Raw genomic sequence first — 1,153,433 nt, forward strand, 5'->3', positions numbered from 1 at the left:
GGGAACAAAGAAAATGGCATGTATGTATTTATTCATACCTAATTAACTATCTAAACACCTGCATTCCTAGCTACCTACCTACCTGAACAGGATCTACCACATCTGGGAAATGACAGACCTCATGTTTCATCCTCTCATCTGGCTGACAGTGTACATGAACAGACATTTACAGATTTATCCTGCTTCACCTCCTTTTCTTTTTGGATATCGTTGAAGGAGGAATTATTTCAGTCAGCAATCTTTGTAGATTGAATTGTGATCATAGCCACTGTGACAAGTCACTACCATGACCAAACCATCTTCTTAGTTACTTATGAGGCCCAAGAAGGTGTGAATCACCTGGTACATGAGTCAGAGGGAGGTTATTTGCGTCTTGTCCAGGCAACCCTCTTTGATCCTGTCCAGCCATGAATGCAGTCATCTTCTTGCTCTGTATATTCTCTGACTAGTTATTATTCTGTGTTTTGTATAGATTTTTTTTTTGCTTACATAATTTCTCCTTAATTTCCAGAAGATAGTGAATATCATGAGGTTCTAATCATTTTTTATCCCTAAAACTTTTTAACATAGTGGGTGCTCAACATGGGGGCTAATCTCACCACACTCCATGGCTGCATTCAAGCAGCTAATGAAGCTGGAGAAAATCACGCAACCATAATGATTGGCTCTACTTTATGGCCTCAAACCACAGGGGGGCTTTTAGTGCTGCTCAAGAATCCTACTATAATCTTGCTTGTTATTTCCCTGAGGAAATAGAAGTCATAGAAGAGAACTTCCACATATGCCCTTTCACAATATGCCAAATTACCTGTATCCATTTACTATGCTTTCCCTTTTTTCACAATCAGTGGGCTATTTGAAGCTCCATACTGACTTGAACACTGGATCTCACTCTCTCCTGTTCAGGGTTTTGGTTTGAAAGTGATTTATTTCTCTATATCATCAGTATTCCCCTCTGCACTGAAACTTTATCATTAGCATACAAATATGTTTCATCTTCCATGAAGAAAAACCTTCCTTTTCTCCACATTCTTCTCAAGCCACTGCATCATTTTTCTGTTCCCATGATAGCAAAGCCCTTCCTCATAGAAAATATTGTGTCTTCTCACTGCCTCCATTTCATTTCTTTCACATTTAGATCAACTTTCTGTCAATACCACACCACTGAGAGAGCTCTTGTCAAGGTGACCCCTAACTGCTAAATAGAGTCCTCATCATGTGTAATCTACCAGTTACACTTTCCATAAATGATCATCCTTTTTTTCTTAAGGAACTCTTAGCACTAGTTTCTGGGTTTTTGCTCTTTCTCACTTTCTGTTTCCTTGAGTAGCTCTCTTATGGGTCTTTCTCTCCTCAGCCATAGTTAGAACACTTCAGGCTGTGTCATGTGTCCGCTTGTCTTTTCTGGCAACATTCACCCCCCAGAATGCCTTATTCAGGGTCATGGCTCCTGTCTGAGTCTGCTTGGGGTGCTATAACAAAATACCTAAGACTGAGTGGCTTAAACAATATACATTTATGTCTCACAGTTCTGGAGGCTGGGAAGTCCAAGATCAAGGTGCCAGCAGATTTGGTTTCTGGTGGGAGCCCTCTTCCTAGCTCTCACATGTATCAGTGGAGAAGGAAATGGCAACCCACTCCAGTATTCTTTCCTGAAAAGTTCCACAGACAGAGAAGGCTGGAGGGCTATAGTTCATGGGGTCACAAGAGTTGGACATGATTGAGTGACTAAACTACCACCACCACCATATGGATGAGAGGGAGGTCTGTCTTCCTTGTTTTGAAAAGACACTAATATTATCCTGGTGACTCCACCTTTATGACCTTATCTAAACTTAATTCCCTCCCAAGTCCTTGACTTCTAATATTTTCACACTGGGAGTTTGGGCTTTAATATGTGAATTTATATATATATATATATATATAAAATTAGTCCATAATCATATTCTTAACTGCCTATTTGACATCTCCAAGTATGTTCCTGGCCTCCTATTATGTATCCTTAAACTCCTATGTTCTCCACCCCGCCAAGCCACATCAGATCTCTTGTGACTCTTTGAGGAAGCCAAGCAGCCTCAGCAGTAGGGACTTTCTTTTCTTTGCCTAGAATCGGTCTTCTTCCACAAAAGCATGGCTTACTTTTTCCTTTACTTCAAATCTTTGTTCAGATATGTTATTATCAGAAAGCTCTTCCTGTCAGCTCTCTATAAAATCTGGTCCATTTACTTCCCATGCTTTATTTTTCTTCAAAGCACCTTTCCTCACCTGCATATATTATTTTTCTTTATTATCTCTCCTCCCCACTAGTTCTTGAAAGCAAGAACTTTGGCTGCTTTGTTCACTGCTTTGTTCTGTGTACTTTGGAAAGTGCCTAGTTCCCGGTAGATGCTCAATAAATATTTGTTTAAGGAGGTAATGAGTAAAGAAAGTGTTGAATGATTGTACAGTTGATGTGTCAAGGGACTGAACATTACTGAGAAGGCAGAGCATGGCATTGTAGAATAATTTTGCATTTGAAAGGGAATTGAATGATCCAATTGAATTTCCTTACATTGAATATTGAGAACTTAAAACTCAAGAAGTTGAGGAAACTGGTTCTACATTAAATAGCTAGAATCAGAAACAGTTCTATTAATTTGGTGGTACCTGAGACCCTCATTCTATTGTTCTTTTTGTTTATCATGCTGAGCTTTGGCTGCTGATAGTTTAATTTTATTGAGGTCTCTATACTTCAGTTCGGAGAAGGCAGTGGTACCCCACTCCAGTACTCTTGCCTGGAAAATCCCATGGACGGAGGAGCCTGGTAGGCTCCAGTCCATGGGGTCGCTAAGAGTCAGGCATGATTGAGCGACTTCACTTTCACTTTTCACATTCATGCATTGGAGAAGGAAATGGCAACCCACTCCAGCGTTCTTGCCTGGAGAATCCCACGGACAGAGGAGCCTAGTGGGCTGACGTCTATGGGGTTGCACAGAGTCGGACACGACGAAGTGACTTAGCATACTTCAGTTAAAATCTATACCTATAAATTTTTATTGAGCTGAGAATGAAATATACAGTAAATATATATATGATGTTTCAATTGTCTCAAATGTTGTCTTGCTGAAATACCCATCATTTTTCCTTCTTTTTTTTTTTGATTTACTATATCTTAATGTCCCTAGACCTTTCTTTTTCTCACTATATGTGCTAATATATAGTAATATATCTATTACCATAATTTATTCTACCATTTTTATTGTGCTGACTTCTGGATCTGTATCTTAAATCCACATTTTCCTTTTGAGCTCTAGACTTACCTTTTAGGAATTTATGCTCAGATGTCCAATACAAACTGAAGATGTTTCAAACTTAACCTTATCATCTCCTGCCTCTTTTACCAGGTTGTTTTACCAGGTTCTCAACCCCAACATCTCCCTCTAACAAGCCCATTCTTCTTCCTGTATCTTTTGGACTATGGCTGGCAGCATGATTAAGTCAGCAAAGCACTGATTAAATTGGTAAAGCAGCTTTGGAGGAATCACCCTTGAATCTTTTCTCTTGCTTTTCTCCCATTTTGAACCATTGTCAAATATGGATGTTTTTTGTTCATAAATCTCCCCTCAGTTTTTCTTTCTTTTTTCTTTCCTAAATGCCACATTCCCTGCATCAGCTTCTCATGTCTCTTTCTTTCATGACTGCATTAAGTCTCCATCTAGGATATGTTCTTCAAGTGTTCCACAGTGTTGCACATCTTTCTAAAAACCAAAACTTATTGTGTCTTGGTACTTCTTGGAATTCTTTAATAGCTCCCTATTGCTTCCTGAAATAAAATGTCAAGGTCTTAATACGACACAAAGTACCTTTTCTGATTTGGCTCTGGCTACTTTTCCCACCCTTTCTCCTTTCCAGCTGTGTTGAAACCTGCAGGTGTCTGCTTATGCCTTGAACTCTCACCCCTCCTTGGAATTTGCTTGACTGCTCTGTCTACTTCTCCTTCTTGTAAGCTAGGAGCTATCACTTTCAAGGAGCGTTTTTCCCTTAGACTGGGTTTGAGTCTGTTCTTTGGTCCTCTTGTTGCGCCTCTCCGGACACTCATAGTAGCATCACTGAATTTCATAGTAGGTATCAGATTACCTGTTGAACTCTTCCATTGGATTGTAAGATGCTTGTGGACTGGGCTATGTTCATATCCTTTGCTGATTTAGTATTTAGAAGGCTGTCTGGCACACGAATGGTGATTGCACAAAGAACTGAATGAGAGGTCTTCAGAATAGCGTCTTTTCCTATGTGCACTGTCATTCAACATATTTGATGATAATGAGTGTGAGAGAGCATCAGTTGACCTCTGACTTGCCTCACTTTGGCTTTGCCCCACTAGAGTGCTTCCCTGGTTTTGATCATAATTAATATGATTAAATCATAGTTGCTATTTTAATAGCACTTAAATTTTATGTAATATGTAGAGATACATTTTAAAATTCAACTTCTCTCAAATAAAGAAAATTAATGGGATTATTATGATTACATTTCTACAAATGAAAATACTGAGAAATAGAGAGGAAAACTGACTTGTCCAAGGTCACACAAGTGGAAGTCACAAATTGGGAATTTGAAACCAGTTCTTCTGGGTCTTTGTTAGAATCTAGCAAGCGTCTCTCTTTGGCTCTAAGCACTTTGTATTCAATGTTTGAAAAACATCATTTTGCTTCATATATTCCCAAGTTATCCAGAGAGAAAATTTCAGAGAAAAATATTCTATTGCCTTAGAGTTTAAGAGCAGAGAGAAACTGAGAATAGTTTTATAGTGATGTTTTCATTTGAAGGATGATGGGAGAAGAAAGAAGAGAAAACATGAGAGAAAAAAGGACCGCGTATAAAAGGGAAATTTTTTTTTCGATATTAAGGGATGCATGTGTTCGATTTGAATATCAGACACAAAATTGTCCTCAAAAACTTTTCAGAGCTCTGAAATTTCCTTACTATTGTTTCCCATTTGGTTTTCTCAAGCTTCTTACTGTTTTAGATAGAACAAATAACCTGTTACTTGAAGACAGGTTCTCTGGTGATATTTTAGAACAATAATAAATTGAGTACCAGAAATTACATAAGAAGTCCTATTTTTATGAGACTGTTTTTAGGATAGATTTTGCAGGCTGTAAAAATTATTCAAGCTTCACATCTAAACAAATATTCAAGCCTTTGATGTATTTTTAGTTGTTCAAAAGGTTAAGTCAACATTCTGTGTTATTTCTGCATATCTTTTTCTTTATAGTTAGTGTTGCCACCAAGGACCCAATTTCTAGCTACAAGGCAGGGCAGAAGGCTTGCAGCCAGTGCTACAATCAATGCTAATGTTGCTCTTTACCCAGCTAGAAATTGGACCTGGGTATTTCTCTGGAGTCTGAAATCCTCAGGTCATAACACTAACATCTCCCAGCACACAGCCCAATCTTATTTAACCTTGCTTCTGGGCATTGTACATTTTAAAACTATTTCACTTTCCTGAACAGGTCTCCAACTGACTTATGTTGTGAGTATGAAGTTCTTTTTTTTGTGTAAAAGAAAATATAGTACAAGAAATGAGCAATAAGTCAATAGGAATTAGGTGTGTGCACATACATTGAAATAAATGGTGTGGAGACCTTATCTTAATTTGTTAAAAATCATATGGCTGATTACAAATGGATGCTATGGATAATTGAATTTCAAATGTATTTAATAACTAAAGTGGAGGTGCAGTTTCATATTTTGAAGTTTTTTGCTTTTAATTACTGGCAAATCATCATCATTTTGGAGTAAAAATAGATTTATGGAAATCCTTATAAAATAGAAACAGCTTCGGTTGTTCTCTGTCACACAAAAAAGGTATGTTTGATTGTTTTTTTTTTTTCTTAATTTATTTATTTTAATTGGAGGCTAATTACTTTACAATATTGTATTGGTTTTGCCATACATCAACATGAATCTGCCCCGGGTGTACATATATTCCCAATCCTGAACCCCGCTCCCACCTCTCTCCCCATACCATCCCTCTGGGTCATCCCAGTGCACCAGCCCCAAGCATCCTGTCTACAGCTAACTGCAGGAACAGAGTAGGTATTTATGGATCAGCTGAAATAATGAATAGCTGATGAGTTTAACTCATGTTTTTGGTGAATCAATTCTTCTCATTGGCACCTCCCGGTGTTTCTTTGTTTTGCTTATCTAGCAGTTGTAGTTTTTATGAAAATTAAGATTGAAAGGAATTGGATCTTTTTTTTTTTTTTCCAAAGAAGAGTATATCAGTCTGAAAGATCATTTGGAGATATGTTTCCAGAGCACCTATCTGATCCTGGTGTCTATGGTGGCTAAGGTCAGAAATCTCCAAATGAGTCATATTTTGATGCAGTTCTTAGGTCAAATTGCCAACATCTGCTGGATCATGGAAAAAGGAAGAGAGTTCCAGAAAAACTACTATTTCTGCTTTATTGACTATGCCAAAGCCTTTGATTGTGTGAATCACAATAAACTGTGGAAAATTCTGAAATTTGGGAATTTTGGGAATACCAGACCACCTGACCTGCCTCTTGAGAAACCTATATACAGGTCAGGAAGCAACAGTTAGAACTGGACATGGAACAACAGACTGGTTCCAAATAGGAAAAGGAGTACGTCAAGTCTGTATATTGTCACCCTGCTTATTTAACTTCTATGCAGAGTACATCATGAGAAATGCTGGGCTGGAAGAAGCACAAGCTGGAATCAAGATTGCTGAGAGAAATATCAATAACCTCAGATAGCAGATGACACCACCCTTATGGCAGAAAGTGAAGAGGAACTAAAAAGCCTCTTGATGAGAGTGAAAGAGGAGAGTGAAAAAGTTGGCTTTAAGCTCAACATTCAGAAAATGAAGATCATGGCATCTGGTCCCATCACTTCATGGGAAATAGACGGGGAAACAGTGGAAACAGTGTCGGACTTTATTTCTTTGGGCTCCAAAATCACTGCAGATGGTGACTGCAGCCATGAAATTAAAAAATGCTTACTCCTTGGAAGGAAAGTTATGACCAACATAGACAGCATATTGAAAAGCAGAGACATTACTTTGCCAACAAAGGTCTGTCCAGTCAAGGCTATGATTTTTCCAGTAGTCATGTATGGATGTGAGAGTTGGACTGTGAAGAAAGCTGAGCGCTGAAGAATTGGTGCTTTTGCACTGTGGTGTTGGAGAAGACTCTTGAGAGTCCCTTGGACTGCATGGAGATCCAACCAGTCCATTCTGAAGGAGATCAGTCCTGGGTGTTCTTTTGAAGGACTGATGCTGAAGTTGAAATTCCAATACCTTGGCCACCTCATGTGAAGAGTTGACTTGTTAGAAAAGACTCTGATGCTGGGAGGGATTGGGGGCAGAAGGAGAAGGGGATAACAGAGGATGAAACGGCTGGATGGCATCACTGATTCGATGGATGTGAGTTTGAGTGAACTCCGGGAGCTGGTGATGGACAGGGAGGCCTGGCCTGCTGCAATTCATGGGGTCAGAAAGAGTCGGACACGACTGAGCAACTGAACTGAACTGAACTGATGCAGTTCTTATCTATTAAAGAGATCCTAACTGAAGTGTAGACCAGATGTTGAATCAGAGACAGTATTGTTCAGTGGTTGTAGGATGGAAGTGAAAATCAGCATTCCATTTACAGGATTTACTTATTTAATAAGGATCAATTAAATCATATGCAGTGACTCTCATGGGTTCATTTGTTAAGCAGTTGGTAAACTTTCAGTGAGTGACTCCCCTTCCTTGACCACAGCAGGAGAAGCCTGACTCAAATTGAAATAGTCAGAATCTCCTTCCTATAGGAACTGAGCTGGAGAAAGGCAAGGAAAGATAGAGATGGTGGAAACAAAATCACCTGATGGTAACATTTCCATGAATTCCTGCCACAGCAGCCTCTAATGTTGCATGACTTCCTTCCTTAAAGCAAGAGAAATAGTCTCTTTCCATTTTAGAATTTTCTGAGAATAATTGGAGTCTGTTTCTTTTGTCTGAACTGGTTCAACCTATTTTTTGCTTAAATAAGGTATGCTGCTGCTGCTGCTGCTGCTAAGTCGCTTCAGTCGTGTCCGACTCTGTGCGACCCCATGGACTGCAGCCTACCAGGCTTCTCTGTCCATGGGATTCTCCAGGCAAGAACACTGGAGTAGGTTGCCATTTCCTTCTCCAATGCATGAAAGTGCAAAGTGAAAGTGAAGTCGCTCAGTCATGTCTGACTCTTAGTGACCCCATGGGCTGCAGACTACCAGTCTCCTCCATCCATGGAATTTTCCAGACAAGAGTACTGGAGTGGGGTGCCATTGTCTTCTCCCAAATAAGGTATAGAATATGGCTGATTAAGAAACTTAATTTTCACATAACAGTAAAATATTTTAATTCACAAGAGATATTAACTCACTAAAAATTATTGCTGTGAGATACAATTACTCATAGAATTGGAGGTAAACAAATTGTGAAGAAGCTAAATTTATCCTGGAGTTTTATGTCACATTTTTCTGGACTCTTTATTACCATCCTTCTCCTACTCGTACTTCTCAAAAAATTTTCTTTAAAAAATTTTTACATTGTTTTTAATCTAATTTTTTTTTACACCAAAGACATTTTGTATTGGGGTATAGCCGGTTAACAATGTTATGATAGTTTCAGGTGGACAGTGAAAGGACTCAGACATACATGTACATGTATCCATTCTACCCCAAATGCCCCTCCCATCCAGGTTGGCACATAACATTGAGCAGAGTTCCATGTGCTCTACAATGGGTTATTGTTGGTTATCCATTTTAAATATAGCAGTGTGTACATGACCTTAGCCATTGGTATAAGTGACCCTATGCGGTTTGGGTTTATGTCTGTTGCGCTGGAGTAATTACTAATGACTCCTCCCTTTACTTTCAAAATCCCTCAGTTTATGGTCATCTTTCTTAAATGTTTTTAATAGCCTTGATAGAAACTTCTGCTATGAAGAAAAGTTGAGATGATCAAGTGATCATCTAATTATTGAATTTTTAAGCAATCTGGTTTTTAAAAGAAAATAGATATAAAGATGTCATACAACTCTCTACCAAAAACAACTACAACAAAAGAACAATATGATTTAAAAATGGGCAGAAGATTTGAATACACATTTTTCTAAAGTAGACATACAGACATCAACATAAAAATATACTCAATATCACTAATCACCAAGGAAATGCAAATCAAAGCCAAAATATGGTATCACCTTATACTTGTTCGAATAGCTATTATGAACAAGGCAAAAAAAAAGATATGAAAGGCTTGTAAGGGTGTGGAGAAAGGGACCCTTGTACACTGTTGGTAAATATGCAAATTGTGTGATTTGAAAAGCTATCCATTTATTGAAATAGCTAAAGTCATATTTTAATTAAGCAACTTTCTGATATCTGTGAAGAATTTCTTCATCCCATTGTGCTTATGTGCTAAGTTACTTCAGTCATGTCTGATCTTTGTGACCATAGCCATGGACTATAGCCCACCAGGCTCCTCTGTCCATGGGATTCTCTAGGCAAGAATACTGGAGTGGGGTGCCATGCTCTCCTCCTGGTCATCCCATTGTTCAGTTCAGTTCATTCGCTCAGTCATGTCCCACTCTTTTGTGACCCCATGAATCGCAGCACGCCAGGCCTCCCTGTCCATCACCAACTCCCGGAGTTTACTCAAACTCATGTCCTTCGAGTCGGTGATGCCATCCAACCATCTCATCCTCTGTCGTCCCCTTCTCCTCCTGCCCACAATCCCTCCCAGCATCAGGGTCTTTTCCAATGAGTCAACTCTTCACATGAGGTGGCCAAAGTATTGGAGTTTCAGCTTCAGCATCAGTCCTTCCAATGAACACCCAGGACTGATCTCCTTTAGGATGGACTGGTTGGATCTCCTTGCAGTCCAAGGGACTCTCAAGAATTGCCAGTCCAGGTTTGATGCAGGATACAGAATGCTTGGAGCTGGTGCACTGGGATGACCCAGAGGGATGGTACGGGGAGGGAGGTGGGAGGGGGGTTCAGGATAGGAAACACATGTACACCCATGGCAGATTCACGCTGATGTACGGCATAACCAACACAGTATTGTAAAGTAATTAGCCTCCAATTAAAATAAATAAGTTTATATTAAAAAAAAAAGAATCTTCTCCAACACCACAGTTCAAAAGCATCAATTCTGCGGTGCTCCGCTTTCTTCACAGTCCAACTCTCACATCCATATATGACCACTTGAAAAACCATAACCTTGACTAGACGGACTTTGTTGGCAAAGTAATGTCTCTGCTTTTGAATATGCTATCTAGGTTGGTCATAACTTTCCTTCCAAGGAGTAAGCATCTTTTAATTTCATGGCTGCAATCACCATCTGCAGTGATTTTGGAGCCCCCAAAAATAAAGTCTGACACTGTTTCCACTGTTTCCCCATCTATTTCCCATGAAGTGATGGGACCATTGTTGTAACTTGGACTTATTTCTTTTGTTTGAAACTTTTCTGCCTTAGCTTCAGTTTTAAACATGTCAGTATTTTTATAGGGTCCAATAATAGCTTATTCAGAAATAGGACTTCAATAACAACAGAAAAGAAGGTCTGGATATCCAATCATTGAATTTTGGGTATAAAATAAACTGAAAATTTTTCTTTAAAGACAGCATTTCCATAAAAATGGTAGAAACTATTGCCCTTCTTTGAAAACACATGTATTTGCTAATCTGCCAAGTAAATGTACTGTTTCCACTTGGCTTTTTAGAAGTTTTTCTGTATTAAATGTAGATAAATAGAGCACAACATCATCTCCAAAATACTGCTCCTTAATTCTCTGTGCAATTGTCTTTATTGCAGATGTCTTTCTTTAAACAGATCTGATAAGCTTTATGAGGTTTTGACTTCAAAAGGGGCTCTTGAATTTTTAATCACCTTACTCAGGAACAATGTTTTCTTGGTGTGCCTTCTATTTCTCTTTTATATGGGGAAATTACACACATTTTTACTAAGTCATCAATTCCTGCTTGAAATTCTGCCCTCAGTTTCATGCATGCATGGCTTTATAAAAGTGGGATAAGTTTTCTGTGCTTCAGGGACTGTGCAGTGAAAGCAGGATCCAGCAGAGATTTGGCCATATCCAACAAATGCCTGCTGTCAAATTTTCCCTTCTCCTCTGTTTGACATGATGGAATCCCTTATAAATATGTCGATTCAGACCAGCACGCTGCATACTAAATTATGATAGCAGTATTCACACGTTAGCATAAAAAAAAGTGGACTCATCATGTGGTATTGTTTTGAAGTGAAACCTTGATGATGAGACAAGAAAAGAAGACTATCCATCAATTATCTCAATATTTTGAAGGCTGTAGCATAGGGAGGATGTTTGACTCTTGCCGTGGGATGGCAGGTTTGCTGTGATTTGTGTGAACTTCACTGTATGGTTTTGGTTTTGATGACAGATGTTAGAGGAATAATATTCAACTTTTTGATGTGTTCTAATATCCTTGGGGTAAAATGAATCTACGTAGAATTGAAGAATATTGTAGTTGTATTTGTTAATTGAAGCTGCTGTGCTTTGTACTTTATTTCGGAGCATCATGCCTGAGCAGACACAGAAGAAAAGCAATTATTTTTAGCAAATGTGAGACTGGTTTGCAGCATGGCTGGCATGCAGCAAGCCTCTAGAACACACACAGGAAAGGGAAATGGGGGGGCGGTCACAGGCTAGTTTTCACTTGTAGAATACTCTTGTCATTTCTGGAAAGCAATATTGTTTTACATGTGTCTTGTTCCAACCATTTATGCATGATAAACCAGTTTTAAATATGATGAAGTTAAGTGGACATGTCTGTGACAATTGAATATTCTCCAAACATTCAATCATTTTTCAATGATTCAAAAACTTAGCTATTTTAAATACTTATCACAGTCGCATTGAAGAGTATACTTTCTTGTTCCACATTCAGGCTGGAAACCATTAGACTAGGAGAAATCCCTTAAATATATCCAGTGGAAGGGGTCTCAATACACGTAACAGGAGAGGGATAGTCTATGGGGAATGGACACTCAGGACCAAATGCTGAGACAACTGAAACAACCACACTGCTCTCTTTGTTAAAAAGGCAATGGGAAATGAATTTAACAAGACATTCTTTTGTTGAAACCATTCTGAATACCACTTCAGTATTAACTCTTAAATGTATTTTGTGTCACTATTTTGTAAAAACAGTTTAAATGACCCTCTATTTCCTAAAGGACAATGGCTGTGTGGCACATTGCTATGCAAGGTCTTTCTCAAACAGGCTGGCAAATCTAATCCCCTAGGTAGACTCTCCTGTTCTTACCTTTGGGTTTCTACTAAAAAACAATTGTGGTGTCTAGCCTAATGGAGAACTTCTTGCCCATCATTAATAGTAAGTGCTAACATTTTTAAGTGCCAATCAATCCACTGAATGTCACGGAATGCATCAGTTCCTTTATCTCTTTTAGCTCATTTAACTCATATCATGACAACACCGTGCAGCAGGTTTTATTTTCTTCATGATGGGAGTAAAATATCCAGAAGGATGGAACTTCCCTGAGGTTGCAAAGATCAAATGTAAGGCAGTCAGTCTGACTCTGGAATTTAGAGTAATCAAGCCACTAAACTGTACTGTTTCCATTCTGCTCCAGTTTTTCTCTGCCTTATCTCTGGATTCTGCCTTAGACCAACCTCTTGGGCTGGCTACCTTGGCTGATCTGTCTTTGTGACTTCCGTTTTGCACCTGAGCCCTGTCTCATGTCAAACTTAGCTTCACATTTCCTAATCCCTAAACTGCCCTACTTCCTCTAGATACAGTCTGACCTCTACTTCCTGCTGGGGACACCCTCTCTGCCAGCATTCTGAAGAATGATTATATTAAATTGCCTATGTGTGATCACATGCATATACTTCTTTTTCTGTCTTGAAAGCATCTCCATAACCATCAGTTAATGAGTTTCCTTACTGTGGCTTTCTGAAAACAGCATTAATCTGGTTCTTTCTCGTCCTCTCTATGTTTCCTCCTTCCTTTTTCCCCTAAACTTGGGCACTCTGAATGTTCTGAGTGTCTTTCATTGTATCTTTTCACTTATCTCTCCACATCGTATCTTTAGAAATCTCATCCACTTCCATAGCTTGTTAATTTTGTTAGGTGGATAATTCTTAAATCTGGACTTTCTCCCAGGACCTGTTATATACTGCCTTGCTTTTATTTGTCCTCTGACTAGTTTTTCCACCTCAACTCCGTATTTCTGTAACTAATCTTTCATCCCCACATGTACTTCTTTCCTATTTGCCCTAAACCTTCTCCTTCTCCTTTTGATTCACCCCCCCCCATATTTTAAATACTCTTACTTCATATATCTAGGATTCAATTTCAGTAGGATTTTATTTCTCCCTATCTTTCTTAAAATGAATGACATCAATAACAGTACTATTACTATGTACCAGATAGTGCTCTAAGTTTTGCATGAATTATCTCAATGTTCATCGCAGCACTGTTTATAATAGCCAGGACATGGAAGCAACCTAGATGTCCATCAGCAGATGAATGGATAAGAAAGCTGTGGTACATATACACAATGGAGTATTACTCAGCCATTAAAAAGAATACATTTGAATCAGTTCTAATGAGGTGGATGAAACTGGAGACTATTATACAGAGTGAAGTAAGCCAGAAGGAAAAATATAAATACAGTATACTAACGCATGTATATGGAATTTAGAAAGATGGTAACGATAACCCTGTGTACGAGACAGCAAAAGAGACACTGATGTATAGAACAGTCTTATGGACTCTGTGGGAGAGGGTGGGAAGATTTGGGAGAATGTCATTGAAACATGTGAAATGTCATGTATGAAACGAGATGCCAGTCCAGGTTCAGTGCACGATGCTGGATGCTTGGGGCTGGTGCGCTGGGAAGGCCCAGGGGGATGGTATGGGGAGGTTGGGAGGGAGGAGGGTTCAGGATGGGGAGCATGTGATTTTTTTTTTAAAAATAAAATTAAAAAAAAAAAAAAAAAGAAAAAAAAAAATAAATTTGAAGTAGCTACCCATTGTTATTCTTCACTTTATGGACAGAGACCCAGTCAATCATACTTTCCTGTTAATTTGGTCACAGCTTCTCCCTTATCTACCTTTCTGTCAGTGGTATTAGCAGCAATAGTTTATACTGGTATAGCTCCAGTTTTACACTGGTCTTTTATCCTCTTGACCTTCTCCTCAGCAGTGCCTTCATACTTGCCAAGGGTTATTATTCCTAAAATATTGTTTTGATAGTGCCACTCTCTGGCCCCAAGACCTTTCATGACTTCTTTTGTTTCACATGTTAGAGTCCAAATTTCCCCCCTTATATTCACCACCTGTATTTCCAAACTTATTTTCTACTGCCTTTTGCACAAAAACTGTCTTCAAACTAATTTCTTCCAACATCTTCTGAATTTTCAAAGTTATTTCTTTCCAACCTCCTGACTTTGGTTATTTGATTCTCTGAATGTGAGCGCCAGTCATCTCCCTCTTCCTCACTCCTGTCTCTGTCTATAGAAATCTTATCGAGTACAAGGGCTGGGCTTGAATGCCATTTTGCACACTAAGCACCCAAACAAAAGGGATGTCCCTTTTCTGAAATTTCATGGGACATTTGTGCCACTCGCATAAAACCTATTATTTGTTTCTGGTCATTTTTATGTGCTCCATTTTTTTCCTACGAGGCTGTAAACCTCTGGGGAAGTTGTAGCTGTCACATTCACCATGTATTCCCCTTAGTATAAAGGATATTTTTATGGAAGAAACTGTTAGAAAACATTTGACTGTAGGACTGAATGAAGAATCTCTTTTATAATGTGTCCATTTTCTTAGTTCTTAGTGTTTTGGGCATAGTGCCTTTTTAGAATCTGATAATACTGAGAATTTTTGCCAGAAAATAGAGAACTACACATAGGGGCAAGATTTTGTATGACTTCAGTGCATTCCTGGATCCCCTGAAGCCAATTCAGGTTAAGAAACTTTCAATTCCATTCATTCATGTGTTTTATGGTCTGCAGTTAGGCAGCAGCATAAGGATGGGGGTCACTCAAGCTGGGAAGGGTGCCTTCACATTTCTGTGGCAAGGTTTCCAAACTATAAAAAATGCTTCTGTGTCTGCCCCAGTGGAATGTTAGGTAATAGTAAATACATCTGGAAAGAATTTATTGGACTCAGGGTACGTGGCATGTAGGGTACTATATTAGGGATAGGGAAAATTATAAAGACTGCTCTCCCCAATCATTCTTACTTTCTGAAGCTATAATTTTTATATCCTGATGAGGTAGAGAATGAACGACCTCAGCCACGTATGTAGGGTACAGTTGCTTGCTGCTGCTGCTAAGTCGCTTCAGTTGTGTCCGACTCTGTGTGACCCCATAGACGGCAGCCCACTAGGCTCCTCTGTCCCTGGGATTCTCCAGGCAAGAATACTGGAGTGGGTTGCCATTTCCTTCTCCAATGCATGAAAGTGAAAAATGAAAGGGAAGTCGCTCAGTCGTGTCTGACTCCTAGCGACCCCATGGACTGCAGCCTACCAGGCTTCTCCATCCATGGGATTTTCCAGGCAAGAGTACTGGAGTGGGGTGCCATTGCCTTGCTTACTTTATTATAAATAAAACTCATATCCACTTCACAATTCTTTCTTCTAGGATGCTTAATGAAAAGAAGCAACAATATTGTCAGTGACTATATCAGAATTATGTGTGGATGTTCCTTCTCCCTTTACTAGCAGTCCTCATCTCTGAACTCTGGAGAAAACAGTAATGATTTTGAAGAATAGATGTAACCATCAGTTCCACTAGCCCATCAATGTAGAGGGATCAGAAGATCAACCAAAATTCAAGATAAGGAAAATAGAAGGCAGAAGAGTAGGGTGCCTGACCTTCTATAACTCTGTGGGTGTCATTAGTGGCTGGCTACTGAGCTTATATGGGAAGTGTGGCTTTTTTTGGAATCACACGCTAACTTCTTGGTTATAACTCCACAGTTACTGCCTTGATGGTGATCCAAAGACTTTCTCCTTCCGTTGCTTCTTTCAACTGCTCCTGACCTTGCAAGAGAGCCATATTTGAAGTTTATTTCTAATAGAAAGGATGATCCACAAAACTCAAGTGTCTATGTGAATTCATTTTAACTTCTCTTTGTAAAGGTTGAAGGTAGGTAGGTTTTAGGGGAGGCAACATTGTAAGAGGGACAGATGGAATAAATAGCTAATTAAATCAACAAGTATTAAGCACAAATGAAGGCCTGTACACTAGATGTTGGGAAGCTAGAAATGAATAAGACATAATTTGTGTTTTTAAAGTAGTTAGAATCCAGGAAGAAAGGCAGGCATCTCAACATATAAGACTTTTCTAAGAGGAGTGACTAATATATTCTCTAGCCATTGTGGGAGTACAGAGAAGGAGCATCTTAACCAAACTGAGTGGGTTAGGGAAGACTGTCTTAAAAGAGCCACCATTGCTATTAAAATTCATATTCTAAATTGCTAACATTTGTGATGTTTTGTTGATGTTTTATAGAGGCCTATGTAGAAAGGATCCTGGTCCTCTGAGACCACATAAAGTAACATAAACATACTGATTTAAATAGAATGTAAGACAACACAAGAGCAGACATGTTTACAGTAGTAAACACCACTCAGAGTGTGTCTACAGAAGGTAAATAGTTCAGTGTGTGTGTGTATCTATGTATGTGTGTTTATTCCTTAGGTCCACAGATCAGTCTAAAAATGAATGTTTTAACTAGTGTAAAATTTTATGATGTGATGGAAACCACTGAATGGGCTAAAGCCAATAATTCATTGCACAAAGGTCTCTGCAGCTAATTTCAGATAGGAATACCTTTTGCTCTCTGATGAACTGATATGTATGTGAGAGTTAATGTCACCTTCCAAGTCTCAGGAGCAATCTATCCCACTGTCACATCTTTCTTTTGAGCCATGACATTCTGAAAAAATTGTAATTCTTTCTTCTATTATTTCACAAAGGTTGTATTGTCAAGCACTCTCCAGGAGGCATATTTCTAAGATTTGGCTTCCTCTCTGGAATTGTGAACTCTTCAGATGCTATGATAATGGACTTGAAAGTCATCTATGAGCTGGTGATTCTATTAATTTGAATAACAGGTATTCTAATTTCTAGTTATAATGTTTTCAGTGATTGGAACTTTCCACATTTTTCTTCCTGGCAGATGAAACATTCTAGTTAGAAAATGGACCTCTGGCCCATTCCCCAAGGAAGTAACAAGTACTTTAGAAACTTTTAATTACAGACAGAAAATTTGGGATAACAGAGTGAGAATATATGTAATAAAATCACATAGTTTCAATTAGACTTGAGGAAAAGAACATAAGTCATTGATGACATTGCTTTTATTTTAGAAAAAGATGCTGTGTAAACATCTACAGTTTATGCATCTACATAAATATTTGACTTGCTGACCTGATCTACATTTCCCTATTTGTAATTAAGTTTCAGGCATTTTTGCCTTGAGAAACATAGTCTGTTTATCTATATCCATTGAAATATCATCTATCTAACTATGCATCTATCAATAGCTATATCAATTATCTATGTTCTATCTCATCTATCTGTCTAAGCTACATATTATAGATAATTTTGAATATACATAGGTACCATTTTCTAATGTTACAGTTACTATTGCACATGCTTAAAAAAACAATATTCATTGCATATTACTTTAGTTCAGTTCTGTCAGTCATGTGTGACTCTTTGTGACCCCAAGGGTGCAGTATGCCAGGCTTCCCTGTCCATCATGAACTCCTGGAGTTTACTCAAACTCAAGTCCATGGAGTTGGTGATGCCATCCAACCATCTCATCCTCTGTCATCCTCTTCTCCTCCAGCCTTCAATCTTTCCCAGCATCAAAGTCTTTTCAAATGAGTCAGTTCCTCGCATCCAGTGGACAAAGTATTGGAGTTACAGCTTCAACATCAGTCCATCCAATGAATATTCGGGATTGATTTCCTTTAGGATGAACTGGTTGGATCTCCTTGCAGTCCAAGGGACTCTCAAGAGTCTTCTCCAACACCACAGTTTAAAAACATCAATTCTTCAGGGCTCAGCTTTCTTTATAGTCCCACTCTCACATTACTACATGACTACTGGAAAAACCATAGCTTTGAATAGATGGACCTTTGTTAGCAAAGTAATGTCTTTGCCTTTTAATATGCTGTCTAGGTGGGTTATAGCTTTTTTTTCAAGGACCAAATGTCTTTTAATTTCATGGCTGCAGTCACCATCTGCAGTGATTTTGGAACCCCCAGAAATAAAGTTTGACACTGTTTCCATTGTTTCCCCATCTATTTGCCATGAAGTGATGGGACCAGAGGCCATGATCTTAGTTTTCTGAATGTTGAGTTATAAGCCAGCTTTTTCACTCTCCTCGTTCACTTTAATCAAGAGTCTCTTTAATTCTTATTCACTTTCTGCCATAAGGGTGGTGTCATCTGCATATCTGAGGTTATTGATATTTCTCCCTGCAATCTTGACTCCAGCCTGTGTTTCGTACAGACCAGCATTTCTCATGATGTACTCTGCATATATGTTAAATAAGCAAGGTGACAACATACAGCTGTGACGTATTCCTTTTGCGATTTGGAACCAGTCTGTTGTTCCATGTCCAGTTTTAACTGTTGCTTCCTGGACTGGGTACAGATTTCTCAGGAGGCAGGTCAGGTGGTGTGGTATTCCCATCTCTTTCAGAATTTTCCACAGTTTATTGTGATCCACACAGTCAAAGGCTTTGGTGTAGCCAATAAAGCAAAAGTAGATGTTTTTCTGGAACTCTCTTGCTTTTTTGATGATCCAACAGATGTTGGCAATTTGATCTCTGGTTTCTCTGCCTTTTATAAATCCAACTTGAACATCTGGAAGTTCATGGTTCACATACTGTTGCAGCCTGGTATGGAGAATTTTGAGCATTATTTCGTTAGTGTGTGAGATGAGTACAATTGTGTGGTAGTTTGGGCATTTTTTGGCATTGCCTTTCTTTGGGATTGTAATGGAAGCTGACCTTTTCCAGTCCTGTGGCCACTGCAGATTTTTCAAATTTGCTGACATAGTGACTTCAGCACTTTAACAGCATCATCTTTTAGGATTTGAAATAGCTCAACTGGAATTGCATCACCTCCACTAGCTTTGTTTGTAGTGATGCTTCCTAAGGCCCACTTGACTTCACACTCCAGGATGTCTGGTTCTAGGTGAGTGATCACATCATCGTGATTATCTGGGTCATGAAGACCTTTTTTGTATAGTTCTTCTGTGTATTGTTGCCACCTCTTCTTAATATCATCTGTTTCTGTTAGGTCCATATCATTTCTGTCCTTTATTGTGTCCTTCTTTGCTTGAAATGTTCCCTTGGTATCTCTAATTTTCTTGAAGAGATCCTAGTCTTTCCCATTCTATGTTTTCCTCTATTTCTTTGCATTGATCTTGGAGGAAGGCTTTCTTATCTCTCCTTGGTATTCTTTGGAACTCTGCATTCAATTGGGTATATCTTTCCTTCTCTCCTTTGCCTTTTCCATCTCTTCTTTTCATACTGTTCATGGGGTTCTCAAGGCAAGAATACTAAAGTGGTTTGCCATTCCCTTCTCCAGTGGAGCACATTCTGTCAGACCTCTCCACCATGACCCATCTGTCTTGGGTGGCCCCACACAGCATCGCTTAGTTTCATTGAGTTAGACAAGGCTGTGGTCCATGTGATCAGATTGGCTTATTGTCTGAGATTGTGGTTTCAGTCTGTCTGCCCACTGATGCCCTCTCTCAGTGCCTACTGTCTTACTTGGGTTTCCCTTACCTGAGACATGGGGTATCTCTTCATGGCTGCTCCAGCAAAGCGCAGCCACTGCTCCTTACCTTGGACATGGGGTAGCTCCTCTCAGCCGTGCTTGCACTGTCGCAGCCTCCATGCTAGGACACTGAAAGATGAACTCCCCAGATCGGTAGGTGCTCAATATGCTACTGGAAATCAGTGGAGAAATAACTCCAGAAAGAATGAAGGGATGGACCCAAAGCAAAAACAACACCCAGTTGTGGACAAGACTGGTGCTAGAAGGAAGATTCAATGCTGTAAAGAGCAATATTGCATAGGACGTGGAATGTTAGGTCCATGAATCAAGGCAAATTGGAAGTTGTCAAACAGGAGATGAAAAGAGTGAACATCGACATTTTAGGAATCAGCGAACTAAGATGGACTGGAATGGGTGAATTTAACTCAGATGACCATTATTTCTACTACTGTTGTCAGGAATCCCGTAGAAGAAATGGAGTAGCTATCGTAGTCAACAAAAGAGTCTGAAATGCAGTACTTGGATACAAGCTCAAAAACGACAGAGTGATCTCTGTTCATTTCCAAGGCAACAAACCATTCAATATCATGGTAATCCAAGTGTATGCCCTGACCAATAATGCTGAACAAGCTGAAGTTGAACAGTTCTATGAAGACCTACAAAACCTTCTAGAAATAACATCCGAAAAAGATGTCCTTTTCATTATAGGGGATTGGAATGCAAAGGTAGGAAGTCAAGAAACCCCTGGAGTAACAGGCAAATTTGGCCTTGGAATATGGAATGAAGCAGGGTAAAGGCTAATGGAGTTCTGCCAAGAGAATGCACTGGTCATAGCAAACACCCTCTTCCAACAACACAAGAGAAGACTCTACACATGGACATCACCAGATGGTCAACACTGAAATCAGACTGATTATATTCTTTGCAGCCAAAGATGGAGAAGCTCTATACAGTCAGCAAAAACAAGACTGGGAGCTGACTGTGGCTCAGATCATGAACTCCTTATTGCCAAATTCAGACTAAAATTGAAGAAAATGGGGAAAATCACTAACCCATTCAGGTATGACATAAATCAAATCCCTTATGACAATACAGTGGAAATGAGAAATAGGTTGAAGGGACTAGATCTGATAGATAGAGTGCCTGATGAACTATGGAATGAGGTTCGTGACATTGTACAGGAGACAGGGATCAAGACCATCCCCATGGAAAAGAAATGCAAAAAAGCAAAGTGGCTGTCTGAGGAGGCCTTACAAATAGCTGTGAAAAGAAGAGAAGTGAAAAGCAAAGGAGAAAAGGAAAGATATACCCATTTGAATTCAGAGTTCCAAAGAATAGCACGGAGAGATAAGAAAGCCCTCCTCCAAGATCAGTGCAAAGAAATAGAGGAAAACAATAGAATGGGAAAGACTAGAGATCTCTTCAAGAAAATTAGAGATACCAAGGGAATGTTTGACGCAAAGATGGGCTCAATAAAGGACAGAAATGTCATGGACCTAATAGAAACAGAAGATATTAAGAAGAGGTGGCAAGAATACACAGAAGAACTATACAGAAAAAAAATTTTTAGGACCCAGATAATCACAACGGTATCATCACTCACCTAGAGCTAGAGATCCTGGAATGTGAAGTCAAGTGGACCTTAGGAAGTATCACTATGAACAAAGCTAGTGGAGGTGATGGAATTCCAGTTGAGCTATTTCAAATCCTGAAAGATGATGCTGTGAAAGTGCTGCACTCAATATGCCAGCAAATTTGGAAAACTCAGCAGTGGCCACAGGACTGGAAAAGGTCAGTTTTCATTCCAAAACCAAAGAAATAAATGCCAAGAAATACTCAAACTACTACACAATTGCACTCATCTCACATGCTAGTAAAGTAATGCTCAGAATTCTCCAAGCCAGCCTTCAACAATACGTGACCCATGAACTTCCAGATGTTGAAGCTGGTATTAGAAAAGGCAGAGGAACCAGAGATCAAATTGCCAACAATTGATGGATCATCAAAAAAGCAAGGGAGTTCCAGAAAAACATCTATTTTTGCTTTATTGACTAGGCCAAACCCTTTGACTGTGTGGATCACAACAAACTGTGGAAAATTCTGAGAGAGATGGGAATACCATCTGATCTGCCTCTTGAGAAACCTGTATGCAGGTCAGGAAGCAACAGCTAGAACCGACATGGAACAACAGACTGGTTCCAAATAGGAAAAACAGTACATCAAGCCTGTATATTGTCACCCTGCTTATTTAACTTATATGCAGTGTACAGCATGCAAGACACTGGTATGTATGAAGCACAAGCTCGAGTCAAGATTGCTGGGAGAAATATCAATAACCTCAGATATGCAGATGACACCACCCTTATGGCAGAAAGTGAAGAAGAACTAAAGAGACTCCTGATTAAAGTGAAAGAGGAGAGTGAAGAAGTTGGCTTAAAACTCAACATTCAGAAAACTAAGATCGTGGCCTCCGGTCCCATCACTTCATGGAAAATAGATGGGGAAACAGTGGAAACAGTGGCTGACTTTATTTTTCTGGGCTCCAAAATCACTGCAGATGGTGATTTCAGCCATGAAATTAAAAGACATTTGGTCCTTGGAAGGAAAGTTATGACCAACATAGGCAGCATATTAAAAAAGCAGAGACATTACTTTGTCAACAAAGGTCCGTCTAGTCAAGGCTATAGTTTTTCCAGTAGTCATATAGGGATGTTAGAGTTGGACTATAAAGAAAGCTGAGCGCTGAAGAATTGATGCATTTGAACTGTGGTGTTGGAGAAGACTCTTGAGAGTCCCTTGGACTGCAAGGAGATCCAACCAGTCCATCCTAAAGAAGATCAGTCCTGGGTGTTCATTGGAAGGACTGATGTTGAAGCTGAAACTCCAATATTTTGGCCACCTGATGTAAAGAGCTGATTTATTTGAAAAGACCCTGATGCTGGGAAAGATCGAGGGCAGGAGGAGAAGGGGAAAACAGAGGATGAGATGATTGGGTGGCATCACCGACTTAATGGACATGGGTTTGGGTGGGCTCTGGGAGTTGGTGATGGACAGGGAGGCCTGGCGTGCTGCAATTCATGGTGTCACAAAGAGTTGGACACGACTGAGTGACTAAACTAAACAGAACTCTCTTCTTTTCACAGCTATTTCTAAGGCCTCCTCAGACCACTATTTTGCCTTTTTGTATTTCCTTTCTTAGGAATGGTCTTGATTCCTTCCTCCTGTACAATGTCACAAACTTCATCCATAGCTCTTCAGGCACTCTGTCTGTCAGATCTAATCCCTTGAATCTGTCACTTCCACTGTATAATCATAAGGGATTTGATTTAGGTCATATCTGAATGGTTTAGTGGTTTTCTCTACTTTCTTCAATTTAAGTCTGAATTTTGCAATAAGAAGTTCATGATCTGAGCCACAGTCAGCTCCTGGTCTTGTTTTTGCTGACTGTATAGAGCTTCTCCATCTTTGGCTGCAAAGAATATAATCAATCTGATTTTGGTATTGACCATCTGGTAATGTCCTTGTGTAGAGTCTTCTCTTGTGTTGTTGGAAGAGGGTGTTTGCTATGACCAGTGCATTCTCTTGGTAAAACTCTACTAGCCTTTGCCCTGAATTATTATAATTTCAACCATCTTATAAAAGGTTGCATATATTAGTTATTCCAGTTGTTCTTGCTGTTTTCTGCTAATTTGGGGATTTTAATTGTGTTAAAGCTGATTAAAAAATGAATGAATTTACACATTCATTTTCCCACACCAAGTATTAAGAATAAAAATATTTATTTCAAACAATATGTCCCTTGATATAAACATGTGCTAGGTCAGTTTCTTTGCTATTTTTTGAAATATATCTAATTCAAAATTTTTTAGAACGGAACATTGTACATTTGATAGGAATTATGACTGATTTTCATGATACACTGATGTAGCATGTCAAATCTTAGGCAGTTAGTTAAATTCTGGGACAGAAATTAAATTTTTCTATAGTTGCAATTTTTCCTCTAACAATGAAAGAAGGCTCTCCTTGTTCATTACTTTCTTTTAGCATCACTTGTGCTTCCTTGGTGGCTCAGGTCGTAAAGAATTCGCCTGCAACGTAGAAGACCTGGATTCGATCCCTGGGTTGGGAAGATCCCCTGGAGTAGCGAATGGCTATCCACTCCCATGTTCTGGCCTAGAGAATTCCATGGACTGTATAGTCCATGGGGTTGCAAAGAGCGAACACGACTGAGTTACTTTCACTCTCACTTTCAGGGGTACTCTAATTTTTCTGTCAAATTCTGACATCATTTTGTTGGTTTCTGTTTTCAATCCCAATTCTGTCCTTGAAATACTTGTGCAAATTCAATGTGGAATTAAGTGTAGGAAAGAAACTATTTCAATGTTCTGTCCTCTATTTTTTGAGAAAAAATTTTCTCCTTGCATTAGTATCTCCTGCCCAAAGCATGTTTTGTAGAGCAGTGAGTAGTAGTATGTTGATAATCTTCTCTCTTAAAAAGTAAACATTTTGATATTGTCCATCTATTTTAGTTATTAAGTAAATTACGAAAGGAAATATACAAAGTGTTTTGGTTTTATAAGGCTAGTTATAGAAAGTATATGTTTGAAATAAACCAAGACGTTTAGAAGACCATAGCATTAGTATTTAAACTATCTCCAGAAAAGAAATTTAGATTTCTTCATATTGGTCAATAAAATAAATTCCTAAGAAAAAATTCTCTTCTCCATGCCATCACCTTATTTTGTGCATGCTGGATAGGGCATAAAAGTAACACAGCCCAGACAGCCACAGCAGGGCAGGTAAAGTTGGTGCAATAGAGCTACATGACAGAACTCTATTACAGTAAGTCATGCAATTCCAGAAATAACCTATGTGGAACATATTGCTTCTGCTACACATGTCAGAAACTGAACTTTGATTGATGTCACAACACAAAAACATATACTAAAACTTGGTAATTATGATGACTGTGTAAAAATATGACTGTGTAAAAATAACAACCTTGCCAGTAGTATCAGTGGCTCTTAAAATTAACAAATGGGCAAAAGATATCAATTTTATATGCAGCTCAGGTCTTACAAATGTTTCTGGTTGTTGCCATCAGCATGCACATAAGTAGGAAGGCATGATGGTATGGCGATCATCACCTCTGAGATGGGGAGACATCCTCTGGGGATTGATTATTTACAGATAACCACACCACCTGGGGTGCCATATTGGTACTCTAAAAATTCTTTAATGTGTGAGAAAAATGTGTCTTTTGTCTTGGAAGAGGAAGTTAGCAATTTAGAATACTAAACAGTGATATCCTGGCTATGGTTTGCACCCACTAAATCCTAGAGAACACTCACCCCAAAATTGAAACGCTCTTTCACTTAAGCAAGTTCATAGCTTAAAAAAATAGCTCTAACAAATGTTCACAGCATTTCTGTAGAAGCATTTGCTCACAGGGAAAGTGGCAACTAGGTTTCAGATTGTCTAGAGAATTGGTTTACTTTGAAAAATGAGTGATTTGATTTAGAAAAAGTTGGCTAAAATTTCTGAATTTTTAAAAAGTAAATTTTCAAATTGAAGTTAAAACATGTGAGACATTTTTATTTGCTCACTTTTCTTTATTGCAAAGCTGCCTTATAAAGGAAATTAAAGAAAAGAAAAAAAAAACACATGGACTAAACCTATACACTAAACCTATACAATTTTTTCTACATTTCTTGCTGCCTTAGTTAGTCCATAGCAAGTTAAAAAGACAACTGAATACAATTTTGAAAAGAACAAATTATGATAGCAAATGTTTATAAGGAATTTATACACTTTTATAGTTTAAATAATTTCTATAACTAAATGTTATATTGTAATTAAATATTTTCCAGAATATATTTTGCCAATGAATATGCTGAAATAACTAATAATTTCAACATCTCATAGAAACAGTTTTAGTTAAAGTCATCTATATATTCCTCTAGCTTTGTTCGTAGTGATGCTTTCTAAGGCCCACTTGACTTCACATTCCAGGATGTCTGGCTCTAGGTCAGTGATCACACCATCGTGATTATATGGGTTGTGAAGATCTTTTTTGTACAGTTCTTCTGTGTATTCTTGCCATCTCTTCTTAATATCTTCTGCTTCTGTTAGATCCATACCATTTCTGTCCTTTATCGAGCTCATCTTTGCATGAAATGTTCCTTTGGTATCTCTGATTTTCTTGAAGAGATCTCTAGTCTTTCCCATCCTGTTGTTTTCCTCTATTTCTTTGCATTGATCGTTGAAGAACGCTTTCTTATCTCTTCTTGCTATTCTTTGGAACTCTGCATTCAGATGTTTATATCTTTCCTTTTCTCCTTTGCTTTTCACTTCTCTTCTTTTCACAGCTATTTGTAAGGCCTCCCCAGACAGCCATTTTGCTTTTTTGCATTTCTTTTCCATGGGGATGGTCTTGATCCCTGTCTCCGCTGGATCATGGAAAAAGCAAGAGAGTTCCAGAAAAACATCTATTTCTGCTTTATTGACTATGCCAAAGCCTTTGACTGTGTGGATCACAATAAACTGTGGAAAATTCTGAAAGAGGTGGGAATACCAGACCACCTGATCTGCCTCTTGAGAAATTTGTATGCAGGTCAGGAAGCAACAGTTAGAACTGGATATGGAACAACAGACTGTTTCCAAATAGGAAAAGGAGTACGTCAAGTCTGTATATTGTCACCCTGCTTATTTAATGTCTATGCAGAGTACATCATGAGAAACGCTGGACTGGAAGAAACACAAGCTGGAATCAAGATTGCCAGGAGAAATATCAATAACCTCAGGTATGCAGATGACACCACCCTTATGGCAGAAAATGAAGAGGAACTAAAAAGCCTCTTGATGAAAGTGAAAGTGGAGAGTGAAAAAGTTGGCTTAAAGCTCAACATTCAGAAAACAAAGATCATGGCATCCGGTCCCATCACTTCATGGGAAATAGATGGGGAAACAGTGGAAACAGTGTCAGACTTTATTTTTCTGGGCTCCAAAATCACTGCAGATATTGACTGCAGCCATGAAATTAAAAAAGATGCTTACTCCTTGGAAGGAAAGTTATGACCAACCTAGATAGCATATTCAAAAGCAGAGACATTACTTTGCCAACAAAGGTTCATCTAGTCAAGGCTATGGTTTTTCCTGTGGTCATGTATGGATGTGAGAGTTGGACTGTGAAGAAGGCTGAGTGCCGAAGAATTGATGCTTTTAAACTGTGGTGTTGGAGAAGACTCTTGAGAGTCCCTTGGACTGCAAGGAGATCCAACCAGTCCATTCTGAAGGAGATCAGCCCTGGGATTTCTTTGGAAGGAATGATGCTAAAGCTGAAACTCCAGTACTTTGGCCACCTCATGCGAAGAGTTGACTCATTGGAAAAGACTCTGATGCTGGGAGGGATTGGGGACAGGAGGAGAAGGGGACGACAGACGATGAGATGGCTGGATGGCATCACTGACTCGATGGATGTGAGTCTGAGTGAACTCCGGGAGTTGGTGATGGACAGGGAGGCCTGGCGTGCTGCGATTCATGGGGTCACAAAGAGTCAGACATGACTGAGCGACTGATCTGATCTGATCTGATATATTCCTCTGTAGGTGTCTGTCTGTGTGGGTAAAATTTTAAGTAGATATAATTGCAAGGATTTGTTTTAAACTTTTTTCTAAAGAGTCTGTAAAACTAGGAATATTTGTTTTTGCATTGGTTACAAGACTGATTTTTCCCACAGATGAAATTCAAAGGTTGTTAAAGGTTTGGATCTAAATTTTAGAAATTGGAAATTAACTAATTTTTCTTTTCTTTTAAAAACAAATTATAATCCACCTGCTCTATTTTTATTTCCTCTTAACTCATTTTAGTTTTTAAATATAAAATAAATAATACTACTACATTTGGTTTAACCTTTAATTTCCAAGGTAGAATAAGGAAAATAGGCAGAAGCATTTAAACTCTGTGAGGCATAAAGCTGTGCCTGTCTTGTTCCCTGCAGTGGTAAAGAGTTTGCCTGCCAATGCAGGGGACACAAGAGATGTGGGTTCATCCCTGGGTTGCAAAGATACCCTGGAGTAGGAAATGGCAACCCACTACAGTCTTCTTGCCTGGAAAATTCCATGGACAGAAGAGCCTGCTGGGCTACAGTGCATGGGTTGCAAGAGTCGGACATGACTAAGCAACTGAGCATGCATGCACGTCTTGTTCTCCATTAGTCTCTCATCATAATGGTGAACATTTGTTGAGAAATTGATTTGTGCCAGTTGTGGTTTAGAGCTCATTCATGTGATATCCTGTTTGGTCATCTTGACCATTGCTCCTTTCTCCCTCAACATAACTAGAGTAAATGTTTTAGAGACCCACAGCACTGAGAAAGATTACACTGTCTCATCTCCTACTTTTTGATATATGTAATTCTTATTTTTTAAAGAAAAGTAAACAAATTCAAAGGCAAAACATGTTCGTAAGTACTGAAATTAAGTCCCTTTTTAACTTAGATTGTTTTGATCAAATAATGGTAAATCGAATTAGTTAAAGTTCATTTTAACCTGCCCCCCCCCAACTGATGTAGTCAATATGTGCTTAATTTGTCTTCTGTGGAATTTATCTATGACTCTCAGTGCCTACTGCAGTCCTGGAGCCATACTTCAGTGCCAGCTGATATGGTGATAGAAACAGGTCTATGACATTACCACTGTCTTCAAATAACTGGAGAGACAGGACATGCACATTTTTAAAAACAGTTTATTTATTTATTTTAATTGGAGGCTAATTACTTTACAATATTATAGTGGTTTTGGCCATACATTGACATGAATCAGCCATGGGTGTATATGTGTCCCCCATCCTGAAACCCTATCCCTCAGGGTTGTCCCAGTGTACCGGCTTTGAGTGCCCTGTTTCAGGGCATGCACATTTTATGGAAAGCTTAAAAATAAAAGAACATTTTAAGGGAATGCCAATAAAAGCTTACTTGTAGAATAGCACCTGTTTCCATTTCACTTATTGGTTCATTATTATTATTATTTTTGGTTTCTGTATTGTTCTATGTAGGGAGTTTGGGGAAAAGACACATTGAGCCCATACAAGGAATGAAGTGTTGATGGCATGCAAATGATACAAAATAAATGAAAGAAAATACACACTCCAAGTCCTAATAAGATTTACATGTTTCAGCATCAGCAGAGTAGGGTCAAAAGTGCCCAAGAGCACTGGGTTCCAATTCTGCCATTGAGCTGCTTGAAACAAGCTACTTAATTTATCAGGTCTTCAGTTTATCTGTAAAATAAAGTTGGTGAGTAGCAGATTATGATGATTCTTGTGGATTCTTGCTCTAGTGTTCTCTTTAGACTGTTTCTCTCTTGATGTTGTTTTCCTTTTCCAGAGATATCTTTCAGAAGCATTGGGGTATCAACTCATGGAAAAGTGAAAGTTGACATTCAAAAAAAAAAAAAACAGATGAGAGTTATGGTTATTTTTCCAATAGTTTCATTCTGGCTACATGTACTGAGTCTGCACCTGTGGTGTGTAAAATATTGTGGTAATGCAAAGAGGTTGAAGGTAGAGTCTTTGTCCAAGACACAGTTCTAGAAAATGATCAAGGGGAGAAACATAGAATAGAATCTTTAAAGTGAGGAGAGTGGAATGTGGGAGGACTTCATGGCAAAGGTTACATCCGAACTTCATCTTTTAGTTGGTCAATTATCATTACATCTATTGAAAGGTGCCATGTTTTACCTGAAGCATATCGTGTGGTCATTGGTATAGGAAACATAAGCAAGATATAGACCCAAATTTGATTTGCACCAAGTGAAATTTCAAGAAAAGTAAAGTTTATTTTAAAAATATTGCCTCTGATTTTCTTAGCATTTGACATTTAGGTGAGACATGAATAACTTCACGGAGTTTTGAATAATTCATATTTTATTGGGAAAGAAAAAAAATTATTTCCATTGTCTTAGTCAAATAAGATTTATCTCACTTGAATTATTGTTAATTCAGTAAAATGGCCTATAATTTCATGTTGGTAGGAACATTACTGCATCCAATAGAATGTAGTTTACCATTCTCTGTCCTTTCCAAAATCATGCTCTGCTTGAAACTTTTGGTTTATGGGCTTTTCCCCTCATGAGAGTACTAACCTGAATGTGTCCTGTGAAATGTCACACTACACAAAATTGGCTGTTCCAGCTTTCATGAAGAAGATTATATAGCCCATGGGTTCTGCTTGGCAAGTTTTTCCTCACTCTACACCTCTGCTTGTGGTGATCCCCACAGACTGCCAGCAGCTCTGCCTTTAATGGGTGTTACTACATTTCCTCAGTGACTGATTTTTATTAGTTTCAAAAGATAACAGCATATGTACACACACACGCTGATGTTTCTGAAGGGCACTGTGGTGAAAGATTAGAGTGATTTTGCTTTCTTCCCGATCAAACAATGTGTCTTGGAGAGCACGGGTGAATTTAGTTTTGTGTCACCAGAAAGAATAAAACCTGTTGACATTGTTACTTATCAGCTTTTTTCAATCTTAATGCCAAGGTCTGACTGTTTGGTTAGTAAAGGTTGAGATTATGAGGTTAGATATTACATAAAATCCAGAATTTTCAGAATGTATGCTAATCCAGAAATTATTTCAAAGGGAAGAGGCAAGAAGCCCATGATTTAAGCACAGGTGTTTAATGGCCAACCATGGAGTTAGGTTCACCTCATAACAGTGAAAACCTCTACCTGGGGGACCGAAAATTGACACAGAGTGTAGGACTTCGTTAGAGTGAATATCAATGAGAGAAAAGCACAACTGTGAGTTGTGAGATTTGAACAAAATTAATTCAGCTACACCTGGCAAGCTGTATATTGTAAAAGACTTTAGCACACATACTGGCAGCAATATAAAAGAGCAAAAGGAAATCGCTAGGTCTGGCAAGATACATCACTGTTTTATCTTAGCCACTGAGATCCTTGGGGTATTTCAAATCCTCAGTTATAGCTTCTATAATGACTTATTTATGCAGTTATGTCAAACAACCTAAGTATAATGTATGAAATGGCATCAGTCACATCCACATGAAGCATAGGAAGTCTGTCTGCAAAAGTAGAGGACTTTTCTTTGCAGCCTAGAAATCTCATCTTAAACGGATAATGTGTGAAGCACATAAGGAACAACTTCTAATGTTATATTCACTCTACAAACATATATGGTGCTTCAATGATGTACTGGATACTGTAGTAACAGACTCAATAATAATGTGAATAAAATGCTTAAACGGTGGGCTCTTTCTTCAGACTGTTCAAGGGCTGATAACAGGGTAATCTTAAGCATCTTCCAACTAGATGGGACATGATCTGTACAAGGAAGGCAAATCATCCCCAAGCAGCACTTGCATAGATGGTTTAAGATAGTGTTCCAGTGGGTGGAAAGTCTAGAAATCACAACTGAATGGTCAGTGAAGAAGAGTTATTTAATGGTGATGGAAAATCTATGACAAAAATTTGTATAGCTTCTATTTCATAAGTTTTGTCTTCTGATACTTTCAACATCTTGGTAAGAAAAGGTCAGCATCTTTGGGTTGTATTAGAAACCTGAAACCCCAATATCCTTTGACTTAGAACAAACAAACAAAACAAGTTATCTCATATACTTGCAAAATCCAGGGGTAGGCCTGACTGCAGCACTGATCTCTTCACATTTTGGGTGTGCTTTACAGGGGATTGGGGTCATGCCAGACTCCACCTGGTAATAGCTCAATGAAAGAGAACATCTTTTCCCAGCAGCTCCCAGGTAAGATTTTGAGTTCCCTCTACTTAAATGTCCGGAGAAGGCAATAGTACCCCACTCCAGTACTCTTGCCTGGAAAATCCCATGGATGGAGGAGCCTGGTGGGCTGCAGTCCATGGGGTCGCTACGAGTCTGACACGACTGAGCGACTTCACTTTCACTTTTCACTTTCATGCATTGGAGAAGGAAATGACAACCCACTCCAGTGTTCTTGCCTGGAGAATCCCAGGGATGGCGGAGCCTGGTGGGCTGCCATCTATGGGGTCGCACAGAGTCGGACACGACTGAAGCGACTTAGCAGCAGCAACTTAAATGTCATGTGCACATCCTACTTCTCACTCTGCTCTCTTCTGCTCTCCTTCCCTCTCTTCTTACTCTATAGCTATCCCTGGTGATCTCATCTATGCCTAACTTCAGCCCCCACCAGCATGCTCATGACACCCAAGTCCACTTTTGGAGCTCCTGTAGTGTTCCTGAACTACAGACCTATGTCAAATTGCCTTCTAGAAATCTTTATGAAGTGTCTCGGAGCTTCCTAGGTGTTTAGAAGGCTTTGTTGTGTAGTCTGCTATCTGCTTTATTTCAAGAACAGGTATGAGACTGTGCAAAGTGGATGTTGAGGAGAGGGGTATGTATCTGTAAACTATTCAGTCTGAGAACTGAGATTATGTCTTGCTTCTATACTTGCTACACTAAACATCAGTTTCATCATTTGCAAATGAACACCATTTATATTGCAAGATTTTGTAAAGGTTAAGTATGCAAAAGTTTCATTTGAGTATCGGAAATTTAATAGACTAAGGCATGTTGACTCTGATTAATGGTGATTATTGGCATGCGCTGTTAGGAAGGTTTCTGATGAAATGTCCAAGCTCTTCTGGAAAGGGATTGGTAATTGGTCAATGATATCTAATCTGAGAATGAGATGGGGAAGAGTCAGTCCTCAGGCCTCATACTTGCTTCTCTAATAGGAACTGAAGGAATAGAAGTAACATTTTTATGTTCAGTTGTGGTTGTTAATATCCCCATCATTTTTATTAAAAACTTTTAGTATATAATTTTCAGGTGTGCAGCATTGTAGTTTAACGCCTGTGTACACTACAAATTTATCACCACCACCATCCCTCACCATACAGTTGATCTGACTGACCCATTTCACCTAATCCCCAACCCTTTTCCCCTCTGGTAACTACTGATTGGTTCCCTGTGTGTATGAGTTTGTTTTTGTTTTATTTTGTTCATTTGTTGGCTTTATTTTTTATTTATGTGTTTTTAATATAATTTAAAATTTATTTTTTAATCTTTGAAAATAAAAGTTTATATTTTCTTCAGATTATAGGGTTAATCACAATCATTTGTGCCTCCCTGTCTGTTCATTGTTCTTGCCTGGAGAATCAATCCCAGGGACGAGGGAGCCTAGTGGGCTGCTGTCTATGGGGTCGCACAGAGTCGGACACAACTGAAGCGACTTAGCAGCAGCAGCAGTCCCTTCATTTTTCCTAGAGAGAACAAATTTCAATTATTATAGTTATTTCTTTCAGTTTTTACTTCTCAGACTCTAAATAATATGATCATAATGCTACTTATTGATTTTTATTTTTTTGTCACTATCTGTAGTGATAAAGCCTAGCTTTCTTTTACAACCATTCCAACAAACACATATATAATTTCCATCATCCCAAACAAACAAACAAAAAAATTGGAGAAGGAAATGGCAACCCACTCCAGTACTCTTGCCTGGAAAATTCCACGGACTGAGGAGCCTGGTAGGCTACAGTCCATGGGGTCACAAAGAGTCAGACATAATTGAGTGACTTCACATAAATAAAAAATATTTCTAGATCAATGTTTGGTATTTGCATTATTATGGTTATCATTTATTATTCATTCTCTGATTACATTGTTATTCTTATACACCTTTTTGTTTTTCATATTCAGTTGGCTTCTTTATTTGCTTTTTCAATATATGTCCTTAATTCACCCCCAATTGTACCACATATACAACTGTCTCAGCTATTATGTTAGTATCATCTTTACTGTGATCCTGAGGATTCTTTTCACACCCCTCCTCCTTTGGATCTTCCATTTTCTGGATCCACTATCTTATTCCTTGTTCATCTTTTTGGTGGAACATATTTTCTAGAAGTAATTTTTCCCCAAAAAAGGATCCATTGGAGGTGAAGTTTTTGAATATGGTGTTTTTTGTTTTTTGTTTTTTTTGTTGTTGTTGTTATTGTTTTTGTTTAGTCACTCAGTCGTGTCCAACTCTTTGTGACTTCATGGACTATAGCCCACCAGGCTCCTCTGTCTGTGGGATTCTCCAGGCAAGAATACTAGAGAGTGGGTTGCCATTTCCTTCTCCAGGGGATCTTCCCAACACAGAGATCTATGTGATTGAAAATATTCTTTTTTCCTACCCTCACACATGATTCATGACTTGGCAGAAGATTCTCTTGAAAAAATGGCAGAGTTGCCACAAACCTTCTGTTTGTAAAATGTAGGATCTGTAAAGCACACTGTAATGTATCACAATAAAATGATGTATGTCTGTACAAATACTAACTTCAATGGGTGTGCACTTAAATGTAAAATCTCAAGATGTGAAACTTTATAGAGTAGAAAATCTTCAGAATTTAGGGAGAAGCAAAGTTTTCTTAGACTTGACACTGTAAGTATGGTTTATAAAAGGAAATACATGATAAACTGGACTTTATCACAATGAAAAATATTTTGTTCTGCAAAGTATTCTAGTAAGAGTATAAAAGACAAACTGCATACAAGGAGAAAGTGTTTGCAAATCACATATCTGACAAAGTGTCTAGAATATATCAAGAACTCTCAATAGTCAGCATAAAACACCAAACTGTCTAATTAGAAAATATGTGAAAGACATGATGAGACATTTGATGAAAGATGAATATAGATGACAAATAAGCACATGAAAAGATTTCAACATTAGCCATTAGAAAATTGCAAATGAAAACCATGACTATCACCATATACCTTTCAGAATTGGGCATATAAATTAGGATACAAATCAGTCCTGAATATTCATTGGAAGGACGGATGCTGAAGCTGAAACTCCAATACTATGGCCACCTGATGTGAATAACTGACACACTAGAAAAAACCTTGATGCTGGGAGGGATTGGGGGCAGGAGGAGAAGGGGACGACAGAGGATGACATGCTTGGATGGCATCACTGACTCGACATGAGTTTGAGTAAACTCTGGGAGTTGGTGATAGACAGGGAAGCCTGGCGAGCTGCAGTCCATAGGGTCACAAAGATTCAGACACAATTGAGCAACTGAACGGAAATGTAGACAAGTGGCATTATGTCACCTTCCCTTAAAGAGTACCCCCCCCCCCTTTTTTTCCCTGGCTTGGAGTGAAATCATTGTTGAATACCTTCTATACTGTGAGGGTTTAGTTTTTGTTAGAGTTGGCTATTTGGTTTTGTCCTCAATCCTACGGCATTTTCTTTTCTCTAAAATTGATTCTTATTACTAAGCAATCATCTTTCTGGGGTCTCAAGGAATTAGTGGTGTCTTAGTAAGATCCCTCTAATCTGGCTGGGTTAGACCTCCCATAACTACCAGAATTGTATAACCCTGGTATATCTACTAAGCTCTCAGCCCCACACAATCTCTAGACTTTTCAGAATCCCTCCCTGGGCCATGATCCAGCTTTAGTTAAGGATCTCTAAAGAACCTACACAGAATTCTGGAGAAATTCTAGCTTATCTTAGCTCCTATATTTCTGGCAATGTGCCTGCAAATTATAGCTTCTTCAGAATCCACACTCGCATCTCTGCTTCTTTATCTCAAATTGTCTGCCTTGGCCCCACCTCCATCATTTGCTCCCAGGCAGAAAGCTGAGGCCAATCTGAGGCTCAGACCATATGTTACCTTCATTCCAGAATCATAGGTTTGTATTTATTATGTCCAACGCCTAAAAACAGTTACCTCATATACTTTGCCAAGTTATAAGCTATTTATGGGAGGAAAGTGTGTCTGAGACTGATAATTCCAGCATAGCCAGGAGGAAGTTTGGTTAGAAAATATTACATTAATTTTCTTCTGGCCCTATTTTATATGTTTAAAATTTTAAGTCAAGTGCAATTTTTTTTTTTTTGTCACTGTTGTGAGGTAAAAATCTAAACGTTTCTTCCTTAATTTATGGAACAAAATCTGTCAATATACTTACTGACTTTTGTTGTTTAACTTGTGGTATATTTAACTTTTTATATATTATGTTCTGAAGATATATAATATGCCGTATTATCTTGGTTCCTTTTACTCTGATATCTAATGGTTTTATTTATTGTTGCTTTATAAGAGATCTAATGTCTGTTAATCTACTATTACTCAACATGTAAAATCTCAGTAATATTTTGTTGTTGTTCAGTCACTAATCATGTCTGACTTTTTGCAACACAATGGACTGCAGCATACCAGGCTCCTCTGTCCTCCACTATCTCCCAGGGTTTGCTCAAATTCACGTCCATTGAGTCATTGATGCTATCTAACGATCTCATCATCTGCCACCTCCTTCTCCTTTTGCCTTCCATTTTTCCCAGCATTAGGGTCTTTCCCAATGTTCGGCTATTTATGTCAGGTGGCCAAAGTATTGGAGCATCAGCTTAAGCATCAGTCCTTCCAATAAATATTCAGCATTGATTTCCTTTAGGATTGACTGATTTAATCTCTTTGCCTGCCAAGACAGTCTTCTTGCATCTTCTCATGCACCATAATTAAAAAGCATCAACTTTTTTAGGTGCTCAGCCTTCTTTATGGTCCAAGTCTCACATCTGTACATGACTACTGTAAAAACCGTAGTATTGACTATATGGACCTTGTTGGCAAAGTGATGTCTGCTTTTTAATATGCTGTCTAGATTTTTCATAGCTTTCCTTCCAAGGAGCAAGTGTCTTTTAATTTTATGACTGCAGTTACCACACACAGTGATTTTGGAGCCCAAGAAAATAAAATCTAGCACTGCTTCTGCTTTTTCCCCTTCTTGCCATGAAATGATGGTATTGGATGCCATGAACTTGGTTTTTCGAATGTTTAATGTTGAGTTTTGAGCCAGTTTTTTCACTTTTCCCTTTCACCCTTGTCAAGAGGCTCTTTAGTTTCTCTTTCTTTCTGCCATTCTCTTGGTTTAGAATTATTTTATAACATTAAAGAATTCAACCCAGACATTTAGATAATATTGTTTCATGCTTAAAATAACATGAGGAAACTGTTCTTATTATATCTTTTCATGGACAGAATTAATTTGAGGAAAAAGAAAATATTCGTGTCTTACTTCTAGAGTTTAGAGAGGGTAACTAAACTAGGGTCTTACTTCCTCTGGTTTAGAGAGGGTCTCTTTCACAAAGTTATTTCTATATATACTGTTAGAGATATGTTTACTCTTTTCTTTGATAGTACAGCAAGGACTGGGAAAGAGTAAATAAATGAAGGTGATTTAGCAGTCTATTTCAAAATATCTGCCCATGGTTGTATTAAGTTGTGTATCATGTTCTTTTTCACTTTATAGCGAAAGACTTTATCATTAGAATGAACCCATGTGATTAGAGTCTGGCACAATTTACCAGGCACTGGTGAGAGAATTCCTGAAATATATATTGTCACAGAGTTTTAGTTTATCAAATATGTTAATAGGTATATATTTAAAGCAAGTCTTTGAAGCAAACCTTCATAAAATATTCATAATGAAAAAAACTGTGATTGTTGCCATGGGAATGTGTTTACATGGTGATCAAGCTTTTCCTATTTACTTAAAATTTTTTTACTTTTAAATGAAGAAGTCAACTTGGATGATTGTCATCTCTATTTGAACATGTATTATTGAATACCAGCATGAGATTCTATAGTGTTGAAATCTTCATAAAACCTTCAGGTTAAATTCAAAACTTTTTCAGAGTCAGATTTAATAGGATATTTATTTCCCTATCTGTGTTTTGAAGATTTAGAGTACTTTCTACAGAACTGCTAAAAATACACATCTTTTAGTTCAATTCAATTCAGGGAGAACATGCTTCCTTCTCCATGTGTTTGTGTATGTTCCATAACTCATAATGACCATAACGAAACTCCATCATCCTTTTTACTTATCACTAGGAAATACAATGCTGGGCTGCCTTTAGCACTGGGTTAAAATTCATTTTAGGAAATGCTTAAAATGTCATTACCTCAGAGAAGTTATTCTGCTGAAATGAGAGAAAACAGCTTTCTGGTTACATTGCTTTTTTCCTACCTGAGGTTCACATGTATTTTTCTTTCTTTGTTCATTATTTTTTGGGCGTTGGTGACCATAATCTAGTAAAATGCGTCTGGTTGGTATGTGACCTGCACTGCTAAAGTTTCTAAAACTAATGTGTATATAATTATTACCTTTACGTTTTTGAAGCAAACTTTCTACATTTCTTTATTGGAAAAAAGGGCAATGCTGTACTATTGGATAAGGAAATGGCAACCCACTCCAGTATTTCTGCCCGGAGTATCCTGTGGACAGAGGAGCCTGGTGGGGTGCTGTCCATGAGGTTGCACAGAGTTGGACATGACTGACGTGACTTAGCAGCAGCAGCATACTTTATTAAAATTAGACAAATGGAGAGTAGCTTTAGGGGAAATAGATAAAGATAAAATTCCAGGAGTATAATAAAAAAACGCATGTGTCACTTGGAACTAGATTAAATTAAATACTGGTACACAGTAGACATTGTTGAGATTAGAGTGAGAAGAATGGGATGATTCATAATAAAAATAAAATAATAATGATCATTTATTGAGCACTAATATGTCAGATACTGTGCTAAACACTAAACATGTATTTTTTCCAAATATAATTCTCAGGTAAACCCTGTCATCCAGATACTATTATTATCATATCCTTTGAATCTCAAAAAGTGACTTGCTCAAAGATAAAGTAATTTTAATAATACAGATGTCTGTAGAATATTAGGAGAGGACTAGATCTGGAAGACCATTTAGTCAAATGATAAAAATAATAATGACAACAAGATCAGTCACTGTAATTGCTAATGTTTATTATGTGCTTACTATATGCCTTTCACTTACTGTACAGGTATTATCCTATTTATGGTCACAATTAGTCTATGAGATAGGTGCTATTGTTCTCATTTTACAGAAAATAAAATTAACACTCTGGAAAATTATAAAACTTTGTCTTTTAAAGTATCAGCACTTTCCCCCCAAATTCTGAACCTGTTGGAAAGGAATCCAAAATGTCAGATAGTGGAAAATCAAAATACCACATTTATGACTGATATTAGAACGTGGCTTATTTCTTTGGGCAACTGACTTGCTAAGAGCAAAGCTGAGGCAAAGCCCTGCTAACCTAGGCAGGCCTCTCAAAAATGGGGTGGTGGTCTGTAAGATGTGGGGCATTATGGAGCAGAGAAGCTGTGCTCTCCATTGGTGGGTCCATTCTGGAAAGAGAGAAAAAAAAAATGCAGGTATTTAGCCTTGAAGTCTCACTTCTACCAACTCACTTTTCCAAACAGGTAGCCATCCCTTCCCAGGTTAACTAAGGCAATGAGATCCAGAGGAAAAAGATGCCTCCAGGTGGAAGGAAAGAACAATAATGCAGAGCTAATGTCTTCTCCAACTGCTATGTGATGAAGCAGATCTACCCATTGGGATAAACCAGCATCCTTTCTAGTATGTCAGTAAGATAATTAATACAAAGCACTTAGTACAGTATCTGGTACTTGGAAGCACACAATAAAAGGTGGCTATTAATATTATTATCAATATAGAAGCTGATATTCAGTCTTGGAGTCAGGTTTCCCTGCCTCCTGAGCTCACACACTTAACCCTGTATTGCTTTCCAAGGCTTCCTCATGGGAGGGGAGTGTGTTTTCATTGTGATTAGCTGGTGATCATTCAATAGAGTAGCTTTGTCTTATACTCAATCTCATAACGCAGGACAGTGAGAGGCAGAGATGTACAACGTGCATCGACAGACTTCAGCAGCTGCACAGGGAGCCTTTGGCCCTCACTCAGTAGGAAGGAGTCTGTTTTGCAGTGGCCCAGCAGTGGTTTAGGAAACTCAGGCTTTGTTCTTTCCAAATCAGGCTTAAATAGGTCTCGAGTAAAACAAAAGTAATGGATTTTTAGCAAACTACTGCTTTGTCTATGAACACCTTGTCAACTTCAAAGACTTGCTTCTGTGGGAACTAAACAGCTTGAGCAGAATGCTGCCAATTTACAGGATGTTTGACTACTGTTGGAGGGTCTTTGATGGCAGCAACTACTTTTTCATTAATTTGAAAGGCTCTTTTATGAGTAGACCACAGCTTGAAGAAAAAATAAAATGAAGTGAAAAATACTTTGACAAAAGTTTGTTTTTTTGTGTGGATTTCTGGGTAGTAGAGTCAGATGTTAAAGATTTTTAGGTGTGTTTTTAGGTGTGTGTATGTGTTCCATTATATATATATATATATATATGTGGTGGTGGTTTACTTGCTAAGTCATGTCCGACTCTTGTGACCCCATGGACTGTAACCTCTTAGGCTTCTCTGTCTATGGGATTCTTCAGGCAAGAATACTTGAGTGGGTTGTCACTTCCTCTCTAGGTGATCTTCCTGAACCAGGAATCAAACCCGGGTCTCCTGCATTGCAGGCAGATACTTTAGCAACTGAGCCACTGAGCCACAAATTCATACATATATGAGATAAATAAATAAATAAATAAAAACTAAAAAAAACCCAAAATATATATCAGTTCAGTTGAGTCACTCAGTCATGTCCAAATCTTTGCCTGCATTGCGGGAGACCTGGATTCAATCCCTGGATTGGGAAGATACCCTGGAGAAGGGAATGGCAACCCAGTACAGTATTCTTCCCTGGAGAGTTCCATGGACAGAAGAGCCTGGAGAGCTACAGTCCATGGGGTTGCAAAGAGTTGGGCATGACTGAGTGACTAACACACACGCACACACACACACACACAAGAATCTACCTCAGTGCCAGTACTGTTCGCTTAACACATTGTCCCTGATCCTTAAAACATCCTGCAAGGTAGGAGTTATTATTTCAGTTTTACAGATGAGGAAAATTGGTCTCAGGAAGGAGACCTGACTTGGTCATGCCATGCAGTTAGTGAATGAGGTGTACAGAGAACTCAAAGCAGGGCTGACTTCAAAAGCTTTGCCTTCATCAGCTGTTGCTACTCTTCTTCATGATTTATGATAACATTATCAATGAATGTTTTATAATTGAATCTTCTTATTTCATTCATTTACCAGAAGCCCCTTGACTATTTATTAAAGTCCTACTCTTATTTACTGGAAATATGGTTACTAGCCCAGAGAATCAGCAAAAAATTAGATTACATCAAAAGTATCTAATCCTCAGTAAATTCAAAATAGCTAAAAGTAAAGAAATGAATATTTTTAAATGTAATGGCAAAAATAGAGCATATAATAAAACATGCATATTCTAAGCAAATAATAGATGAATTCTTTTGCATTCAGCTTATTTGACTCACATATTTTTAAATAATTTATCTCTAACTTCTATAAATAAAGCCTTTATTCTTCGATCTTAATCCTGTTTTTCATTCACAGGAAAGTGATATTTTTATGGGCCAGTGAAGCTTATATACCGTTGAGTGACATTTAGGAACTCTGGTTATTTCCATGTGAAGAGAATTAATCTCTTCAAGGAGAGGAGTCAGCCCTCTCCACTTCTGGTTCTGTCCAAATATCTCCAGTTATACTTACTGCCTGAAAGAGCACAGTCTTCAGTACTGTTTTAAATCTTAAATATAGAAAATTTTTCAGAAAGCTTCAATATAATAATGTATCTTTTGAGCTACCTTTGTTCCTGCTTTGTGACTGATAATTAACAAATGTATTTTTCTATGTTTTGATTGTCACTTATATTAGAAATTAATCTTACTTGCTTCCTAGGATTATGAAAGGCTTGAATGTGATAGTGAATGAGAAAGTGATTTAAAATTTTTACAGCTGTAAGCAAACAAAAAATATGTATATATATCAGAACATGTTCATGGAAATCGAATTGTAGATTTTATAGCGAATGAAGTGTTCTTAGAAGAATTAAGTATCTCAGGTTGATTCTTTTTAAATATTGATTTAATTTTTATGGTTTAATTTTATTTTCAATCTTGTCTCAGGGAATCTTTTCTGTTTTTTCTTTAATTTTTCTTTCTTTTTAATAAAGAGCTGTCTGACTTTCTTCAGGCAGTGCTCATGTGTTTGTTAAATGTGCAATTTTTCTTTCTTTATCTGCCATTCTCCCTTCTTTCCTCCTCCCTGTCTTGAAGCCTTATTCCTTGGTTCCTCTGTAACAACACAGAGTAACCCTCTTTTACTTATGGCTAACCTGAATATAAAGCCCACTGGGGATGTTTTCAGTTTTGTGTTTAGTCTTGTTTAGTCTGGCCTTTGGCAAAGGTCCATGACAGACAGCAAATTGCTCTATGGAAAAAAAAATGATAGTTTAGTGACTGATTGGTAATTGGGAGTGTATTTTACCCTATAGATTTGTTTCAAATTTCCATAGTGGGGCCACTGTTCCAATTGGAATTCAGTTGGCATTGAGCTTGGTTGTCTGCTGCCATTGGGACTTCCTGGGATTGCTTTGTCTGTCTATTTATATTTCTGTATCATTTTTGTAACTGAATCACTAAGCTGTGTTGGAAAATTGAATGTAACTCAGGTGGTGAGATTAAAAAAATGGGAGAAGAGAAGGAGAGAAAGGAGAAAGATTCATTTGTTTGTGGTAAAAATCCCCAAAGAAACTCAAATTCAGCGTGAACCACGTTTCCTCGTTAGTATTCAGCTTTTAGATAAACGACAGCAGTAGGATGTCTGAGGCAAGAGTGGAAGAAGGTGATGGAACTAGTCCTAATCATTAGAGTAAGAGACAAAAACTGTGGAATAGGCGAGTCCTCTGTGTCAGGAGCAGGCAAGTCTAATGTATCTGTTCCTGACTGTCAGATACATCAGGTTGCACAAATTATAGGCTTTTACTGAGAGGATTTGGGGCAAGATTAAGGTTTTAATATGAATTTCTTCTGGTGACAATTATCAGTTTGAAGAACCTATATTATACCTTGCAGAAAGAGGGCACCCATCTCAGGTCACTGAATGCTCAGTCTTCCAGTCCTGCTTGAACTATCCTCTGTAGCAAAATGCATGCCTGATTTAAGCAACTCAAACAGAGGCAGGTGTTTTTAGAGAAAGAATGTGGAGTTGTGCACAAGCCCTTCAGGCTTTAATCCTGCATCTCATGGGAAAAAATAGCTTCCCAGAAAAACAAACACCATTCTATTTACATCGAGCTCTTTAAAACATAATTACTTATCTTCAGTTATTCTTGAAGCAGGTGAATTTTCACATTGTTTGGTCCCCCCCTCCCAGAATAGATGTCAGCCCTTTTCCCTTAATTTTAGTGATTCAGTATGTGGAATTTTTGATGCTTAACATTTATTTTTTTGTTGTGATTATTTTATGGCTTGGAATGTTACTTTGAATTTTATATCTTATTCCCTAATAGATTAATAGGGTATCTGTACCTTACAAAGAGACTAATGAAATGTGTAATGTGAATGGGAAAAGGGGAAGGTAGAAATAGGAAAAAGCCATAGCTGGTTTTTTTCTTTTTTTTCTATCATTGGAGGTACAAAAAGCATGGTTTGAATGAAAAAGAAAAATAAGGAAGTCAATACCAGGCATGCTTAGAAAAAGTGTAGTCAAATGTATGTGTGTGTACATGTTTGCTTGTATGTGTGTGCATGTGTGTAAAAGAGAGAGAGAGAGAGATTATGAGATTGGTTTAAACACAATTGGTTTCAAGAGTTGCAGAATTCCATTCATCCTGTATTAAGACGTAGTTCTTCAGACTTCCTTTCTGTTTAGTTGTTTTTTTTTCTTTTTTCTTTTCAGTTCGTTTCTTATGAGCCCTTCTCTGTTAGTGTTTTTCTGCACCCTTATAATAATGAGGATAATTTTTTAAATTTTAAATGTGGAATTTAAGGTGGACCAGAGAGCATTTGCTTCAGGTCTTATGGATGAAACATAAGTTACATTCTCCATGGAGTTTCAACATGATGTTCTGGCACAGAAACCACTAGAAGTCAACTTCACTGGGGACAAAGGATCTTAATGGGAAAAACCCACTTCTCAGTGGAGAGTCAGTGCTTCAAAATTTGTTCTAATGTCAATGCTCAGGGCTCCGTGGTGAGGGGTAAAGAGATGTCAGTCTGCTACATTCCTTTCTTTACCACTTCTTGGCGAGTAGAATATTGGGAACACAGAACATCTCTGTTTTGGTATAGACATAATATAGTGCCACACAGGAGTCATGGGGACATCACCCCATCTGTGGGCAGAACCCAGCATGGTTCTGTGTGTTCAGGTGTTCTGGAGAACATAGCACAGCTATGGCACATTGATGGTCCAGACTCCCAGAAATGATTCAGTCCCCAAATTGACAAGACCAGTACCTGGGTCCAGTAGAACAAGCACTGGAGTTGCCACCATATGTGAGGAATATCTCTGGTACCTTTTGAAGCTGCAGAAAGCATCACCTTTGCACAGAAGTCAGGGCCCTCATCGACATTAGAGGTTTATGATGCAGCAGCAGTTGAGACAAGACTTGGGCCAAGAAAGACCCTGGAGATTCCATCTAACTGTTGGCTTAGTACCTTGTGGAGCTAGGATGCTGTGGAGTGCCTTCTGTGTCAGAAATGTCAGGCACTGGACTGGGCTAACATAGAACTTAAACATATTCTTAAGAGAATGAAAGCAGGGGAGGGGGAAAAACCAGATGCCCCTTGATAGTCTGGAGGGCTTGTTTCTAAACATATGGGATCTTTCCTTGGGTTTGCTGGGATAATTGGAAGTAGGAGTGAAGTGGGGTAGCAGTTAGGGTGATACGTGTCAGGCAATAATGGATAAGTCCTAGAGCCAAACAATATTGTATTTTTTGTAGTGTAACTTGACTTTATCCTGCCTGCCTCTTTGTTGCTCTTCTCACCTCTACCCTTCATCAGACTGGAGAGACCCAGTGAAACATGTCATATAAACATTTATCACCTGGCACTACTTATATTTTGAGTGGGAACATGTACAAAATCCCTAGCTACAGAATTCGAAAGACCCAGAAGTAAAACAACTGCTTTGAAATTTCAAATTTCTTACATAAAATTCATTTTCTGCCTTTGATAACTACACTCCAGACTAAATAACTATTTCCCCAAATAACCAGTTAGATATGTTTTTTGAAATATTTGAAAACACATTGCTCTGCTGTTTTAATCAAATGTAAGCATAACAGAACTGAATAAAATCTCATTCACTATTTTTTCATCTAGTTAATGTCCTAATACTCAATATTAAACTCCTTACAGACCTTCATCTCCAGGAAAAACTTGTTAATTTGATTCGGCTTCTTATCCTGTCCTTCAGAAGTTATAGTTTTGCTAAACCGAAACATAATATTGAAATATTCCCCTTTCATTTAAAGAAGTTCTATAAGATAACAAAATTGTTACTTCGAGAGGCAATTATAACTTTGCCATAAAGGCCGTGTAAGAATTAGCAATTATCCTCTGTGTTTTCTGGAAACAGTTTCTCATGGCAGGGGAAGAACAAATATTAGACAGGCAGTTGGACTGTTTGCTTTTTTGGCTCAAGAACAAGCGATGATATCTCACAGGAGCCTGAGCAGTGTTCACAAGCATTCCACAGTATGATTTATTTTTATGACTTACTGACATATGTTATGGGCAGTGGAATGGGATGTCTTCTTTTTTCCCTGTGGCTTGTTAAGTATTTAAATGAGCAGACAGAACCATGCATCTCCTTCCTTCAAGAGCCCCGTGGGTCATGCTTTTTCATCTTTCTCCTTATTGAAATAGACAAGGAAGGAAATGTTTGCAAATGGGGCTTTCTTCCTAATTTAGCCAGGTTCAAGAAAGTGCTAACTTCTTTCCAAGTATTATCTCCAAATGCTCTTTGAACAGATTCATTTTCTCTGTTCAGACTTTACAAGGCTGCAGGCCATGGAAGAAGTTTGAAGCCCTCCACTTCCTCTACTTACAATGGAATACTATTGTTCACCTCTCTAGTCTATCCAAGTTATAAGTTGCTGACTTCTCTGTTCTAGAATTTAAGAATTAGAAAGAAGAAAATAAAACCACTCAGAAAAAAAAAAAAAGTCCCCAAGTGAGTCAGTGTCAATTAAAGGGACTCCTTGATGCAAATACCACATCAGCATCAATTTTGTCACTTAAGAATTTTAAGATCAGAAGCAATTACATTCAATAGCACCTTGTTTTTATGTGTCTACCCTTCATAGCCTTGGCTAGTAAGTCAGCCTGCACCATAATTTACACTGACATCTAATTTCAGTGGATCTGCAAGCAATCTAACAGAAGATGGAGGCACTAAGAGGAGAGCAGTCCAACTTTATCACTGCAGACATAAAGATTCATTATTTTTGCCAATTTCAAAAGTGAACCTTATAAATATCTATGCTTCTCCCCTCTGTTTTGCATATCTCATGACTTGAATTAATTTATGTTTTAGGCAAATGATTTCTACTTAAAACTAGATGATTACATACTTTAGCTGGTTACAGAAAAGCACCTAAGTATGGTAACTACTTGAGTTATAGATTTTTTTCCACCTTAGATTATGTGCTAAAGAAAGAACAAACACTAAGACTTTTTTTAATGTATAGTTATTCTAAGAAAGTTCGATTTTGTGGTGCACACTATTGGAATGTCTACCCAGCTCATTGCCATTTTCCCACTCCGAGAATGGCATCCATACAAAGAAGGGGGCCTCCAGAGGCCATCCAGGCCCCTCCCTCCCTGAAACCTCTCCCTTCCTGGCTACAGTTGATTGGCAGCTGACTCAAATAAGTCTATTTAGAATCCATCCTTGAGAGCTATAAAAATTGAAACTAGGAAGAAATTTTTTCTTTGATGGTGAGACCACTAGACAAATGACTTGAAAAATTTTCTGTTACTGAATATATGGAAGGAGTAGGATGGAGTAGCTGAGGGTTTCTCAACTGTGGGAGCTGTTGATACTTGGAGCCAGAAAATATTTTTTGTGGGGACTATCCTGGGCATTGTAGGACATTTAACAGCTTCCTTGATATCTACCCATTAGATTCCTGTAGCATTCCACAGTTTTAACAACCAAAAATGTCTCCAGACATGCCTGATGTCCCAAGGGGAACAACATGACCCTATGCCTCCAAGGACAATCATTAGAGTAGAGGAAAACAAAGGCAACACATGGAGAGAAACAGAAACTGGGGGTGGCAGAGAGTTTCTTACAGACATTGTCTGGAGAACTTAGAATTATTTTTCTTATCTTTAAGCCTCAGATGTATTCCTGCCCTCCTGTATTTCATTATTACATTAAACAGTTGGCATAGGTTTTTTTCTTTTTCTTTTTTTCATTCTTACTTCCTAAAAATTTGAGTTGAGCATATAACGTTGGGAAACAAAAATAGTCCTGCTTGATATGGTAATAGATTGTGGTAGATTAAGCTTATTTTAAAAGACCATTTCAGAAGGAAAAGATCTACATCCTCGAAGTATCCACCAATCTTCTCTGAGTTTTAGAAACAGAAGTTTTTAATAAGTAAATTTAAGAAGATAGGTGTGGGTGGGTGGGGTGGAATGGGGAAAAATTGTTAAATGGGCACGGAGCTTTAGTTCTACAAGATGAAAATAATTCTGTGGCTGAGTGTCGGTGATGGTAATTCAACATAATGTACATATGTACATAATGCCACAGAACTGTACATTTAATGATGTTTATGATGGTAGATTTCTGTGTTATGTGTATTTTACCACAATTTTAAAAAACAGGTAGGTGTAGGTGAGAGAGAAGGAGAGACGATTGGGTTAGGCCAGGTTCAGGTAATGAGCTTGAAAGTGAGATGAAGTGGAAGTGTTAATCGCTCAGTCATGTCTGATTCTTTGTGACTGCATGGACTATAGCCTGTCAACCTCCTCTGTCCATAGAATTCTCCAGGCAAGAACGCTGGGGCTGGTAGCCATTCCCTTCTCCAGGGCATTTTCCTGACCCATGGATCAAACGTGGGTCTCCTGCATTACAGGTGGATGAGCCACCTGGGATGCCCGAGCAGGGGTGGGTGTGAGGGAGATGGATGGTGGTGGTGGTGGTGGAGGGGTGGCAAATTTATAAAATCATTCAAAGTCCCTTAACTCCTTAATCATTTAGTCAGATCACCAATTTTCTCAACAGAATCCATCTTTTGCCCTTAAATTTACAGATGGAGTTGTTGATCAGGCAGTAAGGCCATGATCAAATTTCTCCAAGAGTAAGTAAATAAAACCCCTAATTTTCATAAAAGTAGAAAATGAAGAAAAATGAGTAAAAAAGGAATACCACCAGATTTTCTAATGAAATTAATATTTCCTGATAAACAACTGTATTAGAAATATAGGAAAGGCTTTGAGACAACTGAAATATTTTCCAGGTATTCAGGTTTCAATTATAGTTACTAAATATTCTGCACTTTTATCAGGATTATTATATCCAAGGCATAAACACAGTTAAAATGATTGAAGTCTTCATAGTATAAATCTCTCTTAAACCAATAATTCTCTGGTGTAGTATTTCTCAGTAACATTAGGTGCACAGAGTGCTCTGATATCTCACTGAATGTTATGTCACTGAATGGATGGAACACAGGATCCCATCTAAGGCGGTGCAGCCAAATTCTTAGTGTCACTTATTTGTTTTCATACCCACTGCCTTTTCTCATATCTATAATCTGAGGCAGCATGGTGTTTTGGTGACATAGTCTTAATTGTAAAAGTCCTTGTTCACATGTGTTTTCAAAGGAGCAAATGTGTATTTTGTGAGAAAAAAATAAAAGATTTCTGTTTGTAAGTTACAGTACACTGCATAAAAGCTTGAAGAGATGTGGAGTTTGAACTTTGGTTGGACCATGAACACCTTTGAGAATCTAGGATAATCATATAATTTATCATATAAACTTGAACACTTTGAGAGAATAGTGAATAATTATTCTGAGCAAAGAGGCAGCATAAATGAGAATTATCCCAGCCACACTGGGAGGTATAGCCATTTTAAGAATTTGATAAAAAGTATGGGCCCACATTTCATGCAAACATGGGCTCGATAAAGGACAGAAATGGTATGGACCTAACAGAAGCAGAAGATATTAAGAAGAGGTGGCAAGAATACACAGAAGAACTGTACAAAAAAGATCTTCATGACTCAGATAATCACGATGGTGTGATCACTCACCTAGAGCCAGACATCCTGGAATGTGAAGTCAAGTGGGCCTTAGAAAGCATCACTACGAACAAAGCTAGTGGAGGTGATGGAATTCCAGTTGAGCTATTTCAAATCCTGAAAGATGATGCTGTGAAAGTGCTGCACTCAATATGCCAGCAAATTTGAAAAACTCAGCAATGGCCACAGTTTCACAACTGACCTGAAAAGGTCAGTTTTCATTCCAATCCCAAGAAAGGCAATGCCAAAGAATGCTCAAACTACCACACAATTGCACTCATCTCACATGCTAGGAAAGTAATGCTCAAAATTCTCCAAGCCAGGCTTCAGCAATACGTGAACTGTGAACTTCCTGATGTTCAAGCTGGTTTTAGAAAAGGCAGAGGAACCAGAGATCAAATTGCCAACATCCATTGGATCATGGAAAAAGCAAGAGAGTTCCAGAAAAACATCTATTTCTGCTTTATTGACTATGTCAAAGCCTTTGACTGTGTGGATCACAATAAACTGTGGAAAATTCTGAAAGAGATGGGAATACCAGACCACCTGACCTGCCTCTTGAGAAACCTATATGCAGGTCAGGAAGCAACAGTTAGAACTGGACATGGAACAATAGACTGGTTCCAAATAGGAAAAGGAGTACGTCAAGGCTATATATTGTCACCCTGCTTATTTAACTTCTATGCAGAGTACATCATGAGAAAAACTGGACTGGAAGAAACACAAGCTGCAATCAAGATTGCCAGGAGAAATATCAATAACCTCAGATATGCAGATGACACCACCCTTATGGCAGAAAATGAAGAGGAACTCAAAAGCCTCTTGATGAGAGTGAAAGAGGAGAGTGAAAAAGTTGGCTTAAAGCTCAACATTCAGAAAACGAAGATCATGGCATCCGGCCCCATCACGTCATGGGAAATAGATGGAGAAACAGTGGAAACAGTGTCAGACTTTATTTTTTGGGGCTCCAAAATCACTGCAGATGGTGACTGCAGCTATGAAATTAAAAGACGCTTACTCCTTGGAAGGAAAGTTATGACCAACCTAGATAACATATTGAAAAGCAGAGATATTACTTTGCCAACAAAGGTCCATCTAGTCAAGGCTATGGTTTTTCCTGTGGTCATGTATGGATGTGAGAGTTGAGTGCTGAAGAGTTGAAGGCTGAGTGCTGAAGAATTGATGCTTTTGAACTGTGGTGTTTGAGAAGACTCTTGAGAGTCCCTTGGACTGCAAGGAGATGCAACTAGTCCATTCTGAAGGAGATCAGCCCTGGGATTTCTTTGGAAGGAATGATGCTGAAGCTGAAACTCCAGTACTTTGGCCACCTCATGCGAAGAGTTGACTCATTGGAAAAGACTCTGATGCTGGGAGGGATTGGGGGCAGGAGGAGAAGGGGACGACAGAGGATAAGATGGCTGGATGGCATCACTGACTCGATGGACGTGAGTCTGAGTGAACTCCGGGAGTTGGTGATGGACAGGGAGGCCTGGCGTGCTGTGATTCATGGGGTTGCAGAAAGTCGGACATGACTGAGCGACTGAACTGACTGACTGATGGGCCCACTTGTCAGAAAAAAAAAAGTACATTGCATGTTTTACATAGATCACTTTGTAGAATTCATATTTTCATTTTAAGATCCCTGGGACCAGATACATTTGTCCAACATTTATTATTTTTTTTGTCAGTCTCTTTTGTCCCAGGCACTGTTTTTAAATGCTGGAGATACAGCACTGCACAAAACTCAAACATTCCTGCTCTCATATGATTTATATTACACAGAGGTAGTCTGAGTATGTGGTAGGAAGAATTTTAAAGATGGTTCCCCAAGATTCCCATCACCTAATGCAATCAAACTCTAATTTAGATACTGCTGTGGAGGGACTCTGCCATTGTAATTAACAGCTGTTGTTGTTGTTTTAATTGCTCAGTTGTATCTGACCTTTACACGACCCAGTGGATTGTAGCCCACCAGGCTCCTCTGTCCATGGGATTTCCCAGGTAAGAATACTGGAGTGGGTTGCCATTTCCTTCTCCAGGGGATCTTTCCAACCCAAGGATTGCACCCACTTCTCCTGCATTGGCAAATGGATTCTTTACCACTAATTAAGGGAAGGCCCTTAATTAAGGGTAAAGGCCTTAAAATAGGGAGAGTTTCCCGATTATTTTCCCAGATAACCCAGCTGGGCCCTATCTAATCACTCGAGCCTTGAGAATCAGAGAATTTCCTTCAGCTGGAGTGAAAAGAGACTTGGAAGAAGACCTAAGGAGGGATGAGGCCAAAGGGTAAAGAGATTCAAAGCAGGATAAGGACTAGATCTTCTGCCTGAGCCTTTCAGTGTGAGGAAGAGGACTAAGAATGCAGACAGCTTTTGGAAGCTGAGGCTGACAGTCAAAAAAAGAGATGGGGGCTTCAGTCTCACAACCACATTGAACTGAATTCTGCAAGTAACTTTAATGAATTTGGAAGCAAATTCTAGAGTCTCTTGCTAAGAGCCCAGTCAGCTAACACTTTGATTTCAGCCTCACAAGACCTGGAGCAAAGAGGCCCACTGGACTACAGAACTGTAAGATAAATTTCTGTTGTTTTTAAGTTATTAAGTTTGTGGTAATTTGCTTTGCTAACAATTCAAAACCAGCACAGACAATAAACAAGAAAAACAAGCAAAACATTTGCTAGTAAATTATGAAATGCTAAGGAGTAAAACAAAACAAGAAAGGAAGATATTAAATGGAAGGGAAGGCCTTCCTGAGAAGGTAACATTTTGAGAAAAGACTTGAAGGTCTTGAGGGAGTGAGCCATGTGGCTACTACTGGGGGCAAAGAGTATTTCCTGGAGTGGGAACAGTAAGAGGAAAAGCCCTGAGCTGGGAGTAGGTTTGAGAGTGTGAGGAGTAGCCGGGAGGCTGGTATATTTGGCCAGAGTGAATTCAGGAAAGAGTGGAGGGGATGAGGTAGATGGTGTGGCGGCTGCTTTCTGAGTGCCATGCTGGTCATAGCAAAGACTCCGGCATTTATTCTAAGTGGCAGGAGTCATGAGAGCATTGTGAGGAAGGGACGGGATGCTGTGATTTGCCCTGTGTGTGAGCAGAATCACTCTGGCTTCTGTGTTGAGTGCACACTGCAGGAAGGTAGGGGTAGAACCAGGGGTATCAGCTAGAAGGCTACTGTAACTGTCTGAGCAAGAGATGATGTTGGTTTGAACTTAGTTTTGGGTAGTAAGGACTGGTGAAAAATAGTCATATTTAATTTTAAAGTGTAGCTGATAGGTTTCTCTGGCTGACTGTGGAGGATGTATTAATCATACCATGATCTCCAACCTTTTTGGCAGCAGGGACCAGTTTTGTGGAAGACAATTTTTCCATGGACTGAGATAGGGGTGGTTTTGGGATGATTCAAGCTCATTTCATTTATTGTGCACTTTAATATAATGTCACTGCAGATCTGACAGGAGCTCCAGGTCTGAGGCCTGGAGATTGGGGACTGCTGATGTAATAAACTTTTTAATGTAATAAACTCTTTAACAACTCTGGTCATAAGACAAACTCAAGATTATACAATGTGTTGGACAAAGGTCTGTCTAGTCAAAGCTATGGTTTTTCCAGTAGTCATGTATGAATGTGAGAGTTGGACTATAAAGAAAGCTGAGTGCTGAAGAATTGATGCTTTGGAACTGCGGTGTTGGAGTAAACTCTTGGGAGTCCCTTGGACTGCAAGGAGATCCAACCAGTCCATCCTAAAGTAGATCAGTCCTGAATATTCATTGGAAGGACTGATGATGAAGCTGAAACTCCAATACTTTGGCCACCTGATGCGAAGAACCGATTCATTGGAAAAGACCCTGATGCTGCGAAAGATTGAAGGCAGTAGGAGAAGTGGACAACAGAGGATGAGATGGTTGGACGGCATCACCCACTCAATGGACATGAGTTTGAGTAAGCTCCAGGAGCGGGTGATGGACAGGGAAGCCTGGCGTGCTGCAGCCCATGGGGTCGCAAAGAGTCAGATACGACTGAACTGAACCAATCAGTTCAAGTGAAAGGGGAAATTATCAATTTTTGTCATGCACGTAGAGTGGAGTGATTTGGTCCATTTTGTGTGCTGTGTGCATGCACACACTTCTGAAGCATTGGCATAGTGACGTGGTTCCTCGTAGACGATCTGAGGTGCTGGAGTTTAATGGCTCTCCTGGGATTCTGAGTGTTCCTTCAGAAGTGATTACACCTGTAAACTCTGAGCCCCAGTCCTGCCCCCACTTTAAACTGCTTTAAAACATGCATGTAGAGTGAGTGAGGAAATACAGAAGTGACCCAAACCCACAACACATAGACCAAGTTTTCAGAAGTTTGAAAACCTAATAAGAGACGGAACATAGGAATTTGGTGGAAATGTCAACTAACGTGGAACTTTTTAACCTGGAAAAGTCAAGTCACAGGCATGATTTAATAACTTGACTAAGTATGTAAAACATTACAGCTCAATCAACGGCGGCAGCTCTCCAGTGCATCTACAGGAGATAACCCTGGGGATTTAGGTCAGCTAGGAGGCAGAGCTTATTTGCAGCAAAGATTATTAAATAATGGAAGAAGTGCCTGAGGAGTCTCTGGAGGCATTTTTATTAAAATACCTGAGGGACAGAAATCCTAACACAGTAGTAGTGCTGGAACTCTCCACGAGATGGCAATCATGGGTTGATGCCAATTTTTGTTTTCTCTTGAAAATATCTATAGGGTTTACACTTTGGCAGGAAAAAATAAAGAATCATGACTTATGTGTCACTGTCATATTTTGTACTTTATTATCTATGGATGAGTTCTATTTCTCCAAACTTCCATCTTCACTTAAAAAATATATTTATTTATTTTAAAATATTAGTATGTAAGGCTGATACTTTGGCTACCTGATGCAAACAACTAACTCATTGGAAAAGACCCTGATGCTTGGAAAGATTGAAGGCAGGAGGAGAAGGGGATGATAGAGGATGAGATGGTTGGATGGCATCACTGACTTGATGGACAAGAGTTTGAGTAAGCTGGGAGTTAGCGATGGACAGGGAAGCCTGGTGTGCTACAGTCCACAGAGTCGCAAAGAGGTGGACGCGACTGAGTGACTGAACTGAACTGAAGGCTGAGGGAGACATGTTGCAGTATTGGGGGGCATATTCCTTCCTGCTTTCACATGCCAACAGGAGAACGTTGATCTTCATGGGAAGCTTGACAAACAAGAAAGTTTTCATGTGATTTAGAGGTCTAAGCACTGAAATGAGGCACTGCTTAAAAATTGGTCTATAGGAGAAAGTTAGAAACCTGGCTATTTCCTCAGAGTGAAAAATTATGATTTAAGTGAAGGCATGTGGAAATAGTATGTTTTACAAAATTCTGAGTTATGGTTCCTTTAAGAATAAGCATTGTCATTCTTCACATTCAAGATGAAATGCTTCCAACTTAAAATTCAAAGGAGAAAATGTTCTTTCATTTTTTTTTTTAAAGGAAATTAACTGCTTTCCCCCTTGTGTACCTGTTACAAAATTTCATGTACTGAGGGGTACTTCTTGCAAATGTATTCATCTATCACAACTTTATTCTCTATTTTGCCTGATGGCCACAAAAATTAAAAAGTATGTTACTGGTATATTCTATCAGTTCAGAATTTTCTCTGTCCTCCTTCCTGAAATTAGCCTCCCTGATGCCACCTTTATATTACAAAACTATCTGGTCCCTGGATTTTGTGCATATTGTATCTCTAATGTGAACATTGATATATTTGGGCCTGGAGTATAGCCAGTTCTCCATAGCTGGCATCCACAGGGAAGTCAATGGATTCCCTCCCATTCCCTATTCACAGGGACCATTAGCTGCCTCTTCCTTGGCATCCCTTTGTGGCAACCACAAGATCCATCGGGTTTTCCAGCTTATTAGTAAGCCTCTTTCTCTTAGCTAACTTCCTTTCTTTCACTGGCAGAGGAAAGCCAGATTCTCTTCCAGGCTCCTCGGGTAACTCCTGCGGGGCACTGGCTGCCCTGTTTGACCACAGCTCCCTTAAGTGGCTCTTCTGCTACTTCCTGGCCAGCACAGGTGGGTTGCAGTGTGTTGCAGGTGACAGGTATATAACCTGCCTTTATAACCATCTCAAGACTGGAGTGTTCTTCCCTCTGCACGCCGCTGTGATGATTTCTCTGTTGCCTCCATTTCCTTATCCTTTGTTGCGTAGCATAGACATCCTGACATCCATTTCAGCTACTGTCTCATCAGTTAGAAAATCCAGAAGACAGTGTGTGTCAGGGGAGAGATTTAAATTAAGGTTTGCCTTTCTTAATGTATGTGAAAAATGATGAACCACTGCTAATTCAGGACACTTTGGGGAAAGAAAACATTATTGATTATAGCTAAGAGATACTTTGGGCTCAGGATCCTCCAGTTACTAGTTGCATGACCTTTGACAATTAAAAGATGTAGTTTAATAAAATTATCACTTTGTGAGGAGTATGCATGACCTTACAGACATTTTCCTGTTTAATTTAAAACAATGTATGTGGGTAAAATTTAAATGAAGACAAAACCATTTAAAGTCTGGGTTTCCACAGTTCATGAAGGCACTTTATACACAGAGAGACTCCACATTTTGAAAGAAATATGTGAAACTTGCTCAATTTTAATGTCCTGAACACAAAAATTGTATATATAAGTGAATTCAAGGCTCTCCCGTATTATTTTTCTTATAAAATTATTGTTATAAAAATTATGTTCAAAACAATATTGTTTTCAATACATCTGAGCATACAATTAAATACTACTTCAAGATTTAAATCAAAGAGTAAGGAAGAAGGAAATATGAATCTATTTAGGCAGAAGGAGGGAAAATGTTACTGGAAGCAACAAATTGTTACAGATGGTACTATAGATGGTGAGAGGGTTCTCAATATAAATATTTAAGTTTCCATGAATTTCATATAGTTAATAATTTACAATAATTAAATCGTATGTTGCCAATAACACTTGTGGGTAACGACCCAGGTTCATCACACCGTATTGACTTACTATACAATTCTTTCTTCAGGTTTAATGTGTCAACTTAGGTTTCATGCCAAAGGGAAATTTCACATGTGCTTTGCAGTATACTGGTTTCCAACGCGATTCCTTTCCCACTGTGCTTATGTGTCGCATGTGTACTTGCCTCTGTGTGAGTGAAATGGCTTGGCAGCAGGGAGGGGAGGGCCAGCCCCCCTCTAGCCTGCCGTGGGCGGCAACTCCATAGGTTTTCACTGGAACTCATGTAAAGTTTTAGATACTGGCCACTGCCAGCTCAGAAGATAATTATAATAAGTGAATTCTGTCTGGAAGCCAAGGAGAGAAAATCTATCTGGCACTGAGATAAAAGACGACGACTCTATTGTTTTACTGGCCTTGTACTGGAGTCTGTGGCAGCAGTAGGGGATGGAAATCGTGTTCTCCCTCCCGTGCCTTTCTGAACCCAGAACAAACCAATTACGTTTTTAGAAGGAACCACTTAGAGGACAACCAATTTCACTGCAAGCGTCCTGGAATCCAACAGCTTTGACATGGCTCTGGTTGGAATGACATCTCTAAAATTGTCTCTCTGCTGCTCACTGTGTGACTCTAGTGTTTACTATAATTCGGTAGCAGAAGCCATAAGACTTGGTGCCTACTGTGTGCAGTCCTCTGTGGCAGGCTGCCGCCATCATAGCTGTGTGGCTGCATGGTGTAGGAAGCTGGCCTTACGTGGGCTCCTTCAGGAGGTAGGTGGGGTGGGGGGAGCTGGGGAGCAGCAGAGAGCAAGCAGGGAAGAAATTTCTTCACAACAACTGGGTAGGCAAGTGGCCAAGCCCATTACTGGACTCTGATTTTCCAGTGTGTCTCTTTTGAAACAAAATTTCTCATTCTTTAAGCAAAAGAATCATTTTACTAGTAAATGGGATTTTTCTCTGCAAAGCTGGTCTCAAGAAATAGCATATAAGTAGCCCTGAAGTAGATTCTGATGGCTTAATTAAAGCTATTGCAGAATGCAATTCCAGTGCACTGCTGTCTCAGGAGAATTGTTGCTTTGTACTAACTGGTAGTGCAAATCACTTGTCAGGGGCAGGAATAAGGTGTAATATGAAAGAATTCATTCACAGTGACGTTTTATAGATTTGAATAAATATTGTTTGCTGTTTTGTTGGCAATGTATAAAATTCACATTTTAAGGATAATGGGAATCATTCAGGTATCGCTATACTAAGAACAGGCAGCTGGTATTCATGTGTTTGAAAAGTTGGTTATTGCTTCAGTTTATATAAATTAAATCCTTTCCATATTGATTTATGATATTGGGTTATTGCTTGGATACTCAGACTTAAAGTAATATTATTGGTTTTAGAATTTAATGAAATTATAATCAAACTTTACCTTCATTGTTGCCTACTACTTTTTGATGGTTCCTTGTCTGACAAAAAGGAAAAAATTCATAATGTCAGATCAATGAAAACTCTCTGGGTCACTAGTGATATATTGTTCTTGCCTTAGTGCCTAGCTTGGTTTGTACAAACTGCTTTTCTGCTTCTAATGTGAGATGCCCCTCACATGTTACACTGTACTCTGGAGGTGAGTGTGGGCAGGGTTGGTTCTCATATTTGTGAGCAGATAATGTTTTTGCACATTCACTAACTTCTTGCCTCATGGATGGATTTAGAAAGTATGCTCGAGAATAATTTCCATTGAATGCTTCAGAAAACTGTGGTAACGTGGTGAAAATGATATGACTTACTTTACAGAAATCTAGACATTTTATGTCTAGACATTTATGTGACATTTTATGTCACAATGTGGCACAATGGGAAGGGAAGTAAGAGAAATCCTAATAGGGTGCTTTCCTTGGTGGTAGGAAGGGCCTGGGGGTTAAACAGTACTCCTCCCTACTGCTCCTCTTATATGGGAGGGCATGTTTGATAAACACAATTGGAGAAAAAGCTCTAAACATTTTTTTAAAGGAAAGAAATAAACCATAACACTGAGTATACGTGTTTGCTCTGAGAACAGATTTTGATAAGCAGGACAGTCTAGGTAAAGAGGGGAGAAAAAGACCAGGAAAGAGAGAGAAAGAAATGGCCAGGTACAAAAAAAGATATTTATTAACTTTGGGGCTATGTTTAGTAAGGAATAGTCTTCAATTCCCAAACAAGCTGTGTACCAAAGCAGTAGGGCTTACCTGGTAGCTCAGCTGGTAAAGAACCCTCCTGCAATGTGGGAGACCTCGGTTTGATCCCTAGGTTGGGAAGATCCCATGGAGAAGGGAAAGGCTACCTACTCTAGTATTCTGGACTGGAAAATTCCATGGACTGTATAGTCCATGGGGTTGCAAAGAGTTGGATACAACTGAGTAACTTTCACTTTTCATTTTCACCAAAGCAGTGGAAGTGAGTTGTTTGGTGTGCTTCCAATGAAACAATATCTTATGCGATCAAGGATGACCTCTTTGAAGAATTGATGTTTCCATTTGGCCAAGAAGGAAGAAGTCCTTCAAAGAGCAGGAGGGAACGTATATCTTGGCACACCCACAGCCTGTGTAAAGGTTGCAAGTATTGGGCTGGCCAGAAAGTTGGTTTGGATTTTTCATAGGATGTTATGGAAAAACCTGAATGAACTTTTTCACCGACCCTTAATATGAAAAATCCTGATATGCCCAGAAAGCTGAAAAGAACTTGCTGTGGTTGGGGAATGCTGATATGGAGGAGCACAGGTGAACCCAAAAGAGAGGCAGGTGCTGGGTTGGACTGCAACCCACCAGGCTCCAATGCCCATGGGATTTTCCAGGCACGAGTACTGGAGTAGGGTGCCATTGCCTTCTCCAGTTTGAACTTTACCCTGTATTAAATGGGTGATTTTAAGCAGAGGAATGACTTGGTCTAAGTATGTTTTGATAGCTAACTCATAACCTGAGAAAAGTCAAGTATCTATTTTAGATACAAGTTTTGCCTTGCCTAGGCTATTGTATTTGAGATCTGAATATGGGAATCTGGGCATTGTCAATGTAAAAGTGGGATTTAATGCCATGTGAATGGATGGAGGCCATTTAGGATGAGGGGACAAGAAGACAAGATGCATGAAATCAGGAGAATGTGGTCACAGAAGCCCAGAGAGCAGAGAATTTCAAGAAAAAAAAAAAGATCTAACTGGATCCAGTTTTGAGAAGCTGAATGTCAGGGCCTTTCACTGACAACACCAAACCATAAGCAGCCTTGCACAGAGCAGTGCCAGTGATGCGCAGAGTTGGCAGCCAGGTGAGAGTGGGCTGAAAATACATTCAGAAGTGAAGGTGGTTCTTTCAAGAATTATACTCAGAGGAGGGAACAGAAGGCATGTTAGCTGGGATAGGCTTGAGATCAAGAGAAAGATTTCTTTTCCTTTATTGTTTTTGTAGAACAGAGACTGTTATAGCAAATTTGTATGCTTTTGAACCTAATTGAATGGGAAGGTAGTAGTTTATGAAGTGGGAAAGAGGGGGATACTAAGAAAAAGAAAGTTGAGAAGCTGAGTATACCATGAGGGAGCCTCTGCTTCAATAGAGCCCATTCCTGTTGGATCAGGCAGAGATGAAATTTCTTACTGGGCACTAAGTACCTCCCAGAATCCCCAGGAGAGATAGTCAGATTTGGAGACTGTCTCTCTAAGGAAAGATATTCCAGGCACACTGAGGAGTTCAGTAACGAAGTCCCATGCTTCCTGTCTTAGGGCCTGGGCACACACACTCAAGCTAGGTGTGAAAGGACTGAGTTAACTTTTTTTCTGATATCTTTTTGTCTTTTCATACTGTTCATGGGGTTTTCAAGGCAAGAATACTGAAGTGGTTTGCCATTCCCTTCTTCAGTGGGCCACATTTTGTCAGAACTCTCCACCATGACCCGTCTGTCTTGGGTGGCCCTACATTGCATGGCTCATAGTTTCCTTGAGTTAGACAAGGCTGTGACCCATGTGACCAGTTTGGTTAGTTTTCTGTGCCTGTGGTTTTCATTCTGTCTGCCCTCTGATGGATAAGGACAAGAGGCTTGTGGAAGATCCCTGATGGGAGGGACTGGCTGGGGGGAAACCTGGGTCTCATTATGATGGATGGGACCATGCTCAGTAAATCTTTAACCCAATTTTCTGCTGATGGTTCCCTTCCTGTTGTTTGGCCTGAGGCTAAACTACGGTAGGGGTAATAGCTGTGACGGTGACCTCCTTCAGAAGGACTTACACTAGCACTGTTGTGCTCAGTGCCCCTGACCCCGCGGCAGTCCACTGTCAACTCACGCCTCCACCAGAGACTCCTGGACACTCACAGGCAAGTCTGGTTCAGTCTGTTGTGGGGTCACTGCTCTTTTCTCCTGGATCCTGGTGTGCACAAGGTCCTGGTGTGCTCTCCAAGAGTCTGTTTCCCCAGTCCTGTGGAAGGTTTGTAATCAAATCCCACTGGCATCCAAAGTCAAATTCCCTGGGGGTTCTCAGTTCCTTTGCGGGATCCCCAGGTTGGGAAATCTGCTGTGGGCCCTAGAACTTTCATAACAATGCGAGAAATTCTTTGGTATAAATGTTTTCTGGTCTGTGAGTCATCTGCTTGCTGGCTGTATGGTAGGGCTAATGGTGATCTCCTCTAGGAGGATGTATGTCACAAGGCGAGCCTCCCAGGTCTGCTGCAGCCAGAGCCCCTGTCTCCGTGGCAGGCCACTGCTGACTCATGCCTCCACAGGAGACACTCAAATGCTCAAAGTCAGGTCTGGCTCAGTCTCTGTGGGGTCTCTGGGTCCTAGTGTGCACAAGGTTTTGTTTGAGCCATCTGAGCATCTCTGGTGGGTATGGGGTTTCGATTAGAAAGGAAATCAGTCCTGAATATTCATTAGAAGGACTGATGCTGAAGCTGAAGCTCTAATACTCTGGCCACCTGATGTGAAGAACTGACTCCTTAGTTAAGACCCTGATGCTGGGAAAGATTGAAGGCAGTCAGAAAAGGGGAAAACAGAGGATGAGATGGTTGGATGGCATCACCAATTCCATAGACATGAGTTTAAGCAAGCTCCAGGAGTTAGGGATGGACAGGGAAGCCTGGCATGCTGCAGTCCATGGTGTCGCAAAGAGTAGGACATGACTGCGCAACTGAACTGAACTTTCTCTGATGACCCTGACAGCCAGATGCTTCTGCCATCAACCTCAACAAAAATGAAACATTTAGGGGTCCTGCTTCCTGTCTGCCATCTCCCAGATTGAAATAAAACTGGTTAACTTGGAGGTGAAAAAGACCATGCCTAACAGAAGCCCGGGGGTAACACCACATGTGAGCGCCTCCTCTGCTCTAGTCACAACTGCACAGTCCTCTCCCAGTCATGTTGGCAGCATGATCCACACACAGGCCTTTGCCAGAGGAACAGACATTTCTTCCTCAAGACTAGTGTTTTGAGAGAAGACAGGACTCATAGCAAAAGTCACTTGTACGTTTCAGCAGCCAGTGCTTTAGCTGGATGACATGTGTTTTCTAGACTGTGTGAAGAAGACTTTTGGGGAGGTTTTTTTTTTTTTTTCCACAAAGACAGGTCACAAGGGAAAAGTGCTTAGTTGTTTAGATTGAAGGCAAAAGGAGAAGAGGGTAGCATAAGATGAGATGGTTAGATAGCATTAGCAACTCAATGGATGTGAATTTGAGCCAACTACAGGAGATTAGTGGAGATTGGCGTGCTGCTGTCCATGGGGTTGCAGAGTCAGACATGACTTAGCGACTGAACAACAAAGGTTGTTCATGCGTAGAGTGAATGAGGTGCAATTAAAGGGCCAAAAATGAATTCACTTTTAGAGGTGGATGTTCTTAATGGAATGTTCATTTAACACTGCTTGAACTATTTAACTCTTTCAATACATTTAATTTTTTCTTTTCTGTTTTTAGTGTTTGACTCTGATAACCTTTTTTAGTATTCAGTAGTGTGAGACAGTCCCTCACATAATATAAGGATTCAATTTCATTTATATATACTTTATTTTTTGAAAGTCATTTTTTGTATTATAAAAGTGAGTTAAATTAAACTTATGGCTTAAAAATGCCCCATTTTGTAAATGTTTGTAGACAATTTTGAACACAATGAAGATCTGTATTATAGAGTCACAAATTTTGCTATTAAATAAGTGTAAGTTCTATATAGGTTTGTTTATATCAAAATATTAAAAATAATTTTATATGGCATGCTTTCATAATCTATAAAAGATTTGGTGAAATTGTGTGGAATATTTAAGCTAGACTCCTGTCTTTGTTAGAGTATTTGGAGGGATGTTCTGTTATAAGGAAATGTCATAGCTCCAAGTTCTGCCATGTCAGGGGGTGGGCAGAAGAGGGTAATAGAGAAATTCTACATAATCCTCTTTTACCAAGAAGCTCAGAGAGAAAGTACCAGGCAGCAAATGGTGTCTTTAGCAGAAAGCACAAACTTGCACAATGAGAACTCTGAACAATGAGAGTGCAGTAGGATTTAGCCAGGGATATAAGCTGCTCATGGTCAGCCAGGAAAGCAGGCAGCCAGAATATTTCAAAGCATATTGATGTGTTCATAGAACTCAACTTATTTCTATCTTTAAGTGTAACCATCTGCACATACAAAAATTAATGACTTTGTACAAACAGCAATAAGGGCCCTGAATGGACAAAGCAATATTGTAGAAAAGAGCAGTGGGAAAGAACATGTAGGATGTTGAATCTTAGGTAAGAAATCGAGACTAGATAAGCAGGCAGTTGACAGATCAGAATGAATAGGTATTTTTGCAATTTCCAAAAAAGAAAGTTTATCCTAGAAGCCATACTACAGTATTCTGTAATGTACTTATTTAACAATAGTTATTGAGCACATCTTTGCAAGGTCAACAAAACAGACCATGCCCTTGTTCTTAGGGAGTTGACATTCTTGTAGAAGAAGACAAATATCAAATATATCACATGTGATAAGAATTTTGAGAAAGAAAGCTAGCTAGTATGTATAGAATGGATATGGACTAGAGACTATACTTGGGCACACAGGAATCTGGAAGAGAGAAGAAAAAGCCTCTATTACCCCATTGAACTAATTTTCCAGTGTTGTAAAAACTTTTTATACATCCTCCTACTCCTTTCCACACACACCTCAAGAAAGCTGTAGGAGGCACGTCTTGGAGAAGATTGTGTGATCTGGAATGTTTGTCAGGCGCTCTCTAGTCTTCTCCTTTTTGGCTTTTTAAAGGATGGCTGGTGAGCGCACTGCCCAGAGGAGAATAGGGACTAGTAGACAGTGGTTCTTTTCAGGGCTGACCTGTGTGCTAGAAGGCTATTCATAATCCTTCCAACAGAACCAATCATTTTTCCTTCTCACTCCGCACCCCCACTCCTACCTCAGTGCTGAAATATGAGAAGAAGCAGAAATGAGAGGAAAAGATAGCTTAAAAAAACAAAACAAAACAAACAAAAAAAGGACAGAGTGGAAGCAAAGTTTCAGATGGCTTGGTACTTTTGGGGAACTGTAAGAAGTCTAGTGTGACCAGAGATGAATTTGTTTTTTTCTTATCACCTTCTGTCCCTATTATAAAATATACTTTGAATTTTAGTTTGGATGTTGAGATTTTTTTCTGAATCTTTCATTTTTGAATGATATCACCTTGTTCATAATTTCTACTTTAAATATCCTTAGACATACTATGAGCAAACTTGTCGGATTTACTCACAGGAACTTTAACAAAAGGTACAGTGGTGTAGGGCTTCCCCGATGGCCCAGTGGATGAAGAATCCGTCTGCATTGCAGGAGACACAGGAGGCATGTGTTCAATCCATGGATTGGGAAGATCCCCTGGAGGAGGAAAATAGCAATCCATTCCAGTATTCTTGCCTGAAAAATTCCATGGACAGAGGAGCCTGGCAGGCTATAGTCTGAAGTGTTGCAAAGAGGCAGTCATGACTAAGCCCACACACACATACACACAGTAGTTTACCTCTTGAAGTTCACTTACCAAACATGCTAAATCCCAGGCACTGTGCTAGATACTGTGTTCAAAGGTAAGTTAGACAAAGATGAGTTTTTCCAGTTCTTTTGAGTTCACCAAGAAAGGGCTTCCCAGGTGGTACTAGAGGTAAAGAATCTGCCTACCAATGAAGGAGACACAAGAGGTGTGGGTTTGATCCCTAGGTTGGGAAGATCCCCTAGCATAGGAAATGGTGACACACTCCAGTATTCTTGCCTGGAAAATTCCATGAACACAGGAGACTGGCAGGGTACAGTCCATGGGGCCACAAAGAACTGGATGCAACCCAATGACTGAGCATATACACTCATTACCAAGGAAAGCAAGTCAAATAATTTGTGTAATGGGATAATGGGCTTCAACAGAATGTTATTTTAGAGGCATAGAATAGGGAATACTTAACTACTTAACAGATATTGACTCAGTAGGAGGACTCGGGCAGGCTGTGTTTCCTGGTCTCCTGGGTCTTCGGGTTTCTGGTTGACTTTGGGCAATGAGAGATACCAGGAGGAAATGGCAGGGGAAGGGGTGCAGGAGAATTCTGGGGTTATTTGTTTTCCCACACTGTGCCTTAGATGGTGTCTCTAGCAGCAGCTAGATCTCTTCTGTGGCTCCAGCTGCTACACGTCAGCCCCTTCTGTGGTCTTAGCTTCCACGTGAAATGCAGTATGGCTCCAGTCCTTGCCGGGTGGTTTTCTCTGGACATTCTGGTGATGCCACCTCCCCTCTTCTGTCTCCAGCTGGAGGGGATGATAGTCTTTTTGCTATTGCTGTTCTTTGGGTTGCCTCTCCATCCCGTTTTACTTCTTAACTCACTACTCGGTAAATGTCCTCTGTTGAAATGCCTAGAGTAGTATCTCATCTACTAGTAGTATCAAATGCTTTCCTAAAAGCACCTTGCCTTTCTGATGAGTATGGACAATATTCTAGGTCTGAAAGAATGAACTTTCTGAGGAGGTTTTACATTTGTCAGAGCGTTTTGAGAAATTTTATTTTCATACTTTTAAAATAATCTTCCTTATCTTTTTTATTGAATCTATCAACACTTGCTGCCCTCTCCTCGAAATGCACTTGGACTATGTTGCTTTTACTTACCTTTTATGAAATACTACTTCCTAATTGTGTGTTCCATTGCTACTGCCCCTATATTTATTCTAGCCACCTGGGACCTTGGTGATCTGACTCTGGCCTTTCTTTCTGGTCTCTAACTGTACTCTTCTTTCACCTTTAATATTCTCAGTGATGGTATTCATATTTGGCTGAAAGCTTTCCAGCTTATCTATGGATCATAAGTTTTGTACCACCAAAGTACCAGTTTGTGACCCTGTGAGTAACTCAGGGAAAACTTGCCTATTGGGAATCCTTAACATACAATCCATTTGGCAGTCATTCTAATGGCTGTCATAATGTCAGAACAGGGAGCATCTAGAGCAAGCCAGGGGAAGACTTGTGTTGGTTTTCTGGCTCTGATATACGGCTGGCTGAACTGATACATGACATACCCAGAAGGAAAGAAAGAAAACAATGAGAATACCTGCCCTCCCACCTCACTGAGTTGTTGAGAAGGTCAGACAATAGTTGAATAGTTTAATGTTAGTCACCTGCTTGATTTAAATATGCTATTAAAATTTTGAAATTGATTCTGTAAGTTAGTGGTAATTTCAGATGAGAGAACTCAGGCTAAGAAAGGCCACTTGACCTCCCCAAGGTCATATGTGGAATAATAGTGGGTATGGAACATCTAGACTTCCAACCTGCTGGCTTGCCTTCAATGCTCATGCTCCGTCCTTCTACTTGGATGCCTTTGGATGTGAAAAGATGATTCATCAATGTGTATTTGGGGAAAAAACAGTGTTATGTGCTGTACAAATTCTGGAGCAGAGTAGAAGTTGTTATCATCCTCCTCTGAATTAAGGCTGTCACATGCCAGAGAAAACCAACAGCTTAATTGTTCTCTCTAAACAGCTGACATAATCAACAACCTTCTGAGCTGTTTCCTTTGAGTGAAAGCATTTTATTTTTGAATACTCTGCGTTCATATCATTGTCATTCTATGCAGCCTTTCTTTTGGATCTTTAGCTATAGACCCTGGTGGGAGCAGGAGTCTGTTTGCTCTCGAGTCCGCACACAGATCCATAGCACTGTGAACAAAGAGTGAAGTATGCAATAAAAAGTGAGAGGTGACAGTTGTCTGCAAATCAACGTAATCTAGCTGTCGACTGTTTGCTTTAAGAGTTCAGTGAAATGCATTGGCTTAACTTTTGCTTTTGTTGTATCACAAAGAAAGACACTAAGAACTTTCAAAGGCATACTAAAATAGTCATTCAAATCTTTTCCATATTTTCACTGCATTCTGAGCATTCTGAAAATGTTGTGCCACATTTTTGCCACATTTTAGCTGTCATTCTGTTTGCTCCATGTTATGTGTATTGCTGTTCATTCAGTTTATAGTTTTAAACTGAAGTGTGCCACACTGATGGTGTGTAGACATTAAAAGAAATATTTTCCCCTCTAGCTGTCTGACATTGTTGAATTTTCATTGCATGTATCTTTCTTTTTTGATTGTGCAGAGAAATGAATAAAGGTGACCTTTTTAGCACAAAATTATGAAATAGATGAAGAGTTCATCAATGTGTGCTGTCAAAAAACCCTGCCTATTTTATAGCAGTAAAGAACAGCCTGCCTGTCAGCTTAGCCTTGATAAGCACACTCTGCTTGTTTCTTCATTCTGCTGGGAAGAAGAGCAGCTGTAGCTTCTAGGGCTCCATAATAAAATGTTGATTTCATCAAGATATTTATTAACTACCAATACTAATACTGCAAGTCATTTGACCACATTTCTGCTTTCTTTTTGCAATTAGATGAGAAATTTGGAAAGATTAATTATTATGATTTTCCAGTGCTATTCACCTCTAGGAATTTCATCAGAGACTTTATACCACTGTATGTTTTTATGCGGTAAGGTTCTTCTGGAGCAGTGTGAAGTGGGCAGTGGAAGAGAGCTGTGTGGAAATAGGGCAGAGACAATCTACTTTCTAATTCCTTCACATTGTCCTGCATGTGCCATTGTTCCACTTAGACAGACATATCTGTACATTTTGATTTATGTTCCCAGGTAACCAAAGTAATCATGGAAGACGTAGTATCCATTGGCCAATTCTGGCTGACACGATGGCAGGTCTTCTCTGGAACAGTCTATTTTCAGCTACTGCCCTAAAAATAGAGAAATGAAAAAAAGGCAGCAGCAACATAAAGGGGCAGGACAGAAGCAGAAGAAACGGAGGCATTTCTGGACTGATTGTTCAGAGGTTAACAAAGAAGGCACTGACCAGGAGCAGATAGTGATCTAGCACAGGGGTTAGCAGACTATTTCTGTAAAGGGCCAGATAGTAAAAATTTTAGGCTTTTTGGCCTTATAGCTCTGTTGTAACTATTCTGCTTTATCATTTTTGTGTGTGTGTGTGAAGACAATTGTAGACAATCATAAATAAAATGAGCCTATCTTTGTCAATTAGCTGACTTCAAGTTTAGGTTTTTGTTAAATAATTCCATAAACTTAGACTCCATCTGTAAGGAGATGGGAGTGGAGAGAGTGGTGCCTCATAAACATATTTTAGTTTCCATGAGTGTCTTGAGTGGAGCTTTAGCAGCATTGTGCCGTATCCTAAATCATGGGTGACCAGGGTCCTCAGAATGCTATGAAGGTTGTAGGTATTTATTTCTAGAGCATCCTATTTATATAACATTTATTGATATGTAAATACTTCCTAAATGATTTCTACAAACTTTTGTCCGTTTTCCTGATTTCTCAAATTTTCTCCAGTTTGAGAACTATCTGGTTTAATCTTTTTAATATCTCTTCATCAATTACAGGATAAAATATTTCTTTAGCCTGTCATCCAAGTCCACAACTTGAACCCAACGTGTCTTTCCAGTTTTATGTCTGGCTTCTCCCATGTCTTAAGTTCCTGCTGTAAAGTGATTTTTGCCACTCCTCTGAGCACAATCTGACCTCTCCATTTCTCAGCTATTATCACCTTATCTGTCTGTGCCTTCTGCTTTGTCTACTTCTGAAAATTTGACCTGTATCTTAGTCTCCAAATAATGTAATGATACTACAGTGCCATACATAAGTATGGCTAATTACTAAAAATACTAGGAAACTTATCTTTGCAAATATATAAAAATTTAGGCTTCTGTTTAATAATAAAACCAGAGAGCTCCAAATTATAGCAATTTAGAGTGTCAAATTTGGCCCAATGAGCTCAGAAGGTATAATAAAGATATCATACCAATTTCTGCAAATTGCACAGTTTTTATCTGTTAACACTTTCCCAGCGTGAAAACACCCCCTTGTGAGGACTATTAAGTTGCTTAAGTTGTTCAGACTGGAATGATTTAATATTACTGCTGTTTGCAGTTTAAATAATAGTAACAATAATAGCATGTAGATTTTGCTATATTGAAGATCAGTAACACAAAAAGCTAGGAACACAGAGGCCTGCAACCAAATAACACATTTTCTGCAAAATAAATGTGGGTTAATGATGAAACCTATTTTCTTTCCCCACCCTAAACTGCTTAAACATACAAAGTAATTCCAAATAGCAAAATGTTAGCATTGAATTGGAATGCCGTTTATAACACATCCCCTCTTACTTGGCTAACCTAACTTTAATTTTGTTTTCAATCCATGTATCACTCACTAGAGTTGCTACTGAAATCCTTATGCTAGAAATGTTTCTTTATGGGACATTTCTCTGCCCTGAAACACATAGTCCACAGCACAGCTAGTAGAAAACAATACCCATGTTATAGATGTTTCTGGGACGAATAATATCTAATTAACAGTCATTTTAAGTGAGTGAGAATTTATGTACAGGGTTTAGGATAATATATAAATACCATCTAGGATATATTCAGAGAAGGCAATGGCAACCCACTCCAGTACTCTTGCCTGGAAAATCCCATGGGCGGAGGAACCTGGTAGGCTGCCGTCCATGGGGTCGCGAAGAGTTGGATACGACTGAGAGACTTCACTTTCACTTTTCACTTTCATGCATTGGAGAAGGAAATGACAACCCACTCCAGTGTTCTTGGCTGGAGAATCCCAGGGACGGTGGAGCCTGGAGGGCTGCCGTCTATGGGGTCGCATAGAGTCGGACACGACTGAAGCGACTTAGCAGCAGCAGCAGGATATACTCAAGATAATATACCTAGAAATATTCCCACAGCATACAGTAGACATGGGCTTCCCAGGTTGTGCTAGTGGTAGAAAACCCTCCTGCAGGTGTGCTAAGACACAGACTTAGCACACACACACGCAGAGTTGCTATAATAAAACAAGAAAACAGTTCTATTTCTACATTCAGTTCAGTTCAGTCGCTCCGTCCTGTCCGACTCTTTGCAACCCCATGAATTGCAGCACACCAGGCCTCCCTGTCCATCATCAACTCCCGGAGTTCACTCAGACTCATGTCCATCGAGTCAGTGATGCCATCCAGCCATCTCATCCTCTGTCGTCCCCTTCTCCTCTTGCCCCCAATCCCTCCCAGCATCATAGTCTTTTCCAATGAGTCAACTCTTTGCATGAGGTGGCCAAAGTACTGGAGTTTCAGCTTTAGCATCATTCCTTCCAAAATTAGTTCCGATCAATTCACCTGCTGTCATAAAACTAAGTTTACTTAGTGTTTTAAGACCCAGGGCCTTTGTGCACCTTCATTCCTAGAAGACCCTGGTAGCTTTGCTCAAAGGAAGCACTTTACTTTGACTCTCAAGGTTTTGAAAATGTCTTTAATATCCGCTGCCATCCCTCTCCAGCTAATAAGTACACAGATAAGACCAGAGAAGCTGTGGTTCTATGAATCTTGTAGCTGAATGTCATGAGTCTGTATTGTTTTACTGGCTGGACTTTATTTAGAGGTGAGAAAAATCTATTTAAAATAACTTTCTGGTTGTTCAGACAAACCAAAGAAGGTATATTATATACTAATATTTCTGCCTATCAGGGAAAATCAAGGGAAAATTTGGAAGGAGTCAGGGAAATAAGAGATGATAAACTGTTGAGCATATTAAGTCAATAATCCTCTAGTTGCTGGCAAGAAGAATTAAAGGGAAGAAGGTAGGGCCAGGGAGCATTGAAAAAAAATGGCAGAACCATAAATGAGCAGGGACAGGTGGATGGTGGGATGCCTAGTGAAGCTTAAGTATATGTTTCTTCACCACAGACAGGTCTTTTCTGACTCTTTTTGTTCAGAATCAGGGAACATCTGTGTCCCAGCTGTTGTTCCCATGACACAATACAATTAGTCCAGCTTAGCTCTGTGTTACCTCTGGCCAGTCAGCTATGGCTAAGATACAGGTTAAAGTAAAATTAAAAAAAAAATGTCACTGACCCTCTGTGATTTGATGTGACTATATGCCTGGAGATATTTCTTCCCCAATTCTACACTTAGGATAGTGACTAGCACATAGAAACAATAAGCCTTTTCCTTCCAATAATTTCCTTTATCTTGGAAATGCATGTTACTTAAGAGACAAGAATGAAACTAAGAGTCATTATAACATTCTTCCTGTAGCTTTTAATTTAACCTATTAAGCACGTAGTATACTTATAATCTTCAAGGGTCTCTGGGTCTAAAAGATAGGAAGCTGTGAATGTTTCCTTCAAGGACTGGTTTGAAATAAGCTTCAGTTCAGTTCAGTTCAGTCACTCAGTCGTGTCCGACTCTTGCGACCCCATGAATCGCAGCACGCCAGGCCTCCTTGTCCATCACCAACTCCCGGAGTTCACCCAGACTCACGTCCATCGAGTCAGTGATGCCATCCAACCATCTCATCCTCTGTCGTCCCCTTCTCCTCCTGCCCCTAGTCCCTCCCAGCATCAGAGTCTTTTCCAATGAGTCAACTCTTCACATGAGGTGGCCAAAGTACTGGAGTTTCAGCTCTAGCATCATTCCTTCCAAAGAAATCCCAGGGCTGATCTCCTTTAGAATGGACTGGTTGGATCTCCTTGCAGTCCAAGGGACTCTCAAGAGTCTTCTCCAACACCACAGTTGGAGCATCAGTTCTTCGGTGCCGGGAGCCAGCATATTGCATATTGAGTGCATATTGCATATTGAGTGCAGCACTTTCCACAGCATCATCTTTCAGGATCTGGAATAGCTCAACTGGAATTCTTTCACTGCCCATAGCCAGTGTGAGGAACTCCGCCCATGACAAAGGTCATGAGGAAGGAGGCTTGGCATACGCAAAGGCGGGATCGAGCCTCAGGAGTCCTCCATCTACCCCCAAAACCAGAGTCTGCCTACTTTCTGCTTTGTGCATTCACCTATACCTCTGACTTTACGGGGGGCTGTCCCCCACTACCTCTCTGAAAAAACAGTTAGCTTACAGCTCCAGTTAATAATTCCTGGGTGTGACAGTGTTTAACCTACAAACTCCTTTGGAAATCCTCTAGCCTGCCTGAATAGGTTTTTCCGGCCACATATGATTGTTCAGAGCCTCCCAACTGTGAGAGGCAGGAGATGTTCTAAACTGTCTAAACACAGATTCTTTTGAGTAGTTAAAAGATTGATTAGAAATTGTATTGGTGAAGGGATTTTCACTTGTTGGGCCAATGTTTGCTGCTAAGTTTCCATATCCCTTACCTGCTGTGTCCCTGGCAGTGTATTGATTAATATAATTGGTGTAAGTAGTAGCTTTAATGTTTGTAACCTGGGACCCTTGAGTTAATTCTTTTTCTTGTTATAGCCCACCACACCTTTGCGCTGTAGGAATGCAACTTTATCTAATGCTTTTGGAGGGTGGCTCCTGACCAATCATGTTTAGAGAAAAGTAAGTTTTCTGAAGAAAAGGTCTTAAAATGTTAACAGGCCTCCGGGCAGAAGATGATGCAAATCACCTAAGCTTTTGCATATGATAAGTTTGCAGGAAGAAAGCCTGGCTTGCTGCCTGACTCTACCCCTTCCCCCATTATCCTCTATGCATAACTTAAGGTATAAAAACTACTTTGGAAAATAAAGTGCGGGCCTTGTTCACCGAAACTTGGTCTCACCATGTCGTTCTTTCTCTTACCTTCTGGCTGAATTATTCAGCCTCTTTTCTCCACTGAATTTCCTCATTGAGCTATCCTTATTTCAACCTCTTTTCTTCACTGAATCTTACTGAGCTATCCTCATTCTATTACTCTTTATATCCTTAATTAACATTTAATTAAGCAATTGTTTCCTGATCTTCGCCTACGCCGTCTCTCCTTCGAATACCCTGGATCAGCCGGGGCTGGTCCCCGGCACTTCGGCACTCAGCCTTCTTCACAGTCCAACTCTCACATCCATACATGACCACAGAAAAAACCATAGCCTTGACTAGACAAACCTTTGTTGGCAAAGTAATGTCTCTGCTTTTGAATATGCTATCTAGGTTGGTCATAACTTTCCTTCCAAGGAGTAAACGTCTTTTAATTTCATGGCTGCAGTCACCATCTGCAGTGATTTTGAAGCCCAAAAAAATAAAGTCGGACACTGTTTCCACTGTTTCCCCATCTATTTCCCATGAAGTGATGGGACCGGATGCCATGATCTTCGTTTTGTTTTTTCTTTTTATTTATTTGTTTTTGATCTTCGTTTTCTGAATGTTGAGCTTTAAGCCAACTTTTTCACTCTCCACTTTCACTTTCATCAAGAGGCCTTTTAGTTCCTCTTCACTTTCTGCCATAAGGGTGATGTCATCTGCATATCTGAGGTTATTGATATTTCTCCCGGCAATCTTGATTCCAGCTTGTGCTTCTTCCAGTTCAGCGTTTCTCATGATGTACTCTGCATAGAAATTAAATAAGCAGGGTGACAATATACAGCGTTGACATACTCCTTTTCCTATTTGGAACCACTCTGTTGTTCCATGTCCAGTTCTAACTGTTGCTTCCTGACCTGCATACAAATTTCTCAAGAGGCAGATCATAGATGCAATGGCCAAAGCTATAGGGAAAAATATGTTACTGTAGTTTAGTAGAGGAAAAAGAGTCATACCTATTTTATATCAATCAGAAGGCTTCATGGATGTCGTGTCATTTGAATGGAACCATTAAAGGTTTAGATGAAAATTAACAAAAAATAAAAGCAAGAATTGAAAGATAGTAAACATTCTAGATAGAAGGAACTGCATGAAAAAGTATGTGGAAAAGAAAAGCTGCTGAATATGGAAATTCAGTAAATGATACAGATTGACTAGATCACTGGACATGTAAGAAAATATTGGGAAAAGATATTAGCACAAAGTTTGTTATTCAACTTGTTTGAAACCTTGAATAGCAGGTTTTGAAATCCAAATACAATAACTTTTATTTGTGTCTGCTTGCCTTTATTTTGACCTGAAAATTGTGAAAAGATGACATCTCCTGGAGGGAGGAGTTGCAGGTATGTCAGAGAGAATATACTCTTGTTGGACTTTTTTTGTAGCCCAGCTGTCTGCTAATATAGTAAACAAGGATAGAAGACAATAAATGTCAGCTGTACTCGACAGACACAACACATATTGATCAACAGTAACCGTTGACACCAGATGGCAGGGTCCCTGTAAGATGTTATTGCCAGGAAACTTCAAATAGCTTATTTCTTCTTGGAAGGATATTCTTGTCACTTTCTGCTGGAATATCACTTTATATAAATTAAATGGAACATAGGAAAAAAGTTTTCTCAAAGTGCACTTTAAGAGAATACAGGGAAAAGGGAACAAGCATTTGGGTATCCAAGCAACAGCAAATGAATTCCTCCTTAGAAGGAGCTGAAGGCTGTTCCCAACCTCTTAGAGAACCTGCTAAAGTTGACATTTCAGAGAAATGAGAGTGTCTTTCAACTCAGGTGTAGGAAAACCCTGTTTGATGAAAAATTCTTTCCAGAAGTCACAGTAACACTTAGATTTTGCTTTGATTCAAAGAAAAGTTAACATCTCAAGTTTCTTGAGGATGAAGATGGTACAAAATAGAACACAAGAGGCCGTGAAAATAGTTAATGGAGCAAGATTAAACCGAGAGCCAATTGTGATACTGGTAGAGAAAGGCCCTTCAACGTTCCCAACAAAAGTAGGCAAAAAGGATATTTCTGATTTGAAATTGGGAATGTGAGGACAGTGTTTCTTTTCATTTTGGGAATCACCCAAAGGTATATAGGAAAACCAGAAATGATCATGTAATCTCTTTCTTCTAAGAACAAGAAATAGATGGGACTTAGACTCTAAACTCCAGAAGAAGAGTGGTTTAAAGTTGGGGTATAAATGAGGTGGAGGGAAGATCCAGAGAGAGGAGGCCTGCACTGCAGAGCTCAGAGCCCTAAGGGGTCTGCCTCAAGTACAAAACCATCATCTCTGTACAGCAAGAGTCTAGAGAGACCAGAAGCTCCTTCCTAAGTAAATAAACTTCCTGAAACAATGTAGTCCAGAAAAAGATTGCTTTAAAATATGAATAATACCCAAAAAGCAAGGAAAATTGATACTATGTTTAAATAATGATGCCATAAAGCAAAGGAGCAAAGTAATGGGAAAACACAAATAGCAAAGCATCATAATAATATTGTTGCCATAAACTAAATGACAAGCATCCCTGGTGGCTCAGATGGTAAAGAATCTGCCTGCAATGCAGGACACCCTGGTTTGATTCCTGGGTTGAGAAGATCCCCTAGAGAAGGGAATGGCTAGCCACTCCAGTATTCCTGCCTGGAGAATTCTATGGACAGAGGAGCCTGGAGGGCTACAGTCCATGGTCACAAACAGTTGGATATGACTGAGTGACTTATCTATTTATAAATAATGATTGTTGATAATTCTGAACAAACATATTGTGATGAATTGTAAGAAATAATTTTGAAACAGTTTTCAGTGTAAAATATGAAGAAGAAATAAGAGCTCAGGGAAGACATGGTGAACAATGGAAGATGGAATATGGAGCTTTTAGGAAACAAATGAAAGAAAAATAAATTACAGAAATTAAAATTATAACAATGAAGAAAAGTCACAGCTAAAAACATATTGGTTTTCGTGGAGGATACTATTATGAAGAGCAAGTGCTAGAGAGAATTTTGGATGTGGATTATAGGCCAAAGGAGTGATTATAACCCACAATGATGACTCTAACAAGAGAACTAAGATAATGGAACAAACTCCTCTTCAAACATAATTGTAGAACATCTTTAGGAGATTAAAATTAAACATGCAGAACTGGAGAGTTATTCTAAAGTTACAAATATAAATGAGAAATTTGTTTTTAAAAAGTGATACTAGTTGAATAAGGGAAAGATGCATATGAGCTAAACTATTAATATGCTAAGTCACTTCAGTCGTGTCCAACTCTGTGCGACCCCATAGATGGCAGCCCACCAGGGTACACCATCCCTGGGATTCTCCAGGCAAGAACACTGGAGTGGGTTGCCATTTCCTTCTCCAAAACTATTAATATAGCATAGCAATAAAAATCAACTGAAAGTGATAATGAAGAATAGTAGCTGATGATTATGTAGACCTGTACTGACCAATACAGTATCCATAGTCATATGTGGCCACAAGAGCAAGTTGCCTAATAAGAGAAATATAAAAGTCTGGCCTCAGACTTCCTGTTGAAAAATTGAACATTGAAGATAAATTGTCTGCAGAATGTTGGGGGAGAGGGAATGTGTGACCCAGGAATTTTAACAAGCCAAATGGTAATTTAAGTATAATCAGCAAGATTTTAAAATATAAAAAGTTGGAGAATATTACTCCTAGTTTTAAAATCTAGTTAAGTGCATATGAATGTGTTTTCTTTCAGCTGCTTCAGTCACCCTCAGTGGCTGGGGATCTATCTTTTTCTCTTATATGCCTATTCTGCTAGTTCCTCTATTAACTCTACATCCAGTCCCTGAATTGTTTTATTTTCAAATATTTTTTCCGTCCTGTTAAAAACCAATTTGCCAGCTTTCTGAGTTTGTGCATCTTACATTTTATTAATGACATGGGCTCCTCTGTAGGGCTCTACAATAATGATTGTTTCCATGACTCTTGACTCTTATTAACCCACATTTGGCTTTAATACCTAACTTTAGACTTTATCTATCATTTTCTAGAATAAGCCTCCTTTAGCCTTACTTCTGTCTTTCTCAACTTCACCTATTATTCCCTTGCTCCAAAAGATGATTATTTCCTAATATAGCCTGTTCCAGGTGTATTAGCAAGTCTAAAACTTGCTTCATCTGGTTTCCAACACAGTATCAGAGAGTAACATTGTAAATGTGTTTGAATGAAGATGATCATGATTACCATGAAGCTCTATCTCCATCTCCGTAAGAGACTTGTCTATAATTGTAATTGTTTACAAGGACAGCATTAACATTAGCATTATTATAGTCAGGTGAGTGTCTGAATAATTGAGACAGTTTCCCATAGATGTAACATTAAATCATTGCATACAGGTGTCAGGATCACCAAAAGATAATTTATGTGCATTTGTGAATATACGTTTTTTAATATTTGAAGTTATTTTTATGGGCACATTTCAAAGGTGATTGAACCCACCAATTTATCTGTCAGGAAAGGGGTCATAGCATTGATGCCATTGTTTTGACATATGATTAGAATGTGACTGAGAGTATGACATAGGATATTAAGTTGTGACTAAATGAACAAGGGTAGCAGGGCTATAATCTGAGCAATGAAACCAGATGTGGGTGAAGCAGTACTATTAAGTTTTTTTTAAGAATATAAATGAAAAATCAATGTATATGAAAAGGTGTTTAAAACCAGGTTTCATCATGGTATAATTAAAATTATAAAGCAGAAATAATATTTAGCATACTGATGTTCATATGAAGTTATGAAGGAAACTTAGGATATGCTAAAGAGAAAGTAGAACGTCAGAAGTGATGACTTTCCTTTTCAAATTATGGTTTTCTCAGGATATATGTTCAGGAGTGGGATTCCAACATCATATGGTAGATTGTTTTTGAATTTTTTATTTATTTTATTTTTTTTCAATTCAAAAATTTTTACTCTCCATAATATTCTCCATAGTTGTTGTACTAAGTTACATTCCCAACAACAGTGTAGGAAGGTTCCCTTTCCTCCACACCCTCTCCAGCATTTATTGCTTGTAGATTTTTTGATTTAGTAGACAGTTTTTCTCATTTAAAAAATTAGGCTAATACTGACTTTGATCAAGACATGGGAGAGTACATTGCTAAAACAATGGGTATAAATATTGTCATAAATATCTATAAAATAGATATTCTATTCTTAAAAATCTTTTGATAACATATAAAGATAAATCAGTTCTAGATAATGAGTGATTCACTAACCTACAAATGAGAGAAGGAGACATTTCTGAAACAATTCATAGAAAATGTTTAACCTCTTTAGAAATAGTGCAGGATTGTTATACTCTGGTTCATTTTCACTTCGAGGGCAGAATCTTCTAAGGAATGTCACAACAGTTTTGAAGTTGTGAAGTCAGCTCAGGTGCTGACTGGACCACATCAATTCTGTGCCCCCTTCCCAGTGATTTTGTGGCTGGGTTCAATCACATTTCAGGATTTGGAATGGATACTGTCATGGATGAGGCCTCAAATTGACACTACTCTAAACATGGTTCTTAAGTTGAGGTCTAATTCTTATAAAGTTTCCAGACTGCTCCCTTGTCCACATGTCTATCTAGTATCTGTTCTAACACTGGGTTCCCTTTGCTTAGATCTCTAAGTCAATCAGCCCTATCTTTTTTTTTTTCCTCTCTCCAGCAATTGAGCACTGTTTTTATTTTGCTCTCACAGTAGTTTATCAACCACTACCTAGGTTATGTAGCTAAATTTGAGATTCAGAAACCTAGAATCATGTGAAAGCATTAGAGCTGAGGAAGGATGGCAGACATACCATGCAAATCCAAAAGAATTTTCTGTGCTGGTCATTATCTGTCAGCATCATAAGTAGTAATGCAGGTATTGACAGAGAACTCTGGGCTTGTCTGATGTTCCCTGGGCACAGTTTCTTAGGCTTGGGTATCCCCAGCATTGTCTGATCAATTAGGCTTTCACAATACCAGAACCTGGCACTGGTCCACTCTATCTTGGTTTTGTTTTCTTTGAAATCAAAGCCTGAAACCAGGACTTGGTTACATAGACTTTTTTGGGGAGATAACAACAAGTAGCAAGGAGAGAGTGGGTAGAGCATGACAAGAAAAATTGGTGCATTGAAAGATTGAAGACAGAAGGAGAAGGGGATGACAGAGGATGAAATAGTTGGATGGCATCACTAACCCGATGGATATGAGTCTGAGCAAGCTCTGGGAATTGGTGATAGACAGGGAAGCCTGATGCGCTGCAGTCCATGGGGTTACAAAGAGTTGGACATGACTGAGCGACTGAACTGGAACTGGATATCTCTGTTTTAGGCAAGGTAGACTTTTATTTCACCAGAACCTTGGTGAAGCAGTGAACACTTGCAAAAGGTGTTTGTGTGAAAAAATGGGAGTCTGGGAATTTCCCTGCCACTGCCATGCAATTAGTTGAGATACTCTCACTCCCTACACAGTCTTCCTTGAATTTCCAGACTCTCCTTGATCACTTTGGAATGGTTGGTTTTCTGTCCATTACTTTGGCTGATGCATCCTCTCCAGCCTCACAATGAGTCACAAGGAAGTCCATGCAATTAGATAAATGGCCATATTGTAAGTGCCAAAAAGTCTGAAATCAGCTCCTAGTTTTTACATTCACTCTAATCTGTTTTGACTTTTCTGTGTCATTCATGTAAATAGAAGAAAGAGAGAATGGGTATTTTAAGTCTTTGCATTCCTATAGATCTCTTTCTTTAAGACTTCCAAGGAAACAAAAGCCAGTCTACTCTACAATCCTTAAGAGTATACAGTTGCCCCATACCATTCAGTTATAGCACTACTCTCCTACCACATGCTTCTTCCTCCACTGTGATCACAGTCTTAATTACTGAGATGCTACAGCCTACACCTGGTTATTACCACTAGCAGTAGATTTTCTTTCTTTTTTTAAATTTATTTAATTAGAGGCTAACTACTTTACAATATTGTATTGGTTTTGCCATACATCAACATGTTGTCTGGGGAATGGTTTAGATCTAGAATTCCATCCTGAGGGCCTGTTCTCCCAGGACATTCCAAGGACCAACTGCCTTAATTTGAGTTCTTTTGAAAGTAGAGGCTGAAATAAGGTCTTGTGCACAGGTAGCTACTTTGAGAGGAGTATCTCCAGGAAATAGGAGTGTAAGAAACAAGAGACAATTGAGAAAGAACAAAATCTCATTTAAAAAACTAGGTAAACTGGACTAAATCATTTCACTCAGCATCTTCTGGTAGTCAATAGAAAAAGAAAGTTAGGAATAGATGAAAGATAGCAATCAAAAAACAACACAAAGAAATGATAAAATGATTGTGAACTAGAATGAGAGAGTTAGAAAAATGTTAAACAATAGGGATGTGATGAAAAGGAACAATAGAACAAAACACACCACAAAGAAAAAATCTGCAAATGTCACTTCTCCTAAAAAGTTCTGTTCTGTAGGGTAGGGAATTAGTGATTCAGGAGGAGGGGCATGGATCTGAGTAAGTGATTATTCTTCTCCAGGAATGGACTTACAACCCTGCAAATTTAGTCTTTATGTGATTTGCTAAAGCTGTATTGGTTGACTTCCAACCTAGAAGGATATAGATCTGAGTTGAGATCAATATTCTTATTTGCCTCATCCACATGGATAACTTTTGCTATGACGGAATCTGAATTATCAAGCCATTTAATTTTTTTGGAAATTTTTCTTCACAGTAGTGAAAACCTGCATGCATCTATAGCAAGTGTGCATTGTTTGTATCTCTAAGTCTACTTATCCCTAGAATTTGAGTCACTGTGGTAATAGACCCATACAGGGATTGTCCTGTTGGAACACTAATAAAAATTCCTATCCCACCTACAGTAGCAATACTTTCACGTCTGACCAGTCATTCTTGTGTCAGCAAAGGCAGTGCACAAAATTACATGTTGCTTTTTGACAACATATAAACTAGTGGCAATTTTTGAGAGCAAATGATTCAGATCTTCTTTTTTTCCATGTGTGGTGTAGCAAATATGCAAGTGAGATATTAGACATGTCAAAGGAGTTTATAAACAACAACAGCAATGTCAATCAGTTTTCCCATTCTGAGAGGGGGAAAAAAGGTGCCTGAAAATATTGGGATCACTCATCCATTTACATTGCAATCCAGAGACTCTGAGAAGGTCAGATGTTTGGTGCATTCAAATAAAAACTTACTGTTAGAAGGGTAGTTAAAAAACATATTTTAGAAAAAGATATGTAAGTATTCTTAAAAAAAAAAAAAAAACTCGGAAATGAGGCAAGTTCAGAAAAGTTCATATACTTGCACTGAACAGTAGGCACAAAGTAGCCCACACATGAAGCAGTAGGCTTGACCCTCTTGTACTCCCCTGCCCTCAGCCAAGAGGTGGGAACATAACATATTGAAACCTAGAAATCAGTGCTGAAATGTGTCATATCTAGTTATATGTGAGAGAAGCTCAAAAGTGGTGCAGAACACACCACAAGCCCCAACCTGTAAAAAAAAGACTACACCAAAATATTGCCTCTGGATACAAAGTGGGTTTGTTTCTTTGACAATCCATGGCTTTGCTCGTGAAAAATTCAACTCACAAGGTTAAACTGTCCTTCAGACATCACACAGGAATTCTGTTCTAAGTTCTTCTGTGCATGTGATGGCCTTATATACATGGAGCTTAGGCTCACTGCTGTGTCTTTGCTGAAGACACAGTAAAACAATGACAGAGCTCAACTCCATCAGCTGCTCTGCTGTCTGAATAAGCCCACCCTCAAAGGGCATAGACTTGTAGCTGAGAATGAATGGCTGGCTCTGAAAGTAAACCTCATCATGAGGTTCGAAAAATTTATTGAGTAATTTAGGTATTATTAGAATAAGTTTGGAGAAGGCAATGGCACCCCACTCCAGTACTCTTGCCTGGAAAATCCCATGGATGGAGGAGCCTGGTAGTCTGCAGTCCATGGGGTCGCTAAGAGTCGGACACGACTGAGTGACTTCACTTTCACTTTTCATTTTCCTGCATTGGAGAAGGAAATGGCAACCCACTCCAGTGTTCTTGCCTGGAGAATCCCAGGGATGGGAGAGCCTGGTGGGCTGCCATCTATGGGGTCACACAGAGTCAGACATGACTGAAGGGACTTAGCAGCAGCAGCAGCAGAATAAGTTCATGTTCTTCCAGAGAGGCTATTTTGAAAGGGTCAATACACATTTAAGGGGATAGTGTCTGATGGATTTCCTGAAAGAAAACCCTCAGGTCTTACTCAAAGACCCTCATAAAAAAGAGTATACCAGGCTTAAATATGGTTTGAGTGAGGTGAATCTGCCTTTATCTAACTTCTGCATCTCTAACTTTTATCAAGGATCTCTCGTGTTGCCTGCCACATTTTCATCTGAATTCCCTGATCAGGCTCCAGACGTCATTTGAACTACAAATGTGGCAGTCATATAATGGCTTTTTGAAGACTGTTATTATGTTGTCTTTGAAATACAGCCACATATGTCTTTCCCATGATTATTTCTTTTTCTGTATAATTTGGGAATGCTTCAGATATGAGTTTCTCCCCCTAAGAATGTTTTCTCATCTCTCATTCTGTCTGAACTCTGTGCAATGTCAAGGGCTTACCTCAAATTCTTTATCACTCCTCATGTCAGCAAACTCTGCTGTGTCTACCTCTTAAACATCTCTCCCAGATTTGCTCTTCTCTGCCTCCATCTCCAACACTTTTGTGGAAACCAATGTCTTCTTTGAACTGGCCTTCATGCTTGTAATCACTTTCTTTTTGTTCTTCCTGCTTCCATCCTGCTACCTACAAACACTTCTCCACATAAGCACCCTGCTCTGTGACGCTTTTCACATTTAGGCTAGGTGTAAAATCCTCCAATTTCTTCTTATTGCACTTTGGAATTTCCAGCTCAGGACTTTGCTCTCTTCTGTTTTGTGTCATCTCAAGCTATTGTTTTTTTTTTTTTTAATTTGATTTTATTTTTAAACTTTACATAATTGTATTAGTTTTGCCAAATATCAAAATGAATCCACCACAGGTATACATGTGTTCCCCATCCTGAACCCTCCTCCCTCCTCCCTCCCTGTACCATCCCTCTGGGTCGTCCCAGTGCACCAGCCCCAAGCATCCAGTATCGTGCATCGAACCTGGACTGGCAACTTGTTTCTTACATGGTATTTTACATGTTTCAATGCCATTCTCCCAAATCTTCCCACCCTCTCCCTCTCCCACAGAGTCCATAAGACTGTTCTATACATCAGTGTCTCTTTTGCTGTCTCGTACACAGGGTTATTGTTACCATCTTTCTAAATTCCATATATATGCATTAGTATACTGTATTGGTGTTTTTCCTTCTGGCTTACTTCACTCTGTATAATAGGCTTCAGTTTCATCCACCTCATTAGAACTGATTCAAATGTATTCTTTTTAATGGCTGAGTAATACTCCATTGTGTATATGTACCACAGCTTTCTTATCCATTCATCTGCTGATGGACATCTAGGTTGTTTCCATGTCCTGGCTATTATAAACAGTGCTGCGATGAACATTGGGGTACACGTGTCTCTTTCCCTTCTGGTTTCCTCAGTGTGTATGCCCAGCAGTGGGATTGCTGGATCATAAGGCAGTTCTATTTCCAGTTTTTTAAGGAATCTCCACACTGTTCTCCATAGTGGCTGTACCAGTTTGCATTCCCACCAACAGTGTAAGAGGGTTCCCTTTTCTCCACACCCTCTCCAGCATTTATTATTTGTAGACTTTTGGATCGCAGCCACTCTGACTGGTGTGAGATGGTACCTCATAGTGGTTTTGATTTGCATTTCTCTGATAATGAGTGATGTTGAGCATCTTTTCATGTGTTTGTTAGCCATCTGTATGTCTTCTTTGGAGAAATGTCTATTTAGTTCTTTGGCCCATTTTTTGATTGGGTCATTTATTTTTCTGGAGTTGAGCTGTAGGAGTTGCTTGTATATTTTTGAGATGAATTCTTTGTCTGTTGCTTCATTTGCTATTATTTTCTCCCATTCTGAAGGCTGTCTTTTCACCTTGCTAATAGTTTCCTTTGATGTGCAGAAGCTTTTAAGGTTAATTAGGTCCCATTTGTTTATTTTTGCTTTTATTTCCAGTATTCTGGGAGGTGGGTCATAGAGGATCCTGCTGTGATGTATGTCGGAGAGTGTTTTGCCTATGTTCTCCTCTAGGAGTTTTATAGTTTCTGGTCTTACATTTAGATCTTTAATCCATTTTGAGTTTATTTTTGTGTATGGTGTTAGAATCCTAGTTTCATTCTTTTACAAGTGGTTGACCAGATTTCCCAGCACCACTTGTTAAAGAGATTGCTATTCTCTGTGGAGTTGATCATAATGACTGCAGCTGCAGTCTTCTCCTGGCTCTGGACTGACTGGTTGGCTCTGACTGGGATACATTTCCCACTGACCTTCTTGTAGCTAATACTTGTCCTTCAGATACCAGTTCAAATGTCATCAGTTTAGAGCACTCCCTCCAGGTTCTCATTAATCTGTATCTCCTGTTTAAGTTGGCTACTTAGTCACTCACTGTCATATCACCAGAGTTGAATTATCTAAATTACTAACTCAGATGTTTTTCTTTTGCATGTATACATTTTTTGTTTATTGCACATCCCATTAAAACATAAGCTGTATGGGAAGCAGAGATATGATCCTTACCTCTGACTCATTGACTGGAATGGTGCTGACATACGGTAAATATTGAATAAATATTTGTGGAATAAATGAACAGATATCAAACACAAGCCTGTCCTTGAAAACCTTGATATTTTCAGTATTTGATCTTTCTGAACTTTTACTTCAGTCTTATTACAGTTGTATTGGTGTCCTTTCTAAACTTCAATTTTGTTTGACCCCTATTATTATCTTTGCATGATGCATCATTTTGGGATGGTTATGAGCCTGGGGTGTTAATCATTGTATTTAAGATATGTCAGCTCCTCTGTGTGACCTTGGGAAAACAAGTTAAATTTCTTAGTTTTATTTTCCAATATATAGAACAGGCTACTAATAGTGCCTATTTCCAATGTTAAAAGAGATAATAATTGTACAATGTTTGAAATTGTGTCTGAAATGTAGTAAAAAGACAATACAGTTATACATGTAGCTCTCTCTATAGATATGTGTATGTGTTTATATATACACCCCCCCATATATATATATATATATATATATATATATATATGCAGTTACCTAGAGAGAGAATTTTAAACCAAGATTTTATTGTTTAGAGCAGTTTTAAATTCATAGAAAAATCAAGGGGAAAGATATAGAGATTTCCACATATTCCCTGACTCCACAAATCTATAGCTTTCTCCACTATCAATATCTTCCACCAGAGTGAAACATCTGTTACAACCGATGAATCTGTATTGAAACATCATAATCACTAAAATCCTTAGTTTATCTTATGGTTCACTCTTGGTTTTGCACATCCTGTGGATTTGGACAAATGTATAATGTCATATATCCATCATTAAAGAATCATACAGAGTAGTTACACTGTCCTGTAAGTCCTCTTTGCTCTGCCTGTCCATTTCTCCCTCATGTACTCCAACAACTCTGGCAACCACTGAATTTTTTTTTTTACTATTTCCATAGTTTTGCCTTTTTTAGGTAACATAGTTAGAATCATACAGTATCTGGCCTTATCAGATTGGTTTATTTCACTGAGTAATATGCATTTAAGTTTCCTTCATGTTTTTCATGGCTCAATAGCTCATTTTTTAATGCTAAATAGTATTTCATTGTCTAGATGTACCATAGTTTATTTCTTCATTCACCTACTGAAGGATATTTTGAGTTGCTTCCACATTTTGAAAGCTGTGAATAAAGTTGCCATTAACCTCTGTGTACAAATTTTTATGTGGACATGTTTTCATCTCTTTGGGTAAATGCCAAGAAGCATCCTATGATTATTCATTTTTTTCCTATGATAGTAATTATTTGTAATATTTTCCCTAATATATACTATAGATTTAAAAATATTTATTACTGAGAGCACCACTATCAGTTGGAAGTGTAGCAGATTTAGCAATCTGGAGACTTGGGTTAGCATTAATTAGCTGGGAAATCCTGGGACAATCACTTTATTTTTCTGGGATTATTTTATTCTCCTGTAATGTGAATAAAGTCAAATCATACTCATTATAAAATTATAACTATATTATACAATTTAAAAAAGCATTCATAAAACAAATTTATCAAAAACCCCATTTTTCAAACTTATTCAGAACTCTAATTTTAATGATAGGTTTAATATAGATTCTCTAGTTGAAAGAGTTCAGCCATGGGCCAGGGTCTGCCTGGTCTCTCCCCTCCCCTCCTTCCTTTTAGCATTATGGCAGGCCCCAAGCAAAACTCCAGAAGTTGTATGTTTCTCTTTGTGTACGTTTTCAATAGATATTGCTTTAGTTTTTTTATTTTTAATCATTAACTACAATTTAATTTTTAGTTTATTTCTATTTCTACCTCATCTTTGACTACAATTCATAGCTGTAGGCTTCACAGCTAGTACAAATTTCTATTTTGTAATATGTCAAGTTGATTTATACTCATGGCATCACTCAATTCTTTAGTTAACTTGACTCTGTTCCTATTAGTTGGAATATTGGATGATAATGGCTATTCCCAAGAGTGTAGTTTCCAGTAACTCTTCTTATGGTTGAGAAATGTTGTGCATATTTTAAGTGGTACATATTTATTAAAATCTTCTGAGTACACTCACTTCACCATGTGCTTGTGTGCTGCTCAGCTGTGTCTGACTCTTTGAGACCCTAGCTGGCCAGGCTCCTCTGTCCGTGGGACTCTCCAAGAGTACTGGAGTGGGTTGCCATTTCTTCCTCCAGGGAATCTTCCCAACTCAGGGGTTGACCCACTTCTCCTGCATCTTCTGAATTGACAGGTGGATTCTTTACCACTGTGCCACCTGGAATGCCCTCACCTTAGTCTGTGAATATTTACAATATCCACAACCTGCAAAATTGAGAAAATATATTTCTATGTATAATGTCCTTACATGAGACAAATGTGTGTGGATGGTTCTGGAACATGTTCCTGTTCAAATGCTTATGTTAAATGTCTCTTACTAAGAAGGATTCCATTTTTTAAAGAAAGGTTCTTGGCTTGGCAAGTTTTGATATATTTGGGATAGATACCCACTGAAAATTCTGTATTTAAAGCAATCATAAAGTAACTCTTCTAGAGCAATAAGTCCTTTTATTTTTGACATTAAAATCAATCTGTAAGTTATCTGTTGGATTGGGTTTTTATGTATCTGGTTTTCCTAAAGCAAGGTGTACATGAATATTAAATATCATTTCCTTCTTTTGCTTCTGACTTTAATTCTTCTCTTATAATCAGTAGAAACTGTGACAAATGTATCACTGTAACTGTATTATTATTTTCAATGTAGTTCTGAATTCCAATTATATTTTCCTTTGAAAAATTTTACCCTCCAGTTCTATTTAGTTTTTAGCTCTCTTTCATGTGGATGGGCAAAAAGTAGTGGGTAAACATTTCAGGAAGACTTAATTCTCTCAGCTTCCTTTCACTTTTCTTGCTTGCAAATATGTGCTCCATATAAGCACGTATTCCACTGCCCCCCCTTGTTATTAAAGATATAAACATCCTTGTGGAGTATTGTGTTCTCAGGGGAGGCCAACGGAAAGATAGATCCTGGGAGCTCTGGTTGGTCTGGCCACACCGCTAAGCTTGCAGTCCACCCATGGCATGCCTGATCTCACAACCACCCCTGCCTGCCCTCCACCACGAAGGTCATCTTCACCCTGCTTTTTCCCGTGTGTAAGGCAGTGCCCTACATGTCACATGGACTCTAGACTAGGCGTGGCTTCATCAGTTAGTCACATTCCTATCCACTGCTCTATCCCATCAGGCTTATTCTGTTTCTTTTCTGATATTTTTCATTGCACACACATACTCTGAGATAGTAAATATTTTACTTCTGTATCTCATTGTCTCCCTCCATTAGAAGGGAATCTCTGTGTAGATGAATATGTCATTACTTCATCTCTAGTTTCTAAAATAATAATACATAAGGAAACTTTGTGGTTTTTTTTGAAAAAAAATGAATACATAAATTCCCTGCTGTGTTTTGTTCCCCTTTGTAAATTGCCCTTTTCTCTTAGGTTCTTTAGTAAGAGATTATGAGAGAGATGATGTATTAAGATAATGCTAGCTGCTATATCAGGTAAACCTCTTAATCTCAGTAACTTGGGACAGTAATTTATTTCTATAAAACTTCCATAAGACATCTAAAATGAGGGTTCATGTCATCTGGAAGCTCTTCTCCAAGCAGTAATTTGGAAATTTAGGCTGTGTCTGTGTCATTTGGTTCTGCCCTCCTGACCAATGGTTTCCCTGGTGGCTCAGTCAATAAAGAGTCTGCCTGCAATGAGGAAGACCTGGGTTCAATCCCTGGGTTGAGAAGATCCTCTGGAGAAGGAAATGGTAACCCACTCCAGTATTCTTGCCTGGAGAATTCCATGGACAGAGGAGCCTGATGGGCTGTAGTCCATGGGATCACAAAGAGTCTGACAGAACTAAGTGATTTTCACTTTCACTCTTTACCACGGGCTTCTGAGTTGCCTACATACCTGCATCAAGACAGCAGAGGGGAAAGACCACGAATCATGGCATATGGGCTGCTTCATCATAGGCGATATGTTTTTGGCTGGGACCTGGTTTATCTTTCCCCAACAGGGAAGCTGAGAAGTGCAGACATTCTGTGGGTCCCAGAGGAAGAGGAAAAAGGTTTGGAAACAGCCAGTCTCTGTCATAAATGGGCACATCTCATTTATGGAACTTAATAGATTAATGCTTGCTTGTGTTGTCTAAGTGTTATTTCAATGCGATTCCATTCCAAAGAGATAATGGAAGTGATGCCAAACATGCCCTCACTGGGGAACTGCACAAATTCTTCATGAAAGTGTCTTCAGCAAAGCTTTAGTGTTCTTCTCCTCACCTCATGGACACATTTTAAAACAGTTTTTAATTTTAGGATGTCACAGTCTCAGAATCTAAATCACAACACTTTCTTGCCTTTCCCGTGTCCAATACCCCGAACCATTTTTGGTTTTTCTAATTTGACTTAATATGTGGCTAAGTAGTGCCAAGCACTTAATTATGAATTTTGGGAGGTGAGAGTTTCAAGGACTAAATTAAACTCTTGTGTTCCCAGAGAGTAAATTCTGCTCAGTAACCAGGTTTGGGAATAGAGTCTGAGGTTTTAAGTTGTCACCCAATATTATACCAAAATAGCCTAGATAATTACTACTTATTTCAGATGCTTAGTGGGTAGGCCAGATGTTTGTACACGAGAGGAAGTATTTTTAAATGACAGCTTTTTGATGACTATTAAACTGTGTAGAAATAAAATGTTAGAAGATTGTTTATTCAAACAAGTAGTTAAAAAATATTTAAGCACATTAACCATTGAAAAATAGAGAAAGACTTTAAACAATAAAAGTCATAAATCTAGTATTTGATATACATATTTAGTGACCTAAAAATTATGATTTCCTTTAATGGCACTGGGCAGTCACATTAAAGACCAGGCTTTTCTGGAGAAACAGATTTGGTAATTCACACAGATACCCCCTTGAGTTTTAATTCTATGTGAAAAAAATGTCCATTTATCCTTTTTATTAGGAATATATGGTGGTTCCAGATCAGAGATGCATGAGTGTAGGTGCGGGTAACCCATCTCTGTGCTTCTCCATGCTTCCCTGAGGGTTCAAACATAAACATACCTTACTGATTTAACAGCCTGGTGACTCCAGTGAAGCCCTTATCATAATTTGCCCCTCACATGTTTTAACAATATTTATAGACCTGGAGGATCCAGAGATGAATAAGAAGAGGTCTCTCTTGCAGAAGCATGTACCCTAGTGAGAGGCACACACATCACTGAGCAGCCATGATATAAACCAGAGGTTCAGATGAGCACCTGTTCCTCCTGATCCTGGGCTCCTGGAAGGCAGCACAGAGTCATTTTTATGTTTGTGTCCCTAGTGCCTTAGAGGGACATCAGGACAGAGAGGGGCTGCCTGCCCAGAGGGGCTGAAGAAATTATTTTCTTTCTTCTAATACTTTAAAATAAAGGGGGTGGCAATAATGAGAGGAGAAGCTGCCATTCCCAGGTTTTCTGGCATTGATTAGAATCTTCAGACTGAAACAGGATTTTTAAACCAGAGAAATGTTGATATTTGGCACTTGAGAATTTCTTTGCTGTGGGGCTGTCCTGTGCATTATAGGATGTTTAGCAGTATCCATGACTTCTACCTACTAGTTGCCAACAGTGGGTTGTGATAAAGAATATTTCCAGATGTTGCCAAATGTCTTTTGAGGGACAAAATTACTCCTGTTTGAGAACCACTCAACCAGAAGATGTAACTCCCCTCTAGGCTCTGCCTTTTACTTTCTGCATATTGATTCTATTTACTTGCTATAGGATACACTCAATTTACACCTTCACCTTAAATATTTAACAAATTTCTCATGTTAAATATCATCTGAGATAATATGGGTTATCAAGGCAAAAAGTGTGTCTGCTTTCTTTTTTTAAAAATGTATGCAGCTTTAACTACTGTCCTCACGGTGCCTCATATCTGCTATGAGGGTCACAATAAGAACTGGTAGTGAGTGAATGAAACAGGTAATTGCAAAAGTAGTTGCATGTTCTTTCCTTCCCTGTATCCACAGCCTTACAGTGAGACCGAGCATTCCTCCCATAAAAAGGTGGTCTATTTCCCCACCCTGTGAATTTGGCTTGGCCTCATGATTTGTTTTGACTAATAGGATGGTAGCAAATGGGATGCAGAAAGAGTCCGAGATGTTCCCTCACACTGGGACCTACTCTTTTGTTTCTTGGAACTCTTGAGGCCAGCCTGCTGGAGGATGGGAGACCATATGGAGAGACATCCCATCATTTTCAAATGTCCCAGCTAAAATCATTAGAGACCAGCCAGCCCCAGATGACCACCAACTGACCTTTGATGCATAAGTGGGTCCAGCTCAATTTGCCAATCTACAGAATCATGAGTGAAAGGAATGCGTGCTATTTTAAACTAACTTGGATGATTGCATCTTAAATATCCAAAGCTAATAAGTGAATATTTCTTCATGTCTTCCATTCATTGGAGCTTGAGACTTTTTTACGGAGTGGATAAGAAGTGGTGCATTAGTTTACCAAGGCTGCCATAATGAAGTAACATAAACTAGATGGCTTAAACCAAAGAAATCTATTGTTTCACAAGTCTTGAGGCTACATGTCCAAAATCAAGGTGTCATCAGGGTTGGTTCCTTCTGAGAACTGTGAGGAAGGAATCTGTTACAGGTGTCTCCTATGGCTTTTAGATAATTACCTTCATCTTCACATGGCATTCTCCCTGTATGCATCTTTGTGTCTATATTTCCCTTCTTTGTAAGAACACCAAGCACATTGGATTTGAGCCCACTCTAGTGACCTCATCTTAACTAGTTACAGGTGCAACAACCTTACTTCCAAATAAGGTCACATTCTGAGGTTAGGACTTCAGCATATGAATTAGGGAGGCAAAGTTCACTCCATAACAAGTGGGGATGAAGATGAGCCAAAAATGATGCCAAATTGATTCTTATTGTGACTTGCATGTCTTCCTAAGGAATTGAATTTTATTAATGCTTACACATAAGATAGAGGTCCTCCAGAAATCTTTACTGGAGGTGCTGCTATCCTATATCACAATTTTATTATGAAGGACACTGAAAAGCATGAGGATTATAGTGGTAGGTGTTTCAGTAAGGAGGCTGTTAAAATAATTTCAGTAAAGAACTTGGCTCACACTGGAGGGGGATAGATAAGAGACAAAGATATTTGTGGGGCTTCATTGCTATAAATATGCTGTGGCTGCCAGTGGATACCTGCAGTTTATTCAGTTCTGGGCGTCAGACTTTAACAGGGTGATAGGCAAAGAGGGGCACACACAGGTGAGCATGATCATAGGGGAAAGAGTCTTGATAACAAACCATATAGCTTAAGATAGAGAAAGAGGAAAAATGCACTGAGGCTCATCACTGCTTTCAGCTCTTTGAAGGGCTGTCATGTGGGAGAGGGATTAAATTTGGTCTTGTGTGGTCCAACAGAACGAGGACCAATGAGTGTAAACAGAGAACAGACAGCTTTCAGCTATAATTTATGAGCTGAAATTCTTCAGTCAGAGCACTCCTATGAGGTAATAGTTGGGAGATTTCTTTTGGTCCTGAGATTTTAAGTTCCATAGCCAGAGAGAAGAGGAACTACTTTCCCACAAGGACTTAACAAGATGTATGATATTATAATACATTTAGGTTGGTAAACAGCTTTCTGTTGCTTGCTCTGTGAATGGATTAGACCCAGACTTCAAACACCTTAAATGGTAAAGCATTATTCTAATTGTCAAGTAATCAAATGATATCAGACATTGTTTTGTGAGTTAACTGAGAGAAAAGGAAATTAACCTTCACTCAAATGCACAAGATATCTAAAAGCAGTTTTATGTTTAAAATGTTAACTTCTTTCCTGTTAACATTTCGCCCTTGTAGTTTGTCCAACATCATTAGCTCCTTATCATATGTTGCCTTATTTTCTAGTCATTTCAGTGTCAGAATGCATAAATTTAGTCTATTGTTACATAATTGCAACACATATAAAACTTTCCAATTGTTCTTTCTATTCTATCCCACTAGATTTTAAACTGCTTTTGAACAAGGACCAAAGACAATATGCTTTCTTTTAACATGGCTTAGAAAAGCGTTTTCTTTGGTCTAATAGACATAAGTAAGATACAGCTTGAATATGTTGTTGCTTCATCTCCCAAATTACTTCATAAATAGAGGAACACACCACAAGTCAGTACACTTATTAAGCTAACGAAGTAATAAATCCATCAATAATATTTATATAAGTTCCTCTCTCTGCCCAGAGGAGTGCTGGTACCATGGGGAATGGGGAATGTCCTAAGATTCACTTGCTGTTAAATATCTCAGAGTCCAGCTGGGCAGGGAGAACTCGGAGATAAGAAACATTAACTTCTCAACTGCATGGCTACATGAAGAGATCTTAATAGTAGTTGAGGATGCTTTTAAACCTAAATTAGCTATGAAGAATGGGTGGGAAGAACAGAAATACAAGGTGCAGATGAGAAGGAGAGAATTTTAAGAATGGGAATCTGAGAAAACACCTAGTGTTGAGTGTTGAATTGTGTCTTCGTATTTTGATATGTTTGAGTCCTAACCACTAATACCTGTGAATGTGAACTTATTTGGAAAAAGCATCTTTGCAAATATAATCAAGCTAAAATAAGGTTAATACTGGATTAGGGTAGGTCCTAATCCAATGACTAGTGTCCCTGTAAAAAGAAGGAAATTTAGACACAGAATATCCTGTTATGACTTGATATCCAGGGCAGAGATTGCAGTGCTGTACCAACAAGCCAAGGATTAAAAGAATTGTCAGAAGCTGGGAGAGAGGCATGGAGCAGATTCTCCCTCATGTCCTCAAAAGGGACTAACCCTGCTTATCCCTTCACTTCAGGCTTCTGGTCTCTAGAACTCTGAGCCAATAAACTTCTGTTCTGTTAAGCTACCCAAATTTGTGGCCCTTTATCATGGTAGGCCTCAGAGAACGCAATGGCACCCTACTCCAGTACTCTTGCCTGGAAAATCCCACGGATGGAGGAGCCTGGTGGGCTGCAGTCCATGGGGTCGCGAAGAGTCGGACATGACTGAGCAACTTTACTTTCACTTTTCACTTTCATGCATTGGAGAAGGAAATGGCAACCCACTCCAGTGTTCTTGCCTGGAGAATCCCAGGGACGGGGGAGCCTGGTGGGCTGCCGTCTATGGGGTTGCACAGAGTCAGACATGACTGAAGCGACTTAGCAGCAGCAGCAGCATCATGGTAGGCCTAGGAAACGAGTACACTTAAAGACAGAAGAGTAAAGTACATCTAGGGGCAGAGGGGAGACCTAGGTGAATGAAACAGAGTAGGTGAGGGGGAGGAAGGCGCAAGACATGAGTTGAATTATGGGAAAACTTTGCAGAAATTATAATCAGTCAATGTAGTGAATACTTTCCTATAGCAGTGACTGTAGGCCAGACATTATTACAAATGCTTTACGTAGGTTATTTCATTTAATTCTCACAACAACCCTTAAAGGCAAGAATTAATATTATTCTCATCTTACAGATGAGGAAACTGAGGAACGATGGTTAAATGATTTTCTCAAAGATACATAGCTAGTGAGTGATGGAGTCAGGATTAGGACCTAGAACACTCGATCTTTTGACCTTACTTGCATTGCAAGTGATCTAAGAGGCAGGAATTATGTCTTCCTTTGGGTATAGACACAATCTGTAAACCCTTATTGTCCCTTCCTCAGCATTCTTCTCTTATTAAAAATTATTTTTCTGATAAAATGTATAAAACCTTTTACATTGGTATAGTGATTTATTCTGTAACTGTCTATAAATCAGAGTTATTTCCTCTCAACTTATTACATTTTGTTTTCAGAACAATGACTAATAAGTAGTTCCTCTCTGTGTTAGGTCACCCAGTCCTCATAATTTTGCAGATTTCTTGACTCTTCTTGTCCAAAGAGTATGTTAATCGCTTCAGGAGTCATTCTTTCCCCAGCATGGTTATAATTAATTGAGAGGACAAGCCCTGGATAACGAAAGCAAAATCACTTCTTGTAGTCCATAGTAATTCCCCCCTAAGGATTTTCCCAGTGTTTCTAATTAGAGGAAAATGAGCCAGCACATTAGATACCCTGAAATATGACTGCAAAAAGTTTCTTTAAAGTGACTTAGTTTACTTCAAGTTTTAATAATATATATGTAGTTATATATAGCAATGGTTTTGTCTGCTGTCTTTTGAATTTAAAGAGAAAAATCGATATGAATGTCATGGTTAATTTAGATTAAACATTGGAAAAACTGATTTTCCATAATACTTAATGAAAATATAACACACACACAAAATTAATGCTTTAAGCTAGAGGGAAAAGCCACCAAACTTAAGGATAATAGAGACTAAAATATGCAATGGAAAGGGAGACAATTGTGTTTTTATCAAGGGGAAAAGTAAAGGATGTTATTTATTTAAAATAAGTAGTCCTTAATTTAAAAATTATATGTGGCTTCAGAGTTAATCAAAGCATAATACAAATATTAGACTCTCTGTTGTTTACCTTAAAGTTTAGTGTGGTGAAGAACAAGCATGTGTACATGGTCAGTTTCTTCAGTCATGTCCCACTCTTTGTGACCCTATGGACTGTGAGCCCGCCAGGCTCCTCTTCCTGTGGAATTCTCTAAGCAAGAGTACTGGAGTGGGTTGCCATGCCTTCCTCCAGGAGATCTTTCCAACCCAGGGATCAAACCTGTGTTCCTGCTCTCCTGCATTGCAGGTGGATTCTTTACCCACTGAGCTACCTGGGAAACCCCCACGGGGCGCATAACTGTGTGTGCTGCTAAGTCACTTCAGTTGTGTCCGACTCTGTGTGACCCCATAGACGGCAGCCCACCAGGCTTCCCCGTCCCTGGGATTCTCCAGGCAAGAACACTGGAGTGGGTTGCCATTTCCTTCTCCAATGCAGGAAAGTGAAAAGTGAAAGTGAAGTCGCTCAGTCGTGTCTGACCCTCAGTGACCCCATGGACTGCAGCCTTCCAGGCTCCTCCATCCATGGGATTTTCCAGGCAAGAGTACTGGAGTGGGGTACCATTGCCTTCTCCATACCTGTGTGTAGTTTCCAACAATTTAATTTTAATGGCTTATTAATTGCTAAGATTGTGATGATAATATCAATAAGTCATTGATAAAAAAAATTCCCTTGTTTCTTAGCCTACTTTCTTTTGCGATGAGAGGGAAACCCCAGAGGTATACCCAGAGGTAAATTTTCTATACTAACTGGCATAGAAGAGTTTTAGTTGTGAAACCAGTCGTGGGCCTGCCCCATCAGTTACCCAGATGCTGCTCCTCTGCTGGGCTATGTAAGGAGTGACTGCAGTTGCCTGCTGGTAGACTAAGTACACATCACGTAGGCCCAATTTTCTGCATCTATTGCAGAAAACGGTAAAGACAGTAACTTACTTTTTCTCAGAAGCTTCAAAGAATGGATTATTATCTATCATCTGGCAATTTTTGGATTTATAAGAGAAAATAATCTGTTGCTAATTAACTATTTTTAAGCAACACTAACATGCACTCATTACTCATGGTTTAGTATTGCCTGCCAGTTAGCTGTAATAACAGAAAGATGGTGCTTTAAACTTGGGGATACACATCTTAATTTTAAGAGGTGTTTAACACATACTCCTGAAATAGGGGGAAAATTATCCTTGCCTAAATTATAGTTTCAATTAATGGTATACCTTAGGATGGAATCATATTCATGGCACTTTGGATTGGGGGGAAAGGGCATAGGTGTGGTATGTGATAGAAAACATATTCAAAGGAGGAGATCTTGGTTGTATATTCTAACCATAACATGAACTAACCAAAATATAGGCAAATCTTTATTTATTTTGCAATGTGCTTGAATTTTTCAGTGCTTCAGTTTTTCTTTTTATGAATGTAGAGGAAAATAAAAGGATTAAACTTCATTATCTCTGAAGTTATTACTTCTGAAATCATTACCTCTTCCCTGGTGGCTCGGTCAATAAATAATCCACCTTCAATGCAGGAGACCCAGGTTTGATCCCTCGGTCAGGAAGATCCTCTGGAAAAGGAAATGGCAACCCACTCTAGTATCCTTGCCTGGGAAATCTCATGGACAGAGGAGCCTGGTAGGCTACAGTTCATGGGGTTGCAAGAGTTGGACATGATTTAGCAAGTAAACCACTACCACCACCTCTGAAGTAGTTTTCAGAAGTAAGAGTTCTTGATTCTATGAACATCTGCATCATACTTTGGCATATATTAATATGTTTTCTTCTTGTCTTCATATATTTTAATAGAATGTCACCTCTTTTATAAGACTGGGCCCAAAGAATTGCCTGCTGTGCCAGTCTCTTGAGCTGAAGGCTAGTCCCAGTGCTAAGACATAATTGGGCAGCCTTAGGGCTCAGTGGCTAAAGCCGTCACAGCTCAGGAAAGGGGACACTGGACTGGATGTAGTCAGAATTACTGTGAAAACTGTATTTTCCATTGTAACAAAATTGTCCATTTTATGCAGCAAACATTACGGTATTATTTGCTTGAGTAAAAGGCACAAGTGCCATCTGGCCTGAGTAAGCATCTTCTAGATCTCAATTTCTGTCTTTCATTCCTTCTCCATTTCTTAGACCCCTTCACCAGAGCAGTGAAGTGATGCCCTTTGGCTTTTCTGTTCCACTCTTAGGCATTTATTTATTGTTACAAAGTACAGTTTCTTATTCAAATCTTTTTGTCAATAAGAAAATAACTTCCCCTATGGAAAGTATAATTTTTCATCTTTTTCTGCATTATGTGACCTCATGATTAAGAACTCTCTGGATGTTCTAACTTAAACAGTTGCTAGTTCTACAAAGTTCTGAAGCACATTAATAATATCCTTGAGTTATTTTTAAGGAAAGCTCCTGATAGAGAACAACCTGATAAATGAAATTTTCTTCTTCTTACTCCCAGTCACCAGAGAAAAAGTGACTGTAACTACAAGATGCTTTCCAGACTCAGCCACGACTTCCTTAGCATCAGAACCCATTGAAAACTGCTCAGACTCTAGAATCAGCCAAGCAATGGGTGGTGATTAGTAATTTGGCATAATTTCAAATTGGAACTGACTCTCCTCCCTTCCCCACCCCAAAAGTTTGTTTCCCATCTTGCACCATTCACACTTGGAAAACATGTTTCTGTTTAAAATTTTTTCTTTATACATTAGAACTACATCCTTTTCACATATTGAAGTTCTCCATTTTTCCTCTTGAAAAAATGATGAGGTTATATAACTTGCTATATTTAACTTGTAGTGTTTAAAGAATCTTGACTCTCCAAGTTAAGAATAAAATATGTATAATGATAAGAAGGTACAATGAAATTTATTTTCCCAATGGCACTATTATCAGTGCTGTTTTATTGTTTTACTAAGTCATCAGACAGACAGTGGTGTTTAATTCTGTTCCGAGTTGTGTTTTCAATTGGCTTCTGCTTTTCCTGCCCCTCCTTGTTTAAACTCTTTGAATGGTGATCTTTCTTTAACCCTAAGGTGCTCTTATGTAGAAAGAAACATCCTGATATCATCACAAAAGATGATTCAACCTACCACTTGCCTGGGAAATGCTATTTTAGAAGCTTTTCATTTTTTCAGCCTACCCTCTTTGATTTAGCCTCCTTTTCACCTTCAAAGTTTGTGTCTTTCTCCTCATCTGCTTCTGTGTCAGCACAGAGCTGTCACCAGAATCTGTGTCATCATTCTTTTTCCCAGTCCATGTGTCTGGGTCTGACCTCTGCTTCCCTCATGTCTTGGTCTTTGTTAAGCATTTCACGATCAAATTAAATTTCGTGACAGCAGCCCTCTGGTATTTAAAGAAAAAAGTACCTGGTTAGGAGGTATATAGTTTTGAGCAACATTTCAACTTGACAGAAATCCATATATGATTTATGTAGCACATATTTCCCTGTGATGAAAATAAAATCTCTTTGTAATCATTAAATAATTTACCCCTACAAATGACCCTCAGAGATGGATAATGGAATCATTGTGTTAAGAGGGCTCATCAAAGGTTCACCTGCCTTCTGTCTTTTGGTGGGACTCCTGTCCTTGGAGAGAGTGTCCATTTTGAAACAATTCTAGGGGAGGACGTTTCCAGAATGCTTCTTGTCAACATGCTTCGGTGTGTTGTGTTAAGTTGGTCTTCAGCAAAGGAGGGCATGTTCCATGTGCCATTGTGTACTAGATGTAAGTTTAGGAAATGAGGAATAAAAAGGCACACGAGCGGGACAGTGTACCATGGAATTTGTTTTGTTTCTGTAGTAACTGTGACCATGAAACAGACCTTTCCCATAATTAACTTTCTTATTATCACACAGTTCCAAAGAAAGCAAATGGGTGAAGATTTGTGTGCAAGGCTGTTATCTTAGGTAAAATAAAAAGAAAATGAAAATACCTTGGTGGACTGACAGTGGTTCAATACCAGAAAAAGAACTGTCACTTTCCATTGTTATCACCATCATTATTTCTGTATATCTTTCTCTCTCCCTTCACCCCACACCAATGCTTCTCTGAAGTCATTATCTTTCACTGTGTCCCTTGTTATTTCTTCTAGCCAGGTTCCAATTTGATATTCTTGAAATTCACCAGGAATATTTTTTTAATGCTTGTTTCTGTCTGGAATGTTCTTCACTAACATCTGTAGTGGGCTTTTTCACCCCACCCAGGTTTTTTATTCAGTTGTCACTTTCTGAGTGAGGTCTTTCTTAAAAACCCCTAACCAAAATCACATTCATCCTTGCCACACATACGCATACCCTCATCCCACTCCTGGTTTAATTATTCTTTTGTAATACTTATCATAATCTAACATACCATGTAGTATACTCATTTATCGCATTAACTGTCTTTTTCTTCCCTTTAGAATGTAAACTCCACCACAATAGAGATTTCTGTCTGCTAGGCATCTCTCTCTTAATATTCATAATCCATTCCAGAAAAACATGTGAAAATGTTAACTGGAAGTCTATTTCCCATTACTTCAAGTGATCACTATATGTCAACACAAGACCCATAACCAATTTCCCGACGTGTTACCAGAACATTTATATAAAAGTAAAAAACAAAAACTTGACATATAAGAATGTAAAACACATGAAAAAAATCATTTTCTGTGCTCCAGTCAGATAATCTAAGTTTTAACAATCAGTTGCTTTATATGTGGGAACACCTCACTTTTTTGGACACACATGCCCTGGGTTGACATTGATTGTCAAAATGTCAACATGTGACTTGGATGTTTTGCAGTTGCTTTTGCAGATATGATATGAAAGTCCTCATGCACATTTTGTGAAAAACTTATATTTGAATTTTAGAAAAAAATTTTCCTACATATTTTATTACAAGATATCTTCCATGAAGTTTGTATGTAAAAAGTTCTACCTGGAAAATACAAACCAAGGAAACATATGAGAAGGAGGCCAAGATTTTGTTCATTGCTCACTCCATGGTTCTTAGAGCCATGCACAGTTATATGCACAATAAATATTTAATGAATGAAGCAAGAATATTTAGTTTACTTGGCTCTGATGTCTAAAACAAATGACCACAACGCAGATCTCAACTGTGGATCTGCACAAAGTCTATTTTGCAAATCTTTGGGAGACAGAATTGTGCCGGGAAGCAAGTGGACTCTGAAGGCCTAGGCTCTGCTAACCACAGCTTTGTTGATGATAACCCATGGTGCATGACAGCCTTCGGAAATCCAATTTCTCCCTTTATATAGAAGTATAGAGTAGGACTTCAACATACTTAAGGGCCATTGCAATTTAAGCATGTTACCATCTGTAAAATAGAAACCAAAATATTACTTCCTAGACAGGGTTTTGAGTGGACTAAATGAAGATTATCTTTAAATCCCATAGTGTAGTGCATGACATATGTTTAGTACCAACAAATGGTAGCTATTGTTATTCATTGTGTATAATCTGTGCATAATGTTCATTTAATTTCTAGTTTTGTTTTAGCTACTGTTGTGCTTGGAATGCAATCAAGTGATATCTTTACAGTGTTTTAGGGAAGATTTTTTTTTTGCCAACACTACAAATAGATTGAGTGTATAGGCATGTGTTTTGTTGTTATAAGATGGTTAAATTATTTTAAAGAAGATCAAAACTTCAGACTTTGAAAAAAACTCCTATTGGACCTTCAATAGAATAATAAATGGTTTTGGTTTATTCACTTTTGTATATCTCTTGTCCTTCATTAGTATAAAAAATTAAGCATGAACCATACAAAATTTTCAAACAAGAAAATTCTTTTATCTTGGGGCACTTCTTATTTCAAACCTACTTCCTTTTATATTACATATCTTTTGCAGACTTTTATTTTTTCTCCCACCCCTCACTTTCCAAATTTAGATTTTAATTCTCTTGGGTTGGAAAAAGTATATTTCTAGGTAGGGTTGATGAAATGAGTGCTCTAACCTTTTCATACTTTATTGCAGTGAGAGGTGTGACAGTAGCAAAGAATAACTACATGAAGCAGAATCCCAAATCTTTTTAAAGGCATTATTTTGGAAGAATCCAAAAGGATATGAGGATGGAGGGGAGAGGCTTGAAATTACTATACACACAAATAAGCAAGTGTTACTTTGATACTCAGGAAGCAAAGTTTTAAAAGGAAAAAAGGAAAAAAACACACCATGAAAAGAAAACTTACAATTTTTCATTTATAGAAAAACACAGGGACAATTTCAAAGTTTCAGTTGCTAAACTTTGTCCCCCCACCCCACCCCAATGGCTTGACCACTGGCTTTGACCAACTCATCATCTGATTTCAGACTAAGGTGGTTTTCTTCAAACACTGGACTTGTTTTATGAAAGGACCAACAAGTGAGCATGTTTAAAGGGAAAAGTATTCTTTATTTCCTGGAAAATATGACTGTGGTTGAGATAGTGTAGATTTATATTGTGCTATCAAAGATCATTCTAAGGGAGAAGAAGAAGAAGGGATAACTTAATAAATCATAAAAAACTTGAGAGTTTTGAAAGTACTGGTAACCTGGAATTGACTGTGTACCTATGTGTTTGCCAAATGTTGATACTGCCATTCTTGATACTGTATATCATTGTACAGCATTTTGAATGAAGGTTAAAGAACCATGCAAAAGTGGTGTGGACATTACTCATACTGTACCTCCCATTAATAATGAGAGATAAATATGTACATTTGGGAGCACTTTAGGTGTCAAGGGTGTGGTGATTCATTTAGCTGAGGAATTGTCACAGTTCCCTATTTTACAAATGATGGGAGAGCTAGAGAGTCCCTTTGCATAGGAAGCTATCAGACGTTCTGTCATCTGAGGCAGAGGTTGGTGACCTATGGGCTGCAGGCCAAATCTGAACTGTAACCTATTTTGACATGGCCTGTAAACTAGGATGGATTTTATCTTTTTAAGTGATTCAAGGGAAAAAAATAAACTCATAAAAGAATAATATTCCATGACCCATGAAAATTATATGAAATTCAAATTTCAACATCCAAAATAAATTTTTACTGAATCACAGTGATCGTCATTTCTTTATACATTATCTGTGGCTGATTTGTAGTACAGTGGCAGAGATGAGTAGTTGCGCCACAAGAAATGAATTGTATGGCCCTCAAACTCTAAAATGTTTACTATTTGATACTTCATGGACAAAGTTTGTTGATGCCTAGTTAAAGGAATACACAGTCTTTGAAGTAGTCTAGGAGGTTAGGGCTCTTGTTTGCTTTGATCTGCCTATTTAGAATTCCCCAGGTGCTGGAGATGGTGCTTGTCTTTGTCAGGAAGAATTTAAAGAGCTATAACTCAGCAAGAAATTAACCTTGCTGTTGATGTTATAAATCTTCTACCATGATTGTGGTAGAAGGGCTCCACCCTGCCTTGGTTTTTGTGACCAAGTCTCTATCTTTTGATTGCAGTTTGTGTACCTGAGATTCTGGTTTTACTACAGTGGACTGGAGACCTTATCAGGGGACCTGCTGTCATCCCTCTACCTGCCCCAACACCTGACCCTGCTGTTTTCTCCTTGCTCATATTAATCTTTCTTAAAACCTTAATATATCTCCTCTATTCATTCCGGTGATTGCTCCATGTCACCTGCTGTCAGACTGCCCTAAATCAGCCTGCTTTCCTTGAGTTTTAGCTGATTGGCCTGAGGTCAGTTTTCTTAGTCATTAACTTCCTGACTTTCTTCTATCCCCAGTAGAGGGACTTTCTCAGATGACAGTGCCTAGTTCTGTGACTATAGTTCTTTAACATAAATATCCAAGCCTTGTTGATGATGATTTTTGTCTATTAAAGCTGATAAATTGCTGTGAGTCTTTTGGGAAAGATGGCCCTTATTGACCTTATTGTCAAGGCTATGTGAGTTGTGAGTGAGTCTGACTCCCTTGGCCAGTCCTTAGGGCAGCAGATGCAGAGGGGAAGACTTGAAGTCTGTGTTCAGTGAAAGCGCTGAAATATTGAGACCTTTCCAGACTTGGCTGTGGGCCAAAATTTTTCTTGGATGAGAAGCTTGAGTGGTTTTGACCAGTCTCCCATTTGACAGGATCCATTCAAGCTGGTTTTAGAAAAGGCAGAGGAACCAGAGATCAAATTTCCAACATCTGCTGGATCATGGAAAAAGCAAGAGAGTTCCAGAAAAAAACATCAATTTTTGCTTTATTGAATATGCCAAAACCTTTGACTGTGTGGATCACAATAAACTGTGGAAAATTCTGAAAGAGGTGGGAATACCAGACCACCTGACCTGCCTCTTGAGAAACCTATATGCAGGTCAGGAAGCAACAATTAGAATTGGACATGGAACAACAGAGTGGTTCCAAATAGGAAAAGGAGTACGTCAAGGCTGTATATTGTCACCCTGCTTATTTAACTTATATGCAGAGTACATCATGAGAAATGCTGGGCTGGAAGAAGCACAAGCTGGGATCAAGATTGCCAGGAGAAATATCAATAACCTCAGATATGCAGATGACGCTACCTTTATGGCAGAAAGTGAAGAGGAACTAAAAAGCCTCTTGGTGAAACTGAAAGTGGAGAGTGAAAAAGTTGGCTTAAAGCTCAACATTCAGAAAACAAAGATCATGGCATCTGGTCCCATCACTTCAGGGGAAATAGATGGGGAAACAGTGTCAGGTTTTATTTTTTTGGGCTCCAAAATCCCTTCAGATGGTGATTGCAGACATGAAATTAAAAGATGCTTACTCCTTGGAAGGAAAGTTATGACCAACCTAGATAGCATGTTGAAAAGCAGAGACATTACTTTGCCAACAAAAGTCTGTCTAGTCAAGGCTATGGTTTTTCCAGTACTCATGTATGGATGTGAGAGTTGGACTGTGAAGAAGGCTGAGCGCCGAAGAATTGATGCTTTTGAACTGTGGTGTTGGAGAAGACTCTTGAGAGTCCCTTGGACTGCATGGAGATCCAACCAGTACATTCTAAAGGAGATCAGTCCTGGGTGTTCTTTGGAAGGAATGATGCCAAAGCTGAATCTCCAGTACTTTGGCCACCTCATGCGAAGAGTTGACTCATTAGAAAAGACTCTGACGCTGGGAGGGATTGGGGGCAGGAAGAGAAGGGGATGACAGAGGATGAGATGGCTCGATGGCATCGCTGACTCGATAGACATGAGTTTGAGTGAACTCCAGGAGTTGGTGATGGACAGGGAGGCCTGGTGTGCTGCGATTCATGGGGTTGCAAAGAGTCGGACATGACTGAGCAACTGAACTGATGGAGTAAGAATTACCCATCAAAAAAAACCAGCACAGGGGCTTCCCTGGGGGTACAGTGAATAAGAATCTGAGAATAAGAATCTGCCTGCCAATGCAGGGGTTCGATCCTGGTCCAGGAACATTCCATATGCCATGGAGTAACTAGGCCTGTGAGCCATAACTGCTGAGTCCACACACTAGAAACTGCCAGCTCCAACACTCAGCCTGCATGCCCAGAGTCCATGCTCTGGGAGAAGCCACAACACTGAGAAGCCCACACACCACAAGGAAGAGTAAGCCCCTACTCTCAGCAACTAGAGAAAGCCAGTGCAATACAACAGAGACTCAGTGCAGCCAAAAAAAATTTAACAACAGAATATCACAGATTATACTTTAAACTTCTTTCACTAAGCCAGTTTGTGGTTTTAATTTAGTAATTAAAGATAAGAAATATGTCTTTGTGTGTGCATGCTAAGTTGCTTCAGTCATGTTCAACTCTGTGTGACCCTATGGATTGTAGCCTGCCCAGGCTCCTTTGTCCCTGAGATTCTCCAGGAACAATTACTGGAGTGGGCTGCCATTTCCTCCTTCAGGTAATCTTTCCAACCCAGGGGCTGAACCCATGTCTCTTACGTCTCCTGCATTGGCAGGTGGGTTCTTTACCACTAGTGCCGCCTGGGAAGCCCCTCTGTGCTCTGTAAACCTAACTTTTGGGACATTTCTAGGATTTTACATATGTAACCTCACCCTATATTTGAAGGAAGAGTTACACATACTCAAGTTTGTGTTGGGGCTCTGCCATTGTGTGTTTGAGAAATTTCCTTCTCTAATTCAGTTTCATATCCGTAAAGTATAACTCACTTCACTGTGAATATTAGCAGAATATCACATATAAAATGAGTAACACATAATAGGCACTAAATAAATGTTAATTCTTCCTAGTAAAACTATAATTTCCTTCATGGAACCAAGAGAAAAAAGGATATTTCTCCTCCTTAGACCAATAAGCTTCCCTGGTGGCTCAGATGGTAAAGAGTCTGCCTGCAATGCGGGAGACATGGGTTTGATTCCTTGGTCAGGAAGATCCCCTGGAGAAGGAAATGGCAACCCGCTCCAGTATTCTTGCCTGGAAAATCCCATGGATGGAAGAGTCTGGCAGGCTACAGTCAATGGGATTGCAAAGAATCAGACGTGACTGAGCAACTTCACTTTCTTTTAGATTAATAAAGCAAGCAATCTTCCCTTACTGGCTTTGTATAGTTGAAGTAGTGAGAAATTTATGTCATAGCCCTGAGAAGAGCTGGGAAATTTGGGATGAATGGTGAGGGTAGAAAGAAGGGAATTAGGGGCTGCTGATTCAGCTCGAGTTTTAAGTACTTGAATTTATCTATGAACCTCTTACATAAGAATGCCTCAGTTATTTAAAATAAGATTAAAAATGAAAGGAGTGATATCTGGAGATATCTACAAGGAAAATGAATTCTGCCATTATAATGACCTTAAAGCTCTGGCTAATGATCAAATTCAGTTGGTTAACAGATGGGTTGAACACACTCAGGTTGTGAAGAAACCAAGGGGAGTAGGTCACAAAAATACAACTATCAAAATTAGGTAATAAGCCAGAAAAAGCTGCTATTCTTTAGAATTTAAATGGAATTAGAGGTTTTAAATGGCACTATCATCCCCATCTGAATGGCTTTGTCTTTGAGTTGCTGTTGAAGCAACTTGGCATACATGCACAAAGCACATATTTCTTATCTTTAATCACTTAATTAAAACCACAAACTGACTTGGTGAAAGCAGTTTAAGGTATAATCTGTGATTTTCTTTCTTTTTTTTTTTTTTTTAAATTTTTTGACTGCACTGAGTCTCTGTTGTAGTGCACTGGCTTTCTCTAGTTGCTGAGAGTAAGGGCTACTCTTCCTTGTGGTGTGCGGGCTTCTCAGTGTTGTGGCTTCTCCCTGAGCATGGACTCTAGGCGTGCAGGCTCAGTAGTTGGAGCTGGCAGTTTCTAGAATGTGGGCTCAGCAGTTATGGCTCACAGGCCTAGTTGCTCCATGGCATGTGGAATCTTCCTGGACCAGGATTGAACCCCTGCATTGGCAGGCAGATTCTTATTCTCAGAGACTCTGAAGGACTCATATGCTCATGTGACACTGAAGAAGATTTGCACTGCACACAGAGCTTCAAAGTACCTTCATGGTTATGAATCTCTGACCCGTAACACTGGATATTGTGGACAAATTTCTCATTCAGTATCCTTGAATGACTTTAACCTTGTTTCACCTGGAGTAAGTGTCTTTCCTTAGTAAGGGTCTTTCAAACCCAGAGTTTTTAGATAAAATTTTAAAAAGTAAATCAAGTCTCTGCTATTCCTACTTTTACACTAAATTTAGGAGTAAATTTCACTCTCATTGGAACAATTGAGGGGGTAAAACCTTAATTTTTCAATTTGAGATTTTCAATTGCTTTTAAACAACTGACGCTGATTTGGAAGTTTTAAGACACTGTGGCAGATTCATTTTGATATTTGGCAAAACTAATACAATTTTGTAAAGTTTAAAAATAAAATAAAATTTAAAAAAATAAAAAAAAATTAAAAAAAAAAGAACTCAACTCTGTATGTGTGTTATGTACAAAATATCTTTTGTGTTTAAATATTTAACAGAAAAAGTGAAAATGCATATTAACAAATGATGTTTAAATATTTAAGGACACATTTAAATAAACTAATGAACTAATTTTCAAAATGGAATTTAAACTGTTGATTCATCCTCTCAGCAAATTATTTAATGAATATGTACTATGAATCAAGTAATCTCTTTAAGATTTGGATATATGGAAGGGAACAGCAAACCATTTTTTAGAATAAGACACTAATATATTGATGAATATATAATAGATCTGCTACTGCTAAGTCACTTCAGTTGTGTCCGACTCTGTGTGACCCCATAGATGGCAGCCCACCAGGCTCCCTTGTCCCTGGGATTCTCCAAGCAAAAACACTGGAGTGGGTTGCCATTTCCTTCTCCAATGCATGAAAGTGAAAAGTGAAAGTGAAGTTGCTCAGTCGTGTCCGACTCTTAGCGACCCCATGGACTGCAGCCTACCAGGCTCCTCTGTCCATGGGGTTTTCCAGGCAAGAATACTGGAGTGGGGTGCCATTGCCTTCTCCAATATAGTAGGTCAGGCAGATCTAAATGCTTTGAAGACAGCAAAAGTACATGTAAAAATGGAGAGCAGAAGAGGTGTCTGGGGAAGGCTATGAGTTTTGTTATACAGGGTGGGGCAGGGAAGGCTTCATTGATAAAAGGATGTTTCATCAGACTTGTACTCTGCATTGAAGATACAGAGAAACTGAGGTGAAGTGGAAGTTGTGGGTGTTTAGGTGAAGTGAAACTAACGAGGGTCACCAATTGAGAATGCAGAGTAAAGACATTGCAATCTGTATTTCTCTTTCAGTAAAGTTATGTGTGTGAAAATCTCAAATATTCTATGTGTGAGCATATCTAGTGAAAGAATGAAATAAATATGCTTTCTTTCCAATAGAGGATAAACCCATTATCTGGATAAACCCGTGTCTGCAAAATAAAGCACACTGACAAAATTACCGTTGAAAACAGAAAATGAGGAATTTCCCTTTAGCAGCAGTACTACTACAAGTTATGAAAGTGCTTTTTTGACTCTTAGAGTAAAAAAAAATAAAGCTAACTTGGAATCAATCAACTTAATTTGAATTCAGTTTATAAATATATATAAGGTGTCTGGCCATCAACCTCTGTTAAAGGAGCTCGGATTTAAGGTTGTTTCGCATGCTGTGACGAACAATACCTCTGCTCAGTTATGCCGCATTTGTGCCTTTGCGATGCTAGAATTCGGCTGCTGCTGCTGCTGCTAAGTCGCTTCAGTTGTGTCCGACTCTGTGCGATCCCATAGACGGCAGCCCACCAGGCTCCTCCGTTCCTGGGATTCTCCAGGCAAGAACACTGGAGTGGGTTGCCATTTCCTTCTCCAATGCAGGAAAGTGAAAAGTCAAAGTGAATTCGCTCAGTCATGTCCGACTCCTAGCGACCCCATGGACTGCAGCCTACCAGGCTCCTCTGTCCATGGGATTTTCCAGGCAAGAGTACTGGAGTGGGGTGCCATCGCCTTCTCCGAGAATTCAGCAGTAAGGTATTATCTAATGTTGAAGAAAAGTGTTTTGACGCTGTAGCTTTAAAAGGACTATGTGTTAGGATATTATCCATGAAAAGAGTTTTCCCATAGGAGAACGAGCTCTGTAAAGCAAAGAATGACCACAGGGAATAAACAGAAATTCTATAGAGCATTTTTTTTTTTTTCTACAGAGCATTTGAAGAACTTTAACAAAATAACTTTTTATGTTGCACAATATACTTCCTTCCTAAAATGTTCCAGGAAAGTCATAACCATTTATTCCTCTAGGCATCAAGGTGAGAGAATATACTTGGCTAAGGAACCAGCTGTCCTTGGTGGCTGATTCTGTTCCCCACTGTGTTGCTGTTTGTTCTCCGCAGTAGGTGAGAGGTTCATGTAAAGCAGTCTTCTCGAGAAGGAAAACAGGGCCTTTAGTCTGCTTTCCTTTTCTCGTTCTCTGAATTTTGTTTTTAATAGATCATTTTATCTGATACTTAGATTGTTTGATAAACCTTTTACATTCTGGGTATATTTTTAGTTTCAGAAAATACATTTATTCAGTCATCTTCAAAAGGTGGCTGTACTGCGGTAAGCTCTCCAAGTTTCCTTTCAGCCCTAAGTAAATATGTTTGACTTGGGACAGCCACCAAACAAGTTTGCGTTTGTGTATCTACTTCCCAGATGGCACAAAGAGGGTAGAGTGGCAAGTAGAATTGTTCAAAGTACAGTCTACTGTTTGTTGTCATGCCTTGTAGATCAGTCATATTGGGGGAATTGACTAACACTGATTATAGTTGCTTGTTGAAGAGTTACTGGGAGAGATAGATGAGAAGAAAGCACTGATTAAGAGACTTTCCTGTTTATCTCATTGAGGTGACTGCCAAGAAAAGTTGGCTGTTTTTAATTACAGCTATCTCTCTATTCTAGAGCCACTGAACACTGCAGATAAGCTGTATACAATTCAACTAATCATTGAGAAGTTTGCAAATAATTGAATGTTTGCTATCCTGCAGGTAAAATGGTAATTAACATGCTTAGTCCCATCAACATACTTGACATTATGAACACATAATCATAATCCAGGGCCAGCTATCTTTGCAATGGCAAAAATGGGGCATTTTTAAGCCAACATTTATTACTTGCCTAAAAATTACTCACTTTGTGAATAAAGCTATGGTGTTTTATATTATCTTCAATTTTCCCTACTTTTGCTGAATATACATTCTTCAAACTGATGCTTACATAGTATGAATTTTATTATATATTTCACTCAAAGTTATAATTAAAGATCTATTATCTAAAAATTAAAGTAATAGCATTCATCCTGCAAATTAGTGTAATTGTACATGATTTAATATTTAGTTTCAAACCTTACAAAACTCAGGTTAATTCAACCACATTTAAAATATAATTTTTCTTACTATTTTATATGACTTATCTATGTATTATATCTATATTAAGTGTAAATTGATTATTCTTCTTCAAGTATTATAATCAGAGGAAAATACTTGTGATAATATATCTTCCAAAATGCATGCTTTTGCTATGAAAAACAGTTGATAAATATCTCAAATTATTTCAGAGAATATTTATATAAAATATGCACATACTATATTTCATTTCTACTGTGAAACACTGCTAAATTGTACTGTGGAGAGCTAATGCTCTAAAATATCTGAGTACAAACTGATATGTAATGTGGCATGCTATGAAACATTGCTTCAAAGAAAGCTAAAACTTCAGAGGCTTTTTCAAAATAAAAATCATAAAATCTTTATTTTAAAAGGTGCTCAGAATTTTCAGACTACAAAGGATACTCTTTGGGGGCATTAACTGTATTTTTGAAATCTGAGTTTTAAAAGCTGGCAGTATTTAGAAAGTATATTTATTCTTTATGGTACCTTTTGTAAAGAATAAAAAACTCTGCAATTTTTATTGAATGTCTTTCATAGTTTAAGTCCAGGTGTTGGCCAGAAAATAAATCATATTATTACTCTACTATTTCATAAGGACCTAATTAGAACTTTAATTCTAAATCATAGTTCATTTGTATATCCACTGAAAATTCTTTATTAAAAGCGAATTGTCCCTTTATGGGAATATTTGTGAAAAGACTTTTTTAGTTTCTAAGATAAAGGAGGTTACTATCACTATTTTCTTGAAAGAGAATACTGGTCATTTTTGGTACTTTTAAAATATACTTAAATAATACTTATTTTAATAAATCACTTACCAGGCTTGTTGCTATTCAATCACTCAGTCATGTCTGACTGTTTGGAATCCCATGGACTGCAGCATGCCAGGCCTCCCTGTCCCTCATCATCTCCTGAAGTTTGCCCAAGTTCATGTCCTTTGCGTTGGTGATGCCATCAGCCATCTCATCTTCTCATGGCCTGTTCTCCTTCTGCCCTCAATCTTTCCCAGCATCAGGACTCATTTCTTTGAAACCTATAAATCTTCTGTCAGGTGGAACATTCTCTGTGGAAAAAGGAATGTTAAGGGCCATTACTGGCCTTAACTTTGTTGAGGTGGTTCCCTGCGGACCTCTGGATACCATCTCTAGAGCATGAACACAGGAATAATTTAAGTATTTTATGATTTTTTTCTAAAGGTGTCGATTGGAATGATTTTTAAACTAAGATTATATCACTATTTGCTTATAGGATAAATATCTTTGAGATCATTAATGTTCTCTTGTTTTTGGTTTGACTTCTTTAAATTTCCTCCGCGAGTTCCATTTGGGTCACCTTACATAATTCATACATTTTCTGTGGTATTAGTGTTCTTTTAGCTTAGATCTTTGATCATCAAGTGTGTGTTGTGTATGTATCTCTTCACAGCAACTAGCATATACTAAGTTCTTTATAAATATTGTTGAATGAATGTATATTTATTATTCTCTCTCTCTATATATATGGCTCATGGTTTTTGTGAAGTATGTTCAGTGTCCATCAAATTATATTAAACAATCTTCAAGATTGATAGCATTTCTGGTTCTGATACTTTGATATCTGGAAAAGTAGTACTATACAGGTGACATAAGGCAAAGTGGATAATTCTTCAAGCATAGTCAATAGTACTCCAGTGAAATGAAATAGATCTATTAACCTGTTAATAAAATGAAATCCAATGGGATTTTTAAATGACTGAAAAGACAAGAGGGAAAGTTATAGTCTGATAGTGACAGCTGGCAAGCTTGCCTTAAATGCTTTTAGGGACAAAATTGATAACGTCCACAACTGGCTACAGTTCAGGGTACCCAATTCCAATGTGCTGTCAACCGTATATATTTACTATTGATTAACACTCTAGCTACATTCTTTTTGGACATTTTGATGTAGAGAAGTTATTTAATTTTAGGGGCAGCACCCATATAGCTTTTTTCCAGACATGAGATTAAAATATATGAAAACAGAATCAATTAATATGTTGCCATTTGTAAAGTTAATATTTTCATTAATCATAGCTTATAAATCTAAGGAAACTGCTTTGGAGTCAAAGAATATACCAATTTTATTAAAAAAGGAGGAAACCATTTGAAAATAATGTGTATGTTATTGGGCTAAATAGTGGATGAATATATACAAATAGTATGTTGCTTTCCAAGGAATATGCATACATGTGGATCACATGTACAGAATCAGGTGAATTCAGCATAAATGTTGATGTCCATTCCAGAGATCCACCTAATGCTATATATTAGAACTTTCTTTCAAGCCTTAATGACGCCTCAAATTTCACAATATACAAAAAAACCAAGCTTAAACAAGTAAGACTGTTCTTACTTGTGTACATAGAAATTTGCCTCATTTATTAAAGGGGTCACATGTTTTTTCACTTGAGAAATATTTGTTGGATGCCGCTGCTGCTGTTTACGGAGAAGGCAATGGCTCCCCACTCCAGTACTCGTGCCTGGAAAATCCCATGGACAGAGAGCCTGGTAGGCTGCAGTCCATGGGGTCGCTAGGAGTCGGACACGACTGAACGACTTCACTTTCACTTTTCACTTTCCTGCATTGGAGAAGGAAATGACAACCCACTCCAGTGTTCTTGCCTGGAGAATCCCAGGGACGGGGGAGCCTGGTGGGCTGCCGTCTCTGGGGTTGCACAGAGTTGGACACGACTGAAGCGACTTAGCAGCAGCTGCTGTTTCATTGCTAGGTTGTGTCTGATCCTTTGTAAACTCCTCGGCTGTAGCCTGCCAGGCTCCTCTGTCCATGGGATTTTCCAGGCAAGAATACTGGAGTGGTTGCCATTTCCTTCTCCAAGGAATCTTCCTGACCCAGGAATTGAATCTGGGTCTCTTGCATTGGAGGCAGATTCTTTACCACTGAACCACCTAGAAATTCCCCTATTTTAGTGGAATATAGAACTAAAACAATCCTATTTTTATGAGCTTACATTCTATAGAGGATTAAAAAGCAAATCGTAAATAGGAAAATATAGAGTCAAATGGTAACAGGTACTTTGGGGGAAAAAATAAAGCAGGAAAAGGGGAATAGGAGCAATAAGTAGTAGGGTGGGCAGAAAAAACCTCACTGGGAAGGTATCTGAGTAACAATCTAGTGAAAATGAGGTTGTAAGTCATGGGGGTCAAGGAGAGAGCATTTTAGAGGAGGAAATGATAGCCTTTTGAGAATTTGAGGGCCACAAAGGCCCCAGTGTGGAATGGCAAACTGAGCCAAGGGAATTTAGTAGGACATTGTGCCAGAGGAGTGATGGGGTTTAAGGGAAATTGTTAAGAGCACTGTGGGCTGCTGTCAAGATAGTTGGATTTTGCTGAGTGTGAGATTGGGAAACTGCTGGAAGGTTTTGAGCAGAGGAGTGATTTTCTATTTTGGAACTGAAAGAATCATTCTAGGCACTGTGCTCCTCAGGCTGTAGGAGCCAGAGATGGAAGCAGGGCTATAGTGAATTGGATAATGGATTAGTGTTCAAACTGGATATACAACCTCCAAGGCTGCCTGAAAATTTTATAGGGACATAGTCTTTAAAGGAGTGAATTTCCAGATCAGCTCACTGCCTGAAACTTAGCTCCCTGGTAATGAATCTGAGGTCAAGGCATTGTGCTTGCTCATCCTTCCCATCTCCCATCTGACATCTCCTTTCGCTTTCAAAAGAAAGGCTTCTTTTCTCATTCGTTCCAGATTGTACCATGGTGCATTTCCCCAGGGTGTAAAAATTTCTAGAGTGAAAAATGAAGGGACAGTCTCAAATACTTGGACTTGACATCTTCACCTCTTCCACACCCCTTCTATTGCCAGAAAAACCACCACTCCTGTGGAAGATCACTTTGAGAGCAAAAACAAAATGAGATTGAGAAAAATACCTGATTTTAGCTTGTCACAGATTTCTGTCTTCTGCTTTATCCATTTGTCTATTTATCTCTATATCATAGAAATTTAGATTATCATAGAAGCCCAAATTATGTGAATTTAGATTCAGAAGATTGTTTCCACATGGATCTTTATTAAAACAATTATTTAAATTGAAAAATCAAATCAGACTTTTCTGATAGAAAAAAAAATTAATTGTGGGAAAACTGGTTTGATAATGAGAATTGATTTCCTAACTCCATATTTTCCCTGAATTAACAAAGTCTGTAACTCTATGGCTTTGACAAAAATATATTTAAAGCCTGTGATATGAAATATTTTATCTAAAAATTAATTCTCCAAAATCATTAGGAATATAATTTTGATTTTGTCTTTACCCTTTTTAATTGTGTCTGGTAGAATAAAGAGCCTTTAACTGAAAGAGTAATAGATGTACAGAGTAGTTTTTTGGTAATTCTTTTTTTTGTTTTTTGCAGTATACTGTAAAATGATAATTCTTTTTTTTTGCAGTATACTCACCATAAATTAGAAACAAAATGACTCCAGTGATTAGACAAACAAACAAACAAACAAAAAACAGGTTGGATTTTGAGTTTCTTGTGTTCATCAAAATTAAATATTTAAATTATTAGTTGATTATTAAAACTTTATTGCTAGATGGATTTTTATAATGAAACTTGGATAAAGTTCAGATAGTTTAGTAACATTAAAAAAACCCCTAAATTTCTATCCCTACCCATTTGTATGATTAGAGTGTCTCAGTATGAAAATAAAAAATACCAAGTGAATTGCTGTTAAACCTTATTATACAATAAATTTTTATCTATGGATATACCAACTAATTTGGGGGGAAAAGCCCCATCTATTTCTTTAAGATGTACAATTCCAGTAAAATTTTACATTTACTTAATTATGAACTATTTTAAAGTTTATTGCCTCCATAAACGATATTCCACTGATAATTGGAAAGATAACATAATTAAAAATCTCTTTTAAAAGAATTGAGGATGTTTAAGGCCCAGGAAATGAAAAGAAATTCAAATTATATTTTTATTTCAGAAAATTGTTAGGTAATCAATAGAACATTCTAAACCAGCTCTACAAGCAAAAATGTAATTCTAACAGAATTACAAATGTGAACCATGTATTTTTAAATGTAACTTAAAATTTTAAAATAGGTGTGTTTATTTAAATTTCTTTTTTTTAGTCCAATATATCAAAACATTATTTTAACATTATGTAATCAATAGAAAAATTATTGAATTTATACTCAGTTTTCATATTGATTTTTTTGAAAATCAGTGGTGTGCATTTTACCTTATAGCACTTCTCACTCTAGACTAGCTATATCTCAAGTGCTCAGTAGCCATATATTGCTAGTGGCTAATGATTATTGGGTAACATGTTGTTATGTTGCTGTTTAGCTGCTCAGTCATGTCTGACTCTTTTGTGATCACAACATGCTGTACAGCACACCTCTAAGTTTTAAATTTCCTTGAAGCTTAGCAGCCAAAAACTTTTGCAGTCAAAGAAAATTGCCTACAATGCAGGAGACATGGGTTTGATTCCAGGGTCAGGAAGATCCCCTGGAGTAGGAAATGACAACCCACTCTAGTAATCTTGCCTGTGAAATTCCACAGATAGAAGAGCTTGGCAGGTCCAAGTCCATGGGGTCACAGAAGAGTTGGATACAACTTAGTGACTAAACAACAATATAAGGTAAGGTAAGATAAGTCACTTCAGTCGTGTCCGACTCTGTGTGACCCCATAGACGGCAGCCCACCAGGCTCCCCCGTCCCTGGGATTCTCCAGGCAAGAACACTGGAGTGGGTTGCCATTTCCTTCTCCAATGCATGAAAGTGAAAAGTGAAAGTGAAGTCGTTCAGTCATGCCTGATTCTTAGCGACCCCTTGGACTGCAGCCTACCAGGCTCCTCCGTCCATGGGATTTTCCAGGCAAGAGTACTGGAGTGGGGTGCCATTGCCTTCTCCAAAACAACAATATAAACCCATATAAAATATATGTATATAATATATGTAATATAGTAGTATATGTAATATAAACTTCTGGGTGGTTACAGAATGGAAACACAAGTTTAATTAGTAAAGAAAAGAGTTTACTATTTCTACCTGTTTAAAAAAGTGCTTATTCATATTTTTAATTGGCAGATGGGGTTAAATTGATATGACTTTATGATTCCATGTTCAGTTCAGTTCAATCACTCAGTCGTGTCTGACTCTTTGCAACCCCATGAATTGCAGCACTCCAGGCCTCCCTGTCCCTCACTAACTCCCAGAGTTCACTCAAACTCACATCCGTCGAGTTGCTGATGCCATCCAGCCATCTCATCCTCTGTCATCCCCTTCTTCTCCTGCCCCCAATCCCTCCCAGCATCAGAGTCTTTTCCAATGAGTCAACTCTTTGCGTGATGTGGCCAAAGTACTGGAGTTTCAGCTTTAGCATCATTCCTTCCAAAGAACACCCAGGGCTGTTATCCTTTAGAATGGACTGGTTGGATCTCCATGAGGTATATGTAAAATAAAAAAGTTCATCCTTTACAGCAATTTAAATGCATAATGAAATTTTCAGTTGTTGACTTAGAAATGTTTAGAGGAGTATGTAAGCAAATGTGTTTTGAAGACTACTTTATTGTTTTTGTTCAATGCCCAAATTGTGTCCAGCTATTTGCAACCTCAAAGACTGCAGCTCCCCAGGCTTCTCTGTCCTCCAATATCACTGGGAGTTTACTCAAGTTCATGTCCATTGAGTCAGTGATGCCATCCAACCATGTCATCCTCTGTTGTCCACTTCTTCTTTTGAAGACCACTAGGCTATTTCAATAATACTGCTAAGAGATGAAGGTAACTTGAGCCAGATTTTACAACACAGTAGAGTTCTCAGTTCAGTTCAGTTGCTGAGTCATGTTGGACTCTTTGAAACCCTGTGGATTGTAGCACGCGAGGCCTCCTGTCCATCACCAATACCTGGGAGTTTATTCAAACTCATGTCCATTGAGTCGGTGATGCCAACCAACCATCTCATCCTCTGTCATCCCCTTCTCCTCCTGCCTCCAATCTTTCCCAGCATCAGGGTCTTTTCAAATGAGTTAATCTTCGCATCAGGTGGCCAAAGTATTGGAGTTTCAACTTTAGCATCAGTCCTTCCAATGAATATTCAGGACCAATTTCCTTTAGGATTGACTGGTTTGAACTCCATGCTGTCCAAGGGACTCTAAAGAGTCTTCCCCAACAACACAGTTCAAAAGGATCAGTTCTTCGGCACTCAGCTTTTTTTAAGGTCCAACTCTCACATCCATACATGACTACTGGAAAAACTATAGCTTTGACTAGATGGACCTTTACTGGCAAAGTAATGTCTCTGCTTTTTAATATGGTGTCTAGGTTGGTCATAGGTTTCCTTCCAAGCAGCAAGGATCTTTTAATTTCATGGCTGCAGTCACCATCTGCATGATTTTGAAGCGCCCCCCGCCCACCCCCGCAAATAAAGTCTGGCATTGTTTCCACTGTTTCCCATCTATTTGCCATGAAGTGATGGGACCAGATGCCATGATCTTAGTTTTGTGAATGTTGAGTTTTAAGCCAACTTTTTCATTCTTCTCTTTCATTTTCATCAAGCGGCTCTTTAGTTTTCTTCTTTGCTTTCTGCCGTAAAGGTGGTGTCATCTGCATATCTGAGGTTATTGATATTTCTCCCAGCAATCTTGATTCCAGCTTGTGCTTCATCTAGTCTAGCATTCCTCATGATATATTCTTCATATAAGTTAAATAAGCAGGGTGACAATATACAGACTTGACATACTCCTTTCCTGATTTGGAACCAGTCTGTTGTTCCATGTCCAGTTCTAACTGTTGCTTCTTGACCTGCATCATATTTCTTAGGAGGCAGATAAGATGGTATTCTCATCTCTTGAAGAATTTTCCAGTTTGTTGTGATCCACACAGTCAAAGGCTTTGGCATAGTCAATAAAGCAGAAGTAGATGTTTTTCTGAAACTCTCTTGCTTTGTTGATGATCCAGCAGATGTTGGCAATTTGATCTCTCGTTACTCTGTGTTTTATAAATCCAGCTTGAACATCTGGAAGTTCATGGTTCACATACTGTTGAAGCCTGGCTTGGAGAATTCTGAGCATTACTTTACTAGCGTGTGAGATGAGTGCAATTGTGTGGTAGTTTGAGCATTCTTTCGCGTTGCATTTTTTAGGGATTGGAATGAAAACTGACCTTTTCCAGTCCTGTGGCCACCGCTGAGTTTTCCAAATTCACTCTCATACTGAGTGCAGCACTTTCACAGTATCATCTTTTAGGATTTGAAATAGCTCAACTAGAATTCCATCACCTCCACTAGCTTTGTTCGTAGTGATGCTTTCTAAGGCCCACCTGACTTCACATTCCAGGATGTCTGGCTCTAGGTGAGTTATCATACCATCATGATTATCTGGGTCAAACAGACCTTTTTTGTATAGTTCTTCTGTGTATTGTTGCCTCCTCTTTTTAATATCTTCTGTTTCTCTTAGGTCCATACCATTTCTGTCCTTTATTGTGTCCATCTTTGCATGAAATGTTCCCTTGGTATCTCTAATTTTCTTGAAGAGATCTCTAGTCTTTCCCATTCTGTTGCTTTCCTCTATTTCTTTGTATTGATCACTGAGGAAGGCTTTCTTATCTCTCCTTGCTATTCTTTGGAACTCTGCATTCAAATGGGTATATCTTTCCTTTTCTCTTTTGCCTTTCTCTTCTCTTCTTTTCACAGCTATTTGTAAGGCCTCCTCAGACAACCATTTTGTATTTCTTTTTCTTTGGGATGGTCTTGATCACTGTTTCCTATACAGTGTTACCAATCTTCATCCATAGTTCTTCAGGCAGTCTGTCTATCAGATCTAATCCCTTGACTCTATTTGCCACTTCCACTGTATAATCGTAAGGAATTTGATTTAGGTCATACTCTAATGGCCTCTTGGTTTTCCCTACTTTCTTCAACTTAAGTCTGAATTCTATGTATGTATAAAATATATTTTATTGAAGTATAATTATAGTATTTTGTTTCAGGTGTACAGCAAATTGATTTAGTTGTAGACATAATATATATTATATATATATAATATATATTTCAGATTATTTTCCACTATAAGTTATTACAGGGTATTGAATATGGTTTCCTGTCTATATATTACGTCCTTGTTGCTTATCTCTTTTTATGTACAGTGGTTTTTATCTGTTAATCCCATAGTCCTTCTTTGGGTCTCAAATTTTTTAAGAGAAAAAGATAAAAAATGTTTTTTCTTTAACCTTGAAAGTATTGCTAGTGAAGGGATTCCTTGGGTTCTCATTAGGAACATATCATGCCAGCAGCCCACAGTATATTATGACGATTACTTAAAAGGATAGAATCTCATGCTGTGCTTTTACCCTCAGTAGACCTCCCCAAAGTATTAATTTTTAATGCCGCTGAACATCTGATTATGTTGGAGGCAAGATAGCAAGTGTCTGCAATGGTTTGTCTGGACTTCAATCAACAATTGTGAGCATTTTCCCAATATCTTTAGGATTGTCTCCATTGTAATTGGAATTGTTTCTAGATTATAGTTTGGTGATGAGCCTGTGTGGTGTATATATTTTAAACACTCAGACCCTACCACAGTAAACTGGAGATGACATACACACAAGATAGTTCGCTATGCTTTTCACTTTTTGGCTTACTACAGATAGACGGCTGTTTAAATGATTTGAAGTCAGGTCTTCAACCAATTTTTTCAGGATGAGTGCTTTTAAGTCTGAGCTACTTCTCATGGAAGCCTCTGAGGAAAGAAAAGAGCAATTCCTTTCTCCTGATTTCTGTTGATCTTATACCTCCTTGTGGAATTTGCAGTCTTGAAAGAAAGATATCTCTAGAAGGTGAAAGTCTTACTTATCTTGGTGTAACTGATTTCTTAGATCTTTTCCACTGCCCTTATGTGGAATGCCCTTACCTTTTCCACTTTCTTTGAAGGAGCATCAAGTTTCAATGTGTCCATGAGTCTATTCTCTTGCTTCAGGATTGAAGAGTCTTGTACTATTTTAAAAGAAGTCTTTGGAGTTTGGAATCATGAATTATTACCATTGCTTAATTTCCTTTAATATTTATATTTATTATTTCTGCCAGGCCTTTTGCTTTGGGTGAACACAAACTCTTGGAGTAGATTTTCTTTTATTGCTGCTCTTAGAGCATTTAAAAAATAAATGATCAAATGGTATTCATATTTCTTGAATCATTATTTCTTGTAAAGTCTATTACACTACATATAAAATACATTGATTTTATGCTTTTGTTTGCTAGAAGTAGTCAGGGTGAAATGAATCAAATTTAATTTTTTTTCCTTTTGGATGAGACTTTTACTGACATTGGTTTTATATATATATATATATATATATATATATATATATATTTAAACTACTCATGTATGACACATTTTCTGATATGTGGAAATAAAGCTTAGGATGAGACATGGAGCTTTGACTAGAGATTTTTGGGCCCTAAGTTTTTGCATACTTAAAATTTTTTATAAGATCTATGATGCATTTTTTTCTCAATGTAGTAGAAGCAAAATCTACTGAGTTTTCTGGGTAATTCATTCTTAGGAATTTAAATTTCAATTTGTTTTGGGGACATTTTCTTTCCACTTATCTATATTTTCTTAACTGTCTTCACATAATGTGCTTGGTTATATCGTGTGTGTGTTAGTCACTCAGTTGTATCCAACTCTGCGTGACCATATGTACTGTAGGCACCAGGCTTCTCTGCCCAGGGGATTCTCCAGGCAAGAATATTGGAGTAGATTTCCATGACCTCCTCCAAGGCTCTTCTTGATCCAGGGATCGAAACTGTGTCTCCTGCATTGCAGGTAGATTCATCTGAGCCACAAGGAAAGCCTCGTTTATACCATACACACACATCTGCTCTAAGCATATGAATTATATACATATTATTCAAAACATATTTCTGTATATGAATGACATTTCCACTATAAACCTACAAAGTTATAGACAAATTTAAATTAATAGTTAATTTTTGAAAATTCATTAGCTGTAATCCTTGAAGATTCAAGTATACTCTGTGAAAAACATTGTCAAGAACCCAGAATGGGCTTGTGGGTGTTTGGTGGGAGTGAATGGTGAGAGTGAAGTGTATTTGTTCTCATAATTGTATAAAAATTGAGGACTCTAGCCAGAATATGAATTCTTAGTTTGATGTCATAGTTTATCTGTATGAGGAAGCTGATAAATATTTGAATGTGTTGTTCTAAAATTGTCATCTCTTTAAAAATATTTTGCTTGGATGATTTCTAGATAAGAAGTTCTTATTATTCATTGCCTCCTCGGGTGTTTTGGGGCTGATCTAGAATTTCTTTAAGTTAGACTAGTATAGAAGTATGGTTATATTCATGCATGATAGAGCTCACAGTATTATATGAATTCTGCCAAAGTACTCAATTACTCTCATTTACTTATTTATTCTATACTGAGTGCCAGTTCTGTGTAAGGAACTTTCCTAGGAACTGGAAATAAAAATTGAAGTCATAATGCCCACAATTAAAAAACTTGATCTAGAGAAATGTATCATCATATAAGTCATTTCCTACATTGCTATCACCATATTTACATAAAATAAGGTAGAGAAACCATGTTTGTGTGTGGGCTTAGTCGCTCAGTCATGTCTGACTCTTTGTGACCACATGAACTGTAGCCGTCCAGGCTCCTTTATTCATGGGATTCTAAAGGCAAGAATCTGGTGTGGGTAGCCATTCCCTTCTCCAGGGGATCTTCCCAACCTAGGGATCCAACCCAGGTCTTCTGCATTGCAGGTGAATTCTTCACCGTCTGAGCCACCAGGGAAGCCCAGATAAACTGTGTCTAGTTATGCATAAATAACTCATCCATTTTTTTTAGAACAAAATTATTAGTGAACTTTGTATCCTATGTTTATGCCAATGTTACTATATTTTTTGAAATTAAGAGTAGTTTTTGTAATTGGTTCATAAGCATTGTAAGAAAATCAGTATCTTTGTAATCATGCTTTTTTCCCCCATAGCCTGATGTTTAGAAAAACGGTCTCATGATTATTATGTAATTCATCAGATTTGTATCTGAATGACTCTTAGCTATTTAAAAATCAGATTTACCCAGAGAGGGAGAAATGATTTGCTTCATTTAAAGTGATTAAGAGGTAACTTAGAAAAGAATCTTCCAAAATATTTTAGGCAATGTGACATACCTCAATACTCTTTCTAAAAATGCAATCTAAGAGAAAAGTCTCCAATACCTATATGCACACATGCATACATCTTCTGAAATAGTAGTCTACCATAATTTGAAACTCAACAGAATGGCCAAATCTGAACATCCTAAAGCTAGAGGTACCTTCAAGGGTACTTTAAAAGGAATATCATTACAAAGGAAGTTTCAGTTTCAAATTATTTTATAAAGACCAAGGAGCATACTCTAGTCTCTACTTATTTGTCTACCTAAATATAATCTGTTATATAAAGCCCACATGTGACTCTTCTGGAGTATGTTTTAACTTGGGAGGATTTTGATACATTTTGTCAATTGATATAAAATTATTTTTGACCTCAGAAGAGATTGGGAGCTGAGAACTTTCTTAGCCTAGTGATCATAAGGTTCATTCATTCCACATTTAACGTATAAGGTTGGTGCAAATGTAATTGTGGTTTGGACCATGAATTTTAAATCATTATAAGTAGGCTCAAACACATCTTTGTTAATCAAAATAGGAACCATTACAATCAGCATATTTTTGCCAATGAGAAATAAGTTTGTTTATTCCTGTAGAGTAAAAATCCGTGCTTTGGGAGTCGACGAACCCTCGGAAAGCATTTTCTGCCTCCTGCTGGTTGTGGAAGCATTTTCCCTGTAAAAAGTTGTTGAGATGCTTGAAGAAGTGGTAGTCAATTGGCGAGAGGTCAGGTGAATATGGAGGATGAGGCAAAACTTCATAGCCCAATTCATTCAACTTTGAAAGAATTGATTGTGCAGCATGCAGTTAGGCACTGTCATGGAGAAGAATTGGGTCTTTTCTGCTGACCAGTGCCAGCTGCAGGCATTGCAGTTTTTGGTGCATTTCACTGATTTGCTGAGCCTACTTCACAGATGTAATGGTTTTGCCAGATTCAGAAAGCTATAGTAGATCAGACAGGCAGTGGACCACCAAACAATGACCATGACATTTTTAGGTGCAAATTTGTCTTCCCTTGTGGCTCAGCGGGTAAAGAATCTGCCTGGGATGCAGGAGACCTGGGTTTGATCCCTAGCTTGGGGAGATCCCCTGGAGAAGGGAAAGGCTACCCACTCCAATATTCTGGCCTTGAGAATTCCATGGACCACATAGTCCATGGCATCGCAAAGAGTCGGACACGACTGAGCGACTTTCACTTTCACTTGGCTTTGGGAAGTGCTTTGGCGCTTCTTCTCAGTCCAACTGAGTTGTTCGTCGATGGTTGTGGTATACAGTCCTCTGTGTCACACGTCCCACAGTCTGATTGAGAAATGATTCATCGTTGTGTAAAATAAGAGAAGACAATACTTCAAAGCAATGATTTTTTTTTTTTTTTGATTTGTGGTCAGCTCATGAGGCACCCATTTATCGAGCTTTTTCAACTTTGCTATTTGCTGCAAATGCCAGATGACCATAGAATGCTTCATGTTGAGTTCATCACCAGCTTCTCATGTAGTTGTAAGAGGATCAGCTTCGATGATTGCTCTCAATTGGTCATTGTCAACTTCTGATAGCTGGCCACTGTGCTCCTCATCTTCAAGGCTCTTGTTGCCTTTGCATAACTTCTTGAACCACTGCTGCAATGTACGTTCATTTGCAGTTCCTGGGTCAAATGTTTCATTGATGTTGCAAATTGTCTCCACTGATTTATAACCCAATTTGAACTTGAATAAGAAAATTGCTCAAATTTGCTTTTTGTCTAACATCATTTCGTTAGTGTAAAATAAATATAAAATAAACAGCAAGTAGTAAGTCATTAGCAAAAAATAATAAAGCGAGAAATGCACATTAGAATGCTGTACAACATAACCACATTTATTTAAGAATGTATTAGGTTGAAGGTAGGAGGAGAAAGGGATGACAGAGGATGAGATGGTTGGATGGCATCACTGACTCAATGGACAGGAGTTTGAGCAAGCTCCAGAAGCTCAATGGACAGGGAAGCCTGGTCTGCTGTGGTCCATGGGGTCACAAAGAGTCAGACACGACTGAGTGAACTGAACTGATCCAAATATCAAACAGCAAAACTCAGCAGTGTAAAACTGCAATTACTTTTGCATCAACCTAATAAAACCAGCTTTTAAAAGATTATACATAGTTTCTTTCAGTTTTTTTCCCCCTGAGTCATTACAAATTAATTACCTTTTGTTATAGAGTTGTCATTATCAAATGTTGGCTTTGCCGTAAAAATAGTTACATTTATGATATTTTATTTGTAAATAACAGCCAGTCGCTGTTAAATTCGTTGTTATAAATTTAAAAATCAGTCAGTACTTCAGAACTCACAAATCAAATAACTGTAAGCCACTGAAGGTGACATATTTTGCAAGGATGGCATTTATTTGGAGTTGTGTGTTTCAGTCTGTTTACAAAACGTTCTGCTCTAGGTGTTCCCAGTAGTAATTGATAGTAATATGTGTGGCTGCTTTTTAGCACCCTCAATAATGGGATGCTTTTAAAAACATGCCTTGAGGCAGTTGTAAGCCACATTTAAATAATTATGACATACAGAGGCTAATGGAATTTAATGACATACATACAGTGGTGAAGTCAAAGTCACAGACCATGTGTTTCTTTTCTGAATGCTTTCAAGAAGGTTCTATTATTATATTTGAGCAACTTCTGTTTTCTTCTGTGCACTAAAAACATCTCAGTGTAATTACTGTTTTGTATGCTGTCTCGGCTGGCTGTGTTTTGAGGGAGCAGAAGCTATGTCTTTTTCATTGTATTTCTAGCACTTAGCACCTATACACAATCTGGGGACTGTCCCAGAAGTGTTTGAATAAATGAATGAATGAATAGCTGACATGCATTTCAAGTCCTTTTACTTAACTATACCCTTTGCCACAATTAGAAAAATGCAAATTCAGAACAACAATTGAAAATACCTGGAATAGATCAAGAGCAGTTAGGGCTCTCTCCAACTGCTAGTCAGATTTGCAGATAGAATTTTTCTTCAATATAATGTCTGACTAAAATTACTGATACTGGTTTCCCTTTCTTGAGGATACAATTCAGTGATAAAAATAAAATTTCTAGAAGTGACAAGATTATTGTTGTTTAGTCACTCAGCTGTGTCTGACTCTTTGCAAACCCATGGACTGTAGCCCACTAAGATCCTTTGTCATGGGATTTCCCAGGCAAGAATACTACAGTGGTTTACCATTTCCTTCTTGAGGGGATCTCCCTGTCCCATAGATTGAACCCTCATCTCCTGCTAGGCAGCCAGATTTTTTTTTTTTTTTTTTCTTAGACCACTGAGCCATCTGGGAAGCCCCATTGGTGAAAAGAGTTGCTGGTATTTTGGGGCAGAAGAATATTCCAGTGTCCCCGTCTGTCTACTTCCTCATTCTTTGTATGGATATTGGATGTTTTCTCAACCTTATGGAAAATATACACTTGTAGAGAAACTCTTTAATCCCTCCTTCTATACAGACATGATTCTTTACCCCATACCTTGAAGAAAATTCTTTGTACCTCCCTAGGGTTTCTCTATTCCTTGTCTTCCTTGAAAAGATAGCTTGTGTGAGTTAATCACTGTGATGCATCATTGCCCTGAATTAAGAAAAAAATGGGGTTTCAAAATTTCTGAAATAGTGGTTCTCAAGTTTTATCATGCATCCAAATCACCTAGAGCTCTTGTTAAAATGCAGATTCTGATTCAGTAGGGCCGGAATGTGTCTGAGGTTGTGCTTCTAACAAGCTCCCAGGTGACCACATTTTGAGTGGTTGCTAAAAACCCAAGATATTTGTGGAGTAGCAGACATGTACAGAGTGATGCTAATGCATCTGGTTGCTGAGATCGCAAGATAATTCCCTGACAAGATGATTTGCTGTTTTGGTTCTGATGTCTTTCTATTGTCTCTTCATTTCCATTTGCTTATGGAATCATTTTTCATAGTAGAGGTCATACACTTTAATTCAATCTGCTCTATTGATTATAGAGAGGCAATAACCTTCATGATGTCAGGTTAGAACTTAAGACCTCTGGAATATTTAAAATCTAACAGCCAATTTATATCTATTATAAATAACTACAAATAAGCTTTTTTAAATTTTAAAGTATATGTTTTTATTTTTGACATGGGAATGGTTTACTTGTGTATTCAAGCTAACAGCCACAGGAAATTGTTGAAATTCATTTTTTTTTTTTTTTTGTAAATATGGGCTGAGCTGCCTATTTCCTGTTTTAAAAGTATACCTTTTAGTGGCTAACCTTAAATGTTATTATAGGGATTTTCTCTGAATTATGATCAAAGTCTTGTAGGGCTGGAAGTGTTCTCTCATTGAAAACAAGTTTGCATTCTAGAATTCAGCTCCAATAACAATAATACAAAAATGTTCTTTGGGCCAAAATTTTAAAGGTGTCACAGAGAGTGGTATAAGACCCTTTTTTTTTTTTAATTTAATTTTATTTATTTTAATTGGAGGCTAATTACTTTACAATGTTGGTTTTGCCATACATCAACATGAATCTGCCACAGGTGTACATGTGTTCCCCATCCTGAACCCCTCTCCCACCTCCCTCCCCATACCATCCCTCTGGGTCATCCTAGTACACCAGCCCCAAGCATCCTGTATCCTGCATCGAACCTGGACTGGTGGTTCATTTCTTATATTGCTATTATACATATTTCAATGCCATTCTCCCAAATCATCCCACCCTCTCCCTCTCCCACAGGGTCCAAAAGACTGTTCTATACATCTGTGTCTCTTTTGCTATCTCACATACAGTGTTATCGTTACCATCTTTCTAAATTCCATATATATGCATTAGTATACCGTATTGGTGTTTTTCTTTCTGGCTTACTTCACTCTGCATAATAGGCTCCAGTTTCATCCACCTCATTAGAACGGATTCAAATGAATTCTTTTTAATGGCTGAGTAATACTCCATTGTATATATGTACCACAGCTTTCTTATCCATTCATCTGCTGATGGACATCTAGGTTGCTTCCATGTCCTGGCTATTATAAACAGTGCTGCGATGAACATTGGGGTACACGTGTCTCTTTCCCTTCTGGTTTCCTCAGTGTGTATGCCCAGCAGTGGGATTGCTGGATCATAAGGCAGTTCTATTTCCAGTTTCTTAAGGAATCTCCACACTGTTCTCCATAGTGGCTGTACCAGTTTGCATTCCCACCAACAGTGTAAGAGAATTCCCTTTTCTCCACACCCTCTCCAGCATTTATTGCTTGTAGACTTTTGGATCACAGCCATTCTGACTGGTGTGAGATGGTACCTCATAGTGGTTTTGATTTGCATTTCTCTGATAATGAGTGATGTTGAGCATCTTTTCATGTGTGTGTTAGCCATCTGTATGTCTTCTTTGGAGAAATGTCTATTTAGTTCTTTGGCCCATTTTTTGACTGGGTCGTTTATTTTTCTGGAATTGAGCTGCAGGAGTTGCTTGTATATATTTGAGATTAGTTGTTTGTCAGTTGTTTCATTTGCTATTATTTTCTCCCATTCTGAAGGCTGTCTTTTCACCTTGCTTATAGTTTCCTTTGTTGTGCAGAAGCTTTTAATTTTAATTAGGTCCCATTTGTGTATTTTTGCTTTTATTTCCAATATTCTGAGAGGTGGGTCATAGAGGATGCTGCTGTAATTTATGTCGGAGAGTGTTTTGCCTATGTTCTCCTCTAGGAGTTTTATAGTTTCTGGTCTTACATTTAGATCATTAATCCACTTTGAGTTTATTTTTATGTATGGTGTTAGAAAGTGTTCTAGTTTCATTCTTTTACAAGTGGTTGACCAGTTTTCCCAGTACCACTTGGTAAAGAGATTGTCTTTTCTCCATTGTATATTCTTGCCTCTTTTGTCAAAGATAAGGTGTCCATAGGTGCGTGGATTTATCTCTGGGCTTTCTATTTTGTTCCATTGATCTATATTTCTGTCTTTGTGCCAGTACCATACTGTCATGATGACTGTGGCTTTGTAGTAGAGCCTGAAGTCAGGCAGGTTGATTCCTCCAGTTCCATTCTTCTTTCTCAAGATTGCTTTGGCCATTCGAGGTTTTTTTGTATTTCCATACAAATTGTGAAATTATTTGTTCTAGCTCTGTGAAAAATACCGTTGGTAGCTTGATAGGGATTGCATTGAATCTATAGATTGCTTTGGGTAGTATAATCATTTTCACTATATTGATTCTTCTGATCTGTGAACATGGGATATTTCTCCATCTATTAATGTCCTCTTTGATTTCTTTCACCGGTGTCTTATAGTTTTCTATATATAGGTCTTTAGTTTCTTTAGGTAGATATATTCTTAAGTATTTTATTCTTTTTGTTGCAATGGTGAATGGAATTGTTTCCTTAATTTGTCTATTTTCTCATTATTAGAGTACAGGAATGCAAGGGATTTCTGTGTGTTGATTTTATATCCTGCAACTTTACTATATTCATTGATTAGCTCTAGTAATTTTCTGGTGGGGTCTTTAGGGTTTTCTATGTAGAGGATCATGTCATCTGCAAACAGTGAGAGCTTTACTTCTTTTCCAATCTGGATTCCTTTTATTTCTTCTTCTGCTCTGATTGCTGTGGTCAAAACTTCCAAAACTATATTGAATAGTTGTGGTGAAAGTGGGCACCCTTGTCTTGTTCCTGACTTTAGGGGAAATGCTTTCAATTTTTCACCATTGAGGATAATGTTTGCTGTGGGTTTGTCATATATACCTTTTATTATGTTGAGGTATGTTCCTTCTATTCCTGCTTTCTGGAGAGTTTTTATCATAAATGTGTTGAATTTTGTCAAAAGCTGTCTCTGCATCTATTGAGATAATCATATGGCTTTTATTTTTTAATTTGTTAATGTGGTGAATTAAATTGATTGATTTGCGGATATTGAAGAATCCTTGCATCCCTGGGATAAAGCCCACTTGGTCATGTGTATGATCTTTTTAATGTATTGTTGGATTCTGATTGCTAGAATTTTGTTAAGGATTTTTGCATCTATGTTCATCAGTGATATTAGCCTGTAGTTTTCTTGTGGCATCTTTGTCAGGTTTTGGTATTAGCGTGATGGTGGCCTCATAGAATGAGTTTGGAAGTTTACCTTCCTCTGCAATTTTCTGGAAGAGTTTGAGTAGGATAGGTGTTAGCTCTTCTCTAAATTTTTGGTAGAATTCAGCTGTGAAGCTGTCTGGGCCTGGGCTTTTGTTTGCTGGAAGATTTCTGATTACAGTTTCAATTTCCGTGCTTGTGATGGGTCTGTTAAGATTTTCTATTTCTTCCTGGTCGAGTTTTGGAAAGTTGTACTTTTCTAAGAATTTGTCCATTTCTTCCACGTTGTGCATTTTATTGGCATATAATTGTTGATAGTAGTCTCTTATGATCCTTTGTATTTCTGTGTTGTCTGTTGTGATCTCTCCATTTTCATTTCTAATTTTATTGATTTGATTTTTCTCCCTTTGTTTCTTGATGAGTCTGGCTAATGGTTTGTCAATTTTATTTATCCTTTCAAAGAACCAGCTTTTGGTTTTGTTGATTTTTGCTATGGTTTCTTTTGTTTCTTTTGCATTTATTTCTGCCCTAATTTTAAATATTTCTTTCCTTCTACTAACCTTGAGGTTCTTCGGTTCTTCCTTTTCTAGTTGCTTTAGGTGTAGAGTTAGATTATTTATTTGACTTTTTTCTTGTTTCTTGAGGTATGCCTGTATTGCTATGAACTTTCCCCTTAGCACTGCTTTTACAGTGTCCCATAGGTTTTGGGTTATTGTGTTTTCATTTTCATTCATTTCTATGCAAATTTTTATTTCTTTTTTGATTTCTTCTGTGATTTGTTGGTTATTCAGCAGCGTGTTATTCAGCCTCCATATGTTGGAATTTTTAATAGTTTTTCTCTTGTAATTGAGATCTAATCTTACTGCATTGTGGTCAGAAAAGATGCTTGGAATGATTTCAATTTTTTTGAATTTACCAAGGCTATATTTATGGCCCAGGATGTGATCTATCCTGGAGAAGGTTCTGTGTGCACTTGAGAAAAAGGTGAAATTCATGGTTTTGGGGTGAAATGTCCTATAGATATCAATTAGGTCTAACTTGTCTATTGTATCATTTAAAGTTTGTGCTTCCTTGCTAATTTTCTGTTTAGTTGATCTATCCATAGGTGTGAGTGGGGTATTAAAGTTTCCCACTATTATTGTGTTATTGTCAATTTCCCCTTTCATACTTGTTAGCATTTGTCTTACATATTGTGGTGCTCCTATGTTGGGTGCATATATATTTATAATTGTTATATCTTCTTCTTGGATTGACCCTTTGATCAGTATGTAGTATCCTTCTTTGTCTCTTTTCAAAGCCTTTGTTTTAAAGTCTATTTTATCTGATATGAGTATTGCAACTCCTGCTTCCTTTTGGTCTCTATTTGCATGGAATATCTTTTTCCAGCCCTTCACTTTCAGTCTGTATGTGTCCCCTGTTTTGAGGTGGGTCTCTTGTAGACAACATATATAGGGGTCTTGTTTTTGTATCCATTCAGCCAGTCTTTGTCTTTTGGTTGGGGCATTCAACCCATTTACTTTTAAGGTAATTATTGATAAATACAATCCCTTTGCCATTTACTTTATTGTTTTGGGTTTGAGTTTATACACCCTTTTTGTGTTTCCTGTCTAGATAATATCCTTTAGCATTTGTTGGAGAGCTGGTTTGGTGGTGCTGAATTCTCTTAGCTTTTGCTTGTCTGTAAAGCTTTTGATTTTTCCTTCATATTTGAATGAGATCCTTGCTGGGTACAGTAATCTGGGCTGTAGGTTATTTTCTTTCATCACTTTAAGTATGTCTTGCCATTTGCTCCTGGCCTGAAGAGTTTCTATTGAAAGATCAGCTGTTATCCTTATGGGAATCCCCTTGCGTGTTATTTGTTGTTTTTCCCTTGCTGCTTTTAATATTTGTTCTTTGTGTTTGATCTTTGTTAATTTGATTAATATGTGTCTTGGGGTGTTTTGCCTTGGGTTTATCCTGTTTGGGACTCTCTGGGTTTCTTGGACTTGGGTGATTATTTCCTTCCCCATTTTAGGGAAGTTTTCAACTATTATCTCCTCAAGTATTTTCTCATGGTGTTTCTTTTTGTTTTCCTCTTCTGGGACTCTTATGATTCAAATGTTGGGGCATTTAATATTGTCCTGGAGGTCTCTGAGATTGTCCTCATTTCTTTTAATTCGTTTTTCTTTTTTCCTCTCTGATTCATTTATTTCTACCATTCTATCTTCTGCTTCACTAATCTTACCTTCTGCCTCCGTTATTCTACTACTTGTTGCCTCCAGAGTGTTTTTGATCTCATTTATTGCATTATTCTTTATATATTGACTCTTTTTTATTTCTTCTAGGTCCTTGTTAAGCCTTTCTTGCATCTTCTCAATCCTTGTCTCCAGGCTATTTATCTGTGATTCCATTTTGATTTCAAGGTTTTGGATCATTTTCACTATCATTATTTGGAATTCTTTATCAGGTAGATTCCCTATCTCTTCCTCTTTTGTTTGGTTTGGTGGGCATTTATCCTGTTTCTTTACCTGCTGGGTATTCCTCTGTCTCTTCATCTTGTTTATATTGCTGAGTTTGGGGTGGCCTTTCTGTATTCTAGCAGTTTGTGGAGTTCTCTTTATTGTGGAGTTTCCTCGCTGTGGGTGGGGTTGGACAGGTGTCTTGTCAAGGTTTCTTGGTTAGGGAAGCTTGTGTTGGTGTTCTGGTGGGTGGAGCTGGATTTCTTCTCTCTGGAGTCAAGGAAGTGTCCAGTAATGAATTATGAGATGTCAGTGGGTTTGGAATAACTTTGGGCAGCCTGTATATTGAAGCTCAGGGCTGTGTTCCTGTGTTGCTGGAGAATTTGCATGGTATGTCTTGCTCTGGAACTTGTTGGCCCTTGGGTGGTGCTTGGTTTCAGTGCAGGTATGGAGGTGTTTGATGAGCTCCTGTCGATTAATGTTCCCTGGATTCAGGAGTTCTCTGGTGTTCTCAGGATTTTGACTTAAGCCTCCTGCTTCTGGCTTTCAGTCTTATTTTTACAGTAGTCTCAAGACTTCTCCTTCTATACCGGTATGGTTGATAAAACATCTAGGTTAAAGATGAAAAGTTTCTCCACAGTGAGGGATACCCAGAGAGGTTCACAGAGTTACATGGAGACTAGAAGAGGGAGGAGGGAGTTAGAGGTGACCCGAATGAGATGAGGTGGAATCAAAAGAGGAGAGAGAAAGCTAGTCAGTAATCACTTCCTTATGTGCGGTCCACAGTCTGGACCGCTCAGAGATGTTCATGGAGTGATACAGAGAAGAGAAGAGGGAGGAAGGAGACAGAGGTGGCCAGGAGGATAAAAGGGGGGAATCAAAAGGAGAGAGACAGATCCAGCCAGTAATCAGTTCCCTAAGTGTTCTCCACCGTCTGGAACACACAGAGATTCAAAGAGTTGGGTAGAGAAGAGAAGGGGGAGGGAGGAGACAGAGGTGACCTGGTGGAGAAAAAGGAGACTCCAAAGGGGGAGAGAGCAGTCAAGCCAGTCATCTCGCTCCCAAGTAAAAATGGGTACTGAAGATTGGGTTCTTAGAGGTACAAAATTGATAACAAATACCAAAAAGCAAAGATTAAAAACCTAGAGTAGAGGTTGGCTTTTCAAAAATACAATATGAAAGAAAAGAAAAAAAAAAAAAAACGAAGTCACAAAAATTATAATAAAAAATATATATATATATGAAGTTTGCTTTAGAAAATAGTGTATTTTTTTTGCAAAGTAATTATAGGTTATAAAAATGAAAATTAAAGGAGTAATAGAGGACTTAAATGTAAAAAAAAGAATGATCATAAAAATAGTAAGAATATATCTAGGACTTTCTCTGGTGTTGTTGTGGGTATTGTGGGGCCAGTTCATTTTCGGCTAGTTCCTTGGTCTGGCTTATATTTCTCAAGATCTATAGGCCCCTTCCTACGTAGTTGGTACTAACTACAGGATTTTAATCTATTGCATCTGTCACTTCCAAGGTGGTTCCCTCTGTTTTAGCTTTTGTTTGCTGGTCTCTTCAGTGTCTGATTTCCGCCCTGACACAAGGGGGCGGTGGTGGACACTTTTTAGGCTCACTTGTTCAGTTGCGCTGTGGGGAGGGAGGGACGCTGCAAACAAATAACACTGGCATGTGCTCGCAGTGTTTCAGCCACACTGGGCCTGCCCCTGCTCATGGTGCATGTGCCCTCCCTGCCCACACTGCTCAGGCTCTAGGTTGCTCCCCCAGGAACCGTCCGAGCCTGGCCCTGGGCTGCATGCACCTCCCAGGTCTAAGCTGCTTAGGTTCAGGCACTCAGGTAGTCCTCAGAGGTGCAGGCTTGGTTGGGCCTGAGTTTTGTGCCCTTCCCAGGTCCGAGCAGCTCAGGTGATGAGGTGTTTGGCGAGCGCTGTTGCTGTGACTTATCCTTGCCGCTTGGTTTTCTGGGTGTACAACCAGCGCACCTTTGCAGGCGGATGTCCAGAACCCCAAGAAGTCTTAGTTAGCAAAGAAGCCTGCTTGCAGTTTTGTAGATAATGTCTCTCTGGGGCTGCGATTGCCCCCTTCCGGCTCTGGCTGCCTGTCACCTGAGGGGGATAGTCTGCAGGCTAGTTCTGTTCAGTCCTTTGTTCTGTGAGTGAGCCTGGAGGTGTCTTAGGTTAGGGCTTTGTGTTTGGTAGCTATCCTGCAGTCGGGTTTGCTAGCCCAAGTTATTTAACTCAGATTGCCTTTGGGGCATTCAGGCCCGGTCCTTACTCTAAGCAGTGCAGCCCGGGCCTCCCTGCCCAACCCCCTGCTTGCTAGTGGCGGGTGCAGGTGTCTGTGCTGCTTCTCTGCTGGGGGAGTTACCGTTGGGCACATAATCTGTGGGTTTTAGTTCTTTATTTATTTTTCCTCCCTGTTATATTGCCCTCTGTGGTTCCAAGGCTCGCCACAGACTCGGCAGTGAAAGTGTTTCCTGGTGTTTGGAAACTTCTCTCTTTTTAAGACTCCCTTCCTGGGATGCTCCATCCCTACCTCTTTTGTCTCTTTTTTTGGCTTTTATATTTTTTCCTACCTCCTTTCAAAGACAATGGGCTGCTTTTCTGGGTGCCTGGTGTCCTCTGCCGACATTCAGAAGTTGTTTTGTGGAATTTACTCAGTGTTTAAATGTTCTTTTGATGAATTTGTGGGGGAGAAAGTGGTCTCCCCGTCCTATTCCTCCGCCATCTTAGGACCGCCTTGGGATAAGACCCTTTTAACTCAATAGACCTAAATGTTATTTTCTCCTTTGCTTTCAGATGGTACCTTCTCTCTGAGTTAATTCAGGGTTAGAGTTATTTTGCTTACTATAAAGAGATGTGATTTGTGGAAACAATGTTTAACATGATCATGTAGAGGGTATTAGTTGTGCAGAATGACATGATTTACACGATTTGTGAAAAGATTAATAAAGACTGAGAAAAGTATTGTCCTCCCCATGAGAGCTTATATTATCAGAGCTACATTTATGCCCCAGCAGGCAAATGTACCAGCCTTGTGAATACATATGTTTTATCAGATACAACTCATTTCTGATATACACTGGCAGAGAATAAGAGATGTGGTCATAATTTTGAGTTCAAGACATTTTATGCATTTTGCATTTGGCCTTGAGTTCTGTTATTTTTCTGGTCAGGAAGGCTCAACTACCTCAGAAGTAATGAAAATAGGTAAAGTCTTTTCTGGAGCATCTTTCTGGAAGATACTACCTGATAAGTATTCATGAATCAAAAAGACAAGTGGATGAATGCTCTCTAATTCATGTTTATCAAGAACAGTAATTACTACATTTTACATATCCGTTTTGGGATAATTTATGCATGCATAAAAATAAACACAGTTCCAGATGAATAAATTCTCGTCAGAAGAATGATTTTAAGACTGTAAGCCAAGTGTTTTGCCTATTATTAACCAAACTACTTCATTAAGTAACAGGGAAGGAGGCACTGAAAGCACATTTTGTAAAGAGAAATGATTTCATTACAGTGAATAGTTTTTCACAGTTGTCCAACTAGATCAGGAAAATAACTTTGCATTATACCTGCAAGTTCATGGGGTTCTCAAGGCAAGAATACTGAAATGGTTTGCCATTCCCTTCTCCAGTGGACCACATTCTGTCAGACCTTTCTACCATGACCCGCCCATCTTGGGTGGCCCCACAGGGCATGGCTTAGTTTCATTGAGTTAGACAAGGCTGTGGTCTGTGTGATTAGATTGCCTAGTTTTCTGTGATTATGGTTTCAGTGTGTCTGCCCTCTGATGCCCTCTCGCAACACCTACCATCTTACTTAGGTTTCTCTTTGGCCACCTCATGTGAAGAGTTGACTCATTGGAAAAGACTCTGATGCTGGGAGGGATTGGGGGCAGGAGGAGAAGGGGACGACAGAGGATGAGATGGCTGGATGGCATCATCGACTTGATGGACGTGAGTTTGAGTGAACTCCGGGAGTTGGTGATGGACAGGGAGGCCTGGCGTGCTGCAATTCATGGGGTTGCAAAGAGTTGGACACAACTGAGTGACTGAACTGAACTGATCCCTGTAAGTATCTGTTTAGAAGAGTATAGAAAAAGCTTATTTTAGTAGAAATTTCTGTTAAGAACTGAAGTGATTGAAACTTGATTCTTTGTGTGGCTCTGTGAACATCATTTCATTCTTGGTAAAGTGGTAAACTGCAAGAATAAGCTTTTTATTTTCCTTATACAATCTTCAAACTGAAGTCACATCTCTAAATTGAACTTCACCTGTGGATCAAACTCTGTCTTTGAAGTAGTTATTGAGGCTTTTTACCCTATTCTTGGGAATGATTAATGCAGTTAGACTACTCCGCTACCGCAGATTTGTTAGTGACTTTTATACGATGGAATGGGAATTTTGAAATAAAAAGGAATAATAAGCTAGTCAACACTTTTCCTGATGATTTGTTAGTGAAAAATATTTTGTTTTGTCATACACATTGGAAAGAACATTCTAGTAAAGCAGTAAACCTTACTTCCCTTGACCTAAGAGGTATTGCTCTTTGTGGTGATATTATTGATCTAAACTTCCTCTTCCTATGTGCATGTTACGTTGCTGTTGCTTAGTCACTAAGTCTCATCTGACTCTTTTGTAAGCCCATGGACTGTTGCCCACCAGGCTCCTCTGTCCATGGGATTCCCCAGGCAAGAATACTGGAGTGGGTTGCCATTTCTTTCTCCAGGGGATCTTCCCAACCCAGGGATCAAACCCATAACTCCTATATTAGTAGGTGGATTCTTTACTGTTGAGCCACCAAGGAAGCTCACATATGTGCATACAGTTCCCCAAATAATACAGTATTTTTTTTTCAGAGTTATTTTGTTTGATGGTTCTTTTTATTTGTAAGCATTAGCAGTATGTCTAAGTGACCCTGAAGTGTTTTGCTCAGAAGTTTGAGGTTATAGGTCTATAGATAATTTACATGAGAACTCTCATTTATGCAATAGGACACTATTTACATGATCTAAGTGATATGCTCGGATATACTCATGAATAACAAGTTGGTGATTTGTCATTAGCTTCTCTCTTTTTATCTGCCTTTCTATATGGTCTGTTTCATTGGCAACTGACACATTTCCCACCCCTTTCTCCTGTGCTGCTTGCTCCAAACTTCTCACAGACATGGAAATATTTGTAGAAGGTGAAATATCAAATTGGGTAAGTTACCAGTACAGGTGTAAATGTAGATGACCAAAGTGAAGGAGGGCCAGAGATGGGTGAGGAACAATCAAACAGAACCACATTGATCATGAAATATGGTGAGGGGGTGGGGAGGCATGAATCTGAAATGCACAGACCAATTTAGTTGCCTTGGTGAGCCCTAAAAACCAGTTTGTCAGAAAAATGATGGCTAGTTCTGGCAGAACATAACACCTTCCAAGCACAAACTTTACTAAACTTTTCACTGGGCCTGGTAGAGTTCAATGAAAGGTAAAAGGAAGGGCAGTGCAGTGTTTTTTTTTTTTTTCTAAAAAGATAGACCATAAAGGCTGCTATGAAAAGCCCTTTGAAATAACTGCTGCTTATGGTGTAGCAGAAGCAGGAACAGGCGGGGAATTAGCAGTGGAAGTTGGGAATTTTTAAGTAGAAGGGGGATTGAGTGGGATGTGTGACATAAACTTACAGAAGGGTTTGAAACATGTGCAGCTGGGTAACATGCTGGGAGAAAAAGTGCTGGGTTGAGGGGTAAGCAGATTTGCACAGGAAAGAGGTCAGTGATGATAACTGGAATTAATGAAGTAAAAATTATATATCAGGTTTGGATGGGAGCATGGCAAACTCAAATTAGACTGGAATAGACATCCAAAGGTGTCTGTTATATCTGGGAGGAGGGGTGTTGGGTAAAGTAAGGGGTACATAAAGTAATAATGAAAGCATCAAGCCCATTGAGGCATCCTGGGGAAAATGAGGCAGAAAATGAAAAAAAATCTAGCCTCTGTATAGCAGGGTAGTGGGAATGAAGAGGGAAATAGGCCCTAATCAGTAGACTAGAATACAGGGCAAGTCGTCAGTAGCTTGAATACTCTCTTTGTGCTAAAAGACTGAGAGGCGAGCCATATAGTCTGATCTTTTCATGTGGGCGATGAGGGGCTCCACTATTTTTGTGTGTCTCTGAAGCACTTGGCAATGCATGTTTAATGTCTGGACCTGCCAAGCATCTTTCTGAGACATAGCCCAATATGGTACTCCCCATTAGTTCCAGGGTAGGCTGAAGAGCATGTACATGACTAGTGTTCCAGGCGAGTAACTTGGATGGGTGTGGCTTGGATTGAAAGACTATATGAGGGGTTGGTGTGGGGAGGAGGAGGGATGAGGGTTCAGGATGGAGAACACATGTATACCTGTGGCGGATTCATTTCGATATTTGGCAAAACCAATACAATATTGTAAAGTTTAAAAATAAAATAAAAAAAAAAGAAAGACTATATGCTACACAGGCAAAGTTATAATTTATGAATAGGTACAAATAGCCCAGTAACTATTCTAAAGTTGGAAAAATCTTTTAAAGCATTTGCTATTATTTACTACTTTGTTTTAAAATTGAAGCTTGGGGCTGGTGCACTGGGATGACCTAGAGGGATGGTATGGGGAGGGAGGTGGGAGGCAGGGTTCAGGATTGGGAACACGTGTACACCCACGGCGGATGCGTGTGGATGTATGGCAAAACCAATACAATACTGTAAAGTAAAAAAAAATAATAATAATTAAAAAAAAACCCTTAAAAAATAAAATTGAAGCATAGTTGATTTACAATGTCATGTTAGTGTCAGGTGTTGGAATTTTTAGAATGAACTCTGTTGGTCTCCTTCTATAACCCTACTTAGGTTCTAATATTAAGCTATAAAAGCAGGGAATTTAAGTAGATAATGAGAAGATCCAGTCCCATATGATCACTAGTCACTAAGCAGTGGACAGCTTGAGTTTCATCTTTGATTCGCCAGTGCTGTTTAAGTCCAGGTAAGTGTTGAGATCAGCAGCATCACAATTCTTATTCTTTCTGAGACCTATACAAAATCCTTCACCACTACTTTAGTCAAAAAATAGAAGTTATTTATAGCACAAAACGAATATCATATTTAAAATTTAATGGTGCTATATTTATGTTAGTAAAAATACAATATTAGTAAAATTTCATTATCATTAAGATAATCCAAATGAAAATTTGATAAATACTAATTTAAATTTAGGGCAGAGTTTTCACTGTTGTGAGGATGGTGAATATAAGAAATAGGTAAAGTTTGTTTTCAGTTGTTTTTCAAACTCCTCCCTGTGTCCCCATCACCTTCCCATGCTAAGTCGATTCAGTCATGTCCGACTCTGTGCGACCCCATAGACGGCAGCCCACCAGGCTCCCCCGTCCCTGGGCTCCTCCAGGCAAGAGTACTGGAGTGGGTTGCCATTTCCTTCTCCAATGCGTGAAAGTGAAAAGTGAAAGTGAAGGCACTCAGTCGTGTCCGACTCCTAGTGACCCCATGGACTGCGGCCCACCAGGATCCTCTGTCCATGGTATTTGCCAGGCAAGAGTACTGGAGTGGGTTGCCATTGCCTTCTCCACATCACCTTCCTAGGAGCGGCTAAAGATCAGAGAATGCCTTTAGGGCCTCTTTTGAAGAGAAAAGCAATCTGATCACACTATTTATATAAAGGTGTGCATGTGTGCAAAGTCACCTCAGTCGTGTCCAACTCTTTGTGACCCCATGGACTGTAGCCTGCTAGGCTTTTCTGTCCGTGGGATTCTCCAGGCATGAATACTGGAGTGGGTTGCCATGCCCTTCTCCAGGGGATCTTTCTGACCCAGGGATTGAACCCAGGTCTTCTGCACTGCAGACAGATTCTTTACTGCTGAACCACATGGGATGCCTCATATAATGGTGTGAGGCACTTAATTTGTTACCTTTCTGAGATATTTGTGTTTTAAAATAGGGACACAGAATGTGGGAAATGCACAGTAAAGCCATGATTTACCAACTTGTAGAATTTCTGGCAGAAACAGTGGGGGCAGTAAGTGATAGAAGATGTATCGCTGAACAGAATTTTTCCTGGTGCCTGTAGCTAGTTGTTATCTATTCCAATTTGCCGGGAGCCAGTGAGGCATTCCACTCGTGACAAAGGTCATGAGGAAGGAGGCTCGGCATATGCAAAGGCGGGATCAAACCTCAGGAGTCCCCCTGGATATTCTCGAGCATCTACCCCCCAAAAACCAGAGTCTGCCTACTTTATTGTTTTGTGCTCTCACCTCTGACTTTACTGGGGGCTGTCCCCCATCACCATCTCACTCTCTCTGTCAAAGAGTTAACTTACAGCTCCAATTAATAAAGTTCCTGGGCAATTAGGAGTGTTTAAATCCAAACCCCTCAGAGAGCTCTCTAACTCGCCTGACAAGTTTACCCAGACTCCTACAGCTATGCGTACGATTGTTTACAGTCTCCCAGCCTCGAGTGGCATGGGAAGCTTAAGATATTCGAATAGCTTAGAGCCTCTCAGAGGGTTAGAAACTGTCAGAATAAACTAGTAAAGGATTTCATTGATGAGCCAATGCTTGCTGCCAAATTTCCACGTCCCCTGTATTGTATCCTTGAATGTGTATTAATATAGTTGGTATGTAGAAAAAATAAGTAGTGGCTTTAGTGTTAGCAACTTTAGACCCTTAAAGTAATAAATTCTTTCCTTTGTTGTAAACCCATTATGCCTCTGCCCTATAGGAATGCAATTTTATCTAACACCTTCGGAAGATGGCGCCAAACCTTAGAATAATTACTGTTAGAGAAAATAAGTCTTATGGTTGATAAACCTTTGTCAAGAGTCATAAAATATTAATAGGCCTTCTGGCCAGAAGATGATGTAAATCACCTAAACCATTTGTATACGATAAATTTGCAGGAAAGGAACCCTGGTTTTTGATAAGGATCAAAGACTGCTGACTTTGCATCCCCTATTATCCTCTATGTGTAACTTACAGTATAAGAACCCCTGTTGAAAATAAAGCTACGGGCCTTGCTCACCAAAGCTTGGTCTCCCCATGTCATTTTTCTCCTTAACTTCCAGCTGAGTCTCCATCTGGAGCGCGGAGGTCCTCTGCGACCATTTATTTGCCTGGGCTTCTAAGACCCACTTGAGAAGGTGTCTAAGGTGGGGTACCTTCCGCTATTTGAGAGGGCGCCTGCGGCCTCCGTGGTCAGAGCTAACCTGGTGTCACGGGTTATATTGATTTTCCGCGTAAACCAAGCTACTCAGCCTCTTTTCTCCACTGAATTTTCCTACTGAGCTATCCTCATTCTATTACTGTTTATATCTTTGATGAATAAATAAATAAATAGGTCGCTGACGCCGTCTCCCCTTCAAATACCCTAGATCAGCTGGGGCTGGACCCCGGCACCAATTATTTCTGAGATGAATCATAGTGCCTTGAATATCCTGAATGAAAACTGTGTCCTCCTAAGCCCCAGTCAACTTGACCTAACCCAAATGCTTCATTCTTAGCAGCAAATTACTCATTTCCTATTGAAAAAAGATGCTGAATTATTTTTTCTCAAAGAATAATTATGATGCACCTGTGGTTTTTTATTTTCTAAAACTTTATCCTTAGCCCTATCAAGATTATTCAAAGTGTATATTTTTAAAGAAACTTAATTCAATGAAAGAAGAGACTTTTAAAATTATATTTTTATACTGCTATTTGTAATGAAACAAATGTCTCCTATTCTTAAATTAGAATATATATTAAGAAGAATATCTTGAATATATATATATATATACACACACACACACACACACACACACACACAGACATACACATAAGATAAATCATTTGAGCATTTTTAGTTTTCTCTAGAACTGAATAAATCAACTCTTAGAGATTTTAATCCTTGAGCAATACAATCTCACACATATCTGGGACATATTTAGTTAATTTTGTGAAAGACAAATGGTTTATTTTTAATAAGGAGAGATCTGTCATTGAGCTACAACCTTGAAAATAGGGAGACCAAAATAAGCTGCCCAGAATAGTTATCATCAACATTTGTATTTAGGATAATAACATGAACATTTTTACTTCTGAATATGTTACTTTTCTACCTCCTACTCAGATATTTCTGGGCAAGCAGATAAATGGTCCATTTAAAGTCACATCACATTCAATATGGATAAGATTGAATCATGCTTGGACCAGCAGTCCAGTTTAGAGAATTCAAACTTCCACTAGGAACCCACTGAAAAGACAATAAACATTTCTACAAAGGCATATTTCTCTTGGATTGATCTGGAGAGCAAATCAATAACTCAGAGAAAAGGCAAATAGTAAGACAAGAGGTCGAAGTGATTGTCTTAAATCTATTGTGTAAATGCCTGAGGACTTCAAACTGGCTGTGTTCATTTTCACAGTCCTGGTGAGACCAGATTTTGAGCCAAGTGGTCATTTTGGAACTGTTCATCCTGGGGATGAGGTGAGTTGGATTAATAACAGATCAGCTCTTCTGTGGAGGGTGTGGTCACTTTTATGTTTGTGTTTTGGACTTAAAAAAAAAGACATTACCATTTTGATATCTGTGAAAAATAAAGGTTTCCATTCTAGAGGATGAAATAATAAACACTTAGGCCCTGTTAATTTATTCAAATGACTCTAATGATATCCATCTTTGCTGTCATTTGCGGTTGTTCATGAACTTCTCTAATTCTGTTCCCTGAAAGCAAATTACCACCAAGCAAGAGCTAAGATTATTTTGTCTAATGATTCCAGATCTTTGTAGTACTGTTATATTGCAGTTTGATTTATATTTCTCCTTTTGTTTGAAGCTTAAGCTATAAATTAAATACATGTATTCATAATTCTTTTAATTTATTTATTTTTAATTGAAGGATAATTGCTTTATAGTATTTTGTTGATTTCTTCAAGTGGGTTGGACATGGATAGACCTATGGCTGATTCATGTTGATGTTTGGTAGAAACCAACGTAGATTTATAAATTCATATATGCCAGACAGGATTCTGAACTGGTAGACTATATAGGGTACGCTTTGGCCTTTTAAAAATATTTAGTTTGTTGCCATACTAAATTTTGGAAGCCTTCACTTAAAATATGATTTTCTGACTTGAATTCAAAATCATAGCAGTATCAGCCTTCAAATTCTGCATGGTTACAATCAGCCACCCCTGGACAGCTGCTGTCTTCTGTGGTCTGGACAGTGGTACCTCCACATTGTCTCAGATCCTTACAGACCCACTTCACTATGCATGGCATATTCCTGGTCTCTGAGGGCACTTGCTACAGATGAGCAGAAGCAGCTCAGATATTATCTGTTCGGCTTCATAAAAATCATTCCTTATTTTTTATTTTTAAAGGTATTGGGACTTGGACTTTCACACCGTGTATACATTCTTTATATCTGTAATAGACAGGTTCTGCCCTAGTTACTGTACCATCTTCTTAATGAGTAAGTCACAGTATCTGCATTCCTTTCCATTTGTTTTCTGAGCTACTATGTAAAGTGAGAAGATTATGTGATACATTTTCTACTATCTTATTTGTGTATGATGAGTGTGTTAAGGGTCTCCAAGAATCTCCTCACGTGTGGTGATATACTGGAAAGACGCAGAGGACTCAGCATATAGTCATGTACACGGCTTAGATTTATTACAAAAAAGGATAAGGGAAAAATTAACAAAGGGAAAATGAAATAGGACAAACCTGAGGAAACTAGGCACAAGTCTTGAAGACTCCACTCTCTGTTGTATCACACCAGACCTGCTTAATTCCTCCAGCACTGGACTGTGACAGCATATATAGAATGTTGAGTATAGGAAAGCTCATTAGAGACTTGGCACCCAGGATTTTGGGAGATTGTAGTACCCTCTGCTTAGCATGTACACACATTAAGGACTCCTAGGAGGAAAGCAAGCATTTAACAAAATCTACATTGTTTGCAGAATCTAGAAACATAAACCAATCAGCTAGAGAATCGTGGAAATACTCCTGAAATTCAAGTTCTCAGATGTCAGTCAAGGAACAACCTTGAAGGCAGGCCCTTCTAAAGATAGCCAACAAGACTTCTATGTCAATCCTTTTGTGCAATTAGACACTAGATTATTCTTTGCTTACAAGCATATACCAAACTGTTGGGCAAATTGTTCCTTATTAAATGGTAGAAATGATCCAGTTAGGAATTCCAGTATGTTTCCTTTAGTAGACAGTTAGCTGTGGACAATATTTAGAGGTAAACTCTATTGTTTGTCTCTGAGAGATCCACCAAGCACTAAACAGAGGAATACATCTCAGACTGAGCTATTTGATTAATGCATTCACTTCATTCATCCAACTTATATTAGGCACAATGTCCTTGGGATATAAGATCTCTGTTTTTGTAGAAATGGTACTTAAGCTCTAAAGTGAGTAGAGAGAAATTAAACAAAAGACTTAATAAGTTATATATATATATATATATTAGAAGATAAGGCCATAGAAATAGGACAGTGTTAAAAACATCAGGACAGTCAGTTTTTATGCTTGTGTTGAGGGTGGAAGTGGTAAGGTTAGGCCTTCTGGAGAGAATGAGATTTGAGCAAAGATTTGAAGGACTTCAGCAAGATAGGGGGATAGATACATAAGCAGAGAATTCCATGAAGACTGAAAAGATATAAATGAAGCTCTCAGGTGGGAGAGGAAATGACATGAAAGCAGCAAGAAGGCCAGCACAGCTGAAACAGAGTGAGCTAGGGAAATAGTAAGAAATGAGACCAGAAAGGTAATGAGAAGGAAGCCAGACTGCAAGATGGTGGATTAGGAAGACCCTGAGCTCACCTGCTCTCACCGGCCACACCAAATTACAACTGTTTACAGAGTCCTCATTAGAAAGACTGGCAGATATCAGAAATGACCTTTTACAAGAGTGACAGGTAGGAGGGGTGGAGTCAAGGTATAGTAAAGACCCATACTGTAGTGGTGCTGCTGCTAAGCTGCTTCAGTCGTGTCCGACTCTGCGCGACCCCAGACGACAGACCACCGTCCCTGGGATTCTCCAGGCAGTGACACTGGAGTGGGTTGCCATTTCCTTCTCCAATGCATGAAAGTGAAAAGTGAAAGTGAAGTCGCTCAGTCATGTCCGACTCTTCACGACTCCATGGACTGCAGCCTACCAGGTTCCTCCATCCATGGGATTTTCCAGGCAAGAGTACTGGAGTGGGTTGCCATTGCCTTCTCTGCTGTAGTGGTGAGTGTAAGAACATTTGCATTTGTAAAGTGGTGAGTGACCCACAAATAGGAGAATAATTACAAATGCAAATGTTCTTACCAAGGAATAAGGGCTCTAAGCCCCACATCAAGCTTCTTAGCCCAGGGATCTTGCACCAGGAAGATGAATCCCCACAGTATTTGGCTATGAAGACCAACAGGGCTTTCTTTGAGGAGGCCTAGATGGCTCTAGAAAAGTAGAGACTCCACTCTTACAGAGTGCACACAGAATTTCATGTGCTCTGGGATTCAGGGCAGAAGCAGTAATTTGAAAGTGTTAATCACTCAGTCGTGTCCTACTCTTTGTGACCCCCTAGACTGTAGCCTGCCAGGCTCTTCTGTCCATGGGATTCTCCAGGCAAGAATACTGGAGTAGGTCGCCATTCCCTTCTCCAAGGGATCTTCCCAACCCAGGGCTCGAACCCAGGTCTCCTTCATTGCAGGCAGGTTCTTTACTGACTGAGCTACAAGTTATTTGAAAGGAGAACAGTAATTTGCTGATCTCAGAGAGTCTCCTGGAGAGGCAAGGAGGAAGCTGGAACTCACCTTAGAGGATGTGGACACCAGCATAAGCAACTTTTGGGAACTCATTCTTTCTGATGAGCACTGGTGCTTTCAAGCACTATTTTAGAATCCTCTCTCTAGGCTGTGAGCCTTGGGACCCAGCCCCGCCCACCAGCCTGTTGGTACCAGTACTGGACTTCCTCAGGCAAAGCAAATAGTTGGGGTAGAGTGGGGAGACACAGTTTCACCTACCAGCAGTCAGGCCACCTAGAGAGGCCTTGGGCCCACAACTGCCCCTGGACACAGCCTTGCCAACTTGAGGGCTCAGGACCTGACCCCACATAACAAATGTTCTGGCACTAGACCCAGAGAAAATATTTTCAAATGATATAACTAAGAAATTAATGATTAATGTCCAAAATATATAAACAGCTCATACAACTCAACATCAAAAAAAAAAAAAAAAATTCAACCCTATGAAAATAATGGACAGAATATCTGAATAGACGTTTTTCCTAAGAAGACATATAGGCAAATAGGCAAATGAAAAGATGCTCAACATGCTAATCATCAAAGAAATGCAAATCAAAAACCATAATAAGATATCACTTCACTCCTGTCAGAATGGCTATCATCAAAAAGACCACAAAAACAGATGTTGGAGAATATGTTGAGGAAAGGGGACCCTTGTACATTGTAGGGTTGGAATATGAATTAGTACAGCCACAATATGGAGGAAAGTGGAAAGCAATATGGAGGCTCCTCACAAAACTAAAAACAGAGCTACCATATGATCCAACAATTCCACTCCTGGGTATACAGCTGAAGAAAATTAAAACACGAATTTGAAAAGACCAAATGTTCATATGCTGCCTCCATATTTTAAATATGACAAATAATGCTTCTGAGTGTCCATTAACAGATGAATGGATAAAGAGGATTAGTTATATTTATACAGTAAAATATTAGTCAACCATAAAAAAGGAAATTCTGTCATTTATAAAAATGTGGTACTATGCTCAGTGAAATAACTCAGAAAGACAAATACCATATGTTATCATGTATGTGGAACCTAAAAAATAAAATGAATGAATATTGCAAAATGGAAACAGACTCAAAAATATAGAGACCAAACTAGTGGTTACCAGTGGGGAGAGTAGGAGCAAAATGGGGAAGAGGATTAAGAGGTACAAACTACTATGTATAAAATAAATTGCAAAGATATATTGTATAACATAGGATTGCCAATATTTATAATAATTTTAAATGGAGGGTATTCTATAAAAATATTGTATCACTATACTGTATACTTGAAACTAATATAATATTGTAAATCAGTTATACCTCAATTAATTAAAAAAAAAGGTAATAGAGGGCCAGGGTATATAGAGCACTAATCCATTATAGGGCTTTAGGATTTTACTATTAAAATATGTGGAGCTATTGAGGAATTTTAAGCAAAGAAGTGGTAAGGTTTTTGATGTATAATAAGTACAGAAAATGCACAAATTGTAAGAGCACAAATTCCTGAATTTTCACAAAATAGGTTCACCAATTTAATCAACATTCAGATCAGGAAACATATTATTAATACCCATAACCCTTCCCATCTGCCATCTCCCAGTCACTGCTTCCTACCAAGGAAATCTCTGCCTTGACTTCTAAAACCAGATTAACTTTGTGGTTAAAAAAAAATCATAAGTTTTGTACTCTCTACCTGGTATACTTTGTTTAATATTACATTTATGAATTGTATTTGCAAGTTCCTACATTCTCATTACTGATTACTATTCTATGATGCTATAGTTTATTATCCATTCTCCACTTGATTAACATTCAATTTGTTCCCACTTCTGACTATTATGAATAATGCTTCTTATGAACATTTTTATACTTCTTCTGATGAGTGCATACAGGCATTTTTAAATTTCACACACACTTAGTACTGAAATCCCTGGGTCACAGAATGTGCTTTTGTTCAAATTTAGTGGATACTGCCAAGGAGTTTGCCAAAGTGATTATACCAATTTCCATGTCTATTAGTAAGAATTAAATTCTAATTGTTCCATATCCTCAACAACACTAGAACTGTATTTACTTCACATTATAGAGCATTCTGGAGCATGGGGAGAAGAATTCCATTGTGATTATCATTTCCTTGTTGGCTAGAAATTTGAAGATGTTTCATAAGCTAAATAGTCACTTAGATATCTTTTTTTGTAAAGTACCATTCAGATCTTTTTGTCCATTTTTTCCTACTGGCTTATCTTTCTCCATATTGATTTATGAAAGTTATTTTATATTGTATTTATATATGTGGTAGGAAGATTAATAGTCTTCAGGAGTGTCCACATTCAGATCCATGGTGCCTATGAATATGTTACCTCTCTTGGCAAGAGGGACCTTCAGATTTGGTTAATTAGTTTGAAATAGTGGAGCCTGGATGAGGGGACTTCCCTTGTGGCTCAGGTGGTAAAGAATCCTCCTGCAATGTGGGAGACCTGGGTTCGATCCCTGGGTTGGGAAATTCCCCAGGAGAAGGGAAAGGCTACTCACACCAGTACTCTGACCTGGAGAATTCTGAATACTAGATTCTGTTCTGAACAATAGAATGGGTAAGACTAGAGATCTCTTCAAGAAAATTAGAGATATCAGGAGAACATTTCATGCAAAGGTGGGCGCAAGAAAGAAAAGAAATGGTATGGACCTAACTGAAGCAGAAGATATTAAAAGAGGTAGCAAGAATTCACAAAAGAACTATACAAAATAAGATCTTCATGACCCAGATAACCACGATGGTATGATCACTCACCTAGAGCCAGATATTCTGGAATGTGAAGTCAAATGGGCCTTTGGAAGCATCACTATGAACAAAGCTAGTGGAGGTGATGGAATTCTAGTTGAGCTATTTCAAATCCTAAAAGATGATGCTGTGAGAGTGTTGCACTCAGTATGAGAGCAAATTTGGAAAACTCACCATTGGCCAGAAGACTGGAAAAGGTCAGTTTTCATTCCAATCCCAAAGAAAGGCAATGTGAAAGAATGTTCAAACTATGCACAATTATACTCAACTCACATGCTAGCAACGTAATGCTCAAAGTTCTCCAAGCGAGGCTTCAACAGTACGTGAACTGTGAACTTCCAGATATTCAAGGTGGATTTAGAAAATGCAGAGAAACCAGAGATCAAATTGCCAACATCTGTTGGATCATCAAAAAAGCAAGAGAGTTCCAGAAAAAAAACAAACATCTATTTCTGCTTTATTGACTATGCCAAAGCCTTTGACTGTGTGTATCACAACACACTGTGGAAAATTCTTCAAAAAGATGGGAATACCAGACCACCTGACCTGCTTCCTGAGAAATCTGTATGCAGGTCAAGAAATAACAGTTAGAACTGGACATGGAACAACAGACTGGTTCCAAATAGGGAAAGTAGTATGTCAAGGCTGTGTATTGTCACCCTGCTTATTTAACTTATATGCAGAGTACATCATGAAAAATGCCAGGCTGGATGAAACACAAGCTGGAATCAAGATTGCTGGGAGAAATATTAATAACCTCAGATATGCAGATTACACTGCCCTTATGGCATAAAGTGAAGAAGAGCTGAAGAGCCTCTTTATGAAAGGAAAGAGGAGAGTGAAAAAGCTGGCTTAAAACTCAACATTCAGAAAACTAAGATCATGACATCTGGTCCCATCACTTCACAGCAAATAGATGGGGAAATAGTGGAAACAGTGACAGACTTTATTATTTTGGGCTCCAAAATCACTGCAGATGGTGATTGCAGCCATGAAATTAAGATGCTTGCTCCTTGGAAGAAAAGCTATGACCAACCTAGACAGCATACTAAAAAGCTGAGACATTACTTTGCTGACAAAAGTCTATCTAGTCAGAGCTATGGATTTTCCAGTAGTAGTGTATGGGAGTGAGAGTTGGACTATAAAGAAAGCTGAGTGCTGAAGAATTGATGCTTTTGAACTGTGTTGTTGGAGAAGACTGTTGAGAGTCCCTTGGACTGCAAGGAGATACAACCAGTCAATCCTAAAGGAAATCAGTCCTGAGTATTCACTGGAAGGACTAATGCTGGAGCTGAAACTCCATTATTTGGCCACCTGATACCAAGAACTGACTCCTTGGAAAATACACTGAATTTGGGAAAGATTGAAGACAGGAGAAGTGGACAACAGAGATTGAGATGGTGGGATGGCATCACTGACTCAAATGACATGAGTTTGAGCAAGCTCCAGGAGTTGGTGATGGACAGGGAAGCCTGGCATACTGCAGTCCATGGGGGCACAAAAGGTCGGACATGTCTGAGTGACTGAACTGAACTGAACCTGGATGATCTGGGTTAGGCCAGTCTAATGATGGGTTGTTCAAAGTACAAGAGGAAAGCAGAAGAGAGGATCAGAGGGACCTGATCCCTCTGAGAAGATAGAAGGACCTGACCCACCAATGCTGTCATTGAAGTTGGAAGAAGGGGGCCTTGAGTCAAGGAATGTGTCAACTTTATGAAACTGGGCCTGGCTCTATATCTGACAGCCAGGCAAGGAAACAGGGATCTTAATCCTATAACCACTACTCCAATGAGCAAGAAAATAGATCCTCCCTTGGACTGTCCAGAAAGAAAAACAGCCAAGGTATCAAATCACTAATACCTTGATTTTAGCCCAGTGAAAGCCATGTCCTAATCCTGATTTGCAGAACTGTAAGATAGTAGTGGTGGTGTTTAAACTGTTAGCTTTTTGGTAAAGTACTATGGTAACAACAGAAAACTAATGCAGAGTCCACTGTGTATATTTATTGCAAACATCTCCTATTCTGTGGCTTGCCTTTACACTGTTTAAATGCTATAATTTTAAGGGAAGTTCTTTATATGTTTTATTATGTACTTCCTGAGTGTTAGAGTCTGTGCTAGTTTCTTTTCTCCCCACCAGCTTCAATGACATAAAATTGATGTATAACATGTGTAAGTTGGAGGTATTTAACAAGTTGGGTATCCATATATATTATAAAATGATTACCACAATAAGTTTAATTGACATGTCCGTCACTTCAGTAACCATATTTGTGTGTGTGTATGGTGAGAACTTTAAAGATCTGCGTTCTTAGCAACTTTCAAGCATATAATGCAGTATTGTTAACTATAGTCACCATGCTGTAATTAGATCTCTAGAAGTTATTCATCTTATAAGTAAAATGTATTCCCCTTGTTATCTACATCCATTCCCCTCCCTCCTGGCCCTAGTCTCTGCCTCTGGCAACCACTAATCCATTCTGTTTCAATGAGGTTTATCTCTTGGATTCCATATATAAGTGAAATTGTATGGTATTTATGTTTGTCTGACTTATTTCACTTAGCATAATGCCCTCCAGGCTTATCACGTTATCACAGATGGCAGAATTTCCTTCTTTTTATGCCTGAATAGTATTCCATTGTGTGTATATACTACATTTTCTTTATCCATTCATCTGTTGACAGATACTTAAATTGTTTCCATGTTTTGGACATTGTAAATGCTGTAATGGAGAAGTTCTTAGTTTTTAAGGTGTTTGATTATAGTTAGTGCCTTCTTATACTCTACTTAAGACATCTTTGCCTACTTCAAGATCCCAAAAATATTATACTATGTTGTCTTCTAATATGTGTGTTATTTTAACAGCCACATTTGCTTAATACTCTACTTGGAATTTATTTCTGCTTCTGGACTGAAGTAAAGATCAAGGTTATTTTTTAAAACTGATCTAACTGATACAATACCATTTGTTTGAGAATATTATTCTTTGACATCTTTGTCATGAATCAGATACTATATGTGAGTCTATTTCTTGGTTCTCTGTTCTGGTTTATTGGTCCATTTGTTTATATGAACACAAATACCTCACTGTCTTAAGTTTTAGGAGAAGGCAATGGCAACCCACTCCAGTACTCTTACCTGGAAAATCCCATGGACAGAGGAGCCTGATAGGCTGCAGTCCAGGGAGTTACTAAGAGTCGGACACAACAGAGCGACTTCTTTTTCACTTTTCAAAACTTTTATGAATTGGAGAAGGAAATGGCAACCCACTCCAGTGTTCTTGCCTGGAGAATCCCAGGGACAGGGGAGCCTGGTGGGCTGCCATCTATGGGGTCACACAGAGTCAGACATGACTGAAGAGACTTAGCACCAGCAGCTTAAGTTTTAACTTATAATTATACTTGATGTTTTTCTGGTATTTTGCCATTCAGCTTTTTTTTTCTCTTTTTCTCTTCTTGAAGATCTCCTGAACTTTGCCCTTTGCATTTCTCTATGTTTTATAATTAGCCTCTAAGTTTCCATAGGAAAATTGCTTGCATTTTTGGTAAATTGCATTGAACCTAAAAACTAATTTGAGGGGTATCTTTAGAGTATTGAGTTATTATGATTTGTGCCTATCTATTTAGGTCCTCTTTAATTTCTCTCAATTTTGTAATTTTTAATTTCAGATCTTGCACCTTTTCATTAAAATTTTCCCTAGATATCTGATTTTTTGAGACCTTTGTACACAGAATCTTTATAAAATGTGTTATTTTTATTGGTATGTAGAAACACTTTTTATATTGACATTTTAATCAAGTGTCTTTGTAAAATTATTTCTACTAGTTTGTTCATAGACATGATTGTATCTTCTGTGAGGAAAGGTATATTCCTCTCTTCCTTTCCAATCCTTATAGCTAGGTGTTTTTCTTGACTAATAGCAGTAGCTAGAACATCAATACAAAATCCAAATAAAGCAGTGATATCACTAGATTTAGTTTATAAAATTTTTTTGAAATAATTATGAGAGAGATTAGCTTACTTCCTTTTCTTGTGATATCTGTAAAGATTTGGGCTTCAAAATGCTAGCCTCGGAAAGAAAACAAAGAGTTGGTAGATATTATTTCTTTCCTTTTTATTGTAAGAATATGTGTAAAATAGATTTTCTAACAACTGTTTAGAAGCATTCACTGGTAAAGCCAACTGTGCTTTAATATTTCTTTGTGGAAAGGTTCTTGATAGGTTGTTTGTTTGCTTTTTTTTTTCTTTTTAGTTTTTTCTTGTAAGTTTTAGTAAGATGTGTTTTTCTAAATAATCTGTTCTTTTAAAAAATTTCTAATATTTTGGTATAGAATCATGCCTAATGTCTTTCTTATTTAAACATATATAGAATATATATCAGTCCATTTCTGATGTTGGTAATTTGGGTTTTCTCTCACTTTCTTTCTCTTTCTTTTTTTAACCAGTCTAAGAATTTACACCTTTATCATTTTAAAAAAATCAGTTTTAATCTTTATTTTTTCTTGCTATTACATACTTTCTTTCTGTGTCTTTTGAAAGAAGAATAACAACAAAAACAAAAATAGTTCCATGACAGATTGACTGTGGAGTGTAGGAGCCAATGATGACTCTAAAGTTTCTGGCCCTTGGAATTTGATGGTTGGCGTTGCAGTCAACTCAGGTAGGGAGGGCTGGAGGAGGCAGGTTTTAAGGACAAGCAAAAGTTTAGTTTTGAATAGATGAGGTTTGACATGTTAATTAGACTTTTAAAAAGATTCGTTGAGTAGAGAGTTGAATATGCAATTCTAGAATTAGGAGACATATCTGGACTATATATGTGAATTGAGTCATCCTTATAGAAATAGTATCTAAGACCAGGAGAATAAATGGCATAGCTAACAAATAGCATGCTGTTCCACTTATAGTGGTATAAGTGTGGATGATAATCTTAGTCCTGCAGCATTCCAAAACTAAGAGATTTGTGGTAAAAGTACAAGCAAAGAGACTGGCAAGGAACAATGAGGGAAATGTTTTTGAATCCAAGTTCAGAAAGTGTATATGGCGGGAAGGAGAGGTTAAATGTGGCAAATGCTGATGTTATGCAGAGTAGAATGAAGATTGAGATTGACCATAGGAATTTGCAATGTGGAAAGCATTGGACAACTTTACAAGTTATAGTTTTAGTGGAGAGGTAGAGGCCAAAAGCCAGACCAAATGAGGGAAGAATAAGACAAAAAATGGGAAACATTGAGTATAGGAAATTTTGATTCATTTTGCTTGAAGAGAGACTAAGAAATGGGAAAGTGGTGATGGGGAAAGTTGGATTAAAAATTTTTTAGATGGTAGAGTGACAGAATGCTTATATGTGCAAGGGAATGATTAAGTAGAAAGAAAATGATCATTGTAATGGGAGATGGGGGGGTGGAGTTTGCTGGAGTATGTTCTTGAATTGATAAGATGACAAAGTGAAGTGAAGTGAAAGTCTCAGTTGTGTCTGATCCTTTGTGAACCCATGGACTCTACAGTCCATGGAATTCTTCAGGCCTGAATACTGGAGCCGGTAGCCTTTCCCTTCTACAGGGGATCTTTTCACCCAGGGATTGAACCCAGGTCTCCTGCATTGCAGGTGGATACTTTACCAGCTGAGTCACCAGTGTGTTAGCCACTCAGTCCGGTCTGACTCTTTGTGACCCCATGGACTGTAGCCCACTAGGCTCCTCTGTCCATGGAATTGTCTAGGAAAGAATATTGGAATGGGTTGCCATTTCCTTCTCCAGTGGATCTTCTTGACTCAGGAATCAAACTTGGGTCTCCTGCTTTGCAGGCAGATTCTTCACCAGCTGAGCTACCAGGGAAGCTGCAAGATGACAAGGGATCTTGTAATTGTCTCCTTTCTCTTGTACATCCTTCATAGTATATGGTGGAATTCCTTATAATTGTGTCAATAATACAGCTTTGCTTTTAGAATACCATCATAAAAAGATTCATAATTTAAAACGTTGGGGAGACAATTTTTTCAGAGGAACTTCAAGAACACTTTAAAATCTCCTTTTGCCCAGTAATATCAAACCTTAAAATATAGAATAAAGCAAAAGATAAATGAAAATAATACCTGAGCAGCAAACAAATGTCAGAGAACCTTAGTGCAATAACCCAGATTATTTTACATAAACTTGAGAAGCAGATTTACCAGCAATAAATCACCAGGGAAAAGTGACAAAAATCAACAGAGGAACTAGACAAAACAAATGTTGGAAAATCAGATGAGTTCTTATAAATAAATGTAGCTTACATATGATTTAATTAATATATTTTATTATATTAATGTGGGGTCAGATATTAAAGAGACAAATAGCTCTGAAACCCCCCAAACTAAGTTTCCATACTTTACCACAGTGCAATAATTGTTCCTAATGTGATTAAGTTCTTTCATCAATGCATGGTAATATATATAGAAAAATTTCAGAAAATTTGTAACAAAACTGAAAAAACATATTTGTGCATAAAGGGATTAAAAGTACTGACCTGAAAATGTTGCTTTAATGATTTAGTTCACAAAGTTTATTTCCTGTCATTCCTGATAAATGAAACATTATGCCTGCACACAGATAAATATATCAAGATCATACCATCTCTAATATAAATAGACAAGCATATCCCAGGGTCTGTGTTTTAAAAACACTGAAAGACAAGCATATTGATCATAAAATGATAGAATGTTAGAAAGAACTTTAAAGTTTTTCTAATCCTTGTTGTATCTGCTCAAAAGGGCAAAGCTCACAATATATGATAAAGGACATATTTTTATACTTTAAATCTCCACCTGTATTTCTCATTCCTTATTTAGAAGAGCTTTCTTTTAATCTATGTGTTTATCATGCTAAGATATTTTCAGGCCCTCAGTTAGCTAACATTATATAAATTTGAATTCTGAAATAAATTATTTTCCTATAATTAAGATTATTTTATGATAATTAGAAAGGGAAACTCAAATAGCCTATGCAAAGTATGAAACATTATGCCTTAAAAATGAGGTCTTTGGAAATTAGCTCTATCCCAGCCACTTTGAATAAGAATTTTTATTTGGAATACATATGTCAGAAGACAAAAAAACTAAATATACTTTACTGACTGAAATCAAATTAAGCTGGATCCCCAGAGGAAAACAGCAGGTAAAAGGAAGTTATCCTTATGGGAGCTAAGTAATATAAACCATTTTAAGAGAAATTCTGGTAGACAGATTACTTTCATAAAAGGTAATGATTATACACAAATGCAAAGTTGTTGGTATAAGTATATGGTGCTATATCATTGTTTAGAAGGCAAAAAAATAAAGTAACCATAAAGAGGAAAAATTTAAATAGATTTCATTCAGCTATAAAATTGATTAATATAGAAATATACATAGATAGCATGGAAGTGATAAATGTAGGATTTGTGATATAATTTTATAAGAAATGACATGCAATATGTTTATAAAACCTTATATTTAGAAGTTTACATATAAGAATAGTTGGGTTTCCCAGGTGGCTCAATGGTAGAGAATCCACCTACCAATGCAGGAGATGCAGGTTCAACCTCTGAGTTGGAAATATCCCCTGCAGGAAGAAATAGCTCCCACTCAGTATCCTTGCCTGGAAAATCCTATGGACAGAGGAGCCTGGTGGGCTACAGTCCATGGGGTTGCAGAGTCTAACATGGTTTACTGACTGAGCAACCTAAGCATACTTATGGACAATGGGGTGGGAAGATATAGGAGGAGGGGGAATGTATGGAGAGAGTAGCATGAAAACTTACTTTACTTTATGTAAAATAGATTGCCAATGGGAATTTGCTGTATGACTCAGGAGACTCAAACCTGGGCTCTGTAATAACCTAGAAGAGTAGGATGGGGAGGGAGGTGGGAGGAAGGTTCAAGAGGGAGGGGGCATATGGATACCTATGGCTGATTCATGTTGATGTTGGACAGAGACCAACATAATTCTATAAAGCAATTATCCTTCAATTAAAAAATAAATTTTGGCAAAACTAATACAATTATGTAAAGTTTAAAAATAAAATAAAATTTAAAAAAATAAAAATAAAAAATGAAACCGAAAAAAAAATTTTTTAAATAGCAGTGATTCTTTAAGTGCTGGGAATGAGTTATTTTCATAACCTTTTATATTTCCTAAGTTTTTACCATGAGCATGTACTTTTGTTTTAAAATACTTAAAATTTTTTTTCAATTGAGTATAATAATACATTTTCCTAGTAAATTTTCTCTTCTATTCATGAGGTAAATCCTCTTAGCATTTGCAGTGGATCCTTCCTTTCCCTTGCCTTTATATTAACATGCACATTAAATATGTACATGGATGTATTCTTTAATCACAAATGGGTCATCTTACATATTATTCATTTGAGAATCTTACAGAATTTTTTCATATTAGTACATTTAGATCCAAGTTAATAATTTAAACAGATGCTCGCTATTTTATTACTATTAAAATTTTAAAAAGTTAGATTCTTTTTTATTTTAAACTTTGTGTACTCATGTAAGGAGTGCTACTTAGCCGTTAATGAGGAACTTCCAGAGGAGTTTAAAAGATCTTGAAGTTATAATGATACAGTATCAAACCTTGAAGCAGAGTAAAATAAAGCAACATCTCCACAATGCAAAACGAAAAAATGCAATAGAATAAGGGTAAAGAAACTACATTTAAATGTTAGTACTATGACCAAAGGTGACTATTTTCTGTGTCAAAATGTTAAGAGTGGTGGAATTGAAGAGAATTTTCTGTAACTTTTATAGTTTTTTGTTATCAAATTTTCTGTGATGATAAGGTTTTTCTTTGAAAATCCAGAAACATAAGGTAAAATAAATAATTTATTTGATAACAACTTACATTCAACCTGTTATACACATTTGATTTTAAACTCTTTCAGACTTTAATTTCTAAGGGGCAAGGATCTTTGATAAAAAGCAGGAAGTCAAATCTGGACTAATGGATCCATTGCTTTTTAAAAAAATTTTTTCTCATTAAGGGTTTAATGTAGTATAAATGAAAATTCTCACTTTAAAAATTAAAGTTTTCATTTATTTTTTTAGAATAAAGATTTAGCGCACAAATACAGCCAAAAGCCAACAGAAAAACAGCTTTTCCCTGTTATTTCCATACAAAAGCACTTGCAATTACTCAGAATAGGCCAAAAGGAAAAAAAAAAAAATACAATCCTCTGAGTTCTAGGCTTCACAAAAGGACCACATATTATACTATGTGCATCAATTTGATGTGCAAGTGTACAATAAATATATACATATAAATTCTTATCTGCATCATTCTAAAGTATTCATAGATCAAGCATTGCTGCTTTTAGGTTCTAAAAATATAAACTTTATCATTTTAAAACTGGTAAAATGAAGTAACAGCTGGTGGAGTATCTTGTTATTATCATAGGTATTTTTCTGACTAAGTTATTTCATGTTCACATGAATGATTTTCCTGTTGATATAATATTTAAAAAGCCTTCTTAAGTGAACAATGCAAAAAAAAAAAAAAATAGAGGAAAGCAATAGAATTGGAAAGACTAGAGATGTCTTCAAGATAACGAGAGATACCATGGGAACATTTCAAGCAAAGATGGGCACAATAAAGGACAGAAAAGCTATGGACCTAACAGAAGCAGAAGATATTAAAAAGACGTGGCAAAAATACATAGAAGAACTGTACAAAAAGGGTCTTAATAACCCAGATAGCCACAATGATGTAAATTAGAGCCAGACATCCTGGAGTGTGAAATCAAGTGGGACTTAGGAACCATTGCTACTAACAAAGCTAGTGGAGGTGATGGAATTTCAGCTGAACTATTTCAAATCCTGAAAGATGATGCTGTTAAAATGCTAAATTTGGAAAACTCAACAGTGGCCACAGGACTTGAAAAGATCAGTTTTCATTCCAATCCCAAAGAAGGGCAATGTCAAAGAATGTTCGAAATACCACACAATTGTGCTCATTTCATATGCTAGCAAGGAATGCTCAAAATCCTTCAAGCTGGGCATCACTTGTATGTGAATCAAGAACTTCCAGATGTACAATCTGGATTTAGAAAAGGCAAAAGAACCAGAGATCAAATTGCCAACATCTGCTGGATCATAGAAAAAGCAAGGGAATTCCAGAAAAAAGCATCTATTCCTGCTTCATTGGCTAAACTAAAGCGTTTGAATATGTGGATCACAACAGAGGGAAATTCTTAATGAGATGGGAATATCAGAACACCTTACCTGTCTCCTGAGAAACCTGTATGCAGGTCAAGAAGCAAGAGTTAGAACTGGACATGGAAAAATGGAATGATTCAAAATAGGGAAAGGAGTACATCAAGGCTAAAAATTGTCACCCTGCTTATTTAACTTATATGCAGAGTACATCATGTGAAATGATGGGCTGGATGAAGCACAAGCTGGAATCAAGATTGCTGGGAGAAATAGAATAACCTCAGATATGCAGATGACACCACCCTAATGGCAAAAAAGGGAAGAGGAACTAAAGAGCCTCTTGATGACATTCAAAATACTAAGATCACAACATCCAGTCCCATCACTTTATGGCCAATAGATGGTGAAACAATGGGTACAGTGACAGATTTTTATTTTCTCGGGCTCCAAAATCACTGTGGATGGTGACTTCAGCTATGAAATTAAAAGACACTAGCTCCTTGGAGAAAAGCTAAGACAAACCTAGACAGCATATTAAAAAGCAGAGACATCACTTTGTCAACAAAAGTCTATATAGTCAAAGCTATGGTTTTCCCAGTAGTCATGTATGCATGTGAGAGTTGAACCATATAAAATATTAAGCACTGAAGAATTGATGCCTTAAAACTGTTATGCTGGAGAAGACTCTTGTACGTCCCTTGAACAGCAGGGAGATCCAACCAGTCAATCCTAAAGCTAATCAACCCTGAATATTCATTGGAAGGATTGATGATGAAACTGAAGCTCCAGTTCTTCGACTACCTGATGCAAAGAACTGACTCTGGAAAAGACCCTGATGTTTGGAAAGACCGAAAAGGAGGAGAAGAGGGTAACAGAGAATAAGATTGTTAGATGGCATCATTGAGTCAATGGTCTTGAGTTTGAGCAAACTCTGGGCGATAGTGAAGGACAGGAAAGCCTGGTGTGGTGCAGTCCATGGGGTCACAAAGAGTCAGACACCACTGAGTGACTGAACAACAAATAATACTTAAAAAAAAAAAAAAAAAAAGAAAGAAAGAAAGCCCTCTGGAGTCATTCTTCCAGGAAAGAAGTGAACTGACAAACTTTGTTGCAAGTTCACGGACACTCTATTTAATCAAGTGTAATATGATTCACACTTACATGAAATAATAAAATGTTTTAATATGCATAAAATATTTAATATGTATAAAATCAAGGGTGGTTCTATGTTGGTAGAGAATGAGGTATCAGGAACCTGTCCTCTGCTAGATGACAGTGGCACTGCCAGAATCTGTCTTGTGTAACTACTGTGGGACACTAGGTTCTACTTAAGGTTTACAACTTTCAGGTGTAGTGTTGGACAGTAAATTGCTGTTAATTTTGATAAATCAGCTCTTCCTGCAGCCCATTTTCCCACCCTAGCCCCATGGTAGGCAGCTGTGCATGTGTGTCCCAGGAGTTTGAGGGAGTCAAGTTGGGGAAAAAATGGATGTTGTCCTTCAAATATCAGCAATCTGTTTGTGTCACCAGTTTGTGCTTTGACCACAGACATGCAGACAAAGAGGCAAGCAGCCATTGTTTTTGTAGCTCCTCACAATGTTGCAAGCCCCTCCCTATCTGGCTGAAGTGACTTCCAGGGGGATTTCTTTTCTCCACTTATTTCCCCCCTTTTCCCCATTGGGGAGGCAAACATTAAAAAATCAGACATTCAAAGGCAACCATACCAAAGCAACTATGAGTAAAATTAAGTGACAGGACATACCAAGGGAAAGTCACCAGCTCAAAAAAAGACCTAAGAAAACCTTAAATTTATACTTTAGCCTTATCTTTGACACAGAGACAATCTTCTATAACAATCAAAAAACCCCAAACAAAGAAACTATGACAAAAACAGCAAATCCTGGGGAATAGGGTGAATCTGGTCTTCACCATATTGTTAGGTTCAAATGTCTAGTTTTCAGTAAAAATATATATCAAAAGGCATTCACAGAAACAAGAAAGTCAAATCTATTCAAAGGAAACAAAATCAACAAAATATTGCTGAAAAGACCTAATGGCAGATCTATGAAGTTTTAAAAACAATTGTTTTAAAGATACTCAAATAACTAAAGGAAGATATGAAAAAAGTGAAGAGAACTATATGTGAATAAAATGGAAATATCAGTAGAGAGATAGAAAACCTAAAAAAGAAAAAGAATAAAATTCTGGAGCTGAAATTACAATAACTGAGATGAAGTAAAAAGATGACTAGAGAAATTCAAAATCAGATTTGATAAGACAGAAGGAAAAAAAATCTGCAAACTTGAAAATAGGACAATAAAAATGATTGAGTCTGAGGAGCAGAAAAAATAGCATTAAAGAAAGCCTAATGTATATAAGCTGGAATCAAGATTGCCAGGAGAAATATCAACAACCTCATATGCAGATGATACCACTCTAATGGTAGAAAGTGAAGAAGAACTAAAGAACCCCTTGATGATGGTGAAAGAGAAGAGTGAAAAGGCTGGCTTGAAACTCAAAATTCAAAAAGCTAAGATCATGGCATCTGGTCCCATCACTTTATGGCAAACAGACGAGGGAAAAGTTGAAGTAGTGACAGACTTTGTTTTATTGGACTCCAAAATCACTGTGGATGGTAACGTCAGCCATGAAATTAAAAGATTTTTGTTTCTTGGAAGGAAAGTTATGAGAAACACAGACAGCATATTAAAAAGCATAGATATCTTACTTTGCTGACAAAGGTCCATGTAGTCAAAGTTTTGGTTTTTCCAGTAGTCATGTACAGATGTGAGAGCTGGACCATAAAGAAGGCTGAGTGTTGAAGAATTCATGCTTTCAAATTGTGGTGCTGGAGAAGACTCTTGAGAGTCCCTTGGACAGCAAGGAGATCCAACCAGTCAATCCTAAAGAAAATCTACCCTAAATATTCACTGGAAGAACTGATACTGAAGCTGAAGCTCCAATACTTTGGCTACCTGATGGCAAAAGCTGACTCACTGGAAAATACCCTGATGCTGGGAAAGATTGAAGGCAGGAGGAGAAGAGGGTGACAGAAGATGAGATGATTAGTTTCACTGACTCAGTGGAACATGAAGTTGAGAAAACTCCTAGAGGTAGCAGAGGACAGAGGAGTCTGGTGTGCTACAGTCCATGGGGTTGCAAAGAGTCAAAAACGATTTAGCAACTGAGCAAGGGACCATTGGAACACCATCAAATGGAACAATAATACACATTGTGGGAGTCCTAGAAGAAGAAGGGACAGGGGGAGGGACAGAGGAAATATTGAAACAATAACTGAGGACTTCCCAAATTTGTTGAAAGATATGAATGTAAGCATCCTAGAAGGTCAGTGAACTCCAAGTAAGATGAACCCAGAGACTCATACAAGACACATTATAATCAGACTTTTGAAAGACAAAAGACAAAATAATGAGAGGATCTTTACAGTAGTAGGAGAGAAGTGACTTGTCACATACGAGGGATCCTCAGTAAAAATATGAACAAATTTCTCATCAGAGAAGGATTCTCTAGGCAAGAATACTGGAGTGGGTTGCCATTTCCTTCTCCATTAGACTCACAGAAGAGATAGTATATAAAGTCAACGTGCAAATCAGTTGCCCTTATATAGATCAACTGAACAATATGAAAACGGAAATTTAAAAATTTCTATTTATATATACTAGCATTAAATTTGGAGCAGGAAATGGCAACCCACTCCAGTACTCTTGCCTGGAGAATCCATGGATGGAGGAGCCTGGTAGGCTGCGGTCCATGGGGTCGCGAAGAGTTGGACATGACTGAAGCGACTTAGCAGTAGCAGCAGCATTAAAACAGGGTAAAATACTTTGGCATTAGGATTACCAATGAAGTGAAGTGAAAACTACCAAGCATTGCTGAAAGAAATTAAAGATGTAAATAAATGGGAGCACATCTCATGTTGATAAAATGAAAGAATATTTTTAAGCTATCAGTACAGCCTTCAGTAGTAGTGACTGAAGGCAGGTATACAAGCAGGTTTACAGTTTCAGTGCAATCGCTATCAAAATCCCAATGACATTTTTTGTTTTTGTACAGAAGTAGAAAAACCCATCATAAAATTCACATAGAAGCTCAAGAGACCTCAAATAGCCAAAATAATCTTGAAAATGAACAAAGCCAGAGGACTCACACTTTCTAATTTCAAAACTTACTACAAAACTGCAGTAACTGAAACAGTATGTACTGGCATAAAGATAGAAACAGAAAATTGAATAGCATAGCACTGCCAGAAATAAATCCTTACATATATGGTCAAATGATTTGTGACAGAGATATACAGGCCATTCAAGGGGGAGAGGACAGTATTTTCAACAAATGATGCTGGGGAAAGTGTGGTATATTTGTATAATGGAATATTACTCAGCCTTTAAAAGGAAGGGAATTCTGAGATATACTACTGTATGGATAAACTCTGGAGACATGATGCTAAGTGAAAAAAAATCTAGTCACAAAAACACAAAAACTGTATAATTTCACTTGTAAGAGTTGCTTCGATTAGTCAAATACATAGAAACTGAAATTAGAATTGTGGTTCTTAGGATTTGGGGAGAGAAGGGTATAGAGAGTTATTGTTTAATGGGTATAGAGTTTCAGTTTTGCAAGACAAAGAGTTCTAGAGATGGATATGCTGATAGTTTCACATCTCACTGTGGCTGTATTTAATATCACTGAACCATTGGTTATCATTTAATATAATTATTTAATTATTTAATATCATTGAACCAATGGTTAAGATGGTAAATATATTTTACCAAAATAAAAAAATTGGGGAAAGAGATTAATCAATAAGCACAGTAAGTGCACAAAACCTTTGTGAAACTATATATAACATACAGTTATTTGTTAAACTATATATAACTATATATATATATACATATATATAAAACACATTGTACTATATACAGTTCTCAACTTGTTAGTTTCCTTATCTACCTCTCTGAGAAAATAGGAAGTGAGAGCATCCTTTCACTAGAGTCAAAGGATTCAAAAAGTCTTTTTTCAGGACAACATGCTGGGTTACTGAAGGCCACCAGATAACTTTTTGAAAAATTATCTCCAGGGATGTCTCTTCTTATTTCTCTCTTTTCTCTTGCAAAATCTCCTGAGGTGAGCAGAAGCATTCAGCATCAAATTGCTGCAAATCCTACTTACAAAAAGAAAGCCTCACTTGAGCTGTGTCTCTGTGGCACCAGTGTCTTCCCTTTACACCCTGATGTGCATGGCAAACCTGCCTTTAAAATTCAGGAAACTAGTTTGCACTGTACTTTCTATGCCTTGATCCTTATCAGGCAGCTACTTCATGGTGTCAGACTCTCAAAGCTCTGGCTTGAACGATGGCCTCAAAAGCACATAATATTTAGTGTGATCCGATCCCAAATGCATGATTTTAGGTCTTTCAAACTTATCCACAAGTTGCCCTTTGCCTTAAAATCATAGTTAGCAGTTCTCAATTTAGCATGGCTTTTTTGTTGCTAGTCATTTTTGAGGATTGAATACAATATTTAACTATCCAACTGACTTTTAAGCAGTATATCAGCCCTTTTATGGCCTAGCAAGTATTAATAACTTTAATAGTCTCCTTTGGAAAAGATCTTTTATTTCTTTTCCAAAAGGGATGTCATTGCATAGCTTTGTTTAGAGCCAATTTTCTCACTACACAAGAGCTGTTTAATACTGTGTTGAAAGATTTCCTCCTTCTGCCATTAGCATCTTTCTTTTCCCTCTTTTCCTTAATTTCTCCCCTTCCTTCACTTAAGTTTATAATACACCTATGCATGTATCCATTCAGTGATTTATTTTAAAAATGCTATTGAGTGCCATTCTTGCTTTGAGGCAACAGAATGGAGTGATGTCAATGGTGACACCTAAGAAATTCCTAAAAATAGGATTAAGCAGCATTTGGAGGAGAAATTGAACAGTCAAATATGTACTGGAAACAAGAAGTAGCCTTTCTCAGGATATACTTAGGAATTGATTAATATCTCTGATATATGCAGCATTAAACTGCTTATAAAGTCTAAGTATTCAGGGTTTATTTGGAGAGGCAGTACAAATTAATATGAGTGAAATGTAGGACTCTGTTTAAATGTCCCAAATCATTCAACATAATTTTAGCATGGTGTCTAAGACCTTTTGGGCTTCCCCAGTGTCTCACTGGTAAAGAATCTGCCTGCCAATGCAGAAGATGTGAGATTGATCTCTAGATTGGGAAGATCCCCTAAAAAAGGAAATGGCAACCCACTCTAGTATTCTTGCTGGAGAAATCCCATGGACAGAGGAACCTGGCAGGCTACAGTCCATGGGGCTGCAAAAGAGCCAGACATGGCTTAGCGACTAAACAGCAACTACATAAGACCCTTCAGTCTGGCACCAATCTCCCTCTCAGTCACCATTAACCAGCCCCTGCCCATATTTGATGCTTTAATTCCTGTACGTCAGTTATTCTCAACGAGGGTTGGTTTCGCTTTCAATCTCAGGGAATATTTAGTGATGTTTGGAGGCGTTTTTATTTGTCATAACTTGGTTTGTGGGAGTTGCTACTGCTGTGTAGTGAGTAGAGGCCAGGTACACGCCAAAATGCATAGGGAAACCTTCCACAACAAAGAATTATCCAGCCCTAAGTGCCAGGAATGCTGAAGTTGAGAAGCCCTGCTGTGGCTCTTTACCCAGATTTTGTCTTGGGCACCTGCTGTGACATCCTTTCTTTTCAAAACCTCTAATCACCCATCGTAAAATTCCACTCAAAGGACAGTATATCTTTAAAATGTTATCCCAAATTGGTTCCTTTGTCCTATTAATATTCTCTAAGAGCATTTCGTCATTGCTTCAGCTTTTTCCCTCATACACATTAAGTCATAACTTAATTCTTACATTTCTGTCTCCTGTACTAGGCTCCAGGCTGCTCAAGGATCAGGAAAATGTGTCTTGTTAACCTTTACAAATCCAATGCTTGGTGCTTAACATGTTTAGAGATAGAATGGAGTAAAAATAGGTGATTGGTATTTTAAAGGCCAGCAGTGAGTTGCTGTCAAAGGTCAGTCATTACTTCAGTAAATGATAACTCTTGGTACCCCCCTGCTAGCAATCTGAAGTATCATCACTGAAGATTTCTGAAAAGAGAGGATTTAAGTGTAGTTGAAGGAAAAGTTGCTCAGTTGTGTTTGACTCTTTGCGACCCCATGGGCTGCAGCCTGCCAGGCTCCTCTGTCCAGGGAATTTTCCAGGCAAGAATACTGGAGTGGGTTGCCATTTCCTTCTCCAATAAGTGAATAAAACTGCTGTCTATTGGGGAAAAAGATCCACAACATTGTAAATCACTTATATGCCCCAATTGAAATGATACAATAGAAAAAAATGAAAAGGAAATGCTGACTCAAGTCCACTCAGACATGGTGACCTAGGCTGGTGTCACATCCCTGGAACCTGAGCAGACTTGGATCCCAGGGCTGGAGTGTCTTGGATCTGAGGGTGCTAGGAAGATATGCCTGGCAATGAGCCATCTACTGAAGGACCAGGAGAATCTCCAGCTCTGGGGGTGTGGGGAGGTCCTCCTGCAGCCAAGACAAGCCTACTGAACCCAAAGGATGCTGGAATATCTGGGATGGAAGAGCTTTGAAAAGTCCCCTGAGCTACAAGACTCCTGGTGGTTGGCATCCCAATTCCAGCCTCCTTCCTTGGAGTCATCCCACCTACAGATGACATCACTGTCCATAGAGTGGAGTTGCAGGAATTAGTATGTATCTGGGAAATAAAGGTTAAGGGGGAAGAAGTCAAGAGACACAGGTATAGTTGAAAGAGTGTTCAAAAGAACATGCTTATTTATTAGTTTAATTGTGAATACATCACTATTTTAGCATTTTTGGTGGGTTCTAACAGGTCAAACATATGTGGATATTGGCTAGAAAGCAAATGTTTTATCCAGTTGTGATAGGATGTTTCCTAGTTATGAGGCACTTGATCATGACATGCAAGAATGCCTAGATATGAGGCCATGACTGAATTAGAGATGCCGAAGGGCTGGGCCTCCAGCACTTTAACCTTGCCTGGGTTAAAGACAGAAAGAGCTCTTTTAAGAGCAGAGACACACAAGTTAACTGCAGTGCTTCTGATAAAGGCAGCACTTCTAGATAGATGACTTTCTAATCTGGCTATCCAGGCTATGCTGAAAACTTAGCTGAATGACTTGTGTTTCAATAGCAAGTTGATACGGGGTGGAGTAAAAGAGATTCTGAGTTTGTATAGAGTTAGTACTTCAGAGGAGGGTCACGTATATGCCTGTCTCCCTGTGGAGTGAAACACAGGCAGATTTTCTTTTCTTGACACATGAAAAGCTGCTTGAAACACAGCATTACTCTTCATTTTGTACCTTTTGGGTATATGTTTTGAAATTTCTAACCATTTGAGAATTTTTTAAAATGTTATCTTTACTTTTGGAAGGAAACTTGAAGACTTATGGGACCAAGAAGCAGTAATTACAACAGAGCATGAGTAAATAGAAAGGAGAGAAAGATTTCTAACTAGGACTGCCAAAACAGAAAAATAACTTGAAACTTGCTGAGCAAGCCCTGGGAAATTTTCTGCATTCTATAGTATCAAAAATCATTCAGTTTTGTCATTTAAAAATCTTAAAAAATTTTTTTTTCTATTAAAAACTTATTTTTTCTGAGATACAGACCTGAATATGAAAATAATTTTTTCTAAACTCAAGATTTTTTAAATTCCAGAATCAATTCATTAAGATAGAAGTGGTACATAAAATCACAAGGAAAACTATTTAAAATAAGTGAGGGATAACAGGCAAAAATAATGTTTCTTTTTTAAAAAAAAAAGATGAATCAAGATAGAGGGATAAAATATAAAAGACATCTAAAAATATACTTAGTACTTCTGAATATCCAGAAGCAAATGTGAAGAGAATATGTTTTGTTACACATACCCTGGGATCCATAAAACAAAAATATATTTGTCTCAATATGGAGGTCTGGAATGAGTTTCTAGTATATCTCCATGAAATAATAAATAAGATCCTAAACAACATCCTCAAAGTGAATGCCTTGAGGGTGTCTTTGTATAGACTCTTCTGATCCGCTAAAGGCCTCAACCAAGCCACCTCTCAGGGCAGTTACTGTTCATGTTATCAAGTATTAAACATTACATTTTAGAGTTTCTATAGAAATGGAATCCCTGAGTGTCTACTGTGGGCCCCAATGTGTTTCCTTCCCAGTTTCCACCCACCCACACCCTTTCTTTTCCCTGTAATTTACATAATAGTAAGTTAATAGCAGCAATAATGTGTTCTTTAAAGAGATTGTGCTTATAGCAGCAATGATGTGTGCTATAAATTCTTAAAGAGACGGGAATACCAAACAACCTGACCTGCCTCCTGAGAAATGCAGGTCAGGAAGCAACAGTTAGAACCAGACATGGAAAACAGACTGGTCTCAAATTGGGAAAGGAGTACGTCAAGGCTGTATATTGTCACCCTGCATATTTAACTTATATGCAGAGTACATCATACGAAATGCTGGGCTGGATGAAGCACAAGTTGGAATCAAGACTGCTGGAAGGAATATCATTAACCTCTGATAGGCAGATGATACCACTTTTATGGCAGAAAGTGAAGAAGAACTAAAGAGCCTCTTGGTGAAAGTGAAAGAAGAGAGTGAAAAAGTTGACTTAAAGCTCAACATTCAGAAAACTAAGATCATGGCATCCAGTCCCATCACTTCATGACAAATAGATGGGGAAACAATGGAAACAGTGAAAGACTTTATTATTTTGGGCTCCAAAATCACTGCAGATGGTGACTGCAGCCATGAAATTAAAAGATGCTTGCTCTTTGGAAGAAAAGCAATGACCAACCTAGATAGCATATTAAAAAGCAGAGACATTGCTTTCCCAACAAAGGTTTGTCTAGTCAAAGTTGTGGTTTTTCCAGTAGTCATGTATGGATGTGAGAGCTGGACTATAAAGAAAGCTGAGCACTGAAGAATTGATGCTTTTGAACTGTGGTGTTGGAGAAGATTCTTGAGAATCCCTTGGACTGCAAGGAGATCCAACCAGTCAATCTAAAGGAAATCAACCCTGAATATTCATTGGAAGGACTGATGCTGAAATTGAAACTACATTATCTGAGTTGGCCGCCTGATGTGAAGAACTGACTCATTTGAAAAGACCCTGATGCTGGGACAGATTGAAAGCGGGAGGAGAAGGGGACGACAGAGGATGAGATGGTTGGATGGTATCACTGACTCCATGGTCATTAGTTTGATTAAGCTCTGGGGATTGTTGATGGAGAGGGAAGCCTGGTGTGCTGCAGTCCATGGGGTCAAAAAGAGTTGGACATGACTGAGCAGCTGAACTGAACTGAGCAGCAATTTTATAAAGCATAGTTCTAACCTTTCAGCTGAATCAAGCATAGGAATCTGCTCCAAAATGGACCAAGCTTGTATTTACTGTAGACCTTATTCTCTGCCCATGATTTATTAGTTCAGCATAAGTCACTCTACTACTTGAGTAATCCTAGTTCTTTCCCTTGTTAATTGTAATTGGGATAGGGGGAGGGAGCACAGTGGAGGGAGAGGGAGGTGATAGTGATAGTTTCTTTTCTTGAGGCTGAAACTATAAACAAAACTCATGTACAGTCAAGATTTTCAGGAAGATCCCCTGGAGGAGGGCATGACAACCCACTCTAGTACTCTTGCATAGGAAATCCCAAGGACAAAGAAGCCTGGGTTCACAAAGAGTTGGACATGATTGAAGCGACTTTGACTATACCAAAGCCTTTGACTGTGTGGATCACAATAAACTGTGGAAAATTCTGAAAGAGATGGGAATACTAGACCACCTGACCTGCCTCTTGAGAAATTTGTACGCAGGTCAGGAAGCAATAGTTAGAATTGGACATGGAACAACAGACTGGTTCCAAATAGGAAAAGGGGTACGTCAAGGCTGTATATTATCACCCTGCTTATTTAACTTATATGCAGAGTACATTATGAGAAACGCTGGGCTGGAAGAAGCACAAGCTGGAATCAAGATTGCCAGGAGAAATATCAATAACCTCAGATATGCAGATGACACCACCATTATGGCAGAAAGTGAAGAGGAACTAAAAAGCCTCTTGATGAAGGTGAAAGAGGAGAGTGAAAAAGTTGGCTTAAAACTCAACATTCAGAAAACGAAGATCATGGCATCTGGTCCCATCACTTCATGGGAAATAGATGGGGAAACAGGGGAAGCAGTGTCAGACTTTATTTTTCTGGGCTCCAAAATCACTGCAGATGGTGACTGCAGCCATGAAATTAAAAGACGCTTACTCCTTGGAAGAAAGGTTATGACCATCCTAGATAGCATATTGAAGGGCAGAGACATTGCTTTGCCAACAAAGGTCCATCTAGTCAAGGCTATGGTTTTTCCAGTGGTCATATATGGATGTGAAATTTGGACTGTGAAGAAAGCTGAGTGCCGAAGAATTGATGCTTTTGAACTGTAGTGTTGCAGAAGACTCTTGAGAGTCCCTTGGACTACAAGGAGATCCAACCCAGTCCATTCTAAAGGAGATCAGCCCTGGGATTTCTTTGGAAGGAATGATGCTAAAGCTGAAACTCCAATACTTTGGCCACTTCATGCAAAGAGCTGACTCATTGGAAAATACTCTGATCGGGAGGGATTGGGGCCAGGAGGAGAAGGGGACGACAGAGGATGAGATGGCTGGATGGCATCACTGACTCAATGGATGTGAGTCTGTGTGAACTCTGGGAGTTGGTGATAGACAGGGAGGCCTGGAGTGCTGCAATTCATGGGGTCGCAGAGTGGGACACGACTGAGCGACCGAACTGAACTGAAGCAACTTAGCATGCAGACATCTTCAGCCAGACTTATGAACTCAAGTAGTAAAAGTTGGCCAGTAGATAGAGGGAGCCATAGATCAGATATTCAGAGGAAAACACATGTAAGATACAGATATGAATCCATCTGTGAGGCTTGATTTCATCCCTGATGTTGGCTTCTGTGAGATATCTCTGTTTCTTTTAAGAAATGAAAAGGAGGGTTCTGTAACTTAAATGAGTTAAAACTATTGCAAATTCTCCCAGAAATTTATTTTTATTTGTCTTGAACAAGTTTGGCTTACTTTTGCTGCAGTGGGCCAGGGTTATCCTCCATGACAAGTGCCTGGAAAGCAGCTGTTCAGTGTCAGTGAATCAGTGCCCAGAAGTGAGCTTGAAAAGTCAGTGAAGTAGGGGAGAACACTGACGGCTTTTATGAAGACTGAGCTCTCTAATAAGGACATATACTTGGGAAGTATACAGCCTCAGACTTGGTCAGGAAGCAACAGTTAGAATTAGACATGGAACAACAGACTGGTGCCAAATAGGACAAGGAATATGTCAAGGCTGTATATTGTCACCCTGCTTATTTAACTTATATGTAGAGTACATCATGTGAAATGCTGGGCTGGATGAAGCACAAGCTGGAATCAAGATTGCCAGGAGAAATATCAGTAACCTCAGATATGCAGCGGAGAATGCAATGGCACCCCACTCCAGTACTCTTGCCTGGAAAATCCCATGGATGGAGGAGCCTGGTGGGCTGCAGTCCATGGGGTCATGAAGAGTCGGACACAACTGAGCGACTTCACTTTCACTTTTCACTTTCATGCATTGGAGAAGGAAATGGCAACCCACTCCAGTGTTCTTGCCTGGAGAATCCCAGGGATGGTGGAGCCTGGTGGGCTGCCGTCTATGGGGTCGCACAGAGTTGGACATGACTGAAGCGACTTAGCAGCAGCAGTAGCAGTCAGATATGCAGATGACACCACGCTGATGGCAGAAAGTGAAGAGGAACTAAAAAGCCTCTTGCTGAAAGTGAAAGAGGAGAGTGAAAAAGCTGGCTTAAAGCTCAACATTCAGAAAACGAAGATCATGGCATCTGGTCCCATTACTTCATGGCAAATAGATGGGGAAACAATGGAAACAGTGTCAGACTTTATTTTTCTGGGCTCCGAAATCACTGCAGATGGTGATTGCAGCCATGAAATTAAAAGACGCTTACTCCTTGGAAGGAAAGTTATGACCAACCTAGATAGCATATTCAAAAGCAGAGACATTACTTTGTCAACAAAGGTCTGTCTAGTCAAGGCTATGGTTTTTCCAGTAGTCATATATGGATGTGAGAGTTGGACTGTGAAGAAAGCTGAGCACTGTGGAATTGATGCTTTTGAACTGTGGTGTTGGAGAAGACTCTTGAGAGTCCCTTGGACTGCAAGGAGATCCAACCAGTCCATTCTGAAGGAGATCAGCCCTGGGATTTCTTTGGAAGGAATTATGCTAAAGCTGAAACTCCAGTACTTTGGCCACCTCATGCGAAGAGTTAACTCATTGGAAAAGACTGATGCTGGGAGGGATTGGGGGCAGGAGGAGAAGGGGACGACAGAGGATGAGATGGCTGGATGGCATCAGTGACTCGATGGATGTGAGTCTGAGTGAACTCTGGGAGTTGGTGATGGACAGGGAGGCCTGGAGTGCTGCAGTTCATGGGGTCTCAAAGAGTCAGACATGACTGAGCGACTGAACTGAACTGAACATGTATATAAAACAAGTATAGGGTAACTTATTTGTAATATTGTTAAATTTTAATTTGAAATCATATTTTAATATTCCTGCTGGGAAGTTTCATAATCAGAAGATAAAAAGTCTTTTTTGGGCAAAGTTCAAATAGTCTATTGACTTTAGTGAAAAACTGGCTTAATATTCTCCTCTGTCCATTTCTCTATGGATATTTGTGATATTGTGTTTTAGGTTATGATCTTGAAAGCAAAACCATGTGTTATTTCTCTTTGTGTCTTTTAGAGGTGTTTGTAGAATGTCTATTACAAAAAAAGGATGCTCTGTAAGAATTCCTGTGTTTCTTTCTCAAGAATTTTCTAGAAAGTCTGGAGTTGACCATAGTTTCTCTGTGGGGAGAAACATAAATGTTTTGATCCTTCTTTTGTAAAATCATCAAGTATCTTCCATCCCTGAAATATCTCAGAGTTTTCCCATTCAGTCGCCTCAAGCCCCCTGTTACATGGCAGCACTAGGACCTCTTGTGTTGTTCTGCCAGGAGTTGAGTAGGGAAGACCATTGGCAGCACACAGGACGAGGGACATGATAATGTGTCTCTGTATCATATGACCAGGGATATGGTGTGTTTCTGTATCAGGTCAGGCAGCAAGCGGGAGCACATGGAGTTGGTCTACTTTCAGCAGAAAGTATCTATCCTTAGAGGAGCTTCCTTTACAGTGTGTAGGTTTGCTGTTCATCACCCTGAGAGTTCATATGTTAACTGGTGGTTAAGGGATTGTTGTTGTTCAGTTGCTCAGTTGTGTTTGATTCTTTACCGCACCATGGACTGCAGGAGTCAGGCTTCCCTGTCCCTCACCATCTCCCAGAGTTTGCTCAAACTCATGTCCATTGAGTTGGTGATACCATCCAACCATCTCACCCTCTGCCATTCCCTTCTCCTCCCACCTTCAATCTTTCCCAGCATCAGGGTCTTTTCCAATGAGTCGGCTCTTTACATCAGGTGGCCAAAGTATTGGAGCTTCATCTTCAGCCCTTCCAATGAGTATTCAGGGTTAATTTCCTTTAGGATTGACTGGTTGGATCTCCTTGCAGTCGAAGGGACTCTCGAGAGTCTTCTCCAGCACCACAGTTTAAAGTCATCAATTCTTCAATGCACAGATGTTTTTATTGTCCAGTTCTCACATCCATACATGACTACTGAAAAAGCCATAGCTTTGACTATACAGACCTTTGTTGGCAAAGTAACGTCTCTGCTTTTTAATATGCTGTCTGTGTTTGGTCAAGGGGTGACCTCTTTCTCTGTGAAGCTGTTTATCATGTATGCTTCAGACAGAATGAATACTTGCCCCTCTATAGGAACTTAGCTTGAGAAAGAGCTTATTTCTGTGAGTGTAAAATTGTATAAAACCAAGGTAGAGAATTGTCTGCTGAAATCTGTATTCTACACTTTTGTAGATTGAGAGTCTTCAGCCTTTGTTAGATGTTTCAAAATTAGCTTGAACTCTCCAGCTTCTGAGCTCCAGGCACATTGACTGGGCAGGCGAAAAATGGACAAACAGGCGAAAAATGGACAAAAGCAATGGAGCCTCTTGACCTACTCTCTACAACTCAAATTGAGTGAAGATTATTTAATAATGACAGTATTTTCCACAGCAAAGTGTACCCATAGAGTTTCCAATCTCCAGTGGCACTCTCATGTAAAATTGACTGTAACCTGAAATACCAGTGACATGTATTTAGACAAGTTTCCCCCACTATGAGGCAAAACTCATTATGATGCAATCACTTTAATTGCGAGTATATATGGGTTATTAAGTATCAAACTGTGTGTGTTTATTGCTCATTACTATATTTAGAAGTTTAAATAGCTTTACTGCTTTGAGAGGTGGTTAGAAGCTTTCAAATATTTAAAACCTAAATAACTAAACTGTTCGTTTATTCCAGGTTCATGATTTTGTTTAGACAGGAAGAAAATACTTTTCATATGCAAGTTTCCATCATTGAATGAATTTCAGGCATGGAGTACAGGAGGCATTGCCTAAATTAGAGTGTCAGTGGCTAGAGAGGCGATGTGGAGTTAAAATGTGGAAGCCTCAATCTGAACTATTCAGGCTAAAATAACTTTTGAGGGAAATAATGTGAGACTTTGCATTTTACCATGAAGGGACATCTCTGTGGCTGTGACTATGTAGTGCCAGAAACCTGGAATTATCAAAATTAAATACCTGAGGCTTCTTTCCTTTTCAAGTATCTGTATTCAAGGGGAAATATGTATTAATCACAATGGCTTAATTGCTCTAACTATTAATATTTTCTCAGATAACCTTTGTTAAAAGGGGATAAAATAATATAGATGTGATAGACTTGCAAAAATTGTTTTAATTGAACTAAATTAAAGCCTTTGGGAGCTAAACCAAAATATTATAAAAGTTCCTTATCAAGTCAAAACTACTGCTAAGAGCCATTCCCAGTTTTTTTTTTTTTTTTTAAAGATAATTAGGAGAAAGAATAATTAGAGAAAGTTTTCTTTTTTTTCCTATAACAAAACATAACAATTGCAAAGTAGACACTCATTTGAAGACATTTAAAGTTATAACTTTGAAGATTCTAAGACAAGCTTCCAGAATACATGGAAAAATTATTAATAATCTATACCTTTCTTTTTTGAGCTGACAGTTCTGGTCATAACTCTTTTGTAGATACTCTCATATTGTGGTCATGGAATGAAACTTAATCTTTCTGGGAAAATTAAAATTCTGATATGTAGTTCTGTAATTAATATGTAACCTTTGATTAAGTTTCTTCCAGTCCTTTTCTCAGAGATTTTTAAGATCTTAGGCATCCATAACAGTTCTGATCCATGCCCAAAGGAAAAAGTTTGGCCCAAGACCCCTCAGGGACTATTGAGTTGATGTAAGGGGCCAAGAACACACCCAAGAGAAAACTGCTGCCCTTTCAAACAACCTTTACAGTGTGGTAGCTTTGCAGTGAACAGTGTGCTGAAAAAGAATTCTGCTATAGCAGGTGGTTCTGAACATTAAATCTTACTCAAACAGTTCTTCGCTAAGAGTAGGTCACTCAAGAGAGAATTCTAAGAGACAGTAACTCACCTGCTTGAATAATCCACTTAACTATTGGTAAGAGTGAGATCATTTAGAAGTGTCATCAGTTACACGTTTTTCTTTTCTATTAATGTGAAATTTCACTGAAGTTTATTAGATCTTCTTTCTGTATAACACTACATTGAGAAGCTAAATACATAGAATGCATTTCTTGCTGCTGGGACTAACCACTCCCCCCCTCCAAATAAAAGTCTTGACTGTATAATGTTAAAAACTAAAATTCAGCTAAGTAAATTTTAAAGATCTCATTGGCTTTATTCAATGACTCATGAATCGGGCAGCATCACATCTAGCAGATAGAAGGGAGCTCTGAGGATCTGTACAAAATGAAAGACTTTTCTAGGCAGGACAGGGTAGGATGAGGAAGTGATGAGGAAAAAGTGAACTGGGGTAAAGTCACCTTCCTTTAGGGGATGTCAGGCATTTACTGGGAAGATTTCCCCACTAAGGTTGACCAGGTAATTCCAGATGGACTAGACTAAATCTTCACTCTTAGGAGAAGCTACAACTGTAATCAAGTCTTGGTTTCATGATGTGGCTTTAGCAAAGTGACTCCATTTTGAGCCTCTTAGCTATTGGAATAAAGCAATTCTGTGAGACAAGCTATGTTTAATTTCTACAGTCCAGAGACCCTGATGCCAAAATTATTTGATAATGATGATTGCTTAGTGACTGCCTGGTATGTATCTCCTTATTGCATATTTGGACTGTTGTTTAGAAACAGTAGTTCACCAGTTGTGACCTGGAGCCTAGAGGCAATGGTAACCCACTCCAGTACTCTTGCCTGGAAAATCCCATGGACGGAGGAGCCTGGTGGGCTGCAGTCCATGGGGTTGCTGAGGGTCGGACACGACTGAGCGACTTCACTTTCACTTTTCACTTTCATGCATTGGAGAAGGAAATGGCAACCCACTCCAGTGTTCTTGCCTGGAGAATCCCAGGGATGGTGGAGCCTGGTGGGCTGCCATCTGTGGGATCACACAGAGTAGGACACAACTGAAGTGACTTAGCAGCAGCAGCCTAGAGGCAAGTAACCTTGAATTAAAGTCTAATGCTTGTCACGGTCTTTGGAGACAGAGACCTGGGGACTGGAATTGACGAGAAGAAGGATGCAGGGGACCCAAGTCTTGAGTGAAACAAGGGTACTTTATTTGCAGAAATGCATGCTTATATATCTTCAATAAAATGATTACTCAGCCATGAAAAAGAATGAAATTCTACCAGTTGCAACAAAATGGATAGTCCTAAAAGGTCACTGAAGGGAATCCAAGCAGGTGCTCTTTCTCATGATCTCAGTCCTGAGAACTGTGTGAAGCTCTGCTCATTCCTGTTTTCCAGGAACCGATAAGGAACAGAGAGTCCTTGAGAAATGGCACACAAAGGAAGAAAACAACATATTGGATCCCTTAAAGTTGAATGTCCCCTGACAAATGCTGACATTATTTATTCAATCATTTAATAAATATTTGCTGAATTCTTCTGATGTATAATACATTATTTCAGAAACACTGAAAGGCACAAATTCTGTCCCCAATAGGTTGACTATATATTAGGGAAGACAAAAACTATACACAAATTACTATAATAAAAAGTAAAATAAAAATAGCCATTATTTCAAATTATAGGGAAAACATAGATTACTAAAAAATTGGTAGGGAGAGCATTGCTTATGACAGTGTAAATTAGTACCAACTTGGGAGCAATTTAGCAATGTCTGTCAAAATATCCAGAAATTCTTGATTCAGAAATCCAACTTTTAGGAATTTGTCTCGCAGATATATTTTTCCAATAAATATATGTAGTGGTATTCTTTATTTTAAATTAATTCATTTATTTTAATTGGAAGATAATTACTTTAAATATTGTGACGATTTTTGCTATACATCAGCATGAATTGGCCATCGGTATACACGTGACCCCCCACTTGAACCCAATATTCTTAGTATTTATAAAAAGAATAGACAATTGAAGGTACCTATCTATAGACTTGCAAATAATGTAATAATGGCAGTCTAGATGAGCCACCCCCTGGCATGATGTATAAAGTCAATTTAACCATAAAAATAAGATAATTATAATTCAAAGGAGATTGTGCAAAATACCTTTGTAGTACAACTCAGTCAGTGACAAGGGAAGATGGAGAAAATATTAAAGATTGCAGATATGAGGTTGTATGACAGATAAATGAGGTGTGAGACACTGGCCTGTTTCTGAAACAGGAAAAGAACATTACAAAAAAAATTCAAAATTCAAGTATATTCTATAGGTAACAGAATTGTGGCTCTAATAATTTCTTGGTTTCCATAATTGTACAATGTTTATGCAAACTGCTAACACTATGGGATGCTAGATGAAGGATATAGATAAATCTCTGTAATGTTTTGGGAACTCTTCTATATACATGAGAAAACATGTACGTATTTAAAGATTAGACCTTGCTCATCCTTGTCTCTTTCCCACTGTTCTCCCCCACTGTCTTGAGGCAAAGTAGGACTGATTCTCCTGTAATTTTAAACTACTTTTGAACTCAAAACTTTACTTAAAAATAAAAAAATCTAGACTAAATCTTTTTTTTTTTTTTACTGCTTTTTTCCATTCATATATTTTTCCCTTTAGATTTTTGATTATGTTTCAAGATCTCTGTGGGAATTGTAAGTCTTCATATAGGAAAATTTGCACTGAGATAGATAAAAGGCTTTTTAGTACATATTTCTTCTGTATTTGCAGTGACAAATCAATTCAGCAACTCGGCACATCTGCCATGTGCAATGTATTGTGTGAGGTATTAGTTAAAAACATGAAGCACTATAGAGCAAGTGGTTGTTCAGTCACTCGTTCATGTCTGACTCTTTGTGACCCCGTGGACCACAACATGCCAGTCTTCTCTGTCCTTCAGTATCTCCTGGAGCAAGTAGAAAAAAATAGAATTTACAATTTACTCAAAACTAAATTAACCATGACCAAAAATAAATTTTAAGTGGTTTTTCTAATTTTTAAAATAAATATTCATGTCTTGTTTTTAAAACTACTAAGTTTCCTCAACTTACTTTTTGCTTAATTTCACCATGTCAGAATTCATCCTTCCAGGCAATTATTAGACTTATTCTCTGTATATATCATTACCTCCTAAGCTACTTTTCCCTCATTCTCTTGCTGTCTGGACTGACATACATATTAGTAGGACAGAGTGACAGGGGAACAGAAGATGCCATTGTTCAGCATGTGGGAGTCACTCTGTGTATTTGGCTTGGATAGGGAAAGGAAGACTATCAGTTTGCACGTGTACAGCTCAGTGTGCAGGGGATTATTTGTTGTGCTTAGGTCGGTCGTGTCCGACTCTTTGCAACCCCATGGACCATAGCTCGCCAGGCTCCTCTGTCCATGGGATTATCCAGGCAAGAATACTGGAGTGGGTTGCCATTCCCTCCTGCAGCAGATCTTCCCAACCCGGGGATCGAACCCAGGTATCCCACTTTGCAGGTGGATTCTTTACCATCTAAGCCATCAGGGAAGCCCAAGAATACTGGAGTGGGTAACCTAGCCCTTCTCCAGAGGATTTTCCTGACCCAGGAATTGAGCTGGGGTCTCCTGCATTGCAGACAGATTTTTTAGCAACTGAGCTACCAAGGAAGCCCCAGGGGATTATGGGCATGGGTTTTTCCAGAGGGATCCTGTCCATGGTAGTGTTTCTTCAGGAAAACCTACCTTTGATCAGATGTGTCTTCAGAGTTGGGGTTTCCTCTTCAATTATTTCACTTAGATTAGCCTCACAATCTTACACAATCCCCCATTGAGTTAGGCAGTCTCTGGCCTAAAAATGTACTCTGTTTGGTTGCAGTAATGTTCAGCCTAGTTTTTCAGCAAAAATTGATTGTTGAAATTTAGAGAAATTTTAAAAGTATGACTTTCCAGCTTCTTTTGCATATCTGACAACACCAACCATATCATCCTCATAACAAAAATCTACCAGTGCAACTGCCCGCTCCAGCTGTCACACACCCAGTCATTCCCCAGTGTCTTTGTGACCCTGAGGCCCTTTACCACCTGTGATTTATCATCAGGCTTGAAGGAAAAAGAAATCTCTTGTACCATAGTAAATGAAAATTCCTGGTGCTGTAGATTATAAGTATGCATGAGCACCCATGGAAACCCATCTCCTACACCCACTGTAACTTTTACCATGTGGTACTGGACATGCCTGCCTTGTCCAGTGGAGGGAGAAAATGGTGATATCTTTCAAGGTGACTTCACCTCAGCATGTTCTTTTCTGCAGAGTATGCAAAAGGAAGAATCTTCCTGCACAAATCCCTCCTATTTTTTTGTTCATGATGCCATTTCATACAGTTCTATTCAGACAATAACCATCCATAATCATAGAGTGCACTCATATTATTTTGCATGAAACTGACAAAAAATTTAAGGGCTTTAGCAAAAATAAAACAATATATTTAAAGATAAGCATAGTTAATCTTTTCAGGGAAAATACGAATGTGAATCACTCTACCTGCCCTTCTACTCAGTAGTATTCACCCTGAAGGGAGAGATAAATCCACTATTCCTTCAGGCAGCTTCGGTTTCCTAATGTTTCTCATTGTGTTCTTATTGTGATCCTCTGAGAGGTATCCTTGTATTTTTGATCCTTCATGAAAATTCATGGAAGAAGCTTAAACACCATAATATCAAGTGAAAGAAGTCAAGCTGAAAAGTCTGCATAGACAATTCCAAATATATGGCATTCTGAAAAAGGCAGAACTATAGAGACAGTACAATGATCAGTTGTTCATGAGTTAGGGAGGGAGGAAAGTGGAGCACAGATTTACAGGGCAGTAAAACTACTCTGTATGGTATTATAATGGTGGATGCATGTCATTATACATTTGTCCACACCTACAGAGGGCACAAAAACAAGAGTAAACCTAATATAAACTATGACTTCTGGGTAATAATGATGTGTTAATGTTGGTCCATCAATTGAAGCTGTAAACAAAAAGGACAGAGTCTTGTGCATCATCCAGTTATACAAAGGATAAAGTAACAACCCATTGCAGTTGCCTACCAGCAGTGTGACCTGGGGGGAATTCAGGATAGTAAAAATTCTGTTTTTTGGGTATACAGCCCCTAGATAGTTAAGATGCGTATCTAAGAAAGAATTTCAATGACACCAGATTCTTGCAGCTTCCCATGCTTAGAAAAGCAATAAAATCATTAACTTGAGATATCTGTTTTTGTGATTAGCAGGAATGTTCTACCGAGGTGTATGCTAGACTTCATGTATTTCCTAGCATCAAAATTTATAGACCTACTGGCTCTTCCCGTACCTATTCAGAGCAGTCCCCACAGAGCTTGTGAGAAACTATTTCCCAGGCTATAGTCTTCAGTAGATTTCCTGAATAAAGCTAAACTCACTTTTCTTTCAGTCAACACAATTGTACTCTAGTGAGGGATGTTAATAATGAAGGAAGTTATGCATATATACATGTGAGCAGGGTATATGTGGAAAATCTTTGTACCTTCCTCTCAATTTTTCTATGAATCTAAAACTACTATAAAAAGTTCATTTTAAAAAATAACATGACAAATTGCAGACAAAAGACTTGCACCCACATAATGTAAGATTCCATTAAATGTTCCTTACAGTTTTGATATCACTGTAGTAATATGGACATTTTCTGGGTTATTCCCATTAACCATACTAATATCTTGCCTTTACCTTATAATAGCCCACTAAGAGCCTTCCTATAAAGAAAGTCAACTCCTCATTACCTTGAGTTTGCCTGGTTCCTTCTTGAAAAATTCATATACTAGCTGATATTTCTGTGAATTATGTTTTCCTGCCTCTCTTTTTCCCCCATCTGAATCATTGGTCTTAAAATACCATGGCTCTTTGTCATTCTCATGAGAGCTTTCCTAGCTAAATTTGTATCTCACTCTTTTACTTCTTTCCTAGATCTTTCCCTCATGCTGCCTTGTCCTGTAGAAGCTCCATTATTCATCAGCTTTCCTTCTTTTAAAATTGTCTTGAAAGTGCCTTGAAACAAAGAAGTCTCATGTTGAATTTTTCAATTTAAGAAATTAGAAATAGGAGTTTTAAGAACAAATGTTGAAATTTACAAGTCTGTGTTTTTGTTTTCATTCATTACACCTTAAAATCTTGTGAATGTGCAAATAAAAGATTTGCTTTAGATAGTGGTATTTAGAATCAAAGATTATAAATTACCTTCTGGTGATAAATATCAAATCCTTAACCAGTAATAAAGCTATATTCCTTAATTACTTTGCTTTTACCATCTGCCAAAGAATACATTAAAGACTATAGTAAACAAAAGAGTGAGCTGTAAACCCTGAAATTCCGTGAAACATCCATAGGAATTTTCCCTTGTGATAAATGACACATTACTTCAGCAGAAGATTTGAGGTAAGGGGAAGGAAAGGAAGCTGTCAAGGAAGATTGAAAGGCAGATGTGTGATGAATACAAGGCAAACTTCAACTCTTTTTACACTTTCTTAACTTTAACTCTTGACTGTACTATAGCATAGCACAAAACATTGATAGCTTACTTCTCTGTACCTACTTGTATACACGTAAAATGGGCATTTGCATTATAATTTGTAGCATTTTGATATGGAAGTGCCTTTACTCAGGTAGTAAAATGTAAAAAAAAAAAAAAAAAAAAAGGACAAAATTCTATGGCAGTAACTGTTGGACTTGCAATTTTTGAAATATGTATCTGAGCCTGAAAATTGTTTTCTATGCTTGGGCAGTACACTGCTTTTCCATCAATTTGAGGCACATAGAATGTTCAAGCTGGAAGGATTTTGGAAATCATTTGGTCTAAGATTCATTTTATAGATGAGTGAGTCAAAATAAAAATTATGAAAAGTGTAAAGATGAATCAAGGGTACTTGTTAGAAGATTCAGTTTGTTGTTTCACATTACTGTAGCTATTAGAGGATAAGACCAAGCTGAAAAGAAAATACTCATACAGTGATAGTACTTTGGATTAAAAGGGGAAAAATATAATGAAGGCTGCAGTCATTTAAAGAAAAATCATGTTATCCATGGTCGAGTTTATTGTAATGGCATAGACACGTGCCAAGTATTATGGAGGAGGTTGGAACAACTTCACAAACAAACAAAAAGATTTCCATTCAGGTTAAGTCACTAGTCATACTGATTTATAACAACTTAAGTTGCGGTCTGTGCTATGGTTATTAGCATTAAACATCTGAATCGTATTAACCAGGATCTATATGATGACCTTAAAGAAACTTGAAGATATGGATAATGAGTCTGTCTACCTGTATATTAAGGATTTTTAATTTTATGAACACCAAGATTCTAATCTTATGATCAATTTTAAAAGAATCATAACATTTTAAAATGAATGTATATTTGTTTTTCAAATTAACAGTATCACAATAAATATGATCACTAGAATTTCAATGATTATTTTATTTATATTCAAATTTTTGAATAGGAATAATTTCATATTCAAAATTTGCTTTAGTATGACATTTCAACATTGCTCATTGCTTATTGAACCTATTTGGATCAATTATAAAATGTGAAGTTGTTTAATAAAATAGGAAAACTGGAAATAAGTAAGACATTTCATTAATAAACCTCAGAGTGAAACTTAAGTGAGGGTACATACTGATATTTGATAAACAGAGTTAGGACATGGGAAGTCTAGTATGTGTATACATGTTTTCACAAATGTAAGGAGCTAAAAATTCCTCTAATAAATCTGAAATATGTAAGAAAACTCTGTATGAATTAGAAAGATGATCTTTAATAAATATATCAACTTTTAAAATCCTATACTATTTTCAAAGATAAGCAAGAAAAAGAAAAAAGAAAGAAAATGAAGTCACTCAGTTGTGTCTGACTCTTTGTGACCCCATAGTCTATAGCCTGCCAGGCTCCTCAATCCCTGGGATTTTCCAGGCACGAATACTGGAGTGGGTTGCCATTTCCTTCTCCAGGGGAAATCTTCCCAACCCAGGGATTGAACCCTGGTCTCCTGCATTGCAGGAAGACTCTTTATGGCCTGAGCCACCGTGAAATCCAAGCAAGAAAAAAAGAACAGTAAAAAGAAAGGATTTTTGAGTTTCTCAGAGTCTAAGAATCAATACAAATAAGTGACCAAAGGGCTTGTATCATTGTGGATTATACAAAAATTTCATTACTTGAAATTTCACAAAAGTATCTGGGTGGTGGAATAAAAAGAAAATAACTTGAAGCAATGTACATGTTCAGAACCTGGTTCAGCCACGTTTTAACTGTATAATAGTATTGATAGATACATTACTTAAAATGTCTAAGCTTCAATTTTAGGTCTTGATCATAAGGGAGGTTGTAGTGATATATATAAAATGTCTAACAGATAATCAGATCAGTTGGTAAAAAAAATTTGCCTGCAATGCAGAAGACCTGGATTTGGTTCCTGGGTCAGGAAGATCCCCTGGAGAAGGAGATGGCAACCCACTCCAGTATTCTTGCATGGGAAATCCCATAGTCAGAGGAGCCTGGTGGGCTACAGTCCATGGGGTTGCAAGAGTTGGACACATCTTAGCGATTAAACCAATATCAGATAATGGGTATCATTTTATGTTATCTCCTTTCTCTATAAGCTCTGAGTGTGAGAGTTACTAACTGGCACACTTTGTTCTAAGAAACTTGGGATTCACAATTTATAAGGTAAATAAAAATTCAATGAAGCATCACATTTTCACAAAAATATTATGCAAAATGATTGACATTAAGAGACTAATGGGAAAGAGGCAAGGACTGTTGTGGAAACCATTTAGTTATAGCCAGTGTTAGTTGCTCAGCCATGTTTGACACTTTGTGACCCCATGTACTATGGGCTCCTCTGGTCCATGGAATTCTCCAGGCAAGAATACTGGATTAGGTAGCTATTTCCTTCTCCAAGGGATCTTCCTGACCAGGGTTTGAACCCAGGTCTCCCGCATGCAAGCACATTCTTTACCACCTAAGCCACCAGGCTAAGAAATTGGTTAATTTATCAGGGTTAGAGACAAAAGAAAAAGCAATTTAGATTAATAAGTGTTGGAGGTTAGAAGAGATAGGATCAGGAAGGAGGGGTTTTTCCTAAGTGAAGAAGGGAACATAAGAGAAAGAATATTTTAATTTTATTTTTCTAATTGAAGTATTTGTTGTTGTTCAGTCACTCAGTGGTGCCTGACTCTTTGTAACCCCAGCACACAAGGGGTTCACTGTCCTTCACCGTCTCCGGGAGTTTGCTCAAATTCATGTTCCATTGAGTTAGTGATGCTATCTAACCATATCAGCCTCTGCTGCCCCCTTCTCCTCTTGCCCTCAATCTTTCCCAGCATCAGGGTCTTTTTCAATGAGTTGGCTCTTTGCATCAGGTGGCCAAAGTATTGGAACCTCAGCTTCAGCATCAGTTCTTCCAATGAGTATTCAGGGTTGATTTCCTTTGGGATTGACTGGTTGGATCTCCTTGCTGTCCAAGGGACTCTCAAGTGTCTTTCCAGTGCCACAATTTAAAAGAATCAATTCTTTGGTCTTCAGCCTTCTTTATGGTCCAGCTCTCACATCCATATATGACTACTGGAAAAATCATAGTTTCAATTATACTAACCTTTGTTGGCAAAGTGAAGTCCCTCCTTTTGAATACACTGTCTAGATTTGTCATAGCTTTTCTTCCAAGGAGCAAGTGTCTTTTAATTTTTTGGCTGCAGTCACCATCCACAGTGATTTTGGAACCCAAGGAAATAAATCTGTCACTGTTTCTACTTTTCCCCCATCTATTTGGCACAAAGTTATGGGACCAGATGCCATGATCTGTCTTTTGAATGTTGAGTTTTAAACCCAGCTTTTTCACTCTCCTCTTTGAACCTCATCAAGAGGCTCCTTAGTTCCTGTTCACTCTCTGCCATTAGGGTGGTTTCATCTGCATATGTGAGGCTATTGATATTTCTCCCAGCAATCTTAATTCCAGTTTGTGAATCATCCATCGTGTCATTTAACATGATGTTCTCTGCATATAAGTGAAATAAGCAAGGTGACAATATACAGCCTTGACATACTCCTTTCCCAATTTTGAACCAGTCTGTTGTTTCATGTCTGGTTCTAACTGTTGCTTCTTGCCCTGCCTACAGGTTTCGCAGGAGGCAGGTAAGGTGGTCTGGTATTTCCATCTCTGTAAGAATTTTCCTCATTTTGCTGTGATACATAAATCAAAGGCTTTAGTTTAGTCAATTGAAGTAGAGTTGATTTACAGTGTTGTGTTAATTTTAGGTGTATAGCAAAGTGATTTATATATATATATATATATATATATATATATACACACACACACACACACACACACAATTCTACGTGTTAGTCATTCAGTTGTGTCTAATTCTTTGCATATATATATATATATATAAAATTTCAGATTCTTTTCCCTTATCAGTTATTATGAAATATTGAGCCTAGTTCTCTGTGCTAAACTGTAAGTCCTTAAGAAAAATTTTAAACATAATGGAGTTGGTTTTATAAGCTCAAGTGTTCATGCCTGGAAATTGTTGCCAGTGATCCCAACTTTGAAAACCTCTAATGAGGATTTAATCCTAAGGCAGCCAGGACATTATATTATAATGGTGTGGGAGACAGCAAATTACTTGCCTGTGACCAAATTATTTCACTAACTTATGACTGTTGTGTGAGGAATGTAGTATAAGTTAAGGGCTCATTTCCCATGAGGAATTGTATTTTGGGGTGATGGTGATAATGTTCCCTTTTATGACTTTATAGGTTATTTTGTTTCTGCTCGTATATAGTAATGAAAGGGGCATTATATAAGCATGTGACCAAAACAAATAGAAAGGTGAAATACAGTCTAAATATTTATACTTATATATGCCAGGAAGCATAGGTTGAGGCTGGGCTGAAGTTAGAAACAGCTGAATTTCAGCCCCTAACCTTTTACTTTTGTGTTATTGGTCAAATTATTTCACAGTTTCAAGCTTCAATTTCCTCATCAATAACACACTTCACTTGGAATGTATGTAGCCACTTGGCATAGATCTCAACATAAACTCAGCATGTAGATTAGCTCTGATCATCATTAATTATAACTGATTAAATATAAGGAAGGAAAGAAAGGGTATAAGATGGATAGATAGAGAAATGGGTGGATATATGGGTAATAGAAGAAGGAAAGGAGGGGGAGATAAGGGGAGGAAAATATGGAAGGAAGAAAGGAAATAAATTAGGGAAGGACAGGAAATAATTTATTAGAGCAAAATTATTCTATTTTTGTTTGTCTTCTAATTTTGATATTCTGGAGATAAGTTATACATTGAATAAGTAGATGGTATATGAACTGAGTATTCTTTTTCTAAAATATAATTCTTGCAAGGCAATAGTCAAATAAATATTGAGAGATTTCAGATATGCATGTCTAAAATTTAGTGAATATAGAAGTTGGCCACTGTTGTATCCTGTCCATCAGCTTCTTTTAGAGGCTTTTAAATTAAATTCACTTGTAAAAGAATTCAAGTAATTTATATTAGCCAGTTGAAATGTCAGCTAGAAGCTGAAATGAAGATTTATTTATGCACTAGTGCCAAACCTGTTGAAACACAGTGTCCTTAGAAAGTGTCATTCGGGATGGTAATGTCATTAATGCTAGATCGGAAATGGGCGAAGCAGATGTAATGTGAACTTGCCAGTTCATCTTATTTGAAATAGAATTTGAAAAATTATAGTTTTCCTTTTTAAATATGCTTTTGTACATTTCATTTTTGCTTTTATATTTTATATTTCATTCAGAAAGTCTAGAATTGTTTTATATACATTGTTTAAGGACTATGGGTTTTAGGAAAACCCATTTGACACAAATCCAAGTCAAAAAATTTATATAACCACAAAATATTTCTCCACTGAAGTTTACCATAAACAAAGCAATAAGTAAACAGCAACTTGAGATGAAATATTTGAAGCTCACATCACAAAAGGATATTAATTTTCTCAATGTTTAAAGGACTGCAAATCAGAAAAATTCTTGGAATATAATAGATAAAAAGAACCAAGCATAAGCTAGTAAGCAAAAAATATATAAATGGTTTTTATTTATAAAATGTGTAGCCTCATTTATATGAGTAATATCAGCTGAAGCTGCAATATCATTTCCTACTTTTCAGATTAGCAAAGGATTAATCTTTATAATAAACTACAGTATTGGGAAATTCTAAGGAACCCATATATTGTCATACAATGTAAAATGCAAGCAAAATTGAGCTGGTTTATGAGAAATACAACTGTCAATAGCATTTAGAATAAAATCATATATATTACCTTTGACCTGGCAATGCTTCTCTTAGTTTTTTCTTTTTTCCCCCCAAAGAAATACATCTACTGACATAAAGAGCAAGTGATCCATTTACAACAATTCTCACTGCAGAGTTTTGGTAATAGAAAAGGACTGGACATTCAATATCATGGAAATCCAAGTCTATGACACGACCAGTAATGTTGAAGAAGCTGAAGTTGAAGAACTGCAAGACCTTTTAGAACTAACACCTAAAAAAGATGTCCTTTTCATTATAGGGGACTAGAATGCGAAAATAGGAAGTCAAGAAACACCTGGAGTAGCAGGTAAATTTGGCCTTGAAGTACAGAATAAAGCAGGACAAAGGCTAATAGAGTTTTGCCAAGAGAATGCACTAGTCATAGCAAACACCCTCTTCTAACAACACAAGAGAAGACTCTACACATGGACATCACCAGATGGTCAACACTGAAATCAGATAGATTATATTCTTTGCAGCCAAAGATGGAGAAGTTCTATACATTCAGCAAAAACAAGACTTGGAGCCGACTGTGGCTCAGATCATGAACTCCTTATTGCCAAATTCAGACTTAAATTGAAGAAAGTAGGGAAAAACCACAAGAGTATTCAGGTATGACCTAAATCAAATCCCTTATGATTATACAGTGGAAGTGAGAAATAGATTTAAGGGACTAGATCTGATAGGCAGAGTGACTGAAGAACTATTGATGGAGGTTCGTGACATTGTACAGGAGACAGGGATCAAAGCCATACCTAAGAAAAAGAAATGCAAAAAGGCAAAATGGCTGTCTGAGGAGGCCTTAGAAATAGCTGTGAAAAGAAGACAAGCCAAAAGCAAAGGAGAAAAGGAAAGATACACCTATTTGAATGCAGAGTTCCAAAGAATAGCAAGGAGAGATAATAAGAAAGCCTTCTTCAGTGATCGGTGCAAAGAAATAGAGGAAAAGAATAGAATGGAAAAGACTATAGATCTCTTCAAGAAAATCAGAGATACCAAGAGAACATTTCATGCAAAGATGGGCTCAATAAAGGGCAGAAATAGTATGAACCTAACAGAAGCATAAGACATTAAGAAGAGGTGGCAAGAATACACAGAACTATATGAAAAAGATCTTCACTACCCAGATAATCATGATGGTGTGATCACTCACCTAGAGCCAGACACCCTGGAATGTGAAGTCAAGTGGGCCTAAGGAAGCATCACTATGAACAAAGCTAGTAGAAGTGATGGAATTCCAGGTGCACTATTTCAAATCCTAATAGTAAACACTGTGAAAGTGCTGCACTCAATATGGCAGCAAATTTGGAAAACTCAGCAGTGGCCACAGGACTGGAAAAGGTCAGTTTTCATTCCAATCCCAAAGAAAGGCAATGCCAAAGAATGCTCAAACTACCACACAATTGCACTCATCTCACACTTTAGTAAAGTAATGCTCAAAATTCTCCAAGCCAGGCTTCAGCAGTACATGAACCAAGAACTTCCAGATATTCAAGCTGGTTTTAGAAAAGGCAGAGGAACCAGACATCTAATTGCTAACATCCACTGGATCATCAAAAAAATAGAGAGTTCCAGAAAAACATCTATTTCTGCTTTATTGACTATGCCAAAGCCTTTGACTGTGTGGATCATAATAAACTGCGGAAAATTCTCCAAAAGATGGGAATATCAGGCCACTGACCTGCCTCTTGAGAAATCTGTATGCAGGTCAGGAAGCAACATTTAGAACTGGACATGGAATAGCAGACTGGTTCCAAATAGGAAAAAGAGTACGTCAAGGCTGTATATTGTCACCCTGCTTATTTAATTTCTATGCAGAGTACATCATGAGAAACACTGGACTGGGAGAAGCACAAGCTGGAATCAAGACTGCTGGGAGAAATATCAATAATCTCAGATATGCAGATGACACCACCTTTATGGTAGAAAGTGAATAAGAACTAAAGCATCTCTCGATGAAAGTGAAAGAGGAGAGTGAAAAACTTGGCTTAAAGCTCAACATTCAGAAAACAAAGATCATGGTATCCGGTCCCATCACTTCATGGCAAATAGATGGGAAAATAATGGAAACAGTGGCAGACTTTATTTTCTTGGGCTCCAAAATCACTGCAGATGGTGACTACAGTCATGAAATTAAAAGATGCTTACTCCTTGGAAGAAAAGTTATGACCAACCTAGAGAGCATCTTAAAAAGCAGAGACATTACTTAGCCAACAAAGGTCCATCTAGTCAAGGCCATGATTTTTCCAGTAGTCATGTATGGATGTGAGAGTTGGGCTATAAAGAAAGCTGAGCACCAAAGAATTGATACTTTTGAACTATTGTGTTGGAGAAGACTCTTGAGAATCCCTTGGACTGCAAGGAGATCCAACCAATCCATCCTAAATGAGATCAGTCCTGAGTGTTCATTGGAAGGACTGTTATTGAGGCTGAAACTCCAGTAGTTTGGTCACCTGATGAAGGACTGACTCATTTGAAAAGACCCTGATACTCAGAAAGATTGAAGGTGGAAGGAGAAGGGGACAATGGAGGATGAGATGGTTGGATGGCATCACCGACTCAATGGACATGAGTTTGAGTAAACCCTGGGAGTTGGTGATGGACAGGGAAGCCTGGTGTGCTGTATTCCATGGGGTAGCAAAGAGTTGGACATGACTGAGTGATTGAACTGAACTGGACATAACCCAAATGTCCCTAATAAAGGACTGCTGAACTAAATTATGGTACATTCATGTATGTTAATACTATTAGCCATTAAGGAGTATCAGTTCAGTTCAGTTCAGTTGCTCAGTTGTTTCCGACTCTGCGACCCCATGAATCGCAGCACACAAGGCCTCCCTGTCCATCACCAACTCCTGGAGTTCACTGTATAAAATTGTCATATATGCTTGTGTATCAGGTGCGGGGCTATGCAAGGCCTTGCCAGGTTCACTGACTCATGAGGAAGCCTCATAGGGCTCAGGGTATAGTCATATTCATGGACATGATTTATTATAGCAAAAGATATAAAGCAAATTCAGCAAAGGGAAAAAGGCGCATGATGTAAAGTCTTGAGGAAAGTTAGTGCAAACTTTCAAGAGTCCTGTCACCAGGAAGTCACGGAGGAGACATTACTTTTTCCAGCTCCAAATTGTGGTAACAAGTGTGGAGTGTAATCTCCCAGGGAAGCTCAATAGAGATTCTGTGCCCAGGGTTTTTATTGGGAGCTGGTCATTCCCAAGCACCAGCCAATGGCCAGCCGTCTAAGGAGTGTCTCTTAGGAGAGCAGTCACAGGCCTGCTATGTTAACTATTTTCTGCACAGCTTCTATGCAGACTCTCTCTGAAATAATAAAACTTAGTCAGTGACTTTGGCTTCTTCAGGAAGAATAATTGACTGGTTAAAGGACAAGAGGATATTTGATTAAATTTGCTCCCTTCAACATTTATCCTTTTCTATTCTTTTTACTTTTATCACCAGGGAATGTGTTACATACTTGAAAAAAAAGGGAAGGTTAAAAAACTCACTGAGTTTGAGGTATATTTTGTTAGAATGACTTTTTTTTCTTTATTTTCTCTTAATATATTTGTTTTTTTCACTAACATTTTAACGTTTACTTCTCTCTCTCTCTTTCTCTCTCTCTCTCTCTATATATATATATACATATATATATATTTTTTTTTTTCCCCTGTCCATGGGGTCACAAAGAGTCCGATATGACTGGGTGACTAAACAACAGCAAATATAATTTTTAGGTTTAGTAGAATGAGAAATCCAAGGGCAGGCAGTCTGTACATGAATCAAAATGGTTGTAGGGTAGATCAGTGTTTCTAAAACTTTCTCATGTCCTGGCACACTTACAGAGTGACACTATCTCTACGAATACTGGGATATACACATATAAAGCAACCAGCCTGTGGGCCTAGCCATATCCCCCTAGCTTTGAATTCAACAGGCTGTATTCTTTAGAATAAAGAGGCTCTGCTTATCTTCACACATTAAATAATCTCTGCTTTTATTTTTGTTAAAGACATTTATTTATTTACGGCTGTGCTGGGTCTTTGCTGCTGCACGTGGGCTTTCCCTAGTTGTGGTGAGTGGAGACTACTCTGTGATGTGCAGGCTTCTCATTGCAATAGTTTCTCTTGTTGGGGAGCATGGGCTCTAGGTGTGTGGGTTTCAGTACCTGGAGTGCATGGCTCAGTAGTTATGGCTCATGGGCTCTAGAGCACTGGCTTAATAGTAGTGACATGTGAGCTTAGCTGTCCCACAGCAAGTGGGATCTTCCTAGGCCAGGGATTGAACCTGTGTCCCCTGCATTGTTAGGTGGAGTCTTTACCACTAAGAACGAGGGAAGCCCTCTGCTTTTATCTTAAATATTCTTCTCACTTTAAAGACTGCTTTCTGGTAGAGGGTTCCCTGGTGACTCAGATGGGAAAGAATCCGTCTGCAATGAAGGAGACCCGGGTTTGAGCCTTAGTTCAGGAAGATCTCTCCTGGAGAAGGGAATGGCTATCCACTCCAGTATTCTTGCCTGGAGAATTTCATGGACAGAGGAGTCTGGCAGGCTACAGTCCATGGGGTTGCAAAGGGTTGGACATGACTGAGTGACTTAACACTTTCACTTTATTTTTTCAGAAGTAAACACAGTACCCACTCAAGTTTGCGACTCCTAGATTTCTTGTGTTGTCATCTCACTCCGCATTCTCTTAGAGACAGGATTCCCTTGCCTTTTCTCCAACCTTGCCTCCACTTTCCTACCCACAATATTTTGCTTAGGCTCCTATTATTTCCAGAAATATCCTTCCCTATCAAAATCCTCTGATGAATGTACTTCTCTTTTTCAAGGTCTAAGCTAAATTATCTCTTCTCTAAAAATTCTTCTCTGAGTCACCTATTTACAATTAATTTCTTCCATCTCTAACTCCATTTGTTTCTACTTTTAATTATAGTACTTACCTTTTTGAGTCTTATCTAGTCACCTCCCCCCCAAGGTTTCAGTGATTCTTAACCCTTCCTGGGCATTACAGAAGCCAGTGTGCTTCTTCAAACCTGGTGCGAGATGCCAGGGCTCAGCCTCCCGATATTTTGGTTCAGGTGGTCATGTGAGGTAGGGCCCAGGTAATTTGAACCTGCATGTAAGATTGAGCATCCTGGTAGAGCCTCTGATTTTCAAGCCACTGCCTGTGTTATTTTAGCCATTTATTTGAGTATTTAATTTGTTTGTAGGAGATGATTTGCAACTGACCATGTAGGGAAGATTGGTCAAATTCACTGTTTTGGGCAAGTGGTATTAAGTCTGTCTTTCTAAAATGACAGATCCATATTCATTATTAGCAGTTTCTAGTTTATATCATCAGGGAGAAGGAAGGTTATTATTTAATTATTAATATTAGCTTTGACAGGTAGGTATAAATCTTTTCCAAGTAATTTTTGTGTCAGTATATTTATATCGAAGCTTTTATTTATGATAGGAAAGACACAATTGTAGCTTACAGTAATGAAGTTGGAATTTCATTTGTCAGAGGACTGTTTTTATCCTTTTATCCAGATTCAGTTCAGTTCAGTGTAGTCGCTCAGTCGTGTCCTAATCTTTGCGACCCCATGAACTGACAGCATGCCGATGCAAATTTTAAAAACCTAATTGTTGTATTTAGATTGTAAACATTAGTGTTTAAGGATTTCTTCTGCATGATAAAAGGATAATAAGATATTTATTTAAAATTTGATATTAAAATTTTTTGGGGGGGCATGATATGAAAATTTCTGTAAGTACAAAACATAAATGAAGTGTGATGTCTTTGTATTGTATTATCTTAATTTCCCATAATTCTCATCTCTATGGTTTCTGATAGTTGTTTAGTCACTAAGTCATGTCTGACTCTGTGTGACCCCATGGACTCTAGCCCACCAGGCTCTTTTGTCCTTTGGATTCTTCAGGCAAGAATACTGGACTGGGTTGCCATTTCCTTTTCCAGGAAAAAAAAAAAAAAAGACATTTTGTATGTGATTTTTGGAAAGCAGATATGAAGCACCAGCTTTAATTTTTATGTTCTGAACCTTATTCAGGGAGGCAGGCATGCTGCTGCTGATGGGGCTTGCACTGTGAGTGGGGCAGCATCTAGACCAGCCCCTTTCCCAGCTCCTACTGGAGCTCCTCCTTCAGCTTATCCGTCTCTGGGCAAATTCATATGCAGCTCTGTGGTTAAATACTGCAAGTTTGTGCTTTCCATGAGGTGGGAGATACTTCTAGGAAGATACGATTCTAGTTTATTCTCGTAGTTTACACATTCTCCAGGTTCTTGTCCACACCCAGCTTGCCTTCCAAACTGTCTGCCATGTAGTGACTTCAGGCTCAGCAATAGATGCTGAGTCAGTGTGCACAGAGAGACTCCCTTAGCTTCTGCACATGCACAGACCTCTTTCCCCTAAGAAACCAAATTTCTAATCAAGGATCACATAGGTGTTTGCTTATGCCTCCTTAGTCTCTTTTACTCTAGAACAGGCCTCTAAATTTTTCCTTCTCCAAAGACACTAGCTTTTTAAAGAAATAAGTTTAGCTGCATTTTGCCTCCTGAATTTGTCTGTTTTCCCCATGGGGTTCTTCTATTCACTGTATTTATTATATATTGAAAATCAAGTCTATGGCTTAATTCAATTCAGTTTAAATGTTTTATGTAGAAATGCTTCCAAGGCAGAGCATGTTTTTCTTCTGTATCACATCAGAAGAGACCTGATGTCATTTGCTCCCTGTTAGTGATGCTACATTTAACCACTGGAAGATAGTGACCACCAGGTCACTTCCCTCTCTAGGTAGGTTCTTCTCTTCATAATTAGCGAGTTACTGGTAACATGATACTTTTGCACCCTGTGAATATCCTGTACAGCTTTTATCTAATGCTTTTAGCATCCATTGATGACTCTTGCTTAGTTAGATTATTTCACTGGGTGTCACAAATAGTGATTTTCTAATTGTATCCTTTCTTCAGTATTTATTAGTTTTTATTCTGCTTTTTAAATAAAGTTCCCTTTTTGAGAGACTTATGATCACTATAAAAATTTCTTTTGTTAATGTTAGAAATTTGCGTAACAGCAAGGAACAGTGATCAATTGTTCAGTTGTGTCTTTAATCTGCTTACCTCTCATGTACAGTATTACATAGACTAGTTGTGAGATTTATGAGGGGAGCAAAAATACATTTCCAAAGTGATGCCTAGGTAGATGAGTGTTCACATGAAGACTAAGCTTTAGAGAAAGATTTATTGGACAGTTTTGAATGCTAAAATATTATTGAATAAAATTCCAATGAGAGTCTGAGCTATGGTTTTCTTTGAATATTTTAAAATCTATCTGTCATATCAGCCCTAGAGAGACATACTATAGGGATATTGTATTCTTTCTTGATTGATACCTAGATATCTAAAGACATTCTTAGAGATGGATAGAACTTAACATATGCAGAATAGTTGTAGAATATTTATATTGAGGGTTTGTTGAATTCTAGTGAAATATATCAAAAGAAATATATCAACATGACTGTCATTAAGTCTATCAGATCTATCTATTGGATGGAAACCAGTACAAGTCTAAGCTGTATCATTTGGGGAACACATTGAGCAATATGGCACAACTGAGAATGTCTTTTGAAATGTTAATATGATGGAATCCTATACAAGTTAATGAGTTTCTTTTTAATCCTTGAGTCACTGCCTTGAAAGATATTCTAGTAAAAGTTACTTTATGAACATAAATATATATAACTGAGTTATTTTTATGCCTCATTATAGAATATTCAAGAATAAATAATTGTCGTGAATCATGTAGAAAGGATTAAGACTATCTGGTGATTTTTCAAAATCAAATCTGAAGATGAATTTTTTAAAACAACAATGATGATAATTTAAGGAGAATTACAGTTAGAAATGCATCTCTAACCTTTAATTTAATACATAAAACAAACATTATGTGTGTACATTGATCCTAAACTTTTAAAACTATAATTCCAAGTATGTTTAAAATTGGGTAATTATACTGATGCAACTTATGATAGAAAACTAGAAGATAAAGAAAAAAGAGGTTACACAGGAGATAGAGTTAAGACTGATCTCTAAGAGCCAAAAAAGTATGGTTTTCTTAAGGTCAACACATCAGTGAAGGTTGTCTATCCTTAATACGGGTTGTAAGAGATTCAACTCTATTTCTCTAATCAGCATCATTTGTGGGTATGACCCTTAAGTTCTATAACTCTTAGGATGAAGATACTCAAAGACAGAAAAATAGAGTAAAAATGCAATTCCAAAAGACTCTAGTCAAAGTTACAAGGCAAATCACCCCTCAGTGAAGTCTAAACTACTTATATCATGAAGGACTATGCACATGCTTAGCACACAAAAGATATTTTGAAAATGAGATCAAAGACAAAAAATTACAAAGATCATAAAAGAAGTTTAATGTCATGAGAAAGAATTAGCAAAACAAACAAACAAAAAAGACAAGAAAATTATATCCTCAAGGGATTGGTCTTGGGACCCTCATGCACATCCAAATCAATGTGTGCTCAATGTACTTTGTATACAATGGTATATAAGAGTTGGCCCTCTGTATCTGTGTGTTCCACATCTTCCCATATGGAGGGTTTACTGATTGTACTAAAACTAAGATCATGGCATCTGGTCCCATCACTTCATGGCAAGTAGGTGGGGAAACAATGGAAACAGTCAGAGACTATTTTTTTGGGCTCCAAAATCACTGCACATGGTGACTGCAGCTGTGAAATTAAAAGGCACTCCTTGGAAGAAAAGCTGTGACCAACCTAAATAGCATATTAAAAAGCAGAGACATTGCTCTGCCAACTAAATCCATCTAGTCAAAGCTATGGTTTTTCCTATAGTCATGTATGGATGTGAGAGTTGGACTATAAAGAAAGCTGATGTTTTTGAACTGTGGAGGTCAAACCAGTCAATCCTAAAGGAAATCAGTCCTGAATATTCATTGGAAGGACTGGTGCTGAGGCGAAACTCCAATACTTTGGCCACCTGATGCAAAGAACTGACTCATTGGAAAAGACCCTGATGATGGGAAAGATTGAGGGCAGGAGGAGAAGGGTATGACAGAGGATGAGATGGTTGGATGGCATCACTGACTTGATGGATATGACTTTGAGCAGGTTCCAGGAGTTGGTGAAGGACAGGGAAGCCTGGCATGCTGCAGTCCATGGGGGTCACAAAGAGTAGGGCACTACTGAGCAACTGAAATGAACTGAACTGAACTGATTGTATACCCTAGAAACTGAAGAAAGCAGAAAAATCAAAATGAGTCTGTTTAGATTGTTAAGGAAGTAAAAGAAGTAGTAGAATACACACAACAATAATAGTGAAAAATAATCGCACAACAGTTTAAATACAAAGAGAAAAATAAGGAATTTGAAGGTATATTTGAGGAAATCACTCAGCCCAGAGAAATGTAGAGGTTAGGACTCAGTTAGGACTCAGTTCAGTCACTCAGTTGTGTCCGACTCTTTGCAACCCCATGAACTGCAGCATGCCAGGCCTCTGTGTTCATCACCAACTCCCAGAGTTTACCCAAACTCATGTCTATTGAGTTGGTGATGCCACCCAACCATCTCATCCTCTGTCGTCCCCTTCTCCTCCTGCCTTCAATTTTCCCAGCATCAGGGTCTTTTCCAATGAGTCAGCTCTTCGAATCAGGTGGCCAATGTATTGGAGTTTCAGCTTCAAATCAGTCCTTCCAATGAACACCCAGAACTGATCTCCTTTAGGATGGACTGGTTGGATCTCCTTGCAGTCCAAGGGACTCTCAAGAGTCTTCTCCAACACCATAGTTCAAAGCATCAATTCTTCAGTGCTCAGCTTTCTTTATAATCCAACTCTCTCATCCATACATGACTACTGGAAAAACCATAGCCTTGACTAGATGGACCTTTGTTGGCAAAGTAATGTCTTTGCTTTTTAATATGCTATCTAGGTTATTCTTAACTTTCCTTCCAAGGAGCAAGCATCTTTTAATTTCATGACTGAAGTCACCATCTACTGTGATTTTGGAGCCCAGAAAAATAAAGTCTGACACTGTTTCCCCATCTATTTGCCATGCAGTAATGAGACCAGATGCCATGATCTTAGATTTCTGAATGTTGAGCTTTAAGCCAACTTTTTCACTCTCCTCTTTCACTTTCATCAAGAGGCTCTTTAGTTCTTCACTTTCTGCCATAAGGGTGGTGTCATCTGCATATCTGAGGTTATTGGTATTTCTCCCAGCAATCTTGTTTCCAGCTTGTGCTTCTTCCAGCCCAGCGTTTCTCATGATGTACTCTGCATGTAAGTTAAGTAAGCAGGGTGACAATATACATCCTTGACATACTCCTTTTCCTATTTGGAACCAGTCTGTTTTTCCATGTCCAGTTCTAACTCTTGCTTTCTGACCTGCATACAGGTTTCTCAAGAGGCAGATCAGGTAGTTTGGTATTCCCACCTCTTTCAGAATGTTCCACAGTTTATTGTGATCCACACAGTCAAAGGCTTTGGCATAGTCAATAAAGCAGAAATAGATGTTTTTCTGGAACTCTTTTGCTTTTTCAATGATCTAGAAGATGTTGGCAGTTTGATCTCTTGTTCCTCTGACTTTTCTAAATCCAGCTTAAACGTCTGGAAGTTCATGGTTCACATATTGCTGAAGTCTGGCCTGGAGAACTTTGAGCATTACTTCACTAGTGTGTGAGATGAGTGCAATTGTGTGGTAATTTGAGCATTCTTTGGCATTGCCTTTCTTTGGGAATGTGGAGGTGAAAAATATAAAATAAAAATTAAGAGACACAAACTAAAACAATTTCTAAAATGTGTCTGGTAGGAATCCAGGAAGTAGACAATCGGTAGACCAAGGAAAATAAAATAATCAAAGTTATCAAGACTCATTATTTTCCAGAACTGCAGAAAGACATGAATATCATGATTCAATCTATATAATACCCACAATATCTGATCATTTCAGTTTTCTGCTTAATGCTATTCAATGCTGCATTGCTCATAAATAAGGTTAATCCTTAGCATGACATACGATTAGATCCCTACTCTGTCTCCTTTGACCTTCGCTTCTTATCATTCCCAGAAATCATCATATATTTAATCTATGACCAATTTCTTTCTCATTTCCTCCCGTTTATTCATGAATCTGCATTGAATAAAATTCCTTCTTCCTCACTTACTATCATCTCTCATCTCATTTGATCTCCTTCAACATCTGCCAGAGCAGACTTTATCTACTTTTTCTTTAAAGCTAATTTTAGATATCATGTCCTCTGATTACCTATCTCTATATCCCACCCAGAAAAGGAAGTGTTCTTGTCCCTTTTTATCTTAACCTTTGCCCATTTATGGTTGGAGAGGAAATATTTCAGTTTAAGATTTAACAGAAGAATGGTTTGGATAAGGAAAAATGCCCTTGGTTTGCAGGCTCTGGCAAGATGATTTAAATGAAGTATAAAACCTCATCAGAATTTAGGGGATCAAGGAACTGTTAAAGCACTGAAAAAATTATGCATGTATGTTATTACTAAAATTATGGTATGGGGAAGATGACTATGATTCAGTCTTCAAGTCCTTGGTGAAAGCAGGATAATAATCGGTCAAGTAAACAATGGTGATGAAGAGGAAAAAGTGGTATTTGTAGGTGAAAGCATCAAGAATAGTTTTTAATGGAAGTGGAAAAGCCTTGGTATGAAAGTGGTATACATGAGAAAGAGATAATTGTTCCTTCTCCTCAAAGCTGCATGTGGAATTGGTGTTGTAGCAAAATGGGCTGTCTTGTTCTGAAGTCATCTTTAAGTGAAATGGCATTGCACATAGGGGAAAGTCACATGAAGTCAAGGTAAGAAAATGTGAGCTATACCTGTAAAAAAGATGATGAAGCAAGTGCATTCATTTATAAATTAGGTGACATTAATCAAATTATAATCTATTCTCTTGAAAGACATAACATTATGGATGATGTAGTAAGCTCAGATATCTTCTGAATTATTGGGTGGACACAGGTTTGATGATGGCCAACAGATTCACTGGAACTGAAAAACTGCAAGTCTTGAAGGAAAAATGCTGGTAAATTTTACTTCAGGATTTAGCAAGTAGATTAGGGCTTCCCTGGTGGCTCAGATCGTAAAGAATCTGCCTGCAGTGTGGGCAACCAAGGATCGATCCCTGGGTTGGGAATGTCCCATGGAGAAGGGAATGACAAACCACTCCAGTATTCCTGTCTAGAGAATTCTATGGACAGAGGAGCCTGGCAGGCTATAGTCCAGGGGTCACAAAGAGTCAGACACTACTGAGCAGCTAACACTTTTCCTCATTTGGTGAACCCAGGGTCACTTTTTTGATTTTCCTGAAACTAACTCAGGCTAAACCACTGGGCCTTTGGCAGTCCTTCCTTTGAAATGTGCTTAAACAGATTTAGTTTTACCAAAGAGTAGTGTACACATTTTGACCATTTTTCTCTCTGTGTCTATCTGAGCAGAGAGATGGTGTGAGACAAACACTTATGTCAGGTAGCTTGGAAAGAAGACATTCACAATATTTGGGTAGAATCACTTCCAATGGTGGGTGTCAGTGAATCTGCCAGCCTGCTGAGTCTAAAGTGTTGAATAATTGTTGCTTGCCTAAGGCTTTTCTGGTTCTTTGGATGATAGATATTGACAGGTAAGAAGAACTTGTAAAGAATTTCCTTTTTGATTTGTAGAGATCCCACATGGTGCCTGTGTATTTCTGTGTGTTTCATGGGGGTGCTGTATTTCCCCTTAAGAGCCTGCTTACTGGTGTTGACTATTGAGTCACTCTCTGCAAAGATCAGTGGGTCATAGGCAATGAGAAAACTGAAACTTTACTCTGAGAAGGCTGCTCATGAATGATACCTCAGTCAAAGCAGAACACAAATGAATGCATCCAGGAGTGTGTGGATGAGCAATGTCTGTGGGGACACGGATCCTCAGAATCTACCCTAAGTCATGACAGGAAAGCTGAACTGGGGAATAACACAGAAAACTCTTTTCTGTGATAAAACATTTTTTTTCTTTAGTTACCAACACAATTTGAGCAAAGCACATATTCTACCTTTTTCTAAAGAGTCAGCAGAAAACCCCATTAGTTGTACATTTTAATACCTTAATGAAACCCTAATGATCTAAGTTTTAAAGATGATGTACTGATAGATGAGGGGAATAAGCTAAAATGGATATACTACTATATTTTTGCTCAGTCAAACCAGGATTTTAGAAATAAAAAGGTCAAATTTAAAAAGGTGGGAGAAAGAGAAATTCATAGTGCATCTAGGGTCTGTTTACTAGAATTAATAGGTTTAAAAAAGTCTCAACATTGGCTTCCCTGGTGGCTCTGACACTAAAGAATCTGCCTGCAAGGCAAGAGACCTGGGTTTGATCCTCGGGCCAGGCAGATCCCCTGGAGAAGGGAATGGCAACCCACCACAGTATCCCTGCCTGGAGAATTCCATGGACAGAAGAACCCAGCCAGCTACATTCCATGGGGTTGTAGAGTCGGACACAACTGAGCAACTGACACACTTTCGACATCGAATAGTAGCACGACCAAATAAAATAAGGTGATGTAAGTATTCCTTCTCTCAATACTTATTGAACTTTTTTTTTCATACTGGAAATACAAACAAAAAACGCAATCCAGAGCTATAAGGAATTCAGTCTACTTGGAGATATTTGAACATGTCTAAGTAGTATCATCTGCTTCACCATTTGAGGAAAGAAATATGATCACACACCAAATAATTTTTTTTTCCAACTGATTATGTAGTTCTCTACATGCCTTTATTCTTTCTGATTTTCAAGTATCCTGAAGTTCATGTTGGCTAAGGGGATATATCTGAACTCTGAAATGTCATTACCTTTCTTTGGTTGCTAAAGCACGGTCTCATTGCTAATCATTATTCCTTCAGAGTATGAGTAGTAGTTGTTCATGTTCCGGTGATGTCTCCTTGAGAGCGTCCTTGACCCAGGCTTCAGTGATGTGAACATCCTGGGGACTCAAAATGACAGCACTCTTGTTCTCAAGTTCAGCTTCTGTTTCTCAGCTGACTGGGTCATCTCTCAGTGTTCTTGACTTTGGCTTTTTGCCCTGAATTGCTTGTCTGTTGTATTGAGCCTTGGTCATTAGCCCAGACTCCTTCTTCCCTCATGGTTATTTCCCTGGAGATTTTCCTGGCAGTAGAAATAAGTCAGGACCACATTGTGCAACTACATTTTCTGAACTGTGATTCTCCTGAGAAAGTGAGTTCTCGGGCACTCCCCTCCCAATAGGCTTCTTTGTTTCTTCTATAGATTTTCTTACTAATTCCTTCATCAAGGATGATGATTGTGTATGTATACCAAAGTCATAGGGAAATACAGCTTTTAATAACTATATTATACTCTTTACCCATGGAATGAGCACTTCCCAATTGCCTTATATTTGCACTGAAGTAAAATGGTATGATAATAATAAAATTTATTATTATTAAGCAATATTTTTGTCTGTGCTCATGGATCTACAAGTAGCTGAATTTATTTTTCAATTCACTTTTATTTAGTGCTGGGTAGGAAGGATAATTTCTTGATATGTTAATTTTTACTTTGTTCATACTGCTTTTTATTGTTTCTCTCAAATTTCAAGACGGTATCCTGGATCTTTTGTGGTTTTTCTCTTTCTATTGGCTTTGATTTACCTAATTAATGAGAATATATTAGAATGTCCTAGAGAGAAGAAAGGATAGAGGAAAGTTGGATGAGACTTGAGTGAAAGTAGAATATCTGAAGAAACTTTGAGACTAAGAGAAGGGGTGGGAATGGCAGAAGTGATGGGTTCCTGGGGTTGGAGATCTATCCAGAGTAGATATCTAAGGCTACTTACATGCCAGATCTTAGAGGGGTGATTTCTATGCAAGTGGGGGACATCAAACACTAAGTGTACCAAAATTGCAATTCTGGGCCTGTGCTTGACTCGGAAACCCCAGGACTGCCCCTCTTCCAGAAAAAGTCCAGCTTAGACAGTGGGCATGTTGGCAGAGATAAGCATGGTCTGAAGACTATAGGACGTTTCCAAAAATTCCCTTTATTTATAAGATTCCAAGTCTTTCATTTGCAATCCTGAGAAGATTGTGCTAATGGTCAAGAATGAATGTGATACTAGCCTGGCCAAGGGTGAACTTGAAGCAAATTAAATATCACTCAAAAATAAAGATGATGGCAAGAATCACCATGAGTTCAGCAACACTAGGACATTTTACTACTTTTAAGAGCATCTACACAAATCTGAGAATTGTTAATATATATGTTTGCAAGACATTTTATTCTCAATAAAGTTTATCTTTGATAGACTCCTTAAAAAAATAAAGTAACAGTTTTTTTTTTTTTGGATCCAGTTATTAAAATCATATTTATCACTAACTGAAGATAAACTTTTTCTGGTGGGGCCTTCACAAAGGAGATAATACTTGAGGTGAATCTTAATGAATGAGTAGAATTTCATGACATGGAGAAGAGTATAGAAGTTTCTAGGAAGAGAATTTATTCTAAAGAAAGGTGTGAGAACAGAACATCTTGAAGTATCTTAGGTAATAGTAAGTGATCTAGTGTAGCTCTGTAGTAGAATGGTATGATAATAATAATAAAATGTATTATTATTAAGTGATATTTCTGTCTGTACTTGTGGATCTATAAGTAAGATCTACAAGTACAATCCACTTCTTTCTTGTAAGAAAGAAGGCTGTTTACAGACTTTACACAGTAGGTGAAGCCTCTTCATGAATACCTGGAATTTGTCTAAAGGACAATAGCATCATTTTTAAGTGGGTCATTTTTGTCATCATATATTTATTGTTTATTCATTCACTTTATTGTGTACCTTCTCTGTGGCATGCACCATCCTAGAGGCTTGAAATTACTAAATAGAAATACTGAATAGAAACAGAGTTCCTTCTAAGGTTCTAAATAGGAAGGAAGGCTGTAAAAACATCACCAGTTACATAATATAATGTTGGATGAGATAAATGCTAGATGGTAAAATAGTGTGGGGCAAGGGCATGGGGAATAATGAAGGATGTTTTATTAGCTGTGCAAACTAAGGGAAGCCTCTCTGGAGAGAAGTAAGAGAGAAAATCATAAGAATATCTGACCCCAAAACAGTGTTTTTGCATGAGGTTTATGCTTTTGAAGGATAAACCTGCCTATCTCAAGGAGAACTGACTGTAGATGGGTAATAAGGAGACCAATTAGGATGTTATTGTTGTCTTCCAGGCTGAAGAGGAGGTGGCAGTGCAGCAAGTGGGGTAGAGGAAGTGCCCAGAGGCAGGTTAGGGGCCAGAAGGTAAAGAGCCTTTTCAGCAATACTGCCAAATAGGGTTTATTCTCTGGTCTACTTCTGCAGGCATGCAGAGTCAACTGGCCCAAGAGAACAGAGTTAGGCCATTACTGGCTTTTTACTGCAGTGTTTCCACTGCACATTCATACCTGTAAGCTGAGGAATCCCACCTTGGAATATGGAATCTGTGACATTAAGTCCTGGTGGATTCATGCTTCCTGGACCAAAAGAATACTGATGCAACACTTTATTTGTCTAGACTGCTACACTGCTGAGAGTATGCTCAGCACCAGCTTCAGCAGAAGCAGAGTAAAGTCTTTTCTCCTGGTCTCTGTCCCACTGCATAACTGGTTTTAATGTGAGGACCCTCTCCAGTCTTTTCAGAAGTAAATGAATTAAAAACATAAAGAAGAAAGTATAATTATAATGGTAACTTTTTTTGATCTAGTAGGACACACAGTTGATGTGATTTAGGCTTCAAGGAAGAAATAAGAAAGCAATTTTTGTTTTATTTTTTTAATTTTAATTTATTTATTTTAATTGGAGGTTAATTACTTTACAATATTGTATTGGTTTTGCCATACATCAACATGAATCCACCACGGGTGTACATGTGTTCCCAATCCTGAACCCCCCTCCCACTTCCCTCCCCATACCATCCCTCTGGGTCATCCCAGTGCACCAGCCCCAAGCTTCCTGTATCCTGCATCAAACCTGGACTGACGATTCACTTCTTATATGATATTATACATGTTTCAATGCCATTCTCCCAAATCATCCCCCCCCCCCTCACAGAGTCCAAAAGACTTCTATACACCTGTGTCTCTTTTGCTGTCTCTCATACAGGGTTATCGTTACCATCTTTCTAAATTCCATATATATGCATTAGTATACTGTATTGGTGTTTTTCTTTCGGACTTACTTCACTCTGCATAATAGGCTCCAGTTTCATCCACCTCATTAGAACTGATTCAAATGTATTCTTTTTAATGGCTGAGTAATACTCCATTGTATGTATGTACCACAGCTTTCTTATCTATTCATCTGCTGATGGACATCTAGGTTGCTTCCATGTCCTGGTTATTATAAACAGCGCTGTGATGAACATTGGGGTACACGTGTCTCTTTCAATTCTGGTTTCCTTGGTGTGTATGCCCAGCAGTGGGATTGTTGGGTTGTATGGCAGTTCTATTTCCAGTTTTTTAAGGAATCTCCACACTGTTCTCCATAGTGGCTGTACTAGTTTGCATTCCCACCAACAGTGTAAGAGGGTTCCTTTTTCTCCACATCCTCTCCAGCATTTATTGCTTGTAGACTTCTGGATCGCAGCCATTCTGACTGGCATGAAATGGTACCTCATTGTGGTTTTGATTTGCATTTCTCTGATAATGAGTGATGTTGAGCATCTTTTCATGTGTTTGTTAGCCATCTGTATGTCTTCTTTGGAGAAATGTCTATTTAGTTCTTTGGCCCATTTTTTGATTGGGTCATCTATTTTTCTGGAATTAAGCTGCAGGAGTTGCTTGTATATTTTTGAGATGAATTCTTTGTCTGTTGCTTCATTTGCTATTATTTTCTCCCATTCTGAAGGCTGTCTTTTCACCTTGCTTATAGTTTCTTTTGTTGTGCAGAAGCTTTTAATTTTAATTAGATCCCATTTGTTTATTTTTGCTTTTATTTCCAATATTCTGGGAGGTGGGTCATAGAGGATGCTGCTGTGATTTATGTCGGAGAGTGTTTTGCCTATGTTCTCCTCTAAGAGTTTTATAGTTTCTGGTCTTATGTTTAGATCTTTAATCCATTTTGAGTTTATTTTTGTGTATGGTGTTATAAAGTGTTCTAGTTTCATTCTTTTACAAGTGGTTGACCAGTTTTCCCAGCACCACTTGGTAAAGAGATTGTCTTTTCTCCATTGTATATTCTTGCCTCCTTTGTCAAAGATAAGGTGTCCATAGGTGCGTGGGTTTATCTCTGGGCTTTCTATTTTGTTCCATTGATCTATATTTGTGTCTTTGTGCCAGTACCATACTGTCTTGATGACTTTGTAGTAGAGCCTGAAGTCAGGCAGGTTGATTCCTCCAGTTTCATTCTTCTTTCTCAAGATTGAAGAAAGTAATTTTTAAAAAGCCAAATATGCTGGTAAATATATTTACTAAAGCTGATTTTTTCCCCGAGCACCTATTCTATCCAATACAATTAACCTGAATGGATGAAATGATATAGTTCAAATCAAAATAATTTTTGAACAAAGTACCACACTTTTTATTAATTCCTAATAATACTGCACCCATTAAAGGTTTAGAAGAGAAAAGGACAGATGCTGCTGCTGCTGCTAAGTCGCTTCAGTTGTGTCTGACTCTGGGTGACCCCATAGATGGCAGCCCATCAGGCTTCCCCATCCATGGGATTCTCCAGGCAAGAACACTGGAGTGGGTTGCCATTTCCTTCTCTAATGCATGAAAGTGAAAAGTGAAAGTGAAGTTGCTCAGTCGTGTCCAACTCTTAGCGACCCCATGGACTGCCTACCAGGCTCCTCCATCCATGGGATTTTCCAGGCAAGAGTACTGGAGTGAGGTGCCATTGCCTTCTCTGTAGGACAGATAACAATTAGTGAAAAATATTCAGAAAAGTCTCAGGAAGCACAGGAAGACAATGGGAGGGAGAGGGGTAAAAGGCTTTTGGAGGCAGATTGCACTGGGCAATGAGTGGGAATGTACATTTTGAGGAGTATTCCAGACCTAGTGGGGGTAGTTAACAGCATAGTCTCTCAGATCAGCCAGTTCGGTTTAAATTCTGCCTTCAGGAGTTCCTAGCCATTGCATTTGACAAGTTACTTAAATTTGCTGTGCCTCAGTTTCCACATCAGAAAAAGGAAATAATAGCTCTTAACCTTATAGAAACATTGTCAGGATCAAGTGAGATTTTATCACACAGTTTTTAATATAGAGATGGACACATAAGCATATTTAATATATTTTACCTATTTTTATTAGACTGGTAGTATTTGGAGACTGGATGTGGAGTATAAAAATACAAAGGAATAAAAAAGAGCCTTGAGTTTCTTATTTGATCCTCTTGGTTGCTGTTTCATTACATCTTTATACCAGAAAAAATACTTAAATCAGACAAAAGAAAAAAATAAGTTAAAAGAAGTGGTCTTGGTTTTCAATGCATTTATCTTGGGATTCACCACTTGTTGGTGTATGTGTCTATAGTTCATTCATTTTTACTGTTGCAATTCCATTTTATGGATAAATCAGTATGTAGAGTGGATGGGCATTTGGGTACTTCCTCAGTGGCTCAGCAGGTAAAGAATTGGCCTGCAATGTGGCAGACACAGGAGACTCAGGTTTGATCCCTGGGTCAGGAAGATCCCCTGGAGAAGAATGGGCAACCCACTTGTTTTCTTTCCTGAAAAGCCCCATGGACAGGGGAGCCTGCAGGGCTACAGTTCATGCAGTAGCAAAGAGTTGGACATGCCTGTGCACCAGATACACATATACATTTCCATTTATATATGGACATATGGGTCATCTTTATTCTGATATTAGGTACAGTGCTGCTATAAACATTCATGTTTCCAGTGCACATATGCATGGAATCTGGTTGGGTGTATGCCTAGAAGTGTTTGTAAGAACTACCCAGGCAGGTCTTGTACATACCATCTCATCTCACTCTTCTGGTCCTCTGGCTTTGCTTTCTCATCCACATTTCAACTCTAATTCAAGTGCCTTTTATTCTCAAATGCTAAACTAGATGCATGGGAAAAGGAGATTCTAGAAAATGTAGTTGTTGGTCTCTCATTTGTGATGCAGAGAAATTAAATATGGGTAGGGATGATGCTTAATTGATAACAGACCATACAGTATGAGCATATTTTCATTTCTAGTGGTCATATGGATATTGTATTTTGTGTTGTGTTTGTTGAATTATCTTGCCAATTATTTGTCTGCTAATCTTTTTTATTTGTAGATAAAATGTTTTGATATTCGAGATACAAACCTTTCATGAATGATAGGTTTTACAAATAGCTTTTCCTATTCTGTTGTTTGCCTTTTCTCTCTTAATGGTGTCTTTTAATGAATAGAAGTTCTTAATTTTAATGTACTGCATTTTAGCAATTCTTTCCATTATTGCTAGTGTCCATTATGAGCCATTTAACAAATCTTTCTCTATCATTTGTCCAAACTTTTTAAAAATTGAAAATAAAAGATTCTATTTTTAGGTATGTGTCTTGTAAACAGTCTTTTGTTATTTTATTTCCCTCTCCTTCCCTGAGTAGCTTGGTATTTTTATGCTGCATTTTGACTCTTATTGTCATTGCCCTACTATACAATACCCCCTTGACTAGTCAAAGTCTAATATAAAGAGTGCTTTTACCTTAAAAGTGCAAAAGTTCTAAAATTCTTTAACATCATTTACTGCCTGTTCAACTCATGTGTTGCGTCAAGTGTTGTAATTATCTATACCTGGTAAAATACCACAACACATGATCATTATTGTTTCATTTCATAAATAACATTGAGATTTAACCACATATTCCTTTTGCCTTTTCCTTCATTCTTCATTCCATTTGCATAGCTGTATTTGCTGGGTTGGGAAAACCCTTCAGAGAAGGAAATGGCAATGTACTCCAGTATTTTGCCTGGGGAATCTCATGAACAGAGAAGCCTGAAGGGCTACAGTCCAGAGCTATCAGAGTTAGACACAACTTAGCAACTAAAAACAATTTCAATCAATACTATGTTTCTTTTTTTCTGAAGTATTATCTTTGGGGTAGACTACTGATTAAAAAAAATTATAGGAATTTCTTTGCTTGAAATATCTTTTTTTTTTCCTTTTCATTTTTGAAAGCCTTATTTTGGTATAAAATGAAAGTTGTATTTACTTCCTCGGGAGTTGGTGATGGACAGGGAGGCCTGGTGTGCTGCGATTCATGGGGTCGCAGAGAGTCGGACAGGACAGCGACTGAACTTAACTGAACTGAGTGCTTTGAAGTTACCATTTTTACATATTCATCATGCTCTCGCTTCTACTTTATCTGCTTGGAAGTCAGCTATAAGTCTGATTGACTGACTCTCCTTTGGAGTTAATGAGTCTTTCTTCTCTGGCTTTAAAGACATCTTTTGGTTTTTGCTTTTTGGTTATTTTGCCATGGTGTACCTAGGAATGAGTCATTTTATTTTTGTTTCTTGGTGTTCATGGTACATTTTGAAATCTGCAGCTTGAATTTCGACATTTTGTTTATCTAGCCCTCTGAGTCTGTGGAAATTTGCTCAGAGTCAGTCACAGGTTCCACTGAGCTTCTGAGCCTCTCACCTGCCTCTTCTGGATACCTGCTCAGGTGTTCTGATCAGGCCCCTTTAGGACATAAGCAGTGCCCACCTTTCCTTCACTGATCTGCCTTTTTCTTCTATATTTCTCCCTGTAGTTCTTCACTGCCTTGTTATCTCTCTGAAAGGAATAAGAAATATAATCAATATAGTTCATTAAAATGCAGTATGGTAATTTGAAATGAATTTTATTTGCTCTTCTAGAGAGGCGAGCATATAAATCATAAGCTATTTATTTTCCTTTACAATTTTCATAAATGCATGAATATATAAAACATAAATTCTGTGTTTCAAACTGTAGCTTTAAATGTGTAAATAGAATACGAATGAGAAAGATTATCCTTGAGCACTAATAATTTTCTTTTTCTGATTTTGTTGGTGCATTGTTTCTAAGTAACCTTAAATGTATTATAGAGTTTTTAGTGGGTTAGGGACAATCTTTCAGTATAAGTTAATGTTTTCCCTAAGTAGGTTAGAGAAATGACACCCACTCTAACTTTGGAATTTAACTCAGATCTTAATTTAAGTCACCTTAGCATGCTGAAGTAAGTAATGGAGAGAATTCTTGAGAAAGCATCTTTTGCTAAATTTATATTTTGGTGTATCTTCGGAGGCCTGCTCTTCACACATAGTTTACATTCAGTGGCCTTGAGTAATCTTGGTTTACATAACTTTTTTTGTAGCAAAATGAATAAAGTAGTAGTTCTAAATAAATCAGTAGAAGACTTTATAGTGATTATGCCTCAGTTGGGGTACAGAGATGTATCTGCCATGTATTACTTCTCTTGTTTGATATTCATGTTTGAGACTAATTTCAGTTCTATTGTTTTTTACCAACAAATTAGAATAAGGTCATTCATGCTAAAATATAATCTAACTAATAATAACAAACATCCCTGTATTCAAGTAGCCTAAAATACTGTATTTGACTGAGCTTGACATTGTGAGGAAAGATTCTATTTTTGACATTTATTCCTACTGGAGAGTCACTTCATATAAGTCCACAAAATATTAAGGGCTTAATATTTTCTAAACTTGTTTTTCTTTCAGAATAAGTAAAACATTTGGCAGGTTTATTGAACTGTTGATACAGCATGATGCCTCAGGGAAACGAAAAATCTTTGACTGCACTAAAGTACTTAAAAATAATGACAGTTCACATCCTTAGTCAGGGCTGGGAATGCATATCAGGTAAGAAACAACCTTAAGAATGGTGCAGGATGGATGACTGAGAACCAGAGGAGTAAAAACTAGTTGACCTCAGCAATAACATACTGATTTTTAACTCTTTACCTTCTGGAGAAAACCATTTCTCCCAATGTACTGTTTTAATATTTTGTAAACAAAAAGGTGAACAATTAAACTATTGCTTTTCATATTTATCCAGCAGTTCTCCAAGAAGGGTCATAAACAGACTTATGACATTTTTATTAATCTTCACTTAATGATTTGGGCATTCCTATAGCCTTCAAGTTAGGTTGCAAAAATAATGTTCATGTATGATATTGTGAGATATTTATAGGCAAAGTACCTATCTCATGAGTTACTGTGTTTCCAAATTCCTTGAAAATCAGCTATTTGAAGTTCAGGTCTGGTATTAGGTGGAACTAAGTTCCTCTATGTATTTTGCAGATATCTCTTTTATATTAGAATTCACTGTTTTTTTTTTTTTTTTTTAATATATATATATTTCAAGCATTGAAATATTCATGGCAGATACGTATTCTTTTCGGGGTGTAGGGCTTCTGAGGGTCCCAGTCCTCCCTCTGGGGTTCCTGCCTGGTGCCGGGGGCTCGCACTGAAAGCCCCTTTCAGGTTCTGACAGCTGGGCCTTCTTTCTCAGAAGCCCCCACTTCTGCTTGTATTTGCATCTCATTAGCACCTCCGCGGCTGCTGGCCGCTCCGCCGCCTGGAGCCCTGGAACGCAGGCTGCAGGCTCGCCCAGGCCCTGCTCCCTGCCCCCTCTCTGGGGGGAGATGGGTGCAGCGATGCGCTCCCCCGCTACCCGCTTCCACCCCTCCGCACCCTTCACCCCGGCCGCCGCTTGGCTCCCACTGCGCGTTCCCATGGCAACCGGGTGCCGGCACGGGTCGCGGAGCCCTGGGCCGCCCAGCTCCCCGCCCCGCCGCCCAAACTGGATCGGTGATAGGCAGGGCCTCAATCTCCCGAGATGATCGGCGATAATTGGTTTATGGAAATAGCGGAGGGGAAAAGGGAGCTCCCCGCCAAGCCTGCTCCCAGCCACCTGTCCTTCCTTTTTTTTTTTTTTTTCTTTTTTTTAATTTCAGATACACACATGCTCCCCATCCTGAACCCTCCTCCCTCCCCCCTCCCCATAGAAGGGTAGAAGTTTTGGCTACAGCAATCAGAGCAGAAAAAGAAATAAAAGGAATCCAAATTGGAAAAGAAGAAGTAAAACTCTCACTATTTGCAGATGACATGATCCTCTACATAGAAAACCCTAAAGACTCCACCAGAAAATTACTAGAACTAATCAATGATTATAGTAAAGTTGCAGGATATAAAATCAACACACAGAAATCCCTTGCATTCCTATACACTAATAATGAGAAAACAGAAAGAGAAATTAAGGAAACAATTCCATTCACCATTGCAACGAAAAGAATAAAATATTTAGGAATATATCTACCTAAAGAAACTAAAGACCTATATATAGAAAACTATAAAACACTGGTGAAAGAAATCAAAGAGGACACTAATAGATGGAGAAATATACCATGTTCATGGATTGGAAGAATCAATATAGTGAAAATGAGTATACTACCCAAAGCAATTTATAGATTCAACGCAATCCCTATCAAGCTACCAACAGTATTCTTCACAGAGCTAGAACAAATAATTTCACAATTTGTATGGAAATACAAAAAACCTCGAATAGCCAAAGCGATCTTGAGAAAGAAAAATGGAACTGGAGGAATCAACCTACCTGACTTCAGGCTCTACTACAAAGCCACAGTTATCAAGGCAGTATGGTACTGGCACAAAGACAGAAATATAGATCAATGGAACAAAATAGAAAGCCCAGAGATAAATCCACACACATATGGACACCTTATCTTTGACAAAGGAGGCAAGAATATACAGTGGATTAAAGACAATCTCTTTAACAAGTGGTGCTGGGAAATCTGGTCAACCACTTGTAAAAGAATGAAACTAGAACACTTTCTAACACCATATACAAAAATAAACTCAAAATGGATTAAAGATCTCAACATAAGACCAGAAACTATAAAACTCCTAGAGGAGAACATAGGCAAAACACTCTCTGACATACATCACAGCAGGATCCTCTATGACCCACCTCCCAGAATATTGGAAATAAAAGCAAAAATAAACAAATGGGACCTAATTAAACTTAAAAGCTTCTGCACATCAAAGGAAACTATTAGCAAGGTGAAAAGACAGCCTTCAGAATGGGAGAAAATAATAGCAAATGAAGCAACCGACAAACAACTAATCTCAAAAATATACAAGCAACTCCTACAGCTCAACTCCAGAAAAATAGATGACCCAATCAAAAAATGGGCCAAAGATCTAAATAGACATTTCTCCAAAGAAGACATACAGATGGCTAACAAACACTTGAAAAGATGCTCAACATCACTCTTTATCAGAGAAATGCAAATCAAAACCACTATGAGGTACCATTTCACACCAGTCAGAATGGCTGCGATCCAAAAGTCTACAAATAATAAATGCTGGAGAGGGTGTGGAGAAAAGGGAACCCTCTTACACTGTTGGTGGGAATGCAAACTAGTACAGCCACTATGGAGAACAGTGTGGAGATTCCTTAAAAAGCTGGAAATAGAACTGCCTTATGATCCAGCAATCCCACTGCTGGGCATACACACTGAGGAAACCAGAAGGGAAAGAGACACATGTACCCCAATGTTCATCGCAGCACTGTTTATAATAGCCAGGACATGGAAGCAACCTAGATGTCCATCAGCAGATGAATGGATAAGAAAGCTGTGGTACATATACACAATGGAGTATTACTCAGCCATTAAAAAGAATACATTTGAATCAGTTCTAATGAGGTGGATGAAATTGGAGCCTATTATACAGAGTGAAGTAAGCCAGAAGGAAAAACATAAATACAGTATACTAACGCATATATATGGAATTTAGAAAGATGGTAACGATAACCCTGTATACGAGACAGCAAAAGAGACACTGATGTATAGAACAGTCTTATGGACTCTGTGGGAGAGGGTGGGAAGATTTGGAAGAATGGCATTGAAACATATGAAATTTCACTGGTTTAAATATCAGACTTTCCTTGGAAAATGAGTCAGTGAAGGCCAGTAATCATGTCATTTTTTTCTTGGTGAGCACATTTTTTTTAATATAGGGAGGGATAGGGTATTGCTAACTCTGTTAGTGTGTCTAGGGTGGTAGGAGACAACCAGAGGGAATCTGACATCTTCTTAGCAAAAATATTCTTATTCATTCATTAAGGATGCTGTACACAGCATGTGCTTCACAGGTGACTCAGTGGTACAGAATCTGCCTGCCAAGCAGGAGACCATGGTTTTGATCCCTGGGTTGGGAAGATCCCATGGAGAAGGCAATGGCAACTTACTCCAGTATTCTTGCCTTGGAAATCCCAGAGACAGAAGAGCCTGATGGGCTACAGTCTATGGTGTTGCAAAGAGTAGGATGCAACTTAGAGACTAAACAACAACAACAATAACATAGCATTCAGTTGGTGTTTAATAATTGATAAATAAATCAACTAAAGTTATGTTTGTAGGTAGACCATAACAGTCTTGAAGAAGGCAATGGCACCCTACTCCTGTACTCTTGCCTGGAAAATCCCATGGATGGAGGGGCCTTGTAGGCTGCAGTCCATGGGGCCGCCAAGAGTCAGACACGACTGAGCGACTTCACTTTCACTTTTCACTTTTATGCATCGGAGAAGGAAATGGCAACCCACTCCGGTGTTCTTGCCTGGAGAATCCCAGGCACAGGGGAGCCTGGTGGGCTGCTGTCTATGGGGTCACACAGAGTCGGACACGACTGAAGTGACTTAGCAGCATAACAGTCTATGATAATGATCTAAATAGCATAGTACTAGCCTGATCTTTTCGGAGAAGGCAATGGCACCCCACTCCAGTACTCTTGCCTGGAAAATCCCATGGATGGAGGAGCCTGGTAGGCTGCAGTCCGTGAGATCGCTAAGAGTCGGAAACGACTGAGCGACTTCACTTTCACTTTTCACTTTCATGCATTGGAGAAGGAAATGGCAACCCACTCCAGTGTTCTTGCCTGGAGAATCCCAGCGACGGTGGTGCCTGGTGGGCTGCCGTCTATGGGGTCGCACAAAGTCGGACACGACTGAAGCGACTTAGCAGCAGCAGCAGCAGCCTGATCTTTTGGTCCACAAACTATAGAACTCTGCAAAGAGGAAAAAGAAGTAGAGGAATAAAGTAATATAAGGGAACTTCCTGATCTTTTCCTGGGGACAAAGCTGATATTATGTATTATTTTGAAGTATTTGGTGCCAGTCTATAAAATTAGACCTTTCTTTGTTCCTCCCCCAATATCTGAGAAACATACTAGTGTTTATAATTAAAAATTTGACATGGCATTTTGAAACCTCCAAGGTCTATCAAACTTAAGGTGAGATTGCAAAGCATCAAGAAGGCAAATTCTTCTAAACTTTTAAGTTATACAGTTTGAACATTTACAAGAGAGACTCAACTGATAATAAAAATTTATTGTCAGTTGTATTTTAAACAAATTAAAAAAATCTACAGATGCAAATATGAGTTGATGCCATACAAACACCTTGATATTACAAACATAGGCAATAAATTATAGAGTGAGATTTATTTCTTGAAAATGCAAAAGAATCCATCTGGAAACTATGATGAAAATCCTAGTAATTCAATGAGAGGACAAATTTTAGAAAGCAGTAATGATTAGAGCCTTCTAGATGAATAATGGTTGGTACTGGATAACAAATTAAAAATAAGCTTTCAGTCTTGGATAGTAGTAAGTGACATCCTTTGGGATGCTTATCCACAGACTGAATGTGATAAAGTTACAGACATGTCATTCTCAATATGACTGTGGGGGGTGGGCCTGAAGGTAGGTCACCCTGACTGAGAAAGTTTGGGTCATCTGAGGGGAATGTTTTGATCAACTGGAAGGAGATAACAGAAATAATTGTGTCTCTAAAGAACCAACTTCAGAGGAAATGTTCAAATAATAATATAGATTAAATTGCCAGGTCAAACCAATGAGAAATTATGGCTGTCTCTATTTCAAGATAGGCTGTAAACATAGCACCAAAATATTTACTTAGTTTTCTTTAAAATCATGAAATATAGAAGCAGTAATTGGCTAAGAAATACTATTTAATACCTTTTGCAGATGTAACTTACAGAAGTTACAGTTACTTACTTTTGCAGAAGTAATTTACTGGTAAGTTAGTATACTTCCTTGAGGGCGCTGTAGACTTTTGTCCACTAAAATATAAAAGCAAAATTTGGCTTAGAATGATAATGTGAATTCTTCTCCAAAAAATATGCCTTAAGATATTTGAAACTTTTTGCTTTACTTGCATTAAATTTTCATAATCATCAGCAATTTGTGTTGATAATCTGATCAATTTAATTTTCAATATTTCTTTTGGTATGTCTTTCTCTGTAATTGGCTAAACAAAATGTTAAAAAACTGACTGAAATTCACTCAATCATGTCTGACTCTTTACCCCAGGAACTATACAGTCCATTGAATTCTCCAGGCCAGAATACTGGAGTGGGTGGCCTTTCCCTTCTTGAGGGGGGATCTTTCCAACCCAGGGATGGAACACAGGTCTCCTGCATTACAGGCAGATTGTTTACCAGCTGAGATACCAGGGAAGCCCAAGAATATTGGAGTGGGTAGCCTATCCCTTCTCCAGTGGATCTTCCCAACCCAGGAATTGAACCAGAGTCTCCTGCATTGCAGGCAGATACTTTATCAACTGAGCTATCAGGGAAGTCCCAAAAAACTGACTGAGCTTTAGTAGAACTCTTTGTAGAAGCTTCCTATTTATATCATTAATCTCTCTCCAGAGCTTCTAATTATACTACTGTAAAAGTAGGTAGAAACTTCCATTAGAAACAAAAAATACCATTTAAATTGCAATCTTTCACTTTTTAAAGATCTAATAAAAGATCTATGTTACTATGCAACCTTCCGAGAAGACTACTTTAGAAAGCAGTTCAAGTTACTAAAACATTAACTGCATCAACCTTAATATTTATACATTTAATCCTCTAATATATGCTTTTCTACATGAATTATGTATATAGAATACATTTTTTGGTAACATGAGTTTTTTTCTCATTTTTATAGAATGAGATCAGATTGTAGGTAAAAAAGTTTATTGAAGCTCTTAGAAAATTTCAGCTAACTGGCTTCAAAAAGCTAAAATTTGATAATTCATTCTCCTCTGTCTCTTTGGGTTCTTATGTTTTCAAATTTCCATCCTCACTGCCCTCACCCTAGTTGAGTGATCAAAGGCATGGATGTTTTCTACCTCTCTGAGCCTGACAACTGGTACATAGTGTTTTGTCTTTCCCCACAAGTGATATGATTATTTTAAGACATTTCTAATTTAATGGAATTCTTTATTTCCTCAACAAGTTTATAGTGAAAAATATGTGTCAAGATTAATATGTGACTCTTTTTGCTTTCCTGTTTTCTCTCCTCTCATTCTGTGACACTAAATGACTATATTCAGTTTAATTATATATATATAATATAGTTTTGTAATTTCTTTGATTTTTATCATGCATATTGCACTCCAAAAAATTGTCAACCTTTCTTTGCTAGTCTATTAAACTTATTGTTTGAATAATAATGCTCCTCATATTAGCCATCTCAATTTTTAGAAAAGAAAGTAATTTCTTTATAAGAAGAGAACATCATGGATTGTCCTCCTTAATTATTTTGTGAAAAGTATCTAGTGTATTACCATTATCAGAAATTATCTATTCAGTGATGTTGAAAAGTGCTTATTTTCAAATAGTCAGTTTCATATTGTGAAATCAAAGAAGAAATACATTCATAAATGGAAACACTGGAAAGCCTTTAACTTTTAAAATGAGTTCATCTTCAATTTATAATTTAAGTCATAAAGAGGAAGATTCTAATAGAAAAGCAGTATTGCTAAGGTGTATTTAAGGAAGCTTACTTAATGATTTAGTTATGCATGTCTTAAGGGAATGATAATTAAAAATAACTTTTAATTTGTTACCTCACAAGATTTCAAGTCACTTAGCAAAGTCTGAAGCTCTGAGAAATGTCAAATTGAGACTAGTTAAAATAGCTGACTATCAGAAGTGTCAAATATTTTGAAGTACAAGTGTAGTGTTAGAGTCTTGTTCCGCAGGTATGTGAATGAATTTTAACATTATGGATTAAGACCTCACATTTTACACGTTTACTGTTGTTTTTATACCACTTATGGCATAAACACCCTGAGGGAAGTTGTCAGATTGTGGGATTTTTTTTCTTCATACACAGTTCACAGTTCTTTGTACAGTGTAGGGACATTTACACCACCAATGTTCTTAATAAAAACAGAATGAAGCAGCGCCTTATTCTCAAAGAAAATGCCAGTGACATGGTATTATTTTGAGAAAACAAAGTGAGGAAAAGAGGAAAACAGGAGGAAATGAGGGAAGATTTAATGAGGTATCTACTGTCAGGCCCTGGAAACACCATAACAAAGATCAAAAACCTGCCATAATCAAACTGTTTATCACTGACAGGAATGAAAATATGTCCATTACAATGATGGTTTTTCAAAGTCTTAGACTTTTTTGGAACTTAATTGGGTGTCTTTTTAATACTTGGAACTCAAGTTTGAAAAGATTCTGAAGGAGATTAAAAAATAGTCTAGCAACCCATCCGAATTTTCCCAGACTTGTTGAAAGATAAGAATTTTGAACTTGGATTCACATGCTGTGAATACTGGCATTCATTTGATATGACATTCTTGGTTATCTTTTTTAAAAACTGCATTTCTGGGGATTAGGCTTGGCTGTGTTTACAGAGACAGGATGGTATTACATAAAGAATTAAACATTGGATTATAAAATACATTTCTCCAGAGTTCATCTTCATGTTATGAATGTGATAAAATCATCTTTGCAGAACCCAGCCATGAGTATTTTTTCCCCCCCATAATGTAAGAGAGTCTAACCACGTATGACCCATTTCATTGCCTCCCAGTGTCAAAACAAGGCAGTGAGAAGTGGCAATTATCCAGACCGTTTACACCTGGGACTTTTCTGTCATTTTTATATCTCGCTTTCTGAGGTCAGTCTTTCTGAGGCTGAATATGCAGCTTTCCAAAGACAATACTCAGCTTATAAAGTAAAGTATTTTTTCCCTCTAAAATAGAGCTCTGTATTTTTACAGGAGACCCTCTTTACCCATTTACTCCTCATGGGGTTTCCATTATTGATCACTCTTTTTTTTTTTTTTTTTCTCTAATTTTATTTTATTTTTAAACTTTACATAATTGTATTAGTTTTGCCAAATATCAAAATGAATCCGCCACAGGTATACATGTGTTCCCCATCCCGAACCCTCCTCCCTCCTCCCTCCCCATACCATCCCTCTGGGCCGTCCCAGTGCACCAGCCCCAAGCATCCAGCATCATGCATCTAACCTGGACTGGCAACTCGTTTCCTACATGATATTTTACATGTTTCATTGCCATTCTCCCAAATCTTCCCACCCTCTCCCTCTCCCACAGAGTCCATAAGACTGTTCTATACATCAGTGTCTCTTTTGCTGTCTTGTACACCGGGTTATTGTTACCATCTTTCTAAATTCCATATATATGCGTTAGTATACTGTATTTATGTTTTTCCTTCTGGCTTACTTCACTCTGTATAATAGGCTCCAATTTCATCCACCTCATTAGAACTGATTCAAATGTATTCTTTTTAATGGCTGAGTAATACTCCATTGTGTATATGTACCACAGCTTTCTTATCCATTCATCTGCTGATGGACATCTAGGTTGCTTCCATGTCTTGGCTATTATAAACAGTGCTGCGATGAACATTGGGGTACACGTGTCTCTTTCCCTTCTGGTTTCCTCAGTGTGTATGCCCAGCAGTGGGGTTGCTGGATCATAAGGCAGTTCTATTTCCAGTTTTTTAAGGAATCTCCACACTGTTCTCCATAGTGGCTGTACTAGTTTGCATTCCCACCAACAGTGTAAAAGGGTTCCCTTTTCTCCACACCCTCTCCAGCATTTATTATTTGTAGACTTTTGGATCGCAGCCATTCTGACTGGTGTGAAATGGTACCTCATAGTGGTTTTGATTTGCATTTCTCTGATAATGAGTGATGTTGAGCATCTTTTCATGTGTTTGTTAGCCATCTGTATGTCTTTTTTGGAGAAATGTCTATTTAGTTCTTTGGCCCATTTTTTGATTGGGTCGTTTATTTTTCTGGAGTTGAGCTGTAGGAGTTGCTTGTATATTTTTGAGATTAGTTGTTTGTCGGTTGCTTCATTTGCTATTATTTTCTCCCATTCTGAAGGCTGTCTTTTCACCTTGCTAATAGTTTCCTTTGATGTGCAGAAGCTTTTAAGTTTAATTAGGTCCCATTTGTTTATTTTTGCTTTTATTTCCAATATTCTGGGAGGTGGGTCATAGAGGATCCTGCTGTGATGTATGTCAGAGAGTGTTTTGCCTATGTTCTCCTCTAGGAGTTTTATAGTTTCTGGTCTTACGTTTAGATCTTTAATCCATTTTGAGTTTATTTTTGTGTATGGTGTTAGAAAGTGGTCCAGTTTCATTCTTTTACAAGTGGTTGACCAGATTTCCCAGCACCACTTGTTAAAGAGATTGTCTTTAATCCATTGTATATTCTTGCCTCCTTTGTCAAAGATAAGGTGTCCATATGTGCGTGGATTTATCTCTGGGCTTTCTATTTTATTCCATTGATCAATATTTCTGTCTTTGTGCCAGTACCATACTGCCTTGATAACTGTGGCTTTGTAGTAGAGCCTGAAGTCAGGTAGGTTGATTCCTCCAGTTCCATTCTTCTTTCTCAAGATCTCTTTGGCTATTCGAGGTTTTTTGTATTTCCATACAAATTGTGAAATTATTTGTTCTAGCTCTGTGAAGAATACTGTTGGTAGCTTGATAGGGATTGCGTTGAATCTATAAATTGCTTTGGGTAGTATACTCATTTTCACTATATTGATTCTTCCAATCCATGAACATGGTATATTTCTCCATCTATTAGTGTCCTCTTTGATTTCTTTCACCAGTGTTTTATAGTTTTCTATATATAGGTCTTTAGTTTCTTTAGGTAGATATATTCCTAAGTATTTTATTCTTTCCGTTGCAATGGTGAATGGAATTGTTTCCTTAATTTCTCTGTTTTCTCATTATTAGTGTATAGGAATGCAAGGGATTTCTGTGTGTTGATTTTATATCCTGCAACTTTACTGTAGTCATTGATTATTTCTAGTAATTTTCTGGTGGATTCTTTAGGGTTTTCTATGTAGAGGATCATGTCATCTGCAAATAGTGAGAGCTTTACTTCTTCTTTTCCAATTTGGGTTCCTTTTATTTCTTTTTCTGCTCTGATTGCTGTGGCCAAAACTTCCAAAACTATGTTGAATAGTAATGGTGAAAGTGGGCACCCTTGTCTTGTTCCTGACTTTAGAGGAAATGCTTTCAATTTTTCACCATTGAGGATAATGTTTGCTGTGGGTTTGTCATATATAGCTTTTATTATGTTGAGGTATGTTCCTTCTATTCCTGCTTTCCGGAGAGTTTTTATCATAAATGGATGTTGAATTTTGTCAAAGGCTTTCTCTGCATCTATTGAGATAATCATATGGTTTTTATTTTTCAATTTGTTAATGTGGTGTATTACATTGATTGATTTGCGGATATTGAAGAATCCTTGCATCCCTGGGATAAAGCCCACTTGATCATGGTGTATGATCTTTTTAATGTGTTGTTGGATTCTGATTGCTAGAATTTTGTTAAGGATTTTTGCATCTATGTTCATCAGTGATATTGGCCTGTAGTTTTCTTTTTTTGTGGGATCTTTGTCAGGTTTTGGTATTAGGGTGATGGTGGCCTCATAGAATGAGTTTGGAAGTTTACCTTCCTCTGCAATTTTCTGGAAGAGTTTGAGCAGGATAGGTGTCAGCTCTTCTCTAAATTTTTGGTAGAATTCAGCTGTGAAGCCGTCTGGACCGGGGCTTTTGTTTGCTGGAAGATTTTTGATTACAGTTTCAATTTCCATGCTTGTGATGGGTCTGTTAAGATTTTCTATTTCTTCCTGGTCCAGTTTTGGAAAGTTGTACTTTTCTAAGAATTTGTCCATTTCTTCCACGTTGTCCATTTTATTGGCATATAATTGTTGATAGTAGTCTCTTATGATCCTTTGTATTTCTGTGTTGTCTGTTGTGATCTCTCCATTTTCGTTTCTAATTTTGTTGATTTGATTTTTCTCCCTTTGTTTCTTGATGAGTCTGGCTAATGGTTTGTCAATTTTATTTATCCTTTCAAAGAACCAGCTTTTGGTTTTGTTGATTTTTGCTATGGTCTCTTTTGTTTCTTTTGCATTTATTTCTGCTCTAATTTTTAAGATTTCTTTCCTTCTACTAACCCTGGGGTTCTTCATTTCTTCCTTTTCTAGTTGCTTTAGGTGTAGAGTTAGGTTATTTATTTGACTTTTTTCTTGTTTCTTGAGGTGTGCCTGTATTGCTATGTACTTTCCCCTTAGGACTGCTTTTACCATGTCCCACAGGTTTTGGGTTGTTGTGTTTTCATTTTCATTCGTTTCTATGCAAATTTTGATTTCTTTTTTGATTTCTTCTGTGATTTGTTGGTTATTCAGCAGCGTGTTGTTCAGCCTCCATATGTTGGAATTTTTAATAGTTTTTCTCCTGTAATTGAGATCTAATCTTACTGCATTGTGGTCAGAAAAAATGCTTGGAATGATTTCTATTTTTTTGAATTTACCAAGGCTAGCTTTATGGCCCAGCATGTGATCTATCCTGGAGAAGGTTCCATGTGCGCTTGAGAAAAAGGTGAAATTCATTGTTTTGGGATGAAATGACCTATAGATATCAATTAGGTCTAACTGGTCTATTGTATCGTTTAAAGTTTGTGTTTCCTTGTTAATTTTCTGTTTAGTTGATCTATCCATAGGTGTAAGTGGGGTATTAAAGTCTCCCACTATTATTGTGTTATTGTTAATTTCTCCTTTCATACTTGTTAGCATTTGTCTTACGTACTGTGGTGCTCCCGTGTTGGGTGCATATATATTTATAATTGTTATATCTTCTTCTTGGATTGATCCTTTGATCATTATGTAGTGACCTTCTTTGTCTCTTTTCACAGCCTTTGTTTTAAAGTCTATTTTATCTGATATGAGTATTGCTACTCCTGCTTTCTTTTGGTCCCTATTTGCATGGAAAATCTTTTTCCAGCCCTTCACTTTCAGTCTGTATGTGTCCCCTGTTTTGAGGTGGGTCTCTTGTAGACAACATATGTAGGGGTCTTGTTTTTGTATCCATTCAGCCAGTCTTTGTCTTTTGGTTGGGGCATTCAACCCATTTACATTTAAGGTAATTACTGATAAGTATGTTCCCGTTGCCATTTACTTTATTGTTTTGGGTTCGAGTTTATACACCGTTTTTGTGTTTCCTGTCTAGAGAATATCCTTTAGTATTTGTTGGAGAGCTGGTTTATTGATCACTCTTGACCTCTGCTTGCCCTGGTTCCCTTGCTGTGTGGGGAGAGGGAGATGGATGTGCATACATGGCTCACCTTATTTCTCCTATCCTTTGGTATCTGGCTGCTTGCAGGGAACATAGCTCTGACTTCTCTTGCCCATGTGACATATATGATATCCACATCCCTGACCTTTCAAGAGATTCCTGCTATTTCCAAGTTTGCTGTGAATGGTTTTGTAGATAAACCTAATTTCAGTAGTCTTCCTTATTAGGAAGACTATATTTTTCCTAAGCTAAGCTAAGCTAAGCCTTGTTCTACAAGTGACATGGCTGACATTTTTGATGAGCATCTTTGCCTGACTCCTTTGTCTCATTTGATTCACGTCTTGGGTGGAAAAAGCAGAAGTGTTATTCACTGGCTGGCTGAAAATCCTAACAAGTTAACCTTTACTGATATAGACTTAACTTTTAAGAAAACATAAACATCAGCCCATTAAAAAATATCAACATAGAATCTATGCATTTATCAATCTGGCCTTATGAAGTTTTAGCTCTTGCTAATCACTGTTCAGGTTATCAAGTGATCATAACTCTTAAATTTAATTCTTATTCAGCTGCATGCTTCTTTTGGACTTCAGTTTTGTTATTAAAAGCTCAATTTTATTCTAACCTATGATCCACTAGGATTCTAGGTATTTTGCTTCATGCTTATTTACTTGAAAAGAATCAACTGATCAGTGAAATCTGTATTTAACCCAGCCCTTTCCTAACAATAAAGCTAGATATGATATTTAAATATTCTGATAGCTTACCTTCATGCTTTGAGATTTCTCAGTATTGATGCTATTTTCCTTAAATGGTAGAATTTGACTTTCTTTGCCAGCTTAGACAATGCAAGATTTGACCTTTAATATTTCTTCCCCATTCCTCAGATGTTAGTTTCATCTTTTTCAAACTCTTCTAAGACCATAATTCCTTGACTTTGAAGCCTATAACTAGTACAAATGCTTTGGCTCATTGATTAACTTTTTAAGCTAGTTATTTATTTCATAGGAAGCAGAAGTTTCAGTAGTTGTCTTTTGCAAAAGACTTGAAAAAAAGGTCTTGTTCTACTTATTGAAAAATACATGCATTGTAAAAGAAAAAAAAATCAACACATAGAATTGCTGCTCATTAGAGTCAGACATGACTGAGCGACTTCACTTTCACTTTTCACTTTCATGCACTGGAGAAGGAAATGGCAACCCACTCCAGTGTTCTTGCCTGGAGAATCCCAGGGACGGGGGAGCCTTGTGGGCTGCCCTCTGTGGGGTCGAACAGAGTCGGGCACGACTGAAGTGACTTAGCAGCAGCAGCAGCAGCAGCAGCAGCTTTTGCTATTTTTGACTTTTCCTGTGTCTAGGGTATCAAAAATTAACTGGAGAAAATATGTAACCCCACAGATTTTGTCTAATACAATTATATTCTGAGCTTTGTCATTTGTTTGGGGACTATCATTTGGCTATTCTTTATTCCTTGTTAACTAGTCATCATGTTGCTTGCATCAGTTCAGATATCTATCCTACTATTCAAACAACTTGCATCAATCCTCCTATTCAGTGCTGCAGTCAACCATGGTGGACAGGTTTGGGAAGGGTAGGGGTTGTGCCGGCTCCTTTGTTGCTGTATCTCTAGACATTAACACAGAAGCTAGAGCCAATGAACACCCTCCTCTTCACAGCAAAATATTTCTTTATCTTTCTTTCTTTATAAATTGCAAGTGACCCTCAGAAAACGTGGATTTGAACTGCATGAGTCCATTTACATAAAGGTTTTTTCCTTTTTCCAATAAATATAGTACTTGTGGGCTTTCCTGGTGACTCAATGATAAAGAATCCACATGCAGTGCAGGAGATGCAGGTCTGATCCCTGGGTCAGGAAGATCCCCTGGAGAAGGAAATGGCAACCCACTCCAGTATCCTTGTCTGGGAAATTCCAAGGACAGAGGAAGGAGCCTGGCAGGCTACAGTCCATAGAGTCACAAAAGAATCGGGCATGACTTTAGCAACTAAACAGCACAGTACTTGTATTTTAATTTTACAGATTTTTGTTCTTTTTTTAAATTGAAGTATATTTGATTTTGGGCTTCCTAGGTGGCACAGTAATAAAGAATCCACCTGCCAGTGCAGGAGATGCAAGAGACTTGAGTTTGATCTCAGGGTCAAGCAAATTCCCTGAAATAGGAAATGGTAACCGGTTCCAATACTCTTGCTTGGAAAATTCCACGGGCAGAGGAGCCTGGCGGGCTATAGTCCATGGGGTCACAAAGAGTCAGACGTGACTGAGTACACATACACACACATAGGTGATTTACAATGTTGTGTTAGTTTCATGTGTACAGCACAGTGATTCATTACATATATTTTTTTCCAGATTCTTTTCCATTATTGGTTATTGCAAAATACTGAGTATAGTTCCCTGTGCTATACAGTAGTCCTTGTTGGTTATCTATTTTATATACAGCAGTGTGTATGTTAATATCAAACTTCTAATTTATCTTTCCCACCCCTCTCTTTACTTTTTGGTAGCCATAAGTTTGTTTTCTATGTTTCTAAATTGACTAAATGTGGGGAAAATTTGTGTTTGATTAGAGATCACAATATGTAGAATCAGAAGGATTAGAGGTTGAGTCCTGATTCTGTCTAAACTATTTCAGCTTCCTTCCCTTGGGTGATAAATTTATCAATTTCTTGTTTCTGAGGCAGAGATAGCAGTTTAGGGATTTTCAACTGTGTGTGGCACCAACATCCCTAACTCCTGTGTTGTTCAATAGTCAACTATACTTACTTTCTTTTCACTTTGACAGAGGATTCTAGAGCTATTCCTCCTGCATGTCAGTCTTGGCTTTGTAGCCTCACTGATTTTTTACATTTTTCCATCTCTTCTCCATTAAAACTTTGTTTTTGTTTTAAAACATACTTTGATTTTTCCCAATATTAAACATATCTTATTCTTTTTTTTTAACTGGCACCTGTTCAATCAGATACTAAAACTATAAAATTACATGCCAAATGCAGCAACTTTGCGTCATGTTTCCCCTATACATTAGACACTCCCAGACAGCACACCCCATAGTGCGAGTCCTGCCTTTTTGACCTTTGTGAACTTGCACAGCCCTGCTCCTCTTCCCAAGCCTATATTTCTCTTCCTAGTCCTTTCTTTACTTATCATATACATTCTCAAGCCCTTTCACTTTTTCTTTCTTTTTTAAAACAATTTTTAAATTTATTTTTGGTTGTTCTGGGTCCTTGTTGCTGAGCAGGCTTTCTCTAGTGGCAGTGGGTAGGGGCTGCTCTCTAGTTGTGGTATGCAGGCTTCTCATTGCTGTAGCTTCTCTTGTTGCAGAAAACAGGCTCTAGAGTGCATGGGCTTCAGTAGTTGCAGGATAGGGGCTCACCAGTTGTGGCTCCTGAGCTCTAGTGCACAGGCTCAATTGTTGTGGCACCCAGCCTTGGTTGCCCCAAAACGTGGGATCTTCCCAGGCCAGGGATTAAAACTCTGTCTTCTGCATTGACAGGCAGATTCTTTACCACTGAGCCACCAGGGAAGCCCCTGTATTTTCTTTTAAAACCCTGATTCTTCTTATGAATTTAATTTCTACCACTCTATAGATGACTTCGACTTCTGTTCAGTTCAGTTGCTCAGTCATGTCCGATTCTTTGTGACCGCATGGACTGCAGCATGCCTGGTTTCCCTGTCCATTACCAAACTCCCAGAGCTTGCTTAAACTCATGTCCATTGAGTCAGTGATGTCAGCCAACCATCTCATCCTCTGTCGTCCCCTTCTCCTCCCGTCTTCAATCTTTCCCAGCATTAGAGTCTTTTCCAACGAGTCAGTTCTTCGCATTAAGGGGCCAAAGTATTGGAGTTTCAGCATCAGTCCTTCCAATGAATATTCAGGACAGATTTCCTTTAGGATTGACTGGTTTGATCATTGTAGTCCAAGGGACTCACAAGAGGCTTCTCCAACACCACAGTTCAAAGCATCAATTCTTCAGCACGCAGGTTTCTTTATAGTCCACCTCTCATTTCCAAACATGACCACTGGAAAAAGCATAGCCTTGGCTAGACGGACCTTTGTTGGCAAAGTAATGTTTCTACTTTTTAATAAGCTGTCTAGGTTGGTCATAACTTTCCTTTCAAGGAGTAAATGTCTTTTAATTTCCTGGCTGCAATCACCATCTGCAGTGATTTTGGAGCCCAGAAAAATTAAGTCAGCCACTGTTTCCACTGTTTCCCCATCTATTTGCCATGAAGTGATGGGACTGGATGCCATGATCTTAGTTTTCTGAATGTTGAGCTTTAAGCCAACTTTTTCACTCTCCTCTTTCACTTTCATCAAGAGGCTCTTTAGTTTTTCTTCACTTTCTGCCATAAGGGTGGTGTCATCTGCATATCTGAGGTTATTGATATTTTTCCCGGCAATCTTGATTCCAGCTTGCGCTTCCTCCAGCCCAGCATTTCTCATGATGTACTCTGCATATAAGTTAAATAAGCAGGGTGACAATATACAGCCTTAACGTACTCCTTTTCCTATTTGGAACCAGTTGGTTGTTCCATTGGAGAAGACAATGGCAACCCACTCCAGTACTCTTGCCTGGAAAAGCCCATGGACCGAGGAACCTGGTAGCCTTCAGTCCGTGGGGTCGTGAAGAGTCAGACATGACTGAGTGACTTCCCTTTCACTTTTCACTTTCATGCATTGGAGAAGGAAATGGCAACCCACTCCAGTGTTCTTGCCTGGAGAATCCCAGGGATGGCAGAGCCTGGCAGGCTGCCATCTATGGGGTCTCACAGAGTCAGACACGACTGAAGTGACTTAGCAGTAGCAGGTTGTTCCATGTCCAGTTCTAACTGTTGCTTCCTGACCTGCATACAGATTTCTCAAGAGGCAGGTCAGGTGGTCTGGTATTCCCATCTCTTTCAGAATTTTCCACAGTTTATTGTGATCCACACAGTCAAAGGCTTTGGCATAGTCAATAAAGCAGAAATAGATGTGTTTTTTTTTTTAAACTCTCTTGCTTTTTTGATGATCCAGAGGATGTTGGCAATTTGATCTCTGGTTCCTCTGCCTTTCCTAAAACCAGCTTGAACATCTGGAAGTTCATGGTTCCTGTATTGCTGAAGCCTGCTTGGAGAATTTTGAGCATTACTTTACTAGCATGTGAGATGTGAGTGCAACTGTGTGGTAGTTTGAGCATTCTTTTGCATTGCCTTTCTTTGGGATTGGAATGAAAACTGACCTTTTCCAGTCCTGTGGCCACTGCTGAGTTTTCCAAATTTGCTGGCATATTGAGTGCAGCACTTTCACAGCATCATCTTTCAGGATTTGAAATAGCTCAACTGGAATTCCATCACCTCCACTAGCTTTGTTCATACTGATGCTTTCTAAGGCCCACTTGACTTCACATTCCAGGATGTCTGGCTCTAGGTGAGTGATCACACCATCATGATTATCTGGGTTGTGAAACTCTTTTTTTTACACTTCTGTGTATTCATGCCACCTCTTCTTAATATCTTCTGCTTCTGTTAGGTCCCTACCATTTCTGTCCTTTATTGAGGCAATGTTAGAGATACCCTTGGTATCTCTAATTTTCTTGAAGAGATCTCTAGTCTTTCCCATTCTATTGTCTTATACTATAGAACAAAGACAAAGTTTAGAGTTAGAAAAACCTGTGTGTTAATGATAGCTTGTCGATATGAATATATCGTGGTCCTCAGCCCTTCTGAGCCTTAGTTTTTAATTCTAACATGGGAATAAAAGTAATAACTTTGCAGGAGTGCTTAAGGATTAAACATAATGTACATAAGCCATATGGGATATTATTCAATGATTCAACAGACATTTATTGAGCACCTACTATGTGTCAGGCACAGTTTTAGGAACTGAAGGTAGAGCAGTCAAAAGTATACACAAAAATCCCCACCCACTTGAGTTAATGTTCTTGTTTTTAATACATGAATTGTAGCTATTTTTTACAGTCATAGTTATTATATTTTGCTTCCATGGCTCTTTGTCTTTTTCCTCATCGTCACCAAATCCATCTGTTCTGTTTCTTTACAATATTTTACAACTCTGTTCCTGCCTCTAACACCTTACAGTGTGCAAGGGTACATCATAGATACCACGTGTACCTTTATAAATACTCCAGTGGCTGATTTTAACCAGCTTTTAAGCCCCCTTAAGGCAAGTACTATGTCTTACATAAATCTCTTTCTATGCCAATGTTTTGTACTTAATATAACTTCAATAAGTCTTACTAAAGATAAATGAGGATTGTTCTATAGTAAAATGCTTTTCATGTAACTTAGTTATAGAAATTGACTGTATGCTATGATTTAATTGCCTCATAATAAATAAATTATTTTCAGTTAGGAATAAGAAACAACCCTTACTCTTAAAAGATGTTTCTTTTACACAATATGTAAACAACTGGTTGACAGTTTATTAAAATAAGTATAAATTCAATTTAAATTATTCTTGGTGGTAAAGTATCTGCTCTTTTCATTTTTTATATCTTATATTTGTAAAAACAAACCCCTCCCCGCAACAGTTGATTATTCACTTATTTTCTAACAGGCACAGCTTTTCTCTTCTTCCCCTTTCCCTTCTCTCAGCTTCCCCCCTTTGCCCTCTCTGCCTTCCCTTCCTCTCCCTCCTCTTCTGAGACATCCTGAGAAATTGAAACCTTCTTTTTTAAAATCTAAGAGATACTAATTTCCCTTGTGAATTTAACTAAAGAATCATGTGAGTAAACTTGTAAAAAAAACCAAAATGCCAATGAACTTCTACCTAGAGCATTTAGCCAGGAAGCTGGAGTTCTGAGTTCCCCTTCACCTCCCACCCCCATGACAAGGTCTCTCCTCTCCTTCCAGCTGTGGCCCTGCTGTTCTTAGATGACCTCTGACATATACTGATCTTGTTAGCTTTTAAATTTAATTCATCCAGCTATTGTCAGCATGAGCAGGTTTCCTACTCTTTTCTTATATTTTCTCTTCATCTACACTTCAGTTTGCTTATTTAAACAGTTTAACTTCCTGTAATGTTGTCACCATAGTCTGAATGGTTGTCAGTCATTTCCCATTCTAAAATACCATATAGACTCTAGTATAATAAGCTGGAAATAAAATTTTACAACCAGGACCATTAAAGATGTAGAGTGCCATTGAAACAAATAATAAATAGGTTCTTTTAAATTAACCAATACACGCTTTTTTTGTAGTAAATGCACCATATAATTACTATAGTTTTATATTCACAAAGCAGAAAATATGCTTTATATAACAGTTTTGCTTTAGTAAATATTGTATAGGATGATTAAAAGAATTAATTTACTTGCAGCCTGGGTAGATCCATGAAACTAAAAACATGATTGTAAAATATACTCTGAAGCAATGGGAACATGATCTTGATTAAGTTTTTCTCTTGTTACTTAAAACCTGTATCTGCTAAGTCACTTCAGTTGTGTCCTACTCTGTGTGACCCCATAGACAGCAGCCCACCAGGCTCCCCTGTCCCTGGGATTCTCCAGGCAAGAACACTGGAGTAGGTTGCCCTTTCCTTTTCCAATGCATGAAAGTGAAAAGTGAAAGTGAAGTCGCTCAGTTGTGTCCAACTCTTCACGACCCCATGGACTGCAGCCTACCAGGCTCCTCCACCCATGGGATTTTCCAGGCAAGAGTACTGGAGTGGGGTGCCATCGCTTTCTCCTAAAACCTCTATAGTTAGCAGCAAATTGTTAGAAAAGTAGATAACCTGAATTGTACTGTAGGGTCAAAACTAGTGCTAAAACAATCACTTCAAAGGAGGATAATAGCAAGATAGTTTTCCATAAATATTTTTGTTTTAAAATGGGAGTACATTTCATCATTGTGCTTAAATGATAAGAGTAGAATTTCCTTTTCCCACAGGTACTTGTTTTATGTGCTCTGGTATTATTTTAGATATAGAATAAAGTGAATTCTTTGGAAATATATGTGATTTTGAAAGTTCTCAGACAAGCATGAAACCACAGTGTGTGAAAGCAGGAAGCACAAAACTAATGGAGCAGAATTCATGGTCTGTTTTCTGTGCCTCTTGAATGATGTTTTTATGAGGCCATTTTCTTCAAAGAATGTATCATAACTATAGCCAAGAGCACATACACTTACCACACGGCTGTGTGGTATGATCTAAGAAATGCATTTGCATTGGAGACTGAAGTTTCTGAAAAGATCCCCTCCGGTATGCAACATTCTTTATGGCAACCACTTCCTAAAATTGTTGTTTGTGTGAGTAACATTTCAGTTTTATAATAAGACATATTTTTCAGGAGAAAAAAAAGAAAAAAATATTTCAGACCAATTTGACATTTATCTGTGCAATTCTAGAAACAAATGCATTTTCCTTGATTGGATGAAGGGATTCAGTGGTTCTTGGGTATTAAGGAAACACTGTTTTAGAGACAGGAGGATGCATCCTTACCCTAAATGAGCCCCCACTGGTCCATCAATATCTCCTTAAATTTAATTCATCAGTATAATATAAATAGAAAAACAAATGGCCCTTAAAATATCTGTCATGTTGCAGACTGCTAGCATCCGTAACTGGTGCCATGTGGCAGTTCAGTGATTAAAATGATTACAGAACAGGTGGCATTCAGCATTACCAGAGAGACCACACATCAGTCATTCAAGAACAGGAGTCAATTAAGCTTGTCTATTAAAATGCATCACTGTCTGCAGTCTTGAGCTACTTCTAAACTATAATTTAAAGACCACATATTCTCTGGAGGTTTTAGGAATAACAAAAATAATGCTAATGTTTGAAATGTCCCTTTTATTACCTGTACATCATTAGTGTAACAACTACCATCAGTTCAGTCTTCCAGATTTGTGAGTCATCATAAGACAGAGAAGCAAAGGACAGTGATCAGCCTAAACTAAATCAAAGTTTTTAGTTTAAAATCCATTTCCATAGTTTTTTGAACTGTGAATATATGTCATTTCGTTGAATTCTCTTATTCAGTGGGAATTCTGATTAATTTGCTGGCCTTTTAAAACAAATTGCATGTAAAAACTCCTAACACTTTTTATGGAGCACAGGGATATATTTGTTAGCTCTTTCTTAATAATGATAATGCATCTGGCTTTCTGGTACTGTCCTTTTTCCACGTATAAAGTTTAGGTTGCTACCTTGGAATTATATTCAGAAAGCGTCATACCTCAAAATCACTTGTTCACAATTCAATCCTATCCTCCCCTTTCACTCTTTATTATTTTCCCCTGGCATTCTTGGTGGCATACCTCATCTTTCAGGAACTGAGGCTTAAAACTTTGGAGTCAGACATAATTGACTGATTGTAACTTCTTTGGATAAAATTTCAAATTTTTAAAACATCTTCAAAGAGTACCACCTTTGTGCCAGTTGTCCAGATTCAGGTATTTTTCAAATTTTGCCTCATTTTTATTATTCTCTCTCTTTTTCTTTTTCTCTTGATAATACACCTAACTTGAAACATGTTAAACTAAGCTATGTCCCTTTGCTCCAAAACACTTCCAATCTACTGTCTAACAACAAGGATGATATTGTATATCACCAGAGTATAATTAGGTATAATATGAGTGTGACATAATTATTTGATAATATAATTGTCAAAGTGAAACAAAATTAATATTGATAGAGTACTTTTATCTGATGCATGTGTTTTTGATGGCCCAAAATAAAATCTGGAATCTTGTGTTGCATTTAATTTCCATCTCCTTTTATCTATTGTTATTGTTGCTGTTAGGAGGGCTATGGAAGAGATACTGATATTCCAGTATCAGTGCTCAGGAGAAGCAGTGTTCTCATGGGACAGTGAAACTTCAGTTAGACTAAGGACAGGGAGGCCTGGCGTGCTGCAGTCCACGGGGTCACAAAGAGTCGGACACGACTGAGCAACTGAACTGAAGGAGACAAAAGAAACATTAGAGGTGCTGTGACAGGAGGATTTAAGGGATTTGCTAACAATTAGCTCTGAATTTCAGAAGACCAGTGGAAGAATTCTGGGGAGTTGGGAAGTGGTGGAAGGTTGAGGAGGAGATATGCAGAACAATACGAGATAAGATGTGAAGAGGGCAACTTGAGCTTCTTGTGAAGAGGGACACAGACAGGGGGAAGGGGTATAATGAGATAAGTAAAATGAAGTCTTGGTGTCTTGCCAGGAGCACTCAGACTCTAGAACTTCCATGTGGCTCCAGCAGGGGAGGCTGGACTTGGGACAGACTGACTTCATGCTTATGAGCTCCTTCATGATTTCTCAAGATAGAGGCAGGAATGTTAAATGTATTTACTGTTTCTTCTAGCAATTCTGCTTAGGAATGGAGGATGGACTAATTTAAAAATAATGTACTTCTTTAATTTTTATTATGACTGCTTTCTCTTTTGACTACAAAGAATATTGCTGGATACTCAAAAGAAAGAAGTACTTAAGACACCAAATAGATAATTCCTAATAATAATGACTCAGAGGAGGCAATGGCACCCCACTCCAGTACTCTTGCCTGGAAAATCCCATGGACAGAGGAGCCTGGTGCGCTACAGTCCATGGGGTCGTGAAGAGTCGGACACAACTGAGCAGCTTCACTTTCACGTTTCACTTTCATGCATTGGAGAAGGAAATGGCAACCCACTCCAGTGTTCTTGCCTGGAGAATCCTAGGGACACTGGAGCCTGGTGGGCTGCCATCTATAGGTCGCACAGAGTTGGACACAACTGAAGTGACTTAGCAGCAGCAACAATAATAATGACTAATGAAGAATCCCTGTGACCTTACGAATTGAAACTAAAGCCTTTTCTTCAGTTCAGTTCAGTTCAGTCGCTCAGTTGTGTCCGACTCTTTGCGGCCCCATGAATCGCAGCACGCCAGGCCTCCCTGTCCATCACGAACTCCTGGAGTTCACTCAAACTCATGTCCATCGAGTCAGTGATGCCATCCAGCCGTCTCATCCTCTGTCGTCCCTTTCTCCTCCTGCCCCCAATCCCTCCCAGCATCTGAGTGTTTTCCAATGAGTCAACTCTTCGCATGAAGTGGCCAAAGTACTGGAGTTTTCTTACAACATATTAATTGATTAACTTTACTATTCTTTCTGTTTAAATAGAAAAGCCTTTCTTATCTAAGGACATAAAAGATTGCTCTAGTTAAATAAGAGAGATTAACATATATCAAAGGAAAGGCTGGTATTTGTTTCACAAGAAGCTTAATATAACTTATATTATAACAAGGTATGTATAATACATAGAAAAGTATATTTAGACTCCAGAATTTACATTTAATTACAAAATTGGTGAAGAAAAAAATCAGGAACTAAAAAAGAACACATGTTTAGATAAAAACTTCTAAATCTACATTTTAGGGAAATTAAAAGTTCTATCTACCTATTAATAACACTGAAGTTTACAAGATTATATCATGTATGTATTATTAGTAGGCAGTAGAATGAGGAGACAAGGATTACCTTAGGTTATATACATATTTTTCCTCTGTAAAATTTGTTTTACCGTGTTCATATATTACCTATTCAAATTCAATGAAAAATGAACTGCATTTGCTTAGCAGTGTACAAATCAGCTGTCCTGGTGTTTAAAATTCTCCAGTGCTGAGTATTCTATATGCCTTATTTTTGGTCATCCTCACAGTATCTCTTTAAAAATACATTGTTATTCCTATTGTTTTTACAGGAGAGAAGACTGAAGTTTATATAGATTGAGCAAATTGCTTAAGATCACACAGCTAGGAAGAAGAAACCCAGACTCTGAATTCAGGAGTCTTTATGTCGCTCTCAGAAGGGACTGTCAGGAGCTCAGCCAGTTGGAGGAGAGAGCTGAACTATTGAGGCTGTGTTGTTGTTGTTCAGTTGCAAAGTTGTGTTTAACTTTTTGTGACCCCATACATTGCAGCATGCCAGGCTTCCTCGTCCTTCACTATTTCCCCAAATTTGCTCAAACTGAGACCATAAATGATGCCATCCAACCATATCCTCTGCTGCCCTCTTCTCTTGTCCTCGGTCTTTCCCAGCATCAGGGTCTTTTCCAATGAGTCAGCTGTTTACATTAGGTGGCCAAAGTATTAGAGCTTCTGCTTCAGCATCAGCCCTTCCAATGAGTATTCAGGGTTGATTTCATTCGGGATTGCCTGATTTGATCTCCTTGTGTCCAAAGGACTCTCAAGAGTCTTCTCCACCACCACAATTCAAAAGCATCAATTCTTCGGTGCTCAGCCTTTTTTATGGTCCATCTCTCACATCTGTACATGATTACTGGGAAAACCATAGATTTGACTATATAGACCTTTGTTGGCAAAGTGATGTTTCTCCTTTTGAATATTCTGTCTAGGTTTGTCATGGCTTTTCTTCTAAGGAGGAAACATCTTTTAATTTTGTGGCTACAGTCATTGCAGTGATTTTGGAGCCCAAGAAAATAGAATCTCTTTCCGGTTTTTCCCAGTCTATTTGTCATGAAGTAATGGGAGCAGATACCATGATTTAGTTTTTTGAATGTTGAGTTTTAAGCCAGATTTTTCACTCTCCTCTTTCACCCTCATCAAGAGACTCTTTAGTTCCTCTTCGCTTTTTGCCATTAGAGTGGTATTATCTGCTTATATGTGGTTGTTGATATTTCTCCTGGAAATCTTAATTCTAGTTTGTGATGTATCCAGTCTGGCATTTCACAAGTTAAATAAATAGAGTGACACTACGTAGCTTTGATGTACTCCTTTCCCAATAATGAACCAATTCATTGTTCCTTCTCTGGTTCTAACTATTGCTTCTTGACCTGCATGCAGATTTCTCAGGACAGGTAAGGTGGTCTGGTATTCCCATCTCTTTAAGAATTTCCCACAGTTTGTTGTGATCCACAGAGTCAGAGGCTTTAGTGTAGTCAATGAAGCAGATGCAGATTATTATTATTATTATTTTTCTTTTGGAATTCCCTTGCTTTTTCAATGATCCCACAGATGTTGGTAATTTGCCTTCTGGTTTCTCTGCCTTTTCTAATTTCAGCCTGTACATTTGGAAGTTCTCAGTTCACATACTGGTGAAACCTAGCTTGAAATATTTTGAGCATTACCTTGCTAGCATGTGAAATGAGTGAAATTATACAGTAGTTTGAACATTCTTTGGCATTGCCTCTCTTTGAGGTTGGAATGAAAACTGACCTTTTCCAGTTCTGTGACCATAGCTGAGTTTTGAGGCTAAGAAGAGCCATTAAAGCAACAAACAAAAAGCTTAAGGAGTTGAGTGCTCTATCACTTACTGCTCTAGTCTAAGTAGGAGGCTGAAACTGGAGAAAATACCAATTGCCTCTGTTCCATTTCCCCACAGGGAACAGCACACAGCATCCATGGACTCATTCAGGGTCAATTGGATTGGCACAGTGTGAGGGGCATCTCGTTGTTGACAGAGCACAGAACAAAAGGCTCTGGAAGTTTTTTGTCTAGGGGAGCTTGAGGCGGGAGAGCTTGGAGGAGAAAAGTACTGGGTACTCAGAGTAGGACAAAGTATCTTCAAGACCTCTGCCCAAGGTCTCAAATAAAATAGACCTCGGAATGAAGGCACATGGACTAGCTAGGAAATAAAGAGATGAACCCTTGACTGGCCAGGGGTGCTTGAGTCCATGGCAGCAGCTCCCTTCAGAGACCACAGTGCATTTTGTATGCACCAAACTTGGTGTGGGTACGACAGCCTTCCTCTATAAGGAATGCCAAGTAAAATCTTTGTAATTTCCTGTGGTCAGATCTGAGAAATCATACAGACTATTCAGGGACCTCATATCCTGTACACAGAACACAGCCAGATATGAACACCTTCCTCTGTATATTTCTACATCTTGCCTGACTCTGCCACCTCTTTATCTAAGGCTGGTCCTTCTACCTGTTCTAAGGACTTAGGACCTATTAATTATAGCCTTTTCCTTATTTAACTTTTCTCTCAAAGGAATTTCAACCCTAAACATTTAAAGAGCATTAAGTATCTTCCATCTTAAAAAAGAACAGGCAAGCTGTCATCGGATGTGTTTTGCTGATGCAATTTACTGGCTGACTGTTTGTGGCATCAGTAACCTTAAATTATTTCCTGATCTTTCTGATATCTTCCAAGTACACAAGTTGACTGGCAATGAGACCATAAAAAATAGAACTGTGTGAAAATGAATAGAGTTTAAATTAAATTGAATGGCAATATTTAAGGTCTTTTATAAACTTTTGGTTACAAAAATGTGAACACAGTGAAAAATATGACTTATTTCCCTTTAGTAAATTTTCTGAAATTTCAGATCCAAGTTTACTGCCCTCCAAATGCACTGTTAAATAACATTTGTACTCAGACTGAAACCCCCTCATTAAAGCAATCTTTGGATTTTTACCATTTATATTTATAAATCTATGTGAAAATCTACTCTATTATTTATTTATATATACATATTTAATAAATATGTATGTATTATATATCTTACTCATATGATACTATTTACAATATTGTAAAGTAATTAGCCTCCAAGTAAAATATATAAATTTAAATTAAAAAATAAATAAATAAATGAAAATAAATAAATAAAATTATATTTAAAAAATATTTGAAACATGATGTTAGGATATTTCTGAATCTTCTCACTGAAGATTCCTAGTGCCCTCCATTGATGCCTTTTCCACTAGTCCACAAAACTTTCTTTTAGTTCATTTCTTCAGAGTATTATTCCATTTTAAATGATACTAAGTGGGAAAAGTTTTAATTGCTCTTGCTGTGTTATCTCACTAATGTGACACCTTCCAGTGACAGTTACCTGCATTATGGAAAACCTGATATTAGAAGGCTAGCGGGAGATATATCTGCTTGAGGCTACACCTCTAAGTAAACATTAAAGGTGGTGGATAGAGAAGCCTTCATTCTCAGGCATAGTGGTAACATTATGCAGAGACAGAGAGAGATGACAAGGATTTGGTTGGGGGAAATTGAGACAAAGTTGGACTGAAGGATTCAATTTGAACTGTGATGCATTTCAAAGGTGGCAATTTACCTCTGAGGGTAGAAACTGGAAGTGTGTTTTTGGTTAGAGCACTGACCCTTTGGTGGGGTTATTGATTTTGTGGGCCAGCATCTAGAATTAAAGAGTTCTCTCAGAGATCAATATGAACAGAGAGGAAGGGAGACCCTGACAATTTTCTGCTTTGAGACTGGATATTATCTAAGGGAGTCAAATAGTTAGGGTCTATATATTGATGGTAATCTAAGTTTTAGCATACAAGTAGTATTGTTTGTTTAAAAAATGATGTCCTTCTGTGGAAGCAAGTAAGTAGGAGGGAGAAACATCCTGTTGATTCTCACCTGGAATTCTCCTCAGTTGCTACCTTCATGCTTCACTGACTGTTGATGCTGAAAAATCCTTTCAGCTGGGAAAACTCCTTCACTTTCACAGTTTAGTACTATTACTGAAAACCATGGGGGTTTTCTTACTTCCATATTAAAATGTAAATATTTGATACCACTTCCTTTCTGGAAAGAGTCAGGACACTAGAATTTTGAAAAAGGAATAAGATAATTTATATGGACTGGGACAGGCACAGGGAAGGAAGCTGAGTAAACTAGAGATACTTAGCTACAACAAAGTTTAATCTAAATCAGCAGATGAACATGAGATTCTTTCATATGTGCACTCATAACATTCATTCAGCAATTATTTAATAATTCACCTACAACATGCCAGCCAGTGGATTTATAAGAGGTTTATGGAGGAATTGACTTCTGTCATGAAAGCTATACAGTGAACTAAGATTTACATTAACACTTAAATTTGTCCTAAATCTTAGAATGGAAAGTTCAATTCAGCTCAGTTCATATTCAATAGCTTTTTCTCCCAGGGCCCAACAATGTGACCCAGTTAGAATATGCCTAATTTCTAATTACTGTATTTTAGAAACAGTTTCATGATTTTGATTCTGATATTATAATGATGCCACAGTTCAGTTCTGCCCTTGATGATAAGCACTACATCTGATTGTATTGTATTATGCTTAGTTGCTCAGCCTTGTCTGACTCTTTGTGACCCCATGAAGGGGTCCACCAGGCTCCTCTGTCCATGGGGATTCTCCAGGCAAGAATACTGGAGAGGGTTGCCATGTCCTCCTCCAGGGGATCTTCCCAACCCAGGGATTGAACCCAGGTCTCCTGCATTGCAGGTGGATTCTGTACCATCTGAGGCCACCAGGGAAGCCCATGAATACTGGAATGGGTAGCCTATCCTTCTCCAGAGGATCTTCCTGACCCAGGAAGAGTGCCCCAAACTCAAACTTGTCTAGGGGCTCTTTATTGTTGTAAAGTTGACAGGCTGTGTGTTTAGAAACTATTAATTTTACCTATAGAGTCCTCAAATACACTCCTTGGCCTGATAATATATTTAGGGTCTAAATACATTAGGATGGGGAATCCCTGACAGTCCAGTGGTTAGGACTCCAGGCTTCCACTGCAGAAGGCCCAGGTTCAATCCCTGTTTGGGGAACTAAGATCCCATAAGCTGCATGGCACAGCCAAATACACACACATATGTATTAAACACACACACATATATACATATATAAACACATATAAAATATATATGAAAGAAAGTGAAAGTGATGGAGAAGTCGCTCAGTTGTGTTTGACTTTTTGCAACCCCATGGACTGTAGCCTACCAGGCTCCTTTGTCCATGGGATTTTCCAGTCAGGAGTACTGGAGTGGGTTGCTATTTCCTTCTACAGGGGATCTTGCTGACCCAGGGATCGAACCAGGTCTCCCGTTTTGCAGGCAGACACTTTACCCTCTAAGCCACCAGAGAAGCCCTAAATATATATATATTCAGTTCAGTTCAGTTCAGTTGCTCAGTTGTGTCCGACTCTTTGCGGCCCCATGAATTGCAGCACGCCAGGCTTCCCTGTCTATCACCAACTCTCGGAGTGCACCCAAACTCATGTGCATTGAGTCTGTGATGCCATCCAGCCATCTCATCTTCTGTCATCCCCTTCTCCTCCTGCCCCCAATCCCTCCCAGCATCAGGGTCTTTTCCAATGAGTCAACTCTTCGCATGAGGTGGCCAAAGTACTGGAGTTTCAGCCTCAGCATCAGTCCTTCCAATGAACACCCAGGACTTGTCTCCTTTAGGATGGATTGGTTGGATCTCCTTGCAGTCCAAGGGACTCTCAAGAGTCTTCTCCAACACCACAGTTCAAAAGCATCAATTCTTCAGTGCTCAGCTTTCTTCACAGCCCAACTCTCACATCCATACATGACCACTGGAAAAACCATAGCCTTGACTAGACGGATGTTTGTTGACAAAGTAATGTCTCTTCTTTTTAATACGCTATCCAGGTTGGTCATAACTTTCCTTCCAAGGAGTAAGCATCTTTTAATTTCATGGCTGCAGTCACCATCTGCAGTGATTTTGGAGCCCAAAAGAAAAAAGTCTGACACTGTTTCGTTTCCCCATCTGTTTCCCATGAAGTGATGGAACCAGATGCCATGATCTTTGTTTTCTGAATGTTGAGCTTTAAGCCAACTTTTTCACTCTCTTATTTCACTTTCATCAAGAGGCTTTTTAGTTCCTCTTCACTTTCTGCCATATTAAGATGAAATAATATATTAAGATGCTCAGTTCTGAGACCACCTGCCAATTCATAGCTCTGTTTGGGGGTGTGACCTCACAAGAAGTTGTTGAGATGATCCATTACTAGACTTCCATTTAAGTCAGGGACTGAGCCCAAACCAGAAGAATGGTTCCCTGTGTGTAATATGACCATGATTAATCAGGCCATATTATTTTTGCATGAACAGTTCTGTTACAGTAAAATGTTGCTATAATATGATAAAGTTATGGAAATAAATAGGTTTTTTGGAGCTAAACAGATCACTTAAACTCAAGGCCTTATTTTTTTCAACTTTCTTTATTCTTAAAAGTTGGTGTTAAATGTTCCTTCAGTCAATTATTCCCCTGCCACACTCCATTCAACCAGTTCATCCTCAGTTTACTTGCTATAATTTGCATGCTGAAGATGGAGCTTGCTATGATAACATTCTACCTGCTTTGTTCTTTACCCAAGGTGAACACTTGAACACCAGACTTTAATAATTGGTCCCTTGGGAATATAAATATTTAAAAAAGTGATAAGCTACAAAATACAATTGTATCCTTACATTTTCCCTAAAATATAAACTTTCCTGAACCACACTGAATATTCTTTCTTGTCTCCTGTGTCAAAATGACATCACAATTTTAAACAACGACACTGTTTTAGATGGATTCTACAGTGGTTTCCCCTGTGAGGTAGTTAGCTCATTTAAAATAAAGTGCCTCATCTCTAGCACGCCAAGAAACTGCATGACATGTTAAATATAACTCTGTTGAATGCCCATCATCAAGAGTAAGCATGTAAACAGTAAGTCACTCATTCCTGATTGCATTTTCTGTTGCTCAGCTGGCTGAACCTATTCATATTCTTGTTATTTTAACAGTTTATTTACAGCCTATATTTAAATAATTCCTTCTTCAAAACAAGTTTCTGAAGTGGATAAAAATTTGCATCTTCCTGATGTCACATTAGTTAAAGCACAGAGCAGATATATTCAGCATGTCAGAATATAGTTAATAAATGATCACTAGGTTTGTGTAAACTGTTGGGGCACTTTTATTTCTTATTATAGGTAGTTGTGCTTCATCCAGCCCAGCGTTTCTCATGATGTACTCTGCATATAAGTTAAATAAGCAAGATGACAATATACAGCCTTGATGTACTCCTTTCCCAATTTGGAACCAGTCTGTTGTTCCATGTCCAGTTGTAACTGTTTCTTCCTGACCTGCATACAGATTTCTCAGAAGGCAGGTCAAATGGTCTACTATTTCCATCTCTTTAAGAATTTTCCACAGTTTGTTATGATTGACATAATCAAAGGCTTTGGCATAGTCAATAAAGCAGAAGTAGATGTTTTTACTGGAACTCTCTTGCTTTTTTGATGATCCAGTGGATGTTGGCAATTTAATCTCTGGTTCCTCTGTGTTTTCTAATCCTGCTTGAACATCTGGAAGTTCATGGTTCACATATTGTTGAATCCTGGCTTGGAAAATTTTGAGTGTTACTTTACTAGCATGTGAGATAGCATGTGAGATGAGTGCATTTGTGCAGTAGTTTGAATATTCTTTGGCATTGCCTTTCTTTGGGATTGGAATGAAAACTGACCTTTTCCAGTCCTGTGGCACTGCCAAGTCTTCCAAATTTGCTGACATATTGAGTGTAGCACTTTCACAGCATCGTCTTTGAGGATTTGAAATAGCTCCACTGGAATTCCATCACCTCCACTAGCTTTATTCGTAGTGATAAGGCCCACTTGGCTTCACATTCTAGGATGTCTGGTTCTAGGTGAGTGATTACATGATTGTGGTTATCTGGGTTGTGAAATCTTTTTTGTATAGTTCTTCTGTGTATTGTTGCCACCTCTTAATATCTTCTGCTTCTATTAGGTCCATAACATTTTTGTCCTTTATTGAGCCCATCTTTGCATGAAATGTTCACTTGGTATCTCTAATTTTCTTGAAGAGATCTCTAGTCTTACCCATTCTATTTGGGTTTGAGTAGACTCTGGAAGTTGGTGATGGACAGGGAGGCTTTGTGTGCTGCAGTTCCTGGGGTCTCAGAGTTGGACACGACTGATTGACTGACATAAACTGATAGGTAGTTGACTAATTATTGGATATTTTTATTTAAAACTAAATAACCTCAGGTCTCAAGCTTCTCAGTTTTTTGTTGCTCTTTTTCATATTAAAAAATCAGTATTTTTCACTTTATAGTGAGAATATAATTTAACCTAGAAAGAATAATTGCTACTGAGCCTCTTTCAAGTATCTACAGAGGATTAATCTAGATCCACTGTGTCCGTTTTTATTTTTAACAGTATATTAAGTGAATACATATTATATAAAGGGTATAAAATAAGAGAAACACACAGAAACTAAAAGTTATATAATATCATATCTATTTCTTGTGTCTTGTCTTTTAGTATATTTAAAAAACAATGGATGAAGGTGTGTGTGGATCAAAGATAAGCTGCTGCTAGACATTGTCAGAATGCCTTTCCTGTTCCTGGAGATGTAATTTTAATTTCTTGAATATTGTCATTAGCAACCTGCCATTTTCCAAAACTGTTGCATTATCTATGAGTGGAAGCTCATGTTGGCTTAGGCCCTGCCTTTGCTCTGAAAGGAAACTTTTATGGGGAGCCTCTTAGTATCATTGTAGGCAGATTTTCCTTGGATGGGCCTCCATATTCCCAGAGGATGTCTTGAGCTACAAAATCCAAATGGGAGATTTGAGACTGTGCCATAAATTACATTGCTTCATCCTATTTTTTTTTCATGAATATTTTTAGGAGACTTTGCCTATAAATGTTTTTCTAAAAGTGGTTAATATTGGACTGTCTCTGAGAAATACTGTTTTTATGGGGGATGTGCCCATAAAGTATTATAAGCCTGATCTGTCCAGGAAGGCAGAGCAACCTTATATTTCTCTTACCTTGTCAGGATTAGAGACTACTCAGAAGGACTCAACCAGGTTGTATATAGTGACACCAACTAGATGAGCAGTGTCCCCTGAATGGGACATATAACCTAGTAAATAACCAAGAATGTGGAGGATTTACTGCTTATTGCTATTTTCTTTCACCCTAGTTATTTTTTAAATATTGACTTGAAACAGAATAGAAGGAAATAAGTCTTGAATTGAAAGAGAAGGGAGCTCCCTTCAGGAAGGCCAAGTAGCATGCCAAATCCTAGAAGAAGGAGGGCATGACTAGACTTTTTTTTCAGAGAAATGAGAGGGTTCTTTGGATATATTTACAGGCAAGTCTCAATAGCAAGATGACCCATGAGATGCCATGTTGGGGATGTCCTGAACAGGTGCCATGGCCAGTGACTTGTGGAGAGGGTATCTGACATCTAGTCTTGGGCTTTTGTTTTCTGTTCATTTTTTGGGGCTCCAAAATCACTGTAGATGGGTGATTGCCACCATGAAATTAAAAGATGTTTGCTCCTTGGAAGGAAAGCTATGACAAATTTAGATATCATATTAAAAAGAAAAGACATTATTTTCTAGCAAAAGTCTGTGTAGTCAGAGCTATGCGTTTTCCATTAGTCATGTGTGGATGTCAGAGTTGGACCATAAAGATGGCTGTTTGCGTGTTAGTCACTCAGGCATGTCTGACCCTTTGTGACCCCATGGACTGTAGCCTGCTAGACTCCTCTGTCCATGGGATTTTCCAGGCAATAATACTGGAGTGGGTTGCCATTTCCTTCTCCAGGGGATCTTCCCAACCCAGGGATCAAACCTGTGTATTCTGTGTCTCCTGCATTGCAGGCAGATTCTTTGCCTGCTAAGCCACTGGGGAAGCCTGAGAGCCAAAGAATTGATGCCTTTGAATTGTAGTGTTGAATAAGACTCTTGAGAGTCCCTTGGACTGTAAGAAGATCAAACCAGTCTTAAAGGAAATCAGTGCTGAATGTCCTTTGGAAGGACTGATCCTGAAGCTGAAGTTCCAATACTTTGGCCACCTGATTGATGCAGAGAGCCAACTCATTAGAAAAGGCCCTGATGCTAGGAAAGACTGAAGTCAGGAGGAGAAGAGGACAATAGAGGACAAGATGGTTGAACGGCATCACCGACAATGGACGGGAGTTGAGCAAGCTCCAGGAAATGGTGAAGGACAGGGAAGCCTGGTGTGCTGCAGTCCATGGGGTCGCAAAGAGTCAGACACAACCGAGCAACTGAACAACAGCAGCAGCATACTGATAACATCTAGCCTTTCACAAAATTTGCTTAAACTTTCTGGCCTGTGTTAAATGAACTTTGTGGGAACTCGAGGAAACTGTGTTCACATTTTTGGCTCATTAGATTTGAAGATGGCTTCAACAGTGCAAAGAATTGGTTACCAGGCACCAAGAAGCCAGGAGCACTGTTCTAGAACAAAAGCTGGAATGGGACAATGAGCCTAGATTTGTGGAATATGTAAGCCTTTCCTAGAGATTCTCAGAAATACTCAGTCATAAGAATACAGTGAAAGACTGCCTGCAGAAACAGAACAGGTGGTGTGTATAGTAGTTGATTATTGAATAGAAGATAGGAGGAGAACAGATTGCCTTTGGTATTATCTTTAGAAATACTAAAGGGGTTTGGTGTTTTTAGGGGTTCTTAATCTGGGATCTCCAGGGGCTCTATGGACAAGCTACATTATAATCAACATTTCGTGTATGCATATATTTTCTGTTTGGGAAAAACTTATATTTCTTATTTGATTCTAAAAACAAGAAGAAGTCAAAATAAGGCACTGGTGTATCTCTGGTTATAGCATATTAGTTTTATATGTTTTTGGAACTGTTTTTTCTTCCTTTCAGTTTAACATTATACTTTAAGTATTTTCTCCAGGTAATAATTATTATTTGAAGGCATCAATTTTGTTGGCTGCCTCATATTCTAAAATAGAGATAGATTATAATTTATTTAAGCATTATGTTATTACTAACCAACTCATTTTCTAATTATTTGCTATAAAAAAAATAATGTGACTGTAGCAAGCAGAATGCTAAAAGTGGCCCTCCAAGCCTCTCTGCCTCAATTTTTGGAACCTGTGAAGACAGGAGGTGTCATCCCCAGGACTTTGTTCTTTATATGGCAGTTGACCTTTAGATGGGAAGACAATCCTATTCTAATCACATGCCCCCATTTAAGAACAGAGTTTTCCTCGGCAGAGCAGGAAATCAAAGAGGCGGAAAGCACAAACAAGATTCTGTGCTCTCTTGCTAGCTTTGATGATGGATGGTGCCATTTGCTCAGGACTGAAGGTGGCCTCTAGACGCTGGTTGCAGGGTTTCTGTTCCTGTTCCCGACTTTAATGTGAATATTGTTTTACTGCTTAACATACTGTTTAAAAGTAGACAGTTTTAAATATGATGTTAGAGCTTCCTTAAGTGCTATGCAGTGTGATCAGGTACTATGACTTGGGATATCAGATTTATTCTAATAGCATCTTCTCTTTTCTCTTTTTTCATGTAACATATAATGAAAAAGAAAAACTTACGGACTTCACAAGCCAAGTTTGACTATTTATATTTTCTGAGAAAACCAAAAATTTCACAAAATTTCCCAAATATGTTTGTATAGTATTTTATTTTTTAAAATAATCTATGCTACATTGTTCGGAGAAGGCAATGGCACCCCACTCCAGTACTCTTGCCTGGAAAATCCTGTGGTTGGAGGAGCCTGGAAGGCTGCAGTCCACGGGGTTGCTGAGAATTCAGACATGACTGAGCGACTTCACTTTCACTTTTCACTTTCATGCATTGGAGGAAATGGTAACCCACTCCAGTGTTCTTGCCTGGACAATCCCAGGGACGGGGGAGCCTGGTGGGCTGCCGTCTATGGGGTTGCACATGACTGAAGTGACTTAGCAGTGGCAGCTACATTGTTACAATTAAATTTTATTTTTAAAAATAATTTTAAAGCATATTTTCTTTAAAACTATTATACCTTGCCATAATGTAACAGTTTAGTATTTTACAATTATCTTTTGCATTTATTTATCAATTCTATTTCTTATTTACTATTGAATAATTTCTACTTTTAAAATGATTTTGGATCTCAACACTGTTTTGGCTATTCAGTTATGTGACAGTTTTCATCATATTCTAAATATGTTATGCTTCGATTATACCTTTCACCCAGTAGTTAGGTAAATTAAAACACCTCAGTCTTCAGACATTTTGTTTAAACTTTATTAGTAATTTCAAATTAGAGAACATTTAGGAAAGGCACTAAATACCACAAATATTTGTAGCCTAATATTGCCAGGTTCCAGCCCCAGCAGGATCCAGGGGTAACCTCAGGATGATGGCATAGCCAATAAGGAAAGTAAAAGGGGAGAGAAAGAGGCTTGATCTTCCTTGGTTTACACAGAAAGCCAATAAAGCTCCTTCCTGTGTTCCAAAGAGTCATCCTGAAAGAAGAACAGAGAGAAAAAAGAGAAAAAAGGAAAAAAAAGAATGACACAGGGAGACCAAGCTTCAGTGAGCGAGGCACATAACTTTATTTTCAAAAGGAACTTTTATACCTTGACTTGTACACAGAGGGAAATGAAAGATGCAAAGTTATACAGAGTCAGCCCAAACATTACATCTGTTTTGTCTTTATCGAAACCAGGATTTTTTTTTCTGCATACCTTTCCCATAAACAATGTTGTGTACATTATCTTCTGGCCTTGAAGGCCTGTGGACATGTTATGACCCTTTTTTGATAAAGGGTGCTCAACCAGAAAACTTATTTTCCCTTGAAGTGTTTTTTCTTTATATTTCTAATGTATGTCAGCCTCATAAAGTGCTAAACAGAGTTACATTCTCAGGGAGCAAAGGTGCAGTGAGTTACAACAAAGAAAGAACCAATTAGCTCAAAGGTCTGATGTGGTTAATTCCAAGGCTACTACTTGTTTTTCTTACATTCCAACCATGTTAACCAATGCACTCCCAGGTGCACAATAGATAATATGGGAACTTGGCAGCAAGCATTGGCTCAACAATGAAATCCTACACCAGCACTACTCTAATAGTTTTTAACTCTTTGAAAGGCTCTATATTTTTAGAATGTTTTAGGCTTCCCGTGTCTCATGGTGGGGAGGCTGTGAACAATCACATGTGTATCTGCAAGAGTCTAGATAAACCTGTCAGGAAAGCTAGAAAGCCATCAGAGGGGTTTGAATTGAAACACTCCTATCATGCCCAGGAGACTTATCAACTACAGCCCTAAGTTGACTTTTTCCAGAGAAAGGTGGTTGGGGATAGCCCCCTGTTAATATCAGAAGAGTTGGTGAAAGGCATAATATAGTAAGACAGACAGATTCCGGTTTTGGGGTAGATGCTCGAGCAGATCCAGGGGGTCCCTCGAGCCATGATCTGCCTTGCTCGTCATGGCTCTTCCACATGACCTTGTCATGGGTGGGATCTCCCATGGTGGCTCCCAGCATAATATATGATTAATTTTATAAATGTTTTGTAAGTACTTAAATCTATACTCTCTTTGTATGTCATTTAATGATTCTGTCATAATAATAGGAATTCTGTGGCTTAATTTTATTTCCTTCATCATTTAACGACTGAAAAATATGTTAATGTCAACTACAATAACTTCAATTCCTTCCTGACATGCTTATTATATAACATATTCATATTTTACACTATGTTGCACATAAAATTTTGTGTTAAATTTTAAGTTTACAATACACTTCTTATGGGAATAAAGTGACCCTTACTTGCATTCATTGCTTTGAGTCTTGGATTCATATTGTCTGAAGTTAGCACTGTTATCCATACTTATTTAAAGTATTTTTAAAGCAATAGTAGTAATACAGTAGAATTTGGTGATTATAGAATATGGACAAGTGAAATGAATGGCAGCAGTGTCATAAGGAATGGGAAGGAAGAATTGGAAATCACAGTGGTATAGTATTATTTTAAAGTGGATATGTTAGCTAAAAACATATTATAAATGCTAGGGAAACCACTAAAATGACTTTTTAAAAAGCATAATATACACTAAGTTGGGATAAAAATGGTATGTAATCCTCAATGAAAATCAAAAGGCAGAAAGAAAAAGAAAAAGAAGAAATGCAATGAATAGGAAGCAACTTAAATATGGTAGATATTTAATTAAACTGTATCTACAATCATATAAAATACAAATGATCTAAATATGCCAATTAAAAGATGGAAATTGTCAGAATAGATAAAGTGCTTCAGATCAAACTATATATTATTTAAAAGAAATTTACTTTAAAGACCAGATAGATTAAAAGAGATGGCAAAGGGTATATCATGCTAACACTAATCCAAAGAAAGTTCAGTTCAGTTCAGTCGCTCAGTCATGTCCGACTCTTTGTGACCCCATGAATCTCAGCATGCCAGGCCTCCCTGTCCATCACCAACTCCTGGAGTTCACTCAAACTCACGTCCATCAAGTCAGTGATGCCATCCAGCCATCTCATCCTCTGTCATCCCCTTCTCCTCCTGCCCCCAATCCCTCCCAGCATCAGAGTCTTTTCCAATGAGTCCACTCTTTGCATGAGGTGGCCAAAGTACTGGAGTTTCACTTTAGCATCATTCCTTCCAAAGAACACCCAGGACTAATCTTCAAAATGGACTGGTTGGATCTCCTTGCAGTCCAAGGGACTCTCAAGAGTCTTCTCCAACATCACAGTTCAAAAGCATCAATTCTTCAGCACTCAGCTTTCTTCACAGTCCAACTCTCACACCCATACATGACTACTGGAAAAAACCATAGCCTTGACTAGATGGATCTTTGTGGCAAAGTAAATTCTCTGCTTTTGAATATGCTATCTAGGTTGGTCTTAACTTTTCTTCCAAGGAGTAAGCGTCTTTTAATTTCATGGCTGCAGTCACCATCTGCAGTGATTTTGGAGCCCAAAGAATAAAGTCTGACACTGTTTCCACTGTTTCCCCATCTATTTCCCATGAAGTGATGGGACCAGATGCCATGATAGAGTAGCTCTATTAATTTCAGATAAAGCAAACTCCAGAACAAGGCAGTGTTTTAGTCACCTTTTATTCACCCCATTGATGAGGAAGGCATTCTTACTCTGAAATTATAGAGATGGGTGAACACATAGCACCCTGCACTGAACAGATGAAGTCACAGTGGTTTATTATTATATTTTTCCTAAATTTATTTTATCTTGGAATATAATTGATTTATAATATTGAGGTTTTGATATACAGCAAAGTGATTCAGTTACATATGTACATATATCCATTCTTTTTCAGATTCTCTCCCATTTAGATAATTACGGACTATTGAGTCAAGTTCCCTGTGCTTACAGTAGGTCCTTGTTGATTATCTACTTTATATACAGTAGTGTGTATATGTTAATCCCAAACTCCTAGTTTATACCAAATACTCACAAACTTTGAAAACAAATTTATGGTCACAGTGGTTTATTAGTCACATATACCCACACCCCAGGGTGGGAGGACATGCACATCAGGCAGGACCACATGGGAACTGCATTTGAGAACAGAACGAAGGAACAGGGCCTGTGGGAGGCAGGCTTTGTGACATTAAGAGAAAAGGGTGTTTCCTGGTTCCCGTGGGAGGGTGTGTTTAGCTTCTTCGTATAATTCTGTCTACTAGCAGAGAACTGAAACCTAATATTCAGGGTAAACTGTGCCTGATCCCCAAGATCATGGTTGTTTGGTCAGGATAGTCTCATCTGAGGAAGCAGAATGGTGAGGGAAACGTGTTTAGGCCATTTGAGGCCCTCCCAATTATATTAGAAATCAATAGTATGTGTAATTTTGGATCTTAAATTTATGTCTTACATCCTAGAAATATTATTAGAGGTAAAGGGGGCATAACAGGTCGATTCCCTAAGAACCCATAACAATCCTAAATGTGTATGAACTTAACACCAGAGCAATGATACTTGAAGCAAAATCTGTTAACTGAAAAGAGAAATAGATAAATCCACAGTTAAAGTTCAAGATTTCAACACCCCTCTGTCAGGAATTGATAAATCAAGCAGACAGGAAATCAGTCCTGATTTTAGACCTGAACAGCAGTATCACTCAACTTGATCTAACTGACATTTATAGAATATTTCATCCTTTTTAGAAAGACAAAATGATAAAGGGGATAATAGATCAGTGATTGCTAGGGATTCAGTGATGGGAAAATAATACTTTAGAAGAGTGAAATTATTCTTTATGTTACTGTAATGGTGGATATGTGGCCCTCTGCAATTGTCTAAACTCCAGAATTTTATAAAACAACGAAGCTTAATGGGTGTGGGAAAGAAGCCACCTTGGATATTGTGGCACCCTGATTTGGGGAATGCAGAAGAATTCGCATTCGTTTGTGACAGAGTAATTTACACATCTTCCTTGATTTATGATGGGTTACATCCCAATAAACCCATCCAAAGTTTTATGTCTAACACTCATTTAGCAGACCTAACCTACAGAACATCATAGTTTAGACTGCTGCTGCTGCTAAGTAGCTTCAGCCCTGTCCAACTCTGTGTGACCCCATAGACGGCAGCCCACCAGGCTCCTCTGTCCCTGGAATTCTCCAGGCAAGAACACTGGAGTCGGTTGCCATTTCCTTCTGCAATGCATGAAAGTGAAAAGTGAAAGTGAAGTCACTCAATCGTGTCTGACTCTTTGCAACCCCATGGACTGCAGCCCACCAGGCTCCTCCGTCCATGGGATTTTCCAGGCAAGAGTACTGGAGTGGGTTGCCATTGCCTTTTCCTAGCTTAGACTAGTCTACCTAAAATGAGCTCAGAACACTTATATTAGCCTGTTCTTAGGAAAAATCATCAAACACAAAACCTATTTTATAATAAGTTTAATATCATGTAATTTATTGAATATTGTACTGAAAGTGAAAACCAGGATGGTTATTTGTGTACAGCATGGTTCTAAGTGTATTGGTTGTTTACCCTCATGATCATGTGACTGCCCAGGAGCTGTGGCTGCTATTGCTGCCCAGCCTCATGGGAAAGTCTTCTATCAAATATGGCTAGTCCTGAAAAAAAAATCAATATTCAAAATCTGAAGTACAGTTTTTATTGAGTGCATATCACTTTCCCACCATGGTAAAGTTGAAAAATTTAAGTCAAACCATCATTTAGCTTCACTGAAGAGGATGTAAGAAAAGTAAGAAATGAGTACAGTCTGTGTTTTATCAATAAGCACAAAACCCAGTGGATAAAATTGAGGGTCCAGTGGTCATGTATGGATGTGAGAGTTGGACTGTGAAGAAAGCTGAGCGCCAAAGAATTGATGCTTTTGAACTGTGGTGTTGGAGAAGACTCTTGAGAGTCCCTTGGACTGCAAGGAGATCCAACCAGTCCATTCTGAAGGAGATCAGCCCTGGGTGTTCTTTGGAAGGAATGATGCTAAAGCGAAACTCCAGTACTTTGGCCACCTCATGCAAAGAGTGGACTCATTGGAAAAGACTCTGATGCTGGGGGGGATTGGGGCCAGGAGGAGAAGGGGACGACAGAGGATGAGATGGCTAGATGGCATCACTGACTCGATGGATGTGAGTCTGAGTGAACTCTGGGAGTTGGTGATGGACAGAGAGGCCTGGCGTGCTGCGATTCATGGGGTCTCAAAGAGTCGGACATGACTGAGCAACTGAACTGAACTGATGAACAATTATGAAACTACTAGACAGATTTTCTGGAATTTAGCCACGGAGGGGTAGACAGCGGTTTTTCTCACTGTTAGAGTGGTGGAATGCAGATCAGCAGGCAGGCAGCCAGAATGATCCATAGAGTTATGAATTAGAGTTGCAGACATCAGTATGGCATAATGTTCATCTTTTCTAGACCCAGATCAATACAGTATAGAAACAGGTATGAAAGTAAAAGTGAAAACCATTCAGTGATGTCTTACTCTTTGTGAACCCATGGACTGTAGCTCGCCAGATTCCTCTCTTCATGGGATTCTCCAGATAAGAATACTGGAGTGGATATCCACTGCCTTCTCCAGGGGATCTTCCATAATCAGGGATTGAACCCAGGTCTCCCACAATGCAGGCAGGTTCTTTACCATATGAGCCACCAGGGAAGCCCAGGAACATGTATAGGTAAGTGTATATTTCAGGATAATGTATGAGACAACCTGGGTGGATCTTGAGGGCATTGTGCTCAGTAAATTAAGTCAGTAACAGACAAATAATAATTTTATTTCTATGTAGAGTCTAAAAAGCACAAACTCATAGAAACAGAGAAGACTGGTGGTTGCTGTGGTGTGGGGTAGAGTGGGATGGGGTAAATGGGCAAAGGTAGTAAATGAGTGTAAAATTTGAATTATAAGATGAAGTTCTGGGAGCATAATGTATAGCATGTTGACTATAGTCAACAAAGTTTTCATTACTTGAAATTTGCTAAGAGAGTAAATCATGAAACTTCTCACCACAGAAAGATGTAATTATGTGAGGGGATGAATATATGCTAACTTACTTTAATGTGATAACCATTTGCAATATATATATATATATATATATATATATATATATATATATATATGAAATCCTCTAATTGTATACCTTAAAGTTACACCATGTTATATGTCAATTTTAACTCAATAAATCTGGGGAAAATAAAAGAAAAAAAATAACAGAACAAAATAGGTGTAAGGTTAAAACAGAACTCTCTGTACTATCTAACTTTTCTGTAAAACAATTCTAAGAGATTTATTAAAGTATAAAATCATATTTAAAATTTATTTGATTTTCAAGGGTGCCTATTAAATAATTTCCTACCAGTGTTTTAAAAAGATATAAAACAATGGTATGACAAGTGAAGTTATTATTTTAATTTCTGCTACTGGCTATATCCTGGGATATAAATTAATGTGAGAGGAAGAATAAAGTGGACACCTAGGAATGGCAGACTTTCTCAACAAACTCTAGCTTATAGCTTGAAGCACTGCTGGTGAATTTGATGCTAATTGGATTTCCTTTGAGGGTAGGGAAAGCAATGACAGGGACTCTGGTCATTCTGAATGGACCCTTAGATTTTCCTGTTTCATAGAATGAAAGAATATTCTGCCTTGCAAGCTTATAAAATTAATTTATACAAGGCCATATTAAGCCATTCAATATATGGAGTCAAATATCTCCTCAGGCTAGAATAAGTTTTCTGTGTTATTTTAAAATAAGTACCTTCCTTCCATTTGTTCCTCTCTTTCTTCACTTTCTGCCATAAGTGTGGTGTCATCTGAATATCTGAGGTTATTGATATTCCTCCTGGCAATCTTAATTCTGGCTTGTGATTCATCCACCCTGGAATTTCTCATGATGTACTCTGCATATAAGTTAAATAAGCAGGATAACAATAGACAGTCTTGACATACTCCTTCTCCAATTTGGAACCAGTTTGTTGGTCCATGTCCAGTTCTAACTGTTGCTTCTTGACCTGCATACAGATTTTTCAGGAGGCAGGTAAGGTGGTCTGATATTCCCATCTTTTAGAATTTTCCAGTTTGTTGTGATCCACAGAGTCAAAGGCATTAGTCAATGAAGGATAAGTAAATGTTTTTCTGTTATTCTCTTGCTTTTTCTATGATCCAGTGGAGGTTGGCAATTTGATCCATGTTTCCTCTGCCTTTTCTAAATATGCCTTGAACATTTGGAAGTTCTTGGTTCACATACTGTTGAAGCCTAGCTTGGAGAATTTTGAGCATTACATTGCTAGCGTGTGAAATGAATGCATGATGATAATAACTCCACTAGAGACAGTCATAACTGAAGAAGACTTATAGACCTAAATGTAAATACTAATAATACAATTTCTAGGGAAAAAATGGTGACTATTTCTTCAGTCTTAATTTTAGAGAAAAATTCCTTATACGTAACATTAAAAAATCACCAACTGTTATAAAATAAATTGATGACTTGGATTTTATAAAAAAAAAATAAGAATTTTTGTTTATTCAAAATCATCTTTAAGGCATCTCAAATACACAGACCGGAAGAAAAATATTTGTAATGCACATATCAGATGAAGAAGTTGCATCCAGAATGTACAAAGAGTACTTACAAATAAAGAAAATAAATAAATTGCTTAATAGGCAAAATATTTTACAAGACCCTTCACAAATCTCTCTCCCTCTCTTTTTATCACCAGTTAGCACAAGATAATGTGCTAATAATTAGTCATAAAAAAATGAAAATAAACCACAAAGAAATGTGACTTTCCTTTCAAAAATTTGATTAAAATTAAAAAAAAAAACTGACATCAGTTGATGGAGAAGATTATAGCAACTGAGTCAACCGTATATTATTGACAGGAATATAAAATATTAAAGGCTTTTTGAAGAGTGTTTATGCAATTTTTTATAAAAACGTATAGTAAAAATTCTACTCCTGGGTTTTTACCCAAAAGAAATGAAAACGTGTGACCCAAAGAGAATGATAAAACTGTTTGTACATTAGCCAAAACCTAGATGCAGCCTAAATATCCATCAAAAAAATAGATTAAAACTTTGTATGTAGTCATACAAGGGATTACTACTCAGAAACATTTTTTTATATAAATGTAAAAATATATTTAAAAAAAAGTAACCAAACTGCTTAGTAACTATAAATATTGTTGGATGGAAAATTACCTAGTGCTAGATTGTTTATAATATGGTATTCCTCGTGGTTTAGTTATGATGACTGTTGCTGCTGCTGATGCTGCTAAGTCGCTTCAGTCATGTCCGACTCTGTGCAACCCCATAGACGGCAGCCCACTAGGCTCCTCTGTCCCTGGGATTCTCCAGGCAAGAATACTGGGGTAGGTTGCCATTTCCTTCTCCAATGCGTGAGAGTGAAAAGTGAAAGTGAAGTCATTCAGTCATGCCTGACTCTTAGCGACCCCATGGACCGCAGCCTACCAGGCTCCTCCATCCATGGGATCCTCCAGGCAAGGGTACTAGCAACAACAAAATAAAAGCAAATTAAATAAAATAGAGGGTTATTTTTTCTTTATAAAAATTTTAAATATAATAAATCCAGTCAGTCAGGAAGGGATATTGACTCCACCATGATCATGGAACTAGGTTCTTCCATCTTGTTCATGTTATTTTTCCACAGCATGGTCAAAGAGGGTTACTCAAGCTCCAGCTATTACTTCTACATTCCAGTCAGCAAAGAGGAAGATTTGAAGAAAGTAATACATTTTCTCATTAAGAATTCTTCCTGGAAACTTCATCTGCCATTTCTGCTTACATACCATTTTCACTGGACCCATTGGCCACAATTTAGTCACATTTAACTGTAAGGGACAGGAATATTTACTTTTCTATACTTGGCAACCATATGTTGAATTAAAAGTCAAGGGTTTTAGTTTTAAAGAAGGGAAAAAAAAGTAATTAGAAACAACTTTCAGTTTCTGCCACAAAGAAATATTTGAAATATGAGTTTACAGAAATTTAAATAGTGAAAGAATGGGGAAAAATATGACACACACACAAAAAAAGTTGATGTAACCATAGTGAGACCACACAAAGAAGTAAAAGGAAAAAACAAAAAAGAGGCTCTTCAGTTCCTCTTCACTTTCTGCCATAAGGGTGGTGTCAACTGCATATATGAGGTTATTGATATTTCTCCCTGCAAGCTTTATTCCAGCTTGAGCTTCATCCAGTCCAGCATTTCTCATGATGTACCCTGCATATAAGTTAAATAAGCAGGATAGTAATAGCCAGTCTTGACGTACTCCTTTTCCTATTTGGACCCAGTCTGTTGTTCTATGTCTAGTTCTAACTGTTGCTTCTTGACCTGCATACAGATTTCTCAGGAGGCAGGTCAGGTGGTCTAGTAGTCCCATCACTCTAAGAATTTTCCACAGTTTGTCATGATCCCCACAGTCAAAGGCTTTAGCATAGTCAATGAAGCAGATGTTTTTCTGGAATTCTCTTGCATTTTCTATGATCCAACAGATATTGGCAATTTGATCTCTGGTTACTCTGCCTTTTCTAAATCCAGTTTGAAAATCTGGAAGTTCGGTTCATGTACTGTGGAAGCCTAGCTTGGAGAATTTTGAACATCACTTGGTTAGTGTGGAGGTGAGTGCAGTTGTGCGGTAGTTCGAGCATTCTTTGGCATTGCCTTTCTTTGGGATTGGAATGAAAACTGACCTTTTCCAGTCCTGTGGCCACTGCTGAGTTTTCCAAATTTGCTGACATATTGAGTGCAGCACTTTCACAGCATCATTGTTTAGGATTTGAAATAGCTTAGCTGGCATTCCATCACATCCACTAGCTTTGTTCATAGTGATGCTTCCTAACGTCCACTTGACTTTGCATTCCAGGATGTCTGGCTCTAGGTTAGTGATCACACCATTGTAATTATCTGGGGTCATGAAGATCTTTTTTTGGAAAGTTCTTTTGTGTATTCTTGCCACCTCTTGTTACTATCTTCTGCCTCTGTTTCCCTGGTGGCTCAGAGGTTAAAGCGTCTGCCTGCAATGCAGGAGACCTGGGTTCGATCCCTGAGTCAGGAAGATCCCCTGGAGAAGGAAATGGCAACCCACTCCATTATTCTTGCCTGGAGAATCCCATGGACGGAGAAGCCTGGTGGGCTATATAGTCCATGGAGTCGCAAAGAGTCGGACAGGACTGAGCGACTTAACTTTCACTTTCTTTTCACTTTTGTGTATTCTTGTCACCTTTTGTTACTATCTTCTGCCTCTGTTAGGTCCATACCATTTCTGTCCTTTATTATGCCTATCTTTGCATGAAAGTGTTCCCTTGGTATCTCTAATTTACTTGAAGAGATCTCTAGTCTTTCCCATTCTGTTATTTTCCTGTATTTCTTTGCATTGATCACTGAGAAAGGCTTTCTTATCTCTCCTTGCTATTCTTTGGAACTCTGAATTCAGATGGATATATCTTTCCTTTTCTCCTTTGCCTTTTGCTTCTCTTCTTTTCTCAGCTATTTGTAAGGCCTCCTCAGACAACCATTTTGCCTTTTTGCATTTCTTCTTCTTGTGAATGGTTTTGGTCACCGCCTCCTGTACAATGTTGCAAATCTCTGTCCATATTTCTTCAGGTACTCTATCAGATCTAATCCCTTGAATCTATTTGTCACTTCCACTGTATAATCATAAGAGATTTGATTTAGGTCATACCTGAATGGTCTAGTGGTTTTCCCTACTTTTCAATTGGAGTCTGAATTTGGCAATAAGGAGTTCATGATCTGAAACATAGTCTGCTCCCAGTCTTGTTTTTGCTGACTGTACGGAGCTTCCTCCATCTTTGGCTGCAAAGAATATAATCAATCTGAAATTGGTATTGACCATTTGGCAAAGCTCATATGTAGAGTTATTTCTTGTGTTGTTGGAAGAGAGCGTTTGCTATGACCAGTGCATTCTCTTGGCAAAATTCTGTTAGCCTCTGCACTGCTTCATTTTGTACTCTAATGCCAGACTTGCTGGGAAAGAAGACAGTGCTGAAAAATTGTTACTCAAGATCCTTCATTGTGTCCTGGATAAAACAAAACAAAACAAAACAAAAAAACAAAACAAAACAAAAACAGAAGATCTCTAAAGAAAATAAAATTCCATAAAGATACTGTGGATATCTGAATGTAGACTCTATGTTAGAAAGCTTGTATCCATGTAAAATTTCCTGATGCAGTAATTGTGTTATGATTATATCGGTTAACCTTTTTTTTTTTGTTTGTTTTTTTAAATTTTATTTTATTTTTAAACTTTACATAATTGTATTAGTTTTGCCAAATATCAAAATGAATCCGCCACAGGTATACATGTGTTCCCCATCCTGAACCCTCCTCCCTCCTCCCTCCCCATACCATCCCTCTGGGTAGTCCCAGTGCACTAGCCCCAAGCATCCAGTATCGTGCATCGAACCTGGACTGGTATCTCGTTTCATACATGATATTTTACATGTTTCAATGCCATTCTCCCAAATCTTCCCACCCTCTCCCTCTTCCACAGAGTCCATAAGACTGTTCTATACATCAGTGTCTCTTTTGCTGTCTCGTACACAGGGTTATTGTTACCATCTTTCTAAATTCCATATATATGTGTTAGTATACTGTATTGGTGTTTTTCCCAACTGAAATATTTTTAGGGGTAAAGCCTCATGATATCTGCATATCTCTCTGTGTCTGCCTCTTCTCTCTCTTGAGCACTCTCACTCTCTTTTTCACCCCCCCACCCCCCACCACACACAGACTGTGATTTGTGGCATGTGTAAATTGGGTCCATACTAAGTAGAGCAGGGCATGTGGTCACTTCTCTGAGTAAATAATGTGCACAAATTAGCATGCTTTACATTTTTACCTCTTTTCCACCATCTGGTTGTGATTATGATGAGTGATATTTGTTGATACAATCAGCTACTCAGGTGTTTTGTTTTTGTCTTCATTGTTCTAGTGCTTTTTTGTTGAAAAAAGAAAGTCAGGTCTTCTGCCAAGGGAATCATTACAGTCTCCTGGCCTTTTTTTTTTTTTTTTTCCTTCTTCTCTGCCTTCTCTGTAACTTTAAGCTCCTACTTTGGTTCTTTTTTAAATCAAAAATTTCAGGACTTAATACTAATAATTTACTCAACCAGTATACAAACTTCTAGGCAAATATAGAGTTGAAATTCAGCCTCTCTAAACTTGGCAGCTATACTGATTATTGAAACGTTAAAATATTTTTGTAATGATTAGTAAAACATCTAACAACTCAAGCTCCTATAGTCTTAGTCCTCCACTCTGGTCCCCAGAGTTGCTTCTTGTGAGACCCTGGAGTGGCCCCAAGATCTATCAGCTAGAGAATTAGGGGCTGGCATAGCCCTACATCTGCATCCATGCTAATTGACTGGCACCTATGCAGATATCAGTCATTTGATACTACAAAGAGCAGCTCAGAAAACAACCTTATATGGGATGATATAGAGAGATCTCTTAATGGATTGGGAGGAGGGGAGACAAAGTATAAAGACTAGTGTTTTGTATGATTATGTTCACTGTACATACACCTGAACACATATATCTTCTATACATAGTATGTTTTATAAATCTTTTTTTAATTCAATTTTTATTTTATGTTTGGATATAGTTGATTTGCAATGTTGTGTTAATTTCAAGTGTACAGCAAAGTGATTCAATTACACATATACATTTATCCATTCTTCTCAGATATTTTTCCTATATAGGTTACTACAGAATAATGACTAGAGTTCCCTGTCACATACAGTAGGTCTTTGTTGCTTATTTATTTTATAAATAGTATCGTGCGTATGTTCAATAATGCCATTTGCAGCAACATGAATGAACCTAGAAATTATTAAAGTGAAATGTGTCAGAAAGAGAAAGACAAATAACGTATGATATCACTTATATGTGGAATCTAAAAATATGATACAAATGAACTTATTTACAAAATATAATCATACTCACAGACATAGAAAATGAATTTATGGTTACCAGAGAGGAAAGGTGGGTAGCGACGGATAAATTAAGAGTTTGGAATTGTTAGGGATTTCTGAATGAAATTACTAATCATGGATTATATACAATTTCTGTTGTTTTCCATTTTTATACTTTTATGTATTTAAAAAATTCAGCTCTGTATATTTCAATTCTTAGGTAGTTTCTGTTTTGTTTTTCTATAAGTAAGTAAAATCTCATTTTCTGTTCTGGCAAATACTTGTAAACTTTCTGTGTGTGTTTGTTTTTTTCCCTATGATAGAAGAATGTATCAACATAAAATTAGCTGTATTAAAATTCACTTAAATCATTGAATATTTAATTGATATGTTTTGAGAGCTGTCTTCCAAGTCTTGCACTAATAGAAATATATCTTGCACTGAGAAATATATATAAATGCATGAGTGTATATATGGTACTATGTATGTTGCTGCTGCTAAGTCACTTCAGTCATGTCTGGCTCTGTGTGACCCCATAGATGGCAGCCCACCAGGCTCCCCCGTCCCTGGAATTCTCAAGTCAAGAACACTGGAGTGGGTTGCCATTTCCTTCTCCAATGCGTGAAAGTGAAGTCGCTCAGTCGTGTCTAACTCTTAGCAACCCCATGGACTGCAGCTCCATGGAGTTTTCCAGGCAAGAGTACTGGAGTGGGGTGCCATTGCCTTCTCCATTATGTATGTTACATATAATTATATTTTATATATTGATATATAGTTGTAAGATGTATCAGTTCAGCTCAGTCGCTCAGTCGTGTCTGACTCTTTGTGACCCCATGAATCGCAGCACACCAGGTCTCCCTGTCCACCACCAACTCCCAGATGTCACTGAAACTCATGTGCATCGAGTTGGTGATGCCATCCAATAATCTCATCCTCTGTCATCCCCTTCTCCTCCTGCCCCCAATCCCTCCTAGCACCTGAGTCTTTTCCAATAAGTCAACTCTTCACATGAGCTGGCCAAAGTATTGGAGTTTCAGCCTTAGCATCATTCCTTCCAAAGAACACCCAGGACTGATTTCCTTTAGGTTGGACTGGTTGGACCTCCTTGCAGTCCAAGAGACTCTCAAGAGTCTTCTCCAACACCATAGTTCAAAAGCATCAATTCTTCTGTGCTCAGCTTTCTTCACGGCCCAACTCTCACATCCATACATGACCACTGGAAAAACCATAGCCTTGACTAGGCAGACCTTTGTTGGCAAAGTCTGCTTTTTAATATACTATCTAGGTTGGTCATAACTTTCCTTCCAAGGAGTAAGTGTCTTTTAATTTCATGGCTCCAATCACCATCTGCAGTGATTTTGGAGCACAAAAAAATAAAGTCTGACACTGTTTCCAATGTTTCCCCATCTATTTCCCAAGTAGTAATGGGACCAGATGCAATAATCTTTGTTTTCTCAATGTTGAGCTTTAAGTTAACTTTTTCACTTTCCTCTTTCACTTTCATCAAGAGGCTTTTTAGTTCCTCTTCACTTTCTGCCATAAGGGTGGTGTCATCTGCATATCTGAGGTTATTGATATTTCTCCTGGAAATCTTGATTCCAGCTTGTGTTTCTTCCAGTCCAGCGTTTCTTATGATGTACTCTGCATATAAGTTAAATAAGCAGGGTGACAATATACAGCCTTGACATACTCCTTTTCCTATTTGGAACCAGTCTGTTGTTCCATGTCCACTTCTAACTGTTGCTTCCTGACCTGCGTGTAGGTTTCTCAAGAGGTATTCCCATCTGGTATTCCCATCTCTTTCAGAATCTTCCAGTTTGTTATGCTCCACACAGTCAAAGGCTTTGACATAGTCAATAGATGTTTTTCTGGAACTCTCTTGCTTTTTCGATGATCCAGCAGATGTTGACAATTTGATCTCTGGTTCCTTTGCCTTTTCTAAAACCAGCTTGAACATCTGAAAGTTCACGGTTCACGTATTGCTGAAGCCTGCCTTGGAGAATTTTGAGCATTACTTTACTAGCATGTGAGATGAGTGCAATTGTGCAGTAGTTTGAGCATTCTTTGGCATTGCCTTTCTTTGGGATTGGCATGAAAACTGACCTTTTCCAGTCCTGTGGCCACTGCTGAGTTTTCCAAATTTGCTGGCATATTGAGTGCAGCACTTTCACAGCATCATCTTCCAGGATTTGAAATAGCTCAACTGGAATTCCATCACCTCCACTAGCTTTGTTCATAGTGATGATTTCTAAGACCCACTTGACTTCACATTCCAGGGTGTCTGGCTTTAGATAAGTGATCACATCATTGGGATTATCTGGGTCATGAAGCTCTTTTTTTGTACAGTTCTTCTGTGTATTCTTGCCATCTCTTCTTAATATCTTCTGCTTCTGTTAGGTCCATACCATTTCTGTCCATTATCGAGCCCGTCTTTGCATGAAATGTTCCCTTGGTATCTCTAATTTTCTTGAAGAGATCTCTAGTCTTTCCCATTCTGTTGTTTTCCTGTATTTCTTTGAATTGGTCGCTGAGGAAGGCTTTCTTTTCTCTTCTTGCTATTCTTTGAAACTCTGCATTCAGATGCTTATGTCTTTACTTTTCTCCTTTGCTTTTCACTTCTCTTTTTTCACAGCTATTTGTAAGGCCTCCCCAGACAGCCATTTTGCTTTTTTGCACTTCTTTTCCATGGGGATGGACTTGATCCCTGTCTCCTGTACAATGGCATGAACCTCCATCCATAGTTCATCAGGCACTCTATCTATCAGATCTAATCCCTTAAATCTTTTGCTCACTTCCACTGTATAATCATAAGGGATTTGATTTAGGTCATACCTGAATGGTCTAGTGGTTTTCCCTACTTTCTTCAATTTAAGTCTGAATTTGGCAATAAGGAGTTCCTGATCTGAGTCACAGTCAGCTTCTGGTCTTGTTTTTGTTGACTGTATAGAGCTTCTCCATCTTTGGCTGCAAAGAATATAATCAATCTGATTTTGTTGTTGACCATCTGGTGATGTGCATGTGTAGAGTCTTCTCTTGTGTTGTTGGAAGAGGGTGTTTGCTATGACCAGTGTGTTCTCTGGGCAAAAGTCTATTAGTCTTTGCCCTGCTTCATTCTGTACTCCAAGGCCAAATTTGCCTGTTACTCCAGGTGTTTCTTGACTTCCTGCTTCTGCATTCCAGTCCCCTATGATGAAAAGGACATCTTTTTTGGGTGTTAGTTCTAGAAGGTCTTGTTCAACTTCAGCTTCTTCAGCGTTACTGGTTGGGGCATAGACTTGGATTACCGTGATATTGAATGATTTGCCTTGGAAACAAACAGAGATCATTCTGTTGTTTTTGAGATTGCATCCAAGTACTGCATTTTGGACTCTTTTGTTGACCATGATGGCTACTCCATTTCATCTAAGGGATTCCTGCCCACAGTAGTAGATATAATGGTCATCTGAGTTAAATTCACCCATTCCAGTCCATTTTAGTTCGCTGATTCCTCAATGTTGACGTTCACTCTTGCCATCTCCTGTTTGACCACTTCCACTTTGCCTTGATTCATGGACCTGACAGTCCAGGTTCCTATGCAATATTGCTCTTTACAGCCTTGGACCTTGCTTCTATCACCAGTTACATCCACAACTGGATATTGTTTTTGCTTTGGCTCCATCACGTCATTCTTTCTGGAGTTATTTCTCCACTGATCTCCAGTAGCATATTGGGCACCTACTGACCTGGGGAGTTCCTCTTTCAGTATCCTATCATTTTTCCTTTCATATTGTTCATGGGGTTATCAAGGCAAAAATACTGAAATAGTTTGCCATTCCCTTCTCCAGTGGACCACATTCTGTCAGACCTCCCCACCAGGACCCATCTGTCTTGGGTGGCCCCACAGGGCATGGCTTAGGTTCATCGAGTTAGACAAGGCTGTGATCCATTTGATCATATTGACTAGTTTTCTGTGAGTATGGTTTCAGTGTGTCTGCCCTCTGATGCCCTTCACAACACCTACCGTCTTACTTGGGTTTCTCTTACCTTGGTCATGGGGTATCTCTTCACGGCTGCTCTAGCAAAGCGCAGCCTCTGCTCCTTACCTTGGATGAGGGGTATCTCCTCACTGCCACCCTTCCTGACCTTGAATGTGGAATACCTTCTCTTGGCCCTCCTGCGCCCACGCAGTTGCTGCTCCTTGGACCTGGGGTAGCTCCTCTGGGCCGCTGCCCCTGACCTTGGGCGAGGCGTAGCTCCTCTTGGCCACACTTCTGCGTGGTCTGTCGCATGTAAGATGTGTGTGTGTGTATATATATATATATATATATATACACACATATATATATATAATTCATAGTTAAAAGCTATATGTGAATATATGTATGGAAACATGCAAAACTTAAAAAAAAATAGTATGTTCTTTATGCTCATGCTCAAAAAACACTGTACATTTTTGCTTACATACTCTAACTTTGCATTTAAAATTTAAATGATTAAAAAATTTTAATTTGAGAACAACATTTCAGATTTCATCACAGGATAAAGTTATTTGTGACTCTAACCCTTGGAAGGATTCTTAGCATTTCATTGATGAAATTTAGGGCCTAAATATTAACAATTCCATCACAAAGAGAAAGGAATCAGTTTGATCTATGAGTATCTCTCTTGCTAGAAAAAAATACAAATACATTGTGTTGATAGCAGAAGAAGAGTGTTGTAGAAGATAAAATTCTTTCAGAAGAAAGAAATATGAAGATAATGTTGCCTTGGAGAGCTGAACTATGTGTGAGAGAGTTTGTGTAGCTTAGAAATGAAAAGGGTATGGTAGCCCAGCAAGTGTACAGAGAATAGGCAGGAGAGGAGAGTCCAGTCACACATCTGAAGGCTCTCAGAGAATGTAGAGCACAAGTTGGTAACTATTTTTTAAGATTGTTTTGAATTGTTTGCTTTTTCCATTGTATAAACAAAACATTATGTTCTAGTTTTTCAAGATGAAAGCAAGCAATGCCAAAACATGTTTTTCTACAATACTTTAATAATAAAATAATCATAGGGTAGCAACATAAACTTAAAATATTGGCAACTCTTTTCTTCAAGTAACTTATTATTTAAATAATTTGAATCAAAAGACTCTAATGATCCAAAAGATTATTGTTACCTAAGAACTAAGGCCTTACTTCACTTCCCCTCACCCTCTTGGTAGCATTCATATTCCTGATCTTTGCATCATTAACATGCTCTCCTTTATGCCTTCCACAATACTTTACTCTCCAGGTTTTCTTTCTACCTCTTTGATCATCCTTCTCCTCCCTCTAACTCAAGATCATTGATTTTTAAAAACTAATATTTAATTATCTATTCTAATAATTTCAATTGATATTTCTCAGTTGATTACTTCTAATTTTTAATTTGCATTCCTAATATTTCACTTCCGTTTGTCTTTTATTTCCAGCTGTCTTAGTTCAAAAGGAGTGTGTTTAAAACAATTCAAAGTCCACTCTTGTAAAATAACCCAAAGACATAATCCCCAACTTTTTCATTAACAAAATGGTATCTGAAGTCAAACAGAGCTGAGTTCAAACTCTGTTCTGTATCTTATGAGCTATAGGATTATATACAGGGACTATTTCTGTTTTCCATTTTTATATGTTTTGGAGAGAAAGGAGATTGGGTATGTGAAACTATATATCTGGCACATAGTAAGACCTCAATCATATTAAATGTATTCTCATTCATTTCTTGGTGTAGTAACCAGAATAATGGCCATCCAAAGATGCCTATATCCTAATTTTTGGTAACTGTTATTATGTTACCTTAAATGGCAAAAGCGATTTTTAAATAGTGATTAAGTTAAAGCTCTTGCTATAGAAACATTATCCTAGGTTATTTGAATGGGCCTAATATAATCATAAGAATGCTTACAAAAGGAAAAATAAATTTGTGTTTTAAAGCATAAAGTCTGTGATAATGATTACAGCAGAGGTAAGGAACTAATACACTTGGTAATGCCATTATTTAAGTTGACTGCAGCTTTCTATGTTAACTTCTTCATTCTCCCTTATGTACTAGGTTAAATGTGTAAAAATATTTATTATTTCTTCAATCTAATTTATTTGTTCTCCTTCAATGCTTCATGTTTCTAAGTATTTCAAAGATGGCATATCTGTTGTCCCTATTTCTCAGTCATCTGATGGTTGACCAATTCTGTACACTATTGATGCTGTTAAAGTGCTGCACTCAACATGCCAGCAAATTTGGCAAACTCAGCAGTGGCCACAGACTGGAAAAGGACTATTTTCATTTCCAATCCCAAAGAAAGGCAATGGCAAAGAATGCTCAAACTACCACACAATTACACTCATCTCACATGCTAACAATGTAATGCTCAAAATTCTCCAAGCCAGGCTTAAACAGTATGTGAACCGTGAACTTCCAGATGTTCAAGGTGGATTTAAAAAGGCAGAGGAACCAGAGATCAAATTGCCAACATCCACTGGATCATTGAAAAAGCAAGGGAGTTCCAGATCACAACGATGGGAAATTCTTAAAGTGATGGGAATAACAGACCACCTGACCTGCCTCCTGAGAAATCTGTATGCAGGTCAAGAAGCAATACTTAGAACTGGACATGGAACAACAGACTGGTTCCAAATAGGAAAAGGAGTACTTCAAGGCTGTATATTGTCACCCTGCTTATTTAACTTATATGTAGAGTACATCATGAGAAATGCTGGGCTGGATGAAGAAGAAGCTTGAATCAAGATTGCTGGGAGAAATATCAATAACCTCAGATATGCAGATGACACCACCCTTATGGCAGAAAGTGAAGAACTAAAGAGCCTCTTGATGAAAGTGAAAGATGAGAGTAAAAAGTTGGCTTAAAATTCAACAGTCACAAAACTAAGATCATGGCATCTGGTCCCATCACTTCATGGCAAATAGATGGAGAAACAATGGAAACAGTGACAGACTTTATTTTTATGGCTCCAAAATCACTGCAGATGGTGACTGCAGCCATGAAATTAAAGGACACTTTTTTCTTGGAAGAAAAGTATGACCAACCTAGGGAGCATATTAAAAAGCAGAGACATTATTGCCAACAAAGATCCATCCAGTCAAAGCTATGATTTTTCCAGTATTCATGTATGCAAGTGAGAGTTTGACTATAAAGAAAGCTGAGTGGTGAAGAATTGATGCTTTTGAAGTGTGGTGTTGGAGAAGACTCTTGAGCATCCCTTGGACTGCAAGGAGTTCTAACCTGTCTATCCCAAAGGAAATCAGTCCTGAATATTCATTGGAAGAACTGATGCTGAAGCCGAAACTCCGATAATTTGTCCACCTGATGTGAAGAACTGACTCCTTTGAAAAGACACTGATGCCGGGAAAGATTGAAGGTGGGAAGAGAAGGGGACAACAGAGGATAAGATGTTTGGATGAGTTACTCAAACATCAGTTTGAGTAAGCTCCAGGAGTTCGTGATGGACAGGGAGGCCTGGCTTGCTGCAGTCCATCACAAAGAGTCAGACACGACTGAGTGCTGAACTGAACTGAACTGATTGATATTTTAAAATTATTAAAATGACTTGACCTTTTCATATTTATGTTTCAAATCTGACAATGGCTGAGTTTCCTACCGTATGGAGTTCATCTCTGTCTTGCTTTCCCTAGTGTGAAATGATTGAGAATTTCTGGCTACCCTTCTCTTACATTAAAATTTAACTTAGGTCAAACTCATTTCTATCCTGGCATTGTGCCCACTCATTTCTGCCTTTCTGTCTCTGCTCATGCTTTCTTCATCTTCTGGAATCTCTCTCCCTTGCTTTCTGCTCTTTACAATTTCCCTTCTCTTAATAGCCAGGTAAGTCTCACTAGCCTTGGTACTCTTCATGACCTATTGCAGAAGTTAGAAATTTCCTCCTCAGAATGACCTATTATTTTCTTACAGTTCAGGTGTTGATGGCTGTCCACTTATTTCATATATTTTACTCTTTTCTCCACAATTTAAATATAAGGTATGATTTGGGGTGAGGATATTTTATATTTTTAACATAATCATGTATGCTATATACATGATGCGTGTGTGCTCGGTTGCTTCAGTCATGTCTGACTCTTTGTTATCCTATGGACTATAGCCTGGCAAGCTCTTCTGTCCTTGGGGTTCTCTAGGCAATAATACTGGAGTGGATCACCATGCCCTCCTCCAGGCAATCTTTGTGACTTGGGAACAAACCCGTGTCTCTTATGTCTCCTGCATACTCATATCATAAAGTGACATAGAATTCTATAAATCATCATGTATTTGAAATAATTTATGATGAAAATATTATTTTAAAGTATATGAATACTGGCATTTTATTTCCTCAGTGTAGAAAATTTTTTAAAAAGTAATCGTTTATTCATCTGCAAATTTGCAATTGATTTACTTTGAAGGAAAATTATAATCATACAATGATTTTTTAAAATTTAAATAATTGGTAATAGCAATTTTTAGGATCATAGGTTTATTACATTTTCCAGATAATCACCAATATCAGCAGTATATTGTATTCCTACTAAGTGCATATACCGATTTCTCGGTAAGCACATTTTGTGACCACGTGGTTCAGTTGTGTCCAACTCTGTGTGACCCCATGGACTGAAGCCTGTCAGTCTCTGCTGTCCACAGGATTTCCCAGGCAAGAATACTGAAGTAGGTTGTCATTTCCTTCTCCAGGGGATCTTCCCAACCCAGGGATCAAACCTGGGTCTCCAGCATTGCAGGTGAATTCTTTACCATCTGAGCCACCAGGGAGTCCGATATTAGGGTGCGAGCACCTGTGCTAATTTGCTTTGGTCACGTCTGACTCTGTGACCACATAGACTGTAGCCTTCTAGGCTCCCTGGTCCATGGGATTCTCCAGGCAAGAATACTAGAGTGGGTTGTCATTTCCTCCTCCAGGGGATCCTACTGACCTAGGGATTGAACCCTTGGCTCTTATGTCTCCTGCATTGGCAGGCAGGTTTTTTTTTACCATTAGTGCTATCTGGGTTCTGATCATAGTTTTCATATATGTGTTAAGCTTCTGTTTTAAATATACATAATTTTACTTTCATGATGGGTTCAGTTCACATTAAGCATCAAAGCCTAGAAAAGTTGAAATACTTGTCCTCTTTCAACATCAAATTGCTACTTGGCTTAAGCCAGTATTCTAGGCATTGTAACTTCCGCCAGTCAGATACTTTACACTATCACAAGCATAGAGGAAAGTATCTCTCTTGAAAAGGGGATCTTGTTTACCTGGAATTTGTAAAGAACATCACCTCACAATTGTTATCAAGGCTATCTTGTATCAAGTCACTCTGGAATTATACTAAACAGCAGAATCTCTGGAAAGCCCCAAGATATTCAGATTCAAAATACCTGGGTGGGTCTCCAAAAACTTTAGTAAGACCTCCTGATGATGTCAGCACAGGTAGTTTGTGGTCCAGATTTTAAGTAACATTGTCAAATAACAACTAATTTACTCAGGCTTGTGTTACTTATAAGATGTCAGGCTTGTGATGATTACAAACAGTTGTTGCAATAGGGAATGAGAAGCATTACTAAGTTGTGCTCTTCTTCCAAATAGAACATCAATTTCAGTTCAGAACCATCAAAAATTATCCTACAAAAAGAAACTGAAAATATCTTACTTTTTCTAGTTAAGAAGCAAGAAGAGTGGGCTAAATGTAGAGCTAAATAGACATCCAGCATTCTGTAAGTATATTGGGAAAACTGACCTCCTTCAGTTATCAGTCAGTTCAGTTGCTCAGTCATGTCCAATTCTTTGTGACCCCATGAATCGCAGCATGCCAGGCCTCCCTGTCCATCACCAACTCCTGGAGTTCACTTAAACTCACCTCCAACGAGTCAGTGATGCCATCCAGCCATCTCGTCCTCTGTTGACCCCTTCTCCTCCTGCCCCCAATCCTTCCCAGCATTAGAGTCTTTTCCAGTGAGTCAACTCTTCACATGAGGTAGTCAAAGTACTGGAGTTTCAGCTTTAGCATCATTCCTTCCAAAGAACACCTGAGTCTGATCTCCTTTAGGATGGACTGGCTGGATCTCCTTGCAGTCCAAGGGACTCTCAAGAGTCTTCTCCAACACCACAGTTCAAAGCATCAATTCTTCGGTGCTCAGCTTTCTCACAGCCCAACTCTCACATCCATACATGACCACTGGAAAAACCATAGCCTTGACTAGATGGACCTTTGTTGGCAAAGTAATGTCTCTGCTTTTTAAGATGCTATCTAGGTTGGTCATAACTTTCCTTCCAAGGAGTAAGCATCTTCTAATTTCATGGCTGCAGTCACCATCTGCAGTTATTTTGGAGCCCCCCAAAATAAAGTCTGCCACTGTTTCCCCATCTATTTCCCATGAAATCATGGGACCAGATGCCATGATCTTAGTTTTCTGAATGTTGAGCTTTAAGCCAATGTTTTCACTCCCCTGTTTCACTTTCATCAAGAGGCTTTTTAGTTCCTCTTCACTTTCTGCCATAAGGGTGGTGTTATCTGCATATCTGAGGTTATTGATATTTCTCCCGGCAATCTTGATTCCAGCTTGTGTTTCTTCCAGTCCAGCGTTTCTCATGATGTACTCTGCATATAAGTTAAATAAGCAGGGTGACAATAACTATATGTATTGGCTAAGTTCAGAAACAGAGAGTACCAAGAAAGAAACAGTTATTTTTTAATACTGTGTAGGGAAAAGAGCGTATGTATTAAGAAGATCAAAGCCCAGAACAGAAAGCAAAACAGTTTTATCTAGACCAAATATGAGAAGTTTTATCTGAATTATTGAGTTATTTCTTTATAAGGAAGACATGAGAACATATATAAATATGCCAAATATTATTTCTTGATTTATGTAAATATACATAGATTAGTTGTATTTTAAAAAAAGAACATGTTCTCTACACTGAGAGTTCAGTCATTGTCTGTTGATCCTCTTGTTATAAATACTTTGTCTCGTCTGGTGAATCTTATCATACTTGGAATATTTTATCTTGCCCTAAATAGGAAGTGTATTGAAATTCCCTTGTTGAAATCAAGGATTTTCTCAGTACCAGATATCCCTGGAATCAATATCATTTTCTGTAACCGTATGTATTCAACTCTTAAAATCTATTTGATCCTAGTTACTTAAAGAATGCTATCTCTGTGATCCTTAGGGTCAGCTTTCTGCCAGATTCTTTATTCCTTTGCTAACTCTAGGCTCGGTAATTATATCCTATAGATATTCTTCTAGCTTTGTATCTGTGCCTCCTAAAAGCCTCAGCTTTTCATTTTACTAGTGACCAACTGAAGTTTATATTCAAGTGCTAATACTGCATTCCTCTCAAACTGTTACCATGTTGATGGATATATGATTAGATGACGAACATCTCATAAGGACAATTTGATGCAGCCTCATTAGAACCTAGAAAACACTTGAAATGATGCTGATTAACCCAACTGTATTGTTTATTTTTCTATCCCCATTCAGGGCATGCAAATCATGTGCTAGACACTCCAAGTATCTTAGATGACTGTGTATATTTTGGTCAAGTTGAATAATCAGGAAGGTATCTCTTTTGGCCTAACTCACCTTTCCTTGGCTCTTCCTCATCACCCAGTATCTAAAATCTACCAAAAGAACCATTTGAAACCATAAAATAGTTTCTGCTTAATGATGTCACAACAAATTTGTAAAATTCAGGAAGATCTCTTTAATTGGAAAATCAGTTTTATAGAAAGGATTCTATATTTCAATGTGAAATATATCTCAAAATTATTTTAACTCTTGGAAAGTTAGCTACCATAAAGTAGCTACATCAATAAATAATTATTATTGTAATAATACAGGATATCTCATAGGAGTGTTCTGAAAATAATTCTCATCCCAATGTATGTGTGTACTTTTCTTTATTATACATAAGTGAATGCTTTTTTTTGTATATTTGTGAATTATATTTTGATGTCATTTAGAGGATCAAGTGCCACTTCACCAATAATGGAAACTGATATGTGTACTGCATTCACTCACATCACAGAGCTTGTGTTTGACATAGTAACTATACCCACATTCATAGAGCAAGTTGTATAGGTGGCTGCCAGTCGTACTTTGCAGAAAACCTTGACAGCTGTGGCTGAATATACTCACAGTTCTGACCTAGCAGTCGCTTTGTAGTCTTTATAGAATGTGAAGTATTTGTACACACAAGAGCAGCATATCTTGACAGAGTTCTGTTATAAAAGGAAGAGTGATCTTAACAAAATGCTGTTTCTACATCAATCTATTTCCAATTCTATTATTCTTTAGAAGGGATCCAGTTAAAACATTTAGAAATATTTATATAAAAGTATATATGAAGCAATCAATTCAGTTTTGAATATACTGTTGTTCAAAGCCAATGTGAAAACATGAGAATTTTGAAAAAAATTCCATTCTTATGATTTAATTATATTTGAGCTCATAATGGCTATGTTATATAGTGATAAAGTCTATTTTTTAATCATACTTCAGTTTCTCTATGTAGAAATCCAGTTTGGAGATTAAAATGTATGCATGCTCTGAGAGATCCTGCAGCATGTTGAGTTTGAAATAAGAACTCTGAATCCATTCAGTCTATGTAATAATAATTTCACAAATGTGTGAATATGCATATCAAATAACCATGTGGTATAAATCTCTATAAGGCATGGATTACCAGTAGAAACAGCTCAAAAATGAAAAATTGAATTAAAGTTTCCTTGCCATCATGAAACTGGAAAGATCACACTATGAGTCCTATCTGCCTCAAAAAAGGCAATTTTTAATAGAGAAAAGGGAGCCTATTTTTTTCCAGTAGTTATACTGGTTTGACTTTTTAAAAATGACTAGATTGACAGTTACTTTTGATATCAGTCAGAGACAGCTCTAGTCATAAATTAGTTAATAGATTTTGAACAGATATTCAATCAAATAGAAAATTGTGCTTTATTCCTGGGGAGCTGCCTTTTATTTGTTTAATTCACTTTGTTGAACATCACAATTTAAGTGTAATTTGCCTTTTCAGATTATAGCTGACAACAGATTTAAGAAAAATGAATGTTTCTAACAGTTACTTATCAATACAAATTTCTCAATCAGAAAATTCAGTCTTCTGGTAAATAAATTCATCTCACAAGTACTGGGGGAGAAGGCAATGGCACCCCACTCCAGTACTCTTGCCTGGAAAATCCCATGGACGGAGGAACCTAGTAGGCTGCAGTCCATGGGGTCGCTAAGAGTCGGACACGACTGAGCGACTTCACTTTCACTTTTCACTTTCATGCATTGGAGGAGGAAATGGCAACCCACTCCAGTGTTCTTGCCTGGAGAATCCCAGGGACGGTGGGGCCTGGTGGGCTGCCGTCTATGGGGTCGCACAGAGTCGGACACGACTGAAGCAACTTAGCAGCAGCAGCAGCAGCACAAATACTGGTGGTACTATGAATGGAAAATATTGGGGCTGGTGCGCTGGGACGGCCCAGGGGGATGGTATGGGGAGGGGGGAGGGAGGAGGGTTCAGGATGGGGAGCACGTGTATACCTGAAATTTTTTTAATTTAAAAAAAAAAAAAAAAACTGGAAAATAAACAATTTTAAAATAAAAAAAAAATAAATAAAAGTACAATCCAGTGTTCACTCCTTAGATGCTCAGAAATTCTACTGGGTTATCTTATACTCTTAGATTTAATATAATTAGTTTCAACATCCAATCTGAAGATTTGGGTGTAGAATATATGATTTTACTTTTTGATTCCTATAGAAGGAGTTGAGTTTAGTACTCTGACATATGTAGTTATTCAGAAATATAATCAGATATCATATTTGAATCTTTAACAGCCATAATTGAACCTCTCTGGTACCTATATCACTAGGATATATGCTTGAGTAGGGTGATCTGATAGAATGTGGGTCATTCAAAAAAAAAAAAAAAAATGAATGGAAAATATTATCATTTTTTCCCAGTGTAACCTTTGGGAAATAGTCTCAAAATGTAGAAGTGTGACATTTTCAAATTGAATACTGAAATGCTCATTTATTATACATAAATTCATTAATTACTTTAATCATCAACTGTCTTTTAAAGAGCTAAAAATGCAAAATGAGGTATAGTAACAGTAGCTACAAAGCACATTTACTAAACAAAGTCTTGTGGGTTCAAGCAAGGATTTTTTGTTCTTTGAGTTCTTCTCTCTAAAATTTGACATTGTTATTAGTATATACTTTGGGTTTTTCAAACTTGGTTTAAAAAATTTGCAAATATAGAGTAAGATATGCATCCCATAGGGCTTCCCAGGTGGCGCTAGTGGTAAAGAAACCACCTGGCAAGGCAGGAGACATGAGACAGTTTCCATCCCTAGGCTGGGAAGATCCCCTGGAGGACGGCACAGCATCCCACTCCAGTACTCTTGCCTGGAGAATCCAAAGACAGAGAAGCCTATGGGCTACAGTCCGTAGAGTCGCAAAGAGTCAGACATGACTGGGGTAAATGTGCACGCACACTTGCACATGTCCCGTCACTCCTAAAATAATCTTTAGTATGTTTTACATTAGGCATTTCATGATGATTTTCACAAAGCCAGAATTTGTCTTTAGAAATTACTGTAAGTCTCTTATAAGCAGGGCTAATTTCATATCGGATGCGATGATAGCAGTTGCAAATAAAAAAGAATGGAGCCCTGGGAGTGATTTGCTTGTTTGACATCAGTGTACATTTTGTTAGCTACCATATTGTGAATGTGATAATAACAGATAGAGTGGAGACCAGTGCTCCCATTCCCTTTAAATTGACTTTGGCAATTATTCCCCTGGAATATACTGTTTATCTCTTTTCTATCCAGTATAAAAATCACATCTGTCAGGAAACCAGGACTTTTTATGCAGTGATTTTTATTGATTCATGACTGTGAGGAAGCCATAGAAATAAAAAATAAGGGAATAAAACATGGTTACACAGTAAAATGTGAGCACCGTCTAGAGATAAAGAGAAAATTTATGTTAGCATTGACATGAACAGAAAATATTTTTGATGTGAATTTAGTATAAAATTATTAGCAATTTGACTGGGATTGAATATGACAACTCTTTAGCTTTTAAATATGTATTATGAACTTTTAAGTCTATATATAATATATACATCTATTTGAAAATACTGCCAAAATTAAACATTTTGGCTTTTTTAATACTTTAATAACCCTTGGATCCTTTTTCACCCACTTATCCAATTAAGTGATTTTTCCATATGTCACTGGAGGTAGTCTGGTTGCACTGTATGGGATGGGAATGAAGGGACTGTAAAGACTTTATTTTTGCGGATCTATTGCCAATTTTGGTCCTGGCACATGGTAAGACTTAGTAAACTTTTTTTTTTTTTTATTGAATGAGAAAAACCACTCAAATTTGAGAAAAAATGCTTAAAAAATCAATTATTATAAATAAGCTGAACATGCCTTTTGCAATTGCTACTTAGTAGATAAAGTAGGGTAAACTTCAGGCTATACATTCTAAGATCTTTTTGGCATTTTCACTGATTTCACTGCCCAATTTTGTGCTGTTATTATTGTTTTTAGTTTAATTTTATTCATTTATTTTTAAACTCTTAAAACATACCTTAAATATTCTGCCTTACTGTTAAGAGCACTTCAGACCCATCAAAAAGAAAGGGATGCCTTTTCCAAACAATTTTCAAATTCCAGCCTTCACCATTAACATTAACCAGTTTTCACCAAAATTCTATTTCGTGTCATTTGTTGCTGTTCAGTTGCTCAGTTATGTCCAACTCTTTGTGACCCATGGACTGCAGCACGCCAGGCTTCCCTGTCCATCACAAATTCCCAGAGCCTGCTTGAACTGATGTCCATTGAGTCTGTGATGCCATCCAACCATCTCATCCTCTGTAGTCCCTTCTCTCCTGCCTTCAGTCTTTCCCAGCATCAGGGTCTTTTCTATAGAGTTGGCTTTTTGCATCAGGTGGTCAAAGTATTGAAGCTTCAGCATCAGTCCTTCCAATGAATATTCAGAGTTAATTTCCTTTAGAATGGACTGGTTTGATCTCCTTGCAGCCAAGGGACTCTCAAGAGTCTTCTCCAACACCACAGGTCGAAAGCATCAGTTCTTCGGTGCTCAGCCTTCTTTATGGTCCAACTCTCACATCCATACATGACTACTGGAAAAACCATAGCTTTGACTATATGGACCTTTGTCAGCAAAGTGATGTCTCTGCTTTTTAATACACTGTCTAGGTTTGTCACAGCTTTTCTTCCAAAGAGCAAGTGTCTTTTAATTTCATGGCTGCAGTCACCATCACAGCAACTTTTTATCCAAGCCGTAATGTATGGCCATGTGTGACCTCTTACCCTGCTGCTCTTAGGTCCTTCTCAGTTTCAGAATTCAGAGTCCTGCAATTCCCCTATTCTCAGGCCGTACAAAAAAATTATAACCTCTCCACACTTGACAAAACATATCATTGTAAGTGAGATTAGTTTTGTAAACTCAAAAACATGTTAAAACTATTTGAATTTATGGAAACTATTATAGTAATCAAGTGCCCTGTCAACCTTAATTTCTGTGCTATGATCTGAACATGAGAGTGATATTATGATATGATTCCTTTTTTCCATGCCTCCTCTTTACTCCTCAACCCCGACCTACCTCTTATGGCCTGGTTACCACTACTCTCACATACAAATGATTCTGCTACATAAAGATTTTAGTTAAAACTCCAGGGACAATTAATTCCCATCATGCCCTTCATCCCAAATGTAAGCCTTTTGTCACCCAACCTCTCTCAGATTCTTGTTCATTGATTCTGTCCTCTCCCCAAGGCTCATTTTTATCTAGCCTTACTCCCTCAGTAACATTTTCATGGTGCCTCAGGTATTCTCTTTGCATACTCTCTGAAGGGAAGTGAAGCATTATACACACACACACACACATACACACACGCCCTTATTGAAGATACACACACACACCCCTTCACTGAAGGATTATACTTCTCAGATGTTCTCCTTACCCTGTAGATCACACAGGTAGAGGCTGATCAAAGGTCTGGACGATGACATTGGTGTTCTCCTGGATCTTCACAGCTACTTTAAAGTTACTGCTTTTATTCCCTTGTGCAAAGTCCCTTTTTTCTTAGAAGTTCAAGCTAAGTGATTGTATCGCTCTTCAAAAAAAAAAAAAAAAATTCTGTTGTGGTATAATTGACATGTTATTTTCATATGACCACATGATTGGATATTTGTATGTGTTCCAAAATGATTACATTTTGTTCAGTTAACATTCATCACCATACATACTTACATTTTCCTTGTAATTAGAAGTTTTAAGATTCACTTTCTTAGCAGTTTTCTAATATGCCATAGAGCAGTATTAACTGTAGTTACCATCTTGTGCATATATCCTCATGAGGTATTTACTATAGCTAGAAGTTTATTATTTTTGACCCCTTTCACCCATTCAGCTCACACTCTAACCTCTACCTTAGGCAACTAGCAATTTGTTCTATTTATAATAAGCTTAAGGGTTTTGTTTTTAAAATTCCTCAGAAAGTGAGATCATATGGTTTTCATCTTTGTTTGGCTTTTTTCACTTACCATATGCCTTTCATGTCTATCTGTGTTGTTGTAAATGGCAGGATTCCCTTCTTTTTATGGCCGAATAATACCTTATTGTATATATAAACCACATATTATTTATCCATTCATCTCTAAGGAATGCTTAAGTTGTTTGCATGTCTTGGGTATTGCAGTGAAATGCTGCAGTGAACATGGGAATGGCTATATCTTTGCAAATTTGTGTTTTCATTTTCTTCAGATGAATACCCAGAACTGGAATTTCTGGAGTATATAGTTGTTCTATTTTTAGTTTTTTTGTGAAACCTCCATACTATTTTCCATAGTGACTGCACTAATTTATTACTACCAATAGTGTGCAAGGGTTCCCTTTTCCCACAACCTCTCCAACACTTGTTGTTTGATATTTTTTTGATAATAGCCATTCTGACAGATGTGAATTGATATCTCATTGTGGTTTTGGTTTGCATTTCCCTGATTAATGATGTTGAGCACCTTTTCATGTGTCCATTAGCCATCTATATCTTTTCTTTGGAAAACATCTATTTAAATCTATTTTTAATTGTTTGTTTTTTGGTGTTGTATGAATTTTTAAATATATTTTGGATATTAACCTCTTATGAGGCCTATTACTAGCAAATATTTTCTCTAATTTTATGGATTGGTCTTTTCATTTTGTTGATAGTGTCCTTTGCTATGCAGAAGCTTTTTAGTTCATGTAGTCCCACTTGTTTATTTTTGCTTTTGTTGCCTTTGCTTTTGGAGTTAGATCCAAAAAACCATCCCTAAGACCAGTGTAAAAATGTTTACTGCCTTTATTTTCTGCTAGGCATTTTATGGTTTCAGGTCTTCAAGTATTCAATCTATTTTGCATTTATTTTTGTGTATATTACAAAATAGTGGTCTAGTTTCATTCTTATGTATATATCTGTCCAGTTTTTGCAACACCATGTGGGTTTATTTCTGGGCCTTTTCTGTTTTATTGATCTATGTGTCTTTTTATGCCAACACACTCCTTTGATTACTCTGGCTCTATAATATAGTTTAAAATCAAGGAGCATGAGGTCTCTGGCTTTCTTCTTTCTCAAAATTGCTTTGGTTAATCAGTCTTGTATGTGGTTCCCTACAAATTTTAGGATTATTCGTTCTATTTCTATTAAAAACACCATTGATATTTTGACAGGGATTGCATTGAATCTGTAGATTGCTGTGGGTAGTATGAACATTTTAACAATATTAATTCTTACAATCCATAGGTATAGAGTATCTTTCTATTTATTTTTGTCATATTTAATTTCTTTCATCAGGGTCTTGTGGTTTTCATCGTAGGACTTTCACTTCCTTGGTTAAATTTATTCTTTTTTATGTATTTGAAAATGGGTTGTTTCTTTAATTTTTCTTACAAATAGTTTGCTGTTAGTGTACATAAATGAAACTGAGTTTTGTACATTGATTTGGTATCCTGCAATTCATGTATTAGTGGACCGGACTGGACTGAATGAGCCAATTCCTGTAAATGCCTATCTGTGTGCTCAGTCGCTTAGTCATGTCCTACTCTTTGAGACCCCATGGACTGTAGCCCGTCAGGCTCCTCTGACTAGGTGATTTTCCCGGCAAGAATACTGAAGCAGGTTGCCATTTCCTACTCCAGGGGATCTTCCTGACCCAGGGGTTGAACCTGTATTTCTTGTGCCCCCTACCTTGGCAGGTGGATTCATTATCACTGTGCAACCTAGGAAGATAATAGTTCTTTTGGTGGAGTCTTTAGGGTTTTCTATATAAATATCCTGTCATCTGTAAATAGGGCTTTTCAGGTGGTACTGTGGTAAAGAATCCCCTTGCAAATACAGGAGACCCAGGATGCAAGAAGCATAGGAGACTTGCATTTGATCCTTGGGAGGAGGAGCCTGGCGGGCTACAGTCCACGGGTCACCAAGATTCAGACATGACTGAGCACACACACACACACACACACACCTGCAAATAGTGACAGTTTCACTTCTTCCTTTTTGTTTTGGATGCTTTTTTATTTCTTTTTGTTCCCTAATTGCTCTGGCTAGGACTTCCAATACTATGTTGAATGAAGGTGGTTAAGAGTAGACATTCCTGTTTTCTGGTCTTAGAGGAAATTCTTTCAGCTTTTCATCATTGAAAATGATATTAGCTGCAGGTTTGTCATATACAGTGTTTCTTATATTGACGTATGTTCCCTCTATACACACTTTTTTGATGAGTCTTTTATCATGAATGGAAAACAAATTTTTGTCAAATGCTTTCTCTGCATCTACTGATTTGATTATATAGTTTTCATTCATTTTTAAGGTGATATATAGTATTGATTTACAGATATTGAAATATCCTTTCATCTGTGGGATAAATTCTACTTGATTATATTGTATGATCCTTTTAAGGTATTGTTTATTTTGGTTTGTTAATATTTTGCTGAGGATTTTTGCATCTACATTCATGAAGGATATTGGTTTGTAGTTTTATTTTCTTGTGATGTTCTTACTTACCTGGCACTGGTCTCATAAAATGAATATGGAAACGTTCCCTCTTTTTCTGTTTCCAAAAGAGCTTGAGAGGAATTGGTATTATTCTTTGAATATTTGGTAGAATTCATTGGGGAAGCCAATTGGTCCTCAACTTTGCTTGGGGACCAACTTTTGTTTGATTACTGGTTTAATTTTGTTACTGGTAATCAATCAGTTCAGGTTTTTCTTTCTGATTTAGTCTTGGGAAATTTTATGTTTCTAGGAATTTGTCCATGTCTTTTAGGTTGTCCAATTTGTTGGTGTATAATTGTTTGTAACAGTCTCTTATTATCCTTTGTGTTTCTGTTGTAATGTCTCCTCTTTCATTTCTGATTTTATTTGAGTCCTCTCTCTTTTTTACTTTATGAGTCTAAAGGTTTGTCAATTTTGCTTATTCTTTTAGAAAACTTGCCTTAACTTCATTGATCTTTTTATTGTCTTTTTCATTTCTATGTCATTTATTTCCACTCTGATCTTTATTTCCTTCCATCTGCTAACTTTGGGCTTCATTTGTTCTAATTTTTCTAGCTCCATGAGTTATAAAGTTAGATTATTTGAGATTTGTCTTGTTTCTTCATGTAGGTATTTATCACTATGAAGTGATTTCACTGCATCCCATAAGTTTTGATGTATTGTACTTCTATTTTCATTTTTCTTTTTTTTTTATGCTTTTTATTTTTTTTTAAATTTTATTTTATTTTTAAACTTTACATAATTGTATTAGTTTTGCCAAATATCAAAATGAATCCGCCACAGGCATACATGTGTTCCCGCGATACGGGATGCTTGGGGCTGGTGCACTGGGACGACCCAGAGGGATGGTGTGGGGAGGGAGGAGGGAGGAGGGTTCAGGATGGGGAACACATGTATTTTCTCAGTGTATTTTTACTTTCTCTTTTGATTAGCTGTACCACTCTTTAGCTTGTTTTCCTTCTTTTCTAACCTATAGGTAATTTTTTTTTACTTCTTTTAAGACTATAAGAACTTATTCTAATCTTTACTTCTGACTCAAATCTTTCAAAATTTTTAAACCTTTAGTTTCTTGATTTTATTTTGATTTTTCTAAATTCAAGCTCAATTTACAATCTGTAATCATATATTTCCATTATTGTTTTGAACTTTTCGACCTCTGCTATTGAATATTTGTGTCCTTGAAAAATTTATATATTGAGTTCTAATCCACAATGATACAATATTTGGGGATGGGGACTTTGGAAGTTGATTAGTTCATGAGAGTGGTCCATCATAAATGAGGTTAGTTCCCTTACAAAAGTAACCCCAGAGAGTTCCTTTGCCCCTTTTGTCCTTGGAGGACACAGAAAGAAAACAAGTGGCTAAGAACCAGAAACAGGCTCTCATCAGACACCAAATCCAATCTGGTGATGCCTTGATCTTAGACTTCTGAGTCTTCAGAACTATGAGAAGCATATTTCTGTTGTTTATAAATTACCCAGTCTATGGTATTCTATTCAGCAATATAAACAGACTAGGACTACCCACTTCATTATTGCATTTCTGGTTTCAATGCTTTGATAGTCTTACTACTCTCTCATGCCTTTGTTCTTATGGTGATCCTTTAAAATTTCTCATAGAAATTTCTAATATGTTAAACTCGTCTCTTATTTCAGTCTATCAGTTATCTTCTACCAATTAAAGTATGCATTTGACTAATCACATCCTCTACTCTCTTGCCAGGGTAGTCATTAAAGTATCTTTTTTCTGTATTCTTGAATGAAAATCCTCATCATTAGATCAGTACAACAGAAGTTGGTTCCTCTGTGAAACCTGACGACATAGATAGACAGGTGCTCCTTGCTTCTTCTATGGCACTGTGTAATGTACTTTTTTTGTGTGTGTGTAATGTACTTTTATATTTCTGCAGCTTATTTATTCTTCCCTCACTTGGTGTATATTTTTACCCAATAAGGGGCAGTGCTCTATTAACTCTTTTTATCCCTTTTAAAGTTTTTTTACAATGAAGTTCAGGGATGAATACATCCCTGAAATATTCATCAAATGGATGTATAAATTCATCCTCATTATTTAAAAACATTCCTCATGGAAAAAAAAGCTTTGCAAAGGAACATTTTAATAAGAGAACATTCTATTTTGTCTTTTATGTTAAATGAAAGTGAACCTACTGTAAAAGATGCCATTGGAGCTCTGCCTGAATCCTCCAGATCACTTTACTTAGCACACCTGAGCCAGAACCTGTGAATCTTTGTCAGCAATCCGCCTCAGGCTGCCATGACTTTGTGTATGCACACAGGGAGCACAAATGCTTAAAATGTTATATTCCTTTGAAGCTAGCCTTTAGCCAAAGATTTTAGACCTGGGAGCTTAAATACTCCAAGTCTCTGGCTTTGATCTAGGCTACTCTGAGGGGTTCCCTACAGTATACCCAGAGCTAAGCACCATGGGATTTTGCTTGTGGGATCTTAGACTTATCTGGCTCCATTTCTTCCTGATTCCACTTACCCATTCTCTGACTGATTTTTCCTAATATACTATGTTTTCATAAATCTTCATCTCCTTTCTGGACAACCAAAGATATCTACCAATAGTTTTAGAAGTATTTATATTAAGTATAAAATTAATAACATTTAGTCATTAACCAATGACCATGGAAAATTGACATAGCCCCAAAAAGACTAGTTAAAACTGTTAATCTTGGCCAGGGACACCACTTAATCATACAACACTCATTTTTATTGATGTATAGTCCTTTTTTTGAGAAGTCAAATTTTCTCAAGAGCTATTTTCCCCCCCTTTAACTCCTCTTAACAATTCTTGAAACACTTTAAATGTATTTTTATATGTGTGAAAATATTTGGTGGAGAACAATATTTAGAGAAAGATCTTGTGCTTACATGTTTTGGTATCTCTGCAAAAGAAACTCTCCGTTATGACCATCATTACTTCTTATAATTTTTAGAGAAATGGACAGCTTTGGAATTCACTCAAAGGTAATGTGTTATATAACAACCATTATTTCACAATACTTCATACTCTAAGCTGTGGGAACACAAGAATTATTGCAAAAATGTCATAATTTCTAGTTTGAAATGGGCTTCACCTCAACTTCTGTGCTCCTGCTCCTTTATCTTGTTCAACTACTGTGGGGAAAAAGTGTGTCATTAATACTCAACTTGAGAAATTTTCACATATTGTACACCTCATTAAGCAGCATGTAGATCAAGAAACAGAACATTGCCTAACTCCCAAGGCTCCCCTCAGTCTCTTTGTACTCACTGCCTCTACCAAGAGAAACAACTAGCCAAACTTTAAACAATATATATATAGTCTTTGTGCATAATAGATATGGGATAATAAAGTCTGGACTCTTTTTCTTAAAGTTATATAGGTGGTATTCATTTATACTCTTATATGTCATTGAAATTTGTTTACTGTATTGCTGTATAATTTCTACTGTGTGAATGTATATATATATATATACATACATATATATACTGTTGGTGACCATTTGGGTTGTTTCAGTATTTTGACTACTATACTAATGCTGCTGTGGCCACAATCCAGTCATGTTTTTGGGGGGCCAAGGGACATCTATATTTATAACTTTAGTAGCTTCTGTGAAATGATTTTCCAGAGTAGTTAATGCTCTCATAAACAGTATGACAATGTTTATTCACATCCATCCCAAGTTTATTACCTATTTATCTTTTATTTTAATCTCTAGATACATTTCATTGTAAATTAACTTTTATTTCCAAGATGACTAATGAATGAGTATGTTTGGATTTTCATTGACTATTTATATTTTTAAATTTTATACACATGAAATACAAATGCAAATTATTTAATGCAAATATACCTAATACACAGAGCTGGGATTCCTACACTAAGTTAGATTATAACATTTCTCTGATTATCTTAATTTTTCTTTTAAATAAATTTTTTTTTAGAAGAGTAGTTTTAGGTTCAATGCTAAATTGAGCAGAACATAGTATTCCCATAAACCCACTGCTGCTATACATGTACAGCTTCCCCTACCATCAACATCATACACCAGGGTGGTAGCATTTATGATAATCAGCAAACCTACACTGACACATCATTATCACCTGAAGTCTACAGTGTGCATTAGGGTTCATTCTTGTTGTTGTACTATCACAGTATCATACAGAATAGTTTTACTGCCTTAAAAAGCCTTCTCTGCTTCACCTATTTATCCTCCTTCTTTCAGCCCCTGACAACCAATGATCTTTTTACTGTGTCCATAGTTTTGCCTTTTCCAGATTATAATCTTTGATTAGTTTATTTTAATATTACATTTGAATACAATTATTTCAAAGGTGGAAATGAAGCACTCACTTCTGAGAAATTTTAACTATTAAATCCATATAATTAACGTAACAATAAAAAATACATTGTTATTACGGTACTTAGAGCAAAATTGGTGAACATTGTAGTTGACCATGTACATCATGGGCTCCTGATGATCAGAAACTAGTTTTCCCATAGTCCTACTATTGCAGATTCATGTAGAATTATCTTGGCAAATCATACTAAAAATCATACTAACCACATTCACCATAAGACAATTTTAACTCTAAACAGGTTGCCCGTATTGTGAATGAGTAAGGAATCTGGGCTACCCTGTGAATCAAAACAAAAATCGGACATTTCCTGGAGGTTTCTATTGTGTTTTTAATAACATCTCCCAAATTAATAGTGATCCTTTTTTTTTTTTTATAAACTGTACAACCATAAACCATGGATATCACACTGGAAGATACTTTCATTGTTTTGTTCACTGCTGTTTTGTTCATTTATAATCATATTAGAAATTAATATGTAAAACTAGATGAAACTATATAGGTATCTCTTCCATGTGAGTTTAAATTTTTGCAGCTTTGTTTAGAGATGCAAAACTGAATTTATTATTAACCAGAACATGATCCATCTATTTCTTCTAATTCCCACATGCATTCTCTCTGATTATTACTCTTACTTTTAAATGAGGGGATTGTCACTAAGAGATTTTAAAAGCAAGCCAGCTTAAAACAACTAATAAGCTTGGGGCCAGGACTGGTATCTAGGCCTGCTGACTCATTTCCTTCATCCTTGCACTGCTTCTTGGACTAGAGAACTTGGGTCTTCCTCTGAAGGAAAGGAGAATGTGAATGCCTATTGGTTAAGTGATGAGCAGATACTTGCTTAGTTTTTTCAGTTAATATGGTTGACATAGGGCTTCCCTGGTGTTTCAGATGGTAAAAAATTCTGCTTGCAATGCAGGAGACCCAGGCTTGATCCCTGGGTCAGAAAAATCCCCTGGAGAAGGGAATGGCCACCCACTCCAGTATTCTTGTCTAGAGAGTTCCATGGACAAAGAAGCCTGGTGAGCTGCAGACCATGGGGTTGCAAAGAGTCAGACACCACTGAGCCACTACCCCTACTACTACTATCACAATTGACATAAAGTAGAAACTACATGGATATCAGAATTGTTACTGAAGTTATCAAAGGTTTCTTTGTAACTCAGACTAAGATCCATTTTCATTTCTTCACCACATGATGTTGCCCGTATGCTCACCAGTGGTGCCAGACATGCAAGTCAAAACTATCTGACTCCAAATCAGAGGTATAGAATAGTGTGTAAATTATTTAACTTCTCTGAATCTTAAGCACTGCATCTAAGAAAACGCACAGTTTAACAATAGTATTTCAAAGGATTGTCAAGAAGATTAAATAAGATAAATACGCAGCCTTTTTTATTTGTAGTCATTTATGTCTATTAGCAACTTCCCTTCTACCTCCCAGCAAATGTTTGGATCATTTTAGCCTGCTATTCCCTGCAAAAGTAGCATATGTTATATTTTAAATACTATATAGTGGAACAATTCTCTGATCATTTTAGATGGGTATTTATGACCATTGGTAGCTCAGTCAGAAAAGAATCTGCCTGCAGTGCAGAAGACCTGGGTTTGATTGCTGGGTTGGGACGATCCCCTGGAGAAGCAAATGGACACCCACTCCAGTATCCTTGCCTGGAGAAGCCCAGGGACAGAGGAGCCTGGTGGCTGCAGTCCCTGGGGGTCACAAAGAGTCAGGCACAACTGAGTGCCTTTCACTTTATGACCATTACAAAATAATGGTTGGAAAAGATTGGTTTGAAAAAACAGTATATTTGATAGATTCAGTTAAGGAAAGAAATTAGTATTTAATGTCAACTGGATCAATAAATTACATGGTTAAGAGTCTTCAATTTTCAACTAGTTTGATGTACTTAGAAATGTACTGGACTTCTTAGGTGGTTCTAGTGGTAAAGAACCCACTTGTCAGTGCAGGAGATATAAGAGACACAGGTTTGGTCCTTAGGTCAGGATGATCCCCTGGAGGAAAGAAGCACCCACTCCAGTATTCTTGCCTGGAGAATCTGATGAGAAGCCTGGTGCGAGTCCATAGCATTGCAAAGAGTCAGACACATCTGAAGTGACTTAGCACACATGCAGAAATGTATCATCAAGCAATTTTCAGAAAACCTGATTCTGTACATAGGCGCATACCTTGATATATACCTGAGATATTTCCCCAAAGTTAAATAATAAAGCATTTTGATACAGTTTGGAAATACTGTGAGTCAGTGTGCTACCCAAGTAATTATGTAATTTAAAATCTCATTGTGATACAGGCTTTAGACATCAGTCATCTTTGTTACTCATTTCACTTTTGTTAAGCAGTGCAGGTAATTCCTTTTCTTCACTGGAAACTTCTCGCCAATTATAATTTACATGTGTTGGTTGTAACAGAGATGTGAAGGACTTGGTAGATGTAATTAATTCAATACTAGACTGAGATCAGCCCTGGGATTTCTTTGGAGGGAATGATGCTGAAGCTGAAACTCCAGTACTTTGGCCACCTCATGCAAAGAGTTGACTCATTGGAAAAGACTCTGATGCTGGGAGGGATTGGGGGCAGGAGGAGAAGGTGACAACAGAGGATGAGATGGCTGGATGGCATCAGTGACTCGATGGACATGAGTCTTAGTGAACTCCAGGAGTTGGTGATGGACAGAGAGGCCTGGCGTGCTTCGATTCATGGGGTCGCAAAGAGTCAGACATGACTGAGCAACTGAACTGAACTGAACTGAGACTGAACTCACAAAGAATAAACAAAATAAAGTAACTAAATATTGAAGCTGGATTTGCTATTTAGATTTTCTAAGGACTATTTTTTAACATCTCCTTTACAGAGAGAGAACATGTTTTTACATTTTTGTAGGAAACACAACAGATTGTGCTGCTTTCTCTCGTTGATTTTTCCCTTTGGTACCTTGACTGTGTCCTTGGGAAGAGCTTGCTTTCTTTTCTCCTTGCCTGTTAGTAATAACAATCTTAAGTTCATAAAATATGGAAGGAACATATTGTTAGGAAACACAAGAAAGAAATAAAGAATAAAATGTATAGCAAAACTAAAACAAATGATGTTTAGATTAGTATCTGGTCATTGTGGCATCTATATTTCCTGAGATATCTCTGGTTATTTCTTTAAAATGAGTATCATCAAACAAAAACTTGAAATACTAATATTTAAAAAGTTCTCTTCTTTCAAGTTAAATCAGAAGTTAGAATCATCATTTATTCAGTTTCTTTTAATACCATTCTTTCCTAGGAATTTGAAGAATATACTTATAGCGTATATTTTATCCCAGTTCAATATTTTCTCAACATTGAGAGAAAATAGCTTTGTGTATGCTATTTTAAGAAATATTGTCATTTAATATTTGCAAATTTAAATGATTATCATATTTGCATGGGGAAAATTAGTTGACCATTCTGACCTTTATTAAGCCACCAAGACAACTTAAACCTTTAATTTTAGCTGACAATAAATCAAGATAGTGAAAAGAAAATTACATATATATTCATAGTAAAGGAATTGTGATAGTGATACTTTTTCTAAAACTTTGCATTGAATATTTTAAGGTAAAAGAAATGTGCAAATTTGGGTTTCAAATTATATGTCAAAGAGCCCTGGAACCCCATTTTATAATCTCCTCATAGCAGCTGCTTTGTCTTTTAACACATATACATCCTGATGAGTCTATTGTTCCAAAAAAAAAAAAAAAAAAAGACTCTTGTTCCATCAGGTAGATCACATGCTTCTTTCATTTCAAACATTTTTCATCTTGCAAATAAAATAAAGCTCAGAAATGCAGATAGCATGTCCAAGATGCCATCAGCTCATTGACATTCCCAATGGAAATTTACTGTTGAAATGATTTCTTAGCTAACTCTTGATATGTTCTGCAAACCATGAAATATCATAGAGAAGTGGTCTGTACACATCAGTGAAAGGGGAGAAATAGCCAGCTGGAATTACTGTAATGATAGGTGACTACAGGGGTTTGAAGCAGTGAAATTTTGACATGCATAAAAATAAAATCAAATCTGACATGCACATTATTATTCCCAAATACCACTTCTTTATGAAAAATGATATCAGATCCTATTTCTAGGAATGTATAAGTGAACAGAATAGTAATTCACAGCTACAGGGAATTCTTGCAACACTTATCAGGAAATGACTACTGTGGAGCTTTAAGCAATTAAGAGATTTATCTTCTAAGATGACTATTTCCTGTTCTAGTCAGACTAAACACTATAAAAATGAGGTTGGCAACATGTAGATTCATGTGTAATTGTTATGCATGGTCTCATAAAAATATACATTTGACAAAGACATTTCAACCTCAGTTCCTTGTAAGGACAGCAGGACTTAATGGGCCAGAAAGCAGGTATGCAATCCAGACAGAAATTGCTCTGTGCAGTGCAGTACAGTGGTTGGGCAGAATCATGCTTTTGTTTTTCTTTCCAGTGTCATTGTACAGCCTATTTAGATGCTTTCTATGAAACTATGTCTAATATCTCTGGTTTGGGTTGTATCAGAGTGTATTATTAGTAATATATCAAGTCACTGACAAAAGCAGTGAAATTATTTTGTAATTGGGCTCTCCTGGTGGTTCAGTTGGTTAAGTATCTGCATGAACGGAGACTGAACTCTCAGGTTCAGTCCTGGGGTGGTAAGATCCCCTGGAGAAGGAAAAGGCAAACCACTCCAGTATTCTTACCTGGAGAATTCCATGGACAGAGGAGCCTGGTGGGCTACAGTCCATGGGGTCACAAAGAGTCAGACACAACTGAGTGACTAACACTTTCACACTTTTCTTTTGTAATGATTAATGTAAGCAGGCAGACATAAGGTGTTTTACGAACTATGTTATATCAGGACCTATTCTATAGTTATATATATATGGTATTAATATGTTTTAATGTACATTTTACTATTTCTAGTACATACATTTATAGTTTTAGGTACAGTATGTCCTTTCAAAATAAATCTTCCATGCTTAGGAAAATTATATTTCCAGAAATATAAACTTTTTTGTATTTCTATGTACCATAAATATGTAATTTCAGTTAAATTTAAGCATCTTAAATTAAGATGCTTTTGAAAATATTATTTCATTATTATAGTTGCATAGCCAGAGTATGACCATAGATGCATTATGACTACGATGTGGTTTTAATAGCTATACAGGTGAAATGGTACGATATAATATTATGAGACACAGCATTAAGTAACAGGTTGAAATCAGTAGCATTGTTTATTATGCTTTTTAATTTTGCTGGCCAAATTCCAGAGAACTCTAATAATCAAAACAATACAGATTTAAACAATACAATATTCTTTTTACAAAATAAGGCATTTAAAATGATAACTTGTCATTAAATGTGTGCAGAAATGGGAAAAAGGCAATCCTAACCACAGCTGCTGGGAGACTTTATCAGTACAATTTCTTCTGGAAGGAGCTTGACAATTAAACAAAATTGCTGAAATATTTGTATCTTTTGATTAAACTAAACTTCTAAAATTATCCTGAGGAAAAAATCAAATATATATGAATATTTATTTTCCAAATGGTAATCATCATAGTATTTATACTACAAAACTGGAAATATCCTAAGTGCCCAATATTTGGGGAAAGGTAAAATAAATTACTATGTATCTATAGAATAGATATTTTATAATCATCATACTTGTATTTTAGAGAATATTAATTATATTGGAAAATATTATTTCATATATAATGTAAACAGGAAATTTAGATGACTACATCACCAAATTAATTTGTATTTGTATTAAATAACCAGAGGAATAAACATTTATATATAAGTTAATTGGGTGATATAATAGTACTTTTATATCATCAAATTGATTTGATGATACAGTGATAGTTACATTTAAGAAATAAAATTAATATTTTTAGTTATGTTTTTCAAAATTTTCTACAGTGAATATATATAGCTTTTACAATAAGAAAGATCTTTTTAAAATTTTAAAAGTAGAATTACTTGAAATCTATAAAATTCAATTACTTTATGTATTTAATGAAAATATTACTTTTATGGTTAATGTTTAAAAGCCATTTATATAGTGGTATAGAAGTGTACTGGACAGGAGAAATAGTTCATCATATTTAGGATCTGAGTTTTGGCATTATTTTATACCAGAGACAAAGGTAATATTGTTGGCTATAACTGGAACTATAGTCCCAGTTTGTTTTAGTTGTTTCTTATGTTCCAGAGGTTAGCTATAATATGGTGTAAGTGTGCTTCCTAGAATTAAACATTGTGTAAATAGTTTCTCCCGAAGAGTCTCTCTAGGTTTCTTTTTATGTCTAGGAGGGCAAAATTATACTCCCAAGCATAAATTTGGAAATAGTCTCATTTTCAACTCCCTACTAGGATCTCCCCTTTCAGTTCAGTTCAGTTCAGTCACTCAGTTGTGTCCAACTCTTTGTGACCCCATGAATCATAGCATGTCAGGCCTCCCTATCCATCACCAACTCCTGGAGTTCACTCAAACTCATGTCCATCGAGCCGGTGATGCCATCCAGCCATCTCATCCTCTGTTGTCACCTTCTCCTCCTGCCCCCAATCCCTCCCAGCATCAAGGTCTTTTCCAATGAGTCAACTCTTCGTATGAGGTGGCCAAAGTATTGGAGTTTCAGCTTCAGCATCAGTCCTTCCAATGAACAATGTCAACATTCTAGGAATCAGCTAACTAAAATGGACTGGAATGGGTGAATTTAACTCATATGACCATTATATCTACTACTGTGGGCAGGAATCCCTTAGAAGAAATGGAGTAGCCATCATGGTCAACAAAATAGTCCGAAATGCAGTACTTGGATGCAGTCTCAAAAATGACAGAATGATCTGTTTATTTCCAAGACAAACCATTCAATATCACGGTAATCCAAGCCTATGCCCCAACCAGTAATGCTGAAGAAGCTGAAGTTGAACGGTTCTATGAAGACCTACAAGACCTTTTAGAACTAACACCCAAAAAAGATGTCCTTTTCATCATAGGGGACTGGAATGCAAAAGTAGGAAGTCAAGAAACACCTGGAGTAACAGGCAATTTTGGCCTTGGAATACAGAATGAAGCAGGGCAAAGACTAATAGAGTTTTGCCAAGAGAATGCACTGGTCATAGCAAACACTGTCTTCCAACAACACAAGAGAAGACTCTACACATGGACATCACCAGATGGTCAACACTGAAATCAGATTGATTATATTCTTTGCAGCCAAAGATGGAGAAGCTCTATACAGTCAGCAAAAACAAGACCGGGAACTGACTGTGGCTCAGATCATGAACTCCTTATTGCCAAATTCAGACTGAAATTGAAGAAAGTAGGGAAAACCACTAGACCATTCAGGTATGACCTAAATCAAATCCCTTATGATTATACAGTGGAAGTGAGAAATAGATTTAAGGGACTAGATCTGATAGACAGAGTGCCTGATGAACTATGGATGGAGGTTCGTGACATTGTACAGGAGACAGGGATCAAGACCATCCCCATGGTAAAGAAATGCAAAAGAACAAAATGGCTGCCTGAGGAGGCCTTACAAATAGCTGTGAAAAGAAGAGAAGTGAAAAGCAAAGGAGAAAAGGAAAGGTATAAGCATCTGAATGCAGAGTTCCAAAGAATAGCAAGGAGAGATAAGAAAGCCTTCCTCAGTGATCAATGCAAAGAAATAGAGGAAAACAACAGAATGGGAAAGACTAGAGATCTCTTCAAGAAAATTAGAAATACCAAGGGAACATTTCATGCAAAGATGGGCTCGATAAAGGACAGAAATCGTATGGACCTAACAGAAGCAGAAGACATTAAGAAGAGGTGGCAAGAATACACAGAACTGTACAAAAAAAAAAAAAAAAAAGAATCTCCCCTTTAGCCCAGTTTAAATATATTGTCTGTTAAAACAAACTTCCTGTGGCCACAGCCTAAAATATTTACAGATGATGTAATTTGGTCCTCTAATAGTACTTTTTTAAAGGAAAATTTATCAGAAACTACCAAGGGAAATTTTTGCTTATTTTCTGTGGTCACTAGCTTCCTATTAACAACTTATTTCCTTCACACCAACAAAACAACTCTATCATTGCAGCATTCTTAGCCCAAGGGCCTTCAAGTTTCTTCATGTTGTGTGATCTGAAATATGTACCTGTTATGTGGCAAAATGCAGAGATATGTAAGTTATCAGTAAATAGTTGTTAATTCTTTCATTAACCGCTTTATACATTTCTTCCAGTTGGCCCATTATATAATCTATATGAAGATGTGATTAAAATAACTCTGAAACAAAGAGTGAGAACAAGACAGAGGTCATGGGGTGGACAGGGGGAACCCACCAACATGTATGTGAACCCAGAAATCAAGGTAAGTGGGATGTTACAGTAAATCTAGTAAATGAGTCAAGAAATTAACAAGAGTCAAAAGTTCTGTGATCCAGGAGAGATAGTGAATAAAGTGTATTCAGTTACCCAATGGGAGAAAAACATAGGGCACTGCCCTAGTGGCTCAGATGGTACAGAATATGCCTGAAATGCAGGAGACCAGGGTTCGATCTCTGAATTGGGAAGATCCCCTAGAGAAGGGAAAGGCTACCCACTCCAATATTCTTACCTGGAGAGGAGACTGGGAGGCTACAGTCCCTGGAGTTGCAAAGAGTCGGATACAACTGAGCGACTTTCACTTCACTTCAGAGAAACATAGGAGCCTTAAGTCTAAATAGATTAAGCCAGAAAACAAATAAGTAGACATCTATGACCAGAGTCTATGAACTATTTTGAGTGTTCAGAAAATTGTAAGATACCATGAACATAGGAAAATCTAAGAATAAAAATTCTACAAACTGTGGCTAAAAGAGCAGATAGTCCATAGGTCTTTAAAAAGCTATACTTTTTAAACAGTTAAGAGATAATGCAATTTGTCTAGAATATTGAATGTGGCCTAATTTTAAGCCACTGGACATTTGCTTAGGGAGCATTTTCCAGCCAAGTCTTCATTCTTCACGTGCTTGCTAAGCCTGGCAAGAGCTAGTAGAGAAGTGGCAGCCTGACCAAGTTTCAGTTCAGTTCAGTTCAGTCGTTCAGTCATGTCGGACTATTTGAGACCCCATGGACTGCATCACGCCAGGCCTTCCTGTCTATCACCAACTCCCAGAGTTTACTCAAACTCAGGTCCATTGAGTTAGTAATGCCATTGGACAATCTCATCCTCTGTTGTCCCCTTCTCTTCCTGCCTTCAATCTATCTCGGCATCAGGGTCTTTTCAAATGAGTCAGTTCGTTGCATCAGGGAGCCAAAGTATTGGAGTTTCAGCTTCAACATCAGTCCTTCCAATGAATATTCAGGACTGATTTCATTTAGGATGGACTGGTTGGATCTCCTTTCAGTCCAAGGGACGCTCAAGAGTCTTCTCCAACACCACAGTTCAAAAGCATCAATTCTTCAGCACTAAGCCTTCTTTATAGTCCAACTCTCACATCCATACCTGACTACTGGAAAAATCATAGCTTTGACTAGTTGGACCTTTGTTGGCAAAGTAATGTCTCTGCTTTTTAAAATGCTGTCTAGGTTGGTCATAACTTTTCTTCCAAGGAGTAAGTGTCCTTTAATTTCATGGCTGTAGTCACCATTTGAGTGATTTTGGAGCCCCTCAAAATAAAGTCTGTCACTGTTTCCATTGTTTCCCCATCTATTTGCCATGACGTGATGGGAATGGATGCCATGATCTTAGTTTTCTGAATGTTGAGCTTTAAGCCAACTTTTTCACTCTCCTCTTTCACTTTCATCAAGAAGCTTTTTAGTTCTTCACTTTCTGCCATAATGGTGGTGTCACCTGCATATCTGAGGTTATTGATCAATCTCCGGCAATCTTGATTCTAGCTTGTGCTTCATAGAGCCCAGCATTTCTCATGATGTACTCTGCTTATAAGTTAAATAAACAGGGTGACAATTACAGTCTTGACATGCTCCTTTCCCAATTTGGAATCAGTCTGTTATTCCATGTCCAGTTCTAACTGTTGCTTCCTGACCTGCATACAGATTTCTCAAGAGGCAGGTCAGGTGGTCTGGTATTCCCATCTCTTTAAGAACTTGCCACAGTTTGTTGTGATCCACACAGTCAAAGGCTTTGGCATAGTCAATAAAACAGAAGTAGATGTTTTTCTAGAACTGTCTTGCTTTTACAAAGATCCAACGGATGTTTTGGCAATTTGATCTCTGGTTCCTCTGCCTTTTCTAAATCTACCTTGGACACCTGGAAGTTCATTGTTCATGTACTGTTGAAGCCTGGTTTGGAGAATTTTGAGCATCACTTTGCTAGCATGTGAGATGAGTACAATTGTGTGGTAGTTTGAGCATTCTTTGGGATTGCCTTTCTTTGGGATTGGAATGAAAACTGACCTTTTCCAGTCTTGTGGCCACTGCTGAGTTTTCCAAATCTGCTGGCATATTGAGTGCAGCACTTTCACAGCATCATCTTTTAGGATTTGAAAGAACTCAACTGGAATTCCATCACCTCCACTAGCTTTTTCGTAGTGATGCTTCCTAAAGTCTACTTGACTTCACATTCATGTGAAGTCTGCTCACATGTCTGCTCTAGGTGAGTGATCACACCATAGTAATTATCTGGGTCATGAAAATCTTTTTTGTTTAGTTATTCTGTGTATTCTTGCCATCTCTTGTTTTTTTTTTTTTTAAATTTTATTTTATTTTTAATCTTTACATAATTGTATTAGTTTTGCCAAACATCAAAATGAATCCATCACAGGTATACATGTGCTCCCCCTCCCACCTCTTCTTAATGTCTTCTGCTTCTGTTAGGTGCATACCATTTCTGTCCTTTATTGAGAACATCTTTGCATGACATGTTCCCTTGGTATATCTAATTTTCTCGAAAAGATCTCTAGTCTTTCTCATTCTATTGTTTTCCTCTATTTCTTTGCACTGATCACTGAGGAAGGCTTTCTTATCTCTCCTTGCTATTCGTTGGAACTCTGCATTCAAATGGATATATCTTTCCTTTTCTCCTTTGCTTTTGGCTTCTATTCTTTCCATAGCTCTTTGCAAGCCCTCCTCAGACAGCCATTTTACTTTTTTACATTTGTTTTTCTTGGGGATGGTCTGGATCCCTGTCTCCTGTACAGTCATGAACCTCCATCCATAGTTCTTCAAGCACTCTATCAGATCTAATCCCTTGAATTTATTTCTCACTTTCATTGTGTAATCGTAAGGGAATTGATTTAGGCCATACCTGAATGCTCTGTGGTTTTCCCTACTTTCTTCAACTTAAGTCTGAATTTGACAATAAGGAGCTCGTGATCTGAGCCACAGTCAGCTCCCAGTCTTGTTTTTGCTGACTGTATAGAGCTTCTCCATCTTTGGCTGCAAAGAATATAATCAATCTGATTTCAGTGTTGACCATCTGGTAATGTCCATGTGTAGAGTCTTCTCTTGTGTTTTTGGAAGACAGTGTTTTTTATGAGCAGTGCATTGTCTTGGCAAAACTCTATTAGCTTTTGCCCTGCTTTGTTCTGTACTCCAAGGCCAAAATTGCCTGCTACTCCAGGGGTTTCTTCATTCCTACTTTTGCGTTCCAGTCCTCTATGATGAAAAGGACATCTTTTTTTTTTTTTGGGGGGGGTGAGTTCTAGAAGATCTTGTAGGTCGTCATAGAAGTGTTCAACTTCAGCTGTCTCACCATTATTGGTCAGGGCATAGAGTTGGATTACTGTTATGTTGAATGGTTTGCCTTGGAAACGAACAGGGATCATTCTGTCATTTTTTAGATTGCATCTTTGTACTGCATTTTGGATTCTCAGCCAAGTTTGCAAAAACATTTCTGTGCCAAGGACTAGACAGCAAAAGAGACACTGATGTATAGAACAGTCTTATGGACTCTGTGGGAGAGGGAGAGGGTGGGAAGATTTGGGAGAGTGACATTGAAACATGTAGAATATCATGTAAGAAACGAGTTGCCAGTCCAGGTTCAATGCGCGATACTGGACGCTTGGGGCTGGTGCACTGGGACGACCCAGAGGGATGGTGTGGGGAGGGAGGAGGGAGGAGGGTTCAGGATGGGGAACACATGTATGCCTGTGGCGGATTCATTATGATATTTGGCAAAACTAATTATGTAAAGTTTAAAAATAAAATAAAATTTAAAAAAAAAAAAGAAAATTTACTTAGATGAGAATAGAAACTCAGGATCATAATGCCGTATAGTTTTGAAAGATTCATTTCTGATTCATATGCTCTGCTTTTCCAACATTGTTAGGTAATGGAAAAAATGTGCAGTCTTTACCTAAAAGAATTTTCGCGTAGGTAGTTTTGGAAGACTCCTTTGAGAGGCTGCCCTTAGGGAATCTATTTCACAGTCATAGACTCAGCTCATTTAGGTCTTCTTTACATCTAATCAACTCTTTCTTCTGTTTAATTTAAACATAATGAAGACCTTTCAACAAATTTTTACTTTGTATCCTGTAACTTTTCAATCTCAGGATTTCAGGAATTAAAGAACTTTCTGGAAGTCTAGATATGTTGTACTTTTGCCTGGGACTCAAATATAAATGAAGAATGTGTCAAAATAATTACATTCTTTTTTTTTAACATCAGACAATTGACTAAACTTCAAAAAGTCAAAGATATGTGTTTTTTAAAATCATATTTTAATGAGACTATTATAAAAGATAAAGATATAAGCACTGATCAGTATTTAGAATTGGTTCATTCTTCCTTCTGTTTAGCACTGGGTCATCAGTTTTGGTTTCTTGTGCCATGTTATTGCTTCCAGATAGCTCCTACAGAAAAATATCTGGTTCAAACCACACGTAAATTAATTAGGGATTTCAGAAGATACTCTGGTCAGCTGCACACAAGATAAAGGTGAAGGCTGTAGGGAAATTACTCATATGAGAAAGAACTTGTAACAGAGAACATTGAATACCTATGTCACCTCTAGTCAATAGACACATCCTACCCCTTCACCTCCTCAACTGTTCTTGCACTTGTAAAACCTTAAGAATGGGCATTTCAGGACATATTTGATTGGTTCAGAGGCAGAAACCTGATCCATCTTAAGCCGAACAAATGTCTTTATAAGATTATATATATATATATATATATATATATATATATATACACACACACACATACATATACAGAATCTGATGAAGAGTATCAGTGTTTCCCTGGTGGCTGGAAAACAGGATGTGGGATGTTCATGTCATGTGAGAAAACCAGGCTGCAGAGAAACAAAACAGACAATAAAGAGATGGATATGGAAGAGATGGGGAGGTGAGCCCTTTGGTGAATATTAATTAGTGTGAAAGAGATTCCTTGCTTAACCAAACTTTCATCAGGCTCCCGAAACACCTCCTAGGCTCATTTGAGCACTTCCTTATAAATCTAGTTTTAGCAAGAACCCTGCAAAGTCAGTGTAATCTTACCCCAAACCTGGGTTTCCTTGGTGACTCAGCTGGTAAAGAATCCACCTGCAATGCGGGAGACCTGGGTTCGATCCCTGTGTTGGGAAGATACACTGGAGAAGGGAGCAGTTACCCACTCCAGTATTCTGGCCTAGAGAATTCTGTGGACTGTACAGTCCATGGGGTTGCAAAGAGTCAGACACTACTGAGCAGGTTTCACTTTCACCCCGCCCCCAGTCCACACCTTTGATATCAAATCTCCCTCAGAGTCTGATCAGGTTCCTCATCCTGCATGGTTCCTCATCCTGCACAGTTCCCCAGGTGATGTCTGATAACCCGAGTTTGCCTGTCAGAATTCTCATAGGTCTTGAGGACCTATAAGGTCTTGAAGACATTCCCACTTGCCTGTGCTATATTCAGACATGAGCTCAGTGTATCTCCTCCACTGATAAATACTGTTGCAATGGTCCCCATACCTATTGTGATGGTCCTAAATAAACTCTGCCTTACCATCTTTAATGTACATTTAGTTTAAGTGTCACATAAGACCTATCTGCATATTTCCCTTTTTTTGCATTTGGATGTTTAGTTCTTTCTTGGATTTTATGGGCCAATAAATTTCTGTTTCCTGTTAGGCTAGCTTAGTTGTTTTTTGGGGTCACCTACGTTTTAAAGACTTGATAAAAATCTTAATCTCAATACCTATTTTGTGCTTTCCTTTTTTTTTTTTTTTTTTACCTTACTGGAATATTACTGACATATAATGCTGTATAAATTTGAGATGTACCACAAAAATGATTTGATATATTTATATATTGAGAAATGATCACCACAATATTTTTAGTTAACATCCATCAGCTCACATAATTGCATTTTTTTCATGTGATGAGAATTTTTGAGATTTACTCTCTTAGAAACTTTCAAATATTAGTGTAGTATTGTTAATTATAGATACTATGCTGTATATTATTTCCCTTCCCTGGTAGCTCAGAGGTTAAAGCGTCTGCCTGCAATGCAGGAGACCAGGGTTCAATCCCTGGGTTGGGAAGATCCCCTGGAGAAGGAAATGGCAACCCACTCCAGTACTCTTGCCTGGAAAATTTCACGGACGGAGGAGCCTGGTAGACTACAGTCTATGGGGTCGCAAAGAGTCGGACACGACTGAGCGACTTCACTTTCACATGCTGTATAATAAATCCTCAGAACTTATAAATAAATGTTTGTGCTTTTTTGACTCCTTCACCAATTCCCCTATCACTTACCCTCTGCCTCTGGCAGCAACCAATCTGTTTCCTGTTTCTATGAGTTTTTTATTTCTATATGTAACATCATACGGTATTTGTCTTTCTCTGACAAATTTCACTTAATGCCTTCAAGTTCCATTCTTGTTGTTGCAAATAGCAAGATTTCCTTCTTTTTTGTAAGCTAAATGATATATCTATATCAACATTGATATAGATATATATTAAATCTTCTTCATTCATCTGCTGTTTTTTACTTCTGTTTTTGGCTATTGTGAATAATACTGCAATGAATAGAGGAGGTGCAGGTATCTCTTTAGGATACAGATTTCATTTCCTTTGGATATATATGCAGAATTGCTAGATAATGTGGTAGTTCTATTTTTAATTTTTTGAAGAAGTTTTTTGTAGTTTTGAACCAGTAGTGGCTGAGCCACGTTATAGTCCCACCAACAGTGTACAAGGGTTCCCCTTCCTCAACATGCTCACCAGCACTTGTTTTTTCTTGTCTTTTTGATGACAGCCTTTCTAAAAGGTCTAAGGTGATATCTCATTGTGCTTCCCATTTGCCTTTCCCTGATAATTACTGATGCAAGCACCTTTCTGTGTATCTGTTGGTCATTTGAGTATCTTCTTTGGGAAAATGTCTATTCACTTTGCCTATTTTGTAATTAGATTGCTTGGGTATTTTTGGCCACTGAGTTGTATAAATTCCTTATATATTTTGGAAATTAACCCCTTATCATATATGTGTGGTTTGCAAATATTCTCTCTTCCATAAATTGCCTTTTTATTTTGTTGACCATTTATTTACTTGTGCAGAAATTTTTAGTTTGATGTTGTCCCACTTGTTTATTTTTTATTTTGTTGTTTGTGCTTTAGGTGTTAGAGCAGTCTTATTATTTTTCCCTTCTGTTTTTTAAGTATGTTTCAGGTGAAATTAATTTGTAGTTATATTAATAATTTGATCAATAACCAAGATATTTTGGAAGAAAGAACACAAGAGACTATCAGTAACATATACAATAATGTATTGTACAATACAAAGTAAAAAAAAAAACAAAAAAAACCTAAAAGTGAATGTGGATAAATTCATAATATGAGATGCAGAAGACATAATCATTATTTTATTTAGATTCCCTAGAGGTAGAGCTTTAGACTGCTATTTGCATGTAATTTGTTACATTTCATGGTGCTACCATGAATGAATGAATGAATGAGGGAAGACAGAGGATGCGAGATAAGAAAAAATAAGAAACGTATTTTCAGCTGGAGTCCATCAACTCCAGCTGAATACAATGGGGACCTTTCTTTCATCTTGAAGCCGAGGGACCGCTTTTGTATTCCTCGCGGGGTCAGTCATTGGCTGTCCTACCTCCCCTACAGCAGAGAGCTGTGACCTCCCAGGGGAAGCAGTTCCCAATCAGTTGAGAGCAGTTCTCTTGGGAAGAAGCAGTTGTGAGCCATGAACCATTAAAGCTTACAGTAGCTGGAGGATGGAGGCAGCAGATAGATAAATAGGGTCTTGCCATCTAGGCAGATAACATTTACCTACTATAATAAAAAATAAAAGAAATTCTTAAGGGAGATAAGACATATTTGCTAAAGTTTAAAAAATAAACTTCTCCATGCCAAAATTACAACATCAAAAACTGTATACAAAATTAATAGGTAAGAAATCAACTGTGAAAAAAATTGGAAAAAATTGAAACAAAACTTGATGGTGTTATATTTAATAGGCTCTTATTACTAAAGGAGTGAAATCAGTCTAAAAACATAATCACTCACAAAATCAAAGAAACCAAAATAAAATTGACCTTTTACTATGCAATGTTTCAGTCATATTAATGGTTATAAATTTTAAAAATAATATAATAAGCATCAATGTATCTAGCACCTTGCAATCACAAGTGCTTTAAAAAAAATTCGGTTTCCAATAACATCCATTTTCACAATAAAAAATGAACATGGTGAACTAGGGGTTTATTTTTCAAATGAGTAGCTATTTTTTGCTAAATACTAAATGTAAAGCATTATCTTCCATATATTTAAACTTGACACTAAATATTTCATTCAGCAAGTTGCTTTACTTGCCCAGCATTATGTTTATCATGTTATAGAAGTTCTCTTATACTAACATTTCTCTTAATTAGTTCAAATAGATGCTGAATTTTAAAATATCTTTTCTGTATCCATTAATATTAGTCTTTCTTATTCATGAATGTTATGTATTGAATACATTTTGTTTTTTCAAGATTTATTTATTTTATTTTTTGTCTGTGATGGGTCTTTGTTGCTGTACACAGGCTTTTTCTAATAGTGATTGAAGGCTAATGTTTACAGTTCATAGGCTTACATTTTCTAAAATTAAACTAAACTTGCATTTTTAAGGAAAGCCTAGCTTGCTTATGAATATTTTATTTAGAATTTTAAAAACTATGATTCTATAATTTGAAATTCTTTTTACTCCTAGTGTTCTTTATTGGTTATACTAGGCTTATGGAATGATTCAGAATCTTATTCTCTTAATTGCATCTTTTTAAACAGTATATATGGAGCTTGCCTGATAGCTCAGAGGGTAAAGAATCCTCTTGCAATGCAGAAGACATAGGAGACTGGGTCTTGATTCCTGGGTTGGGAATATTCCCTGGAGGAGGAAATGGCAACTCACGCCAATGTTCTTGCCTGAAAAATCTCATGGACAGAAGAGCCTGGTGGGCTATAGTCCAAAGGGTCCCAAAGAATCAAACATGATGAAGCATGAGCACAACAACTTTAAAGAGTTTATATAAGAATGGAATTACTAGTTCTTAAATGTAAAACCTATAAGAATATCTAGATTTTTATGTACAGATGGAAGAGGGAATTACATTTTAACTATTTTTTTAAGTTTATGAGCCTATATCTAGTCAGATATTTCATTTCTTATTAAAATTTTATGGAGTATAGTTGCCTTACAGTGTCATGTTAGTTTCTGCTATGAGTGTGCATGCTAAAATGCTTGTTGTGTCCAACTCTGTGCGACCCTATGGACTGTAGCCCGCCAGACTCCTCTGTCCATGGGATTTTCCAGGTAAGGATACTAGAATGGGTGGCCATGCCCTCCTCTAGGGGATCTTCCCAACTCAGGGGTCAAACCCACGTCTCTTACATCTCCTGCATTGTCAGGCAGGTTCTTTACCACTCATGCCACTTTGGAAGCCCAGTTTCCGTATACAAAAAAGTAAATTAGTTGCATATACACATATATATCCCTTCCCTCTTGGATCTCGGTCCCACCCACCCTCATCCCATGTATGTAGATCACCAAAGAGCACTGAGTGGAGTTCCTTGTGCTATTAGCAGATTTCTACAAACTATCTATTTTATCCATGGTAGTCTATATATCTCAATGGCCCACTTCATCCCATATGCTCTCCCCCTTGTCCACATGTCTGTTCTCTATGTCTGCACCTCTATTCCTACACTGCAAATTGTTTCATCTGTACCATTTTTATAGATTCCACATATATCTGTTAATATATGGTGTTTGTATTTCTCTTTCTGACCTACTTCACTCTGTATGACAGACTTTAGGTTTATCCACATCTCTGCAAACAATCCAATTTTGTTTGTTTTTATGGCTGAGTAACATTCCATTGTATATATGTACCACATCTTTATCCATTCATCTGTTGATGTTAATTGAGTTTGTTTCCATGCTGTCAGTTTAGTTCAGTTTCTCAATCGTGTCTGACTGTTTGAAGCCCCATGGACTGCACCACATCAGGACTCCCTGTCCATCACCAACTCCTGGAGCTTGCAGAAGCTCATGTCCATCGAGTTGGTAATGCCATCCAACCATCTCATCCTCTGTTGTCCCCTTCTCCTTCTGCTTTCAATCTGTCCCAGCATCAGGGTCTTTTCAAATAAGTCAGTTCTTTGCATCAGGTGTCCAAAGTATTGGAGTTTCAGCTTCAGCATCAGTCCTTCCAATGAATATTCAGGACTGATTTCATTTAGAATTGACTGGTTTGGTCTCCTTGCAGTACAAGGGACTCTCAAGCATCTTCGCCAACACCACAGTTCAAAAGCATCAATCCGTGTCCTAGATATTGTAAATAATTCTGTAAGGAACATTGAGGTGCAAGCATCTTTTTGAATTATGGTTTTCTCAGGGCATGTGCCCAGTAGTGGGATTGCTGGGTGATATGGTAATTTTGTTTTTAGGTTTTCAAGGAACCTCCATACTGTTTTGGGCTCCCCTATTGGCTCAGATGGTAAAGAATTCACATGCAATGCAGGAGACCCAGATTCAAACCACAGGTTGGGAAGATCCCCTGGAGAAGGGAATGGCTATCTGCTCCAGTATTACTGCCTGGCAAATACAATGGACAGAGGAGCCTGGTGGGCTATAGTCACTGTTTTCCACCCTGGCTGTATCAGTTTATTGAATTTTGGTGTTTTGAAGTGTTCTTGAAATTTTTCCATTTGTCTAACATTTCAAATTTATTTTTAAACATACCCCAGGACTGTGCCTCCCCAGTAGCTGGGGGATTATATGTACAAAGGAATATATGTAGGTAAAATCACTGACTGAAGGCTATTCCTGAGAATATCAACTCTCCAGTATGTCCAGCCTATTCCATACATGCTCCAAGCAGCCCATAAAAGTCTTTGGCGAGTAAAGAGAGTGATAATTACATATAGTAAGAAACTCAGTATGCATAGGGATGATGAATACTAAGTAAACATATATATAGGGCACAGCTTGAATCTGACATGGGTGCCTAGATTATTAATTATTGTCTCCTTCCTTTTAAAACTAATTTATGGTCTAAATCATTCTATTTACTAACTCATTAAAATTGCATATAATGAAATTTGCATATGTCTTCCAAGGTGCAAAAAGTGGTAAAGAATCTGCCTCCAATGCAGGAGATATAAGAGAGGTGCGTTTGATTCCTGGGTTGGGAGGATCTCCTGGAGAAGGGCATGGCAACCCACTCCAGTATTCTTGCCTGGGGAATCCCTTAGACAGAGGAGCCTGGTGGGCTACAGTCCATAGGGTCACAAAAAGTCAGACAAGACTAAAAAGAATTAGCACTCACACAAAGTTGCATATAGTTGTATAGGTCATGTTTTCATTATCATTTAATTTAACTGTTTTCTAAGGACTGCTATTAGTTTTAACTTAGGTTATTAGAAGTATATTTTAAAAATTTCCTCATATATGTGATTTTAAAGTCTCATTGCCTTGAATATATGTGTGGATCTTTCACCTTAGTCTCTAGTGGGGGTTCTGGGAGACTGCTGAATTTGATGATGTCTTTAATGAATTCTAAAAAAAAAAAAAAATTCAGAATTATCCATGTATTCACTTCTTGGTTCAGTTCAGTTCAGTTGCTCAGTAGTGTCCGACTCTTTGTGACCCCATGAATCGCAGCACGCCAGGTCTCCCTGTCCATCACCAACTCCCAGAGTTCACTCAAACTCACATCCATCAAGTTGGTGATGCCATCCAGCCATCTCATCCTCTGTCGTCCCCTTCTCCTTCTGCCCCCAATCCCTCCCAGCATCAGAGTCTTTTCCAATGAGTCAACTCTTCACGTGAGGTGGCCAAAGTACTGGAGTTTCAGCTTTAGCATCATTCCTTCCAAAGAACACCCAGGGCTGACCTCCTTTAGAGTGGACTGGTTGGATCTCCTTTCAGTCCAAGGGACTCTCAGGAGTCTTCTCCAACACCAAAGTTCAAAAGCATCAATTCTTCGGCACTCAGCTTTCTTCACAGTCCAACTCTCACATCCATACATGACCACTGGAAAGACCATAGCCTTGACTAGACAGACTTTTGTTGGCAAAGTAATGTCTCTGCTTTTCAATATGATATCTAGGTTGGTCATAACTTTTCATCCAAGGAGTAAGCATCTTTTAATTTCATGGTAAATCTATTTAAATAGCTCAGATATTCTAATTCTATGTCCCATGTTTGTCAATTTTTTTTTCATTTTTTTAATCTCCTTGTGTTTTATGCTTAGAATTTTTAAATTTTAGATTTGCTTTTTACATATATCTGACAGTTAACTAGTCCTCTCCAGTTATATTCTTCTGATATTTAAGCCCACGCATTAAATTTTAAATTTCAGTGACTGGACCTGGGTTCTGACCATTGATGGAGGGCCATGATGAAGGGCCTAGTATCAAACTTGTTGCCGGCCATAAGGCAGATAAAAATGGATGAAAGTTTTCTAGGTATTGGATGACAGGCAATGTAGGACTGTGGTTCTTGAAAAAGAACAGAAGCACATAAGAAGAAACAATCATTTTCCACCTGAAGGAAGTTACTGATCATCACACATGGAGGTAGGGGCTTAGCAGAAGTCAATGCTCTTCATGGATTGAGAAAACAGAGATGAGATTTCAGGGTTTCTGAACCAGTTGGTATATTTGGAACAAGACTCTGCAGAAAAGGAGAATGCAGATAGAAAGTCCAAGACATATGTGAGGAATTTCTATAAGTCCCTGGCTAAAGTCTGGATTTAGAGTAAGATTCATTAGGCCTAAAAGAGAGTACCTGCTGTTAAATTGAGAGCTGAATACGGATAACACAAAGTCATTCAAAACTAGGAGATGCTGTAGGTCTAGCCAGTCAGGAAAGAAATACTTTGCAGAGTAATGCTATAAAGTAAGGCTGCACCCTTGGTCTAAGGGAAAAGCAAACATAAATTAGCACATACAGCTAAAAAGAAAGGAAGCCTGCAAGATCTAACAGCAATATAATTACCTGACAAAACAAAACACAATCCTGACAATGAACTGCATATCAATCATAATGTTTAACATATAGTCAATAATAATTAGATATACACAAAAGGAGAAAAAGTGGGATTAATGGTGAAAATGAAAAAAGTTAACATTAACAGATTCCAGGAGGACATACTTGCATGCTAAGTCACTTCAGTCATGTCTGACTCTACGACATTGTGGACTGTAGCCTGCCAGGTAAATATTGGAATTAAAATACAAGCACTTTAAAATGACTATTAAAAATGTGTTCAATGACTTAAGGAAGAATAGAAACATTAGGAATCAGATGATGGGCAATATCAGTAGAGAAATGCAAACTATAAAAAGGAATCAGATGAAAATTCTATAATAGAAAAGTACAATATCTGAGATAGTAAATTCTTTCAGTGGGTTTTTGCAGACTGGAGACTGCAGAAGAAACAGTAAGCTGGAAAACAACTCAATAGAAATTATCCAGTCTGAGAATCAGAGAGAAAAAAAAAAAAACCTGAAAATAAATGTACATAGGATCAGTAACTTGTGGAACAATATCAACCACCTAAATATTTGCAGTTGGGCTCTCAGACTTAGAGGAGTTTCAGAAGAATAGGAGGATGATGAAGGAAAGTTATGACCAACCTGGATAGCATACTGAAAAGCAGAGACATTACTTTGCCAACAAAGGTCCATCTGGTCAAGGCTATGGTTTTTCCTGTGGTCATGTACAGATGTGAGAGTTGGACTGTGAAGAAGGCTGAGCGCCAAAGAATTGATGCTTTTGAACTGTGGTGTTGGAGAAGACTCTTGAGAGTCCCTTGGACTGCAAGGAGATCCAACCAGTCCATTCTGAAGGAGTTCAGCCCTGGGATTTCTTTGGAAAGAATGATGCTAAAGCTGAAACTCCAGTACTTTGGCCACCTCATGCGAAGAGTTGACTCATTGGAAAAGACTCTGATGCTGGGAGGGATTGGGGGCAAGAGGAGAAGGGGACGACAGAGGATGAGATGGCTGGATGGCATCACTGACTCAATGGACGTAAGTCTGGGTGAACTCCGGGAGTTGGTGATAGAAAGGGAGGCCTGGCGTGCTGCGATTCATGGGGTTGCAAAGAGTCGGACACGACTGAGTGACTGAACTGAACTGAACTGAACTGAGTAGGTACAAAAAATTTGAAGACATAATTGCTAAAACATTTTCAAATTTGAAGTAAAAATTCAACGTACATTTTCTTTAAGTTCAGGTATCTCAAATAGGATAACTACAAAGAAAATCACACCTAAGCACATTATAATGAAAGGTAAAAAAACAAGAAAAGAGAAAAATGCTATGAGCACCTTGAATAAAAAGCATATTACACACAAGGCAAATACCACAAAAAGAACACTGAATCTATTATAAGAAACAACTGAATTCAGAGGACACTGAAAAATATCTTTAAATTGCTGAGGTAGTAAGTGGGTTAAAATGCAGAACTATATACCTATAAAGTATCCTTTAAAATGTGGGTAAAATAATGACAGGACAAGTAGAAAATAAACTTAAGAATTGTACAATTCAATCTAGCCACATGAATAATCAAATTAATTTAAAATCAAACAGTTAATAAATAAGGAACAAATCAAGATCCAACTATATTCAGATGGTGTACTTTAAATATAAAGATACAAGTTTGTAGAGAATAAAATGAAAAGATATATCAAACAAATTTTAAGATAAAGAATATTATCAAGGATCAAGAGGGATTTTATAATAATAAATATATCCATCAGCAAGATATATCAATCTCAAACATGTATGCTCCTATTAGTAAAGATTCAAAATGCATGATGCAAAATCTGAAATCATTAAAGAGAAAAATCATCAAATCCACATTGTGATTAGCAAATATAAAGATATAGTAAAAATAAAAACATCATTAGACGACTTAATTGACATTTTTAGGACATTATACACAATAACTGCAGAAAAGAACCTTAGCTAACTCATTTACTAATAGGATATTTTTAAACCTCTTACCCAACTGATAGCTGTCTTCCATTAACTGAAGAAAAATAATGTTGAAAAGAGACTAAATTTATTCTCTGTAGCTCCAAAGGACCCATAGGTGGAAGTTACATGAAGTTAGATTTCATCTCAATATGGGAAGAAATTTCAAACCATTGGGGTGCCTAAGAGGGAGTAGGTTATGTGGTGAGTGTTCTGTCCCTATCAGACTGGAGTTTTGTAGAAGGAACTCATGCTGGTACCTGTGGGTCAGGAAGATTTTCATCAGTACTTACTTTCCACATCTGTTTATAAAAACATTATGTATGTGAGAGCTTCCCAGGTGGTACTAGTGGTAGAGAACCCACCTGCCATGGAGGAGGTGTAAGAGACGTGAGTTCAATCCCTGAGTCTGGAAGATCCCCTGGAAGAGGGCATGGCAACCCACTCTGGTATCTTGCCTAGAGAATGCCACAGACAGAGGAGCCTGGTGGGCTACAGTCCATAGGGTCACAATGAGTCAGACATGACTGAAGCGGCTTAGCACACACATATGTATGTGAAATAATATATACATTTATATGTATTTCACTTACCAGATATAAAATTAAATAACAGAGCTTATACTTTTCTGACACACATCCCTTTATGTCCCTTCCGCCCCTACTGATGATGATTCCTAGGTCACTGGTTTTCACTGGAATTGCCCAGGAGCTTTAAAAATCCTGCTGCTCGGTCCCACTCTCAGAGGTGATTTGACTAGTGTGAGTGCAGCTTGGATGTGGGGAAATTTCAAAGGTCCTCAGGAATTCTGTGCAGCCAAGGTTGAGAGACCAGTTTCCCCTCAGATAGTCTCTTCCATCAGGAAGCTTCCATAAGCCTCTTATCCTTCTCCATCAGAGGGCAGACAGACTGAAAATCACAGTCACAGAAAAACTAACCAATCTAATCACATGGACCACAGCCTTGTCTAACTCAATGAAACTACGAGCCATGCCGTGTAGGGCCACCCAAGACAGACAGGTTATGGTGGAGAGTTCTGACAAAATGTGGTCCACTGGAGAAGGGAATGGCAAACCACTTCAGTATTCTTGCCTTGAAAACCTAAACAGTATGAAAAGGCAAAAGAAGGGACACTGAAAGATGAACTGCCTAGGTCGGTAGGTGCCCAATATGCTACTGGAGATCAGTGGAGAAATAACTCCAGAAAGAAAGAATAGATGGACACAAAGCAAAAACAACACCCAGACATGGCTGTGACTGGTGATGGAAGAAAGGTCCGATGCTATAAAGAGCAATATTGCTTAGGAACCTGGAATGTTGGGTCCATGAATCAAGGCAAATTGGAAGTGATCAAACAGGAGATGACAAGAGTGAACATCGATATTTTAGGAGTCAGTGAACTAAAATAGACTGGAATGGGTGAATTTAACTCAGATGATCATTATAACTGCTACTGTGGGTAAGAATTCATTAGAAGAAATGGAGTAGCTATCATAGTCAACAAAAAAGTCCAAATTGCAGTACATGTATGCAACATCAAAAATGACAGAATGATCTCTGTTCATTTCCAAGGCAAACCATTCAATATCAGAGTAATCCAGGTCTATGCCCTGACCAGTAATGCTGAAGAAGCTGAAGTTGAATAGTTCTATGAAGACCTACAAGACCTTCTAGAATTAACACCAAAAAAGATGTCCTTTTCATTATAGGGGATAGGAATGCAAAAGTAGGAAGTCAAGAAACACTTGGAGTAACAGGAAAATTTGGTCTTGGAGTACAGAATGAAGCAGGGCAAAAGCTAAGAGAGTTCTGCAAGAGAACTCACTGGTCATAGCAAACACCCTCTTCCAACAACACAAGAGAAGACTCTACACATGGACATCACCAGATGGCTAACATCGCTATCAGATTGATTATATTTTTTGCAGTCAAAGATGGAGAAGCTCTATATAGTCAGCAAAAACAAGACTGGGAGCTGACTGTGGCTCAGATCATTAACTCTTTATTGCCAGATTCAGACTTAAATTGAAGAAAGTAGGGAGCATTCAGGTATGACCCAAATTAAATCCTTTATGATTATACAGAGAAGGTGAGAAATAGATTCAAGGGACTAGATCTGATAGAGTGCCGGACAGACAGAGGTTCATGACATTGTACAGGAGAAAGGGATCAAGACCATTCCCAAGGGAAAAAAAAAAATGCAAAAAAGCACAATGGCTGTCTGAGGAGGCCTTACAAATAGCTGTGAAAAGAAGAGAAGTGAAAAGCAAAGGAGAAAAGGAAAGATATACCCATTTGAATGCAGAGTTCCAAAGAATAGCCAGGAGAGACAAGAAAGCCTTCCTCAGTGATCAGTGCAAATAAACAGAGGAAAATAATAGAATGGGGAAGACTAGGATCTCTTTAAGAAAATTAGAGATACCAAGGGGACATTTCATGCAAAGATGGGCTCAAAAAAGGACAGAAATGGTATGGACCTAACAGAAGCAGAAGATATTAAAAAGAGGTGGCAAGAATACACAGAACTATACAAAAAAGATCTTCATGACCCAGATAATCATGATGGTGTGATCACACTCACCTAGAGCCAGACATCCTGGAATGTGAAGTCAAGTGGGCCTTAGGAAGTGTCACTATGAACAAAGCTAGTGGAGGTGATGGAATTCCAGTTGAGCTATTCCAAATCCTAAAAGATGATGCTTTGACAGTGCTGCACGCACTATGCCAGCAAATTTGCAAAACTCAGCAGTGGCCACAGGACTGGAAATTTCATTTCCAGTGAATTGAATTTTGGAATTCAATTTGGAAATTGGAATTGAATTCCAGTGAATTGAAGTTTCCATGAAATGAAATTTCATTCCAATCCCAAAGAAAGGCAATGCCAAAGAATGCTCAAACTACCACACAATTGCACTCATTTCATAGGCTAGTAAAATAATGCTAAAAATTCTCCAAGCCAGGCTTCAACAATATGTGAACCGTGAGCTTCCAGATGTTCAAGCTGGTTTTAGAAAAGGCACGGGAACCAGAGATCAAATTGCCAACATCCACTGGACCATTGAAAAAACAAAAGTTCCAGAAAAACATATATTTATGCTTTATTAACTATTCCGGAGCCTTTGACTCTGTGGATCACAACAAACTGTGGAAAATTCTTCAAGAGATGGGAATACCAGACCATCTGACTTGCCTCTTGATAAATCTGTATGAAGACCAGGAAGCAGCAGTTAGAACTGGACATGGAACAACAGATTGGTTCCAAATAGGTAAAGGAGTACATAAAGGCTGTATATTGTTACCCTGCTTATTTAACTTATATGCAGAGTACATCATGAGAAACACTGGGCTGGATGATGCACAAGCTGGAATCAAGATTGCTGGGAGAAATATCAGTAACCTCAGATATGCAGGACACTACCCTTATGGCAGAAAGTGAAGAGAACTAAAGAGTCTCTTGATGAAAGTGAAAAAGTTGGCTTAAAACTCAAAATTCAGAAAACTAAGATCATGGCATCTGGTCCCATCACTTCATGGCAAATAGATTGGCAAACAGAGGAAACAGTGGCAGACTTTTTTGGGGGGGCTCCAAAATCACTGCAAATGGTGACTGCAGCCGTGAAATTAAAGTCGCTTACTCCTTGGAAGAAAAGTTATGACCAACCTAGATAGCATATTAAAAAGCAGAGGCATTAGTTTGCTAATAAATGAGCATCTATTAAAGCTATAGTTTTTCCAGTAGTCATGTATAGATGTCAGAGTTGGGCCATTAAAAAAGTTGAGCATCGAAGAATTGATGCTTTTGAACTGTGGTATTGGAGAATACTCTTGAGAGTCCCTTGGACTGCAAGGAGATCCAACCAGTCCATCCTAAAGGAGATCAGTCCTGAGTGTTCATTGGAAGGACTGATGTTGAAGCTGAAACTCCAATACTTTGGCCACCTGATGTGAAGAGGTGATTCATTTGAAAAGACCCCGATGCTGGGAAAGTGAAGGCAGACGGAGAAGGGGACTACAGAGGATGAGATAGTTGGATGGCATCACTGACTCAATTGACATGATTTTGGGTATACCCTGGGAGTTGGTGATGGACAGGGAGGTCTGACGTGCTCCAGTCCATGGGGTTGCAAAGAGTCAGACACGACTGAGGGAGTGAATTGAACTGAACTGGAGGTTGAGAGCCCCTGTTAGTAGATCCTTTCTACTTGCAGTGGGGCTTCTCTTGTGGCTCAGCTGGTAAAGAATCCGGCTGCAATGTGGGATACCTGGGTTTGTTCCATGGGTTGGGAAGATCCCCCGAAAAAGGGAAAGGCTACCTGCTCCAGTATTCTGGCTTGGAGAATTCCATGGACTGCCTAGTCCATGGGGTTGCAAAGATTGGACATGGCTTAGCAACTTTCACTCATACTTTGAAGACCACATGAGAGGTTACCAAGTCAGATTTTATACTAGACCATAAAATAAATCTCAACAATTAAATCAAATTTTGCAGAGCCTGTCCTTAGAGCAGAAAGGGGAAAAACATGTGTCTCCCTTATCATTTTTGTTCCTATTGCATCCCTGGAGAGGAAGAAATATTTTGTGTTAGCCTTGGGACATCCCCTTCTTGATCATTTCTGGTTCTAGGGTTGGAGACATGTAAGCTGGATAGAGGAACAAGAAAAATGTCCATTAGCTGGTTATGATCTGAATTCCTCCTAGTCAGTTATTGTTGCTTTACTAGTTAACGGTGGCTTGGGATGATCAGTAACAATTGTGATCACCTGCTGGCTTTCTTGAAGGACACACCTGTGGGTTTTGGGAGACATCCTGAGTCAACCACTTTCTCTTCAGTTTAGTTCAGTCTCTCATTTGTGTCTGACTCTTTGCAATCCCATGGACTGCAGCACTCCAGGCTTCCCAGTCCATCACCAACTCCTGGAACTTGCTCAACCTCATGTCCATCAAGTCAGTGATGCCATCCAACCATCTCATCCTCTGTTGTCCCCTTCACCTTCTGCCTTCAATGTTTCCCAACTCTCTCTTCACCTCCTCTTTTTCAGGACATCTGGCTTGGCCTCCTGTTCTACAACCTGCTCCCAGTTATATCTACATAGCTCCTTGTTACTGGTTTTCCCTTAGCCAAGGGGCAGTTGCCTCAGATGGCATTCTAGCAAGATTGCTCAACCCAGTAATCTTGCACAGTAGTCTTCCACAGCTTGCTCGGGAGAAGTTTATATATTCTTGTTAGACCAAATGGTGGGCATGCAAGCTACTTCATAGGCCTCTCAGCAAATTCTTTTTTATCTCTAAAAAAATGCCTATGGCAGAAGGACAAATGCTCAAACTGAACAGATGTCTAACTGGCTAGCTAAATTGTAATGCTCCCTCTTGTCCTCATCCCAGACAGCTTCCATTACAATGTCACATTCTTTCCCTTTCTCTTTCTGTCTTCTTATACAAGCTGCAGGAAGGATAGAGGTAGCTGGGATGATGGTATATATAAAATTTGCTTGTATAAGTATATATATGTAGATAAATTTATAAGTAATGTATTATATAGAAAATAGGAATATTACTCCTAAAATGTTAATATTATTTATCTCCAGGTTGAAATTTTGGTAGATGCTAATTATTGTCCTGCCTTTTATGATCTTTGCCAATTTTTATGTTGAACTTTGTTTTTTCTTTAGAGAAAATTAGAATAATTCTTTTTAAAAGCCTTATTTAAAAGTCAATTTAATATACAAATTTGTTCTATTCATTAAAAGCCATAACACTATACATTATAGTGTAGGCTATGAAACTGAAAAATAAAATATTTACAGGGTTGGAAAGTGACATCTTTGAGGGTGCAAACTCATATTTATCCCTTTGTTAGCAATAGCTCAGCATTTGAATGGATTATATATTTCACTGTATCGTTCTTTTGCTTTTACTAGAAACTTGGAGAAACTTCTGGACTTTGCTCCCTTTTCCTATACTTTGTAAGTTGGTCCTGTATATAATAAACCTGAGAATTCATTATGTGATCAGCATCTCAGATGTTTTACAAGGAGTAGAACTTGACCTGTCAAACTGTTAACATAATAGATAAGAGAATGTAGGAGTATTTCTTATCACTAATGACAACAGATGTCCACAGTCAGGAAGGTGAGGGAGATTATGCTTCTGTTAAAGATAAATGCAATTTTGGCTTATTTTGATTGACACTAAGATTATGTGGATACAAGCAAAGTGTAACCCAGAATACTAAGGTAATTTCTTCAAAATACTGTTTACATGAACTCCATTTTAAACATTCATATGGTATTTATATATATTATTTATACATATGTACATATACATTTATACAAATATACAATACATTTATACATATTATGCATATTTATACATTAAACATTTATAAGATCCTTCTCTAGCGGATCTTCCTGACCCAGGAATTGAACTGGGGTCTCCTGCATTGCAGGCGGATTCTTTACTAACTGAGCTAATGAGGGAAGCCCTGCTAACTGCTAAGTCACTTTAGTCGTGTCCAACTCTGTGCAACCCCATAGACGGCTGCCCATCAGGCTCCCCCATCCCTGGGATTCTCCAGGCAAGAACACTGGAGTGGGTTGTCATTTCCTTCTCCAATGCATGAAAGTGAAAAGCCAAAGTGAAGCCGCTCAGTCGTGTCCGACTCTTAGTGACCCCATGGACTGCAGCCTACCAGGCTCCTCTGCCCATGGGATTTTCCAGGCAAGAGTACTGGAGTGGGGTGCCATTGCCTTCTCTGAGGGAAGCCCTATATGGTATTAAATTCCCTTAATATTAAGTCAGTTTCTACATGGCCAGATATGGTACATTTTATTTTCTTTACACCTAGAGAGGGGTAAAATACCTTTTCTCACAGGATTTTTCTGAGATTTTAATGTGATATTGAATATATTTAAAAATACAGAGTACTAGAGAAGTTCAAGTGTATTTGTCATCTTAGGCTACCGTAACAAAATACCATAGGCAAGGCAGGTTGAACAATGTAAGTTTATTTTCTCACAGTTCTGGAAATGGGAAATTGGAGATCAAGATGTCACCATGGTCAGTTTCTGGTGAAAGCTCTCCCCTTGGGTTGCAAAAGGCCACCTTCTCACTGTGTGCTCATGTGATCTTTCTTTTGTGCAAGCATGAAGAAAGAGAGAGCGAGAAAGCGGAGGGTGAGCAAGGTCTCTGGTGTCTCTTCATAGAAGAGCATAATCTCTGCATGAGGGTCCTACCTCATGACTTCATCTAAAACCCTAATTACCTCCCAAGCTCCCACCTTCAAATACCATCACACTGAGGGTAGGGTTTTTCCATATAAATTTCTTCCTCTGATCTTGTCCCTCCAGCACAATCAACCACTTCCTCAATCCTGTGCAAAGAAAACTCAGAGAATTCTCCGTGGCTTATTTTTATAGGAGGGACAGAAAAAACAGATAAACATTAAGTCTGAAAGATTCAGTATAAATATTTATCCTCATAAATTACATTTTCTGTACTTTTTCTGACCTGTCTCATTTCATTATTTTTCTCTTTAATTTTAGTCACTTTCCTATAATTTCCTTTTTTCCTCTATCATTTTTCTTTCATATCTAATTCCCATACAGAAATTAAAGTTTTGGAGTAGGCAAAACCCTTTCAGAATAACAGAAGATCATCTAACTTGCTGAAAGTCAAACTCTGTTAGAAAGGGCAGAACTATATATAAAATAATTTTTCCTCCCTTCAAATCTAATCATTCTACCACTGAAACAGTCTGCTTTACAGAGTTGATATTTATTTAAAAATTATCACTGAGAGAAGAATATCTCAAAGTGCACATGCCCCTTAAAATAGACACACTAAAGAAAGCATATTATTATTATTGTCCCGGAATTTGAATTCTGTATTAAAAATAAAATATGTAAGATATTATAACTTAGAATTAACTATGAGGTGCTATGTATATCATTATATATGTAGTTCAGTTTGGTTCAGTTCAGTCGCTCAGTCGTATCCAACTCTTTGCAATCCCATGAATCGCAACATGCCAGGCCTCCCTGTCCCTCATTTCCCGGAGTTCACTCAAACTCACGTCCATCAAGTTGGTGATGCCATCCATCCAGCTCATCCTCTGTCGTCCCCTTTTCCTCCTGCCCCCAATCCCTCCCAGCATCAGAGTCCTTTCCAATGAGTCAGCTCTTCACATGAGGTGGCCAAAGTACTGGTGTTTCAGCTTTAGCACCATTCCTTCCAAAGAACACCCAGGGCTGGTCTCCTTTAGAAATGACTGGTTGGATCTCCTTGCAGTCCAAGGGACTCTCAAGAGTCTTCTCCAAAAGGTGAACATAATTCCTATAAAATTAACTTAATTTTACATTATTATATAGTGATATGCTCATTTTAATTTATAAATTAAAGATAGCTATATTTCTTACTAACCAGATAAACCACAGTATAAAAACCATTGAATATGGGAAAGCTATTTATATATTTACGCTGAGAAAGGGACGACGGAGGATGAGATGGCTGGATGGTATCACTGACTTGATGGACGCGAGTCTCAGTGAACTCCGGGAGTTGGTGATGGACAGGGAGGCCTGGCGTGCTGCGATTCATGGGGTCGCAAAGAGTCAGACATGATTGAGCGACTGATCTGATCTGATCTGACACCACAACATTTAATAGAATTTTCACTATAATTCTTAATTTTTCTGTGGTTAGGAAAAGGAGATATCAGTAAATGTATTTTCTATTAATTTAATATAATGTTAAATAGTTTTTACACTTCAGACTAAAAATGTGGTTGACAATCTTTAATTGGCACACTTTAAGAAAAAGATGATATATCATAATCCATTCAGAAGGAGAATAAGAAGGAGGTTTGTGAGATGTAATCCATTATACTAAGGAAATTGTAAGCAAATGTTAGCTGTGCTTCAAATCTATTTGCAGGTCTTCCTAGGTGGTACGAGTGGTAAAGAACCTGTCTGCCAATGCAGGAGACGGAAAAGATGCAGATTTGATCCCTGGGTGAGAAAGATGCCATGGAGTAGGAAATACTTCCCTACCCCCGAATCCAGCATTCTTGCCTGGAAAATTCCATAGACAGAGGAGCCTTATAGGCTACAGTCCATGGGGTCACAGAGAGTCGAACACGACTGAACACACACACACACAAATCTATTAGCAATTTTTACCTTGTTTTCTTCTGATTTCAAAAGAGAAGCAAGATGCGCTTTCTTTATTTACCTATACAGGTGTAATATCACTCTGGAAGTGTGTATGACAGAGTAAGAGTGATTCCCTATTCCAGGCCTTTGGCTGGAGGCAGAACTAGGCAGAAACTTAACTAGAATGGGAAGGAAGCTTGTCATGTATACCTTTTCATATTCTCTTATTTTGGAATCATGTGTCCAGAGGGTTGTAAAGAGTCAGACACGACTTAAGCGACTTAGCATGCATGTGTGCATGCATGCACAAAAACATATTTTTTCAAACAATTAAATTTGATATTAGTATAAAATCAAGAAAACAACCCTTTATATGTTATTACTCATCCAGGTGGATCTGCTGACACAGTGTGCTGAGCCCAGTGTTTGTAGTTTGCCAATGCCAGTTTCTTTCTTGGCATCCATTTACTTGTCTGGCTGCCACAGACCTTGGCGAAGTTGACCTAGCTTATCTTTTACTTCGATCTAATTAGGATATGATCTTACAGATACAAGATACACACATTTGATATAATAGCAGCACAAAAAGTCTCAGACGCTGCATTTAGTGGTGGCAGAACAAATTAATGTTAAGAAATATTGTTGCTATTAAATATTCATTCTGTGAAGGTCCTCAAAAGTGACATCCCAGCTACTTTAATTCCCTTATTTCTTCTCAGAGACAGCTCTAGACAAGAAGTAATCTCACTGAGACAGACAAATTTGTATGGCTCTAATTTTCATATGAATTGAAAGATTAAGGAGGAGGCTTTGTGCCTGGAGTCTGTGAGACTGATAAAATTGGGCATTGCGTATGTCAGAAGAAGGCACTTTATTGATGCCTAGGGTTTAGAGAGAACTGAGGCTGATGCAGAGTGTACATGTATTCTAGTTTTTATCCCTCCCCTAATGTGGAAAAGAAAGTTTTAAAAGTGCATGGTCTCCTTTATGGGTTGACTTCAGTAGTAAAGCAAATGCATCCTATTGCTCAATGCCAAAGAAAGAGAGGAGTTTTGAGTGTTCTGTTATGTCACAGTCCTGTGGTGAGCCCTGAAGCATAAATTGTAGACAAATCCCACAGCAGTAGTAAGGCAGACAAATTGCCTTTATGTGTTTTAAGGCATAAAAGTTAAGAGCAGATATAAGTAATAGCAAAAATTCATATGAGCTCAGGGGCAAGTTGTGGTTGGTATGGCAACTATCACTTTGAATCTTCTCACCTTTGTGTAAAATAAAATCCTCGCTATATTCTTTCCATTAATGGAACCACATAATAAGATGCTTGGTGGATATGAGACCTGTGTAGAGACCAGCATCTGAGTCCAACAAGACAGAATGCTAGTAATACAGGATGAAGCAGTTATATTTTTTTAATTAAAGATTGTGTCTCCAGGGAATAATAGGTATCAAATAGAAACTGAATAATCATACTCACTGGACTATGTTTTCTATTATATTATTCTTAGTTACAACCACATAGTCACTCAATTTTTATTCATTTAGCAAATATTTATTAAGCTACTATTGTAGAATTGATGCTTTTGAACTGTGGTGTTGGAGAAGACTCTTGAGAGTCCCTTGGATTGCAAGGAGATCCAACCAGTCCATTCTAATGGAGATCAGCCCTGGGTATCCTTTGGAAGGAATGATGCTAAAGCTGAAACTCCAGTACTTTGGCCACCTCATGTGAAGAGTTGACTCATTGGAAAGGACTCTGATGCTGGGAGGGATTGGGGCCAGGGGGGAAAGGGGACGGCAGAGGATAAGGTGGCTGGATGGCATCACTGACTCGATGGATGTGAGTTTGAGTGAACTCCGGGAGTTGGTGATGGACAGGGAGGCCTGGTGTGCTGTGATTCATGGGGTCACAAAGAGTCGGACACGACTGAGTGACTGAACTGAACTGAACTGAATTGTATACTTGTTGCCATTTTAAGAACTTTTTGAACAACAGTGAGCCAAAGACAGAAACACTTTTGTTCTCACAGAGCTTTCATTTTGTTGGAGTAGATTGGTTAAAAGTAAAACATAAACCATACTAAATCATTATAAATAGCATGCTATAAAGTATTTGGGGAGACTGATATTTTAAATAAGTGGCCAAGGAGGGCCTTACTGGGGAGCTGATTACTGAGTAGAGAACCAAAGGAAATGAGGGAATAGCCATGTACATATCTAGGGAAGTACAGCCCAGGAAATCCCTATGCCAATGGAGACTTTCTAGTGGCTGTGTTAGGAAAAGTCAGTAGTCGGGGCGGGAACTGATACTTGAAGACCAGACAGCTTTAAGGGAATGATCTCTGCAAGATACAGCCAAGATGATTGCAGTGGAGTGAGTGAGAAGGTGCAGCCATCAGATCCGGGTTTATATTTTGATAGTTGAGTGAAAAATGTTGATTGAATGATTAGATATGAGTTGTAAGAGAGAGAAAGAGGTCAAGATGAGGCCTGGGTTTTGTTGTTGCATTGTTGCTGCTGATGCTGCTTGTTCATTGCTTGAGGAACAAAAATAATGGAGTTTCCATTTACTTAGAGCCAAGAAATAAGTGCTTTAGGGGTGACAGTGGAATATCAGCATTTCAATTTTAGAAGTAGCAGGCATGATAGACAATTAGTAATATGATTTGAAAGGTCAAGTTGGAGATAAAATATGTAATTTTCACCATATACATTGCATTTAAAGCTGGAGGATTGGATAAGACTGCCTAAGAGATCAAGATCCATAAAGATCCATAAAGGTATCAAACCAATGTCCCACCTTCTAATTTCTGACACTGATACCATTAGTATCATCACATGATCACATCCAGATCAAGCCCATCTGGGGCTTGAACTCACAGACCATAGAATCTGCAGCTGAATTCTGACAAAATTGTTTGGCTCATTTCTGACCAACATTGTTAGCCAACTATCCCGAGGGGGAGAAAGCCTGGTTTGTATCAAGTTCTTGGCTCCATCACAGTCCAGCTTCCCCAAGGCATTGCTTGTTGCAATATCCATGGGCCACACACTTTGAAGGAGCCACTTCAGTGTCTCTCTATTTTATTATACTTTTTAAATTGAATTTATCATTTTTTTAAATTGCCTTTATCTATCTATCTACCAAAAGCATTGATAGAACATAAACTCTTTGATAGGGTAGACTACATTCTGTCCACTGGCTTCTGTATTTCTCTGCACAGCAAAATGCTTGGCGCGTAGGATCTGGTCAATACAGTACAGATCACGATGTGGTCTTGTTAGGGAAGTGTGTAATTTTCTTGGTTCTGTCTCATCACCACAAAAATTTGAAGCGACAGATGTTAAAGCCCTCGGACAGAACATGTTCCAGCTCTTGGACAGATGGACAGACCGTGTTATAGCTCTCAGATCAGTGTTACAGCTCGGTGTTACAGCTCAGTTTTATTTAGAAAATAAAAGGGAAATACATCCCCAAGGTGTGAGAGCATGCCGACCCACAGGACGCGGAGAGAAAGGAGAGAGTCCTAGCCCTTTGGTTCTTCTTTCAATGTGTTTTTTCCTCCCCTCTGGGCCTGCCCTATGTAAACTGGGCTAGCCAGGAGTGCTGTTTGTTCTACCTGAGGTCCTCACTCTGGTCCTCGGACCTTCCTTTATTCTATTTTTGCGGGCTTTTCCCTTCCTTGTCTTTTAGCCACTGCCATTCTGGACTCCTTTTTCCTATTCATTTAAAGTATATTCTTTGATTTTGCTCTTAGCAATAACTTTTTGAATCTATCTTCTCGTGCAAGAGAAAATAAAAAATAAACAAATGAAACTACATCAAACCAAAAAACTTCTACACGATAAAAGAAACCATTAACAAAAGAAAAAGGTTGCATGTTGAATGGGAAAAAAATATTTATAAACCATATATACAATATAGGGTTAATATCTGAATTATGTAAAGAACTCACACAACTCAGCCAGCTTCCCAGATGGCTCTAGTGATAAAGAACCCACCTATCAATGCAGGAGGCATAAGAGATGCAGGCTCAACTCCTGGGTCAGGAAGATTCCCTGGAGAAAGGCATAGCAATCCATTCCAGTATTCTGCCCTGGAGAATCCCATGGATAGAGGAGCCTGGTGGGCTACACTCCATAGCGTCACAAAGAATTGGACAGACTGAAGTGACTTAGCATACATACAACTCAACGGGAAAAAAAATCCAATTAAAAAGTGGACAGGACAGAATGGCTGCTATCAAAAAGTCTACAAACAATAAATGCTGGAGAGGGTGCAGAGAAAAAGGAACCCTCTTACACTGTTGTTGGGAATGCAAACTAGTACAGCCACCATGGAGAACAGTGTGGAGATTCCTTAAAACACTGGAAATAGAACTGCCATATGACCCAGCAATCCCACTGTGGGCATACACACCAAGGAAACCAGAATTGAAAGAGACGCGTGTACCCCAATGTTCATCGCAGCACTGTTTACAATAGCCAGGACATGGAAGCAACCTGGATGTCCATCGGCAGATGAATGGATAAGAAATCTGTGGTACATATACAATGGAATATTGCTCAGCTATTAAAAGGAATGCATTTGAATCAGTTCTAATGAGGGGGATGAAACGAGCCTATTATACAGAGTGAAGTCAGTCAGAAAGAAAAACACCAATACAGTATATTAATGCTGCTGCTGCTGCTGCTAAGTCACTTTAATCATGTCCTACTCTTTGTGATCCCCTAGACGGTAGCCCACAAGGCTCCCCTGTCCCTGGGATTCTCCAGGCAAGAACACTGGAGTGGGTTGCCATTGCTTTCTCCGGTATATTAACGCATATATATAGAATTTAGAAAGACGGTAATGATGACCCTATATGCGAGATAGCAAAAGAAACACAGATGTAAAGAACAGAGTTTTGGACTCTGTGGGAGACGGTGAGGGTGGGATGATTTGAGAGAATAACACTGAAACATGTATATTATCATATGTGAAACAGATTGCCAGCCCAGGTTGGATGCATGAGACAAGGTGCTCAGGGCTGTTGCACTGGGATGACCCTGAAGGATGGGATGGGGAGAGAAGTGGGAGGGAGGGTCAGGATGGGGAACACATGTACACCCATGGCTGATTCGAGTGAATTTATGGCAAAAGCCACCACAATATTGTAAAGTAATTGGCCTCCAATTAAAATAATTTTTTAAAAAAGTGGACAGGGGACTTGAATAGACTCTTTGCCAAAGAGGACAAACAAATGGGCAACAGGCACATGAAAAGATGTTCGACATCACTAGTCATCTTGGAAATGCAAATCAGAACCACAATGAGATATCACTTCACACCTGTCAGATGGTTATTATTAAAAAGACATAAATAATAACTGTTGGCAAGGATGTGGAGAAAAGGGAACCCTTAGGTACTTCTGGTAGAAACATAAACTGAGGCAGTCACTATGGAAAACATTATGGAATTTCCTCAAAAATTAAAAATAGAACTATCATATGATCCAGCAATTCACCTTTGGGTATTTTTACAAAGAAAACAGTAACACTAATTGGAAAAGATATTTGCACCCCCTATTACAGCAGTATTTACAAAAGCTAAGATGTGGAAGCAACCTTAGTGTCCATCAGTAGATGAATAGGTAAAGAAGATATGAGGTACACACATTTCTATACAAATACACTCACACCTACAACCCCCTCACACACAATGGAATATTACTCAATCATTAAAAGGAATTAAATGTTGCTGTTTGCTACAAGTGGATGGACCTAGAGGACATTATGCTAAGTAACAAAGAGTTAAGGGTAATTGTCATCTCCTTTTATTAGTTGATAAGAGTTTAATATTTGATAATCATTTTTACTTTCCCCAGTCTTTTTTCTTTTGACTATTGTTTGTGTGTGCTATAACGAAATGTTCATAAATTAGTATTTTATCTAAATCACCTTTCAGTAATTTTTTTTCACTAGTTGCAGCTTGATCTGGTGTCCTTTTACATCTCTGGCTTGATGGGTTTACCAACATGTTATTTTTTCCTGCCCACTCATGACTTCCTTTGTGGCTTAAAATCAGTCTGGTTCTCTTAAGTAATGGTAATCTTGATAGTGGAGAGGGTGAGCAGACTCCCATTCTGAGGGCTGACTATGTAGAAGCATCAAATAAGTTACTCTTCACCCTGGGCTTAGCTGCAATGATAGTCAGGCTCCAGCTTTAAGTGGAGAGAATGCTTAACCTACAGTCATAGGGCCAGCCACCACATACCACATGGCTCTCTGTGGGTCTCCAGAGATGTCTAAGTGTTCTCTGTTAGATCTGAAAAGCATGTTTGGTCCTTCCTCTTGAGCATCTCTAAGGAATGCTTTTCTGCTATATCTTCATCTTTAAAATTTTTACCCACGGACTCTTGGGTACTGTTTTCCAGATTCTCTTAAGACCAGAAAAGGAAAATCTTGAGCTTGATTTTACTCTCTACCCAGGTTCCAATAGACTCTGTGTCTTTGTTTCTTCATAGGGAGTCCCATTTTCTTGCCCCAGCAACTCCTCTGACAAAGAGCAATGGTTAATAATCACATTGCACTGGACCTGAGAGAAGAGAGCTTCGTGGAATCCAAGATTGCTGCTGTACCTTCAGATAGATTCCACGTATACTTGATGAGCACATGTGTTCCTTAGAAGTGACCCAAGTATTCTTGCTTTATTCCTTTATTTAAACATGGAATGCTTCACTCTCATCACTTTCCCAGTCAGTAAACATAGCTATTTCTTCTAAGTTCACCTTAAATAATATTTCTCTTTGAAGTGTTCCAAGTTTGCTTTTAGTTTTCTCCTGTGTATTATTTATTCTATAATAGTTTCATATGCAATATTCTTGCTATCCTTTAAAACATATTTAACACAGGTTGCCCCCAGTTTAAAAATTAGGTATAGGGCAAAGAGGGATACTAAATGTTCTGAAGTAATACCATATGCAACAAAAACTTCTTCACTTTAAGTACTAATAGGATTTAGACAAGTATCCTCAATGTATGTGCTGAGTGGCAGGAGCTGGGCTTGCATGCTGTGCAGAGCACATGCCCTGGCTCTGAGCATTCCCCAGCAGCAGCTGCTCTAGATTTCAAAGGCCAGTCTCTCCTAATCCTCCAAATTTTAAAGAGAATCTAGACATAGGAATTTTATATGAGAATTCACAATTTAAAAAAAAATACTGCAACGTATTTTTAGAATTTAAAGTGCCGTGCTAACCAAATAAGTGTACCGGTGAGTGACCAGTTAACAATTTTTGATAGAAAGCCAGCATAGACCGTAAATCTTTTCTCTTTGTGTTTCACCGCCATCCAGGCAGTAAAGCTTTTATTGATCTTACACTGTGTGTCATCACTGTATGTTTTTATACGTACTCAATTTTTCTGTCTTCTTTATTAAAAGTACATATTCCTTGATGGCAGAGATGTACTCATTCTATTAACCTTTGCATTGTCTAGTTAATGCATCCTTCACAGGATGAGCTCAATAAAATCATATTAACTCCTTTTCTCCCTCATTAAAGTTACCTTTCATACACATTCAGCTAAATGAAGAATCTATATGAATAAAGTCAGTCAAAATAACATGGGAAAAAATGATAAGCTTTACCCTCAGGAGTATTTGCTTATGAAAGACTGTTGCATTAACTTCAAGTCTGTCTAGGTGATGAATAATAGAGTAAACTCGATCTGTGTTATTTCTGTGTTTCCTGTGTTCATCTCCTATGTTCATTTCTGTGTACATGCAACTGTGTGAGCTCCTCACTCTAGATTTCAAATTTATATTAAAAAAAAAAAAAGGGTCGACTTGGTATTTTCTCTAGGAATTGAGAAGGAAACACAGGTAACAGACACACATTTGTTTTTGTTCTTTTTCATTCCTGTGCTGTGTTCTGCTTAGTCGCTCAGTCATGTCCAACCCTTTGCAACCTCATGGACTGCAGCCCATCAGGCTCCTCTGTCCATGGGCATTCTCCAGGGGATCTTCCCAACGCAGGGATTGAACCCAGGCCTCCCGCATTGCAGGGAGTTACTTTTTCAAATGAAGATTTTATCTGTTTAACATTTTTAGAGGAAATTGTGTTTTCAAATGTTTTTGGATTTGATAGTCATACTCTCTCTAACTACCTGGTTTTAAGTGCCTCCAGTACTTTTTTACGTGTAACTCAGCTTTTAAGAATACATAAAGTGATTATCACTGCTAGGGTAAAGTAAAAGTAAGGTCAAGTTTGGCATAAAGGAAAAAAGTCACCAATTTAAACAATGATAATAATATTTATAATGTAGTGAGTACTTACTATGTCCTAGGATCTAGCCAAATGATTATTAACTCATCTAATCTTTGTCAGCAGCCATTTGAAAAATTAATATATCTCAATTTTATGTATGAGAAAGTGAGGCATATAAGCTTTACTTGTCCAAAGATCAAGAGCGATAGCATGTGGAGGACACAAGATTCTAATCTAGTGCATCTCTCTCCAGAGGTCTCCATGAGATATACTTATTCACACATTACAGTGTCTGCCACTAAGAAGGATAAAGTGTTTTCAGTGTTAGAAGAAATGCACTGTACTAACCGACATAACATTGTTATTAAATCCATCAAGGAACGAGGCTGTTGGGTGAGTATTTGAGCGTAACTATTAATAAGTTCATATTGAGAATACATAGCTCATCCTCTGCAGGTGTAAAGGGGCTCCTCATCAAACAGTAGGATACAAGTCCCATAGCCTACAATGTGACTAAGACATACTACTCTAACTACCTATTTTATTCCAGGGAATGTAAAAAAAGAAAAAAAAAATCACATCTCTTTAGCAAATCCTTTGAGTTAGGTAAACTTTTATCTAACTAAGAATTATAAATCTCTGTGAGACCCAAGGGTCACACTACTAATCCAATTAAAACTGTTGCCCTCTGTCCACTGGAGAAATCAGCATTGTTCTTTATGACTGAATCCTGTTCTAACTTAACAAAGAGTTTTGGTGCTCTCATTTTGTTTAAATTGTTTCCTGGGGCCTTATTCCATAGTGGTATTAATAGAACTTAGAGATTCCAGTGTCTAAACATTACACTTTTCAGAAATGGAGGAAACGAAGCGGGTGGGGTGGGGGAGGTTGACAGGTGCAGATTAAGACAACAAACACGGGCAGCCTTAGAAAACAAGCTCCAGGATGTCGTTTTGAAATTTTCTCACCTTCTTTCTTTCCTTTTTTTAAACTAAAAGATTGAAATCTACAAATAAGACTATGAGAAATGTGAAACCCGAGTTTTACTCTTATTAAATTTTGGAGTCTAGATTTCTATAACTCATAAAGAGACTCTGAAGTGAGTGCAATAGAGATCAACAATGATAATTTTAAGTAACACCCATGAAGAAGTGCTCAGGGAGTGAGGAATTATTTAGTGTGAAACAGAGAAGATTGGGAAATAATTTAAACATTGTTCAAAGATATGAAGAAAAATTATTCATCTCCTTCCTATTGAGAGCTAACAGCAGGAAATGGGTTTTTGCTGCTGTCTGAGGAATTCATGATATTACAGAAAATAGTTTCCTCAGGCAAAAGTTTTTAGGTATTTTTTTCAGGACTGCCTGATTGAAAGAGGTTTGTGGATCTCTTTTTTTTGAAGATCTTTAAACACAAAATGTTTCTTAATCAGTTTGGTGTTTTTTAGACATAATTCTATAAAATATGTAGGGATGAAAATAATACAATTTCCTGAATCCTTAAATCTAAAATTGGAGTCAGGATCATTTTTCTCTTGTGAAATGGTTGTGGTAAATATAAAAATAAATATAACCAAATATATCATATTCTAATGCTTCATCTTTTGATGAAGAATATTTGCGTGCATCTATATACACAGAAATTTGTCTTAGAAATGCACATGTGAAAATTAAAATGATGAAATTGTATTAAACTGCTTGAGGGAAACCTCATGATGCATTATGTGATATAACTTGACCTTGCAAACCTAAGAAATACCCCCAAATATAATGAAGGCACTTCATTGTCAAAATAAAATGACTAAAATTTGATTTATGCAGCTCAAAAATGTTCCCTTCAGGGAGCCAGCCTGCCTGCTCCCTCCCTTTTCTCTGCACACATGCTCTGCCTGGGAATTGGCGTTCAGTGACATCCTCAACCAAAGGTTCATGGATGTTCTCTGAACTGGTCCAGCTGTGGACCATGACTAGAGCTCTATCTTGACTCAGGCCGCTGGATTCAGGGGATGATTCACAAGTTATATGTCTCAGGCAGCTTTTAAAAAGCTATTGTTGACCTGTGTTAAGGGCATTTTCTTTTTCTCTGTAGCTGTGGGATAATACTTTTTAAACAATACTTTTTAAATAGTGTGTTTAATTTTCAGCGTCATACACATGACCCAAGACTGAAGACTTTATTTTCCAGTATCAAAGGCATTGAAATCTCATTGGTTAAGACAGCTAACGTTTTAAATTTAAGGTTTATAATAATTTGGAAAAAGGGGCTGATTGAAAATTATTTTTACTTAGCAAATCTTTCCCTTAAATTGTTCTAAATTGCAGCTTGAGCTAAATTGCAGGAGGAGTGCTTAAAATACTTAAGTGAGTGTATGATTTTGAAACAGTTTCAGAAACACCCACATGCTTACAATTTACATACTAGCTGGAAAGCATTTCTATTTTTTTAGACCGAGTTCCTTAGCACCTCCATAGGATTTTGTTAGCCTAGTTTGAATATTTTACTTAAAACTAATACAACTACATTCATTTAACATCTTGCCACATCTTTTCCCATGTGACCTGAGTTGGTAAGTTTTCATCCTATTTTTATGTTGTCATACAATAAACATAGTTGATTGCTAAATTTGACCAGTCTTTTAAAGGTCCTAAAGACAACATGTTCATACACATTATTTCCTGAAATTCCCAATTGCACTGAAATTATACTCAAAAGCTTTTTGTATAGACTTTCTCTGATCACATTTATTAAGTACCTGCTGTATGTTAGACATTGTGCTTGATCATGTGGGCACTAAAGGTTTTAAGGTAGATATCATCTCTGATCCCATTAAGCTTAATGGGAGATACAGCTAATGGGAGTTAAGATAAAGGTGATCAGGGGTCTAATAGAGCATGAAAGGGGATCTTGTGGGAAAAGTTCTCAGTGGTAGAAGCCACAGAAGATTTCTAAAATGAGAGAGTATCTGCAGGGAAACAGTATGCTTTATGATTGACAGGTGAGGGTGGGAAAGGGTCTACTAACCAGAAGGGATTAAATGGTCTGTGTTAAAGTCCAGTGCCTTTAGAGGATTGAAGGAAGATGAATCTGAGCAGTTTGTTGCATGGGACAGGAAAGTGTAAATAAATGAAGTTTGAGAATTAATCAGGGGTCATTGCATAAAGGACCATGTTGGACCCTGTTCAACTCACACTTCACACTGTGAGTAATGAGGCATCCTTGAAATATTTAGAAAGGGTAAACACATAAATAGATTTATTTATTTTTAAAATTTTTCAAAAATATTACTATATCTAATAGTGGAAAATTGGAGGCAATAAAAATGGATCTAAAAAGACTGTTAAAGGAGACTGCTGTAATGTTCTAGGCGGCTTTGGTATATTTAAATAATAACCTAGAATAATATCTCGGAGAAGGCAATGGCACCCCACTCCAGTACTCTTGCCTGGAAAATCCCATGGATGGAGGAGCCTGGTGGGCTGCAGTCCACGGGGGTCGCTAAGAGTCGGACATGACTGAGCAACTTCACTTTCACTTTTCACTTTCATGCATTGGAGAAGGAAATGGCAACCCACTCCAGTGTTCTTGCCTGGAGAATTCCAGGGACAGGGGAGCCTGGTGGGCTGCTGTCTATGGGGTCGCGCAGAGTTGGACACGATTGAAGTGACTTAGCAGCAGTAGCAGCAGAATAATATCTACAAGTTAGAGAGAAATAGAAAGGGAGTGAATCTGATTTGTTGATTGATAGACTATAGGATAGTAAGGGAGAATGACAAGATGATTTTTAGGTTTTAATATATTCAGTTTTATGTAGGACTTCCCAGGTGGTGTCTGCCAATGCAGGAGACTCAATTAAATGGGAAATTGAATATATATAGATATATATAGATATAGATAGATAGATAAATAGAAAACAGTTTGCTCTTCAAATGTGTATATAAAGGTCAGGAGAAAAACATACTGATGGTCCAAATCTTGAAGTCATCAAACAGTGGTCACAACAGCCATTGAGTAGCCCACCCAGGGAGGAGAGCAATAGAGCAGACCTTAAGGGTAGGCTGTTTAAGCATCAGAAAGATGAGATGCCTATACTTTATGCTTTAACTAGTCACATATAATTCACTTTTCAGCCAATAGTTTCATATCTGTGGCTTGAGAAGTGAACAATTCATAAGAAAGTGGAAACTCAGAGTTGAACTTTTTAAAAAACGAATTTAATAAAGAGGGATTGAGTGAAAGTCACTCAGTTTTGTCTGCCTCTTTGCAACCCCATGGACTATACAGTCCATGGAATTCTCCAGGTCAGAATACTAGAGTGGGTAGCTGTTCACTTCTCCAGGGGATCTTCCTAATCCAGGGATCAAACCCAGGTTCAGTGTTCAAATTGAAGAGGTATTTTTAAATGGGAAAGACTTGAGTCATTTTTAATATCAATAGGAAAATAGAATTATCCTCTCTGTAGTAAGGAGAAAAGATGGCTTTCATCTCAGCAGGAGGAAGACAGGAAAGAATTGGAGCAGATGCTAGTGACTACTTCCTTATTTAAATCCCTTCTCCCATGGCATATCTAAAGTACAATTTTCTGAGGTGTTCTTTTTTATTAGTTTATTTCTTGTGTTAGTCTTGTCTATTATTGCTCCTAAGTATCTTGAAACTTGCCAATCACAGTTTAGAGCACCTCTGAGGCTAGGGGTGTTGTTCAGGATTATCCCCCAAATAAGTGCTGAGAATTTAGGACAAAATATTTTATTTCTTTTCTTTCTTATAGAAAAAGAGAATACTAACAAATCATGAAAATGCAGCACCAACCAGTTTCTCTGCCATCCTCAGGCCCCCTGGCTTTTTTGCTTAAATATAGGCTGCATGGCCACTCTGAGGGGAAATGAGATATGCCCTGTAATCTGTGATTAAAATAATTCAGTTTCTTTGCTTTCTATATATTTAGATATATAGATAAATATAAATAGATTAGTGAGAGATTGGTCTTTTTTTATCGTAAATAAAGGTAGAGAGGGTTTTGTTCTACTTCACCAACTGTATCATTTCTGACTAGCATGAGGAATAAAAACATCTCCCAGTCCTCCTTTCATTGGTGTTTTCTGGTCTAGCTCACAAATGCCCTGTTGGGGAGCTGTGGGTGATTTCTATGTTATTTACCCAGCATATGTGTAAGAAAGGCCAATTCTGAGGCGCAAGATGCTTCTTGCTAAGGGCCATTCTCCACTTGAAAGGGCGGGACCAAACAGGCTGGATACTACTGGGCCGTGCGCAGTGGCCAGGGACACCTATTCACTGGGAGTGTTATCTTGATGTTCCCCCTTCAATTACAAAAAAAGTGATAATCTAAGAATGGTTATGACCAAAGGCATCCTCAGGTTTGGCAGATACTGCTTTAGTGATAGTCAACATGATGATGAATTTATATCATTTGTGGATAAATTTCTAAGGTATTTTTTAGATCGGGTAAGACATGTTTCCTATCAACAGCTAATGTAGAATTAACTACGCTGTGTGTACTCTTAACTAAGTGTAAGAGTCACACCAGGTCCCACAGCTGAAATATGCCAAAGCTTTGTATTTGTTTTTTCTTTCAAAAATGTAATATAGTCAAATGATATATAATGACTAAATTCAAAATACCTTTGAAGAAAGTAATTTTTTTCTTCCTGCTGCCATTCTATGTCCGCATTGTGGATGACACTATTCTGTATTTTGTTTACATCTCTGTTTTGTGTTTCATGCATAATTTTCTAAAAGTTGTGTATTTAAATGTCCATGGAATGAATTTCACAGCCTTTATTTGTCATTGTCTTCCCTACTGAACCTGTGCGCCTTCCCTGTCCTCTGGCTACCCAAGGGACACATATAATTAGCATACATACTTCAGGTTTCCTTTTCCATCAATGGCTAATTGGTACTTGAGTTTACTTCATGACATTTAAGAGAGAGAAGAAAGACAAAGTAGCTTGAGAAAAGTTGTATTTTATTTATACCAGATGTTATTTTCCAAATCCTCCTTTTAAATTGAAGTCGGACTATTGGAAAACGGGGTGCTGTGCACATGGATCCATCTGCACATAGACACATGCTGCTCCATGAGTGGAATCTGGCTTAAAGGTGCTACATGACAGCTTGTATTTGCTTCCTAGTTATCCCACAGCAGGGAGATGTTTGGATCTGGAATAAGAGTTGTTAATAGACATTGTGAAAGTTGTCTATTGGCACCAAACATGTAAACATTTAGTATTGTGCAGAGTCTGGGTACATGAGACATTATTCAGAAAATTTTCCACAAGAGCATAACTATTTCTCTGTCTGCTTCTACGAAACAATTTTTCTTCATCCCATTTTCTCTCATGCCTCAATATAGTGAAACTCAGCATGAGTCAAAATCACACAAGTATTCAATAACTTCTTGTCTATTCATAAGACTGTATTTCACTCTTCTTATAGACTATGTTTTCCTTTTTCCTTAAATTCTTAAAAGAAATGGATCCCACCGTGATTTTTATTATTAATGTCTCTTTCTTATAACTAGGACTTGAGTTACCCACAGACATTGTACACTGGGATGTGTACAATGATTCATTTAACAGAGAATTCTGACCATATGTTTTTTTGTGTGTGTGCCTATTTATTTCCTTTTGTCTTACTCTTTGTGAAAATTGAACAATTGCTCGTGTCCAACCCCAAAATATTGTTTCACAGGCTAATATCAGTTTGGAGAACATTGAATAATGAAGTGTTGTGGATCACCCTTGGTGTTCAAAACTGCTCTCATACATCATGGTGGACTGTTCTTAAACTAGTCTTCCAGGATTCTATTAGAACATGCCACCTTACTAAAATCCTTTGTGATGAATTTGCTCTATATTACCTCCTCTCCTAGTGGTGGACATATAATTTCCTGGATGCTTTCATAAAAATCTCTCATACAAGTTATTTCCCAGAAAATCTCTCTCATCTGTCTATTATAGGTCTCAGCACATATGCGCTAAGAAGACTCAGATAATTACATTTTCTATTACCACCAAAATCATATTCTAAGAATATTTTGTGAGGATCCTTAAAATAATATATATTTATTATAAACCAATTTATATTTATTTCTTGTTGCTCCTTTTAGTACTATAATATTCAGTGGTTTTAAAAAATATTTAAGTGTTTTACCTATTTATTATCAATATCACTTTTCTTTTCCTCTGTCCAAATTGAGTTTAATTCCTGGGAGAATAAAAGTCATTTGGAGTTGTGCTCTTGTGCCTTGAAGAATACACAGCATTTTAATTTCAGATGACTTTTTTTTTTACATAGGCAAACAAACAATGCATAAACCTTGAAATTTCCCATAAATCTGTATTTTTTTTTTCAAGTCACTCAGTCAAGTCTGACTCTTTGCAACTCCATGGACTATAGAGTCCATGGAATTCTCCAGGCGAGAATACTGGAGTGGGTAGCCTTTCCCTTCTCCAGGGGACCTTCCCAACCCAGGGATTGAACCCAGGTCTCCCCATTGCAGGCAGATTCTTTACCAGCTGAGTCACAAGGGAAACCCAAGAATACTGGAGTGGGTAGCCTATTCTTTCTCCAGGGGGTCTTCCCAACCCAGGAATTGAACTGGGATCTCCTGCATTGCAGGCAGATTCTTTACCAATTGAGCTATCAGGGAAGCCCATAAATCTGAATAACACCAGGAAAAAATGGAAATGAGTGTTTTTTATTTCTAATTAAATTTGGTGTTCTAAGCTTCAAATTCATGCTTTCTTCTTATTTATTTTTTTATCTTACAGCCATAAGTTTCCAGGTAGGTGTCCAATTAAGTGGCAGGAGGTCCTTGGTATTGCTGTTCTGTCCAGGATCTGCTGTGTCCCACCTAGAATCATGAATTCCACTCACTCTAATTTGGCTCTGACCACTTGTCTTTCACTGAGATGGTTCATGTTCACTCTGTTCAGCTAAATACATTTATCAAATTTTGGATCTAATCTAACTTGATTCTTAGCAGTTGTCCCCAACACTTACTACTTTTTTGAAACACATGTCCCTTGGCTCTTCTCATCTCCCTCTCTCTGGCAACTTCTAAGTGTCCTTGGCAGCTTTCACTGAACTTTAAATCTTGGCTTTTTCAAGGTTCTGTCTTAAGCTTTTGTTCTTCCTTTCTCTACTCTTTCCCTTAGAGATCTCAGCTAGAACTAATGGCTTCATTTATCATTTATGGCTAATAATTCTCAAATTTAAAATCTCTATCCAAGAGCTTTTTAAAATGACCTGTTGTACATTTATCCAACTGGATGTATCATAGCTACCTAAGGTTTCACAGGTCTTAAATAGAATACAGATTCTCTCTCCATCTCCCTCCAAGAAGATTTTTCTCCATAGTCATGAGTGGGTCCAAATTCCACCAGAAACCTGAATCATCTTTGGCTCCTTCCTCTCCATCTCCTTCCTTAGCTAATCATCACCAGGTTATTTCAATTTTGTATCTAAAATATATCCAATCCAATCCACCTCTCTCCATTTCCAGAGTCACTTCTTTATCCTAAGCCACCACAGTGTCTCACCTGGAATAATGCCATACTCTTACAACTAATATTCTTGATCCTCTTTAACCGGTTCTTTGTACTGCAGTCAGTACAATTTGACTTGTAAAACCTTATCTCATCATGTCATCTCTATGCTTAAAATTTTGTTTAATGTCTAACCACTTACAAACTTGACCTATGCTGTGTTTAATCACTAAGTTATGTCCAACTCTTTGTGACCCCATGGACTGTAGTCCGCCAGGCTCCTCTGTCCATGAGGATTTTCCAGGAAAGAATACTGAAGTGGGTTGCCATGCCCTCCTCCAGGGGATCTTCCCAACCCAGGGATCAGACCCAGGTCTCCCATATTGCAGGTGATTCCTTGACCATCTGAACCACCAGGGAAGCCAAACTTGACCTACAGGCCATATAAGTTCTGGCCCATGCCTCTTTTCCAGCTTTGTCTCCTACCATGCCTCATCACACTCATCCGTACAACACTGTCTTTGTTTCAGTTTCCCCCGCATGACATGCTGCTTCCCACTCCAGGGCCTTTCTTACGTACTAATATCTTTGGCTATATGGTCTCTCCCCTCCTATTTTTTAATACATTAATTTTCAGAGCTTGTTACCTTTTTGTCACAACCCTTAATCATCTAGATTAAATCAGGTGTCTTGTTAAATGCTCTGATTAGATCTTGTTGTGGATTGAATGTTTACGTCTCCCCCAAATTCCTATGTTGAAGCCCTATACCACAGTATGGCTATACTTGGAAATGGGACCATAATTTAAGATTTACCAAGGTCATGAAAGTAGGACCCTGATCCCAAGGGATTAGTCCCTATAAGAAGAGACACCAAAGAGAGAGCTCTCCTGCCCTCTTTCTCTCCCTCCTCAACTACCCCTGTCTCTTTATTTGAGAATTTACTGGGAAAAGACCAGCTGAGGCCATGGTGAGAAGATGGCCATCTGAAAGCCAGAACGAGAGCTCTTACCAGAAACCACCTTGTTGAACCTTGATCTGGGGCTTCTAGTTTCCAGAAATGTAAGAAAAATTTTTCTCTGTTGTTTAAGGCACCTAGTCTATGGTGTTTTGTTATGACTACTTGAGTGCACTAATGCAAACTTGTCCTTTCTCTTTGAAACATTCATTATGACTCTAAATTATAAATTATTAAATTAGTCCCTTTATGACTTCCTCTCCTTAAGGAACAGTAGCCTACAGGAAGTTTAGGATTGGACTTGTGTTGTTTAGCACTTGCCTGTAGTGTCTGTCTGTGTCATGGATATCCAGTAAGAAACACAGATTGAGTGAATGTCCAGGAAGTGTACTGAAAGGGTTAACTCTTGGAAAATCAGTAGTTCAAAAAAGATCCCAGAAAGAACTTCCAATCACAGGTAAAATAACTGAGGGTAGGACAATAAAAAGTGTATTTTAGTAGAGCACCTTGGATATTTATCAATAGTTCTAGTCATTGCTAAAATAAGTATATAAAGTTCAAAATCCAGCATGGTTTCATCATCTGTCAGCAGTCTTTTATCCATTCCTTTATCCTCACAACTTTCCTACAAGGCCTGTTATTTTGAAATAAATATAGAGTTATCAGCAGTGTCCAAATACTGCAACTTGAAGCTATGGCGACTTGAAACTACTACTTATCTGCCTGAATAATATTCTCCCGCCCGCTTCTATCTGGTTGACAAACTCAGCTTTAAGTCACTGGTTCTCAACTTTGGGACTTTGGAATAAGCTTCAGGAAATGTGAGTGCCATCTAAAATTATATGCTCCTTTTGTATAAATGCACAGATAGGTATTTTTGTGAGTTAGAATGAGAGAAATCTTGAAAGATATATGAAATAATTTGGGAGTCTGAAAAATAAACTCTAGGAAGAGGTAATTTTACCCCTGGTAAATTACTAATGCAGCCATTAAGGGGAAAAATGAGGAAAGCTCTGTCTTCCCCTAACGCATTACTCAGAGAAAGAACACTGCCTAGAGTGTAACCAGGACTTGAGGTTGTCACTATCTGCCCTCAAGTCCCATTTCTACATTCTATTTATTGCCTCACTTCTTTTTTTCCTTTGTAATGCTAAATATTTTAAGGTATGAATTAGCCATTCACTGCCTTAAGCTCTTCAGAGTAGTAAAAGTTCAGTTTTAATCAAGTAAATAAATTTCTAACTCTGAAACCAGCAACTGAAAGACAGTTATACTGTTAACAAGAAATTTTTAGTCAGTGGTAAAATATTGAATGATTCAAGTAGAAAGATATATATCAAAACTATTATTGGAGCAATTAGATTTAAAATATAGTTATTTAATATCAAAGAGTATTCAAAGGCATGCATAACAGAAAAATTTACAATGATTTGATTTCTCTGGCTAAATCAGTTGTTCAAATCTCTAAGTTTTTTTTAACTTTCCCTCTTTGGCTGAATTAATACCTTTAGATTTTAAAGTTGAGCTAACACATATTATTATAAAATATAGTTAATACATATATGGATTTAAAATGAGTTAATGGAACTAAATATATCCTATTATTCATTTCAAATACATAATTATTTAAGGTAATGGATGCCTAGAAATAGAAATATATTAGGCATGGAGAAAAACCCAGCCACTCATATTATCCAAATAAAGAGTTTTATTTCCTGTAGCAGCAACTTTAAGCACCTATCAGGTACTCATTTCCCTTTTTCTTATTAAGGGAACAGTGGCTTTACTGGGCTTAGAAGGGCGGCTAGCTAAACATTATATTTTCTCATCTCTCCTACGGGTAGGGGTGAATAATGAGACATAAACAGGAGTAACTGGGAAGACTTGTGAGAGCACTCATTTGAAGGAAGCTGAGTCATCTAGGAGGATGCCCTCATTTTCCCTTTCTTTCTCCTCCTCCTTTGGAACACAAAAATGAGAGATGAGCCTTCAGCATCTTGCAACATTGGGGTAGCCTTTTGGCTTAGATGGTAAGGAATCTGCCTGCAATGCAGAAGACCTGGGTTCTATCCCTGGGTCAGGAAGATCCCCTGGAGAAGGGAATGACAACCCATTCCAGTATTCTTGCCCGGAGAATTCCTTGGAAAGAGGAGCTTGGTGGGCTGCAGTCCCTGGGGTCACAGAGAGTTGGACATGACTGAATGGCTAACACTTTCACACTTTCACTGAGTAAAGAAGCCATATGCTAATGATAGATACACAGAAAAAGTGAAGGATGCTGAGGAGGGCGGGAACTGACATTGTGCAATAGTCAGAGTTGACTGCTCGTCTTTAGATTTCTCTAAGGGTAAAAAACAAAGTCTTCTTAAAACTACTATTATTCTTAGTTTCTACAACCAAACATAACTCATAAGTGATGCATTTGCCAATTAAGAATATTGCTCAGTTGTAAAAAAATCAACACGGATAGTCAAGTCAAAAGTGAATAGTGGCTACCTAAATCTGAATCTTTCACTAATCTTCCTCTAAATCCTAGAAGTCAATAAGAAAAAATAAATTCTTACATTCCCATACCTCCATTGTGAGTAGAAGACAAAGAATATTATCCCTAATTACAAAAATAAATAATTTCTAGCCAAACCTTTCTTGAATTCATGGTGAAGCCTTAGAATAGGTAACACAAGAGAGAATTAAGTTAAAATTACCTCCTTCAAGGAGAAATCCACGAGTATGAAGGTGATAATAAAGAATTTGTAGATCAAAGTACTGACTATTAGAAAGGACATAAAATAGAGGACTTGGAGGAGCAGTGTAAGTAAAGCAACATTTTGTGGAGAGAAAATGGTAAAAAGGAAGACAAGTAGCATTTGGAGACTGAATGATAATGGGAAAAGGACATAAAAGAAAAAATTTAAGATCTTGCAAAAGAAAAGAAACCAAGCTATTTCCTAGTAACTCCCCAAAAGCTGTCTATAAAGAAACTGCATCTAATTGCATTCAAAGAAGGGGTCCCAAATTAGGATTCTTTGTTTCAGGTCCAAATTTTAATCCTATTTATGAAATGCATAGGCACAAGCAACATTTATTTATACTAAGCTTCTATCAAGCAAAAAACAGAAAATAAAAAATTTCATCTCCTATAAAATTAAATATGAAAAAAAGAAACCTCTAACAACCATTCCAAACTGATTCATATATCTTCAAACCAACAACTGAGAATAAGCAAAACAAACAAATGCATGGAAAAATACTTCATCAGAAATAAACATAAAAACAGAAGTGAACGGAAGAAAAAAATAAGAGTTGATTAAATTCAGAAATAAAAAAATAAAACCCTTTTCAGAAATAAAGACTCAATTACACAATGCTCAAAGGGGATATGGATTGAAATAACAATTTAGTAAGGAGCCTTGAAGTGAACTACAAAAATAACTGAGGAAATGGGAATGATTTAAAGAAAATAAGAGGGAAAAAATTGAAATGGAAGACAAGCCAAAACTATATAATAACCTGAGTCTCTGAAAAAGATAGAGTAATAGAATCCAATTAATATTTAATACTATAATCCAAAAAAAAGTTTCCAAAAAAAAAAAATAGAAGACCTATATCAACATATCAGAAAAATCCTATGCTGATCTGAGATAATTTTAACTTTGTTCCATCAATGTATCGATTCTTGTGTCAATAACACAAAACCATAACTACTATATTTTTATAATAAGTATTAATGTCTGATAATATGACTACATTGTGTGGTGCTTCATTGCTTTTGCTATTTTATGCCCTTGGCATTTCCATATAAATTTTTGAATTGGCCTTTCAGTTTTCACAGTAAAACTTATTGGAGTCTTATTGGGTCTCATTGAATCTATTCATCAACTTGGTGAGGATGGATATATTTATAATATAATATTGAGCCTTCCAAACCATGAATATGATATATCATTCTAATTTCTCTCAATGATGTTTTGTAGTTTTCAGAGAATGATATTTAATGTCTATACTTTAAAAATAAATATATAAAATATATTTTAAGTACTTTTCTCTTTAAAATACAAAAGATTGAGAGACTGAGTTTATTACAGACAGAGAGTATAATGGAAGTTAGTGATGATAAAATAAAGGCATTCATCATCCATTTCTTGCTTGAGTGTAAAATTGAAGGATTTTGAGCATTATCAAAAATGTAGTCTTTTGCAACCTAAATTTTAATATATATTTCATATATATTTTAATATCTAATACCAAGCATGGTAAAATATATAAAATATCCTATGTTCACATGTATCAGTGAATAATTTTTTGTTGTATAATTAAAATAATATTCCATTACATCACTGATGAAATACAATGCATTAAACTTTGTATTCTTATAAATGTTTTAGGAACTGTACAAGTTTCCTAGGGCTGCCTTAACAAAGTAACACAAGTTGGGCAGCATCACAGAAATGTATGTTCTCACAGTTCTGGAGGCTAGAAGTCTGAGATCAAGGTTTGCTCAGAGCTGCTTTCTTCTGAGGCCTGTAAATGAGAATCTGTTCTGTGCCTCTGTCCCAGCTTCCTATGGTATGCTGACAGTTTTGTTATTCCTTATTTTGTAGGTGCATCACCCTAACCTCTGCCTTCATATTTACAAGTCATGTTTCTTGTATGCTTGTGCATGTCCAAATTTTTATAAAAAATTTTTATAAAAAACAAAAACAAAAAAACAGTAAATATTTTGGGGCCCCACTCTATCTCATTGTGGCCTCATCTTAACTCAAAGACCCTATTTCTGAGGTACTAGAGGTTAGGACTTTAGAATATAAATTTGAGGGGCATGCCATTCAACCCCTAAAAATAATTTGTTCTGTATTGTAAACGTTTTTGGCATACAATTTTAAATATTTATTTAAAACCCCTTCTTTATCCTGCATGGACTTCCCTGGTGGCTCAGATGGTAAAGTGTCTGCCTACAATGCGGAAGATCCAGGTTCAATCCCTGGATCGGGAAGATCTCCTGGAGAAGGGAACAGCAACCCACTCCAGTATTCTTGCCTGGAAAATCCCATGGACAGAGGAGCCTGGTAGGCTACAGTCCATAGGGTCACAAAGAGTTGGACACGACTAAATGACTTCACTCACTCTCTATCCTGCATGAGTGTGTGCTAAGTCACTTCAGTCATGTCTGACTCTTTGTGACCCCATGGACTGTAGCCCACCAGCCTTCTCTGTCCATGGGATTCTCCAGGCAAGAATTCTAGAGTGAGTTCCCATGCCCTTCTCCAGGGGATCTTCCCCACCCAGGGATAAAACTTGCATCTCTTACCTCTCTTGCATTGGCAGGTGGATTCTTTACCACTAGCACCACCTGAGAAGCCCTAACATGGGAAAATATCAGGAAATTCGCACATCTGTCAAATGATGTTAGGAAATGCTGCTCTGTGTGACAGTGACTTGTCCTTTTTTCTCTTCCCTTAAAAGTTTACATTCCCTTATAGAATAGGAGGTTACTTACTTAATATCTTATTTTACTTTATAGTTAAGTTGAATATATTGCTTTTCCTTATTAGTCAAGAAATTTTGGAAGCTATGCACAATTTTACTTTTAATTTAATGCCAATGTGTTGCACATAGTGAGTGTTCAATAATTATCTCTTCAATAATTGAATAAATGACTAAAGGTGATGGTTTCAAAAAAGAACTAATGAAACTTCACATTGCTATCATTGACTCTTTTTTCTTTTTGATGTACCATTTATTTTATTCCCATAAACATCCTTTGTTTGAGTGGTATCTTTTATTTCAAACGATGGAACAAAGGTTGTTAAGTAGATATGTAGAAATCACTGCACCTTCCACTATATTATACTCCAGGGTGAAATGTAGCATCTGCTCTACAGTGAACAGCATGGCCCCAGAAAGATTCCATCACCCAGGAGGAACATCAAATCTGACTGGAAGCATAGTGGCTCAGATTTAGGATGGTCAAAATATAATTACCCAAAGATTAATTTGACCAGGAAAGGAGAATTAAGCTAGTTTGCCAAGAAATTCATTGACTCTTTTGGGACAACAGTAAACTATCCCTTTATCAGTTAGTAGAGTACAAAGTGATGTGCCACATAATAACAGGGGAAAGTATTTCTGGAGCTCTACATTTTATAAAAAATATTTGAGGTTGTAGATTTAGTTTTTAAAGATGGGATTTTCTCCCGTCATTCAGATTGCAAAGGGAGAGAAGTGGAAATAAATTTGTCATCCCATTTAGTTTCCAGGACGTTAAGACTGTCTTATGATCCTTTTGCAAACATTGTACTTAAGAAGTATGCAATATTTCACTTTTATATTTTTAGCAATATGCTATATCAAGCCATCACACTTATTCAAGGGAGAAGATGGACCTTTGTGAAACGGAACAGTCTCTGAGTGTGTCAGTAAAGAAAAATACTTTGGTGTAGTGGTTCTTAAAATTTTACAACTAAATATCCCCAAAGCAAAGGATAATACAAATCCCCAGGGTCAATTAAGAATCAGCCAAGCAACTTTAAGGTCATAGCTTTTATATTTTCCAGTTTATGAGAAGTTTGTGTCATATGCCAGAATAATTTTTTTAGTGTTAAAATATATCTTCCCAATTTTTATCAAAATGATAGTCTAGGAAGAGGCACTTATTTTGTGGATTTCAGGAAACTAGTGTGTCTTTCATATTTTAGTTTAAGATAGCAAAATTAGTAAAAGTCACCCCGTCTTTCCTTCAAATGTCCGAACAGATGTTTTCCAGGGCTCACAGGAATAAGCACTTTGCTCACTGAAGGAGATAACAAGTGGAGTCTCGCCCAGTAATTTAAATTGTTATTTTTCATTTAAAATTTTTTGGCAAGAACTTATGGTTTATCCTGAAAAGGGAAAATGTATTTCATTCACTTGTATTTTGTAAATATCTTCCCCTAGTCGTTTCCCTTTAGTTTTGTTTTTAAAGTATAGATATTTTAACTTACTCTATTGTTAAATCATTGATCTTTTTTTTCCTCAAAGGAAAGTTTTTCTCAAAAGTTATATATATATATATTTAAATATTTAAAAATATACATGTTTTATGTATACATATGTTTTAAATTACATATGTCTATGTTTTAAACTTTAAATATATATATATATATATACACACACACACATATGAGTTTTAAGTATTTAAGTATACCAACCTAGAATTCTTTTATTTCTAAAGATTGTTCCCTCATTTGCTAGTTTTTTTAAAGTGAGCTAGTATCACCAAGAAGCACAATGTCAATATGAGGATTAGGGGAATAATAATAGCCCCCTGGGCTGCATTTCCCTGGAAAGAGCAAATAAACAGATCTAAGTAATGAGCTTTGTCACTGATCATCCCAAAGTTTCAGTCAACGTGTTCTCTGAGATTCCAGAACAAGAGTTGAAGGGAATATATTTAGGAACATGTTGACTTCCTAGGAAAATTGAGAGCAAGTCTTAGTCACTGGTTCCCAATCAGTTAGTGCCACTGCAATAGAGCCATTTCCTTTCCTTCACCTAACAAGCCCTCCAAGCGCCAGTCTTAACATGTCTCCAAAGTCTTTCTGACTTTCTCAGAAACTTCTATTCAAAATAGATCATCCAGTGCTCTCCACACAAATGTCACATTTTCCCTTGTTCATCCCACAGGTCTTAAAGTTCTTTTGGCTGATGAAGTTCCTAACCAGCTTGGAATAGCTCCTTATCTAGGTCTTTCCAATTCCACCTATCAAAAATTCAATCTGTTGAAGGCAAAGTTCAGAATGTTATCTCTTTCATAAAACCTTTCTTAGTATCACCAGTAAGATGAGGTCTTTACCTCTCCTAAAGCTAAACACAAGTATTAATATCTGTACTACAAACTATTTTTTCACTATAATTATAATTACATTGTGACTTTTGCATTTGTCCCTTTTTAATTGCTTATGGTTATAGAAAAATGTTTTCTAAACTTTTCTACCTGGACACAGCAGCACATTTTACACAATATTTGGAATTCCAGATTAAAGTGCTTGAAGTAAATCCATTTATGTAAAATTCAAGAAAATGCAAAACATAGCCACAGAAAATAGCTATCTGGGGATAGAGGTTGGAGGAACTCAGGAGAGAATGGGTAGAGAGGGGTGTAGCAGAAGGGGTTACAAAGGGACATGACGATTTTAGAGACAACAGATATATTCGCTATCTTAGCTTTGCTGATACTTTATGGGTGTATATATAATATATATATATATATATCACAATTTATCATTTAAATACCTATCATTTATTGCCAATTTTACTTTAATAAAACTTTTATCAAACTGATATTTGTGCCACAAAGAAAAGCGTGCTCTGTGAGAGATCTTTAGGATAATAAGTGAAGGCTCTTTTGGGGATAGCTATGAAGTCTAATTCTGATGGATGAGAAACAACTGAATTCATGAAATTCTGGAGAAAAGATTTACCCAGATAGAAGAAACAGCTGCAAAATTGTAAAGAACTTGGAGTATTAATGAAAATAAATGGAACAGGAAAAATCAGGAGTGGGAGGGTGACAAGAAATGTGGTTGGGATGGTAAGAGTTCCTCCAGGTAGAGTTTGGATTTTATTTGAAATAAAAGGGGAATTACTAAAGGATTTTAAGCAAGAGGTTGTGAGACATAATCCTAGTTATATGTTAGAAAGATGTCTTTCTCTGAGATATGTGGACAATAAATGCATGTATCTCTGTGTCAAGTGGGGATAGGGGATTGAGAATGGTCAGTTTAGTTTATTTTGGTGGCTCAGTCATGTCCGACTCTCTGCAACCCCATGGACTGCAGCACTCCAGGCCTCCCTGTCCATCACCAACTCCTGGAGCTTACTCAAACTCATGTCCATCGAGTCAGTGATGCCATCCAACCATCTTATCCTCTGTCATCCCCTTCTTCTCCCACCTTCAATCTTTCCCAGCATCAGGGTCTTTTCTAGTGAGTCAGTTCTTCGCATCAGGTGGCCAAAGTACTGGAGTTTCAGCTTCAACATCAGTCCTTCTAATGAATATTCAGGACTGTATTTCCTTTAGGATTGACTGGTTGGATATCCTTGCAGTCCAAGGGACTCTCAAAAGTTTTCTCCAACACCACAGTTCAAAACCATTAATTCTTTGGGGCTCAGCTCTCTTTATAGACCAACTCTCACATCCATATATGACTACTGGAAAAACCATAGCTTTGACTAGACAGACCTTTGTTGGCAAAATAATGTCTCTGCTTTTTAATATGCTGTCTAGGTTGATCATAGCTTTTTTTCTAAGGAGCAAGTGTCTTTTAATTTCATGGCTGCAGTCACCATCTGCAGTGATTTTGGAGTCCCCCGAAATAGAGTCTGTCACCGCTTCCATTTCTTCCCCAACTATTTGCCATGAAATGATGGGACCAGATGCCATGATAGTAGTTTTCTGAATGTTGAGCTTTAAGCCAACTTTTTCACTCTCCTCTTTCACTTTCATCAAGAGGCTCTTTAGTTCTTCTTTGCTTTCTGTCATAAGGGTGAGAATGGTGGTAGCAATTAAAGTATTGATAGAAGCACAAAGAACAGGTGTCCTAGTGAAATGAGAAACTATGTGCCTGGGTTGGGGTAATAGTGTGGAGGGGGAACTGTGAATCAATTCCAGGTATATTTTAAAGATAGAAATCAAGGCACTTGTAAATGGTTTTAATAAGTGAGAAATCCAACAAAGAGAAGAATAAAGCATTGTGATTAAGTTCCTGGCTCTAAGCCACTAGATAAAAGTAGGTTGCACTTACTGAGATGGAGAAGGCTGCAGGAGAAGTTGGGTTCTAGTGGAAAAATCAGAGTTCTTATTTGGATGTGTTATAATTCAAATGGCTGTGAAATGTTCAGGCAGAGGTATACAAGGCTCTGGGAATTACAAGGAAGGTTTAGGCTGGAGATTAACACACACACACACAAAACCGCAGTTTAAATTGTTTGAAGAATGTCCCTCCTTCATCTCACTGGGAATATTCTCCAGGATGAGCGTGGGTTTGTAGATGTGATTCTGCTGATTTGAGAACAGTCTCAGTCCCTATGTACCTCTCTCAGTGCAGACATCTTGCCAGACTTTGATATCTTACTTGTGTAAAGATTCATGTTGTCTTCGTAATAACAGATCCTAAATACTATCCAAATATTTTATTTGGCTATCAAAGAACAGCAATCTCTGTCAGTTTTGGGAGAATAAAAGGTGATATGTTGTTCTCTAAGGAGGTGACTTCCCAAAGAATTCTCAAGGGTAATTTTGACTAGCAATGCTTTGATTCTGATTCTCTTTCAGAAAACAAAACCAGAAACTTAAAGGGATATAAATGGATCATCAGTACATTGATATTATTTAAGGCCAAAGAAATAAATGGAATTATCCAGGAGAGATAGAAAAGATGCCCTAAGTTTAGCCCTAGCAAATTCCATCATTTAGGAATCCCATTCAGGAAGAGGGACTAGCAACAATGACTGATCAAAAGTAGGCCAATGGGGTAGGAGGAAACAAGAGTGCATAGTGTCAAAAACACAAGACAATAAGGTTATGAGAAATGATCAACTGTGCCAAATGTGGCTGGAGGTGGAATAATATGTAAAACAGACTATGTTACATTCATTTTACACCCAGGACCCAGCACAGAACCTGGCACTCAATAAGTTTTTTTGCTTAAATGTTGTAACATCCAGTCATATACTCCATGAGCGAATATGATGAACCATGGTTTATTACTGTAGGAATTTTTATGCTACTTGCCCTGCTGAAAAATAAGCAAATTCATGTAGATATCTATACAGCACTATATCTCAAACTACTGTGACAAAGTATGTGGCTTTGGGGAATTTTATTGCAGCATGACTATCAGTCCAAAATAATCCAGTCACTATAATTAACTACTGCATTTTTATTAGATTGTGACTAGTCCCTTTGCTCTGAGTGTGAGAAAACTATTTGCCAATACACATTTAAAAAAAGAGAAGTGGGGGGGAATAGAGGCATAAAGTGCAAGCTGCTCAGTATTCCAATCAGTTGGATGAGTGGTGAGGACTGATCTATGTGTTATCTAATTTCAGAAGGCTGCAAGTACAAGGCAGTATTTAGATATGCTCTAGAAATACTATTTCAAAAGCTTTGAAATTCTTGTCACTGAGATCTATTTGTAGAAATATTACTCCATTTTGAATAGTCTGGTAGGATATTGGTATATTTCAGTAATGCTGGAAAAAGAAAAACAAGATAAATAAGGTTTCAGTTATTTAAAAATACACAGATACTAACAAAAAATAAAGCCCCAATTCCCCTTTCTTGGCCAGGATAATTGATCTTTCTATAAGGTAATTCCTAAAGGGCATCTTCCTTCAGTATTTCTCTTGATTTATAACATCTTTTCTATTAAATATTTTTCAAGCAGGGCCAATCTGACTGTTGAATGATTGACAGGGTTTAAACCTTTGCTAAGACATCAGGCTCAAAGTTCTAAGATTGTGATAGATCACAGAAAAAAGTTGTTATGAAGGAATTTAAAAATATAAACCAATAAGCTAGACCTAAGTAAGATGTAGGTCTGCCCAGTTATAATTTTCTTGGTTCAGAGTAATGTTCCATCATTCTAACTTTGGAAGCTTGGATTTTACTCTTCTTATAGGAAGTTTTATTCCTAATTTGTATTAAAATAGACATTGAATATCTAATGATATTTTTTTCATGGAGTCATGTAGATTTGTTTCATGGAGCAGTATAGATTTTAGTTTTATTATTTATTTTTCATTGAATAAATTTGAAGTGTAATACTGTATAAATTTAATGTATACCGAATGTTGCTTATATACATTTATATATTGTAATACAATGGCTGATAAAGCAACATTTATAAATTACAAATTATAGCACAATGTTGTCTATATTCATTTTACTGTGCATTAGGTCTCTAAGGCTTATTTTCTGCTCTTACAGATGTGTACTGTTAAACACCATCACTCTTAATTTCCCTGCCCTGTATCCTGGAGATGACCATTTTACTTCTGGGTTTTTCATGTTTAACTCCTAAAAATTCTGCATGTTAGTGATATTATACAGTACTTGTTTTTTTCTTTCTGGTTTATATTGCTTAGCATAATGCACTCAAGGTCAATCATTGCTGTTAAAAATGGGAGGATATCCTCTTTTCTCATAGTTGAACAATATTCCATTGTGTATATATACCACATCTTTTTTATCCATTCATCCATTGATGGGCATTTGTCTTTTTTTTTCCCCATAGCTTGGTTAGTGTGAATTATGTTCCAATGAACAAAGGAGTGCAAATATATCATCAAAATCTTTTTCTTTCATTTTTGAGTGGTATATACCTAGAAGTGGAAATGCTGGATCATATAATAGATCTATTTTTTAAATTTTGAGAAACTTCAAAATTTCTTTCGAGATGGTAGTACCAATTTACATTCCTACCAAGAACATATCAGGGTTCTCCTTTACCACAGCCTCAGCAGCCCTGTTGTCTCTTGTCTTCCTTGTGCTAGCTATTCTGACAGATTTGAGCTGATATCTCATCATGCTTTCCTCTGCTGATTAGTGATGTTGAGCATCTTTTCATGTGTCTGTTGGCCATTTTGAGTCATCTTTGGAGGAATGTCTGTTCAGTTCATCTGCCATTTTAAATATAATTGTTTGTTTCTTTTTGTTGTTGTTGAGTTGACTGAGTCCTTTGTATATTTTGGATATTAGCCCCTTATTCAATATATGGTTTGCAAAAATCCCCCCCACTTCACTTTTGGTTGTGCAGTGTGGCATGTAGGATCTTAGTCCATGACCATATATCGAACCCACATCCCCAGCCTTGCAAGCACAGAGTCTTAACCATTGGACCACCAGGAAAGTCCCCATTCTTTCATTCTGTAGATGGTCTTTTCATATTGTTATTTTATTATTATTTTTTTTTTTTGCAGTGCAGAAGCTTTTGAGTTTGATGGAGTTGGATTTGTTGACTTTTTTTTATTACTCACGCTTTTGGAATTATGCCTCCAAATTATTGCCAAGACTAATATTGTTGAGCTTCTTTCCTGTGTTTTTCTATGATTTTATGGAATCAGGTCTTATGTTTAACTCTTTGATCCAGTTCAAGTTAATTTTTGTGAATGGTGTGAAAAAGGGCCCAGTTATTTTTTACTCTGCATGTATCTATCTTGTCCTCTTAGCACAATTTGTTAAAATGTCTATCCTTTTGCCATTGGATATTCTTGGCTCCCTTGCTGAATACTAATTAACCATATGTGCTGTGGTTTAATTCTGGGCTCACTTGCTATTTTTATCGGGATAGTATTGAACCTGTAGATGGTTTTGGGTAGCACGGCCATTTCAACAATATTAAATTTTCTAATCCACAAATTTGGAACCTCTTGATGAAAGTGAAAGAAGAGAATGAAAGTTGGCTTAAAACTCAATTGAAAAAAAGAAGATCATGGCATCCAGTCCCGTCACTTCATGGCAAATATGGGGAAACAATGGAAACAGTGACAGACTTTATTTGGGGAGGGGCTCCAAAATCACTGCAGATGGTGACTCAGCCATGAAATTAAAAGATGCTTGCTCCTTGGGGAAAAAAGCTATGACCGAGACATCATATTAAAAAGCAGAGACATTACTTTGCCAACAAAGGTCTGTCTAGTCAAAGCTATGGTTTTTCCAGTAGTCATGTATGGATGTGAGAGTTGGACTATAAAGAGAGCTAAGCCCCAAAGAATTGATGCTTTTGAACTGTAGTGTTGGAGAAAACTCTTGAGAGTCCCTTGGGCAGCAAGGAGATCAAACCAGTCAATCATAAATGAAATCAGTCCTGAATATTCATTGGAAGGACTGATGCTGAAGCTGGAACTCCAGTACTTTGGCCACCTGATGCGAAGAACTGACTCATTTGAAAAGACCTTGATGTTGGGAAAGATTGAGGGCAGGAGGAAAAGGGGATGACAGAAGATGAGATGCTTGGATGGCATCACTGATTCGATGGACATGAGCTTGAGTAAGCTCCGGGAGTTGGTGATAGACAGGGAGGCCTGACGTGATGCAGTTTATGGGGTCGCAGAGAGTTGGACATGACTGAGTGACTGAACTGACTGACTAAATCCACAAACAGGGTTGTCTTTCCATTTGTCTGTGTCTTCTTTGATTTTTTTTAGCAAAATTTTGTTGTTTTCATTGTATGGAATTTCCACTTCCTTATTCTTAAGTATTTTGTTGTTTTTAATGCTACAATAAAACAGAATTGGGATGGCTTTATTTACTTCTTTTTCAGATGCTTCGTCTTTAGTGTAAAGGAATATAAGTGATTTTTTTTTTAATATTGATTTTGTACCTTGCCACATTACTGAAATTGTTGATTTACTCCAACAATTTTTTGATGGATTCTTTGGGATTTTCTGTATATAGGATCATATCATCAGCAAATAACAGTAATTTCATTTCTTCCTTTTTGATTTGTACACCATTTTTTTTTGTCTTGCCTAACTGTATTAGCTAAGACCTCAAGTACTATACTGAATGGAAGTGGTGAGTTTGAGCATCCTTGCCTTATTCCTGACCTTAAGAGAAAGACTTTCAATTTCTCTCCTTTGTGTATATTTTGGCTGTGGGTTTGTCTCATATAGCCTTTATTTTGTTGAGTTAAGTTCCCTCTTTGCTGAGTTTACTGAAAGGTTTCATCAAATATGGATGTTGAATTTTGTCAAAATCTTTTCCTGTATCTAATGTAATTATCATGGGGTTTTTATTCTTCAGTTTGTTAACATGGTATATTACATTGATTGATTTGCACATATTGAAAAATTCTTGCTTCCCTGGGACAAATCCTACTTGATTATGGTGTATGATCCTTTCAATGAATTGTTGGATTTGGGTCGGTACTATTTTATTGAAGATTTTTGATCTATGTTCATCAGTGATGTTGGCCTGTAATTTTCTTTTCTTGTGATATATTTGTCTGGTTTTGTTATCAGGGACCATAATACTTATGGGGGCCCATAATACTCAGGGACCATAATAATATGACCCTGGCCTCATAGAATGAGTTCAAAAGCATTCTTTCCTCTTCAATTTTTTGGAATATGAGAGTGGTAGATGTTAACTGTTCTCTAAATGTTCAGTGTTCTTCAAGTTCCTGGAGGCCCATGGGCCTCTTGCAACCTGAGGGAGAAAGCAAGAAATGTTTTCCTTATTTCCTCTTTGTCTGCTTTCTTCGTTTCCCCTTCTATCCCCCCAGTCACCATGATCTCTATTCAGAGAGGACAACTGGTCTCTCTGGCTGCTGTGTGAGTAACCAGGAACCCCCCACTCCCCAACTTTATGTTCCACCTCCTCTGCCAGAAAGATCATGCTGGGTTACTGTTGGACTAGCCACTGCCCTTTCTGCCATTACCATCTCTACTGCTGTCATTTCTCTTGCTCTATCACCTCATTTGTGGTCCAATCCATACACTTCTGGGTGCACAATCAGTGGATCTCCCAGGTGTATTGATGTATGCTGTGCAGAGGCACTTTTTGTTGTTTATGGGTGTCTGATTAGTTGTAAATGAATAGAGAGAAAAAGGAAATGAATTATGCTGCCATGATGCTGACATCACTCCCCAGATTTATATTTTTATACATATTTAAATATATTTTAACATTATGAAGATATTAGCTTATGAAGATATTCTTTATTTTGATTAAGAATTATCTACATTACATGTAGAGAAGATAGCTGGAATAAAACTGAGGAGATTAATTTTGAAAATAACAGAATTAGTGAGACAAAGATTTTGGTCATTAAATATACTATACTTCCAATGATTCTAACATGATAAACTATTAGTAAGTAAAATAAAAGAAAATATAAGGTGAATAAAATTAATAGTGAAAACTATATAATACATCCATTGTTAAAAATAAATGAATTGCTGTAACATGGAAAATTTGGTTTAAAAAAGTAACAGTTAATGCACAGATCATGAAATACTATGAAATAGGTATTGTATCACTTTAATGAAATATGTATTAATAATTGCTGAAATTCACTTTTCATTTTTCTTTAGAGGTATTGAATTACCTAGAAAATGTGAAAATTCAGAAATAGTTTTGTTTGCTTTTTCCTAAATATGTATTCTCTATAAGCACACACAAGCTGCATTATCTGGACCATATACATAACAGTCAAATTTAAATTGTAGGAATTTTAGCTAAAAGGAGGAATACCTAAAGTGAAGAAACTTATTTAGAACACTGAATGTATTTGAAATAGATCTTTTTCCCCTACTATTTTATCTATCTATGTCATAAAGACTAAGATTCGTACATGGAAAAATAGACTTTTCAATGTATAAGGCCAATATCTAAATAGTTCTAGAAGCCAGCAGGAATTCACTTAAACATAATAATTCACTTAAACATAACATTATATCAATGTTAGATATAAGTATCATGATTTACATAGATATAAGTGTAAAGCATCCTGGATCTTCACTAATGGATAATGGTAGTACTGGGTAGCTTAATTTGGACTTGTAAGTTTAGTTGTGGTCCCCAAGGATGGTGGCCAGAGAACCAAATCACAGTTCCATGGAGGCCCAGTGTACCTATGCTTATTTAGGACATTGGCTAAAGAACGATAGTGTTTTGTCAGAAGATTACTCTGAGGTATTGTTTTATTATTATACAGAGTTTGGTTTATTTAAGAATGACATAGACATCTGGGTTGAAGTGAAACCCTAAGCTGTGTTTAGAGATATATTTATAATATTTAACTCCTTTGGAGGTGAGGTTAGAAATGTTTGAGATGATTTTCACGGTCCCAACCTTATTAGGCTGTGGTAAGGGAAATGGGGAAGAGTGCAATTACACTAAATAAATACAAATAGAATAAGGGGAGTAGATAAGAGATACCATTCACTGGACAGGTATGTCCAAGACCTTATTAGATCCACTCAAGGCTGGGGGCAGATAAGGAATTCTAGATTCTGGCTCCTGCTAATTCTGAGCTTCACATGTGATAGACTGGATTAGTATGGCTCAAACCTTGAATATCTGTTTCAGCAACTGACTAGGGCAGAGAAATTTGAGGATCACTATTACTATTATAACATGTTTAAGGACATCATATGTCTGTATCTCAGAAAGACCTAAATACATAGGAAAGATGGCAAAGCTCCAGTTTCAAAGGACAGAGGGAAAGTAAAGACAAGGGATCCCTGCGTAGGCCTGTACATGTGAGACTTCAGGGAATGATGACTCACAAAATCTAAGTCTTCCTGAAGGAGTTAGTACAGTGTGTTCCAGTGTGGAATAGGCAGGGTTAAGGGAAGCTGTGACTGTCCCATTGCTCTGTGGATTGGTGGTAAATATAATACTACACAAAACTGAGAAACGGTTGTACAAAGGCTCACTATCATGTTCTCTGATTCACATTCAGAGTGCTCCCCATTGAGTTACTGCTTAGAACTTTTACTTTGCAAGTGAGGCGAGTAAGGCTTTTCTTCTCTGAATCATACAATAAATCAGAGGTTCCATAAAAGTTCTACTCCTGTCCAGGAGATGTCCCAGCTACATACTTTTTGTTCTAGAATTAAATTAGTTACTATAATAGTATTCTTGCTATGTCACAAAATCAAGATTATTACTATTTTGACTACTATTCTGACTGTGCCTCATTCTTTCATCTTTCAAAAGATTCCCTGTTTGAAACTTTTACTGTGTGTTGGACAGTTTATAGTATTTGATTAGGTAATGGAAATTTAGGGAAGAAAATAAATTGTGGACACTGAAGAATCCCTGTTAAAAAACTCTCCCTATACTGTGTGGTGTGTAATAGCATTTGAAATCACACCTTACTACCTACTTAAATTATTTCACCAAAGACTACTTCACAGCAGTTATATTAATGGCAAACTTGTTTTTAAAGCTAGTAATATTAAGGCATTGTAGGGAGTGATAATAATCCTTTTTATAGATGATTAAGTACTTTGAGAATATGCCCTCACTTTCACACACTTAAAACGTCCTAAGATAATTGGTCCTTGTATGAATATACTTTGCTTTTCTGAAACCAGAGAATCCTTTTCTTTTTTTAAAAGCTAAAAGGAATTATTTAAGGTATTTGGGAAGAAAAACTGCTTACATAAGAGTATAAATTACATCTAAATATTCTTTAAAATCTAAGCTTGGAATCTTTATGAAAATCTGTATTTCGATTTGGAGGAAATGAATGAGAATAAGACTTGAAGAAAAATTTAAGCTTAAATTTTAAAAAGCCTACATGGAAACCAAACCTCAGTAGCCACTATTAGAGATAGTCACCACAAAGTGACTTTCCCATCAAAATGCCTGGGACTTCCCAGGTGGCTCCATGGTAAAGAATCTGCCTGCCAGTGCTGGAGCCACAGGAGATGAGGGTTCAATCCCTGGGTCGGAAAAATCCCCTGGGGAAGGCAACAGTGACCCACTCCAATATTCTTGCCTGTAGAATTCCATAGACAGAGGACCCTGGTGGGCTACAGTCTGTGGGGTTACAAAATATCAGATTTGTCTGAGCAACTAAGCATGCAGTAGCACAACAGCTGCAGCACAGAAGCTGCTTTAAAAGACAGAGAGTAAAGAAACTATACTTATGTGAGCTTTTAGTCTTAAAACAAGCATTTTTAAATTTAAAAGAAAAACATGTACATGTAAGAACTTAAAACAATGGAGTAAGTTGGGACTATGATGCTATTTTTCTATCATAAAACTCTAAATTGTTTTCCAGAGGCAAATGTCTTTTAAGAATTCCTTATTTAACCTTCCAGAAATTATCACCACATAAGTGATTACATTTAAAAATTTCTATAAATATGACTAGAAAAGCAGAGTTCCTGTTTCTGTCCCAGGATCCCATCTAGAACACCATATTACATTTTGGTGTTGCTGTGGTCTGAATGTTTATGTGGCCCCCCAGAAGACTGATCTGTTGAAATCCTAATACCTAGCATGAAGGACATATAGCCTTTGTTCACTTAGTTCCTGAGAGCTGAGACCTCATAAAAGAGATCCCAGAGAGACCTCTACTTCCACCTGTGAATACAAGAAATCTGAGACCTAGAAGAGAGCCCTCACCCAGCCACACTGGCACACTGATCTCAGACTGCTAGCTTCCAGAATTATGAGAAATATATTTCTATTGCTCATAAGCTACCCAATCTGTGGTATTTTGTTATAGATGCCTGAACAGACCAAGTTGGTTGTAATGTCTCCTCAGGCTTTTCTTAGATGTAAGTTTTGCAGACTTTCCTTATTTTTGATGATATTGAAAGTTATTAAGATTGCTGGTGAGTTCTTTTATAGAATGTCCCTCAACTGGGATTTGTTTGATGTTTTTCTCATGATTAGTCTGGTGGTAGGGGTATTTGGGAGAAGACAAATAGTGGTAAAGTGCCATTTCTCACCACATCATCTCAAGGATACATGCTATCAATATGACTTATAACTGTTAGTCACCTGACTGAAATAGCATTTGCCAAGTTTCTCCACTGTAAAGTTATTCGTTTTTCTCTCATTTTTATACTCTACTCTTTGAAAGGATATCACAATGCACAGCCCATATTCAAAAAGAGTGTGGAATTATGCTGCTTCTCATTGAGGGAAAAGGATGTATGTAAATTATTTGGAATCCTTCTGCATGGAAGATTTGTCTATCTCATTTATTTATTCAATCATTTTTATATAATTATGAAATCCTATATATTTATATTACACTCTGGGTTCTTAAATCTAAAATAAGTCTATCTTGATTCAGGAAAAGAAACCACTGATAGACTGACAGTAGAGCAGAGAACAGACTCAAAAACCACCACAATATTGTAAAGTAATTAGCCTTCAATTAAAATAAATTAATTAATTAAAAAAAGAATGAGAGCCTGAATCATCACCTGGAAAAACAATTTTTTAGAAGCAGAACCAAAGCTGAAGTATTATTTGAAAAAAAGGTCATTAAGATAATTTTGAGATATTTTGATTTATTAAAAACTTGACTAGGATGATATGACCAAGACTTGATATTTTTCCCACCTTACGCTTAATACTTGCTGGGTAGAAGACAACTGGAATAAAGATTCTAATTCCCAGTTGACAATGTATTGATGTGCAACGATCTAACTAAACTGTGCCTACTGGGGTATAAAGAGAGTTGATGCTGATGACTCCTGGGTTGCTTCCTTGATGTTCAGGAATGAGGATGTGATATGCTTAGTCACTCAGTTGTGTTTGACTCTTTGCAACCCCATAAACTGTAACCTGCCAGGCTCCTCTGTCCATAAGAATTCTCCAGGCAAGAATACTGGAGTGTGTTGCCATGCCCTCCTCCATGGAATCTTCCCAACCCAGGGATCGAACCCAGGTTTCCCACAGTGCAGGAGGATTTTGTTACCATCTAAGCCACCAGGAAAGCCTGGGAATGAGGATATGGTGGAGCAATTTGGAGCCCGGTTGGGGGTCAGTGTGATAGGCAGCAGTCTGGGAAAGAGTCATAAACTAGGAGGAACCTGGGTGACTGCCGCTGTGAAGCCACCAAACCAAGCCTAGATAGCAGTACGTGGACTCAATATGTACCTGGTCAGGAAAAACAAACCTGCATCAGCTAAGTGTACAAATGCTGTATAGTTGAGTATAATTTACCAGTTTAAAAAAAAAAAACATTACTTTAAAATAAAGGAAGGGCAAGTAAATTGAACTGATTTACAGCTGCTTATTTAGAGTTAAAAAAGTGAACACAAAATTGTGCATTTCAGACTTTTCCTACTTAAACATGTGTGATCAGCATTTTTTTTTTTTTCTTTACCCTCAGAGATTTTGCCTGAAAAATGCTGGAAGCCCTTAAAAAATGTCATGGCTGAACAATCTTATTGAAAATCTTCTCAGGATAGTTTGTATTCCCTGATGATCCCTTTACAATTGATATTAAACCCAGAGGCTAAACCTTCACAATGACCCCTCCCAGTGCCTGGCAGGGGGATCAAGGCCCATGTACAACTACAAAAACCTTTATACTTTAATTTCAGCTATTTAGGAAGATCCCAAAGTATTGGTTCTAACTAAATGATATATTCTTTCTTTTTTATTTTCTACTCATTGCAAATATCCACATTATGTTTAAGTTACTCTGTAAAGCTACATTAGAAAAGATATAAATAATTTTTAAAAATGTCTAAGCAGTAATGAGGAGGTGAATTTATTCCAACTCTTAGAGGCTGGAGAAGGATTTTGAATTATATTAGATTATACAAATGATGTTTTAAGATGAGAAATTGCAGACCTAATTCATCTCAAAGTAAATGTCACTTTGAATGAATGTTTTTTTATCATAACAGTCTAAGTATTTTTCTGTGTGCATTATTTTTTGATAGTTTCTGAAAAATTAGCATTTCATAATATGTGAATATTTGCATTATTGCTGAGAAGAGCTTTTATGATTCAAGTGGATTTAACCTAAGTCTAAAATTTAATTACAAATAAGGTTGTTGTGTTGATTCATTCTTATGTGTTTCAATTAGATGGAAAACACACCAGCTGTGAGCTATCTATTTATAGATTAAGAAACATTAATTTGAAGATATTCCAGGGTACTTAAATAGGATCCAAATCATCACAGACTTTCAATATTTTTATTTTTTAGCCCTATTTGGCACAATACATATTTTTTCCATGTTGTCCAGTTGTCAGGATTTAACCATGAAAATAAAAGTATCATATTGTATTGGCTTGGAGTGTTTCCAAGAAAGTTGACATTAAGTGTTTCATTTCAAAAGCTTTGTAATTGAGAATATCTTGAATTTTACTAAATTAATTCATATAAAGATTTTTGTTCTCTTATCCTTCATGTGTTATCAATACAAAAAAAGGCTAATATAAAAGATCTTAGGTGATTATCATGATTCTTAGAACTTCCAAGTCATTATTCTTCTGCACCATTACAAAAAATAGACATTCTGTGTTAGACACAAATACAATTTCCAAAACTACATTTAATTGCATAACTTGTAACAGAAGCTGGGTATGGGCAATGCCTACAGAGTAAAAAGCAATCTAGAATAATATAACTTCATGACCACTGAATCTTTGTTAGTCTTTGGTTATTTATCCATTATGGAATGGCAAACCACTTCAGTATTCTTGCCTTGAGAAACCCATGAACAGTATTAAAAGGCAAAAAGATAGTACACTGAACATGAACTCCCCAAGTATAGCTGCCCAATATGCTACTGGAGATCAGTGGAGAAATAACTCCAGAGAGAATGAAGATATGGACACAAAGCAAAAACAACACCCAGTTGTGGATGTGACTGGTGATGGATGCAAGGTCCGATGCTGTAAAGAGCAATACTGCATAGGAACCTGGAATGTTAGGTCCATGAATCAAAGCAAATTGGAAGTGATCAAACAGGAGATGGCAACAGTGAATGTCAACATTTTAGGAATCAGCAAACTAAAATGGACTGGAATGGGTGAACTTAACTCAGATGACCATTATATCTACTACTGTGGGTAAGAATACCTTAGGAGAAATGGAGTAGCCATCAGAGTCAACAAGAGAGTCCAATGCAGTACTTGGATGAAATCTAAAAAACGACAGAATGATCTCTGTTCGTTTCCAAGGCAAACCATTCAATATCACAGTAATCCAAGACTATGCCCCAACCAGTAATGCTGAAGAAGCTGAAGTTGAATAGTTCTATGAAGACCTATAAAACCTTCTAGAATTAACACCAAAAAAAGATGTCCTTTTCATTATAGGGGACTGGAATGCAAAAGTAGCAAGTCAAGAAACACCTGGAGTAACAGGAAAATTTGGCCTTGGAGAACAGAATGAAGCAGGGCAAAGGCTAATAGAGTTATGCCAAGAGAACACACTAGTCATAGCAAATACCCTCTTCCAACAACACAGGAGAAGACTCTACACATGGACATCACCAGGTGGTCAACACCGAAATCAGATTGATTATATTCTTTGCAGCCAAAGATGGAGAAGCTCAATACAGTCAGCACTAACAAGACCAGGAGCTGACTGTGGCTCAGATCATGAACTCCTTATTGCCAAATTCAGCCTTAAATTGAAGAAAGTAGGGAAAACCACTAGACCATTCAGGTATGACCTAAATAAAATCCCTATGAATTATACAGTAGAAGTGAAAAATAGATTTAAGGGACTAGATCTGATAGACAGAGTGCCTGAAGAACTATGGATGGAGATTTGTGACATTGTACAGGAGACAGGGACTAATACAATTATGTAAAGTTTAAAAAAAAAAAAAAAGAAAAAAAAATTAAAATTAAAAAAAAAAGAAAAAAATGCAAAAAAGCAAAATGGTTTCCTGAGGAGGCTTTACAAAGAGCTGTGAAAAGAAGACAAGCCAAAAGCAAAGGAGAAAAGGAAAGATATACCCATTTGAATGCAGGGTTCCAAAGAATAGCAAGGAGAGATAAGAAAGCCTTCCTCAGTGATCAGTGCAAGGAAATACAGGAAAACAATAGAATGGGAAAGACTTGAGATCTCTTCAAGAAAATTAGAGATACCAAGGGAACATTTCATGCAAAGATGGGCTCAATAAAGGAAAGAAATGGTATGGACCAAACGGAAGCAGAAGATATTAAGAAGAGGTGGCAAGAATACACAGAAGAACTGTACAAAAAAGATCTTCATGACCTAGATAATCATGATGGTGTGATCACTCACCTAGAGCCAGACATCCTGGAATGCAAAGTCCAGTGGGAGTTAGGAAGCACCACCATGAACAAAGCTAGTGGAGGTGATGGAATTCCAGTTGAGCTATTTCAAATCCTAAAAGATGATGCTGTGAAAGTGCTGCACTCAATATGCCAGCAAATTTGGAAAACTCAGCAGTGGCCACAGGACTAGAAAAGGTCAGTTTTTATTCCAACCCCTAAGAAAGGCAATGCCAAAGAATGCTCAAACTACCGCACAATTGCAGTCATTTCACAGGCTAGCAAAGTAATGCTCAAAATTCTCCAAGTCAGGCTTCAACAATATGTGAACAGTGAAGTTCCAGATATTTAAGCTGGTTTTGGAAAAGGCAGAAGAACCAGAGGTCAAATTGCCAACATCTGCTGGATCATTGAAAAAGCAAGAGAGTTCCAGAAAAATATCTATTTCTGCTTTATTGAATATGGCAAAGACTGTGTGGATACAACAAGCTGGAAAATTCTTCAAGAGATGGGAATACCAGACCACCTGACCTGCCTCTTGAGAAATCTGTATGCAGGTCAAGAAGCAACTGTGAGAACTGGACATGGAACAACAGACTGGTTCTAAATAGGAAAAGGAATACATCAAGGCTGTATATTGTCACCCTGCTTATTTAAATTCTATGCAGAGTACATCATGAGAAACGCTGTGCTGGAGGAAGCACAAGCTGGAATCAAGATTTCTGGGAGAAATATCAATAACCTCAGATATGCAGATGACACCACCCATATGGCAGAAAGTGAAGAAGTGCTAAAGAGGCTCTTGATGAAAGTGAAAGAGGAGAGTGAATATATTGGCTTAAAGCTAAACATTCAGAAAATTAATATCATGGTATCTGGTCCCATCACTTCATGGCAAATAGATGGAGAAACAGTAGAAACAGTAACAGACTTTATTTTGAGGGGGCTGCAAAATCACTGCAGATGGTGACTGCAGCCATGAAATTAAAAGATGTTTACTCCTTGGAAGAAAAGTTATGACCAACCTAGACAGCATATTAAAAAGCAGAGACATTACTTTGACAACAAAGGTTCGTCTAGTCAAGGCTATGGTTTTTCATCATGTGTGGATGTGAGAGTTGGACTGATAAAAAAGCTGAGCACCGAAGAATTGATGCTTCTGAACTGTGGTGTTGGAGGACTCTTTAGAGTTCCTTGGACTTCAAGGAGTTCCAACCAGTCCATCCTAAAGGAAATAAATCCTGAATGTTCATTGGAAGGATTGATGCTGAAGCTGAAACTCCAATACTTTGGCCCCCTGAGGCGAAGAACTGACTCATTTGAAAAGACAGTGATGCTGGGAAGATTGAAGGTGAAAGGAGAAGGGGATGACAGAGGATGAGATGGTTGGATGGCATCACCGACTCAATGGACATGAGTTTGAGTGAACTCTAGGAGTTGGTGATGCACAGGGTTGCCTGGCGTGCTGCAATCTTGGGGTTGCAAAGAGTCGGGCACGACTGAGTGACTGAATTGAACTCTACTGAAGTTATCCATTAGCATGCAGAAAAAAAAAAGTCTTATACTCTTATCTTTCATTAATGTACTTTTTTAAAGTTACTCCAGAGAAATTTAGAGGAAACTAGGAAATAAATGTCTCTCTCTTATTTTTTTTTAATTTTAAAATCAAATCAGGCTCTATGTGTACCTTTTTGGACAATTTGACTCTATTGAATGGTCTCCATCTTTTTTCATATATTTATTTTGTCATATATAGAGGGTAGGCTAATCTTAGCATGTATTGAATATTATTTTATTAAAAAATTTTTCAGCTATATGTAGTTGCAGAAAAAGGGAAGGGGTCATACATTATTTTTTTCTCCATATTTTATACTATTTGGAGGTATTAGGACATCTTAGTTGTAACTCTTGCACTAATAGATGAGTCACATCCCTTTACCTCTTTAAGTCTCTCTTTTCTTATTTGTCATATAAAGGTGTTTGGCAAGAATTTTTTCTAAAGTCCCTTAGTATCTATAGAGCATTAGGAGAAATGAATAGATATAAAATCAGGGAGTTTTATCCAAAGCATTTCGAAGGTGTTCTCTAACTGTTGGGAATAACAACATACATCTTTCACATATATATTTGAATAGGAGATTTTTTTTTCACTGCTTTGGTATTCAAAGTCACTTCCCAGTTTTATCAGTTTTCTATTGATAGTATAACAAATAACCAAAAAAATTTTGTAGCTTAAAATAGCAAAAGCTAATCTTACAGTTCTGGATGTCAAAGGTCCAAAATGGGTCTTACAGACTGAAAATCTTGATGTCAGTGGGGACATTGATGCTCCAGCTCCTGTCACCATCCTCTATCTTCTAAAACCAAATCTCTCTGACATACCTGCCTCACTCATGAAGACTGTTGTGATTTTAGTGGACCCAGCAGGATAATTTTTTTTTTTTAATTTTAAGATATTTAATCACACATCTGCCATATGAGGTAATGCATGGCCTGGGGAGTAGAAGGTGGCATCTTTGGGAGGTCACTCTTCTTTCACCATGTGTGCCAGGGAAGCCCAGTGCCTTCCTTGCCTTCCTTTTAGGAAGCTACTCTTACCAACTCAGTATCTTGGCGAATGTGGCTCCCTTTAGAGTGGCTGCTTTGTTCATTTCTCAGTTTCTTTCTTAGGTGTTAGGTTGGTATTGAAATGGTACTTCTTAGAGGTGCTTCTAGAAGTACCTCTTAAAGCTTAGATTCTTGCTCAAGAGATATTTAGGAGAGAAGCACTTATATTTTCATTCTATCTGACGGCATCCTTACTCACATTTGGAAAGAGGGGGCAGGGGAGTGCTTGTGTAAAACAGCCCCTTAAATGAAGAACACTTTCTCATCTGGCACAAGAATCCCTCCTTTGTTTCCAGTGTCAGATATGAAAGTGATCTTCTTTCTTCTCAGAGCTGCCCTCATTCATTGGTGCTGGAACTAATCACTATAAGACTAGGTTACCCTTCAGTATAATTTTTCTTAGTTTCTTTTTTATTTCTATTTTACAAACTTTTAAATCTGTAAGTTGTATACAAATTCAGTGTCATTTTTTTAAAACTCAGACAACACCAATTATTTGATTATCCTTGAGTGCCATGTGCCTGCTGTGTTTGTCTGAGTTCTTTCTCAAACACGATGATCATTAGTTGGTGAATACCATCCAGATTATTTATTTGTATTTCTTTGTATATATGCATACACATGTAAACATGGACATGTACAAATGTATGCTTCTTTTTTCTGGGCTTTTTAAATTAGTGAAATCATATACCATCAATGTCATTCCCAAACTATTCTGCACTTAAGTATCTGGGAGATGTTTCAATGTCCTTATATAATGATTTGATGTATTATTTTTATTGATGTATAGAATTTCTTCATTTAGATATATTATTATTCATATAGTCATTTCTTTGTAAGATCAACATATGGTTTTCAATATTAATCTGTTATAATCATTAAGCAAATTAACATCATTTCTATATTTCTAGGGTGGAATTTCCCAATCAAAGTGCAATGTATGAAATTAAGATACACTACCGTATTGCACTTTAAAAGGTTGAATTCATTTCCAACTTTTCTCAGCAGTGAATAGAGTATGTGCTTTTTAAATTCCAACAATACTTACCTATCTCATGGATGAAAAATTTTAATACATTGTTCTAATATGCATAGTTCCATGGGATTTGTTTCATTCTCTATTGCCTTTGTTCTATATTTATATAAATCAGATCAGATCAGATCAGTCGCTCAGTCGTGTCCGACTCTTTGTGACCCCATGAATTGCAGCATGCCAGGCCTCCCTGTCCATTACCAAATCCCGGAGTTCACCCAGACTCACGTCCATCGAGTCAGTGATGCCATCCAGCCATCTCATCCTCTGTCGTCCCCTTCTCCTCCTGCCCCCAATCCCTCCCAGCATCAGAGTCTTTTCCAATGAGTCAACTCTTCGCATGAGGTGGCCAAACTACTGGAGTTTCAGCTTTAGCATCATTCCTTCCAAAGAAATCCCAGGGCTGATCTCCTTCAGAATGGACTGGTTGGATCTCCTTACAGTCCAAGGGACTCTCAAGAGTCTTCTCCAACACCACAGTTCAAAAGCATCAATTCTTCGGGGCTCAGCCGTCTTCACAGTCCAACTCTCACATCCATACATGACCACAGGCAAAATCAGAGCCTTGACTAGACAAACCTTTGTTGGCCAAGTAATGTCTCTGCTTTTGAATATGCTATCTAGGTTGGTCATAACTTTCCTTCCAAGGAGTAAGCGTCTTTTAATTTCATGGCTCTTTTAATTTCATGGCTGCAGTCACCATCTGCAGTGATTTTGGAGCCCAGAAAAATAAAGTCTGACACTGTTTCCACTGTTTCCCCATCTATTTCCCATGAAGTGATGGGACCGGATGCCATGATCTTCATTTTCTGAATGTTGAGCTTTAAGCCAACTTTTTCACTCTCCACTGTCACTTTCATCAAGAGGCTTTTGAGTTCCTCTTCACTTTCTGCCATAAGGGTGGTGTCATCTGCATATCTGAGGTTATTGGTATTTCTCCCGGCGATCTTGACTGCAGCTTGTGCTTCTTCCAATCCAGCGTTTCTCATGATGAACGACATTGTGGTCCAATTCATATCATATCTTTTTTATTATCTTCTCTTATCCTACTGATCATAGGAGCAACCTCTGCATATACATAAAGCAATACTGAAATATATACTCTCAAGATGAAAGAAGTTTTTCTTTGTTAAAAATAACATAAAAGGTGGGGGAGGAACCAAGATAGCGGAGGAATAGGACTGGGAGAACACTTTCTCCCCCACAAATTAATCAAAAGAGCATTTAAACGTCGAGTATATTCCACAAAACAACTACTGAATGCCGGCAGAGGACATCAGGCACCCAGAAAAGCAACCCAACTCTTTGAAAGGAGAGAGAAGAAATACAGCTCCACCCAGCAGAACACCAACTCAAGCTTCCCTAACCAGGAAACCTTGACAAGCCACCTGTACAAACCCACACACAGTGAGGAAAAGCCACAATAAAGAGAACTCCACACACTGCCAGAATACAGAAAGGACACCCCAAACTCAGCAATTTAAACAAGATGAAGAGACAGAGGAATACCCAGCAGATAAAGGAACAGGATATATGCCCACCAAACCAAACAAAAGAGGAAGAGATAGGGAATCTACCTGATAAAGAATTCTGAATAATGATAGTGAAATTGATCCAAAATCTTGAAATTAAAATGGAATCACAGATAAATAGCCTGGAGACAAGGATTGAGAAGATGCAAGAAAGGTTTAACAAGGACCTAGAAGAAATAAAAAAGAGTCAATATATAATGAATAATGCAATAAATGAAATTAAAAACACTCTGGAGGCAACAAATAGTAGAATAACAGAGGCAGAAGATAGGATTAGTGAATTAGAAGATAGAATGGTAGAAATAAATGAATCAGAGAGGATAAAAGAAAAACGAATTAAAAGAAATGAGGACAATCTCAGAGACCTCCAGGACAATATTAAACGCTACAACATTCGAATCATAGGAGTTCCAGAAGAAGAAGACAAAAAGAAAGACCATGAGAAAATACTTGAGGAGATAATAGTTGAAAACTTCCCTAAAATGGGGAAGGAAATAATCACCCAAGTTCAAGAAACCCAGAGAGTCCCAAACAGGATAAACCCAAGGTGAAACACCCCAAGACACATATTAATCAAATTAACAAAGATCAAACACAAAGAACAAATATTAAAAGCAGCAAGGGAAAAACAACAAATAACACACAAGGGAATTCCCATAAGGATAACAGCTGATCTTTCAATAGAAACTCTTCAAGCCAGGAGGGAATGGCAAGACATACTTAAAATGATGAAAGAAAATAACCTACAGCCCAGATTATTGTACCCAGCAAGGATCTCATTCAAGTATGAAGGAGAAATCAAAAGCTTTTCAGACAAGCAAAAGCTGAGAGAATTCTGCACCACCAAACCAGCTCTCCAACAAATACTAAAGGATATTCTCTAGACAGGAAACACAAAAACGGTGTATAAATTCGAACCCAAAACAATAAAGTAAATGGCAATGGGATCATACTTATCAGTAATTACCTTAAACGTAAATGGGTTGAATGCCCCAACAAAAAGACAAAGACTGGCTGAATGGATACAAAAACAAGACCCCTACATATGTTGTCTACAAGAGACCCACCTCAAAACAGGGGACACATACAGACTGAAAGTGAAGGGCTGGAAAAAGATTTTCCATGCAAATAGGGACCAAAAGAAAGCAGGAGTAGCAATACTCATATCAGATAAAATAGACTTTAAAACAAAGGCTGTGAAAAGAGACAAAGAAGGTCACTACATAATGATCAAAGGATCAATCCAAGAAGAAGATATAACAATTATAAATATATATGCACCCAACACGGGAGCACGGCTCTATGTAAGACAAATGCTAACAAGTATGAAAGGAGAAATTAACAATAACACAATAATAGTGGGAGACTTTAATACCCCACTCACACCTATGGATAGATCAACTAAACAGAAAATTAACAAGGAAACACAAACTTTAAATGATACAATAGACCAGTTAGACCTAATTGATATCTATAGGACATTTCATCCCAAAACAATGACTTTCACCTTTTTCTCAAGCGCACATGGAACCTTCTCCAGGATAGATCACATCCTGGGCCATAAAGCTAGCCTTGGTAAATTCAAAAAAATAGAAATCATTCCAAGCATCTTTTCTGACCACAATGCAATAAGATTAGATCTCAATTACAGGAGAAAAACTATTAAAAATTCCAACATATGGAGGCTGAACAACACGCTGCTGAATAACCAACAAATCACAGAAGAAATCAAAAAAGAAATCAAAATTTGCATAGAAACGAATGAAAATGAAAACACAACAACCCAAAACCTGTGGGACACGGTAAAAGCAGTCCTAAGGGGAAAGTTCATAGCAATACAGGCACACCTCAAGAAACAAGAAAAAAGTGAAATAAATAACCTAACTCTACACCTAAAGCAACTAGAAAAGGAAGAAATGAAGAACCCCAGGGTTAGTAGAAGGAAAGAAATCTTAAAAATTAGAGCAGAAATAAATGCAAAAGAAACAAAAGAGACCATAGCAATAATCAACAAAACCAAAAGCTGGTTCTTTGAAAGGATAAATAAAATTGACAAACCATTAGCCAGACTCATCAAGAAACAAAGGGAGAAAAATCAAATCAATAAAATTAGAAATGAAAATGGAGAGATCACAAAAGACAACACAGAAATCCAAAGGATCATAAGAGACTACTATCAACAATTATATGCCAATAAAATGGACAACGTGGAAGAAATGGACAGATTCTTAGAAAAGTACAACTTATCGAAACTCGACCAGGAAGAAATAGAAAATCTTAACAGACCCTTCACAAGCACGGAAATTGAAACTGTAATCAAAAATCTTCCAGCAAACAAAAGCCCAGGTCCAGACGGCTTCACAGCTGAATTCTACCAAAAATTTACAGAAGAGCTGACACCTATCCTGCTCAAACTCTTCCAGAAAATTACAGAGGAAGGTAAACTTCCAAACTCATTCTATGAGGCCACCATCACCCTAATACCAAAACCTGACAAAGATCCCACAAAAAAAGAGAACTACAGGCCAATATCACTGATGAACATAGATGTAAAAATCCTTAACAAAATTCTAGCAATCAGAATCCAACAACACATTAAAAAGATCATACACCATGACCAAGTGGGCTTTATCCCAGGGATGCAAGGATTCTTCAATATCCGCAAATCAATTAATGTAATACACCACATTAACAAATTGAAAAATAAAAACCATATGATTATCTCAATAGATGCAGAGAAAGCCTTTGACAAAATTCAACATCCATTTATGATAAAAACTCTCCAGAAAGCAGGAATAGAAGGAACATACCTCAACATAATAAAAGCTATATATGACAAACCCACAGCAAACATTATTCTCAATGGTGAAAAATTGAAAGCATTTCCTCTAAAGTCAGGAACAAGACAAGGGTGCCCACTTTCACCATTACTATTCAACATAGTTTTGGAAGTTTTGGCCACAGCAATCAGAGCAGAAGAAGAAATAAAAGGAATCCAAATTGGAAAAGAAGAAGTAAAACTCTCACTATTTGCAGATGACATGATCCTCTACATAGAAAATCCTAAAGACTCCACCAGAAAATTACTAGAACTAATCAATGACTATAGTAAAGTTGCAGGATATAAAATCAACACACAGAAATCCCTTGCATTCCTATACACTAATAATGAGAAAACAGAAAGAGAAATTAAGGAAACAATTCCATTCACCATTGCAACGGAAAGAATAAAATACTTAGGAATATATCTACCTAAAGAAACTAAAGACCTATATATAGAAAACTATAAAACACTGGTGAAAGAAATCAAAGAGGACACTAATAGATGGAGAAATATACCATGTTCATGGATTGGAAGAATCAATATAGTGAAAATGAGTATACTACCCAAAGCAATTTATAGATTCAATGCAATCCCTATCAAGCTACCACCAGTATTCTTCACAGAGCTAGAACAAATAATTTCACAATTTGTATGGAAATACAAAAAACCTCGAATAGCCAAAGCGATCTTGAGAAAGAAGAATGGAACTGGAGAAATCAACCTACCTGACTTCAGACTCTACTACAAAGCCACAGTTATCAAGACAGTATGGTACTGGCACAAAGACAGAAATATAGATCAATGGAACAAAATAGAAAGCCCAGAGATAAATCCATGCACATATGGACACCTTATCTTTGACAAAGGAGGCAAGAATATACAATGGATTAAAGACAATCTCTTTAACAAGTGGTGCTGGGAAATCTGGTCAACCACTTGTAAAAGAATGAAACTAGAACACTTTCTAACACCATACACAAAAATAAACTCAAAATGGATTAAAGATCTAAATGTAAGACCAGAAACTATAAAACTCCTAGAGGAGAATATAGGCAAAACACTCTCTGACATACATCACAGCAGGATCCTCTATGACCCACCTCCCAGAATATTGGAAATAAAAGCAAAAATAAACAAATGGGACCTAATTAACCTTAAAAGCTTCTGCACATCAAAGGAAACTATTAGCAAGGTGAAAAGACAGCCTTCAGAATGAGAGAAAATAATAGCAAATGAAGCAACTGACAAACAACTAATCTCAAAAATATACAAGCAACTCCTACAGCTCAACTCCAGAAAAATAAATGACCCAATCAAAAAATGGGCCAAAGAACTAAATAGACATTTCTCCAAAGAAGACATACAGATAGCTAACAAACACATGAAAAGATGCTCAACATCACTCATTATCAGAGAAATGCAAATCAAAACCACTATGAGGTACCATTTCACACCAGTCAGAATGGCTGCGATCCAAAAGTCTACAAGCAATAAATGCTGGAGAGGGTGTGGAGAAAAGGGAACCCTCTTACACTGTTGGTGGGAATGCAAACTAGTACAGCCACTATGGAGAACAGTGTGGAGATTCCTTAAAAAACTGGAAATAGAACTGCCTTATGATCCAGCAATCCCACTGCTGGGCATACACACTGAGGAAACCAGAAGGGAAAGAAACACGTGTACCCCAATGTTCATCGCAGCACTGTTTATAATAGCCAGGACATGGAAGCAACCTAGATGTCCATCAGCAGATGGATGGATAAGAAAGCTGTGGTACATATACACAATGGAGTATAACTCAGCCATTAAAAAGAATACATTTGAATCAGTTCTAATGAGGTGGATGAAACTGGAGCCTATTATACAGAGTGAAGTAAGCCAGAAGGAAAAACACCAATACAGTATACTAACGCATATATATGGAATTTAGAAAGATAGTAACAATAACCCTGTGTATGAGACAGCAAAAGAGACAGTGTTGTATAGAACAGTTTTATGGACTCTGTGGGAGAGGGAGAGGGTGGGAAGATTTGAGAGAATGGCACTGAAACATGTGAAATGTCATGTATGAAACAAGATGCCAGTCCAGGTTCGATGCACAATACTGGATGCTTGGGGCTAGTGCACTGGGACGACCCAGAGGGATGGTATGGGGAGGGAGGAGGGAGGAGGGTTCAGGATGGGGAACACATGTATACCTGTGGTGGATTCATTTTGATATTTGGCAAAACTAATACAATTATGTAAAGTTTAAAAATTAAATAAAATAAAAAAAAAATAACATAAAAGGTGTAAAAAAATTCTAGTGGGACAAAAGTAAAGGCATTGTAATGACATACCTCACCTCACACTTCTGAGTTAAACATATTGGTTGATTATAGTGAAATTTCCCATGTACATATACACCAATTTTATTTTAATGTGTTTTGTTTTCTTTGCACAAGTGAAGAACTGCAGCTTGTATATGTATTTATTTGTATTTTATGTTTTTCACTTGAAAATATGTCCTGAAGGTGTTTCCATGTCAGCATATACAAACAAAGCACATTTGTCATGTCCCTGAAAATTTTGATTTTCAATATACTTTTTGATAAAAAGCACATCTCACTGACTGTTTATGACTGCTTTTTAAAAAGAAACTTGCCTGTGACTATACATCAAATAAAATAATGGAAGTTAAAAACCACCATGAATGTGAAAGCTATTGGACAAGTAAAACATGCAAATACAACCATACCTTCATGTTGTTCATTTGCAGTAATTCAGTGTAATTTCATATACAGGTAAAATGGGACCTTAGTTTATTATAATGTCCTTCAAAAGCCACTTAATTATTTTATCTCCTATAATTACTTTTATAATATATTTATAAAGAATTATTTCACAGTTAAAAAAAGGAAATTAGTTATCAAAACCTCTTTTGTATTAGAATTTGTATTATTATTTTTAAAAAAGAATATATACACCAGAATTTAGTTTTCTTAGAAAACTATATATTAAAGAAATTATTAAGCAATGATTGTTTAAATAATTTTTTGTCTCTTATTGTCTATAAGAGGAAGTACTTTGGTTAAAACATTTTGCAGTCAATTTCACTAACAACTAGAAAAGAGCCTGATAACATTTATGGTTTTCCTGCTGCTTCAGTCCTCAATATATGTACATCACATAAAGTACCAGCAAGTTAATCAATAGATGCTCTTGTGAAAAAAAAGAACAGAGAAATATCTCAGTTCAGTTCAGTTGCTCAGTCAGGTCTGACTCTCTGTGACCCCATGGACTGCAGCACACTAGGTTTCCCTTTCCATCACCAACTCCTGGAGTTTGCTCAAAGTCATGTCTATCGAGTTGCTGATGCCATCCAACCATCTCATCCTCTGTCATCTCCTTCTCCTCCTGCCCTCAATCTTTCCCAGCATGAGGGTCTTTTCAAATGAGTCAGCTCTTGGCATCACATTGTCAAAGTATTGGAGCTTCAGCATCAGTCCTTCCAATGAATATTCAGGACTGATTTCCTTTAGGATGGACTGGTTGGACCTTGCAGTCCAAGAGTCTTCTCCAACATCACAGTTCAAAAGCATCAGTTCTTTGGAGCTCAGTTTTCTTCATAGTCCAACTCTCACATCCAAACCTGACTACTGGAAAAACCATAGCTTTGACTAGATGAACCTTTGTTGGCAAAGTAATGTCTCTGCTTTTTAATATGCTCTCTAGATTGGTCATAACTTTTCTTCCAAGGAGCAAGCATCTTTTCATTTCAGTCACCATCTGCAGTGATTTTGGAGCCCAAGAAAAGAAAGCCCAAGAAATACCTTCTGTTTTTCAATTTTTGTTAGAATAAAAGCAATTCTTTCTTTCTCTCCATGTGTGTATATTCATTCTATTTAGTACATATATGATATCATATAAATAATATTATGTATAAGTATATATAGTAAAAGACAATATAGTATATGTATATGTGGTATGTATTTACATGTATTTACAGTGGCATGCATATACTCCTTTTTGTATATACATGAATACATGATAACATGTACACGTGTGTATGTCTACACATACGTGTGGGTGTACATTTATAGTATTATGTATATACATGTATGTATAGTGGTGTGTGTACACACAAAGACTACGTATAGGGTGTTTACATGTATGTTAGATATATTGAAGTGGTCTTCTCATTGGTATGTTAAATTTACTTCTAATAAAGGAATTAATCAATATGCAGCTGCTAGCATATTTCAGTGAATGTATATCCATGAGATGATTGGTTTTGGTACATGTGTTTATGTTGTTCTATTAATATGTATATTATAAAACACACTGACCAATATACAATCAGGGTAAGTTTTGTTATTAGCTACAAAGATATATTTTATTTATGTATTTATATTTTTCATTCCGGTTTAGTGCTATATAATTGATATGTAGCATTGTATAAGTTTAGGGTGTACAGCCTGATCTGGCTTACCCACATCATGAAATGATTACCATAGTAAGTTTAGTGAACATTTATCATCTCGTATAGATATAAAGTAAAAGAAAAAATACTTCTCTTGTGATAAGAAGGCTTAGAATGTACTCTCAACAATTTTGATACATAATACACAGCAGCATTAATTATATTGATTATATATACATGATACCTCTAGTACTTACTTATCTCTTAACTGGAAGTTTACACCATTCAACAGTCTTCATCTCCACTTCTGGTGACAAGTCTGATTTCCTTTTCTATGAGTTTGTTTATTTTTTGAAGTATAATTGACATACCACTACCAGCTGCTGGTGCAGAACATAATGATTAGATATTTCTATACATTACAAAATGATCACCATGTTAAATCTAGTTACTGTCTGTCACCATACAAAGATATTACATTATTATTGACTGTATTCTCCATACTGTACGTTTCATTCCTGAGACTCATTTACTTTGTGACTGGAAGTTTGTACTTTTTAGTCTCTATTTTATTTATCTCCCATTTCCAGGCAGCCACCTGTTTGTTCTCTTTATCTATGAATCTGTTTCTCTTTTATTATGTTTGCTCATTTTTTTTTGTTTTTTAGATTCCACATATGAGTGAAATTAGATGATATTTGTCTTTCTCTGTTTGACTTATTTCACCTAGCGTAATACTCTCCAGGTTCATCCATGTTATCGCAAAAGGCAAGATTTCTTTTTATTTTTTATTTTTTGCCTTTTATAAAATTAATTTATTTTATTTTATTTTTTAACTTTACAATATTGTATTGGTTTTGCCATATATCAACATGAATCCCCCACAGGCAAGATCTCATTATTATTTATGACTGAATAATATTCTTGTGTGTGTGTGTTTGTGTGTATGTACCTCTTTATCTTTATCCATTCATCTATCAGTGGGCACTTAGGTTGCTTCCCTATCTTGGCTATTGTGAATAATGCTGCAATTAATTAAGTTTACATACATCTTTCCTAGTTAGTATTTTTGTTTTCTTTGGAAAAATACTCAGAAGTGAGTTTGCTAAACTAATGGTCAGTCAGTCAGTTCAGGCTCTCAGTCATGTCTAACTCTTTGCAACCCCATGAGTTGCAGCACGCCAGGTCACGAAGAGTTGGACACGACTGAGCGACTTCACTTTCACTTTTCATTTTCATGCATTGGAGAAGGAAATGGCAACCCACTCCAGTGTTCTTGCCTGGAGAATCCCAGGGATGGGGGAGACTGGTGGGCTGCCGTCAATGGGGTCGCACAGAGTCAGACACGACTGAAGTTACTTAGCAGCAGCAGCAGGCCTCCCTGTCCATCACCAACTCCCCGAGTTCACTCAAACTCATGTGCATCGAGTTGGTGATGCCATCCAGCCATCTCATCTTCTGTCATCCCCTTTTCCTCTGTCCCCAATCCCTCCCAGCATCAAAGGCTTTTCCAGTGAGTCAACTCTTCACATAAAGTGGCCAAAGTACTGGAGTTTCAGCTTTAGCATCATTCCTTCCAAAGAACACCCAAGGCTGATCTCCTTTAGAATGGACTGGTTGGATCTCCTTGCAGTCCAAGGGACTCTCAAGACCTTCTCCAACACGACAGTTCAAAAGCATCAATTCTTCGGCACTCAGCTTTCTTCACAGTCCAACTCTCACATCCATACATGACCACTGGAAAAACAATAGCCTTGACTAGATTGACCTTTGTTGGCAAAGTAATGTCTCTGCTTTTTAAGATGCTATCTAGGTTGGTCATAACTTTCCTTCCAAGGAGTAAGCGTCTTCTAATTTCATGGCTGTAGTCATCATCTGCAGTGATTTTGGAGCCCAGAAAAAATAAAGTCTGACACTGTTTCCACTGTTTCCCCATATATTTCTTATGAAGTGATGGGACCAGATGCCATGATCTTCATTTTCTGAATGTTGAGCTTTAAGCCAACTTTTTCACTCTCCACTTTTACTTTCATCAGGAGGCTTTTTAGTTCCTCTTCACTTTCTGCCATAAGGGTGGTGTCATCTGCATATCTGAGGTTGTTGATATTTCTCCCAGCAATCTTGATTCCAGCTTATGTTTCTTCCAGCCCAGCGTTTCTCATGATGTACTCTGCATATAAGTTAAATAAGCAGGGTGACAGTATACAGCCTTAACATACTCCTTTTCCTATTTGGAACCAGTCTGTTGTTCCATGTCCAGTTCTAACTGCTGCTTGCTGCTGCTGCTAAGTTGCTTCAGTCATGTTCGACTCTGTGCGACCCCAGAGATGACAGCCCACCAGGCTCCCCTGTCCCTGGGATTCTCCAGGCAAGAACACTGGAGTGGGTTTCCATTTCCTTCTCCAATACATGAAAGTGAAAAGTGAAAGTGAAGTTACTCAGTCGTCTGACTCTTAGTGACCCCATGGACTGCAGCCTACCAGGCTCCTCCGTCCATGGGATTTTCCAGGCAAGAGTACTGGAGTGGGGTGCCATTGCCTTCTCCAACTGCTGCTTCCTGACCTGCAAATAGGTTTCTCAAGAGGCAGGTCAGGTGGTCTGGTATTGCCATCTCTTTCAGAATTTTTCACATTTTATTGTGATCCACACAGTCAAAGGCTTTGGCATAATCAATAAAGCAGAAATAGATGTTTTTCTGGAACTCTCTTGCTTTTTTGATGATCCAGCGGATGTTGGCAATTTGGTTTCTGGTTCCTCTGCCTTTTCTAAAACATGCTTGAACACCTGGAAATTCACGGTTCACATATTGCTGAAGCCTGGCTTGGAGAATTTTGAGCATTACTTTACTAGTGTCTGAGATGAGTGCAATTGTGTGGTAGTTTGAGCACTAATGGTAGTTCTATTTTTAATATTTAAAGGAAGCAAAAATTGTATTTTCTGTGCTTGTATTTTACCAGTATAATTTTCTAATTGTATTTGCATTTTAAATATAATAAGACAGCTATTAAAAGATAATTTTCAAAATGATAAAATAATGGCTAGCATACAAATATATACACATGTCAAAGATATTTGCTCAGACGGTAAATCGTCTGCCTGCAATGCAGGAGACCTGGGTTCGATTCCTGGGTCTGGAAGATCCCCTGGAGAAGGAAATGGTAATCCACTCCAGCACTCTTGCCTGGAAAATCCCATGGGTGGAGGAGCCTGGGGGTCGCAAAGAGTTGAACACAACTGAGCGACTTCACTTTCACTTTCAAAGATATTTACTCACTAATTAATTATAGAAACAATAAGATTTCACATCTGGTTTGAAGGAGAAGCTAAGGGGTAAAATATATATGGGAGTCTCTGAAAGTAATTTGAAAAATAGGTTAATACAGGGCATTACATATAATATGTAGAATCTTCTTTTTTACAGGGAAGAAACTATTTTGTCTCTAGTGGTACAGAATTTATTTTCACTTTTCTGGACAACAGACACTTATTGATATATTATTAATCCTTTTCTACAATCTACATGGCTGTTATACAGCCTAATCAAAGCAATCAGAAGCACAGACCTCTTTATAATCAGATAACTCTGAGGGGTTTACTAGGGAAAAAAAACACTCCATTGAAAGGAGTAATCTCAGTAATCTTCTGCCCATTACAATTTCTTCTAAAGTTTTTCCTAACATAACATCTTTATTTGCTGTTAACTTCAAATTGCTTAAGTTCTAATATTAAAATTATATTAATTTAGAGTAGGGACTGATACATGAAAGCTTTATATGGTTTCATTTCATTTCATTGTTTTCTTCATTTGTTCATCCAATTATATTGAAGGACCATTTTATGCCAAGTGCTGAGGTAGATATAGTCAGTACACTGATGGGCAGTATTAAGATGGTCCCTGGTCTCAGGAAACTCTCAGTCTTATGGGGAGACAGTCTTTAATGAAGTTGTTCTAAGCACAAACAAAGCACAGCATTAGTAAAGTAAGTTTGATAGAGCATGGGATGTCAGAGCAAATTTCTGTAAGTTTGATACAAACTTCTCTCTGTATCAACGGAGAGCTGAGTCCTAAAAGATGACCAGAAACTGTTGAATATGTAAAGCAGGTAGTAAGTGAGGAAGAGGAGAGAGGGTAGTTCATGAAGAAGGGATATCTTATGTAAAGTCCCTGTGATGGAGGAAATAATGAAGAGATAGGCAGATGACTAGAGGTAAAATCAGATAAAAAGGCAGGTTATTCCTCAGAGCCTCAGAGCTTTGGTTATGGCCATAGAAAGGATTTAAGCTTGAGAATAACATGATTAGAGTTGCATTTTGGAAAGATCACTCTTGCTATCTTGTAGGTTAGCAAGGGGGCCAGAAGGGGACCAGAAATGATGCTGAGAGACTAGTTAAAGAGAACATTATAAAGTTGGTATGACGAAAACATCGGTGTGACTAAACAGTAGGGCTACATGTAAACAGAGCCATGAAGATATGACTCAAAGAAGAGAGTCCAGATGTTTTGACGATGTCTGTAAGAAGCAGTTTGCTTTGCTCCATTTTGTTTCATGTAAAGTGATATTTTATTTCCTGAGCAGTAATACTTCTGAAATTTTGCCAAAAGGGAACTTTAGAGAAAATGGTGCACTTCACTGAATAAACTGAATCCTTTGGGGTCTGGTTGAATTTACTATGCAGTAAATGCTGCTCAGATTATAATATGCTTTGTAATACTTTTTTTGAAATAGTTGTTTATTAAGAATAACATTATTTTTAAACAACATTATAATATGGATTGTTTTATATTGGTACTCTGGGGAAGCTATACATTTATTTTGGTAATGTGTATAATATTCTTGAATTTCAAATAACAGAGTTAGAGTTTCTTTTTCTATTTTTTTAAGATAAGTACGTATATTCTTGGAACAATTGGGTGGGTTTATTGTATAAAGTTGCAATTGTAACTAATTCCCAGTTTTGAACCAATACTGTATATAAGAATTAAAAACAATTTTTGGAAGTAATACCTTATATTTTTACCAAAATTGTTTACCACATCAAAAAGAACTCAAAGTTTCTACTGTTATTTTCATTAGATTATATGTTTTAATCATCACACAGGAGTCATAGTCATTAAGCAATTATTTATTTGTCTTAAACTGTAACTCCAAATATCATGTACTTTTGGGTTTATTTTGTATAGTGGTTGTATTTTGACAGTAAAAGATTTAGGCATAAACAAATCTTAAAACCAGCTATTATTCACCAACAAAAATGTAGTTACCAGAAAGGAATGCTAAGGGCCAAGACCCTCAGATCATTGTTATTAAGACAAGCAAGAGACATCAATATTGTGATAAGATTCCTGCTAGACTCTTGCCTTTGAGAGAAATCATGTGAAGAATGAGGAACTTTGCTAAGACTGATCATTTTTATATCTTAAATAATCACACACACCAAAAAAAAAAAAAAAAAACCCAAAGCCAAAATATCACAGATGACTAACAGCTATATTGGGTTCTGTCATGATGTAACCTATTTAATTTGCATCTAATTTTCATCTAATCAAATATAGAAATGTCTTTGTTTCTTTATACCTTTGATTTTATCTCCTTATTCTCAGTAGCTTCAGAGAGTGTGAGTCTATAGCTTCTTAACTTTCTTTACCATTTTCTACCCCTTTATTAATCCATTCTTATGCAAAATATATTTTCTCCTCTGATTGCCCTCATCATTAATTGCCCTGAATTATTGTTTGCCCTTCTGTTGACCAACCTCTCAATTATTCACACTCTATCATTAATAGAATTTGTTGTCCCTTCCAATTGTGTCAGCCTCCTCCTATAATCTTAAGAGATTGCAATCCATCAACAATTTAGTCTTCATATTCTCGGCTCTTTCATAAATTCAATGTTGTCTGTCTCTGCTATTTTCAGTGTCTCAGGGAGATTCTTAGTCCTCATCAGGAACCTCTCCAATGTTAACTCCCAGTCAGAGTTCCCTCTTCTGTAGCTACCTTTGCTTACAAATTTCTCAGGTTCTCATTCCACTCTACTGGAGAAGGCAATGGCACCCCACTCCAGTACTCTTGCCTGGTGGGCTGCAGTCCGTGGGGTCGCTAAGAGTCAGACACGACTGAGTGACTTCACTTTCACTTCTCACTTTCATGCATTGGAGAAGGAAATGGCAACCCACTCCAGTGTTCTTGCCTGGAGAATCCCAGGGATGGGGGAGCCTGGTGGGCTGCCGTCTATGGGGTTGCACAGAGTCGGGCATGACTGAAGCGACTTAGCAGCAGCAGCAGTATTCCACTCCACATGCTATTCAACATCAAAACTAACTTTATGTTAATTAATGTTGCTCTCCCTTAATGTATCACAGACAACTAGCAGCAGCCACCCTCCCCAATTCTTCCCTGTTAACCTCCTTTTCCTTCCTTTGATCATGAAGCTGCACCAGCCTCTATTCATAGATTCTTTTTTTGTACCTTCATTTGACCACAACAATCTAGTCACAAATACCAACTTTTAGATCAGATATCTGGGAAGCTGAAAAATTACCTATATTTGTGGTCACAATTTTACTGTCAGTTTCAGACTATTCTGTCAATTATTTTATTTGTCCTTTTTCTTATTTATCTCTTATGTTCCTTAAAAGTAATTCCAAAATTTCTCTACAACAGTTTGAAACTACCTTTTTCCCATACATGTTCATTCTTAGTCTATGATCTTGGTGCCTATTTTAAGATGAAAACTGAGGCCAACAGATGCTTTTTCTTAGCTTCCTTACTTATACTGTCTTCAAATATATCCAGTCTCTGAGTTATGGTGTTTTTGCCTGTCCAATAGTAACCCCATCAAAATAGATATTTCATTACTTTTATCATTTGCCTTTTTCCTGTCTTTTTCCCTTTATCATACCTCTGTCTCCCATATCCTAAATCCCATATCCTATATCCCATATCCCATGTCTCCCATATCCTAAAATAATCTCCTCTTCAACTATAAACATGCTATGTGTCTCACATCTAAGAAAGAAATACCCAAAAAAGTACAAATGAAGTGAAGATACTCATTTGTATCTGACAGCACCACCTGATTTTTTTTTAATCTTCTCATACGTTTTTCCCCCAAAGAAAAGCCCAAACTCACTATCTCTACTACTTTACTGCTCACACTATTTATGATGAACTACAATCAGGTTGCAGCTTCTGATCGTCAAATCCAATGGAGATATACTCGTTCTTATTTTCGCCTTTGCTTTGTCATGTCTGACTCTTTGCCACCCAATGGACTATAGCCCGCCAGGCTCCTCTGTCCATGGAAATCTCCAGGCCAGAATACTGGAGTTGGTTGCCATTTCCTTCTCCAGGGGACCTTCCCGACCAGGGATCAAACTCAGGTCTCCCCCATTGCAGGCAGATTCTTTACCATCTGAGCTACCAAGGACGCCCTCATTTCAGTTCACTTCAGTAACTCAGTCATGTCCAGCTCTTTGTGGCCCCATGGACAGTAGCATGTCAGGCTTCCCTGTATATCACCAATTCCTGGAGATTACTCAAACTCATGTCCATAGAGTCGGTGATGCCATCAAACCATCTCATCCTCTGTCATCCCCTTCTCATCCCATCTTCAATCTTTCCCAGTATCAGGGTCTTTTGGAATGAGTCAGTTCTTCGCATCAGGTGGCCAATGTATTGGAGTTTCAGTACCAATCCTTTCAATGAACAGTCAGTGTTTATTTCCTTTAGATTGACTGGTTTTACCTCCTTGTTGTCCAAGGGACCCTCAAAATTCTTCTCCAGCACCACAATTCAAAAACATCAATTTTTCAGTGCTCGGCCTTCTTTATGGTCCAACTCTCACATACATATATGACTACTGGAAAAACCATAGCTTTGACTAGATGGACCTTTGTTGTCAAAGTAATGTCTCTGCTTTTTAATATGCTGTCTAGGTTTGTCATAGTTTTTCTTCCAAGGAGCAAGTGTCTTGGTAATTTTGGAGCCCAAGAAAATAAAATCTGTCACTGTTTCCACTTTTTTCCACAATCTATTTGCCATGAAGTTATGGGACCAAATGTCATGATCTTAGTGTTTTTAATGTTGTTTTAAGCCAGCTTTTTCACTCTCCTCTTTCACCCTCGTAAGAGGTTATTTAGTTTGTCTTCACTTTCTGCCATTAGAACGGTATCATTTGCATAGGAACCCTCATCCCTATGACTGCAAGGAGGTAAAACCAGTCAGTCCTAAAGGAAATCAATCCTGAATATTCATTAGAAAGACTGATGCTAAAGCTGAAGCTCCAATACTTTGGCCACCTGATTCAAAGAGCTGACTCATTGGAAAAGATCCTGATGTTGGGAAAGATTGAAGGCAGTAGGAGAAAGGGATGACAGAGGAAGAGATGGTTGGATGGCATCACTGACTCAATGGACATGTGTTTGAGCAAGCTCTAGGAGATGGTGAAGGACAGAGAAGCCTGGTATGCTTCAGTCCATGGGGTCACAAAGAATTGGGCATGACTGAACAACTGAACAACAACATCTGAATATCTTAGGTTGTTGATAGCTGTGTATAATGCCTTCAATATACCATGACACTATAAAGACACCTTGAGATTTTTTTTTTATATATGCTCCCTGTTTTTAAAATTAGTCCTCCCCTGCCCCTCCTATTTCCCAGAGTCTCTAACTCTTTCATTTTTTAACTTTACAATATTGTATTGGTTTTGTCATATATCAAAATGAATCCACCACAGGTATACATGTGTTCCCCATCCTGAACCCTCCTCCCTCCTCCCTCCCCATACCATCCCTCTGGGTCTTTCCAGTACACCAGCCCCAAGCATCCAGTATTGTGCATCGAACCTGGACTGGCGACTCATTTCATGTATGATATTATACATGTTTCAATGCCCTTCTCCCAAATCATCCTACCCTCTCCCTCTCCCACAGAGTCCAAAAGACTGTTCTATACATCAGTGTCTCTTTTGCTGTCTCGTATACAGGGTTATTGTTACCTTCTTTCTAAATTCCATTTATATGCGTTAGTATACTGTATTGGTGTTTTTCCTTCTGGCTTACTTCACTCTGTATAATAGGCTCCAGTTTCATCCACCTCATTAGAACTGATTCAAATGTATTCTTTTTAATGGCTGAGTAATACTCCATTGTGTATATGTACCACAGCTTTCTTATCCATTCATCTGCTGATGGACATCTAGGTTGCTTCCATGTCCTGGCTATTATAAACAGTGCTGCGATGAACATTGGGGTACACGTGTCTCTTTCCCTTCTGGTTTCCTCAGTGTGTATGCCCAGCAGTGGGATTGCTGGATCATAAGGCAGTTCTATTTCCAGTTTTTTAAGGAATCTCCACACTGTTCTTCATAGTGGCTGTACTAGTTTGCATTCCCACCAAGAGTGTAAGAGAGTTCCCTTTTCTCCACACCTTCTCCAGCATTTATTGCTTGTAGACTTTTGGATCTCAGCCATTCTGATTGGCATGAAACAGTACCTCATAGTGGTTTTGATTTGCATTTCTCTGATAATGAGTGATGTTGAGCACCTTTTCATGTGTTTGTTAGCCTTCTGTATGTCTTCTTTGGACAAATGTCTGTTTAGTTCTTTGGCCCATTTTTTGATTGGGTTATTTATTTTTCTGGAATTGAGCTGTAGGAGTTGCTTGTATATTTTTGAGATTAGTTGCTTGTCAGTTGCTTCATTTGCTATTATTTTATCCCATTCTGAAGACTGTCTTTTCACCTTGCGTGTAATTTCCTTTGTTGTGCAGAAGCTTTTAAGTTTAATTAGGTCCCATTTGTTTATTTTTGCTTTTATTTCCAATATTCTGGGAGGTGGGTCATAGAGGATCCTGCTGTGATGTATGTCGGAGAGTGTTTTGCCTATATTCTCCTCTAGGAGTTTTATATTTTCTGGTCTTACATTTAGATCTTTAATCCATTTTGAGTTTATTTTTGTGTATGGTGTTAGAAAGTGTCCTAGTTTTCATTCTTTTACAAGTGGTTGATCCATTTTGAGTTTATTTTTGTGTATGGTGTTAGAAAGTGTTTTAGTTTCATTCTTTTACAAGTGGTTGACCAGTTTTCCCAGCACCACTTGTTAAACAGTTATTTTTATACTTGTTAAACTTTTTTTATACTTGTTAAACAGATCCATTTTGATCCATTTTGAGTTTATTTTTGTGTATGGTGTTAGAAAGTGTTCTAGTTTCATTCTTTTACAAGTGGTTGGTCCATTTTTAGTTTATTTTTGTGTATGGTGTTATAAAGTGTTCTAGCTTCATTCTTTTACAAGTGGTTGACCAGTTTTCCCAGCACCACTTGTTAAACAGATTGTCTTTTCTCCATTGTATATTCTTGCCTCCTTTGTCAGAGATAAGGTGTCCATATGTGCATGGATTTATCTCTGGGCTTTCTATTTTGTTCCATTGATCTATATTTCTGTCTTTGTGCCAGTACCATACTGTCTTGATGACTGTGGCTTTGTAGTAGAGCCTGAAGTCAGGCAGGTTGATTTCTCCAGTTCCATTCTTCTTTCTCAAGATTGCTTTGGCTATTGAAGGTTTTTTGTATTTCCATACAAATTGTGAAATTATTTGTTCTAGCTTTGTGAAGACTACCATTGGTAGCTTGATAGGGATTGCATTGAATCTATAAATTGCTTTGGGTAGTATACTCATTTTCACTATATTGATTCTTCCAATCCATGAACATGGTATATTTCTCCATCTATTAGTGTCCTCTTTGATTTCTTTCACCAGTGTTTTATAGTTTTCTATAAATAGGTCTTTGCTTTTCATTTCTCTTCTTTTCACAGCTATTTAGAAGAGATTAAAAAAGCCTTCTTCAGTGATCAATGCAAAGAAATAGAGGAAAACAACAGAATGAGAAAGACTAGAGATCTCTTCAAGAAAATCAGAGATACAAAAGGAACATTTCATGCAAAGATGGGCTCGATAAAGGACAGAAATGGTATGGACCTAACAGAAGCAGAAGATAGTAAGAAGAGATGGCAAGAATACACAGAAGAACTGTACAAAAAAGATCTTAATGACCCAGATAATCACGATGGTGTGATCACTGACCTAGAGCCAGATATCCTGGAATGTGAAGTCAAGTGGGCCTTGGAAAGCATCACTACGAACAAAGTTAGTGGACGTGATGGAATTACAGTTGAGCTATTCCAAATCCTGAAAGATGATGCTGTGAAAGTGCTGCACTCAATATGCCAGCAAATTTGGAAAACTCAGCAGTGGCCACAGGACTGGAAAAGGTCAGTTTTCATTCCAATCCCAAAGAAAGACAATGCAAAAGAATTCTCACACTACCGCACAATTGCAGTCATCTCACACGCTAGTAGAGTAATGCTCAAAATTCTCCAAGCCAGGCTTCAGCAATATGTGAACTGTGAACTTCGTGATGTTCAAGCTGGTTTTAGAAAAGGCAGAGGAACCAGAGATCAAATTGCCAACATCTGCTGGATCATGGAAAAAGCAAGAGAGTTCCAGAAAAACATCTATTTCTGCTTGATTGACTATGCCAAAGCCTTTGACTGTGTGGATCCCAATAAACTGTGGAAAATTCTGAAAGAGATGGGAATACCAGACCATCTGACCTGCCTCTTGAGAAACCTATATGCAGGTCAGGAAGCAACAGCTAGAACTGGACATGGAACAACAGACTGGTTCCAAACAGGAAAAGGAGTACATCAAGGCTGTATATTGTCACCCTGCTTATTTAACTTATATGCAGAGTACATCATGAGAATTACTGGACTGGAAGAAACACTAGCTGGAATCAAGATTGCTGGGAGAAATATCAATAACCTCAGATATGCAGATGACACCACCCTTATGGCAGAAAATGAAGAGGAACTAAAAGGCCTCTTGATGAAAGTGAAGGTGGAGAGTGAAAAGGTTGGCTTAAAGCTCAACATTCAGAAAATGAAGATCATGGCATCTGGTCCCATCACTTCATGGGAAATAGATGGGGAAACAGTGGAAACAGTGTCAGACTTTATTTTTCTGGGCTCCAAAATCACTGCAGATTGGATTGTGACTGCAGCCATGAAATTAGAAGACGCTTACTCCTTGGAAGGAAAGTTATGACCAACCTAGATAGCATATTCAAAAGCAGAGACATTACTTGGCCAACAAAGGTTTGTCTAGTCAAGTCTATGGTTTTTCCTGTGGTCATGTATGGATGTGAGAGTTGGACTGTGAAGAAAGCTGAGTGCCGAAGAACGGATGCTTTTGAACTGTAGTGTTGGAGAAGACTCTTGAGAGTCCCTTGGACTGCAAGGAGATCCAACCAGTCCATTCTGAAGGAGATCAGCCCTGGGATTTCTTTGGAAGGAATGATGCTAAAGCTGAAACTCCATTACTTTGGCCACCTCATGCAAAGAGTTGACTCATTGGAAAAGACTCTGATGCTGGGAGGGATTGGGGGCAAGAGGAGAAGGGGACGACAGAGGATGAGATGGCTGGATGGCATCACTGACTCGATGGACGTGAGTCTGAGTGGACTTCAGGAGTTGGTGATGGACAGGGAGGTTTGGCGTGCTGCGATTCATGGGGTCACAAAGAGTTGGACACGACTGAGCGACTGATCGGATCTGATCTGATATATAGGTCTTTAGTTTCTTTAGGTAGATATATTCCTTAGTATTTTATTCTTTTCGTTGCAATGGTGAATGGAATTGTTTCCTTAATTTCTCTTCCTATTTTCTCATTTTTAGTGTACAGGAATGCAAGGAATTTCTGTGTGTCGATTTTATATCCTGCAACTTTACTATATTCATTGATTAGTTCTAGTAATTTTCTGGTAGAGTCTTTACAGTTTTCTATGTAGAGGATCATGTCGTCTGCAAACAGTGAGAATTTTACTTCTTCTTTTCCAATTTGGATTCCTTTTATTTCTTTTTCTGCTCTTCTTGCTGTGGCCAAAACTTCCAAAACTATGTTGAATAGTAATGGTGAAAGTGGGCACCCTTGTCTTGTTCCTGACTTTAGAGGAAATGCTTTCAATTTTTCACCATTGAGGATAATGTTTGCTGTGCGTTTGTCATATATAGCTTTTATTATGTTGAAGTATGTTCCTTCTATTCCTGCTTTCTGGAGAGTTTTTATCATAAATGGATGTTGAATTTTGTCAAAGGCTTTCTCTGCATCATTTGAGATAATCATATGGTTTTTATTTTTCAATTTATTAATGTGGTGTATTACATTGATTGCTTTGTGGATACTGAAGAGTCCTTGCATCCCTGGGATAAAGCCCACTTGGTCATGGTGTATGATCTTTTTAATGTGTTGTTGGATTCTGATTGCTAGAGTTTTGTTAAGGATTTTTGCATCTATGTTCATCAGTGATATTGGACTATAGTTTTCTTTTTTTGTGGCATCTTTGTCAGGTTTTGGTATTAGGGTGATGGTGGCCTCATAGAATGAGTTTGGAAGGTTACCTTCCTCTGCAATTTTCTGGAAGAGTTTGAGTAGGATTCTAACTTTTCTTCTACAACTTATTCCCTCTTCGAGGAAATCTACTGAAATAAATTTCCCTCTATGTATCCCTCCATGATCATCAGTAAATAAGTATAACTTTCCCATCCTTACTGTCATTATTAACAAATTCAGAAACAGGGGATCTCCACAGTTGAATAGGAATATTGTTCTGTAGAGTATGTCTAGATGGTTAAGGGGCTGCTCCCCTATTTCTGTATGAATAGATAAGGCATAAAGGATTTTAAAAGCATATACTTCACCCATAGAAATACCCTGATATCAGTAATCAGTAATTCAGAGAAACCTAAATGTATATTAGATAATGAAATTTAAGATGATGTATACTGTAATCAGAATCACACAGAGTACATTTCAGGAAAGTAGATATGAACTGATAGGATTAAGTTATTTCTAATTTGTTTTTACAATATAATCACATAAACTCAAGGTTGCAAACAACTTTAAGCATTATCTAGAAATCTCATGTAAACTAGCTCATTGTGATTACCTGAGAACATCAATTATGACAGCAGTAGGTTAAGGAGAATATAAACGGAATGCAAATTGCATTACAATGCAAAGTATTCTCAATTTTTTTCTTTACCTGATTAACTTAGGAATTGCAGCATTTCTGGACAATTTCAAAATACACACAGCTTCTTAAGTAAGATCTTTCAGGAACCAGCAGTTATGCTAGAGTCCAACTTACAGATGAGTCACACTGTTGAGAAGGGCAGACAGCTCTCTACTCATTTCCTGCTGTCACTGTAACAAATTAGCCCACATGTGGCAATTTTAAAACCCAGGAATTTGCTGTCAGAAGTTTTAAATGGGTATAACTGAGCTCAGCAGGTATGAATTCTTCCTGGAGGCCCTAGCATGAATTCACGTCTTTGTTTTTTCCAGCTTTGACTGTATGGATCACAATAAACTGTGGAAAATTCTGAAAGAGATGGGAATACCAGACCACCTGACCTACCTCCTGAGAAATCTGTATGCAGGTCAGGAGGCAACAGTTAGAACTGGACATGGAACAACAGACTGGTTCCAAATAGGAAAAGGAGTACGTCAAGGCTGTATATTTTCACCCTGCTTATTTAACTTATATGCAGACTACATCATGAGAAACGCTGGACTGGAAGAAGCACAAGCTGGAATCAAGATTGCCAGGAGAAATATCAATAACCTCAGATATGCAGATGACACCACCCTTATGGCAGAAAGTGAAGAAGAACTAAAAAGCCCCTTGATGAAAGTGAAAGTGGAGAGTGAAAAAGTTGGCTTAAAGCTCAACATTCAGAAAATGAAGATCATGGCATCTGGTCCCATCACTTCATGGGAAATAGATGGGGAAACAGTGGAAACAGTGTCAGAATTTTTTTTTTTTTTTGTGCTCCAACATCACTGCAGATGGTGATCGCAGCCATGAAATTAGAAGACGCTTACTCCTTGGAAGGAAAGTTATGACCAACCTAGATAGCATATTGAAAAGCAGATACATTACTTTGCCAACAAAGGTTCATCTAGTCAGAGCTATGGTTTTTCCAGTAGTCAGGTTTGGATGTGAGAGTTGGACTATAAAGGAAACTGAGCTCCAAAGAACTGATGCTTTTGAACTGTGATGTTGGAGAAGACTCTTGGACTGCAAGATCCAACCAGTCCATCCTAAAGGAAATCAGTCCTGAATATTCATTGGAAGGACTGATGCTGAAGCTCCAATACTTTGACAATGTGATGCCAAGAGCTGACTCATTTGAAAAGACCCTCATGCTGGGAAAGATTGAGGGCAGGAGGAGAAGGAGATGACAGAAGATGAGATGGTTGGATGGCATCAGCAACTCGATAGACATGACTTTGAGCAAACTCCAGGAGTTGGTGATGGAAAGGGAAACCTAGTGTGCTGCAGTCCATGGGGTCACAGAGAGTCAGACCTGACTGAGCCACTGAACTGAACTGAGATATTTCTCTGTTCTTTTTTTTTTCACAAGAGCATGTATTGATTAACTTGCTGGTACTTTATGTGATGTACATATATTGAGGACTGAAGCAGCAGGAAAATCATAAATGTTATCAGGCTCTTTTCTAGTTGTTAGTGAAATTGACTGCAAAATGTTTTAACCAAAGTACTTCCTCTTATAGACAATAAGAGACAAAAAATTATTTAAACAATCATTGCTTAATAATTTCTTTAATATATAGTTTTCTAAGAAAACTAAATTCTGGTGTATATATTCTTTTTTAAAAATAATAATACAAATTCTAATACAAAAGAGGTTTTGATAACTAATTTCCTTTTTTTAACTGTGAAATAATTCTTTATAAATATATTATAAAAGTAATTATAGGAGATAAAATAATTAAGTGGCTTTTGAAGGACATTATAATAAACTAAGGTCCCATTTTACCTGTATATGAAATTACACTGAATTACTGCAAATGAACAACATGAAGGTATGGTTGTATTTGCATGTTTTACTTGTCCAATAGCTTTCACATTCATGGTGGTTTTTAACTTCCATTATTTTATTTGATGTATAGTCACAGGCAAGTTTCTTTTTAAAAAGCAGTCATAAACAGTCAGTGAGATGTGCTTTTTATCAAAAAGTATATTGAAAATCAAAATTTCCAGAGACATGACAAATGTGCTTTGTTTGTATATGCTGACATGGAAACACCTTCAGGACATATTTTCAAGTGAAAAACATAAAATACAAATAAATACATATACAAGCTGCAGTTCTTCACTTGTGCAAAGAAAACAAAACACATTAAAATAAAATTGGTGTATATGTACATGGGAAATTTCACTATAATCAACCAATATGTTTAACTCAGAAGTGTGAGATGAGGTATGTCATTGCAATGCCTTTACTTTTCCACTAGAATTTTTTTACTCCTTTTATGTTATGTTTAACAAAGAAAAACTTTTTTCATCTTGACAGTATATATTTCAGTATTGCTTTATGTATATCCAGAGGATATCATACATATCCTATGATCAGTAGGATACAAGAAGATAATAAAAAAGATATGATATGAACTGGACCACAATGTTGTTCATTGTGAAACAACACAATGTTGTTCATCATGAGAAACGCTGGACTGGAAGAAGCACAAGCTGGAATCAAGATTGCTGGGAGAAATATCAATAACCTTAGATATGCAGATGACACCACCCTTATGGTAGAAAGTGAAGAGGAACTAAAAAGCCTCTTGATGAAAGTGAAAGTGGAGAGTGAAAAAGTTGGCTTAAAGCTCAACATTCAGAAAACGAAGATCATGGCATCTGGTCCCATCACTTCATGGGAAATAGATGGGGAAACAGTGGAAACAGTGTCAGACTTTATTTTTGGGGACTCCAAAATCACTGCAGGTGGTGACTGCAGCCATGAAATTAAAAGATGCTTACTCCTTGGAAGGAAAGTTATGACCAACCTAGATAGCATATTCAAAAGCAGAGACATTACTTGGCCAACAAAGGTCCGCCTAGTCAAGGCTATGGTTTTTCCTGTAGTCATGTATGGATGTGAGAGTTGCACTGTGATGAAGGCTGAGCGCCGAAGAATTGATGCTTTTGAACTGTGGCATTGGAGAAGTCTCTTGAGAGTCCCTTGGACTGCAAGGAGATCCAACCAGTCCATTCTGAAGGAGTTCAGCCCTGGGATTTCTTTGGAAGGAATGATGCTAAAGCTGAAACTCCAGTACTTTGGCCACTTCATGCGAAGAGTTGACTCACTGGAAAAGACTCTGATGCCGGGAGGGATTGGGGGCAGGAGGAGAAGGGGATGACAGAGGATGAGATGGCTGGATGGCATCACTGACTCAATGGATGTGAGTCTGAGTGAACTCCGGGAGTTGGTGATGGACAGGGAGGCCTGGCGTGCTGCGATTCATGTAGTTGCAAAGAGTCGGACATGGTTGAGGGACTGAACTGAACTGAACTGAGAAGCTGCCCACATTTCTTGGCTTGTGACCCCTTGAACCAGTTTCAGAACCAGCTGTGTAGTGTCTTCAAACTTTTCTAATTTCTGCTTCTATAGTCACATCTCTCTTTCTGACTCTGACTCTCTTGATCCCTTGTATTCCTCAGAAGGACTCTTATGATTATGTTGAGTCACCTGCATAATCAGGATAATCTCCCAACCTCAAGATCATTAATTTAATCACATTGGGAAAATCCCTCTTGTCATGTAGAGTAACATAATTTGTCCACGCTAGGATGTGAATGTCTTTGGACCCATTATTCAGACTCTCCAATAAAACTGTGATACTGGCTATCTCTTTGCTCTAAAAATGTGGAGTGCTGAAGTTGTTGTGATTGTTTAGATTGCAAAACAAGGATAATCCGTATACTTTATAGCTAGAAATTCAAGAGGATAGTATGGAACTTAAAAAGATGAGAGAGGACTAGGGAAAGGGGAGATCAGAGACAACTGTGTAAGAAGAATCTGTGAGAGAGAATTAGCAAAACAAAAGCAGTGAAAGAAGGGATAGGAAAAGATAAATTGAGCAAACACCCAATTAACTGAAGAATTCCATTATTAAGATGAATGCATTTATAGGAGCCACAATTCAGCTGAGGTGTTACTTGTATTTAACAATTTCACAGAGGCTTTCCATGTAGAAGAATTATAGCAACAGAGAGTGTCAGAGCTGAAAAAGACCTTCAGTCTTTCTGGTATAACTTTACAAAGAATATATTGAGGTCTGCAGCTGCAAAACATTAAGAAAAGTTTCAGTTCCTTGGTACTAAATGGAGAATTTAAACCCAAATATCCTAATTTAAAGTTTGTGACTCTTGCCACATTCTCCTCTAAGAATTCTTTTCTCTCTCAGTAGGAAACAAAACTTTCCTTTCCTTAGGAAATTAAAAAAAAAATCTGTAATAAAAAAATTTTCTGGAACATTTCTTTCTGAGTTGTATAGAAAAATCATCTTTCTTCATTTACACAGAAGCTTGAGCTAGATTTGGCCATGATTTTCATATCGCATAATATCATCTTATACTTGTCTATCACTGTGGGTTTGAACATACTTTGACATTTCACATAATATTGCCCTTGTTTCTAAGAATGATACTGTGAGGCTTTTAGGTAGAGCAGGGACTTTTGTATGTACAAAGACAAGCTCATTAGAAGCAGAGTCAGGGCCAGACACCAGGTCTTCTGATTCTTTTTTGGGTTTTGTGATTTTAGTTGAATCTCTCAACCAGTTGGTATATTAGTGTTCTCATTTGTGGTACAATGGCAATGCATTTTGTCACCAAGTAGGGAAATTATAAGAATAAAATGTATCACATGGGAACACCCTTTAATAAAAAGGTTACATCCTTTGTAACAAATTCAATGTGCTGACAGTTCTAGTACTTCTAACATGAGGAAGACATAACACTGGTGGGTTATACTAGATGACTGAACAAAATTTACAACTGGGTTAAGTTGTAAATTTCTTGTGTGCATTTAGAGAAAAATGCAACAATTCTTAAAAAGTTCAAAGTAAGAAACTGCATCTAGTGTTTACTGAGTTCTTACTTTGTTCCAGGCCATGTGCTTACCAATATATGCTTGTTCTTGATCACTAAATACTAAATGATCAAATCTGATCTTTGACAAACCAGGTCTATGTGACACAAAACCAATGAGTTCCATTAATATTGTGCAAGGAAGAATGTGGCAGAGCAAGTGGTCTGGCACATGGTGAGCTTTCCCCACCCCGTTGGCCTGCAACCAGTTTTCTTTGCTTGTTCTCTGTGAAGCTGTTTCAATGATAAACCAGGAAGAGCAGTTAGCTGAAGACTGTTGGCTAGATAAATGTGATGCTGACTAAAGCATTAGCTTCCATTTCAATATTTGGGCTTATTTTCCCAGACTGAGCCCTAAAATACCTGACTGTATTAGAGTCTGAGGAGATGAAGGTCCATATGAACACGACTCTGTGTTAGGCTCTATGCTGAAGATTTCAAAATATTACTTTCTAATATCTTTACAGTTCTTCTCTGACATAGGTACTATTATTATCCTCATTTACCTGGTGTGGGTAATGAAGCTTGGTTGGATTTAGGGTCTTGCTGAGGGTCACTCAGCTGGTAGGCATAGAGCTCACATAGTCTGACTTCATAGCTGGACATGCTTAGTCATGGAATATCTCTACTGGTAACATGTGCCCTTAAGATGTATTAGGGGAACGGGTGCCAACTAAACCACAAAACAGTTATCTCATACATTACCATATGTGACATTTAAACTCCAGGACTTGTTCTTTCTTTAGATTTTATAAGTTATTTCTCTGAATCTTTTTTTTTTAATTTTATTATTATTATTTTACTTTACAATATTGTATTGGTTTTGCCATACATCAACATGCATCCGCCACGGGTGTACACGTGTTCTCCATCCTGAACCCCCCTCCCACATCCCTCCCCATACCATCCCTCTGGGTCATCCCTGTGCACCAGCCCCAAGCTTCCTGTATCCTGCATCCAACCCAGACTGGCTCAATGAGTTTCAAATTAAAATCCACAAGTGAGTTGTCACCATTGTTATTATTGCTACTATTTTTATAAGCATCATTAGAGGTTTTAAAAGAAAAAAAAAACAAATTTTATACTTGATTCATGAAGCAGCACAAAACTGCAATGTAGCCATATGGAAATAGAAAAAAATAATAGATACCGTTTTTCAAATAGTTTTAATCTCTGTCCAAGCTCTATTTTTCAACAATATTACCCATTACTGTCATCACTTTTAGAATTTGATTTTTAATTAGGATTTTAATATGACATAATATATTGATTATTCAGTTCCTTCTTTGACACTCAAAAATATAGCTTAGTTCTCCCAACATTTGAGTTGAAGCTTTCACAAAACCGATAGGTGCAGAAAATTTAGAAAAAAAAATTCTGTAAGATGCCAAAGGAACAGGTGATTTTCAAAATTATAGAGCTGTTAGGTAAAACTACTTTCAATATCAATACATGAAAGCTATTAGAAAGTATACCAAGTGTAATTTATCTTCTTTACACAGCTTGAAATTTGGGATCAGATGATTGAATATCTTTCTTTCATAGCAAAGTCATTTCTTACTATTTTGAGGTTGTGAAACTTTGATTTTTCAGGAATAACAACCAAGTGAGAAATGAAGATACAAAAAAAAGTAATAGTGATAATGATATAAACTTCAATCTATAAACATAACTTGAAAATGAGAAATTTTATCCTTGAAATAATAGATTTGAAAAATAAGATCTACTACTCAAATCTCAATTTGTTGTTAACAATGAAAAACTGGGATTGGTTCAAGGTTCAGGGATCACATCTCTGGAAAAGAAAACTTTAAATCCAGGCCTTAAATAATTCATTACAGTAAAGTTCTAAAGAATATAAATTCATTATCAAAGATCACTTGTTACATAAAGAGAAAGATGACAAGAGTAAGAGTCATTTAAATAATACCTGAGCAATATCTGCAGATCCTGAAATTTTAGTCAGTGAATATAGAATATAGAATCATGTTTAGTATATTTAAAGAAATGAAGGAATATATTAATAGCTAAAAACCAAGATGCTGTAAAAATTGAAAGAGTATATTTTTAAATGAACCAAGAGAATTTTGAGAATTTACAAGAGATGCAATATGCTAGATGTTGTTCAGTCGCTAAGTCATGTCCAATTCTTTGCAACTCCATGGACTGCAGCGTGCCAGGGGTCTCTGTCCCTCACTATCCCCTGGAGTTTGCCCAAGGTCATGTCCATTGAATTAGTGATGCTCTCCAACCATCTCATCCTCCTCTTCTGCTGTCTTCTGCTCCTTTTGCCTTCAGTCTTTCCCAGCATCAGGGTCTTTTCCAGTGAGTCAGTTCTTTGCATCAGATGGTCAAAGAATTGGGGCTTCAGCTTTAGCATCAGTCCTTCCCATGAGTAATCAGGATTGCTTTTCATTAGGACTGACTGGCTTTGTCTCCTTGCTGTCCAAGAGACTCTCAAAAGTCTTCTCCACCACCACAGTTCAAAAGCATCAATCCTTCAGCACTCAGTCTTTTTCCTGGTCCAACTCTCGCATCCATACATGACTACTTGAAAAACCATAGATAGTTTGACTATATGGACCTTTGTAGATAAAGTGATGTCTTTGTTTTTTAATACACTGTCTAGGTTTGTCATAGCTTTCCTTCCAAGAAGCAAGTGTCTTCTAATTTCATGGCTGCAGTCATGCTAGATGGCTGCAGTTTATGCCAGATAAACAGTAATTAAACACTGGAAGAAAGAGAATTAGTAAACTGGTAGACATAAACATAGAATTTAAATCACAGAGTAAATGAGAGGTGGAAATTATGAAAGACAATGAGATGGAAAGAGATTATTTAGTATACAACTATTTAGAGTTTTGGAAGGAGGAATATCATGTAAAAATACAGAATGTCTACCTGTAGTATCTGTATCTATCAACATACAAATTGGATTTATCACAAATCTGAAAAAGCATTTTATTATTAGAAAACCTTTGTTCTTCACTATAGCAATAGACTAAAATAGAAAAGAGAAAAAAACACGTGATTATCACAGAAGACACCAAGTATTCACTCTAATAACAATGACAGTATATTGTTTTAATAAACTTGTAACACTAAATGACATAATTGTGGCAGAAACAAACCAGGGTTACTGTAATCATATTAAAAACTCTAGAAGTTACAGTTGTTGGCTTTGGCTCAGTTGTCCAAAACTGTTGGGATTGGTGTCTTTGCAAGTCTCCTAGACTTTCCCTTATGTGTGAAAGGCAGTGTCTACAACTCCAGAGAGTTGAGAGAGGAGGAGTTAAAGGTTAAAAAGATGCCAGATCTTCCTTTTTGGCTAACTACAAGCTTCTTTCTTACACAGAGACAAGCTGAGAGGGAGGGGAAGCCAAAACTTTTCATTAAATTTTGACTTTGATAATAACACTTGACTAGACATTTTGCACAGAGAATTGAAACTGTGACTTACAGCCTTCTGAGTTTCCATTAAGTCACAGCATCTATCAGAATTTGTCATATTCTCTCTTAGAAAGTGAAGTCACTCAGTTGTGTCCGACTCTTTGTGACCCCGTGGACTGTAGCCCATGAGGCTCCTCTGTCCATGGGATTCTCCAGACAAGAATACTGGAGTGGGTTGCCATTTCCATTTCTTTCTCCAGGGGATCTTTCCAACCCAGGGATCAAACCCAGGTCTCCCGCATTGCAGGCAGATGCTTTAACCTCTGAGCCACCAGGGAAGCCCCATATTCTCTCTTGGGAAGTAGTAAAACCACACAGAAGATTTAAAGTGACATGGAAAGACAGAAATGAGGTGACTGTGTTTACTTCTACTGCTCATGCATGTTCAACATAATGATTACACCACAGAGCAGTGCAAATCAGTGAACCAAAATCACATGTGTCAACATAAATGAACTCGTGAACATGATAATGTCAGGTGAAAAAAAAAGAGGAAGAATGAAAAATAGGTACAATGCTAGAATTCCAGAAATAGCTACAATTAAACCTAGATCAAGAAAACAGTATTTAGTTGGAATATATTGTATGTGAAAGAACAGTTAACAAACTGGGAGTTTTCAAACCCAAAACTGTTGTGAAGCTCAGGCGTATGACATTACAGAATGGCTTCTAAAGTGAAAATGAGGAAGTTGTTTGAGCTTTACAATGATTAGTTAATTCAGTGGAGTTTCTGGATAACAGGGGTTTAGTTAAAAGTGATTATCTTATACTATCTTCAGAAGATGTCTTAAATTTATTTTATAATTATTGGAGGCATTTGCAAAAATTAACCTTTTTGTTTTCTTCATGAGATAAACTAGACTTGGTTCTGCTTACATGGGTTAAATAATTTTTTCTGCTCATGGAATTTTCAAGTTTTGTCTCTATTTTGTATTTTATTTTAACAAAAGTATGATAGATTTTAAAAAATATTTTATAGTATCAAGAACTATAATACATTTGCTTTGATATCTATATATACATGGAAAAAGTATAGAACTATGAATAAGAGTCATGAACATCAAATTTGGAACACAGATTACATGAGTCACTAGGGAGGTATCAGGAGAAAGTACACGAGGACTTTTATATTTTACATAAACTTCTCTTAAACTGAGCAGTGAGTACTTGAGTACTCATAGAATTATTCTTTGTGTTTGTTTATTTTTTGTTTCATAAATTGTCTACAAGAGCAGGAAATAAATTTCCAGCTTGAAAGAATTGAGAGATTACGTCTTTTAAAAATGAATTGAAGGAGAACAAGATGTCAGAGGAGTAGGTGGATATAGTACATCTCTCTCCATGGATACATCAGGGATACACCTTCAGACACAGAAGTGCATGCAGAATACCAGCTGAGAGTGGACAGGAGTACCTGACCAGTGGGAAAGAATATAGAACCATGCAAAACTCCATAGGATGAAGGAACTAGAGGGCAAAACAGGAGTGTCGTTAGGAGTGGACCTGCCCTCAGCAGGTGGGGGAACTGAAGCAGGGGTCCAATCCCCACATCAGGGCAATTACCTGAGTCAGAGCAGAAACATTTAAGGTTGAGAGTGAAAGAGCTGATCTGTAGCAGTCTAAATGGAATGAGAATCAGACAGTCCTTGCTGCAACCATACATACCGGGGGCAGGAACACTGGTCCACAGGAGCTGGGAGCTGGAGTTTGGGGATTGTGGAGCAGTCCCAGAGCAAGGGCTGCTGTTGACTGCCAAGAGACAGGTTGAGGGGATGGGAGGGAGGAGATCGTGGTGGGAAGTGCCTGTGGAGGAAAGCCAGGCAGCCATGGAAGCAAGGCAATACTGCTGAGTTGTGTGTAGTGGGTGGAATCATCACCATAGCCTCTCCCTCCCCACATGCCAGCATTGGCAGCTGAACAATGAAGAAGCTGGCCCATCAAGTGGCCGATGCACTGAACTACAGAATAGGACCCCAGCTAGGGGGGCCCCTCTATGTACCTGACATGCTGAACAATAGAGAAGGATCCCAGGCAAGGAAGCCCTCTAAGTGCCTGAACAGGCAAAGCTACAGAGAAAGACTGGCCAAAGAGGCCTACTGAGTGCCAGCTACAAGAGGCTTGAAAAAAGACTCTGATAGGGCCATAACAACTCCTTCAGCAAAGGCAGTCTGTGTCCCTATACACTTGGTGCCACCAGGGTCCCCACAAGCCAAGCAGCTGCTCCACCTTCATGCTTAACTCTCAGTGGGGCAGAGCTTCCACAGGCAAAAGAAATCTTATGTCTGTGCACTAGGGTTGCTTCAGTCATGTCCAACTCTCTGTGACCTTGTAGACTGTGGCCTCCCAGGCTTCTCTGCCAGGGAGGGGGGGTTCTCCAGGCAAGAATACTGGGGCATATTGGCCAATAATGGTTGCCATACCCTTCTCAGTTCAGTTCAGTTCAGTCGCTCAGTCGTGTCCAACTCTTTGCGACCCCATGAATTGCAACACACCAGGCCTCCCTGTCCATCATCAACTTCCGGAGTTCACTCAGACTCATGTCCATTGCGTCAGTGATGCCATCCAGCCATCTCATCCTCTGTCGTCCCCTTCTCCTCCTGCCCCCAATCCCTCCCAGCATCAGAGTCTTTTCCAATGAGTCAACACTTCAAATGAGGTGGCCAAAGTACTGGAGTTTCAGCTTCAGCATCATTCCTTCCAAAGAAATCCCAGGGCTGATCTCCTTCAGAATGGACTGGTTGGATCTCCTTGCAGTCCAAGGGACTCTCAAGAGTCTTCTCCAATACCACAGTTCAAAAGCATCAATTCTTCGGCACTCAGCTTTCTTCACAGTCCAACTCTCACATCCATACATGACCACAGGAAAAACCATAGCCTTGACTAGACGAACCTTTGTTGGCAAAGTAATGTCTCTGCTTTTGAATATGCTATCTAGGTTGGTCATAACTTTCCTTCCAAGGAGTAAGCGTCTTTTAATTTCATGGCTGCAATCACCATCTGCAGTGATTTTGGAGCCCAGAAAAATAAAGTCTGACACTGTTTCCACTGTTTCCCCATCTATTTCCCATGAAGTGATGGGACCAGATGCCATGATCTTTGTTTTCTGAATGTTGAGCTTTAAGCCAACTTTTTCACTCTCCAATTTCGCTTTCATCAAGAGGCTTTTGAGTTCCTCTTCACTTTCTGCCATAAGGGTGGTGTCATCTGCGTATCTGAGGTTATTGATATTTCTCCCGGCAATCTTGATTCCAGCTTGTGTTTCTTCCAGTCAAGTGTTTCTCATGATGTAGTCTGCATATAAGTTAAATAAGCAGGGTGACAATATACAGCCTTGATGTACTCCTTTTCCTATTTGGAACCAGTCTGTTGTTCCATGTCCAGTTCTAATTGTTGCTTCCTGAGCTGCATATAGGTTTCTCAAGAGGCAGGTCAGGTGGTCTGGTATTCCATTTCTTTCAGAATTTTCCACAGTTTATTGTGATCCACACAGTATGACCCAGTAATCCCACTTCTGGGCATATAACCTGAGGAAACCAAACTTCAAAGAGACACATGTACCCCATTGCTTATTGCAGCATTATTTACAATAGCTAGAACATGGAAGCAACCTAGATGTCCATCAACAGATGAATGGCTAAAGAAGTTGTCATAAATATACACAATGGGATATTATTCAGCCATAAAAAGGAATGCATTTGAATCAGTTCTAATGAGGTGGATGAACCTAAAACCAATTATACAGAGTGAAGTAAGTCAGAAAGAGAAAGATAAATATCATATTCTAAGGCATACATATGGAATTTAGAAAAATGGTACTGAAGAATTCATTTACAGGGTAACAATGGAGAAACAGACATAGAGAATAGACTTATAGACATGGGAAGAGGGGAGAAGAGGGTGAGATGTATGGAAAGAGTAACATGGAAATTATACTACCATATGTAAAAGAGATGGCCAACAGGAATTTGCTGTATGGCTCAGGAAACTCAATCAGGGGCTCTGGATCAACCTAGAGGGGTGGGATGGGGAGGGAGATGTGAGGGGGGTTCAAAAGGGAGGGGATATATGTATACCTATGGCTGATTCATGTTGAGGTTTGACAGAAAACAGCAAAATTCTATAAAGCAATTATCCTTCAATAAAAAAGTAAATGAATTTAAAAAATGAATTGAGAGAAAATTTGCATTTATGGAAGGAAATTAGTGATAGTTAGGTGAAAAAAAATCAGAAAATTGAGAAAGGGAAGCATTTTGAACTCCAGGGGAACAAAACAACATACAGGACAGGAAATATACTTCTAGAAAACTTCATGCCTCATCTGTGAGTAATGTTTAAATAGTAATCATAATGTAAATATTGAACACTGCTTTAACTAGAATAACAACATAATCTCATTTAAAGATGGATGGAGGAGAAGCGAGTGAGAGCAAAGGTTGGAAGAACTAGATTCTCATCTTCTATAATAGAAGATCAATAGGAAATATAGAAAATGGAAATTATAGTGTAACAATAAAAGCACATTACTTAAGAATTATAGGGGAAATCTCTGTCTAAATTAGCTAAGAGTAGAAAATGTTTATTGCATGTAGGGTGGGGAGAATAAAAGCACAGGACTTCTGGTTTTTAACCAAATCTTATAGGCTTATCTTACATTTTAAATTACGTACACACGTAACTAAAAAAACAAACAAACTTTAAAACATTCAACAGATTGAATCTTGCACATTTTGCTTGAACATAAAATATTATATTTTTCAGCTCTTCACCATTGTAGAAATAGCCTGCTCCTGCTGCTGCTGCTGCTAAGTCACTTCAGGCCTGTCCGACTCTGTGCGACCCCGTAGACGGCAGCCCACCAGGCTCCCCCGTCCCTGGGATTCTCCAGGCAAGAACACTGGAGTGGGTTGCCATTTCCTTCTCCAATGCATGAAAGTGAAAAGTGAAAGCGAATTTTCTCAGTCGTGTGCGACTCATAGCGACCCCATGGACTGCAGCCCACCAGGCTCCTCCGTCCATTTTCCAGGCAAAAGTACTGGAGTGGGCTGCCATTGCCTTCTCGGGTCCACTTAAATAATATCAGACATACTGTATACACCTTCTACCTATTGTAAACTGTTAATAATGCTGTTCTCTAGATCAAGACTTGGAGTAACTTTATGGAATAAACCTCAGGACCAGTGGAATATTTGATTCTATCATCAATGATTCTGCATTATATCATACTGCCTCAATTCAAGCAGGATAACTAAATTGCCACACAGTGGCAATTCCCAGGAAAATATAGAACATTTACTTTGAGCTTTGCCAAAGACTGATTAAAATGACTGTAGAGTCTGCCTGTTAGTGATGGCTTCTGATTGCAGGGACTTGCCACCAGCTGTCCCCAGTAGCATAAGACCCAGTGGCCAGCTCAGCAGGAGCACTGAGCCCGCTGATGAGCACTCTCCTAAACTCTGAGCACCTCCTTCCTTGTCCTCCCTCAGCATCTAAAAGTTGGTAGAATGTGGATGTGATATCCAACTGTTAATATACACTACAGTGAAGCATTTACTGAAATATTATTTGGTCTCCTAGAGCTCTACATTGCATTTGGGAGGAAAAAAGAAAAAACTTTTGTATTTTAACAGTTGCATTTCACATTTTAGAACTTTTTTTTTTTTTCAAGCACAGGAACACCAGATGTCAGAAAAATAGGAAGGAAATGTGGAAAGTGAAGCAAGGAGGTTCACAAATACTCATCTATAGGAATTGACCAGTTCTACAGAGAAAGGGATTAGAGTCCCAGTACTTATAGGCAGGCCACCATTCAGAGATTCTGAGGATAACACAGCACGAAATCTCTCAATCTTTCTCCCAAAATAGGAACAGGAAATGTAGGCCACTCACTGGCCATTTTGGGTGGTAAGGAGGTGAGGTGGAGAGAGAGAGATGCGCCAGAAAAGTCACTGCAAGAGGGAATCAGGCAATGGCTAATTTCAGAAAGCAAATGACCCTTTTTATTAAAGAAGTAATGAATCTCTGAATTGTTTACAACAGCATCATATCTTTGTACTCCATATTCATGGAGTGTAATGCAGTGAAGAAGTTTGTTAAAATACAAACTCAACCATACAAATAGGCAGCAGTCCACTTCCTTCCCACTTTTTAGGAAATCAAATTACTAAAGAAATTAATCCAATGAAATCTGGCACATCTCAGAATTATTTTAAATACACCAGAGGTCTAAACCTCATATTTCCTAGGGCAAATAGGTACTTGAATATTAAAATATTGAGAAGAGAAGCTGATAGTCAACTCTCTAAGAATGATTTCACCTCCACATTATTTTAAAAAGTTCACTATAATTTATATGTGCTTTTGATAAGCATTAAGTTAGAAGTATAATATCACTTCTTTGGTTAAGTATCTGTCATAATTTCCACTAAAATACATTTTTTTCTAGGCTAATATTTAACAAGAAATTTAAGAGTCCTTTTTAAGTTAACAACAGTGATACATAAATTTAAACACATTTTGCTTAACAATATATTTAAACACTGATAAAATGTAATTTCTAAATACTTGCTTCTTTTTGTGAAAATTAAGTTTGGTACATTGATAAACAAAACATGACATTATCCAAAGGAGAGAATTAACTACAGTAACAGAATAACTTATTTCAATTAATACCCAAGGATATTTTGTAGTTTGAATCTTGAGCATAGCAAATTGTGGTATAGTAATAAGTACTAGTTGTTGTTCAGTTGCTAAGTTGTGTCTAATTCTTTGGGACCCCATGGACTGCAGCATGCCAGGCCTGCCTATCCCTCATTATCTACCAATGTCTGCCCAAGTTCATGTCCAATGAGTGCCAGGAAGCTGCTCAAATCTCTATGCAGCTCTTTTAGTCTAAGACTGGAACATTTTTATACTAAAAAGTAACATTCAGGTTCATTTATTTTCATGTATTTGCCATTGTATTTATGATATGATTTAAGTCCTTAAGAATAACCCCATTGTTTAAATTCCAAGTAAGCAGAAATAATTACCATTTAAAGAAATATCATTTTATTTATATGGGGATTTTAATAGAGCAGGAGAACTTATGATGGCTTGTGCTTGTGAAATATTGCCTGAATATTTTAGGTGAATATAATTATCATGAATAGTTTAGGCCTAAGTTCTGTAAACACAATAAACTATATCCATGCTGTATACACATGCAGGCACACATATGGAAAACACCCTTTTACACAATTCAATTAAACATTTTGCAGTTCTCTGCAACACTATTATTCTGGAGAAGAAATTAAGGCATGTCTGCATTCATTATTCATAAACTATTTACTGGACAGTAATCAGTTACTATAGTAGGTGAGATACTATACAATGATTCTGCTTTAATGAAGTATGGTATCTAGCAAGAAGAGACATCTTAGTATGTTTAGTCTAACAGGGATCCCAAGATTCCTCTCAAGGATCTACTTTCTTTTCCTGCTGCTGCTGCTGCTGCTATGTTGCTTCAGGCGTGTCCGACTCTGTGCTACCCCATAGATGGCAGTCCACCAGGCTCTGCCATCCCTGGGATTCTCCAGGCAAGAACACTGGAGTGGGTTGCCATTTCCTTCTCCAATGCATTAAAGTGAAAAGTGAAAGTGAAGTCACTTCAGTTGTGTCCGACTCTGTGTGTCCCCATAGACGGCAGCCCATCAGGCTCCTCTGTCTAGGGGATTTTCCAGGCAAGAGTACTGCAGTGGGGTGCCATTGCCTTTTCCATTTCTTTTCCTCAGTTCAGTTCAGTTCAGTCGCTCAGTCGTGTCCAATTCTTTGTGACCCCATGAATCACAACACTCCAGGCCTCCCTATCCATCAACAACTCCCGGAGTTCACTCAAACTCACATCCATCGAGTCAGTGATGCCATGCAGCCATCTCATCCTCTGTCGTCCCCTTCTCCTCCTGCCCCCAATCACTCCCAGCATCAGAGTATTTTCCAATGAGTCAACTCTTCACATGAGGTGGCCAAAGTTTTGGGGTTTCAGCTTTAAATTGTTCCTTCCAAAGAACACTCAGGACTGATCTCCTTCAGAATGGACTGGTTGTATCTCCTTGCAGTCCAAGGGACTATCAAGAGTCTTCTCCAACACCACAGTTCAAATGCATCAATTCTTCAGCACTCAGCTTTCTTCACAGTCCAACTCTCACATCCATACATGACCACTGGAAAAACCATGGTCTTGAATAGATGGATCCTTGTTGGCAATGTCTCTGCTTTTGAATATGCTATCTAGGTTGGTCATAACTTTCCTTCCAAGGAGTAAGCATCTTTTAATTTTTAATTTCATGGCTGCAGTCACAATCTACAGTGATTTTGGAGCCCCCCCAAATTAAGTCTGACACTGTTTCCACTGTTTCCCCATGCATTTCCCATGAAGTGATGGGACCAGATGCCAAGATCTTAGTTTTCTGAATGTTGAGCTTTAAGCCAACTTTTTCACTCTCCTCTTTCACTTTTATTAAGAGGCCTTTTAGTTCCTCTTCACTTTCTGCCATAAGGGTTGTGCCATCTGCATATTGGAGGTTATTGATATTTCTCCTGGCAATCTTGATTCCAGCTTGTGCTTCTTCCAGCCCAGCGTTTCTCATGATACGGCACCCCACTCCAGTACTCTTGCCTGGAAAATCCCATGCACAGAGGAGCCTGGTAGGCTGCAGTCCATGAGGTCGCTAAGAGTCGGACACGACTGAGCGACTTCACTTTCACTTTTCACTTTCATGCATTGGAGAGGGAAATGGCAACCCACTCCAAAGTTCTTGCCTGGAGAATCCCAGGGACGGGGGAGCCTGGTGGACTGCCATCTATGGGGTCACACAGAGTCGGACATGACTGAAGCAACTTAGCAGCAGCAGCAGCAGCACTCTGTATATAAGTTAAACAAGCAGTGTTACAATATACAGCCTTGACATACTCCTTTTCCTATTTGGAACCAGTCTGTTGTTCCATGTCCAGTTCTAACTGTTGCTTCCTGACCTGCAAATAGGTTTCTCAAGAGGCAGGTCAGGTGGTCTGGTATTCCCATCTCTTTCAGAATTTTCCACAGTTTATTGGGATCCACACAGTCAAAGGCTTTGGCATAGTCAACAAAGCAGAAATAGATGTTTTTCTGGAACTCTCTTGCTCTTTCCATGATCCAGCGGATGTTGGCAATTTGATCTCTGGTTCCTCTGCCTTTTCTAAAACCAGCTTGAACATCACGAAGTTCACGGTTCATGTATTGCTGAAGCCTGGCTTGGAGAATTTTGAGCATTACTTTACTAGCGTGTGAGATGAGTGCAATTGTGCGGTAGTTTGAGCATTCTTTGGCATTGCCTTTCTTTAGGATTGGAATGAAAACTGACCTTTTTCCAGTCCTGTGGCCACTGCTGAGTTTTCCAAATTTGCTGGCATATTGAGTGCAGCACTTTCATAGCATCATCTTTCAGGATTTGAAATAGGTACCACCAAAAGAAAGTAAAAGAGAGAGAGAAGTCAGCATTCACAATTGATACACTATGTGTTTGTATGGCTTACAAAGTGTTTTGTCCTGAAGCGATTTTTAGTGGTGCCGTTAACCAAGATCCCTATTAGGGAAAAAGTCAGAAATTTTCTGCTACCCAGAAACCAATAAATTCAAACTCTATTGTAATGATATTAAACAACTTTATACTATTTAAAATTTACTAACATTTAGGCTTTTTGTAAATTTATGTTAACTTCATCTAGAGCATTTGAGGTCATAGCAGCCCTCCTATGTTTTTTCTTCTTTTTTTTTTTTCTATTTTTTCTTTCATCTCCTTTCTTTTCCGCTAAATGTTATACCTCTAGCATGCAGAAATAACGTTTTGCTCAGATGTACAGCTCAAGTATATTGCAGAGCTCTTAACACTTGCTCTGTGTTACTGTTTCTCTATTTGTTAGATTCTGATTGGTCACATTATCTTGACCCACACCTCGTATGACTTTATATCTGTAGGGTTGTTGGAAGCCTTGCTTCAGGTACACAACTCAGAATTTGATCCTGACAAGTAAGTTCCTCACTTGGCAGTGCCTCAAGCCCGGCACTGCCTGAATGATGTCTACATAGGTCATCAGCAAAGCTGTGTGATTAAAATGGATTCTGGAAGGAGGGTCAGATGTGGACACTGTGTAAGACATTTCTCCTCTTATCACAATGAAGATTTTGTTTAAAAGAGATTTAATTATCATTGAGCTGCAGAAAATGTTCAGTTATAGTTAATCAACTTTGGGGAATTGTGCTGAAATACAGACATGGACTATATATGATAAAAATTATTTGCAATAGGGAAATAACAGAAGATACTGAATGGTACTTTCTTGGGATCCAAAATCACTGCCAATGGTGACTGCAGCCATGAAATTAAAAGATGATTGCTTTTTGGAAGAAAAGCTATGACAAACCTAGAAAGCATATTAAAAAGAGAGACATTATTTTCCCAAGAAAGGTCCACATAGTCAAAGTTATGGTTTTTCTGGTAGTCATGTATGATTATGAGAGTTGGACCATAAAGAAGGCTGAGCATCAAAGAGTTGATGCTTTTGAACTGTGGTATTGGAGAAGACTCTTGAGAATCCCTTGGCCTGCAAAGTGATCCAACTAATCAATCCTAAGGAAATCACTGAATATTCACTGAAAGGACTAGTGAAAGTGAAAGTCATTCAGTCATGTCCAACTCTTTGTGACCCCATGGGCTAACAGTTCATGGAATTCTCTAGCCCAGGCCAGAATACTGGAGTAGGTAGGCGTTTCCTTCTCCAGGGGATCTTCCCAACCCAGGGATCAAACCTAGAACTCCTGCATTGCAGGAGGATTCTTTACCAGTTGAGCCACCAGGGAAGCCTGCTGATGCTGAAGCTGAAGCTCTAATACTTTGGCCACCTGATGCAAAGAGCTGACTCATTAGAAAAGACCCTGATGCTGGGAAAGATTGAAGGTGGGAGGAGAAGGGGATGACAAAGAATGAGATGGTTGGATGGCATCACTGACTCAATGGGCATGAGTTTGAGCGAGCTCCAGGAGATGGTGAAGGACGGGGAAACCTGACGTGCTGCAGTCCATGCAGTTGCAAATAGTCAGACATGACTGAGCAACTGAACAACAGTAAATGGTAATGAAAGTGTTAGGTAAATTAAGAGATGGCAAAACTATGCCATTTACATTTGATTATAAGCACAATAAAAAATTAAAAAAAGCATGAAATATGCTTGGGATAACACTAAATGACTAAGACACTCACACAGAGAGCCATTTAATAGAACCAGCCCTCCCAAGTTGGTGGTGCTTAACTTTTCCACACTTAGGAACTTGCTGATGATATAAACACTCTCTCCTAAACACAGTATTTGGCATTTTTTAGGGATCTGATGGCTTTTGGCTGGGGAGGAGTCTCCTGCTGGCCAGAAGTTATAAGTTCCAGTTTAAGAATATGGACGAGCTTAATTTTATCTATTTCTTAGGTTCATCTGTATTTTAGAAATGGATATCTAGACCATAATTACTGTAAATGGCTGCTTCATGAAAAGGCTACAGATTTCAGACTATATCTTATTCTCCTTCCAGACAATAAACATAGCAACAAATCCCAGAGAAACATGGAGGGATTTCATAGCTTGCCCAGAATATAGTAGAGCTTCTTCTACTTAAACCTGGGAGTTCTGATCACACCTGTCTCTGAAGGCTGAATTGAGCTCAGTTTTAGAGAAAAATTAATACTTTAAACATTTTACATAATATTTGTTTAACACATGGCAGCATCTCTCAGGAGAATCTCACTACATGTAGGTGATTAGTGAGCCTCGAGCCTAACAGGAATCACATGTGGGTAAGCTTTCACTCTGGCAACACTAATTAGTATCAAAACAATCTATCTCTCTTGCTATTTGATCTCTATTTCTTACCAACCCATCACATTTGATTTGCAATCTATAAATGCCAAAATGCAAATAAACAATCAGATTTTTCTCAAATATTAATATTAATAAATTTAATCTTGGAGATATAATGGTTTTTGCAAGTTGGGTGTAACTAAATGCAGTGTCCTAATATTCTACTGACAGATGCTGACTGCACTTAGAAGCGGGTGGGGGTGGGGGGGGGTGGTTCTAATGAGATCCCTGACTCCAGAAAGTTCATTTGCTACATTTCAGACAAAGAGTATTTGTCTTGTAAGGATTAACAGGTAGGAGATTCTGAACTATAACAATATTAATTCTTTGGAGAACTTCTAATCTTTTTTTTGTTGTTCCTCATTTTAAAGCAATTCATGATCTCATAAGTCATTTTTACTAACTAGTCTGCACGTTTTGTAGAGAAGCACGTTTTGTGGAGAAGGAAATGGCAACCCACTCCAGTGTTCTTGCCTGGAGAATCCCAGGGATGGGGGAGCCTCGTGGGCTGCCGTGTATGGGGTCGCACAGAGTCGGACACGACTGAAGCGACTTAGCAGCAGCAGCAGTAGCAGTACCTTGTAAATTATCATGTATAGTCACCTATTTAGAATGAAAGACCTCAAAATACAATTCAGTGGAGAAAGTGTAGTATTTTCAGTGTAAATGCTGGGACAATAAGAAATGCCCATGCAAAACAATGAATTTCAATCAATACCTTGTACCTTAGATGACAGACTTCTCAAAACAGATCATAGACCAAAATGAATCACCTAAAAGTACAAAATTTCTAAAGAAAACACAGGAGAAAATGTTTATGTCCTTCAATTAGGCAAGGCCTGTTTCTTAGAAACATGATACACAAGTGAAAACACATGATATATAAACAAAAATTTCTAAATTAGTTTTCAGCAAAATTTAGAACCTCTGCAGTTAGAATGCTGGGGGGTTCTGATGTCTTGAAAACATTGTTAAAGAGTGAAAAGCAGGCCACATTTATAAATCACATATTCGATAAAATCTTATAGGATATATAAAGAACAAAAAAGCCCAATTAAGGTAGGTAGGATAATAGATATTCCAAAAGAAGATATATAGATGGCAAATAAATAAATAATGGGCTTCCCTCATAGCTCAGTTGGTAAAGAATCTGCCTGCAATGCAGGAGACCTGGATTCAGTCCCTGTGTTGGGAAGATCCTCTGGAGAAGGAAATGGCAACCCACTCCAGTATTATCTGGAGAGCCCCATGGACAGAGGAGCCTGGCAGGCTAGTCCATGGGGTCACAAGAGTCGGACATGACTTAGTGTCTAGATCAGATCAGATCAGTTTCTCAGTCATGTCCAACTCTTTGCGACCCCATGAATCGCAGCACGCCAGGCCTCCTTGTCCATCACCAACTCCCAGAGTTCACTGAGACTCACATCCATTGAGTCAGTGATGCCATCCAGCGATCATATCCTCTGTCGTCCCCTTTTCCTCCTGCCCCCAATCTCTCCCAGCATCAGAGTCTTTTCCAATGAGTCAACTCTTCGCATAAGGTGGCCAAAGTACTGGAGTTTCAGCTTTAGCATCATTCCTTCCAAAGAAATTCCAGGGCTGATCTCCTTCAGAATGGACTAGTTGGATCTCTTTGCAGTCCAAGGGACTATCAAGAGTCTTCTCCAACACCACAGTTCAAAAGCATCAATTCTTCCGCGCTCGGCCTTCTTCACAGTCCAACTCTCACATCCATACATGACCACTGGAAAAACCATAGCCTTGACTAGATGGACCTTTGTTGGCAAAGTAATGTCTCTGCTTTTGAATATGCTATCTAGGTTGGTCATAACTTTCCTTCCAAGGAGTAAGCGTCTTTTAATTTCATGGCTACAGTCACCATCTGTAGTGATTTTGGAGCCCAGAAAAATAAAGTCTGACACTATTTCCACTGTTTCCCCATCTATTTCCCATGAAGTGATGGGACCGCATGCCATGATCTTCGTTTTCTGAATGTTGAGCTTTAAGCCAATATATTCACTCTCCACTTTCACTTTCATCAAGACACTTTTGAGTTCCTCTTCACTTTCTGCCATAAGGGTGGTGTCATCTGCGTATCTGAGGTTATTGATATTTCTCCCGGCAATCTTGATTCCAGCTTGTGTTTCTTCCAGTCAAGCGTTTCTCATGATGTAGTCTGCATATAAGTTAAATAAACAGGGTGACAATATACAGCCTTGATGTACTCCTTTTCCTGTTTGGAACCAGTCTGTTGTTCCATGTCCAGTTCTAACTGTTGCTTCCTGAGCTGCATATAGGTTTCTCAAGAGGCAGGTCAGGTGGTCTGGTATTCCCATCTCTTTCAGAATTTTCCACAGTTTATTGTGATCCACATAGTCAAAGGCTTTGGCATAGTCAATAAAGCAGAAATAGATGTTTTTCTGGAACTCTCTTGCTTTTTCCATGATCCAGTGGATGTTGGCAATTTGATCTCTGGTTCCTCTGCCTTTTCTAAAACCAGCTTGAACATCAGGAAGTTCACGGTTCACATATTGCTGAAGCCTGCCTTGGAGAATTTTGAGCATTACTTTACTAGCCTGTGAGATGAGTGCCATTGTGCAGTAGTTTGAGCATTCTTTGGCATTGCCTTTCTTTAGGATTGGAATGAAAACTGACCTTTTCCAGTCCTGTGGCCACTGCTGAGTTTTCCAAATTTGCTGGCATATTGAGTGCAGCACTTTCACAGCATCATCTTTCAGGATTTGAAATAGCTCAACTGGAATTCCATCACCTCCACTAGCTTTGTTTGTAGTGATGCTTTCTAAGGCCCACTTGACTTCACATTCCAGGATGTCTGGCTCTAGGTCAGTGATCACACCATCATGATTATCTGGGTCATGAAGATCTTTTTTGTACAGTTCTTCTGTGTATTCTTGCCATTTCTTCTTAATATCTTCTGCTTCTGTTAGGTCCATACCATTTCTGTCCTTTATCTAGCTCATCTTTGCATGAAATATTCCTTTGGTATCTCTGATTTTCTTGAAGAGATCCCTAGTCTTTCCCATTCTGTTGTTTTCCTCTATTTCTTTGCATTGATCGCTGAAGAAGGCTTTCTTGTCTCTTCCTGCTATTCTTCGGAACTCTGAATTCAGATGCTTATGTCTTTCCTTTTCTCCTTTGCTTCTCTTCTTTTCACAGCTATTTGTAAGGCCTCCCCAGACAGCCATTTTGCTTTTTTGCATTTCTTTTCTATGGGAATGGTCTTGATCCCTGTCTCCTGTACAATGTCACAAACCTCATTCCGTAGTTCATCAGGCACTCTATCTATCAGATCTAGGCCCTTAAATCTATTTCTCACTTCCACTGTATAATCATAAGGGATTTGATTTATGTCATACCTGAATGGTCTAGTGGTTTTCCCTACTTTCTTCAATTTCAGTCTGAATTTGGCAATAAGGAGTTCATGGTCTGAGCCACAGTCAGCTCCTGGTCTTGTTTTTGCTGACTGTACAGAGCTTTTCCATCTTTGGCTGCAAAGAATATACACACACAAATAGTCCTCATTGTATTTTGCCTCATTCTGTCTTCTTTTCTAACTTCAAAATGTAGATGCTTGGCTCATTAATTTTAAGTCTTTATTGTTTCCTTGTAAATATTTTTAATGCAATAAATTCTTCTCTAGTTACTAATTTAGATACCTCTAAAGTTTCATTATCTAATTCTTCATTGGTTACTCAGTCCCAGATATGTTCCCTTTCCCATTCTGATTTAGTTGATCATTAGGCTATTTAGAAGACATGTGTTTTAAGTTATCTTTTAAAATTGACCGATTCATTTCGATATTTGGCAAAACTAATACAATATTGTAAAGTTTAAAAATAAAATAAAATTTAAAAAATGAATAAATAAAATTGATCTTTAATTGTATGTGTCTCCTCACCGCCACCCTTCCTGACCTTCAATGTGGGATAGCTCCTCTAGGCCCTCCTGCACCCGTGCAGGACGTGAACGGTTCTGTGTGTGCATATATGTGTATAAATTATAAAGAAATTCATTAGAATGATATGTACCAAATTAATGGTTGTGATTACTTGTGCTCACAGAGAGATGAAACATGTTTTGGCAAGGTATTGACATACACAGTTTCACCTATACTGGATATATTTTTTTAATGGGTTGTGCATATGTGTACGCTTGTATTTGTCTACGCTTTTTATATATCTGAAATGTCTCATAACAACATTTTAAAAACTTTGCTAATATTCTCCCTGACTCACTCATTACTAATTTAATTTCAAAAAATATATATTTTTTTAATTTTAAAATGTCATTTATCCGAATTAGTATTCTGAGTATTTTCTTATTATTATCACTGACTTTCAACTTTGTTCTTTAGTACCAAATCTAGAAAATATATGAGAGGAAATGTTATAATTTTAGGAAATAAATATCCAGTTCAAGGTCTTAAAGTAACCTTTCTTATTCTTTTAATCTACTTGTTTTTTTATGTTTAACTGCTCTAGATCACTTCTTCTGTTCTTTATTTTTTAAAATGTAGTCTTTTTAAAGGGAATGCTTCTTAGCAACTGTAAGACACATAAAGCACAAGTAAGTGCATATAATTGACATTGAATGATTGCAATAAATGGCTGTATAAAATCCATTTTGCCATACATTTTGTATAATACGACATAAGCTATTCTTTTGTTTCTTTTCCTCCTTTTGGGGCTTTAATTTTCAGTTAGTCATTGGCTTACATCTTATCTCCCACCATAATGGTAGAAATTAATGGAATAAAAGGAGTCTCTTCAAAGACAAATTATCATTTGACTGATCTGCTTCAGTAAGTGCAAATTCCCTCTGCACCTATTAAAAGGTTTAGAAAGGTTAAAAAAAAAAAAAAAAGTGTTAACTAAAATTGTGTTTCCTTTCTTAGACCATAAAACTTTCGTTTATTTCATCTGTTAAACCCTTTTGTAAATACAGTAATTTTGAAGCCTTCCAATATTGTGTGATACATATTTTGGCATAGTAGCTATTCTGGATTTCTTCCATGGTACTTTAATTTTGTGGTTCAGTGAGCAAAACTAAGATTTCTCCAGGAGGATTTGTACTTAAAACAGTCAGGGGTGTACTGCCTGATGAGACATTCAATCTTTTCCCTTGATGAGAGTGTCTGGTCAGAAAAGCCCTTTTGTTTTTGAACTCAGAAAAGGTTTTAAAGAAAATTACCACCCAAATAGTAAAACGCAACCAAGGTTTTCTCAGTACTATGCACTACACAGCATCACAATCTAATACAAGTTTAGTAAAGGTTTTCAGAGGCTGTTATTTGTTATGATAAAATATACCTCTCTCTCTCTTTTCTTTATTTAACCTCTTAACCTCAGAGCAGTATTCAGAAATTCCATGTCAGAGAGTAAGTTAACAATGACATATTTTATATTATTAAATCCTCAAAACAATCAAATGAAGTAGGTCTTAGTAAATGTCATCTGCAGAGGAGAAAGGAGTGCTAGAAAAATTAGCTAATATCCCCACTGCCAAATAGATGGTGAATGATGCCTCTAGGAATCAGAGGCATGTCTTTTTGATACCCAAACCTCAAATAAGTCAAATATTCTAATAAAATAAGACAATTTAGAACTCAGTTAATCACAAATATTTATTGAGTGACCTGATGGCTCAGTGGTAAAGGATCTACCTCCAATGCAGGAGGCACAGGTTCAATCCCTGGGTCAGGAAGATACCCTGGAGAAGGAAATGACAACCCACTCCAGTATTCTAGCCTGGGAAATCCCATGGACAGAGGAGCTTGGTGGGCTACAGTCCATGGAGTCATAAAAGAACCAAACTTAGCAAGTAAACAATAACAACAATATTTAATATTGTTGTCTATTGCACAATTTCTGGTCAATGACTTTACTAAACCATACCTTCCCACCAGGTTCTCATAACATGGATATGTCTTATATTCTTGAGTATATAAAGCCAGGTTTCTGTGGGTCATAGAGCACCCCACCTCCTCTTGCAAGTTTTGATCCACTTCAGTTCTAACCCTCTCTCTCTTTTTATCCTTATCTGTTCTATTCAGTTAAGGAGCTTCTCAAATCATGTACCTCATCTTGAAAGACTCTTCTCTTCCTAAATGTCTGAGAAACTTGTATACTGAGGACTGCTGCTGGCTAGAAGACAGTTTCATGGACCAACCCTGGGTTTGACTTGTAATTCCCCACTTTTAGGAGGACCAACCCTGGGTTTGACTTGTAATTCTCCACTTTTAGGAGGAGGAAAGTTTCCTCTCCCCCTATCGGTTCTTCTGTCTGCTTGAAGAATTAAATTGACAAGAGACAGTTAAAGCATTACAGAAAAGTTTAATAACAGGTATACATGGGGAACCTGGAGAAGAAAATGGAAACACACTCAAGTATTCTTGCCTGGGAAATCCAGGAAATCTTGCCTGGAGGACTACAGCCCATAGGGCTGCAAACAGTCAAATCAGTGACTAAAAAGCAACAACAATACATGGGGAAACCCAGGAAAATTGAGTAACTCACCAAAATGGCTGAGTTCAGTTCAATTCAGTTCATTTGCTCAGTTGTGTCTGACTCTCTGCAACCCCATGGACTGCAGCATGCCAGGCCTCCCTGATCATCACCAACTCCTGGACCTTACTCAAACTCATGTCCACTGAGTCTGTGATGCCATCCAACAATCTCATCCTCTGTCGTCCCCTTCTCCTACTGCCTTCAATCTTTCCCAGCATCAGGGAAAGATTTTTTGGAAAGGTTTTTGTTGGAAAGACTTTTCCAACAAGTCAGTTCTTCCCATCAGGTGGCCAAAGTATTGCAGTTTCAGATTTAGCATCATTCCATCAGGTGAATATTCAGGACTGATTATTCACTGTATATAACCAGTAGGGTGGACTGATTGGATCTCCTTGCAGTCCAAGGGACTGTCAAGAGTCTTCTCCAATATCATAGTCTAAAAGCATCAATTCTTTGGTGCTCAGCTTTCTTTATATACAACTCTCACATCCATACATGACTACTGGAAAAACCATAGCTTTGACTAGACAGATCTTTCCTGGCGAAGTAATGTCTCTGCTTTTTAATATGATAGGTTGGTCATAACATTTCTTCCAAGGAGCAAGCGTCTTTTAATTTCATGGCTGCTGTTACAATCTGCAGTGATTTTGGAGCCCAAGAAAATAAAGTCGGCCACTGTTTTCATGGTTTCCCCATCTATTTGCCATGAAGTGATGGAACCAGATGCCATGATCTTATTTTTCTGAATATTGAGTTTAAGCCAAATTTTTCACTCTCCTCTTTCACTTTCATCAAGAGGCTCTTTAGTTCTTCTTCACTTTCTGCCATAAGGCGGGTGTCATCTGCATATCTGAGGTTAATGATATTTCTCCGAGCAATCTTGATTCCAGCTTATCCTTCACCTAGCCCAGCGCATCTCATAATACACTCTGCATATAAGTTAAATAAGCAGGGTGATGATATACAGCCTTGATGTACTTCTTTCCCTATTTGGAACCAGCCTGTTGTTCCATGTCCAGTTATAACTGTTGCTTCTTGACCTGCATACAGATTTCCCAAGAGGAAGGTCAGGTTGTCTGATATTCCCGTCTCTTGAAGAATTTTCCACAATTTGTTGTGATCCACACAATCAAAAGCTTTGGCATAGTCATTTAACAGAAGTAGATGTTTTTCTGGAACTCTCTTTCTTCTTTGATGATCCAGTGGATGTTGACATTTTGATGTCTGGTTCCTCTGCCTTTTCTAAATCCACTTTGAATGTCTGGAAGTTCACAGTGCACATACTATTGCAGCTTGTCTTGGAGAATTTTGAGCATTACTTTCCTAGTGTGTGAGATGAGTGCAATCCTGTGGTAGTTTGAGCATTCTTTGGCATTGCCTTTCTTTGGGATAGGAATGAAAACTGATCTGTTCCAATCCTGTGGCCACTGCTGAGTTTTCCAAATTTGCTGGCATATAGAGTGCAGCACTTTCACAGCATCATCTTTTAGGATTTGAAATAGCTCAACTGGAATTCCATCACCTCCTCTAGCTTTGTTTGTAGTGGGGCTTCCTAAGGTCCACTTGACTTTGCTTTCCAGGATGTCTGACTAGGTGAGTGATCACACCATCGTGATTATCTGGGTCATAAAGATCTTTTTTGAACAGTTCTTCTATTTTCTTGCCACCTCTTCTTAGCATATTCTGCTTCTGTTAGGTCCATAATATTTCTGTCTTTTATTGTGCCCATCTTTGCATGAAGTGTTCCCTTGGTATCTCTAATTTTCTTGAAGAGATCTCTAGTCTTTACATTCTATTATTTTTCTCTATTTCTTTGCATTTTCACTGAGGAAGGCTTTCTTATCTCTCCTTGCTATTCTTTGGAACTCTGCATTCAAATGTATATCTTTCCTTTTCTCCTTTGCCTTTCTTTTATCTTCTTTTCACAGCTATTTGTAAGGCCTCCTCATACAACCATTTTGCCTTTTTGCATTCATTTTTCTTGGGGATGGTCTTGATTCCTGCCTCCTGTGTCATGAACCTCCGTCCATAGTTCTTTAAGCACTCTGTATATCAGATCCAATCCCTTGAATCTGTTTGTCACTTTTACTGTATAAAGGATTTGATTTAGGTCATACTTGAATGGTCTAGGTTGGTCATAACTTTTCTTCCAAGGAGTAAGAGTCTTTTAATTTCATGGCTGAAGTCACCATCTGCAGTGATTTTGGAGCCAGAAAAATAAAGTCCTACACTGTTTCCACTGTTTCCCCATCTATTTCCCATGAAGTCATGGGACCAAACGCCATGAAATTCATTTTCTGAATGTTGAGCTTTAAGCCAACTTTTTCACTTTCCTCTTTCACTTTCATCAAGAGGCTTTTTAGTTCCTCTTCACTTTCTGCCATAAAAGTGGTGTCATCTGCATATGTGAGGTTATTGATATTTCTCCCAGCAGTCTCGTTTTCCAACTTGTGCTTCTTCCAGCCCAGCGTTTCTCATGATGTACTCTGCATTTAAGTTAAATGAGCAGGGTGACAATATACAGCCTTGATGTACTCCTTTTCCTGTTTGGAACCAGTCTGTTGTTCCATGTCCAGTTCTAACTGTTGCTTCCTGACCTGCATATAGGTTTCTCAAGAGGCAGGTCAGGTGGTTTGGTATTCCCATCTCTTTCAGAATTTTCGGCTATGGTTTTTCCAGTGGTCATGTATGGATGTGAGAGTTGGACTGTGAAGAAAGCTGAGTGCTGAAGAATTGAATCTTTTAAACTGTGGTGTTGGAGAAAACTCCTGAGAGTCCCTTGTGGACTGCAAGGACTTCCAACCAGTCCATTCTGAAGGAGATTAGCCCTGGGTGTTCTTTGGAGGGAATGATGCTAAAGCTGAAGCTCCAGTACTTTGGCCACCTCATGTGAAGATTTCACTCATTGGAAAAGACTCTGATGCTGGGAGGGATTGGGGGCAGGAGGGAAAGGGGACAACAGAGGATGAGATGGCTGGATGGCATCGCCAACTCGACGGACGTGAGTCTGGGTGAACTCCGGGAGTTGGTGATGGACAGGGAGACCTGGTGTGCTGCAATTCATGGGGTCACAAAGAGACACAACTGAGTGGCTGAACTGAACTGAACTGAACTGAATGGTCTAGTCGTTTTCCCTACTTTCTTCAATTTAAGTCTGAATTTGGCAATAAGGTGTTCACGATCTGAGCCACAGTCAGCTCTCAGTCTTGTTTTTGCTGACTGTATAGATCTTCTACATCTTTGGCTGCAAAGAATATAATCAGTCTGATTTTGGTATTGACCCTCTTTTGATGTCCATGTGTAGAGTCTTCTCTTGTGTTGTTATAAGAGGGTGTTTACTATGACCAGTGTGTTCTGTTAGCAATACTCTTAGCCTTTGCCCCATTTCATTGTGTTCTCCAAGGCCAAATTTGCCTGTTACTCCAGGTATTTCTTGACTTCCTACTTTTACATTCCAGTCTGTATAATGAAAAGGACATCTTTTTTGGGTATTAGTTCTAAAAGGTCTTGTAGGTCTTCATTGAACCATTTAACTTCAGCTTCTTCAGCATTACTGGTTGGGGCCTAGACTTGGATTACTGTGATGTTAAATGGTTTACCTTGGAAATGAACAGAGGTCATTCTGTCATTTTTGAGATTGCATCCAAGGACTGCATCTCAGACTCTTGTGTTGGCCATGATGGCTACTCCATTTCTTCTAAGGCATTCTTGCCCACAGTAGTAGATATAGTGATCCTCTAAGTTAAATTCACCCATTCCAGTCACTTTAGTTCACTGATTCCTAAAATCTTGACGTTCACTCTTGCCATGTCCTGTTTGACCACTACCTGTTTGACCAAAATGGCTGAAGCCCTCACCTTTATCATTTTCATCTGAGAACAGAAGAGGATGTTGGAGATGGTGGCTTTGGAACTTGAGTGGGGATGAAGGCAATTGACATGCAGATGGAAAAGCACATGTTTGATGAACATGTGTTTGCTGGCCCTGCAGAGACAATGGGGCACAGAGTGGATGCTGATCTTTAGGACCTGTATAGAACTTCTCCACCACACTGGCCCTTATTCTTTGCAGATATCTCTGGTGATATCTCTATTCTGAGAACAGGCTCTCTGTACAATTTTTTTAGGGCTATTAATGAGGAGGTCTAAGCATCTCCCTGAATCTTTTGGGCCTTAATTGCTTTCAGTTTGGAATAATATGCACAGCATAGAAATTTGGGGATGCCAATTTTGCCTCTCTGTATCACAAATGCTCAGCCCAGTTTCATATCCTTCTTTTCCCTTATATAAGACCAAGCCAATTATGGACATTTCTAGGGAATAACATGTTTATTGTCAGTTAAAAAGTGAATGTGTATATCAGGAATCATTTCAAGAAAAAAAAAAAGCTATAATACTTCTGAACTCACCAACTGTTGACTGAAGGACTTTATGATTTGTTCTATTTACTTAATTAACCCTGAAGTTTCCTGATTGGCTATGAGAAAAGCAGGAAGAAAATCAGTGGGGAAAGTGTTTGCTTACTAATAGCTAAAAATCAAGGAGGAAACAATTTTCTATTTATCTGCCAGACTAGAGAAAATCATTCTAATTTGGAGAATAAGCCCTTATTACCTAATTAACAGATCCTACTCTAAAAAGGTTTAGGCACAAAATAAATAGAAATGCTTAACTGAACAGAATATATAGAAGCAGACTCAGAAGTCTTTTAATACTTCTGAGCATCTGTTTCACCATCTAAAAAATTAATGGATTGGATAATGTCATTTCTAAAATATCTTTCTACTTAAATGATTTATAATCTACACTCTGACCAGTGAAATCTCTGACAACTGGGCTCTCAGGAGGATCATTGTAAAGACATATTTAAGAGATGTGTTTATGTAGATTAATATTCATTAACTGAAAAATTGTTGTCTATCTTTGTATCTATGTCTATATTGTCAACAGAAAGAAAAACACTCAGTATGAGAGCTGTGAGTTTCAGTTTTATTCGGGGACCATACTGAGGACTACAGCCCAGAAGGCAGCCTATCAGTAGCTTTCAGGATCTGTTCCAAACTGTCCTATATGTGTGTGTGTGTGTGTGTGTGTGTGTGTAGAGAGAGAGAATTTTGACCAAAAAATACACATGGTCAAGCATACATCTAGATAGAAGGTTATTGCTAATCATGAGAAACAGATATCTCAGTTAATGACTTTAGTGCTTTTCTATGTATGGGAATATGCAGACATCTGGGTTTATAATTTTTTTTCTTGAAATATAACTAAGAGTCTGTTTTCTCAAAGCTCAGAGTGTCATAACCTATTCTTCACCCTGAATTCCTTTTAGGGTATGCTGTATGTCAGTCACTGCAGTGGCTAAGGACTTGATCCTTATAGAACTGGTTGATGTGCAAGCATTCTTTGTTTTACAGTGTCTGTATGTATACACACACACACACACACACACACACACACACATACACACACATACTACCACTGATCTGATTTTGTGTTTATTCTCAACATTTATCCATGGGAAAATATTTACTGTCTACTTCAAAAGATACTAAATAAATGGAATTAGTGGAAGTGTTAGTCCCTAGCTGTATCCAAGTCTTTGTGACCTCAGCTCTTCTGTCTATGGAATTCTCCAGGCAAGATTATTGGAGTTATTAGCCATTCCTTTCTCTAGGGGATCTTCCTGACCCAGGGATCAAACCTGGGTCTCCTGCATTGTAGGCAGATTCTTTACTATCTGGGCCACCACGGAAGCCCCCTGTCTGATCTTTTTATGGGTATGTGTGTTGTGGGTGAAGGGGTGGAAATTTCATATTTAACCCATTAGTATTGTCTGAGAAGGTAGGCCACCAATGGGATAAAATGCAATATCAGTGTATTCAGAAAAGAAAAGTATTTTTTGTTTGTTTGTTTGTTTTCTGGCTACAAAGAAGAGGATGTTAAAATCAGCATATAGTTGTATTTCTGCAGTTGGATGAATAATGAAAAAGTCCAGAGGGAGATAAGGGTTGGAGCAAAGACCTGGTGGCTAACAGCAAGGGGTATATTCAAAGGTGGTAAAGAATCCTCATGCCAATGCAGGAGACATAGGAGACACAGGTTCAGTCCCTAGGGAGGGAGTGTCCCCTGAAGGAGGAAATGGCAACCCACTCCAGTATTCATGTCTGAAAAAAATCCTGTGGGCAGAGGAGCCTGGCAGACTATAGTCCATGGGGTTGCAAAGAGTCTGACACAACTGAGCAACTGAGCACACGCATATCCGAAAGAGGGTAAAGAGCTCAATTTGACTGGAGTAAAAAATTAAGGGCAGAATATGAGCCTGAATGTCAGATCATACTGAAGGAATGATCGATTTTAGTTTATTTTGGTTGTGACTGGGATGCAATTGAAAGATTTTAAGGATTTATGCAGTTAAAATATGAGTTAGAGATGAACTGGGAAAAGAGCTGACTAGAAGTGAAAAAAGACTTTTAGAAACTATTGTTATCATTGAATAAACTATTCAAATCATGTCTGAAAAGAGAAACGGAGGATCACTGAGACCTAGTGACTAATTGCATAACTGAGGGTAGGGAAAAGAAAACATGATTTTGAAATGGTATTAAGAAGAGTGGGCCTTTGAATGAAATAGGGGAGACAGGAAATTCTGCAGTTTGACAAGCAGATTGTTGCACTTGCAAGTCTAGATAAAGAGATTTTGCCTAGAAATATTTTAGATTCATTTGCAAAAGAAATATTGAATTAGGTGTTCCTTCTTTTTAGCTTGCAATATTATGTGAGATAAAAATAATTTCATTTTTAAATGAGGAAACTGAAACTCAGGTAGGTTACATGGCCTGTTCAAAGTCACACGCTGGGAATCCCCCAGGGGTCCAGTGGTTAGGACTCCACTTTCACTGCCAAGGGCCCTGGTTTGATCCCTGGTCAGGGAACTAAGATCCCACAAGCTGAAGCATGGCCAAAAAGAGTCATAATCATTCAACAATTGTGCTGAGATACATACTCTGTTTCAACTTTTTTTCTGAGAGTTTTGGTGAGAAAAATAGAGAAATTGAAAGAACAATACTTTAAAGATCTTGGTTTGTATGTTTGCCCTAATGTAGAAGTAGGAAAACACAGTGTTAAATGAAAATAAGTTTCATCTGCTGATGACTCCAGGTTTGGAAAGAGACTAATGAGAAATGGAACCAAAGTACAAGCTAGGGAGGAGCCAAGATGGCGGAGGAGTAGGACAGGGAGAACACTTTCTCCCCCACAAATTCATCAAAAGAGCATTTAAACGTCGAGTAAATTCCACAAAACAACTTCTGAATGCCGGCAGAGGACATCAGGCACCCAGAAAAGCAATCCAACTCTTCGAAAGGAGGTAGGAAAAAATATAAAAGACAAAAAAAGAGACAAAAGAGGGAGGGACGGAGCTCCGTTCCGGGAAAGGAGTCTTAAAAAGAGAGAAGTTTCCAAACACCAGGAAACCTTCTCACTGCCGAATCTGTGCCGAGCTTTGGAAGCACAGAGGGCAACATAACAGGAAGAAAAAATAAATAAACAATTAAAACTCGAAGATTGCAAGTCCTACGGTAACTCCCCCAGTGGAGAAGCAGCGCAGACGCCTGCAGGCGCCATTAACAAGCGGGGGCTGGGCAGGGAGGCGCAGCGCGGGCTGCATCGCTTAGAGTAAGAATCTGGCCTGAATACCCTGAGCACTATCTGAGCGAAATAATTTGGGCTAACAAACCAGACTGTGGGATATCTACTACGCAAAAAGCCAGCCCCAACCTAAGACCGCCAGGCCCGTGCACGGAACAAAGAATTGAACAGAGATAGCCGGCTGCAGACCTTCCCCCTCCGGTGATAGGCAGCCAGAGCCGGAAGGGGGCAATCGCAGCCCCAGAGAGACATTATCTATAAAACTGTAAGCAGGCTTCTTTGCTAACTAAAACTTCTTGGGGGTCTGGACGGTTAACATCTGCCTAAGAAGGTGCGCCGGTTTTGCGCCCAGATAACCGAGTGGCGGGGAGGCGATAAGTCGCAGCATTGGCGCTCGCCAAACACCTCATCACTTGAGCTGCTCGGACCTGGGAAGAGCACAATACTCAGGCCCAACTGAGTCTGTGCCTCTGAGGACTATCCGAGTGCCTGAGCCTGAGCGGCTTGGACCTGGGAGGTACATGCAACCCAGGGCCAGCCTTGGATTGTTCCCGGCGGAACAACCTAGAGCCCGAGCAGTGTGGGCAGGGAGGCTACACGCGCAGTGAGCGGGGGCAGACCCAGTGTGGCTGAGGCACTGCGAGCGCACGCTAGTGTTATTTGCTTGCAGCATCCCTCCCTCCCTCCCCACAGCGCGACTGAACAAAGAGAAGAAATACAGTTCCACCCATCAGAACACTGACACAAGCTTCCCTAACCAGGAAACCTTGACAAGCCACCTGTACAAACCCACACACAGTGAGGAATAGCCACAATAAAGAGAACTCCATAAACTGCCAGAATACAGAAAGGACACCCCATACTCAGCAATTTAAACAAGATGAAGAGACAGAGGAATAGCCAGCAGATAAAGGAACAGGATAAATGCCCACCAAACCAAACAAAAGAGGAAGAGATAGGGAATCTACCTGATAAAGAATTCCGAATAATGATAGTGAAATTGATCCAAAATCTAGAAATTAAAATGGAATCACAGATAAAGAGCTTGGAGACAAGGATTGAGAAGATGCAAGAAAGGTTTAACAAGGACCTAGAAGAAATAAAAAAGAGTCAATATACAATGAATAATGCAATAAATGAAATTAAAAACACTCTGGAGGCAACAAATAGTAGAATAACAGAGGCAGAAGATAGGATTAGTGAATTAGAAGATAGAATGGTAGAAATAAATGAATCAGAGAGAATAAAAGAAAAACGAATTAAAAGAAATGAGGACAATCTCAGAGACCTCCAGGACAATATTAAACACTACAACATTCGAATCATAGGGGTTCCAGAAGAAGAAGACAAAAAGAAAGACCATGAGAAAATACTTGAGGAGATAATAGTTGAAAACTTCCCTAAACTGGGGAAGGAAATAATCACCCAAGTCCAAGAAACCCAGAGAATCCCAAACAGGATAAACCCAAGGCGAAACACCCCAAGACACATATTACTCAAATTAACAAAGATCAAACACAAAGAACAAATATTAAAAGCAGCAAGGGAAAAACAACAAATAACACACAAGGGAATTCCCATAAGGATAACAGCTGATCTTTCAATAGAAACTCTTCAAGCCAGGAGGGAATGGCAAGACATACTTAAAATGATGAAAGAAAATAACCTACAGCCCAGATTATTGTACCCAGCAAGGATTTCATTCAAGTATGAAGGAGAAATCAAAAGCTTCTCAGATAAGCAAAAGCTGAGAGAATTCTGCACCACCAAACCAGCTCTACAACAAATACTAAAGGATATTCTCTAGACAGGAAACACAAAAACGGTGTATAAATTCGAACCCCAAACAATAAAGTAAATGGCAACGGGATCATATTTATCAGTAATTACCTTAAACGTAAATGGGTTGAATGCCCCAACAAAAAGACAAAGACTGGCTGAATGGATACAAAAACAAGACCCCTACATATGTTGTCTACAGGAGACCCACCTCAAAACAGGGGACACATACAGACTGAAAGTGAAGGGCTGGAAAAAGATTTTCCATGCAAATAGGGACCAAAAGAAAGCAGGAGTAGCAATACTCATATCAGATAAAATAGACTTTAAAACAAAGGCTGTGAAAAGAGACAAAGAAGGTCACTACATAATGATCAAAGGATCAATCCAAGAAGAAGATATAACAATTATAAATATATATGCACCCAACACGGGAGCACCGCAGTATGTAAGACAAATGCTAACAAGTATGAAAGGAGAAATTAACAATAACACAATAATAGTGGGAGACTTTAATACCCCACTCACACCTATGGATAGATCAACTAAACAGAAAATTAATAAGGAAACACAAACTTTAAACGATACAATAGACCAGTTAGACCTAATTGATATCTATAGGACATTTCATCCCAAAACAATGAATTTCACCTTTTTCTCAAGCGCACATGGAACCTTCTCCAGGATAGATCACATCCTGGGCCATAAAGCTAGCCTTGGTAAATTCAAAAAAATAGAAATCATTCCAAGCATCTTTTCTGACCACAATGCAGTAAGATTAGATCTCAATTACAGGAGAAAAACTATTAAAAATTCCAACATATGGAGGCTGAACAACACGCTGCTGAATAACCAACAAATCACAGAAGAAATCAAAAAAGAAATCAAAATTTGCATAGAAACGAATGAAAATGAAAACACAACAACCCAAAACCTGTGGGACACAGTAAAAGCAGTCCTAAGGGGAAAGTTCATAGCAATACAGGCACACCTCAAGAAACAAGAAAAAAGTCAAATAAATAACCTAACTCTACACCTCAAACAACTAGAAAAGGAAGAAATGAAGAACCCCAGGGTTAGTAGAAGGAAAGAAATCTTAAAAATTAGAGCAGAAATAAATGCAAAAGAAACAAAAGAGACCATAGCAAAAATCAACAAAGCCAAAAGCTGGTTCTTTGAAAGGATAAATAAAATTGACAAACCATTAGCCAGACTCATCAAGAAACAAAGGGAGAAAAATCAAATCAATAAAATTAGAAATGACAGTGGAGAGATCACAACAGACAACATAGAAATACAAAGGATCATAAGAGACTATTATCAACAATTATATGCCAATAAAATGGACAACGAGGAAGAAATGGACAAATTCTTAGAAAAGTACAACTTTCCAAAACTCGACCAGGAAGAAATAGAAAACCTTAACAGACCCATCACAAGCATGGAAATTGAAACTGTAATCAAAAATCTTCCAGCAAACAAAAGCCCAGGTCCAGACGGCTTCACAGCTGAATTCTACGAAAAATTTAGAGAAGAGCTAACACCTATCCTGCTCAAACTCTTCCAGAAAATTGCAGAGGAAGGTAAACTTCCAAACTCATTCTATGAGGCCACCATCACCCTAATACCAAAACCTGACAAAGATGCCACAAAAAAAGAAAACTATAGGCCAATATCACTGATGAACATAGATGCAAAAATCCTAAACAAAATTCTAGCAATCAGAATCCAACAACACATTAAAAAGATCATACACCATGACCAAGTGGGCTTTATCCCAGGGATGCAAGGATTCTTCAATATCCGCAAATCAATCAATGTAATACACCACATTAACAAATTGAAAAACAAAAACCATATGATTATCTCAATAGATGCAGAGAAAGCCTTTGACAAAATTCAACACCCATTTATGATAAAAACTCTCCAGAAAGCAGGAATAGAAGGAACATACCTCAACATAATAAAAGCTATATATGACAAACCCACAGCAAACATTATCCTCAATGGTGAAAAATTGAAAGCATTTCCTCTAAAGTCAGGAACAAAACAAGGGTGCCCACTTTCACCATTACTATTCAACATAGTTTTGGAAGTTTTGGCTACAGCAATCAGAGCAGAAAAAGAAATAAAAGGAATCCAAATTGGAAAAGAAGAAGTAAAACTCTCACTATTTGCAGATGACATGATCCTCTACATAGAAAACCCTAAAGACTCCACCAGAAAATTACTAGAACTAATCAATGATTATAGTAAAGTTGCAGGATATAAAATCAACACACAGAAATCCCTTGCATTCCTATACACTAATAATGAGAAAACAGAAAGAGAAATTAAGGAAACAATTCCATTCACCATTGCAACGAAGAGAATAAAATACTTAGGAATATATCTACCTAAAGAAACTAAAGACCTATATATAGAAAACTATAAAACACTGGTGAAAGAAATCAAAGAGGACACTAATAGATGGAGAAATATACCATGTTCATGGATTGGAAGAATCAATATAGTGAAAATGAGTATACTACCCAAAGCAATTTATAGATTCAATGCAATCCCTATCAAGCTACCAACAGTATTCTTCACAGAGCTAGAACAAATAATTTCACAATTTGTATGGAAATACAAAAAACCTTGAATAGCCAAAGCGATCTTGAGAAAGAAAAATGGAACTGGAGGAATCAACCTACCTGACTTCAGGCTCTACTACAAAGCCACAGTTATCAAGACAGTATGGTACTGGCACAAAGACAGAAATATAGATCAATGGAACAAAATAGAAAGCCCAGAGATAAATCCACGCACATATGGACACCTTATCTTTGACAAAGGAGGCAAGAATATACAGTGGATTAAAGACAATCTCTTTAACAAGTGGTGCTGGGAAATCTGGTCAACCACTTGTAAAAGAATGAAACTAGAACACTTTCTAACACCATATACAAAAATAAACTCAAAATGGATTAAAGATCTCAACATAAGACCAGAAACTATAAAACTCCTAGAGGAGAACATAGGCAAAACACTCTCTGACATACATCACAGCAGGATCCTCTATGACCCACCTCCCAGAATATTGGAAATAAAAGCAAAAATAAACAAATGGGACCTAATTAAACTTAAAAGCTTCTGCACATCAAAGGAAACTATTAGCAAGGTGAAAAGACAGCCTTCAGAATGGGAGAAAATAATAGCAAATGAAGCAACAAACAACTAATCTCAAAAATATACAAGCAACTCCTACAGCTCAACTCCAGAAAAATAAATGACCCAATCAAAAAATGGGCCAAAGATCTAAATAGACATTTCTCCAAAGAAGACATACAGATGGCTAACAAACACTTGAAAAGATGTTCAACATCACTCTTTATCAGAGAAATGCAAATCAAAACCACTATGAGGTACCATTTCACACCAGTCAGAATGGCTGCGATCCAAAAGTCTACAAATAATAAATGCTGGAGAGGGTGTGGAGAAAAGGGAACCCTCTTACACTGTTGGTGGGAATGCAAATTAGTACAGCCACTATGGAGAACAGTGTGGAGATTCCTTAAAAAACTGGAAATAGAACTGCCTTATGATCCAGCAATCCCACTGCTGGGCATACACACTGAGGAAACCAGAAGGGAAAGAGACACGTGTACCCCAATGTTCATCGCAGCACTGTTTATAATAGCCAGGACATGGAAGCAACCTAGATGTCCATCAGCAGATGAATGGATAAGAAAGCTGTGGTACATATACACAATGGAGTATTACTCAGCCATTAAAAAGAATACATTTGAATCAGTTCTAATGAGGTGGATGAAACTGGAGACTATTATACAGAGTGAAGTAAGCCAGAAGGAAAAACATAAATACAGTATACTAACGCATGTATATGGAATTTAGAAAGATGGTAACGATAACCCTGTGTACGAGACAGCAAAAGAGACACTGATGTATAGAACAGTCTTATGGACTCTGCGGGAGAGGGTGGGAAGATTTGGGAGAATGTCATTGAAACATGTGAAATGTCATGTATGAAACGAGATGCCAGTCCAGGTTCAGTGCACGATGCTGGATGCTTGGGGCTGGTGCGCTGGGAAGGCCCAGGGGGATGGTATGGGGAGGTTGGGAGGGAGGAGGGTTCAGGATGGAATAAGAAAATTAAAAATTAAGATTAAAAAAAAAAAACAAAAAAAAACAAAGTACAAGCTAACTTAGGGAAGGAGAGGGACTATTTTTCCTTTAAGACAGGAGTGAAGAAGAGAGAAATGGGATTGTGGAGGTGTGAATCAAGAAACTGGGGTGCTTTGGAGATGAATAGGAAATGTTTATGGAATAATAAGATGAAATAGATGAATTTCTGAGAAAAAAAAACAGATGAGAAATATAAAATGATTATATACTGATATCAACCATCAGTTTCCATGACTTTCTAAAACAATGAATAAGGACCAGGAGGCCCTGTTGACACAATGAATATCTCTTAAGTAAAGTTGTGTTATGTTACCTATAAATTAAAATCAATATACTCAGGTCAAACTTGATTTTATTTTGCAGAGTAACACATTGTTTCCAGAGAGCTAGTTAAAACTGTCATTTCTCTGCAGCGTCTTCCAGATTCTCATTGCTTACAGACTGCCAGCTCTGAAGCTTGCCAGGTGGCGATGTTTTCCAAAGTGAACTCTCTAAATGAGCCACACACATCTTTACTTCTCTTCATTAACTATATAACAATACAATAAATAGACGAATGACCAACTTACACACTTATAATGGATACTGGAGTGGGTTGCCATTTCCTTCTCCAGGGAATCTTCTGGACCCAAGGATCAAACCACGTCTCTTTCATTGGCAAGCAGTTTCTTTTACCAATGAGCCACAAGAGAAGCCCATGTTGAATTATGCTTTTCATAAAATGTGAGCTTTATTCATCACTAAATGGTGATTACATATACAGAAGAGCACAAGAACAAAGTATGAGAGGTAAGGCTTACTGAATTGTAAATTACAGAAAGGATAAGTCACATTAAGCTATGGTAGTCAGGGAAGATGACTTGGAGACATCTTGATGACTTGGAAGTCAAGGAGGATGTGAGATGAAATTGACCTTTGAATTATCTTTGAATTTAGAAATATGAAGCATATAGAATAAGGAATTATAAACAAAGTAGGAATGGAGAGTTATGTTTCTGGAACAAAGAATAAAATAATTTGACAATTTTATATGAGTTAAATGGATATTGCTGGGAAAATAGATTGGCATTAGATGGTAGAGGGTTATATTATTTATGAAATGAAGAAAATAAATTTTAAGCAATGTTTAAGGTATTCCAGGGAGGGAGTTGGAAGATTAGTTTGGAATGGGAAGAAAACAGAGGAAATGAAAATAGATGGAAAATGTGATGAGCTACCTATACATGAAGTTCATTGACCTGGCCAGGCCCATTTTAGAGGAATTTTTAAACAACAGCAAAAAATGTCATGTGGAAGAGATTTAAAAGAGAGAGAGATGTTCTGTTCATAAACAGATATAATACAGCATGGTATGGGAGAATTACAGTGATTGGTTTATTCAGACAAAGATTATGATATAAATAAAGTGTAAGAGAAATGAGTTGAAATAAAGTTGGAAAAGGTAATCAGAGCTAAGATGCGAAAGATCATTTTTTTTTTAAAGCAACTTGACATTTATCTTGCATAAAATGGGGACTCAGAAAAGTTATTTTGAACAAAAGAATAGACATAAGAATAAAGCAAAGTTTGGTTGCTTGTTGTAAGGGGGCAATAGGTCAAATTTGAGCTTATTTGGGCTTCTCTGGTGGCTCACCTGGTAAAGAATCCACCTGCAATTCAGGAGACCTGGGTTCAGTCCCTGGGTTGGGAAGGTCCCCTGGAGAAGGGAATGGCTACCCACTCCAGTATTCTGGCCTGGAAAATTCCATGGAGTGTATAGTCCATGGGGTCGCAAAGAGTCAGACACAACTGAGAAACTTTCACTTGTTTGGGTGAAGAAGCAGCAGCAGCAGTAGAGCAGAAAACTAAAAGTACAAAGCTCTATCAGTAGTTGGGAGAGCATTCTGAATGGTGAACTCAAGAAAACAGAGGGATGACAAGGTTGTCATATAAAAGAATGTGATTAGAGAGTTAAATATATATGTTAAATTATGTAAAGGCAGAAGCAAGATCCAGATTATGTCCATCTGAACCAGTATACAAATACATAGAATTGAAACCCTCTGGTGCAGAGTAAGTTCAGTGAAAGTTAAAGTTGCTCAGTCATGTCTGACTCTTTGAGACTCTGTGGACTATACAGTCCATGGAATTCTCTAGGCCAGAATACTGGAGCGGATAGGCCTTTTCCTTCTCTAGAGGATCTTCCCAACCCTGGAATCAAACCCAGGTCTCCTACATTTCAGGCAGATTCTTTACCAGCTGAGCCACAAGGGAAACCCTTGTTAAGAATAGGTTAAGAAATTATTAAATCCAGCTCAACATTTTATTTATTTTTGGTTACCTACTATTATAACATGGATGAATATATCTCTGCAGATTGTGAACAGAATGGTTGAAAAGTGTAGCATAGACAACTGGATTTCACAGACCAAAAGATAAATGATTAAAGGAAATGTGCAAAAGAACGGGCTGCAGTTGGCAACAGGGATCCAGGAGAATATTGGATTGTATACATAGAGGGTAGGAAAAGTAGGATCTTCTCTTGTAAAAGGCTTAGGAAAGTAATATCAGAAATATGCTAGGAAGTGGACAAAGAATTCTAGCAGATGACTAAACATGTAGAGAAATTTCTTGACAACACAAAATATGAAAATACTAAGTGTTATGAATCCTTTACCCATTAAAAAACACATTCAAAAACAATTTCAGGATGTTCGTGGATCCTCTGAACACCATCCATGGACTTTGGAAGGAAGCTCAGCAGGTGAAGGGCTGAGCTAATTCAGAACAGTAGTACAGGAAGAGTAAGGTGTCTAGAGGATATGAGGACAAATACAAATTCAAAAGAAGAGCCTTAATTCTCCATGTTGAAAATAAGGAAAGATTTCTCTCCCCTCTTTTTTCTGAAATTATTTCCTTTAGAAAGTTTGTACTTTCTCCTGTCTTCAAAATGTATATAAATCCTTTTGAAAAATTGCTAGGCCTTTTGTCGGAAAGTTTGGAATGTCTTTTCATTGGGAATGTCTCATTGGGAGGTAGGAACCACATTCTCAAAATTTTAACATTGGAGATAGCCCCCACATCTCCCACTTTCTATAGAAAAGGGGCACTTTGCTTATGTTGCAAAATTATCTCTTGTTATAAAGATGTAAGAAGTTAGTTTTCCCTCTGAAGAATGCTAGTCAACTAACACAGATGGTCACTCCAACTGCCAGGCAAAGTTAGAAAAAACTGTGCATGACAAATGGTATTGTGAAGTCCTCATACTTGAGGTTAGTTGTTGTCTCTCTTGAAAACTTGTGTGTCAAGAGTTTATGGGGGAGGGAAAATAAATCTTCCCCTACTCTTCTAGATTATTGCCTGACACCCCTCCTCTAATCAAAGACAGATTAACAGGGGAGAAAAAAACAGTTTATTAACATGTCTAGCTCCAGTATGTATGGGAGATACCCAGAAAGATTGAGACACTTCTCAAAATGGCCCAAGCCACCACCTTAAATACCATCTCTAGCTAAAGAGAAAAAATGATGTTGGGGGAAAGGAGAAGCTACTTCTGAAATGTTACTAGGGAGAATACAATAATCAAGGGTATGCTTTTTTTAAAATTTTATTGAAGAGTAGTTGATTAAGGGTACCGACTTAAAAAATGTACTACATGAGAGGTGTCAGTTAAGTTTTATTCAGGTCAATATGAAGACTGCAGCCCAGGAGAAATCACCTCAGATAGCTCTGAGAAACTATTCCATAGAGGTAGGAGGGAAGGACAGTATATATTTGATTTTGGTAAACAAGGAATACATGCAGTTAAGCACATTTATGTTTTTAGAAAGTTTCTGCTGGTATTGTGAAGCTTCTGTTAGTCACGAGAAACAGTTGTGACCATGAAGGATCTTAGTGCTTTTCTAGATATGAAGAGACACAAGAATTGGGCTCATAAAATCAGATCCTGAGAATATCTAACTGTCTGAAGACATGCTCTGTCCCAGAGCACAGCATGCCTCATTTCTACTCTCCACCCTGAGCTCCTGGAGAGGGTGTTGGAGGTCAGCAACTGCAGCAACAAAGGATTTAACCCTTGTAGAGGTAGATGGTGGAGAAGGCAATGGCACCCCACTCCAGTACTCTTGCCTGGAAAATCCCATGGACAGAAGAGCCTGGTAGGCTGTAGTCCATGGGGTCGCTAAGAGTCTGACACGACTGAGCGACTTCACTTTCACTTTTTACTTTCATGCATTGGAGAAGGAAATGGCAACCCACTCCAGTGTTCTTGCCTGGAAAATCCCAGCCACGGGGGAGCCTCGTGGGCTGCCATCTATGGGGTCGCACAGAGTCGGACACGACTGAAGTGACTTAGCAGTAGCACCAGCAGACTCAGAGGTAGACGGCAAGCACCCATGACAAGTGCCAATTTGTGGTTGACAAGTGTATGGTTTTAATGCAGGTTTAAGTCTATGCCTTCTCTATTGATAAGACTTTCTAGAGGTTTATACATCCTTTTCTTCCTGGTACAGAGGGAGGCACCCTTACAAATGAAGATCTCCCTTATAAATTTAAATGTCTATTATAAACTTCTTGGTTTTCAGAGCTCTTTCTTTGCTGTTTCTTAAAAATAATTAGCCTAAACTCTTTCTGCAAAAGAGATGTATTTTGGGGGTATATTCTACTCCCCTTCAAGCTATGTCTACATGGCTATTTCGAAGGTAGAGATTTCTTTCCATTTTTGCAATCTCTTAGCAAATCACTTGTGATGTGCATCATATTACAGTTTAATGCTTTTTCAATAATAAAAGTGTTTTCTCTCTCAACTACCTTTGTGGAGATGATTTCTGAGCTAGGGTTAGATTTTATTTTTAATTATATTTCCCTGTCAAGGGTTGGGTAGGGATTGCGTATCTGAGAGAGTTTAACAAAAGTCAACTTTCTAATTACAATTTGGGGCAAAACTATTACAGGAAGTCTATCACTCATAAGTGTCAGCAGTTGATTGTGACACCTGCAGTTTAAGCCTAGAGAGCTGAACAAGGTGACTCAGAATTTCCTTTTTAGCTCAGAGTCTATGATTTTCTCATCCTGATTTTCTTCATGGAGTAGGACAGCTTGACTCAATTAACTTCTCTCATTTTATTCATGAACACATTTTATGGTAGTGATTCATTTATTACTTTTGTGTCAATACATACTACCTTCATATAGTAACAATTTTAGTCCCTAATTTATATCCAGGATTATACAGGTGATGTTTCACTGTGTATGCGCCAGACATCAAATATAGAAGGGACAGTTTTGAAATTTGAAATCTGGTTACGATTAAACCCTCTCTCAAATATTCATCATTGCTTATGCTGATTTAAAGGAAAACACACAACATAAAAGTTGAGAGCTTAAATTTTAGTCAGGGGCCTTACTGAGGACTATAGTCCAAGAGACCACCTCTTAGAACCTCTGAGAGAACTGTTCTAAAGGGGTAGAGGAGAAGCCAGTATATATATATATAATTTTTGGCAAGAAAGTATGTGTAACCAAGTATACATCTTGGTAAACAATCAGTGCTAGTCACAAAGAACAGATATCTCATGTTAATGATTTTAGTGCTTTTCCATGTATGGGAAGTTGCAGGAATCTGGGTTCATAAAACCCTTCCTGATATATACATCTAACTAACTAAGGGGCTTGTTTTTCCAAAGCACAGAGTGCCTCATTGTGTATTTCATCCTCAGTCAGTATGTCAATGACTACAGGGGCTAATGACTTAATTCTTGCAAAACTGGTGGGTGAGCAACATTCTTTGTTTTAGAACTGTTTTATCTTTCCTTACAGTATTTCCTGTTTTCCTTCTCTTCTCCTGGAGTCTTTCCATCCTCTGCTAATTTGTTACCTGCCAGAAGATTTTTTGTATATTTCTTATATGCACAATTCTTTGGAAATTCACACTGGTGTCTTCATTTTCTCTTGATTAGGGTTTCAGTTTCTTTCTAACCACTATAGCCTCTGGCTTCATTCACTTTTTTTAGGAGTCCCACAGTATGTATGCTAAAATTATGGCAAATACATTTCTTCTCTTTTTGTCCAGAAGCATAGTTTCTGTTTATTAGGGCTTCCTGGGTGTGTCATCCTTTGCAGCAATATTTGATAAGCTGGCACTTTGGAAAGCCTGTGCCTTAACTTTAGATTTCCAGGTTTCACTAGCATCCTACCCAGATGAACCATCATTGAATCTTCATTTGTTCTTGGGCTGACAGTACTAAACAAAAAGCTCCTGCTTCATGAAGTAGCTTTAAAAAAAAACATCCTAATTGACTCCTTTTGATATTACACAGTGGTTACATCCTCCACACAAAGTACTGGAGATACGGTGATTACAATAAGAATGGAACAAGCAATATGAACCTATATGAATGAGGTATGGGAGGGACCCTGAAAGGCTTTTAGGTCAGCTCTTTTTTATCTTAAAAAGATTTCTTGTCCATTATCAACCTCTGCTTTAAGGAGGCAAAGAAACAATGGCCTCTTAACAGTGTTTGTGAGGTGACCTTTTCTGTCTTCTGTGTCTGAATAGAAAACTATAACTCCCTGGAGCTAGAATCAAAGAAACCTTGTGGAAAAAAAGCAGCAAAGCCCCCAGGCAGCTCAGGCCTTGGACCATTATTTCCAGAAAAAAAATATATATAAACAGAAGTTTCAGAAATAACATAAATTCAGACTTCACAAACTAGTCATCATATCTGATTTAATGGGATCATTATAACTAGCATTTCAGCATGTGATAATAGCATCTAACACATAGATTTTTTTTTTTTGACTGTTGAATGAATAATGATCCATGATTTGAGTTTTCCTAATGGCTCCTTAATATCAACTCTTTGGGCAAGAAAAACTAGTAGAATGTATGACATTAATTTTATATTAGCAGCAGGGAAAAATGTGCCTGTTTGTAATCAAGGTAGGTTTTTACATCGCAGCTCTAATGATTTCTCATGAAAAAGTGGGTGGTTACCAGGAATGTATCTCCAGTGTGAGTATCAAATGGCAGCATATTAGCTAGCAATGGAAGAAAAAGTACAGACACCAGGACACTATTGCTGATTTACAAAGCAAGCAAAATCTGGTGCTTTTCAGAGAATTCATCACTTAATGGAAGCTTTCTCAAGCTACAAATTGATGGGCTAGGATTTTCCTTCTCTGTGCTAGAAATTATTTAGAGCAGAGAGAAGACATTCTTTTTTCCCCCATCCTTACCCATGACTCTCCCTAAAACTACACTCTCTGTACTTTTTGGTGTGATGTAGGAAAAGGACATTATTTCTTTTGGCATCTAGCCTTAAGGACATTTTTAAGTGGGCAATAATGTTTTTGTGTCCCTTCCTGTAGAGTTTTTCTGATTCTCTTAATATTGGATCATATTAATTAGATGACTCTATTTGTTGCTGACATCAGAGGAAACCTCACCTGCAGGAGGGCTCAGAGTGTGACGACAAACTATCAACCTATTCCAAGACAAGGATTGGCACTTCTTAGGCACAGTGTATAGTGTTTAAATAGCTTGGGGTTAGTTGTCTTCCACTCGCCAGCTCAGATTATGAAATTGGGCTTCCCTGGTGGCTCAGAGGTTAAAGCGTCTGCCTGAAATGAGGGAGACCCGGGTTCGATCCCTGGGTCAGGAAGATCCCCTGGAGAAGGAAATGGCAGCCCACTCCAGTACTCTTCCTTGGAGAATCCCATGGAGGGAAGAGCCTGGTAGGCACAGTCCATGGGGTCGCAAAGAGTCGGACACGACTGAGCGACTTTCCTTCCTTCCTTTCCTTGTTTTTAACTGTTTCAGTTAAATGCTTTGAACTCCCATACTACCTCTGGTAAGAATATTTTTTTGTCATCATTTCTCTTACAATCTTAAGTTCACAACTGCATTTTGGATTTATTATGTAAATTCATATACTCTTGCTCCCTAATAGTTGTGATTCCATGTTTTATTGTCTTCTTTCAGAGAAAAAGAATACTATATTACCATTTCCCTATTGGAACGAACAAGGTTTTTTCCTCCTTGTCTCTTTCCTCTCAAAATCTTCTACATGTTTCCTGCTGTCTCCTTGTTTTCAGCTCTCATTTTCACTAGTAGTAGCCAGGAGACATATATGCTTTTTAAGTGAAATCTTCCCAGCCCCATAGTAAAGCTAATTCCATGATTACGAAGCCTTTCACATCCTGCCCACCTGCAATGACCATGCCAACACAGACATAAGGAGCTGGGCTTTTGTTCAGCATTGAAATTATGATCATTAACACTAATTTTAATCTCTCTTGATTTATTTCTCTTGCCTGTGAAAAAATTATTAATGATTCTTCTCAAGTGCACACAAGCAAATGGAGGGAAGAAATGTTGAAATTTACTTAATGGTGCTCAAAATGATGTGAGGGCTATAGTTACCTGCGGAGTTTTTTAGAAAGTACTGTGGGTCTGTTTTAATAGATGGAACTCAGGAATTTGTGCTTTTAACAAATGCATCAGGTTCTTCAAGTGCACTGGTTACCAAACTTACATTTGGGAACCTCTATCAAACAACAAAATTGGTTATAACCACAGAGACTATGTTATCCATATTATTTTTTAATTCACTTTAATGATTACTCTGTTGCAGTTCAAAATTAGCTTTGAATCAAGAACAACAGTTCTATTTTCAGAAGTGTTAAAATGAGAAGTTTTTCCTTAAGGCAATTTTTTTTCATCTAAAAAAATAAGTATAACAGCATCCTTGTAGTTATGGTGGTTTTAATTTTTTTGGAAGATTTGTTTCTCATGCCAGGTTTCTTTTCATATTTCACATTTTGATACCAGAAGCCAGGTGTCATATAATACACAGTTCTGTCCACGACTGAATTAAATTGCTCTTTAACTTCAGGGGAATCACTATTATTTCTGAGTGAAAGAAATAACAGCAATTTTTAAAATTAGTTTTTATTAGAATATAGTTGATTTGCAATGTTGTGCAAATTTATGCTGTATAGCACAGAGATATAAATTATGCCATATATATATATATATATATATATATATATAAAACCATTTTTTAGGTTCTATTGAGTAGAGTTCCCTTGGCTATGCAGTAAGTCCTTATTAGTTATCTGTTTCATATATAATAGTCTGTATATGTCAATCCCAATCTCCTCTTTTATCCCTCCCCTCTTCCCCCCTTGGTAACTATAAGCTTCTTATCTGCATCTGTGACTCTATTTCTGTTTTGTAAATAGCTCATTTGTACCATTTTTGGATTCCACGTGTAAGCAATATCATATATTTGCCTTTGTCTGACTTATGTCCACTCAATATGACAATCTCCAGGTCTATCCATGTCATGGCAAATGGCATCATTTTGCTCTTTTTATGGCTGAGTAATATGCCATTATAATATGTGTGTATGTGTGTGTGTGTATACGTGTGTGTGTGTGTGTGTGTGCGTGTATAAACTCCACATCTTTATCCATTCTTCCATCAGCAGACATTTAGGTTGCTTCCAGGTTCTGATGATTGAAAATAGTGCTACAATGAATATTGGGATACATGTGTTGTTTAAAATATGGTTTTCTTTAGATATATGTCCAGGAGTATGATTGTTGGATCATATGATAACTCAATTTTTAGAGTTCTAAGGAACCTCCATGCTGTTCTGCATAGTGGCTGTACCAATTTATGTTCCCACTAAGTGTAGGAGGGCTCCCTTTTTTCCACACCCTCTCCAGCATTTATTGTTTGTAGATTTTTTGAGGACAGTAATTCTGACCCATGTGGTATGAGGTGATGCTTCACTGTAGTTTTGATTTGCATTTCTCTAATAATTAGTGCTTTTATACAGTTCACAAGGTTCTCAGGGGATGTATACTGGGGTGGTGTGCCATTCCCTCCTCCAGTGGATCACATTTTGTTGGAACTCTCTGCTATGACCTGTCTGTATTGGGTGGCCCTACATGGCATGGCTCATAGATTCATTGGGTTATGCAAGCCCCTTTGCCATGACAAGGGGAACAAGGACATGAACTTGGGCAAACTTTGGGAAGTGGTGAGGAACAGGGAGGCCTGGTGTGCCGCAGTCCATGGGATTACAAAAAGTGAGACATGACTGGGCAACTGAACAACAACAACAAATAATTAGTGATGAGCATCTTTTCACGTGCCTCTTGGCCATCTGTATGTCTTCTTTGGAGAAATGTCTATTTTGAACTTCTGCCCATTTTCTGAGGGGATTGTTTTTATTTTTTATTTTTATTTTTTGATATTGTGCTTCAAAAGCTGTTTGTATAGTTTAGATATTAATCTCTTGTCATTTGCTTTGTTTGCAAATATTTTCTCCCATTCTGTGGGTTGTCTTTTCATTTTGTTTATGGTTTCCTTTGCTGTGCAAAAGCTTTTAAATTTAATTAGGTCTCATTTGTATATTTTTGTTTTTATTTTTATTACTGTAGGAAATGGATCAAAAAAGATCTTGCTGTAATTTATGTCAGAGAGTGTTCTGCCTATGATTTCCTCTAAGAGTTTTATAGTATCTGGACTTAAATTTGGGTCATTAATCCATTTTTGAGGATGTTTTTGTGTGTAGAGTAACACCAATTCTCATCTAAGTGGATATGAATGCTAATACTAGAGTGAGATGGGTTAATTATACTTTATACACTTTGATGAATATTTATTAATACTTAAAGAACAAATTTTAATCTGATTGAAAATAATATTTTCTCCTTAAGAAACTGTGTGTTAATAAGAACATTAATTCATTTGAGCAATCACATCACCCCACACACTTTTTTGAAGGGGAATTATACATATGTAGTTTATGAAGCAAATGCAGAAAGTTTTTTTTGCAATATATTATTTCTGAGAAAATGTCAATAATAAGCAAATTATCTGGAGGAGATTACTCAACTGTCTTCCTCTCTGTTTTCTTTGTTATCAAGTTGCTTCCCAAGGGGCAAGGCAAAAACCATCCCTGTTTCCTGAGAAGTTTTATTACCCGAATAAGCCATTAAGGGAAATTGGACAAGCTTTAAGAGAATTCTCTACAAAGTTGAATACAGTGTTCTAAAGAGGATAAATATACAACAATGTGGAGATCAGTATAAATAGATTTGAGCCAAAACTTAACATTTCAAAAATTTTTATAGAGCAACCATATAAGAGAGAATGCTGAATTATACACTCAGAGTAAATGTTAAGTTCAAACAGTTGCAACAATGGCATTTATTTTGCTGACATTATATTGGATTATATTATCTGATGGCAAATCAGGGAGTCTGTCTAATGCTATTAGTCAGTTCTTGCCAAGGTTTAAAAAAAAAATAGCCTAGTAGTAAGGCAGGAATAGTTCTGAGTGATTAGGGCTGACCTTGATGAATGCCTTAGCCAAAGAGCTAAGGTTACAGTGTAGATTTTGTGAAGTTGGGTTTTCGTCCTTCGTAAAAGCAAGGATACTTGCTCTAATATAAATTTCCTAATTAATTTATCATAAAAGTGAATTTGGTTAGGAGTCTGGACTATAGTCCAAGGTTGCCTATAATGTGTGCATTGTTATTAGGAAAGTGAGAGTCAATCAGGTGTGTGTGTGTGCATGCATGAGTGTACAAAACCTGTGTTTGTAAGGCACTTAATGAAAAGTTATAATTGCTAGGAATTAGTAAGAACAGCTGGAATTACTTCTTCTATCATTGCTACCCAAGAGAAAAATGACCATAACAATTTACAGAAGAGAAGGTGATAAAGAAGAGAAACACCATTTTAGGATAAAATAAGCATCTCCAAAAGCTACTAGTTACCCAGAAGGGGCTTCAGCATGGTGGACACTCTGTGGGTTTACCATATTTCAGAGTCTGTTTCCTGTCTTTACAAAATAAAAAGCTTGTTTATTTGCTGTTTAATTCACTGGCAGTTGATTAAGTTATGTTGAATTTGTTCAACCAAGCTGCAAACTCTTAATAGTCTACATAATACATGAATTACTGTGCTGATCTAATCATTTACAGCTAGAAAATGTAACTTAAGAGGAACAGCATGAAATCACAGCATGGCTATTCTGTGTACTCTTGACAGATAGTATCATTGAGCTCGGATAACCTATGCCATCCATCTCCATTTCAGAGATGGCTACCCTGGGACCCCTGATTGTTTATGTCATCCCCTCCCCTAAAAAAGGGATTATGACCATCTGAAAGTTTGACTCTTAGGCATCTCCTTTTCTAGTTTTCTTATATATCATCTGCTTTTCTTAAGAAGATCTTATAGTGTAATGCAATGTATTGTAACTGATGAGTCTGCCAATTAATGCAATATGTAATATAAGGCACCTGATGAAAGTGAAGTCACTCAGTCATATCCAACTCTTTGCAACCCCATGGACTGTAGCCTACCAGGCTCCTCCGTCCATGGGATTTTCCAGGCAAGAGTACTGGAGTGGGTTGCCATTTCCTTCTCCAGGAGACCTTCCTGACCCAGGGATTGAATCCGATTCTCCCGCATTGTAGGCAGACACTTTACCATCTGAGCCACCAGGGTGAGTGCCAATTAAAAATGTCAATATACTCATGTCCATCATAGGGATTTTATCATTTGTATATATGTGTCCAGTGTCATCCTACTAGAGAAGAGGAAATGTGTAATCTACTACTATATTAACTTAATACATATTAATCTTTAAAGTATTATATTTTTTAAAAAAGCAAATTTCCATTCACAGATTTTGGTATTTTTGATTAATTAGTTAACTGTGCAGATTAAAATCAGATTACTGGGATTTGAATCCAGTTGTTGTTCCACTTTGGGCAAATTACTTCACTTCCCCAAGCCTCATTTTTCTCATCTATTAATATAAAACAAGACTAATACTTATATCTACTTCACAGGATTGCTTATAAAAACTTAGCAAAATACCTGGCCCAGAAAAAGTGTTCAATACATCCTAGCTACTAATACCATTTAAGGTGAATTTCTTTAATAGATGATGCATCTCATCTGTTACATGTTCACTTGCGTTAACTTAATCAAATTTTCAATGGATAAACTTAACTTCAAATTTTCTGGATAACGTTCCCTCCTGCCCTACTCCTACTACTGCAAGGAACACCTCCAAGAAGCACATTGAAAACCAACTATCTTGTTTAGAAATATTGGTCAAAATAAATTGGTTGCAAACCTTCAACAAAAGCTATCTAAAATCAAGACAGGTTAGTATTAAATGGTAAAATGCTGAGATGTAGTTCTTTTTAACAAATACTTATTAAGAACTAACTGGATGCTGATTGGTGTGCTAGAAAAAAGAAGGAAATAATTACATTTATTGATTGCCTTCTTTAAGTCCCCTTGTGCTGGATATAGCATATATCATCCTATTTAAGTTCTCACAATTATGCTGTGGAGGAGGTATTCTTTTATAGGAAACAGTTCAGGTTAATCCATGCTTTTACCAAAGCTAAACCTCATTGTTAGGCACTGTGGAGAAAATTTAATGAAAGAAGGGAAGGCTTAAAAAAAAACTGTCTAATATGCAATAATGTAACACCAGGCAATCTGTTTCGAAACATTAAACTCTAGCAGAGAGACACTCTAGTGAAATAAAGTCCCATATATAAAAAGACACCGGGGAATGCTGCTTTGCTTGAAGTACGGTTAGTGGACTTCAAAACCACTTGATATGTACTTCTCCTTCTACTTCACCATGGGAAGCCCTTTATTCTCCTCTGCACAGACTCCTGGGGATTCAGGGACTAGTTTCAAAATGTTGTCTAGTCACTAAGTCATGTCCAACTCTTTGAGACCCCATGGACTGTAGATCACCAAGTTCCTCTGTTCATGGGATTTTTCAGGCAAGAATAAAGAAGTGGGTTGCCATTTCCTATTCCAAGGGATCGTTCTGACCCAGGGAACGAACCCACATCTCTTGTACCTTCTGCCTTGGCAGGTGGATTCTTTACTATTAATGTCTCTACAAGTAGAGAGTAAGCAACAACTTACTACTGAAGTAAGCAGCTGTTCTATCTCCTGATTATATTTTCTAGGTAAATGGATATTGTGGTCAAGGAATTTCAATTCCATTCTGGGTCTAAGGCATGTTTCATAGCAGAAAGTAATTATGTTGACCAGTTTCTCGGATGTGGCATGTATAACATTTATATACAGAGCACATTTTATTTGGATGAAATAATGTGCTTGAAATTTTTAATTCATGAAGTCTGTAAACTATTATATCACTTGGAATGGGGGCAGAGTTTACATGGCCTGCACAGTCTCATTGAGATGACTGGATCAGGCAGAGATTAGTAAGAAGGGACATGTCAGCACAAACAAATTTTACAGAAAGTTTGAGACAGACGTGTTGGCCAGCCTGGTAAAAGTATTAATTACATACAGACTTGCTGTTGTTGAGTCAACAAGTCATGTCTGACCCTTTGAAACCCCATGGACTGTAGTATGCCAGGCTCCCCTGTTGTTCACTAACTCCCATGGCTTGCTCAAATTCATGTCCATTGAGTTGGGGATGTTATTTAACCATCTTATCCTCTGCTGCCCCCTTCTTCTTTTCCTTCAATCTTTCCCAGCATCTGGGTTTTTTCCAATGAGTCGGCTCTATGCATCAGGTGGCCAAAGTACTGGAGTTTCTCTGTCAGTCCTTCCAATGAATATTCAGAGTTGATTTCCTTTAAGATTGACTGGTTTGATCTCCTTAGAGTCCAAGGGACTCTCAAGAGTCTTCTCCAACACCACAGTTCAAAAGCATCAATTCTTCAGTGCTCAGTCTTCTTTATGGTCCAACCCTCACATCCATACCTGTGCCATCCTTACCTATTCCTATACCTATCCATCCATCTCACATCCAAAGCTATGGAAAAACCATAGCTTTGACTATACGGACATTTGTTGGCAAAATGATGTCTCTACTTTTTAATATGCTATCTAGGTTTGTCATAGCTTTCCTTTCAAGGAGCAAGAGTCTTTTAATTTCTAGACTGCAGTCACCATCTGCAGTGATTTTGGAGTCTAAGAAAATAAAATCTGTCACTGCCTCCACTTTTTCCCCTTCTATCTGCCATGAAGTGATGGGACCAGATGCCATGATCTTAGTTGTTTTTAATGTCGAGTGCCCAGCCAGCTTTTTCACTCCCCTCTTTCACCCTTATCAAGAAACTCTTTAGTTCCTCTTCACTTTCTGCCATTAGAGGGATATCATCTGCATATTTGAGGCTGTTGATATTTCTCCTGACAATCTTGATTCCAGCTTGTGATTCATCCTGCCTGGCATTTCACATGATATACTCTGCATATAAGTTAAATAAGCAGGGTGACAATAGACACCCTTGTCATATTCCTTTTCCAATTTTGAACCAGTCAGTTGTTCCATGTCCGGTTCTGTTACTTCTTGACCTTCATACAGGTTTCTCAGGAGGCAGGTAATGTGGTCTGGCATTCCCATCTCTTTAAGAATTTTCCACCTATTATTGTATGATATAATCAAGAGAGATAAACAAACACTATACTATGTTTTTCATTGTGTAAAATAATCCAAAGAGAGATGCAGTAAATCAAATGTTTACCTATTGTGTTGTACACAATGACCTATGAATTTTTCTATTGTGTTCAGCAATATATCCCAGTTGAAATGAATACTTTTAAAATATAGCTCCAAAATCATACACTAAGGTTTCATTTATGTAATAGCAAAATCTGAGTAAATGGCAGATTTTCAGTTGCAGGTAAAAATGAAGTGAAAATGCAGTTAAATTTTAAATCTCTCTTTTTGAACATAAAAATTCACCTCATGGAATAGTGTGAAATTAATAAAGTCAATAAAAGGTATATTTTTCTTTCAATAGAAAAGAGACAAAGTATTGGTCAAACCTCAGCAAACATAATAAAGTATCTTGCCTATTTACTCTGAAGAGGACAGTAATGAAAACTACTTTGTTTTTGTGGTAGAGGTTCTGTAACAGCATAGATCTTAGGACTACTTACCATTATCTTTGTCTGGTTCAATAGACTAGAAATGAAGAAATAAAGTTATTCTTTTCTTGGAGTTCTATCTAAGCTTTCATTGCCATGGCCAATACAAAGCATGTTTGATGGGAACAGACTTTGGTTGGAATGTGATGCTTAGTCTGGTCATAGAAAGATGGATGACCTAAAGAATTCTAGACTAACAGAATACTGGTGTCTGGACACCAGTAGTTTCTAAGCCTGTTTGTCCTTTATTAAAACTTCAAAGAGATTCTCTTTTGTCAAAATATTCTACTTTCTGATGACAGATTTTAACAAAATCATAGTGTAGTAGGTATGCACCAGGATTTACACTTAGAGTCTCTGAACCTTATATAAACTTTCAATTTATGGAAAACAACAGTCAGTGCAGAATATCAGGATGATCTGACAATCATCGTAACACAAAAAGAGGAGATATTGGCTATTGACTAATCAAAGTTTAGCTGATTTTTTTTCTGGAATTTTGATAGACAACTCAAACTTTCAGTGGCAAAGTGAGAATACTTTCTCACTGTAAGTGTGTTTCACTATCCCATTTGTTACGGTTTTTCCATCTTTCAATCTACTTTCTCTCCTTACCTTTTTCTTTCCCAAACTGACACTGTGTAAAGCCATCAGTGTACTTCCATCTCTCATAAGAAAAAAGTGAAAGTGAAGTGAAAGTGTCAGTTGCTCAGTCATGCCTGACTCTTTGCGACCTCATGGACTGTAGCCCACCAGGCTCTTCTGTCCATGGGATTCTCCAGGCAAGTATACTGGACTGGCTTGTCATTCCCTTCTCCAGGGGATCTTTGCAACCCAGGGATCAAAGCTGGGTCTCCTGCAATGCAGGCAGATTCCTTAGCATTGAGTCACCAGGGAAACCCCATAAGGTAAAAGTCAAATGACTGTTCTTTCCATGCTATGGCCCTTGTGTCTCATGGTCTTTTATTATTTGGTTTCTCTCTCTTTTTAACCCTCACCTCCAATCATAGGTGATAAAGTCAAGCTATTGCAACCTGCTAGGAATTGCCAGAGCAGACCCTACTTTCTGACACTTCTGTTCCATTATACATGCTGATCTCTCTCCCTGGATTGTGTCTTTACCTTTATATTTTCAGGAAACTCCTATTTATACTTGAACACACAGTTCTGATGACATCCTCAATGCCATGCTGTCTCTTCTCTGTCTGGAACTGATTTCTTCATTTCAGTTCAGTTCAGTTGCTCAGTCTGACTCTTTGTGACTCCATGGACTGCAGCACACCAGGCTTCCCTGTCTATCACCATTGAATCGGTGATGCCATCCAGCTATTGGTCATGTCCATCGAGTCAGTGTCCAACCATCTCATCCTCTGTTGTCCCCTTCTCCTCCTGTCTTCAATCTTTCCCAATATCAGGGATTTAATTTAGGTCATACTTGAATGGTCGAGTGGTTTTCCCTACTTTCTTCAAGTCTGAATTTTGCAATAAGGAGTTCATGTTCTGAGCCACAGTCAACTCCCAGTCTTGTTTTCGCTGACTGTATAGATCTTCTCCATCACTGGCTGCAAAGAATATAATCAATCTGATTTTGGTATTGACCATCTGGTGATGTCCATGTGTAGAGTCTTCTCCTGTGTTGTTGGAAGAGGGTGTTTGCTATGACCAGTGCATTCTCTTGGCAAAACTCTGTTGGCCTTTGTCCTGCTTCAGGCTAAATTGGCCTGTTACTCCAGGTATTTCTTGACTTCCTACTTTTGCATTCCAGTCCCCTATAATGAAAAGGACATCTTTTTTGGGTATTAGTTCTAGAAGGACTTTTAGGTTTTCATAGAATGTTTAACTTCAGCTTCTTTGGCTTTAGTGGGTGGGGCATAGACTTGGATTACTCTGATATTGAATGGTTTGCCTTGGAAATGAACAGAGATCATTCCGTCATTTTTGAGTTTGCATTGAAGAACTGCCTTTCAGACTCTTTTGTTGACCATGATGCCTACTGTATTTCTTCTAAGGGATTCTTGCCCACAGTGGTAGATATCATGGCCATCTGAATTAAATTTTCCCATTCCAGTTCCTTTTAGTTCACTGATTCCTAAAATGTCGAAGTTCATTCTGGCCATCTCCTATTTGACCACTTCCAATTTACCTTGATTCTTGGACCTAACATTCCAGGTTTATACGCAATATTGTTCTTTACAGCATCGGACTTTACTTCCATCACCAGTCACATCCACAACTAGGTGTTGTTTTCACTTTGGCTCAGTCTCTTCATTCTTTCTGGGGCTATTTCTATTTACAATCTTTTTAATGCTCCATCATTTTCTTTCCTTTTCTCCTAAGTTGTAAAATTACATTAGTTGCAAAGCAGTGTCTCCCTAGTATAAATTCAGATATTTTAAAAGATGCCCTACTGAAATAAACCTGAACAACAGGAGATACTTTTAAAAGACCATCATTGACTACAAATGCCACCCAAAGTCCATTTGCAACCCTACTAAACACTGGTTGTGAAATAGTTAAGGAGTAAAATATCTGTGCTATTGTGAGCACTGTGTAATATATTAATAGTACCCATTTCTCTACCTAGTATTTATAGCATTAATGAAATTTCAAAGTATATTTTATGCTCTCTAAAAATGTAAAACATACTTCCACTGGTACAGTGTGATCAAAACACTGAGGCAACTGACCAGAGAAAATATAGGATACAGATTAGAAAGGAAAAAGAAAGCCATAGGCCAGCAAAATACAGAGGATCAATTTCCTGATACTAGATAACCAGTGGCTTCTAGCATATAGAGGATTATAAAGTTTCTTCTCTTGCATGCAATTGATTAACCAAATGTATTTAAAATATACTTCAAACTCATGAGCCAAGATTTGGTATTTTTTCAAATAGTAATAAGGACCCAGAGGTAAATAATCATTTTTCTAGCAAAGGAAAACATATCATGAAACACATAGGAAATGCTAATCAGGGCAAAATAAAAAGAATAGATCAGGGTCACAGACAGTATATTTGACTCAGGGCCTTCATCAATTTTAAATTGTGAATTGAAGATTTCTATCATAATTACCCTACATAGACTTCACAGCTTATGTATTTATTTTACTGATAGAAGAGTTCCTCAAGTCATTGTATTCTAACCAGTTTTGTACTTGGTTTACATGCTTATTATAGATGGTATAGAACAAGTCCTAAAGTGAAATGCAGAAAAAAAGCAGACCCTGAAATTAATTAAAAAACCAACAATAAACAAATGAAAACATGCAGTTTATAGACTTTGCATATAGAGGCAAGTATGTTGACAGACCTGGATGTGTTCTGAAGGCACCACTGCAAACAACATGGGTTTTTTAAGTGTTTTTAATTGAAGTACAGTTGATTTAAAATGTGTTAATTTCTTCTGTACAGCAAAGTAATTCAGTTATACTTATATGTACATACTTTTTCCCATTACGGTATATTACAAAATACTGAACATTGTTCCCTGTGCTATACAGTTGGACTTTGTTGTTTATCTATCCTATCTATATTGGTTTGCATCTGCTAATTACAAACTCCCAATCCATCCTTCTCCTACCTTCCCTCCACTTTGGCAACCACGAGTCTGTTCTGTCTGTGAGCCTGTTTTGTAAATAAGTTCATTTGTATCATATTTTATATTCCACTTAGAAGTGATATCATATCAATCAGTTCAGTCAGTCATGTTCAACTCTTTGCAACCCCATGGACTGCAGCATGCCAGGCTTCCCTGTCCATCCACAGCTCCCAGAGCTTGCTCAAACTCATGTCCACTGAGTCGATAATGCCATTTAACCATCTCATCCTCTGTCTTCCCCTTCTCCTACTGCCTTCAATCTTTCCCAGCATCAGGGTCTTTTCCAGTGAGTCAGTTCTTCACATCAAGTGGCCAAAGTATTGGAGTTTCAGCTTCAGCATCAGTCCTTCCAAAGAATATTCAGGACTGATTCCTTTTTGATTGACTCATTGGATCTGCTTGAAGTCTGAGTGACTCTCAAGAGTCTTCTCCAATACCACAGTTCAAAAGCATCCATTGTTCAGTTCTCAGCTTTCTTTATAGTTCAACTCTCGCATCCATACATGACTACTGGAAAAACCATTGCTTTGACTAGATGAACTTTTGTTGGCAAAGTAATGTCTCTGCTTTTTAATATGCTGTCTAGGTTGGTCATAGCTTTTCTTCCAAAGAGCAAGCGTCTTTTAATTTCATGGCTGCAATCACCATCTTCAGTTATTTTGGAGCCCCTCGCCCCCCAAATAAAAGTCTCTGTTTCCATTGTTTACCCATCTACTTGCCATGAAGTGATGGGACCAGATGCCAATGATATAATATGGCTTGTGTCTTTCTCTGTTTGACTTGCTTCACTTAGTACGACAGTCTCTAGATTCATCCATACAACATGGGGTTTTTATTCATGTGCCTCTCATTAAACCTGAGACACCAACAAAGGTTCAATGTAGTGCAGCAAAAATAGTAATTTAAAAACAGGAAGTATTGTAACGTTCATAAACAGAGGATAAAACAAATGACTATTTTGGTGCTTACATGAACAAGCCACAGTATCTTTCAATGTTTCTAAAAGTATTTTCTATAGAACATTAGCCCATTAGAATAGATGGTCTGTTAAAAAATCTAATGGCTAAATATTTGGGAAATGATGTTGAAATTGTTTGCAAATCTTTCTAGTTTTGCTTGTGGAATCTAAAAACCTAAACTTAATCCCTCATTCAAAAAGTCCTCCATGAAGAGAGTCTTTGGTTTCCTCTGTGTCATTTTATTTCTTATAAAAACTGTTTAACTTTGAGTTCTCTTGTGTGGTTTTAGAGCTTTCTGTTTTAATGAACCATCGGAAAACTTAAGCTAGTCATTTTTCCTCTGAAGTATGTTGATTATATACAGTGGCCTTAATTATCACTTTTGTGCAAATGGCTACAAAATAAAAAGTAAAAAAAGAATTTTCTAAAACTTTAATGATATCAATTTATTTCATAAATAACTGGAGCACCAGGCAAACTCTAATTTAATGCCTCTATCTATGCCCTAATTCACTTCTACTGTTTCCTTAACCCCTGATTTGCTTGTGTTGTTTTATAGTCTGAGCATAGAGATACACTTAGAGAAGCATTTGGATGAAACATGGTAAGAAATAAGTTGCCATGGTATTGACCAGCCCAATCCCAGGACACCATATGAAATGCTGGAATGTAACCTTTGGATAACCCTGATGACATTATGAACTGACCACAAACATAGTAATAAGAGGTTCTGTTGTATACTTCCAGAATCTGAAGGATAGAGAAGTCCTCTGTTGGGAAACAGTGGCCTTTGTTCATCAGTGTCTGTGTTGTGGCGGATTCGTGAGTTTGATGAGGTGAGACTCTTTAATTTAATTCTGAATACAGCACACTGGATCCTAATGAGCCAGGTTTTCCCAATTGCCTAATTCACTTTGTCTTTAGTTAGATGCTTAGGGAGGCTACTAAAAGTCCATTAGACTGGAATGCAAAAAAAATGGGCCCCATGTGACCTAAGAGAGATAATACACCTCACTTGTGAAGTCACAGTTAAGTTTCTGACTTACTGAAAGTTAAAATGATAAAGAAGCAATAAGTACTTATGTATTTAGCTTTTTTTTGAACTTAACTTTAGCTGTTTTTTAAAATTATGAACATGAATAAAATGATATTTCTGTCCATTTTTCTATCATTGAATCAAACAAATACATTCAAATGGATTTTCACCAAATTCTGAGGTTACTGTGAGAGTAGCTTAATTTTAAATATGTGCTGCACGGTGTACTCAATGCTTGCATAAAGATGGTAGAATAGCACATCTTTTGAAGGGCCCAGCATGTAGTAAGTGCCCAGTTTCTACTCAGTGTGTGCGTGTGCATGCTCAGTCTTGTTCAACTCTTTGCAACCCCATCTACTGTAGCCCTCCAGACTCTTCTGTCCATGGGATTTTCCAGCAAGCCCATGAGTGGGCTGCATTCTCCTCCTCCAGGGGATCTTCCCTTCTACTCAGTAAGTGACAGCTATTTCATAACTTCCTCCATTTTCATTTCCCACTTATTTACAGTTTGCAAAGTCAACCTAAATTCTTTTTTTTTTTTTTTTAAACTAAGCACTCATTGCCCCCCTTTCCTAATCTTTTTTTGAAGTTTTTCCAATTGAGGATATATGTGAGCAAAATCTTGCTTCACTTTTATGAAAAAGTTGTCTCCTTCATTTATATTTTCTGCATAAGGAAGGAGTCTCAGGGCAGGGTTACTGTGAAGGAAAGTGTAACAACCAGTTATCTTTTAAGTCTTACTGCCCGCAATGTTTGCATCCTCATTGCCCAGCTTGCATGCATTGTGAACCTGATTTGTCAGAAAGAAATTCTAATTTTGGCCTATTTCTTGTAATAAAACAGAAACCTCTTGACCAGATTTGTAGTACATTGCTTGTATAACTTTTACTTATATGTATTAACTTCTATCTCATAATGAACTCCTGGCACAGAGACAGGAGGCAACATGGCTGTGGCTGATTAAAAACTTCATAACCTTTATTAACATCTATTTATCCATAGAATGACAAGTTCCACCTCTGCCATCAGGCTTTTCAGGGACTTCTTGTTCAGTGCATGGCTTAGAACATTTACTAATCCTGTGTTAGAACATGTAAAGCTCTAGCAGTTTTCTCTAACACGGTTCTAGCCCCCTTTATGTTTCAGAAATGTTCACTATTGTTTTGGCTTCATCTTCCAACATAATTTTCCCAATAGTTATAATATTTGTAAAAACTCTGATTTTATAATTTTTGTAAAATGACAGACTGCTCTTTTTTATGGCCAGATTTCTTTCTGATGCATAAATAAATATGGTGAGCAGGAAGCCTTTCCATGTTCCTCTTGACTTTAGAATTATACCACATATACTTTACAATTTACCTGTATTTTTTTTGTTGTGGTAGTAATTTTTATAATTTAATATTATTCAAAATTTCAGTGATGTTCATCATACTAACAGTTCATCACCCAGAAGATCCAATGCTGCCAGTTCTAAAATTATCCTGAAAATATCATCACCACTCAGTCTCATAAAAGTGATTATAAGTTAATAAAGTCTATACAACATAAATAGGGAGCAATTGAGTAAAGGGAAACTGATGGAATGGAAATTACATGCCAAAAACAGTTCTAATTAAGAGCTACTTAAAAACAACCAATTAGGTAAGAGAGCTTCCCATCTGAGAATAGAAGCCAAAGCATTTATAAACTTTCCCATCAACTAAAAATGGAAAGGCCATTACAGCAATAAGGAAGAAACACATTTATGGAAGTGCTTGAGGATCAATATGTAGAAGAAATGGTTAAGGTTAATTGCATTGATAATCTCAAGCAGTAGACCCAAAGATTTTGTAACCCTGTAGTAAATGCTGTCTTTGAACTGCTTGTAGTTGGAATAACCCATAAATTAATTTAATTTTCTTTCTTTTTTTCTTTTTCTTTCATTATTTCTCTGTCTTTCTTTTCCTTCCTTCCTTCCTTTCCTTTTCAGTTTGACAATATAACAACCCTATGATATCTATTTACTATTTGAGCACTTGATATTTTATTTCTGCAGTTGCTTTTTAGATACAACTTTCAGGCATACCAGGAAGAAAACATACCACACTAAATTTGGCATTCAAGAGCTATTCTTATCCATCTGTTTGCTTTAAAGTTGTAGACTTTTAAGAAACTGCAACTAATTTTAACATTTTGAAAATGCAATCTTTTAATTATACTACTAGTTATATTAGTATACTGCATATGTTTGTAGGGTGTTTTAGCAAAGTTTTTAAATTCATTGCCTCACTTCATCTTCACAAGATCCCTCTGGGTAAGCAGAACAGGTGTTATCACAAAAGTAAGGTACCAAGAGGAAAATTGTCTTGCCTGAAAATTCATAAGAAATTATTTATTGGGAAGACTATATTTAGAATCTACATCTTCTTTTTTTTCCAGAATAGTTAACATTATTCTTTCATAATTTTTCATCCTTTATTACTCTCAACCATTTATTTTATTCAAAATAATTTGTAGAAAATTGAGCATGTGGACACATATTCCATCATCAAAGATTCACAGTGAACTTTTTTGCAAATCATTTTGTTACTGAAATTTATCTCCTTAAAATATACTAGAACTCAGTATGTGTATGGGGCATGGTGCTAAGTTAATTTTTGTCATGGTATTTTCTTAATGTGTGAACTTCACAAAAGGAAGAACTCTGATTTTTTATGTCCTCTTATAGTACCTTGTATTGATATTTGTGACTTCTAACCCATGGAACATTATTTCCTACTTTATAGTTTATTTTATATTTATTTTACTTGGAACTCATAAAACGCTTGAAGAACCCACCATAAAGGACACATCAAATAGCAGCAATAAAACTCAAGTCCAAAAAGGAAACATGAATTCTAGGAAAGAAAGAAATAATGTTGACAGCAACAGTCAGCATTTTCTGTTCTAAGTTGTTTACATAGGAGACTGCATAGTTGCCATGTTAATTAGAATTTACACAGGATTTTCATACAGCCAAATTAAAAAGGAAAAAGGACAAATGAAAGAAAAAAAAAAGGAAAGAAGGAAAGGGAGGGGTGAAAGAAGGAAGAGAGAGAGAAACAAAATGAGGCTATCATTTCTCACAGCCACGAGTGTACCATATACCAAGATTCATATGTAATAATGTATTGTCACAATAACCCTGCTGGGTGAGTTCTATTAATAACCTTATTTTAAATAGGAAACAGAATGGTGAAATAACTTGCTATAGGATACAAAGCTGTAAGTGTTGACACTGGGATTCTGACTCATGAAACTGGCTCCCAAAACTACAGGATTGACTATTTATTTGAACAAGTTGTCTCTGTATGAAAAACTCTCATTATCAAAAGGTAGAAAGCCAACTAATTCCTCAGAGGACAATTTTCCTGGTACAATAGAGTCATACATTCCTTAAGTGGGACCTTTGAACATATGGACAGAGTTCTCAATAATAGTTTATATTGTGTGCAGAAAGAATATTTTCTTTCTGTTTTTCAAAATCATTAAAAGCATTGAAAGTCAAAATTCAAATAGGTAAATTGTTTTAAAGATTCTTTAGGTTTAATCATAATAATAAAATAATAACTTGATAAATAAATAATAAAATAATAATTAAAAATAAAATAATAACTTGGCTTCTAGTGCCCTGCTTTGATCCAGTGAGTTAGAAAAACAAATGTGTATTGATGGTGGGTGTGACTAGAGCCATCATACAGTTTTGATTTGCTACCTCTGAACACTAAACAGTGTGAGCATCCATTATTGGCATTGTATATAGACTGAGGTTCAATTTGACCCCTGATATTTTTCTTGGCAAGTGTAGAGAATCCTTTAGAATGCATTAAGCTTCAGTGTACTGTGCCAGCATATGTCACCTCTAGGCTAGGTTGCCTGTCTTCCACCGGATAATTTCTCCACCTTGATGAATTGACATACTAAGCATTGACTGATTAATTGATTGATTGATTGTTGTTGCTGTTCACTCACTCAGTCATGACTGACTCTGTGACCCCCATGGATTGCAGCATGCCGGGCTTCCCTGTCCTTCACCATCTCCCAGAGCTTGCTCAAACTTACGTCCATTGAATTCGTTATGCCATCCAGCCATCTCATACTCTGTCATCCCCTTGTACTTTTGCCTTCTATCTTTCCCAGCATCAGAGTTTTTTCCAATGAGTCATCTCTTTGCATCAGGTCACCAAAGTACGGAGCTTCAGCTTTAGCATCAGTCCTTCCAATGAATGATTAGGGTTGATTTCCTTTAGGATACACTGGTTGGATCTCCTTGCAGTCCAAGGGACTCTCAAGGGTCTTCTCCAGCCCCATAGTTCAAAAGCATCAATTCTTTGGTGCTCAGCCTTTTTTATTGTCCCAACTCTCACATCCATATAGAACTATTGGAAAAACCATAGCTTTGACTATATGGACCTTTGTTGGCAAAGTAATGTCTCTATACTTTTTAATATGCTGTCTAGGTTTGTCATAGATTTTCTTCCAAGGAACAAGTGACTTTTAATTTCATAGCTACAGTCACTGTCTGCAGTGATTTTGGAGCCCAAGAAAATAAAGTCTTTCATTGTTTCAACTATTTCCCCATCTGTTTGCCATGTGAGACTGGAATCCATGATCTTAGTTTTCTGAATGTTGAATTTAAGCCAGATTGATGGTAGTTCACATAAAGTGGCTAACCAAGAACACCTGAACATTCTCCCAGCATGACTGATTTTAGACAGATTTCTTCCTTATGACAGACACTTGAAGGACTTCCCTAGTGACTCAGATGGTAGTAAAGAACCTGCCTTAATGCAGGAGACCCAGGTTCAATTCCTGGGTGGGGAGACTTGATTTAGAAATTTTATCACAATTTATAAATCTTTTCTCTGCTCCTTTGAGATGTCTATCTTCTAAACCAAGGAATGTTTTCCCAAGGCCCTGGAAGCTATCTCTCTGAACTGTAATCATCAATAAACATAGTGTGGCTGTCTCCCACTCTTTGTGGAAGCGAAAAGCAAAGGAGAAAAGGAAAGATATAAGCATCTGAATGCAGAGTTCCAAAGTATAGCAAGAAGAGATAAGAAAGCCTTCCTCAGTGATCAATGCAAAGAAATAGAGGAAAACAACAGAATGGGAAAGACTAGGGATCTCTTCAAGAAAATGAGAGATTCCAAGGGAACATTTCATGCAAAGATGGACTCAAAAAAGGACAGAAAGCAGAAGATATTAAGAAGAGGTGGCAAGAATGCACAGAAGAACTGTACAAAAAAGATCTTCATGACCAAGATAATCATGATGGTGTGATCACTCACCAAGAGCCAGACATCCTGGAATGTGAAGTCAAGCGGGCCTTAGAAAGCATCACTACAAACAAAGCTAGTGGAGGTGATGGAATTCCAGTTGAGCTATTTCAAATCCTGAAAGATGATGCTGTGAAACTGCTGTATTCAATTTGGCAGCAAATTTGGAAAACTCAGCAGTGGCCACAGGACTGGAAAAAGGTCAGTTTTCATTCCTATCCCAAAGAAAGACAATGCCAAAGAATGCTCAAACTACCGCACAATTGCACTCATCTCACACGCTAGTAGAGTAATGCTCAAAATTCTCCAAGGCAGGCTTCAGCAATACGCGAACCGTGAACTTCCAGATGTTCAAGCTGGTTTAAGAAAAGGCAGAAGAACTAGAGATCAAATTGCCAACATCTGCTGGATCATGGAATAAAGCAAGAGAGTTCCAGAAAAACATCTATTTCTGCTTGATTGACTATGCCAAGCCTTTGACTGTGTGGATCCCAATAAACTGTGGAAAATTCTGAAAGAGATGGGAATACCAGACCACCTGACCTGCCTCTTCAGAAACCTATATGCAGGTCAGGAAGCAACAGTTAGAACTGGACATGGAACAACAGACTGGTTCCAAATAGGAAAAGGAGTACGTCAAGGCTGTATATTGTCACCCTGCTTATTTAACTTATATGCAGAGTATATCATGAGAAATGCTGGACTGGAAGAAACACAAGCTGGAATCAAGATTGCCGGGAGAAATATCAATAACCTCAGATATGCAGATGATACCACCCTTATGGCAGAAAGTGAAGAGGAACTAAAAAGCCTCTTGCTGAAAGTGAAAGTGGAGAGTGAAAAAGTTGGCTTAAAGCTCAACATTCAGAAAACGAAGATCATGGCATCCGGTCCCATGACTTCATGGGAAATAGATGGGGAAACAGTGGAAACAGTGTCAGACTTTTTTGTTTTGCGGCGGGGCAGGAGCGGGGGCGGGGCTCCAAAATCACTGCAGATGGTGACTGCAGCCATGAAATTAAAAGACGCTTACTCCTTGGAAGGAAAGTTATGACCAACCTAGATAGCATATTCAAAAGCAGAGGCATTACTTTGCGAACAAAGGTCCATCTAGTCAAGGCTATGGTTTTTTCTGTGATCATGTATGGATGTGAGAGTTGGACTGTGAAGAAGGCTGAGTGCCAAAGAATTGATGCTTTTGAACTGTGGTGTTGGAGAAGACTCTTGAGAGTCCCTTGGACTGCAAGGAGATCCAACCAATCCATTCTAAAGGAAATCAGCCCTGGGATTTCTTTGGAAGGAATGATGCTGAAACTGAAACTCCAGTACTTTGGCCACCTCATGTGAAGAGTTAACTCACTGGAAAAGCCTCTGATGCTGGGAGGGGTTGGTGGCAGCAGGAAATTGGGACAACAGAGGACGAGATGGCTGGAAGGCATCACTGACTCAATGGACGTGAGTTTAAGTGAACTCCTGGAGATGGTGATAGACAGGGAGGCCTGACGTGCTGCGATTCATGGGGTTGCAAAGAGTCAGACACAACTGAGTGACTGAATTGAACTGAACTGAAGAGTCAAACTCCAACTACATCAACTAATAAACATGGGTAGCCCAATGTATTGTCCAACCTTGCCTCTAATGTCCTTCAGTACTTTTCCATTAGCTCACCCAGTGCTTAAAAACTATTCTGCTTGTTGTTTCAGGGAAATCTTTCTTCATTACAGCAATTGTCTTGAATAAACTCTTTCTTGCCTGTTAATTCCATCAGTAATTATCTGTTGACACAGCTCAATTTCTTTTGAAATCGTTGAGGCCCCTTTTTCTGTCTTCCAGGAGAAAAGACTCAGAGGAGCTGTAGCTCAGAAATAAAAAGGGCTAACTAAATCCATATGATGGGGACTGGGCCACCACTGAATGTTTCAACCAGTGCTTTGGAAAAATTCAAGACTTGGAGAAAACTGGCCTTTGTTTCCATCAAAAATGTTATAAATGAAGTTGGACTTTAAAAACACTTTATAAGAATTTTGAGAATTTTTTCACATTTGTGTCTTAAACAGTTATATATATATATATATATATATTTCCCCCCCTTAACTCTAGTTTTTCCCCCTTCTAACATTATATTGTACCCATACTATTCTGTGGCATGTATTTGATTTCAAGGCTATTCGATGACATTATCAGAAAGAATAAAATTATGGTTTTATATGAGTAAAATTTTATCATATCTTTTATTGTCATTCAGGCAAGGAACAATATTAAAGAATATTAGGATTTTTTTCAAGTTTCAAAAATTTTCTACCCTAAATGGAAAACCATAATAATTAACTGCCAAGACTATCACTATGTCAAATAACCTTCTCTCCTTAACTGATTATAAATTTTGTTTTATCACTATTTTTTATTACTACCACTATTACTATTATTATCCTTTACTACTGATCAATGTTTCCTATTTTTTAGAAATAGAAAGATGCAAATATTTAAAAATCCCTCAACTTGAAGGGCAAATAACATCTATAAAGTTACCAACACCTTTCTATGACCTAACATATAAGGCACAGAAAAAAAAATATTGAATAATGTGAAATATTTCTAGATAATATTCTAAAGTAAGATAATACAGTATAGCAAGCTATATTCACATGGTCAAGGAACATTCCAGTTCTGCTCATACAATCATACAAATGATTTCTGCTCTGGTACCAAGTTCTAAGGATTTATTTTCATTATTTATTACATCTGAAGCTTATCCTTTGGCTATGGAAGCCTTTTTCCTTTCTCAGATATACTTTTCCCCCATCCAGGATTATCAGTCAGCCATCATCAGGCACTGTCCCCACCATAGTCTCCCCTTCCCTCTTCAGCTCTTCAGTGATGAAGTTGCCCCACTGCATGGTCTGTGTGAACCAGATGGAGTTGTTGTTGTTGTTGTTCAGTCACCCAATCTAACTCTTTATGGAGTTGATGACCTTGCTATTACTAGCTTCCATTCTTTTCTCCCCTCTGGGCAAATACAAGCAACATGAAATAGCATCCCATAAGACAGAGCAAGATGGAGTTAGGGCAAGGATAATTAGAGGAGAGAATGTGGAGTTCAGGTTATTGAGGAATAGAAAAAAAAAAAAAATCTCCTAATGCCCTCCCAGTACTTCTTTGTGGTCATCAAATTTTCTTTCAGTGATTTTATGGGGTACATAGACTTCTACTATAAAGCTATTCCATCATTTATCTAGCCATTATATTATTGTTGGGCTTATCTTATTTTTAAACATGATGTGGATAGAGTCACTATTGATAAATATTAAGATTTTCCTTAAAATATATAAAACATATAGTAAATAGATGTGATCATTATGTTTGAAGCTTTTATTTTTATACACCCTTAGAGAAATTTTGACCAGCCTCCCATATGATTTTATTAGAATCAACCATATGAAACTCTTAATAGAAATACATTTGACCCTTAAAAAATCTACTGAATTCCATCTTTACTTTAAATAAAACCATTAACTACATTAGAGGTCTCTACCAAATACAGAGCTTTAAAGAATCTGGGAGAAGTGTGAGGTCTCTCAACTTCAAGTTTTTGCCTAAAGTAAGAGGCCCTATAGCTGAAAGAAGACACATAGGCTAGTTAATTCTCTGTCTGAGTTGATTAATTTCTACCCAGGAAGTACCCTTCCTGCCCCTAAGGAATCAGAAAAAGAAGGAAAAGCCAAAATAATACCACTAGCAGTAGCAAAAGACAACTGGAAACTTTTTCTTTCTGCTTCTGTCTTAGTGTTTCTCAGTCTCTTTCTGATTTACTTTCTTTTCATATATTCTGTCTTCTAACACAAAGATTAAACTGCCTTAGTTTCTTCTTAAAGCAGAAAACTGACAGAAGTATTTTTGGAAAAAGTTAAAATATTAAAAAAAATAGTTTATGAAAACTTTAGAGGTAGAATGAGGTTGTGTAATACTGGCTCAACTATGCCATGAGGTTTATATTTTACTGACATTTGAGGGAGAGAGTAAAAAGCATCACATGATATTCAGTCAGGCAAATAAATATTGATCCAGAATTTTTATCTTTTCAACCATGATGTTTGCTGAATTGGATGTATGCTCTTTTTTACAATTTGGAACAATGCAGTTCACCTAGCCAATCCACTGAAAATTCTTTAGTTATATATATGGTTTATGAGAACAGTAATTGTCTTTGTTGATGATATTTCAATGATGGGCTCTAACTTACATATCATTCAACTTCTCAAAAGTATTTAAATCAATTATGACAACGTCTTTAAGCACTTGACAGACTACTATTGGGAAGATCATTAAGCTAGGAACAGGCTCCATATTTGGTGGTACAGAAATTGGCCACACATAAAAAAGTAGTGTTTATCAAGAAAAGTGTTCAGTTTTCTATTTTAAAGGCTGCAATGCAGACACAGGAGGGTCACCGTAATTACAGCAGTACAAATGATCTTCTCATCTTACTGAACACACCCCAAAATACATCAGTTTGGGAAAAAAACAAGTACTAAAAAGGTGTGTCAGTAATATATAATGCGTCAGAGAGAAAGTAGAGACAAATGCTCTGCACCAGGAGTGGGTAAATCTTTTCTGTAAAGGGCTAAATAGTAAAAAGTTTGGGCTTTATAGGCCATGTGGTCTCTGTAGCAGCTATTCTCCTCTTATAATTTTAGTGTGAAGATATCTCCAGACAACACATGAACTGATGAGTGAATCTGTGTTCCCATCCAGCTTTCTTTATGGATACACAGATCTGAATTTCCTATGATTTTCACTTGTCACTTCCTTTAACTTTTTTCAATCCTTTTAAAATGTAAAAAACAGTCTTAGTTTGTGGAGCATACAAAAAATAAAGAAAAAAAAACAACAACTGAAGCCAGATTTGGCTGTGGGCAGTAGTTGCTGACCTATTCCACACAATGAAATCAAATGAGAGTTTGATGAAATAGAATTGAATTCCCCAAATTAGCACATTTGCAGCAGTTTCAGTCCTGTTAACTCTAGGGAACAATTTCAAGTATTTAAATTTAGAATTTTAAACATCAGGTATTTGAAATAAATGGAAATTGCATTGAAAAAAGCAAACTACGATGAAACACCCAATTGTATGAGTGATTATTTTTGTAATTAAGAAATGACAAGAACAATTATTTCCTCTCTCAAGCAACCCAGGAATCAATACACGTGTCCCTAAACCTAAAATTGTCTACCTATATAAAGTGGTTAAGCAAGTTAATTATTTGGTTTACTCATGTAAATCTCACCTTATGAGATTGATCTGGAAAATTTGAGCTGTGTAGTTTTTAACCATTACTCGCCCATTTCCTTTGTACATATTGAAAATTTGTTGCATTTGCCTCTATATCTGAAAAATGAAGTAATGTCAGAGCGATTAGCCTTTAAAAAAGAGGGAAAAAAGTTATAAAATATTGATTCAATATGCATTGTTTGTTTTGTGCTGTGTGCTGTTTTAAATAGTGGGACTAGAATGGTAAATAACACTGATGGCATAAATTTTTATTTGAACTGTGTCAAGACAGATATTAATGTAACTGACAATAACAACACTGTTTTGAACTTCAGAAAAGACTCACATTAATTAAAAGGGTCCACTTGGACATGATTGTGTTGTTAGGTTAGCTAATATGATGAACTTATGCAGATGCATAACATGAATTTCACAGTATTTATATGACATTGATAAAAAATTCTACATACTTGGAGTATGGGAACAATTTGCTTACCGAGTTGTAAATAGGAGGATGTTCTGCTAACATCCTTCTGGACAAATAAATGTTGTGTTGAAGGGGCTGAGACCGGTTCCATAAAAATGCATTAAAATTTTAGTGCCTGCTTGGGACATGTTTGAATCTGCCCTGCAGTATTTCAGGCGGTCATAAAAGGAAACTTTTGAAATACGATATAGAAGGTAACAAATGAAATCAAAAATAAGCTTAGAGCATCGGTCATCGAAATAAAATGAGCAAGGAAGAGGATCAAAATTGAAAATTATCTTTTGGCCTTCTCTAGGAGGAAATTCAGGCTTTCCCAGGTGGCACAGAAGTATATTATATTTATGTTTTAAATCCATATTTAATTTTAAGATGATTTTCCAGGGAGAGAGAAAAGTCCTAGCATTTTAATTTCTAGTAAATGCTCCAGGTAAAAATGATCATTAAATAACTTTAGCTTATTTTTGTCTGCTTGATCTTTTTAAGAAGATTTTTGTTGGGGGTTTCCCAGGTGGCATAGTGGTAAAGAATTTGTGCACCACAAGAGGAGACTCAGGAGAAGTGTGTTCCATTCTTGGGTCGGGAAGATCACTTGGAGAAGGAAATGGCAACCCACTCCAGTATTCTTGCCTGGGAAATCCCATGGACACAGGAGTCTGATGGGCTATAGCCCATAGGGTCACAGAGGGCTGGACACAGTTGTGCAACTGAACATGCACGCAAGCATGTATGGGGGCAAAAACAAGGCCAGGTAGAGTTTTTTTTTTTTTAATAGATATAAATATCGTCATATATCATGTATCTCTTATGTCCATGTAAAATGCTTTTAAGTGAAATTTATACATTTCCCCAAATTCACATCATTTTAAATTTACCCTAAGGGCTAAACTAGATAATAGCAAGAGAGATTAAATAAAAGCATGGAAAAAAATGTTTGGCTTTACATTTTACTTTAAAGTTTCTGTTTTGTTTTGTTTCCTGCAATTGCATATAACTTCACTTACTCAGGATATCTCAATGAGTCAAAAAGGGTATCTGGAAAAATAACTAATATAAGCCACATGGCGTGTGTGTGTGTGTGTGTGCGTGCATGCATGTGGCATGCATGCGCATGCTTAGTCGTGTCTAACTCTTTGCAACCCAAATTCTGCTCTTTTTGCCTTGTTTTATTAAATTTAAGAAGTGATACTCTTGTGAAATGATACCCTCTGAATTGTTTATATATGATACTTATTTCAAATTTGCAAGTAGTCTTGCTATCAAAATATCAGTAGTCATTGAAGAATCTCATGCTGTAAATAACTTCCAAGATAGTAGGGTATAATGAGTTTGAAAATATTTACCTAATTGAAAAATTCATCTAAAAAGACAAATTTGACAAATTCTATTGTAAAGCATTCTGAGAAATAGGTATTTCCTTCTGCTCTTTTTCACATCAGTTTTCCTCCTCTTCCTGCCTTTATTCACTGTGTAAGGGACATAAATAAATGTGTGTTTAAAAAACTAATTTTATTGAAATTTTTGGTTCAGGGCATCCCCCAAATAAATCTCTCTTAGTAGAGTTATATCTTTTTACATTAATTAAGAATTGGTTACACCCCAAACAATGAAAATTATGGCCTTTTCTTTTCAAAGATTAGCTGCAATATGTCTGTAACTTTCAGTTGATAAACCAACTGATTTAGATGATTTTAAAGATAAACTTTAAGTGCCCCCTCCTATATGCCATAGTGAACTATGCATAAAGAGAGATTTAATATACCAGAAAGTTAATTTTACATGTTTAGGAACGAATAGGTTATTGAAGATTATCTTTTCAGGGTCTTACAGATTTGGCTAATTATCAGAAACTGTTGTCGAGTTTTAAAATTATGTATTCTCCAAACCTAGTTTGGATCTACTGGATTAAAATATACTTTCATAAGAGTTAAATTTTGTATTTTACAACAAAATTCCCTGGCCATTATAAGGATAAACAGGGTTTGGAAATCACTGCTATGACAAAGCCATAAACAAAGTGCTCCTTACTGATCTGTATTGAACTGATTAGCTCAGACCTGGAGGGAAATGGTGAGGATGAGAGCAGTCCAAAAGAAAAGCTGTCCTTTGATGGGACTTGACTCATGGGTTGGATTTCAGTAGGTCACGGTGAGTGCTGTAACTATTGCTGGAATTGACTGAGCAACTGGAGTGTGCCAGGCATTGTGCAGAGGAGGTGTGAATTCTATTTTTGAGCCTTACCAAGAAATACTGGGTTTCCCTGGTGGCTCAGCAGTGAAGAATCTGCTTGCCAATGTAGGAGACGTGGGTTCAATTGCTGGGTCAGGAATATCCCCTGGAAAAGTAAATGGCAACCCACTCCAGTATTCTTGCCTGGAAAATCACATGGACAGAGGAGCCTGGCGGGCTACAGTCCAATGGAGTCTCTAAGAATCAGACAGAACTGAATGACTAAACAACCACCACAAAGAAATACTGAGATAAGTACTATTGTTATGCATATTATTCTGATGGAGAGGATCAAAAACTTCATCTAGATCAGCAGTCCCCAACCTCCAGTACCTAATGCCTAATGATGAAGTGGAGCTGATGTAATAATAACAGAAATAAAGTGCACAATAAGTGTAATGTGCTTGTATCCTCCCCAAACCATCCCCCTCAACCCTGGTCCATGGGAAAATTGTCTTCACAGACACTATCTCTGGTGGAAAAAAGGCTGTTGGCTGCTAATCTGGCTGACAGAGCTTGTTGCTGGTAGCAATACAACTCACTTTGGTCTAGCAGTATGCAATTTGCTGATGGCAAATTCCAGACTTTAAGACAACTTCATGTTTCTGTCACTTGTTCTGTCCCTCATCCTCCCAGGAGAAGGGGACAAGGGTAAGAAGCCCATCCCAGGAAATAAAGGTGGCAGGAGCAAATTGTGCTTAGTCTGAAGCCTTTCACATTTACATTTAAAGCTGAAAACAGAATGAAAGAATGATAAATTAATAGTGTTAGATAAATTGCAAATAAATATAAAAATAAAGCAAGTCATTTTAAGAGACAGAGGTCAGTCAAAATCAGTTATATTACTGAATTAGCAAGGAAAAGAGGTGCTTATAAAGATAATTTTTTTGCAACTGGTTTCCTAGAGTTAGATTTTCCTATTTGGAAAAGGTTTTCCCTTTCAATAATAAAGCTTGATTAGCGTGTTTTTGTGTGGGGAATGTTGAGAGGATTTTTTCTTGGGGAAAAAATTCTCATCTAATGTTGTTTTCTGCTCCCTTTGTTCATTTATTTTTGATGTTCAAAACTAATTTCTTCCTCAACAGGCAATCTTCAGCTGGAAATATCCCTGTTGACCTCTGTCTTCGGTTCTGTGTTAAAATGTTTGCGTGCCATTTTTTAAGTTCACAAGTCTAATTTTCTCCCCAGAGGGTGTTCACAGTTTCTTCAAAGACTTTAGTACTTATCTGTTGTTTGAGGTTTGCTTTAACAGGGCTCACACATTTTGCCTTTAAGGTCTCCCCTGGTCAGCTCAATGAGGAAAAGAAGACCCTGAATAGGGTTGCTCTGAACTGACTGCTATTAATTAGGAAGGTTGGGACACTGAGCATTTCACTCCACTGTTTTTGTTACCGATAGTTTACCCAAAATCTAAATTGGAAGCAGCAGGTACCTGATCTGAAAATAAATATTTTTCCTCTTTTTGATCTCAACCTTTTTAACAGAGAGATGATAGTATTAAAAAAGCAATTTATTTTTTCATGCAGTTTCTAGAATGTTATGGGCTGTGATAGGACTTTGCTGAATGAAATCACAGAAGCCTAGATCCTCACAAATAGGTTTAGTTTTCCAGGTTTTTAATCCTGAAACAATTTCAGCTAAATTCTGTATAGTACAGCCCCCAGTGATATTCTTTATAGAGTATGGATGATTAGAAAATCAATTTGAAAATAAAACAACAAAACAGGATTTCCAAAACACAGGTGAGACACTGACTTCCAATGCATGTATCCTTGTAACTCAGGCCTATTCTTGAAGCCAAATCCTGCCTCTGTACCCCAACACCAAATTAAATCTCAGAGACAAGAGTTTTGAGTGAAGTAGGAAAAAAAACCCCAAAAACAGCTGTAATGCTTTGCCAGGCAAAGGGGGATGCAGTGGGCTAACACCCTCAATACTGTGTGTCTTGCCCTGGAGGGTGCTGCAAGAAGTTTTATAGCAGTGGTTCAAAGAGGGTATAATCAACTCATGGACATTCTTCTGATTGCTTGGCGGTGAGGTAATTAGGAGTCAGCATCATCCATTTCAACCAATCTGACATCTAAGTGCTTGTGGGCAGAATACAGTTAACTTCTCCCACCTGGTTTGGGTTTCAGTATTCATGAAACAGCTCAAAGATGTTGTTATGAAGGTCCCTTGAAGGGGAACCAGGACCCTACCCCAAGGCTGCACTATTGTTTCCTGGCTGTTCTTCCCTTGTCTCCCATACCCTCTTCCATAATTATTAACTGTTTGAACCTGCCTGTTAGAATTCAGGGAGGCTGAATGAGGCCTATTTCCTGTAATCAAGAGATGAGGGACACAGAAAAGCATGTGTGCCCAGGAGCCCTACTCTCTGAGTCATGCTCCGTTTCACTCTCTGCCTTAGAATTTCCAGGACAAGTCTTACCGTGCCTATTATTCTTACCTGGGTTTTTCTTTAGTCACTAAATTGAGTCCTACTCTTTTGCAACCCCATGGACTGTAGCCCTCTGTCCTCTGTCCATAGGATTTTCCAGATAAGAATAATGGAGTGGGTGCCATTTCCTTCTCCAGGAGATATTCCCAACCCACATGTGGAATCTAATCTGTGTCTCCTGTGATGATAGATTCTTTACCACTGAGCCATCAGGGAAGCCCTCTTATATAGGCCACCATATTATCTCTTGTTCAACAGACTCTAATCCCTGCAGAGCTCTCTGTAATTTTTTGAAACACTCACTTTGCTTTGAAACACTCTAGCAAGTTATTCTCTATATCTCTCTCTTCTGTGAAATTCCCTTCACTTTTTTGCTACTCTCTCTTCAAACTTGGCTCTTTTCTGAAGACATTGCTTTCCTGTATCACTCTGGTGGGTGTTTTACTATGCCTCTCTTGTACCTCTTGGCTTAGAAGTGGGAAGGATTGCTCCCACTGTTCCTCCATAGTATCCAAGGATTCTCCCTCATTGCTCTCTAAAAGTCATTTGCATGAAGCTCTTGTTATCAAAGTTTTCTACTGTTTTGCCATGTTATACATCATCTATTTATCCTTACCCTTACTGTCTTGATACATATTTTTAGTTAATTTTTTCATTTCTTAAAGATGTCAGTTCGTGACTGAGTTAGATGCTTGCTAACGCTATCTAGGTCATCATTCTGGAAAATATCAAAATCAGTATAGATGGTTCTTCTAATGCCCTATCCACTTGTTTCTTGATCTTTTCTGCTGTGATGCTGCTATCCCCTGTTCTCAACAACTCACTTTCATGCCACATTCTAGATGTTTCCATTAATAGTAACTAAAACCTCTCTGAAATCTCATCATCAAGTGTGCCACTCAGGGACCAGCATGTTCTGTCTTTCCAGTTCATTGCCTCTAATAGCCCCAAAGTAGGTCCTCCTCTTTTTCTCATTTAGTCAGTATAAAAGTCATGACTTACAATGATTAAAATTTCATTCTTGCCAACAGCCTCAACAACCTTACTTCATGTTCTTCTTTTCACTAAACCACCAGCTTTAATCGATATAAAATCTTCTCATACCCTGTGCATGCACCCCTGCAACTGAAGATGGCTGCAAAAAAAAAAAAAAGCCACAAAACAAAAAACAAGGCTTATACACAGATACAAACTGATTGGTTTAATTTTAGCTTCACAGTTATGCTATTTACCTAGTACAATTAACCTTCCTTCTTTTGTGTAATTTCATTTATTTATTGTCTGTGCTGGGCCTTTTGTTGCTGTTTGGGCTTTTCTCTGGTTGCAGCAAGCAGGGGCTATTCTCCAGTTGTGGTGCATGGGCTTCTCACTGCAGTGGCCTCTTCTGTTGCTGAGCACAGGCTCTAGGGCACATAGGCTTCAGTAGTTGCCGTTCCAAGGCTCTAGAGCACAGGTTCAATAGTTGTGGTGCATGGGCTTAGTTGCTCCACGGCATGGGCAATCTTCCTGGACCAGAGATTGAACCCAAGTCTTCTACATTGGCAGGTGGATTCCTTACCACTGAGCCACCAGGGAAGCCCCTGTCCCACTCTTAAATATGGTGATTTCTAACTCCCTTCTCTTGCACAGACCTCTTAAACCATTCCATCACCCTCACTTTCAGCTGATGAATTTGATTTCTATGTTATGGAAAAACTAGACAGAAGATAACTTTCATCTACTCTAGCCACATTTATCCACTGTTTCTCACTGACTGTCCCTCCTCTCATCACTGTAGGTGAACTCTTTGTGGTCCTCCCTAAAGTCAGCTTCTCATTTGTGCATAACAATGCTCCAGCCTCTCCAGTGTACTCTAGGATATTGATCAAGCATTTTTTTTTTATTCTGCAACTTTCCCCCTCATATTGAATGTCTCCCATCACTCTGCAAGTGCTGTTAAGTTCTGCAGTATACAGCAACAACACCAGCAAAATAAAATACAATGCTCTTGTGTGGGTTCTTCTAATGCCCTATCCACTTGTTTCTTGATCTTTTCTGCTTCTGTGATGCTGCTATCCCTTGTGCTCAGCAACTCACTTTCATGCCATATTCTAGATGTTTCCATTAACAGTAACTAAAACCTCTCTGAAATCTCCTTGTCGGGTGTGCCACTTAGGGAACGGCATCTTCTTGAATATTCTTTCCCCCCATTTTTCTTTTTCCTTTAAGATACCAGTTCCTTTAAAGAGTCACCCAGAAGTCTTCTCTTATTCCTCATCTGTCATTGTTCTTTGAACCCCTGTAACTCAAATAATTTTATACATCTTTGCTGAAACTCTTCTTGGCCTCTGCCCCTGGCCTCGGGTGTGGGGTAGCTCCTCTCGGCTACTCCTGCGCCCTCACAGCCTGGCTCTCTCGGCCACCACCCCTGACCTCAGACGTGGGGAATAGAGGAAAACAACAGAATGGGAAAGACCAGAGATCTCTTCAAGAAAATTAGAGATACCAAGGGAACATTTTATGCAAAGATGGGCTCGATAAAGGACAGATTTGGTATGGACCTAACAGAAGTAGAAGATATTAAGAAGAAGTGGCAAGAACACACAGAAGAACTGTACAAAAAAGATCTTCAAGACCAAGATATTCACGATGGTGTGATCACTCACTGAGATCCAGACATCCTGGAATGTAAAGTCAAGTGGGCCTTAGAAAGCATCACTACGAACAAAGCTAGTGGAGGAGAAGGAATTCCAGTTGAGCTATTTCAAATCCTGAAAGATGATGCTGTGAAAGTGCTGCACTCAATACATCAGCAAATTTGGAAAACTCAGCAGTGGCCACAGGACTGGAAAAAGGTCAGTTTTCATTCCAACCCCAAAGAAAGGCAATGCCAAAGAATGCTCAAACTACTGCACAATCGCACTCATCTCACACGCTAGTAAAGTAATGCTCAAAATTCTCCAAGCCAGGCTTCAGCAATACATGAACCATGAACTTCCAGATGTTCAACTGGTTTTAGAAAAGGCAGAGGAACCAAAGATCAAATTGCCGACATCAGCTGGATCATCAAAAAAGCAAGAGAGTTCCAGAAAATCATCTATTTCTGCTTTACTGACTATGCCAAAGCCTTTGACTATGTGGATCACAATAAACTGTGGAAAATTCTGAAAGAGATGGAAACACCAGACCACCTGACCTGCCTCTTGAGAAACTTATGCAGGTCAGGAAGCAAGAGTTAGAACTGGACGTGGAACAACAGACTGGTTCCAAATAGGAAAAGAAGTACGTCAAGGCTGTATATTGTCACCCTCTTATTTAACTTCTATGCAGAGTACATCATGAGAAATGCTGGGCTGGAAGAAGCACAAGCTGGAATCAAGATTTCCGGGAGAAATATCAATAACCTCAGATATGCAGACGACGACACCCTTATGGCAGAAAGTGAAGAGGAACTCAAAAGTCTCTTGATGAAAGTGAAAGTGGAGAGTGAAAAAGTTGGCTTAAAGCTCAACATTCAGAAAATGAAGATCATGGCATGTGGTCCCATCACTTTATGGGAAATAGATGGTGAAACAGTGGAAACTGTGTCAGACTTTATTTTGGGGGGCTCCAAAATCACTGCAGATGGTGACTGCAGCCATGAAATTAAAAGATGCTTACTCCTTGGAAGGAAAGTTATGACCAACCTAGATAGCATATTCAAAAGCAGAGACATTACTTTGCCAACAAAGGTCCGTCTCATCAAGGCTATGGTTTTTTCAGTGGTTATGTATGGATGCGAAAGTTGGACTGTGAAGAAAGCTGAGTGCCAGAGAATTGATGCTTTTGAACTGTGGTGTTGGAGAAGACTCTTGAGAGTCCCTTGGACTGAAAGGAGTTCCAACCAGTCCATTCTGAAGAAGATCAGTCCTGGGTGTTCTTTGGAAGGATTGATGCTAAAGCTGAACTGCAGTACTTTGGCCACTTCATGCGAAGAGTTGACTCACTGGAAGAGACTCTGATGCTCGGAGAGATTGGGGGCAGGAGGAAAAGAGGACGACAGAGGATGAGATGGCTGGATGGCATCACTGACTTGATGGATGTGAGTTTGAGTGAACTCCGGGAGTTGGTGTTGGACAGGAAGGCCTAAGCGTGCTGCAATTCATGGGGTCGCAAAGAGTCGGACATGACTGAGCGACTGAACTAAACTGAACTTGCTGAAACTGTTCTAATCAAGTTCACCAAAATCCTGATATCTACTTATGAATTCTTAGATCTCATCTTATGTGAAACCTCTGCACTATTTGATATGGGTGATCATTCCATTCCACCTTGGGTTCTAGGACAGTTCACTATGTGCTTTTTCACATTCTTTTTGGGTAATTCTACTTCCTCTTCCTGACCTTTTAATATGCTCAAGGGCTCAGTCATTGGATCACTTCTCTTTTCTATTTTCATTTACTCCATTGATTATTTCAACTAGTGTCAATATTTTAAGTATCATGTGTACATGGATCACTGCTAAATTTATATCTCCAGTTCAAGCCAAACACAAAGTTAAGAATCATATATTTGATTACCTTCATGGCATCTCAATTTATATTCTCAACTCCCTTATTTATAATCCATATATCAAGTTTATATCCAAAGCTAAACTCGACATCATCCACTGTATCATTACTATCTACTTTAATGTTTTTATCACCTCCAAAATAAACTATATACTCTTTAGCAATCATTCCTCTCTTGCTCCTGGCAGCCACTGATCTACTTGTCTCCATGGATTCACCTGTTCTTCACATTTCACATAAATGTGATTACATAGTGTGTGGCCTTCTGTTTCTGACTTCTTTGACTTAGTAGAAAGTTTTCAAGGTTCATCCATGTTGCATCAGTCCTTTATTCTTTTTATGGCTGTATTGTATTCCATTGTATGACTTTGTACTCTGCTTCAAGTTAGCTAATGACAACTCAGTCTTTCTGGTTACTAATCCTATTGGCTCTATCTTGAAAATATAGCACAAATCTAAATAACTTTATCCACTTTTAGTGGTCAAGTTATTACATTTCTTTATTTTTGTAAATGGTCTTTTTACATCTGTCCTTGGACTCTTTTGTGTTCAGTTCAATTCAGTCACTCAGTCATGTTCGACTCTGCGACCCCATGAACCTCACTGTCCATCACCAACTCCAGGAGTCTACCCAAACCCATGTCCATCAAGTTGGTGATGCCATCCAACCATCTCATCCTCTGTCATCCTCCTTTCCTCCCGCCTTCAATTCAACATCAGGTTCTTTTCAAATGAGTTAACTCTTCGCAGGAGGTGGCCAAAGTATTGGAGTTTCAGCTTTAGCATCAGTCCTTCCAAAGAACACCCAGGGCTGATCTCATTTAGAATGGACTGGTTAGATCTCCGTGCAGTTCAAGGGACTCTCAAGAGTCTTCTCCAACACCACACTTCAAAAGCATCAATTCTTTGGTGCTCAGCTTTCTTTATAGTCCAACTCTCACATCCATACATGACTAAGGGAAAAACTATAGCTTTGACTAGACGGACCTTTGTTGACAAAGTAATTCTCTGCTTTTTAATATGCTGTCTAGGTTTGTAACTCCTTCTATGTCTCTTAATTGTCTACCCTTCCCCCATTATTAGTGTGTGTGTGTGTGTGTGTGTGTGTTTTGAACATTTCCTCATCTCCTTGTACTATATGATTCTCTGGGGTCATTTTGTATATTTCTTGCTAGGGAAAATATGATACACTCACTCCTGGCATCATCTATTTTTCAAGGAGCCCTGTTTCCTTATATTGAAGAAATATTAGAACTCAAGATCTGGATGCTAGGTATGCTCATTGTTACTGAGTTTTATTGATTCCAGGCCCTCTCAACAGACAGGAAAAATTGTATGTGTAAATATTAACCCATATTTGTACATATATCTATAAATATTTATATGTGTAACCATTCCTATAAACTAAACATGAGTTCATATTGATGTGTTCATCTCTATTGCAATATCAATGGAACATTCCAGCCTCCTGTCCTTGCTGATCTGTAAACTCCCATTTTAGATAAACCTAACTTCCACCATCCAACATTTACCTAAATCTTAAAATCCGATATATGTGTATAATGTTATCATAATTTTCCCTAATGAGAAGAAACTTCATCAACTAGAGTACAGTTTTATGTATGCTTTCTTTTGTCATTAGTTTTACAGACTCCTCTCGCTTCCATTTATGTAAATCAGTAGCTTCCCTGCACCACCCAAATTCTTTGAAGAGGTTCAGTGAAGTTCTGTCATATGTTTGTAATACAGTAAGATTGGTCATATTCTACATCCCATCTAACCTGTTGATTTTCTTTCTTTCTTCATTTGTAATGTACAATAAGATTTACTCTGTGCTATAAAGTCCAGAGGCTTTTGAAATTTTTAGTGTCATGTGTCCTTAATTATAGCATTATATCAAATAGTTCACCACTCTAAAAAAGTCATCTGTGATTCACATATTATAAACTTCCTCCACTTCTCTCTCCTAGCAACCACTGATCTTTTTTTACTATTCCAATACGTTTGCCTTTTCTATAATGTCATGTAATTGGAATGATACAATATATATCCTTTTCAGATCAGCTTCTTTCACTTAATGATATGCAATTAGGATTCATCCATGTATTTTTGCAACTTGATAGTTCACTTATTTTTGTCTTTTAAATTACTTTCATTAAAATGTGTAAAATTCACTGCTTAAACCATTTAAGCCTAAGGGTTTCTTTTTTTGAATGGTTATTAATTGTGGATTCAAATTCTTTAATAGATTTGGGGCTATTCAGGTTACCTATTTCTCCTTAATTGGATTTCAGTACTTTCTGTCTTTCAAGAAATCGGTCCATTTTATGAAATGATTAAATTTGTAGGAAAAGAATTGTTTATAGTAGTTTATTCTTGTCCATCTAATTCCATGGATCTCTCGCTCATTTCTGACACATTAAATGTGTATTTTCTCTTTTTTTTCTTTGTTAGCCTGACTAAAGATTTGTCAATTTTATTGATTTTTTAAGTTTTTGGTTTTGTTGATATTTTTCTAGTGTCTTCTTGTTTATAATTTCTTTGATTTCTGCCCTGATTTTTATTACAGCTTTTATTCTGTTTCCTTGGGCCTAAATTACTGTTCTTTTAGATCTTTCTTCTTTTCTTTTCTTTTTTTTTTATATGCTCAACTGTATTGCCTTTGCTCATTTGTTGAAGATTAATTGTCTATATTTCTGTGGGTCTATTTCTGAGTCTATTCTGTTCCTTTGATCTCTTTGTCTAGTCTTTCACCAGTCTTTCTAATATACGCATCTAATGAAATAAATTTATCTTAAAGCACTGCTTAAAAGAGAAACATTATGTTTTCATTTCTCTTTATTTCAAAATATATTTTAATTTCTTGAGTTTTTCTTTTGGCCAGTATGTTATTTTGAAGTGTAATGTTTTGTTTCTAATTTTTGAAACTATTGTTCCATTAGTTCCTCCTCTAGTTCAGTTGGTTTCTAGTTTAATTCCATATAGTCTCAGAACATACTTTGTTTGATTTATACTATTTTAAATTTGTTGAAGTATTATTTGTGGATCAGGATGTGAAGTATCATGGTGAAAGTTCAATAAAAGTTTGAGAGGAACGTGTACTCTGCTGCTTTTGGATGGACTAGTCTATAAATATCAGTTAAATCAAGTTGATTGGTACTCTTTTGATGAACTATATACTGTACTGATAGAGATGTTTTCAATCCTTCAATTATAATAGTATATATGTCTATTTCTCCTCTCTGTTGTATCAGTATTTGCCTCACATATTTTGACACTCTGGTTTTAAGTTCATACATGTTTAGGATTGTTATGGCTTCTTAGAGAATCGACCCAATCACCATTATGTAGTACCTGAATTTATTTCTGATAGTTTTCTTTGTTTTGAAGTCTTTTTGTCTCAAATTAATATGGGAACTCCATATTTATTTTGATTTGTGTTATATGGTATACCTTTCTTGACTCCTTTATTTTTAACATATCCTTTATTTTTAACATAAGCCTTTATGTTTAAAGTGAGTTTCCTTTAGCTAACATATAGTGAACTTTTTTCTTGTTTTATTCACTCTGACAGTCTCTGTCTTTTAATTTTATATTTAGACCATTCACATTTAAAGGGAGTTTTTTCTAAATACTTGGATTAACATATACCATGTTTGTAACTTCTTTCTGTTTGTTAACAGGACTTATTTTACTGTTTCCTTTATTTTTAGTTGAGTATTTTATGAAACTTCATCTTATCCCCTCACTTAGTATATAAATTATATTTCTTTAGATGATTGTTTTAGTTTTTTTCTTAAAATTTCCTCTTCTCTGCTGTCTTTTTCTTCTACTGATAGTCCACTTAACCATGTGCTACACCTTTGACATTTCTAATAGGTACTAGGTCTTTTTTCCATTGTTTTTCTTCGGCTTTCAGTTTGGCACGTTTCTATTCACTCCTTTTCAAGTTCACTGATCTTTTCTCAGCTGCGTTGTGTTTACTAATGAGACAATCAGAGATATTCTTTCCATTACAGTGTTTTTATTTGTAGCATTTCAATTCTTTCTTATCTCTCTGCTTAGGTAGCCACTTGTCTTTGCAGATTGTCAAAGTTTTTCATTAGATTCCTTAATATGTTAGTGATTTTAAATTCCATTTGTTAACTCTATCTAAATCAGGTTCTGATGATTACTTTGTCTCCCCAGATAATATTTCTTGCCTTTAACCTGTCCTATACATTTTGTTGAAATGTGAACAAGATAGGATACACTAGAGATAAACGGGAATCTTCTGTGAGAATTTTTTTTTTTTAATGTCATCAGGATAAAGAGTTTCTAAAAATTTTATTGGAATATAGTTGATTTTCAATGTTGTTAGTTTCAGTGTACAGTAAAGCGATTCAGTTATAAACATACATAATGTATTGTTTTTCAAATTGTTTCCCCATATAGGTTATCACAGAATACTGTGAAGGGTTCCCTGTGCTCTACAGTGAGTTCTTGTTTGTTATCTGACTCATATCTTAGTGTGTGTATGTTAATCCCAAATTCCTGATTTATTCCTCTCCCCCACATTTCCCTTTTGGTAACTGTACACTTGTTTTTGATATCTGTAAGTCTGTTTCTATTTTGTGTCATTAAAAAATATTAAAGTCCATATATGAGTGATATCATATGATATTTGTATTTCTTTGAGAATGTATATTAATCTAATGTTTTCTGTAGCTCTGGGTACCACAGGCTTCCTGTGCCTCTGATGTTCTTGTTGTTGTTTCCCATCCTAACTGGGGCTTTGTAAGTCTTCTTCCTCAGAGAGAGTTGTAGTTTGTACATGTTTTGACAGTGATCCACTATTATTCTTTTGGAGCCCTGTTGGTGTAGTGGTAAATTATGAAGAGGTGGGACAATTGATTATCTTCCTATTAAATCTCCTTCTCTAAATGGGCCTGTATCTGTGGACAGGGACATTGTGGGAGAAGTAATTCTTATTACTTTCCTCTCCTCCCATCCCTTTTTATGATATGATTCTAGTTATATATGATACCTCAAATCCTTTGTGGAATGAAATGTGGTGTAAATTCACATGTAAAATAAAGAGATACATACCTTTTTTGAAATATTCAAGTCATCAATGTTGTTTCTGTAATTTCCAAGGAATGTGAGTGTCATAAGGGAATTTTTCAGCCTTTCCCAGGTTTTAAGTTTCTCAGAAGTAAATATCTTTATACTAGGATGTTACAGTCAGATTGACATTTCTTTGTGCCACTTTATTTTGGAATCATAAAACATCTCTATAATAGAATTTGGATTGTTTTTATTCCTAAATCTGATGCTGGTCTGCTTTTGACAGGTTGCCAAATCCCTTTGTACCTGTGTTGCTCTGTGTCTGAAAGTAGAGTAATAAAATATGCTAACTACCTTCCTCTTAAGGAGGGTGACTTTATATATAAAAGATTTAAGAATATTGAAACAAAATCCTTTTTGTCTAAAAGAACAACATGGGCCATTAATCCCACTTCATATTGTTTGCCTCCTGCTTACTAACTTGAGTGTCCCTGGGGTGGCATTCTGAGAATGCACCAAGAAAAAGTTAAGATGTTCATAATTCAATCAATGGACATGTTGTGATCGTGACTGTCTATAACCATAGCCCTTTAAAGTTATGAGAGCATCTGTGTGAGAAACAACTCATGGGATCTGAGATTGGTTAGACCAGTCTATTAGAGCGTGGCGATTGTGCAGACTGCAGTCCCACTAGGTTTACTCTGCAAAGTGTTTTTATGTTGCTCTTGACCTTGGCCAGCTGCCTGTTGGATCCTTATTATTCGTGTTCCAGAGGAGCCCATTTTCAATACCTCCAGTGGCTTAAAAACTCCAAGAGCAGTCGACCGATAGTCCAAATTTATTGGTGAAAACATAGGGTGGAGAGGATCCTCAAAATAGATGGTTTAGAGCAGGAATGTAACCATGTGTGTGATGCATGTGTACAGATAGCTTATCTTTATGTTATTAAAGAAGTGGAAGAAAATTTAGAAATCACTAGAATTTATCTTTCTCTCATGAATGAGAAATCCAAGGCACAGGAATTTTTACTGAGTTCAAGAATTGGTGGAAAACTAAGGAATAGAACTCAAATTCCCAATACCCAAATAAGTGCTTTTTTATGTTTACAACATACTTGTTTCGCTTACAAAATTATTACCACATTCCAGGTTTTCATGGTTTGATCTTTCCATTCCAACATTCTTTTTGATTCTTAGGAGTCTTTGAAAATGCAGTTTCACCTAGTGATAATACCTTTGCTCATGGAATCTAATTAGAGAAGAAATGCTACTGATTTCTTAAGAAGAGAAAAAGGTTTTATTTTTAAATTTCTGTTGTATAGTTACTCTAACATATTCCTAATTCATATTTAAATCATCCCAATTCAGCTCTGTGAGAACATTTTGAAAAGCAATATGACTTGAACAATATAGAGCTTTGCATATCATAAAGTTAATAATGATGTTTTTGAGTGAGTGGACAGCTGAATGAAGAAAATAGGATTAAATTATAAATTAGATTATTAATTTTATTGGCAGTTTGTTATAATAGTTTATCTTGACAGTAAACTTAAGAATATTACAAGGGGTGATATTTGGAACAGTTAGTAGCTTTTGTGTTTCACAGTGGTTTTATATATTTTAGACAGTATTTACTTGCACAGACTGAAATTATTTCAGAATTATTCATTACTTCAGAGGACCACTTTTTAATGAAATTTGTTTGCTGCCAAACAGCATATTTGGATATGTTAGTCTTTTCTCCAGCTGTTTGTGTCTTGTGCTTTATAGATGTACCATTTTCCTGTATCTAATCATGACATTTTTTACAGTATTCAAATTTTGGTTTCGGACATAAAATTCTGAAAAGTGACATGTCCCCTAACTTAATTATGCATTCTGATGAACCAATATTTATTTCTGCTATGTAATTAGTTTCTGATCTTTCTCTCGTATTTAGAAACCAAACTTTTGCTATTAATTAGTCTGTATTTCAGAGAAGGCAATGGCAACCCACTCCAGTACTCTTGCCTGGAAAATCCCATGGATGAAGGAGCCTGGTAGGCTGCAGTCCATGGGGTCGCTAAGAGTCGAACACGACTGAGTGACTTCACTTTCACACATTGGAGAAGGAAATGGCAACCCACTCCAGTGTTCTTGCCTGGAGAAACCCAGGGATGGGGGAGTCTAGTGGGCTGCCGTCTATGGGGTCGCACAGAGTCAGACACGACTGAAGCAACTTAGCAGCAGCAGCAGCAGCAGTCTGTATTTATTTAAATTTGAAAAGATTTTCATACAACTAATAATACCTGCCTTTCTTTTGGTATTTTCTGATAAGCGAGAGGTAAAAGTAATCTTGTTAGCTTTTAGTTATATTAAAATTTATCTTAAATTTTAATATAAAATTATTTTAAATTATATTAAAAGTTTACTGTCAAGATAAACTATTATAACAAACTGCCAATAAAATTAGTAATCTAATTTTAATTTAATCCTATTTTCTTCATTCAGCTGTCCTCTTACTCAAAAACATCATTATTAACTTTATGATATGCAAAACTCTATATTGTTAGTTATATTCAGAAACCATAAACTAATTTAAATTTCATTCTAAACTTTTACTAGCTGGGTGCTTATGTTATAAAAATACATATGCTTCATTACTATAATAACACTACAAATAGCAGTGTCTTGAAAAAATATGTCTTTTTTTTTTTTTGATATGTTAGGTGATAGACTGAATATAATTAGTCCAAGGGCCCAGGTTTTTATAAATTGTTTGCTTTATGATCCTTAGTGTAATGCCTCCATTTAGCCAGTAAATAGGATGGGTAAAGAAAAGAGAACTCTCCCTCTTAAAAGCATGACCTGAAAATCACAGGTGCATTTTCTCAAATCCCACTGACTCTCTTTGGCTGCATGATACTGTTAGACTTAGCATAGGCTGATAATTCAGTTTCTACCAAGCATCCACAGTCTCATTATAATTTCCATGATCATTTCAGAAGAGAAAGGAAACTAGCAGTATCTGCCTGCGGTTTAGATCCTTTGATATAACCCTACAACCCCTGGGTACACACTTCTATTTTGTTTTTGTTTCCACTCATTATTTCCTCTATTTATTTCACTTTGGAAATTTTCTGTTGACCTGTTTTTAAATTCATCAATTTTGTCTTCTTGTGTGTCCTATGTACTGATAAAGAACTATTCATCTCGATTTTACCACCTTCTATAGTTTCAATCTTGCTGCTGAAATTCTGTGGTGACTATAGTTGCATGTTGTCCTTTGCACTACGTCCTTTAATATGTTAATGGAAATTAAATTTTGATAGTTCCAGTATCTAAGTCATCTCAGTGTCTGGTTCTGTTGTCTGCTTTATCACTTGACAAGTATTCATTTTATTCCTCTACTCTATTTTGTATATGTGTGTGTGATTTTTTTTTTTTTTTTACTGAATTCTGGAATTATGTGTAAAAGAACAGTAAAAGAACAAAAGACTGAGGCAAATAATATCTATGGCTAGAAAAGTGTATGCCTCTCTTTTGTTGGGTTACTATCATGGAGAGTTGAGTCGAACTAGAGAGTAATTGATCTGAGTTTGACTACTATGCCTTTAGTAGTGCTTCACAGGCTTCAAATTTCGCCATTTGGGTGGGATGCTGCTATATGTTGTTGAGTGTGGAGCCTAGGGTGTTGGGAAGACTTGTATACATTCTGATTCCATGCTAAGCTTTCAACAGACTGCACAACCGCATTATGGAAGGAATCTTTTCCATGCTGTTCCCCTTCTGCAATGGTATTGCTTGTTACTAGGCATGAGGCATGTTGTACAAACAAGGGTTATCTCTAAGATTTTTATGATTCAGCTGTAGTCTTAGATGAGCCTTTTCAACCTGAGTTATAATAATTAGTCTTTCTCAAAAGTTCCTGTTCTCTTCCATGTGAGTCACATTCTGTCTTCTATGTGTGAGATTCTCAATTTGGAGAGATTCTTTTACCTTTCCAGCAACAGAAGCAGACCTTTTAAACTGGGCAAACAAATGTGCTTCTTTATCTCCATGAGAAGAAGTGTGCCTTGACCTGGGACTAGTGGCAGAGGATTTTCTTGCTTTGTTCCAGTAGATTCTTGGAGCTTGTTCTTTGAGGTAAGGCTTAAGATACAAGGGAAGGTTTCCTAATCTTTTCCTAGGGTCAGAAAGTTTTTGCTTCTACCATTTGCTTTTGTTGGAAGAAGCCAGGTTTCCTGTCCTTTATCCATTGACTTACAGCTTTTGATTCACATAAGAAAAAGTTGAAGAAGTGAGTATGTATTCATGCCTGTGCACCATGAAGGGGAAATTCTTTGAGGTCTCCTGCTCTGCCCCCAAACTCGCATGAACACAAGATGGAGGCTCATTGTGAAGAAGAGGGTGATTACAGAGTCATTTTGTCCCAGGTAGTCTAAACTTTCACGCTGATCATCTCTTGATCTTTAAGAACACTTTATTGTCTCAGTTGTTTTCTTTTACTTTCTCCTACTTCATTTTTATACTGGTCACTTCTTACTCTTGCGCTCTGTAAAGTTAAAAAAGTTCATGTGTCCCTTCTGTCCTTAAAAGGCTTTTTTATCCTTTAGAATTTTCTTCACCCTTCACCTCAGTTCTCAGATGGGCTTAAAAGGTTATGATTTTGTAGTTTTAATTTTTTTTTTCACTTTTGTTGTTAGGGTAGAAGTGATGGTCTCTTGTGGATTTATACATCCTAAGTTGAATAAGAACCTGTCCTTGGGTTTAAATAGCATATGTTCAGTATTATCTTTTGCTAAAATGGTTTCTTGACATTCATAGCCTTAGGGTTTACAGTACCAACTGTATGCAGTTCATTGCAACACACATTCAGTAATTTTCAATTGGAACTTTAGTGTTAAAATTGTCTTACTTGTGTAGTAAACCTAGCCCACTTTTAGTGTATGAACCTAGATGAATCTCTCAATATATGCATCTCAACCAGTTCTCCACTGTTTGTCACATATGTAATTTACTGCACTTACAAGGGTGGGGTGGAGTTTTTTTGTAATCCTGGAAATTATATGCTCCAGTGATATGCATAAATTTAACTATTTGCAAAGCTCATGAGTATTAACAAATGTCAAGTATCTATTCTGTTTTATTTAGAATATACAGTAGACTCATGAGTTATGTCTGGATAGCTTTCAGATATTCTATCTGATTCCTAAATTCATGAAAGACATTTAATATAGGCAAATGGTTTCCTTTTAATCATATATGGGATGAGAGTCACATATTTCATATGTCAAACAAAAGTTAACCCCATGCCAATTTAAACTAAGAAAGTTCTTTTTATCACTACAGTAGAATTATTGTGGTGTACAGTGCTAGATACAAATGTATGGGGAATGAGTGCATGCCCTATTTAAGTGACTTCCTTAAACAGTCAGTTTTCTAACACACAGGATTCAGATTTACACTTGAAATAATACTAGATTAATCTGTGTAATGAATAATCACCACCAGTAGAATATCCTTAAAATAGTAAACGTTGAATTTGTAAAGAACAAAGACATACTATACCATAAGTGGTGGCAAAGCCTAATCATTATTGGGGTTTAGGCTAGAAGTGATGTTTAAATATGGACCCTAGTTTAAGATATTAACATCTTACAAGATAAATGTAAGCTCTTCTTTTTCCACTTTCCAAACTACTAAAATGCAGTTTACTTGAAGTTTAATAAATATATTTAGTTGTACTTAATAAATATCTTACAGAAGAGATAAAATCAAATTAATGATGTGTGTCCAGCAGAAATAGTCTTCTTATTAAACTGTTGGGGCCATCTCTTCTCTATAAGGAACCAATCTTTACAAGCTGTGAGAACCACCCATTTGACACATTCTATTACTTGTAATTAAAACATAAACATCTACTTGGCCATGCTGTCATTTAATAAATTATGATTGCTTTCATATTTATTTCCAGAGTGGTAGTTTGTGTATTATGATTAAGATTCAATTTGAGCCCCAATACTCTGTGTCATTACCTTGTGACAACACCAAGTGTGAGATCATTTGTATTGTTTTTCCTTATGCTAATTTAAAAAAAATCTGTCAATATAATGACATTCAAATACTGAGATGCATTTAAAAATTAGTTCTCATTTACTCTAGTCATTTCATATTCATTATCATAATGTTAATCTTGATGTTTTTGTGTTATTTAAATATAATTTTATTGTAAGATCCTATAAGATCTTCTATTTCTTGTTTGGATTTAGTCAAGTGTATCTTCCTTAGTGAGCTTCCCTGGTGGCACATGATAAAGAATCCGTCTGCAATGCAGGAGACCTGGGTTCGATCCCTGGGTTGGGAAGATCCCCTAGAGAAAGAATGGCAAGGATTTGACAGCATTCCAGTTCCTTTGATATTTTTGATGAAGGGATATTTGCAAAGTGAAACCAACTGTGCAGAGAAGAGCAAATCTACCCACTGGCAGTTTAATTTTGATGCCCTTGATCTGATTCCAGTTCAGGAGTTACATTTTGAGTATGGATTTTTCTCTTAATTCTTCAGCTTTCCTTCTCTTTAACTTGGATAAGGTCAATTAGATCCAGAGAAGAATTTCCACACCTAATATGAAAATGCAAATGATTGGCTTGCTGTTCTTGTGAAAAATACCAGAAACTGCATGTGTATTATCTTACCTTGTAGAAAAAAGCCAATTTGATAATTACAAGCTGCTTTCTGCAGCTGCGAATGCCCCCTTTGAACCAATAAAAAACATCAGGAGGCCCAATCATGAACATTCTCTGAAAATTCTATTTACAAAATGTATGCCTTAACAAACTACCTCACAGCTTCCTGGGAATTAAAGTCAGACCTGGTAAAGAAACAGTTTCCTAAATGGGCTTTGCTCACATAGGGTCTCCTGTACTCAATTCCCAACAGAGTAGAATTGGCAGGTTTTCTTGAAAGTTCTATAACAATTTTCTATTTTTACATATAAACAGTCTAGCCAGTGTAATCATCCAATACTAAAGTCTCAATGGGTTTTATAATAACTATTTAAATGATACTATACCTTAAGGTAATACCTACAGTTTGTTTGCAAAATTTTCACAGATGTAATTCCATCTCACTTGAAACTTATTTTTATCACTTCTGTTAGTTGTCTATTCTTAATTGTTTATTCCTCCCCAAATATTATAAGCTTTTTAAGAGCAGAATAAAGCCCCATTTCCCCCAAAAGTCTTAATACTTAGTTAACTCTTCATATATAATAATTGGTTGAATATTCAAATATACCAATATAAGAAAAAAAATTGAGCTAAAATTGCACAACTTAACATTTAAAATCAAGTCCTTATTTCTCCTTTTAACAGGAGTAAACTCCAGGAATCGGCAATGGACAGGGAGGCCTGGCCTACTGCAGTCCATGCGGTCGCAAAGAGTCTGATACAACTGAGTGACTGAACTGAAATGAACTGAACTGAACTGAAAGCAGAAGCTCTGATGAAGTGAGCTTTAACCCTACTACAAGTGAAAATTTCACTTATTTTTATATTTTTTATAGCCTGTGAGTGTGAAATCTTCCAATAAAATATACTATGCATTTACATTGTTATACAACATTTTTCTTAGTAAAATTAATAAAACACATAGATATATCAAATTCAGGTATAAAATTTAGCCAAATTGTATACTTTGAAAAAAAGCTTGTTTTTTCTGAAGTAAAGGTCAGCATTATGAGATGTGTAGAAAAGATGCCATGGATTCCAGAACATTGTAATGACTCCAGCAAAACTACAACTAAATAATCTGATAGTTTTTCTTGAGGACTCCTTGTGATGGAGGGTACATTTCTCTCTTTGCAGCTTAAGTTTAATGAGACTGAAATATATTTAAGAACACTGATGAATTTATTTTACCAGTTCAGCATGTATGAACCCTATTTCACAGTCTAAATCTTTCCAGGAATATCCAAAATTGCCCTATTCCTATAGATTCATCTCAGATCCTATGCAATATAGGAGGCTGAGAAAATTGTTAAGCAAAACAATAGCAGAAGAATATGCAATCATTAGGAAGTTGCAGGGTGAGTCTTCCTGTCAAAAAAAAAACAAAAAAACCAAGAAAAGACTGTGTATCTAACGCTGTGTATCATCTGTGTATCTAACGCTTGTGGTAGGGTTAAAGCTCACTTCATCAGAGCTTCTGCTTTCAGTTCAGTTCAGTTGCTCAGTTGTATCTGACTCTTTGCAACCCCATGGACTGCAGCAGGCCAGGCATCCCTGTCCATTGTCGATTACTGGAGTTTGCTCAAACTCATGTCCATTGAGTCGGTGATGCCATCCAACCATCTCATCCTCTGTTGTCCCCTTCTCCTCCTGCCTTCAATCTTTTCAGCATCAGAGTCTTTTCCAGGTGGCCAAAGTATTGGAGTTTCAACTTTGGCATCAGTCCTACCAATGTATATTCAGGACTGATTTCCTTTACAATGGACTGGTTGGATCTCCTTGCAGTCCAAGGGACACTCAAGAGTCTTCTCCAACACCACAGTTCAAAAGCATCAATTCTTTGGCGCTCAGCTTTCTTTATACTCCAAGTCTCACATCCATACATGACTACTGGAAAAACCATAGCTTTGACTAGACAGACCTTTGTTGGAAATGTCTCTGCTTTTTAATAGGCTGTCTAGGTTGGTCATAACTTTTCTTTCCAGGAGCAAGTGTCTTTTAATTTCATGGCTGCAGTCACCATCTGAAGTGGTTTTGGAGCCCCAAAAAATAAAGTCTGGCACTCTTTCCCCATCTATTTGCCATGAAGTGATGGGACCAGATGCCATGATCTTCATTTTCTGAATGTTGCACTTTAAGCCAACTTTTTCACTCTCCTCTTTCACTTTCATCAAGAGGCTTTTTAGTTCCTCTTCACTTTCTGCCATAAGGGTGGTGTCATCTGTGTCTCTGCCATTATTGATATTTCTCCTGGCAATCTTGATTTCAGCTTGTGCTTCATCCAGTCCAGCATTTCTCATGATGTACTCTGCATATAAGTTTAATAAGCAGGGTGACAATATACAGCCTTGATGTACTCCTTTTCCTATTTGGAACCAGTCTGTTCCATGTCCAGTTCTAACTGTTGCTTCCTGACCTGAATACAGATTTCTCAGGAGGCAGGTCAGGCATCTGGTATTCCCATCTCTTGAAGAATTTTCCAGAGTTTGTGATGATCCACACAGTCCAAGACTTGGGCATAGTCAATAAAGCAGAAGTAGATGTTTTTCTGGAACTCTCTTGATGTTTTGATGATCCAGCAGATGTTGGCAATTTGATCTCTGACTCCTCTGCCTTTTCTAAATCTACCTTGAACATCTGGAAGTTCACGGTTCACGTACTATTGAAGCCTGGCTTAGAGAATTTTTAGTGTTACTTTACTAGCGTGTGAGACAAGTGCAATTTTGCCATAGTTTGAGCATTCTTTGGCATTGCCTTTCTTTGGGATTGGAATGAAAACTGACCTTTTCCAGTCCTGTGGCCACTGCTGAGTTTTCCACATTTGCTGGCATATTGAATGCAGCACTTTCACAGCATCATTTTTGGATTTAACATAGCTCAATGGGAATTCCATCACCTCCACTAGCTTTGTTCATAGTGATGCTTCCTAAGGCCCTCTTGACTTCACATTCCAGAATGGTTGGCTCTAGGTCACACCATTGTGATTATCTAGACTTTTGCTTAGAAGGGCTCAAAGATACTCACTCCTGGTCTGCTCTACTCATTCTCAATTGTGGGCTCTATGTGATCATTACTTCATACTGATCTATCACAACTGTGGTCTCCTTCAGTGATAAGTTCTCTAGACAGTAATTGCCGAAACTGTTTAATGTTTGCAGCTAAAACTTTTCAAAGTTTAAATCCAGAATTGAGTATCTGACCTTTTCCCCACTTGGCTTTTCAAAAGAAATAACCTTTAGGTAAAATCATCTGTTTCTAATATTTACTGTATTTTCTTCTTTTGTGTTACATTACCCCCTCCTCCCCTTTTTTTGAGTCAAGGAAGAAAAATTAAAGGAAAAAAAAAAACCTCTTAAATGTAAGAGCATTTGATTGTATTGCATTATGTCATTTCCTGTGTACATTATCAAAGTCCCATGACTTTAGTAGCTCAGAGTCATGATTTATAAATTAAGCTTCATTCTTCATAAGATGTGGTTTATATTGGTGCATAATTATATGGGGTCCTCTTCTTTTTCTTTTCATGTATCATTCTTTATTTTTTCTATCCTGCCAACAGATTATAAATGGGTAGAAATTATTCATGTATTGTTTTTCTTTTATATATTCTGTAGCTGAGGACTTTGTAAGCTATCAAGGTGTACCTTATTGTTTAGCTGAAATAAGTATGGGTCTATCTGAAAAAGCTTCTATTTCATCCAAGGAAATTACTGATGGAAAAAACAAATGGTGGATGATGTGGAAAATGTCCTATCAACCTGCATAATCCATTTATATAATGATAGCAGATTTGTCTCTGGTGGTACCCTCTGCTTCTAGTGTTCTATAATTATGGATATTCAAATAGGAACAGTGCAATAATGATTGCTTTGAGCACGCTAAGATATTTATATCTTAAGACAAGGGCACCTACCTCTCTAACTGCATTTCATGCTAATCTTTCCCTAGATCAGTAATTAGCAAACTTTTCTGTAAATGGCCAAATAGCTAATAATTTTAAGTTTTGCAAGTCATACCGTATTTGTTGCAACTAGTCAAGTAGTGTTTTTTAGTGGTATCTGACATTTATTGAAAATAAGAAGTAAAATTTGTCCAGGTAGTGTTGAGGAGTTGGGTAGAGTACAGGAGTTCTTCTGTTGACCAACAGATGCAGGACTTAGAAAATACTCCAAATTCTGAAGAGATCTAGCATCTGGAAAAAGTGATGGTGAGACGAGTTGGCTGCAAGGCACCCCTGGGACCTGGCAGTCATCTAGAGGAGTAGAAAATGTCTCTGAGGGTGGGAAGGGGGAATGGGCTTCAGAGAAGGTGAAAGGCTGTCCCCCTGGCAATGATTCTGAGCTGTCTGAATCACTGTTTAGGGACTATGGCCTGCTAGGTACCTCCTAAGTGAGCTCAGATCACTAAGCTCAGGTCACTAAGCTCAGATCATTGTGGTTTCTTTGTGGGATGTAGTAGAGGATGATGGCAACAACATCCAACGTCTGCAGACAGATTCAGGTCTGCTAGTCTTTTCTACCAGCATTTCTCTGCTTCACAATGTCAAAGAACCATAGAAAGTAGTAAACAAACATGTGTGACTGCGTTCTAATAAAACCATCTTAAAAGCATAAATGAGAGTTAGCCTGAGGGTCATCATTTGCCAACTTTGCTCTAAGTCATTATGCACTGAACAGGGAAAGTTCCAGGCTTCCCTGGTGGCTCAGACAGTAAAGAATCTGCCTGCCAATGCAGGAGACCTGGATTCAATCCTTGGGTCAGGAAGATCCCCTGGAGAAGGAAATAGCAACCCACTCCAGTGTTCTTGACTGGGCAATTCCATTGCCAGTGGAGCCTGGCAAGCTACAGTCCTCAGGGCTGCAAAGAGGTGGACATGACTGAACAACTAACACAACACAGGAAAAACGGCCTCCCTACTTCTTGTGCTGCTCCACCACTTTGGATATTCTTGTCCCTGCTTTTCCACATTCTTGACTTCTTTTCTTCATTCTGATCTACACTTAAATGAAATGAGGCTCAAAGATAGGGAGACATTCTGATCTACCTACAAAAAAACCTGATTTATGTCTGTAGTCCTGGTATAATTACTGATGTGAAACCTGTCACTTTGAAATGTGATGTGATTGGAATGATAAATTATTGGTCAAAATTATGAGTCACCCTGTTCATAAAAGAATTCTCTGACGATTCTATGTAAACTAGGAAATTAGCCGATCATCCCTGGTGGCTCAGATGGTAAAGCGTCTGCCTACAATGCAGGAGACCTGGGTTCGATCCCTGGTTAGGGAAGATCCTCTGGAGAAGGAAACGGCAACCCACTCCAGTACTCTTGCCTGGAAAATCCCATGGACGGAGGAGCCTGGTAGGTTACAGTCTATGGGGTCACAAAGAGTCGGACACAACTGAGTGACTTCACTTTCACTTTCTTTCCACTATTTATATAGGAAACACTAGAATTTGCATTTTTGGTGCTTTCTTTTTATCATTTACTGTGTGCCTCTCCCTAGTGGAATAAAAGTCTGTATGGGAACAGAGTCAAGTCTGCTCCATTCATGTTGCATTTCCACTCCAAATATACTACATGCAAGATATAGTGTACCCATACACAAAAATAAACTCAAAATGGATTAAAGATCTAAACATGAGACCAGAAACTATAAAACTCTTAGAGGAGAACATAGGCAAAACACTCTCCGACATAAATCACAGCAGGATCCTCTATGACTTACCTCCCAGAATATTGGAAATAAAAGCAAAAATAAACAAATGGGGTTTAATTAAAATTAAAAGCTTCTGCACAACAAAAGAAACTATCAGATCAGATCAGATCAGTTGCTCAGTCGTGTCCGACTCTGCGACCCCATGAATCACAGCACGCCAGGCCTCCCTGTCCATCACCAACTCCCAGAGTTCACTGAGACTCACGTCCATCGAGTCAGTGATGCTATCCAGCCATCTCATCCTCTGTCATCCCCTTCTCCTCCTGCCCCCAATCCCTCCCTTCCAATAAGTCAACTCTTCACATGAGGTGGCCAAAGTACTGGAGTTTCAGCTTTAGTATCATTCCTTCCAAAGAAATTCCAGGGCTGATCTCCTTCAGAATGGACTATAAGCAAGGTGAAAAGACAGCCTTCAGAATGGGAGAAAATAACAGCAAATGAAGCAACTGACAAACAACTAATCTCAAAAATATACAAGCAACTCCTACAGCTCAATTCCAGAAAAATAAATAACCCAATCAAAAAATGGGCCAAAGAACTAAATAGACATTTCTCCAAAGAAGACATACAGATGGCTAACAAACACATGAAAAGATGCTCAACATCACTCATTATCAGAGAAATGCAAATCAAAAACACAATGAGGTACCATTTCATGCCAGTCAGAATGGCTGCGATCCAAAAGTCTATAAGCAATAAATGCTGGAAAGGGTGTGGAGAAAAGGGAACTCTCTTACACTGTTGGTGGGAATGCAAACTAGTACAGCCACTATGGAGAACAGTGTGGAGAGTCCTTAAAATTCTGGAAATAGAACTGCCATATGACCCAGCAATCCCACTGCTGAGCATACATACTGAGGAAACCAGAATTGAAAGAGACTCATGTACCCCAATGTTCATCGCAGCACTGTTTATAATAGCCAGGACATGGAAGCAACCTAGATGTCCAACAGCAGATGAATGGATAAGAAAGCTGTGGTACATATACACAATGGAGTCTTACTCAGCCATTAAAAAGAATACATTTGAATCAGTTCTAATGAGGTGGATAAAACTGGAGCCTATTATACAGAGTGAAGTAAGCCAGAAAGAAAAACACCAATACAGTATACTAATGCATATATATGGAATTTAGAAAGATGGTAACAATAACCCTGTATATGAGACAGCAAAAGAGACACAGATGTATAGAACAGTCTTTTGGACTCTTGGGAGAGGGAAGGGGGGATGATTTGGGAGAATGGCACTGAAACATGTATAATATCATATAAGAAACGAATTGCCAGTCCAGGTTCCATGCAGGATAAAGGATTCTTGGGGCTGGTGCACTGGGATGACCCAGAGGGATGGGATAGGGAGGGAAGTGGGAAGGGGGTTCAGGATTGGGAACATGTGTACACCCGTGGTGGATTCATGTTGATGTATGGCAAAACCAATACAATATTGTAAAGTGATTAGCCTCTAATTAAAATAAATAAATTAAAAAAAAGATATAGTGTACCCAATATATAATTGGGTAAATATATAAATGTTTGTTAAATGATTTCAATCTGGGCATAGTGAAATTCTTTCTCATTATTATACATTATCCACAATGATAATTTTTTTCTAATATATATAGCTTAATATTAGAGATTTTTTTTCATCCTTAATAGAGAGTTGGAGACAGGCTTCCAAACTAATTGGCCTGACAGGAGTAGGATCCAGAGTTTTGCATGATGGATCCTCCTCCACCTCCTTCCATGGATTTCTGGGCAAAAGTGTTCTGTACATCTCTATACAAAGACCTACCTGGATAGTCAGAAGATGGCAGTGTTTTTTAAATGATCCTAATTTAATCTCAGTGGTCTTCCCTTTCTCCAAGAAAATCGAACCTATCATTGGGTTGAGAATCTTTTAAAAATCCCCAATATCTGCGACACCTTTTCCCTAGCACTTACTGCTTTTTAATGTAAAGGAATATGATTTTTCACTATTTCCAGGATGGTTGGTGGAAATCCCATTTGATCAATCTCGTTACATGGATGTGGTGATATTCACTAGGAGGAAAGGATTTTGTTTGTTTGTTTGTTTTTTTAGCTAAAAGTATTTGGAAAGCTGATATAATCCAAATTGTTTCCATGATGTCCAAATGACAAACCAAACCTAAGGTTATATAATTATGAACATAAAAAAACCCCTAAACATGGAATGCAAAGAATTTACTTATAGGTAGTATTTTATAAGACAGCCAATTTCTCATGATATCAAAGATTATCAACATGAACCAAAACACACGATTGTGGCTTCCTATCAGTTCTGAATTATATCCATAGAGATAAGTGACTAAGGACAAATAAAATGGAGGGAAAGATGGTTTGACTATTAAGTGGTTGCTAGTAGGTATGTCACAGATACAGCAAACATAAAAAGGGACCAATACATGTTGTGTCTACAATAACCTAATGAACTACAGAGAGATTTTAAGAAATGAAGATTGTAAATTCCAGGAAGTAGTCCAGTTAAACTAGTAGAAATTTAAGCAATGAGGTCACGGTGTAAAACCCTTATTCTGTATCTTGTCAACTACTGTGCCTCACACCAGCCTTCTCTCAGCCAAGGTCATATGCTTTAATAACTTACATGCATATAGTGCTTTTAAACCCTTTCATATCTATTTCAGCCATCTGATCCTCACAACAACCTGTGAGGTAAGTAGGTTTAGCAGCTGAGAAAGCTGATGTAGAGAGGTAAACTAAAGTGTCTCCTATCAGTCATAAAGCCAGGGCTAGCTAGCTCTGTGCACTTGGCTGCATCCTTCTTCTACTGGGCCACCCCTTGTATTTCTAAAAGGTCTTTCAACTAGTAGAGATGCCTGGGAGCAGCCACTAGCACACATGTTCCTACCACTCCACACATTAACTGTCCATTTACTCTGTTTTGTCTGAGGACACAGAAAAGGAGCCAGGGTATCAGGAGGCGTTGGTTGGACCCAGGCTCTGCCAGTGTAGGAAATACACCCTTGCATGATCAGCTCCTAACTTCTGGTGTTTGAAATTGACCTCTGAAGCAACTTTTCAAGTCCCAGCTGGAAAGCCCCAGTTGCCTCTTCCACTGCTGTGGCCAAGCGTCTGACCATGACCACTGCACCCCTGCAGAGCTCACTGGCAATGTCCTGCTGACTGCTGGCCTCCTCGCCAATGGCAATCAGCTGGTCCAATTTTTCTTGTTCCTGCTTTGAAAATTCTCGTGTCAACCTCCTGTTTTCTGTCAGCTCAGCTGCAATAGTCCTGGCCACTGACCACCTTCTTCACTGGGGCCACTTGGGAGGGGGCTCACTGGTCAAAGGCCTATTCCCACCAGAAATAAAAGGAGCCCTGGAGGAGGCTGGAAGCTGCTGTGCTGAGGCTACCTGATGAGTGTTTTGGCTAGAGCTGGAGCAGGAGCTGGGCTTACCAGACAGAGCTAGTCTGGTCACGGGGCTGCTCTGACAGGGAGCAACTGCACCATTGTAAAGGTTGTGGGAGTTGCTGTAGCTGGGGGTCCCTTGAGAGCACCCTGCACCCAAGGAGTTATCCCAGGAGTCCTCTAGGTCACTGGTTTCTGGCATCTGGTCACTGACCCTCAGCTGCCAATCCTCATCTGATTGCTTCACTGTTTTCAAAATAGGCTGATGCTCTGCTCCCTGAGTCCTTTTTGCTCCCAGAATGCTAGTCCCCTCCTCCCCCGTGGTGTCAGGGGATGCTAAATTCAGGTCACTGTTCTTGGCCCAAGCAGCATCCTCCATTAACTTGTCTGTATCAGTCACTATCTGATTTCAGATAAGCTGATTCAACATATCATAAAAGGGACAGTGTGGTGAATTACCCATACTTGTGGTGTGGGCCACATAGGTCTTTAAATATAAGTTCTTCAAGACTTTGAATAGCAAGGAGAGATAAGAAAGCCTTCCTCAGTGATCAATGCAAAGAAATAGAGGAAAACAATAGAATGGGAAAGACTAGAGATCTCTTCAAGAAAATTAGTGATACCAAGAGAATATTTCATGGAAAAATGGGCACAATAAAGGACAGAAATGGTATGGACCTAATAGAAGCAGAAGATATTAAGAAGAGGTGGCAAGAATACTCAGAAGAACTATAAAAAAAAAGATCATCATGACCCAGATAACCATGATGGTGTGATCACTGGACTAGAGCCAGACATCCTGGAATACAAAGACAAGTGGGCCTTAGGAAGCATCACTATGAACAAAGCTAGTGGAGATGATGGAATTCCAGTTGGGATATTTCAAATCCTAATAGTAGATGCTGTGAAAGTGCTGCATTCAATATGCCAGCAAATTTGGAAAACTCAGCAGTGGCCACAGGACTGGAAAAGGTCAGTTTTCATTCCAATCCCAAAGAATGGCAATGCCAAAAAAATGCTCAAACTATTGCACAATTGCACTCATCTCACACGCTAGTAAAGCTCAAATTCTCCATTACAAGCTACAACAGTACATGAACCGTGAACTTCTAGATGTTAAAGGTGGATTTAGGAAAGGCAAAGGAACCAGGGATCAGATTTACAACATCCATTGGATCATTGAAAAAGCAAGAGAATTCCAGAAAAAACATCTATTTCCACTTTATTGACTATGCCAGAGCCTTTGACTGTGTAGATCACAACAAACTGGAAAATTCTTCAAGAGATGGGAATACCAGACCACCTGACTTACCTCTTGAGAAATCTGTATGCAGGTCAAGCAACAATTAAAACTGGACATGGAACAACAGACTGGTTCCAAATAGGGAAAGGAGTATGTCAAGGCTGTATATTGTCATCCTGCTTATTTAACTTATATGCAGAGTACATCATGAGAAATGCTGGGCTAGAAGAAGCACAAGCTGGAATCAAGATTGCTGGGAGAAATATCAATAATCTCAGAAATGCAGATGACTTCACCCTTATGGCAGAAAGCAAAGAACTAAAAAGTCTCTTGATGAAAGTGAAAGAGGAGCGAGAAAAAGTTGGCTTAAAACTGTATACCTGTGGCGGATTCATTTTGATATTTGGCAAAACTAATACAATTATGTAAAGTTTAAAAATAAAATAAAATTGGAAGAATAAAAAAAAAAAAAGGCAAAAAAAAAAAAAAAAAACCTCAACATTCAGAAAACTAAGAACACAGCATCTGGTCCCATCACTTTATGTCAAATAGATGGGGAAATAATGGAAACAGTGACAGATTTTATTTTGGGGGGCTCCAAAATCACTGCAGATGGTGACTGCAGCCATGAAATTAAAAGACTGTTGCTCCTTCGAAGAAAATATTTGACCAACGTAGACAGCATATTAAAAAGCAGAGATATTATTTTGCCAACAAAAGTCCATCTAGTCAAAGCTATGGTTTTCCCAGTAGTCAGGTATGGATATGAGAGTTGGACTATAAAGAAAGCTGAGCACCAAAGAATTGATGCTTTTGAACTGTGGTGTTGGAGAAGATTCTTGAGAGTCCCTTGGACTACAAGGAGATCCAACCAGTCCATCGTAAAGGACATCAGTCCTGAATATTCACTGGAAGGACTCATGCTGAAGCTGAAACTCCAGTACTTTGGCCATCTGATGCGAAGAATTGACTCATTTGAAGAGACCCCAATGCTGGGAAGATTCAAGGCAGAAGGAGAAGAAGACAATAGAGGATGAGATGGTTGGATGGCATCACCAACTCAATGGACATGAGTTTGAGTAAACTCCAGGAGTTGGTGATGGACAGGGAAGCCTGGCGTGTTGCAGTTAATGGGGTCACCAAGAGTCGAACAAGACTGAGCGACTGAACTGAACTGCCTTTGAATCTGGAGCTGCACTGAAGCATGGTGCGGCAGAAGTCTTCCTGCTACATCCGCTTGGACACGGCCTGATAGACATCTGCGTTGTGATTCATGGTCTGCAGGCACTGAATGTACTCTGCCTTGCCTAGTGGGGAGAGAAGCCTGCGTATCTCCTGTCTGTACCACCGGAAGCCTGCACGTCTATTGGAAGTTGCCATGGCAGACTGGGAAGAAAGGCTAGCTGGAGGAGGCTCCCGGGCAGGAGAGTGCTGACCTGAAGGTGTGAGGAATTTCTGGGTGCTCCAGTCTATCTCCAAGAGCCAGCCGCTTCTTCCCTCTCTAGAGCTAATTGCTGAGAAGCCAGGTCCGAGGACTGCATTTCTGGCTGGAAGGCCACAGAGGAATGCAAGTTACAGGAGCAGCGTAAGGATAATTGTGGCATTAAGTTAGGCGGAGCTACCTGTAAGTAGGTTGCAAAGAGGCAGGATGCCAGGGCTGAGAGAAGCCCAACTGTGGGAGGTCACTTAGGATGGGGACCGGACCAAGGGCTACAAAGGGCCTTACTGGCTTGGTAACAAGGGGACCAGCTTCTTCACAAAAAGTAGGATGCTTCCAAGGCTGAGACCTGGAACCACTGTGTGTCTTCTGCCAAGGATCTGCTTGATTTTCATTACTGAGTTTGAAATATTTCTTATTCTACTTTGTTTTGCTGCCAATCCAACAACATCTTCATTTTTTGAGTAAGCAACAACAGCTGGAGTAACTCTGTCACCTGCGTCATTTGCAACCACGCCAGCCCAACCATCCTTATGGATGGCCACACAAGCTGATGTGCAGCTCAGGTGAATCCCAGTGGCAGCCGTGAGGCGGCAGAGAAGCCGGCAGCACTCAGGAAAGCAGTTTTGTATTACTATAAATATGCAAATTATAAATAAGAATATAACAGTCTTATACAGTCTCAAACTGTGGGAATGCATTTGTGTCTGTAGCTGAAAATGCAATGTATTCTTGCTAATTAAAATGGATTTTTATTAGTCTTAGGATGCTTCAACAAAGAAAACAAATGTTTTTACTTAGCTGGGGAACTAAGTAACTTGAAACAAAATTTAGTAGCATTCAAAATCTTTCATTTACTTCTAAATATGTAAATATATTAATATTTTATCTCAGATCCTCATTTGATTTTTTGAATATGTTAATTTCCTTAAAAAAATCTCTATCTCCAAATAGACAACTACTGCCTCCATTTTATGGAGAAGGTAATGGCACCCCACTCCAGTACTCTTGCCTGGAAAATCCCATGGACTGAGGAGCCTGGTAGGCTGCAGACCATGGGGTCGGCGACTTCACTTTCACTTTTCCCTTTCATGCATGGGAGAAGGAAATGGCAACCCACTCCAATGTTCTTCCCTGGAGAATCCCAGGGACTGGGGAGCCTGGTGGGCCGCCGTCTATGAGGTTGCACCGAGGTGGACACGACTGAAGCGACTTAGCAGCAGCAGCAGCAGCCTCCATTTTAAGATTGGGAAATAATCAAGTTGCTGTGCCTTTTTAAAAATATATTTTCTTTTGTTAAGAGGAAGCATTAAAGAATGATTTTTGTTAAATAATTTATTTTATTAAATAGTATAATTTAATAAATTATAAATGAGATATGACCATTTTTCTAATACAGAAATAATTATATTTTGAACCCTTGAAAAAATGAATGGGATATTCAGTTGTACACAAAGCATTATGCATAAATAAATAGCATGTTTTCCTTGGTATTAAATGACAAAGTATAAGTAATAATAACAAAGGAGAAAGTAAATGGTGTTACAGGCTAAGTTGTGTTCTCCTAAGTTTATATGAAGTCTTAACCACCAGTAACTCAGAATTTTACTATATTTGGAATTATGGCCTTTAGAGGTAATAAAATTAAAATAAGATCATTAAGATGGGTCCTAATCCAGTATTACTCATGTCCTTGTAAGATGGAAGATTAGGAAACACACACACACAAGAAAAAACCATGTGAAGACACAGGGTGAAGACAGCCATTTACAAGTCAGTGAGAAAGAGCATGGAAGAAACCAACCATGCCTAACACTTGATCTCAGACTTCTAGGCTCCAGAACTACTAAAAAAAAAAAAAAATCTGCTGTTCAGGCTTCTCAGTCTGTAGAACTTTGTTACGGCAGCCCTAACACTACTAGAGATGGGAAATTTTACTGCCCCTCTGATGACAACATGGCCCCTGCTTCTGTTCCACACTTCTACACTCACATGTATTCACTGAAGAAACCACTGCTTTCCTCTAGTTGCTTCAGAATATCTTCTTTAATGATAAAAATTGAGAAGTTAAAATTCTTGTAAGACTACTTTCAAGTCTCTAAAAACTGAATATTGTGATCTGGTTTATTCCTAGTTAGTTAAACATTCAAAATAAATTATAAATTTTGTTACATTACAGTTGACAAAATGCTTCCATATCTGTTATCATTGTTTATTTCCAAAATTCTATATTCAGTGGGATAGACAAAATTTTATTTTGTTTTTATAGATGACAAACTAAGGTTCCAAAGTAGATTGACTTAGAATAGCTCATAAAATCATTACATTGCCGAGCTGCAAGGCTCATCAAGATCTTGCAGCTTTGAACTCAGTTATGTTTCTTGTATACACTATTGGCCAATTCTTTATCTGAAAATATTTAGGTCCTTAATAAAATCTCAGGGCACTGTTCTTCAAACAGCAGGTTATGACCCATTGACAACTCATGTTATCAGCTTAAGGTTTTTGACAACTGTACCAAAAATGACAACAACTTGAACAGAATAGAGCGTATTCAGATCAGATCAGATCAGTCGCTCAGTCGTGTCCAACTCTTTGCGACCCCATGAATCACAGAATGCCAGGCCTCCCTGTCCATCACCAACTCCCGGAGTTCACTCAGACTCACATCCATCGAGTCAGTGATGCCACCCAGCCATCTCATCCTCTGTCGTCCCCTTCTCCTCCTGCCCCCAATCCCTCCCAGCATCAGGGTCTTTTCCAATGAATCAACACTTCTCATGAGGTGGCCAAAGTAATGGAGTTTCAGCTTTAGCATCATTTCTTCCAAAGAAATCCCAGGGCTGATCTCCTTTAGAATGGACTGGTTGGATCTCCTTGCAGTCCAAGGGACTCTCAAGAGTCTTCTCCAACACCACAGTTCAAAAGCATCAATTCTTTGGTGCTCAGCCTTCTTCACAGTCCAACTCTCACATCCATACATGACCACAGGAAAAACCATAGCCTTGACTAGACGAACCTTTGTTGGCAAAGTAATGTCTCTGCTTTTGAATATGCTATCTAGGTTGGTCATAACTTTCCTTCCAAGGAGTAAGCGTCTTTGAATTTCATGGCTGCAGTCACCATCTGTAGTGATTTTGGAGCCCAGAAAAATAAAGTCTGACACTGTTTCCACTGTTCCCCCATCTATTTCCCATGAAGTGGTGGGACCAGATGCCATGATCTTCATTTTCTGAATGTTGAGCTTTAAGCCAACTTTTTCACTCTCTACTTTCACTTTCATCAAGAGGCTTTTTAGTTCCTCTTCACTTTCTGCCATAAGGGTGGTGTCATCTGCATATCTGAGGTTATTGATATTTCTCCTGGCATATTGATTCCAGCTTGTGTTTCTTCCAGTCCAGCGTTTCTCATGATGTACTCTGCATATAAGTTAAATAAACAGGGTGACAATATACAGCCTTGACGTACTCCTTTTCCTATTTGGAACCAGTCTGTTGGTCCATGTCCAGTTCTAACTGTTGCTTCCTGACCTGCATACAAATTTCTCAAGAGGCAGATCAGGTGGTCTGGTATTCCATCTCTTGAAGACTTTTCCACAGTTTATTGTGATCCACACAGTCAAAGGCTTTGGCATTACTAGAGCTAAAAATAGATGTTGTTTCTTGACATTTGAGTGATTGTGTGTCTGTGTATGTATGCCTGGGTATAAAATAAAACATATTTAGGTTATAGCAGGAGAATATTTTAAAACCATTGCCATGGCATATTTCTCTAAAAGGCTATTTTAAAAATTGCTTGCTAATGCTTGGGGTTTTGTGCAAACGCTCATTTAGATTTATCTCTTAATTAGGAGGCAAAGTCCTTGAACAGAAGGATTGCTACTTATTACTTCTTCCTCAGAGACTGGGGTACTGATGGTAGAAACATGAGAATTGATGACTGAATGACATGAGTATATGACTGTTAGCTCTGAAAGTCATGAAAATGATTCTGATGTGTTACCATTCTAGATTTATTTATGGACATCCTTAAAGCTAGATGAACACTTGCAACAATATTCTCAGGTAGTACTTTTTATGTTGTTTTGAGTACTAAATCCTTGTCTATTTAGGCTGTGTTCTTCCAGGTATATTTTCACACCTATTTTAAAATGCTCTGAAATTATTAAGGGAAAGAGTCTATAGATTTGCTCTGATTATATCATCAGAGAAGTACATTCTCATAAGCTGGTATGGAGTTTCCTTTTCATCTCTTTGCTTTCCACAGATTTGAAAGAAAATTTTCAAAGTTTACTGGTGGCCTAAGAAACTTAGGCAGCCCAAAAAGTAGACTTTAGAAACAACAAAATAACCCTTCTAATTTATAACTTGCATTACTTTTAAATTTATACATTAATATTATTTATAAATACATTCATTAAATATATATTAATAGCTGATTATTTTATATTTAAAATTGCAATATGTTTAAACATAACATTGTTTTTACATCACATATGCTCTGTTTGGGACTCAAATTTAATCCTGGAAGCAAAATCCCTATAAAGACACATTGAAGAGACTTGTCTTTAGGGGAATGCCAAACTAAAATGATGAGCTTTAGATTATGATTTGAATATAAATAAAGAATAACTGTATTACAGAAGAAGAGGGAGTTTTTCAAAACAATACCTGCCATTGGAAGGAGCTAACTTAGGTATCTGCCTAATTAAATGTTAAAGAAATTAACTGCCTTTTTGCTTAATATTAAAAGCATATTTCACAGAGACGGAGGTGAACTATTCAGACATGTATATACACATTTATGCATAATATATACATATATGAAATGGGATTGCCTGGTGGCTCAGTCAGTAAAGAATCTGCCTGCAATGCAGATTCAATTAGAAATTAAATATATTCAAAAAAAATTTAATTTGGGTTCAATTCCTAGGTTGGGACAATCCCTTGGAGAAGGAAATGGCAACCTATCCCAGTATGCTTGCCTGGGAAATCCCCTGGACAGAGGAGCCTGGTGGATTACAGTCCAGGGGGTCAAAAGAGTCGGACACAACTTAGTGAAAACGGCACCATCACCATATACACAAACACACACACAGGACTTGAGTGATTTTGAGATTAGTAGAATCAATATTTTGAATTTCTTTGAAAATACTAGAAAAACTAGAGAAAATTGCAGAACATCAGCAAAATATAAATCTAAAATTCTTTGGATGTTATACCAGAATTTGTTGTATTTTATTTACAATCCATTTGAATTCAGCAACATAAGTCAAGTGATAAGTGTCTAAAACAGGAATCAGCACATTGTTTTGTTGTAGCCTATCCAATAATGTTAGGCTCTGCAGGTCAAATGGTCTCTGTCACAACTACTCAACTCTGCAGTTACAGGATAAGAGCAACCACAGATAATACAGAAATGAAGAGCATAGCTATGTTACAAAAATACTGCATTTCCAAGAACATACAGTGGGCCATTTTTTTTTTAACCCATGGACTTTAATTTATCCATTCTAAGTATAATAGAAATTAAAGTGATTTTTAAACTATAATGCTTGAATATATTTAATTTCTAATTTTTATAAAATGTTATTCTCTATAAGCTTGCATATGGTTTTATTACCCTTCTTCATAAATTTTAGACCTTGAAAATTTTGCAAGATTTTACTCTTTTTTTCTTTAGCTGGAGAAACTGCCTCTGAAAACACTATATATATTTCAGGAGTAAACGGAATGTAAGATTTATCACCTAAAGCATAACATTTTAATGAAATCTAGGGTAAGGTTTCTTATTTAGAAGGAAAAATAGTAAAAAAAAAAATGTATTTAAAAATAAGTAAGTCTTAAGAAAAACTTAGTCTTGTGACTCATGTTTACATTGCAATCCATGGAAACATACTCTTTAAAGTAGTTAGTACTTGATAAGTGTATATGCCTTTTTCAGTTATCATTTGTTTCCCTTGTCTTGAATCAGTTGTCATAATGCATGATTATTCATTGTTTGAAACTTACACTTATTTTTATAAAATATATAATGACCTCTATATTTTGCTTTACATTCATCATGTTTTAACTTCCCTTTGTTCTATTTTCTAACAAAAGTTACAGTCAGATAGGAAGAAGGAGGTAAGAGTTGTACCTTCTTCAATCCAGAAAAAACTCTTTTACTTTGTTTTGCATTATATCCCAAGGGGCACTGTTACTTTTTTCCTAATAATTACTTGAACGGGCTGTCTAGTGTACTTGCAAATTATCATAGTAAATGCATTCTGTGAACTCTACCATTAAAAGTAATAGTAGTTCATCCTACTACAGATGATCCCCAATTTAGGATGGTTCGACTTAAGATTTTTTTGACTGTATGATGTTTCAAAAGCTGTATGCTGTAGGTATAAACTGTACTTTGAGTTTTGAATTTTGATCTTTTCCTGGGCTAATGATATGAGGTAGGATACCTTCTCCCCATACTGGGCAGTGGCAGTGAGCCACAGCTCCCAGTCAGCTATGTGACACAAGGGGTAAGCAACAGGTGCATTTACAACACTTCTGTCCCCTTACCGCCATTCTGTTTTTCACTTTTAGTGCAGTAGCCAGATATTTGATACTTTATCATAAAACAGACTTTGTGTTAGATGATTTTGCCTGACTTGTAGGCTAATGTAAATGTACATTTAAGATGATTGTGTTAGATAATTTTGCCTGACTTGTAGGCTAATGTAAATGTACATTTAAGATGGGCTAGGCCAAGCTATGGTGTTTGGTGGGTTAGTCATATTAGATACATTTTTGGCTTCTGATATTTTCAACTTGCAATGAGTTTATCAGGATATAGTGTAAGTGAAAGTGAAGTCACTCAGTCGTGTCCGACTCTTTGCAATCCCATGGACTGTAGCCTACCAGGCTCCTCTGTCCATGGGATTTTCCAGGCCAGAGTACTGGAGTGGGTTGCCATTTCCTTCTCCAGGGTATCAGGATATAACTCTATCATAAATCAAAAAAGATCTATAGTCATATTTAAACAATTTGGGAGACTAAAAAATTTCAAAATTTTCTCCTCTTGACAGGTAAGGAATTTACTGGTAGGAGATAAGAGAGGGGGAAGGATTGCTAGTTATAAGAACATAATAATTATGGTTAATGTGTTTCTCCAATTTATAACAGAAAAATGTATGAGTATAAACAATATATCTACATTAGTAGATAAGGGAAAAATTTGACTTATGCTATGAATATATATTCTGTCACATACAACAAACACAGACACATAACTAAGTTATTTTTTTATTGCAAACAAAAGCCTCCATATTTCTATTTTAAGTAAAATGTAAGGAGGTCAAGGTATTCAAACATTTGACATTGGGACAGTCATTCACATGTTCTTTATCATATAATAAGTTGTACATATGCACATTTTTATTTATATTCCAATTTGTATAACTTGTACTAATATTACTGAACATTACATATAAGCACTTTATACTTAGCTATTAAAATAAGATTTGTAAAAATTAACATGAATTTTGTATGGAAACTTCTTTTAATTACATAATAAATAATTTACACATAGTGGTTTAGCTTCATGCATGGGATAAACTAAGATTTTAGCTTAAGTCTAATAATTATGTATTAGCAACATCTAATTTCATTACCATATATATATGTGCATGCTGCTGCTGCTGCTAATTCGCTTCAGTCATGTCCGACTCTGTGTAACCCCACAGATGGCAGCCCACCAGACTCCCCCGTCCCTGGGATTCTCCAGGCAAGAACACTGGAGTGAGTTGCCATTTCCTTCTCCAATGCATGAAAGTGAAAAGTGAAAGTGAAGTCACTCAGTCATGTCTGACTCTTAGCGACCCCATGGACTGCAGTCCACCAGGCTCCTCTGTCCATGGGATTTTCCAGGCAAATATTTGTTTATTATGTTCAAAATGGAACTGCATTTTTCTACCCACCTGTCATTCCATCAGAGATAAGGCAAAACTAATGTTTTCCTTTGTATATCATGTAACCTTATGGAGGACTCTGAATTGCCAGTAAAATTAACTTCTCCTAAATGCTTCTCCTTTGCTGGTTTTGAACAAGTAAACTGATATGTTAGCAGACTCGTGTGGCAAGAAGCTGTGGACAAGTCTCTAGCCAACATTCAGCAAGAAGCTGTGGCCCTCAATTTAAGACATTTGTTAAGTGAAGTAATTCTAGAGAAGAGTTTCAAGGCAATATAATATAGCTAATATTTTGATGCTTGTGTTTAAAGACAAAGAAAAGGGCTCTTTGCTTATCACAAAGCAAAAAGAAGGTCTCTATGGAATGATATTAAGCAGGTTGAATAGCATAATATACCCTTATTTAAGTCTCTCAATAATTCCACAGTCCTCTTGAGCAGTCATATTTTTTAAAAAGCTTAATGATTTAATTCACTGTATAATTATTCACAATTATAATTTCCTTGCTTACATGGCAATGACATAGATTTTTAAAACCACACATTTTCTTTGAAATATATTTAAAATAATTTCTACACATAAATAACAGCAGTTCTTCTTGAAGCAATCTTTTATATCACAGGTTTACATTTACTGTTATATAAAGGCATAGGAATATAGGAAAACAACAGAACAGAAAAGACTAGAGATCTCTTCAAGAAAATTAGAGATACCAAGGGAACATTTCATGCAAAGATGGGCTCGATATTAAGAAGAGGTGGCAAGAATACACAGAAGAACTGTGCAAAAAAGATCTTCACAACCCAGATAATCACGTTGGTGTGATCACTGACCTAGAGCAGACATCCTGGAATGTGAAGTCAAGTGGGCCTTAGAAAGCGTCACTACGAACAAAGCTAGTGGAAGTGATGGAATTCCAGTTGAGCTATTTCAAATCCTGAAAGATGATGCTATGAAAGTGCTGCACTCAATATGCCAGCAAATTTGGAAAACTCAGCAGTGGCCACAGGACTGGAAAAGGTCAGTTTTCATTCCAATCCCAAAGAAAGGCAATGCCAAAGAATGCTCAAACTACTGCACAATTGCACTCATCTCACACGCTAGTAAAGTAATGCTTAAAATTCTCCAAGCCAGGCTTCAGCAATACGTGAACCGTGAACTTCCAGTTGTTCAAGCTGGTTTTAGAAAAGGCAGAGGAACCAGAGACCAAATTGCCACCATCCACTGCATCATCGAAAAAGCAAGAGAATTCCAGAAAACATCTATTTCTGCTTTATTAACTATGCCAAAGCCTTTGACTGTGTGGATCACAATAAACTGTGGAAAATTCTGAAAGAGATGGGAATACCAGACCACCTGACCAGCCTCTTGAGAAATCTGTATGCAGGTCAGGAAGCAACAGTTAGAACTGGACATGGAACAACAGACTAGTTCCAAATAGGAAAAGGAGTTCGTCAAGGCTGTATATTGTCACCCTGTTTATTTAATTTATATGCAGAGTACATCATGAGAAAGGCTGGACTGGAAGAAGCACAAGCTGGAATCAAGATGCCAGGAGAAATGTCAGTAACCTCAGATATGCAGATGACACCACCCTTATGGCAGTAAGTGAAGAGGAACTCAAAAGCCTACTGATGAAGGTGAAAGAGGAGAGTGAAAATGTTGGCTTAAAACTCAACATTCAGAAAACAAAGATCATGGCATCTGGTCCCATCATGGGAAATAGATGGGGAAACAGTGTAAACAGTGTCAGACTTTATTTTTTTGGGCTCCAAAATCACTGAAGATATTGACTGCAGCCATGAAATTCAAAGACGCTTACTCCTTGGAAGGAAAGTTATGACCAACCTAGATAGCATATTCAAAAGCAGAGACATTACTTTGCCAACAAAGGTCCGTCTCATCAAGGCTATGGTTTTTCCTGTGGTCATGTATGGATGTGAGAGTTGGATTATGAACAAAGTTGAGCACCGAAGAATTGATGATTTTGAACTGTGGTGTTGGAGAAGATTCTCGAGAGTCCCTTGGACTGCAAGGAGATCCAACCAGTCCATTCTGAAGGAGATCAGCCCTGGGATTTCTTTGGAAGGAATGATGCTAAAGCTGAAACTCCAGTACTTTGGCCACCTCATGAGACGTGTTGACTAATTGGAAAAGACTGATGCTGGGAAGGATTAGGGGCAGGAGGACAAGGGGACGACAGAGGATGAGATGGCTGGATGGCATCACTGACTCGATGGATGTGAGTCTGAGTGAACTCCGGGAGTTGGTGATGGACAGGGAGGCCTGGCGTGCTGCGATTCATGGGGTCGCAAAGAGTCCGACACGACTGAGCGACTGAATTGAACTGAACTGAACTGAAAGGCATAGGATCTTACATGTTTATGTTTGGGGAATATGCAATTATTAAACTTGGCTAAATACAGCTATTTTGTGAGTAACTCTGACTTCTGGGTCTCATAACCTTTCTGATCATCATTTTTTTTTTATTCCACTGAATCCAGAACTGTATACTAAGTCTCAAGGTGCTCTTATTAGGGAGGTAAATGAGTTAATATTATTTTTCCCACATTACACATGAAAAAGAAGTTAAGCAAAATGAAGTGACTTATACAAAGGCATAGAACTCAGTCCATATGAGAATTTGTGTCTAGGATTTTTTCTTTCTGCACGAGTTAATCCCATCTCTTCTCTCATTTGCGTTAGTCAATGAAATTACTGCAGTATTAATGGCAGGTTCCTGATATATGTGACAGGTTGTATTTTAGCTAAATGAGCACTTGTTTTTTAGCTTCAATTAGGTTTTCTGCTCCAGATCCTTCTATGTTCTTCTTCAGAGATTAGGACCAACTGAAATCCTATACATTGTCTTATTCACTGCTATACCTGCAGCCCTAAAATGCAGTTGAGTTCAGAGTAACTGGTCAGTAAATATTTGTTAAAAAAAAATGCATTCTTTACCAAATTAAAAAAAGAGATTTAAGTCTTTTCTCCTTCTCTCAAAGTCTCAAAAGCCCCAGCAGTCTACCCAGTCTACCCAGCAGGTTGTCCTGTATCTTTTCTTTTGATAATTACTTACTTTTCACAATACATATCAGAGTCTTTCCCCTAAAGATGTTGGGGCACAACTGGATGTACAAGAAATCCATTACATTGAACAAAACATTTAGACTTGTTAATAACCAACATTTACCACATTTATAAATGTGTTGCAATTGCAGTTTTACCTTATTAAAATATTATGGGAAATTTTATCACAATTCCTGGAGCTCAATAGAGGCTTAATAAAGTTTAAATAACTTTTTCTTCCTATCCTCAATTTAGGATAATCTTGCCATGTACAGTATTAATTTGTATCTTTATGCATGTTAGCCCAATCTTTAAAGATATTCTGTTATGTTTCAATATTCAAAATGTGGCATCCCTGGAATTTTTTCTGTGTAATGAATGGTGGCTTTTCCCATGGTTTTAACTGTTTCCAAAATACAAACTATTTGTTTAATCATAAAGAACATCAATTCTGTAAGTGAAAAGCAAACAATAACAAAAAATACCAAAAGCAACTTGAAGTGCAAGTTTAGGGTCAGGCCTTTCTCTATTTTTTTTTTAATCCTGGGAGCAATTCAAAGGCCACAAGTATATTAGAAAAATTCCTACCTTGAAGATCATGTCAACTTTAATATACATGCTGGGAGGAAATAGATTCCCAGCTGTCAGGATATTGAATGAACACACACACACACACACACACACACACACACACACACACACACGCCTTGGCAGGACTGACATCATCAATAAAAATAATTTTTTGTAGCTTTAGACTAATTTTCTCCCATGGCTCTCCTTGTCATGTCATGAATAATACTTAAGGCAATATCAGAGAAAACAATTATTTCTACAAGGATCAGCTGCTGATAGTTCATGACGACACACCACTGTATAAGATGCTCAGAAGTCAGGGTTAAGTTCTATCAGCCTATTACCATTCTTACCTCGTAGAATTCATGGATGGCCGCCTTGAAGGGTAAATGTCTGCTATCAGTGGACTCAAGCATTATCTTTTGTCTGCTTAAGCATAGTAATTCAGGCTGCATAATTCTGGTCTATAAAGTTTCATGAAGTTAAGTTTTGTCATGGCCTAGAGCCCTCTCCTGGTGCCCAGAGACTAGTGTCAGCAGAGTTCAATTTGTGTATAGAAAAGTTGGGAATGAGTTATGGTCTGTCTAGATCTAAATTTGTCCCCTGTCCCTCTGAACTTTTGTATTACTAGTTTACTCATTCATACTGATTTACACATTTTTTCATGGTTGGACTATGCTGAAAATGCTTAAAGAGAGTAAATGAAGACCAAGATGTAAAGAAACTATGACAGGTGCATGGCTTCCTCTAAGACACTAGGAAAATAGTCTCCAACAAGATATCAGCATTGATTAGCATCTGGAAAAATGAATTAATAAATGCTGTTCCAGATGAAACAAAACACATTTTCAGAGATGTAATACTCTTATACTCCTGAGATCCTGAGGATAAGAATATTCTTTTTCCTGATTTTCTAGAGATCTAATATGTGCAATTAGAAGTAGAAGGGGGCGACAGAGTTAAATGGGATCACCAACTCAATGGACATGAGTCTGTGTAAACTCCAGGAGTTGGTGATGGACAGGGAGGCCTGGTGTGCTGCAGTCCATGGGGTCGCAAAGAGTCAGACACGACTGAGCGATTGAACTGAACTGAATTGATATTTTATGTTTCTTTCATGCTGTTATAAATTGGCTCTCTTAAAACTACATTTCCCAACTATTTTCTGTTTATGAAAATAAATTTTATATGTATTACATTTGTCATTTGTAACCTTGCTAAGTTATGCTTTTAAAAATTGGTAAATTCCTTTTTCTTTTTTTTAACACATAATCATAATTAAGTCACCTAAAAATGGTGATAGTTTTACTTCTTTTTTTCTTCTTTTCTCCTTTCCTGTAATCATTAGAATCTCTAGTGTAACATTAACAGAAATGATCACATAACATATTCCTTTCAAAAATCAAAGACAAAGAAAGGAATATGGTTGGTTTTCATCATTAATTAGAGCATTAGCTATTGGTTTTTTTATAGATTCACTTTATCACATATGGGAAGTTTCCTCTTATTCTATCATGTTCTGATATGTTTTAATAGTCAGTAGATTTTGAATTGAAATCAAATTCTTATTTTAACATATCTTAATTGCGAATTGGTGCTGAAATGCTTTTCTGCATCTACTGAAATAGCCCATTTTATTCTATTATTAAAATTTGTTAGATAGAATTCTAAAATGGCCCCCACAATTCCTGGCCCTTAGTGTGTACACTCCTTCCACCAAATATTCGATTAAACACTACTGTAGGTGTTGTCATGAAGGGCTTCTGCAGATGTAACTGAGGCTCCTAATCAACTGATCTTAAAAGAGGGAGATTATTTGGGTGGGCCAGACCTGATCAAATGAGCCCCTTAAATCTGGATTTCAAAGTCAGAGACAGAGAAAGTCAGAGCAAATCTAAGTATGAATGAGATTTGACAAGAGAGAAATTCTGAGTTGCTGGTATGAGGGAAGGTAGGGGGCATGCAGCAAGGAATATGGGAACTGAAAGCAGCTTATGGCTGCCAGCCAGCAAGGAAAGAGGACCTCAGCCCTTTAACTAAAAGGAACTGAATGCTGTGGACAACTTTAGTGAGCTTTGAAGCAGATCCTTCCCCAGAACCTCCAAATGAGAACTCAGTCCAGCCAACACCTTGATTTCAGATTTTGAGGCTGTGAGTAGAATTCCATCAACCCATCAGCAATCCAGAGGTGGGTGAAGCAGAGAACTTTAGTCGGCAATAGCTTGATGCCAGCAAATGGCCTCATTGTGGCCCCAAACCAGGCACTGTATTTGGTTAAGGCTTGCCCAAGACTTGAAGGATTGATCTTTCAGGATCTCAAGACCCAGAGTTGAATGCATGACTGGAAGCATCAGGCAAGCCAGCTGTAGATATTTGTAGCACGGATCGATACATATACTCCACTGTGAATGTTGTTGTTGTTGTACAGTCATCCAATTGTGTCTGATTCTTTGTGATCCCGTGGACTGCAGCATGCTAGGCCTCCCAGTCTCTCACCATTTCCCGAAGTTTGCCCAAGGTCATGTCCATTGTCCAAGGCCATGTCCATTGCATTGGTGATGCCATCCAGCCACCTCATCCTCTGGATGATGATCATTTTAAATCCACAGATGCAGAATAACTGGATCTAACTGGGGACCCAAGATATCTTTCAGTTGGACCTGTTTTCACAAGCCTCCAGCTGTGCCTATGTGTGATCAATTGACTTCTAGGTTTCAATCTATAAAAGGTCTCAATTAATATCCTTTTGAATTTAAATATTTACTTATTCATTTATTTACTTATTTATTGCTCCCAGTCATTGGGTGTGTCAGGGGAGTGAGTGCTGATCCCAGTGGAGGGCCAGGAAGGCAATGAGCGGGGATATGGTGAATCAAGTGGTTCTGATCATAGCAGAAGTGGCACGACTGCACCCAGCAGGAAGTTCAAACTGGGGATTTAAAACATTTTATTGGAGCCAGCAGGGGAATCCTGGGATGAGGAACACCCGAGTCCCATGGGTGCCAGCAGTACCTCATTCCAGACTCAGTCACAGTAAGGGGTCGGGGGGAGATTGTATTAGGCTTCTGTCCAAAGATGTACAGCTGGAACCCTGGGAGACCAGCCCTGGGAAGTACACTGCTTGTGCACAGCGGCAAATTGCCACAATTAGACACAGCCTTTCCAGAAAGGGAGGTGCCAGAGCAGCAAGTTGGGCTTCTGATTTTGAATCCTGGGTCTCTAGTCCTACCTCTGCCAAGGTCCAGAACATGCCGGTTTATCCTAGGGGCAGTTGTGAGGTGTCTTAGAATTCATCCAGGAGACCATTGCAGCCTGTTCTCTAGCCTTTCGGCCTGAGGAACAGCCTCAGGGCATTTCTCTGTTTCTGAGCCAAACCAGGTGCCAAACCTGCAGTGGGGGAACTGGCTTCTTTGGTCAAACCCCTCCATCCAGTAACGTGGACACCGTTCCTCCGTTGTGGACACTGTTCATCCGTTGATAGGCACATATTAATTCCATGTCTTGGTTACTGTAAAATAATGCTGCAGTGACCATGGGGATGCTGGTATCTCTTTGGGGTGGTGATTTTATTTCCTTTGGATAAATACCCAGAAATGGAATTGCTGCATCTTATGGTAGGTAGTTATGTTTGTAATTTCTTGCCAGGCTCCCTACTAATTTCCATAGTGGCTGCACCAATTTACATCCCCAGCTACAGTGCACCAGGGTTCCCGTTTTTCCCACAGTCTGGTCAGCACTTGTTATCTCTTTTCTTGTTGATAACAGCCATTCTAACTGGTGTGAGGTGATATCTCTTTGCGGTTTTGATTTTCATTTTGTTTGATTAGTGATGTTGAGCAGCTTTTCATCTACCTGTTTGCCCTCTGTATGTTTTCCTTGGAAAAATGTTGTTCAGATCCTCTGCTCAGCATTGTATTTTTGAACATTGTTAGGAGAGTAGCTAGATCTTAAAAGTTCTCATCACAAGGAAAAAAAATGTAATTATATATGGTGATCAGTATTAGATAAAAGCTTTCCTGGTGGCTCAGATGGTAAAGAATCTGTTTGCCAGTGCAGGAGATGTGGGTTTGATCCCTGGGTTGCGAAGTTCCCTTGGAGAAGGGAATGGCACCCCACTCCAGTATTCTTGCCTGGAGAATCCAATAGACAGAGGAGCCTGGTGGGCTATAGCCCATGGTATAGCAAAGAGTCAGACACAACTGAGTGAATAACACACGCACACAGTATTAGATAACTGGAATACCGTGGTGATCATTTTGAAGTATATACATATTGCATTGCTAAATGTTGTACATCTGAAACTATGTTTGTCCTCTGGTATCTGTCAGGGATTATTTACAGAAACTGCGGCAGATACCAAAAATCCATGGATGCCCAAATCACACAGTTAGCCTTAAGTATCTGTGTTTTCTGCTTTTGTGGATACCAAGGGCCAATTCTATGTTCATTGTAAGAAAACAATTGCATTGTAGTGGGCCTGCACAGTCCAAACCTGTGTTGTTCAAGGGTCAACCATAATGTTATGTATCAATTAGATTGGAAATGGAAAATTCCTTAGCTAAATAAAAAGAAAGAATATTTGAACAGAAGAATTTCCAAATAAGAGAGTAACAGGAAATTAGAGATAAATCATTCATGAGTTCACAGCAGTTTTATCTAACCTTTAAGGAAGAGATGACTACAACTCTGGTCGATTACTAAAGATAGCATGTTTTCAGGTGAGATGTCAAAACTTTCTACCTTCATAAATTAAAGAAAACTAAACTGTTATTCATGTTTTCCTTTAATGAAATAAATGTGAAAACTTGAGAGTATATTTGAAGAAAATTACCCCACTCCAGTACTATTGCTTGGAAAATCCCATGGACGGAGGAGCCTGTTAGGCTGCAATCCATGGGGTCGCTAAGAGTCGGACATGACTGAGCGACTTCACTTTCACTTTTCACTTTTCACTTTCATGCATTGGAGAAGGAAATGGCAGCCCACTCCAGTGTTCTTGCCTGGAGAATCCCAGGGACGGGGGAGCCTGGTGGGCTGCTGTCTATGGGGTTGCACAGAGTCGGACACGACTGAAGTGACTTAGCATAGCATAGCATAGCATTCCCTAGCAGGAGATGCCTAGTTAAGCTGGGATTGCAAAAAATAGTACCAGTCAGCATCTTTACAGTGCACTAGCTGAAACATATATTTTTTGTATCTTAAAGCCATATAAAATGAAGATGGCCAAATATATATTGTGAAAAGACAATCCATAGGATGAGGGGGAAAGACTTGCAAATCATATCTCTGATAAAGGATTTGTACCTAGAATATATACCAAATTTTTACAACTCCATAGTAAAAATACAATCCAATTTAAAAGTGGTTAAATTATTTGAATAGATTTTTATCCAGTGAAGATAATCAAGTGGCCAATAAATACAAGAAAAGATGCTCAGTATCATAAGGAAAATGTAACTCAAAACCATAATAAGATAGCTCCTCATTTGGACAAGCCATACATAAAAATATATTAGGTAATATTGAAGAAATTATTCATAAATAAGTATTTTTGATATGTTAAATTTGATAATGTTTTTTAGGATTGTAACTTAAGACAAGAAATGCCCTTATCTTCTAGAGGTGCACTTTGAAGTATTTATAGGTGAATTCTCTCATGATGTTTAAAATATTTAGATATTTAGAATATTTCTGAAATAAATGTAATAATAATACATATATACAATGATGAGGTTAATGTGGCAACACTGCTAACATTTGCTAAATTCAGTTACCCAGTTAATAAGTACATGCTGCTGCTGCTATGTCGCTTCAGTCATGTCCAACTCTGTGTGACCCCATAGACGGCAGCCCACCAGGCTACCCCATCCCTGGGATTCTCTAGGCAAGAATACTGGAATGGGTTGCCATTTCCTTCTCCAGTGCATGAAAGTGAAAGTCAAAGTGAAGTTGTTCAGTCATGTCTGACTCTTAGCGAGCCTATGGACTGCAGCCTACCAGGCTCCTCCATCCATGGGATTTTCCAGGCAAGAGTACTGGAGTGGGGTGTTCATTATACCAGTGTCTCTATTTTTAATGTGTGTTTAAATTTTTTTCTAAATGAAATAATTCAAAAAGGTTAGGGGAAAGGGGACTGGAAACACTTCCAACCCTACCAGTATTTGTTAAAATTTCCTTGAAGTCATTTTACATCTAATATACTAATAAATTTTACAGTCTTTAATTTAGTTATGGTTCCACTGTTTATGCATTTATCCAATGAATATTGACTGAAGACTAAATAGAAAGAAAGTGAAGTCACTCAGTTGTGTTTGACTCTTTGCAGCCCATGGTCTGTAGCCTACCAGGCTCCTCCATCCATGGGATTTTTCCAGACAAGAGTACTGGAGTGAGTTGCCATTTCCTTCTCCAGGGGGTCTACATGACCCAGGAATTGAACCCTGGTCTCCTGTGTTACAGGCAGATGTTTTACTGTCTGAGTCACCACATGCTAGGAATTGTGCTGTGCTGTCCACTTGGTTGTCCAAATTAGAAACCTCCAAGTTGAAAAATAAGAGAAAAAAGAAAGAAAACCCAGCTAGGCCATTCCTAGACTGCTGACATACAGAACTGTGAACTAATAATGGATGTTGTTTAAAGGTGCTGAATATGTTGTAATTGCTTATGGATCAATAGAAAATTAATACATAAGGTCAATTATACTGAGTGGTTGTCTGACACTGAAACAATCTTTCATCCTAGAAAAATCTTACTCATCATGATTTATTACCATTTTTTATGTTGTTGGATTTGATTTGCTAGATTTGTTAAGATTTTTGTGGGTAATATTGGTATATAGAGTAAAATTCTTATGGCTATATTTAAAGTTGTTTTTTCTTGTGATGCTTGTGTTTGAACTAAATGTAATACTGGCTTCGTAAATGCATTGGTATCTCCACCTTCTCTATTTTCTGAAGAAAGTTTATAGACTTCATGATGTTTCTTTAAACTTTAGTACTATTACCTAGTGAGCCCATGTGGATCTGGATTTTTCTGGTTGACATGTGTGTATGAAGGATTTAGTGTTTTAGTAGAGATAATGTTATCTATATTTTTGTTTCATCTTAGGTTAATCTTAGCAAATTATATCTTTCAATACTTTTTCCTCTTCATTTAGGTTGCAAAATTTCCCGGCAGAAACTTGTTCATAATATCCTCATTATTATTTTATTGTCTCTAATTCAATATGGTTCTTCATACTTTCAATTTTTATCTTAATCAGTCTGTTAATTGATTTGTAAATAATCTCAAGGCACCATCTCTCTGTACTCTTTGTTTTGTATTTCATTGGTTTCAGCACTTTTATTTCTTATTTCCTTTCCTCCATATCTTCAACTTCTTTCTATTATTATCATTATTTTTTTTTATTCCCTTTCTATTTTATTGTTGAGATGAAACATTAGGTCATTAAGTTTAATGCCTTAGATATAATTTTATCTTCAAGTACTGTTTTACCTCAAAATGTTTAGACTGTTGTATTTGTATTATATTTTATGGCTCAGATGGTAAAGAACCTGCCTGCCAATGCAGGAGACATAAAAGACCTGGGTTCAATCCCTGGGTCTGAAAGATACCCAGAGAAGGGAATGGCAACTCACTCCAGTATTCTTTCCTGGAAAATCCCATGGACAGAGGAGCCTGGCAGGCTGCAGTCCATGGAATCACAAAGAGTCAGACATGACTGAGCAACTAACACTTTCATTTTTAGTTCTAAATATTTTATAATTTCCCTAGAAATCATATTTTTGTTGACATAATGATAATTGAGACTTTTAAACATTTGCATACTGATCTGCTTAGTTATGTCATCATTATAAATTTTTCATTTAATTATCTTGATTAAAAATATTTTAATCAATTAAAATTAAGACTTGTTTTATAGTCAACATATTGTCTACTTTGGTAACTATACCTTATGTTTATGAAAAAATTATTTTTGTATTCTTCACTTATCTGGTATAGTCTTCCATGGATATAAACTAAGTCAAAATGTTTGTTGATGTTGTTTAGATTGTTATATACTTGCTAATATTTACTGTGTTGTTGTTATTCATTATCAACTGGCAAGATGGGTATTTACTATCTCCTTTCTGTTTTTTGCTTTTCCATTTTCCTTCTTCTAGACTATTGAATAATTTTTAAAATTCAACTTTAATTTATTTTAATACTATATCAGTTGATATTTTAATTTCAAAGTAATTGCCTTACCTCTATGATTAATAATTTACCTCTTATATTAATATTTGCTTCACAAAAAATGAAGAAATCTTGTTCTGTTAAGATTCATTTAGCACTTGCCTTCATAATTGCTGATGCTGTAAAAAGCTTATGTACTACATCATTATATATCATAAATCCCATCAGATAGCTCAGTATTTTTTAACTTAAACACTTTTCCTTTAAGTAAATTAAAAAGAAAATGATCAATTTGCTTCAGTTCAGTTCAGTCGCTAGTCGTGTCCGACTCTTTGCGACCCCATGAACCACAGTACCCCAGGCCTCCCTGTCCATCATCAACTCCCAGAGTTCCCCCAAACCCATGTCCATTGAGTTGGTGTTGCCATCCAACCATCTCATCCTCTGTCATCCCCTTCTCCTCCTAACCTCAATCTTTCCCAGCATCAGGGTCTTTTCAAATGAGTCAGGTTTTTGCATCAGGTGGCCAAAGTATTGGAGTTTCAGCTTCAACATCAGTCCTTACAATGAACACCCAGGACTGATCTCCTTTAGGATGGACTGGTTGGATCGCCTTGCAGTCCATGGGACTCTCAAGAGTCTTCTCCAACACCACAGTTCAAAAGCATCAATTCTTCTGTGCTCAGCTTTCTTTATAGTCCAGCTCTCACATCCATACATGACCACTGGAAAAACCATAGCCTTGGCTAGACAGACCTTTGTTGACAAAGTAATGTCTCTGCTTTTTAATATGCTGTCTAGGTTGGTCATAACTTTCCTTCTAAGGAGTAAGTATCTTTTAATTTCATGGCTACAGTCACCATCTGCAGTGATTTTGGAGCCCAGAAAAATAAAGTCAGCCACTGTTTCCCCATTTATTTGCCATGAGTGATGGGACTGGATGCCATAATCTTACTTTTCTGAATGTTGAGCTTTAAGCCATCTTTTTCACTCTCCTCTTTCTCTCACTCACAAGAGGCTCTTTAGTTCCTCTTCACTTTCTGCCATAAGGGTGGTGTCATCTGCATATCTGAGGTTATTGAGATTTCTCCCGGCAATCTTGATTCCAGCTTGTGCTTCCTCCAGCCCAGTGTTTCTCATGATGTACTCTGCATCCCTTACTCAGATGTAAAAGTTTCTAATGCCCTTCATTAGTTCTGACTTTATCACTTTCAGACTGAACACTTTTTTTTTTCTTTTCTTTAGCATTTACTGTAGCATATTGCAGTGGTGACAAAGTTCTGTCTTGGTCTTGTAGTCTATGGATGTGAACAAATGTATAATGATGTGTATCCACCGTGATCCATTTTGTGAAGTTGCTCAGTCATGTCTGACTCTTCGAGGTTTTTGCGACCTCATTGGCTGTAGCCTACCAGGCTCCTCTGTCCATGGGATTTTCCACGGAAGAGTACTGGAGTGGGTTGCCATTTCCTTCTCCAGGGGATCTTTGAAACCCAGGGGTCAAATCCAGGTCTCCCAAATTGCAGGCAGGCGCTTTACCATCTGAGCTACCAGGGAAGTGATCCATTATAGTACCATGCAATGTATTTTCACCATCATAAAAATTCTCTGTGCTCTGCCTGTCATCATTGCTCCTCTCCACCATCATAACCACTAACCACCATTGATATTTAAAGTTCTCCCCATAATTTGTCTTTTCCAGAGTGTCATATAATTGGAATCATATGTAGCCTTTTCCAGTTGGCTTCTTTCACTTTTTAATATGCATGTAAGATTCCTCCATGTCTTCCCATGACTTTACAGCTCATTTCTTTTAGGCACTAAATAATAATATTCCATTGTCTTGATATACCAGTTTATCTACTCACCTACAGAAGGACGTGTCAGTTGTTTCCAAGTTTTGACAATTATGAAAGCTGCTATGAACATTGTGTTCAGATTTTTGTATGGACATTTCAGCTTTTTTGGATAAGTACCAAGGAGCATGATTCTGGTTCATATAAAAGAGTGTGTTTAGATCTGTAAGAAATTGCAAACTGTCTTCCAAAGTATCTGCACTATTTTGCATTTCTACCAGAAAATATGTTGTTCCACACACTTGTCAGCATTTGGTATTACCATTGTTATAGATGTTGGCCATTCTGATAAGTGTGTAGTGGTATCTCATTGAATTTGCATTTCCCTGATGACATTAAGTGGGGTATCTTTTCATATGTTTATTGCTTATTTGCCATCTCTATATCATCTTTGATGAGATATCTGTTCAGGTGTTTGGCCCATTGTTTAATTGGTTTTTATTATTTTTTTATTAATAAGAATTGTGTATTGTGGATAATAATCCTTTTGTAGATCTTCAAATATTTTTCTTTTTCATTTTCTCTTTCTCTTTTTGTGAGAGTTCCAATTACACAGATGTTAGGTCTTTTGATTTTATTCCACAGTTTTCTAAGCCTCTGTCCATTTTCTTTACAATTATTTCCTGTCTCGTTCAGGTGGGTGAATTCCACTAATCTATTATCAAATTCATTTGTATTTTTTCTGTTATTGTCATTCCATTATTCTGCTATTACACCCATTCAGTGTTTTGAGTTTTGTCTGTTTATTCATGAGGAGGAATGTATTTTTCAGTTCTAAATTTACATTTGGTTCTTTTTAGTATTTATCTCTCATCATTCATTATTAGCATAGTTTCCTTTGCCTAATTAGCCTGATTGTAATAGCCAACCTAAAGTTTTTCTCTGAAAACTTCAATATCTATTATCATTTTGGGATTAGCTCCTCTTAATTTGTTTTCTCCTGATAATGGGTCAATTTTTGTAGTTCTTCATGGGTTGAGTAATTTTGGACTGTATCTTGTATATTGTGAATATTTTGCTGTAGAAACCTTGGATTCTGTTACATTATTGAGGAGTACTGATATTTTTGGCTTAGTATTCAATCAACTTGGTTAGACACAAATTGTAAATTTTCCCTCAGCCTAGGATGAGTGGTAATTAAATTTTCACTTCAGACTGTGCACTCTGACCTTTGAATGTATAGCTGAAGGGTCAGCCAAAGACATGAATTGAGTTTTATACCCAGAATATAATGTTTTCCTTTCATTGGCTTGTTCCTTTCTGAGATTCCCCCAACTCCTACTCCATTCTCTGGCAGCCCTAAGTACTTCAGTCTTCTTCCCCAGGTTTGTTTACCCAGAGAGAGGGCTGATTTTTCTAATGAGCTTTTAGCCACCCTGCCCAACCTTGCAACTGTTGGTCTCCTCAGAGAAAAGCAAAAACTTAAAACATTTTGCTGATTTCTTCCTCCAAGTTTTGACTTGTTTCAAAATCTGCCTGCTGTATTCAGAATTGGTATCTTAGCTAATTATATTAAAAATACAAGATTGATTTTTGTATATTACAAAAATAATTAAGCAGATTTTTCCACATATGTTGTATTATATTTGAGTTAGTAAAGCAGGAAAATAGAGTAGCAGAATAATAATATGTACCTTGTAAGATTTCTATAAAACATTAATAAGATAATGTATATAGAATACTTAGTAGAATCTCAGACACAAAATAGGTGTTCAACAGGTGGTAGATCCTTACCTTTAGCCAAAAGTTAATGCCAAGAAAGTCACTACTTATTCATCTTGTTTCATAAATCCAAGGCAAAAAATATAGTTGGATCTATTAACATTGGATTATAAAGGAATGACTGACTATTAGGGAAAGTCTGTTTAAATTTCTTCTGGAGTGATGGCCTCCTGGGGGGAATATTGAACTGAAATCATGCTGCTTAAGAGTCTCAGCAGGTCTCTAGTTCTAGCATATACTTTGAACTTTACTAGACCTCTCAGAGCTGATAAAGGAAGGTTTTCATTGACTTTTCATATTTCTGAGTGTTAAACTTGAATCTCCAGATTTGATTAATAAACATCACATACTTGGAGGTATTTTTTGTGTACCCAAAAGATTTATGCTTTTTTTTTTTTTTGCTTTTATTCAATAAAGTAAGATTGAATTGGCCACTTAACAAAGGCTCATATTCTACTGTAAAAGTCCCTATATATAATCTATGTTCCATTTAAAGCTTAGCAATATGAATGATTAGTGGGTGTACATGTGCTTGTGTCTATATGCATGCATGCTAGCTAATACCTTTTTAAAAGAATATTTCCTATACATCCTGAGTCCTCAGTTTCAGCTCTTAAGTTCCAAACTTTAAAGGAACTGTCTAATTATCTTTGGGTAATAAGATATAAAGTTATTTTACTTTATATTATTTTAAATAATATTTTCTACAAAGTTTTATCCAAGTTAATATATTCCAAAGCGAATGCATTGTAATCAAAGAAGAATTCTACATGGTAAAGATTATAGAAATGCCTTTGTTTCATGCAATCCTGAAATGGTCTTGGGACATAAAGTGGATTTGTTTCAGAAGCTGGCCAGGAAACATAAATTGCTAAGAAAGTATAAAAGCATGTTGGAGTTGAGCCAGATATTACCCCCTGAATTAAAAGAGTAATTTAAAAATCAGGACATTGTTTTTTAACCAACAGTTAACATAGGGATTTCAGATAGGGAAAGATATATTTTGATTAATTTTGCCCTTTTCAGAAGGAATCTGGCAGCTTTGTCCTTCACCAGCTGGAGTTTATGTAAGGCCTTATGGAGCTAGTCAGGCAACAGGGACTTAACAATAATCTAATCTTCATGGCCTGGATGCTGTTTGCATGAGCAGTTTGTTTAAGTAAAGTGTTTTCCAGTTCCCCACTAGGGGGGCTGAGAACACAAAGGTCCTGCGCTGGTTTCCCTTGTGTGACCAGACTTCTCGGTGTCAAGATCCTCAGGGAGAAAGGCAATGGAAGATGTTATGATTAATGATACCTCTCTAATTCTGGAATAAATAACCATTACCTTTTAAACTTAGGAGAGAGTTAAGTTGGCAATTTTCCACTGACTTTGATTCATTGTGATTGGTACAGTTTTTAGTTAAATGCCAGTAACTACTGCTGTATGGCCAGATTCCTGCTGGGTGCCGCTCTTGGGATTTTGCCTTGTTTTAAATTTTGTGGGTCTCATTTGCTTAGCCTCCTTATTTGTTGTTGTTTAATTGCTAAGTCATGTCTAACTCTTTGCAACCCCATAGACTGTAGCCCACCAGGCTCTTCTGTCCATGGGATTTCCCAGGCAAGAATACTGGAGTAGGTTTCCATTTTTCTCTCCAGGGGATCTTCCCAACGCAGGAATCAAACCCGCATCCCCTGCTTGGATTTTTTTTTATCACCTGGGAAGCCCTAGCCTCCTTACTTGGCTAAGATCACTTTAGGTTCCATGACTAGTATTGTTTTTTTCTCTGAAACAAATAATCAAATACCCTGGTTATTTCATCTGGAATTGCATTTAGAGTTTTGCCAATACTAAGTTTTCCAATGCCATGGCCAGTTTCTAGAACAGAACCTATCACAGTGCATATCATCTAAAATATTTACTGATTAGATGAAGATTTATTTGTAAAAGAAATATATGTAACAAAAATATGACCTTTTAAGTCCAACACATAATTGTGTTCTCCTGTATTTCTTCTTTTGTTCCACTAAAGAAATAAGATAACTTCCTGACCTGTATACTCTTCGAGCTATTTCACATCAAAATGTAGCTACACATCAAGGAGCAAAGCTATAGGGTAGTCATTGTAGCTAGAATTTATATATTATGGTCACTTTTGCTCTTTGCTCTTTTCTAGCAGAAGTTCCAGATTTTCTTTAATTTATAACTTTCCCTAATTAACTCAGGACTTTCTCTAATTATTATATTTAGTCTTTGTAAATTGGATAATATTGATTTTTATGATCTTTATACTATTTTATTATATATATATATTTAAAATCTTATTTTATATTAAAGTTTAGTTGATTTATAATGTGGTAGTTTCAGCTGCATTGCAAAGTGCAGTTTTATATCTATATATATATAGATATAGATATACATACACATATATAACACCAGGGTCATATATATATATATATCTATATATCTATCTGAGTTATAATAGTTTTTTTTATACTTTTTCAGATACTTTTTCCCATGTAGGTTATTACAAAGTACTGAGTAGAGTTCCCTGTACTATATAGGAGGTCTTTGTTGATTATCTATTTTATATACAGTATTATGTATATATTAATCCCAACCTCCTAATTTATCAAGTCATTTGTATTTATAATTTATTTTTCTCTTGAAAAGGAAAAAATATTACACTATATTTTTGTTTTGGATTTTAAATAAGCCTCTTCTATATAGCAATATAAGGTATATTTGGATTGAGTCAATGAGAAATCAACCCACTAGCTATATTACATGCATAAAATATAGAACCACTAAGATGTTAGCATGATCTCAAATTCTAATTCAAGAGAAACTTTCCTTATTCCCAATGCCTTCACTCTATGGGTCCACTGACTGCTTTCATTGTCTGAAAAACACTTAATTGGCAAATATTTGGTTTTAGTCCTCTGTTTAGTATTCTAGAAATGGGAAGCTTTTAAAATAAAATGATGAAATGAGGAAGGGGATCCAAGGCATATCCTGATTCTGCTTTCTGCAGGAATATGTCTCCTCCTCCCAAAATTCTCAAGGAAAAGACATAATACAAGAACGATAATACTTTTTTCTTAATTAGGGTTCTGACCTCAAATTATTGCATATAACTCCTGTAAGTCGGATAGACCACATGAAAAGCTTATTTTGGTTAGGGTAAGTGGCTAAGCACTTTCTTCCTTTTATTTACAGATCTGAATTTGAGAGCTTACCATGATAAAGAACTAAAAACTAACCAACAAACAAAAACAAAACCAGAACACCTGCATGGGGAAAACAGTCCCCATGAGAAATGATATGAAGATGCTTCAATAACTACAAATAATTGTGTTATGATTACATCAGTTCTTCTTCAACTATTTGCTCTCATGGGATATAACCCAGAGCCTCTAACTACTGGAAATAACTTCACCAAAATGTAGTTTTCATGGAACTACTCTATGAAGACAACTTCTGCTACATCCATTGTTTCTCTCAGTTTTACTCTGTACACTCACCTTTCTTGAAAAATTAATTTTTATTGGAGTATACTTGATTTACTAATCAAGTTTCTACTATACAGCAGAATTGATCGGCCAAACATGTGCTTCCCTGGTAGCTCAGACAGTGGTAAAGAATATGCCTAAATGCAGGAATTCAGTTCAGTCACTTAGTCATGTCCAACTCTTTGAAACCCATGGACTGCAGCATGCCAGGCCTCCCTGTCCATCACCAACTCCCGGAATTTACTAAAACTCCTGTCCATTGAGTTGGTGATGCCATCCAGCCATCTCATCCCTTGTCGTCCCCTTCTTCTACTGCCTTCAATCTTTCCCAGCATCAGGGTCTTTTCAAATGAGTCAGTTCTTCACATTAGGTGGCCAAAGTATTGGAACTTAGGTCAGCATCAGTCCTTTCAATGAATATTCAGGACTGATTTCCTTTAGGATTGACTGGTTTGATCTTCTTTCAGTCCAAGGGACTCAAGAATCTTCTCCAACACCACAGTTCAAAAGCATCAATTGTTTGGCGCTCAGCTTTCTTTGTGGTCCAACTCTCAGATCCATACATGACTACTGGAAAAACCATATGACTATTTGGACTATTGTTGCAAACTAATGTCTCTGCTTTTTAATGTGTTATCTAGGATGGTCATTAACTTTTCTTCCAAAGAGCAAGCATCTTTTAATTTCACGGCTGCAGTCACCATCTGCAGTGATTTTGGAGCCCCCCTCAAAGAAAAGTCTGTCAGTATTTCCACTGTTTCCTCATTTATTTGCCTTTAGATGCCATGATCTTAGTTTTCTGAATGTTGAGTTTTAAGCCAACTTTTTCATGCCTCTCTTTCACATTCATTAAGAGGCTCTTTAGTTCTTCACTTTCTGCCATAAGAGTGGTGTCATCTGCATATCTGAGGTTATTGATATATCTCCCAGAAATCTTGATTCCAGCTTGTGCTTCAGCCAGTCCAGTATTTCTCATGATGTACACTACTGCATATAAGTTAAATAAGCAGGGTGACAATATACAGCCTTGACGTACTCCTTTTCCTATTTGCAACCAGTCCATGTCCAGTTCTAAATATTGCTTACAGACCTGTATTCAGATTTCTCAGGAGGCAGGTCAGGTGGTCTGGTATTCCCAAATCTAGAAGAATTTTCCACAGTTTTTTGTGATCCACACAGTCAAAGGCTTTGGCATATTTGATAAAGCAGAAGTAGATGTTTTTTTTTCTGGAACTCTCTTGCTTTTTAAATGATCCAACAGATGTTGGCAATTTGACCTCTGGTTCCTCTGCATTTTCTAAAACCAGCTTGAACATCTGGAAGTTCACAGTTCAGGTACTGCTGAAGCCTGGCATGGAGAATTTGAGCATTACTTTGCTAGTGTGTGAAATGAGTGCAATTGTGTGTTAGTCTGAACATTCTTTGGCATTGCCTTTCTTTGGGATTGGAATGAAAACTGACTTTTTCAGTCCTGTGGCCATTGCTGAGTTTGCCAAATTGCTGGCATATTGAGTGCAACACTTTCATAGCATCATATTTTAGGATTTGAAATAGCTCAACTGGAATTCCATCACCCCCACTACCTTTGTTCATAGTGATGCTTTCTAAGGCCCACTTGACTTCACATTCCAGGATGTCTGGCTCTAGGTCAGTGATCACATCATCGTGATTATCTTGGTCATGAAGATCTTTTCTGTACAGTTCTTCTGTGTATTCCTGCCACCTCTTCTTAATATCTTCTGCTTCTGTTAGGTCCATACCATTTCTGTCTTTTATTGTGCCTATTTTGGCATAAAAAGTTCCCTTGATATCTCTAATCTTCTTGCAGAGATCTCTAGAATTTCCCATTCTATTGTTTTCCTCTATTTCTTTGCACTGATCACTGAGGAAGGCTTTCTTCTCTCTCCTTGCTATTCTTTGGAACTCTGCATTCAGATGCTTATATCTTTCCTTTTCTCTTTTGCCTTTCACTTCTCTTTCTTTCATAGCTGTTTGTAATGCCTCCTCAGACAACCATTTTTCCTGGGGATAGTCTTGATCCCTGCCTCCTGTTCAATGTCAGAAACCTCCATCCATAGTTCTTCAGGCAATCTGTCTATCAGATCTAATCCCTTGAATCTATTTCTCACTTCCACTGTATAGTCCTAAGAGATTTGATTTAGGTCATAGCTGAATGGTCTAGTGGTTTTCCCTACTGTTTTCAATTTAAGTCTGAATTTGGTAATAAGAAGGTCATGATCTGAGCCACTCCCAGTCAGCTCCTGGTCTTGTTTTTGCTGACTGTATAGAGCTTCTCCATTTTTGGCTGCAAAGAATATAATCAGTGTGATTTCAGTATTGACCATCTGATGATGGTGTAGAGTCTTCTCTTGAGTTCTTGGAATAGGGTGTTTGCAATGACCAGTGTGTTCTCTTGGCAAAACTCTATTAGCCTTTGCCCTGCTTCATTCTGCACTCCAAGGCCAAATTTGTCTGTTACTCCAGGTATTTCTTGACTTCCTACTTTGCATTCCAGTCCCCTATAATGAAAAGGACATATCTTTTGGGGTGTTTTTTCTAGAAGGTCTTATAAGTCTTCAAAAAGCCATTCCACTTCAGCTTCTTTAGCATTCCTGATCAGGGCATAGACTTGGATTACTGTGATATTGAATGGTTTGCCTTGGAAACGAAGAGAGATCATTCTGTCACTTTTAAGATTGCATCCAAGTATTGCATTTCAGACTTTTTTGTTGGCTATGACTGGTATTCCATTTATTCTAAGGGATTCTTGCCAACAGTAGTAGATATAATGTTCACCTGTGTTAAATTCACCCATTCCAGTCCATTTTATTTCACTGATTCCTATATTGTCGACATTTACTCTCTCCTGTTTGACCACTTTCAATTTGCCTTGATTCATGGACCTAACATTTCAGGTTCCTATACAATATTGCTCTTTACAGCATCGGACCTTGCTTCCATCACCAGTCTCATCCACAACTGGGAGTTGTTTTTGCTTTGGCTCTGTCTCTTCAATCTTTCTGGAGTTATTTCTCCTACCAATGTGGGGAGTTCATCTTTCAGTTTCCTATCTTTTTGCCTTTTGATACTATTAATGAGGCTCTCAAGGCAAGAATACTGAAGTGGTTTGCCATTCCCTTCTCCAGTGGACCACATTTTGTCAGAACTCTCCACCATGACCAGTCCATCTTGGATGGCCCTACATGGCATGGCTTATAGTTTCATTGAGTTAGACAAGGCTCTGGTCCATGTGATTAGACTGGTTAGTTTTCTGTGATTATGGTTTTCAGTCTGTCTGCCCTCTGATGGAGAAGGATAAGAGGCTTATGGAAGCTTCCTGATGTGACAGACTGACTGAGGGGGAAATTGGTTCTTCTTCTGATGTAAGAGGCCATGCTTAGTAAATCTTTAATCCCATTTTCTGTTGAAGGGCTGGGCTATGTTCCTTCCCTGTTACTTGAGTGAGTGAAGTGTCCTGTCCAATTCTTTGTGACCCCATGGACTATAGCCTACCAGGTTCTCCCATCCATGGGATTTTCCAGGCAAGAATACTGTAGTGGGTTGCCATTTCCTTCTCCAGGAGATCTTCCCAACCCAGGGATTGAACCCGGGTCTCCCACATTGTAGGCAGACGCTTTACCATCTGAGCCTATGGTAGAGGTAATGAAGATAAATGGCTGCTGCTGCTACTGCTGCTAAGTCGCTTCAGTCGTGTCCGACTCTGTGCGACCCCATAGACGGCAGCCCACCAGACTCCCCCGTCCCTGGGATTCTCCAGGCAAGAACACTGGGAGTGGGTTGCCATTTCCTTCTCCAATGCATGAAAGTGAAAAGTGAAAGTCATGTCCGACCCTTAGGAACCCCATGGACTGCAGCCTACCAGGCTCCTCTGTCCATGGGATTTTCCAGGCAAGAGTACTGGAGTGGGGTGCCATTGCAACCTCCTTCAAAAGGTCCCATGCACACACTATCAGTGACCCCAACCCAGCAGCAGGCCATCGCCGACCCACACCTCCGCCACACTCTCTTGGACACTCACGGGCAAGTCTGGGTCAGTCTTTTACCCCATCAAATCATCCATCCTAAAATCTTTTTATCCCAGTGTTTGCCTTCTGTCTTCATGTTTCATTCAGATCCAGTATGGCCTATCATTTCAACAAGCCTGTTATCAGGGAAATGTCGGCCTCATGAAATGAAGTATTTGCTCCTTTTCAAATTTTGAAGGAGTTTGAGAAGGATAGACATTGAATCTTCTTTGAAATTTTGGTGGAATTCACCTTTGTAGCAATGTAGTGTCTGGTCGTAGGTTTTTGTTTTCTGAGAATTTTTTGTTTACTGTTTCAATCTTTTACTAGTGATCTATCTATTTGGATTTTCTATTTCTTTATGATTCAGTTTTGAAAGATTGTATTCTAAGAATGTATCCATTTCTTCCAATTTGTTGGTTTGTCCAATTTGTTGGTGTTTAACTGATCATAATAGTCTCTCATAATCCTTTATATTTCTGTGATGTCCATGGTAACTTTTTTCTTTTTTTCTTTCTTTCTCTTTTTATGTATTTGAGCCTGCACTATTTTTTTCTGAGTCTAGCTGAGTCTGTCAATTCTGTTCGTCTATTTTTTTTCTTTTAATCTTAGTTTCATCGCTCTTTTCTATTGTCCTTTTAGTTTCTCTTTACTAATGTCCATTCTCATCATTGTTATTTCCTTTCTTTTACTGATTTTGGCCTTGTTTGCTCTTTTTCTCATTTCCTTATGTGTAAGATTAGATTGTGTGTTTGAGACTTTTCTTGTTTCTTGAGCTGGGTCTATATTGCTATGAACTTCTTTCTTAATATTGTTTTTGTTGTATCTCATAGATTTTTGTCATATTTTATTTTTCACTTGTCTTCAGATATTTGTTTATTACTCCTTTGATTTTTTTTATTGACTCAATGATTGTTTAGTAGCATGGTTAGTCTCCATATATTTGTGCTTTTTACAGCTTCTTCTTTTAATTGATTTCTAGTTTCATACTATTGTGGTCAAAAAAGGTGCTTGTTATGATTTCAGTCTTCTTAAATGTATCAAGTCTTATTTTCAGTCCCAATATATGGTTGAGAATGTTCCATGAACACATGAGAAAACTCTGTATTCCACTGCTTTGAGGTGGAATGTTCAGTGCATACCTATTAAATCTATCTAGTCTAATGTTTTACTTACAGCTGATGTTTCCTTGTTGACTTTCTAAGTGCTTGATATATTCACTGATATAGTGAGTTGGTAAAGTCCCCTACTATTAATGTATTGCTATAAATTTCTCCATTCTCTTGGCTCATTAATAATTGCTTTATATATTTTGGTGTTCCTTTGTTATGTGCTAGCATTTTAATAAATGTTATGCCTTTTGATGTATTATCTACTTTGTCTTTATATAATGTCTGTCTCTAACTCTTGTCACCTTTTTTTGGCTTGAAGTCTATTTTGTCTGATATGAGTGTGGCTACTTACTTTTTTTTTCTGACTGCTATTTGCTTGGAGTATTATTCTCATTCCTTCACTTTTAAATGGGAGAAGAAACAATTTATTCATATGCGTATGGCAGTCCACAATTGAAGTCAGTCTAGTAAAAAGAGATAGGGGTTATATACCTAACAGAGGAGATGGAAGGGGGAGAAAAGATTTCTGTGGGAAGATCAAATAATTTCTTTTTTTTTCTAGTTTTATTAAGATATAATCATTATATTATATATACATTAAACTATGAAACAACACTGTATAAGTTAAACATGTACAACATAATTTGACATGTATAATGGAAGCAGTTTTCACATATTGAGTTATAGGAAAGTCACTCTGACTTATACATGATTTAACTTGAATTTGATGCTAACCAGAATAGGCTGCTTGTGGCTTATTAAACATGTATTTTTACATTTGCTTTACCTGTTAAAGAAAAAAAAAATACATTAAAAAATCAAAATGGAGTAACTGTGGTTCAGGCATCCAAAATGGAGCTGGGTAACCACTGTGAATGTGGTTTCAGAAACATCCTGTACCGCTGAGAACTTGAATTTTCTGAACTGTATCAGACTCAAGGACACCACTAGCTATTCTCAAAACCATATCTGCTAGGAGCTGCTAGCTGCAACTTCATGGTCTCCTCTTGTAACTATGCAATCATTTTGACCCTAACCAATCTTTGCTTAATAAGCACCCTTACTTCTTTCCAGGTCCAGTTATAATTCTTGACAAATTACATAATTTTTCAGTTTTTGCCTTTATAAATCCCCACTCATTTTGTAATTCAGCAGAACAAAATTCAAGTGCTTCTTCAATCTGTTTCTCCAGGGCTGTAGTACTCAGTTTGTCTTCAATTTATATTGTTTTCTATTTATATTACAAATAGTTTATTGATTATTTCCACTGACACATACATCATGAAATGATTACCATAATAAGTTTAGTGAACATCCATCATCTCCTGTAGATACAAATTTAAAGAAATAGAATTTTTTTCCTGGTAATCAGAATGATTACTATTAATAATTTTCACATATAACATACAGGGAAAAGTGAAAGTGAAGTCGCTCAGTTGTGTCCGCCTCTTTGGGACCCCATGGATTGTAGCCCATGGAATTTTTCAGGCAAGAGTACTGGAGTGGGTTGCCATTTCCTTCTCCAGGGGATCTTCCTGACCCAGGGATCAAACCTAGGTCTCCCACATTGCAGGCAGAGGCTTTACCTCTGAGCCACCAGGGAAGCCCTATAACATACAGTAGTATTAATTATATTTATCATGTATATTTTACATCCCTATGGCTTATTTATCTTATAACTGGAAATTGGTATTAGTACTTTTTTCTATCCATTCATTCTGAGTCTTTGTGTTTAGAGCTGGTTGAGTCTCCTGTAGGTAGCATGTAGATGAGTTTTGCTTTTTAATCCACTTGTGTTTTTGACTGGTGAATTCAATCCATTTACATTGAGGGTGGTCATCGATAGGCGAGAACTTACTACTGCCATTTAACTTATTTTCTCTTTCCTGGTTGGTCTATAGCTTCATTATTTCTTTTCTTTGTGTTTCTGTCTGCCATTTTAGTTTGTTGACTTTCTGTGATATTTTTGTCAGTTTTCTCTCTTTTTTATGTTTTGTGTCTCTGCTTTAGATTTTTATTTTGTGGTTACCATGCCATGCTGTGCTTAGTCACTCAGTTGTGTCTGACTCTTTGCAATTCCATGGATGTAGCCTGCCAGGCTCCTCTAACCATGAGGAATCTCTAGGCAAGAATACTGGAGTGGGTTGTCATGCCATCCTACAGAGAATGTTCCCAATCAGGAATCGAACCCAAGTCTCCTACATTGCAGGTGGATTCTTTACCATCTGAGTCACCAGGGAAGCCCACGAATACTGAAGTGGGTAGCCTATCCCTTCTCTAGGGAATCTTCCTGACCCAGGATTGAACCAGGGTCTCCTGCATTGCAGGCGGATTCTTGACCAGCTGAGCTACCAGGGAAACCCATGAGGTATATATAAATGTCTCATAGATAACACAGTGTTTTGTTCCTGCTGAAAGCATATTATATTCATTTGCCTATACAGCTTCTGGCTTTACATCCCAGAAATTTCTCAGCGATTATTTCTTTAAGTCATCTCTCTGCTCCCTTCTTCCTTTCTTCTCCTTCTTCGTTATCCTTATACTGCTTTTTCTAATGGAGTCAGACAGTTCTTGCAGAGTATCTTAACTTAAAAATAAATTTATTTCTCTCTCTTCTTCTACCTGAGTCCTTTCTAGATTTCTATACTTGAGATGGCTAATTCCGTCTTCCATATGGTTTTCTCATATCCAAGTCTTTCTAATTCATTTCCTCATTTCATTTATTGAACTCTTTAGCTTCAGAATTTCTATTTGATTCTTTTTTACAGTTTCAATCACTTTGGTAATGTATTCTTTCTGTTTATTAATTTTATTCCTGAGCTTATTTAACTGTCTTTCTAAGTTTTCTCATAGTTTGTTGAGTTTCTTCAGAACAGCTATTTCAAATTCTCTGTTAGAGCACAGCCTCCCATGACTTTAAGTTTGGTTTCTGGACTATTGGTATTTTTGTGGCATGTGATACCATACTACCATGATTTCTCATGATTGTTAATGAGTGAGCTATTCCTCTGCTAGCACATTTGAAGTAGTGAACACTTTTTTTTTTTACTTTTAATTCTTTCTTTCTTTTTCTGTTTTTAACAGTAGGGCCTTGTTCTTATTTTGATAAAACTCATTTACTTTCATGCTAACAATTCAACAGGTTGGTATTTAGAGGACGTGTTTTTTTTCAGTAGGTGACACTATAGCACATTATGTGTTTGTTTTTTTAATCTGTGCTGCCACTGACTATATTTGAGAATTGACACTTTCTGCCTTCCACCGTCTCTGCCAGAGGTGTTGCTGGTGTCCTCATCACTGATGCTTATGCCTCTGGTGTTGCTAGTGCCTTGCTGCAGCTGGTGTCACGCTGTCTCTGGCATTGCCTGTAAGTAAGCCAGGAAAATGGATACCTCTGTCATACCTATGGTTGTCGGGTTTGTGAGCGCTGCTGTCATGGGAGGTCTGTCAGTCATGGATGCTGTCTCTACTGCTGCTCATGGGTTCTCTGGGGCTGTAGGCAGTGGGTCGGGAATTGTGGGCACCACCTCTGCTGTCCACCAGGTTCTTGCTTCTCTGTGTGATGCAATCCACCTACCTTCAGATGGATTGCTATGTGGAGCTCTCTGGCAACCTCCTGTTTTGGACAGAGGAAGCTTTGTTTTACTAGTTGTAGATTGAAGGGAGCGACAAAGGGGGCATTTATGCTACAATGATAATGATGTCACTCCCATAATGATGCTTCCCCCTGCTCCCGTCCTCTGTCATGTCTTCCCTCTCTTACCTCCTGGCTTTTGTAAAAGCTGTTTCATCGCTAGTATCAGTTCTTTCTGTCTCTTCTCCAATAGACTAACTTCTACACCACATGTGTTCAGCTCTATGAAACATTTCCTGACTTTCACTCTGTCAGCAATGGTTAGGTGTCCTTGTATAGCACCCACTGTTTATTTTATACTGTTACTTATTGAGCTTTAGTGAAACTGATTATTCAATTGACTCTCTGCCTCAGCAGCAGGAAGCTCTGTGATATCCCACTGTGTCTTCTAGCCCAGCTCAATGGCTAGCACACAACTGGCATTCAATAAATAGGGTTAAATATATCAATAAGATTATGTTATTGGTCCAACATCATGGCCTTCATGAAGCTATGGGATTGAAAATCTGGACTGAGATTGATCAGCTTCAGTGACTTTGCACTTAACTGGCAAACTATAGTGTCTCATTATTGCTTGGTTTTGGTGTTAGCTCAGTATTAGGTGAACATTTCCATTTATAAAACTCTAACTTTCCTACATTCATTATTTTAAAAAATTATACATGAAACCAGAATCATGATTATCTTTGTCCTTTATGTATTCCTCTCTTCATAATGCTTAAATGTTATTTAGTATTATACACATGAGAAAATATTTTTCTATATTCTCATACTTCACATCAAGTATTTTCTGAACTTGAAGTTTGAATATGCAATTATCACTGGGCCTAACAGTCCTGGGTGGTCTATGCATCATGCATTTACTTTTCTATGAGACAGTTAGTCTCTGAATTACACTACAAAGTGTTTTATGGTTTCAATAGGACTTTTGCATGCTAATATTCATAGCAACCCTTAGAAAGGATCATTATTCCTGAATTATAGCTGATGCCAATAGACATTTTTAACAACTAACGTACAGTATTCTATCTTCAGTTCTTTTGAATAACAAAATACAATGTAACCTTTCATAATACTTATATATTATACCCTTTCTAGTTACAAATTAGTTTTATATCTTTTAGAAATACCCTCAAGAAGAAACATGTTATTTAGTATTGGATATATAAGAGTTTTTTGCCTTTCTGTCTCTGTATAGGGCTTTGCTGATGGCTCAGCACTAAAGAATCTGCCTGCCAAGCAGGAGACCCAGGTTCAATCCCTGGGTCGGAAAGACCCCCTGGAGAAGGAAAAGGCAACCCACTCCAGTATTCTTGCCATGGACAGAGGAGCCTGGCAGGCTACAGTTCATGAGGTTGCAAAGAGTCAGACATGACTGAGTACTAAACAGGAACAGCAGCATCTCTGTATGAGATGGAAAGGTGAAAATGCAATTTTCCCTTTTTATAATGTTACTTTGAGGTGATCACCTGACACAATTAATCTTGAGCAGCAGAAAAATATGTGGTCTGTTCTTATACTCCTAAGAGATTTACCAAACTTGTCTGGCACATTCAAGGTCAGAAAACAAGACTTGTTTTGTATTTGTTTCTCATGCAGAAGAGTTTGCTCCATTAATTTTAATGAAGGGGAAATCAGCATAAATTCCACAGATTAACAGTGGTCTGTAAATTTGTTCTGATGAACATTGTATTTGTTTTACAACATATTTTCCATGTATTTGTCTATATTTTTCACTTTGTATTGAGCAAAGATAGAACTTATTTTCATGGAAATTTCAGAAATAGCATTTTGGTGATTACAGATGGCTAGAACCAATGTATGCTATTAAACTGCTCACAAGAGATGTCAAAGCTTCCTTCTTTTTATTTAGGTAGGGTTATTTCTTGACAGCCAAGCATTCAAGCTTGTACTTCTGTTAGATTGCTGACAAGATACTTGTCATATACGTATGTGTATATTTTTTCGTACTTGACTTACCACCTTATTTTATAGCTAAGTTTCCAAGCAGGTACATATAATTCTGGTTGTGAGAATGAATTGCTAAGGTTTAGATAGAAGTTTCTGTAGCTGGTGAAAAATGTTGGTTCATTAGCCATTTTCAGAAATATTTGGTGCTTTGTAAGAACAGTTGTGCAGTATCAGGCATATCTTATCTTTCTCTATGTCTATACATCATGAGAAACACTGGGCTGGAAGAAGCACAAACTGGAATCAAGATTGCCGGGAGAAATATCAATGACCTCAGATATGCAGATGACACCACTCTTATGGCAGAAAGTGAAGAGGAACTAAAAAGCCTCTCGACGAAAGTGAAAGAAGAGAGTGAAAAAGTTGGCTTAAAGCTCAACATTCAGAAAACAAAGATCATGGCATCTGGCCCCATCACTTCATGGGAAATAGATGGGGAAACAGTGGAAACAGTGTCAGACTTTTTTTGTGGGGGGCTCCAAAATCACTGAAGATGGTGACTGCAGCCATGAAATTAAAAGACACTTACTCCTTGGAAGGAAAGTTATGACCAACCTAGATAGCATATTGAAAAGCAGAGACATTACTTTGTCAACAAATGTCTGTCTAGTCAAGGCTATGGTTTTTCCTGTGGTCATGTATGGATGTGAGAGTTGGACTGTGAAGAAAGCTGAGTGCCGAAGAATTGATGGTTTTGAACTGTGGTGTTGGAGAAGACTCTTGAGAGTCCCTTGGACTGCAAAGAGATCCAACCAGTCCATTCTAAGCAGATGAGCCCTGGGTGTTCTTTGGAAGGAATGATGCTAAAGCTGAAACTCCAGTACTTTGGCCACCTCATGCGAAGAGTTGACTCATTGGAAAAGACTCTGATGCTAGGGGGGATTGGGGGCAAGAGGAGAAGGGGACGACAGAGGATGAGATGGCTGGATGGCATCACCGAGTCGATGGATGTGACTCTGAGTGAACTCCGGGAGATGGTGATGGAAAGGGAGGCCTGGCATAATGCGATTCATGGGGTCGCAAAGAGTCAGACACGACTGAGAGACTGAACTGAACTGATACTTATATCCACATTTGTAGGTATATCATCCTCTGTCTGTTTATCTCTGTCTACATCTATGTCTGACCACCAACTTTGCCAAGAATGGGAGACTTAGTAGTGTTTTGCTTTCATGGGGAGGAATATGTTCTGATTCTACCACAGTGTATTTTTGAGTCCTCACTTCTAAAGACCAATCTGTTTCTTATTGGTGAGTCTTATAGTTAAAGCTCACTGTCAGGAGCTGCGTTAGGCATTACTGACAAAATGGAGGCATGGCCCCCAGCCCCCTCTCCTCATTCCGCAGGCACGGACCTGGGATTAAGGAGTTAGGCCTTGTAATTCTGACTTGTCTTTTCCTCTCCTCAGCTGAGTTGACTGAAAAAGGAATATTAAGATGCTTATTGTTCTTGAGAGGAGCATGAGAAGGCACAAAGCCTTCTGCAGCTGTGCTCAGAGAATAATTCATAAAGTTAATCATTGACATTTTTTCAAGGACTTTTAGGAAAGAGTGTTCCAGGATGAGCACATAGGCCATAGCTTGAGGCCATGGGAGGGATTGCTATTTGAAGACTATTTGTGAGGAGAATGTTTATGACAAAGGAGTTTACTGAATTTAGGGCTTAGAAATAAATAAACAGTTAGAAGTTAAAGATTTAAGGAATGTTGTAAAGTTAGCATATTTTACTATAGCTTATAGAAGTTAGGAAGTTTTAGAGACACTATGCTAGAAGCCTTTTTAAGAGATAGTAAGATCAGGATGTTAGGGGCAAACAAGATTTAGGAAGATAAGTAGTAAATTGAGGAATGTAGCATGAATTATGGCACCCCACTCCAGTACTCTTGCCTGGAAAATCCCATGGACGGAGGGCCTGGTGGGCTGTAGTCCATGGGGTCGCTAAGAGTCAGGCACGACTGAGCGACTTCACTTTTACTTTTCACTTTCATGCATTGGAGAAGGAAATGGCAACCCACTCCAGTGTTCTTGCCTGGAGAATCCCAGGGATGGGGGAGCCTTGTGGGCTGCTGTCTGTAGGGTCCCACAGAGTCAGACATGACTGAAGCGACTTAGCAGCAGCAGCAGCATGAGTTACAATGTAATCATAAGTTAACTATAGGACACCTTAGAGGAGGTACATAATAGATGATACGGCTGATTCCGGCTTCCCTAGTAGCTCAGATGGTAAAGCGTCTGCCTACAATGTGAGAGACCCGGGTTCGATCCCTGGGTCGGGAAGATCCCCTGGAGAAGAAAATGGTAACCCACTCCAGTACTCTTGCCTGGAAAATCCCATGGACTGAGGAGCTTGGTAGTTTAATCCATGGGGTCTCAAAGAGTTGGACACGACTGAGCAACTTCACTTCAAGGCTGATTCCGAGAGAATCATTGAAGCAGGAACTCTGTTTGAAGAGCAACAATGATTTATGGAGATAATTAATCTGGGAGAGGGGGAACTGAAAATGTCAAACCTCTGGCCTAATGTTTTTGTAAAAGTATGAAAGAGAATCTTAAACTTGAAATAAACAGGCAGTCCAAGGAAAATGAGATACTGTCTCATTCACCGACACCATTCGCCTCTTCAGGTTGAATCCCTGGCTGCTGGAGCTGGACTCTGGCAGCTCACATTCTACTTCCAAAATACCTCTGGATTCCATCTCTCCTATGTTCATCCATCTAAACTTTGGTGAAACATATACACTTTCACTAAGACAACTGTGGTAGCCTTTTAAATAAATTCCCTGCTTTGAGTATCACACCTACATACTCACCCTTCACATTCTTCTGAGAGTTGTTTTTCTAAAACATAGGTTATTTTTCTTTAAAAGCCTTTATTTCTCCTCCTTGTCTCAGGGATTCTGAACGCTTGCCTTAGCTGGGACCTTGACAAGTTGGCTTAAGAGTGACTCTTTAGCCTTAAGGGCAGCCAGCATTTCTTTAATGAGCATGCACTTTTTGTAATGTCTACCTGTATTTATGCAGAATCACACCCGGATATCAAGTGGGCCATGTGTACATGGCTGGGGAAACTTAGGGTGGAGTAAAGGAGGAAATATGAGAAAGTAGGTACATTAGTTGGGCATCTTATTATTTCAATTAATTGTACCCTGCTTGTTTAAGATAGAACTTAGAGGTGTCTCATGAAACACAAGAGTAAGGATCTTCCCTGGTCTCAAAAAAATTAAGAAGGATATGGAATGTCTTCTGCTTCTGTCAACTCTGCTCATCTTTGTATTTCTAGTTTGTCCTCTTTTATACTGCAGATCAGTTTTCTTGGTTGTGATATACAACTAGCACCTCTCATTCAAGAAGAAACCAGATTAAGGCTGGCATTGTTAAGTCTTAATTTCAAAATTAACTCAGGGATCAAGCTTGGACCAGCTTGAACAAGATGACAACCCAGTTATCGGCCAGTTATATCCAGAAGTGAAGAATGGGTGAGTCACATTTGGTTCAAGGATGGCTGCATCCACCTTACCACGTGGGACTGCTAAGAGAGAGGGAGACTCCTACTACAAACTTAGTGTTTGGGAGATACAGATAAAATATTGTTTATCATTATGCTATGAATGACTATTTTTTTAAAATCTGGGTAAATAAATCTTATGTCTTTCTTTAGTGTTAAAACAAGCAAAATATGTCATAAAAATTGACTCCAACCAATGGCACTAAATGTTGCTCTTGTTTAAATGCCCACATTCTTCCAACTTCCTCTTTGCACATAAAAAGTGTTAGGATTCTTCTACTTTCTTCTCCCATTTTCATAAAGAAGTATTCATTGTGCTATATAGGAGAGGGACTATTAGGAAGATAATCTGACCACTTCTCTCAGTCTTCTGCTCAGTTTTCTTTCTCATTCTTCTTGCTGAATTGATCGATGATCCTCTGAGGATCTTCTGGGTCTTAGGTATGCACTGGCCAGTGGCTTTCTCCTGCTCCCATCCCGTAAGCGTGAGCCTAGGGCAGTGGTCCAGGGACATCTAGGAGGCAAGGTAGGAATGTGGTATTTTGCCCTGCTCTTTGAGCTCAACAGATACAAAGCAGATTCTCCTTTCAGTAGATTTGGGAAGACTTGTGTGTTAGAAGTCCTATTTTCCTATAGGTCCCAGTTGCATTTTTGATTTCAACTTGGTCAATATTAAATCTATTTTCCACTTTGATCTTAAATCATATCTGAAGAGAGGGTTTGATTTGTTAGCCTTAATAGACCCCCAAACAAGGTACATGAGCTAGAAAACCTTTTGAAATGGACCCAAACATCCATTTCGGAAACAAACTAACAAGCTTAACTTATTAGATTTATGTCAGGTTTTTCCAGTTTCAGAGGTGGAAGCCATCCATTGTTCACTGGTGACAGATTTATTTTTCAATTGGCACGGGCCTGTGTGCCAGAAACAAGGCTTTGCTGCTGATTTTGACCTAAGCAGTATGGCTGAGAAAGAAATAAAATCACCAAGAAAAGAAAGGCTCTTAGTACTAGAAAAGACTTGCATCTATAAAGGCCCAGCTTCCATTAAAAAAAAAAAAAAAGTTCTTAGTTTTTTTTGAGCAGTACAAACCATGTTGGCTTCCTCTAATGCAATGTTTCTTTGAATGTGATTCCTAGCCCAAGAGTATCAGTATCACCCAGGAATTGTTTGAGATGCTAATTTTCTAGCTTTGTCCCCAGACATTCTGATTTAGTGGGTGTAGAGTGGAGCTCAAGGATTTGGGGGAGGGGTGTGATTTTGGTTTGAACGTTAACTTTATAATTCTGATCTTGATATAAACTTGATCTCTAGTTTATGAGGGCAAGGCAAGATAATGTTCAAATTTCAGTTTCTTCATGAAAATTAACGTGTAGTAGCATTGAGATCTGGGAATTTCACTTTTGTTATTTTACTTCTCAAATATCATTATCATTGTATCTTTAAATATACATTTATTTATTTATTTGACTGCATTAGGTCTTACTTGTGGCACACAGACTCTCCAGCTGTGGTGCCCAGGCTCAGTAGTTGTAGTGTATCTGCTTAGAGCTACAAGGCAGGTGGGATATTAGTTCCCCACCAGGGATCAAACCAGAGTCCTCTGAATTGTAAGGCTGATTCTTAAACACTGTACCACCAAGCAAGTCCCTCCATGTATCTTTATGATAATAAATGGGTTTCACAGACAGCTCAGTGTAAATAATCTGCTTGCCAATGCAGGAGACACAGGAGATGCTAGTTCAATCCCTGGGTCAGGAAGATCCCCTGGAGGAGGAAATGGCAACCCACTCCGGTATTCTTGCCTGGAAAATTCCATGGATAGGGAAGCCCAGCAGCCTTCTCTGGAGTCACAGAGAGTTGGACACAATTGAACAAGCACACATGATGACATGATGATAACATATGGACTCGATAAATTACCTTGGCCGAAGTTGTGTTTGAAAATTCACTGAGTATAATTTAAGATGTGAAATAGACTGGGGAGTAGGCTCGTACCCTCAGGCACAGTTGAGTTGATTTAACCTATGTACTTTTCTGGTCCATTCCAGTGCCATGTTGAGGCAAAACCCAGTGCTCAACAGCAGTGCCCCAACCACAGAAGAGCAGGCACTGGTAGTGGAGTGGCAGTCGCAGGATGGCAGCAGGGTGACATGGTTCATTGGTGGCCTTGTCGGTGCCCTGGGTAGGCTGCCTCCAAATGTGGCTCAATGCCATGTTAACTATTCTGAATTAACGTTACTCAAGAAATAACCAATGCAAGAGGGACACGCTGACTTTCCTTTTCCCTGCAAGGAGGAAATAAATTTCCTATGCATCTAATGGTAGAAGGACACCCTTATCCCTAAAGACAGGGAATTTGGAGCTAGAAGTCTATCTAAACAAACCTTGCTACTTCCTTAATTGCCTACCCCATGGCCAAACTCTGTTTCCTTCACTCACAGCTGCTGCTGCTAAGTCACTTCAGTCGTGTCCGACTCTATGTGACCCCATAGACGGCAGCCCACCAGGCTCCCCTGTCCCTGGGATTCTCCAGGCGAGAACACTGGAGTGGGTTGCCATTTCCTTCTCCAATGCATGAAAGTGAAAAGTGAAAGTGAAGTCACTCAGTCCTGTCCAACCCTCAGCGACCCCATGGACTGCAGCCTACCAGGCTTCTCCATCCATGGGATTTTCCAGGCAAGAGTACTGGAGTGGGGTGCCATTTCCTTCTCCACTAGGCACCCAAAATATAAGCTTCTTTTGTCATGTCAGTTTCTCACAAATTTATTGTTTCTTTATTTAAAAAGTATAAAAATTGCATCTTCGGGCAGTTTTTTAGGTCTAATTTCTGTGGGATTTCCATGTGTATGAATTAAAATTTGTTTATTTTTTTTCCTGTTAATTTGTGTTAGGCCAGTTTTCTTAGTCCAGCCATAGGAACTTAGAAAAGGGTAAGGGGGAATTTCCTTCTCCCTGACAGCCTACTCCCCTGAGAGATCAGGGGACTGGTCCATGATGTGTTGGCCCTGGATTGAGGGAAGCTTGTTGTCTAGACTTCGTATTTCCAAAATGAAATGACTCTTCTACCCCTCCAAGGTAACAGTGTTGGGAAGGCACCTTCTGCCATCTCCCAAGTCCTCCTAATCTACATGTCCACAAAGGAGGCTTAGGCACTTATATAATAGGTGCTATTTTGCTCAATTTGTGTGGCTCCACCTCCTCCCAGCGCACTTGAGCTCTGCCTTCCCACAGGCGGTTTTTGTGGGCAAAAAAGGTTTGCTGGGCTCCTGCTATTAGGGAGGAAATTCCAGCAGGAGCAGCAGCATCACCTGGGATCGTCTCTAAAACCAGAATCTTGAGCCTCACCCTAAACCCACAGAATCAGAACCTATTTTTTAACCAAACCTTGAGGTGGTAAATATTCCATTACCATTTCAGAAGCACTGATTTATATTTTCCCAAATTTCCAGGATAATAAAATTATATGGGGTGAGTTTTAAAAATGTAGATTCCCATGATCCATCCTATGGATTCAGAATCTTGAAAGGAGAACACTAGAAAAATATGAGAAACACTAGAAGCGCTTTGCTCACAGTCTAGAGGAGCAGATCTCAAGCTTTAATGTGTATTCATATTCCCCAGAAATCTTGCTAACTTGCAGGCTCAGATTTCGTAGGTTTCGGTTAGGGCCTCAGTTCTGCAGCGATCTCAGGCTGCTGAACCACAGGCAGTGCTCAGTAAGAAGGTCAGAACATCAGGGCTCATGTGTATGAAGCAGTGAGTAGCTTTGCAAATGTGTCTCATCTGTCTGTCTTTTAAACATTCTTGGATATGATGTCCTAAGGTCTAGCTTTATAGAGAGCTGCTGCTGCTGCTAAGTCGTTTCAGTTGTGTCCGACTCTGTGTGACCCCATAGACGGCAGCCCGCCAGGCTCTCCGGTCCCTGGAATTCTCCAGGCAAGAACACTGGAGTGGGCTGCTATTTCCTTCTCCAATGCATGAAAGGGAAAAGTGAAAGTGAAGTCGCTCAGTCGTGTCTGACTCTTTGTGACCCCATGGACTGCAGCCTACCAGGCTCCTCCGTCCATGGGATTTTCCAGGCAAGAATACTGCAGTGGGATGTCATTGACTTCTCCATTATAGAGAGCATGTTAAGTCTATTTGGGGGCTGGTTTAAAACACTGTTCTCCAACTCAAATTTATAAATAATACAAGTGTTATTTTGATCTCCATATGTTTGACTCCTCGGTCTATTCCTAATAGAGTTGACAATGTGTGTGTGTGTTTCTGTATCTGTGTTGGTTTAAACCTTAGGAGGTTTAATAGATGTAATAACACTGTCTGGGACTCATTTCCAAATCCCTATTCTCTACTGATAGTAGCACTAATATTAAACATCTACCATATCATCTCTTCCCAATAAATTGTTTACTTTTCCTATAAAGGTACTGCCACATGAGCTAAAATTTTTGCTAGCTGCTTATGAGGCCAGCTGTAATGTGGTCAATATCTGTCTCTGCCTGAATCAGAAGGGAGAAATAAACATTTGACAACATTTTGCAATTCCTTTATGGAGTGAAAGATTCCAACGAGAAATTCTGAAAGAATTTGCAAGAGGAAGCATGTGAAGTCACTAAGTTGTGAATCCCCAGGCTGTGCTGATCGCACACTTTTGGAGAATCTAAAGTAGATGAAAATCCAAAGAATAGTGATAAGATTTTTGTATAGAAGTGTTTGCTGAGCACTGGTATAATATGTGCCTGAAAGCTCAAGGAAACAAATGCTTTGGAAAATATATAGGCATTTTGTGAAACAAAGGGAAAGTACATTTCTCTCTTTCTCTTTTTTTTTTTTTGGAGAGAGGAACTTATTTGGAATAAACATTTTGATGGGCAGGGGACTTTTCTATGGCAGGTTCCATCTTTCAGAAAAGCAATGAGAGTAAAGGCTTTAGAGAGAAAATGAGTCATAACCCAGGGGTATTGAAATTATACAATAGAACTTTTTTTAAAATTGTACAATAGAACTTTTTTTTTAAAGTAGGATTCTTGTTTGTTTTGGAAACTTGTCAAGGATATTCTTCAGTTATTTTTCAAGCCAGTTTTTGTTGTTATTACTATTTTTATTCAGATTTTTTTTTTTTTGTCTTGAATATTAGGAGACACAGACTGAAAGCTCAAAAACAACCAGTAATACATGGCCCTTATTGGGAAAAAAAAAAAACTCCAAATGAAATATAGAAAGGAAAGGCTCAAAACTGATAAGAGGGTTAATGAATAGTAAGCAGCTGGTAACAGAATCACGTAGAGGCTAACTAACCAAGAAAGTAGAAATAGGGTAGCCGAGAATGGAGAAACTTTTTGAGCTAGTTCCTTATATGAGATAAAATCAGTCTTTACATCTTTAGACTTTGAGTTTCATGAAATTGCAGGTATATGTTGTACCTCAAGAAATAAACAAAAATGTCAAATAGGGTGGGAGACCAGAAGGGGGTACTCCTACATTCTGGGATAATTGCAGAGCCAGGGAGGACAAAGACTCTTCTCTAGCAAGGACTCAGCCCATGAGAAGCCAGACTCCTTGTTGACTGCAGCCCTCCCATCTTCCCGTGCCTTCCAATGCAAGTGTTGACCTTCTGTCGCTGTGCCAGGACTTGCAAGTAACTCACCTTGGTGGCAGACCCCAAATTGCAGTTCTCTGATGATCCTGAGTAAGCCTGTTTTTACTAGAGAAATATCTGGTAGTCTATTAGTTTCAGGTCAGCAGTACCTAGGGGTTATTTACTTTTTTTAATTTTCTTGAATGTCATTTATGTTAAAATTCAATGTTATTAAAATTATTAAATAAATTATTTCTTAAGAGTTTACAAAAAGAGATACAGGGAACAGATATTTATTAAGCACTGTGAAGGTAATTTGACATTTTTTAGTTGCACAGAATCCATTATCCCTTCCTGACTATATCTCATTTCCTACTGGGAAAATAATTCTTCCTGACTATATGTAGACTCTCTAGGTTGGCAATTCCACAGTCTTCTATCATGGAAGATTAATCAGAAGTGCTCTCTCAGGAATTTGAATCTCTAGCAATTGATGCAAGTCTGAGCATGAATGTTTGGAAATTAATCCCTCCCTGCTGCCCCTTGATAAGACTTTTAGGCAGTGATACTTTTTCTGTGAGTCTTACCTCCCCCCCCCTTTTTTTTTCTGCTTTCTAGAGCCTCCATTGTTTCTTGCTTCATCCCAAACCTGATCCTTTCAGTTTTCTGTCAATTTAGCATCTCTACCCTGTCACCCTTCAGTTCAGTTCAGTTGCTCAATCATGTCCAACTCTTTGTGACCATACCCTGTCCATCACCAACACCCTGAGTTTACTTAAACTCATGCTTATTGAGTCGGTGATGCCATCCAACCATCTCATCCTATGTCATCTCCTTCCCCTCCTGCCTTTGATCTTTCCCATCATCAGGGTCTTTTCTAATGAGTCGGCTCTTCACATCAGGTGGCTAAAGTATTGAAGTTTCATCTTCAGCATCAGTCCTTCCAATGAATATTCAGGACTGATTTCCTTTAGGATGGACTGGCTGGATCTGCTTGCTGTCCAAGGGACTCTCAAGAGTCTTCTCCAACACCACTGTTCAGAAGCATCAGTTCTTCGGTACTCAGATTTCTTTATAGTCCAACTCTCACATCCACATATGACTACTGGAAAAACCATAGCTTTGACTAGACAGACCTTTGTTGGCAAAATAATGTCTCTGCTTTTTAATAATCTGTCTAGGTTGGTCATAACTTTTCTAGCTGTCACCCTTATGCCCTAACTGTTCTTCTAGTTAATTCCCTTTTCCATAAATTAGCCTTTGGAGGGGCACAAACTTTGTCACCCCAAAACATGCTTCTTTGGCAAAAGGGTTATTTATGTAGATTATTGGGTTTATACCACTAGACAGAGGAGCCTGGTAGGCTACAGTCTATAGGGTTGCAAAGAGTCAGTCACACAGGACTGAAGCAACTTAGCATGCCTGCAGGTGCTGATTATTTAAAAAAAAAAAAGTACAGGAGAGAAGCTCTGAGAATCAAGTAGAAATTACTCTTCTGTAAGAGCAATTTGCATTTATAAGAGAAATCTCATTTTAAGGGTGTCTCCCTCTGTGTACCAGAAAGAGATGGACTAAATCTGTCCACACTCTTTTGGATAGAGAAGGCCTGGACTTAAACCTGCATAACAATCATATCTTGTTTACTGTGCTCTTCCTGAAAATCTGTGTATGCTCAGTCAAGGAGAAGGCAATGGCAACCCACTCCAGTACTCTTGCCTGGAAAATCCCATGGACGGAGGAGTCTGGTGGGCTGCAGTCTTGGAGTCGCACAGAGTCAGACATGACTGAAGCGATTTAGCAGCAGCAGCAGCAGCAGCAGCAGAGATGTAAAAGTAAATTGAGATTTGCTAAGTTGTTAATGATTTGCTACATTTAGGATCGAAACATGCACTGTAAGGGCAAATACAAATTAAAAATAAGAGGCTTAATTTTCTCTGTAAAAAAAACAAGTGAAAATTTCTGACTTGCCCTGTCTTCTGAGATTTACTTTAGAATATTTGTAATTATAATTGTTTCTGTGTCGCTTTGAAATGTGTGTAAATCTTTTTAAAAGCTCAGTAAAACTCTGGAAAGCTTTACAATACAGGAATGTCTTTCTCAAGGACCTATGAGCCATCTCTCTCAAATGTTACCACCACAAAGGATAGAGCCCATTTCCCAGTTTCTTTGGGTGGTCAGGAGTCAACTTTAGTGGGTGCCTTGCTCACCTTACAAGACTACCTCCTATCACAAAGATTTGAGTAATCACAAAGATTTTTTCTCTAAAGAAAAGCAGTTCACTAAAACAGATGGTCACCCCAAATACCAAGTGAATTTACAGTGACCTGTGTGTGACACATGGTGCTTCATGTTCTCTTTCTTGAGAACTAGTTGTTTATCTTGAAAAAATTGATGTAATAGGGAGTATTTGCTTGACTATATAAAAGTGTAAGTTTCTTTTTCTGTCTTTGCAAATTTCCTAGCAGATTGATTGTGAATGTCCATATCACATTCTGGTTTAACCCTTATGGAAGAATGAATTTGTTTCCTTTCTCTTCTACCTTTGTGGAGAGGAGTTTTAGGTTGGGAGGAGGTTTTGTTTTTAGCTATCTTTCCCTAAAACTATGTGAAATAGATAATCACATTTCTAGAGTCTCAGAATTTTTTAAAGATTAATTATATGACATACTGCTGCTGCTGCTAAGTCGCTTCAGTTGTGTCCGACTCTGTGCGACCCCATAGACAGCAGCCCGCTAGGCTCTGCCATTCCTGGGATTCTCCAGGCAAGAACACTGGAGTGGGTTGCCATTTCCTTCTCCACTGCATGAAAGTAAAAGTGAAGTCACTCAGTCGAGACCAACTCGTAGCGACCCCATGGACTATAGCCCACCAGGCTCCTCCATCCATGGGATTTTCTAGGCAAGAGTACTGGAGTGACTTGCCATTGTCTTCTCTGATGACATATTGAGAAAAGAAAAAAGACACACATGTGAAATGTTTCAAGATAAACAAATTTTTGTCAGTTCCCTAAAATAATTTTGATTAAAAATAGTCCTTTAAATAAATCCTCTTAAAATTAAATACATTTAATGTACACATTTTTTGGTGTGTCCTATTATTTGTTTATTCTCAGAGAAGAGGATCTGTGTCTTTACTATAATAAATAGCCTAGTACCAACAAGTTTGTTCATTCCTTTTTGGTACCATCAATCCTACTCTTGTGTATTAGATAATTTATTATCTCATAAATTCCAAAAAATACTTTCAGAACAATCTAATTATTTTGGTATTTAACGTCTGCTTACTTATCTTGTATGTATCCTTCTGGGATAAATTTATTATAGAGAGTCTTTGCAATAAAGGCTGTCACTTAGCTCCAGGAAGATACAGTTTCTAAATATGGAATGCAGAGGTCAATAGGCTGTCTGCTTTAGCCTATGGTCTTTGAAGTTTCAGTAATAGCCATCATGATAGTTTACTTCTGATAGTTTTTGGGTTTTTCAGTTCAGTTCAGTTAAGTCACTCAGTTGTGTCCGACTCTTTACGACCCCATGAACCGCAGCATGCCAGGCCTCACTGTCCATCACCAACTCCTGGAGTCCTCCCTAACCCATGTCCATTGAGTCAGTGATGCCATCCAACCATCTCATCCTCTGTCACCCCCTTCTCCTCCTGCCCTCAATCTTTCCCAGCATCAGGGTCTTTTCCAATGAGTTGGCTCTTCACATCAGGTGGCCAAAGTATTGGAGTTTCAGCTTCAGCATCAGTCCTTCCAAAGAACACCCAGGACTGATCTCCTTTAGGATGGACTGGTTGGATCCCCTTGCAGTCCAAAGGACTCTCAAGAGTCTTCTCCAACACTACAGTTCAAAAGCATCAATTCTTCGGCGCTCAGCTTTTTTTTATAGCCCAACTCTCACATCCATACACGGCCACAGGAAAAACCATAGCCTTGACTAGATGGACCTTTGTTGGCAAATTAATGTCTCTGCTTTTTAATATGCTGTCTAGGTTGGTCAAAACTTTCCTTCCAAGGAGTAAGCATCTTTTAATTTCATGGCTGCAATCACAATCTGCAGTGATTTTGGAGCCCAGAAAAACAAAGTTAGCCACTGTTTCCCCATCTAAATGCCATGAAGTGATGGGACCGGATGCCCTGATCTTAGTTTTCTGAATGTTGAGCTCTGGGTTTTTAGACAGTTCCAAATGTACATTCGGAGAAGGCAATGGCACCCCACTCCAGTACTCTTGCCTGGAAAATCCCATGGGTGGAGGAGCCTGGTAGGCTGCAGTCCATGGGGTCGCTAAGAGTCAGACACGACTGAGCGACTTCACTTTCACTTTTCACTTTCATGCATTGAAGAAGGAAATGGCAACCCACTCCAGCGTTCTTGCCTGGAGAATCCCAGGGATGGGGGAGCCTGGTGGGCTGCTGTCTCTGGGGTCACACAGAGTCGGACACGACTGAAGCGACTTAGCAGCAGCAGCAGCAAATGTACATTATATGACCCGTTTGACAGCTGGTCTGTTTTCTCTTTAGTGATATGGATCTGTAAGGACAATGAAAAGGGAAAAAAACAAAACAAAACAAAAAACAGTAGCTAATTTCCACAGTAGGAAGAAAAATTAAATAAACAGGAAGTTATTTTATTGAAGTTTTGTATTTACTGTTATTTTGAAAAGACACAATGTTATTTTCTAAAAGATAAATGAATAGTCAAAGCACTTTGAGATAAACGTTACTATGTGAAAGTGTTCTGATTTCACGCTCGGTTGCTTCAGTTGTGTCCAACTCTTTGTGATACCATGGACTGTTGCCTGCCGGGCTCCTCTATCCATGGGGTTCTCCAGTCAAGAACACTGGAGTGGGGTGCCATTCCTTCCTCTCAGGGATCTTCCTGACCCCGGAATCAAACTCACGTCTCCTGCGTTGCAGGCAGATTCTTTACTGCTGAGCCACTGGGGAAGCAGATAATGTCAACTAACATTGAATTAATTTGGAAAAAAAAATGTGAAATCTATGTGTAAGGATAACAATAGCCACTTAATAAAAAATGATGTGTAATAATTTATAAAAGGATCCAAATTAAGAAAAGTGATAATTGTTCTAATATTATTACCTAATATTTAACCCTTATAATAAATAATAGTAAATACAAGTTGAAAGAAAATAAAAGTTAAGGTGAAACAAAGTAACAGGTTTTAATACAGTAGAGAGGTGAGATCCTTGGTTATATTCATTTGGATTAAATTCTGAAGTTTTAGTGGCTTGTGTGCTCAATGATAAAGAATCTACCTGCCAGTACAAGAGACATAGGAGACACGGGTTGGATTCCTGGCTCAGGAAGATCCCCTGGAGAAGGAAATAACAACTCACCCCAGTATTCTTGCCTGGAGAATTCCATGGACAGAGGAACCTATCAGCTACAGTCCATGAGGTTGCAGAGTCAGACATGACTGAGTGACTGAGTAAGAGTACCTTTGTGCTGTGTCTATGGGGATGTGATGTTTGCCTTCCTCAGGCAAAATCTGATGAAAACAAAGACATCTCTAAACAGCTGCCTGATTTTGGACTGTGACCGACCAATTTAGGAAAGAACTGTTGTTCCTAATCAGAACAGACATTAGTCTCTTTCTCATGCAAATGATTATTTCTAACAGCACTTTGAATCATAATTCAGCTAAGGATTGATTCAGATTGTATGTGGTTGCTAGGAAACACCCTTCTCTGAATGTGGGTGAAAAGATACTTCTTCACTGTGCAGATTTTTTAGAATGATGGATATTAAATTTTAAGATGATCCATGAATTAAACATTTTTTAAAAATTGGAGATAAAAGGTTTTGCTTCTTTAGAAAGATTTAGGTGTGTAAAGAGTTGCTGGCTTAACTTTTAAACTAAAATATATACATTTCAAAATTGAAATTTCAGCAGGAAATTTCCTCTACATGGCAGTGTTTTTGCTGTGCATCCACAAACGTGATAGGATATTAATTAGCATGTTGTTAGAGTGTAAGGGATTTTAATAGCCTAACTGGAAGGGCGCCCACATGTCCCTGGAAAATTATAAGCAGCAATTCACAAGCTGTAACTGATAACCAGATGGATAAGTATGAAGTTAATGTTGTTTCTTCTGGGACCAGAATGTCAAAATGAATATATAATTAGGCTACTGAGCAACTTTTAGAAACACAAATCAAAAAATAAATCAAGGAGCCGTTTTAAGAACAGTAAAATGGAATAAAGCCATCTTAATATTAAAATAAAGGCAAAAGGGGTGAAGCTTTGGAATTAATGGATAGACTACAAATATAATATTTGACCACTATACCTGTTTAAATAGAATATGTGAAATTTAATTATCTGTCATTAGGTATTTGAAGCTGATATAAAAATTGGTGAAATAGGTTCCATAGCTAGAAATTAAGCAAAGGGAAAATTATCTTGGTAGGTATAATAATTGGCTAAGCAGTAATAGTCATTTTGGTTGAGAAAAATATACTATTGTTGTTTCTTTGAATCTTATAAAAGAGAAGCGTTTATTTGAAATTTATATCAATAATTATTTATTAACTGCTCTGAGGACAGAGGTGATTGAAACCTCTGTATGCTCTAAGATTATGACATTTACTGGAGGTGGTTGAGGTAACTTGTAGAATTAGGACACAGAGTCCTCTAATTTTATACAATAATTTTGGGAGTTTAGTGAAAGTTTATAATATAGCATATTATATTTTTATAACATTTACTGGAGGTGGTTGAGGTAACTTGTAGAATTAGGACACAGAGTCCTCTAATTTTATACAATAATTTTGGGAGTTTAGTGAAAGTTTATAATATAGCATATTATATTTTTCAAGAAATTTATTCTTAATTCTCATCTTTTTTTAAAAATTCTCTATATGTTACTTGTCTTAACTCATTGATTTGAAGCAATAAAATATAATTTTTTGTTTCCATGCTGATTGTAGTATCATTCCTTATACAATGGAGAACTTGAGATACAAACACACACACATATTTTGATAGGTAGCTTTTTAAAAAAATTGTTATTGGAATGTAGTTGATTTACAATGGTGTGTTAGTTTCTGCTCTACAACAAAGTGAGTCAGTTATACATACATCCCCTCTTTTTTATTTTTTATTTTTTTTAAATTTTATTTTATTTTTAAACTTTACAATATTGTATTAGTTTTGCCAAATATTGAAATGAATCCTCTTTTGTAGATTTCCTTCCCATTTAGATGACTACATACTATTGAGTTCCCTGTGCTATACAGTTGTTGGTGCTTAGTCACTAAGTTGTGCCTGATTTTTAATGACCCCATGGACTATAGTCCACCAGGCTCCTCTGTCCATGGGATTTCCCAGGCAAGAGTACTGGAGTGGATTGAAACATATGCCTTACCGTATATAAAAGTGGATAGCCAGTGGAAATTTGCTTTATGATTGAGGGAACTCAAATCCAGTGCTCTGTGTTAATCTAGATGGGTGGAAAGGGGTGGGAGATGGGAGGGAGGTTTAAAAGAGAGGGGACATGCATATACCTATGGCTGATTCATGTTGATATACGGCAGAAACCAATACAATACTGTAAAGCAATTATCCTCCAAGTAAAAATAAATTAAAAAGAAACTGGGTTGCCATTTATTTTCCTTGGAGGAAAAGGACAAGAGAGGATCTTCCCAACCTGGGGATTGAACCCATGTTTCCTGGGTTGGGGTATTTACCACTGAGCCACCAGGGAAGTCTGTGCTATCCATGTAGGTTCTCATTAGTTATCTAATGAGATAAAGTAATGCTCAAAATTCTCCAAGCCAGGCTTTAGCAATACGTGAACCGTGAATTTCCAGATGTTCAAGCTGGTTTTAGAAAAGGCAGAGGAACCAGAGATCAAATTCCCAACATCCACTGGACCATAGAAAAAGCAAGAGAGTTCCAGAAAAAAACATCTATTTCTGTATTGACTATGTCAAAGCCTTTGACTGTGTGGATCACAATAAACTGTGGAAAATTCTTCAAGAGATGGGAATACCAGACCACCTGACCTGCCTCTTGAGAAACCTATATGCAGGTCAGGAAGCAACAGTTAGAACTGGACATGGAACGACAGACTGGCTCCAAATAGGAAAAGGAGTATGTCAAGGCTGTATATTGTCACCCTGCTTATTTAACTTATATATATATGCAGAGTACATCATGAGAAACTCTGGGCTGGAAGAAACACAAGCTGGAATCAAGATTGCCGGGAGAAATAACAATAACCTCAGATATGCAGATGACACCAGCCTTATGGCAGAAAGTGAAGAGGAACTAAAAAGCCTCTTGATGAAAGTGAAAGAGGAGAGTGAAAAAGTTGGCTTAAAGCTCAACATTCAGAAAACGAAGATCATGGCATCTGGTCCCATCACTTCATGGCAAATAGATGGGGAAACAGTGGAAACAGTGTCAGACTTTTTTTGTGGGGGGCTCCAAAATCACTGAAGATGGTGACTGCAGCCATGAAATTAAAAGACGCTTACTCCTTGGAAGGAAAGTTTTGACCAACCTAGACAGCATATTAAAAAGCAGAGATGTTACTTTGCCAACAAAGGTCCGTCTAGTCAAGGCTATGGTTTTTCCAGTGGTCATGTATGGGATGCGAGAGTTGGACTGTGAAGAAAGCTGAGGGCTGAAAAATTGATGTTTTTAAACTGTGGTGTTGCAGAAGACTCTTGAGAGTCCCTTGGACTGCAAGGAGATCCAACCAGTCCATTCAAAAGGAGATCAACCCTGGGTGTTCTTTGGAAGGAATGATGCTAAAGCTGAAACTCCAGTACTTTGGCCACCTCATGTGAAGAGTTGACTCATTGGAAAAGGCTCTGATGCTGGGAGGGATTGGGGGCAGGTGGAAAAGGGGACAACAGAGGATGAGATGGCTGGATGGCATCACCGACTCGATGGATGTGAGTTTGAGTGAACTCTGGGAGATGGTGATGGACAGGGAGGCCTAGCGTGCTGCGATTCATGGGGTCACAAAGAATTGGACATGACTGAGCGACTGAACTGAACTGAACTGAGTGTATATATGTCAATCCCAACCTCCCAATTTGTTATACCTTCCTCTTTCCCATGTTGGAAACCATGTTTATTCTTTACATCTGTGACTCTATTTCTGCCTTGCTACTAAGTTCATCTGTACCATTTTTCTAGATTCCACATGTAAGTGATATTAGATGATATTTGCTTTTGTTTTTCTGACTTAACTTCACTCTCTATGACAATCTGTAGGTTCATTCATGTGTCTGCAAATGGCACATGAAATACCTGAAATATTCTTTTTTTATGGCTGAGTAACATTCCATTGTATATATGTACCACATCATCTTTATCCATTCTTCTGTGGATAAACATTTAGGTTGCTTTGTGTCCTGGCTCTTGTAAACAGTGCTGCAGTGAACATCACAGTGCCTAAATAACTAGTGATCTCCAAAAATGAGTTTCCAAGATGAAAGAGACTAATTATATTGCTTTTGAGATGATAAAAATATTTGAATGTACAAGATTATGACTAAAGGCTTAATCTGTAGCTTGATCTGTCATTCAAAGCTGAGTTTAAATCTGCTGCTGCTGCTGCTAAGTCACTTCAGTTGTGTCTGACTCTGTGTGACCCCATAGACGGCAGCCCACCAGGCTCCCCCGTCCCTGGGATTCTCCAGGCAAGAACACTGGAGTGGGTTGCCATTTCCTTCTCCAATGCATGAAAGTGAAAAGTGAAAGTGAAGTCTCTCAGTCCTGTCCGACCCTCACTGACCCCATGGACTGCAGCCTACCAGGCTCCTCTGTCCATGGCATTTTCCAGGCAAGAGTACTGGAGTGGGGTGCCATCTAAGATCCACTAATTAATGTTGTTATGCCTTTGGGCAAATACCTATTAAATAATCAGTTTCCTCATCTGCAAATTGGGTAAATAGTGTCTTGGTTATAGAGATGCCATAAAAGTTAAATAGAAAAATGAATATAAACTATTTAGGAAATTGTTTATCCCCTGGTAAGAATGTAGTTACTGTTGATTATTATGGTCTGTTGATATAAGCATCAGCTAAAATTTCTGGGAAATTGGATGCATTGCATTTCTGTCATGGCATGCCTTCTTCAAAGCATCATCATTTTTTATTTGATCTTTTAATTCTATGCTTTGGTACTTTTTAGGTCTGTTATTTTTCAACTTGCCAGTTCCTTTTTTACATTATAACCTATTAAGTTGCCCTTACTATGCCAAGGAACTAACTGCAAAAACTGAGCATTGCTGATTTTAAATACACACTTGAGGCAAGCCAGAAACTTTGCTACACCCTCTTCCTGTATGAAGAGAATCAAGAACTTAAGTTCCCCGCTTGTACCAGCATGTTCAGTAGTAACAGTATTTTCCTTTTATCAACAGTACTATCCTCTTAAATGTCATCACTGTTGTCCATTTCTGCTTCTGAGATATCAGTGTCCACATTAAAAACAAACTTTTTAAAATACAAATTTCAATCCTTGGAAACTTGTTTTGCAGAGATTTAGACTAAACGCTGGTTTAGCATTTCACATAGTTAAGGTTTCAGTTTTCCCCATCATACATATTAAATGTTTTCTCAGTTTTCTGTTTGCCTTTTTAAATGTATTTAATCCACATCAACAGTTCACTAATAGCGAGCTGAACTAGACATATTAGTCTCTTTTCTTAATATATATGAACAACCGTATCTAAAGTATTGTAAAAATGCAATGTTTTTAGAGTATTTACGTTCACTAGAGGAGGGCATTGGAAATTAATGTAAATAAGTGCAGTATGTTTTATATACTTCCTAACTGAGCTTCCAGTTCTCCGATCTTCTGCTCTTCTGCATCCCATGTTCCATCACATCTTTGCCACCGAGCTTACTCTTATTCTTAAAGACTAACTTGCACAGAGATGAGAAATGAAACTTGGTTTCTTCCCAGGGAATTTTGGTGAGAAGTGGGGTAGGTAAGATAGGACTAAACAGGTGTAGACTGAAAGACATCTCAGAGAAGGTGAAGTAGTAGATAATCTAAGAAGTGCACTGTAGCTGAGACTTTAAACCCATGAATAAAATTGATACTTTGACTCAAAGGCTGCTTTCAGTTCCCTGCTCTCATCTGGGATATGCCCTCTTGAAGCAAACGCAGGCTTGCTGCAAATATGCACTGCATTAGTAGTTAAAACTGTTCTTAACACTCTTCAGCTGAGCCCCTCCTCCTTCAGCCAACACTTCTCCTAACCCTTCCAACCAAAGACCAATAGCTCAGGTGTTGGCTGTTTAGTTTTCCTGAAGCTTCTAGAATGTCCTTTGGTTGAGACCCTTAGACGTTCTTTCATTCCAACCAGACACCAGTTTGCTCAGGTGTTGGTTGTTTTTAGTTTTTCTGAAGCTGCTAGGACCTCATTTCACATTGAGAGACTTAGAAGTTCTTTCATTCCCTATAGAGAAGACTAGGGTAATTGAATGCTGAGCGAGTGGGCTTTCCATATCGGCCAAGTCAGCCACCACAGAGGCTTTGGTGAAAACTCCTTCGGAGTGAGGCACAGACTTGTGAATATCACATGAGAGCCAGGGCTGAGACGGGGCCACCTCAGCTGGGGAAAACCCCTGACTGCTCACCAGGCTGGACCCAGCACAAGTCACACCAGTTTGGTTGCAAAGGCCAGCAGGGCTAGCAGAGCCCAGCACGACAAAAGGTAGTGTGTTGTGGTGGATGCCACATGAATAATTACTATGACCTTTATAATATCTTTCACTTTTTTTTTAAATGGTCTTATGTACTTTTGTTTATGTCTTCTATGTTAACTGAGTGCCACTTGCCAAGTTTCCATGTAAAGCTGTGTTGAGAATTTTCTCTTATCAGAGTGACATTGAAAAAATGGATAGTTTTGGTGTCTTTGTGATACCAAAGCATCTTGTCTGTGAGCATAGTTTATGTCTCTGTGTATTGATATGCATGTGGATTTCTAATCTGGTTCTGGTCCACAGAATTCTATCAAGGCACTTGATATATATTACACATTTATTTATTTATACATTGTATGCATTATATATTTATAATATCATTATGCATGTATTTATTTATATAAAATCACTGTGTTCCAAGTGTAGCAGTGGTAGAGTGTGGTCCTAGAAATTCTGTTTGAATTACGCCATCTTCTTGCCAGAATCGCTATGAAGTCATTCTTAATTTTTATTTTCTGAGCTGATTCTTTGAAATACTTAATTTTGCAACCAAAATATTGCTTCAGAGTGTTTTGAAAAGTAATTACTTGGATGCATTATGTGAAGCTTAATAATTTTAAGAAATAACATGCAGAGAATAGCATCTTTAGAGATTTTGGATAATAGTAAAATAAGAAAATATTGTTAAATGCATAAAATGCTTTTCTATAAAGATAAGTAAATACTTAAAGTAGAAGCAGATAATGTGGAATTATAATTTTGATGATGAATATTTCTGAGAGTCATGTATTATACATATGACATATTATTTATGCTTACATCCTTAAATGACATTTTGGATTCTGAAACAAGGAAAATTACTACTTAACACATCTTTGTTTCAAAGTTCCAGTTCAAACAATTCACCCTTTGTCATCAAAATAATAATAATAACCTTACAAATACAACTTGGAGAACTGGTTAAGCCATTTTAAATCTCCCTCTTTTCTTTCCCCGGAAATGACCACTTCTAGAGATAAAGAAAATTTTTGTTTCTGTAAATGTTTCATTTAACTTTTGATTAAGAACACAGTGAGACTACTTTCAATAGAATATATGCTGCTGCTGCTGCTAAGTCGCTTCAGTCGTGTCCGACTCTGTGCGACCCCATAGACCACAGCCCACCAGGCTCCTCTGTCCATGGGATTCTCCAGGCAGCAACACTGGAGTGGGTTGCCATTTCCTCCTCCAATGCATGAGAGTGAAGAGTCAAAAAATATGGAACGCTTCACGAATTTGCGTGCCATCCTTGCACAGGGGCCATGCTAATCTTCTCTGTATTGTTCCAATTTTAGTATATGTGCTGCCGAAGCAAGCACATATACAGCCTCATATATCATGCTTTTAAAAAGTTTTTCAACTACTGTGTCAACAAGTAGTCATAATCAATAAAATTCAGTCTCTATTATCTTTTATTTTATCCCTTTTACTTCTCTTATTCTTTGTTATTTAATTATACCAGTTTCTTGTTGATTAATTTAATTTGGTAATTTATCCTTCTGAGTTTATCTGGCTGTAAACAAAATGGGTGATTGGAATGTATCTTGTTGGTTCTTCTGACATCCCATTTTCAGACTCTGCCCTCTCTCAGATGGTTAATTTGGCCGTCACAATCGTATATGCAAAAGAACTCCTGGGATGTATGTTGATCCATTGTTTTATGCTGCTCAGTGATCACTTGCCTGTCCAACTAGACACTGTGCTTGTTATTTTCATGGAAATTTCTTTCTTGGCTCTTCTTAGGTGTGCTCTGCTTCCTCCTGTCTCCACCCATCCATACTCTTTATGTATCTAGGAGTTTAATAAGTTAAGCTCCAACACACACATTAGCTGCTGAAGGCGTTAGGATACCGAGAGTCACAATCAAAACCATTTCTGTAAACCTGTATTAGGAAGTGCAGATTGCAGGGAACTGAATGGAAGCATCCTACTTTCTGGAGTCATTTGTTTTGACGAGAGCCTGAGTGTAAATTCAGTGCAAAACACAGACAGCTATTATGCAGTTAATTATGCACAAAGTAAACATGTACAACTGCAAACAGCAAAACGCCACCTAATAATGGATAACTCCAGATTTATGGTATGCATGCCCAATCTGTAAAGGCTTCTACTCATGAATCTAAAATGAATGGAACATTACCTAAATGATCCAGAATGAAGGATTTAATACATTGCTCTACCCTTATTGCTACTTATTTCTTGTCAGCAGATTTTTCATTTTGCTTTAATTTATTGTACATAAACACTATGCAAATGTTTGGGTCATATTTAAAAACATATGGCTTGTGCTTATGATTACTGGCTAGGCATTTTATTACAAATTACTTGTTAAGCAAATCACTTTCTTAATTATACAGGTTAACATATAATCATTGTGCCCACATGTACTTGTTACATAAAGCCCCACTAAGTAAACACACTGGGCATAATTTAGGTAATATGTTTATGTATCATCCCCCACAGGTGTCACTGTTGCTTCCTAATTATTTTCATCCATGCAAATGAAATGTCTTTTGTAACAAGCATTTCAAATTTTGTATCTCCTGCTAGTAGAGAGATTGTTCTGAAATTTAATACAGAATAAATTGTATCATTTGATACTTTTTTCTGTCCCTCAGATGAAAATAATTGAAAAGAAACTAAATTTAAATATTTTGTATCCCTTGTTCCAAGAGATTAATATGACAAAAATGCCAGAATTGCAAAGGTTTTAAAGGATATCTAAATGAATATCTCATAGGTAAGAGAAATTAAAGGTGGGGAGTAATAAAATGTAGGAGAATTAAAATTAATTTATAAAACACATGTTGAGAGACTTTTGAGATTGGACAGATCGAGCGGCCAATTTATTAGTTAAAACAGAAACACAAAAACCAATGGTTAATGATACAAAAATGTCAAACTAATCCACTGCTTCAGAGAAGCAAATTTACTGTTTGTTCTGAAACTAATGTATCCTGTGCATGCTTTTAGAGAAAACACTCCTTAATAAAAATCCCAGATGTGTCAAAGTGAGTTCAGCCATTGTAACAAATGACCACTCTGATGGTAGGTTGATGGTGGGGTTTTATGTGTGGTTGGAGAGACAGGGAGGATATGGAAACTCAATACCTTTTACTCAATTTTGCTATGAACCAAAATCTGCCCTAAAAAGTTTAATTAAAGACCCAAACAACATTCTCATAGTTAATTCTTGTGATAGGCTATAGGTAGTTTCTCATTCTGACCTGTGGTGTAAAAGGATAGCATAATTTCAAGCACAGAGTAAAAGCTGCCTCCTGTGGGTCATAAGGAAGGTGATGAGAAGTAGGTCATAGGTAGTTTTGTTACGTGATAATAGAGAATGCCTCATTTAAGCTATTTCTGTAAATTGATATATTTTCCATATCCTAAACTGATATATATTACAAATTCTTTACATGGGTCGTAACACATTAGGTCTCCCACTTATACTAAATTCTTTTTTCCCTGTTTTAGTTTCTATTGCTATTGCTATCCACTTTTCTTTTTAATGTCTGAAAGTGATATATTAGTTGCTTAGTAGTGTCTGACTCTTTGCAGCTTCATGAACTATAGCCTGCCAGACTCCTCTGTCCATAGGGTTTCCCAAGCAAGAATACTGGAGTGGGCAGCCATTCCCTCCTGCAGGAGAGATTCCCAACCCAGGCATTGAACCCAGGTCTCCTACATTGCAGGCAGATTCTATACCACTTGAGCACCAGCCCATATGTTTTATTGTACATAGTTTCTATTGCTGTTGCTATCCACTTTTCTTTTTAGTGGCTAATGCACCATTAATCCCTCTAAGTATATTTTCTTCTCAAACAATGTAATTTTGATCTTTAAAAGTTTCATTTAGTCTTTTCTATTTTTTTAAAATTTTTTACTTGATACTTTTACTTAGCTTTTTATAAATTCTTATTAAGTAATAACCAACTACCTGAAAACAAATTGTTGGTTGGTATTTAGGAAGTAGAAACCTTGGATCATAGCATAACCAAATTATACACAGTATTTTTTAAATAGAACAATCAACTATCGGTAAACATTTCTGTATTATTTATTACATTGTTCTCACAAAAGTGGATCAATTTTATTAGTTTAATTCAATGGAATAAGTACTTACTGAGAGTCAACTCTGAATATACTTCCATTATTTCTCTAATATGGAAGATAAATCTACTTACAAAGAAGACAGTGTGATATTAACCTGTAGAATTTTATTGACCTTTTAAGACTTTTTACAATGATATGACTACTATATCATTTTAGGAACAGAGTTTGCCCTTATTAGCATACTTTGAGGCCATACCTATTATGGGTTAATACAAGGCAGATGGAAACGAAATCACAACTCAGTCATCAAACAGGTTTTCTAAAGCAACAGGATTAATTCAAGAAATTATCAAGAGATTACATTGTTTCCTGAGTTTAGGTGCATCTTTGGGTATCAGTTTTGAGTCTAAATGAATAGTAATTCTCATTCTCAAATGTTTTACTTGACATCATAAATGGCACCTGCTTAGTGTTATGCTGTTTGATTATATGAGTATTTATGATTCATTATTTAATTGATGTAATTCCTACAGATAGTCAAACAGAAATACAATTCTATGTAGCTTTCCCCTAGACCTCAATCCTGGGAAGTCTACAGTCAGATTTTTATTTTCCTTTGACAAATATAATTACCAAATTCTGACGTTTGAGGACTTAATGATAATCATATAGATTCTCTACAGAGTTTCCATTACCAGGCAAGGTTCAAAACTCTTTATTTTTCTCAGTTTCATTTCTACCTTAAATTCTATTTGTCTCCAGTCTCCTCTGCCTCTTGGAATTGCCGAAAACTTCCAAATTTTCTGTGATCAGGCACACCTTCTCACTATGCGGCATTAGCCCTTTATTTTGCATAGAAAAGTGAATGCAACTGACATGATGTTGATGGCAAGTCATGCACTTTAAAAGTGAGACCAGTGGCTATGATTCTGTGTATATTATATACTGGTTGGTATATCAGTGAAGATCTAACTTGATAGATATATTGTTTAATAATTTCCCTTCAAAGATCTGGAGACCTTGGTAGTGAGTGACTTTTGGGAACATAAGTCATATAGAACGTATAAGTCATATAAGAACATATAAGTCATATAAGAACATATAAGAACACATATGTCATAAGAACATATAAGAACATATAAGTCATATAAGAACTTATAGTCTTTTCTATATTTTTAATGTCTCTTAACATTTACAATATATGGACTACAGCTGTGACTGCTTTAGTGTCCTTTTCTGCTAATTCTAACATCTGTATCAGTTCTTGGTCAGTTTTGATTGATGTATTTTTCTTATTATGGGTCATATTCTCATGCTTCTTTACATGTCTAATAATGTTTATTGAATGCCAAATGACATGATGTCACCTTGCTGTGTAACTTGGTTTTGGGACACAGTTGTGTAACTTAAACATAGTTTTTATTTTTTCCATTCTGCTTTTTCTTTTAGAAAAAATAACTTTTTGACTGTGTTGTGCAGCAGGTGGGATCTTAGTCCTCTGGGATGGAACCCACACTCCCTGCATTGGAAGCACGGAGTCTTAACCAGTGGACTGCCAGGCAAGTCCCTCCATTTTGCTTTTTAAAGTTTTCTAAGCAAAACTTTTCTGAGTACTGTACCCCATGCTCCATGAATTATGAAATTGTCCAATCTTACTGAATCAAACAGGTACTATTTCATTTCCTATGTAAATTTCCCTGCAATTCTTTTGGATGGTTCTTTTCCTGGTCTTGAGTAGTTTCCTTAATACTTCTGCTGATCAAACATCTATTGATTTAGTTAAAATATTTGCAGATATCTGGAGTTCTCTGTGTAGCTTCCTTCTGTGCTTTCTCTGGTTTTGCGTAGTTTCCTTAATACTTGTGTGATCAAAAATATACTATTTAGTTAAGATATCTGCAGATATCTGGAGTTTTCAGTGTAGCTTCCTTCTGTGCTTTGCCCTTCCTTCGTCTCCATGGATACTCAGCTCTGTCTTTTTCATCAGGGAGTGTGACTGAATTCCAGCTCCTTGCACTGTCTTGGGCATTTTCTCAAGGCAATAAACTGTGAAAATAATTAAATTGGGTTTATCTTGTTTTCTTTTCTCTCAGGGATCATTGTCCTTTGTTGTGTCATATCTGGTGCTTTGAATAAAGTTGTTTAATGTGGGTTATTTTATTTTTTGATAGATTTGTGTGTATATGTGTGTGTATATATGTGTGTGCTGCTGCTGCTGCTGCTGCTGCTAAGTCGCTTCAGTCGTGTCCAACTCTGTGCGACCCCACAGACGGCAGCCCACCAGGCTCCCCTGTCCCAGGGATTCTCCAGGCATAAACACTGGAGTGGGTTGCCATTTCCCTCTCCGATGCATGAAAATGAAAAGTGAAAGGGAAGTCGCTCAGTCGTGTCCGACTCTTAGCGACCCCATGGACTACAGCCTACCAGGCTCCTCCATCCATGGGACTCTCCAGGCAAGAATACTGGAGTGGGGTGCCATTGCCTTCTCCAATATATGTGTGTAGTGGTAGAGAAAAAAAAAAAAAGAAAGAAATTAAATCCAGTCTCTGTTTCTCTATCATGTCAGAGCAGAGGTCAGTATATATAGTTTTATATATGTGATAGGTTCTCACAGTGGTTTTACTGGTCTACAGAAATGTGTAATTTTCTTTTTTCCGTAGATACTGGCAGATTTTGTTTTAAAATGTAACAAATTATAGTTCTGCCAACACTATATAATAAAGTACCTTTCCCTATATAAACTCAAAAGTCAGTTCTTTTTAAATGTTTCCAATCGGGTTAAAAAGTTATCAATCATTTTTAATTTAATAATTTGTATTTCCTGTTATTGAATTTAAGCATGATTTTAATGCTTGTTGGTCATTGGAATCTTCTCTGCTGTGAATTGCTGAGTTGTATATTTTGCTCATTGTTTTGCTCTTGTGTGGGTAGCCATTTTCTTATCAATTTGTAAAAAGCACATTCTGTCTTTTAATAATTCTGTGTGTAACTTGTGTTGTAAATATTTCTAATGTATTGTTTGTTGTCTAATATTTCTTTATTGGTTTTGTCTTATATCTAATTTTTAGTTAATTTTTAAGTTTTAATTATTTGGTTGAAAATAGCATTTTTGTTTGTTTGTTCTAATAACAGCAAGGTTTTATAGTATCTGGTTAAGAAAGAGAACATTTTCCCTGCATTGCACAGGTAGCATTCTAGTATTCCTTACAAAGTAGAGGGTTATGTAGGCAGTAAACAAGGAAACTGAAACCAGAGCATCTATGTCCTTTCCATTTTGCTATAGATCTGTTACTTGCATAATCATAAGCTAGTAGGAGACACAAGTGATGCAGGTTTGATCCCTGGGTAGGGAAGATCCCTGGAGTAGGAAATGGAAACCTGCTCCAACATTCTTACCTGGAAAATTCCATGGACAGAGGAGCCTGTTAGGTTACATCCATGGAGAAGCAAAAGTCAGACATGACTGAGCAACTGAATACATGCACTCACACACACACACACACACATAATTAAAATAGACTATCACTTTTTGAGGGAGGAAGGAATAGAAAGAAGGGAGAGATAAACAGAAAATAGAGACCTTTAAACCATGATTTTTTTTTGTTCAAAACGTAAGTGGTTGTTATATCTAGATTATTTTGAGAACAAGTGATGCCGTTAACTGTCATCAGCAGACCCGTCAAATGAGATTCAACACATTTCATAAAGTTTTATCAACCAAAGTTTCTAAGCCAGCTGGTAATACTTCTGCTTGAGAATGAAAAATGTGTATTTCAGTATATACCAAAAAAAAAATGTAAGCGTATATAGTATTAATGCCATGAACTCATTTAACAGCATCCTCTTGAACAACTCATTGGAAAATACTCTGATCCTGGGAGGGATTGGGGGCAGGAGGAGAAGGGGACGACAGAGGATGAGATGGCTGGATGTCATCACTGACTCAATGGACGTGAGTTTGAGTGAACTCTGGGAGTTGGTGATGGACAGGGAGGCCTGGCATGCTGCAATTCATGGGGTCACAAAGAGTCAGACATGACTGAGGAACTGAACTGAACTGAACATTTCATGGTGATACAAGGTGGTACCAGACTAATGTGAAACAAGTTTTCATCTCAAGGAGAGTATGCATTTCAGAGATGAATCCTATAATCATAGCTCTCTTGCATCTCTAATTGAATAATCATACATTAGTCCATGATAAGAAGACCTCATCTTTTATTTTAGCTTTAATTCCATAGAAGTTTGAAACTTTAAAATTGTTCATTTTTCTTTATTGTACTTTTGAAGCTGTCCAAATTTCATTGAGTGGTATTCTTTCCTTTCCATCATAAAGGATCTGTTGAAGAAAGTGGACATTCAATTAATGACTCACCTGACACCATAGCTTCCTCTCCAGAGTGATACCTTAGCTTTGAGATACACTGAAGCTTGACTCTCGTGACATTTCACTATCAAACATTCAGGTAAATTGCTTAAGGACATTAATTTCCCTGCCAGTCTCTCAACGCAGTGCTTCAGAAATGTCCAGTAATACAGCAAATGTTATAAAATGACCTGAACTCATTGTCATAATATATAAATGTGGTTATTCAGTCTGGTATACTGTCTTAACTTCTTATATAGTAGTGACATTTATATGCGATGTCTTTTTGTAAAGTGTTCAATTTATGCCATATTAAAGAAGAGAAAAAATAGATATAAGGGCAGTTAGAAGCTACAGAAGCAAGTAGATTTTTCAGCTTTCACCGTGTAAAATATTTTTCTAGGATGTATATTATAATGTTTAGTATAGTGTTTTAAAAAATAGAATTATTTACAAATATGGCTCCATAAATCCCGTGTATTGTCTATCCTTATTATTCTAACTTTACTAATAGTCATAACAATTTTGTGTGTTTATTCTAATTTCTTCAAATATATTGTTACTCAAAACTTACCCTGTAATTTTTATGGCTTTGTATCCTCAATGACTTGTGTGCAACTGAATATGTAGTAGAGAGTCAAAAACACATTGACTTTTTTTTTTTAACGATTTAGAAGTATATATTGGATAGCCTACATGTGACATAAATATTAGATAAATAAATTAATACATACCCCCAAAGAACATATATTCAATAAGGAGAAGACAGAAACATACAGCACAACCATACATATACATATTTACACAAAAACAAAGCAGAAATTAGAAGAAACCATCCAGAAAGAGCTAAAACACACACACACACACACACCAAAATTGTTATGAGAATTTAGAAGAGGGTTTGGAAACTAGCAAAATTCATTAAAAAGATACTGCCACAAAGTAGAGACATAATAAAATGTAAAATATTGAAAGGTGTAATTATTCCTATGAAGTAAGACCAGAAAACACATATACAAAAATTCTTAATAGTATGGCCAAATTTTAAGATGGTAAATATAAACATGCAGAGCTCAGGAGATAAATAGAAGAAAAAGACACAATCATTTGAGGAATGAAGACTAAATTACAAGGGGCACAAAGGAGAATAGATTCCATAAAATCAGTAACAAAAATAAATGATAGAATTGAAAGAAATTAATAAAGGTGTTATTTAAAGAAGTTGAGACAAAAAGTAGATATAGAAGATAGTCAAGTGGGATTCAGTGTATGTACAATTTGATCTTATGTGCCAAAAATAGAAAAATAATAGATGTTGTAGGAATTCAGGATGTAAATGCTTATATATTTCAGAGGCTTTTTCCACACCACACCTGCATCATTATTTTTTTTTTCCTCTTGAAGTTTGTTCATTAACAGATTTTAATTAAATTTTGCACTTTCTGTTTTTTTTTTTCCCATCATTGAATCAGCCAGATTGAATAAAAGTGGATAGACATTGCAGTTTTTTTATATTAAATAATATGGGCTCATTATTTTGTGACCAGACTGTCAGGTACAGAATTTATTAATGCCTCTCTGTAACTTAAATTGCTTTGCATGTTATCTATCCAGCAAAATCTTCCATAACTTCCCAAGTTTAGGGTAAGTCCTGAATGATAACTAGAATATATCTAAAACTCTTTGAATATGCCTTTTTCATTCCCTGTCGCCCATCCCCACAATGTCCTTTCGGCCTGCAATACCTTCCACCATTGCTCACATGCAAAGTTTATGCTGAAGCCAATAGCTCTAAATGTTTTTCCTTCATAGGAAAGGTATATTGGATTATTCTTCTTTCTGCTCCTCTCATGCTTTTTGTATTCATCCATCAGAGCAATTGTTATGTTGAGTTATAATTGTTTTCTTATATGTTTCTTTACCACAGGATTTTAAACTCTTCAACAATGTGAATGTTCATGATGTAAATGTCATAATCTTTATAAAGTCTCTATAATATTTATAAACTCATTATTTTAGACAGTTCTTGCAACCTACTGCTCAGTAAATGGTCAGTGATTTTTATTTATTTAACTTACTTTCAATAAAACTAAACTCTTTTAGCATTTTCTCAACAAGGAAGTCCCAGTAAAGTTGTGTGTTCTCAATTTTTAAAAATTTTCAAGCCCTTGGGACCTGTTGCATTGTACTCTAGTCCTCTGAGAATCTTTATCTCAGTGTCCTTTCTGTTACAATGGGTGTATGAGTTAGATGCCTTATCTTTACTTTTGTTTTTTTTAAATGTCCTGTCTCTTTTTCTGGACAGCCTGAGCAAGCTACCTCATCTCTCTGTGCTTTACTTTGGGCATCTGTAAAACAGGGATAATAGTAACATCCACATGTAGAGTTGTTTTGAAGATTAAGCAAAGTTATATATGTAAAGTATTTAAAACAATATATAAAAAATATATCCTTAAAATGGTTCCCATCCCTGTAATTGCTGTTTCCAACTGTTTCTACTACCTTTACTCATTTTTGACCTGGTACAGCGCATAAGTGGAAAAAAGACTTTGCACTACCTCTTGGGAAAACCAGCCTATCTTTATGTGCAATTACTCTAAGTGATGGCTTCTCAGGTGCTATGAATTTTTCAGTCTGCCTACAATAGTCATGGGTTGTTTAAAGCCTTACTGCCAATGATTAGGGCCATTCTCCAGAAACAATATTGACTATGATTCTTCCAGAAGCAATGGGGAATGACAGTTAACAACTAATTGTATTTAATAAGAGCTCCATTTTAAGAGGGAAAATAAATCAGGAATCATTAAATTATCATTACTAATACTATTGCTTGGTGGTCCACACCTGTGCTATGGGCATGTCTGTGATCTAGGAACCAAAAGCTGTATGTTAAATTACTGTTACCATTATAAATCCTCCTGAGGAAATAAACAGTTCTGATTCTGCTGAGAAATTTGCATTTACAGTTAGGTAGTTAAAGTTGAGATGAAGAGAGGTAATATGGCTCATCTACAAAATGTGGAAGAACATGTATGTCACAGTTAAACACAACTTATAAATGCCTCAATGCAAACAGATCTTACTGATGACATGACCGTTATTTCAGCTTCTTTGGCTTTTTATACCAGATCTTTTCCTTAAAACTGTATGGCAGTTTGGGTGTACTTGTGACATGTAGAATGAGAAAATTAGGACAATTTTTTTTTCAATTTGGCCGTTTATTGGAAATGCAAAAAGAGTCACATTTAATCAATAATTATTGAATTTTTTTTCCCTCAAACTTTTATTAGGATGAAAAATCTCATGTATTAACATTATATCAGTTGATTCAGTGGGATGCATCTTTTGATACAGAGAATATATCTGTACTTACCAATAAATTGACTAGGCAATTGAATAGTCAATTATGGTAATGAATGCTATCAAAAGAAGTTAGGAAAAACTATATTGACACAGTATTTATATGAAGATAAATATTTTGTGAAAAATAATGCACAATGATTTCTTAATCTACATTATGTATTTCTTGATCATTTCCAATGTAATAGCATTTAAAACACTACAAGTTTTGTCAACAACACAGATAACAAAATCTTTGTGCTCACAGACCTTACATTGCAGTGCCAACATGCTTGTGTTAGAAATGTATGTTATCACTTAACATTAAAATTATTTATGAAAGACTATCGTCGATTGACTTCCCTGGTGGCTCAGATGGTAAAGCATCTGCCTATAATGCAGGAGACCTGAGTTCCATCCCTGGGTCAGGAAGATCCCCTGGAGAAGGAAATGGCAACCCACTCCAGTACTCTTGCCTGGAAAATCCCATGGATGGAGAATCCTGGTGGGCTACAGTCCATGGGGTCGCAAAGAGTTGGACACGACTGAGCCACTTTACTTACTATTGTCAATTACCTTTTCAGATGAAATATTTTAGCAGGTAAACAAAGTCAGGGTTTGCTTTATATCTACTTCTACAGATATTTAATTAAACAATTTTCCACCAAACTAAACCGTTTTACCAATTAAATTCCTAGAGTGGGAACTTTCAGCATAAAGAGGCTTCACATTATGAGCCTTTGCCTTGGCTTTTTGCCTTTTTCCACAGTTTCTCTCTAAAAATTTTAATAGACTAATCTCTCATTTCAGTGAAGTTTTTGTTGAAATTCCCTCTGAGGGAATGACCGTCACCCTTTCTAATAGAGTATCTGCATACTGTCTCTCTTTACCCACTGTACTTTTTGTGTGTGTGCTTATTACTAACTGATCTATTACCTGTGCTTTTTGCTTATTGTGTCCTTTACCATGCAGAATGAATGCTTCATGATAATGGTGAATTTTTTTCAATCATGGCCATACCCCTGTCTCTGTATTAGTGATAGGAATATGGTAAACTTTCAGTAGATATTTAACAGTGTGGTAAATCATGATGTATATAAATGAAATTTCAAACTAATTCTGTATAAAAGGAATTCATATCAAACAGTTACCTGAAATGAGAAGGAGTTTATTTTATTCTTTCTGGCATAACAATGATCTTTACTATAAAAGAAGGTTGGGTGGCTTTTTGGCTGTAACTTAAACTATAAATACTGTTTCTAATCATTTCAGTTTGGCTTCTTTTTTAACCTTTTAAACATCACACACAAGTAACTTCAATTAAACAGTCTACTTTTAAGACAGATTTTAAAAAAAATACTGGTTTTCTTTCACTGTGCAGTTTTACACAGAATTCAGTCAGTTTGAGAATCTTATGTGTCTTTTGCAAAAGAGTTTTTACTCTATTATAAAACTAATTATTAGAAAAAATTTAAATGCAATTTTTCTAGAGAACTGAATATACTCATTTTTTTAAATTTCAGATTTTCCTTAAGTAATTATTCTAAAAGAATTTTCATTTTACCAGGGGAATTATATAAGCAATATAGTTTGATCAAAATGCTACCTGAGCAATTTATGTTTTTCATAATGTGGCTCTACTTCAGCATGGTCATGCAAATGGAAGCAATAGGAAATATTTGATAGAAACTGAAAGAAAAAGACCGGGAAAGTTTCATGAGGAGTCTGAACTCTGGTCTTTATTGGTATTGTTTTGAGGCCTGTGCATTGCACATAATGGTTACTCAGTGAATTTTTATTTGATGAATAAAACATATTTCCTAAATGGTGCATTATATAAAATCATTTTAGGTTTAGTTAGGCAGCAGTCTTAAAATACAAATTTCTAGAAAAAGATTGTTTACTTTCTAGTGTTAATTTTTCAGTGATCTTAAAATCAGATAATTGAGTCTGTATAAGAGACATTATGTCATTGGCTAAGACCAAATGAAAAAGTGAAGTCACTCAGTTGTGTTTGACTCTTTGTGACCCAATGGACTATACCCTGCCAGAGTCCTCCATCCATGGGATTTTCCAGGCAAGAATACTGGAGTGGGTTGCCATTTCCTTCTCTGGGGGATCTTCCAGACCCAGGGATCAAACCCAAGTCTCCCACATTGCAGGCAGACTCTTTACTGTCTAAGCCACCAGGGAATCCCCAAAAGAATGATCTGCCCTTCCTGAGGTTCGAACTCAGCACCTTCAGATTATGAGACTGACGTGCTGCCTACTGCACTAAGAGGGCAGACCAAATAGCTGAACCCTATTATTCTGTAGCTGAGAAACCACATTTAGAGGGAAAATAGTTCAGCAGAAACAAAACCAAAATACTGCATTTAAGCACTGTTAGGTATTTTACAGCCTTCTTAATCAACAGATATTATTAATTTATATTTCACAAGAAAGTACTGTTATCTGAATACTGAGATAATTTAAAGTGTCTCACCAAAAACCTTAAATTTATGTTTCAACATATTTTGAAAAGGTATACATTTAAGCAACAAAAATTAATTACTATAAAGAGAACCATCTGAATCACATTGATTCTACTGATATCTACTCTTGATAGCACTCTTAAAATGTAGTTTGCCAAGATAATTAGCGGTCTCTTTGTTTTTCTTTCCCAACCATCTCTTTCTGTTTTTATTTTTAACTTAGGTTTTTGAATTTCTAAACATAGACCTATTGACAATATAAGAATTTCATGTTTATTGTCAAATAGTATGACACTTTCCTTTATGTCATTTCCAGTAATAGAGAATTTCCCCTCATATTTAATCCTTAAAATTTATCCAACAACTAAGTGAAACACTGATGCAGTGGACATGACATGTCAGTCCCATATGACATACCTGTCACATTAGCACAAGCATTGGCTAATAGAAGGCAGGGAGTGGTTTATAGGAAGAATTGTTCCCAGGTTTTTAATTGCTTTGTGTTGTCAAATTACTACTGCTAGGGAAAAAAAAAAAAATAACAGGGAGTGCTCAATTAACTAAAATGCTATGAAGAGAGAAAATAGAGGAATATAGTGGTGATGGAGGGAGGGAAATCAAGTTTTAATTGGTTTTCAGAGAAAGAATTTTTTTTAAGAAAACTGTCAAATCAAAAAAAAATTGCCACAGTGACAGATTTTATTATAGTACATAACTGTGCCAATCACATGTGATGGAGAATAATATTATGTATCTGCTAAAATCTGATGGGTAGCAGTTTATATCCTTGGAAACTTTAGTAAAACAGAAATGTATTTTCCTAGAGACCATGCTGAAAATGATTATTTTATTTCAAATCTTATGTTTGTAAACAAACATTGTTTCTGTTCAAAGAATGTGTTTGGAATATTCTAAATGAGTCATAAAATAAATATTTTTATTGTCATTTTTAATTACTCAAGGGTTGGAAGATATTCCTTTGGATTTTAGGCAAATGGTGAACAATAATTATCTATGAGAGATGCCTATTTCTAAAGAGTCATTAAAACTTATAACTTAGAGAATAATTGTTGAGGTAGAGGAATGTGTTGGAAATAATAGTATATTGGAATAGATTAATGTCCTAATTCATCGTCCATGTGGCTAAGGAGTAATAACTTATATGAGCATTAAAAAGAGAGTTGGACTAGATAAATTGCTAACATCCTATATGTCTTTAAAATATCATTATTCTCTAAAATATTTTTACATAATTAGAGACCAAATCAAGGTATATTCAAGATCTTTCTCCATACCATAGTCTCTCTAACCTTAACAATTTTTAATATTATAATTAAACTTTCCCTATTTGTTTAATTGTAAGCATGTATTTCTATATTTTAGTACACCTCTATTAAATAGTAACTACATACACACACAAATATAAAATTCCATGATTCTCAAAAGATTACACCATAAACTGAAGCACCTGTATAAATTTGTTTCCTCAAATTAACCTATTCCTCTAATATTGAATTATTCCTTTACTGAGTTTGCATAAGTTGTATTATAAAGTTACAGTTGAGCTGCTAAAAATTATTATTCTATTTATTGGTAGATTAAAAGTTGTTATGCCTCTGCTTCTAATTAGAATGGCAAGAAACTATTTGCTTCTTTTTGTGATTATTAAAGCATAATTTCCATAATCTGCAGATTTGTGTTTTAATCTCACTCTTTTTCTCTCACTTCTGCTCTCCCTACCCCTCTCTCTTTTTTTTCTTTCCTTGTCCTTTCTTTTCTTCCACTCTCCCTCTTTCATTTGTACTCACTGTCCTTCCCCTCTCTGTCTCTCTCATTTTCTATTTTTGTTCTTGATTCTTCTCTTCTTCTTCACACGTTCATTGAGTAGGTAATGTACTTAGACACGTGAAGAGATATATATAAGTGAATCACTTTGCTGTACACCTGAAGCTATCACAAGATTTTTAATTAACTATGCTGCTGCTGCTGCTGCTAAGTCGCTTCAGGCTCTCCCGTCCCTGGGATTCTCCAGGCAAGAACACTGGAGTGGGTTGCCATTTCCTTCTCCAATGCATGAAAGTGAAAAGTGAAAGTGAAGTCGCTCAGTTGTGTCCGACTCCCAGCAACCCCACGGACTGCAGCCCACCAGGCTCCTCTGTCCATGGGATTTTCCAGGCAAGAGTACTGGAGTGGGGTGCCATCGCCTTCTCTGTAATCAACTATACTCCCATATAAATTAAAAATTTGAAAAGAATCTGTGAAGAGAAAATAGTCATGGCTTCAGGAGACCTAATGTTTAAGAAGCCCTGTAAGGCAGATGGCAGGTACTAGGGGAGTGTTCCATGTACTGGTTAAAAATACTGATGAGTTCAGAACTGTTGTTTCCTTTTATATGTATGTGTGTGTGTGTACTAAGTTGCTTAAGTCATGTCCAACCCTTTGCAACCCTATGGACAATAGTCCATCAGGCTCCTCTGTCCATGAGATTCTCCAGCAAGAATACTGGAGTGTGTTGCCATGCTCTCCTCCAGGGGATCTTCCCGACCCAGGGATCAAACCCTTGTCTATTACATCTCCTGTATTGGCAGGCAGGTTCCTTACCACAAATGCCACAAGGGAAGCCTCTTTCTGTTTTATTAGGATTTTTTTTATTCCTATTTTTTATATATAGGAATAAAAACAATCCTAATAAAACTTCATAGAGTTTCTTAAGGATAAGATGATATAATGCATAAAAGGAACTTAGAATATTGCCTGATTTACATGAATGCTTAGTAAATACTATTATTTACAATAATACAATATATGTATCATTTCAATACAATGTATCATTGTTGGTGTTAGTGGTAGTACCAATCATAGAAGTAATAAAGCATGATTTAATTCAGCAATCTCCTTGTTCTGGACATATAGTTTCTTTCTGAATATTATACTATAATAAGCAATTTTGTGATGAAATCCTTGAAGCTAACTCTTCTGCCCATAATTTATTGCATTCTTATTATAATCATAGTTTATATAATCATATAGGGAATTCAGAATTTCTCATTCAATAGTTATACACTTTGAAAGTTTTTAATATTGGTTTCACTAACTTGATGACCCAAAACTTCTTATATTCCCATTAAAAAATGTGAAAACTTTGAACACATATTGGTAATTTAGTTTCCATTTCACTTGTGACAATTTGTACTCAAATATGCAGCCCATTCCAGTGTTCTTGCCTGGAGAATCACAGGGATGGGGGAGCCTGGTGGGCTGCCGTCTATGGGGTCGCACAGAGTCGGTCACGACTGAAGCGACTTAGCAGCAGCGGCATGCCCTGTGTGAGGGTATGCATCGTTGCACTCACCTCACAGAACAGCTTCTTGATATAAGCTCTGAAATTTAGTTAATGAAAGGGCACGTTGTTGATGTTTCATTTTGGATGTTTTTAATTACTTATGAGATTAAATATTTATCTGGTTTATTGACATTTTTCTGTCTACTTTTATAGATCAGTATTTCTTGTCTATTCATCTCCCCTGTTCTTCTGCATTATTATGGACTTATTTATTCATGTATTTAAATAGTTTTTTCAGGACATCTCTAGAAAACTGGGGTGTTGAGAAAGAGTAGTTTCCCTGTGTGCTCAGTCTTACTGATTATTACCCTGGATAACTTACATATTTGTCATTTGTTTTAATGGTTGGATCTCCCACTTAATATTAGTGATTAGACATGCTCCAGACATGTGTTTGACTTAGATGCAATAGTTTTTAAATATTAAGATGCATGTTAACTATACAATACAGATACTTTGCTATTTTCAATAAAATAAGTTTTCTTTTAAATATGTGACAGTTACAATTTATTTTTGAGTCACTTTTCTGCATTGCTAAATTGTATTTTTAGCTTTTTGACTAATTGCTGAGGCAGATAAACATAATCTGTTTTTCTAACATTAAATCTTTTCATTTATAAAATAAAATATGTAGTAAAGGAGGCTTCTTCCCTTGTGGCCCAAATGGTAGAGTCTGCATACAATGCAGAAGACCTGGGTTCGATTCCTGAGTTGGAAAGATCCCCTGGAGGTGGGCATGGCAACCCTCTCCAGTATTCTTGCCTGGAAAATCCCATGGACAGAGAAGCCTGGTGGGCTACAGTCCCTGGCATCACATAGAATCAGACATGACTGACTGACTAACACACACCTCTAATAATAGTATATTACTAGTTACCTTTTTGCTAGAGTTGACATCTCTAGAAAACTTTCAAAGTGTATAGCTATTGAATGAGAAATTCTGGCAGTTATTCAAAGTTTTTTACATTTTAAAAACACATTTATTCTTTTTTTGCATCATATATTTTCATTTCTTCCAAATTTAGTAGTTTGCTCCATCAGTATATTTATTATATTGATTTATTATTACATTAATATTGCTATATTAATCATAGAATCACAGTAGTACTCATACTATTGCTTACTTTTATACTATTGTGATTGTTATTATTGTTTAGTTGCTAAATCATTTCTGAGACTTTACGACCCCACAGCCTATAGCCTGCCAGGCTCCATAGGATTTCCCAGGCATGAATATTGGAATGGATTGCCAATTGTTATTATATTATTATACAACTGATGACTGTTTTTCTTTAAAACAACTCACTGTACAAATAAAAATACATATCTTAAAAAAAGGAATTTTGTTACATTATCATAACTAATAATTACCTGGCATCACCATCTCTCATAGAATATTAACAGTAAAAATAAATGCAATGGAAACAAAACAGTGCTACAAATTTATAACAATAAAATATCAACAATGAATCACTTTTACATAAAATACATACTAAAATATTTTTATTTGGTAGAAGAATAGAACTATGTATTTTAAAAAATTGGATTCAGGGTTGAATAGTTGAAAAATAAGCCATGGTTCAGCATCATTGTCGATTCTAATTTGACTTTGTGACTATGTTAAGAATCACTGAAAAGTCTTAGTTGAAAAGAATAAAATATATTTAAAAATTTCATCAAAGGACGTAAGTTGATTTTTGTTATAAAACTCATACATACCTGAAAGAAAAAAAGGAGCGTATAAAGTGTAAGTATCTAAAGAAATCTCCAGAATCTGTTGTTCAGAATTTGGCAGTATATTGGATAATACCTGTAAGAGTGAGGTTTATCTTTCTGTTGCTTTACCCTATTATTTTTAGCATTTGTTTTGTGAAATAACATGTTAAAGGCCTTTTAGAAAGACTGTCAATTATTTTTTATGATATTAATAGTTTAAAGTGTTTTCTTCCAGATCAACACATAGTCACTATTTGAACATAAAGAAATTCAATATTTGTTAGTGTTTGAAAAAGTTAATGAGGTCACTAGAATACTGCCTAGAGCCCTGGGCGCACACTCAGATTATATCATGCATTCAAAGTTTATTATATTCCAACTCTGTACTAACTGCTTTGTATTGATTATTTTTCTGTTTTTCTGGTTGATAGGTATTGGGATTTTACACATCTTTTTACAGTGGAGAAAATAGGGTCTTAGAGACATTGAGAGAGACCACTGCATGGCACTAATGGGTGGGATGGGAGGTAGAGCAGAACCTAGGCCTGTATAGTCTGGATCCATGCTGGCAAATGTACACCTCCATTGCTTCAGTGGCAGTGTGAGTGGAACATGAACTGTAGAGACGCCTCTGTCTTCTGGGAAAACTGAGCTCCTTGGACTGGATGGCAGGCTGCCCAGATGCTTATGACTGCTTGTCTCAGAGGAGCCCTAGGGCTGGCTGTCACTCTTTGGAAAGCATTCATATAAGTGGGTGTTATTTTAGTACATCAATATTTTTTATTATGAATTGAAATATTTATCAGTCAATCCAGAAAACACTTTGGCCTTGTGATACTTTAAAAAAAAAAAAGCTTTCTTATTTTCTCTGACATTATGTTTGTTCTTAGCTAAAGGGTCAAGATTATATCAAGACTGACATTAATATTGCTGACCTTGGTGCAACATTCTATTTGTGTGGTAAAGAAAATGAATTATAAATACTCTTAAGCCATAATTATATTAGAGACTGTAATAGATTAGTAACTTAAAGGGTATGAAACTAGACACACAGTATGAATTTATTTGAAAATCTATATATTTATGAACATACAGATAGAAATATTACTAGTCTCTAAAATGTTAACTATAGTTATTAAGAAATAGAGATAAAATTATATTTTCATATTGAGTACTAAATTTCCTCCACCATTAATTAATATTCCTTAATGAGGAAAAAGTAAATTTTATCTTCTAATGTGTTTTTTTTTTTAATTTCCCTGAATCTATATTATAGAAAGTTATTTTACCTGATTCTGAAGATTTTTCCTTTTAGTTTTGAACAAAGAAATATTTTAATACCTGAGAAAATATTTCATTTTGATTTTTCCTTACAGATGAAAGTTTATAATTTTGCATTTTAGGGAGCAGAAATTGATTAGGACCCTATCTAAATATTTTGAATTCTGATAAGAAATGTAAAATTTAGTATCAGTCTTATTTATTTTTTAATTCATTGATAAACCAAACTAGGAAAAGAAGAAGGGAATTGCAGGTGAGGTATTTTTGGAAGCAGTCGGTTTTATTGGGAAGTATTTCTTCTATTTTGTCATACCATCTCAAATAAGGTGTGGTAACATTATTGGTCAGATTCTACAGTGTTAACGGAACTAAGTTTGTAGATGAAGGTGTGTTTGTAAGTGAAAAGTTCAGCACGTGTTTGTGTGTGTTGTCTCTTTGTTATTTTTGCATTTTCCATGGAATAACTACTATTTGTAAGTTTATGAGTAAACATTAGAGGAAAATGTTTTCTTATATGGCTGTCTCTCTGGCTCTTTTCTAAAGCTGGTTTATGTTGGGTCAGTCTTTTCAATTTATATTGCTGTGGGCTAAAATTCAGGTATGGGTGAAAAAGAAGACTCGCTGTCTGAGTCACTCACTTTCTTTCTCTGAAATTTCTTAGGCCTTGTCAGTTCAGTTCAGTTGCTCAGTTGTGTCTGACTCTCTCTGACCTCACGGACTGCAGCATACCAGGCTTCCCTGTCCATCACCAACTCCCAGAGCTTGCTCAAACTCATGTCCATCTAGTTGGTGATGCCATCCAATCTTCTCATCCTCTGTCATCTCCTTCTCCTCCTGCCTTCAGTCTTTCTCAGCATCAGGGTCTTTTCCAATGAGACAGTTCTTGGCATCAGGTGGCCAAAGTATTGGAACTTAGGTTAGCATCAGTCCTTTCAATGAATATTCAGGACTGATTTCCTTTAGGATTGACTGGTTTGATCTTCTTGCAGTCCAAGGGACTCAAGAGTCTTCTTCAACATCACAGTTCAAAAGCATCAATTCTTAGGCACTCAGCTTTCTTTGTGGTCCAACTCACATCTGTTCATGACCACTGGAAAAACCATAGCTTTGACTATCTAGACCTTGTTGGCAAAGTAATGTCTCTGCTTTTTAATACGCTGTCTAGGTTGGTCATAACTTTTCTTCCAAGAGCAAGCATCTTTTAATTTCATAGCTGCAGTCACCATCTGCAGTGATTTTGTAGCCCAAGAAAACAAAGTGTGTCATTGTTTCCATTGTTTCCCCCTCTATTTGCCACAAAGTGATGGGACCGGATGCAACAATCTTCATTTTTTGAATGTTGAATTTTAAGCCAGCTATTTCACTCTCCTGTTTTTACTCATCAAGAGGCTCTTTAGTTCCTCTTTGCTTTCTGCCATTAGGGTGGTACCATCTGCATCTCTGGCATTATTGATATTTCTCCCAGAAATCTTGATTCCAGCTTGTGCTTCATCTAGCCCAGAATTTCACATGATGTATTCTGCATATAAGTTAAATAAACAGAGTGGCAATATACAGCCTTGATGTACTCCTTTCCTAATTTGGAACCAGTCCATTTTTCTGTGTCTAGTTCTAACTGTTGCTTCTTGACCTGCATACTCATTTCTCAGGAGACAGGTAAGGTATTGGTATTCCCATACCTTGAAGAAATTTCCAGTTTGTTGTGACCCACAAATTCAAAGGCTTTGGCATAGTCAGTGAAGCAGAAGTAGATGTTTTTCTGGAATTCTCTTACTTTTTCTATGATCCAATGGATGTTGGCAATTTGATTTCTGGTTCCTCTGCCTTTTCTAAGTCCAGCTTGTATATATGGAAGTTCTTATTTCAGGTAACGTTGAAGCCTGGCTTGGAGAATGTTAAACATTACTTGCTAGTGTGTGAGATGAGTGCAGTTGTGTGTAGTTTAAAAATTCCTTGAAATTGCCTTTCTTTGGGATTCAAATGAAGACTGACCTTTTCCAGTCCTTTGGCCATTGCTGAGTTTTCCAAATTTGCTAGCATATTGAGTGCAGCACTTTCACTGCATTATCTTTTAGGATTTGAAATAGCTCAACTGGAATTCCATCATCTCCACTAGCTTTGTTCATAGTGATGCTTCCTAGGTCCCACTTGACTTTACATTCCAGGATGTCTGGCTCTAGGTGAGTGATCACACCATGGTGGTTACTGTAGTCATGAAGACCTTTGCTGTATAATTATTCTGTGTATTCTTGCCACTTCTTCTGCTTCTGTTAGGCCCATACCATTACTGTCATTAATTGTGCCCATCTTTTCATGAAATGTTCCCTTGATATCTCTACTTTTCTTGAAGAGATCTCTAGTCTTTCCCATTCTATTGTTTTGCTCTATTTCTTTGCATTGATCCCTGAGGAAGGCTTTGTTATCTCTCCTTGCTATTCTTTGGAACTCTGCATTCAGATGCTTATATCTTTCCTTTAGTCCTTTTCCTTTTGCTTCTCTTCTTTTCTCAGCTATTTGTAACTGGTTGCCTCTTCAGACAACCAGTTTGCCTTGTTGCGTTTCTTCTTCTTGGGGATATTTTTGACCACCTCCTCCTGTAAAATGTTACAAACCTCTGTCCATTGTTCTTCAGGCACTGTATCTATTAGATCTAATCCCTTGAATCTGTTTCTGCCACTGTATAATCACAGGGGATTTGATTTTGGTCATACCTGAATGGTCTGGTGGTTTTCCCTACTTTCTTCAATTTAAGTTTGATTTGGCATTCAGGAGTTCATGATGTGAGCCACAGCCAGGTCCTGGCCTTGTTTTTGCTGACTGTATAGAGCTTCTCCATCTTCAGATACAAAGAATGTAATCAATCTGATTTTGGTTTTAACCATCTGGTGATGACCATGTGTAGAGTCATCTCTTGTGTTGTTGGAAGAGGGTGTTTGTTATGACCATGCATCTCCTTGGCAAAACTCTGTTAGCCTTTGCCCTGCTTCATTTTGTACTCCAAGGCCAGACTTGCCTTTTACTTCAGGAATCTCTTGACATCCTACTTTTGCATTCCAGTCCCATATGATGAAAAGGACATCTTTTTTTTTTTTTGTAGGTTTATTCTAGAAGCTCTTGTAGATCTTCATAGAACCATTCAACTTCAGCTTCTTTGCCTTTTTGGCATTAGTGGTTGAGGCATTGACTTGGATTACTATGATATCTAATGGTTTGCCTTGGAAATAGATCATTCTGTTGTTTTTGAGATACACCCAAGTACTGCATTTTGGGCTTTTTTGTCGACTATGAGGACTACTCCATTTCTTCTAAGAGATTCTTGCCCACCATAATAGATGTAATGGTCATCTGAATTAAATTTGCCCATTTCAGTCCATTTTAGTTCACTGATTCCTAAAATTTTGATATTTAGTCTTGCCATCTCCTGTTTGACCACTTCCAATTTACCTTGATTCATGGACTTAACATTCCAGGTTACTATGCAATATTGTTCTTTACAGCATTGGACTTTACTTCCATCACTGGTCACATCCACAGCTAGCATTGTTTCAACTTTGGCTCAGTCTCTTATGCCAGTGAGCCCTGGGACTCCTAGGACTGTTGTATTTCTTGCCCCTGACCCCTGTCAACCCAGGGAAGCCACTGTCAACCCACACCTCCCCCAGAGATTCTGGACACTCACAGGCAAGTCTGGCTCAATCTCTTGTGGGGTCACTGCTCCTTTCTGTGAAATTACTTAGGCCTTACAGTAATCCAAATCTATGCTCTGAACAGTAATGCTGAAGAAGCTGAAGTTGAACAGTTCTATGAAGACCTATAAGACCTTCTAGAACTAACACCCAAAAAAGATGTCCTTTTCATTATAGGGGACTGGAATGCAAAAATACGAAGTCAAGAAACACCTGGAGTAACAAGCAAATTTGGCCTTGGAATACAGAATGAAGCAGGGCAAAGGCTAATAGAGTTCTAACAAGAGAAGGCACTGCTCATAACAAGCACCCTCTTCCAACAACACGAGAAGACTCTACACATGGGCAGCACCAGATGGTTGACACTGAAATCAGATTGATTATATTCTTTGCAGCAAAATATGGAGAAACTCTATACAGTCAGCAAAAACAAGACTGGGAGCTGACTGTGGCTCAGATTATGAACTCCTTATTGCTAAATTCAGACTGAAATTGAATAAAGTGGAGAAAACCATTAGACCATTCAGGTATGACTTAAATAAAATCCCTTATGACTATACAGTGACAGTGAGAAATAGATTTAAGGGACTAGATCTGATAGAGTGCCTGATGAACTATAGATAGAGGTTTGTGGCACTGTACAGGAGACGGGAATCAAGGCCATCCCCAAGAAAAAGAAATGCAAAAAAGCAAAAGGGCTGTCTGATGAGGCCTTACAAATAGCTGTGAAAATAAGAGAAGCGAAAAGCACAGGAGAAAAGGAAAGATATAAGCATCTGAATGCAGAATTCCAAAGAATAGCAAGGAGAGATAAGAAAGCCTTCCTCAGGGATCAATGCAAAGAAATAGAGGAAAACAATAGAATGGGAAAGACTAGAGATCGAGAAAATGAGAGATACCAAGGGAACATTTCATGCAAAGATGGGCTCAATAAAGGACAGAAATGGTAGGGACCTAACAGAAGCAGAAGATATTAAGAAGAGGTGGCAAGAATACACAGAAGAACTGTACAAAAAAGAGCTTCATGACCCAGATAATCATGATGGTGTGATCACTCACCTAGAGTCAGACATCGTGGAATGTGAAGTCAAGAGGGCCTTAGGAAGCATTATTATGAACAAAGCTAGTGGAGGTGATGGAATTCCAATTGAGCTATTTCAAATCCTGAAAGAATATGCTGTGAAAGTGCTGCACTCAATATGCCAGCAAATTTGGAAAACTCAGCAGTGGCCGCAGGACTGGAAAAGGTCAGTTTTCTTTCCAATCCCAAAGAAAGGCAATGCCAAAGAATGTTCAAACTACTGCACAATTGTACTCATCTCACACGCTAGTAAAGTAATGCTTAAAATTGTTCAATCCAGGCTTCAGGAATATGTGAAACATGAACTTCCAGATGTTCAAGCTGGTTTTAGAAAAGGCAGAGGAACCAGAGACCAAATTGCCAACATCCACTGGATCATTGAAAAAGCAAGAAAGTTCTAGAAAAAAGTCTATTTCTGCTTTATTGACTATGCTAAAGCCTTTGACTGTGTGGATCACAATAAACTATGGAAAATTCTGAAAGAGATGGGAATACCAGACCACCTGACCTGCCTCTTGAGAAACCTGTATGCAGGTCAGGAAGCAACAGTTAGAACTGGACATGGAACAACAGACTGGTTCCAAATGAGAAAAGGAGTATGTCAAGGCTGTATATTATCACCCTGCTTATTTATCTTATATGCAGAGTACATCATGAGAAATGCTGGGCTGGAAGAAACACAAGCTGGAATCAAGATTGCTGGGAGAAATATCAAAAACCTCAGACATGCAGATGACAGCACCATTATGGCAGAAATTGAAGAAGAACTAAAGAGCCTCTAGATGAAAGTGAAAGAGGGTGGAAAAGTTTGCTTATAGCTCACCATTTAGAAAACTAAGATCATGGCATCTTGTCACATCACTTCATGGTAAATAGATGGGGAAACAGTGGCTGACTTTATTTTTGGGGGCCCGAAATCACTGCAGATGGTGATTGCAGCCATGAAATTAAAAGATGCTTACTCCTTGGAAGGGAAGTTATGACCAACCTAGACAGCATATTAAAAAGCAGAGACATTACTTTGCCAATGAAGGTCCATCTAGTCAAGGCTATGGTTTTTCCAGTGGTCATGTATGGATGTCAGAGTTGGACTGTAAAGAAAGCTGAGTGCTATAGAATTGATGCTTTTGAACTGTGGTGTTGGAGAAGACTCTTGAAAGTCCCTTGGACTGCAAGGAGATCCAACCAGTCCATCCTAAAGGAGATCAGTCTTGAGTGTTCATTGGTAGGACTGATGTTGAAGCTGAAACTCCAGTACTTTGGCCACCTGATGCGAAGAGCTGACTCATTTGAAAAGACTCTGATGCTGGGAGGGATTGGGGGAAGGAGGAGAAGGGGACGACAGAGGATGAAATGGTTGGATGGCATCACAGAATCAATGGACATGGGTTTCGGTGGACTCCGGGAGTTGGTGATTAACAGGGAGTCCTGGTGTGCTGTGGTTCATGGGGTTGCAAATAGTTGGACACGACTGTGTGACTGAACTGAACTGTATCAGATATCAGTTTGTTACCTTCAGCTTCAAATTCATCTTATTTCCTCCTCTGTGGAAAGGCAGTGCATCCCTCTATTTCTCCTTTGTTAGCCATGACAGCTTCCATTTTTGTCACCGGCGGATGCTCTAGTGAAGAAAGATGCTTTCTTTCTCAGCTAAGGGTTGTCCTCTCACAGGTTCCTAAATCTCTTGCTTCTCCAGATTCTGGTTCCTGCAGTGAGGATCTGGTCTGGTTCCTGCCTTGAACTGCTGGTGGCTGGCAACACCTGGCACCTAATGGAGGAAACTCTTCCAGTCATGTGCTCTGGTGGCTTCCAAGTTTAATGCTGCAGTGAGACCCTCCTTGGGCAGTTTTATAGTGCGTTCTGAGCTGTGGCATCTCCCTGGATATGGATTTTCCTGAAATTTCAGAGGACAATTCCCAGCAAGTTTTACTGGCCAAATATCACACCCAGAAAGCTACAGCTGTTTATACTGTGACAAGATCTGAACTTCAGCACTACTGATGTCTCCTTCTGGCATTCCATATCAGGCTGCTCCCTCTACTTTCTTCTATATTCTTTATAGTTCTCTTTACTTTTAATAACCAATACTTTGTTAGTCCTATCTGCTATTATAGTTAATGATTCTTTGTGTTAAACTTTCCTTTGAAATCACTGTGTGTGTTCTGCCTCCTGGAGGGATTCTGGCTGATACAGGCCTTTTAGCCTAAGAATGATTCATGTGGTTCAAAGTAGATTAATGTTCTCTGCACTGCTATGTATGGCAAAGTGCATAGATATTTATAATGTGTATATTTTACTCTCATTTATTACTGTTCAATCTTTCCCCAGGGCTCTTAAGAGAGGAGTCTGATAAAGACATTGTTAGTAATCTATTTTAGTAGTTATTCTAATTTCTTTTGTATTGAGAGAATAAAAATGTTTCTAGTTCTCGCTCTTCTTTAGAGAATGACTATGTAAGTAAATTCTTCCCAGTGCATGTATAAGAGAGAATGTTGCTTAAAAGGAGCTCACTTGAAAGGGACATCGCCTTTTTTGTACCTGTGGACCTTTCCTTTGTCTTCTGGTGTGCAATTCTATGTGATGGCTGGAGCTATGGTAGTCATCTTGAATCATGAGGTCTTTCAATGGGGCCATAGGGCAGAAAGATATAAGCCTGTTCCTTCATGATACTATAGAGCAATTAAACAAGTTCTTGTATTCAACTTTTAACTGGTTTAAGCCACAATTTGTTGGGGGGTATTGTTTGCTTGTTTAACTTTTTTGTTGTATGCATTTGAATATAAACTAATGCAGACTGGTTATTTTTGGTCTTTATTCTGGCATTTTTCATTTGTATGGCCTAATATTATACTAGTTAATCAATATTGTGATAAAATCAAATAGAAGAAAACTGTACATCCATGTCAGATTTTACTTTCCATAATTGTTTTAGTAGTCCATAATTTTCTGAGGCTTGTTAGACATTCTACAAAGTATTGTCATCAGCAGGAAGAGCTGCCATGGACAGTCACTCAGGGTGCCTTAGGAAGGAGGCATTGTTACAATTTATTTATATGTGTTTCTACCATATCCTCTCAGCTCTATTCTTTTACAGTCTTATTTTCAGCCATTCTTTACATGACAGAAATCTTGTATATATGCCAGGATTTTATTCTGCTTATTTTTCAAGGAAATGATTTCTTACAGTTGAAGAGCTACAAAAACATCTGAAACATCAAAATGACATATCACTCATTTAATATCTTAGAAGGGACTCTCAGGTTTGGTAGATTACAATTTCACCCTTTCCTAATATTTGCCACTAAGTTCTCTTTTGCCCCTATTTTGGTATTACTAATTTCAAAGAGAAACCAGAAGAATTTTACTTCAAGCTAAAATGTAGAAAGAATGTGACAGACTTTTGTTTCTATGGTAACAATAACAAAAGGAAGTGGATGAAATAAAAATTATACTTTTCTGTGACTCAAAGTCCTATGCTTTAGGAAAGTGTGTTGAACTAAATTTCAGAGATAAACAAGTATTTATAGGTGACTTGCAGGAACTTATACACCAGGGGGCTGTGTCTGATTTGAGTGTGGATAAGTAGAATAGCAGAACAACAAAACATGAAGGAAGTTGCAGATTGAGACATATTGGTCATCACTGAGCAAGAAATTTAAAAAATTATATTTGTATTCCATGTATGGTTTTTATTTTTGTATTCCAGTAAATGAGAAGAAGACCTGCCCAGGTGGCTCTGTGGTTAAAAAAAAAAAAAAAAAAATCCATCTGCAAAGCAAGAGATGTGGTTTTGATCTCTGGGTCAGAAAGATCCCATGGAGAAGGAAATAGCAACACACTCTAGGATTCTTGCTTGGGAAATCCCATGGACAGAGGATCCTGGAAGGCTACAGTCCATGGGGTCATAAAGAGTCAGACATGACTTAGCCACCAAACAAAAACAACAAAGTGAACAACAACAAACTTTCTACCCCTTTTAGTTCCTTCTTTTCTCTTTGCATCTCTTATAAGAGACAGAAAAGTCATCTGGTTGAGCCTGATTCTGTGACATGAATTAATCTATATAGACTCTGAGGTACAGCCGGACATGGTACATTCTCTTGGTCAAGTTTCTCCGCTCAAGAGACTAGAATGGTACTAGGGCACGGCCGTGACCATCTTGCTTCCTCTCTCTCTAGTTTCTTTCCTACTTGTATCTGTTCAAGCTGGGCTTCATGTTTGCATTATCCATTTTCTTGCTTACACATGCTTTCTCATTTGGAAAGGTTGAGGAAACTATTTATAGATAGGGCCGGGGCATCAACTGGCTACATGTTTTGTGAAGTTCCACATCAAGCTTTGTGTTCACATTGCTTTCCAGAACAGGGTTCTAACTCAGCCAATAATAAGATTATCATCAGTTTTTTTAGAGATCTCATGAGGAATGTGGTGGGGCTTTGTGGCACAGTGTTAATAAATCTGCCTCCAAACTCAGGAAACACAAGAGGTGTTGATCCCTGGGTCAGGAAGATCCCCTGGAGGAGGAAATGGCAACCCAGTCCAGTATTCTTGCCTGTAAAATCCCATGGACAGAGGAACCTAGCAGCCTACAGCCCATGCAGTTGTAAAGAGTTGGAGACCACTGAGCGACTGAGAACACACACAGTGGGGAATGTGGTGACTTTGTGAAGGCAGAATTTCACTATCCTTAAGTGCTTTCACCCAAGAATCATTATATATCACCATAGTGGACAATCATTTTAATAATAGTTTCAGAAACCCACTATTACATGAAAAAATCTGTTGACTCATACATATCCTTATTATTCTTTGTCCTAAGAGCTGAATACTAGTTTAATAAACTTATATTAAAATCACTTTGTACAACATTGTGATCAGTTAATTTTAATTTAGATTTTAGCCTATCCATGGCCTTCTCCCTACCATTATTCTAGTTAATAAAGTTGTAACTGACATTTTCTTGTAACTATAATAAAATAATAATAACCTCGAGGTATAAATCTTCAAGTATTTTAAGAAAGATTGTTATATTTAGCACAGTTTTAGTGATATAAAGGGGAATAATGTTTCTAATAATATTTATTTCAAAAGGAAAGTACATTTTATATATTTGTTATTAGATTATGTTGTGAACTTATGCTAACTTTCTGATTGTCCTAATAAAATTAACTCAATTGCAAAGTTAGGAGAAAATGCTAATAAAGAGAGACAATGAATACTATGTAAAGTTAAACCAAAACATGAAATTTTTGTTGCAACATAGCAGATTGGGAGATTAAAAGGAAAAAAAAAAAAATCAAACTTTGAATAACCTTCTTTACTGATAAACTTCAAGTCACTACCTACTATCCATTTGCAGTCCAAGTAGATTAGACTATTTCCTAAACCTCATAAAAGGCTCAATAAAATTAATAGACCCACTCATTTCAATGGAAATATATTACATTGAGATTAACTCCATGAAGTTATTATGTGAACAGCTAGCATCTCATTCTGATCATTTCTTCTACTAATGTAATAAATATTTGGTGCTCACTGAATAGCTTATGAAAATGTATATGTATATGTGAAATACATTTATTTAAAATATTTTTCATACAAATAGAGAAAACATTTTTAGCTTTAATTTCTATAACTCTGTTATAAATGCAATGAAATATATCCTCTAGATTACTCCTCCTTACAAAAGTGTTGTCTTAGAGTTTTTTGAAGTGCATGTAGATATTACTCTTTTTATTCAATCTCAGAATGTAATACAGCACATGGAAATGCCTACCTGCTAGACAGTGTTTTTTCCCCAAGAAAAAAGTACATTTTATCTCTAGGGAGTGTGGTGAATAATATGAAAATATTGTTGAGTAAAAGAGTAGTGCAGCTGAGTCAAAACTGTTTCTGTCTTCCACAGTACCATCCTGAATTTGGTCAGCAAACTATGCTTGTTTAGTTTAGCAACTCATACAATATGATGGATTTCACACAGGGGGCAGTGAGAATGAAATTTTCCAATGTTTCAAAATACATTTATAATGAAAAGTGTTTTGGTTATGTCATCAAATACCATTAAAACTTACTAAACTTTTATAGAATTGTTTTAGAAAAGAAGGAAATGTGCAAATGAAAAATTCACACAAGAGTAAACAAACCAGATACATTAGAATATAGAAAGCAATTTAGCAAAAAATAGAGATTTGTAACAGACATAAAATACATGTTTGGCTTAAATCTTGGCAATACAAGACTTTTATCTACTTTTCTAGGACATTATTCTTTTATGTAAATTTAAAAGCTTAAATAATACAGTGAGGATGTAAAGGTTGTAGTTGTTCAGTCACTAAGTTGTGTCCAACTTTTTGTGACCCCATGGACTGCAGCATACCAGGCTTCCCTGTCCTTCACAATCACCTGGAGTTTACTCAAACTCATGTACATTGAGTCGGTGATGTCATCCAACCATCTCATCCTCTGTCACCCCTTCCTCCTCCTGCCCGCAATCTTTTCCAGCATCATGTTCTTTTCCAAGGAGTCTTCTCTTCACATCAGGTGGCCAAAGTATTGGAGCTTAGCTTCAGTACCAGTACTTCCAATGATTTTTTAGGACTAATTTCCTTTAGGATAGACTGGTTTGATCTCCTTGTTGCCCAAGGGGCTCTCAAGAGTCATCTCTAACACCACAGTTCAAACGCATCAATTCTTTGGCACTCAGACTTCTTTATGGTCCAACTCTCATATCTGTACATAACTACTGGAAAAATCATAGCTTTGACTATATGAACCATAGTTGGCAAAGTGATATCTCTGCTTCCTAATACACTGTCTTGGTTTGTCATAGCTTTTCTTCTAAGAAACAAGCAGTCTTAATTTCATGGCTACAGTCACTGTCTGCAGTGATTTTGGAGGCCAAGAAAATAAAATCTGTCACTTTTCCCACTTTTACCCCTTCTATTTGCCAAGAAACGATGCAACTGGATGCCGTGATCTTTGTTTTTTGAATGTTGAGCTTTAAGCCAGCTTCTTCACTCTGTTCTTTCACTTTCATCAAGAAGATCTTTAGTTCCTCTTCCCTTTCTGCCATTAGAGTGGTATCATCTGCATATCTGAAGTTGTTGATATTTCTCCTGGCAATCTTGATTCCAGCTTGTGCTTCAGCCAGCCTGGTATTTCACATGATGTACTCTGCATATAAGTTAAATAAGCAGGGTGACAGTATACAGCCTTGACATATTCCTTTCCCAATTTTGAACCAGTCCATTGTTCCACATCCAGTTCTGTCAGTTTTTGACCTACATACTGGTTTCTCAGGAGGCAGGTAAAGAGTCTAGAATTTTCCACAGTTGTGATCCATACAGTTGAAGGCTTTAGCATGGTCAGTGAAGCAGAAGTAAATTTTTGGGGAATTCCTTTGTTTTTTCTTTGATCTAACAGATGTTGGCAAGTTGATCTCTGGTTCCTCTGCCTTTTCTAAATCCAAGTTGTACATCTGGAAGTTCTAAATTCATGTATTAATGAAGCCTAGATTAAAGGATTTTGAGCATTACTTTACTAGCATGTGAAATGAGCACAAAGGCAATGGCACCCCACTCCAGTACTCTTGCCTGGAAAATCCCATGGATGGAGGAGCCTGGTAGGCTGCAGTCCATGGGGTCGCTGAGGGTCGGACAGGACTGAGCGACTTCACTTTCACTTTTCACTTTCATGCATTGGAGAAGGAAATGGCAATCCACTCCAGTGTTCTTGCCTGGAGAATCCCAGGGACGGGGGAAACTGGTGGGCTGCCATCTATGGGGTTGCACAGAGTTGGACACGACTGAAGTGACTTAGCAGCAGCAGCAGCAGTACCATAGTTTAAACATTCTTTGGCATTGCCTTTTTTCTGGGGTTGGAATAAAAACCAACCTTTTCTAGTCCTGTGGCCATTGCTGAGTTTTCCTCATTTTTTGCCATATTGGCTGCAGCACTTTCATAGCATCATCTTTTAGGATCTGAAATAGCTCAGCTGGAAATCCATCATCTCCACTACCTTTGTTCATAGTAATGCCTCCTAAAGCCCACTTGACTTCACACTCCAATATGTCTGGTTCTAGGTGAATGACCACACCATTGTGTTTATTTGGGTCATTAAGATGTTTTTTGTATAGTTCTTTTGTGTATTCTTGCCACTTCTTAATCTCTTCTGTTTCTGTGAGGTCCTTGCTGTTTCTATCCTTTATTGAGCCCATCTTTGCATGAAATGTTCCCTTGGTATCTCCAGTTTTCTTGAAGAGATCTCTAGTTCTTCCCATTCTGTTGTTTTCCTCTATTTCTGTGCATTGTTCGCATAAGAAGGCTTTCTTATTTTTCCTTGCTATTCTCTGGAACTCTGCATTCAGTTGGGTATATTGTTCCTTTTCTCCTTTGCCTTTCACTTATCTTCTTTAGAAATAGCTGAGAAAATAAAAGAAGAGGATTTAAATAATTGGCATTATTGTCAAGATGCAGCATACTGGTATTATAACACACCTTGTTAAAGGAATTGTTGCCAAAGGATTTCAGTGAAATCGACTATGTTACATTCTTTACATTGTTTTACTTTCAAAGACAGACAGGCTTTCAGAGCATTCCACCCAATTATGAACATCTATAGCTATGTCACCCTGTAAGTGAATTAAGAAGACAGAGTACAAAAGAAAGACTTGTGCACTGTGACCATGCTAAATTATAGCTTAATTGTGTAAAACTATTCTTTTTATATTTTAATGGCTTGTGTAAAATAATATCATCAACCAAAGAAGGCCTTTCTTTATAATCACTCAAAGGACATGGCTCTAGAGAGTTCTGAGGTTCATGCAATGCTATGATAGTAGAGAGTATAAGAAGTGGAAATTAATAAATGCACTAGCAAAACCCATTAGTATGTGTATGCATGTTCGTGTGTGTGTTTGTGCTAAATCTTTGTAAAATAATTTTATAAAAAAGGAGTGACTTACCTCAGTGTAGAAACCTATACATTTAGATTTTCACCTATTTGATCAAAAAGAATATAAAAGTAGATGGTACTCAACCCTTCAGAAGGTACCTTTACCCTTTTGTGAATAGGATAGAATTAAGAACTGTTTCACATTTTAATTTTTTCTGTGTAAGATCTCTCAACAAATTATGACTGTGTTCTTTTTGTTATTGCTGTGTGATTGGTTTGTCTGGGGATACCGGTTGCTCTCCCCTGGCCCCTAACTTGCTGTCCCCAGCGTAGATATAACTGGGTGATTTAATCCTGACGGAGGCTCATCACATACAATGCAGAGGCACCTGGAAGCCATAGTTCTGTTCTGGACCTATACAAGCAATGACCTTCAGCCAGCCCCATGCTTTATTCACCCGTCCCAAACATTTATAGCACTAGGGACCCATTTCATGGAAGACTATTTTCCCATAGACCAGAGATGGGGGGATGGTTTGGAGATGATTCAAGCACATGCATTTATTGTGCAGTTTATTTCTGTTATTACATCTGCTCCCTTTCAGATCATAAGGCATTAGATCCCAAAGTTTGGGGACTCTTACTTCATGTGACTACAATTTGGATTTTCACAAGCCCATAAGCAGTCTTCAGAAGATTCTGAGACTTTCCTAATAAGGGACAAAGGTAGCTGGCAGTCTTTGTCTTTAAAAGGTTTGCCGCACTTCTCCTCCCGGGAAACCCATCTCCTAGGGTCTACCTGACCTTGTTCCAACAGGGCCCCTCACTTGCCAGTGAAATATCTTCACAATGCACTCCGTCTTGTCTTTTAGTGTCTAAGTGGAGACAAACAGAAACAGCTATAAAGATTTCAAGTAGAAAAAACCAATCCATTAGAATGCAAATTGGCAGCTGAAAGTGACCAAGAAAACCATTAGCCTCCTTGTAATTTGCAGGTACAGGCATGTTTCTTCACAGGCCACAGGGCATGTGTGAAGCCCATGTTCCTTATCCCTGAGATGCTGTGTAATTCTGGCTGACATCTAGAATTAAAATGAGCAAGGACTCCCCAAATAGGGAATTTTGCCTTTTTCAATTTTTAGAGTTTACCTTGTGGAATTTTAATTTCCTCTCATTGAAACATAAAATTGAGAGCGTAGAGAATGACAAACCTCTACAATACAGATATGCCTCACCTCAAATAATGTGAAGTGTCTCATGAAACCAGGAAGTCCTCTTGGCACTTTCCCCTCCCCCTTGTTTAAAAATTTATGGAAATATGGGGTGATAAATATATTTTCTGCATAAATAGATAACTGAAAAATGTTAGAAAATAGGGCAGTTTTTCAAAAAGCCCATAGTTTTCAAGTTCACCAATGGCCCAGCACCATTACTTTACATTATTTTGGCAGAGCTGCAATTCATGACAAAATTGTGACATGTCATTCTTCCCAACCTTGTATGACTTTAGGAAACTGTAAGGGAAGTGCAGGGGAAAGCTTTCTAGAGTTGCTCTGCATTATACACCAATGGCTGTCTTTTCTGTCTCAGTGAGGAGAACCTAGATAAGAATCAGCTACAAAGGGACTCTGACCATGAATTTTGAATTGATTGAGTGGTGATATCCAAGCAACAGATGCTCTTTATAAAGCATCTGGGCACAATGTGGAGCTGATAGTCTCTCTTTCATTTCAAGCCAGAGGCAATAAATCTACTTAACACCTTGAGTTTTATGGGTCTGTCCTGAAGAATTTCTCTTACATAAATGATGTTCTGAATGCGTGGTATGTATTCTTACTTCAGACCTATTTAAGCTTTAGATTTCAGTAGTGACTATCTTTTATTAGTCAATAATGGATGAAGGTATTAGTTGGAAATGGGTTTTGTGGAAATGTGTATTTTTGAACTGAGAAATGCCCAGCAGTTTTCTCTTCCATAACTGAATCTAGCAGATAGCATTCTGTATTTCTCCTTTGCTGGCAGGAAGTTTCAGAACTCTGTCCACTTTCTCCTTCAAATGTCAATTTAGAACTAAAGGTAGCTCTTCAGGGCATGCATCCTTTAGAATCAGTCAGGGACTTATCTGCACCTTGAATATAAACCTGCAACCAACATTTTTCATCAAATTTATATTGGAATTTAATATTCCTCTCTAGTGTTAAAAGATAAATTTGGCTTAAATTTGACTGTCTCTCCAGCTTCCAGAAAAGCAGAGTTATCTTTTAGAGGGTTCTCCACTTTTGAGGAAATTGGAAGGATATCAGGATTTTTGAAGGTTGTCTTCTGGGGAAAAATAGTTAGTGCTACCAGTGCTTCCCAGGTGGCTCAGATGGTAAAGAATCTGCCTGCAATGCTGGAAACTTGGGTTTAATCCCTGGGTCAGGAAGATCCCCTGGAGAAGAGAATAACAACCCACTCTAGTACGCTTGCCTGAAGAATGCCATGGACAGAGGAGACTGGTGGGCTACAGTCCATAGAATTGCAAAGAGTGGGACACAACTGATCAATTAACACATACCTGTTTTCAAAATGTAGATGTGAAATTATTTTTCATGGGGAAGGAGTCAGTCTTGGGCAATTTACATGGAATGAAGGGGTTGAATTTATATGGAGGGAAACATACATCTTTAAAAGTTAGGTAAATCTGGTAACACACCTAACAAAGCTCTGGAATCTCATTGGAAAGTTAAATTGTTGGCTGTAGCAAGAGAGAAACTCAGCTTTACCTGCAAATACCAAGGACCATCCAGAGAAATTTGCCTCATGTGGCTGGTGTTCAGCCTTTTAAAGTGTGAAGGATGCTTTGTTAATATGACGGAAATTTGATAATCCTCAATAGACTTATGTTAGTATCTGCCTGCAGATACAAAAGATGTTACTGTGAATTCAGTGACAATTTTAAATGTGTTTTTTATTCATTACAATATTATTTATACACATTCACATAATTGTAGTATAATCTTAGACTCTCAGTCTTCCTGTCTCCAGAGTCTCTGTGATTAGTTGCTCAGTGGTGTCTGACTCTTTGTGATCCCATGGACTGTAGCCCACTAGGCTCCTCTGTCCATGGGGATTCTCCAGGCAAGAATACTAGAGTGGGTTTCCATGCCCTCCTCCAGGGGATCTTGCCAACCCAGGAATCAAACCCAGGTCCCCCGCACTGCAGATGGATTCTTTACCACCTGAGCCACCAGAGAAGCCAGAGTCTCTAGTTGCAAATAAGTTTGCATTAAAAGTACAAAGTTATGCTACTTTGACTTATTCCCTTTAATGTATGCTGCATGCTTCAGAATCTCATTGCCTTCTCTTAGTTCATCAATTTATTTCTACTGGAAGTATTTCTGACAATGTCTATGATTTTCACACTTGCAGGCACACAGTCCTTTCTTGCTCTTCCACTTTGGGTTCCACCATTAATAATGCCTGTTATTACTAAAAAAGCCGTATGGTAATGATTCTGCCTGGTACAATCCCTGTAATAACTTCCAGACAGAGGGGGATCAGTAGCTTATAGATTAAGGGTCACCAAAAGATGATGGATGTACTCAACACAGGGCAGCAGAGACCTTCAGGAGTCAGCACTGCTTAGAGCTTTCCTCCAGTTTGAAGTGAAACCTGGTCATTATTGAGGGACATGTGGATCTGGTAGCCCTTTCAAGTGAGTGAAGATTATTCTCTCATTCCTCAAGCATAGCATCCTCCTCAATTCCTAATAGCATCTTCTATGGTTGCCTTCCTCTTCAGAAGCTGTGTGTGTGTAAATTATGTGGCTTAAATAAGCATAATCATTTCTGTGGTAGTACAATAAATACAGTTTTTGTCTGTTTTTTGTTTTTGTTTTTTCCTTCTAGAATAAGTCTGATGACCTAACTATATAAATCAGTCAGATTTTAGTTTCAGTATGTGACTTAGTATTACTGATTCTCTCTTAATTTCCCATATTGCAAAATTGTATATGCTCTAAGTTACATTGGGCTTCCCTAGTGGCTCAGTTGGTAAAGAATCTGCCTGCAATGCAGGAGATCTGGGTTCAATCCTTGGGTTGGGAAGATCCGCTGGAGGAGGGCATGGCAACCCACTCCAGTATTCTTGCCTGGAGAATCCCCATGGACAGAGGAGCCTGGCAGGCTGAAGTTCCTGGGGTAGGTTGCAAAGGGTCAGGCATGACTGAGCAACTAATCACAGCACATAAACTATATACTCACTGGGAAAATATGTCATGGGAATTATTCGTAAGATAAGATTAACCAGAATCCCAAAGGTGAAAGCTCAAATGTCCATCAATTCATGAATAAACAAATGTGGTATATCCATAAAAGGGGAATATTATTCAGCCATTAAAAGGAATAATCATGATGGTGTGATCACTGACGAACAGCCAGACATCCTGGAATGTGAAGTCAAGTGGGCCTTAGAAAGCATCACTACGAACAAAGCAAATGGAGGTGATGGAATTCCAGTTGAGCTATTCCAAATCCTGAAAGATGATTCTGTGAAAGTGCTCCACTCAATATGCCAACAAATTTGGAAAACTCAGCAGTGGCCACAGGACTGGAAAAGGTCAGTTTTCATTCCAATCCCAAAGAAAGGCAATGCCAAAGAATGCTCAAACTGCCACACAATTGCACTCATCTCACACGCTAGTAAAGTAATGCTCAAAATTCTCCAAGCCAGGCTTCAGCAATATGTGAACCGTGAACTTCCTGATGTTCAAGCTGGTTTTAGAAAAGACAGAGGAACCAGAGATCAAATTGCCAACATCTGCTGGATCACCAAAAAGGCAAGAGAGTTCCACAAAAACATCTATTTCTGTTTTATTGACTATGCCAAAGCCTTTGACTGTATGGATCACAATAAACTGTGGAAAATTCTTCAAGGTATGGGAATACCAGACCACCTGATCTGCCTCTTGAGAAATTTGTATGCAGGTCAGAAAGCAACAGTTAGAACTGGACATGGAACAACAGACTGGTTCCAAATAGGAAAAGGAGTTCGTCAAGGCTGTATATTGTCACCCTGTTTATTTAACTTATATGCAGAGTACATCATGAGAAATGCTGAACTGGAAGAAACACAAGCTGGAATCAAGATTGCTGGGAGAAATATCAATAACCTCAGACATGCAGATGACACCACCCTTATGGCAGAAAATGAAGAGGAACTCAAATGCCTCTTTGATGAAAGTGAAAGTGGAGAGTGAAAAAGTTGGCTTAAAGCTCAACATTCAGAAAATGAAGATCATTGCATCCGGTCCCACCACTTCATGGGAAATAGATGGGGAAACAGTGGAAATAGTGTCAGACTTTATTTTTCTGGGCTCCAAAATCACTGCAGATGGTGACTGCAGCCATGAAATTAAAAGACGCTTACTCCTTGGAAGGAAAGTTATGATCAACCTAGATAGCATATTCAAAAGCAGAGACATTACTTTGCCAACAAAGGTTCGTCTAGTCAAGGCTATGGTTTTTCCTGTGGTCATGTATGAATGTGAGAGTTGGACTGTGAAGAAGGCTGAGCACCAAAGAATTGATGCTTTTGAACTGTGGTGTTGGAGAAGACTCTTGAGAGTCCCTTGGACTGCAAGGAGATCCAACTAGTCCATTCTGAAGGAGATCAGCCCTGGGATTTCTTTGGAAGGAATGATGCTAAAGCTGAAACTCCATTACTTTGGCCACCTCATGCGAAGAGTTGACTCATTGGAAAAGAGTCTGATGCTGGGAGGGATTGGGGGCAGGAGGAGAAGGGGAGGACAGAGGACGAAATGGCTGGATGGCATCACCAACTCGATGGATGTGAGCCTCGGTGAACTCCGGGAGTTGTTGATGGACAGGGAGGCCTGGCGTGCTGAGATTCATGGGGTCACAAAGAGTCGGACATGACTGAGCGACTGATCTGATCTGAAAAGGAATAAAGTAGTGAAATATGCTGCAGGGTAAATGAACCTTGAAAACATAATGCTTAGTGAAAGCAGTCAGATTCAACAGGTAAATTATCTATGATTCTGTTTATTTGAAATACCCAGAATAGGTAAATCCATTGAAACTGAAAGCAGATTAATGGTGGCCAGATGTTGAGAAAGGAAGGGCTGGAGGGTGACTGCTTAGTGTGTATGGAGTTTTCTCTTGGGGTCATTAAAATTTTATGAAAGTTGACAGAGGTGAGCTGGCACAAAATTGTGAATATACTAATGGCCATTTAATGATATATCATATAATGGCTAATTTTTTAACAAAAAATTTCACCTAAAATTTTTTTCAAAGTATTGATAGGATACTTCCTTTTGTTTTTAAAGTAATTGGTTACTTATTAAAAAGTGATTTATCCTTAAATATGTTTTACACTATACTGTTTAGGTTTTTAAAATCTCAGTTGCTGCTGCTGCTGCTGCTAGGTCGCTTCAGTCATGTCCGACTCTGTGCGACCCCATAGACAGCAGCCCATCAGGCTCCCCTGTCCCTGGGATTCTTCAGGCAAGAACACTGGAGTGGGTTGCCATTTCCTTCTCCAATGCATGAAAGTGAAAGTGAAGTCGCTCAGTTGTGTCCAACTCTTAGCCACCCCATGGACCGCAGCCCACCAGGCTCCTCTACCCATGGGATTTTCCAGGCAAGAGTACTGGAGTGGGGTGCCATTGCCTTCTCCATTTTAAAATCTCAGCTAGGTTTACATTATTTAGTTTATCCATAAAGACAGTGTATAAGATTTTCTAATATGAACCTGAAGACTTTGTCCTCCACATCCATGATGCCATTTTAAAAATAATTTTATTTATTTATTTTTGGCTATGCTGGGTCTTCACTGCTGCATGGGCTACTCTCGATGCAGTGCTCTGGTTTCTCATTGCAGTGACTTCTCTTGTTGCACAGCACAGGCTCTAAGGGCCCGTGGCTTCAGTAGTTGTGGGTCCTGGGATCTAGAGCAAAGGCTCAATAGTTGTGGTACATGAACTTAGTTGCCCCGTGGCATGTGGCATCCTCTGGGATCAGGGATTGAACCCGCATCTTCTAAAATGGCAGGAGGATTCTTTACCATTGAGCCACTAGGGAAGCCTCCACCATCTCATTTCATTTTTAACCTGGAGATCCTCGAACTGGTCAAAAGAAGTTAAAAAGTTTCAGTGTCATCACACTTTTTGCACCAGCCTCAGGTCTTTTATTGAGATTTAGCACTTTCAGCAGCAACATTTTATCAGAAAGCTATGTATTAATTAGAGTATCAGGAAAGGCTAAGTTATGTCACAGTGCTTGCCTACATGCTTAGTCATGTCTGACTGTTTGTGACACTTTGGACTGTAGCCCTCCACGATCCTCTGTCCATTGGGTTTTCCAGGTAAGAATATTGGAGTGAGTTGCCATTTCCTCCTCCAGGGGATCATCCCAACCCAGGGACTGAAACTGCATCTCCTGCATTTCAGGTGGATGCTAGTCATAGTTACAACTTCTAAATCTCAGTGGCTTCATTCAGCAAAATTTCTTTCTTGCTCACATTACATGTCTGTTTCTGGTCAGCCGGGCAGGTAATCACAGACCCTCAGAACATCTACCATCCTTAATTGTATTGGCCCTATGGTTTAGTTGTTCAGTTGTATCCAACTGTTTGGGACCCAGTGGACCATAGCCCAGCAGGCTCCTCTGTCCGTGGGATTTCCATAGCAAGAATACTGGAGTGGGTTGCCATTTCCTGCTCCAGGGGGTCTTCCCAATCCAGGGATCGAACCTTGGTCTCCTGTGTTGCAGGTGGATTCTTTACCAACTGAGCCACCAGGGAAGCTCACATTCAGAGTGTCCACTTGTAATGGTACATATAGGTGTTTTTCCTAAAGTGACTATTCCTATAATTACACCATGACTATTCCTATAATCTTGTCCAGTCTCAAGGGGACCAGGAAGCATGATAGTTCTTTGTGCAAGAAGTTAAAAAACTGGCGATAATAGCAAATAACCAATATAATAACTAAGCATGACATTCTAGATTGTCAATCAGACCAACTTTCCAGTAATCTGTCATGTAATTAATGACCATTTACCATCATTTTTGTAATTGTTGTTGCTCAGTACCCTGTTTCCTTTAAATTATTTTTTTCTTTTATCTTCTTTATTTATTTATTTAATTTATTTATGTATTTTACTTTACAATATTGTATTGGTTTTGCCATACTTTGACTTGAATCTGCCATGAGTATACATGTGTTCCCCATCCTGAACCCCCCTCCCACCTCCCTTCCCATACCATCCCTCTGGGTCATACCAGTGCAGCAGCCCCGAGCACCCTGTATCATGCATCAAACCTGGACTGGTGATTCGTTTCATATATGATATTTTACATGTTTCAATGCCATTCTCCCATATCATCCTGCCCTCACCCTCTGCCACAGAATCCAAAAGACTGTTCTATAAATCTGTGTCTCTTTTGCTGTCTCTTTCACATACAGGGTTATCATTACCTTGTTTCTAAATTCCATATATATGCGTTAATATACTGTATTGGTGTTTTTCTTTCTGGCTTACTTCACTCTGTATAAGAGGCTCCAGTTTCATCCACCTTAATAGAACTGATTCAAGTGTATTCTTTTTAATGGCTGAGCAATATTCTATTGTGTATACATACCACAGTGTTCTTATCCATTCATCTGCTGATGGACATCTAGGTTGCTTCCATATCCTGGCTATTAAAAACAGTGCTGCAATGAACATTGGGGTACATGTGTCTCTTTCAATTCTGGTTTCCTCGGTCTGTATGCCCAGTGGGATTGCTGGGTCATATGGCAGTTCTATTTCCAGGATTCTAAGCAATCTCCACACTGTTCTCCATAGTGGCTGTACTAGTTTGCATTCCCACCAACAGTGTAAGAGGGTTCCCTTTTCTCCACACCCTCTCCAGTATTTATTGCTTATAGACTTTTGGATTGCAGCCATTCTGACTTGCATGAACTGGTACCTCATTGTGTTTTTGATTTGCATTTCTCTGATAATGAGTGATGTTGAGCATCTTTTCATGTGTTTGTTAGCCATCTGTATGTCTTCTTTGGAGAAATGTCTGTTTAGGTCTTTGGCTCACTTTTTGATTGGATCTTTTATTTTTCTGGAATTAAGCTGTAGGAGTTGCTTGTATATTTTTGAGACTAATTCTTTGTTGCTTTGTTTGCTATTATTTTCTCCTATTCTGAAGGCTGTCTTTTCACCTTGCTTATAGTTTCTTTTGTTATGGAGAAACTTTTAATTTTAATTAGGTCCCATTTGTTTATTTTTGCTTTTAATTCTGGGAGGTGGGTCATAGAGGATCCTGCTGTGGTTTATGTCGGAGGGTGTTTTGCCTATGTTTTTCTCTAGGAGTTTAATATTTTCTGGTCTTAGGTTTAAATCTTTAATCCATTTTGAGTTTCTTTTTGTGTATGGTGTTAGGAAGTGTTCTAGTTTCATTCTTTTACAAGTGGTTGACCAATTTTCCCAGCACCACTTGTTAAACAGATTGTCTTTTCTCCATTGTATATTATTGCCTCCTTTGTCAAAGACAAGGTGACCATAGGTGTGTGGATTTATCTCTTGGCTTTATATTTTGTTTCATTGATCTATATTTCTGTCTTTGTACTAGTACCATACTGTCTTGATGACTGCAGCTTTGTAGTAGAGACTGAAGTCAGGCAGGTTGATTCCTCCAGTTCCATTCTTCTTTCTCAAGATTGCTTTGGCTATTCGAGGTTTTTGGTATTTCCATACAAATTGTGAAATTATTTGTTCTAGTTCTCTGAAAAATACTGTTGGTAGCTTGATAGGGATTGCATTGAACCTATAGATTGCTTTGGGTAGTATATTCACTTTCACTATATTGATTCTTCCAATCCATGAACATGGTATATTTCTCCATCTATTTATGTCCTCTTTGATTTCTTTCACCAATGTTTTATAGTTTTCTATATATAGGTCTTTCGTAGAAGGCAATGGCACCCCACTCCAGTACTCTTGCCTGGAAAATCCCATGGACAGAGGAGCCTGGTAGGCTGTAGTTCATGGGGTCGCTAAGAGTCGGACACGACTGAGTGACTTCACTTTCAATTTCATGCATTGGAGAAGGAAATGGCAACCCACTCCAGTGTTCTTGCCTGGAGAATCCCAGAGACTGGGGAGCCGTCTATGGGGTCGCACAGAGTCAGACACAACTGAAGCGACTTAGCAGCAGCAGCAGCATATATAGGTCTTTTGTTTCTTTAGGTAGATACATTCCCAAGTATTTTATTCTTTTCATTGCAATGATGAATGGAATTGTTTGCTTAATTTCTCTTTCTGTTTTTTCATTGTTAGTATATAGGAATGCAAGGGATTTCTGTGTGTTGATTTTGTATCCTTCAACTTTACTATATTCATTGATTAGCTCTAGTAATTTTCTGGTGGAGTCTTTAGGGTTTTCTCTGTAGAGGATCAATCATCTGCAAACAGTGAGAGTGTTACTTCTTCTTTTCCAATCTGGATTCCTTTTATTTCTTTTTCTGCTCTGATTGCTGTGGCCAAAACTTCCAAAACTATGTTGAATAGTAGTGGTGAAAGTGGGCACCCTTGTCTTGTTCCTGACTTTAGGGGAAATGTTTCAATTTTTCACCATTGAAGATAATGTTTGCTGTGGGTTTGTCATATATAGCTTTTATTATGTTGAGGTATGTTCCTTCTATTCCTGCTTTAAGGAGAGTTTTTATTATAAACGGATGTTGAATTATGTCAAAGGCTTTCTCTGCATCTATTGAGATAATCATATGGTTTTTATTTTTCAATTTGTTAATGTGGTGTATTACATTGATTGATTTGTGGATATTGATAAATCCTTGCATCCCTGGGATAAAGTCCACTTGGTCATGATGTATAATCTTGTTAATATGTTGTTGGATTCTGTTTGCTAGAATTTTGTTAAGGATTTTTGCGTCTATGTTCATCAGTGATATTGGCCTGTAGTTTTCTTTTTTTGTGGCATCTTTGTCAGGTTTTGGTATTAGGATGATGGTGGCTTCATAGAATGAGTTTGGAAGTTTACCTTCCTCTGCAATTTTCTGGAAGAGTTTGAGCAGGATAGGTGTCAGCTCTTCTCTAAATTTTTGGTAGAATTCAGCTGTGAAGCTGTCTGGGCCTGGGCTTTTGTTTGCTGGAAGATTTCTGATTACAGTTTCAATTTCTGTGCTTGTGGTGGGTCTGTTAAGATTTTCTATTTCTTCCTGGTCGAGTTTTGGAAAGTTGTACTTTTCTAAGAATTTGTCCATTTCTTCCACGTTGTCCATTTTATTTGCATATAGTTGTTCATAGTAGTCTCTTATGATCCTTTGTATTTCTGTGTTGTCTATTGTGATCTCTCCATTTTTGTTTCTAATTTTGTTGATTTGATTTTTCTCTCTTTGTTTCTTGATGAGTCTAGCTAATGGTTTGTCCATTTTATTTATCTTCTCAAAGAACCAGCTTTTGGTTTTGTTGATTTTTGCTATGGTCTCTTTTGTTTCTTTTGCATTTATTTCTGTCCTAATTTTTTAAGATTTCTTTCCCTCTACTAACCCTGGGGTTCTTCATTTCTTCCTTTTCTAGTTGCTTTAGGTGTAGAGTTAGTTATTTGACTTTTTTCCTTGTTTTTTGAGGTAAGCTTGTATTACTATGAACCTTCCCCCTAGCACTGCTTTTACAATGTCCATAGATTTTGGGTTGTTGTGTTTTCACTTTCATTCGTTTCTATGCATATTTTGATTTCTTCTGTGATTTGTTGGTTATTCAGCAGTGTGTTGTTCAGCCTCCATATGTTGGGATGTTTAATAGTTTTTTTCTCCTGTAATTGAGATCTAATCTTACTGCATTGTGGTCAGAAAAGATGCTTGGAATGATTTCAGTTTTTTTGAATTTACCAAGACTAGATTTATGGCCCAGGATGTGATCTATCCTGGAGAAGGTTCCATGTGCGCTTGAGAAAAAGGTGAAATTCATTGTTTTGGGGTGAAATGTCCTATAGATATCAGTTAGGTGTAACTGGTCTATTGTATCATTTAAAGTTTGTGTTTCCTGTTAATTTTCTGTTTAGTTGATCTAGCCATAGGTGTGAGTGGGATATTAAAGTCTCCCACTATTATTGTGTTATTGATAATTTCTCCTTTCATACTTGTTAGCATTTGTCTTACATATTGTGGTGCTCCCATGTTGGGTGCATATATATTTATGATTGTTATATCTTCTTATTGGATTGATCCTTTGATCACTATGTAGTGTCCATCTTTGTCTCTTTTCACAGCCTGTGTTTTAAAGTCTATTTTATCTGATATGAGTGTTGCTACTCCTGCTTTTTTTGGTCTCTATTTGCATGGAATATATTTTTCCAGCCCTTCACTTTCAGTCTGTATGTGTCCCTTGTTTCAAGGTGGGTCTCTTGTACACATCATATATAGGGGTCTTGTTTTTGTATCCATTCAGCCAGTCTTTGTCTTTTGGTTGGGACATTCAACCGATTTACATTTAAGGTAATTACTGATAAGTATGATCCCTTTGCCATTTACTTTATTGTTTTGGATTCAAGTTTATACACCCTTTCTGTGTTTCCTGTCTAGAGAAGATCCTTTAGCATTTGTTGGAGGGCTTGTTTGGTGGTGCAGAATTCTCTCAGCTTTTGCTTGTCTGTAAAGCTTTTGATTTCTCCTCCATATTTGAATGAGATCCTTGCTGGGTAGAGTAATCAGGGCTGTAGGTTATTTTCTTTCATCACTTTAAGTATGTCCTGCCATTCCCTTCTGGTCTGAAGAGTTTCTATTGAAAGATCAACTGTTATTCTTATGAGAATCCCCTTGTGTGTTATTTGTTGTTTTTCCCTTGCTGCTTTTAATATTTGTTCTTTGTGTTTGATCTTTGTTAATTTGATTAATATGTGTCTTGCGGTGTTTCACCTTGAGTTTATCCTGTTTGGGTTCTCTGGATTTCTTGGACTTGGGTGATTATTTCCTTCCCCATTTTAGGGAAGTTTTCAACTATTATCTCCTCAAGTATTTTCTCATGGTCTTTCTTTTTGTCTTCTTGTGGGACTCCTATAATTCAAATGTTGGGGCATTTAACACTGTCCTGGAGGTCTCTGAGGTTGTCCTCATTTGTTTTAATTCTTTTTTCTTTTTTCCTCTCTGTTTCATTTATTTCTACCATTCTATCATCTACCTCACTTATCCTATCTTCTGCCTCCATTCTTCTACTGTTGGTTCCCTCCAGAGTGCTTTTGATTTCATTTATTGCATTATTCATTATATATTGACTTTTTTTTTCTTCGTCTAGGTCCTTGTTAAGCCTTTCTTGCATCTTCTCGATCCTTGTCTCTAGGCTATTTATCTGTAACTCCAATTTGTTTTCAAGATTTTGGATCATTTTCACTGTCATTATTCAGAATTCTTTATCAGGTAGATTCCCTATCTCTTTCTCTTTTGTTTGGTTTGGCAGGCATTTATTCTGTTCCTTTACCTGCTGGGCATTTTTCTGCCTTTTCATCTTGATTATATTGCTGTGTTTGGGTGGCCTTTCTGTATTCTGGCAGTTGGTGGTTCCTCTTTATTGTGGAGGTTCCTTGCTGTGTGTGGGGTTGGACGGGTGCTTGTCAAGGTTTTCTGGTTAGGGAAGCTTGTGTCAGTGTTCTGGTGGGTGGAGCTGGGTTTCTTCTTTCCGGAGTGCAATGAAGTGTCCAGTAATAAGTTTTGAGATGTTATTGGGTTTGGTGTGACTTTGGTCAGCCTATATGTTGAGGCTCAGGGTTATGCTTTGTGTTGCTGGAGAATTTGCATGGTATGTCTTGCTCTGGAGCTTGTTGGCCCTTGGGTGTAGGTATGGAGGCATTTGATGAGCTCCTATAAATTAATGTTCCCTGGATTTGGGAGTTCTCTGGTGTTCTCAGGATTTGGACTTAAGCCTCCTGCCTCTGGTTTTCAGTCTTATTCTTACAATAGCCTCAAGACTTCTCCATCTATACAACACCAATGATAAAACATCTAGGTTAATGATGAAAAGTTTCTCCACTGTGAGGGACACCCAGAGAGGTACACAGAGTTACATAGAGAAGAGAAGAGGGAGGAGGGAGATAGAGGTGACCAGGAGGAAAAGAGGGGGAATCAAAAGGGGAGAGAGCAAGCTAGCCAGTAATCACTTCCCTATGTGCTCTCCATAGTCTGGATCCCTCAGAGATGTTCACAGAGTTACACAGAGAAGATAAGAGGGACGAAGGGGACAGAGGTGGCCAGGAGAGTAAAAGGGGGAATAAAAAGGAGAGAGACAGATCCAGCCAGTAATCAGTTCCCTAAGTGTTCTCCACTGCCTGGAACACACAGAGATTCACCGAGTTGGGTAGAGAGGAAAAGGGGGAGAGGGGAGATAGAGGTGACCTGGTGGGGAAAAAGGAGAGTCAAAAGGGGGAGAGAGCAATCAAGTCAGTGATCTTGCTCCCAAGTAAAAATGGGTACTGAAGATTGGGTTCTTAAAGGTACAAGTTCAATTAAGTCACTCAGTCGTGTCCAACTCTTTGCGACCCCATGAATTGCAGCACGCCAGGCCTCCCTGTCCATCACCAACTCCCAGAGTTCACTCAGACTCACGTCCATCGAGTCAGTGATGCCATCCAGCCATCTCATCCTGTGTTGTCCCCTTCTCCTCCTGCCCCCAATCCCTCCCAGCATCAGAGTCTTTTCCAAAGAGTCAACTCTTCGCATGAGGTGGCCAAAGTACTGGAGTTTCAGCTTTAGCATCATTCCTTCCAAAGAAATCCCAGGGCTGATCTCCTTCAGAATGGACTGGTTGGATCTCCTTGCAGTCCAAGGAACTCTCAAGAATCTTCTCCAACACCACAGTTCAAAAGCATCAATTCTTCGGCGCTCAGCTTTCTTCACAGTCCAACTCTCACATTCATACATGACCACTGGAAAAACCCTAGCCTTGACTAGATGGACAAAGTTGATAACAAATACCCAAAAGCAAAGATTAAAAATCTTGAGTAGAGGTTAGATTGTCAAGAATACAATATTAAAACAAAACAAAACAATGCAAAACAAACAAAAAATACAAAGTCACAGAAATTTTATATATATATATATATATATATATGAAGTTTGCTTTAAAAATAGCGTCTTTTTTTTTTTGCAAGGTAATAGTAGGTTACAAAAATGAAAATTAAAGGAGTAATGGGGGCTTAAAAATAATTTAAAAAATAAAATAAAATAATTTTTTTAATTAAAAAAATGATAATAGTAAAAATATATCTAAGACTTTCTCTGGAGCTGTTGTGGACAGTGTGAGGCCAGTTCATTTTCAGATAGTTCCTTGGTCCGGGTTGTACTTCTCACCGTCTATAGGCCCCTTCCTATGTAGTCGGTTCTAACTACAGGGTTTTAATCTATTGCACCTGTCACTTCCAAAGCAGTTCCCTCTGTTTATTTTAGCTTCGTCTGTTTGCTGGTCTCTTCAGGGTCTAATTTCTGCCCTGACACAAGGGGCGTGGTGTTGGTCACTTTTTTTTTAGGTTTGTTTGTTCAGTCGTGCTTTGGGGAGGGAGGAACACTGCAAACAAATATCACTGGCATGTGTTCACAGTGATTCAGCCACACTGCATTTGTCCCCGCTCACGGCGTGTGTGCCTTCCCAGCCTACACTGCTCAGACTCTAGGTTGCTCTGCTGGGAACTGTCTGATGTGGGCCCTGGCTTGCGTGCATATCCCAGGTCTAATTAGCTCAGGTTCAGGTTCTCGGGTACTCCACAAAGGCACAGACTTGGTTGGGCCTGCGTTTTGCACCCGTCCCAGGTCTAAGCAGCTCAGGTGACCAGGTCCTTGGCTCGCGTAGTCACCCCCAGTTGAAGGCTGTGACTTATCCCCTCCCCTGTCCCAGTCACTCGGTTTTCTGGGTGTACAAGGGGCACACCTTCTCAGGTGTGTATCTTCTGGGAAGCTGATCTCTGGCTGCTACCCTCCTGGCAGATTTCGACAGTCCAGAATCCCAAGAAATCTTGGTTAGCAATGAAGTCTGCTTGCAGTTTGGTATAGGATGCCTCTCTGGGGCTGCGATTGCCCCCTTCCGGCTCTGGCTGCCCTCACCTGCCTGTCTGCAGGTGATGGGCTGGTCCACAGCCGGCTAGCTCTGCTCAGTCCTTTGTTCTGTGAGCATGTCTGGTGGTGGTTAGGGCTTTTTGTGGGATCCTGGGATAGCTATCCTACAGTCTGGGTTGCTATCTCAAGCTAGTTCCCTCAGATTGCCCTCAGGCCCAGTCCTTATCCTAAACAATGCTGCCTGCTCCTCCCTGTCCCTCCCCCGCTTGCTAGTGGGGGATTCGAGCGTCTGGTCTGTTGCACCCTGGGAGATGCTGTTAGGCATGTAATCTGTGGGTTTTAATTATTTATTTATTTTTCCTCCCAGTTATTTTGCCCTCTGAGATTCCAAGGCTTGCCACAGACCCACCGGAGAGAGTATATCCTGGTGTTTGGAAACTTCTCTCTTTTTTAAGACTCCCTTCCTGGGATAGATCTCTGTCTCTACCTCTTTTGTCTCTCTTTTTATCTTTTATATTTTGTCCTACCTCCTTTCAAAGACAATGGGCTGCTTTTCTGGGTGCCTCATGTTCTCTGCCAGCATTCAGAAGTTTTTCTGTGGAATTTGCTCGGTGCTCAAATGTTCTTTCAATGAATTTGTTGGTGAGAAAGTGGTCTCCCCATCCTATTCCTCTGCCATCTTAGGACTGCCTCTCCTTTAAATTCTTATTTGTACTTTCAACTACTACAGTTTCTCAAACTTTATTCAGGTCATATCTTTGTTTACACATAGAAGGATATATTAATGTGATATTTGGAAGATAGGTTAACAATAGTTTAAAAGAGTGACTAAGATTCAGAACTTTGAACAACTACAAAAAAATTCTGTTTTCTCTCAATATTCTATGCGGTAGGTCACTCTACTGCATAAGCATGGTGTGCCCTAACTTCACTGTCTTATCTTCCAGATGTAAGTAATTTCTCTTAATTAATTGCTTAATTAAGTGCTTAATTAATGATAAATTATACCACTTATAGTATTTTATACTTCAACCTCCATCTCAATAGTTAATCTTTAAAAATCACTGTAGAAGTATATGTCCTTAGTTGAAGCAGAAGTAAAATTTATATCTTGATCAAAATTTGATGACACAAGGAATGGCACCCTTAACCATTATTTGCTTTTATGCAGGCCACTCCTTTCCATTAACTGAAGGTTTGGGGACTTGACACACAGTATTATGGTCCTACATCAAAGTTATCATGATGTCTGTGTTAAAGATACACCATTGCTTACTCTCACATTTCTTTGCCTTCAAAAAATCACTTTGGCCTCACCTCCACTTCCTCTCAGTCAGCTCTTCCATAATGTACCTGCACTTTTTCATCATGCAAACCTGACATTACCTTTTGCTTGAAGCATTTAAGTTTCCTGTTTGGTTTCTTATCTTACAGTTTTCCCCTTTTCAGAATATTCCTAATATTGCCATTTTAGTAATCTATTCAATATTTGATCCTATCAATCTATCTTTTAAAACCCTGCTTCTCTGGTGGCTTCCCTGGTGTCTCAGAGGTTAAAGCGTCTGCCTCCAATGTGGGAGACTCGGGTTTAATCCCTGGGTTGGGAAGATTTCCTGCAGAAGGAAATGGCAACCCACTCCAGTATTCTTGCCTGGAGAATCTCATGGACGGAAGAGCCTGGTAGGTGGTCCATGGGGTCACAAAGAGTCAGACATGACTGCGTGACTTCACTTTTTTTCTTTCTTTCTTCCTTCCTTCCTTTCTTTCTTTCTTTTCTTTCTTTCTTTCTTGGCTCAGATAGTAAAGGATCTGCCTGCTATGAAGGAGTCTTAGGTTTGATCCCTGGGTCAGGAAGGTTCCCTGGAAAAGAAAATGACAATCCACTCCAGTATTCTTGCCTTGGAAATCCCATGGACAGAGAAGCTTGGTGGGGTATAGCCCATGGGGTCATAAGAATTGGACATGACTTAGCAACTAAACCACCACCACCACTGACAGTTGAGATGCAATCTGAATTCCTTAGCATGTCATAAAGACCTTTGTTAATTTCTCCCCTTCTGACTTTTAAATTTCATTCCTTATACTCTCACCCACTTATGTCACTCTCCACCCACTTCTAGTCCCATGAATATGCATCAGCTCCCTTATCTTGGGGCTGCTTACCTGTTGCTCTCTCTTCCAGGAAGAGCCACATCTTCCCTGTCTTCAGCCACTCATAGTTCATCCATCACTTCTTGGTCTTCTGTGATATGCCAAGACCCTTCTTTATGGCTTTCATGGTTTTTTGTGAGTTTGTTGGAATCCTAAGAGTTTCTCTGTATTTATAAGCTTGGCCAAAAATAGACATTCACTTATAATTGTTTAATAAAATCAATGAATTCCAGCAGAAGTCACTTTGGCAGAGAGCAACAGAGCTGAGTGAGGCAGCAGACTATGGAGAATTCTCAAGTGAAAAGGGACTAAAACTGATTCTGGGGATAACTCATCATGAGATATTCAAAGGCTAGGATATTTTTTAAAAACAGGTTCCATATGTATAATTGAGGCTCCATATATATAATTTGCCTCTTGTTATCGTTAGTCACTCAGTCGTGTCTGACTCTTTGTGACCCGATGGACTGTAGCCAGTTAGGCTCCTTTGTCCATGGGGATTTCTTTTTCTATAAGTAATATTTCTTAGGACATATTAGAGCTTGGGCATAAAGTATTGGCATTGGACTTAAATTGTGAGTCCAGCTGAGTCCAACAGAGAGACTTTCTCCACCATAAAACAAGGATAAACACTGAGAAAAACTTAATTTTTGCATAGATGCCCCTCGAATGATGGAAACACTAGAATAAAGTCAATATAATATGAACACTGGAGAACACCAAAAGAACATTTGAACTTAGAATGAGAAAAATGGAATTCTGTTATTAGCTTTCCATTTTCCAGCCACGGGCCATGATTAATCCTTCAGACTTTCTGAATTTCTAGGTTCTTGTTCTTCTAAATGGCAATAACAAAAAGGTCAGGATACCTCACAAGATGATTTTATCCAGTTGGACAAAATATATGAAAGTACTGTGGATACCAGAAAGGCATCTGTTAAGAGAGAGAAAGCATAAGTCATATGCAATTACATTTAATATATTGTAAAATGGAAATAGAAATTTAAAAGGCCTCCTATGTAATCCCAGTGACAATTGAGGTTCCATATGGCTTGTCGTCTCTTCTTTTCACAGCTATTTATAAGGCCTCCTCAGACAGCCATTTTGCTTTTTTGCATTTCTTTTCCATATGGATGGTCTTGATCCCTGTCTCCTGTACAATGTCTCCTTACAAATAGCTGTGAAAAGAAGAGAAGAGAAAAGCAAAGGAGAAAAGGAAAGATATAAGCATCTGAATGCAGAGTTCCAAAGAATAGCAAGGAGAGATAAGAAAGCCTTCCTCAGCGATCAATGCAAAGAAATAGAGGAAAACAACAGAATGGGAAAGACTAGAGATCTCTTCAAGAAAATTAGAGATACCAAGGGGACATTTCATGCAAAGATGGGCTCGATAAAGGACAGAAATCGTATGGACCTAACAGAAGCAGAAGATATTAAGAAGAGGTGGCAAGAATACACAGAAGAAATGTACAAAAAAGAGCTTCATGACCAAGATAATCATGATGGTGTGATCACTCACCTAGAGCCAGTATTCCTGGAATGTGAAATCAAGTGAGCCTTAGAAAGCATCACTACGAGCAAAGCTAGTGGATTTGAGCTATTCAAATCCTGAAAGATGATGCTGTGAAAGTGCTGCACTCAATATGCCAGCAAATTTGGAAAACTCAGCAGTGGCCACAGGACTGGAAAAGGTGTTTTCATTGCAATCCCAAAGAAAGACAATGCCAAAGAATGCTCAAACTACCGCACAATTGCATTCATCTCACACGCTAGTAAAGTAATGCTCAAAATTCTTCAAGCCAGGCTTCAGCAATAGGTGAACTGTGAATTTCTATATGTTCAGCTGGTTTTAGAAAAGGCAGAGGAACCAGAGATCAAATTGCCAACATTTGCTGGATCATCAAAAAAAGCAAGAGAGTTCCAGAAAAACATCTATTTCTGCTTTATTGACTATGCCAAAACCTTTGAGTGTGTGGATCACAATAAACTGTGGAAAAGTCTTAAAGAGATGGGAATACCAGACCACCTGACCTGCCTCTTGAGAAGCCTATATGCAGGTCAGGAAGCAACAGTTAGAACTGGACATGGAACAAGAGACTGGTTCCAAATAGGAAAAGGAATATGTCAAGGCTGCATATTGTCACCCTGCTTATTTAACTTATATGCAGAGTACATCATGACAAACGCTGGGCTGGAAGAAGCACAAGCTGGAATCAAGATTGCTGGGAGAAATATCAATAACCTCAGATATCCAGATGACACCACCCTTATGGCAGAAAGTGAAGAAGAACTAAAAGGCCTCTTGATGAAAATGAAAAGGAGAGTGAAAAAGTTGGCTTAAAGCTCAATATTCAGAAAACGAAGATCATGGCATCTGGTGCCATCACTTCATGGGAAATAGATGGGGAAACAGTGGAAACAGTGTCAGTCTTTATCTTTTTGGGCTCCAAAATCACTGCAGATGGTGACTGCAGCAATGAAATTCAAAGACACTTACTCCTTGGAAGGAAAGTTATGACCAAACTAGATAGTATATTCAAAAGCAGAGACATTATCTTGCCAACAAAGTCCTTCTAATCAAGGCTGTGATTTTTCCAGTAGTCATGTATGGATGTGAGAGTTGGACCATACAGAAAGCTGAGTGCTGAAGAATTGATGCTTTTGAACTGTGGTGTTGGAGAAGACTCTTAAGAGTCCCTTGGACTGCAAGGAGATCCAACCAGTCCATCCTAAAGGAGATCACCCCTGGGTGTTCATTGGAAGGACTGATGCTGAAGCTGAAACTCCAGTTATTTGGCCACCTCATGGGAAGAGTTGACTCATTGGAAAAGACCCTGATTCTGGGAGGGATTGGGGGCAGAAGGAGAAGGTGATGACATAGGATGAGATAGCTAGATGACATCACCGACTCAATGGACATGAGTTTGAGTGAACCACGGGAGTTGGTGATGGACAGGGATGCCTGGCGTGCTGCGATTAATGGGGTTGCAAAGAGTCAGACATGACTAAGTGAACTGAACTGAACTGATGGCTTGTCTAGAGTCTCATATAGTCTTAATAATAGGTTCAGACAAAAAGAAGCCCACTTTCTTATGTATACCAGCAAAGAATTTTTTCTACACTTGAGGTAAGGACAGTAGACTTTGTGAATTGTTGGTATGATTCTCTTCATATTACCTTCAAGAACAGGAAACTGAAAACAAACAATTTGAAATGGAAAAAAAAAAAAGAAGTTAAATATTAAGCTGTGAGAAACACCTCACTAAATGATATTCTACAATTGTGTTTGTGTGTGTATTTCAAATGTATTTGTCTGTAATCATAAGCTTCAGCTTACGGATCTGAGTTGCAATGATACTCACAGCTAATTTTAAAATGGGAATGGTTTCATAACTTCAACATAACTTTACTAATCTCCTTTCTTTACCCCTGAATATTTCTCCTCTTTCAGCTGCTCACAAGCCCCTTATTTATCAAAACCTGAAATTTCCCCCTCAAACTCCTGCCATCAAGTACTTTTGTTTTCCTCCTCTCTGTCCTTAATGTGTTAATATGGAGATTGACTGTTCTTTTTATATTGTCTACAATCTTACTTCTGTGAGCTGGTGATAAAATTAACACAAGTTGAGTTCTTACTGGTTTTCACCATTGCACAGGGATAGTGAATAAAACTCAATTTTTTGGAATATCAACCAATTAATATTTTAACTTTAAAATATCCAATTTTATTTTATTATTTTTGAAATTGTTTTGGAGTATAGATGATTTATAATGTTGTGTTATACATACATATGTATTCATTATTTTTCAGATTCTTTTCTCATATAGGTTATCACAGAATGTTTAGTGGAATTCCCTGTGCTGCATGTATCTTTTTGAATTATGATTTTCTCCAGGTATATGTCCAGTGTGGGATTGCTGGGTTATATGGTAGTTCTGTTTTTCATTTCTTAAGGAACTGCCATACTGTTCTCCATAGTGATTGTACCAATTTACATTCCCACCAAAAATATGAGAGGGTTCCACTTTCTGCACACCCTATCTAGCTTTATTGTTTGTAGACTTTTTGATGATGGCCATTCTGACTGGTGTGAAGCGGTACCTTATTATAATTTTGATTTGCATTTCTCTGATAATTAGTGATGTTGAGCACCTTTTCATGTGCTTTTTGGCCATCTGTATGTCTTCTTTGGAAAAGAAAAATAGGTAGATTTTGCTAACATCTCTGGTGCATCCCACTATCTTCTTTCTGTCTTTGTGTAATTCCAATATCCCACTATCAGTAACTAGATTATTGAGTGACAAAGAATAATAAGAAAATAAAGAGAAGATATGGAACATTCAGATGTTAATTAATTTTGTTGCAGTCACATTTAAAGCCATACATAATATAAAGTGGTAATAATTATGAAGATAATCTAAAAATCTAAAAAGATGATGATTATATTAATTAGGGCTCTTAGTTGAAAGTACCAGAAATCCAGTTCTGGGTATGCTTGGTAGAATGGGGAAATAATGGGATGGATAATTTTAAATTTAAAAAATTAAATTAAAAAAATTAAAATGTAAATATAATGAAGTACTCACTTTATATCAGGAGAGGTAAAATCATGTGGGGAGCCAAATTCAACTATATTCCTCTATAAAGTATGTTCATCATTCATTCTCTATCTTCTGCTTTTCCCTCTCCCTCTCTGTCTCATTCTCTCACATACCTTCTCTCCAGTGCCTCATTTCTTCTTTCTCTTACCTGTGTGTTTGTTATATTTTCTTGATGCAAATAGAATGTCTGTTTTTACCTGTCAAAGAATATGATTGTCATCAATCCCCACATTTCAGTTTTTGCAACTCATGGTACCAAATTAGAGGAACCTATTTGTGTGTTTGTGTGTGTGTGTCTGTGGCATTTTCTAATTCCTAGAATGAAAAAAGAACAGAAAAGAACTCAGAGAAGCTCTCTGATAGCCATTAGTTGTTGTTTAGTTGCTAAGTTGTTTAAGTCTTTTGTGACCCTTTGGACTTTAGGACCTGCCAGAGTCCTCTGTTCATGGGATTTCCCAGGCAAGAATGCTGCAGTGAATTTCCATTCTCTTCTCCAGGGTATCTTCCCGACCCAGGGATTGAACCCACATCTTCTTCCTGGCAGGAGAATTCTTTACCACTGAGCCACCAGGGAAATTCCTGATTAGCCATTCCCCTTGATAGATCAATAGTGGTAGAGGAGATGAGAACTAAAAATCATGGTACTCTTGTGCAAACTCACAGGAAGAATAATGAAAGAAACAGTTTCCAGATAAAGGGGAGATATTTCTTATATTATCATCCTCAGTTCAGTTCAGTCACTCAGTCATGTCCGACTCTTTGCGACCCAATGGACTACAGAATGCCAGGCCTCCCTGTCCATCACCAACTCCCGGAGTTTACTCAAACTCATGTCCATTGAGTCACTGAAGTCATCCCCCCATCTCATCCTGTCATCCCCTTTTCTTCCCACCTTCAATTTTCCCCAGCATCAAGGTCTTTTCCAATGAGTCAGTACTTCACATCAAGTAACCAAAGTATTGGAGTTTCAGCTTCAACATAAGTCCTTCCAATGATTATATAGGACTGATTTCTTTAGGATGGACTAGTTGGATCATCTTGCAGTCCCAGGGACTCTCAAGAGTCTTCTCCAACACCACAGTTCAAAAGCATCAATTCTTCGGCACTCAGCTTTCTTTATAGTCCAACTCTCACATCCATACATGACCACTGGAAAAACCATAGCCTTGACTAGATGGACTTTGGTGGCAAAATAATGTCTCTGCTTTTTAATATGCTGTCTAGGTTGGTCATAACTTTTCTTCCAAGGAGCAAGCATCTTTGAAATTTTGGCTGCAGTCACCATCTGTGGTGATTTTGGAGCCAAAGAAAATAAAGTCTCTCATTGTTTCCATTGTTTCCCCATCTATATGCTGTGAAGTGATGAGACCAGATGCCATGATCTTAGTTTTCTGAATATTGAGTTTCAAGCCAACTTTTTCACTCTCTTTCACTTTCATCAAGAGCCCTTTAGTTCCTCTTCACTTTCTGCCATAAGGGTGGTGTGATCTGCATATCTGAGGTTATTGGTATTTCTCCTGGCAATCTTGAACCCAGCTTGTGCTTTATCCAACCCAGCCTTTCTCATGATGTACTCTGCATATAAGCTAAATAAGCAGGGTGACAAATACAGCCTTGATGTACTCCTTTCCTGATTTGGAATTAGTCTGTATTTCCATGTCCAGTTCTAACTGTTGCTTCCTGATCTGCATACAGATTTCTCAGGAGACAAGGCCGGAAGCTGACTGTGGCTCAGATCATGACCTCCTTATTACCAAATTCAGACTTAAATTGAAGGAAGTAGGGAAAGCCACTGGGCCATTAAGGTATGACCTAAGTCAAATCCCTTATGATTGTACAGTGGAAGTGACAAATAGATTGAAGGGATTATATCTGATAGAGTGCCTGAAGAATTATGGACAGAGGTTTGTGACATTGTACAGGAGGCAGGGATCAAGACCATCCACATGGAAAAAAAATGCAAAAAGGTTGTCTGAGGAGGCCTTACAAATAGCTGTGAAAAGAAGAGAAGTGAAAGGCAAAGGAGAAAAGGAAAGATACATCCATTTGAATGCAGAGTTGCAAAGAATAGCAAGGAGAGATAAGAAAGCTCCTCAGTGATCAGTGCAAAGAAATAGAGGAAAACAATAGAATGGAAAAGACTAGAGATCTCTTCATAAAAATTAGAGATACCAAGGGAACATTTCATGCAAAGATGGACACAATAAAGGACAGAAATGGTATGCATGAAACAGAAACAGAAGATATTAAAAAGAGGTGGCAAGAATACACAGAGAACTATACAAAAACGATCTTCACAACCCAGATAATGATGATGGTGTGATCACTCACCTAGAGCCAGACATCCTGGAATGCAAAGTCAAGTGGGCCTTGGGAAGCATTGCTACAAACACAGCTAGTGGAGGTGATTGAATTCCGGTTGAGCTATTTCAAATCCTAAAAGATGATGCTGTGAAAGTGTTGCACTCAATATGCCAGCAAATATGGAAAACTCAGCAGCGGCCACAGGACTGGAAAAGTTCAGTTTTCATACCAATCCCAAAGAAAGGCAATGCCAAATAATGCTCAAACTACCACACAATTGCATTCATCTCACATGCTAGTAAAGTAATGCTCAAAATTCTCCATGCTAGGCTTCATAGTACATGAACCATGAACTTACAGATATTCAAGTTGGTTTTAGAAAAGGCATAGGAGCCAGAGATCAAATTTCCAAGATCTATTGGATCATTGAAAAAGCAAGAGAGTTCCAGAAAAACATGTACTTCTGCCAAATCAAAATGGAAAAAAAGAGCACATACAGCTATTAAAGTGCAATTTTTAGTTGCTGTTTTATATTTTCAGAAATGTCATTTATATGAGCAGCTTGTTCTATGCTTAGGGTGTAATTAATACTTGGAATTCTCATTCCTCCATGGTACTGAAAGAACTCAAATCAGATTAAAAAATTTATAATGGCCAATTATTTGTTTGCTAATTATACTTTAGGGCATAAATTGTATTAGAGTTTCAGGACGGTGATTATTCCTCAGAAGTTATGTACACTAAGCATAATTTCTTTGGAAAATTTATCATATTTTATTTTCTACCTTTTTTGTTGTATAAATCATTTAATGAAGGACTTTTTTCTATGAAATAATCCTGTACTAGCTTATAAAACTATCGCAGATTCTGTTTATTTGATCTAAGGTTCTATTTTACTACAAGTATTGCTAAATTTGTAGCATACATGTGTGCTCAGTTCCTCAGTTGTGTCTGACTCTTAGAGACCCCATGGATTTGTAGCCTGCCAGGTTCCTCTGTCCGTGGGATTTCTCAGGCAAGAATACAGGAGTGGTTTGCCATTTCCTCTGCAGGAGATCTTCCCTACCCAGGGATCTAACCCATGTTTCTTGAGTCTCCTGTATTGGGAGGCAAATTCTTTACTATTGTGCTACCTGGAAAGCCCCTGTAAATCTGTAGTATAGACATAAAATTTCATATGGGATTCACATTATATCAATGTTAGGAAATTATTTCCCATTCACTTTATTCCAAAATTTTATATATTCTAGCAGGGAAATTTTTGCCAAATATTAGAAATATCCTTGAAGTTAGGACAAATCAAGTAACGTTATGAAGAAAAGATGTCATATGTCATTCTTTCAATACTTTGAAAGAATCCCTCTTAATAACACCAGCTAAGATCATAGAGTTCTAGCTGTCCTCCAGTAAGTAGTTTTAGCTGATTATGTGTTTTGGATAGAGAATGGGTCAATATAATGCCAAAGGAAACAAAAACAGTTACTCAAAAAGACATATGTACCTCCATTCCATTGCAGCATTATTTATAAGAGTAGAGAATTTATTATTTTGACTGTTCAAATAATCTTTCATAAATTTGTTTCTTTTTTTAAGTTAGTTTTTATATTCAGGGAAATAACTCTACTTGTACTTAATGTCTTTTTCATGATAAATGTTAAAGGATTCCCACTGGTAGCCTTGTGTTGTTATCAACAAGAATGTCTCTCAATGTTAGCCAGTGATTGAAAAATAGACCAAGTTTAGTAGACCCAAATCTGGCCTGATTTTAATTTTGTCTGTTATATTAGCCAGTACTTCTGAATATCTATAGTTCAATAACTGCATTTGAAATTATGATACAAACTCCAGGAATCTAAAGTGCAATGTGATTTGTCAATGATTAAAGCATATTTATTATTGAGGTAGAATAAAATGCTGTTGGAGAAGGAAATGGCAACCCACTCCAGTGTTCTTGCCTGGAGAATCCCAGGGACGGCGAAGCCTGGTGGGCTGCCGTCTATGGGGTCGCACAGAGTCGGACACGACTGAAGCAACTTTGCAGCAGCAGCAGCAGCAGAATAAAATGTACTTTACTGTTTTGATTTTTTTTTTTTTTTTTTAGTTTTTTTTCACACCTCCTTCTCTTCCTTCCCCTCCTTCTCCCTGTCTCTGTCACCCTCCTCCTCCTTTCTGTCTGTCTGTCTCTCTCCTTCCTCTCTTCTCGCTTTTCAATTCAATCTATGCATGTGTGGGTGGGTAGCCTTTAGTAATCAGAATATTAAATCAGAAGCTCCTTCTTTAACTCAGCATGTAAACAGAAGTTTAATAGAACACCATTCCACTCATCTTTATCTGTAAAAGGAAATCGTAAATATTCATCATGGATCCATGTCACATTTTCTACGGAAGTATAAGAGCTTATTTAAAACAAATAAGACAATTTTGACTAGAGAAGGGCAGATAACAGAGGGGGAAAATGTTGATAAAATCTTGGGAATTGCAGAGACTGGTATTTTTTAACTTTTCTAACTATAGAGAGAAAAATCAGGCAAGAGATGTGCTTAATCTCACATACAGTGGTTTTCCAGAAGGATTTAATAACTTCTCAAGGCTTCATATATATTTAAGAATTGCTGCTTTAGCTTTACTAACATCAACATCACAAATTTTCATACCAAGATGTATTTAATGCCATTTGTTACTTTTTTTTTTTAAATAGACTTTTTGTTTTACAGTAGTGTGGCTCATAGCAAAATTACATGGAAAGTACGGAGACCACCCATATAGCTCCTACCCCAATGCACACACTGCCTCCTCCATTGTCAATATCCCCCACCAAAGTGACAGACTTGCTTTAATTGATGATTCTATATTGATGCAGCGTTATCACCCAAACTCCGTAGCTTATACTAGTGTTCTCTTGGTGTTTTATATTTTATGGCTTTTAACAAATGTATAATAACACATATCCACCACTACAGTACCTTACTGTATATGGTATGTTTCACTGTCCTAAAAATCCTCTATGCTCTATTCTTAAAATCCTCTATGCTCTATTCTTCCCTCTTCCCTAACCCCTGGAAACCACTGGCTTTTTAATTATCTCCAAAATTTTGCCTTTTCCCGACTGTCACATAGTTGAACTTGCCTAGTATATAGTCTTTCAGATTGACTTCTTTCACTCAATAATATGCAGTTACATTTCCTCCTGGTCTCTTCATGACTTGATAGCACAAATATTTTCAGTGCTGAATAATATTCCATTATCTTTATGTACTAAAGTTTATCCATCCCCTTGATGAAGGACATCTTCGTTGCTTCCATATTTTGGCAATTATGAATAAAGCTACTATAAACATTCATGTGCAGGTTTTCTGTGGATGTGTTTTCAGCTCCTTTGGGTAAATACTACAAAGTGTGATGATTTCTGTATGCTTAGTTTTGTGAGAAAAAGTATGCTCAGTTTTGTGAGAAACCACCAGACGCTCTTCCAAAGTGGCTGTACCATCTTGTGTTCCTACTGGTAATGAAAAAGAGTGTTGCTCCATATTCTTGGCAACATTTGGTGCTGCTGGTGTTCAGGATTTTAGCCATTTTAAAGGGTGTATAATGATTGATTATAATTTTTCATATTGCTGTTACTAAGCCCAGAGAATTAAGCAAGTTTCAGGAATATATATCAATGAAATTCCACATGAAAACTGATTTCCAAACCACATCCAAAACACAGAGACCCAAGAAATTGAAAGTTATTGTGATAAGCTTAGTTACTTTCTATCTGTGTGAACTATTTTCAAGGATATAAGAATAGTACAATAGTACCAATATTCTATTGGTAGAATAGTACCTCTCCTTAAAGCACTAAAGAGTCCAAAGTGAAATGAGTTATGAAACCAAGGATGTAAGTTTACACATCTTCTGAATGATGAGAACTATGGGTACTAGCTGATGATTAATTTGTTTCAAAGCATTTTAATTCAATTTCCCCTAAACAGGGTATCAGTCAAGTAAAGCATATTAACACAATTCCAACAACAACAACAACAACAACAACAACAAAATATCAGCAAACTTTGTTGATACTATGCCTGCTGGGAAGGAAACCATAATATTAAAAAAAAAAAAATCAGTGCTTTAGATGAAATGGGTATATTCACAGAACTTGCTTTTTTGTTGTTGTTATTAGAGGTGCTTAAAGAAAGTATCACATTTACACACACCTACATGTCCTATATTCTTTTAAAATTCTATTTTACACTGTAATGCTAAATGTAATAAAACCTCTATGTGGTAAATGCTTTCTAAGCATTAATATGTGAATTTTAGATCTTGACAGCCTGGTTTCCCTCTCCAGTATCTGAATTGTTCATGTTTTTATCTCTCTTCTTTTTAAATTACTTATCTATTTTCTCTGTATTGCTTTAGCTTTTTATTATGCATAAACTTCTGTTTTAAACAGAAAATTACTGATTCTTCACTAGTATCAAAACCTCATCATTGGTAAGCAATTTCAAATTCTCTGGAAACAGTTCAAATAAGTTTTGTAAATAAATTTGAAAATGATGGCAAGAATAGAGAGTATGAAATTTTTAGAGTCGCATAGCTTATAGGAAATTATATTTAGCCATTTTGGCTTAATATTTTAGGGTCATATTAAAGAACATGTACTAGACACTCATAAATACTCAAAGTTATAAATAATATACTTCAGCAAGTAAATAAATTATGTTGATATCAATGTATCATGAATTTTTGTGTGATAGCATTATAATAATTTAATATTAAGAGTAACTTTGTGAGGAAGGTATTAGTATTCCCATTTTCTAATGGGAAGGACTTAGCAATAGACAATACATTGGAAACTTCAGTTTATAAATTCAAAGATCGAATGACAATCAACTAGTATATGGTTACAGAACAGTGATAAGCTCTAGTGTCTCATTATAAAGAAGCAATAGTTATAAATTTTAAATTTTCGAATTAACAACAATACAAATAAAGACTAAGGATTTTCATATATCAACTTTTCAGAAGGTATTACTGAGAATTATTGAATTGTTTTTATTAAATAAATGTTTCCCTAATGGACATCCTTTCTATTTAAGCATAGTTGACTTCCAAAAAGATAATTTCCAAATTACCTCTCAATGTCCTCTATTAAAACAGATATCCTTTAAAACAGACAAATCAAGCTTTTCTCAATTTGTCAGCCGTAGGGGAGTTACATTGTTCAGAAGGAAAAAAGATGGATATTCTAAATAGAATGTTTTTGGATGCCTTTCATGAGACATCAGTGGGTCTTTAAAGAGAGTTTATTGATTCTTCAGGCAGCACCCGAGGCAGTCCAAGATCTATTGCTCTGTCACTTTAAAGGCAGCAGTAGATGTGCCACTTTTCCTAGGAGATCGTTCCCTTAAGACTTAAATTTCTACAAACCAATTGCATCTGTCATCTCCTGCTTGATCCACTGAGTCCCACAGGCCATGTCTGAATGGTTAAAAGCTATATTTTTGCCCCAAATGCTTGTTGGAACAAATACATTTTTGAAGGCGGAAATTCTATAAATGAAAACTATGCATCCAAACCTGTAAACATCAGCGAGAGGAGCTGTGACCAGGGGAGAAGCAGACAGTGGAATTCTGAGGAAGACAACCAGACGCAGTCCGTGGGTCACCCGGTACAGCGTCTCGGCCGCACATCCAGTGTCTCTGTGGATACTTCTAGGGAAGAGAAGTTTATTTTATAAGAAAATCCATTTCATTTTGGGATTGAAAACTTGTGAAAAATGATATTTATGTTATTCCAGAATCCAGCTTCTTCTGACTTTAATTTTATTGTCACGAGGTCAGCACTTTGAAGATTGCTGTTAGGATGACGTAAACAAAACATATTTCTTTCATTTTTGTATTTGCAGTATAGTCAGTCGCTCTCCTTGTCATGTCCTTGGAATGCACTGGGTTTTGCAGTGTTCCTTAAAGTAAGTGTTCAACTGAAAAATACATATATAATTGACAGTATAAGTAAAGGATGAATAAAAATTTTAAGTAGTTCTGGATCAGTGTCCAAACCCACTAGAACTCATAGGCCCTTCTTCTAGGTGATGGCTTGAGTGTGTGTTTTGTCATATGAAGGATTTCTGAAAAATGAGATGTGCCTTTCTCACGAGGAAAGAAAGGAAATATATTTAGGTGTAGATTCAAATACATTTGGATTATCATATATATTTTAAAGTACATGTTAGAGAAAAGCTTGTGCTTATTAGCAGATGGTAATCTCAAAAATTATTATGTATTAGTTATTTTAAGATCAGTTTTACTAACTAATATGGTTTCATCAGTTAAATATGAGCAGCTGCTGTTAGTGAGTAGGTGTTCACATTCCTATGAATACACCAATTAGGAATCAAGTTCCATTTCTAAAGCAGCAATTTTGGAGAATTATAGTACAGGGATAAGGACGTGAGCTTTACAGTCAAATTATTTGATCTGCTTCCTTCTTTACCAATTCAATTCAAACAAATATGTTTTTGTCTCATGGGTCTGTCATGCCTATTTAATTTGATTTGCTCAAATGCTTGGATTAACAAGGTTTGACAGTCCAACTACCTCATTGCTGAGACAATTGGACCTTCCTACCTCCCTCCTACCAGATATAATACTCAGCAATGTGTTCTGGGGAAACAGAGTGGGATCAAATGATACATAAGATTCAATATGTGTGCATGAGCCTTGGTGCCTAAATTGGGACTGTGTCTTAGAAATGTGGCATGTGAAAAGATACTCTGTATACCTCCTATGGTATGAATGCAGTCTTAAGAGATGTATTACTCCAATACAACTTTACATGTCTTGTACTAAGGACTTTCAGTTTGCCAGTTAAATGATTACTTAGAACAGAAAAGACATTGTGATATTCCCCGAGCCCTCCTGGTACAAAGCCATCTAAAATAAAAATATTTAAAATTAATCTTTCAATAGCAAGATAGTAAGGAAATCCTCAGAAGCTATCGACAGAAAGCTTAAATATAGGAAAATAAGCAAATACTGAAGATGGATGTTACCTTGGGATCTCTGCCAAGTAACTCCTGCCCTGTAACTTCAGTTTTAAAGACCATATGTGAGTGACACATATTAGGATATATATAATGGTAAAGTAAGTGAGAGATTCAGAATTAACTCAGAGCCCTCAAACAATGATGCCCTTTGGGGATGAAATAAAACAAACCTTTTTTTTTTTTTTGTTTGTTTGATGTGAAATATTAACATCAAGAAAAATTTGCCTCTGAGTAGCTTTAGGAAAACAAACAAACAAAAAACAAACATCTCCTGAGAATTCATAACCATCCTTCCTGGCTTAGGGACTAGAAATAACACTAATTGGTCCTGAAACCCACAACCAGAAATTTTATTTTCAATTGATCCTCAGGTGCCTGTTAGAAGCATATGCAAGTCTTCTCTGGAGAGAAAAACACATTCAACACTGTCTTCAAGATAATCCCACAATAAACTTCCAGGAAAAGTTATTCTTAAAAAACAACAACAACAAAACCCACAAGACACACAAGGAGAGATAGCTTTTATAGTCAACAGAAACACAAACTACAGAATGAGATACTCATAGACTGCTGCTTTTGAAATTCTCATCACGGAATATTAAATAACTATGCTGCTGCTGCTGCTGCTGCTACTAAGTCGTTTCAGTCATGTCCGACTCTGTGCGACCCAATAGATGGCAGCCCACCAGGCTTTGCAGTCCCTGGGATTCTCCAGGGAAGAACACTGGAGTGGGTTGCCATTTCCTTCTCCATTGCGTGAAAGTGAAAAGTGAAAGTAAAGTCGCTCAGTCGTGTCCGAGTCTTAGCGACCCCATGGACTGCAGCCTAACAGGCTCCTCCATTCATGGGATTTTCCAGGCAAGAGTACTGGAGTGGCTTGCCATTGCCTTCTCCGAAATAAACTAGGTTTAAATGAAAAAAAAAAAAAAAGTATCAAATTATGGCTAAGAGATAAGACTTTCAAGATGATCAAATGGAACTGAAAAATTATAGCATTTCTAGAAAATATGTAAAATACACAATAACATTAAACCAAAAACTAGATGCAGTGAAGAAATTAAGGCAATTAAAAAAAATGAAAGAGGCGTATCAGAAATTGGCACAGAAAGATGAGATAAAACTATGAAAGATAGTTTAGAAGACATGTGCAGTCATAGGCTATAACATTTATGCTTCCATCTAATTGAAGTCTAAAACAAAAATTAGAACGGGAATAAGCAATAGAGGTAATACCTAGAATTTTTGAGAATTAAAAGGAATGAAAACCCCAAAGCAGGAAAAATTAATTGTAAAAATTCCAAAGCAGGGTAAATAAACAAATGTCAACATCTAAATGCTACTAGAAACTGCAAAACACCAAAGAGCAATTTGTGAAAACTGCTGGGGATAAGAGACACTTTACCTACATAGGGAAGGAAACTAAACTAACAATGGCTTCTTAATGGCAATAATAAAACAAAGAGATCGTTAAACAGTACCTTCAGGGTACTGAGAACGCAAGACTACACAGAATTAAATAAACAGTGAAATTATCTTGGTGAATAAGAGTGACATCAAAATGTTATTCAACTCATTATCATTAAAATTTCTACTTTCTGAAAATTGATATTTATTCTGATTTAATAGTATTCCAAATAGTTTGTTTCAACATGTTGAAAATAACTTCAAAAATTTTGTGTGAGAAGAAAAGTTCAAAGAAAGCCAAATAAACTTGCAATTAAAGAAATGAAAAGCAAAAAACAAAAAGGGGGGGTGCTTTTTAAGTTAAGTAGTGACTTAATCAGATAACAGAATATTTTAAGATATACGAATTTAAAACAGTGAGGGAAATGATGCAAGGAAAATAAGTGACCTCTGTGGGGAAAAAATTGATCCCTACTGCATACTGTACACAAATTCAAATGAGTAAAGGACAGAATTATATAAGGCAATATTTTTAAAGATTTTTAAGAAAATCAGAATAACATCCTAGTAGGTGTGGATTTTGTCAACAAAATGCAAACATACATAATAAGCTAAAGGAAAAAGCTGAAATCTATTACATTAAAATGAAAAGTTTTTTTTTTCTTCTAGGAATAGCGTGAGTGCATGTGTGCTCAGTTGTGTCTGACTCTGCCACCCCATGACCTGTAGCTCACCAGACTCCACTATCCATGGAATTCTCCAGGCAAGAATACTGGAGTGAGTTGCCATTTCCTTCCCTAATAGCTCAGAGGATAAAAAATCCACCTGTGACACAGGAGACACAGGTTCAATCTTCAGATGGGGAAGAACCTCTAGGGTGGAAAAAGGCAACCCACTCCAGTATTCTTGCCTGAAAAATCCCATGGACAGAGGAGCCTGGAGGGATACAGTCTGTGGGGTCACAAAAGAGTTGGACACAACTGAACAACTAAACACATAACATTAGAATAGCATAAAGTAAGAACCAAATCAAAGCACAAGCAGAGAGAAAATATTTGCCTTATATATATTACTGACAGGAGATATTTACTGTCTATCACTGACAATAGATTTTATAATGGACTAAATGTGTTCTCAAAACTTAAAATTGAAGTCCTACTCCCTAATGTGATAGTATTAGGAGGTGGAGACTGGGAGGTAATGAAAAAAGAGCCCTTGCCAATGGTATTTGTCTCTTTGTAAGAGGAAATAGATTATCTCTCTCAGCCTTGTAATTTAAGGAAAAGATTGTCTGCAAACCAGGGAAAGTGACCTCCCCAGGCACTAGATCTGCTACACTTCGATTGCAGAATTTCTGGCCTCCAGAACCAGGAGAAATAAATGTTTGTTGCTTTAAACCACACACTCTCTGGTATTCTGTTATAGCAGCTCAAACTGATTAAGATACATTTTTTATCTAAAAAAAATTATATATATAGAAATATATATATATATTTGTGTGTGTGTGTATATATATATACATACTATACATACTATATTTATACAACAATAAGTAAAAGAAAAACTAGCAAACAGGAAAAAACATATATATGAATGTACATGTATGAATATATATGTGTGTGTGTATATATATATATATACATTCACAAATTGGGATATATATACATCCTGAAATGAGTATAAAAATATTAATCAAATTCAAACATAATATTTAGGGGTGAAAAAATAAATCACCAAAGAATAGACAAAATGAGTCCATTTATATAATGGTAAAACAAAACTAAATGGTGTGTTGTTTAAGGAATATGCATATTGCCTACAATTATTAAAAAATTAAATACCAGAGAATTTAGCATATTGAATGGTTAACAATTCAGAGTCATGTCAGTCTGATTGGAGAGGGGCATACAGGGAATCTCAAAGTTGTTGCTATGTTTTAATTCCTAAGGTGAAATATAGATACATGTATGCTTTTAATAAATATTATTAGTAGTAAGACTGTAAACTATATCCGAATAATAGGAAGCCATTTGCAATAGCCACCTTAAAAATTATTGATTGTTAAGCTTTATGCCACCATGATTGAGTCTTCAACATATGGAGTAAATAAATAGGGATGTGTCCAGATTAATTCAACATTTTTTCTGTCCAACTATATGCAAAGTTCAAAGTATTATCTTGTCAAATATGTGAAGTGTGTAGGGTAATGAAATGTCAAGAGGCAATACCATAGTCTGCTTTAATGGATTTTAGCACCAAGCTAATTTTATGCTTCAGAAATTCTTTATAAAAAAACCAAACATGTTAAAACTTTGGCTATTTCCAATTGATTTCTGACTTATTTAGTAGTATAACTAGCAAGATGGAAGAAGGAATTGTGAAAATGTTTAGAAATTGTTTACAGAGTATAGAGAAACAGCCAGGAAGTATGACATGAATGATCAGGGAGGCTCAAAACTTCAAGTACTTGATTTTAGAGATGTTTCTGCACTCAGGATACAGTTGTTCTTAGAGAAAGAAGATTAAAGGGATTAAGGATGGTATTTGTGGGATAAAATTATGTTTAATACCTAATGTGTAAAATAAAGTGAGCAAGCACTTGATATTAGTTATGGTACAAAATTTCCACAATGAGATTAATATCAACAAATTTATAAATGCTGAAACTAAATCTCAGATGTTAGGTTACTAAGTGGTCAGGTGTCAGAGCTGTGCTGAAATCATGTTTGCTAGAGAGATTGTTATTACTTATTAGTGTATAAGATGCTAGAAAGCATACAAATAAAAATTACCATTTTTAATTAAATATATGCATATATTTGAGGTACTTTAGCATTATACATAAAATAAAATTGAAAGAATGTACAAATATATCAGGGTGATGGGAAAATACAAATAGAATAGGAAGATAAGGTCAAGGAAAAATTTGAAGAGGACAATTTGTTTTTACAGAAAAGTATTTCTCACCAGAAAATATTATTTACTCCTATCTTATGGCATTGTTTAAAGCAAAATTAAAATACAGAGGAGGCAGATAAATGGATTGAAACTTTATCTAAAAATTCCTTGTAAATATCACACTTATGGGATTTGAGATTCTACATATGATCTCTGGTTTAATGTTATAAATTAAGACCTGACTTTTACTACTTCTGTGTAGATATTTTTTATTTTTATTTTTTGAACAGTATTATATTAGTTTCAGGTATATTCCATAATGATTGGATATTTGCATACATTATAAAATGATCACCACAATAATTCTAGTAACCATCTGTCCTCATAAAAATTATTATAATGTTATTGGCCATATTCCTTATGGTGTATAGTATATCCCCCATGACTTATTATATAACTAGAGGATTTTACCTCTTATTCCCCTCCCTTCACATATTTCATCCCCCACCCTCCTTTCTGGCAACCACCTGTTTTTTCTCTGTAACTATTAAGTCTATTTTCATTTTGACTTGTTTGTTTTGCTTCTTAGCTTACACATATAAGATCATGTGTATTTGTCTTTCTCTGACTGACTTGTTTCACATAGCATGATACCCTCTACATACACCTATGTTGTCATAAATGGCAAGATTTCATTTTTGTGGCTGAGTAATACTATGCTGTTTATCTGTACTACGTCTTATTTGTTGCATAGACATATGTGTGGTACTGTAACTGTGGGTATATAACATTATATATTTGTTAAGACCCATAAAATATAAAACGCCAAGAGTGAATCCTATTATAAACTGTGGACTTAATAAATAATGGTGCATCAATATAGACTCATCAATTGTAATCTCTGCTACTTTGGTGGGGGATGTTGACAATGGGAGAAGCAAAGTGTGTGTTGGGCAAGTGGTATGTGCAAAGTCTCTTACTTGCCATTCAATTTTACTGTGAAACTGCTCTAAAAATAGTTTTTTTTTTTAAGATGATATTTTGATGAAATCAAAAACATTTTTAATCTAATATCTTATTTTTATTTTTTTATTCAAAGTGACCAGGAATGTAGGAGTAGACCATAGTAAAATGTCTAGGCTAGAAGCTGGGCTCACTCAGCTAAAAATACAGTAAAGTTAAAATAAATATCAAATAAGAATCAAAGCTATCTCTCAGAACAGACCTTGGATAGATCACTGTGATCTATAGAAATAGAATGTACTAAAAATGTTTCAATTAAAATGATTCTAACATACAAACTGTAACATATTTACAGTGAAACAGACAAATCCTCAGTGTGTGTAATTAATGGTTGTAATTAAAATTAAAATAATCTCAAGTGGCATAACATCTCAGCAGAGATATTCATGGATGAATCAGCTATCACACATGGAGTTCTTGGAGAACTGAAAGGATGGCAGAGAGTGAAAGACCCAGTGGAGACAAGCACTGAACCCCACATGCCAGCTGGGCCCTTTCTAGTAGGAGGCAACACAGGCGGAATTTCATCCATTTGAATTGTATTACATAACACTTGTTTTTTGCGTGTTTGGTTTTGGTTATTCCTCTCTAATTTTTTAAGTTAGACGTATAAAAGTGGAGAGTTGAGAGAAGTTGACAAGATCAGACTTTTATAGAAGAGAGGATATTAGGAGAAAATCAAATAATGAAAGTAAATATATACAAAGTTATTTTAAAGTAAAACAGCTCTACAATGGCAACAGGTTACACAGCACAAGCCAGTCCTTGGTGTATTACAAACTTGCTGCAGCTCCTCATCATTTTCTTGAATTATCTTCCTTAATTATCAAGAAGCCTGTGAAGGGTTCAGGTTGTTTTTCTCACCAGTTTTATGCAGCTAGTACTTTAAACATTTTTAGAAACGATTTTTATTGTTTGATATTTTGTCTTTTATGTGTGTTTTATCATTGAAAACCTCAGTAGCATTTGCTACTCTACTATTTTGCTACTCATATGTTACTCTACTACTATTATCATTAATCATGGAAGCATGAGTTGATTTTGGGTTTTATTACTTAAGTCTATAGTTGTTATTTCAAATCAAATTCACACTTGACAAGGAATCAAATTATTTTTAGGTAATTACATTTACTAATTCAACAGGATTCCATTGCATAAATTGTCATAATTGTTATTTTTAATACATTGTATTTACAAAATTATTTTTACTTCTGTACCAATAACACACTAACATTATAAAATTAAATTTGAGTGTTTTGCTATTCTAGAATATCTATTGTCATTTAGATAATATTTAGTAAAGTTTGTAAATTTTTACATTATTCCAACTGTATGTGTCCATTTTCCTCTGCACGTACTAGCTTTATAAAATTTTTAGAAACACAGAAAACAACCTGATCCTCCAAAGAAATATTATGTTACTGGGTATATTGATTTAATTCAGTCTCTTAGTCGTGTCTGACTCTTTGTGATCCCATGGACAGGAATCTCCCTGTCCATCACCAACTCCTGGAGTTTACTCAAACTCATGTCTATTGAGTCAGTGGTGCCATCCAACCATCTCATCCTCTGTCGTCCCCTTCTCCTCCCGCGTTCAATTTTTCCCAGCATCAGGGTCTTTTCCAGTAAGTCAGCTCTTCCCATCAGGTGGCCAAAGTATTGGAGTTTCAGCTTCATCAGTCCTTTCAATGAGCATTCAGGACTGATTTCCTTTAGGATAGACTGGTTGGCTCTCCTTGCAGTCCAAGGGACTCTCAAGAATCTTCTCCAACACCACAGTTCAAAAGCATCAATTCTTTGGCACTCAGCTTTGTTTATAGTCCAACTCTTACCCATACATGACTACTGGTAAAACCATAGCCTTGACTAGATGGTCCTTTGTTGGCAAAGTAATGTCTCTGCTTTTTAATATGCTGTCCAGGTTGGTCATAACTTTTATTCCAAGGAGTAAGCGTATACACAGTAATACTGTGTATATAAGATGCATTTATTGATTAGATTTGTATTTCTTTGATAACATTCAAGCTTGAGTTAATTTATCAGATTTTACTTTTTATGATTTTTGCATATTCTAATTTCATTCTTTGACTGTCTTTATAGTAGGTCAATCATTTTTGCTGGTTTGTAATTTTTAAAGTAATTATGACTTGAACCTTTTGCCATGTATTTTTTCTGTCATTTTCTTTTAATAGTATTTATATTTTAAATAAAGAAGTATATTTATGAGGTTAAATTAGACTATTTTTGAGTGATATCTTCCTATTTATTCATATATCTTGCTTTACTCAAAATTTTATAAATATCAAGTTGATTTTTATTCTAATAATACTATGGTTTCTCTTTTTTCCTTTTTCTTTTGTTTCTTTTTGAGTTTAAAAGAAAGTTTTTAAAGATAGTGATTTATGCCAAATTATTGACTACTTCTAGATCCAGATTTCTAACAGGATATGTTAGGACTGAGAAAATGGCTTGAGAAAGTTGACTTTTTATTCCTATGTAAGAATTAAGTAAGAACTTTGTAAGAAGTAAGAGGAGTTTGGGGATTTTTACCAGTTGTCTTCACTTCTTGGGCAGATAGATGGCTTCTTGTTTCAAGAGTGTTCAGAAAGGAGAGTATTAAAAATGATTATGAATGGCAAAAAGCCATTCTTTAGGGATCGGTAGAATCCGCACTTTGTCTGGGGTAGCTTGTGTATTTAAACAAGAGAAAAGTGAAAGTATTAGTCACTCAGTTGTGTCAGACAATTTGTGACTCAGTGGAATGTCCATGGGATTTTCCAGACAGAAATGTTGGAGTGGATTGCCATTTCCTTCTCCAGGGGACCTTTCCAGCCCAGGGATCCAACCTGGGTCTCCGGCATTGCAGGCAGACGCTTTACCACCTGAGCAACCAGGGAAGTCCATTAAACATGAGGCTACTACTTAAATCTGTAGGGGAAAAGTGGCTAACTCAATTAATTTATTGCTAAGGAAAGGAATCTCCCAGTCATTTTAAGTAGAGATGTAATGTAAGTTTGGGGGATGTGTGAAGTTTGAGATTAGTGGATTTTTAGAAGCATACTTACTTGTATTACTTTTGAATAGGTATTGGAAATTTCTGTGTCTATAAACCACTCAGCTTTGACCCTCAGTCATTTGTAAGCCCTCTCATCTACAACGGAAGGAATATTGCTGGAATATATAACTTAGAGTTATCTTATAATCTAAGAGTTAAAATTGTAAGATTTGATGTAACCTGTAGCTTTGCTGGTTACTATCTCTATGATGTTATGTAAGTTGCTATAGCTCGCTCAGATTTAGTTTTCTCATCTGTAATATAGAGATGGTATAAAAAGGGGAAATGATCAAATAATTAAAATTTCAAAGAATCAGAAACAAACATATATATATATATATGTCTACCTTGTGAACCTATGAATTTCTCCTTCTATCACTAGGATATATGATCATCTGTGTGTTGTCCTATCTCTATTAATCTAGAAAGCATCCAGAGACCTTTTTGTTTGGGAGGCTATATTTCCATAAAGTACAAAGCATGGAAATATATGCAATTAAAATTCAATGTTTTTTAAAGTACTATTACTAGGGTCACCCAAAAAGCTTCATTATCTTTCACTAAGTATTTATTAGTCTTTCATTTGGAGCAAGGCTATTTTATTTTCATAAAAATTTACCTTCTTATCATTACATAGCAAATTTTTATTTCGAACATCAAATGCTTTAGTATGATAGTGCTATCATAAGGGCTTAATTGTTCATTTAATATTGTTCATATACCTCATGGAAAATATATCCAAATATTTGTACTCTTTGGATGTAATGCCACAAGGTTGATGGTTCCTCAAAAAAAAAAAAAAAAATTGAAATGTCATGTATCTTACCTGTTGTTGCTGTTGCTAGTTTCTTCAACCTTATATCACAACAAAACTCCCTTCTTCTTTCAAAAGATGGATCCATTGAATGAAGAAAAGAGACATTTTGAGGTAATATTTTAAGGGACTAGATTTGATAGGTAGAGTGCCTAACAACTATGGAATGAGGTTCATGACATTGTACAGGAGACAGGGATCAAGACCATCCCCATGGAAAAGAAATGCAAAAAAGCAAAATGGCTGTCTGGGGAGGCCTTACAAATAGCTGTGAAAAGAAGAGAAGTGAAAAGCAAAGGAGAAAAGGAAAGATATAAGCATCTGAATGCAGAGTTCCAAAGAATAGCAAGCAGAGATAAGAAAGCCTTCCTCAGCGATCAATGCAAAGAAATAGAGGAAAACAATAGAATGGGAAAGACTAGAGATCTCTTCAAGAAAATTAGAGACACCAAGGGAACATTTCATGCAAAGATGGTCTCAATAAAGGACAGAAATGGTATGGATCTAACAGAAGGAGAAGATATTAAGAAGAGGTGGCAAGAATACACAGAACTGTACAAAAAAGAGCTTCATGACCCAGATAATCACGATGGTGCGATCACTGACCTAGAGCCAGACATCCTGGAATGTGAAGTCAAGTGGACCTTAGAAAGCATCACTACGAACAAAGCTAGTGGAGGTGATGGGATTCTAGTTGAGCTATTTTAAATCCTGAAAGATGATGCTGTGAAAGTGCTGCACTCAATGTCAGCAAATTTGGAAACTCAGCAGTGGCCACAGGACTGGAAAAGGTCAGTTTTCATTCCAATCCTAAAGAAAGGCAATGCCAAAGAATGCTCAAACTACCACACAATTGCACTCATCTCACATGCTAGTAAAGTAATGCTCAAAATTCTCCAAGCCAGGCTTCAGCAATACATGAACCGTGAACTTCCAGATGTTCAGGCTGGTTTTAGAAAAGGCAGAGGAACCAGGGATCAAATTGCCAACATCCGCTGGATCATGGAAAAAGCAAGAGAGTTCCAGAAAAACATCTATTTCTGCTTTATTGACTATGCCAAAGCCTTTGACTGTGTGGATCACAATAAACTGTGGAAAATTCTGAAAGAGATGGGAATACCAGACCACCTGACCTGCCTCTTGAGAAACCTGTATGCAGGTCAGGAAGCAACAGTTAGAACTGGACATGGAACAACAAACTGGTTCCAAATAGGAAAAGGAGTATGTTAAGGCTGTATATTGTCACCCTGCTTATTCAACTTATATGCAGAGTACATCATGAGAAACGCTGGGCTGGAAGAAGCACAAGCTGGAATCAAGATTGCTGGGAGAAATATCAATAACCTCAGATATGCAGATGATACCACCTTTATGGCAGAAAGTGAAGAGGAACTAAAAGCCTCTTGATGAAAGTGAAAGAGGAGAGTGAAAAAGTTGGCTTAAAGCTCAACATTCAGAAAATGAAGATCATGGCATCTGGTCCCATTACTTCATGGGAAATAGATAGGGAAACAGTGGAAACAGAGTCAGACTTTATTTTGGGGTACTCCAAAATCATTGCAGATGGTCACTGCAGCCATGAAATTAAAAGATGCTTACTCCTTGGAAGGAAAGTTATGACCCACCTAGATAGCATATTCAAAAGCAGAGATATTATCTTGCCAATAAAGTCCTTCTAATCAACACTATGATTTTTCCAGTGTCTTGTATGGATGTGAGAGTTGGACTGTGAAGAAAGTTGAGTTCCGAAGAATTGATGCTTTTGAACTGTGGTGTTGGAGAAGACTCTTGAGAGTCCCTTGGACTGCAAGGAGATCCAACCAGTCCTTTCTAAAGGAGATCATTCCTGTTTGTTCATTGGAAGGACTGGTGCTAAAGATGAAACTCCAGTACTTTGGCCACCTCATCCAAAGAGATGACTCATTGGAAAAGACTCCCAGCTGGAGGGATTGGGGGCAGGAGGAGAAGGGGACGACAGGATGAGATGGCTGGATGGCATCACTGACTTGATGGACGTGAGTCTCAGTGAACTCTGGGAGTTGGTGATGGACAGGGAGGCCTGGCGTGCTGCGATTCATGGGGTCGCAAAGAGTCGGACAAGACTGAGCGACTGAACTGAACACATATTTAGCCAAAACCCTGAGACAGTATCAAAGATTAGCTATATATAAGACTGAAAAGAAATGTTAATTATTTGTAAAATGCTGCACTATTAGAGTTGTTTTTGTCTTTCTCCCTCAAAATCAATTTTGTCTCTCTCAAACTGATTAGCTGAAAGTTATCATTTTGTTGCTACCACTTAACATGCTTAAACAAGGATCTTGGAAGACATAGATGAGTTCATGGAATGTAATTAATATATTCTTTTATTGAATGCTTCTTGATATTTCAGTAATTATTTTATTCTGCTAAAATTTGGAGTACCATGCACGCTTAAATTCTGTTCTTAGATGGGTCTATTTAAGCATTTTCCCAGTTCAAAAAATTTAAGAGCTATTCATTCAGTTTGTCCCCTAAATAATATAAAATTTAGCCATTACTCCATAAATTGTGTGTGAAGATATATCAATAAAAAGATGTATCATCAACCAAAACATAATATACCCAGATAATTGACCTTAAGAACAGTTTTCATAGTTTTATTTTTATTGATTTGAACAGTTTTTCTTTTTGTTTTATGATGTGTAACTATTTCTGTGTTACTGCTTTTAATAGACTACATTTATAGAGGTATAAAGTGAGTTTTCTTTGGTAACTTGACTTTTCCCCTATTTTTACTTAGCTAATATTTTAAAGGAATCTAGCATCCAATTTTTTTTTCTATCAAAATTTCTTGAATTAAATTTGGTAACCAAAAATTAATTTTCTAACTGTGATTTGATTTTATCTGTTTTAAATTGTGCTTTCCATACACTTATATGATTTCAAATCTTCATTATGTATTAATATAATGGGAAGAAGGAAGTTCAAGTTATAAGCAAATATATTGTCACCTGTTGTCATGCCAGAAGATACTTGCTTTGGTATATGAAATGTATGAAGAAGTATGAAATTATGGATAAATCGTTCCTTCCTTTTTATTCTCCCAGAAGACCTGTCTATAGTGGGTTTTATAGAGCCTGGAGTGCATCTGTGTAATTAGCTTGGTTGCAAGCCATTCTTCCCATAGGTCAAGTCAATTAAAGGATAATGAAGGGAGACACGGCTCCAAACAGTGGCATGTGGCTCAGTGGCATAGTGCTCACCAGAGAGGGAGGACCAAGTCACATGGAGTATAGCTTTGAAATGAATTAAAATAGGATGTCGAACACTTTGAGTCCAAATCCTTCCCTCCCTTCTTTATTTTCAATCTGTGTACTTTTTCCATACTTTCTTCTTATGTTGGGCAGACCCAGTAAAGGCCTGGAGGAAGGAGTAGGAGATTCAAACATCAGTTTCAGTTAGTCATTTTCCCTGTTATGTCTCAATCTTATTACTTTCTGAGTTCATTGTTGGTGCTCACAAAGGATCCAGTTTTGATGGAATCACATATGCCCAATGTATTTGACAACTTCCAACTGAAGAAGTTCCAGAACTGAGCCTAGGATATAGCCAGGATTCAATTGGGATCATCTGAAAACTAGGAAAAATATTTGAATAAAGCATAAAAATAATACATGAAAAAATAATTTGAATGAATAATGTTAAACTGTGTTTAATTGTGATCATAAACAAAGAGCTATTTTTTAAAATTTCCTCTACAATTGTAAGGTAGAGAGAAGAGAATTTTTGGCAATAAGAAAAATAAATGGCAATGTGAGATTAATAACCAAACTCCTAGATTATGTCAACTAATCTTTTCAAACCAGTGTGCAGAGTAAATTGGCAGACACATATGTATAGATATTTGTTGCTTAATTAAAAGTCTATCAAATACTACCTCAGGATTAACTGGACTGCACAACAATTTGCCATCAACTGTGATGGGGTTTCCATCCTTTCTGCAGTTTGTTCCCTTGGCTCTGTTCTTTTGCCTGTTTTAAGGATTAAGTTGTTAAAACTTAAACTAAAAAGTAGAAAATTAAGTTCTTTTAAGTCCTTATAAGGGCTTCGCTGGTGGATCAGACATTATAGAATATACCTGAAATGCAGGAGACCCAGGTTTGATCCCTGGGTTGGGAAGATACCCTGGAGAAGGGAACGGCCACCCACTCCAATATTCTTGCCTGGAGAATCCCATGGACAGAGGAGCCTGGCAGGCCACAGTCCGTAGTTTTGCATTGCATCAAAAATAGTTAGTTGAAAAACTATGGCTAGAATACTAGAGACTTTACTTCTGGCTCTGCTGCTCACTTCCTGTGTGATTTTAAATACAGCAGTTTTACCTCTTTGTGCCTCAGTTTCCTCATTTGCTAACTGAGGGTGAGTAAACTAGATGATCTCTGAGGTTCTCTTATACCTTGAAAATTTACTGAGTCTAACCCATCTATTTTTCTTTTCTTTTCTTTTTCTCTTTTTCTTTTTTTTTTTTGGTGTGGCTGGTTTCTTTTTTTTTAGTATAAATTTATTTATTTTAATTGGAGGCTAATTACTTTACAATATTGTATTTGTTTTGCCATACATCAACATGAATCCACCACAGGTATACACGTGTTCCCCATTCTGAACCGCCCCCCCTCACCTCCCTCCCCGTATCATCCCTCTGGGTCATCCCAGTACACCAGCCCCAAGCATCCTGTATCCTGCATCGAACCTGGACTGGTGATTCGTTTCTTATATGATATTATACATGTTTCAATGCCACTCTCCCAAATCATCCCACCCTCTCCCTCTCCCACAGAGTCCAAAAGACTGTTCTATACATCTGTGTCTCTTTTGCTATCTCGCATACAGAGTTATGGTTGCCATCTTTCTAAATTCCATATGTATGCCTATCTATTTTTATTCATCAGATTTTACCCTGTAAAACAGAAAAGAGCCAAGGCTTTGTTGAGGTGAAATTATTTAACAAAGTGCAAATAACTAAAAAGTGTAAATATATTTTTAAACCACAAATAATCACTTTTTTGATTTTGAATAAACAAAGTCTGCTGCTGTATTATATGACATGTGGTATGTTATCTCTTTCTCCATCTTCCTCCTTGAGAGAGAAAACTGGAAACCTCCAAAGTCCTTCATCACCAATCCTTATTTCTCATAATGCTTTTATTTTATCATTTTCTTGAATTATTTGCATCATATGGCCATTGTTCTTTAGGAAACTAGATTCAACACAGTTGTGTGGAATCATGTTTGATTTGATTTTACCCTAGGCATCTATTTATGCCTTATAGTATCAGTACACAACCCCCTCAACACACACACGACACAAATGCTTCATTTAAGTACTGCTTTTCTATGCTGACAGGCTAAGTCCCATTTAGAAATACAGCATTTTGCTGTGAAGGATGCAAAGAAATGTAAAAATCATTTTTATGTTTAAATAAGCTTTATAAATATTGTCAGCCCTCCGTATTTGTGGATGGGGAACTCACAGATGGGGAAGGCCAACTGGATTGTTGCTTTATATTAGGGACTTGAGTTTCTGTGGGTTTTGTTATCCACAGAAGTTCTGGAACCAAATGTCTTTGGATAACAAGAGATGACTGTACTCAAAGTAACATATACTTTTTACTATCCTAATTTATTGAAATTTTGCTAATTTTAATTGAGAGAGAGTTCTTGCACTGACCATTTTATTCACTTCTAAGAATCTATTAGCAAACATAATATTATTCCTGAGCCTGCATTTGGCTATGAGCAAAAAAACCTTATGCCTCATCTCTAAATGCTATGTATAGAGTTTGAATGATACCTCCACACCTATTTTATTTCAGGTGCTACCAGCTAAACTAGAACTGGTTACAGAAAATATTGTAACGGAATTGTCATTTCATTAAAAAAAAAAAAAATAAAGGTGGGTGTATGAAGCTTCTGTCACGTCTCTCTCTATTTACAGTGAAAAGTCAATTCTAGGCAGTTTGTGTTGAAAATGACAGCGTTTCTATCAAGCTCTACATCAGCTGCTGCCTGCTAGAGTCAGAATTATCATCCTTCACTGGGCTGTCTTGCTTTATGATATCAATTAGCAAACAATCTGTTTTGTTGGCACATGGTACAATTAGGATGCAAAACACAGCGACTGTGAAACAAAACATTTTTCAGAGAGAAGGCTGCTGTGCTCAAGCACAGGGAAGGAGAAATGATACGAGTTTCATATCAGTCTTTCTCTTCTACTGATGCCAGTTTACTGACATTAATACCATGTAAGAGTATTGTTAGGTTGGCTGTGCCTTTCATTTTCTTCCTGATAATGTTAGTATTTTATTTTTAAGGACTTATACCTTTTAATCATTTCTTTTGAGTTTCAGGTGTTCTAGAAATTATATTCAAAACCCTACTTATTATAGTGTAGAAAAAATTTTTTAAAATCCTACGTTATGAAAACCAGGAGAGGCAGCACACTAGAGGGAGCTGGTAAGCTATCTTTCCGGTTTATTTATTTATTTTCATTTATCTGGTAATTTGCATATCTTTAGGGATGTTTCCACTGCTTAATCTGATCTATTTGAGACTTTTTTCTTTCTTTGTTGCTTTTTTTGGTTTGTTTTGTTTTAAAGACCAATAGGCTCATTTGATAGTTTTCATTGACCAGGAAAGTTCATTATTTTTATAAGCTTTATCCCATATGGATTGTCTGGGTGGCCTTTATACCTTTACTGAAGCCCTGCTATCTTGTACTGTGACATTTCTGATGTTTTATAAGAGAATCTCCACAGCTTCAAGTAATTGCTATTTAAGGTCCAACTGTATGGGCTTCAATATATACACAATTAACTCCTGGGTATTTCTTTTAAGCCATATTTAAACCCCAGTCTCCAGAGGTGAAAGGCAAGATATTTAAGTAATCTGCCACCTGGCTCATTCTCATGTGATTGGTACAAAAGACAGATTTCATCTTCCCAAAAATACACAAGAACAATTTTTCTTAAAAGGTCAAGTGAAATTTATTCTTCATGCTCAAAACTTTGGCATTTCAATTAACTTTTAAAAGTCACAAACAATACAGTGAGCTCTAAAATGTGCTTAAAAAGAAAGTACATTATATTTAATAAAGAAACTAAATTTAATAACTTTCTTAGAATATATTGCTGTTGCATCTTTGTTTAATGAAATTTTAGACTTTTTTTTGAAGTTCTGTGATAGTAGGAACACTAATTTGTTGTATTACCAGTGTACCTTTATTTTTTCAATTGCCTCTGTTTTCAAATATTTTTTAAAGTCACAAGTGAAAAGATGAAATAGTTATTTCACAAGTACACATGCTATAAAGAATGTAAGAAATTTAAAATGACAGTAATTACAATGTTAATAGAAATAGTAATATTCTTTCAGTGGGATACAGTTAAGACCTTGATCATAGTCCAAATCCAATCTTTGAGATCCAATATTTTATGGTAAAATGTTTCTTAGGATTTCTGCTCTCAAAGACTCAGTCTCATTTCTCAACTAGAAAAATACAAAGACTTCCAGCATATATCTCATGTAGCATGTTTTGTTTTAATATGCATATGCTGTGTGCAGGCTAAGTCCTTGCAGTCGTGTCTGACTCTTTATAACCTTATGGGCTGTAGTCCACAAGGTTCTTCTGTCCATGGGATTCTCCAGGCATGAACACTGGAGTGGGCTGCCATTTCCTCCTCCAGGATATCTTCCTGACCCAGGGATCGAACTCATGTCTCTTAAGTCTCCTGAATTGGTAGGTGGGTTCTTTACCACTAGTGCCACCTGGGAAGCCCTCTTTCTCAAAATATAACACAGGTGAAGCCCACCTTAAACTAGGACTAAAGAAATTCATCTTGAGTCTTACATCACTCTGAAATGTAAAATAGTAAATTGATCATCTTACGCTCCACCTCACCTCTAATTCTACATGCCAAGTATTATTACTATCACCATCAATACAATATACTAACACATATATATGGAATTTAGAAAGACGGTAATGATAACCCTATGTGCGAGACAGCAAAAGAGACACAAATATACAGAACAGTCTTTTGGACTCTGTGGGAGAAGGCGAGAGTAGGATGATCTGAGAGAATAGCATTGAAACATGTATATTATCATATGTGAAACAGATTGCCAATCCAGATTTGATGCATGAGATGGGGTGCTCAGGGCTGGTGCACTGGGATGACCCAGAGGGGTGGATGGGGAGGGAGGTGGGAGGGGGGTTCAGCGTGGGGAACAGATGTACACCCATGGCTGATTCATGTCAATGTATGGCAAAACCAATACAATATTGTAAAGTAATTAGTCTCCAATTAAAATAAATAAATAAAAAAAGGAGTTGACACCATAAAAAAAATTATTTTTGATTGGAAGAATTTTTCCTGTTTGAGGATGGAAAGGGAGCAAACCCATAAAAGTAGGACTCGTTTCAGCAAGATGGCTTTGTTTTTACCCTTTGCTCTCCCAGTAGTTATTTTACTTTCTATTGTCTTTATGTCTATCAGGTTAAAAGTCATTAAAAACAGGGTCTCCTCACATATTAGATCAGATGGGATCAAAATGAGTAACTAACTTGATCAAGGTCATGCTGGCAAACAAATGGAGGAGCCAGTTCAAAACTGAAAACCAGAAGGGTTGTGACTTCAAGTCCAAGGCTCTTTCTGCTTCACAAACCTCTTGTTATGCAAATATCAAAGCCTCCACCCAGATGTTTATTACAATTTCCTGTCTGTAACTTCTGAGTAATTATTGTAATGACTATTTAAGATTATTAAAGGAAGTCAATTTTTATTTTGTGAAAGATCACTATTACTTTCAATTAAAAATGTGTAAAGGCACTTTTAACATTTTCTAAGACAACTTCTATCTATTTAAACATGCATATTCAAAGGGAATATTGCCCCCCTTTTCTGGTATGGCTTTTGAAGATTGGCAACATAGTAGAAAGAGTTGAGTGTTACTATTTGTAAATACAAACAAAACATTCTTGGTTGCTAGAGATACTGATGTCCTGAGATATTTTGTCATCCTAGTAGGAAGGATTTCATCTAAAAGATTCCATGGGATCATATCCTTTGCTTTAAAACTTATAGCACTTCCAACTGAAGGACAACTTGCTGCTGCTGTTTAGTCTTTCAGTTGTTTCTGATTCTTTTGCAACCCATGAACCCTCCAGGCTCCTCTGACCAAGGGAATTTCTAACAAGAATACTGGAAGGGGTTGTCATTTCTTTCTTCAGGTGATTTTCCCAACCCAGAGATTAAACTCACATCTCTGGCTAGTCTCCTGCTTTGCAGACCAATTCTTTACTGGGGAAGCTCAAAGGACAACTACTGCACTTAAAAGTTAGACAAACATGACTTTCAAAAATCTGCTTTTTATAAGGTCACAAACTGTTTAGCATTTTTGAGTGTACTATTATGATCAGTTCTATTGTCTTGAAAAAGACTCATAGTTAATGTTAGGTAGGTAGAATAGGGAAAAGGAGTCCAAAATGGCCATGGCTAAAAGACAAGGAAGGCCAAAGGAAGGTCCAAGGACCAGAGTGAAGACTTCAGGCAGAACAAACAGAACAAACAGCACTCCCGGCTAAGCCCAATTTGCATAGGGCAGGCCCAGGTGGAGGAAAAAACATATAAAAGGAGGAGCCAAAGTGCTTTCTCTCGGACTCTATCTCCCGCGTGTGTGCGCGCATGCTCTCTCTCTCTTTCTCTCTCTCTCTCTCCCCCTCCCTCCCCACGCACTCCTCCACTCTCTTCTCTTCGAGTCTTGGATTCTCCTGCTATCTTCTAAATAAAATGGAGCTGTAACACTGATTTGCCTAAGAGCTATAACATGGTTTGTCCAAGACCCAAGAGCTGTGATGCGCCGAGGGCTTTAATGTTCCTTGCTCCAAATCTTTGTTGTGACGAGACAAAGAACCGAGGAACATACACTCACGTGACAGTTAATATTAAATACGTACATTTATGTAAATAATTTTGATCATTTGTTTTCAGTATTACAACCATACTTCATGTCCCAATTTTTTAAATGTAATTTGAAGAAAAATATTATCACTATTACATTGTAAATTCACTTAGAAATACCACAGAAATAGTTGCTGTACTCATGTGACTATACATAAGGATTTTTTTAGGGATCACCAAAGCAAGGATACATTTTGGAGTTGAAATCACATTTGAAAGGCTGTATTAAACCAACCAGTGGAAAGCCCTAGATTTATGGCATTTAAAAAATATAAACTGGACTTGCCTGGTGGTCCAGTGGTACAGAATCCTCCCACCAATGCAGGGGACACAGATTCCATCCCTAGTCTTGGAAGATTCTACATGCTGCATAGCAGCTAAGCTCGTATGCCACAGATACTGAGCTCATACCCTCTAGCCCATGCTCTGTAGCAGGAGAAGCCACCCCAATGAGAAACCCATGTGCAGCAGTGAAGACCAAGCACAGCCAAAAATAAATAAATTTTTATGAAATTGAGGAAAAAAAGTATAAACAAACACATTTTCAAAGGACACAGTTTATTATGCTCATTTCTTTAGAAAGCATTTTTTTCAAACAAATTTTTGTAGGAAAGATCTTGAAAAAAAAAAAAAAGACTTCATATATGTGTTAAATTATGAGAAAAACAAAGACTTTTATTTTATTGCTATGTAAATAATCTGTCCAATTGGAAGATTATATGAATCATCCATTTAAATTACAGGATGATCTAAAACCACTGTATAAAGTAATGCTGTGCAAACATGCTGATGTGATTGGTGACAAGGGTAATGTTACCTAACACAAGTTCCTGTGCCTGATGTACAGTGAGGCCAAAGTTAAATATGTATTGATTGATGGTGAGGCTATTGGTTGGTGTCATAGTAATAGTGCAGTGCTCTAAGACTCTTGTGCTCAGCCAGAAGCTACCAACTCCACCCACCATGAGGGCCTTGTTTCTGCAGAAGAGCTCAAAGATATTGTTATGTATGTTCCTTGAGCAGAGACCAGGATCCTGCTTTAATTGCTGCCCTAAGGTTTCTTGATTGTTCCTCCTTTGTTTAGGCATTCCCTGTTTTCCTGATTAGAAGCTGTTTGAATATGTCCTTTTGGAACTCAGGGAAGATCTGGGAGACTGAGGCCTTTATCCTGCAAATAAATGGTGGACCTGAAAAGGCTTTTGTGCCCAGGAAGGTCCCAGGATGTCCTCCTTGGTTTCAGTAAAGAGAAGTTGAATTTAGCATTACCTCTTAAATTCTCCAAAAGCCTATCACCATGACATGATGATTCTGATAGATTCAAAATTCAGAAAGATTTTTAATATTAGATATGGTTTTCTGGGATTGTAACAGCAAGAGGTTTGTGAAGCAGAAAGATCCTTGGACTTGAAACCACAGCAGATTTAGCTTAGTATTGGATCTACGTGCAGTATAGGAAGATACATCCCCTGACTGGTGGAAGGAAGGAAAAGAAGAAGGGAAGAAAGAAGGAAGGGTGAGAGAGGTGGGGAGGCAGGAACTTTAATCAGTATCCCTCAGATAGTCACTTTTACATGTTAGCTCATTTTATATTCAAGGTACAGTACCCGAAAGGGAATAACACAGAGAGGTCCAATGATGCTGAGACCTTGGCCTTTGTGCACCAGTGCCAAATTGAATCTTGGAGAGAGAGTTTTGAGTGAAGTAGAAAAGAGTAATTTTATTGCTTTGCTCAGCAAGGATGACACAGCAGACTCCTGCCTCAAAAACTGTCCCAACCCAGGAGGATTTGGTGAGTTGTATAGCAATAATTCAATGGCGAGGTTGCTGATAAGGATCAGGGAGAGTGCAGGGCCTGCACCTCTTTACTTTGGTCTCATATGGTCTAGCTGTTAGGATTCCTGGTTTTCACCCAGGCAGCCAGGGTTCGACACCCAGTATGGAAACTAAGAATACCCTTTGGGCTTCCCTGGTGGCTCAGAGGTTAAAGCGTCTGCCCGCAATGCGGGAGACCTGGGTTCGATCCCTGGGTCGGGAAGATCTCCTGGAGAAGGAAATGTCAACCTACTGCAGTACTCTTGCCTGGAGAATCCCATGGACAGAGGAGCCTGGTGGGCTACGTTCCACGGGGTCGCAAAGAGTCAGACACGACTGAGTGACTTCACACTTCACACATGGTCTCTTGACTGAGTTTCTCTGGTTCCTTTAATCTGATCTCAGGTGGTCCCCTCAAGAGCTTCTCAAGGTTATCAAACTCTGATCTTCTATTGAAGAACAACATCTTCCATTTCTTGGGAGCTTTAGTTCTGCTGTCTTCCTTACTATAGTGGTGAGTATCCCTGCTTGCCACGCGGGAGACCTGGGTTCAATTCCCTGACGGGGAGAAAACACACCCTTGGGCTTCCTACTAGCTCAGTTGATAAAGCATCTGCCTGCAATGCGGGAGACCGGGGTTCAATTCCTGGGTTGGGAAGATCCCCTGGAGAAGGAAATGGCAACCCACTCCAATATTCTTGCCTGGAGAATCCCATGGACAGAGGAGCCTGACAGGCTATGGTTCTTGGGATTGCAAGAGTCAGACAGGACTTAGTGCTACCTTTCTTTCTTTAGTTCTGTAAACAGCTTGAAGATACTATGTATCCCTGGAAGCAGAATCCAGACCTGACCCAAAGGCTGCATTGTAATCTCTTGGCTGCTCTTCCCTTGTCTCTACCTCCCTTCCCTTCCCTGATTAGCAACTGTTTGAAACACTTCCACGGCCAAGAGCCCTACCGGGTCCTGCTGGATTTCACCAATCCACCAAAGGAAGAAATAAAGGTGCTTGTCTATGAAATGTTCTAAGCTGTATGTGGCTCACATTTATTGTTCATCAGGGAAGAGACATAGCAAATGTAGACTGATAGTCTTCTTTTTTAAGGTATTATAATGTGGTATGTATGTATATGTTCACACATGCAGTTGTACATAAATGTTTATTTGTGTGTGTGAAGATGTAAGTCATGATTAGGAAATGGTAAGTCAGGATTGGAGATAAAATTATTTGATTGTGAAATTCTAAAACTAATTTAGTGAGTTTATGAATAGCTGATTTTATTCATCTGTCTGATCATGTAATCTTTAGGAAAGTCTGTAATCTTATGTTGTATGGCCCCAAGACCACCCTCAGATTTGAAAGTTTGCTAGAAGGACTCACAGAATTCAAATAAGCTTCTATACTCACAGTTATAGTTTCTTGCAGCAAAAGGTAAAAGTTTAAATACAGCATGGAAAAGGGTGCAAAGGGCAGAGTCCAAGAGAGACCAGGTGCAAGCTTCTGGTTATCCACTCCCAGTGGAAACTCATGTACTAAGTCGCTTCAGTCATGTCTGACTCTTGTGACCCCATAGACTGTAGCCCACCAGGCTCCTCTGTCCATGGGATTCTCCAGGCAAGAATACTGGAGTGGGTTGCCATTTCCTTCTCCAGGGGATCATCTAGACCCAGGGATCGAACCTGTATCTCTTATGATTCCTGCATTGGCAGGTGGGTTCTTTACCACTAACATCACTTGGGAAACACATGTGCATGCTAAGTCGCTTCAGTCGTGTCTGACTCTGTGCAACCCTAAAAACTGTAGCCTGCCAGTCTCCTCTGACTATGGGATTCTCCAGGCAAGAACACTGGAGTGGGTTGCCATACCCTTTTCCAGGGGATCTTTCCGACCCAGGGATTGAACCCGCGTTTCTTAACATCTCCTGCTTTGGCAGGTTGGTTCCTTACCACTAGCGCCACCTGGGAAGCCCTCATAGACAGTGCTTAACTCTACCAGCAATATTATGAGACAACACAGGCAAAGTACTGTCAAGTGGAAAAGCTCAGGTAAGCCTTGATATCCTTGTTTTTTTTTTTTTTTTACCAGTAGTCATTCACAGAGATCTGGAATAGTTGCATGACTGATCTTATCTACTAAGTCCCAGTGCTCCCTCTCCAGAGCTCAAACTGATGGCCTCCCTAAAAATAACAGATATTTATCATAAATCACATTGTTAGTATAAACTATCTGGTGTGATCTAAGGCCCAAGATATGTAAAGTCATTCTTATCAGGCAAGATGTTTAAAGGGCTTAGAGGTTATCTCCCAGGAGTAGTTCAAGGTCTAGCCCTGAAAACCTTCAACATGTGCAGGTTTTGAGCAGCCCAGACCTGCTGAGCTAATCCTCTGCTGCACAACCTAAAGCCTATAGGGATTTCCTGATTTTTGTCACCTACAGAATAAAGTCAGTATAGTACATTATTTATATTTTATATGTTGAAGACATACATTTCGTTAGTTAAAAATTAACATCAAAGATTGTGGTCAGTTTCTTTCAAAGAGACACATATAAATAGAATAAGGTCTGATACAAAATTGAAGTCAAAATTTAGCTTGCTAGGAAAATTTTAGCTAGTCAAACAAATTTTGAATGGGGGTAAGACTTACAGTACAAGTCACTGTTCAGAGGTCACCTAGAGGTGAACACCATATGACTGTACCTCAACAATTAAATAGAAAAACTGGTCTCTTAGTTGTAAGCATAGCTAAGGTCAAGGAAAAGTCTGATCAGCAGCCATCTGGAGCATGGAGCTGGAAATTGACAAAACTTGGCCACACCCAGGAGATAAGGCACAATAGGCTAGACATGATAGGCTAAGGCCAGGTGAATCATTAAAATAAGAGGTCATTGATTTCCTAAAGCTGCTATAATAAATTATCACAAACATAGAGACTTGAAACAACATACATTTCTTTTAGTTCTGGAGGTCAGAAGTTCAAACTGAGTCCTAGGAGGCTAAAATTAAGGTGCAGGCCAATACACCTTTCTTCTGGAGGCTCCAGGGAAAAATCTTTTTCCTTGCCTTTATCTGCTTACAGAGGTAACAGACATTACTTCGTTCGTAACTCTTTCTTCTACTGTTGCAGAAACCAATACTCAAGAAACCAAGCACCACACTTGAGAGTTGGAGAACTCAGGTTTATTACTCTGGCAGGCCCAGAGGAGTTAACACTCCAAGCTCTGAGCCCAGAACAAAGGGATTACAGAGTTTTTATAGACAGACTATAGTGGACAACACTAGCTGTTAATAGGCTGATTTAAACTAAGGGGTTTCGCACACATGGGAACAGCAGTCAAGATGGGGAGGGGGATGTCTGACCTTTACGCATGATTAAGCAGGTTTGCAGGGGCCAGGCAATTGCAAAGAGTAGGACAAGGGTGACCCACTCCAGTGTTCTTGCCTGGAGAATCCCAGGGATGGGGGAGCCTGGTGGGTTGCCTTCTGTGGGGTCGGCACAGAGTCGGACACGATTGAAGTGGCATAGCAGCAGCAGCAGCAGCAGGACAAGGGTGAGTGAGATAAGCTCCAGTTCCTAGTATTATAAGTCCCCACTTTCTGAGACTATGTGACCTATGTGATCCAGACTTTGCAAGGAGCAAGCTGAGTTACAGAGGAAAAAGGAGCAGGAGGTTATGTGAAATTTTAACTTTTCCTCTTCACTGCCTTCAAAGTTTATCAATCTAACCTCTGCTTCTGCCATCACATCTTCTGATTCCAACTCTTATGCCTCCCTCTTTCTCTTGCTGGAACTAATGCTGAAAGTTCAGCTTCTCTGTATTGGTGCTGAATTGAATCTCAGAGACAGTTGGGGTTGAAGGAGGAAAGAATAGCTGTATTGCTTTATCAGGCAAAGGGGGATGCAGCAGGCTCCTGCCCTTGCAAACTATGTGTCCAAACCCAGGGGAATTTGGTGAGGAGTTTTATGGCAATGGTTCAAGGGTACAGTTGCTGATAAGATTAAGGTATATGCAGAGTCTGTATTCCTTTAATTTTATGTCAGGGAATCTTCTTGAAAAGCTTCTGTAATTTCTTTAGCCTGGCCTCAAGTGGTCTCTGTATGGAGAATGCTGACATCTTCCGTTTGTTGGGTTTTAATTCTGTTCCTGTGGTTGTTCAGTTACTAAGTCTTGTCCAGCTCTTTGCAGCCCCATGGACTACAACACACCAGTCTTCCAGTCCTTCACTATCTCCCAGAGTTTGCTCAAACTCAGGTCCGTTAAGTCAGGTATGCCATCTCACTATCTCATCCTCTGTCACCCCCTTCTCCTCCTGCCTTCAATCTTTCCCAAGATCAGGGACTTTTCCAATGAGTCAGTTTGTCACATCAGGTGGCTAAAGTATTGGAACTTCAACTTTATCATCAGTCCTTGCAATGAATATTCAGGGTTGATTTCATTTAGGATTGACTGGTTTAATTTCCTTGTAGTCTAAGGGACTCTCAAACGTCTTCTCCAGTACCACAGTTTGAAAGCATCAGTTCTTTGTTGCTCAGCCTTCTTTATGGTCCAAATTTCACATCCATACACGTCCACTGGAAAAACCATAGCTTTGACAATTCAGATCTTTCGGCAAAGTGATATCTCTGTTTTTTAATATGCTCTCTATGTTGGTCATAGCTTTTCTTCCAGGAGCAAGTGTCTTTTAATTTCATGGCTGCAGTCACCATCCACAGTGATTTTGGAGCCCAAGAAAATAAAGTCTGTCATTGTTTCCATTGTTTCCCTATCAATTTGCCATGAAGTGATGGGACCAGATGCCATGATCTTAGTTCTCTGAATGTTGAGATTAAGCCAGCTTTTTCACTCTTCTCTTTCACCCTCAAGAGGCTCTTTAGTTTCTCTTTGCTTTTTGACATTTGGGTAATATCATCTGTATATCTGAGGTTGTTGATTTTTCTCCCAGCAGTCTTGATTCCAACTTGTGAGTCATTCAGCTGATTCAGCTGTCAGTCATTCAACAGATAGATCAGTTGGTAAAGAATCTGCCTGCAAAGCAGGAGACTCTGGTTCAATTCCTGGGTTGGGAAGATCCTCTGGAGAAGGGATAGGCTACCCGTTCCAGTATTCTTGGGCCTCCCTTGTGCTCAGCTGGTAAAGAATTTGCCTGCCATGTGGGAGACCTGGGTTTGATCCCTGAGTTGGGAAGATCCCCTGGAGAAAGGAAAGGCTAGTCACACTAGTATTCTGGCCTAGAGAATTCCATAGACTGAATAGTCCATAGGGTTGCAGAGATGGACATGACTGAATGACTTTCACTTTGACTTTTTGACTTTGCAGAGAAATTAAATAAGCAGGTGACAAGATACAGCTTTGACATATTCATTTTCCAATTTTGAACCAGTTTGTTATTCCATGTCCAGTTCTAACTATTGCTTCTTGACTTGCATTCAAGTTTAGCACAAGGCAGGTTAAGTGGTCTGGTATTACCATCTCTTTAATTCTGTAAAAGGCCTTAAAGTATTGCTAAATGTATCCCTTGAGGGAGAACCAGAATCCTCCCCCAAGGCTGTGCTATTGTTTCTGGGCTGTTCCTCCCTAAACTCCAAATCCTTCCCTTCCATGATTATCAATTGTTCAAATGGGCCCTTTGGATCAGGGAAGGTCATGGAGGCTGAACTCAAACACTTCCTGTGCCCAGGAGACACAGGGTCCTGCTCAGAACCTTGAGATTACATTGGGACCACTGGAATAACCCACCCCCCACTTCCCTCATCTCAAGATACTTAATGTAATCCCATCTGAAAGTCCCTTTGCCAAGTTCAGTTCAGTCGCTGAGTCGTGTCCGACTTTTTGCGGCTCCATGAATTGCAGCACGCCAGGCCTCCCTGTCCATCACCAACTCACGGAGTTCACCCAAACTCATGTGCATCTAGTCGGTGATGCCATCCAGCCATCTCATCCTCTGTTGTCCCCTTCTCCTCCTGACCCCAATCCCTCCCAGCATCAGAGTCTTTTCCAATGAGTCAACTCTTCACATGAGGTGGCTAAAGTATTGGAGTTTCAGCTTTAGCATCAGTCCTTCCAATGAACACCCAGGACTGATATTCTTTAGAATGGACTGGTTGGATCTGCTCGCAGTCCAAGGGACTCTCAAAGGTCTTCTCCAACACCAGAGCTCAAAAGCATCAATTCTTTGGCACTCAGCTTTCCTCACAGTCCAACTTTCACATCCATACGTGACCACTGGGAAAACCATAGGCTTGACTAGTTGGACTTTTGTTGGCAAAGTAATGTCTCTGCTTTTCAATATGCTTTCTAGGTTGGTCATAACTTTCTTTCCAAGGAGTAAGCATCTTTTAATTTCATGACTACAGTCACCACCTGCAGTGATTTTGGAGCTCCCAAAAATAAAGTCTGACACTGTTTCCACTGTTTCCCCATCTACTTGCCATGGAATGATGGGACCAGATGCCATGATCTTAGTTTCCTGAATGTTGAGCTTTAAGCCAACATTTTCATTCTCCTCTTTCACTTTCATCAAGAGGCTCTTTAGTTCCTCTTCACTTTCTGCCATAAGGGTGGTGTCATCTGCATATCTGAGGTTATTGATATTTCTCCCGGCAATCTTGATTCCAGCTTCTGCTTTCTCCAGTCCAGCGTTTCTCATAATGTACTCTGCATATAAGTTGAATAAGCAGGGTGACAATATACAGCCTTGACATACTCCTTTTCCTATTTGGAACCAGTCTGTTGTTCCATGTCCAGTTCTAACTGTTGCTTCCTGACCTGCATATAGGTTTCTCAAGAGGCAGGTCAGGTGGTCTGGTATTCCCTTCTCTTTCAGAGTTTTCCACAGTTTATTGTGATCCACACAGTCAAAGGCTTTGGCATAGTCAATAAAGCAGAAATAGATGTTTTTCTGGAACTCTCTTGCTTTTTCAATGATCCAGCAGATGTTGGCAATTTGATCCTTGGTTCCTCTGCCTTTTCTAAAACCAGCTTGAACATCTGGAAGTTCACAGTTCATGTATTGCTGAAGCCTGGCTTGGAGAATTTTGAGTATTACTTTACTAGCATGTGAGATGAGTGCAATTGTGTGGTAGTTTGAGCATTGTTTGGCATTGCCTTTCTTTGGGATTGCAATGAAAACACCTTTTCCAGTCCTGTGGCCGCTGCTGAGTTTCCAAATTTGCTGGCATATTGAGTGCAGCACTTTCACAGCATCATCTTTCAGGATTTGAAATAGCTCAACTGGAATCCCATCACCTCCACTAGCTTTGTTCGTAGTGATGCTTTCTAAGGCCCACTTGACTTCACATTCCAGGATGTCTGGCTCTAGGTCAGTCATCACACCATCATGATTATCTGGGCTGTGAAGCTTTTTTTGTATTCTTGCCAACTCTTCTTAATATCTTCTGCTTCTGTTAGGTCCATACCATTTCTGTCCTTTATCTAGACCATCTTTGCATGAAATATTCCTTTGGTATCTCTAATTTTCTTGAAGAGATCTCTAGTCTTTTCCATTCTGTTGTTTTCCTCTATTTCTTTGCATTGATCACTGAGGAAAGCTTTCTTATCTCTCCTTGCTATTCTTTGAAACTCTGCATTCAGATGCTTATATCTTTCCTTTTCTCCTGTGTTTTTCACTTCTTTTCTTTTCACAGCTATTTGTAAGGCCTCCCCAGAGAGTCATTTTGCGTTTTTGCATTTCTTTTCCATGGGGATGGTCTTGATTCCTGTCTCCTCTACAATGTCACCTCCGTCCATAGTTCATCAGGCACTCTATCTATCAGAACTAGTCCTTTAAATCTATTTCTCACTTCCACTGTATAATCATAAGGAATTTTATTTAGGTCATACCTGGTCTAATGGTTTTCCCTACTTTCTTCAATTTCAGTCTGAATTTGGCAATAAGGAGTTCATGATCTGAGCCACAGTCAGCTCCTGGTCTTGTTTTTGCTGACTGTATAGATCTTTTCATCTTTGGTTGCAAAGAATATAATCAATCTGATTTCAGTGTTGACCACCTGGTAATGTCCATGTGTAGAGTCTTCTCTTGTGTTGTTGGAAGAGGGTGTTTGCTACGACCAGTGCGTTCTCTTGGCAGAACTCTATTAGCCTTTCCCCTGCTTCATTCCGTATTCCAAGGCCAAATTTGCCCATTACCCCAGGTGTTTCTTGACTTCCTACTTTTGCATTCCAGTCCCCTATAATGAAAAGGACATCTTTTGGGGGTGTTAGTTCTAAAAGGTCTTGTAGGTCTTCATAGAACCATTAAACTTCAGCTTCTTAAGTATTACTGATTGGGGCGTAGACTTGGATTACTGTGATAGTGAATGGTTTGCCTTGGAAACGAACAGAGATCATTCTGTCGTTTTTGAGATTGCATCCAAGTGCTGCATTTTGGACTCTTTTGTTGACGATGATGGCTACTCCATTTCTTCTAAGGGATTCCTGCCCACAGTAGTAGATATAATGGTCATCTAAGTTAAATTCACCCATTCCAGTCCATTTTAGTTCACTGACTCATAGAATGTCGACATTCACTCTTGCCATCTCCTGTTTGACCACTTCCATTTTGCCTTGATTCATGGACCTGACATTCCAGGTTCCTATGCAATATTGCTCTTTACAGCATTGGACCTTGCTTCTGTCACCAGTCACATCCGTAGCTGGGTATTGTTTTTGCTTTGGCTCCATCCCTTCATTCTTTCTGGAGTATTTCTCCACTGATCTCCAGTAGCATATTGGGCACCTACTGACCTGGGGAGTTTCTCTTTCAGTATCCTATCATTTTGCCTTTTCATGCTGTTCATGGGGTTCTCAAGGCAAGAATACTGAAGTGGTTTGCCATTCCCTTCTCCAGTGGACCACATTCTGTCAGACCTCTCCACCATGACCCGCCTGTCTTGGGTGGCCCCACGGTCATCACCTAGTTTCATTGAGTTAGACAAGGCTGTGGTCCTAGTGTGATTAGATTGATTAGTTTTCTGTGAGTATGGTTTCAGTGTGTCTGCCCTCTGATGCCCTCTTGCAACATCTACCGTCTTACTTGGGTTTCTCTTACCTTGGACGTGGGGTATCTCTTCATGGCTGCTCCAGCAGAGCGCAGCCACTGCTCCTTACCTTGGATGAGGGATATCTCCTCACCACGCCCTTCTTGGCCTTGAACTGGAATATTTCCTTTTGGCCCTCCTGTGCCCATGCAGCATATTCTCAGATTCCAGGGAGTAGGACATGAATATCTTGCAGTGTGAGCATTATTCTTTCACAGCAGGAAAATAGCTGATATTGAAAGAAACTAAGAGCAAATGCTACTTTTCAATGTTGAGTAAGCTAGCCAGGTCCTGAAACACCCAGGGGATTGTTGTCAATTAATGAACACAGTGTTGCTCTTTAAACCCAGCAATGTGTAACAGTTATGTCCTTAGTTTTGAGGATTCAGAAAAATCAATGGATAATGATTCCAGAGGTATTCCTTATGTTAAGTACTTGCTCAAACTAACACGTATTGTTAGAGATTGACTTGGTAGCTACCATTTATTTTGCATCTTCTATATGTCAAAGTCACCAAACCAAGTACTAATGCTATCTCTTGCAATTTTCACCGCAACAATTAAAATTAGGTTTTGTTGTTCTTCAGTGTGGAAAATTAATATGAGTGTTTATCAACCTCCCCAAGGTAGCTTATGAAGTAAACTGGCAGAGACAGAATGTGAATCTGACTGATTTCAAGGCCTAGGCTTTCTCCACTGCAGAATGCCAACATATTAATGTACAATGTTGGATCCCCCCTTACCCTGACTATATATATATTTTTTAATTTGACATATAGTTGCTTTACAATGTTGTGTTAGATGCTGCTGTACAGCAAAGTGAATGAGCTTTACATATATCTGCATCCCCTGTTTTTTTGGATTCCCTTCCAGTTTAGGTCACCACAGAGCATTCCCATAGCATTCCCTGTGCTTTGCAGAAGGTTTTCTTTAGTTATCTATTTTATACATAGCAGTGTGTATATGCCAATCCCAGTCTCCCAATTCATCCCACCCACCCCTTTTCCCTTTGGTGTCCATACATTTTTTCCTCTCCATTTGTGTCTTTGTTTTTGCTTTGCAAATATGCTCATCTGTATCATTTTTCTAGATTCCACATATATGTGTTTATATACAATATTTGTTTTTCTCTTTCTGACTTCACTCTGATTACATTTTTATATCTATATTCAGGATATCCCTTCCCAATTGCCAGAACAAATATAAGGTTAATAACTAGGATTTCCTTGTTGAATATAGATCACTGGAAAACAGTGGAATCCTATCAAAGAGCTAATATAAAGGCTGATGAAACATTCAAACATTCCTACCACAGAAATCATGCCTTAAATGTTGGAAATTGTTAGTCCTGTTGAAAATGCTAACATCATCAATACAGAGGTGACCTATTTAGTAAACATAATTACCTCATGCCCTTCTTTAATACTATTTGAGATTTTGAAATGAATTAAACTAAAAGTAAATCAAAGCCTTGGCAATTTTAGAAAGTAAGCCATTTGGATTTGAGTCTCCCCATGTGTTGATTTTCTGACATCAGTGTGATTATTGACTACTTGTAGAAGAGTTTTTCTGTGTGGTGGAAAGACAGAGCCCTTTGAATACCAGACTTGTGTGCTTGCTTTCATAGAGGGAGTCAGGAAGGAAAAAACAAACAAAAAATCCCAAAACTCCACAAGTCTATTAAACAGGAATAGTGACTGATGTGGGAAAACAAATAAATATTTTTTTCTGTCCCTCTACTCAATTTTTACCAAAGATGTGTCCTTGATTATTCGGTAACAAGATCAACCTTGAGTTCTGTTTGTGTGTGTGTAAGTGTTTGGCAACCTTGAGGTGAAGATGGGATACTAGGAAGAAACTTTCTCTTTCTAGATCTCTAAATGTGACTTAGTTATCACATCAGGAATCTATCACATGAACTCATCCTGTGGAACAAACTATATGTAATTTTAGATATTTTTTGAAATCATTTCCATGAATCTTTTCTTTGAGAGCACCACTATGTCAAAAATTGAGGAGATATTTTTAGTACCAGTTCACTGTACTCTTAACTGTATTTCAGCCCTAAGTTCTTGGAGTATAATATAATATAGATGATGTTGCTCTTGCTTCTTGAAGTTCTGTATTTATTGTATTCAAAGTTTTAACTGTTTCTGCCAAATATGCAGTGCTCCCTTGAAATTTGTCTTTGAAAAAGTCTGAAACAGTTGGTCTTTTCCTTGGTGTTCCAAAAATAGGGCAACAGCATCTTTCAGGCTCATAAATCTGTGGATACACATTTCTCTCTGTCAATGAACACACTGCAATATGCAATAAAGCGATTTTGTAATCACAGATTTTGTGATTAAAATATGCATAAAAGAATGAAAGTAATCTGATTTTGACTCATTTTTTATGTAATTTACCATCTTATGGTTGAAACTGAAGTATTCTTTGAGATCACTGAGCAGGGACTTAGAAACAGGTGCTTAAACAGTGAATGATGCAGTCAGTGTATCCCAGTAAAAGTGTGATTTTCTTTGTTTGGTCAAAATTTTTTCATTTTGAACCCAGATTTTTGAGGCTATAATCAATGTTTTACCTAATATATGTATGCATTTATATGTATATGTGTGTATACATATGGATGTGACAGAGCTTTAAGTAATCATAAGCATCAGTGAGGATCTATGAACTTTGATTAGCAGTATTTTTTCCACCTAGGATACACATTATTGAATATAATTCCTTTCATCAGTAGTGTGTTCAAAATAATGCTTAAAGAGAAGAAGGGTATGTTTATTACTTTGTGGTGATGGCTTTATGGTCATATGCATATACCCAAACTCATCAAATTATTAACATATACATTAAATATGTTCAATTTTTGTATACTTGTTAAAATAATCAGACTGTAAATCAAAGTCTAATACTAAAAAGGACAATAATTTAACCTCTTATACAAGGCCAATGTGTTTTGTGCTAAGAAATTAATTCAGTACTTAATTATAGAATCAGAGAAAAATATGCATTCTGATAATTCTTCATCATGTTTTGATATTGTCCACAAGAAGTGATTTTATGAGAGTTTTTTTTCTAGTGGTATGAAGTTTATTTTGTTATTGTTTGATAATTAAAAAACAGCATTGTATGAACTTTAATAGCCTTTAAAATTCCTAATAATATTTTTAATGATGTCAAACTGTGTATTCTACCCAATATTGTATTAAGCAGCAAAAATACTACTTAAAAAATGAATGTTTGCATTAATGTTAAATATTCATGTTCTGAGTATTCCATTATGATAACGTTGCTCAGTCTTTTTAAGCAAACCCAGATGACTGGATATCTACAAAGAGAGTGCTCCCTGATCATCAATTCCATTTTTTTTTCTGTCTGGAAACTTAGACTGAATTTCCTGATCTCCTTTGTAGCCTAGTCATGAAGTGGACTTCTAGCCCACAGTATGATTCATATAAAACTTCCACATGAGATCCTTTATGATCTGCTGCTGCTGACTAGAATGGGGAGTTCTTCATGGTAAATGTGAGGGTCATATATTGCCATAAAATGGAAGGACCCCTCCTCTAAATTGCTTCTTTGAAAAGAGCCAGCAGAAGAGCTATTCAACCAAGAACACTCTTAATTGTACTGTTACATTAGTGAAGGAGGAAGGGGAGTGATTGTGTTGCCACTAAACTTGAGTTTCTCTATTCTACAATCTAACAGTACTTTTACCAACACTTTTCTTCACAATTATTTCACTCTGTATTGAAGAAAAGTTCCATTTTATTGGCTGCTATTTCACTTGCTCCAAAGCAGAGACAAAATACTTGTTTTAAACAAAACAAAAAATAACAATGGGGATGCCTGGCTGTTCTAACAGAAAAATGAGTGTTGTGAATATCTGTCAATTGGTTGTGAGTCTGTCTTTCTTTCGGTCATTTCTTCTACTCCAGGTGAAATCTCCATTGTACAGTGTGTGCTCAGTTGCCTCTGACTCTTTGCGAGCCCATGGACTGTAGCCAGCCAGGCTTCTCTGTCTATGGGAGTTTCCTGACAAGAATACTGGAGTGGGTTGCCATTTCTTTCTCCAGAGCATGTTCCTGACCCAGGGTTTGAACCTGTGTCTCCTACAGTTTCTATGTTGTCAGGTAGATTCTTTTAAGCTGGGGAAATTTCTATTAGTTTTCCATAAACATTTATGTTTCTAGCCTTATAACTGTTTCTATATCCTGGGACCTAAAAGCAAATCCAAATAATCTTACTTAACTAATCTTCTGATTTGTTGCTTGTAGTGTCAGGCTGAACTCTCAGAAGAGATCAAAGAAGAAATGTTAAAATAATAAATGAATAAGTGACTGGACTCAGGGTCTCTTTTTAGGCATTTAATATTATCAGTACCATAGTTGTTTTTTTTTTTTTTTTAAGTACAATCTTGTCTTAAACTTAGTTTTATTCTAGTATGTGAAATAGGTCAAATAGTATAAATTGTGTAATGTGTGTAAAAACATCATATAAAACAAAGACTATGTATTATATATCTAATAACTATAGACTTTACTTACTTGTTTTATCCTATGAATCTGTAACCAGTGGTGTAGAAATTTAAAACAAAATGCACCTTCTGGGATAATTGGAAATCTCCATGCAGGAGGTAGTTTTCTTGTCTGGTAGCTGAGGAATGAGTCTTTACAGTCCATTCCTTCCAACTCCTCATGCTTCTGGTCCTGGTCTAAAGCATCCAGGCACTATTAAGTAGAGTCAAGAATTTTGACGTATGCAGAAGCAGAATATAGTTCACAGTCATGATTTGATGCAGAGTTCAAGTTGGCCACGATGAAGTGGACTTTGATATGTGTAGCAAGACATGGTGAATCCAGGTTTAGGCATGAGAAATGAATCCTGTCAGAGCTCACCTGACGCTGATGTCTACCATAGTGCTAACAAGCTTACTCTTTCTGATGAGCAGATAATATGATGCTGCCCAGATTATGTCAGATGATTATTATCAAGTGATTTGATTAATGTCAAATGATAATGTCAATGATTAAGCTGATTATTACAAATGAGGGCAGGATCATAAAAATTTGAGAGTATCAATAGAATGTGGAATCATAATTTTATCTTTCTAGACTCTGAATAAGGATCACTAGGATGAAATCTGATGACCCAGTTTATACTATTTGATGGTAACACTGTGAACAAAATGTGTCTAGAACCATGTCTGCCCTTAAAAAAACCCTGTCCTTAGCGAGGGAAAAAGACAGTATTTCAGGAGAATCTTTGCCTGACTGTTTGTGTACATGAAAACGGGATTTTCCCCCTCAGTTCAGTTCAGTCGCTCAGTCGTGTCCGATTCTTTGTGACTCCATGAATCACAGCATGCCAGGCCTCCCTGTCTATCACCAACTCCCGGAGCCAACCCAAACTCATGTCCATCGAGTCAGTGATGCAATCCAGCCATCTCATCCTCTGTTGTCCCCTTCTCCTGCCCCCAATCCTTCCCAGCATCAGGGTCTTTTGCCCTTCAGTTGATACCAAAATTTAGTCACAAAGTGTTCCTAAACTTAACAGCATTAGAATCACCTAAGGAAGTAATAAGCTATCTTTACATGGCCCCCATCCAGTGTTTCTGATTCACTAGGTTTAAGAGACTGGGGGTGGGGCCTGCAAGTTAGCATTTATAGCAAGTTAGCAGGTGATGCCCAGAGAAGGCAATGGCAACCCACTCCAGTACTCTTGCCTGGAGAATCCCATGGACAGAGGAGCCTGGTTGGCTGCAGTCCATGGGGTCGCTAAGAGTTGGACACGACTAAGCGAATTCACTTTCACTTTTCACTTTCATGCATTGGAGAAGGAAATGGCAACCCACTCCAGTGTTCTCGCCTGGAGAATCCCAGGGACAGAGGAGCCTGTTGGGCTGCCATCTATGGGGTCGCACAGAGTCGGACATGACTGACACGACTTAGCAGCAGCAGCAGCAGCACCAGCAGGTGATGCCAGCAGGTTAGGAACCTCACTTTTAGAATTCTTTTAGGAACAGTCTTTTTTTTTCCTTCTTTGAGTTTTTTTTTTTTTTTCTGTCACATACCTTTATATACAGGTAATTTACATTTGTTGCTAGTTTCATAAACACCCATCTTTGATTAGAAACACTTCCATATTCCAAATTATTCCAAATACTTCCTGAAAATACTCAACTTCACCAGTGTTGACTTAGACTGAGAACTCAACTTCTGAATAAAGGTTGAAAGTTGCTGATATTTTTTTTATGAAAAACTTGGTGAACTCAAACCTTCTCCGAGGTCCAGTGGACAAGTTAGAGTAACTCAATTCTCTTCACCTTTGAAAAAAAAGAAAAATCTCCTTACCATGTAAATCCTGAGAGGTGCTTTGAGATCCCAAGAAGAAAGAAGAGCTGGTAATTGGTATGGCAAAATGTTATCACAGTGTTTTTGTGTACCCCCTGGCTGGGAAAAACAAATTCCTGCAAACACATCCTGCAAATTCAGGATGTGTTGTGTTTGCCTCTGATGCAATTTTTTAAAACCTTTTTTCTTTTCAAGTGTTAAGTCTCCCGTAGAGATAATCTGTTCTCTTTCATGTCTCCTCCTTGGGCAATACATTTTGAAGATTAATATAATATGGATAACATGCCTGTGTGTCTTGCCTAATTTAGAATGCTGAGGATATTATTTCTAGTTTAGGGAGTTGGGAGAAATTTATATCGAGGAGATTTGGAATGCTCAGTTATCAGAGAAGCATTGCTGCATGCCTGGCCCTGGCGGGTTGCCCATGTTCCTAGTGGGTCATTAATAAAGGCTACAACTGCTCCTACATTTAGATTTTCTTCTACACTGACTCAGCAGTTGCAGTTATCATTTTACACTGTCATGGATCATTAAGAAGTTTCTCCTGGCATGCTTCTAAAAGATGCTCTCTTCCTCTTTAAGTTAGAGCTATTTTTCTACCCTAACTCACCTTTCAAAACTGGATTTTCTTTTTAAATGGATATCTGGGGGGGAAATGTTTTAATAAACAGCTCAGAATACAGTAAGTAATGGTTTAAAATTCAGTTCCTTTGTGACTTAAAAATCAAGTGTTTATTTAGAAAATGCCTGTAACAAAGAGTGCAGTTTGGGATTTATTTCATGTCACAGATTAAATTATTGCTTGCTTACTTCCTTCACTTGCAATGCATAATTAATAATTCACAGCAAGTTCAGATTAGTCATTACATTTTCTTCTTTACTTAATTTTCAAAGTCACTTAAAGCCATCTGAGCCCTAGTATTTTTACATCACAAACCATAAATCAAATTAAATGTTGGAGTCAGGGAGCCCTAGTGCTACATTTAAATCCAAAGTCCTGGAAAAACTACAGTTTATATAGCTGTGTTATAGGCTGTCACCCAACAATAAACAGGGCCTTCCAGGTGGTGCTAGAGGTAAAGAACCCGCCTGCCAATACAGGAGACTCTAGAGATGTGAATTCAGTCCCTGGGTTGGGAAGATCCTCTGGAGGAGGGCACGACAACCTACTCCAGTATTCTTGCCTTCAGAATCTCTTGGACAGAAGATACAGTCCATAGTGTTGCAAACAGCTGGATATGACTGATTGCAAAGAGTTGGACACGACTGATGGGACTTAGTACACGCATGCACAACAGTCAGTTCAGTTCATTTCAGTCGCTCAATCATGTCCGACTCTCTGCGACCCCATGAATTGCAGCACGCCAGGCCTCCCTGTCCATCACCAACACCCGGAGTTCACTCAAACTCATGTCCATCGAGTTGGTGATGCCATCCAGCCATCTCATCCTGTGTCATCCCCTTCTCCTCCTGCCCTCAGTCCCTCCCAGCATCAGAATCTTTTCCAATGAGTCAGCTCTTTGCATGAGGTGGCCAAAGTACTGGAGTTTCAGCTTTAGCTCATTCCTTCCAAAGAAATCCCAGGGCTGATCTCCTTCAGAATGGACTGGTTGGATCTCCTTGCAGTCCAAGGGACTCTCAAGAGTCTTCTCCAACACCACAGTTGAAAAGCATCAATTCTTCAGCGCTCAGCTTTCTTCACAGTCCAACTCTCACATCCATACTGACCACAGGAAAAACCATAGCCTTGACTAGACGGACCTTTGTTGGCGAAGAATGTCTCTGCTTTTGAATATGCTATCTAGGTTGGTCATACTTTCCTTCCAAGGAGCAAGTGTCTTTTAATTTCATGGCTGTAATCACCACCTGCAGAGATCTTGAAGTTAATGAGACCTAATTCTTATTAATCATAAGAATTCTCTTTAGTATATGTAAGTAGTAAAAATCATAAGAATGCTCTTTAGTATATGTAAATAGTAATTCTATTGAGATTAAATGAAATGCATGTTCAGCTGCAGATATATGGCAGGTTTTGTATGTTTGGTGTGTGTCACAATGATGTATGCACAAAGCAGGAGATTTGCCTCTTATTCACTTAAGTAATATCCTGTTCACTTAGAACATGCATGATGTATAGTTCATGCTCCAAAATTCTAGAGTGAGTGTGCATATATGTGTGTTTTGTGCCTTGGTGTGTGTGTCGGAGGCATTTCTAAGATGTGTTGAGGCAGTGAGTATCTCAAGCTATTGCTGACCACCAGCTGAGAGGAAATTCAGGAAAGATTCCCATGTAGGCTTGCCAGAACTAGTACAAATAAAAGTGTAGGACTAATAAAGGTCAAAAGATATAAACTTCCAGTTACAGGTACTTACTAGGGATGTAATGTACAACATGATAAATATAATTAACCCTGCTGTATGCTATAAATAGGAGTTGTTAAGAAAGTAAATTCTGAGTATTCATCACAAGGAAAGATTTTGTCTTCATTTTGTATCTATATGAAATGATGGGTGTCACTCAACTTATGATGCTAATCATTTTATGATAAAAATAATATCATTATGCTGTACCTTAAAACTTTTAAAGTGTTGTATTTCCCTTATATCTTAATAAAACTGCAAAAAAACACAAGATACCCAGTTAAATTTTAAATTCAGATAAACAATAATTTTTTAAACAGTAATCGCATTCCAGTAATGCAGATCATCAAAAAAGCAAGAGAGTTCCAGAAAAACATCTATTTCTGCTTTATTGGCTATGCCAAAGCCTTTGACTGTGTGGATCATAATAAACTGTGGAAAATTCTGAAACAGATGGGAATACCGGACCACCTGACCTCCCTCTTGAGAAACCTATATGCAGGTCAGGAAGCAACAGTTAGAACTGGACATGGAACAACAGACTGGTTCCAAATAGGAAAAGGAGTACGTCAAGGCTGTATATTGTCTCCCTGCTTATTTAACTTATATGCAGAGTACATCATGAGAAATGCTGGGCTGGAAGAAACACAAGCTGGAATCAAGATTGCTGGGAGAAATATCAATAACCTCAGATATGCAGATGATACCACCCTTATGGCAGAAAATAAAGAACTAAAGAGCCTCTTGATGAAAGTGAAAGAGGAGAGTGAAAAAGGTGGCTTAAAGCTCAACATTCAGAAAACAAAGATCATGGCATCTGGTCCCATCGCTTCATGAGAAATAGATGGGGAAACAGTGAAAACAGTGGCTGACTTTATTCTTCTGGGCTCCAAAATCACTGAAGATGGTGACTACAGCCATGAAATTAAAAGACGCTTACTCCTTGGAAAGAAAGTTATGACCAACCTAGACAGCGTATTAAAAAGCAGAGACAATACTTTGCCAATAAAGGTCCATCTAGTCAAGGCTATAGTTTTTCCAGTGGTCATGTGTGGATGTAAGAGTTGGACTATAAAGAAAGCTGACCGCTGAAGAATTGATGCTTTTCAAATGTGATGTTGGAAAAGACTCTTGAGAGTCCCTTGGACTGCAAGGAGATCCAACCAGTCCATCCTAAAGGAGATCAGTCCTGGGTGTTCATTGGAAGGACTGATGTTGAAGCTGAAACTCCAATACTTTGGCTACCTGATGCAAAGAGCTAAATCTTTTGAAAAGTCCCTGATGCTGGGAAAGATTGAGGGCAGGAGGAGAAGGGGATGACAGAGGATGAGATGATTGGATGGCATCACAGACTCAATGGACATGGGTTTGGGTACATTCCAGTGGTTGGTGATGGACAGGGAGGCCTTGCGTGCTGTGGTTCATGGGGTTGCAAAGAGTCAGACACAACTGAGCGACTGAACTGAATGCATATTAGAACTAAAAATTATTCATTTATCTGAAAGTAAAATTTAACTATGTATTCTTTATTCCATTTGGCAACCCCAGCATAAGATTAAAAAGGTAAAGGTTTTGAAGAATAAAGTCATTTACATGTAATCAAATAATAATTATGATAATAAAAATAACACCATGCTTAACATAATTTTCCCCTTTATCCACCTTTTTGCTGTATAGCCACAATTGTTTTGTTTCAGTTTCTGAAAAATAACAGATTTTTTTCTTGTGATAGGATATTTGTGATTTTATCAACCTGGAAGGAATTACATCATCATTTCAAAATGCGTCATTCCTAAAGATTAGGTCAGGCATCTCACACTCCTGGAAACTTTCTCTGACCCAGAGCCTACTTTCCTACTCCCAACTCCAAATTTATTCTTATAACTCTCTCCAAAAATGGTCTTTGTTTCTTTCAGAGCACTTGTCTCATTTTGCAATTTTTAATTAATTAATGCAATTATATGATCAGTATCTGTGTCCTCTACTAGATTGTAAACTTTTTGGCAGCTCTTTCTATATCTCAATTATAACCTCAGCATTCAGCATATCAGCAATTCAGCAAACATGAAATTGTTTGTATTTCATTTCAAATGAAGGATTATGATTCAAGGCCTGATTCAAGGCCTATCTAGGACCTAATCAGCAGTCCCTATGCCCATAGCATTCTAATTATGTCTTTAGGATACATAACGTTGTCCTAAATTTGTCCTAATGGACATTAGCCCACATAATCTTGTCCTAAAGACTAGGACTCTCTGAGCCTCTCTTTTTCTCTCTTTAGATTGGGGCTAACAATGTTTTATCCCAGTGTCATCCTGAGGATTAAACAATGCTTTCAAAGTATTTTGTATGATTTCTGAAATCTAGCAAATGTTCAAGAAGAGGTAGCAAGAAAAATAAAACAGCAATTAATGAGAGGCACAACCAGTAAGTAGCTTTTCCAACTTCAAAGATAGATTTGTTTCTGACTTTGTTGCACATGAAAGCCTTTATGCCAGAGGTAAAACTTCAACTGGGTCTTGAAATAGGTAATTTTGGAAAACATTGGAGGCGGTTTTGGTGCAGTTATTCCAGGTACTGTTCTAGAAACTCAAAGGTAACACTTGAGCATTTAGAATCTCTTTAATGTTATAACTCAAAATAGAGTGTGTTAACATTACCTGAGTGCTTGCTAACAATGTAAAATCTTGGGTCCCACCCTCAAACTATTGGATCAAAATTTAGACTTTCAGCAAGATCCCCAGATGCCTCCTATGTATGTTAAATTTTGAGGCAGTGCTCTCTAGACAATCGTTGCAAGGCTTGCTGGACCAGCACCATCAGTGACATCAGCATCATTTGGGAACTTTAAGGAAAGGCAGTTTTCAAGACTATGGTGTTAGTCTACTTGGACTGCCATAACAAAGACTAGGTGGTTTAAGAAACAAATGTATTTCTTATAGTCCTGAAGGCTGTAAGTTCAAGGTCAATATGCCAGCAAGGCAGGTATCATTTGGGGTCTCTCCTCTTGGCTTGTAAGTGGCTGTCATCTCGTGTGCTTACATAACCTCTTTATGCTGGGGGAATGGTGCAGTTGTCTAATGTTTCTTTTCATGAGGAAACTAATTCCTTATCAGACAAAGCCCCATCTTCAGCACCTCATTGAACCCTGATGACTTCCCAAAAACCCCAGCTCCAACTACCATCATATTGTGGGTTGGGGCTTCAGCCCCTCGATATAAATTTGAAGGGGGACACACTCAGTCCATAACACCTACTTAATCAAAACCCTGAAACTGGGCTCAGAGTATGACCCAACAGCCTGTGTTCTAATAATCATGGTGATTCTGGTACACACTAAAGATTGAACCAATGCCTGAAAATAGAAATCACCATGGTTCTTCCTTGGTGCTAATGCCAGGGTCTGGTAGAAGGTTGATGACTTTAAAGTATAGCCAAGTTTGATAACTATTAATAAGAAATATTTTCTGCCCAAGTGTATGTAAAATATATCCCAGCTATTCCACAGATTTGTCATGGGGTGGTAGTGGAGAATTTTCTAGATAGCAACTGAGGATTGACTGAGTAGATATTATGTGTCTTGTGTAAGTAATAACTCCAAGAGCCAAATCACTGTCATCTGCAGGAAGGAAGTACTTCAAATATGTAGGACATTTTCCATATTTAGCATTCATGCTGCATGATTAATTTTTTATGTCTCAATGAAAAATTCTGTCATCCTTGCTTTTGAGAGACTTGTTTTGACCTGCGTTGTAATTTATTCCTTTCAAAAGCTATGCATTGTATAAGCGAGTCCTGCTGAGTTTAAAGAAAAAAATGCACATGGGATGAATATTGCCTGAGGTAATTTCTACTGTAGATATAGTTTCATCCAGTCTTTTAAAGATATACAAACAAAAATATCAAAAACTGACCCTTTAGCCTTTTTTTAATTGAAAATAAATAAGCTTCCAGGGTCGGACTTTCCCATATGCTTAGACTGGTTGAAGGCATCCGTCTTTCTAATGTCAGCACTTAAAATCAGACAAATCACATAGATGTCTTTGAAATAGGCACAGAATAACAGCAGAAGTGTTAAAAATTGAGAAGTGGCATATAGTCAAGGCTTCTGAATTCTCAGAAAATAGAAGAGATATTTATTTGTCCCCCTTTCCTGACAAGAAAACAATGCACAGAATGGTTATTCTATGCTTAGTCGCTCAGTTGTGTCCAACTCTTTGTGACCCCACAGACTGCAACCTGCCAGGCTCCTCTGTCCATGGAGTTCTCCAGGCAAGAATACTGAAATGGGCTGCCATGCCCTTCTCCAGGGGATCTTCCCAACCCGGGGATTAAACCCAGGTCTCCTGCATTGCAGGTGGATTCTTTACCATCCGAGCCACCAGGGAAGCAAGTAATTGTTAACTTTGCAGAAATCTAACCCCTGCTTTAAGAACCAGAGACTTTATAAGATTATGTTTTAGGCACAAATTTCAGCTTCCATTCTATCCCTTCCTCTGCTTGGGCTTTTAGCCTGTGTGATGAAGAGCTGGAGTGTACAATATTTTCAGGAACTCTGCTTGATGTAGACCAATGTCATATAACCAATATGAATCCTGCTGGGAGTGAATTGTTTGTCTGCAGAGACCTCTTAGTTTGTGGTTCCCATTTCATTTTGGATTTCCACTTGTGTTTGTTTAAAGCTACTGCCATCCCTGTGATCATGTATACATCTCATCCAGTCAGCTGTAGCCTGGCTAAAAGAAATACAGTGCCATTCCAGTGCATTAGTGGAGATCTGTGTTCTTACAAATAAAACCAAGAGATTTCTAGCCACAAAAATAGATATGTTTGTGAGTTACTCAATGATGCAGAAACCACTAAAAATGTTTAGCTAACATTAAATTTAAAGCCATTAATTTTTATTGACCACCCCTACTAGATACAGATACCATATTGAGTTTTATTCAGTTTTCTGTTCTCAATATCAGATTCAACCTTAGATCAGAAGTTGGACCAGCAATTGATCTGACAAGTAGTGGAGTAAAGCAGGAGATTTCATGTCAAGATCCTGACTCTCGCTAAACAGTAAGGTTGAGCAAGATAAGGTCATCCAAGCTACCTCAATAGTGAGGCTAGAGAAAGATTCAGAAGTCCGAGGAAACAGTTTGATCCTTCTTGGTTATGCTTTTATAATTTTTTAGGATCTGGAGCAATACTCAGTCTAGTGCTAATTATTTCTCTCTATTGAGGCAAGACTTTTCTGAGTACGACATGCAATACCCCATGACATGAGTCTTGCTGGTGGAAACATACACTCTTCTCACCTCAGTGTGCATGTTGGACCATTCTCTATCATCATTCATGATGGTTCTTTCTGTCCTCTCTGATTGATTCCTCTCACATACCTCAGGATCACTACTCTGATGAATACTTCAGAGGACACTCTGTAAACTTTTGGGAATATCTTCCTGTGCAGGTCTCACATTTCTGTACTCTGTTCTATGAACTCTGATCACCTTGGTTTCCTCAGACTCTCAGAGAGTCTGCTGGGCTCTCCTTAGCTCCTCCTCCCAGTGCTGTACACTGTTAATTCTCTCATCCATCTTTCTAATGTCAGCACTTAAAATCATACAAATCACATAGATGTCTTTGAAATAGTCACAGAATAACTGCAGAAGTATTAAAAACTGAGAAGTGGTATATAGTCAATGCTTCTGAATTCTCAGGAAACAGAAGAAATATCTATCTGTCCCCCTTTCCTGATAAGAAAACAATGCAAAGAATGGTTATGCTATGCTTAGTCGCTCAGTTGTGTCCAACTCTTTGTGACCCCACAGACTGCAACCCGCCAGGCTCCTCTGTCCATGGAATTCTCCAGGCAAGAATACTGAAATGAACCTATGAATCAACTTGACTGGGTTGCAGGATGCCTAGATATCTAGGTAAACATTATTTTTGGTGTGTCTGGGAGGTCATTTCCAGAAGAGATTACCATTTGAATTGATGGGCTGAGTTAAGCATTCTGCCCTCTCCAGTGTGAGTCAGCTTTATCTAATTCTTTGAGGGCCTGAATTCATTCATTGAGGGACATAAAGGTGTAGGGAGGTTGAATTCTCTCTCTGCCTGACTGTTGAGCTGAATCATTGATCTTCTGCCCTTTGTGCTCCTGGTTCTCAGATCATCAGCCTCAGACTAAAATCCACATCATTGGTGTTAAGGGCTCTTAGCCTTTACAATGACACTGCCAACGTTCCTGGGTCTCTAGCTTTCAAACAACAGTTCCTGGGACTTCTCTGCCTCTATAATCACATGAGCCAATACCTTATAAAAAAATATCTTTATGTATGTGTAACCACTCTCAGCATCTCTCCAGAGAAGCAGAACCAATAGATATCTATTGATTTCTGTGTGTTGACTTTATTACCTGTATCTTGAATGAATTTGTTGATTAATTCCAACATTTTTGGTGGAGTCTAGGATTTTGTATCTGTGAGATCATATCATCCACAAATAATGAGAGTTTTGCTTCTTCTTTTCTGATATGGATTACTTTTGGTTCTTTGTCTTGCCTAATTACTCTAACTAGGACTTTCAGTACTGTGTTGAGTAGGAGTGGTGAGAATGGATATATTTGTCTTGCTTCTGATCTTAGAGGAAAAGCTTTCAACACCACTGAGTATGATATTGCTAAGGGTCTGTCATGTGTGTGTGTATGGTGCGTGTGTGTGTGTGTGAAATCGCTTCAGTGTGAACTCTGCGATGCTATGGACTGTAGCCTGAGAGGCTCCTCTGTCCATGGGATTTTCCAGGCAAGAATATTGGAGTGGATTGCCGTGCCCTCCTCCAGGGGATCTTTCTGACTCAGGCGTCAAACCTGTCTCTTCTGTCTCCTACATTGGCAGGTGGGTTCCTTAAGACGAGTGCTGCTGCGAAGCCCAAGTTTTTATTATGTTCTGTTTTTTGTATATGGCCTGTATTTTGTTGAGGAATTTTCCCTTTCTACCAAATATGTTCCGGGTTTTATCATGAGATATCTTATGTGATCTTGGCTCATTTTTAAGGCATTGATAAACATACAAAGTGTATTTTTTTTAAAGTCCTTATTTCACTCACCTTGATATTACATTGTATTTGTGTGTTTTTTTCTGGAGCATAATTACACATTTTATTTTTTTTTCAAATTCTGACCTTTTACTGAATGTATAGAGAGAACCATTTTCCCCACTTATATTTTTATGCAATTAGGAAATGAGGTAATCTCCATATAATTTTAACAGTGATGCCAATGACTACATAGAAGTCAAACATAATAAAACACGCACAAATGAACTGCTGAAATCCTTTTAGTATTTCAAATGAATGGACTTTGCCTTTTCTGTTACTGCCGTCACGCTCCTGTAAAGAATGCATTGCAATGAGAAGTGTGTTGTTGTTGTCGTGGTTCAGTTGCTAAGTCATGTCCCCTTCTTTGGAACTCCATGGATTGCAGCACACCAGGCTTCCCTGCCCTCCCCTGTCTCCCAGAGTTTGCTCAAATTACTGTTTGTTGGATCAGTGATGCTATCTAATCATCTCCTCCTCTGTCACCCCTTCTCCTTTTGCTTTCAATCTTTCTCAGCATCAGGGTCTTTTCCAATGAGTTGGCTCTGCATCAGGTTGGCAAAGTATTGAAGTTTCAGCTTCAGCAGCAGTCCTTCTAATGAATCTTCAGGGTTGCTTTCCTTTAGTGTGTAAGGAATTTGTTTACTGAAAAAAAAGTAGTTTAAGTTCATTGATATTAGTAGAAGACTTAGGCACAAGAGCATTCATAAAACAGTGTTTTCTTATTGCTGTTTTTGCATTTTTGAAGTTGGAATAGTAGTTAAGTTGATGTCAAAAGAAACTTGACATTCTCAAGATAGATGTATCTCAAGATAAATTCTAATGTAGTTGTTATTACCTGCACTTGTGAGAATTAAGGCAAAGCTTTGGTTTTACCTTGACATTATACTGTTTGTTTGAAGAACACTAAGAAGGTCCAGATTGAGAGCATGAATTATGAAAACAATGTCATTCTGTTGCTATGTGTAACTGCCAAACAGGAAAATCAATAGGAGTGAGTTGGAAGATGGCTTATTTTTGTAAGTATCATTATACCGATACTTCCTTACAAGGACAAATACACTTATAGGAGTAAATTATGCCCTTTAAGTTAATTATTTTCTCCATTTAAAAAATATATATCTTAAATGGGATCTTGGATTCAAAGAGAGAGGCTACATAATACACAAAATATTTGTAAAAGAATTTCTAAATGTCAGGCATTAACTGAATGACCATTCCATAGACTCTGCCTATACATGGAGTCAGAAGGCAGGTGAGAAAATGGACTCTGTCTATACATGGAGTGAGAAGGCAGAATGTGAGAAAATTGAAATATGTAATTGTGCACAAAGGGGGCAAAAATAGATACACCCAAATATTCTGGTCAGTAAAGCAAATTTTTTTCCTCAAAACCAGCTAATTTGTGGATTTATCAATGCCTTAAAAATAAATCAAGTTCACACAAGATACTCAAGAAAATAATACAATTCTAAAATTATCACATACTTAAACTATTATAAAATGAAACTTGTACTCTTTTCCAGTCAATGTTAACTCCTAATGTAGATTAAATTTACTACCATGAAGCATGCAGGAGAGCAAGGGGGACTTTTTCTAGGATGAGGAGGAATTGGAGGACAAAGCAGAACCATAGGAGAAACCAAGACAAAAATGACTATCCTGGTGAGGGGTGGTTAACAAACAAATCACATCCAAATAGAAGTCTAGGAAACCAGTGTATTTCTGGGGTGGGTTTTGAGAATGAAATGGTTCAATATAAAAGAAATAAGGCAAGGTCCGCCATGACAACCCACTCCAGTATTCTTGCCTGGAGAATGCCCATGGACAGAGGAGTCTGGAGGGCTACCGTCCATGAGGTCACAGAGAGTCAGACACAACGGACCTACTAAGCCCAGCACAGTACAGGGCAAGGTCCAGTTTTGAAAGCACAATATGAAAACGGTGGCTGTGTCAGATGCCAGTTAGCTATTTTCAAAATTCTACCTAAAATGTGATAATATGGACAGGATTTAGCTACCAAGAAGTAAAGCTGGAAGGAATGTCCAGCCCTCCTCTGAGATACATGCTGAGTGTCAGTGCCCTGGGCAGCATGGAGAAGCCTACAGCACAGAAAGTCAGAGTGGAAATGGACCAGATAAACAGATTGCCTGTCTCACAGGAGTATTTGGGGACTTGTCTGTGGGCTGTATCTCAGGAGAGCTGGGCACTTCCAGACTTAGTTTCAGAGAAGTAAAGACCATTTCAAATCTGTCTTGGGAAATGGATTTCCTGAAATATCTCTCAGTGAAACTGGGATAAACTGGGATTACAGGAGAGAAAAATGAGTAATTCTGATGAACGGAGGTGGCATTTGACCAAATGTAGATGAGGATAAACTAATATGCTGTTTATTAAGTAGCAGCAATATTTTAAATAGAGGAATTAGCCTTTTAAGTAATATCTTTATTACATTTTTAAGAGCTCTTCAGATTGTGAACACTGGGTAATAACTATAAGGAGAATGTAGAAGAAAATGAGCATCATACCATTTGTCATCTTTATTTCTTAGTATTTGTATTATAGAAAATGAATCAGATTTAAGAATATTGAAAGGGCAGATCCAGTTCTATGCAAGTATTGATATTGTAGAATACCTTAAGCATAGCAATTATTATGCTCATAGAACATTTTTGCATAAAAGTGCACTTCAAAAAACGTTTAGAAATATCTTTCACTTTAATCAGGAGAAACTGACATCTGTTCCTCGTGGACCCCTCTGCTTCTGGGTGAAAAAGAAAATTTCCATAGAGTTCAGTTTTTATTCATTATGGGTCCCCTACATTTATAAAAAAGATCTGACCATCTGTCACCAGACATATTTTAATTTAGGAGTCCTTTTCTTTTTTAGTACTATTTTAGTATTATTGGTGCTGTTACAGATGACAGCACTATATGTTTGCTATGGAATAATCAGATATTCCAAAGACAATTATTTTCTCAAGTTGATTTGAAGGACTGTTATTGTTTCTCATTTTGATTATAATTTTGAAAAATGAGAGGCTTGATCTACTTTGAATCAGTTCATTAAGAACAGTTTTTGCAGGAAAGGGAAATTCCTTTAGTTTATAGATATGTTAAAAATAAAAAGCTTGTATAGTTTGGATTCCAGCACAAGAGATGTTATGAATTTTTGTTAATTATTTATAGCCTAGTTTTATTCATAAGAGAACACCAGCATTTTGTAATTTAGTCATCTTATTCAGTAATTTCATGTGGAGACAATCTGTCTAAATCAAATTCAATGAAGTTCAACTATTTGATTAACTCAATAAGCATGTTACACACTTACTGTATGCAGAGCACTGTACTTAAAATCAAATAGCTGATTGCATTTTATTGATTATAGAGATATAAATAAATTGAAAACTCAACTTTATAGAAACCTACGTTTGTTAATTAGCCAATAAAATGGTCACCTACCTACCCTGTAGGTGGTTGTGTATTTTTTTAAAAAAACAACATAAATTTTTGAAACTTTTAAAAATATTCATGTGATTTGGTTTAGAAATTTGTTTCTTCATTCATTCTGAGTTCTTCATTCAGAATTCAGCATGGGTTCACTGAATATTTACCATTATCCAGAAACCATACCAGGCACTAAGCATCTAAGTTAAAATCTGTTCTCTTAGACTGCTCATGACCTAGAGTTGGAAAAAATACAGGAATGGTCTTTGAGAATTATTTTCTTTCATTTGGGGGAGTGGAAATCAAGGAGAGCTTCTTAATAGAATAGACTTCTAAGTGGAGGCTTGAATAATAATGCATTTGACAGACCAAGGTACCTGTCATTTGCATCACCATCTTTTAAGATGCTTGGATGTGAGTGAAACCTAGGCTTATTTCTTCCTTCTAGTGATTCTTTGTGCATAATGTGCCTGCTTCTGCCACATGATCCAATTACTTTGGACACAAATGGTTAGACGGGAAATAAATGGGTGAACCAAAATCAGCCATGTATCAATAGGGCTGCAGGCCATTAAGTGACCTCACCATAGCACTTTGTCCAAAGAGATAGTCTGCTGGATTATGCCTTACCAAAAAATTAAGATCTATCTCTGGAGATATTTAATTCATCACTCATTTATTTATAATAATGTCAAATATATGCTAATTCAGTTCAGTTCAGTTCAGTTACTCAGTCATGTCCAACTCTGTGACCCCATGAATTGCAGCACGCCAGGCCTCCCTGTCCATTACCAACTCCCGGAGTTCACCCAAACTCATGTCCATCGAGTCGGTGATGCCATCTAGCCATCTCATCTTCTGTCGTGTCCCCTTCTCCTCCTGCCCCCAATCCCTCCCAGCATCAGGGTCTTTTCTAATGAGTCAACTCTTTGCATGAGATGGCCAAAATATTGGAGTTTCAGCTTTAGCATCAGTCCTTCCAATGAACACCCAGGACTGATCTCCTTTAGGATGGACTGGTTGGATCTCCTTGCAGTCCAAGGGACTCTCAACAGTCTTCTCCAACACCACAGTTCAGAAGCATCAATTCTTCGGCACTCAGCTTTCTTCACAGTCCAACTCTCACATCCATACATGACCACTGGAAAAAGCATTGCCTTGACTAGATGAACCTTTGTTGGCAAAGTAATATCTCTACTTTTTAATATGCTAATTACTGGCATATAAAATGAAGATGGCAGACAAATATAATCTCTGCCTTTTAGATATTTGTAGTCCTATCAGATGACTCAGAAAAACAAGCATGGGGAATATATACTATAATGAATGAATTATAGCATGTATCTCCGGAATTGTCCTACTCTTTTGTGACCCCATGGACTGTAGCCTGCCAGGCTCCTTTGTCCATGAGATTTCCTAGGCAAGAATACTGGAGTAGGTCGCCAGTTCCTTCTCCAGGGGATCTTTTCCACTCAGGGATTCAGCCAGTGTCTCCTGCGATTCCCACATTGACAGGTGGATTCTTTACCACTGAGCCACTAGGGAAGCCTGAATCCTTGGAATACATAGGGCTAATGCGTTAATACACTTACCTGGATTAGGTGTCTTTGAAAATGCTCAAGGATGTGTTCTAATGGAAATAGTGTCTAATCCAAGCTAGTGAGGAGGTAAGAAACAAGTTATAGAGCAGATACTCTATTTTAGGAATTTTTCACGGATGCAGGAGAGGGTGGGTTGGGATGGGAGTGGGAAATTGTGCTATATAATGTGAGGGAACTGAGTGTGCGTGCATACGTGCATGCTAAATCGCTTCAACCATATCCAATTCTTTGTGACTCTATGGACTATAGCCCACCAGGCTCTTCTGTCCATGGGATTCTCCAGGCAAGAATACTGGAGTGGATTGCCATTCCCTTCTCCAGGGGATCTTCCTGACCCAGGGATCGAACACTCATCTCCTGAGGCTTCTGCATTTCAGGCAGATTCTTTACTGATGAGTCACCAGGGAACCCCAAAGTTTGTCTTTCCTGAGGAGTAAGAAATAATTTTTAAATGATAAGTAGTTTAATGCAATTTAAAGAAGAGCCATGAATAGTTGTATGGAGTTTGGGTATGATCTAGAGGGTAATGGAAACAGTTAAGTATTTTAAGAAAAGGGAGTGAAAGAATCAGATTTTCATGTTTGAAATAGTATTTGGGTTGTGGCTCAGGATATAGATTGGAGGGCGCATCAGATAAGGCCACAGTAGTCTGTCCTTACGCTAGGGAAGAAGTAATGGTGGGCCTAAACTAGGATTTTTAGCACGTAAAGAAATCAGTACAGTGGTATTTAGGGGATAGAACTAAAAGTAGTTGATTAGATGTGGGCTCAGGATGAGAACAAAAAGCTTATAACTAAGTTTCAAGATTGAGCAATTTAGTGGAAAGAATTATAGAAAATGGAATGCAAATAGGAAAGAGGATGGTCAGTTTTGGACTTACTCTGTTTGATGTAATTGAGAATTGTCCAGTGGGGCTATATTGAGCAAAGTTGGATTTACAGATCATGAACTTTGTAAAGAGATCAGATCTCAGAATTTATTTTTGGCAGTCAGCATTGTTTAAGTAATTGAAGCTATGGTTTTGGATAAGATCATTCCAGGAAAGAAAAAAAAAAAAAAAACTTAAAGGTGAGAAGCAGAACAAAGATGTGGAGAGAACAAAAAATGAACAAAGAAAGAAAGGCCTAATAAATACCCAGGAACTGAAAAAATAAAACACTAAAATGGAGAAATGTGTTGTTCTAGAAGTAAATAGACTGAAGAAGCAGTGGGTGGTTGAAACTGCTAACAGCTGCTAAGAGGTCAAGTAAGAAATGGAGGCTTCTAATGGATTTCCAGCCTTCTCGGAAGCCATTTCACATTCAGCAGGTGGTATGGTTGGAAGTCAGATGAGGAATACAAGGGGATACAAGGGGAGTGAGGAAGTGAAGACTGCAATACAGATCTCTGTCCTGAGATGTTTTGAATTTTTTGCTTCAATTTTGAAAAATGAAAATGAATAGAAGGAGGTATATTAAGGTATAGGAATCCCACCCCAACTCTGTGGAGCAGGCTTGATTAAATTTTAATAAGGGCATGGGATGGTGGAGCTGGAGAAACTGTAGATAGACAGGTAGAATGATTCAGGATAAAACATTTCTTAAATTGAAAAGGCAATTCTGTTTCCAGTTTTTTAAAGAATCTCCACACTGTTCTCCATAGTGGCTGTACTAGTTTGCATTCCCACAAACAGTGTAAGAGGGTTCCCTTTTCTTCACACCCTCTCCAGCATTTATTGCTTGTAGACTTTTGGATTGCAGGTGGGAGAGGGAGAGGGTGGGATGATTTGGGAGAATGGCATTGAAACATGTATAATATCATATATGAAACAAGTTGCCAGTCCAAGTTCGATGCACGATACTGGATGCTTGGGGCTGGGGTGCACTGGGACGACCCAGAGGGATGGCACGGCGAGGGATGAGGGAGGAGGGTTCAGGATGGGGAACACGTGTATACCTGTGGTGGATTCATGTTGATATATGGCAAAACCAATACAATATTGTAAAGTTAAAAAATAAAAAAAAGAAAAAAAAAAAGGAAAATGAAAACAAAAAAATTTGAAAAGGCGACACATGTGTGAACTTCTGTTTACTCTGTGGAGTGGGAAGCAAGGCCAGACACTGAAACTGTGAAGAAAGATGGTCAAAGTCACATTTTTAGGACAAGAAAAAGGAGGGAGTTGAATTGTAGATTACATTCATTAGAGGTAAGGAAATCAAGGATGCAAGAAGGAAAACAATGCAGGACGTCCCTGGTGGTTCAGTGGCTAAGACTCCATTCTCCCAATGCAGGGGGCCCGAGTTCAATCCCTGATCAGGGAACTAGATCCCACTCGCCACAACTAAGAGCCAGTGCAGCCAAATAAATATTAAAAAGAAGAACACAATGAGATTGGCAATTCCCATGGGCATCAGAGTCATCCAGGATTATTGCAGGTACTAGCATAAACAGAAAGACTGTTGATCTAGTCTGTTAATTTTCATTAAGGGTGAAGAGGCAGTATGGTGCAGCTGAAAGGCAAGAGTTTCTATGGATCTGTTGTTTTTACAAGAAGAGTAATGGCTAGATATAGGACTGAAAAATAAGCAATGCTTATCTCATCTCATAATTCTGAAATTAATGAGCTACAGGACTATCTCTTCTGAGACTGTGGAGGTGCTGTGATCAGTGAGGGCATGGTTGTGAAACAAATATTTGATGAAGATTGTGGGAACAAGAGAGTTTTTATAACATGACATAAAACTTAAAGTGGACCTATGAGAATGTTTGGATAATAAAAGAAATTGTTCAGAGAAGGGTAAGAAACAAGGGGTATATATATGTGTGTGTGTGTGTGTGTGCACGTGCACATGAGTGTGTGCATGTGCTCAGTTGTGTTTGAGTCTTTGCAACCCTATGGACGTAGCCCACCAGGCTGCTTCTGTCAATTTTCGAGGCAAGAACACCAGAGTGGGTGATCTTCCAGACCCAGGAATCAAACCCATGTCTCCTGTGTCTCCTGTATTGCCAGGCAGGTTCTTTACCACTGTACCACCTGCCAGGCCCCATATGTACATGAGTGAGTGAGTGGAGTCGCTCAGTCTTGTCCGACTCTTTGCGGCCCCATGGACTATAGCCTACCAGGCTCCTCTGTCCATGGGATTTTCCAGACAATAGTCCTGGAGTGAATTGCCATGTATAACAAAGAAAAGACAACATCAGAATTATTTATGTCTTGGTGCTGACCAATAATGAAAGTATAGATGGACAACATGATGTCAGAATGTTGCCAAGGGAATCAGTTTTGCTGTTGCCAGGGGGTGTTAAGTGGTCCTTCAGTCTTCTCAGGAGTTGCTATGGCTTTGGTTGATCAGCCTGGTGAAGCATTGCTTCCTTCAGGTGGGTGAGGTAGCTGCAGCTTTCTGAAAAGAGTTGTATGTGATTAGAATGCCTTCTTACAAGTGAGTGTAGAGGACTGGTTTGTGTGTTCTTGAGCCCAGCAGAAAAAGCCCAGTGTCTGAGAGGGACAGTGGGATGCTACCCTGGGACAGATAAAGAGTACTCACAGGTGCTATCTTCTGATGAAAGATTTTGGTGAACTCTAAGGACGTGAGCCCAGTACTCTTGCCTGGAAAATCCCATGGATGGAGGAGCCTGGTAGTCTGCAGTCCATGGGATCGCTAAGAGTCAGATACGACTGAGCGACTTCACTTTCACTTTTCACTTTCATGCATTGGAGAAGGAAATGGCAACCCACTCCAGTGTTCTTGCCTGGAGAATCCCAGGGACAGGGGAGCCTGGTGGGATGCGGTCTCTGGGGTCGCACAGAGTTGGACACTACTGAAGCGACTTAGCAGCAGCAGCAGCAAGGACATGAGCTACTTAAATGTTTTTGTTGACCTCAACCATAACTCTTCTCATGGCCATAAAATGTGTAACCTGGGTAAATAAAAATTTTCCTATCACAACATTCATATAACTTCCTCTATCCAGCTTTCATAGGAATTTGAGCCATAAAGATTGAGTCAATTATTCAATTTGCCTGTGATGCTTAGGTATTAGAGTCACAGAATAATATTTAGATGATAAATATTCTAAGTAAACCTATTAAAGTGACATGCAAGGAAACTAGAATATGTAAGCAGTAGGAGCTGTAGGAAACGTAATCTGTAAATTTCTTCTGGGGTCCTTCAAAAACTCTTTGTCTTGTTAACTTTCACTCTGGTTACTGCATACTTTTTAGGGTTTTCTCTTCCTGTGTTTCCAGTCTCATTGGAATTTCAGTGCTTTTTCTGCACCATGCAATAGCCAAAGGCACTGTGACAGCTCAAGACTACTTTTAGAAAATGATTGCTTAGCCAAGTAGTACCTATTCAAGGTACTAACTCATCTATTGCGGTGTCTATACATTTTACCCTGAAGTAGAAAATGACTACCCACTCCAGTATTCTGGCCTGGAAAATTCCATGGACAGAGGAGTCTGGCAAGCTACAGTTCATGGGGCCCCAAAGAGTTGGACATAACTGAGCACATACACGCACATGCATTCTTTCAGGCCTTGCTTCTGATACTTTTCAATGTATTTTACTCAACAAAATCTCAGTCTGGAATTTGACATATGATTAATAATGAATTTTGATTCCATCAATATGTCTCTAAAGATCAAATTCTGACAGATTTGCTTTTATTTTTCACAATTTTCTACTACCTAGAAAGGCATTATGCTTGCTAAGTAATCTGAATTGTGTTTGAGTTAATTGTTTTAGAAGGCAGTTGAGAAGGTTTACTATTCTTCAGTCTGGGTTGTTCTTGGTCAAGAATTCACGTGTATCCTAATCAGAGGCTACTGTTTTGGGTTTTTATTTGTGATTATTTTTGTGTGTGTGTCTTTTGTGGCAGGAAGGTAGAGTCAAATTTCCTCTCCTCACTACCTCTTCTTTACTATTCAAAGAGAGGAAGCTTATTGTCACTATTTTAAGTCTTTCAACCACTGGACTGAAGTGATGATTCACCCTTTTGTCTCTTAAATTTCCTATGCTCTTTTATATGGTTTTGTAAATATCAAGTTTTTGAGTATCATGTATATCATGTATATAAGTTTATATTATAAGAGTTAATAAATAATACATAAGAAGAGATCTTCATGAATACTTATTTACTTAAATATAGCACTTAATTCTTCCAAATTCTTTGTGTAGTATTTATAAACTAAAGAATCTTTTGTCAATTACTATAAATTTTTATAACAATCTATTCCATAAATAACTTGCTATTTGGAAAGAACAATGAATGGATTTTTCTTAAAAACACAGAGGTGATCTTCTAATTTTTAAAATTTTGTTTCATCTGTAAAGAAAAAACACTTTTGGTTATAACCTTTTTTAACTTAATAGAATCTAATTGACTCTTCAGTGTTAAGTTTTGGTGTGATCCAACATTAAACAGCACATTTTGACTAAATGGCAATAGAGAAGAAGACTGATCAGATCCAAAACAATTATTCAAGTAAAACAATATATAATTTTACTGTGGTTGAGGTAACCATCCACAGAACCTCAGTTCAGAGTCAGTTTACAATATGCATATCTATATTTGCCTGGTTTGTAATTGGATCACTGAAACAGCATAAAATTAACCACATAGGTATTTCCTCAAATTCCGAGAAGAAGTATAATTTAAAGCCGTATTTTTTCTTGATTATAAGAGGATTAAAGATTTAAAGTGTGGAAATATAAGTAGCTCATTTTACTAGTATTAACTATTTACTAATAATTCATTACAAAGGTCTTTGTAGATCATTTTTGTCTTCAAATGAACTTCTTGTTTTTTTTCCCTCCTGTTTCATCTTTCATTATTAATATACTGACCAACCTAGATAGCATATTCAAAAGCAGAGACATTACTTTGCCAACAAAGGTTCATCTAGTCAAGGCTATGGTTTTTCCTGTGGTCATGTATGGATGTGAGAGTTGGACTGTGAAGAAGGCTGAGTGCCGAAGAATTGATTCTTTTGAACTGTGGTGTTGGAGAAGACTCTTGAGAGTCCCTTGGACTGCAGGGAGATCCAACCAATCCATTCTGAAGGAGATCAGCTCTGGGATTTCTTTGGAAGGAATGATGCTAAAGCTGAAACTCCAGTACTTTGGCCACCTCATGCGAAGAGTTGACTCATTGGAAAAGACTCTGATGCTGGGAGGGATTGGGGGCAAGAGGAGAAGGGACGACAGAGGATGAGATGGCTAGATGGCATCACTGACTTGATGGATGTGAGCCTCTGTGAACTCCGGGAGTTGATGATGGACAGGGAGGCCTGGCGTGCTGTGATTCATGGGGTTGCAAAGAGTCAGACACGACTGAGTGACTGATCTGATCTGATCTGATCTGACATTACTTTGGAGAAGGCAATGGCACCCTACTCCAGTACTCTTGCCTGGAAAATCCCATGGATGGAGGAGCCTGGAGGGCTGCAGTCCATGGGGTCACTGAGGGTTGGATGAGACTGAGTGACTTTACTTTCACTTTTCACTTTCATGCATTGGAGAAGGAAATGGCAACCCACTCCAGTGTTCTTGCCTGGAGAATCCCAGGGACAGGGAGCCTGGTGGGCTGCCGTCTATGCGGAGGCACAGAGTTGGACACGACTGAAGTGACTTAGCAGCAGCAGCAGCAGTAGTATATTACCTATCTCCAAGCTTTTATGCATAGCAAGGCTTGGACTGCAGCATGATAAAGGATGAGACTTCCATACTCAGCCATAATATTTATAATCAAAGTGATAATTCCTACATGTAAAATGCCTTTCATATAAATACACACTTAGAAATTAAATTATACCCACATCCAGAATGGCTGCTACTTAAATTCTTATTTTTTAAACAAATTTTATTTGACAAAACACTCAAAAATTGTAAGTAATCCCACTTTGAATGAATGTGCATGCATACATGCTAAGTCACTTCAGTCGTGTCCAACTCTTTGTGACCCTATGAACTGTAGCTGTCTAGGCTCCTCTGTCCTTGGAATTCTCCAGGAGAGAATACTGGAGTGGGTTTCCATGACCTTCTCTAGGGAAATTCCTAATCCAGGGATTGAATCCATGTCTCTTATGTCTCCTGCGTTGGCAGGCAGGTCTTCTATCGCTAGCTCCATCTGGGAAGCCCAGTGAATGAATATATAAATAGTAAAAATAGGTCATTTTAGTCCCTACTCAGAAAATTTTCCTGGCACCTATCCTTACTTCTAGAGTAAACACATTTAAAAGTTGGGAGTACATCCTAGACTAAAACTTTTGTTGGAGCCAATTGCCTTCTGTGCATGGAAATAATAACTGAGGTCCAAGAGCCTTGGAAGTGGTAGTTGCTGGAATCACAGTCTCATTTACATTCCATAGTTGAGTGGCTAAACAAATTTAGAATCAGGTGTTTTGGAACTTCCTGTACTGAATACATTAACAAGCCCATAATATATAGATTAAAAAAGTAAGCAGATGGAACCCAGTGCTGGGAGAGTCATACAAATTAGTCGTTTCTGCCTGTGGTATTCGATTCATCTTTATTTTCCTTCTCTTCAATAGACCTTTGATTTTGTAAAATTCCTATCCACTCTACCCTACTACAGCTCCTTCAGTATGACATACTTATTTATTGGCTGTTCTGGCTGTCAACTTCTTTCTATTTTCACCGAATTAACATCTTTCATAATTGGATATCTCCCCAGTGTGTCCTGGACAGGATACCTGCCACAGTCCCATGCTCTTTTTCTTACAATTTCCACTCAGAGTCCTCTTTAAGGGATTTTCTGTGTAACTAATCACACATTTCTGATTCCTAGTTTGGGATTCAGGGGTTGGCATATGCCCCCAGGTAACTTATCTCTTGGACAGACCTTACAAGATGGACTTTCAAGGCACTACCTACAGTAGATTGATGAGGATTCACAGAACTACCAGAATTACTCTCTCATAATGCTGAACTGGATAAGCAATGTGGTAGTGTTGCCAATGAGAAAGCAGAAAAAGAGAAAAGCACACATTTCAAAATAGCTAAGATGTATAAAGACAGAGTTCTAGAGTAAAGTTCATCAGATTGCAGTTGTTGGAGGATTGCAAGATAATCTAGTCAGACTTCTTTGTTTGAACCTTATACAAGACTTGCACTACTTGATGTGACATAGGTGAATCTCTCCATTGAAAACAAAAATAAATATAGTACTGCTGACTCACCTGGTTAATTGACCTCTTCAGCCTTGCTCCTGGGTAATTTCTATGGTGTAGGAAAAGTGTATAAATTAACCCTGCCATTCAACTGTCTATGATCTGTACCCATAATTACTTCTACCTGTTTACTGTAGGATCTAAATAAGCAGAAAGGTTTCCAGGAAATTAATAGATTATAGTATATGTAAAGTTATAATATATTATATTTCATTAACAGACACCTGCCACACTGAATATCCCCAGATTGTATAAGAGAAAGGCTGACAGTTACTCTTGTATACAGCATTCAAATTTGTGGTTTAGTATCGCTGCTTGTGACTTTTAGTTTTATCTTGAAAGTTAAACTTGGGAATAAAGAACTTAATGGTATGTTATAATGATCTTGGATTAATAGAAAATGTGAAGTAAATTTTGGCTGTCAGTTGAGTAACCTGAAGTCTCTAGCTACAGAGAGATTTCAGATTCTGAGTAATCTGTCTAGACAAGGGTAATTATAGGAAGTGAATGTTAACTTTTCTAATGTTTAGTTTGAAATTTGATGACTAAAATGGAGTATTATTTACTCAGATGCACCATTTTAAAGTAAAACACTCCACTAAGAGTCATAGTTTCATATTCATATATCCAAACTGCCTTATAAATATTTTCTTTATTCTAATTTTGATGAAAACTTTTAAGATCTACTCTGAGTGATTTTTGAATGTATTATTATTAATTATAGTTGCCATGGACATCACATCCTCATGACTTATTTACCATCCCCACCCCTGCACTTCCAGCCTCTGGCAACCACCAATCTGATCTCCGTATTTATGAGCTTAATTTTTTTTTTGGGGGGGGTAGTTTATGCAGGTACATGAGTAATATGTAGGTTATATCAGGCTTATTTCACTTAGCATAATGTTCTCAAGGTTCATCATTGTTGCAAATGGCAAGGTTTCCTTCTTTTTGTGCCTGAATAAGGTTCCATTATAAATATATGTGTGTGTGTGTATCACATTTTGTTATTCTGTTGAAATATGTTTAGGTTTCCAAATCTTACCTATTGTAAATAATGCTACCATGAACATGAAGGTATATGTATCTTTTCAAGTTGGTGTTTTTGTTTTCTCTGTATAAGCATGCAGAAGTAGAATTGCTGGGTAATATGGTAGTTCTGTTATTATTTTTTTTGAGATGGATCCATGGTTTTTCCATAGTGACTGCTCAATTTACATTCCAGACAATGCACAAGGATTTCCTTTTCTCTACATCCTTGCTAGCACTTGTTATTTTGGTCATTTTCAAAATAGCTCTTCTAACAGGTGCAAAGGTATATCTTATTGTGGTTTTGTTTGCATTTCCCTAATGATTAGAAATGTTGAATACCTTTTCATGTGTCTACTGGCCATATGCATGTCCCTGGAAAAATGTCTATTCAGATTCTTTGCCTATTTTAAATCAGATTGAGTTTTTGCTATTGAGTTATGTGAGTTTATTAAATAAACTTTTGTATACTAACCCCTATCAGATTTACAAATTACAAATATTTTATCCCATTCAGTAGATTTCCTTTTGTTGATGGTTTCTTTTGGTGTGTGGAGCTTTTGAGCTTGATATAGTCCCATTTGTTTACCTTTTCTTGCCTTTGCTTTTCAGTGTCAAATGAGAAAAATCATCGCTGAGACCTAGCAAGGAGTTTGTTGCACATGTTTGTTTGTTTTTTTTTTTCCCCTATAATTTTTATGGTTTCAGGTCTTACATTCAAATCTTGAAACTAAGTCAAAAGTAGATTACACTTTTGACTTAGTGTTTGTATATGGTATAAGGTGGGCTTCCCTGGTGGCTCAACTGGTAAAGAATCTGCCTGCCAGTGAAGGAGAATGGATTCAAACCCTGGGTCAGAAGATGTCCTGGAGAAGGAAATGGCATTCAACTCCAATATTCTTGCCTGGGAAATCTCGTGGATAGAGGGACCTGTGGGCTATGGTCCATGGGGTCACAAAAGAGTTGGACATGACTTAGTGATTAAACAAAAGCATGGTATAAGATAGATGTCTAGTTTTATTCTTTTGCCTATTTCTGTCCCAGTTTTCCCAACACTATTTATTGAAGAGACTGTTGAAAACTCTTGGCTCTCATTGTATATTCTTGACTCCCTCGTTGTAAGTTAATTGCCCATATATGTACGGGCTTATTTCTAGCCAACCCTGTGATTTTATGGTGACTTCCCATCAAACAACTCAGCAAAACTGACTGAGTCTGTCTGTTCCAGGTGTAACCCAATCTCAGCCCTTCTTTAGGAGCCTGAATTCTAAGAGATTGACTAGGCTTGAAGAGTAAGGTTAGGGAATGTGAAATATAGGATTATAGCAGCCAAGATTCCAGTCCTACAGAAGAAACTAACCTGAACAATTCAAGCAAGCATTCAGAGACTGGATGTACATAGAAATTAGGTTCTATTGGCATTTCAATTCTTGGTCCCTGTTCCTTTATCATGGTAGTATCATGCTATGGTTTGATTTTCTGAATTGATACATTTTCCTTTTTCTTAAGGTAATCCATATTGGATTTTTGTTATGCTTAAAAATCTGGTTAATATAGATGTCAAAATTAAAGGAGTTATTTAACCCAAAGCAGAGTTCACAACATGACAATTATGAGAGTATAAGAGAAGATTAAAAATAAATATCTGGGCCACCCACAGAGATTTAGTTCTTCCACAAACTGGCAGAAATGTGATTGTTTAAGCTTTTTTTTTTTTTTTTTAAAAAAAACAACTCATACTTATGAAATTTTATTGATACTTTCATTTTAAGGCTGATTAAAATAAACAGGACAAGAAAGAAATGATCATCTGTAAACTGAGCCAGAGAGTGATATATAAAGGTGGGGCCATCACAGGAACACCCCGAAGCCTGAACCATAGCAAGTGAATCTTGTTAAAATTTCAAAATCATGATGAGAGTAGTAATATAGTAGTAAATCAAAAAGACTTAAGCATACTTTCCTTTCATCTCTCAGAATTTCTTACTGTGCTTTCTGTGGATATCCTAGCACAAAGAATAAAGACAAACTGTAAGTCAGAATGCCACTCTATTACTGACTAGGTTGGTTCTTAGCTATTATGAATCTGCCTGGTAAGCAGTCTGACCATTCCCTGGATTTCAGTTCCAACTCTGATATGTCGACCCTATCAGTGCTATAGGAGAGAGAGTCTCTCTGGGTTATGGCTTTACAATCATTATACAGATACCTTGATAACTTCCCTGCCTCTGGTCTGTTGCCTATATTTTGGCTTAGAAAGTTTTAGGAAATACAAATCTTATTTTTAAAATTGACTTGCTTAAACATAGTCAATAAATATCATTAGTTCTCAAGATAAAGCAAAAAGTATTAGCAGAAATTATAGCATTTTGATTTCCACTTGGATATGACTTTCTTTTGATGGGGGTGAAAGAAAAAAGTGAAAAAGCTAGCTTGAAACTCAACATTAAAAAAACTAAGATCATTGCATCCAGCCCCATCACTTCATGGCAAATAGAAGGGGAAAAAGTGGAAACAGTGACAGATTTTATTTTCTTGGGCTCCAAAATCACTGTGGATGGTGGCTGCAAACATTAAATTAAAAGATGCTTGCTCCTTGGAAGGAAAGCTATGACAAACCTAGACAGTGTATTTAAAAGCAGATAAATCACTTTGCCGACAAAGATTCATAGAGTCAAAGCTATGGTTTTTCCGATAGTCATGCATGGATGTGAGAGTTGGTTCGTAAGAAAGGCTAAGAGCCAAAGAATTGATGCTTTTGAACTGTGGTGTTGGAGAAGACTCTTGAGAGTCCCTTGGGCTGCAAGGAGGTTAAACAAGTCAATCCTAAAGGAAATCAAGCCTGAATACTCACTGGAAGGACTGATGCTGAAGCTCCAATACCTTGACTACCTGATATAAATAACTGATTCCTGAAAAAGACCCTGAGACTGGGAAAGAGTAAAGGTAAAAGGAGAAGAAAGTGATAGAGCATGAGATAGTTAGATAGCATTGATGACTCAATGGACATGAATTTGAGCAAACTCTGGGAGATAGTTAAGGACAGAGGAGCCTGGCCTGCTGCAGTCCATGGGGTAGCAAAGAGTCAACTTACTGACTTGACTTAGTGACTGAACAACAACATGACTTTCTTTATGGGACTTTTCTTTAGTTTCCATTGCTGGACTAGGTACTGTATCCCTTCATTGTGAGAGTCTCTATATCCAAATAAATATTCTGATTGTCACATTTTCTATTTTTAATTATAATTGCCTAGCACTTCCATGGAGAAGGAAAGGGCAACCCACTACAGTATTCTTGCCTGGAGAATCCCATGGACAGGGGAACCTGGTGGGCTGCTGTCCATGGGGTCACACAGAGTTGGACACGATTGAAGTGACTTAGCATGCCTGCATGCGTGCGTTGGAGAAGGAAATGACAACCCACTCCAGTATTCTTGCCTGGAGATTCCCAGGGACAGAGGAGCCTGGTGGGCTGCCGTCTATGGGGTCGCACAGAGTCAGACACAACTGCCATGACTTAGCAGCAGCAGCAGCAGCAGCACTTACATGTAACCCTACTAGAATAGAGATCTTTGAAATTGGAGATTTGGTGTTTTTCTTTTACTGTATTCACTATTTGTCTGAAATAGTGCCTGAAATGAATTCAATATACACAAAAAGTATTTCTTTAGTAATTAATAGCTTAAAAATCAATTTTTAGCTTACCTAAAAAAGCTCAGTTAGGTTATCAGGCACATATATTCAAGTTTTCCCTTGCTTTCAAGCCTAAATATGTCTAATTAATATATAACTCTCCTATATTGTATAAGGAATTGATACTCATATGGTAAAAATATCAGAAAACTAGCTAGGTAAATTAAAATTCTCTATGGATCTTGTCTTGAAATTCTAATCTCTTCTGAAGTGATGTAACTATTATATTCCCTGTGAATTAAGGAAAAGAGATCATTCTGTAATCTTAAGGTTACTGCCTAATGGATAAAGTTTAATTTTTTACTCCCCCAGGTGAGGGTGAAATGATATGATTATAGTTCATCTGAAATCTACAATTAGCTCAAACCAGTGTGTTCTCTTTAAAATGGCAAAAGGAAAATGATGTAATGTTTTGTATGTCACATTTAATTCTGCTCCAGTCTTTATAATGACCTACCTTGTGATTTTGTGTCTGAACATTTACAGAGGTAAATGGAGCATCGAATGGGCTATATCCAGTCAATTTTGCTAATTAAATGAATGAAAAGAGTTTAAACCTAAGAGAAATTATATATTCTTCATGTTTCATTGTAAAATGGAATAATAAAACTCAAAAATATGCATGATTATTTTTTGTGATTTGAAGTGATGTGGGAAATAATCAATCTGATTTTCTGCTTTGATGTTGCACCTGAAATAATAAATGCGCTAACATGAATACCAGGCTAATTCAACCATTGACTCCCAGGTTGGAAAATTGATATCTCTTCATGTCACTAATATGTACAGTGTTGTTAAATGAGAATCTGCTAGTAACAGAATTTTTCAGAATTAAGAATAAAAAGCCCAAATCAAGTAAGGTTAGAATTTCTGTCTTTTCCTTTAATCATTAGATTTGAGTCAAATTAAGAATCATACAATTTTTAACATTATTCTCCAATATTATGTAAGAAATACAAAATGCCACATTTATAGCTTTTTATGTAATAAGTTTTGATTCTCAAGAATTGATTTATTGACCAATACAAATGACTTCATGCAATGTGAAATATACAGAGTGATATTTCTGAGAAAATTCTGACCTTGGTTAGCTAATATGTTCTAAATATCTATGGGAACAATAGGGTTAATTGATATTCTTTCCTCAGTAATTTCTATAAGAAAAAGTTTAAGCATTTCATTTATTTTTGGTAGGTGAGTATGAAGAAAAGCAGTGACTAAAAGGGCTTAAAATTTGGTGAAAATGCAGAACATAAAGCAATGTGGCTCAGTGGAAAAGAATCTGCCGGCAGTGTGGGAGACAGGTTCGATCCCTGGGTCAGGAAGATTCCCCTGGAGAAGGAAATGGCTACTCACTCCAGTATTCTTGCCTGGAGAATTCAATGAACAGAGGAGCCTGGTGGCTACAGTCCATGGGATCACAAAATGTCTGAAAGACTGAGCGACTGACACTTTCATGTGTGTGTGTGTGTTTGGTTTCTAGTGCCACACGATAATTAAATATACAGAGTGGAGGGAGACAGCAGGACATGTCACTCTTGCTGAAGACGGCATGCCAACATACACAGAGCAGTATTCAAGGCACAGAGAAAGGAATAACTGACAGAGATGATACAGTAGGCCTGTCTGCCAGACATCAATTACCCCAGTATAGACAGACTCAAGATACTTCCTTTGATAATTATGATAATTGGAGCATTTCTTCACATTTATGAGGATCATTTCGGACTTTGAGAACTCAGCCAGCAGCTCTGTGTTTGTAAATTTGAAGCCTGTTATTTTTCTCCAAGTTCACGGTTCACATATTGCTGAAGCCTGGCTTGGAGAATTTTAAGCATTACTTTACTAGCTTGTGAGATGAGTGCAATTGTGCGGTAGTTTGAGCATTCTTTGGCATTGCCTTTCTTTGGGATTGGAATGAAAACTGACCTTTTCCAGTCCTGTGGCCACTGCTGAGCTTTCCACATTTGCTGGCATATTGAGTGGAGCACTTCCACAGCATCATCTTTCAGGATTTGGAATAGCTCAACTGGAATTCCATCACCTCCACTAGCTTTGTTCGTAGTGATGCTTTCTAAGGCCCACTTGACTTCACATTCCAGGATGTCTGGCTCTAGGTGAGTGATCACACCATTGTGATTATCTGGGTTGTGAAGATCTTTTTTGTACAGTTCTTCTGTGTATTCTTGCCATCTCTTTTTAATATCTTCTGCTTCTGTTAGGTCCATACCATTTCTGTCCTTTATCGAGCCATCTTTGCATGAAATGTTCCTTTGGTATCTCTGATTTTCTTGAAGAGATCTCTAGTCTTTCCCATTCTGTTGTTTTCCTCTATTTCTTTGCATTGATCACTGAAGAAGGTTTTCTTATCTCTTCTTGCTATTCTTTGGAACTCTGCATTCAGATGTTTATATCTTTCCTTTTCTCCTTTGCTTTTCACTTCTCTTCTTTTCACAGCTATTTGTAAGGCCTCCCCAGATAGCCATTTTGCTTTTTTGCATTTCTTTTCCATGGGGATGGTCTTGATCCCTGTCTCCTGTATAATGTCATGAACCTCATTCCATAGTTCATCAGGCACTCTATCTATCAGATCTAGGCCCTTAAATCTATTTCTCACTTCCTCTGTATAATCATAAGGGATTTGATTTAGGTCATACCTGAATGGCCTAGTGGTTTTCCCTACTTTCTTCAATTTCAGTCTGAATTTGGCAATAAGGAGTTCATGGTCTGAGCCACAGTCAGCTCCTGGTCTTGTTTTTGCTGACTGTATAGACCTTCTCCATCTTTGGCTGCAAAGAATATAATCAATCTGATTTTGGTGTTGACCATCTGGTGATGTCCATGTATAGAGTCTTCTCTTGTGTTGTTGGAAGAGGGTGTTTGTTATGACCAGTGCATTTTCTTGGCAAAACTCTATTAGTCTTTGCCCTGCTTCATTCCGTATTCCAAGGCCAAATTTGCCTGTTACTCCAGCTGTTTCTTGACTTCCTACTTTTGCATTCCAGTCCCCTATAATGAAAAGGACATCTTTTTTGGGTGTTAGTTCTAAAAGGTAGATCTTCATAGAACTGTTCAATTTCAGCTTCTTCAGCATTACTGGTTGGGGCATAGACTTGGATTACTGTGATATCGAATGGTTTGCCTTGGAAACGAACAGAGATCATTCTGTTGTTTTTGAGATTGCATCCAAGTACTGCATTTTGGACTCTTTTGTTGACCATGATGGCTACTCCATTTTTTCTGGATGGCATCACTGACTCGATGGACATGAGTCTGAGCGAACTCCAGGAGTTGGTGATGGACAGGGAGGCCTGGCATGCTGCGATTCACGGGGTCGCAAAGAGTCGGAGACGACTGAGTGACTGATCTGATCTGATTTTTCTCGAAAGTTCTCCTTGCTTAGTAGTGCAGTGTCACTCTTCTTTTTATTTAAAATGTTTTCATTCGTTTTCCCATTTTTATTTTGCATTGTAACTTTAAAATGCATATGTTTGTATATAATTTATTGCAATAATTGCATAATATTAATTACATTTTTCAACTTTGATAATTCATCTTATGTGGGTTTTCTTTCATGATGAATTACTCTGTCAGGATTGTTCTTGACCAGAGTCAAAGGGTCCAAAGATAAATGCTTGTGACAATTCTTGCAACATATTTGCCAATGAGTTTGAATAACTTTTTCAGTTGACTTTCCACATGAGTCTAGCCTTTAATGAATAATTTCATTTAATCTTATGTAGGAAATTTTGATGCTACTATGACTTTCATAGTTTTATTGATGAGGTAAGGAAGAAGACAATGAAATGGTACATGGCTTTTGAAGAGTTATCAATCTGTAAGACATTATTTGTATTTGAGTAACATTGACAATGTTGAAGATAGAGCAGCTCCTGTCATCTTCTCAGAGCTTCTTACACTTTATTACAAGAAGTAGGGAAAAGAACAGGTATAATTATAGGTTTATATTCTCCAAGTACAGAGTTGAATTCATGAAAACTATCAAAACATATTTTCTGCATCATTTCTTTTACACAAAATGATGCCAATAGCAAACGGTTACACAGACATTTGGGGGATAACATTAATTTACAGTTTAATATTAATGTTTCTTAATTAGTTCTAAGAGAATAGAGAAACAGGGTAACTTAGTTTCAGTATTAGGATATCTTATACTATCTAAGATCTAAGACATTCCTGAAAAGTAGGAAGCCAGTAGAAATTGGATAAAGGAACAAAGCCATAGACCAAAACATGGAAGAATGCTGTTGCTGACTCTTACTGTACAGTCTTCAGCAAAGGAACACTCACCTCCTCCCAGAACCACCAGGAGGGTGGTGGGAAGGATGGACCTCAGCAGATCAGCCAGAGGGGTGGAAACCTCCACATTGTACACTCTCTGTACTCACATCCTGGACTAGGGAGAGGCAGCTGTATTTTCTTCCTCCAGAAGGGAGTAGTAAGTTTGAAAACTTGGGCACAGAGAGCGCAGAACCCTTGATAACTGGAAATATCCTGGAGCAATGCTACCCTTAGACATAACAGGACTAGTAATCATCAACCGGTAATAATAAGTACAAAGGTAAACACACAACACAGAATCAATAAATATGTGCAAAAGTACAAAAGCACTAAAGAAGCATGGAAAACTGAACACCAAACTTAAAACAGAGGCAACTACATTAATAGTCAACAGAGTAAAAATAAACAGCAAGATTTAGAATAACTATTATCTGTATGTACTATAATCCACATGACACCGTATGGTACCCACAAAAAATGAAGCAACACAGATAAGGTAGATGAAATACTTGGACAACAAGAGTAAGCAAATAAGTAAATGCAGGAGCTTAAAATATGAGCTAAAAATAAAGCAGAAATAAGAAGAAATGAATTTGTGGGACTGAACAATTGAACATAAGAATATTTCCAGAATGCAGAAAGTATGTTTCAAAGTACGAAGGGAAGAGACCTAGAAAATGGGTAGAGGATTTGTATGATCTATTTAATTAAACAGAAAAAGAACATGAGAATAACACATACATGTATGTACATACATAATGAAATTTAAACACACTGGAAATAAAGGAAAAAACCCAAAACACCCCTTTAAAGAAATATCAGATCCTCCATGAAAGAACAAGAATCACTATAAACTCAAATATTTTTTTGACAATACTACTTTGAAAAAGGTAATAGAAAATTATGTAGAATTTCTTGTTAGGAATCTAGGATTCTATATTTAACCAAATTGCATTGACTATGAAGGAAAAATAGAAGTATTTTCATATAAGAAAATTTATATATAATGGACTCTGGAGTTCTATTAAGGGTAAAAGTGTGAAAGTGTTAGTTGCTCAGTTCAGTTCAGTTGCTCAGTCGTGCCCAACTCTTTGCAACCCCATGGACTGTAGCACATCAGGCCTCCCTGTCCATCACCAACTCCCGAAGCCTACTTAAACTCATGTCCATCGCATCAGTGATGCCATCCAACCACCTCATCTTCTGTCATCCACTTCTCCTCCCTCCTTCAATCTTTCCCAGCATCAGGATCTTTTCCAATGAGTCAGTTCTTCACATCCAGTGGCCAAAGTATTGACGTTTCAGCTTCAGCATCAGCCCTTCCAATGAATATCCAGGACTGATGTCCTTTAGAATTGACTGGATGGATCTCCTTGCAGTCCAAGGGACTCTCAAGAGTCTTTTCCAGCAATCGATGTTCAAAAGCATCAATTCTTCAGTGCTTAGCTCTCTTTATGATCCAACTCTCACATCCATACATGACTACTGGAAAAACCATAGCTTTGACTAGATGGACTTTTGTCGGTTAAGTAATGTCTTTGCTTTTTAATATGTTGTCTAGGTTGGTCATAGCTTTTCTTCCAAGGAGCAAGTATCTTTTAATTTCATAGCTACAGTCACCATCTGCAGTGATTTTGGAGCCCCCCCAAATAAATTCTCTCACTGTTTCCATTGTTTCCCCATCTATTTGCCATGAAGTGATGGGACTGGATGCCATGATCTTAGTTTTCTGAATGTTGAGCTTTAAGCCAACTTTTTCACTCTCCTCTTTCACCTTCATCAAGAGGCTATTTAATTCCTCTTCACTTTTCTGCCATAAGGGTGGTGTCATCTGCATATCTGAGGTTGTTCATATTTCTCCTGGCAATCTTGATTCCAGCTTGTGCATCATCCAGCCTGGCATTTTGCATGATGTACTCTGCATATAAGTTAAATAAGTAGGGTGACAATACACAGCCTTGACGTACTCCTTTCCCATTTTGGAACCAGTCTGTTTTTCCCTGTCCAGTTCCAACTGTTTCTTCTTGACTTGCCTACAGATTTCTCAGGAGGCAGGTCAGGTGGTCTGGTATTCCCATCTCTTTCAGAATTTTCCACAGTTTTTTTGTGATCTACACAGTCAAAGGCTTCGGAGTAGTCAATAAAGCAAAAGTAGATGTCGCTCAATCGTGTCCAACCCTTTGCAACCCCATGGACTTTAGCCCACAAGGCTCCTCTTCCATGGAATTCTCCAGGCAAGAAGATTGGAATGGGTTGCCATTTCCTCCTCCAGGGGATCTTCCTAACCTAGGGATCAATTATTATGTGTAGAACCTCTGAAATAATTCTTAAATGATATGCACATTAGAGAGGAAGATGATATGAATCTAAAAGGAATAATTGAGAATCAATAATTACTTGTAAAATATTAGTAAAGTTATGAATATAGAAGTATTAAAGTGGTTGAAAAAAATGGTCATTGAGCTTAACTGACCAATGAAATTCTGGCTTTACCACTAATTAGCTGTATTACCTTGGACCCATTTCTTAATTGCTTTCTGGTTTCATATCTTTATTTATAAAATGGAAAAAATTATTATAGTCACCTCATAAGAGTATTCTAAGTATTAAATAAGTGAGTACCTGTTAAGTGCTGAAAACAATACCTGGCATGTGATAAGCACTTGATAAATGTTATATGGTTATAACTATAGTTATATGGTTAACTATGGTTATATTTAGTGTAGAAAGTAATCATTTTGAACTAAAATTGCAGATATTTTGTAGTTCATTTGAGATACTGATTGCAATTAAGTAACAATTTTTGATGTCTTTGTGTTGATATGATAGGTGACATGGATGCTGTTTGACTTTGTCATTGTTAGAAATATATCAGTTAGGAATATGTGTTCAAATTTTAGTCAGAATTCGTTTCTGCTTTTCGCAACCAAAGAACTTTGTGCAGTTTTCTCCTTATCTGTCTCTGAATTACCCTTGGCCTTAATATACATTCCTCAGTCAATCATAAGTTTCTTGGGGGAAATATTTGACTCCTGGAAAGTATATCATATTTATGTGTGTGTGTTTGTGTGGGGGGAAAAGCTGTATTCTTTTTGGAAATTAATTTAGCATTGATTTCTTTTCTAAGTCACAATGTTCAATTTATTAAAATAAATAGTGATATTTAGGGAGTTGTGGTATATTTATTTTTTATAAGAAAATATGGTTTTAAAAGACTGAGACTGCTAGAATTTTACTGTTTAAGTCTTTACAAATTTATTCTCCTATAAGCTAAAATGCAAAATCGTTGTGTGCTCAGTCCTGTCCAACTCTGTGATCCCATGGAATGTAGCCCACCAGGCCCCTCTTTCCTTGGTATTTTCCAGGCAAGAATACTGGAGTGAGTTGCCATTTCCTGCTCCAGGGATCTTCCCAACCCAGGGATGGAACATACATCTCTTGTGCCACATGCAGTGTCAGGCAGATTCTTTACCCCTGCGCCAACTGGGAAGTCCATATAAAATCCTTACCACAGCTTATAAAATCCTTAATTTAACCATTACCTAATTTCTTAGCATTCTCTGTTGTCCCCTCCTTGGAAAGCTCAGTAAGAAATTACATTCATTTACCATGTCATCTTGCCCTATTGCCTCTGCTCAGTATACTCATTCTAGCTAAAAAGCCCACTCCTTTCTAAATTAAAGAAAAGAAAAAATGTGTATATGTGTTTATATATACTTATATGTATTTTCATATATAGACAGTTTTAAAAGCTACATTTGAATGAATAAAGGTTGTGCTTAGTCACTTCAGTCATGTCCGACCCTGCGACCCCACGGACCGTGGCCCGCCAGGCTCCTCTGTCCATGGGATTCTCTGGGCAAGAACAAAGGAGTGGGTTGCCATTTCCTTCTCCAGTGATAAAGTATGAAGTGAGTGAAGGGAGTGAAGTGAAGTCGCTCAGTTGTGTCCGACTCTTTGCGACCCCATGGACTGTAGCCTACCAGGCTCCTCTGTCCATGGGATTTTCCAGGCAAGAGTACTGGACTGGGTTGCCATTTCCTTCAAAAACTGCCATATTCTCTAAGATGGCTTACTAGATCACCTACTATCAGGAATCAGAAATAAATATATGTACTTTTGTAGGAAGAGGAGAATATGGACCAATAATGAAATTAGAGCTCCCTTTATGTATGTAAGACTGTGCTTTAAGTTTTTAAAGTGTCTCACTCCTTTTTGACTTTGAGTTACCTTATAAATTATTTTTCTCAGCTTAACAGTTAAGAAATTCTGTCTTTAATCATTTTCTGCTTCCCCATGTTCAGGTTTCATGCCACATAAGATTTTATTTCAGAAAAGGATAATGACTTTTTTGTATTCTTCTTTAGTTATTATTTTTACTTGGAATTATTCATTTACTTTATTTTCTTCTTTCATTTTTCCCTTTTTTGTGCTTATTTTCAATTCAACTTTATTATATTATGTATTAAAGTTCTGGATTTCATTTAAGTACATTGGAGTTACTTGTTAAAAATATGTGTTCCATCTGCTCTATTGGCTTCCAAGCTTGTTTAGTATATTTTTAATGTTTCTATAATAGCTCTTCCTTTCTAACATAATAAGAGGAAAAGAGCAGACCTTAATATCCTCCTATAACTTAAGAAGGCAAAACAGTCTGCCTTTTTGGTACTGGATGCCAGCAGTCTCTGTGGAGATTTGGAAGGGAGAAGAGCTCCCTTCCAACTCTCTCTGAACATGCACACATCCTTAGAGAATCACAAAGATGCTGCCACAGCCATTCTCCAGTCTGAATGGCAGTTGAAAAAGAATTTTCTGACTCCAAGATACAGCATTAAAAAAAAAAAAATCAGTCCCAAGATTTAGTGGTATGAGGGCAGGTCAGGTGGAGCACCATACAACCAGTTCCATCTCTCTTTGGCTGTTCCAGGCTGAACATTTCCAGGATGCATGACAGGCAGCATCTACCTTGTGTTACAGGGAAGACATGTCCTCTGAGTCAGAAAATATGTCCAAGAACTTTGGGTTTACCAGAATGAACACTCACGCTGAACAACTGATTTAGAAAATGATACCTACTTAATGCAAAAAAAAAAAAAAAAAGGTATTTCTGTTTTAATAAAAATAAAAGGCAAACTCAGAAGAGGACTCTGTAATTGCAAATCTACCATGTCAGTTAGAGCTGAAAATACTGGCTGACTCATGAAATGATTATTTTATTCTGACACTGGATCCGCAGTTGTCGTATACATTTCAGACATTTGTCATGCTCTTCAGTTATTATCCTGTCAATGTACTCAGCACATTATAAACAAATGAGCATCAAGAAAGCAATTAGAAATTTAGTATGTGTTATTCTGTACTGTCCTTTGTTTTCATTTCTTTTTAATTTGTTTATATGGTAAAACAAGTGCATAGCCTCTCAAATGCTGATCTACTCCATAAATGATGTTAGTAGTAGATTTCTCTTTGAGGTAGTACCACTATTATTGGTAGTTTTGTTTTAGCATGCTTTTTTTCTGATCACTTTGATCACTGATCACTTTTGTGTGGTGATAGATATGTGTCTGGGCAGGTGCTCACACTCCCTCATTCATTGGCAGGGCAAATGGAGATGGAGATTTAACATCAGGGTCTTAAAGAAGGAAATGAGTAGTCTTTAATGGGGAAAGGAGACAAAAATATGTTTTCTTTTAAAATGACAACTCTCTGTCTCCATTTCTTTATTTCTTATCCCTGGCCTTGAGACAGGATCATTTTGGAGTGTATATTTCTTTAAATTGGACATGCTTAAGGCCAGTTAACCTAGTTACAGGCCCAGAGATTAAGTGTGGGTTTGGGGGCTCTGCACAGACTGGTCTCCAGGTAGCATTTCACCTAGTGAGCACTTAACCAACCCCTACACTGGCAATTCACCCTCTCCTGGTGATCCTTGCCCACTCCCTGTTCCTGTCACCATCAATGATTCCCATTGTTCCAATTCCTCCAGGCTGATGAATCAAAACCAGAGGCTTATTTCTCTTTGTAGGTTTTTTCTTTAAGAAACTTTTGGAGACGTGAGCTGAGCTATAGTTTCTTATTTAGTTGTGTTTTAACACCAAAGCCCCAAATAATCTGATAGCCAGGTCTTTAGGATCAGTTTAGTATGCTTTCAGTTCAGTTCAGTTCAGTCGCTCAGTCGTGTCCAACTCTTTGTGACCTCATGAATCACAGCACACCAGGCCTCCCTGTCCAATCACCAACTCCCGGAGTTCAATCAAACTCATGTCAGTATGCTTATTCAACACTATATTCTAGATAAACCTGATATTAATCATTACTGTTGCTGCAGGTGAATTTTTATTCTTTCAATTTGCTTTTAATGTTATTGTGTATTGAGCACATAGAACAGAATCATAATTGCAGACACTAAGTAGTTTGCTCCTTCCCTCACCCCTATCAACCGCCCATTCTTGCACCATCATTAATTTTAGGGAGAACCTAACAGGTCAGTGTTGGACAAAACAGCACAATTTTTTTTTTTTTTTTTTTTCAACTTATTAACTGAAGAGCCTAGACTTTAGGCACAAGGCCCAAACCATTTCCTGGTAGCCAGAGAACCGGTTATTTTTGACAATCACATTTCTCAACCCCTCCACACCCCTTCACACCCCTAAGAACTGTGTGATGCTGTGTTACTGGGGAACTGGGAGAGTAAACAAAGTTGGTGAGATATGATGCCCTTGCAGCCCTACTTCTCACAGACCAAAGATCAGCAGGGTTCTCAGAATGGGTAACTCACTCTCAATTTGAGGTCTGGGGGAGGATAGATCTCATTCTCTCATGAGGAAAATCTGGACCTCTGAGATAAGATCCCTGAAACACAAATGGCAGACCAGACTGTTTAAATGTGCGAAGGCCAGAGGCTGCCTGTGCAGCCACCATGTCTACTAAGTGCAATGGGAGGCCGTTCAAAATCCTCTGTGGTTCCTGAGCAAGTTACATAGGTTAACTGAGAAAGTGAGCCATAGATGGGTAGGTGTAGGCAGAGACTGTGCCATAGGCTGCAACCCTGGAGCTGATAGGCTAGAGTTTTCCAGAATTGTGCTTGCCAGCCCAGTGTCCTCTGGATAGAACAAGTTTCCCAAAGCGGCTGCTACCAGTTCTCTGTCCTCAGGGGTGTCTCCCAGTTTCATCCTTTCCCTCCAGAAGGCACTTCAGAATCAGCAAGCTGGTCTGGCCTGTGCTTCTTTCAAATTACTGCTTCTGGGCTGGGACTGGATCATGTAAGATTTCACATGAGCCCTTTAAGAGTAGAATCAGTTTTCTACAGCCCTCCAGGTCTCCCAGAAACCAGCTCCGCTGGCCTTCAAAGCCAGAGATTCTCAGGGGTTCATCTTCTTGATACAGAACTAACCCCTCCCGAATCCAGGGAGCCTGATGTGGGGCTCAGAATTCTTACTCCTTTGAGAGAACCTCTGCAGTTGTAATTATACTCCTCTTGTTTGTGGGTCATCAACAGAGAAGTGTGGGTCTTATCTGCAATTGTATCCTCACATATCTTGTGGTTCCTTCTTTGTATCTTTAGTTATGGAAGACTTTTGCTGCTAGTCTTCAGGTCATTCTCACAGATAGTTCATGTGTAAATTATTATAATTTTGGTGTGCCCATGAGAGGAGGTGGGCTTAGGGTCTTCCTGTGCTGATACCTGGCCATACTTCTTACCAGTTATAGTTTTTAATGTTATACACTGTTATTTATTATTTAACTGAAAATTTTCAATGGAGATTATGGACTGTTAGCCAAAAATGGTTGAAATTCTATGCCCTGTTTTTATGTTTATTGAAAAAATCTATCATATGCTTTCTAAAGTATTTGTTTTCATTGCTAAATTTTTCAGCAAAACGCAGGCTTCTGTGTTTTGAGCACATTACTTCTCTCTTTTGTTTTTGAGAATTTTTCCATAGGCCCCATGCTATTTTGCTCTCTTCACTCATCTTTTAATGAGAGGAGGTCAATCCAGGCCTGACGCTTTCCCAGTAGCAGCACTGCTGTGCCCTCCTCCTGCCCCTCTCTCCTGCTTCTTTTTGAGTCCTTTCCTCAGATCATATGCTGACGCCCACCCATGTGCACAGAATGAATCCACAAGGCTGAGGACAGTGTTTTTGTTCTTGCTGTTTGGTTCTCTGATTATTCTGAGGTGAATGGATCTCTGGAAAATTCGATTCAGGCTGTGCTGGCTCTGTGGACAGAAGGTGTGTAAAACCCCTGAAAGTTCACAGCCTCTTATGCCCTTGAAGTCTCTAACCTTTCCTAATTATTCAGCTCCTTTTTGGTGTGCAGAGTGCCTTTTTCTGTCTTTTGCAGCTTCTTTATCTGTAGCACTACTGAGAGAAAATCCTGGAGTTGTCATAGATGAAAAGATAATTAATTAGAGGATATTGAAACAGCTCTGATCACCCCACAAAGGAGCTCCTCTGTGCAGTCAGTCTAACATCACCCTGAGTGAAGGTGTCTAGTCAGGAAGGGGATAAATCTCTGAGAGTTTTCATCATGTCTGTATTCATGGTTCTGCCTCATACACACAGGTATCTGCAGATGAACATTGCTAGTTCAAGGCATTTGAACTCGTTCATTTGTTTCTATATTCCTATTAGATTGTCAATCAGAAAATAGGTGTGTGATGTGGGGCAAGTCAGGTAGTTTAGCTATCACCATCTTTACCTGAAAATAGTCTGAAACAACTTTCACTGTATTTTCATGTTGAAATTGAAAGTGTTAGTCACTCAACTGTGTCTGACTCTGTGACCCCACAGACTATAGCCTGCCAGACTCCTCTGTCCGTGGTATTCTCTAGGCAAGGATACTGCAGTGGGTAGCCATTCCCTCCTCCAGAGGATCTTCTCGACCCAGGGATCGAACTGAGGTTTTCTGCATTGCAGGCAGATCTTTTACTGTTTGAGCCACCAGGGAAGCCCAGTCACTATTAAAAAATAAAATCAAATAGCAAGTTTGACTCAGGTTTAATAACTGGTCATTTCAGACACCCTTATAATGATGACATTTACTAGGAAGTAACTCCTAAAATATATATATCCAAGACTATTTGTCTGAGCTTGTAGAATTGGGGATTACCTCTGGCTGGCCATGAAGTGATTAAGAGTGACCCTATCTCTGTCTGGTCTGTGCGGACTCTTCCACGGCTTTAGCGTGACTACATGACCGTCCCCCTCTGTTAGCCTAGTCTCCTTAAGCAACTTAAACTTGATGTGCTTTCAGGTTGGTTTGTTATTTGATGCTTTACTAGTCTTTTTCCCATCTGCACAATGAGAATGATGACTATATCTTCTGATAAGCTTGCCTTAAGCATTCATTGCATTAATTTTTAGGACATGTGTCACATAGAGTAAACTTTCAATAAATATTTGTTTGTATTAGTTATTATGCTTCCTAAACACCTGTTCTGTTTAGTTATATACGTTATATTGTTTTCCCTAAAACTGTACTAAGTTTTGATTAGTCTTTGATTATATTTGATTAGTCTTCTTTCAAGATAAAATGTTGTTTTTTCTAGGTAAACCATTTTTGCTAGATCATTTGATCATGTATACACCACTATAAGTGTTTATGACAATAGATAAAAATTGTGTGGATTTATTTGAAAAATTATCAGTGTGGTGGGATTAATTAATTTCCTTGTGGATACTTTCTCATAGTCATTGTGAATTTTATGTACATCTTAATATTGAAATACTTTGTTAGCTCTCTAAAATTTAGTACATGTGCATTATGAAAAGTATATTAGATACAGAAAAATTAGTATTAAAACTTTACCTATAACCCTACCCATTCAAGCCAAAAAACCTTCCATACTATTGCCCATGAGTGTCACAGAAACTAAGGAAGTAAATAAATTTGCTCTTATTGGATTCAAAAAAATAATAGGCTGCAAATCCAGGATTTTGATGCACATATGTTTCTCGTTAAAGCTGAGAGCATTTTACGATGCTATGACATCTTCCCTGTGACTTAAAAAAAATACAGATTGACCTGCAGTCATAGCTCTTTCCTTGTTGGCACCTACTTTAGAATGATGTAGAATGGCTAATATCCTTCTAGATTGTTAATTATAAGGTGAGTTATGAAGTATGAATATACACTGTACCCAGGCTACTTTAAAAGTGTGTCACATTTCCTATTTAAGTCATGATGGTTTGTGTGTGTGTGTGTGTGGAGGGGGGGGTTGAAAGAGACACACACATGCAGAAGTGAATGATCAATTTACATAATGCAACTCATGAAAATTGGCTGAGGATTCCGTTCACTGATCTGGACACCCAAGGAAAGATATGTTGTTGTTTTCTTGCATTTCACCATCCTGTAGTAGTGCTGGAAGGATCAGGAAGTATAGGAAAGATGCAGGGTATGCACACAATAATGGATCAAGGACTATTCCTTGTTCAGTATCTCAACACAGAATAAAATATAGAGGTAATAATCCTATCATATGTCTGTATCACATAATAGCTTTTATTTTTACATGAATAATACTATATTTTGTGTTACAAACTTGCTTGTATCTTATCTTTTAGCAGCATTTAAGTAGTCACCCATGGGTCAGTCTTTTTAAAAAAAGTACTCCAATTTAGCACTTTGGTGACAACAATGGCACAAGCTTCTAAAAGAGCATTTGAAATATAAGCAGGAAACATTAAGATTCCTTTTTAAAAAAATATAATACTAGTGTGTTAGGAAGTGAGTATTCAAGGGCTCAAACATATGGAGATGGCCAGCACTTGAGAGAAGGAAGACTTGAAAGTCAACGAGTGGGTATATCTAGTGATAGCATTTACTCCAGAACTGTAACGAGAGCAACTACTGTTTCAGCTTTGTTCTAGGCTGCTTCCACTGTTTTAGGTGCTTTCTATGCATTACCTCTAAAATTTCATCCTCCAAAAGAATCTCATAAATAAATATTATTTCCTCTCTATTTTTTTCTTGCAGTAGGCTACCTAGGCAAGTGAAGTTTGATTTAATTAAAATGAACATCAGGTCCACCATGATAAAGTATCCATAAAAGAGTAGCTTTGTGAGGCTTTTAGAGACTGGGTGTAAATTCTTGATTCAAACCTCAAAGTGCCTCTTGCCCACTCTGTGATTTTGGCTCCTTTTAAAATCAGGTTTTGGTTTTAAAATATTGGTGCAAATGCTTATATATAATTTTCAGTTGCATGCAAATCAGAGTTATTTGCCTCTAGACCCCAAATAATTGAATAATATCAAAACTATAATCAAATGGCCAAGTTTTATGGAGGGTATATTATGCCAGATATAGTAGTAAAAGCTTCACATTTTTATTTCACTTAATGCTCATAATGACACTATGGAAGTTCATTTATAGTAATTAAGACATTTGCATAAAGTCAGACCTGAGAAGTATTTTTATTTTTGCTTAACTTCTTATATGATTATTTAGCACTACTGAAATTATATATGCGAAAATAATTATGGTGTATTTAATAAATCAAAAATACAGATTCTGAAACCCTATGATAAATTAAGGTACCCTGTGCTCTGAACATAGATATTATTCAGTTTCATTTAGTATTCTTGCCTGGAGAATCCCACAGATAGAGGAGCCTGGCAGGCTACAGTCCATAGGGTCACAAAGAGTTGGACATGACTGAAGCAACTTAGCACACGTGTGCATACATCCATGTTTATGTTTTTCATTGTTCAAGTACCAGTTTGTTATTTTATCCTTTGACTTCTCTTCTTATGACCACTCCTTTGTGGGTATATTCATCTGGATTCAGTCATTGTCTTCTGTTTTTCTCAGGATCACAGACTTAGAACACTCATCTGTGACTGTATTTTAAACTCTTACACACAGAAGACTCCCACTTCTGTTCCTGCTTTTAATCTCATTTTGGAGCATTTTTGACTCTTTCTTATGTTGACACGTGGGTCTGACAGTTAATCTGATGTCCTCTGAAATAATAATTCACTCCAAGGAGCTTTTCTGTTCAACTCTTTGTTCCTACTGTTTATACCACCCTCTCCTCCCTTGACTTTCCATGAGCCTCTGTCTAGAATGCCTATCTTGGCTCTCTTCCTATCAAGAATAAGGTGTTTTGTTTTGTTTTTTTTTCCCCAATCAGTTTATGTATCCATGGGTTGATATATCCAGGCAATGGGTTTTAGCATATTTCTTATATCTATTCTATATATCAATAGTTTAAGGATACAATAACTTTGTTCACATAAATGTTATAATAATATCACTAAATTTTTGAACTCCTTTTGAGTTACATCCCCCAAATGACATAATCATATAGAAATCTTTTGATGTTTTAACATCTGGTAATTTGAACAGTTTTCTGTTCATTTTGCTAAACACAGATTTAGAAACAATAATAAAAATTTTATTAAAAATGCATTAGGATCAATTATTTTCTCCATTTCTAAAAAGTAGATCCAAGAACTTCTGACCAAGGCTTAACAAAATATTATTAACTTTACCAATTATTTTTTCATGTAGAGGCACTTTATGTTACAGAGAAAGGATTGTAAAACATTTGTATCTTACATTTACACTGTATGTTTTCATCACAATTTCATCAGAACTGAAGATTTGCCTATCCAATTTGTGAAAAAGAAATTCCGCATAATCTAATTTGAAATGCTGGTCTCTATTGTTGAATCAGTCCATCAAATGAGACTTATTTACTATTGGGACAAACATCTTTGTATATATTTTTATTCAAAAATCTTTAAATGTGTCCCCAGGATACTTATCTCACATCTGAATTCAAAAGCTTAGTTAGATACATGAATCAAAAGATAAAAGCTTAAATTTTTAATAACTTTGTTGAGGTATGTTTTACATGTATGAGATTAATCCATTTTAAATGTACAATTCAGTGACTTTTAATAGCTTTACCAAATAGTACAACCATTACCATCAATCGATTTTAGAACTTTTTAACACCTATCCCAATAATACGCCTTGTGCCAATTTATACTTCATATAAATTCATGGATAATGCATGGGCATTTAGGTTGTTTCCAGTTTTGGGCTATTATGGAAAAATTAATTGCTATGAGCCTAGTATAACCTGACTTATGTGCATATGTGTGTGAGCATATGTTTTCATTTATCTTGGACACTTAGTAAAATTTCTAAAATTGTCTAGCTATTTTATGCTGAATTTTTGAGAGCTGCCAAACTGTTTTCCAGTGCCACTGCACCAGTTTATGTTCCTCTCAACAACTTATGACTAGTTCTGTTACTCCACATACTAGCCAACATTTGGAATTGTCTGTCTTATTTATTGTGGCCCTTCTAGGAAGCATGGAATGTTAACCCACTTTGGTTTTAATTTGCATTTCCTTGATGACTAATGATGTTGAATATCTTTTCATGTACTTGTCAGCCATTGGTATATTTTCTTTTGTAAATGTTTGTTGCCTATTTTTATTGGGCTACTTTATTGTTGATGTTATTGAATTGTAACTGTTCTTTGTAAAGTCTGGATATGTCCTTTATAAGATATGTGCTTTTCAGATATTTTCTCCTTGCATCATATTGCATCCCCTATTCATTTTCTTTCTTTGTAAGTTGTGAAGCCTTCCATAGTATAAATTGTATAATTGAAGACCATTTTAAAAGAAAACAAACCTTCTATCTATATATCTTGACCAATTATCATAGCTGTGGAAGATCTCACAATGCAAATATAAACATTTGTGCATTGGTCTCCTGTCATGCTTACCTATTTTATTTTACCTAAACATATGTGAGTTGACACGTGCAGTTGCAGACTAAGGAATATTTCGTAAGGAAGTGCTTGACATTTAGAGCCTCGACACTTATTATTTGAATGTGAATAGACTTGTTTGCTTCTTAGTTTGTCAGCATGAGGTGTGCAATTATGGCTTAGAAAACAAAATTTGAAAAGTTGCTTTCTGGCTTCATGTTGTTTAACAGGAATATAGTTTAATGTTCCACCAGCTGTTAGCTGCATTGTTCTCTTTTTAAGGGTACCCCTAAACAAGCAGTATGGAGGAGTTAGAAAATGGTTCAAACTTCCATTAAGCATTTACTGTGACTGCAAACACATATCCATTTTTTTTCAAAAAGTTTATATGCTTATAATATGGTAATCTTCCTCCTTATACAAAATGCATTAGCTTTTTTTTTCTTTTTGTACACTAGGAATTTTTATAGTGTTCAATATGCATGCATTTTAATTTTTATTTTTGTTAAGGTAATGTAAAAAATAAAACTACAATATGATTTATTTTAAAATTAGCTTTAATGTGTTAAACATAACCTAATTAAAATTATCCTTAGCAGTAAATCTCAGATACAGACAGTTTGGTATTAAATAAGATGCCAAATATAAACTTAGGCTGATATAATATTACCTTTAACATTTTTTCTTTCTATTTGGAAAAGTATATGCATAATATTAAAGTGAACTATAGTAATATCATAACCTTTCAGAACACCAGGAAAAAAAATTTTCTATCCAAGTAGAAGCTAGCTATTCTATAAACAATGTGTTATAAATACAATTCCCAGAACAAGAGTGTTTATCAAAATGGAGAATTCATTCTCACCTTTTTACATGGTGACAAAAACTCTCTCCTTGACCAAGATCTGGTCAGGCTGCTTCTCTCTAGCAAGCCCCCTCTCAGCTAGACCTTCACCTTGGCCTGTAAAAACTGCAAACTCAGAGCAAGCAATTTCATTCCCACCTTCCCTGCTCCAGACACTGATCCTGTCAGCTTTATTGCTTTTGATTATCCTTCACTACGTCCAGCCAAGTCACCACTGACTACTCCCTGGATCCCTGCAGTAGCCTCTTAATGGGTCTCCTTACGCAATTGCCTCTTCAGTGAACTCACAGAGCAGTAGCAGAGTCATGTCACATCACATCTCTTTTTGGCTTGAAACCCACAACTATCTCCTAAGTAAAATCCACAGTCCTTATAATGAAATAGAAGACACTACAAGATCTGCCTCTTCCAGTGTGCAGTAAAAGTGATTGCTCTGACTTGATTTCCTTACCTGATTCATTCCATACTCATTTGTTTCCCTGACTTATTCCACACTGACCACTTTGGTTGTTTTGTTTCCTCCCTCAATCACTCCCTCCCTCCCTTTTTCTGTCTCTCCAACTGCCTGCCTGCCTTCCTCCCTTCCTCTTTCTTTCTTCTGCTTTCTTTCTTCCCTTCGTCCCTTCCTCTACCCCTCCCTCCTTTCTTTTTCTTTCATATCTTTTCTTAGGCCAGTTTTGGGTTCACGACAAAACTATGGAGGAGGTACAGAGAATTCAGTATACTCCCTTCCCCAACACTTGCATAGCCATTATCAGCATCTACCAGCATGGTGGTATCTTTGTTATAGTTGATGAACTTACACTGGCACAGTATTATTACCCAAAGTCCACAGTTTATCTTAGGGTTCAGTCTTATTTTAACATATTAAGGGTTTGAATAAAGTATAATGACAGGTATCCATCATGAGAGTATTGTCTGCCTAAAAATCCTCTGTGCTTTGTCTTGTTCATCCTACTCTTCATCCCTGCACCACCGCCCCCCCACCACACACACACATACACACAACCCCTGCAACCACTGAATTTTCTACAATCTCCATAGTTTTGCCTTTTCCAAAATATGATGTAGTTGAATCATATAGTAGCTAACATTTCAGATTGACTTCTTTCACTTATTAATAAGCATTTAACATTCCTCCATGTCTTTTCATAGCTTGTAGCTCATTTACTCTTAGCACTGAGTAATAAATATCCAGCTGTCTAGATATACCCTCATTTTATATTTCTACTCACCTATTGAAGGATATCTTGGTTGTTTCCAAACTTTGTCAATTATTAAAAAGCTGCTATAAACATCCACATGCAACTTTTGTGTGGACATAAGTTTTTAACTACCTTTCCATTTTTATATACCTTTATTATTTTTCTTCATAGCTGGATATGATGTACTGAGCAAAAGTAACTGCTGTAAACAGACCTATAATAATGTGAAGTTAAGATGTCGCGAGAGGGTAAATGGTCCTATGAGTGGGTCTCAGACTTTATGTGACTATATGTCTCTGGACTGTGAACCTCACAAGTGCTTCTCAGGTTTATTTTTCTCCTCTGTTCTTTGGGCGAGGATGACTCAAATGGGTTGGAGTTGGACATTCCCCTTCTCCCAGGTCAGTTAAACTCTGATACCTCACTGCATTTTAGACTCTGGTTAACTGTTTTTCTCTGATTGGAAGCCTTTTTTAAGGACAGATTGACCTGATATATTACAAAATGGTTTCCTTTCTCTTCATCCTGCAGAAGCATAAGGAGATTTTTCTCCAGTATTTACTACGGGAACTTGGTCTTGTTCCTAGAGGTAAATCTCACAATATTTTTGGGGTCCCCCTATAACTGGGTCACTTGGGAATTTTTAGCTTTCAGGCTCGTCCACACTGAGCCTCCAGCAGTTCCTCAATTACATGTTAGGCTTCCCTACCCTGCCACTGACCCTGAGATGGTTTCTGCTCTCCAGTTAGTCTCTGCTTTAGTAAATCAAGACTGCCTGTATTCTGCCTGTCTTTCTTCCCCATTTTGGGGGCATTGGTTTGCTCTGTGTCCTCCCTTTTCTTTTTGGATCCCAAAAAGTTATTACTGATTTTTCAGCTTTCTACTTGTTTTTAGGAGGGAATGCCTACTTTACATCTCCTCATGGGCAGAACTAGAAGTTGTTTTGCTGTGTAAACATGAAGCACACCGAGCATATTCCTTCTTCAAGGATTTACGCTTTCTCGTCCTCATTCTGCAATATGCTTCCTCCAGAAATCTAAATGACTTCCTACACCTCATGCTTCAGATCTTTGTGGAAATACTTCCTAGGTGAGGTCTTCTGTGATCATCCATATTTAAAATCAATTCCCACTCACTACTCTGCCAGTTAAAAGCAAAAATTCTTTCTTGCTTTATTTTCTTCTGGATCACAGGTGCCACCTAAACTGCTGTTTAGCTATTGTTAAGCTCAGTAGGTTCTACTAGGGTCAGTGGTCTTTGACTTTGGATGGATAATCAAACTCATAACACTATAGACTTCTCCAGCACCTAGATTTAAGAAAGGATCAAGGACAGAGAAAAATGTAGCTTGCACAACAACCGTCTGGCAGATTTCTCATGATTCTCAGGTGCAGCTCTCTATATCCGCTTTCAGAGCACATATAGTCACAGGAAAAGGGGCTGAGGGGGAATGGGTCAGGGAAGGCATCACTTGTGAAGCCTATTGTATCTGGCTAGGCTGCAGTCCGTGGGGTCGCTAGGAGTCAGACACAACTGAGTGACTTCACTTTCACTTTCCACTTTCATGCATTGGAGAAGGAAATGGCAACCCACTCCAGTGTTCTTGCCTGGAGAATCCCAGGGACGGGGGAGCCTGATGGTCTGCAGTCCATGGGGTCGCTAGGAGTCAGACACGACTGATGCGACTTAGCAGCAGCAGCAGCAGCAGCAGCAGCAGCAGCATACACCCTCAGGAATAAATGGCTAGTTCCCTTTCTCTACTAACGCAGTAGCTCAATAACTAGCAACATTTCTCAAAAGACATTTTCAACAATAAATCACAAGTGGTTGTTTTAATATACAGTCTTTGGTTGAATTCTCAGTTCCCTTGGATTTGATATTGTATCCAGCACACAATGCATTATCTGAGTTAATATTGCAAAGAAAATTAAATATCAAATCTTCAAGCATCCCTGAAACCATAAAAACATAGAAAGGTGATAGAAACTGTTGTTCAATTTTTTCTTCTACTTTATTTAGGTTTATTGCATTTGGTTTATATTTGGTTTCCCCTGACATTTCCAAAGTAGCAGTATATGGTACTACTATATGACATTAGCAGTGTATGACATTCATATGAGCTATACTGACAGAGAACTTGAACTTAGGACATGCATTCAAACCTTAAACTGAATCATGAGTTTAATGTTTTGGTGGATAGATATTGATTATCCTAAAATTTTAATTTCTGTTTTCTCATTCATTTAGTTTTTTCAGTAGGACATTTATGCCATTTATTTTACTCTTTTCTTGCTTTCTCTGGATATCATAAGGCTCACAGTACTTTTTGGAACTCTGTGAAAAACATAGGCTAGCCCTTTTGGTAGCCAGATTTTCTTAACTTTTTCTTGTAATCTTGGTTTCCTATTGCAATTAAAAACTGTTTTTCAATATCTTTCATTTTAAGCTACCTCACATTATTTGGTAATTATCTAACATAAAAATAAAAATAAACAAGACAGAGATTTGATTTTTGTTTTTAAAAGTACATTATTATTAAACATGCTTCTACTTGATAAGAACTTTTTAAGACAGCTCTCAATAAAAGCCATATATATTTGGATATAAATAATCAAAACAATACTAAATAATGTGTGAATAGCTGAAATGAATTAATCCTTTTGACAGAATATTAATAGTTAAGATGGTCATAGAAAATAAATGTCTTTATAGACTGTTTAAAATGAAGGGTGAAATACTTCATAGGAAGTTTTTTTCAAAGGTATATTCTGTTTTATAGTTTCAGATCAGATCAGATCAGTCGCTAGTTTAGGTTAAATAAATGTTTCATTTGCTATGGGGTAACGTGCTCAGTCACTAAGTCATGTCTGACTCTTTGTGACCCCATGGACTGTAGCCCATCAGGCTCCCCTGTCCGTGGGATTTTCTGAGCAAGATTACAGGAGTGGGTTGCTGTTTCCTCCTCCAGGTGATTTCCTGACCAGGGATTGAACCTGTGTCTCCTGCATCTCCTGTAGTAGCAGGCAAATTCTTTACCACTGAGCCACTCAGGAAGCCCATGGGGTAAAAACAAATGATAATAAAAATCATTATTATTTGTATATGTTTCATTCAAATGGTAATCTTAATGGAGAGATAGCTAGACAAACAGATATGAAGTATAATGGTTATTAAATTGCTTAAAAGTAACAGTGAGTTGTGGCAAATGCAAAATTCAACTACTTTAAAGTCAGTTTCTATTTATTTCAAAAGATTTGGATGGTACAAGTTGAGATGATTTTGGTTTCTTTGAGGATATCTTTCTTAGGTAGTGGAAGATCACAGAGTAGACCTGCGATAAATAGTGTAGAGAAAGTGACCTGTGATTAAATTTACTATAGATTCACAAGGCACACAGTTTATTTCACTTCAGTTCAGTCACTCAGTATAGATAATCAATTGGTGATCTTCATTTTCAATTCATTATAAACTTGAAATATAAAGGTAAAACAAAAGCTGATGTTTCTTCTGAGAAACCTTAGGGAAATGAAATTATTTCAAGTAAATGTGATTAAGAATATTCTAAAGTGAAGGAGACAGAAAACAGGGCCAGTATTTGGCATTTATGATGTTGAAACATTATTTCCAATCTACTGATATGCACTCATTGAAAGAAATAATTACATTTTTTTTAGGAAATGTACTCAATCAGTTTCATTTATGATAACTTAGGTAACTTTGTAAAAATTGCCAGAACATTAGCTAAATCCTTACATTATCATGTTTGTACTGGAGGCACCAGGAAAAAGTAAAAGACTAATAGGGAGAGATGTTTTCATCATATTAATTAAATATAAAAGCAAAGAGTTAGTTACAGAGCTTGATCAGAGACAATGAGAAAGTCAGAGTCTCCATCTAACTTCATGTAATTAATACTTGTCAGGCATTAAAAAGGACTGGAAGAGAAAAAGTTCAGATTTAAGTTAAACAATTTGGTCTCAACATCATTAAAAATAAGCTCCCACCTGCTTCTAAATTTCTTGTTGATTACAAAGGTCATTGGCTGTTTGAATAGTGAGGAAAAAGGCGCTCTTAGAAGAGCATGCAAATGAAAGCTCCAGCAAGGAATCCTGTATGTTAATGAGTGAGGGGTGTTGATCAGTATGCAGTTGAAGACTCTGACTATGATAAACATGCTTGAATATCTTTCAACTCACAAGGGCACTCATTTATGTGTGCAAGTCAGCAGCATAAATCCATTATTTGAAATTGTACTAAGACCTTCAATTACCTTGTGAAAATAGGTGGTATTTTTGTATTTTATAGGATTAAGTCTAGTGATCTTAAAAGTAGAGTTAAAATTTCCCAAAATTACAGATCTTATTAAAATATGATACTATATTACATTACAATGGTCTCTTATAAATACACCAATTTTTCTTTTTATGTATTTGTTCAACTTCTACAAGAAGAGAAAATGATAATAGTCATCATTCATTGAGTATTAACAATGAATTGGATATTCTTTATTATCCCTATTGATCGTCACATCAATCCTGATTGTGATGAATTATTATTCTAATTTCAAGAACAATTTTATAGAAGAATTGAGGCTCAATTCTCTATTTGAGATGATAGAATTATTTCCTTCCAGCTATAATACTTTCTCAATATTCCTATCACAAGCTTTCTTAGCAAGGAGATCTTATTTGTATCACCTAAGACACTTTTGAAGTTATATAGACTTTGACCTGATGTCTAAATGTTCTGTTCAGTTGGGTTTCAATGATGTGAAGTCTCTGTATTTTGTTTATAATTTTGAAGAGATCAACAATGATGCTTTTGTGCACCCCCAGTTGAAAATCACTGTTATTTACCATTGTAGAATGTAATTACTAAAATATAGTTACTATAATTTTAGTGATACAAACACTTCTATCACTAATGTTTAGATACAAATTGATGGCCCTGGACTCTGAGTGCTAGAGATATGGTTTCTATGCTATTATTACAGTCTAATATCTCTTGATCTCTTATTATGTACTTACTGCTATTCTGAATGGTTTATGTCTACTAGCCATTTAATCCTCATAGTGGCATTACTAGATACTTTTCTAAGCTCATTTCAAAGATGTGAAATTGAGGTAAAGGGTTTAAGGAATTTGCATAAAAGAATTTGAATGGATGCTGTGTGATTACAGAGCCCAGGTTCTTAAAACATTCCCTGAATATTTACTAGGTTCTCTGTGGCAAACAATTTCTTTTTTGGATCATGAAACATTTTGCATATCCAAATTAGTAGAGATATTTTCAATGATAGGTATATGAAATAATAATGAAGTGCATATTTAACTATTGAGACATAGAACATAATAAAAATTATATTTTTACTTTCTATGTGGGTTTTTAATAATGTTAGGTTTATTTGTGTTTATTTGTATTGTATTTAAGTGTCTTTCCCATCTTTGTTGATTTACTATTTGTTATATGATAAACATATTCATATGTAAATAGATGTACTTCTGAGAGTCCCTTGGACTGCAAGGAGATCCAACCAGTCCATTCTGAAGGAGATCAGCCCTGGGATTTCTTTGGAAGGAATGATGCTAAAGTTGAAACTCCAGTACTTTGGCCACCTCGTGCAAAGAGTTGACTCATTGGAAAAGACCCTCATGCTGGGAGGGGTTGGGGGCAAGAGGAGAAGGGGAAGACAGAGGATGAGATGGCTGGATGACATCACTGACTCGATGAACATGAGTCTGAGTGAACTCCAGGAGTTAGTAATAGACATGGTGGCCTGGCGTGCTGCGACTCATGGGGTCACAAAGAGTCGGACATGACTGAGTGACTGAACTGAACTGAACTGAACTATACCCACATATACATGTAATTTCTCTGCCTTTCCTTAAATATGTTTTTTTTTTTTTTTTTTTTTTGGTGTGCTATGTTTGACTAACAATATATCCAGGAATCACTTCCCATCTCTTTCAAATATCCTTCTCATTCCTTTTTTACAGTTTTGTAGTACTCTGTTGTTTTAAATAACACAAATAGATACCAACCTGTGTATTGTGAATGTGTATTCAGATTATTTCTAATATTTTGTTATTGTAACTAATGTCACAATAAACTTTTACATATGAAGTGTTATTCATTTGAGATGTACCTTAAGGGTAAATTGCAGAAAAGTGGGGTTGCAATGTCAAAGTATAAATGAATATGCAGTTTTCTAATACATTAACAGATTCTTCTCCACAAATGGGCAGCATTGTATATTTCTATCTTCATTATATGAGTTCCTATTTTTACATGGTTGATCAAGAGGAGTGTTTTGACAGTTTTAAAATTTTTTCCAAGTTTGTAGGTGACATATAATATTTAAATATGTGTATAATTTTCATTTGCACATATTTTATTTTGAGGGAGATTAAACATGTTTTCATACATTTAAGAACCACTTTATACTATAATATTGAGAATTATATATTAATATTTGCCTATTTTTATTTCACAATTTTTAGCCTTTTTTCCCTTTTTTTTAAAAAAATTCATCATTTACTATGGAAACTTGCCATCCAGCTTTAATATTAGTTTAAAATAGTTTTCCTATTTTATAATTCATCTTTTGATATTTCCCTATTGCTTCTTCTTCCAAATACTTTGCAAAAGTGTGTAATTTATTATTTTTATTGCATATGTATTTTTGAGTCACAGTATACAGTCTTGTTAAGTATTAAAACTCTTGAAGCAGAATGCCACTTTTACCCTCACCCCACCAAAGAAGATACAGATGAGCGACCTTATTGTCTCCATTATAGAAATGGAAATAACTCCTATCTCTCTCTCTTTTAGTCTGGGTCATCCTTCAGAGACCACTGCTTTATGTGTTAGTCTCTGAATCATTTCTCTACCGCACAAATTACTGAAAGTCTATAACACTCACATTTCTGGATTGTCAGTTTCTTCCAAAGTTAATTACCCCTTTGTGTTTTAATGCTTTGTTTTTTCCCCCTTCTCTTCCTCTTCCTTTTCCGCCTTCTTTTTGTCTTTTTTTGTCTCTCTCCCCTTTAAGGGATGTCTCTAAATTCTGTAACCCTTTCATCAATAATTTCAAACAAATTCATTTTAATATGTACCTTGTCAGCTTGGTTAAAATGTTTATTTGTTGGTATTTTAGGATGAGTTTGTTGTAATGCCATCTTATAGAAAAGAGAAGTATTAGATAACTGCTTTTCAATGCTATAGAAGATACTGTTTGATGATATTGATACATTTGATTAAAAACTCTATCGGAGGCATTCCTCTAATCTTATTCTTCATTTCCCATATATGAGGATGTATGAGATAAAATTTTATACAAATATTATGTGCACTAGATATTTATCCACAAACCAAAAAAGTAGGCATTATTGAAAATCACAAAGAAAGGAAGATAACAAGTGTGAAGACAAAAAATAGAAAATCCCAAGAGAGTAATTTTAAGTAGTTAAGGTATGCCTCAGAGGAGATTAAAATAATTTACTCTTGTTAGGCATTTGCTTTTTATAGAGGTCTTCTCCATGCAAATGTCAGTGACATATTATTTAATATTTAATTTTATAATCAGGAATTAACTTTATATAAAAATCAGATAAAACAATTTGAGACAGTAATTTTGGCACCTGTTTATGGACAAAATTCAGGATAGCTGCATAAGAAATACTCAAAGCTCATTAAAAATACAGATTCCTAAGGCTTACCCATTGTTAATAGAGGTGAATAGCAATACATCAACTCTAAAGATAAAGAAGTGGAGGGTTAAAAATATGAATTGCCCAAGTCCCACAGCTACTATCTGACAAGCAAGTCACTTGACAAATGTTTATATCTGAAGATGCCAATGTTGGACATATTCACTATGACACGTGTCAGCCGCCTCAGTTTTTTCTAATTATCTATTTGTCCATCATGAGGACAATGCAGCTGAATAGTGCATACTATTTGGAAATAGCTTGAATTTATTACAAAGTAATATCTTGTCTTTAGCTGTTAGAATTTTCCAAAGTAAATAGATAATTAAACATGAAGAAAAGTTGGTTAGGATAAAGAGTTTAATGTTATGTATGATTATTCCTGAAATTGGTGTCATAGTATATTTTGTGGTGGAGATAATAAATTATATGTGATGAAATAAACATGAAATGCAAAATGCAAATTTATTTATTTAGAAAATAAAAGCATATAAACAATTTACTTATGATTGATGTTAGGCAATTCTGTTGATAACACATTTACTGGTATGAATATAAAAAATAGAAGAGAACATTTTATTAGTCTCTTTTCTCTGAAGGTCATCCATAAACCAAACAAAGTGAAACTTTGCTGAGGCTTAAAGGATACACACGCAAATGCCCTCTAGGGTATATAAAGGATATAGAAAGGGGTTTGTCTCATAATTTTCTCTAATTTGAAATAGCAGTCTGTAAGAATATCTTTTTTCTCTGCTTCTTTTGCCCCAAACTTCAGCTGGTCTTTTATTTTCTAAAGACACACTTCATTAAAAAAGGTATGTGTATATATGTATATGGAAGATTAATAATGTTGAAGGAAAAGAGATATATTCTGCTGACTGTGCATCATCAGTACATCTCTAAGTATTCCATAGAACCTTCCAGATAGAAGCCTCAGGTTCACTATCAACAAATATTTATATATGTGTTATTAGTAATAATAAAATATATGCCTCACTGCAGAACTCTATTTATTCAGTGAACTACATGCCAAGGATAATTTGTTAGTAAAAACAGTCAAATATGAGAAGTTAAGGAAATATATTATCAAAAAAGATGAAAAGAATAGATTTAGGAGAAAAGAATTCAGCATGAGTCACCCCCTAGTCTGTGAGTTAGACTGGAATTGCCACAGTTAATTAAAACACAGCCGACCCAATACTAAATTGATAGAACTGGTATCTCAAACAAACCTAAGCTTCTGTAGTCTTGAACCCAGGAAACTTCACACTCTAGCTTGCCAGAGAGTGCAATGAATGTGTGGTTAATGGTATGTGGTATTCTCAAGAATTGCAGAGCTTACATGGGGACTCTATCAGTCTCCTGGCCAATCTTATCAAAAATTACTCCAAAGGACCCAGAAGATACTGGATCATTTGCAGGGTTCTGAAAATAAATTGTGATTAAAATTTAGAAGCCTCCTATGAGCAGGTGAGGTAAATGAAGTGGAGAAAAGAGGAGTGAACCATTTTTGAATATTCCACTAGAAATGAGAATAGAATTTATTTATGTTTATGCATGCATTACAATGTTTGATGGAGAAGAATGAAATGAACTTTGAAGTTATTAGAAACTTCGACTTCTGGAGATGCCAGGTATCAAGTGTTAGCAGTACATCACATAGATGTCAGTAAGTTTCAAAGGAACTCTTTCAGAAAGTGTGAAGAGCAAAGAAGTGGTTATTTACAGTAACTTACAAAAGTAGTCACAGATATCTATAGTTTGCCTTAATAATGTTGAAGTACAGACACCATAGAACTGTTTCTATGAGCAACAGTGAACAGGTTGAGTTTACCTTTTCCGTGAGGTTTTCATCAAGTTATGTAGTCTATAAATAAAAGATGATTCACACTCCTCTCACCATCATGAAAGCAAAATGTGAAAGGACTTGAGGTATTCTTAGGACAGATTATTTAAAAAAAAAACAAAACAACTCAGGTTTATAAGGATAAGCATATATTTTAACCTTACAAAATTTAAAAAAATAAAAAAATAAAAATTAAATTATTTTCAGAAGAAGCAAAAAATTTTTCTACATTTCCACATTTGAGAAAATTCAGATACAAATGTTCCAATTGTTCCTGGAAGCTGAAATATGAAAAATATTGAGTAAACAGAAATTTTAGGCTAGATTAGGTATAAGATGCCTCTAAAGCTGTTTTTCATCACACAGGTAATAACAAGTCAGCTTAGCCCTTCTGATAATGACTCTGACCCACCAATTTTTTCTTGAAGCATTTTAGGGAAAACAGACTATTCAAGGGAATCTTGAAGGGCCATGTTACATCTTAAAAATCCTTTTGTTTTGTTACTCTAATTTAACTTTAATGTTAAAGCAACTATAGTTTTTGACCTCCGTTGTAGACATTTAGATACCTGTGCTTTGAAACTATAGGAGCAGCTTCTGATATTGGGTCAACATGACTCCTTAGAAATAAATTCATCCTAAGATTATAAAAGCAAAAGTTATATTATAACTTCAACCAAATGTTTCCCATCCCTGAGGAGGAGGCTTGCATTCTGTTAAAATACTGGTTTAAGGATGCCATCTTGGCTGCAGAACAGGGGGAATGGACAAAGCCTTTGACAGAATATCAGGACTGCAGGGACACAAAACATCTACTAAGCCCACAAAGCCCTCCTCACAATGCTTGCATTGCTATCGGGGTGTCATTTGATGTTACAGGGCAGAAAGAGATGCCCAAATTGGGCATTAGTAGACTATAAGGGCTGCTGAGTTAAAGGGTCAAGATATTTATTAATATCCCCAAATTAAACATAAAACTTCCCAGGGGAAGCCCCTGGCATCTAGGAACTCTAGTCCAAATGAGAAATCAGAAAGCAAATCTCCTGATTCTTAGCTAAATTTTATTCTCAGTTTAGATTTAGTGCTTATGTCTTAATTAACGATGTCCATGCCCAGTTTGTCTGATTCATATTCAATATACTTTACTGTAGATTATTTGACTGTATGTTAAAAAAAAAAAAAAACCCATTATGATTTGAGCCTTTGACTAACTTCCAAACAATAAAGACACATAATATGAAGAAATTTGAAGTATATCTGAATTAGAACTTGATTTAGACCTCATAAAGTTATCTCCTATCTTAGCAGTCACCCATATACTAGCAATCACGACTTTTGTCATCATTTATGTCAGCATCTGAACAGGAAAGTAATATCCTAGAAGTAGTCAATCTGAAAATTAAAGTCTCCCTTTGTCGGTTAACAAGATAATCCTATTTGGTAAAGTCTCTCAAAATAGTTGTAAATATATTTTTGTCACACTAACTGGATCATTTTGTCTCAAGACCTTTAGTTCACATGATGACTTAGAAACATTTCTTTCATGCACTTCAGGTTGACAAGTTAATCATTTCTAAATTGATCTGTTGACTGATAACTACATAAAATCATGAGAAGCAAGGATTCTGGCATATGATTTACCTCATAAATAATTGAATATTCATTCTTGAACAAAAATAAATTAAAATATGTGTCATGATAATGATAGCCATAGGGTTATTGAGATCCATAACTCATATTGCTATGCGTATGGTGGTTGCCTAATGAGATGGTCTTTAAATTATATTAAGAAATAGAATAATAGTAGATATATCTCTATCAATTATATTCAGTCTGGCTGACAGTCTGTGATATTGGATAACTCTTTCATGGTTTTCTTTTAAGGGTGGTAATTATGGATCATATTTGTTCCTGTTTCTTTCTTTCTACCCCAACTTAGGGATTCCCTGGTGGCTCAGATGGTAAAGAATCTGCCTGCAATATGGAGGACCTGCATTAGATCCCCAGGTCTGGAAGATCCCCTGGAGAAGGGAATGGCAATTCACTCCAGTATTCTTGCCTGGAGAATTCCATGGACAGAGGAGCCTGGCAGGCTATAGTCCATGGGGTTGCAAAGAGTCAGACATGACTGGGTGACTCACACACACCCCACTTTAGGGACCATTCTGACATCTTCAGTTACTTTCTCCATCTTGACAAGCATTGCCCAATATTTCATGCATTACTATCAATGGATCAAAGTCAGCAAGAATTAAGATATGGGTTTTTCTTACCCGGTAGAGTAATATTTTTTCTGAAGATCAGATTTTGGATTTCTCTAGAGAAGTTTACCTCGTTGTACTCACCAGGTCGTCAAATGCCAAGGGACATAGCAACAAAGAAGAAACGTGAGCATGCAGGAAAATGTGTGATGCAGGAAACTATTAAAAAATTCTGAGCAGGTTTAGTTTATAAAACCAAAAACTTGTGAAAGTATTGTAGGCAAGGAGCACAAGGTAAGCTCTGTCAAAGGGGAAAATAATGACTTAGATCTTTGTAGTACTTGATTGCTGATGTATGACAGTGTTCCTTTCAGAATAAAGCAATTATTAGATGTGTCCAAGGAGAACACTGGAATCTAAGGAGTGATTTTATTATTGAGATGAGCTCTGGAGTTCCTTGGAAACTGGATTTAAATGTTAGGTTTCTTTTCTGCCTGTAAAGTTCTCCTAAATTTGCCTCTGCCTTTGCCAAATGAAAAAATCCTGAAGTTTTACCTCCACAGTGATGCCTGACTAAAGTTAATTTAAAACAACCCTGTTTTTCTTCTCATCTTCTTAGGAAGATGTCCTAAAATGTGATGGGAATAAAATGTCCTAAAATGTGATGTCCTAAATGTGATGGAAATAAAATAAGATGTCCTAAAATGTGATGGGGATAAAAAATATTTACACAAAATGTTTACAGATGTCAGGTGTTCCATTACCAAATTAATTTGAAAATTCTCTTACATTTAAACAAGCTTGGTTAATATGGGTTTTGACACTGAGAAATATAGTATGTTAATGTGAATTATGAGCTTTAAGAGTGAAGTATAAGATGATCAATTTCATAGTTGTGTTCAATATCAAAACTGTTTTCAGTGTGATGCAGACTTAGTATTCTATGGATCACTCATCCTATGGAAATTATTATTGAGCCTTTTATTCTGTGTTTCATTATATGTTATCTGTAATTGTTTGACTTTCCATGTGTATATATCTTTTTTGAGGTCTGCTGCTGCTACTGCTGCTAATTCACTTTAGTCATGTCCGACTCTGTGCGACCCCATAGACGGCAGCCCACCAGGCTCTACCATCCCTGGGATTCTCCAGGCAAGAACACTGGAGTGGGTTGCCATTTCCTTCTCCAGTGCATGAAAGTGAAAAGTGAAAGTGAAGTCGCTCAGTCGTGTCTGACTCTTCACGACCCCATGGACTGAAGCCTACCAGGCTCCTCCATCCATGGGATTTTCCAGGCAAGAGTACTGGAGTGGGTTGCCATTACCTTCTGCATTTTTGAGGTCAAGGTACATGAAATAAAACTTTGGTATATGTAACTCTTTTCTGATAACCGTGGTGCCTCATGGAAGCACTACTACTGCTACCGCTACTAAGTCGCTTCAGTCGTGTCCGACTCTGTGCGACCCCATAGATGGCAGCCCACCAGGCTCCCCCGTCCCTGGGATTCTCAAGGCAATCACACTGGAGTGGGTTGCCATTTCCTTCTCCAATGCATGAAAGTGAAAAGTGAAAGTGAAGTCGCTCAGTCGTGTCCGAGCCTCAGCGACCCCATGGACTGCAGCCTTCCAGGTTCCTCCATCCATGGGATTTTCCAGGCAAGAGTACTGGAGTGGGGTGCCATTGCCCATGGGGGCACTAAGAATTGCTAAATACTTAAAAAAAAAATTAACCTTTGTGTTTTTATTATGAACAGCCTCCCTGCTATTTGTCCACACATTTACTGTCAGCAGCTGTGTTTCTGTATACAGGAGTCTGTTTTTACAGTAGACCATGTATATATCTTGGGGCCTCCCATGTGGCACTAGTGGTAAAGACTCTACGTGCAAATGTAGGAGACATAAGAAGCAGGTTCATTCCCTTGGTTGGGAGGATCCCTTGGAGGCAGGTATAGCAACCCACTCCAGTATTCTTCCCTGGAGAATCCCATGGACTGAGGAACATGGCAGGCTGCAGCCCATGAGGTCACAAAGAGTTGGACATGACTGAAGTGACTTAGAGGGCATGCACACATATATGTCTTAGGCTACCAGTGTCAATTTGGGCATATGTAAAAATGTCATAATATTCTAGCAAATGATAGAGCTTTTTTTGAAGGAGGAAGAATCACAATTTTTCAAAAATTCTCTTTCTCTATTTTTATTAACTACATTGCATTGTTACTTTCTTACAGATAAGTAAGTAAGTGTTAGTCGCTCAGTCGTGTCCACCTCTTTGTGACCCCATGGACTGCAGACAACCTGGCTCCTCTGTCCATGAGATTTTCCAGGCCAGGATACTGGAGTATTCTGTATTTCCTTCTCCAGGGGATCTTCCAAACCCAGGGATTGAACCCAGGTCTCCTGCACTGCAGGAAGATTCTTTACCTGACTGAGCTATGAGGGAAGCCCTTTTCTTAAAGATATTATCCCCGAATCAAAACTTTCTCATTTGAATTCTCTCTTTGTGTGTGTGTGTGTGAATTCTCTTTTACTTGTAGATTACTTTGTAGAATGGGAGTGTTTTTCTAATTGAAAAAAAAAAAAAAAGAATCATCCATTAAACTCACCTGAAAAATTTCTTAGAGTGATATTTGGTACTAGATTTTTCTTTACATTGAAGGGCATATTCTTATAAAACAGGTGACTGTATTTCCTTATTTCCTATCCAGTGGTTCCTTCTTCATTAGAATCTCCTTTCTTTGAATTGGTGCTCTTCCTCTTTTCTGTTTTCCCTCAATGGTTAATGCTATTCTTAGTGGCATGTAGCCCCATGAATTAGCTCCTACTTACCTTAAATAGGAATATTATTTTTATAAATTTCAATGATTCTGAACTATGATATGTGTATGAAGGAAGTGTGTTAGTCACTCAGTTGTGTCTGACTGTTTGCAACCCCATGATCTGTAGCCTGCCAGGCTCCTCTGCCCATGGCATTTCCCAGGCAAGAATACTGGAGGGGGTTGCCTTTTCCTTCTGCAGGGGATCTTCCTGACCCAGGGACTGAACCCAGATCTCCTGCATTGCTGGCATACTTTTTACCAACTGCCACCAGGGAAGCCCACCAGGGAAGACATCTTTCAATGTCACTAAAGAGCTATATAAACCAGCTAAATGTGTAGACATGCGTGTTTGATTTCAGATTGTGCTCCATAGAAGCCATAAGCTGGTGGCCTACAGGAACTACAAGCATGCCTTTATTGGTCTCCATACTGTATACACTCTTGATAATTTTTGCCACATTGCTATTATATACTCACATTTTACATATTTTAATAATCTAATGAGCCACTATAATTTTGTGACTTGAGCTTCCTGGTCAAAAATGTACAAAATTAATCTTGAAACACTTCTGTAACCATCATAAGGTTACATCATCCTGAGAAGGAACAATTATGAACTACATAGGATGATTTTATTTAGACATGAAGCTGATGGTTTTTTTTTTTTTTTTTTTGTCAACATCCAGAAGACTGTTATGGTGATTTATATACAGAATAAAAACTTGATCTCAGTTTTGGTTGTGCTTACAGAACTGTATATGTGAAAGATTTCTTGTGGAAATTTGCATATTAAAATTGCATATTAAAAAGGAAGAATTGATATGACTATACTGATATGACTGAACATGGCAAAGGAAATTGTGAAATGCTCAAAAATTTTTAATAATTTTGTGAAACTATCCATCACTGATTTATCAGTTTAGGATAATTTTTTATAAAGTCAGAAATGCAGTCTCTACTCTTTGATCTACCCTTTTGAGATACTGGAAAAATTGTATGATTTCTTTAAATTCACATTACCTTTGATGGTACATCTGGGGTGGTTCAGTCAGTAAAGAGTCTGCCTGAATTGTGGGAGACCTGGGTTTAATTCCTGGGTCATGAAGATCCCCTGGAGAAAGAAATGGCAACCCACTCCAGTATTCTTGCCTGGAGAATTCCATGGACAGAGGAATCTGATGGCTACAGTCCATGGGGTCACAGAGTCGGACAAAACTGAGCGACTAATGCTACTTGTACTGAAGCATATGAAGGTAAATGATAAGGATGCATGTGAACAGGCTTTGAAGATAATTTGGTAAAATATTTGGTATTTGATAAAGTATCTTGGTATCTTGAAAAGTATGCTAGTATGGCTAAAGAGTATTGATATTTAGAATATTTGTTGATATTCTAGAAAATGCAAATAAATGAAAATCTTTTGAAAATGTAATATTATGTAAATTGGCTTCAAATTTGTGTTTTTATAGAATTTTGCTACTCTTACATTTCTCTTTAACTTCAGCCAGGTGTCACATTCATAATATGTTTTGTGAGTGAATCTTAAAGACTTTCATAAATTTTAAATTAGAATTTTTTTTTTTTTGTTCAGTCACTCAGTTGTGTCCAACTCTTTGTGACCCATGGACTGCAGCTTGCCAGGCTTCCCTGTCCTTTACTATCTCCTGGAGTTTGTTCAAACTCATGTCCATTGAGTCGGTGATGCCATCAAACTATCTCATCCTCTGTCATCCCCTTCTCCTCCCGCCTTCAATTTTTCCCAGCATCAGGGTCTTTTGCAATGAGTCAGTTCTTCGCATCAGGTGGACAAAGTATTGGAGTTTCAGCTTCAACATCAGTCCTTCCAATGAATACTCAGGACTGATTTCCCTTAGGATTGACTGGTTTGATCTCCTTGCTGTCTAAGGGACTCTCAAGAGTCTTCTCTGGCACCACAGTTCAAAAGCATCAAAGCAACCAGCCTTCTTTATGGTCCAACTGTCACATCCATAAATGACTACTGGAAAAACCATAGCTTTGACTATACTGATCTTTGTTAGCATAATGGTGTCTCTACTTTTTAATATACTAACTAGATTTGTCATATCTTTTCTTCCAAGGAGGGAACATCTTTTAATTTAATGGCTATAGTCACAGTCCACAGTGATTTTGGAGCCCAATAAAATAAAGTCTGTCACTGTTTCCATATTTCTAATTACTATGACATAATGGATTGGATGCCATGATCTCAGTTTTTTGAATGTTGAGTTTTAAGCCAGCTTTTTCATTATCCTCTTTTACCTTCATCAAGAGGCTGTTTAGTTCCTCTTTGCTTTCTGCCATAAGGGTGGTATCATCTGCACATCTATGGTTATTGATATTTCTCCCTGCAGTCTTAGTTCCAGCTTGTGCTTCATTCAGCCTGGCATTTTGCATGATGTGCTCTGCATAGAAGTTGACATACTCCTTTTCCAATTTGGAACCAGTCTGTTCTCTCTCTGGTTCTAACTGTTGCTTCTTGCCCTGCATACATGTTTCTCAGGAGGCAGGTAAGGTGGTCTGGTATTCCCATCTCTTTAAGAATTTTCCACAGTTTGTTGTGATCCACACAAAGGCATTTCTTCAGTCAATGAAACCAAAGTAGATGTTTTTCTGGAATTCTCTTGCTTTTTCTATGATCCAATGGATGTTATTAATTTGATCTCTGGTTCCTCTGTTTTTTTCCAAATCTGTCTTGTATGTCTGGAAGTTCTGAGTTCACGTATTATCGAAGCCTAACTTGAAGGATTTTGAGCATTACTTTGCTAACATATGAAAAGAGTGCATTTATGCAGTAGTTTGAATATTCTTTGGCATTGCCCTTCCTTGTGATTGAAATGAAAACCGACCCTTTCCAGTCCTGCGGCCACTGCTGAGTTTTCCAAATTTACTGGCATACTGAATGCTTAAGATAGTCCATTAAGAGAATAAACTGTTAGTTGTAGTGTGGAAGGGCAAGGACCTACTAAGCCTTTCATTTAGACTCTCTCTTAACCTAAAATTATACCTAATTTCCTAGTCATTAGCGGACAGTGTTCTAACCAAGTAAGCAGAAATTCTCTAAAAGTTTACGCTTTTCAAAATAAAGATTGCAGCAGATAGAATACTAGGCCATAAACCTACCCATTCATATGCAACAAAATAAGAAATACTGTGAAGGATATTTACATTGATGTTTCAGCTTTGTATGGCGTTTGTGGATGTACGGATTGTTTAACACAGTTGATGGCTCGATGCCTTGTATTGGAGACTGAGAAGACATAAAATTTGAAATCAGGAATAAAAACAGAGAAAGAAAAATTTATGTTGGTTAGGGGGATAGTTTCTGTAATTCATGATACTTAAATGATACTATAGTATAAGAAAAATGGAATTCTTTATGTTTCTGTTTATGGCAATCTGACAAGAGAGACTTATCTGATAAACAAGAGATTTCTTGCTTCCTAATCATGTTTTTGTAACAAAATGATGATGAGTCCTGAAAATCAACCACTGGCAAGTAAGTTTGGGCTGCTGAGTATGGATTATAGAAGAAAACAATGTTTAGAACAAAGGGCTTATTAATGAAAGACAAATTAAATATCCAGATTTTAGTAACTTGATCTCTAAAATGACAGAAGAATATTTACCAAAACCTAAGAAAACCTTTAAAGTGCTTAGACAACTCTGTGTTGAGCAATTGGAAGGTATCCAGTATGCTGTGATGGTAACAGAGGTAAGGAGGAATTGGAGAAGGAGTGGTTGCCTTTTAGTAAAGGGGGAGACAAAATGGTACAGAGGAAGGACAAGAGGAAGAAAAATAAGTTACTGTGTTTATTGTTGTGTGGTCCATAAGAGCATGTATTTTTAAGACAGAGAAACCATTGATGGTTTCTACAACAAAAAATAGAGAAGGGGAGTAATGCATGGTATTTGATATAAAAAGAGTATAATTCTTATGGAAAAGAAAATGAATATTGAAAGGAACATTCATTTAGGCCATCTTAAACTAAATATCTAGTGATAAAAAAAAGAAAAATTGGGCATGGCATTGGATGAGAGACTTGGATTGGTACCTCTAATAATATGGTTGTGTCAGCAGAAAACACAGAAGCTAAATTCATGAGTGTTCTCAAATAAAAAATATGGGGTTTCATCTCTTTAGAAATAATGCAATACCATTTTGCATACCCAAAACTGGCCTGTCTGATGACATAGGCTCTCCTTCAGTATTTGTCTTACATCAAAGGAACCTCACCATTCATTCATTTTACTTAGCAGTGTAGAATAAAACCCGTGAAGTGAGATTCTTTCAAATGATTCCTTATAAGAAATATTAATTTTATATTGGCTGTATGGTATGATTTCCATGGAAAACACTAAAGTAGTGTTTTAATCAACAGATTAAAATAAAACACTAAAATCGACAAATCTTTCTAATTAATTTATTTATTTTAATTGGAGGCTAATTACTTTACAATATAGTGGTGGTTTTTGCCATATTTTGACATCAATCAGCCATGGGTGTATGTGTGACCCCCATCCCAAACCCCACTCCCACCTCCCTCCCCATCCCATCCCTCTGGGTTGTCCCAGGGCACCGACTTTGACTGCCCTGTTTCATGTGTCAAACTTGGACTGGTGAACTGTTTCACATACGGTAATAGACATGTTTCAATGCTATTCTCTCAAATCATCCCACCCTAGCCTTCTCCCACAGACTCCAAAAGTCTTTTCATTATATCTGTGTATCTTTTGCTGTCTCGCATATAGGGTCATCATTACCATCTTTCTAAATTCCATATATATGTGTTAATATACTGTATGTTGTTTTTCTTTCTGACTTACTTCACTCTGTATAATAGGCTCCAGTTTCATCCACCTCATTAGAACTGATTCAGATGTGTTCTCTTTAATAGCGGAGTAATATTCCATTGTGTATAAGTACCACAACTTTCTTATCCATTCGTCTGTTGAGCAACTATGTTGCTTCCATGTCCTAGCTGTTGTAAACAGTGCTGTGATGAACATTGAGGTACACATGTCTCTTTCAATTCTGGTTTCTTCAGTGTGTGTGCCCCGCAGTGGGATTGCTGGGTCATATGGCAGTTCTATTTCCAGTTTTTTAAGGAATCTCCACACTGTTCTCCATAGTGGCTGTACTAGTGTGCATTCCCACCAATAGTGTAAGAGGGTTCCCTTTTCTCTGCACCCTCTCCAGCATTTATTGTTTGTAAACTTTTTGATAGCAGCCATTCTGACTGCTGTAAGATAGTACCTCATAGTGGTTTTGATTTGCATTTCTCTGATGATGAGTGAGTGATGTTGAGAATTTTTTGATGTGTTTGTTAGCCATCTGTATGTCTTCTTTAGAACTGTCTGTTTAATTCTTAGGCCCATTTTTTTTTATTGGATCATTCATTTTTCTGATATTGAGCTACATGAGCTGCTTCTGTATTTTTGAGATTAATTCTTTGTCTATCGTTTCATTTGCTATTATTTTCTCCCACTCTGAAGGCTGTATTTTCACCTTGCTTATAGTTTCCTTTGTTGTGCAGAAGCTTTTAATTTAATTAGGTCCCATTTGTTTATTTTTGCTTTTATTTCCATTACTCTGGGAAGTGGGTCATAGAGGATCTTGCCTGTGATATGTCAGAGAGTGTTTTGCCTATGTTTTCCTCTAGAAGTTTTTATAGTTTCTGGTCTTACATTTAGATCTTTACTCCATTTTGAGTTTATTTTTGTGTATGTTAGAAAGTGTTCTAGTTTCATTCTTTTACAGTTGTTTGACCAGTTTCCCCAACACCACTTGTTAAAGAGATTGTCGTTTTTCCATTGTATGTTCTTGCCTCCTTTGTCAAAGATAAGCTGTCCATAGGTGTGTGGATTTATCTCTGGGCTTTCTATTTTGTTCCATTGATCTATATTTCTGTCTTTGTGCCAGTACCATACTGTCTTGATGACTGTGGCTTTGTAGTAGAGCCTGAAGTCAGGCAGGTTGATACCTCCAGTTCCATTTTTCTTTCTTAAGATTGCTTTGGCTATTCAAGGTTTTTTTTTTTTTTTGTATTTCTATACATTTTGTGAAATTATTTGTTCTAGTTCTGTGAAAAATACCGTTGATAGCTTGATAGGGATTGCATTGAATCTATAGATTGCTTTGGGTAGTATACTCATTTTCACTATATTGATTCTTTCAATCCTTGAACATGGTATATTTCTCCATCTCTTTGTGTCCTTTTGCAAAGATGGGCTCAATAAAGGAAAGAAATGGTACAGACCTAACAGAAGTAGAAGATATTAACAAGAGGTGGCAAATACACAGAAGAACTGTACAAAGGAAGATCTTCACGACCCAGATAAACACGATGATATGATCACTGACCTAGAGCCAGACATCCTGGAATATGAAGTCAAGTGGGCCTTAGAAACCATCACTACGAACAAAGCTAGTGGAGATGACAGAATTCCAGTTGAGCTATTTAAAATCCTGAAAGATGATGCTGTGAAAGTGCTGCACTCAATATGTCAGCAAATTTGGAAACTCAGCAGTGGCCACAGGACTGGAAAAGATCAGATTTCATTCCAATCCCAAAGAAAGGCAATGCCAAAGAATGCTCAAACTACTGCACAATTGCACTCATCTCACACGCTAGTAAAGTAATGCTCAAAATTCTCCAAGCCAGGCTTCAGCAATACACGAACCATGAACTTCCAGATGTTCAAGCGGGTTTTAGAAAAGGCAGAGGAACCAGAGATCAAATTGCCAACATCCGCTGGATCATGGAAAAAGCAAGAGAGTTCCAGAAAAACATCTATTTCCACTTTATTGACTATGCCAAAGCCTTTGACTGTGTGGATCACAATAAACTGTGGAAAATTCTGAAAGAGATAGAAATACCAGACCACCTGACCTGCCTCTTGAGAAATCTGTATGCAGGTCAGGAAGCAACAGTTAGAACTGGACATGGAACAACAGACTGGTTCCAAATAGGAAAAGGAGTACGTCAAGGCTGTATATTGTCACACAGCTTATTTAACTTATATGCAGAGTACATCATGAGAAACGCTGGGCTGGAAGAAGCACAAGCTGGAATAAAGATTGCTGGGAGAAATATAAATAACCTCAGATATGCAGATGACACCACCCTTATGCCAGAAACTGAAGAGGAACTAAAAAGCCTCTTGGTGAAAGTGAAAGAGGAGAGTAAAAAGTTGGCTTAAAGCTCAATATTCAGAAAACGAAGATCATGGCATCTGGTCCCATCACTTCATGGCAGATCGATGGGGAAACAGTGGAAACATTGTCAGACTTTATTTTTCTGGGCTCCAAAATCACTGCAGATGGTGACTGCAGCCATGAAATTAAAAGACGCTTACTCCTTGGAAGGAAAGTTATGTCCAACCTAGGTAGCATGTTCAAAAGCAGAGACATTACTTTGCTAACAAAGGTCTGTCTAGTCAAGGCTATGGTTTTTCCTGTGGTCATGTATGGATGTGAGAGTTGGACTGTGAAGAACGCTGAGTGCTGAAGAATTGATGCTTTTGAAGTGTGGTGTTGGAGAAGACTCTTGAGAGTCCCTTGGACTGCAAAGAGATCCAACCAGTCCATTCTGAAGGAGATCAGCCCTGGGATTTCTTTGGAAGGAATGATACTAAAGCTGAAACTCCAGTACTTTGGCCACCTCATGAGAATAGTTGATTCATTGAAAAAGACTCTGATGCTGGGAGGGTTTGGGGCAGGAGGAGAAGGGGATGACAGAGGATGAGATGGCTGGATGGCATCACTGACTCAATGGACATGAATCTGAGTGAACTCCAGGAGTTGGTGATGGACAGGGAGGCCTGGCGTACTGTGATTCATGGAGTCGCAAGGAGTCGGACATGACTGAGCGACTGAACTGAACTGAACTGATTTCTTTCACCAGTGTTTTATAGTTTTCTATATATAGGTCTTTTCTTTCTTTAAGTAGATATTTTCCTAATTATTTTATTCTTTTTGTTGCACTGGTGAATGGGATTGTTTCTTTAATTTTTCTTTCTGTTTTCTCATTGTTAGTGTATAGGAATTCAAGGAATTTCTGTGTGTTAATTTTGTATGCTGCAACTTTACTATATTCATTAATTAGCTCTAGTGATTTTCTGGTGGTGTCTTTAGGGTTTTCTATGTAGAGGATCATGTCCTCTGCAAACAGTGAGAGTTTTACTTCTTCTTTTCCAATCTGGATTCCTTTTATTTCTTTTTTTTTTTTTTCTAATTGCTGTGGCTAAAACTTCCAAAACTATGTTGAGTAGTAGTGGTGAGAGTGGGCACTCTTGTCTTTTTCCTGACTTTAGGGGAAATGCTTTCAATTTTTCACCACTGAGGTAATGTTTGCTGTGAATTTATCATATATGGCTTTTGTTATGTTGAGGTATGTTCCTTCTATGCCTGTTTACTGGGGAGTTTTTTATCATAAGTGAATGTTGAATTTTGTCAAAGGCTTTCTCTGCATCTATTGAGATAACCATATGGTTTTTATCCTTCAGTTTGTTAATATGGTGTATCACATTGATTGGTTTGTTAATATCAAAGAATCCTTCTATCCCTGGGATAAGCCCACTTGGTCATCATGTATGATCTTTTTAATATGTCATTGGATTCTATTTGCTAGAATTTTGTTGAGGATTTTTGCATCTATGCTCATCAGTGATATTGGCCAGTAGTTTTCTTTCTTTTTTTTTTTTTTTTTGTGGCATCTTTGTCTGGTTTTGGTATTACAGTGATGGTGACCTCATATAATGAGCTTGGGAGTTTACCTTCCTCTGCAATATTCTGGCAGAGTTTGATTAGGATAGACGTTAGCTCTCTCTAAATTTTTGGTAGAATTCACCTGGGATGCCATCTGGGCTTTTGTTTATTGGAAGATTTCTGATTACAGTTTCTATTTTCATGCTTGTGATGGTTCTGTTAAGATTTTCTGTTTCTTCCTGGTTCAGTTTTGGAAGGTTTTACTTTTCTAAGAATTTGTCCATTTCTTCCAAGTTGTCCATTTGGTTGGCATATAGTTGCTGATAGTAGTCTCTTATGGTCCTTTGTATTTCTGTGTAGTCTGTTGTGATATCCCATTTTCCTTTCTAATTTTGTTGATTTGATTTTTCTCCTTTTTTTTTTTTTCTTGGTGAGTTTGGCTAATGGCTTGTCTATTTTATTTATCTTCTCAAAGAACCAGCTTTTAGTTTTGCTGTAAAATCAATCTTAATGTCTACTAGAGATAGATAGAAAATGCTAAATTTTACCTATTTGAAAAAATATGGAAAAATAGGACTGCTGTTGTATTTCCTTAGAAGCAAAGTTCAGAACTTTGTTTTTTATTCTTATAAGTAGCTGTTAAACAGAAACATTGTGTTTGTTTATATGTGTATGTATGTGCAGTTTTTATATTTGATGATATAAAGGCTATGACTAAGCTGCTTTTTTTGATCTGATATAAAGATCTCAAACCATGTGTCTTAAAAGTTAATAGCTTATATGTTTATTATTTTCCTCAGAGATAAGATAAATCTTAAATCTGTAACCTGTTATTTTAAAAGAAATTTAACAGTTGCTATTTATTCACTACAGAGTTATGAAACACTAATTTGTAAAGCTTCACTGAATTCTGTTGGCAAGTCACTTTCAGGTGACTGAAATTATTAGCCAATTTTCAAACTGGCAAAATAATTAAATGTGCTCTCTAATATTTGGTTATTATGTAGCTCTTCTAAAAGGATACATACATAGACTGCATTTTGAAGTAGATTTTTGAAACAAATATGACTTTTTGTAAACCATTAAAATCATTGAAAGTAAGAGTAAATATACAAATTATATTTTACTCATTCTGTACAACACAGGACACAACTAGTTAAGTTTATCCTCAGAATACTTACCTCATTGAAAAATAACAGAAAAGTTGCTCCATAATTTTTTCCTAAAGACTTATGAATATCACGACCCAAAGATTCATGCCAAATCATTTTGTTCCAATGAATGCAAGAACATTTCCAGAAATTTCAGGCTTGTCAAAAACATTAGTTGCCTATTTAAAAATCCATTACCCTGAAATCTCACTTTTAAGGAAGAAATACATTTGTCAGCATCACTTGTACACATTAAATATTCACCTGAAAATACTGTAGTCTTGTCCCAATGCCATAATTTAGAAATATTATTCCTGTTTTACTTTTAAAATTTTGAATTTATTGTGATAAATTCAGCCAAATGTATTTACCATTTATTTTTTAGAAAAGAAAAATATTTGCATTTGAGCCACGACTTAAGTTGTAAAATAAAAGGCTTTATCTTTTAAATTTTTGTTCTCACTTCAAGAGCAAGGTGATAGTACCTACAGATGAAATGCGTGCCTGACTTATCTCCCCTCCTCTAGGACCTAGTTATCTTTTCTAAAAGTGAATATTTTGTTTCTCGGGAGAGAAACAAATTAATTGATTTGTTTGACCTGATCAATTAATTGACCTGATTAATAACTAAATAGTCAAATCAAAAAAGCAGGAGTGATTATTACTTCTGTTCTCCTTCAGTGGCCACCATTTGTATTTACTCTGAGTTCCCCTGGATAATTCTGTCCTATAACATAAAGTGGTTCTAAAATGCTCAGTCTTAGAGGATTTATCTGGTCTATGCTATGTGCTTAAAGAATCTTTTATATACCTCCAAGATAAAGTTTCAATTAACATAGTAAACACCATAATGAAAAGGTATGATGAAATAGGTCATAAGAGCTTTTCACAGACATGCCAAATAGATGGATAATGATTGTATTTTCTATTCTCATCTTAGTTTTAAATCACATGTCTATCTCAATAAATATTGAGTAATAGGTCTCAGAGTTGCTGTCCAAACCTAATTTCTGTGTGAGATTTGAAAGGCCTGTGTATTTTAATGTGTGGAATTTCTAAAAAGTTTTGTACTAGCATGAATTTAATTTGCATATAGCATAGGCTGCTGAATTTTATTAAAAAGAGAGGGGATAGAAAACAGTTAGGAAGTATTGAGGATTTACCTGCAGGATAAAACTTGCTAGTATTGATCACATTACCAGCAAGCAGAAATTCACTTATTTTTTTTCACTATTAATGATTTTCAGATTTTTAATTTGTTTAGCATCTTGCACTTTATAAATTTCTCCCCAAATATTCTCTTAGGTGACTGTTGTAACAGTCCATAAAAATGAGGGCACATGCATTTACTTTTTGATTTCTATACAAGGTAATTAAATGAGGGAGAAGCCAAGAGTCATGACCCCAACCTAGGGCAGAGTAGAACAAAGTCTTCCATTCCTGGTTCAATAGTGTTTTCATTGCATTGTTGTGTTCTTGATTTTCTAGGAAAGTGTGTTTGCTGATACAGTATTTTGGACACATCTTGGATGATTTTGAGCTGGCAAAATAATAGAGAAGGTAAGCGAGACATATTCACTGTAAATTGTGCCTTATTTGTCTATCATGTAAAGCTAGGTTCATAGGTCCCACTTCTAAAATAATTCAAACTAAGAAGACAAGACCCCTTTGGAACATTTACAGACTCCTTTGAAGTGTTTAGTAGGCACTAGAGGAAAGTGTTTGTTTTGTTTTTTTAATACTGTGAAAAATTCTGTTTGGTCTTGAAATCTACATAGTCCTCAAAACTTGTAAATACTTATACTCTGTTCAGGTCAACAGAGAGTTAGTGCATGTCATTGTAGCAAGAACGCATGCTCTAGCAATAGTCATTTAAAAAATTATCTAAAAGAGATGGCAGAAAGAAACAAAATGACAAATAGAGCCAAGTATTACTTTAATAGATTCAATTTCTATTAATTAAATTTTACTTTGTAAAGGTATATGTCACTGAAAAGGAGCTCTAGTGCTTTAAATGTTTTTGTTTAATTCAAACAAATACAGAAAGCATTCTATATGTGCACTGTGTTTTCAGTGATGATAGAACTAACATTACATTTAGAGGATTCAGTATTGACTCTTATTTAGCAAAAGATGAGGATAGCAGGAAAGACATATATATTAAAATTTTGTGCATACCTCTTGAAGACCACTGCAGTGGTGTGGAGATTTTTCATTTCGTATTTAGAAAATTTACTTGGTTTTAAATATTGATGAGATTGTAAAGAAAACATTGAAGAAAATATTGGTCGTGTAATTAGCTCCGTGTACAATTTTGTAGCAAATTGAATGTCAAAGATTTTTACTAGAATCATCATCCTTAAAAAAGACATTTCTATAAGAGACTCTTTGCTGTGTCTGTACATTCATGAAGAGATTGGATGTAGGAAAAAAGGTTTATATGACTTTAAGATAAAAATGAATGCAAAACATTCAAAATTGATTGCCTGGAGGGGATAAGCAGGATACAACTCACTTTGTCTTCCATCTTAAAAAAAATAATAATTGAAATACATAGCTTGAACATTAGTAAAAATACAAACATTGAAACTTATTATTTATATGGTTTTATAAGATGTCCCAATAGTCCTGAATTCTAGAATTTATTGTATGATTCATTGTTTTCAATGAAGATGCTTTGTTCTAGTATAGAAATGGATTTCTTGTATGGGTATATGGAATATCCAATAGTCTACTCTGTTTAGTTTTGTTTGTTTTTCTGATTTCCTTGAGTTTTGAATGGTACTGATATTAATATTTCTTGAATTACACATTTAGGCTTTCAGAAAGTCAAAATTTTTCCTTCTCATCTTCCTTGTCACTGACGATTTGCATTTACTCTTCTGAGATCCATGCTTTCCTCCATCATACAGCAGTAATTTTTCTCCATCTGTTTTAGATTTAGCATGATCTGTTCTCTTCTTAGCAGATTTATTATTTATAAGCCATTTATTTAACACATTGTTAATTTGAATACATTTTACCTAGAATTATTATTAAATTTTCATTTAAGAGTTCCATGTATATTTATGGCCCATTGCATAGCTAGATAATAAGTAAGAACAAAGTTTTGTATTTTTGTCTATTATCTTTTGTGTCTTACACCATGCATATGGATTCTAAGAGTGTGCTTTGCACTACATGGGATAGTTGCTTCAAATGCAGTCAGCTTTGTCTGTTCACCCATAGGCCATATATATATTATCTCTTTCCTCTTTGTGTCATAACATAATTGAGGTTGGGGTGTGTGATATATTTCTTTGATCAATTCATTAGTCTAAGTAGCAATATATATCCATCATCCACAGTGTAGTAGGGACTGTACCATTGGTAAAAATGTCCTAGGCTTCTTGCAAACACAGTTCAAATATAACTTCCACAGGGTAATTTTTTCCAGTTTAGGTCTGGCTTTTCTGTTTTAGTTTTTTACTTATAACTTCTGTAGTCTTAGAAGAACATTGGGATTTTCTAATTTGTATAAAAGCATGATATTAACTATAATTAATTATTCTTTATACTAGTCCACATCATTTAGGTGTGAATATTTTGCTCATTCATAGATTGGTTTTTGATCATAGAACATGGTCAAATTTTTGTTGACTCAAAATGTGTAGATTATTCTTAGAGTTGCAGTCACTTTTAGAGCATTTTATTCTGTGCTAGTTATCACATAACAATCTATAACTGGCACTTGAAAATCATTTCCTTTTAGTTTTTATGATGTATGGTACAAAAAGGCAAAATTCTGGAGATGATGAAAAGATCAGAGGTTGCCAGGGGTGATTGAGAGATGGTTGGATAGGCTGAGCACAGAGCACAGCAAAAAATCCTCTGTATGATAATAAAATGATGGATATATGTTATTATATACTTGTTCAAACCCATAGAATATGCACCAACAGTGAAGTCTTAGGTAAACTTTAGAAAAGGCAGAGGAATCAGATATCAAACTGCCAACATCCAGTGGATCATTGCAAAAGCAAGAGAGTTCCAGAAAAACATCTATTTCTGCTTTACTGAGTCTGCCAAGCCTTTGACTGTGTGGATCACAACAAACTGTGGAAAATTCTTAAAGTGATGGGAATACCAGACCACCTGACCTGCCTCCTGAGAAATCTGTGTGCAGGTCAAGAAGCAACAGTTAGAACTGAACATGGAACAACAGACTGGTTCCAAATTGGGAAAGGAGTATGTCAAGGCTGCATATTGTCACCTGGCTATTTTAACTTATATGCAGAGTACATCATGTGAAATGCTGGGCTGGAGGAAGCACAAGCTGGAATCAAGATTGCCGGGAGAAATATAAATAACCTCAGATATGCAGATGGCATCACCCTTATGGCAAAAAGCAAAGAATTAAAGAGCCTCTTGATGAATGTGAAAGAGGAGAGTGACAAAGTTGGCTTAAAACTCAACATTCAGAAAACTAAGATCATGGCATCTGGTCCCATCACTTCATGGCAGATAGATGGGAAAACACTGGAAACAGTGGCAGATTTTATTTTTGGGGTCCCCAAAATCACTGCAGAATGTGACTGCAACCATGAAATTAAAAGATGCTTGCTCCTTGGAAGAAAAGCTCTGACCAACCTAGACAGCATATTTAAAAAGCAGAGACATTACTTTGCCAACAAAGATCCGTCAAGTCAAAGCTATGATTTTTCCAGTAGTCATGTGTGGATGTGAGAGTTGGACTGTAAAGAAAACTGAGCGGCAAAGAATTGATGCTTTTGAACTGTGGTGTTGAAAAAGACTCTTGAGAGTCCCTTGGACAGCAAGGAGATCCAACCAGTCCATCCTAAGGGAAATCGGTCCTAATATTCATTGGAAGGACTGATGTTGATGCTGAAACGCCAAAACTTTGTCCACCTGATGCAAAGAGCTGACTCATTTGAAAAGACCCTGATGCTGGGAAAGATTGAAGGCCAGAGGAGAAGGGGACGACAGAGGATAAGATCGTTGGATGGCATCACTGATTGAAGGGCATGAGTTTGAGCAAGCTTCGAGAGTTGGTGATGGACAGGGAAGCCTGGTGTGCTGCAGTCCACAGGGTCGCAAAGAGTCAGATGCGATTGAGTGACTGAACTGAACTGAAACTATGGACTTTGGGTGATTATGATGTATCAGTGTTGCTTCATCTTTGGTTACAAGTATACCATTCTGCTGAGTGATGCTGTTAATGGGGGAGACTATGCCTGATGTTCAAGCTGGTTTTAGAAAAGGCAGAGGAACCAGAGATCAAATTGCCAACATCCACTGGGTCATAGAAAAAGCAAGAGAGTTCCAGAAAAACATCTATTTCTGCTTTATTGACTATGCCAAAGCCTTTGACTGTGTGGATCACAATAAACTGTGGAAAATTCTGAAAGAGATGGGAATACCAGACCACCTGATCTGCCTCTTGAGAAATTTGTACGCAGGTCAGGAAGCAACAGTTGGAACTGGACAGGGAAAAACAGACTGGTTCCAAATAGGAAAAGAAGTTCATCAAGGCTGTATATTGTCACCCTGTTTATGTAACTTATATGCAGAGTACATCATGAGAAATCCTGGACTGGAAGAAACACAAACTGGAATCAAGATTGCCGGGAGAAATATCAATAACCTCAGATATGCAGATGACACCACCCTTATGGCAGAAAGTGAAGAGGAACTCAAAAGCCTCTTGATGAAAGTGAAAGTGGAGAGTGAAAAAGTTGGCTTAACGCTCAACATTCAGAAAACGAAGATCATGGCATCTGGTCCCACCACTTCATGGGAAATAGATGGGGAAACAGTGGAAACAGTGTCAGACTTTATTTTTGGGGGCTCCAAAATCACTACAGATGGTGACTGCAGCCATGAAATTAAAAGACACTTACTCCTTGGAAGGAAAGTTATGACCAACCTAGATAGCATATTCAAAAGCAGAGACATTACTTTGCCAACAAAGGTCCGTCTAGTCAAGGCTATGGTTTTTCCTGTGGTCATGTATAGATGTGAGAGTTGGACTGTGAGGAAGGCTGAGGGCTGAAGAATCGATGCTTTTGAACTGTGGTGTTGGAGAAGACTCTTGAGAGTCCCTTGGACTGCAGGGAGATCCAACCAGTCCGTTCTGAAGGAGATCAGCCCTGGGATTTCTTTGGAAGGAATGATGCTAAAGCTGAAACTCCAGTACTTTGGCCACCTCGTGCGAAGAATTGACTCATTGGAAAGGACTCTGATGCTGGGAGGGATTGGGGGCAGGAGGAGAAGGGGACGACAGAGGATGAGATGGCTGGATGGCATCACTGACTCGATGGACGTGAGTCTGGGTGAACTCCGGGAGTTGGTGATGGACAGGGAGGCCTGGAGTGCTGCGATTCACGGGGTCGCAAAGAGTCGACTCATCTGATCTGATCTGATGCATGTGTAGGGGAAGAGGATGGATGGGAAATCTCTGTACTTTTCCTTTAGATTTTGCTGTGCCGTGTAAGCTTATATAAAAAAATTTTAAATTAAAAAAACTCACACTAAAATATATGAACTGTGCTTCTCAACAGAATGATATTTTAAAAACAAATTTATAATTATCACCTTTAAAGACACTTGGAAATCAATTTAAAAAATGGACCTTTTTTAAACCTTATCTTTTAAAAAATCTATATGGCATAATTTTATATCAAAACCTCAAGCCATAGGATATAAATTGCCCTAAATTAAAGACAAGGAAAATATACCTATAACTCTTCTCTGAGTGAGCAGAATGTGCTGAAAAATAATTGTAAAATATCCTAGAACCTACAAATATAAACGCACACACTGCACTTCAACACTGAGTGATATAAATTTGATTTAGGGGAAAGTTGGACCCTAGTCCATTGGAGCAACTTTTCTGACATGGACAAGGATAAACACCCCCCTGTGATCTCTGAATAGAGTTAGACAAGCGCCTAGGCCAAGTTTTATTTGTTTCCTTGAATGGAAGTCAAGTAAGATGGGTAGTATGTCCCCAAATCTGGTAGCAAATAGAAAACTCCTAATCACAAGACCACTAGTGTCAACTTAAAAAGATGTACAACTTGAGAATTGAGAGTTAAGTGTTATCTGCGGCAAGATGAGGACTGCAGCCCAGGAGGCAGCATCTCAGATAGCTCTGAGAGACTGCTCCAAAATGGCAGTGGGGGAAGTTCAATATATAAGGTTTTGGTGAATAGGGAGTTCAATACCATTAAACACTCATTTTACAAAAGTAGTTTTTGTTAGTCATGAAGATCTGATGTCATCATGAAAGGATTTAGTGCTTTTCTAGATATGACGAGATGCAAGGATTGAGATCATAAAATCCATTCCTAAAAGTATTCAACTATTTAAAGACCTGTCCCACCAGATTCCATGGAACACAGAGTGCCTCTCTTCACCCTGAACTCCCTCAGGGGTTGTTGAAGTCCAAAATCTATAGCAGCAGGGGCTCAATATTCCATAGAGGCATATGGTAAATGGCTTTGTTGTTTGGTTCTTGACAATGCTCTTGGTATGTGCCAATTTGTAGTTGACACTAGCAAGATATGCAATTTTGTCAAAGGACTATGTCTAGTCTCCTCAGACAATGTAATAATTCAGAGTTGACGTTCATTGACACAGCAAGATTTGGTTTCTGCAACAAAATAAACTACTATCATGGATATTTACATCCGTGTTTCACCTTCTTCTCGCTTCCACTTCCTCACTTCCAGTTCCATCCCTGGCTTTTCTTCTCTTGGTCCCTGTGTCCATCCATTTTTGGTCACAGAATATCCTATCTTCGTTTTCTCTTAATTTTAATTTCAACATGATATATTTTTGCAGTTTTCAGGGAAACCTGGAGATGTAATTCTTCAGTAGATGGGGAATTAATCAAAGGCATTCTCCTTCTGGGATGTTTGGTAAAACTTTTATCTTACAACACTTTTATATAAGCCCTTTCTATAACTATTCAATAAAAAGCAATGTGTCACCTGAAAATATAAACATATAGATGTTTACATCATTTTCCATATATATATTTATATATTGTTATGCTTAATAAAATAAAACATAAATGTGAAAAGTTATTACTTTTGCAAGGAATTTAAACATTTTATTTCTACTTTTTCTTATTTATTGTTTTTGGCAAATATATACATAAACAATTGGTAATATATGTGCTATTTTTGTCTATCTTTGATATCCAGTTTATGAGAGCTCATATAAAAAATGGAAGATTTTTGTGTTTAGGCTTTGGATAGGTGTAAAAAAATTGGCATTTTTTTTCCTACTTTTTAATATTTCCTAAAACTATATGCCTCTTATAATGTGTGTTCATTTAATGTATGTTTCCTTATTTTTTTTCTACCTTTCAAAAGAATTTAATGAAAGGAATGCTACTTCCTAAAATTTTTCACTTCTTAGAATTAAGAAAATCAGTATCACTTCTTGAAGCTCTGGTATAAATGCCTATAAAGACACATGTACACCCATGGCTGATTCATGTCAATGTATGGCAGAAACCACCACAATATTGTAAAGTAATTAGCCCCCAATTAAAATAACTAGATTAAGAAAATCTGGACTGAGCTTTAATTGCATTTTCAATTTCTCTTATAGATATTAGCCCATTAAAGTTTTCCTCTCTGCTTGGGTTAGACTTGCTTATTTTTTAATGTTCTTAGATCGGGCTTGCATGATAGCTCAGCAGGTAAAGAATCTACCTGCAATGCAGGAGATATGGGAGAGATGGATTCCATCTCTGGGTTGGGAGTATCCCCTGGAGGAGGAAAATGGCAACCTACTCCAGTGTTCTTGCCTGAAAAACCCCATGGACAGAGAGGCCTGGGGGGCTACAGTCTACAGAGTTTCAGAGTTGGTCATGACTGAGAAATTAAGCACATGCTCATAGATATGATCCATTCTGTCAAAATTTTAAGTTTATTGATGTAATTTATGAAAAATTCTCTTTACTCATCACATATTTTTTGGCATCTTTATTGTTCTTTCATTTGATTTTAGAAGTTTCTTTATCTCATTAATCTTTTGAAAAAGTCAAAGTAATAATTCTCAAAGATACATTGTTTTAATTGAATCTATACCTGTATGTATTCATGCAGTCAATTTTAAATGATAGACTAAGCATAATTTCTTTATTTAAAATGATCTTCCTTCAGAATGCTTTAGACATTATTCCAAGATCCTCTAGTATGTGTCACTGCAAGTTCTGCTGATAGTCTGACTCTTTGCTTTATAAGACTCCCATTTTTTCCCTCTGGAAACTTCTAAAGTCTTCATTGTTCAGTTAAAAGTTTTTCCCAATAATGCATCTGATTCTGTTTCTTCTTTCAGTGGTTTTGTCTCACAATTAGTAGGCCCTTTTGACCTAAAACTGAGTAAACCATATGGCCTGTTTGTTACTAGGTACATGCTTTCTCTAAGCTTGACATTTCTTCCAAAATATATTCTTTTAGTAACACCTGTCTAACGAGTTATCTTATTACAGCTGTATGGGTTTCTGAGCTCTGCTTTATTTTTCCTTCAATTGCAAACTATTAAAATTGGTATAGCCATTTTTGAAAACAGCATGGAGGTTCCTAAAAAAATTAAAAATAGAACTATCATACTGGTAAATTATATTTCCATAAATCTTGGAAAAAAAAAAAAACTTAAAAAAAAGTATTTGCTCTGTATATTCCAAGCTGTTTACATTCAGTTTATTGAACCATATCCTCTTTTGATCATCATTTTGTTTTAAATTTTGTCTTCTTCCTAGTCAGTTCAATTTTGTGAAGGGGAATAAGTGAGTTTATAGGCTAAATACTTAAGATTAAAGTGGAAATTCATTTCTTGTGATTTGTAAGAACCTTTTAAATTTATTAAGGCTATTTCTTTATCCATGACCTTTATTATACTGGTTTTAAATCTTATTTATAGAGTCTTTGAAGTGGAGAAATATAGTTTATATAATCATGTCTATTATTTTTAATGGATTCTTCTTTGTTTTCATACCATGTGGACTTTCTCTCTCATAGTATTATATACATATCTTAGAGTTTCTCTGAGATTTCTAAGTAGATCTTAAGTTTTATTGTGTTTAGAGCCTTTCTATCTATCATCTAATATTTATATTTATCACCTACTAGTTACTGACCTACTTATTGATCTATAGTTTAAATGTTTACCTAGAAATATTTCTTTTTAAATAATGTATGCTTATATTTATCTTTCAAATTATGAATTGTTTATTTCAGGACCCTATATTGAATATCTTATCCTTTCTCACATATTCTTATATGCCTTACTGATTACCTGTTACAAATGACCCAGACCCCAAGAAGATGAAAATGACAGGATAAAGTTTCAGCCTTAGAGGAATTTAAAGTATGAAATGGTACATCAGTTAAATATAGGAAGAGGTGTAATCAGGAGTATATAGTGAACTATCAGCAATTGTACTTCCTAAACTCCTATGGACATGATGTGTTGAATTTATTATACTTGGCTCCTCACCAGGCTAGATAATGACTTTCCTAAGAGAAGTTGTAAAGACTATAAAGCAAAGATGTCAAAAGTTTAAATTTAACATGAAAAAAATTTTTTCAAGTAGAAGTTAGGAGCTTTTAAATATCTGAGTCCAAATGATTTCCCAAACTAGATTTAGATCTTCCTAACAGGGGACAGAAAACATAGATATGTGAAGAAATATAGGTTGAGCAGGAGGGGCTTTCTCTCAAAAGCCTTATTTCCTAAATTGTTAAAATCCCAAAGTGACCTTTCTACTTCCAGACTCACCTCATTGCTCATATTATATGAGAGCTTTTCCTTGAAAGCACACAAACACACACACAATTTTTAGAATGCCAGTTTATTTATATAATTTTTATGACCTTTCCCAAAAACTAATAGAATAAAGAATCTGCTTCTTAACTAGAGATCTTCACTAGTGTCACTTAAGCTTTATCTTATTTTTGTGTTGTTTATTTTACATAAACAATGTTTATGTAAATGTTTATTATTTTACATAAATTTGGGACTTGCCTTGAATCCCCTCTTTGTGCTATTTCCTTTGCCTCTAATGTGCTTTTCTACCGTTCCTCCTCATTACCACATCATAGTTACTCTTAAAGGTTTTGTTCAGAGACACAGAACATAGAGAACAGACTTGTGGACATAGAGGGAGGGAGAGGGTGGGACAAATTGAGAGAGTAGCATGGAAGCATATACATCTCCTTATGTGAAATAGAGAGCCAGTGGGAATTTGATGTATGACAAAGGGAGATCAACCCAGTTCTCTGTGAGGTAAGAGGGAAGTTCAAGACGGAGGGGGAATATTTATATATATGGCTGGTTCATGTTGATGTATAGCAGAAACCAACCCAATATTGTAAAGCAATTATCCTCCAATTAAAAAATTTTTTTAAAAAACATTTGCTTAGGCATTAGCTTCATACAGGTTTTTCCTGGTTTCTTTCTTCCTTATTGTTTGAACTCTACGTGCTCCACTGTATTCTAGCACCTCTCTCTCTCAATACTTATGCCGTGATATAAACACTGCTAATTATGTCCATCTTCTATCAATCTTAATCCATAAACAATATTGCTTATACCCAGTTCAAAAAAAGTGTTTAGTAGGTAAGCATTTATCGAAAGAATAAATGAATTGTTTCCTGTTTGGGCTTTTAAACTTTGGACAAATTTGATATTTCTTACCACTGAAAAGGTATAGAATCTTGACCTCTCCAAGGATGACAGTTATGGGTGAAATTCCTCCTATGTGACTGAAATGTGCCTAAGTGATTACAAACATTATCAACATTTAAAAATGATTATAATTTGTGAAAGAGCTGGATATAGTATTATCCCTAGAAAAGGAAGTTTTATTATCTAGCAACCTTGTAAACTTTTTTGTGCTGGTCGCTGAAGAAATCATCTAAAGGATGAAGTTTTATAGGATTCAGGCCTAAGGTTGAAACTGGAAGAAAAAAGTTAAATCTGTTTTCTCTTGTCTCTCTTTCTATCGCCTTAGGAAAGATACATAAGTACCTTGCCAGCGTCCATTAGACACTTGACCTTTTTCTCTACTAGTTCCTCTGACTACAGTGCCTCTGAAGACAGAAATAGACATCCCAGTAGCAGAAAAAGTAATCTAACTTTGTAATCATCTATCTGACATTATTTTCTTCCCGTGTTCATTTTGTGTGATGGATTACTTGTCCACCTGCCTACTTGCCCTGGCCCTGTTCCTGCCCTTCCAGATAAGTTAGATAGAGGAATGATTACAGTGCTCTTGTTAGGTCTCTACAGTGTTTGTTTTGTCCTCTTTAGTCAGCACATACAAAACACCTGAATATAACCTATTTCTAAAGAACAGTTGTATACTGAGTTGAGTATCATTAATGACTATGTTATTTGCCTTGAGGAATTTTCTGTCTCCCACCCATACATGGAACTTGTTTGATTTTAATAACAACTTTATGGATGAATGGCATGAAATGAAGAGCAAGCACATGGTTTGTACAGGTGTGCTTGTCTTACAGCTCAAAGCTTTTTATCAGGAATCATTGACAGTCAGGTCAATAGACTTAAAATCAAATACATGATTTTCTAGAAGGGCTCTCAGTTAACAAAGAGTGAAAATACAAAGAGATAAAGTACAAATGACATCAGACTGAACTTGAAGTGTTCTAGATTTATGAGGATAAGTCCAAAGTAGCCCCGCCCTCCAACCCCCACTGCTGCCTATTTTAATTTTTTTTTTCCACTACTCTCTTTTATATCTTATCCTGTTCTTTCCTCCCCATTCTATTTTGGTAGCCTACACAGTCTTTCTTGAAAGAAAAATTTTACCTAGTTTATCTTTGATTTCAAATTGTTCCCTAAATAGGTCAGCTTGGAATATTCCTTTGCAAGGATTGCACTGAAATGTTCAAACTGCAAATATTTTACCTAACTAGAAATTTCAGGGATTCTGTTATCATTAAGAAAGCTCTCTTCCTATCCCTCCCCGCCCCCCGCCCCCCTCACCCCCACCCCCGCTTTGGACACTGTCTTTGCATAAAGACAGTGAAGCTTTGTGTTTATTTAGAAGATCTAGATTGTGACATGGGTTACTCTGCAACGTTCCTGCTGTGTTGTTGTTGTTAAATAATGAATGGCATGAAATATTTCCATAAATCAGTCTGACCATAGCAATTCCTGCTGTGACTATCTTTAAATTATACTGATTTTTTTTTATTCTTTGCCTCTTGAAATAATTTTTATCTGTCAAGATCAACTCAGATGTCACTATTTATCAAAATGTATATAGCTTTCCTAGTCAGAGTTAACCAATTCCCTCTGTATTTCCAAAACACTTGTATGATAAACACCCTGTAGCAATACCTGTTATTTATTTGTGTCTGTCACACATCAGAAAGCTCCTTGAATGAGTGGACTATTTTATATTTCTCCATCTCCCCAGTAGCTAGTTCGGAGTCTGACATGTACTAGATATTCAATAAATATAGAAAGAATAAATAAATGAATAATTACCATAACAAAATTCAATGTTGCATTAAGCCCATTTTAAAAATTAAACTTGTTTATCTATTAAACAGGTCTTTCTTAAGCTTCTGCTAAAAGCCAGGCCTTGTTTGTAGGCCCGGGAGACACAGCAAAGAACAAAACAGACTAAAAGCCCTGTACTCATGAAATTCATAAGGTTGAATAATATGAAACTGTAGAAACTTGACAGGTTACCTACAAAACTGACAACTGTACATCATTCAGATGAGTATATTTTGGTGATGAAATTAAGAAGCTTGATTCAAACCTTCTGGAAGCAGGGCCTATGGTTCCTTTACTTGTTAAATTTCCCATGTGGTTTGACATCAGGACTCTGTCCACATTCAAGATACAACTTATTCTGAGTCCCCATCTTCTATTACCTGGATTATTGCAATAGCCTCTTAAACTGCTTCCCTGATGCCTATCTTCTTACTGTCTATTTTGACCAAAGCAGCTCAAGTGACTCTTTTAAAATGTCTAGTGACCAGATCATGACACTCCTCTGTACAGAACCCTACATTCGCTCTACATTTCACTAAGAAAAAGCATTAACTTTCTTGCAATGGCCTACAAAGACCTTATGCATTCTGGTATCTCACTTTTCTTTCTCTTTGGCATCCTTGTTTCATATTGCTCACACTGTTTCAGCTACACTGGCTTCTTAAATATTCCAGTTATCTTCTGCTTTAGAGCCTTTACACAATCTTGTCCTTCTGCTTAGAAAGCTCTTCCCTCAAATACCTACATGGTCAACTCCTTCTTCAGATGCTAGCCCTAACATCATTTTTGCAATGAGTTGACTCTAATCACACTTTCAAGTATGTTATTTATTGTTCTGAATTACTTCTCTTTTCCTGTTTTTTCTGTTTCCTGTAGTCCAAGGGATGTTCTATCATACCATACAGTTAATTTATTTATTCTGTTGTTGATTATTCCTCTCCCTCATTAGATGGTAAGCTCTATGAAGGCACTGACTTGAAAAAAAAAATTATATATATATATATAGTTCAGTATCTCAAAACCCTAGAACAGTACTTGGCATACAGTAAGAACTCAAAACAAATACATATATATATATATATATATATATGTATATATACACACACACACTCACACACACATGGATTTTTAGTGGCAGGATAAATGTTAGACATTCTAAATTAGGCTGGATTTCCCCCTATATAGAATATGCTAATATTCCTTCTATTCTGATTTACAATCCAGAAGAAAATAAGGTTGAGGAAATGGACTTTTATTTATTACCTGATGCTTAGTAGGCAATATGCTATAGACTTACCTTGTAGAGTTCATTTAAATGTAATAACTCATTACTATAGTACTTTTACTGAATACAAAGCTGAGAATGAGAGAATTAATACAACTTATGATCCCACCTTGGAAGTGTAAGGATATTTTGGCTTTTGTTGTTCTTGCCATTCTATTTCATAGCCTAATACACTTTTTAAAATAATTGTTATATTTTCCAAAATGAATGCCAATAAGTTGTATAAATCCTCTGAAAATCAGAAAGGCACACTTCCGCTACTATTTTATGTTGGCATGGAATGTGGGGGAATGAGGGTTAGGGGAAGGAAATCTATTTGCCTATTGATTAGAAAGCCACCACTGCTGTTCCTGTTATATTACTGCTAAAAAATTCTTCACCGAAGAGAGAAAATTATTCTAAAGTGTCTATTAAAAAAATCCTGCTGTGACAGGCAGTTCAATCAAACAAGCATTTAAAATGTATACCACAGAGTTTTGATAGGTGGTTCTGATTTCTGATTTTATAAGAAAGAACTAATGTTAAAGGGAGTTAAGTTTAGATATTACATTTTCAAATGAGTAAAGACTTTTATTTATAAGTTTATATTAGGCAGTCTTTGCCAAATATTATGATCTTGAAAATACAATTATAATGATCAATAAATCTTTGGATTACTTTATGTAAACAATGGCACCCCACTCTAGTACTCTTGCTTGGAAAATCCCATGGACGGAAGAGCCTGGTAGGCTGCAATCCATGGGGTCGCTGAGAGTCAGACATGACTGAGCGACTTCACTTTCACTTTTCACTTTCATGCATTGGAGAAGGAAATGGCAGCCCACTCCAGTGTTCTTGCCTGGAGAATCCCAGGGACGGGGGAGCCTGGTGTGCTGCCGTCTATGGGGTCACACATAGTCGGACATGACTGAAGTGACAGCATAGCATAGCATAAATAAAGTAGAGATTTTGTTGTTGTTGTTGACATTCAGCAGGGAATTCTGACTATTTAAAGAAATCACAATGTCATAGAAATTCTAACTCTATGGCAAACTCATAATTGGCTTTTATATAGATTTGGAAAAATTATCTACACACCTGCCTAAACTTATAATTAGGAAAAGGCAGGCATTAATAATGTTTCCTTCTTTAAAATAGGGAATTCCACATCAGAGTAAGATCAATTGTCTTCTTGATTGATTTAGAATATTTTTTTTCTCTTGCATGATGAAATGACATACTTAATAATATATTTGAATTAATGTGCCCAATTGAACATAAATAATATTTTTAAATGACTTCATTAACAAAGCAGTATTTTGGTGTGGGATAGTAACCAAGAATTGAGATAGTCATGATTGCAAAATAAGAAAAAAGGTTGACTATTTTCATAGTATGGACCTATATGGTTACTTCTTTCGGTCTGTTAAAGTATTCATAGGTTCAGAGTGAAGAATGTGTACAGAGGACAACAAACCACGCATTTTGCATTATGGTATTTGAACTCCATTAGTCAATATGTAGAGGGTGATCTTTCACATATAGTATAAAACATCTATGGAAATGCAATTTGATGAATTACTGGATTTTAGTTTCTTCTATAAACACTCTGTAAGTAATATTTTGTTGATTATGAGTCTTATTTCAATAAAGACACTTTCTAAATTATTTTATTTGCAATTTACCTAGATATCTGCTTGATTTCAATTCTTTGAAATTGGTTAAGGCCTTCTTATGATTCAGGATAGGATTTATATTGGTAAATGTTACATGCAAACTTGGAAAAAAGTTATTACATTGTTTTGGAGGGTGTTCTATATCAGTTAGGTATAGTTTCCTTATGAGTTATTCAGATTTTTATTTTACTAATTTGTTTTTCCTGGGTATTCTGTCTACAGTGGAGAGAGAGAGGTTAATGACTAGCTGTGACTGATAGAAACCCATAGATGTTGGAGCAATGGGATATTTAAAAAAATAAAATATACCTCTACTCTGTGTTGATTATAGGATGGCTCCTTTTCTATGGTTTCATACTCCAGCATTTAATTACCATGTATACAACTTCAAAATATGTGTGTGTATATACTTTAGATATATTCAAATTCTATAAATAGCATATATTTCCCAATTCTAACATTTTTTCTTAAACTATACAATTCTTTACTATACTTGTATATATTTGATATATTAGAGAAGACTAGGATGAATTGGATTTTGCCTTTATTGTTGATATTCTTATTTTTTGTTAAATTATTACACTTTTTTAATATTTGAAAATCTCTCCAAGTTTTGCACAGTTGATTTGATTTTCAGTTATTTTTTATAAGCATAATATATAATTTCTGTTTCAGGGTCAATATTTTCCATATATCAGAATTTTTAAAAAATATATTTGCTTTAATGAACATTGGGGTACATGTATGTATCTTTTCCAGTTTTGTTTTCTTTAGGATAAATGCCTAGAAGTGGTGCCACTGGGTCATATGGTGGTTTACCTTCTAGTTTTTTAAGGAATCTCCATTCTGTCTTCCATAGTGGTGATTCATGTTGGTGTATGACAGAAATCAAACCAATATTGTAAACCAGTCATCAATCAATTAAAAATAAATTAATAATAAAAATTCTTTAAATAATTTGCTTCAGCTCCATCTGTATGCCCTCTTTTAGAAATATCTTTTTATTCCTAGGCTCATCATTTGAATATTTCCTCTTTTTAAACTATTTTTTCCTTTTATATCATATGGATATTGTTTTATCTGGAAACATGTCCCTGCAAATACTGTCTCTTTAATGTCTTCATTAGTTCTTCAGATGTGCAAGTTGGATTTTTCCTCTTCTTGTGGTTCATCCACATTTTAAATAACTTTTTTTTTTAAACTGATGCTAAAATTTATTGAGAATGGGGTTCATAGTTTTTAACATTTTATCTGTATGTTGCTTTATATGCGTATCAGAGGAAGCAAACTCCCTGATGAACACATCAATTAAAGTAAGGAACTACTGAGGAAATCAGGATTGAAATAGTTTTAAGTCTGAACATACTTGCAAAATCTGTGAAACTTGAGTATACTTTTAAGGGGTCTTAAGGGATACGGAAGGAAGAACATGAAGCATATGCAACTGGGGATTAAAAAGTAATTCAGAAATAAATCTGACTTTTCCTATGACATACAAGATTATACAAATAAAATAGCCTTGGTGCTGAGTTATATAGGAGTTAAAAAATTCCTTGAGAAGTTACAGTGCTGAGACGGTCCTACCACAGATCTGTGCACGTAATTCACATCAGTTGTTGCTCAATAAAACCGCAAGTCTTGAAGTTAATTTAGAGTGGTCCTAGGCCAAGAGTTTCCTTGTATCTCTATTAGCAACAAACACAAATTCTATCCGGAGGAATGCACCTACATCCTAGGCCACAGCAATTTCCAGAAATTATGCTCCAATCAGAGTAGGAAATCACTAATTCTGCAAGAACATAGAGCACCATAAATATGAAGAAAGCAAGCTTTATCAATTAACAAGTAACAATTCAGTTCAGTTCAGTTGCTCAGTTGTGTCCGACTCTTTGCAACCCCATGAACCAGAGCATGCCAACCTCCCTGTCCATCACCAACTCCCAGAGTCCACCCAAACCCATGTCCATTGAGTCGGTGATGCCATCCAACCATCTTATCCTCCATCGTCCCCTTCTCCTCATACCCTCAATCTTTTCCAGTAGGGTCTTTTCAAATGAGTCAGCTCTTCGCATCAGGTGGCCAAAGTACTGGAGCTTCAGCTTCAATGTCAGTCTTTCCAATAACCCAGGACTGATCTCCTTTCGGATGGACTGGTTGGATCTCCTTGCAGTCCAAGGGACTCTCAAGAGTCTTCTCCAACACCACAGTTCAAGAGCATCAATTCTTCAGCACTCAGATTTCTTTATAGTCCAATTCTCACATCCATATGTGACCACTGGAAACGCCAAAGCCTTGACTAGATGGACCTTTGTTGGCAAAGTAATATCTCTGCTTTTTAATATGCTGTCTAGGTAGGTCATAACTTTCCTTCTAAGGAAAAGCATCTTTTAATTTCATGGCTGCAGTCACCATTTGCAGTGATTTTTCAGCCCAGAAAAATAAAGTCAGCCACTGTTTCCCCATCTATTTGCCATGAAGTGATGGGACTGGATGCCATGATCTTAGTTTTCTGAATGTTGAGTTTTAAGCCAACTTTTTCACTCTCCTCTTTCGCTTTCATCAAGAGACTCTCTAGTTCTTCTTCATTTTCTGCCAAAAGGGTGGTGTCATCTGCATATCTGAGGTTATTGATATTTCTCCCAGCAATCTTGATTCCAGCTTGTGCTTCCTCCAGCCCAGCATTTCTCATGATGTACTCTGCATATAAGTTAAATAAGAAGGGTGACAAGATACAGCCTTGACGTACTCCTTTTCCTATTTGGAACCAGTCTGTTGTTTCATGTCCAGTTCTAACTGTTGCTTCCTGACCTGCATACAGGTTTCTGAAGAGGCAGGTCAGGTGGTCTGGTGTTTCTATCTCTTTCAGAATTTTTCACAGTTTGCTGTGATCCTCACAGTTAAAGGCTTTGGCATAGTCAATAAAGCAGAAATAGATGTTTTTTTCTGGAACTCTCTTGCTTTTTTGATGACCCAGCGGATGTTGGCAATTTGATCTCTGGTTCCTCTGCCTTTTCTAAGACCAGCTTGAACATCTGGAAGTTCACGGTTCATATATTGCTGAAGACTGGCTTGGAGAATTTTGAGAATCACTTTACTAACATGTGAGATGAGTGCAATTGTGTGGTAGTTTGAGCATTCTTTGGCATTGCCCTCTTTGGGATTGGAATGAAAACTGACCTTTTCCAGTCCTGTAGCCACTGCTGAGTTTTCCAAATTTGCTGGTATATTGACTGCAGCACTTTCACAGCATCATCTTTCAGGATTTGAAATAGCTTGACTGGAATTTCATCACCTCCACTAGCTTTCTTCATAGTGATGCTTCCTAAGGCCCACTTGACTTCACGTTCCAGGATGTCTGGCTCTAGATGAGTAATCACACCATTGTGATTATCGGGGTCATGAAGATCTTTTTTGTACAGTTCTTCTGTGTATTCTTGCCACCTCTTCTTAATATCTTCTGCTTCTGTTAGGTCCCTACCATTTCTGTCCTATATTGAGCCCATCTTTGCATGAAATGTTCCCTTGGTATCTTTAATTTTCTTGAAGAGATCTCTAGTCTTTCCCTTTCTATTGTTTTCCTCTATTTCTTTGCATTGATTGCTGAGGAAGGCTTTTTATAGTTTATCAATTCACAAAAATGTCTTATATTGATATTATCACAAAATATAAACTAATATGGATCACTATACTTAGAAAAAAATAAAAGTAAACTTTGAAAATCTACAGAGGAAAAGAAACAAAAACTCCAATTGACTTAAAAAATTGAATTTTTGGCAATAAAAATATAGGAATTACGAAGTCAATGGAGAAACTTCTTCTTCCTGTGATAGTTGGTACTAAACATACCTTATGAAAATTAATTACTTGAAAACTGGGCAAAATTATTTTCAGATATCAAACTTTAAACAGCAGGAGACTGACTTTCCAAAGAGAAAGGAATTGAATGCCTTGAATTATACTATAGTTTCCTCAACACTTTGAGCCTGGAGGGCCAGAGAGGGTATCATGAGAGGAGAATACCACTGTATCACTAATTAAAGGAGATTGAGACTGGGGATGCAGGTGGCAAAGGCTACTGAAATTTGTGGGAAAGAGTATCAGAGAGGTGGGAGGTACACGGATAGAGAGCTCTGACTATCTACAAAGGGGTTAACTTCAATGCTTGGGTGAAAAATAATCTGAAAATATATGTGGTAAAATTGTATAAGGCCAGGCAAAAAACATATAGTATGGTAAAACAACAGCTGAAAATTTCCAGGGCTCACTCAGGGCTGAGAGATCTGTGAATTTCACCTGGTGGACTGGAGGGATATTGCAAACCACATGGTTAATTCAGGAGAGACCTTGAAAGTACTCTTGCACATTCATAGCCAGAGACTAAGGTCTATACATGCTCCAGCAAAGTGAAAAAATAAGCCTCAACTGGATCAAATTAATCTTCAAGGCACTTAAATGCTTGACAAAACATACTCTAGGATCTTTAAATGAAGACAACAAAATCCAGAGAATCAATAATGTAATATACACAATGTTTAGTATCAAATAAAAAGTGCTAAACAGACAAAGGAGCTGGAAAATGTGACTCACAGACAAGACATAAATCAGATCCTAGGGGGGAAAAAGACAGAGATAATGAAAACAGTGTAAAATAATTCTAAAACATTAAAAATATGCTCATTGATTAAAGGATAATGAAAATATGGTGAGAAAGGAAATAGAAAATATAAGATAAATTAAATGGGAATATAGAGGTTAAAAAAAAAGACAAAAAAACCCCACATAAAATCTGAAATAAACTCATTGTAGACACTGATAAGAATGTGGAAAATAGCATTATAGCAAACAAGGAAGACATTGGATTTACCAAGAATTTAAAAAAAAAAAGAGAACTACAGAAAACAAAAGGAATACATGATATTGAGAACAGAAGTGGAAACCTACCTACAAATTTGACTTACAGATGCTTTTGAACTGTGGTGTTGGAGAAGACTCCGGAGAGTCCCTTGGACTGCAAGGAGATCCAACCAGTCCATTCTGAAGGAGATCAGCCCTGGGTATTCTTTGGAGGGAATGATGCTAAAGCTGAAGCTCCAGTACTTAGGCCACCTCATGCGAAGAGTTGACTCATTGGAAAAGACTCTGATGCTGGGAGGTATTGGGGGCAAGAGGAGAAGGGGACGACAGAGGATGAGATGGCTGGATGGCATCACTAACTCAATGGATGTGAGTTTGAGTGAACTCTGGGAGTAGGTGATGGACAGGGAGGCCTGGCGTGCTGCGATTCATGGAGTCGCAAGGAGTTGGACATGACTGAGCGACTGAATTGAACTGAAACAAATAATAAGATAGATGTAATACAGTCCTTGAATGAGGAAAATTACAACACTGACCACTTTATGGTAGGCTGCAGTCCATGGGGTCACAAAGAATCGGACACGACTGAACGACTTCCCTTTCACTTTTCACTTTCATGCATTGGAGAAGGAAATGGCAACCCACTCCAGTGTTCTTGTCTGGAGAATCCCAGGGACGGGGGGAGCCTGGTGGGCTGCCATCTATGGGGTCGAACAGAGTCGGACACGACTGAAGCGACTTAGCAACTTAGCAATAGCAATCTCTGAAGTGAGGCCCCCTCTTTCATTCCTTTGTTGTTGTCCTTCAGTTGCTCAGTCATGTCCGACTCTTTGCAACCCCATGGACTGCAGCATGCCACGCTTCCCTGTCATTCACCAAATCCTGGAGCTTGCTCAAAGTCATGTCCATTGAGTCAGTGATACCACCCAACCATCTCATCCTCTGTTGTCCCCTTCTTCTCCCGCCTTCAATCTTTCCCAGCGTCAGGGTCTTTTCTAGTGAGTCAGCTTTTCGTATCAAGTGGCCAAAGTACTGGAGCTTCAACTACAGCATCAGTCCTTCCAGTGGATATTCTGGGTTGATTTCCTTTAGGATTGACTGATTTGACCTCCTTGCAGTCCAAGGGACTCTCAAGAGTCTTCTCCGACAGTTCAAAGGCATCAATTCTTCAGTGTTCAGCCTTCTTTATAGTACAACTCTCATCTGTACATGACTACAGGAGACACTATAGCTTTGACTATATGGACCTTTGTCAGCAAAGTAATGTCTCTGTTTTTGAATATTCTGTCTAGGTTTGTCACAGTTTTTCTTTCAAGGAGCAAGAGTCTTTTAATTTCATGGATGGCCTGCAGTCACCATCTGCAGTGATCTTGGAACTCAAGAAAATGAAGTCTGTCACTGTTTCCATTGTTCCCCCATTTATTTGCCATGAAGTGATGGGACTGAATGCCATAATCTTAGTTTGGTGAATGTTGAGTTTTAAGCCAGCATTTTCACTATCCTCTTTCACCTTCATCAGGATGCTCTTTAATTCCTCTTCACTTTCTACCATAAGGGTGGTGTCATCTGCATGTGTGAGGTTTTTGGTATTTCTTCCAGCAATATTGATTCCAGCTTGTGCTTCATCCAGCCCAGCATTTCACATGATGTACTCTGCATAGAAGTTAAATAAGCAGAGTGACAATATATAGCCTTGAAATACTCCTTTCCCAGTTGGAACCAGTCCATTGTTTCATGTCTGGTTCTAACTTTTGCTTCCTGACCTGCATACAGATTTTTCAGGAGGCAGGTCAGGTGGTCTGGTATTCCCATCTCTTTTGGAATTTTCCAGTTTGTTGTGATCCAACCAAAGACTTTAGCATAGTCAAGAAGCAGAAGCAAACATTTTTCTAACATTCTCTTGCTTTTTATATGACCCAGCAGATGCTGGCATTTGATCTCTGTTTCCTCTGCCTTTTCTAAATCCAGCTTGAACATCTGTGAGTTCTTCGTTCACATGCTGTTGAAGCCTAGCTTGGGGAATTTTGAGCATTACTTTGCTATCATATGGAATTAGTGCAATTTTGTAGTAGTTTGGATGTCCTTTGGCATTGCCCTTCTTTGGGATTGGAATGAAAACTGACCTTTTCATTTCTTATGTTGTTAGTTAATAATTTCTTGTTTTTGTTTTTTTTCCATGATTAACTGGCTAGAAATGTATAATTTGTATTAATCCACTCAGAGATTTTGATTCTACTCATTTTTTTTTCCATGCTTTAGAGCATTTTTTTTTTTTTAATCACTAATACAGCCTTTATTTGCCTCAAATTTAATATGTTCTTCTCTTCTGGCTTCCCTCATAACTCAGTTAGTAAAGAATCCGCCTCCAATGCAGACAACACTGGTTCGATTCCTGGGTTGGGAAGATCCCCTGGAAAAGGGATAGGCTACTCACTCTAGTATTCTTGGGCTTTCCTTATGGATAACTGGTAAAAACTCTGCCTGCAGTGTGGGAGACCTGGGTTCAATCCCTGGGTTGGGAAGATACCCCTGGAGAAGGGAAAGGCTACCCGCTCTGTATTCTGGCCTGGAAAAGTCCATGGAGAAGTCCATGGGTTCGCAAAGAGTCATCACACCTGAGCGACTTTCACTTTTCACTTTCTAGCTTCTGAAGGAGAGAAGGCAATGGCATCCCACTCCAGTACTGTTGCCTGGAAAATCCCATGGATGGAGAATCCTGGTAGGCTGCAGTCCATGGGGTCTCACAGAGTGGGACACTACTGAAGTGACTTACTAGCAGCAGCAGTTTCTGAAGGCAACAGTTAGCAACTGACTCCTGCTCCATGCTTAAGATTGTTATTATTATTTCTATTCAATCTGATGGAGCATTGTCACATTGGCACATTCTATTTTCTTGGGAAAAGGAAAGAGCAAGAGAGCTGATAGAAACATGAAATGGATTTTAAAGCATTTATTTCATTTCTATTCACATTTCTGTGTCTGAAGTAAATTGTATGAGCCAAACTTTGGGTTCATGGATGGGAAAATATATGTCTTCCATTTTAGGTGTACTAAGCTCCATTGCTATAGATAAATAACCCCTAAAGGAAACAAGAAATATATTCTCTGACAGAACTAAAACCTCTAATGATGCCATTAGTTTATTAAAACTTATTTTGGCATTTAAAGAAGACAATTTCAGAAAATAATGGAGGTATTTCAGTACTCTGTTTTCTTAACTTTTCTGCACACTTGCCACTGTTCACTGTTAGCTTCCATTTGAAACTTTCTGTTTTCTTGTCTTCTCTTGTTTCGTAATTCTTCAAGAAAATGTTTCTGCAAGGTATACATAATTTCTAAACACTTTTAGCTGTGTATTCTCTTTTGGTTATGCTTCTCCTCTCACACTGCAAACACAGTAGTTACTCTAATTTTTTCCCCCTTAATATAGAACAAAATTTTAAATAATTAGTTTTTTCTACTAATAAAAGTAAACATACTTAATGCAGAGTTATTGAAAATTAGAGAAATATACAAACATGCATGGCCACAAAACACAAACTAAAATTACTTCTGTTTTTCCTGTACTAATATCTGTAAATAGTTTAGGTTAATGACAAGTCTACCATGTATTTGAATATATGTTAGCTCCTTAATAAAAAACTTCATATTCTATATAGTTTGCTTTTTCTATATCAAAATAATAATTTTTATATTCATAATGTATTTCTCAAGTATGGTTTTGAATGTCTATATTATTCCATTTTGATATATTTTTCATAATTACTCATTAATTTACACTTGTGCATTTAGGTAGTTTCCTGGTTGTACATTGTTGTAAATGACACTGAACCACACAAAATTTTTTTACATATCCTTGCTCATATATGAATCTGTACTATTTGTATACATACATACTTTAAATAATAGGCAGCAATAATAGGCAATCAGTAATGATTCTAATTGACATTGGGACACATTTTTAAAACTTATTTTTGAGACATTTAATATATACATCCAATTTCCATACGAGAAAGGTATCAAATTGTATGTGATAAGTTCTGTGTCTGTTTTCTTTTCACCGTTAGATACTGGTTTTTTTTTTAATATTTAGAAATATAGGATGCAAAACTTTCTCATTTTAATATTTTTTATAGTAAATGATTGATGAACCTATTACCATATATAATTGCCCATTCATATTTTTGAAAGTTTTTTTTTTTTTCCTAATCCATTGTTCAACTGGCAGTTTCTCTTCCCTGGCGGTTCAGATGGTGAAGAATCTGCCTGGAATGCAGGAGACCTAGGTTCAATCCCTGTTGGGATGATGCCCTGGAGAAGGAAATGGCTACTCACTCCAGTATTCTTGAATGGGAAATCCCATGGGCAAAGGAGTTTGGAAGGCTATGGTCTATTGGATTGGAGAGAGTCGGCACCACTGAGCAATCAACGCTTTGTTTCAAAAAGCTTGCAAATGTAAATTATCTATTTAAGTTCAATTTTTGAATTACAAAAGTTATATAAGCTTATTAGAACTATTAGTGGAGAAGGCGATGGCACCCCACTCCAGTACTTTTGCCTGGAAAATCCCATGGGTGGAGGAGCCTGGTGGGCTGCAGTCCATGGGGTCGCTAGAGTCGGACATGACTGAGCGACTTCACTTTCACTTTTCACTTTCACGCATTGGAGAAGGAAATGGCAACCCACTCCAGTGTTCTTGCCCAGAGAATCCCAGGGACAGGGGAGCCTGGTGGGCTGCCATCTATGGGGTCGCACAGAGTTGGACATGACTGAAGCGACTTAGCAGCAGCAGCAGCAGAACTATTAGCATATACTAAAGTGTTAAAAAATAATATCAAATAATGATATTATCAATAGTCTGGGTGTCATGGAAAATTTGGCAGAGCAAACATGGATCTCAGGGACTTCCCCTAGTAAAATATATAGAAAAATGGTTGGAAAATATTAATAACAACAATTAAAAATATTAAATTTAAAAATGACTCTAATTTCATCCCATAACTTTGAAAATAGGAAGCCTATCTGAGACCAGTCCTGACCTTTTCCAATTCCTCACAAAATTCTTTAGGAAAATAAATTATATCAGCAGAATAATGAGAACTCTCTCTAATGTGAATGGATAAGAAGGCAAGTAGAAATCAAAGAAAACATTTGAAAACTAAAAAAAAAAAAAAAAACTGTCTTTAGAGAATCTGAAGACAGTTTGAAAAGACCAATAAAGTTTGTCACATTATGGGAAACTGCCCTAAATTTGAAGAAAGAGACAAAGCCCATTGGTATGAGAATAACCTTTCTGGGTAGAGTATATTCTGATGTACATTATTAAGTAAAGATCTCAGGAAAGAAAACAAAGCCCAGATATCAAGGGATATATAATAATAGATTGTCAGCAACTATCCTCCTTTGTCTTGTCCTACTTCTAAAACCACACAGAAAGTACTCAGACTCACAAAGGTGTTCAGTTGCTCAGTCATGTCTGACTCTTTGCGACCCCATGGACTTCAGCACACCAGGCTTCCCTGTCCTTCACAATCTCCCAGAGCTTGCTTAAATTCATGCTCTTTGAGTCAGTGTTAACATCCAGCCATCTCATCTTCTGCACCCCTCTTCTCCTCCTGCCTTCAGTCTTTCCCAGCATCAGGGTCTCTTAAAATGAGTAGGGTCATTTCTAATGAGTCAACTCTTCTCATCAGTTGGCCAAAATATTGGTGCTTTAGTTCACAGTCCTTCCAATGAATATTCAGGACTGATTTCCTTTAGGATTGACTGATTTGATCTCCTTGCAGTCCAAGCTATTCTCAAGAGTCTTCTCCAGCACCATAGTTTGAAACCATCAGTTCTTCTATGCTCAGCCTTCTTTATGGTCCACTCTCACATCCATACATGACTACTGGAAAAACCATAGCTTTGACTATATGGACCTTTGTTGGCAAAGTGATATCTCTGCTTTTTAATACACTGTCTAGGTTTGGCATAGCTTTTCTTCCAAGGAGCAAGAGTCTTTTAATTTCATGGCTGCAGTCACTGTCTGAAATGACTTTGGAATCCAGGAAAATAAAGTCTGTGACTGTTTCCATTATTTGCTCATCTATTTGCTATGAAGTGATAAGACCAAATAACATGATCTTAGTTTTGTGAATGTTGAGTTTTAAGCCAGCTTTTTCTCTATCCTCTTTCACCTTCATCAAGGGGCTCCTTAATTCCTTTTCACTTTCTGCCATAAATTCAGTTCAATTCAGTTCAGTTGCTCAGTCTTGTCCGACTCTTTGTGACCCCATGAACCGCAGCACGCCAGGCCTCCCTGTGCATCACCAACTGCCGGAGTCTACCCAAACCTATGTCCATTGAGTCGGTGATGCCATCCAACCACCTCATGCTCTGTCATCCCCTTCTCCTCCTGCCTTCAGTCTTTCCCAGCATCAGGGTCTTTTCAAATGAGTCAGCTCTTCACATCAGGTGGCCAAAGTTTTGGAGTTTCAGCTTCAACATCAGTCCTTCCAATGAACACCCAGGACTGATCTGCTTTAGGACGGACTGGTTCTGCCATAAGGGTGGTGTCATCTGCATATCTGAGTTTGCTGATATTTCTCCTAGCAATCTTGATTCCAGCTTGTGCTTCATCCAGTCCAGCTTTTGCATGATGCATTCTGTATATAAGTTAAATAAGCAGGGTGACAATATACAGCCTGTATGTACTCCTTTCCCAATTGGAGCCAGTCCATTATTCTGTCTGGTTCTAACTGTTGCTTCTTGACCTGCATACAGGTTTTTCAGGAGGCAGGTAAGGTAGTCTGGTATTCCTGTCTCTTGAAGAATTTTCCACAGTTTGTTGTGATCCACACGGTCAGTGTTTAACTTAGTAAATTAAACAGAAGTAGATGTTTTTCTGAAATTCTCTTGCTTTTTCTATGTACCAGCAGATGTTGGCAGTTTCATCTGTTTCCTCTGCCTTTTCTAAATCCAGGTTTTAACATCTGGAAATTCTTAGTTCACATATTGTTGAAGCCTAGCTTGAAAGATTTTGTGTATTTTCTTGCTGTTGTGTGAAATGAGTACAATTGTGTGGTGGATTTAACATTCTTTGGCATTGCCCTTCTTTGGGACTGGAATAAAAACTGACCTTTCCATTTCTGTGGCCACTGCTGAGTTTTCCAAATTTGCTGCCATATTGAGTGCAGCACTTTCACAGCATCATCTTTTAGGATGTGAAGTAGCTCAGCTGCAATTCCATCACCTCCACTAGCTTTTGTTCATAGTAATGCTTCCCAAGGCCCACTTAACTGCATGATCCAGGATGTCTGGCTCTAGGTGAGTGGTCATACACAAAGGTGTTAGCTGATATAAAATGTGCAAATATATATATATATATATATATATATATATATATAAAATTAGAAGAAAGAGAAGAGAGAGAATTAGGCAGGCAAAAATACTTGAAGTGATAATGTCCAAAAAGTTCCTTAATTTGTTGTTTTTCATTATTCAATTGGGTTTCTCTGGTGGCTCAGATGGTGAAGAATCTGCCTGCAATGTGGGAGGTCTGGCTTTGATTTCTGGGTTGAGAAGATACCCTGGAGAAGGGCATGGCAACCCACTCCAGTATTCTAGCCTGGAGAATCCCCATGGACAGAGGAGCCTGGCTGGATACAGTCCACGTGGTCACAAAGAGTTGGACATGACTGAGTGACTAACAGGCACATTGTTCAGCCACTAAGTTGTGTTTGACTCTTTGCAATCCCTTAGACTGTAGCACGGCAGGCTTCCCTGTCTTTCACTATGTCCTGGAGTTTGCTCCAACTCATGTCCATTGATTCAGTGATGCTACCCAACCATCTCATTCTCTGTCACCCCCTTTTCCTCTTGATCTTACTCTTTCCCAGCATCAGGGTCTTTTCCAATGAGCTTGCTCTTCACATCAGGTGGCCAAAGTATTGAAGCTTCAGCATTGGTCCTTCCAATGAATACCCAGTATTGATTTCCTTTAGGATTGACTGATTTGATCTTCTAGCAGGCCAAGGGACTCTCAAGAGTCTTCTCCAGCACCACAATTTTGAAAGTGTTATTTTTTTGGTGCTCAGCCTTCTATTTGGTCCAACTCTCAATTTAGTAAAAGACAGAAATTGGCAGCTACAGGGTGTTAAGCACCTGACCTGCCTCTTGAGAAACCTATATGCAGGTCAGGAAGCAACAGTTAGAACTGGACATGGAACAACAGAATGATTCCAAATAGGAAAAGGAGTACATCAAGGCTGTATATTGTCACCCTGCTTTTTTTAACTTATATGCAGAGTACATCATGAGAAATGCTGGGCTGGAAGAAGCACAAGCTGGAATCAAGATTGCTGGGAGAAATATCAATAACCTCCAATATGCAGATGACACCACCCTTATGGCAGAAAGTGAAGAGGAACTAAAAAGCCTCTTGATGAAAGTGAAAGAGGAGAGTGAAAAAGTTGGCTTAAGCTCAACATTGAGAAAATGAAGATCATGGCATCTGGTCCCATCACTTCATGGGAAATAGATGAGGAAACAGTGGAAACAGTGTCAAACTTGGCTCCAAAATCACTGCAAATGGTGATTGCAGCCATGAAATTAAAGGACGCTTACTCCTTGGAAGGAAAGTTATGACCAACCTAGATAGCATATTAAAGAGCAGAGACATTACTTTGCCAACAAAGTTCTGTCTAGTCAAGGCTATGGTTTTTCCAGTAGTCACGTATGGATGTGAGAATTTGACTGTGAAGAAAGCTGAGCGCCGAAGAATTGATGCTTTTGAACTGTGGTGTTGGAGAAGACTCTTGAGAGTCCCTTGGACTGCGAGGAGATCCAACCAGTCCATTCTAAAGGAGATCAGTCCTGGGTGTTCTTTGGAAGGACTGATGCTAAAGCTGAAACTCCAGTACTTTGTCCACCTCATGCGAAGAGTTGACTCATTGGAAAAGACTCTGATGCTGGGAGGGATTGGGGGCAGGAGGAGAAGGGGACAACAGAGGATGAGATGGCTGGTTGGCATCACCAGCTCGATGGACGTGAGTTTGAGTGAACTCCGGGAGTTGGTGATGGACAGGGAGGCCTGGCGTGCTGCAATTCATGGGGTCGCAAAGAGTCAGACACGACTGAGAGACTGAACTAAACTGAACTGAAAGCAGAATAAATACAAAATTCAGAAAGCTATTGTGCTTTTTTTCAGTTTCATGGGGTTACTTGTTTGCTTGAATTGAGAAAAGAGCTGTTCATAACTTTTCAATCTTATATACTCCATGTGTTATTAAAACTGCTCATAGATTTTTGCTAATTGATGGCACCCTTCCCTGTTTTCCAGCACTGTTACATGTGAAAAAGCTCATTTCTTAGCTCACTTTCAATGAGGATTTGGGAAGTATTATAAGTTAGATGCTTAGGCTCATATTTCCACCTTGAAATAAATGTCTTCTACAAATTTATTAACTGATAGAATCAGTAAATATACATAAAATATAAGCATCAAGGTGTAAAAATAGTAGCAAATCCATGTAACAATCTATATCTGTAATTAGTCCTCAGAATTTATAACATTTACTACACCAAGAATAACGGGCAGCATGGTATTTTACAGAAATAAGTATAGTCTCAGTAGCAATTAAATAGATGTAAATTAAAACAATTTTAAGGTGGAATTATAATCCTATTAAGCTAGCAAAGGAAAATAAAGTGTAAACACTACATAGTGGCTTTAGGGGTTCATGCAATTTATATGCCTCTTATACTTAAAATTGGACTTCCCTGGTGGCTCAGATGGTAAAGAATCTGTCTGAAATGTGGAAGACCTGGATTCAGTCCCTGAATTGGGAAGATCCCCTGGAGGAGGGTATAGCAACCCACTCCAGTATTCTTACCTGGAGAATCCCCATGGACTATAGCCCTCCAGGATCCTCTGTCCATGGGGTCACAAAGAGATGGATACAACTGAGCAACTAAGCACAGAACATACTTAAAAATGTTTGTGCTTTTCTTTCTAGAGCTAATCAAAAAACCTCCATACTTTAAAACTGCATTTCCCTTTAGAAATATTCACCCAGAAAAGTAATTCTCAAGAAGTAATTTTAAAGTAAGAAATTAGACAAAATATTTATGGTCTCAGAGCCATTATTTAAAAGTTGGAAGCAAACTAAATATCCAAAGAAAAATATCTTCTCTACACAAAGTATATAAGATTAACATAATGGAATTCTGCCTATATTTAAAATTTTTAATGAATACCCCATCCAAAGATGGAAAGGTTTACAGGAAATGACAATTACTCTGAGATACAAGGAATTATAGACTCAATGATATCTAGTCATTTGTATATCTATGTAAATATTGTTATGCTTGCATCATACTTTGAAGACAGTCAAATGGTCCACGGACATTCAAAAGGTCCATTAGTTTACATAATCTCCTAATCTTAAAGCTTGATAATCTTTTTTTTTTTTTTAACTAATTTTAATGTAGAAAATTTTATGTGAAAACTTGAACTTCTTTTAAACAGATTTTGCTCAAATCATCTTACACGTATTTTAAGCAACATGATACAAATAGATAATTAAACAACAGTTGCTTTTTTGTTTTTGCCATTTTGAAAAAAAAAAAAAATGTTTTTTCAGAAAAATCTTACATAAAATTTCATAGAAAGAGGCAGAAGTAGGGTACAAGTCTTAAGAATTCATCACACCAAGCTGCTGGGTAAGGGAAACACTGTGGTGTTTTATAGACAATAGACCTTCTCTTGTAATTACCATCATTTTCCCCAGTTTCTGATTTTTTGCAAAACAATAACCATTTGGGCAGTGGTTAATTGTTTCTCTTCAAACATTTGACACATTCTTCATTACTTTTAGTGAATGTGAGCTTTATACTAAACCACAATTATAATTAAGACTGATGAAATCATTAGGCTTGTTGTAAACATTCAGTTTATCCAAATAGAGTTTGGCAACATTTTAAAGGTCTTCTGTCAGGTTCATTCAATGTGTAATTATTTGTTGTTGCTGTTGAATTCCAGCATGATTGTTGTCATTTGTCATTATGCTCTATTGAAGTAAGTCAACTGATTCTATTTGTAATATTTCTGATCCACCTACATTTAAAATAACAACAAATATCACAACTCTAAAGCATTAATTCATCCCTTCTGTTATTAATATATTGAATGTCAAGAAGTGCTGTTATTCTAGTCACTTCCTGGTTACATAAAATGGGGAAATTAACAATAACATGGTCATAGTGGGAGACTTTAATACCCACTCACACCTATTAGATCAACTAAACAGAAAATTAACAAGGAAACACAAACTTTAAATGATACAATAGACCAGTTAGACCTAATTGATAGCTATAGGACATTTCACCCCAAAACAATGAATTTCACCTTTTTTCTCAAGCGCACACGGAACCTTCTCCAGGACAGATCACATTCTGGGCCGTAAATCTAGCCTTGGTGAATTCAAAAAAATTGAAATCATTCCAAGCATCTTTTCTGACCACAATGCAGTAAGATTAGATCTCAATTACAGGAAAATATTAAAAATTCCAACATATGGAGGCTGAACAACATGCTGCTGAATAACAAACAAATCACAGAAGAAATTAAAAAAAAAAAAAAAGAAATTAAAATATGCACAGAAACGAATGAAAATGAAAACACAACAACTCAAAACCTAAAAGCAGTGCTAAGGGGAAGGTTCATAGCAATACAGGCTTACCTCAAAAAACAAGAAAAAAGTCAAATAAATAACCTAACTCTACACCTAAAGCAACTAGAAAAGGAAGAAAGGAAGAACCCCAGGGTTAGTAGAAGGAAAGAAACCTTTAAAATCAGGGCAGAAATAAATGCAAAAAAAAAAAACAAACAACAACAACAAAAGAGACCATAGCAAAAATCAACAAAGCTAAAAGCTGGTTCTTTGAGAAGATAAATAAAATTGACAAAACCATTAGCCAGACTCATCAAGAAACAAAGGGAGAAAAATTAAATCAACAAATTAGAAATGAAAATGGAGAGATCACAATAGACAACACAGAAATACAAAGGATCATAAGAGACTATTATCAGCAAATATAAGCAAATAAATGGACAACTTGGAAGAAATGGACAAATTCTTAGAAAAGTACAACTTTCCAAAACTGGACCAGGAAGAAAGAAAATCTTAAAAGATCCATCACAAGCACAGAAATTGAAACTATAATCAGAAATCTTCCAGCAAACAAAAGCCCAGGACCAGACAGCTTCACAGCTGAATCCTACCAAAAATTTAGAGAAGAACTAACACCTATCCTACTCAAACTCTTCCAGAAAATTGCAGAGGAAGGTAAACTTCCAAACTCATTCTATGAGGCCACCATCACCCTAATACCAAAACCTGACAAAAATGCCCCAAAAAAGAAAACTACAGGCCAATATCACTGATGAACATAGATGCAAATATCCTTAACAAAATTCTAGCAAAGAGATTCCAACAACACATTAAAAAGATTATACATCATGACCAAGTGGGCTTTATCCCAGGGATGCAAGGATTCTTCAATATCTGCAAATCAATCAATGTAATACACCACATTAACAAATTGAAAAATAAAAACCATATGATTATCTCAATAGATGCAGAGAAAGCCTTTGACAAAATTCAACATCCATTATGATAAAAACCCTCCAGAAAGCAGAAATAGAAGGAACATACCTCAACATAATAATGGCTATATATGACAAACTCACAACAAACATTATCCTCAATGGTGAAAAATTGAAAGCATTTCCCCTAAAGTCAGGAACAAGACAAGGGTGCCCACTCTCACCACTACTATTCAACATAGTTTTGGAAGTTTTGGTCACAGCAATCAGAGCAGAAAAAGAAATAAAAGGAATCCAGATTGGAAAAGAAGTAAAACTCTCAGTGTTTGCAGATGACATTATCCTCTACATAGAAAACCCTAAAGACTCCACCAGAAAATTACTAGAGCTAATCAATGAATATAGTAAAGTTGCAGGATATAAAATAAACACACAGAAATCCTTTGCATTCCTATATACTAACAATGAGAAAATAGAAAGAAAAATTAAGGAAACAATTCCATTCACCATTGCAATGAAAAGAATAAAGTACTCAGGAATATATCTACCTAAAGAAAGAAAAGACCTATATATAGAAAACTATAAAACACTGGTGAAAGAAATCAAAGAGGACACTAATAGATGGAGAAATATACCGTGTTCATGGATCAGAAGAATCAATATAGTGAAAATGAGTATACTACCCAAAGCAATCTATAGATTAAATGCAACCCCTGTCAAGTTACCAATGGTATTTTTTAGAGAACTAGAACAAATAATTTCACAATTTGTTTGGAAATACAAAAAACCTCGAATAGCCAAAGCAATCTTGAGAAAGAAGAATGGAACTGGAGGAATCAACCTGCCTGACTTCAGGCTGTACCACAGAGCCAGTCATCAAGACAGTATGATACTGGCACAAAGACAGAAATATAGACCAATGGAACAAAATAGAAAGCCCAGAGATAAATCCACACACATATGGACACCTTATCTTTGACAAAGGAGGCAAGAATATACAATGGATTAAAGACAATCTCTTTAACAAGTGGTGCTGGGAAAACTGGTCAACCACTTGTAAAAGAATGAAACTAGTAACACTTTCTAACACTATACACAAAAATAAACTCAAAATGGATTAAAGATCTAAACGTAAGACCAGAAACTATTAAACTCCTAGAGGAAAACATAAGCAAAACACTCTCTGACATAAACCACAGCAGGATCCTCTATGACCCACCTCCCAGAATATTGGAAATAAAAGCAAAAATAAACAAATGGGACCTAATTAAAATTAAAAGCTTCTGCACAGCAGAGGAAACTATAAGCAAGGTGAAAAGACAGCCCTCAGAATCGGATAAAGTAATAGCAAATGAAGTACAAGTGGTACATATACACTCTAGAATATTACTCAGCCATTAAAAAGAATACATTTGAATTAGTTCTAATGAGGTGGATTAAACTGGAGCCTTCATTATACAGAATGAAGTAAGCCAGAAAGAAAAACACCAATACACTATACTAACGCATATATATGGAATTTAGAAAGGTGGTAATGATAACCCTACATAGGAGACAGCAAAAAAGATACAGATGTATAGAACAGTCTTTTGGACTCTGTGGGAGAGGCCGAGGGCCAGATGATATGGAAGAATGGCACTGAAATATGTAAATTATCATATGTGAAACGAATCACCAGTCCAGGTTTGATGCATGATACAGGGTGCTCGGGGCTGGTGCACTGGGATGACCCTGAGGGATGGGATGGGGAGGGAGGTGGGAGGGGGGTTCAGGATGGGAAACACATGTACACTCATGGCAGATCCATGTCAATGTATGGCAAAACCAATATAATATTGTAAAGTAAAAAAAAAAAAAAAAATTGTTATGGGCCAAACCCCCATGAGACAAAATGTAAAATATCATCCCTGACCTCAAGTCTCTTAAATTCTAGTGCACTGATAGTGTTACATAGCCAAAGTGTCATGAAGAATCTGCAGAACACTACCTAAATGCCAATCTAAGGGTTTCCTCGATGAGTCTTGCTTTTCCTTTTGTTGTGTTGTGTGTTTGAAAAGTTCATTCGGGTTTTTCCTTTTGATCTTATGCTGTGAATATACATTGTGAAAATATATCAGATGTTCTTTACACAGATAACTGTGTTTGGAAGATCCTCCTGCACTTGGTCTGATATCTGTCCCTTGTGAATCTTTAAGGATTCCACAAGCGAAATGGATACTTGCAAGGAAATGACCTCTCTTTGTTACACATATATGTTCAGCAAATTGTTGCAGCTTTAACTTCAGAAGACTGCCTAAAAATACTTTCAGATAGGCCAATCAGAGGAATTTATTTCTGAGATTTAAAACTAAAAGACTTTTGTTCTTTTTAGTTTGAAGTTTAAAGAAAAAAAATCATGGTAAACACAAGAATCTTCTGTTAACAAAGCCTAGGATATTTGGTGAATCTGAATTATGGAAGGTGGCGTTTCTCTTTACTGCTCTCAGCCAATGTTTAGCCTGGGGTGACATTCCTTAGTTTTATTTCAGAGAGTGCATGATTAGTTTTAAAAATGAAATTAAAGGCATTAAGACAGTTTAATGGATAATTTTTATGAAGCGCCCCTTGATTGAAATAGTTTTGCCATTTTACAGTTGCTCAAGAGATATTTTCTAAGTCCTTGTTTAGAGAAACCAAATTATTTTGTTACTAAATGTACAGGAGCAGCATAACATAAGTTTTTAAAATATAACATACTGGCAAATATTTCTTTTTAAACATAAAAGTAATGCTATGTAAAACTTACCATGGATCTGGTAAGATGCTGGTTCTCAATTATGACTTCATCTTAAAACCACCTGGATACTTTTGGGGGAAAAAGTATTAATGCATATATACAACCACAGAGGAATTAATCCATATTTCTAGGGATAAAACCCTGACAAGGGTATTTTAATTTACTTAAATGTTTCAATGTTCAGTCAGGTATGGAAACCTCTTTGTAAGAGTTAACTGCCCTAGTCAGGCTGCAGATGGCTATACTAAACCCTAAGTTTGTAGACTGAATTGGGAGAAATACAGAGTCTATGAGATATAGTGCCAATTATATGAGAGAACGCCCATTAAAGGTATTAAAATGCAGCTCCCAAATGTACATAATTGGCCACTCTACCATCTTGATCACTTTTCCAAGTGAGAAAATCAGTGGTTTTGGTAAAGAACAAAGAAAAGTTTAGCAAAATCACATTAAAAAAATTAAGGGACTTACTTAAATTTAAAAGCTAAACATATGTACCAGGCTCCTGAAAATAAGCTCATTAAAGACTACACAATGCATGCTTTAATTATTTGCAGCCATTTTATCAATGACATTTCTTTTCAGATACTGGAGATTTACACTCAGGCTCTTTGAAGTAGAAATTCTGTGTGGGGTGTGTTTATGTGTGTATGTATGTGTAGGGAATGGCCTAGTAAGAAACTATTTTATTAATATCTAATATTAAGTATAAAAATTTTAGAATTGTTTAGGTTTTCAGACAATTGGTAACAAAAGTATTTTATATATGAGTGATTCATAGCAGTTGAATTATTTTATAGGATCTTGGCAAAGACTGATGCCCTACACTATTTTCCCAAGTATTTTAAATAGTCATAAGTAAAGATAAAAGCACAAGCTCACCAGGGTATTCAACTGGTAGTCAAATTATCTTCCAGTTTCCTGTTCTGTAAAGGATATTACTTATAAAAGTCCAAATTGTGATTTGTAAGGAGAATGAGCTTTGGAATCAGGTGGGTCTGTGTTTTAATCATACCCCTATTTACTAGTTGTGTGATGTATGACAAGATTCATAAGTTGTAATTTAACTTCAACAATTCTAGTTGCTTCTTTATAGCATCATTATTCCTTTCTCCTTTCCCATACCTTTAAATATGAGCAGACTTTAAAGTTTGTTAACCTCCCTCTCTCTCTATATATATATATATATTTTCTCTCTCTCTCTCTCTCTATATATATATATATATATATATATTCACCTGAACTTATATATTTGAGATATATATAAGTTTTCATTATGTTCACCTGATTTCTAGTTCCAGAAGACATCCCCAAACTGGAGATATAGTCTTAGAACTCTTGTTAGAGATTTGATTACATCCTAGATGCATCTTAAAGCATCTTAAAGCTCAACTTTAACTTGACATGTTATTGATAACTTGACATGTTATTCACTTGCCAGGTCATGTCCAATTCTTCACAACCCCATGGACTGTTGCAAGCCAGGCCATCCTGTCCCTCATCATCTCCTGGAGTTTGCCCAAGTTCATATCCATTTCCTCAGTGATTCCATTCAACCATCTCATCCCTTGCCCTCTTCTTCATTCAGTCTTTTCCAGCATCAAGTTCTTTTCCAATGAATTGGCTGTTCACATCAGGTGGCCAAAGTATTGGAGCTTCAGCAGCAGCCCTTCCAATGAGTATTCAGGCCTGATTTCCTTCAAGATCGACTGCTTTGATCTCCTTGTGGTCCAAGGGACTCTCAAGAGTCTTCTCCAGCACCACAGCTCGAAAGCATCAATTGTTTGGTGCTCTGCATTCTTTATAGTCCAGCTCTCTCAACTGTGACTACTGGAAAGACTGTAGCCTTAACTATATGGACCTTTGTTGGCAAAATGACACCTTTGCTTTTTAACACACTGTCTAGGTTTGTCATAGCTTTCTTGCCAAGAAACAATTGTCTTCTAATTTCATGGTTTCAGTCACCATCCTCAGTGATTTTAGAGCCCAAGGAGAGAAAATCTGTCACTGCCTACACATTTTCCATTTCTATTTGCCATGAAGTGATGGGTCTGGATGCCATGATCTTAGCTTTTTTAAATATTGAGTTTTAGCTGGCTTTTTCACTCTTCTCCTTCACCCTCAAGAGATTCTTTAGTCCCTCTTTACTTTCTGCCATTAGAGTGGTATCATCTGCATATTTGTTGATAAATCTCCCAGTGGTCATGATTCCAGCTTGTAACTCATCTAGCCCGACATTTCTCATGATGTGCTTTGCATATAAGTTAAATAAACAGGATGACAATAAACAACCTCATCATACTCCTTCCTCAATCCTGAACCAGTCAGTTGTTCCATACAAGGTTCTGACTCTTGCTTCTTGACTGGTATACAGTTTTCTCAGGAGACAGGTAAGATGGTCTGGTATTCCTATCACTTTAAGAGTTTTCCACCATTTGTTATGATCCACACAAAGGCTTTAGTGTAGTCAATGAAACAGAGGTAGATATTTTTCTGGAATTCTTTGCTTTCTCTATGATCCAAGGAATGTTGGCAATTTGATCCCTGGTTCCTCTGCCTTTTCCAAATCTAACTCGGACATCTGGAAAATCTCAGTTCATGAAGCCTAGCGTGCAAAATATTGAGCATAACCTTACTAGCATGGGAGATGAGTGCAATTGTCCAGTGATGTGAACATTCTTAAGTACTGCCCTTCTTGGGAATTGGAATGAGGATTGACCTTTTCCAGTCCTGTGGCCACTGCTGGGTTTTCCAAATTTGCTGACAGATTGAATGCAGCACTTTTATAGCATAATTTTTTAGGATTTTAAATAGCTCTCCTGGAATTCCATCGCCTCCACTAGCTTTACTGACAGCAGTGCTTCCTAAAGCCCACTTGACTTCACATTCCAGAACGTCTGGTTCTGGGTGAGTAACCACACCTTCATAGTTATCTCGGTCATTAAGATCTTTTTTGTACAGTTCTGTGTGTTCCTTCCATCGCTTTTTGATCTCTTCAGCTTCTATTAGATCTTACTGTTTCTGTCCTTGATTGTGTCCATCTTTGGATAGAATGGTCCTTTGATATTTCCAATTTTCTTAAGAGCTCTCTATTAAATTTGTTACTCTTACACTAAAGTAATGCTTCTCATGTACTCCTGCCTCAGAGACCAGTATTTCTAATTTGATTCAAGTTAAAAATTTGAAAAATAAAAATCTGCATATTCAACTTCATCCACATCCTTATCCATCAATTTGTATCAGTCTTCCACCAAACATGTCTTTGATTATATCCACTTATACTTCATTCTTATTACCACCCTCCTAGTTTAGCTTAATCATATAAACCTTGGTTTAGGTTATTTATTACAAAAGAATTCTTACTACTTTTTTGCCTCTTAACTTGCAAGTCTTCACGTATTTTTGCAATTACTATAAATATCTTCTTAGGCACAACTCTTTTCATGTCAGTTTTGTGATCAACACCTTATAATTACCCTCTATGCAAGTGCTTCCCAAGGCTTTTGATCTAGTAATCTAGATCATTTCATTTCTTACTACTTTCCCCTTACATGATTCTAGCACAATGAACTCTCACCTCTAGTACCTTACAAATGCTTCTCCCTATGCCCAAGGCTCCATACTCCACATCCATCCTACAAATTCACTTATTCATATATATATTCATATGAATTCATATACATTCATACTTATTCATATATATATTCATATATATATAAACACACACATGCACATACACACATACACACACACATATGTATAAATATCCACACAGTATATCCAACTGAGACATTACTTACAAGTGAACTCTCAGTTTAAATTCAGTAAAAATTAATGTGATACCTATAGAAGTTATTGTTCTTTGTAGTAACATTATATTTAGTTGTGATGGAGCCATATTTCTTTCAATTTATATGTTTCTAGATAAAGAGAAGAGAAAACTGAAACTGGATCCGTTTTAGATCACAAGATCCTAGATTTGAAGCCTAGTTGCCTGAGATGGTAAAGCATCTGCCTACAATGTGGGAGACCCAGATTTGATCCCTGGGTCAGGAAGAGCCTCTGGAGAAGGAAATGGCAATCCACTCCAGTACTCTTGCCTGGAAAATCCCATGGACTGAGGAGAATGGTACACAACAGTCCATGGGGTCGCAAAGAGTCGGATACGACTGAGCGACTTCACTCTCTCACTCTCTGCCATAATCAAATGAGATTTTTAGGGTCTTGAAATAAAGGTGAATATATTTTGCTTGTGTGGCAGGTTAAGTAGTTGTGGTCAGAGGACAGAAGGCTAGGTTACAACTGTTGTCACAACATTTTGTACCCCACCTCAACAAGAGGTAGAGTCACCCCTTGGATTGGAGTTGGCTTTGTACTATCAAAAATATGATTTGACCCATAGTGTAGTAGAAATGAAGTTATGTGAGTTCTGAACCTGGCCTGAAGAGCCCTTGGGACTTCTTTTTGTTTCTTGGGACCATAGAATGACATGTGAACAAACATGAGAGCCTCCTAGAGGTTAGATACCATGAGGAATACAGATATTCATTTATGCTGAGTAATGTCACCACTTCGATCATCTTAGCTGCAGACTGATGAATAGAATCACCTAGTTTAGTCTGGCCATGTTCAAAGGATGAGATCAAATCACTCTTCAGTTTCAATTTTTGACAAAGCTCTCCATCTTACTCAGAATAGGATAGGAGACTGATGTGATCTGGTCCCCCGCTATACTGCCAACTTATGTTTTTCTACTGATTATTCTTGTCCCTTTACTGTTCTCGTTGGCTTCATTGATTACTCCTCAAACAGGCCAGACAACCAAGCCTATACTACAGCTATACCTCCACCCACTTCTCCCAGTAGGCCATTCAGCACCCTCATCTGATAAAGGCTTTTGCTTTAATATCACCTTCTCATTGTGGACAACAGTGATAAATTTTACTTAAAACTGCACCCTTTTCAGTGTCCCTTTCTACTCCATTTTTTTTTTCCCTTTTTCCCTCGCTGCACTTGTGACTTTCTAAGACAATATGAAATTTATATATTATTTTAGATTTATGTTTTATATATTGTTTATGATTTATGTTTTCCACCAGGGCAGAGATTTTTGTTTGTTTCTTGAAGGCATTTCATACAGCCAGGACAATATAAAGTGCTCAGTATATGTTTGTGATGAAAACTTATATAAAAGTGTACCATTATCTATATCTATATTTTTATATATATTTGTATTATTTTTTATTTAGTATTCTATTCTAGGGGCTTCCCTGGTGGCTCAGGCAGTAAAGAATCTGCCTGCAATATGGGATACCTGGATTTGAGCACTTGGTTAGAAAGATACCCTGGAGAAGGGCATGGCAACCTGCTCCAGTATTCTTGCCTGGAAAATCCCCATGGACAGAGGAACCTGGAGGGCTACAGTCCCTGGGGTTGCAAAGAGTCAGACATGACTGAGTGACTAAACACACATTATATTCTAGAAATTTTGCTTTAAAATATTCTTTCAGTATTTTAATGGGCATAACACTAAGCATTCAGTGGTTATTGGAGTTAATCTTTATACTATTAGATATAATGTGTAAATGAAAATCTTTTCAATGAGTTTGTGTTTTAGAATAAATCCAGTAAGGAAATATGATGGTTCAGAGAATATGAACATTTTAAAGTCACATTTTTTCTAAATGCACATATGATTAATGATCAATACTAATCTCTTTGTAAAAAGTGAGATAGGAAATATGTGACCAAATGACAAGTGACTCTGTGCCTGTTTTATAATTTCTCTATAAAATGATAAAACAGTACAATCTTGTATATATATTTATGATGTAATATATACACATATTTGACATTAAAGTGTAGGCATACATTTTTCCCTGAACTTGTGTATATTATAGGGCAGAATTGTGATTAAATTCTGAAATCTCCACTACATTGTAGCAGTTTTATCTATATGTAATTCAATGTTCCATAAAATAAGGAGCTAGGATACAGTTGAGATTCTGCATTTCAGTAATATTTTATATGAATGTATGGCTAAGGCAATGGCAACCCACTCCAGTATTTTAGCCTGGAAAATCCCAAGGATGGAGGAGCCTGGTAGGCTGCGGTCCATGGAGTCGTTGAGAGTCAGACAAGACTGAGCGACTTCACTTTCACTTTTCAATTTCATGCATTGGAGAAGGAAATGGCAACCCACTCCAGTGTTCTTGCCTGGAGAATCCCAGGGACTGGGGTGACCTGGTGGGCTGCCGTCTATGGGGTCACACAGAGTCAGACATGACTGAAGCGACTTAGCAGCAGCAGCATACATATGTAAGGTAAAAATTTGCCCAGAGTTTAAAGTTAATAGCAGTATTAGTAAATTTTTAAAATATTAAATGATTGTATAGTGACTATGTCTTTCTCTACAAATTGCGTTGATTATATTTTGTCTAGGGACAAATGATGAATTGAATCATGAACTTTTTCTTTAGTTTATTAATCAAAATATTAAAATATTTCCTGGGAGATCTGACAATATAGAAAATGTAGATTTTTCTTAACTGCAAGACAGACTATTAAAGGATAAAGATGAAAAATATTCATGTGTATCCTACAATAGGCTAAACATGAAAAAAATTTTGTTGTTCTAATTCACAGTTTTTGATGATGTACATTTTCTAGACATCTTCCTTTTTACACAAATCAAATAATTTTGTTCATCTTGACCTGTCTTGTAATTTTTGAGGCAATGCTGGAAGGTGTTTATGTGATAGAGCTAATTTTCCCTGATGATTTGATTTCACATTGATTTCCTCCTTCAAAAGCTCCTTTTGTAACTTTTGCCTGAAACATCAAATTAGCAACTTATTACTTGTTTTCTTGTTCAGTGCTGGCTCTGGGCAAAATTGTTAGTTCTCAAAGAGGTGTCTGAGAGCCTCCTCACCTCTCTTTTCTATACACATTTCCTCCTTGTAAGAAATCTCTTCCTCAGATTCTCTGAAAATGTTTTCAAAAAAATGATTTAGCTTGAGTGTAAATTATTATAATTATTTTCCTCCTTTAATATAAACTATTTTACATTCTGTTCTAATTTGTTTTTGGAAGGTTCTATTGCCTCAAACAAACAAAAGCCCACATTTTTAAGTAGGAAGAATTCAGTGATCCTAATATAAGATAGAGCTTACATATTATTCCTTCTCCATCAACCTAAATTTACAGATCAGTGTTTTTTAGATAGGAGTTTAAATGTAGCTTGCATAAGTCATCTATAAATAAGTTCATAAAGGGAAAAAAAATCTTTCTGCCTTGGTATGCCCTGTAGCACCTAACACAATGTAGGTATATATCATGATCCCAATAGACACATCAGTTCAGTTCAGTTACTCAGTTGTGTCCAACTCTTTGCGACTCCATGAATCACAGCACGCCAGGCCTCCCTGTCAATCACCAACTCGTGGAGTTCACTCAAACTAAGTCCATTGAGTCGGGGATGCCATCCAGCCATACCATCCTCTGTTGTCCCCTTCTCCTCCTGCCCCCAATCCCTCCCACCATCAGGGTCTTTTCCAATGCGTCAACTCCACATGAGGTGGCCAAAGTATTGGAGTTTCAGCTTTAGCATCAGTCCTTTCAATGAACACCCAGGACTGATCCTCTTTAGGATGGACTGTTTGGATGTCCTTGCAGTCCAAGGGACTCTCAAGAGTCTTCTCCAACACCACAGTTCAAAAGCATCAATCCTTTGGCGCTCAGCTTTCTTCACAGTCAAACTCTCACATCCATACATGACCACTGGAAAAACCATAGCCTTGACTAGATGGACCTTTGTTAGCAAAGTAATATTTCTGCTTTTTAATATATTGTCTAGGTTGGTCATAACTTTCTTTCCAAGGAGTAAGCGTCTTTTAATTTCATGGCTCCAATCACCATCTGCAGTAATTTTGGAGCCCCCAAAAATAAAGTCTGACACTGTTTCCACAGTTTCCCCATCTATTTCCCATGAAGTGATGGGACCAGATGCCATGATCTTCTTTTTCTGAATGTTGAGCTTTAAGCCAACTTTTTCACTCTCCTTTTTCACTTTCATCAAGAGGCTTTTTAGTTCCTCTTCACTTTCTGCAATAAGGGTGGTGTCATTTGCATATGGGAGGTTACTGATATTTCTCCCAGCAATCTTGATTCCAGCTTGTGTTTCTTCCAGCCCAGTGTTTCTCATGATGTACTCTGCATATAAGTTAAATAAGCAGGGTGACAATATACAGACTTGACGTACTCGTTTTCCTATTTGGAACCAGTCTCTTGTTCCATATCCAGTTCTAACTGTTGCTTCATGACCTGCATATAGGTTTCTCAAGAGGCAGGTCAGGTGGTCTGGTATTGCCATCTCTTTCAGAATTTTTCACAGTTTATTGTGATCCACAGAGTCAAAGGCTTTGGCATAGTCAATAAAGCAGAAATAGATGTTTTTCTGGAAGTCTCTTGATTTTTTGATGATCCAGCAGATGTTGGCAATTTGATCTCTGGTTCCTCTGCCTTTTCTAAAACCAGCTTGAACATCTGGAAGTTCAGGGTCCACGTATTGCTGAAGCCTAACTCGGAGAATTGTGAGCATTACTTTACTAGCGTGTGAGATGAGTGCAATTGTGTGGTAGTTTGAGCATTCTTTGGCATTGCCTTTCTTTGGGATTAGAATGAAAACTGACCTTTTCCAGTCCTGTGGCCACTGCTGAGTTTTCCAGATTTGCTGGCATATTGAGTGCAGCACTTTCACAGCATCATCTTTTAGGATTTGAAATAGCTCAACTGGAATTCCATCACCTCCGCTAGCTTTGTTCATAGTGATGCTTTCTAAGGCCCACTTGACTTCACATTCCAGAATGTCTGGCTCTAGATGAGTGATCACACCATCATGATCATCTGGGTCATGAAGATCTTTTTTGTACAGTTCTTCTGTGTATTCTTGCCACCTTTTCTTAATATCTTCTGCTTCTGTTAGGTCCATATCTTTTCTGTCCTTTATTGAGCCCATCTTTGCATGAAATGTTCCCTTGGTATCTCTAATTTTCTTGAAGAGATCTCTAGTCTTTCCCATTCTGTTGTTTTCCTCTATTTCTTTGCATTGATCGCTGAGGAAGGCTTTCTTATCTCTTCTTGCTCTTCTTTGGAACTCTGCTTTCAAATGGGTGTATCTTTCCTTTTCTCTTTCTCTTTTTGCTTCTCTTCTTTTCACAGCTATTTTTAAGGCCTCGTCCAACAGCCATTTTGCTTTTTGCATTTCTTTTTTTGGGAATGATCTTGATCCCTGTCTCCTGTACAATGTCATGAACCTCTGTCCATAGTTCATCAGGCACTCTGTCTATCAGATCTAGTCCCTTAAATCTATTTCTCACTTCCACTGTATAAACATAGGGGATTTCATTTCAGTCATACCTGAATGGTCTATTGGTTTTCCCCACTTTCTTCAATTTAAGTCTCAATTTGGCAATAAGGAGACATAATAGACAGATAATAGACACATAATAGACACATACAGATGGACGAAAAGGATATTGATATATACTATTTTATTGCAATGGATTAAGCTTATCTACAGAAGTATATCTTCTGATTTGTATAAACATAATTCTAGACACCTCTCTGTGTTTGTATGTCACTAAAAGTACAGGTTGATATTTGGAAGAAATAATTATATAGAATTTTAACAAGGCATAGTAATTTAGCTTTTACATAATATATGGTATTAGTTTTATTTGTATTCAGTTTGAACAGGCAAAAGAATCTGAATTTAAAAAGATTGTTGAACTTCATATAATTTTCACCCAAAATAGCTGTTTTTAAAAAGATATTCTACCATTCTTCCCATCTAGATCTTTTCTCAAAGCTAGGAGAGTTCATGAATACATCAACCAGTAGTGTATGCTGTATTACTTCTGGGGCTAGGTCATAAAAGGCCAAATAGCTTCCACCTGATTACTTGGAACTCTCACTCTGGGGACAATTGGCTGTCATGTACAAAGCCCCTTTATCTTAAGGCAGCATGCTAGTCACCAGACCAGCTAAGCACAGCCTTCTATCCATCTCCAGGCATATGATACCTCTTGGTTTGTTCAGACCAGTCCATCCAGCAGCTGGGTACATGAGGAACAGAATAATCTCACAGCTCAGCTCTGCCCTTATGACCTACAAAATCTGTGAGATAAATTAGAATGGCTGTGGTTTTCAGCTGTTTGTGGCAGGTTTTTTTTTTTCTTTTTTAAAATAGTGATACATGTTTATTACATATATACGAAACATCTTTCAAAACTTTAAAGCTCAATGAGTTTCACAATACTGTGATATAAAAACCTTTGTGCCAAAACTAAGGAATGTATAAGCATGTGTAATGTGGACCCAGATAATATGAAGTTCAAAATAAAAGATAAGCCAACGACTCTGAGAAGAATATTTTTTAATTAATTAATTAATTTTAATTGGAGGCTAATTACTTTACAATACTGTTGTGGTTTTTGCCATATACTAACATGAGTCAGCCATGGGTGTACATGTGTCCCCCATCCTGAACCCCCCTCCCACCTTCCTCTGCATCCCATCCCTCAGGGTTGTCCCAGTGTACCGGCTTTGAGTGAGAAGAATATTTTGAAGCATAATACCACTCTTTGTTGTAGATGATGTGATAAAGATGCTGAATAATTTAAATCAAAATAAGGGATATTATATTACTATATATTTATAAAGTTTATAATTCACCACCTTCCTGACCTTATTCCCTTTATCTTCTCAGATTTTTTAGGTTTACTTATTTTTTCTAAGGAAAATGTTTAATAAAGGTGGACTATCTTTCTTCACAGGACAAAAATCTAATGTTTCTTTTCAGACTTTTCTGAAATGAATAATATCTATATATATACACACACACATGCACACAATCTATGTACTAATAAACTGAATGTTAATTTTCTTTCTAAGTATTTTATTTAGAAAACCTTACTTTATCCCCAAGTCAACAGAAAAGGTTGAAAAACTGACATGTTGTTAATTACAGTACAGCATAAAAATGCAGTATTTTTGGGCAATAAACCACCTGTTTTAATAAACTTTTGTGAGAACTGACAAGAAAAGGTCAGTTTTTATTATCAAATCTGTCAGTCAAATCATCTGGTTAGAAATGAAAGATTGACTTTGGTTTTCAGTTCAAATTAGCATGTTAATATGCATCCCACTCACACCCGCACCTCTATCTTCTGCATCTAAGATGAGTGACTGAGGCACCTCTACCTGCATTGTTTCTGAGGATGCTCTGTTTGTTTTTGTTTCAAGTGACTTCACTCTTCGATGTCACTCATTCTTTGACAATAAAGGGATGAAAAAGTTAAAATTTTGAGAATATTCCTCTGATAAGTACCTGGATGTTTTCACACCTTGAGGCAATGTATTCATCTAAGATTCAGAAGTGTTCTAGTAACTACGTTCTTTTGTAGTAGTGGGAGAAGGCAGCTTGTGAAAAGTAAGATGAAAAAAGAGAACTAGGCTGAGAGCTACATGAAATGTTGGCAAATTCTCAAGTATATCTGTTTTAAAAATGGAATATATTTGTAAGGTGAGCATCAATACGTTATTTCTTTAAAACTCCCTCCCTTACCTACTGCTCCTGTGAAAATCCAGATGTAAATCCAGCTTCGTAAATATCTTATTTAAAGAACATTAATTTAGATAAGAAACACTCTATGTTTTAGTGATTTAATATAGTACTTAATGGCATGCAGCTAGTAACATTTACTTTTATTATTTATGTTTTTACTTTTATTAGCAGTATCTTTTACTATTTACACTTTACTCCAAAATCCACTGTCTGTTTTTATTTATTCATTATTAGCTCCATTATTGTGGAAATGAATAATTTGGAAATGCTTATAAATTTCTAGACCATAGAGGGTTAGCTGTCATCAATTTGCCTATAATAATACAAATCATTGGTAACATCTTTCATGCTTTTATCTACATTACTTAGTTTGTTGCTATAAAAATTAATAAAAAAGATTGTATGATTTTCTTCAAAATACTACCATGATTTTTTAAACTACATGATATCAATTTCTTTGGAATGCATTTTCATTTCCTTAAGGTTGTATGATGAGGCTCAACTTCTTTATGCAGTAATATCTTATTTATTCATCATATTTCCACTGTAATTTTCTGTCTTGGCTCATACACATCTCATCATCTGGGCCACCTTCATTGCCGTTTTAGTTCTACATTCAGTTAAGTGCCCTAAGAACCTGTCAGTTTTGTTCATTACTATCACTTCAGTTCAGTCGCTCAGCCGTGTCCAACTCCTTGCGATCCCATGAATCACAGCACGCTAGGCCTCCCTGTCCATCACCAACTCCCGGAGTTCACTCAGACTCTTGTCCATCGAGTCAGTGATGCCATCCAGCCATCTCATCCTCTGTCGTCCCCTTCTCCTCCTGCCTCCAATCCCTCCCAGCATCAGAGTCTTTTCCAATGAGTCAACTCTTCACATGAGATGGCCAAAGTACTGGAGTTTCAGCTTTAACATTATTCCTTCCAAAGAAATCCTAGGGCTGATCTCCTTCAGAATGGACAGGTTGGATCACCTTGCAGTCCAAGGGACTCTCAAGAGTCTTCTCCAACACCACACTTCAAAAGCATCAATTCTTCGGCACTCAGCCTCCTTCACAGTCCAACTCTCACATCCATACATGACTACAGGAAAAGCCATAGCCTTGACTAGACGGACCTTTGTTGGCAAAGTAATGTCTTTGCTTTTGAATATGCTATCTAGGTTGGTCATAACTTTCCTTCCAAGGAGTAAGCGTCTTTGAATTTCATGGCTGCAGTCACCATCTGCAGTGATTTTGGAGCCCCCTAAAATAAAGTCTGCCACTGTTTTCACTGTTTCCCCATCTATTTTCCGTGAAGTGATGGGACCAGATGCCATGATCTTCTTTTTCTGAATGTTGAGCTTTAAGCCAACTTTTTCATTCTCCACTTTCACCTTCATCAAGAGGCTTTTTAGTTCCTCTTCACTTTCTCCCATAAGGGTGGTGTCATCTTCATATCTGAGGTTATTGATATTTCTCCCGGCAATCTTGATTCCAGCTTGTGCTTCTTCCAGTCCAGCATTTCTCATGATGTACCCTGCATAGAAGTTAAATAAGCAGGGTGACAATATACATCCTTGACGTACTCCTTTTCCTATTTGGAACCAGTCTGTTGTTCCATATCCAGTTCTAACTGTTGCTTCCTGACCTGCATACAGATTTCTCAAGAGGCAGGTCAGGTGGTCTGGTATTCCCATCTCTTTCAGAATTTTCCACAGTTTATTGTGATCCACACAGTCAAAGGCTCTGGCATAGTCAATAAAGCAGAAATAGATGTTTTTCTGGAACTCTCTTGCTTTTTCCATGATCCAGCAGATGTTGGCAATTTGGTCTCTGGTTCCTCTGCCTTTTCTAAAACCAGCTTGAACATCAGGAATTTCACAGTTCAGCTATTGTTGAAGCCTGGCTTGGAGAATTGTGAGCATTACTTTACTAGTGTGTGAGATGAGTGTAATTGTGCAGTTGAGCATTCTTTGGCATTGCCTTTCTTTGGGATTGGAATGAAAACTGACCTTTTCCAGTCCTGTAGCCACTGCTGAGTTTTCCAGATTTGCTGGCATATTGAGTGCAGCATTTTCACAGCATCATCTTCCAGGATTTGAAATAGCTCAACTGGAATTCCATCACCTCCACTAGCTTTGTTCATAGTGATGCTTTCTAAGGCCCACTTGATTTCACATTCCAGGATGTCTGGCTCTAGGTCAGTGATCACATCATCATAATAATCTGGGTCGTGAAGCTCTTTTTTGTGTAGTTCTTCTGTGTATTCTTGCCACCTCTTCTTAATATCTTCTGCTTCTGTTAGGTCCATACGATTTCTGTCCTTTATCGAGCCCATCTTTGCATGAAATGTTCCCTTGGTATCTCTAATTTTCTTGAAGAGATCTCTAATCTTTCCCATTCTGTTGTTTTCCTCTATTTATTTGCATTGATCGCTGAGGAAGGCTTTCTTATCTCTTCTTGCTATTCTTTGGAACTCTGCATTCAGATGTTTATATCTTTCCTTTTCTCCTTTGCTTTTCCCTTCTCTTCTTTTCACAGCTATTTGTTAGTCCTCCCCAGACAGCACTGTCTGATTTTTAGATGTTTCTCAAAAAATATTTTGATGAATGAACTAATAAAACTATAGAAGTTTTGCATACATTTATCTTTTATTAATATAACTGAGCTTGCCATTTATTTTCCATTTTTCAAAAATTTTTGTTGGAGGAATATAAATTGTGAGTTCTAAAAAGTTAAAACCATATTACTTTGATCCAGGAAGCAAAATATGTCCAATGGCATATTGACCAGGCTAAAGTTAAAGAATTTGCATCAATATCAAAGTCTAAGAACATTTAAAAAGAGCAATAATATCATAATCTTAATAATAATCATAAAATAAACCTAGTAAACACAATAGCTATGGTATTTCATCTTTAAAAGTTGGTACTTTTTTCCCAAATTTATTGTTTTAGTGATCCTGATCAAAATTATGCAGATTTTTCTGTTTAAGCATTCTTTTAGTATGTTATGTTTTATTTTATGATATCTTTCAGTGTTTTTTTGCTATTACTTTTTATACATATATATAATTTTGGCACTAAAGGGATCCATGTTGACTTGGAAAACTATCACCAAAATTTTTTGCAATGTAGTATATATTACAAACTGTTTGTCTTATTGACGTTTTAGCTTTCATTCTATTCTGTTATTACTGTCATTTGAATTCTATCTTTGTCAAGTGACAGTATCATTTATAAATTCTATTAATCCTTTCAAGAATCAGTTTCTTCAGTATTGCTTAATATCACCATATGCATATTTTTCTCTCAGATTTTTAAATTATATCACTTGGAATTCTTTGTATATAGCTTTACATTTTGAATAACTCTATTACAACTGAACAACTGAATGACATTTATGAGCTTATGACTATTTTTACAACCTACCTTATTAGAATAATCACTGGGAAACCTTTTAATTGGCCAATAACAAATTTATTTCATTACAATTATAATACAGCTAACCTATATTTAATGCATTTGAAAAGCCCATTCCCTGTTTATTTGATATGTCTGCTATAATTAATTCTAACAAGTAATAATCAGGGTAAACATGCCGATTTCTATCTAACAGTAAACAAATTTGTTGTTGTCCCTGTAGCTCTTCTTAGTGCAGCATCTTGAAAGCTACTCCATCTTCTTTGACATGGGTTGATCCAGACTGACTTTCTAATAATGATCTAATAATTTATGACTAGCTGTCTCCAAGTTAGAGGACTATAATTCTATTCCACAAGCATTCCTATATAATTCAAGGAGATGGCAGTGCCAAGAAAAAAAAGCTCCTTCTCTGATCCTACAATCATAAAAGCAATCAATTTCATTGTAGTCTATGTGTGTGTGTGTGTGTGTGTGTGTGTTTTTAATCAGAAGACTGAGATAAAATCTTGAAAGTAAATTGCTAGGTTATTGAACTGATGATTTTTGGTCAAACTTCCTTGTAAAATACCTTTAGCAACTGTTTTCTGTGCAGATATTTAAGTGTGCTTAAATTTATTAAATTAATTCTTAAGATAAATTGAAGTCACATGAAGACGCCATCTAAACTCCAGCATTCTTCCAGGACTAGAAGAGTTAGATGAAGTTGAGACAAAAAATTTCATTGTGCAGTGCAGTCCTTTCATGCAAATAAAATCCCTAAGAGCTATATTAAAATATGTCTTATTATAAGTCAATAAGAATGAAATAATAACTGCCTAATTTTCAAGATTAGGTTCCACTGTTTGCTTTCCTAATTATTATGTTTTCTAATTTTGAATAAATATTCTAAAGAACTAAAGAAAATAGAATATTTAGCTGTGTGTGTGTGTGTGTGTGTGAATGGCAGTGAGTGAGTATCGTTTTGATAACCTTAGGAGAACAGCTATAAGATTCTACATATATTTTCCTCAAAATTTGCCCCAGTCATGTTTAGTCTCATGTAAGATTACACTTATATTGGATAATTTGACCTATTGCTTCCCTTTTCTCCTAAATAGCCATTATTTTTGTACTGTTTGCCTTTTGATTTACGGAGTAAAATCCAGTCCTAAACATTCTGAATTAGGGCAGAAACTACTGATGATCTTTTCAGCATTAAGCTCACTCATATTAATTCATATTATTGATAACATCACATCCTTTTCAATTGTTTATGACTCTCCTGCCTTTCTTTCTGGAAATATATAAATGACCCCAGAATGTAAACCTTCAGTCTGAACCTGAACTGACAGTGAGCCTCTCTGGAATTTAAGTTCATTATTCTTTCTAGAAACTCTATCTGCACACTTTTTGAATGATATTTGAGCTATCTATTATTCCTGCTGCTGCTGAGTCACTTCAGTTGTGTCCGACTCTGTGCGACCCCATAGATGGCAGCCCACCAGGCTCCTCCGTCCCTGGGATTCTCAAGGCAAGAACACTGGAGTGGTTGCCATTTCCTTCTCCAATGCATGAAAGTGAAAAGTGAAAGTGAAATTGCTCAGTCGTGTCCGACTCAGCGACCCCATGGACTGTAGCCCACCAGGCTCCTCCATCCATGGGATTTTCCAGGCAAGAATACGGGAGTAGGGTGCCATTGCCTTCTCCATCTATTATTCCTGGTTAGTGCTATTAGAAAAAAAAAAAAAAGGCAATGTTGTTGTTGTTTTCTTATTTTTTGCTTAAGTATATTGATAGAAGTTGGCACACATTTATTGATTAAAAAAACTATTTCCTATTTCAGAGACACTGAATGGTGCACTGAATCAAAGCATATTTAGGGTCTTTATAAAAATTATCTTTAAAGCTTTCAGTAAGTGGTATTCTGTTCATAAACAACTTATTGTCTTTTTATTATACTAATTTTTATACATGTCAAAGGTTTTCAAACTGTAATTTTGTCTTACAGTTACTATTTTTCAAAAGTTTTATTTAGCTGAGCTTTACATAACAATGACAGCTTAACTGATCTATTCAATGAAATGACCAATAGAAATCCATTTTAAAAGTCTTATTGTATTGGTACTACTTTACTACAAATTGATAAGCAGCTTTTCTTTTACCTTTTAGTCCTTTGTGAACCAAAAATATGTTACTTCCTAAATATTAAATCTATATTAGTAATAATCTACTTGTTTTTCTGAAAATATGTTAAATTTTTACAAATAATCATACTTGTAATTTTAATTTGTAAGTTGTTATTTGAAAAACAATGTTTGTGTCTTTGGAAATACAGATTATCTTAACTAGAAGATAATCAGTACTTGTCTATAAATGATTCATTATTCATAAATATGTATTAATCATCTACTATATGTGTGTCATGAGAGATAAATAAGATACAGGCTTAATTTTACATTCTCTGAAAACATACCTCTGACTATCAGCCTCTTAATTAGTAAAGTAACTGTCATACTTTGGGTAAGTTAATAAAAATGGTATTTTAGTTCCTCATGAGCAAATGGAGATAAAATTATAGACTCGTCATTGTATTGGTAGACTAAATGGTCTAGAATAATGTCTAATATACAGCCTTTATTATTATTATTACATTTGCCTACATTTGTAATTATTATTACATTATTCTTACATTTAGTAGAATGCTAAAAAGGTAGAAAAGGTACTTGATGTCACAAACTTTACAGTTTATTTCAGGACACAGATTAAAAATTCAAACATTAAATTAGTACATATGAGAAGTATAGAGAATAAAAATAATAGGAAGTTGTAAGGAAAAAAAAAAATTACAGTGAATCAGTTCAGTTCAGTTCAGTTCAGTTGCTCAGTCATGTCCGACTCTTTGCAAACCCATGGATGCAGCACTCCAGGCTTCCCTGTCCATCACCAACCCCTGGAGCCTACTCAAACTCATGTCCATTGAATTGGTAATGCCATCCAACCATCTCATCCTCTGTTGTCCCCTTCTCCTCCTGCCTTCAATCTTTTCCAGCATCAGGGTCTTTTCAAATGAGTCAGTTCTTTGCATCAGGTTGTCAAAGTATTGGAGTTTCAGCTTCAACATCAGTCCTTACAATGAATACTCAGGACTGATTTCCTTTAGTATTGACTGGTTGGATCTCCGTGAAGTCAAGAGGCTCTCAGGAGTCTTCTCTAACACCGCATTTCTTTTCTTTTTTTTTTTTTTTTTACTTTTTTTAAAAAATTTTATTTTATTTTTAAACTTTACAAAATTGTATTAGTTTTGCCAAATATCAAAATGAATCCACCACAGGTATACATGTGTTCCCCATCCTGAACCCTCCTCCCTCCTCCCTCCCCATACCATCCCTCTGGGTTGTCCCAGTGCACCAGCCCCAAGCATCCAGTATCGTGCATCGAACCTGGACTGGCAACTCGTTTCATACATGATATTATATATGTTTCAATGCCATTCTCCCAAATCATCCCACCCTCTCCCTCTCCCACAGAGTCCATAAGACAGTTCTATACATCAGTGTCTCTTTTGCTGTCTCGTACACAGGGTTATTGTTACCATCTTTCTAAATTCCATATATATGCATTAGTATACTATATTGGTGTTTTTCTTTCTGGCTTACTTCACTCTGTATAATAGGCTCCAGTTTCATCCACCTCATTAGAAATGATTCAAATGTATTCTTTTTAATGGCTGAGTAATACTCCACTGTGTATATGTACCACTGCTTTCTTATCCATTCATCTGCTGGATGGACATCTAGGTTGCTTCCATGTCCTGGCTATTATAAACAGTGCTGCGATGAACATTGGGGTACATGTGTCTCTTTCCCTTCTGGTTTCCTCAGTGTGTATGCCCAGCAGTGGGATTGCTAGATCATAAGGCAGTTCTATTTCCAGTTTTTTAAGGAATCTCTACACTGTTCTCCATAGTGGCTGTACTAGTTTGCATTCCCACCAACAGTGTAAGAGAGTTCCCTTTTCTCCACACCCTCTCCAGCATTTATTGCTTGTAGACTATTGGATCGCAGCCATTCTGACTGGTGTGAAGTGGTACCTCATAGTGGTTTTGATTTGCATTTCTCTGATAATGAGTGATGTTGAACATCTTTTCATGTGTTTGTTAGCCATCTGTATGCCTTCTTTGAAGAAATGTCTATTTAGTTCTTTGGCCCATATTTTGATTGGGTCCTTTATTTTTCTGGAGTTGAGCTGTAGGAGTTGCTTGTATATTTTTGAGATTAGTTGTTTGTCAGTTGCTTCACTTGCTATTATTTTCTCCCATTCTGAAGGCTGCCTTTTCACCTTGCTAATAGTTTCCTTTGATGTGCAGAAGCTTTTAAGTTTAATTAGGTCCCGTTTGTTTATCTTTGCTTTAATTTCCAATATTCTGGGAGGTGGGTCATAGAGGATCCTGCTGTGATGTATGTCAGAAAGTGTTTTGCCTATGTTCTCCTCTTGGAGTTTTATAGTTTCTGGTCTTACGTTTAGATCTTTAATCCATTTTGAGTTTATTTTTGTGTATGGTGTTAGACACTAATAGATGGAGAAATATACCATGTTCATGGATTGGAAGAATCAGTATAGTGAAAATGAGTATACTACCCAAAGCAATTTATAGATTCAATGCAATCCCTATCAAGCTACCAACGGTATTCTTCACAGAGCTAGAACAAATAATTTCACAATTTGTATGGAAATACAAAAAACCTCGAATAGCCAAAGCTATCTTGAGAAAGAAGAATGGAACTGGAGGAATCAACCTACCTGACTTCAGGCTCTACTACAAAGCCACAGTTATCAAGACAGTATGGTACTGGCACAAAGACAGAAATATAGATCAATGGAACAAAATAGAAAGCCCAGAGATAAATCCACACACATATGGACACCTTATCTTTGACAAAGGAGGCAAGAATATACAATGGATTAAAGACAATCTCTTTAACAAGTGGTGCTGGGAAATCTGGTCAACCACTTGTAAAAGAATGAAACTACAACACCGCATTTCAAAAGCATCAGTTTTTTGGCACTCAGCCTTCTTTATAGTCCAACTAACTCTCACATCCATACATGACTACTGGAAAAACCATAGCTTTGACTAGACAGACCTTTGTTGGTAAAGTAATGTCTCTGCTTTTTAATATGCTGTCCAGGTTGGTCATAGCTTTTCTTCCAAAGAGCAAGCGTCTTTTAGTTTCATGGCTATAGTCACCATCTGCAGTGATTTTTGTGCCCCCCAAAATAAAGTCTCTCACTGTTTCCATTATTTCCCCATCTATTTGTCATGAAGTGAGGACCAGATGCCATGATCTTAGTTTTCTGAATGTTGAGTTTAACCCAGCTTTTCACTCTCCTCTTTCACTTTCATCAAGAGGCTCTTTAATTCTTCTTCACTTTTTGCCATAAGGGTGGTGTCATCTGTATATCTGAGGTTATTGATATTTCTCCTGGCAATCTTGATTCTAGCTTGTGCTTCATCCAGACCGGCATTTTGCATGATGTACTTTGTATATAAGTTAAATAAGCAGGGTGACAATATACAGCCTAATGTACTCCTTTCCTGATTTGGAACCAGTCTGTTGCTCCATGTCTGGTTCAAACTGTTGCTTCTTGACCTGCATACAGATTTCTTAGGAGGCAAGTCAGGTGGTCTGATATTCCCATCTCTTTCAGAATTTTCCACAGTTTATTGTGATCCACACTGTCAAAGACTATGAATAGGAACCTGAATAAGTTGCAAACTTCCCCTGGATGGCACAGCTTTTTAAAAGTAAAATTCATCACACACTTGGCTCACTATAAGCTGTATACCACAGAATAAGACTTGGGAAGGAGCTTTAGAAATAGAGAAATATTATTTATGAAGATGTTAGCAATTGAACTGGATATTGTAGGTTGTCGGGTTTTATAGTTTCTGGAAAATTATCAGCTGAGGAAAAGGAACTCCAGGCAAAGTTACCAGAGTGAAGCAAAGGCATATAAAAGATGTGTGCTACGCTTAGTTGTTCAGTCGTGTCCTACTCTTTGGGACCCCAGTACACCAATGAATAAAATCTCATGTAATGAGCCTGTTTTCAATTTATTTAATTCTAATGTAAGAATGAATTTTTCTATTAAGTGATCTTCATTTCCTGAATAAAATAAGTCTTGGTCAGTCAGTCAGTTCAGTCTCTCCGTCATGTCTGACTCTTTGCAACCCCATGAATTGCAGCACAACCAGGCCTCCCTGTCCATCACCAACTCCCGGAGTTCACCGAGGCTCACATCCATTGAGTCAGTGATGCCATCCAGCCATCTCATCCTCTGTCGTCCCCTTCTTCTCCTGCCCCCAATCCTTCCCAGCATCAGAGTCTTTTCCAATGAGTCAACTCTTCACGTGAGTTGGCCAAAGTATTGGAGTTTCAGCTTTAGCATCAGTCCTTCCAATGAACACCCAGGACTGATCTCCTTTAGGATGGACTGGTTGGATCTCCTTGCAGTCCAAGGGACTCTCAAGAGTCTTCTCCAACACCACAGTTCAAAAGCATCAATTCTTTGGTACTCAGTTTTCTTCACAATTCAACTCTCACATCCATACTTAGATCCAAGAAAATGAGATAAAACTGTCTAGCAAAACAAAACATTTCATTTTAAAATTACTGTGAATAGGTGACCTTAGAGTTCTTAAATGTTATGCTTAGTAGTTCTCACCTCCCTGAAATTATCTCTAAACTTCCTTTGTGAGAATACTATTTATAGTTGGTCTCAGGACCAGTATTGATCTAAAAACTGTCAGTCTGCAGTTTATATTTCTAGAAATAGAAAGTGTGTGTGTTAAAAATAATATACAATTGAATGGAGTAATTTTAGGTAAAAAAAAAATTGGCATCATGTTTCATGTGCTTTTAATTTTATAATAATTCACTTTTATTGTTTGCTCTAGATTAGAAATTAAGGCCAAACACAACAACAAATCTCCTTGTATCTTCACTCAGAGTTTAAAAGCACTGCATTAATAAATTGTTTTAGAAAGTCTTCTTGGTACAGTAGAGGAATTGGTTATCTTTATAATTTTTATTTATGCTGACAGACTGATCTGACTCTTGGCTGAAATGGTGAGCTGAAGATGGTGCTGAAAACATAAAATGGAATCTTAGGAGAATGATGGTCACTAGATGCCACACTAGAGGTTAATTATAAACTCAGTTTCATACAGAAAGCAGTAAGATACTATATAATACAAGATACTTAAGTACAATTTGAGTATCATATATTAATTTTATATAATCTGAATATTTATAGAGAATAATAATTCTCAAAAATATACAAAATTAGTTAGTTCTGGGTGAGTTCTGGGCTTGCAAGGCTTAGGGGAGATCCTCAATCCTTCCCAGGTACACTAAGTATAAAGATGACTCTGTGTACTTTCACAAGTCCTTCCAGCTTTTACTACAATTTTCTTCTAGACTATAGTTTGAGTATGGAATTACCCAATCCTCTCCCATTGGGAATTTATAATTATGCATCAGTTTGCCTGTGAGTGTTCATGAGACTCAGAAAGGAACCCTTAAATTTTTTGCCAAAAATAATTTGAATGCCAGAATCTTACTCTCAGAAACTGGTGTGCTACAAGTCTCCTTTTTCTGTGACCTTTGAAGTGAAGCAGAAAATCATTGGAAAATGCTTGAGAAAGTCTGAACTGGGGAAACAGAAATCAGAACAGTCTTGAGATGTTAATGACAAATACCAAATTGTGGCCTCTGAATAAAAGCTTTACAAATACAACAGAACTGTTCCAGAAAACACACATATCTCATGTTAGGCTTCCCTGATAGCTCAGTTGGTAAAGAATCTGCCTGCAATGCAGGAGACCCTGGTTCAATTCCTGGGTTGGGAAGATCCACTGGAGAAGAGAAAGGCTACCCACTCCTGTATTCTTGGGCTTTTTTTATGACTCAGTTGGAGAAGAATCCACCTGCAGTGCTGGAGAGCTAGGTTCAATTCCTGGGTTGGGAAGATCCACTGGGTAAGGGAAAGGCTACCCACTCCAGTATTCTGGCCTACAGAATTCCATGAACTATATAGTCCATGGGGTTGCAAAGAGTCAGACACAACTGAGCGACTTGGACTTTGCTTCACTTCTCATGTTAAGATTCAGCAACTTGTTTCTCAGTGATAAATGTTCAGTCAGTTTAAATGAAACTTGAAATAGTTATCTTTGGAAAATACCCTTTAAGGTAACATTCTTGAGACCCATGCATCAGATCATATTGCACTGGAGTATGTTCTGTACCTTGATTAAAAATATGATTGTATAGTTTACGGTGATTGGTGTAATAATGATAAAGATACATTGTAAGCATTATTTAAAAAGAGAAACTGTCTTCTTTAAGCCTGCATACTTGGCTAGAACTTTTTCAGACCCTTGGGCTAAGCAGGAAAGTTAGAGGACACAGCCTGTGGCTTAGGGCATAGATTCTGCTTAGGATTTACTTAGGGATCAAGGATCACTTTCCCAAGGGAGCTGATGTGCTTTGTCTGAGAGGAAACTGACTGTGAAAACCTCCAGAGAGGAAGGGGAGAAGATAAGTACATTTGTCTCTCAGGAACAGACAGAAAAGAGGAATATTGGGAAATATGTTGGTAGAGAAAGAACTGTAGCACTCATCATTAGAACTTCTGAATTAAAATCTTAGTTTAATTTGCTGATTTATGATAGTTTACCTGGATTAGTTTTGTTACACATTAATTAAACTGTCAATAATCTGAAAATTTTAGGGTACTTGATATTTTTCTTAGAGTTTATTGAAAATATATTTCTGTTCAGTATAAACATTTTCCTTATAAATGAAGCAGAGAAACAATTTATGAGAGGCAATATTAAATTGACATTAAAAAGAATATTTTTATGAACCAATTAGTTAATGGTAAAAATTTTTCCATTCAGTCTGTCTTATATTGCTTAACACTATGGAGAAAAGAGTTCTTGACTGAGGTGCAAATCCTGTGACTTTGAGCTAACATAAACAAATAGGGGAATTTATTGGAAAGCAAGAGTATCATGTCTTCAGGAGAAGCAAAAGTGAAAGAGATTAGATATTAAGTAAAGTCCAAATATAAAGTTTCCCCCAGAGTTTCACTTTATTATTATTTATTTATTAATAATAAATAATGTTATTTTCTTTCCTTATTTATTCAGTACCCAAATTGTGAACTACTCTGTCAAGGAGAAAATAGCTCCCCTCAAAGTGTGTGTCAGTTACTTTGAGAGTATCAGTGGGGTTCTGAGGTTTATCATCCAGACTGTGCATGGCTGCCAGCACACTTTTGCACTCTTGCTCCAGCTTTTTGGAGGCCATACAGAAGGAGAGCTGCCACTGCTTCCATCCTGTGCAGTTCTTTGGACTGGATGCATGACAGCTTTGCTTGTGCTCAGAGTTTATCAGACCTCTTAGGAATCATTTCTCAGCATCAGCAACTGTCCAGAATTTTATATTTCTCAAGAAATTTTTACCTTTTCATTTGCTAGGTTTTTACCTTTCATTTGCTTGGTTCCAAGATAGAACACAGTATAGTTATTCTTATGTATACTTCACTATGTAAGGACTCTCTGTTGGGTCCTCATACCCTCCCCAGGTAGGGTTCTGAGGTGAAATCTTTTGTGAGATGGCTTGCAGTGTGGATTTTTGCCCTTGTCACCAGGGGAAGAGCAGTGTGCTCTCCGTGTATCTGTTTCTCTTTGGTCAGCTGTCTCAAGCAAATGGTCCCTGTTTCCTGGGCTTCAGTGAGACTTTAATCAATTGTAGCTTCAGAGTATGAGGGACACATGATAAGCTCTGTAAGTGGTACTTTTGACATCTCTTTAATTAGATCTGAAGAAGAAAGCAATTGTTTTTAATTTGATAGGGAAGTGTTAATAAGTCTACATATTTTAGAAGAAATACATTCTTTAATCCTAAGCCACAAATGTTTAGACTCTTCAGGTATATCATGGGCTGCTGCTACTGCTAAGTCACTTCACATCACTTCAGTCATGTCTGACTCTGTGCGACCCCATAGACGGCAGCCCACCAGGCTCCCCTGTCCCTGGGATTCTCCAGGCAAGAACACTGGAATGGGTTGCCATTTCCTTCTCCAATGCATGAAAGTGAAAAGTCAAAGTGAAGTTGCTCAGTCGTGTCCGACTCTTAGCGACCCCTTGGACCACAGCCTAGAAGGCTCTTCTGTCCATGGATTTTCTAGGCAAGAGTACTGGAGTTGGGTGCCATTGCCTTCTCTGATATCATGGGCTGAGAGGAGCTAAATTCACTTTAGGTAGCTCCTTTTACAAGGAGGTCAACTTGGCATCTATGTTATGGCATTTATGTTGCCATAAATGTTCTGCTCAACATTTGAGCTATCAGCTGAAACTGATAAAGGTCTCTTAACAAGCAGTCATATATTATCACTATACATAAGAGAAGAGGTTTAATAGAATCAGTGGGAGGAAATAAATGAGATTTTAGATAATGTGATAAAAAGAGGCAACTACAGGAAAAAAGATCATAGGAAGATAGCCAAAATGACAACAATAACAAAAAATCTTTAGTATAAAAGCAGAAGTACAGTTGGTTATGGCAAACTGTTATCAATTAGTTAAACCCCATCACTTAATGGCAAATAGATAGGGAAATAGTGGCTGACTTTATTTCTCTGGGCTCCAAAATCACTGCAGATGGTGACTACAGCCATGAAATTAAAAGACACTTACTCCTTGGAAGGAAAGTTATGACCAACCTAGACAGCATATTAAAAACAGAGACATTACTTTGTCAACAAAGGTCCATCTAATCAAGGCTGTGGTTTTTCCAGTGGTCATGTATGGATGTGAGAGTTGGACTATAAGGAAAGCTGAAAGCCAGAGAATTGATGCTTTTGAACTGTGGTGTTGGAGAAGACTGTTGAGAATCCCTTGGACTGCAAGGAGATCCAACCAGTCCATTCTAAAGGAGACCAGTCCTGGGTGTCCATTGGGAGGACTGATGTTGGAGCTGAAACTCCAATATTTTGGCCACCTCATGCGAAGAGCTGACTCATTTGAAAGGACCCTGATGCTGGGAAAGATTGAGGGCAGGAGGAGAAGGGGACGACAGAGGATGAGGTAGCTGGATGGCATCACTGACTCAATGGACATGAGTTTGGGTGAACTCCGGGAGTTGGTGATGGACAGGGAGGCCTGGCATACTGCAATTCATGGGGTTGCAAAGAGTTGGACATGACTGAGTGACTGAACTGAACTGAACTGAACTGAATCTCCATTGCAGTTAAATTTTGGTCATCTGAATACAAATATCAAGGCTTATTTGGATCAGCAATTTAACACAATAAATGGGAAGTGGAGGAGAAATTATATTGATAAATAAGAAGTAATGATGTAGCTCCATGTTTAAGGATTGTTGCTGTTCAATTGCTAAGGCATGTCCGACTTTATGACCCCATGGACTGCAGCACACAAGGCCTCCCTGTCCTTAACTCTCTCGGAGTTTGCTCAAACTCATGTCCATTGAGTCAATCATGCCATTCAACCATTTTATCCTCTGTTGCCCCTTTCTCCTCCTGCCCTCAAACTTTCCCAGATCGGGGCTTTTCCAATGAGTTGGCTCGGCACATCAAATGGCCAAAGAACTGGAGCTTAAGCTTTAGCATCAATCATTCTAATGAATATTCTGGGTTTATTTCCTTTAGGATTGACTGGTTTGATCTCCTTGCTGTCCAAGGGACTCTCAGGAGTCTTCTCCAACACCGCAGTTCAAATGCATCCCTCCTTTGACACTCAGCCTTCTTCATGGTCCAACTCTTACATCCATACATGACTACTGGAAGAATGAAGTAGATAGAACTATCCCATTTCCATGTATCTATTTTTTGACACCAGTAGGTCTGATCATGTTCTTTAATTGAAAATAAAGATTTGTTTTCACTATTTGACTTTTTCTACACACTTAGAGTTAGTGGTAATAAATCTTAAGGGGTAATCACCAAAATGCACTGGTCAAGATAGACAGCTATACCAGTAATTGAAATGTGTAGCAAGTAGAAACTGTAATTTATAGCATGTAACACTGGAATTACTTTGTCTTGCAAATTGTAGGTGAGATTTTGTTTAAAATGCCATTGAAGCCAAGGGCAGGTGTTTTTAAAAGTGTATAGTCTAAAGAATCCATCTACCAAGCAGGATATGCCAGTTCAATCCCTGGATCAGGAAGATTCCCTGGAGAAGGAAATAATGACTCACTTCAGTATTCTTGCCTGAGAAATCCCATGGACAAAGGAGCCTGGTTGTCTACAGTACATGGGATCATAAAGAGTTGAACATGACTTAAGACACCTGGGAAAGTTTCACTTGTATTAGAAAATAGTAGAATCAAAATGCAGATGAGTAATCTCAATCCTGTAGGTGATTTTCCCTTAACTGACCTAAAGTTCCAAAATTGATAAAATAGATGTTACAATAAATAAAATGAAAGTCAGAGACATGCATAGATTATTTTAGAGTCCATTTAAAAATACTTTTTACAAATCTTTTGAGTATAAATATTTTATAATGTTTTGCACTTTATTTTAGGATAAGACATAAGTAATAAGGAACTCAAAAGACTTTAAATGAAGAACTGTTATTAACAAAAATTTAAATTATTTTAAAATAGATAATAAAAGTCTTTATACCTGTAGATTTCTATTACAACATTCAAAATACTTAAAAGAGAATAAATATAAGTAAGAATATGTGGGTCATTTTAATATGTAAAGAAGACTATGAAAAGAAAAATGTAATTTTCCTTGTGGGTTGAAAAGATTATCAGAAATGCTAAGGTGCTGATACTGCAATATTCATTTAACCGATATATGTTCTCTTTCTTTTATCATAATGAAGCTATCTACCTACAGGGGATGTTATAAAGATTAATTACTTCATTTTTTTTGAAGAGTTCATAAAGTTTAATAATATTAAATAAAAGGACAAATGAAACATTGAGGTAGGAGTTATTAAATATTGTTACAAACCTACCCTTTATTATTACTTATAAAGATGAAGGTCAGCATTTCACTTGCAGCATCTATTAATATATGATCAGAAACATGATAAAATTTTATTAAAAATGTAAATCAACTACTATATATCTCTATATGTAAAAAGCTTATGAAGGTTTCAATTAAACCTTGACAAATTCTACTTTTTAAACATTTACTTTCCTTTCATTCCTAACAATATACTCTCCAGTTTTTCTGGCTCTGTGACCTTTTTTTTTTTTTTTTTTTTAATCTCTCCTTCACTGGTATCTCCTTAAAAGGTATTTCTCATTGTTTTGCATTGTTAGTTGCTCTTAGAATGTATGCATTCTTTAGAACATCTCAGCTACCTTTCTCATTTCATTAGGCCTTAAATAAATTTTTCATTTCAGGTACAGAACCCAAATAAGTTAACAGCTCCAGTTAGATGTACTGTATGGGTACCTCAAAATCAACATATTTCAAATAGAATTTCTTACTTTACTTCTAGAACTTAGCTTTTCTAAGAAGTGAATCCATATATTCATTAGAAAACAAGCTCTGGGGCCATAACTCATGAGGTTATATTCAGTTCAATTCAGTTTAGTTGCTGAGTTGTGTCCGACTCTTTGCGACCCCATGAATTGCAGAACGCCAGGCCTTCTCCTGTCCATTACCAACTCCCAGAGTTCACCCAAACTCATGTGCATCGAGTTGGTGATGCCATCCAGCCATCTCATCCTCTGTCGTCCCCTTTTCCTCCTGCCCCCAGTCCCTCCCAGCATCAGGGTCTTTTCCAATAAGTCAACTCTTCTCATGAGGTGGCCAAAGTATTGGAGTGTCAGCTTTAGCATCAGTCTTTCCAATGAACACCCAGGACTGTTCTCCTTTAGGATGGACTGGTTGGATCTCCTTGCAGTCCAAGGGACTCTCAAGAGTCTTCTCCAACACCACAGTTCAAAAGCATCAATTCTTTGGCACTCAGTTTTCTTCACAATCCAACTCTCACATCCATACATGACCACTGGAAAAACTACAGCCTTGACTAGATGGACCTTTGCTGTCAAAGTAATATCTCTTCTTTTTAATATGCTGTCTAGGTTGGTCATAATTTCCTTCCAAGGAGTAAGCAACTTTTAACTTCATGGCTGCAATCATCATCTGCAGTAATTTTGGAGCCCCCAAAACTAAAGTCTGACACTGTTTCCACTGTTTCCCCATCTATTTGCCATGAAGTGATGGGACCAGATGCCATGATCTTCATTTCCTGAATGTTGAGCTTTAAGCCAACATTTGCACTCTCCTCTTTCACTTTCATCAAGACGCTCTTTAGTAGTTCTTCACTTTCTGCACAAGGGCGGTGCCATCTGCATATATGAGGTTATTGATATTTCACCCAGCAATCTTGGTTCCAGCTTGTGCTACTTCTAGCCCAGAGTTTCTCATGATGCACTCTGCATATAAGTTAAATAAGCAGGGTGACAATATACAGCCTTGACGTACTCCTTTTCCTATTTGGGACCAGTCTGTTGTTCCATGTCCAGTTCTAACTGTTGCTTCCTGACCTGCATACAGGTTTCTCAAGAGGCAGGTCAGGTTGTCTGGTATTCCCATCTCTTTCAGAGTTCTCCACAGTTTATTGTGATCCACACAGTCAAAGGCTTTGGCATAGTCAATAAAGCAGAAATAGATGTTTTTCTGGAACTCTCTTGCTTTTTTGATGATCCAGAAAATGTTGGCAATTTGATCTCTGGTTCCTCTGCCTTTTTTAAAACCGGCTTGAACATCTGGAAGTTCACGGTTCACGTATTGCTGAAGCCTGGCTTGGAGAATTTTGAGCATTACTTTACTAGCGTGTGAGATGAGTGCAATTGTGCGGTAGTTTGAGCATTCTTTGGCATTGCCTTTCTTTGAGATTGGAATGAAAACTGACCTTTTCCAGTCCTGTGGCCACTGCTGAGTTTTCCAAAATTGCTGGCATACTGAGTGCAGCACTTTCACAGCATCATCTTTCAGGATTTGGAATAGCTCAACTGGAATTCCATCACCTCCACTAGCTTTGTTCATAGTGATGCTTTCTAGGGCCCACTTGATTTCACATTCCAGGATGTCTGGCTCTAGGCTAGTGATCACATCATCATGAATATCTGGGTCATGAAGATCTTTTTTGTACAGTTGTATTTACTCATTCTTCTCTGGGCTTCACTTCCCAATTCCAAAAATTACTTAAAACCACAATAAAAATCCTTTATTTCCATAATAATTATTTGGCAAGACAATGACAATCTCCAACATGTCTCATGCTGTTATTATGCTTGCATCAGGAATTACCTTTCTACTCTTAATTCTGCTAGTAAACCCTTATTATCCTTTAAACCAAGCAATCAATTACTTTGTAAAGTTTCTTTACCTTCTATCATCCATTACATTTCCATAATATTTAAACTTTCCACATTACTATTTGTGACTTCTCATAATATCACTGTAACAGATTATTCCAGTTTTATATTACCTCCTCTTAATTGAGAAAAGAAAATAAGAATAAACAGTATATTTGTTGCTTCTTTCCTACATTTTTAGTATATTAACATAAATTGTCATATAAGATACATAAATTTTTGCTTCTATATTGGAACATATGTCACAATTTGCCTGAGGTGAAGTCCTTAGTTTGGAGGAAACAGGTAGATAACAAATAGAAAATAGATAATTATGGCTTCAGAAGGACTGGAGATGCTTCATTCTTTGGCTGAAAATTGTTACTTGAATAATCTGGTATAAACTAACATAAATGGCCTTTTGCCTGAGGTTTGTAGAGTTTCATTTCCTGTAAATAAGTATTCAAAGTTAAGGAAAACTCTCTGTTAGAAATCTGTGTGTGTGTGCATGCATGCATGTGCATGCAAGCTTTCCTGATCAGAAACATAGGAAGGCCTCGAAAATGAGTCTGTTTACTGAATGATCATTCATATGCTCAACAGAGAATGTATTTTTGAGGTACAGATATATGCTTTCTCTGTATTCAAAGGGGGTCCTGGTATAATTCTGGTGAGATCTAGGCTTCATGTATACAACTATAGAACACATTTTCTTCTGCATGCTCAACTCTAAAAGCATGGTGATGTTTCCTTTACAGCCTTGTTTGAGTCATTAAATTGAAGCATGCATGAAATATAAGTGGTAAAGTTGAATTAAAATCTTGAACCTGAAGAGACAATCAGGTTTATTATCTTAGTTTCTTCCTCCCACCTACTAGCTTCTCATATATATAATTCAAGATTGTGCTTCAGAAATACTCCAAATTAGTCCATTTTTCTGCAAATATAATTGAATGGGTACTTTGCTTTAGGCTATGAGACATCTCTGAGAAAATAACTCTGAGCAGGAAAGATAAAGTTCCTGGCACAATGGATGCACATGTCAACTGAAGGGAATAGGATTTGAACACACAAACACAGAAAAGGGCTTCCCGGATGGCTCAGATGGTAAGGAATCCGCCTGCAATGCAGGAGATCTGAGTTTGATATCTGGGTCTGGAAGATCCTGTGGAGAAGGGAATGACAACTCACTCCAGTATTCTTGCCTGGAAAATCCCATGGAAAGAAGAGCCTAGCTGGTTACAGTCCACGGGGTTGTAAAGAGTCAGACATGATTGAGTGACTAACACACACACACTGTGATAAATGCTATTAAGGAACACAGAGAGTGTTACAAGATTGTAATAAGAGGCTTTGATACCTAATGAGAAGTGATATTTACAGTGATAAATGTCATGGGCAATTGATGTTTAGGCTATAACCAGGAAATTATTGGGAGAAGGCAATGGCAACCCACTCCAGTACTCTTGCCTGGAAAATCCCATGGACAGAAGAGCCTGGTAGGCTGCAGTCCATGGGGTCGCTAAGAGTCAGACACACTGAGCGACTTCACTTTCACTTTCCACTTTCATGCATTGGAGAAGGAAATGGCAACCCATTCCAGTGTTCTTGCCTGGAGAATCCCATGGACGGAGAAGCCTGGTAGGCTGCAGTCCATGGGGTCGCACAGAGTCAGACATGACTGAAGCAATGCAGCAACAGGAAATTATTAAGATCCCTCTGTTAGGTAGATCCCCTGGAGGGCATGGCAACCCAATCCAGTAGTACTCTTGCCTGGAGAATCCTATGGACAGAGCCTGGTGGGCTACAGTCCATGGGGTCACAGAGAGTCAGACATGAATGAAGTGACTTCACACGCATGGACGTGCGCCCACACAACACACATGTAGTGGCTGATATACTCCAAGCAGGAAAATTAACATGTTTATGAACTTTTGGCAATGTCACATGAAATAGAATAGCTACAGAATTAAGTATGGTTCTCTCTATTTTATTGTTGTATTTTAATGTATATAATAGAATCTATTCTCTACTATTTAGCAAGTGGTAAACATACAAAATAAGTATCAGCCCAGTACATAAAGTCCCTAGGATTTCTTTTCAATGTCAAGATGGTTTGCTAGTGTTCAGACTGGAGAATCTAAGAAACTTATTTGAGTAACTAGCAGATGATAGAAAGTTCCCAGTAAGAACTTGTCAGCAGACTAGAATATTTGGCACATGTTGATTTGAAATCTAGTGAATCACTTAATATATCTATATTAATAAAGATAAACTCATACAAGTTTTGAACTAGGAAGAATCTCTCAGATTGATTTACTCACAACAACTTGCATATACCCATGAAAGCAATGATAACAATTGAGATGTTGCAGATTCCTCCCTGATTGGTATAGACCTATGGTTATTTTTCTACCCCAAGACATCTCAAAATGAAATGCACTAAGGCACAGAGAACTTATTGTGGGGAGGAATACAGGGAGGATATGTAAAGAAAGAAGTTTTGAATCAGACATTTGTTGTTGAAATCACATCTTCATTTCTATGTATTATGGAAAATTATTTAATTCCTGTGTATTTCATCTTTTTCTTTAAAATGCAGCTAATAATATTTCTGACGGTTCTTTCAATGAATACTGTTATGGATTTGATGAGTTAGTTGTTGTGACAATTAGGACCCATTCTCTCAGTGACCATAGTGCTTCTGGGGTCCTAAAGTAATAAAAGCTACATTGTGAGGGCAGAATTTTATTTGTAAAATTATATTCTTCATGGTCTGATAATGTGTTCAGTACCAATAAAAGTACAACAAAAAAAATTCACAAATGCATTGTAAGGCAACATTTTCCAATACTTATCCTAAATTTTTCTACCTCTGGCATAAAACCATAATGATCAGTACTCATTCTCTGATTGGGTAAGAGAAAGCTAAAATGGGCAATATGTTTACCTTTATCCTTCTCCTTTGTCCTGGCAGGTATTCTCATACAAACCTTGATATCTATTGTATTTATCATTTAAAATGTACAAAACTCTTATAAAAGTTAAGAATCAAGAATAGTTTACATATATTCATTTATTTTATTTCCCATGTCCAGATTAATAAATGATTAAGCTAAGAACTCATTCTGTAGATGAACCAAGAGAAAGTGAAAAACGGTAGTTGTTATCACTGAATTCTTCTCAATACATAAAGAAATGCAAAAAGCAGTATAACGTTACTTATGGTAGAATGGGATAGAGTGGAACCATAACTTAAATTCTTAAGACCTGTGACTTTCAATCCAAGAATTTAAATTAGAAGTGCAGATTACTTTTTCAGTTCAAATGAAGCAATTTTAATACAAGTAACTTGAGCATTTGAACTCAGTTTTCTCATCTGCAACATGTGATTTACCATGTTTACATCTACATGTCTATGTATTAATAACTATATATCTATGTCTATTTCTGTATTTGTATCTATATCAACTCTGCTGCTGCTGCTGCTAAGTCGCTTCAGTCGTGTCCGACTCTGTGCAACCCCATAGACTGCAGCCCACCAGGCTCCCCCGTCCCTGGGATTCTCCAGGCAAGAACACTGGAGTGGGTTGCCATTTCCTTTTCCAATGCATGAAAGTGAAGAGTGAAAGTGAAGTCGCTCAGTCGTGTCCGATTCTTAGCAACCCCGTGGACTGCAGCCTACCAGGCTCCTCCGTCCATGGGATTTTCCAGGCAAGAGTACTGGAGTGGGGTGCCATTGCCTTCTCCATATATCAGCTCTATACTACTAGAATTTGTGGTTGTTTTTGTTGTTTGCTTGTGGGTGTATATGTGTAAACCCGGAATTGAATAACAGATATAAACATATATACTGGAATACAATGAAAATTTTCTTTGTCTTTTTCAGCTTTTCTGTATTTAAAGTACCCTGAAATATATATTTTTTTCCCCTGGCATTTGTTTTGTTAGCATCTTTAAGTTCTACTACCTTTCTCTATTTTAGATCATTCATAATTGAACTAATCTACAGGTAATGTTGGGCTTCCCTGGTGGCTCAGAGGGTAAAGCGTCTGCCTGCAATGCAGGAGACCTGGATTCAATCCCTGGGTCGGGAAGATCCCCTGGAGAAGGAAATGGCAACCCACTCCAGTATTCTTGCCTGGAGAATTCCATGGACAGAGGAGCCTGGTGGGCTACAGTCCATGGGGTCGCAAAGAGTCGGACAGGACTGAGTGACTTCATTTCACAGGTAATGTTACCAAGTCAGACTAAGGTGGATCAGAGATTTCACACAATTTCAGGTTTTAATACTGTCAAGGATGAAAAGTGAAAGTGTTAGTTGCTCAGTTGTGTCTGACTTTTTTAAATTTATTTTTTAACTTTACAATATTGTATTGGTTTTGCCATATATCAAAATGAATCCACCACAAGTATACATGTGTTCCCCATCTTGAACCCTCCTCCCTCCTCCCTCCCCATACCATCCCTCTGGGTCATCCCAGTGCACCAGCCCCAAGCATCCATTATCGTGCATCAAACCTGGACTAGTGACTCATTTCATATATGGTATTATACATGTTTCAATGCCATTCTCCAAAATCATCCCACCCTCTCCCTCTCCCACAGAGTCCAAAAGACAGTTCTATACATCAGTGTCTCTTTTGCTGTCTCGTATACAGGGTTATGGTTACCATCTTTCTAAATTCCATATATATGCGTTAGTATTCTGTATTGGTGTTTTTCTTTCTGGCTTACTTCACTCTGTATAATAGGCTCCAGTTTCATCCACCTCATTTGAACTGATTCAAATGTATTCTGTTTAACGGCTGAGTAATACTCCATTGTGTATATGTACTGCAGCTTTCTTATCCATTCATCTGCTGATGGACATCTAGGTTGCTTCCATGTCCTGGCTATTATAAACAGTGCTGTGATGAACATTGGGGTACACATGTCTCTTTCAATTCTGGTTTCCTCAGTGTGTCCAGGCTCCTCTCTCCATGGGATTCTCCAGCCAAGAATACTGGATTGGGTTGCCATGCCCTTCTCCAGGGAATCTTTCCAACACAGGAATTGAATGAACCCAGGTATCCTGCATTGTAGGCAGATTTTTTTTTTTTTTCCTCTGAGTCATCATGGACACCCATGGTCAAGGATAAAAGAAATCAAAAGACTCAAAGCAGGGAGTTCTGGAACATTAAGAGTAGCTCCTCAGAGCCTGCCTTTTTGCAGTCGATATGTACTTCTATTCCAGAATGGTAGATATGACCTATAGGTAAGTCTTATACTATCATCTCTCACTGTGAAAATATTTCCATTTTGAACCATCTCCATTTTTAACCCCAGAATTTTACAGATCTCCAGGGAACATGTACTTCATAGATCCTGAATACCGTTCACTACAGGGGATTCTTAGGGCTGTATCTTGTTAAGGGCAATTCAGAGAGAAAGTCTCTTCCACCTAGAAAAATAGCACTGGTGTATTTTCCCAGAAGTTCAGTTGACAGAAAGATATACTAAGTTATCTGCTTCTCTTCCCCTTCTTGGGGGCATCATTCCTATAAAAGTAGTAACTTGGAAGTTACTGGAAACTTTAATTTATTCCTGCCAGTAGATAATATCATTTTTCATTCTTCCATTTTTTATTTTATTTTGAATTCTGTGTAATGTTACCATGACTATTATGCAGCTCAATGTTTCTATTTATTGCAATGCTATATCTGCTTCTGATATAAATTAAATCTTATTTTAGTTTTCTCTTCAATTTTTTCAGGTATCTTTCCATTTCTAGGAGTGAATGACTTTTCCCAACCCCCCAGTACTTGAAAAGTCTTATATCACCTATATTAAATTTTGTAGAACTTACAGGATAGGAATCATTCCTTATTTTTTCCACCCTTCTCTCCCTTGAATACATCTTCCAAACAAATATTTTGCTGTCTTCCATATTGCATTATTGTCTTTTAATTTTTTTCAGAATTTTTCCACAGGTTCCATAATACTTTATTTTCTAATGCTAAACATAATAAAGTTCAGTAGCATATCTCTTTCTGTGCCCAGTTCTCTCCAAAAAGGCAAAAACTTGTCACTGAATTTGATACTTATCTCCTAATTTTTAATTATGTATTTGTTTACCTAAGCATATATTTACTATTATTTTTAATTTTATATTTATATTTTAATTATTCTTCCATTTATTATTATTTCTGTTAATTCAATTATTATGTGTGATGTCATATCTCTTTTAGGGAAATCTTTCTTAATAGATTGTGTACCCGAATATCTAAACTCATGCCTATTATATTCTCTAACTGAATGTAAAAGCTTTAATGTGTCTTTTGAGCTCAAAGTGAACTTTCTTCTATTTCTCAAATTTTAAAAGTAGAATAAAGTATTGAAAGAAATCAATACCTTTATTATGATGTTCTACAATGTCTCTGGTTTATGGTAAATAAATGTTTTCTGGAGGGGCAGTTACTGAGATTCTACAGGCTAGCCCTTTTCCTGGGCATCTATCCTGGGAGAATATTTCCCAAGCTGGAGTTGCTTATTGCGGGTTCTGTTTGTCAGATGACGCTCAGAGGTCCAGGTTCCTTGTCACAGTGTCTTTCCAGTCTTGAGGTCTGTCAGTCTGAGGAAGCCATGCTTCACTGACTTCCTCTATCTGGTAGAGGTTAACTCAGTAAGGAAGATCTTCTACTGCATCTGTGTTTCTTATATCTCTGGCTCCACCATCTAGGATATGATATAAGCTGACTGCTTTACATGCATTATTTTACTTGTTCTACCCAACATGCCCATAAAGTGGGTACTTTTCTAGTGATTCTAATTTATAGCTAAGAAAGCTGAGTTTAAAGAGCTAAACTGCCAAATTCACTCTGTTTTTGTAAACAATAGAGCTTGCAGTTGCATCTCAGATTGCCTCATTACAGTGCCCTGAAGTAATAGGTGTTCTCATAGTTTGGTTGTAGGGTTATAGGCCTGAAAGGGCAACCCACTCCAGTATTCTTGCCTGGAGAATCCCATGGACAGAGGAGCCTGGTGGGCCACAGTCCATGGGGTCACAAAGAGTCGGACACGACCGAGCGACTTCATTTTCACTTTTACTATGTGCCAGGAAGGCGGGGGTGGGTGAGGTGAATTTCTATGACTTAGATGTTTGTTATCTACTCTGACACAAAACCTGGCCCTGCAGGCTTTCTGCTTATTGTAGTCATTCTCTTAACGAAAAAGTCTTCACAACAACATTTGCTGGCTGCTGCTTCTTTCCCTATATACCCCAAGACTGTACTCACACTTCCAAATGAGGACTCGGAATGTGATTTTATTAAGGTGCTCTAGCCTTAGTTCACAAGCATTCTTTCAATGGAGTGAAAAATGAAATTTTATATCATGTCTCTTCTGATCTGGTCTTCTGTGCATTCTAACAACCAAACAATTCATGTTTCTGTTATATAGATGTGAGTATTCCTAGTTTTCTACGTTAATGAAAATTTGGTCCGATTTGTTTGCATAGTTAATCATTTCATGAATATCTTTCAATGATAGTAGTAGACACCAATTTTCATACCACTTTTGTAATCCATTGACTATCTGATGCTAGTTTTAGTAAGAATGGTCAAAATGGGGCAAAAGGGAAGATAGACTTCTCTGATTTTACCACCTTATTTACATATTATTAGCATAACTTTCCAACCTACATACTCTAGTCAAATGAGTCTACTTTTTTCCTGTTATGGTAAATATGACTCAGTGCTTTTTTCACTTATCACTACAATTTGCCTAATTTTTAATATCTCTTTCACCCTTTTCTAAGTTTATTCTAATTCATCCACAGTATTTAGCAGCCTTCATGAGTTACTCTTACTTACATAGACCTTTCCTTTCTGATCATAATTGCCATTTTAATTTTTTTCACCCTGTAGATTTTAATATGAACTTCAAAGGAATTTACATTTAATTGTGCTTTAAAATTGTTTTGTCTTTGTTAGTTGGGTCTCTCTATATTATATGGTCACTGAGAAGGGACCATACCTCTCACTGTTTTTCTTTCTTTGACTTTCTCTAGCCCAGTACTTTTCCTATCTGACTGTCCATTAGAATCATCTTTTGGGGAGGATGAGGTCTCGTGAGTGGAGGGTTAAAAATCACCTATACTTGGACTCCACCCAAGATTAGTTAAATTAAAATCAGGCATAGGAATTGTTTTTCATTCCCAACTGATTCCACTGTAGCCAAGTTTGAGAATCCTTGCCCTAGCATTATATTGAGAATTTGACAGTGCTTAGTACACATGTGATTAAGCATCCATTAAAGAACATCAGAGAACATCCAGGGAATTTTCCAAGGGAATTTCCAAGGAAAATTTTTCATAATTCAGCATGGATAGTTCAGGTCAGTTCAGTCACTCAGTCATGTCCGACTCTTTGCAACCCCATGGACTGCAGTACTCCTGGCCTCCCTGTCCATCACCAACACCCAAAGTTTACCCAAACTCAAGTCCATTGAGCCGGTGATGCCATCCGATCATCTCATCCTCTGTCATCCCTTTCTTCTCCCACTTTCAATCTTCCCCATCATCAGCATCTTTTCCAATGAGTCAGTTCTTTGTATCAGATGACCAAAGTATTGGAGTTTCAGCTTCAACATCAGTCCTTCCAATGAATACTCAGGACTGATATCCTTTAGGATGGACTGGTTGGATCTCCTTGCTATCCAGGACTCTCAAGAGTCTTCTCCAACACCACAGTTCAAGAGCATCAATTCTTTAGCACTCAGCTTTCTTTATAGTCCAACTCTCACATCCATACATGACTACTGGAAAAACCATAGCTTTGACTAGATGGACCATTGTTTGCAAAGTAATGTCTCTGTTTTTTAATATGCTGTCTAGGTTGGTCATGACTTTTCTTCCAAGGAGCAAGTGTCTTTTAATTTCATGGCTGAAGTCACCATCTGCAGTGATTTTGGAGCCCCCCAAAATAAAGTCTGTCACTATTTCCACTATTTCCCCATCTATTTGCCATGAAGTGATGGGACTAGATGCCATGACCTTAGTTTTCTGAATGTTGAGCTTTAAGCCAACTTTTTCACTCTCCTCTTTTACTTTCATCAAGAGGCTCTTTAGTTCTTCTTTGCTTTCTTCCATAAGAGTGGTATCATCTGCATATCTGAGGTTATTGATATTTCTCCTGGCAATCAGCATGGATAAGTGAGGCATAAATTGTCAATTGTAAAGGATAGCTAATTGAAGCGGAAGTCATGATTTAGAGATAATTGATAGAAGAGGTGTAATAATGGAGACATTCAAGTTTTTCAAATAAAAAAACTAAAACTGAATCAGATTTTAGAAGCATATGTAAGCAGGCACTAAACTATAGAGTTAAAAGATAATTCAAACTCTGTCAATTTTGACTCATCTGAGAAAGAAAAAGGGAAATATAGCAAGTTGAAGGGTAAAAGATGGAAGTGTCAGGGTACAGAAAGAGGTCTTTGATAATGATTATATGAAAATATGAAAATAAAATGAAGGTTGTAAAACAGAGAATCTATTTAAGATAGCTGCAGGCACCTTCCTCTTCTTCGAAAATGGGTGGTTTAGGGTGTTTGAGGGAGTTAAATGGAGCTTAAATAATTGTAGCTGAAAGAACAATTCTATCCTGATCTTACTGTCTCTGATGAGTTGACAGGCCCAGCCACTGGTAAGCAACACTATAAAGAATTTAAAAAGCAAATTTGCCCAAGAGATGAGGATATCAAGAAGTAGGCTTGCTCTGGCTTCAGGCATTAGTATATCAGGCTACAAGTGAAAGACTAATTTGAGATCCCACCAGAAAGAAGCATCAGGACTTTTTATATCCTCCTGCACTGTTCAGGTCTAGTTCAGGTCCTGCTGGAGCTGTCTGACCTGGCTGCTCATGAATTGAGAAAAATAGAAGTTTGTGTGTGTTTAAAGTTAGTGTGCTTGCTGTCAGGCAGGTCATGGCACAGTGTATGTGAAAGGGCTGCTAAATGCAAACCTGAATTAAAAAACTCCTTGGGAAACAGTATGGATGAATGAGTAATACATTATCATTTCCCTCAACCCAGCCTATTTTTTTTTCACAGTCCCAGCTCATTGTAGACCCATGGGTGAGTGAGTGAGATTTAGTGCGTTTAGTGATACTGAGTTTCAGTAAGGGTTAGGCTATCCAAGATTGATAAAGACGTGTGATAATATATGCTGTTATAAAGTATATTTGAATAAATATTTATATGTGTTCAATTGCCACCCATATACACCTTAAGAAATTTTAGGCAAAGGTTTTATTTATTTATTTTTTAATTGAAGGATAAATGCTTTACAGAATTTAGTTTTCTGTCAAACTTCGCGTTTCAGCATAAAAAACTATCATCCTTTTATATGTGAAGACCCTAGAACATTGACTTAAGGAAAACAGGTGACTTAAGGCTGCTTAAAAGAATCTCATCAGAGTCTCCAGTTTTTAGAACATTTTTGATTTGAAGTGCCATAAAATAGAACTATGAATTAATAAGTTTCTATAATTTTCTGAAGAATCCTTGTTTCAAACATCTTAATAAAAACTGAAATATGAGCTGCTTAGTCCTGTGATAACTTAAGTCATTATTCTTTTACTTCAGTGACACATTAGTAGTTGCCAAGTTTTAAAATTCTGATAGAGAAATGCTGATATGTATATTAAAAGCTAGTAATACACACAGACACATATACTCGCTTTTACCTTTTTGTTACGGGACAGCAATCCATTTTTGGAAAAATAAAAGGATTTTTTCTCCTGTCAATGTAATCTATTCTCGATACTCGTTTTCATTACATTCTGTAACACACTGATTGTCTCCACGGCACAGCCTTAACTGAAGAACAAACCTTAGGGAAGGAAAAGGGCATTAAAAATATCTACACATCTGCTTTCAGCCCCTCCATTATTACCACGAATGTCCTAAATCACCTTGTGTCTGATGACATTAAATCAGGGACAACAGGCAAAGGAGGCCATGTCAGCATGCTGATAATGCAGCCACTGTACTGTCTGGTCGGTTTATATTCTGTCACTTCCAATTTAAAGGGTACTAAATAGAGCAATTTTTATCCAGGACAAATTTGTAAAAGTAATTCCACTTTTTGTTTTCTTGTCTGCAACAGCAATTAGTTTTTAATAACAATTGCAATATCATAAATGTCTAACATTTTTTTTTTTGGTTCATTTCATTGTGTTTACTCCTAACATCATTTTAAGCCTTTTAGAAAGCACAATATAAAACTAGAATTATTAAAAAAAAAAAAAAAACTCTCAACCTAAGAATTTTAGATTTTGGGTTCTCAATACAGTTTAAAAGTACTTGATATATTTTAATTTTTAAGCTTGGGAGAGTTTACTAATGCGTTCTAAAATTTTTAAGTTTTCAGACTTCAAAAGGAATGCATGTTTGTTGTAGGACATTTAGACAATATAGAAAATATACAGAAAAAAATAAAGAATATCTCAAAGCCAAGCATACTGAAATAATCACTGCTGTTTCAAATATAACTTTCCAATCTTCCAGTGTGTGTATATGTGCATACATGTGTGTGTGTGTGTAAATAACAGTCCAGTTAGCAGAGACCTCACACAGAGCAGGCTTCCTAAAAAGACTATTTATAGGAGAGTTACTACTAAGAGGGAATAAAAGAGAACTCTAAAAAGGAGCCTAGAGCTAAGAAAGAGTAGAGAAGGAAGGCATAAATTTACAAGTAGGCCTCCTTTTCCAAAGAGATGGGATTCAGACTCCTTGGAAAAAGGCAGTGCTACAGTCTACTAGACGGTGAAGAAGTCTGCTGGGTTACCCTGGAATGGAACTGGTCCCCAGATGATGGACCAAGACTAAGTTACTACTGGAAGATGATCACTAGTGAGTGGCCCGTGGCCTTCTGGCTACTGAGTCTCATAGGAGAAGATAGAAAAAAACACACTGGAATCAGCAAGAGAAACACCTTTCATCTTTCAGTGTCCCTCTAGCACCTCCACTGACAATGGAAAGATATTTATAACACCAGCTCCACTGTGACAAGTAGGGCAGTGATGAGGAGCTCCGGAGCTGAGAGACAATACATTATGATAACTGACACAGTACATAACCTTGTCTTAAAAAATTTTTTTTCTACCACATATTCTTTCTTAAACTTTGTTTTTTTCTCACCCATCAATTTATATCAAAATATTTTCTTTCTTTTAGAACAAAATTTCAGAACCTACATGGCATTTTGTAACAAGAATGTCCTATGGAAATTTTGTGCATGCTGTGTCTGTAATATAGACAGGTCATGCCTTAGTAATTCATTTAAGTCATCTCTGTGGAGAAACACTGGCCTCTTTTCCCTTTTCTTTGTTGCTTTGGCAATTTCAATTGGTCCTTTTGTCTGTGGGGATTTTTGCCATTGCTAATCAAAAGTGTCCTCATATTTGTCTTTGCACTTCTGGGAAAGAAACTCATTCACTAAAAATTCTTAATTCTGAGGAAAATAAATGCTGATAAGGGATGTTTTCTTATAGTTTTGATCACAAAGTCACAAACATCTTTACAGTCCTCCGTTTCATACTTGACAAAAATTATAGATGACCCTTGAACAGCACAAGTTTGAACTATGCAAGTCTACTTATACACAGATTTTTTTTTTCATAAATATTACTCCACTGTAAGGGCTTTCCAGGTGGCACTAGTGTTAAAGAACCTGTCTGCCAGTGCAAGAGACACAAGAGACACAGGTTCAATTCCTGGGTCAGGAAGATCCCCTGGAGAAAGAAACGGCAACGCACTTCAGTATTCTTGCCTGGAAAATTCCACAGACAGAGGAGCCTGGTGAGCTGCAGTCCATGGGGCCACAGAGGGTTGGACATGACTGAGCCACTGAAAACACACACACACAAACACACACACACACACACAGTAATACATGGTTGATTGAATCTGCAGATTTGGAACCATGGATACATGGAGTTTTGACCGCATGAGGGGAGGTGCCCCTCACCCCTGCCTTGGTCAGCAGTTAACTATATAACCTTCCCATAAAAATAGGATCTGAATCATGCACATTAATTTAGATGGGAATTGCTGAGAACTTGAACTGTAACTATTCCAAGGGCGTATTCACCTTCCAGTAGACTTCAACTGAGGTCTTTGTTTTGTGACTTGTTACTTACAAGGTATATAGAAAAAGATTGTGTATGTGTATATTGTGTGTGTATGTGTATCTTAAAATAGTGTATATATATATGCATTTAAAAGCAAATAAATGCACTGAATGAGTCTGTTGCTTTCCAAAAACGCATTAATAACACGTGAGAAGTATCTTCAAGGTATCAGATTATATCTATAATTCTTTTGCACAATGTACTGGATTTATATTTAATTAAGCATTGTGAAAGAGTTGAATAGTAGCCATGATAAATACACTTTTGAAAATCTCAATTAAGTGACTTTATGTATAAGAGTTAGTTTCAAAAGAAGCAAAAACATAAATTAATCTGAAGCAAAAGCAGATTAACCAGGGTGGTTTGCATGGCTTATTTGTATCTAATATTATTAAATAATTGATATAAAATTATGATCACATTTAAGACAAATTTATAAATCTCAGTTTATGCCAAATTTTATGATTAAATGAAAAGAAAGAAAGGCAATGCTATACAGCAATCCAAAAGAGTATGAATAGAAGAAAAATTATGGTGCCTGTTATGGCTATTACCATTTAATTAAACTTGAAAGACATATATAGAATGTTTGTGATTGTATAGATAGGTTTACTGTATAAACAAAATGGATCAACTTATCCATTTTTCCTTCTCTCCTTAAGGAGGGCTTGTGAATTTTCAATATTTAGGAAAATTTGGTTCAGTTGCTCCAAATCTATGATTGGTAGAAGTTCACTTATTTTCTCCAAAAGAACCACACTGATCCAATTTGCCATCATCTTTCTTTTGAGCCTAGCTGTAGTTTCCTAATAAATTTCCTTCCCATATATCACCAACACACCAATGAGGGTGATTTTCTTTTCTTTTCCTTTAAATTAAATCTTTCATTCCCCCATCTCATTTTCAAATCATTCAACTATTTCCTGCTGTTTTTTGATGAAAATAAACTCATTTTTCTAGAATAGATAGTAGATCATTTTTCTTTCTCCTGATCCAACTCCTGAGATCATCAAGCTATCAGATGGGTCACAGCACCTCATCCAGAAATTATCACATCACTGTGCCTCAAGGAAGCACAGCTGTCAAACTCTTGTTCTCCTCTACACATAAGAGACCAAGAACCTGGAAAGTGTAGCCAGCTAGAATCGAAGCTGTTTCCTCTGTGGGTATAAATTCTCCTTGTTTCCTAGTATTATTTCCAAGCTTTTTCCTTCCCATCTCCTTTAAATGACTGGTTTCCTTTCAAGTACCTATAATTCAACTTTATCATCTCTGTTGCTATTAACTGCATAATTTTGGTTATGCTCCTTCATTAATTATTTGATCATTTTAGCACTTTTCTGGGGGCATTACAGGTGGCTCAGTAGTAAAGAGTCTGCCTGCCAATGCAGGAAATGCAGGAGATGAGAGGTTCGATTCCTGGATAAGGAAGATCCCCTGGAGGAGGAAATGGCAACCCACTTTAGTATTCTTGACCAGAAAATCCAATGGATAGAGGAGCCTGAAGGGCTATAGTCCATGGGAGTGACAAAGAGATGGACATGACTGAGCACACACACACCCTTTTCATCCATATCCTGTCGTCATTATTGACAATTTCAACAGCAACAGTTTTAGTTCTTTTACCTGACTGCAATGATCTTTTATTCTACTACTCCTTAACCATCCGTGACCTTAATTGCAATACTAATACTTTCTCTCCTTCTAAAATTAATCATTAATTTATATTCTGTTGGTTGATTTTCTATAGTAAATTCCTGTCCAGAAAGTATACAACCAAATGAAGACATTTACTTTTTGAGTCCTATTATTCATTAGACATCATTCCTTTTCTATTCTCATTATCTCTTATACAGGTTAGATTTCATGTTACATTATTATACTATTTTCTTCAAAATGTAGCTTTGACTTACTCATCTCTGACTCAATTTTAAAAGACTAATAATGTCTTGACATGGTTAAATCCAATTTTGTGCCCAAACTATAACTTTATTTCTTTGTAATTGTAGAGAAGACTAGACATGGTGATTTTAATACTTTATCCATAATCATAAGTTATAGAAATTTAATATTACTCCATAATATTACTATTGTCCCATATGTTCAATTTCCCATCTTTGAAATGATTATCATTATTGTTTCCCACCTCTTCAGTCTTCCATATATCTCTATGCTACTGTAATATTCATTCCTCACTATAAATTAATGTCCTTTCTGTAAAATAAAAAATCTAGACAGCAAGTCCATCAATGCCCCACCAGGAAATCTTCTACTCTGTCTGTAGCTATCTGTACCCATTCTTTTACTTTTCTTATTTTCCTCTTATAATGGACAAAATATCCTTACACTTATGAAAGCAAAACCTCCCCTCTTTTTTTTATGGAGGTACAATTGACAAAACTTTATATTTGTTTCATGTGTACAATTTAATGGTTTGATATTTTTATAATTGTACACATCTAAAATTATTGTCACAATAAATCCAGTTAACATCTGTTACGATGCATAGTTACAATTTTTTCTTTCTGATGAGAATTTTCAAGATTCATTCTCTTAGCTAGTTTCAAAAATGCAGTGCAGAATTGGGACTTCCGTTCTTGTCCAGTGGTTAAGAAACTGTGCTTTCACTGCAATGGGAATGGTTTGAGCCCTGGTTGGGGAACTATACTAGGATCCCAAATGTCACAAAATTCGGCCAAACTAAAATGCATGGCAGAATTATTACATGTTGTATGTTACATGCCTATGACTATTCATTTTATAACTGGAAATTGTAATCTTTCAATAACCTCCTTCATTTTCATTTTGTGTTTTACCTTATATACTTGTTCCTATAATTTTTTTCTTTCCTTAATCACCAACTTTTTTTTTATATTAGATATTTCAATTAGTTTAAAAGCATGCTTAGTGTTTGCTATATGTAATAAATATCCTCCCTTGAACCATTATTGTTGTCAACTACTGTTCTGTTTCTCTGTTCCCCATAAAAGCAAAATTCTTGAATGAGTAACTTCTAGTTGTCACAGACTTCTCATTTCCTACTTATTTAATTCTTCAACAATGTTTTCATCCCTATCACCACTGAGAAACATTTTGTTATAATTACTGATGGCATTGTTTTCAAATATAATAGGTCAGTCTTTGGTTTGGGATCACTGAACTTTTCTGCAGCCTAATCAGTTGTTGTTTTCTCTTTTGTTTCCATAACAGCATAGAGATTCCTTGTTTTTCTTCTGCCTTATTGGCTACTATTTATTAATTTTCTTCCTTTCCCTTAAATGAATTTCCAGATTCAAGACATTCATCCTATAAGCATTTATTGAGAAATTTGTGATATAAGTGGTTCTTAAAATATTTCAGTGAACAAAACAGATTAAAAAGTATCTGAAGCTTATAGTATATAAACTCCACAAGAAAATATAAATAAGTTTACAAATAACATAATGTATTAAAAGTATTATATAAAATTACATAAAATAAAACTAGAGGATAAATATATAAAAATTTGCACATCATTTGTCTTTAAGAAATTTCAACTTCAAATAATAAGACACCACTACACACATATGGTGGGTAAAATGGAAAAATATAGTAATACCAGTCCATCCTAAAGAGATCAGTCCTGGGTGTTCATTGGAAAAACTGATATTGAAGCTGAAACTCCAATACTTTGGCCACCAGATGCGAAGAGCTGACTCATTTGAAAAGACCCTGATGCTGGAAAAGATTGAGGGCAGGAGAAGGGGACTGCAGAGGATGAGATGGTTGGATGGCATCAATGACTCAATGGACATGGCTTTGGGTGGACTCCGGGAGTTGGTGATGAACAGGGAGGCCTGGCGTGCTGCTGTTCATGGAGTTGCAAAGAGTCGGACATGACTGAGCGACTGAACTGACCTGAATCAATTTCTGGTAAGGCCATGGAGCAACAGGGACTTCATTTCATTGTGCTGGGGATGCAAAATGGTAAATCAACTTGAAAGACAGCATGGCGGCTTTTAACAGAGCTAAATAAACCATCCTCCTACCACACAATGGAGAGATTGTGCTCCTAGGCATTTATTCAAATGATTTGAAAAGCATTTCCTCACCAAAACTTGTACATTTTGGTACAAGTCTGAAAGTTTGTAGCACATTTATTTATCATCAACAAAAACTGGAAGCTTTCAGCAAATCCTTTAATAGATGAATGAATATATAAATTTTGGTACACCTATATACTGGAATATTATTCAATGATAAAGATAAATGGCTATCAAGACAGACAAAGATATGGATGAAACTTAAATGCATATTACTAAGTAAAATATGTCAATTTGAAAAGGCTACAAATAGTATACTTATATGAAATCTAGGAAAGGCAAAATTATAGCAATAGCAAAAGAAGATCAGTAGTCATAAGGGATTTGTGGGAAGAAGAGCATTAAATAGATTAAGCACAGTGGATCTTGTAGGGTGGTGAAAATACTTTGTATAATGATGTAATGGTGGATATGACAATACGGATTTGTGAAAACAGATTTAACTTTAATGTTTGCAAGTTAAAAAAAAATATTGAAGATCAAGCTATCCTAGGATGGAATGCAGAATGTGATAAAACGATCTAACTATACTAAAAACTTATACAATGTGGGAGAAAGTGATTCTGACCTAAGTAACTGTATATTAGAGGAGTTTGTAAGAATAAGGGCAAAAGAAAATGCACATAAATTTTGAATGCCAGTTCATAAAGTTGTTTCCTATGGGAATGTGAGTTAACATTATGAATACTGCTAGAAATATGTACTGCAATTGAAAACTTAAGTACTCCTGTGGCAGATGTTGAGAGGCAGGTTTCTTCTGAAATGAGAGTTTACAAATAAGCAGGGCTAGAGCTTAGATTGACCCATGTGGTAATGGATTAGAGTTGGAAACATCAAAATGGGTTTAGGATTAGCTTAATATAAATACAACTAGCCAGCTATAGAAATATTTATAGTTGTGTGTGTGTGTATATATATACACAAGGGTTAGTGTATACACATATTTTCTTGCTCTGTCAGCCAAGAGGTCTTAGAAACAGCAACCTTCTAGTAACAAGAGTGCATCTAGCACACATATTTTAGTTAGTAATACCATTGTGCAATAACATCTCTCTTTGCCGAGATGAATGATTCTCGGACTAGGCTCTACTATACATTATGATCTTTGGGTGCTAAAAAGTAAAGAAGTGCTCCAAAAAGAAAAAAGAAAAGCAAATGATGGTGGTGTGTCAAAGGAAGGGACAAAAGAAGCTAACAAGATTTCCTAATGGCTAAAGCTGAAAGAACTTGAAGAGAAAAAAAAATAAACTAATATTGGGATATAGCACAAAGTATAAATTAAATGTCCATATTACATCCAAATATAAATAAATGATGGAATAAATAAATAGAGGAAAAGGACAAATCTTTTGTGTAGAAGTAGGTAGATATTCCACTCTAAAGTTAGACATAACTTTATATTTACATAAAGTTAAACGTAACTCCCCACACCTTAAAGGTGGGTTGCACATAATAATTACCTTTTAAGGAGTGCAAAATGGAAAAGGGAAAAAAGTAATTTCATAGTGGAGAAACCTCACAAACACTACCTCAGCCCTGTGAACAAGGTAACATCAGTATTGGTAAGTGGTTTATAGTATATGCCTTTGATATGATGTGATGGAATAGCATTTATTTCTACGGTCTTTCCTCAAATAGAAAAAAAAAAAAAAGTCAAGTTCCAAATGAGAGGCATTCTGCAAAACATGTGACTAGTTACCCACAAGACTGTCAACATCAACAAAATCAAGGGACATCTGAGGATCTATCACAGTAAAGGGGAGCCTATGGAAATATGACAAGTAAATGTAATATGGTTGAATTGATCCTAAATATAGACAGGACATTAGGTAAAAACTGAGAAAAAAAGAGTAAATTATAGACTTTAATTCTTAGTAATAATACCAATATCAGTTCATTAATTTTAGCAAATACACCATAAGAATCAGATCAGATCAGATCAGTCACTCAGTCGTGTCCGACTCTTTGTGACCCCATGAAATGCAGCACTCCAGGCCTCCCTGTCCATCACCAACTCCTGGAGTTCACTCAGACTCACGTCCATCGAGTCAGGGATGCCATCCAGCCATCTCATCCTCTGTCGTCCCCTTCTCCTCCTGCCCCCAATCCCTCCCAGCATCAGAGTCTTTCCCAATGAGTCAACTCTTCACATGAGGTGGCCAAAGTATTGGAGTTTCAGCTTTAGCACATTCCTTCCAAAGAAATCCCAGGGCTGATCTATTTCAGAATGGACTGGTTGGATCTCCTTGCAGTCCAAGGGACTTTCAAGAGTCTTCTCCAACACCACACTTCAAAAGCATCAATTCTTCGGCACTCAGCCTTTTTCACAGTCCAACTCTCACATCCATACATGACCACAGGAAAAACAATAGCCTTGACTAGACGGACCTTTGTTGGCAAAGTAATGTCTCTGCTTTTGAATATGCTATCTAGGTTGGTCATAACTTTCCTTCCAAGGAATAAGCGTCTTTTAATTTCATGGCTGCAGTCACCATCTGCAGTGATTTTGGAGCCCAGAAAAATAAAGTCTGACACTGTTTACACTGTTTCCCCATCTATTTCCCATGAGTGATGGGACTGGATGCCATGATCTTCATTTTCTGAATGTTGAGCTTTAAGCCAACTTTTTCACTCTCTACTTTCACTTTCATCAAGAGGCTTTTTAGTTCCTCTTCACTTTCTGCCATAAGCGTGGTGTCATCTGCATATCTGAGGTTATTGATATTTCTCCCGGCAATCTTGATTCCAGCTTGTGTTTCTTCCAGTCCAGCGTTTCTCATGATGTACTCTGCATAGAAGTTAAATAAACAGGGTGACAGTATATAGCCTTGACGAACTCCTTTTCCTATTTGGAACCAGTCTGTTGTTCCATGTCCAGTTCTAACTGTTGCTTCCTGACCTGCATACAAATTTCTCAAGAGGCAGATCAGGTGGTCTGGTATTCCCATCTCCTTCAGAATTTTCCACAGTTTATTGTGATTCACACAGTCAAAGGCTTTGGCATGGTCAATAAAGCAGAAATAGATGTTTTTCTGGAACTCTTTTGCTTTTTCTATGACCCAGCGGATGTTGGCAATTTGATCTCTGGTTCCTCTGCCTTTTCTAAAACCAGCTTGAAGATCAGAAAGTTCACGGTTCACATATTGCTGAAGCCTGGCTTGGAGAATTTTGAGCATGACTTTACTAGCGTGTGAGATGAGTGCAATTGTGTGGTAGTTTGAGCATTCTTTGGCATTGCCTTTCTTTGGGATTGGAATGAAAACTGACCTTTTCCAGCCCTGTGGCCACTGCTGAGTTTTCCAAATTTTCTGGCATATTGAGTGCAGCACTTTCACAGCATCATCTTTCAGGATTTGGAATAGCTCAACTGGAATTCCATCACCTCCACTACCTTTTTTCGTAGTGATGCTTTCTAAGGCCCACTTGACTTCACATTCCAGGATGTCTGGCTCTAGGTCAGTGATCACACCATCGTGATTATCTGGGTCATGAAGATCTTTTTTGTACAGTTCTTCTGTGTATTCTTGCCATCTCTTCTTAATATCTTCTGCTTCTGTTAGGTCCATACCATTTCTGTCCTTTACTGAGCCCATCTTTGCATGAAATATTCCTTTGGTATCTCTGATTTTGTTGAAGAGATCCCTAGTCTTTCCCATTCTGTTGTTTTCCTCTATTTCTTTGCATTGATCGCTGAGGAAGGCTTTCTTATCTCTTCCTGCTATTCTTTGGAATTCTTCATTCAGATGTTTATATCTTTCCTTTTCTCCTTTGCTTTTCGCTTCTCTTCTTTTCACAGCTATTTGTTAAGGCCTTCCCAGACAGCCATTTTGCTGTTTTGCATTTCTTTTCCATGGGATGGTCTTGATCCCTGTCTCCTGTACAATGTCACGAACCTCATTCCATAGTTCATCAGGCACTCTATCTATCAGATCTAGGCCCTTAAATCTATTTCTCACTTCCACTGTATAATCATAAGGGATTTGATTTAGGTCATACCTGAATGGTCTAGTGGTTTTCCCTACCACAAGAATATAAGATGTTAATAATATGTGAAATTTGGTGTGGATTTTTAAGGAACTCTTTATACTATTTTCTCAGTTTTTCTGCAAATCAGTAATTCTACTAAAATAAAAGTTTATTAAAAAAGAAAAAAAACTGAGGAGAACAAGAGATAAAGGAATATGTAAGGAGGTTCTGATTTAACTCAGGATTGTCATGATAATGTTGATCAGTATAATGACATTTGATCACTTGGAAGAGGTGAGAGAGTTAGTCATGTGGAAATTGGGACAAAGAATGTTCTAACCAGAGGGATCTGTAAAGGCAAAGGCACTGAGGCTGAGCATCATATGGGTTAGAAGAACCCATATGGCTAGTATAGAGTTAGTAAGGGGAATATAGCAGGTGAGGTATCAAAGTTATACAGATCTATACAAAGGTACAGATTATGTAGGGCCTAGTTCAATTCAATTCAGTCGCTCAGTCATGTCCGACTCTTTGTGACCCCATGGACTGCAGCACACCAAATTTCCCTTTCCATCACCAACTTCTGGAGCTTGCTCAAACTCTTGTCCATTGAGTCGGTGATGCCATCCAACCATCTCATCCTCTGTCTTCCCCTTCTCTTCCTGCCTTCAATCTTTCCCAGCATCAGGGTCTTTTCCAAGGAGTCAGTCCTTCCCATCAGCTGACAGGGCCTTGCAGGCCATAGTAAATAGACTGCTTTTTATAAGGATTGAAATTAGATATCATTAGAGAGATTTGAGCAGAGGATGTTGTGAACAAAGAAATATGCTCTAGTTTTATAAAAGCATGCAGAGAAATACTTTATATCAGTTCACACCATCCTCTGCTCAAATCTGTATCTTGCTAGAAGTATTATGGACAGGATGGGAGCATAGAAACCAGTTAGTTTAGCTATCCCCAACCTTTTGGCACCAGGGACTGGTTTCCTGGAAGACTGTTTTCCACAGACCGGTGGACAGGGGATGGTTTTAGTGTGATTCAAGCATATTATATTTATTTTGCACTTTATTTCTAATCTGGGCTTCCCTGATAACTCAGTTGGTAAAGAATCCACCAGCAATGCAGGAGACCTTAATTCAATTCCTGGGTCAGGAAGATCCCCTGGAGAAGGGATAGGCTACCCACTCCAGTATACTCGGTCTTCCCTTGTGGCTTAGCTGGTAAAGAATCTGCCTGCAATGAGGGAGACCTGTGTTTGATCCCTGGGTTGGGAAGATCTCCTGGAGAAGGCTACCCACTCCAGTATTCTGGCCTGGAGGGTTCCGTGGACTATAGTCCATGGGGAGGCAAAGAGTCGGACACAACTGAGCAACTTTCACTTTCTTTCACTTTTCATTTCTAATCTAATGCTGCCACTGATATGACACAAGGTACGGGTCCTGGAGGCTGGAGACTCCTGAGTTAGGTGCTTATTATTCTTATCTAGTTAAAAAATAACTGCAGCTGAGACCAGAGATATAACATTGGGGGATATTGAGAAATGGTCAGATTCTGGACATATTTTAAAAATATATCCAGAACATTTACTGATGAATTAGATGTGGAATGTCAGCAAAAATAGCAATCATAGAAATATATTAAGTTTTTGTCTAAATAATTCAAAGTCCACTGTGGAAAACATTATGAAGATTCCTTAAGAATTTAGAATAGTATGACCCAGCTATTTCCTTCTGGCTATTTAACCTACAAACATAAAACAGTAATTTAAAGAGATAGATGCACCCCTATGTTAATTGAAGCATTATTTACAATAGCCAAGATATGGAAATAACCTGTGTCCATTCATGCATGAATGAATAAAGAAGATGTAGTGTATACACACATATACACACACATACACAGTGAAGTACTACTAAACCATAAAAAAGAATGAAATCCTATCATTTGTAGCAACATGGGTAGACCTTGAGATATTGTACTATGTCAGCTGGAGTAAGACAAATATGATTTCATGCATACATGTAATCTGAAAATAAAAAATCTGAAAATAAAAAATAGTTGTAGCTGAGACCAAAAATAAATGAATAAAATACAGTGAAAACAAGCTCATAGATATTCATAGATATAGGGAACAGATGAGTGGCTACTAGAGGGGACAAGGGTTAGGAGGTGGGTAAAGTAGGCAAAAGGAGTCAACTATATGGTGATGGATGCTAACTATAGATGACTTGTGGTAGTGATCACTCTTATAGTGTGATATAGTGTATACAACAATAGTTGTATACAATAGTGTATACAACTATTCAACTAGAATTATGTATACCCAAAATTTATTTTGAAAAAGAGTGATGATCAACAAGTGAAAAGCATATTTTTGTTATTACAGGGCATTGCCTTGACTTGGTAATAATAAGCTCAGGGATAAGATCATGTGAGTATGTGACTAAAGCCAAGATAATTGGAAGGTAGATTAAGGAACCTGGGAGCTATCTGGATCAAGAACATGTGCACTGAAGTCACCAAGAATTAAGATTGGAGTAGTGTGGATAGAGCAATAGTGAGCTAAGATCAGACATCTCTGGAACACACAGGTTGAATAATTGGGATGTAAAAATGATAGTAACAAATGAAGAGTTGTAGGTGACATACTCAGTGGTTGTGAGATTCAAACCTGGGTGTTTTTAAAAGACAGTGTGTAGAATTTTATAAAAACAGCTAAGAGGGGCAAAAGGATCACTAGCCCACCTCCCAGCCCAGCAATCACAACAATGCCTTCTATCTCCCTGGAGGACTGTGAAGGAAACACTGTTCTCAGGAAGAAGCCAGGTGATTTTTTTGTTTGTTTGTTTGTTTTTGTTGTTGTTTTAACACAAGAAAATAATAGAAACTTTCAAAGAGGAGGCTGAGAAAATGGAATATTTTGCTGCTGACAGTCTTTGAATTCCATAGGGCATAGATGAAGAATTTCTGGAATTGAGGAGAGGTGTGATAAGGATATAAAGTAGGAAGTGCTCAGAGTTTTATGTAGATTAGTTTATCTGGGTGTTTCTGGTTTCTAAAGGTGAATGTATAATGGGGGAGGTGGGGAGGATGTAATGAGATGTTTTTCTGAGTAGATTCAATGTTGAGAGTGGAAGTTATTCTGACAGTTGAGGGGTAGGAATTGTGGATGTCTAGGCTCCCTCTTCATTCCTGTTAATGGAAACAAGTTGCACTGAGGAAAGCTGTGTGTGGATATCTTGCTTGATCACAAACGATACAAGTATTAATAAAAGGTTTGAAGAGAAAAACTGTTATTTCTAGGATGTGAAGCCTAATTATGACCTAGACTAGCCCATGGCCAGATTCTTTGTCCTCTTACCTTAAATATCTCCATTTCACACTTGGGACTCTTACCTTGTACAATTTATGCTGATAACTCTCAAGGTTATATACTCGGTCCTGACCTACTTTAGACTGTTTATCAAGCTATTCACGGGGCATCTTTGCTTGAATGTCTAAGGTATTTCAAACTTCAGTTGTCCAAAACAGAGTTTCAGATGTTCTCTTCAAATTCCTCTCTTTCCACCATCTCCTAAAGAGGACCATCCAGGCCATATTTCAAGACAGAAAATTGGGATAGTCCTTGTCCCCTCCTTCATTTCATCCTGATGTGTCAGCAACCTGGGGTCATTCTCCTTGAGTTCATCTAAACTGTAATCTACGCAGTCTTTATTTCCACCCCGCCCCCAGACCGATTTAGCATCCTTATAGCTAATCTTCTTATCTTGCCCCTAAAGTATCCATTTCCTATCAAGGAGACAGGCTGATGTTTTAAAAAATATAAGTGATTTTTTGCTCTATTCCCTGTTCTCACAACTACTCCCACCATCAGCACACATTCTTCAAAGGCTTAAGATCACTTTGAGAATACAACTGAGTTCCTTACCTCACTCTGTGTGTCCCTGTGTGATCCAGTCCCTGTCTCTCTCTCCAGTGTCACTTCCTGCCCCTCTCTCCTGCTCATTATGTTTCGGCCACATTGATCTTTGCTCTGTTCTTTGTAACTGAAGCTTGTTACTTTCCTAAGGTCATCCACAAGCTGTTTCTCTGCATGAAATGCTCTTCCCCTTGTTCTTACCATGAATAACTCTTTCTTATATATATATATTTTTTCCCTCCACTAATCACTCCTCCAGGAAAGTTTTTTTTTTTTCCCTTGAATGTTCAATTTCACTAGAAAACTTGCCATATCCATCATTTCAGCCTGTTTTAACTCTCTGAAACATAGCTAATATTACCTGACATTGTCATGCCCAGAGAAGTTTTCAGCTCTGTTCACTGATCTTAGTTCCAACATATGAAAATAACCTAGTTACTGCTCAATGTATATTCATTGAACTAATCAGCAAATGACTGAATGACTAATGAATGGCCATCAGCCCTGGCTACCTCTCTCCTGTCATTTTAACCCATCCCCACTCTAGCCCCACTGAGCTTCCTGTCAATGCATGTTAAGGTGTTAACTGTCTTCTGTATCAAGGCCTATTTCACATGCTTTTCTGTCTTGTAACACTTTCCTCATATATTTCTTTCTTACCTAGTGAACCCCTGTTTATACCTCAGATTCTAGCTCAAATATCTCTTCTCTGGAGGAAATCTTGTCTGTACTTTATAACGAGGGATATATTTCATTTTAAAGTTTCATAACATTATGCACATTATTTTGAAGGACTTAGCCATTGTTTTTCAGTTTTTTTATTGTCATATTTCTCCTCGACAAAACTGTAAGCTCCTTAAGAGTCAGGACGGTATCTGTTTTTGCACTTTCTTTCCATCCTCATCCACTAGGCAAGTATGTGGTCTTGCTCAAAATTATTAATTCGATCTCTTTATCTCATTTAATTGTCTAAATACAAGTGAAAGTTTTAAATCCCATAAAAGCAATCAATAAATACTTTGTCAGCCAAAGCCTACCTATTTCCTTCCACAACCTGTGACTGAGCTAAGTCAACAATTAGGGCATTTTGAGCTCTAATGGACCATGGGTAACAACTGCTTGGTTTAGCTATCAGCTCCCACAAAGACAAGTGGAGGGCAAACAGTAATTAAATGGTATAGCTGTACCAACAGTCCAGTAATCCTTGTCCACAGCTGGGTGCTTCCTATAATAGCTGACAGTAAGATGCTAGAAGTAATAAGTGGGACTGCCTTGCATGTTGAGGGCCCTGAGTTCATTCTGGTGGCAGGTCAAGAATTTGTAAAGCATATGATTTTTACTCCTTACACCATGTCTTCAGTAGCCAGCAAGGCAGGTCAAATATTTCTATTTAATCCCCTTATTCTATCCTTTGTTTCTTGATCAAAATTGTATTTTAAAGAAAATTCAGATTAGAGTAGAAATGGGAACTACCTCTTTTCCAGATCATGGTATCTAGCAGTTTGTTGCTCTACTCCATTCTGGTAGATGCGTTCCTCTTAATGAAATGTGATCATTAACAGCTAGTCAGTATTTTAAAATCTCAATAGATTTAAATAAATAATGTTTGACCTAGTATTTTCCACCACTTTGATTTCTTTAAATCCTTGAAGGCCAAGAGAATAAAAACTGGGGGCAACCTACTATATGCACTGAAGAGCTCTGGAGACTTGTTTAGGAATTCTGAGTTACAAAAGCTCTGTTTGGCAGCAGGAAATGTGTTTGAAATTGATCAATAACTATTTTATTTTGAAAAAAGATTTTTTTTTTGGTTTTGTCTCACCTCAAAACAAAATAATGTCTATAAAGGGAGAATTCCACCAAATGCCAAGTTTTTGGTGCACCCAGCACATGCCAACCACTATCTAGGCACTTGCCATGTGTTGCCTCACTTCATCTTCACAGCCACTATATATATTTGTATTTTTCTTATAACATATTTGAAGTTCAGAGAAAAATAAATCTCTTGCCAAAATAAGTGCCAAAAGTGAAATTTAAACTCATTTCAGTTTTTCTACATAAACAGAATGTCAAAAGAAAAAAGAAGTTAAAAACACTAAGATTAAACAGTAACCTTTGCTAACATAATTAACATCTGTGAACAAGGAGAACAAGCAAACATTATGATAATTATGGAGAATTAGGGGATATATTTCCAAGACACTGAGTATGCATGTGTCACATAATTCCAATTTAGCAGTTACAATGGTCAGAGAAGAGTTACTGATTTCTTTATTTTGCAATTCAAGAGCATTTTTGGAATAAAATATCATATGTTTTGTGAAGTTTATAAACACCCTGCTGTTGTTGATGGGAACACCTTCACAGTTGATTTCTTCAGTTTCATCCATCTGTATCTAGATAATATTTGACATAGGACTTATGGCCAGGTATTGGGCCACAGTTTGTTTATAGCTGACTGACATAATTCCTGCCAAAGACAAACCCTCAGGGTAAATGACAGTAAACAATAGTAATAGAGTTTATCATTCAGCATGTATTTTGCCTGTTGTTTATGATGATTCAGATGAAATGAGAAACAATTCTCAGCTTCTGTGTTCTATATTCTCCTCATAACTAGTTTTACTTGCAAACAAAGTATAATCTCAAACCTGGATAAATCCTAAGACCAACACTGATCTGAGATAAGATAACATTATGTATCATTATGCCATCTTTAAAATTTCTAATATTACCGTATTAGATGTTACATCTCTACAATGCATTCAGTAAGCAGTTGAATTATTTTTGGAATTATTATGCAAAAATACAACTGATGGTTTTAGTGGAATGATTGAACTTTAAGTGAAGCATTAAAAAAGGTAAAGACTTTAAAATTTGCATATATTTGAGTCTCAGAAGCACTTAAGAGTACAGCACAATTCTGTTCATGCCCTTTGGTTATTATTTATTTCAACTTAAAGACTACAAATGTTCAAATATATTATACAGTTTTAGGAATTAAAGAAGGTACTTATGGGCATAGAAATTGACAGAGTGATAACACAAAATAGAAAATTTGAAACAAATGAAAAACAGACAAGAATCTAATTTGTGATACTTTTTTTAAATATATGGAGAGCTCTAATAAATCAATAAAAAAAAGATGAACACTTACATAGAAAAATGCCAGTGGACATCAGTATATATTTATAAAAGAATACATATATAACATTAATAACGTGGAAAATAGTCAACCCTATTAAAAATTGCAATCCTACTAATGCAAATTAAACTGATTGAATACTATTTTTTCACTTGTACAACTCAGTACATATTTATAAATCTATAATAGGTATTTAGAAAGCTGTATGTAAATGGATACTTTCATGTCCTATCAGTGATAATACAATTTAGTAAAAATTTGAACTTTAATTTTGAGTAACTATCAAAATCCTTAACACAAGTTTAATATATGATACAACATTTTAGTTGATCCATGTTCAACCCTGAAACCTGAACAGACTCTAAGATAGGGAATAAGGTCAGGATATTTACTCATACCCATTTTAAACATCATCATACTGGAAGCTCTACTCATTGTAATCGGCAAGAAGCAAGAAGTTAAAAGACATATAGTTTGCAAAGAAAAAATAAAATGGCCCTATTGTGGATGGTATGATTACCTGTAAGAAATCCCAAGGTATCTACAAAATACTCCTGCTGCTGCTGCTGCTAAGTCGCTTCAGTCGTGTCCTACTCTGTGCGACCCCATAGATGGCAGCCCACCAGGCTCCGCCGTCCCTGGGATTCTCCAGGCAAGAGCACTGGAGTGGGTTGCCATTTCCTTCTCCAATGCATGAAAGTGAAAAGTGAAAGTGAAGTCGCTCAGGCATGTCCGACTCTTTGCGACCTCATGGAATGCAGCCTACCAGGCTCCTCTGTCCATGGGAGTTTCCAGGCAAGAGTACTGGAGTGGGGTGCCATTGCCTTCTCCACAAAATACTCCTAGAACTAATAAATTAGTTCAGAATAAAGATCACTAAAAATTTTCACAATCTATATACTGACAAAGAATATGAAAAAAATTAAATTAAGAACATAATACCATTTACAATTTCTCCAAGGAAATTAAATTCTTGGTTATTCATGTATCAAAACATATATCAAATCTGTATGCTTAAAATTAGAAAGCATTTACAAAAAAAAAATAACAAGCCTAAAGAAATGGAGAGATGTGTTCCTGGATTTCAATAATCAACATAAAGTTGTAAATTCTCACCAAACTCATCTACAGGTTTAATACACTATCTATCAACATCTTAGCAAGTTTTTTATACATTTTAGAATAAGTATGTCTATGTTTATGTAAAATGATGTAGAAGAGCTAAACAAGAACAATAAAATGGAGGGAATTAGTCAACCCAATATTTCAGATTATTACATAGCTATAGTAAACTAGATATCATGCTGTGGTATTAATGAAGGTATAGACATAGAGATGAATGGAACAAAATACTAAGAGCCTAGAAATGGAACCACACAAATATCCTCAACCCATGTTTTTATAAAGGTACAAAAGCCACTCAGTGGAGGAAAGCTAGCCTTTTCATCAATGGTATTAGAGTAATTGTATTGGGCATTCCATAGTAGAAAACAAAATATCCTGTAAGTTAGAAATTATATCAAAATAGGAACAAGCTAAAATGTGAGTTATTAGACAGTGTAATGTTATTAATTCTGTTATAAAAATATATCTTTTGTCACAAATGGGTTCTCAAGTATGTTTTAAAAACAAAAGGTAGAATGCTACGGTATAAATACAAAATTTGAATGCACATTTGGTATTCAATGATTAGGGGTAAAACACATTTTTGTTTGTTATTTCTTTTTGCTTTTTTCTTCTTTCTCTGTAAGAAACACATTTTTCTTTTATAATAAAATAAAAAAATTATCTTGAAATATTCTTTCAAATACAAAACGCACAATATCCTTTTAGCATATATACTCTAAGAACAATTTTTTTTTAATGTGCTACTATTTAAGCTGTCATTTTAAATATGGAACCTATCAAACTTTAGAGTCAAGAGTATATTCAGTTGTTTACTAGTGTTAACTGAGTGAATTTATTCTATCAATTATATCTAGTTTTCTCTTCTGAGAGTATTTTGTCCTGATTGACTAGGGTTATGTTGATGTGACAGTAAAATAGAAAAAGAAAAAAAGATTGTGCTAATTCTAATGTAAATCTCCTTAGAACTCCACAATAGAAACCAAGGTTACAGAAAGATACACAAACATACACCCACCCAACACACACACATATGCACAAATTAGCAATGAATTTAAACCATTAATACATGATATATGAAATGGAATAACTAAATTAATTCTAAAATTCCAAACTCTCAAACTAATATATGAAAAAAAAATCAAGATTAGTGTTTATAAAAGCAATTTTGCAATGTTCAAAAAAGGGCTAGTATACTACAGTTAATATTCTGAAATCTATCAAATATACAAATTATACAATGTTAAGATATGTCCCAGTACCTAAGGGAATTTGAATAATCAGTTTTTGGGTAAACGGAAAAAAATAATTCTCTGATTATTTTTATGAATATGTTAACAAAATGTTAACAACTGTCAAATCCCTTTTATAATGATTGTTTTAAGTCAGCTAGGAAGAGTATAGGATAAAGTAATGCTGTCTTCTTACCGGAAGGTCACAGTTCTTATCAATGTTCTTATCAATGCATAAAACTTATAGAGCTAGCAAGCATTCAGCAGAGAATTTACATGTGAAAATTTAAGAGTAACAGTCTACTAAATAATGGCAGAAATCTGTAAAGATATTGAATGACTGAAAGTATAAGTTTGTCTCTATAGAACTTCTCTAAAATACAGTTTTATACAATTGGCATAATGTAATTCTCATAACTGCTTTAGGCAAAATTTGCATACTCTGCAAGCTTCATGTTAAATTATTCTTATTTGTACTAGGTGGTTCTTAAACTGAAAGTTCCTGCTCTAATAATTGATTTAAGACCCTGCATTTTCTTCCTTTTTGCTGTTGCAAAGAAGAGCAAACGAGAATTGTTATTTATTAGCAGTAAACAACCTCTGTAACAGTATCCTAATAATTTTCTTTCCTTTGATTTCTGAACCAATTAGGCAATGACCTTGCACTTTATTTTCTTCCAATAATTATGTCAAATTATATAAATGAGAGATATATATCTATTTCAGAATATACCAAACACACAAACACACACACACACAGAGTAACCCCCCTTCAAGCAAAGTATTTGGTGTATTAATCCTATCACTACATTCTTAATATATAAATAAGTAAAATTTAATGACTGATGAAATAAAAAGAGCTTGAAAGAATTATTTATTTGTTTAAATCAGACAATGAAGGACACAGGAAAATTGAATCAAGTTAATAAAATGGTGTAAAAGAAAAACTTACTTTACAAATAAGCTATGTGATAAAATTTAGAATATAGGAAGGATAGTTGAAATTTAATGTGGTCTCCAAGCAACTTGAGATATTGAAGTTATTTTTACATTCCCATGGAAATACAAAGAAAATAAATTTAGATTATAAGAGAACAAGTGAAAACTATCATCACCATCTGCTACTTATTAGGCACCATGTGCATAGATGCACAATCATGGTCTTTGAGAAGAAGCAGGTAAGGTAATGTTGACCTTGGAAAATATCAACATATTGAAAAAAATTAGTGAACAATATTGAAAAAAATTAGTGAACAACTACAAATAATCGTTTGTGTTCAAACTCATATTTCAAACAAGGCAATTTTCAGGGGGGTAATACAAAGGGGGAGCAGATAGCTTGGTTTATATGACTAGTGCATGATTAACATGCTTTTGATGTATGAACTCATGCTTGGGGTACTGCTTCATGTGGCATACAAATTTCAGATTCTTTCTCTTATATTTTCATCAGTGCTTTTACATAGAAAGGATGATTATATTTCTCAATTCCATTAAGAACTATCTCCTATTATTTTTACCATCTATTCCTATCCTTCATTATTCAAAAATATTCTTATAAGACATGTCATTCTTAATATCTGCTTTTAAATGTTTTTAAAAACAGTTTTTAAAATGGATTTTATCAGGTAGAAAAATTTAATTTTCCCTATTTAGAATAATAATCTTTTTTAGTTTTGGAATTAGAATTTCATATGTAGAATTTTTTTCTATAACAATAATAATATATAAGACATTAGTACTCCTGGTGTTATGATCTCCCTCAGTATTGGCATCTTAATACTGTAATTATTGATGGCTCATGAGAAAATGATATCCTTCACTCAAACATATCAATTAACCAGAACTATTTAATTTTAGGACAGGAATATAAGAAATACTGTTAAAGAATCAGGTTACAATAATAAACTATAAAGGAAAAGAATCTGAAAAAGAATATATGTATATATATTTTATATATATACATATACACACACACATATATATATGTAAAACTCAACCACTTTGCTGTATGCCTGAAAATGAAAAATGGAAAACAATAAATGCAAATAAAGCAAAAAAAGATCAGGTTATATTATCATAGAGATAACTTCATTTTTTCAATCCAAGATTATAAATGTAATGGGATAGTTTTCTTATTTCCTATAATATTTCCAGTTTTCCTGCATCTTTGAATTTCACCAAAGTATATGATATTAGGATCATTGGCATACTAACTCACTTAAGTGTTTATCAAAACTTGAGAAAATTTCATCCCACAGGTGTAAAAATCAGAAATTTCTATTTTTCTATATAAGTAATATAAATTTTCACGGAAGTTAAAGAAACTCAATTTAGGTGACTCATTTCTTTTTTTATATTTTAATTGAAGTATAATTGATTTACAATGTTGTGTTTAATTATTGCTGTACAGCAGAGAGACTAAGTTTTACATATGTATGTGTGTGTATGTATTCTCTTTCATATTCTTTACCACTGTGGTTTATCACAGGATATTAAATTTAGTTCCCTGTGCTATACAGTAGGGCCTTGCTGTTTGCCATTTCTGTATAATAGTTTGCATCTGTTAATTCCAGACTTCCCTTCTGCAACTCTCCTTCCCCATGGCAACCACAAGTCTGTTCTCTATATTTGTGAGCTTGTTTTTGTTTCACAGATATATTCATTGGTGTCATATTGTAGATCCCACATATATGTGATATCATATGGTATTTGTCTTATCTCTTTCTGACTTACTTTGCTTAATATGATAATCTCTAGGTCCATCCATATTGCTATAAATGGCATTATTTCATTCTTTTTACTGGCCAACTAATAGTCCCATATATACATACATACATACATACATATATATATATACACACACACACACACACACACCACATCTTCTTTATCCATTCATCTGTCGAGGACATTTAAGTTGCTTTCTAGTCTTGGCTATTGTAAATATTGCAGCTGTGAACAGAGAGGTGCATGTATCTTTTAGAATTATAGTTTTGCCTGGGTATATGCCAGGAATAGGGTTGCTGGATCATATGGCAATTCTATTTTAAGGTTTCTTGAAGAGCTTTCATACTTTTTTCTATAGTGGCTGCACTAATTTCCATTCTCACCAACAGTGTAAGAAGGTTCTCTTTCCTCCTCATCCTCTCTAGCATTTATTTGTGGACATTTTAATGATGTCCATTCTAACTGGGTGAGGTGGTACCTTGTTGCTTTGATATGCATTTCTCTAATAATTAACAGTAATGAGCATCTTTTCATGTAAGGCAACTCATTTCACTTGCTCATAAAGATAAGGCATTGTTGAAAATTTTTAAATATTGTGTTATTCTTTCTCTAATGTCTTTTTCAGTATACAGATAGTTCTTACATTCAATGCTTAGTGAATTCTTTGCAGCTGCTAAAGCATCATACCCTATAGACACCCTAAGGCCTTTCTACTGTGAATATTTTAGTTCTAAAAGATCATTTTCCATAATAACATTTTTAGCTATTGCAATGCTAGAAAGTATTCCAGAGACTAACTTTCATTTTACAAATGACAGACTTGGCCTTAGAAAAATAAACTTGCTTAATGTCATACAGATAATAAATTAGTGTTGGGTTTGGGACTAGTATTGAAATGTGTTGTCTCACATCCTACTGTTCATTCTGTTATACCAGGATTTTCAAAGCATTCTAGACAAAGTTTGACATACATTTCCAAACTCAGTCTTTGTTTGGTTTTACATTGTAGGGTTTTCAGAGATGCTCAATACTGGCTGTTTAGAAACACTTGGGGACCTAGGAAAAGTATAAATTTGTGTCTCTGCCTTTTTCTAGCTTGACCTAGCCAGCAGAGATTTTTAGGGGCTTAGATTTTATTCTAAATTAAATGGGAAGGCATGGAAGGTTAATGCAGATAATTAATATTTTTGTCATTAGCCTTTGAGGACATGACTCTGCTTAACAAAGAGGAAGAAGTATCTTAATGCACTTCAGTGAATGTACATATATATTTAAGTATCTGAGTTCCAGGAAGTTCTAAGTTGCTATGAATTAATTTAAAAATAATTATGTAGAGATTAGTTAGAGACTGTATGTGAGTGGGATTGCAGAGGAGACCTGAGGACAATAGCTGTTGGTAAAATGTACCCACCCCTAGGGCCAACCTGTGAATATCCAAGAAGATAATAATCCAGTTTGGTCACCGAAAATGTCTTCACTCTAGAAAGCAAGATGTATGTACACAGACTATTTTAATATATATACTATACAAAAATACCTATATTAACTGTTATCACAATGACAGAGATTACAAAAAGGTGGTACTAATGTGAGTTACGTATTTAAAACATACTTTAAGAAATTATCAGCTTCTGGACAACAGGTTGAACATTAAAATTGATGTATATAAATGTGTTAACAGTAGATATACATTATATAAAACTTGGATAACTATAAGAATAAGGTTTAGAAAGATTAACAAAAATTAAAAAAAAAGTAATGCTTTTTATATTAGCATTCCCGAAACTGAAATACTTATTCATAGATCAAATAAAATATGTACAAGATCTATTAGAAGAAGATATTACTACTCTGATGAAAGAAATCAAAGGATAACTAAATAAATGCAAAGATAGTCTATGTTTATGAATAGAAAGCCTCAGCATTGTCAAGATGTCAGTTCTTTCCAGCTTGTTCTATAGATTCAATAAAATTGCAGTCAAAATCCAACAAAGTATTTTATGAGTATCAACAGGTTGCTTCTAAAGTTTATATGGAAAGGCAGAAGACCCAGAATCATCAATACAATCTTAAAGAAAACAGAAGTCAGAGAACTGGCATTACTTGTCTTCAAGACTTATTGAAAAGCAAGATTAACCAAGGCAGTGTGTGTGTGGTATTGTGAAAGAATAGACAAATATATCAGTGAAACTTGCCAGGTGGCCCTACTGGTAAAGAATCTGCCTGGCAATACAGGAGACACAAGAGATGCAGTTTTGATCCCTGGGTTGGGAAGATCCCTTGGAGAAGGAAATGGCAACTCACTCAAGTGTTCTTGCCTGGAAAATTCCATGGACAGAGGAGCCTGGCAGTCCATGAGGTCGCAAAGGGTCAGACATGACTGAGCAAAAACACAAGTCAATGGAACAGAGTAAAGAGTTCAGAAATATACGTATAGTCAATTGATATTGGATAAAGGAGCAAAGGTAATACCTAGAGAGAAGTTCATCTTTTCAACAAATGGCACTAGAATAATTGAGGATCATATGCGAAAATGTTGCATCTAGACACAGACCTTACACTACTCACAATACTTGACTCAAGATGGATGGCAGACCTAAGTGTAATTTAAATACAATACCAAAGGCACAGCTCATGAAAGAAATAACTGATAGGCTGGGTTTCATTACATTTAAATTTTCTTCTCTGCAAAAGATAATGTTATTATAGAATGAACTTTGGTCACCTGATGTGAAGAGTTGACTCATTAGATGCTGGGAAAGATTGAAGATAGGAGGAAAGGGGATGACAGAGGATGAGACAGTTGGGTGAGATCACCGATTCAATGGACGAGTTTGAACAAGCTCTGGGAGATGGTGAAGGACAGGGAAACCTGGCGTGCTGCAGTCCATGGGGTCTCAAAGAGTCGGAATGACTGACTGAACAACAGCATAGAATGAACTGCTGTTGCTCTTTAACCAACTCTTTGGGACCCCATGGACTGTAACCCACAAGGCTTCTCTGTCCATGGGATTTCCCAGGCAAGAATACTGGGGTGGGTTGCCATTTCCTTTTCCAGAGGATCTTCTCATTCTAACTTGTGTCTCCTGCATTGCAGGCAGATTCTTTACCCACTGAGCCATTGGGGAGGCTTCATAGAATGAGACAGCCACAAACTGGGAGAAAATATTTGCAAAACACTTGTTTGATAATCTTATTTAAAATATACAAAGAACTCATTTAAAATATATGAAGAACTCATTAGTAAAAAAAAAAAAAAAAAGAAAATTAACCAAAGACCTTAACAGACACTTCATGGAAGAAGATATACAAATGTCAAGGCAGATGCAGATTTCATAAGCATGTGAAAGAATCTACATCTAAGTAGATCCTTTACTACTATCCTTACTCTACATCATAAGTCATCATGGAAATGCAAATTTAAAACAAAAATGAAATATTGCTACACAACTGGTAGAATGACCAGAATTCAAACACTGCCAACACTGAAAGCATTTGAGGGTCTGGGGCAACAGAAAATTTTACTCTTGAAAAAACATAGAGGTACCTTAAAAGAATATTACTGTGCACCACCACCCCCGCCCCGAAAAAAAAAAAGACAATCTGAAAAGGCTTATATAATTCCAACTATGACATTCTTAAAAAGATAAAACTAAAGACATGGTAAAAAGGTTAAGGAGGAGGGAGACATGAATAGGGAGAACATAGAGAAATTATAGGTCAGTGAAACTATTGTATATGATGCACTAGTGGTGGATACATGTCATTATACCTTTGTCCATATACAAAATTTACAACAAGCATGAACCCTAAGGTAAATTATGGGCTTTGGGTGATAATCATATGTCAGTGTACATTCATCAGTTTCAACAAATGTCCCACTCTGATGTTAAATACTAATAGTGGGTGAGGTGTTGGTGAAGACTTTTGAGAGTCCCTTGGACTACAAGGAGATCCAGTCCATCCTAAAGGAGATCAGTCCTGGTGTTCACTGGAAGGACTGATGCTGAGGCTGAAACGCCAATACTTTGGCCACCTCATGTGAAGAGTTGACTTACTGGGAAAGACTCTGATGCTGGGAGGGATTGGGGGCAGGAAGAGAAGGGGACAACAGAGGATGAGATGGATGGATGGCGTTACCGACTCGATGGACATGAGTTTAGGTAAACTCTGGGAGTTGGTGATGGACAGGGAGGCCTGGTGTGCTGCGATTCATGGGGTTGCAAAGAGTTGGACACAACTAAGTGACTGACCTGAGGCTGTGAATATATCGGGGCAGGAGGTTTATGGATACTCCCTGAACTTTCAGTCAATTTTTCTGTGAACTTAAAACTGATCAAAAAAAAATAAAGTCTATAAAAATCACATTGTGCATTTTTATATTCAAATAATCATTTTATACCTTGCACAAGAATAAAAATGAAAATATATTAAACTCTCTTGATATGCCAAGAAATTGACTAAGTAATGACAGTGTTATTATATTTTGAATGCTTATGATATGAAAGGCATGGGTTTATTTGAAGGTGGGACTTGTTATTAAGTGGAGCTGAAGGTAAAATCTACAAAGTGTATTATTGCATGATTAAAGCATCAAGTTTTGTGTGAAAACATGTGTCAAGATCTGTAGAGAATAAAACAGTACCCTCATCCTCCCATTTTTACCAGGTGCTGTGTTCAGATTATTTTGCTGGTAATGCCTTACCTGTACATCTCAGGAGAAGGACCCTGTCACCATGTTTCTTTCTTCTAAGGCAAGCATAAAAGCAGTCTTATTAGTGGGAAAATCTTCCCAGGTGGCGCTAGTGGTAAAGAACCTGCCTGTCAATGCAGCAGACGCAAGATACCCGGGTTCAATCCCTGGGTTGGAAAGATGCCCTGGAGGAGGGCATGGCAACCCACTACTCCAGTATTCTTGCTTGGAAAAGCCCCATGGACAGAGGAGCCTGGTGGGCTACAGTCCATGTAGTTGCATGACTGAGCACTTAGCAACAGTGGGAAAATAAATAATCTGCTTGGTATCAGGTCATCTGAATTGGAATGTGAGAATTTTCATAAAGATTTTTGGAGAAGCCTGATGCCTGGCACTTCAGGACCTTTAGACACATGGAATGCACAACTAGTACTAGTATATAATCCCTTGGGTAGTGAGGAGCAAGGACTCCCATCCCAGAGAGAATTTGCTTGGTCAATGAAAAGTGGTTTATTTTCCAGGGTAATTTTTACATAGTACTGTGTGTTGCACAGTCTAATCCTATATCTTTGGGCATAACTATGTATTGAATAGGAAGATATTTGCAAGCCTCCTTTTCCCTTACATCTGAAAAAGATTGGCATTCAAGTATACAAAACCTGTACAATCTGTTTTTGATACACAATATCTCAAAGAATATTTTTCTCAGGAGCCCTTCCTATAAAATTTACTAGAAAACAAGAGTTGGGTAACAAAAATGCCTACAGACATCAACATTATTAGTGCAGATGAGTATTAAATATATAATTACATTTGTAGAACTAAGAATGAGTCTTTAAAGGGAAAGAATATGGCATATAATGATTATCCAGTTTGACAATGGGGAGAAATTGGGAATGATTCATGCAAAATAATTTCAAACTGTCTCTAGTAATCATATTTGGTTGGGATAGCATTAGTTTTGTGAGTCTAGGGCTATTGTATCACAAATAAACTAGTTATGAAATATTTCAATATTATTATTCCTCTTCTTAAGAATCAGGATTTGCTATGTAGCGGAAACAATATTCAGCTATAACATATAAGAGGTTTTGTTGAAATATTTCAGTTTTAAAATTAAAATTGGAGTTATCAATATGATTTCTCAATGTATTTGATTTTGTACACTTAGGAATTCTAGAAACAATTCCCAGTAAGCATCCCTAGTGCCAATATTGTAGACAAAATAATATTCCCCATTGAAAAAGCCAAAGCTTCCTAAAAAATGGGCTAATCACAAAATTGGGTCAGAAATAATCTGGCATTCCAAATAGGAAGGACTGTCAGAAACTTCAGACAGTAAAGAATCTGCCTGCAATGCTGGAGACCAGAGTTTGACCCCTGGGTAGGGAAGATGGCCTAGAGAAGGAAAAGGCAGCCCACACCAGTATTCTTGCCCGGAGAATTCCATGGACAAAAGGAGCCTGGTAGGCTACAATCCACGGGGTTGCAAAGAGTCAGACACAACTGAGCAACTAACAACATAAAATAACATAACATCAGAGACTTATTTGGGTCATGTCAAAGAAGGCTTCAATAAGGGTAAGAATTGCAATGTGCTTAAATCCATGAGTTCATACTATTGCAGAAAAATTAGTTATTGGCAACCTCAGGATGATACTATAAACTGGTTACATAAAAGAGTGAAGCATTTGTCTTTACTTTCCTTTTAACTGAGTAACCAAATAGTAGACTAGAGAAGACATCTTCTTATAAATTTATTCTAGCTGTTGAATGAAAACAAAACGAGAGAATTTGAATATTAAAATTTTAGAACTCTTTACAATTTAATGTAGGTATTAAGCATCAGTGAATGTTAATGTTCAAAACAGTGTAAACAGACATTAATTATATTAATTATGTACCTCCTGATGAAAGAACATGTCACTACTATGGCCTTGGCAAGGGAATCAAATCAGAAGCTGATCAAGCACCTGGATCCAGTTGTCAGTTTGCAGAAAATGTAGAGGAAAAATTCTATAGGTTTAATCCTCCAGCTTCTTCAAAAGATTTATTGGAAAGAAAGGAAAGAGAGCAGGCCTGTAGATTAAGAGAGACTTAAAAACTGATGGATGCTTAGGTAACTTCATGTCTTGGCTATTGTAAATAATGTTGCTATGAATATTGGGGTGCATGTATCTTTTCAAATTAGTACCCAGGAGTTGAATTTCTGGATTATGTGGTAGTTCTAGTTTTACTAGGAAATATTGTATGGTTTTTCATAGTGGCTGCACCAGTTGACATTCCTGCTAACAGTGTATTAGTGTTGCTACATGTCAATTAGAGAGACAAGAATTAAAAACAACAACAACAACAACAACTAAGGAATACATGAAAAAAATAAGTTCTCTAGCTGTGCTTTGGCATTTAGTAAAAGGAAAGAATTATATGAGTGAAGGATTTAAACATAATATAAAGTTTTAAAAAGTGGACATATATTCTTGGGTAATAAAATTAGAGTGAAAGCAAGGAAGTGAATATTATAGGTGCTTCTGAGGGGAGAAGAGTCATGATTAAGATGGGAAAATGGAAGAACTTGTAGGATTATTATTCAATTCCATTTCTTGACCTGGGTGATGGTTAAAAGATCATTTACTATATTGCATGCGTGCTGCTCAGTCACATCTGATTTTTTGCGGGCTGACTCTTTGTAGCCTGCAGGACTCCTCTGTCCATTGGATTCTCCAGGCTAGAGTACTCAAGTGGGTAGCCACTTCCGTCTCCAGGGGATCTTTCCGACCTAGGGATTGAACCCACATCTCCTGCATCTCCTTGCATTGCAGGTGGATTCCTAACCTCCGAGCCACCTAAATTCACTATTTTCTACATTCTTTTTTTGTATTATATTATATTGTTTTATTTTACAATAAAGTGTTCAAAAAGCCTTCGTAAAAAGTAGCAGTTAAATATATAAGCTATTTAGTTATTTTTGAATAAAATTATGCATGTAACAATGTCTGAAACAGAATACCTTAAATTGAATGTTTTTCAGTGTGGGGAGAGTGAAAGAAAACTATCGATTGATTATATAATTATATAGTTCTTTTATGTTTGAATCAGTTCTTTAAATCAGATGCACATATTGTATAATTTCAAGAAAAATATTCAAAAGAAAGTGATTAAAAGCCTGTTGTGCTATTTGAAACACTGAGATTTATAATATAAAGAAAAAATGCCCATAGATATCAATCAAGTGATCAAGGACCCCACCCTCAGCTGTGTATTTCCTGGGCTATTATATTGGTTACTTTATCTCTAATTATATTGACCAGTTACAACTAACCTGAAATATTCAGATCAAATATTGATCTGGTATTGTTTAGTCAGTAAGTCATCTCCACTGACTCTTTGCAACCCCATGAACTCTAGCTCATCAGGCCCCTTTATGCATGGAATTTCCCAGGCAAGAATACTGGAGTGGGTTGCTATTTCCTCCTCCAGAGGATCTTCCCAACCCAGGAATTGAAGCCATATCTCTTCTGTCTCCTGCATTGCTGGTGTATTCTTTACAGCTAAGCCACCAAGGAAGGCTTTCTACTTAATTTTACATATTTTGGAATAAGCAGAGGAAAGCAAAGTTATATTTAAAGATTATGATTTTGGAGACATAATAATCTAGAAGTTAAATTCTGAACTTCAACTTGTTTATAAAATTTTAATTGTATTGGTGGTGTTGGCTTAGTTGCTAAGTTATGTCCGACTCTTGTGACCCCATGGACTAGCCTGCCAGGCTCCTCTGTCCATTGGATTCTCCAGGCAAGAATACTGGAGTGGATTGCCATTTCCTTCTCCAGGGCATCTTCCCAACCCAGGAATTGAACCCATTCTCCTGCATTGCAGGCAGATTCTTTACCAACTGAGCTAAATATTATTTTATAAAATATTAGTTCCAGCAAAGGGAAATACATAATAACACTATAATAGCTCAATCATCAAGCTTCATGTTAAGGACTCAAGAAAGAATGTGCCTATAGAAGTTGAAAAATTAATTTCCATGTTGAGAAAATATGAATATCATTGTACCTAAGTTACTTCCAAACAAAGCTATTTTATATTCTTTTTAAAATGCAGTTAAACATTTTTTTTTTGTCTTGACCAACTCTTGTTCTTCTAAAAGGAAATAAATTATATTTTTAGCTGTTACAATTTGTCAAATATTAGTAAAAAATACATAGGTGCAGACTTACATTTGAGAATGCCATTCTTAAATAATGCATTCCAATTTTAAAATAGTTCTTCCTTGATTTCAAGTGGCAAGTACACAGGAACTCTATGTCTTACTGAGATTTTTTTCAATATTAACTAGTACTGTAGACACCATTGCAAGAGAATTAATATAGCTTCCCTAAAAAAAGAAAATATTACTGACTGCATCAGCAATACAAATGGAATGTACTCATAATGGGTTTCTACTAATCCATTGTTAGTAGAAAGGGAAAATACAATTCTAATATAGATTCACAAAGTGTGAATTTAATTTGTACACTGCAATTCAATTTTGATACTATGATGACAAAGAGAGGCCAACAACTTATAAGCATCCTTCAGAAGATACGAAGCCTAGGTTTTACAATATTTGAATTTAAATGTAAGTAAAATGGCATTCTACCATTTTTTTTAAAAGTCTATGTGTTATCTTTATATCTAACTGGACAACATTATTCAAAGGGAAATCTGAAATTGTGTAGCCCACTAGACTACATTTTTTCTTCTCATACTGAGATTCAAATACACACTCATGATATGTAGTACAAGCTTTGGTAAATAAAATTTCAATATTAACACAGTACCTTCCTCTAAGGTAAGAGGGGTAGGGCTTCCTTCATAACTCAGTTGGTAAAGAATCTGCCTGCAATGCAAGAAATGTGGGTTCAATTCCTGGGTCATGAAGATCCCCTGGAGAAGGAAATGGCGACCCATTCCAATATTCTTGCCTGGAGAATCCCATGGACAGAGAAGCCTGACAGGCTAGAGTCCCTGGGGTCGCAAGAGTCAGACACCACTTAGCCACTTCAGAGAGAGAGAGAGAGAGACCTTCCCCTAATGTGATTTTGAGTGTTTACTGGCAACTTAAGTAAGTTGCTTTATACTAGTCACACTTTAGTAGGGGAACAGTGATAGTGTCTCTCTTTGGGATCTTTTTGATCCATCCAAATGCTTGTGCTTAGGAAAATCAGAGATTTAGCCAGGCCATAAATGAATTCTAGGGCAGCAGTGTTCAATAGAAATATAATGCCAACTACATATGGGAAATAGATGGGGAAACAGTGTCAGACTTAATTTTGGGGGGCTCCAAAATCACTGCAGATGGTGACTGCAGAAAAGAAATTAAAAGACACTTACTCACTGGAAGGAAAATTATGACCAACCTAGATAGCATATTCAAAAGCAGAGACATTACTTTGCCAACAAAGGTTCATCTAGTCAAGGCTATGGTTTTTCCTGTGGTCATGTATGGATGTGAGAGTTGGACTGTGAAGAAGGCTGAGCGCCAAAAAATTGATGCTTTTGAACTGTGGTGTTGGAGAAGACTCTTGAGAGTCCCTTGGACTGCAAGGAGATCCAACCAGCCCATTCTGAAGGAGATCAGCCCTGGGATTTCTTTGGAAGGAATGATGATAAAGCTGAAACTCCAATACTTTGGCCACCTCATGTGAAGAGTTGACTCATTGGAAAAGACTCTGATGCTGGGAGGGATTGGGGGCAGGAGGAGAAGGGGACGACAGAGGATGAGATGGATGGATGGCATCACTGACTCGATGGACTTGAGTCTGGGTGAACTCTGGGAGTTGGTGATGGACAGGGAGGCCTGGCATGCTGCGATTCGTGGGGTCGCAAAGAGTCAGACATGACTGAGCGATTGAACTGAACTGAACATATATAATAGATATTTTCTAGGAGGCACATGAAAACCTGTAAAAATAGTTGGGTAAAATATATTTCAGTATGATATTGTATTTCACCCAGCTTATCCAAATACTACCCAAATGCAGATTCAGACTTGTTACTGTTGTTTACTCAGCTAACTTTAGGTTCTCCTCCTGCAGAAATCCAGTTATATCCTTCTGTGCATCGTTCAATGAAACTCTTCTGTAACTTCTCTATTGGAAATCAAGTGTTATCTGCCAGTTGCCAAATTAGTATAAAATTATTCAGTTCTCATCTTACTTAGCCTTTCCTTCTATTAAATAAATGAACCTAATTTAGTGTGATGTTTCAGAATCATCCTCCAAAGAATAAAATACTAACCATGCACAAAACAAAGTCTTCTTGAAAGCATACTCTTTCTAAGTTTTCTTTGGTACACGTATCTCATTCATAGCTAAGTATATTTTAGCTCTGTCTTCATCCACTTCCTGCTTAATCAGAAGTGGGCATTAACCAGAAATCACATGTAAAGACTTTTAAAAATATAAATCCCTTGATATTTCTGGAGATTTTCATTTAATAATACTGATGTTCAACTGAGTTGTCTGTATATTTTAAAAGACTCAAGACTGATGTTAATATACAGGTTGGACTGAGAAACACTGATCAAACAGAGCCAACTGAACATATACTTCCACCCTCTCCATCCTGTTTTATGCCTCAGGATATCGATCCATTGTGATTCTTTCACCATAATTTGGCAAATCAAACACTTGTACACGTTTAACTGGACTTCAGTTAGGACCAGAGTGCTAATATAATTCTAGCTCAAGCTTTACCCCCTGGTCCCAGCCTCTTGATTTGAAAATTTTCTTATTTTTAAGCCAGAAGATAACTAAAATCTCATGCTAGGGCATATATTGGAGAAGGCAATGGCACCCCACTCCAGTACTTTTGCCTGGAAAATCCCATGGGGGCGGAGGAGCCTGGTGGGCTGCAGTCCATGGGGTCGCTAGAGTCGGACATGACTGAGCGACTTCATTTTCACTTTTCACTTTCATGCATTGGAGAAGGAAATGGCAAGCCACTCCAGTGTTCTTGCCTGGAGAATCCCAGGGACGGGGGAGCCTGGTGGGCTGCCATCTATGGGGTCGCACAGAGTCGGACATGACTGAAGCAACTTAGCAGCAGCAGTAGCAGGGCATATATGGTTTCTAATGATTCAGATTAGGGCCTTTATTATTTTTATAAAAAAATATAATACATTTTATTGAATTAAAAACTCTAATATATTTGCTTTTGTATGCGTTTGGTATCTCTGAATTTTTAAACCATTATATACCTATGCCATTTGTGTCTAATTTGTACTGGCTTAGAATTATATAAACATATTCACATTAGTATTTCAAGTTAAAAATGAATACTTTTCCCTTGAAATCACTGAGTTTAATTTTTTAATCAAAGCATTGGGTATGTATCATAACTCTAAAATAAATCTTTAGGACATGTAGCTATTATCACATTATAACTCAAGATGTGTGCCTTGAGAATATTTTTCATGATTCATTTATAATTAATGCTTCAAACATTTCACATATAATGATTTAACTATCTCAGATATTGAAACCAGTCAATATAATTTTACCACATAATCTCAACTAGTTCTATGAAAATGCAAATTAAAGAGCAGAGTATTAGGCAAATCGAATTTGCATGCATATGGTGTATATACATAAAATGATTCAGAATATTGGATATCATTACCCAGTCATTATACTCATAGACCATAATAAGGAACAAGAGGAATTTGCCACATAAAAGACATTAACAAAATGGAAAATTTTACAGGCATACAATTTATATCCAAAGCCCTAACACAGACCTGAATGCCAAAATTAAAATAGCTAAGAAAAGAAAGGTAAAAGCAGCATTTCTTTCAGCATTCTGAAGAGTAACTCTATAGTGAATAAAGTTAATGAGGTTGGATATTTTCTAGATCTCTTTAAAGGATTTGAAAATACATAATTTTTTCTATTTTAATATTGGGATAAATCACTAAAGTGAACATGAACATGTAGTATAATAATTTAGAGGTTAAGACCAATTTTTTAAATCAGCTGAGCTTTGAATTGTGGTATTACTATTTATTTATCTAGCATGCATTTCTTAACCTAAATCTGTGATTTTTTTTTGTACAATATAGAATCTATCGCCCAAATGTTCTCAGTATAAATATATAAAGTATTAATACAGTGTGTGCATATAGTGAATTTAAAGTATGATTACCTATTATGTTTTCTATTGAAACAAACTCACACTTTTATCCCTTTTCAAATGCTTTTTAAGAAGTGCAGCATAAACTTAAATCTTCTCATCTTAAATGATAAATAAATACATTTACTGGGAAAAATTCACATACCAAAACATGATATATTTCATAATTTGGATATTTAGAATGCTTCTTAAATTCCACCTTTAACAGTTTTGGAAGTAGAAGTATTAGAATACCTAGTGCTAAAGTACAAAGAAATCACTTAATATTTATTATTCAGAAACCAAATGTGGAAAAACATCCACAGCAAGTTTAAAGTGAAAAGAAATGAATTTGCATTCTATCTTGGCGTCTCAAGATGTGAAACCTTAATTTCAGGTTCTGCCTTTAACTTTCTGTGAAATTTTGAACAACTCACTAAACCTCAAAGAGAAAGAATATTCATCTATAGTTAATATCTACTTATTGAAATATCAAGCCCAAGTCTCTAATATTTGTCAGGTAAATCTCTGATAATCTTGAATAATTTAATGTCAAACCACAAAGCTGAGTAGTCAAATTCAAAATATATATCCAAGAGATCAAACATTACACTAATATTATTAGGTAAATCAGTATCATGTCTTAAAAATATAAATGAAAAACTGATTTACTCTTTTTCGATGTTCACATGAACACTGTAGCTGGGGCCAAAAGTACTACTCATTCAAAGTTGGAACTACCAACATTAAAGCTATATCTACTTGCAAAATGAAACTTTTGAGAAAAAATCCTGATAATATATATGTTTACTTTACTCTGGCACAAATATGTGTTCTGTAAACATGTACACTTATAATTCCTTAATGTTGATCCATCTTTGAGCCTGCGGCTGTATATATTTAAAAAAAAAAATGTAGTTACACATCTACTATAATATATATGTAAAGTATATATCAAATACTTTCTTAAAATACCATCTTAAGGATAAATCGTTAATTCATTTGTGGTTCTTGATATTAAATGTAGTTTAGATTCTCTGCCTCCATAATTGTTTTATCATTCAATGTATACATAGTTGGGGCTTCCCACGTAACATTAATGGCAAAGAACCCACCTACCAATGTAAGAGACATAAGAGATGTGGGTTCAATCCCTGGGTTGGGAAGATCCTCTAGAGGAGGACATGGCAACCCACTCCATTATTCTTGCCTGGAGAATCCCAGTGGAAAAGGGCTTTCCTGGCACCTCAGATAGTAAGGAATCTGCCTGCAATGTGGGAGACCCAGGTTCAGTCCCTGGGTACAGAAGATCCCTTGGGGAAGGAAATGGCAACCTACTCCAGTATTCTTGCCTAGAAAATCCTATGGATAGAGGAGCTTGGCAGGCTAGAATCCATGGAGTTACAAAGAGTCAGACATGACTGAGCAACTAATATAACATGGAATATGTAGTTGTATATGCGGTTAGTGCTGTACTCAATATATCAGCAAATTTGGAAAACTCAGCAGTGGCCACAGGACTGGAAAAGGTCAGTTTTCATTCCAGTCCCTAAGAAAGGAAATGACAAAGAATGCTCAAACTACCACACAATTGCACTCATATCACACACTAGTAAAGTAGTGCTCAAAATTCTCCAAGCCAGGCTTCAGCAATATGTGAACCGTGAACTTCCAGATGTTCAAGCTGGTTTTAGAAAAGGCAGAGGAACCAGAGACCAAATTGCCAACATCCGTTGGATCATCAAAAAAGCAAGAGTGTTCCAGAAAAACATCTATTTCTGCTTTATTGACTATGCCAAATCCTTTGACTGTGTGGATCACAATAAACTGTGGAAAATTCTGAAAGAGATGGGAATACTAGACCACCTGACCTGCCTCTTGAGAAATCTGTATGCAGGTCAGGAAGCAACAGTTAGAACTGGACATGGAACAACAGACTGGTTCCAAATAGGAAAAGAAGTACATCAAGCCTGTATATTGTCACGCTTATTTAACTTCTATGCAGAGTACATCATGACAAACGCTGGGCTGGAAGAAGCACAAGCTGGAATCAAGATTGCCAGGAGAAATATCAGTAACCTCAGATATGCAGATGACACTACCCTTATGGCAGAAAGTGAAGAACTAAAGAGCCTCTTGATCAAAGTGAAAGAGGAGAGTGAAAAAGTTGGCTTAAAGCTCAACATTCAGAAAACTAAGATCATGGCATCTGGTCCCATCACTTCATGGCAAATAGATGGGGAAACAGCACAAACAGTGTCAGACTTTAGTTTTTGGGGCTCCAAAATCACTGCAGATGGTGACTGCAACCATGAAGTTAAAAGACACTTACTCCTTAGAAGGAAAGTTATGACAAACCTAGATAGCATATTAAAAAGCAGAGACATTACTTTGTCAACAAAGTAATGTCAAGGCTATGGTTTTTTTCGTTGACATTGTCAACAAAGTAATGTCAACATTTCATTGACTTTGTCAACAAAGTAATGTCAAGGCTATGGTTTTTTCCATTTAGTCAAGGCTATGGTTTTTCCAGTGGTCATGTATGGATCTGAGAGTTGGACTATAAAGAAAGCTGAGCACAGAAGAATTGATGCTTTTGAACTGTGGTGTTGAAGAAGACTCTTGAGAGTCTCTTGGACTGCATGGAGTTCCAACCAGTCTATCCTAAAGGAGATTAGTCCTGGGTGTTCATTGGGAGGACTGATGTTGAAGCTGAAAGTTCAATACTTTGGCCACCTGATGCAAAGAGCTGACTTATTTGAAAAGACCCTGATGCTGGGAAAGATTGAGGGCAGGAGGAGAAGGGGATGACAGAGGATGAGATGGTTGGATGGCATCACCAACTCAATGGACATGAGTTTGGGTAAACTCTGGAAGTTGGTGATGGACAGGGAGGCCTGGCATGCTTCATTTCATGGGGTCACAAAGAGTCAGACACAACTGAGCAACTAAACTGAACTTAATATGCGATAAAAGCATATACGTGATTTTTGAACTTTAATATGTATGTAGGAGTGGAAACTGAGGTTAGGAGACTGGGAAATCATAGATGTAAGAGGAATGGCTTATTGGAAAAGTATCTGAAAATAATGCCTTATGAAATTTCTGGATGTGTCCGCTCTGCTCATTCATGACCGATTCTTTACAACCCAATGGACCATAGCCTGTCAGGCTTCTTGTCTATGGAATTTCCAGGCAAGCATACTGGAGTAGGTTGCCACCATTTCCTACTCCAGGGGATCTTCCCAACCCAGAGATCTAACCCGTGTTCTTGTGTCTCCTGCATTGGCAGGTGGATTCTTTACCATTAGCACCACCTGGGAAGCCCCTAAATTTGTGGATAAATATATAATTTTATCTTCAGATTAAATAAAATAATTTGTACTTACGTAAAACCTGTTAGAGGTAGTCTGCTGGTAATTAGGGAATTGTTGAGTTGACACCACAGCATATGGTGAAGAAATTTAAGCTACCAGGAATCTCTACTTATTCCACTGAAATAAAAGTGAAAGTGAAAGTTGCTCAATTGTGTCTTTGCAACCCTATGGACTATACAGTCCATGGAATTTTCCAGGCCAGAATACTGGCATGGGTAGCCTTTCTCTTCTCCAGGGGATCTTCCCAACCCAGGGATCAAACCCAGGTTTCCTGCATTGCAGGCTGATTCTTTACCAACTGAGCCACAGGGTAGCCCACTGAAATAGACCTGCAGACCATTTAAGTGGTTAAACAAACAAACTGATGAAATTATTAACTGTGATCAAGTTAAATGTAATTTGACTTCTTATTCTTTCCTCAAAGTACATTTATTAAAGTTTTAGTGCAAGATATCAGAAATTAAGCACAGATATTGATACCTTTCTTGTTTGATTTATCATATATGTTTAATTCATATTTATTTTCTTATCCAATCTCCAATATAAAATACATATTTGGCTGTGTTCATGTGCTAAGTACTGCTTTACTTTAGAAATTCAGTTCAGTTGCTTAGTCATGTTTGACTCTTTGGGACCCCATGAATTGCAGCACACCAGGCCTCCCTGTCCATCATCAATTCCCAGAGTTCAGCCAAACTCATGTCCATCGAGTTGGTGATGCCATCCAGCCATCTCATCCTCTGTCGTCCCCTTCTCCTCTTGCCCCCAATCCCTCCCAGCATTAGAGTCTTTTCCAATGAGTCAACTCTTCTCATGAGGTGGCCAAAGAATTGGAGTTTCAGCTTCAGCATCATTCCTTCTGAAGAACACCCAAGACTAATCTCCTTTAGAATGGACTGGTTGGATCTCCTTGCAGTCCAAGGGACTCTCAAGAGTCTTCTCTAACACCACAATTCAAAAGCATCAATTCTTTGGCACTCAGCTTTCTTCAAAGTCCAACTCTCACATCCATACATGACCACTGGAAAAACCATAGCCTTGACTAGACGGACCTTTGTTGGCAAAGTAATGTCTCTGCTTTTGAATATGCTATCTAGGTTGGTTATAACTTTCCTTACAAGGAGTGTCTTTTAATTAAAATACATTAAAAAATCCTTGCATTCTTATAAGGTGAGACAGCCACTGAATATATTAATAATAAATTTTTGAGTTACATAGTAAGTTAAAAGGAGACTAGTGGTAAGAAAAACCATAAAATAAAAAACTAAAAAGTAGGGATAGGGTGGGCTTGGAGTACCGCATTGTAATGTTAACTAGGTGGTGGAGATAGAACTCCCAAAGGGAAGGTGTCAAATGAGCAGATTTTAGACATACACATATGTAAAGGAAGGTATTTCTAAGTAGAGTAAGAAGCCAGTGCAGAGATCATCAAGGTTGGAACATGGATATTAAGGGAACTTAAGGAGGGCTTGAGTAACTAGGGTCATGTGAGAAGTAGCAAGTAAGGAACTGGGAGCTACTTAAGGTTTGCTCTTGCAGGGCACTGCACACTGACTGTTTCTTTTGGAGCCATTCTTGTGTTCTGCACAAGAGTGGTATGACCTAGATGATTTTTAAATAATTACTTTGGTAGATAGGCAGAGCATTTGTTACTGACCAGGGTTCTTGGATTCTAATCAATAGAAATGATGAGAAGGCAGAGGAAAAATTCAGGCAAGGCCTTACTGGGACTCGTGCTATAGCACAAGGGAGGGAAAACTGGTGACAGATTCCCTTGCTTGTTCCCAGAGGACGGCGTAAGCTGGCCCCTTATATAGGGTGAGGGTAGAGGCAGATCCTGAGGGGTGGCTTAGGTGGTCTGCACACCCCCTTAGTGGTACTGTATGTGGGGACCATGTGCAGTACCCTGCTTTTGCTCCTGACACTCAAAAGTAGCAGTTGGGTTTCTGGTTTTTTTTTTTTTTTTTTTTTGGTATGTACTCACAATAAACTGTGGAAAATTCTTCAAGACATGTGAATACCAGGCCACCTGACCTGCCTCTTGAGAAACCTATATGCAGGTCAGGAAGCAACAGAACTGGACATGGAACAACAGAATGGTTCCAAATAGGAAAAGGAGTACGTCAAGGCTGTATATTGTCACCCTGTTTATTTAACTTATATGCAGAGTACATCATGAGAAATGCTGGGCTGGAAGAAGCACAAGCTGGAATCAAGATAGCTGGGAGAAATATCAATAACCTCAGATGTGCAGATGACACCACCCTTATGGCAGAAAGTGAAGAGGAACTAAAAAGCCTCTTGATGAAAGTGAAAGTGGAGAGTGAAAAAGTGCTTAAAGCTCAACATTCAGAAAACTAAGATCAGTGCTAATGGAGTATTACTCAGCAATTAAAAAGAATACATTTGAATCAGTTCTAATGAGGTGGATGAAACTGGAGCCTATTATACAGAGTGAAGTAAGCCAGAAGGAAAAACACCAATACAGTATACTAACGCATATATATGGAATTTAGAAAGATGGTAACAATAACCCTGTGAATGAGACAGCAAAAGAGACAGTGATGTATAGAACAGTCTTATGGACTCTGTGGGAGAGGGAGAGGGTGGGAAGATTTGGGAGAATGGCATTGAAACATGTAAAATATCATGTATGAAACGAGATGCCAGTCCAGGTTCGATGCACGATACTGGACGCTTGGGGCTAGTGCACTGGGACGACCCAGAGAGATGGTATGGGGAGGGAGGAGGGAGGAGGGTTCAGGATGGGGAACACATGTATACCTGTGGCGGATTCATTTTGATATTTGGCAAAACTAATACAATTATGTAAAGTTTAAAAATTAAATAAAATTAAAAAATAAAAAAATAAAAGCACACACACACACAAAAAGAAAACTAAGATCATGGCATCTGGTCCCATTGTTTCATGGGAAATAGATGGGGAAACAGTGGAAACAGTGTCAGACTTAATTTTTGGGGCTCCAAAATCACTGCAGATGGTGACTGCAGCCATGAAATTAAAAGACACGTACTCCTTGGAAGGAAAGTTATGACCAACCTAGATAGCATATTGAAAAGCAGAGACATTACTTTGCCAACAAAGGTCTGTCTAGTCAAGGCTGTGGTTTTTCCAGTGGTCATGTATGGATGTGAGAGTTGGACTATGAAGAAAGCTGAGCGCTGAAGAATTGATGCTTTTGAACTGTGGTGTTGGGGAAGACTCTGAGAATCCCTTGGGCTGCAAGGAGATCCAACCAGTCCATTCTGAAGGAGATCAGCCCTGGGTGTTCTTTGGAAGGAATGATGCTAAAGCTGAAACTCCAGTACTTTGGCCACCTCATGCGAAGAGTTGACTCATTGGAAAAGAACTCTGATGCTGGGAGGGATTGGGGGCAGGAGGAAATGGGGATGACAGAGGATGAGATGGCTGGATGGCATCACTGACTCCATGGACATGAGTTTGGGTGAACTCCGGGAGTTGGTGATGGACAGGGGGGCCTGGCATGCTGAGATTCATGGGGTCGCAAAGAGTTGGGCACGACTGAGTGACTGAACTGAACTGAACAGCTGTTTTTATTTCCTTGTAGTTTCTTTATATTCTGTTGCTCAAGGAAGTGTTCCTCCAAGTGTAAGCATTGCAGCCAAGGGTCCCAGATCCCAGGTCCTGGTTTGCCTCACTCTGACCACACATGTGCAACAGTGGAAGGAGGGAAATTGACTCAACAACTTTTGGGACGACACTTTAGAACTCCTGTCTCAAAGGCCTCATGCAATCTGTGTACACCTCTTCCTTTCAGATTCATGTCATAGTAAGTGTTGTGGCAGGTCCTCTGTGCTGTCTGGGCCATCACCATGGTGAAGCTGAGCAAAATGGGGCCAAGCAGAGACTGCAGCTGCTTTTCCTGGGGGTCAGTTTGCCATTCCCTAGGGCTTTAGTCTTCTCCTGGTTTGCCTGGTCTACTTTGGGGATGAACAACTATATGGTCATCTGCATTTGGAAGCAGTCTTTGAACTGTAATTACCTAGAAGGTGTGTGCTCTGGCTGGGATAAGAAGTGAGACATGGTTCAGACATTCACCGGTCTGATGACATGGGGCTCTTATTTTCACACATGCATCTGTGGCAGAGTAAAACGTATACTGACTAAATTATAAAACATTGTTAATTTTTTTTTTTTTCAAAAAGTGCTTCAAAAATTTTTTCTGTAATAGGAGAATGAAGTAGGTTGTTAGCAATGGAGTTCGAGAGTTGGATTCTGTATGTATTTTTAAGTTATAATCAATGATTTTCAGATGGATTTTATGTAGAAGGTGAGAAAAAGGGAAGAGGCAAAGATGACAGTGTATTTTTTATCTGAGCAACCAAAATAGAGTTGCTGTTAATTGCTATTACTTAGAGCAGTGTTAGCACAATCATTGATATTTTGTTTTTAGACATGTTGAGTTACTTAGTAACGCAATATTTTGGCACTATTTAAATGTAAAATAACTTTTTAAGGAAGTAGCTAGGTATATGACTACAGTTAAAATGAAAGGCTCTGGTTATAATCAAAATAATTTGGAGTGTTATCAGATCAGTTCAGTCGCTCAGTCATTTCTGACTTTTTGCGACCTCATTGACTGTAGCATACCAGGCTTCCCTGTCCAACACCAACTCCCGGAGGTTGCTCAAACTCATGTCCATCGAGTCAGTGACGCCATCCAACCATCTTATCCTCTAGTGTCCCCTTCTCTTCCTACCTTTTTCCCCAGCATCAGGGTATTTTCCAATGGGTTGGTTATTTGCATCAGGTAGCCAAAGTATTGGAGTTTCAGTTTCAGCATCAGTCCTTCCAGTGAATATTTAGGACTGATTTCTTTTAGGATGGACAGGTTTGATCTCCTTGCAGTCCAGGGCACTCTCAACAGTCTTATCCAACACCACAGTTCAAAAGCATCAATTCTTTGGCGCTCAGCTTTCTTTATAGTCCAACTCTCACATCCATACATAACCACTGGAAAAACCATAGCTTTGACTAGATGGACCTTTGTCAGCAAAGTAATGTCTCAGTCTTTTAATATACTGTCTAGGGTGGTCATAGCTTTTCTTCCAAGGAGTAAGTGTCTTTTAGCTTCATGGCTGCAGTCACCATTTGCAGTGATTTTGGAGCCCAAGAAAATAAAGTCAGCCACTGTTTCCACTGTTTCCCCATCTATTTGCCATGATGTGATGGGACCAGATGCCATGATCTTTGTTTTCTGAATGTTGAGTTTTAAGCCAACTTTTTCACTCTCCTCTTTCACTTTCATCAAGAGGCTGTTTAGTTCTTCTTTGGATTTCTGCCATAAGGGTGGTGTCATCTGCATATCTGAGCTTATTGATATTTCTCCCGGCAATCTTGATTTTAGCTTGGGCTTCATCCAGCCTGAATTTTGCATGACGTACTCTGCATAGAAGTTAAATAAGCAGGGTGACAATATAGAGTCTTGACATACTCCTTTCCTGATTTGGAATCAGTCCATTATTCCATATCCATTTTCTAACTATTGTTTCTTGACCTCTTTCTCAGGAGGCAGGTAAGGTGGTCTGGAATTCTCATCACTTTAAGAATTTTCCACAGTTTGCTGTGATCCACACAGTCAAAGGCTTTAGTGTAGTCAATGAAGCAGACATAGGTGTTTCTCTGGAAACACCTTGCTTTTTCTGTGACCCAGTGGATATTGGCATTTTGATCTGTTTCCTCTGCCTTTTCTAAATCCAGCTTGTGCATCTGAAACTTCTCGATTCACATACTGTTGAAGCCTAGGCTTTCTCAATATTAAGCAAAGCACCAAAAGATTGTGGCAATGTATTTCTTTTTGTCAAGCATTTTAACTGTTTCCTTACATGCCTAGAAGTTTTCAGATCTTGATTGATTTAGTTTGTTGTTTGACCCCTGGGTACTATTTAAATGAAATCAATAAAATCATAAATCAGTATATGTTTTCTAAAAGTACCACAAATGAAATATCTCCTTTAAAAATCAAAGTCAATTTACATAAAGCACTAAAACAGAAAAATCTGAGAATATTATTTCAAATGTTAAGAAATTATAATTTAAATTTCAGCTTAAATGTTCTCAGAAAACTGTGTGGATATTTTATAATAGTTCTTTACAAAGGTTTTCAGGCTATAAATTGTTGCTTAGTACATCAGAATAATTATTTGAGGAGATGATTTGGTATTTCATTTCCTTTCCTTTTTTTTTTTTTAACTGAGCTTTTGTTTCCTATCAAGTTTGAAAGTCTTTATTTGGCAGTGATGGGTCTTATGGCTACATGCAGACTTTCTCTAGTTTCGCAAGAAGGGGCTACTGTCTACTTGCAGCAAGCAGGGCCTACTCTCCAGCTGCAGTACACACTGGCTTCTCACTGAAGTGCCTTCTATTGCTGCAGAGCACAGGCTCTAGGGCACAAGGGCTTCAGTAGTTGTGGCTCCTGGGCTCTAAAGCACAGGCTCAGTAGTTGGGATGCACAGGATTAGTTGCTCTGCAGCATGTGGGATCTTCTAGGACCAGGGATTGAACTGATGTTCCTTGCATTGAAAGCTGGAAACTTGCAAGTTCCATTGCACTGAACCACCAGGAAAGCCCTTCCCTCTTCTTTCTTAAATCTTCTATTATAGAAAAAAAAAAACTTCAATAATATTTATATTTTTAACTAAAATCAACAATATGTGTTGTTTAAGAACTTTTAGAATTTATTTAAAACCAGGAGAAATCTCATTGAGACTGCTAAATAAAGTTCTCAACAAAATTTTAAATTCTTGACAATTTCTATCTTTCAACTAAGTAATTAGCACTCTAAAATTAATTTTCCCTTGTTTAGCCTCTACACATGAACCACAGGAATCTGCCTGTTCAATTTTTTTCTCTTTTTATATCTCAACACAAAGCAGGCAGTCTTGTGAAAGTACAGATGTTCTCAAAATAATCATGTTTCCAGAGATGGAGAGCATGGAGAATCTTAATGGATTTGAAATATTTCCTAAAATTGGATGAGAATTTTTTTTAGCACATTTTAGTCTCCTGAAGTAGAAGCTTAAAGGATTGAGAATAAATCCACTTGTCTCCTCTCCAATTAAAATGGCAGCATTCCTGTTGTGCTAAGGACACACACAGATCCTAGATAGGTGCTAGATAGGTTGCTTTACAAAACTGAAAAACTAATTCTGTTTTGTTTAAATGAATACACTTAAGAGTTAGGATACAGAGCTCTCTTTTAATGCTCATTTGGAATTTGTATTCTAGAGGAGAAAAGTGTGAACAATAATGAATGACTTTAGGTATGAATCCTATCTCAGATATTTCATCTATGTTATTATCTGTTTCTTGCACAAGATGCATTTGGATCAAGTCTACTCTTATGTTTAGTTTCTAAATTTTGATTCTTCCTCTGAATTTGTTTCTAGTTTTGGATGAATTTTAGCACAGATCATATTACGTATAATTTTTCTTTCATTTTGCTCAATTATGTGTTAAAATTTGAAATGCTATATATGTGTATTCATAACTATCTCAAATCTGTTTTTCTACCCTTAAATCATCATAAAGATAACCACTAATTTGTGGTTTTACAAAAATCTGCTTATCCTTTTTATTTCCTTAGGAATTATGACATGTGAATATCTTAAATACTATCTGAATGGACCTATAGGGAATTGTTGGAGGAGGTCATTAAGAGGACATGACCATTGGTTGACATGTGAAATTGACCTAGGCAATCAGGGGCTCATCACCCCTCCCCTGTGGGTGTGGAGATCTACTCATCTTACAATTTCCCAAGACAAGTCTGGTGAGTAAGTTCCTTTGATTATTAAACATGCCATTTATCACTCAGGAGTGGACTGCTTCTTCCTTTGGTCTCTCTTTGATGACCATATATGAGGGCCAGTTTGTGAACCAACAAGGATAAGTATCAGTCATTTATATATCAGTGGTTCTACCATGAAGAGAGGTTTTCCTGTGCTGATCAAAATACATATGTAGAATAAAACCTGTCTTAACGGGACAGAATATTTAAGTTCTTTGCTCTAAATTTCTCTGACCATGGTTCTATCAGTTTACATAAGAAGTTGTATATTTTATGCTGCTGTAGCAGTTTTCCAGTTTTTTAAATGTATATATTGTGCCTTTCCAATCCCAAAGAAAGGCAATGGCAAAAAATGCTCAAACTACCACACAATTGCACTCATCTCACACACTAGTAAAGTAATGCTCAAAATTCTCCAAGCCAGGCTTCAGCAATACGTGAACCATGAAATTCCAGATGTTCAAGCGAGTATTAGAAAAGGCAGAGGAACCAGAGACCAAATTGCCATCATCCGCTGGATCATCAAAAAAGCAAGAGAGTTCCAGAAAAACTTCTATTTCTGCTTTATTGGCTATGCCAAAGCCTTTGACTCTGTGGATCATAATAAACTGTGGAAATTCTGAAGGTGATGAGATACCAGACCACCTGACCTGCCTCTTGAGAAACTTGTATGCAGGTCAGGAAGCAACAGTTAGAACTAGACATGGAACAACAGACTGGTTCCAAATAGGAAAAGGAGTACTTCAAGGCTGTATATTGTCACCCTGCTTATTTAATTTCTATGCAGAGTACATCATGAGAAACACTGGGCTGGATGAAGCATAAACTGAAAAAAAGTTTGCCAGGAGAAATATCAATAACCTCACATATGCATGACACCACCCGTATGGCAGAAAGGAAAGAAGAACTAAGAGCCTCTTGATGAAAGTGAAAGAGGAGAATGAAAAATTTGGCTTAAAGCTCAACATTTAGAAAACAAAGTTCATGGCATCCAGTCCCATAACTTCATGGCAAATAGATGGGGAAACAGTGGAAACAGTGGCTGACTTTATTTTTCTGGGCTCCAGAATCACTGCAGATGGTGATTGCAGCCATCAAATTAAAAGACGCTTGCTCCTTGGAAGGAAAGTTATGACCAACCTAGACAGCATATTAAAAAGCAGAGACATTACTTTGTCAACAAAGGTCCGTCTAGTCAAGGCTATGGTTTTTCCAGTAGTTATGTAGGGGTGTGAGAGTTGGACTATCAACAAAGCTGAGTGCAGAAGGTTTGATGCTTTTGAACTGTGGTGTTGGAAAAAACTATTGAGAGTCCCTTGGACTACAAAGAGATCCAACCTGTCCATCCTAAATGAGATCAGTCCTGGGTGTTCATTGGAAGGACTTATTTTGAAGCTGAAACTCCAATATTTTGGCCACCTGATGCGAAGAGCTGACTCATTTGAAAAGACCCTGATACTGGTAAAGACTGAAGGCAGGAGGAGAAGGGGATGACAGAGCATGAGATGGTTGGATGGGATCACTTACTAATGGAAATGAGTTTGGTTAAACTCCAGGAGTTGGTGATGGACAGGGAGGCCTGGCATGCTACAATCCATGGGGTCGCACAGAGTTGGACATGACTGTGGAACTGAACTGAACTGAAAATCTGAAGAGTGGTAAGTAAATCTATGACCACTAAGGAGAGCATGGTATCAAAGAAATGCTCTGTGGTATTCTCCCCTAGTATTAATACTGCTAATGAATATATCCTGTACTGACTGAACACAATTCTGAAGAAAACTGTGGAAATCTCAGTAAAAGACAAGTCTTCCTTTTATGAGAAAAACATGACTGTAAGTGTACATCTGGGCTATGCAATCACTAGTGATACCAAATAATAGACTTGCTATAAACCATGTGTGTTTATATCAGTTGTTTTGATAACTTTCCATTGTTTCCAGTGGTTTTTAAATTGATATTTTGGGATTTTTAAGTGTGTTAAATTTAAGTTTGATTTCTATCTGGGGAACTTCAGATATTTATATCTAACTGCTTATTTAGTATTTCTGGAATTTAAGTAACATACACAAGTCAAAAATAAACCTAGCAGTATTTTATGCTGTTTATTATGTGTATGATACAAATAGTTTCTATTGATAAGCTATAGTTCAAATATGAAAACTCTTCCCTAAAGAGAATAACTTCTCTTGGAACATGTACAAAATACTTCATCAATAATTCCCTTTATGTTTCATGCTTTTTGTGAACTCTGCAACCTGAGTGGGTTATAAAAAGAACAATAACTTCTTGGGTATTGAAGATTCTGCAACTCCAAGTAACATAGTCATGCCAGAAATTAACTATATGTCATGTTTGCTTATCTAATACCATCTAAATACCTCATTCAAGAGTTGGAAAGAGTATAAAGATCATTCTATATAGTTACAGTCCAGGAAAAGACTGTTACATCCACCTGAAAAACAATGCCCTCCTCTTTCAAGCCACAACATATGAAAAGGTATCTCCAGGTGCAAACAAACATAAATTGTGATTGGTTGGAATAGACTTAAATGTCAAATAGTTTTGTTTCAATCTGAAGCATGGCTCCAAACCATTGATTTTGTTTTGGGGGTGGGAGAAAGGGAAGGTCAGTTTGCAGTGGAGTCTGATTAGACAATATTGATGGTGCTGGAGGACATAGCCCGTGAAAAGCCCCTAAAGGTATATTTTGAAAGTACTGATATGGGGGAGGCACAGGTGGTCTTGTATGGCCTGAATATTTCATGAGTTATTTGGTAATCAAAGCAAGGCATTGCGTGAAGCTGCTTTTAGGAAAATGATTTACTCAAATTGTAGAGAAATTGAATAATGTGACTCAGATTGCTGGGGTAAGTGTCTTTGAAAAGCCATCATGGTCTCAGGACCCCAAGAAGTAACTGGAATTCAGGGCAAAGCAAAGTGTAGAACATGAATAGTAATTATACACAAAACAAAACAGAGAAACAAGACAGTATCAGTTGTTTCTCAAGTGCCTGGGAGAGAAGTGACTTCCTTGGTGGTTCAGATGGTAAAGTGCCTGCCTACAATGTGGATACCCAGGTTCAATCCCTGGGTCAGGAAGATCCCCTGGAGAAGGAAATGGCAGCCCACTCTGTATCCTTGTCTGGAAAATCCTATGGACGGAGGAGCCTGGTGTAGGCTACAGTCCATGGGGTCGCAAAGAGTGGGACACAACTGAGCGACTTCACTTTCATTTTCTTTCACTTTCTGGGAGAGAAATATGGGTAGAAATAAACATGGTTTAAATGGATATATTTGGTTCCCTTCACTGTTTCCTGGTGGCTCAGATGCAATGCTGGAGACCCTGGTTTATTCCTTCTGTTGGGAAGATCCCCTGGAGAAGGGAGTGGTTACTCACACCAGGATTTATTGCCTGTAGAGCTCCAGCAACAGTGCAGTCTGGTGGGTTACAGTCCATGGGGTTGCAAAGAATCAGACACAAGGATGCCGGGAGCCGGTGAGGCATTCCGCTCGTGACAAAGGTCATGAGGAAGGAGGCTCGGCATACGCAAAGGCGGGATCGAGCCTCAGGAGTCCGCCCGGATATTCTCGAGCATTTTCCCCCAAAAAACCAGAGTCTGCCTACTTTATTGCTTTGTGCTCTCACCTCTGACTTTACTGGGGGCTGTCCCCTACCACCATCTCACTCTCTCTGTCAAAGAGTTAACTTACAGCTCCAAGTAATAAAGTTCCTGGGCAATTAGGAGTGTTTAAATCCAAACCCCTCAGATGGCTCTCTAACTCGCCTGACAAGTTTACCCGGACTCCTACAGCTATGCATACAATTGTTTACAGTCTCCCAGCCTCAAGGCACGGGAAGCTTAAGATATTCAAATAGCTTAAGAGCCTCTCAGAGAGTTAGAAACTGTCAAAATAAACTAGTAAAGGATTTCATTGATGAGTCAATGTTTGTTGCCAAGTTTTCACATCCCCTGAATTGTATCCTTGAATATGTATTAATTAATAGTTGGTATGTAGAAAAAATAAGTAGTGGCCTTGGTGTTAGTAACTTTAGACCCTTAAGGTAATAAATTCTTTCCTTTGTTGTAAACCCATTACACATCCGCCCTATAGGAATGCAATTTTATCTTCGGAAGATGGCGCCAAACCTTAAAATAATTACTCTTAGAGAAAATAAGTCTTTGTTGATAAGTCCTTGTCAAGAGTCATAAAATGTTAGTAGGCCTTCTGGCCAGAAGATGATGTAAATCACCTAAACCATTTGTATACGATAAATTTGCAGGAAAGAAACCCTGGTTTTTGATAAGAATCAAAGACTGCTGACTTTGCATCCCCTATTATCCTCTATGTGTAACTTAGGGTATAAAAGCCCCTGTTAAAAATAAAGCTATGGGCCTTGCTCACCAATGCTTGGTCTCCCCATGTCATTCTTTCCTTTAACTTCTGGCTGAAGTCTCCATCTGGAGCGTGGATATCCTCTGCGACCACTTATTTGCCTGGGCTTCTAAGACCCACTCGAGAAGGTGTCTAAGGTGGGGCACCTTCTGCTATTCGAGAGGGCGCCTGCGGCCTCCGTGGTCAGAGCTAACCTGGTGTCACGGGTTATATTGATTTTCCGCGTAAACCAAGCTACTCAGTCTCTTTTCTCCACTGAATTTCCCTACTGAGCTATCCTCATTCTATTACTCTTTATATCTCTAATTACCATTTGAATAGGTCGCCGACGCCGTCTCCCCTTCGAATACCCTGGATCAGCCGGGGCTGGACCTCGGCACACAACTGAGCAACTAACACTTCCACACATTGTTGTTTACATGCTAGGTCATGTCCAACTCTTTTGCAAGCCCATGGACTGTCCTCCCCCAGGCTCTTCTGACTGGGTTGTTTGTTTTTATATTGAGCTGCATGAGCTGTTTGTAAAGTTTGGAGGCTAATCCCTTGTCAGCCGCATCGCTTGCAAATATTTTCTCCCATTCCATATATTGTCTTTTGGTTTTGCTGATGCTTTCCTTTGCTATGCAAAAGCTTTTTGAGTTTGATTAGGTCCCATTTCTTTATCTTTGGTTTTATGTCATTTGCCTTGAGAGACTGATCTAAGAAAATATTGCTACAGTTTATGTCAGAGAATGTTTTCTCTATGTCTTCTTCCAAGAGTTTTATGTTAACATACCTTAAAGTCTTTAAACATTTTGAGTTTTTCCTTTTTTTTTTCTGTATATGATGTGAGAGAGTATTCTGATTTCATTGATTTATACAAGGCTGTGTCCAGCTTTCCCAATATCACTTGCTTAAGACTCTCTTTTCTCCATTGTATATTCTTACATCCTTTGTCATAAATTAATTGACGATAGGTGTGTGGGTTTCTTTCTGGGCTCTCTATTCTGTACCATTGATCTATATACCTGTTTTTTGTGCCAATACTTTGCTTTTTTGATTATTGTAGCTTTGTAGTATTGTCTGAAATCTGGGGGGTTGTACCTCCAGCTTTGTTCTTTTTCCTCAGTATTGCTTTGGCAATCCTGGGTCTTTTGTGGTTCCATATAAAAAAATGCCATGGGTATTTTGATAGGGATCACATTAAATCTGTAGATTGCCTTGGGTAGTATGACCATTTGTTTTTGTTGTTTAGTCACTAAGTTGTTTCCAACTATTTGCGACCCCGTGGACTGTAGCACACCAGGCTTCTCTGTCCATGGGATTTCCCAGATAAGAATAATGGAGTGGGTTGCCATTTCCTTCTCCAGAGGATCTTCCCAACTCAGGATTGAGCCCATATCTCCTGCTTGGCAGGCAGATACTTTACCACTGGGCTCAGTGGTAAAGAATCCGCCTGCCAATGCAGGAGTTATAGGAGTCACAGGTTCAATTCCCAAGGTGGGTAAGATCCCCTGGAGGAGGAAATGGCAACCCACTCCGGTATTCTTAACTGGAAAATCCTATGGACAGAGGAGCCTGGCAGGTGACTGCCCATGGGGTCACAAAAAGTCAGACATGACTGAGTGACTGGCCACAGAAGTACACACTTATTGTATAGCACAGGGAACTATATTCAGTATCTTGTAATAAGGTATAATGGGAAATAATCTGAAAAAAGAGTGTAAATATATCTGAATCATTTTGCTGTAGACTTGAAACTAACATAATATTATAAATAAATTGTACCTCAATCAAGAAAATTTTAAAAAGGAACTGTGAAAGTGAACTAAAAATGAGGATAGCTATTAGGATTTGTAGAACAAGATGTTTTTTAAGCTGGAAAATATATTATTGCTATTATTTTCAGTGAGGGAGGTAATTATATAGGGAGGAACAAAAACCAACTGTAGGAGATATTTTGATACATTGTTGAGTTGGCAGAACAAATCAGATGTAATTCAAAAGTGAAGTTATTAAGATGTGAAGAGACATATCAGCAAAGATAAATGGATGACAAATAAAACATATGAAAAGATACCACTGTGAGATATTACTGCATACCTAATGCTATGCTATGCTAAGTCACTTTAGTCGTGTCCAACTCTGTGTGACCCCATAGACAGCAGCCCACCAGGCTCCCCTGTCCCTGGGATTCTCCAGGCAAGAACACTGGAGCGGGTTGCCATTTCCTTCTCCAATGCAAGAAAGTGAGAAGTGAAAGTGAAGTCGCTCAGTCGTGTCCGACTCTCAGCAACCCCATGGACTGCAGCCTACGAGGCTCCTCCATCCATGGGATTTTCCAGGCAAGAGTACTGGAGTGGGGTGCCATTGCCTTCTCCGAATAGAACGGTTAAAATCCAACACACTAACAGAGCAAATTTTGGTAAGAATATTGAGCAATTCATTCCTTGCTGGTGGGAATGCCAAATGGTATAGCCATTTTGAAAGAGAGTTTGGCAGTTTCATCAAAGCTAAACACAGGGTTACTGTAAGATCCAGGACTCTCACATTTAGATTTTTACCCAAATGAGGTGAAAACTTCTGTATACACAAAAATCTGCACATGAATGTTTAAAGCGGCTTTATTCATAACTGCCAAAACCTGAAAGGAAACAAGATAGTATAGATACTGTAATGTTACATATAGGTCACTGTGCATTTGTCAAAACCCATAAAACTGTACAACACAAAGAAATACGCTCTAATGTAAACCATGGTCTTAAGTTAATAATAGTACATTGATGTTGTTTCATCAGTTATATATACAAACTCTAACTTCTGAGTATTTTTTCTATAAGTTAAAACTGCTCTAAAAATTACTATTCAAGCATGAAAAAAAATAAGTATAAAAATATTAAAAGGAAATAGAGGAATTATCTTCTGATAAAAGAGATCCTTGGTAACAGTTGGGTAATCAGCACATTCAGGTGTAGATCCTGGTAAATGAGGAAATAAGAGGATGAGAGATGGTGGAAATTATGTTTTGATTGTTTCAAATTTCTCAGTAAAATCAGAGGAAAAGTTTTAATCTCAGAGTGAGAATATTTAAGTGTTAGAACTTTGAGATAAGCATAGAATATATGAAATAATCTCCTAAGAATAGAAAAATCAATGCAAAAGGCAAGCATAGGATAATTGCACTGCAATTAAGGGCCCGGTTGACATCTGTGGTTTTAAGTTTAAAGCAAGACCAGGCGATGTGGTTTGGGATGAGGTTTTTCTATTCCTCCAGACTAACTGAGATGTATGTTACATCTGTAGGATAGAAAGAATTTGGATTTAACCAGAGTTGTGGTTTTGCAAGCAAATATGATAAACTGAGACGGAAAGGAAGAAAGTGTATGAAAAGGAGTAATTTTAATGAATTACCATAGGCCAATTAATTACCTACCATGTTTGCTATCAGTTCAGTTCAGCCAACTCTTTGTGACCCCATGAACCGCAGCACGCTAGGCCTCCTTGTCTATCACCAACTCCCGGAGTCCACCCAAACCCATGTCCATTGAGTCAGTGATGTCATCCAACCATCTTATTCTCTGTCATCCCCTTCTCCTCCTGCCTCAATCTTTCCCAGCATCAAGGTCTTTTCAAATGAGTCAGCTCTTCGCATCAGGTGGCCAAAGTATTGGAGTTGCAGCTTCAAAATCAGTCCTTCCAATGAACACCCAGGACTGATCTCCTTTAGGATGGACTGGCTGGATCTTCTTGCAGTCCAAGGGACTCTGAAGAGTCTTCTCCAACATCACAGTTCAAAAGCATCAATTATTCTGTGCTCAGCTTTGTTTATAGTCCAACTCTCACATCCATACATGACCACTGGAAAAACCATAGCCTTGAGTAGATGGACCTTTGTTGGCAAAGTAATGTCTCTGCTTTTTAATATGCTGTCTAGGTTGGTCATAACTTTCCTTCCAAGCAGCAAGCGTCTTTTAATTTGATGGCTGCAATCACCATCTGCAGTGATTTTGGAGCCCAGAAAAATAAAGTCAGCCACTGTTTCCACTGTTTCCCCATCTATTTGCCATGAAGTGATGGGACCGGATGCCATGATCTTAGTTTTCTGAATGTTGAGCTTTAAGCCAACTTTTTCACTCTCCTCTTCAGCACAGACTGACAGGCTTTAACAACAGAAATTTATTTTTTCACTGTCTGGATGCCAGAAATCCAAGAACAAGGTACAATCACCTTTGTTTCTTTGGAGGCCTCTCTCACAGTTCAGTCAAGTTCTTTACCACTTTATGAAAAGGATTGCCCTTCCTCTGGTTTCAAAAAACATATTCTCCTTTTCCATCTGAGTCTTAACTAGAATCACCTCTAATTTCCATGTTCCTAACAGTCTCTTCAAAGTAATCAAGATTTTTTCTAACATGCAGCTCAAAACTCTGCCTGTCTTTACCTCTTTCCCAGTTCCAAAGCAATCTCCATATTTTGGGGGATTTGTTACCACAGCACCCCATGTCTCTGTACCAACCTCTTTATTATTTGTTGGGGCTGCCATCTTCCCTGGTATTTCAGCTGGTAAATAATCAGCCTGCAATGTAGGAGACCCTGGTTCAATTCCTGGGTTGGGATGTTCCTCTGGAGTAGGGATAGGCTACCTACTCCAGTATTCTTGGAGTACCCTGGTGGCTTAGATGGTAAAGAATCTGCCTTCAGTGTGGGAGACCTGGGTTCAATCCCTGGGTTGGGAAGATCCCCTGGAAGAGGTCATGGTGACCCACTCCAGTATTCTTGCCTGGAGAATCTCCATGGACATAGGAGCCTAGTGGGCTAAAGTCCATGAGGTCGCAAAGAGTCAGACATGACTGAGTGACTAAGCACAGCACAACCATAACACAATACCACAGACCACAGGTTTAAACAATAAACATTTATTTTTTCACAGTTCTGGAGGTATAAATTCAATATCAAGGTGATGGTAAACTTGGTTTCTTCTGAGGCCTTTATTCGTGTCTTGCAGATGGCCACATTGTTGCTGTGTCCTCTCATAGTCTTTTTCTGTGCACATACATCCCTGGGTTTTCTATGTACATCCAAATTTTATCATAAGGACAACAGTCAAACTGGACCAAGGCCCACACGTATGATCTCATTTAATCTTATTTATCTCTTAAATGGCCTTATCTTCCAATACAGTCATATTCTGGGGTACTGGAAATTAGGCCTTCAGTATATGGATTTCAGGGGGACACATAATGCCATATAATTCAGCACATCATGCCGTATAATTTAATCTTGGAAGGAAGGGAAGAAGGCCAGTCAGTAGAAGTGAAAAAGTAATAGAATCCATGGATGGGAGCTCATCTTAATGTCAAAGGATTGGTATTCAGAGTTAAGATACTTGGAGATGAGATTATGGAGTATTTGCAGTTGTTGATAATGGCATGGGCTAAATATTTCTATGGAAACCAAAGAGACGAGATCAGTGGGAAAAACAATCTCAAGGGCCTAAAAAGCTAAAGTCATTGGAAGGATCATGTAGGTGTATTTTGACATAAGAGATTTTCAGTGGAAATCATGTAGAATATGGTGTGGGAGGGAAGGGTATACAATATTGAGGAATCAGGACTTCCATCTTAGGGATATTGTATGGCAACAAAAATCAAGTGTATTTGATGATCCAGTTTGATCACATGAGATTCAAAACTAGAGGATTTGGGGATGAAGGAAGGAGAATTATATGAAAAAAGCAATAAACTACAGACCTTTGGAGGCTTGAGAAATACATAGTTTTGCCTGCAGAGAAATCAGAGTCCTCAGGGAAGAATTAGGTTTCCTTTAGGGCAAGAAGGTATAGAAAATATTTTTAAAAGTTTAGTGATGATGTATCATTAAATTTAGTGGTCTAGGAGTTTTGAAAGGGTGAAATAATGGGGCCTAATAGGGTTCTATTTGAAATATTTTAGAAATTAAAGCAGGTTTGAATGGTCTTAGGTATTGGGCATGAGTGGCTCAATATAGGGCCATATGGACATATGTGTGCAGAAGGTGAGAGATGACCTGGAATGCTGGGCCTTGCTATGATGACTAAGAGAAGATGAAATGTCCTATTTAAATTAATCTTGATAAATTCAAGGCCGATTGTGATGGCAAGGCTGTCCATAGAAGAGAAGATTTCTGTCATTCTCCCTAGACACTAAGTAATAGAGGCAGAGGTGTCTGGCAAAGTGTTGTCTTAATTCTTGTGCTCAAACTTGATACTGGAGAAAGAGGTTCTAAGGGAAGCTTGCCATAGACCCAGTATGGGATTCATGTGGTTTGTTTCCACTGCTGTTCTTCATGACATCTCTTTATTATAACTAATTGATAGCACATGCCACCCAATATACAGATATTTATCTGGAAAATATCACACACACAAAAAAGCACACAATATCAAAAATGGATGTTGGCCTGTGCTGGTCAGGTTAGAAGTATACTTTCTCCTGTTAAAGACATTTACTAACTTCTCTGATTTAATGCTACAGTTTAGTCTAGAGTTAAGCTGATTATTTTGCCCTCCTAAAAGTTAAGTGCCCCAGACTATTGATATTTGATGGCAGATACAAATCTGAGGGACTTTAGAGACATGCTGACAGGCATAACTGAAGGGCAAATCTCAGGCTCTGTAAATGCCTTGATTTTTAAAAAAAGTCATGTAAAGAACAAGTTGTTATTTCTTATATCCACTATTCCTAGGATAGAGGCATACATTTTGGCAGGTTTTAGTGGGTTTTCTACAAATTTTGAATACAAACACATATGTATTTGTATTCAAAAACTTCAAAAACTTTGAAGTCAGTTTCATTAACTGACTTCAAAGTCAGCCTGCTTTCGGTTGGGTCCTTTTTGGAGAGGGTTTATGAGCTATTAAGATTGCATTGTAAGAATCTCTTTTTTTTTTTTTTTGACCCTTTAAACCAAGTATATCTCATTTTCAGGTCAGGAAGGTCTAAGAAACCAGTGACACATTTTGATAGGGGAAATACAAGAGGAATATGTGGGTTTTATTATTAATTCAATTATTATTTCAGCAAATGACTTTTTTCTTTTGAGAAACAACTCTTAGTTTGTTGAAGTTTCCTTTGCAAATCAAATGTCTAACTGTAAAACAGTAACTGACCATGAAACCTAAGGTGCCTATCATATGATATGTGTTCTATAATTTTCTGAATCCAGCTGAAGTTGAATGGTTCTATGAAGACCTACAAGATCTTTTAGAACTAACACCCAAAAAAGATGTCCTTTTCATTATAGGGGACTGAAATGCAAAAGTAGGAAGTCAAGAAACACCTAGAGTAACAGGCAAATTTGGACTTGGATTACAGAATGAAGCAGGGCAAAGACTGATAGAGTTTTGCCAAGAAAACACACTGGTCATAGCAAACACCCTCTTCCAACAACACAAAAGATGATTCCACACATGGACACCACCAGGTGGTCAACACTGAAATCAGACTGATTATATTCTTTGCAGCCAAAGATGAAGAAGCTCTATACAGTCAGCAAAAACAAGACTGGGAGCTGACTGTGGCTTAGATCATGAACTCATTATTGCCAAATTCAGACTTGAAGAAAGTAGGGAAAACCACTACACCATTCAGGTATGACCTAAATCAAATCCCTTATGATTATACAGTGGAAGTGAGAAATAGACTTAATGGACTAGATCTGATAGACAGAGTGCCTGATGAACTATGGACAGAGGTTCATGACATTGTACAAGAGACAGGGATCAAGAACCTCCCCAAGAAAAAGAAATGAAAAAAAAGCAAAATGGCTGTCTGAAGAGGCCTTACAAATAGATGTGAAAAAAAGACAAGTGAAAAGCAAGAGAAAAGGAAAGACATACTCTTTTCAATGCAGAGATCCAAAGAATATCAAGGAGGTAGGAAAGCCTTCCTCAGTGATCAATGCAAAGAAATAGAGGAAAACAACAGAATGTGAAAGACTAGAGATCTCTTCAAGAAAGTAGAGATAACAAGGGAACATTTCCTGCAAAGATGGGCTCAATAAAGGATAGAAATGGTATGGACCTGACAGAAGCAAAAGATACTAAGAAGAGGTGGCAAGAATACACAGAAGAACTGTACAAAAAGAGCTTCACGACCCAGATAATCACAAAGGTGTGATCACTCACCTAGAGCCAGACATCCTGGAATGTGAAGTCAAGTGGGCCTTAGAAAGCATCACTACGAACAAAGCTAGTGGAGGTGATAGGATTCCAGTTGAGCTATTTCAAATCCTGAAATATGATGCTGTGAAAGTGCTGCACTCAATATGCCAGCAAATTTGGAAAACTCAGCAGTGGCCACAGGCCACAGTTTTCATTCCAATCCCTAAGAATGGCAATGCCAAAGACTGCTCAAACTACCACATAATTGCACTCATCTCACATGCTAGTAAAGTAATGCTCAAAATTCTCCAAGCCAGGCTTCAGCAATACACGAACCATGAACTTCCAGATCTTCAAGTGGGTTTTGGAAAAGGCAGAGGAGCCAGAGATCAAATTGCCATCATCCACTGCATCATCGAAAAAGCAAGAGTTCCAGACATCTATTTCTGCTCTATTGACTATTCCAAAGCCTTTGACTGTGTGGATCACAATAAACTGTGGAAAATTCTGAAGGAGATGGGAATACCAGACCACCTGACCTGCATCTTGAGAAGTCTGTATGCTGGTCAGGAAGCAACTGTTAGAACTGGACATGGAACAGACTGGTTCCAAATAGGAAAAGGATTACGTCAAGGCTGTATATTGTCACCCTGCTTATTTAACTTATATTCAGAGTACATCATGAGAAACTCTGGGCTGGAGGAAGCACAAGGTAGAATCAAGATTGCCGGGAGAAATATCAATAACCTCAGATATGCTGATGATACGACCCTTATGGCAGAAAGTGAAGAAGAATTAAAGAGGCTCTTGATCAAAGTGAAAGAGGAGAGTGAAAAAGTTGGCTTAAAGCTCAACATTCAGAAAAAGAAGATCATGGCATCTGGTCCCATCACTTCATGGCAAATAGATGTGGAAACAGTGGCTGACTTTATTTTTGGGGGCTCCAAAATTGCTGCAAATGGTGACTGCAAACATGAAATTAAAAGACACATACTCCTTGGAAGGAAAGTTATGACCAACCTAGATAGCATATTCAAAAGCAGAGATTACTTTGCCAACAAAGGTTCCTCTAGTCAAGGCTATGGTTTTTCCAGTGGTCATGTATGGATGTGAGAGTTGGACTGTGAAGAAGGCTGAGCACCGAAGAATTGATGATTTTGAACTGTGGTGTTGGAGAAGACTCTTGAGAGTCCCTTGGACTGCAAGGAGATCCAACCAGTCCATTCTGAAGGAGATCAGCCCTGGGATTTCTTTGGAAGGAATGATGCTAAAGCTGAAACTCCAGTACTTTGGCCACCTCATGAGAAGAGTTGACTCATTGGAAAAGACTCTGATGCTGGGAGGGATTGGGGGCAGGAGGAGAAGGGGACGCCAGAGGATGAGATGGCTGGATGGCATCACTGACTCGATGGACGTGAGTCTGAGTGAACTCCAGGAGTTGGTGGTGGACAGGGAGGCCTGGCGTGCTGCGATTCATGGGGTCACAAAGAGTCGGACACGACTGAGGGACTGATCTGATCTGATCTCTCTATGAAAGACTGGGAATGATCAGATTCTAAAGTCATCCTTTCATGTTATGTTATACATTGATATCAGAGAAGGCAATGACACCCCATTCCAGTGCTTTTTCCTGGAAAATCTCATGGACAGAGGAGCCTGGTGGGTTGCAGGCCATGGGGTCGCGAAGAGTCGGACACGACTGAGCAACTTCACTTTCACTTTTCACTTTCATGTATTGGAGAAGGAAATGGCAACCCACTCCAGTGTTCTTGCCTGGAGAGTCCCAGGGACGGGTAGCCTGGTGGGCTGCCATCTATGGGGTCGCACAGAGTCGAACACGACTGAAGCGAGGTAGCAGCAGCCGCATACATTGATATACTTTGTGTCTTTCACACTAAAAAGGAAGCTTCATGAGTAACAATAGTGTTTTACATGTGGCATACTGTATTGCCAATAATTAGACACATAGTAATAACATAAAATATATGTGTATATACACATATATGTGTGTGCATACGTGCTAATTCGTTTCAGTATGTCTGGCTCTGTATGACCCTTCGGATTGTAGTGCACCACTCTCTTCTGTCCATGGGATTCTCCAGTCAAATACTGGAGTGAGTTGCCATTTCCACCTCCAGAGGATCTTCCTGACCCAGGGATTGAACCACATCTCTTATGTCTCCTTCATTGGCACGTATTCTTTACCTCTAGTGCCACCTCAGAAGCTCATGTGTGTGTGTATTTATTTATTTCTGTATTTATTTCTATCAGTCATCTATCATCTATCGTTTATGTTGTTGATGGGCTCAGTGAAGGACGATTGCCTAAAACATATTCTGGATCTATGTAGCCTGAATTTACCTAGTAACATTTTACTTTCCCTGCAAATGTCTTCTCCAAATCCTTGTTGCTCTTTGTATTTGGTAATAGTTTAACTGTCACTCTGTCCTATATTCTGCTGAATATGTTAATGAAGGCATAACTCTAGAAAATAATAATAATAATAAAACAGTGACTAGCTCTTTCTCCAGAGGGAGCATTTCCAACATCCTCAAGAATCAAGTAAAGAGAACTCAATTTATTATAATAGTCTACATGAATGTTTTCCCATTTATCTCATCATTGTTTAACATAAATGGTTTTATCTGGAATTTCTAATATACTGATATAGTGCAATTAATATTCAGTTTTTAAAATTTCACCCTGAAAAAAATTGGCTTAGTTTGCAATTAGATGGTTTAATTAAACAGTGCTTTTGAATCCATATCATATTATTTGACTTTATAACCTCCAATAATGATGATTCTATTACCTACCATGGAAAATGTTTTCTCTAGGCCTAATTTTGCCTTTACTGAAATTTAACCCTTCATTATTATATTGTAATATATTGTGAGAAAGAACAGAAGATCAATTTTCATTATTTTTTTTAGTAACAAGGATAAAGCCTTTCCACTTTTTCAAATATGATAGTCAAACTGTCTTAGCATTTTTAACAGAGATACAAAGCTGCTGTGACAGCTTTGTATCATATCATATTCAAACTGTTCTCAGAACTTCCTTTCTCTATTATGATTAACTGGCATTATTAGATTTTCTGAGCCTCGGTAAACTCTTACAACCATAGAATATCTTCCTGGAGGATTCTGTCCATCAAACAAAATCTAAAGTCAAGTTGAGTTCACAAGGAGTCCTGTCACATGGGTTCCATTAATCTTCTAGTGTTTCTGTGAGCACACCCAGAGTAAATGAGGATAATAGTATTAAAAATAATACCAAAGAGTTTTTGTAAGCCTACTATGTACCAGAGGCTGTAAATCATTTTATATTTATCATTTTGTTATAATAACTACTATGAAATAGGTATTAGTATTGTATCACTTAAGGAAGGAAGTTCAGGAACAAATGACTACATAATCAAGAAGTCCTTTCAGTTCAGTTCAGTTCATTTCAGTTGCTCAGTCGTGTCCGATTCTTTGTGACCCCATGGACTGTAGCGTGCCAGGCCTCCCCGTCCATCACCGACTCCTGGAGTTTACTTAAACTCATGTCCATTGAGTCAGTGATGCCATCCAATCGTCTCATCCTCATCATCGCCTTCTCCTCCCATCTTCAATCTTTCCCAGCAACAGGGCCTTTGCAAATGAGTCAGGTCTTCACACCAGGTGGCCAAAGTATTGGAGTTTCACTTTCAACATCAGTCCTTCCAATGAATATTCAGGACTGATTTCCTTTACCATGGACTGGTTGGATCTCCTCGCAGTCCAAGAGACTCTAAAGAGTCATCTCCAACACCATAGTTCAAAAGCATCGATTCTTCAGCACTCAGCTTTGTTTATAGTCCAACTCTCATATCCATACATGACTACTGGAAAAAACACAGCCTTGACTAGATGGACCTTTGTTGGCAAAGTAATGTCTCTGCTTTTTAATATGCTGTCTAGTTTGGTCATAACTTTTCTTCCAAGGAGTACATATCTTTTAATCTCATGGCTGCAGTCACCATCTGCAGTGATTTTGGAGCCCCCCAAAATAAAACCTGCCACTATTTCCCCATTTATTTGCCATGATGTGATGGGACCAGATGCCATGATCTTTGTTTTCTGAATGTTGAGCTTTAAGCCAACATTTTCATTCTCCTCTTTCACTTTCATCAAAAGGCTCTTTAGTTCTTCTTCACTTTCTGCCATAAGGGTGGTGTCATCTGCAGATATGAGGTTACTGATATTTCTCCTGGCAATCTTGATTCCAGTTTGTGTTTCTTCTAGTCCAGCATTTCTCATGATGTACTCTGCATGTAATTTAAATAAGCAGGGTGACAATATACAGCCTTGACGTACTCCTTTTCCTATTTGGAATCAGTCTGTTGTTCCATGTCCAGTTCTAACTGTTGCTTCCTGACCTGCATATAGGTTTCTCAAGAGGCAGGTCAGGTGGTCTGGTATTCCCATCTCCTTCAGAATTTTCCACAGTTTATTGTGATCCACACAGTTAAAGGCTTTGGTATAGTCAATAAAGCAGAAATAGATGTTTTTCTGGAACTCTCTTACTTTCTCAATGACCCAGCAATCTTATTTTCAATTGTGACCCTTGAAAATAACAATGAGATAATAAATCTTGCTTAATGATACATTTAATGAAAGCAAACCTGTCTAGGTAAGTCAAGGGTTAATCAAATAAGAGGAAGAACACTATTGTTGATTTTTGTTTAACAAATGACATCTATTTCATATTTATACAAATCACAAACTGACAATTTGAAGGACAGATCACTAAATTTATCCTCATAATTATAAAGTAGGGATTTGGTTATTATTGTCATGATTCATAACAGACAACATGGTATTTTTAAGAGTACACGGAAAATGTTTTATTGCACAGGTTAGTACCTGTTATAGCAATGTTTGGCATCTTTGAAATCTGTTGCACAAGGGTAGCAGTTAGTTTCTCAGGAACTAGTGGTCTGACTTCATTTCCAGCCTTCCTATAGGGATGATGGTGGTTGGAATAATCAGATATGACCCAATACTCAGAGCCTTCAATGACTCCAATACAAAAGAACATTCTACTACTAAAATAAAAAAAAAATGAGATTGGACTAGTTAAATTTATATTTCATTCCTGTCTTACTTGGCCATCTCCAAAACAGCCTTTTTTTTTTTTTTTCCTTCCTAATTCTTCCTCACTTCTAATAAACAAGAAACTCTTTTGGAGAAAAATCATATAAATATACAGATCACCATGTCTATATATGGATGAGATTCTCCAATTGTGTATTTTTACCGAGCTCTATTTTACAGTTTTATACGCCATCCTGACTTTCACTGGATACTATGAAGATACCATATCCAATCTCTAAACATTATCTTGCATTTTCATTTTTGGAAGAACAATTTCACCACTTCCCTGCTTTGACTAAAGTCTGGCTTTGTGTGTGCATTGTTTCTTAGGGCTGTTCAGTGTGCTGGCACCATGGAGTAAAAGCTTGCATATGAATAAGGTGTTTTCACTCTACCTTACTGCTGCTTCTATCCCTTTGCCATCTTATTTACTAATCTCTATGTTATTTGGTTATTGTTATCTACCTCCTGACCATGCCCTGCATCTTTAAGACATTAATATATGACTCATCTTATTCTACACATACATTTCAAGGAAATTAACACTCCTATAAATGAGCTATCTACCACCTATCATAATTTCTTGACATTCCCTCTGTTAACTTCATCATCTGTATTATACCTGAGTAAGAATGTTCCACAAACATCCCCTACAATGAGTACAAATGAAGATTATATTCTCATAAAATCTAACAAAGAGAGACAATGGAAAGTGAAACACATGGAGGGAAAAAACCTCAGATTTCTGGTTTGCACTGAGAAATAGAGAAAAAGAGATTTTAAAAACCAATCTTCCTAGCAGTTACTGTAAATTGCTTTGTAAGTTTAGGACTCAAAATAGTAATAAAGCCTCCAATATATTAACACTTCCCATTTTACCAACACAAGCCCTTGGCTATATATGCATCTTATTGCTAGTTTAAAAGCTCTACTGTTGAAATCTTCAACTCTAATATTAAACTCGATAATTGGCATCATATATTTTCATGCTCTTACTCATTGATTCCCTGTTTATCATATTTTGAAAGACATTTTGACATCGTCTCTTTAGCTTATTTTAACCGCTTGTTATATGAATGGTTTGGGGCTACTTACTTAATCCTTTGAGCTTCATTTGTAAAATGAAGCTCAGTTATTTGTAAAATGAGTTAATATGACATCAGTTTTATAGGTTTGTTAAAAGGATTCAATGAGAACAGTAAGAATAGTTCCTGACATGCAGTGATCACTAAATAATTCTTAGCTATTCACATTAATTGTACTATTCATATCATCGTTATTGTTCTATTATTATTTTATCTGTTCCTCAAATCTGTCTTTTCCTAATTTCTCTTCCTTTCAGTGCTTGTATGCACTTTTTCCTCTACGTTCAACTGCTCTGTTTCTGGATCCTTGATTAGCTTTACCTTTTCCTGGACCCTTGCAGCAAAATTCCAATAATAAATTAATCATATTCTCTGTTTCTATACCCATACATCTGAGTGCTTCTAGAGAAAAATCATGAACAGAAACTGCTATATTCATTAGAAAGTCATGGTTTCCAATACTACTTGCTAGTTTGACATTTTTTGGCAGTTCTATCACAGGTCACTAATTAGCACGTTGATTTTTGTACTCTTTGGTGGCTATTAAAAGTCTTCACTGTGCTCCTGAAGTCTCCTTTACTGCCTTTCTCTTTCCCAATATCCAGAGATAATCTTGTTTCCTACTTTACAATATAAAATAAAAGAAGTTAGATGTCAATTTCCTAAATTTCTTAACATCTTCTATTTAACAAGTTTATCTATGCCTGGGTCTCATATTTCCTATTTTCCATGAACTGAAAGAAAATGTGCCCCTCAACCTACTGAAATCTGTCATCCACCTGATTTTATTTTATCCTGGCCTCTCCTGTCCCTTCTGGGAAGCTACTTTATCACCCTTGTTTGATTTTTTTTGGCCTTGAGATAAATAGATTCCAATGTATTCCATTATGACAACAATGAGGAAAAAAAAAAAAAAAAAACAACTTTATTTATTTCTCCTTCAAGCTCTCCTTCTTACTACAGCCAAACTATCACCCTGTGAAATCTGTGATCTTTGTCTTCATTCTCTCAGGATATGTCTACAATTCTGTCCTTACCATTCTGGTTTCTACCTTCCTATTCACTGAATCTACTGTGGTAGATGAATTTACCAGTAAATAAGCATTAATTTATAATGGTGACATGGCAAATTAGCATTATTTGTAATAGTGACATATCTGTGATAATGATCACAGTATTTATAAATCTGTATAATAACGATCATATATATCAATTTATCCTGGGACTTAAGTCATTCAAAATCATTTTGGGAGAGAAAGGGACAGTCTGGAGCAAAAACATAGGGTGCCATATTCTCTAGCTTATCTCCTTTCACTATAGAAAATCTTAGGGATACTCAGGAATGGTGTAATGTTCTCATCTTAATCAAATGTGACTCATGGGGATTTCTGATGCTGCTTTACCAAACTGTTTTTTTTTTTTTCCAGGTCATAGCAGTACTTTTCAAAAGTGTACACATGAGGTAAGTCTTCTATAGTGTGGTTCCCTTTGACTTATCCATTGCATGTCATTATAGAACCTTATAATATAGGCTCTGTCAGGGTCTTGGTGTTGTACAGAAAATTGCTATTGCAGCAGAGAAACACCACAGGTAGAGAGAGTAGCTCTGTGTGATTATCTTTTCAAAAAACTCTAGAAGAACCACCTTTAACCGGAGCTGTTCCATCTTAAAATATATTCCAAGTATATTAGCCCCTCCATAATTTTTGTTTGTAGAAGGATTTCCACAGCCAAATTTAATGAACTGCACTGGAGCTTTGGTGTCCGGTTCACTTGCAATTTAGTTTTATCTCTTCCACTTTGTAGCTATGCAACCTCAGACAAATTATTTTCTGAACCTTTTTCCTCATCCCTAAGAAAGGGTTTACGATTTCAAATTTCAAGGCTATAAGACATAGACCTGAAAATATAAATGATCATTTTTATTTACAAACTTATAAGTACTATTATTATCTTCCTTTTATAAATAAATAAATTCTGGCTTTAAAATATGATGTCAATGCTGAGGATGACTCAGCTGGTCACATATAGAACTAAGCCAAGATCAATTTGATTCCAAAGTCCATACCCTGAATCTAGATGTGGTACTTGGTACTTGACTTAATGCAGTGAGTACTTGGCAACAGTAAGTAACAAATGGGCTTTATAAAATGTTACCCAAAAGATTCTTAACTATAGTAAGTATATTCTTTACATTTATGAAGTAGTTTAAATTTTACAGTGTTTTTCTATGTTTATGTTTTTATCTGAGGTTTAAAATACTCTAATGGGGACAGGATAGTTACTGACATCCTTATTTTTCAGATAAGCATAAAGAAATTTACATAACTAAAAGGACTTATTGAACATGGTTAACAAGTGGCAAAGTTATTCAAGTGTTTGCATTTTCCCTACAACATCAATGATATATGAGAAAAATACTTTATATTCTACTTGTAACAAAAAATGAGTAATATTATAAAATAATTCAAAGCATTCCTATTTCATATCACTTAATAGTATTAACCTAAAAAAATTCTATTCCATCTCTTCATTTCCTTTTAGCTTTAAGCAAAACTTTACAGTTCCACGAAAGAAGCAAATACAAAATATAGTGTTCTCTGAATGAGAAAACTAGTAATTTAAGAAAAAAACAGTGTAAACATAACACTGATTTTCTACAAGAAGCTGAGCATTTAATTGACGAAACTGCCCTTTAATGTCTGTAGCTATGTGCTTCAGCTGACTTGTTTTTTACAGGTTTTTTACTTGTTTTTTTATCATATTGTAATCTGGTATGAGCTAACGTTACAGTCCAGAAGTTTTGTTTTAAAAAAGGTCCTGAGAAGCAGACCACCTACTAGTAGGCAAATGTCAAAACACAAGTAGCTAGAGTTGATTGCATCCTTACAGACTTCTACTCTGAATGTTATCCTTGGGGTGACAGTGGTGTGTCTATAATAGGTAAAAAAGAGAAAACACTTTGCCTTATGTTTTGAAGACAAAAATTTAATTGCCCATATACAATATTGAAGGGCATCCCAGGTGGTACTAGTTGTAAAGAACCTTCCTGCCAATGCAGGAGACATAAGAGAGATAGGTTTGGTCCCTGGGTTGGCAAGATTCCCGTGGAGGAGAGCCTAGCAACCCACTCCAGTATTCTTGCCTAGAGAATCCCATGGACAGAGGAGCCTGGTGGGCTGCAGTTCAAAGGGTCACAAACAGTAGAACATAACTGAGGAAACTTAGCACGTACATACAATACTGAATATTGCAGGAAGATAGAGAAAATCTTTTTTGCTAATACTACACTTTGTTTTCAAACTATTTATTTTGGCTAATACTGTACTTTTTGAAAAGTGTATTACAGAGATAAAGATGGAGAATATACAATCCCAAATAGCGATAATTAATATAACACTACAAAAATTACATTGATTGTTAACTGCAGATCAGTACGTTGTGGTTTCTTATACTAGCATCTTCCTACGAGATTAATATTTTTATTTAAATTCTATATAATTAGGTGTATAGGCCTGTGTGAGTATCTGTTTACTTGCTCATATATTGCTATAATTTTAAGTTGAAATGCTGCATCAAAGTGTTATAAGGTATTACACCAAGATAGGAAGCACTAAGTATTATGTTTATGTTGAGACTTTAGAGTGTTAGAAATTTTAATTTGAGAATTAAGAATAATCAGTCAATTACTAAGAGCTATCTCCCTCCTCCTATAAGCAAGGTGATATGCCAGTGGAAAGTGAAAGTGAAGTGAAAGTGTTAGTCACTCAGTTGTGTTAGACTCTTTGTGACCCCATGGACTATAGCCAACCAGGTTCCTCTGTCCATGGAATTCTCCAGGCAAGAATACTGGAGTGGGTTGCCATTTCCTTATGCCAGTAGAAAGAATGATCAATTAGATAAGATAGTGCCATTAAATTGCAGGTGTTTCCATTTTAATTCTGGAATTCTAAAAATTAATTTATTTAAACCTAACCACAAACACACCTGGGGTAATTATAGAATGCTGCTGCTGCTGCTAAGTCGCTTCAGTCGTGTCCGACTCTGTGCAACCCCAAAGACGGCAGCCCACCAGGCTCCTCCATGCCTGGGATTCTCCAGGCAAGAATACTGGAGTGGGTTGCCATTTCCTTCTCCAAAATATAGCATAGTAGTTCCAGTTTGAAAGAAACGTTTTCATAGCCTAGATTTTTACATCTCCTTACTCTGGGGAAGGAATTCAACATTTCTTTGCCTTAGTTCTCTTGTCTGTAATATGGAAGTACAAATATGGTTGTTTCACAACTTAATCAATGACAAGTTCTTGGAGATCATGGGACTGTTTACTAAGAATATTTGTGTAAGATATTCTGATTTTGTGGTTGAGTTCTGCTACTATTACTTTTCTGTTTGTTTGCATTTTACCTCTTCATATGTAATGTTACATACTGATGCAAGAAAAAATGGACTTTTTAGTAAACAAATTATACTTCTTTATATTTTCACTTTTATTTGCATTTGATATGTTGCATTACAATGTTCTAGGCTTCCTTTCTCTGAAATTCACTATCCACAGAAATCCCTATATTCTTTCTTTCCAGCTTATTTTCAAGGCTGTTTTAGTATTGGTTACATATTTCCTAAAATATTTGTAATGTTCCTGGAATGCTAGGTTTTGAAAAAGCTTTATGTATTTATTTATTTACAGATGATTATTTGAGTGGAAAATATATCACATAACTGGGATTATATTTTGTAAGTTTTCCACAAAATTTAAAGTGTAAAATAAATAATGGAGACTTAATATAATTAAAACATTAATTTATACTTATTATTTAGATCCCAGAGTAGTTAAGAAACAACTCATTTTGGTTTCTTTTAAGAGGTTTCTATGCTTTTGGTGAAAATAGAAACATTAACCTGTCCTTTAGGCATGAATTGTTGCTAAAATGTTCACAGGTGAAATTTTGAAATGGAGCTATAGAAATCTAAAGGATAGGCTATATACTCACGTATAGCAAATGGTATAACAGTGTACTAAGGGAAATTGTCTAATATTAAAATAATATAAAGGATGAATTCTCTAATCTATAGATTTGCAATAGAAAATATTTTTATAATGAATTTTGCTGTAATGTGTTTTACTTATTTTTTCACTGCACATTATCCTATTGATTCAAAGAAGTATAACTTTAGAATAAACTACAGTAAGTTGTTGATTCCTTTATTGTGTGAATATTTAGACTAGTGGGAATAATGTATATTATACCCATATGTACTACAAACAGATGGCTTGGTGGTTAGCAAACATCTCTGCTTTGTTCTGGCATTCCATCACCTTCAAGAGCTATTTATTGACTCATATATTCAACTACTATAAACATAATGCCTTATTTAGAAAATGTATTGTGACAGAAAAAAAATAAGAGAGCACTAGTCAAACAGGGATTTACTGCTTGCAAGAGCTCTATAGTATAATTCAATGTATAAACACATTGACATACCTGTATTACATAAGGAAATGTTGGGGAATTGCTTTCATTTTATTTATTATACTATAAATTATATAAACAGATTTAGGCATATGTGTCCTTATTTTTCAAGCAATATATAAATGATGTCACCTACCATAAGATGTTAATCTTATACACACACACAAAACCACAGGACCATTCAGGTATGACCTAAATCAAATCCCTTATGATTATACAGTGGAAATGAGAAATAGATTTAAGGGCCTAGATCTGATAGACAGAATGCATGATGAACTATGGACAGAGGTTCCTGACATTGTACAGGAGACAGGCAGCAAGACCATCCCCAGGGAAAAGAAATGCAAAAAAGCAAAATGGCTGTCTGGGGAGGCCTTACAAATAGCTGTGGAAACAAGAGAAGCAAAAAGCAAAGGAGAAAAGGAAACATATAAGCATCTGAATGCAGAGTTCTAAAGATTAGCAAGGAGAGATAAGAAAGCCTTCCTCAGTGATCAATGCAAAGAAATAGAGGAAAACAACAGAATGGGAAAGACTAGAGATCTCTTCAAGAAAATTAGAGATACCAAGGGAATATTTCATGCAAAGATGGTCTCGATAAAGGACAGAAATGGAAGGACCTAACAGAAACAGAAGATATTAAGAAGAGGTGGCAAGAACTGTACAAAAATGAGCTTCATGACCCAGATAATCATGATGGTGTGATCACTGAACTAGAGCCAGACATCCTGGAATGTGAAGTCAAGTGGGCCTTAGGAAGCATCACTATGAACAAAGCTAGTGGAGGTGATGGAATTCCAGTTGAGTTATTTCAAATCCTGAAAGATGATGCTGTGAAAGTGCTGCACTCAATATGCCAGCAAATTTGGAAAACTCAGCAGTGGCCACAGGACTGGAAAAGGTCAGTTTTCATTCCAATCCCAAAGAAAGGCAATGCCAAACAATGCTCAAACTACCACACAATTGCACTCATCTCACATGCTAGTAAAGTAATACTCAAAATGCTATAGTCAGGTTTCAGCAGTACGTGAACCATGAACTTCCAGATGTTCAGGCTGGTTTTAGAAAAGGCAGACGAACCAGAGATCAAATTGCCAACATCTGCTGGATCATGGAAAAAGCAAGAGAGTTCCAGAAAAAACATCTATTTCTGCTTTATTGACTATGTCAAAGCCTTTGACTGTGTGGATCACAATAAACTGTGGAAAATTCTCAGAGACGGGAATACCAGACCACCTGACCTGCCTCTTTAGAAATCTGTATGCAGGTCAGGAAGCAACAGTTAGAACTGGATATGGAACAACAGACTGGTTCCAAATCAGAAAAGGAGTAAGTCAAGGCTGTATATTGTCACCTTGCTTATTTAACTTCTATGCAGAGTACATCGTGACAAACGCTGGGCTGGAAGAAGCACAAGCTGGAATAAAGATTGCTGGGAGAAATATCAATAACCTCAGATATGCAGATGACACCACCCTTATGGCAGAAAATGAAGAGGAACTAAAAAGACTCTTGATGAAAGTGAAAGTGGAGAGTTAAAAAGTTGGTTTAAAGCTGAACATTCAGAAAACAAAGATCATGGTATCTGGTCCCATCACTTCATGGGAAAAAGATGGGGAAACAGTGGAAACAATGGCAGACTTTATTTTTTGTGGGGGCCCAAAATCACTGCAGATAGTGACTGCAGCCATGAAATTAAAAGACACTTACTCCTTGGAAGGAAAGTTATGACCAACCTAGATAGCACATTGAAAAGCAGAGAGGTATTACTTTGCCAACAAAGGTCCATCTAGTCAAGGCTAGGGTTTTTCCAGTAGTCATGTATGGATGTGAGAGTTGGACTGTGAAGAAAGCTGAGCGCCGAAGAATTGATGCTTTTGAAATGTGATGTTGGAGAAGACTCTTGAGAGTCCCTTGGACTGCAAGGAGATCCAGCTAGTCCATCCTAAAGGAGATCAGTCCTGGGTGTTCATTGGAAGGACTGATGTTGAAGCTGAAACTCCAGTACTTTGGCCACCTCGTGCGAAGAGTTGACTCATGAAAAAGACCCTGATGCTGGGAGGGATTGGGGGCAGGAGGAGAAGGGGACTACAGAGGATGAGATGGCTGGATAGCATCACTGACTTGATGGACGTGAATTTGAGTGAACTCCAGGAGATGGACAGGGAGGCCTGCCATGCTGTGAGTTGGACATGACTGAGTGACTGAACTAAGCTGATGTATGTGACATCACTTTATACTTTATCCTATAGTGACAATATCCAAGAGAAGCTACTTAGAGATCATTTTAATGTCATGAGAGATCTTTGTTACAGTATTTGTATGAAAGATTAAGGGTATTATTTTAGTTTTTAATATTTTATTATTAAAAGTTTTAGCCACTCTCACATATATAGGGGTGTACAATGGGACATATTTAATTGTGACATTTCTAGGTCTTCTATTTGGTAGGAATCCTCAGAATGTATCTGTTTGTTCCTTTAAATGCTTCATGATAGCCAGATGGTGAAAGCGAAGCTGTGTCTTGGCATCCTCCAGTCAACAGAAAATCAGACTTAGTAACAACAGCAGACCAACTTCAACCAAAGGAGGCTCTTCCAGCCTAATGGCGTCTGCACAAATAAGATTCTATAACTTCCTCTGAACAGCAGATTCATTTCTACTTGTGAACAGCAGTACTATGAAGATATTATTCTTTCTGCCTGATATATGACACTTCTGTCATTTAATTATCACATCTGCTTTTTAGTCATTAGGGAAGAAAGTAATTAATAATGGCTGCTGTAAGCAGTCTATATCTGATCTTTGGTTCAATAAGATTTTGTTTTAAGTTCTGGAAAAGTAGCAAATACAGAGGATCAAATTTCCTGTGCTACCATATCACCTTAAAGATGAATCGTAGCCTGACTTGCATATAATACTTCCTGGGTTGTGTTTTTCACAATAAGGCCTATGAGACCTTGGTGTATCCTGAAAGCTTCTCATGTCCCAACAGTTTTAGTGTAAAAAAGGGAGTTAAGCAATGACACATTTATGTGACAGATGTGAAATATGTGATTATTAGTATTAAATATTTAGTATTCACATTACATTTTTCATGCTTTTATCATCCCACTTGTCACAGATATGCTCTTCTTGAAATTAAAAAAAAAATAAATGCAAATTTCCAGAAAAAGTTTTAACTATTTTATCATCTTAAACTTCCAGAAAAGTTGTAAAAAAAAAAAAAAAATAGAACTCTCATATGCCTTCTTCTTAGTAATGTAAGAATTTAGATGTTTTGTAAATATATTAAATATATTATATACAGACATTATATTAACTTATTAATGTAAAGGTTAATAGAGAGTCCCAGAAAAACATCTACTTTTGCTTTATTGACTACGCCAAAGCCTTTAACAGTGTGGATCACAACAAACTGTGGAAAATTCTTCAAAAGATGGGAATACCAGACCACCTGACCTGCCACTTGAGAAATCTGTATGCAGGTCAAGAAGCAACAGTTAGAACTGGACATGGAAAAACAGACTGGTTACAAATCAGACAAGAAGTAAGTCAAGGCTGTATATTGTCACTATGCTTATTTAACTTATATGCAGAGGACATTATGTGAAATGCCAGGCTGGATGAAGCACAAACTGGAATCAAGATTGCTGGGAGAAATATCAATAACCTCAGATACACAGATGACACCACCCATATGGCAGAAAGTGAAAAAGAACTAAAGAGCCTCTTGATGAAAGTGAAAGAGAGTGAAAAAGTTGGCTTAAAGCTCAACATTCAGAAAACTAAGATCATGGCATCCAGTCCCATCACTTCATGGCAAATAGATGGGGAAACAGTGGAAACAGTGGCAGACTTTATTTTTCTGGGCTCCAAAATCACTGCAGATGGTGACTGCAGCCATGAAATTAAAAGACACTTGGAGCTTGGAAGAAAAGCTACAACCAACCTAGACAGCAAATTTAAAAGTAGAGACATTACTTTGCCAACAAAGGTCTGCCTAGTCAAGGCTATGGTTTTTCCAGTAGTCATATATGGATCTGAGAGTTGGACTATAAAGAAAGCTGAGCACTGAAGAATCGATGCTTTTGAACTGTGGTGTTGGAGAAGACTCTTGAGAGTCCCTTGGACTGCAAGGAGATCCAACCAGTCTATCCTAAAGAGATCAGTCCTGGGTGTTCATTGGAAGGACTGATGTTGAAGCTGCAACTTCAATACTTTGGCCACCTGATGCGAAAAGCTGACTCATTTGAAAAGACCCTGATGCTGGGAAAGATTAGGGGTGGGAGGAGAAGGGGACAACGGAGGATGAGATGGTTGGATGGCATCACTGATTCAATGGACATGAGTTTGGGTGAACTCCAGGAGTTGGTGATGGACAGGGAAGGCCTGTTGTCCTAGGGTTCATGGGGTCACAAAGAGTCAGACATGACTGAGTGATTGAAATGAACTGAACTGAACATCAAAAAATTGATGCTTTTGAACAATAGTGTTGGAGAAGACTCTTGAGAGTCCCTTGGACTGCAAGAGATCCAACCAGTCCATCATAAGGAAATCAGTCCTAAATATTCATTGGAAGGACTGATGCTGAAGCTGAAACTCCAATACTTTGGCCACCTGATGCAAAGAACTGACTCATTAGAAAAGGCCCTGATGCTTGGAAAGATTGAAGGCAGGAGGAGAAGAGAATGACACAGGATGAGATGATGGATGGCATCATTGACACAATGGACATGAATTTGAGTAGGCTCTAGGAGTTGTTGATGAACACAGAAGCCTGGCATGCTGCAATCCATGGGGTCACAAAGTGTTGGCACAACTGAGTGAGTGAACCAACTGAAAGGTTAACAGAATACTGTGTATGTTTTTTTTTTAATGTATTCTTATATAATTTCCATGGACTTTTCTTGTGTCAATATTGCTTTGCATAATTTATCTCTAAAATAGAGATTGACCATTGCCTCCAAATTGAATAATTGAAATATAAAATTAATTAAAAAATAGTAACAAGAAAAATCTGTGGGTAAGAAGAAAGTAGTAGGTTCTCATAATAAAGGTACTGTTGGTTTGTTATGGAATATGAATTCCGCTGGTGAAGAAAAGTGTAGCAGACACTCTCAGTGGTCAGTCAATGTACCGTCAAATCCACCTACTATTTCAGTGTCCCTCAGCCTGATTTCTGGTAATCCACATGTACAGTATGGTCACTGTCACCCTTGGGTTGCTAGCAGATGCTTTGCCTATGAGCTTACCTGGGTAGAATCTGCTAAGATTTAATGTCCCTTTGGAGGCAGCGCTTATCCAGTGAATTACTGATGAATAGAAAGCTGTTATTATTGCAGCTCCTTTGTTGCAGGATAATTTTGAAGCATGTATTTTATACTATTTCCAGGATTTTTTTCTAAAAGTTTAAGCTTCAGTCACTCATTGTAATAGTTGGCTCAATAACTCTCCCCTTACAAGCTGCCCCACATTTATTGTTTTTAAATCACTTCCCCTGTCTTCTTACAGTGTTTCCTCCACCTCCCATGTACTTAATCCTTCTCTCAGGTTCTGTTTCTTGGGTGAGGAGAAGGGGATCAATTAAGATAATACATACCATAATAATTATTTTAAATCTGTGATGCAGACCTACAGCATATTCTGTTAAGTTAAAACAGCTCACTTTCTAGATTTCCTTGTGTTATGCATATCTCTTTACCAAACAATAGATATTTCAGCGAGAATCCTCTTGAGGTCATTGTTATCTGAAATAGCAAAAATTTCAAATGAAATTACAAAATATTGAATCCTAATAACTTACAGATATTGATATTTTCTGGTTTAGTAGAAATGAACAGAAGGGATTCTGATGAATAAGAAACTGACATACAGTTTAAGCTATTTATCACCTAACTAGACATCCATTGATGAGTTTACAATAAATATAGTGCCCAATCCCTGCTGGCTTAGATGGTAAAGAATCAATTTGCGATGAAAGAAACCCAGGATCGATCCCTGGATTGGGAATATCCCCTGGAGAAGGGAATGGCAACCCACTCCAGTATTCTTTCCTGGAGAATCCCATGGACAAGAGAAGCCTGGCAGGCTACAGTCCATGAGGTCACAAAGAGTCAGACACACCTGAGTGACTAACACTACTAAACTACTACCAATGGTATAGAATAACTTTACTCAGTTTTTTTTTATCATATGATGTATATATTTTTGTGATTTAAAAACCATGATGAAACTTTGTTTTTATAAATTTAGTTAAAATATTTTCCACCTGTGAACTTATGCTCATTAAACAGGTGTCAAGTGCCAAAACTATTGAAAAAAATAGGGTTAGGTTACCAGTGCAACATTTTCATCCATACGTGTCAAATAATGAAAAAATCAGCTATGACTGTTTAGGGATTTATAAACCTTCAAGTAGGCAGGAGTGCTGGTAATGAATGATGATAGGGATTATCATCATTTGCATCATCATGCAAAAAATATTTGCATGTGTCTTTATTAAGCCCATTTGTCTTTGTTCAGTAACTAAATTGTGTTCAACTCTTTGTGACCCCATGGATCGCAGGAAGCCAGGTTTCCCTGTCCTTCACTATCTCCCAGAGTTTGCTCAAACTCATGTCCATTGAGTCAGTGATGTGATGCCATCCAACCATCTCATCCTCCTTCATCCCCTTCTCCTCCTGCCCTCAATCTTTTCCAGGATCAGGCTCTTTTCCATGAGTCAGCTCTTGACATCAGGTGGCCAAAGTATTGGAGTTTTAGTTTCAGCATCAGCCCTTCCAATGAATATTCAGGTTGATTTCCTTTAAGATTGACTGGTTTGATCTCGTTGCTGTCCAAGGGACTCTCAAGAGTTTTGTCTAGCACTACAGTTTGAAAACAATAGTTCTTCAGTGCTCAGGCTCCTTTATGGTCTAACTCTGACATCTGTACATGACTACTGGAAAAACCATAGCTTTGACTATACAGACCTTTGTCACCAAAGTGATGTCTCTGCTTTTTAATATGTTTTCTAGCTTTTACACATAGCTTTCCTTCCAAGGAGCAAGTGTCCTGGAAGGAAAGACTTTTCTTGGGCTCCATTATCATTGCTGTTTGGAGCCCAAGAAAATAAAATCTGTCCCTGTTCCCACTTTTTCCCCTTCTATTTGCCAAGAAGTGATGGGATCAGATGCTATGATGTTAGTTTTTTGAAAGCTGAGTTTTAAGCCAGCTTTTTCAATCTGGAGAAGAGAATGGCAAGCTACTCCAGTGTTCTTGCCTTGTGACCCATGAATAGTATGAATAGGCAAAAAGATATTAAGCCCATTTATCAACCCTCTAATTTTTTTCCCTTCTCGGGGGGATCATTGTTTGGAGAAACAAATGCATTTCTTGTGACATTTCATCATCAACATCAACCTCAACATTCAGGGTAGAGGGATTTTCTATCCACTTTAACTAAGAAATATGAGATCTTTAAATATATGTTGTCACTCCCTTCATATTCTCAACACAAATATTTTTATAGTAAAAACATAATATTTGATCTAAAAGAAAGTGTGAACTGGTTATGCATCTCTACCTTACTGACAGTTTATATATTTTTTTATCATTCAACATATAAGAATTAGACTCTGATTTTCTATATTAGCACACAATGATTTTCCCTTCCTTGACTTCTCACAAAGTCCCAAGTGCTTCAGAATTATTTATAAATAGATGAAGCTTGTGTAAAATAAACAAGATTCCATATTTCCTGACCATTGTATAATCAAACTGTCAGCAGGCATAATGGATTTAACAACTATCTGATTAGAATATGTTCCTATATTGTCAAAGATGGAGAAGAGGATTTTATAAAGTTTATTTTTCACATTCTTTAACATTCTATCCTATTTGTAAACAGGATATATTCTTAGTTGGTGATACTTAGTTGGTGATCTTAGTTGGTGATAAATGAGCTACTGGGATTTTTAAAATTCTATTGTCATACTTTCCTGAATGGCTATTGCTTAATTTATGGTAACCTGCCATTCCTTATCTAACAGCTTTGCACTCAGTGTTTCACTTAATGGACTCCATTTAGCTGAGAAATTTATGTTTCACATTATCATGGGCTTTGTTTCTCTGGTAAAATCAGCATCAAAATATCATAAAAGCAAAGGAGAAGAAGCAAAAATCAAAGGGAAAATGCACTTGCAGTTCTAAAACAGATTACTGGCTTTGTTTTCCATCTCATAATAAATAAAATGGCAAATATTTTCTTAACTTTGGAGGTAACCTTAGTATACTTTAAATAATGAAAGGGAAATGATTTATGAGGATGCATTTTATGCTATTACATCTGGACATGTATAAATGATGTGCAGAATTTTTATAATGCATCAATTTACCAATTTTATCTAAAGGTACAGTACCTTTGTCTTTTTGGCGGACTGTGTACTTCTGCTGTATACAAATTGTCATAAGCCATACTCAGGACAATTCCTCAATTTCCATTAAAATATAAGTGCAACATGAAAAATGTATATTTAAGTAAAACTTCAGATATTAATATATAGCTACATTTCAAGTAAATATTTAATAAATATGCAAGAAAAATCAAGATTCTAGGCATATGAGATATTTTCCATAAATTATTTATCTACATACTAACTTCACTTTCATAGCATTCATGATATTTCATATTGCCCATTCTTAGCTTTGTTCTCCCAATAAGTTTTGTCCCACTCTATGTGACCTCATGGATGTCATATGGACAGGGGCTCTTTTAAACATTGTCACCTAGTTTTAAGTTTGATAATTAGTTGTAGTTTAAATGATTCTTAAGGTCTGTTGGTTAAGGTGCCCTGGAGAAATGATCTCTTGGTTTTCCAATTAAATGAGTTTTAACATCCCTATCCAACACTATTGGTTAGCTGAGTCTTATGTGAGAAAAACACATCTTTGTACGCATGATTCTGATTACTCAAATAAGAATGACAAAGTTATGAATATTTTAGTTTTTCTCCTGAGTTAACAAGCCTGGCATTTTTTTCAGAAGAGTTAGCTTTATTTTATTTAATATTTAATTACTTGGTTGCTCTGGGTCTTAGTTGGGGCATGTGGGATCTTTTAGCTGTAGCATGTGGTAGATCTAGTTCCCTGACCAGGGATCAGACTTGACCTTCTGCATTGGGAGCACAGCATCGTAGCCACTAGACCACCACAGAAATCCCCAGAAGAGTTAGCTTTAAAAATAGAGTCACAAAACATGAATGCCCAACTTTTAATTTCACTTTTTTTATGTGCATGTTTTGTTTCAGCTTTGTGTACTGTTTTACTTATGAAGTGAATTTTGGGAAAAACTAATAATTTTCTGTGCAAAGATGGGCACAATAAAGGACGGAAATGGTATGGACCTAACAGAAGCAGAAGACATTAGCAAGAGGTGGCAAGAATACATAGAAGAACTACACAAAAAAAGATCTTCATGACCCAGATGACCACAATGGTGTGATCACTTACCTAGAGCCAGATATCTTGGAATGTGAATTCAAGTGGGCCTTAAGCATCATTGTGAACAAAGCTAGTGGAGGTGGTAGAATTCCAGTTGAGCTATTTCAAATCCTAAAAGATGATGCTGTGGAAGTGCTACACTCAATATGCCAGCAACTTTGGAAAACTCAGCAGTGGCCACAGGATGGGAAAAGATCAGTTTTCATTCCAATCCCAAAGAAAGGCAATACCAAAGAATGTTCAAACTACCACAAAATTTCACTCATATCATACGCTAGCAAGTAATGCTCAAAATTCTTCAAGCCAGGCTTCAACAGTACGTGAACCATGAACTTCCAGATGTTCTAGCTGGACTTAGAAAAGGCAGAGGAAGCAGAGATCAAATTGCCAACATCCATTGGCTCATTAAAAAATCAAGAGAGTTCCAGAAAAATATCTACTGCTTTATTGACTACGCCAAAGCCTTTGACTGTGTGGATCACAACAAACTGTGGAAAATTTTTCAAAAGATGGGAATACCACCTTACCTGCCTCCTGAGAAATCTGTATGCAGGTCAAGAAGCAACAGTGAGAACTGGATATAGAACAACAAACTGGTTCCAAATAGGGAAAGGTGTACGTCAAGGTTATATCTTGTCACCCTGCTTATTTAACTTATATGCAGAGTATATCAAGTGAAATGCCGAGCTGGATGAAGCACAAGCTGGAATCAAGATTGCTGGGAGAAATATCAATAACCTCAGATATGCAGATGACACCACCCTTTTGGCAGAAAGTGAAGAACTAAAGAGCCTCTTGTTGAAAGTGAAAGAGAGTGAATACGCTGGCTTAAGACTCAAAATTCAGAAAACTAAGATCATGACATTTGGTCCCATAACTTCATGGCAAATAGATAGGGAAACAATACAAACAGTGAGAGACAGTGTCCTGTTTCTTGGGCTCCAAAATCACTGCAGATGGTGACTGCAGCCCTGAAATTAAAAGATGCTTGGTCCTTGAAAGAAAAGCTATGACCAACCTAGACAGCATATTAAGAAGCAGAGATATTACTTTGCCAGTAATGGTCCATCTAGTCAAAGCTATTGTTTTTCCAGTAGTCATATATGGATGTGAGAGCTGGACTATAAAGAAAATTGAGCACTGAAAAATTGATGCTTTTGAACTGTGATGTTGGAGAAGAATCTTGAGAGTCCCTTGGACTACAAGGAGATCCAACCAGTCCATCCTAAAGGAAATCAGTCCTGAATATTCATTGGAAGGACTGATGCTTAAGCTGAAACTCCAATACTTTGGCCACCTGATGCAAAGAAATGACTCATTGGAAAAGACCCTGATGCTGGGAAAGATTGAAGGTGGGAGGAGAAGGGGATGACAGATGAGATGGTTGGATGGCATCACAAACTCAATGGACATGGATTTGAGTAAGCTCTGGAAGTTGGTGATGGACAGGAAGCCTGGCGTGCTGCAGTACATGGGGTAGCAAAAAGTTGGACATGATAGACTGAACTGAACAATTTTTGGGGGTATAAGACTCTTTTAAGTTCACTAAAGGTTTAGCAAGTTATTAATAGTCCACTCATATAATTTATAGTTCTTAACCTAGCTTTAATATTTATAACCAACTATGTTGAAAGAATTTGGATAATACTCTGAAGCTACCATCCTATTAGGGATTCTTTCTCATTAGAGATTATCCAGAGATTAGATAGGAGATAAAATTTACTCAGATTGAAGAACAAAGGGATGGGTAATTTGGCCTACATGAGCATTGTCATTGAATCTAGATACTGTAATATAGCCTGTACTAATAGGAGTTAGAAAATTAAAGCGTCTGCTGGATTCATTCATTTCTTTTCTTTGCCTTCTGTTATTTATCCATTCTCCTTTCTGCAAAAGATTATAAAATTTTAAATTTATTGCTTGAGATTTTTTCCCACCACTAAATTTACACCCACATGACTTTTGGTTTAATGTGTTTTACTTAGGGATTTAGCATCTACAATTAATTAACTGGAGCTTCTGTGTCTTTTTTTCATAATTCACATTTGTTCAACATAATCTAATCAGATTCTGTCATTTTATAGATCTAATACCTCCTATCCATTCATCTGTTTTCTGGTCAGCCCAAGTCATGTAGTTGTAGGTAAACCTGAATTTGAGGAATATGTTTTATTTTTTAGATGGACATTATGGCTAAAGCCATCAGTGTGTTTTTATGTTTTTTTTTTTTCTTTTTTTTTAACAGAGTAGTTTATAAATTGATTCACAGCAAGTTTATAAGCAAGGGCTTATAAAGAGTAGAAGCAAGAGACCAGAGCACAGAATTAGGAATCATGGAGAATTCAAAAAACATAAATGAACCCCAATCAAGGAAGTGGGAATGTGGTCTTGGCTGGATTTTAGAATTGCTATTGTCCAGTGAATACTATCTGCTTCTAGTTGGCCACATTATTTAAAAGAAAGGTGTTATAAATGAATAGCATCTCCTCAAAATTCATGTTTAAGCCTCAACCCCCAATCTGACTGTATTTGGAGATACGGCTTTAAAGAGGTAAGGTTAAATGAAGTCACAAGGTTGGGACCCTTGTAAGACCATAGATGTGTACTCACAGAGAAAAAGGCCATGTGAGGACACAAAAAAGAACCAAGAAAAGAGGTCTCACCAGGAACCAATCTTACTGGCACCTTGGTCTTTGACTTCAGCTTACAGAACTCTGAGAAAGTAAAAATTCTTTTTTGTTTAAACCCCCCAGTCTGTGGTATGCTGTGATGGTAGCCCAAGCAGAATAATAAATGTCTATGGTTGTTATTCTATGCCTTTCACACAGTTTCACGTTGATTGTAAGGCGATACATTCGTTGCCTTTTTAGTTTACCAGTGGAACAATACTTGAGGAGTCTCTTCCATATGAAGACCTGAGACAGATCACAAGTATGTGAACTTTGGGGACATAGTTTTTGGTTTGTTTTTAATTGGAGTATAGTTGCTTTACAGTAAAGTGTTAGTTTCTGCTATATATCAAAGTGAGTCAGCCATATATATATATATACACACACACACACACACACACATATATATACACACACATATATGTCTCCCATTTTTTAGATTTCTTTCCCATTTAGATCACCACAGAGCATTAAGTAGAGTTCCCTGTGATATACAGTAGTTTCTCAAAGTTATCAATTTTATATATAGTAGTGTACATATGTCAATCCCAATTAATCCCACCCCCCTTTTTTTTGCACACAGAGAATGAAAAGTCCATATGTTTGTACCTTATGTCTGTGTCTCTATTCTGTCTTGCAAACATATTCATCTCTACCATTTTTCTGCTGCTGCTGCTGCTGCTAAGTCGCTTCAGTCGTGTCCGACTCTGTGCGACCCCATAGACGGCAGCCCACCAGGCTCCCCCGTCCCCAGGATTCTCCAGGCAAGAACACTGGAGTGGGTTGCCATTTCCTTCTCCAATGCAGGAAAGTGAAAAGTGAAAGTGAAGTCACTCAGTCGTGTCCGACTCTTAGCGACCCCATGGACTGCAGCCTACCAGGCTCCTCTGCCCATGGGATTTTCCAGGCAAGAGTGCTGGAGTGGGGTGCCATTGCCTTCTCCAACCATTTTTTTAGATTCTACATATATGTGCTAATATACGATAAAATTTGTTTTTTTCTGATTTACTTTACTCGGTAGAACAGTTTCCAGGTCCATCCATGTCTCTAAAAATGGCCCAATGTCATTCCTTCTTGTGGCTGAGTAAAATTCCATTGTATAAATGTACCACATTTTTATCCATCTTCTGTCAATGGACATGTAGGTTGCTTCCAAATCTTGGGGATGGTAAATAGTGCTGCAGTGGACACTGGGGTGCATGTGTTTGAACACACAGTTTTTGAACTGTTGTAATAAACTGAGACTGGTGATCTTAGGGTAAAGAATGAGGACATTTTACAACAAAAATGATGTGATCTGTCTCCAAATAGCATAGTGTGACAGAATTTTTTTTTTTTTTTTTCTGATGGTGAAAAATCCTACCATGCCACATGCTTTTCTACAATGTGACCTTCATCGTTCTCCTCTCAAGAGGTTGATCTTTATTATGTTTTCCTGTATCTGGAATAGCTTTGTTACCAAGAGAATGTGAAATAAATGCTGTCTTTTGAGGCTAGGTTATAAAAAGGTGATGTAGTTTTCATCTTGTTTGCAGACATACTTCCTCTTGGAGCCCTGAGCTGCCTTGGTAAAAAATTTATACAAAATGAGATACTGCTATTATATATTTTAGATTATGCTTCATAGAGACAAGGACATTTTCCTTATTAGTATGTTAAGAGTATTTATCATCAATGGTTTTAATAAAACATTATCCAGAGTATACTGAAATGATCTTTTAATCTGTTAATATATTTGATAATGTAAAAAATTCTCATGTTTCTGGGTAATCCAAGGCAAATTTTATTATTTATCCCCTTTCATACATTAGAGTCATATCATATTATTTTTAATGGTGACATATTAGGAGCTTCAAATAATTCTGCTGAAAAGTGGTTGTTGTGCTTTATTTACTAAGGAAATCTGATTTAAAAATAGTCATTCCTTAGCATTCAGGGGAGGATTGGTACCAGAACCCATTGCAAATATCAATATCCATGGATACTCAAGTCCCTTAGTCAACCTTCCCATTCAACTGTATATTATTGTTTTCAAGTTGATAGAAAAATAGGTGTTGCTAACTAAAGAAATGCTTTAACTTGGATCTTTTAAACCCCATGCAATAGCTAAGAGAAATAACTCTGAAATTGCATATTAACTACTGCAAACAACAAATTGAAGAAACACACACATACTTGCATTCATGAAAACATAACTGTTTATGTCATTTAGAAAAAACTATTTAGTTCTTTGGCCCATTTTTTATCAGGTAGATTCCCTATCTCTTCCTCTTTTGTTTGGTTTGGTGGGCATTTATCCTGTTCCTTTATCTGCTGGGTATTCCTCTGTCTCTTCATCTTGTTTAAATTGCTGAGTTTGGGGTATCCTTTCTGTATTCTGGCAGTTTGTGGAGTTCTCTTTATTGTGGCTTTTCCTCTCTGTGTGTGGGTTTGTACAGGTGGCTTGTCAAGGTTTCCTGGTTAGGGAAGCTTGTGTCGGTGTTCTGGTGGGTGGAGCTGTATTTCTTCTCTCTGGAGTGCAATGAAATGTCCAGTAATGAGTTATGAGATGTCTATGGTTTTGGGGTGACTTTGGGCAGCTTGTATCTTGAAGCTCAGGGCTGTGTTCCTTTGTTGCTGGAGAATTTGCTTGGTATGTCTTGCCCAAAAATGGGCCAAAGAACTAAATAGACATTTCTCCAAAGAAGACATACAGAGGGCTAACAAACACATGAAAAGATGCTCAACATCACTCATTATCAGAGAAATGCAAATCAAAACCACTATGAGGTACCATTTCACACCAGTCAGAATGGCTGCGATCCAAAAGTCTACAAATAATAAATGCTGGAGAGGGTGTGGAGCAAAGGGAACCCTCTTACACTGTTGGTGGGAATGCAAACTAGTACAGCCACTATGGAGAACAGTGTGGAGATTCCTTAAAAAACTGGAAATAGAACTGCCTTATGATCCAGCAATCCCACTGCTGGGCATACACACTGAGAAAACCAGAAGGGAAAGAGACACGTGTACCCCAATGTTCATCGCAGCACTGTTTATAATAGCCAGGACATGGAAGCAACCTAGATGTCCATCAGCAGATGAATGGATAAGAAAGCTATGGTACATATACACAATGGAGTCTTACTCAGCCATTAAAAAGAAAATATTTGAATCAGTTTTAATGAGGTGGATGAAACTGGAGCCTATTATACAGAGTGAAGTAAGCCAGAAGGAAAAACACCAATACAGTATACTAACGCATATATACGGAATTTAGAAAGAGGGTAACAATAACCCTGTGTACGAGACAGCAAAAGAGACAGTGATGTATAGAACAGTCTTATGGACTCTGTGGGAGAGGGAGAGGGTGGGAAGATTTGGGAAAATGGCATTGAAACATGTAAAATATCATGTATGAAACGAGATGCCAGTCCAGGTTCGATGCACGATGCTGGATGCTTGGGGCTGGTGCACTGGGACGACCCAGAGGGATGGTATAGGGAGGGAGGAGGGAGGAGGGTTCAGAATGGGGAACACATGTATACCTGTGGTGGATTCATTTTGATGTTTGGCAAAACTAATACAATTATGTAAAGTTTAAAAATAAAATAAAATTTAAAAAATTAATAAAATAAAAAAAAAGAAAAAACTATATGGGCTCAATTTTCAAATAAAATGTTCATTGATCATATGCTATAATAATAATAATGTTATTTATATAAAAGTCCTTCGAGAGGGCACTCATATTCCAATGTGAAGTAGAACACTATAATATTTTAAGCTGGGAAATATTTTGCTTTTTAATAAATACATGTTTCAATTACACATCATATGACAAAAGTTTTATCATTTTTTATAGTGCAAGTCATTGTCAGTCTACTAACTGTTCTCCTTCAATGTTGTGTTGACTGTTCTGGCTTTTTTGCCTCTCTCTAAACTTTTGAATCAGTTTGATAATTTACACAAATGAACATATTGAGATTTTGATTGTGATTGCACTGAATTTATAAAGATGGGAAATTCTCACATTGTGACAATATCAAGTCTTCCTATCCATAAGCATGGAATATCTATCCATTTATTTAGTCTGTCTTTGTTTAATAGGGGTTTTGTAAGTTTCCTCATTTATACCTAAGTATTTAATTTGGAGGTATAAATGTAAATGGTTTTGTGTTTTAATTTTACTTTTTTATTGATAGTATATGGGAGGGCACTTGATTTGTATAAGAAACTATATCCAGCAACCTCAGTATAATTGCTTATTAGTTTCAGGTGTGTGTTTCAATACTTAAATGTTTTCTGTGTATACAATTATGGCATCTGTGAACAAAGCCACTTTTATATTTTCTTCCTCAATGTATATCCTTATATTTTCCTTCTCAATGTGTATCCTTGTTGCATTAACTAGGGCTTCCAGTATAATGCTGAAAAAGAGTAATGGGGAGGAACTTCCCTACCGTGTTCCTGATCTTAGTGGAAATGCTTCCAGTTCTCTCCCCATTAAATAGGATGTTAATATGTAATCTTTTAAAGGTGTAAAAATCAGAATTACATACTGTATAATGTAGAAAGACGGTATAGAAGGGGAAAACGGTACACAAGAAGAGAGGCAGACAAGACTGACTGATTATCCTATCTATAAAGCTAGCATTTCTCTGTGTATAAAACTATAATAAACAGCATAAAGGTAAGCACAGGAAATATAATTGTATATACTTATTTTACAGAAATAAAAGAATGTAAAGGAGAGAAAGAGGAACTCACTTTTTTCTCCTTTTCCCTTTTTTTTTTTCTCAAAGAGAATTAATAGTTTTGATCCTTAAAGAAACAGAAAGCTAGAAAATAAGCTTATATAAGTAACAATTATAAAGGTAACTACAGGACTCAAAAGTCTTGCTAAGTATTAGAAAATATATACATGTAAACAAGAAAATAAAAAACATTATGAGAACAGAAATATATCATAGAATAGTATGGGGGTGGACCTGAATAAACACATATCATAAAGTAAATGTAAATTAAATGTAAAATGAGTTTATTCCCATTTAAAGAGAAAAAAGATCACATTAGAAATTATAGCACAATTCTACATTTTATACTGAAACAGAATTCATGTAAAAACAGAATTCAGAAAATGTCAAAGGAAGAACAAAGTTAAACTGTACCTCCATTATTAATGTACGAAATTTTCTCATTTATTTTCAAAAGTTGAATATTATCAGCTTTTACAAATTATATCCTAGTTTAAGAAGCTAGAAGGGATATCTTATTTCAGTTTTGCATGCGCATATGTATTAATTTGATCAAATTTAAATTTGCACTTCTGTGAAGCATTCATGCTCTTCATCCATTTTTATGGCTCTATTTTAGAGAAGCTTTAGGTTTTACAGCAAAGCTCAAAGGGAGATAGATTTCCCGTACACCCCTCACTCATACACATTCAACTTTTCAGTTAATGCCACTCTCCAGAATGGCACATTTTTTTTTTTAACCACTGAGGAACTTAAATTGATGCATCATAATCAGGGTCCATAGTTTAAATACGGTTCACTCATAGTGCTGTACATTCTATGGATTTGGACAAGTGTATGATTACACATATCCATTATTATAATACTGTATAGAGTATTTTTGCTGCTCTAGAAGTCCTCTGTGCTCTACCAGTTCATCTCTTCCCTATTCCTGGCAACCACTGATCTTTTTATTGTCTCCATAGTTTTTTCTTTGTCCATTTAAACTAGGTATTTTAACTCATTGTTATTGATCTCTAAGAGGTATTTATGGGTGGCACACCCATGGTTAAACAATAGATATTTCTATAAGTCAGGAAATGTGAATGTCAATAACAGCCAGTTATTTCTATAAATGTATGATTCCCATCTTATATTAATGATTTATGATTGCAATTCTTCTCTGATTCTTTTAATTATGTCATGAAAACAATCAAAAACTGCATTGATAGCTGGCATGCCCCACTAAGTATACAAAAGAGTATCTAGAAAAATGTATATATATATATATATATATAACTACTTTCTAAAATACACTCTTGGTCATCTTTAGTAGCTCTATACTCTCCAAGTTATTTTTTTTCTGTGTTTTTTTTTTTTTTCTTGAAACTACACTTTCATTCCAGAGATAGTAAGAGGATTTTGAAAATGAGTTATTCCATTGTAAAAAATAAAAGGATGGCAAGTTATTGTTCTTGAGTTGATTTTTATTTTGGTTTATTTTTTAATATTTGAAAAACAATTTAAAAATCCAGAGGTGTACCTTCACCTGTACATGTTAAAATTGGTTTTAATTAATCATTTCATATGTTTTGGTAGTTCAGAAAATCTATTGTTTAGAAAATCCATTGTATTGAAAATGTGGCATTCTATCTGCTCATAAAATTTTCATAATTTAATTTCTACTCAAAATTTCCTTTTTTTCTCTCTCTCTGACGCATGACTATGTACATTAGAGATGTATGGTTTTATATATTTATATGCTAGTTATGATACACTTCAGATCAAATATAATAAATTACTGATAAAATTATAGTAAAAATGCAAAATGAATTTAATTTGAAAAGACTCTCAGCTTAATTTCATTAACCAATTTTTAGAAGCATGTAAAGGAACTTTAGAAACAAGGAAACACAGACCATCTTTTTCTGTTTTTACTTGGGTACAGTTCAGTTCAGTTCAGTTGCTCAGTTGTGTCTGACTCTTTGGGACCTCATGGACTGCAGCACGCCAGGCTTCCCTTCCATCACCAACTTCCAGAGCTTACTCAAATCCATGTCCATTGAGTCGGTGATGCCATCCAACCATCTCATCCTCTGTCGTCCCCTTCTCCTCCTGCCTTCAATCTTTCCCAGCATCAGGGTCTTTTCCAATGAGTCATTTCTTTGCATCAGGTGGCCAAAGTATTGGAATTTCAGCTTCAGCATCAGTCCTTAAAATGAATATTCAGGACTGATTTCCTTTAGGATTGACTGTTTGGATCTCCCTGCAGTCCAAGGGACTCTCAAGAGTCTTTTCCAACACCACAGATCAAAAGCATCAGTTCTTCAGCACTCAGCTTTCTTTATAGTCCAACTCTCATATCCATACATGACTACTGGAAAAACCGTAGCTTTCACTAGATGGACCTTTGTTGGCAAAGTAATGTCTCTGCTTTTTAACATGCTGTCTAGGTTGGCCATAGATTTTCTTCCAAGGGGCAAGCGTTTTTTAATGAACTGGAATTCACTAGCCTCTTTATCCAAATATATCATGAGCAAAGAATCCAGTTTTAGCATGATGAGTTTAGATCTTTATTTTTACATCTTATATTGCTGGATGAATTCTTATTAAGGTATGCATTATTTTTATATGAATAAATGTATATATAATTAATTTCTTCTGTTCCCAGTTTGGGATTAATCAAGCATTTTTATTACACTATTTGTCCATTAGTAGCTTGTTATTAAGTCTGTTTGAAATCAGAGATTACACTATGCATCCATAACATGGGTGTTAAATTATGACCTCTGTTACAACCTCACATTTTGAATTGTGCTGCACTTTAAATCTTTGCCACTGTCTCACCTTTTTCCTCACTTGTCATCTAATTTCACATATATTTACACATTACAACATATTTTGTTATTCTTTAAAATAATATTAATTTCAGTTTACCTGGATATTTACTTCCTCTGGTGCTCTTTATTCTTTCTTGTTTTAATGTACTTCTATTTGGAATTATTTTCTTACTTTTGCCTAAAAACATTTCCTTTAATACTTTTAAAGCACTGTTTTTTTGCTTATCTGAATAGATTTAGTTCTTTATTTTGAAAAGTATTTTCTCCAGGGAATAATAGGGGAGGAGATAATGAAAGCTAGAGATCGTGAAATTTAAAAGTAGAAAAATAAGCCAGCAAAACTATGGGATAAGATGATAGCTTTACTTAATTTTAAACCCAGTGTTGGTGTTGCTGGGATACACAAGTTACAATAATAATTAACATATCTTTTTCCTCATCCTAAACTTGCTTTATGGCAGGTTTTCATATTCATTTTCTCCCTCTACCTGCTCCTTCCCTTGCTTAGTAAAGAGAACATAAAGCTGTCTGAGTTTGAACATTTTATTCTCCCACATAAATAGCTAAAATCAGAGGTAAATCAATCTGCACTCGCTAATAATTATATTGTCTCTTGGCTAGAACCAAAACTATGTACTCCTAATGTGGAAGTGGAATTTTAAAAGCATTCAAATGTAACAAAAACACTGAACAGTTTGAGTACATTTTCTCTCAAAATAAGGACATTCAGCTTTTGTTTGTAGTCTGTAATGGTATATTGATGGGTTACTGCTTGTTGAAGAACACATTTTCACAAGGTAGATTTTATCATAAACCACTTCAGCTATTAAAATAAAATAGTTCAAATTTTACAATGTCAAAGTTTTGTTTAGAAAAACAATTTTACAATCAATATTCTGACTTTTGACAAGCTTGATTTATATAGCACTGAAGCCTATCCCAGGTTGTATTCTAAACAAAGTAGAGTTTGTAGTTTCTACTTTACTTATATCATACATTATTAACAGTGTTGTATTATGTTGCTTGGATTTTAGCTCTACGCTACTATTTTATTATTACTTACAACATTGTTTTTTGATTAATTCAATGCCTACATTTATTCAAACAATTTGATCTTGTGCAAATAAAACTATGGAAATCCAAGAAATTGGATAGCTGTAGAAGGGGAGTAGATTAGAAGGAGAATTTCAGAGGATAATAAATATGTAAGTTTCCAGATAACACTAACATATATTGATATCTCAAGGACAAATTTTTCAACCCAGTGTTCATAGTCTCTTTCAGGTTAATTTAAATGACTTAAATTAGTTTCATGGTAAACTATCACCTATGAGTTTCGAGCATGAAATCAGTACTTGTGAAAGAGCCAGAAAATTATGAAATATTCTAATAGAAGATGAGCTGCTTTTCATATTTTATTTCAGTGGAGTATGTGTTACCTGATTTTCACAAGCCACATGGAGTAACAGAGCAGGTAACATACCACTGAGACCCCTTTCCTACTTCTCAAGATTCCTAGTTAGTTCAGAGATTGTTGGGCTGGTTATCTCACAGTTACAGCCTTATGTTCTTTACAAGTTCAAAGAAATGTTTACTGAAAAGCCAGTCAGCGTGGCCCAGGAGGACTGACTAGATTCTACTTAATATATACTTTGTCTAGATCAAAGAGCTAATATTAAGGTAGACTGTGAATGAAGAGTAGCTGGATGAGTTTGGATCAGGAATGATGAATTTTATATTTTTGGCATTACTAGTGATTTTTGTTTCACTAAAATGTTTTGAGTTTCCTTACTGGTTCTGACTGAAATTTGGGTTTCTGAGGGACTGGCCCTGGGAATTATTCTTGCCCACTCTTTAAAGAATGTCATCGTTTTACAAAGATTTAAATACAGTCTTTATGTAGATGACTTCCAAATTCATATTCTCAGCCAAAACCTTTTCTCTAAGCTCAAAACATGAATAGCCAAATGATTACTTGCTATCTCCAATCTGATGTCTACCAGAGGTCAGAATTCAGGTATCAAAGTATATTCAACAGAAATCATGATTTCTTTCACCAAACTGTTTCATACTTCATGTCTCACTCATCAAGTATTACCCAAGTAGGAAGTTTAAGAATTGAATTATCTATGAGTCCTTACTTCATATAACCACATATTCTCCAAAATAAACAATATATATATATTTTGTATCATGGAGTTTAACTGTATCACAGAGTTTTATGACAAATGGTGGGGTGGAGAGAGAGATTTACTAAGTTGTGTATCTCCAAAGAAAAGAATCAGTGGTTAGAAATTATAGTGAGCAGGTTTTGGCTCATTAGGATGAAAATCTATATTAAAGTCAGCAGTATCAAAAAATAGTATTTTTATCCTTATTCTAAAAGGATTTTGACAAGGCAGATATACGAACAAATCTATTCATTACACAGAGCTAATGAGGCCTGACAAATTCCTTATTTATGGTAATTTTCCCTTCTTATCAGCTCCTTTGTCCATCCTTACAATAGATCTTCCATTCAAACTTTTCTCGCAGAAGATGACTAAAGTTGTGAGTAGCTTGAGAAGTGTTCACTTGTAGGATGATTGAAACAGTGAGACATTACAAGAAGTTAAACTCTAGCAAAGATATTCTGATTTGTGTGTGTGTGTACGATAGACAGGTAGACAGACATATGTACATCCATGTGTGTACCTATAGGTCTATGTGTGTACATGAATGTCTGTGTAGTGTTTTTATCTCACAGGCATACCAAAAAATTAAACCGTTAACTAAATTAGACTAGTGATTACAAACACAAGTTGGATAGTAAATGGTAAAGATGCCAAAACTCCTTAGACAAAGAAAGAGATAACTACTTCGGAAAGCACTGGATGATAACTTGTAGAACTATGCACACAACAAATTCTTATGGATAGGAAAGTAATTTGGAACTTGGTCAAAAATATTCATCAAAATAAAATATATTTTCCCTGTGCCTTAATGCTTTACAGAGGAGGTTACACTTATTTTGTGTGTCTCCAAAGAACAGGATCAGTAGTTGGAAGTTATAGGTAAGCAGGTATGGGGTCACTTGGATGAAGTCTTGATAAGTATGTACTGTATAAAAAAGGATGAGAGGATGCACAGACTAGAGGGTTTACCATTGAGGGAAGAAATTGGGCCTGAAAAGGACACTGTCTTCTTGACATACAGAAGAAATTTCTATGTTGGGAGAAATATTAGATGATGAGTTAAGTTGTTTATTTTTGTTTCCTAGTAAACACTTTTCCTTCCCTTCACAACATATCTATTCTCTTTTTTCTCTCTTTTTTTATTTTTTTAAATTTAAATTTATTTATTTTAATTAGAGGCTAATTACTTTACAATATTGTATTGGTTTTGCCATACATCAACATGAATCTGCCATGGGTGTACACATGTTACATATCTATTCTGTGTCAACAAATCACTACACTTAAGCTAGTTGTCTTTAAAATTTTTATACAGAATAATAAAGCACAAAGTATCACATATCATCAACCTGGGAGAATCAGAGATATCTTTGGTGAATAATAAAATGACTTGATTGTGCATTTCAGACTCAAGTGACCTAAGAGGGATACATTTTAAAAATAAGATAGTCTCTATATCTGTGAGTCTATTTCTTTTTGTTATATTCAATAATTTGTAGTATTTTTTCAATTTCACATATGATATACAGCATTTGTGTTTATCTGACTTAATTTACTTAGCATAATAACCTCCAAGTCCATCCATGTTATTGCAAATAGCAAGTTATAGATATCTCTGATTTTTAACAAACTTCATACTGTGACCAGAAAAATTTACTAACTCCTCCTCTCAGAGGATAAATAGCTATTTCACACTTCAAGATTCAGGACAAGTCAGCTTTTGGATAAAACTTGACCTCTGATTTAATACAAATTTCCTTCCCTGTTAGATGCAAGCTGTTCAAGAAGTTAAATTTGAGAGATTGATGCAAAAAACAAAACAAAACAAAAACAACAGATACATGCAATAGCGAGGGAGCACACATAAACTTTCTTTAACGCTTTTTACTCATTTACCCACAGGAACCCACACAAAATGGAAAGCATGGTGGTATATATGATTAGGACGCAAACACCCACATATACAAATCTTTACAGAGGGCCCAAAGCTGAAACTTTCTCACTTAGAGTAGGGTCAAGATGGGGCCTTGACAAATTGCTCTATGCCACTCTGATTCATTTTTTGATTCACTGGTAATGTTTGGAAAACTCTGGCTAAATGCCTGCCTTCTTTAGTGACTGCATGCTGTTGTAAACCTAAATGTTAAGCGAGAATTTTTGAACTAATGTGCAGTTTCCTGGGAGTAACTTTCATTTCTTGGGCAAATTTCGGGAGATGGTGAGGGACAGGGAGGCCTGGTGTGCTGCAATCTATGGGGTTGCAAAGAGTCAGATACAGCTGAGCGACTGAACAACAACAACAATATTCCTTTAACAGATTCATGTTTCATTCATTTCTGAAATATCCTATTGTATGATTCACATAGAAGTACTCTCTCACCTATATAATTTATTCAATTTGCTTATTCATATATCTTTCTCTCATTAAATCTCCATCCCTCAGTGGCAGGATAGGGACTGGTAATACAGAATTATGACGATACTGTCAAAGTGACTGGCACGTGAATATTACTGATTTTGATTGCAGTAAAACACATGAAGACCTCATTTACTTCTGTTTATGTTAAATTAGGCTTCCTTGGTTGCTAAACGGTGAAGAATTTGCCTGCAGGGTTTGATTCCTGGGTCAGAAAGATCCCCTGGAGAAGGGAATGGCTATCCACTCCAGTATTCTGGAGAATCCCATGGACAGAGGAGGCTGGTGGGCATACAGTCCATGGGGTCTCAGAGTCAGACAGGTCTGAGTGACTAACACTTTTTTTTTCAAAACACAAGAAGACCACATTTACTTCTGTTTTTATTATTATAGGACTTATACATATCTGAATATATGTGGCAATTTTCTATTATATATTTCTATCTTGAAACAGCCAGTAAAAAGTAAAATTTCAGTTTCTGTATTATAGTACTTGTCATTGATAATTTTCAGATTTATTTTTCATACTGTCACCCTAAACATAAGAACTACTAGACACTAACTTCTTCATTTCCTTCCATCATCTAATTAAATTATTTAAAATAACACTCTTATTCTTTTTTTTAAATTGTGTCAGCCACAGTTATAGGCAGTTGTTTTCCCTATCACTTATATTTTAATTTACTAATTTTTATGGTACATTATGTAGTAACTTAATTCATTATTCTCACAGAATCTATAGCAGGAGAGTAAGGAATAGAAATGCACTATCTCTGTGGTTTGGGTCGAAGATAATTGGTCTAATGGGGTTTTGAGTTTGTAAATCCAAATCCAAAAATATAAAAATTCAAATGGGAGCCAAAAAAAATATGTTCTCAAGTTATTTAATACTATAAAATTAAGAAAGGTGATATTGTCTTTCAGTATTTCATATTCTAACTTTTGTGTCCAATTGTAGTTTGTCTTTTTTTTAAATTTTCCCTTTAATGAAACACCATTTGGCATATAGTCAGTCAATTCAATTAAAGTTTCATTTTATGGATAATCATGAGAAATGAAAACCCTATTTATATTAAAAAAAAAATCTATTTCAGATTAACCAGTGTGCTTTAGAGGATGTGTAATCTTGTAGGCTTTGACACAAACAATGACATTTGCATTTATATACAACTACCATTTATAATAATCATGTAGCGCTGTATAACTATTGTAGGGTCAAATTCCTGAGATTTCATTTTCATTATATTTTCCTTGAAAAATTTGAAGAGAAAACAAGGAAACACAAATCCATTATAGATTTCCATGTGTAGTGTCTAAAGGTAAAACAAATATTTTGTATCTTTTTTGATAATAACTCATCAATAATTTAAGTACAATTAAAAAGCAGACACACCTCTCTGTTGGACCAGGAATATTTCTTTTATATTTCATGAGTCTTGTTAAAATTTTAATTTATAAAATATTTCTAGAATTCTATTGCTTGAAGAAATTTTATTTAAAATATTGTTTAATAAAATATTCAACTTTATATGTATTTTATAAGTATGCTAAAATTCCTCAATAGTTGGTAAAATACTTTAGGCCTAGAGATCTGCCTTGATTATTTATGCTTTTACTTATCCCTGTCCTCTGATGTAGTGAATTGTGTTTTTCCACCTTTTATGAATGACAAGAACTGGGCAAACAATACAAGAGGTTTCTTGAATCAGAAGCAGAAAGGAGGGCAACCAACTAGGGAAAAACCTAAAGAGAAATGTATGTCTAAATAGGAGAGAACCAAACATAGCCTTACCTGAGATCCCTGGGATAGATGCAAATAGATGTCAGTGAAAGGAATTCAGAAATCACAATTGATGAACTGGTGGAGGTCAATGGTGTCCTGCAAGAGTTTATAAAACCCAGGATGCTGCAGAGATTGGAGGGTTGCTTCTATTACACTGGAGAAAGTTTAAGTGTGTTATATAGATTTATGGGAGTGGGAAAGCAGCCACAGTGAGATTGTCCTAAAACTCCACAGGTATACTTCCCTCTCTTACTTGTGAACTAAGTCTTTATCTATAGTGCTAGTGATTCAGTCATGTTCAATTCTTTGTAACCCTATGGACTACAGTCCACCAGGCTCCTCAGTCGGTGGGATTCTCCGGACAAGAATACTGGATTGGGTAGCCATTCCCTTCTCCAGGGGATCTTTCCAACTCAGGGATCAAACCTGGGTCTCCTACATTGCAGGTGGATTCTTTATCATCCAAGCCACCAAAGTGGGGATGACAAAAAACACTGTCACTCTTCCTAGTTAAAAATGTATTAGCACATGTGGAAGGAAACAGACAATAACTCTTCATAAGATAAAGGCCAGACAATGTGCTAGACCTAGCAGTACGGCAGGGAGAGGGGCAGGAACATTGAGGAAACCACACTTTTGAGACAAGGAATATGGTACCTTCCAAAGATTAACTTTATTTTTTTTTTCTTTTTTTTTAAATTTTATTTTATTTTTAAACTTTACAATATTGTATTGGTTTTGCCAAATAAGTAACAACAGAAAAGGTCTTCTTAATGTTCCCCCTCCTCAGACTAACAAATTTGCATAATAGCAACAAAATATTATTGAGAGAGCTAAGGAGGAGGGATACAAGAATGAGAAGAAATCCTCTCTGAGGTGTAGTGCAGAGGAAATACCTAACACCAAGGGTGAAACAAAGGGACCAGAAAACAGACAAAATCCCTTTGCAACACTAGCCCTTATCAAGACACAACATATTGCTTGAAGAATTACAAAACTAGTGCACTGAGCACGACCATATTAACCGTCCTCAAACCCAGCTTAATTCCTCACTAGATAATGCAAATCCTCATATTAAAATTATGGCAGAAGGAGACATGTTACTATTCCCAGGCTTAAAAACTGGATACCAAAATAGTGGCATTCTATTCAATATATTTGGCTTTCAGCAGAAAATCTGACACACAAAAGGAAAGAGACACACTCCCAAAAGACAAAGCAGTTAGCAGAACAAGACTCAGATATGACACATTTGTTAGGCCTATTAAATCTGACATGGAACTTAAATATGTTTAATATTCTAAAGACTCTAATGAAAAATATAAAAGATCACATATTTCAGCAGAGATGAAACTTACAGATAATGAAATGAAAATGTCTCAAATGAAACAAAGTCAATAGAAATTATCTAAAAGTTCAAAGAGGAACAGAAAAAACAAAAAACAAAAACACAGTGCATCCAAGACTATCAATAGCTGACATGCCTAATTATAATTCGTAAAGAAATAGGACTGACGAAATCATGGCCAAGAATTTTCCAAATATGTTAACTCCTAAGCCACAAAATAAATTTATCAGAGCACAAATAAATAATGAAATAAAAACCTAAGAAATTGCTGGAAAAAAACTCTTAATGAGAAACTCTTAAAGACATTGCACAGAGGAATAAAAATATGAATTATGGCAGATTTCTTGTTGTAAACTATGCAAGCCAAAAGAGAGAGAAACCTTTATAAGGTGCTAATGTGCAAAGATAAACTCAAACTCTCTGTGGTAGGTTTGCAATTCATCTATTTCAAAATTGTATAAAAATAAAAAGTTAACAAAAAGTAAATGAGTCATTCAAAAATCAAAAGACCTCCCAAAGGTCAGTTTTAGAGGAAACATTATTTCAAATTCTAACTTACTGCCTATTTTAATTCTGTGTTAAATTTGAAGGAATTCTTTATTATATGCCTTAAGTTTTAGAGGGTATTGTTATTTTTACGTTGGTGAATTTCAGAAGTCATCGTTGAGGTTCTTTGTTTTCTGAATATTATACATAGCTTCAACATGGAACTAAACATTTAACAAAGATAAATTTGTAAGGCAAAGTTTTAAAAACATACTGATGAAAATAAGTGGGAATAAAAAATACTGTCAGGTACTCGTCTGGGCTCTGGGACAAAGGCATTTATTTCTGATCAAAGTTCAATCTTTACTTAATCTTGAGTTCGTTAGCTTCAAATTGAAGTCTCTCTTACTGTATTTTCTTTATCTTCCTTAAGATACTTATTCTCTATCAAGTGCCCTTACTTTCTTTACCTCCTTGACCTGTAAATCCAATTAGTTGTTTAATTACTATGACACTTGCTAGATTATGTGTCTATACATAGGTATATGTTTGTTTCTTCCCTACTTCATTAAGCTTATCCTTGATTCTAACACAATTATCCACGTAAATAAAACATGCAGCCCACCCCTTATTTTCATTTTCTCCAATAAACTTTTACTTTTCCCATGTCTGTATCTATATTTATAGCACATGAAATGCCACTGATCCTTCTCTGCCTTCTTACTTATCCTAGAAGACCTGAATTCTTTGCTAGCTTTGTTATTAACATCCTAAGCACCTCTGATTAGAAATTCTCAGTTTTTATTTATAACTTTAAAACATAGAGACTCTGCTGAGCTTATAACTAACCTCTCTATCCAAAATTTTACTCCCTTGCTTGTCCCAAAACTGTTTCCCTCAAGATGGAGAAATATCAAAGAAAAGGGGGGATTAAAATTATATACAAGTACCTTTATTGCTGTCCTTTGAAGGGAAAGGCTTTTGGATTAGTTTCCCAGGTATCCCCCAAGTCTCAAAAGATTGGCTCAAGAGTCAATGATTAAAGAATGTAAAGATGTAGAAACAATACCTGTTGGGCCAGGAAACTGGTAACAATTTAGACTATAAACCAGCCACACAGGCTCATCAAATCCCCAGTTCCCTGGAAAATATAAAAGTCTAACAGACATTCCTAAGTTGTGTGTGTGTGTGTGTGTGTGTTTGTGGTGGTGGGTTTTGTTGTTGTTTTTAAACAGGAAATAGACACCCAACAGATGAAAACTACTAACTGCAAGCACATAGACCCAAGTCTGACTGAAGCCAGAAGATTGGAGATGCTTGGAACTTCACCTTGATGCCAACCAATAGGAGAATTGTCCACAAGCTGATCACATGCCCTAAAGCCCCCTCCTTCATACTGCCTTTAAAACCCCATTCCTGAAAGCCATTAGGGAGTTTGGGTGTTTTGAGCACAAGCTGCCAATTCTTCTTACATGGTACCCTGCATGAAATGCTGTGCTTTCCTTCACTACAATCCAGTGTCAACAGATTGGCTTTACTGTTTGTGGCAAGAGGATCCAAGTTTGGTTCAGTAATATAACTGCTGATCTTAGTATGTTACATGATCATTTTATATCCATTCTTTCATTTTAACATTATTTGATAAAATATTCCACCTACCTCAGATAGCCAATGGTAGACTAAGGCAACTTACTTAGTTCAGAATATTTCTGAGACATATAAGAGATTTACAGATACAGCCTAAATTCAATTACCTCTAATCTGCCCTCAGCTTTTTTTGATTTAAATATTCTTTAAAAAGTGAGAATAAAAAATGATACAAAAGTATGTTGTTGAGTGTTATTGACCATATAGAAGAGATTTTGTTATCTATCTCCTTTCTTCCTACATCAGTATTTGTTTTAGGCACTCTGTTGTTTCATATCCTGCCTGCTTAAATATGGTAGTCACTCAAATCACATTTATCTTTTATTTCTCTGAGTCCTGCTTGTGTAATAATAAAATGGATACAGTTATACATGCCCTGTTCACCTTAAATGCTACCATGAAGACCACATAGTAATTGCATATGCAAAACTGCTTGATGAATTATCTGTGCTCTACTAATTTAGAGTAATAGACCACAATACTTACTTTTAAATTGCTTGAAAGCCCTATTAAGAGTCCTAAGACACTTCTAGATATAATTCATTTATAATGTAATATGACTCTAATCATTTAAGAAGTGATAGGAAAACAATGGCTTTGGAATTGGATATATCTTTCCTTGTTAGAGATAAGAGACTGAGATACAATGAAAAGATGCAGTGTATTATTCTGTTTGGATAAATGATTCACTAAATCAAAAAGACAGTCCATTTGTTTCTTACTAATTTTAGTAGTTTTTACTCTGTTTTTGGAAGTTCATTATTCTGCCACTAAAGACTGTACAAGTTTACTAATGTAAGGTAAAGGGTAATTTTTGACTTATTTACATAACATTTTGGCATAAAAATAAATATATCCTTTTCTTGAATGGCATTGACTCTTCATTGAAATACACATAAGTTTCTTTTAAAAATGGACATTGGTGTAAACTTTTCTCATCGGGAAGAATAATTATGTTACTATTGTTTCCAGTGACCAAAATAGCCTTAAAGTTCCCCTCAGCTTGACTAAACTTTAGACAGGATTCTTCTTAAGGGGTTTATGCCCTAACCTCCATTTTCTTATAGCACTTAGTTTAGAATACTTGTAATTACATATTGTTTCTCTGCCCTTTGATATGTAAGGGGGTCTCTTGCCAGTTTTATAACCCAAGCAAATCCTTCTCAAAAACCTGGAAATCATCCCCTTGAAATGTCAAATTTTGAAGACATGAAGAATATAGCACCCCTATCTGTAAGTCTCTGTGTAAAGGTAGGAACCTAACTTTATACAGTGCTAGTTAAGCAAATGCAGATGGTATAATCACATTGACCAGACTTTCCACTACTTCAGCCTGATACTTAAAAGTCATCTTGCTTTTTGTTTCAACTGAGTTGAGCTCACTCTCTCTCTCGCTCTCTCTCTAATGCAATAGTTCTGAATAAAGTCTTCTTTACCTGTTTAATGTCATCTGGTGCAACTTTTCTTCAGTAAGAGAAAATATCATTCATATAACTGAATCATTACATTATTTGTCAGGACATTCAAAGCCATATTTGGAACTTAAGCAATAATGTAAGAAACTGTCCTAGTCAGTTCTAGGTTCTTTGTGGCTTAACAATAGAGATTTGTTTCTCACAGTTTTGGATACTGGAAAGTTAGAGAATAAGATGGCGCCCAAACAGTAGACAAAAATATTAATACAAATTTTAAAAAATGAAAGCAACATATAAGATCTATCACAGAAAGCATGCCAACCTATCCATAATAGGGGTTCCAGAAGTAGAGGAAAGAGAGAAGGGGATTTAAAGTATATTTCAAGAAATTAAAATTGCAAATATCCCAAATTTGAAGAAGGAAATGGATATCCAGGTAGAAGAAGCACAGAGTGTCCCAAAGAAGATGAACCTAAGCAGACATATCATAATTTAAATGGAAAAAGTTAATGATATAGAGAGGGTTCTAAAGGCAATAAGAGGTGTTTGGCGAGCGTGGTCGCTGTGACTTATCGCCTCCACCGTCCCTGCTGCTTGGTTTTCTGGGTGTACAACCGGTGCACCTTCTCAGGCAGATGTTGACTGTCCAGAACCCCAAGAAGTCTTAGTTATCAAAGAAGCCTGCTTGCAGGTTGGTAGATAATGCCTCTCTGGTGCTGCGATTGCCCCCTTCTGGCTCTGGCTGCCTGTCACAGGAGGGGGACGGTCTGCAGCTGGCTAGTTCTGTGCAGCCCTTTGTTCTATGTGCGGGTCTGGTGGTTTCTTAGATTAGGACTTTTTGCGTGGTAGCTATCCTGCAGTCTGGTTTGCTAGCCCAAGTTAGATTGCTCAGATTGCCCTCGGGGCATTCAGGCCTGGTCCTTACTCTAAGCAATGCAGCCCGTGCCTCCCTGCCCAGCACCCGCTTGCTAGTGGTGGGTGCAGGCATCTGCGCTGCTTCTTCATTGGGAGAGTTACCGTTGGGCTCGTAATCTGTGGGTTTTAATTATTTATTTTTCCTCCCTGTTATGTTGCCCTCTGTGCTTGCAAGGCTCGCCACAGACTCGGCAGTGAGAGTGTTTCCTGGTGTTTGGAAACTTTCTCTTTTTAAGACTCCCTTCCTGGGACAGAGCTCCATCCCTACCTCTTTTGTCTACCTTCAGAATGGGAGAAAATAATAGCAAATGAAGCAACTGAAAAACAACTAATCTCAAAAACATACAAGCAAATCCTGCAGCTCAATTCCAGAAAAATAAATGACCCAATCAAAAAATGGGCCAAATAACTAAATAGACATTTCTCCAAAGAAGACATATAGATGGCTAACAAACACATGAAAAGATGCTCAACGTCACTCATTATCAGAGAAATGCAAATCAAAACCACTACGAGGTACCACTTCACACCAGTCAGAATGGCTGCGATCCAAAAGTCTACAAGCAATAAATGCTGGAGAGGGTGTGGAGAAAAGGGAACCCTCTTACACTGTTGGTGGGAATGCAAACTAGTGCAGCCACTAGCCACTATGGAGAACAGTGTGGAGATTCCTTAAAAAACTGGAAATAGAACTGCCTTATGATCCAGCAATCCCACTGCTGGGCATACAACACTGAGGAAACCAGAACTGAAAGAGACACATGTACCCCAATGTTCATCGCAGCACTGTTTATAATAGCCAGGACATGGAAGCAACCTAGATGTCCATCAGCAGATGAATGGATAAGAAAGCTATGGTACATATACACAATGGAGTATTACTCAGCCATTAAAAAGAATACATTTGAATCAGTTCTAATGAGGTGGATGAAACTGGAGCCTATTATACAGAGTGAAGTAAGCCAGAAAGAAAAACACCAATACAGTATACTAATGCATATATATGGAATTTAGAAAGATGGTAATGATAACCCTGTATGTGAGATAGCAAAAGAGACACAGATGTATAGAACAGTCTTTTGGACTCTGTGGGAGAGGGAGAGGGTGGGATGATTTGGGAGAATGGCATTGAAACATGTATAATATCATTTAAGAAATGAATCACCAGTCCAGGTTCGATGCAGGATACAGGATGCTTGGGGCTGGTGCACTGGGATGACCCACAGGGATGGTATGGGGAGGGAGGTGAGAGGGGGGTTCAGGATGGGGAGCATGTGTACACCCGTGGTGGATTCACGTTGATGTATGTCAAAACCAGTACAATATTGTAAAGTAATTAACCTCCAATTAAGATAAATAAATTAAAAAAAATAAAGGCAATAAGAGGAAAAACAAAGAATCAGTTACAAGGAAATTCTCATAAGGCTATCAGCAGATTTTTCTACAGAAATTTTGCAGACCAGAAGGGAATGGCAAAATACATAAGTCCTGAAATGAAAAACCCTGCAAATTAGGATGCTTTACCTAGCAAGATCATCGTTTAGAATAGAAAGGTGAGAGAATTTCTCAGGCAAGCAAAAACTATAAAAAGAATATAGCAATCCACGTGTGTATATGTGAGGAGGGGGAGATGTGGGGTGTGGAGTGGGAGATGTGGGGTGGGAGGGAGAGATGTGAGGTGTGTCGGGGTGAGGGTGTAAATATGAGATTGTTTTGTGCTAAGGGAAAGACTGGGACAAGTGTGAGGAGGGTGAGATGGGGTGTCAAGGGCAAGATGAGGTGTCGTATGTTCAGACTGAGTCAGGGGTTTTGTAGGAAGAGAAGTAGATGTGTGTGTATTTGAGGAGGGAGAGACAGGTTAGAGTGTGTGTAGACAATGGGGTATGGATGTGAAGGGAGAGATGAGGTATAGAGGGAGAGATGTGCATATGTGTGTGTCGGGGTGGGGGAAAGGAGAGAAAGGGTTATTTGTGGGAGGGTGTGTGTGTAGAGAAAAGGTTGTTGTATATGGAGAGAAGGGGATGAGTAAGTGATGGGAGAGATGAGTGTGTGTGTGGAGAGATGACTTGGGTGTGGAGTTAAGATATGCATGTCTGTGTTACTGTGCATGTGGAAAATGGTGTGTGGAGGGAGAGATGGATTTGTGTGTGTGCATGGATGAAGAGATTGGGGTTGTGGAAGAGACAGGAGGATGAGGAAAAGAGATGCAGGGCAGTGTGAGGGAGAGAAAGGTGTGTGAGTGCTTTTGTGTGTGGAATGACAGAGGTGCATGTGGGTACACACAGAAACTGAGGTATGAGTGTGGAGGAAGACAGGTGTCAGTTTGTGGGCAGAGAATGGGTTGTAAATATGGATGGAGGGAAGAGGCATTGTGTGTGTAGAGAGAGAAGGGTATAGGAAAAGATGGGTGTGGGTGTGTGTGTGGAGAGAGACTGGTGTGGGAGTACATGGAAGTACAAAGGAGTATGTGTATGGAAGGAGGGATGGGAGAGTGTGGGGTGTATGTGAATGAACAGGTAGGATATGGGTCTTTGTGGGGGTTTTCTGAATGGACTAGGGTGTGTGTATGTGTGCATGTGTGGAGAGAGGAGGTTGATGTGTGTGGAGAGGCAGATTGGGTGGGTGAATGGAGGGAGAGAAAAGTGTTTGTGTATGTGGAGAGACTGAGGTGGGGGTGTGGAGGAAGGAATAGGGTTGTGGTGTGCTTGTGTGGAGTGATGGAGTTTGGGTGTGATTTTGAAGAGACAAGTATGTGTGTGTGTATGTAGAGAGGAAACGTGTGTGTGTGTTTAGAGAGAGATGGGGAATATGAAAAGGGAGATAGGGTGTTATTGTGTGTTGGTTCATATATGTGTGGAGATTTGGGTGTTGGTGTTGAGGGTGAGAAGGGGGTTATGGAAGAGACATGTATGTATGTGAGAGACAGCTGGGGGTGTGCGAGGTGACCAGGGAGTGTGGAGACAAAGATGGGTGTATGTCTCTGTGTGTGTTTATATGTACAGAAAAAGAAAAAGGTGCATGTGTGTGTATGAAGCAGGGAGAGAGATGCAGGGTATGTATATAGACAGTGGCCTGAGTATGTGTTCATGTGCACTAGTGGACAGATTGGAGTGTTTATGGAGGAGAGTCATGTGTGTAAATGTATGTGCATAGAAAGATGTTTGCTGTGATAGAAGAGAAATAGTTGTATGGGATGTGTTTGTGTAGAGAAGGGGTGGTTGTGTATGGAGGGAGTGTTGGGGTGAGTGAGAGGAGAGAGATATGGGTGGTTTTGTTTATCTGTGTTTGGAGAGACTGGGCTGTGTGTGCATCTGTATATGCATGGGGAAAGACAGGTGTGTGTGTGTAGTAGAAAAAGATGTGTGTAATTGTGTATATAGATGCTGGGGCTAAGTGGGGAGTTAGAGACTAGGGTGAGGATGTTTGAGTGGAGAGAGTAGTATGTGTGTATGTTACAATGTATGGACAGCCTGGGATGGGGTTGCAGAGGGTGGAAAAAGGGTGTGGATGTGTAGAAATGGGGTTAGCACATATTTTTGGAGAGACAGGTGTATGTGTGTGTGGTGGGAAAAACAAGTGTGTATCTGTATAGGGAAAGGTGATGGATGAAGATAGTGAAACCAAATATCAGAGTGTGCAGGTGTCTGTGGAGAGTTTGGTATATGGGTATTGATGGTGGGACAGGTTGTGGAGGGAGAGATGAGGGTGTGTATGTATATGGAGGGAGAGGCAAGGGTGTGTATGTGCGTGTAAGGAGAGATGGGTGTGTGTCTGTGGAGGGAGACATGGGTGTGTGTCTGTGGAGGGAGAGATGGGATTGTTTGTTTAGAGAGAAACTGAGGTTCTGGAGGGAGAGACAGCCAGATGTGGAAGAGTATTCAGGTATAATTTGGAGAAAGATGAGTGTGGTTGCTTGTGTGGAGAGACATGTGTGTGTTTGTATGTGTAAAGATGAGAGATGTGTAGAGGGAGAGGCAGGGTGTGCGGGGGTGTGTGTATGGAGGGAGAGATGAAGTTTGGGTCTTTGTGAGTGTGTGGGGACTGGTATATGTGTGCAGAGATGGGTGTGTGTGTGTGTGTTTATAAACATAGAGATGGTTGTGTTGTGGTGAATGATGGAGAGGTGTGAAGACAGAGATGGGTGTATGTCTGTATATGTGTGTGTGTGTTTCTGTGGATAGAGGATGAATGGGGTGTGTGTGGAGAGAGAGAGAGAGATGGTAGCATGAGAGGGTAGTGTGGGGTGTGTTTGTATAGAGAAATGGTTATCATGTATGGAGGGAGTGTTGGGGTGAGTGAGGCAAGGGAGAGATGGGTGTTTATGTGCGTTGGTGTATAGACTGTGGTAAGGGTATGGAGAGAGGAATGGGTGTGGGTGTAATTTTGAGTGTGGAGAAATGGGTTTTGCATGTGTTTTGTGAAAGCTGGGTTTGTGTGGGTAAGGCAGGCATGCAGTATAGATCTGTGTGTGTCTGGAGACACTGGGCTCTGTGTGTTTGTGAGCATATGGGGAGAGACTTGGTGTGTGTGTATAGTGTAAAGTGTGTGTGTGTGGATAAATTATGGTGTTTGGGTATGAGTGGGGAGAGAGAAAGACATGTTTGTGTATGTTCGTGGAGAGATGAATGTATATGGGATGTGCAGGAGAGACAGGTGAGTGTATTTGTGTAGAGACTGGAGGATGGATGTGGCCTTAAAGATGTGTGTGTGTGTGTGTGTGTGTGTGTGTGTGTGTGTGTGTGTGGATGGAGAGAAGAGAGGTGTGGGTAGGGAGTAACAGGTGTCTCTCTATTTATAGGGAAAGATCGGTGGTTGCAGGGAGAGATAGAGTTAATGGGATAGAAAGAAGGGGTATGTGAAAGGAGAAGGGGATGTGAGTTTTCAGTGTATGGAGAGAAGAGTATGTGTATGTGTGTTTTGTAGAGATTGGGGAGTATGAGTTTTTGTAGAGAGACCAATGTGTGTGTATCAAATGACTACGTTGTGGCTGTGGAGTGTGAGCTGGACGGGTATTGAGGGTGAGAAGGAGGTGTGTGTTTAGAGGAAGAAACAAGTGGGATGGAGAACGGAGGAAGAGACAGAAGAGTATGGTTTTGTATGTACATGGAGAATTTGGGCTACGCATGTTTGAGTGCAAAGACTGGGATGTGTGTCTCTGTGTGTGGAGTGACAGGTGTGTCAATGTGGAGGGAGAGATGGGGATGGTGTAGAGATAGAAACGTGTGTGTGTGTGTAACAGGAGAGATGTGGGTACTGTGTGGAGGGAGATATGCAGGGAGATTCAGGCAGGCTGTGGAGGGAGAGATGAGTGTGTGCTTTGTATGTATGTGGAAGGATGGGTTTTTGTGTATGTATGTTTGTCCATGTGTATGGAGAGATTTGGGTGTGAGTGTGGAGGGAGAAATGGGTATGAGTATGTGTCTGAAAGACTGGGTTGTACATTTGCATGGAGAGATGAGGGTGTGTGTGTTTGGAGAGATGGGAGATATGCAGCGATGGGTGTGTGTGCATGGATAGAGAGATGCAGTTTGGGTCTTTGTGGGTGTGTCTTTGAGAAATAGAAGTGTGCATTTGTGTGGAGACTGGTGTGTTTGTGTGGAGGGAGAGGTGGAGGAATCTGTAGAGGGACAGACTGTGCATGTCTGAACGGAAGGATGGGCTATTGTGTCAGTGTATGTGGGCAGGGAGAGACATGGTGTGTGTGTGGGGGGGGAGGCTGGGCTCTGTGTGTGTTTGTAGGAGCAGGGAGAGAGACCTGGGTACATGAGTGTGTGTGTGGATACTGTGATGTGTGAGTGGGTATGTGTGGGGAGAGACTGGGTTATTCTGAAGGAGGGACGTGTCTGTGTGTGGAGGAAGAGATGGGGTATGGAGGAAGTAACAGGGTTCTGTGTGGTTTGTGTAGAGAAGGGGTAGTTTGTGTTTAGGGAGAAATGGGTATAGATGTGGAGTGGGAGATAGGGGTGTGGAGGGAGGGACAGAGAGTCTCTATGTGTTGGGGTATATGTATGTCTGTGAAGAGATGGTTGTATGTAGGTGGTGAGGTAAGATGTGGGTTGTGGAGAGACTGGGGTGTACATGTGGAGGAAGAGATGTGTGTGTGTAGAGCCTGAGTTTTGTGAGTAGAGAGGAAGACTGTGGTTGAGGAGGGAGATATGTTCGGGTAGTGGAGAGAGAAACGAGGGGACATGTATGGTGGGTGTACAGGTTGGGTATGGAGGGAGAGACAGGCTTGTGCATTGTTGTATATGTGGACAGAAGGGTGTATGTGTCTGTGTGGAGACTTGGGTGTGAGTATGGAGGAAAAGTGTGTGTGGGTGCATGGAGAAACTGGAGTGTAAATACGGAAGGAGAGATGGGATGTGTGTGGAGAGATGGAAGATGTGCAGAGGGAAAGACTGGGTATGTGGGGGGGTGTGAATGTATGTGTAGAGACTGCTGTATGTGTGATGAAATTGGGATTGTGCACGTGAGATTTCTGTGATTTTCTTTAGAGACTGGAGTGGATTGTGTTGAGCCATGAAGAGATGTGGAAACAGAGATGGGGAGTGTGGAGGGAGACTCAGGAAGGGACATGGAGGGAGAGACAGGCATGTAGATGTTTGTGTTTGTGCATGTGGAGAGACTGGGGTGTAAGCATAAAGGGAGAAACAGGGGTGTGTGTCTGTGGAGATGTGTTAGGGAGATATGGGTGTGTGTGTGTGGAGGGAGAGACATGGTGGGGTGTGTGTGTGTAGGAACAGGGATGGGTCTGGTTGTGGAGAGGGTGGGATATGTTTGGAGGGAGAGACGTGTATCTGAGAATGTAGACAGAGACAGTGGGGTGTTGAGGAGCTGACAGGGTGTTGGTGTGTGCATGGAATGTTGTCTGTATTCTGTGTGAGGGTACTTAGGGTGAGGCAAGAGTTAAGGAGGGTGAGTCAGGTGTGTGTGTGTGTGGAGGGAGAAATGGGTTTGTGTGTAGATATTCATGTATGTGTAGAGAAGAGACTGGGGTTGTGAAGGGAGAGCCAGGAGAGTTTATGGAAGGAGAGATGATAGAACATGGAGGAAGATTCATGGGGTGGGTATAGAGGGAGAGAAATATGTGTGGGTGTTTTTGTGTGAGTGTGTGTAAAGACTGGGGTATGAGAGTGGAGAGACAGGTGTGAGTGCGTGGGGAGAGACTGGGGTGTATATGTGGAGGGAGAGATGGGGGGTGTGTATGGAGAGACATCAGCTGGGTACAGGGAAAAATGGGTGATTGGGGGTTGTTGAAGGAGAGATGCTGTTTCTTCTTTTGGAGTGTGTGTGTGCCTGTGTATATGGAGAGACTGGTGCATGTACACATGGAGGTAGAAAATAGTGTGTGTAAGGAGAGATGTGGGGGTATAAGGGTGTGAGTTTGTGGATAAGGAGACACAAAATGGGACTCTGTGTATGTTTTATGGAGATACTAGGGACTGCCACTGTGCATGTGTGGAGAGACAGGGGTGTGTGTGTGTGTGTAGAGACTGCGGTGTGTTTGAATGGAGAGACATGTGTGTATATGTGTGTGAAGAAAGAGATGGGAATATGGAGGGAGAGACGAGGGGTATGGAGGAAAGAAGAGGGTGTTGGTGTGTGTTGGCGGGTGAATGTGGAGAGCTGAGTGTGTGGGTGCTTTGGAGGAGAAGAAATGGGTGTGTGTCTCTGAAGGGAATTTTGAGTTAGAGTGTGTGTGTGTAGAGACTGGGGTATGGGTGTGAGAGAGAGACAAGGATATAGAAGGAGAGATGTGCACATGTGTGTATCTGAGGATGGAGAGACATGGCTGTATGGGTGTAGAGAAGACACTGTATATGAGGAGAGAGGTGGAGTGAGTGAGTGGAAGGAGAGACTCAGTGTCTGTGTGTATGAGAGATGGGCAGGAGTGTGGAGAGGATCAGGGTTATGTGCTTGTGTGGAGTGATAGAGTTTGAGTATGCTTTTGGAGACGTGTGTCTGTGTGTGTGTGTGCAGGGGGAAAAAGGGGTGTGTGTGTGTTAGGGAGATGGGGGTGTGGAGACAGAGATGGGTGTTATTGTGTGTCAGTACATGTGTGTGTAGAGAGTTGAGTTTGTGTGGGTGTTGAGGGTGATAAGGGGGTTGTGGAGGGAGACACAACTGTATGTGTGGAGAAACAGAAAGCTGTTGATGTGGTAAATAATTGGGTGTGGAGGCACAATGGGTGTGTATTTCTATGTCTGGAGAAAGAGGGGTGTGGAGGGGAGGGAGTGAAGGGGAGTGTGTGGAGGGAGAGATGAGGGGAATGTGTAGAGAGACAGATATAGTGTAGGTCTGTGTGTTGTGTTTGTGTGTATAAAGACTGGGTTGATTGTCTATGTATGTGTGTAGAGAGACTGGTGTGTGTTTGGAGAGACTGGAGTGTCTTGGGAGGAGAGTTGCATGTGCATATGTATGTGAGGAAAGAGAGATGTGTCTGTGGCAGGAAAGAAAAAAGTTGTATGGGGGTGTGTTTGTATAGAAAAGGGGCTGAAGTGTTTGGAGGGAAAGATGGGTTTTTTATACCCCTGTTCATGTGGAAAGATTGGGCTGTGTGTTTGTGTTTGCTTGTTTATAATGTGTGTGTATGTAGAAACACACACACTTATGAGTGTTTGTGTGTCTGAATAGATACTGAGATTCAACATGGAGGTAAAGATGTGGGTGAGGGTATCTGTGTGAAAAGATTAGTGTGTGTGTGTGTGTTACTGTGTGGATAGACTGAGATGGTGTTGTGGAGGGAGGAACTGGGTATGATTATGTGTGTGAAGAAGTGGGGTTTGCATGTGTTTTTTCAGAGCTAAATATGTGTGCATGGAAGGAGAAATTGGTGTGTGTCTGTTTAGGAAATGGGAAGAGTAAATGTCGACATTCTAGGAATCAGTGAACTAAGATAGACTGGAATGGGTGAATTTAACTCATATGACCATTATATCTACTACTGTGGGCAGGAATCCCTTAGAAGAAATGGAGTAGCCATCATAGTCAATAAAAGAATCCAAAATGCAGTACTTAGATGCAATCTCAAAAATGACAGAATGATCTCTGTTCATTTCCACGGCAAACAATTCAATATCACAGTAATCCAAGTCTATGCCCCAACCAGTAACTCTGAAGAAGCTGAACAGTTCTATAAAGACCTACAAGACCTTACTAGCAGCCAAAAACAGATGTCCTTTTCATGATAGGGGACTAGAAAGCAAAAGTAGCAAGTCAAGAAACAACTGGAGTAACAGGCAAATTTGGCCTTGGAGTACAGAATGAAGCAGGGCAAAGGCTAAAAGAGTTTTCCCAAGAGAACACACTGGTCATAGCAAACACCCTCTTCCAACAACACAAAGGAAGACTCTACACATGGACATCACCAGATGGTCAACACTGAAATAAGATTGATTATTTTCTTTGCAGCCAAGATGGAGAAGCTCTATACAGTCAGCAAAAACAAGACTGGGAGCTGATTGTGGCTCAGATGAAGAACTCATTATTGCCAAATTGAGACTTAAATTGAAGAAAGTGGGGAAAACCACTAGAACATTGAAGTATGACCTAAATCAAATCCCTTATGATTATACAGTGGAAGTGAGAAATAGATTTAAGGGACTAGATCTGATAGAGAGAGTGCCTGATGAACTATGGAATGAGGCTCGTGCCACTGTATAGGATATAGGGATCAAGATCATCCCCAAGAAAAAGAAATGCAAAAAAAGCAAAATGGCTGTCTGATGAGGCCTTAAATAGCTTGAAAAGAAGAGAAGTGAAAAGCAAAGGAAAAAGGAAAGATATACCCGTTTGAATGCAGACTTCCAAAGAACAGCAAGGAGAGATAAGAGAGTCTTCCTCAGGGATCATTGCAAAGAAATAGAGGAAAACAACAGAATGGGAAAGACTAGAGATCTCTTCAAGAAAATTAGAGAAACTAAGGGAACATTTCATGGAAAATAGGCTCAATAACAGACAGAAGTGGTATGGACCTAACAAGCAGAAGATATTAAGATGAGGCAGCAAGAATACACAGAAGAATTGTGCAAAAAAAGATCTTCATGACCCAGATAATCACAATGGTGTGATCACTCACCTAGCGCCAGACATCCTGGAATGTGAAGTCAAGTGGGCCTTAGAAAGCATCATTACGAACAAAGCCAGTGGAGGTGATGGAATTCCAGTTGAACTATTTCAAATCCTAAAAGATGATACTGTGAAAGTGCTGCAATCATTATGTCAGCAAATTTGGAAAATTCACCAGTGGCCACAGAACTGGAAAAGGTCAGCTTTCATTCATATCCCAAAGAAAGGCAATGCCAAAGAATGCTCAAACTACTGCACAATTGCACTCATCTCACACGCTAGTAATGCTCAAAATGCCCCAAGCCAGGCTTCAGCAATACGTGAACCGTGAACTTCCAGATGTTCAAGCGGGTTTTAGAAAAGGCAGAGGAACCAGAGATCAAATTACCAACATCTGCTGGATAACTGAAAAAGCAAGAGAGTTCCAGAAAAACATCTATTTCTGCTTTATTGACTATGCCAATGCCTTTGACTGTGTGATTCACAATAAACTGTGGAAAAATTCTGAGAGATGGGAATACAAGACCACCTGACCTGTCTCTTGAGAAACCTATATGCAGGTCAGGAGGGAACAGTTAGAACTGGATATGGAACAACAGACTGGTTCCAAATAGGAAAAGGCGTACGGCAAGGCTATATATTGTCACCCTGCTTTATTTAACTTATATGCAGAGTACATCATGAAAAATGCTGGGCTGCAAGAAGCACAAGCCGGAATCAAGATTGCTGGGAGAAATATCAATAACTTCAGATATGCAGATAACACCACCCTTATGGCAGAAAGTGAAGAGGAATGCAAAAGCCTCTTGAAAGTGAAAGTGGAGAGTGAAAAAGTTGGCTTAAAGCTCAACATTCAGAAAACATTCAAAAAAGATCATGGCATCTGGTCCCATCACTTTATGGGAAATAGATGGGGAAACAGTGGAAACAGTGGCTGACTTTATTTTGGGGGGCTCCAAAATCACTGCAGATGGTGATTGCAGCCATGAAGTTAAAAGACGCTTACTCCTTGGAAGGAAAATTATGACCAACCTAGAGAACATATTTAGAAAGATGGTAACAATAACCCTGTGTACGAGACAGTAAAAGAGACACTGATGTATAGAACAGTCTTATGGACTCTGTTGGAGAGGGAGAGGGTGGGAAGATTTGGGAGAATGGCATTGAAACATGTATAATATAATGTATGAAACGAGTTACCAGTCGAGTTACCAGTCCAGGTTCGATGCACAATACTGGATGCTTGGGGCTGGTGCACTGGGACGACCCAGAGGGATGGTATGGGGAGGGAGGAGGGTTCAGGATGGGGAACACATGTATACCTGTGGCGGATTCATTTCGATATTTGGCAAAACTAATACAATATTGTAAAGTTTAAAAATAAAATTTAAAAATTAAAAAAAAAAAGCAAAGACATTACTTTGTCAACAAAGGTCCGTCTAGTCAAGTCTATGTTTTTTCCAACAGTCATGTATAGATGTGAGAGTTGGAATATAAAGAAAGCTTAGTGCAGAAGAATTGATGTTTTGGAACTGTGGTGTTGGAGAACTCTTGAGAGTCCCTTGGACTGCAAGGAGATCCAACCAGTCCACCTAAAGGAGATCAGTCCTGGGTGTTCACTGCAAGGACTGATGTTGAAGCTGAAACTCCAAAACTTTGGCCTCCTGATGTGAAGAGCTGACTCATTGGAAAAGACCCTGATGTTGGGAAAGATTGAGGGCAGGAGGAGAAGGAGATGAAAGAGGATGAGATGGTTGGATGGCATCACCGAGTCAATGGACATGAGTTTGGGTAAACTCTGGGAGTTGGTGATGGGCAGGGAGGCCTGGCTGCTGCGGTTCATATGTCACAAATAGTCAGACACGACTGAGTGACTGAACTGAACTGTTTAGGGAGAGATGGGGGTGCAATGGGAGAGATAGGGTATCAGTGTCTGGAGATTTAGTGTGTATCAGTATTGAGTGTGAGGTTATGGAGGGAGTGACAGGGTTGCGTTGTATGGAGGGAGAGATGAGATTGTGTGTGTGTGTGTGTGTGTGTGTGTGTGTGTGTGTGTAGGGAGAAATTGGTGGTTCAGGGAGAGACTGGGCAAATGGGAATGAGAGATGTGAGTGTGTGCAAAGAAAACAGGCATGTCTTTTCTTGGTGTATAAAGAGATGGGTGTGTGAGTGCTTTGGAGAGACTGGATAGTGTGTGTTTGTGTTGAGAGACCTGTGTGTGTGTGTGTGTGTATGTGTGTACAGACTGGGTTGTGAGTGTTGATGGACAAATATGTGTTTGTGAGTCAAGCAATGGGATTAGTAAGTGAGAGCCAGAGGACTGCTGATGGACAGTAGGTGGTCATGTGTTTGGAGGAAGATACAGTGGCATATATTTCTGGTGGAGACTGGAGTGAGTGAGTGAGTGTGTGTGTGTGTGTGTGTATGTGTGTATGTATGTATGTAGGCAGAAATAAGTCTTTGTGTGTGGAGGGAGAGACAGGAAGAATGTGTAGAGGGAAGGTGGTAGATATGTGGAGGGAGAGAAGGGCTATTGTGAAGGTATATATTTGGAGGGAGAGGTATGGGGTGTGTGTGTGTAGAAATTAGGCTTTGTGTTATTTGTAAGCACAGGGGGAGAGACTTAGGTGCATGTTTGTGTGTGGACAGACTTTCATGTGTATGGGTATGTGTGGGGAGAGACCAGAGTGTGTTTGGAAGGATAGAAGTGTATGTATGTGAGAGATGGAGGTATGAAGGGAGTAGCAGGGTTGTGTGTGGGGGTGTGTAGATAAGGGGTTATTTTGTATTTTAGGAAGACATGGGGATGTGGGTGTGAAGTGGGAGATGGGGTTGTTGATGATGGAGAGATGGTATCAGTGTGTGTTTGGGTATGTCTGTGTGTGTGAAGTGTTGGGTATATGAGAGTGTTAAGGGTAGGATGGGGGTTGTGGAGGGAGACTAGGGTGCATATATGGAGGGAGAGATGGGTTTGTGTTTTTGTGTGTATGTGTGTGTGTGGAGACTGGGTTGTGTCTGTTGAGAGGTAGTTGAGAAGGGAGATATGTTTGGGTGCAAGAGGGAGAAATTGAGGGAATGTGAAAGGAGATTTCAGTGGGGGTGCAAAAGGAAGAGACAGGCTTGTGATTTTTTGGAGAGATGGGTGTATATGTCTTTGTGTTTGTGTGTGTGTAGAGACTAGGGTATAGATTGTGGAGGGAGAAACAGACACATGAGTGTGTGGAGTGATGAGTATAAATGTGGACAGGGAGATTGCAGTGTGGGTGGAGAGATAGGAGATATGAAGAGAGACAGACTGGGTCTGTAAGCATGTTTGTGTGTGTGTTGAGGGAGAGATGCAGTTTGGGTCTTAGTGGGGGGTGTGTGTATGTTCTGTGTAGAGACTTGTGTATGTGTGTGTGTGTGTAGAGATTGGTGTGTATGTGGTGAATGATAAAGGGTGTGGAAACAGATGGGTAAATGTCTGTGTGTTTATGTTTCTGTATATGGAGAAAGAAAGAGGGGTGTGTTTGTGTGTGTGTGTGTAGAGATGGCTATGTGTGTTTGTGTGCACATGTAGAGACTGCATTTGGAACACAGTCATGAGTGTGCGATAGAGGAAGAGATGTGGGGTGTGGAGGGAGGGACAGGGTTGTATGGGGGTATGTTTTTGTAGAGAAGGGACATTTGTGAATGGAGGGAGTATCAGAGTGAGTGAGTAGGGAGAGAGAGAGGTGTTTTTGTATGTTAGACTAGGAATAACAGGATAATGGATAGACTGAGGTGGGGTTGTGGAGAGAGGAACTGGGGTGTAGGTGTAGTTACATGAGTGGAGAATGGGGTTTGTGTGTGTGTTTGAAGAGATGGGCATGTGTGGATGAAGGCAGAGATGCAGTGCGGTCTGTGTGTCTAGAGAGATCAGGCTCTACGTGTTTCTGAGCACGTGGGAAGAGACTGTGTGTAAGCAGACTGTGGTGTGTGTATGGGTATATGTGGGAAAAGACTGGGTGTCTTGAAGGGAGAGACATATGTCTGTGTATAGAGGGAGAGATGGTGGGTAGAGGCAAAGACAGAAACTGTAAAGGGAGAGAGAGGATGTTAGTTTGTGCTGGGGCATGTGTGTGTGTGGTGAGTTGGTGTATGTGGGTGGTAAGGATGAGACAAGTTTGTGGAGTGAGTATGTGTGAACAGACAGAAGAGTTTTATGGGGTGCAGATACATATGTGTGTATGTGTAGAGAATGGAGTATGGTTGTGGAGTTAAAGATGTGTTTCTGTGTGTGTTTCTGTGTGTACATGAAGAGATAGAAGGTGAGGGGATGGAGATAAGGGTTGTTTGTGTGTATATGTGTGACTGTGTAGGGAGAGACTGATGGTTGCAGAAAGAGGATGAATGGGAAGGAGAGATGGGGGTGTATGGAATGAGACAGATGTGTGGGTTTTGGTTATATGGAGAGAAGGATGTGTGAGAGACTGATTTGTGACTGTGTGGATAGAGTAGTACATTTGTGTGTCAAACAATAGGGTTGTCTATGAGAAGGAAGAGCCAGAGGAGTGTGGGACACAAGTCAGAGGTTCACGTGTGGAGGGACAGAAAAGCATGATGGAGGGAAAGACAGGGGAGTATTGTGTATATGTGTGTGTGTAGAATATGGGCTATGTCTGTGTGGGTGGAGATTGGGGTGTGGGTTTTGGTGTGTATGTGTGTCTGTGTGGAGCAACAGGTGTGTCAATATGGAGCAAGAGGCAGTCTGGTGGAGAGACAAAGAGTATATCTGCACAAACGGGTGTGTGTGTGTGAAAGGAAAGACAGAGATGTGTGATGTGTGTGTGTGTGTGTGAATGTGTGTGAGGGACTATGGTTGGGTGTAGAAGGACAAATGGGGACACAGATGGAGAGACACATGTGTGTATGTATAGAATATGGTCAGAGTACATTTGTGTATTGAGACTGGCGTGTGTGTGTCTATCTGTGTGAATGTATTTAGAGACTGGGCTGCGGATGTGCTGAGCCATAGGTGGGGTGTAGAGAAATAAGCAACTTGGAATTTTATGTATATAGAGAGATTAGTGTATGTGTCTGTGTGTGTGTAGAGACTGGGGGATGAGGGTGGGGGAGAAACAGATTGTGTGTGTGTGTGTGTGTGTGTGTGTGTGTGTGTGTGTGTAGAGACTGAAGTAAAATGTGCAGGAAGAGATGGGGTGCTTGGTGTGGATATATGGGAGATGTGTAGAGGGAGAGATGAGGTGTGTGTGGAAGGAGAGACAAAATTCAGGTCTCTGTGGGGGTATATGTTCATGGATACTGGGGTGTGGGTGTGTAGAGATGGATGTGACTGAGAGACAGGGTGTGTGGAGGCAGAGATTGGTGTATGTTTGTGTACATGTTCCTGTGTATGAAGGAAGAAAGGAGTGTGTATCTTTGGGGAGAAAGGTGGGGAGTGAGTGGAGGGAGAGATGTGGTGTGTGTGTGTCTGTAAAGATTGGGCTGTATGTATGCATATGTGCATGTGTCTCCACACACATGGAAAGACTAGATTGTGTTTGGAGGAGAGTCGTGTGTGTATGTGTCTATAGAGGGAGAGACATGGGATGTGAAGGAGAGAGAGGGTTGTATGAGGGCAGGTTTGTGTAGATAAGGAGTTGTATATAGACAGAGTGTCAGGATGAGTGAGTGGAAGGAGAATGGATGTTTCTGGGTGGGTGTGTGTGTAGAGAGAGAGAGAGGGAGGTCTGAAGAGGGAGAGAAGGTGTAGGGGTGTGTATGCGTGCGTGTGCATGTGCGTGTGTAGGGAGGGATTGGTGGTTGCAGGATAGACTGGGTGAATGTGGATGGACAGAGGAGGTGTCTGGACAGATGGAGGTGTCTGGGTTTTCAGTGTATGGAAGGTTGAGTGTGTGTCTGTGTGTGTACATAATGGTGTGTGTGTGTGTGTGTATGTAGAGAGAGAGGCCATGGTGGAAATGTGTGTGTGTGTGTAGAGAGACTGAGGTGTGGGTGTGAATGGAGAAAGAGGATACAGAGGGAGAGACATGCCATGTGTGTGTGGAGGGAGAGACAGTTGTGTGTGTGGAGAGAGACATAGGGATATGTGGAGGGAGACGTAAGTGTTTGTATATGTGGAGTAACTTGGATAGGGGTATGGAGGGAGGAAAAGGGTTGAGGATGTGCTATGTGGAGTGATGAGGTTTGGGTGTGTTTCTGGAGAGAGATTGTGTGTGTATATGTGGAAACTATAAAACTCAAGCTGGAAACAAGATTACTGGGAGAAATATCAATAACCTCAGATATGGACATGACACCATCCTAATGACAGAAAGCAAAGAGGAACCAAAAAACCTCTTGATGAAGGTGAAAGAGGAGAGTGGAAAACCTGGCTTAAAACTCAACATTCAGAAAACTAAGATCATTGCATCTGGTCCCATCACTTCATGGCAAATAGATGGAGAAACAATGGAAACAATGAGAGACTTTATTTTATTGGGCTCCAAAATCACTGTGGATGGTGACTGTAGCCATGCAACTAAAAGATGCTTGCTCCTTGGAAGAAAATCTATGACAAACCTCAGTTCAGTTCAGTTCAGTCGCTCAGTCGTGTCCGACTCTTTGCAACCCCGTGAATAGCAGCACACCAGGCCTCCCTGTCCATCACCAACTCCCGGAGCTCGCTCAGACTCACGTCCATTGAGTCAGTGATGCCATCCAGCCATCTCATCCTCTGCTGTCCCCTTCTCCTCCTGCCCCCAATCCCTCCCAGCATCAGAGTCTTTTCCAATGAGTCAACTCTTCGCATGAGGTGGCCAAAGGACTGGACTTTCAGCTTTAGCATCATTCCTTCCAAAGAACACCCAGGGCTGATCTCCTTCAGAATGGACTGATTGGATCTCCTTGCAGTCCAAGGGACTCTCAAGAGTCTTCTCCAACACCGCAGTTCAAAAGCATCAATTCTTTGGCACTCAGCCTTCTTCACAGTCCAACTCTCACATCCATACATGACCACTGGAAAAACCATAGCTTTGACTAGACGGACCTTTGTTGGCAAAGTAATGTCTCTGCTTTTGAATATGCTATCTAGGTTGGTCATAACTTTCCTTCCAAGGAGTAAGCGTCTTTTAATTTCATGGCTACAGTCACCATGAGGTGACATCATGGCAGACACACTGAAACCATGCTCACAGAAAACTAGTCAATCTAATCACACTAGGACCAAAGCCTTGTCTAACTCAATGAAACTAAGCCATGCCCGTGGGGCAACCCAAGAGGGGCGGGTCATGGTGGAGAGATTTGACAGAATGTGGTCCACTGGATAAGGGAATGGCAAACCACTTCAGTATTCTTGCCTTGAGAACCCCATGAACAGTATGAAAAGGCAAAATGATAGGATACTGAAAGAGAAACTCCCCAGGTCAGTAGGTGCCCAATATGCTACTGAAGATCAGTGGAGAAATAACTCCAGAAAGAACAAAGGGATGGAGCCAAAGCAAAAACAATATCCAGCTGTGGATGTGGCTGGTGATAGAAGCAAGGTCCGATGCTGTAAAGAGCAATATTGCATAGGAACCTGGAATGTCAGGTCCATGAATCAAGGCAAAATGGAAGTGGTCAAACAAGAGATGGCAAGAGTGAATGTCGACATTCTAGGAATCAGTGAACTGAAATGGACTGGAATGGGTGAATTTAACTCAGATGACCATTATATCTACTACTGTGGGCAGGAATCCCTCAGAAGAAATGGAGTAGCCATCATGGTCAACAAAATGCAGTACTTGGATGCAATCTCAAAAATGACAGAATGATCTCTGTTCATTTCCAAGGCAAACCATTCAATATCACAGTAATTCAAGTCTATGTCCCAACCAGTAATGCTGAAGAAGCTGAAGTTGAATGGTTCTATGAAGACCTACAAGACCTTTTAGGACTAACACCCAAAAATGATGTCCTTTTCATGATAGGGGACTAGAAAGCAAAAGTAGGAAGTCAAGAAACACCTAGAGTAACAGGCAAATGTGGCCTTGGAATACAGAATAAAGCAGGGCAAAGACTAATAGAGTTTTGCCAAGAAAATGCACTGGTCATAGCAAACACCCTCTTCCAACAACACAAGAGAAGACTCTATACATGGACATCACCAGATGGTCAACACGAAATCAGATTGATTATGTTCTTTGCAGCCAAAGATGGAGAAGCTCTATACAGTCAACAAAAACAAGACTGGGAGCTGACTGTGGCTCAGATCATGAACTCCTTATTGCCAAATTCAGACTTAAATTGAAGAAAGTAGGGAAAACCAGTAGACCATTCAGGTATGACCTAAATCAAATCCCTTATGATTATACAGTGGAAGTGAGAAATAGATTTAAGGGCCTAGAGAGAGTGTCTGATGAACTATGGAATGAGGTTCGTGACATTGTACAGGAGACAGGGATCAAGACAATCCCCATGGAAAAGAAATGCAAAAAAGCAAAATGGCTGTCTGGGGAGGGCTTACAAATAGCTGTGAAAAGAAGAGAAGCGAAAAGCAAAGGGGAAAAGGAAAGATATAAGCATCTGAATGCAGAGTTCCAAAGAATAGCAAGAAGAGATAAGAAAGCCTTCCTCAGTGATCAATGCAAAGAAATAGAGGAAAACAACAGAATGGGAAAGACTAGAGACCTCTTCAAGAAAATTAGAGATACCAAGGGAACATTTCATGCAAAGATGGGCTCGATAAAGGACAGAAATGGTATGACAAACCTAGACAGTGTATTAAAAAAGAGAGACATCACTTTGCCAACAAAGGTCCATTTAGTCAAAGCTATGGTTTTTCCAGTATTCATGTACAGGTGTGAGAGCTGGATTATAAAGAAGGCTGAGAGCTGAAGAATGTATGCTTTTGAACTGTGGTGCTGGACAAAACTCTTAAAGAGTTCCTTGGACAGCAGGGAGATCAACTAGTCAATCCTAAAGGAAATCAACACTGTATACTCATTGGAAGGACTGATGCTGAAGCTGAAGCTCCAATACTTTGACCACCTGATGAAAAGAGCTGACTCATTAAAAAAGACCCTGATGCTGGGAAACATTGAATGCAGGAGGAAAAGCAGACAACAGAGGATGAGATGGTTAGATGGCATCACTGACTCAATGGACATGAGCTTGAACAAACTCCCAGAGACAGTGGACAAGTAATCCTGGATACTGCAGTCCATGGGGTGGCAAAGAGTTGGACATGACTGAGCTGAACAACAAATGTGGAGAGGAAAGATGTGTGCATATGTGGGAAGAGATGGGAGTGTGGAAGGAAAGGCAATGTGTTATTGTGTGTTGGTGCCTGTGTGTGTGGAAAGTTGGGTGTGGGTATTGAGGGTGAGACAGAGATTGTGGAGGAGACACAAATGTGTGCAGAGAGACAGCTGCAGGTGTGCTAAGTGATGGGGGAATGTGGAGACAGAGATGGGTATATGTCTCTGTGTGTGTGTGTGTGTGCTTCTGTATATGGAGAAAGAAAGGTGTGCATGTGTAGGGAGCAGGGGGAGTGTGTGGAGTGAGAAACATGGTATGGGTCTGCATGTGATTGTGTGTGTGGAGTGACTGTACTGTGTGTGCTTATGTACATGTGTGGAGAGATTGGCAAGTGTGTGGAGAGACTGGATTGTGTTTGGAGGACAGTCATGTTTATGTGTCTACAGGAGGGATGTGGGGTGTGGAGGGGGAGACACAGTTGTATGGTGGTACATTTGTATAGAGAAGGAGCTGTGTATGGAGGGAGTGTGTGGAAGGTGAGTGAGTGAAAGGAGAATGGATGTTTCTGGGTTTGTGTCTGTGTATGTGCAGAAGGAGAGAAGGGTGGTGTGTACAGGGAGAGAAGTGTTGTGTCTTTATGCATGTGGAGAAACTGGGGTGTAAGTGTGAGGGGAGAAACAACAGGGGTGCAAGTATATGTGGCGAGACTGCAGTGTAAATTTGGATGCAGAAATGGGGTGTGTGTCTGAAGAGAAGGTAAGTGTGTTAGTTGAAGATGTGTGTGGGTGTGTGTGTTTGGAGGTCGAGACACAGTATGGGTTTATCTCTGTGTAGGGAGAGACTGGACTATATGCATGTTTGTGTGTGTGTGTGTGGAGAACTGGAGATGTTTCTGAGTGTAGAGAGAGTGGTATGTCTCTGGAGAAAGCCGACAGGGCGTAGGTGTGTGCGTGGAAAGTTGTCTGTATTGTGTGTGAAGGTACTTAGGGTGAGCTGGGAGTTTTGGAGGTAGAGCCAGGCACATGGTGTGTGTGTGGAGGGAGAAATGGGTTTGTGTGTATGTTTGTGTGTAGAAATAAGGGTGTGTGTATGGAGGAAGAGACTAGGGTTGTGGAAAGAGAGCCAGGAGTTTATGGAAGGAGAGAGAGTAGGATGTGGAGGGAGAGAAAGATTGTGGGTGTTTCTGTGTTTGGTATGATAGGGTGTGTGTGTGTGTGTGTGTGTGTGTGTGTGTGTGTGTATACCCTAGGGTATATATGTGGAGGGAGAGATGGAAGTGTCTGTGCATAGGGAGAAATGGGTGCTGTGGACATGTGTGTGAACAGGGAAAGAGGCTCTTTCTTTTTGGGTGTGGGTCTATGCATATGAATGTGGAGAGACTGGTGTGTGTGTATATGGAGAGACTGGTTTGTATCTGTGTGTGTGTGTGTATAGGGAGAGACAAGGGAGTGGTGGGTGTGTTTGTGGATAGAGAGACACAATGTATGTCTTTATGTGTTTTTGTGGAGAGACTAGAGAATGTGATTATGTACCTATGCAGAGACAGATTTGTGTGTGGAGAGACTGGGGCATGTTTGAATAGAGAGATGTGCCTATGTGTTTGTGGAGTGAGAGATGAGGATGTGGAAGGAGAGAGAGGGTATTGGTGAGTGTTTCTGTGTGTATGTATGGAGAGTTGGGTATGTGGGTATTTAGGGTGAGTTGAGGTTTCCAGGTGGCTCAAATGTTAAATAATCCACCTGCCAATGCAAGAGACACAGGCATGCAAGAGACGTGGGTTTGATCTCTGGGTTAGGAAGATCCCCTAGAGGAGTAAATGGCAACTCACTCCAGCATTCTTGCCTGGGAAGTCCCATGGGAAGAGGAGCCTGGTGGGCTACAGTCCATGGGGTCACAAAAGAGTTGGACATGACCGAGCACACACACAGTACAATAATAGGAGCTTTGGGGAAGAGAAATGGGTGTGTGTATGTGGAGGAAGAGACATGTTAGAGTGTGAGTGTGAATGGAGAGACTGGGGTGTGGTATGAAGAATGAGATGAAGACACTGAGGGAGAGATGTGTGTGTGTATGTGTGGATGGAGAGACACGCTTGGGTGTGTGTGTGTGTGTGTGTAGAGAAGAGGATGTTGTATACAGAGAGAAAGATGGGGGTGAGTGAGTGGAGGGAGAGATGAGTGTGTGTGTGTGGAAGGGGATGTGGAGGGAGGAACAAGGTTGTGGGCATGCTTGTGAGGAGTGATAGGGTTTGGGTGTGTTTTTGAAGACATGGGTATGTGTGTATGTCTATGTAGGGAGAAAATAGTACGTGTGTATGTGTGGGGAGAGATGGGGGTAAGGAGGGAGAGACAGGGTGTTACTGTGTGTTAGTGCACGTGTATGTGTGTAGACTTGGGTTTGTGTGGGTACTGAGGGTGAGACAGGGATTGTGGAGGGAGACACACGTGTGTGGAGAAATGGGTGTTGGTGTGGTAAGTGATGGGGGACGTGTAGGCAGAGATGGGTGTATGTCTATGTTTGCATTTCTGTGCATGGGGAAAGTAAGGGCTGTGTGGGTGGGAAGTGAAGGGGACTGTGTGGAGGAAGACCTAAGGGGATGTGTGGAAGAAAAGATAAGGTGTGGGTTTCTGTTTGTGTGTGTGTGTAAATAACGGGTGTAGCATTTATGTGTGCATGTGGAAACACTGGCATGTTTATAGAGAGACTGGAATGTTTTTGGAAGAGAGTTGTGTATGTGTGTGTGGAGGGAGAGATATCGGATGTGGTAGGAGAAAAAATGTTGTATGGGGGTGTGTTTGTGTAGAGAAAGGGTTATTGTGTATGGAGGGAATGTCTGGATAATGAGTGGAGGGAGAGATGGGTGTTTTTGTGTGTGTGTGTGTGTGTGTGTGTGTGTGTGTGTGAGTGTGTGTGTAGAGACTGGGGTATGTTTGAGAGGAGAAATGTGTGTGTATGTGTGTGTGTCTGGAGAGACCACGGGTTGTGTCAGCATGTGTGGTGTGTGTGTATGAAGAATTGTATGTGTTGAGGCTTAGGATGAATTGAGGGATTTGAAGGAAGAGTATGTGTGTGTGTGTGTAGGGAGAGATGAGGGTGTGGATATAGAAATGGTATTACTGGATGTCAGTGCATGTGCATGTGGAAAGGGTGTGTATGGGTGTTGAGAGTGAGAAAGGGGTTGTTGAGGGAGATGTGTGTACCCATGCAGAGAGATGGATGTGCTGAGTGAAGGACTGTATTAAAGCCAAGAAGATTGTATGTGTGTTTCTGTGTACAGGGAAAGAAAGGAGTGAGTGTGTGTGAAAGGAGAGATCCAGTGTGGGTCTGTGTGAGTGTCTGCATGCACTTGTGGAGAGAATGGTATGTGTGGAGAGACTGGATTGTGTTTGGAGGAGAGTCATGTGTGTGTTTGTAGAGAACAAGATGCGGGGCGTGCAGGGAGCAATGAGGTTATATTGAGGTGTGTTTGTGTAGCAAAGTGGTTGTTGTGCAGGGAGGGAGTGTCAGGATGAGTGAGTCAAGGGAGAGATGGGTGTATGTGTGTATTAACTGGGCTGTGTTTGAGGAGAGAGGGAAAGGGTTGTGGGTGTAATTTTGAGTGTGAAGAAATGGGGTTTGCATATCCTTTTTGAGAGAAGGGAGTGGATGTGAATGAAGGCAGAGATATGGTGTGGGTCTGTGTGTGTGTCTGGAGACACTGGGCTCTGTGTATTTGTGACTGTGTGTGTGCATGCGTGGATAGACTATGCTGTTAGTTTGTGTAGATATGAATGGGGAAAGACTAGGTTATATTTGGAGGGAGAGATATGTATATTTGTGTGTAGAGAGAGATTAGGGATGGATAAAGAGATGGGGATGGTGTAGAGGGAAAACCAGAGTATTGGTGTGTGTTGGTGTGTGTGTGTGTGTGGGTGGGTGTATATGTTTGTAGAGGGAGAGATGGAAGTTGTGGGGAGGGAAAAGGGTTGTGTGTGTATAGGGAGAGATTGATGTTTGCAAGTACGGAGAGACTGATGTTTGCAAGGAGGGACAAAGTGAATGGGAAGGGCATATGAGGTGTGGGTGAGATGGGGTGTGGATTTTAGTTGTATGGAGAGAAGATTGTGTGTTTATATGTGTGTGAGTATAGAAACTGGTGAGTGTGTTTCTGTGGAGAAATGTGTGTATAGATATTTGGTTCTGAGTGTGGATGAAGAGATGTGTTTATGTTTGTGTGTCAAGCGACTAGGTTGTCTGTACAGAGGGAGAGCCAGAGTGGTATTGACAGAGAGCTGAAGGTATGTGTGTTAAGGTAGAGATGGGGGGAGTAGAGGGAGATTCAGGGTAGAGAGAGAGTGTGTGTGTGTGTGTGTGTGTGTGTGTATAGAGATTGTGATGGGGTTGTGTGTATGTGTTGAACCATTAGGGGGTATAAAAGGAGAGCTGAAGTTATGGAATGAGATTCAGGAGGGAGTAGGAAGGGAGAGACGGGATGTGAATGTTTGTGTGTGCTGAGAAATGGATTTGTGTATGTGTTAGTGTGTATGGAGAGACTGTGGTATGAGCATAAAGGGAGAAGCACAGTTGTGTGTGTGGAATAGGGTTTAAATGTGGAGGGAGAGATGGGAGTGTGTTTGTGGTAAGAAGGGAGATGTGTAGAGGAACAGATGACTGTGTGTGTGTGTGTGTGGAGGTGTTGCTGTGTGGGTGTGTATATGTAGAGAGACTTGGTTCTGTGTGTTTAGAGACTAGGTTTGGGGTGTGTTGAGCAACATGGGGTATACATGGAGGTGTGTGTGTGCGCGCGCGTATAGGGAGAGATGGGGGGACTGTGTGAAAAGAAAGACGTGGTGTATGTGTGTATATTTGTGTGTGTAGAGACTGGGATATGTAGGTGTTTGCCCTTGCAGAGACTGGCATCTCTGTGTGGAGAGATTGGGGTATGTTTGGAGGGAGAGGCAATTTGAGCATGTCGAGGGAGCAATGTGGGGTGTGAGTCTGTGTGTGTGTATGGAGAGTCTGTGCTGTATGTTTGTGTGTGAAGACTGGTGTGTGTGTGTGTGTGTGTGTGTGTGTGCATGTCTAGAGAGTGGTGTGTGCGGAGGGACTGTCAGGGATGTGTTTCTGGAGGGAGAGCTGGGGATGTTTGTGTGAAGGGAGAGATGGATGTGTGTTTGTGTGTTTGTGTGTGTGGAGAATGGAATGTTAGTGTGTAGGTGTGCACAATGGATAGACTGGAGATGTGGATATGTATGGAAAGAGTGGCATGTGGGTACAGAAGGAAACAGGTGTATGTGTGTAGAGATGGGTATGTGTATATGTGGATGAAGAGATGGTGATGTATGAGGAGGGAGGGAATGATGTGTGTATATCTGTTGGTGGGGAGACTGGAGGATTGGTGTGGACTGAGGGACTAGGGAATGTGTGTTGAGGGAGACAGGTTGCATTTGTGAAAACTGGGCTGTCTGTGTGGGTGTGGAGGTGGGGAGGGTGCATGCATGTGGAGGTAGAGACTGGTGTCAATATGGAGGGAGAGATGGATGTGTATGTGGAGAGACAAGAGGTATGTAGATGGACAGACAGGATGTGTATATGTGTTTCATGTGGAGAGATCTGTATACATGTTGCGTGTGCAGACACTGATGTGAGTGTGTGTGCACAGGTAGATTGATGTGTTTGTGCATGTGTGGAAGACTGATGCATATGTGAGAGACTGGGATCTGCATATGGATGAAAGACAGGTGTGTTTTCTGTCTGTAGGTTTTGAGTGATGGGGTTGTGGATGTGGAGGGAGTGCTAGAGTGGTGTGGAGGGAGAGACATGTCTCTGTCTGTAGAGATGAGTGTGTGGGGGAGTTAAGGGAGAGTAGGGTTTTATGAAAGGGAGTAGGGGGATGTCTTTGTGTGGAACAGAGATGGATGTGTGTGTGTGTATAGAGACAGGAGGTACGTGGATGGAGTGACATTTGTGTGTATGGAGAGGGAGAGATTGGCGGTGTAGAAGGAGAGATGGGGCATTGGTATTTGTGATTGTGGGGGATGATTGTGCGTGTTTAAATGTATAGAGACTGGGTTGGGATGTGGAGGGAGAGATGAATGTGTGTGTGTTTGTGTCCAGAGACCGAGATGTGAGTGTGGAAGGAGAAACATGGGTGTCTGTGTTTGTGTGTAGAGACTGGGGTGTGTGTGGAGGGAGATGGGTGAATATATGTTTGCATTTGTGTGTATGGTGAGTCTGAGGTTGGGTGTGAAGTTAGAAATGTGGGTGTGCATGTCTGTGTGGATGGATGGGTGTATGTATGTACATGTCTGTGTGTGGAGAGAGTGGCGTATGTGTTTGGAGATACAGTTGTGTGTATGTCTGTATGTGTGCAGATATTGTGGGGTGAGTGTGGAGATACTAGAGAGTGAGTGAAAATATTGGGGGTTGTGGAGAGACAGGCTGTGTGTGTAGAGACAGAAGTATGTGGGTAGAGAAGAGGCTGTGTTGTGAAGGGAGAGATGGGGGCAGTGTGAAGGGAGAGAGAGGCATTTATATATATTTGTGTGTGTGCGGAGAGATAGATGGGGGAAGGGAGAGATGGGGTTGTGTGGGAAAGTGTGTGTAGAGATGTGGCTGTGTGTGTGTTGCATGTGTGTGTACAGAGAGACTGAGGTGTGGATGTGGAATTAGAGATGGGTATATTGCACTCATCTCACACGTTAGTAAAGTAATGCTCAAAATTCTCCAAGCCAGGCTTCAGCAATACGTGAACCGTGAACTTCCAGATGTTCAAGCTGGTTTTAGAAAAGTCAGAGGAACCAGAGATCAAATTGCCAACATCCACTGGATTATCGAAAAAGCAAGAGAGTTCCAGAAAAACATCTATTTCTGCTTTATTGATTATGCCAAAGCCACTGACTGTGTGGATCACAATAAACTGTGGAAAATTCTGAAAGAGATGGGAATACCAAACCACCTGACCTGCCTCTTGAGAAATCTGTATGCAGGTCAGGAAGGAGCAGTTAGAACTGGACATGGAACAACAGACTTGTTCCAAACAGGAAAAGGAGTACGTCAAGGCTGTATATTGTCACCCTGCTTGTTTAACTTATATGCAGAGTACATCCTGAGAAACGCTGGGCTGGAAGAAGCACAAGCTGGAATCAGCTTGAAGATTCCCAGCACAAGAAGAATCCCAGCTGGATATTGCTGGGAGAAATATCAATAACCTCAGATATGCAGATGACACCACCCTTATGGCAGAAAGTGAAGAAAATGAAAAAACCTCTTGATGAAAGTGAAAGAGGAGAGTGAAAAAGTTGGCTTAAAGCTCAACATTCAGAAAACGAAGATCATGGCATCTGGTCCCATCACTTCATGGGAAATAGATGGGGAAATAGTGGAAACAGTATCAGACTTTATTTTTTGGGGCTCCAAAATCACTGCAGATGGTGACTGTAGCCATGAAATTAAAAGACGCTTACTCCTTGGAAGGAAAGTTATGACCAACCTAGATAGCATATTCAAAAGCAAAGACATTACTTTGCCAACAAAGGTCTGTCTAGTCAAGGCTACAGTTTTTCCAGTGGTCATGTATGGATTTGAGAGTTGGACTGTGAAGAAAGCTGAGCACTGAAGAATTGATGCTTTTGAACTGTGGAATTGGAGAAGACTCTTGAGAGTCCCTTGGACAGCAAGGAGATCCAACCAGTCCATCCTAAAGGAGATCAGTCCTGGGTGTCCATTGGAAGGAATGATACTGAAGCTGAAACTCCAGTACTTTGGCCACCTCATGCAAAGAGTTGACTCATTGGAAAAGACCCTGATGCTGGGAGGGATTGGGGGCAGGAAGAGAAGGGGATGACAGAGTATGAGATGGCCGGATGGCATCATGGACTCAATGGACATGAGTTTGGGTGAACTCCGTGAGTTGGTGATGGACAAGGAGGCCTGGTGTGCTGCGATTCATGGGGTCGCAAAGAGTCAGACATGACTGAGTGACTGAACTGAACTGACGGTTTTCTTTGGAAATGGATTTGTGTGTGTGTGTGTGTGTGTGTGTAGAGACTAGGAGATGTGTTGACAGATAAGAGGGTGTATGTAGGTAAAGAAAGGTGTATGTTGTAGATACAGGAGTGTGTTATGGAGGGAGAAATGGATATTTTGTATGGAGAGACAGGATTTGGGTGTTGATGGAGAAATGGGGTGAGAATGTGGAGGGAGAAAAGGGAGGAGTATGGGGGTGCATATGGAATGAGAGATGAAATGTGGCGATGTGTTTTTGAGAGACTGGTGTGTGTTTATTTATCAAGAGAGACTGCGATGTATGTGTGTAGAGTGTATGAGTGTGGAGGGAGAGAGGGGTGTGTTTTTATGTGTGGAGAGACTGGGGATGGGTGTAGAGGGAGACAGGCATGTGTATGTGTGTGCATTTGAGATGGCATGTGTGTGGAGAAGTTGGGTGGTAAGTTGGAATGAGAAAACAGGGAAAATATAGAGGGAAAATGGTGTGTGTGTGTGTGTGTGTGTGTGTGTGTGTAGAGATCGGGTTGACTATGAAGGGACAGCAGTGTATCTCTGAGCAGAAGTGTATCTGTGTCTTTTTAAGTGTGAAAGGAGAAACGGGTCTGTATATGTAGAGAGACTGGGGTATGTGTATAGAGGGAGAAATGGGTATGTACATGTTTGCGTGTGTGTGTTTGGAGAGACTGGGGGTGTGTGGAGGGAGAGATAGAGGGTGTGTGTTTGTAAAGACTGGGGTAGAGATGGGGTGTGTTAGCAAGGAATACAATGTACTTTCAAGTAGAAACAAGTGTGTGTGTGTGTGTGTGTGTGTGTGTGTGTGTGTGTGTGTGGAGAGACAGGGGTATGAGCATGTTGAGAGATGGGGTGGTCTGAACAGAGACACAGGTGTGTATGTAGCAAGACATGAGGAGAGTGTGGGGTCATGTGTGTGGAGGGAGAGATGAGGTTTTGGTCTCTGTGTGTGTAGACTGGGGGCCAAAATGGAGGGAGAAATGGGTATGTGTGTATGTACATGTGTGTAGAGACTGATGTATATGTATGTGTGTGTATGTGCAGAGTGACTAGGGTGTCAGTGTGGAGGGGAAGATGAGGGGATGTGGAGGGAGATTCAGGAGATGGTGTGCAGGAAGAGACAGGTGTAGGGGTGTATGGACAGGGATGCACAGAGAGATGGGTTGTGTTTATATCTGCGGAAATAGAAATGGTTGTGAGGAGGGTGAGACAGGATATGGGTCTGTGTATGTAGAGACTGGAGTGTGTGTGAAGGGAGAGATGGGTTTGTGTTTGTTGATGTATTAGGAGAGACGGGATAGGAATGGAGGGAGACAGGCATGTATTTATGTGTGTGTGTGTAGGATAGAGGAAAGGCATGTGAAGGGAGGTAACAGGGAGGGCGTGGAGGGAGAAACAAGTGAGTGTGTGTGTTTAGAAAGTGGCCTGTGGGCATGGAGGGAGAGATGGGGCTGTAGAGGTAGAGATGCACATATGTTTGTGTGTATGGAGAAACAGTTGTGTGTGGAGGGAGATGGGATTGTAGAGGGCAAGATGGGACTGTGTACAGAGATGAGGCTGTTGCATGTGGAGAGCAAGATGGGTGTATGTGTGGCTGCTGTGGGTGTGTGTGTGTGTGTAGAGAGACTAATGTGGTGTGGTGAGAGGAATAGAGGTGTTTTTTGTGTAGAGAGATGGTGTTTGGGGCTGTGTGTGGTGAGATTGTGGTGTGGATATTGAGGAAGAGACGTGGGGGGGTGTGTGTAGAGATGTGTGCAGGGAGAGACTTCTATATGTCTGTGGAAGCTGAAACGGACGTGTCTGTGAGTGTGTCTAACTAGAGACTGGGGGTGTGGAGAGAGAGACTGAGTGGGTGTTTGCGATTATGGAGAGATGGCTGTTTTTGTGTGTATATGTATCTCTAGAGACTGGTTTGTGGGTGTGGAGAGAGAGATGGGTGTGCTTGTATGTGTGTGTGCAGCGAGTTGGGTGTGTGTGGACATGGGAGGGTGAGATGGGGATTGTGAAGGGTGAGCAGAATACGTGTGTGGATAGACCAGGCTGTGTGTTTGGATGGAAAACAGGTGTGTGTCTATGTGGAGGAGACTATCAGGGGCGTGATTATGGGGGGAGAGACTGGAGTTTAAATGTAGAGGAGAAGTTGTGGGGTGTGTGTTTATAGGGAGAGATAGGTATTTATATGTGTGTTGAAAGATGGGGCATCTGGGGGGAGACAAAATTTTGTCTGTGTAGGAAGAAATGGGAGCATGTGGGGTGGTGTGTATGGAGGGAGAGATGTGGGGTGTGTGTGTGTAGACTGGAATGTGTGTAGGCACATACATAAAGGTATGTGGGGGGCTGTGTATGGATATACTGGGGCGTGTGTGGGAGACCAGAGGTGTGTGGAGGGATAGACGGGGGTGTGTGCATGTAGAGAAGTTGATGTGTATGTATTCGTGTGTTTAGAAACCAATACAATATTATAAAGTAATTAACCTCCAATTAAAATAAATAAATTTATATTAAAACAAACAAACAAAAAATAAACTTGGCTTTGAGTTTATCAGAGAGATGGGGGTATATATTTCAATTAAAGGGGGTGTAGAGAGAGAACTTGGAGAAGGCAATGGCAACCCACTCCAGTACTCTTGCTTGGAAAATCCCATGGATGGAGGAGCCTGGTAGGCTGCAGTCCATGGGGTCGCTAGGAGTTGGACATGACTGAGCAGCTTCACTTTCACTTTTCACTTTCATGCATTGGAGAAGGAAATGGGAACCCACTCCAGTGTTCTTGCCTGGAGAATCCTGGGGACGGGGGAGCCTGGTGGGCTGCCATCTATGGGGTCACACAGAGTCGGACGCGACTGAAGCAACTTAGCAGAGAGAGAACTGGAGGGGTGTGAAGGGGAACTGGAAGGGTGTGGAAGGAGAAATGGAGGGGTGTAAAGGGAGAGACAACTCTATGTAAATAGAGATGGGTGTGTTTGGGAGTTGATGGAGAGAAGGGGGTTTGGGGGAGACTAGTGGAGTAGGGAATGTCTATGTGTAGATAGATATGTGTGTGTGTGTGTGTGCACACATGCACGTGTGTTTGAGTGTTCAGACAGAGATTGGGGTGTTGCAGGAGAGAGAGGGGTATGGGTGTTTGTGGGGAGAGGGGTGTATGTATGATTGTGTCAAGACTGGGTTAGGGTATGGAGTGAGAGATGTGGGTTTGGAAGGAGACAAAAGAAGGTGGGGGAAAGATGGGTGAGTATATTTCTGTGAAGAGACTGAGATGTAAGTGTGGAAGGAGAAACAGGGGTCTGTGTGTGGTTGTAGAGACTAGGGTGAGTGTGGAGGGAGACTTGTGTTTATATGTTTGCATGTGTGTGTACATGAAGTTGGAAAGTGAAAGTCGCTCAGTGGTGTCTGACTCTTTTGTGACCCTTTGTGACTGTGACTACACAGTTCATGGAATTCTCCAGGCCAGAATACTAGAATGGGTAGCCTTTCCCTTCTTCAGGGGGTCTTTACAACCCAGAGATCAAACCCAGGTCTCCCACATTGCAGGTGGGTTGTTTACCAGCTGAGCCACAAGGGAAGCCCAAAACTAGAACAGTGTCAGAAGTGGGATGGACATGAGTTTAAGTAAACTCCAGGGGCTGGTGATGGACAGGGAGGCATGGCGTGCTGCAGTCCATGGGGTCGCAAAGAGTCGGACACGACTTAGCAACTGAACTGACATGTCTGTATGGAGAGACTGAGGTTGGGTGTGCAGTTGAGAGACATGGGTGTGGATGCTTGGAAAGATGGATGTAGTGTGTGTGTATAGAGATTGGGTTTTGTGTAGAGAAATGGTTGTGTGCATGTCTGTGTGTGTGGAGATACTAGGGTATATGTATAGACTGTGTATATGGAGACACTGAGGTGTGGGTGTAGAATCTGAGATGGGTATGAGTATAGGTTTCTCTGGAGAGATGGATTTCTGTGTGTTTGTGTGTGTATGTGGAGAGATGAGGCAGTGTGGAGAGAGTTAAGAGGGTGTTTGTTGGTAGAGATAGGTATATAGGTGTAGAGGCAGGGGTGTGTTATAAAGGGAGAGATGACTGCTTGGTATGGAGAAACAGGATGTGGGTGTTGAGGGAGAGGTGGGGTGAGACTGAAGGGAGAAATGGGAAGAGTTTGGGCTGTGTGTTGGAATGAGAGATGCAGTGTGGCCACTTGTGTTTGAGAGACTGGGGTGTGTGTTTGTATGTATGTCTGGAGAGACTGGGATGTGCATGTGTGTACAGAGAGACTAGGGTACGAGTATGGAGGGAGAGAGAGGTGTGTACTTATGTGTTTATGTTTGTAGAGACTAGAGGTGGGTGTGGAGGGAGACAGGCAAGTGTATGTGTGTTGAGGGAAGGGAGGAGGCTGTGGAGGGAAAGAGATGTGCATGTGGAGGGTTAGATGGGTTTGTGTGAATGAGTGTGTATGTGTGTGTAGACAGACTGGGGAGTGTGTGGATGAAGACAGGTAGGGGGGTGTGTGTGTGTGTGTGTGTTTGTAAGGATGGGGTTGACTGTGGAGGAAAAGAAGTGTATCTGAACCTGTGTGAGTGTGAAAGGAGAATCAGGGGTATGTATATGTGGATAGACTGGGGTATGTGTATACAGGGAGAGATGGGTATGTGTGTGTTTGCATGTGGGTGTATGGAGAGACTGGGGTGTGAGTGTAGAGTTAGAGATACGAATGTGAGTATGTGGAAAAATGAGTGTGTGTATCTGTGTATTTCTTTGTGTGCGTAGCTATTGGGGTATGTGTGTGTGTGTGTGTAGAGAGACCATGGTCTGAGTGTGGAGGGAGAAACAGGATTGGTGAGGTATGTGTGGAGAGTTGGGTGTGTGTGAGTGCTGAGGGTGAGAAGAGGTTGTGGAGGGAGAGAAGGGGCTGTGTTTAAGGAGGGAGAGTTAAGTGTGTGTGTAGGTAGAGACGTGGTGTAGGTCTACGTGTGTCTGTGTGTATGTCTATGGAGAGACTGGGATTTTTGTGTGGGGGTGTGTAGAGAAGCTGGGATTTGGATGTAGAGGGATAGATAGGGTGTGTGTTGGCAGAGATAGGTGTGTGTGTGTAGAGATGCAGGTGTGTTTGTGTGTGTGGAGAGACTCAGGTGGAGGTGTAGAGGGAGGAATGGTATGGACATGTTTCCGTGTGTACAAAGTCGGGTTTGCGTGTGTGTTTGAGGGTACACAGATATTTAGTCCACAGTAGTTACTGTAATCTCCCTCTGTGATCTAGCATTCTTACTTAGTCTTAAATGATTAATGCTATATTAACACTTTTATTTAATTATATTTTTGTTAGTTGCTTCCTTATTTTATACAAGCAAACAGTAATATAAAATCAGATATAGTCTTAGCTCTTATCTAAGTTCTTTAATTTTATAGAGAAGAAGAATCAGACCTTGGCAGGACTTGATTGTCTTGAGTATTTTTCCAAGAAATCAAATGTGTTATAAACATAATTTATTAGACTTGTCTAGTATGTACTTCGTGTCATAACCTCTGGTTTAGAGGCAGAGCGGGATTGAGAGGTGCCTACCTACCCAATTTGAATAGTGCCATTACCTTTCCCAGCTCTAGCTCATTCCATTACGAAGGCTTTTAGTTCTAAGAGCTTATTGTCAAAATCAGTCAGCTCGTGTTTCTATTTGCTTAATGACTGAATATTTTATTTTTTATTGGAGTAGTATTGTTTTACAATGTGTTAGTTTCTGTTGTACAATGCAATGTATAGCTATATGTTTACATATATCCTCTCCTTGAGTCTCTCTCCCCCAGCCCACTACATCTCTCTAGGACATCACAGAGCACTGGGCTGAGCTCTCTGTGTTATACAGCAGGTTCCTACTGGCTCTCTGTTTTACATATGGTAGTGTATATGTCAATGCATGGTTGAATATTTTCCATAGCAAAGACAAAGTGGCTGTATCTAGTGATTAAACAAATTAAATACAGAGAAGAAATAAAACTCTCATCTGTGTAGGATTATTTCTTACTTTCAGAAAATAGAGTATTAAAAATTTGTTGGTCAGTCTGATACTTCAAGGAAAAGTTTAGATTTGTCACATAATTCTGTTTGACTTTTCAATACGTCACTGTCAAATAATAAAAGTACCTTTTTCTTGTGAAATGCTTTTGATTTTAAATATAGTTTCCAGTATCTTAAGTAGATTAATAATTGTTGTTGTTTAGTTGCTAAGTCAAGTCCAACTCTTTGCAACCTTATGGACTGTAGCCTGCCAAGTTCCTCTAACAATAGGATTTTCCCAGGCAAGAATACAGGGGTGGGTTGCTATTTCCTTCTCCAGGGGATCTCCCAGACCCAAGGGTCAAACACATGGCTTCTGCTGCATCTCTTGCATTTCTATATGAATGCCTATAAATTTTAAATTTAACATTTAATGCTGATTACCATATGAAACAATAATTGAATACACCTTTTCTTGTCCATGAATTTCTTGGATCTTTTTTCATTCTTATTTTGTTCCATTTACAACTGTCTTTACCCTATAACTTTTCACAAGTTTAAGCAGACAGTAAATGTCCATTTATTAAAAGGTTCAGAAAAACTCCCAATGCTATTTGTGACTGGACATAACACATCTGAGTCTTTACTGCAGAAATTTCTCTCTCCAAACAAAATTTTGAGTATGTAACAGGTGAATTTATCTGTTCAGGCCACTATATAATTTTAATAGTCTCATAGAGAGCACATAAACTCTTTCTAGTTTTTAGACCATTTATTTGGTACTGTTTCCTTCTGTTTAATAGACCAGAGGCCCCCCAGTAACTCAATCTTCCCTCCTCTTCAGGTATTTAGAGATGTACATTACTCTCTCAGGGTTCTAGGGACCACTTAGTATGCTGCAGTGAGTATTAACATTGAGAAAAACATTTAATTTAGATAAAGAGATCATACTCATACTGTGTGTGAATGCTCACTCTTTCATGTCTGACTCTTTGTGATCCCATGGACTGTAGCCCACCAGACTTCTTGGTCCATGGAATTCTTCATGCAAGAATACTGAAGTGGGTAGCCATTCCCTTCTCCAGGGAATCTTCCTGCCCCAGGGATCGAACCTGAGTCTCCTGCATTGCGGGCAGATTCTTTACCATCTGAGCCATCAGGGAAGCCCCTCATACTCATACTACTAGACATTATAAATCTAAATTTTCACAAAAGTGATGTTTGCACATACTTTAAAAAACTACACTGAAGAAATCACAGAGGAAATAAAAAAACGCTTAGGGACCAATGAAAGTATGGCAATCTAAAACCTGTGGGATATAGCCAAAGCAGTTCTAAGAGGGACCCTCAGGAAACCAGAAAAACCTCAAACAACCTAGGCTTACACCTAGAGCAAGTAGGGAAAGAACAGCAAACCCAAAGTTAGTAGAAGAAAAGAAATCATTAAATTCAGAGCAGAAATACAAATGAAGAAAATAGAAGAGATTAGTGGAAGTAAAAGCTGATTCTTTGAAAAGATAAACAACACTGATAAACCTTTAGCCAGACTCATCAAGAAAAAATAGAACTCAATAAAATCATAAATAAAAAAAGAAGTTAGAGCAGACACCATTGAAAATACAAAGAATCCTAAGAGACTACTATAAGTAACTGTATGCCAATAAAATGGACAATCTAGAAGAAATGGCGGAGAAGGCAATGGCACCCCACTCCAGCACTCTTGCCTGGAAAATCCCATGGACGGAGGAGTCTGGTGGGCTGCAGTCCATGGGGTCGCTAAGAGTCTGACACGACTGAGCGACTTCACTTTCACTTTTCACTTTCATGTATTGGAGAAGGAAATGGCAACCCACTCCAGTGTTCTTGCCTGGAGAATCCCAGGGACGGGGGAGGCTGGTGGGCCTCCATCTATGGGGTCGCACAGAGTCGGACACGACTGAAGCAACTTAGCAGCACCAGCAGCAGCAACAGCAGAAGAAATGGACAAATTCTTAGAAAGGTATTATCTCCCCAGATTGAACCAGGAAGAAAGAGAAAATAGGAACAAAACTGAAAAACTAAATATTAAAAAGATGTTAGTATTAACAGCAATGCTCTATCTCATCCCTTTCCAACTCTATTGTTTGTCTTCAGCATTAGTTGAAACCTTATTATTCTAGTATAACACTTATGTTCAGCTCAATTTCTGTTACTATTTGGAATTTCAACTCTTAAGAAAACAATCCCTAAAAGCTCCAAATAATATTTTTTCTCATGTCATAAAGTAATGCCCCTGCAGTTATCTACATGCCCCCTCTTTTGAAGTGAGTTTTGTATAATTATTTTGATTAATTTTTCTCAGTCCTAAATAAGTAGAACTTTAAACTGGGCTTGTTAAGTGGTTCTTTTATTATAGAAATCCCAAGAATTGATATTTGCAGCCTTGAGACTGTTATGAAGCATTCTACAACTAAATGTAGACTTATCAACAAACAGTCTGAAAACCGATTAATGATGTCTGCCCCAAGTATACAAGAGGGGTAGCAAGTGTATTCAGAATGTTCTTTAAATCAGTTTTAAAGGTTTTTTGTTTTTTTTTTCCTTACATTAAAAGACATTTTAAAAGTCCAAACACGCTTAAAAACTCATGGGACAACTAAAAGTTGTAGATTTTGAAATGATCACTATAGACAATTTACTTTTTTAAAGAGGAAAAACTGCAAAGGAGGCAAGAATATGCAATGGATAAGTCTCTTCAGTAAGTAGTGCTGGGAAAACTGTATGGCAGTTTTAATATGACAATGAGACTAGAACATTCCCTCACATCACATACAATAAACCCAAAATGGATTAGAGATGCAAGTGTAAGAACTGAAACCATAACTCCTAAAGGAGAACAGGCAGAACACTGACAAATTGTAGGTGAAAAATATTGCTGTCTTCTAAGGCAAAAGAAAAGCAAAACAAATGGGACCTAATTGAACTTAAGCTTTTGCACAGCAAAGGAAACCATCAAAAAGAACCTACTGAATAGGAGAAAATATTTTCAAATGATATGACCAACAAGGGGTTAATATCCAAACTATATCAGCTTACACAACTCAAATATCAAAAAGCAGACCACCCAATCAAAAAATGAGCAGCAAATCTAAATAGACTTTTCCGAATATGATTTTCAGGTTGCCAACAGGCACATAAAAAGATTCTCAACATCACTAATCAGGGAAATGCAAATGCAAAAGAGATATCACCTTACACCTGTCAGAATGGCTATCAAAAAATTAACAAACGCTGGCAAGAATGTGGAGAAAAGAGGGAACCCATGTACAGTGTGGGTGGGTATGTCAACTGGTTCAGCCACTATGGGAAACAGTATGGAGGCTCCCCAAAACTAAAAGAACTGTCACACGATACACCAACTGATTCCTGGATGCATATCTGAAAAAAATATGAGATCACTAATTCAAAATGATACATGCACCCCATATTCATAGCAGCACTATTTACAATAGCCAGTATGTGGAAGCAACCCAGGTGTGCATCAGATGTATGGATTAAGATAAGTCTATATATCCACAATTTTTTATTACTCAGTTGTAAAAAAAAAAAAAAAGAATGGAATTCAGCCATTTGCAGAAACATGGATAAACCTAGAGGACATTATACTTAGTGAAATAAGTCAGAGAAAAAGACATACTATATATCACTTACATGTGGAATCTAAAAAAAATAAATTAATGTATATAGCAAAACAAAAACAAACTCTACACAGGTAAAGAAAACAAATTAGTGTTTACCAGTGGGGAGAGGAAAGGAGGGAAGGTGTTGGGCTTCACCATGCAGGTGTGTAAGACTTGGAGTTGCCCAGCCTTGAAACAAAAGAAAGAGCCCACAGACAGTGACAGAAATATCAACAGCTTATTGGATAAGAGATCTTACAAATTTGAAGCTAAACATCTTGGAGTAACACCCCACATTGGCTGGCTGGCTGGCAATCAGGCCTGCTAGAGCAGCCATCTTCACTATTCAGGGGAGGAGGAGATGGCAGCTACCATTTATATTGGGAATTGACATCAGGTTGGCTCATCAGTTACCAGGGAAATCAGAAGGTGGGGTGTGTCCCTCTCAGACTCTCAGGTTATGGAGTTTCACGAGGGCAGAGATTTCCCTTTAATAAATAGTAGGTGGAGCTGTTCTGGCCTAAGGATTAGAACAATCACTAGCTGGAGCAGGTGGCAAGCAGTTCATGTGAGTAGGATGTGAGTGAAGCAGAGCCTGGTCTAGCAGGGGATATACACAGAGCAAGAGAGTAGCCATCTTCAGTGGCCTGACTATACATCTGTAATTATCCTTCATGACCTTTACCTATCTTGGTCTACTCCTCTTCTGTAATATCCCTGGGTCAGGTATATAGAGGTATATGTAAACCAAATACAATACAAAAGCAAAATGCAATACCAAGCCCCCAAAGTGGGCAAACTTTAGAGCCAGGTGCTTATTGGGTCAATTTTTCATGGAAGTTGAGAAGATAAAGATATCTCACTGTAGACCAAACAATCAAACTCAGCAGGGAGACCACCTTTGTCACCCAGTCGCTCAGACTAGGGATCAAATGTAAGCTGTATAACAGGCAAAATAAAGGAAAATCAAGACCATCAAGCAAAATACAAGCGTTAACAGCATTCTGAGATAATACCATATCTGACTGCAGTTTTCTCCTGGCCTACAGTACCAAAACTACCCATCTACCCACCATCCCCACGGTTGGTGCCAAATACTGGAGATTCAGTTTAAGAGACCACAACATTAATATAATGGTGCCTTTCTTCAGTAAGGAATTAGATTAATTACTTTAGTAGTCTACCTGGGACAGGGCAGAATACAGGTGAAAACTGTAAGTCCTCTATTTTAAATTTTGCAAGCAATTATTTAATTGATAACATACAAGGAAGAAAGCAGGCAAATCATGAGTATAAAGATCAAAACAGTTTTTGCAAATTGAATACACACATGTAAGCAAAACTGGGTTCAAGAACCGAGACATCACTAGAGTGCCAGAAATTCCTCATAAGCTTCCCTTCAGTCATTACCCCTCTCCAAGGATAAGTGCACTTCTGACTTCTAACACTATAGATTAATTTTGCCTATTTTGAATTTTACATAAATAGAATTATATGATCCAGACAGTAATGTATCTTTTACAGCATTAGTTTTGTGACAATTCATACCTGTTTTTAAATGTAGTTGTAGTTCATTAATTTTTATTGCTGTGTAGTATCTGTTATGTGATTATGCCATAATTTATTTTCCCATTTTATTACTCTGAACACTTAGGTTATTCCATTTGTGGTATTATGAATAAGTTATACACATATTTTAAGGAACATATGTAACCCATTTCTGTTATATATATATAGCAACTTTTTTCTTACTAGATTTTTCTTTTAATTTTTATTGCAGTGTAAGTAATAGTTGCCTTACAATGTTGTATTAGTTTCTGCCATACAGCAAAGTGAATCAGCTGTAAGTATACATATATCCCCTCTTTTTTGCATTTCCTTCCCATTTAGGTCACAACAGAGCACTGAGTAGAGTTCTCTGTGCTACACAGCAGGTTCTCATTAGTTATCTATTTTATACATGATATCAAGAGTGTATAAGTCAATCCCAATTATTCTTTTCTAATCCTATTCCTCATGTGGCAGCAACAAACTCAAAGCACCAGGGACTTACCTGTCAGCCCCAGGGTTTTTTCATGTGTGTTTCTGGGGATAGATCCTGCAGCAAGGGCTAAAACAGTTGAATTCAGGTTGGGGTGACTTGTTATTTTTGGATTAATGTGGTGTAAGCACTGCAGTGATTGCTCCTGGGATGCTTACACCTGTGGAGAGAACAAGTTTCTTGTCTCAGTTGTTGTTTAAGTAACCCAGTCATCCTTTCAATTATCCCTGCAGCAGACCGGTTGTAGGGCAGGGGGAAATGCCAGCATATGCCACTTTTGTCAGACACTCCTGAACTTTATGGCTGGTAAAGTGTATTCCTTGGTCACTATGGATGTCCATGGGGGTCCTGTATGTTCCTCACATCTGTTCCTGACCATGAATATTGGGTTTTTGCATTGGTAGTAACTTGAGTAGGTCTTTTGTAATGTCTTCCACCTGTTGTAACATGCTGTAGATTACACAGAGCAGCACTCTACTGTATGTTAGAGCTGTGTTGTTCCATCACACTATATCACTGCCCTGCCCCTTCCATAGCTAGGACCAGAAGCCCAAGGGTACTCATTATTTTGCCATCACCAGAGGTCCAAAACCAAACCCTCAGGGTAACTGGCCAAACTCAATTCACATGCCTGTCTCTAAGTTAATAAAGCCTGTTTCTATAATTACTTAAGGGGGGGGGGGTGTCAGGGATATGCTTATTTTACCCAGATAACATCCAAGAATTTGACAGAAAAAAGAGATCCTTGCTTTTTGTCTGTATTCAGCAACCATTCCCCCATTGCAGTCAAATGAGCCATGAGCATAGGGCTACTACCTTTAAACTGGAAAGAGACTCTGAAGATATCATCAGTATGATAGACTATCTCATGGTGGTCAGCTGTCACAGGGACCACCATGCTAGTGGATGACCCGCTAAACTTTATTTCCTGACATACTGAGGGCTCATAGAAATTTCCTCAGCCTCCTAGCCAGGTCACCAATTATTGGGCTGCACCCCACAGGCCTGCAAGCCTCGAGCTGCCCAGCCTAGAGAGAGAAGAGCCCAGAGACAGTGACAGAGACACCAGTGGCTTATTCGATAGGGGATCTTACATGTCTGAAGCAAAATGTCCTAGAGTGACACTCCACAATGTGTGTAAGCTGGCGGGCAGGCTGGCGAGCACACAACAAGCTATAGCAGCCATCTTTGCTACTCAGGGGAGGAGGAGTCTACTTTTTGTATAGTGAATTGATGTCTGATTGGCCTATTAGTTACCAGGGAAACCAGAAGGTGGAGCGGCATGTCTCTCAAGGTCCCTTAGTTTAAGGAGCATCAAGAGGGCAGAGGTTTCCCTTTAATAAACTAGCAAGTGGAGCTCTTCTGGCCTAAGGATGAGAACGATCACTAGCTGGATCAGGGCAAGCAGGTCATGTGAGTAGTATGTAGGTAAAGCAGAGACGGGTCCAGCAGGGGACATACACAGAGCAAGAGAACAGCCATCTTGAGGTGGCTTGACTGTATAAACAAGCAAGATAGGGATATGGGATTAAGAAATACAAGCTACTATACATAAAATAGATAAATAACAAGGATATATCATACAGCACAGTGAATTATATCATTGTTTTCTAATAACTTTTAATGTAGTATAATCAGTAAACATGCTGAGTCACTATGCTGTACGCCTCTGAAACTAGTATAATCTTATAAATCAACTATACTTCAACACAAAATTAAAAATGATTAACTGAATATTTGACATCTCTAAAGAGCTTATTGAATTTTGAGTTATAGTGTCATCAAAAAAATCTGTGTTTAATGAAATTTTGTTAAAATAATCCAGGCGGTTTTCCCTACATAAGAGTTTGACTGATAATTCTCATACTTTGTATTTTAATGGTTAGGTTTACTGCTTTTTTGTTCTATGACCACCTGCTCAGTTTTTCTATGTTGCACCTAAATACTATGAGTCATTGTTGTTAATGCATTTATAGAATCTTCTGAAATTGAATACATCTGAGAAGGAAAGCAAAGATTAGAAATGCAAATGATATAATTGCTGCTTTTGGTGTTGTTATATTAACTTTTCCTTTCTTTAATTTACTTTATATGAGAAAATCAGATGATTTTGAATTATTCACCACATTTTCTTCCAATGTGAACCTCTTTTTATTGTGATTAGACTTTCACATTAAGTGTTAATGCTTTTTACTAAGAAGCAGGTTAATTGTACCATCTATTTTCAATTAGCCCTAATAGGGTGCATATGTAGCTGCAGAGTCTATTGTGCATGTCCTTATAGAAGTGAAGAAATGAAGTAAAAGCTATTATTTTGATGTTCTGAAAAATTATACTCCATATTATGTTAGATTAACAAAATGAATGACTAATGTTCCATGTACACATGAGCTGTAATGGCATTTTTGACTCTTAATAAATCTGAATACTTGCTGATACCCAATATTCTTTTTATTCTTAAATGCAAATTAAATCCTGATTATTTCATTACCTTTAATTACAGTTTCTAAAAGCTGATGTGTATGTTCAGTATTGACTTTTTAGCACTAACCAGGAAAATTCTAAAATATTTCTTGTTATTTTATGAAAACATATATGGCAAACCTTATAGAAAGCTATAGAAGAAAATGCATTTTTTCTTTTCTTACTGGGAAATGGAATGTAAATTTTTACTTTTGGAATTGGGACTTACTCATAGTTCACTGATCAAAAACAATATATATATATATATATACACACACATATATTTATGATATATGTGGAATTTTATTACATGTATTTATAAAAAATTCCTGAACAACAAAGAGGTTAATTTTTAATAGTTGATAGGAATTAGAAATTTTAATAACTGGGAATGTTTACATTAATTATACCTTAAAAGATCATATTTTTCACTTTCCATATTTTGTAGATTGTTTTAATTTAGGAATACCACTAAATCTAAAATCTGTCAATGGTATTAGGAGAGGTAATTACAGTTAAATGACAGTTCTTAAATTCTGAAGTATTTGTTTGCTTTCTATATATTTGCCAGTGTTTTGATTCATTTTCAAAAATCTGACGCAATTATAAGATGATGATTTCACTAATTTTTGCCTGTTTTCCTTGTCAAAACCAAATTAAATGACCCCAGAAATATTAAACTTTTAAAGAGTACAGGAACTCTATAGAGAGTGAAGGTATTGCGTTGTCCTGTATAAAATAAGTTTTAGAAGCATTCTCTAAAATAACTATCCATTGAATATTTTAAACCCAGGTTAATGAATTAATTCTGGAAATGTCAATAATTGTCCTCAAAAATGTGTTGAAAACAACTGTAGATTCAAGGGAATCAAGAGAAATGACAGAGTAAGTAATAAAAAGTCATATAAAGTTGTGTATTAACATTTGAACACAGAATCAAGTCAGCAAGGGCTATCAAAACTTAAGATAATTACTATTGTGTCCATTTATGCAAATGAGAAAAATCACATAATAATTTTGACATCTTAAATGTTATTTGATAAAAAGTTTTATTTCTTCAGTGTAAAATTTCTTGTTAATTGTAGAATGAAAGGAAACTTCCTTAACATGGAGAAGAGTCTAAAGAAAACATCAATTCTAATGGTTAAAAGTGAGGAAAACACTTAAATATTATTTGAGATACAGGAACTGAAATGATATTTCAAAAAATTGTGAATATCAGAATAACCTATGAAATTTTTCACGAGTGGAAATTTTTATAGGAACTAGGAAATTTTGACTGGAAGTCTGTGTGTACCTATATTGTAAGGATATTTGCTTAAATATTAATAATAATGAACATTTGAGTGATTATGTCTGAATGCTTCTAAATTTTTAAAATATATAAATATTTTAAAATTCACAAAATCTGTATATAATAGGAGCTATTATTATCTTGTCTTACATATGAGGAAACTAAGATGCAAAGAAGCTAAAAAATTGCCCACATCCTCTACAAGACAGATACCAGAACTCAATTCACTTACTTACAGTTGATCTTGTTTTTGGAAAATGAATCAAAATCTCAGGCACATGTCTCACTGTATAACTGGATTTTCCATTTAACAAAGGGAACCCAAAGCTGGGGCTCTGTGACAACCTAGAGGGCTGGCATGGGGCGGGAGTAGGAGGCAGGTTTAAGAGGGAGGGCACATATGTATACCTATGGCTGATTCACGTTGATGTATGGCAGAAACCATCACAATATTGTAAAGTAATTATCCTCTGATTAAAAATAAAATAAAAAACACATTCCTTTAGCTAATATTAAGATAGCATATATTCTTAGTATGTGCTAGTGTGGCTTCCCTTATTATGGCTTCCCTGATAGCTCAGCTGGTAGAGAATACACCCACGAATGCAGGAGACCCCAGTTCAATTCTTGGGTCAGGAAGATCTACTGGAGAAGGGAATGGCTACCCACTCCAGTATTCTGGCCTGCTGAATTCCTGGACTATATAGTCCATGGGATCACAAAGAGCTGGACACGGCTGAGCGACTTTCACATTCTTAGTATATTCCTTAGAGCTGGAAGTTTGGAGTCAACTGTCCTTGGTTTTTCTATACTCTTTCAGTATGCAGATGCAAGTTTTATTTTATTCAAGAAAGGTTCCTTGACTTAGAGTTTTAAATATAAGTTCTCTTCTATAACTTTGTTTTTATTCTTCAATATCTCCAGTTATATGTACATTAAAGTATTAGTCTCAGAATCCCTTTACACTCTCAAAATATATTGAGATACACAAAGAGTTTTTGTTTATGTGTACTTAGAAGTGAAGTATTAGTCACTCAGTCTTATCTGACTCTTTGTGACCCTATGGACTGTAGCCCATCAGGCTCCTCTGTCCATGGAATTCTCCAGGCAAGAATACTAGAGTGGGTTGCCATTTCCTTCTCCAGGGGAATCTCTTGACTTAGGGACTGAACCTGAGTCTCCAGCATTGCAGGAAGACTCTTTACTGAGTGAGCCACCATCAGTATATACCAATTCAGAAATTAAAACTGAGAAATTTTGTTTGAATTGCAAAGTTGTCTAAATTTTTTCTTCTGTTTCTAACATAGATCTTCCTTACTTATGTCTGCTAAAATTTTTGATTCTCATGTTCTTTTTATTCTATGAACATCTTTTGTAGATTTAATGATTTTGTTTTGTTGCTGTTTTAAGTGTGTTGACTTTTCCTAAAATAATTGAGTGCATTATCAATAGAGAGGACTATGGGTTTGGGTGGCTTTTCTATTTCTCAGTGTAATGATACTCTTTTTGGTCTGGATTCCTCTGATTTTTTGGTTCCCTCGTGTTTCAGTAATACTCTTATCATTAGTTACATTTTTATTTTTACCATTATTTGCTAGTTCTAAGGGACATGTCTTTTTAAATTTCTCTCTCTCAGAAGTGGTCCCTTCTAAGGATTGCCACCTCTGGCTCTGTGTACCTTCCTCTCTTTTCTTTTTTAATATTCTAATTGATGGTACTTTGACCCTTTCCCTTCTCAAACATACTTATTTATTAGCACTCAGAGTTAGGTCCTCTCCTTCTGTGGTAAATGCTAATTGATGTCTTCTGGGGTCTCTTACCAGCTCCTTCATATTCAAAGGCTTGTAAATTTAATTGCCAGAAAGAAAAATTTAGTGAAATGTTAAAATTTGGGGAGATGATAAGCTTTCAAGCACTTAGTATCTTTTGCTGGCCTTGGTGAAATTACCTTCTAATCCATACATTTGATGAAAACCTTAATGTTGTCATCGCTTTACTGATGAAACATAGATTGAACATAACAGGTTATTACTTTAAATGAAAATAATTAAAATATTGTGTTAAGCAGACTTAGTCTGCTTAACACAATATTTGGTTTTGCTTATTGAGCAAACTTAATTGTATAATTATGGTAATGTCTTTAATTATAAAAAGGAGATCATATGAAACATAGGGAAGGCAATAATAGAAACAAAATTAAATAGGAATGAATTTATCTTCTCTGGAAATTGTTTTTAAGTCCCCTCCAGGACAACTTAGTAATTTCCTTTCATCTTTTCTTAATGTTCTTTATTTTCAAGATATATATATATATTTTTTTTTTCATATGTACTTTTTGTTGTGGAAGACTTCTGCCATTTCTAAAAACAGGAAAAATGAACAAGTAGCCTACTAAACTCAAAGTACTCAACATTCTGTTAAATATACACTCTTATCAACTTCATCCCCACCTTACAGTATTTCAAAGAAAATGTCAGATACCATAACATTTTGTTGGTAAATATTTCATTCAGTTCAGTTCAGTCGCTCAGTCATGTCTGACTCTTTGTGACCCCATGAACGGCAGCACGCCAGGCTTTCCTGTCCATCACCAGCTCATGGAGTACACCAAACCCATGTCCATCGAGTTGATGATGCCATCCAAGCATCTCATCCTCTGTCATCCCCTTCTCCTCCTGCCCTCAGTCTTTCCCAGCATCAGGGTCTTTTCCAATGAGTCAGCTCTTCTCATCAGGTGGCCAAAGTATTGGAGTTTCAGCTGCAATATCAGTCTTTCCAATGAACACCCAGGACTGGTCTTTAGGATGGACTGGTTGGATCTCCTTGCAGGCCAAAGGACTCTCAAGAGTCTTCTCCAACACCACAGTTCAAAAGCATCAATTCTTCGGTGCTCAGCCTTCTTTATAGTCCAACTCTCACATCCATACATGACCACTGGAAAAACCATAGCCTTGATTAGACAGACCTTTGTTGGCAAAGTAATATCTCTGCTTTTTAATATGCTATCTAGGTTGGTCATAACTTTCCTTCCAAGGAGTAAGTGTCTTTTATTTCATGGCTGCAATCACCATCTGCAGTGATTTTGGAGCCCTAGAAAATAAAGTCTGACACTGTTTCCACTGTTTCCCCATCTCTGCCATGAAGTGATGTGATAAATGCCTCTTAATGATAAGCCTTTTCTTGAATGTTTCCATAATACCATTATCATATATAAAATTAACAATCATGGTTGATTGTATGCATTGTTTCCTCATCTAAGGCATGTCTAAGACAGTCTAACACAAATATAGACGTGTATAAAAATTGCTTACTAAAAAGTCCACATGCTAATTCAGGAGTTATACAGTGGGCTATAAAATTTCTCCATGTAATTTCATTGATTCTTATCACACTTTGATTTTTGGGAATTGTGTCATATTTGCAGAAAATTTGTGATAAAGTACACAAAATTCCTCTACAACCTTCATACAGCCTTCCTAATTGTCAATATTTTCTATATTTTCTGTCTCTCTCACTTTCCCTCTGCCAATCTACATTTCTGTCTCTCTAATTTTCTGCCCATGCAGCTTAATAGTTTTCTGAAGTATATAAGAAATCACAGTCCATAATAATCCTTAAAATATTTCCTCCTTAGTTAATAAAAGCAAGGAAAATCCTTACATAAGCAAGGTAAACCTGTCACAGGCAGGAAATTGATGTTGGTAAAATACTACCATCTTCAGAGAACTCATTCACTTCTGGTGCAAGATTAAACTCAAAAGCACATGTGCATTTAAGTGTCAGGATGCTTTAGTCTCTTTCAATCTAGAAATGTTCCTCAGTCTTTCTGCATTTTTCTTTCATATGAACTGAATACTTTGAAGGATTACAGGCTAGTTACTTTGCAGGTCAAGAAGCAACAGTTAGAACTGGACATGGAACAACAGGGTGGTTCCAAATCGGGAAAGGAGTATGTCAAGGCTGTATATTGTCACCCTGCTTATTTAACTTATATGCAGAGGACATCATGCAAAATGCCAGGCTGGATGAAGCACAAGCTGGGATCAAGATTGCTGTGTGAAATATCGATAACCTCAGATATGCAGATGACACCACCCTTATGGCAGAAAGTGAAGAAGAATTAAAGAGCCTCTTGATGAAAGTGAAAGAAGAGAGTGAAAAAATTGGCTTAAAACTCAACATTCACAAATCTCAGATCATGGCATCCAGTCTCATCACTTCATGGCAAACTGATGGGGAAAGAATGGAAACAGTGAGAGACTTTATTTCTTGGGGCTGCAAAATCACTGCAGATGGTGATTGCAGCCATGAAATTAAAAGATTCTTGGTCTTTGGAAGAAAAGCTATGACCAACCTAGACAGCATATTAAAAAGCAGAGACATTACTTTGCCAACAAAGGTCCATCTAGTCAAAGCTATGGTTTTTCCAGTAGTCACGTATGGATGTGAGAGTTAGACAATAAAGAAAGCTGAGTGCTGAAGAATTGGTGCTTTTGAACTGTGGTGTTGGAGAAGACTCTTGAGAGTTCCTTGGACTGCAAGGAGATCCAATGAGTCAATCCTAAAGGAAATCAGTCCTGAATATTCATTGGAAGGACTGATGCTGAAGCTGAAACTCCAGTTCTTTGACAACCTCAAGAACCAACTCATTGGAAAATACCCTGATGCTGGGAAAGATTGAAAGCAGGAAGAGAAGGGGATGACAGAGGATGAGGTGGTTGGATGACATCACTAATGCAATGGACATGACTTTGAGTAGGCTCCAGGAGTTGATGATGCACAGGGAAGTCTGGCATGCTGCAGTCCATGGGCTCGCAAAGAGTCGGACATAACTGAGTGACTAAACTGACTGACTGCTTTTGTAGTGTACTCCTGACCCTCATAGCTCAGTTGGTAAAGAATCCACCTGCAATACAGGTGACCCCTATTTGATTTCTGGGTTGTAAAGATCCACTGGTGAAGGGATAGGCTGCCCAATCCAGTATTCTGGCCTGGAGAATTCCATAGACTGTAAAGTACATGGGGTTGCAAAGAGCTGGACACAACTGAGCAACTTTCACTTTCACGTGACTTTGTGTTCAATGATTTAAGCTTAGATTTTTTTTGATTTGGGGCATGTTCATGCAATGTATCAGGAGTCATTCATAGACCATGTGCTACATTTTGTTAATTTCATGTCCAACTCTTTTGCCATCTGTGGACTGTAGTCCCCCAGGCTCCTCTGTCCATGGGAATTTGCAGGCAAGAATACTGGAGTGGGCTGTCAGTTTCTTCTCCAAGGACTCTTCCTGACCCAGGGTTCAATTCTGTGTCTCCTGCAGGCAGATTCTTTACCACTCAACCCCCAGGGAAGTCCATCTATAAGGTAGCCATGATTTAAAGTTAATTATAAATATTTTTGTGGGGTAATACTTTGAGTTTTTATAAATATCCTGTTTCTCACACAATACACACCAAGTAGTTTTAGAATTTATTTTGATTCTTGTATGAATCAATTATTTTCATGATGTTTGATGGTGATTTTCTAATTCAATTATTTCTCTATTAGTTGGCATTCTATTAACAATGTAGAATCTTTCTTTTTTTGATTCTTTATGTTCTACTTTGTTTCTGCCTCCTCCTTTGGCTAATAAGGACTACTAAATTCTTTTTTTATTTAATTATTTTTAATCTGTCACTCTTATTATTACTTATAATCAAAGTTTCCCAATTTTAGTAGTATTCTATTCTCTTTTCACCCGTCCCATCATTCTTAGAGCATTTTCTTACTTTCTGTATATAAGGTATTTCAGGATTACACTACTCTATTCCTGCCTCAGTCCTGCAATCAGCCTCTTATTTCCAAGAATTTCTCAAGAAAAAAAAAAAAAACTCTAATAAACAGCTTAATCATACACTTAAAGCAATTAGAGAAAGAAGAACAAACAAAATCCAAAGTCAGTAGAAGGGGAAAAGTCATAAAGATTAGAAGAAACAAAGGAAACAGAGATGAAGAAAGCAATAGCAAAGATCAATGAAATTAAAGCTGGTTCTTTGAGAAAATAAACAAAATTGATAAACGTTTAGTCAGATTCATTAAGCAAAAAATGGTAGAAGACTCAAATAAATAAAATTAGAAATGAAAAAAGAGATGTTACAACTAACACCACAAAAATCCAAAGGATTTTACGAGACTACTACAAGCAACTGTGTGCCAATAAAATTAACAACCTGGAAGAAATAGACAAACTCTTAGAAAGAGACAAACTTCCAAGACTGAATCAGGAATAAACATGAACAGACCAACCACAAGTAATAAAATTGATAGTGTGATTAAAAATCTTCCAACAAACAAAAGTCCGGGACCAGATGGCTTCACAAGAGAATTCTGTCAAACATTTAGAGAAGTGCTAACACCAATCCTACGGATATGAGAGTTGGACTGTGAAGAAAGCTGAGCACCGAAAAATTGATGCTTTTGAACTCTGGTGTTGGAGAAGACTCTTGAGAGTCCCTTGGACTGCAAGGAGATCCAACCAGTCCATTCTAAAGGAGATCAACCCTGGGTGTTGGAAGGAATGATGCTAAAGCTGAAACTCCAGTACTTTGGCCACCTCATGCGAAGAGTTGACTCATTGGAAAATACTCTGATCCTGGGAGGGATTGAGGGCAGGAGGAAAAGGGGACGACAAAGGATGAGATGGCTGGATGGCATCACTGACTCGACGAACATGAGTTTGAGTGAACTCCGGGAGATGGTGATGGACAGGGAGGCCTGGCGTGCTGTGATTCATGGGGTCGCAAAGAATTGGACACGACTGAGCGACTGAACTGAACTGAACTAAACACCAATCTTTCTTAAGCTCTTCCAAAAAAAAAAATGCAGAGAAAGAAACACTCCCAAACTCACCCCACAAGGCTACCATCACCCTGATAGGAAAACCAGACAAAGATATTACACAAAAAAATTACAAGTCACTGATGAACACAAATGCAAAAATTCTCAACAAAATACTAGTAAACAGAATCTAACACATTAAAAGGATCATAAGTAAAGACCAAGTGGGATTTATCCCAAGGATGTAAGGATACTTTAGTACACACAAATCAATCAATGTGATATACTATATTTTCAAATTGAAGAACAAAAATATGTATGATCATCCCCAAAGACACAGAAAAAGATTTTGGCAAAATCCAACACACATTTATGATAAAAACTCTCCAGAAAGTGGGCATAGAGGGAATCTCATGATCGTGCTCCCATCGCTTCAGTTGTGACTGACTCTTTAAAACCTAATAGACCTTAGTGTGCCAGGTTCCTCTGTCCATTCTGTCCATGGGATTTCCTGGCAAGATTACTGGAAGGAGTTTCCATACCCTCCTCCAGGGGTTTTTCTCCACCTAGAAACTGAATCTGTGTCTCCTGCATCTCCTGCACTGCAGGCAGATTCTTTTACTTCTGAGCCACTGTGGAAGCCCGATAAGGGGGACCTAGCTTAATATAATAAAGAGCATACACCACAAATCCACAGCTAACATTGTTCTCAATGGTGAAAAACTGAAAGCATTCCTCTAACATCAGGAACGAGACAAGGATGTCTACTCTTGCCACTACCACTCAACATAGTTTTTGAAGTCCTAGCTATGGTAATCAGAAAAGAAAAAGAAATACAAATTGGAAAAGAAGTAAAATGGTCATGTTGGCAGATGACATCATACATAGAAAATCCTAAAGAGACTACCAGAAAACTACAAGGGCTTATCAGTGAATTCAGTAAAGTTGCAGGTTATAAAATTAATACACAGAAATCTCCTGCCTTTCTATACACTGATAGTGAAAGACAAGAAAGAGGCATTAATGAGACAATTCCATTTACTATCATAAGGAAAAGAACAGAATACCTAGGAATAAACCTACCTGAGGAGGCAAAAGACCCTTACTCAGAAAACTAAAAGATACTGAAAGAAATCAAAGATAATACAAACAGATGGAGAGATATACCATGTTCTTGGACTGGAACAACTCATATTCCAGTCTGCCCAAAGCACTGCCCAAAGCAATCTGCAGATTTGGTGCAATCCCTATCAATTTACTAAAGTCATTTTTCACAGAACTGTAACAAAACATAATTTGTATGGAAACATAAAAGACTTCAAATGGCCAAAGCAATCTTGAGAAAGAAAAATGGAACTGGAGGAATCAGGGTCCATTGCCGGGGTCCAGCCCCGGTGGATCCAGGGAATTCGAAGTGGGGACGGTGTCGGCGAGGATCAGGAAACAACTGCTTAATTAAACTTTAATTAAGGATATAAAGAGTAATAGAATAAGGATAGCTCAGTGAGGAAATTCAGTGGAGAAAAGAGGCTGAATAATTCAGCCAGAAGGTAAGAGAAAGAACGACATGGTGAAACCAGGTTTCGGTGAACAAGGCCCGCACTTTATTTTCCAAAGTAGTTTTTATACCTTAAGTTATGCATAGAGGATAATGGGGGAAGGGGTAGAGTCATGCAGCAAGCCAGGCTTTCTTCCTGCAAATTTATCATATGCAAAAGCTTAGGTGATTTGCATCATCTTCTGGCCCAGAGGCCTGTTAACATTTTAAGACCCTTTCTTCAGAAAACTTATTTTTCTCTAAAGGTGATTGGTCAGGAGCCACCCTCCAAAAGCATTAGATAAAGTTGCATTCCTACAGAGCAAAGGTGTGGTGGGCTATAACAAGAAAAAGAATTAACTCAAGGGTCCCAGGTTACAAACATTAAAGCTACTACTTACACCAATTATATTAATCAATACACTGCCAGGGACACAGCAGGTAAGGGATATGGAAACTTAGCAGCAAACATTGGCCCAACAAGTGAAAATCCCTTCACCAATACAATTTCTAATCAGTCTTTTAACTACTCAAAAGAATCTGTGTTTAGACAGTTTAGAACATCTCCTGCCTCTCACAGTTGGGAGGCTCTGAACAATCACATGTGGCCAGAAAGACCTATTCAGGCAGGCTAGAGGATTTCCAAAGGAGTTTGTAGGTTGAAACACTGTCACACCCAGGAATTAATAACTGGGGCTGTAAGCTAACTCTTTTTTCAGAAAGGTAGTGGGGGACAGCCCCCCGTAAAGTCAGAGGTGTAGGTGAAGGCACAAAGCAGAAAGTAGGCAGACTCTGGTTTTGGGTGTAAATGCTCGAGAATTTCCAGGGGGACTCCTGAGGCTCAATCCCGCCTTTGCATATGCCGAGCCTCCTTCCTCATGACCTTTGTCATGGGTGGAGCTCCTCATGCTGGCTCCCGGCAGTGATAGAATTCCAGTTGAGCTATTCCAGATCCTGAAAGATGATTCTGTGGAAAGTGCTGCACTCAATATGCAATATGCCGGCTCCTGGCAGTCCATGACCTCAGGCTATACTACAATGCTACAGTAGCAAACTCCTTCATGGATTACAACTTTGTTGTGGCAAAGGAGCTGGCATAACTCAATGAAGCTATGAGCCAAGAGCCGTGCTGTGAAGGGCCACTCAAGAAAGATGGGTTCATACATAGTGAAGAGATCTGACAAAATGTGGTCCACTGGAGAAGGAATTGGCAACCCACTCCAGTATTCTTGCCTGGAGAACTCCATGGGCAGTATGAAAAAGCAAAAAGATATGACTCCAGAAGATGAGCTCCCCAGGTCCAAATGTGTCCAGTATGCTACTAGGGAAGAGTGGAGGGCAATTACTAATAATCCCAGAAAGAATGAAGCATCTGGGAGAAAGCATTACAGTGCTCAGCTATGGATATGTCTGGTAGTGAAAGTAAAATCCAGTGCTGCCAAGAATAATATTGCAGAGGAGCCTAGGATATTAGGTCCATGAATCAAGGTAAATTGGACATGGTGAAGTAGGAGATGACAAGACTGAACATAGACATCTTATGAACCAGTGTACTAAAAACATGGACCAGAATAGGCAAATTTAATTCAGATGACCATTATATCTGCTACTGTGGGCAAGAATCCCTTAAAAGAAATGGAGTAGCCCTCATAGTCAACAAGAGTTCAAAATGCAGTACTTGGGTGCAACCTCAAAAATGACAGATTAATCTCAGTTCATTTCCAAGGCAAAGCAGTCAACATCACAGTAATCCATGTCCCAATCACTGATGCTGAAGAAGCTGAAGTTGACCTATTCAATGAAGACCTATAAGACCTTCTAGAACTAACACCTGAAAGAGATGTGCTTTTCATCATAGGGGATAGGAATGCATAAGTAAGAAATCTAGAGATTCCTGGAATAACATGCAAGTTTGACCTTGGAGTACAAAATAAAGCAGGGCAAAGGCTAACAGGGTTTTCTCCAGAGAACATGCTAGTCATAGCATACACTCTTTTCCAACAACCCAAGAGATGACTCTACACGTGGACATCACCAGATGTTCAATACCAAAATCGGACAGATTATGTTCTTTCCAGCCAAAGATGGAGAAGCTCTATATAGTCAGCAAAAACAAGACCTGGAGTGTGATAATGAGAACGTTATTGCAAAATTCATGCTTAATCGAAGAAAGAAGCGAAAACCATGAGGCCATTCAGGTATGACCTAAATCAGATACCTTATGAATGCACAGTGAAGGTGACAAATAGATTTAAGGGATTAGATCTGGTAGACAGCATGCCTGAAGAAATATGGATGGAGGTTCATAATATTATATAGGAGGCAGTGACCAAAACCAGCCCCAAGAAAAAGAAATGCAACAAGACAAAGTGGTTGCCTGAGGAGGATTTTCAGATAGCTGAGGAGAGGAGAGAAGAAATGAAAGGCATGGGAGAAAGGGAAAGAAATACCTGACTCAATGCAGAGTTCAGAGAATACTAAGAAGAGATAAGGCCTTCTTAAATGGACAATGCAAATAAATAGAGGAAAAGCATAGAATAGGAAGACTAGAGCTATCTTCAAGAAAATTGAGATACCAAGGGAATATTTCATGCACAGATGACACAATAAAGGACAGAAACGGTAAGGACCTAACAGGAGGAGAAGATTAAGAACAGCTTGCAAGAACACACAGAACTGTATAAAAAAAGGTCTTAATGAACCAGATAATGATGATGTGGTCACTCACCAAGAGCCAAGTATCTTCACCTATGCTGTCAAGTGGAACTTATGAAGCATTACCATAAACAAAGCAGTGGAGTTGATGGAATTGCAGCTGAGTTTTTAAAATCCTAAAAGATGATGTTGTTAAAGTGCTGCATTCAATACATCAGCAAATTTAGAAAACACAGCAGTGGTTATAGGACTGGAAAAGGTCAGTATTTATTTCAATCCAAAAGAAGGGCAATTCCAAAGAATGTTCAAACTACTTTACAATTGTGCTCATTTCACATGCTAGCAAGGTTATGGTCAAAATCCTTCAAGGTAGGCTTCAACTGTACATGAACCAAGAACTTCCTGATGTACAAGCTGGATTTTAGAGAGGCAGAGGAACCAGAGATCAAATTGCCAACATCTGTTGGATCTTGGAGAAAGCAAGGGAGTTCCAGAAGAAACATCTATTTCTGCTCCATTGACCATGCTAAAGTCTTTGACAGTGTAGATCACAACAAACTAAAAAATTCTTAAAGAGATGGGAGTACCACACCATCTTATCTGTCTCCTGAAAATCCTGTATGTGGGTCAAAAAGCAACAGTTAGAACTGGACTGAAATAATGGAAAAGCTCAAAATTGGGAAAGGAGTACAAGAAGACTGTTTATTGTCACTCTGTTTATTTAACTTCTATGCAGAGTGCATCATGCAAAATGCTGGGCTGGAAGAAGCACAAGCTGGAATCAAGATTGCTGGGAGAAATATAAAAAACCTCAGATATGCAGATGATACCACTCTAATGGCAGAAAGTGAAGAGGAACTAAAGAGTCTCTTGATGAAGGTGAAAGAGGAGGATGAAAAGGCTGGCTTGAAACTCAACATTCAAAAATCTAATATGTATAGAACAGTCTTATGGACTCTGTGGGAGAGGGAGAGGGTGGGAAGATTTGGGAGAATGGCAATGAAACATGTAAAATATCATGTAGGAAACGAGTTGCCAGTCCAGGTTCGATGCATGATGCTGGATGCTTGGGGCTGGTGCACTGGGACGGCCCAGAGGGATGGTATGGGGAGGGAGGAGGGAGGAGGGTTCGGGATGGGGAACACATGTATACCTGTGGCGGATTCATTTTGATATTTGGCAAAACTAATACAATTATGTAAAGTTTAAAAATAAAATAAAATTGGAAGAATAAAAAAAAAAAAAAAGAAAACAAAACAAAACAAAAAAATCTAATATGATGGCATCCAGTCCCATCACTTCATTGCAAATAGAAGGGGGAAAAGTAGAAGCAGTGACAGATGTTATTTTCTTGGGCTCCAATATCATTGCAGATGGTGACTGTAGCCACTAGATTAAAAGATGCTTGCTTCTTGGAAGGAAAAATAGGCCAACCCTAGACAGCATATTAAAAAGTAGAGCGACTAACACATATGCAACCCTTTGCTGACAAAGGTCCAGATAGACAAAGCTACGTTTTGCACAGTAGTCATGTATAGATGTGAGAGTTGAAGGCATGGTGGTGGTGGTGATTTACTTGATAAGTTGTGTCTAGCTCTTCTGACCTCATGGATTGTAGCCCACCAGGCTCCTCTGTCTATAGAAATTCTTATGCAGGAATACTAGAGTGGGTTGCCATTTCCTTCTTCAGGGGATCTTCCTGACCCAGCGATTGAACCCTGGTCTCCTTCATTATAGGTGATCTCCTTCATTGCAGGCAGGTTCTTTACTGACTGAGCCACAAGTGATGCTCCAAAGAAGGCTTAGTGCCAAAGACTCGTTGCTTTTGAATTGTGGTGCTGGAAAAGACTCTTAGGGGTACATTGGATGGCAAGGAGATCAAAACACTCCTAAATGAAATCAACCCTGAATATTTATTGGAAGTACTGTTGCTGAAGATGAAGCTCCAAAGCTTTGACAACTTGATGCCAAGAGCTGACTCATTGCAAAAGATCTTGATGCTGGGAAAGATAGAGGCAAAAACAGAAAGGGTAGGCAGAGGATGAGATGGCTAGATAGTGTCAGTGTCTCAATGGATATGAATTTGAGCAAGCCCTGGGCCAATAGTGGAGGACAGAGAAGTCTGGCATGCTGTAGTCCATGAGGTCACAAAGAGTTAAACACAACTTTGTGAGTGAACAGTAGCAACAGTAATCAAAACAGTTCAGTTCAGTTCATTTCAGTTCAGTTGCTCAGTTGTGTCCGACTCTTTGCGACCCCATGAATTGCAGCACGACCCCTTTCCATCACCAACTCCCGGAGTTCACTCAGACTCACGTCCATCGAGTCAGTGATGCCATCCAGCCATGTCATTCTCTGTCGTCCCCTTCTCCTCCTGCCCCCAATCCCTCCCAACATCAGAGTCTTTTCCAATGAGTCAACTCTTCGCATGAGGTGGCCAAAGGACTAGATTTTAAGCTTTAGCTTCATTCCTTCCAAAGAACACCCAGGGCTGATCTCCTTTAGAATGGACTGGTTGGATCTCCTTGCAGTCCAAGAGACTCTCAAGAGTCTTCTCCAACACCACAGTTCAAAAGCATCAATTTTTCATCACTCAGCTTTCTTCACAGTCCAACTCTCACATCTATACATGACCACTTGAAAAAACCATAGCCTTGACTAGATGGACTTTTGTTGGCAAAGTAATGCCTCTGCTTTTCAATATGCTATCTAGTCTGGTCATAACTTTCCTCCCAAGGAGTAAGCGTCTTTTAATTTCATGGTTGCAATCACCATCTGCAGTGATTTTGGAGCCCCCCAAAATAAAGTCTGACACTGTTTCCCCATCTATTTCCCATGAAGTGATGGGACCGGATGCCATGATCTTCGTTTTCCGAATGTTGAGCTTTAAGCCAACTTTTTCACTCTCTACTTTCACTTTCATCAAGAGGCTTTTTAGTTCTTCTTCACTTTCTGTCATAAGAGTGGTGTCATCTGCATATCTGAGGTTATTGATATTTCTCCCTGAAATCTTGATTCCAGTTTGTGTTTCTTCCAGTCCAGCGTTTCTCATGATGTACTCTGCATATAAGTTAAATAAGCAGGGTGACAGTATTCAGCCTTGACATACTCCTCTTCCTAAAACTGTATGGCACAAAAATAGAAATATAAATCAATGGCATAAGATATAAAGCCCCGAGAGAAACCTACCCTCCTATCATCACCTAATTCAGGACAAGGAGGCAATAATATATAATGGAGAAAAGGCAGTGTCTTGAATAACTGATGCTGAGAAAACTGGTGAACTACATGTAAAAAATGAAATTAGAATACTCCCTAACACTGCACACAAAAATAAACTCAAAATGAACTAAAGGCCTAAATGTAACGCTTCATTTCAGTTCAGTCACTCAGTCCGGTCTGACTCTTTGCAACCCCATGGACTGCAGCACACCAGGCCTTCCTGTTCATCACCAACTCCCAGAGTTTACCCAAACTCATCTCCTTTGAGTCAGTGATGCCATCTAACCATCTCATCCTCTGTCATACCCTTCTCCTCCTGCCTTCAATCTTTCCCAGCATCAGGGTCTTTTCAAATGAGTCAGCTCTTCACATCAGGTGGCCGAAGTATTAGAGTTTCAACTTCAAAATCAGTCCTTCCAATGAACATCCAGGACTGATCTTCTTTAGGATGGACTGGTTGGATCTCCTTGCAGTCCAAGGGACTCTCTCAAGAGTGTTCTCCAACAACACAGTTCAAATGCATCAATTCTTCTGCACTCAGCTTTCTTTACAGTCCAACTCTCACATCCATACATGATTACTGGAAAAACCATAGCCTTGACTAGATGGACTTGTGTTGACAAAGTAATGTCTCTGCTTTTTAATATGCTATCTAGGTTGGTCATAACATTTCTTCCAAGGAGTAAGCGTCTTTTAGTTTCATGGCTGCAGTCACCATCTACAGTGATTGTTGCTGCTAAGTCGCTTCAGTCATGTCCGACTCTGTGTGACCCCATAGATGGCAGCCCACCAGGCTCACCTGTCCCTGGGACTCTCCAGGCAAGAACACTGGAATTGGTTGCCATTTCCTCCTCCAATACATGAAAGTGAAAAGTGAAAGTGAAGTCGCTCAGTCGTGTCCGACTTGTAGCAACCCCATGGACTGCAGCCTACCAGGCTCCTCAGTCCATAGGATTTTCCAGGCAAGAATACTGGAGTGGAGTGCCATTGCCTTCTCCAATACAGTGATTGCTAGACACTGTAAAACTCTTAAAAGAAAACATAGGCAGAACCCTCTTTGACATAAATCAAAGCATTATTTTTTGGAGCCAACTCCTAGAGTAATGAAAATAAAAAGTTACAAATGGTACCTATGAAACTTAAAAGATTTCCTATGGTAAAATAAACCATAAACAAGATGAAAAGACAGCCCTTAAAATGGGAGGGAATAGTTGCAAGTAAACCAACTCATAAAGGATTAATCTCCAAAACACAAACAGCTCATGCAGCTCAATATTAAAGAAAAAAAAAAAACCCAACCAAAAAATTGGTGGAAGATGTAAATAGCCTTTCCTCAAAGAAGACATACAGATGGCCAAATAGCACATGAAAAGATGCTCAACACCATTAATTATTAGAGAAATGCTAATCAAAACTACAAGAAGGTATCATCTCAGACTGGTCAGAATGTCAGTCATCAAAAAAACAAAACAAAACAAAACAACAACTATAAACAATAAATCCTGGAGAGGGTGTGGAGAAAGGAAACTCTCCTATGCTGTTGGTGAAAATGTCAATTACTTTGCTACTATATAGAATAATATGGACGCTCCTTAAAACAATAAAACTAAAGATAGAACTACCATATGATCAGTAATTCCACTGTTGGGCATATACCTGGAGAAAACCATAATTCAATAAGATGCATGAACCCCCATTTCATTGCAGCACTATTTACAACAGCCAGGACAAATAAGTAATCTAAATGTCCATCAACAGAAGAATGGATTAAAAAATGTGATACATTTTAAAAGAGAATGTTGCTCAGCCATAAAAAAGAATAAAATAATGCCATTTGTAGTAACATAGACAGACTTAGAGATCATCGTACTGAATAAAGTAATGTAGAAAGACAAATATCATGATATCATTTATATTTGGAAACTAAAAAGAGGGTACAGATGAACTTATCTCCAAAATAGAAGTAGTCACGAATGCAGAAAACAAACTTATGGTTATCACAGGGTGGGTTGCTGTTCAGTGCTAAGTTGTGTCCAACTCTGCGACCCCATGGACTGCAACACCCTAGTCTTCCCTGACCTTCAGGGTAAGGGGGAGGGATAAATTCAGAGATGGGGATTGATACATAGACATATTTATATATACATTGCTATTGCTAAGTCACTTCAGTCATGTCTGACTCTGTGCGACCCCATGGACAGCAGCAGCCCACCAGGGTCCCCCTTCCCTGGGATTCTCCAGGCAAGAACACTGGAGTGGGTTGCCATTTCCTTCTCCAATGCATGAAAGTGAAAAGTGAAAGTCAAGTCGCTCAGTCATATCCAACTCTCAGCGACCCCATGGACTCCAGCCTACCAGACTCCTCCGTCCATGGGGTTTTCCAGGCAAGAGTACTGGAGAGGGGTGCCATTGCCTTCTCCGATATATACATTATAGACAACTAATAACAGAGAAATCTACTCGATATTCTGTAATGGCCTATATGGGAAAAGAATCTAAGAAAAAGATGTGGATATATGTACATGTATAACTGATTCACTTTGCTATACACCTGAAACTAGTACAACATTGTAAATCAACTAAAAATCTAAGAAATATATTAAAGAGAGAATTTCTAATCCCTGTAAATTGGCACTATGTGTACTGTTTGATACTGAAGTATCATTGATTATTTCCTTAATAAATATTGGTGGAATTAAACATGTGGCAAATTATTTTGATATAATTATTGATAAATATAAATTAAATATTTTTTAAAGTTTTGCATATTTAAAACAATATGTACAAAAAAGGTCTTCATGACCCAGATAATCACAATGATATGATTACTGACCTAGAGACAGACATCCTGGAATGTGAAGTCAAGTGGGCCTTAGAAAGCATCACTATGAACAAAGCTAGTGGAGGTGATGGAATTCCAGTGGAGCTACTTCAAATCCTGAAAGATGATGCTGTGAAAGTGCTGCACTCAATATGGCAGCAAATTTGGGAAACTCAGCAGTGGCCACAGGACTGGAAAAGGTCAGTTTGCATTCCAATCCCAAAGAAAGGCAATGCCAAAGAATGATCAAGCTACCGCACAATTGCACTCATCTCATATGCTAGTAAAGTAATGCTCAAAATGCCCCAAGCCAGGCTTCAGCAATACGTGAACCATGAACTTCCTGATGTTCAAGCTGGTTTTAGAAAAGGCAGAGGAACCAGAAATCAAATTGCCAACATCTGCTGGCTCATGGAAAAAGCAAGAGAGTTCCAGAAAAACATCTATTTCTGCTTTACTGACTATGCCAAAGCCTTTGACTGTGTGGATCACAATAAACTGTGGAAAATTCTGAAAGAGATGGGAATACCAGACCACCTGACCTGCCTCTTGAGAAACCTCTATGCAGGTCAGGAAGCAACAGTTAGAACTGGACATGGAACAACAGACTGGTTCCAAATAGGAAAAAGAGTACGTCAAGGCTATATATTGTCACCCTGCTTATTTAACTTATATGCAGACTACATCATGAGAAACGCTGGACTGGAAGAAGCACAAGCTGGAATCAAGATTGGCGGGAGAAATATCAATAACCTCAGATATGCAGAGGACACCACGCTTATGGCAAAGTGAAGAGGAACTAAAAAGCCTCTTGATGAAAGTGAAAGTAGAGAGTGAAAAAGTTGGCTTAAAGCTCAACATTCAGAAAACAAAGATCATGGCATCTGGTCCCATCACTTCATGGGAAATAGATGGGGAAACAATGGAAACAGTGTCAGACTTTATTTTTCTGGGCTCCAAAATCACTGCCGTTGGTGATTTCAGCCATGAAATTAAAAGACGCTTACTCCTTGGAAGGAAAGTTATGACCAACCTAGATAGCATATTCAAAAGCAGAGACATTACTTGGCCAACAAAGGTCCGTCTAGTCAAGGCTATGGTTTTTCCTGTGGTCATGTATGGATGTGAGAGTTGGACTGTGAAGAAGGCTGAGCGCCGAAGAATTGATGCTTTTGAACTGTGGTGTTGGAGAAGACTCTTGAGAATCCCTTGGACTGCCAGGAGATCCAACCAGTCCATTCTGAAGGAGATCAGCCCTGGGATTTCTTTGGAAGGAATGATGCTAAAGCTGAAACTCCACTCCTTGGCCACCTCATGTGAAGAGTTGACTCATTGGAAAAGATTCTGATGCTGGGAGGGATTAGGGGCAGGAGGAGAAGGGGACAACAGAGGATGAGATGGCTGGATGGCATCACTGACCCAATGGACGTGAGTCTGAGTGAACTCTGGGAGTTGGTGATGGACAGGGAGGCGTGGTGTGCTACGATTCATGGTGTTGCAAAGAGTCGGACAGGACTGACGGACTGAACTGAACTGAACTGAATCTCTTATTATGCAAATGAGAATGTTGCTCAGCCATAAAAAAGAATAAAATAATGCCATTTGTAGTAACCTAGACAGACCTAGAGATCATCATACTGAATAATAATATCATTTACATATTTGATTTTCATGTATGCTGCTGCTGCTAAGTTGCTTCAGTCGTGTCTAACTCTGTGCGACCCCATAGATGGCGGCCCATCAGGCTCCCCCATCCCTGGGATTCTCCAGGCAAGAACACTGGAGTGGGTTGCCATTTCCTTCTCCAATGCATGAAAGGGAAAAGTGAAAGTGAAGTCTCTCAGTCGTATCCGACTCTTTGTGATTCCATGGTCTGCAGCCTACCAGGCTCCTCCGTCCATGGGATTTTCCAGGCAAGAGTACTGGAGTGGGGTGCCATTGCCTTCTCCAATTTTAATGTATATTAAAATATAAATTACCACAGGTATACCTGTGGCAGATTCATTTCAATATATGGCAAAACTAATACAATATTGTAAAGTTTAAAAATAAAATAAAATTTAAAAAATAATAATAAAATAAAATATAAATTACCTATAATACCTTTAACACTGTGATATGAAAGTAAGGTACACCATTTTTGATATATGCATGGGAAGCTAAACATAGTTGGCAGAAACTAAATTTTTTATACGTGGGTCTATTTTTAATTCCAGTAGATAAATCTATAGTCTGAAAAACAGGTTTTTACAAATTTTCTATATGCTTATGATATGCAAATTTGTGTGTGAGTGATGAATAAGTAAAGGAATGCATCTGATCACATTGGGTTAAATATTTTTATAAGGAAAAAAGCTATTAAAATTAGTCCAAACAGCCAACATAGCAGTTTAGAAGAATCATGTGCTATAATTTGTTAAGTTCTAACCTTTTCTGTATTAGAAAAATACTTTGACACAAACACTTTACAAATGTCAGCAGAAAATCTATATTCCATTTCTTCACATTGGTTTTGTGACATTGTGTTTGCTGATATTCGACAAGGGATAAGTTGGGATTGATTTCTTCTGCCATTGCTATTTTCTGTTGTATTATGGGAAATTAACGGGCTGAAATGAACTGAGTCCCTCACAACCCCATAGTCAGTCATGTGGGCAAACCTACAAAAGGTAAACCTCTGTACTCTCTGGCTCTTAATGGTCAATAGAAATTTTCAGAATAGCACACATTAAGGAATTATCCAGATTTAAAAATCTGCGAAGAAGAGAGGTGCTTCATGAGTACTTTATAAAAAGGATTTCAAATCTAAATGGATTTTAATTAAATTTCTTGTTCTTACCCTACGAATAAATGTTCATGTCTCTTATTGGCAGTGGAAAATCACAAATCACTTTAGCATTAGAACTCAGCCACCTTTTGTTTCATGTCCATAAAGCAAAGGATGTGGAGAGGCATTTCTCTGAAGACTGAGATGTGTGAGTCAGAAGAATGGATGTTTAGGGCTAGGATCATGCTGTACTCACTGTACTCTGGATATATACTCTCTCTATAGAGAGTGTATAGTGTATAGAGTATACTAAACACTATATATATATATATATATATATATACAAACACACATATAGTACAGAATATACTCCCTGTACTCTGGATCCCAAGTGATAGAGGATCATATGCATTTTATAGTGATGATTGTGTGTGTGTGTGTGTGCTTAAACCACATTACAAATCATGGAGCTCATGGACCAGTTTCTTCTCCCCAGGTTTGAGGACATACATATTTTGAAAATCTGAACTTGAATTAGTATATCATTCTTCTTCTGTATTTATGAATAATATGTACCTAGTTAATAACTTTAACATGTGTTTTTTGAACTTTTACTTGATCTGAATTTTAGTGGTCTGCATATTAAGTATGTGCATCTTAAAGTCCTCAGAAATGGATCATTTGAATGTTGTAAATGCTCAGTTTAAAAATACCACCTCTTGTTAGGCTGCTCCCTTTTAAGAAAAAAATTTCTGGTTTATATGTTGATGTTAATTTTTAAAGTGACACGAATCAATGACCAAAGGGTTTAAGTATTTATTTCCCTGGATTTATATTATCCTATTGCTGAGTGGATGTCAATGATATGATACTTACACCTTTCTGATTAAGCGCCTGTTGAACTTTAGATTGCAATAATCAAAGACTTGTTCAATTTAAATTTTAGATTATTTAAGAAGTCTTCAGCAAAAAAGACATTATAATATGTGATGATTACTGTAGATGTTATGATAGAGGCTCTTAAATCCAGTGGGAATGCTCATCAGCATACTGTAATCAGCAACTAGAGAGAATGCTTAATTACAGTTATTTAGGTGACAAGTTGTAGTACTGGCATTGAAAGTATAAGAGGATGTCTGGATTAATACTTGCAACATGTAAGAGGGTATGAAAACACATAACTATCAGTTAGGATATCTACTATATGACTTTATATTAATTTGTCTTATTCTGCAAATTCCAAGTTCAATCCTCACTATTACTTGCCTAAATATTTCTGAAAAAGAAACACAGTATTTTGTATGAAAAATAAAATCCTATTTGTTAAAGGAAGCTTATTTTATTTCATCTCGTGTAATATATTTTATTTTAGTAACTTGTCAAGTGTTTAGTTATTATAACATAATATGGATTTGACTACCACTTTACTTCAAATTTGTGGTAGCACATAAGACATGCAACTATTTATAATTTATTAAATACAAATTATAACTTGTTTGTTTAAAAGGAGATCTCTTTGCAGGTCTTATCATTCATATTGTTTAAAAATAATCTTGAAAAAAAATCACCTTTTAAATACTGTTGTATTAGTTTCCTATGGCTGCTATAATGAAGTGGCTGAAAACAACAGATGTTTATTCTCTTACAGTTCTGAAGGCAAAGAATCTGAAATCAAGATGTTGACAGGGCTTCAATCCCTTCAAAGATTCTAGGAGAGATCCCATTCCTTGCCTTTCTGGTTTCTGTAGGCTGTCAGAGTTCCTGGGAATGTACCTAAATCACTCCAGCCTCTGATTTTGTAGTCACGCTGTCTCCTCCTCCTCTGTTCGTCTATCTTCCCTGTGTCTCTGATAGGATATTGACATTGAATGTCAAGACATCTGACTTGACATTGAATCTAGGGCTCACTGGATAATCCAGGATGATCTCTCCATCTCTGTCAATATTCTTTTATCCAGTAAGTTAACATTCACTGTTTCCAGGGATTAGGAGATCGATGTCTTTGGCGGGGTGCGGTCATCATTTACCCCATTACAACTGGGTTATTTTATCACTGTATAATCAATATCATATTTCCTACTAGGAACAACTCAGTTTTTGAAAGCAGATTCTAATAAGATATGACAGATTAATTAAGTGACTATGATGTACATCTAAAGGTTGTATTAGTAATGCCACATGTTTTAATATTGAGAATGAATGCTAATATGAAGTATATTACTGGGTTACATTAAATTCCTTGTATATTGTTTTATTTTAAAAGAATATTGCTTGATAAAAAATCACTTTACTGCCTTTATGAGGTACATTGAAATATTTCATCTTACTGATATTAAAATGCCTATTTATTTAAGGTGTAGAACATGACTTAAAGGTATTAAGGACTGAGGTAAGGACATATGCTTATTGATACATTGTAATAAGAGATAATAATGACTAGAATTCTTAAAAGTAAGATGGAAAAGACAATATAGTTATCAAAACTGTCTGTGGTGTGTCAGTAATAAGTTTTTCTACAATTAGCGAAAGAATTCTGAAAAAATTTAAACTAGTAAATGACCCACCATTTCAAATAACAATAATTACATGAGGCATATTCTCTCATTATAATAAAATTAAACAGAATTTATGAGCAAATATTTTCTGAAAGATAATAACATATATCAGGTCAATAAGTAATTCGGTCAATAAGTAATTCAGTTATTTTGTAGACAATAAAAGTAAGCACAGCAGATATAAAAAATATCATGTCAACAAAGTTATACTTGTAGAGATATCCATATTGTTAAGCATTTGTATTAGAAAATAAGGACTTTATAGCTATTTCATATAAATAATTAAAAATGTATATCAGAAGAGCCTAAATTAAAAAAAAATAAAAATAGGCAAACAAAAAGTGAAAAGTAGTAAACAATGAAAACGGTTTTTGAAGAGATAATTTTGTGTTATTTACAAGAATAACATTAAAAATCACTGATCACAGATCACCATAATACATATAATAAAGATGAAAAAGTTTCAAATATGGCAAGAATTGCCAAAATGTGACACAGAGGCAGAGAGTAAATAGATGTTGTTGGAAAAATGGCACCGAAAAACCTTACTCACATGAATATCTGTTTTGACTTCATTCAAGTAGCTGCACATTTTACAATATTAGATAAACAAAACCTTTCTATATACATTAAATAGAGTAACATCAAACATCAAACAGCTCAAAGGAATGATAAATCCAACAATACACATGAATCTCAAAGGCAGTCTATGAAATGACAAAGATTCAGATAGTAAAGGCTACATGCTGTAGGAATCCCATTGTATAAAACTGTAGAAAACAATATAGTGACAGAAAGATCAGTCGTTAATTTTAAGATGAAATCAAAGACATACTATGAAGAGTAATAGTTTTAAGATAAAACTATATGTTTAAAAACATCCCCATAGATAAATTCTAAAGAGGTCAATGATTCCTTTCAAACTTTAGCCATAAATGTGGAACTCATTAGCTGAAGTTCCTGGTGTGGTAAGTTCAACAATTCACTCTTTACTCTGCTCTGACTTTCATATTTAGACTAAACCATGGCAGTATATGGTAAGGTAGATATTGATAACTTGAATTTAAGAAACATAAATTCTTAGTTCTCTGCCAGTGATGAAATGGACCTACCATGCAGCTAGACTTCAGAGACAGGTTATCCAGTCATCATTTTCAGTAAAATTACTTATCAAAATATTTTTCTGACCATCACTATCTTTTCTCTACCTCAACTATTTTTCATTATTTCTGGATAAATTTCAGAGTGATTTATATTCCAGATGAAGTCTTGGGTATTTGGATAGCTAGTTGCTTAAAGGTATGACATTAGATTAAATGATTAATTGCTTTCTTTGTTACTTTAATTATGTAATTAAGCTATTTACTCTACATACTATCAATACTTAAAATGATCTGATGCACTAGTTCCTAACTTTCTGAGGAAGCTGTGAATCTCAAGTACTAATTTAACTTGGTAGAATATATAGGTTTATGAGAATGAATTGCAATGAAACTTTTTTATTACATTACATATTATCTGTAATCATAATACTGTTTTTTTCTTCCTGTTTTACTGCAATACAATTGACATACAGCACTGTGTAAGCTTAAGGTGCATAAGCATAATTATTTGACTTACATATATCATGAAATAATCACCATTGTAAGTTTTGTGAACATTATCTCATATAGATACAAAAGAAAAAAAAAATGTTTCTCCTTGTTATGAGAACTTTTAGATTTTAACAACTTTCATAAATAATACAGCAATATTAATTATATTAATCATGTTGAACATTATTACTTATCTTATAACTGTAAGTTTGTGTGGTATAATATGGTATTTTTCTCTGTCTCTGGGAGGCTCTCCACGATCAGCCAGTTGCTCTGACCCATGGTCCTTACAAATGACTACTTCTGCACAGCTGGCTCCTAGTGTTAATAAGCTAGAGAGAGGATTCCAAAATGGTTCTTGCCACCACCAGTGTCCACATGGCAGAGCAAGCTTCCCCAAATGCCTCCTGCCAGTGTCTTTGTCCCCCAGGTGAGCTCCAGTTGCCTTCTGCCTCTCCGGGAAGAGAGATCGGAAGGTGGATTTGCCCAGGGTTCTTTCAAATTATTGCCTCTGTCTTGTGTCCTGGATCATGTCAAATTTTGTGTGAGCCCATCAAGAGTGGAATCTCTATTCTCCTCAGTTCTCCATCTCCCAAAAGTAAGACCCCACTGGTCTTCAAAGCTGTACATCTGAGGGCTTGTGTTCCCAGTGCAGGACCCCTGAGTGGGGGTAGCCTGATGTGGGACTTGGTACCCTTCCTCCCTTGGGGAGAATCTCTGTGAGTGTAATTATCTCTCTTTTTTGGTTCACCAACCTGAGGGTATGAGTCTTGAGTATACTATGTTTCCTCTTACCTGTCTCATGTGGGAACATTCCTTCTTTGTATCTTTAGTTTAGATCTTTTCTACTAGTGTGTAGGCCATTCTAGTTGACAGTTGCTATGTAAATAGTTACAGTTTTGGTTTACTCATGGGAAGAGGTGAGGTTAGGGTCTCCCTACTCTGCCATCTTGGCTACTTCCGTATATACATTTTTCAACAACAAAACTTGGGTAGGAGAGTTAGACAAAACTCCTTAAGATATCTGCAATCAGTTACCAGTATAGTAAAGTATACGTCCCCCTGCTGCTGCTAAGTTGCTTCAGTCGTGTCCGACTCTGTGCGACCCCATAGATGGCAGCCCACCAGGCTCCCCCATCCCTGGGATTCTCCAGGCAAGAACACTGAAGTGGGTTGCCATTTCCTTCTCCAATGCATGAAAGTGAAAAGTGAAAGTGAAGTCACTCAGTCGTGTCTGACTCTTAGCAACCCCATGGACTGCAGCCCACCAGGCTCCTCCATCCATGGGATTTTCCAGGCAAAAGTACTGGAGTGGGGTGCCATTGCCTTCTCCAATAGGTCCTCCAGGTACCTCTAAATATATTATTCAAAAAGAACAAATGAACACATGAAAAAAGCTCTAGTTTGTGAAATGGTAAATTAGGTTTTGTATATGTGTGTGCTCAGTTGCTCAATTGTGTCTGACTCTTTCTGACCTCGTGGTTTGTAGTCCACCCACCAGGCTCCTTTGTCCATGGAATTTTCCAGGCAAGAGTACTGGAGTGGGTTGCCATTTCCTCCTCCAGGAGATCTCTCCAACCGAGGAATGGAGCCTGAGTCTCCTGCATTGGCAGGGAGATTCTTTACCACTGTGCCACCTTGGAAGCCCTTTGGCAAAAAATTTGAACTGAGTTTGGAAAATGAATTTTAATATGAAAATGACCTTTTGCTTAAACAAGAAAGCTGATATTTTTGATACAAAATCAGTTTGCATTTTTAAAAGTTTCTTAACAAAGTTTTTGTTGTGGTTGTTTTGTTTCACAGCCTTCCCTTCCTGACCCCACAAAGAAAAAACTCCTGAAACAAACTGTCGAGCAGTTGACACAAATATCCCTATGCCCCAATTTTAACATTTAAATCACTTATGTGGTCTCAATTTCCAATTCTTTCATTATTATTCAACTCAAACTGAAGGACAGGTTATTAATTCTACCTGAGCAGTCTTTTGACACAATAGGATGGGTTTTTGTAATTGTAGTAGAATTTAAGGTTGATGTTCTAGCACTTTATCAATCAAAACATCAAGCCTTTTCTAATATATAGGGAAATTTCTCAGGAGTTAGGAGGATGAGAAGTTGTTTTCTACTGGAAGCATGTTTATTGCCTATCCACTGCCTTTTTTTTTTTCTCTTCTCTCCATCAGTTTCTCAGTTAACAAAGAACAACTTTTTCCCCCAATATCTTTTTTTTAAAAAACACATTATATCTACAAGTGTCATTTTAAGAGACTCTTTCTGTTGTGTAGGAACATATAACTGTTTTGTCTGTAAAGCCATTATTTTTTTCTAAGTATTTTCTGCTTTTGTTCTAAGTTACTCTAATATTTTTCAATGACAAATTGGCATATGAAAATGGGGCTATTTCTTATTCTTGTTTTTTCTATTATAATAAATTGTTTGCCTATGGGTAGGGACCATTTTCCAAAACTGAAGAGAGAACTAAGATTTCATTTGTTTCAGGACCACTTCTTGAACGCTTTGTAAAGATTTTATGAGGACCTTTCATGATATCTGAGTGAGAGAGAACTTCAAGCATTGTATGATTCTATTTCAATTGATCTTTTCCTCTCTGCCCTTGAGTTGGATTTCACAAATGTCTCTACTGTTGATTTATTTTGGGAAATTCTAGGTTTCAAAAAGAGAAATGGGCACATATATCTAATAATATCACCTTTCTTTTGTTGTGTTGGCATTTTCTATTTTTATCAATTTTATCTATAGAGTTAGGATGTTCAGTTTCAGTTCAGTTCCTCAGTCGTGTCCGACTCTTTGTGACCCCATATATTGCAGCATGCCAGGCCTCCCGTTCCAACACCACCTCCGGAGTTCACTCAAACTCATGTCCATCGAGTCAGTGATGCCATCCAGCCATTTCATCCTCTGTCGTCCCCTTCTCCTCCTGCCCCCAATCCCTCCCAGCATCAGAGTCTTTTCCAATGAGTCAACTCTTCGCATGAGGTGGCCCAAGTATTGGAGTTTCAGCTTTAGCATCATTCCCTCCAAAGAAATCCCAGGGCTGATCTCCTTCAGAATGGACTGGTTGGATCTCCTTGCAGTCCAAGGGACTCGCAAGAGTCTTCTCCAACACCACACTTCAAAAGCATCAATTCTTCAGTGCTCAGCCTTCTTCATAGTCCAACTCTCACATCCATACATGACCACAGGAAAAACCATAGCCTTGACTTGATGGACCTTTGTTGGCAAGTAATGTCTCTGCTTTTGAATATGCTATCTAGGTTGGTCATAACTTTCCTTCCAAGGAGTAAGCATCTTTTAATTTCATGGCTGCAGTCACCATCTGCAGTGGTTTTGGAGCCCCCAAAAATAAAGTCTGACACTGTTTCCACTATTTTCCCATCTATTTCCAATGAAGTGATGGGACCAGATGCCATGATCTTCATTTTCTGAATGTTGAGCTTTAAGCCAACTTTTCACTCTCCACTTTCACTTTCATCAAGAGGCTTTTTAGTTCCTCTTCACTTTCTGCCATAAGGGTGGTGTCCTCTGCATATCTGAGGTTATTGATATTTCTCCCGCCAATCTTGATTCCAGCTTGTGTTTCTTCTAGTCCAGTGTTTCTCATTATGTACTCGGCATATAAGTTAAATAAGCAGGGTGGCAATATACAGCCTTGATGTACTCCTTTTCCTATTTGGAACCAGTCTGTTGTTCCATGTCCAGTTCTAACTGTTGCTTCCTGACCTGCATAGAGGTTTCTCAAGAGGCAGGTCAGGTGGTCTGGTATTCCCATCTCTTTCAGAATTTTCCACAGTTTATTGTGATCCACACAGTCAAAGGTACTTTGGCATAGTCAGTAAAGCAGAAATAGATGTTTTTCTGGAACTCTCTTGCTTTTTCCATGAGCCAGCAGATGTTGGCAATTTGATCTCTGGTTCCTCTGCCTTTTCTAAAACCAGCTTGAACATCTGGAAGTTCATGGTTCACGTATTGCTGAAGCCTGGCCTGGAGAATTTTGAGCATTACTTTACTAGCATGTGAGATGAGTGCAATTGTGCGGTAGCTTGATCATTCTTTGGCATTGCCTTTCTTTGGGATTGGAATGAAAACTGACCTTTTCCAGTCCTGTGGCCACTGCTGAGTTTTCCTAATTTGCTGCCATATTGAATGCAGCACTTTCACAGCATCATCTTTCAGGATTTGAAATAGCTTCACTGGAATTCCATCACCTCCACTAGCTTTGTTCATAACGATGCTTCCTAAGGCCCACTTGACTTCACATTCCAGAATGTCTGGCTCTAGGTGAGTGATCACACTATCATGAATATCTGGGTCATGAAGATCTTTTTTGTACAGTTCTTCTGTGTATTCTTGCCACCTCTTCTTAATATCTTCTGCTTCTGTTAGGTCCATACCATTTCTGTCCTTTATCGAGCCCATCTTTGCATGAAATGTTCCCTTGGTATCTCTAATTTTCTTGAAGAGATCTCTAGTCTTTCCCATTCTGTTGTTTGCCTCTATTCCTTTGCATTGATTGCTGAGGAAGGCTTTCTTATATCTTCTTGCTATTCTTTGGAACTCTGCATTCAGATGCTTATATCTTTCCTTTTCTCCTTTGCTTTTCACTTCTCTTCTTTTCACAGCTATTTGTAAGGCCTCTCCAGACAGCCATTTTGCTTTTTTGCATTTCTTTTCCATGGGGATGGTCTTGATCCCTGTCTCCTGTACAATGTCATGAACCTCCGTCCATAGTTCATCAGGCACTCTATCTATCAGATCTAGGCCCTTAAATCTATTTCTCACTTCCACTGTATAATCATAAGGGATTTGATTTAGGTCATACCTGAATGGTCTAGTGGCTTTCCCTTCTTTCTTCAATTTAAGTCTGAATTTGGTAATAAGGAATTCATGATCTGAGCCACAGTCAGCTCCTGGTCTTGTTTTTGTTGATTATATAGAACTTCTCCATCTTTGGCTGCAAAAAATATAATCAATCTGATTTCATATTGACCATCTGGTGATGTCCATGTGTAGAGTTAGGATTTATGATTTATTAAACTAGGAAAGTGAAAGTAAAAGTTGCTCAGTCGTGTCTGACTCCTTGCAACCCCATGGAGTAGTCCCTGGAGTTCTCCAGGCCAGAATACTGGAGTGATTAGCTGTTCCCTCCTTGAAAGGAATCCTCCCAACCCAGTGATCAAACAGATCTCCCACAATGCAGGCAGATTCTTTACCAGCTGAGTCACCATGGAAGCCTGGCTACATAATTGGTGAGCTCAGTGAAAAATAATCATTTGAGGTCTTGTGTTCAAATTAAGAGTTGTCGTATGAGATCAGCTGTACTCACACTTGAATATATATAGTAAATTGAAATAAATTTTGTAGTTCCCAGCAGGCAGCCATTTATTGTGAACTACTGGACTGATGTATCTTATTTTTTAAACACGAGTTCTTATGATAAACTGCCTAAGCAAATCAAGATTTCTTTTTCAGCAGCATGCTATATTAGAATCATCAATCCTGTATAGCTTCAGCTATTAGGGTGCTAAAAGAATGTCCTCTTACATCTGCTTTCAATCAATGATATAGCTTTAAAAATACCACCTATTAACATATGGAGTTTTCTAGTCTTTAGACAACAGTATAAGGAGAGTTTTATTCTGTAGTTTATGTTCCTTGTTTTGTTAGAAGAGACATATGATTATCACAAAAATATCATATAGCAAAATATAACAAAATGTATATAATTCCTCATTAAAGATACCCTATCTTTATCTTAATTTTATATCATCTTCATTTTGGATCATCCTAAATACTCTTCTCTAGTTACCATCAGTTCACCAACCAAAACAAAATTTGATGACCCATAAGTTATTTGTCAGAGCTTTCTTTTATCATTATACAGTTTATCCTACAGGGATAACTTCTATTAACATAGTTTTTTCAACTATTAGTCCATGAACATGAATAATTTGTACTTTTAATTCAAATGTCATTTAAAATTCACTGGTTTCAAGAGTGTATTATCTTCCTGCTTCTCTATCTGCCTTGTCTGATTATGCTGCTCACAGAATTCTTTAAAAATGTACATTGATTCATATAGATGCAATTACAGTCACACATAAGACACATATAACATTAGCCTATTTTCACTGAAAGATGAAGAAAATTTAATTCAGGAATGATCTAAGACAAAACATTTCCATTTATTAAGTTTTTGTGTAGTTTAATTCAAATATATTTATTTATAGTGGAAAGATAACTTGATATTGAATCAACTTGATTTGAACTGAATTTAGTAGCTTTTACCCTTTGAAGTGCCTGTGCCTGTGCATGTGATATGTGTTTACCCTTAGGTAACTTTGAAATGGAAATTGCATGCATGTGAATTGATATATAAATATTATTTGGATCAGGTTATAAAAACAACTTTTCTGAACTAGCTTCAGAAAATAATTATAGTCTTCATTGTGTGAAGTTACAACTTTCCCAAACTTGCATTATAGTCTTCATTGTGTGAAACTATGAAAAGACAAAAAAATAGGACACTGAAAGATGAACTCCCCAGGTCGGTAGGTCCCCAATGCTCCTGGAGATCAGTGGAGAAATAACTCCAGAAAGAATGAAGAGATGGAGCCAAAGCAAAAACAGCACCCAGTTGAGGATGTGACTGGTGATAGAAGCAAGGTCTGATGCACTAAAGAGCAATATTGCACAGGAACTTGGAATGTTAGGTCCATGAATCAAGGCAAATTGGAAGTGGTCAAACAGGCGATAGCAAGAGTGAACATCGATATTTTAGGAATCAACGAACTAAAATGGACTGCAATGGGTGAATTTAACTCATATGCCCATTATATCCACTACTGTGGGCAAGAATCCCTTAGAAGAAATAGTAGCCTTCATAGTAAACAAAAGAGTACGAAAGGCAATACTTGGATGCAATCTCAAAATGACAATGAATTTTTGTTCGTTTTCAAGGCAAACCATTCAATATCATAGTAACCCAAGTCTATGCCCTGAACAGTAATGCTGAAGAAGCTGAAGTTGAACGGTTCTATGAAGACCTACAAGACCTTCTAAAACTAACACCCAAAAAAGATGTCCTTTTCATGATAGGAGACTGGAATGCAAAAGTAGGAAGTCAAGAAACACCTGGAATAACAGGTAAATTTGGCCTTGGAATACAGAATGAAGCAGGGCAAAGGCTAATAGAGTTTTGCCAAGAGAACACACTGGTCACTGCAAACACCCTCTTCTAACACATAAGAGAAGACTCTAACACATGGACATCACCAGATGGCCAACACCGAAATCAGATTGATTATATTCTTTGCAGCAAAAAATCGAGACGTTCTATACAGTCAGCAAAAACAAGACCAGGAGCTGACTATGGCACAGATCATGAATTCCTTATTGCCAAGTTCAGACTTAAATTGAAGAAAGTAGGGAAAACCACTAGACCATTCAGTTATGACCTAAATCATATCCCTTACAATTATACAGCGGAAGTGAGAAATAGGTTTAAGGGACTAGATTTAATCGACAGAGAACCTGATGAACTATGGATGGAGGTTCATGACATTGTATAGGAGAGAGGGAATAAGACCATCCACAAGTTAAAGAAACGCAAAAAAGCAAAATGGCTGTCTGAGGAGGCCTTACAAATAGAGGTGAAAATAAGTGAAAAGCAAAGGAGAAAAGGAAAGATATAGCCATTTGAATGCAGAATTTCAAAGAATAGCAAGGAGTGATAAGAAAGCCTCCCTCAGTGATCAGTGTAAAGAAATAGAGGAAAACTACAGAATGGAAAAGACTAGAGATCTCCTCAAGAAAATTAGAGACCAGGGGAACATTTCATGTAAAGATGGGCTACATAAAAAGACAGCAATGGTATGGACCTAATAGAAGCAGAAGGTATTAAGAACAGGTGGCAAGAATACACAGAACTATACAGAAAAGATCTTCATGACTCAGATAATCACGATGATGTGATCACTCACCTAAAGCCAGACATCCTGGAATGTGAAGTCAAGTGGGCCTTAGGAAACGTCACTACGAACAAAGCTAGTGGAGGTGATGGAATTCCAGTTGAGCTATTTCAAATCCTAAAAGATGATGTGCAGGCAAATGTGGAAAACACAGCAGTGGCTACAGGACTGGAAAACATCAGTTTTCATTTCAATCCCAAAGAAAGGCAATGCCAAAGAATGCTCAAACTGCCTCACAATTGCAATCATCTCACACACTAATAAAGTAATGCTCAAAATTCTCCAAACCAGGCTTCAGTAGTACGTAAACTATGAACTTTCAGATGTTCAAGTTAGTTTTAGACAAGGCAGAGGAACCAGAGATCAAATTGCCAACTTCTGCTGGATCACTGAAAAAGCAAAAGAGTTCAAGAAAAACATGTATTTCTGATTTATTGATTATTCCAAAGCCTTTGACTGTGTGGATCATAATAAACTGTGGAAAATTCTGAAAAAGATGAGAATGCCAGACCACCTGACCTGCCTCTTGAGAAATCTGTATGCAGGTCAGGAAGCAACAGCGAGAACTGGACATGGAACAACAGGTTGGTTCCAAACAGGAAAAGGAGTATATCAGGGCTGTATTTTACCACACTGCTTATTTAACTTATATGCAGATTACATCATGAGAAATGCTGGGCTGGATGAAACACAAGCTGAAATCAAGATTTGAGGGAGAAATATCAGTAACCTCAGAAATGCAGATGATACCACCTTTATGGCAGAAAGTAAAGAAGAACTAAAGAGCATCTTGGTGAAAGTACAAGAGGAGAGTGATAAAGATGGCTTAAAGCTCAACATTCAGAAAACTAAGATCATGGCATCCAGTCCCATCACTTCATGGGAAATAGACGGGAAAACAGTGCAAACAGTGTCAGACTTTATTGTTTTGGGCTCCAAAATCACTGGTGATTGCAGCTATGAAATTAAAAGATGCTTACTCCTTGGAAAGTTATGACCAACCTAGATAACATATTGAAAAGCAGAGACATTACTTTGCCAACAAAGCTCCGTCTAGTCAAGGCTATGGTTTTTCAAGTAGTCATGTATGGATGTGAGAGTTGGACTGTGAAGAAGGCTGAGCACCAAAGAATTGATGCTTTTGAACTGTGGTGTTGAAGAAGACTCTTGAGAGTTCCTTGGGCTGCAAGGGGATCCAACCAGTCCATTCTGAAGATCAGTCCTGGGTATTCTTTGGAAGGAGTGATGCTGAAGCTGAAACTCCAGTCCTTTGGCCACCTCATGTGAAGAGTTGACTCATTGGAAAAGACTGTGATGCTGAGAGGGATTGGGGGCAGGAGGAGAAGGGAATGACACAAGATGAGATGGCTGGAAGGCATCACCGACTCGAAGAATTTGAGTTTAAGTGAACTCCGGGAGTTGGTAATGGACAGGGAGGCCTGGCCTGCTGCGATTCATGGGGTCGCAAAGAGTCGGACACGACTGAGTGACTGAACTGAACCTAACTGATGCTGGGAAAAATTGAAAGTGGTAGGAGAAGGGGACTACAAAGGATGAGATGGGTGCATATATATTTATAATTGTTATATCTTCTTCTTGGATTGATCCTTTGATCATTATGTAGTGACCTTCTTTGTCTCTTTTCACAGCCTTTGTTTTAAAGTCTATTTTATCTGATATGAGTATTGCTACTCCTGCTTTCTTTTGGTCCCTATTTGCATGGAAAATCTTTTTCCAGCCCTTCACTTTCAGTCTGTATGTGTCCCCTGTTTTGAGGTGGGTCTCCTGTAGACAACATATGTAGGGGTCTTGTTTTTGTATCCATTCAGCCAGTCTTTGTCTTTTGGTTGGGGCATTCAACCCATTTACGTTTAAGGTAATTACTGATAAGTATGATCCCGTTGCCATTTACTTTATTGTTTGGGGTTCGAATTTATACACCATTTTTGTGTTTCCTGTCTAGAGAATATCCTTTAGTATTTGTTGTAGAGCTGGTTTGGTGGTGCAGAATTCTCTCAGCTTTTGCTTATCTGAGAAGCTTTTGATTTCTCCTTCATACTTGAATGAAATCCTTGCTGGGTACAATAATCTGGGCTGTAGGTTATTTTCTTTCATCATTTTAAGTATGTCTTGCCATTCCCTCCTGGCTTGAAGAGTTTCTATTGAAAGATCAGCTGTTATCCTTATGGGAATTCCCTTGTGTGTTATTTGTTGTTTTTCCCTTGCTGCTTTTAATATTTGTTCTTTGTGTTTGATCTTTGTTAATTTGAGTAATATGTGTCTTGGGGTGTTTCGCCTTGGGTTTATCCTGTTTGGGATTCTCTGGGTTTCTTGGACTTGGGTGATTATTTCCTTCCCCAGTTTAGGGAAGTTTTCAACTATTATCTCCTCAAGTATTTTCTCATGGTCTTTCTTTTTGTCTTCTTCTTCTGGGACTCCTATGATTCGAATGTTGTAGCGTTTAATATTGTCCTGGAGGTCTCTGAGATTGTCCTCATTTCTTTTAATTCGTTTTTCTTTTATTCTCTCTGATTCATTTATTTCTACCATTCTATCTTCTAATTCACTAATCCTATCTTCTGCCTCTGTTATTCTACTATTTGTTGCCTCCAGAGTGTTTTTAATTTCATTTATTGCATTATTCATTGTATATTGACTCTTTTTTATTTCTTCTAGGTCCTTGTTAAACCTTTCTTGCATCTTCTCAATCCTTGAGAAGACAAATGCTAACAAGTATGAAAGGAGAAATTAACAATAACACAATAATAGTGGGAGACTTTAATACCCCACTCACACCTATGGATAGATCAACTAAACAGAAAATTAATAAGGAAACACAAACTTTAAACGATACAATAGACCAGTTAGACCTAATTGATATCTATAGGCCATTTCATCCCAAAACAATGAATTTCACCTTTTTCTCAAGCGCACATGGAACCTTCTCCAGGATAGATCACATCCTGGGCCATAAAGCTAGCCTTGGTAAATTCAAAAAAATAGAAATCATTCCAAGCATCTTTTCTGACCACAATGCAGTAAGATTAGATCTCAATTACAGGAGAAAAACTATTAAAAATTCCAACATATGGAGGCTGAACAACACGCTGCTGAATAACAAACAAATCACAGAAGAAATCAAAAAAGAAATCAAAATTTGCATAGAAACGAATGAAAATGAAAACACAACAACCCAAAACCTGTGGGACACAGTAAAAGCAGTCCTAAGGGGAAAGTTCATAGCAATACAGGCACACCTCAAGAAACAAGAAAAAAGTCAAATAAATAACCTAACTCTACACCTCAAACAACTAGAAAAGGAAGAAATGAAGAACCCCAGGGTTAGTAGAAGGAAAGAAATCTTAAAAATTAGAGCAGAAATAAATGCAAAAGAAACAAAAGAGACCATAGCAAAAATCAACAAAGCCAAAAGCTGGTTCTTTGAAAGGATAAATAAAATTGACAAACCATTAGCCAGACTCATCAAGAAACAAAGGGAGAAAAATCAAATCAATAAAATTAGAAATGACAGTGGAGAGATCACAACAGACAACATAGAAATACAAAGGATCATAAGAGACTATTATCAACAATTATATGCCAATAAAATGGACAACGAGGAAGAAATGGACAAATTCTTAGAAAAGTACAACTTTCCAAAACTCGACCAGGAAGAAATAGAAAACCTTAACAGACCCATCACAAGCATGGAAATTGAAACTGTAATCAAAAATCTTCCAGCAAACAAAAGCCCAGGTCCAGACGGCTTCACAGCTGAATTCTACCAAAAATTTAGAGAAGAGCTAACACCTATCCTGCTCAAACTCTTCCAGAAAATTGCAGAGGAAGGTAAACTTCCAAACTCATTCTATGAGGCCACCATCACCCTAATACCAAAACCTGACAAAGATGCCACAAAAAAAGAAAACTATAGGCCAATATCACTGATGAACATAGATGCAAAAATCCTAAACAAAATTCTAGCAATCAGAATCCAACAACACATTAAAAAGATCATACACCATGACCAAGTGGGCTTTATCCCAGGGATGCAAGGATTCTTCAATATCCGCAAATCAATCAATGTAATACACCACATTAACAAATTGAAAAACAAAAACCATATGATTATCTCAATAGATGCAGAGAAAGCCTTTGACAAAATTCAACACCCATTTATGATAAAAACTCTCCAGAAAGCAGGAATAGAAGGAACATACCTCAACATAATAAAAGCTATATATGACAAACCCACAGCAAACATTATCCTCAATGGTGAAAAATTGAAAGCATTTCCTCTAAAGTCAGGAACAAAACAAGGGTGCCCACTTTCACCATTACTATTCAACATAGTTTTGGAAGTTTTGGCTACAGCAATCAGAGCAGAAAAAGAAATAAAAGGAATCCAAATTGGAAAAGAAGAAGTAAAACTCTCACTATTTGCAGATGACATGATCCTCTACATAGAAAACCCTAAAGACTCCACCAGAAAATTACTAGAACTAATCAATGATTATAGTAAAGTTGCAGGATATAAAATCAACACACAGAAATCCCTTGCATTCCTATACACTAATAATGAGAAAACAGAAAGAGAAATTAAGGAAACAATTCCATTCACCATTGCAACGAAGAGAATAAAATACTTAGGAATATATCTACCTAAAGAAACTAAAGACCTATATATAGAAAACTATAAAACACTGGTGAAAGAAATCAAAGAGGACACTAATAGATGGAGAAATATACCATGTTCATGGATTGGAAGAATCAATATAGTGAAAATGAGTATACTACCCAAAGCAATTTATAGATTCAATGCAATCCCTATCAAGCTACCAACAGTATTCTTCACAGAGCTAGAACAAATAATTTCACAATTTGTATGGAAATACAAAAAACCTCGAATAGCCAAAGTGATCTTGAGAAAGAAAAATGGAACTGGAGGAATCAACCTACCTGACTTCAGGCTCTACTACAAAGCCACAGTTATCAAGACAGTATGGTACTGGCACAAAGACAGAAATATAGATCAATGGAACAAAATAGAAAGCCCAGAGATAAATCCACGCACATATGGACACCTTATCTTTGACAAAGGAGGCAAGAATATACAGTGGATTAAAGACAATCTCTTTAACAAGTGGTGCTGGGAAATCTGGTCAACCACTTGTAAAAGAATGAAACTAGAACACTTTCTAACACCATATACAAAAATAAACTCAAAATGGATTAAAGATCTCAACATAAGACCAGAAACTATAAAACTCCTAGAGGAGAACATAGGCAAAACACTCTCTGACATACATCACAGCAGGATCCTCTATGACCCACCTCCCAGAATATTGGAAATAAAAGCAAAAATAAACAAATGGGACCTAATTAAACTTAAAAGCTTCTGCACATCAAAGGAAACTATTAGCAAGGTGAAAAGACAGCCTTCAGAATGGGAGAAAATAATAGCAAATGAAGCAACCGACAAACAACTAATCTCAAAAATATACAAGCAACTCCTACAGCTCAACTCCAGAAAAATAAATGACCCAATCAAAAAATGGGCCAAAGATCTAAATAGACATTTCTCCAAAGAAGACATACAGATGGCTAACAAACACATGAAAAGATGTTCAACATCACTCTTTATCAGAGAAATGCAAATCAAAACCACTATGAGGTACCATTTCACACCAGTCAGAATGGCTGCGATCCAAAAGTCTACAAATAATAAATGCTGGAGAGGGTGTGGAGAAAAGGGAACCCTCTTACACTGTTGGTGGGAATGCAAATTAGTACAGCCACTATGGAGAACAGTGTGGAGATTCCTTAAAAAACTGGAAATAGAACTGCCTTATGATCCAGCAATCCCACTGCTGGGCATACACACTGAGGAAACCAGAAGGGAAAGAGACACGTGTACCCCAATGTTCATCGCAGCACTGTTTATAATAGCCAGGACATGGAAGCAACCTAGATGTCCATCAGCAGATGAATGGATAAGAAAGCTGTGGTACATATACACAATGGAGTATTACTCAGCCATTAAAAAGAATACATTTGAATCAGTTCTAATGAGGTGGATGAAACTGGAGACTATTATACAGAGTGAAATAAGCCAGAAGGAAAAACATAAATACAGTATACTAACGCATGTATATGGAATTTAGAAAGATGGTAACGATAACCCTGTGTACGAGACAGCAAAAGAGACACTGATGTATAGAACAGTCTTATGGACTCTGTGGGAGAGGGTGGGAAGATTTGGGAGAATGTCATTGAAACATGTGAAATGTCATGTATGAAACGAGATGCCAGTCCAGGTTCAGTGCACGATGCTGGATGCTTGGGGCTGGTGCGCTGGGAAGGCCCAGGGGGATGGTATGGGGAGGTTGGGAGGGAGGAGGGTTCAGGATGGGGAGCATGTGATTTTTTTTTAAAAAAATAAAAAAAAAAATTAAAAAAAAAAAAAAAAAGGATGAGATGGTTGAATGGCATCACCTACTCAATGGACATGAATCTGAGTAAACTCCAGGAGTTGGTGATTGACAGGGAGGCCTGGCATGCTGCAGTCCATGGGGTTGAAAAGAGTCAGACACGTCTGAGCGCATGAACTGAACTGAACTGTGTGAAGTAAAAACTATTGCTTGAAACAATGTTAAATTCAATTCCTGAGTAGCATTTGAAAATATGGGTCTAAGATATTCAAAATTATTTTTTTTCTCTTTTTAAATATGTTGACCTCTAAATTGATTTATAATTTTTTGTTTTCTTAGATTAATTTTTTGTAGTATAGTTGTTTTCAGTTCAGTTCAGTACAGTCACTCAGTTGTGTATGACTCTGTGACCCATGAATCGCAGCACACCAGGCCTCCCTGTCCATCACCAACCCCCGGAGTTCACCCAGATTCACATCCATTGAGTCAGTGATGCCATCCAGCCATCTCATCCGCTGTCGTCCTCTTCTCCTCCTGCCCCCAATCCCTCCCAGCATCAGAGTCTTTTCTAATGAGTCAACTCTTCGCATGAGGTGGCCAAAGTACTGGAGTTTCAGCTTTAGCATCATTCCTTCCAAAGAAATCCCAGGGCTGATCTCCTTCAGAATGGACTGGTTGGATCTCTTTGCAGTCCAAGGGACTCACAAGAGTCTTCTCCAACACCCCACTTCAAAAGCATCAATTCTTTGGTGCTCAGCCTTCTTCACAGTCCAACTCTCACATCCATACATGACCACTGGAAAAATCATAGCATTGACTAGACAAACCTTTGTTGGCAAAGTAATGTCTCTGCTTTTGAATATGCTATCTAGGTTGTTCATAACTTTCCTTCCAAGGAGTAAGCATTTTTTAATTTCATGGCTGCAGTCACCATCTGTAGTGATTTTGGAGGCCAGTAAAATAAAATCTGACACTGTTTCCACTATTTCCCCATCTATTTCCCATGAAGTGATGGGACCAGATGCCACGATCTTCATTTTCTGAATGTTGAGCTTTAAGCCAACTTTTTCACTCTCTACTTTCACTTTCATCAAGAGGCTTTTTAGTTCCTGTTCACTTTCTGCAATAAGGGTGGTGTCATATCCATATCTGAGGTTATTGATATTTCTCTCAGCAATCTTGATTTCAGCTTGTGTTTCTTCTAGTCCAGCGTTTCTCATGATGTACTCCGCATATAAGTTAAATAAGCAGGCTGACAATATACAGCCTTGATGTACTCCTTTTCCTATTTGGAACCAGTCTGTTGTTGCATGTCCAGTTCTAACTGTTGCTTCCTGACCTGCATACAAATTTCTCAAGAGGCAGGTCAGGTGGTCTGGTATTCCCATCTCTTTCAGAATTTTCCACAGTTTATTGTGATCCACACTGTCAAAGGCTTGGCATAGTCAATAAAGCAGAAATAGATATTTTTCTGGAACTCTCGTGCTTTTTCCATGAGCCAGCAGATGTTGGCAATTTGGTCTCTGGTTCCTCTGCCTTTTCTAAAACCAGCTTGAACATCAGGAAGTTCACGGTTCACATATTGCTGAAGCCTGGCTTGGAGAATTTTGAGCATTACTTTACTAGCATGTGAGATGAGTGCAATTGTGTGGTAGTTTGACCTTTCTTTGGCATTGCCTTTCTTTGGGATTGGAATGAAAACGGACCTTTTCCAGTCCTGTGGCCACTTCTGAGTTTTTCAAATTTGCTGGCATATTGAGTGCAGCACTTTCACAGAATCATCTTTCAGGATTTGAAATAGCTCCACTGGAATTCCATCACCTCCACTAGCTTTGTTCATAGTGATGCTTTCTAAGGCCCATTTGACTTCACATTCCAGGATGTCTGGCTCTAGGTCAGTGATCACACCATCGTGATTATCTGGGTCATGAAGATCTTTTTTGTACAGTTCTTCTGTGTATTCTTGCCATGTCTTCTTAACATCTTCTGCTTCTGTTAGGTCCATACTATTTCTGTCCTTTATTGAGCCTACCTTTGCATGAAATGTTCCCTTGGTATCTCTAATTTTCTTTTCTTTTCTTTTTTTCATTTAAGAATTTATTTATTTATTTTTAATTTTTTAAAAAATTTTATAATATTGTATTAGTTTTGCCATATATCAAAATGAATCCACCACAGGTATACATGTGTTCCCCATCCTGAACCCTCCTCCTTCCTCCCTCCCCATACGACCCCTCGGGGTTGTTCCAGTGCACCAGCCCCAAGCATCCAGTATCTTGCATCGAACCTGGACTGGCATCTCATTACATATATGATATTATACACATTTCAATGCCATTCTCCCAAATCATCCCACCCTCTCCATCTCTAATTTTCTGGAAGAGATCTCTAGTCTTTCCCATTTTGTTGTTTTCCTCTATTTCTTTGCATTGATTGATGAAGAAGGCTTTCTTATCTCTTCTTGCTATTCTTTGGAACTCTGCTTTCAGATGCTTATATCTTTCCTTTTCTCCTTTGCTTTTCACTTCTCTTCTTTTCACAGCTATTTATAAGGCCTCCCCAGTTGGCCATTTTGCTTTTTTGCATTTCTTTTCCATGGGGATGGTCTTGATCCCTGTCTCCTGTACAATGTCACGAACCCTCTGTCCATAGTTCATCAGGCACTCTATCTATCAGATCTAGGCCCTTAAATCTATTTCTCACTTCCACTGTATAATCATAACGGATTTGATTTAGGTCATACCTGAATGGTCTAGTGGTTTTCCTTACTTTCTTCAATTTAAGTCTGAATTTGGCAATAAGGAGTTCATGATCTGAGCCACAGTCAGCTTCTGGTCTTGTTTTTGCTGACTGTATAGAGCTTCTCCATCTTTGGCTGCAAAGAATATAATCAATCTGATTTTGGTGTTGACCATCTGGTGATGTCCATGTATAGAGTCTTCTCTTGTGTTGTTGGAAGAGGGTATTTGTTATACCCACTGCATTTTCTTGGCAAAACTCTATTAGTCTTTGCCCTGCTTCATTCTGTATTCCAAGGCCACATTTGCCTGTTACTCTAGGTGTTTCTTGACTTCCTACTTTTGCATTCCAGTCCCCTATAATGAAAAGGACATCTTTTTTGGGTGTTAGTTCTAAAGGTCTTGTAGGTCTTCATAGAACCATTCAACTTCAGCTTCTTCAGCGTTACTGGTTGGGGCATAGACTTGGATTACTGTGATATTGAATGGTTTGCCTTGGAAATGAACAGAGATCATTCTGTCGTTTTTGAGATTGCATCCAAGTACTGCATTTCAGACTCTTTTGTTGACCATGATGGTTGCTTTACAATGTTGTATTAGCTTCTACTGTACAACAAAGTGAATCAGTTATACATATACATATATCCTTTCCTTTTCAGTGACATAGCTTCCCTGGTAGCTCAAATGGTAAAGAATCCACCTGCCAATGCAGGAGACATGGATTCGATCCCTGGGTCAGGAAGGTGCCCTGGAGAAGTGAATGGCAACCTATTCTAGTATTCTTGCCTGGAGAATCCCATGGACAGAGGAGCCTGGCGGGCTACAGCCCATGGGGCCTCAGACAGACTTATGCGATTGAGCACACTTGCACACATGCATTACTATGGATAAAACAGATGACTAATGAGAACCTATTGTATAGCAAAGGGAATTCTTCTTAGTGTTCTTTGGTGAATTATTCGTGTTTTGCGACAGCTATCTACTCACACTTCTATGTAATTTTTCTTCAGAAAGTGAGATTTATAGTTAGATAATATTATTGAAGCAATTTAGATTATTAAAGAAGAAAACAATATTTTAAATAAGATTCAACATAATTTCTCATATTTCATTCTACCTTGTTACCATATAATTTCCAATCCATTATTACACTTTTACATATTTAAAAGGATTAAAAACTTGGGAATGTTATTTATATTTAAGAATTTGAAGGAAAAAAAATGTACATATATACTGGCTTCCTTTGGGATAAATTGTATGACTTTTACCCACAATATTTATTGCATTAGAAAATAAATTCAGATGTTTATAAGAAATTTAAAAAATAATAATATTGACATTAATTGTTTTTGTTTTGGCTTTTCAAAGACATTATTTATATATAAACCATTTCAAAACAAAATATTTGCACTTTAGTTAAATATCTTCTGATGCTATTTTGTTAGGTATCATTTTCTTCTCTAGAAAAATCTGTGCAATTGTGTAGAAATGTTATTAATTGAACTGTAAAGTTCTCAGGTTTTATTGGAAGGAAATTTGTATCATAGTTCTAGATCCATAGTTTGATATCTATCTGTTACTCTCTATGATTGTGATATCAAAATCATTAATTACATTTCCTGAAACCATTTGAAACTTTCTAAAGTATTTATTTAGAATATTTAATAAAATATGTACTCATTCTCTGCCTATATATTCAGCAGCCACAATATACTATGCTAAATATGGATTGATTTAAATATTGATTTGCAAAAATAGATCACTTTTATAATGTGAGAACTTGGGGGGAAGATAGCATGCTTTCTAAGTAGGGGACATAAACTAAGCATCACTGATTATTAGTTAATATAATTGATTTTCCTAGAGACTAGGAAATAATTCCACAAGGAACTGAATTCTGAATTTTTGAATAAAAAGTGTGTTTTCTTTATGTTTTGATATAGTTGTATGGCTTCTAGATATAGGGGAAATATGTGCAAAGAAATACAAAATATTTAACTTGTATGCAGAGGACATCATGAGAAACGTAGGGCTGGATGAAGAACAAGCTGAAATCAAGATTGCCGGGAGAAATATCAGTAAACCTCAGATATGCAGATGACACCATCCTTATGGCAGAAGGTGAAGAGGAACTAAAAAGCCTCTTGATGAAAGTGAAAGTGGAGAGTGAAAAAGTTGGCTTAAAGCTCAACATTCAGAAAAGTAAGATTGTGGCATCCGGTCCCATCACTTCATGGGAAATAGATGGGGAAACAGTGGAAACAGTGTCAGACTTTATTTTTGGGGGTTCCAAAATCGCTGCAGATGGTGACTGCAGCCATGAAATTAAAAGATACTTATGCCTTGGAAGGAAAGTTATGACCAACCTAGATAGCGTATTAAAAAGCAGAGACATTACTTTGCCAACAAAGGTCCGTCTAGTCAATGCTATGGTTTTTCCAGTAGTCAAAGAAACCTGAATGCCGAAGAATTGATGATTTTGAACTGTGGTGTTAGAGAAGACTCTTGAGAGTCCCTTGGACTGCACGGAGATCCAACCAGTCCGTCCTAAAGGAGATCAGTCCTGGGTGTTCATTGGAAGGACTGATGTTGAAGCTGAAACTCCAATACTTTGGCCACCTGATGTGAAGATCTGACTCATTTGAAAAGACCCTTGATGCTAGGAAAGATTGAAGGCAGGAGGAGAAGGGGATGACAGAGGATGAGATGGTTGGGTGGCATCACCAACTCAATGGACATGAGTTTGGGTAAACTCTGGGAGTTGGTGATGGACAGGGAGGCCTGTGTGCTGCAGTTCATGGGGTCACAAAGGGTCAGACACAACTGAGCGAATGAAGTAAACTGAACAAATATAAAACTGTGCATTATTCTTGGTAAAATATAAAATGCTATTTAATATGAAGAGTTTCAATCACAATTCAGAAATCAAAAGAGTTTTGAAAACAGTTATATTGGTTTTGTTTTTGAAAAATGAGGTACTAACTCAATGGACATAATTATTTATAATATTTTATACCACTAAATATTCATAAGATTTTGATACAGTGATTTAAATATACTTCACTGTGATGCCGTTTCCAACTTCTCTTGTGATTATATAATAAAAGCATATACATTGTATTATGCTTCTAAAATTTGAAAATTGCTGAATTTTTAAATTTATTTGGTTGCAAGAATTTTGAAATTGGAATTATAGATTTCTGATATGCCACACCAATATAAAATTAAATGTGTATGAAGAAAAACTGTGATCCATAAATAGTAGTTGCCCCTATGGAATAGCAAGAGAATATAGTAGAAATGTAATAATCTTAAACATATAACAGTAGTGTTTAATCTGTTAAGATGGTCAAAGTTTGGGAGAAAGAACAATCAGTTTATACAACACTGTGACATGTGATAAGTATTTGGGAATTTGAGAAGATCAGAAGCATATTTTAATTTATGATGATTGAGTAAACAGAAAACCCACAGCCCTGAGTATTGGGAGGACTTTTGGTGAAGGAAGTTACCCTGTAATATTTCTTCCGTCCAGAAACTTTCAATCCTCTGAGACACAGGACAAAAGCAGTGCCTGTATAGGATTGAGGTTTAAGAACACAGACACCCTTCATGCCCACCATTAGGTATCTCATGCCCACTATTAGGTACCCTGGGAGTACCTGGTTGTCTCCATGGACATTTCCAACAGAAGGGCAACACAAAAGGAAAACCCATTCCAGGACTTCACCAGGTTATCGCGTCTGAATTATTCATTCCTGAGCCTGGCTCTGTCTGTTCCAAGTAAGCAAATGTTTACATCCTGCATTTTATTAGGGGCTTACCTATCCATAGATCATGGGCTGATTGGTTGTGCTGTTACCTCAGCTTGTTGATAGGTTCAAGAGAAGCTGTGAATGTGCAGTTTGCCTGGTGCTTTGTTATTGTGGTAAAACTGTGACACTCATTCTTGTTCTTTGTACTGGTATGTAGAAACACAATCCAATCAAGGTTAAGGTTCTAAAATTTTTACCTAGTGGTTAGGACGAATTTTTAGTGAGTACATTTCTATTAGTTGCTTTTTGATAGCATGAAGAGGAAATTATATATCTCTCTTCACTTTTTTATTTGATTTTCTATAGACTCATTTTTTTTTTTTTGGTCATTCAGTCATACATTTATTTTTTTTTATGTTTTTTTAAAATTTTATTTTATTTTTAAACTTTACATAATTGTATTAGTTTTGCCAAATGTGAACTCTAATTTGTTTCTTCCTTTTTCAGGCATTCTCATCAATTTAAAAACATTTCTTCCCATTCATCTTGTTTGCAGGTTTCTTATTTGATTCTTCACAAAAGGTATGGGACATTTTGAAGTTATCAGCTGTTTCATGTGTGTTTCCTCTGTTTCTGTCACTCTCTCTATCTCTGTCTCTCTCCAGGACTGCCCTCCCCCCATTTATATCATATGAGAGAGAACATAATGGGAAGTGGCCCTAAAAACTATGAAGAGTGACCTCACCAGACACTAGATCTGCTGATACCTTGACTTTGGACTTTCCAGCCAGTCTCCAGAACTTTGAGAAATAAATTTCTGTTATTTAAACCATCCAATTTGTATCATTTTTGTTATAGCAGCCCAGACTAAGATAATTGATATATTTTGAATTGTAGTTTGCTCTATATCAACTTTGGCCTTGCAGTAATCATGGTGTTGAAAAAGTAAAGAGAAAACAACAACAAAAATTTAGAAGGTATTTTGGAGGATAATTAAGACTTTTCTTTGACTTTGGGTTATCTCACATACTTATTTTACAAAGCATAAACACAGAGAATGCTGAACTCATATATTAGTCCAGCACTTATTATGCTTGTATTTCCATTGCCTCCAGATACAGCAAGTTTCTTACTTCCAGAAAGTGATTACAGGGATGAGCTAAGAACAAGGTTCTGAAACCCTGTTCTGCTTCTGTAAAGTTGGAGTGAATAAAGTTAGTATTATTGTTTTTCACATTCTTATGAAATATTCTAGTGCCCAGGTACATTCTGAAATTCCAAGCAATCTGGGTCAATGTCCTATAGCAGTTTCTGAGACTTTTCTGCTTATATCAGCTTTTTTAATTTTCTAAATTCACCAGTAGGCTTCCTCCATTAGAGTCAAGAAAAATCTTCCTCTTCCCTTCATTTTTACATGTTGATAGATTTTAATTTAGCCAATCTACAAGATTGTCATACTTTTTCTAAGCTCTCCTTTGATTCTTCTTGCCAGTTTGTCAGTTGGTGATTCCAAACTGCTACACTTGGCTTACAATCTTTAAAATATTACTTGCTTGCAGAGTTCTATTTTAACTTTCCACCGTCATTCCTCATGAAAGCTTTAAGTGAAATATTGACACTTTCTATATTCATTTAAAATATTATATGCACCCTCTGCATTTATTCACATTTTGCATGAAATGATTTTATACATAAGGCTATATAATTTAACAGATAATTCTGATCAGTCTGAGCTTTCCTTGACAAGCTATTAATCTTTGAAATATTTTGCCCAATGCCATGATATACTGTCAGAAAAGAAGTGTAATTCATTGCTTCTAAATTCATCTGGGCAGAAATAGGGCATCATTATAGACATTTATCATTTTTCACACATTCAAAATTTTGGTCAATGAAGTGCATCTGGTTCTTCTGTTGGGTCATCACAGTTAGAACTTAAACAATATAAATGTGAGGTATCATTCATCAGACTAGATAATGAATTAACGTTCTTGTTTCATCTTTATGATATTTGTGCCTGTCAAAAACTTTGCCAACTTTAGTACTTAAAAAATATTCTATAAAAATTTGAGGCAGCTGTCGAGGACTTAGGTTTGTGATTGCGATATTATTGATATTTTAAATATTCAAATCAATATTGTTCATTTAGCTATTTACTTTTAAGAAAACAATCATCATTAAAAGTGTATTCATTACTTTATAAAAAGCAAGTTCCATATTTACAGGAACATTTCAGTTTCCTTACTTCTATATAACTTGTGCCTGTAGAGTGTTTTATATACAGAGGAGACTGATAGATATTGATGAAGTAAAATGTGAATAAATGATTGAATTTGGTTCATAGTATTTGAAAGATTATTTAAGTGAATATCCAAGATTCAAATCCAGCTATGAGTTTTGATAAATGACTTAGTCTTTTGGGACCTCAGTTAGCAAGACTAGAGTGCTGGATTCATTGGTCTTCATGGTATCTCTAAAATAAAAGTGAGTTTATTTACCTTGGATGCTACTGAATGTATTCCTTGTAATCATGTTTCAAAACTTGTTTTTTTGTTCTTAGATTAGTGACATCACATTTTCTTTTTCCTCCTCACTTGATTGTTAATTAAAACAGTAGCTTGTAAGATACAATTTAGTGTGAGTTAACATACAAGTCAGCACTGTTTTCCTAAATTGCTTTATGGTTCTCAGCTTATTTTCTTATTTTGAGATATTTCTTAAATATTAACTTCAGATATAGGTTTATTTGTTTATTTTCCAACTCAGAATTTCAAAAAAAATCTACAAACTGTTCTGGCTGTATAACATAGTAAGAAATATGTAAATAGCTTAAGTAAGAATTGAAGTAGAAACTCTTATTTTAAAAAGCTGAATGTTTTTAGGACTCTTAAAAATATAGTCTTACAAACATTGATTGAAGTTTACAAATAAAGTTATCTAAAGTTGTTTTAAAAAGATAGCCTTATTTGGGGGTGATACTGATTATTAAATACTAAAATGATAATTTAATATGGACATAATCTAATTTATTATTATTCTAATTTATTAAAAATTTTTTATTCTAATTTATTAGAATTTCATTCTAACTTATTAATACTGTTTATGAAATAATACATACAGTATTACGTTGAAAAAATAAATCATTTGTCATATTTATGACCTAATTTTTCCTGTAATATGAAGTTGGAAAATAGCATATTATTTTAGGATTTCTCACTTCTATTAGAAGTGAGACTTCTTAAAATAGACTCTATATTCAGGATTTAATACATGAAATGTAGCACTTATGCAATTTACAGTTATTTTATGTTTAATTTAGTTGACAAGCTTAATAATATATACTATTTTAAAAGAAGTTATGGGAAAGCCAATAATTTCATTTTTTATAAAAAGGTAAACCTAATATGAAAAATTTGGCTTAACTGCAGATGTTCTTTAATATTATGAAAGATCATAGGAAACTATTAAATTATTTTGTCATTGGCTGTGGAGTAAATGTTAAAGAATGAAATGGAAACATTTTTTCCTGTCTAACAAACAAGTAATTTAAAGCAATTTTAACTGCCTTTCAAGGTTCAAAATGTGAGGAAATTAATAAAGAAATACTATTCACTTCATGCAATTTCTTCTTAGACCTGATTAAAGGTGTTTGAAACCATGTATTTAGATAAAATATTTACATACTATTAATTATAGACTCTAATAAAATCTCATGACATGTTCAATTTCTTTAAAGTCAGTGGCCTAGTTTACAACTAATATAACCTAAAGAAACTTTTCAACACATATTGTAGTACCTTAAAATTTAATTTTAAACAAGTTCTTTGTGTGCTACAATTGAGTTTAAAAATTAAAATAACTGAGAGTAGATGTACAACACAAACACTTTAGGATCTAAAACTAGAAAGTCAAAAATAAAAGTAGACTGCTATTTTGTTATATTCTGAGTAAATCTGCCTCATGGTGCTATTAGTATTATTTTGTCTTTGAATGACTTCAGATGCCTAAATATTTTATTCCTCCCACTTTTTAAAATACATGCATTCTATCTTCAGGATATTGTATTACCTAATCTTTACCACAGAAGACATAAGTTGACATCAATAAAAAAGAGGAAGAAATTTATGAAAAATTTTAGGAAAGAATTTCTTCTTTGAGAAATGACTATATCGTTGGTATTTTCTTTTCTTATTCTAACAGTGCTGATATCAAATGTGTACTACCTATATCTGTTTAAAAAAGAGAATACCCAAGGCAAGTTGCTTTGTTTATCATGAAATGCACAGAACAAATAATATTTCTACTTCTGCTTAAAGTTTAAATTGCTGGTGGATAGCTTGCTTATTTCTCTAGTGAGCATGCCTCAGTATATAAATATCAGTGGAATGATTCTGACATTTGGTTGATAAGATCTGCCTTAAAATATATTTACAGAAAGTATATTCGGTTAATATATAGCTCCTCACAACATGTATCCATTTCAAACATGCTTGCATAAAAGTTACTGAAATGTTTGCCAAGAAAAGTGATTCGAAATGGGAGGAAAAATAAGTAAAAGGTATTATAACTTATCTGTTTCCTGCTGAGCTGAGATGAAACAAATAATCAAGTACAAGATAATAAATCCTTAATTGATTTATCTACATTGATTTTATAGTAAATGCCTTATGCAAATATAAACAGTTAGTATCATTGTTTTCAACACAGTGGTTATAATTTTGTAGGTCTTCCACATTTCTATTTCCTGTGCTCCCAAGAACTACCTTTAGAGTATTTCTCTTATCTGCAGTATATTACCTCTTCATTTATAAAAGTGTTAAAGTACAGGGAAAACTTTTCCTGTCCTAGAGTATTCTTTTACCAGTTCATGATAATCGAATATAATATTGCATGTAACAGATATTTAAGTTCTAGTTTACATGCAAAGTTAAGATAGTTTATAATTCAAGTTCTTTATAGTGAGTTATCATGTATTAAATTCTGTACAGTTTTTACTTTCAATTTAAAATGTAACTCAAGTTTTAAGATTTAAAAGAAGCATAAACAATTTTCTGGTGTTGAATATAGTTATACTGGCACATTTGAATCCTAATATTAAAATAGACTAGTTTTTATTTTGAAATGGTCTGAAAGTGTAAACTCTTAGAAGAAAACATAGAGGGAAAGCTTCATTACATTGTTTTTGGAAATGATACAAGACACCCATATACAAGCAAAAGAAACAAAAAAAGACAGTTGAACTACATCAAATTAAAATGATTCTGCTCAGCAAAAGAAACAATAGAGTGACAAGACAACCTATGAACTAGAAGAGAATATTTGCCAGTCATATGTCCAATAAGGGGTTAGTGTCCTTGGTGTTTCAGACAATAAAGAATCTCCCTCAATACAGGAGACCCAGGTTTGATCTTTGAGTCAGCAAGATCCTCTGGAGAAGGGAATGGCAACTCACTCCAGTATTCTTGCCTGGAGAATGCCTTGGAAGAGGAACCTGGCAGGCTATGGTCCATGGGGTCAAAACAAAGAGTCAAAAACGATTGTATGACTAACATCCAAAATATATAAGGAACTCAGATATAACTCAATAGCAAAAAAAAAAAAAACTGATTAAAGAAAAGAGGTATAATTGATATTCTGAGAAAGGAGAAAAAACAGAATCACATAAAATGATAAATTAAAACCCCAACTGGCAAAAAAAAAGTCAAATGCAAAAAAGAGTCAAGGCACAAGGGCAACAAACAGAAACAGTAATGAATATAGTAGATATGAACACAAATACATCAATAATCAATTTAAACATCATGATCTGAAGACACTAATTAAAAGATATTGTTAAGATGGGTCAAAAAACATGATCTAACTATATATTGTCTATAAGAAAAAGATAAAGAGGAAAGGACCGATAAAGATATGTCAGGCTGACACTAATCAAAAGGGCTGTAGAAACTATAGTAATTTCAGATAGAGCAGATTTTGCAGCAAGGAAAATTATCAGGGAGAGAGGTGGCATGACATCTTTAATAAGGGATCATTTTTCCAAAAAAGGTTTCATAATCCCTACTGTGCATGCTCTTAACAACTGAGATCATTGTACCACACTTAGCCTATAGTTAACAATACTATATATCTGTACTTAAAAATTTATTGAGTGTGTATCTCATGTTGAATATTATTACTACAATTAAAAAGAAATACTTTCTTTAGAAAATGTTGTAGTACTGGTATTAGTTTTGCCATATATGCATGTATGTGTACATACATAAATTAAAATAATATCTGTCAATGTTGCCTACTGATTATTTAAAAATTTGAAGTTGAGTAGGAAAAAAAGGTACTACTTTTGTTGTTTATGTACTTTGATGAAATAATAGTTTTAAAGTATTAAAATTATCTTTTTTCTCAAACACAAAAGCACAAAGAATCAATATTATATGAAATAGAAAAGCAAAATTATGAAAGCTTCTGCAAAATGTTCTTATTTCCTAATATAGATACCAGTTCTGAGCCAGTCTTAACTGAATGTTCTGCTTACCACATTATCATCTCAATCTTCAGAAGTAATAGCTCTCATAAATTTTAGCTATAATAATCACAGCTATACTTAGTCCAAGATTGTGGCTGCAGAGTTATTTTTCTTCAGTTTCCAGATCTGTATTATAAGTTCCTCTTTTTGCTGAACTAATCTTATTCTAAAGGAGATCAGCCCTGGGTGTTCTTTGGAAGGAATGATGCTAAAGCTGAAACTCCAGTACTTTGGCCACCTCATGAGAAGAGTTGACTCATTGAAAAAGACTCTGATGCTGGGAGGGATTGGGGGCAGGAGGAGAAGGGGATGACAAAGGATGAGATGGCTGGATGACATCACCGACTTGATGGAGGTGAGTTTGAGTGAACTCCGGGAGTTGGTGATGGACAGGGAGGCCTGGCATGCTGCAATTCATGGGGTCGCAAAGAGTCGGAGACGACTGAGTGACTGAACTGAACTGAACTGAATCTTTTGTGATTTTCCTAATAGTGATTAAATATGGAATTTTAAGTTGGAATATACACTAGCAATGAGTCACTATTTGCTCACTCCCTGTAGAATCAGTTTGAGTATCAGAATGGTGATATAAAGAAGGGTGATGATGCTAGACAAGGCGCTTACTCCTTGGAAGGAAAGTTATGACCAACCTAGCCAGCATATTAAAAAGCAGAGACATTGCTTCGCCAACAAAGTTTCGTCTAGTGAAGGCTATGGTTTTTCCAGTGGTCATGTATGGATATGAGAGTTGGACTATAAAGAAAGATGAGCACCAAAGAATTGATGCTTTTGAAATGTGGTGTTGGAGAAGACTCTTGAGAGTCCCTTGGACTGCATGGAGATACAACAAGTCCATCCTGAAGGAGATCAGTCCTGAATATTCATTTTAAGGACTGATGAAGCTGAAACTCCTATACTTTGGCTACCTGATGCAAAGAACTGACTCATTTGAAAAGACCCTGATGCTGGGAAAGATTGAAGGTAGGAGCAGAAGAGGATGACAGAGGATGAGATGGCTGGATGGTATCACCAAGTCAATGGACATGAATTTGGGTAAACTCCATGAGTTGGTGATGGACAGGGAGGCCTGGCGTGCTGCGGTTCGTGGGGTCACAAAGAGTCAGACACAACTGAGAGACTGAATTGAACTGAACTGGAGATGCTGGAGTGTATTTACAAAATATTTCTGGCTAAGAGAGTAGCCATCTCCCTAAATTCTTCAGAGAATTAAAAAAACAAATTGGGCACATTCTGCAGCATGTAGTACCTTGGTTCCACAACCAGGGATCACACCCATACCTCCTGCATTGGAAGCAGAGTCTTAACTGGACCACAAGAGCAGCCCACACTAAGTGAATTCTGAACCAGTTAGATGAGCATATTAACTAAGAAGGTTTATCTATCACAAAAGCTATTCATCAGTGATGACATTTTAGGTAACATGGTAATACACCATTTGAAGATAATGGCCCAGAGAAACTTTTAGAAAGCTTTTTAATGGCCTCCTTAATGTTACTTTCCTCATAGGTTAATATTAAACTTTTCTCACAAGTTAATTGCAACCTTTGACCTGGACAGTTTTAGCTGAACTTTTCCTGTGTATGTTCTCTGTGTTTGGCTGTAAGGGAAAAATAGAGGATGCTTTGATCTTCTAAGCTCATTATATAGAATAATCTGTGCTATGTCACTCTAATTTCTCTCTCTCTCTCTAGAACCTTAAAGCCTTTATTTAAGCATGATTTTTTGCAATGGTGTGGTTTAGAATCATTTACAAAAAGATACAAAATCATGCTATGAAAGACAAATTTAGATGAAGCTTAAAGTTATCTTTAATTTTAATTAACATTTCATAAGGACAGAGCATAATAATTTCTATCAAAGGATATAATTGACATCTACATTGTTTTAGTGTCAAAAACAAAACATATTTCCAAATTAATAATTTATGAAAAAGATAAATCATTATGGAGTGTAAGAGGAGAGGAAGAGGGGGAAAATGAATATTTATTACATATTCATGAAATGTCTTATTTAATTGTATCAATTTCAATCAGATGCTGATTTTTAATTTTTGAAAATATGAGAAATGAGAAAATGAGAGTTTTTATTATTTGCCCAGTCATTTGGTTAGTTATTCCAAAATTTGATTCTTAATCTCTGACTTTTGCCTCCAATTTATTTCTTTAGTTTTATAAATATAATAAAAAATGCAGCAAAGAATAGTATATTCGAAATGACTTCCTTAAGCTGACATGCATTTTAGATGGATACATTTAACTTCTCCATCTTTTTCCTTTGAGATCCAGGACAAATTATTTCTGTATCTTATCTGTAAAATAAGGTCAAGTACAAGTGTAGTAACCACACAGCAAAGCTACTAGGAGAAAATACATAATCCGTTTAAATCACTTAGCATATCTCCTGACACTGAGAGCTTTATCACTCTTAGACACTAATATTATTTTTTATAATTCATTACTATATAATTATTGTTACTTGAATTCATGTTTGACAAACTACATGAAAATAATAGAAAAAATTCTGGAATATAGCTCTAGTGGCTTTGAATCACTTTTTCTCAATTTCATTTATTATTTCATGCATTCACAAACTTCTTCCTCACTTTATGCAATTGGCAAGTATTTATTAGACACTAATTTTATGTCAGGCAGAATGCTACATATTCAAAAAGCAGAAAAAATTGAGATTTTCTTTTCACTTAAAGTTTTATTTCAAATATAAATAAGAAAAAATAATATTTTTCTGGAGAAATATGTAATAATAGATTAATCTTCACATATTATCAGGTGAGCTCAGAGCAAATCCTGTAATTCAGGGTGAAGAGTTTGGGGAAATTGGAATTTCCAATTTGGACCAGTTTGGAATTGGGATAACATTTGAATAGGCAAGCACTGAAGGGAACAATGATGGTGTTCAGTCACCAAGTTGTATCCTACTCTTTGCGACCCCATGGACTGCAGGACGCCAGGCTTCCCTATCCCTCACCATCTCCTGGAGTTTGCCAAAGTTCATGTCCATTGAATCGGAGATGCCATCCAACCATTTCACCCTCTGTTGCCTCCTTTCCTCTTGTCCTCAATCTTTCCTGGCATCAGGTCTTTTCTAAAGAATCAGCTCCTCTCATCAGGTGGCCAAAGTACTGAGCTTCAGCTTCTGCATCAGTCCTTCCCATGAGCATTCAGGGTTGATTTCCTTTAGGATTTACTGGTTTGACCTCCTTCCTGTACAAGGGATTCTCAAGAGACTTCTCCAGCACCACAATTCAAAAGCATAAATTCTTTGGCTCTCAACCTTCTTTATGGCCCAACTCTCATATCTGTATATGACAACTGGAAAAACTATAGCTTTGATTATACAGACATTTGTTGGAAAAGTGATGTCTCTGCTTTTTAACATGCTGTCTAGGTTTGTCATAGCTTTCCTGTCAAGAAGCAATAATATTCTAATTTCATAGCTGCGATCACCATCTGCAGTGATTTTAGAGCCCAATAAGAGGAAATCTGCCACTGCTTCCACCTTTTCCCCTTCTATTTGTCATGAAGTGATGGGGCTGGCTGTCATGATCTTAGTTGTGTTGTTTTTGTTTTTAATATTGAGTTTTAAGCTGGCTTTTTCACTTTCCTCTTTCCCTCTCATCAAGAACCTCTTTAGATCCTCTTCATTTTCTGCCATTAAAGTAGTATCATCATGTCTGAGATTGTTGATATTTCTCCTGGCAATCTTGATTCCAGCTTGTAGTTCACCCAGCCCAGAATTTTTCATGATGTGCTCTGCATATAAGTTAAATAAACGGGGTGACAATAAACAGCTTGTCATACTGCTTTCTCAATTTTGAACAAGTCTGATGTTCCATATAAGGTTCTAACTATTGCTTCTTGACCCATATACAGGTTTCTCAGGAGACAAGTAAGGTGGTCTGGTATTCAGTCTCTTTAAGAGTTTTCCACAGTTTGTTATGATCCACAGAATCAAAGGCTTTAGCACAGTCAATGAAACAAAGGTAGATGTTTTTCTGGAATTCCCTTGCTTTCTATACGATCCAGAAAATGTTGGCAATTTGATCTCTAGTCCCTCTGCCTTTCTGAACCCTGCCTGAACATCTGGAAATTCTCTGATCATGTAATGCTGAAGCCTATCTTGAAAGCTTTTTGAGCAAAACCTTACTAGCATGGGAGAGGAGTGCAATTGTCCGATAGTTTGAACATTCTTTAGTTCTGCCCTTCTTGGGATGGGCAATTCACCTGGGATGAAGATTGACCTTGTCCAGTCCTGTGGCCACTGCTGGGTTTTCCAAATTTGCTGACATAGTAATGCAACACTTTAACAGCATCATCTTTTAGGATTTTGGATAGCTCTACTGGAATTCTATCACCTCTTCAGAGTACTCAAATTTCCTCAAATGACAGGAAGCATGAGAAGTGCTGGAAAGGGCAAGTTAAATGTGGCAGGATTTGTATGAAACAAGTGAAAGGTGAGGGTGTGAAGTTCAACTGAAGCCACATAATGGTCAGAAAATTTATTACAAACTGCTCTTGGGATTGCTACCTGTGGAAGGGGAAAGAAAGTAGCAAGTATTGGCAATGGAGCTGCACTGCAATCTCAGTGAAGGCCTTCGCCAACTTCACTGGAAGCATGGACTTAAAATAGCCCTTTATAATTGTCATAAGTTAAGTGGTGTGTTCTTTGGAAGGAATGATGCTAAAGCTGAAACTCCAGTACTTTGGCCACATCATGCAAAGAGTTGACTCATTGGAAAAGATTCTGATGCTGGGAGGGATTTGGGGCAGGAGGAGAAGGGGACAACAGAGGATGAGATGGCTGGATGGCATCACCCACTCAATGGACGTGAGTTTGAGTGAACTCTGGGAGTTGGTGATAGACAGGGAGGCCTGGCATGCTGCAGTTCATGGGGTCACAAAGAGTTGGACACAACTGAGTGACTGAACTGAACTGATACCTTTATATCCACCATATGGACCAGTCATTGGATGTAGGCTACCCTGGAAGGACTTGTGGTCTTGTTCATTTTCTTTAGCAGAGACCTGACAGCTCAGGGCTGTCTTATGGAAGATTTCTGAGCAGCTGGCAAAATAAATCCTTCATTCTCGAAAAGATCTAGGTGGAGCAATTCAATGTCACTACCATCATCATAAGAATGTCACCACCATCCTTACTGTGAAATTTTAATGGCTACAGTGATCGTATTTGTGTTTTGCACTCTTTTCTTGTATTTTAATTTAATGGAGTAGGGCAATGTTCACTTGCTGCAGGGAACATTCAGACTGCACTTAATGGTTATCTGTCCTTCACTATTTATAAATCTGCCTATGGATAATTATCTATACTACTATATTATACTATATATATATATATATATACACATGTCTGTGTGTATATATATACACACACATGTCCTTTTCATTATAGGGGACTGGAATGCAAAAGTAGGAAGTCAAGAAACACCTGGAGTAACAGGCAAATTTGGCCTTAGAATACGGAATGAAGCAGGGCAAAGGCTAATAGAGTTTTGCCAAGAGAACGAACTGGTCATAGCAAACACCCTCTTCCAACAACACAAGAGAAGACTCTAAACATGGACATCACCAGATGGTCAACACCAAAATCATATTGATTATATTCTTTGCAGCCAAAGATGGAGAAGCTCTATACAGTCAACAAAAACAAGACCAGGAGATGACTGTGGCTCAGATCAGGAACTCCTTATTGCCAAATTCAGACTTAAATTGAAGAAAGTATAGAAAACCACTAGACCGTTTAGGTATGACCTAAATCAAATCCCTTATGTTTATACAGTGGAGGTGAGAAGTAGATTTAAGGGACTAGATCTGATAGATAGAATGCATGATGAACTATGGGTGGAGGTTCATGACATTGTACAGGAGACAGGGATCAAGACCATCCCCATGGAAAAGAAATGCAAAAAAGCAAAATGGCTGTCTGAGGAGGCTTTACAAATAGCTGTGAAAAGAAGAGAAGTGAAAAGCAAAGGAGAAAAGGAAAGATATAAGCATTTGAATGCAGAATTCCAAAGAATAGCAAGAAGAGATAAGAAAGCCTTCCTCAGCAATCAGTGCAAAGAAATAGAGGAAAACAACAGAATGCGAAAGACTAGAGATCTCTTCAAGAAAATTAGAGATAGCAAGGGAACATTTCATGCAAAGATGGGCTCGATAAATGACAGAAATTGTATGGACCTAACAGAAGCAGAAGATATTAGGAAGAGGTGGCCAGAATACACAGAAGAACTGCACAAAAAAGATTTTCATGACCCAGATAGTCATGATGATGTGACCCCTCACCCAGAGCCAGACATCCTGTAATGTGAAGTCAAGTGGGCCTTAGAAAGCATCACTACAAAGATAGTGGAGGTGATGGAATTCCAGTTGAGCTATTTCAAATCCTGAAAGATGATGCTGTGAAAGTGCTACACTCAATATGCCAGCAAATTTGGAAAACTCAGCAGTGGCCACAGGACTGGAAAAGGTCAGTTTTCATTCCAATCCCAAAGAAAGGCAATGCCAAAGAATGCTCAAACTACCGCACAATTACCCTCATCTCACACGCTAGTAAAGTAATGCTCAAAATTCTGTAAGCCAGGCTTCAGCAATATGTGAACCATGAACTTCCAGATGTTCAAGCTGGTTTTAGAAAAGGCAAAGGAACAAGAGACCAAATTGCCAACATCTGCTGGCTCATGGAAAAAGCACGAGAGTTCCAGAAAAATATCTATTTCTGCTTTATTGACTATGCAAAAAACTTTGTGTAGATCACAATAAACTGTGGAAAATTCTGAAAGAAATGGGAATACCAAACCACCTGACCTGCTTCTTGAGAAACATATATGCAGGTCAGGAAGCAACAGTTAGAACTGGACATGGAGCAACAGACTGGTTCCAAATAGGAAAAGGAGTACGTCAAGGCTGTATATTGTCACCCTGCTGATTTAACTTATATGCAGAGTACATCATGAGAAATGCTGGGCTGGAAGAAGCACAAGCTGGAATCAAGATTGGCGGGAGAAATATCAATAACCTCAGATATGCAGATGACACCACCCTTATGGCAGAAAGTGAAGAGAAACTAAAAAGCCTCTTGAGGAAGGTGAAAGAGGAGAGTGAAAAAGTTGACTTAAAGCTCAACATTCAGAAAACGAAGATCATGGCATCTGGTCCCATCACTTCATGGGAAATAGATGGGGAAGCATTGGAAACAGTGTCAGACTTCATTTTTTTGGGCTCCAAAATCACTGCAGATGGTGATTGTAGCCATGAAATTAAAAGACGCTTACTCCTTGGAAGCAAAGTTATGACCAACCTAGATAGCATATTGAAAATCAGAGACATTACTTTGCCAACAAAGGTCCATCTAGTCAAGGCTATGGTTTTTCCAGTGATCACGTATGGATATGAAAGTTGGATTGGAAGAAGCTGAGTGCTGGAGAATTGATGCTTTTGAACTGTGGTGTTGGAGAAGATCTTGAGAGTCCCTTGGACTGCATGGAGATCCAATCAGTCTGTTTTAAAGAGATCAGTCCTGGGTGTTCTCTGGAAGGACTGATGCTGAAGCTGAAACTCCAGTCCTTTGGCCACCTCATGCGAAGAGTTGACTCATTGGAAAAGACTGTGATGCTGGGAGGGATTGGGGGCAGGAGGAGAAGGGGATGACAGAGGATGAGATGGCTGGATGGCATCACCAACTCGATGGATGTAAATCTGGCTGAACTCTGGAGTTGGTGATGGACAGGGAGGCCTGGTCTGCTGCAATTCATGGGGTCACAAAGAGTCGGACATGACTGAGCGACTGAACTGAATTGAACTGACACACTATACTCCTGCTTAACTATAACTACCTTTACTACTACATAAAGCCTATACTACCATGTTTATTTCTTGCCTCTATTCCCAAAATTGCTCCTGAACCATCCGTCTTGCCCCTCTAAAATTCCATCCTCACATGGCAACCATCTTAGAGCCATTTTGCTGTGACTGACACAATACAGTGCTCTTGCTTGAAATCTTCCAATGACTTTCCAATCTACTTAGAATTAAATCCAAAATCAAAATCCCACCTCTTTATTTGATAATCACCCCACAAGTCTGCTTTTGAGCTAATTTACATATTTTCTAAAATGGGTGTGTGCATTTAAAGTAGAAGATTTAGGAAATGTCCTAAAAGTGAGTGGGCCAATTTGTGTTTGATGAGAAAATACACCTGAGTAAGTGAGTCCATGGACACCAATTCTTTTTAGAGTTGGCTTGTGGAACAATATTTTAAAAGTGATTTTAAAATAATGTCTAGAAGTTTATAACTATTTAATGATAGATGTTCATTTTATATAAAAATGACATATTCTATCAATACTTATTAGAATATCAAAAGATATATTGTTAATATTCTAGTATCTTACAAAAGCATAAAGCAAGTTCACAGTCACCTAGCATGCCACAATTTACAGTTTACAAAAAATAAATATTCACTTTAATGTAAATCTTATTTAGAATACTTTCAAAGTGATGTGAAATTTTATACATTACTAGTATTTAATATCTTTCTGAAACTGCTAAATGCTCCTTATGCATAAACTCATTTTTTCTCAGAGCAAACCTAGGAGGTAAGAACTAAATTTATTCAGAATTCAGATTTCCCACCTAGTAAGTTACAAAGACAGGGTTGAAATAGTATCTGTGACTGCCAAGCTTATGCCTTTTTTCTTTATGTAAGTAATTGAACATTACAGCTAATAGTTCAGAAATTCAAAGAGTGGCTCATTTTATTGAACTTCTGCTAAACACTAGTCTTACTCCAATTTTTGCTTTAAACACTGAAATTTAAATAGCAGTCCTTTTTGTTTCTCCTATATTCTATTAGTATAAAATTTTAGATTTTTTTTTTTTTTTACAATTTGAAGACATGTTTATGGAATTATTAAAACAGTAATATAAATGTCAAGTTTACAATATTGAAATGCAAGAAATAATTAGATGCTATTTACTACTTTACTTATTGAGGATATAGGCTTGTCTATGTTTGGTGATGTGAGAATTTTCACTATCTATGAATATAGTCAGGAGTTTCATTAAAAGTCAACACTTTTTTGGGGGGGAGGGGCAACATGGATGGACTGAGAGTGTCATACTGAGTGAAACAAGTCAGACAGAGAGGAAAAATATTATACGGCATCTCTTATATGTGGAATCTAAAAAGAAATGATACTAATGAACTTACTCATAAAACAGAGATTCACAGACTTAGAGAATGAACTTATAATTGCCAGGCAAGGGGGTGTGGGGAAAGGACGGAGGAAAGGGATAGTTAAGGAGTTTGAGATGGTCATGTAAACACTGCTATATTTAAAATGGATAACCAATAAGGATCTACTGTATAACACATGGAACTGTACTCAATGTTATGGGGCAGCATGGATGGGAGGGGAGTTTGAGGGAGAATGGATACATGTATATGAATTGCTGAATCCCTTTGCAATTCACCTGGAACTATCAAAACGTTGTTTGTTAATCAGATAGACACTGATACACAATAAAAAGTTTTAAGAAAATTCAAAGTTTTCAGTCTAGACTTGATTTTAATCAAATAAATTATTTTTAGGAATATTTTTATATGTAACTAAATTCAAATTAGTCACTTTAAAGAACAACATTATCTTCTATTTTGTAGTAGGATCATAAAAGTGCACGTTTCATTTCATATTTATGATACAGTAATTTTATGAAGATATTTTTACACAATAAACCTTATATTTCATACTTCTAGTACTATTTTTTTCAGGAAATTGATGAAAACCAAGTACTACTTCTACTTAAAATGACCTAGGATTAGGATGGAAAAAATGAGATATTTGTTCAACACTTTGGTTTATAAAACATTTTCATTTTTTTGTGTTCTTTCAAACTAATCCAACAATTGGATAAGGTAAAATAAAAATATTTACCTCCTTTAGTACATCAGTTTAGTTCAGTTTAGTTCAGTTCAGTCACTCAGTCATATCCGACTCTTTGTGACCTGATGGACTGCAGCATGCCAGGCCTCCCTGTCCATCACCGACTCCCAGAGTTTATCCAAACTCATGTCCATTGACTTGGTGATGCCACCCAGCCATCGCATCCTCTGTCATCCCCTTCTACTCCTACCTTCAATCTTTCCCAGCATCAGGGTCTTTTCAAATGAGTGAGTTCTTTGCATCACGGGGCCAAAGTATTGGAGTTTCAGCTTCAACATCAGTCATTACAATGAATATTCAGGACTGATTTCCTTCACAATGGACTAGTTGTATCTCCTTGTAGTCCAAGGGACTCTCAAGAGTCTTCTCCATCAATTCTTTAGCACTCAGCTTTCCTTATAATCCAATTCTCACATCCAAACATAGCTTTGGCTAGACAGATCTTTGTTGCCAAAGTAATGTCTCTGCTTTTTAATATGCTGTCTAGGTTGGTCATAACTTTTCTTCCCAGGAGCAAGTGTCTTTTAATTTCATGGCTGAAGTCACCATCTGCATTCGTTTTGAAGCCCAAAAAATAAAGTCTGCCACTGTTTCCACTGTTTGCCCATCTATTTGCCACCAAGTGATGGGACCAGATGCCATGCATGATCTTCGTTTTCTGAATGTTGAGCTTTAAGCCAACTTTTTCACTCTCCTCTTTCACTTTCATCAAGAGACTCTTTAGTTCTTCGCTTTCTGCCATAAGGATGGTGTCATCTTCATATCTGGGGTTATTGTTATTTCTCCTGCAAATTTGATTTCAGCTTTGCTTCATTCAGCCCAGCATTTCTCATGATGTACTCTGCATATAAGTTAAATAAACAGGGTGACAATATACAGTCTTGACATACTCCTTTCCCAATTTGGAACCAGTGCTGTTGTTCCACGTCCAGTTCTAACTGCTGCTTCCTGACCTGCATACAGACTTCTCAAGAGACAGGTCGGGTGGTCTGGTATTCTCATCTCTTTCAGAATTTTCCACAGTTTATTGTTATCCACACAGTCAAAAGCTTTGGAATAATCAATAAAGCAGAAATAGATGTTTTTCTGGAACTTTCTGCTTTTTCGATGATCCAGCAGATGTTGGTGATTTGATCTCTGGTTCCTCTGCTTTATCTAAATCCAGCTTGAACATCTGGAAGTTCATGGTTCATGTATTGTTGAGGCCTGGCTTGGAGAATTTTGAGCATTAATTTACTAGTGTGTGAGATGAGTGCAATTGTGGGGCAGTTTGAGCATTCTTTGGCATTACCTTTTCTTTGGGATTAGAATGAAAACTGACCTTTTCCAGTCCTCCGGCCACTGCTGAGTTTTCCAAATTTTCTGGATTATAGAGTGCAGCACTTTCACAGCATCATCTTTTAGGATTTGAAATAGCTGAACTGAAATTCCATCATCTCCACTAGCTTTGTTCATAGTGATGCTTCCTAAGGCCCACTTGACTTCACATTCCAGGATGTCTGGCTCTAGGTCAGTGATCACACCATCATGTGATTATCGGGGTCATGAAGATCTTTTTTGTACAGTTCTTCTGTGTATTCTTGCCACATCTTCTTAATATCTTCTGTTTCTGTTAGGTCCATAACATTTATCCTTTATTGAGCCCATCTCTACGCCAAAGCCTTTGACTGTGTGGATCACAATAAAGTGTGGAAAATTCTGAAAGAGATGGGAATACCAGACCACCTGACTTGCATCTTGAGAAACTTATATGCAGGTCAAGAAGCAACAGTTAGACCTGGACATGGAACAACAGACTGGTTCCAAATAGGAAAAGGAGTATGTCAAGGCTGTATATTGTCATCCTGCTTATTTAACTTATATACCGAGTACATCATGAGAAACGCTGGGCTGGAAGAAGCACAAGCTGGAATCAAGATTGCCGGGAGAACTATCAATAACCTCAGATATGCAGATGACACCACCGTTATGACAGAAAGTGAAGAGAAACTAAAACGCCTCTTGAGGAAGGTGAAAGAAGTGAGTGAAAATGTTGGCTTAAAGCTCAACATTCAGAAAACAAAGATCATGGCATCCGGTCCCATCATTTTGTGGGAAATAGATAGGGAAACAGTGGAAACAGTGTCAGACTTTATTTTTTTGGGCTCCAAAATCACTGCAGATGGTGATTGCAGCCATGAAATTAAAAGAAGCTTACTCCTTGGAAGAAAAGTTATGACCAACTTAGATAGCATATTGAAAAGCAGAGATATTACCTTGCCAACAAAGGTCTGTCTAGTCAAGGTTATGGTTTTTCCAGTGGTCATGTATGGATGTGAGAGTTGGACTGTAAAGAAAGCTGAGCACTGAAGAATTGATGCTTTTGAACTGTGGTGTTGGAGAAGATCTTGAGAGTCCCCTGGACTGTAAGAGATCCAACCAGTCCATCCTAAAGGAGATCAGTCCTGGGTGTTCATTGGAAGGACTGATGCTGAAGCTGAAACTCCAGTACTTTGGCCACCTCATTTGAAGAGTTGACTCATTGGAAAAGACTCTGATGCTGGGAGGGATTGGGGGCAGGAGGAGAAGGGGACGACAGAGGACGAGATAGCTGGATGGCATCACCGACTAGATGGACATGAGTTTAAGTGAACTGCGGGAGTTGGTGATGGTCAGGAAGGCCTGGCATGCTGCAATTCATGGGTTCGCAAAGAGTCGTACACAACTGTGCAACTGAACTGAACTGAACTGAACTTGCATGAAATGTTCCCTTGGTATCTCTAATTTTCTTCTAGAGATCTCTAGTCTTTCCCATTCTATTGTTTTCTTCTGTTTCTTTGCACTGATCACTGAGGAAGGCTTTCTTATGTCTCCTTGCTATTCTTTGGAACACTGCATTCAGATGGGTATATGTTTCCTTTTCTCCTTTGCTTTTCACTTCTTTTCTTTTCACAGATATTTGTAAGGCCTCCTCAGACATCCATTTTGCTTTTTTGCATTTCTTTTTCTTGGGATCTTCTTGATCCATGTCTCCTGTAGAATGTCACAAACTTCCATCCATAGTTCATCAGGCACTCTGTCTATAAGATCTTGTCCCTTAAATCTATTTCTCATTTATTAGTCACATGGACCACAGCCTTTAGTACATAAAGACATTCAAATTCAAAGAGTTAAGAAATTTAATCTTATAAATCAGAGGGAATAAGAAATTTAGTCAATTTAAACAAGTTAATGAATAAATCTGATGGTCATGGATTGATTCTTCAGCCTTTTGCATTAAACATATATTTGAGTCAGGATTTTCTTGGTAGCTCAGTTGGTAAAGAGTCCACCTGCAACACAGGAGACCAGGGTTTGATCCCTAGGTCAGGAAGATCCTCTGGAGGAGGAAATGGCAACTCACTCCAGTATTCTTGGCTGGGAAAGCCCATGGATAGAGGAGCCTTGCAGGCTATAGTCCATGGTGTCCCAAACAGTTGGACACAGCTGAGCCACTAAACCACCACCACTACCACATTTGAATCCTGGCTTCTGCCATACACTAGTTTTGTGATCTTGGACAAGTATTTAAACTTGAACTTCACTTTCACTATCTATAAAGTGAGGATGATTTGTAATACTGACAATTCTTATGAAAAGTATGGATAACATATCTTTCTTGAAATATTAATAATACTTCACATCAATTGTGAAGTTGGTATGTGTAGATAATAAGGTCACATATCTCCTAGGTGAGTAAAAGAAGAGCAAAATCTCAGTGATTAAGAATTCAGGCCCAAAGGTCTTTCTACTAAGCATTGTTGAAGATACCTAATTCTCAAACTAATTTCTGTCCTATAGAAGCTTTGGTATAGATTTACACTTGTATGTTTCAGTAATAAAATACAAGACTAATCATAAGAAGTATGTAACACACAATGTCTAGTAATATAGTAAAAGAACTTGTTCTCTGAGGGTAACTTGAGGAATTCTTTAACATCTTTGTATAAATTCTATTTTTTTTAATCTAAAGTATCTCACTGTCTCTCAGGAAGAATTCTTCTGTATGATTTGGCTGAGGTTCTTGTACATGCAAACATATTCTAGTTATATATGTTCGTGAAGTGGTAATAAAATATGCATAACATTTTTTATCTCATGTTTCTATAGGAAACTAACATGTATTCCAGCTTCTAAAAGTGAACTGCTTTTCATCATGCCTTATTTTACACTAGTGTATCCCATCTTACTGTTATTTATATATACACTTAAGCTGCAGTCACAGTGAAAACTTAAAAAAAAACAAACAAACCTGCTTCCAGCATAAAGAAAAGTAGATCTGAGTTGAAATCTTAGCAAATTATTTATTTTTCCACAAGTTTTAAGCGTGAGTTTTCCAATTCTAGTTTTTCTTGTATTCAGATTACAAGTCAGCAACAATTTCACTGTCATATTCACTGTCATATAGAAAATTAAAACTGCTCCTACCTTCTTAAGGTGTTCAAATCTTTAGTGACAGAATCTTGGGTGAATTATCCTGGAAGTCAGTTTTCTAATGGTTTTCTTCTGGTTGTCTCAAGATATTGAATGCTGCCAAGAAAGAAAGCATTTTAATTTTTGGTTGTTTTCATATTAATTATTCTATATTTTTGGATACAATATTCCCCAAAGATGCACATAACACTGAATTTATATATCTTGATTAAATAGTACTTAGAAAAATTATGAAGTTAGATTCTTAAAAAGGAATATTTTAACTATTCATATAATTTCCCTCTAGCATGTGGTACAATTTTTAGAATTGGTGCTTCTTTCAAATTTGTCATCTATTAGAGTGTAAGACTTCTAAGTTTATTAGTAATACAAATGTTATGACTGAATTAGAAAAGCTTCTCTAATCACTGAAAGGTCTTTGAAAGCTCCAAAATAATTATATCTTGTAATTATCAGAAAGTAAAGTTCCCCAATCAATCCTACAGTCAAGAAGCATTTACTGGTTCTGAGCCTGCAGCTATGTGTGGATAAGATTAGCTGCTAATTATAGGGATGGAAAATAAAGGTGAAATAAGTTTTTCATTTTAATATTTTAATGAGGTTGTTTTCTGCCCTTACGAAAGCTTCCAAATCTAGAGGACGGAATGTAATTGCACTTTAAGAATCAATTAAAAGGAAAGGACTGTATTTCAAATGTTATATAAAATAAATAAATATGCTGAATACTCATGCTATAATTAGTAGTTTAGTTTTATATGCCAACTCATTTATTCAGTGGATTGAATTAAGAAAATGCATAGACTGACAAATAAGCAAATTTTAGTATTTAATGACCTAATAATTATTGCCATATTGTCTGTAAGGATGGCTTTTCTAATCTGTTTGTTTTGTTTTAAACTGTACACTTTTAAATTCCATTATTAGGAAATCAATGATCTAGACCATTTTTTCCTAAACTATCTTCCACTGAACACCAATTTTACTAATAAGCTATTACATGTGGTAAAAAAACATCAGCTATATTTTGGAAATCCTTAGCTAAATGAAATGGTGATGATTATTAATTTGATTCTATAAACTTTTTATATGTACTTTAACTCTTCATTTGAGGGTAGCATGATGTAGAATTTCCCAGACTTAATAAATCAGAGAACCAGAGTCCCCTGGAACACATTTTGGGATATATTAAGCTAGATTTCATCCATTTTCAGGCTTTATTGATTAAAAAAGCAAACTAATCCATATGATAGTAGTTTCCACTACTCTGATACTTTTAGAACCAGTTTCCTCAAATCTCCACCTAGTTAATTTCTTTATACATTGTAATGGCATTAAAAAATTCTAGGTTATGTTTTTTGCAACAATATTTCTCGAATGTCATCTTTTAACTACCACCAATCACCAGTTTTTTAAAAAAAGTCATTATCACTGATCTTATCTAATAATAGTTAATTACTATTTTTATTATAATAATTATATCACATAAATAAAATATTATTTTACAAGCTTCAATAAAGTTATCTATTCAGGTTGATTTATAAAGACAATGATGTGGTCAAATTCCACTGTCAGTTTCATCTCCTAAATGTGTCTTTACTAAATGTGATTAGAAGTCATTGAAAATGGCATCCTAGATTGGAATGAACGTGTCAGATATTTACATATATTCAACTAACAGAACCAGAGTCACTTTAGCATTCTTCCCACTCCAGTATTCTTGCCTGGAGAATTCCATAGACAGAGGAGTCTGGTGGGCTACAGTCTGCGGGGTCACACATAGTCAGACACAACTGAGCAACTTTCACTGACTTTTGGTTCTGAAGACTATATCCTGTCTGCAGAAGACCAAAAAAAAAAAAAGGGACAAATTTCATTCAAAAACTGGTCTTGAAAACTTTTAACTTGGCAGACAGAATTAGTGTTTCTAACTCACTCCTCTTGCTCTGGCTTTTGATATTTATTTCTTCACTATTTGTGGTGGCCTTTGGAGTGATTTTAAAATATACTTAATACTTCATCCATTTCTTTGACCAATAATAAAAGACATGTTGAGAAAGAATAAAACTGTTGGGTATCAATCTGTTTAGACCTCAGTTCAATCATTTGAAGATATTATCTTGCTGTCTTATCAACATTAAGAAATCATGATATTTCAGGCCTTAGGGTTTAGGCAAATATGGATAATGAAAGCATCATTGAGATTTGCCACTTGAGAAGCACTTGAATATCATAAAACTGATTTTTAGTGGCATTACTCATGTCAGGAAAAGATCTTTTAATTTCACTTTGCAATTTCAAATCTCCCACTGATTTTCTAAGAATATTAAGCAGGAAGAAGTAGTTAGTAGCAGAGAAGTATACAAATAAATCAAGTTTATGTCCAGAGTGGTGAAAGTGTGACCTCAGTGACCATGAATTGAATTCATTTACAATTGGTTGTTTATTTCTCTTTAAGAATAAAACTAGGTATTATTGGATTTCAGATATGATTTCTTTTTCTTATATACAAACGTCTTCCCCTGTTGTACACAGAGAGCTGAAACATTATCAGAACTGATACCATTGTGTTTTCTAGTTTATATTATAACCTACAGCATAATAATTACCTAAACCAAAAACATGTACTTTTCTGGTACATGCATTCAGTTCAGTTCAGTCACTCAGTTGTGTCCGACTCTTTGCAACCCCATGAATTGCAGCACGCCAGGCCTCACTATCCATCATCAACTCCCGGAGTTCACTAAAATTCATGTCCATTGAGTCAATGATGCAATCCAGCCATCTCATCCTCTGTCATCCCCTTCTCCTCCTGCCCTCAATCCCTCCCAGCATCAGGGTCTTTTCCAATGAGTCAACTCTTCAAATGAGGTGGCCAAAGTATTGGAGTTTCAGCTTCAGCATCAGTCCTTCCAATGAACACCCAGGACTGATCTCCTTTAAGATGGACTGGTTGGATCTCTTGCAGTCCAAGGGACTCTCAAGAGTCTTCTCCAACACCACACTTCAAAAGCATCAATTGTTCGGCACTCAGCTTTCTTCACAGTCCAACTCTCACATCCATACATGACCACTGGAAAAACCATAGCCTTGACTAGATGGACCTTTGTTGGCAAAGCAATGTCTCTGCTTTTCAATATGCTATCTAGGTTGGTCATAACTTTCTTTCCAAGGAGTAATTGTCTTTTAATTTCATGGCTGCAATCACCATCTGCAGTGATTTTGGAGCCCCCAAAATAAAGTCTGCCAGTGTTTCCACTGTTTCACCCTCTATTTCCCATGAAGTGATGGGACCAGATGCCATGATCTTAGTTTTCTGAATGTTGAGCTTTAAGTCAACTTTTTTCACTCTCCACTTCTACTTTCATCAAGAGGCTTTTTAGTTTCTCTTCACTTTCTGCCATAAGGGTGGTGTCACCTGAATACCTGAGGTTATTGATATTTCTCCCGGCAGTATTGATTCCAGCTTGTGCTTCATCCAGCCCAACATTTCTCATGATGTACTCCACATATAAGTTAAATAAGCAGATATTATTAAGGCAAAATAAAAAGTTGCCTTGCTATTGTCTCATAAAGTGTGAATAGTATATACAAAGAGCATTAATTCAATTCAACATATTAAATACTTTCTTGAAATGTACAGCAAGGCATATCAATACTGGTGAGCATAACTGCTCTAATACTTTTAGTACCAATGACGTATAATGTGGCATAATCTTTCCATATGGAAATGTGGATAAAACACATTTCTTCTTAGAGTATAATGATTGCCACTAAACTTATACTGATTTTAAAAGTTTATGTCAGTTTTATGACATCTTCCTATTTTTTATTGTGAGGACTCATCAGTGTTGAAAGAAATATTTGTTTTTTGATTCTTTTCTAAGTATTTACTTACAAAAATTTTCTGTTTCATACTTTCAATCATTACCTTGAGGTTTTTATGTTGAAGACTCTATTGGTTTCCCAGAAAAAAATCAGTACTATTTTGGAAAATAAAATGAAAGCATTTATGGCTTCATGCTATTATATGTCAATACCACCATGCTACTATATGTCAATACCACCATCTTTTCATTTTGAAATGATGTGGCATCTTGCTAAATTATGTGTGTTATTATTTAATGCCTAAGTTCTTTTTCAGTTCATGGAATATTTTTCAGACATTCATCCACATTTATGAATTAAATCCCTCCAAAAGCAGAATAATTGTGTCTGTCATTGTCTGCTGCTCCCTACCCAGCCCACCCCCCGACCCCCAATCCATTAGCCTCTCTTTGTCCTCCTTTCTGGTCCTAAGGAATGCATCATCTGAGCCAACCTATTATGAGGAAGATGCTGGTTGACTATAGCCAGCAGAAGGAAGCAGGCAGATTAAACTGTAAAAGATTAAAGAGTAGGACTAGAGAAAGGTGTTTTCCTTAGTGCTTTCCTTGAAGAAGCTGAATTCTTCCATACCCCAGATTCAGACTGATGTACTTTTTCTGCTCTCACATTGCCCCACTAATGCTATTTCCCTATTTTTCTGGGACTTTGCCACTTCCTAACAGTTCTTGGATATTTTACCTTCCTTTATTTGATCTTTTAAGATAGCCATACGTTTATAAGTGATTCCTTAGTAGTACTTCTTCACTTAATAATCTGAGTGAAATTTCTTCTTGCTAGCACCTAGATTCAAACAGTAGTTTAGCAAATGCAAATATAAATGATAACAAAGATAATATACACAATACATAAGCATTAAAATAAATTAAAATGGATAAAATAAGAGAATAATAAGATCTTATGGTGCACGTGCTGCTTATAAAACATTTACTAGAAAGTAGTGAGGTTCTTTAAATACATTAATCATTAATTTTGTATTTAAGTTTCAATTCTAATTAAAACTTGTTATTGCTTTATTTTTCACAACTGCTGCTACTGCTAAGTCCCTTTAGTTGTGTCCGACTCTGTGTGACCCCATAGACAGCAGCCCACCAGGCTCCCCTGTCCCTGGGATTCTCTAGGCAAGAACACTGGAGTGGGTTGCCATTTCCTTCTCCAATGCATGAAAGTGAAAAGTGAAAGTGAAGTCGCTAAGTCATGTCTGACTCCTAGCGACCCTATGGACTGCAGCCTACGAAGTTCCTCCATCCATGGGATTTTCCAGGCAAGAGTACTGGAGTGGGGTGCCATTGCCTTCTCCATTTTTCACAAAGAATCAATTAAAATGTAGTCTATTAAATAATAAGAAAAATAATTTGAAGCTTTAAGATCTTGAGGGAAAAATACATATAAACTAACAAGTAAATTTAAGAATAGATAAAAGTCTAGTTTTAGTTACATATAAGCATGTAAACAAATACATTTCAAAGAATTAAATAGGTAAATGAGAAAAAGGCAAAGCAAGAAAACAACTTATTACTTCCCAGGTCCAACAGATAAGGATCTTAGATGTGGATACTCTCTCCAAACAAGTATAAGGCTTAACATTTGAAAACTCAACAACTCTTTGTAAATACATTAGAGCAGTGATGTCACAGCAAATTGCTTGTCTCAACATTAAAGTGACAGACAGGCAGATGCAGAAGAAAAGCACAACTTAGTATAGCAGAAATCCCCAAGCATACATCTCCTTGCGAACCAGTGCCGGTATAGAAAAACCTGAATTGTAACTAAGGAATTGCTGCAGGCTCAGTATGGAAAAATATGTGAGTTTAAAACTCAGGGGAAAAATACAAATATATGACATTACCTATATATGAAATCTAAAAAAGGTGGTACCAATGAGCTTATTTATAAAACATAAATAGAGTCACAGATGTAGACAACAAACTTATGGTTACCCATGGGGGAAAGTAGAGGGAAGAAGGATAAATTGGGTATTGGGATTAACATATACACACTATTATATTTAAAATAAATAATTAATAAGGACCTACTGGATAGCACAGGGAACTCTACTCAATATTCTATAATGGCCTATATGGGAATAGAATCTAAAAAAGAGTGGCTATACAGATACGTATAATTGATTCTTTTTGCATATAGCAAAAACTAACACAACATTGTAAATCAACTACATTCCGATAAAAATCTGGAAAAAAAAAAAGAAAAAAGCACTTCAGGAAAACAAATCATAGGGATTCCTTATTGTGAGTTTTATCTCCTGGAGTTCTACAGGGTCTCTCAGTGAATATTAGATAAAAATCCTGTAGAGGATTGAAGTAGCCTTTTTTTTTTTTTTTTGGAAGTAGCCATCTTGAAATACATAAGACCATTCTGTTCATAATAAGGCCCACTCTCAAGAGTAACTCTTTACCAAAGCCTAACCTGTTGGAATTTTAACAGAGCCTAACTGACCTAGAGGGAAAGCAATACCCAATTTCACCCCACACTAGCCTTCCATGTCAACAAAGGAAAATATCTGACTTTAGACACCTCCAGTCTTTCTGTTCTACTTAAAGCAGGAAAAAAATCCTGAGTGACATTGTGAAGTTCACAGCCTGTGGGCATAGGCATACTAAGAGACTGAGACCTAATAATTGGTCTATATAACTTTTCTCCTCACTCCACACCTTACCACATTACCAAAAGCCTATTATAGCAATGCCTTTTATCCAGTATACTTTGTGTGGTTATCAAGAAAAAAAAATTACAAGATACAACAAAAGGCGAAAAGTACAGTCTGAAGAGTCAGAGCAAGCTAGGCATCAGAAGCATACTCAGATAAAGAAAGGATGTTGGAATTATCAAACTAGAAATTTGAAAAAAAATTATATGATTAATATGCTAACAGCTCTAGTGGAAAAAGTAGACAGCATTCAAGAACATATGGGTAATGTAAGTAGAGAGATAGAAGTTCTGAGAGAATCAGAAAGAAAAGTTGGTATTCAAAATCACTGTAACAGAGAAGAATGCTTTTGATGGGCTTACTGGTATACTGAACATGGATGAGGAAAAACACCTATGAGCTTGAGGATCTGTTAATAGAAACTTCCAAAAGGGACCACAAAGAGGAAAAAAAAAAAATACTGCAATAAATGAAATAGAATATCCAAGAACTGTGGAACAAATACAAATGCATTACATACACATAATGAGAAAACCAAGAGAAGGAAGGGAAAAAGGAAAAGAAGGAAAATTAGAAGCAATAATGATGGAGAGTTTCCACAAATTGATATTGGACACCAAACTATAGACAGAGGAGTCTCAGATAATACTAGGAAGGATCCATACCAAAAGAAAATCTGCACTAAGGCATGCCATATTGAAACTGCAGAAATCAAAGATGAAGAAACAATCTTGGAGAAGACCAAGGAAAAATAGCTCATTTATGAAGGAAAAAAGAGAAGAATTATATTTGACATTTCTTCAGAAATCATGCAAGCAAGAATAGAGTGAGGTGAAAATTTTAAATTGTTGAGAAAAAGGAAAAAAAAAAAAAAAACAAGCTTCAATTTTATATCATAAATTTATCCTTCAAAAATGTAAGTTAAATAAAAATTTTCTAAGACAAAAATTGAGGGAATGTGTGGTCAGTAAACTTATCTTGAAAAAAAAATTAAAAGAAGTTCTTTAGAAAGAAGGGAAGTAAGGCTAAAATTCAATTCTACATCAAGAAAGAAAGACAATTAGAGGAGTAGGTGAAGGAAACATCAAAACTTTAATTTTTATTATTCTGACTTTATCTAGCAGATACAAGTTTATTCAAAATAAAAATAGCAAAAATGTATTTGATGATTCTGTTATGTATAAGTGAAATGAATGACAGAAATCTCACAATGAGTGAGAAGAAAGAATTTGGAATATTGTTATTATAAGTCCTTGAGCTTTCTGTTAACTGGTGCAGTGATATTTAAAAGTGAACTTATATTAGGTTTATATTGAAAATTCTAGGGCAGACAACAGGGTTAAAAGAAGAGAGGAATAACTGGTATGCTAAAAAGGAAAAGAAAACAGAATCATATAAAATGGTCAGTTAAAACCAAAAAGGGCAAAGAAAAGAATGGAATAACAAACATAAGAAGGACAAGGGTAATAAACAGAAACAGTAACAAACACATTAGATATGAATCCAAATATGGGGCTTCCCTGGTGGATCAGACAGTAAAGAATCCATTTGCAATGCAAGAGACTTGTGTTCATTATTGAGATATGTGAGAAGGTAGGAATAAAATAGTCTTTGTTTGCAGATACAATGTGATTATCTATGTAGAACCTGAAAAGATCCTCAATAAAGCTCCTAATTAGTTATATAGAAAATTTTCAGGATATAAGGTTAATATACAAAAACTAATTATTTTCTTGTTTACCATCAGTGAATAAGTGGAATTTGAAATAAAAATCATGATACCATTTACATTAGACCCCAAATAAATGAAACGTTTCAATACAAATCTAACAAAGTATATGTTCAAGATCTATATGTGGAAAGCTACAAAACTGATGACTAAATAGATATTCCATTCAGATCAGTTCAGTCGCTCAGTAGTATCTGACTCTGTGATCCCAAGAGCCACAGCACACCAGGCCTCCTTGTCCAACACCAACTACTGGAGTTTACCCAAACTCATGTCCATTGAGTCAGTGATGCCATCCAAGCATCTCATCCATTGTCCTCCCCTTCTTCTCCTACCCTCAATCTTTCCCAGCATCAGGGTCTTTTCGAAGGAGTCAACTCTTCACATTAGATGGCCAAAGTATTGGATTTTCAGCTTCAGCATCAGTCCTTCTGATGAACACCCAGGACTAATCTCCTTTAGGATGGACTGGTTGGATCTCCTTGCAGTCCAAAGGACTCTCAAGAGTCTTCTCCAACACCACAGTTCAAAAGCATCAATTCTTCCGTGCTCAGCCTACTTTATAGTCCAATTCTCACATCCGTACAGGACCAATGGAAAAACCATAGCCTTGACTAGATGGACCTTTGTTGGCAAGCAATGTCTGTGCTTTTTAATATGCTGTCTAGGTTGGTCATAACTTTCCTTCCAAGGAGTAAATGTCTTTTAATTTCATGGCTGCAATCACCATCTGCAGTGATTTTGGAGCCCAGAAAAATAAAGTCTGCCACTGTTTCCACTGTTCCCCCATCTATTTCCCATGAAGTGATGGGGCCAGATGCCATGATCTTCGTTTTCTGAATGTTGAGCTTTAAGCCAACTTTTTCACTCTCCTCTTTCACTTTGATCAAGAGGCTCTTTAGTTCTTCTTCACTTTCTGTCATAAAGGTGGTGTCATCTGCATATCTGAGGTTATTGATATTTCTCCCAACAATCTTGATTCCACCTTGTGTTTCCTTCAGCCCAGCATTTCTCATGATGTACTCTGCATTTAAGTTAAATCAGCAGGGTGACAAGATACAGCCTTGACGTACTCCTTTTCCTATTTGGAACCAGTTTGTTGTTCCATGTCCAGTTCTAACTGTTGCTTCCTGACCTGCATAGAGGTTTCTCAAGAGGCAGGTCAGGTGGTCTGGTATTCCCATCTCCTTCAGAATTTTCCACAGTTTATTGTGATCCACACAGTCAAAGGCTTTGGCATAGTCAATAAAGCAGAAATAGATGTTTTTCTGGAACTCTCTTGCTTTTTCCACGATCCAGCGGATGTTGACAATTTGATCTCTGGTTCCTCTGCCTTTTCTAAAACCAGCTTGAACATCTGGAAGTTCATGGTTCACATATTGCTGAAGCATGGCTTGGAGAATTTTGAGCATTACGTTACTGGAATGTGAGATGAGTGCAATTGTGTGGTAGTTTGAGCATTCTTTGGCATTGCCTTTCTTTGGGATTGGAATGAAAACTGACCTTTTCCAGTCCTATGGCCACTGCTGAGTTTTCCAAATTTGCTGTCATATTGAGTGCATGACTTTCACAGCATCATCTTTTAAGATTTGAAGTAGCTCAGCTGGAATCCCATCATCTCCACTAGCTTTGCTTGTAGTGATGCTTTCTAAGGCCCACTTGACTTCACATTCCAGGATGTCTGGCTCTAGGTCAGTGATCACATTATCGCGATTATCTGGGTCTTGAAGATCTTTTTTGTACCATTCTTCTGTGTATTCTTGCCATCTCTTCTTAATATCTTCTGCTTCTGTTAGGTCCATACCATTTCTGTCCTTTATTGAGCCCGTCTTTGCATGAAATGTTCCCTTGGTATCTCTGATCTTCTTGAAAAGGTCTCTAGTCTTTCCCATTCTATTGTTTTCCTCTACTTCTTTGCATTGATCACTGAGAAAGGCTTTCTTATCTCTCCTTGCTATTCTTTGGAACTTTGCATTCAAATGGGTATATCTTTCCTTTTCTCCCTTGCTTTTCACTTCTCTTCTTTTCAAAGATATTTGTAAGGCCTTTTCAGACAGCCATTTTGCTTTTTTGGATTTCTTTTTCTTGGGGATGGTCTTGATCCCTGTCTCCTTTACAATGTCATGAACCTCTGTCCATAGTTCATCAGGCACTCTATCAGATCTAGTCCCTTAAATCTGTTTGTCACTTCCACTGTATAAACATAAGGGATTTGATTTACATATTCACACATAAAAAGACTCAATGTTGTCAAGATGTTTTTTATTCCTAACATGATCTATAAAGTCAACGGAATCCTACTCAAGATCCTGGCAATTTATTTTGTAGAATATGAGAAACTGATAATAATGTTGTATGTAGAGACAAAAGACTCAGACTAATTAACTTGATACTAAAGGAGAACAAAATTGGAGGGCTCATGATACCTAACTTCAACACTTACTTCAAAGTGTACATGTTGACAAGTGTTGACAAGGCATTGCAGTGCTCATGAAAGAGTAGATCAATTAACCAATTGAACAGAATAGAGAACCCAGGGAGCCAGTGGGTGTATGGGGATTCCTGTATATTCTGCTCAAGTTTACTATGAACCTAAAATTGCTCTAAAAGTAGTCTATTTATCACATTGTTAAGAAAAAAATGGAATTATTTCCTGGGTACCAATTTTTTAACTAACATATCTTAGTCATGAAATTATTTACTCAAAAATAAACACAGATTTGGGGTTTGTATTTATAAAGATAGGACTTCCCAAGTGGCACTGGTGGTAAAGAACCCACCTACCAATGCAGGAGATTTAAGAGATGAGGATTAATCTTTAATTTTTGTTCAATATATACCTTCTTTTTAAATAAAGCAATGCATAGTTACATGTAAATGGCATGTTCAGTGTTATCTATTACTTTGCAATTGGAGTGCTATTTACATATTGTAGTGAATTGAATTGTACATCCACCTTGAAGATATGTCTAAATCCTTTCATGCTCCTAAGACCTGATTACTATTAGAAAGCTAAAAAAGTGAGTCTTAGGAATTACATTTCAAATTCCACAGGTTCCAGAAAGTTATCATTTGAGTTTGTTCATCATGTTCCTGTATAGTTTCTGCTGCAGTTTCCTTAACAACACACTTCTCTACGTTAGAGCATGATATATGGAATCCCTAAAGAAGGAACTTGTGAGCATCTTGTTTCTTCCAAGTAAGAATCTTGGAGGCTTTGACAGCAATAGATATAAACCACATGAGTAAGATTTTAGTAAATTTCTAGATTATTACTTCATTCAGTTGCTTATGAAATTTATAAGCAGTGATAATATGGCAGATTTTTGCCTCAAGAAGTCTTATAATTTACTTCTGTTGACACAGATGTATGTTCTTGGAAAGATTGATTTTATATTTTATTAAAAATTCTTGGGGGGGTTGAGAAAAAAGTAGACTTGATATTAAAAAGCAACATTTGCAAGGAGACTTGGTTATATCCCTTGCATGTATGTCTGAAAGACTGAGAAAATGCTCTCTAGAGCACCTCTTCGGAAAACTAGATTGCTGTTAAACAAGGGAGGTTGTTTCTGAGGGAACAGCCAGCTTGGTGGACTGGATAAAATAGCCTTTTAGCATTAGTACAATGTAGAAATGTATGACTATACATGTGTAGATATATGTGTACAGAGTAATGATCTATTGGGGTAGGAAATGAGCAAAAGTATTATATCAACAATACAAAGAAATAAAATGTAATGACTTTTCGATATTATTTTTAGATTATTAAAAAATAGTTATTTTGTTGTAATGGAGATGTCAACATATCCTTAAATATTTAAAAAATATGTTTTAAAAAACCCTCTTATAGTAATCCTTTAGCTATCACTATTTTTAAAAAAATTTTAGTCCCAAAGCAGCTTGGAGGAGTGGAATGGGGTGGGTGTATGGGTGGGGAACTTAAAGAGAGATGGTCATATATATATATACTTATGGTGGGTTCATGTTGTTGTATGGAAGAAACCAACAAAATACTATAAAACAATTATCCTCCATTAAAAATAAATTCATTTTTTAAAAAGCAATCTTATATCAATGTTCAGCCTCTAAATAGATGTCTTCCTTTTATCACTCCCCATAGGAAGCCAGGGAGAAATTTTAAGAGCTGGAATTAGTCTCACTTGCTGACATCAATGTACACTCAAAATTATGAACTGCCCTTAGCTCTTATGAATGACTATCTGCTATATCCTCAGAGACTCCTTGAAGACACTTTAGAGTCCCTTGGACTGCGAGGAGATCCAACCAGTCCATCCTAAAGGAAATCAGTCCTGAATATTCATTGGAAGGACTGATGCTGAAGCTGAAACTCCAATACCTTGGCCACCTGTTGCGAAGACCTGACTCATTTGAAAAGACTTTGAAGCTGGGAAAGATTGAGGGCAGGAAGAGAAGGGGATGACAGAGGATGAGATGATTGGATGGCATCACTGACTTGATGGACATGAGTTTGAGTAAGCTCTGGGAGGTGGCGATGGACAGGGATGCCTGGCATGCTGCAGTCCATGGGGTCACAAAGAATTGGACACGACTGAGCAATTGAACTGAACTGAACAGAGACTCCTACTATAAGACTACCTATTTCTTTCATTTATTTCCTCTAACATCAATTAGGCTTGATAAAGCAGAAAAAGCCAAATGTCACATTTGGTGTGTTTCTGGATGACTGCATTGATTTTCAGCTTGTGGATAAATTCAATTACATGCAGCATTCAGAGGTTTCTGTAATTGTAATTTTGTTGGATCTCTTCACTCAATAACTTCTCAATTTCCTAATCTCCTGTAAGGTCAAATATAGCAGAGTGTAGAGTAATTTTTTTTAAAGCAGTACATGAATAAAATTCAATACCTAATAATAAGCAAAGCAAATGCTATTAAACACTCAGCATTTGATGTTTAAATTCCTATTAATTGCAGAGTACCATCTGCTCAATTTCTGTGGCTCCATGGTATCTGAAATCCTGGACCCATGATTTAGAAAAGAAAAGCTGAATTTCTACCTCAGTGCTTTGGATTTATCAATATGAATATTTGAGAGAATTAATTATAAATTCTTGGAGCTTTAGTTTACATTATAAAGTTTGTATCAATATATACAAAAACACCTCCAAAAAAGAGCACAAATAAGAGTACTTTTCCAGGAGAAGATACAGGAGGGAGAGAGGAAGAGAAGATGGGAGAGTGATAATGAGAGCGCTATTTCCAGGAGTATTTGTATAGAGTTTGATGGGGGAAGCTGTTTTTCTGTTAGACTTTCTTACTACTTATCTCATATACAGTCACTTGACTTATCACTACGTATTTCTGCTTACTAACTCAAACTGGAAATTGTCAATTGCCACATGATGGCATACACACACACACACACATATTATAATGTACAACAAAAACACAATTTATTTCATTCCATTTAGTTCAGTTCAGTTCAGTCGCTCAGTCATGTCCGACTCTTCGCGACCTCATGAATCACAGCACACCAGGCCTCTCTGTCCATCACCAACTCCAAGAGTTCACCCAGACACACATCCATCAAGTCAGTGATGCCACCCAGCCATCTCATCCTCTGCCGACCCCTTCTCCTCCTGCCCCCAATCCCTCCCAGCATCAGAGTCTTCTCCAATGAGTCAACTCTTTGCATGAGGTGGCCCAAGTATTGGAGTTTCAGCTTCAGCATCATTCTCTCCAAAGAAATCCCAGGGCTGGTCTCCTTCAGAATGGGCTGGTTGGATCTCCTTGCAGTCCAAGGGATTCTCAAGAGTCTTCTCCAACACCACACTTCAAAAGCATCAATTCTTCAGTGCTCAACCTTCTTCACAGTCCAACTCTCACATCCATACATGACCACAGGAAAAACAATAGCCTTGACTAGACGGACCTTTGTTGGCAAAGTAATGTCTTTGCTTTTGAATATGCTATCTAGGTTGGTCATAACTTTCCTTCCAAGGGGTAAGTGTCTTTTAATTTCATGGCTGCAATCACCATCTGCAGTGATTTTGGAGCCCCAAAAACTAAAGTCTGCCACTGTTTCCACTGTTTCACCATCTATTTCCCATGAAGTGATGGGACCGGATGCCATGATCTTCATTTTCTGAATGTTGAGCTTTAAGCCAACTTTTTCTCTCTCCACTTTCACTTTCATCAAAAGGCTTTTTAGTTCCTCTTCACTTTCTGCCATAAGGGTGGTATCGTCTGCATATCTGAGGTTATTGATATTTCTCCTGGCAATCTTGATTCCAGCTTGTGTTTCTTCCAGTCCAGCGTTTCTCATGATGTACTCTGCATTTAACTTAAATAAACAGGGTGACAAGATACAGCCTTGACGTACTCCTTTTCCTATTTGGAACCAGTTTGTTGTTCCATGTCCAGTTCTAACTGTTGCTTCCTGACCTGCATAGAGGTTTCTCAAGAGGCAGATCAGGTGGTCTGGTATTCTCATCTCTTTCAGAATTTCCCACAGTTTATTGTGATCCACACAGTCAAAGGCTTTGGCATAGTCAATAAAGCAGAAATAGATGTTTTTCTGGAACTCTCTTGCTTTTTCCATGATCCAGCAGAAGTTGGCAATTTGATCTCTGGTTCCTCTGCTTTTTCTAAAACCAGCTTGAACATCAGGAAGTTCACGGTTCACGTATTGCTGAAGCCTGGCCTGGAGAATTTTGAGCATTACTTTACTAGCATGTGAGATGAGTGCAATTGTGTGGTAGTTTGAGCATTCTTTGGCATTGCCTTTCTCTGGGATTGGAATGAAAACTGACCTTTTCCAGTCCTGTGGCCACTGCTGAGTTTTCCAAATTTGCTGGCATATTGAGTGCAACACTTTCACAGCATCATCTTTCAGGATTTGAAATAGCTCCACTGGAATTCCATCACCTCTACTAGCTTTGTTCATAGTGATGCTTTCTAAGGCCCACTTGACTTCACATTCCAGGATGTCTGGCTCTAGGTCAGTGATCACATTATCGTGATTATCTGGGTCATGAAGATCTTGTTTGTATAGTTCTTCTGTGTATTCTTGCCATCTCTTCTTAATATCTTCTGCTTCTGTTAGGTCCATACCATTTCTGTCCTTTATCGAGCCCATCTTTGCATGAAATGTCCCCTTGGTCCTCTAATTTTCTTGAAGAGATCTCTAGTCTTTCCCATTCTGTTGTATTCCTCTATTTCTTTGCATTGATCACTGAGGAAGGCTTTCTTATCTCTTCTTGCTATTCTTTGGAACTCTGCATTCAGATGCTTATATCTTTCCTTTTCTCCTTTGCTTTTCACTTCTCTTCTTTTCACAGCTATTTGTAAGGCCTCCCCAGACAGCCTTTTTGCTTTTTTGCATTTCTTTTCCATGGGGATGGTCTTGATCCCTGTCTCCTGTACAATGTCACGAACCTCCGTTCATAGTTCATCAGGCACTCTATCTATCAGATCTAGGCCCTTAAATCTATTTCTCACTTCCACTGTATAATCATAAGGGATTTGATTTAGGTCATACCTGAATGGTCTAGTGGTTTTCCCTACTTTCTTCAATTTAAGTCTGAATTTGGCAATAAGGAGCTCATGATCTGAGTCACAGTCAGCTCCCGGTCTTGTTTTTGCTGCCTGTATAGAGCTTCTCCATCTTTGGCTGCAAAGAATATAATCAATCTGATTTCAGTGTTGACCATCTAGTGATGTCCATGTGTAGAGTCTTCTCTTGTGTTGTTGAAAGAGGGTATTTGTTATACCCAGTGCATTTTCTTGGCAAAACTCTATTAGTCTTTGCCCTGCTTCATTCTGTATTCCAAGGCCAAATTTGCCTGTTACTCCAGGTGTTCCTTGACTTCCTACTTTTGCATTCCAGTCCCCTATAATGAGAAGGACATCTTTTTTGGGTGTTAGTTCTAAAAGGTCTTTTAGGTCTTCATAGAACCGTTCAACTTCAGCTTCTTCAGCATTACTGGTTGGGGCATAGACTTGGATTACTGTGATAGTGAATGGTTTGCCTTGGAAATGAACAGAGATCATTCTGTCATTTTTGAGATTGCACCCAAGTACTGCATTTCAGACTCTTTTGTTCTGTCCTTTGTTTCCAGTATCATACCCTGTGTCAACTATGTCATACATTGATTCTTCATCTCAGCTCTGACCATTCACTTCCCAGTGATTTCCTAGTTTGTAGTTTTCTGTTTCTTTCCCCGTGAACCTCTTGCCCATATCTTGCCTTTTGTTTTGTATGGATAGTGGAAAGAGTGCTGATCTAGTTGTGAGATCTAGAATCTGAATGCTAGTTCTGCTAATTCTAAAACACTTCCCTCACTGAACCTCAAAATGCTCATGTGTGGTAGTTATCCCACAGGGCTCTTGTGAAGATTAAATAGTGAAGTGAATAAGTGAAGCAAGTCTGACCAGACTGAATGGCCTCTAGAGCATAAGACAATTATCTTAAATGACAATAATAGGACAGAAAAGCATGTATAAAACTTTTAACTAAATTTACTATTGAAACAGGTATTTTAGTAAGCCCTGTAAAGAAACTGATAAAATTGTAAATACCAGTTATTTTTAAGTTAGCAGAGATGCTTATTCATTTTATTTTTTATATGTCGCTGTTTTTACAAGTTTCTAATAAGTATGTTTTGACATAAGAGAAAATATGTATGATAAATCACTAGGGTAAATGAAAAGGAACATCTCATATTCTGGGAAAGGAATGAACAAGAGTAAGAAATAAAGTTGAAGTGAAAAATTTTAAAATAGAGTAAAGCAAAGATTGAATTACTTGCTGTCACTTAACTTCTAACTTCTGTTTTCTCTCTGAAGTAGAAGATAAAATGGTCCACTGAGAACTGAAAGGAAACAGTGTATAAGGGAACTTAAAATTATGCTGAGATGAAAAAAAAATTAACCTGCTGTTGATGATGTCAGAAATTGAAATAGAGAATTTAGACTCACTCTATTTAAGAAAAAACATAGATAATAGGTATATATAGATATTGATACAGATAAAGATATGGTTAGAAAGCAAAGGTGAATACAGAGAAGAATATTTTCTTATCATTGAAGGGCACCAAAAAAAAAAAAAAAAAAGGAAACAAAGAGAAAGCACAGTGATGCCAGGTATACACCAAATCAATGGGAACAACAAGCAAAGAAAATATGAATGCAAGGATACTCATCTAGATCAAATACAGCCCTGAAAATTAAGGGCAAAAACAGATGCAAGAGATAAAGTATGTTGGTGACTGGAAGTAGCCCATTCTGACAATTAGAATTTTGAGAAATAAAAACAAAACAAAAAGACTCAGAATGGCAGTGAGATGAGTAAGCACAATTAAGACAGCATTTTCATAAGACTTTCTTTCAGATCTATGGGAATCAAAAACAAAGGAGTGGGTGTAAAAGGACTGAAGGTGGCAAAATGTATGACTTTCAGCTCCCCAGGAATCAAGAAGTTTCTTTATGTAGGATGGGAGAGGCATTGAAAAGGCTACATTCCATAGCAAAGATACAGATTTGAAAATATATAACACTCAGCTGACTAGTGACCCAGGTTCAGGGACCAAGAGTATGAACAGATGATACAGTTTTTTAAAATGATTTGCTATAGACACAAGGCTGATAGAGCAAGTAATTATAAGATATTTTGTTGATAGGTTTTAGAGGATGTGGAAAATATCAAGGGGACTTAGAATAATTATTCAGCTATATGTGTAGTTAGTCTCCTAGTGTAAATTATTCAATTAGGGTATTTGAAATTGTTATACAGGTAATGTGAAAAATGTAACAGCATAAGCCTATGGCATGCCAATGAGAATGCTTGTTTGAAGTCAAATGAGAAACATGATATCTGCAGCTGGGTTGGTCAAAGAACTGAGAGAACAGATCGTTGAATTGATATTTTGTGCAGATTTTCAAATCACCAAAAAATGATTGTATGAGTCAAGGTAGAAAGAAAAGGGCTCCTGTTGTTAGAGAGATGTTTTTAATGTACAGACAATCTCTGTCTTAATTTGGTTCAACTCAAGAGTTTTCCAGATTTATGATGGTGCAAAAATGACACGCATTCTGTAGAAACTATACTTCAAATTGTGAATTTTGATTTTTTCTTGGGTTTTCAATATGCATTACAATATTCAAGATGCTGGGCAGAGGCAGCAGTCCATGCGGTCGCGAAGAGTCGGACAGGACTGAGCGACTGAACTCAACCGGACCTCTCTCTCTCTTTCCACAAACCCCTCACGTACAACTGAGATCTCTGGATACTCATATGTATCTCTGGTACTAGCTAACCTATCCACAAACTGATCAGTCCTTATGATCAGAAAATTTAAACAGCAATAACACAGTCTTCTCATGATGATGTTAGAAGCAAACCTCTTTTCACATCAACAAATTTGTTTCTAGATAACAAGGTCAGAAAACTAAATGCATGCAACACTGTTCCACAAGTCATGTGAATGATCACATTTCCTCGTTTTAGATGAATCGGCTCTGTTGATGAAATCTTTTCTGATAGGACTATTTGAGGCAGAACACAGCAAGGCTAGTTCTTAGTGTGCAACAGACACTTCTGTATACCCAGTGCAAAATTAACCACTTAGGAAAATCAAGAAGCAAATGTACTTGACTGGTCCTGGTGATGGAAAACGTATAGAAAAGGCCAAAACTTATTTACTTGTATGATCAGTTTATTTTCTTTAACAATCTGATAATGAGGAATGTTTAGATCTTCTGGTCCAATATGTGAATGGAAGCATATCATTGGGACAAGTAGGGTTCCCATGAGTTCCAGACAAATTTATACAATATATCTGGGAAAGGCAGAGCTAGAAACACTATAATACCGACTATGAATAAATGAGTAGAACATAAGTTTACAGAGGAGATTATATTGGCATATCTCCATTCTATCTATATTTATATCTATGTGTGTGTGGTATGTGTGCTCAGTTGCTCGGTCATGTCCAACTCTTTTCAACTCTATAAAACCTTCCAGGCTCCTCTGCCCATGGAATTTTCCAGGCAAGAATACTGAAGTGGGTTGCTGTTTCCTCCTCCAGGGGCTCTTCCCAACTCAGGATTGAACTCATATCTCTTGCATCTCCTGCATTGGCAGGTGGATTCTTTACCACTCTGCCACCTGGGAAGCCCATTCTATATGATACCCCTATTTATAGCTACATCTTCATCTACATTTGTGTACACATACATGTTTATATATGTACATGTCAAGTAACTTGCTTATGGTCACAGGTATTAAGTGGCAGTTCAGTTCAGTCGCTCAGTCATGTCCAACTCTTGGCGACTCCATGGACTGCAGCATGCTAGGCTTCCCTGTCCATCACCAACTCCTGGGGGCTGGCTCAAACTCATGTCTATCGAGTCAGTGATACCATCCAACCATCTCATCCTGTGTCGTCCCCTTCTCTTCCTGCTCTCAATCTTTCCCAGCATCAGGGTTCTTCCCAATGAGTCAGTTCTTCATATCAGGTGGCCACGGTATTGGAGTTTCAGCTTCAGCATCACTTCAGTTCAGTTGCTCAGTCGTGTCCGACTCTTTGCAACTTCATGGACTGCAGCACAAGTGGCAGAACAATATAGAACTCAGGTTTGGTTGGACCCAGTACTCCCTGTGGGAGAAGGCAATGGCACCCCACTCCAGTACTCTTGCCTGGAGAATCCCATGGGCGGAGGAGCCTGGTGGGCTGCAGTCCATGGGGCCGCTAAGAGCTGGACATGACTGAACGACTTCACTTTCACTTTCATGCATTGGAGACTTCACTTCACTTTCACGCATTGGAGACTTCACTTCACTTTCACTTTCATGCATTGGAGACTTCACTTCACTTTCATGCATTGGAGAAGGAAACAGCAACCCACTCCAGTGTTCTTGCCTGGAGAATCCCAGGGACGGGGAAGCCTGGTGGGCTGCCATCTATGGAGTCACACAAAGTCAGACACAACTGAAGCGACTTAGCAGCAGCAGCAGCAGTACTCCCTGTTCATAATTTCTAACCTTTTTGAAAGACTATGATTATTGCTTATTCATATGTTTTATCCCATCTATATGTGACTATGTTAAAAATTACCAAGTATATACTTACAAATATACATAAGTATTATGTATTCCATATGAACATGAAATATGTTTTAAAAAAAGTATATAAATTAGAAGAAAGAATGGGAATAATCTGATATAGGGATTAAGGCATAGTTATAAAATACACAAAATTAAGTTTCTGTGTGGTCTATACTATGATAATATTGTCCCTGGAAATGGTTTTGTAAGTTTGTAATTTTAGTTCTAAAAGTGAAGACTGGCCTTGGCATTAATGACAGCAGGAGTTTGTGAGACTGTTAATTGCAGTTATGACAAAAGTTAAGCTTAGTTCTGTTGATTCGTTTTGCCCAATCAAAGCTTGATAACAGGTGAATACATTAAGAGCAATAAGTAGTCTCAGTTTCTTATTGCTGATTGCAGTGATATTTTAAAGGTTCAAATCAATAATTAGGATAATTAAGTCATTCAGTGTCAACCCTCTATTCAGACATTTAAAACTTTTAAATAAATAGCTGGAATACATCCATATGACATTTAGTTATTCTGAGATGTTTTGCTCTATACATGATTACATACAAAGGAGGACTAATGATGTATTTACAAATACACTGAAGTATAAGAATTTGCAGTAGTTCTTAAAGTTAACTTCTGAAGAGGTAGAATAAGACATTGTTTAACTTGGATGCACAAAACTCTAACATTTCCATTTTCACGAAACATGTTCACTCATCCCATCGCCATTCAGAGAATTGGAGACAGCTGATAGGACCCCCCATGGTGTACTTGATCCATCTGTTCATCCATCAACCCTATGGTAAATATGCAAAGTGAGAGGTCTGCCTTAGGTCATGAAACCAAAGGCAAAATTCAGTCACGGCAGTTTAAAAAAGAAAAAGAAAAAGCCAACATACTTTTTGTTAGGCTAAATCTGTACCAAAGTTATTTTGTTGCCAATATAAAATTATCCAACTAAAATCTGAATGATGGGTCTCAAACAACTATGTCAAATCCTATTTTACATTTAACAATAATTTAACTGACAAGAAAAGAACTCAATTCAGTTCAGTTCAGTTCAGTCACTCAGTCGTTTCTGACTCTTTGAGACCCCATGAATCGCAGCACGCCAGGCCTCCCTGTCCATCACCAACTCCCGGAGTTCACTCAAACTCACATCCATCGAGTCAGTGATGCCATCCAGCCATCTCATCCTCTGTCGTCCCCTTCTCCTCCTGCCCCCAATCCTTCCAAGCATCAGAGTCTTTTCCAATGAGTCAACTCTTTGCATGTGGTGGCCAAAGTACTGGAGTTTCAGCTTTAGCATCATTCCTTCCAAAGAAATCCCAGGGCTGATCTCCTTCAGAATGGACTGGTTGGATCTCCTTGCAGTCCAAGGGACTCTCAAGAGTCTTCTCCAATTCCACAGTTCAAAAGCATCCATTCTTCGGCGCTCAGCCTTCTTCACAGTCCAACTCTCACATCCATATACGACCACTGGAAAAACCATAACCTTGACTAGATGGACATTTGTTGGCAAAGTCATGTCTCTGCTTTTCAATATGCTATCTAGGTTGGTCATAACTTTTCTTCCAAGGGGTAAGCATATTTTAATTTCATGGCTGCAGTCACCATCTGCAGTGGTTTTGGAGCCCCCCAAAATAAAGTGTGACACTGTTTCCACTGTTTCCCTATCTATTTCCCATGAAGTGATGGGACCAGAGGCCATGATCTTCGTTTGCTGAATGTTGAGCTTTAAGCCAACTTTTTCACTCTTCTCTTTCACTTTCATCAAGAGGCTCTTTAGTTCCTCTTCACTTTCTGCCATAAGGGATATAGTAAAATGTTTGTAAGAATAGTATTTACATTTTTTTATGGATAACTTGTAAGGACTCTGTAATTATATACATTTTTAGGTGTGGGAAGGGGGCTTCACACTGTATTCTGGATATGATGGTGGTAGTTTAGTCACTAAGTTGTGACCAACTGTTGTGACACCATGGAGAGTAGCTTGCCAGGCTCCTCTGTCCATGAAATTTCCCAGGCGAGAATACTGGAATGGGTTACCATTTCCTTCTCCAGAGGATCCTCCCAACCCAGGGATTAAACTTGTGTCTCCTGCATTACAAGTGGTCTCCTGCGTTGGAGGCAGATTCTTTACCACTGAGCCAGCATGTATAATGGTAAATTATAACAGTCCTCCACAAGTGGTCCATATGGTGTCTCCTTGTAACAGAACACCTTGATATCCTTAGTCCTTGATAGAAAATAATCTACATATTGAAACATGAAATTCTGCATGTTAAATTGTCAAAAATCTCTACCATCTACCTAAGTGATTAGACAAGGTTAAAAGTGTATTTATATAAAGCAAATACTTGTCTTGCAATATATTAAGAAAAAAGCATAGTCATGTTTTACCTTAATATACAGTGTTATACTTATTGAAGTCTATATGATATAAGTAACCTTGAATTCTAACTTCTATACCCATTTATTAATAGTATTTTTCTTACTCATTTATTCCTTCAACAAATATTATGATACATTAATTATGGATGTCATTTTAAAATATTAGGAATACTACAAAAAATGAGTTGCCCTCAAGTTTCTCATGGGAGAGACAGATAAGTAAGTATGTAATTAAAGTGCAATCTCATAAGAACTATTACAAACCCTACTTCAAGAGGATGAAGCGACCCATAGACAGGGTATATAATCTACGAAAACGTTATAGTGAAAGTGATCTCTAAGATGAGACTAAAAAATTAGTAGAATCAATGAGAGAAGGACAGAACATTCTATGTAGAAGGAATTGAATATGTAAAGTTCCAGAGGAGTTGATGGGTATGGCATCTTCAAGGAACCATAATGTTTTAAATATGGAGAGGACAGATTACAAATTGTGGTGGTGTAAGAATGATACTGTAATGGTCATAACAAGAGAGAAATTTAGTAGCTCTGGATTCAATAAGTCAGAGAGAATCACTACTTGACCAAAACAGTGAAAATAAGAATAAGAAGAAATGAAGTTAAGCAAAATCAGTTAATGATTTTCTAGAATAGTGAATGGAGTTTTGCACATAGTAATTTGAAATAAATAAAAAAACAATCATCAAATCAATAATACACAGAAAAATGTATGTAGAGGTCTGGTAAGCAGTGATTAGTCTCTTGGGAATGAATTCTGGAACACAGAAAAGATTTCTGGAAAACAATTACATATGACTGTGGGAGAGGAATGATTTTACATTCTTCTTTTAACATTTTTCTTATTTTTGAGCAGCCAGTGCTCAATGTTTTATGGAGGTGTATGACAGTTCAATCAAAGATAAAGATGAGTCACTTATTAACATTTTTAGATGCCATCTAATTCTCAGTCAGAAAATGGAAAGGGTTCATGGCAGATAGAAAAGTTTTAGGCAAAATATAATGAATAAGAGGTAATCTCCAATTCACTGGCATGGCAGTAAAAAATTGTTATATTTTTTTTGTGGGTGAAGGAAAACCATTGTTATAGATTGGAACCTGGTGGGCTACAGTCCATGGGGTCACAAAGAGTAAGACATGACTTAGCGACCAAACAGCAAACAGATCCCAGAGAGATCACTTTTCCCTTCTGCCATATGAGGACACAACAAAAAGACTGCTCTCTATGAACCAGGAAATGGGCTCTCATCAGACATTAAATTTTCTGGCCTCTTGTATCTTGGACTTTCCAGTCTCCAGAATTGTGAGAGAGAGAAAAAAAAATCCCATGTTTATAAGCCACCCAGTGCATTGTATATTGTTACAGAAGTCATAATGGATTAAGGTAGTCATTATGACTATCTTAAGGAGAACATACATTTGTGTGTATCTGTGTATGTTTGGAAGAGGGGTGGCTTACAAGGTGAGGAAACATGAAGCCAGCTTCATGATTTATGTTTCAGGGGGGTAGCTGGGTAAATATGTTTGTTTATCTGTATCCAGAAAAGATATATGCTCAATTTCCTGATCAAAATCTGAAAGAACTAGCAGACGCAGAGGAGAGAAACAGCTGTGTGGCATATTTAGAAAAAGAGTCTTAGCTTCACAGAAATTTCCAAGACCTAAGATGGCACAGGAAAAGAATAATTGTAGTGCTTTTGCAGTAACACAGAAACAAAGTAGTAGTGGAAGGGTCTTTGAAATTGTGCAGTGAAACATTTGAAGTCCAAAATACAGATGAAACTAAGAGAAAAGGAAGGGCTGCTGAGTAAATATATTGATGTCTTCTACAATGGCCAAGTTTCTGCTCAAAATAAAAATTAAGAAATATTAATATATATTTGCATTTTGTTGTTGTTTAGTCATTAAGTTGTGTCGACTCTTGCAACCCCATGGACCATAGCCTGCCAGGCTCCTCTGTCCATGGAATTCTCCAGGTAAGAATACAGGAGTGGGATGCCATTTCCTTCTTCAGAGGATCTTCCTGACCTAGGGACTGAACTCATGTCTCCTGCATTGGCAGGTGGAGTCTTTACCACTAAGCCACCAGGGAAGCCCCATATACTTGAATATATATAGTCAATTTTATATAGTATATACAGTTATAATTATTTTAAATGAAAATACAATTTGCATAAAATAAAATATATCAACCTTAACTGGTTAAATTCATTGAATTTTGAAAATTGAAAAAATCCTTGTAACCTGCACACCACACAGGGTACAGAACACATCTATCATCCTAGAAAACTCGTTATTATACCCTCCCATTCAAATCCCTCTTCCATTCCAAAACAAACCATAGATTTGTTGTGCTTTTATTGTATTTCATATGATGTTCTGGCTTCATTTAGTATTTTTGAGATTTGATATACTATTGTGTTTATCTGCAGTTCCTTTTTTAAATTGTTGGGTACTATTCTATTCTATAAATATGTCACAGCTTCATTACTTTTTTGTTGATGACTATTGGAATTATTTTTAATGCTTTTGCTAATACTAAGACTACTGTAAATCTTTCTCATTTTTTAAAAAAATACATGTTTTCCTGCTTTTGGATAAATACCTAACATTTATTTAAATGTTGAATCATAAACCAGGAAAATGACTAGTTTTGAAAGAAATGTCAAATGGTTATCTTAAATTGTACCATTTAGAATTATAAATGTATGAATGTTCTAAATGCTGTGTCTGCAAAGACATTTTGTATTGTTGTGTTTTTTTTTTTTTTAAGAACTTCTCCACCTATATCTTCCCACTGTAAGTTTTTTTTTTAAACAGGTTTATTGTGGCATACTTCCATGCTTTTTAAATACTTTATTGAATCATGATTTAAAATACAATATGTTAAGCATAGAGCATAAATTTTCATACATTTTTATATGTGCATAAGTTGCAAAACCATCACTAGAATCAAGAGAATAACAAAACCATTCCCTCAAATTTCCTTGTGCTCCATGTTCATCTCTCATCCTTCCTGTCCATTTCAAAGCATTTCACATATCTGTTTTATGGCACTACAGATAAGTTTATATTCTCTAGCATTTGATATAAATGAATCATATAGCTTATGATCCTTTCTGCTTGACTTGTTTCCACTACTTTTGTATATTTTGAGTCATCTGTGTAGTTATGAATATTAATAGTTCAAAAGTATTTCACTGTATAGATATTACTTTTAATTTATTAGTTTGTTTATGGCTATTTTAATTTTTCCCAATTTTTGACTTTCGCAAAAGTACTATAAACTTTGTGGAAAATTATTTTAAGGACATTAGCTTTCTTTTATCTTGAGTGTATACACTGACAGCATTTTATAGTATATACATATTTAACATTAAAAAATATATATTCCAAAGTAGTTGTAAAGAGCCTCTGGATGAAAGTGAAAGAGGAGAGTGAAAAAGTTGGCTTAAAGCTCAACATTCGGAAAACGAAGATCATGGCCTCTGGTCCCATCACTTCATGGGAAATAGATGGGGAAACAGTGGAAACAGTGTCAGACTTTATTTTTCTGGGCTCCAAAATCACTGCAGATGGTGATTGCAACCATGAACTTAAAAGACTCTTACTCCTTGGAAGGAAAGTTATGACCAATCTACTGCTGCTAAGTAGTAGATTAAGTTGCTTCAGTCGTGTCCAACTCTGTGTGACCCCATAGACGGCAGCCCACCAGGCTCCCCCGTCCCTGCGGTTCTCGAGACAAGAAGACTGGAGTGGGTTGCCATTTCCTTCTCCAATGTATGAAAGTGAAAAGGGAAAGTGAAGTCGTTCAGTCATGTCTGACTCTTAGCGACCCCATGGACTGCAGCCTACCAGGCGCCTCCGCCATGGGATTTTCCCAGCAAGAGTACTGGGGTAGGGTGCTATTGCCTTCTCCAACTCCCAGCTAGGACTTGATGATTCTCCCATGGAAAATAAACAACTTCAGAAAACATTAACATCAGAGAAGGCCACTCTATGACCATAATTGATAAAGAATAAATAAGATCACTCTGTAGTTATGTATGAACAAAGACAAAAAATGTGAACTCTGTCCAAATCATAAACATATACAAATGTTTATGTAACATAATCATAAACAAATGATGACCAATCATGATCATAAACAAATCATGACCAATCTAGATAGCATATTAAAAAGCAGAGACATTACTTTGTCAACAAAGGTCCATCTAGTCAAGGCTAAGATTTTTTCAGTGGTCATGTATGGATGTAAGAGTTGGACTATAAAGAAAGCTGAGTGCTGAAGAACTGATGCTTTTCAACTGTGGTGTTGGAGAAGACTCTTGAGAGTCCCTTGGACTGCAAGAGATCCAACCAGTCCACCTAAAGGAGATCAGTCCTGGGTGTTCATTGGAAGCACTGATGTTGAAGCTGAAACTCCAGTACTTTGGTCACCTGATGCAAAGAGCTGACTCATTGGTAAAGACCCTGATGTTGGGAAAGATTGAGGGCAGGAGGAGAAGGGGATGACAGAGGATGAGATGATTAAATGACATCACTGACTCAATGGACATGGGTTTGGGTGGACGCCAGGAGTTGGTGATGGACAGGGAGGCCTGCTGCTGCTGCTGCTAAGTCACTTCAGTCGTGTCCGACTCTGTGCGACCCCATACACGGCAGCCCACCAGTCTCCCCCATCCCTGGGATTCTCCAGGGTGATGGACAGGGAGGCCTGGTGTGCTGCGATTCCTGGGGTTGCAAAGAGTCGGAAACGACTGAGCGACTGAACTGAACTGAACTGAACTGAACATTCCCACTAGCAATGTATTAAAGATTGACTTACTCCACATCCTCTCTAATATTTAGTAGGTTTCACCTATGTAATTTTAACTGTTATAATAAGTGTGCAGCATTATCTCATTGTGATTTTAATCTGCATTTTCCTAATAATTAGTGATGGTGATTATCTTTCTCTAAATTTAATTATTAGTTCTAATATACTTTAGATTCATTAAAATTTTCTATTTTCAAAATCTTATTGTCTATGAAAAGAGGTTGCTTTATGTTTTGGTTTAATTATATTGATATCTAATTCACTTTAAAGAAATTCACCCAATTTAAATAGTGCAGACTTCATTATTTTTCTTTGTATATTCACACAAATGTATGACCATCATCACAATATAATTTTAGAACATTTTTATCACCCCAAAAGGAAGCTCTGTTTCCATTAAATAGTCTCCATTCCCTCCTGCTAGGCAACAAGTAAATTAATCCCAATCTCAATTTGTCTATTCTGAAGAATTCATACAAATGTATTAATATGGTAGGTGGCCATTTGTAGGTGAATTTTTTCCACTTAGCATAAGGTTACAAATTTTCATCTGTAGTCATTATTATTGCCAAACAATATTTCATTTTTTTCATAAATTGCATATTGTTTACTCATTAGTTTATGAACATTTGGGTTTTTCCACCTTTTGACTATCATGGATAATATTGCTGAAAACATCTGTTTATAAGTGATTATTTTTTCTTTCCTTTTAGGAAGAGATTTGGAAGGATTGGTATTAACTATTCTTCAAATATTTGATATAATTTACCAGTGAAGCCCTTTGAGTTTGGGCTTTATTATTATTATTATTATTAGACAGTGTAAGGTAATCATTTCAATTAGTACTGGGCTCAGATCTTTATTTTGGTTCCTCATCTATGTGGTCTTATACATAATTTTCCCATTGGTGAAATGTTAATAATGGTATTTGTCATTGGTATGGCATACATGAAATTAATATAAAAAAGAATGAATAACAATTGTGGCTGGCATGTATTCAATAAGTATTCAATATATTATAAATACTGTTATTATATATCCTATTTAATCAAGAAACTATTAAGTATGGAACTTGACACAACACAGTTCTATATTTAAATGGATTTCCTTGAGCAAATGATATAAAAATGCTCATTTAGCAGATAACTTTGCAAATGAAGATGATATTGGAACACATTTTATATGTTGGAGTACATTTCAGCAAGCATATACATGATATCATTTAAAACTTATGCAAGACTAGAATTTCAGAAATTTTGATTTCCAAGCACTAAAAATGCATATTTCCTTTCTTACTGACTTTTTATCAGAATTTTTCTAGCTCCTACCTTACAGTAGCCTTAGGCTGATCAGAGATCAATAAACTGGTACTTATAACTATTTTCTAAACTTTGGCTGGCAGTACCCAAAATGACTGTATGAAAAATGCACCTTAGAAAACAACAGGTGTATATTTTAATCTAAATTATTTAAGCTAGTTTTTTCAAGTCCATTTACTTGCCACCACTTACTGCAGGTGTTATTTAATATATTTAAGCATGTGTTATTACTTTATATTTTATATCATCAAAGGGCAAAAGCATCTATAGGGAGATTTTCTGGAAACCTAATACGTGAGGAAATAGCATTAAGGACCATAAATAGTTTAACTCATTCAATTGTGTATGTGACATGACTTATAATAGTGCTGGTGCAAAATCAGCCTCCATCTTCTCGTCTCACGCAACTTTCCATAACACTTTTGCTTTTTGTTTCATATTTCAAAATTCTAAAGGATAAGAAACAAACAAATACTGCTTTTTATATTCACTTGTGCAGCTATTGAGTTTGTGTTTACCATATAAATATGTTTTTCTTTGTTCAGTATTATTTAAATAAAGTGACTGTCAAAAAGATAAATAATGGTCTATTCAAATCTACTCAAAACTTGTGATTATTCAGTATTCAATAGGAGACTGATACCTGAATATTTGTTAAAAACAAAAAAACAAAAAAATGAAAACCAAAATTAAATGACACAGTAAGTTGTTATAGAGGATAGAAAACTTCATGTGCAAACATGTTGCCCTGAGGTCAGTGAATAAGGATCTGAACCTCAGAATATATTAAGTGATTTATGGGATTCACCACTCTGAGCTATTTCTGATTGCAAATATTTGATAATTTTGAATTAAAAAGCTACCAAAATTTAACTACTAGTCTTCAGATTTAGGTATCATGACATCTGGACACTTCACAAACTCTAATTTGCATAATACAGGCAGGATTTTTGCAATACATTTAACTTTAAAGATCTATTTTCTAATCAGGTATTATATTTGAGTATATTTACTTTTTATATCAAGTCTATTTAAAGTGACCTTTTCTGCTGCATCATAATCATGTAAAAGAGTTACATCTTGCCATTTAAATGCAAAATAGCTTAACCTTTGGTTCTTTTTAAAGAGTACAGAGCATTGATTTTAAATGGCAGATACTTAAATTATTTACTTTCACAAAAGTAGAAAAATAGAGTTTGATGATTTTTTTCCTATTCATAAATAATTTCTATGACTAAATAAAATTCCTTATGATATATAAAGACAGCTTAGTTTAAAATATGTATTTAGTTGCAGTGTCACATAATTTAATAGTTTAGATAGTGCTTGTAGATATATAGACCCCCAACTTGAAATAATATCAGAAGGTAAAGAATCCGCCTGCAACGTGGGAGACTCAGGTTAGATCCCTGGTTTGGGAAGATGTCCTGGAGAAGGGAATCGCAACCCACTCCAGTATTCTTGCCTGGAGAATTCCATGGACAGAGGAGCCTGGAGAGCTACAGTCCATGGGATCTCAAAGAATCAGACACGACTGAATGACAAGCACACACACGCACACTCACATTCAAAATTTTAAAACGTTCATAAACAATATAATACATAAAATTGTGTGCTTTAAACCAAATACTTGTATAAATTTAATGCTAGAGTTCTTAATTTTCTGTTCATATTCCCAACTTTGCCAAACTAACCCACTAATCCTTCCACAAAGATAAACAGCTGATTGTGAATTTCCTTGTCCATGTGATTGTCTGTATAACTTGGCCCTATATGATTCTGTTTCTTCAGAATTACACTGTCTCTGTAAAGCTCATTCCTCTATTCATATTCAAATGCAACGTCTTTTATTTTGCAAACCCTGCATTCATCACTTAATCTTTTAATAATTATAATTTAAGAACAGTTTAGAGTTTACAAAGAAATATCTCATTATTTCTTTCATTATTTTCAAGGAAGTTTCATGAGACAGGCCCTGAAAAGCATTTTCCACTGTAACCCTTACATGAAATTAATCTCCAACTTTCTCTTCAGTTCTCTTGTTCAACAAAAACTGCCTAGCAAGTGGCTCCTAACTCTCAAGAAAAATTTCTTCTTCTGAGAACTCTTTTTGCCCAGCTATTCATGAACCTACTCTAGGACTCTTGCCTGGAAAATCCGATGGACAGAGTAACATGGGGGGCTACCCTAGTTCAAGGGGTCACAAAAGTCAGACATGTCAGGGGAGTGTGTAATTCCCTCGGTTCTGTCTCATCACAACAAAAATTTGAAGCAACGGACCAATGTTACAGCTCTGTGTTTCAGCTCAGTTTTATTTAGAAAGTAAAGGAAAATACATCCTTGAGACATGAGGGCATGCTGACCCAAAAGACATGAAGAGGACTGAGAGAGAGAGAGAGAAACCCCTGGTCATTTGACTCCTCTTTCTATATATTTTTTTCTCCTTCCCATGGGCTTGCCCTATGTAAATTGGGCTAGCCAGGAGTGCTGTTTGTTTTACCTGAGGTCTTCACTCTGGTCCTTGGACCTTCCTTATTTTTGTGGGCTTTTCCCTTCCTTGTCCTTTAGCCACTGCCATTCTGGATTCCTTTTTCCTATTCTAACTACCTAACATTCCCCTCTCAAGAGATGGGAGGCCCAGTTCTTTGGGAATAGGTGCGTTGAGATCTTTCCGGCTACTTGCTGCTGAGCTGGGACAGCAAGAGGCATTGGGCCTCCCACTCTTTCTAGTCTCAGACCTCAGAGTCCTTGTAGTGGTGTCCATCTAATGGTGAGTAATATTTTTCTGTGGTCGGCTGTAGTTTTATATATCCTTGTTGAACTGGCACTGCATATTGTAGTTTGTTGATCTGGGCAGAGACAAAATGGGTTAGACAATTGATAATACATGGAGCCATCATAAGCAGCATCAATATTGTGGTAACAGGACTAGTAGGGGCATTAGCCAACTCCAAATTCCCATTGCCAGGAAGACCCCCCAAAGAGAGATTGTAGCCACCCTGAGAACCCTCCAGCTCATTCTTTGAGATCCTGTAGGGTCTGAATGTTTTTCTTGAGGACTGTGAGGCTTTCTTTAACTTAGCTGGAACTATTTACCCAGAAACAACACGTCTCATTCAAGATGGCTAAAGTCCCTTCTTGTTCAGAGATCAGAAGATCTATCTCCTGTCTGTTTTGGAATACAACCCATCCAAGCTGTGTTGGCACTTTAGAGCTTTCCTGAGAAATCTTATCCCCAGAAACTTATTTTGGGGGGTGTTCATTAGAATGGCACTCATTTGTAGTTTTGAATAGGTATCTGAGATCTCCCAGGGCTCACAGATGTATTGAGTATCCTCTTCTGTTTTATTCCATGGCTTGACTCATGAGTAGTGAATCCAGGAGTCAAGTTCTGGTACTTTGACTTCTGTGGGAGTAGAAAGTATTACAGAGTAGGGGCTCTTCCATGTGGGCTTGAGTTAAGCCGTTGGGTACTCATTTTTCCAGACTTTAATTAGGACTTGAGTCCCTGGAGTGTATAGGGGTGAATCTTTAGAATCTTTTGGGTCCTGGTTGATACCCCACAAGCGTATATCCTGTTGGAATTGCCCAATGGCCATGGTATAAGACCAGAGGGTCTGAGCCTCTGAATCTAGGAAGAGGTCATTGACATAAACAAAAGGTCTCCCATATAGCATCTCATAAGGACTAAGACCAACCTGTTCCTTATGGGCAATATGGGTGCAGAGGAGAGCTATTGGTAAAGCCTCCTCCCATCCCAGGGAGGTCTCCTGGGTTGTCTTTTTTATGACTGATTTTAAGAATTGGTTGGCTCTTTCTACTTTTCCTGAAGACTGAGGCCTCCAGGGACAATGGAGATATAAGTAATGCCCAATGCTTTAGAGACCCCTTGGGTGACCTTAGAAGTAAATGATGTCCTATTGTCACTTTGTAATGACCTGGGCAGACCAAATCTCAGAATAATTTCATGCAGCAATTTTTTTTACTACCTCCTCAGCCTTCTCAGTCCAGGTGGGAAAGCCTTCAATCAATCCTGTGAATATATCTATCATGACTAATAGGTATTTATATCCTTGAGAAACGGGCATCTGGGTGAAGTCCATCTGCCAGTGCTCTCCTGGGTAGGTCCCTGGGCCAGTTGGGGTCTTAGAGCTCCTAGAGGGTTGTTTAATTGTCAAGTGGGACAAGAGGAGACCACTTGCCTTATAGTCATTTGGAGGCCTGTTCCTCTGAAGGATCTTTCTAGTAATCTTTGGAGAGCCTTTCCCCCTAAATGAGCAGTGGCATGTAAGTAGTTAACTAACTTTCATCGGAGGTTCCAAGGCAGAAAAAGGAGTTCCTTCTTTTTGAATCATATGATCTTCTTGAAAGCCCTCACTCTTAGCTTTAAGAGTCTCACTTTTATATGAATATATGAAGGAATTTCTGGCAAATTAGCCTGTGGAACTAAGATGGAAATCCCTGTTAGGTCATTGTTCTGTAATGCTGCTGTCTTAGCTGCCTGATTGGCTGTTTGGTTCCCTCGTGCTACTTCCATGCTCCCTTTTTGGTGTCCTTTACAGTGGGAAATTGAAACCTCAGCAGGCGGATGGACTGCCTCCAAGAGTCTAAGGATTTGATCACCATATTTGATTGGGGATCCTCGGGTGGTCAAGTGGCCTCTTTCTTTCCAAATAGCAGCATATGCATGCAGCACCAGAAAGGCATACTTGGAGTCGGTGTAAATGGCTACTCTTTTTTCCTTTTCCCAGATCTGAAGCTCGAGTCAGGGATAATTGGACTGAAATACCTTGTAGCAAAGGTTTAGCCTCTATGGTCTCAAAATTGGAGACTACTGCATATCCAGCTCTTCTTTTTCCATCCATGACAAAGCTGATTCCATCAGCATACCAGATTTCCTCAGGATTGGTCAGAAGGTCTTCCAACAATCCCTCTCAGGGTTTTGTCCAGTGGTCCAAGGTTTCTAGGCAAGAGTGAAAGGGGAGAGAGTCCTGGGGGGTAGGTAGGAGGCTGGCTGGGTTAAGAACCTCACAAGGGGATATAGTCGGGTCTGGATTTTCCATCAGCAATACTTGATATCTGAGGATTTTTTGATCAGACATCCATAAGTGGCCTCTCCCATTCAGGAGTTGTTTCACTTGGTAGCTGGTAAAAATAGTTATTTCATCCCCAAAAGAGAGTTTTAAAGCATCTTCTATCAGGACTGCAATAGCTGCAAGGTTTTGAAAGAAGGGAGAGATTTCTTCCCAATAAAGGAGGAGGACAGTCAGGGACCACTAGAAACTGGAGGGAAAATATTTGTCCATCCCAGCAACAAACTTCTCAGGTGAATCTTTTACTAATTGTTTTTCCTGTAGCACCCAAAATGGTACAGGTTTGGGAGGAAAAGTCTCCAGAGTAGGAGATCAGAACAGCGTAGGTAGACCCTACTATTCTGTCAACCAAGAATTTCTCAGACCTACCTGCCGCATCCAGTTGTACCCTTGGCTCCAGCCCCATGATGGTTATCTGAGACAGGTGGGCTGGCTGGAGTGGGCTGCTTCAGTCCTTTTGAATCATCCTGAGGGAAGGCTTGGCACTTGACCTTGAGGATTTGGGGTCCCGAGGGCAGAGTGCTGCCCAATGTCCCAATTGATGGCATTTGTAGCAAGCCATTTTAGGAGACTTGTCATGGTTTGGATACTCTGGCCCAGTGCCTTGCCTGTCTACAGATTAGGCATTTGTCTGGTGCCTTGTCCTTCAAGGACTCAGGATTTGCCATAGAGCTTCCCTGGAAGGCAGCCAACATCTGGGCATGCCTTGTCTCTTTCCTTTTCTCCCTTTCCTGGACCTTGACCTCCCTCTCCTGTTCTGTTATAAAAGGTGTTGGTGGCTGTCTGGACCATCTCATCTAAAGAGGCAGCAGGGTCCTGCTGCTGTAGCTGTTGGAAATTTATCCTGATGTCTGATGCCCATTGGGACAGGAATTTGTCCTTTAAAATCACCTGTCCCTCATAAGAGTCTAAGTACAGATTGGTAAACTTTTGAAGGGCCTCTTTTAGCCTTTCCAGAAAGGCTATTGGGTTCTCATTGGGCTCCTGAGTTATTGTTGAGACTGGGCACAGTCCTACAAGCAATAGGCTTCCTTCTATTTCCAAGGGTGGACTTCCTTAGGGGTTAGTCTTTCTGAAGCTTATCCTACCCAGTACTGTCGTAACCTGAGAGCCAGGCATCCCCGGGTCAGGGTGCAGATCCCCAGGCAAGCTAAGTCATGACAGCCTCCTGGAGATCGAATCCCCAGGCAGATCGAGGTATTCCAACCTCCTGGGACCCCTGGGCTGGTGGATCCCTGAGCAGGTTGGGGCATGACAGCCTTTCAAGGACCAAATCCCTAGGCAGATCAAGGCAGGTTGACCTCCCAGGACTCCTGGTCTGGAGTTGGGCATCCCCAGGGTCTCCAGCATGACTAATGCTGGGTAAGATTAAGGGGTTGTAATTTTAACTCATTGCCAATTTGTTCACTGCAGATGGGATAGATATCAAGATGTAAACCAATCAAAGTCTGTGCCCTGAAACTGGCAATCTGGTGAAATAGCCATAGACTTTATCCTCTTATTGCTCTGAGAGAATGTAAGTCACTGATTTCCTCCCCTAGTCCTCCATAAGAGCAGCTTAGGATGTTTCCAATGGTAAACATTTCATTATCATAGACCCACTTTAGGTAATATCAGAAGTAATGACAAAGGAGTGGGTTATCTGGTCCTGTTAAGGGCATTAAAGTATTTTAATAATAGGCAGGGTGGAGCAACGTTACCTACAAGGGGGCAGGGTCCTGGTTGTAGGAGTTAGTAATTGGCTTAAGAACAAATTGATAAGAGGCAATAGACCAGATGTTCCATAAAAGTGGAGTGGAGATTTGATCTGGGGGTGTGTTTGTAACTTTAGGAGAAGGGTGGTAAGGCTATGGGCCCAAACGGCCTGCAGGGCTAACTCCCAAAGTGGCAAACATTATCCCTGGAAGCCCAATTACCTTTGAAGGGATGCCAACTGATGGACTTCTAGCGGGCATTGTGTGCCTGTCTTCCCACCCTAGTGGGTTCACTGAGAGATACTATTGTTGCACATGTTGTAGGAAACATGGAAGATGAAGAAGGCCTGAATATCTAGAAGGATTGGATTTTATACAGTATTTCCCTCCCAGGGGCCACCTATTTTCTGGTTGTCCCTCCAGAAGATTGTAGAGGCAACATTGTGGGCCTGGACAGGGCTCAGGAAAAGAGCATGAAAGAGGAGGGAAGGCGGCAGGGCACAACCTTTGACTGAATGACATAGTCCAAGGGCATAACGTAAACTAATTAAAATCAAATGGGTCCAAGATGACAAGTCAAATTCAACTAAATCTTGATTCCCAATCTGCAAGCTAAATGACACACACAGGTGTCAGGACAGTTTCAAGGCACTGTCAAAAAATGGAGGAGTGGGTGGTTCCTCAATGGTTGGGATGATCCTCCCATTTAATTAGCATATGAATTTACCCAGTTTGCAAAACCTAGCCACACCACATTCCATGGCCAAAACACTTGGCCTCTGCAATGGCCCACACCCTGTGGAGTGTGCTTCTCTCTGGATCTGAACAAATCTACTTCTTACCTATTGCTGTGTCTCTAACTGAATTTTTGCAATGAGACGTCAGAGCCTGAGCCTCATTAGTTCCTGAAGCCAGGCATCATGGGTTTTGGCCAGGCTCAATCTTGGGAGAGAGGAGCTCAAGGACAGGAGGAAAAAGCAGTGGGAAAAACGTGCCAAGGAATCCCCTTCATAACCTGCCAGAAACTCTGCTAAATGCCTGACCTATGCTCACAGTTTTCATTGGCCTGATCCTTGGCACAAAGAAGATTAAGGGCAGAAGAACCCCCACCAGCTTGGGTATCAGCTACTGGGGCCCAGCGGATGGTGGAGCTTTGGTACACACTGAGGCGTAGGTTCTGCCAGAGTCCCTCAATCTCACCCACTGCCACTCACCTGTTCATGGGGCTTTCGAGGAAACAAGAAATGAAAGATTGTAAAGGAATTAAGATTTTGTTAGGCATATGTCCTTCCAGCCATAGGAATAAGGACCTCCTACCTTAACCAGAGGTCTTCTCGAATCTGAGACTGAGCCATGTGAGCTTTCTGCTGAGTTCATTTCTCACTGTCCCAGTTTCCAGCACCCTGGGCTTCTTGTCACTTCCCCTGCACTGGGTTTGCTTCACATTCAGCTTCCACTGTGGGAGCTTTCACTGAGTTGGGCTCCTGCTGTGCTTGGCCTCCTCCTTGTGAGGGCCACACTGAAGTTGTTTCTACCAGGTTAAATCTGAGAAATGGCACCATAAATGTTGGGGGAATGTGTAATTTCCTCATTTCTGTCTCATCACAACAATAATTTGAAGTACAGACCAGTGTTACAGCTCCGTGTTACAGCTCAGTTTTATTTAGAAAGTAAAGGAAAATACATCTTTGAGGCGTGAGGGCATGCCAACTCAAAAGATGTGAAGAGAAGAGAGAAAGAGAGAAGAGAAACCCCCAGGCCTTTGGCTCCTATTTTCATATGCGTCCTTCTCCTCCCCCTGGGTGTGCCCTATGTAAAGTGGGCTAGCCAGGAGTGCTGCTTATTCTACCTGAGGTCCTCACTTCAGTCCTCAGACCTTCCTTTGTTCTATTTTCCCAGGATTTTCCCTTCCTTGTCTTTTGGCTACCACCATTTTGGACTCCTTTTTCCTATTCTAACAACCTAACAGACACTACTTAGCAATTAACCATTCAAGAAAAACCAGCTGAACTATTGACATTCAGTTCAGTTCAGTCGCTCAGTCATGTCCGACTCTGCGAGCCCATGAATTGCAGTACGCCAGGCCTCCCTGTCCACCACCAACTCCCAGAGTTCACTCAAACTGATGTCCATCGAGTCAGTGATGCCATCCGGCCATCTCAGCTTCTGTTGTCCCCTTCTCCTCCTGCCCCCAATCCCTCCCAGCATCAGAGTGTTTTCCAATGCGTCAACTCTTCGCATGAGGTGGCCAAAGTACTGGAATTTCAGCTTCAGCATCAGTCCTTCCAATGAACACCCAGGACTGATCTCCTTTAGAATGGACTGGTTGGATCTCCTTGCAGTCCAAGGGACTCTCAACAGTCTTCTCCAACACCACACTTCACAAGCATCAATTCTTCGGTATTCAGCCTTCTTCACAGTCCAACTCTCACATCCATACATGACCACAGGGTAAACCATAGCCTTGACTGGACGGACCTTTGTTGGCAAAGTAATGTCTCTGCTTTTGAATATGCTATCTAAGTTGGTCATATCTTTCCTTCCAAGGAGTAAGAATCTTTTAATTTCATGGCTGCAGTCACCACCTGCAGTGATTTTGGAGCCCAAAAAAATAAAGTTGGACATTGTTTCCATTGTTTCTCTATCTATTTGCCAAGAAATGATGGGGCCAGATGTCATTTTTTGTTTGTTTGTTTTTGTCTTTTGAATGTTGAATTTTAAGCCAGCTTTTTCATTCTCCTCTTTTACCTTCATCAGTGGGTCTGCATTGCACAGTTTCAGCAAGAATCCTTCTAAGTCAGTTTACAAAAAATTCCCTAGCAAGAACATTTGATCATCCTCAATATCTGATCACCCTGGCCTACCTTCAGTAAAAATCCTTTTAAGTCAGTTTAGCAAAAATATCCCTCCTCTTAAAATCTCCTTTTTCATCCACTGACTCTCACTCCTTGAATCTGCTCATTCACTATAAATCTTCACTTGTTTTCATTGTATTTGGAATCAAGGCATTTCTATTTTGAGGTTTCTTTCCCACATTTGCAATAGTTCCAAAATAAAATCTATTTTTACCACATCAATTACTATTAAGTTCTGGTTTTTCTTTAACAGCTCTGAGTTAGTCTCACATTGCATTTTTTAAATTAAAAATTTATGCTTAACAATTGTCTGGTTAATTTTCTTTTACTTTTATGACAGGGTTACTATTTCTCTAAGAATGTTGAGGAACTCCATTTTTATTGGCTCTTGTGTATAACATTCAAAATATTAATGCCATTCATTGTCTCTTGTTACAAAGGTCTACAATGAGTAATCTGTAACAGGTACTGACATTATGTTAACTTCTTTTAGCAAAGGATTTTATTTATATATTTCATTTGAAAATAAAATTATAAGTGATTTAAATAATGAAAAGTTTATATCAAGAGAATACAATGATTCTCTGTGTAAGATAATAGTTAAAAGCTCTTAGGAATCCTCTTTTCAATGTGCAAACATGTACTTTGAGAATTGTATAATAATCTTCAGCAGGAATAAAATTTACATAAAATTTAACAAATGGACAATTTCATAAGTTTTCTGAATATTTTTTCTTGCTTTTAGGAGTATTTATGGGGAAGATGAAGGATGTTAAAGCACAAGACCAGTTTATTTTAGGGATTAAGATGTCTAGTGATTTGTCAAACTATTCAACTATTTGGGAAGTAGAGACTAGAAAACAATTATTTCACACAGACCAAAAAAATGTATTTCTCAGATTTATCAGTGAAACAAATTGGAGGAACTAATAAATAAAGGATAAGTAACTATAAAATATAATACTGAGTTAATTAATTCTATTTAATAAAATAATTGGGATTTACATGTGGTGGTTCCTTAATTTTATACCCCCAGACTCCTTTGTTTATTGAAGGAACAAAGTTAGTCATTATACAGTGAGATGTTTAAAAAAAAACAAACCAGCAGGGTTGTAAAAATTATGTGTCTTTATATGTGTGCATGTGCTAATCCATAATCTTTTGTTATGGGTAATGGAAGTAATTTTTTCCTTATTAAGAAAAATATAAATCTCTATTTATCCCAGCAATAGACTGATGAATGTTATCAATCTTAATGGCCCACTGAAGACCACTTACCCTTGTAAATCAATTTTTAGTGCAATTTAAGTATAAAATCAATTCTGCAAATTATTTATGCTTTGTTCATGTATATACAAACTGAGTTCATTTATCATAAAGGATTAAAAATACAGAGAAGTTAAAATATTTTTTTATTTAAAATAAAAAATTAAACATGTATATACTTCCTAAAATTTTCTACAAATGTAAGGCCACCTTAAAAACTGAAGGTTTTATATAAATAATCTGTTTAAATGAGTATAGGCTTCCCTATAGGGTATAGGGAAGGTATATTTACCATAGGCTCAGATGGTAAAGCGTCTGCCTGCAATGAGGGAGACCCAAGTTTGATCCCTGGGTCAGGAAGATCCCCTGGAGAAAGAAATGGCAACCTACTCCAGTACTCTTGCTTGGAGAATTCCATGGACTGAGGAGCCTGGTGGGCTACAGTCCATGGGGTCGCAAAGATTCGGACAAGACTGGGTGACTTCACTTTCACTTCTGGATTTGATTAGTTTACTATTTTCAGGCTTACAGGTGGTGCTAGTGGTAAAGATCCCACCTGCTAGTGCAGGAAACATAAGACATGTGGGTTTGATCCCTGCATCCAGAAAATCACCTGGAAGAGGCATGGCAACCCATTCCAGTAACACCCAGTTTGCTTTCTAAAGTTATAGCTACTTAGTAAATATTACATAAGTGAATAAAGAAGCTACCCAAAATTAATATGAACAAATATGTTTTGTACACTTGCGAAATATTAAGTGCTGTCCTAGGCAACAGAGATTCAATACAAATATAATTTATGTTAAAAATGATACATATTTAATGGGAACATTATACATAATAATAAATGGATATAACCCAATGTTTTGGTTGTAGTATAAATGAGAGGATATTGCTGGATATTAGAAGGGTCATGTGCAATATAATGGGCTTCCCAGGTGGCACTAGTGGTAAAAGGACCTGCCTGCCAATGAAGGAGTTGTAAGAGACACAAGGTCGATCCTGGGTGGGGAAGAGCCCCTGGAGGAGGGCATGGCAACAGATCCCACTATTCTTGTCTGGAGAATCCCATGGATAGAGGAGTCTGACAGGCTATGGTCCCTAGGGCTGCAAAGATTTGGACATGACTGAAGCGACTTAGCATACACATGCAATATAACTTGGCATGGAAGTAGTAGGAAGACTTACCTTAAGAGGTAAAAGTCAAATCTCAGGTAGATCTCACATCCTTTTTACAAAGAAATAAAAAGCAAAAACATTCTTTTTTAATAATGCTTGAAACTCTTAATCTGCTTCATTTCATGGAAGGAAAAGAACACTAGGCACTGACATTACCTACTTTGTATGCTCTTCATGCTTTAAATTAGAACTGGTGCATTGGAAGGACTGATGCTGAAGTTGAAACTCCAATACTCTGGCAACCTGATGCAAAGAACCGACTCATTGGAAAAGACCCTGATGCTGGGAAAGATTGAAGGCAGGGGGAGAAGGGACAACAGAGGATGAGATGGTTGGATGGCATCACTGTCGCGATGGACATGAGTTTGAGTAGGCTCTGGGAGTTAGTGATGGACAGGGAAGCCTGGCGTGCTGCAGTCCATGGGGTTGCAAAGAGTTGGACACGATTGAGTGACTGAACTGACTGCTATAGAATTCCTGTTTGTGAAAGAATGGTAAGCATGTCAGCATTGCCTACATACAGTGTTCTTTATTTCATGGAGGATATCAAGAATAAGATTCAACAAAATAAAGGAAGTAAGATGGGAAAAATGAGGCTTATTTTGACTCAATGGAAAAGATTCTGATGCTGGGAAATATAAAAGGCTAAAGGTGAAGGCAGCGACAGAAAATGAAATGGTTAGATGCCATCACTGACTCAATGGACATGAATCTGAGCAAACTCCAGGAGATAGCAAAGAACACGGAAGCCTGGTGTGCTGCGGTCCCTGGGGTCACAAAGAGTCAGACACGACTTAGCTACTGAACACATTCTGACACAGACCATATTGTAAGTTCCTAGGGTGATGCAGCTTACTAAATGCAAGATCAGGAGCTCTTCCCTGGCAGTGTGACTGTGGATGCAGTACTAGCTTTTCTGGTATGCCATTGCATTTTTAGGAAAGTGAGAAGGCTGAGGTAAATGATGTGGTCTGGGCAAATTACATAACACATTTTGCTTCATTTTGTCATCTGAAAAATGGGAATAATCACAATATCTGCCTCTTGATGTTTTTGTGACAAATAAATGAGATAGTATTATTTTAGGAAAGTTCTAAACATCTAAAATTTTCTTAATATAAACACTATCATTGATAATTCAAAATTTATGGTACTTATTAATATATCTAAAGAAAATTAAAATGTCTTTTTGTTTTAAATTCTTTATTTGTTAAAATTTGGTTAAAATGAAAACTTTTACTCAAATTTGGAGGGATTCAGATTGCATGCCCTGACAAATTATTTCCTCTGTTAGCAAAGTCCATTCTATACATAGATTGATTACAGTACTTCAATAATTTTAAGAGTTCATTGTGAGAATTGACTCACTATGAAAGAACAAAACCATTTCTACATCTTCTCCCACATAAAATGCTCTAGGATGAAAGTAAAGTAAATAGTAGCAGTACCGTAAATAAGAAAATTACCATTAATAGAGCAGAAATTTTAGTGAATTATAAAAAGCACAGTCAGAATTGAATACAATCTCTATTGTATTCTCTGATGTAATCTCTAAATAAGTAGACTAGGGGAAAAAAAATCACACTTAAAACATTAAAAGGTCTCTGTAGAGTTAAGATGTGTGGTCCCATATCAGAGTCAACTGATACAAGGCCTAAGAACAATCCTGGGAAATTGTCAATACAGTTTATTTTTGGAAAAATATACAAAGAAGCAAGATTTTCTCCATTCTTTTGAAGATCAGTCAGCTTCAGGGTTTCACTACTGTATAAAACATGTTCAATTGTATGGGTGGCAAAGCTATGTCACGGATACCTAGGAAACTTACTAGTATGTAGGACCACTCTTCAAATAAGTTATTGGACTTCTAATTCAGCAACATAGGGGGTTAGCCCCACCATTAAATTCCTAGCCAGCATATTAAATAAAGAAAATAAAATAGAAGTAGTGAAGGAAAATATTAAATTAGTCTTCACAACTAACACTAATGTAAATATTAAAAGAAACGAAGGAAAACAAAGTGGATTAGAATTGTAAAGTTCTTTTTAATGGCTGAGTAATACTCCATTGTGTATATAATGTATGGCAAAACCAATACAATATTGTAAAGTAATTGGCCTCCAATTAAAATAAATAAATTTAAATTAAAAAAAAAGAATTATAAAGTTCATTTGGTTTGCTAGACATACCAGTTAAAAAAGAAAATCAACTGAACTTTACATGCTAACAACAAGTAATATGAAAAATATTGCTTTTAAATTATTATTTAAACCTATAGTAAGAAAACTATAGTCTAAGATGAATATAATAAAAGATGAGCAGGAAGTTTATAAAGAATATCATAAAATATTTCAAAACATGATGAAAATTATAAATATATATAGAAATTAATATGTTGGTATTTAACAAGATGATATTTCATAAGGTTTCTCCAGCTTTATCAAGTTTACTCAATTTCAATTAAATCTTGACTTAATTTTTCAAGAAATAAGTCTATTAAAATTATTTGGAAAAACAAAGGCTAATAATAACAAAGAAAATTTTCAGTAAAAAAGTTCTGTAGGGAAAACTATCCTTTCAGGTAACAAGGTTTATTGTAAAGTTACATCACTAAGGAAAATATGACATTGGGATATTATATATGTAAACCCAATGGAACACAGACCAGAAGCAGAACATGTGATAGATGATAGAGTTATCAGAGTAAGCTGATTAGTAAATGGTAAACTATTAAAAGTATTGTAACTGGTCATTTATAAAGGAAAACATAAAACTGAATTATTCCAAACCATTACGCAACCAAATTTTGGAAGAAAGAATGAAATTGTCTATATGTCAAAAGAAAAATTTTTATTTGGAGAATTTGCTTCTAGTCACTGCCTTGTAAATTTTGGTTATTTGTACCAGTAAGATGTTCTTGTTGGAGGTTTAAAATTCTCTGGGCTGGAAGCACACATTTGGATTACTGATTAATGGTAATAGTAAAAGTAAAGCCTGTGAATAGAGGGGCCACATGTCTGGATACTTACACTGTTAGGGTTTTCATATTTTCTATTTTCCTGAATCATGTTGTTTAGTTTATCATTAAATCTAGAGTCCTCTAGACACTTAAACTGAAATTGCTTTCCATTTGAACTAATACGTATGGATTTTTATCTCTAGATTCATTCATTTATCATTCATATATTCTCAGTAGTTTAGTACCATGAGAAAAGAAGCTATAATAGCATTAACAATAGGATGCAAAATAAATTTATCCTGAATAGTATAGTTATAACAAATGCATTCAGATGCTTTAATATTTTAATAACAAACTACTTGCTTAGTTATATTTCTTTTTTAAGTCACAACAATACATTGAATTTAACCTGTTTAAGACCATAAATTATTGTTCCAATAATTTTTCAATAATTATTCAATTATAATTATTTCAATTACTATTATTATATTTTCCAAGTTAGTTTTTCTTAAAATTGATTTATTAAAATCATTTTAAAAGTTAGAAAATATTGCATAAAGAAAGTATCTTTTTATAGAATCAGCTTTTTATTTATTTTCTGAGGGTAATTTTCCATAAAAATCTACATAGTTTGAATAAATTACTGAATAAATTGTGGAGAGTAACATCAGATTTGTATTTAGCTTTTATTTTTAAGTGCTCCATTGATTAAAAATTGCATATTTAATGATGTTACTAGTATTACTCATAAACTTCATTAGTAAATCACATATAAAATACATAAAAGATTGTATTTATGAACTATATAAATCTAGCATATAACTTGTACTTTGCTAAAATTAATTTAGGGGATATATTATAGTTTCTAGAGTAAAGATATCAAAAGAAAAAAAAGTAAAAATGATACAGTAAAATATTCAGGAATATTCCTCAAATTTGTATTAACAACTTCAAACTATATTACTATCTAAAATATGCCACTCAAGGCTAACTCTAATCTTTATGACATATAATTTGATTGCCCTGCTATTCATTTCTAGTTACTTATGGGTATTCTTTCAATATAAGTATCAAATGATAATTATTGCTGATCATATTACTAATATATGTGAAGTATTCTGCTAGACTATGAAGCAAATATATTGAATAGATCAACAAGGAACCAGGAGACATATTTAAGAAAGGTCACAGAAAATGGCTCTATGGGGAGATGCCTTTGAAAACCTGAAGGCTGACAAAGAGCAGACCATGTATCAGTTCAGTTCAGTCACTAAGTCATGTTCAGCTCTTTGCAACCCCATGGACTGCAGCATGCCAGGCCTCCCTGTCCATCACCAACTCCCAGAGTTTACTCAAACTCATGTCCATTGAGTCGGTGATGCCATCCAACCATCTCATCCTCTGTCATCCCCTTCTCTACCTTCCCTAAATCTTGCCCAGCATCAGGATCTTTTCAAATGAGTCAGCTCTTCGCATCAGATGGCCAAAGTAATGCAATTTCAGCCTTAGCATCAGTCCATCCAACCAATATTCATGACTGATTTGCTTTAGGATGGACTGGTTGAATCTCCTTGATGTCCAAGGGACTCTCAAGAAGTCTTCTCCAACACCACAGTTCAAAAGCATCAGTTCTTCAGTGCTCAACTTTCTTTATAGCTCAACTCTCGTATCCATTCTTGACTACTGGAAAAACCATAGCTTTGACTAGATGCACCTTTTTTGGCAAAGTAATGTGTCTGCTTTCTAGGTTGGTCATAACTTTTCTTTCATGGAGCAAGCGTCTTTTAATTTCATGGCTACAGTCACCATCTGCAGTAATTTTGGAGCCCCTTCCCCCCACAAAAGTCTCTCACTGGTTCCATTGTTTCCCCATCTATTTCCCATGAAGTTATGGGACCAGATGCCATGACCTTATGTTAAGTTTTAAGCCAACTCTTTCACTTTCATCAAGAGGCTCTTTAGTTCTTTTTTGCTTTCTGCCATAAGTGTGGTATCATCTGCATATCTGAGGTTATTGATATTTGTCCCTGCAATCTTGATTCCAGCTTGTGCTTCATCCAGTCCAGCATACTCATGATGTACTCTGCATGTAAGTTAAATAAGCAGGGTGACAATATACAGCCTTGACAACCTCCTTTCCTGATTTGGAACCAGTCTGTTGTTCCATGTCCAGTTCTAACTGCTGCTTCTTGACTTACGTACAGATTTCTCAGAAGGCAGGCCAGATGGTCTAGTAGTCCCATCTCTTTAAAATTTTCCATAGTTTGTTATTATCCACACAAAGGCTTTTGTATACTCAGTAAAGCAGAAGTAGATTATTTTCTGGAACTCTTTTGCTCTTCTGATGATCCAATGGATGTTGGCAATTTGATCTCTGGTTACTCTGCTTTTTCTAAATCTAACTTGCACATCTGGAGGTTCACATTTCATGTACCGTGGAAGCCTGGCTGGGAGAATTTTGAGCATTACTTTGCTGGCATGTGAGATGAGTGAAATTGTGTGGTAGTCTGAGCATTCTTTGGCATTGTCTTTCTTTGGGATTGGAAAGAAAACTGACCTTTTCCAATCCTGTGGCCACTGTTGCGTTTTCCCAATTTGCTGGCATATTAGTCCAGCACTTTCACAGCATCATCTTTTAGGATTTGAAATAGCTCAACTGAAATTCATCACCTCCACTAGGTTTGTTCATATTGATGCTTCCTAAAGCCCATTTGACTTCACATTCCAGGATGTCTGGCTCTAAATGTGTGAACACACCAGTTGTGATTATTGTGTACAGTGTAAGGAAAAACTTCCAGGCAAAAATAACAGAAGGAAAACATTTAAGATCTACTCTTAGGAAATGTCAAGTAACCAATACAGTAATGTTCATTCTCACCACCATGCTGTATAGCAGATCCCCAGAATGTACTCATCTTATAACTGAAAGTGTGCATACCAGTGTCTCCCCATTTCTATCAGCCCTTATACCCTGATAACCAACAACATACTGTCTGTTTCTATGATTTTGACTTTTTTCCTCATTTAATGAGGTCATATAGTATTTGCTTTTTTTGTATCTCACTTATTTCACTTAGGCTAATGCCCTGAAGGTTCATCCATGTTATAACACATCTTAGGTTTTCCTCCTTTTTAATGGCTGAATATTGTTCCATTGTATATGTATGGAGACAACCATATTGTTTTTATCCATTCATCCATCAACAGACAGTATGTTTATATGTATATTGGCTGTTGTGAATAATGCTACTGTGAACATAGTGGTTCAGATATCTTTTAGAAAAGCTGCCTCCACTGAAAGATGATGTCTTTATCGATAGACTGGACATTAACACTGAATATAGGTAATTTTAGATGTCAGGGAAACATATTGGTGAGGATAAGTATGACAAAAGGGAAGGTAATTGATATAATGTCTGACAATTTTGGAAATAACCCAACTAAATGAAAACAGGAGAAGATGGTGAAAAGTTGGGAAGAATAATAAGCTTGCTGATTATTGTTCTGTAAAAGCTGGATATCAGAGATCTCACTGAAATGGAAAAATCAATCAACATACATGTATCTAAGGAATACGTATGAATACAATGAAAATAATGCTATAGACAAAATCAAGTTGTGAAAAAGAGAAAATCATGGTTAAAGTATAGGATACAAGCTTATTACTATTTACTGAAAAATTAAAAAATAGTGCCTAAAGAAGGAGAGACCCAAGTATATTATATAATGATATGATGCCAAAGAAACTGCTGGGCACATAAGGCTTCTCTTGCTAACAGTAGAAAACTTAAAAGGTGAATAGCAAAAGAGCTGGTAATAAAATACTTTGGGTGTATATGAAATATAAATCACAATACAAAATAACAGAACTGAGACCCAAACTATCCTGTTATTTCAGTAACTGTTGATTTTAATCTACCCATAAATAATCAGATTAGGTAATAAAAATCAAAATTATATGAAACAAACTCAACAAAAATTAAGCAATCAAAAGTTAAATAGCAGGATTCATAAAATTAATAACAGAAAAGTATAAATCAAGTACAAAATAAGGAATTTATGGTGTCTTGAATCCTGGAGATACACAAAAGCTGGAATATCCAGAAGCTTAGTGAGATACATAAGTGAAGTCAACTATGTTGATCTGGTTTGTGTGAGTTTATAAATGAACTATTCTATCAATACCTCTCAAATCTACCTTTGTCTTAATTTTGTAATTTCTGTAACTGAAAAAATATACAACATATGTGTAAATGATAAGTTTTTGAACTACACATGTTCATATCATTAATAAACATTTTTTGAAATGATATTTTATATGCAGTCTTTAATTATCTAGAATTTGCAGCTTTACTTGAATGTGGAGGTTATATTCAGACAGTGTGTAGATCTGATCTAGAGATAGGAAAGAGTGTTCCCATGATTTTTTTAGTTCAATATAAAGGCACTATGAATTGATTTAAATTATCAGTTACTCAAAAGCAAGAACTATTTCCCACAAAGTACACAATTATAAGGATACTCAAAGAGATTACTTAGAAAAAATAATATTATAATATACTAGCATATCTCATTTAACATTGTCTTTATGATATATATATATGTATATATAAAGAATATTGTGGAATTCCTGGTGGTTCAGTGGTTAAGATCTTGTGTTTCCACTGCAGGGGGAGGGGGATTGACACCTTTCTGTTCGGGGAAGTTTCACATGTACCACAGTGCTCCCTCCATGCCCAAAACAAGCATATTGTGAGGTTGATTGTATTTTGATAATTTTTCAAATTATTTATAAGTTAATTTTATTTTAAGTGAAAAACATGGCCAATAAAATTTAATTATGCATAAAATGAATATACTTTTATAAATGTAAGTAATTAATGTGGGGCTCACAAGATAAAGCAATTAGAAAGTGTAAGAACACCTCATTGGTGACTGCATAAATAATGAAGAGTGGGAATATTAATAGTCCCTTTGCCTCAGTAGGGATTTTTAGTACCACTTAATTTTCATGAGAGATTATACTGTGTATTATAATTAATATATTCATATTTAAATAAGTGAGCATTTATGTTGACCTTTAAATTCCCTTCAAGTTTTATGAGTCAATATATAGCTTGCTGAACTAAAAGAGGTATTATATATGTTTACTAATCTAGAGTTAACAAAAGGGAAATGAAAAGTCAAAATGCATGTAATGAATAATTTTATTAACATTTGACTTTAGTTACCATAGATGTTTTAGACTTAACCCACTCTGTAAGGTATGCAGTTTCACTTTTGCTTAAATAAATATCTCTATTTAACAGGTATCTTATTCTCGTTGGACTCAACTAGATGAGAAACAATTTTCATAAAATGTTTAATTCTTATTTGCCCTTTAAAATAGTTTCCTTCCACTGTAACACTTTCCTGTAACATTTTATTGTTTAAATTATTTATCAGATATTTTGCATTTCCACTTCATAGTACTGGCTAGAGTACATTCACACCTCAACATTTCCCCCCTGTATTTGGTATTATCCTCATTCAATCTGTTGGTTGTTTCTGCATTTCTCCTGCTTACTTGCTCACCATCTGGTGTTTCCCCTTCTCACTCCCTACGTCTCATTCTGACACTCTGCCTTTTGTGTAGATGACATCTACCCAATTTTTATCTGTTTCTCCTCCGGTTATGCTCTGTTCTGTGTTCCACATCTCTTCTTCTCTATCGTTTTTGTTTCTTTAGCCATAATTAAATTATACCAATACATTCTCAAATCCATGAATCTTCCCACATTCCCAGGGTGATGATGGTTTTGGGACTGTCATAAGGAAGAAAAATTTCTGATACTTAATTTAAATAAACATGAGTGAATTTAAATAACTTGTTGGAAAATAAGTTTATTTTCAATTTCAATAATCACTTTAAAATTTTAAATTAAAAGACTATTAAAGAATTTCAAAAGATAGAATTAAGCCTTTACTTAATTCAAAACACAGATATCACAGTATATATCACAAGTACTTTAATCACTTCATCTAAGTACTAAACATTACACACTTTGGTAATATTACCATTTTTTTCCTTATTTATTGTGTGAAAACATAGGCTCATTAAAGCTCTACTTTTACATAATTACAGTGCTGGTTTATACATCAGAGTTATCAATCAAGGCCATCCTATCTCCAAATTATCCCTATTTTTGTCCTTAAATATTTTAGTAATTTTATCACTAAATTTTTGTGAATAATGTCATATAATGTTTACAATATTGTTAGCCTGTTTCCTAGGATTTCATGTTATTCCATGTTATGAACATGTGTTTTAGGAACTTGTTTTAGGATTTAGAGAAACTTAAGATAAGCTTTTATCTTACCATTCTTGAAAGATAATTATAAATGTTAAAAATATTTATAAGGTAGTTTTTAATTGAACTATAGTTGAGTTACAATATTATTTTAGTTTAAGGTGTATATCATAGTGATTTGATATTGTTTATAGATTATACTCTATTTAAAGTTATTAAAAACATTGGCTATAGTCCCTGTGTTGTATATTATATCCTTGTAACTCATTTATTATTATTTTGTACCTAGTAGTTTGTACCTCTTAATCCCCTTCACGTATCTGCTCCTACCTCAACCTCTGCTTCCCTCTTAAAACCAAGGCTTCTTCACTGATGACTACTGTGAAAGAATTTCCAAGACAAGTGGTAGAGAATGGGAAACCAGGCTGAATCTAGTAGATACCCTGAGGCTAGAAAGCAAAGCTCGGGTTCTGAGTAAACAAGGTGACAGAATTGGAGCTGAATTATGTAAAATCCTAGAAGATGATGCTGTGAAAGTGCTGCACTCAAATTGCCAGCAAGCTTGGATAACTCAGCAGTGGCCACTGGACAGGAAAAGGTCAGTTTTCATTCCAATCCCAAATAAAGGCAAGGCCAAAGAATGTTCAAACTATTGTACAGCTGCAATCATTTCACATACTAGAAAGGTTATGCTCAAATGCTTCAAGCTAGACTTCAGCAGCATGTGAAATGTGAACTTCCAGATGTACAAGATGGGTTTCAAAGAGGCAGAGGAACCAGAAATTAAATTACCAATATCCCTGGGATCATGGAGAAAGCAAGGGGATTCCAGAAAAACATCTACTTTTGCTTCATTGACTACACTAAAATCTTTGACTGTAGATCACAACAAATTGTGAAAAATTCTTAAAGAGATAAGACTATCAGACCAACTTACCTGTTTCCTGAGAAACCTCTATGTGGGCCAAGAAGCAAAAGTTAGAACCAGACATGGAAAAACTAAATAATTCAAAATTGGGAAAGGGGTACAACAAGGTTGCATACTGTCATCCAGCTTTGTTAAATTATATGCAGAGGACATCATGCAAAATACCAGTCTGGATGAATCACAAGCTGGAATCAATTGCCAGGAGAAATATCGACAACCTCAGACATGAAGATGGTAGAAAATAAAGAGGAACTAAAGAGAATCTTAATGAGATTGAAAGAAGACAGTGAAAAAGTTGGCTTAAAACTCAACATTCAAAACACTAATATCATCACATCTGGTCCCATCACTTCATGGCAAATAGAAGGGGAAAAAGTGGAAACAGTGACAGATTTTATTTTTGTAGGCTCCAAAATCACTGTGGATGGTGACTGCAGCCATGAAATTAAAGACGGCTGCATCTTGGGGGAAAAGATATGATAAACCCAGACAGCATATTAAAAAGCAGAAACATCATTTTGCCAACAAAGGTCCATATAGTCAAAGCTATGGTTTTTTCAGTAGCCATCTATGGTTGTGAGAATTGTTCCACAAAGAAGGCTGAGTGCTAAAGAATTGATGCTTTCCAATTGTGGTGCTGGAGGAGACTCTTCAGAATCTCTTCAAATGCAAGCAGGTCAAGCCAATCCATCCTAAAGGAAATCAACTCTGAATATTCATTGGAAGGACCATTTCTGAAGCTGAAGCTCGAAATCTTTGGCAGCCTGATGCAAAAGAGCTGACTCACTGGAAAAGACCTGGATGCTGGGAAAGGTAAAGAGAGAAAGCAACAGAGAATGGTTAGATAGCATCACAGACTCAATGGACATGAATTTGAGCAAACCCCAGGAGACAGTGGAGGACAGAGGAGCCTAGTGTGCTGCAATCCATGGGATTTCAAAGCAGACATGACATAGCGAATGAACAACAACAAAACAAGGTAGTTAGAGTTTACAGGGGAGAATACCATAAAGGAGAAAGCAGAACAGCAAGAGAACTCTGGAGACCTGCAGAGGTTTCCTTACGTATTGTGTTTAATGCTGATCAGAAAATATAGGTGAAGAAGGTAGTGAGGAGCATGTCTGCAATCACTGAAAGGATTAGAGTAACACTACCTGGTGATCACACAGGGCCAGAAATTTTATTTATAAAAAAATAAATGCAGAGGAGTGTAAGATAGGTTTTTTTTTTAACATTAATAAAGTATCAATTTGAAGCATAAAACAATAATAGCATGTCATAAATGGCAGAAAAGAAATTTTAATACAATATTGTACATAACAGGAGCAAGAATTATTAAAAAAAATCTATGTTTAAATCAAGTGTTGAAGGTTCTTTTAAAGAACTCTTGTTTCTGTTTTATTTCGAATATCTGGATTTTATCAAGGTGACTTTAGTCCATATTACTATTAGAAGATACTTTTTTGGTAGGATGAGAAAAGAGCAATTGTACAGTGATCTGCTCTCCTTTTCCAATGTTCAACATCATATCTGCATCTTTTGTGGGATAGGAAAATACCTACACTGGAAAGCTACATGGGATCTCATCATAAGACCTTTTTACTGATAAGTCTCAGTTCAGTTCAGTTCAGTCGCTCAGTTGTGTCCCACTCTTTGCGACCCCATGAATAGCAGCACGCCAGGTCTCCCTGTCCATCACCAACTCCCGGAGTTCACTCAGACTCACGTCCATTGAGTTGGCGATGCCATCCAGCAGTCTCATCCTCTGTCGTCCCCTTTTCCTCCTGCCCCCAATCCCTCCCAGCATCAGAGATAAGAAAGCCTCCCTCAGCGATCAATGCAAAGAAATAGAGGAAAACAACAGAATGGGAAAGACTGATAAATTTAGAGGGATAATAAAGAAAACTTTTAAAAAATGTTATATCAAGTGAAAGATATACAAGGCATGTATACAGAGAGCAGTGAAATGTTATAGGTGTAAATTATGAATTGTTTGAATTGTTTAACATATTTGTATGCATTCATGTAATGAAAGACTTAATACTATAAAAATGTCAATTTCCTCCAAATTTATGCCTAGACTAAATGCTATCACAATAAAAATGACAGCAGGTTTTTAGTGGAAATAGGAAAGCTGACTTTGAAATATATATGGAAATTCAATTGTCAAGACTAGCTAATAATTTGAAAAAGAGTTGCAAGTGCAGAAATGTAAGATAGCAAAACTGAATATAAAACACAAGTATTAAGGACTATAAAGCAATAGACATACTTAACACAGACAAATTTTCTAAATAACTGAGGCTTCTAAATTAAATTACACTTTCAATGCACACTCCATAGACATATAAAGGAGTGTGCATTGAAAGTGTAATTTAAGTTAGAAGCTTCAGTTATTTAGAAAATTTGTCTGGGTTAAGTATTCCTATAGCTTTATTATGCTTGATACATGAGGTGTTACAGCCCTGACTTCCTAAAGGTCTTTGTATTTGAAACAATCCTGTGATTTTTTTTCTAGGTGTTATAGTCAGTTTTACCTGGAGCACAGGACTTCTGTAAATGATGCAGTTTTGTTGCCTGTGCTCAACAAAACAGTTTTTTGAAAACAGATAAACCAAAAATGGCCATTTAAAGAATAATATTTTATATCTTTCCTCATACTTAAATACAATGGCAAAATGTTGGCTCCACTTCATCCAAGTACTGATATTTTAAAAAGCTGAATAATTACTGTGCCTGATTTGATGAACTCTACTTCCACTTTTCCAGTATATTAAGAGATAGTATTGTTCACTTAAAGCTTATTAAACTATGGCTCATGTTATTTCTTCCTCTCTGGAATGTCAGCCCACATACATTATTCACACGAAGCAGAGTGAACTTTAAATAGGGAGATTATACTGGAGGGAAATAAGAAAGCCATCATTCTCAATTTTACCCCATACTGTTATTAAAGGTTACACAGGCAGTGATCTTTCTTTTTCCCACTTTTTAAAGCTCTATTTCTTTTCTTTTTTACTTTCTATCTTATTCCTTTTCATCTCTCATAACATCCACATAATTCTGATTGTTTTCCTTACTGACTTGAAAAACTGCTTGAGTTATTGTAAATGATATACCGTCTTCATGTTGTGAGCTAGACATTTAAATTACTTCAGATGAATAAGACATTGTATGCTATTTTACTTTCTTCTGTTCTTTGTCTAGAATATTGTAGAGGTGAACTAAAGTCATTAAGCGTGAAAATATTTGCTTGAAGCATTTGAACACCAAGTTTCAGGCTACTGTAAATTAAATTATTAAGCAATGACAATTATAAAAAAAATGCAGACAGACCTTTTACTAAGAGTAAAGTATACAATTTTACACACAGATTTTCCTGACAATCATATGCATATTTATCAGCAAAATGTTTCCATAACAGCATTTCCATATTAGATGACTGATACATGCTTTAACATCACAGGGAACACATAAAAATGTTGCTTATTATTTAAATTTAAGTTTATGGTTTTTGAGGAAATATTTAAACCTGATCTTCCCTGGGAACTCAGCTGATAACGAATCCCCCTGCAATGTAAGAGATCCTGGTTCAATTCCTGGATCCAGAAGATCCCCTGGAGAAGGCAACAGCTACCCACTCCAGCATTCTTGCCTAGAGAATTCCATGGACAGAGCCTGGCAGACTACAGTCAGTCCATGGGATCACAAAGAGTTGAACACTACTGAGCAATATTCACTTTCTCTTTAAACTGAAACTTCCAAAACAACGTATTCAATTTAATTGCTAGCTTACATTTTAATAAATAAAAATAAAAAGTGACATAAAAAGTGGCAGTATGATCTAAAATTCTTATGAATTATTAGGTATATTAATTGCTGTTATTATTAATCACTATATCTATTTGCTCTTGGTTGTCTTTAATATATTTCATAGCTAGGAATATTAGGAAAACTAGAAGAAAAAAAACAAGTTTCAATCAACCACTGATATATCCATCTTGAAACTCTTTATATATATACCATAACAGTAGTAAGTTTTTGTGGAAAAAACAAGTTTTTGGACATGATACATCTATTTATTCTATTAATTTGTTGTATGAATAGAGGTAAGTTACTTAACAACTTTAAAATTATTTCATTATGCCTTATAGAGGAAACAGAAGTCAACATGACCTGTAGATAATTTTTACTAAGAGAATGAAAAAATAGACTGAATACAAATTCATTCACAATTACTCCTACCTTCCTCCTTATTCCATCACCATTTATTCAGTTTTCCATTTTGAATTTATTAAAGATAACTACTAGCTTTATGATTTGTTAGGTCTTTCACATCAAGATTTTCAACTATTGACTCTGAAAATACATATTTTTAGATCTGATTCAACTGATGAAATCTTGAGACAAATATCTGGTTATGGAGTGGCATCTTTCCTTGAATATCTCATTATTAACTCAATTTTCTAAATATTTACTGAATTAACTTGAAAATGTGTGCCCATGAAAAAACCTGCATATATATGTTTATGGCAAGCAACCTTCTCCTTAATCAACCAAAGATGGAAGCAACACCATGATAAATAAATAAATAAATGATAAATAAATAAAGATGGAAGCAATACTAGTATAAACAAACGAATAATTGAATATGTGGGTTGCCAAATATGGGGTCGCACAGAGTTGGACATGACTGACGTGACTTAGCAGCAGCAGTAACAGCAGCAGACATATATGGGCTTATTTGGTGTCTCAGTGGTAAAGAATCTGCCTGCCAATGTGGGAGGTGCAGGTGATATGGGTTTGATCCCTGGGTTGGGAAGATCCTCTGTAGGAGGAAATAGCAACCCACTCCAGTATTCTTGCCTGGGAAATCCCATGGACAGAGGAGCCTGGTGGGCTACAGTCAATGGAGTCATAGAGTTGGACAGGACTGGAGCAACTGAGCATGTGTGAGTGCATGTGTATGTGTGTGTGTGTGTGTACATATATCTAAATTTATATCTACTAAATTATTTGGAAATCTCCTGAGTGGGAGAGAGAGACAAAACTCCCATGTGGGAGAATTCCAAATAATTTAGTAGATACTATATCTTGAGGAAGATGTAGAAGGAAGACCCTCACCCCTTAAGAATGGGCCACACAAAGGGTCTTACTTCTAAAGAGGACTTCCAAAGAATATGGTATAGAAGTGGTGATAATAAAGGAATTTAACAGTGGAGAAACCTCACAAACACTGATTCCATTGATCAAGGTTAGTATAAATAGTGATTTCATGTTCATAGTTTGTACTCTTTATATACGATGAAGGGCACTTTACCTCAGTGGTAAACACATAATTCAAGTCTGATCATGAGAACAAACATTAGATAAATCTCAATAGAGGGATATTCTGCAAAATATCTGACCAGTATTCCACAAAGTCAAAACAAGGAAAGTCTGAGAAACTGTCACAGCCAAGAAGACACTAAAGAGATATAATGACTAAAAATAATGTGGTATATTTGATGGGACACTCTAAAAAACTATGGCATTAGGAATAAACAAATAAATAATTTTTTGAAAAAGGAAATTTGAAAAAATATGGAAGTTAGCTTAATAATACTATGAAAAAGTTCAGTTCCTGAAATAGGTATGATCAAAAGAAAATGATAAGACTCTCCTATGTTAGGGCAAATATCACTCAATTTAAAATGTGAAAAGATAATATTCAAAGATAATACATTCTGGAAATTATATCATATAACTAATAATGATTTTAGGAAACAAAAAGCAAGGTGGAAATTGAAAAATACATCAACAAGGAAATGACAGATTAGAATAACATAAGAAAATCCCAAGACTTCATGTATAATAGTGTCTGCAAATGTCCATAAATAAGAGTAAAAAAAAAGACTTAAAAATAGACACAATTTAATGAAATTTAAGAAAACCAATGGATAAAACCAACAACAAAAAAGGACATACTTAGGAAAAAGTAGATGATTTACCTTAAAGGTACCAGTCATATTGGCATCAGACTTTGCATCCCCAACATTAAAAGCTAGAGATAATACAGTAATGTCTTCAAAATGCTGATGAAAAATAAAAACAATGAAATGCAAAATCAAATGGATTTCAGAATAACTAATATAATGTGAAAGTGGTTCAGTCGTGTCTGACTCTTTTCAATCCCATTCACTGTTGTCTGCCAACTCCTCTGTCCATAGAATTCTCCAGGCAAGAATACTGGAGTGGGTAGCTGATCCTTTCTGCAGGTGATCAGCCAAACCCAGGTCTCCCACATTGCATGTCAATTCTTTACAAGCTGAACTACCAGGGAAGCCCAACTAATACAATACACAATATTAATAATATTACTTGTACATATTCATATTAATAGTATTATAATAGTATTCACATAAGCAATAAAATGTAGCTTTGAGAAAAATGTTAACTATAAAAATCACTAAATTTATAGTTTAAAGTATTTGATTTATCACAAGTAGTTCAGTTCAGTTCAATTCAGTCATTCAGTCATGTTTGACTCTTTGCAACCCCATGGACTGTAGCATGCCAGGCTTCCCTGTCCTTCATCAACTCCTGGAGTTTGTTCAAACTCATGTCCACTGAGTCGGTAATACCATCCAACCATCTCATCCTCTGCCGTCCACTTCTCCTCTAGCCTTCAATCTTTCCCAGCATCGGGGACTTTTCTAATAAGTCAGTTCTTCGCATCAGGTGGCCAAAGTATTGGAGTTTCAACTTCAGCATCAGTCTATTCAATGAATATTCAGGACTGATTTCCTTTAGGATGGACTGGTTTGATCTTCTTACAGTCCAAGGATCTCTCAAATATCTTCTCTAACACCACAGTTCAAAAGCATCAGTTCTTCAGTGCTCAGCTTTCTTTATAGTCAACTCCCACATCCATATATGACTACTGGAAAAACCACAGCTTTGACTAGAAGGACCTTTGTTGGCAAAGTAATGTCTCTGCTTTTCAGTATGCTGTCTTGGTTGGTCATAGCTTTTCTTCTAGGGAGCAAGCATCTTTTAATTTCATGGCTGCAGTCACCATCTGCAGTGATTTTGGAGCATCCAAAATAAAGCCTCTCACTGTGTCCATTGTTTTCCTATCTGTTTGCCATGAAGTGGTGGGACCAGATGCCATGATCTTAGTTTTCTGAAAGTTGAGGCTTAAGCCAATTTTTTCACTCTCTTCTTTCACTTTCTTCAAGAGGCTCTTTAGCTCTTCTTTGCTTTCTGTCATAAGGGTGTTGTCATCTGTGTATCTAAGGTTATTGATATTTCTTCCAGCAATCTTGATTCTAGCTTGTGCTTCATGCAGCCGGGCATTTCACATGATGTACTCTGCATATAAGTTAAATAAACAGGGTGACAATACACAACCTTGACATACTCCTTTCCTGATTTGGAACCAGTCTGTTGTTCCATGTCTGGTTCTAAATGTTGCTTCTTGACCTGCATATAGATTTCTCCAGAGGCAGGTAAGGTGGTCTGGTGTTCCCATCTCTCTAAGTATTTTCCACAGTTTTTTGTGATCCACACAGTCAAAAGCTTTGCTGTAGATAATAAAGTAGAAATAGATGTCTTCCTGGAACTTTATTGCTTTCTTGATGATCCAATGGATGCTGGCATTTGATCTCTGGTTCCTTTGCCTTTTCTAAATCCAGCTTGAACATCTGGAATTTCACAGTTTATATACTGTTGAAGCCTGGCTTGGAGAATGTTGAGCACCACTTTGCTAGAGTGTGAGACGAGAGCAATTGTGTGGTACTTTGAACACTCTTTAGCATTGCCTTTCTTTGGGATTGGAATGAAAACTGACTCTTTCCAGTCCTGTGGCCTAGAAGGCCACAAGGCCACAGGAGCTATGAGGCTGAGTTTTCCAATTTTGTTGGTATATTGAGTGCAGCACTTTAATAACATCATCTTTTAGGATTTACAGATTGCTAAATGAGCTGACTCATGTTTACAATTTCTCAGGATGATTTTGTTCTCTTTTTTGGCTCAAGGTTGAAGTATATGTATTGTATTTGTCTGGAGGTACAGAGGGATGTTCTTGGAATGAGGATAGTGCAATTCCTGTTTACCTTTATCTTGAGGATATTGCTTTTTGTTGGTTCCATTTACTAGGGAGCCTGCTACTTTACTATGCACTGTGGATTCTGGACCCATTTACTTTTCTCCATGTAGTCCTTAACAGTCAAGCTTAAATTCATCTGTATTAACAAAGGCCTTTGGGATAAAAATGGCCTCAGAAATTATTAGTCTTGTTACAGTGGGCTCCTATTTTTGTTAGTTTGATATGGTAAGACTTCTTATTTTTCCAGTTATTTGATACATTTGAATATTTTTTTAATGTTTTCCTCAGCATTTTTACTTGCTTTTTTGTGGATCAGTTCAGTTCACTTCAGTAGCTCAGTAGTGTCCGACTCTTTGCAACCCCATGAATCGCAGCACACCAGGCCTCCCTGTCCATCATCAACTCCCGGAGTTCACTCAGACTCATGTCCATCGAGTCAGTGATGCCATCCAGCCATCTCATCCTCTGTCGTCCCCTTCTCCCCCTGCTCCCAATCCCTCCCAGCATAGATCAGTTCAAAAAACCTAATTTCCAAAAACTACCCACAAATATAAAAGTGTTTTACAGTTATTAAAATTGAAAAATTATTTAAAGAGTTAGAGATGAATGTGTCTTGCAAATTGACACCTAGGCTATTCACTTCTCTCCACCCCATTTCCATTTTCATATTTATATCATCTGTTCTTATAGGAACTGAGGAGCCAACTAAAATTATATCCAAATGGTTCCAATAGTGTTTTTAGAAGTGTACTTTCTCTGTGGAATGCTTAAAGAAGGTCAATGGTTCTCGATTTGCAGACATTTGAATTTCATATTTGAATACTTCTGTACATCAAGATGTTCCCTGACTTAATTTCAAAATAAAGCTCCAAAAGTCTACCCTCTCCCTGCTGAAAACAAACAGATAAACAAAACAAACACCAAGACTAGCTATCAAGTGTTATCCTGAGTTTTAAAAGATACCCCCAATGGGGCATTTATAATTATAAAATGTAAAAGCCACGATATAAATAAATGTAAAAGTAGTATAGAAGGAAGTTGAGAGAGTTTTTATCAAGTGGGTAAGATTTGTGTCAATGATTTACAATGTAAATTTCTCTTCTTGGATTGAAGAGGATATAGGCAGTTCAAATAGAATGATGAACTTTGAGTACAAGCTAAGGAAAAGAGAGTTGACAAGGAAGTATGAAAAAATTTACAGGCCACTTTTAAGGCTAAGCTAGGGGGTAGAGAAGGGAATTGAACTGTAGTAAACCCAGTACATAGATTTCTGTGTTTTGTGTTCCTGTGGCTTGAGAAAAGTGCTGGAAATCTATACAGGTTAGATTATTTGTGGTGACGGTGATTTTGCAGAGCATATGTAACAAAAGGGCTTCCCAGGTAGTGCTGGCGGTAAGGAACCAGCCTGCCAATGCAGGAGACATGATTGTATCCCTGGGTGGAGAAGATTCCCTGGAGGAGGGCACAGGCAGTCCACTCCTGTATTCTTGCCTGGAGAATTCCATGGACAGAAGAGCCTAGTGGCCTACAATCCATAGGGTTGCAAAGAATCTGACATGACTGAAGTGACTTAGCATCCATGCACTCAAGCATGTAGCAATTAAAAAAAAAAAATAGAAAGCCATTTTAAGTAAAGAGAGAGTAAGTAATGTGATAGCTCTTGTACTTATGGCTCAATAGTGAAGAAAATTAGGCCAGAATAGATATTAAAAATATGAACACACTGCTGTGATTTGAAGACTGGAGAGTTGATATGTTTTTATATTATACTGTGCTTATTGAGTAAGAAAATGAAAGACCACATAATATACACTTATTAAATATCTGTTGATTGCCATGATACAAAAATGCATATCACTAAATTGAATTAGTGATTTTTAATTATCAAAGTTTTAACTAACTTTTATTTTCTGTTTCCCTAAATTTAGATTGCAAACAGTTCAAGATCACCATTAAGTTTAAAGCAAAGTATTTTCACATTTTACTTCATTTGATTATTAGCATTTTGGAATTGGTTAAAAATGAAGACAAATAATCTCTCTGATCATATGACTAATTATTTTTCACATTGTGAAACATACAGTTGACCTGAATTTGTAATCAATTATTAAGAGCATGATTTTGCTCTGTGATTTTGCTAGCATTTACTTGAGTAGATAAAAGGGAGAAATTAGTGTTTTTAAGTGTAAAACTCCTAGCATGATTTATTTCTCAAATTTTGAACATCCTTCGGACTAATTTTGTCACTATATCACATTAGTACTAATTGAAGAGACTCAGATTTAAAGTCTTGTTCTTCTAGATGAAACATAATTTGAATTTCAAGAAATGCAAAATGTCAGCGCTTCTTAAGTGAAATTAAATTGCTAGAAAATCATGCTGAAATGTCTTAAAGAAACTGGAATTTTACCACCAAAATCTTTTTCTGAAACTTTTAAGGAGTAATCATGATCATAAAGCAGTTATAAAGAGCCTGGTTGCATTAGATATTCTGCACCAGAACACAGAAAAGTAGTAGTATAATTTTGGTTTTTATTCTCTCAGAGCCTTCATGGTTAAGCGCTAAATTAGACCTATGTACTGGACATATAGAGAAGAAAAAAACATTATTTAAGCAAAATATAATCAAGCAAGCTATTTAAAAACACATATATATGTATACAATTCATATACCGCCCCCCCGACTACAGCACTTCTTTCTTTCCTTTCCTAATTCTCATGCTTCCATGAACTCTGAAATACCCTTCTCAAAAACATTTATCCTCCTGCAGGAACTATCAGTGAGCTGAATCAATGCTCTATTTACAAATTAGATTGCCTTAGGGAGTTATCAAGGGATTTGGCTATTTTTATATTTCACTTACCACCTTATAGCAGTTCCCTTCAGAAGTAATTAGACAGGGTCAAAAGCCAGGAATTACAACAGCATCATAGACAAGGAGACAGTAAAATATTCAGAGACACCTTTGACGTCAGTTCAAGAGAAACCTGACAAGATAATACATCTTGTAAAAGCAAAGAGAGTAAAGTGAAAGTCTCTAGTCACGTCTGACTCTTTGTGTGACCCTGTGGGCCCACCAGCTCCTCTGTCCAGGGAATTCTCCAGGCAAGAATACTGGAGTGGGTTGCCATTCTCTTCTCCCAGGAATCTTCCAAGCCAAGGATTGAACCCAGGTGTCTTGCATTGTAGGTGGATTCTTCACCATTGTAGGTGGATTCTTCACCGTCTCCATCAGGAAAACTGAAAAATAAGGACAATGGCTTTCTAAATCTTTCTCTTGTTATTTCAGCTTGAATTATTATTAGAAGGTTAATTTTCTGCTGTATTAAGGCTTTTAACTAATACTGAATATTAGATATATCTATAGCTCTACATAGATATCTATAGCTTATAGATCTAATAATAATTGATAAGATTATTTTGATATCGTTGATATCAACAATAATTGATATTAGAATATATCAGTTATTATATCAAGTGGGTACGATTTATGTCAAGATTTATATCAACTATATAAAATATATAATGTTAGATCACTTTTATAAAATATATAATGTTATATAATATATATTATATATATATATATATATAATATATATAATATATATATATTATATAATATATATAATATATAATGTTATATAATGTTATATCACTTTTCCAGAAATATTATCTAGAGCAGCTGTGCACTTTTATGATAAATTTGAACATTATCTCCAAAAGTTAGTAAGGTATGTTTATTTAGGTTATATGATAGGGAAGTCTAAAAATAACATTTTATTTAAATTCAGTGGAACATATAATTACTTTCCAAATCACACATGAATGACCCTATTAATCTAGATTAAAAGACATTTACATAATACAGTCCCTTCTCAGAATATAAAACAGCATGAAAACACTGCATATAAACTATATAAATACTAATAAAATAATAAATAAAAGTTAATCTGAACAAATCATAATTCACTCACTAAAAGACCACTGTTAAAAATAAACTTATAACATCAATATAATTTGATTAAAGTGTATTTTAAATTTGTATTCCATAGGAGCTCTGTAAACCCATGATATTTTAGGCTGTTTTTCAGTTGCTCAGTTCTGTCCAAGTCTTTGTGACCTCATGGACTACAGCACACCAGGTTTCCCTGTTCTTCACCACCTCCTGGAGCTAGCTCAAACTCATGTCCATTGAGATAATGATGCTATCCAATCATCTCATCCTCTGTTGTCCGCTTGTCCTCCTGCCTTCAATCCTTCCCAGATCAGGGTCTTTTCTAGTGAGTCAGCTCTTTGCATCAGTTGGCCAAAATATTGGAATTTCAACTTAAACATCAGTCCTTCCAATGAACACTCATGACTAATCTCTTTGTTGGCAAAGTAACCTAAAATTTTAGGTTAGCATTAATAATTTCTTTGAGAAAGAAGTCTGCAAAGGCCTTTAATTTTTTTTTTGAGAGTTGAAAATTTTGAGAGCTATAAATTATCAAGTGTTTTAGGATTTGAATTAATAAAAGTTAATGTTTCTATTATTCTATTAACTGACAGAAAATAAAATTCCTGAGAAATCCTTTAGCTAGACCTGCAAAGAAACCAATATTTAAAGATCAGATCAGATCAGTCGCTTGGTCGTGTCCGACTCTTTGAGACCCCATGAATCACAGCACGCCAGGCCTCCCTGTCCATCAGCAACTCCTGGAGTTCACTCAGACTCACGTCCATCGAGTCAGTGATGCCATCAAGCCATCTCATCCTCTGTCATCCCCTTCTCCTCCTGCCCCTAATCCCTCACAGCATCAGACTCTTTTCCAATGAGTCAACTCTTCGCATGAGGTGGCCAAAGTACTGGAGTTTCAGCTTTAGCATCATTCCTTCCAAAGAAATCCCAGGGCTGATCTCCTTCAGAATGGACTGGTTGGATCTCCTTGCAGTCCAAGGGACTCTCAAGAGTCTTCTCCAACACCACAGTTCAAAAGCATCAATTCTTTGGCGCTCAGCCTTCTTCACAGTCCAACTCTCACATCCATACATGACCCCAGGAAAAACCATAGCCTTGACTAGACGAACTTTTGTTGGCGAAGAATGTCTCTGCTTTTGAATATGCTATCTAGGTTGGTCATAACTTTCCTTCCAAGGAGTAAGCGTCTTTAATTTCATGGCTTCAGTCACCATCTGTAGTGATTTTGGAGCCCAGAAAAATAAAGTCTGACACTGTTTCCACTGTTTCCCCATCTATTTCCCATGAAGTGGTGGGACCGGATGCCATGATCTTCATTTTCTGAATGTTGATATTTAAAGATGGATATAATCTTATTGTTGGTATATACATTTAACTGTTCTGGGTGAATCCATATTTTAAATACTCTGAGATATTTGCCCATGTTGACTGTGCTTTTTTTGTTTTTCAAAATATCTTTTGGATGTGGATGTGTTCTTTTTCCATATTTGCTATTACCACCTACATTTGATAACCACTTCTTACCTGGATTTTAACAATGCTTCTAGCTTTTGAATATTCCTAATTCCTGTCACTACTGCTTACCAGATTTAAACACTGTTAACCAGTTAGAAACCAGTTAACCAACTGTTAAACTGACTTTCTCTATTATGGCTTCTCACTATATTCTTTAGAATTACTTCTATTTCTCAACAATTAAGTCACCCTGGGCAGCTTAAACTATATTACTCCAATGTATTATATGAGTAATTCTATATTATTTCTTTTACAGACTATGCTTTACAGGAACTATGTTAACTAAAACTTGATTCTTGGTTCAGTCACATCTTCATATGCTGCTGCTGCTGCTGCTGCTAAGTCGCTTCAGTCATGTCCGACTCTGTGCAACCCCGTAGACGGAAGCCCACCAGGCTCCCCCGTCCCTGGGATTCTCCAGGCAGAAACACAGGAGTGGGTTGCCATTTCCTTCTCCAATGCATGAAAGTGAAAAGTGAAAGCGAAGTCTCTTAGTTGTGTCAGACTCTTAGCGACCCCATGGGCCACAGCCTACCAGGCCCCTCCATCCATGGGATTCTCCAGGCAAGAGTACTGGAGTGGGTTGCCATTGCCTTCTCCCACATCTTCATATAACATTAGCTAAATTTTATACCCATAACGACCTTATTTTACCTCAAAGGTTTTTATTTCCTTTCTTTTTAAATCAAAATATATTATAACAAGTTATTAAAATTATTTTAACCAAACTCTTTTTACATTTCCTTTCTCCAGTTGAAGCAACTTTGCATTAAATATTTTTAGCATGTCAGATAATTATGGACCAAGCATAAGCATAATACCTATGACAGAGAATTTGATAAAGGGAGGCCCATGTTCTTTGCTGAACTAGTCCAGAGTGTTTTTACCTCATTGAGCCTGGAGGGGGTTGGGAAGGCATGATTCTTGGTTTAAATATCACAACTGTTTTTTTTTTTTTTTTCTTTTTTCTCAATGAAGATTTATTTATTAATTTTTTTCCATTGTACGTTTTTTTAAATATATATATTGTATTGAAGTGTAGTTCACTTGCAGTGTTTCTGGTGCACAGCAAGGGAACACAGGGAACTATACCTATAATGCAAAATAATTTCAGGACTCAGTTCTAAACAAATTTTAGTAGGTAATCCTGAATACATTTTCCTTTATTTGTTATATGTCCTCAGGGCCATTTCTAGAGGCTGTTTTAACATTGTAATTTTCAACAGTTGCCCTGTGGAGTAGGTCCATAAAGCTCCTCACCAGCTCACAGAGGTAGGCATCCTAGACATTATTTTTATTGTATTTAAATAATTAGTTCATAATATACAGAAAAAAAAAAAAAAAACCATCGATACTTTGGGACACAGTACATGAGGGAGTTGTTTAGTCCTTAAATAGCTCTTTTAAATTTTGTCTACAGGCAAAATTATTTGAATGTGTGCTTAAATTGGCTATATCAATCAAAGTAAAGGTCAGTTGAATCAAATAGCCTTCTTTGACTGCTTTTCTGTTTTATAATGCTGTTCAGTCAAAATTTTGAAAAAAATTATTCTCATAAAACAATGTGATTATATTAAAATATTTTCCAACTTTTAAATGAAGGACAGGGAAAGAACATGGCAGTTAATCTGAGTTTTAGTCTTTGCTTGTCCTTAACTAAATACATGATCAGTGTGGGGGAGGGGGGAATTACATTTCTGTTCATTTTCTTAAATTGTAAAATGAGAGGATACAATACTCTTACAGGCTAGTTTGGGATTCTCCTTATGTGAATACTATTAACTGTACTAAATGTAGATATCTCCTCCTGGTTGACTGTATATCTCTTGTATGTAATCCTATTCTGTGAATACTTCTTGAATAGTACTTAATCTGTAATATCAAAATTATTTGTTCACTTGACACTTTCTTCTATGTGTCAAGAAAGAATATTCTCCATCACAAGATGGAGTGATGTGAAAAGTGGGATTATGTTTTGTGAAAAACTTGTGAAAAGTGGGATTATGTTTTATGAAAATCTAAAAGAATGTTTTTATATAAGAAATACTTATATAATTCAAAGATTTAAAAATAAGTTAAACTAAAAATTAAATTGAAATTTTACCAACTGTATTCACATTTTCTGAAGTCTTCTTCTTATAATAATTTAATATATTTTAGAAATACTTTCATCTACTATATGTCTTTTTAGCTCTTTCAAAAACTGAATAGCTTTAAGATTTTTTTTCTTTTACTTCTTCCATTTTTTCTTAAGACATACAACTAATATCTAATGAAAGCTAATAACTTTGCTAGTATTCAAGCATGCTGTGTATAGAGCCTATATTTTCCAAACTTTCAAGTAAATAATTAGAAATGACAAATACAAAAAAGTTCCTTGAAGTAGGCCAGGAGTTTATTCAGCTAAAGACCGAAGCACAATTTCATTAGTAGTTCACTATTTTGTAGACTCACAATTGAAGAAGAATTTGAACTTTGCAGTTCAGGAAACTAAATGCAAATAGTAAACTCTGAGTTGTTCAGACACACATCAGTTTTCAACAAAACTTTTTTCAAAATGAAAAAAGTTGAGATGATATTAAAAGATTCATCCTATTAAATTATATATTATGCAATAAATAAAGAAACAAAATGTACTGGGATGGATAGTAATTTGTAGCACATTGTTTTTAAAAATATCTAGGCAAAAAATATTCTATTGAACCTTTGGTACAAAAGTGTATCCATCTTTATCTGTGCCAAATTAGATGAACAACTATTTCCCAGGCATATTTTGTCCCTTTCCACATTATTATGTCTCACAAATTTATGTGAGATGAAGCAGCAGCCATATACTAAGACAGACACCCTTAACTATTCTATTTATTCTCATAAAATGACACACCAGTCCTTCTTCTATTAACTGTCAAAACATTTTTATCTTCTCCTAGTTAATAATGAAAACTATCTCCTCCTCATGTTCATCACAGAAATTTTAGACACTGACACTCCAATGACCCATTCTTAATACAACAGTTTAAGAATCATATTACTGGAATATTTTTGAAAGAGTTTAAATCATACATTACATGTTTATAACTTCAGAAATGAAAACAGAAAGTTATGAATTACTTTCTTCCTTTGTGGGATGAACTTGATGGAATTACACTTGGAAGTTATACAGTAACTAACTTTGTGACAGAGTTGAATAACACATACTATTTTTATAGTACATGAACATGATACTTTACCATACTTACGAGGTACTGTTCAGTTCTAGTAAAAATTTATCTTCTAAGCACTTGTTTTTGTTCATCCTATTAACTGAGAATCTTATATTTGACTATGTTTGACTCTGTCTTTAGGAAATCGCAGGACTTTCCTGGTGGCTCAGACGGTAAAGCGTCTGTCTACAATATGGGAGACCTGGGTTCTATCCCTGGTCCACTTCTAGCTTTTATACATGAGTTTGGTATTTCATTGAAGAAGGAAATGGCAACCCACTCCAGTATTCATGCCTGGAAAATCCCATGGACCGAGGAGCCTGGTGGGCTACAATCCATGGGGTCGCAAAGAGTCGGACACGACTGAGCGACTTCTGTGTGTGTTGGTATTTCATATGACTTTATTTTCCTCTTCTGAAGTTCCTCAGATATTTATTATTTAATGTATTTTAATATATTCATTTTTCAAATAATAATGAGGCTGAATTGTATTGAAAACAATAATATTGCTTCAAAAAACTGAAGAATTTCCATTCCCCAAAATGCAAAGTCATGCTCAGAGGTTTGCTTGTAAGACAGTAAGAGCAAAAGGAGGGAATTTCTGGTGGGAATCTAAATCTGACTTTCGCACATATTCTCACTGACCACCAAATTGCTGTGGAGAAGGGAGAAAATTCCAGTCTTCCATGAGCTTCATGAGAAGGTACATTGGCTGTAGTCAAACCTACATAGTTGGGTGTTTGGCTCCACCATTGACTAGTTATGAAGTGGTTGACAAGTTACATAACCTTTCTTTATCTTGGTTTTTAATTCTATAAAATTATAATAATAGCAAGACCAAGGCCAAGACCTTGAAAGATTTTTTTGTGAGGATTAAATTGTGCTTAATACACACACACACACACACACACACACACACACACAGATACACACTCAAAATTTTGAATATTGCTTGGTGTGAGGTAAGTCATCAACATGGGTTAGCTTTGAATATTGTTAGTTAAAAGATTATAATTAATCTAATTAGAGACCCATGCAATTTGGCAGCATACAAGTACCTGCTGAATTGGTGGTAATAAATATATACTAATACAATTGATACCCTAAGATAGGAATCTTTTGAATATGTGAAATAACACTTTAAATTTAACCCAAGTAAAACAGTGGGAAGAACATTTTTCCCCAACATATTACATTTGCAAATTTATAACAGATACAACATATACTAATTCATTTTAAATTAGTAAAAAAATGTGAAATAATTCTTAATATTGGACTTGGAACTTATTTCTTAGCTTGCTTCCTGTTCCTTTTTTTTTAATGTTATAATAGTGAAACCCTAAGTAAATAGATGAAATCTGATTATTAATTTTGTTTCAGTGATCTCAGAATAAGAGGTAACCTACTATGTCATTACGTAAAGCTTAATGAAATTATATTTTTGTTTAATTTCCTGTTAAAATAGTTATTAAATCAGCTGGTTTTGAGTTTATGGTAATGTCTTTTCCTTCCAAGTGTTGATTAGAAACATTTTATAATGGTTCAAGCATTAGCAACTAGTGAAAGTCACAGTGACTGTTTATAGCCACATGATTTGGCTCTCAGCATGTTAATGATTCCTTAAAGAAATGCAAACCAATTTAAATATAATATGGAAACTACTTATAATAAAAACCAGTAGTGAAAACTCCATGAAGTTTAATCCTCTACTAATTTTATGTGTTTTATGCTATAATTTTTGAGACTTGATTAGATTCAGAGGGAAAAAAAATCTTACTGAAATAAAGATAATGACTCACACTGAATAATTTCTTTTCCACCAAATAAGCAATGATAATTGAAATTTGTGACTTTAGGGGTTAAGTTTAACCACCTTTAAAATGATACTTTCATTGTTGACCAACTATTCAAATGAGCTCTGATTTCAAACAAGTCATCCTTTTAAAGGCCTTTGACAAACATTGCTGAGTGTCATACATCCATATCCCCAGTTCAACTATCCGTGCCCATAATTTGACTGTCAGAATGAAGTACAGGTTCAGAGGAGTCTCTCTGAGAGCATTTTAGTTAGGATAAGACATTTTTATCAGATCTTTTTGGGTGTGATTTACACATGTAACATCTTCAGACTCTGAAAGAAGGTGTGCCTATTCGAAATATCTGAAAATCAAGCCGATACTGACAATTTCCTTTTCAAAGTCAAAATACCTTCATCAGATGTTTAAACACTGAATAGGAGATCAACGAGATGCTGACCCACGGAGCGGTTAAAGCTGGATGTGCACTCCAGGGCACTGCTGCTTTTGCTGAGCGAGCTGTGCTCTACTCCGGAGGCTCCCTTCCTTGAGCAAGCCGACAGCTGGCTCAGTTCTGCTTGGTCACATAGCTGCCCAGGAGCCCAGCTGGGAATGTTTCTGGGGATGTGGTCAGCATGAGGACTGATGAGATTTCAGTTAATCAAATTTCACACAGGCCAATAAGTTTGATTCCTCAGCTTCAAAGCAAAATCCTGCCAAGTCTACTTTATGTAAGTCCTAAGCTATGAACTTAAAACCTGCTGCAGCTGCTTTCTTACACAAAGCGTTCTAGAAGTGAAGACTTTCAGACAGAACACTTTGCTATTCATTTTTCAATCTCTAGAGAACATACAAGAAGTGGAATTGGCAAGGGTCTAGTGTGCTCTCTATTTTCAGTAAAAGATGCATTTCGTCACAGGCAAAAGTTGTCAAGAAGACTTAGAACAGCTCAAGCTACCTGAAATAAGGTGGCTGTCTCATTATTTAACATTTGTGTCAGGTGAAAGCCCACAGGTTCCCTAGATATAAGAATCATCTCTTCACAGGGGGCCTACACCCCAACGTCAAGTAGTGCATATCTGCATAGATGGCCATGGATGGGGCAATGTCCTGATAGCTGCTGAAGAGTTCAGGGAGAAAGCATAGATTCCTTGGAAGCGTATCATGTCTTTGTCAAAGCATGTATCTCCCTAAATGATAATCTCTAGTTGATTTACATTTTAGGCACTATACACAAAATTAAAACACAAGTGAACAATTTTCCTCTTTTCCATTCCCAATGCCATTCTCAAGGCTTCTCTTCTTGTCAAATATGACTACATTAGCTAAATATAATTGTTCTTACGGACTGCAATGTATTCCCCCTTCAATCTATCTTCTGTATTATTGCCAGAATAATCTTTCAAAGACATTCATTTTGGATAATGAACTCCTGTCCTGCTTCAAACAATCCGATGGTTCACTATTTCCCTTTGGCTTTCCTAAGTACCGCCTTCAATCTATGTATAACTGATTCCATTCCATTTTCCCAGTTTAATTTTAATTACTTACACCTAGTCTCCAAAACTGCCCTTGAGGCAGATGAAAACAAAATTTAAATAAACTAAATAAAACCCATTAGTTTTCCATTCTCTCTCTTTTTTTTTTAATTTTATTTTATTTTTAAACTTTACAATATCGTATTAGTTTTGCCCAACATCGAAATGAATCCGCCACAGGTATGCCCGTGCTCCCCATCCTGAACCCTCCCCCCTCCTCCCTCCCCATACCCTCCCTCTGGGCCGTCCCAGTGCCCCAGCCCCAAGCATCCAGCATCGTGCATCGAACCTGGACTGGCGACTCGTCTCATACATGATATTACACCATTCTCTTTCTCTCATTCATGTTCATTTACTCTTGCTTATGGCACTTTCTTTAAGTGAATGTCCTTCTCCTATCCTCTTTTCTGCCATTTAAATTTCTAGTCAGTATATAAGACTTAATTTTCCAAATGCTTGAGTAAGTTTCTTCTCATTTATGCAACTTCATTGCAGCTATTATATTTAATATCTATTAATTGTCTCATATTCAGTTTGAGAGATTTCTGGTTTTAGAATGGCAGATGATTTCCAACTGAAACATATATTTTTGTATCATGTTGTAAGATTAGATATTAATTAAAATTTCATATTGAACTTCCCTGGTGGCTCAGATGGTAAAGTGTCTGTCTACAATGTGAGAGACCTGGGTTCCACCCCTGGGTTGGGAAGATTCCTTGAAAAAAAAAAAAAAAAAAAATGGCAACCCATTCCAGTACTCTTGCCTTGAAAATCCCATGGACAGAGGAGCTTAGGGCAGGCTACTATCCATGGGGTCGCAAAGAGAGTCTCTATCTCATTACTGTCAGACAAAGATAAAGGTCCAGGGTCCCCATCTGACTTCCACTGACACCAAAGTGGGGAGCTCCTCTTTATGTCTGGGTGGAGGTAACAGTTCTGGCTATCTACATGGTCTCTCTACTGATTCTAAGAAGGGACTGAGCTCATTACTAATAGGTCAAGGTAAAATTCCTGAATCTTCTCCTCTGACACTATCACAGCAGGCATGAGGAGGGTAGGCTTTTATCTGGGGGTTTTGGTGGAATTCCAGGATCACATCATGGTCTCTACTGAAGCCATTTTGGGGAATAGTTTCATTAACAGTCTTTGGGATGAAAGTTCCAATTCTCAGCTTGGCCTTTTCTGCTACCAGCTTGGCAAGAGTGTTGAAAGATCTCAACACAGCCTTGCTATTTTGGGAATCTAAGCATATATAACCTCTACATAACCTTTTCTGCTGTGAGGGGCATGTGGCCACAGTTTTTTCCATCGTGTTTGGCTGAAGTATAATGGTTGTATATGAAAATTTTCTGTCTTGCCAGCCACTCCTTTCCTGTTCTTTGGTTAGTGAGATCAGACATTTTGGGGGGCTTTGTGTTGGTTTATTTTGTTTTCCCTTTAAGCATTTTAAAGATGTTCTACTTTCTTACAGCTTTCATGGTTACTCATGAGGATTCAATTATTCTTTTCATCACTATACCCTTGTTTGTAGTGAGCCGTTTTTCTCCAATACGACTTTAACAATTTTATTTCTTACCTTTGGCTTTCTTATCAATAGCTTGGATATAATGTATCTCATACATGTAATATCACCCTTCAAATTTGGGGCGATTTAACATTCTTTAATAGGTCCTGTGGATCAACTTATCTTTTTTCATGCTTTTTCTTTTCTTCATTTTTCAGATTGAATTATTTTAATTGATCTGTTTTCAAATGCACTTACTCATTCCTATGTTATCTCTATTCAGCGATTAAGATTATTTTGTGATTATCTTATTTCAACCATTTTAATTTTCACTTCTAGAATTTCTATTTCTTGTAATTTTTATACTACCTTTAGAATTCCAACATACACAAATAAATGGACATAAAATATTACATATATGAATATATGTATATGATTTTATTACATTCTTACTTTGTTTATCTTAAGAGAAGGCAAGGGTAAGAGTCTCTTAAAGATACTTTTTCTTTGCTGAATTCAACACTGGGTTCATAGAAGAATCACTCTTGGTTGAATTTTTAATTTTTTTTTTTGAGACTATGTTTTATTTTCTTGGTTCTTCATGGGTTGGTTTACTTGGGATTGTTTCCTGGACATTGTGGATACAAAATTGTGGAGATTCTAGATTCTGTTCTTTTTCTTCTGATTAAGTGTTGCCTTTTATCAGGCAGTTATCCTAACTGCCTTTTAAAACTCTCAACACTGAAAGCTCTTTATCTTGGGCAGCAGCTTCAGTTCAGACTTTTTGTCTTTATCATGGTTAGTGTGTATTTCACACATTCAACTATAAGTCAGAAATGAGAACAGACAGGATATGGGAATCTCATTTCTGGTTCTTTCCCTTATGGGCTTTCCCTATTCTCTGTAGTGGACAAAGTTTTCCAAATTTAGTTTCTTGATTTTCTGTCCAGAAATATTGTTTTTTTTATTATTATTATTGGCATCAACATCTCATCACCTGTATCTTGTTAATGACATATAGGCAAGAGTAGCTGCCAAAATGGAAACTTATTTCATATAGCTCTCCTACTCACATCCCTTGAGTGTATACTCCTAACTAGAGACTGTCAGTTCATGTTCTTTCTCCTGCTACTTCAGACACTTGCCTTTTGCTTTGTTCTTGGATTATATGATTGTTTTATGAGGGTATTCACCCAGTAGGATCTTAATCCCTTGTTATCAGAAGTACAAGATCAGTAACCCAATTTTTAATGAAGTATTAATCATTATGCTTTTGTCTATCATTCTTAAATCCATCTTTTTTATATTCCGCTTAGAAATGCTGAGGGGCTGAGACTCTGAAAATCTTATTTCTCGTAGTGTGTTGATTCCCTTTGAGTTCAGTAAAGGGAGGCTGGAGGGATGAATAGGAGCAAAGGGACTCAATTCTTCTTTTGTGAAATTATTGCACAATCATGTTATCATTGTTTGAGTAATGTATATAACGACTGATTCTATTCACCTAAGTACCTGCTTTTCTTTGGCACTCATAGAACCGATATCATGTACCTTAAGAGATTCCTGCACCAACTGGTTAGAAACCCTTTCTCAGATTTCTGCATCCTAACATTTGTCACTGACACATCCTAAAAGTTGTTGAGATACTGCCACAATATCATTCTCAGAGGCTGGAGTCCTGGATCTCAGGAACTTTCTCCTAAGATTCTATGTTCTGACAACTCTAATCTTCCTCCCCTTCTTGGTCCTACAGTCCCAGAGGCATCTGGATGTATTATTTCAGCATTTGCCTATTCACTCTTTCGTACTGTTTATTTCTTCACTGACAGCTTAAGAAATTTCTTGTATTCAATTCTCTATTTTTAAGGAATGTTTCTCAAATAATTCTAAGATGTTTGATAACTTATGCTTATCTAGAATATTCAGCTTTATGCTGTTGATATAGGGTATCATTGTGATATTTTATGTGATGCATCATGATCTTTTCAGACTAGAATGTCAGAGAGCAAAAAAGTTGGCATGGAACTGAGACAAAATTTTAAAATTATATTATTGACTATATTAGATAAAAAAATTAATTTGTGGTGGTTATTGAAAATTGTTATATAGAAATAACACCAACAACAGTATTTTCCAGATAAGTAGCTTTCTAGAAATTGCCATGAACTCTATTTCTTTGCTCTGGTAAAAATATCACATAGAGAAAAACAGCTTCAGTTGCATTAAGTTTTTAATAGTCTACAGAAATCTCTAAAATTCTATACAGTTGTACCCTGCACCACACAGATATTAGATAGTCATCTTATCTCTGAATATTTTCAAACATTTTTTAAAACCTGTAAACCAACAGTAAATTAGTAAGGGATATGACTTGTTCAAACATCTAATACATATATGCTAATGACAGACCTTCTGAGCAACACACTGATGGAATGTACCCGCAGAAGAATCCTTTACCATGGAATAATTTTGGCCAGATATATTTGGCTGGTTAAGGTTGCATATAATAATAATAATAATTAATAATAAAAACTAATTGGAATTTATGGATTTGTGGGTTGTTATAGTTAGAATTGATGCTTTTGAACTGTGATGTTGGAGAAGACTCTTGAGAGTCCCTTGGACTGCAAGGAGATCCAACTAGTCCATTCTGAAGGAGATCAGCCCTGGGATTCCTTTGGAAGGAATGATGCTAAAGCTGAAACTCCAGTACTTTGGCCACTTCATGCGAAGAGTTGACTCATTGGAAAAGACTCCGATGCTGGGAGGGATTGGGGGCAGGAGGAGAAGGGAACGACAGAGGATGAGATGGCTGGATGGCATCACTGACTCGATGGACGTGAGTTTGAGTGAACTCCAGGAGTTGGTGATGGACAGGGAGGCCTGGAGTGCTGCGATTCATGGGGTCTCAAAGAGTCGGACACGACTGAGCGACTGATCTGATCTAATCTGATCTGATCTGATAGTTTCCTGAAATATGTACTGGAGTAGGAAATAAAGGTTGTTCACCTCTAAAACAATTCACATCTGCATAAACTACATGTATTACTTCATGAAATCATAAGTTAAACCTGGGCAGGAGTTCATCCTAACGCAGTAAGTGCCTGCCTCTGGAGTGATTTTGACAGTCCTGAATTAGTCCTTGCTTCACCTGTATCTTGAGATAAATTTCATCCTTGAAATCCTTAATAAGATTTATATTGTATAAGATTCTTGTGAATCTGATTTAAAGAATTGACTCTTTGTATTACCTCAAAAATCATTATAAATTATGAAGCAGAACTCTGTGTGATGATATGAAACATCAAGATATAACGGTATAGGGAAATCATCAAAATTTGAAAGACCAGATATTGTATGTCCCCTTCTCCTCTGAAACAGAAGGAATGCAAATTCTATGCAATTGGGTGTCATGAAGTTCCATCTATCTCATAACATTTAAAGTTACATAGATCTAAGACAATTTACTTAGGACAAATAACTTTGTGTTTTATAGCATTTGTTTTGGTGGAATCTTTAAGTTATATTTATAAGCTATCATTATAATTAATAATAATAAAGTTCATCATATTTGGTAATGCTTAGGCATATGTGAGACAAAGAAAACACTTCAGATTTTTCTTTGTTTACCTATATTTAACTACTGAAATCAATATTAATATACCAAAGTGTTCTGGATAATAGTTTTTTTCCTTGCCTATCACAACACGCCTACAATTTCTGCTATTTTCCTTCCTAAAGATTAAAAGTTCTAAAGGCCTCAGCATCTCTGGTGTGTCCACTCACTGTCTCAGTATCTATAGCAAATAATCAACAATAAATTGTGTATACTGCAACAGGAGAATAGTAGATGCATCCTTTTCCTTTAAGACCTTCATTAACCAGCTGAAACTTAGTATTGTACATCTGTTGAGCTACCACTCTGGGGTTATTTAATATAAAATATAAAATTATATTTAACTTTAGGACAAAAGAGCATACATAATGATATATTCACCCCTATGTGTGTGTGTTTAGTTGCTCAGTCGTGTCTGACTCTGCAACCGGATGGACTGTAGCCCACCAGGCTCCTCTGTCCATGGGGATTCTTCAGGCAAGAATACTGGAATGGGTTGCCATCCCCTTCTCCAGGAGATCTTCCCAACCCAGAGATCGAACCCAGGTCTTCTGCATTGCAGGCACATTCTTTACCATCTGAGCCACAAGGGAAGCCCATTCAGCCCTGTATCTTGTATATTATCATTACTATACAATTTACTATAATAAAGTAAATATTGAAATTTAGTTCTTTGTGTTTACAAAACACTGTTATGCACATAACAAGAAGAATAAGAATTGAAAGCTGATGGAGGTTAAACTATATCTCTTAAATAGATGTATGAAAAGACTGAAAAAATAAATCTTCAAAGCTGTAATGTCTAAATTGAGAGCTGGAATTTCTATACTTTCCCTCTATTACTCAGAACCATGCAGTAAAGGATCCTTGTCCCTGTGACCTTTCATCTAATGAAAAACTGTGTAAGTGAAGTACTGCTATGTGTTTGTTTGTGTTTAATATAACGGCCTACTCAGAGCAGCAAGGGAAATACATTGTTCAGTTGCTAAGCCGTGTCCATTCTTTGTGATCCCATGGACTGTTGTCTGCCAGGCTCCTCTGCCCATGAACTTTACAGGCAAGAATACTGGAGTGAGTTACATTTTCCTACTCCATGGGATCTTCTCAACCCAGGGATTGACCCTGCATCTCTTGCATTGGCAGGCAGATTTTTAACCTCTGCACAACGTGGGAAGCTCACAGGAGAAAGGATAGACCTATCCATAGAAGTGCTATGGGATTCAGCCTTCTCACATCATCCCAGAAAGCTTATTAATGGGTGAACTCCAGCGGCCAGTTGTATGAAAAATTGCTCATCAATCATTTATAAAACTTAAAATTAGGCTGCTTTAAAAAAAGACATGGTTTTGCATCAACCAATTTGCTACTGCTTTGTTTTACTTTGAAAATACATCAAAGGGAGAAGGTAAAATTATTTTATCTTCTATGATATGAATAAAAAAAAATCTGATCCTAGTGCCAATAGAAAAATCAAATAGAATATTCTTTGTATTCTTCACAAATATCTTTAAATATGAGACTTTGGGGCTGATAATGATGAATTAGATATTATTACAATAAGAAAATAAGTACAGAGAATAAATGCTGGTTAGTTTTAAAACCCTGATGGAACTGGCTTTTTATATTCTTTCTGTGTAAGCGAAATCATTATTAAACAAACAGAGCATGCATAGCTCTTATTGTTTAGATGGCTGAGCCAGGTTTAAATGTCATTTAGGAGTGCTTACAACATATGGCATTGATAGATGAAAAAGAAAATTGGCATTTCAAGTTGACCTCTTTTATCCAAACCAGAGTTATCTTAAGTGAGTTTAGATAACTACCTAAATTAGTCATCATTAAAGACTCACAAGCTCTAAAAAATTTGACTTTAAGTCGTCTTACTTTTAGAAACTTTGTTTTGTAAGAAAATGTAAAATTCACCAAAATATAGAAAAATGATTTTAATATTTTTTCAATTTTCTTTTTTAGATGTGATTCAAATTTATTCATAAATTTTATTTAGATAATCTGCTCTATCTAATCACTAATAATAGAAAAGAATACCTCTCTGGCAGCTTGTATTCATCATTGCTGAAAACCCATAGGACGTATTTAACAGTAGAATGATCTTGTGTTTCCCCACTATTTATGAGATGAAATTCTGCCAAAAGAAAAATTATGGTTGTAATAAGAGAGATCCTATATTTTCATAATATATATACAACTTATTTTAGCAAGTTGAACTAACAGTTAAATCTTATACTGGATTCACTTTTTAAAAAATAAAAAAAGAAGCAAACTAATATTTCTATTCTTTCATGTTTAGGTATTTGTTATATTCTTTGATACATTTAATTTTGTCCAAGTTGATAATTTTCTTTATAGTCTTGTAATATCTACTACATTTTTAAACATTTTGCACTATATTGAGAAAGAAATAAGGAGTGGAATGTAGAAAAACATATTTATTGAACATCAACTATGTGCCAGTATCTGCTAGACATTTAAGATAAGTTATTAAATATAGGTAGAATATAACCTCTATTCAATGTGCTATGAGAGAATTAAAAATAGTTTATGGAAAATTAAACACCATTTTTATCTTAAATGAACTAGGCTCACTCAGTACATTAAGATAAACCTCACAAACTGCATAAGAAACATAGTTAGCAATCAGTTTCTAAAAATACAGTTCATTTACATGTGGAAATGAATGTATGGACATATATATGGAAATGGTAAGTGGTGCACACCAGCTCCTTCTGACAATCAATAAATGCAGAAACAGAACCATTTCTATTATATAATTCTATTTGTTGGCAAATATAGCCTGCCTTAAACTGAAAATTTGTGGCTTTTAAAGGGACTAAATTGTTATTTTTTTCCAATTTCTAAAGTCATTTATATCTGATTTTGTTAAAATAGGGAGGAAAGACAATCAATCTAAACAAAAGATTTCATTTGGAATTTTTGATTTTTGTTTCATGTAATACAAAACTGCGTTGTCCAGTAGAACAGCTCTTTAAACATTTGGGAAAGGTTCAGATCTAAAGATCTGTCATTGCAGAAGGTCCCATGAGACAGTGCCATTCACGAATACTTTAGTCTGATGCACTTATGTTTAAATATAATAGGTAAAACTGGCAAAAGTTTAAAATGAATTTCCATGTATTAATATATTACATATAGCAGTCATTTACTGCTTGATTTATGCTTATAGTAGTATTTATGTGTGTTACACTGAGGTTTTCAGATTTGCACTCTTGTAGTAATATCAGAGCTACAAAGAATTGCTTATTATGTGAGTTTTCATACATCACTACAAATTCCATACAAACTCAATCTATAGTGATTCCTAATTTTTAGTAAGCTTCTTGCATATTTCAGTTCTGTTCAGTTCAGTTCAGTTACTCAGTCATGTCTGACTTTTTGTGACCCCATGAACCACAGCATGCCAGGCCTCCTTGTCCATCACCAACTCCTGGAGTCCACCCAAACCCATATCCATTGAGTTGGTGATGCTATCCAACCATCTCATCCTCTATCATACCCCTCTCATCTTGTCCTCAATCTTTCCCAAAATCAGGGTCTTTTCAAATGAGTCAGCTCTTGCATATTTACTTGATTATTTTCTTTTTTGAATAGCTGCTTTATAGTTTCAAAGTGTGAAGTTAAATAGCTCTAAGTACTTTTTACATATTTATTTGTCTGTTTATTTTGGTTTTGACTTCTACAGATTTCTGTTTTGAACTTATGGCTTTTTTCAGCAGGTCTAATATTGTGAAATCCTCAAGTTATTTTTTGAAAAGACTTCACAGAGACATTCTCTTTTGGAAGATTGGGCTAATGGTTACAGCAGAAAAGGAGGAGCAGTTCATTGAGCAAAAGAGGCCTAGGCTAAATTTCTTCCTACTTGAAGGAAGCTGGGCAAGGTGATCTACATTTTTGGTCTTATTTTTTCTTATATATAATTTGGGCACATTTAATATACCTTTTACTTAAAGATCCATTGGGTGCAGTAAGTTATATAATGCAAACCTATGAATAGTTTGAGTATTTGGAAGCTCTCTAAAATATTAGTTGCTTTCATCTACATTTCTTATGTATATTGATGCCTCTAACTCTATACTTATTTTAGATCTTCAAAAACAACACATTTCATCTGTCTAAATAGAAAATGGAAAAGTTCTCAAGTACTAAGTTTCCAAAATTTTTAATTTTTTTTTTCATATTTCATAAATGCATCTATTTATGAATGATTATTCAAACAACAACCTATTTGATGCTGTTAATGGACTAGTTGCACTATTTGATCAAAAGAGTTAAGCTAGTTGTATATGCAGATAGGTTACCAGTTTTATTTAACATAATTTTGAAAGACTTAATTTTCAGTTATTTTCTTTAAAGTCTTATTAATGGAGGAAAACATTGCTAACATGATATAGCAAGTATTTTCTATTAATAGTATTGGAAATACTTTTGTTAACCGAAATTTTTTTGAAAAAATTTTCTCCGTATCTTTACGGAAATAAAGAAGTGCTTATTTGTTTATTGTTAAGATTGCAGCTCAGGAAACACAGATTCCAGAAACACCTGAATCATGTTTCCATCAGACTACAAAACATAGTAATCTTACAAATGCAAACCCTCAAGGCCACAGCTAGTTACATGAGCTTTTTGTCAATAATCATGATTGGACCTGGTAGGAAGTAAGAATACTTGCTAAAAAAGGTTTGGTTGAGGTCTGAATAGTTTCAAGGGGGACTTTGAGACTACAAGATTGCAGCTAGAAGACAATCTTCTAAAAAAAAATGGCTTAGCCTGTTCTTGAGAGGTATGGTGCAAATCCGAAAGTTTTCATTGGTATAGGAAGGGGTCTGAGGTCAAATTCTCAATGGCTGCCCAAATCCACTTTGTATGCCTGAACTTATTCCATTCTGATTTCCGTCTGTCATCACTTGTAAACTATGCTGCTACTGCTGCTAAGTCACTTCAGTCGTGTCCAACTCTGTGTGACCCCATAGATGGCAGCCCACCATGCTCCTCCATCCCTGGGATTCTCCAGGTGAGAACACTGGAGTGGATTGTCATTTCCTTCTCCAATGCAGGAAAGTGAAAAGTGAAAAGTGAAAGTGGAGTTGCTCAGTCGTGCCCGACTCGTAGCAACACCATGGACTGCAGCCCACCAGGCTCCTCCTTCCATGGGATTTTCCAGGCAAGAGTACTGGAGTGGGTTGCCATTGCCTTCTCCATGTATAACTATAGGCAAATTAAAAAGTTATAATACCAATGTTGTTCAGTCACTAAGTCATGTCCAATTCTTTGTGATCTCATAACTGTGGTACACAAGGCTTCCCAGTCATTCACTATCTCCTGGAGTTTTCTCAAACTCATGTCCATTGAGTCAGTGATGCCATCCAACCATCTCATCCTCTATTGTCCCCTTCTCCTCCTGCCTTCTATCTTTCCCAGCATTAGGGTCTTCTCAATGAGTCATCTTTTCACATCAGGTGACCAAGTATTGGAGCTTCAGCTTAAGCATCAGACCTTCCAATGAATATCCAGGGCGGTTTTCCTTTAGGATTGACTGGTTTGATCTCCTTGCATTCCAAGGGACTCTCAAGAGTCTTCTCCAATACCACAGTTTGAAAGCATTAACGCTTTGGTGCTCAGCCTTCTTTAGGGTCCAAGTCTCACATCTGTACATGACTATTGGAAAAACTAAAGGTCTGACTATTTGGACCTTTGTCAGCAAAGTGATGTCTCTGCTTTTTAATATGCTATCCATTTTTTTTCCACAGGGTCACAAAGAGTTGGACATGACTGAAGTGACTGAACATGCACACACACACACATATCTACTATCCTTAGACTGCAAGAGCCACACTTTTAAGTTGACTGAATTTTGCTGAAGGATGGTAGAGAACTAGTGTGTCCTCTTTGATGTTGGTGGATAGGAGTAGGTTCTTGAGGTAACTACAACTTTCATGCAAAGATGGGCACAATAAAGGACAGAAATGGTATGGACCTAACAGAAGCAGAAGATATTAAGAATAGGGGGCAAGTATACAGAGAAGAACTATACAGAAAAAGTCTTAATGATCCAGATAACCACAATGTTGTGGTTACTCACCTAGAGCCAGACATAATGGAATGTGAAGTCAAGTGGGCTTTAGGAAGCATCACTACGAACAAAGCTAGTGAAGGTGAAGAAATTCCAGTTGAGCTACTTCAAATCCAAAAAGATGATGCTGTGAAAGTGGTGCACTCAACATGTCAGTGGATTTGGAAAATTTAGCAGTGGCCACAGGACTGGAAAAGGTCAGTTTTCATTCTAATCCCAGAGAAAGGCAATGCCAAATAATGTTTAAACTAGCACAACAGCACTCATCTCACATGCTAGCTAGGTAATGCTCAAAATCCTTCAAGCTAGGTCAGTAGTTTGTTAACAGAGAACTTCCAGATGTTCAAGCTGGATTTAGAAAAGGCAGAGGAACCAGAGATCAAATTGCCAACATTTGTTGGATCACAGAAAAAGCCAGAGAGTTCCATAAAACACATCTACTCTATTTCATTGACTCTGCTAAAGCCTTTAACTGTGTGAATTACAAGAAACTGTGGGAAATTCTTCAAGAGATGGGAATACCAGACCACCTTACCTGCCTCCTGAGAAAACTGTATGCAGATGAAGAAGCAACCGTTAGAACTGTACATGGACAACAGACTAGTTCAAAATTGGGAAAGGAGTGCATCAAGGCTGGCTACTGTCACCCTGCTATGCTAACTTATATGCAGAGTACATCATGCGAAATGCTGGGCTGGATGAAGCACAAGCTGGAATCAAGATTGCCAGGAGAAATATCAGTAACCTCAGATATGCAGATAACATCACCCTAATGGCAGAAAGTGAAGAGGAATTTAAGCGCCTTTTGATGAAAATGAAAGAAGAGAGTGAAAAAGTTGTCTTAAAACTCAACATTCAAAAAATGACAATTATGGCATCTGGTCCCATTACTTGAATCAATGGAAAAACAATAGAAATAGTGACAGATTTTATTTTCTTGGTCTCCAAAACACTGCAGATGGTGACTGTGGCCATTAAATTAAAAGATGCTTGCCCCTTGGAAGAAAAGCTATGACAAACCTAGATGGCATATTAAAAGCAGAGATATTACTTTGACGACAAATGTCCATCTAGTTAAAGCTGTGGCTTTTCCAGTAGTGATGTATGGATGTGAGAGCTGGACAATAAAAAAGGCTGAGTGCTAAAGAATTGATGCCTTTAAACTGTGGTGTTGGAGAAGACTCTTGAGAGTCTCTTGGATTTCAAGGGGATCAAACCACTCACATCCTAAAAGAAATGCACCCTGAATGCTCATAGGAAAGACTGATGCTGAAGCTGCAATACTTTGATCACCTGGTGCAAAGAGCAGACTCATTGGAAAGACCCTGATGCTGGGAAAGATTGAAGGCAGGAGGAGAAGGGGACAACAGAGGACAGGATGGTTGGATGGCATCACCAACTCAATGGACATGAGTTTGAATATCCCAAGAAGTAGTGAAGAATAGGGAAGCCTGGAATGCTGCTATCCATGGGGTGGCAAAGAGTCAAACACCACTGAGTGAGTAAACAATGACATAGTTTAATTGTTTTTAAACATTGCGTTTCATTAGAAACATCTGGAGCTTTGGAGGAATAAAGAAATACCTTGGTATTTGTATTTTTCAAAAAATTCCAAGATAATTCTGATATGCATCTGGATTTTAAAAAATGATTACAGTTTTTCTATTTAATGGTAGTTTTGTTGATATAGAATTCTATTATTTTTCTGTTGATTGGTCATGCTGCAATAGTATTAAGTAAGTAATAGTCACATATCACAATATTAATAGATGATTATTAATTTTAATAATCAATAACCAGATGAAAAATAAAAGATAATTACAATTGCTAGCCATAATGGGAAAATTATTAACCTAACAATATAAAATAATTATATACATATTATGTAATTACATAATTTCAATATAAAATACATACATAGTCAAGCAGAAGGATGTAGTGATTGGAAGTGCATCAAAGCACACGTTTTCATCCATCCAGCCAGTCTTTCGGTTGATGCATTTAATCTATTTACTTGTTAGCATATTATTTATACTTCCTTTTTACACAGAAATAAGATTGATTATATTCTTTTCAGCCAAAGATGGAGAAGCTGTATACAGTCAGCAAAAACAAGACCAGGATCTGACTGGGGCTTAGATCATGAACTCCTTATTGCCAAATTCAGACTTAAATTGAAGAAAGTGGGGAAAACCACTAGACCATTCAGGTATGACCTAAATCAAATCCCTTATGACTATAAAGTAAGAGTGAGAACTAGATTTAAGGGACTAGACCTGATAGACAGTGTGCCTGATGAACTATGGATGGAGGTTTGTGACAATGTACAGGAGACAGGGATCAAGACCATTCCCAAGAGAAAGAAATGCAAAAGCAAAATGGCTGTCTGAGGAGGCCTTACAAATAGCTGTGAAAAGAAGAGAAGCAAAAAGCAAAGGAGAAAAGGAAAGATATACCCATTTGAAAGCAGAGCTTCAAAGCAAAGCAAGGAGAGATAAGAAGGCCTTCCTCAGTGATCAATGCAAAGAAATAGAGGAAAACAATTGAGTGGGAAAGACTAGAGATCTCTTCAAGAAAATCTGAGATACCAAGGGAACATTTCATGCAAACATGGGAACAATAAAGGACAGAAATGGTATGGACCTAACAGAAGCAGAAGATATTAAGAGGAGGTGGCAAGAATACACAGAAGAACTGTACAAAAAAGATCTTCACAACCCAGATGATGTGATCATCTGGATTGTGACATCTGGAATGTGAAGTCAAGTGGGCCTTAGAAAGCATCACTACGAACAAAGCTAGTGGAGGCAATGGAATTCCAGTTGAGCTATTTCAAATCCTGAAAGATGTTGCTGTGAAAGTGCTACACTCAATATGTCAGCAAATTTGGAAAACTCAGCAGTGGCCACAGGACTGGAAAAGGTCCCTTTTCATTCCAGTCCCAAAGAAAGGCAATGCCAAAGAATGCTCAAACTACCGCACAATTGCACTCATCTCACATGCTAGTAAAATAATGCTCAAAATTCTCCAAGCCAGGCTTCAGCAATACGTGAACCGTGAACTTCCAGATGTTCAACCTGGTTTTAGAAAAGGCAGAGGAACCAGAGATCAAATTGCCAACCTCTGCTGGATCATCAAAAAAGCAAGAGAGTTCCAGAAAAACATCTATTTCTGCTTTATTGACTATGCCAACGCCTTTGACTGTGTGGATCACAATAAACTGTGGAAAATTCTGAAAGAGATGGGAATACCAGACCACCTGACCTGCCTCTTGAGAAACCTATATGCAGGTCAGGAAGCAACAGTTAGAACTGGACATGGAACAACAGACTGGTTCCAAATAGGAAAAGAAGTATGTCAAGGCTGTATATTGTCACCCTGCTTGTTTATCTTATATGCAGAATATGCCATGGGAAACGCTGGGCTAGATGAAGCACAAGCTGCAATCAAGATTGCCGGGAGAAATATCAGTAACAGATATTCAGATGACACACCCTTCTGGCAAAAAGTGAAGAAGAACTAAAGAGACTCTTGATGAAAGTGAAATAGGAGAGAGAAAACGTTGGCTTAAAGCTCAACATTCAGAAAACTAAGATCATTGCATCTGGTCCCATTACTTCATGGCAAATAGATGGGGAAACAGTGGAAACAGTGGCTGACTTTATTTTTTGGGCTCTGAAACCACTGCGAATGGTGATTGCAGCCATGAAATTAAAAGATGCTTACTCTTTGGAAGGAAAGTTATGACCAACCTAGACATCATATTTAAAAGCAGAGACATTATTTTGTCGACAAAGGTCAGTGTAGTCAAGGCTATGGTTTTTCCAGTAGTCATGTATAGATTTGAGAGTTGGACTATAAAGAAAACTGAGAACCTAAGAACTGATGCTTTTGAACTGTGGTGTTGGAGAAGACTGTTGAGTGTCCCTTGGACTGCAAGGAGATCCAACCAGTCCATCCTAAAGGATATCTGTCCTGGGTGTTCATTGGAAAAACTGATGCTGAAGCTGAAACTCCAATACTTTGGCCACCTCATGCAAAGAGCAGACTCATTGGAAAAGACCCTGATGCTGGGAAAGATTGAGGGCAGGAGGAGAGGGAACAACAGAAGATGAGATGGTTGGATGGCATCACTGACTCAATGGACATGGGTTTGTGTAGACTCGGGCAGTTGGTGATGGATAGATGGCTTCCCATCAGGCTCCCCTGTCCCTGGGATTCTCCAGGCAAGAACACTGGAGTGGGTTGCCATTTCCTCTCCAATGCGTGAAAGTGAAGTTGCTCAATCGTGTCCAACTCTTTGTAACCCCATGTACCGCAGCCTACCAGGCTCCTCTGTCCATGGGATTTTCCAGGCAAGAGTACTGGAGTGGGATGCCATTGCATTCTCTGTGTACCCAGTACAGATTTCAACAAAATTGCAAGCATACTAAAACCTGAAAAAAAAAAAAAGTGTATATGCGGGGAGAGAAACAGTTTGAAGAGACAGAACAACCATTACAACCAGATAAAGCAGGGTTGTTGGAGTTACCAGACTGAGAATTTAGAACAGCTTTTATTAATATGATAGAAACTCTAATGGATAAAGTAGACAGTGTGCTGGAGAAGGCAATGGCACCCCACTCCAGTACTCTTGCCTGGAAAATCCCATATACAGAGGGGCCTGGTAGGCTGCAGTCCATGGTGTCGCTAGGAGTCGAACACGAATGAGCGACTTCACTTCACTTTCACTTTTCACTTTCATGCATTGGAGAAGGAAATGGCAACCCACTCCAGTGTTCTTGCCTGGAGAATCCTAGGGACTGGGGGAACCTGGTGGGCTGCCGTCTCTGGGGTCGCACAGAGTCGGACACGACTGAAGTATTTGGCAGCAGCAGCAGCAGACAGTGTGCAAAAACAGATGTAAGCTGAGGGATAGAAACATTAAGAAAGTACTAAAAGAAGTGCTGTAATAGAAATGGAGAGTGACTTCTCAGGGCTTATGGTAGACCAGGCCACCTCAAGAAAGAATCTTTGAGCTTAAGTACATCCAGGAGACACTGACAAATTTTAAAAGCAAGGATAAAAAGACTGAAATAAACAAAAAACAAATAGAATATCCAAGGATTGTAGGACCTCTGGAAAGGTATATTATACATGTAATGGGAGTGTCAAAAGGAAAAAAAAAAAAAAAAGGAACAGAGGAAGTATTTGAAACAATAGTGAGTGAGAATTTTCCAAATGAACATCAAACACCAAATAAGGGATTCAAGATGTTAAGGAAATGAAAGCCGCATAAAAACCTCCCCACCCACTCTTCGTCCCACCTCCTCATTCAAAACCTAAGCCTAAGCTTATCACATTCAAATTACAGAAAATCAAAGATAAGTAATAGAAGCATGAAGAAAGGTGGGGGGCGGGTAGGAGGGACACCTTACCTATAGAATAGCAAGGATAAAAATTACATCTGCCTGCAATGCAGATTACCCAGGTTCAATCTCTGAGTCAGGAAGATTCCCTGGAGAAAGTCAACCCACTGTAGTACTCTTGCCTGGAAAATTCCATGGACAGAGGAGCTTGGCGGGCTACAGTTCATGGGGTGGCAAACAGTTCGACATGACTGCATGACTAACAACAAAAGTCAGCCTAGCTGCTTTTTCTTACTGTTCTGAACAACATCTTCAATTAAGGTGAGTGAAGCAGACTTCCTGGTGGGTTTGGGTTTTTCACACCCACCATGATCACGAGCCACCATGAGCCGCAATCACCAGGACTTACATGTCACTGTGAGTTTCTAAACTCAAGCTTCCCTCAGGAACTCTGCTTCTGCAGGGAGAAGAATTCACCTAGCTTCTGGCACAAGTTCACTTTCTGGTTCCCTCCTCTCCTATAACCTCACTGCTTGCTATAAAATAGGCTATAGATATAATTGATGTGTCAAAGATGTCTGGATTATCCAGACTTCTCTGAATGCTTTCCCTGAACTGCAGATTTGCACATTTCATCTCAAACTCTCTACTTGATAGCTAATATGGTTTTCTAAGTTAAAGTATCTTGCACCTACAATTTATACAATATTTTCTATAATACCTGCTTCTCTTAGTTTTCACTAACAGTTAAATATTTTTTGGCCTGTTGTTTAAACCAAGTTACTAGGTGTATAGTGGTTACCTCAAGAACCTACTCCTGTCCACTAACATTAAAGCAAACACACTAGTCAACTATCATGTTTCAGCAAAATTCAGTCCACTTAAGATTGTGGCTCTTTATTTAGTCTAAGAATGGTAGATATGCATGCTCAGTAACTTCAGGTGTGTCCAACTCTTTGTAATCCTATGGAATGTAGTCCACCAAGCTCCTCTGTCCATGGGATTCTACAGGCAAGAATACTAGAGTAAAATTTATTATAATTATTCAGCTCACCCAAGCTGGAATGAAGATGGCTGGGAGAAGTAGCAACAACCTCAGATATGCAGATGATATACTAATGGTAGAAAGTGAAGAGAAACTAAAGAGCCTTTTGATGAATGTAAAAGATTCGAGAGTGAAAAAGCTTGCTTAAAATTCAACATTCCAAAAATTGAGATCATGGCATCCAGTCCATCATGGACTATATGATGAATGATGATCTTTTCTTCTTACCTAGTTTGTTTCACTTTTTCTATTTCATATTCAGAGCTCCCGTTTCATTAGTTTCTGTTTTCCAATTTCTATACCTCTTCTTTTTTTTAATGTCCTTTTTGAAGCCTTTATCAACAATAGCAGAAAAGCTTTTGTAAACATATATAAATAATATGTATAATATATATATTAGAAAACATGAATTTTTGCCCAACTAAAAAACTTTATGACATTTTGATTCCACTTGTTTGTGACATTTTGATTCCACTTATGAATAGAATGCTAGATTTCTAATTAAAAGTAGATATGCAACAAGCAATAAAGATTTACTTTATAGCACAGGGAAGTATAGCCAGCATCTTGTAATAACCTATAATGGAAAATAATCTCAAAAATAATATATATGTATGTGCATAACTGAGTCACCTTACTGTGCACCTGAAACATTGTAAGTCAACTATACTTCAGAAATGTATATTAAGAAAAAATATAATATGCTAACAAAGGAGAGAAAATTGAATCATATAAGATTATTGATTTAATTGAAAAAAGATAGAAATAAGTGAAACGTAAAAATAGGAACAAATGATAAGGGCAATAAATTTAAAAGAGTAATAAAAATGGTTGATATTAGTTCAAATATATTAATAATCACTTAACTATCAGTTGTTCAAATATACCAATTAAAAGACAGGCTGTCAGAGTGGATCAATAAACGAGACCCAAATATATACTGTCTATAAGAAACCCACTTTAAATATAAAAATACATATAAATTAGAGGTAAAGTAAAGGAGAAAGTCATGCCATACTAACACAAATCAAAAGAAAGCAGGAATAGCTATATTAATTTCAGACTGAGAAGACATCAGAGCAAGGAAAGTTTTCAGGAATAAAGTGGAGCATTCTTTAATGATAAGGAGTCAATTCGTCAAGGAGACATAAAAAATCCTTATGCATATTTGACTAACAACCAAGGATCAAAATATGAGAGGGAAAAACAAATATAATGGCAAGGAGAAATAGATGAATCAAATATTAAAGCTGACGATTCCAATATCTGGTATCAGTAATAGACAGAATCAGTTCAGTTCAGTTGCTCAGTTGTGTCCGACTCTTTGCCACCCCATGAATCGCAGCACACCAGGCCTCCCTGTCCATTACCAGCTCTTGGAGTTCACTCAAACTCATGTCCATTGAGTTGGTGATGCCATCCAGCCATCTCATCCTCTGTCATCCCCTTCTCCTCCTGCCCCAAATCCCTCCCAGCATCAGAGTTTTTTTTCCAATGAGTCAACTCTTCACATGAGGTGGCCAAAGTATTGGAGTTTCAGCTTTAGCATCAGTCCTTCCAATGAACACCCAGGACTGATCTCCTTTAGGAAGGACTGGTTGGATCTCCTTGCAGTCCAAGGGACTCTCAAGAGTCTCCTCCAACACCACAGTTCAAAAGCATCAACTCTTCGGTGCTCAGCTTTCTTCACAATCCAACTCTCACATCCATACATGACCACTGGAAAAACCATAGCCTTGACTAGACGGACCTTTGTTGGCAAAGTAATGTCTCTGCTTTTGAATATGCTATCTAGGTTGGTCATAACGTTCCCTCCAAGGAGTAAGCGTCTTTTAATTTCATGGCTGCAGTCACCATTTGCAGTGATTTTGGAGCCCCAAAAAATAAAGTCTGACACCGTTTCCACTGTTTCCCCATCTATTTCTCATAAAGTGATGGGACCAGAGGTCATGATCTTTGTTTTCTGAATGTTGAGCTTTATGCCAACTTTTTCACTCTCCTCTTTCACTTTTATCAAGAGGCTTTTTAGTTCCTCTTCACTTTCTGCCATAAGGGTGGTGTCATCTGCATATCTGAGGTTATTGCTATTTCTCCCGGCAATCTTGATTCCAGCTTGTGCTTCTTCCAGCCCAGCATTTCTCATGATGTAGTCTGCATAAAAGTTAAGTAAACAGGGTGACAATATACAGCCTTGACATACTCCTTTTCCTATTAGGCAGATAAAAATAAGATGTGGACATAGTTGAATTCAACAGCACATCAATCAACTGGATATAATTACCACCTATGGACTACTTCAAACTTCCAAGTGGCTCAGCAGTAAAAAAATCCATCTGTGATGGATTCAATCCCTGGGTCAGGAAGATCCCCTGGAAGAGGAAATGGCAACCCACACCAGTATTCTTTCCTGAAAAATCCCATGGACAAAGGAACCTATTGGGCTACAGTCCATGGGGTTGCAAAGAGTTAGACAGAAGTAAGTGACTGAGAGTGCACACACACACACACAGCTGTTTCCAATACAGCTTTCAACAAAAATTCGGAGAAGGCAATGGCAACCCACTCCAGTACTCTTGCCTGGAAAATCCCATGGACCGAGGAACCTGGTAGGCTGCAGTCCACGGGGTTGCTAAGAGTTGGACACGACTGAGCATCTTCACTTTCACTTTTCACTTTCATGCATTGGAGAAGGAAATGGCAACCCACTCCGGTGTTCTTGCCTGGAGAATCCCAGGGATGGGGGAGCCTCGTAGGCTGCCGTCTATGGGGTCGCAGAGTCGGACACTACTGAAGGGACTTAGCACCATGGCTAGAGTCCATAGGGTTGCAAAGGGTCAGACACAATTGAACTCTGGCATAGACTACTTCACTCTGCAACACAAAGAGACAATGAGTGCTGAGGAAAAGCATTTTATTCTGAAGACTGTGTAGAGATCACAGTTACCACAAAGAGTTCTAAATAAGAATATACATGTTTTCCAATTTTTTGGCTTAACATGTGTACCTGGACTAGAGTTTCTGGACCATTTGAAGTTCTGTTGACAGCCACTCCTCTTATTATATCATAAACATAAATACTTGCCAAACACACCCTGCAGAAGTTTGGATTACCTCTGTCGGGTGAAATTCATCTGAAGATTTCCTTTTAATTCTTATATATCACTGAAAAAAAAAATGGTGATAACTAAGAGCACTTGCTTCAACCCAACTCAGCTATTGGGACTGAATTTAAATTTTGACTCCAGGAAATTTGTACCCAGTAGATGAGACACAAAACCAATAAATAACATCACTGTTTACTTAATTGAGATTTTTCTGTACAAAATTATCCATGCAAAAATTTTCACAGCTGGCAAATGGTTCTGTTATCAGATTATTCATCAAGACCCTCATTTTACCATTTCTAATTATCTTATGAACTCTACCAATTCTTAAGCCCCTCCTTGAAAGGTTTCTCTTAGTCATGCCAAGGTCTCAAAATTCTTGAGAACACCCTTACTAATTTACTTCATTTGAGAAACTACTAAGATTGTCAAAGTGTTGTTTTTACAAGCTACAGTAATTTTCATAAACCCAACTTTACTGACAGAGGTTTTCCTAATGCTCCATGTCTTAGTTGACATGCTTGATGTTATATTACAGAAACCAAAACAATCAAACACAAAAATCTATCTGAAAGTTGAAAAATCTGATACAGATACTCCCTCCCCCTCTAAAAAAAGTATAAATTTAATGATTTAATGTAGAATACCACAAAATAGTTATATAATATTAATAGCAATAGCAAAGCAAATGTTTATAGAATATGTGTATGCTCAAATTTAAAAATAAACTTTAAAATGTTAACATATTTGGATAGTTTCATCATCTGAAACTTTAGGGTTAACAACATTTTTCTCAATTAAGTTATAGAATGGTATATATTACTAATGCCTTTTATTTTTAACAATTTTATTGTGCTTTATTTATCATAATTTGTATGGAGAAATATTATTCCTTATTCCTGACTACTAAAAATGCAGTTATTTGAGTGCAAACCAAAATGTTAATAAAGGAAATAAAATGTAAGGGTGAACTTTGAATTATTAATAATTACCCTATATTGTCTGGGAAAGGTTTACACTATCTTATTTTTAAAATTAAATATTAATGTAGAGGATCATGTCATCTGCAAACTGTGAGAGTTTTACTTCTTCTTTTCCAATTTAGATTCCTTTTATTTCTTTTTCTGCTCTGATTGCTGTGGCCAAAACTTCCAAAACTATGTTGAATAGTAATGGTGAAAGTGGGCACCCTTGTCTTGTTCCTGACTTTAGAGGAAATGCTTTCAATTTTTCACTATTGAGGATAATGTTTGCTGTGGGTTTGTCATATATAGCTTTTATTATGTTGAGGTATGTTCCTTCTATTCCTGCTTTCTGGAGAGTTCTTATCATAAATGGATGTTGAATTTTGTCAAAGGCTTTCTCTGCATCTATTGAGCTAATCATATGGTTTTTATTTTTCAATTTGTTAACGTGGTGTGTTACATTGATTGATTTGCAGATATTGAAGAATCCTTGCATCCCTGGGATAAAGCCCACTTGGTCGTGGTTTATGATCTTTTTAATGTGTTGTTGGATTCTGATTGCTAAAATTTTGTTAAGGATTTTTGCATCTATGTTCATCAGTGATATTGTCCTGTAGTTTACTCATTATCAGAGAAATTCAAATCAAAACCACTATGAGGTACCATTTCAAGCCAGTCAGAATGGCTGCAATCCAAAAGTCTATAAGCAATAAATGCTGGAGAGGGTGTGGAGAAAAGGGAACCCTCTTACACTGTTGGTGGGAATGCAAACTAGTACAGCCACTATGGAGAACAGTGTGGAGATTCCTTAAAAAACTGGAAATAGAACTGCCTTATGATCCAGCAATCCCACTGCTGGGCATACACACTGAGGAAACCATAAATGAAAGAGACACATGTACCCCAATGTTCATCGCAGCACTGTTTATAATAGCCAGGACATGGAAGCAACCTAGATGTCCATCAGCAGATGACTGGATAAGAAAGCTGTGGTACATATACACAATGGAGTATTACTCAGCCATTAAAAAGAATACATTTGAATCAGTCCTAATGAGGTGGATGAAACTGGAGCCTATTATACAGAGTGAAGTAAGCCAGAAAGAAAAACACCAATACAGTATACTAATGTATATATATGGAATTTAGAAAGATGGTAACAATAACCCTGTATATGAGACAGCAAAAGAGACACTGATGTATAGAACAGTCTTTTGGACTCTGTGGGAGAGGGAGAGGGTGGGATGATTTGGGAGAACGGCATTGAAATATGTATAATATCGTATATGAAATGAGTCACCAGTCCAGGTTCTATGCATGATACTGGATGCTTGGGGCTGGTGCACTGGGACGACCCAGAGGGATGGTATGGGGAGGGAGGAGGGAGGAGGGCTCAGGATGGGGAACACATGTATACCTGGGGGAGATTCATTCTGATATATGGCAAAACCAATACAATATTGTAAAATTAAATTAAATTAAATTAAAAAAATAAAAATAAAAATAAAATTAACTATTAAGAGATGTAGTTAATATTTTAAATGAATATTTACCTATGTATGCATAGAAAAATAATTGTGTTCTTGTATATCTGTCTACATGTAGGCATACATATTTTAATATTTTTCTATCTCAAGCTAAGATTTAATATCTAATCTATTAATCTTAAAATGTACAAACAGGCAGATTATATTTTTATGGTACAATATGGTATCAAAATCAAAATTAGTGACAAGAAAGTACATGATTAAAAAATTAGTTATGCCATAAGATTTTATTTTGTAATTCTTGCTGATAGAACATTTTTCTGGTATCCTACAGAGGCTTAAATGACCTTGCATGAGAAAAACAAACTGGAAAGTAAATCCTGTCATGTTTAGTTTCACAGCTATATAAAAATGTAATCAAATGTCAGCATAACAGCTTGCACACTAACAATATCTAGTCCCAATAAAGTGCTTGGAGTGCTATGTTAAATTACTGGATACCGATTTTTACCAGACTTGATTTTTCTCCTTGAGAGATTTGATAGAATCATCAGACTCAATAAAATTTTATGAGCCCTAACTCTATTTTTTATTCTAGTTCAAAATTTCAACTTATTTTACTTCCAACTATGAAATGTATAAAACCAAAAAATTTCCAATAATTGGGATAGTTTAAGAAGTTTATTTTGTATAATTGTATTTTCTTCTTTTAATAGTAATAAAATATATCAGCAACACACCAGAACTCCTGTGCTGTCCTGGGGAGAACACATACAGAAAATGTTTGTTTGTGATAAGGGCAGTTTATGAAAATTTCTGTATAATAGAAATCAGATTTTTAAAACATTAAAATCAGAGATATTTTATTGGAAAGATTGAAGGCAAAGCAGAAGATGGCACCAGAGGATGAGATCGTTAGATAGGATCAGTGAACATGAATTTGAGCAAACTCCTGGAGATAGTGGAGGACAGAGTCTGGAGGGTTACAGTCCATGTGGCTGCAAAGATTTGGACACAACTTAGCGGCTGAACAATAACAACATCTCTAAACTGGAAAATTAATACTCAGTGTACTTCACAGACATGAAGATTTATAAATCAAATTAAAGCAATTAAATTATAGTACCAATTAGCAACAATTTTAGAATCTTGTCATAATTTTCGTATTTGTTACATGCTACCTACACCACACTAATGCTAATTTAAATTTTTCCACAGTAGGCTATTGATAGTTATTTGAATAAATTATTAAATTTCACATGCAAAACAAAATAATGATAGGAAATATTCACGATTTAAAAAATCAATGGCATTTATATAAGCAAACAAAAGGGAAAAATCATATAATTATTTACCTAAACAGAACAATATTTTGATAAAATATAGAATAATATTTTGATAAAATCTATTACAATAGTTAAGCTTTAAGGGAGTTTTTTTAACCTACTTTCTATATATTCTCTCACTAGCTATCAATAATGCCATTTTGTGTCTTACTTCCTTTTCCTAGAATACAGTTTATAAAAATATTGTCATTATATTATATACCTAAAACTAATATTGTAAATCAACTATACTTCTATTGGTTTAATAAGACATATGGTCCATTCTTACATTTGAGTTCTGTTGGAGAATACTATGAAAACTTAATTTGTATATATATATACACATATATATATGTATATATATAGTCATAAGAAATGTTAAATGTTTTTTATTATTATTCATGTGTCTATGAATTAAACTATCCCAATATAATTATTTATCCCATCTTAGATGCCTCATCCATAAATTGTTGAAACTGAAAGCTGTAATTTTCATTTTCATTTTGAAGATTTAAATTTTTTGTTTGTCTGAGTTAAGTAATTAAAAGCATTTCCATTTAAAACAATCTTTTTTCTTATGCATAGAGAATTAACTTGTGTGATAAAAAGATCTTGAAATCTTTTCAGTGTTTTGATCATTTACATGATTTGGATATATAGATAGATAGATTTTAAAATCTATAAACTGTGTTTCTTACTTGAAAATTTGAAATAATAGTAACTATCTTATCATTGCTATGAGAATCAAATAAAATAAAGTATATAAAAACATGTTGCTTAATACCTGACATAATAACCATACAACACATGTTGGTCTTACCATTAACATTATAACTGTGTTATAAATAATAAATGTGATAGGTACTAAAATATATGCAGAAATTATTACTGTAATAAAAATAACAAAAGCCTTTATCAACAGACCTTATGTAGATGTTTTCACTGCATGCTGAATACTTACAAGTGTGGACGTGGAGTGATTTATCATGCACTGTATATTATATGATCTCTAATGAGACTTTCTGCCATTTGAGGATACATGTTCCATTTCTTAAAAGCAAATATAGCATAAACTGAAATGTATGCTTATGAAATACCATTATATATTAAGCATGGTATTAGAAATGATGGCACAAAAGAAAGAACATGAGTTTAGAGTAAAACATGAGTTCGAATTCTCCCCATTTTCTTGAGAACTAAATTAAGTGACATATATAAAATACTAATGTAATTTTAAGTTATGTAGTATCAAGGGTCCCCAAGCTCCAGGCCACAGACCAGTACATCCTGTCAGATCAGGAAGGCATTAGATTAGAAATAATGTTCACAATGGCTTAGTGGTAAAGAATCCACCTTCAATGTAGGCAATGTGGGTTTCATCCCTGAGTTGGGAAGATCCCATAGTGCAGAAAATGGCAACACATTCCAGTATTCTTACCTGGAGAATCCCATGGACAGAGGAGCCTGGAGGCCTAACGTTCTTGAATCATCCTGAAACTATCCCCATCCTCCTTCCTGGTCTGTGGAAAAATTGTCTTCTAGGAAACCAGCCCCTGGTGTCGAAGCGTTGGGGACTGCTGTTATATAATCAACAAGTGGTCTGTTTTTGAATCATCCCTGTTAGAATGTAATCTTTGAAAATGTAGGGACTTCATTCCTGTAGACCACAGGACCTATCCTAACACTTTGCATAGAGTAAAATATTCAAGATTAGTTGGAAATTCAGATCACTGATAAATAATTTTTCAATGGATGAATCTTCTTAATTAACAATATGAATGCTCCAAAGATATATCTAATGACATTAAATTAGTTAAATGTTTGTGTGAGGTAGGCTGACAAGTCCCCTAGGCATATTTGAGTTTCAGTGGCTCCTTTGTGATATTGTATTGGTTACTGTGCTAATGGGTGAATTTCTCACAAATTCTCTGCATTGGGTTGATTACTTTGAAAAGTTGAGCCATTGATTGTGACTGGGCTATGACTGGTTCCTAGTCAAATCTTGCTCAGATATTCTCCATTATTCTTTTCTATCTTTTCTTCATCCTCATTTATTCTTCCCATCCAAGATCATCTCTAGAATGGCTGAGGCTGGGGGTTCAAGTTAATGCTTCTTTAAGTCACAAAGAGTTACAGATAAAGAAACTTAATTACTTAGTCACGTAGTTTCTTCCAGGTAAACATATAAAACCTTGAGGCCCAAGTTAAACCTAAAAATGTGTTAATGTACATCGCTTTACATTGTGGACATCTATTTCCCAGAAACCTCATGATGAATAGGGTTTATCCAGAGCAAGAATTCATTGGACCTAAAACCATTCCTTCTCAATACTAACTGGAAAACTGAATAATAAACTATATTAAAATATATTTTTATCCAAGAATCTTAAGCCTTAGATACTTTCAATGATTGGCACTGTGGTATTGTTGTGGGCTGATAGCTATAACTAGATATGATTATCAAGATAGAAAGACAGAATGCATACTAGGAACATGGTATCTGCCATTAGGAAAATACGAAATATTATTAAGCCTGAGATTGATTACTTTATGAGAAAACTAATGCATTTCATGTAATTAAGTTTATTTATCATTACTCAGGAGACATGTAAAACAACCAGGTAAGCAGTCATCAATATGGGATCTCTTTATACTGTCATTGCCTTGATCTTTCTTTAATCTGTTTTATATATAGATGTTATTAACATTCACCACTACAAGCAGTAATTATGAAATAGTCTTATATAGTGATCAATTATAACATACTGATCCCCCACCAAAAAAAAGACATATTTTATTTCTTAGTAATCTTGGTATTCTCTTAAAAACGGCATGCATTTAATAAACTATAGTGGGAAATAATTGAAAAAAGAATATAGATATACACATATTTATATGTAGTTGAATTATTTTGCTGTACAGCTGAGTCTAACACAATATTGTAAAAGTCAACTGTATTTCTATAAAAAGTTGCATGTACTGCAAAATCTTAATTTTACTAAAAATAAATACATAAGATGTCTTATTTTTTCACCCTCACAAAGCATTTATAATTACTGTTAAACATCTTAGTTTGCTTTCAGATAAACCAACCTATTATACTGAAATTAACATGAATTAATTGCTTCATATGTGATTCTTATAATAATAAGACATATTCCCTAGATAGGTGGTAAAATGGTTTTCCTTAAACATTGTCATATTCTTGGGAGTTGATTTATCTAAATACTAGAATTATTGTTGTCTGAAACAGGATTAAGTAAGGTATCTTTAATGTTTGTAGCTCTGACAATCCATTTATACTCAAATAAATATTTTCTTATCTACACATAAAAGTAAAATGGATAATTGGGAATATAATGTAGAATTTTATATCTGTATATTTCAGAGTTTTAGTTATAATGTGTGATTTTTCTCCTCTATACTTTTTGCCATTAGCCCACCTTCTATTTAAGTCACAGCATGCAATTGAGCTAGAAAATTATGAAATCATTGTAAACACAGTATGACTCCTCTAAAGAAAATATTTGTGCAAATTGAAGTAATGCACTGTTTTACCCAACAGGACATGAGATGGCTCTTTCTATTTTAGAAGTGCATAATCAGGTGTTGCTATTCATCTTTAATGTTCCTGTTGACTAAGAGGCAAGTCATTAGTGAATTTATTTATAGAATTCACAGTTTGCTTTGATTTCATTTGTTTCAACTGATATTTTAGAGGTCAACTACATGACTTAATTATTTTATTACTGACTTAATACAGTAAATGTCTCACTTCTACTTAAGAAATAACAATTCACTTTCTTTGTTTTGTTAACATCAGTTCAAATCAGATCAGTAAAACATCAAAAATCATTACAATTATTATTAACTAAAAGTAGTTGTGCTGTGCCAAAGCATCAAGCTCTAAATGTGATTTATAGATACCAATTTAGAAATTTTATTATTTAAACTGTAGTGTTAGCAAAGTTTTTGTTATAAAGCAATAACATTTCAATGGGTAAATACATTACAGCATATCATGTTTTTAGCCCATGCTTATCCCTACTTACCTCCCAAATCCAATCATAACCAAAATAAAATTATAGAAAACATTTTTGAATATTTTTAAATGAGTTACAGCCATTTGTTCCAGACTTACTGTATACCATTGGTCATATTGATTAGGAAATTGTGATAGTCCACTGCATTGGTTACCTCCAATGAACCACAAAGAGTCACTCAGTCGTGTCCAACTCTTTGCAACCCCATGGACTGTCCATGGAATTCTCCAGGCCAGAATACTGGAGTGGTTAGCCTTTCCCTTCACCAGGGGAGCTTCCCAACTCAGGGATTGAACCCCAGTAACCCACATTGCAGGCAGATTCTTTACCAGCTGAGCCACAAGGGAAGATTAAGAACACTGGAGTGGGTAGCCTATCCCTTCTCCAGGGGATCTTCCCGACCTAGGAATCGGAATCAGGGTCTCCAGCATTGCAGGCAGATTCTTTACCAACTGAGCTATCAAGGAAGCCCCCAATGAACCACAAACATTCACTAGTCATGCTCTTGTGTAGCCTCTTCTAGAATCTGCAGTGGGCCAGAGACTTGCTTTAGCCAAAGTGATAGTTGTACAATATGCCAATACTGGGCCTAAGCTTTAAGAAGACCAAGCAGGTTCACTAATTTTTTCTATTCAGAAGTTAGCTATTCTACTAGAGCTTCCCAGGGAAAAGACCAGGTGGAGAGATTACATTTAGATAGAGATGCCTCAAAACTACTTGTAGTGAGAGAGAAATCCAACTATCTCACTGTCCCAGATGAACCAAGATTGCAGACAATGCAGATAATTGCAAGCAACTAAATGTAGCAGCTTGCATAACCACCAACAAATCATGCAAAACAAACTACCAGATAAGCCAAGTACAGACTGAAGAGTTTTAAGAAACTAGATTATTATTTTGTCAAGTTAATAATTGAGGTCTGGATTATTATGGAGGAAACATTAACTGCTGTAGAAATTGCAGGCAAAAAATAGAGTTCTTTTGAACAAATACATGCCTTAACTTTAGGATCAGACACTTAACAAAGACCCAAAGAAGACTGTTCATGAAAGGTTGGAATAGCAGTGGCAAAATTGCTGATTTCCAGGCAGACTGTAAAAGTGACAAATAGCTTCTTCTCAGTTCAGTTCAGTCGCTCAGTCATGTCCGACTCTTAGTGACCCCATGAATTGCAGCACGCCAGGCCTCCCTGTCCATCACCAACTCCCGGAGATCACTCAGACTCAAGTCCATCGAGTCAGTGATGCCATCCAGCCATCTCCTCCTCTGTCATCCCCTTCTTCTCCTGCCCCCAATCCCTCCCAGCATCAGTGTCTTTTCCAATGAGTCAACTCTTTGCATGAGGTGGCCAAAGTACTGGAGTTTCAGCTTTAGCATCATTCCTTCCAAAGAAATCCCAGGGCTGATCTCCTTAAAAATGGACTGGTTGGATCTCTTGCAGTCCAAGGGACTCTCAAGAGTCTTCTCCAACAGCACAGTTCAAAAGCATCAATTCTTCAGCACTCAGCTTTCTTCACAGTCCAACTCTCACATTCATACTTAACCACTGGAAAAACAATGGCTTTGACTAGACGGACCTTTGTTGGCAAAGTAATGTCTCTGCTTTTGAATATGCTATCTAGGTTGGTCATAACTTTTCTTCCAAGGAGTAAGAGTCTTTTAATTTCATGGCTGCAGTCACCATCTGCAGTGATTTTGGAGCCCCAAAAAATAAAGTCTGACACTGTTTCCACTGTTTCCCCATCTATTTCCCATGAAGTGATGGGACCAGATGCCATGATCTTCGTTTTCTGAATGTTGAGTTTTAAGCCAACTTTTTCACTCTTCACTTTCACTTTCATCAAGAGGCATTTTAGTTCCTCTTCACTTTCTGCCATAAGGGTGGTGTTATCTGCATATCTGAGGTTACTGAAATTTCTCTTGGCAATCTTGATTCCAGCTTCTTCCAGCCCAGCGTTTCTCATGACATACTCTGCATAAAAGTTAAATAAGCAGGGAGACAATATACAGGCTTGACGTACTCCTTTTCCTATTTGGAACCAGTCTGTTGTTCCATGTCCAGTTCTAACTGTTGCTTCCTGACCTGCATAGAGGTTTCTCAAGAGGCAGATCAGGTGGTCTGGTATTCCCATCTCTTTCAGAATTTTCCACAGTTTATTGTGATCCACACAATCAAAGGCTTTGGCATAGTTAGTAAAGCAGAAGTAGATGTTTTTCTGGAACTCTCTTCCTTTTTCGATGATCCAGTGGATGTTGGCATTTGATCTCTGGTTCCTCTGCCTTTCCTAAAAACGGGTTTAACATCAGGAATTTCACAGTTCATGTATTGCTGAAACCTGGCTTGGAGAATTTTGAGCATTACTTTACTAACATGTGAGATGAGTGCAATTGTGCAGTAGGTTGAGCATTTTTGGCATTGCCTTTCTTTGGGATTGGAATGAAAACTGACCTTTTCCAGTCCTGTGGCCACTGCTGAGTTTTCCTAATTTACTGGCATATTGAGTGCAGCACTTTCACAGCATCATCTTTCAGGATTTGAAATAGCTCAACTGGAATTCCATCACCTCCACTAGCTTTGTTCATAGTGATGCTTTCTAAGGCCCACTTGACTTCACATTCCAGGATGTCAGGCTCTAGGTGAGTGATCACACCATCGTTATTACCTGGGTTGTGAAGATCTTTTTTGTACAGTTCTTCTGTGTATTCTTGCCACCTCTTCTTAATATCTTCTGCTTCTGTTAGGTCCATACCATTTCTGTCCTTTATCAAGCCCATCTTTGCATGAAATGTCCCCTTGGTATCTCTAATTTTCTTGAAAAGATCTCTAGTATTTCCCATCCTGTTGTTTTCCTCTATTTCTTTGCATTGATCGCTGAGGAAGGCTTTCTTATCTATTCTTTGGAATTCTGCATTCAGATGCTTATATCTTTCATTTTCTCCTTTGCTTTTTGCTTCTCTTCTTTTCACAGCTATTTGTAAGCCCTCTCCTGACAGCCATTTTGCTTTTTTGTATTTCTTTTCCACAGGGATGGTCTTGATTCCTGTCTCCTGTACAATGTCACAAACCTCAGTCCATAGTTCATCAGGCACTCTATGTATCAGATCTAGGCCCTTAAATCTATTTCTCACTTCCACTGTATAATCATAATAGATTTGATTTAGGTCATACCAGAATGGTCTAGTGGTTTTCCCTACTGTCTTCAATTTATTTCTCAATTTGGCAGTAAGGAGTTCATGATCTGAGCCACATCAGCTCCTGGTCTTGTTTTTGTTGACTGTATAGAGCTTCTCCTTCTTTGGCTGCAAAGAATATAATCAATCTAATTTTGGTGTTGACCATATGGTGATGTTCATGTGTAGAGTCTTCTCTTGTGTTGTTGGAAGAGGGTGTTTTCTATGACCAGTGCATTTCTTGGCAAAACTCTATTAGTCTTTGCCCTGCTTCATTCTGTATTCCAAGGCCAAATTTGCCTGTTACTCCAGGTGTTCCTTGACTTCCTACTTTTGCATTCCAGTCCCCTATAATGAAAAGGACATCTTTTTTGGGTGTTCTAAAAGATCTTGTAGGTCTTCATAGATCCTTTCAACTTCAGCTTCTTCAGCATTACTGGTTGGGGCATAGACTTGGATTACTGATAAAATGGCTTCAGAGAATCTTCAGAGAATGTGAGGAACCTGTGTAGTGCTTCCTCAGAACACCATGTTTGGTTGCTCAGTAAGTCGTGTCTGACTCTTTTGTGACCGCAAGGACTGTAGCCCACCAAGCTCCCGTGTCCATGGGATTTTCAGGCTAGAATGCTGGAGTGGATTGGCATTTCCTCATCCAGGGGATCTTTGTGACCCAGGTGATCAAATCCGTGTCTCCTGCATTGCAAGTGGATTCTTTACCCAACCATCAAGAAAACCTATCAGGACACTATAACAGGACTTTTAAGAACTACACTGGTGCTGGTCCATAGCACCCTGACTGACAAACTGAAGCTGATAGGGACCTTTTCACAAAGATTTGTGATAATATTTCTCCCCCTGCCCTCTCATAATCAGTTACAAGTCAGTTGTAATCCAATACATAGGAAGTCCACAATATTTTAAAGAGATTGCGCCCTCTGGACTAGAGTACAGTTTTTAACTTCAAAATTTAAAAAAGCCTTTGGATTCGAAAACAACTTGGCACATCACATTCAAACAGCTGAAAACCAAATGTGAAGAAAAAATCTTGAAAGAATACAGGAGAATATGCCTTACTTACAGAAGGACAAAAAAAAAAAAAAAAAAGAATTAGAATCAACTTGTGTCAAAAACCATACAAAAAAACCAAAGTGAAATATTTTAAATCAAAAAACAAAACTATATATCTGGAATTATATATACAAAAAGATTATCATCTGAAGTGAGGGGAAAATAAAGACTTTCCATGAAAAAACTAAAACATAAAAAATTCGTCACAGACTACCTGCCCTTCAAGACATTTTAAATGAAGTTTTGCAGTGTGAAGGAAAACAACATAGGTCAGAATGAAATTTAAATTTTAAATAAAGAAGATGGAAGAAACACTCCAGATAGGCAATAAAATGATGGGATAATAACTTTCTTATTCTTATTTGATAAAATATATAAGTGTTCACAATAATTACAAAAGCAATATATCACATGATTATGGAAGATGGATAAGTTTAATCTATGTCATGAATGTTATAAAGGCCAGAAAGGAGAAACTGGGAATACTCTGTTATAAGGTACCTGAACTACCCTTGAAGTAGGACATTTAGTATGGCTTGAATATAGACATGACTTGGATGCACATGCATATTAATAATACTAGGGCAATTAAAATGATACCAAGACAACTAGTAGTACTACACATATTTTCAAAGAAATATAAATGATATGCTAAGGCAGGAGAGAAAGAAAACTCTTATAAGCACTCAATTTAAACCAGGGATGGCATAATAAGAAAGGAAGAAGAAAAAAACAGAAGCAAAATTAAGTACATTGAATAGAATCAGTTATAAACATAGTACATTTTAATGTGCTTATATCAGTATTCACTGAAATGGGAATGGTCTAAATATACCAATTATAGACAGAGATTGTCAGAGTCAATTAAGGAAAAAAACAAAAGCAAGACCTAATTATAATCTATCTACCAAAACAAACAGAAGCAAAACAAGCAAATTCACCTTACATAAATACACATTCCATTCTGAACCAGAATTTGACATCTTTTATTTTTCCTCTGACTTTAGAGAAGCTATACAGAGGTGTACTAATTAAATTCAGATAATATGTGTGAATAACCCTTAACCTCTTGACCAACAAATTAAATGCTTTCAAAATTCATATTAACATTGTTTAATTCTGCACAGAGATGTATGCTCACAATTCTTAGTTCTGGATGTCAAACATAAATTTATTAAATGAATAAACTTTTTTCAGAATATTTGACTCAATTCTCCACATCAAAACAATGAAATTAAACTGCTTGTTTTTAATGGTATTTCCATCATCTTTCTCTTATAAGCAAAGTTGTAATAAACATTTTTTGAGAAGTATTTGAGAATAATACTGCTTTATCCTATGTGTTTTGCCCCCACAATTTCTTCCCTTCCTACCTTCCCCCTTTCTTTTTTTTTTTTTTGATTCTGCATCTGGTGAAGCATCATTGGTATACATTAATTCTTTAGACACAAGTACCTTTATTTGTCTAAGCATACTTAAAATCACTATTTATCACCGACTCAATGGACATGGGTTTGGGTGCACTCTGGGAGTTGGTGATGGACAGGGAGGCCTGGTGTGCTCCAGTTCATGGGGTTGCAAAGAGTGGAACACGACTGAGCAACTGAACTGAACTGAGTTCAACATCTGTGCCCCTAAAGTTCAGATGCGCCTTTGGAATGAGTGAGTGAGTGAAGTCACTCAGTTGTGTCCAACTCTTTGCGACCCCATGGACTGTAGCCTATCAGGAGGAGCTATCAGGCTCCTCCATCCATGGGATTCTCCAGGCAAGAATACTGGAGTGGGTTGCCGTTTCCTTCTCCAGAAGATCTTCCTGATCCAGGGATTGAACGCAGGTCTCCCGCATTGTAGGCAGACGCTTTACCTTCTGAGCCACCAGGGAAGTCAGGAAATGACAACCCACTCCAGTACTCCTGCCTGGAAAATTCTGTGGGCTACAAAGTTCAGATGCGCCTTTGGAATAGTATTCATTAACTTGGTTTTTCCCCCGTGGTGGCTCAGCAGTAAAGAATCTGCCTGCCAAGCAGGGGACTCAGATTCAATTCCTAGGTAAGGAAGATCCCCTGGTGAAGGAAACAGCAACTCACACCGGTATTCTTTCTGGGAAATCCCATGGACACGGGAGACTGGTGGATTACAATCCATGGAGTTGCAAAAGAGTCAGACATAACTGTAGAGACTAAAACAACAACAACATACCATAACAACTAAATAAATGTGTCCTGTTCTTCATATGTCTCATATTTTTTTGCCAAAACTGGTTATTTTAGATAAAAGGTGCCAGCTCCGGAAATCAGATTTCCCCTATTCAGAATTTATTGTTGTTGTTACCTTGTTTTTTGTTTACTGACTTTCCTGAAGTGATTCTCAATTTCCTGATGTGTGAGTCACTGAAGTTTGCATTCAGTTAGCTTATTGGATTCTGAGGATTGGTCAGATTTTTTTTTAAACAAGTTTTCTGCCCGTTGCCAAGTTGTCAAGTTGCCGTGTATGTGTGTGTTGGGGCATGTCTTCAGTGCTCAGGCAGTTTACAGTTCTGCTTTAACCCTTCACTTCCTGTGCAGGACCTCAAGTTAGCAGTGAGAGACTGGTACCCTCTCAGGGCTCTTAACCATGTGCATAGTGCCACATGTATATTTAGCCTTCTAAATTCCCATGAATACTTTGGAGATTTTAAGAATCCTTTATGCACATTTCATTCTCCAAGTATTTTTAGCCAAGATCTTGCTTTAACAACTGATACTGTTACTGGAAGTGAAGGCCCAGCCTGCTTGCCTCTCAGAGACCAATAAAGAGGAAAGGTTGGTGGAAAGAAATGTTTGAAATGTTTGCTTTATTTCAGAGGCTAGCAACCTGGCGGGATTGGGGAGGGGAGAGAGGGCAGTCTCCTGTCCAAAGGCTAACTCTTTCCACTCACAGTGAGTGGGCAAGAGATCTTATTGACCTTTTATAGGTGGAGGGGGGGGGCTACATGTAGAAACAATACATTTAGTTCAGAGTCTTCTTGAAATTAGTCAAGCAGTGGTCTGATCAGATTCATCTTGATTGGTTTAAATTTAACAACTAGTCTTCAGTTCCAGGGTTGGTTTGTTCCCATTTTTGGAGGTCAGTTATAACAAGTACTCTTGCCTGGAAAATCCCATGGACGGAGGAGCCTCGTAGGCTACAGTCCATGAGGTCGATAAGAGTCTGGCAAGACTGAGCAACTTCACTTTCACTTTTCACTTTCATGCATTGGAGAAGGAAATGGCATCCTACTCCACTATTCTTGCCTGGAGAATCCCAGGGACAGAGGAGACTAGTGGGCTGCCATCTATGGGGTCGCACACAGTCAGACACGACTGAAGCAACTTAGCAGCAGCAGCAGCATAACAACTATGTCATGGCTACAGTCTAGTCATCATGCAGTTAACTTTTTCCACCTGGTAGTGGTTTTTATACTGGAAAGACAGCTTACAGGATAAGGCTCAAAATATTATTTGCAGTTCTTGGGAAGGAATGAAAAGTCCTTGACTATGTTTAAAAGACTATTATTTGGTCTCTTTTGACTATTATCCTTTGTTTCAGCATTTTCTCACTTCTCTGATTAAGTTTATTGTTTGGCTGAAGTTTTTCCACAGAAAATATGACCTGAAACTTGTCAAAATGTTTTCCATATAATTTACCATACCAAATAATTTTAGTTTCTCTAATGTCAATATTTCTTCTGATGTGCCTAGGGTTCCTTTGGAATCTTCAAAATTAGCTAGAGAAATAAACTTAAAATCTGTTACAAAAAGCAGCTTAATATTCTAGGGAAATTTTTTTCTCATAACAGGGAGGAAAAAAAAAAAATTCCAGTTTTGTACCAGCTTTTACTATTATTAATTATAAAGTTCATTTACCAAATTAAATCCAATCTAATCTTAATCACTCCTGTACATGTCACATTCTTTTTCACTCAAATTTCCTTTTTTGCACAAACCTTTTATCACTTTTTGTATTCATATGATTTGTCCCATGTTTTCCCCCATACAAAAATAACAGTTCTTGGAAAAAACTGTTGTCATCATTTTTTTTTTCCAACAAAAATATCTGCTTCTTTAATACCTCTCCTCTCTGAAAACAGTTTTCCTACTTGTTTTAGAAACTAAATACTTCTCTTATAACTTTTAATAGACTTACATATGGCGTTGTAGCAAGGAGCAGCGGTTGCGTGGCACTGGAGTGGCGACCAGGGGTGGCGCACCACTGGAGCAGCGAGTGGCCTAGAGGAGATACCGTATGTCCAAGGTCAGTTGCTGTGGCCATAAGGAGATATTCCACGTCCAAGGTAAGGACCAGTGGCTGTACTTTGCTTGAAAAGCCATGAAGAGATAACCCATGTCCAAGGTAAGAGAAATCCCAGTAAGATGGTAGGTGCTGAGGGAGGGAATCAGAGGGCAGATAGACTGAAAGCACAACCACAGAAAACTCACTGATCTAATCACATGGATCACAGCCTTGTCTTACTCAATGAAACTAAGCCATTCCCGTATAAGACCACCCAAGATTGACAGGTCATGGTGGAGATTTCTGAAAAAATGTGGTCCACTAGAGAAGGGGATGGTAAACCACTTCAGTATTCTTGCCTTGAGAACACCATGAACAGTATGAAAAGGCAAAAAGATAGAACACTGAAACATGAACTCCCTAGGTTGGTAGGTGCCCAGCATGCTGTTGGAGATCAGTGGAGAAATAACTCTAGGAAGAATAAAGAGAGAGCCAAAGCAAAAACAAAAACCAGATGTGGATGGTACTGGTGATAGAAGCAAGGTAGGATAATATAAAGAGCAATGTTGCATAGGAACCGGGAAAGTTAGGTCCATAAATCAAGGCAAATCAAAAGTGGTCAAACAGGAAATGACAAGAGTGAATGTCGACATTTTAGGAGTCAGCAAACTAAAATGGACTGGAATGGGTAATTTAACTCAGATGACCATTATATCTACTACTGTGGGCAGGAATCCATTAGAAGAAATCGAGTAGCCACCGTAGTCAACAAGAATCCTAAACGCAGTACTTAGATACAATCTGAAAAAATGACGGAATGATCTCTGTTCATTTCCAAAGCAATCCAAGCAATCTAATCACAGTAATCCAAGTCTATGCCCCGATCAGTAACACTGAAGAAGCTGAAGTTGAATGGATCTATGAAGACATACAAGATCTTCTAGAACGAACACCCAGAAAAGATGTCCTTTTCATTATAGGGGACTGGAATGAAAAAGTAGGAAGTCAAGAAACACCTGGGGTAACAAGCAAATTTGGCCTTGGAGTACAGAATGGAGCAGGGCAAAGTCTAATAGAGTTTTTCCAAGAGAATGCACTGGTCATAGCAAACACCCTCTTCCAACAACACAAGGGAAGACTCTACATATGGACATCACCAGATGCCCAACACTGAAATCAGATTGATTATATTATTTGCAGCCAAAGATGGAAAAGCTCTATACAGTTAGCAAAAACAAGACTGGGAGCTGACTGTGGCTAAGATCATGAACTTCTTATAGCCAAATTTAGACTTAAATTGAAAAAAGTAGGGAAAACCACTAGACCATTCACGTATGACCTAAATCAAATCCTTTACGATTAAACAGTGGAAGTGAGAAATAGATTGAAGGGACTATATCTGATAGACAGAATGCCTGATGAACTATGGATGGAGGTTCATGACATTGTACAGGAGACAGGGATCAAGACCATCTCCAAGAAAAAGAAATACAAAAAAACCAAAATGGCTGTCTGAGGAAGCCTTACAAATAGCTGTGAAAAGAAGAGAAGCAAAAAGAGAAAGAGAAAAGGAAAGATACACCAGTTTGAAAGCAGAGTTCCAAAGAATAGCAAGGAGAGATAAGAAAGCCTTTTTCAGTGATCAGTGCAAAGATATAGAGGAAAACAATTGAATGGGAAAGATTATAGATCACTTCAAGAAAATTAGAGATACCAAGGGAAAATTTCTTGCAAAGATGTGCTCAATAAAGGAGAAAAATGGTATGGACCTAACAGAAGCAGAAGATATTAAGAAAAGGTGGCAAGAATACACAGAAGAACTGTACAAAAAAGATCATGATCCAAATAATCATGATGGTGTGATCACTGACCTAGAGCCAGACATTCTGGAACGTGAAGTCAAGTGGGCCTTAGGAAGCATCACTATGAACAAAGCTGGTGGACGTGATGAAATTCCAGTTAAGCTAAAAGATGATGCTATGAAAATGCTGCACTCAACATGCCAGCAAATGTGGAAAACTCAGCAGTGGCCACAGGACTGGAAAAGATCAGTTTTCATTCCAATCCCAAAGAAAGTCAAAGCGAAAGAATGCTCATACTACCACACAATTGCATTCAATTCACACGCTAGTAACATAATGCTCAAAAATTCTCCAAGCCAGGTTTCAGCAATACATGACACATGAACTTGCAGATGTTCAACCTGTTTTAGCAAAGGCAGAGAAACCAGAGATCAAATTGCCAACATCTACTGGATCATCGAAAAAGCAAGAGAGTTCCAGAAAAAAACATCTATTTCTGCTCTATTGACTGCCAAGCCTCTGACTGTACAGATCACCACAAACTGTGGAAAATTCTTAAGGAGACTGGAATACAGACCACCTGACCTGCCTCTTGAGAAATCTGTATGCAGGTCAGGAAGCAACAGTTAGAACTAGACATGGAACAACAGACTGGGTCCAAATAGGAAAAGGAGTACATCAAGGCTGTATATTGTCACTCTGCCTATTTAACTTTTATGCAGTGTACATCATGAGAAACACTGGGCTGGATGAAGCACAAGCTGGAATCAAGATTGCTGGGAGAAATATCAATAACCTCAGATATGCAGGTGACACCACCCTTATGGCAGAAAGGGAAGAAGAACTAAAGAGCCTCTTGATGAAAGTGAAAGAGCAGAGTGAAAACATTGGCTTAAAGCTCAACATTCAGTAAACTAAGATCATGGCATCTGGTCCCATCACTTCATGGCAAATAGATGGGGAAACAGTGGATGCAGTGGCTGACATTTTTTTGGGGGGTGGTGGTGCTCAAAATCACTGCAGATGGTGACTTCAGCCATGGAATTAAGACACTTACTCCTTAGAAGGAAAGTTATGACCAACCTAGACAGTATATTTAAAGGCAGAGACGTTACTTTGTCAACAAAGGTCCGTCTAGTCAAGGCTATGATTTTTCCAGTAGGCATGTATGTATGTGAGTGTTGGACTATAAAGAAAGCTGAGCACCAAAGAATTCATGCTTTTGAACTGTGGTTTTGGAGAAGACTCTTGAGAGTCCCTTGGACTGTAAGGATATCCAAACAGTCTATCCTCAAGGAGATCAGTCCTGAGTGTTCATTGGAAGGACTGATGTTGAAGCTGAAATTGAAATAGTTTGGCCACCTGCTGTGAAGAGCTGACTTATTTGAAAAGACCCTGATTCTGGAAAAGATTGAAGGCAGGAGAAGAAGGAGATGACAGAGGATGAGATGGTTGGATGGCATCACCAACTCAAAGGAAATGAGTTTGGGCATATTCTGGGAGTTGGTGATGGACAGGGAGGCCTGGCATAGTGCAGTCCATGGGGTCACAGAGAATCAGACATGCCTGAGTGACTGAACTGAACTGAACTATATACTATAATTTTTTTTTAACATAAGTCTTAGCAATATTTTTTTTTTACTTTTTGTTTATTTTTTAAATTTAATTTAATTTTATTTAACCTTACAATATTGTATTGATTTTGCCATATATCAAAATGAATCTGCCACAGGTATACATGTGTTCCCCATCCTGAATTTTTAACCCTTAATCTCCTTTACAAAACCAAGAAACAAGTTATTAAACTATTATATTAGCATTTACTGATTGGAAAGGTTAAAAAACATATTTTGTAACCTCTAAAAACATAAATTTTTATAGCATAATTTCTCTTTAACATGGTATAAGATATGTGTCTACTAAACTAAACATCTTTTTAAGTTCTGAAACCTCAAGCAAAGAGGACTGTGTTTGCAGTTCACAGACATGATAAGTGTTAATTTTAAGCTTTCTCTTAGGCATATTTTTGTTCTCCTAGGGTCAGAATTCTGAGAACATTATTTTGTCAAGACAGCTTTTTAACTGCATATATAAAAGAACCAGTCTTGAAGTTTCAAAAGAGTTTCATCTTAAACAATTTTCTCTAGAATCTTAAGAATACCATTATCATACATTGTTAAAAATGATCTTTTTTTTCCTTAGGTCATAATTTCATGGCTAAAATTTTCTAATGAATTGAAAACTGAGTTTCTCATTTTACAAAAGGCAACGAAAACACCAGTCACACAAATAGAATACACGTTCACATTCCAGAAGACAGAAATGTCACAAATCAGCCAAGAGGAAACCGATATGCAGTTCCTAACAAACCCTTCCCAGTACAAACAGTCCATGGGTCAGATACACATCAGAACCAACTGCCAAAATTGTCCAATAGCATTTCATGTTCACAAAGGTCCTCCATGTGAGACACAGGTCAGAGCCAACTGACAAAAGTGCCCAAACAGCACTTTGTGCTCAAAAGAGAAGGTGCCTGGTGCACACAGCTGAACTTACACAATCTTGGAGATCATCAGCTCATCCAGAGGTGTGTTTTAGTTTCACCAAGGAAAAGCTTAAGTTGGCAGCTAGTATTGAGCAGAAGAGAAACAGAGAGGATCCCCAAAACAAATGGTTTTGGCAGCTGCTAAGGATGTTCCCCCAAATCCCCCTCTTGAGGCCAGTGAGCCACCAGCAGCTGGCTCATCACAACCATCAGATGCACAATCGCCATGGCCTGTTGCCAGTTCTTGGGAAAACCTCCCAGGAACCAGATGTCCTGAGAGCACCACAGCATCTCTTTGGACGCTAGAAAAGCTGTTACCAAAAGGCTGGCTGCTTGCTGCTTAGAAGCAATAAAGAGGCAAAGTTGGTGGAAAGAAAAACTTGCCTCATTTTTGGAGGCTAGCAGCCTAGGGGGAAGAATGATCTATCTGAAGGCTGAGTCCCCTCACTGACAATCAGTTGGCAAGAACACTTATAGAACTTTCATAGATGGAGGGAAGGGGTTACATGCTACAAGCAGGAACAGCATAGTCAGCTCTGACAGTCCTCTTGAAACTGGTCATGTGGTGGTCTGATCAGCTTCATGTCGATTGTTTAAAATAGAGTTAGTCTTTAGTTCTAGGGTTGGTTTATTCCTGTGTGATTCTGAGACGCCTGTCAGCTCCTCTGTATCAGGTGTTTCAGTTGTAAAATTAGGGCTTCCCAGGTAGTGCTAGGGCTAAACAGCCCATCTGCCAATGCAGGAGATGTAAGAGACATGGGCTCGATCCTTGGGTCAGAAAGATCCCTGGGAGAAGGAAATGGCACACCACTCCAGTGTTCTTGCTTGGAGAACCCCATAGACAGAAGAGCCTGGGCTGGGCTCCAGTACACCAGGCTCCAGTCCATGGGGTTGCAAAGAGTAGAACATGACTGAAGTGACTTAGCACACAGCTTGAATCATCATTTATTATATGAATAAATAAAGGTGATTGAACACCATAAATATTGGTTATATGAAAACTAGAGTTTCTGCTCCATAAGTGAAAAGTAAGCTCTTCATAATCATTAATTAACATGAACATTTGATTGTAGAACAATATATATGTTCAATACTTATGTTTAGGTATAAGCCACTGACAGGATATTTTGAGTTCACTTTTTAAAAATCTTAAACCTTTACCTCCCCACTTTTTGAAAAATACTTTTGTGAGTCCAGTTTTTGCTTCTTATGAAAATCTGGTGGCAATGCATAAAGTAACTTGCTTTTGTCAACATACTGTAATTGGTCACTTATTTTTAGAGCTGCATGTTAATGAATCATGTCATATTCTTAATTAAAAGTGCTTCAGAATAGCAATTTTTCATTGAGTCATTGAGCTATAGAACAAATGGACAAATTAAGTCTATTGTACACAATAGCTCATTTACTCTTTTGTATACATGTTTTTGAAATGTTGAACTTAAGCAATATTAATGCTACAATATAGAAAACTAAACCTTACTACTCAAGTACTTACTTTTTTATTTTTCAGGAACAAAATCACTTTAAGATCAAACTTTTATATTCAATAGTATTTTTAAACATTCTAGTTAAATAGATCTCATTTGTCATTCTCTTCTCATCTCTCATCTACTATTCTATTCACCTTCTAACTCAGTATTCTCACTCATCCTTCTCAATCTTTTGTAACTAAGCAATATATGTATTTATTGCCATTTATTATTTATTTTGGAGAAGGGAAAGGCACCCCACTCCAGTACTCTTGCCTGGAAAATCCCATGGACGGAGGAGCCTGGTGCTCTGCAGTCCCTGGGGTCGCTAAGAGTCAGACACAACTGAGTGACTTCACTTTCACTTTTCACTTTCATGCATTGGAGAAGGAAATGGCAACCCACTCCAGTGTTCTTGCCTGGAGAATCCCAGGGATGGGGGAAGCTGGTGGGCTGCCGTCTATGGGATCGCACAGAGTCGGACATGACTGAAGCATCTTAGCAGCAGCAGCAACATTATTTATTTATTGTGCAGTTTACTCAACTTAGCATTTTATATTCATTATAATTCTTTCACCAATACCCTTTAGTTTTCCACTTAATATTTTATTTTTATTTTAAATAAATTATTTATTTTAAATAATATTATTGCTCTTTGGTATTTGATGCAAATTTCAAAGATCTTATTTTGGAAAATTTTCAGAGGATGAGCACTGGTTGAGATCTAATATGCAAGAAATTTTATTACTGATGCTTTAGTTATTAATTTATGGAAAGCTAAGTTACAATTGGAAGCCCAGTATGTTCAACTATATTTCTGTACCTATTAAAAAATATCTGTAATTATTGTTTGTCTAAGATAAAAGATACAAGACATTGGCAAATTCCTTTGTCTGGATGATGTGTGTTGATTAAGGGAATGTAGTATCTGTATGATATTGTTGAGTATTATTAACCCTTTTTTTGCAATGAGCCAACTCTTCACATGAGGTGGCCAAAGTACTGGAGTTTCAGCTTTAGCATCATTCCTTCCAAAGACACCCATGGCTGATCTCCTTTAGAATGGACTGGTTGGAGCTCCTTGCAGTCCCAAGGGACTCTCAGTAGTCTTCTCCAACACCACAGTTCAAAAGCATCAATTCTTCGGCACTCAGCCTTCTTCACAGTCCAACTCTCACATCCATACATGACCGCTGGAAAAACCATAGCCTTGACTAGACGAACCTTTGTTGGCAAAGTAATGTCTCTGCTTTTGAATATGCTATCTAGGTTGGTCATAACTTTCCTTCCAAGGAGTAAGTGTCTTTTAGTTTATGGCTGCAGTCACCATCTGAAGTGATTTTGGAGCCCAGAAAAATAAAGTCTGACACTATTTCCACTGTTTCCCCATCTATTTCCCATGAAGTGATGGGACCAGATGCCATGATCTTCGTTTTCTGAATGCTGACCTTTAAGCCAACTTTTTCACTCTCCTCTTTCACTTTTATCAAAAGGCTCTTTGGTTCTTCTTTGCTTTCTGCCACAGGGCGGTGTCATCTGCATGTCTGAGGTTATTGATATTTCTCCCGGCAATCTTGATTCCAGCTTGTGCTTCTTCCAGCCCAGGATTTCTCATGATGTACTCTGCATATAAGTTAAATAAGCAGGGTGACAATATACAGCCTTAATGTACTCCTTTAGATTTGACTCATTAGAAAAGACTCTGATGCTGGGAGGGATTGGGGACAGGAGGAGAAGGGGACGACAGAGGATGAGATGGCTGGATTGCATCACCAACTCAATGGACTTGAGTCTGAGTGAACTTCAGGAGTTGGTGATGGACAGGAAGGCCTGGCCTGCTGCGATTTATGGGGTCGCAAAGAGTCGAACACGACTGAATGACTGAACTGAACTAAATCCTTTTTTAAAATTAACTTTCATTTTGGGATAATTTTAGATTTACAGAAAAGTGGTAAAGATGGCACAGAGTTTCTGCATGCCTTTCAACCCAGTTTCTCCTAATGGTAACATCTTACATAACCCTAGTATATATTTCAAAACTAATAAATTAACATTGGTATGCTGACATTAACTACTAGATAAACTTTATTCAGATTTTAATAGCTTTTGCATTGTCTGCCTATTGGTTTGTTCACACTGCTATAAAGAATACCACAGACTGAGCAGATTTTAAGAAAAGGAAATTTACTTCTCAAAGTTCTGGAGGATAGACAGTCTAAGATCAAGGCTCTAGCAGATGTGGAGTTTAGTGAGGCCCACTTCTTGTTTAATAAACATTTTCTTACTATAACCTCACATGGAGGAAGAGAGGTGCCCTCTCTGGAATCTTTTATTCTCTTGTCTTGTGATTTTGATGACTATTTTTAATGCTATGTTTGGATTTCTTTCTCTTTTATGTATGTGTATATCTACTATAGATTTTTGGTTTGTGATTATCATGATGCTCACATATGACTACATGTATGTATGTGTATATATATATATATATGTAGGTATGTATGTATGTATATATATAATTATGGGCTTCCCCAGTGGCTCAGCTGTAAAGAATCTGCCTCCTGTGCAGCAGATGCTGGTTTAATCCCTGAGTTGGGAAGATCCCTTTGAGGAGGCCATGGTGGCGCACTCCAGTATTCTTGCCTGGAGAATCCCATGGACAGAGGAGCCTGGTGGGCTACAGTCCAAAGGGTTGCACAGAGTCAGACATAACTGAAGGAACTGAGATATGTATCTGTATATATATATATATGCACATACACATCCACATACATATGCCCATACGTAATTATACATACAGGCAAGAATACAAGAGTGGGTTGCCATGCTTTCCTCCAGGGGATCTTCCAAACCCGGGGAAAGAACCCATGTCTCTGATGTCTCCTGCATTGGCAGACAAGTTCTTTATCACTAGTGCCCCCTGGGAAGTCCATATGTATATATGTAAAATACATATATATTATAAAATATAATAATTATTATAAGTTGATATCTTAAGTTCAGAGGTTGAAAATGCTTTAAAAACCATGCATTTTTACTTCTACTCCACACATTTAGTGTTTTTGATATCATATTTTATATCTTTTTGTTTTGTGTGTCTCAAATATTTATTGTGGATATAGATTATTTTACTACTTTTATATTGTAATCTTCCTACTAACTTTGTAAATGGTTAATCTACTCCCTTTACTGTATGTTTGCATTTACAAATGAGATTTTCCATTCATAATTTTCATATTTCTGTTTACAGTCTGTACTCTTCCACTTAGAAACGGTACCATTAATATATCTTGGAAAGCCAGTTACTGGGCTGAACTTTCAGCTTTCCCTTGTGTGTAAAACTCTCTCTCGCCTCCAAATCTAAATTCTCTGACAGGCAGTGTATTCTTTGTTGTAGCCTTTATCCTTTCATCACTTTGAATATATCATACCATTCCCTTTGGCTGAATAATTTCTACTGAAAGGTTAGCTGGTGATCTTAGGAGAGTTTCCTTTTATGTTGTTGTAGTTGTTCAGTCGCTCAGTCATGTCCAACTTTTTGTGACCTCATGGACTGCAGCACGCCAGGCTTCCCTGTTCTTCACTATTTCCCAGAGTTTGCTCAAACTCACTTCCATTGAATCAGTGATGTTATCAAACTATCTCATCCTCTGTTATCCCCTTTTCTCCTGCCCTCAATATTTCCCAGCATCAGGGTCTTTTCCAATGAGTTAGCTCTTTGCATCAGATGACCAAAGTCTTAGAGATTTAGCTTCACCATCAGCTCTTCCAATGAATATTAACAGTAGACTTCTTTTATTATTGACTGGTTTGATCTCCTTGCTGTCCAAGGGATTCTCAAGAGTCTTCTCCAGAACACAATTCAAAAGCATCAATTCTTCAGAGCTCAATCTTCTTTATGGCCCAGCTCTCACATTTGTACATGACTACTGGAAAAACCAAACCTTCAACTACAAGGATCTTCGTCAGCAAAATGATCTCTGCTTTTTAATACACTACGTAGGTTTGTCATAATTTATTGTTTTTTAATTTCATGACTGCAATCATTGTGGACAGTGATTTTGGAGCTCAAGAAAATTGTCACTGTTTTCACTGTTTCCCCTTCTATTTGCCATGAAATGATGGGACCAGATTCCATGATCTTAGTTTTCTGAATGTTGAACTTTAAGCCAACTTTTTCACTCTCCTCTTTCATCTTCATCAAGAGACTCTTTAGTTCCTCTTAGGTATCTGCCATTAGGGTGGTGTCATCTGCATATCTGAGGTTATTGATATTTCTCCTGGTAATCTTGATTCCAGCTTCTGCTTCATCCAACCCAGCATTTTGCCTGATGTACTCTGCCTTTAAGTTAAATAAGCAGGGTGAATATATATAGCATTGATGTACTCCTTTCCCAATTTTGAACCATTCTGTTGTTCCATGTTTGGTTCTGACTGTTGCTTCTTGATATGCATACAGATCTCTTGGAGGCAGGTAGGGTGGTTTGGTATTTCCATCACTTTAAGAATTTTCCACAGTTTGTTGTGATCCACACAGTCAAAGGCCTTAATGTAGTCAACAAAACAGAAGGAGATGTTTTTCTGGAATTCTATTGCTTTTTTGATGATCCAACAGATGTTGGAAATTTAATCTCTGGTTCCTCTGCCTTTTCTAAACCCAGCTTGTACATCTGAAAGTTCTCAGTTCATGTACAGTTTAAGACTGGCTTAAAGGATTTTGATCATTACGTTGCTAGCATGTGAGATGAGTGCAACTGTGTGATAGTTTGAACATTCTTTGGCATTGTGCTTTTTTGGAATTGAAATGAAAATTGACCTTTTCCAGTCCTGTGGCCACTGCTGAGTTTTCCAAATTTGCTGGCATATTGAATGCAGCACTTTCACAGCTTCATCTTTTAGGATTTGAAATAGCCCAGCTGGAATTCCATCACCTCCATTAGCTTTGTTCATAATAATGCTTCCTAAGGCCCACTTGACTTCACACTCCAGGATGTCTGGCTCTAAGTGAATGACCACATCATATGGTTATAGTGGTCACTAAGACCAGTTTTGTACAGTTCATCTGTGTATTCTTGCCACCTCTTCTTAATATCATTTGCTTTTTGTTAGATCCTTATCATATCTGTCATTTATTGTATCTATCTTTGCATGAAATGTTCCTTTTGGTATCTCTAATTTTCTTGACGAGGTCTCTAATCTTTCCCATTCTATTATTTTCCTCTATTTCTTTGCATCATTCCCCTAAGAAGACTTTCTTGTTTCTCCTTACTGTTCTTTGGATCTCTGCATTCAGTTGGGTATATCCTTGCCTTTCTCACTTGCCTTTTGCTTCTCTTCCTTGTATGTAATGTGTTGCTTTTGTCTTGCAGCTTTTATGGTTCTCTCTTTAATTTTATATTTGCCACTTTAATGTGCTCAGTGTGGATCTGTTTGGACTCATATCTCTTTAAGATTCCTCTATATTTTGGACCTGAGTGTATGTTTCCTTTCCCAGGTTAGGAAATTTTCAGCTATTAATTCTTCAGATAAATTCTCTGCCCCTTTCTTCCTTTTCTCCTTTTGGACTCCCTAACATTAGTACACTTGATGTTTTTCCAATGGTCTCTCAAACTATCCTCATTTTTTAAAATTAGTTTTTCACTTTTCTGTTCAACTTTTCTGATTTTTACTACTCTGTCTTCCAGTTCACTGATCTATTCTTCTGCATCATCTAATCTACTATTGATTTATTCTAGTTTTTTTTTCAAAATTGGGTCTTCTGTTCTTTTTTAACTCTTTGTTAAACTTCTCACTGTGTTCATTCAGTCCTAAGTTCATTTGAACATCTTAGGATCATTATCTTAAACTCTTTATCAGTTACATTGCTTATCTCTACCCTATTTGTTTCCTTCTCTGGGGCTTTGTCTTGTTCCTCCCTTTGGAACATATTCCTCTGTCTTCTCAGTTTGCTCAATTCTCTGTGTTTATTTAAATGTATTACCTAGGTCATTACATTTCCCATTCTTGGAAAAGTGGCCTTATGTAGGGGACATCCAGCAGCACCCTCTCCTCTGGTTACCAGAGCTGTATGATGTAGGTCTGTCTCCTATGTACACTGCATGAGTCCTTTTTTTATGGTGGGGTCAACTACTCTTAATAGTAAGGAGGCAGGCCCCTTAACTGGTTGGCTGTGAGTCTTGATTTTTATGGTGACTACCAGCCCACAGATAGGTGTGGTCAGTTTCCTGTATGGCTGGCTGCTCATCCTTGAGTTCCCAGGATTAGTGCCAGCCTGTGGTGTGCAACTAGGCCTCCAGAGCTAATAGGGTAGAGGAAGAATTCAAAATGGCACTTATCAGTACTAGTGATAACATGGTAGAATGAGTGCCTAAAACAAACTGCTGCCAACAACTCCAGGAGGAGTTCCAGTTGCCTCCAGGTTCTTTATGAGACTCTCCAAAATCAGTTTGTGGGTCTGACCCATTCTCCTTTCAATTTACTGCCTCTGTACCAGGACATAGAGCATGTGAAGTTTTGAAAGCACTCTAAAAACAAACTCTTACTCCTACAGCCTTTTAGCATTGCCGTATGCAAGTGTCATTGACTTTCAAAGCAAGATGTCGGGGTCTTATTTCTTCATGACAGGGGCCATGGACTGAGGAGCTTTATGTAGGACTTGAGCTCCTTGCTCCTTAGAGAGAACTTCGGCAATTGTAATTAGTCTCTTGTATATACGTTGCCTACCTGGGTGTTTGAGACTTGACTGTGCCGAATCTCTGTCCCTTTTACCCTTTTCTTTGTGGTTTCTTCTCCACATTCTTGGTTGTGGAAAATCTTTTCTGACAATATTCAGGTTGTTGTCATACACAGTTGTTCTGTAAATAGTTGTAATTGTGGTGTGCCCTTTGATTTTTTTTTTTTCCTGTTTCATCATAGATTTATTATGAGGTTTTTACCAGGTGGGGGTTAATCTGTCTGGGTCTGTTGTAAAATGTTATAAACATGAGTCTTTTGGTAATTGTCATTGTATAAATTTGTGTTTGTAGTATGAATCTGTTCCTTTTATATATGCCTCCTCCCTCTGATAAAAATGTGTTCCAAGTGTAGTTGCTTCTGCCTTGGGAGTATTTCTCATATCATTTCTCTCTTCCATATGACTACTCTGATTAGCTTTTTGTTCCATCTCTCATCATTTCTCATCTGCCTCATTATTTTAGAAGCCCCTTGAAGAAGGACTGTTTATTGCTCTGTGAGCATGTTTCACTCCTGACATCAAAGTCAGCACTCCTGACACAGATAAAACTCACAGCTGGTCTGTCCACCCCCCAATCTTCCCAACAACTTGAAATGACAAGTGTCACTAAATCTTTTAACAAGAATATCTCATAACAATGAAAAAGTCATCATGGCATGATCCAACAGAACAGTCCCAGACCATGTGAATCTCAAAAGTAGTAATTTAGTAGGTGAATTCCATAACCTGCTTCATATGCATGCTTTGTAGTCTGATCAGGTTGAATTTCTGACATTGATTCTCAACTGAAAGTGTCCTAGCAATGGTATAGCCTGTGTTTCTGGGATGTCATGTAATTTATGTTGCATTTCCTTTGTATTGCAGGCAATCTCAATATTTTCTATTTTTTATATTGATGTATAATTGCCTTAAACATTATATAATTTTCAGTCATTATACAGCATATGATTAAATATTTTAATACTTTATAATTTCATAATCACAATAAGTCTAGTTATCTAACTTTGTATCTGTCACCACACAAAGTTATTACCATGTTGTTGACTGTGTTCCCTATGCTATACATTATGAACCCATGAATTATTTATTTTATAGCTAGAAATTTATACCTGTTAATCTACTTTACCTATTTCACTTATTGTCTTTCCACAATATTGATTCACAATATTACCCTATCATGACAGCTACATAAAAATTTGTAATCGCCTTGCACCAAGATAATTTGTTTTTTGATTCTTCTTTTAAGTTTTTTAGTTTTTATTTTACATTGGACTATAGTTGATTTATAATGATGTGTTAGTTCCAGATGTACAGAAAATTGACTTAGTTTTACATGTACATATAATCTATTCTTTTTCAATTCTTTTCCCATTTAGGTTATTACAGAATACTGAATAGAGTCCCTGTGCTATACAGTAGTGCTTTTGATTTCAGCATGGTATATTTTCTAATTTTAGTTTATATCATATATTATTAATATAAATTAGTTTATATGATATGTTATTCACTATCTTTTAATGTGGAAAAGACAGGAGTAATTATTGAAAGGAATACTTTTTATTTCTTTAGTTTATTTTCAAGAGGAAAATTCAGATTGCCACATGTAATGCAAGATGTATCAAGCAGTGATAGTAATAATTACTACATAAAATGGATTTATATCAGAATCTCAAGATGAAAGTGCTTTCTTCCTTGAGTTACAGGTAGACTCCAAACTCATTAATGCTTTTGGTTATTCTGCAGGGGGCAGCAGAATCTAAGCAAAATAAATATTGAAGGATTACTGACAGCAAACATTTAACAGCTGGTTTGAACTACAAGCAAGGGGGTAGAATGTACCTGAATTCCTGCAAAATTATCATCATGCTAATTAAAATTCTTTATGTTAGCAACAGGGGTTGCTTGTATTCCCCTTTATCTAATCTCTTCTTTTATATACACAACTATTGAAGCTGAACAAAACCAGTGAGATAAAATTAACACACAAATTGTTTTTTTCTCCCTTTGGGCTGGAAAAACCCTGTTTACAAGAAAATGATATTATACATAAATATTTATGGAAGACAAGAAAGAGTCAAAAAATCATTGAGTTTTTGTGTAAACTAGCCAAAGTAACATGAGGTAGAATATGTGACACATTTATAAACAGTTCTCCAATGTCCCCAAATAAAAATAGAACAGATCGAAAATAGAACAGTTTCTACCATTTACTATCAATAATTTTAGATTGTGCCAGATGAACAAAACAGAAGACTTAATTAAATAATACTGTAAACTAATTCAAATTTCCTGTCCATCATAAAATGCTTTTATTTTAGTATATCATCAAAAGGTGATCTATTTTCCTCATCCTCACAAAAGTTTTGTTAGGAAGAAATTAAGAAAGCAAAGAGATACATTACTTTTATTAGGATTCTAAGTGGAAAATTTAATCTGATCAGAGGTATGAGGAATGTGCTAAACAGCAACATTTCTATTTTAATGAGACACCTATATCAACCTATAATATAATGTGAAATTTTAAAACCTACAGAATTTATTATCTTTCAGAACTAAATTTCAGTATTCTATAAAAATCTTATGTAAGAAACTCTTGAATTGTATTCTTAACTCATGCTATTTTACTTTACTTTTAATGTACTGATTTTGTTCTAAATATAATCAAACAAAAAATGTGTGTGCTAAATTAGACATTGATCACAATATTTCTTGAGTATAAAAAAACTATGTAGATGTAAGTTCAGAACAGATCAGATCAGATCAGTCACTCAGTCGTGTCCAACTCTTTGCGACCCCATGAATCGCAGCACGCCAGGCCTCCCTGTCCATCACCAACTCCCGGAGTTCACTCAGACTCACGTCCATCGAGTCAGTGATGCCATCCAGCCATCTCATCCTCTGTCGTCCCCTTCTCCTCCTGCCCCCAATCCCTCCCAGCATCAGAGTCTTTTCCAATGAGTCAACTCTTTGTATGAGGTGGCCAAAGGACTGGAGTTTCAGCTTTAGCATCATTCCTTTCAAAGAAATCCCAGGGCTGATCTCCTTCAGAATGGACTGGTTGGATCTCCTTGAAGTCCAAGGGACTCTCAAGAGTCTTCTCCAATACCACAGATCAAAAGCATCAATTCTTCGGTGCTCAGCCTTCTTCACAGTCCAACTCTCACATCCATACATGACCACAGGAAAAACCATAGCCTTGACTAGATGAACCTTTGTTGGCAAAGTAATGTCTCTGCTTTTGAATATGCTATCTAGGTTGGTCATAACTTTCCTTCCAAGGAGTAAGCATCTTTTAATTTCATGGCTGCAATCACCATCTGCAGTGATTTTGGAGCCCAGAAAAATAAAGTCTGACACTGTTTCCACTGTTTCCCCATCTATTTCCCATGAAGTGGTGGGACTGGATGCCATGATCTTCATTTTCTGAATGTTGAGCTTTAAGTCAACTTTTTCACTCTCCACTTTCACTTTCATCAAGAGACTTTTGAGTTCCTCTTCACTTTCTGACATAAGGGTGGTATCGTCTGCATATCTGAGGTTATTGGTAATTCTCCCGGCAATGTTGATTTCAGTTTGTGTTTCTTCCAGTCCAGCGTTTCTCATCATGTACTCTGCATATAAGTTAAATAAACAGGGTGACAATATACAGCCTTGACGAACTCCTTTTCCTATTTGGAACCAGTCTGTTGTTCCACGTCTAGTTCTAACTGTTGCTTCCTGACCTGCATACAAATTTCTCAAGAGGCAGATCAGGTGGTCTGGTATTCCCATCTCTTTTAGAATGTTCCACAGTTTATTGTGATCCGCACAGTCAAAGGCTTTGGCATAGTCAAAAAAGCAGAAATAGATGCTTTTCTGGATGTAAGTTAAAGAAGCACAATAATTTGTGACCAACAGAAGATGTAAGTCTACAAGCAATAAATGCTGGAGAGGGTGTGGAGAAAAGGGAACCCTCTTACACTGTTGGTGGGAATGCAAACTAATACAGCCATTATGGAGAACAGTGTGGAGATTCCTTAAAAAAATGGAAATAGAACTGCCTTATGATCCAGCAATCCCATTGCTGGGCATACACACTGAGGAAACCAGAATTGAAAGAGACACATGCACCCCAATGTTCATTGCAGCACTGTTTATAATAGCCAGGACATGGTAGCAACCTAGATGTCCATCAGCAGATGAATGGATAAGAAAGCTGTGGTATATATACACAATGTAGTATTACTCAGCCATTAAAAAGAATACATTTGAATCAGTTCTAATGAGGTGGATGAAACTGGAGCCTATTATACAGAGTGAAGTAAGCCAGAAAGAAAAACACCAATACAGTATACTAATGCATATATATGGAATTTAGAAAGATGGTAACAATAACTCTGTATACGAGACAGCAAAAGAGACACTGATATATAGAACAGTCTTTGGACTCTGTGGGAGAGGGAGAGGGTAGGATGACTTGGGAGAATGTCATTGAAACATCTATAATATCATATATGAAATGAGACACCAGTACAGTTTCGATGCACGATACTGGATACTTGGGGCTGGTGCACTGGGACGACCCAGAGGGATGGTACGGGGAGGGAGGAGGGAAGAGGATTCAGGATGGGGAACACATGTATATCTGTGGCAGATTCATTTTGATATATGGCAAAACCAATACAATATTGTAAAGTTAAACAAAACAAAACAAAACAAAAACAAACAAATAAAAACGAAGATGTGGCCTTATGATATTAAAAAGAAAGTGAAATAAGATTTTATTAAAATGGAAAAATCTCAAATAATACTAGATAAAATTTTAAATTGTATACATTTTTCTCTATTTGAAAGATCATATCAATATTTCAGGGTCTCTTTCAAATTTTTAAAGCTAGTTCATTGTCTTTCTATTTGTTATTCCATACTCAAAATCTTTTTTATTGGGACATTGTATGAGAAATTTTATCCAGTGTACACTGTATGATTAAATATCAAATACTTATTTTCTAACATTATAAGAAAATGAAAAATTGAGAGATCGATACTATTTTTAAGCTAAGAAAGTGGATTGATTTATGTTGATTCTCCTACTATTTAAGACATTTTTCAGATGCAGTGTTAATTCTCATTCTATTAGTTAATCAACATTTCAATATGATTTATTAATATTGGTAATATTCTTTTCCTTAATATGATAAAACAAATTATAACAACCACACAGGAAGTTGTCCTTTATTTCTAAAATATTGTGAACCCTTTTGTATAAATTATATTTTACAGGATGAAAATCTTCCTATTATTAAAAGAAATAGAATTTTCCCAAATTGAATGTATAGGAGTGATTGTATTAGGCCTAAAAGGAATAAAACCACTTGATGTATTTTAACAAGGACTGAACCCAGAAATGGTTCTGTTAAATTATGAAAAATGAATTGTCTTTGACATGTTTACAGTTTTTTATTTCTAAAGATATGTTTTATTTTATATTATTGCAGATCTGATTTTTAAGGCCTATTGGTTTATTTAAGCCAGCAATTTACAAACCATATTTTCTTGGAAATCTATTTCAACAATCAGAAGCTGCTTGCTAATAGCAACAATGCTTCTCTGAACTCTTGTCAAAATGAGAAAAATAAGGTCACTGTAGGAACTTTTTCATTAAGCCAAATGCCAGATGTCCTTTACTCCCTACACCCCATCCAATCTCCAGAAATGAGGAAATACAGATAAATTGTTGTAATGGAATTCTCTTACAGAAGTACTCCATGACTAGCTGACTTTGGTGTCTTAACTTAGCAGTCAGACAGATTTGTATACTGAATAATACATGTTTTGATGTGAAATTATATCCTTTCTATACGTTCTTGGTCTTAAAAGTAAGCTTTTGTTAATGACATGGAAAACTGTTCATATGTAAATGTGTGTGTATTTCTGTGATTGCTTCTTAGAATTCTTCTAAGAAAGACACACGGTTCACAAGTTTAAGGTGGTCTCCATTTGACTTAAAATAGTATGCAACTCATAGTAGTGGAATTTAGAACAAAATCTTCATAAAGTTTCCCTGATATTTACTTCTTTCTATCCAGAATAATATTAGTTTTAAAACAATATCAATTCTTTCTCCCTCAGTCTTTCCAAAGATTTTAGAATGATTTATGAATGGCAAAATGGATACTACTTTTTTTTCATGTTTACTTATGAAATAAAGGCTCACATCTGACTTCTAGACTGATGTCATTTCTGCTATAAAGTACTTAAGAACCAATTATTCAGAAACACATAAATTGTTGATATCTCACATAACAATATCAAGGAAAGGCTTAGATAATTCTTGAGACACATTCAGAAAGAATACATTATTTATAATATAAAATATATATTTATCAATTTTCCAGGTGTTTATGAAAAAGCTACTAAAACACAATTTTGATGGGCGTATATCCTGAGTCATTTCTAGTAACTGTTAATGATGTGCTAGATTGCATTACATAGTCTACAATCTTTTATTTCAGCGCATACCTATAATTTATAAACATGAATTGACTGATTGAAGATAAAGACATCCTAGATCAAATAATCATAGCAAATTATTTAGTAGTCTTTTATGTATAAATTGCTCACATTGAATAGAACTTTAAAACTTATTTCAGCCACATTTTTAACAAGAATAGTGAGAGACTTTTAGAGACAAGAGGTTACTCAAATGACATAACCATATGTTTCAAGAACCAGAAATACATGTTAAGTCTCTTTTATCCCAGTCCAGCATTTTTGTTACTGGAAGATTAGAATAATACATACAACTGATCACTACTAAGCTATTTTAGGCTGCTAAATAAAATGTATTATCCAGGGTCTGCATTCAAAACTCTGATCTATCATTCATCAATATGACATGCTCAGTTCAGTTCAGTTGCCCAGTCATGTCCAACTCTTTGCAACCCTATGAATTGCAGCAAGCCAGGCCTCCCTGTCCATCACCAACTCCCGGAATTCACTCAGACTCACGTCCATCGAGTCAGTGATGCCATCCAGCCATCTCATCCTCTGTCGTCCCCTTCTCCTCCTGCCCCCAATCCCTCCCAGCATCAGAGTCTTTTCCAATGAGTCAACTCTTTGTATGAGGTGGCCAAAGGACTGGAGTTTCAGCTTTAGCATCATTCCTTTCAAAGAAATCCCAGGGCTGATCTCCTTCAGAATGGACTGGTTGGATCTCCTTGAAGTCCAAGGGACTCTCAAGAGTCTTCTCCAATACCACAGATCAAAAGCATCAATTCTTCGGTGCTCAGCCTTCTTCACAGTCCAACTCTCACATCCATACATGACCACAGGAAAAACCATAGCCTTGACTAGATGAACCTTTGTTGGCAAAGTAATGTCTCTGCTTTTGAATATGCTATCTAGGTTGGTCATAACTTTCCTTCCAAGGAGTAAGCATCTTTTAATTTCATGGCTGCAGTCACCATCTGCAGTGATTTTGGAGCCCAGAAAAATAAAGTCTGACACTGTTTCCACTGTTTCCCCATCTATTTCCCATGAAGTGATGGGACCAGGTGCCATGATCTTCATTTTCTGAATGTTGAGCTTTAAGCCAACTTTTTCACTCTCCTTTTTCACTTTCACCAAGAGGCCTTTTAGTTCCTCTTCACTTTCTGCCATAAGGGTGGTGTCATCTGCATATCTGAGGTTATTGATATTTATCCCGGCAATCTTGATTCCAGCTTGTGATTCATCCAGCCCAGCGTTTCTCATGATGTACTCTGCATATAAGATAAATAAGCACAGAGACAATATACAGCCTTGATGAACTCCTTTTCCTTTTTGGAACCAGTCTGTTGTTCCATGTCCAGTTCTAACTGTTGCTTTCTGATCTGCATATAGGTTTCTCAATAGGCAGGTCAGGTGGTCTGGTATTCCCATCTCTTTCAGAGTTTTCCACAGTTTATTGTGATCCACACAGTCAAAGGCTTTGGCATAGTCAATAAAGCAGAAATAGATGTTTTTCTGGAACTCTCTTGCTTTTTTCATGATCCAGCGGATGTTGGCAATTTGATCTCTGGTTCCTCTGCCTTTTCTAAAACCCATTTGAACATCTGGAAGTTCATGGTTCACATATTGCTGAAGCCTGGCTTTGAGAATTTTAAGCATCATTTTACTAGCATGTGAGATGATTGCAATTGTGCAGTAGTTTGAGCATTCTTTGGCATTGCCTTTCTTTGGGATTGGAATGAAAACTGACCTTTTCCAGTCCTGTGGCCACTGCTGAGTTTTCCATATTTGCTGGCATATTGAGTGCAACACTTTCAGAGCATCATCTTTCAGGATTAGAAATAGCTCAACTGGAATTCCATCATCTCCACTAGCTTTGGTTGTAGTGATGCTTTCTAAGGCCCACTTGACTTCACATTCCAGGATGTCTGGCTCTAGGTGAGTGAACACACCATCGTGATTATCTGGGTCGTGAAGATCTTTTTTGGACAGTTCTTCAGTGTATTCTTGCCACCTCTTCTTACTATCTTCTGCTTCTGTTAGGTCCATACCATTTCTGTCCTTTATCGAGCCCATCTTTGCTTGAAATGTTCCCTTGGTATCTCTTGACCATGCTTCTGCGTGATCTGTAGCAGCCCGCTTGCTTCTGCCACGCTGTCTGTCACAGCCGGATCTGTGGTCCAGCTGAGAGGAGCTACTCCACGTTCAAGGTCAGAAAGGGCAGCGGTGAGGAGATATCCCTCGTCCAAGGAAAGGAGCAGAGGCTGCGCTTTGCTGGAGCAGCTGTGAAGAGCTTCCCCACGTCCAAGGAAAGAGAAACCCAAGTAAGACGGTAGGTGTTGCGAGAGGGCATCAGAGGGCAGAAACATTAAAACCATAATCGCAGAAAACTAGTCAATCTAATCACACGGACCACAGTCTTGTCTAACTTAATGAAAGTAAGCCATGCCCTGTGGGGCCACCCAAGATGGGCAGGTCATGGTGCAAAGGTCTGACACAATGTGGTCCACTGGAGAAGGGAATGGCAAACCACTTCAGTATTCTTGCCTTGAGAACCCCATGAACAGTGTGAAAATGCAAAATGATAGGATACTGAAAAAGGAACTGCCCAGGTTGGTAGGTGCCCAATATGCTACTGGAGATCAGTGGAGAAATAACTCCAGAAAGAATGTAGGGATGGAGCCAAAGCAAAAACAATACCCAGTAGTGGATGTGACTGGTGATAGAAGCAAGGTCCAATGCTGTAAAGAGCAATATTGCATAGGAACCTGGAATGTTAGGTCCATGAATCAAGGCAAATTGTAAGTGGTCAAACAGAAGATGACAAGAGTGAGCATCGACATTCTAGGAATCAACAAACAAAAATGGACTGGAATGGGTGAATTTAACTCAGATGACCTTTATATCTACTACTCTGGGCAGAAATCCCTTAGAAGAAATGGAGTAGCCATCATGGTCAACAAAAGAGTCCAAAATGCAGTACTTGGATGTAGTCTCAAAACAACAGAATTATCTCTGTTCGTTTCCAAGGCAAACCATTCAATATCATGGTAATCCAAGTCTATGCCCCAACCAGTAATGCTGAAGAAGCTGAAGTTGAATGGTTCTATGAAGACCTACAAGATCTTCTAGAACTAACACCCCAAAAAGATGTCCTTTTCATTATAGGGGACTTGAATGCAAAAGTAGGAAGTCAAGAAACACCTAGAGTAACAGGCCAATTTGACCTTGGAATATGGAATGAAGCAGGGCAAAGTCTAATAGAGTTTTGCCAAGAGAACGCACTGGTCACAGCAAACACCCTCTTCCAACAACACAAGAGAAGACTCTACACATGGACATCACCAGATGGTCAACACTGAAATCAGTGTTCATATTCTTTGCAGCCAAAGATGGAGAAGCTCTATACAGTCAGCCAAAACAAGACCGGGAGCTGAGTGTGGCTCAGATCATGAACTCCTTATTGCCAAATTGAGAAATAAATTGAAGAAAGTAGGGAAAACCACTAGATCATTCAGGTATGACATGCTAGAGGTCACTTAATCTCTCTAATTCTTATTGTCTTACCTTTTAAAATAAAATCTGTTCAGCTACTGTGGAAAGCACTATGGAAGATAATAAATAAATAAATCAAGTAGAACCACCATATGTTCTAGAAATCTCACTTCTGGGCATATATCCATCTCACTTCTGGGCATATATCCAAAGGAGATTATAAAAAAAAAAAAAATAGGGTATAGAAGATAGATCTGCACTCCCATGTTGATTGCAGCATTATTCTCAATATCCAAGATGGAAGCAACATAAGTGTTCATTAGTGAATGAGTGGATTAAAAAAATTGTTATACAAAAATACATACGCACACAGAGACATACAATGAATCTATTATTCAGTTATAATACTGACATACTTACGCTAGTAAATAGTGCCAAAATTATCCAAGCCAGGCTTCAGCAATATGTGAACCATGAACTTCCAGATGTTCAAGCTGGTTTTAGAAAAGGCAGAGGAACCAGAGATCAAATTGCCAATATCTGCTGGATCATTGAAAAAGCAAGAGAGTTCCGGAAAAACATCTATTTCTGCTTTATTGACTATGCCAAAGCCTCTGACTGAATGGATCACAATAAACTGTGGAAATTTTGAAAGAGATGGGATTACCAGACCACCTGTCCTGCCTCTTGAGAAATTTGTATGCAGGTCAGGAAGCAACAGTTAGAACAGTTAGACTGGTTCCAAATAGGAAAAGGAGTACGTCAAGGCTGTATATTGTCACCCTACTTATTTAACTTATATGCAGATAACGTCATGAGAAATGCCAGGCTGGAAGAAGCACAAACTAGAATCAAGATTGCCTGGAGAAATATCAATAACCTCAGATATGCAGATGACACCACCCTTATGGCAGAAAATGAAGCAGAACTAAAGAGCCTCTTGATGAAGGCAAAAGTGGAGAGTGAAAAAATTGGCTTAGAGCTTAACATTCAGAAAACTAAGATCGTGGCATCTGGTCTCATCACTTCATGGCAAATAGATGGAAAAACAGTGGAAACAGTGGCTGACTTTATTTTGGGGGCTCCAGAATCACTGCAGATGGTGACTGCAGCCACAAAACGAAAAGATGCTTGCTCCTTGGAAGGAAAGTTATGACCAAACTAGACAGTATACTTAAAAGCAGAGATATTACTTTGTCAAGAAAGGGCTGTGTAGTCAAGGCTATGGTTTTTCCAGTAGTCATGTAGGGATGCGAGAGTTGGAGTATAAAGAAAGCTGAACACCGATTGAAGCTTTTGAACTGTGGTGTTGGAGAAGACCCATGATAGTCCCTTGGTGTCCAAGGACATCCAACCAGTCCATCCTAGAGGAGATCCATCCTGAATGCTCATTGGAAGAACTGATGCTGAAGCTGAAACTCCAATACTTTGGCCGCCTGATGTGAAGATCTGACTCATTTGAAAAGACCTGATGCTGTGAAAGATTGAAGGCAGGAGGAGAAGGGGACAACAGAGGATGAGATGTTTGGATGGCATCACCAACTCAATAGACATGAGTTTGGGTAAACTCCAGGAGCTGGTGATGGACAAGGAGGCCTGGTGTGCTGTGGTCCATGGGGTCATGAAGAGTTGGAAATGACTGAGCGACTGAACTGAACTGAATTGAACTGGAGTAATTACCCTCTTCAAGTAAAACAACACTAGTACTAGATTTATGTGTGTTAATGTGTGTGTGTGTGTGCGAAGGCTCAGTCATGTCTGACTTTTTGTGACCCCATGGACTGCAGCCCACCATACTCCTCCATCTATGCAATTTTCCAGGAAAGAATACTGGAGTGGGTTGCCATTTACTTCTCGAGGGGATCTTCCTGACCCAGAGATCAAACCCATACCTTCTGTGTACCTTGCATTGGCCGGTGGATTCTTTACCAGTGTGTCATCTTATATATATTTATAAATCTAGAAAATTCAATTTTTTCCTACATGTGCATGCTCTTCCTATTTGTGCTAATACTATATATGATTATGTGTATATGGTTACATAAAATAAGACCACATCAAAATTTTAGGATTAAATTTGCCATCATTTTTTTTAACACTTAGCTAAATTCATCAGTTTCTCTTGTGAATTTTCTATGAAATTCTTGGAATAATTATTTTAAAATATCTTCATTATATGAATGCCCCTTGACCTGCCACGCTTCATAGATGACACTCTCTCGAAGGGGTTCCCTGTATGTAGAAATGGTTTGAGAAGAGAAACTTCTATGAGAGTTCTTTAGTAATCATGGGTAAGCTTCAAAAATTGGTTCATCAGGTAAATGCCTCTTACTCTATTTTGAGATCCATTTCCATCACTGGAATAATTTAAGCTTCTTTACTTTGTGGTCCCTAGAGATCTGTGAAGCTCCATTTGAGTTAGGTGCTGTCAAAATCATTAAATCTGTCAAGAATTCAAATTCCTTGCAATTCAATATAACATTTTACTTGTCATTTAAAAAAATACTGAAGACAATTTTCCACAAATGGGGGTGGAAATGTCAAAAACTTCTTACCTGTAACATTTTGAATAGTAGATTGAGTAGCAGTCAATAAACTTATATCAGGTCACCTTTCCTCCATAAAGTGTCATCTATAAATAAAGATATTCAGATGGAAATGTAAATAGTCCATTTGAAAAAGGGTCTACCCTTTGAGTGGAAGACAGAGAACATGTTCCTGTTGGACAACTCTGTAGCTACAAAGAAAAAAAAAAAAAAAGCTGAAAAGAGAAACATGTGATCATTTATATAAGAATGCAATCTGGTATTTGGTTGTTGTTTAGTCATTAAGTTGTGTCTTATCTCCCAGAATTTGCTCAAATTCATGTCCACATCCAGTCATCTCATCATCTGTTGCCCCCTTCTCCTCTTGCCTTCAATCTTTCCCAGCATCACAGTCTTTTCCAAGGAGTCAGCTCTTCGTATCAGGTGGTCAAATTACTGGAACTTCACCTTCAGCATCAGTCCTTCCAATGAATATTCAAAGTTGATTTCTTTTAGGATTGGCTGGTTTGATTTCCTTGCTGTCCAAGGGATTATCAAGAGTCTTCAGCACCATAATTCAAAAGCATCAGTTCTTTGGCATTCAATCTTCTTTATGACCCAATTCTCGCATTCGTACATGCCTACTGGAAAAACTATAGCTTTGACTACATAGACCTTTGTTGTCAAAGTGATGTCTCTGCTTTTTAACATACTGCCTTGGTTTGTCATGGCTTTTCTTCCAAGGAGAAAGCATATTTTAATTTCATAGCTGCAGTCACCTTCTGCAGTTATTTTGGAGCACAAGAAAATAAAATCTGTTGCTGTTTGCACTTTTCCCCCATCTATTTGCATGAAGTGATATATTTTAGGAGACTCCAAATATTATTATTCTAAAATTTTTCTGTACTGGAGATCTAAATATACAAAAGGAATTCAAACATCTAATCTCAGATTCAGAAATCCCACTCCTGCATTTCAACTCTCCTACTCCTATTCTCCAACATCCCATTCTTTCCATCCAGTCAAAAATAGACAAACTCTAAACTCTGGATGTACCACCTTTCTGCTACTAGGCGGCGAGGTCTGGCTAGTAAAATGGTTTTTTTTTTTTTTTTTTAATAATGACATTACAGTTTTGTTTTCTTTGCTGTGATTTTGCACATTTCCTGTACTTTTCCCAATCACATCTCTATCATTCTTCAGTAGTGCTTATTGGAATATTTCCTTTTGGAATCACTTTCTTTAAAAAAAAATGTGGACCATTTTTAAAGACTTTATTGAATTTGTTACAATAATATTTCTATTTTATGTTATGGTTTTTTGGCCACGAGGAGTGTGAGATCTTAGCTCCCTGACCAGGGATCAAACTCTGTGCATTTGAAGATGAAGTCTTAACCACTGGACTGCCAGCAAAGTCCCTGGATTCACTATCTGAATGTGTTTGATACTGTTTGGCAAATCAGAAGTCTTTGAGTTCTTGCCACTCTGCATAACATAAAGCATTTAGAAACTTTTACAGCAAATTGGCAGAGTAATTTTATGTCAAAATTAAATGTAACAATAATAATATAGAATTTGGGTTTACATTTTCACCTATTTTTTTAGTGATTTTTTATTTTGTATAAATATTAATGTGTATCAGATTATATTTTCTCCAGATAAATAACTAGTACTTTACCATGGATAATTCAAAACTCCATCCTAATTCATCTCTAGCTTTAGCTTCCTAGGTTCCTCAGATGGTAAAGAATCTGCCTCTAGAGCAGGAGATTCGGGTTCAATCCCTGGGTTGGTAAGATCCCCTGGAGAAGGGAATGGCAACCCACTCCAATATTCTTTCCTGGAGAATTCCATGGACAGTGGAGCCTACGGGCTGCATTCCAAGGGGTCACAAAGAGTAGGACATGGCTGAGCTTGTGTCAGACTCAAGCTTGATGACTCTCAGCTAATGCCATTGGATATTTTTGTTTGTTCTGATTTGTTCTTACTTCACAATAAAACAGAGGCCTGATGTTAAAACTATAATGAAGTACATAACTGATCTAGGTTGCACTGCACTTTTTCCTGGACTTGAAAGCCTTGAATCACATTTGCAAATAAAATTTCTGGTCTTACCATTCTGATTAAAGAAAATTCTGGTTCAAATTATATGCCCCAGGGCCAGAGAAAAAGAAGGCAGAGCAAACTGAGGTTGAGAGAAACCACACTAGCTCATAATGTATAGAGTGGAGTTGGCTCAGAGCAATTGTCCCAGACTTTCTTAAATTGATGCAGTAATTCTAGGCTTTTCTTATGAAAATTCTAGCCTACCAGTATATGAAGATTAATAGCATGTCCATCTACCCACTCTAAAAGAGGTCCTTTATCTGCCCTCCATTTCTCCTTTCCATTCCCAACCACAAATAGGTCTCCTGATCCAATCCACTTTTTAATTATTTATTTCACTGATGTATGCCCTTTTTCCAGCTGAAGTCCAGGCTCTTATCATTTCTCACTTGCATTGCCATATGCCCAACTCATTACTCTTGCCTTGCACATTTTCAGGGTCAAAGCATCAGAATGCAAATGTCTCTGTCCTGATTCTCTATATTAAGGAGTTTACTGATTTCTTTCTCTTAAAAGACTTCTCAAGATGATTGTATTGAATGTTGTAAAAGTCAGAACCAGACACGCTGCATATTTTTGGAAGCTTTTAAATGGAGTTTAGTGTCAACATGACATCAAACCTTATACCTTAATAATGTGACATCAGTGACAGCTTTAAATCTCATACTAAATGATAGGTTGAGAGGTACCCAGTGCTTTTTGAACCTTTATTTTGCATTGCTGAGAAAAGCATAATTCAGTGACAGTTTCAGCTCTGTAATCATCCATAGAAAGCAGTTTGACTATAGAAAGGGATTCAGTCTCTTTTGTTCTCTCTTTCTCTTTAAGACTTGTGTAAATGAAATGCAAAAGTTCCAGGATTTCTTATTTCAGTATCAATTTGGAAGATCCTATGTACAATTATTATTTTGCTTAATGATTCTTAACAATAGATTAAATTACCATCTGCAGTATATCCACACAATAAGAGCCAAAGAGTCCTTTGGAAGAAAGGCAAACTATTTCTGTGTTCTACTAACCTATAATCATTAAGGTTCAAAGACTAAAATGACAATGTGGGTGGAGAAATAGGATGCGAATTTGATTCAGGCCATGGAAACCAATGGTTCTTTCTAGCGAGAGACTATCCTTAGCATTCTCCAAGAGTATGGTGTATTGAATACTAGAAAATAGGAAGCTATTATTTATGTAGTGTTTATTGGTCTTAAGCCAGAAAGCCTGACATATTTTCTGACAATATGACAGATATTTTTACCCCAGACACTTATAAAAACTGTAGGTAGCCTAGAACCTTACTTTTCTATTTATGTAAAACTATTTCCAAATTTTACTTTAAATTTAATTTCCTTCTGTTGTACACCTTTTGAGAAATGGAATAAAAATAAGTGATTAGATAGAATTTCTGAGCTTTGAAGTACTAATTTTATTGATACAATGAAGCCAAAACAGTGTCTGGGATAAAATAACAATGTAGCAAAAACTGTGGCCTGGGATAAAATAAAGGGAACTTTTTCTGGCCCTGATATTTTAACTTATATATTATAATATTAGTCTGAATAAAATTATATACTGTGGCTTAATTTTAAGTATGAAGCTATTTTACTACATTAGCTTAAAAAGTGTCTTAAATAGAGTGTTTCAATAGTGATTAGAATTCAGTGATGAAAAGCAGAATATTGCTAATGAAACTTTGAACTAGATGCCTTAAAAAAATCCTACACAATAAGAACAAACATTTGTTGACTTTATGTGCTGATATTATAACATGTGTTTATATTTGTTAACATAGTTAATCCTCACAACAACCATGACTATAGGTACTATTTTATTCCTTGCTTTATAGGTAAAGATGATGACACAGTTAGAGACTGTATTATTTTTCAAAGTCTCACAAATAAACTAAAACACTACTGAAAGGGAATGAAGTTTATTTTGGATTTTTATATTTTGGTATGCTTGTTCTAGGGCTTCCCAGGTGGCGCTAGTGGTAAATAACCCATCTGCCAATGAAGGAGACATATGATATGTGGATTTGATTCCTGGGTTTAGAAGATCCCCTAGAGGAGGGCATAGCAATCCACTCCAGTATTCTTGCCTGGAGAATCCCATGCACAGAGGATCCAGGCAGGCTACAGTCCATAGCATCATAAACAATCAGACATAATTGAAGCGACTAGGCTTGCACGAACACATGCTTGTTCTCAGTTCAGTTCTGTCACTTAGTTGTGTCAGACTTTTTGCGACCCCATGGGCTGCAGTGTGCCAGGCCTCCCTGTCCATCCCCAACACCCAGAGTTTACTCAAACTCATGTCCACTGAGTCAGTGATGCCATCCAACCATCTTATCCTCTGTCATCTCCTTCTCCTCCCACCTTCAATCTTTCCCAGCATCAGGGTGTTCTCAAATGAATCAGCTCTTTGCACCAGGTGGCCCAAGTATTGGAGTTTCAGATTCAACGTCAGTCTTTTCAAAGAATATTCAAGACTGATTTCCTTTAGGATGGACTGGTTGGATCTCCTTGCTGTCCAAGGGACTCTCAGGTAGCTTCCCCAACACCACAGTTCAAAAGTATCAATTCTTCCGTGCTTAGCTTTCTTTATAGTCCAACTCTCACATCCATACATGACTACTGAAAGACCATAGCCTTGACTAGACAGACCTTTGTTGGCAAATTAATGTCTCTGATTTTCAATATGATGTCTAGGTTGGTCATAACTTTCCTTCCAAAGAGTAAGCATCTTTTAGTTTCATGGCTTCAGTCACCATCTGCAGTGATTTTGGAGCCCAGAAAAATAAAGTCAGCCACTGTTTACACTGTTTCCCCATCTATTTGCCATAAAATGATGGGACCAGATGCCATGATCTTCGTTTTCTGAATGTTGAGCTTTAAGCCAACTTTTTCACTCTTCACTTTCACTTTCATCAAGAGGCTCTTTAGTTCTTCTTTGTGTTCTGCCATAAGGGTGGTGTCATCTGTATATCTGAGGTTATTGATATTTCTCCCAGCAATCTTGATTCCAGCTTGTGCTTCATCCAGCCCGGAGTTTTTCATGCTGTATTCTGCATATAAGTTAAATAAGCAGGGTGACAATATACAGCCTTGACCCACTGCTTTCCTACTTGGAACCAGTCTGTTGAACCACGTCCAGTTCTAACTGTTGCTTCCTGACCTGCATACAGATTTCTCAAGAGGTAGTACAGGTGGTCTGGTAATCCCATATCTTTCAGAATATTCCACAGTTTAGTGTGATCCACACAGCCAAAGCCCTTGGCATAGTCAAAAGAGCTGAAATAGATTTTTTTTGGCTGGAACTCTCTTGCTTTTTTGATTTTCCAATGGATGTTGGCAATTTGATCTCTGGTTCCTCTTCCTTTTCTAAATCCAGCTTAAATATCTGGAAGTTCATGACTCACGTACTGTTGAAGCCTAGCTTGGAGAATTTTGAGCATTACCCGATTAGTGTGTGGGATGAGTGCAATTGAGCGGTAGTTTGAACATTCTTTGGCATTGCCTTTCTTTGGGATTGGAATGAAAACTGACCTTTGCCAGTCCTGTGGCCACTGCTGTGTTTTCCAAATTTGCTGGCATATTTAGTGTATCACTTTCACAGCATCTTCTTTTAGGATTTGAAATAGTCAACTGGAATTCCATCACCTCCACTAGCTTTGTTTGTAGTGATGCTTCCTAAGGCCCACTTGACTTCACATACAGGATTTCTGACTCTAGGTGTGTAATCATACCATTGTGATTATCTGGGTCACGAAGATCTTTTTTGTATAGTTCTTCTGTGTGCTCTTGCCACCTCTTCTTAATATCTTCTGCTTCTGTTAGGTCCATACAATTTCTGTACTTTATTGTTCCCATCTTTGCATGAAATATTCCCTTGGTATCTCTAATTTTCTTGAAGAGATCTCTAGTCTTTCCCATTCTATGGTTTTCCTCTATTTCTTTGCACTGATCACCAAGAAAGGCTTTCTTGTCTCTCCTTGCTATTCTTTGGAACTCTGCATTCAAATGGGTATATCTTTCCTTTTCTCCTTTGCTTTTCGCTTCCCTTATTTTCACGCTATTTGTAAGGCCTCCTCATTCAACCATTTTGCTTTTTTGCATTTCTTTTTCTTGGAGATGGTCTTGATTCCTGTCTCCTGTACAATGTCATCAACCTCCGTCCATAGTTCATCAGGCCCTTTGTCTATCAGATCTAATCCTTTGAATCTATTTCTCACTTCCACTGTATAATTGTAAAGGATTTGATTTAGGTCATAGCTGAATGGTCTAGTGGTTTTCCATGCTTTCTTCAAGTTAAGTCTGAATTTGGCAATAACGAGTTCATGATCTGAGTCACAGTCAGTTCCTGGTCTTGTTTTTGCTGACTGTATAGAGGTTCTCCATCTTTGGCTGCAAAGAATATAATCAATCTGATTTCAATGTTGGCCATCTGGTGATGTCCATGTGTAGAGTCTTCTCTTGTGTTTTTGGAAGAGGGTATTTGCTATGACCAGTGCATTTTCTTGGCAAAACTCTCTTAGCCTTTGTCCTGCTTCATTCTGTATTCCAAGACCAAATTTACCTGTTTAATGATCACAATTAGTATCCTAGTTTGCAAACATGTACACATGTAAAAAACTGCTTTGTTGTTTAACATGGCTTCATTAATTCAAGATTTCCTCATTAAGATAAGAAATACCTTTTAGGGATCTGATTAAAACTGTGGGTAAGCCAAACAAGTTCTCTGCTCTTATTACATTTGCAGACATTTCAGAAAGCCAATTCAATTACAGACACAGACATAAATTAACTCTTTCATGAAATCAATGAACTAGGAGGATTTGGGAAATCAGAATAAATTCTGTCATGGTCCAAGGACATGCAGAGCATTTCAGCAAGAATAATTTCTTAAAGATAAATGGCCTGGAAAAATAGCCATTTTTGAACAACAATTAAGCAAACATAAATGAGAGATACACTGACTTTAGATGGTATGATCTCTAAAACATGGTTTTAGATGTCTTGACTTCCTTGTCTTGTAGAGATATTGCTATGTACTGGTAGACTTTGAACACTAGCCTTGCAGCAAATGATTTGGCTTCATTTCCTCTTATTTGGTCTGGAAGTAGTGTGCAGGCTCATTTCATCAAGCATGTGCTTCATGTGCTTTAGCTGGAGATTTCATTCTTTGGGGACCCACTCAGTACCTCATCATTGATATAAAGATTACTTTAAGTTCAAGACATCTGAAATTCAACAGAGGCAGAAAGAAGCATTCTTAGATCTTCTCTTACCTGATTTTTGAGAAATGAAGCTGCCATGAATTTCCTCTTTGGGGCAGTCTTCTTGAAATGGAGCAGAAATCTATGGTCCTTGCTCTGCCCCCATCCCCCACCCCCCTGCCATGTCATCACCCTATCTTTTGTTTGTGGAAATATTTTAGCCAAAGAATAAGTTTAATCAGAGAAGTGAGAACATATAGAAATAAAATAAATAAGTCAAAAGAGACCAAAATAAGTATATTCAAGGACTTTAGTTCCTTATAAAGGGCTATGGATAATATTCTGAGTCATATCCTGTGAGCTATTTTATAGATACTGAAAACACTACCAGGTGAAGAAGTTAACTACCTGATGACAAGACTGTAGCTATGGCATAAGCTGCCACAATTCCAAAAACTGACCTTGGGAAATAGAAACAGACTGATCCTGGAACTAAAGATTAACTGTACCTAAAACAACCAAGGTGATGCTAATCAGACAACTGCTGACCAATTTTAAGATGACTGTCAGAGCTGACTGTGTTCTATGTGTGCTGTGTCCTTTCCTCGACCTATAAAAGCTGCTGCCCCTTGATTGTCAATGGTGGGAAGTCAGCCTTTGGAGAGATGTCACCCTCTCCACTCCCTCCCAGTTTGCTAGTATCCAAAATAAAGCAAACATTCCTTTCCACCAACC

General features: G+C 37.5%; 1 protein-coding gene, 1 long non-coding RNA gene, 3 other non-coding genes and 1 pseudogene across 44 annotated transcripts; 2 read left to right on the forward strand and 4 right to left on the reverse strand.

Moving 5' to 3' along the window:
- Nucleotides 1–50,064: 50,064 nt before the first annotated feature.
- LOC147365924 (uncharacterized) lies at nt 50,065–901,982 on the forward strand. Of its 29 annotated transcripts, none has more exons than XM_086317570.1 (10): nt 547,636–548,077; nt 553,611–553,720; nt 555,999–556,113; nt 556,498–556,627; nt 635,900–636,008; nt 637,426–637,537; nt 724,316–724,387; nt 847,202–847,387; nt 867,552–867,586; nt 900,742–901,982. In XM_086317570.1, the coding sequence occupies exons 7-10, from the start codon at nt 724,357–724,359 to the stop codon at nt 900,838–900,840; spliced, it is 351 nt and encodes a 116-aa protein (XP_086173696.1). In that variant the 5' UTR covers nt 547,636–548,077; nt 553,611–553,720; nt 555,999–556,113; nt 556,498–556,627; nt 635,900–636,008; nt 637,426–637,537; nt 724,316–724,356; the 3' UTR covers nt 900,841–901,982. The 29 variants fall into 29 exon arrangements, 6 of the variants coding, with proteins under 6 accessions (XP_086173700.1, XP_086173701.1, XP_086173696.1 ...); XM_086317576.1 differs by lacking the exon at nt 900,742–901,982 and adding an exon at nt 880,886–886,064 and having other exon boundaries at nt 547,638–548,077; XM_086317572.1 differs by lacking the exons at nt 635,900–636,008; nt 637,426–637,537 and having other exon boundaries at nt 547,642–548,077.
- On the forward strand, nt 483,144–483,215 carry TRNAC-ACA (transfer RNA cysteine (anticodon ACA)). The gene has a single exon. It is a non-coding gene; the product is annotated as a tRNA-Cys (tRNA).
- On the reverse strand, nt 486,663–489,817 carry LOC147365926 (myb/SANT-like DNA-binding domain-containing protein 7; annotated as a pseudogene).
- Nucleotides 549,318–549,424, reverse strand: LOC147365927 (U6 spliceosomal RNA). Its single transcript, XR_015133533.1, has one exon. It is a non-coding gene; the product is annotated as a U6 spliceosomal RNA (small nuclear RNA).
- Nucleotides 562,078–562,150, reverse strand: TRNAM-CAU (transfer RNA methionine (anticodon CAU)). The gene has a single exon. It is a non-coding gene; the product is annotated as a tRNA-Met (tRNA).
- On the reverse strand, nt 806,460–943,657 carry LOC147365929 (uncharacterized). 12 transcript variants are annotated; one of them, XR_015133057.1, is made up of 5 exons: nt 943,518–943,655; nt 942,436–942,583; nt 839,586–839,690; nt 824,768–824,822; nt 821,471–821,807 (listed from the first exon to the last, which is right to left on the reverse strand). It is a non-coding gene; the product is annotated as an uncharacterized LOC147365929 (long non-coding RNA). The 12 variants fall into 12 exon arrangements; XR_015133052.1 differs by having other exon boundaries at nt 824,755–824,822; XR_015133051.1 differs by lacking the exon at nt 839,586–839,690.
- Nucleotides 943,658–1,153,433: the final 209,776 nt, after the last annotated feature.

Source organism: Bos grunniens, chromosome 9 (genome assembly GCF_055505025.1).
Source record: "Bos grunniens cultivar Pamir isolate PY7600 chromosome 9, Bosgru_T2T1.0, whole genome shotgun sequence".
Classification (NCBI taxonomy): domain Eukaryota; kingdom Metazoa; phylum Chordata; class Mammalia; order Artiodactyla; family Bovidae; genus Bos; species Bos grunniens.

Bases quoted from the DNA above. Each gene is read 5' to 3' on its own strand.
- LOC147365924 (XM_086317574.1), top strand. From the start codon at position 724,357: ATGATTTTGAGCTGGCAAAATAATAGAGAAG. The intron at 724,388-847,201 runs GTAAGCGAGACA...TTATTTCCTTAG, and splicing joins CTGGCAAAATAATAGAGAAG to GAATTATGACATGTGAATAT. The intron at 847,388-867,551 runs GTGAGTAAGTTC...TTTTTTTTCCAG, and splicing joins AATTTCCCAAGACAAGTCTG to GTCATAGCAGTACTTTTCAA.